This window comes from Manis javanica, chromosome 2, assembly GCF_040802235.1.
Source record: "Manis javanica isolate MJ-LG chromosome 2, MJ_LKY, whole genome shotgun sequence".
NCBI lineage: Eukaryota > Metazoa > Chordata > Mammalia > Pholidota > Manidae > Manis > Manis javanica.
Genome location: NC_133157.1, coordinates 136,942,756 through 138,051,067, shown reverse-complemented (window position 1 = coordinate 138,051,067; position 1,108,312 = coordinate 136,942,756). Strand labels below are relative to the sequence as shown.

At 36.4% G+C, this 1,108,312-nt stretch overlaps 1 protein-coding gene and 1 long non-coding RNA gene across 4 annotated transcripts; both read right to left on the bottom strand.

Annotated features, from left to right (window-relative positions):
- Positions 1–133,406: 133,406 nt before the first annotated feature.
- SNTG1 (syntrophin gamma 1) lies at positions 133,407–966,293 on the bottom strand. Its single transcript, XM_073229494.1, has 19 exons — positions 965,494–966,293; positions 712,078–712,152; positions 466,330–466,383; positions 459,181–459,315; positions 433,681–433,737; positions 418,370–418,427; positions 417,523–417,566; positions 417,389–417,430; positions 362,284–362,386; positions 352,256–352,338; positions 346,413–346,543; positions 331,863–331,992; positions 310,389–310,427; positions 223,404–223,520; positions 222,257–222,328; positions 200,891–201,043; positions 197,677–197,769; positions 175,757–175,867; positions 133,407–137,223 (listed from the first exon to the last, which is right to left on the bottom strand). The coding sequence occupies exons 3-19, from the start codon at positions 466,354–466,356 to the stop codon at positions 137,065–137,067; spliced, it is 1,554 nt and encodes a 517-aa protein (XP_073085595.1). The 5' UTR covers positions 466,357–466,383; positions 712,078–712,152; positions 965,494–966,293; the 3' UTR covers positions 133,407–137,064.
- A 52,027-nt stretch (positions 966,294–1,018,320) lies between these two features.
- LOC140845231 (uncharacterized) lies at positions 1,018,321–1,024,273 on the bottom strand. 3 transcript variants are annotated; one of them, XR_012124017.1, is made up of 2 exons: positions 1,024,041–1,024,273; positions 1,018,321–1,018,641 (listed from the first exon to the last, which is right to left on the bottom strand). It is a non-coding gene; the product is annotated as an uncharacterized lncRNA (long non-coding RNA). The 3 variants fall into 3 exon arrangements; XR_012124018.1 differs by having other exon boundaries at positions 1,018,321–1,018,636; XR_012124015.1 differs by having other exon boundaries at positions 1,024,053–1,024,273.
- Positions 1,024,274–1,108,312: the final 84,039 nt, after the last annotated feature.

The window sequence follows — 1,108,312 nt, the reverse complement described above, 5'->3', positions numbered from 1 at the left end:
ACTGTGACCTGTGTTGTTTCCATCCAGCTGTTGTGTCCCTGTCCCTTTAAGACTTTCAAAGGGCACTGGCTTTTCTTTGTCACAGGGGCATCAGTTTCGGCACCCGCTCAGGGGTCCTGCTGTCCTGTTTCTGTAGTATCCAGGTCTCCACGCATGCACTGTGTCTGCACTCTGGTGCGGGTTGCTGGGGCTGGGTGTTTAGCAGTCCTGGGCTCCCTCTCCCTCCCGCTGGGAGCTGGTGGGAGGTGTGCTGGGGTCCCGCCGGGCCGGGGGTTGTATCTTACCCCTTTCACCAGGCACTGGGCTCTCACACGTGTGGATGTAGTCTGGCTGTTGTCCTGTGTCTTCTGGTCTCTCTTTTAAGATTAGTTGTATTTGTTGTATTTCAAAAATATATATGTTTTTGGGAGGAGATTCCCACTGTCCTACTCATGCCGCCATGTTGGCTCCGCCTTGATGTGATTTTTTATCTCTTCCCCATCTTTAACCTGGTAACCCTACCCTTCCTTCCTATGTAAGCTTATCACCATGTCCTCATGGATGAATATTGTACTCTCCTCAAGAGGATTTTCCCATCATAATATAAAATTGTAGCATTTTTATTCCTATTTAATACAGTTTGTCTCAAATGTAACTGTATTTATTTAAGTGACTCATTAATATCTGTCTCTCCTATCAACTGCAGATCCCATGATGGAAGAAACTAAGGAGCTTTTGTCTCATTGTGATCACCTAATATAATGCCTATGATACACGGGGTTTAAAAATATACTTACCAGAGAAAATAACTGAGCAATTAGCATTCATGTGATGAAAACAAATTGGCATAAGAAAATGCTACTATAGTTATTGTCATGTGAATATTAGTTTGTTAAATGAAGAGGATTAGTGAAGTGTGCCATGAACATAAAAATAAACAGAATGGAATGAGTAAATAGATTCAAAATTCATTATTTTTTATTATATATAATACAAGAAACATCACTTGTTATTGAGAATTAAATGGTGATTAAATGAAATTTATATAACTGATTTGCATTTTTAAAAATGAGTACATTTAATTTCCATATATATGGTTATAAGAGAGGAAAAAATACTCATTAGTTTTGACAGTAATTCAATTTTGAAAAATTTATCTCAAGCAAATTATCTCAACTTTCCTTAAGATGACTTTGACCTTGACCATCTGTTTGTCCTCAGTTATCACTTGGCTTCCAGCCCCTCACACATTATAGCTGCACTACATTTATTTTTAGTTCACTGTAAACTCCATCTTGCCTCTATTTCTGATTTCTTAGGTGTTTTTTTTAAAACGACTTTATTTTTTGGAATTAGTGTTATGTTTACAATAAAACTGAAGAAAAGAAACCGATTTCTCATATATATACATGTATGTGTGTATACACATACATACATACCCTAACCCTTATTAATCCATAGCCTCCCCCATTATCAGCATCATTTACCAGAATGCTCTATTTTTTTATAAGGATGAGCCCACATTGACAAATTTTCATCATACAAAGTCCATTAGGGTCACTCTTGGCATTATATATCCTATGGGTTTGGACAAATGTAAGATGACATGTGTCCATCATTATAGTGTCATACAGAATATTTTCACTGCCCTAAAATCCTCTGCCTTTTCATCTCTCCCCATTGTCCCTTCCCCTCCTAACACTTCCCCAGTTGCTGATCTTTACACGGTCTCTATTGTTTTGTGTTTTTCAGGATGTTACAGAGTTGGAATCGCACAGTATATAGTCTTCTCAAATTGGCTTCTCCCACTGAATAGTATGTATTTAATTTTCCTCCTTACCTTTTCATGGCTTGATAGCTCGTTTCTTTTTAGTACTGAATTGGATCTGCTTTTATAGTTGCCTGAAATTTCTCTGCCCTTTTTTCTCTCTACCTTCTTTCTCTTCTTAGTGGTATTAGCACCTACTCATTCTTCAATACCTACAACTTACATTTTTCTGTATTTGAAATGACTTGTCTTCCCTTATAAGCTTTGAGGGGACTAGCGATGTCTGTCCTGTCACCATGGCACCCTGGTGCTTATCACAGAGGTGGACAAATGGTAAAAATTTAGTAACTATGTGAGAACAAAGAGCTCAAAAGTATAAAGTCAGTTCATTTTTTTATAATTACAGTAAATGGAAAAAAGTGTCCAATACATAAATGGCGCTACATATATTCAGGAAGATAGGATACTATTAAAAATGCTAAGGATATAATATGCCTCAATGACAATGAAATATACTAAGTAGTATAAAAACAACTATATACAAAAAAGTTTATAAAATGTGTGTATGATGCTTAATATCAATAAATAAAACAATGATTGATAAATAATAAAGAGCATTCCAACGGATTTCTGGCTTAGATTGTTTTAAAGTAGAGAATAATTGTCTTTGTTGTATATACACAGGATCAAAAAACTTGTTAGTTCAATCAAATTATCATATAGAATGCAAACAAACAAATGATTTGACTTCTGGTTTAGAGGTCAGTATTTAATTCAGTAACATTTTCTCCTTAGGTGATTATAAGTGGACACTGTAAATGCAACCTAAGTGGACTTTTTTCTTGACATATGTATACTATCGAGAGAAGAGATTTGACATTTTTTGTTATAGTTCATGATGCGTGATCAAAACCGAAAGTTTCTGTGATATGACGGCCCTTGCACTGTTCACCATGTAAGAACTTGTTCGTTATGCTTCAGAAGATTGGAGACTGTTGAGAATTAGGCTTGGGGTTGATTAATGATTGTGCATTGAGTCCCCTATACAGAATTTTATTTTTGTTAACAACCATTTGATCAATAAATATGAGAGATTCCCTTTCAAAAAAATACTGCATCATCTGAGAAATATCACATCAAAAGCTCATATAATCAAAGAAATGCTGCAGAGCTTGAAGCGGTTCTAGGATAAGGTGTTAGAGGTGACCAACTCCAAAGTGGGCCTGGGGCACTAAGAAGATGATTAACTGGGGAAACACATCTTTTCCACTGCATTTATTACTTCTACCATGTAGAACAGACAGTGACTGAAGCATTTATCCAGAATGTACTTGGTCATCTAGTAAGAGAAGAGCCTGGGAGAACTTTCAAGCACCTAACAGGAAGAGAGAGCCCACACCCAAAATTAATGCAGCACATACTAATGGTCTTTTGTTAATTTTCTAAAATAATTGTTTTCATGAAGTAGGTAAATTTTAAGCAGAGAGGTGAGTTGATAAATAAGCATTGCTAAAAATTAGCAAAGAACATTCACAAAATAATGGCAAACTATTCCAATATCTAAGGAAATCAGAAACAAACAGAACACATATTTAAATTAAATATAACTTAACAAAGTTTCTAGAAGCTAGTGCATTCATTATTATGAAGTAGCAAGGTTTAGAATTCTGCTTCTGGTTAAGATGAAGAAGACACAGCCCCAAATCTACCGTAAAATGACAACTAGGAAAAACTAGTAACAAAAAAACATCACTATGAATGTACATATTCAGAGATCTGGGGATTGGAGAGATTCTAAAGAAACTAAATTTCATAGAGTGAAGTTTTCTTTTTAGTTGAGTAAAAATCAACAGCTATTTGCCTCCAAAGGGATGTACTGAATGAAAGAACAGGCAAGAAAAACATTGAGCTTGTGGGGACAAAGGGACTCTTTATGGGGTAGCAAACACCAATTAAATCTTTAAGTCCACGTAAGCTACTGTGACAGATTGGGATTTGTGATAAGTTTCAAGTATTCAACTCTTTGCCACCTGACAAATTACTCTGACTTTTACTAAGTAGTGCAAGAAATGGGTATTTTGAATTCAAAGAGAGTGAGAGAAGGCACACATAAAAAGTTTGGCATAGAGAAGTGCCCTGTAATTGACCCAGCATAGGCCTTACATCCTTGGACACAGTCAAGTGTCATCCCTGATAGTCAAAATGATCACCTGTCATCCTGGCTGATTTTGATATTGTAGTGTTACTATTATACACAATGAGAGAAGAAGAAATAAAGCAGCCTATAGAAGCAAATCCCAAAGAGACATAAATATTAAAAAAGCAAGCAGATAAGGACATGCTACATTTAATACAACTGACAGAGTAACAGCTGGCTATTTACATGAAACCAGAAAAGCCAGATAATGAAATTCACAAGGACTGGATTTACCCTCACACTATAATACAACCCACCCACCCCCCAAAAAAATGATAAATATGTGAAACATTTTCAAGACCCTGAATATCAGACATGAAGGATGATGATTCATGAGAACTGCAGACAGATGGAATAAGTGTATCATGGCCCAAGCATGCAATGCCTTCCTGAGTTGAGAGAATAGAGCTGAGATTCTGAGAAAACCAAAGCAGCCTTACTTTTGAGGAGACGTTAACAAAGAGGAGAAAGAGGCACAGAGTGAGAACTTGAGAAATCTGCAGTCAGCCTTGGGCATTCACAAAGCACTGGTCAGTACACATGTGTGAAAAGTTCTGGATGCCACACAGTCACGTGAAGGGATTACAGGGGACAGTACTGCTATAGCATGCCCACAGAGCCAGAGGCAATGACTCTTCCTAGGGGGCAGATGCAAAACCCCATGATTCCTGGGGCATTGCTAAGGCACACAGATACAAAAAGATAAAACACCACCACTCTGTTAGAGTAGGCAGTTTATTGGACCTAGCAGGAGAAAAGGGCCCACCTATTACCAAGGAAGACTCTGCAGTGACAAACCCCTAAACCCTCCCTAGTTACAAGTTCTACAGTCAAGGACACCTAGATTGTCAAGAGGCCCAGGACCACAAAGGCTTCCCTGATTACAGGGCATGTTCAAGGTCCAAAGACCTTGTCTGAAAATTACCCCATCTCATTAAAATAACACCTCAATCTAATTTGCATAGAGATTTGGCTCCCCTGAGGGCTTTTTTTAGGTACTTATGGGTAAGGTGCCTGCAACAGTGAGAAAAAGGTTCTATAACCTAGAGCTGTCAATAACTTGTCAATCAAATGACATGAGATGCAGGGCATGACTTCCTGTCATCTTAAAAGCATAAAAGCCAACCTAACCCTAACAGCAATGCTGCTTCTGGTTTCCAGACAGCCTTCTCTCCTGTGTCAACAGTGTACTTTTTATTGCTGCTTTTTCTTGCTATATGGTCTGTGGACTGAGTTCTTTCCTTGGAGAAGACAAGAAGCGGGGAAACACAACGCATTCCACAGATAACAGCTCCACCCCAGCTCACTGCAGCCTCCCTCACTTTTGAGCCCAGAAAGCCTGAAGAAAAAAAGAGAGAAAGATTTTAAGAAATGAAAACACCTTTCTCCCATCCTTCCATCCCCTTCTCCTGTGGCAGCTACCAGTTTTTTCTCTTGTTTATGAGTCTATTTTGACTTTGTTCCTTTCTTTGTTTGCTTTAGACCTCCACATCTAAGTGAAAACATATTATTTGTCTTTGCCTGACTTATCTCACTTTGCATAATAATAACCCCAGGTCCATCCACACTGATGCAAATGGCAATACCTCATTCTTTTTTATGACTAATATTGCACTGTACATATGTACCACATCTTCTTTATTCATTCATCTATGGATGAACACTTAGGGGATAAAGCGGCACAAATTTCCAATTACAAAATAAATAAGTCATAGGGGATGAAAAGTACAGCACAGGGAATATAGTTAAAATATTATAATAACTGGGCAACAGATGGTGACTATGCTTATCCTGGTGAGCATTTCCTAATGCATATAATTGAATCAATATGCTCTACACCTGAAACTAATATAAGATTTTATATGAACAATAATAAAAATAACTTGAACTTCAGTAAAAATAAATAATATTGCACAGAAATTTTTTTAATGAAAAAACCCCAACAGTCTGTCCCTTTACCTACTTTCACAAGAAAGAGAAAGAAAAAGTGAATCCTCCTTGGACAACAGGGTGGGAAGTCACTTTTGCTCCCTCAGGTCTGTGGTGAGCCACCAGCACCCAATAGCCACCATGTCCCCACCATAATCATTTCCCCCTGAGCTCTGGACCCAAGGCCCCCTCCCGGCACACACCAAATGTCCCAGCTGGTCCACCTGGGGGCGCTGAATGCATCCCCACCCACCAAAGCTTGCAGTGGACAGGACAAACACTTGGTTTCCCTCTCCATTGAGGACTGCCATCCTAAACCATCTGGAGTCCCACACTTGTCTTACAGAGGGACATGCTTCCCCGAGACCACCTGGGCAGCCTTCAGTAGCCTCTGAAAAATTTGTACAATTTGGGGATATTCCCAACTATAATTTTGCTTGTGTTTGCTTGAGTGTTAGGCCAGAACAGCTGGACGTGACAACTTCCATGCTGTTTTGAGGCCCCTGCAATGCGGTTGTCAAATCCTATCCCTGGACTCTGCCCTGTGCCTAGAGCTACCCACCTTCCCCAGGCAGATGCTAAGCTACTGTGGGCCAGCCTGCAGTGACCCTCGGATCACTCAGGTGTCTTTTTTTTCCCCATCTCCTCCCGGTAGGAGTGGCCCTTCACTTCTGTGCAACTGAGGCCATGCAGAAGAAAAGTCCAGTCCAGCCCAACATGCCAACCTGCCATTCCCTGGGCTGTACCTTTTCAACTCCCTGGTGCCTTGCTGGGCACTCTGGATGGTAGTTGTCATGGTGATTAGAGAAGGTCCCCCTTTGCCAAGTGGTGCCAGAAGGACCTCTCTTTGAGAAAACCAGGTGTGGGGAAACATCTTCATCAAGGACCTAGACAAATCTATAGATAACAAGGCTTTTTATGACACTCCTGCTTTTGGAAACATTCATCTACAAGGTACTGTATGATGAGAGAAGCTCTCCAGGTGGTGCCCTGGTCACTTTGAGCCCCAAGAGGCTGCTGAAGAAGCTGTCATGCTCCTTCATGACCACAAAGTGTGAGAAGATTCCTCTCAAAAAGAGAAGGTAGAAAAAGCCAAGGAATTCACCAATGTTTATGTCAAAAACTGGGGGTGAGGGGGATGAGGAGAGTCTGGCAGAGCTGTGCAGCCAGTTTGGTAAGATCCTGTGTGCCAAGGTGATGAGAGACCCCAGAGAAAATCCAAAGCCCTTGACTTTGTGAGTTAGGAAGAACAGAAGGATGTCAGTAAGGCCCTGGAAGAGATGAATGGAAAAATTTCAATAAGAAAGTCATATTTTTAGGCTTTGCACAGAAGAAAGGGCAATTTTTCATATACTTATTATCCATCTGTTTATCTTCTTTGGCGAGGGGTCTATTTAGACATTTTGCCCATTTGTAAATTTGCCCCCATATTGTTGAGTTTTAAGTTTATTTAGGATTCCACTCATTTATTAGATGTATGTTTTGCAAATATTTTCTCACAGTCTGTTGCTTGTCTTTGCATTCTCTTAACAGTTCTTTCACATATCTCTTAAAAGTTATTTAATTTTAATAATGCCCAACATGTTGATTATTTCTTTTACAGGTTATACTTTCCAAAAAATCATCACCAGTGTCTTTTTTTTCCCTATGTTCTCTTCGAGGAGTTTTATAATTTTGCATTTTACCTTTAGTGCAATAATCTATTTTGAGTTAACTTATGTGAAAAGTTTAAAGTCTGCCTACATTATTTATTTAAATGTGGATGTCTAGCATTAGAGTACTATTTTTCGAAAAGATGATCCTTTCTCCATTGAGTTGTTTTTATTAATGCTCTGTTGACTGTTTCTGGGTGGGTCTGTTTTCAGGCTCTCTGTTCTGCTTCATTGGTTGATCTAATTGTCCATTATTTTGCCATTGACACACTGTCATTATTATGTCAAGTCTGTAGTTAGTCTTGAAGTCGGGTAGTGTTAGTGCTCTGACTTTGAAGAGGAATTATTGAAAGATAACCTTAATGTTATGTTGCCTATTCTGGATCTTTTGCCTTTTCAAATGAACATTAGAATCATTTATTAATATCCACAAAATAACTTACTAAATTTTTGTTGGGATTGCATTGAATCTATAGATCAAGTTGGGAAGAACTGACATCTTGACAGTGCTGAGCCTTCCTATCCATGAACATAGGGTATCTCTCCATTTGTTGAATTCTTTGAATTCTTTCATCAGAGATTATAGTATTCCTAAGATTTATTCACATTTCATTAGACTTATATGTATTTCATATTTCTTGTGCTAATACACATGGTATTTTCAAAATTCAAATTGTACCTCTTCATTACAGAATATAAGAAAACAACAAACTTTTGGATATTAACCTTGTATCTCATAACCTTGTTTTATTCATATATTAGTCTTTATAGTCTTTGGGGTTTTCTGCTTAAATAATCATGTCCTTTCAAAAAAAGTTTTATTTCTTCCTTCCCAATCTGTATCCCTTTTATTTCTGTGACTTATTGTATCAGCTAGGACTTCTAATACAATGCTGAATGGAATTGTGAGACTGGACATCTTTGCCATATTCTGACCAAAGTGGGAAAGCATGTGTTTCTTAACACTAACTATAATATACAGTGTAGAGGTTTTGTGTATATTCTTTATCAACCTATGATGATGTTCCCCTCTATGCCTACTTGGCTGAGAGTTTTTTTTTTTAATGGCATTTTTCTTTGTCAAGTGTTCTTTCTGCATCTATTGATAACAATGATATTTTTTTTCTTTAGGTTTTGACAGGATGGATTGCATTAATTGTTTTTTGGTTTAAACCACCCTTGCACCCCTGGAAAGAACCCAACTTGGGTTGAAGTGTCTCATGCTTTTTATACATTCTTATATTCAAATTACTAATATATTTGGAGGAGTTTTACATCATTGTTTATGAGAGATACTGGTTTTTAGTATTTCTTTTTGGGGTAATGCTGCCCTCATGAAATAAGGTAGTATTGCCTCTGCTCTATTACCTGGATGAAATTATAGAGAATTGGTGTAAATTCTTTCATAAATGTTTGGTAGAATTCATTACTGAATCCATCTGAGCTGCAGCATTTTCTGGGGAGGAGCTTATTAATTACTGATTCAATTTCTTCCATGGAGAAAAGCCTACTACAATTGTCTGTTTCTGATTGTGTGAATTTTGGAAGACTGTGTCTTTTGAGAGTTGGTCCATTTCATCTATGTATCAAATTTGTGAGCATAGAGTTGCTTATATTGTTCTTGTATTATACTATTAATATCCATGGGATCAGTTCTGACAGCCCTTCTTAAATTTTACTTCTTAGCATTTTGTGTCCTTTACTTTTCTTATTCAACGATGCTAGAGGTTGAACAATTAAATAAAATTTCAAAGAATGATATTTTGGTTTTTATTAATTTTTTTCTCTATTGATTTCCTGTTTCCAATTTCATTGATCTCCATTCTGAAATTTGTTGTTTTGTTTCTCTTCTCTTTAATTTGGATTTAATTTGCTGTCCTTTTTCTAGATGCCTAAAGTAAAAGCTTAGAGTACTGATTTTATGTTTTCCTTATTTTTCTAATATATGCAATAAATATTATAAGTTTCCCTGTAAACACTACTTTTGCAGCAATACTTTAAGATAGGTCAATATAGGACCAGTTTGAGAAACAGAGAAAAAAGAAAATTGAAATAAATTAACAGTGTTTCAGAGACCTGTGGGATACCATCAAGTATTCTAATACATGCATAGATAGTCCAGTCCCAGAAGTCGAGAAGAGAAAAAGGGGATTAAGTATACTTGAGGAAAGAATGCCTGAAAATGTCGAAGTTTGGTAAGTAACATTAATTTATATATCAAAGAAATTAAACAAACTCCAACCAGAATAAACTCAGGAACAACCACAGCTAGACAGAGAGTGAAAATGTCAAAAGACAAAAGAGAGCATTTTGAAAGAAGCAAGAGAAGTGAATTGTCATATACAAGAGTCTCAATAAGATAGCCAATTTCTGAAAACATGGAAGCCACAAGGTGTGGGATGACATACTTAAAGTGCTTAAGGGGTAAAAGACTGTCTACCAATAATCCTATACTCCTGTCATTAGCCAAGGAAGATAAGAGAAGGAATTTATGAGAAGTCTTAAAATTAAAAACTGGATCAGAGTGAAAGATCAGGATAGCTTCTCTGGAAAATTTTGGAGAATATCCTGTGTGAGTTTAGTATGATATGATTTCTTACTGAGTTGCCTTCATTTTAAGATTTTAAGATATTCTCTTTCCAGTGTTCAAATCTTATCTTTCATTCCAAAAGGAATCTGTCCAATATGTTTTGTTTTAATTGTTTACTATTTATTTAGAGAGGACATAAAATATTTTTATTTATAAATATTTTATATTTATTCATAATAAAATATAAATGACAATATTTTAGATTATTTGGATATTTCTTTCATTTCAGGAAAGTTGTATGGTAAGAAGCATAGTAAGGTTATATAGGTTACCACTCATAAATGCAATCCCAAATTCTTGTGCCTATGATTATATTATGCTTCCTTTGTGATATAGAATTTTAAATGGTTCCTATTTATTTATATTCCTAGGCAAAAATGATCAACTTTTCTATAACTGTACCTATAAATACTTTGTTTATACCATTATGCCATCTCAGTTTTTTGTTTTCCATTCTGTGTCCCCAACTAGACTGAGAATTCATGAAACCAAAATTGGAGCAAGAATTGTCCTCTCTGGAGCTTGAAATATGAGACATTTAAATATATATATGAAATATATGTATTATATATTAATTTCTTTCTTAATGTTTGGTAGAATTAATTACTGAATTCATCTGAGCTGTTGCATCCTTTTTGGGGGAGCTTATTAATTATTGATTCAATTTATTTCATAGAGATGATAAATATATATATATATATACACATATATATATATTAAATAAATATGTGTGTGCGTGTGTAAATGGAACAAACCACTGAACCACTTTGGCCATCATAGTTGTTAACTATATGATGGGAAGCTGTGTCTGGTTTTACACTTTGTACTAATGCTTTTCAGATGCTTAGTAAATCCTACCACTAGATTCATTCCTTGCTGATGGCAGATGCTATATCCCGTAAGCTTAGATAGATACCATTCACTGAAGAATTGTGGGAGAAAATCTTATTTGCTATGCAGGAGAAACTTACTATTTCAAAGCTTCTTTCATCTTTTCTTTATCTCTTTTCTAGCAGCAATTCTACTCAAATTTATATTTTAATATACCCACTAAAATATTATGTCTAATGCTGGGGACCATCGGTAGAATGCTGATATTTGAAGACTACATTCATAGCTTATGAAAAGACATTGCTTAAACTTTATGTAATTTCAAGAGATCAAAATCTCTGAGTCCAACACAGAGAAGCATGGCATACATAATTGTTTTTTAAATTCAATTGTAGTAATTTCCTTGGTCCTTGTTTGAAAAACTCATGAGAATTCCTTTCTTATTTCAACATTACCAGATGATAATCATTGTTTCTGCTTGTTCAAGAGCTTAAATAAAAATCAGTGAATGGAAGTTTATTTAGTGCCTAGGACGTATGGAGTTCAGCTGTGTGTTAGGTACTGAAAATTTATGTAATAGAAATAATATACAGTGCCTTTCAAAAGTGAATTTTATATTTTCCTTGTATTTATTGCAATTGAAGTCTAAGGGGTTATAAATATCAAAACTGTATGACACTCTAATGAAAGAAGCTATGTATCTTCATGAAGAGAGCAAGAATTACAATCAGTTTTGTCTTATTCCAACTCTTGTCCTCTTCTCTATTTCTTACATTCTCCTATTATATTTTCAGTTTAAAATGAAGGGATTTATTTTTAAAGAGGGCCATAAAAAGGAAAACATCTTAACTGACTTACATTACCAGGTGAAACATGAAAAAATGTTTCATGACTGGGCATTGAAGTGTATATAAGATAGTTGTAATTAAAAAGAGAAAGGAAAAATGAGCCAGGAAAATGAGCAGTAACTTTAGGCAATACCTTCTTGGCTTTCCTTAAAATTCCAGCTTACAGGCTTTTGAATAACAAAAACTCATCCTGAAAGTCTATTGATATATACTGTATTTTATTGGGATTGCTAAAAAGAAGAATTAAAAATAACTATCATATAATCCATAGTTAATAGATGATACTAAGAGTTGATATTTGTGACTAAAATTATATAAAGATACTGAAATCAGTAAAAAGTAACTGAAAACAGTAGTGAAATAAAAAGAAGATATGGAAATATTTAAAAAATAGTGATTTGAAAATTATTGATCATTTTGAGAACTAAAGTTTATATTTTTAAGACATGCCATATTGTGAATTAAATATCAGCGATAATGTAAACAAGATTCAATTCCATCTGATAATGCTGTTTTTGTTGCAGTAACACATGTGGTAGCACCATGTTAGAATAATTTGAGGGAATTATTAGAAATAAATGGGTTGGACACTGTCCACTGCCTTTTGATGTGAAATGTGCATTAGAATCTATATTCCCTTGAAGACTGTGATGGCACACTGCCTTGAGTTTGAAATTTTATTATGGAAATCTATGAAAGGCACTAAGTGAACACCTTAGAAACATAAACACCATATTTTATTTGGTTTTAAAATATCTTAATTACACTTATGTTGAGAAACTTATTAACCCTACTAAATTATAGACACAAAGCTCATTTTCACTCTAGATTGTGCCTTTTTTCAGCAATTTTGTATTATGTAGATGCTATGCTTCAGGCCCTATTCTAGGTGCCACGGGTACAGTCAAAGCCTTTTCCTCAAAAGAAAAATGATCTACATTTGATCGCATAGCTATACTGCAAAGTTGTAAAGGGCTGTATTGTGATTCACCCTTACGGTCTACATGAGATGCCACACAGCATCCCCTCTGTCCATGGATACAGCAAATACCCCAGGTTACAGAGCAAGAAGAATGGCAGTCAGAACCTACTCAGAGACTTCTCTTCTCAAGCCACATACAAAGGTGCAGCTTTTGGACTCAGACTGGAATGACATTTCCAGATAGGTACATGCTATTGCCAAAATCCAAAGAAAGGCCGTCTAAGAGGTGCACCTTTTTCTTAATGAAAAGAGGGAGCAAATGCAGTAATCGTTCTATTCCATGCAAAATATACCTTGATACACCTTGGAACACTGTTCTAACATTTCACAGAGGTGGCCAGTCCCTGAATTTTAGTGGGACTTTTTTCTGAACCACTAACACATATGCATGTTACCAAAATATATAGGGTAGTTGCTGCTTTTGTCACATGATAACATCAGTGTAGTGTGTTAGAGTGGTGTCTGGTGAGGCAGAGTGGAAATCACAGTTCCCGGGCACTAGATTATGGCAAAGAGATGGAAAGGGGGTATATATACCTGGCACAGGAAAGGAGAAGTGTAATGTTGCCTCTGTTGCTTGAAGCAGACTGCTTCCAATGTTCACTTCTCAGAGATAGAGAGGAAATCTCTCAGTTCAGCAGGGTGTACAGGTGCCATGGCCTATGTAGATTTGCTTTCACCACAAAATCATGCCTGTAACAGCAACTGTATTTGAAGAACACTTGTTTGAGTATGCAAATCCACTGTCATACCCTGAAACACTCTGTTAATCCAGATAGGCAAACTGAATAGTGACATGATTTAAATCACCACACTGCACCTTGCTGGGTTTTGATGGTAATGCTGCTCTGAAATTCCGTATTATTTCCAGCTTACATTTTAGTAAGGTGGAGCCCCTCTGGTGTTGACATGTAGCCCTTATTACAATAATACTTGGCTCCACATGTCAGGGAACCAGTGCAGGATTCTGCTAGTTACTAAATATGTCTATTCCAACTCTGCATTTCAGAACTGGGGACAAAACTACTGTGTGGTCCAAAGATATCTGTCTACTTGGAAACTGATATTGGTTGAGAGACTGAACAGGGACACATTCTTTCATCATCTGTCCTCTGGGAGTCAGTGTGTTGACTATTTGTCCTGATGATGTTGTTCTGTATTTCAAGAAATCAGTGACAGATCAGAGTCAGTGTCCAGTAATTTTTAAAAGTATGGTTATTTCCTCTTCCTCAGAGCATAGTGGCCATGATAAATGGCTTCAGGTCTTTTGGATGAAGGTTATTAGTATGATTTACAGCGTGGGTTGGCAAACCATGGCTCATAAACAAAATCTGGCCCAGCAACATTTTATTTTTGTAAATAAAGTTTTATTTAAACTCAGCCATGCCCATTCACTTATATAGTCTATAGCCACTTGCTTGCCTTCCAATTGCAGACTAGAGTACTTGCCACAAAGCCTCAAATTTTTATCATCTTTCCCTGTAGGGGAAAGTTCTCTGACATTTAATTCACTGCATATATTTTTTGGCAACATCAGAGGGTCCTTCTTTCAAGTCTTGACCTCTCCTTTTTGTGGAGCTCTGGGATTGTGAATTGACTCAAGTCTGAGAACTGGTTGAAGGGTCATGACTCTCTTATGATAACTCAAGTGGGACTTTCTTTCTCCAGACCTTCAGTTTTTCTCCTTGTCAAACCAAGTTAGAGTTTAGTAGACTACCCATTATTTCTGTTCAAGAAACACCATAATAATTAGAAAAAAATGCTAAAGGAGTTGTGGTTTAATCTGTTTGATCACTATTTCAGAAAAGCATCCCAGCAGCCTTGTCTCTGGGGATCAAGAGGTGCCACCTGGCTACTGCCTTTCTAGCTCCCATTCAACCCAGTGAATTCAGAGGACCCCATGCAACAGCAGCATGTTTCACTGTCATTCCTGGCTTGAAGAGCTGTTACTGAGCTCTTAAAAATGCAAGTGAATCTCTCCTAGTCCCACCAGGATGGATTTGCTCCATTTCTCCCAAGTCCTCCCAGTTACAAATAAAATATTCTAGACATAACACAATAAAACAAGCTTATGTAGACTATGAAAAGTGGAATAAAGAAAGTTGGCTACCTATGACCTTAGATCTTGAGGAGGAACACAGAGATGAGTTCCTTAGTTTTCCTTGTGCTTCCCATATATCTTAGAGTACTGCAGAAATCTACAACACAGTACTCTAAAAGCTACAGACAAAAAAAACTGCAAGCAAATCTTATTACCCCTGGTCAAAGGTGCAGGGAAAAGGTGACCTAATAATAAAAACATTTTTGGCAATATTGGCACCACTTCAGCCAAACACCAACAGAAGAGCCATGCTTAGTGTGTTAAAGTCCCCTACTATTATTATATTACTATCAATTTCTTCCTGTATGTCTGTTAATATTTGCTTTATATATTTAGATGCTCCTGTCTGGGTGTACAGATATTCACAATTGTTATATCTTCTTGTTAAATTGATTCCTTAGCCATTATGTCATGCCTTTCTCTGTTGTTAAAATTTTTGTTTTAAAGTCTATTTTTACTGATATAAGTATTGCTATTCCACCTTGTCATTTTCATTCGCACTGAATATTGCTTTCCAGTTCTGCACTTCAGTCTGTATGTGTCTTTAGGTATGAAGTGAGTTTCATAGGCAGCATATAGACAAGTCTTGTTTTTTAAACCCATTTAGCTACCTTATGTCTTCTTGTTGAAGTATTTAGTCTATTTACATTTAGTAATATGGTAGATATGTACTGTAGGGAAAATGGACTTTTTGACCACGATTCCCACCTGGCTTTAATAGAGCCTATTTGCACATTTATGGGATGTTTTCCAGGACAGAGCTGCTGGTTAGTTATGGGTTTGCTGGTTCAGGGAGGGGGTGGAGAAAAAGCACTCATTCCCTCTTCACCCGCATTCCTAGTATGTAACTGGTCAGGCACCCACCAGTCACCAGGGACCTGCCCACAGAGTTCCTCCAGGTGCAGTAGCATGGTAGAGGGTGAATGAGAAGAGAGAGCCCAGCAGCTGGGGTTTGGAGCAGGGAGTGCAGCCAGAGGAGACAGGAGTTTAGGAGCTGTGCGTGAGGCAGTTCCGAGGGGCGCCAGAGAGAGTGAACAGCGTGTGAGGAGAGATTGAGTGGTGAGAATAAATCCTTTCCTTCCAGCCTTTTGCCCTTGTCCTCCTTAGGTCTCATAGGATTCATACAGAACTTACCCCTGGCAGTGAATCCCTCCTCCTGGAGCTACATGTACTTACTGCCACTTTGTTAATTGTGTTCTAGTTGCTTTTGCAGTTCTCCTCTGTTCCTTTCTTCTCTTGCTTTCTACCCTTAAGCTTTTATGACCTTCTTTAGTGTTACATTTAGATTCCTTTCTCTTTACTTTTTTGTGTATCTATTATAGGTAAAACCTGTAGTTATCATGAGATTTATGTATGACATATATAAATATATCAGTATAATTTAAGTTGATGGTCACATAAGTTCAAATGCGTTCTAAAGGCACCACATTTTTCACCCCCACCGCATGTTTTTATATATTTGATGTCATATTTTACATTGTTTTTTATGTATTCCTTAACTAATTATTGTAGGTAGAGTTGACTTTATGACTTTGTCTTTTAACCTTCACACTAGCTTTATATGTGGTTGAACCCCTGCCTTTACTATATGTTTAGTTTTATCAGTGAGATATTTTCTTGCATAGTTTCCTTACTTGTAGTTATGGCCTTTTCTTTTCTGATTAAAGAAATACTATTAATATTTCTTGTAAGGCTGGTTTAGTGGTGATAAACTCCTTTAACTTTTGTTTTTCTGGGAAACTCTCTGTTCTTTAATTTTTAATGATAACCTTTATGGGTACACTAATCTTAGTTGTAGGCATTTTTTTCCTTTTTCAAAGATATTGATAGAATTCAAATGAAGTATGATAGATCCATTGTATTGGGTTAAAAATAATGAACTAAAAATTATCTAATAAGTGTTCTCTCATATTTATTTTAGTAACATTTTATCACATTGTTTCATTGCATTGTGTTTTTATGTTGTTATATATTGTTCTCACAACCTTTTAATTATGAATATTCTTTGGCAACTACAAAGAATTAACTAGTTGTACATAAACCAACATTAAAATGTTTTGTTTGGTAGAGATGAAAATGGAAATCTTCTTTTTGGATAAAAATATAATAATGGCAGTCTACCACTCCTACTACTAAAATGCTATCTATACTTAATAGAAATGTAATAACAAGATACTTATGTTTAAAGAGGTGAAGTTAAAAAATATCACATTATCCCCATGTCTTTTCATTTTTACTTTGACTTGATCTCCTTTGGCTTGTGGCCTGGTTAAAAAGGAATGAAAGGAGAGTAACTAGGGATTGACCAATCTTTCTCTTTCTTTCTGTGTCACCATTTTCAGCATAATGTTGGTTAATTCGTGGACTTAGATGAATAAAAATGATATAGTAGGATTCTTTTGAATGTTCTTTTTGTGTTTGAAGTAGGTTTTAATTAGAACAGAAAGCATGACTTCTTTGGTTAGCTTGCACAGTTATTGATGTGGTAGCCTCAATTTGCACTCACTTTCTCACTGAACTACTATGCATCATGGGCCGAGTAAAATTCTGGGCCCATGGGGCATCACAAACATTAAATATGAATGAGACAGCAAGGAAAAACAGACCTGAATATCTCCTCTGCTCACATGTATGATAGATTATCCTATAGGGCTTCAGTTATAAAAAACAAAAGTCAAGATTAAAGTATTAAGAATTTCAAGATGACATCAGCAGAGGATTAAACCAAAAGTGATGTTGTTCTGAGTATGGGGCCTGGACAATTGAAATGGTCACAGATCACAAAGTTGGTACTGGCCCCCTTTCCAACAGCCTTGCATGCTGCGTGATACTCTCTCCGACTCCTCCCTGGCTGCACGGTGACATTATCCCCAGGTAGAGAGCCAGTGATCATGTGATGTTCCTGCATTTGCCCCTTCACTTTGGGATAACAACTTTCTAATGGCTATTTACTTAATACCTGAAAAAGGTTGCCTCATAAATTTTTTGTAGTTCAATAACTATTTAAGGAAATACAGTAAGTCTGGTACTAAATACTCTCATGGAGGAAAACAGAAGTTGAATTAATTTTGTTATAATTTGGTCTGAAAATTCTTCTTAGCTATGTTTCTATAGAGTGGATATTAATGATTATTATAAAATCAAATTCACTTGAGTGCTCTCATAAGTCATAGTGAATTATTCTATTAAAAAGAGTGGTGCCCTTATGTTAATCACATTTGATACATCTGTTTCTGAGTATTTTTTTTAAATGTGTTTTCTAAACTGCAATCCAGTTTAATGTAAGAAGTCATTGTAACTTCATTTGAAAGTAGATGAATTTTGTATCTCATATGCATTTCTACCTTCATGCTGATGATAAATGTTCTACGTAAGGTAAAGGCAGGTAATAGAGGCAAAAAATACTATGGGTAATAATCTATTAGCTTTGAACCTTTTATTCATTGTGAAGTATTTCAACTTACTGAACAACTGATTTATGATCTATGTAGGTTGTATGTCTGATCTATGAACTACAGATGCTCGATGGAGTGGTCATTATGTTTCTATCCAGTTGTTATATTCTGTATGTGTAACATATGAAAAGACCATATTTTAACGTTTCAGGATAAAAACTTAACATTTTAATTATCCCTTATCCCTCAATATTTATTTTGCAATACATTTAGATTACTCTTCCCATAGTTATATTTGTTCAAGAATGTAGTGTAAGTTATAATGTTAATGATGTCTAAGTACTTAGTTTTACATAACTCAGACAAGAGTAACTTAAGTGGTCAGTTGGATTTAAATTACTAAATTATGTCCTGCTGCTGTGTGAGTTGCTAATAAGTGAAGATTAAAAGATGGTAAAAGGTAAGAATAATGAGATATAATTAAAAAACTGTTCAATATAGTCTCATAACACTCATTTTATGTTAATATAAATTTTCTCTCTTTTTACATTTCTTCAAAAGACCATTATATGACACTTAAAGTTTCCTCTGCCCTATATCCACCATTACTGGAGGATTACATAGAAAAAAAATGGTATTCCCTTGATTAAATGCAATGCTTTATTGTATTGTTGCTAGGATACACTGGATTTCAGTCTTTTTAATGTTGTTTTGTATAAAATGTATTCATCTCAGTTGAGGTATATAGGTGGCAGTCTCTCAAATTAGTCACAAACTCTCTTCATAAAAGTAGACATTTTTTATTTTAATATGCATAATGATTAACATAATTCTATTCCCAGAAAAGAGTTTAAGGGTTTTGACAGTAATTGTCCTTTGAAAAATTTATCAATTTTAATATTTTTCATAAAATTACAAAGGGGGGGCGGAGCCAAGATGGCGGCATGAGTAGAGCAGCAGAAATCTCCTCCCAAAACCACATACATCTATGAAAATACAACAAAGACAACTCTTCCTAAAATAGAGACCAGAGGACAAAGGATAACATCCAGACCACATCCACACCTGCAAGAACCCAGCGCCTCGTGAAGGGGGTAAGATACAAGCCCTGGCCCGGCGGGACCTGAGCACCCCTACCCCCAGCTCCCAGCGGGTGGAGAGGAGTCAGCAGGGTGGGAGGAGCCCAGAACTGCTGAACACCCAGCCCGAGCCATCCGGACCAGAGCGCAGACACAGTGCATGCATGGGGTCCTGGATACTAGGGAAACAGGGTGGCAGGACTGGTGAGCGGGTGTCTGAGGCCGATGCCAGAGAACGAAAAAATAGGAGCGGCTTTTTTTTGTTTTGTTTTGTTTTTGGCAAATGCTTTTTGGAAGCCTTAAAGGGACAGGGACCTCAATGCTAGGGAAACGGGACAGCAAGACCGGTGAGCAGTTGCCTGAGACCAGTGCTGGAGGATAAAGAAAATCGCGCATTTTTCCTTTTTTTAAAAAAAATTATTTATTTATTTATTTTTTCCTTTTCTTGTTGCTATTGTTATTTTGGTTTGGAGAATGTTTTTTGGAAGTCTTTAAGGGGCAGGACAGGACACTTAGCCCAGAGGCAGGGAATCTGGGGATCTCTGGGCACTCTAACCCTGGCAGCAGGGAGCACAGAGGCCCCTTATGGACATAAATAGCCACCCGGCCGCTTCCCCTCCAATGGGGCTACACCATTTTGGAGGAGCAGGCAGAGCCAGGCCATACCCACTGCAACAGTGGAGATAAACTCCATAGCAACTGGGCAGGAAGCAGAAGCCCTGTCTGCACACAGCTGCCCAGCACAAGCCACTAGAGGACTCTATTCTCCCAGGAGAGGAAGGCCACAAACCAACAAGAAGGAAAGCTCTTTCAGCTGTCACTCATACCAGCTCTTCAAACTATCTCTATCACCATGAAAAGGCAAAACTACAGGCAGACAAACATCAGAGAGTCAACACCTGAGAAGGAGACAGACCTAACCAGTCTTCCTGATACAGAATTCAAAATAAAAATCATGAACATGCTGACAGAGATGCAGAGAAGAATGCAAGAGCAATGGGATGAAGTCCGGAGGGAGATCACAGATGTCAGGAAGGAGATCACAGAAGTGAAACAAACCCTGGAAGGATTTATAAGCAGAATGGATAAGATGCAAGAGGCCATTGAAGGAATAGAAACCAGAGAACAGGAACGTATAGAAGCTGACATAGAGAGAGATAAAAGGATCTCCAGGAACAAAACAATACTAAGAGAACTATGTGACCAATCCAAAAAGATAATATCCATATTATAGGGGTACCAGAAGAAGAAGAGAGAGGAAAAGAGATAGAAAGTCTCTTTGAAGAAATAATTGCTGAAAACTTCCCCAAACTGGGGGAGGAAATAATCGAACAGACCACGGAAATACACAGAACTCCCAACAGAAAGGATCCAAGGAGGACAACACCAAGACACATAATAATTAAAATGGCAAGGATCAAGGACAAGGAAAGAGTTTTAAAGGCAGCTAGAGAGAAAAAGGTCACCTATAAAGGAAAACCCATCGGGCTAACATCAGACTTCTTGACAGAAACCCTACAGGCCAGAAGAGAATGGCATGACATATTTAATGCTATGAAACAGAAGGGCCTTGAACCAAGGATACTGTATCCAGCACGACTATCATTTAAATATGATGGCGGGATTAAACAATTCCCAGACAAGCAAAAGCTGAGGGAATTTGCTTCCCACAAATCACCTCTACAGGGCATCTTACAGGGACTGCTCTAGATGGGAGCACCCCGAAAAAGAGCACAGAACAAAACACACAACATATGAAGAATGGAAGAGGAGGAATAAGAAGGGAGAGAAGAAAAGAATCTCCAGACACTGTATATCACAGCTCAATAAGCAAGCTAAGTTAGGCAGTAAGATACGAAAGAGGCTAACCTTGAATCTTTGGTAACCACGATTCTAAAGCCTGCAATGGCAATAAGTACATATCTTTCAATAGTCACCCTAAATGTATATGGACTTAATGCACCAATCAAAAGACACAGAGTAATAGAATGGATAAAAAAGCAAGACCCATCTATATGCTGCTTACAAGAAACTCACCTCAAACCCAAAGACATGCACAGACTAAAAGTCAAGGGATGGAAAAACATATTTCAGGCAAACAACACTGAGAAGAAAGCAGGGGTTGCAGTACTAATATCAGACAAAATAGACTTCAAAACAAAGCAAGTAACAAGAGATAAAGAAGGACACTACATAATGATAAAGGGCTCAGTCCAACAAGAGGATATAACCATTCTAAATATATATGCACCCAACACAGGAGCACCAGCATAAATGAAACAAATACTAACAGAACTAAAGAGGGAAATAGATTGCAATGCATTCATTTTAGGAGACTTCAACACACCACTGACCCCAAAGGATAGATCCACAGGGCAGAAAATAAGTAAGGACACACAGGCACTGAACAACACACTAGAAGATGGACCTAACAGGCATCTATAGAACTCTACAACAGGATATACATTCTTCTCAAGTGCACATGGAACATTCTCCAGAATAGACCACATACTAGCTCACAAAAAGAGCCTCAGTAAATTCCAAAATATTGAAATTCTACCAACCAATTTTTCAGACCACAAAGGTATGAAAGTAGAAATAAATTCTACAAAGAAAACAAAAAGGCTCACAAACACATGGAGGCTTAACAACATGCTCCTAAATAATCAATGGATCAATGAACAAATTAAAATAGAGATCAAGGAATATATGGAAACAAATGACAACAACAACACAAAGCCCCAACTTCTGTGGGACGCAGCGAAAGCAGTCTTAAGAGGAAAGTATATAGTGATCCAGGCACACTTGAAGAGGGAAGAACAATCCCAAATGAATAGACTAACATCACAATTATCGAAACTGGAAAAAGAAGAACGAATGAGGCCTAAAGTCAGCAGAAGGAGGGACATAAGATCAGAGAAGAAATAAACAAAATTGAGAAAAATAAAACAATAGCAAAAATCAACGAAACCAAGAGCTGATTCTTTGAGAAAGCAAACAAAATACATATGCCTCTAGCCAAACTTATTAAAAGAAAAAGAGAATCAACACAAATCAACAGCATCAGAAATGAGAATGGAATAATCACGACAGACTCCACAGAAATACAAAGAATTATTAAAGACTACTATGAAAACGTCTATACCAACAAGCTGGAAAATCTAGAAGAAATGGACAACTTCCTAGAAAAATACAACCTCCCAAGACTGACCAAGGAAGAAACACAAAAGTTAAACAAACCAATTATGAGCAAAGAAATTGAAACGGTAATCAAAAAACTACCCAAGAACAAAACCCCGGGGCTGGACGGATTTACCTCAGAATTTTATCAGACATACAGAGAAGACATAATACCCATTCTCCTTAAAGTGTTCCAAAAAATAGAAGAAGAGGGAATACTCCCAAACTCATTCTATGAAGCCAACATCACCCTAATACCAAAACCAGGCAAAGACCCCACCAAAAAAGAAAATTACAGACCAATATCCCTGATGAATGTAGATGCAAAAATATTAGCAACCAGAATTCAACAGTATATCAAAAGGATCATATACCATGACCAAGTGGGATTCATCCCAGGGATGCAAGGATTGTACAACATTCAAAAATCCATCAACATCATCCACCACATCAACAAAAAGAAAGACAAAAACCACATGATCATCTCCATAGATGCTGAAAAAGCATTTGACAAAGTTCAACATCCATTCATGATAAAAACTCTCAGCAAAATGGGAATAGAGGGCAAGTACCTCAACATAATAAAGGCCATATATGATAAACCCACAGCCAACATTATATTGAGCAGCGAGAAGCTGAAAGCATTTCCTCTGAGATCGGGAACCAGAAAGGGATGCCCACTCTTCCCACTGTTATTTAACTTAGTACTGGAGGTCCAAGCCATGGCAATCAGACAAAACAAAGAAATACAAGGAATCCAGATTGGTAAAGAAGAAGTTAAACTGTCACTATTTACAAATGATATGATACTGTACATAAAAAACCCTAAATACTCCTCTCCAAACCTACTAGAACAGATAGCAGAATACAGCAATGTTGCAGGATACAAAATTGACACACAGAAATCTGTAGCTTTCCTAAACACTAACAATGAACCAATAGAAAGAGAAATCAGGAAAACAATTTCATTCACAATTGCATCAAAAAGAATAAAATACCTAGGAATAAACCTAACCAAAGAAGTGAAAGACCTATACCGTGAAAACTACAAGTCACTCTTAAGAGAAATTAAAGGGGGCCTTAATAAATGGAAACTCATTCCATGCTCATGGCTAGGAAGAATTAATATTGTCAAAATGGCCATCCTGCCCAAAGCAATATACAGATTTGATGCAATCCCTATCAAATTACCAGCAACATTCTTCAATGAACTGGAAGAAATAATTCAAAAATTCATATGGAAACACCAAAGACCCTGAGTAGCCAAAGCAATCCTGAAAAAGAAGAATAAAGTAGGGGGGATCTCACTCCCCAACTTCAAGCTCTACTACAAAGCCATAGTAATCAAGAAAATTTGGTACTGGCACAAGAACAGAGCCACAAACCAGTGGAACAGATTAGAGACTCCAGACATTAACCCAAACAAATATGGTCAATTAATATTTGATAAAGGAGCCATGGACATACAATGGTGAAATGACAGTCTCTTCAACACATGCTGGCAAAACTGGACAGCTACATGTAGGAGAATGAAACTGGACCATTGTCTAACCCCATATACAAAGGTAAACTCAAAATGGATCAAAGACCTCAATGTAAGTCATGAAACCATTTAACTCTTGGAAAAAAACATAGGCAAAAGCCTCTTAGACATAAACATGAGTGACCTGTTCTTGAACATATCTCCCCGGGCAAGGAAAACAACAGCAAAAATGAGCAAGTGGGACTACATTAAGCTGAAAAGCTTCTGTACACGAAAGACACCATCAATAGAACAGAAAGGAACCCTACAGTATGGGAGAATATATTTGTAAATGACAGATCCGATAAAGGCTTGACATCCAGAATATATAAAGAGCTCACACGCCTCGACAAACAAAAAACAAATAACCCAATTAAAAAATGGGCAGAGGAACTGAACGGACAGTTCTCCAAGAAAGAAATACAGATGGCCAACAGACACATGAAAAGATGCTCCACATCGCTAATTATCAGAGAAATGCAAATTAAAACTACAATGAGGTATCACCTCACACCAGTAAGGATAGCTGCCATCCAAAAGACAAACAACAGCAAATGTTGGCAAGGCTGTGGAGAAAGGGGAACCCTCCTACACTGCTGGTGGGAATGTAAATTAGTTCAACCATTGTGGAAAGCAGTATGGAGGTGCATCAAAATGCTCAAAACAGACCTACCATTTGACCCAGGAATTCCACTCCTAGGAATTTACCCTAAGAACGCAGCAATCAAGTTTGAGAAAGACAGATGCACTCCTATGTTTATTGCAGCAGTATTTACAATAGCCAAGAATTGGAAGCAACCTAAATGTCCATTGGTAGATGAATGGACAAAGAAGATGTGGTACATATACACAATGGAATACTACTCAGCCATAAGAAGAGGAAAAATCCTACCATTTGCAGCAACATGGATGGATCTGGAGAGTATTATGCTCAGTGAAATAAGCCAAGCAGAGAAAGAGAAATACCAAATGACTTCACTCATCTGAGGAGTGAAGAACAAAGGAAAAACTGAAGGAACAAAACAGCAGGAGAATTACAGATCCCAAAAATGGACTAACAGGTACCAAAGGGAAAGGAACTGGGGAGGATGGATGGGCAGGGAGGGATAAGCAGGGGGAAGAAGAAAGGGGGTATTTAGATTAGCATGCATAGGGGGGTAGGGAGGGCTGTACAACACAGAGAGGACAAGTAGTGATCCTACAACATTTTGCTATACTGATGGACAGTGACCGTAAGGTGGTTTTTAGGGGGGACCTGATATAGGGGAGAGCATAGTAAAGATAGTATTGTTCATGTAAGTGTAGATTAAAGATTAAAAAAAAAAAGGAAAAAAAAAGAAAGAAAGAAAAGGGGGATTACTCCTTGATAGAATAAAACTATTGGTAAATCAAAGATTAACGCATGCTTTAAATATCGTTAATTTTGATCACTTAAAGGTTGTCAGATTATCGGCTATGGAGGTACTCTTTTCTGATAATATTCCTTTCTCTTAATAAAGATAAAAAATTAAAAAAAAAAGCAGTTCCTGTGTTCTGACCTCCAATGAGTTCTACACAGTGGTATAGAGGGTATGTCAAAGTGTGGGCAAAGGGTCTGTTTGTTTCTATGCAGAAGATCAAGGCCTATCTTGGCTACCCAGAAAATGAACTAAGATACGATATGAGGAGGAGCTTCCGGCATCAGCACTCTCTGGAGGACTCGTACCGGGGGATGATCATCCAAAAGCCTCCACAGGGATCTGGGCGATGCTGCAGTTGTGGCTGCGTCGATGCCACCGTTTCCTGGACTTGCCACTAGAATGAGGAGGGAGATGTCTAGGCTGGCATGTGCATACAGTGAGACAATGAATTTGATCGGATCTGTACTGTTGGAACTCAACCAGGAGTTGGGAGGGGTGCAAGGTGTAGCACTCCAAAATCTTACGACTATAGACAATCTACGGTTAAAATAACATATGGGATGTGAACAGATCCCAGAAATGGGTTGCTTTAATTTTTCTGATTTCTCTCAGACTGTTCAAGTACAGTTGGACAATATCCATCATATCATAGACAAATTTTCACAAATGCTTAGGGTGCCTAACTGTGTCTCTTGGCTTCACTGGAGATGGCTGGTAATTATAGATTTGCTTAGTTTATGCCACCATATTCCTATTATGTTAATATGTGTGCACAAGTTAGTTAGTAGTTTAAAACCTATACATGCTTAAGGTACTCTACAAGAAGATTTGTCAAAGAAATAATCAATCCTCCCATGTTTTCTTCCATATGCTACCTCTATAGCTTTTCTTCTTCCTTCCTAATTACAACCCTTAAATAGAAGTCGTGCCACATATTGAATTTACCGAGTATCATAATTCTTCCAAGTGGTAAAGACACCTCAAGACAAATGCTGGGCATAGAAGCCACAGGACATAAATCTGCAAAGAAGTAAAAAGCTAACCTTTTCAAACAATATGGCTTCTCTCTCACTTACTAACTTTACATCTCCCTATATGGCCCCGGAAGATGACTGGTTAGCCAGAGACGGGTAAGATTCCTCAAGGGAGGAACAACCTAAGACAGGCACAGTCGCAGGGGGGCCATCAGGTGAGAAATTGGGGATCAACAGTGGTGAGGCTTAGAACCTCACCCCCCCTGTTTTGAGAGAAATCTTCTGCATCCGTGGATGTTTTAATGCCCTTGTCTAGCTTGGATTAACACATAGTCTACAGGCACACACCTGATCATCTACAATTGCTCTCTTACAACACTAAACTATGTTTTCTACCTTTATCTTGCATCTACCTACCACTTCAGCATTTTATTAAAAATAAAAATAAAAATCATAATTAAGGGAGAAATGTGGGATCCACGTATAAATCAAGTATAAAAATCAAACGAATATTCATATTTGACCTGATTGTTTATAGTTCATAATGCATGATCAAAACCGAAAGTTTCTGTGATGACTGCCCTTGTACTATTCACCATGTAAGAACTTATTCACTATGTAAGAAGTCATTCACCATGTAAGAACTTATTCGTTATGCTTCAGAAGATTGGAGACTGACGAGAATTAGGCTTGAGATGGGTTAATGATTGTGCATTGAGCATTGACTACCCTATACAGAATTTTATTGTTAACAACCATTTGATCAATAAATATGAGAGATGCTCTCTCAAAAAAAAATATTGTTTCTAATCTTTCTCATTTTACAACAGTATTAAACAGTTTTCCTTAAACACACCATTCTACAAATTTGGGGAAGCTTTTTTTAAATTTCAAAATATTGTGAAATCATTGGGAATCTTGTCAGAGTCATGATCTGTCAATGTTAGCAGAAGTGTCTGACCGTGATTCAGCTTTGTGATTCCCATTTGGAGGGTTTACTGGTGAGATCCAGTAATGTTCCTTAATATTTTTAAAATCTATGCTTGCTTTTATGATTTTTCCATGCAGATTCAGTTCACAAGGGAATTTTCCTATTATGAAAATTTCAAGCAGTATGTTAGTTTCCACCGCTATTAAGAAAATACAGGGTTTTATAAAGTCCTTAGCAACAAACACACGTGTGTGTGTACTTGCGTGTGTGTGTCTCCTAAGCACTCTAAATAACAGAAAAGACACAAATGTTCACATGTACCTAGGTGACAGTTACAATGATGTCCTTTAAATAAGAGGTAAGTTGATACAAAGTCATCACCCCTTTCAATGATTATATTTATATTACAATGCCAAAAAGTGTTTGGCAGTCTCTCCCATCCTTCCTCTTGCCATTTTCATTGAAGCCATTGTGCAAGGATGATGTTGCTATGGCAATTATTTATTATTCCCAGATACCACTAGCTGTGATCATAATATCTGATGCAGATTTCTGGCACTTAGGTTAGAACTGCCTATATGTGATTAGCATATATTTGAGAAACAGGCACTTAAAAACCCTTAATGTTCTTTTAAAAAATCAAATGTATTCAATGTATTGAGAGGTCCTGCTTGATTGCAGCACTCCTCTTGCAGCTGTATCCCTTCTTCCCAAGCAGGCTAAGACGAGCCAGACCATATGTTCATTTTACTATATAGTTGTCCAACATGCTGCCATGCAGCTGTCACCTGGCAATGACTTGTTAGGAAAACTGTTAGAACCATGATATATGATCCTGAATACTTATTACCTCAGTCAGTTTCAGTCTGTGAAATGGTCCTTAGCATTGCCTTATTTTTTCCTTACTTTATTTGTTTTTTAAATCTAGTACAGGAGAGAGAAAACTACCGAAATAACTACAACAGGAGGCAGAACATGAGCAGCACATCAGGGGCTAGGTCAGAGCTCTGCCTGGGAGATCCTGAATGTTTGGGAGGCCTGGGGCGGACCCTGGAGATGGTAGCCTCCAAATTAGCTCACAACACATGGGTGGGTCTTTGCCAGAAGAAGAGGGGCAGGAAGAGATGGAGGACATTTCAGGGACAGAAATTGATCTGGACTCTGCAGGGCAGTGTTTGCAGCCAGGACACAGTTTGGCTAAACAGACGCACAGGAGAGCACGGCCATGAGGTGGTGGGGTGGGGGCTGGAAGGGTATCAGGGGTCATGGGGGCACGGAATGGCTGAAAGTACAGGCCAGTCCCTGTGAGAAGGTACCTGACAGCTTGGTTAAGGAGTTTGGCATGTGTCCTGAGAACATAATCGCTAGAAGTGCGTACCCGGGGGTTGGCAGGGCCTCCACGCTTCAGGAAAATCCCTCCGCTGTAGGCAGGCTTCCCACTGACGTTGGAATAAAGGCCCACAGCCCTGCATGGTCCAGCCCCACAGCCTCTCGAAGCTCTTCGCTCCCTATGGCCCCCTTGCTCTTCTAGTTCGCTGGGGTTCTCTTAGCTTGGCGGGGATGCCACCTGCTCTGTGCTTCTCCCACTGCCCCTCCATAGCCAGGTGCTTCTTCCTCAACGTAGCTAAATCCTTACATCCTCAGTCAGCTTCAGACTGTGAGATGGTCATTAGTGTCACCTTATTTTTCTTACTTTCTAAACATAAAATTTGAAAAAAATTAACTAGATTTCAGAACGTTAATTCTCAGAAACAAGAATTATATATTTAAAATGTAGAAAATTCTATTTTTTAAAAGTAGATGTTCAGCCCATTTGTATTTACCAATATTAGGAAAGAAATGAGACATTTTGAAAAATTTGCCATGGATTGAGAATAAGGGAATGCTCCCACTGTTTGCATAAACCACTATAGTATTTTATACTAAACATGACAACATTGCAAGAAAGGCAGAGTATCTATCAGCCAGTCTCACTCATAAACAGAGATGCCACAATTACAAACAGAATGTTATCATACTGAAATCTCCTGGTATATAACGAGTTGTATATCATAAAGGTGTGATTGTGCAAGAATGTACATTTATGCTAAATCAATATAATTCCTATATTAAAAAAACTAAAATAATATTTTATCCCAATAGACGCATTAGAACATGGTACTATTTTATATCTATGCATTGGAAAATTAAAAGCCTTTGCAAATTAGGAATAAAATATGGTGCCTTAAATCTGAAAATGACATACACTGGAAGACCAGCAAAAAAGCCTGTTTATCATTTACAGATAGATTTGTGATGTATGTTGAAAAAATCTATCTATTGGTAAATTATTTAAAATGTTAAAACTTCAGCAAGATTGCTGAATTAAAACCAATGCTAAAAGACATTTCTCAATTGCAAAATTTCTTGTAGAGCTACAGTAAGCACACACAGACACACACACACACACACACACTCACACACACCACTTTCTACAGGCTTTCAAGATAGCTGAGGAAGTTTCTCACTGTAATCTATGGTATTTTCTCCATTATCCTCTTTACACATAGGCAAGAAGGACATGGAAAAGTCAGGCCCTTCCAGCGGCAGAACCAAAAGTTGGAGGTACAATAAACTGGGAGACACTAGGCCCTATGAGGAAGATCAGTGTTTGATCAAAATATGTTGTTTCTGCACAAATTACCAGTGTTTCATCACATTTTCCAAGTTGTGCATCGGAGTTGCTGTGTATGGGTACAGCTTTGTGCCTTCCATCCCTCTGCATTTTGAATGGGAATGCTGGTCATGTTCATCTTTTTTCACTGGGTGGTGGGAGACAGGTAATTATTCAGGCTATTTGGATCAACAGGATCCATCATCAATAAGATCAATGGATCAATGGAAAAATGGTAGATCATTAATTTTGGATATTGTGTCTGATGCCCAAAGTGCCTGGAGGTATTTTGAGGAGGAGGCCTGAATATATTCTGTGTATCTGAAGGAAATAGATACTCACGACCAACTGGATGAATTGACATATTATTCCTAATAATTCTAATCAATTTCCATGACAGAATTATGTACCCAAACCTTTGTAGTGCTCCTGTGTAAGCAGTGTATGCTTCTCGACCTGAGGTCTCTGAGATTTTTCCATGCAACTTATGTAGGTAAAAGCTCCAGTTCTGAACAGAGACTCTAAAAGATGATGGATGCTTCCACCCATCTCCTCTGCATGTGCTGTAAGATTGTCCCAGGGAGTTTCTATTCCTTTAGTTTGTGTCTTAAATGAGAAAAAATAAAATAATGTTATAAGATACCAATATTCTGGGATTGCTTGTTACAGCAAAATATTACCAACAAACATGGTTGAGACTCCAATTATTTCTTTTTATGGGGGACATAATTCAACTCCTAACAACTATTATGTGGGATTGGCACCATTAACTGTTTTGATTAAAACTCATCATTCACACCACCAATAATTATTAATATTTTTTGTGCTATCGATCCTCAAAATGCCTAGGCAAATGTGCATTGCACTCCAGGGCCTTTAATGGAGCACCCTGAGAAACACTTAGGTCAAAAGCTCTTTCAACTTTAAAAATACATATATTCCTTGCTGAAACATGTAGATTCAATATCAGTGTGTTACAAGAATATATTTCCTTCTGAAACAAAATTGAAACTCTAATGTGCCTCCTTATCCTACATCTTTAAAATTTTGTGGGTGTACTTAGAAAGTGTTCTAAGTTGTGATACATATATTCATACTCCTTTATTGGTTTCTAATTATTCCAAAAATGACTAAATTTACATTATTCTAAAGCTCATGCTAAGTAATGCCATTTTTGAAAAATGTTGAATGATAAAGCGATATGTTAGTATATAAGCTTATATTTAAAGCATTCTATTTTAAACAGGAGGTGGGAAGTAAAAAAAAAACGAATTAGATTTTCTTTTGGAAAAACTGTGTCTTTGTCCTTGAACAAGTTAGGTTAAACCATTTCTTTGATTACTCTGCTTTGCACTTTCTTATTATCAAGAATATTTTAATATTGTCTGTTGCCTTGTGCTTCCTTTGTTCTGAGACCACAATAAAATTTAGTAATATCTGGCTCACTTTCTTAAAAGAGGAATGTGCAAAGGACTGTATTCCTTTGACCACTACTGGTGTCTCTCTACACCCCCACCCCACTGTTTTGATAACAGCCTCTTTGAGGAATTCACTCATTGCCACCTGCTGCCAATTACCTAACAAGGCTATGGAACCAAGTGAGGAAGGTCAGATTACTCTGCGAGGAGGTTGAATAATGAGAAGATGAGGATTAGAATGGTGGAAATGGCAGGGTCCCCTCTGGGGGCTGGACACTAGGTGCTGCTCAGTATCCCAGCATTATCTGGTCTCACTGCTAAAGCATGATTTTGAAACTATGTATCTGATTCTCTGGGATAACCAAACGTCCATCCAATCAACCCTTCTTGAATTAATCACAGTCCATTTTATTACTTGCAGCTCAAAAACAAAACTAAACAAAACAACAAAACACTTTCACATAAAATGTTCGAATGCCAGTAACCATCATTTTGATAGGCCCTTTCTTTGCCACTTTTTGTGGCTGTATGAATAGTTGGAAAGCATATTGGGTCACAGATCAAGCTAGTATTCCCATAATTACTTTAATTTCATTTCAACAGTGACCCTACCAACTCAGGCTGTTATTACCAATCACCTGAAACATTGCAGTCTTCTCCTGATTCATCTTTTCCACCCTATCCTGCACATTATTGTCAGAGTGCAATTTTAAAATCCAGACGGATAACCTAACTCCCTTATTCAAAAACTTCCAAGGCCCCACCATAATCTATTAAACATCCTTTGTGTTCCTTAGACCATAATTCAAGATGCCCTATATAACATGATTTGAGCTTTACTTTTTAACTATGAATTATAAGTTTACCTTTCCTGTGTACACTAAATTTCTGAAAAACAAAATAGTGGCCACCCCAAAAATATGCTCCCATATATCATGATCCTCACACCTTTGCTCATGTTATTTTCTGTATCTAGAATGTGCGGCCTTTCCCAATCCAATTACATCTGACAAAATCCCACCCAGACATTAAAATAATGTACACATAAAATCTTCCTCATTTAAAAAAATTCTTGACTCTCAAGTAGTTCTTCTAGCATGATTTTTTTAAATTTAATAATTAATGTATACTTTTATTCAAATATCAAAATAAAATATGAAAAAATTGGTATCTTGTGATTTTCTTTACCACCTAGCCAGTACTTTATGTAAAAGGTTCTCAGCAAACATTTTTTAGATTGAGCAGGAACTTGAATTATTCATATCCATATTAGTTCCAAGTTGTGCCAGTCAATGTATCAGATGAAATGTGTTAAGCTACAAGTAATAAAAAATCCCAAATAACTTAATACATAAAAAAGATGTATGAATTTATGAAACTGATAGTCTTAAGTGTAATACAGGGAAGAGGCAGGGATTTATAATGTTCTTGCCCAATTTCTCATGCAATTGTCCTATCTCTGCCTGCTCCAAACACAATGGTAGTCTTAGACTGTCACAAGTCCAGCAATGATGAATGCATCTGGATCTATGAATAGGAATAGAGACTGTCTTTTATGCTAGATTATTTCTCAAAGCAAAAGGAGATCTTTTCTTAGAAGACCTAGAAACATTATTTCAAATGTTTTGACTAAAATTGTGTTGAATGCCTATACTGATTCTAAAGCCTACCCCAAATGTATTACTACATGAAGAGTGGTTGTGCCTGGGTCACTAAACTTATTGTAGACAAAGGACAAAATACCCTTAGCCCAACAGCACACCTAAGGCTTAGGGAATGTGGTCAACTCCCATTAAGGCAATGGGGTTGCAGGAAAAAGGAGAAGTAGTTGCTGAAAGACATCCTAGGTTGATCCACATAATGCCAGATCTGGCCCACTTTCTTTGCCTGACTAGCTTAGGGGCTAGAAGTTACCACACTTTATATGCTCCCTCCTAGGCATAGTTCTTTGATGAGATATAAGCAGACGTCTTAGTGCTACACCTCCTGTTCTCACTAACCCTATGTAAAGTATGGAGACTGTATCGACCCCATGTAAAGTATGGTTACTGTGAGCAGACAGTATCGTGGAAGTTTCCAATGGATACACTGAGCCCCTGAAACGATTCCAGCAGCTGGTTACCTTTGGATTCTTTACGTAAGAAAAGTAAAGCTATTGAAAAGTGGCTGTAATTGGGTTTTCTATTACTATTGGGTGAAAGTATAACTAAATGGTATGGTAGGAAAGCAACAATTTTCACTTCAGTAAACAGAAAGAGGTATGAAATCCAAAAATTGAACTGAGTATTAGACCTAGTTCTGTCTTTGACAAATACAAGGTATTCAAGTGAGAATTTGCTGAATTTTAATTTTACCATTGGTAAAATGAGTTGTATTGAAGTACAACATATCTGATATACAAAATTACTTTTTGATTGAAAATTTTAAGTATTTATAGTTCTATAAAAAGTTCCTATGATATGTAGGTTGAATAATTTTCAGGACTCTTTTAAAGTCTTTGTAAATTTTTTCTAATTGTTAATACCTTTGAGAGGGAACAGTTTCTACATGACTAATTGACAATAGTATTTTTATCCTTTCTTATGACATGGGATGATTATCACAGAGGCAGCAGTGTTATTTGATCCAGGGACCTGTGTGCAGTCAGATTCACACAAGTATGTACAATGAGAGCTGGATTTCCTTCCACGCCAACTCCATGCTGGCCTTGATTAGAAATCTCTCTTTCCTCTGTGCTGGAAACAGACTATTTCCCCTCTCTCCTCTAGCATATTCTCTTCCACATTTCAAATTGTCTTTACCCCATCCTTGAAGGCAGTGACTATCAAAATGTGGTTCATACTCCCCTAGAGTACCCTTCCATAGGTTCTTGAAGTGGAAAGCCTATCTTCATCATAATAATAGAATGTGTTTGCCTTTTGCCATGTGTTAACATTTGCACTGATGTCACATATAAGATGCCAGCTAACCTTCTTTGCTCACTAACATGAATGAAGGCACTGGCACCAAACTCTACCAGGAATCATGGGACTCTTTACTGCCACAGAAAGAGAAATAAAGCCAATTTCACTATAAAATGTCCCTGATAAGTCAGTAAAAATTGTTAATTTTTCTTGAGTCCAGATGATTTTAATATTTAGTTCAATGATACAAAAAGCACACATCAAGCACTTCTGAGGTGACCCTAAGTATGTCCGCGGTCTTGGGGAAAAGCAGCCTGGAGGTTATTCGCGTTGGGACCTGAGTTCATGGAGTGCTGCATCTTAATGGAAAGAATGACCAACAAAGAAAGGAGCACTGGGCAGGTTTGGATATAAGGCAGACATTTTCACAAAAATGGGAAAAGTAAGGCCATGCCACCGAGGAAAGTCACTGCCAGATGTGTTGGTTCTGTTTGTTTTTGCCAAGTTTGAGCATTCAAGTAAGAGTTAAAATTTTGGAAAACTTGTATCTGCCAACATTAGTCAGCTTTCTGATAGGCAAAGACTTTGGATGAGGTTGGTATTATGATATTGTGAAAGTGATATTTTAAAAAACATGTAGTAGTGAAATGTGTCATTGTTTGAAATATCTACCTCATTCAGTGAACCAACAGTTTTCAAATGGTCAATGAATGATACCATAAAATCATGCAGGAGTCATAGGTCTACTCAAACAGCATTAGAGTGATACATTGTGGTGTAAGAGAGAACAAACAGTTAGTTGTTATGGCTTCAGATTGGGTCCCTAGTGACTATTCTTGCCCCCCCAGATAGGGCAACCCGTAAGTGAGGCTGCTCATACTTTAGAAGATCTGGGAGAGGTTGAAACAATAAGAACATGGAAGGAAGTATGGGCTACGAATGAAAGGAGAGGTGCAAAGGGCCCCATGAAGGTCTTGAGGACCCAGATGTGGGTTGATTTGATAAAGGCAGGGGCAGTGAAAGAAAAACATAATGGGCAGCCCAATAAGATCTTATTAGAACTGTAGCACCAGTTAACGCCAGAGCAGCAGTTTCAGCTGTTGAGGTCCAGGAACGGAAGCCCCATGTCTGGCCTGTGTCCCTGCAAGACTTCCTGGGGGACAGTACTCAGGTTCTGCCTGGGTCCTCACCCCACAGGAGAATGATTGGGTGCTGCGGTTTGACCAGGGGGACATGGGTCACGGTCCCACCTTGGGCTATGTGGTGGGGACCAGAGGCCACATGTAGAATTAGCAATTTACTGGTCCCCCATGAATGTACAACATGTCCTGGCACTGGTGGACACAGGAGATGAGTGTCCTCTGATTTATGGCAACCCTGAACATTTCCCTAGGACCCTTGCTGTGATAGATGGCTATGGGGGTAAGGCAATTAGAGTGAAGAAAACCCAAATCTCATTGGGGATAGGGTGTTTATTCCCATAGCAGTATGCTGTGTACATTTCTCCCATTCCTAAATATATTTTGGGAGTCAATGTCCTGCAGGGCCTGTGGTTAAAGACCACTGCATGTAACTTCACTGCATGAGGGTACCTGTGGTAAAGGCAGTTCTGAGTGGACATGCTCAGCACCTACCTGTAGCTCTGCTTGTACCTTGGAGAGTAGCAAATACTAAGTAGTATAAATTGCCTGGGGGACACAAGGAAATTGGTGAAACTCTGCAGGAGTTGGAGAAGGTAGGCATCATAAAGCCTACTCATAGTCCTTTTAGTTCCCCGGTGTGGCTAGTGAGAAAGCGGGGTAGTTTCTGGCATATGACTATGAATTACAGGAAATTGAATAAAGTCACACCCCTTTTCCATGCTGCTGTCCCCTCTATAGCATCCTTTATGGACACACTCAGTCATGAACTCGGGACGTATCATGTTGTGGCCTTCCACAGGGATACCTCCACACCTACCATTTGTCATGGATTTGTAGCCCAGGACTTGGCCACATGGAAGAAACCACAAATAGTACAGATGTATCACTACGTTGGTGATATCATGATCACATCTGATTCTCTTGCAGATTTAGAAGGGGCAGTTCTAAGACTGCTGCAACATCTACAGGAGAAAGGATGTGAATAGCACCAATGTTAAGGGACCTGGTTTGTCTGTAAAGTTCTTGGGGGTTGTCTGTTTGGGTAAAATTAAAGTTATCCCAGAAACAGTCATAGACAACGTATGATTTCTGTTTCAAAGGTTTAACTGCCCCAGGCTGGGAACATATTTTCCCACCAGAGTTACATATATAAAGTCACATAAATTAAATACCTACAAATAAATGTTTATATGTTATATGTATACACATGTATATGTCTTTTATATACACACACCTGACATAGTTGTCATGTGCCTTAAAAATTAAAAAAATATCATTCTGATAAGCTTTTATTTGGTATAATAATTTTTCAGATGTTAATTAATATATCCTAAAGAGAAACATTTTGTCATATGACCAATTATAATTGTTACTCTGTTTTGCACAAGTTACCAAGTAAAAGAACAAAAGATGCTCTGCCTGAGAATGTTTCTCAGAGATCCTACTGTCTCTTAAAAACTATCATGGAACTTAAAGTGCTAATGTTTTGGCAGGATATATATATCACTATTTCTTGAAGAAGTTAAAAAAGAAAATTAAAAAACAAATAGTTATGTTAATTCACTTAAAATAACAGTGTTGGTGGGAGCCAGGATGGCGGCGTGAGTAGAGCAGTGGAAATCTCCTCCCAAAAACACATAGAGCTATGAAAATATAACAAAGAAAAATCTTCCTAAAATAGAGACCACAGGACACAGGACAACATCCAGACCACATCCACACCTGCAAGAACCCAGCGCCTTGCGAAGGGGGTAAGATACAAGCCCCGGCCCAGCGGGACACGAGCGCCCCTCTCCCCGGCTCCCGGCTGGTGGAAAGAAACCGCGAGTTTTGGCGAGTGCTTTTTGGAAGCCTTAAAGGGACGGGCCCCTGTTGCTAGGGAGGCAGGGTGGCGGGACCGGTGAGCAGGTGCCTGGGACCGGCGCCTGAGGACAAAGAATATCCCGCGTTTCTCCCTGCAGGACCGGCGGGCGGGTGCCTGAGACCGGCACTTGAGGACAGAGGAAATCGCGCGTTTTTCCCCTTTTTTTTTTCTCTTTTTGGTGAGCGCTTTTTGGAAGCCTTAAAGGGATAGGGACCTCAGTGCTAGGGAGGCAGGGTGGCGGGATTGGTGAGCGGGTGCTTGGGACCGGTGCCTGAGGACAAAGAATATCCCACGTTTTTCCCTGCGGGACCGGTGGGCGGGTGCCTGAGACCGGCACTTGAGGACAGAGGAAATCGCGCGTTTTTCCCTTTTTTTTTCCTCTTTTTTGCGAGTGCTTTTTGGAAGCCTAAAAGGGACAGGGACCCCGGTGCTAGGGAGGCAGGGCGGCGGGACTGGTGAGCAGGTGCCTGGGACCAGCGCCTGAGGACAAAGAATATCGAGCGTTCTTTCCCTGCAGGACTGGTGGGTGGGTGCTTTTTGGAAGCTTTGAAAGGACAAGGACCCTGGTGCTAGGAAGACAGGGCAGCAGGACCAGTGAGCGGGTGCCTGGGACTGGCACCTGAGGACAAAAAAAAATCGCCTGTTTTTTCCTTTTTTTTTCTTTCTGTTCCCTCTCTCATTGTTGCTGTTGTTGTTTTGGTTTGGAGAGTGCTTTTTGGAAGTCTTAAAGGGGCAGGACAGGTCACTTAGACCACAGGCAGGGAATCTGGGGATCTCTGGGCACTCTAACCCCCTGGGCAGCAGGGAGCACAGAGGCCCCTTACGGAGATAAATAGCCTCCCGGCCGCTCCCCCTCCAACGGGGCTCCACCATTTTGGAGGAACAGCCCCAGCCAGAGATAAACCCCATAGCAACTGGGCAGGAAGCAGAAGCCCTGTCTGCGCACAGCTGCCCAGCACAAGCCAGTAGAGGTTGCTATTCTCCCAGGAGAAGGCCACAAACCAACAAGAAGGGAAGCTCTTCCAGCGGTCACTTGTACCAGCTCTGCAGACTATCTCTATCACCATGAAAAGGCAAAACTACAGGCAGACAAAGATCACAGAGACAACACCTGAGAGGGAGACAGACCTAACTAGTCCTCCTGAAAAAGAATTCAAAATAAAAATCATGAACATGCTGACAGAGATGCAGAGAAGAATGCAAGAGCAATGGGACATAATAAAGATCAGAGAAGAAATAAACAAAATTGAGAAGAATAAAACAATAGCAAAAATCAACGAAACCAAGAGCTGGTTCTTCGAGAAAATAAACAAAATAGATAAGCCTCTAGCCCAACTTATTAAGAGAAAAAGAGAGTCAACACAAATCAACATAATCAGAAATGAGAATGGAAAAATCACGACAGACTCCACAGAAATACAAAGAATTATTAAAGACTACTATGAAAACCTATATGCCAACAAGCTGGAAAACCTAGAAGAAATGGACAACTTCCTAGAAAAATACAACCTTCCAAGACTGACCAAGGAAGAAACACAAAAGTTAAACAAACCAATTACGAGTAAAGAAATTGAAACAGTAATCAAAAAACTACCCAAGAACAAAACCCCGGGGCCGGACGGATTTACCTCGGAATTTTATCAGACACACAGAGAAGACATAATACCCATTCTCCTTAAAGTGTTCCATAAAATAGAAGAAGAGGGAATACTCCCAAACTCATTCTATGAGGCCAAAATCACCCTAACACCAAAACCAGGCAAAGACCCCACCAAAAAAGAAAATTACAGACCAATATCCCTGATGAATGTAGATGCAAAAATACTCAATAAAATATTAGCAAACAGAATTCAACAGTATATCAAAAGAATCATACAACATGACCAAGTGGGGTTCATCACAGGGCTGCAAGGATGGTACAATATTCGAAAATCCATCAACATCATCCACCACATCAGCAAAAAGAAAGACAAAAACCACATGATCATCTCCATAGATGCTGAAAAAGCATTTGACAAAATTCAACATCCATTCATGATAAAAACTCTCAGCAAAATGGGAATAGAGGGCATGTACCTCAACATAATAAAGGCCATATATTATAAACTCACAGCCAGCATTATACTGAACAGCAAGAAGCTGAAAGCATTTTCTCTGAGATCAGGAACCAGACAGGGATGCTCACTCTCCGCACTGTTATTTAACATAGTACTGGAGGTCCTAGCCACGGCAGTCAGACAAAACAAAGAAATACAAGGAATCCAGATTGGTAAAGAAGAAGTTAAACTGTCACTATTTACAGATGATATGATACTGTACATAAAAAACCCTAAAGACTCCACTCCAAAACTACTAGAACTGATATCGGAATACAGCAAAGTTGCAGGATACAAAATTAACACACAGAAATCTGTAGCTTTCCTATACACTAACAACAAATCAAAAGAATGAGAAATCAGGAAAACAATTCCATTCACCATTGCATCAAAAAGAATAAAATACCTAGGAATAAACCTAACCAAAGAAGTGAAAGACTTATACTCTGAAAACTACAAGTCACTCTTAAGAGAAATTAAAGGGGACACTAATAAATGGAAACTCATCCCATGCTCATGGCTAGGAAGAATTAATATCGTCAAAATGGCCATCCTGCCCAAAGCAATATACAGATTTGATGCAATCCCTCTCAAATTACCAGCAACATTCTTCAATGAATTGGAACAAATAATTCAAAAATTCATATGGAAACACCAAAGACCCCGAATAGCCAAAGCAATCCTGAGAAAGAAGAATAAAGTAGGGGGGATCTCACTCCCCAAATTCAAGCTCTACTACAAAGCCATAGTAATCAAGACAATTTGGTACTGGCACAAGAACAGAGCCACAGACCAGTGGAACAGATTAGAGACCCCAGAAATTAACCCAAACATATATGGTCAATTAATATTTGATAAAGGAGCCATGGACATACAATGGCGAAATGACAGTCTCTTCAGCAGATGGTGCTGGCAAAACTGGACAGCTACATGTAGGAGAATGAAACTGGACCATTGTCTAACCCCATATACAAAAGTAAACTCAAAATGGATCAAAGACCTGAATGTAAGTCATGAAACCATTAACTCTTGGAAAAAAACATAGGCAAAAACCTCTTAGACATAAACATGAGTGACCTCTTCTTGAACATATCTCCCCATGCAAGGAAAACAACAGCAAAAATGAGCAAGTGGGACTACATTAAGCTGAAAAGCTTCTGTACAGCGAAAGACACCATCAGTAGAACAAAAAGGAACCCTACAGTATGGGAGAATATATTTGAAAATGACAGATCCGATAAAGGCTTGACGTCCAGAATATATAAAGAGCTCACACGCCTCAACAAACAAAAAACAAATAACCCAATTAAAAAATTGGCAGAGGAACTGAACATACAGTTCTCCAAAGAAGAAATACAGATGGCCAAGAGACACATGAAAAGATGCTCCACATCGCTAATTATCAGAGAAATGCAAATTAAAACTACAATGAGGTATCACCTCACACCAGTAAGGATAGTTGCCATCCAAAAGACAAACAACAACAAATGTTGGCGAGGCTGTGGAGAAAGGGGAACCCTCCTATGCTGCTGGTGGGAATGTAAATTAGTTCAACCATTGTGGAAAGCAGTATGGAGGTTCATCAAAATGCTCAAAACAGACCTACCATTTGACCCAGGAATTCCACTCCTAGGAATTTACCCTAAGAACGCAGCAATCAAGTTTGAGAAAGACAGATGCACCCCTATGTTTATCGCAGCACTATTTACACTAGCCAAGAATTGGAAGCAACCTAAATGTCCATCAGTAGATGAATGGATAAAGAAGATGTGGTACATATACACAATGGAATACTACTCAGCCATAAGAAGTGGAAAAATCCAACCATTTGAATCAACATGGATGGAGCTGGAGAGTATTATGCTCAGTGAAATAAGCCAAGCGGAGAAAGAGAAATACCAAATGATTTCACTCATCTGAGGAGTATAGGAGCAAAGGAAAAACTGAAGGAACAAAACAGCAGCGGAATTACAGAACCCAAAAATGGACTAACAGGTACCAAAGGGAAAGGAACTGGGGAGGATGGATGGGCAGGGAGGTATGGGGCGGGAAGAAGAAGGGGGGTATTAAGATTAGCATGCATGGGGGGGAGGGAGAAAGGGGAGCGTGGGCTGCACAACACAGAGAGGACAAGTAGTGACTCTACAACATTTTGCTGAGCTGATGGACAGTAACCGTAATGTGGTTCTTAGGGGGGACCTGATATAGGGGAGAGCATAGTAAAGATAGTATTGTTCATGTAAGTGTAGATTAAAGATTAAAAAAAAAAAGGAAAAAAAAAGAAAGAAAGAAAAGGGGGATTACTCCTTAACAGGATAAAACTATTGGTAAATCAAAGATCAACGCATGCTTTAAATATCCTTAATGTTGATCACTTAAAGGGTGTCAGATGATCAGCTATGGAGGTACTCTTTTCTGATAATATTCCTTTCTCTTAATTAAAAAAAAAAAAAAAAAAAAGCAGTTACTGTGTGCTGACCTCCAATGAGTTCTGCACAGTGGTATAGAGGGCATGTCAAAGTGTGGGCAAAGGGTCTGTTTGTTTCTATGCAGAAGATCAAGGCCTAGCTTGGATACCCAGAAAATGAACTAAGATATGATCTGAGGAGGAGCTTCCGGCATCAGCACTCTCTGGAGGACTTGTGCCAGGGGATGATCATCAAAAAGCCTTCACAGGTATCCGGACGATGCTGCGGTTGTCGCTGCGTCCATGCCACCATCTCCTGGACTTGCCATAGGAATGAGGAGGGAGATGTCTAGGCTGGCATGTGCATACAGTGAGACAACGAATTTGACCGGATCTGTACTGTTGGAACTCAACCAGGAGTTGGGAGGGGTGCAAGTTGTAGCACTCCAAAATCTCATGACTATAGACTATCTATGGTTAAAAGAACATATGGGATGTGAACAGATCCCAGAAATGGGCTGCTTTAATTTGTCTGATGGTTCAAGTACAGTTGGACAATATCCATCATATCATAGATAAATTTTCACAAATGCCTAGGGTGCCTAAATGGTTTTCTTGGCTTCACTGGAGATGGATGGTAATTATAGATTTGCTTTGTTTATGTCACCGTATTCCTATTATGTTAATATGTGTGTGCAAATTAGTTAGTAGTTTAAAACCTATACATACTTAAGGTACTATACAAGAAGATATGTCAAAGAAATAATCAATCCTCCCATGTTTCCTTCATATGCTACATCTATAGCTTTTCTTCTTCCTTCCTAATTACAACCCTTAAATAGAATTCATGCCTCATATCGAATTTACCGAGTATCATAATTCCTCCAGGTGGTAAAGATACCTCGAGACAAGTGCTGGGCATAGAAGCCACAGGGCATAAATCTGCAAAGAAGTAAAAAGCTAACCTTTTCAAACAATATGGCTTCTCTCTCACTAACCAACTTTACATTTCCCTGTATGGCCCCGGAAGATGACTGGTTAGCCAGAGATAGGTAAGATTCCTCGAGGGAGGAACAACCTAAGACAGGCACAGTCGCAGGGGGACAATCAGGTGAGAATTTGGGGATCAACAGAGGTGAGGCTCAGAACCTCACCCCCCCCCCCTGCTTTGAGAGAAATCTTCTGCATCCGTGGATGTCTTGCTGCCCTTGTCTAGCCTGGATTAATACTTAGTCCATAGGCACACACCTGATCATCTGATCATCTACATTTGCCCTCTTACAGCACTAAACTCTGTTTTCTACCTTTATCTTGCATCTACCTACCACTTCAGCATTTTATTAAAAATAAAAATAATAATAATAATAGGAGAAATGTGGGATCAACATATAAATCAAGTACAAAAACCAAACGAATATTCATATTTGACCTGATTGTTTATAGGTCATAATGCATGATCAAAACCGATAGTTTCTGTGATGAATGCCCTTGTACTGTTCACCATGTAAGAATTTATTCACTATGTAAGAATTCGTTCACCATGTAAGAACTTGTTCATTATGCTTCAGAAGATTGGAGACTGAAGAGAATTAGGCTTGAGATGGATTAATGATTGTACATTGAGCGTTGACCCCCCTATACTGAATTTTATTGTTGTTAACAACCATTTGATCAATAAATATGAGAGATGCCCTCTCAAAAAAAAAAAAACAACAGTGTTGGACCTATTACATAATGTGTTTAAAATATTTTAATTTTGTAATTTAATATAAAATATTTCAAGAACAGGGCAAAGTATCTTTATAGAATGATATCTACCATCAAAAATAATGAGGTAAGTGCTGGCATTGTATCATAAGTTTATAAATCCTTAATGTACAGCACAAAGAGTATATTGCTGAGTTCTGAACTCAAAGTCTTATGCAGTGTGGTTTTGGCTGAAGTATGAGAGAAAGGTCTTGCCTCACACAGATAATATAAGAGAGGTGTGTTTTAATAGTATTTTTGGTCAATTGTGGAAGTTCTTCTCTAATACTACCCTAAAACTACATGGACTACTCTCCACACCTTGGAAACGAACGCCTTTTGATATGGAGATGCACTAAAGCCAGGAGAGAGATTCTGGAAATATTTCAATTTTACCCACAATATATAAGTATAAGTGTGTGGGTGTGAATATTTATGAAGGCTAACAGGTATGGATGAAACAAAAATACATTCAATTACAATAAACATACTTAGGTTTACTCACGTCCATTCAAAAATTGTCATTCTCTTCACACCCAAAGCTATGCAGGGTATAAAAACAATACAGTAGGCATGCAAGGCATGTTTCCTACACTCAAACAAGAGGCACACAGTCTAGTTGCTGTGATAGCCTGAAAAAACTCCAGATACATTTTACTGCTAGATAATGTGGTAAAGATTACATAATTTTACTTTTGCTTGTTTACAAATATAAGTGGAAAAATCTAGGGTGTATGTATGTTATATAAAAATTTCACTTTATTCACTAACTAAATAAACCTAATATTGTTATAGTCTGATGAGTATAATCCTCTACTTATGTCCCCACCTTTTTTGGTTTGTGACATGCATCCCTCTAAAACATTTAAAGAAGTCATTTAGCACAAGGCTAAAGAAGCACGTGACAGCAGAGAGAAGGTGAGAGTGAGGTGTACTGTTTGATATTCCAGATCTCTCCACCCTTTAGCCTGTCAGTCTAGTTTTCATTATTACCCTAATCCAGTTTTCTTGGCTACATTGTTATACCTTTTAAAAATAGAATTGGAAGAAATGATATAAAAGAGAACAATAAAAGTGATTTTTGATGAGGGAAATGAAGTATGAGTGTATGACTTTTGTAAAACACAAGGGAAAGGTAAAAATAATTAGGATTACTTCAATGAGCCCAAAAAAGGATTGAATGTAGCTGTATTAACTATCACTAGGAAGAAAGCCTTTGCATAGAGGAGGCAGTGCGCAGCTGTTCTCCATCCATCTTAAGGACAGAACAAGGGCAAATCTACTTATTTATGTATCTAGGGACATTCAATTTATTATGTATTTAAAAGTTTCCATTATGAAGATTTTAAAGTCTTGTAAGAAGTTATTGAAAGGTTTAGTGCACTAGAACATGTACATAGTTCTATAGTGTATGAAATTAAACAGCCCACTGATTCAGCTTTATAATTAAAGAGCAGGAACAGAAGAAACAGCATGAGGACCCCACGGAACATAATGCTCCTCGGCTGTCTTTTTCTATCTGACCGCATTTGGTTACTCCACTAAAACTTCACTTGCTAATTCCAACTCTGTAAGTAGCTTTCTGGACAAAATAAATAAAGAAAATAAAAATGAACTGATGTCGCTGTCTATGTGTTATATGACATATAGTTTGGCTGTTTTTCTTGAAACATAAAACTGTTATCTTCTAAGAGAGAAATTTTGTATACTGAGTATCAGGACACTGGAGTATAAAAATTTGGAGGTATAATAAATGGAGCTGGGGATAATTGTGCTGCAGAGTGAAGGGGGTGGTGATGGGTCTTGGTTTTGGTTTTGGTTTTTGGTTTTGGGGGTGTACATATATGAATTCAATAGGAAAGAAATGAGAACCGAGAATGATTTGTTCAGTTTGTTGTGTTCTTCCCTGAAAAGCAAAAGGAGTTAAAAATCTGAGTTTTGCAGAACTTCCCTAGTCCTGCAAAAAGGAATATAAATATGGATTTTCTTTTTTAAAAAAATAAAAGTCCTGTGAAATCTGAAATGGTAAAAATCGCTCCTCATTTTCTTGTGGAAGGTACTAAGTTTTTTATCACCACAGAACTAAAAAAGGATCAAAGTGCATAAGGAAAGAACTGCATAGGAGGGATAAATGTAAAATTCAAGGATCTACTCTTCCTACCTTATAAAGCTGTATGAAGTTTAAGCAATAGGAGCAATACAAAACTTTTGGATAAAAAAGAGAATTATATAACATATAGGTCATTTTCCTAGAGGCATGTTACTTCTCATTTGCGTATTTAATTTAGAAAAGCAGACTCTGACATTTAAACTTTATCTATAATTGAAAAATAAGCCATTATGTGATAGATAATTAAAAATTTTTAAGCAAGATTGTACTTTGTATCTGGAACTATGAATGTAAAAATGAAAAGTCTCCTAACCTTAAACTATAATTGAATGTGATAAATGTCATGAAATGTCTCTCAAAGTCCTATTATATTAACACATTGTGCCAGTGCTACAGTCAAAGAAAAACACTAAGGTAGATCAATTAGGACATTATTACAAGCAAGAGAGAAAATGCTATTCTGTGTAAGAAACTTTGCATATCTGATTTTGGAATAATTTTTATGTGTATTTCCTGCAGGTGAGAGAAAGCTAAAATGTTCAAGAAATATGAAAAGATGTCTTGAGGTCTGATTAAAAGATGAAAACTCTGTTGAAGGCTGAGAGGTCTGATCATAGTTACAGAAGAGGTGAGCTTATCCTCCAAAAGGTTTGAAAGGCTCTATATATTCATATTCTATATATATTTTTTATTTTGATATCATTAATCTACAATTACAGGAGGAACATTATGTTTACTAGATTCCCCCCTTCACCAAGTCCCCCCCACAAACCCCATTACAGTCACTGTCCATCAGTGTAGTAAGATGCTGTAGAATCACTACTTGTCTTCTTTATGTTGCACAGCCCTCCCCGTGCGCCCTCCATTATACATGCTAATAATAATGCCCCTGTTCTTCCCCCCCACCTTAACCCTCCCTTTCTGCCCATCCCCCCCCAGACACTCTCCCTTTGGTAACAGTTAGTCCATTCTTGGGTTCTGTGAGTCTGCTCCTGTTCTGTTCCTTCAGTTTTTTCTTTGTTCTTATACTCCACAGATGAGTGAAATCATTTGGTACTTCTCTTTCTCTGCCTGACTTATTTCACTGAGCATAATGCCCTCTAGTTCCATCCATGTTACTGCAAATGGTAGAATTTCTTTTCTTCTTATGGCTGAATAATATTCCATTGTGTATATGTACCACATCTTCTTTATCCATTCATCTACTGATGGACACTTAGGTTGCTTCCATTTATTGGTTATTGTAAATAGTGCTGTGATAAACATAGGGGTGCATATGTCTTTTTCAAACTGGGCTACTGCATTTTTAGGATAAACTTCCTAGAAGTGGAATTCCTGGGTCAAATGGTATTTCTATTTTGAGTATTTTGAGGAACCTCCATACTGCTTTCCACAATGGTTGAACTAATTTACATTCCCACCAGCAGTGTAGGAGGGTTCCCCTTTCTTCACAACCTCGCCAACATTTGTTGTTTGTCTTTTGGATGGAGGCGATCCTTACTGGTGTGAGATGATGTCTTATTGTGGTTTTAATTTGCATTTCTCTGAAGACTAGCAATGTGGAGCATCTCTTCATGTGTTTGTAGGTCATATGAATTTCTTCTTTGGAGAAGTGTCGTGTTCAGCTCCTCTGCCCATTTTTAATTGGATTATTTGCTTTTTGTTTGTTGAGGTGCATGAGCTCTTTACATATTTTGGATGTCAACCCTTTATCGGATCTGTCATTTATGAATATATTCTCCCATACTGTAGGATGCCTTTTTGTTCTATTGATGGTGTCCTTTGCTGTACAGAAGCTTTTCAGCTGGATATAGTCCCACTTGTTCATTTTTGCTTTTGTTTCCTTTGCAAACAAAAAGGGAGATATGTTCATGAAGAGGTTGCTCATGTTTATGTCCAAGAGATTTTTGCCTATGTTTTTTTCTAAGAGTTTAATGGTTTCATGACTTACATTTAGGTCTTTGATCCATTTTGAATTTGCTTTTGTGTATGGGGTTAGACAATGATCCAGCTTGATTCTCTTACATGTAGCTGTCCAGTTTTGCCAACACCAGTTGTTGAAGAGGCTGTCATTTCCCTATTGTATGTCCATGGCTCCTTTATCATATATTAATTGACCATATATGTTAGGGCTAATATCTGGACTCTCTATTCTATTCCACTGGTCTGTGTCTCTGTTCTTGTGCCAGTACCAAATTGTCTTGATTACTGTGGCTTTGTAGTAGAGCTTGAAGTTGGGAAGTGAGATCCCCCCACTTTATTTTTCCCCCTCAGGATTGCTTTGGCTATTCGGGGTCTTTTGTGGTTCCAAATGAATTTTAGAACTATTTGTTCCAGTTCGTTGAAGAATGCTGTTGTTAATTTGATAGGGATTGCATTGAATCTGTATATTGCTTTAGGCAGGATGGCCATTTTGACAATATTAATTTTTCCTAGCCAAGAGCATGGGATGAGTTTCCATTTGTTAGTGTCCTCTTTAATTTCTCTTAAGAGTTTCTTAAAGTTCTCAGGGTATAGGTCTTTCACTTCCTTGGTTAAGTTTATTCCTACTTACTTTATTCTTTTTGATGCAGTTGTGAATGGAATTGTTTCCCTGATTTCTCTTTCTTCCAGTTCATTGTTAGTGCATAGGAAAGCAACAGATTTCTGTGTATTAGTTTTGTATCCTGCAACTTTGCTGAATTCCGATATTAGTTTTAGTAGTTTTGGAGTGGAGTCTTTAGGGTGTTTTATGTACAATATCATATCATCTGCAAATAGTGACCATATGACTTCTTCTTTACCAGTCTGGATGCGTTGTATTTCTTAGTTTTGTCTGTTTGCAATATCTAGGACCTCCATACTATGTTGAAGAACAGTGGGGAGAGTGGACATCCCTGTCTGGTTTCCGATCTCAGAGGAAATGCTTTCAGCTTCTCGCTGTTAAGTATGATGTTGGCTGTGGGTTTATCATATATGGCCTTTATTATGTTCAGGTACTTGCCCTCTATACCCATTTTGTTGAGAGTTTTTATCATGAATGGATATTGAATTTTGTCGAATGCTTTTTCAGCATCTATGGAGAAGATCATGTGGTTTTTGTCCTTCTTTTTGTAGATGTGGTGGATGATGTTGATGGATTTTCAAATGTTGTAACATCCTTGCATCCCTGAGATGAATCCCACTTGGTCATGGTGTATGACCCTCTTGATGTATCTTTGAATTCAGTTTGCTAGTATTTTGTTGAGTATTTTTGCATCTATGTTCATCAGGGATATTGGTCTGAGTTTTCTTTTTTGGTGGGGTCTTTGCCTGGTTTTGGTATTAGGGTGATGCTGGCTTCATAGAATGAGCTTGGAAGTATTCTCCTCTCTTCTATTTTTTGGAAAACTTTAAGGAGAATGGGTATTATATCTTCTATGTATGTCTGATAAAATTCTAAGGTAAATCCATCTGGCCAGTGGTTTTGCTCTTAGGTTGTTTTTTGATTACTGATTCATTTTCGTTGCTGGTAATTGGTCTGTTTAGATTTTCTCTTTTCTTCCTTGGTCAGTCTTGGAAGGTTGTATTTTTCAAGGAAGTTGTCCATTTCTTCTAGGTTTTCCAGCTTTTTAGCATATAGATTTTCATAGTATTCTCTAATGATTCTTTGTATTCTTGTGGGGTCCATCATGATTTTTCCTTTCTTGTTTCTGATTCTGTTGATGTGTGTATATTCTCTTTTTCTCTTAATTAAGTCTGGCTAGGGGCTTATCTATTTTGTTAATTTTCTTAAAGAACCAGCTCTTGGTTTCATTGAATTTTTCTATTGTTTGATTCCTCTCAATTTTATTTATTTCTTCTCTGATCTTTATTATGTCCCTCCTTCTGCTGACTTTAGGCCTCATTTGTTCTTCTTTTTCCAATGTCAATAATTGTGACTTTAGACCTTACATTTGGGATTGTTCTTCCTTCTTTAAATATGCCTGGATTACTATATACTTTCCTCTTAATACTACTTTCACTGCATCCTACAGAAGTCGGGGCTTTGTGTTGTTGTTATGATTTGTTTCCATATATTTCTTAATCTCTATTTTAATTTGGTTATTGATCCATTGATTATTTAGAAGCATGTTGTTAAGCCTCCATGTGTTTGTGAGCCTTTTGGTTTTCTTTGTACAAGTTATTTCTAGTTTTATACCTTTGTGGTCTGAGAAGTTGGTTAGTAGAATGTCAATCTTTTTGAATTTACTGAGGCTCTTTTTGTGGCCTAGTATTTGGTCTATTCTGAAAAATGTTCCATGTGCACTTGAGAAGAATGTGTATCCTGTTGCTTTTGGGTGTAGAATTATGTAGATGTCTATTAGGTCCATCTGCTCTTGTGTTGTTCAGTGCCTCTGTGTCCTTACTTATTTTCTTTCTGGTAGATCTGTCCTTTGGAGTAAGTGGTGTGTTGAAGTCTCCCAGAATGAATGCATTGCATTCTATTTCTTCCTTTAATTCTGTTAGTATTTGCTTCACATATGTTGATGCTCCTGTATTGGATGCATATATATTTATAATGGTTATATCCTCTTGTTGGACTGAGCCCTGTATCTTTATGTAATGTCCTTTATCTCTTGTTACTTTCTTTGTTTTGAAGTATATTTTGTCTGAAACTAGTACTTCAACAACTGCATTTTTCTCCCTATTATTTGCATGAAATATCTTTTTCCATCCCTTGACTTTTAGTCTGTGCATGTCTTTGGGTTTGAGGTGAGTCTCTTGTAAGCAGCATATAGGTGGGTCTTGCTTTTTTATCCATTCTATTACTCTGTGTCTTCTTGTAAGCAGCATATAGGTGGGTCTTGCTTTTTTATCCATTCTATTACTCTGTGTCTTTTGTTTGGTGCATTTAGTCCATTTATATTTAGGGAGATTATTGAAATACATGTACTTATTGCCATTACAGGCTTTATATTGGTGGTTATCAAAGGGTCAAGGGTAGCTTCTTTAGTATCTAACTGTCTAACTTAACTCACTTATTAAACTACTGTAAACACAGTCTGATGAATCTTTATTTCTCTCCCTTCTTATTCTTCCTCCTCCATTCTTTATATGTTATGTGTTTTATTCTGTACTCTTTTGTGTTTCCTTTGACTGCTTTTGTGGGTAGTTGATTTTATTTTTTTGTCTTTAGTTAGTATTTGGTTGTTCTGCTTTCTTTGCTGTGATTTCATTTTCTCTGGTGACATCTATTTAGCCTTAGTAGTGCTTCCATCTAGAGCAGTCCCTTTAAAACATCCTGCACAGGTGGTTTGTGGGAGGCAAATTCCCTCAACTTTTGCTTGTCTGGGAATTGTTTAATCTCTCCTGTATATTTAAATGATAATTGTGCTGGATACAGTATTTTTGTTTCTAGGCCCTTCTGTTTCATTGCATTAAATATATCATGCCATTCTCTTCTGACCTGAAAGTCTGATGATAACCTAATGTGTTTTCCTTTTTAGGTGACCATTTTTCTCTCTCTGGCTGCCTTTTATACTCTGTCCTTGTCCTTGATCTTTGCATTTTAATTATTATGTGTCTCGGTCTTGTCTTCCTTGGTCCCTTGTGTTGGGAGTTCTGTGGGCTTCTATGGTCTGAGAGACTATTTCCTCCCCCAGTTTGGGTAATTGTCAGCAATTATTTCTTCAAATACACATTCTATCCCTTTTTCACTCTCTTCTTCTTCTGGTTCCCCTATAATGGAAATATTGTTCCATTTGGCTTAGTCACACAGTTCTCTCAATATTCTTTCATTCCTGGAGATCCTTTTATCTCTCTCTGTCTCAGCTTCTCTGTGTTCCTGTCTCTGATCTTTATTCCATTAATGGCCTCATGTACCTCATCCAGTCTGCTCTTAAGTCCTTCCAGAGATTGTTTTATTTCTGTATTCATCCTCCTGACTTGATCCTTTAGCTTTTGCATATTTCTCTGCAGGTCCATCAGCATGGTTATGACCTTTATGTCGAATTCTTTTTCAGGAAGATTGGTTAAATCTATCTCACCAGGCTCCCTCTCAGGGGTTGTCTGGGTAATTCTGGGCTGGATCAAATTCTTCTGTCTTTTCATGGCAATAGAGGTAGTCGTAGGCAGTTGGTGCATGTGTCAGGTGGGAGAAAAATATCCTGCATATGAGGAGCAGCTTCTGGTTTTATTTCCTGAGCCGCCATTGGGGCAGCCCAGAGCCCCACGGGGAGAGACAGGCACGCTGGGTGTGCTCTCCTGCAAGAATAGTGACCTTTTGCACCCTGTCCCAGTTTCCTCTGTCTGTGTTGGCTAGCCACGTTCTGGTGGGTACTCTGAGTCTGGCCCAGGTGGCTCTGGAGGAGGCTCTGGGCAGTTGCTGTGGGCGCGGCTGCTCCCAGGCTGCTCCACTGTGATGGTGGGGGTTGAGCCGGAGGGGGAATGGACTGGAGGCTGTTTATCACTGTGTGAGGCTCCAGAGCTGCACTGTTACCCAAGGGGTTAGGGTGTCTGGAGTTCCCTGGTATTCCCAGCTGCTGGTTTGAGTATGCCAGGATGCTTCCATCTAGTTGTGAGGCCCCTGTCCCTTTAATACTTTCAAAAGCACTCACTTTTCTTTTGTTCCAAGGGTGCCAGCTGCAGGGACCCGCTCGCAGATTTTACTGTTCCATTTCCCTAATATCCAGCATATCATGCAATGTGTGTCTGTGCTCCTGGTGTGGATGACTAGGGCTGGGTGTTTAGCAGTTCTGGGCTCCTCCCTCCCTGCTCCATATCCTTTCTTCCCACCAGGGAGCTGGGGTTGGGGGGAGCGCTTAGGTTGATTCTCCAGGAAAGACAAGAAATAAGAAACTTTGTAGTGCACTTTGTTGTTGGAAAGGAGGAAGCCCAAGCACCCATGTACCAAACCTTTCCCCAGCTTCATCCATTCAGCTATAATTATATTTGGACTTCAAATAACTACTCCTAGTAGCACCAAAGAAGAATGAGAATTTAATGATTGCATTAGTTGGCCTTTGCTACCGTTTATAGTAATAGTTGTTACCTTGAGCTGGAAAACAGGCATTTGTTAATTTCCAAATGTTGTTCTGGATTTACTTAATATTTTGTACTCATTGTCCTGGACAAACCTGAATTTGGTTTGCTTAAATTGGTATTTCATTAATAAAAACAAATAAAAATACAATATAGCTTTAATTACATCAAGACAACTTTTCCTTTGATCTTTAATCTCAACCTGTATGTTCATGTACAATACGTCAGTTGTGACAGCCACCTACCATCCTGTGAAAATGGCATGTCATTGCTATATTATAGCTTTCTTACATTCTTACTACTTTACCTGACATAAGATTCATTCCTTTACTAACTTCCACTCATATTTTTTTTTATTAATATTATTTTGGTATCATAAATCTACAATTACACGAAGGACATCATGTTTACTAGGTTCCCCCCTTCACCAATTCCCCCCCTATTCCCATTCACAGTCACTGTCCATCAACACAGTAAGATGCTGTAAAATCACTACTTGTCTTCTCTGTGTTGCACAGCCCTCCTCGTGCCCCCCCTCCACACTATACATGCTAATCGTAATGTCCCCTTTCTTTTTTTCCGCCCTTATCCCACCCTTCCCACCCATCCTCCCCAGTCCCTTTCCCTTTGGTAACTATTAGTCCATTCTTGGGTTCTGTGAGTCTGCTGCTGTTTTGTTACTTCAGTTTTCTTTTGTTCTTATACTCCACATATGAGTGAAATCATTTGGTACTTGTCTTTCTCCGCCTGGCTTATTTCACTGAGCATAATACTCTCTAGCTCCATCCATGTTGTTGCAAATGGTAGGATCTGTTTTTTTCTTATAGGTGAGTAATATACCATTGTGTATATATACCACATCTTCTTTATCCATTCATCTACTGATGGACATTTAGGTTGCTTCCATATCTTGGCTAGTGTAAATAGTGCAGTGATAAACATAGGGGTGCATCTGTCTTTCTCAAACTTGATTGCTGCGTTCTTAGGGTAAATTCCTAGGAGTGAAATTCCTGGGTCAAATGGTAAGTCTGTTTTGAGCATTTTGATGTACCTCCATACTGCTTTCCACAATGGTTGAACTAATTTACATTCCCACCAGCAGTGTAGGAGGGTTCCCCTTTCTCCACAGCCTCGACAACATTTGTTGTTGTTTGTCTTTTGGATGGCAGCCATCCTTACTGGTGTGAGGTGATACCTCATTGTAGTTTTAATTTACATTTCTCTGATAATTAGCGATGTGGAGCATCTTTTCATGTGTCTGTTGGCCATCTGTATTTCTTTCTTGGAGAACTGTCTGTTCAGTTCCTCTGCCTATTTTTTAATTGGGTTATTTGTTTTTTGTTTGTTGAGGCATGTGAGCTCTTTATATATTCTGGATGTCAAGCCTTTATTGGATCTGTCATTTTCAAATATATTCTCCCATACTGTAGGGTTCCTTTTTGTTCTATTGATGGTGTCTTTGGCTGTACAGAAGCTTTTCAGCTTAACATAGTTGCACTTGTTTGTTTTTCCTGTTGTTTTCCTTGCATGGGGAGATATGTTCAAGAAGAGGTCACTCATGTTTATGTCTAAGAGGTTTTTGCCTATGTTTTTTTCCAAGAGTTTAATGGTTTCATGACTTACATTCAGATCTTTGGTCCATTTTGAGTTTACTTTTGTATATGGGGTTAGACAATGGTCCAGTTTCATTCTCCTACATGTAGCTGCCCAGTTTTGTCAGCACCATCTGTTGAAGAGACTGTCATTTCGCCATTGTATGTCCATGGCCCCTTTATTGAATATTAGTTGACCATATATGTTTGGGTTAATGTCTGGATTCTCTTGTCTGTTCCATTGGTCTGTGGCTCTGTTCTTGTGCCAGTACCAAATTGTCTTGATTACTGTAGCTTTGTAGTAGAGCTTGAAGTTGGGGAGCGAGATCCCTCACTTTATTCTTCCTTCTCAGTATTGTGTTGGCTATTCTGGGTCTTTGATGGTTCCATATGAATTTTTGAACTATTTGTTCCATTCATTGAAGAATGCTGTTCGTAGTTTGATAGGGATTGCATCGAATCTGTATATTGCTTTGGGCAGAATAGCCATTTTGACGATATTAATTCTTCCTAGCCAGGAGCATGGGATGAGTTTCCATTTGTTAGTGACCTCTTTAAGTTGTCTTGAGAGTGTCTTATAGTTTTCAGTGTATAGGTCTTTCACTTCCTTGGTTAGGTTTATTTTTAGGTATTTTATTCTTTTTGACGCTATTGTGAATGGAATTGTCTTCCTGATTTCTCTTTCTATTAGTTCATTGTTAGTGTATAGGAAAGCTACAGATTTCTGTGTGTTAATTTTGTATCCTGCAACATTGCTGAATTCCGATATTAGCTCTAGTAGTTTTGGAGTGGAGTCTTTAGGGCTTTTTATGTACAATATCATGTCATCTGCAAATAGTGACAGTTTAACTTCTTCTTTACCAATCTGGATACCTTGTATTTCTTTGTTTTGTCTAATTGCCATGGCTAGGACCTCCAGTACTATGTTGAATAATAGTGGGGAGAGTGGGCATCCCTGTCTTGTTCCCAATCACAGAGGAAAAGCTTTCAGCTTCTTGCTGTTCAGTATGATGTTGGCTGTGAGCTTATCATATATGGCCTTTATTATGTTGAGGTACTTGCCCTCTATTCCCATTTTGCTGAGAGTTTTTATCATGAATGGATGTTGAATTTTGTTGAATGCTTTTTCAGCATCTATGGAGATGATCATGTGGTTTTTGTCTTTCTTTTTGTTGATGTGGTGGATGATGTTGATGGACTTTCTAATGTTGTACCATCCTTGCATCCCTGGGATGAATCCTACTTGGTCATGGTGTATGATTATTTTGATGTATTTCTGAATTCGATTTGCTAATATTTTGTTGAGTATTTTTGCATCTATGTTCATCAGGGATATTGGTTCATATTTTTTATTGCAGTTCAATTCTTGCCGTCTGTCCCATGAAACTTGTCCCTGATTAGTCTGGCTTTGTTTTCCTGTTCCTCCTGCTAAACATTTATAATTTATAGAACTTAATTTAGTGCATATTTATTTTATTCATAATATGAATTATTTCAAAAATCATTGTTGTAATCAAAAGAAAGATTTAATTTGAGAAGCAATGTAAAAGAAAAGTAGGTGGGGGAAATAAAGTGAAGCCAATAGATTGATAGTACCTCTAGATTGTTCCTTCTTAACTCATCACTTGGAAAGTACTTCGGAAGCAGCAACCATTTTACATGCTCTATATGCAACTTCCCCGTCAGTGCAACATGTGGAGATCTGATTGGAAGGCATCACACCCATTCTTAAAACAGCAAATCACTGAAAAGTACTGGTAATTAATGATTATTTTGGATCCATCAGAGTACTGAGACCCATGGGAAACTGCTACCCTTGAAATAAAGTCAAACAAGTGAGTCCAGAGTATCACAGGTTAACTTTGCTGATCTGGAAGAGAAGCCACTGGAGACATAAACTGGTAGGGACACTATAGGGTAAATTTGATGACTTACTGGAGATTAAATATGGACTATCTGGAGAGTGAGCACCCCTTAAGGGCTTCAGTCCTAGCAGTGTCCCCATATTTTGTGTGTTTTGCCTTCTGGAAACCCACTAGCCCACTAGGTTTCCATAGTGAACATCCTTGGAAGATCTTCTGGCTGTGGGAGCTAGGAACACAAACTTCGTGAAATATGTCCAGGGGATTCTCCACAGTGAAGTTTTACTTTCTAGAGACAAGGATTTTGCCAGAGCTGTATCTTTTTAGGGGACAGCATTCTTCTGATTTCAGCACCTCCTAGACTGCCCATCTCACAGAGTGGGTGAAGGTAAGCAACACTTACCACACACATACCCCGTAAAAGACTGGGATTTAATAGCAAAATTGTGCAATGCTTCCCCCTGTACCTAAAGCCACACAAAGAAGGCTCTAGTGTAGTAACAAGGAACCACAGGTAAAAAAACTACTTGATATAGATTTTACTAAGGAAGGACTTCTGAGAGAAACCCAAAGATAGAAAGGAAGACAAAACCAAGGACAGTGCGGGAATTTGAAGCCTCTGGTAACTACGGCTATAACAAACATTAAGCACAGTCCAGCTCCCAGCCAGGTTGATATGAATCCTCACAATGAAGGCTTATTTACCTCAGTTTCTTTTGCCCCCAAATCACGTCTGGCTTTAAACAAAAATTAGAAGGCATGCTAAATAAATGGCAAGAACAAACAGTCAGAAGAGACAGAGCAAGAATCAGAATTAGATGCAGATATGATACTAGTTTTGAAATTATTATAGAGGGAATTCTTTTTGAAACTGTGATTAATATATGAAGATCTCTAGTGTAGAAAAACAGAATATGCAGGAACAGATGGGCAATATAAGAGAAGTGGAAACTCTAAGAAAGAATCAAAAGAAAATGCTGCAAATAAAAAGCACTGTAACAGGAATGAAAAACGCCTTTGATAGGCTGCCTTTCAACAGAGTGGACATAGCCAAGGAAAGCCTCTGTGAGCTTAGACGACAGTTCAGTAGGTTCCACTAGCACAAGAGCAAACAGATAAAAAATAATTTAAGAATTCAGAACAGAACTCCTTGAACTTTGGGAAAATTTTATAAGGTGTTATAGACACATAATTGGAAATCTGGAAGGAGACTAGAAAGAGAAAAGGAGAGGAAATACCTGAAATAAGAAGGATAAGAAATAATAAGGATAAGATACAGTGGATTTATCAGAAATCATCAGAGACCAGAGTGAAGAAAAACATCGATCTAAAATTTAATATTGAATAAAATTATCCTTCCAATGGGAAGGAGAAATAAATGCTTTAGCAGACAGACAAAACCAGAAAGGTTGCCTTGTCAGTATACCTGCCCAGGAAAAAATATTTAAAGAAGTTCCTCAGGGAGAAGGAAAATGGTGTAAGTCAGAAATTGGACCAGCATAAAAACAGGGAGAGTGTCAGAGAAGAAATAAGATAAACCAGGATTTATTTTCAAAGGGACCATCATTTTAACCTAAATTGACATTAAAAGGACAAGTTTAAGTTCTCAACTCTTCAAAACTCACTGAAAGACAAACACTTTACAGGTAGGTTATTAGTCTTCATTTGTAATCAATATAACAATTAAAATGAACTTTACAAAAATGAGCTTTAAAATTCATACTTGAAGAAATTTTAAAAGGAATAAAAAATTGAGAAGATTGTTTTTATGATAGGGTTTTATTAAGTTGGGATCTTTTAGTTAAACATCTATCACAACAAAAAGAAAATATTTAGATAATCCATCTTGCCCATCTTCTGTTGGGCATTAACTTTTACTGAAAATTGTATTTTCCACATAAATACACACCATGATCATTTCTCAATTACCACTGTAAAAATTTCATTGGAGAAGTAATAATCCTGAATCAGCGTCTTTTAGGGCTTTCTCAAGGTCAAAAGTTCATGTTCATTTTGTTCATTTAGGAACTTCAACAACAAGCACACTTAGTGGCATGTAGTAGGTAAGTAATAAATAATTGCTTGATGAATTAAAATTACAGGAGTGTAAATATATATATGCTTAAACTATTAACCTAAAGGTAGCTAAATTATTTCCTTTGTTTTTGAAATAGTATCCTTTTGCATCCATATAAAGGTTGCATTCATACTGCTAGTTTTTAATCATTTCACTTGAGTAAAGAACCTGATTACTGAATTAGGGCAGGAGGGGAGATTAACTCACTGCATAAAGTAGGCCCATAAAGTAACAGACCTTTAGAGCTATAAAGAATTTCATAAATGATTTAGTTCAAGCCTGTCATCTTACAGATAAAGTATTTTTATTTTTTAGATTTTTAATGATTTATTTAAGGATATTAAATTTTGCATGCAGATCATAGGTGAGAGTTTGACTTAGGTTTTAATTAAGAACTGATTCATACATGTGGCTAAAAGAGAGACAACACAAGTATATTGTTCAGTCCATTCCAATGAACTTCCTGGCTCCTGGAACTGGCATAGCTGGAAACAATTCAGATCCATACATGATCCATTAGAAATAAGATTTTAGGTTTTATATCAAAATTATTAGAATGGTTGCAAAAGAATTCCACCTACTTTTTACTCTCCAGAGAAGAGGCACAGTACTTTGAACAAGTGGATTACTATTCTGGGCCTTTTCCAAAATCTGTAAGACTGTATTAGAGGATTGCAAGTATTCCCTTGATTGCCAGCATCACATGGTCTTTCCTACCTACTCAGATGATAAATGGATTTGGTTCCATGCCTAAGTATATGCACAGAAATATAGAATGTGGGTGCTGCAGGAAGCTGTGTTCAATAACTGTTTCAGTTGCAGCTTCCTGCTTATTATCTTAAAAAAAACGTAAACTGCATAATGTGTTTAAAGGGAGTAAATTAACACAAACCCTGTGCTGTTATATACTGTTATCATTTATTTTTGTCACTGTATATATGAAAAAGATTTGGCATGAACAAAATAAACCACTGAGGACTGTTGCCTATGACTTAATAGAAATGAGATAAGAAACTCTAACATTACTGAATGTTTCCACTCTCTAATACTGTAATGGGCCATAAATGCCTGAGGAATACTTTTCTCATACTGAACTGCATTCACTAGAAATATTAAAAAATTGCTCCCTCTTTTCAAAATTCCCTGACAGCTATGCTAATGAATGGAACAAAAACAAAGCCTTCACATCTAATTGTCCCATTATTGCAGAGGTTACTGTTTTACTAGAACTGTTTTCTTGTTACCCCTCAATCTCTGCTAGGAAAAATATGGTGACAGGAAACAGTCTTCATCATTTACTTTTGGGGTACTTGAGCATTGCTTTTTTCTTATAATTTTTAGTGATTTTCATTTTTTGGTCTTTTTCTGCTAATTTCATTTTAAAATATCTCAATACCAAACTATCTCAAATTCATCCAAAGATATCATTTTGTTTATTTTTTTCCCAGAAATTATATTATATTTTATTTATTTTATGATTTTTTTGAAGTATAGTTAATATACAATCTTATATTAGTTTCAAGTATATAACATAGTGATTCAGTTGTTACCCACATTATTATATCCTCACCCCAAATAGTGCAGTTATTATCTGTCAACATAGGAAGATATTACAGAACCACTAGCTATATTCTCTATGCTGTACTTTCATCCCTGTGACTAATTTATATTATTATTGAGATTTTATGCCTCTTTATGCCTTTCACTTATTCTACCTCCCACCCAAACCCGTCCCCATCATAACCACTAGTGTCTCAGTGTCTATGAGTCTACTGCTGTTTTGTTCATTTTGTTTTGTTTTGTTCAGATGAGATCTCCAAGGTTGAATTTGAAGAACTTTCATGTATGCACATCTCTACCTGTATTGCCCTTATTACTTAGGGTAACAGGTCATAAGCTAAATAATCATTGTGAAGAATAAATGCATTAAACTAGATTACCATTCCGGATGGGCCAGTCAGAAACTGTATGGCCATTTATTCCTTTATCTGGAAAAACATTTTAAAAGTTCATTCATTATGACAACCTCCCTTCCAGAGAGCATTAAAAGACTAGAGATAGTCATGCAATTTCTACAAGTGTCTCTTTTTGATCCTTTTTCTCCCTTTGTCTGTTTCATTCTCGTGCCAACAGCTGTTCCAAAACCTTTATCTTCCCCACCTTCCCTTTCCAAAATACCCCAGTGTGATTTCCCTAACCCAGAACAAATGGGCTTTGCTGCACTGGCAGTCTTCTCACTAGGAAATACTTACGTCTCTGACTATGTCTTTTCCTACATCACTCTTTTCTTCCTGTGGTCTATAACCTTGATCAGCTTAGAAATGTCATGGGAATTGCCTGCAGTGGAGAACAGGCAAGACCCACTGCTCACCTGATAGCAAATAAATGAAGGAAGGAAAGTGTGAATGCACACAGCTAATGTCTCAGGTGACATGTACTTGATTAGTTTTTAAAAATACAATGTACTCCTCTGAAGCTAGGAGCCAGTTTTGAATTTCCTATTGAATCATTTCCTGTTTTCTGATTATAGCAGCATATTTGAGAGCTGCACATGGACTCTCTCCAGTCAGTATCCAATGAATCAGAAAGGAACCATTCATTGACCATTTCTCCACTTTTCTGAGTACATCAAATGTCACAGAAAGAGCCGGAGGTGAGTGTCACAGCAGATGAGGCCCTCCTGCACCTCCTAAGCTTTTAAGGTTTGCTTCTGTTTTTTTTTTTTATCAAGCCACAGATTTCTTGACACTTTGACTCTTTTGTACTTGATGTTCATAAGTGAACAAAAATTTCCTTTAAACATTCTATCAGAGGCAAATCTTTTTCCATACTTTAGAAATCCTGTTTCTAAATCAACCTTAGGTTTGTGGATATAATTATTTACAAATTTCTGAAACAAAAGTAGATAGAAACGTCCAATATAGGAGCTGGGCAGGACGTGAACAGGTGATCCAAGGCAGACCATTTTTTGGGAGATGGGCAGGTAAGAGAGCTTATGATTAATCCCCTTCCTGTGATTGCTACTGATATTTGTTTTGTATTTTTGAAAGCTAAAGGAACTGTTTTACTATTTCTCATAGACACACATCATCCACACACACGCTGAAGCACAGCAATTAAAGCATTAGTGACTTGAGCATTTAAACATAAATTCTTACCCTGGGAGAATATTGTTTGGCCTGGGTAGCTGAGGAAGCTCTTGGTTTATCACCTGGCCACTGGAATAGCTTCTCATCCTTGGCCTCAACCTCCAGACTCTCTCAAACTCCTGTGAAAATCCTAGTCAACAGGTTGCCATCTCTGTTCCCTCTCTCTCTCAGACAGGATAGTAACCGCTGAAGGTCCTTTTAAAAGGAGAAAAAGGAACAAGTCTTTAAATAATTAAAATAGATGTTTTGCTTTGTTTTAATCAAGACTGGAATAGAGGAAGGAATTTTAAAAGGAAAAGGCAACTTCTGGGAATGTTTGAAATAATAGTGAAAGGGAAAGGACGGTCAGGTTAGAAAAAGACTTTCTTCTTGAGCAGACCCTGCCTAAAATAAGATTTGGCTGCTCTTAGATCATTAAAGACATCTCAAAGGGATTAATCCCTCAAGTCACTGCATCGTGGGGGAACCAGGGGAAACTGACTGAAAACCAGGAGAGGAGCGAACACAGAAAGACATCAGATGAGGCTTTATTTTTATTTCTGATTCTATTCTAATTTCTTATTAAATCAGCAATATAAATTCAATATAAATAAAGCAGCAATATAAAGTCAAAGGCTTTCCACTGTTTCCTTCCTGAAATAATGCTTTGAGTCATTCAGAGTTGTCCCTCCGAGCAAGCCGATCTTGCCTCTAACTTTCTCTCCACCAACCTCTGAGTTAAAAATTAACTGAAAATGTTTTTACGTAAATGTGAACTTAAGTAATTTTAACCTCCCCTCTGAGGCATTATAGTCAATGGCTATATAAAGAGTAAGAGAGAAGACAGACCCCAATATACTGAGTCTGACGTCATAACTACTGAACGAAAAGGAAAGAGGACTGGGTCTCAGGTTTGTTGTGTGAAAAATGGACACGACTGGAGCCGTTTTAAAACATAGTCTGAGAGGTCACTGCAGAGAAACTGCCTTACCTGCCCTGTTTGAAATGGGCTAGCCCTGGGCCAGTTCTGGGCAGTGGACAAAACCACAAGTGTTTTAAGCAATTGTTTTAGAAGTCAACAACAGATGACACTCTGATCACATCCTGATGGTCATGGTCTTTCTGAGGATAAAATCAGCAGTTAATCAATGCATAACCTGGAGTAGCTTAGGCTGTAACACCCATAGAAAACCTTTCTTTTTCTTTCTTTGACTTAACGTAATTGCCTTCTTCCTTTTCCTCATAAAAACCGCTGCTTTCATCCTACAAGCAGAAACAATATTTGGGTATCTACCTCAGTCTGTGCTCCAAAAATGGCAGCTCTTTAATCCCAAATAAATGCTCTTTTGCCTCTCACTGTGATTCTTTATTTTCAGGTTGCCAGTTGCAAAGGAAAAAATAAACAAAGGAGATTTGGCCTTGAAAAATAACCCTAAGACTTAAGTATAGCACAAAGATATAGGACTCTTTGACTGTTATCTTGAAACATTTTTACTTCAGTAAGGTTTTTATGTGGGCAAATTCTTGTTTTTAAAAGTTTTGTAATGAAAAATGCAGAAAATCACAGAAAGTTAAGCAAAAATAGTACAATCTCATTGTCCATTTTGTGATATAAAGTAAGAAGTAAAAGCTTTCTCCATTTCTGAGCTTCCTTTTCCATCACAATGGTAACTATGTCTGAATGCTTGCTTTCTGCAAACAATGAGAAAGGAAAATTGAGAAACCAATTCAGTGTATAATCATATTAAAAAGAATAAAATACTTGGGAATACATTATCCATAGTGGTATGAAACCTGCACACAGAAAAGTACAAAATATTGCTGGAAGAAATTAAAAAAGGTAAATGCAAAGCTATCCTTTGTTCATGCAGTAGAAGCTTTAATATTGTTGGGATGGCAATATTATTCAAAGTATTTTACAGATTCAATGTAATCCCTATCACTCAGCAGCCCTTTTTACAGAAATGGAAAAATCGATCCTAAAATTCATGTGGAATTGCAAGGAACTCTGGATAGCCAAAAGAATCTCAAAAAGCAGAAGTAAGCTTAGGATACACATTTCCCAATTTCATATTTTTCTACAAAACTACAGTACTCAAGACAGTGTGTTACTAACATAAAGAGAGACATAGAGATCAATGGAATAAAATTGAGACTCCAGAAATAAAGTCATACATCTAAGGTCAGTATGTTTTTGACCACTGACATGCCAAGACCACTCAATGGGAAAAAAATAATCTCATCAACAAATGCTGTTGGAATAATTAGATAGTTACAGGCAAAATAATGAAGTTGGCACTTTACCTCACACTTTATAGAAAACATAACAAAGTGGATCAAAGACATAAACCTAAAATCTAAAACCATAAAACTATAGTAGAAAATGGGTTAAATCTTTATGACCTTGGATTTGTCAATTTTTTTAATATATTCCACTGAAAAAGCACATGTCACAGTAGAATAAAGCAGGTATATTGGATTTACCAAAATTAAAAACTAATGTACACCAAGGGATACTATTAAGAGAATTAAAGAGCAATCCAGAACATGGGAGAAATGTTTACAAATTGTATATTTGATAAAGGTTTATCATCCAGGATATAAGGAACATTTACAGAACAACAACAAAAGGATAAGCAACCAATCAAAAAATGGGAAAAAAAGCTTGAATAGACATTTCCTCAAAGAAGATGTGTAAAATGACCAACAAGCACATGAAAATATATTCAACATTGTTTGTCATTAGGAAAATGCAAATCAAAGCCACAATGAGATACCAATTCATACCAGTGAGGGTGGCGTTATATATATATAAATGGAAAATAACAAGCAATGGTGTGCAGAAATTGGAACCCTTATATGTTGCTGTATAGAAAGTAAAGTGGTGCAGCCACTTTGGAAAACAGTTTGCCAGTTTCTAAATAAGTTAAACATAGAATTAATATACAACACAGCAATCCCATATCTAGCCGTACACCCAAATGAATCAAAAGAAGTCTTCAAACAAAAATTGTATAAGAATGTTCATAACAACTCTATTCGTAATTGCAAAAGATGGAAACAACCTAAATGTTTATCAGTTGATAAACAGATAAAATATGGAATATGCATGCAATGGAATATTATTTAGCCATAAAATGAAGTTCTGATGGATGCAACAATGTGGATAAACCTTGGCAACATTGTGCTCAGTGAAAGAAGGCAGACCCCAAAAGCCATATATTGTATGATTCCATTTATATGAAATATCCAGAATAAATAAATTTATAGAGGCATAAAACAGATGAGTGTCACCAGGGCCTGGGGAGGGGAAGGGAAGGAATAGGGTGTGAATACTAATGAGCATGGAGATTTTTGAGCAATGATGACAACGTAGATAATGGAGATGGTCACACAATACTGTGATTGTATTATATGTTACTGAATTGCACATGGTTCAATGGCTTAGTGATAAATTTTATGATACATTTTATATAGTTTACCACAATATAAACACAAATGATATTTGCTCCATGTTTCTATTTTAAAGATTTCTAAAGGTATATCTATACCTATCTCTATCAGTCTATACCTACACACCATTCTGCCAATTTGCCTTTGTTTCCTAGAAATGTCTCTTGAACATCTTCCCAGGACAATCTGCATGGGTGAGCCAACTTCGTCCATTGTCTAACACCATTACTCACAGAAAATAACATTTATTGTATGAATGTGTCATGTACCTTGCACCATGAGGTGTAAGTTGTATGTTGAAGACAATATGATAGAAAGACAAGAGGAGTGTGCTCCCTTAGTGAACATCATGCTGCCGCATCAACACTGGACCAATTCTGTAATTCTCTAAAATTATTTTACATGATAGGAAAATACACTCTCTTATATAAGTTCTTGTCACTTTGATGTTTTATCAGTTAGGTAAACCCCATTCTATGGAATGAGCTGTTTTTTTTTTATTCCCTTACTAAATTGCAGCAAGAATCTTTACAAAAATCTCTACCAATTTGTGCCATTATTTCTACAGGATAGAACTGCAGTAGTAGACCTACCAAACTAGATTCAACAAAGTCTGCAGTGATTTATATTCCAGGGAATTGCATGTGTACCCATTTTCCACATATTTGCTGGCACTAGATATTTTCTAATCTTAAATGATTTTTCCCAGCCTAATGAAAGTAGAATTTTATATCTTTTTAAAAATGAATATATATTTGAATTTCCTTAATCTTTCATGATACCTGGACTTGTTGTTTATTTACATTTCATTGCAAATTGCTTTTGTGTAAAACAATCGTCAGTTATTCTCATAAGGGTGTGGCCTTCTGGAGGTTTGCCAGGGATTGAATGGTTTACCATGCTTTACAGCAAGTTTCCAGCCACATGATGTCAGCTGGGGTCTTAAGCATGACCTTTCCTCATACCTTTCCTCTGCCAGAAGACTAACCTGGGAGTCATTATAAATTGCCTTGGTTCCAAAAGCAGAAGAGCTGATCAGAGCCGTTTAAGAGCCACCGTAATGCCTCTTGAGGCTATTGCTTAGAATTTGTATCACATCACCTTGACCATATTCTACTGGTAGAAGCAAGTCACAAAGTCAGACGAGAAGCAAGCAGTAGGGGAACAGTGTCCACCTATTAGTGGAAAGGCTTGAAAAATCTATGCCCATTTGTCCAGATATTAATTGGATTGTTTATCACAGATTATTAATAATCAGTCTTTGCATATAAGGAAAACTAAATTATTCATCTATCATATGACTTGCAAACAGTTTCTATTTTTCTCTTATTTCAATTTTAAACTTTGTTTAATGTATCTTTCACTTCGTAAGCATTTATAATTATCATTAACCATATTTACCTTATTTTGGCCTATATTTTATTATTTATAATCTCAGGGAAAAAAAGTCCTGGCATGTAGTAGGATCATTTTTGAACTGGCCGCCCAGATGTTCTTCATTCTGCCTACCAGTAAGCCTGAACAGAGTGGAAAATGACTCCTGAAAGGAATTCTTCTGCTCAGGACGCCCGAGAGAGAGATACAAATAGACTTTCCATAAAGTGACTGTAACTGTCCCTTTGTGAGAGTGCTGAGGGCAGCCTGACCGACTCAGTAGTTCTATAGCAGCAGGCAGGTTACTGGCTCCTTTAGGGGTGCTCAGCCTACAAAACAGCTTTGCTACATCAACTGGAGGCATTATGTCCATATCTGTGGGGTGAGGACAGAGATGGTGCCAATGACACTCCTGCCCTATAACAGGTGAACAGCTGCTTTGGGGAAATAATTAAAGCTGGGCCTGGTCTCCTCATTCTGCTCTGGTACTTCGATGCATCAATCACAATCCCAGGTTCTCCAAAATCTGCTCCATTATTCCCTTGAATAAGTCAGGTGCATATGCATATTACATGGCAGAAAACCAAAATTCATAGTACTTGATAATAGTCTCATAAGCCAAGCTCCCTAGATATTGATTAGCCTCTCAGAGCTACCTAGTGCTTGTGTTAAATTTCTTTTGAGCTCATGAATGTTTTAAAAAATGATTATGACAACTCAGATAATCCCCTATAATGTTACTTTACTAAAACTTATAAGTGTGTAAAAATTTTTGTTCTAAATAATCATGCAAATGTTTCTTAGTAGTAGTTGAATAAACTTCCTAAAATTTAAATTTCAGTATATTGAAAATTAAAATCTAGGTATCCTAGAAAAACAGTCTATCTAGAAAGGTGATTGCTTCTATTTGTTATTAACCTTTTATTCTTTCATATTTTTGTCTATATTTCAGAAAAGGCATATTTTGCAAAGATGATCTGTCCTGGGGTATTGAAAATTTGTAACATTATAAATTAAAAGTTTCAAAATTAACAGACATGCTTTTTGGCAAACAAGTATCACTAAAGTATGCATTTAGAATATATTGCTAGTACTTATTCTAGTGTTGCAGAAGAGATAATTTAATAAATGGATCTATGGTGGCATAGGTTCAATACTATTTGCTCAATTAAAATTAAACAATTCACTTGCAATAGTATTTACTTTATGAAATCAAATTCTTCATTTCTGGAGTCTTTATGTGCTTAGTTCTACAAGGGAGCTAAATGCTTATAGGATGCAAACAGGTAAGGTCAGTCATTATCTCTATCATTTCACTCTTTTCCTTAATGCACTTGTTTGAACATCACCTGTCTTCTTCCTGGGACTGGCAAACCAGAAGGGAAAATAGCTCAGTATAAATGGGGCAGTCCATAACTTTGAAGGCACTTAAAACCAAGGACAAATAATAAAGTGGTCACTTAGTTCATTTTATACCATGTAATTTTAGTTCCTGCTGCTGACACCAGGCGATTATAGATCCATTTGTTTTCCTCAGCATGGATTACATAAAGACAAAGGCACTTTGGACACAGGCAAATCGCAGGGTGCCTTTCGAGAAACTTTGAGTGTCTGTTTTGTATAAGGGGCTTCCTCAGCAGTGTGTGGGAGAAGGAGTAGATCAGAGGAGCTGAAGAAATACATTGAAAAATGATCATAAAAATGTGAGTGGGGACCATAATGGAAATAGAAGTTGTAATGTGTGTGCGTGTGATTTGGTAGTTGTAACATGTGTGCGTGTGATTTGGTAGTGTAGCTGAGGCTTCCTTTCCCTTCAAGTAATTTGATACACAAGATATCCTCACATGTAACCCAGGTAGCAGGCAGACATTTCTTTGAAAGGTTAAACTCACAAAGATTAACACAAAATTCATCAGCAAACAGAAATAATGAAAGGGTTGATATTTCTACTAAATACATGTGTTGGTGCTCATAATTATTTAAAATTAAATACTTCTTGACAAGCATTTTGTGTTAAATGCTCATTTCCATTTTTCTTTAAATATCAACAAAATCAGGTTGTTCTTCATATAATTTCAATGCATATGCTTAAATTTAAGAACTATTCCAGCATAGCTAAACAGTGTCAAGCATTTGTATACCCAAACTAAGTGTATATTTTTTATCTAATTGCTCTAGGATTTAACCTAAATCTGAGGAATCTTCTTCTCTGCTCCAGTTCTTAAAATAGAAATTAAATCACAAAGTTTTGGATAAAAAATACTACTTGGTTTAAACACAGTTATTCATGCCAAACATTTATTTTTCAGAGACCATGGATAGGAGAAAAGGAGGACATTTAAGAGAAATAGCTTCAATGGATTTCTAATTTTTTAACCTTCTTGGAAGGAAACAATGGTCAAAACAAATACATTTTAAAAATAGAGAAGGGCATTTTATAGATTCTCTCTTGAAATCATCCACTTTTGTTTTGTTTTATTCACCATTCCTCCAAAGTTTCTCCCATATAATTTGTCTTTGATAAGTAAAACATGGCCACATGAACGAGTTTTTGATAATGAACTGTGAACAGAAGTATTTATATGGCTTCAATCTATGTTCAATTTAAAGACAAGCTAGTTATCCTGAAATTGTCTCTTTTCTCCATTCTTTGGGAGTGAAATTTGCATGTGGGTTTGAGCCATTGTGGATCCCAGCAAGAAAAATACCATAAAAAATGATGAAGGAAAAGATCGAGAGCATCTGACCATGAATGATTTCAGGAATTAGGGCCCTCCCGTATGCTCTGGGCCATATCCTACCCCCAAACTATCATGACAGTGAGAAATAAGCATTAATATTTTAAAAAGTACTCTGGGATCTCTTTTTTTAAACAACACAGACTATAACCTTGTCAATAAATCTCCCTGTCAGTAGGAATATTCTTTTTATTTTATTTTATTTTGTACCTACTTCAATAGACTAAATGTTACTTATACTTAGGTTTCAGGATATGTATAACTTCCCCAAGGAGTCATTCCTGGCTCCTAAATTTTAGATATGATTTGTGAACTTGGTTATACACCATTATTGGATTTAAAAATTTATTAATAAATAGAGTGACAAGATTTTATCATTGTTTTTCAATTTTGATTGGTTATTTTCTCTAATGTAAACTTTTCATTGAATATTACCAATATTTTTAAAAACATTATCACATTCTAAAATGTCAGAAACAAACACCAATATTTACAATTATTTTAAAGAATAGAGCAATGGTTACTTCAAGTGTTCACAATTATATTGGATTAGAAGTGCTTATATCCCGTGTGTGTGTCTGGGTGTACTTTCATTTAACTGTAACTCCTCCTCCACACAGAGCTGCCCAGTCACTGAAAGGCTCCCTTGGGCTTCCCTTTCAGAATCACCCTTACCTCTCTCCAACTCTCATCACTAACTCCCTGTAATTACTAATCTGTTCTCTATTTCTAAATTTTACTATTTCAAGAATGTTATATAAATAGAATAACACCATATATATAACCTTTGAGATTGTCCTTTTTCACTCAGCATAATTACTTTGAAATTCATCCAAATTGTAATCATGATGAAATAAAATTATCACAAAGTGGCTAATATAAGAAGGAGCTAAGGATGTATACTCAATAAAATCAATCACATTTTCCACAAAATTAAACAAGTGAATACCTTTAATAGGATGATGTGATGGTTAATTTTCTATGTCAACTTGGCAGGGTCCTGGTGGTCAGATATTTGCTCAAATATTACTCTGATGTTCTTGTGAAGGTGTGTTAGGATAAGATGAGCATTTAAATCAGTAGACTTTGTATAAGGCAGATGACCCTCTACAATGTGGGTAGGCCACATCCAATCAGTTGAAGGACTTAATAGAACAAAGACTCACCACTTCTGAAGAAGAAATAATTCTGACAGCTGAGGGCATTCAGTTCTCAGACTGCAGCTCTACCTGGGTCTCTAGCCTGTTAGCTCACCCTTAACTTACCACCCTTAACAGATCCTTAACTTATATGTATATATACAAATATATATAACTATATAGACATTCTGCTCATTCTGTTTCTGCTACGAGAACACTTTTGGCATTAGTTGTGAAATTTTGGTCATGACATGAGAGATGATAAATTCTTTGAATATCTCAGCATTTCCAACTACTGTCATTGATGGAACACATAAAAGATAATAATATGCATGAGGATGAGGCTGGTGTGGATTGAGATGGTTGGACTGGTGTGTCCAGTCCAGCAGGGTGTGCCCATCTGCCTTGAATCTGAACAGTTTTTCTAAGAACTGAAGTCCTTAATAGCCAAGGAAAGTAGAAAACCATTGATGATATGTTATCATGCCTGCCACCCCAACGGGGAACAAAATTCTAGTAAATGATGACAAGAATCAGCATAGAGGAAGTGATGCCCAACATCATGACTAAGGTAGGTCAACAGGCGGAGCCCCTGCAGTATGCTAAACTGTAAGCTTGCTGAGGGCAGGTGTCTACCTCATGCACTGTTGAAGGCGTTTTATTCACTGATGGATGGATAGTGCAAAGAATTATCCAGAATAAAATAATTTTACTCTAAGATGGTTCTTTCTACAATGCAGAGCATGAGACTGCACTAAATCTTCAGAAATCAGCTGCTGTGGCCAATTTCATTTCCTTTTTGGGTGACAGAGAAATGAGAGCAGTACATAGCTTAAAAATAGCATTTCTTTGTTTTCATAAAAAAATTGAAATAATAATTACTAATATGCATACCAGCATGGGGAAAAGTTCTGTTTTCCCCTTTATACCTCAGTCTTCTCAATCTTTTGAATGTTTTTTAAGAAGCCAAGTTTTTGAATGTCGAGTCACCCTGCCCAGACCCACACCCCCAGCTGAATGACCACAAGCAAATCACTCTAGACAATCAGTTTTCACACCTGTAAAAATGGCCATTGATAATATTAGCATTTGTCTTAGAGTTGTGTGAGGATGAAATGAGTTTCTTGTAAAGGGCTTATAAGACTATTCCACATGTAATGATGTTCTATAAATGTTAGCTTTATTTCTTACAAAACAATAATACAATGAAACACCAATTCTAAGGGCAATCCTGTGACATTTAGACTTTTATAAAATAGAGAACTTCAATGGGGAAATCTCAAAACCAGCAAGGGTGAATATGACAATCTATACATAAATCCATTCATCAGCATCAGTGAGGACAAGCAGTGGCTGAGAAATCAAATCGCTATCATGTCTATGATACATGGGGGCACAAGCACAGATTTCCCTATAAGTGAGCAGAATTTGCAAGGCACGATTCTTCTGTAGAAAGGCAATAGGCACAGCAGATACGCAGTAGATGGAGGAACTTATCTGACATGGCTGTCATGTGATTGCTGATTTAATGAGCAACTTATTTTCTACTTGCTTTGATTATGAGTGCTGAATATAACATCATTCATTGGCTGTTTCTGTGTATGCCTTACTTTTACAACTTCAGGAGGAAACATAGGGTCAGATGGTAACAAGGGAAAGCCAAAGACAGCTTGTATTTCAAGGACAAGGCAAGGGCATTGTAAGGATGTGTAAGGGAAACCATACCAGGGATGCACAGCACTCTGGCTCCCTCATGAAACTGTCTTCTGCTATCACCCATCCTTTAAGATCTTTCACATACTCTTTAAAGTGAACTGGAAAACAGATCCTTAACTTGAGCTCTGTGAAATGATTCTGACATCATCCGAAGGGAGGCCCAAAGGAAAACTCAACTTAAATAAAGAGAGCTAATATAGTGATCGGTGATGGGTGAACAGCAACAAAGTAAGCAGCTCAAATATGGAGCTGATGAGGATAAAGCATCTACAATATGAAGGGAAATGGTTGTAGTCTTAAATGAGAAAAGTTAAATTTTATAAAAGATTTCTTGTAGGACGCAAAGGTAAAACGTTAACAGTACCTTTTTTGCACTCTCCACAGATCTGAGAATATGGACACCAAGTAGTAAGATAGAAAACAAACAAGGGATTAGACAATAACTTGAAAAAATAAAGATCTCAAATAAACAACATAAATTTACACCTCAAGAAAATAGAAAAAAAGAACAATCTGGCCCCAAGTTTAATAAAAGCAAGGAAATAACAAAACTTAGAACAAATAAATGAAGAAGAGACTAAAAGACAATAGAAAAGATCATTGTAATAAAAGCTGGATTTTGAAAATACAAAAAAAATGGACAAACCTTTAGCTAGACTATCTCAGCAAAAAATTAGGGAAGGAAATAAATAAAATCAGAAATGAAAGATGATACATTACAGCTGATAACAGAAATACTAAGGGTCATAAGAAATTGCTGTAAAGAATTACATTTCAACAAATAAGATTACCTAGAAGAAATGAATAAATCCCTAGAAACATACAACATACCAAGACTGAATCATGAAGAAATGTAGAATCTAAACAGACCAGTTACAAGAAAAGAGACTGAGTCAGCAAAAATTTACAATACGGAAAATTCCAAGACAAGATGCCTTCATTGGTGAATTCTATCAAACATTTAAAAATCTAATGTAATTCTCAAATTCTTCCAAAAATAGAAGACAGAATACTTCCAAACTCATTTTATAATGCCAGCATTACCCTGATAACAAAACCTGTTAAGAAAACCAGACCCAAACTTTAAAAATATTATTGAATATAAGATATTTTTATGGTCAAATCCTTACCAATTCTTGAATTAGATACCCCCACACTATATCATTCTCTTGACAGTGAAATTAGATAAAAACTTCAGCTACTTTTGAATATAGTAAAACAGTCTCTGGAGACAAGAAAATTTATTTTCTTCTAGGGCAATGAAATCCAACTCAGCCCCTGGCACAAAGATTATAAAAGTGTCTATCACGCTCGGTATTTAAGATGTTTTCTATATTTCTGGAGATGATCAAAGAAGCTTAGAATTTACACAATCTAGCAAGTGCCATATCCTATGGTTACCCTCAGAGACTTCAAGCCCTGGCCTGTGTTTCCCATTTGACATGTGTGCAGAATAGTGTGTGTGTGCATCTCTGGGCCTTTTTTACCTATTTCTCTTGGTCAGGAAAGGAAGGCTGCAAACCCTTCAAGTGGCTTCTTGTTATGATCTGCCAATGGAACATAGGGCAAGTTAGGATCCATTCTTATTTCTGCCATCCTGAGAACATCTGCCAGATCAAGAGTTGGTATTGTGTCTTTTGTGAGGTGTCTGTCTGTTCAGACTTTTTACTCACTTAAAAAAAATTGGGCTAACTTAAAAAAATTGATTTGTAAAATTCAAATACACAACCAAACATATATAGAATCAAATCTCATTATTCATGAAAGTTATGTTCTGTAAAGTTACTGCAAACACTGAATTAGCAAATACTGAAGCAGTGTGCCAAGGGAAATAAAGGGTTAAGTTTCCAGAAACTTCTGGTCATATTTTTGTCAACTGATCAGTACAGTATGTGATTCTGTTTTAAAATGCCTTATTAAATATGCTGTATGTTGACTCATTAAAACTGAACTCACATCAGATAGCACTATAACTCATGACTGAACAAAGCTTATCTAACACATGCATTTTTTTCATAAGGCACATCACATCTTCTTGTACTTAGGAGCACTAGACAATACTTCAGTACCATGTTTGGGGGACATGTTAAACAACTAAATCAACAACAAAAAGTACGAAAGTGAGAGAAACATGTTACTAGTAGACCATGCATGTTTGCAGTATGAGTGCTAAAGCGTCAGTCAAAAAATTTTCTGTCACTCTGCATGTCTACAAAAGACCATGAAAATACCTGGAATATCACTTCAGGGATTACAAGAAAATGTTAGTAACAAATTCACAAATGTGGAATCCATTAATAATGAGGATTGTCTATATATAAAAAAATACAAATGTGTGCATATGTATGCATACATATATGCATGTTTACATACAAACACATGTTATACATGCATATACACATGTGTGCATGAGATCAGCTGTATATATGATATATAAATATGTTTATATGTATGTATACATGTTTGCTATATATGTACATACAGATATACATTTACACATCAGTACACATGTACATACATATATGTGTATGTATATATCTGTATCTATACATTAGATAAAAGTCTTTTGTCAAATAAATGTATTCTGCATATCTTTTTCCAGTCATTTGCTTACCTTTACCTATTCTCAAGGTGACTTTCATGAATATAAGTTCTTAATTTAAACATTGCGCAGTTATTTTCCTTAATGTTTAGTGATATTTATATCTTATTTAAGAACTCTAAAACCAAGGTCACTCATAATGCCATTTATCTTTGTTCTCTTCTATGAAGCTTTAAAAATTATACAGAACATTAATTTTAAATATTGAGCTTAAGAGTTTAAATATAAATAAATAAGGCAGAATCTGGCTTGCAAAGATTCTAAGGTATAAGTATAGATTCAGTAAACGCAATATATGGTTTGGTCACCTCTTTTTTCTTAACAGAAAAAGTCATGGTCTTTTCTCATATACAATGAAATTTTTGGCCAATAAATTAATCCTTTAGGTACAAAGAAATTAAAGCCCTAAACTTAACATTTTTATAGTGTATAATATGTGTCACTCCTTGTTCCAAGTACTTTACATAAATCAGCCTGTCAAGTTCTTATAAGATTCCTATGAGTTATTGTTGCTATTTGTGAAGATTACATTGAGGTCAAGAGAGATTATGTAATTTACTCCAGCTTCTGCAGCTGACAAGTGGCAAAGGGAATTTGAACCCAGCTATTCTGGCTCCACAGTCTTTGCTTTTAACAATTTTAATGTATCAAGTATGCAGCCTACAAATGCCTAACTTGTTTAAATGTTAAATAAATAACTGAATAAAGTAGAAAATGAATACAAAATATTATAAGGCATTATATATGCTTGTCAAGAGCTGTAAAGGCTCTGAGACTTACCTTACTTACAAGCTAACAATTTCATGCTTGCTGATAGAAGACATAAGTACCCTAGGTAAGTGCCGAAGGTTAGTTCATTAGTCCCAGGGATTGCAATAGCCAGAGCTTCATTATTTTTGCACTGGTTTCCTGACCTTCAATCCCTGTAGAGCCAGATGATACATGAACTGGGTTGCGTTACAATAGAGGAATCCAGGGCTTCATAATGGACAGTAAATACGCCCAAAGAGGGGCTTCAGAGGATGCTGTTATCTTTATTATACTGAGCAGTAAGCATGACTGCCCTCTGCTCCAGTGGGAGCCATTATCTCTATTTTCCAAGGCTATGAGCAAACATGCTATATGTTATGGAGGGAGACCCTGGTTCTATCTTCCAAAGGCACTTGACTGTAAAAACATCCTTCCTATTATAATCCAGAAGAAAAGGAAGTCAGTCCTCACTTCCAACATGTGTGAATCATGAAAGACCTAGGGGAAAACTGTCTCCAAAAAACAGTCTGAGTATGGGAAAAAAAAGCATTTTATATGTAAAAATAAAAAGTCTTCAAGAAAAAAAGTTCATAGTTTGTAATTCTACTATCAGGAATTTGTCCAACACTTTAGAAGAGATCCATGTTTATGTGTTTCCATATATCTGTATTTAAAGGGTTTAGTGTTTAAATTGGTGTCAATAGATATGTGCAATAATAAAATCATTTCAAATTAGTAGACAAATACACTTAATACCTCTGCCATCAGAAAGTACTGATACATAAAATATTAAATGAGGAAGAAAAATATTAAAATATTCTTACTATATTTTCAAGTGATAAAAGGTTAGAAAACACATTATAATAAAAAATTTATCTTAAAACAGATAGTTACATACATACATAGAAGTGCATTTCAAGACAATTATGAAGTTAAGTACAGGCTTATGCTGAGATCATACATTATTTTTATTTCTGAATTTAATGGATTTTGTATATAACTTTTAAAATCTGATATGTAGATTCACAGGAAGTTTCAAAGATAGTACAGCATGGTCCTGTGTACCCTTCACCAATTTCCTCCAAAGGTTCCATTCCACGTGAAGTACAATATCAAAACCAGGATTTTTACATCTGTACCACATGTGTAGATATGTGTAACTATGACTGCAATCAAGATGCAGAACTACTCCATTATCCCAAAGAACTCACTCAAACTTCACTTTTTAGTCATGCTCAACCTCCTGCTTTCTACCATCCTGGCCTAAAGATTTTTTTGGAAGTTTTTTTTGGTGTGTGTTTTGTTTGTAATGATTTCCATTTCCTTACAATATTAGGGCTTTTCAAATTTTCAGTTTTGTATTGGATTCATAGTAATCTTTACTTTCTAAGAAATTGATCCATTTCACCTAAATGGTCAGATTTGTGTGTGTAAATGTGTTTGTAGTATTCCTTTATTATTTTTTTGATGCCTGCACAATCTGTTCTGAATCACTTGTTTCATTCTTCATTGTATTTCCTTCCTTCTGCTTGCTTTAGAATGATTTTGCTTTTTTTTTCTAGTTTCTTAAGGTAGAAGCTTAAATTACTGATTTGAAACTCCTTTGTTTCTCATGTAAGCATTTATTGCTATAAATTGCTTCTCTTATCAATCTTTAGATATATCCCATAAATTCAATGCTATGTTTACATTGTCATTCATTTTATTTACATCCCTTCAAAGTTTCTCTTTGACCCATGAACTATTTAGGAGTATATACTTAATTTCTAAACATTTGGAGATTTTTTGTTTTCATTCTGTTGTAATTTCTAGTTTGATTTCATTGTTCTCAGAGAACACACTTTACGATTTCAATTATTAAAAATTTGTTGAACATTCTTTTATGTCCCAGAATATAGTCTATTCTGGTACCTGTTCTATGGGTGCTTGAAAACAATCTGTAGTCTATTGTCAGGTGAACTGCTTTATAAATGTTGATGAAATCTTATTATCTACTGGTGTTGAGTTCATCTATATCCCTGCTGAATTTCTATCTGCTTGTAATAACTGTAAAAAGGAGGTGTTGAAGACATCAACTCTAACTGTGCTTTTGGCTGTTTTTCCCTTAAGTTCTATCAATTTTTGGTTCAAATATTTTAGTAACTCTACTATTTTTTTCATTACACACTTAAGATTATATGTCTTGGTGCATTATTGCTTTATCAATATAAAGTGTCCTTCTGTCTCTTGATATTTTTTGTTCTGAAATATGCTTTGTCTGATATTAATATAGCCTTATCTGCTTTCTTTGATTAATATTTGTATGGTATGTCATTCTCCACTCTTTTTTCCTTCTCCTTCTGACTTACTTATATTGTTATATTTGAAGTAAAGTTCTTGTAGACAATATACAGATGACTCATGTTATTATCTACTTTACCAAACTCTTGTCTTTTGTTTATTTAGACCATTTATATTTAATATATATATATGACAGATATGTTAATATTGTCTTCAATTTCATTTTTTAATTATGTTTTCCTTTTTCTGTTTCTGTTTTCTTAACTCTTTGTGCATTAAGCATTTTTTAAAATTTCAAATTGATTTTTCTGTAGTATTTTTGTTTATATCCTTGTGTAGAGCTTTTTTAGTGATTGCTCAAGATATTACATTATATAAACATAAACATCAAAATCTACTGGTGTCAACATTTTACCAGTTTGAGTCAAATACCAACTCCTTTCTTACTTATTTTTATTTTTTTAAAGGGAAGAGATGCCCTCCGCTTTCTAACCTCTGTGTCTATCATACCTTCTTCTCTTCACTTTCCCTAGAAAGATAACACTTAATATAAAAGGAAGCACATCCAGAATGTCAGAGCAGTGACTGCTGATAATCCAGTCTTCCATAAAGAAAAGAGAATATTAGAAAAATTATCAAAATAAACTTATTGAGAACACTGGAGATTAACCCAAAGCTTGCAATAACCCAAAAGTGTTTATCAGGAAAATGGGTCAATCATGCATGGTAAGAACAGCATGGTTTGTAGCATTTAAGCTTGCCTTATATTCAATGCCATGGTAGACAGGAAAATCAACAGCCTTTTAACTATTATTGTGAAAACAGCAGCTTAGCAGACAATGGAAAGGAGCAAATGGCTTAGAGGTCCTCAAAAGTGATCTACCAATCTTGAGAGACTTTTAATAGTTTGACCTGCCTAGCAGCTCCCTGAAAATTCCATTCTCAGGAATTCCCTTTCCTTAGACTTAGTAAAGATCATTCCTCTTGAATAGCTTTATTTCTGTGGTGCTTATCACATAGAATAAATTGGAATTTTTGACATTGCAGCTACCTGTAATGATGTGAGCCCCAGTAGGAGTAAAAGGAGAGTGACTGAAAAACTTAAGAAAAAAACCTGGGGTATGAGGTGTCTGCAGGCAGCTTTGAAAGCTCCAAACCTTGGTTCTTTGGAAAAATAAATAAAATTGAAAAACCTTTAGCTAAATTGACCAAAAAATAGGAAAGAAGAACCAAATTACTAAAATCAGGAATGAAAAATGTATATATTTTATGCACTTTAGAGAAATGAAAGGTTTTTATGGAAATACTATTAACTGCTGTACACTAATAATTAGATAACCTACATGTATTGGATACAGTTTTAGAATGGTAGATGCAAACTATGAAAACTGATTCCAGAAGAAATAGAAATCTGATTAAATCTATAACAAATAAATCTAATTATTGAAATGAATTAAAAAGCAAAGATATCAGAAAAGTAAACCATAAACAAATATCCACTATGACTATTGAATCAAAAACCCTCAATAAAATGCAAGCACATGGATTCCAACAATATATAGTATAGTATTATGCAACATGATAACTGGGATTTATCCCTAGAAGGTAAGGTTGGTTTAACATAAGTTAATCAATTAATGTAAATCACCATATTAGTAGAATAAAGAACCAAAATAAAACACAGTAATATCAATTAGAAACAGAGAAAGAACTTGATTCAATCAGGACGTCCTTTCAAAATAAAAACACTCAACAAACTGAAACTAGGCGGGAGCTTTCTTAACTTGATAATGGGCATCTAAAAATACCCATAGTCAGCATCTTTCTTAATGAAGAAACACTGGATTATTTCCCTCATTTCAGGAACAAGACAGGGATATCTGCTCTTCCTACTTCTGTTTAACAGTTTAGAGAAGGATATAGTCATGGCAAATAGACAAGGGATAAAAAGCCATCCAGATTTAAAATAAAGAAGTAAAGCTACCCTTACAGGTGTCATGAGCGTGTATATAAAAATTCCTAAGGAATCTCCAGAAAGGCCCCAAACTCTTAAAGCTAACAAATAAATTTAGAAAGTTTGCAGGATACAAAGACAATATAAAAAAATCAATTTTATTTTCATACAATTTTATTAATATACTACTAATAAAAAGTCTAAAATGAAATTAAGAAAACAATTTCTAGTTATGAGAGTAATAAAATGTTTAGGAATTAATTTGACAGAAGACTTGCAAGATTTGTATACAGCAATCTGCAAAATATTGCTGCAAAAAATTAAAGACCAAAAAGTGAAAACAACTGAAATATCCATCAATTAATAAATAAACAAAATATGTTATATCCATATAAGAGAATATTATGTGAATACAAAAATGAATGAAGTAGTGATGCATGCTGCAACATGGATGAATCTTGGACACATCCTACTTGAAAGAAGCCAGTCAAAAAATGTATTTTCTTATTCCATTTATATGAAATGTTTAGAATAAGCAAATTCAGAGACAGAAAGTTGGCTTGTAGTTGTTGGAGACTAGGGAAATAGGTGAATTGATAGTGACAGTTAATGGGTCTGGAATTTTTTTCTTTGGTGGTGAAAATATTCTGAAATATGACAGTGGTGATGGTTGCACAATTCTGTAAATATACTAAAAATCATGATACGGTGCATTTTAAAAGGGTTATTTGAATTAAAGTCCAATAAATCTGTTATTTTTAAAAAGGCTCTTCATAATACTTAAAATCATGTAAGTATGTGAATTCAAGGTAACGATCTCTTTTTTTTTCTTTTTTTGCAGAGCAGAGCAAGTTTTATTTGATTACATTCGAAGGGAGGAGTGAACCAGAGTCAAGACAAAGGCCCACAGTTTCTTAATTAATATAAGTTTACATAGTTCTTAAAAAGTCATCTATTTTATGGATAATATTGGTTATTGCTTACCAAAAGAAAGCCTTCACAAAACCTTTATTTGGTGGTAAGCTAGGAGTTACATTAACATACATATATAATAAACAGGGACAATGAAAATTTTATTAAAATGTTCTGTTTAGTTTATAGCAAAATAAAAATAAGTAATAACACTGGATATAGCTGTTTAGTTCATTGCAAAATCATAACATTAGTCCGTACATGCGTGTTTCTATCATTGGTGACATGTTTATGCTGGATGCAGTCATCTTCCCACATGAAATAAACACACATCTAAGCCTGAAATCCATGGCCACAGAACTTATTACTTCCAACATATGATGTGTGTTCAAAGGTAAAGATGTAATACTGAATGTTTATATCAACACCTTTTCCAGGACTTATATTAGAATAACCCTTAATAATACCAAATATAACTTTTTGTTATTTAGGTTTATTTTAGAAAAATTCATTTCTTTTTTAAATAACATAATCTACTTACATTGCAAAGTTAAGTTGTATGGGTAACTTTTAAACTTTCTTTTGTATATTCTTAAAAACGATTGTAAAAACAACAAAATTTTAGATACATGTTAGATGTTCTTTGTAATTTTGCTTTTTGTGAGAGAACTTCTTATGAGTGAAGGAAAAATAGTTCAGAACAGTATTACCCAGCTCCTTATTGCCTTTCTCCGTAATTTTCAATGTATTTATTTTATATTGGGTCACCTTCATTCAGGGTCCAGGCATGAAAATAATTACAGTTAAAATTTAACTATATTTGCATTTTTGCCCTCAGTATGACATCAGATATGTTCAATAAATATTAAAATAAGATTTTAACTTAATTTAAACAAAATAATAATTGGATGACATCTAGATATGTTACCTGCTACTTAAAAAATTACTTAGGAGAGGATTCTGGAAGATGGCTGAGTAGGAAGCACCAGGAATCTGTTGCCCCTCCTCAATAACAATTTTACTGACAGAATCTGCCTCAAGTAACTATTATGGAACTCTGGAATTGTGGATGCTAAATTTTGGTTAACTTCAGTCGCTTTCAGCTATCAGTGCAGTAAGATTTGCCCGTACCTTACCTCCCTGCCCCATGGCATATGGCCTTGAGTCTATTCCAGGACCAGCTTACATGCAGCTTGTGGCACCAGGTGGTCAAAAAGGATCTTGCTCTCCAAATATCAGAGGTATGTGCTCTGATTTCTGGTTGCTGCTTCTAATATAATAAATGTAGACAAAGAGGTGATGGTCACTATTGCAACTCATTGTTGCAGGACCTTCCCTCGACAGCTGAAATTAATTCCAGGGGATTTTAAGAGCCAGTACCTTTTTCCCCTTTATCATTTTCCTATTTAATCACTTTTGGTAAACAAGCAACTGCATAATTTGGGAAAATTAAAGAGGGATGACACATGTGCAGGGAAAAGTACAGGCCCAAAGAGGCCTGAAAAGACTTACATTTATCTTACAGACTGATCCTTGGCACAGAGACAATAAAAAATACTCGAAACACAAAAACAGTGAAAGAAAGCAAAGTCTGGGAAAAGGACAGTCTTATTTCTAGAGTTAATAACACATTAGTAGATTGAAATATCCAGTTTTCACCAAAAATTTATAAGGAATACAATGAAATAGGAAAGTATGAGCCACACAAAGGAAAAAAATGTATCAACAGAAACTGTCCCTGAAAAAGACTCGACGGAAGCCTTATTAGACAAAGCCTTAAAACAGTTGCTTTTAAGATGCTCAAAGAACAAAAGGAAGACAAGGAGAAAGTAAAGAAAAAGAGAAAGTAAAGAAAACAATGCATTTACAAAGTGAAAATATCAATAAAGAGAGAGAAGACATAAGAAAAAAACAAAGAGAAATTCTGTAGCTGAAATATATAAGAACTAAAATGAAAATATCACTACAGGGATTCAAATGGAGATTTGAATGGTAGAAGAAACTTTGAATTTGAACATGGGACAGTAGAGATTATCAAGTGTGAGAAATAAGAAGAAAACAAAATTGAAGAAAAGTGAAGAGACCCTGAGGGACATCAACAGACAAACATATCCATTATGGGATTTCCAGAGGAAGAGAGAGAAAGGGGCAGGCAGAAAGGTTGAAGAAATAATGGCTGAAAACTTCCCAAATCTGATGAAAGACATGAATATAAACAGCCAGGAAGCTCAATGAATCTCAAGATAAATTCAAAGAGATGCACCCTGAGGCACATTATAATTATACTTTCAAAAGGTAAAGATAAAGAGACAATCTTGAAAGAAGCAAGAGAAAAGCAACTAATTGCATGCAAGTTATTCTCATAGGAATATCGATATATTTAAAGTGCTCAAAAAAAACAAACAACAACAACAAAAAACCTGTTGACTATGGATCCTGCATCTGGCAATCACCCTTTGTGAGAACGAGAGAAATTAAGGCATTCCCACATGAACAAGAGCTAAGGGAGCTCATTTTCACCATACCAGCCCAGTAAGATATGCTCAAGGGGATCTAGGAGGTTGAAATGAAAGGACACTAGAGAGTAACCTAAAACAATGTGGAGAAATAAAGATTATAATAAAGGTGACTACTTTTTAAATGGGCAACTATATAAGCTACTATTCTTGCATCAATGGTTTGTAGCTCTACTTTTGATTTTATATGATTTAAGATACTAAATACATTTAAGAGAACCAATGGTCTAAAGACTAATTTTATTGTAACTTTGGTTAACACCACATTTTGTTTCCCTTATAGTTTAAAAGAATAATGCATTTAAAAGAATTATTAGTTTATGGTTTGGGACACACAGAGTACAAAAATATAATTTTGTGATATCAATAACTGAGAAGAGTAGGGATAAAACTGTACAGGTGAAGAGTTTTGTATTTTGTTGAAGTTAAACTGGTATAAAATTCAAAATGGAGTGTTGTAATTTTAGGATGTTACATGTAAATCACAAAGAAAACAGCTATAGAATATACACAAAAAAATAAAAAGAATTTAAATATTTACTAAAATAATCAACACAAAAGAAGACAGTAATGCAGAAAATAGGAGACAAAAACATCCGTAATGTACATAGAAAGCAAATAACAAAAAGAATCCACTCTTTATCAATAATTACTTTAAATGTAAGTTGAACTTTTAAGTCAAATGAAATCAGCAGAATTGATTTAAAAAGAAAAAACATGATCCAACTATATTAATTCTATGATAGACTTGCTTCAGATCCAAAGAAACAAATAGGTTGTGAAAGGATGGAAAACAATATTCCATGTAAAAATAACCATAAAAGATCAGGGTAGACTATACTAATACAAACCAAAGTAGACTTTAAATAAAAAAACATTACAAAAGAAAAAGTACATTATATATTAATAAAAGATTCAACATAGCAAGATGATATAACACTTATAAAATTTATGCATCTAGTAACAGACCATCAATATATATGAAGCAAAAACTAACAGAAGGAAAAATAGACTGTTCTACAATAATAGTTGTAGACTTCAGTACTCCATTCTCAATAATGGATAGAACAAGTAGACAAAATATAAAGAAATATAATACTTAAACCACACAAACTAAGTAGCTTTAACAGACATATACAGAGCACTCTACCAATCAAAAACAGCATATATACATTCTTCTCAAGGGCACATGGATGTTTTTCAAGATATATTCAATATTAGGCCACAGGTAAAGTTTCAGTATTTTTAAAAAGAGAAAAGCTATACAAAGCATCTTCTCTAACCGCAATAGAATAAATTTAGCAATCAACTACAGAAGGAAAACTGGAAATTTCACAAATGTGTGGAATTTAAATAATGAAACATATGGATCAAAGAAAAAAATCACATGAAAAATTATAAAGTACTTAGAGATGAATGAAAACAAAAATACAATATACCAAAACTAATGGGACAAAATGAAACCAGTGCTAAGGAAAACACTTATAGCTATAAGTGCTTGCATTAAAAAATAGGAAAAATCTCAAGTTAAGAACCTAATGTTACATATAAGGAACTAGAAAAAGAAAAAACAAAACCCAAAGTCAACAGATAGAAGGATATAGTAAAGACTTGAGCAGAGTTAAATGAAATAGAGAATAGTAAAATAATAGGAAAATTCAATTAAAAGGTTGATGCTTTGGAAAAGAACAAAAAATTGACATTTTTTCCCCAATGTATTTATTGAAAAAACTGTGTGTTAAGTGGACCTGTGCAGTTCAAACCTACCTTGTTCAAGGGTGAGCTATACGTAACTTTATAAGAATCTGCCCAGCTGTTTTCCAGAGTTGCTGACACATTTTATACTCTCACTAGCAGTTCCGAGAATCCCAGGGGCTGTACAGCACTCGGTATTGCCAGGGTTGGTCCATTTGCCTTGGAATAGCCGGCCAGTGGCTGTTTCGTGTGGTTTAACGTGCATCTCTTCAACTGCTAATGGTGCTGGGGGTCCTTCTGTGTGCTTGTTCCATCCACATCTCTTCTTTGGTGAAATGTCTGTTCAAGTCTCTATCTTTTAACTTCACTAGTATGTTTCCTTATTAGTTGCCCTAGGTGAGTTCTTTATATACGCTAGGTACACATTCTTTGTCAGATTTTTATGTTTTGTAAGTATTTTCTTCCAGTCTGTGCCTTGTCATTTCGTTTTTTTTTTTGTAGATAATTATTTTTTATTGAAGGGTAGTTGACACACAGTATTACATTAGTTTCAGGTGTACAACACAGTGATTCAACATTTATATACATGATAATTCTAGGTACCAGCTATCACCATACCAAGTTGTTACAATATTTTGACTATATTCCTTATGCTATACATTACATCTCGGTTACTTATTTATTTTACAAATGGAAGTGTGTATTTTTTTTTTTTTTTGGTGAGGGCATCTCTCCTATTTATTGATCAAATGGTTGTTAACAACAATAAAATTCTGTATAGGGGAGTCAATGCTCAATGCACAATCATTAATCCACCCAAGCCTAATTTTCGTCAGTCTCCAATCTTCTGAAGCATAATGAACAAGTTCTTACATGGAGAATAAATTCTTACATAGTGAATAAGTTACATGGTGAACAGTACAAGGGCAGTCATCACAGAAATTTTCGGTTTTGATAATGGATTATGAACTATAAACAATCAGTCCAAACATGAATATTCATTTGATTTTTATACTTGATTTATATGTGGATACCACATTTCTCTCTTTATTATTATTATTGTTAATAAAATGCTGAAGTGGTAAGTAGATGCAAGATAAAGGTAGAAAACATAGTTTAGTGTTGTAAGAGAGCAAATGTAGATGATCAGGTGTGTGCCTGTAGACTATGTGTTAATCCAAGCTAGACAAGGGCAATAAAACATCCACGGATGCAGCAGATTTCTCTCAGAACAGGGGGGGAGAGGTTCTAAGCCGCACCTCTGTTGATCCCCAATTTCTCACCTGATGGCCCCCCTGCGACTGTGCCTGTCTTAGGTTTTTCCTCCCTTGGGGAATCTTACCCGTCTCTGGCTAACCAGTCATCTTCCGAGGCCATACAGGGAAATGTAAAGTTGGTAAGTGAGAGAGAAGCCTTATTGTTTGAAAAGGTTAGTTTTTTACTTCTTTGCATATTTATGCCCTCTGGCTTCTATGCACAGCATTTGTCTTGAGGTATCTTTACCACTTGGAAGAATTATGATACATGGTAAATTCGATATGAGGCACAAATTCTATTTAAGGATTCCAATTAGGAAGGAGGAAGAAAAGCTGTTAGTCCATTCTTGAGTTCTGTGATTCTGCTGCTGTTTTTTTCGTTCAGTTTTTCCTTTGTTTTTATACTGCACAGATGAGTGAAATCATTTGGTATTTCTCTTTCTCCACTTGGCTTATTTCACTGAGCATAATACCCTCCAGCTCCATCCATGTTGCTGCAAATGGTAGGATTTGCTCTTTTCTTATGGCTGAGTAGTATTCCATTGTGTATATGTACCACATCTTCTTTATTCATTCATCTACCGATGGACATTTAGGTTGCTTCCAATTCTTGGCTATTGTAAATAGTGCTGTGATAAACATAGGGGTGCATCTGTCTTTCTCAAACTTGATTGCTGTGTTCTTAGGGTAAATTCCTAGGAGTGAAATTCCTGGGTCAAATGGTAAGTCTGTTTTGAGCATTTTGATGTACCTCCATACTGCTTTCCACAATGGTTGAACTAATTCACATTCCCACCAGCAGTGTAGGAGGGTTCTCCTTTCTCCACAGCCTCGACAACATTTGTTGTTGTTTGTCTTTTGGATGGCAAGCCATCCTTGCTGGTGTGAGGTGATACCTCATTGTAGTTTTAATTTGCATTTCTCTGATAATCAGCGATGTGGAGCATCTTTTCATGTGTCTGTTGGCCATCTGTATTTCTTTTTTAGAGAACTGTCTGTTCAGTTCCTCTGCCTATTTTTTAATTGGGTTATTTGTTTTTTTGTTTGTTGAGGCATGTGAGCTCTTTATATATTCTGGATGTCAAGCCTTTATCGGATCTGTCATTTTCAAATATATTCTCCCATACTGTAGGGTTCCTTTTTGTTCTATTGATGGTGTCTTTGGCTGTACAGAAGCTTTTCAGCTTAACATAGTTGCACTTGTTCATTTTTGCTGTTCTTTTCCTTGCCCGGGGAGATATGTTCAAGAAGAGGTCACTCATGTTTATGTCTAAGAGGTTTTTGCCTATGTTTTTTTCCAAGAGTTTAATGGTTTCATGACTTACATTCAGATCTTTGATCCATTTTGAGTTTACTTTTGTATATGGGGTTAGACAATGGTCCAGTTTCATTCTCCTACATGTAGCTGTCCAGTTTTGCCAGCACCATCTGTTGAAGAAACTGTCATTTCCCCATTGTATGTCCATGGCTCCTTTATCAAATATTAATTGACCATATATGTCTGGGTTAATGTCTGGATTCTCTTGTCTGTTCCATTGGTCTGTGGCTCTGTTCTTGTGCCAGTACCAAATTGTCTTGATTACTATGGCTTTATAGTAGAGCTTGAAGTTGGAGAGTGAGATCCCCCCTACTTTATTCTTCTTTCTCAGGATTGTTTTGGCTATTTGGGATCTTTGGTGTTTCCATATGAATTTTTGAATTATTTGTTCCAGTTCATTGAAGAATGTTGCTGGTAGTTTGATAGGGATTGCATCAAATCTGTATATTGCTTTGGGCAGGATGGCCATTTTGACAATATTAATTCTTCCTAGCCACGAGCACGGGATGAGTTTCCATTTGTTAGTGTCCCCTTTAATTTCTCTTCAGATTGACTTGTAGTTTTCAGAGTATAAGTCTTTCACTTCTTTGGTTAGGTTTATCCCTAGGTATTTTATTTTTTTTGATGTAATTGTGAATGGAGTTGTTTTCCTGATTTCTCTTGCTGTTGGTTCATTGTTAGTGTATAGGAAAGCCACAGATTTCTGTGTGTTAATTTTGTATCCTGCAACTTTGCTGTATCCCGATATCAGTTCTAGTAGTTTTGGGGTGGAGTCTTTAGGGTTTTTTATGTACAGTATCATGTCATCTGCAAATAGTGACAGTTTAACTTCTTTACCAATCTGGATTCCTTGTATTTCTTTGTTTTGTCTGATTGCCATGGCTAGGACCTCCAGTACTATGTTAAATGACAGTGGGGAGAGTGGGCATCCCTGTCTAGTTCCCGATCTCAGAGGAAAAGCTTTCAGCTTCTCGCTGTTCAGTATGATGTTGGCTGTGGGTTTGTCATATATATGGCCTTTATTATGTTGAGGTACTTGCCCTCTATTCCCATTTTGCTGAGAGTTTTTATCATGAATGGATGTTGAACTTTGTCAAATGCTTTTTCAGCATCTATGGAGGTGATCAAGTGGTTTTTGTCTTTCTTTTTGTGGATGTGGTGGATGATGTTGATGGACTTTCGAATGCTGTACCATCCTTGCATCCCTGGGATGAATCCCAGTTGGTCATGGTGCACGATCCTTTTGATGTATTTTTGAATTCGGTTTGCTAATATTTTAGTGAGTATTTTTGCATCTACATTCATCAGGGATATTGGTCTGTAGTTTTCTTTTTTGGTGGGGTCTTTGCCTGGTTTTGGTATTAGGGTGATGTTAGCTTCATAGAATGAGTTTGGGAGCATCCCCTACTCTTCTATTTTTTGGAAAACTTTAAGGAGAATGGGTATTAGGTCTTCCTTGTATGTCTGATAAAATTCTGTGGTAAATCCGTCCGGCCCCGGGGTTTTGTTCTTTGGTAGTTTTTTGATTACCGCTTCAATTTCATTGCTGGTAATTGGTCTATTTAGCTTTTCTGTTTCTTTCTGGTTCAGTCTTGGAAGGTTGTATTTTTCTATGAAGTTGTCCATTTCTCCTAGGTTTCCCAGCTTGTTAGCCTATAGGTTTTCATAGTACTCACTAATATTTCTTTGTATTTCTGTGGGGTCTGTCATGATTTTTCCTTTCTTGTTTCTGATACTGTTGATTTGTGTTGACTCTCTTTTCCTCTTAATAAGTCTGGCTAGAGGCTTATTTATTTTGTTTATTTTCTCAAAGAACCAGCTCTTGGTTTCACTGACTTTTGCTATTGCTTTATTCTTCTCAATTTTATTTATTTCTTCTCTGATCTTTATTATGTCCCTCCTTCTGCTGACCTTAGGCCACATTTGTTCTTGTTTTTCCAATTTCGATAATTGTGACATTAGACCATTTATTTGGGATTGTTCTTCCTTTTTTAAATATGCCTGGATTGCTATATATTTTCCTCTTAAGACTGCTTTTGCTGTGTCCCACAGTAGTTGGGGCTTAGTGTTGTTGTTGTCATTTGTTTCCATATATTGCTGAATCTCCATTTTGATTTGGTCATTGATCCATTGATTATTTAGGAGCGTGTTGTTAAGCCTCCATGTGTTTGTTAGCCTTTTTTCTTTCTTTGTACAGTTTATTTCTAGTTTTATGCCTTTGTGGTCTGAAAAGTTGGTTGGTAGATTTCAGTCTTTTGGAATTTACTGAGGCTCTTTTTGTGGCCTAGTATGTGGTCTATTCTGGAGAATGTTCCATGTGCAGTTGAGAAGAATGTGTATCCTGTTGCTTTTGGATGTAGAGTTCTGTAGATGTCTATTAGGTTCATCTGTGCTAGTGTGTTGTCAGTGCCTCTGTGTCCTTACTTATTTTCTGTCTGGTGGATCTGTCCTTTGGAGTAAGTGGTGTGTTGAAGTCTCCTAGAATGAATGCATTCCATTCTATTTCCTCCTTTAGTTCTGTTAGTATTTGTTTCAGGTATGTTGGTGCTCCTGTATTGGGTGCATATATATTTATAATGGTTATATCCTCTTGTTGAACTGAGCCCTTTATCATTATGTAATGTCCTTCTTTGTCTTTTGTTACTTTCTTTATTTTGAAGTCTGTTTTGTCTGATACCAGAATTGTAACACCTGCTTTCTTCTCTCTGTTGTTTGCATGAAATATCTTTTTCCATCCCTTGACTTTAAGTCTGTGCATGTCTTTGGGTTTGAGGTGAGTCTCTTGTAAGCAGCATATGGATGGATCTTGCTTTTTTATCCATTCTATTACTCTGTGTCATTTGATTGGTGCATTCAGTCCATTTACATTTAGGGTGATTATTGAGAGGTATGAACTTATTGCCATTGCAGACTTTAAGTTTGTGGTTACCAAAGGTTCAGGGTTAGCTTCTTTACTATCTTACTATCTAACTTAACTTGCTTGTTGAGCTATCATAAATGCAGTCTTATGATTCTTTAATTCTCTCACTTCTTATTCCTCCTCCTCCCTTCTTCATATGTTGGGTGTTTTGTTCTATGCTCTTTTTAGGAGTGCTCCCATCTAGAGCAGTCCCTGTAGGATGCCCTGTAGAGGTGGTTTGTGTGAGGCAAATTCCCTAAACTTTTGCTTGTCTGGGAATTGTTTAATCCCTCCTTCATATTTAAATGATATTCGTGCTGGATACAGTAGTCTTGTACCTTCTGTTTCATTGCATTAAGTGTATCATGCCATTCTCTTCTCGCCTGTAGGGTTTCTGTTGAGAAGTCTTATGATAGCCTGATGGGTTTTCTTTTGTGGGTAACATTTTTTTTCTCTCTGGCTGCCTTTAATACTTTGTCCTTGTCTTTTATCTTTGCCATTTTAATTATTATGTGTCTTGGTGTTGCCCTTCTTGGATCCCTTGTCATGGGTGTTCTGTGTACCTCTGTGGTCTGAGAGGTCATTTCCTCCCCGAGTTTGGGGAAGTTTTCGGCAATTATTTCTTCAAAGACACTTACTATCCCTTTTTTTCTCTCTACTTCTTCTGGTACCCCTATAATGCGGATATTGTTCTGTTTCAATTGGTCACTCAGCTCTCTTAGAATTCTTTCATTCCTGGAGATCCTTTTATCTCTCTCTGCATCAGCTTCTCTGCATTCCTGTTCTCTGTTTTCTAGTCCATTAATGGTCTCTTGCATCTCGTCCATTCTGTTTTGAAGTCCTTCCAGAGCTTGTTTTATTTCTGTATTCTCCTTCCTTAGTTCTTGCATATTTATCTGCAAGTCCGTCAGCATGGTTATGACTTTTGTTTTGAATTCTTTTTCAGGATGACTGGGTAAATCTATCTCCCCAGGTTCCTTCTCATTGGAAGATGTAGCAGATGCATAAGCTATCTCGGTTAGTCTTGTATGGATCATATTTTTTTGCCTTTTCATGTTGACAGGTGCTATTGACTGTCAGCTGGGAGAGCTAAACTTTTCACTTGCTACAGGCCTTTCTTTACTGGGACATCTGTGACCCCTAGTGGCTTATGTTGGGTAATTGGGTGTAGACTGGGTCTTTGGGTCTTGCCCGGCTGATATGGAGGAATTTCCCTTTCTGTGGGCATAGTCTGCCTTAGGCTGTTTCTCTGCTTTCGCGGTGCCCGGAGGGGTAATGGACCAGGGGCTGCTTGGCTGTTTACCTCTGTGAGGGGTCTCAGAGCTATTGCCCAGGGGGTTAGTGCACCTGGTTTTCCCTGTAATTTCCAGGTGTGCTTGGGTCCTGCCGGGCCAGGGGTTGTATCTTACCCCTTTCACCAGGTGCTGGGCTCTCACACATGTGGATGTAGTCTGGCTGTTGTCCTGTGTCTTCTGCTCTCTCTTTTAGGATTAGTTGTATTTGTTGTATTTTCAAAAATATATATGTTTTTGGGAGGAGATTCCCACTGTCCTACTCACACCGCCATGTTGGCTCTGCCTGCCAAAAAATTGACATTTTTATTTAGATGGACTAAAAAAGAAAGACTCAAATGACTGAAATGAGAAATGAAAGTGTGGACCTTATTAAGTATTCCACAGATATAAAAAGTAGTACAAGAGGGTACTAAGAAAATTTGCATGCCGTCATATTGGACAGCTTAGACAAATGGATAAAGTCCTAGACTCTCTCAACCTACCAAGACTAAATCACAAAGAAATAGAAAATCCAAATATACTAGTAACGACACAGAATAAGTAATCAAAACTCTTCAACAAAGAAAATTTCTGAACCTGATGGCTTTATTGGTGAATTCTATCAAACATTTAAAGAAGAACTAACACCAATCCATCTCAATGTTTTCCAAAAGAACTGAAGAGAGAGAGAGTACTTTATAATTCATTCTTTAAGGCTAGTATTACCCTTATACCTAAGCCAAACAACTGCAAGAAAACTGCACCAATAACACTTATAAATATAGATGCAAGAGTCCTCAAGAAAATACTAGCAAAATGAATTCATTAGAATATTAAATGGATTATAAACATAACCAGGTGGGATTTATTCCTGCAATGTAAGGATGTTTCAACATGCAAAACAACATTCAAATGCTGTGGAAAACTGAATGGTGTTTCTTCAAATAGTTAAAAATAAAACTACACTAAGATCTAGGAATTCCACTTTGGAGTACACATCCAAAAATTTGAGAGCAGAGTCTTGAAGAGATACTTGTATCAGGGTAGCATTATTTACAATAGCTAAATTGTGGAAGCAATACAAGTGTTCATGGGCATGGATAAGCAAAACATGGCATATACATGCAGTAGAATATTATTCATCTCTAAGCAAGAAAAGAAATTCTGATATATGCTATAACATGGATGATCTTGAGAATATTATGTTAAGTGAAATAAGCCAATAACAGAGCAGAGACACATACTACATGATTCCACTTAGATGAGGTACCTAGAAGAGTCGTAATCATAGGGACAGATAGTGAAATGGTGGTTGCTGAAGGCTAATAATAATGGTAGAATGCAGAACTGTTGTTTATTGAGAATTATAAAGGATGGAAAAAAATTCCCTCTACCTTTCTGAGTCCTTAGCTGAGACCCCTGCAATTAAAGACAGATTAATAAAAGAAAAACAAACAGAAGTCTATTAATATATACACTTTATGTACAAATGGGAAATAACCAGGAAACAAGGACTAACTCTCTGGTAACTTAGAATTCAGGATTAAATATCATCTTACTAGGGAAAAAGGAGGGGAGATGCAGGTTCCTGGGGAAAGTAAATGATTTTGGGGAAAGATGAATGAGCCCTTAGAAAAACAGAGAGTGTGTGTGATAATTGTTAAGAAGTATAGCTGGGTGCTGTCTTCCAATCTCACCTGTGATAAGAGTCCAGTCCTTCCTGGTTGAGGAAACTCCCAGGGAGGGGATATGACAACTGAGCTCCTTTTGGAGGCAGAGAGAGGCAATTCAGAGAAAGGCTTGCCCTGTACTTGTTGTTTTTCCAGTGCCTACAGCTCAAAATCAGTATATCAAAATGGTATATTTCAGGGGGCTATCTTCTTTTTGTGCTATATTCTTCAGTATGGAACAGCAGATTTACAGGATGAAAGGTGTTCTGGAGATTATGAATATATTTAATACCACTGAATTGTACACTTAAAAATGGTTAAGATGGTAGATTCTATGTTTGTGAATTTCATCACAATGAAAAAATTGGAAAAATATTTATAGGCAAGTATAACTTCTTTATAGAGAGGAAAAAATGTGGTTAGTGAGCCACTTTTGAAAATTCATTTAATAAGGTGATTGTAAATAACCTTAATCTGCTAAAAAAAGTGATTTAAATATTATTGTGCTTACTATGTTCCAGTCATTGTTCTTCCTACTATCATTTATTCTTCACCAACATCTTACTAGGTATATATTATCATTCTAATTTTACAGGTGAGGAAATAGAGGCCAAACATATTAACTTGCCCTATGCCCAGTATGTGACAGAACCAGGTGTGAACAGAGATATATTGCCTTTGAGCTCTTGCTCCAATGTCGACCAAATTAGTAGCCTAACGTCAAACAGCTGTGATGCACCAGTGCTATAGCCTAAGTTTGCCTTATTTTAATGTTAAATTCAAATTGCCTTCACAGAAAAATTCAAGGGCAAAAATACATTTTTTTTCTATTCCCTGAAGCAGGTTTTCTTTCATTCTAGGTCAATAAAGATAATATCTGTTTTTGTAGGGGAGGACTGGCCAGTTTGTCAGCCTCCCATACATAAGATTAACATCTCCTAATCTCAGGGTTTCCCTCCTGTAACACTGCCCTACTGTACGTGCAGGCAACTCCTGAACTTCATCACAGCACTCTGTAGGAACTGGAGCTCAGGGAGCCAACACAAGAGGTCACCCTGGCTATTATTATCACCGTGAGTAATAAACTGATCCTAGAAAGTCAGTAAGTGTGGAGAAAAGAAGGATATATAAACAGTCTTAAAGAATGCAAATAACATGGGCAATTTGACCTACTAGATAGCAAGACCTACTGTAAAGGCATATTAATTATTAATCAAACTGGTGGAGATATGGACCAAAAAGACTACACAAAAATCTACATAAATATGGAAATTAATATATGATGTAGCTGGCACAAATGAGCCACAGGGAAAGGATAGTTTATTCAAAAATAATAGAGATAGCTGGCTGTGTTTCCATACAAAATGAAATCATCCCCATGTCCTGAAGCTCATAAAAATTAGTTCCATGTTCCTACAATAAAGAGTAAACTATCTCACAATTTAGAAGAAAATATTGAATGACAATTTTATAACATTACTGTAGAGAAGAATTTCATAAAACCAAAAATCATGAAGCATAAAAGTAATCAGTGATAAATATTACTACATGAAAGATAAAAATAACTTCACAAACAAAAACAAAGGCACATAAAGCCACAGACAAGGAAAACATTTGTCTCACGTATATGAAACAAGGATCAACTGTTCAAGATAGTGAAACATTCTAATTAAAATAAAGGCAGATTCTGAAGAGAAAAATTTTTAAAAGACATACAGGGTATGAAGATGTGTTTTTAAGAAGAGGAAACCTGAATGATTAATAACATTTAAGCAGAATGACTTAGGGCAATACCAATTAAAACTAAAATGATTCCCACAGCCATGTGTCAACTTGGGCTGACTTTATAGCTACCTTGTACATTCTTCCACACACACACAAGGATACAGTACAGTAATGCTTTAGCAGCATTTTTTAAAACTGGAAACTGCTTAAAATCATTGTGACTGTTCACCAACAGAGGATTAAATAACTACTTTATAGAAAATTTATAAAGTGGATTGGTATAAACTTTCTGTGCCAATTTTTTAAATTTGTAAATTAGACATACTATGAGTATTGTGATTATGTTATTATCTTACAAGTGTTGAGGGGATTAAATGAGTTAATACTTGTGAGGTGCTTCAAATAATAGATAGCATGTGTCATTACTCATTTGACTACATGTGTGTGTGTGTGTGTGTATTATCACTTATTCGCCTGTGAATTTAAATAAACTAGACCTGCATGAGTCATCATAGGTAAGTCACCAATATTTTATTTTCAACACAAGTGCAAGTTGCCAAAAATTATGTGCAGTATGACACCATTTACACAATGACTTAAGGCATGCAAACCTATAAAAAAAACTTGAATCAATGTGATATGTAAGGATAATTGAAGTAATATAATAATAAGCACAAACTCAGAACAGTAGTATCTCAGAGAAGCTTAATGCATAGTACTGGGCTGGATACAGAGGTTTTAACTATACTACTAATAATTCATATCTTAGACAAATAATGAGCATATGGGTGTTTGATATAACTTTGAATTTTTATACTTTCCTCTGAAATAATTTATAATAAATCCAGGTTAATAATTTAGGTTTAGATTCATGGATGTTGCCTATTATCCATCTTTGGATACATACATATCTTTGATCCAGTTACTTGGTTGAAGAACAACTTAAAGGTACTGCCAGTTCTGACCTATCAAAAAATGTTTATGCTTAAATGATACATTGTAAAAATAGTGATACTCTATAATCTACCAAGAATTAGCAAGATTTTTGGAAGATATATAGATATATCATATAGGTATATCCACCCTTCTCATTTCTTTTATGCTGAATTATCCAAGCTGAATGAACTCATCTCTGTATTTAATAAAAGAGATCTTTCTAGCAGTGTTTTTGTTTACTTATTTGTTAATCAGTGTCTTTTGTATGAGGAATATAAGTGGATTTTTTCTGGTCTAATTACTGAAAATAGTTAAGAATTTTCTGAGCAATTAAAAAAATTATATTGTAGACACTGTCAATCAACAACAGCTGTTCATAGCTTATAACAACATCATTAGAGTTGGAATATGAAAGTATACACTTACACAAAACAAAACCAAAAAGCTCTTAGGGGTCATTCACAGTGTAATGAAATTGATTAGGCATATGATTACAAATACATAATCCAGCAAAAAAGATGAATAGAATAAAGAGACATTTTTATTTTCCAAAAAAATGTTTTTGAAAAAATTTTTAGATTTTAAAAAAGGAGCATAGAGAATTAAGCTTATTATTTACATATGATAGATACATATAGTCTTATAATAACACTAAAATGTTCAAGGGTCATTTCAACTCTTCATGTGATCAAAATTTTAAAAAATGGGTTTCTGCTTTTCATTAGGCATAAATTTTGGAATCGAAATAGATTTGACTGGAAAATGTGATCTATAGTAGAATTTGGAAGTTTCATTTATTAATAGTTCAGAATGTTAGAAAATTAGAAGATATTATTAAAATATCTCTATTAGAAAAGACATGAACTTGATTTAAATTGTGGAAATTAAGCTAGAAGAAGAACAATACATTTCACCCATAGAATTAAATGATCATTTCCAAAATCTTTCACTTCAATGTTGCCATAATATCTTCAAGAATTACAAAGAATTAGACCTGAACATACCACATGTTGAAAATATTAATGTTAGAACAAGTCCAGCTGTGCATTCAATTAAACAATCGTTAAAATTAGGCATGCATAAAAATTGTACCCTTAAACAAATAAAAGCTAAGGTATTAACTTCATACAAATATTCTCCACGGAGGATGCTCCTTTCCTTAGAGAAGAGATGGCTGAAAAATTGCCTGAATCTGCACATGCAGATGACAGATATCACCCCAAAATTGCTTTCCTGGCTATTTTCCCAAAATCTTTAAAACCATAGTACTTCGCCTAGAAGTTACATTGAGATATACTTTATCTGAATATTGCTCTCCATGGAAAGAAGTGAACATCTGTAAAATTCATAAGCCAGAGCAAACTTCTTGCTTATGTAGAATTTTAAGATGTTCTATTTCCTTATAAGCCTGTTAGATATTGTAAATACTCTGGTTAATGTTAAACATTTAGTATAGCTTGTTAATGTCAGTTACTTTTTAGCTTTTTCTGAGAGAAGGGGTTGATGAGCTTTAGTATGTTCGAAATACAATTGAATGCTTCATTCAATCAAAGTAATCTCACAGAATGTTCACTCTTGCCTGAGGTGCTACTATTTCGTTCAATATGTGTTTTCCTTGATAAGAGATGATGAATTGCCTGCAGTAGGCATTTATCAGGCTTGACATTTTTTAAATGTTGTTAAGAATTCCTTTTTTACAGTTCTGATAACATGTCTATCTCAATGAGATCAAGAAATTATTTCTTATTGCTCACATTTGTGCAGAGTTTATTAACAAAAAGAAACTACAAATAAAAACTTACCATAAGAAATTTTCATAAGATATATGAAAGATGAAACTACTAGACAAAATGATATGAAGATTCCCATATCTTTAGTCCACCTTCACTGTCAATACTTAGTTAAAATACAGCACTTATCAATGTTCTACCATCTTCTGAGCACCTTTGCAGAGCTATTGCGGAAATACAAAAGCAAGACGCATAAGGGAGCTTTTGGCAGGAGTCGTAGGGCGGACAGAGAGCAGAAAAGCCTCCTCAGTAGATGCAGGAGCCTCCTCAATTTTTAGCAGGGAGACAGAACAAAAGGAGAAAAATGTTCTAGGCCAGAGGTGAGAGTATCCTGAAAAGGCCACATACAGGGATTATGGAAGTTGATGATTCAGATGCCCTCACACTCTATGGGCCTATCTCTTGGTTTGTATGCTTTTTTCTAAGGTTGACTCCTCAAATCTAAGGCTAAAATAATTTGGTGCCAATCTAGCAGCATGCACAGAGAACGGGGAGTTGGAACCAAAGACTCACTAGATTGGAAGTAGGAAATCCTACCTCCCCTGCCTCCAAGATAAATCAGAGTTCCCCTGAGGATGCACACTAAAGCTGGTTTTGACTATAATCACATCTGTCTTTTTCCTTTGATCAGTCTTGCTTTCATGATTGCCTTTCCAATTTCTCTTAGGAGTACTGCCTTATTAATAGCTTGCACAAGAACCTTGGTCTCAAAGTCAACCTCATAGGAATGTGACCTATGATGTAAATATATCATTAATGCAAATGGAGTAGAATCAAAGGACTGATGACTGGTCGGATTTGTGTGATGAGGTGTTGCTTGAATAGATGGGTTTCTAGATTGGCTGAGCTGATGCTGTTCATCATCGATAGGAAACAGGAGGTAAATGTAATCATATTGACCCTGTCCACATTAGAAGAAAACTATTCTCCAATTCACTCTGTGAATCCACCTACATCAGAGCTCACAGCTTGGGAAGGTGAGCCTGGACTGGGTTTTTCCTAGATACCCATATACTATTATTAACTTCTAGGAAAGTCAGCATTACAAAGAATGGCACTGATTTTTTTTTTTTTTTAGATAATTATTTTTTATTGGAGGGTAGTTGACACACAGTATTACATTAGTTTCAGGTGATGTGTACAACACAGTGATTCAACATTTATATACATGATAATTCTAGCTACCAACTATCACCACACAAAGTTGTTACAATATTTTGACTATATTCCTTATGCTATACATTACATCCCGGTTACTTATTTATTTTACAATTGGAATTTTTGTTTGTTGTTTGTTTTTCTGTGAGGGCATCTCTCATATTTATTGATCAAATGGTTGTTAACAAAAATAAAATTCTGTATAGGGGAGTCAATGCTCAATGCACAATCATTAATCCACCCCAAGTCTAATTTTCATCAGTCTCCAATCTTCTGAAGCATAACGAACAAGTTCTTTCATGGAGAACAAATTCTTACATAGTGAATAAGTTACATGGTGAACAGTACAAGGGCAGTCATCACAGAAACTTTCGGTTTTGATCATGCATTATGAACTATAAACAATCAGTTCAAACATGAATATTCGTTTGATTTTTATACCTGATTTATATGTGGATACCACATTTCTCTCTTTATTATTATTATTTTTAATAAAATGCTGAAGTGGTAGGTAGATACAAGATAAAGGTAGAAAACATAGTTTAGTGTTGTAAGAGAGCAAATGTAGATGATCAGGTGTGTGCCTGTAGACTATGTGTGAATCCAAGCTAGACAAGGGCAATAAATAAAACATCCACGGATGAAGAAGATTTCTCTCAAAACAGGGGGGGAGAGGTTCTAAGCCTCACCTCTGTTGATCCCCAATTTCCCACCTGATGGCCCCCCTGCGACTGTGCCTGTCTTAGGTTGTTCCTCCCTTGAAGAATCTTACCCATCTCTGGCTAACCAGTCATCTTCCAGGGCCATACAGGGAAATGTAAAGTTGGTAAGTGAGAGAGAAGCCTTATTGTTTGAAAAGGTTAGCTTTTTACTTTTTTGCGGATTTATGCCCTATGGCTTCTATGCCCAGCATTTATCTTGAGGTATCTTTACCACTTGGAAGAATTATGATACTCAGTAATTTTGATATGAGGCACAAATTCTAATTAGGGGTTGTAATTATGAAGGAAGAAGAGAAGCTATAGAAGTAGCAGATGGAAGAAAACATGGGAAGATTGATTATTTCTTTGACATATCTTCTTGTAGTGTAACATAAGCGTGTATAGGTTTTAAATTACTAATTAAATTGCATGCACACATTAACATAATAGGAATACAGCTACATAACCAAAGCAGACCTACAATTGCCAGCCATATCCAGTGAAACCAAGAAACCAGTTAGGCACCCTAGGCATTTGTGAAAACTTATCAATGATATGATGGATATTGTCTAACTGAATTTGAATAGTTTGAGAAAAATCAGACAAATTAAAACAACACATTCCTGGGAACTGTTCACATCCCATATGTTCTTTTAACAGTAGATAGTCTATAGTCGCAAGATTTTGGAGCGCTGCAACTTGCACTTCTCCTAATTCTTGGTTAAGTTCTGACAGTATAGATCCAGTCAAATTTGTTGTTTTTGTGTATGCACAAGCCAGCTTATATATCTCATTCTTCATTCCCATGTCAAGTCCAGGAACCAGTGGGATGAGTACATCTATAGCTGTAGCAGTGCGTGGATATTTGTTGGGGTTTTTTGATGATCATCTTCTGGTATGAGTCTTCCAGAGAGTGCTGATGTTGGAAGTTCTTTTTCATATATCTTAGTTTATTTTCTGGGTAGCCAAATTAGGCTTTGATCCTCTGTATAGACACAAACAGATCCTTTGCCTACACTTTTATATGCCCTTTTTATCATTGTGTAGAACTCACTGGAGGTCACCACACAGGAACTGCTTTTTATTTTTTTGTTACCCTTAATCTACACTTACATGATGAATATTATGTTTACTAGGCTGTCCCCTATACCAGGTGATTTTTTTAAAATTTTATTTTGGTATCATTAATCTACAATTACATGAAGGAGATTATGCTTACTAGGCTCCCCCCTTCACCAAGTACCCCCCACAACACCATTCACAGTCACTGTCCATCAACATAGTAAGATGCTGTAAAATCACTACTCTCTTCTCTGTGTTGCACAGCCCTCCCCGTGCCCACCCCCACACTATACATGCTAATCGTAATGCCTCCTGTCTTTTTTTTCCCGCCCTTATCCCTCCCTTCCCACCTGTCCTCCCCAGACTCTTTCCTTTTGGTAACTATTAGTCCATTCTTGGGTTCTGTGCTTCTGCAGCTGTTTTATTCCTTCAGTTTTGTTTTGTTCTAATATCCCACATATGAGTGAAATCATTTGGTACTTGTCTTTCTCCACCTGACTTATTTCACTGAGCATAACACCCTCTAACTCCATCCATGTTTTTGCAAATGGTAGGATTTGTTTTTTTCTTATGTCTGAGTAATATTCCATTGTGTATATGTACCACATCTTCTTTATCCATTCATCTACTGATGGACACTTAGGTTGCTTCCATATCTTGGCTATTGTAAATAGTACAGTGATAAACATAGGGGTGCATCTGTCTTTTTATAACTGGAGTGCTGCATTCCTGGGGTAAATTCCTAGAAGTGGAACTCCTGCGTCAAATGGTATTTCAATTTTGAGCATTTCGAGGAACCTCCATACTGCTTTCCACAATGGTTGAACTAATTCACATTCCCACCAGTAGTGTAGGAGAGTTCTCCTTTCTCCACAACCTCACCAACATTTGTTGTTGTTTGTCTTTTGGATTGTAGCCATTCTTACTGGTGTGAGATGATATCTCATTGTGATTTTAATTTGCATTCCTCTGATGACAAGCGATGTGGAGCATCTTTTCATGTGTCTGTTGGCCATCTGAATTTCTTCTTTAGAGAACTGTCTATTCAGCTCCTTTGCCCATTTTTTAATTGGATTATTTGCTTTTTGTTTGTTGAGGTGTGTGAGCTCTTTATATATTTTGGATGTCAATCCTTTATTGGACCTGTCATTTATGAATATGTTCTCCCATACTGTAGGATAACTTTTTGCTCTATTGATGGTGTCCTTTGCTGTACAGAAGTTTTTCAGCTTGATATAGTCCCATTTGTTCATTTTTGCATTTGTTTCCATTGCCCAGGGAGATATGTTCAAGAAGAGGTCACCAATGTTTATGTCTAAGAGATTTTTCATGTGTTTTTTTCTAAGAGTTTTATGGTTTCATGACTTACATTCAAGTCTTTGATCTATTTTGAATTTACTTTTGTATATGGGGTTAGACAGTGATCCAGTTTCATTCTCTTACATGTAGCTGTCCAGTTTTGCCAGCACCATCTGTTGAAGAGAGTGTCATTTCGCCATTGTATGTCCATGGCCCATTTATCGAATATTAGTTGACCATATATGTTTGGGTTAATGTTTGGAGTTTCTATTCTGTTCCATTGGTTTGTGGCTCTGTTCTTATGCCATTACCAAATTGTCTTGATTACTGTGGCTTTGTAGTAGAGCTTGAAGCTGGGGAGTGATATCCCCCCCACTTTATTATTCCGTCTCAGGATTGCTTTAGCTATTCGGGGTCTTTGGTGTTTCCATATGAATTTTTGAATTATTTGTTCCAGTACATTGAAGAATGCTGTTGGTACTTTGATAGGGATTGCATTGAATCTGTATATTGCTTTGGGCAGGATGGCCATTTTGACAATATTAATTTTTCCTAGCCATGAGCATTGGATGAGTTTCCATTTGTTAGTGACCTCTTTAATTTCTCTTAAGAGTGTCTTATAGTTTTCTGGGTACAGGTCTTTCACTTCTTTGGTTAGGTTTATTCCTAGGTATTTTATTCTTTTTGATGCTATTGTGAATGGAATTGTCTTCCTGATTTCTCTTTCTATTAGTTTATTGTTAGTGTATAGGAAAGCCACAGATTTCTGTGTGTTAATTTTGTATCCTGCAATTTTGCTGAATTACTAGCTCTAGTAGTTTTGGAGTGGAGTCTTTAGGATTTTTTATGTACAATATCATGTCATCTGCAAACAGTGACAGTTTAACTACTTCTTTACCAATCTGGATTCCTTGTATTTCTTTGTTTTGTATAATTTCTGTGGCTAGGACCTCCAGAACTATGTTGAATAACAGTGGTGATACTGGGCATCCCTGTCTTGTTCCCGATTGCAGAGGAAAAGCTTTCAGCTTCTCACTGTTCAGTATGATGTTGGCTTTGGGATTATCATAAATGGCCTTTATTATGTACTTGCAGTATATACCTATTTTGTTGAGAGTTTTTATCATGAATGGATGTTGAACTTTGTCAAATGCTTTTTCAGCATCTATGGAGATGATCATGTGGTTTTTGTCTTTCTTTTTTTTGATGTGGTGGATGATACTGATGAATTTTTGAATGTTGTACCATCCTTGCATCCCTGGGATGAATCCCACATGGTCATAGTTTATGATCCTTTTGATGTACTTTTGAATTTGGTTTGCTAATATTTTGTTGAGTATTTTTGCATCTATATTCATCAGGGATATTAGTCTGTAGTTTTCTTTTTTGGTGGGGTCTTTGCCTGGTTTTGGTATTAGGGTGATGTTGGCTCCCTAGAATGAGTTTGGGAGTATTCCTTCATCTTCTATTTTTTGGGAAAACTTTAAGGAGAATGGGTATTATGTCTTCTCTGTATGTCTGATAAAATTCTGAGGTAAATCCATCTGGCCCAGGGGATTTGTTCTTTGGTAGATTTTTGATTACCACTTCAATTTCATTGCTGGTAATTGGTCTGTTTATATTTTCTATTTTTAGGTCAGTCTTGGAAGGTTGTATTTTTCTATGAAGTTTTCCATTTTTCCTAGGTTTCCCAGCTTGTTAGCATATAGATTTTCATAGTACTCTCTAATAATTCTTTGTATTTCTGTGGGGTCCATCAGGATTTTTCCTTTCTCATTTCTGATTCTTCTCTTGATTTGTGTTGACTCTCTTTTCCTCTTAATAAGTCTGGCTAGAGGCTTATCTATTTTGTTTATTGTCTCGAAGAACCAGCTCTTGGTTTCATTGATTTTTGCTATTGTTTTATTCTTCACAATTTTATTTATTTCTTCTCTGATCTTTATTATGTCCCTCCTTTTGCTGACCTTAGACCTCATTTGTTCTTCTTTTTCCAATTTTGATAATTGTGACATTAGACCATTTATTTGGGATTGTTCTTCCTTTTTTAAATATGCCTGGATTGCTATATACTTTCCTCTTAAGACTGCTTTTGCTGTATCCCACAGTAGTTGGGGCTTTGTGTTGTTGTTGTCATTTGTTTCCATATATTGCTGGATCTCCATTTTGATTTGGTCATTGATCCATTGATTATTTAGGAGCGTGTTGTTAAGCCTCCATGTGTTTGTGAGCCTTTTTGCTTTCTTTGTACAGTTCATTTCTAGATTTATGCCTTTGTGGTCTGAACAGTTGGTTGGTAGGATTTCAATCTTTTGAAATTTACTGAGGCTCTTTTTGTGGCCTAGTATGTGGTCTATTCTGGAGAATGTTCCATGTGCAGTTGAGAAGAATGTGTATCCTGTTGCTTTTGGATGTAGAGTTCTATAGATGTCTATTAGGTCCATCTGTTCTAGTGTGTTGTTCAGTGCCTCTGTGTCCTTACTTATTTTCTGCCTGGTGGATCTGTCCTTTGGAGTGAGTGGTGTGTTGAAGTCTCCCAGAATGAATGCACTGCATTCTATTTCCTCCTTTAATTCTGTTAGTATTTGTTTCACATATGTTGGTGCTCCTGTATTGGGTGCATATATACTTATAATGGTTTTATTCCCTTGTTGGACTGAGCCCTTTATCATTATGTAATGTCCTTCTTTGTCTTTTGTTACTTTCTTTATTTTGAAGTCTGTTTTGTCTGATACCAGAATTGTAACACCTGCTTTCTTCTCTCTGTTGTTTGCCTGAAATATGTTTTTCCATCCCTTGACTTTGAGTCTGTGCATGTCATTGGGTTTGAGGTGAGTCTCTTGTAAGCAGCATATGGATGGATCTTGCTTTTTTATCCATTCTATTACTCTGTGTCATTTGATTGGTGCATTCAGTCCATTTACATTTAGTGTGATTATTGAGAGGTATGTACTTATTGCTTTAAGTTTGTGGTTACCAAAGGTTCAGGGTTAGCTTCTTTACTATCTTACTATCTAACTTAACTCACTTGTTGAGCTATTATAAATGCGGTCTGATGATTCTTTATTTCTCTCCCCTCTTTTTCCTCCTCCTCCCTTCTTCATATGTTGGGTGTTGTGTTCTGTGCTCTTTTTAGGAGTGCTCCCCTCTAGAGAAGTCCCTGTAGGATGCCCTGTAGAGGTGGTTTGTGGGAGGCAAATTCCCTCAACTTTTGCTTGTCTGGGAATTGTTTAATCCCTCCTTCATATTTAAGTGACAATCGTGCTGGATACAGTAGTCTTGGTTCGAGGCCCTTCTGTTTCATTGCATTAAGTATATCATGCCATTCTCTTCTGGCCTATAGGGTTTCTGTTCAGAAGTCTGATAATAGTCTGATGGGTTTTTCTTTGTAGGTGACCTTGTTTTTCTCTCTGGCTGCCTTTAATACTTTGGCCTTGTCTTTGATCTTTGCCATTTTAATTATTATGTGTCTTGGTGTTGCCCTCCTCGGATCCCTTGTCATGGGAGTTCTGTGTACCTCTGTGGTCTGAGAGGTCATTTCCTCCCCGAGTTTGGGGAAGTTTTCAGCTATTATTTCTTCAAAGACACTTTCTATCCCTTTTTCTCTCTCTTCTTCTTCTTGTACCCCTATAATGTGGATATTTTTCTGTTTTCATTGGTCACACAGTTTTCTTAAAATTCTTTCATTCCTGGAGATCCTTTTATCTCTCTCTGCATCAGCTTCTCTGTGTTTATGTTCTCTGTTTTCTAGTCCATTAATGGTTTCTTGCATCTTGTCCATTCTATTTTGATGTCCTTCCAGAGCTTGCTTTATTTCTGTATTCTCCCTCCTTAATTCTTGCATATTTCTCTGCAAGTCCATCCGTATGGTTATGACTTTTGTTTTGAATTCTTTTTCAGGAGGACTGGTTAAATCTATCTCTCCAGGTTCCTTCTCAGGGGAAGATGTAGAAGATGTTGAAGTTGTCTGGGTTAGTCTTGTCTGGATCAAATTTTTTTGCCTTTTCATGTTGATAGGTGCAGTGGAGTGCTATTGACGTGTCTATCAGCTGGGAGAGTCAAGCCTCTTTCCACTTGGCTCCTGGCCTTTCTTTACTGGGACAACTGCAAACCCTATGGCTTGTGTTGGGCAATTGCATGTAGATTGGGTCTCTGTATTTTGCCAGGCCCGTATGGAGGAAGCTTCCTTGCTGTCCTTGTGGCCAGCCTCAGGCTGTTGCTCTGCTATGGCGGGGCCCTGGAGGGGTAATGGACAGGGGGCTGTTTGGCTGTTTACCTCTGTGAGGGTTCTCCGAGCTGTTGCCCAGGGGGTTAGTGTGCCCAGAGGTCCCTGGAATTTCCAGCTGCTGGACTGTGGCCTGCGATGCTTCCATCCAGCCATGGGGTCCCTGCCCCTTTAAGACTTTCAAAAAGCACTAGCTTTTCTTTGTCACAGGGGCACCGGCTTCAGGACCCATTGAAAGGTCTTACTGTCCTGTTTCCCTAGTATCCAGCACCCCATGCATGCACTGTGTCTGTGCTCTGGTGTGGATGGCTAGGGCTGGGTGTTTAGCAGTCCTGGGCTCCCTCTCCCTCCCTGCTCTGACTCCTCTCCTCCCACCAGGAGCTGGGGTGAGGGGCCTTGGGTCCCGCTGGGCTGCAGCTTGTATCTTACCCCTTTCACCAGGTGCTGGGTTCTCGCAGGTGTGGATGTAGTCTGGCCATTGTCTTGTGTATTCTGGTCTCTCTTTTAGGATTAGTTGTATTTGTTGTATTTTAAAAAATATCTATGTTTTTGGGAGGAGATTCCCACTGTCCTACTCATGCTGCCATCTTGGCTCCGCATGGCACTAGTTTTTTGAAGATACATTGTTATCTAGATTACAAACTTCCTGAAAACTACACCTAATGTTCTTTATGAATCATAGTTGTGCCTAATAAAAACATTACTTGTGTAATTTATTAACTGGGACACTACCTTGAACTGCCAGATACAAAAATTCTTTATAATAAATATTCAAGAGATCTAAATATTAGCCCATTTAGTATTTTTCTACATAAGTTTCATTTAGTATTTACTCTATTATATCTAGTGATCATGCTTCCTTAGGCTTCTGTTGGCTGTCACAGTTTCTTAGACTTTCCTTGATTTCTGATGGCCTTGACAGTTTTGAAGAGTACTGATCAACTTTGTAGGATGTCCCATGATTGGGGTTTGTCCCATGACTAGACTGGGTTCACTGGTTTTGGGGAATAAGACAACAAGAGTAAAGTACCATTTTCTCCTCTTCATACCAAGTGTACATACTATCAATCTGATATCTTGATCACCCATTTGAGTTTTCTCCACCGTGAAGTTACTGTTTTACTCCCTCCTTTTCACATTCTGTGCTCTTCAGAAGGAAGTAACATTCACAGCCTAGTGCTGTTCAGTTCAGCTGTGTCCTTTCTGTTTTTTCTGCCTGCTTAATCTATCAGTTATTGAAGGAAGGGCATTAAAGTCTCCAAGTTTAATTATGGACTTGTCTCTTTCTCCTTGCAGTTGTATCAATCTCTTTTTTCCCTCATGTGTTTTGATGCTTTCTTGTTAGATACAGACAGCTTAAGGATTATAGTGTCTCCCTGGAGTCTTGACCCTTTCTTCATTTGTAATGTCCTTCTTTTTACCTTTTGCCTTATTCTGATATCTGTCTTATTTCAAACTACTGTAGTCACTCCTACTTCTTTTAATTGGTGTTATCATAGAATATCTTTCTCCATCCTGGTACTTTTTGTGTCTTTACGATTGAAATGAGCTTCTTGTAGATAACATAGTTTGGTCTTCTTGTTAATCAACTCTAATAATCATTCTCTTTTAGTTGATATATTTATATCTTTTACAGTAATCCCATCATGTATACTGATGCATTAATATTTACCAGGTATCTAATTTTTTTTTCTATTTATGCAGTTTTTCTATTTTTTAAAATCTCATCCTCTTTATCTCTTCTTTGGTTTTAATTAGTAGCTTATAAGCTTCTCTTTTTTGTCCAGACAACATATCAATTATCCTTCATTTTAAATTCTTTTTAGTTGTTGTCCTATACTTTGCAATATACAGTTACAGTTAATCTAATTTTACTTTCAACAAAAACTATCCTGCTTCTCAAGTATAACAATGAATTCCCAGTCCCCCCTTCCTCTCTCACATTGCTCTCATTCCTTCCTTGTCCATATACTATAATCTTCCCAACTTTGTTACTATCGTTAATTTGAACAAACAGGTATATATTATGTCAATTAAGAATAAGAAAAAGAATAAGAAAAATGAACCATATTTTTCTGACCAGTATCAGACTACAGTGTTTTGTCATACATATTTATATTTCATGTAAAGTTGGGCCCAGAATTTGGTAACATTTCTAGGTAAGAAAAGCTGAGACACAGGAGACCATATAGCTTCAGGAGAGATTTTATTTACATAATTAAATTGTAGAATAATGAGCAATTGTCTCAGGATGGGAGAAGTTATAGCTGCCTTGGTTCTCTTATAAACAGAGAAAAAATATGTTTCCTTTCTCTAAATCTGTGGATTGCCTGCTTGTTCACAAGACAAATGACATGGCTCTTTCCCCACCCCTCTCGGGTTAAAGGCTAGAGTCACAAGAATTGGCACACTTACTATTTATTATAAGTTCTCTAGTAAGAAACATGTCTATGATCCTGAATTAACTCAGGTGCATTAAAGATAAAGTCAATAAAGATCAATACTAAAACCCAATAATTTCATACATAATTATCTGCCGTCTTCCAACACAACTGAAGAAATATTGTTTCCAAATATTTTAGATTAATTTATTAATCCATATTCATATACTATTCATATAAAAACCTTGAAAAAGTCTTCATTATTACAGTCCTATGTCTGCCAATGGAGAAACATTCAAGATCCGTGTAGGTCAACAAAACCAAAATTTAGTCTTTTGTAAAAATCAACAAATCTAACAAACTTTAGCAAGATAAAGAAGCAAAAAGATTACTCAAATTACCAAAATCAAGCATGAGAGGGTACATTATTACCAAACTTAAGTAAATATTATAGAAAATTCTATGAACAATTGTATGTCAACATATATCTAGATGAAATGGGCAAGTTCATAGAAAGATAAGAACTATTGAAACTGCCTTAAGAAACAATGGAAAATCTAAATATAGCTTACTACAAGCATATATTTAATTATTTTAAAAAAGGCAAACTTTCCCTTATATTAACAAAATAACCTCAAGAACAAATGACTTCACTGGTGAAATCTAGCAGATGTTTAAAGAATAATTAAAACCATCCTATAAGAATTCTTCTAAAATATAGAAAAGAAGAGAACATTGTCCATTCATTCTATGAAGCCATTGTATCCTGAAACCAAAACCAGAAAAAGCATCAAAAGAAAAAAACCTCACTCAAATATCCCTTCCCTTGTGAACTCAGATATAAAAGTCCTCAACAAATATTAGCAAATTGAGTCAGAAGAATAATAAAAGGATTACACAACATGACTAAATTGGATTTATGCCAATAATCTAAGTCAACATATGAAAATCAATGTAATGTATTAATGAATAAAAGACAAAACCCACAGCATCATCACAATAGATATAAAATTATTTGACAAAACCCAATACTCTTTCATAATAAAAATGCTCAACAAACTGGGATTAGAAGGGAACTTTCTCTACCTGATAAAAGATAATCTGAAAAATCTACTACTGACATCGTATTTAATGAGGAAAGAGTGAATGCTTCCTCCTAAGATCAGAAATAAGACAGATATGTCCACTCTCACCTCTTATATTCAGTACTGCATTAGAGATTCTGCCCCAGGAAATTAAGCAAGACAGAGAAATAAAAAATATGCAAGATAGAAAGTAAGAAATAAATTATATGCACAGGTAACAGAATCTTATAATAAAGAAGTCCTAAGGATACAAACACACAAACACACACACACACACACACCACAAACTGTCAGAACCAATAAGCAAGTTTGAAAGGATCATTAATGGATATGAGAACAATATAAAGATTATTTCAACATACCAACAAGAGATAATCTAAAAATTACTTAAAGAAAGCAATTATATTTATAATACCATAGAAAACAACAAAAGATTCATAAATAAATTTTTAAAAGAAATGCAAAGCCTGAACATTGAAAAGTATAGTATACTAATTGAAGGAAATCAAAGACATAAAAAATGGAAAGCTATCTTGGTATTATGGATAGTGAAATTTAGTATTATTAAATGGTAGTATCTCCTAAACTGTTCCATAGATTTAATGCAAGCCCTATCAATCCTATCTTTTTTTTGGTGGAAATTTATAGGCTTGTTCTAAATTTAATATGGAAATCCAGAACATAGACTACCAAAGCAACTTGGAGAAAGATATAAAAGAAAGAAGTTTCATAGCTTCTCACAATGCCGAATTTCAAAACATACTAAAAAATAACTCACCAAGACTGTGATAGTACTAGCATAATTAGTATTTAATTATAGAGACATTTAATCATACTGACATAGATTATTATTGCAATTTTGTGTCAGATTCTTAAATCTTTTTCCCAACACAGAAGCATGTTTCTCTCTTAAAAATGCAGTGCCAAGTTGTGCTGACTTGGCTGCCATATGACCATTATCCTGTCACATTAATAACTGAATATTTTTGTACCAATTTTCCTGAGACATAATTGACATACATCAATGTATAAGTTTAAGACATACAGTATGATGGCTTAATTTACATATATTGTGAAATTATTCCCCAATAGGTTCAGATAGCATCCATCTCTTGTATAGATATAATAAAAAAGAAAAAACTAAAAATGGAAACAAAATTTCTCTTGTAAAAGAATTTATAGGATTTGATCTCTTAACAACTTTCCTATATATCATATACATATATATCATGTATTACCTACAGTCATCGCGTTGTACATTATGTCCCTAGTACTTATTTAATAACTGGAAATGTGTATCTTTTGACTACCTTCCTCCAATTTTTCCTCCACCACCCTCTGCCTTTGGTGATCATTTGTCTGATCTCTTTTTCTAGGAGTTTGTTGTTTTTTAAGATTTCGCATGTAAGTGAGATTATATAACACTTGTCTTTCATTGTTTGACTTATTTCCCTTAGCATAATGCCTTGAAAGTTCATCCATGTTATCTCAAATGATAAGATTTCCTTTTTTATGGTGACTAGTACTCCATTACATATATGTACCACAAATTCTTTCTCCATTCATCCATCAGTGGATACTTAGGTTGTTTTCACATCTTTGCTATTGTAAATAATGCCTCTGTGAATGTGGGGAGGCAGATACCTTTTTTAGTTAGAGTTTGCATTTCCATTATATATATTCTCAGAAGTGGAATTGCTGGATTATGCTGTAAATCTCTGCAGTTTTTTGAGGATCCTCTGTAATGTGTTCTATATATAAAATTATGTCATCTGCAAACAAACAGTTTTACTTCTTCCTTTCTGATTCAGATACATTTATTATTTTATTTGCCTTATTTCTCTAGCCAATAGTTTTACTACTGTGTTGAATAGGAGTGATGAAAACAGGCACCTTTATCTTATTCCTGATCTTAGAGGAAAAGCTTTTAACCTTTCACTATTGAATATGATGTTAGCTGTGGGCTAGTAATATATGGCCTTTATTATGTTGACATATGCCCCTTCTTTGTCAAATTTGTTAAGAGTTTTTATCATGAAAGGATGTTGAATTTTGTCAAATTCTTTTTCTGTGTCTATTGAAATGCTCATATGACTCTTTTCTTTTATTCTGTTAATGTGATGTATCAAATCAATTGATTTGCATATGTTAAACCATCCTTACCTCTCAGGAATAAATCCCACCTGATCATAGTGAATCCTCTTAATGTGCTGCTGAGTTTGGTTTGCAAGTCTTTTATTGAGAATTTTTGCATGTACCTTCACCAGGAATATTGGCCTGCAGTTTTCTTTTCTAGTAGTGCCCTTTTCTGGTTTTGGTGTCAGGAAAATGGGTGGCCTCAAAAAATGAGTTTGCCCAAATTTTTTGGCAGATGTTGAGAAGCATTGGTGTTAATCTTTAAATGTTTGGCAAAATCACTAGTTAAGCCATTTGGTATTGGGTTTTTCTTCATTTGGAGATCTTTTGTTATTAATCCAGTATCTTTATCAGAAATGGTCTATTAAGATTGTCTAAGTCTTCCTGATTCAATCATAGTAAGTTGTATGTTTCTAAGAATTTTTCCATTTCTTCCACTCAAAATCTCCCTTTAGCATTTCTTGTAAGGTAGGTCTAGTGGTAATGAACTCCCTTCGCTTTTGTTTGTTTGGGAAATTCCTTACACCTCTTCATTTCTGAGGGAAAACTTCACCAGTTATAGTATTCTTGGTTAACTTTTTTTCCTTTCAATATTTTGAACATATCATCCCACTGTCTCAGGCCTGAAATGTTTCTGCTGAGAAATTTGCTGGTAGTCTTACGGGGATTCCATTGTATGTAACTTCTCTCTTTTCTCTTCTTGCTCAAAATTATTTGTCTTTGACTCTTGACAAATTAATTAAAACATGTCTTGGTGCAATCCTATTTTGACTCAGTTTATTTTGGGTCATTTGGGCTTCATGGGTCTGGATGTCCATTTCTCTCCCAAGGTTTGGGAAGTTTTCAGCTGTTATTGCTTTAAATATATTTTTCTGTCCTTTTCTCATCCACTTCTCCTGTAGAATCCCCATAATGCAAATACTGTTTCCTTTCATTTTGTCCTATAATTTTCATAGACTGTCTTAATCTTCATTCTTTTTCTTTTTGCTCTACTTACTGGGTAATTTCTAACGTGCCATCCTCCAAGTTCTTATTCTTTCTTTTGAATGGTTTAGCCAGCTTTTGAAAGTTTCTACTGAATTCTTCAGCTAAGCTATTGTAGTTTTCAGTCCTGGGATTTCTGTGGTTTTTTTTATTTTTTTCAGTCATTTTTTTGATATTCTTATTTTGTTTATACATTGTTTTCCTAATTGGTTTACTTATCTGTGTGTGTTTGTAGTTCATTAAACCTCTTCAAGAGATTATTCTGAATTCTTTATCTGATGGTTCATAGACCTCCATTTATTTCAGATCAGTTATTCAAGCTGTATTAATTTCCTTGGGTGATTTCATATTTACCTGTTTTCTCATGATCCTTGATTCTTTACATTGGTATCTGTGGATTTCAGTAATCTTGTCCCTCTTCCAGCCTTACATGTTAGTTATGACAGTGACATTCTTCTCTGGTTATCTTAATTTGGGTTTCTGGTTGTGTCTGTTGGTAATATCTTTGGGCATGTGGACCTGTTATTATGGTCTGTTGGGGACAAGGCAATTGTAATTGGGGATGGGAGGAGTGCCACCAGTTGAGAATAGTTGGCTAGGATTGCTGAATTGGTTCCCTACCTAAGTGAGGCTGCAGGATGGGCTCTACAGGTCTGTGAATTCTCTGGCTTACTAGAAGACCAAGACTAGGTACTATGTTCAGTTGCAGATGGACTATGAATTAGCTTCTCTGTCCTGGGAAGGCAATAGGAAGGGACCAGGACCTTATGCCTCATTATCTGGGGACCCCAGCCAGGCATGAGAGTGCACTGAATTCCCTGGCCAAGTGAGGCAATTGATTTTGCTCTGTAGATGGGGGAAGCCATGGGCTGTGCTCTTTGTCAAGTGGTGCTGTATCTAGGGCTGTTGAATGACTTCAGTTTCCTGTGTACTCTGGTTAAATCTCCTTGTCAGAGCAACTGCAGGCTGTATTCAATGATAAGCATATCTATGGACTATATTCCCTGCCAGAATGCAATGAGAGAACTGGTTCTAATACTGGTAAGGCTCTTTTTTCTTGTCTTAACTCAATTTAAACTGAATCCCAGGTTCTTTCACCCAGTGGGGCCACTGGCTTTGTTCTGTAAGCTATGAGCTCTGCCTGTCCTCTTGGCTTAAGCACCACTGAGCCACACAGCTTTCAGGTATGGGACCAGAAGCCACAGAGGGTGGGTCTGTGCCTCAGGCCCCTTTCTGGGGCAGGAAGGGGATGGACCTCTTTTGGCTACTTTCAATTTCCCAAACAGGTTCTCTCCCTTATTCTTAAGGGATATTTTCACTGGATATAGTATTATGGGCTGATGATCCATTTCTTTTAGTACTTGAAAAGTATTATGCACTTCCTTCTGGTCGTTAGAGTTTATGAAGTGAAATATACTAGCAATCTAATTGTTTTGTTTTTTTTCCTACTTACATATAAGTAAAGTGTCCTTTCTTATTGCCTTCAATCTTTTTTTTTTTTTTTTTTTTTGCCTTTGGTCTGATAGAAGTATTTTGGCTTTTAGCCATGACATTTTTTCTTCAGAATTCCTTTGACTTTATCCTATTTGGGGTTCACTCGCATTCTTGATTTTGTATATATATATATATTTTGCAAATTTGGGCAGCTTTTTTTTTTTTTTTTTTTAGTTCTCCTAATATTTTTAATCCATTTATTTTGCTTTCTTTCTGGGATTCCCATGGCACAAATGTTAGATTTTTGCTGTAAGCTCACAGATAGCTGAAGCTTTTCTCAGTGGTTTGCAGTGTATTTTCTTTATCTTGTTCAATTATTATTATTTCTATCATCCTATCTTCACATTATTGATAATTTCAGCTCTCTAAATTTTTCTGTCTTACCTGTTTTTCTCTTACCAGGTCATATAGCTAAAAAGAGAGTGATTCCTTGGAGCCTTTCTTTATTTGTGGCCATTGATGTTCTGGATTGCTGATTTTTCTGGTAGCCAGTCTGAGACTCATAAGTCAGCAACAAATTGGGAATTCACTGCCATTCCCTTTTTTGGTCCTAAGTTTCCTAGTCAGTGTGCATTTTTCTCTCCATAATTCATGTGTCTGGGAAACTTGCATTCTGATCCAGACTATTTCAATTAGTCTTTGTGTAACTTTGTACAAATCATTAGACTATTTTTCTCAGTTTCCATATATATAAAAATAGATGATGAAATGCAACTCACAGGTCTTGGTTATAGAGGTGGGAAAGAGTGGTGGGAAGAAAAGCTTTGTTGAAAAAAGTGTCGTTTAACATGAAATCTGGAGTGAGTAGAAGTTATCCATTTGTGGATGAATTTCCATGTGGAGGCAACTTCAGGCTCAAGGTTCTAAGCAGAAAGAATCTTGGGGCAATAGACATCGAAAAGAGCTCTGGAGATGTTGGAACCAAGGGGACTTGGTGCACAGGAACCTGGATTGCACAAGTGAGACATAGAAACAATCCAGTGTTAGGGGAGGTCCTCTGTCAAAACACTTGGCACTGTAGTATCTTATGGTTTTTGATTATTAAATATACAACACGGAGCCTCTGTGTAATATATTTCTGAAAAAAAAATAAAAGAAAGAGCATCTACCCTCTACAGGATGATCCTGCTACCATTAACATTGCCATAGAATACACTTGAATGCACTGGTTGTATTCCAATGAATTTGAGACATCAGGTATCTCAAACAAAGCATGTTGTGAAGTAGAACACCTTAGTGGACTCCAGAGGGCCAAACATTCAATCATTGAAAATATTGTTGACCTTTGTTTCCTTATCTGATTACAAGTTAAAAAATAGAAGAGTAGAAATGTCTACCCACCTGTCTAGTACTCCCAATTTCTAATTAATTACTGGCATCTAAATAACCTGTATGTTCCAAAAAATCATTTGAACACTGGTAACATTTTACTCATAGTTCCTGCTTTTGTAACTGACTAAAGGATTTGGGAAAATCTTATCTGAACTCTCTGTTATTACCCATAGGATAATAATAGTACCTATTTTAAAGATTGTTACAGGGATTAAGTGGATTAACATAAATAATTTAGAAGTATTCTGGATGCACAGCAAATACTATGAAAGTGTTACCTATTGTCATTAATACCCACCCATATGAACTCATCCTGATTCTTTTCTTCAATATTTTTCATACCTTATTGGAACTTAGAGAATAAGAATTCTGATAAAACAGAGATGTGAATATCATAATTTTGGAGCAAGTTAGGCAACATTAAGCCAGGAAGGCTTGAAAGGGATCACTAAAGCACTACACAAATAACTCAAATTTTGCAGGAAACATGCAATGGGAAGCAGGAGAAAAGTAGGCCTACTTTCAAAGACACAGTGTGTTCATTTAAATTATTTTATAGGGGCCATTTTGAATCTAATGGACTTTGATTTCCCTTTTGTTTCTCATCCCCCAGCACTATTGATTCTTTTGCCATGGGACTTGGAATTTAAATGAGCAGAATTCTTTCCTGCCTTTTGAATGCTATCAGGGTTGCTGGATATTCAGAGCCACAAAAAAGAATGAGCTGTTTCACACTACAGCATAGATGATCCTACAATACATTCAGCTAGTAAATGCCAGATAGGCTATACACTGTATCATTCCATTTAAATGAAATATCCAGAATAGTTAAATGCAGATTGATGGCTGTCATGGTCTAGGGAGAAAGAAATGGAGAGAAATTGTCTAATGTATAAAGGATTTTACTTTCAAATGATGGAAATGTTTTGGAACTAGGTGGTAGTAGCACAACATTAAAAATATACTAAATGTCACTGGGTTATTTAAAATAGTTAATTTGGTGTTATGTGAATTTCACTTCAATAAATTCCTTTAACACTTGCTCGTTATCATTTACAACATTTTGTATGGAAAACTATAAAATACCTTATACAAAGTAGAATGCAATAGTGTTTTAGAACATAACTGAATCATGAAACTAAAAGTGCTTTGTGAAGGGTCCCCACCAGTAAGATGGCAAACTTCCGGCTTCTCTTTGGAGTCCTCAGTTCCCGCCAGCACCACCTGAAGCCCAATTACTTCTCGCCCCCCTCCCAATCCCAGCACCTAGCCAACAGCCACCAGCCCTGTAGAAGTGACACCTCAATCAATTCATGCCCCTTCCTATATAACCCAGCACCTTTCCCTAATAAAGCGGAACTCTCCAGTGAATTGCTGCTGTGTGTCGCTCCTTTCCTTTCATTGGTGCCAAAACCCGGGAGACGGGACACCCCAACTGGGCCCCGTCTTCCCCCCTTCGTCCTCTTTTTCCGGCGCTGGCTCATCACACTCACCACTCCTCTCTGGCCTTTAGGTAAGTTTTCCCCCCGGAGTGGGCCACTCTTCCCCGAGCTATTGCAGTGCCATTGACCGTGATCGTCCAGCAAGGCCCTGACGCTAGGGGATGAGGAGGGAACTCTCCCCGCCTCAGGCCTTCACGGCTGCGGCGGACCCTCAGGCCCCTCCCCAAATAGCCATAAATCCCCGCTTCAAGCCTTTACAGCTGCGGAGGACGCTCAGGCCCCTCCTCTGACAGTCATAAACGCATTCACCGTTCCTTCCATCAGTGCTGAAACTTTTTAAGTAAAATTTCCCTGGGGTGGACCACTCTTCTCCAAACTATTGCAGTGCCATTGACCGTGATTGTCTGGCAAGGCCCTGACGCTCAGGGACGAGGAGGGAACTCTCCCTGCCTCAGGCCTTCACGGTTGCGGCGGACCCTCAGGCCCCTTCTCTGACAGCCATAAATCCCCACCTCAGGCCTTCACGGCTGCAGCAGACTCTCAAGCACCCCCCTCCAACAGCCATAAATGAGGTGACTCCTTTGGGATGAGAACGCTCCCTTTCCCCCCCCTCCTCCTTCTGCTCCATCTGCCGAAAACTCCTAGCGCTAAGTACCTCGAGACTCCGGCACTCTGCCTTCTTAGGGAAGTCTGGGTGACGACCCACACTTCCTAAGAAATTCCGACTCGTATACGAGTTTCCGCAGACCACCAAGGATCATCGGGGACGCCCTTTGTCTCCTTGCGGTCTGCTTCCAGTCCGAGGATCTCTGTTCGTCTTCCCCTGTCTGTCTCCTTCTCTGTCCTTTGGCCATGGGAGCCTCCTCATCCCTCCCTGAAAGTTCACCTCTTGAATGCCTGCTTAAGCATCTAGCTACCCTCTCCCTGACGCCTGATATGAAACCAAAACTTCTCCGTAAATATTGCTCCCAAGATTGGCCGACATACCCCCTAGACAATAACAACCAATGGCCTGCAGGGGGAACTCTTGATCCTAACATCACTCGCGAAATTTTTAACTACTGCCAGCGCCTGAAAAAATGGAAGGAGATTCCCTATATCGAAGCTTTCCTCCTCCTCCTCCCCCTCGCTCCTTCCCAAGTTCTCCTAGCCTGCAAGCCACCACCCCCGCAGAAGCCTCCCATTCACTCCCTTCCCCTTCTTCTCCTACAACAGCCCTTCTCCCTTCCTCCCCCACCATCTCCTCCCCCATCTCACCTCCTCCGCCTTCGTCCCCTGCAGATTAAGCCTGAGCCTTTCAGCCCCCCCTTTAACTAGGTCCCAAGGGCCTCCTCCGTCTTTGCCCTCATCACCTGTTTCTCCCCTGTTAGGGACCGCCTTTATCTTCTCACATGTTTGTAGAGAGAATGGGAAAGCACCTTCCCCCATGTCTGAACGCAGCATGGGAAAGCACAAGCTAGAGAACAACCGGTGCAGTCCTTAGAAGTTATCTGCCCACAAAAACATATCTTGCCAAGACTCCTCACTCTGAAAATAGGGAGACCTTGAAGATGTGTAGAAACACCGCCCCTGCTTCTAGCTATGCCCTTCCCCCACTTGCCAATGTAGCAGGAATGGAGAACAAAGAACATTCTGTTTACGCATTCCATAAGCAATTAACCAGAGCCCTGCTGTAGCTCAGTTAGTAGAGCATGGGACTCTTAACCTCAGAGTCATGAGTTCAAGCCCAACTAGAGCAGCAGAGGCAAGCAGCTGGGCTGCTAGCTGGCGACACGTGAGTCAGATTCTATCTTTCTTTATTTTCTTTGACTCCCTTCCGCACTTCAGGACCTGCTTGAATAGGCACAGCTGGACCACGTCACTCCCCCACAGACTGAGCCAGAACCCTTCAGTCCCCCTCAGACTCAGTCCCGAGGGCCTCCCAAAATTATCGCCCCCCCCTCTGGGAAGTAGCAGGATCCGAAAGCATCGTGCGCATTCACGTCCCTTTCTCCTTACGAGATTTAGCCCAACTAGAGAAACGCCTAGGTTCCTTTTCCACTGATCCCACGACATACATCAGGGAGTTTCAATGGACCCTCCAGTCTTACAGCCTCACACATCATGACATTTTCATGCTCCTGGCCAAAACTCTCCTCCCTGAAGAGCGTAGACGAGTTTGGGACTTCGCCCAAATGCACGCTACCGAAACCCACAGGACTGACCCCACCTATCCCCCTGGCCCCACTGCTGTCCCCAAACAAGACCCACACTGAGATTATAACACCGCCATGGGTCTCTGCTCTCGAGATATTTTTGCCTCCTGCTTAATAGCAGGTCTGAAAAAGGCAGCTCGTAAAGTAGTCAATTTTCAGAAACTCCAAGACATAATTCAAAAGAGAAACGAAACCCCTCCGAGTTCTTAGACAGACTCACTCAAGCCCTATTACACTATACCAGCCTGGACCCAGAAACACCTAAAGGAAGACATGTCCTTATGACATACTTCCTAGCTCAAAGCTACCCCAACATTAAAGCTAAACTCAAAAAGTTAGAACAGGGCCCCGCTACCCCACAGACTGAGATCCTAACTGTAGCCTTTAAAGTCTTCCATAACCAGAAGGAGGAGAAAGAACGCAGTAAACAAAAGGCTGATCAGGCCAATTTCCAGATGTTGGCCCAGCTGATAAAACCACAACCTGGGCACCCCTCTACAGACAAGCCCCCCCCAGGAGCTTGTTTCAAGTGCGGAAAAGAGGGACATTGGTTAAGGGTGTGCCCCTTCCCCAAATCTCCTACCACCCCATGCCCCAGATGCCACGAAAAGGGCCACTGGGGGTCTGATTGCCCAACCACCCGAAGGGGAGGCTGGACGAACAACCCCCATCCTAAGCCCACCGTAGTGGGGCTGGCAGAAGATTGACGGGGCCCGGGGGCTTCTCGCCCAACCATTTCCATCACCAAACAGGAGCCCAGGGTGACTTTAACAGTAGACGGTCACCCCATCTCCTTCCTCCTAGATACAGGAGTCACCTTCTCAGTCTTGCGAGAATACCGGGGCCCTACCACGCCAGCCATTACTCCTATAGTCGGGGTAGGAAGTAAACAGATTTTCCCATTAAACCCCCCCCCTTTTATACACAATCCTAGACAATCCCATACCTTTCTCCCACTCCTTCCTAGTTATGCCCCAGTGTCCCATCCCTTTACTAGGACGAGACATACTTTCCCTCCTCCACATTTCCATAACTATATCCACTCCCACAGCCCCCAGTACTCCCTTTCTGATGGCCCTCATAGCCGACAACCCATAGCCGACAACCCCACTGTACCCAATGAAAGCTCCGGTTCCGCCCTCATACACCCTGTAAATCCCAAAGTTTGGGACATTACAAGCCCCTCTGTGGCCCTATGTCCCCCTGCCTCTATCAAATTATGTGACCCCTCTCAGTATATCTGTCAGGCCCAATACTCCCTAACCACTTCAGCCCTCAAAGGCCTCCAACCCATCATTCAAGATCTCTTAAACATAAATTACCTAAGACCCACTCACTCCCCATTTAATACCCCCATATTAGCTGTTAAAAAAAACCAACAGATCTTTCCGCCTTGTCCAAGACCTTCACCTCATCAACATGGCCATTGTCCCTATCCATCCCTTAGTTCCAAATCCATACAGCCTTTTATCACAGATCCCGGCCTCAGCATCCCACTTCTCAGTCCTAGATCTCAAAGACCCATTTTTCTATCCCTCTAGACCCCTGCTCCCATGATTTTTTCATCTTCACCTGGATGGACCCATACACAAGACATTCTAAACAACTCACTTGGACAATTTTGCCACAAAGCTTCCGAGATAGTCCCCATATTTTTAGACAGGTCCTAGCTCAGGACCTCAAACAGTTTCATCATGATGACTCCAAGTCCACCTTATAATACATAGACAATCTTCTACTCTGCAGTCTCTTGTGGGAACAGTCTCAACTTGACACTGCCTCCCTACTTAACCTTCTAGCTTCCAGAAATTACCGAACATCCCCTGTCAAAGCTCAAATCTCTTCCCGTGCTGTCACTTACCTCAGATTCCTTCTATCTCAACAAAGAAAGTCCATTACCTTAGACAGAAAATAGCTCCTCTCTGACCTGCCCATTCCCAAAACCAAGACAGAAATCCTTTCCTTTCTAGGCCTAGCTAGATATTTTAGAGCGTAGATCCCTAACTTCTCCCTGCTCCCTGTTGGCAAGACCCCTATACGACCTCAGCAAGAGCCCCCCTAAAAAACCATTATCCTCCTCACCCCGACACTCCAAGCAATTAGACCCCACAGTTCAGAGATGGGCCCCCTGCCTACGAGCATTAGCCGCTAGACAGCTCTTGTAGAAGGCAGCTCATAGACTGACATTCAGGCACCCCTTACCATTCTGTCCCCACATTACCTAAAAGATCTCTGAACCTACAAAAGTTTACAGACTCTCCCTCCATCCAGACTCCTGACCTTACTGTCTTCTTTCCTCCAAAATCCGGTTCACCCCCTTTGCCATCCATACCCGAATCATGACTTTTTCCTCCTTTACTGTGCTCTCGCTTTTTTTCCCTCATTCCTATTGTCTTCCCCACCACCCCAGCCTCCTTTGTATGGCGATTCAAAGTCAGAGAGACTTACACACAGCATCAAGAAAAGTTACTGCCCTCATTGCCACACCAGACTGCCCTCTGAAAGGCTGCTCTGAGCCTTTATACCTCCACTTTCCTCCCTCCACTGAAGTATTCACTAGCAGCTACCCTTATTCTCCCTACCTCTGCTTCCTCTATGACCAAAAACAAGCCTATTGCAGGCGATAGCCAGACACCTACAGGAGATGTCCCTACTAGTCTTGCGCCATTCACTACATGGGTAACTTCCAGTACCCACAGTATTACTCCTCCAACCATTTCATGAAATATCCCAGTGGCTCATTCTCCTTATCAATCCCAGATCCCTGGGACTCTCAATGGGCCGCTGGAGTCACAGCCTCAGTTTACTACGGGGGGTCCTCGACCCCCCACGGTACCCTTCATATCTCTCGAAAGTATGTCCCCTCTCATTCCCAGATCTCTCAAGTTGCATCAGATAGCAGACATTCCGAAAAAGTCATTATCCAAACTCTTGACGGCGCCTCTTCATCTTCTTATCCCCACCCCTCTTCCCATTTCTCCTACTCTTCATTACAGCTCATTCAAGACACCACCATCTTTCTCAACCACACCCTTAACACCGCCAATTGTTTCTTGTGTGCACCACTACAGCGCCCACTGCTGGCCGCCGTGCCCCTTAATATTTCCAACTACTCCTTCCATGCAGAAAGACAACCCCTCTGCCCCCTGACAGACATATCCCTGTGGGAACCAGAATACGCAGATAATCTCACCATCCACCACTGTGTAGGCCCAACTCCACCCCCTCCAGAGCACTTCACTGCCTCTCTATCTACACCCCTACCTCCGGCTCTAAGACTTTAACGCAACCGGGACACTTCTTTTGGTGTAATGGCAGTCTTTTCAACTCAGTGCCTCTCAACTCCGATACACCCTGCATTCTCGTTACCCTAATCCCACAGTTTACACTTTACAGCATGGCAGAATTTCTTGAGCTCCAACCTCCCTTGCCCTCGCGCACAGAAAGAGCTGCTTTCCTTCCCATCATGGTCAGTAGCTCCTTGATCACCTCAGCCATTGGGGCAGGGTTTTTGGGAGAAGCCTTGGGTCACTCTCTATGGGCAGTTAGAGATCTCAACGCCAAACTTGAGGGAGCCCTGACATCCACTGCCGATTCCCTGGCCTCTCTCCAAAGACAGGTCACTTCGCTAGCTAAGGTCACCCTTCAAAACTGGCGGGCCCTAGATCTGCTTACATCCGAGAAGGGCGGCACTTGCGTCTTCCTCCGGTAAGAGTGCTGCTATTACATCAACGAATCCGGCATTGTAGAAACTGACATCACCAAACTCACCGACCTTGCCTCCAGTCTCCACTCTGCTTCCAATTCCAACCCATTCTCTTCAATACTAACAAACCCCCTCCTTACCTGGGTCTGGCCCATTGCAGGCCCCATAATAGTCATTCTTCTCATCTGTCTCTTCTTACCCTGTATAATAAAGTTCATCAAATCCCAAATCGGAAAAATCTCTAATCAAGCTTTCAACCAGCTTTTACTCAGGAACTACCAGCTTCTGGCCACAGAAGATCCCTCACCCTCATGTGACCTCCTCACCACATGCTGAGATGGACCTCTCTCTCCACTGGAAACTGTTCCTGGAAACAATAGCCGCAGACGCCTGGCTCCTGACACCCATATCCTCTGGCCAACCTATGGTTACAGGGAACCTTCATTGATTTCCAAACCTGAAGAAGTCCACATCTACTCATCCTTACTGTGGGGACTCCTATCAACCCTTTCCTCCCAATCCTCAAGCCCTCACTCCCTTCTCCGCCCCTGTTCAGCAGGAAGCAGCCAGAGAGAAAGCAATGTCCACAAACCCATAGAGGAGAAAGGGGGGAATGAAGGGTCCCCACCAGTAAGATGGCAAACTTCCGGCTTCTCTTCGGGGTCCTCAGTTCCCGCCGGCGCCACCTGAAGCCCAATCACCTCTCACCCCCCTCCCAATCCCAGCACCTAGCCAACAGCCACCAGCCCCGTAGAAGTGACACCTCAATCAATTCATGCCCCTTCCTATATAACCCAGCACCTTTCCCTAATAAAGCGGAACTCTCCGGTGAATTGCTGCTGTGTGTCGCTCCTTTCCTTTCACTTTGTATAAATGGAAAACCAGTCTTAGCTAAGAGGAGATGAGCTAGAGTGCTCCTGACAGAGGTGACCATGGCAACACCACAGTTTTTTAGGAATGACATAATTTTGTTTCACACAAGCATTTTTGTGGAAACTGCTGCAAAGCAGATCTGCAAATCCCATTGCTATATATTCAAAGTCAATTGTAAATGTTAACATAACAATTCAGGGTTATATGACTCTGATTCCATGGTTTCCCCTTACTTTATTTTGAATAAAATCACTAGCTCAAGAAAAGAAGAATTGAAGTAATTTTTTTAATCCTGAGTATTCTTAAGAAAGCTTGCTGTTAAGTGCAGAGATCCTTGCCTTCTCTGGATGACATTCTGATTTTTATCTTTTACAGCACATTTCACAGAATTAATAAATTATGTCCCTATGTACAATTTTACATCTGTATATGTTTGCCATTGTTTACAATGCCTTAATTATGAAGTTTATTTTTTATATTTGTTTTTGGGAAGATTTGCTCTAAATAAAGAATTTTGTTGTGTGTACAGATATGTGCTACTCATTTGTTCAAAATTGACAATGTTGAAAATTTATTAACATACAATATATACTACTAGAAGATGTTTTAAACAAGATGATAATGACAAACAAGACACAGAAGATTTAAAACACATAAAGAGATAAAGTACAGAGAAATATCATCATGAGCTTTCTTATTTTGTCAGCCATTATTAATTCATAGGACTAGAAATTATAAACAAAAGCAAACTCTCCTACTATGTATTTTCTTGAAAAAATAAGGAATTATGTCAGGATAATTACTAAAATTAACATAATGTAGTCACTTTTATGATGTCATCCACTTTAATTCTGAACAAAACCTCATTATTGGTTACTGCTTTCATTAAAATCATTCTACAATAATACTTTCACTGAGCACCTTCTATGTTCCAGGTATGGTGCTAAGTGGTGAATGTATGAAGGTAAGGAAAGTAGACATAGTCTCTGCCTTCATAGAAATTGAAGTTCGATAGGGCAGATGGTAAATTAATCCATAGCAATCAAGGTGGCCAAGTACTACAAGTACATGGCAGAAAGAATTCAGCTTTTCTGATGGAAGGGAAGGGGCTAAAAGCTTCCCATTGTAAGAGATATTTAAGCTGCCATCTAAAGAACTGTTCGGTATTAAAATATATTACCTTCAAAATTTATAAGTTAAAGTTCTAACCCCAAGCACATTGTAATGTGGCTTTTCTTGGGAATAAGGTCACAAAAGATGAAATAGGTTAAGATGTAGTTAATTAAGCCTATAGTATGGCAGACCCCTAATCCAATTTGCAGGTGTCCTTATAAAAAAGGACACACACTCAAGGAGAACAGCATGTAAAGACTGCAATTATGCTTCCAGACACCAAGGAACTCCTGGGTGCTGAGGGAGAACCCAGGAAGAGCTCTTTCCTTAGTACCTCCAGAGAAGCCTGGCTCTACTGACATCTTGACCTCCAAATTCTAGTTTTCTGAATTGTGAGCTAATAGATTTCTATTGGTTGAGCCCCACTCAATTCGTGACTTTGTTTTTCACAAAAATTCAAAGGTAGTGAGAAATTCCAAATTGAAGCAATTGGGAAGAACAGCAGCTACCAGCACTGAGAACTAAGAAACTTTTTCTTCTTATGGTTAAACATGCCTACCTGGCCACACCTGCTAGTATGGCAAAAATCCAAAAGACTGACAGCACCAACTCCTGGCAAAGACTGGAACAAAAGGGACTCACATTCATCACTGGTGGGAATGCAAAATTGTACAGCCACTTCTGAAGAAAGTTTGACAATAAAAAAAAATTGACACCTTTTTTTCTGTTGTTGATTTTTTTTATTACTGCGTAGTTGATACACTATATTACATTGACTTCAAGTATACAACATAGTGATTGGACAGTTATATACACTATTAAATACTCACCCTGACTAGTGTAGTTACTGTCAACATAGAAAGATTTATTAGAAGCTAAACATACTCATACTATATAATCTGGCAATCATCTTTCTTGGTATTTACTTAAATAATCTAAAAATGTATGCCCCCATAAAAATGAACTTTTGAAACCCCTTGAATTAGTACCTGACTCATACCTACAAACTCTAAAGCTAGTTGTAAGTGATGCTGCCAGAAGATAGGTGGTGAGCAAAGGACACAGGTGGTTAGAGACCATCTGTGGACACAATATAAAGGATTAGGATTGTCATGCTCTTGAAAAAAAAAACTACTGAAAAATTTTTTCTGAAGATAAATGACTCACAAAAAGAGAAGTAATAATTTCAAAAGGCAACATGCTCTACATTTCAATTTTGAAAAGGGAAAATTATATGGATAGAAAACAGATTGATAGTTGACAGGATATGGGATTGAAGAACAGTTGTCTACAAAGTGGCACTAGGGAATTTGTTGCTAAGATTGAGCTGCTCTATATTTTGATCTTGGTGGTAATACACAATCGTATTCATTTGTCAAAACTTACAAAGCCATATTCTGAAAAGCCTGATTTCCTTGTATCCAGAATTTACATTGATTGATCTTAAAAGGTAAGAAAGGTAATACTTTTGAGGTCATGATCCTATTAAAATAACATATATATATATAATTCCACTTCTTTTTGTTGTTGGTTTTATTTTATTTTGTTTTGTTTTGCTTTTTTTCACCTCTGAATTTTTTTATTGGTATCATTAATCTACAATTACATGAGGAACATTATGTTTACTAGACTTCCCCCATCACAAAGCCCCCCCCACAAACCCCATTATAGTCACTGTCCATCAGTGTAGTAAAATGCTGTAGAATCACTACTTGTCTTCTCTGTGTTGCACAGCCTTCCCCGTGCCACATTATACATGCTAATCATAATGCTCCCTTTCTTTTTTTACCCCCCTTATCCCTCCCTTCCCACCCAGCTTCCCCAGTCCCTTTCCCTTTGGTAACTGTTAGTCCATTCTTGGGTTCTGTGAGTCTGCTGCTGTTTTGTTCCTTCAGTTTTTCTTAGTTCTTATATTCCACATATGAGTGAAATCATTTGGTGCTTGTCTTTCTCCACCTGGCTTATTTCTCTGAGCATAATACCCTCTAGCTCCATCCATGTTGTTGCAAATGGTAGGATTGGTTTTCTTCTTATGGCTGAATAATATTCCATTGTGCATATGTACCACATCTTCTTTAACCATTCATCTACTGATGGACACTTACATTGCTGCCATTTCTTGGCTATTGTAAATGGTGCTGTGATAACCATAGGGGTGCATATGTCTTTTTCAAACTGGGCTGCTGCATTCTTAGGGTAAATTCCTAGAAGTAGAATTCCTGGGTCAAATGGTATTTCTATTTTGAGCTTTTTGAGAAAACTTATATTACTTTCCACAATGGTTGAACTAGTTTACATTCCCACCAGCAGTGTAGGAGGGTACCCGTTTCTCCACAATCTTGCCAACATTTGTTGTTTTTGTCTTTTGGGTGGTGGCAATCCTTACTGGTGTTGAGCTGATATCTCATTGTGGTTTTAATTTTCATTTCTCTGATGATCAGCGATGTGGAGCATCTTTTCATGTGTCTGTTGGCCATCTGTATTTCTTTATTGGAGAACTGTCTGTTCAGTTCCTCTGCCCATTTTTTAATTAGATTATTTGCTTTTGTTTGTTGAAGTGCGTGAGCTCTTTACATATCTTGGATATCAACCCATTATCGGATCTGTCATTTATGAATATATTCTCCCATACTGTAGGATGTCTTTTTGTTCTATTGGTGGTATCCTTTGCTGTACAGAAGCTTTTCAGCTTGATATAGTCCTGCTTGTTCATTTTTGCTTTTGTTTCCTTTGCCTGGGGAGATATGTTCATGATGAGGTTACTCATGTTTATGTCGAAGAGATTTTTGCCTATGTTTTTTTCTAAGAGTTTTATGGTTTCATCGCTTACATTCAGGTCTTTGATCCATTTTGAATTTACTTTTGTGTATGGGGTTAGACAATGATCCAGTTTCATTCTTTTACATGTAGCTGTCCAGTTTTGCCAACATCAGCTATTGAAGAGGCTGTCATTTCCCCATTGTATGTCCATGGCTCCTTTATTGTATATTAACTGACCATATATGTTTGAGTTAATATCTGGAGTCTCTAACCTTTTCCACTGGTCAGTGGGTCTGTTCTTGTGTCAGTGCCAAATTATCTTGATTATTGTGGCTTTGTAGTAGAGATTGAAGTTGGGAAGAGATGCTCCCGCCACTCTACTCTTCCTTTTCAGGATTGCTTTGGCTATTCGGGGTCTTTGGTGGTTCCATATGAATTTTATAACTATTTGTTCCAGTTCTTTGAAGAATGCTGTTGGTATTTTGATAGGGATTGCATTGAATTTGTATATTGCTTTGGGCAGGATGGCCATTTTGACAATATTAATTCTTCCTAGCCAAGAGCATGGGATGAGTTTCCATTTGTTAGTGTCCCCTTTAATTTCTCTTAAGAGTTTCTTATAGTTTTCATGGTATAGGTCTTTCACTTCCTTGGTTAGGTTTATTCTTAGGTATTTTATTCTTTTTGTTGTAATTTTAAATGGAACTGTTTTCCTGATTTCTCTTTCTGCTAGTTCATCCTTAGAAAGCCACAGATTTCTGTGTATTAATTTTGTATCCTGCTACTCTGCTGAATTCATATATTAGTTCTAGTAGTTTTGTAGTGGAGTCTTTAGGGTTTTTTTATGTACAATATCTTGTCATCTGGAAACAGGGACTGTTTAACTTCTTCTTTGCCAATCTGGATTCCTTTTATTTCTTTGTGTTGTCTGATTGCCGTGGCTAGGACTTGCAGTGCTATGTAGAATAGAAGTGGGGTAAGTGGCAATACTTGTCTTGTTTCCAATCTTGAGGAAAAGCTTTCAGCTTCTCTCTGTTAAGTATAATGTTGGCTGTGGGTTTGTCATATATGGCCTTTATTATGTTGAGGCACTAGCCCTCTAATACCCATTTTGTTGAGAGCTGTTATCATGAATGGATGTTGAATTTTGTCAAATGCTTTTTCAGCATCTATGGAGATGATCATGTGGTTTTTGTCCTTCTTTTTGTTGATGTGGTGGATGATGTTGATGGATTTTTGAATGTTGTACCATCCTTGCATCCCTGGGATGAATCCCACTTGGTCATGGTGTATGATCCTCTTGATGTATTTTTGAACTCAGTTTGCTAGTATTTTGTTGAGTATTTTTGCATCTATTTTCATCAGGGATATTGGTTTGTAATTTTCTTTTTTGGTGGGGTCTTTGCCTGGTGTTGGTATTAGGGTGATGCTGGCTTCATAGAATGAGTATGGAAGTATTCCCTCCTCTTCTATTTTTTGGAAAACTTAAAGGCAAATGGGTATTATGTCTTCTCTGTATGTCTGATAAAATTCCACAGTAAATCCATCTCTCCCTGGGGTTTGCTCTTGGGTAGTTTTTTGATTACTGAATCAATTTCATTGCTGGTAATTGGTCTGCTTAGACTTTCTGTTTCTTGCTTGGACAGTCTTGGAAGGTTGTATTTTTCTAGGAAGTTGTCCACTTCTTCTAGATTTTCCAGCTTGTTAGCATATAGATTCTCATAGTATTCTCTAATGATTCTTTGTATTTCTGTGGGGTCCATCGTGATTTTTTTTCTTTCTCATTTCTGATTCTGTTAAATGTGTATATTCTCTTTTTCTCTTAATAAGTCTGGCTAGGGGCTTATCTATTTTGTTTATTTTCTTAACAAACCAGTTCTTGGTTTCATTGATTTTTTTTTATTGTTTGATTCTTCTCAATTTTATTTATTTCTTCTCTGATCTTTATTATGTCCCTCCTTCTGCTGACTTTGGGCTTCATTTGTTCTTCTTTTTCCAATTTCAATAGTTGTGACTTTAGACTTTTCATTTGGGATTGTTCTTCCTTCTTTAAATAGGCTTGGATTCCTATATAATGTCCTCTTAGAACTACCTTTGCTGCTTCCCACAGAAATTCAGGCTTTGTGCTGTTGTTGTCTTTTGTCTTCATATATTGCTTAATCTCTATTTTAATTTGTTCATTGATCCATTGATTATTTAGAAGCATGTTGTTAAGCCTCCATGTGTTTGTGAGCCTTTTTGTTTTCTCTAGTTTTACAGTTTATTTCTAGTTTTATACCTTTGTGGTCTGAAAAGTTAGTTGGTAGGATTGCAATCTTTTTGAATTTACTGAGTCTCTTTTTACTGAGCCTATTCTGGAAAATGTTCCATGTACACTTGAGAAGAATGTATATCCTGCTGCTTTTGTGTGTAGAGTTCTGTAGATGTCTATTAGGTCCATCTGTTCTAGTGTGTTGTTCAGTGCCTCTGTGTCCTTACTTATTTTCTGTCTGGTGGATCTGTCCTTTGGAGTGAGTGGTGTGTTGAAGTCTCCTAGAACAAAAGCATTGCATTCTATTTCCTCCTTTAATTCTGTTAGTATTTGTTTCACATATGCTGTGTTCCTGTACTGGGTGCATATATATTCATAATGATTATATCCTCTTGCTGGACTGACTCCTTTATCATTATGTAATGTCCTTATTTATCTCTTGTTACTTTCTTTGTTTTGAAGTCTATTTTGTCTGATACTAGTACTACAACACCTGCTTTTTCTCCCTATTTTTTCATAAAATATCTTTTTCCTTCCCTTGATGTTCAGTCTGTGTATGTCTTTGGGTTTGAGGAGGGTCTCCTGTAAGCAGCATGTAGATGGGTCTAGCTTTTTTTATCCATTCTATTACTCTGTGTCTTTTGATTGGTGCATTTAGTCCATTTACATTTAGGGTGATTATTGAAAGATATGTACTTACTGCCATTGCAGGCCTTAAATTCGTCATTACCAAAGATTCAAAGGTAGCTTCTTTACTATCTAACTGTCTAACTGAACTCGCTTATTAAGCTATTATAAACACAGTCTAATGAATCTTTATTTCTCTCCCTTCTTGTTCCTCCTCCTCCATTCTTCACATGTTAGGTGTTTTATTCTGTACTCTTTTGTGTTTCCTTTGACTGCTTTTGTGGGTAGTTGATTTTATTTTTTGCCTTTAGTTAGTATTTGGTTGGTCTTCTTTCTTTGCTGTGATTTTATTTTCTCTGGTGACATCTATTTACCCTTAGAAGTGCTTCCATCTAGAGCAGTCCCTTTAAAATATCCTGTCAAGGTGGTTTGTGGGAGACAAATTCCCTCAACATCTGCTTGTCTGGGAATTGTTTAATCCCTCCTTCATATTTAAATGATAATCGTGCTGGATACAGTATTCTTGGTTCAAGGCCCTTCTGTTTCATTGCATTAAATATATCATGCCATTCTCTTCTGGCCTATAAGGTTTCTGCTGCGAAGTCTGATGATAGCCTCATGGTTTTCCTTTGTAGGTGACCTGTTTCTCTCTCTGGTTGCTTTAATACTTTGTCCTTGTCCTTGATCTTTGCCATTTTAATTATTGTGTGTCTTGGTGTTATCTTCCTTGGGTCCTTTGTGTTAGGAGATCTGTGGGCTTCCATGGTCTGAGAGACTATTTCCTCCCCAGTTTGGGGAAGTTTTCAGTATTATTTCTTTAAATACACTTTCTACCACTTTTTCTCTCTCTTCTTCTTCTGACACCCTTATAATGTGGATATTGTTCTGTTTGGCTTGGTCACACAGTTCTCTCAATATTCTTTCATTCCTGAAGATCCTTTTATCTCTCTCTGCCTCAGCTTCTCTGTACTCCTGTTATCTGATTTCTATTCCATTAATGGCCTCTTGTACCTCATCCAGTCTGCTCTTAAGTCCTTCCAGAGATTGATTTATTTCTGTATTTTCCCTCCTGACTTGATCCTTTAGCTCTTGCATATTTCTCTGCAGGTTCATCAGCATGGTTATGTCCTTTATTTTGTATTCTTTTTGAGGAAGATTTATTAAATCTATCCCCCCAAGCTCCCTCTTGGGGTTTGTCTGGGTAATTATGGACTGGATCAAATTCTTCTGCCTTTTCATGGTGATAGAGGTAGTTGTAGGCAGTTGGCATGTGTGTCAGCTAGAAGAACAATGTCCCTTCCTGCACCTTGCCCTCCACTGCCTGTGCTGATTACCTGCATATGCAGAGCAGCTTCCAGTTTTTATTTCCTGAGCCACCATGGGTGGGGCAGCCATTGGGCAGTCCAGTGCCCTGTGGGGAGAGGCAGGTGTGCCAGCTGTGCTCTACTGCAAGAATGGTGACCCTTCATTCCCTGTCCTGGCTTCCTCTGCCTGTGCTGGGCTGCTGCGTGCCAGTGGGGCCTCTGAGTTTTGCTCGGGTGACTGCGGAGGAGGTTCTGGGCAGCTGCTGGGGGCCTGGCCACTCTCAGGCTGCTCCCCTGTTGTGGCAGGGCCTCATGGGGGTGGGGGGAATGGAAGGGAGGCTGTTTATTGCTGTGAGGGGCTTCAGAGCTGCGTTGCCTCCCAGGGGGCTGGGGTGCCTGAAATTCCCCGGGATTCCCAGTTGCTGGGCTGAGTGTGCCGCAAAGGTTCTCTCCAGCTGTGGAGTCCCTGTCCCTTTAAGAGTTTCAAAAAGCACTCACTTTTCTTTTGTCCCAGGGGCACTGGTAGTGGGGACCCACCTACAGGTTTTACTATTCTGTTTCCCTAATATCCATCACACCATGCAATGTGTGTCTGCGCTCCCAGTGCAGATTACCAGGGCTGGTTACTTAGCAGTCCTGCACTTCCACTTCCTCCCCACTCTGACTCCTCTCCTCCCACCAGTGGGCTGGGGTAGGGGGAGTGCTTGGGTCCCACCACCTGTCACTTGTGTCTTACCCCCTTCATGAGGTGCTGAGTTCTCGCAGATGTAGATGTAGTCTGACCATTGTACCATATCTTCTGGCCTCTCTTTTAGAAATAGTTGTATTTGCTGTATTTTTAATAATATATATGGTTTGGGAGGAGATTTCCACTGCCCTACTCATGCCGCCATCTTGGCTCCTCCCTATAATTCCACTTTTTCCTAATATGTAGTTAATTTCTAAAAATTCAATTTTGTTATTCTGGGTCATATATCCCCCCAAAGTATATTTATATATTTATTATATTGTGCTTTTGTGATGATGTATTTATAGAAGCATTTAAATCTATGCATATGTACCTCAACTATATTTCTTTTTGCCTCTACACATAGATATATGTATAGAAAAACATTCATCTAATATTAATTGTGCTTATTTTTGTGGCTGTGAGATTTTAATAAAACATCTACTTGTGGATTTTTTTTGGTATTCTTTTTAATTGTTTAAATTACCTATGATGGGCATTTACTATTTTTCAGCATTTTTTTGCTCTCAAAACAATAAAAATATAAAAAATGAGAGAGTTTTCATTTAACAACTGTAATAATATAGATCAGAATTGTTTTAAAAGGATTTATATAATCACTCACTTTTATGGTAATTACTTGAAAGACAACTGTGGTCTTGCATCATATAAAGTGATAAGCTGTTTTTCAGTTACAAGTGACCAGATAATTATGCCCTGTCAAACCAGCATTTTCAACACAGATTCACTTAATAACAGTCCATTGTGAAGATGAAAGTTTTCGTGCTTTCAGAAGTCCTAACTCTGTTTAAGTAATTTGACAAATAGCATCTTTCTTCATTTTGTAGGGCCTTTTAGGGGTCAAATATCTAATCTTCATAAGTATTGATGAACCAGAACAGATCATGTCCCAAAAAAATCTGCACCCAAAGCAGACAGCTCACATCTGCCCTTGTGATTACAGTTAATCTCTTAGGGTTATAATTGAAAGATATGTGAAACTTACAGATCAAACCCAGAAATGAGAACACAAATGTAGTAAAAAGTATTTGTTTTTATTTTCCAGTATGCTTCATTAAAAAAGGTACAGTTTTATTAGTAGTACATGAATGAACTTAAAGATCAAAGTGACAAGTTTTTGTCACAGATATTAATTTACAATTTACAAACACCCACCAAAACAATTAAAAATGAAATAAATATATTTACATTTCATGTTTCTTGTATTTTCATTGCATTTTTAATATATATAAAATATATAACATTTATAATATTGTATTTATCTTCAAAAGAAACTTCAAATGTGCAAATAAGTGAATTATGATTTGAAAATATTAATGAATAAGAATAAACCATAAGCAAGAATTTTAGAGGTATGGATAAAGCAATTCCTTAAGAAGAGCTCATGTATATAGCGGTATTAAGTGTAGTAAAATGTTATTAATATCGGAACATATACACTTACCTTAAAAACTTAAGCACAAGATTATCCTTGTGATTTTAAAGCTTCTCCACACTGCTGATTTCTAGCAGTAATTCTAAATAATTGTTAGGATTATTATTTTTCCACAGCAATAAATCAAGCTTCTCTCATATCCAACATTGAATGTAGACAGTTTATAAACAAGCTTTGTTGTTGTGAGAGAAATGTCACTTTATAAATTAATGCACCCAGAGGAAAATTTATTTGCTTACATGGTTAATGTGAATTTGACCTTTTTTTTCCAAGAAATTACTTTCTTTCTTGCTGAGTGACAGTTTTGCAAGCACAGGCTTTAAAGCTATAAGTTGGTATATGCCTGAAAAATGGGCAAGAAATGATTAGCTGACTATTCTCTCTTAGAAATAGTGTTGGATGATAAATGTTGGAGTACACACTACACTTACATTATCTATTAAATTATTTAAAAATACTTATTGCAACATAAATTAAAAATGCCCCTCTTTAATATACTTCAATTAAATTAATTGTTTTTTTTTGTCAGGCAAAATACATTATTGTAGTAGTTAGGAAAGATTTCAAATGATTTTTGAACTCTGTTTTCTGACCTAAGTACCTATATATAATATTCCCTTTGAGCTTGCACCATGTACACTGCAGTGAATCATGTCAATACATACATATATATGTATGTGTACATATATATATGCATACATATATACGTGTAATGTATACACACACACACACACATACACACACATATGATATACCAAGGCACTAGAGGGTTAACATAATCAAGCATTCTGTTCTTAAAATGTGCTCTATACAAACTAGAATTTGATGAGTAAATCTCATGCATCTAAATCTAAATTACATGAGAAATAGAGATTTATCTTGTTTTTTTGTTCATTTCTAAATTTTCTCAAGTTGTCCAAATTATAACAGATGACAGTGGCTAATCATGGCATGCAAAATGAAATGTGAAATGCTATTCACTAGCTGATGAAAACTAGAAGAATATTAATTTTCTAATAGGTGTTTACTCCACTAATTGTTAGGCCTGTTGATATTTTAACAGTAGTATCAAAAATAAACACCATGTGGTATTATCACAAATTTTAATTCAAGCTATAATTTACAAAGTAAATTTAAATTACATTAAGCATATATATTTGAAATATATTCTCCTAATATAATTTGTGGTTAATGTTTTACTTTATATATACATATATGTATATGTGTGTGTGTGTGTGTATGTGCATGTGTGCACAAGGATATATATACCCATATGTGCCTCATGTGTACCATCTTTTCTTCATCATAGACATAATAAGCACAGGCTAGAAGATCTTTATGATATAACAAAAAAGATATTTAATTAAATTGTCTTTTTGTTTTTAATATCCAGCTTTTACAAAATCTGACTTTTAAATGATTACATTACGCTTATATAAAGTTTTAAAACTTTTTTTTTGGCTAACTAGGCCATTTCCTGTTGTCTGTAGACCAGATTATCCCACTGTGGACAGAGAGATGTTACCCCAGTGTGGGGCACAATGAGGTATAGCTCCAGTTAGTAGCAGATAATGAACTGGCTACAACTGCTTAAAATCCTAAGGGAGATCTTCCCTCTACTCTTTTAAGTTCAGTCGTGTCCAACTGAAGCCTGCTTTTAGTAGTCTTCTAATTTTAGAATGATTGTTGTGTTTGACCAATACATAGTGAGCAATAATTCTAGTGTTAACCAAATTGTGGATATGTATTTAGTTTTAGGATCAAAATAAATTATATTAAAACTGTTTTTTGTCCAATTTGCCACAGTTCTTTTAGTAAGGTGTCCTAGATATAACTTAACACTTATCCAGATACAATTATAATCCTTCACTTTTTCTTTTCAATATAATGTGCTTAAAAATTAATCAGATGTAAAATGAATAACACAATAATTATAGAAATGTTAATTTTTTAATTTTAATGATCATGTGCTCTTTTTATAAGTACTTTTGTTTCCTTCTTGAGTGACTATTTTTCTCCTATTTAAAAAATATAAAATAAAACCAAGTATTGATGCTTGGTCTTCTTCACAAGGAAATATCCAATTTGATTTAGTTTAGTTTGATTAATTTCAGAGAACATGTGTTAATACAAAGTAATTTTTATCTTTTAATAGGCAACTTGTTATTTAAAAGCAGCTCTCAGTAGTGTGGTAGTGAAGGACAGAGAATATTTCCACATTACACAAATAGTTATGAAATATCTGGGATCTGAACTATGTACACATACTTCCGATGCCTTTGAATTTCCAGCCTTTCACATTTACACTCCTAAGACAAGATATCTAAAATAACCTTAATAATTTGGCATTACATAATAACTTTTATGACACGGTAAGTTAGAAATTTTAAATTATATTTTCATATCTCACCTTATTTTCTCATAAAATATTACTAAAATGAAAACATTTCATTTACCTAACATAAGTAATAGTTTTGAGACTCCTTTCCAGGGACATTTCAGTCCAGGATTAACTGGTAGGGTTGGGATTACAAAGAATTATTTCTCATACTGCATTTATTGACATTATTTTCTTTATAGAAGTTTTTAGGGTCACTGAAGTTTATGAAACTTTAATTTGATAACAAACCCTGTTAGGTAACATAGAAATTTCCCTAAATGAAGGACAGAACAAAACATACATGAACGTTTCTTTCATTCATAATTAAATTAACACATTTTGGCATCTGTGTTTAACACTGGCAATGAGTAAATTATTTAGTAACAGTGATCCAAGGGAGAAATAGCCCATTTCACACTGTGTCTATCATAGGTCAATGTAATTATTATTTTGTAAATCTAAGGAATATTTTACAATAAGATAAACCAAGCTGGAGTGCCAGTGTCAAATCATGGAAAGAGAATACAGGGGGAAATCTACATGAGCAAATGAAAATGCATTCTTCTTTGATGAGATTTTTTGCATGCTAGTCCCCTTGATGCCATATGGTTTTTGCCTCCTTTATGTCACTTATACAATGATAGGGCATTAGTTCATGATCTGGCCCAACATGTATTTGGCATACAAAATAATCTAAATACAGAAATAACCATTTAACTGGTATTTTTATTTATAGGTAGCTTATAATTTTTATAGTATGTACATACTTCAAATCATTCTTTTGCCTCCACTTTAGATGAATGCAGGATACTGGTACAAATCAACTGAGCAAGAACATGCTGGTTCTGTTCATTTGGAATTATTCACAGCTGCCTTACAAAATAGAAATGCTTTTATGATCCCTTATGATAGTTCTCTCTGCTGAAATTTCAGTTTGACTTTACTGTTGATGTGGTGGTATCATTGTTTTTCTGAAGTCCATAGTAATGATATGTTTATTCTGTTTATACAGTTATGGCAAGTGGTGATGCACAGCCCTATGTCAAGTCGTGTATTTTCCTTTGCTTGTGGTAGCAGACGCAGCAGAAGCAGAAACAGCAGCCTGATTGCCTAAAAAGAGAGGGTCCAGACAAGCCACTTTGGCTGCAAAGAATGAATGAATGCAATGAAGAACAGCAAATAGATTTGAAAATTCCAGCTCCTGAAAAGGAAAGAGGCATGGGTCAAGCAAAATAACAATTTCCTTTCAGAAAACTGATAATAACTAGACAACTTGGCAATAGATAGACTTATTTTTCAAGTACAATAAACTTTACTAGAATGAATTACAGTTAATATATAGAACAGGTAGGGTTTTTTCTGTTCAATATGTAGATTTCATATGAATTGCAGATTTACTTCAAAACATTGTGGCCTAAGAGCTGAAAGGACTAAGCATTCTTATCATCTATAAAAACTATTTCAGTATTGATAAATGTTGCATAGAAATACACTTGGCCATATTAAAATGTTATTTTTGATAAAGTATAAGAGAAACATTAGAGTAGCTTCAAAAGTATTTTATCTCTTTACACATACTTCAAATGATAAATGGGTTCAAATAGTTAAAAGATATTCTTTATTATTCTCTACAGTAAGTTACTATTTGTCATAGGACACTGAATATGAAATACTAAAAGCAAGAGAATAAGAATGTTTATGATGGTAATAACCAAATGCTTCAGTTCCAAAACATAATACATGAATTAATTTTAAATTTAAGGAACTTAAATTATTGCACTGGATTATTTAAATTGTTGTACTTGATTCTCAAAAAATTTCAACTAGGACACACTAATGTTTGGATTTTTAGAAATAGGTTTCCCATTTAGATACTTAAGGAAATTTGCAGCTCAAACACAAGTGGCAATCCAATGATATATATTGTAATGAAATAGAAAAATTCCTTCAAGCCACAAATGATGCCAGACTAGCTGTAAAATCCTGAGGTGAGCTCAGGATAGATTTTAAAAGCTGACATCATAAATATTTTATGGAAAGCTTCAAGTCTTGTAAAAATGTTTTAATTCCAACAGCGTCGAGAGATGAAAAAGTACATATATTTATGAAAACTAGATGATAAGCTTATCACAAAGATGATAACTACAGGGTGATAAACTAAATCAAATTATTGACAGAATTGTTGCTCTATATTGCATATTTGTAATAAAAGGTGAAGAATTACAATTGATGTGTATATTACTGATCTGTTTGCAATTTATACTATGTGGTAATGGAAAATAATACAAAGTATCCATTCAATTAGGTCATCTTAGGTCATCTTGTAATATCTGTAATGGGCTAGAGAACTATTTAAAGAAAATAATTCACGTTAGAAGTATTTTCATTCAATAGAAGTGCAATAAAGCACAACATAGATTCACTGTTCTGTACATCACATATAAAAGTAACTGTGCTGTCTCAGTAATTCCCTTCAAAACTTCAGTATTTCATAATCAGTTTCCTACAGCAATGTTGACTTGTTCTGGAAAACAGCAAAGACTTGATTTACTTATTCTAATTTCCTCAGTGCTCCCATTTATAAATGATTTTAGTTACTTCATCATAATTATTTCACAAACCACTTCAGTAGCACTATGATGTGTTATTGGTCAACAAACAGGCTTCACCATTCCTTGTGCAGCAAGTCTATATTACCTGCAAATTTTGAATACTTTCTAAGTGAGCCCACATTAACCCCATCACATATGAAAAGAGTGGGGAAGATTTGGAAAGTGTGAGATGGACTTGTATACTGTTAAACATTAAAAAGCAACAAAAACATGCAATTCACTCCTGAAGAAAGGGAGAATATTGCTAAATGTTGCAAATGTGCAATAATATAACAAATAACTTTTTTTCAAAAATAGTTCCATCATTTCTTTATTAAATTGGAATTCATGTATTAGCTATCAAAAATAAATATCTAAACATAAGGAAATTTTTGGAAAGATTAATATTTTCAATTATTTATACCTTGTCAATTTTATGTCAACTTTTTGGTATAAATTGTCACTTCAAAACATTTACACTTTTTTTTTCAGGGGAGCAAGTGTTAAGCAGGACATTATAGGTAAATAGAAAAAGCAGGAGTCAGAGATATGTTCAAGTCTCACCCTTGATTCCATTGTCAACTCATTTTTACTCCAACTTAGTGGTGACCTTTAGCAATAATATCCACTCTTTGGGCTTCAATTATCACTTCTATACACACTGACATCACTTTTCTCCTCATTTCTAATGTGAATCCTAGAACTTTATGTCCATCTACTTACTGAGCATTCATGATGATATCCACCAAGTTCTTTACAATCACCTTGTAATACAGCTCTTTGGAAACCCAAGAATCTCACCAAGTAAAAATGAAATTTAAAAAATTAAAAATTAAAAATCTCTTCAGGAAGCGGAGCCAAGATGGCGGCGTGAGTAGAGCAGTGGAAATCTCCTCCCAAAACCACATATATTTATGAAAATATAACAAAGACAACTCTTCCTAGAATAGAGATAAGAGGACACAGGACAACATCCAGACCACATCCAGACATGCGAGAACTCAGTGCCTCGCGAAGGGGGTAAGATACAAGCCCCAGCCTGGCGAGTCCTGAGCGCACCTCCCCCCAACTCCCTGCGGGAGGAGAGGAGTCAGAGCCGGGAGGGAGAAGGGAGCCCAGGACTGCTGAACACCCAGATACAGCCATTGGACCAGAGTACAGACATAGTGCATGTGTGGGGTCCTGGATACTAGGGAAACAGGGCAGCAAAGTCAGTGAGTGGGTCCCTGAAGCTGGCACCTGAGGACAAAGAAAAGCGTGTGGCTTTTTCTTTTTTAATGATTTGTTTAATTTTTTTGTTTGTTTTTGTTTTTGTTCTGTTTTGTTTTGTTTTGGAGGGTGCTTTTTGGAAGTCTTAAAGGGACAGGGTGGGACACTTAGTCCAGAGGCAGGGAATCTGGGGATCTCTGGACACTCTAACTCCTTGGGCAGCAGGGAGCATGGAGGCCCCTCACGGAGATAAACAGCCTCCCAGCAGCACCACTTCCAATGCAGCTCCACCATTTTGGAGCAGTGGCCAGAGACAGGCCACACGCACAGCAACAGCAGAGATAAAGTCCTTAGCATCTGCGCAGGAATCAGAAACCCTGTCTGCATGCAGCTGCCCAGCACAAGCCACTAGAGGTTGCTGTTCTCCCAAGAGAGGAAAGCCACAAACCAACTAGAAGGGAAGCTCTTCCAGCCATCACTCATCCCAGCTCTGCAAACTATTTCTATCATCATGAAAAGGCAAAATTACAGGCAAACCAAGATCACAGAGACAACACCAGAGAAGGAGACAGACCTAACCAGTCTTCCTGAAAAAGAATTCAAAATAAAAATCATGAACATGCTGATGGAGATGCAGAGAAAAATGCAAGAGCTAAGGGATGAAGTCCAGAGGGAGATCACAGATGCCAGGAAGATTACAGAAGTGAATCAAACTCTGGAAGGAAGTATAAGCAGAATGGATAAGATGCAAGAGCCATTGATGGAATAGAAACCAGAGAACAGGAATACATAGAAGCTGACATAGAGAGAGATAAAAGGATCTCCAGGAATGAAACAATATTAATAGGACTGTGTGACCAATCCAAAAGGAACAATATCTGTGTTATAGGGGTACCAGAAGAAGAAGAGAGAGAAAAAGGGATAGAAAGTGTCTTTGAAGAAATAATTGCTGAAAACATCCCCAAACTGGGGGAAGAAATAATAAAACAGACCATGGAAATACACAGAACTCCCAACAGAAAGGACCCAAGGAGAACAACACCAAGACACATAATAATTAAAATGGCAAAGACAAGGACAAGGAAAGAGTTTTAAAGGCAGCTAGAGAGAAAAAGGTCACCTATAAAGGAAAACCCATCAGGCTATCATCAGACATCTCAAAAGAAACCTTACAGGCCAGAAGAGAATGGCATGATATATTTAATGCAATGAAACAGAAGGGCCTCGAACCAAGGATACTGTATCTAGCATGATTATCATTTAAATATGATGGAGGGATTAAACAATTCCCAGACGCAAAAGCTGAGGGAATTTGCCTCCCACAAACCACCTCTACAGGGCATCCTACAGGGACTGCTCCAGATGGGAGCACTCCTGAAAGGAGCACAGAACAAACCACCCAATATATGAAGAATGGAGGAGGAGGAATAAGAAGGGAGAGAAGAAAAGAATCTCCAGACAGTGTATATAATGGCTCAATAAGTGAGCTAAGTTAGGCAGTAAGATACTAAAGAGGCTAACCTTGAACCTTTGGTAACCACGAATTAAAAGCCTGCAATGGCAATAAGTACATATCTTTCAATAGTCACCCTAAATGTAAATGGACTGAATGCACCAATCAAAAGACACAGAGTAATAGAATGGATAAAAAAACAAGACCCATCTATATGTTGCTTATAAGAAACTCACCTCAAACCCAAAGACATGCACAGACTAAAAGTTAAGGGATGGAAAAGCATATTTCAGGCAAACAACAGAGAGAAGAAAGCAGGGGTTGCAGTACTAATATCAGACAAAATAGACTTCAAAACAAAGAAAGTAACAAGAGATAAAGGACACTACATAATGATAAAGGGCTCAGTTCAACAAGAGGATATAACCATTCTAAATATATATGCACCCAACACAGGAGCACCAGCATATGTGAAAGAAATACTAGCAGAACTAAAGGTGGAAATCGACTGCAATGCACTCATTATAGGAGACCTCAACACACCACTCACCCCAAAGGATAGATCCACCCGGCAGAAAATAAGTAAGGACACGGAGGCACTGAACAACACACTAGAACAGATGGACCTAATAGATATGTATAGAACTCTACATCCAAAAGCAACAGGATATACATTCTTCTCAAGTACACATGGAATATTCTCCAGAATAGACCACATACTAGGCCACAAAAAGAGCCTCAGTAAATTCCAAAATATTAAAATTCTACCAACCAACCACAAGGTATAAAACTAGAAATAAATTCTACAAAGAAAACAAAAAAGCTCACAAATACATGTAGGCTTAACAACATGCTCCTAAATAATCAATGTATAAATGAACAAATTAAAATAGAGATCAAGGAATATATGGAAACAAATGACAACAATAGAAAGCCCCAACCTCTGTGGGACACAGTGAAAGCAGTCTTAAGAGGAAAGTATATAGCGATCCAGGTCCATTGAAGAAGGAAGAACAATACAAAATGAATAGTGTAGCATCATAATTATCGAAACTGGAAAAAGAAGAATAAATGAGGCCTAAAGTCAGCAGAAGGGGGAACATAATAACATCAGAGAAAAATAAACAAACTTGAGAAGAATAAAACAATAGCAAAAATCAATGAAACAAAGAGCTAGTTCTTTGAGAAAATAAGCAAAATAGATAAGCCTGTAGCCACATTTTTTAAGAGAAAAAGAATCAACACAAATCAACAGAATCAGAAAAGAGAACAGAAAAATCATGACAGACCCCACAGAAATACAAATTATTAAAGACTACTATGAAAACCTATACGCCAACAAACTGGAAAGCCTAGAAGAAATGGACAACTTCCTAGAAAAATACAACCTACCAAGATTGACCAAGAAGAAAAACAAAAGTTAAACAAACCAATTACGAGCAAAGAAATTGAAACAGTAATCAAAAAACTACCCAAGGACAAAACCCCTGGGCCGGACGGATTTACCTCGGAATTTTATCACACACACAGAGAAGACATAATACCCATTCTCCTTAAGGTTTTCCAAAAAATAGAAGAGGAGGGGATACTCCCGAACTCATTCTATGAAGCCAACATCACCCTAATACCGAAAACAGGCAAAGACCCCACCAAAAAAGAAAACTACAGACCAATATCCCTGATGAATGTAGATGCAAAAATACTCACTAAAATATTAGCAAACCGAATTCAAAAATATATCAAAAGGATCATACACCATGACCAAATGGGATTCATCCCAGGGATGCAAGGATGGTACAACATTCGAAAATCCACCAACATCATCCACCACATCAACAAAAAGAAAGACAAAAACCACATGATCATCTCCATAGGTGCTGAAAAAGCATTTGACAAAATTCAGCATCCATTCATGATAAAAACTCTCAGCAAAATGGGTATAGAGGGCAAGTACCTCAACATAATAAAGGCCATATATGATAAACCCACAGCCAACATTATATTGAACAGTGAGAAGCTGAAAGCGTTTCCTCTGAGATCAGGAACAAGACAGGGCTGCTCACTCTCCCCTCTGTTATTTAACATAGTACTGGAGGTCCTAGCCACGGCAATCAGACAAAACAAAGAAAAAAAAGGCATCCAGATTGGTAAAGAAGAAGTTGAACTGTCAGTATTTGCAGATGACATGATATTGTACATAAAAACCCTAAAGACTCCACTCCCAAACTACTAGAACTGATATCGGAATACAGCAAAGTTGCAGGATACAAAATTAACACACAGAAATCTGTGGCTTTCCTATATACTAACAATGAACCAATAGAAAGAGAAATCAGGAAAACAACTCTATTCACAGTTGCATAAAAAAGAATAAAATACCTAGGAAAAAACCTAACCAAAGAAGTGAACGACCTATACCCTGAAAACTACAAGTCACTCTTAAGAGAAATTAAAGGGGACACTAACAAATGGAAACTCATCCCATGCTCATGGCTAGGAAGAATTAATATCGTCAAAATGGCCATCCTGCCCAAAGCAATATACAGATTTGATGCAATCCTTATCAAATTACCAGCAACATTCTTCAATGAACTGGAACAAATAATTCAAAAATTCATATGGAAACACCAAAGACCCAGAATAGCCACGCAATCCTGAGAAATAAGAATAAAGTAGGGGGGATCTCAGTCCCCAATTTCAAGCTCTACTACAAAGCCATAGTAATCAAGACAATTTGGTACTGGCACAAGAACAGAGCCACAGATCAGTGGAAGAGATTAGAGACTCCAGACATTAACCCAAACATATATGGTCAATTAATATTTGATAAAGGAGCCATGGACATACAATAGGGAAATGACAGTCTCTTCAACAGATGGTGCTGGCAAAACTGGACAGCTACATGTAGGAGAATGAAACTGGACCATTGTCTAACCCCATACACAAAAGTAAATTCAAAATGGATCAAAGACCTGAATGTAAGTCATGAAACCATAAAACTCTTAGAAAAAAAACATAGGCAAAAATCTCTTAGACATAAACATGAGTGACCTCTTCTTGAACATATCTACCCGGGCAAGGAAAACAACAGCAAAAATGAACAAGTGGGACTATATTAAGCTGAGAAGCTTCTGTACAGCAAAAGACACCATCAATAGAACAAAAAGTTACCCTACAGTATGGGAGAATATACTGCAAATGACAGATCCGATAAAGGCTTGATGTCCAAAATATATAAAGAGCTCACCCACCTCAACAAACAAAAAACAAATAATTGAATTAAAAAATGGGCAGAGGAACTGAACAGACAGTTCTCCAAAAAAGAAATGCAGATGGCCAACAGACATATGAAAAGATGCTCCACATCGCTAATTATCAGAGAAATGCAAATTAAAACCACTATGAGGTATCACCTCACATCAGTAAGAATGGCTACCATCCAAAAGACAAACAACAACATATGTTGGCGAGGTTGTGGAGAAAGGGGAACCCTCCTTCACTGCTGGTGGGAATGTAAATTAGTTCAACCATTGTGGAAAGCAGTATGGAGGCTCCTCAAAAAACTCAAAATAGAAATACCATTTGACCCAGGAATTCCACTCCTAGGAATTTATCCTAAGAATGCAGCAGCCCAGTTTGAAAAAGATAGATGCACCTGTATGTTTATCGCAGCACTATTTACAACAGCCAAGAAATGGAAGCAACCTAAGTGTTCATTAGCAGATTAATGGATAAAGAAGATGTGGTACATATACACAATGGAATATTATTCAGCCATAAGAAGAAAACTTATCCTCCCATTTGCAACAACATGGATGGAGCTAGAGCGTATTATGCTCAGTGAAATAAGCCAAACGGAGAAAGAGAAATTCCAAATGATTTCACTCATCTGTGGAGTATAAGAACAAAGGTAAAACTGAAGGAACAAAACAGTAGCTGAATCACAGAATCCAAGAATGGACTAACAGGTACCAAAGTGAAAGGAACTGGGGAGGATGGGTGGGTAGGGAGGGATAAGGGGTGGAAGAAAAAGGGGGTATTGTGATTTGCATGCATAATGGGGGGGTGGGTGAAAGGGGAGGGCTGTACAACACAGAGAAGACAAGTAGTGTTTCTACATTTTGCTATGCTGATGGACAGTGACCGTAAAGGGGTTTGTGGGGGGGACGAGGTATAGGGGAGAGTCTAATAAACATAATATTCTTCATGTAATTGTAGATTAAGGATAACAAAAAAAAATAGAAAGAAAAGGGGGATTACTCCCTGATAGGATAAAACTAACTGTAAATCAATGATTAATGCATGCTTTAAATATCCTTAATTTTGATCATTTAAAGGGTGTAAGATGATCAGCTATGGAAGTACATTTTTCTGATAATATTCCTTTCTCTTAAAAAAAAAAAGCAGTTCCTGTGTGGTGCTCTCCAATAAGTTCTTCATGATGATATAAAGGGCATATCAAAGTGTGGGCAAAGGGTTTCTTTGTGTTTATACAGAGGATTAAAGCCTAATTTGGCTACCCAGAAAATGAATTAAGATACGATATGAAGAAGAACTTCCAACATCAACATTCTCTGGAAGAGTCATTCCAGAAGATGATCATCAAAAAACCTCAACAAAGATCCAGGCGATGCTGCAGTTGTAGCTGCATCCATCCCACCGGTTCCTGGACTTGCCATTGGAATGAAGAAGGAGATATCTAAGCTGGCCTGTGCATACAGTAAAACAACAAATTTGACTGGATCTATACTGTCAGAACTCAACCAAGAATTAGAGGAAGTGCAAGTTGCAGCGCTCCAAAATCTTGTGACTACAGACTCTCTACTATTAAAAGAACATATGGGATGTGAACAGTTCCCAGGTATGTGTTGTTTTAATTTGTCTGATTTTTCTCTAACTATTCAAATTCAGTTAGACAATATCCATCATATCATTGATAAGTTTTCACAAATTCCTAGGGTGCCTAACTGGTTTTCTTGGTTTCACTGGAGGTGGCTGGTAATTGTAGGTCTGTTTTGGTTATGTAGCAGTATTCCTATTATGTTAATGTGTGTGTGCAATTTAATTAGTAGTTTAAAACCTATACATGCTTATGTTACTCTACAAGATGATATGTCAAAGAAATAATCAATCTTCCCATGTTTTCTTCCATCTGCTACTTCTATAGCTTTTCTTCTTCCTTCCTAATTATAACCCTTAAGTAGAATTCATGCATCATATCGAAATTACCGAGTATCATAATTCTTCCAAGTGGTAAAGATGACTCAAGACAAATGCTGGGCATAAAAGCCACAGGGCATAAATCTGCAAAGAAGTAAAAAGCTAACCTTTTGAAACAATATTGCTTCTCTCTCATTTACCAACTTTACATTTCCCTGTATGGCCCCAGAAGATGACTGGTTAGCCAGAGACGGGTAAGATTCCTCAAGGGAGGAACAACCTAAGACAGGCACAGTCACAGGGAGGCCGTCAGGAGAGAAATTGGGGATCAACAGTGGGGAGGCTTAGAACCTCACCCCCCTATTTTGAGAGAAATTTTCTGCATCTATGGATGTTTTGTTGCCCTTGTCTAGCTTGGATTAATACTTAGTCTATAGGCACACACCTGATCATCTACATTTGCCCTCTTACAGCACTAAACTATGTTTTCTACCTTTATCTTGCATCTACCTACCACTTCAGTATTTTATTAAAAAAAAAAATAATAATAATAATACGGGAGAATGTGGGATTCACTTATAAATCTAGTATAAAAATCAAATGAATATTCATATTTGGCCTGATTGTTTATAGTCCATAATGTGTGATCAAAACCGAAAGTTTCTGTGACGACTGCCCTTGCACTGCTCACCATGTAATAACCTATTCACTATGTAAGAATTTGTTCACTATGTAAGAACTTGTTCATTATGCTTCAGAAGATTGGAGGTTGTTGAGAATTAGGCTTGGGGCTGTTTAATGATTGTAATTGAGTCCTCTATACAGAATTTTATTGTTGTTAACAACATTTGATCAATAAATATGAGAGATGCCCTCTCAAAAAAAAATCTCTTCAAAATTTAACCATTCATTCAATGAATATTTATTGAGTGCTTACTATGCATATAGGTTTTTTCTTGGTAGAAAGATGCAGTAGTAAGCAAAACAGACCATAAATATGTTCTGATGGGACTTACATTCTAGCATCAGGAAAACAAAATATGAGGGCATGAAGAAAATAAATATAATATTTCTGACTATGATTGTAAGTACAATTGAGAAATTAGAGCAGGGAAGAGAGCAAACAGTGTGAGAAAAGCTGTGGGAGAGGAAAATCCAAATATCCAGGTGAGCAAAAGCCAGAGGGGACAAAGGAGTAAACCATTTGCATGTTTGTGGGAAAAAGATTACAGGCAGAAGTATAGTATCAAAGACCCTGAGATAGAGACATTCAAAGAGTGTTTGGGGAAAACTGAGAGGCTATTGTGGAGGGAATGGAATGAATTAAGGAGTAATTAACAAGAACTGAGGACAAAGAAATAACCAGGTGAGAAAGTGTAATGCCATATGGTCCCCTATGAGTTTTACACTGAGTGACATGGAAAACCACTAGACATTTTTGAGCATGGAAATGACAAAAATTGACTTAAGTCTTAAAATAATAATTCTGACTACACTGTTGAGAATGAACTTTTTGGGATTAAGAATGAAAGTGGGGAGGGACCTTATATATTTTTCAATAAGGAATGGTGTGAGATTTGAAAGTAAAGTCAAGGCTGATTCCAAGGTGTTGAGTTGAGTGACTGAAAGGAGATTTGCCATTTACTGAAAAGAAGGAAGTGAGGGGACAGGGTTGGAATGATAGATCAAGATTTTGGTTTTGGACATGCCCATTTGAGAGTGCATTAGAATTACAAAGGATACATATATAGAGTAGTATATATTAACGTAGACTTTAGGGAAAAATCAGGACGGGGCAAAAAATTTAGGATGTCTCAGCATATAGATGACAGATAAAGCTGTATTTTGAGTGAGAAGATCAAGGAAGGTGCACAGGGTTGGAAAGTAAATGATTAAAGACTAATCTAATAATACTGTATTGCATATTTGAAACTTGCCAAGAGAGTAAATCTTGAAAGTCCTCACCACAAGAAAAAAATTATAACTCTGTATGCTGAAGAATGTTACCCAGACCTTTTGTGGTGAACATTTTGCAATATATACAATATCAAATCATTATGTGGTACACCTGAAACTAATGAAATGTTATATGCCAGTTATATCTCATTTATTAAAGTCATTTTACTGGTGTAATAACTTCAGAAAAAAATCAACAAAGTTTCAATTCATGTTTTACCATATATATTTCTTAAACTATATTTGTACTGTAAACTACTCATCCAGGCTAAAAAATAAATATAGAAAAATAACAATATGTTTAATTAAAAAATCTAAAGTATTCTCTTGAGATCATAATGTTGGGATTTTTTTATAATTCATTTTGCTAATCTTTACTTTTTTGAATGAATGTATTTACTTTAAATGTAATTATATGTAAAGTAAAATTTATATCTATTGTTTGCTATTTGTTTACTATATATCAGTATTTTTTATTCCTTTATTCTTCCACTACTGTCTACATATATACACATAAATGTAATTCTCATGTTTCTCATAATATATTTAGCTTTTTTAAAAGTTACTCTAGCACATATAATTCACATCTTAAAACAGTCTAATTTAGATCAACATCAATTTAACTTCAGTAATATTAAAAAAAATTGTTCCAGTATACCTCTGTTCTCTCCCTTCCTCCTTTATGCTATTAACTTCTACATGTACTCCATTTTTATAAATTAAACACAATGACCCAGTTTTATAATTAATGTTTTATGTAATTGTATTTTAAAGCAGTAAAGAAAAATAATTACAAACAAAAATGTATTTATACTGTCAATGATACTTAATTATATATTTGCTTTTACCAGTATTCTTAATTTCTTCATGTGGATTTAAGTTACTGTCTTGTCATTTTAATGTGAAGGATCCTAGTATTAAACATTATGCGTATCTATTAGTGGCAAATAATTCTGTTGTTTAATCTTATAATGGATTGATTTCTTATTCATTTTTGAAGAAAAACTTAGCTAAAGACTTCTTGTTTGACAATCTTTGTTTCTTTTAAATATGTCATTCTAATGTTATCTGTTCTCTATGGTTTATTATGAGAAATCACCTGTTACCCTTATTAGTGATCATGGTTTGAGTCATTTCTCTTTTGCTGCTTTCAAGACTGACATGTTGAGATTTAGATGTATTGATTTCTTCAAGTTCTCTCCTTCTTTCCTCACAAACTCAAATTTGTTGTTTAATTTCTTTAGGGAATTTAAAATATTTTTCAGGCATTGCATTTAAACTATGGGATTTCATTCGGTTATCTTTATTATTTCTATCTCTTTACTGAAATTCTCCATTTCATGAGGTGTATTATTTTTCTTTTAATTCTTTAGCCAGGGCTTTCTTTAGTATTTGAGCATATATGCAATAAACAATTCAAATTTTTTGTCTAGTATATCTAAGAGCTGAATTTCCTCACAGAGAGTATGGCCTGATAGCTTATTTTTTAATATAAGGGCCACAGTTTCCTGATTCTTTGAATGTTTCATAGGTTTGTTTAAAACTGGACATTTCAAGTAATATACTCTGGAAATCAGATTCTCATCAATCCCTAAAATCTGTTATTGCCACAGGTTTTGCTGAGTTTCTTATTTTTTTTTCATCTTTTTTTTTAGTGAACTTTCTAGAGCATTTTTTAATTCTGTAAGGCCTGTATTTCCTGTTAACTTTTACAGTTATAGTCCCTGCTCATTTAACTTAGTACACACCTAATTATTTAACAGCTATTTCCTTAAATGACTTGAAGCAACATCTTCCAACTTTTCCACGTGGTTCTTTGTGTATTTTGTGATACTCCTGTAATGATTTGGTCATTTGCAACTCTTTCTAAGTCTTTACTTAACTTGTTTCACAGGGCCTCCAGATCAGCCAGAGCTGAAGCATTAGGGAGTCTTTCTGGTCATGCACACAGCTTTTTCAGGTCCATATGTCCTTCTAGGTTCTCAGGAATATACTGGAGTTTTTGAAAATCCTTAGTGGATATCTTATTCCCAGGATCACCTTTTTAAGGTTTCCTTGCTTTATTTTTTACCACAGCCGGTATGACCAGTTCAGGTACTTGTAATCTTAAACAACTGTTGCTGATTATTTTCAATAAACACCTTAGGGTAGGGTTTTCCTAATAAACATACTCTGGGATATGTCAAGTAATGACAAGCACTGCAAATAGGTTTTTCCTTGGATCTGCCAGATAGTTCAAATACAATTTTCTGGGGATAAGGCTTTCTCAGGAGGTGCAACTTTTCCCAGTCTACTTTTTTCAGTGGCTCTTGGGCTGTTGATTTTCACAGTTACTATGTTTTCTAGACTGTTCATTTCCAAGGTGATAATGGAGCTGTGGAGAAGATGATAGGAATAAGGCAAGTTAAAAATGACACAAAACTTCATGTTCTTACCAACTTTTACCTGTTTGTTTTGTTTTTAATAAATGTTCTACAGTTACTGCAACATTTGGTTAATTTTCAGAGTTTTGAGAAAGTTAATACTGGTAATGTTAACTGTTTTATCACTGCTTTTCCAGAGAAGTGATATTTCAGAAGATCTTACTGTGCCATTATGGAAGTTCAACCAACATTCACATTTGACTTGTTAAAATGCCTTAAGGCTTAATGATGGGAAAAATTTATGTATCAATAAATACCAGTGCATTTGCATTGCACTGTTTATAGACATAGATCAGATTCCAACCTATTGCTTTTTGATCTTTTCATTTTACTCTGTTCATTCACATTGTGGGTTCCTAAGAATAACAGCCTGTATTGTTTTGTGGGTTGAGTTATTGGTTCATTATTTATCTCTGTGCTGACTTCCTTTATAGGTTTTAGTGACTAAAAACTCATTTAATTGCCAATTTGTACTAAACTGTTTACTTTCAAAGTTTTAATTCTAGGATCTAATAAAATATATTGTTTAATAATGTGTGATTCTTTCATGTTAATTTAAAGTAAAAGATACTGACATATGTTAATATTGTGTTCTTTAATAACTATAATATTAATACCTGTATAATATTAAGTTATTGAGCACATGGCAGTGTGCCAGCCAATATCCTAATATCTGGATCCATAAATTTGAAGGAGACATGATTGTTGCACTTAATTCATCTGGGGTATGATCAAACCTGATTTAAAGTTAATTCTAATGTTAAAGCAGAGAACTCAAAATACATACAGCTTCAGAACAATTCTGTGGTATTTCTTTTTATAAATACTTAATTTTTCAAGTTGAAATTCAGTATATTTTTTCCATTTTCAAGTGTTTTCACGATTGTTATAATTTTTGCTACTTTTTTTATTATAAGATAACAGAGTACCTGGTTAATGTACTCTTGTATTTTAAGTTACTTTACCTCCCCTCAGAAAATGCTTTAAATACGTGTACTCAGTTCCTAAAATTCTGATTTTCAAAATGTTTCTTACTTATATAATTTAAATAAATGTTATCACATTTCTTCCATAGGTAAATTGTGACTTCTGTCCAAAGGAAAAGCAAAATGCATCACAACATGAACATGTTTCCCTTGACCACTACTTAATTTGGAGGCAGTTAATATATTTATTTTACCTAAAAGATACCAATGTAAGTTTTATAGCCTGCCAAATTAAAAATGTATTTTGGCCTCAACACAACACACTTGGGTAAATAAAATTCAGTATCCCTTTGAAGAAAATAGGGAACTTGAAAAAAAAATCACGTACAAGGAGAAAAAACTCAAGTGAGAAATGAAAATGGTTTAGAATCCTCAGTGATTCCCAGGAGTTTAGAAGCTCTTTTAAAAATAGAGGCTTATGTTCTCCAGATATCTCCTTTACTATATATTCCTTTTCCTAATTCAACAAATAATTTGACATAAAATTTCAGATAAACATATGATGTATAAACTACACACACACATACTCAAACACTAAACTGCCTCCAATTTTTCCTCTCATTTATTTTCAGGTTCTTCTGTTTCTTTTACAGTATGAGAAACTACAAAACAGATTGATACAGGACCTTCACTAATCAGTAGGTACCCTTGATTTAGGTCCTCATTTTCTTCTTCAAAATCTAAACAGCTGGTGCTCTGGAAAGTCTGTACTAAAAGGAAAATGATCTTGGAATTTCAGAAAACCTTTGGTTCCAGAAACCGAAAAGAGTCATTACTGTGAAAAGTAGGATAGATAGGAAGCTGATTCTTCATTTCTGATGCAGAGAGAGACCTTTCATCCTAAATGCCTACCCAGTTTTGTGAATATTAAAATTCCTCATTTATGAGACCTCAAGTGCAAAATATAATTTCCTCTAGATATCCATTCATTCTCTTCCAAAGACAAACTTGAACACATCATGAATTCTTTAGTGGGGATCTTTCACAGACACTTATTAAGCACACATAATGTTCCATTGTGTTATATATTCAGTCCTTACCTTCAAACTACAGAACATTTTGTCCCTAGAGCAATCCTTTAAGGCAGGCACTTTTATCCACAACTTATAATGAGAAAATTAAGATTTATAGAGATTAGCTAGAAAGTGCCATTGCTGGAAGCCAATCCTCAATTTCTGATTTGAGTTTTATTAAACCACAATATGTGTGAAAAAGTCTCTTATGGGAGCATGGAGTCTGAGACCATGAGGACTGGGGGCTGGAGAAGATTTTTGGGAACAAGCCTCCATTAATCTAATATATTTTTAAATATTTCCAAACTGTGTCTTGTTCAACTAAATAGAAAAGTAGTTTTCTTTTTTCTTCTTTTATTTTACTGTAAAAAGCACTACATTAGTTTCCAGATCTCAAATCCAGTAATTTAGATTTAATATACTGTATATACTAACTTAGGAGATATTTTCACTGTGTTTACATGAGGGTGGGGAGGATTGTCACGAATTTCGATAAATAAAATTACAGCACTGCTTTTATAACACTATTTTGAACTCAGGTGACTGACCATATTATCTCAAATTATAATTTAAAAAATTCATATATATAAAGATAAAAATAAAATATTGGCACTAGTAAAGAAATATATTTTAGTGTGTATGTGTGTGTATGTGTGTATAACCTAGAAAATTGTTATGGATAACTATGAGACTTGTTAGTAATCTTGATTTACCACTGTCAATATTAACATTATATAAAAACCAATTTTTTAAAGTTTCCAAAAGTATCAAAAATAAGTTTTTTTGTAAATTGTCAAATAACTGCAATTTGCTTATGACTTCATTTGGTAAACCCTCCTCTGTTCTACTAGAACTTTCTGAGGAGTTTAATCAGGCTTTGTAAAACAAATGGGAAATATATTAAGCTTTCTGAGTAATGAAGTGTGAATTTGTGAGTTTCTACTTTCAGAGAAAAAAGTATAACAGGCTTTTGTACTATGACATTGTTCTTTTATAGCTATAAAACAACAACCAAAACAAAATGTTCCCTACCTCCCATGTAAATCTATATGACTCTTTTGAGTATTTCTTAGGCCTTTTCAGAACCACAAAGTTATACAATTTGAACTTTCAATATTGTCATACATTTGACAACTCAAGCAATCACAGCCCTCAAATTCTTGTTAAGCTCTGGTTATAATGTATTTGCCTTGTAACTGGGAATATACATGTGTATTATTAAATTAAAGCATATTTTCTTAGAATTTATCTACTTACTGTCATGCAACAAGACCTGTGCCCACTCTATAAACTGCCCAATCACTGTTTAAATTATTTTCAAAGAGAAAACATTGCAATGGCCTCAATATGTAACTACTTTTTCCTGAGCTGTATTTCAAGTGCTGGCTCACCTTTTATTTTATTTTTTAGTACAGCTTTATTGTGATATTTTTGACAAATAAAATTGTATGTATTTTAGGTGTGTGACTTGATGTTTGATATATGCATATACTGTGAAAAGAGCACCACAATCAAGCTTATTAACAAGTCATCACCTCAGTAACAGCTACAATTGTGTTTGTGTGTTAGGGGGGATTTATTTAAGATCTAGCCTCTGCAAATTTCAAGTATACTCCATTGTGTTGTTAACTATTATCATCACATTATTCTCTGGATCTCTATTCATCTTATATATATATATATCTTATATAACTGAAGTTTTATCATCACCTTATTTCTTCTTGTGTCCAGCTCTGGCAACTACCATTCTATTCTCTGCTTCTGAGTTTGATTATTTTAGATGTCACATATAAGTTAGATCATGTAGTATTTCTCTTTATGTGTCTTATTTTACTCTACATTGTGTCCTCCAGCTCCATCCATGTCGCAAATAGCAGGATGTCCTCTTTTTAAAGGTTGAATAATATACTATTGTGTGTGTGTGTGCATGCGCGAGTGTTTGTGTGTGTGTGTGACATTTTCTTTATCCATTCATCTGTCAAAGGACGTTTAGGTTGTTTCCATGTCATGGCTATTGTGAATATGTTGCAGTGAACAATGAAAATGCAGATAAGATACTCTTCAAAATACTGATCTCATTTCATTTGGATATATATCCAGAAGTGGAGTGGCAGGATAATATGGCGATTCTATTTAATTTTGTTAGGAATGTTAATATTATTTTCCATAATGGCTGTACCACTTGCCATTCCCAATAGCAGTCTACAACAGTACCCTTTTCTCCATGTCTTTGCCAACATTGTTACCTTTTATCTTTTTGATAACAGCCACCCTAATACATGTGAGGTGATACTGTGGATTTGATTTGCATTTCTCTAATGATTAGTAACATTGAGTAACTTTTCATATATTTGTCAGCTATTTACATTTCTTCTTTTGAAAAGTGTCTATTAAGATCTGTGCCCATTTTTAACTGAGTTATTTATATTTTAGTATAGAACTATATTAGTACCTTATGTATTTTAAGTATCAACCCATTATTGGATGTATGGTTGCAAATAATTTTCCCACTCTGTAGACTGCCTTTTCATTTCTTCATTATTTTCCTTTGCTGTGCAGAAACTTTTTAGTTTGATTAGTCTCATATTTTTATTTTGGCTTTAGTTGCCTGTGCTTTTGGTGTCATATCAAAAATTCATTGCCAAGACCAGTGTCAAGAAGGTTTTTCACTGTTTTTTTCTAGTTTTATGGCTTCAGGTCTTACACTTAACGTCTTTAATCCATTTTTAGTTGAGTTTTATATATAATATGATATAGCCATCCAATTTCATTTTTCTTTGCAATGGATATCTGATTTCCTCTGTGTTATTTGTTGAATAAACTATCCTTTCATTGTGAGTTCTTGGAACCCTTGATCAGATGACCATACATATGTGATTTATTTCTGGAATCTTTCTTCTATTTCATTAGCCTATATCTCAATTTATGCTGGTACCATACTATTTTGATTAGTGTAGTTTTTTAGTATAGTTTGAAATTGGGGAACATGATACCCTGAGCTTTGTTTTTTCTTACTCAAGATTGCTTTAGCAATTTGGGGTCTTTTTTGCTTCTGTGTGAATTTAGGATTTTTTTTTCTATTTCTATAAAAAAATCACTGTGATTTTGATAGGTATTGCATTGAATCTACAGATAGCTTTGGCTAATAAAGATATTTTAGCAATTTAATTCTTCCATTTCATGAACATAGGATGACTTCCCATTTATTTGTTCTTTTAACATTTTCTTTGTCAATATTTTATAAAACGCAGTCTTCAAGACTTTTATTTTTTGTTTAAGTTAATTCCTAAGTAATTTATTCTTTTTGCTGCTGTTATGAATGAGAGTGATTTCTTACTGTCCTTTTCAGATAGGTCACTGTTAAAGTATAGTGACACCACCGATTTTTATGTGTTTATTTTTTATACTAAAAATTTACTGAGTTTATTTATTCTAACATTTCTTTTGTGTGGAATCTTCAGGGTTTTCTATGTATATAAACATGTCATTTGCACACAGAATTAATTTTACTTCTTTTCTTCCACTTTGGGTGCCTTTTATTTCCTTATCTTGCCTAATTGCTCTGGCTCACATTTTCATGTTGAATGACAATGGCATGAGAGGGCATCATTGCATTGTTCCATACTTTCTTTTTGGATGTTAATTATGATGTTAATTGTGGGTTTTTCAAATATAGAATTATTGTGTTGATGTATGTTCCTTCTTATACCTATTTATTCACAGTTTTTATTATGTAAGGATGCTGAATTTTTTCAAATTATTTTCAGCAGCTATTGAGATGCCCATGTGGTTTTTATCTTTTATTCTGTTAATTTGGCATATCATATTGATTGATTTTTATATGTTGAAGCATCCTTGTATCCTAGTCATAAATCCCACTTATTACCCTTTTAATGTGGTGGATGATCACTTTAATTCACTGATGAATTTAATTTGTTAGTATTTCATAGGATTTTTGCATCAGTATTTATCAAGGCTGTAAGGCTGCAGTTTTCTTTTCTTATGTTGTTGTCCACCTGGCTTTAGAATCGGGACGATATTGACCTCATAAAATCATTTTGCGAGTATTTCCTCTTTTATTCTTCAGAATTTTTTAACAAGAGTTCTTGTTAATTCTTTTAATGTCTGTAGCATTTAGATTCTGGACTTTGTTGGAAATCTTCTGATTACTGATTCAATCCCCTTGTTTGTTTTTGGTCTGTTCAGACTTTCTATTTATTTGTGATTCAGTCTTCATAGTTATATGTCTCTAGAAATATACCCATTTCTTTAGCTTATTCAATTTGTTGGAGATAATTGCTCATAGTAGTCTCTTATCTTTTTTAAATGCAGTTCCTTATGATGCAATATAAAGCCTCCTCTTTTGTTTTTGATTTTGTCTTCCTTTCTTAATCTATTTGAGTTTTTCAAATTTGTTATTATCTTGAAAAAAATCTTAGTTTCACTGACTTTTTCTATTATTTATTTATTATCTACTTTATTTGTGATCTAATCTTTATTATGTCTTTCCTTCTGCTAACTGCTAGTTATTTTAGTTGTAAATTAAGTTGTTTAATTGAGATGCCTTCTTTTTTATGTGGGAACCCTTAATCTTATATTTCTGCAGCCCATAAATTTTGTTAAGTTGAATTTTTATTTTTGCTTGTCTCAAGGTATTTTTTTAAAAATTTCTGTTTGATTTCATCTTTTATGCAATGGTTTTCCAAGTATGTTGTTTAGTTCCCACATGTTTGTGATTTTTTTTTCTATTTCTCTCTGTCATTGATTTCTAGTTTCATTTAAGTATTGTCTGAAAAGATATTTGGTATGATTCAATCTTCTTAAATTTTTTAAGACTTGTTTTGTGATATAACATGTCATCCATCCTGGAGAATGTCCTATGTACTTGAGAAAATCTGTCCCCCTTGGATGGAATATTCTATATGTCTAGTAACTCCTTTTAGTCTATAGTGTTATTCAAGTCAGTTGTTTCTTTAATTGATTTTCTGCCTGAATGTTCTATCCTGTACTTAAAGTGGGGTATTGAAATCTCCTAGAATTATTCTTTGCTGTCAATTTCTCCTTTCAAATCTTTCAGTATCTGACAATATATAAGTGAGGTGTTACGATGTTGGGTACATATATTTATAATTGAGGCAGGGCAGGGACATGGGACAAGCAACATGATGAACTTTTCCTGCCTATGATGAAAAATACTGAGATATAAACAGTATAGTAAGAAGAGGAGGGACCACATCTTAAGGCTAAGATTGCATCTTAAAAAGCAGAGAGGTGAGAAGTAAGATTCCTCACATACTCTCTGGTATTCAGACAATAACCCAACAGCCTACTTTAAGGCAGGGAAAACAGTCTTAACTGATATGTCCCCACTGCTTGAGGGTAACCACCATCTTGGAGAAGAACAGGATGAATAAATCTCTTGTGTTGAGTTTCTTTAGCAGAATTAGCTGGAAGATTAATAATACAGGACAGGAGACATGGTGTCTCTCACAGGAGATAAGCATCTTGAGACTGCAAGTCAAGACTATGCCCAAGCACCCCCAACCCTTTTCCCTATTCTTGAAAGCTTTAAAAGACAGAATCCCCAACCTTTCTGCACACCTTTTCTCAGGACACCCACACTTTCCTTTCTTTAAGTGCATACTTTCAAATAAAGTTTTCTCACTGCTCAAATTACTGCACTTTGTCCCTTTGCTATTTCATTTTATTTCCGAGTCTTCACTACATCTCCTCTTTACTCTCAAATAAGTAGGAAGTGGCTGCTAAGAGTTCAGATTTTGGCCTGCAAGTTCCCATTGCCTGTGTGACCTGGACAGACTGCAGCTGTGCAATCTGCTCTTAGTAGCCTGCCTGAAAAATCTCCTTTTGTTGAGAAGTTCTCAGAACATAAAATCACTCCATCCTGTGCTCCACAGCTTCCCCAAATTCTGGGGTGAGAAGGGCTAGTTCCCATGCAGTGCATATCCAAATAGACACAGGATGCCAAGTGACTCTGGCTGTAAGAGTTGGGAAGGCAATCTGCCCTAGGCTGAGAATTTTCCCTCTTTCCCTCTGCACTTCCCTGTTCCCTGCTGCCTGCAAGGCAGCTGCCATTCCCTGTGGCTCTGGTTTTAATTAATTCCTTCCTTACCTACACTCACGTGACCTGTTTGAAAATTCTTTCTCGTCCAGAGCCAAGAACTCTCCTGTGGGTAAAACTGTAATATTTCCAGAATATCTCTCCTGGCTTTAGTATATCTGCACATCAGTAGGTGTTCAGAGGTGGAAAGAAGTATGGCTTTAGTGTATTTGAATCATAACTCAGGGATGGAGAGAAGTTCATCTCTATATCAATGGGTAATTACTTGGGCAAGGAGGGCTTATCTGTACCTGAGAGGTGAGGGGGAGAGCTGGTTTTACTTCTTCCTGAGCAGAGAAGAAAGATGGCCCTGGACTGCAGTTTGTAAGCAATAAACAGGTTTTAAACTTTGTTTCTCCCTTTGACTGATTTCGGTTTTTAGAGATATTTTTTCCCTGGGATTTCCTCTCCTCAGGCATACATCTGGCACAGTTAGCAGGATTCCTCTGAACCCCAAATCTGTTATAATGAGTGCGACCTTTGAGAGGGTCACCCTAAGAAATGATGGGGATAACTGGCGCTTGTGCTAAGGGACATGTGTCTACACTCATGTGGTCATGTAGGCACCACCACCGCTGCTGGCAATGCCGACTCTGTCCCGTGGCCTGAGCCTAACGCTACCGCTTCTGCCACTGCCGTTGCTTCTGCTGCCAGTTAGAGCCTGGTCACAACCATGGAAAGGAGCAGAGGTCTGGTTCATCTTGACAGAGAAGCAACTGGCTGCTGTGTACCATGCCTTGCTGGCTACAGAGCCCATTGCCAGAAAAACGCTGACCAAGGTAATAACCACCAATTGTATCACAGGGTGGATAAGAGACTGGACCCAAAGGCCACGGTGTGGTGTGGTACAGACACCTACTGTATATCATGTGACTGACCATTTCCTCTCCCCGGACATATGCCTTCCCTGTCCAGGTTGAGGTTTCTCCTCGTGCTTCACCTGGTAGACAGGGAGAGACCTCTACAGATGCAGCTACCTGGCAACATAATTACTATAACTTCCTGTTAAATTGACCTTTTTTAATTATATAATGCCCTTCTTTGACGCTAAGGACAGTTTTTGTCTTAAAGTCTATCTTGTCTAAGTACAATAAATACTGTTTTTCTTATTTCATTACATTGTTTATCACGTTCTCTTGTGGTTCTCAGAGTTTGGTTAGGATAATTATGTTGAATTCCTTCTCAGAAATTGGTGGATCTCCATTTCCTTGCTGTCAGTTACTGGAAATTCTTTGTGTTCCTTTGGTAGTGTCATGTTTGCTGATTTTTGGTGTTGTTTCCTTGCTTTGGAGTCTGTGCAATTGAACAAGTGGTCACCTATTCCAGAGTTTATGGATCAGCCTCAATAGGAAAGGCTTTTTCGTGATACAGGGGGACATTGCAGGAGTGGACACCTGGGCATGTGTAGGAGCATGCTGTTGTACAAGGTCTAGTGGTGCATGGGGGGTCATGTACAAGAGCATGTGGCAGTTCCACGTATATGTGGGGGGGTGCTGTGCATGGTGGTTCAGACATCTGTGGTCCATGTCAACAACTGTGTGGTCTTCAGTGGTAAAACCTGTTGAAGTTTGTGGTGGCTTTAAAGGCTGTTGGCATCCTCAGTGGGACCCCTATGTCCAAAGGCAACATGCCTGGATAGGGTTTGCAGCAAGCAGTAGTGTGTGAGGCAGGGCTGGCTTCAGGAAGCCAGCTACAAGGATTCCCCCAGGCACATGCTCTGTGGTTGGCTCACCTTTTCTTTTAATTTTGATGAGAAAAACATTTCTCCACTTATTACTAATTTATTTCTGCTGGGTTGCATATTTCTTTAACGGCAATTATAACTTTAGAAATATATCATGTAAAGAGGGGATTTTATATTTCAGCATTTTATTAAATATATTCTGTCCTGGAATTTTCAAAAGAAGTGGAAATCATTTCCTATGCTGCTGGAATTCTCTGATGTCTAGATGAACATAATGGTGGCAGATAAATGAAATCTCTCAAATAGCTTCCATAAACAATTTCAACAACTGTTCACATTGTTAATAAAACTGACATGTTCTCTTGCCATCAATAGATCTGGAATGTAGTACACGTGAAGGCAAAGTGGTGCATATTGTTTATTTCTACTCAAATAGAATGTTTTGTTTTCTACAAACATATAATCTTTGTTTTCTACAAACAAAAAATATAATTGTAAATCCCTGTAAAACAAGCCCAGATGTGATAATTAGATCTTAAATACTCAATTTTTGCTGATATGCTGATGAAATCTTTACTGAAATCTTTACATTTACATGGCAGTTGATATCCCTAAGTGATATAAAGCAATATCAATCATCACCTCCAAATCAGCAATAACCAACATACAGCATAATTGGCATCATAAACTACTTAGTAAAACTTTGACGTAACAGGAGAAATTGACTTACTATCAGCATTTTTAGACATCATTTATAGGCTACCGACTTGCTTATCTATATAAAGCCTGGTAGAGAGGGAACAAAGCAAGAGCTATAAAATTTGGTCCTGATAAATATAAACTATTTAATATTTTTGGGACAGAAAATATTCAGTTGGAGGATAGCTGATGGAGTAAGAGAGGTGGAGACAAACACCTTGCAGTACAGGCTATGACTGCAATCTGGACAAACTGCTCTGGGTTCACAATCTCTCTTTAAATAGAAAATGATGCAATTTATAATTCAAGTGCCATTAAAATTTATTTTATATTTAAAATTGAAGCTGAAAAGTAAAAAAATAAATGTTAAATCGTATTAAATTCTTTCAAACCATATAAATTGCTCAAGTACATTTTAATGATGTGAAATCTATTATTTTACTGAGTCAGATTTGCAGTAAAAATACAGTGGAACCCAGAAGGCTTATTATTTCACAAAATAGATCTATAAAATTTGGTTCTTACATATGAAGAATTCTTTGTCTTTGACTGTTCAGCTGTACTAATAAAGGCCATGTCCATAATTAAACTTTCATTGTCCAATTTTTGCTATATTTCTGTCATTTGTTCACTGGGGTTTTAGAAGGTGAGGAACTATTGGACTCATTACAACAATTATTTTTATTTTAGAATTAGCATTAATAAGTACTTTAACAATAGATAGTTCTACTTTTGGGATGATGGACTAGATGTATGTTTTCTTATTCCTCCTTGTAAGTATAGAATAAGCACTGGACATGATATGCAGAACAAACCAAAGGACACTCTAAAGGAAGGAACAAAGAAGGCATATAGGCTGGGAATCTTCAGACTCCAGACCTAGGAACAATATCATGGTGAGATCTCTGGGGTTTTCTTTTTTCATGGTACATCCCAGATGAGATAGTAGAGAGACTGAGGACCCAGAAACAGCAATGAATGCAGACGAGAGAGAGAGAAAGACAGACAGACAGACATCTACTTTCTCCAGAATATGACCAGAAAAAGGGCAGTCTTGCCAGGCACAAATCTTACATTCATTAACTGCTCTACTTTCCCCTAAAATAAGGAACAAATGAAGAATGTCACAGTTACCACTTGATGATCTATGCAGATAAAACCAATGAGTCTTAAAAACATAGCCAAAAACCTAGAACTAGTAAGTATATGTCTACAGGCTTCAGGATAGAATATAAATATATAAACATTAATTATTTTTCTACATGGTAACATTAATAAGTGGAGAACAAAATTTAAAAAAAAAACAATACTATTTATATTCCCTCAGAAAAGAAAAAAGGAAATTATTTACCTAAATGTAAATCTAACAAAACATGCATAGGGTTTACATGATGAAACTACACAATTAAAATAAATGAATCAAATAGATGTAAGGAAATAGAAAAAATACTCTGTCTTCATTGCTTCAAGAAATCAACATAGTAAAGATGTCAATTCCCTTAAACTGATCTATATTTTATGCCATTTCTGTCAAGTGCCAGTGAGATTTTTCATAGACATATAGACAAGGTAAGTCTAAAAAAGTCTATGGAAAAACAAAGGGACTAGAACAGCTGAAGCAATTCGGAAAAATAAGAGGAAAGCAGAAGAACCATTCCTCTTTGCTTTAAGTATTATATAGCTAGTGTATTCTAGAATATACAGTATTGGCAAAGAAATGTAGACACACAGATAAGCCATGAATAGCACCACAGAAGTACGACCGACTGGTTTTTGACAAAGTTGTGAACGCAGTGCAGTAGAGCAGTGGTCTCTATGACTGATGGTGCTGGGAGTGATTGGATATCCATGAGCCGGAGTGAAGATCCACTAAACCTCACGGCTTACAGGAAAAAAGGAAATATTGTAAGTGGCAAGCCTATGGAACTATTTTAAAAGAGCATAGGGGAAAAATCTATGGCACATAGGCCTTGTTGAAGAATTTTCAGACATGACACCAAAAACACCTCTGAAACAAGGTGTTTCATGAAAATTTTTAAATGATCTCTGCAAAATACCCTATTAAGAAGATAAAAAATAAGCTAAAAACTGGAAGAAAATATTTGCAAACAATGTATCTAATAGAGCCTCATATACAGATCATATAAAGAATCATACAGCTTAAGAGTAAAACAAAAAAATAGAAAATAGGCAAAAACAGAAAAACATACAGATAGAAAATAGGCACATCAAAACTTTTTCATCATTGGGACTCATTAGGGAAATGCAAATTAAGATTATGATGAGAACTACTAAAATAAAAATTACAGTTGGCTCTTTGAAACACATGGGTTTGAACTCTGTGGGTTCACTTATATGAAGCATTCTTTCAATAAATTTGAAAAATTTTTGGAGTTTTGTGTCAATCTGAAAAAACATTTTTTTTGTAGCTTACTTCATTATAAGACTATAGTATATAATACATTTAACATTAAAATATTAAATATTAATGTATTAAAATACTGATTAACAGTGTTTAGGCTACTGGTAAGGCTTCTAGTCAACAACAGGCTAGTAGTAGCTAAATTTTGTGAGTCAAAGTTACATGAGAATTTTCATCTTCATGGAGAGGGGCAGTTGGTGTCCCTAATCCCCACATTGTTCAAGGTTCAGCTGTAATGACAATGAAAAATGCTAATAACATACAGAAAATTGAATTTTCATATATTGTTAGTGGGAATGAAATATGATGTAGCTACTCTGAAAAATAATTTGGTATTTTCTTTAAGCAAACATTTTCCATACCACTGAGCATCTGTACTCCTGGGTATTTATCTGAGAGAAGTGAAATCTCATGTCCACATGCATTCACAGCAGCTTTATTTGCAACAACCAAACACTGTAAACAATCAAATGCCCCTCAGTACATAAATGGTTAAACAAACCATGGCATACATCCATCTCATGAAATACTACTCAGCAATGAAAAGAAACCACTTGTTGATGTATGACAGCAAACTGGATAGCTCTCAATGCATTATATTGAGTGAAAAAAGCTGATCTCAAAATCTCACATACTGTATGATTTAACTTACATAATGTTCTCAAAATGTCAAAGTTATAGAAATGAAAAGTCAGACTGGTTGCTAGGGATTAGGAATGGTGGGGGTGGGGGTGGGTGTATGGATGGCTATAAAGGGGCAGCATGAGGCAGGAGGTTCTGTATTTTGATTGTGGAGATGGTCACACAAATGTATACGTGCTATAACTGATGTGGAACTATATATATATCGATGTGAAATTTCTGTTATTTACATAAGATATAACCATTGGGAGAAACTGATGGAAGGGTATATGGAACATCCCTGTAGTATCTTTACATGTCCTATGAATTTATATTCCACAATAAAAGTTTAAGTAAAAAATAGTATTAAATTTGAAGTTGAAGTTTTATAATCATAAATACTAAATGTGGCTAAGAAAGTACAATGTTTTATAACTCCAGTCTAAGAATAAAGATCTTTTCTATCCAAAATCCCTAGCAATGTCTTCCTATACACCCTGTCACTTGTTGCAGGGAAAATGCCAAAACTCAGGTAAATAAAGATGATTAGACAACACCCATGACTGTGATCTTGTGAAAATCAAGAGTTTGATTTTGTTAAAATCAATATACTAATTAGAATTTTAAATGCTATTTTCCATGAGCATATTACTTTGAAGGAAAAATGCCAATACTTTTCCAGCTTGTGTTATCATTTTAGTAGATACAGAACAGAAGCTTGCAATAGGCACAGAATCAAGAGACAATATTTCCTCCCATTTTGCAGGTTATGTTTATGTTTTTTCAGAGTGTCTTTTGACACAAAAGTTTTTAATTATGATGATGTCAAACACACACACACACACACTTATATTCACTTGTATTGTATCATATCTGTGAAAACACTTTCTAATTCAAAATAACAATGATGTAATACCATGTTTTCTTGAATTTTTAGTTTTGGCTCTTATATATAGGTCTAAGATATTTTTTGTTTTAATTTTTTTGTATAGTTTGATATAAGATTTCAAAATCATTCTTTTGCCTGAAAATAACCAGTTGTAGCACCATTTACTGAACAGATTATTTTTTCTCCTTTGAATTGCCTTGCTGGCCTCGTTTAAATTGACTATCAATGTGAGGACTGTTTGTGGACTGTCACTTCTGTTTCATTGACTTGTGTCTATACTTATACCAGAGTTATCAATATTGATTACCATAGCTTTGTAGCAAGTTTTGAAATCAAGAAGTATGAATTCTCCAACTTCATTCTTTCCTAACTATTTTGACTATTCTGGATTCCCTGAATGTTCATAGAAATTTAGGATTAGTTTGTCAATTTCCCTGATGAAAGCAACTGGTATTTTGAAAGTTTTTATTGAATCTGTCATTCAATTTAGAGAGAAACAGGCTTTTCACAATATTGTTTTCTGATTAATGACTATAGGATGACTTTCCCTTTATGCAAGTCCTAATTTCTTGTAATAATGCTATATTCTTTTCAGTACACAAATTTTGCACTTCTTTTGTTATGTATTTTCCTGTTTTATTCATTTAGATGCTAATGTTAATAGATTTTAAAAATTCCATTTGGAAATTACTTACTGCTAGTATATAAGTGTAATTGACATTTGTTGATCTTGTGTAATGCAACACTGATGACCTTTTTAGTTAAAATAGTATTTACAGGGTTCCTTATTTTCAATGTATGATATCACAGTATGAGTGAATTTGGATAGTTTAATCTCTTTTTAGTGCCCAATTGTCCTGGCTAGAACATCTAGTACAATGATGAGTAAGAGCATTGAGAGCAGACATCCTTGTCTTGCTCTTGATCTTATCACAAAATATTCGGTGTTGGTCCCATTAGGTATGACGCTAACTGTGGGCTGTTTGTAGGTGCTTTATTCTATGAAGAATTTCCTTTCTAACACTAGACTGAGTGTTTTTATCATGAAAGAGTATTGGTTTATCAAATGTTCTTTCTGTATCTATCTCACACACACACATCATCTCAACAGATATAGAAATATATCAATTAATAGATACATATACAGTAATTTTAAAAACTTCATTAATATGGTATATTGCATTGATGGATTTGGTGTTGCTAAACCAGTCATGCTATAATAAATCTCACTAGGTCATGTTTTTTTTTATTTTAATTTTTTATTTTGGTATTATTAATATACAGTTACATGAACAATATTGTGGTTACTAGATTCCCCTCATTATCAAGTCCCCACCACATACCCCATTACAGTCACTGTCCATCAGCGTAGTAAGATGCTATAGAATCACTACTTGTCTTCTCTGTGCTATACTGTGGTCATGTTTTATAATTCTTTCTAAATGTTGCTGGATTCTCTTTGCTAGTACTTTGTTTATTAGTCAAGCCATTTCTTAATAGGAAGTTCTTAAATTATTAACTCAATCTCTACTTTTAATAGGTCCAATCAATTTACTATTTATCTTTAAGTCATTTTTGGTAGATTGTATTTCTCCTTAAATTTCATACTTGCATCTGTCTAAATTGATGGCATGAAGTTGTCCATTGTATTCCCTTATATCTCATTTTCTTTTACATCTGTAGTGATGTCCTCTCTTTCATTAATTATTTTTATAATCTGAGTCTTTTCTTTTACTTAATCAGATTTGTTGAAGGGGTTTGAATTTTGTTGATCTTTCAAAGGATCAACTTATCACTTTATGTTTATGAATTAGTTATGCCCTGGGGGTATATCTCCTCTTTGCTTTTCTCCCCTACCCCTCTGTATTATCTGTCTCTTCTATTTCATATTTTTCTGCTCTATTCTTTGTCACTTCCTTTTATCTGGCTTGCTTTGATTTTAGTTTTATATTCTTTATTTAGTTTCTTTAAAGGAAATTAAGGAAATTGATTTCTTTTCTAATACACACATTCATAGGTGCAAACTTTCCTCAATCACTGCTCTGTTTGCATTCTATAAATTTTAATATGTTGGTTTTGTTTATATTTAACCCAAAATATTTACTAATTTCTCTGTGGATTTTTACCTTTGATCCATTGAATATTTAGGAGGGTTTTTTACCCCATGTACAACCAATCCTCATTATCTACAGATTCCATATTTGCAAATTTATACACTTGTTAAAATTTATTTGTAATTCTAAAATCAATACTTAGGGTGTGTTTATGATCACTTTGGATATATGCAAAACTGTGAAAAAATTTTTGTCACCCAACATGAACTTTTCCAGCAGAGGTCAGATGAGGTGATACTTTGCTTTTTGTTCAGCTCTCACACAGTAATATGTATACAAAAAAAGTGCCCTTTTTCTGCAGTCTATTTAGTGTTAAGTTTTTCACATTCTTGCATTGGTGATTTTTCTGTTTAAAATGTTCCTCAAGTACCATGCTGAAGTGCTGTTTATTGTGCCTCAGTGCAAGAACATTGTGACTTGTTTACTGAGAAAACACACGTGTTAGAGAAGCTTTGTTTGGGCGTGAGTTATAGCACTGTTGGTTCTGAGTTCAGTATTCATGAATCGACAATAATATTAAATAAGTTGTCTTTAAATAAAAGCACACATGAAACAAAGTTACGTGTTAATTAGTTGATGAAAATGCTGTGACCATAGACTTACAGGTACTTAACCCTGTATTTCCTCTAAGGAGCATTGACTGATTTAGTGTTCATGGTAGCTTTATAGACTTGGTTGAATAACAAGAATCAATGTATCTATGAATTTCCCAAATTATCTTCTTTATTCTAATTTATTTTAATATTTGATTAAGAATCCATTTTGCAGGATTTCAATCCTTTTGAATTTTTGAGGCTTTTGTGTGACAGCTTATGGTCTATCCTGAGAATGTTGTATGAGTGCTTGAGAAAAATGTGTGTTCTGCTGTTGTTGTGTGGACTGCCCTACACATACATGTTCAGAATATCTGTTTTCTTCAGTATTTCAAGTCTTCTCTTCATGTATTCATCTGCTCCCCCATTGTTCTGTCCATAACTGTAAATGGATTATTGGACTTCCCACCTGTTATTGTTGAATTATCTATAGCTCCCTTCAGTTCGGTGTGCTTTTCCTTCATGTGTTTGAAGTAATATTATTAGGTAAATGATTATAAATGATTATCTGTATAATTTCCTATGTTTTCCTGACAGATTCACTTTTTCATCACTATAAAATATTTTCCTTATTGCTGCTTCTTTATTTAGCACTTTTCTGTGTTGAAGTTCTCTGTTACACATTTTTGTTTGTTTACCATTTTTAAGCCTAGCTTCCCACTGATCACATCTGGGTCAGCCAACTATTGTTCAGACTGTTTCATTAATAGCTTTTCACCTGTGTCTTGTACCCTTTGCCAAAGATATGTGCACAGGAAGGTGCACCTTCCAATAGCAGGCCACTTGCAAGACAAACAGCTTTGCTCTCCTGCCAGAGCTGTTGTCTCAAGTTCAGAGTAAGAACCTGGTGTTTTTTCTCCTCCCAGGTCTTCCCTGGGCATGCAAACAGCCTTGTGTATGCAGGTACCACTTCAGATCCCCAAGAATATGTCAGAGCATTTCCTAACTTCTTGATCATTGTCTCATTTTACAAGATTTTCTTTCAAATTCAAGGCTGACATTTCCTTTTCTACAACTGAAATCTCAGCCTTAGGTAGTTGAGGTACTGCAGCAGTTGGCATTTGATTTAGTTATGCCCTGGGGGTATAGCCCCTCTTTGCTTTTCTCCTCTACCCTTGCTGAGCTAAGATCTGAGTCACACAATACCATGTTTAGCATAGAGAATTGCCAGGGATCTGTATATTCAACTGAATGACTGATTCTACTCTGGATTGGTTCAGATTTCATTTTCTTCAAAGCTGTTGGCTTCTGGCTACAAAGACACTTATCTGGGAAGGGAGACAGGTTTGAATATCTTCAGGTTAAAACTTCAAGATGAATACCATTATTTTGCTGAGTGAAGTCCAGTAGTTTCTCATGGAGAGACAATATTCAATTCATTCTGTGACTGGTTATTTTACAATTTTTTTTAATGTGGCTAATTATTAGAATGTTTGAAAATAGGTACTTGATTTCAGTTTTTTTGCCTGTATTTTAATTGTTTTAGAGGAAGGGAGAGATCACTGTGGTCCTCAAAGCCAATATTCCACAAGTTAGAGTGGGTAGATAGCCAGACCTGAGCAGGGAGGGGAAGGGTACTTACATTTGGCAAGATGCTTACTTACACTCTACACATTCCTGTATAAATTGTTCTCCAGTGATGAGAAGAGTGAGTATATGGATAATAGACTGGCCAAAACCAGCTCGTTTCAACATGGGAGGAGAAATCCACCCAACTTCACCCCAAAATCAATTAACATAGTAAAACCACACCTCTACATCATTAGCATAATAAAAATTACACTTCCCCATGCCAAGACAGTTCCTGTGGGGACCAAATATATTCAAAGCTCAGTTTGCCCCTTGTGAGGCTAGAGCAAGCTGGAATTCCAAATGAACTAAACCTGTTCCCTTTGAAATCTAACTTCACTTGGTGAATATTCATCTCCCTTTAGATAAAAGTGTTCCCTATTGTTCCCTCAGGGTGACTTCCTCTGGATCTGCCCACATCCCAGTACTCCAGGGTGTAGTTTTGCTATTTTCTATTATCTTGTTTTCCAAATAGACTCTTAATGCACAGCCTCTTTTTGTGTCTGTTTTTAAATTATTTCTTTCAATGAGACCAGGGACACATATCTAGTAATGATCCCCTTTTGGTTATTTAAATTGTCGTTTTATCCTTGGATTTTGAAAATTTTTAGATATGGTTTGGTTTTCTCTACTAATCAGAACTCAGTTTTTCTCTTTCAATCTGAAAACTCATTTATATATTCAATTTAGGGGGATTTTTCCATAGCTCTTTTGCTTGTTTTTCTCTTCTTCATTTACCTCTACTCATCTTAAATTCTAGTTATCCCATCAGTAGACTCATAGACCAGTCTTTCATCTTGCATTTTCCATATTTTATTCTACTGAATCTTGGGGGAATCACTGCAGCAATAGTGTCTGGTTTGGCTGTTTCCATTCTGCAATACAGTTTTTATTCTATAAAACTTTATGAAAAACTTATTCTAATTATGATATTCATAGTTCATAAAATCACTACTTATTATGTTTCATAAGTTTTAAAAAATTATCTGCAAGTCTTTCTAAGCATTCAGAGGAGGTTACATATTCTACTAAAGGGAGCTAATCTTATGACTGCTGAAGCTGACAAATTCTGTGACTGAGGATGACCGAAAATGTCTTATAAAGAGAGGCTCCCACTGTGTCTAGACATCCTTGGGGCACTCAGAGCTTGACCCACACTCACAGTGTGATCTTGAGAATAAACCCTTTAGAATCTCCACCTCAGCACTAGCACATGAGAAAGTAGGGATTGACTAGCCCACAGACTCAGAGAATTTCCAAATGATTACCCTGACAGTAGAGCTAGAGTTCACTCTCAAGCCCCACTAACTAGGACTGCCTATTTGGAGAAGTTCACTAGAATCTCTTCCACGGTACTTCCTTGTCTCTGTTTTGGGTTATGGGTTCCTCTGTGAATTAATCCCATGTTTCTGGCTTTTATGCTGTTGACACAAATTCTTTTTTTTACTTTTCTCTTCCTATCACTTTCTTCCAATTTAGATATTTTTGAACATGTAACAGAACTATGTTGGTATTCTCAAGTCGTCTAAGAGCACATGTACTCTTAGTCTTACAACCATGGGATTTAATAATCTTCATCATACATTGGAGGATGCTGAAGCTGAGTTTGGATAACTTACCCCAGCCAGCAGACATCATAGTTATGTGCTAAAACCAGAGCTCAGTAACTATTAAATTCATATTCTTACTACTACAGGGCAACAGATTATTATAAAAATTAGATAATAAATGGTACTTAAACATAAACTGAATTATATGAATTTAAATTTTAGTGACTAAAATTCATTTAGTTTGTCTTATTTACTTAAGGTTAGGACAAGTGAGATAATACTTATTGTCTTCATATCTTTACTCAAAAGTGTCCTTTATGTTTAATCTAAAAATAATCTTCTCATACAATATTACTGATTATAAGAAAACATTCACGGAAAGTTTCCAAGGTCATGCAAGTTTTACAATGTACTTGTAAAAGTACATTGAGATTTCTTACCATGTAGTTTTCAAAACATTTCTCAACATATTGCAAGTAGAAATCATTGTCATTTTAATCTTTTCAAGTTAATCTAGTCATAAGAAAGCATATGTTTCTAAATTAATTAAATTTTCATTAAACATTTATGGGATTTTATGTCACTGATTTTTTTATGAAAAAATATTTAGTGTTTCTTCTCTTTTATAAGACTAAATAATTTCAGGAATATGATAAATATTGGTTTTGTTAAATATTTATTTATAAACTATTAGTCATATCAAGTGATTTCATGCTGTATATGCTTAATAATGACATCAAAAATTGTATATATACAACTCACTTTTTTATAATGCAAAATTTTCAAGATCTATGACCAAAATATACAGTTCTCATTTACTAGGTATTTTTTGTTATTGAGATTATTTTCCACTAAAGGTAAAATTTAATTAGCCTGTTATTTAGATTGTGCAATTAAGAATGTGCAATTGTCAAAGATCATACACAGCTATAAATTTAAAGCACAATGGGTGAGGAATTTGGAAACAGTGGGAGGGACAAAGACAACATTTCACAACTACAACATTTTGAAAAATGCTAATGTTTGCAATTTACTTCAAAATGTGTCAACATGAGATGGATTGGTGGATGGACAGAGGGATGGGTGGATAGATGGGTGATAAAGAAGTATAGTGAAATGTGAATTGTAGAATTTAGTGTGAATATGGGTGTTCTCTGGAAATTATTTTAAGTATGCTATGCATTTGAAAATTTTCCATAATAAAATGTTGAGAAAAGTGCTTACAATACTCAACTGTAAAATAATGATCTAGTATGTTTTAACAAATTATTATTTTACTCCCTATGGATAAATTCACAAGTACTTTTAAATTCACACAGCTTTAATTTTGTCTCTGATGACTTGGTAACTGTTTTTGCTTTCACCAGAAGTCATTTTTCTGATATGTCTTAAGACAAATATTTCTATAGCATTTTATTTCTGTTGAAGGAAAGTATAAATGAAACCAAGATGACAAAAAAAGAAAAGAAAACAATAGTTAATCAGAATAAACAATTCCACCCACAGTTATACACATATTAAATGTCAAATGCTTCTTCAGCTTGTCCAACATGCACCTAGACATGGACTTTCTTAGCCCATTCAGATTATGTTTACTTGGTGAATTTCATTTGCCTAGATTAAAAAGAGATTGGGGGGAGTACTAAATAATGGTACCAGGAAATACTAAATAAACCAAAACAGAGACTGTTACTACTTGCCTGCTCTTAGACAGCATGAGGCTAGGCCTTAGGAATACAATATACTAAGATATGTTCTTTGTGTTCAAAAGTCCTTGAGCTAGTGGAGAAGGTGTACTAGTGAACAATGGCCATTCAGGATGTACATCAATGTTATGTTGCACATATATGTGGAGAGAGCAGCACAGAGAGAGAGACAGAGACAGAGACAGAGACAGAGACAGAGGAGTTACATGATGTGTATGGGAAGTTCCTGGTCCTCACTTGGAGACAGAGACTGAGGACAAACTTCCCACATTGAAATTTTAAAAATGAATAGAAATTAACCAGACACAGAAAAAGTCCAAGGCATTTGATAAATGACAGTTATGGGTTATGGTTGTAAACTTGAACTTCCTAATTTTAATAAGGATATCAAGTTTATATATGTTAAATAATCATCTTTACTGACTTTTCTCCTAATAATAATAGCTGCTATTTTTTAAATACTTTCTCTGTCATTATGCTAGGTTCTTTAAAGATGAAATCATTCATCAGTGATTTATTGAATGCCTTCTATGTGCCAGGCAATGGGGATATTTAATCTTATATTTTTCCTGCAAGGAAGTGGTTATAATTTGGTGATAAATTGCCCCAGGAACATAGCTAAGAATTGATGAAGATGAAATTTTACCTCAGGGCTATCTGATTCTAACTTTCCACTAAGGTGATGTTCTAACAGAAGAAACATTGAATCCTCAAAAGACATCACCTTTAGCAATCAACCAACCTTCTGATACATGAGTCCCAAAGTACATGCTGATGTTCTCCTTGCTGTTCTCCTGTGATGGTACTTTTGACTATTGCTCATTAGATGCAATTATGAAGGTTGTAAAATAGTTATCAATTGTGCTAGTTTTAATTTTTGTACAGTTTCTATGATGTCAGCAGAGGTGATACACACCACTATGGCCAGACAATTATAGAGCTGAATTTTGACTGGTTAGTGCCATTTGTTATCAAATAGTTTCCCTATTTACTTTGGCATTTTCAACATTATCATGGGAGTACTATTATTCTCATTTTAAATAGAAGGAGATGGTGACTTTAAAAAAGTTCAGTAACTCACCAGTGGTCATTCTCTCTCATTTGAAACTGCTTTTCCTACTATTCAAAAATTGCTGTCTTTAAGTTTAAGAAACACATTCAATTAATATCTTGTGAAACTAGCTTTAAATGAATGAACTTACAAAATACTGCCTTACAACACTGTAACAAGAGTACATAATATTTAGAACCTGACAGGTAACTAGTAACTAGTAAAGTATAACTAGCTGCATATATGTTGCATTAAACTAAATATTATAGTTTGTTGCCATTTCATTGCATTTATCTTTTTTGATTTATGTTGTCAACTTAGGATTTGTTAGCACATTAAAGAGTATTAGAAGAGAAGTAACTTATCAAATGTACTGCTGTCAGCAACTAGTGATGGAGGTTCCACATTAGCCAGAAGAATATATAGAGATAACAGTAACATAATTCACCAGTGTCAGAATATGTCCAGTGTTTTCAAAGTTGAGAAATCTACCAAAAAGGAAAGATTAATTTTGGACAATAGTAATGCATTTTGTTTAACACTCGAAACCAATTTAAAGGGCACTGTAATTGGCTGGCTGAAAGGACATTGTCACTCAGTAGTGTAGTCAAAGAGCAAAAGAGGGGCTGTAGCGAGATGGAGAGAAGGCCGCTCCACAAACTCGTCTATATTTAGGGAAAAGGCGATGATGGAAAGGTAGAATTGAGAAGTCTGAGGCAAGCTGAAGAAAGGGAGTGAATGAAGTCACCAAGGCATTTGTCTAAGCTGGTGGGGCACAAATAAGGCAAGACCATGTGAACACCAGTGTGTTAGAAAAATGAGTAAAAAGGAGCTGAGTCACAGTCCTTCTTTAAAGAAACTGCAGGGTGGGAGGACCTAGTGAGATGGGTCCAAGGACAGACGTAAGACAGGAATGGGGTATTCTCAGAGAAGCTCGGACAAAACACTAAGGAGTAAAGTGCAGAGAAAAGCACGAGCAGAAACATAAGACAAGGAAGGAGTCATCTGGGTAAAAGGAGAGTGAAAGCATCTGCTCTGAATATAGGCAGCGTTACAGGGATGCTCACTAGACTAGAGGAGAGGGTCATTCCTGGGAAGGATTTCAGTGCCAGGCTAAGATGTTTACCCCTGCCTTTGATAGGTACAGGTCTGGAACAGAATTATAGTAATTTTAATCCATAGTTGAAACATTATATTGGGGTTTGCATTTCCATGGAATTAATTTTTCACCTTGGTGTTTGTTATTTATCCTTTCCTCCACACTGGAATAATAAATTTACAATTCACTCTTACCCAAACATTGTTATAGTGAATTTCATTCTGGGAGAATAGAAATAATTCAGGTTTTGAATATTTACAACTATATGTATTCATAAAAAGAAAGGTAGTGGGCCTTTCTAATGAGCTTAAAACAACATAGTTAATATAATTCAAAATACTGAAAATTTGCATGTGCAAAGCAAAAAAAGTTCATTTGTTAATTTAATTTAAAACATAATGATGGAATTCATAAATAATGAATTGATTTAAACATTTTTTTAGGGATTTGTACTTGTATACAAAGAGGATATAAATAATTATAAAATCCAAATTTTAAAAGTATTTTAAATTATTATTTTGAATGTGAAACCACCGCAAAAATGACTGTTGCAGTTTCAAGAATGTTATCTGAGTGTGACATAAATCTAGTTCTTATGGAATTAAGATTAAGAAATGCAATTAGTTCTGTGCAATTTAAGTTGTGCCTTTCAGTGAAAATTTGTCATTAAAATCTTAAAGTGAATTTATTCTTTTGGCCATGAGGGATATTCCAAGGTAAACAAGAATGTGTGTTTTTGCCATTTTTGGTTCCCCTAATTTTCTCCCCTTTGCTTCTTAATGGCATTAATAAAGTTAGAGACATTTTATGTGATAAATTTGGGCTTACCTTTGCTTCAATTTGTTTAGTATCTGGATTCTGAAACAAAAATTTGATTTTGCTCTTGCCATCATCTGAAGAACCTTTAAGCTGAGAAAATTTATACCTCCACAGTACAGCCTAAGGGAAAAAGAGAAATATACTCACGTCAATACAATTAATGTCTGCTTCAAACTACTGAATAGTTCTGTTTTAAGCAGTGGAATTAATCACATTAAGTTAGCACTATACCCCAGTATTAAAAAGGAAATTAAAATACACATTACAGGCTATAAATTAGTATTCAATATATCATTTGATTTCCAGAAATAACTTTTGTATTGTACTAATGATATAATTATTTCAAAAAATATATACACATGAATCAATTTGAGTATCTTGTTTAAAAACAAGCTCACTTAAAACATGTCTGCAGCACTGAATAAGCAAAAACATCTATTACTCTCTGTTTTTTAATCAATAGAAGTGATTAAGTGATTTTCCTTGAAGCTCAAATATTCTGTAGCTTTGTTAAAATGAAAGATCAGCTTGAGTAATTAGGACAAAAATTTATGTGGTATCCTCATAAGATGGAAGCATCATAAGCACTTCATAGAACTAGGCCCATAAGTCATAGTATTTATAATATCTCAGTCCATAGGATTATCTGATTAAATGCCATCTTCCAATATTGCAGCAGCCAGTTTAGACAGTATGAAATCTACATAAGAACAAAGGCAGTAGTTAAAAATGTAATCATTCACTTATTGTTTCATAACATAGTGCCAAGGAACCCCATTGACAAGTCCAAAGATTCTCTGCTGGTGAGAAGTATGTATTTTTTTTTAATTTAGAGAAAAATTGAGAAGATAGTACAGTTTCCCTATAATACCCCCCACATGGTTTATACTATTATTAATATTCTACATTAATGTGGTACATTGTCAGTCAATGAACCAATATGGGCTCATTATTGTTAACTAAAGTCTACCATTTATTCAGCTTCTCTTAGTTTTAACTGAATGTCTCTTTCTGGTACAGGAGCCCATCCAGGACACCACATTACACTTACGCATCATGCCTCCCTTAGGGCCTGTTTGGCTGTGACAGTGTCTCAGTTCTCTGCCAGACTATCCTTGGCAATTTGAGGAACACTGGTCAGGTATTTTGTAGAATGTCCCCTTTTGGAATTTATCTAATGTTTTTCTCATAATTGAATGGGCCAAAGATTTTACAGAAATGAAATAAGAGCCTGTACTTTTTGTCTATAACCCCAGAGTATATTTTGAGAGGTTTTCATTTAAGATATGTTATTATAGTATGTTTATTAAACTTTTTTAGATGGTACTAACATGATTCAATAATGCATTTAAACATAAAAGCTATGTGAAGAAAAACATGATTTTATATGTGAATTTTGTTTCTTAATACTCTACTTATAAAGTATTTAATAATACTTTGCATCTTTCTATCTTTTGAAATGTATTACTACTTCTCTTGTTTTAACATATGGTCTATTCTGGAGAATGGTCAATGCACTCTTAAGAAAAGTGTACATTCTGTTCTTGTTGGCTGGAGTGGTTTCTGTATGTCTGTTAGACATAGTTGGTTATAATTTTGTTCAGATTCTCTATTTCTTTATCAGTGTTTGGTCTGGTTGTTGATTCTGTTACTGAAAGTGGAATATCAAGCCCTTTGACTACTGTTGAAGAATTGTCTGTTTCTCCCTCCACAGCAAGAGTTTAGCTAAGCTATTCCATAGTATTGTTGTCACGGCATCCATTTAGTTTGGCCAAGTGGCAGGAAGGCACCTTAAACTGACACCAGCCCTCTCAGGTAGGTGCATGCTCTAGACAGCAATTGCAAACATCTGCAAGGTCCTGATAGGACTTCCCCGACAGCCCTTGGGATTGGAAGTCTCCCCTACCTCCCTGCACCTGTGGGCCTTGTGTGTTCATTTGATGAGAACCCCCTTGGGAGGTTTAACAAGACCCACTTTTCTTGTTTGAGTAGACCAATCCAACCCTAGCCTGGAAGCCCCAAAGCAGTGCACCACAGACCCTAATACAGGCGTATGCCCCAGCTCCTGTCTCTCTCTACCTACTCTGCCTTGATCTCCCCATGTGGCCCCTTGAGGCTTACCATGCCCTTCTTTCAGGACTTGTGAGTAATGAACTTCTGTATTTCTGTTTCTCTTGCAGTCTGTCATTGAAATTCAGCTCAGCATCTGGCACCATGTGCTCCATTTAACAAGTGTTAATTAACTAACTCAAATGCTACAATTCTGATAATATTTGCTTAATATATTTTGGGGCCCTGATGTTTACTACATGTAAGTTTATTACTGCTAAATCTTGAGTTAATCCTCTTAGTAACAGATGCTTTTCTTCGCCTCTTGTAACAGTGACTTAATATCTATTTTTTCTCATATTAGTTTAGCCACCCAGCTCTCTTCTGGTTATTACTTGTGTAGAACATCTTTTACATGATTTTGTCTAGGACCTAAAGTTAGCATCTTTTAGACTTCATATAGTTGGATCATTTTTTTTTAAATTTCTTCTGTGGAGAGGGGAAAATGGGAGTTACTGTTTAGTGATTGCAGAGTTTCTTCTATTGGGGTAATGAAAAGTTTTGGAAACAGTGTGAATTAATGAATGCCCTGAATTGCACATTCAAAAATAGCTAAAAGATGGGAAATTTTATATTACATATGTTCTACTGCAATAAAAAAAAATTTTGAATCATTCTGAAAACAATATGTCTTCAGAATCCAATCAATGTAAATGCTAATTAAAAAGCTCACACTTTTAGAAGTATAATAAAATAGGAAAAATAATAGATTATTTAAAAATCATAGATAAAATAAGGATAAAAAAATTATCAGTAATAGAAAAATAATGTCTAACAAATTAATACAGAATGTTGCTCACTTTTTATTTATTCACTAAACACATATGAAATGGCTGTTAATCGTTACAAATTGTCTTAAATGTTTTTTAAAATCTATTATTACACATCATCCTTTACAATAAAATTATCTAGGATAATTAACTTTCTGGAAAAAAATACAATAGTTAACCCTTTATCCCAAAATGTCCTCTAAATAAAAACTCTTATGTTTTAAAAAGTGAAATAATTTAACTTCTCCAAATTATAGGAATACTATAAGATATTACATAAGTGAATATTTAGTAACTTTTGAGAAGAGTTCTAAATTTAGGAGTAATAAAAAATTACATATTCACTATGTACAATATTTATTAACCAAAACAAAAAAAAGTAACAAACTTAGCAGTATATAGCAGGCAGTATGGTAAGTTTTAAGGACAACCTTAAACACCTAATAAATAAAAAGGCAAATAATATTATAGAGAGAAGTTATTCAAAAAAGTGGAAAAACCATTATTATTGTTAATTAATATGAGAACATATTTAATCTCACTAATAATAAAGAAGAGCCAATGTATTAAAATAACTTTTTCCAGACATTAAATTAGTAAAATCACCAAAAATATAACTAAAGCTAACAAGGTTGTATTGAAACAAATATTTGCATAAAGTTGCCAGCGACAATATGAATTTTTTAGGGCAATAATGTTAACATATTTTAAGCTTCATAAATGTTAATATTATTTGATCCAGAAATCCAAGTCCTAGATATTAACTGTAACAAAATAAATTATATGAAAAATAAATAATTACATCCCTTTTTGTTATTAAATATCACAAAATGGAAATTTTGAATATATAACATTAAGATAATGCTCATGAAAATCTCATATTATGTAGAATAATGCAAATAATATAATGGTAAGGGGGAAAGGACATGAAATTAGAAAACTATGTTAGAACAAAGAAGCTTATAAAGGCTGGAGGGAAGGTGCCTGTCAAAATATATCATCTTAAGTAGCTCAGGTCCTGACATTGACCAGCTGTGTGGTTTTGGACAAGAAACTTTATTTCTAGCTTGACTTAGCTGTAAAATGAATGGTTTCCCAATTCTCAAATTACAAGTATAAATTTATTTCATAATATTGTAAGTTGTAATAGTGTAAAACAAGAATTTTCTATTTCAACTAGATAATCTTTCAAGAGAGTAAACAAGATTCAAAAGCTCATTATTTTAAATAGAGTAACAAAGTCACTTTGGCTATAAGAATTCATATTAGAGACATACAAAGGTTTGGAGACCTTTTGGAATATGAAGCATGAATCCGTGGCTATGAGTAAAGTAGTTAATATAATGATTGACAGAAAGATTTGTCAGTTAAGAGGAGTAGTTAGAACAGTCCAGGTAAATCATGTGAATTGGTAATGTTAAAGGAATTCATTATGTTCTATTTGGAGGAACCTGAATCTGAAAATATTAGTAAAAGTTACACAAACCTAAAAAATGGCATAATTCAAGAACTCTTTGGTGGTATCGTTTCTTATGCCAATGTTTTGTTTACAAGATTCTGATAAACATAGAAACTATGTTAACAATATTAATGATGTAAAGGTGAGTGCACTCCACTGCTTTTCATAACATGCTATTTATATTGCTAAATAATGCAACTGTGGGGTCCTTGTAGCTGGTTCTGAGGTGGTCGGATAGGAGAGTGTTGAGATGTGTATGGGGAGTGGACTGTGTTTATTTAACAGATTGTGATGTTCTTAGGAGCAAGGTGCTTATGAAGAATGGAAGGATCAAGTATTTTTTGCCTCAAGAGTTTTCTAATCAGGACTAGAAAGCAAACCCAAACTGTAGCAATAAGTTCTTTATAAAATACATGTAGAATTTTACTGGAAAAGTGAGACTCCATGTAGATACACAAAAGCTTAGAAAAGATATGTGAATTTTTGACTCCATTTTTTAATTCTGGTAGAGTTACTATACAGTGGTACCAGCACTAGTTGCCTGCATGGAATGAGATGAGAAGGACCTCTTGATTATCTAACTTCAGTGCCATCTTCTCCACAGACTTGCCTCATTTCCATAACCAAAAATAAGGTATTTTCCCTATTGTAGTGCATATATCCCAGGAAAAATAATGCATTTTTTGGCAATGCATTGAAATAAAAACAAATGCTGATCTCAGAGCTCTAAGTATAGAAATATAACCCAACCTTTACATCCTACTTAAAAGCCACATGACTTTGGTCAAGATTCCTTATTTATTAGAGCCTGAGTACATTCTACAGTCAATTACAAGTAATAATATTTGACTACCTACTTGAAAGGATTACTGTGAAAATGAATGTACTGATAATGCTCATGCAATTGCTTTATAAACTGCAGGGTCATCATTTTTCTATTAGTTTAAATTAGTTTAGTAGGATTTTTCCAGTATAATATGGCAAATTTTGATGCCAGGAAGCTCCTGAACACAAGTAGTAATGGTGATGATTGGGAGAATATGGAAGTAGAGGAGAGAACTTTCAAAAGACAAATATTGCCTCTTTCACATTTAAGTATGGACCTGTCTGCAGGCTTCTATGAAAAAATAAATCTTTATATTTAGTTTTAAAATTAAACATTTATTTGATCTTAAGCATAAGTCCTACATATTTTGAGGAAACATGTCCCAATAAACGCCTGTAATGATTTTGCCATTCATGGTATATTGTGTACACTCCTAGTTCTAGGTCACGTCATGTGACATTCTCCCTCTGCATCTGCTCCTATGACTTCCTTTTGGTTCTCCTGTTTCCTGCATAAAGCTTTCGGTACGTAATGCCCCAAAGTCAGAATAAAAAGCGCAGCGAGTAGTGAAAGAATAGAATTAGTGGGAACAGCTAGAATTTTGACTGAGTACTTAGACCCTTTAAAGAGACATACTTATTCATTATTTTGTTCATTTTGTTCAAACCCTTTAAATGATGATATTCTCTATCACGCTGCTTACTGCCTCCCTCCAACTCTGCACCCTACACGTGATGCCTGATGCAGCTTTCTCCACAGATCCACACTCAACAGAGAAAAAAAAACTATCTTATCTTTACACTGTCCTTCTTCCGCAGTCCTGCTGTATTGAAATGCTGACTGATACTGGAGTGTAAGTCCTAACCTTGTTCCCCTGATGGTTTAACTCTGTAGAGAACCTACATTTCCCTTAGTTGTGACAAGGTACAATTGCCATGTGGGGCGGCATCTCCCTCTCCCTCAACCTAACTTTCTCTTTCTATGCAGGTGTACTTCCTAAGAGCACCAACCAACAGACCTGTTTCTCTGCCTCAGATGCAGCTCTAAGCAATTCTAAGCCTGTTTGGGCCAGGATTTGTCCTCCCTACACACCCAATAATGAGATCTTGGAGATGGATTATTTGATAACTAGATGGCAACAGAGGTTACCAGCTGGTAGTAGATAAGTAAGTTTAACTGTAACAGTTACAGTCTGTCAGACCCTGTGCACCAGAGGTGTCTGTTCTGGATAAAGAGGCTCTGTGGTATTTATGTTAAGCCCTAGTAGGAGATCACAATCTGGATCTCCTTGAGTTCCACAGTAAAGCTTTGTCATCTACAGCAAAGCTATGCACCATTTTACAGGCATCTATTGGGCCTGGGAGAGATGGACATTCACATGTAGTCAGAGCTGCACATCTATTTGGATTTTGTTTACCCATGAAGTCATGAGGTAGGACAGGCCCATTAAAACTCTTGCAAGATGTAACTGGTCCACTTGGAATCAGACATGGGCAGAGCCAGAGGGATCAAGTAAGCTGCCCAAGCTTCAGTCCAGATCCCCAGATAATCACCATTCTTGGACCTGAATCACTTCATCATCTTGCCAACACAGCCCCATCAGGACAATCCTTTATGGCTCCCTAAGATAGAACAAAAAATGGCTAATATTTGTTCAGAGAGGGGCAGGCTCAGCATGTTGGCATGTGAGGGAATAAGACTGTGCCTTTACAAGAAGCATCTCCATGCACCAGGCTTTGGCTTTGGTGGCCAGCATTTACACGAGGTCATAACATGCTCCTGGTTGGTACAAATGGAACATGCAGGGTCCTTGCTGATAATATTAAGTATGCTTGGACAAGGGGGCTAAAGATGGCTTGTTTTCTTAGGTCCCCCACAGTGAGGACAGTATTCAGTATTTCTGTGTCTGTGAGCCAGACATGCCTGCTGTAACCTGTCTCCTGGAATGTGAGCTGAGAAGAACTAAGCTGTTGGCAAATCTGTCAGAGGGGTCAACAGGGAAACAGAGGAAATCACAGACAGTATGTGCATGACAGATGCACAGGAAATAGAGGATAAGGGGGAGTTCTGATGGGTTTATAGACATCAATCTGAATTCTCATGTGATGGAAATCTTGTATATTGGGCAACTACAAAAAAACTTTAAAGTTTGGTGTCTTTTAAATTTTGTATTACATTCTGTTAACCACAATAAGTTAAAAAATGAAGGTGAGAATATAGTGAGAAGTTAGTGAATTCTAATAACTCAAGAAGTTGATAATGCATATATAATGGAGCAAGATGATTCTTGATGTTTGCCCATCACCATGGGAGCTACAGCATCACCAATCCCATAAACACAGAAAGGCAGAAATTAGCAGATACTTGAAATATTAGCACTTACTTTTTAAAAAGTGTCCAAAAAAGTTTTTATAATATACTTAGGTGAATAAATATATTTAAAGTCATTCTATAAGCATAAATTTTTATTAAGATCAAATTACTCCCCTTTTAAATCAAATCTGCCCATTTTGGACTTCAAGTTTTTGTTCATGTAACAAAGTAAAACTACTGATATTCATTTATCTTCATCAGCAGAACTTCACAATTAAATGACATCATTTGTCTATCAATGTTTCAATTAGAAAATCAGTTAACATAACTTTTTCATTCAATTTGTGAAATCAAAGTAAAATTTTAGAAATTTCATTATGTGTCAAAAATGAAAATATCTCTATAACTGTGAATGCTATCATAAATTCAATTAAAAACTTCAGCCTTGGATGTTATTTGTTATTGCAATGATAATATGAGAATATATATATGTATTGTTGCTAGAACATACTGTTATGGAAAAATCAGTATTTCCCTAAATTAAAACATGAATGCAGCTAAAGTGCTCTTGAGTTTGGTGAATACACCATTCATAACTGCATCTCAATGAGCTGTGTTAGTCTACTGAAAATTATGTGCCAAAAATAATTACTCTGCTTATTAAAGTTTAGATAATTGATGTGCCTCTCAACTTTTCTTTAATGTACCTAGATATATGTTTATCTTTAATTTTTTAACAATGATTTTTAAAGAGAGCGATTTTACTGGCTCACCAATATCATTAAACTTTATTGTCTAATAATATTTTTTTTCACATTTTGGACAGTAAATTTCATGGTTACTCCACTTATTACACCAAGGGACCTGATATTTAGCTAGAATGACAGGGAATGCAGATTCAAGGAAAATGTTTGACTATGTCTTCTCCTCTAATTCCCTTTACAAGCAGCTCTGACACTTCCTACTCACGAGCAGTGGCCACAGACACACAGCATTTTACATTTGGTGCCTTTGCTCACTTGTTTGTGATGATCCCTGCTATGTCTGTGATGCCCTCGGTTACCAGTGACCCATCCTACTCCTGATGAAATGTAGGCTTTGAAAAATCCTACAATGAAAATTTTGAAAAATATGGTCAACTTAGACTGTTTGAAGTACAAGACAGATGGTAAATACAAACAATGCCATAGAATAAAGGCCTGAACAAGTTAAACATGAGAACACTTTCTATGAAGCCATTAGAATGATCTTTCTATGTTCCCTCCTTCTCTGTCTCTGTCTCCTCTCCCCTCTCTCCCTCTCCCTCTCTCTCTCTCTGTTTTATGTTTCCACAAAAAGAAAGCCCTTCTGCTCCTGGTTTCACATTTCCTATTCCCTCTGCTTGAAAATTCTTTCCCCAGCTCCTTTCATACTCTTCCATCCTCACTATTTAGTTCCCACTGGAAATAACATTGCCTCAGACGGCCTTTCCCCATAAAACTACTAAAAGGCCCTTCTGAAGGTCTTCTCTTTCTCAACACCTTGCTCATTTCCTTCACAGGAAAACCCTAATCTGAGGGCATCCAGCTCTGTCCCTCTCCACTAAAGAAAGCTTCAAGTGTGACTGGCTCATCACTGCATCCCCGGAGCCCAACAGAGTAGGTGTTGTGCAGGACACACACAATGAACCTAGGTTTTTGACAGAAATGCACAAAGACAATAAAGAGGGAAATGTTCCTTGTCTTCCCTTTCATTATGTCATGTCACTGGAGGCATGAAATTTGGAGAAATGGAGAAAACATATACTAAAATGAGCATTTATAAATATTGTGAAATTTCCAACATTAGAATGAACAACACTTTAAGGACAAAAACTAATATTCCTGGCTGTTGCAAGCTCCATAGTCTCATATCTTCTCTAAATAACTTTGATCAAAGGATCCCAGTTTTGTATTGGAAAATTCCTGCCACTAGTAGTAATCTTAATTTTTGCTTTTGATGGAGATTAAGTCCAAAAGGAGGGAGAAAAAGAAAAAGAAAAAACAAAACAAAAACTAATAGCAATATACGAAGAAATTTCTGAATATTTTTGAAATCTGGAATTTGACCCAAAGCCTTCATAATAATAACAGACTAGATTTTTGCTTCCCTGTCTTTCCATGGATGACCACTTCTGCTTGATAGTGGAGAAAAAGGAAGTCAAATGTGGTCAAATACATTTGGTGGATCATTAACATAATAAAGTCTGAGGACATTTTCAGAAAAGAAACTATTTAACTCTGTTTAACTAGGAAGCTTTTCCCATGGAATACATTTCAAAAAATAATAAAGATTTGCACTGTACAGTAAAATATTTAATGAATTTAAGTATAGTAATAATGGATTTGAAAACCTTGTTGATTCGTTAAAACATTTGCTTCAACAGAGACAGTGTTTAATTCCACATATTCTTTGAATAATTATATGAAATGATAAATATAAAATACATCTTACATTTATCTTACATTTGAAGATAGTTCAAATATTTTTAAGTGCCTAAAACCTGCAAGTAATTTATATGTATGAAGAAACAACAGCACAGTGAAACACAGCATTTTCAATATTATAGCTATAATAAAGTCATTGAAGATGACCAAGAAAGAAAAGAAATAGAAAGATATAGTATAAATTCCTATTGAACAAAGTGTTTTCAATATTTTGCAAAAGACTCATTCTTCTCTGAGCTCCTCTTTATAATAGACACATTTTATTTAAAACAATACAGGCAAAGAGATAAATGCTAAAAGCCTTGGCTTCAGTGTTGTTTGGGGTTTATAATTTAAGGTCATCATTCTTAAACCAGGGAGTAATCCTTATAAAATGTGCTTACAAATTCTGATCATTCCATGTGTGATTGAATATGAAACACTGAAATATTATAAAGCAGATTATTTCATGTGAAGATAATGATGTTCACAATATGCAATCTAGTATTCATGGTTGATGTTGAATCACTTGATAGGTGAACACATGCACAGATCATAAAATTTAGAAATATCTCATTTAGTGTCTGTGAAGCATGCTTTGTACCTGTCATTGCCCAATGGAGCATCTGTGTTGCTATAATGAATACAACACTGTGCTAAGATCTTTCACACGTTTTCTCTAATTCCTGCATACGCTACGCAGGAGCCAGAGTATTACCATTTTTCCAGAGGATACAACTAAGGAAACATCACACACAGTCATAGTAATTCACAGCTAATAGGTGGGACTCAAACCCACATACATCATTCCCCATGGTTCACATTTCTTCTTTTATCCCAACCTCTTTCTTTGATTTTCTATAATTTGTTTTCCTATATATACCTAACCATTTATTGAGCATGATTATAAATGAACTTTCATTGCAAATGCCTGATTCCTTTCTTAAAATAGAGGAGACCAAGAATTTCGTTTAGTACAGGACATCTAACCAAGGAAAGTAATTTATTGATTTTCCCAACAGTGTACCCTGAGTCACTGTTTCTTCTTCCTTACAGTGCTGCTGCTATTTTAAGCTTTTCTCTCTTTACAAGTGAAAAAAATCCCATAAGCTATTCATTTGAAATCCATTGTTAAGCTTGGCTTACAGCTTGGATATGCCAGTGACCTAGAGAACGTCCCTGCTGCAGACTTGTGTCATCTGTCAGGGAACAGGGAGGTAAAGCTGCTTACAGCTGAGGGACCCAGGTTAGAGATTGGTTCATGTTTGTACAGCATCAAGTGCTCCTTAGATGCCAGCTATTCAAAAATGCAATTCATTAATTACATGTAAATGGAAAATGAAGTTTTGCAAATGATAACGAAAACCTTATATGTTCAACAAAAATAGGCAAAACAATCTCAAACACATCTTTTATCAGTTTACTTTTTGTTTCACTTTTTGCAGGCCCCAATTTCTCATGCTCCACAGAAAAATTCCTCTTTAAAAAAATTGAAACAACTTCTACATACAAAGGTAATTTAAGCACTATGTCATTACTTTATGGGAAATAGATATAGGATATTTTACTACACAGGAGGCAAAAGCACTAGAAAGAACAATCTCTATAGGTTATAACTTATTACATTGAACACATTAAAATTATAAAAGAATGCTTTGAAGGCAGATCTAATTTTACTCTTTCCATAACACCAAGTCACCTGGGATTTGACATTTAACTAATGTTTATCCAGCAATAACTACAAAATACTATTTTTTCCTTGAAAATCGTCTTGATGATTCTTCTAGTTGAACAGGGAATAAAACCTTCCCACACAGCTCTTTTTGCATCATCCTTAAACTTTGGCACACATATCTCTTGCCTTCTATCCCCCAACAAAATTAATTTACAACAAATTTTAATGTTCCCAAAGTGGCCCCTTTTCCTTCCCTTTTTTGTGGGTGGACTAGGGGTAATATTTAGTTGAAACCATGAGAAATATTTTCTTTAAAATGATTTTTCTTTACATATTTTTATACTTTACATTTGTCCTTCTTTCATGTGAAATTTGCCCTAATTACATATATCTTTGGGCTTAAATAATTATATTTTTACTAAAACTAATACTTCAACTCTATTTTAATTGTTTATTTTGTAAAATTGAATGGTGATGATGGATAAAGGGATAAAAATAGAAATATTAAAAGGTCACACAATCAGATGAAAGCTTATGGCTTTCACTTATTTCCTTAGGTGGTATCATATTCATCAATATATTTGTTACTAGCTATTGAATTAATTCTGTGTCCTTAAACTGTGCTTGAGTCTCAACAAAGAGTTTGGAGTTAGTGTCTCTGCCAGACTCAGTTGTAATACTATGAGTGTTATGCTAGGTTATGGCTTTGATTCTCTGCTTTCAAAGAAAGGACATCTAAACCACATTAGTGAAAGGTTTTCTGGATACAGATTTGCATGCAGGGATGATATAGGATGTGAGAGTGTTATGTGTAAAAGCCAGAGTATGGGTTGAGCCACCAAATGCTGGTGGCATGCAGAAAATGATGCTAAATTGCAGGCAGAGACCAGAACATTAAGAGGCTTCTGTATCACAGTAACAGGGATTGTCTTAAAGGCAGTATGAAGCCACTAAAGTAATTTTAAAGACAGACCGTTGACATGGACAATTTACATTTATAAGTATCATGAATCTGGCACTGGTATGAAGATGGAACAGAGAGGGATGTGACTCTGGGTCCTTATAATGCTTTGGCTTCTCTCCGGAAGCACCTGGTCCAGGTCTGTCTCCTTCCTTAGACTCTTGGGAAGAGGGATTATATCCATTTTTGTGTTTCTTTTCATTGTCTATCAATGGTCATGGAACGTAGCTGATGCATAAAAAAAGTGTGTTCAATAAATAAACTGAGAAAGCCTCTTTGGTGATATTTTAGTAATCCAAATGAGAAGAGATTATCAACTTAGTTAGGGGACACCTTCTAGATTTACTTAGGGGGAGTTGTTGAAGAATAGGCACAAAAGAACACAATTCAGATTCCTTTTTGATAACTGAGAGAGACATACAAAGGAGTTAGTTGTAAATGGACACACGGTTGAGACATGTTTAATATGCGGTCTTAAAGATGAAGATGCAAGTCTGAGCTGGAGTTAACAGAACAGAAATTTATTATCAGGTCAGTTGCCTAAAATAAGGACTGAATGAAACTACTCAGTCAAGCCCAGAGTTTCTCCATCAAATACACTTCATTTAAATTTAATCCCCCCAAATGGACTCTATATAGAGAGACTTATGGATATATATTCCCATCAAATACATGGAACATTCAAAGAGGAATATATAGATTTTCACTTTAAGAATTTATTTGGAATTTATTAAGAAAAAGAACAGAAAAGTGTTTCTAAATCTCTGGCCTTGTGAGTTATTTTGTAATAAAGTCATCAATCTGATAAATTGGTATACACAAAGTACTTATTTTAATCATATCTATGTAAAAGTTTTCATAAGAATAACCAAAATCCCTGGAAAATACATACTAACATGTTTCCACACACTTCTGGGTGAGGTAAGCTATCTGTTCTAACATATTAATTTATTTTAAGAAAATATATATACTGTCTGGAAAATAAAAACTGTCATGGAAATTTGATTTTGTTGGTATAAATCTCTTGGATCCTTAAAGTTTTGTTTATTGTCATTGTTTTTTTTCTGGCAATGTGATAAAATTCAGCTATGCTTATATTTCATATTATCAATTCTCTATATAAATTAACTATTTCCTGGTTATTTCTTTTTAACACATGCACCCATGGTTGCCAGCTCAATGGGTAGTAAAACCTACAGGGAGAAAAAGAAATGTGTTTCCTGAAATAGCTACATCTAAGTCAATAGCTCTGTACAATGCAATAAGCAGGCACTGTTTCATTCTCCTCCAGGTTGTCTGCAAGCTGCAACACTGATGGAGAATAAGCACTTTATTAAGTAACCATTAAATTAATATATACACTGCATGTCTTTATTTCTGAGGCAGCACCATTCCTCACATTTACTAATTGATGTCTAAAATTTCATTATGAACTATATTGGTCTGAGTCAATAATTTGTTCTTTTTTCCCCAATCATAATAAAAAAAATCTTAAAATTGAAAAGAAATTTATATTTCTAGAAATTGATAGTTTACATTTGACTCAAATGTAAAAGGTATCACTTGGAAAATTATTTCCTTTAATTTGCAACATATAATGAATTACCTTGGGATGCATAATCTGTGTTTCTGGTTGAATAACTTTTTATTTAGTTTAAAAGGCCATACAATGTTGCCAGTAGTTGAAGATGAGAGTCTGAATTACTCATGGTTAGTGCGTGCATACAATTCTAATGTTTGGATGAATTTATATAGGATAGATCCAATAGGGGAGGCCCCAGCTGGTGTCTAAATTTTGTTTATCCAATGAATTTATCTCAGTTGTTTGATGAAGACTGCGTCCTAGAAATCTGTCAGTACTAGAGACCCAGAAGTCTCTTGGGATGTAAGTCATTCTGAGATGAGTGAAAAGTTTTATAGCATTGCATAATAAAGGGAAAAGCTATCAGAACTACACCTTGGTATTTTAATTCTGACATATACTTTGTTTATAATATCTTGATTCTACAGCATATCACACTACACTAAGTTTTTCCAAGAAACTTAGAGTCATTATACTAGTATCGGCACTAGAAAACTGAGAAAGAACACTCTCATTATCCATTAAACATAGCAACTATTCAGTGACCTTTCCATAGCTACCTTCATGAGAGTGATCTAACAGATGTCCTGAGAACCCACTCCTTGCCTAGTGCATTTTTTTTTCACACACAGTCGTTCAGGTCAGAAACTTCAGTGAAATATTTAGTTTCATCCTCTCTCTCTCTCTCTATATATATATATACAAGCCCCACTAACAGTATATCCTTATTATTACTCAATAACCTGCTGCTCTGCATCCCCAACACACCCATCACTACACTACAATCTCCTACTAACCTTCTGCCTTCCCAATATTAATGCTTCTCCCTCTCCAACGCATTCTCCACAAGGTGCCACAGTGGTTCTAGATTGCGGGCATAGATCTGTTAGTGGCTTTCCACAGCCCTTGGCACAACGTGCCCATCCACGCCTACTGAAATGTCACTCTGAGGCACTCTACTCCCACCCACTGGGTCATCCACCTTCCTACTTGGTCATGGCACAGCCACATGCATGCTTTGGCCAAGAGGGTTCTGCAGCTGTTCCAGCGACACTTTGCCCTCTGCAGGGAAGGCGAACGTGAGCTGAGCTGTTCTGAAAAGAACAAAAAGAGCAGAACCAAACCTGGGACCCTGGAGGAAACCATCCAAACTACAGCTCATGGATAGGCCTGCCCAGATCAATAGTCTGAATTTCACACGAGTGTTAGAAATCATGTCAGTGTTGTCACTGTGTGTCACACAGCAGTTTGTGGTCGCGTTCACTGAAGCAAATGCAGATCCGCACTATGAAGACCAAGGCTCCCCGTTATTTGGCCCCTGGCTCCTTGCTTTCCTGCTCCACTGCCGCACTGGGCCTGTGCTGCTTGCTCACATCTTAGGGCTTTCACACATGCTCAATCTCCTGCAGCTCTCTCTGCACCTAGTTAGCTGCTCAGGACCCACAAATTCTCAGGTGAAAGGTAATTTTCTCCAAGTACTGCCTAAAGCCCCTTAAGCTAAGGTATATGCTTCCCAGTTTATAAGTTGTCCATATATCCATTTTAGAGGTGCAGAAAGTGAGGCTGCTGCAGCTATGGGATTAGCAAAGGTCCTGCAGATGTTGAGGGAGGGCGGTCAGAAGAGCTGTCTGGTGAGTTCTCGGTGTTTGAAATGGAAGGGGAAACATGATGTACCCCTTGGATGAAAGGACATGATGTGTGCTTGAGACAGGATCCACTGAAAGATGCACTACTGGAAGTAATGCTTAAGGACTTCAAAATCTACACCTTTTATTTCATAGCTTACTGTGTTTTTTTTCAAAAAGTTATCTCATTTAATTTTAGAATAACGCTGCAAAACAAATATGCAGCTATTACTATTCACATTTACTATGCTAAGAGCTTCAGAGACTAATAACGTTGCATTAGGAACAAAAAAAAAAAATCATGGAAACCAAAGTTGGTGGTCGAAGGAAAGATCATCTAAAACACAATGAGAAAATTTAAGGCAGATATTCCTAGTAACAAAAGAAATTTATCCATAAGAAAAGAAAATCTATCAAAGCCACAGAAAGGAAGTAGAATTTAAAGAATTAAAAGGGTGATGGAAGAGGGATATAAAAACAATATAAAATTTTTAAAAAGATGAAAATGGAAATATGAACAATGTATTTTAGCCAAAGAATTTTTGACTTTTGCCTGATTTTGTTCTTTGTATACTCTGAATTATAAATATAGACAGTAAGGTATATATTAATTTCCACATTACAATGTCTTTGCATTACAAGAAATAAAAAAGAATCCATGATTTTATTATTATATTACATCCAGCTAATATACTGGAATGAAAACTTGGGTCATTACTCCTCCTTTGAACACTTACTTAGCTATCTTTGAAATGCTTCAGGGTTAAAAAAAAATTAACTGATGGATCGTTTCCCTAAATGCTTGAGTTTGTTGTGCAACAAATTCAAAGAAGAAATAATTTATCTAAAGAACATAAATTTCCACCAAATAACTGTGTTTAGGAGCTTCAGTTTATACAATAGAGAAGAAGACTGAGAGAAACTTAAAAAAGGAAAATGCTAAGATTTATAAGAATATGGTCATAACTATATCATAGCATGTGTATACGATGTCTACTTATATAGGATGTGTTTCAAGAATATATGCACTTTGATAATTTTAAATATTCCTTTTAGGTTTTTAATAACTACCTTTGATATGAAATAGTTGAAATATAATAAATATCAGAAAATTAAAAAATAAAGATTTAATTTCATTTTGAGAGGTTTAACCTATGGAGTCCATGTTATAATTATGTTAAAGATATAACTACCTATTGGAAAAAAATCTAGTAAACATATGAAATGTGTATATGTACACAAAGGTCATATGTTTTTGGGAAAAAAATAGCTTGAAGCTCATAATTAGTAACTTTCAACTTATCCAATCTGTACCCAAGACTCTTGAAAATGAAATGTGTAAATATAGGTCATGTGTTAACTTCCTTTCCAATTTTACCTTGATACACTGTAGGAAGCAGTTTCTACTTAAAGATATGAATGGATTATGTGGATTAAAATATTTCATGAATCAATATGTTAATGAATTATATAGCACAATTATTTGGGAACAAGAAACCCTCTGATTTTATAGAGAAAATCTAGAAAACAAGAAGGAAGTGATTTCAGTTAGAATGACTTTGTGTTTTACTCCACAGAATTCCTAAAATGCAGGTCAACAGGCACATGCATGGGTTTTACAAATTTCCCACATTCATTTTTAATTTATATTCAGTGAAGGTTAGTAATGGGGACAAGAAGAAAACATAAAATTGTTATAATAGTTTCTAACATATGACAGAGCTAATTCTTAAAAACTAATTTTTATATCATAATTTATTATCTTCACAGATCTGCTAGGCAATCAGGATTTCAAAAATATTTTAATGTGCTATGTGTTAGTACAGGCTTTCAGATATCCTAAAGCAAAGAAGCCTTTGAGGCATGCTATCCTAGCATTTCTCAAATTCAACTATTAAAAATTTTAAAAGACTATCAAACCATAAAAATTTGGGGGAACTAAGGATTCCAGAGAGTCTACTAGGGAAACAATAATAATATGAATAATAATGTCTTTTCCTTTACCCAGATTGAAGAGTGAACATTTGTGGTGTTTCACACAGTGCAACGTTTATTGACACAGGATGAATGGTCCTTGTGCCCCAGTTACGGTCAATGGTGCCTGGAAGGCAGCTTCACCCCTGGGCAGCAATAAGATTAGGAATGAGGGGAGGTCTAGGCATGAGATCGCATGCCTTCATCCCCATTTTAATCACCAGAGCTCAGGTGCTACCTGCTTGATACAGATTAAAAAGCACCCTCCCTCATTTTTGTTTTTCTTTTTTTTTACAAAATTTCATGGTTTAAAATGAAGAGTCTGAAAATTATTCTTCTACATTATCAAGGGGAAATATAAATGTCCATTAATTCAACCTTGCCTCCTCCCAATCACAGCGATATGTGAAACTCAGCTAGGGCACTCTTTCCTCAGTATAAATCAGATTAGGTTAGACGTGCCCTGGACCTTAATCGTGTGGCACAGTTATTTTCTCCAGCATTCTCTCTCCATCCTCCTCCTGGTACCTTATCTTCCAATCATGCTAAACACCTCTCACTTCTGCACATACACTGGGATTATTTTCATCCTGTTTGTAACACTGTGTTTAGTTGACCTTGTGAAATGTGCAGATGGCTTCTGAGGAACGTGTGATAGATGCCCACTGGAGGACGGTTTTAGAGAACTTAGAATTTAGGGTTTGCCCAGTTCCCCAAATCTCAAACATACTCTGTTCTACTTAGTTTTGTGCTGCCAAACACCCATGTGATCCTTCATATGTTCCAAACCTTCAAAGGTATTCTTCTGTTTCAGGATCAAATCCAAAACTTTTAATAGGACCCCTTTTATGATCTAGCTGTTAGTCATCTACAAATCTATTTCTCATTAAATCTGACCTCAAATGCAATGTTCTTTCTCACTTATAGATCCTTGTCTGGATTATTTTATCCCTGGTGTCTCAATTTCTGGGAAGCCTTCCTTGATCACCCAGGACTGACATATATACCCTATCCTGTGTATTTCTGTAGACAGCAAGCATTCAGCAAATATTTACTTACAATGGTTACTGTTGAGTTCTCTCTTTACATGGGAGATCTATTAATATATGTAACTAACTATACTTAACTATGGAAAATACACTTTGATACATTAGAAAGAAACCCTTTTATTAAGACTGAAAGAAACTCTCACCCATTTTAATGAGGATGAGGACTGGAAAAACTGAGCTGAGCTGTGTACTCAATGAACTGAAAAGGAATCACCCCTCATTAAGGGAAGCAGAAGAATGTACGACCTCTTGCTGTCTTGCTAAAGTAAATTGAAGTGTGTGGGAAACTGCTATTTAGGGTGTCTTGTACTCTGGAATATTCAGAGAATGGTTTTCCCTGGGGATGTTCATGCATGAGTGTAAGTAACGAGAACTAGCTTGACATTACCCGACAGCTCACTGCTTCCAAACCTGTAGCATTCTTGTATAATCTAAAACCACACCGACTCTCATTCCCTATCATCAGTCTCTCATCTTTTAGTTTACTTTTTGTTACTGTTATTTTATTTTTTAAAATTTCTTGTAAGAAATAAAACCTATGGCTGTTTATTTTATACATTAATGCAGCAGTTCTCCTTCACGGATGTACCAGCAGTGCTGTATGTGTTTTACGTGGGGCACAACGACCCACTCAGAGCACCATGCACCCCTCTCCTGGAATCTGTGCTTTATCATAAGGACTTGGTTTGCTCCCAGGATCACCTGGAGGCAGCAGGGCCTGATGAAGGTGCCATGCAGGCAGGCAGAGTGGGTACAGCTAAGGGTGTGAGTCGTATGGCTGCCATGGCCCTTCCAAACACAAACATTTAAAAAAATTCGCCAGACAAACATCCTTAAGGTTTCTTCCCACATGCATATCAAGTAGAGAAAATAATTGAATATCATTTAATTATTTTAATAGACATTGGAACCAGTTTTGATTTATAGGTAACTGGGCTCATTTCACAGAGTGAGGCAACCTTCCTGTAGGAAGGTCAGCCCAGTGGTTTGCCCAGGGCCTCAGTTCCTGCCTGTTGTCTTGACATAAATATTAAGAGCTCTTCTCTTCATTCTCTAGGTGTCACAGTTTCCATCATAAATATTACCTTTATTATAATGTCTATAGATTATTTTCCTTCCCTCCCAATTCTTAAGTTGCCTTGTAGTTAGATACTTCCAGCAATAGTCAGAAACGGAAGGATAGTGGTGACTACTCTGAAAGGGCTCCGGCGTTTTACCTGTGTGTCATACTCATACTGCCTAAAATCCCATTTCCTACCAAATGGTTTTCCCTAGACGGCATCCTGCCGATCTGCCTAGGTTCTCCTGTCTGCTCACTCCTTCCCCGCACACCCAGGTGGGAGCACCACAGTATGCTGTGCAGAATGTCCATATCAGGATTTTCTCCGTTTCCACACAAAGCCCAAACAGGACCTTGAAAGAGATGTGGATCATATTAGCCTTAAAGGAAAAACTCAAAATAGATTCAGGCGTTCAGGATTTGTTCCAATGAATTATGTGTTTCCCTCTCATTTACCAGTGTGGGACTCTCTCACTTTCCTGTGATAAAATTTGATGACAATTCTGGTAATACTATTTCATTTTTAAAATCAGACTTTTTTCTAATCAGCTTAATTTATTTTCAAGTTTTTAATTAAATTAATACCTATGAAACTGATGAATTAATAATTAAATTAGTAAATTATTAATTTAGTACTCATGAGCCTATCCTGATTTCAATGTATATTTTACTCAAAAGAAGGTCTTAAATCATATGAAAGGTTTATGACAGTCTCATCTGAGAGTCGTGGATAGGGCCACTGGCACCTGAAATTCCATATTTAGAGAAGTATTATTTTGGCTTTAAGCAAAGGCAATGCTCAGGATGGTCAAACCCAACCAGCCTTTGTGTTTTATGTAAGTTGACAATGTCACAATAAGAGGAAACACTGGCCATCCTTAAAATAATGTGAGCTTTAGTGTGACAGTCTCAATTGCTGGGTCATGAAAAGCCACAAGACCTCCAAACACCAACCCACATCCTACTCGGCTATGACCAGCTGACCTGGCCCATCAGACGCCCAGCTTTCCTGAGATCGAGACACCCCCTACTACTTGTGCACCCTGCCTTCCTCACTCACTGATATTGCTGTCTTGTTTTATTTGTATTTATTTTTGAAAATCCTGTACAAGTCTTAATTTGCAGGTAAAATATGTTTCCCATTAAGGGATTATGTATCCCTAATTAAGAGGTTTGTGTCTTAGGCCACTCTATGATGAAGAAGATAGGGTGGGTCTATGGAATCAATGTCCTCATGAAGGGCAGGGAATGTCTCCCGTGGGGACCAGAGCCCCAGGTTATAAACTGCAGCAGTGGCTCCAGGACTGGAGGGAGATCCTGGTGGCTGAGACTGGCAGAGAAGGTGTCCTCATTATTCAGTACTCACCATAGCCAGAGACATATCCTTTCTGGAAAGGACACCAAATTAGTCAGTATGAGACTTTAATAGGGCAAGTGTTCACAAGCATTATACTTCCTGGCTAGAAACTCAAAACCCCAAATCCTTCCATTCTGCAATTTTGACCTATTACCTATAAGACTAAAAAATTTTTTCCCCATTTCAATATTGGAGGTGTTGATACAGAAAAATAATGAAGGAACATTTTAGGAAAATTTACTTAACTATGGAAAATGCTCTTTGACACATTAGAAAGAAACCCTATTTCTAAGACTGAAAGAAACTCTCACCCATTTTAATAAGGATTAGGATTGGAAAAACTGAGCTGAGCTGTGTACTTTATGAACTGATTTCAATTTCAATATTGGAGGTGTTGATACAGAAAAATAATGAAGAAACATTTTAGGGAAATTGTTTTGGAACATGAAACTTTCCCCTCAAGATGGTGCCATACCATATGTGTGTGTATATATATATATATATATATATATATATATTCAGTTTTTATAGTTACAACATTTTGCCACATTTATTTTATTAAAAATTCAAAGTTTTGTTTTACTATAAACAGATTAAAGCATAATTTGTCTTCTTTTAACAAAAATGAGGATCTTAAGTTGGACACACGTGCTAACAGAAGTTAGAAGTTGTTTCAATCACTCTTAAACTGGAACATCAGAGCTGACATGAACACATTACCTTACCTTTGTTGTAGCATCAAAGCAGATAAATCCTGTGCTGAAGTCAATTGTGAGTCCCATTAGGTGACTTTCCAGCACACATGCGTAGGTCTTGCACTTAACAGAAAAGAAAACACTGTTACTTCCCATGTGATTGACCCAATTTCAGTATTAATAGCCAACATTAATCAAAGCTGTGTGGCAGCTCCTGTAATGTTCTGTATACAATATCTAACAATATCAGCAATAATTGTATAAGATATCACATCCTAATATTAATAAAATAGAAACTAAGTGGATTTGGACCTGCCAAGGGGTATGCAAGGCCAAGTTTCCAATCCTGCTCCGTCCCACCTTGTCTTTACCTTGTGCCACACTGATTCTCTCTGCTATATTGGCTATAAAACTGGTATAAACGTTTTTAGGTGCAGGAAAGATTATGCTAAGTGTTTTTTCTGTAGCTAAATATCACTGCATTTCCTGTAAACTAAAAGTGAATTATTAAAGATTAAGATATCACCAAAATTCTTGGCATGTCAATTTCACGCATATTATTTAAAAAGAAATCTGAGGCACACACACAGTAACCAAGGCAGAAAAAAAAATTCAGACTTAAGATTTGCACAAGTTCTTCTCACTTAGCTTAAGCTATTTAGTGATGCTTGCCTATTTGTGCAAATCTATTCATTTTTCAGGAATTGACAATCAATATCTTTCACAATAAGATCAGATTAAATTCTAATTTTACTTATATAAATATTTTGGGAAGATTAGTAAAATATAGACACTAAAATACAAGAATAACAGATATGAAATAACAGTTTGAGGCTTATATGCAATATGATGCATTTTTGTGTCTGCAGGTCAGTTTTATTCATATTTAATTGCAAACTGTAGTGGAATATTCAAATGAAGAAAAATACTCACAATTCACACACAAGGAGAGAGACAGAGAGACATAGAAAGAAACCTACCTGAAGCAAATATTCAGCACCAATCACATATTTGTTTTATAATACTGTATATAAAAGTACATTAAACAAATGGCATTCTGATTATAATGATGGGTAAATGCTTTAAGACACCTTCACCAAAAAGCTATATATATTTTTTCATATTCATTTCCAATTTGCATAGGAAATATGCACCCATGTTGAATGATTCATTTAGAGGTAAGTTTTCAAAAAAGCATAAAACAAATTAATGAGCCTTATAAGTTCATTTTGGGTGTCATTTTATTACATGGGCATCTTCCATATGCACATCCAGCCATTACTGCTTAAATCTACATCAACAGTAAGGGATGTTCATGGCTATTTCATTTCCTGCATTTTAGACATAATTGCTTACTATTTCCAAGTAAAGTTGACCCTTGAACAATGAGGTTAGGCCAGCTGACCCTCACTTGCCACCTCCAATGCAGTCAAAAATCCATATATAACTTTTGACTCCCTAAAAATTTAACCACCAATAGCCTACTATTGACCAGAAACCTTACTGACAACATAAATGGTTGATGAACACACTTTTTGTGGGTCATATGTATTACATATTGTATTCTCACAATAAAGTGAGCTGGAGGAAAGAAAATGATTTTTTCAAATTGTGACAAATCTGCAAAATATGTTTGTATATATTTATTGAAGAAGAATCTGTACATTGGTGGACCCATGCAGTTCAAATCCATATCATTCAAGGGTCAACTGTATTATTATCTAAAAAGAATATGTCAGTACAGAACATTTAAATTTACTTCATTAGGTTCAGAATTACAAATTAAATTACATCATCTTAAAAATCATTGTATTGAAATATTGATATGATTGAAATATAGATGTACTGTACAAATTGAGACCCACTGAAATTTAAGTCTGTAATTTATAATCTTAATAAATACTTAAATAACTATGTTTGAATTATTATTTAATTTGTGTTTATTTTATTAAAAAATTGAATTACAGCTAGGAAAGCAAAAAAATTACCTTTTTAAGAGAAGTTCATACTAGAAGCACTTTGAAAGATTTTTGCACAATTACATATTTTTATACAACATTTGAAAATACATCACCATAAGATACTTCTTAATACCCTTTTGGATGACAGTTAAATGTCTATAGCTAGATAAAACACATGAAAGAGGTTAAAATAATAAGTGAAGGAAATCAATTTTTGGAAATTATATATTTTTTCATTAGAAGTCCTATTTTGAAAGAGCTGTATTAATTCAAATTGAAATATGCACCCGTCTTCTATTATAGGCAAGCACTCCAGAATATAGTCATTACTATGCAGTCATCATTATATATTCATTTTCAAAATTAAGTGTCCATGTGTCCATTTAGAACCAGGCTCTGTGAATCTGCCTGCACATGGCAAGTACATAATAAATGCTTCATTTTGTCCTAGGTCTGTCAGAGGTCAGCCACACAGCCAATATTTGGGGGCCCATTCCACCCCATGGTCCTATGAACTGCAGAGGATGGTTGATGGTTCTATGAAGTTTGATGTAGCTGTAAAGTTTAATAAATATCTGTTGCACACTATCAATGCACAAAATGCACTGCACTTCAGTTGGTAGATAAATTATCTACCCAGCAACCTATAACTTAATGTGGGGAACGAACCAGCCTGCATCACTGCAATACCAGACGCAGTGTGAGCAGACCTAAGAAAACAGACCAAAAAAGGGGACAGTGGTGTTCAGAAGTGGGGTAACTTGAACAGGGTGTTAGGGAAGGAGTAGGTAATCCATGGGCAGGGTGGACTGGAAGTCAGAAAAACTTTCATGGGTGATAATAAGCTCTGAAAAAAATTTCAAATGCTGTGGTTTTGAAGGGTAGATAGAGATGAAGGGAGGGCTTTCTAGCAAGAAAGAGCATTCTAAGTGAATGAAGCCCTTCAGGCTTAAAATCAGGTGGTGACTGGAGAAACAGGAAATGGCCTTATAAAAAATGAATTAAAGTCAGTATTTTCTATTTTAGATTTAAACTGGAGCAGATTCTAATTAAAATTAGAAAAAATATTTTTGACGAGTGGTAGTAAATAGTCTAGAAAGCTCAAATTGTAAAAAGTAACATTTTTCGGAGTTGTTACTATTCATTTAATAACAATGGCTAATTAACCAATGTATTTGAGAAGTAGGTCAAGACTCACAAAACTATTTCTATGCCAATTTATAGTAGAACTCTATAGTAGAATATATGCACCTTTGGGAGTCTCTAAAATTCCAGGCTCTCACCTGTATCCGTTCCACTTCCAGAAAGGTTGCTGTTTGGAAAGCTCTTTCCCACTGGGCGAGGTCCGACTCTAACTCCACAGAGAAGCAGAGGTCCTCCCCAGATTCGGACTGCACGGCGAAGCAGTGTTTCCGCCGGTCCAGAAGGTCACTGTCCTGATGAAAACCTCGAGTTACACAGGCTGGCGCGCATCAATTCATACTGCCAACATGGCCACACCTCGAGTCAGTGCCGGCCAATGTATGCCGAAGGCACCCTGTCACACGATTATACCCTGTGACATGACTAAGTCTTCATTAGAGATGGTCACAGCGCCAAAATTCCCTGCGTCAAAGTCCATAATTAATGCATTGCTTCTCTGTATGGACACCAAAGCATGCCCATGAAATAGATGTTAGGATTTCTGACTTCACTTGTATAGCTACGTTTAACTACCAAAGCTTTTTGCACATGAGATTCAGTTTCTTACTGTACAAAGGAATAACACACCATCTCCCCTTTCTCCATAGAAAGCTGTCAAGATGATGAAATTAATAATACTTTTTATATGCTTGCAAATTTTAAATAAGTTTGTAAGACCGATATTTTGGGAGTTGATTTTTGTAACCCTTAAGGCATAATGAAAATATTCTTCTATCTGAGAAAGGAAAAATGAGTCTAGGTTGCCTACAGCATCATACCGGTCTTTAAAACTACACATTTACTTTACTTATGTAATTGTATTTCACCGAGACAAAGATTGACATGGCAATTTCTTGATCTTGTTAGAAGTTGTCAACTATGTTTGCATATCTATTTGTATTCCATTTCAGAGATGTTAAAATGTGAAAAAAAATCAGAAAGTGTTGATGAAACAGGGTAATCCCGTGCAATATGTCATAGAGAGCCTCTGAATTATTTGTGCACTATACTGAAAATTGTCAAAGGTTAATTACTAGTGTCTTTAACGCCTAATGTTAGAAGAAAAGCTCCAATTCGGAAAGTTTTTTCAAAATAATCACTATTTTATAAGTAAATCAAAATTTCTTTTTTTTTCTTTGGATGTTTAAAATTTCTAGAGGAGAACTAATGAAGGGCAGTTACTTCCCATGCCGTAAAATTCAGCTTTGATGCTTGCTGCCAGCAGACCCTCAGAAAGTTTAAAGGAAGATACATTCTCTTTGTATATATTGATTTCTTATACTATCTTAAGGGAAAAATGAAAACACAGTGTCTTGGAAAATATAGTCCAATGATAGGCAGATTGTGAAGTACTTTTTACTTTATAATAATTTGTAGATTATAATATCTAGGGAGAGTGACAATGACATATATTAAAAAAAAACTACACAAGTAAATATGTTAGTACAGGTTACTGTAAGTGTACTATAAGTGCCATTATAAGAAGTGAGAAAGTGTTCAACACCAAGATTAATTGGAAAATCAGGGAAATGTACTGTGGGATGTAAATTGTAAGCAATGGCAGAAAGAGGAGTAGAAGATGAAAGTTAAAAGTGGAAAGGGGAGTGTGTCTGTAGGCAGAGGGGCTGGCACTGGAAAGAGGCCTGAAGCAAGAGCAGGGGGTACAGCCAGAAATCCAGAGAAAAGATGCAGGAGATGATGAGAGCCAGGCTGGGAGAGGAGATGGGGCCTGGAAAAGTCATGAATTTTGGACTTTATCATGAAGGTAATGACAAGGTACTGTATTAAAAAGTGTTAGTAAATCTTCTGTTTATATTCTAGATAGTTCGACTCCTATATTAAATATTTAAATTGTAATATTGGCACAAAAATTACAGCTAAACACTTCAGACTCTCCCAAAGCTTTACCAGTTTTATGGCTTATTAAATTGGCTTTAACTTTCCTTGTAACATAAAATTGTGATAAAATAATCAATGTCACGAATAGCCAGAAAATTATTGATATTATAATTCTTATAAATTGCATGTTGCCATAGTATCTTAAATTGACCGTCAGTGAAGATTTTGTTTTCTTGGCAATTTAACTCCTTTACTCTTTTAAAGCGCATTTTAGCACTTTCTATTACATTACCTAAGCACTGAAGCTCTCAGAGACAGAATTCTCTAATGAACTCTGCAGATGTAATTTCATCATCTCTGAATACCTGTAGTCATTTTTTATTGTTATTTATAGACTATTCTCCTGCACCAACTCACACTACAGCCTCTGTGGGTCCCTGGGCATTCAGGCCTCATGGTTAATGAGGGAGACAGATATGTAAAAATACTGAAAAGCAATAGCAGCATTCTGGAGTTAAAGCACTAAGGAAACAGAATCAGGAGCAATAAATCATCCCTGAGACTAAGTGGGAAGGAGAAAGTTTTAGGAAGAGTTGGAGCATCAGCAAGGACTTAAGACACACAAGCAAGAGCAATCAGCCAGGAGCCAGAAGGAGCCCATGAGCTCCTGCTGAGAAATCCACAGGACAGCTTGTGCCACTGGGGGATTTATGAAAAGCCACTGGAGGATTTGTGGTAAGAAAGGCTCTTCTCTGCTTTGGAGAGGAGATCAAGTGAGGTGGAGGATGGAAAAGCAGTGTGTCAGGATTCTTTCTCAGAAGTTTAATGAAAAGTGACTATAGCCCATTTTAAAGACCTGCCTGGAAATAATCATCCAAAATGCACATATTCCTTTCCCTCCCTCTTTCTGTATTGCTCATGTGCATGTGATAAGAACACAGTGACGCGATAAGAACATAAACTGTCACCTCAAATGCTGTCTGGATTCAGTTCTCAGCTCTTCCGCTTATTAGGATGTGCTGGTAATTGATGTATACACATTTTAGCTTAGTTGCTGTATACAGTTCTTAATTAATGTTATAAGTTTATATTATTAAAGTTGATATTTAATAAAATGAATATATATGTCATTCCTTAATCTCTACTTCTTTAACTTGCTCTGTTTACACTTTGTTTTCCTTTTGGCAGAGGGTGATTTTGGCCTCAGTAGAAACAATAGCTTCCAGAATTATTTGTGCTCCTTGAAAACTATCATTTAATAATGATAATAAAATAATAGCTACACATATCATGAGCACTGTCTTTGTCCATTTTTCTCTTTCATGATTTCTCCTTCAGAACTATCCTCTAGTTTTTTAGATTTATGCAGGTCCCCTGGACACTCTGCATACTAATAACCAAATACTGTCCTTGCTGGGGTCTGTCTCAGATTTAGAAAACACTATTACACAGAATCAACATATTACAAATATGCATACTAATCATGTTCATATTTTTTCTAAAGTATTGAGTTCAATGGGTATAATCAAAATATAGTTTTATTTAAAAAATAAACTATGTTTAGAATAATTACTAGCTTGTAAACATAAGTTTTATGTTGTACTTAAACCATGTACGACTAAAGGCAAAAGCTGCTGAAAATCAGGGAGTTATCCTACTGGCAAAGTTTTGCATTCATCAATATGGTGTCTTTTTCCTTCATACTATACTATTGTGTCCAATATTTGCTATTATGGCAGGTTACTTGTTTCACACTTTTTTAGATACACGTATCATTGTTCTAGTAATAGCAGTAAGAGCTATTTGTTTTTCAATTTCATAGAATTTGTGGAATTGAAAATGAAAATGAAAAAGTAGACTGATTAATAAATATTTTTACATCACTATATTAAACATAAATTACTTAAGCTATGTGACTTAACTAATATGTTTTGACTGTTATATTTGCTACTGTCTCTTTTACTTGAACTTACAGTGAGTCAGGAAATCACTTAATCATTAGGCATGGAGTTACTTAACACAAATAGTGACTTTTAATGAAAAAGAAAAAGCAGGCCCAGGAGGAATTCTTCAGCCACATATAATGATTTTTATTGTTTTGCAACTATTCTAATAATTAAAACTGAGAAGGAAAAAAACATATCAAAATTCAGTCTTGTCATCAAATTTTGAATTCAACTTTCGGGAATAATCAAGTCTGCACAAAGGACTTGTGAAATCTACATCAAGTCCTGAACAAAAATGATAGTTTTAATAGCATATTGCAATACTATTTTTCATTTTTATGAAAGTATTATCCTTAACATTGTTGTGTACTAAATATAAATCAAATATTTTTAGGCATATTGTCCATCAGATTTTAGAAAAAGGAAAGCTGGGAAATTGACTCAAAATATTATAAATCTGATTCTACACATCACAGAGTGAAAAGGATATTTGTATATTATTCAGCCAATATGATCTATGTGGAAAAATAACTTTGTTTTAAGTTATATTAACTCAGTAACTCTAACTTCCACTTTTTTTGTGATATGTTAGAAATATATCAAAAGTAAGTGAAAGTAATGTACATAAATTTGAATATTTTCATTTTTTATGGCTATGGCAGATACTAAGATATAGAAATTACTTTTCTATTAAAATGTCACCTACTGCCTGCCAGAGAAATTATTTTTATATCATTCAGTCTTTAAGTTATTACTTGTATATTCACAGGTAAATCTTCATTACATGAAAACTTAAAAATTTCAACTTCTGAAAAAAGTATAAATGAATATATTATTTTAAAATTATTTAGAATAAAACTCAAGATGTTCTAGATATTAAAAATCAAAATGAAACTAAGTGAACACACTGTATATGTAACTCAACTCATTTTTCTGGATTTTAGTTGGCTTATCTGAAAATAGAAGGAATAAAACTTACAATTTTCTTCTTTTTAGGAAACTAGAATCCCTGATATAATTGGACATAGTAGTAAATTTCAGGAAAAAACATAAGCAGTTGCTTCAAATACAGCATCTAAACAGTTCATCTTCATAACAGGCTATAAAGTTCACTTCCCTGAGGAGGAAAATAGGTCTTGGGCATTTCCTGCTCACTCCTCCACCTTAGAAGCTGTTTCGTCTAGCGATTAAGAGGACATCAGTTTGGGGGTGACTCAGTTTAAGTACAGATGCAGTTTTACCACTTATTTCCACCTCTTCTAGAATCAATAAAGAAATTTGTAAAAAGCTTCAAAGCTTTTTGTAAGTTTGTAACTGCCTCAAAGTTTCTTAAGATTAAATGAGTTCGTACATGTAGGTCACTTAGCAAAGTGTCTTTTACACATTAAGCACTCCATCATATTGATAACCTCACATAACAGCATTAGTAATCCCAATATTCACCATCATTAATATTGACTATTTCTAAAAAATTGGATTAGACCCGATCCTAAATCAGGCGTATGTTCCAGTCCACACATAAGCACACTCATGCACACACACCCTCTTTTCTCTATAATGCAGTGTGACAGCTATGGTACAACATTGTATATGGAGATTCATGAAGGCTCTATCTTCTAATCAAATTAACTAATAGCATTCACAATGAAAGGGAAACATTCTTGCCAGAACTGTTTATTATACAGGTAAATTTGACTCTTTTGCCATTCTTTAGATATTTTGTGTGTGCTGTATGTATTTGCCCATACAGTTGTGTGAATTCTGTCCCAGCTTGATAAAGCTTCATAAATGTTAACCCTGATTCCTGTAGATAATTTGGTTTTTGTTCCTATTAATAATATTATTTTCCATCTGAAGAACATCATATATATTAGAATTCTTTTATAGACATTATCCCATTATCTAGTCTATGTTTGAGAAAATTAAGGCTTGTAAAGATCAAATACCTTCAACAGGTACACATACTGAAAATTCAATGATTCTGGAATTTACAGGTAAAACATGTTTTAAAGGACATACCCACCATTCACCAATTTTTCTGATTTTGGTGTTAGAATACATATTATAAGACTAGAATTCTTAGCTTTAGAAAACTATGGGTGGGGAGTGGTTTAAACAAGGTAGATGTGGCCCTAGCATAGTCGTGGTTTCTTTAAAAGGACAAAATACTCCCTAACAGCACTGCTCTTGGCACTGGAATTTACCTAATTCAGATGCAAATACAGTAACAGCTGATATATTGGAGCAAAACCACGGTTGTTTTCCTGTGACTGTTAGGCTGGGGACACAGTGACCCCAAGCAACCTCCTGTTCTTCCAGCGGGCCCTTTGTGCAGTGTTGCTAATTACCCCTTGTTTAAATCTATCCCTCCCTGACAGGCGGCAATGGCTCCTCCTTGGATAAATATGTGGTAGGTTCATTTTTTCACAGGATATTTAGGGATGCAAAGCCATACTTAAAAAAACAAATGAACACAAAAACCAAAAAGGAGCATTTCAGACAAGACAGCTAGTCCATGTGGAAAAATGATGTACACTTTCAAAGGGACAGTGCTTTTTTATATAACCATGTTTTTAAAAGGTGGATAGTGTATAAACAGAATATAATTATCTAAAGAATCCTTTTGTCCTTGTATTTAATCTGCATTCTCGATTTCTTGTTTAACATATGTGGATCAGTTTTCATTATTATTTTGATTGATATCATCATTTTCCTCATGATATTTTTATTGAAACAAATATAAGCTTTACTACTATAAATTAGCATTACTAGGACCAGAAAACAAGAAATGCAGAAAACAGTAAGATTAATTTATTATATTATTAAAAGAGATGACTTTCAAAATTGCCTATGGAGACAAATGGTTTTAATTAATAGTTATGAGTCATCTTCCAGATTTCAATTATAATATTCTACTTCTGAAAATAATTACATTGTAGCAAAAAAAAAACCCTTCAAATCCATGCTTAGAAATCCATCAGAAGAGTATATGGTTTTCCAGAGAAAAGGCTTTCCAATTAAAAGTCTGTATATTTACTACTTTTTATTATGAATGTGGATATCATAAGGTTATAAACAGCAGGAATCATGGCTGGTCACTGGTCCTGCCTTCAAAAAATAATCCAAGCAACCCCACCTATAAATATCTTGGAAGAATGCAATTCCAAGACTTAGCCCTTAATACTTGGTATGTGCAGACTGTTTATCAATCTTCTGGTATTCCTTTTTTGGAAACCAAATCACTTACTCCACAGTTCATACAAATTTTTTAAATCTTTCTTCAGATGTGATTAAAAACAGGTGGTCTCTGTTTTTTTTTTAAAAGTAACCTTTTATATCCTTGAGAACAATTATCAAGTTCCCTCTCACCTTTCTCTTTATAAAACCAAGTGAAGCTAATTATTTTACCTTTCCTCATAGGTGCTATGTTTAAGCTACTTAATTATCTTAATATCGCTCCATTGCAACCTACCCTGCTTTTGTTTGATCTCTCAAGTAGTAAAAGCCATCAAATAGCCAGAATAGATCTAATGGATCTCACCAACTGGAGCATAAAGGAAATTGCTGTGTGACCTAGAACATATCCTTCTACCTGTACACCTAGTGTGCTGTATCAGTGCCCTGTCTGGGAGATGTAACAAGGGCAGGACATTGTGGGAAGTGGTATCTGGTTAGCAAACTTTTCATGCAATGTGTTCAACTAATCGTGCACATTTTGTCAGATAAAAGGGAAGATGTTGGGGCGAACTGCTAGTGCCCATGGAAGCAGGTGTAATCTTTGGCCTGGCTCTGAGTGCTCTTCTAAAGAACAACTCAGGATAAAACAGAGTGCTATTTACACCCCTGTCCCATTAGATGCTGTATTTTTGCTTCTGTTGTTACATCTTTGAAACAGATACAAATAACTTTCAATGGTGGTAACACTGGGAGCCAGTGCTCTCTCAGAGCCTTTTGGACCCTTGGCCTATTCTGATGCCCACAGTAGGTATCTAGTTGATGCCCAGCTGAAGTATTGTGTGCCTGCTGTATGCCTGGCACTGTTCTGGTGTGGAGACTATCACTGAGCAAAGCACAGGACATCTCTGCCTCATGGAGATTTGTTTTGAGTGGGGATGAGTGAAATCATTGCACAAACAAGAAAATGTTTAATGTAACATGCCAGATGCTGATAAAGCCTGTTAAAAGCTTTGGGAGTGCTAGCCTCTGACATTTATATAAAATGACAAGAAAAGGACTCTGTAGGGGGGGTAACATTTGAGAAGAGGCATGAAGTTAAAAAGTCAGCTGTTAAGATACTTGGGGAGGATGGTAGCAAATTCAAAGACCTGAGGCTGTCATGTGCCAAAGCAGGATGGTGGGACTAGGCAGGTGGCAGGAGGCTGGAGCAGCCAGGGCAGGTGATGGGGTTCCTACAGTGCCCTGCAGAGTCGTGGAAACTTTGGAGTTTACTTTGAGTCAAACTGAAAGTCAATAAGGGGCACGAATTGAATCAGGAAAACAGACAAGAAAGATAAGCCTACTACAGGGGAGATACAAGGGTGACCAGAGTCATGGCAGCAGTTTGGGATAATTTTGCTCACGCACCAGATAATGGTGCATGAGATTTCAGGTCTTCACCACATTTCTGGACATGAACAACTGGAAACTTCACATGGCCATGAGCTCAGGTGTGCAGGAGTAGGGGGTTATGTTAAGTTTGGAATATCTGTTAGACATCCACGTGGACGCATCTAGGAGGCAATGGACACATATGTTTGGAATGCAGGGGAGAGCGTCTGAGTAAAGTCAGAATTACTGTAACGTAAATGGCATTTAAAGCAATGCAACTGGAAAGTGGGAAGGAATATCTAAGGAGTGAGACTCCAGGAAGGACTATTAGCATTACTTGATAATTATGAGTAACTTCTGGTCCTCTTTCATTTTTCTGTATAATACTGCAAACATCAAAACATATTTCAAGAATAAAAATTTCCTTTCACACATACAAAAAGAGCATTATTGTCATTTTTACACATTTCTGTTGAACAGAAAACAGGTTGTTACATATAAGTACATATGACAATAATTTAAAACTATATAAAGGCAGCATATACAGAATGAAATACTTTAAGATACATATTGTTGTTGGAAAATAGACATTATGAAAATAATTGAGCATGGTATAACTCAGAGTCATCACCTATACATGGAATAAAAGATATCCCTTTCTCCTTTTGAGTGTAATTCACTACTATTCCTGACATTTAAAAAATATGTGCCCTATAATGTTCATAGTATCAGTTAATGTTTCCACATCAATAAAAGACAACCATATAACCTTTATATCTCTGATTTTATACAAATAAAAAGCATGCAGGCATTCTTCTATCCAAAATAAGTTTCTGTTTCTGCATTCAAGTTTGATCGACTCTTAGTTAATGCCTATGACTGACCTATATATAGTGTTTATTGCATTAGATCTCAAATTATCAGATTAATAAATACATTCAGTGTTAATTTATCTTTTTTTTAAACTAATGGTTATGACTTTCGCTTATTGGAAAGCATTTGCCCAGAGAACAGAAGTATAAGAGAGAAGATAAACCTAACATAATGAAGTTTAAATATGTGTTTAATTTTATTATTTTGTGTTTGCAGATCCCTTAGGGTTGTTCTGACGGGATTTCAGTGCTGACAGGAAGTCTGCTCACCAGGCCCCTTTCTGTCGGTGAGAGTAGGCTGGGCTGGAGCCCTGAGCACATGCTTGGCTCTAATCTCACCTGCGGTCTCATGTCTACGCTGCAGCCCCATGCTTCCAAGTCACCAGGACCCTAGGATGTTGTCTTGAGGAGACCATAGGTCAAACTGGAGACTGGTGAGCAAAAGAAGTCAAAAAAGAGAAGTGGTTGGGAAGGGCCTTGGGGGAAGTGAAGGACACGGCGACGGCCGTCGGCTTCCTGGGCCCAGCTTGCTGTGCATTTCCTACATTTCAGGGTGAGCAAATTTAGATCCTCTCTAAGCAGGAGAATCTGAACATGATACATAATAGGGACAATGCTTCATGGTCCAATGAGAAAAACTGACTATATTATTTTAAGCGCTTTGATGACATTCACATAATTTTACACTCTGTGTATTGGCCAGCTGAAGTTTCATCAGCATTTTGTCCCTAAGTCAAGAAGCGGAAGCCCATAAAGGGTGTGTTATTTCTGGTATGATTTCCAAATTCTATAGAGAACATTGAGCAGAGAAATACTGTTGGATTCATTCTGTTTGAATTGTTACATTAAGCAAGTCTTTAAAGTGAAATTGCCTGTTACATACAATACCCTTTGTGAGGAAGCAGTCTGCTCTGCATGTCCTCCTCCCACTGGTATACAAGTTAAACAGATGGATCAATGAGGTGTAGGCATTGCAAATGATAGAATCAATTACTATCAAGAGAATTCCTGTAATTAAGGGCAGGGGAGAAAGAACAGCACCCTGAGGGTCAACCATACAGAGGAATATTTCCATCTCTGCCATGGACTGTACACTTCTGGCCCAGGCAGTGGATGGCACCCAGGCTCCCCACTGCCCAGACAGAAGCGTCGGTGTGTGACTTCCACATAGGATGTGGCTGCTGAGAAACATCTGCCATAGAATACCAGCCTCATCTGTGGTCTCTGGGACACTCCCAATTTCTCATTCTATCAAGTATGTGTTTGTGATGGAGCAGAAACCATACCTAGAGAAAAGTAACCTTCAGGAGTTACAAGGAGAGTCAATTTCCAGCTCACCACCAAAGAAATGAGTCTGTTATCTTGATTTCAAGCACTTGCTGTAAAGACTGTCCTCTGATGCCAAGGACAGTCAGGACATGCCACTCAAATACTTACTTGGACTAAAGTAAAATTCATCTTGGTCTTTACATTTGCTGGAAAGTCATCCAGAATATGAGCACGGGGGCTACATTGGATAAAAGTAAAGGGGCCACCCTTGTGGGCATGACTGACACCAATTTAGGCTGACATGCCTTTAAAAGCAATTTAGACACAGAAACTAACATTATCACATGCTTCCTAAGAGCCCTCTCTTAGCATACTTATGCTTACCAATCACCCTAAAGGTTAACTATAATTATAATTCCTGATTTAAGGGTGAGGATTCCCAAAGATGATTAAGTAATTTATCCATGATATATTGCTGGGAATTATAGGGGCCAGTAGTCACACCCAGGCAACCTGATGCTGATTCACACTAACATGTCACTATTATTTCTCTCAACCAACTAAACTAATAATCCTGTTAATAGGACATTCAGAAACTAAGTAAAAATACTACATAATGAATGGCTGAAGTATGAACACGTTTTAGAGAAACAAAAATAAAAGTTCTAAAATGATCTATTGAAATAAACATCACCATAAATATACTCCTAAGAATTGTCTTAGTTCCTATTAAGCCCATTGGATGTTGTTCAGAATAAATGATACAGTAAGAGAATATGAACAATTTCCATTTTTGGAAATTGAACTGTATTCCATGTTTTGATTAAAATTTAACAAAAAGTTAGCAACTATTTCCAAAACATCATAACCAATATCTCCAAAGCATAGCAAGCAAAATATGTGTCTATATATCTATATCTCTATATGCCCTTGGAAAGGAAACCATCTCACAGGAGTGCAGCGTTTCTCTCTCAATTACTCCTTGCTGGCCACAACAAACTGGAACCCTGTAATTTTCTTAGTATTTTAAAAGAAATTAGTAATCAGGTCAATTTTGACAGGTTCCAAATGTTGATGGATATAACTCCCAAGGTAAAATGTAAATGTTCCTAATTAACTGCTAGAAATATATGTGTCAGCTAAAATATCATAGAAATTTAGGAACTTGACAGAAAACTCTTTTTCTTACAAATGTGACATAATCATAAAGCTGTGAAGTTGAAAGGGAAAACAACAACAACAACAATGAAATCTAATCACATAAGTTATATCCAATAAATTTGGTTCATGTTGGCTTAAACAAGCAAAGCATTTGGGTCACTCCAAAGCGCATTTCCAACAGTATGAAAGTCTTCATGTATTTAAAGTTAACTTCAAGACCTATGAGTTCATACTTTAGGTAGAGGCCAGCGATGAGAGAGAGCAGGCACAGATCAGAAAGCAGGGCCCTCAGGTTGCTTCCACAGCAGCAGAGCAGCTGCCATCTAGACAACCTCTAGCACTCAGTTTCTCTGCTTTATAAAGCGGATGATGAGCAACAGGCCTGATCTATTCAACTATTCAAAAGATAAATAAGAGGCAGTGCTCAGTGTACGTTACTGAGCTTCTATAAGAAGTGATATTTATCACAGAAATTGATACCATCAAAAAAAACAGCAGCAAAATAACAACAGTTTTGTTAACCCAATAATTTGTAACAGCAAACTTCTGGTTAATAAAAATGAAATAGTGTGATTGGGGACTGTACTATCTGCCACTGTATCATAAAGATATACATACACACACATATATATATGTATGTGTAAATATTTATTCTAAACCAATGTGAAGGAGATTTCAACACTTTTCTGCAATATTCCTTAATGAACGAAGGCTTCAGAAGGGGCTGACACTCATTCTTCAATGGAATTAAAACTATATTATCACTTTTAAAAACAATGATGTAAGTGTTTGGAAAGCCAGTTTTTAGATTTCATAGAATAATAAATTTGCAAAGTAGAACATTTCTGTAAACCGAAATTCAAAATATTAAGTCTAGAAAGATCAGGGAAAACCCAAAAATAGATCTGAAGGAATTTACACTGAATAGGGAATTACAAATAATTCTCTTAAGGGATTAATCCTTGAGATTGGCACCAAATTGATTAGGGCTACAAACCAATTTTCAAGCTTTCTCCGTACACAAAAGTTATATTGTGACTAACTACTCATCCAAAATTTTCTTAACCAGAGAATTATTATAGAAATATTCATTTTAAATATTTTAAAAACACTCAATTTATTCATATTTTATGAATAATATATACTTTTCATTTGGAATCTGTTAGGAGGATTTTCCTAACATAATTATATTTTCATATTTTATTAAAATTATTGGAGTAAATTAAAATATTAGGATTTAAATATTTTCAGAATGATAGTTAAGCTATGCTTCTTGCTCAGATTGTACAGAAAGATAATTTTTGCAACATGAAGTCAAAATAATTCATAGACACTGCTCTTAGATCCATTTAGATGAGGAAGGCATGCTCCATAACTAGATATTGAAAAAGACAAAAATAGAAATAAAGAGTAGATATTTAGAAAGCAAGAGTAGATATCTTTCTTTTGTGTATTAGGTTCTTAATGACCAGATATGACTGAATCCTATTACCACATCCCATTGCTAAGAGATCCTTGCTTGGCTTAATAAGGATCTTGAGTTGCTTTAAAAGCTTCATGAAAACATTTTAAGTCTGCAAATTTTATAACAAAGGACAAATAAAAATTTTAGAAATCATCAGATGTAAAATTATTTAAAATATGTGGCAAATGTAGGCTTTGCTCATCCCTGACATACAAAATGCAATGAACGAAGGCTGTCACATTCTCTGTGGTAGGTCTCTATTATTTCTACAGAAGGAGCTCAGAGTTAGATGTAACAGTTCTCACCCAGTTCAGCAGCCCTACTTAGGAATACAGCCCATAAAGTTTCTTAAAAATCACCAGGGAAATGTAGTTCTATTACCAGAGGAAAAAAATTAAAGCATATTTTAAGAAGCTTAGATTTTAGGAAGTGATGACCTATTTTATGGCAATTTAATTCTCTAGTGGGACATGAAAAACCTAAGACCTGCAATAATTTTTAAGTGACAATAAAATGTAAATCAATAAACTTTTAAAGTATAATTTAAAAAAATGAAAACTGATAACATATATTCAAAGAATACAAACACATCTTTTTACTAAGATAGTCTCCCTAAGAAACAGATTTTTTCAAAAGTGGCTTCAGAGTCAGCTAGAATCCATTAATACTTGTCGACATAATATTCTACTATAATTCTTCAACTAAATTCTTTAGAATATTTTTGTCTCTAACAAACCATTAGCACTTGACTAATAATCAGTACATTTTTATACATTTTGTTTCATTTCTGTTGTATCTTCATTTATATATATATTGTATATTTGTTTATTTTTGCTTTTATTTGAATAAGATTACTGTTGATCCTCGAGAAATGTGGGGCTTAGGGGATCCAAAGCCCCTGCGCAGTCAACAATCTACATGTAACTGTTGACTCTCCAAAAACTTACTAGTAGCCTACTTTTGACTAGAAGCCTTACCAATGATATGAACAGTCAATTACATGTATTTTATGTTATATGTAATTCATATTGTATTTTTAAAATAGAGTAAGCTAAAGAAAATTTTTTTTCAAATTGTTACATATCTGCAAAATTTTACCAATATTTAAAAAAATCCATGTATAAGTGGTCCCACACAGTTCAAACCCATTGTTCAATGGTCTGTGGTGTAACAAATACATTCTAGTTTTGGAGCACCTCTTTTCTATTATTCCTATTCAAAATGCTAGTAGTGATGGCAAAAGGAACGATAATATTGGATTTAACTTATTAATCACTAATACAATAAATATGAGGTGTAGGAAGTCATATTTGATAACAAAATATGAAGGCCATGAATAATCCACAAATATTTATTTATGATAGTATTATTCCATTATTTTAATTTGACAGAATTTTTTTTCCATTTACTTCTTTCACTATTCTACTCATTTTAATGACACATTTTAGTTACTGTGTATTTGAGCAAAAACCTAATCAGCCCTGTTTCAGAATGTTCATTACAGGCCAGGTTGCCTTTTGGGCATGAGTTCCTGCATTTATACTACATGAGGCATGTGTGTGTTTTCCGCTTTGTTTGTTTTACAGGTCTCATTATTTAGCAAGCCCTGAAATGCAATCATTTTTATTACAATCAGACAAAGAAAATTTGCATGTGAATTACAAAAATTTACTTCTTGAACCATTTGATAATTGCTAATATGATCTCTCATCACCCTCCACCCCTCATGATTGTGTATGCAGTTTTAGCAAACAAGAACATTAGGCTAGTCACGCATTTATCTACAATACAACCATCAAAACAAGGAATTTGACACTGTGTATTGTTCTTCTCTGGTCCTTAGACTCCATCCACAATTCACCAAATCAGAATTTCCTGTTGCATGGACTTGTCTTATCTCTTTAGTTGCCTTCAATGGGAACAACTCCTGGGTCTTTCCCTAGCTCTCATGACCTTGACACTATTGAAGATGCAGGGCAATTTTTAGACTGTGCCTCACTGAGATTTGTGACTAGATTAGATCACATGACACTAGATTGGAGAAGATTATGTTGGAATTCCACATTATTACATTAGATTAGATAGGCTGTTTTCACACAGTTATATTCTGTTGATTACAGTTTTAGCAGGAATGTTGCCGACCTGATATTCTTTTAACTGTGATAATTTACTATCATCCTATCAGACATAATGTTTTTGATTTGTCCCATTAACTTGTTAAGGCTGTTCTGCCAGCCCTCTGCCCTGTTAAGTTATTCTTTTGTCTTTTATAATTACAACCAGTACTTTGTAGTGAGGTACTTTGAAGCTATGTAAGTGCTCTGCTCATTAAATTTTCTAATTATTTACTTATTCTTATGAAGATGGAGTCATGATTTCCTATTTTATTCACTGGATTATAGTCCATTACTATCATTATTTATTTTGAAGATCAGTTTGTTTCAGATGTTCCCTTGTGTCCTTGAAGCTGGCTTTAGTGTCTTTTGATATATCTCTGACATTCTTGGAGCAATTCTTTATTTTCTGGGACAATGCAATGATTTAACCTTATCTTTTTCTAGAGTTCTGTCTCCTTGCAGTGGAGAATGGCGATAGGAAAGTGGCACTGGGCAATGGGTGTGCTCTTCGCTGTGGGCGACCCCAGGTACTCTCGGACAAGTAAATTCTGGAAGTACACACACACACACACACACACACACACACACACACACACATTCGTGCACATGTGTATTTATTTCTATAGCTAACTGTATGTATATTGAAAACTGCATACTAATACTGCTACTTCTAATCAGCAGTACAGGGTGAAATACAGTCTTCTTTCTCTCCTATTTGTAATCCCCTCTGGACAGTGAGCAGTCAGGCTCCCGTTTTGCGTGCCCCATAACAGTCTATTTAGTGGACCAATCTCCCTCCCTCACTCCACATCTCCCCATCATAAACAAAGGCCCTTCTCTTTCAGCCCAGCTGGGTTGTGGTATTTTGATATTTTTTTCTGAAAATGATTTTAGAAGAATATCATTGGGACTACATAGATCACTATGCATATTTTATCAAGAATTTAAACGTGATACATATTAAAAATTAGAAAAGAAAGATCATCTTTGAGAAAGGCTTGTCCCTGCCCCATCTAATGCTAGCTCTGAAAGAGGCATATTCTACGTATCTACAAACCCACACGCCACCACCTGTCAGTTTGCTAGCCAAGTGCTAGAGGTGCATTTCTATGAACAACAACATAAATGCAATTATTTTGAATGAATTCAGATATTCCATGTACTGCTCCTCTGTGTCTCCCCTATGTGGTGGGTTGACAGCAAAATTACTGCACCTGGGCTTTCACATCATGCACTTAGCCCTGTCCTTCTCTCACTAGGGAGAATCTGACCATTGGTACTGACCTCATAAATCCAGCTGTAGGGTGAGATCCAGGCTACACGGGGATAGACATTGATATTGCAAAGTTGTTTTCATTTGAAGATCAAAGAACACACAGTTTCCCAAAAATATAAGAGGGAAAGGTACTGAAGCACTGTATTAGTTAATAAAAATATAATGTACTTTTTATACATTTTCCAATGTGTGTAGTACTTAACTATCAAATGATTCTGTATAGTAAATTTTCTCATTCTAAATATTCACTTCCATGCCTAATTTCATATTCTTACTTTTGCATTTTTTTTTTATTAATGAGCCTCTAAAATTGAATAAGTGACAGGTCCCACAACATCTGGACACACCCCTGTTGCTTGGCACCTGAGAGGGCCTCTTATGGTAAAGTGCAACCAGTGCTGAGACAGTATGTTATCAGTTAATTATCTACAGTATTGGCTTTCCCACTTTGCATAAAATATATATTGACCATCCTGCCTCCTCCTTCCACTTTCTAGAAAAAACAAAACAAAACAAAAAACAAAATTCTAGTTTTTGTTTTTCCTTTTTTATCTAATCTCCATGCTGTTTTGGGTTCCTCTCCAATTGTCCGATCCTAAATTGGAGACATGTAACCGGAGCTGGAGGTGCTATCAGACGCGTTGCCAGACAGGCCTGCATGCTACTGACTACCTAGAATTGAGGGGCGATGCGTGGGTGGCGCATGTGCCCTGCGGCTTCGGGTGGGAATGCTGGTGTCCCTGGTGGCCCGTGGGGGTGGGGTCCCCTGCTGGGGGAGGAGCCGCCTGGGGAGGAGCAAGGGCAGGGCTGCCGGTGGGCATTCACAGGGCTGAGGGACTTTGTGAGCAGGAGGCAGGATCATCACCTCAGAGTGAGAACAAGTACTTTGAAGGAAAGGATGAAGGTTTATCACAGGTTCTAGTAGGTTAGGCAAGAGGATGGATGAAGAAAATGCCGCATGATTGTGAGGCAGAATTAAGGGCTTTCTTAAAGTCCTAGTTTGCAATTCAAAGCACGGTGTGTCCTTTTGCAGCTCCATTCGCTGTACTGCTGTGCTCCCAGCCAGTCATTCCTCTGAAGGAACCAGGTAGACAAGGGCAGCACGAGGGGGCCTGGCCTCTGCAGGCACGCAGCCATCGCGCCTGTGCTGACTGCCGCCGGCCTTCCTTACACCATCTGCTCAAGACCCTGTCCTCCGCCCACCCCCAGCCCCCAGCCCCCAGCCCGTGCCCTTGTTTGGGACGTGCATCCTCTCTGACCAAGATCTTCGCAGCAGCCCATGAGCATCCCTGCCCGCCCCCAGGCCCCCTCACACTGCAGTTAGAAGAGCATTTTTAAAAGGCAAATTCTGTCACTCCTCACGCTTCAAATCCTTCAGAGGCTCCAGTGTTCTCCAAATCCCTTATTACTGTCCTTTCACAGTGATTGTACAGACCTTACAGCCAAGCAAATCATAGCCACCTGAGTGTTTCGTAGTTGTTTGAATGACATATGACCTCTTGGACATCTGGGCAAGTGTACACCTTACTTCCTATGCCCAGAACACTCCCTTCTCCTCCAACTCACCAAATGCTGGCCCCACTGAAACACATCTTCCCCAGTTAACTCCTTTAATAATCATTTAGACTTCAAGTTTATGTAAAGCCTCCTTCAAAATGCCTTTCCTGACTTCCCTGGTTAGCTAGGCTTTTGTGAGCTCAACCCTCTGGTAGAATTGTATTGAATCTCTGTTACCCAGAGGAGTGCTTGGCATGTAGCACTGAATGACTAAATCAGTGAAAATGCATGCACAAATCAGTTAATGAATCGCTAGTCTTCACCACAACCTATACTTTAAAACCCACATTAAACAGATGAAGAAATGAAGTGTATCTGTGCCTGACACATTTGCGAAGAATAATGCATATAGTAACAGAGTTGCCATTTGTTGAAAGCTCTCTCTTATTCTGAAAACTTTGCTCTCATCAGTACCTAACGGCTTCCTCATTCTCATTTCTTTCCAATTTATCAATGCTTATACTAAGAGAGAAAGAGGCAAAATATAGTATAACATTCAAGAGCACAGATACTGGAGACAGACTACAACATTCCAACCCTTAGCTCTGATGTTTAGTAGCTATTTGACCTTGAGCAGTTTACATAAGCTTTCTCTGCCTCAGTGTCCATAGCTGTAAAATACTAATACTGCCTCCTAGTGGTGTTGTAAAGATTAAATAAATTTTACGTAAAGCACTAGGATAATACTGGGCACACACATGTAAACTAAATATACTGGCTATTATTGCTTCATTTTTGTTATTAGTAGGATAGCTTCATATCAGAAGACAGAGGGTTTTCCCCAGTAGTGGTCTCAGGCCAGATGCTCTGTGGTCCAGTTCAGTGAACTGTGCCTTTAAATTTGCCTTATTTGATGGCAATCCCAGACCCAACAATCTGACACTGGGCACTTTGCCAAGCCAGTCATCTTCCAGGCACTGCTCTGTATGCAGGAACATAATCCCTTCAGCTCTGGGGCTTATGTCCACTCCTCTATCTTGTGCTATATGAAATTTTCCTTTGGGAAAGAGAATTCTCAAAGGATAATTTTGTATGTCAAATGTAAATCCATGAAGCGTAGAACATTAGTGTGGTACCCATTAGTGGCAGGAGAGCTTTCTCATTTACATGTAAAAAGTGGAAGTAAATTTATATTTTATTTAATGTATGAAAATATTTATTATCTCCAGGACTCACTCACCTACATAAAAATTGTCCCAAAGCAACTATAGTGACTTATAGCAAATCTTACACAAAAAAAATTAATGTGAAGTGCTCCTTGATTTTAATCTTGGCAGAGGGAAAATGCAGGGGCACTTCTGGATACTTCTGATAGCAGTATAAATTGGTATGGCTTTTCCAGGAGGCAATTTAGATATCTAAACTTGACATGTTGAATATTGTATCAGAGTATGTTCTACTCAGGATTTCCAAAATGCAGAATTCAGATTAAAGGAAATAACTTAGAAGTTACATAAATGTCTACAGTCAAAGATCCATTTTGTCTATCCATTTTTTTTGTCTCTCTATACTTAATGTCTGTGTCACCCTGGTAAAGAATAAGTTCAATGGAAACAGGGACTTTTTGTGCCTTTCTGCCAGCCATACAAGTGATTAGTAGATTACCTGACATACAGCAAATACAAACAATGTAGGTTTTATAAAACAAATGGAGAAGTATCCAAATGGCAAAATTAAGAGATTGGCTAAAAAAATATGGCCAAATGATGGAATACATAAAATCTACCAAAAAGTAATTGTTTTTAAAAATCATATTGGCATAAAAAAATCTGAAGACACATTTTTACATAAAAACATAGATTACAAAGCACATAATCCTAACTTTGCAAAGTAATTTCCAAAAGAAATAAAATATTGAGTATTTATATGGAATCAGACATGATTGTGATTCTCTTGCTTAAAATAGTCCTTATTTCAAATATTAAAATAAACTGAATATGTTTAAATGTTCAAAACAGTTTTTTTTTCTTTTTTAAGAGGGGTTTATAAAGACCATGCAGCTGCTTTGAAATGGTTTACAATTAAGTGTAAATAAGGAGAAAGACATACCTGTTGGATAACTAGTATGAAAAAGTTATATTCATGTATGGATAAAGAATGGACTGATTTGTTAAAGTAGTGATTTTTCTGGATTTCTTTATCTCTTCTTTCTCCCTTTCTGCCTCTCTCCCTCCCTCCTTCCTTGCTTCCTCCTTCCCTCCTCTTTCTTTTTTATTCTTTCTTTTGAATTCCACTAGATTTTCTAAAAAAAAATTAGTTATAAAGCTATCTCATTAGCCATTTTGGTAATTATTTCAAAAAACTGGAGTTGGGTGATCTTTTCCTCAGATGCTGGTACATCCTGTAGGAGCTGCCAGAGCCTTCTCTCCTAACAATGAGCTCAAGCAGAGCAGAATGTTCTTCTACCATTAGGCCCACAACAGGCCTGAAACCATACACAGCGATGAGCCAGCAATGATTCTTTTTATATAGCTCTTGCCCTTTTGTGAATGTCAGATTTAATCTAGGATTATTCTGTATGGAAGAAAAATTATGAACACTTTTGAGCTAAATATATATTTTTATCTCTCTGCCTTCAGACACTTTTGATACATTTTATTATGTGTAAATGTTTCAGCATTTTCCACCCTACTGAGTTTTTAACTGAAAAAGAAATAACTGACATAAAATGCAGGGAACTTAGTTCTCCTTGGTTACACAAACAAGGTTGACTTTAACAAGGATGTAATTATCAATCTGTAGTACTTCCAAGCCTATGAACCCTAGAGTAGAAACTGAATATAAATTAATATTTACGTTTTATAAATGATTCCCATTTTGATTCTTAAAAATGGCAATAGAAACCATTTGGAATTTTACAGAACTCTCTGTAACTTCCTATTTCAACAACTGGGGTCCCACAGAAATGTAATTGATTTAGGACAGCTGTAGACTCTTTTGTATAGTCAGAGAGAGAACCTGAACCTTAGATTAAAACAAAATAGAACTTTCTTCACATATACCTTTATATTTTATTGATTTTCTATTTCCAAGTCTTACCTAAATCTTTTACTTCTGTATTATACAAATCCAAAAAACTATGGTAATAACTGAGGTTTAAATTCAGAAGTATTTCCAATTGAACTTTCTAATTCTTCCAAATGAGCTCCAGCCAGCTTCCTTCTGTTCTCCTTCCCAGATTGAAGGATGGCAGAAGCTGCTTAATAACTATTTAAGCCAGTGTGACGGTGCCTATGTATTTCTGTGTGCATTCTATCTTTATAGATACATACACACACACACACACACACACACACACACACATAAACACACACACACATATATATATACATATATATATATATATATATCACTCATTTTTATGAGATTCTTATGCTGAAGAAAACCCATTAGAATTTCATGACTTATTAATCATACCTTTAGAATCTTGCACATAATTTCATAAACTGAAAATGTTTTCTCTGCTCTGGTCCAGTCCCATGTTGTCACCTTTAAAAAATGAGAAACTAGCATGTCATTTGTTTTAGAAAAAGCCCTTTTCCTTCCTTATTTCATTCAAACAATGCATAAGTGAAACATTCACATACATACTACATAGTCTTTTATTGTGGAATTATTCCCATAGTAGTCCATATGTAAAGTTTTGGTTTCCTCTAGTCTAAACTTTATCATTTCTCTTCCTCTTTCAGAAAAGGTTTTATGTTACATGCAACAGCCTCCATTTGCCCAAGTCTTTACATAGTTTAAACAATATTTGTATTCTCTACAAGTAATATTGTTTACTCAGTTTACCACCAGTCACATACAAAAATGGAATTATATATCAACACTGGCTTTAATTTTTTAAAGACATAATTTATATCAGGAAGTCATTCCAAGACAAAACTGTAACATTTTAAAGACTCTGGACACTACAATGAAGTTGTTTCACTTATTTTTATTTGAAACATACATTTGTCTGTCCCATCATAAGAAATTTTTCAGAGTAAGGATATAGTAAAATGTGTAAATATGAAAGACTTTTTTCCTGTCTTTCTGGTGCTTTAACTTTGTGTAGACCTAGACATTCAAAATAGCAGCAAGTTGAACTTCAATAATTCCAATGCTATGTATTATTAGATCTGAAAGAGAGTGATGGGCATTTGGTATTGATATTCAATAAATATTTATTAAGAATCTACTGTTGTGTAAGGTACATGCCTCTAAAAACAAGATCTTAGGTATAATCATTACTCATACATATTTAATACAAAGCCCAATGACTAGAATATAGAATATCAAAAAATTACTGATTTGATTTAGACAGACTTCTGCCATACGGATAACGTAGTTTGGTTATCATAAATGTCTAAACAGAAATGACTTCTAGACTTTTCAAAGGCTTAAAGGAAATGCTTAATACCAACATACATGTTTAGCAAGATATCTTCAGACATATTTGGACTCTCTTCTGTATCTTATTTTCAAAATATATTGATAGGATGCTATTCATTATTGCTAAGTTGGTATCATTCCTGTTGTGATAATATGAAAAAAATGTAAAACACTGGACAAAAGCACTTACTGGAGGTGCCAGAAACTTGTAAAGACATGAGCCTCTCAGGGCCAGAAATGTTGGAGAGTACATGCGATCTTGCAGGGAGTCCTGCTCCCGTGCTTCACACCATCCCATGTAGACGATCTGCAAGGAAATCAGATATAATTAGCCATTAAAACAAGTCTCATTTCAAATGTCTTATGTGTGTTTTTTCATATCTTGTCATATTATAATTCTCATAAAATTTTCAAGTTTATTGATGCAAAAAAGTGCATTAACTATATTTACCTTCAGTAAGTAAATGTCAGCCACTCATTACGGTTTAAGATGTTTCCATCAACATTTAAGTGTGTGCTTGCTTATGCAATCCCAACTTGGCATGAATCCTATCTCCTACTCTCTACTGTGAATTCTTATTGTGAATACATTTCTTTGTAATAGAATTCATCAACTTATCCCTTCAGTTTCCTAATTAGTGACATTTTACTTTCTGGGAACATGAGCCCAGGATAAAATATTTAAGTGGGTAAAGGAGACAAGTCAAAGAAAGATACCTTATGTGATTACTACTAGTGTGATAACAATATCTCTGCTGTGCCTACTGTGCATGTACATAACCTTTCTGGTTTTAGTCACCATCTAAGATGAACATAGATCATTAACCATTAGTCATATATCAATTGGCAATGACAATCCTCTTTTGCCTCTAGCTCTGAAATATGGGTGGATCCATTTCTAAACAGAAATCATATGAGATAAGCCATTCCTGTTTCCATCATTTGGTTGTTGTGAAGCCAAAGCATGTACATAATCATATACTAAATGAGCATTACATTCCTGACAATGTATTTAGATGTCATTTCATTTAACTGTTACTGCAACTCTCTGTAGAAGATTGGAGAGGAGATTTTCCACTTCATGTAACTTACTTTGTTTTTATGGCTGGCAGAATGTTCTTTCCTGCTCCTAGATTTTCCTTTTGCAATGAAATTTGTTATGACTAATGAAATACTAATGTACATGACACAAGTAGAGTTGGAATTAGTACTCATGCTTCTGAAATTACCATGAAAAAAAGCATACCCAAGGTAGAAACATGTGGAGCAGACCAGAGCCCAAACTACCTCCTGCATCCAACTCTAGCCAACTCCAGCCTAGTGCCTAATGCTAAACACCTAGCTCACTAGCAGAGTGAAATAAACACTTAAAGTATACCTACTTTTGGGATTGTTTGGTTATGCAGCATTTCTATGCTGATAGCTGACTTACAACAATGAAAGAATTTGGAGTATAGAATTTGAAATGAGATACCTGATTTCAGATCTTATGTTCTTTCCACTGTATTATATTTATTCTCCAAAATGACTGCATGGCCTGTTATCTCATTATCTCAGTTTATCTTACAATAATCCTCTGAGATACAAAGACCCTGCTTTAAAAAATTAAGAAATTGTGATTTAAGTAAATTAGCTTAATAAGTTCATCAGATTTGGTAAAGTTAGAACTGGAATTTGAACTGAGGTTCCCTGGCTCCCTTAACTCTACTGGGTATTCTCTCTCTTATAGATTACCAATATATGCTTCCAAATTTACAACACCTTGGAGCTGTTCATACAGACTTCATTACTTAACAAGAATATAATAAGAACCAGGTATAATAATGAATTATTTTGTATTGCTTATATAGTCAGTTAGATACAATCAGTTAACACCACAGCTTAAAAAGAATATGAAGATTACTACCTGACCATACATACCATAAAGGAAAAAATGACTTGTTAACTATGGAAGTATATGTAATTTTTCACAATAATGGAGTTAAAATATAGGAGATGTTTGGTTTCCATTTATAGTTGTGGTATATTATGAAATTCATACAATATACTAACTGAAGTCACCTTGTAATACAGGGGAACAATTATGTTCAAATATATTTAAAGCTATAGATATTTTAGATGGCATTAAGAAATTACCAGGAAAACCCCATAGTAATATGGAGAAGGATCCTCCACAAGGAATGGCTTTAGTAAACATTCTTCTGTTTCAGATCACAAGTGTCTGCTTGCTAACAGCAATGGCGAAGTAGAAGTCATTAAATCTTTTCAGGAACTACAGCTCAGATTTAAGCCATCCAGAGGGCTCAGAGAATATCATCCTTGACATGATTTGCAATGATCCTAGACTACACTTCCCAGGCTCCTGGCTAAAGAATGGAAATCCTCTTTGGATGATGATAATATCATGTTGAATCTCAATTGATTTTCCTAAAAACTGTGCCCTGGGCATGATAAAATAACTAAGAATATAAGGGTAAAAACCATGACACACATGAGGAGAAAAGCATGAGTAACAAAACAACAGACGATGGAACTCAGCCTTTAAGTACTCTAGATATCATAATTTTCAGTCAACTTCCCTATGCTTACTGTTTACAAAGAGATAAGATAGAAGCTTGAAACTTTGTCTTGAAACTCAGAGAACATTTGACATTCCAGATTATGAAATGTACCAATTAGAAACTGGAAAAATATATATTTTAAAAAAATAGAGTTAAAGTTAAAAACAGATTAAAAGCATCTGAAGAGGGAATTAATGAATTGTAAAATTAATTAGTTGGACATATCTAGAATTATAACTAGGAAGAAAACATTTTGGGAGAACGGGGATGAGAATAAGAGAAAAGCATTGCAGTGAGAGACATACAACTCCTTTGATTTAAGTCCCAAGCAGAAAGAAGAGAAGAGATGGGCAAAGGGTATATTTGAAAACACTATGGTGAAGAATTTTCCCAAATAAGTAAAAAGGAGTCAATCTACAGAATCAGAAAGTAAAGAACATATTAAAAGTGGCTAGAAGGCAGAGAAAACAAAACAAAACTTGTACACCTTCACAGAAGAACAGTTAGATTGATAACTGATTTCTCAACAGAAACAATGAAAGCCTGAATACTAATTAAAATAAACTTATATGCATAAAAGAAAATAACAGCCAGTCTAGAATTCCATACACAGAAAAAGTTCCTTTTAAGAAGGTGAAATTTAGACTTTTGTTACATGTAGCCATAGAATGCTAAAACCATCACTGAAGGAAAGGCAAGATGAATTATTCAGAGAAATAGAATGCTAGAAAAATACAGGGGACAAAGGAGGAGTTAAAAGGTTGACAAATTTTAACGGTTTTTTATATTACAATATGTTAGCATATATTTGTTAATAATTACAACATGACAAGAATGGTTTTGGTTAAAATGATCTAAGTTCTTTGTGCTTGTGTGAAAATGATATAAGTACTAGTTAACATGTCAAGGATACATTTTTAATATCTAAAGTAACTATTTCAGTAATAGCGATGATCTCTAAAGTAACTTCTTTGCAAAAGGGTAGAAGAGAGTAAAAGAGCAGTTCTGAAGCTTTTTGGAATAATAGTACTCCTCAATATTCTTAAAAATCAAACAAAACCTTAAAGAAATTTTTAAGGTGTGTGTGTCTTTAATATTTACTATGTTAGAAAATAAAATTATGAATTTTAAAATATTAAAAGTATGAAAAAATCCACTTTAGTGAAATATATGAAACTTCAAAATAAACTGAAGGAAAAAATATTAAAAAAGACTAATTTAAAAGACAATGAAAAGGAGATGAAATTAAACAGAATTGATAAAAACTAGAAAGTACATAGTAAGGCAGTAGAATGTGACCCTATGGTAGTAATCACACTACAGGTGAATAGAATAAATGTGCTCTCACAAAGATTTTCACATGCACTAAGGAAAAAACAACCACACACACACACAAATAAAACCCTATATTCTATCTCTATAAGGTACATCTGAAACACAAAGAGTACAGAAAGCTGGTAAAGAATGGAAAAATTGTACCCAACAAATTAAAACTAAAATAAACTGACCTAGCAATACTACTACCAGAAAATGTAGAAACACAAGAATTGTTACTAGAAATAAAGAGGGACATTTCATCATGATACAGGGTTAAATCTACAAAAAAGACATGGAAATGCTGAGATTTCATGTTTCATAACATAATTGTTTAAGCCGTAAGTCAGAAACTGACAGAACTACAACAAACTAAATGGACAAATTGATAATCGTAGCAGGAGGGTTTAACATTATTCACTGAACTAATCAATAGTAAAAAACCCAAGATGTAGAGGTTTTGAACAATACAGTTAGTAAAAATTTGTTTAATTGACATTTTAGGACACAGGACTCAATGAAAGTTGAGTGCACATTCTTTTTAGGTGCTCTGGAAACTACAAGAAAATATTATATTTGTGGTGATAGAAATCTCAAATAAGTTTTATCATTCAAGTGATGTGCTGTGCTCTAAATAGTATTAAATTAGACAGCAATAGTCAAAGGTAACTAGAATACGTCCCTAACCAAATATTTAGAAGTTAACCAATGTACTCCCACATGCCAAAGGAAAAATCAGAAAAGACACTGGAAAATATTTTGAACTAAAAGATAAAGAAAATATGATGTATCAAACTTGAAAGATTCACAAAAACTACTCTTAGAATTTTAATCATTCATGCATTTGAAAAGTCTGAACATCAATAATCAAGGTGTTAAAAAAAGTTTAGAAAGAGAGAGAGGGAGGGAAAGAGAAAGATCCAGAAACATGGTAAAATATAGAAAAGAAAGTTTTGAATGTAGTCATTAATGAAATAGAAGAAAAAATATACAAGAGGTATTCAACAGAAACAAAAGTAATAGAGATAATAATATGAATGCTACTGAAGGAAAATGCACAAATGACTAATATCCATAATATCAGATTGTACAGATATTATAATCATTTTAAGAAGGTATTATAAACAATGTTTTATAAATTAATTAAAAATTTCAATGAAATATATTAATTTTTAGAAGAATATCAGGATGGACATATGGAAAAATCTTTAAAGTTAACAATCTTATAGTTATTTAAGTAATTTGATCTGTAATTTAAACCCCCCCCCAAAAAATCTTAGGGTCCTGGTGAATCCACCTACAATTTCTTCTAAATATTTAAGAAAAATAATCCAAATATTTGTAAAGTCTCTCAAAGAATACAACAAAAGAGTGATTAGTTCTCAACTCATGAGGTCAACATGACCTTAACACCTTAGCAATAAACCTGACAATGATATTCATTACGGAAAAGAAATTTATATTTTTATCACTGTAATAAAAAAAGGTGTAAGTTTATTAATCAAATAAATGCAGTGATATTTAAAAGCATCAATATTCATAATAAATAGAATGAATGATTACAATCATAGGATAATTTTTTAAATTGCAGGAAATACATTTATGAAAGTCAGCATCTTTTCATGACAGTCTTAAAAAAATCAAAATAGAAAGAAACTTCTTAATTTAAATAAATATTTTACATAGAAAAGTAATGTTCTTAATGGTGAATTGCTGAAGAGTATTCGCTTATCAGTTAACAATATAAGAATTCCACTGTTATTAAAAAATCAACCATGAATCTGAGATTTTACCCAATGTGGTGTGAAAAGAAAAATAATGTAGGCTTAGGAAAGAGAAAAAAGTCATTATTTTTTGTTTACAATGTGAATTTGTATATAAAAAATACAAAATAATCTTCAAATATTTTAATTAATATCTAAGTTTATCAATATGCTGATATGTAGTTATAATTCAAGAATAAATTACATGACTAAATATCTCAAACAGCAACAAATATTTTAAAAGCAACAATAACAGTAGTATGAAATAAGAAAAAAAAGACAAGCCAGGAAAAAAATAATTGGCAAGAATATTAGTGAAGCATTTCATAAGAGATTTTGGCTATTCAAGTTGTAAAAAATATTCAAATTACAAAAATATTCAATTTGTAAAAATTTCCATCAAAGAAATGCAACTTATTTTTTCCCAAATTCTTGAAGTATATTTGAGAAATAAAAGTTATATGTATTTGAGGTATAAAACATGATATTTTGATAAAGGTACACATTATGAAATGATTACCACAATCAAGCTAGTCAACATAACAATCACCTCACACAAATGCAATTTTATTTTCTTGGTAAAATACAGTATTACTAAACATAGTCACCATGCTGTAGATCCGATTTTTATAATTCATTCATTCTACATAACTGAACCTTCATACAGTTCGAATCAACATCCTCTTATTTAGCCTCTGGCCCCTGGCAACTATCATTCTACTCTTTGCTTTTATGAAGTTTGACGTTTTAGATTCAACATACAAATAAAGTCATACAATCTCTGTCTCTCTATCCAGCTTATTTATCTTAGCATAATGTCCTCCAGGTTCATTCATAAAATCAGAAATGGCAGGACTTCCTTCTTTATTTGTTTGTTTGTTTGTTTTTATTTTTATTTTGGTATCATTAATCTACAATTACATGAGAAACATTATGTTTACTAGACACCCCCATCACCAAGTTCCCCCCACATATCGCATTACAGTCACTGTCCATCAGCATAATAAGATGCTATAGAATCACTACTTGTCTTCTCTGTGTCATACAGCTCTCCCCATGCCCCCTCCACTATATTATGTCTGCTAATCATAATGACCCTTATTTCCCTTCCCTCCCTTTTCACCCATCCACCCCAGCCCCTTTCCCTTTGGTAACTGTTAGTCCATTCTTGGGTTCTGTGAGTCTGCTGCTGTTTTGTTCCTTCAGCTTTTTTCTTCATTCTTATACTCCACAGATGAGTGAAATCATTTGGTACTTGTCTTTCTCCACCTGGCTTATTTCACTGAGCATAATACCCTCCAACTCATCCATGTTGTTGCAAATGGTAGGATCTGTTTTCTTCTTATGGCTGAATAATATTCCACTGTGTATATGTACCACATCTTCTTTATCCATTCATCTACTGATGGACATTTAGGTTGCTTCCATTTCTTGGCTATTGTATATAGGGGTGCATATGTCTTAGGACTTCCTTCTTTTTTTAAGGCTGAAAAGTATTTCATTGTGTATATATATATATATATATCACATTTTTTTATCCATTAAGCCATCAATGGACACTTGGCTCACTTCTTTTATTGGCTATTGTGAATAATGCTGCAATTAATATGGAGTGCAGGTATCACTTTGAGATACTGATTCATTTCCTTTGGATTACTATCCAGAAGTAGGATTGCTAGATCATATTGTGGTTCTGTTTATAATTTTCTGAGGAACCTCCATACTGTTTTCCACAGAGGCTGCACCAATTTACATTCTCACCAGCCGTGTAAGTGGGTCCCCTTTTCTCCACATTCTCACAATATTTATCTTTTGTCTTTTTGATGATAGGCATTCTAATATGTGTGAGATAATATTTCACTGTGGTTTTGATTACATTTCCCCAAATCAGTGATGTTGAACACTTTTTTCTTGTACCTGTTGGCTATTTGTACATCTTGTTTTGAGAAAAATGTCTATTTGGGTCCTTTGCTCATTTATTTTAATTGGGTTTTCTTTTTACTATTGAGTTGTTTGAGTCCCTAATATATTTTAGATATTAACCCCTTATCAGAAATATGATTTGTAAATATTTTCTCCCACTCCATAGTTTGCCTTTTCTATCTTAATTATTTGCTTCACTGCATAGCTTCTTTATATTTATGCAATCACACTTGCCAATTTTTGCTTTTGTTGACTATATATTTGGTAACTTATCCAAAAAATGTTTTGCCCAATCCAATGTCAAGCAGATTTTTGTTTATGTTTTATTCTAGTTCAAAAAGGAAATTAAAAAAATAAGCCCATTCACAATAGCAACAAAAAGTACAAAATATTTATGAATAAAGTTAATGAAAACAGTGAAAGATATACACTGAAAATTATAAAATATTAAGTCAGGGAATTAAAGAAGTCATAGATAAATAGAAAGACATTTGTGTTCATGGATTAGATGGATTCACATTTTTAAATACTCATCATATCCAAAGTGACCTACAGTTGCAATGCAATCCATATCAAAATCTTAATGGCATTCTTTACAGAAATAGAAAAATCATCCTAAACATCATATGGTACTGCAAAAGACTATAAATGGCCAAAACAATATTGAGTGAGAAGAACAAAGCTAGACTCATTGCAATTCCTGATTTCAAAATATATTACAAAGCAACAGTAATCAAACTGTAAAATACTGGCATAAAAGCAGACACATAGATCAATGGAACCCACAGAGAGCCCAGAAGTAAATACATGCATTTATGATCATCTGATCTTTGACAAGATGCCAGGAGCACACAATGGGAGATGGGCAGTCTCTTTAGTAAAAGGTATTGATAAAACTTGTTACCCACATGCAAAAGAATAAACCTGGACCCTTATTTCATACCATATACAAAAGTCAACTCAAAATGAATTAAAGACTTAAATGTAAAACCTAAATCTATACAACTATAAGAAATGTAACCTTAAAACAGCATGCATTTCCTGTGTATATATTTCAAAGTGGCTAAAATTAAAATGAAAGTGCCAAATTTTGGTGAGCACATGTATAATATTAAAGCTTATATATAAATGGTGAGAGTTTGATTCTTTACTTTTAATATAAACTCAACACAAATGTGTATATGTGTGCATAGAGGCATATGTACAAGAATGTTCATTGTAGCATTATTCTTACTATTTTCTGTACTATTAGTTTAAAATATTGATAAACTATGTACCCTCTAATATATTCTATACATGACTATAGAATAAACTATGAAATAAAAAATAATAGCATAGAGCAAGAAAATTAGTAAATTATAGTTACACGAAATGACAAAAGAATCTCACAGAACATAATGTAATTGAAAGAATCAGATATAGAATAAGATATATACATTTATATATACACATATATATGGTTTGATTAAGATAAATATAGTGTTTTGGAGTCTATTTTTGGTTGAAAAAATGTACTATAGTAAAGCAAGACAATTATTACTCAACTGTCAGGGTGATGTCTCAGAAGAGATCAAGCTGGTTGTGACTGGAGGAGAAGGCAAAGTAGAAAAAGGGTCTGAGTTGTTGGCAATCTACTTTTCTTGACCTGGATTGTGGTGATAAAAGGGTTTGCTTTTGAATAATCGAGCTGTACATTTATGAACATAGGAGTGCAGATATCTTTTTGAGAATGTGCCTTCATTTCTTTGTATATATATATATACATATATATATATACACCCAGAAGTGGGATTACTTGATTATATGGTAATCTTATTTTTAATTCTGAAGAACCTGCATACTGTTTTTTGTAGTGGTTGCACCGATTTACATTCCCACCAACAGTGCATGTGAATTTCTTTTTCCGACATCCTCTCCGAGGTTTGATATCTCATCCTTTTGATAACAACCATTCTAACAAGTATAAGGAAATACCTCATTGTGGTTTTGACTTGTGTAAACTTGCCTGTTTTAAAGTATATGTGTAATTATCTGAATATATTCCTGATATTGGAAGCCTCTATTGAATAACAACATTTCATTTCTTTTATTATTTTAAAATTCATTTTATTTTACATGATTATTTTTCCCTTTTAAACAGATTATTTTTTATGGCAGCTTTAGGTTTGCAACATAACTGAGTGAAAGATACAAAGATCTGCTTTTTCTCTGTATTAAAAGGACAATGTTTTCATAGATTACTAGTCTACTTTGAATAAGAAATTATAAACAAAGATTTTTCTTTACCTTTAATTTAATCTGCTTACAACAACAAACATTCTGTGTTTTGTTTTCATTACTTCTTTGATTAGGAAAAACAAAACAAAACTGAGTCTTTTTAATATTAAAGGAGCTAAGGCCTTTTACAATTTAACATTCCTATTTTTACCTATTTAACTGTCACTTTGGTTAAATAGATAACTATTATTTCACAGTGACCAATGATCCTATTTGAACAACTGTCTAAACCTCTGGATATTTTTGACAAACTTCCCCCAAATCAAAGTGTAAATGAAGTCTTTTACAAACTTGAGCTAATTGGGTTTTCCCAAGGGCCCCTGAAACTTCTCCTAAGATTTGTTTTCCCTCCTTTTAAAAAGAGAAAAGTTCAGCTAACTAAGATTATTTGGTATGTTGAATTACACAGGAATTATTGTCAAATAGGTGATGCTAAACCTTCTTAGATTATATTTATGTGGATATTTGTGCCATTAGTGTAAGTGTCCCAGTAATTGTATGAAATTTCTAAAATAAGGTATGCCCTAAAATAATGTTAACACTTGTAATCCTAGTTACTATCTTAAAGTGCATGTTACAAAAATAGCCAAATTTCTTAGTCAATTGCATTATAAATCTCTTTCCTCAGATCTTTAACCATGACCATTTTTAAGTCTTTTGTTATTTACAGACAGTTATGGTTTGACTCTGATGCTTTTACAAAAGTGTTCCTGCAAAAGTGCTTTATTTTTAAGGAGATTCAAGGAAAGGACTTTTGGTAAGTACAGTTTTTTGATGAATCTAAGATTGTAAAACTGAACTGGGTAACAATTTCCAGGACTAGTGGAGAAACTGGATTCAATAACTTAGGACTGGATATAAACTTAGGAAGATTATTATAACTTTCATGACTTTCTGTTTAAAACATTGTTGGTTCTCTAATATTTTTCTTTTCTAATTTTTGGAAACCTTTGTTCTATCTTCTCTTAAGCTATCAACAGTTTGGTAAGGTACATCTTTGTAAACAAAAATTAAAACATTTCTTTTTTTCTCCCATTTTGATGCCTCCACAATTCAGAAACTTTGGTGAGTATTATTATTTTCATGATAATATAGTTGTTTGCATTTGCTCAATAAGAATCTGTTCTCCTTTTAACAGGATACATAGGCAATTTTGGTTATATAAACAAGGCTTTGCCTAGAATGTCATATTTGAGGGAATGTTACAGACTCAGATATGACCAGACACTTTTAAAGAACTCAGGTTGACTCGGAAAATCTGCCCTCGCACCTTGCTTACATGGTCCTAGCAAAGCAGTCAAAAAGGGCCACGTGGCCAATTACTCTTCTTGCTGCACTTTCATAAATAATCAGGCCAAGTTCAATGCAAACAAATTAGTTTTATTATTCAAAAAATTAATGTAATTGTAGAGAGAAGTTAATATGTTTGTACTTTTGTCTATATTCAAATTTAATCCTATTAATTCTCTTTGACGTTTTGTTAGAAACCTGTAAATTGGACTGGATCCAGAATTCTTCCAGTTTCATCAAAAATCAGTCTATGACTTTCCAAACAAATGTTTCCAATTTCTCCTGCTCTTCTGATTTAGAGTCATGAAGAACAAAGACTGCCCTTGAATCTCCTCAAGAGGAACTATATCAGGTCCTCCTTATTACCCAGGTGGCAGCCAAACTTTAGGGACATGAGCCTTGAGTACACATCTCACAGCTCAAGAAGAATCCATCTGACATCTGGTGCTGTGCAGATCAGATGCTGGAGACCTTCGAATCAAACTGAGGAGGAAGAGATGCAGCTGACATAGAGTTAGACTGCTTCCTCCAAGACATAGAATCAAGAGTTCATACATTAACAAAATAGAAAGTTTTTTCTTCTTGTTCTTTCCTTTACTCTGGCTTTGGCCTGGAAAGATAATTCCATCAACCTGTTTCTCTCAGGTTATTGCTAAAGTGTGTAATCTTTGCCTTTCAGACTGCTGCATTTGACATTGAAAACTCCTGTCTGTTCATTAGCAGTGCCACATCTGTGGCAGTGATTTGTGACCTAACAGGATTTATCTTTGTGTTACTACTATTACCTTAAGTCTATAAAAGCCTAGATACTGAGCACATAGCTGTTCATTGACTCCCAGGTTATCCAACTGTGCTCCTAACTTCTCACAAATTAACTGAGACACCTCACTTCCCCTGGCAAGGCCATACTTCCCTGGTAGGAGCAAATTTTAGTGGGAATATGACCAAGAACCTCTCTTTAACTTTTGAAGACACTACTGCTAAGATAACTGCTGCCCCACAAAGATCCTTAGACTCTTTGGCCAAACTGGTTTTGATAGTATGATAGCCCTTGGTTATCTTTTAGATGAGCAAGAAGTTGTCTATGCTGTGACCAACACAATCTGCTGCATCCAGATTAACATATCTGGGAGAATTGAAAATCACTTATTATATAGGATCACTGAGCAAGCCACTTGGCTTAAAAAGGAACGTGACCTTTAACCCACCACCCTGAACTTTCCTGGTCAGCATTAGGGGATTTGGTGACAGTGGCAGGGCTGAAGGAGACTTCAAAGGATTTCAGGGACAGTGAGAAACAGGAATGGTACCTGCAAATCCCTTTTTGACTTCACTGCCATTCTCAATATTTCTGAGGGCCAGGGAAATGATGTACCAGATGGAATGGTGTTATCTCAATGCTTGGAGATAGTCCCCAATGCTTTAACCTTAACAAGATATGACTCTAAGAACAGGGAATGCTTGAGAGCCCCTCCTATCTTCCTTGTTACTCAAATGTGGCTTCTAGGTTTCTGGTCTCTACTTACCATCCTTCCCACCCCACCCCACCCAACCCCAGACATGGAACACAACTCCTGGAAAAGGTACTTCCTGTACTGAGGGACGCAAGCAGACAAAAGCATTTCAACCGAAATGAGTGACCTGATGCTTGATCAGGGATACCTTCAGAGAAAGATCTCCATCAAAAGGAGGAAATGTGAAAAAAATGAAGGAAACCTGTCTAGGATGGAGTCAAGAAGCTACAGGGCGAGCTCTCATGCATGCACCAATCATCTCATCCTCCAAAACCAGCTGCTGAAGTACGATTTCCACATGCTTCAGTAAGAGCAGACTGCCCACCACTCGAAGCCAGTGAGAAACCTCCACAACATCAAACTCTCATTCTCCAACACTGAACTTACGCTCAAAACAATCCTTCCCAATTTGTTCCCAGAATCTAACAGAAGCTGACCTTCCCTTTGTATCTTCAGACTTGTCTGTGGTTTGCTAGTTGCTTGTCTCGGATTGCCATGCCCCTGATATTCCCACATAAACTCACCTTTGTTCAATTAAATTGCCATTTGTTTTATTTAAAGTTGAAAATATGTATCCCTGGTTTTTGGGTAGCAGCAAAAGGAAGAGTATTTAAGAACATACTATATAGCCTGTAACTACATACTCATAATAAATAATAAAAGCAAAGCAAACCACAAATTCTTGCAGCAAAATACAGCACATTAAGTCCTTTACATTTACTAACATTGGTTCACAAATTTGTCTCTTTTTCTCAAAGTGAAGACAGAGAGCATGCATTTCTGATCTCCCTGTGACAGTGTGGCTCTTGGTTGATCAGATCAGTAGCATCTGGAAATTTGTACGAAGCACAGTTCCTCATGTCCTGTGCCTTGTCCTGAATCAGAAGCCCTGGGGTCAGGGCCCTTCACTTTGGGTTTTAACAAACCCTCAGATGATGCATATATGTCTCAATTTTGGACATATCCATCCCTAACCCAGGAAGTATACCATCTAATTATGTTATAATCCCACAGCTGGTAAGGCTGTATATTATTGAGAACAGTGTTTGATGACATATGACAGAAGAAAGCTTAATGAAAATATCCTAGTAGTTGAAAGAGGAAATGACAGGTTCATGATAAACAGAGTCTTTCCAATGGAGCTGTGGTGGGTGAGCATGTTGAAGATGCATCTACTCCTTGGAGCAACTGGAATGAAACAGGCAACAAGTTCTAAAGGGGCGATAAAAACATATTAGGTGTGACAGTGTTACTACAACACAAACATCTAAGCAGCCCACCTTTCAGGGAAAGGAAACTCTGAAAGTGACTTAGAGACGGGAGTCAATCCAGGGTCACTGCCCCTCGGCCATTGTCTATTACAAACTGGCTGCTGAGGGGCTGATATGGGGAGTATTGATGGAAACAAAGTTTAAGTAACACGTGTGGGATTTGGGAGTCCTCCCAGAAGGAAGTCAGCAGAATACATAAGAGTAAAAATAAATGAGCAGTAGGCTCAGGTCAAAATGACTGGAACCTAGTTCATAAGCACTGTGGGGACAAGCACTGCCTGCTTGCAACCTTTTGTCCCAGAATAACCATGTGTGCACATGGCCCCCTCCTTTGGACAGTATGCGAGGTATCTGTTGGCCTGGGGCTGGCCAAGTCCTGACCGGCTTTATAGATGGACACACCTTATTGGCATGCAGAACCCTCTTGAAGGTTTCAGTCCTTTGGGGCACTAGTCACTCAAGAATGGTTACTTCTCACAAAACACATAGCATAGTTATGCATTGCATAACCCTCTTTGGTACCCACATAGTCTCTGGCTCCTCACCCCATATAAGCACCTCCTCCCTGTCCATGACACAGGTGCACAATCTGGTCCAGGTGGCTGCTCCTAGACTCCCCGCACACAAGACCAAATTATCCTGCATGTCTCAAATAGCATGCCCAGGCCTTTTTTTTTCGGCTTCTTGAGCCCTTTCCCACTGCGTCTCTCTCCCTTGATCACACAAGCACCCAATACTGATTGAGATAAGATAAATTATACTTCTTATTTTATTTTGCCAGAAATAAAGTAAATCTTCTCTGGGGGAAGATAACATCATTCAGAGGTTCAAGTCATGTCTATAATTTTTATATGCAATGTCTACTCTTTAACTGTATTTAGATGCCTACAAGGAGACAAAAAGAAGCACAAGCCAGAAAGCCAGAAGCTAAAGCAGAAAATAGAAAATAGGAGAAAAACCACTTACAGGGCAGGTTCAGATTTTGCAGGTATTAGATTCAGAATTTAAGACTACTGTGCTCAATGTGTTCAAAATTTACATGACTAGTTCAAAAATTGTGGAAGATAACTGAGAAATATGAAATAATAATATGGATATCTGGAAGTATCAGTATCTACTACACCTCCCTGGCATTTTCCATCAGTATCCACTCCCACCGCCTCCTGGGAGGAGCCTTTCCATGAGCCCTAAGGGTGAGACGTGAATTGGCTCACCCACTTACTAATACAAATGCATACTTAGTTCTCCTCCCATTGTTCTCCACATTCAGTGGACACTGCTCCCCACATTCAGCGCAAGTGAGAAACAAGTCAGCTCAAACCACGTGCCAGACCATGTCTCCTCGCAGCCTGCACTGTCTTTTGGCATCAAGGCCACCACACCTCTCAGCCAGGGAGGCCAGCCTGCTTCCATTTCCTCAGAACTGGCGTCCAAGCCAGTGCCTCAGCCCCCCTCAGGAAATTGCCCTTCAGTCCAACTCCACTGCAATGTCAGTTATCTGCTCTTTGATCGGTGTTTCATCAGGAGATTTTGTGACAAGACTTTTGGTATATTAATGTTTCTCTAAGAGAAATCTTAATGAATTGAATCCCAAGGAGAGGTTTAAATGAAAACACAGTTACAAAGTGGGCTCCCTGTACCCTGAGTGTTCTCTAGAACCGGAGAGAAGTAGTCTTCACTTCTGGTAGAAGGGCACATGGTGGATTGTGAGTTTATAAATGAACCTATTGTCATTTTTATATCAGCTGTAGAAAACTACCTTCTCTCCCTCTTGCCAGCTGCTTCCCTGAAAACCACTGTTGAGCCAGCAATTATGGCAGCCACAAAAAGTCCCTCTAATGGGGACCATGGCAATTACCCTCATTTGTCACCACAGGAGTTGGCTAGAAAGGCTTCTTTCAGTACATTGAAATTAAGCAGCTTGGGACTATGCCAGGGTATTTTGGAAACTAGCAATGAGGAAATTTTTAAGAGAGAGACACCAGTGTCAGCACAAGAAGACAGGTAGACTTGGCAGTAGAGGCCCAGTGTGTTAATAGGAAACAGGATGGGTATCTTCTGGCAGCATGTGCCAGTGTCATCTGAAATACATTGTTCATCTTAGGTTGACCTTTCTCTGGCAATTAATATAATTTAAGGCCATCTTAATTTACATTTAAAGAGTAAAACTCAAGACTTTTGTTTTTTGTTTTTGGCTAAGAGCTATATCGGAAGTAATGGCATCCAAGGTTTTGGTATAAAGGCAACATTTTTCAGATCATTGGTAACCTGAAGCCCTCCCACCCACCCGCACACACAATTGGAGTAATTCATTCAAGACCTGTGTTACAAACATTGGAGAGACAGCAGTGAGGTAAATACACACTGCAATAATACAACTTAGATTCTGCTTAGGAAGACTGAAGAATGAAGAGAGAAGAAAGTAAAACATATGTTAAAGAATAAAAAGCCCTGAGGGAAACAAAGTAAATAAATTAGGGAAGGGAAGACAGGAAGTTCAGGGAAGGATCTGAGATTTTAGAGGAGATTGCATAAGGCACACAGCGGGGACATTTTGCATGCAGATTTAGAGGCAGGGAGACATTCCCCATTTGGATATCTGGGGGAAGAGCATTAAAACAGAGGGGCCGCCAGGGGCACAGCTGGAATGCAAGGACTTGCTGTGTGAGGACTGCGAAGCTGTGTTGGCTGGGTAAAAAGACTGGAGTAAACAGTGGATGAGATAAAACAGAACATGATTTCTGATGCACATAACCTTGGAGAAACCTGTAAGAACTCTGGGTTTTGTTCTGAGTGAGATGGTTAAGTCACTTGAGGGCTTGAGGAGAGGAGAGACAGAATCTGATTTGTGTCTGAATAGCAGCACTCAACTGAAAAGGGGGCTGACAAAGAAGTCAGGAAGCCTGTAAGGATCCTGCGGTAGTAATTTGGACAAGAGATGGTACTGGCTTCAACAATATGGACAGCAGAGAAGGTTTTAAGAAGTTGTTGAAGTTGTTGGACCCTGGATGTATTTTGAAAGTAGAATTTCAACATCTACTGTGAAAAAAATAAAAGATGAAGTTAAGGACAATACAATGCTTTAGACCTTTACAACCAGAAGAATGGAGATGAGTTTGGAAAGTCTTTGAGAAAAATCAACCCTGGAGGGAAAACCAGGAGTTAGCTTTATATTTCTTAATTTTCTTTGTTTTTTCTTCTCTTTTCTTACTGGAATAAAGCTGGTATGCAATAGTATATTGGTTTCAGATGTACAACACACTGACTTCATAAAAATATACATTACTAGATGTTTGCCACAGAAAATGTAGTTTCCCCATTCCATACCAAGATATTACAGTATTATTGGTTATGTTCTGTATGTTGTCCTTTCATTCCTATGACTAAGTTATTTATAATTTGCAGTTTGTACCCCTTTATCCCCTTCACCTAGTTCAGCTAACTCTCTGCCTGCCCCTTCTATGGTACCCAACAGTACATTGTCTATATTTACAGGTCTATTTCTTTTTTACTTGGTTGGTTTGTTTCTTAGATTCCAGGTATAAATTAAGTCGTATAGTATTTGTCTTTCTCTTCCCGGCTATTTCATTTAACATGATACCTTCTAGGTCTGTTCATGTTCTTGCAAATAGCAATATTTCCTTTTTAATGGCTTAGCAATATTCCATTATGTATATATACCACTTCTGCCTACACTCATCTATTGATGGCATTTGGGTTGCTTCCATGTCTTTGCTATTTTAAATTATGCTGCAATGAACATAGGTGTGCATGTATCTTAATGAATTGATTTTGCTTTATTCAGGTAAATTCACAGAAGTGGAACTGCAGGGTCATATGGTATACGGTATTTTTAATTTTAGTTTTTGGAGAAGCTACTGTTTTCCACTGTGGCTGCACGAATTTCCATTCCACCAACAGTGAAGGAGGGTTCCCTATACTCCACACATTCCCCAACACTTTTATTTCTTGTATTTTGGGTAGTGGCCATTCTGACTGGTGTGAGGTGATACCTCAGTGTGGTTTTGATTTGCATTTCTCTGATGATTAGTGATGTTGAGTATCTTTTCATGTGTCTATTGGTGATTTGTGTATCTTCTCTGGAAAAATGTCTTTTCAGGTCCTCCACCCATTTTTTAATTGGATTATTTGTTTTTTGGCATTGAGTTGTATGAGTTCTTTTATTTTGGGTATTAGCTCCTTATCAGCTATATCATTTGCAAATATATTCTCCCATACTGTAGGTTGCCTTTTTTGTTTTGTTAAAGTTTTCCTTTGCTGTGCAGAAACTTTTTTACTGGATGTAGTGCCACTTGCTTATTTTGCTTTTGTTTCTCTTGCCCATGGAGACATATCCATAAAGAAATTTCTCATGTTGAAGTTCATGAGATTCTTGCCTATGTTTTCTTCTAAGAGTTTCTATAGTTTCATGTCTGTCAGTTAAGTTTTTGATGTATTTAGAGTTTACTTTTGTGTATGGTGTAAGGCAGTGATCTAGTTTCATTCTTCTACATGTAGCTGTCCAGTTTTACCAACACCATTTATTCAACAGACTGTCTTTTCTTGATTGTATGTTCATGGCTCCTTTGTCATATATTAATAAAACAATAAATGCATGGGTTTATTTCTGGGCTCTCTCTTCTGTTCTGTTTATCTATGGTTCTGGTCTTCTGGTAGTATATACTGTTTTAATTACTGTAGCATTGTAGTATAGCTCAAAATCAGATCCCCAACTCTGTTCTTATTTCTCAAGAAGGCTTTGGCTATTTGGGGTCTTTTGTGGTTCCATATGAATTTTAGGAATATTTGTTCTAGTTGACTGAAAAATTCTATTGGTATTTTGATAGGGATTTCATTGAATCTGTAAATTGCTTTGGGGAGGTTAGCCATTTTGACAATATTAAGTATTCCTATCCTTCAGCTTAAGATAGATTTTCATTGATTTGTGTCTTCAATTTTTTTCATTAGTATTTTCAGTTTCTAGAGTACAGGTCTTTCACCTCCTTGAATAGGTTTATTCCTAGGTATTTTATTCTTTTTGATGCAATTGCAAATGGAATTATTTTCCTGATTTCTCTTTCTGCTAATTCATTGTTAGTATACAGGAATGCAACAGATTTTTGTGTATTGACTTTGTATCCTGCAACTTTGCTGAATTCATTTGTTATTTCTAACAGTTTTTTGATTATTTCTTTTGGGTTTTCTATATATAGTATCATGTCATCTGTAAATAGTGATGGTTTTATTTCTTACTAATTTGGTTGCCTATTATTTCTTTTTCTTGTCTGATTGCATGAGTTGGATTTCTAGTGCTATGTGGAATAAAAGTTGTGAGAGTGGGCATCCACATCCTGTTACTGGATCCAACATCCAGTATGATGTTGGCTGTGGGTTTGTGATATATGGCCTCTATTAGGTTGAGGTATGTTCCTTCTACACCCTTTTGTTGAGAGTATTTATCATGAATGGATGGTGAGTTTTGTCAAATACTTTTTCAGCATCTATTGAAATGACCATGTGGTTTCTCTCCTTCCTCTTGTAACTGTGATATATCACACTGATTTGCAGTCATTGTACTATCCTTGCATCCCTGGAATAAACCATTAAGGCTATGATGAATAATCCTTTTGGTGTAATCTTTTAATTCAGTTTGCTGAATATATGTTCATCAGGGATATTGGTCACCAATTCAATTTTGTTATTAGTAATTGGTCTGTACAGATTCTCTGTTTCTTTCTGTGTCAGTCTTGGAAGATAGGATGTTTCTATGAATTTATCCATTTCTTTTAGGTTATCTAACTTACTGGTATATAATCTTTCATAGAGTCTTTTACAATTCTTTGTATTTTTGTGGTGGCGTTAGTGTCCTCTTTTTCATTTCTGATTTTCTGTTTGTGTCCTCTCTCTTTTTTTCTTGATAAGTTTGACTAAGGGTTTTTCTATTTTATTTATCTTCTCAAAGGATAGCATTTGGTTTCACTGATAATTTTCCTATTGTTTTCTGTCTATATTTTATTATTTCCACTCTGATCTTTGTTATGTCCCTTATTCTACTAATCTGGGGCTTTTTTTTCTTTCCCTAGTTTCTTTAGTTGTAGGGCTGATTATTTATAGAGATTGTTCTTGTTTCTTGAAGTAGGTCTGTATTGTTATAAATTTCCCTCTTAGAACCACTTTAGCTGCATCCCACATATTTTGAACCATTTTGTTTCTGTTTTCATTTGTTTCCATTCATTGTTTGATTTCTTCTGTGTTCTGTTCCTTGATCCATTGACTGTTTAATGACTTGTTGTTAAGCCTCCACTTGTTTCTTTTTTCATTTTTTCTTTTAATTGATTTCTAGTTTCATATCAGTGTGGTCTGACAACATGCTTGAAATAATTTCTATATTTTTAAATTTGTTGAGACTTATTTTGTGTCCTAATATGTGAGAACATAGAATGCACACTTGAGAAAAATGTGTGTTCTGTTGTGCTTGGGTAGAATGTTCTGTACATATCTGTTAGGTCTATCTGGTCTAATGTGCCATTTAATAACTCTGTTTATTTATTTATTTTCTGTCAGTGATCTATCCACTGATGTAAGTATGGTATTAAAGACCCCTACTCTCATTGTGTTGTCAATTTTCCCCTTTAGGTCTGTTAGTATTTGATGTATATATTTAGGTGATCCTATGATGGCTGCATAGATGTTTAAGATTGTTATATCCTCTTGTTGGACTGATCCCTTTATCATTTTGTAATATCCTTCTTTGTCCTTGTTACTTTCTTTGTTTTGAACTCTATTTTGTCTGATATAAGTGTTGTAACTGCAGCTTCATTTTCATCTTTATATATGAATGATACATCTTTTCCATCCTTTCCAGTTCAGTCTGTGTGCTTCTTTAGGTTTGAAGTGAGTCTCTTGTAGGCAATAAATAGATGGGTCTTGTTTCTTGTTCCATGAAGTCACCTTATGTCTTTGGACTGGAGCATTTGCATTTAAAGTAATTATCCATATGCATGTACTTATTGCCATTTTGTTAAATGCTTCCCCCTTGTTTTTTGTTCTTCTCTGAACCGTTCTTTTATTGCTGTCTTCCCTTTTGTTTTATGACTTTCTTCAGTGTTATGATTAGGTTCCCTTCTCTTTCTTTTTTGTGTATACCTATTATAAGCTTTTGGATTGTGGATACCATGGGGTTTTTATGTGACATTTTATGAATATAACCATCTATAATAAGCTGATGGTCACTTAAGTTTGAATGCATTCTAACATTTCTTTTTCTGCTACCCCATTTTATGTATATATCTTCTTTTACACCTTTTTATTGAGTCACACCCTTAACAAAATTTTTAGATGTAATTGCTTTTGCTACTTCTGACCTTTTGACCTTCATGCTAGTTTTGAAGTTATTGATCTACTACCTTTGCTATATATTTGCTTTACCAACAGAAATTTTTCCCTTTCTTAAATTTATTGCTTCTATTTAGGATCTTTTCATCTTAAATAAGTCCCTTTAACATTTTTTATAAGTCTGGTTTAGTAGTAGTGAACTCTTTTTACTTATGTTTATCTGCGAAACTCTTTATCTCTCCTTCAATTCTGAATGATTACCTTGCTGGGAGGAGTATTCTTGGTTGGAAGAATTTTTCCATTCATCACTTTTAATACAGCATGCTGTTCCCTTCTAGCCTGTTGAGTTTCTGCAGAAAAATAAGCTCATAGCCTTATGGAGCCTCCATTACATGTAATTCAATGCTTTTTTCATGCTGCTTTTAAGATTTTCTCTCTGTCTCTGATCTTTGACATTTTGATAATGACGTGTCTTGGTGCAGATCTCCTTGGAGCTCTTTGCTTCCTGGACTTGGTTGACTCTTTCCTTGCCGTGGTTAGGGAAGTTTTCAGCTATTATTCTTCAGATAAATTTTCTAGTCCTTTCTTTCTCTCCTCCTTCTGGGGCTCCTACAATGTGGGTGTTAGGACGTTTGATGTTGCCCCAAGTCTCTCGTATCCCATCCTCATTTCTTTAAATATATCCTCATTTCTTTCTTTCTTCTACTGTTCAGCTTGAGTGCTTTCCACCACTCTTATCTCCCAAGTCACTGATCTGTTCTTCTGCATCCTCTAGTCTGTCGAAGATTCCCTCATTTATTTTTTATTTCATCTGTTAAATTACTCATCTCTGAGGCAGAGCCAACATGGTGGCATGAGTAGGACAGTGGGAATCTCCTCCCAAAAACATATATATTTTTGAAAATACAACAAATACGACTAATCCTAAAAGAGAGACCAGAAGACACAGGACAACAGCCAGACTACATCCACACGTGCGAGAGCCCAGCATCTGGTGAAAGGGGTAAGATACAAGCCCGGCCCAGCGGGACCCTAGCACACCTCCTCCCAGCTCCCAGCAGGAGGAAGAGGGAGACCAGGACTGCTAAACACCCAGGCCCAGCCACCCACACCAAAGTGCAGACACAGTGAATGCGTGGAGGGCTGGAAACTAGGGAAATAGGCAGCAAGACCTCTGAGCAGGTTCTGAAGCAGATGCCCCTGTGACAAAGAAAAGTGAGTGCTTCTTGAAAGTCTTAAAGGGACAGGGACATAACAGCTGGATGGAAAGAACACAGGTCACAGCCCAGTGGCTGGAAATTACAGGGAAAACCAGGTGCACTAACCCCCTGGGCAACAGGTCTGAGACCCCTCACGGAGGTAAACAGCCAAACAACCCCCCCTGTCCATTACCCCTCCAGGCGCTGCAAAAGCAGAGAAGCAGCCTAAGGCAGACCACGCCCCCTCAGAAAGGGAGTTTTCTCCATATCGGCCAAGCGAGACACAAAGACCCAGTCTATATGCAATTACCCAACACAAGCCAGTAGGGGTCGCAGTTGTCCCAGTAAAGAAAGGCCAGTAGCAAGTGAAAAGTTTGGCCCTCCCAGCTGACAGTCAATAGCACCTGTCAACAAGAAAAGGCAAAAAAATATGATCCAGACAAGACTAACCCAGACAGCTTCGGCATCTGCTACATCTTCCCCTGAGAAGGAACCTGGGGAGATAGATTTAACCAGTCTTCCTGAAAAAGAATTCAAAACAAAAGTCATAACCATGCTGATGGACTTGCAGAGAAATATGCAAGAACTAAGGAAGGAGAATACAGAAATAAAACAAGCTCTGGAAGGACTTCAAAACAGAATGGATGTGATGCAAGAGACCATTAATGGACTAGAAAACAGAGAACAGGAATGCAAGAAGCTGATGCAGAGAGAGATAAAAGGATCTCCAGGAATGAAAGAATTTTAAGAGAACTGAGTGACCAATCAAAACGGAACAATATCCGCATTATAGTGGTACCAGAAGAAGAAGAGAGAAAAAAAGGGATAGAAAGTGTCTTTGAAGAAATAATTGCTGAAAACTTCCCCAAACTAGGGGAAGAAATGGCCTCTCACACCACAGAGGTACACAGAACTCCCATGATAAGGGATCCAAGGAGGGCAACACCAAGACACATAATAATTAAAATGACAAAGATCAAAGACAAAGAAAAAGTATTAAAGGCAGCCAGAGAGAAAAAAAAGGTTACCTATAAAGAAAAACCCATCAGGCTATCATCAGACTTCTCAACAGAAACCCTACAGGCCAGAAGAGAATGGCATGATATACTTAATGCAATGAAACAGAAGGGCCTCAAACCAAGACTACTGTATCCAGCACGAATATCATATAAATATGAAGGAGGGATTAAACAATTCCCAGACAAGCAAAAGTGGAGGGAATTTGCCTCCCACAAACCACCTCTACAGGGCATCCTACAGGAACTGCTCTAGATGGGAGCAGTCTTAAAAAGAGCACAGAACAGAACACCCAACATATGAAGAAGGGAGGAGGAGGAATAAGAAGGGAGAGAAATAAAGAATTATCAGACCGTGTTTATAATAGCTCAACACAGTGAGTTAAGTTAGACAGTAAGATAGAAAAGAAGCTAACCCTGAACCTTTGGTAACCACAAACTTAAAGCCTGCAATGGCAATAAGTTAATACCTCTCAATAATCACCCTAAATGTAAATGGACTGAATGCACCAATCAAAAGACACAGAGTAATAGAATGGATAAAAAAGCAAAATTCATCCATATGCTGTTTACAAGAGACTCACCTCAGACCCAAAGACATGCACAGACTTAAAGTCAAGGGATGGAAAAAGATATTTCATGCAAACAACAGAGAGAAGAAAGCAGGTGCTGCAAATCTGGTATCAGACAAAACAGACTTCAAAATAAAGACAGTAACAAAAGACAAAGAAGGACATTACATAATGATAAAGGGCTCAGTCCAACAAGAGGATATAACCATTATAAGTATATATGCACCCAATACAGGAGCACCAACATACCTGAAACAAATATTAACAGAACTAAAGGAGGAAATAGAATGCAATGCATTTATTCTAGGAGGCTTCAACACACCACTCACTCCAAAGGACAGATCCACCAGGCAGAAAATAAGTAAGGACACAGAGGCACTAAACAACACACTAGAACAGATGGACCTAATAGACATCTACAGAACTCTACATCCAAAAGCAACAGGATACACATTCTTCTCAACTGCACATGGAACATTCTCCAGAATAGACCACATACTAGGCCACAAAAAAAGCATCAGTAAATTCCAAAACACTGAAATCCTACCAACCAACTTTTCAGACCACAAAGGCATAAAACTAGAAATAAACTGTACAAAGAAAGCAAAAAGGCTCACAAACACATGGAGGCTTAACAACACACTCCTAAATAATCAATGGATCAATGACCAAATCAAAATGGAGATCCAGCAATATATGGAAACAAATGACAACAACAACACTAAGCCCCAACTACTGTGGGACACAGGAAAAGCAGTCTTAAGAGGAAAGTATATAGCAATCCAGGCATATTTAAAAAAGGAAGAACAATCCCAAATAAATGGCCTAATGTCACAATTATCGAAATTGGAAAAAGAAGAACAAATGAGGCCTAAGGTCAGCAGAAGGAGGGACATAATAAAGATCAGAGAAGAATAAAACAATAGCAAAAATCAATGAAACCAAGAGCTGGTTCTTTGAGAAAATAAACAAAATAGATAAGCCTCTAGCCAGATTTATTAAGAAGAAAAGAGAGTCAACAGAAATCAACAGTATCAGAAACGGAAAGGAAAAATCACGACGGACCCCACAGAAATACAAAGAATTATTAGTGAGTACTATGAAAACCTATATGCTGACCAGCTTGGAAACCTAGGAGAAATGGACAAATTCCTAGAAAAATACAATCTTCCAAGAATGACCCAGAAAGAAACAGAAAATCTAAACAGACCAATTACCAGCAACGAAATTGAAGCGGTAATCAAAAACTACCAAAGAACAAAACCCCCGGGCCAGATGGATTCACCTCAGAATTTTATCAGACATACAGGAAAGACATAATACCCATTCTCCTTAAAGTTTTCCAAAAAATAGAAGAGGAGGGGATACTCCCAAACTCATTCTATGAAGCTAACATCAACCTAATACCAAAACCAGGCAAAGACCACACCAAAAAAGAAAACTACAGACCAGTATCCCTGATGAACATAGATGCAAAAATACTCAACAAAATACTAGCAAGCCGAATACAAAAATACATCAAAAGGATAGTACACCATGACCAAGTGGGATTCATCCCAGGGATGCAAGGATGGTACAACATTCAAAAGTCCATCAACATCATCCACCACATCAACAAAAAGAAAGACAAAAACCACTTGATCATCTCCATAGATGCTGAAAAAGCATTTGACAAAGTTCAACATCCATTCATGATAAAAACTCTCAGCAAAATGGGAATAGAGGGCAAGTACCTCAACATAATAAAGGCCATCTATGATAAACCCACAGCCAACATTATTTTGAACAGTGAGAAGCTGAAAGCTTTTCCTCTGAGATTGGGAACTAGACAGGGATGCCCACTCTCCCCACTGTTATTTAACATAGTACTGGAGGTCCTAGCCATGGCAATCAGACAAAACAAAGAAATACAAGGAATCCAGATTGGTAAAGAAGTTTAACTGTCACTATTTGCAGATGACATGATACTGTACATAAAAAACCCTTAAGACTCCACCCTAAAACTACTGGAACTGATATCGGAATACAGCAAAGTTTCAGGATACAAAATTAACACACAGAAATCTGTGGCTTTCCTATGCACTAACAATGAACCAACAGAAAGAGAAATCAGGAAAACAACTCCATTCACAATTGCATCAATAAAAATAAAATACCTAGGAATAAACCTAACCAAAGAAGTGAAAGACTTATACTCTGAAAACTACAAGTCACTCTTAAGAGAAATTAAATAGGACACTAACAGATGGAAACTCATCCCATGCTCGTGGCTAGGAAGAATTAATATTGTCAAAATGGCCATCCTGCCCAAAGCAATATACAGATTTGATGCAATCCTTATCAAACTACCAGCAACATTCTTCAATGAACTGGAACAAATAATTCAAAAATTCATATGGAAACACCAAAGACCCTGAATAGCCAAAGCAATCCTGAGAAAGAAGAATAAAGTAGGGGGGATCTCACTCCTCAACTTCAAGCTCTACTATAAAGCCATAGTGATCAAGACAATTTCATACTGGGACAAGAACAAAGCCATAGACCAGTGGAACAGACTAGAGAATCCAGACATTAACCCAGACATATATGGTCAATTAATATTCGATAAAGGAGCCATGGACATACAATGGGGAAATGACAGTTTCTTCAACAGATGGTGCTGGCAAAACTGACAGCTACATGTAGGAGAATGAAACTGAACCATTGCCTAATACCATATACAAAAGTAAACTCAAAATGGATCAAAGACCTGAATGTATGTCATGAAACCATTAAACTCTTGGAAAAAAACATAGGCAAAAACCTCTTAGACATAAACATGAGTGGCCTCTTCTTGAACATATCTCCCCGGGCAAGGAAAACAACAGCAAAAATGAACAAGTGGGACTATATTAAGCTGAAAACCTTCTGTACAGCAAAAGACACCATCAATAGAACAAAAAGGTACCCTACAGTATGGGAGAATATATTTGAAAATGACAGATCCGATAAAGGCTTGACATCCAGAATATATAAAGAGCTCACACGCCTCAACAAACAAAAAACAAATAACCTAATTAAAAAATGGGCAGAGGAACTGAAAAGACAGTTCTCCAAAAAAGAAATACAGATGGCCAACAGACACATGAAAAGATGCTCCACATTGCTAATTATCAGAGAAATGCAAATTAAAACTACAATGAGGTATCACCTCACACCAGTAAGGATGGCTGCCATCCAAAAGACAAACAACAACAAATGTTGGCGAGGCTGTGGAGAAAGGGGAACCCTCCTACACTGCTGGTGGAAATGTAAATTAGTTCAACCATTGTGGAAAGCAGTATGGAGGTACATCAAAATGCTCAAAACAGACTTACCATTTGACCCAGGAATTCCACTCCTAGGAATTTACCCTAAGAACGCAGCAATCAAGTTTGAGAAAGACAGATGCACCCCTATGTTTATTGCAGCACTATTTACAATAGCCAAGAATTGGAAGCAACTTAAATGTCCATCGGTAGATGAATGGATAGAGAAGATGTGGTACACATATACACAATGGAATATTATGCAGCCATAAGAAGAAAACAATCCTACCATTTGCAACAGCATGGATGGAGCTAGAGCGTATTATGCTCAGTGAAATAAGCCAAGCGGAGGAAGTGAAATACCGAATGATTTCACTCATCTGTGGAGTATAAGAACAAAGGAAAAACGGAAGAAACAAAACAGCCGCAGAAGCACAGAACTCAAGAATGGACTAACAGGTACCAAAGGGAAAGGGACTGGGGAGGATGGGTGGGTAGGGAGGGATGGGGGGGAGAAGAAGGGGGGTATTAAGATTAGCATGCATGGAGGTGGTGGGAGAAAGGAGAGGGCAGTACAACACAGAGAAGACAAGTAGTGATTCTACAACACTTTGCTATGCTGATGGACAGTGATTGTAAAAGGGTTTATAGGGGGGACCTGATATAGGGGAGAGCCTAGTAAACATAATATTCATCATGTAAGTGTAGATTAATGATAACAAACCAACAAAAAGAAAAAGCAGTTCCTGTGTGGTGACCTCCAATGAGTTTTACACAATGGTATAAAGGGCATATAAAAGTGTAGGCAAAGGGTTTGTTTGTGTTTATACAGAGGATCAAAGCTTAATTTGGCTACCCTGAAAATGAACTAAGATACAATATGAAAAAGAACTTCCAACATCAGCACTCTCTGGAAGACTCATGCTAGAAGATGATCATCAAAAAATCCCAACAAAGTTCCACGTGCTGCTACAGGTGTAGATGCACTCATCCCACTGGTTCCTGGACCTGCCATGGGAATGAAGAAGGAGATGTCTAAGCTGGCCTGTGCATACAGTAAAACAACAAATTTGACTGGATCTATACTGTTGGAACTCAACCAAGAATTAGGAGAAGTGCAAATTGTAGTGCTCCAAAATCTTACAACTACAGACTATTTACTGTTAAAAGAACATATGGGATGTGAACAGTCCCCAGGAATGGGTTGTTTTAATTTTTCTGATTTCTCTCAGACTGTTTAAGTTCATTTGGACAATATCCACCATATCATAGATAAGTTTTCACAAATGCCTAGGGTGCCTGACTGGTTTTCTTGGTTTCACAGGAGATGGCTGGTAATTATAGGTATGCTTTGGTTATGTACTGTACTCCTATTATGTTAATGTGTGTGCACAATTTAATTAGTAGTTTAAAACCTATACATGCTGAAGTTAGTCTACAAGAAGATATGTCAAAGAAATAATCAATCTTCCCAGGTTTTCTTCCACCTGCTACTTCTATAGCTTTTCTTCTTCCTTCCTAATTACAACCCCTAAATAGAATTCATGCCTCATCCCGAATTTACTGTGTATCACAATTCTTCCAAGTGGTAAAGATACCTGAAGACAAATGCTGGGCATAGAAGCCACAGGGCATAAATATGCAAAGAAGTAAAAAACTAACCTTTTCAAACAATATTGCTTCTCTCTCACTTACCAACTTTACATTTCCCTGTATGGCCCCGGAAGATGACTGGTTAGCCAGAGATGGGTAAGATTCTTCAAGGGAGGAACAACCTAAGACAGGCACAGTTGCAGGGGGGCCATCAGGTGAGAAATTGGGGATCAACAGATGTGAGGCTTAGCACCTCTCCCCCACTGTTCTGAGAGAAATCTGCTGCATCCGTGGATGTTTTATTGCCCTTATCTGGCTTGGATTAACACATAGTCTACAGGCACACACCTGATCATCTACATCTGCTCTCTTACAACACTAAACTATGTTTTCTACCTTTATCTTGCATCTACCTACCACTTCAGTATTTTATTAAAAATAATAATAATAAAGAGAAATGTGGTATCCACAAAGAAATCAAGTATAAAGATCAAACGAATATTCATATTTGAACTGTTTATAGTTTATAATGCATGATCAAAAGCGAAAGTTTCTGTGATGACTGCCCTTGTACTGTTCACCATGTAACTTATTCACTATGTAAGAATTTGTTCTCCATGAAAGAACTTGTTCGTTATGCTTCAGAAGATTGGAGACTGACGAAAATTAGGCTTGGGGTGGATTAATGATTATACATTGAGCATTGAGTCCCCTATACAGAAATTTATTGTTGTTAACAATCATTTGATCAATAAATAGGAGAGATGCCCTCACCAAAAAAAAAAAAAAAGTACACACTTCCAATTGTAAAATAAATAAGTAACCGGGATGTAATGTATAGCATAAGGAATATAGTCAAAATATTGTAACAACTTGGTATGGTAATAGCTGGTACCTAGAATTATCATGTATATAAATGTTGAATCACTGTGTTGTACACCTGAAACTAATGTAATACTGTGTGTCAACTACCCTTCAATAAAAAATAATAACCAAAAAAAAAAAATTACTCATCTCTGACTGGTTCTTTTTTAGGCTACCTCTTTATTGAGATCCACCTTGTTTTCTCATGTCCACTGAATATCTTTATAAGCATTGCTTTAAACTCTTTATCAGGAAAATTGGTTAACTATTTCAGTTAGTTTTTCTTTTCTGTCTTTTTTTTCTTGTTCTGTCATTTGGAGTATATTCCTCTTTTTCCTCATTTCTCCTAGCTTTCTGTGCTTCATTCTATGAATTACTTGAAAGGGCTCGCTCTCCCAGTCTTGAAGGGTTGGTCTTGTGTAGGAAGGTCCCCTGTATAGACTGTGTGTGCCTCATAGTTTTGGTAAACTGGATGCCTTGTAAGTGTGTGATGGGTTTTTCCTGGTTATGGGGCTCCCTGGGCCTGGTCCCAGGGGCACAGTTTTAGGAGCCCACTGGAAGGGCTCCGCTTCTGAGTGGACACTGGTGAGGTCTTCACTAGCAGGGGAAAGGTGGTGGGCCAGTGGTGGGCTGGGGATGCACTCCATGTGTGCAACTCCTGGCTTGGCACCAGCTGAGTCACCCTGTTCCTCCTCAGCCATATTCCTGTGCATGCTCTGGGCTGCTCAGGACTTCTATGTGGAATTCCTGAGTAGGGCACCTGCTGGGTCCTGCTGTTGGCATGAAATCAGGCCCTGACACATTTCACCTTGGCTCCTGTGCCCTCTGGGCTACTCCCAAGAATGCCCATGTTGACACCCATGGTCCTAGTGATGACTGGGAATCAGACACCATGCACACTCTGGGTTCCTGCAGGGAATTTCCCCTGGGGCCTGCTGTCCCACTGGCGGCTGGGATCAGACACTCTGTGCACACATTCCCCTGCTTCCCTTTACATTTTGGGTTGCTTTGGGGAATTTCCACATTGGTACCTGATAGGTCCAGCTGGTGGCCAGGGGTCAAGCACCACACACATTCCCCTGTAATGATCTGGGATGTTGTCTTGGAAGCACTGGTATACAGATTCATGGACCATCCCTGTAGGCCAGGCACTTTTTCCATCCTGCAGACAGGAACTGGGCTGGTGGATGAAAGAAGACAGCCAGGCAGGACTGCTGGGTCTTCTGCAGGGCACAGGGGCATGGACATGGGTCGGGGGCTGCCTAGACTAAGTCCAAGATTGGTGTGTGCACCCAGATCCTGCTCTTGACTGCACTAAGATGTGTGAAAAGAGTACAAACAATGATGCCAGCTGTGTAGGTGCAGATTCAGTTTATAGGTGGGAGAAGTTTGCTTCAGGCTCTCTCTACATCTTCCCAGAATCCCCCCAGGAACTCATTTTAGACATTTTAAGACTGTGATCATTTTAGACATAAAGTGGACATATCAAGAGACAAACTGGGTAAACCTTTGTGGAGTTCAAGGGAGTGGTCAAGTCTTGTTATGTAGAACTTTGATTCATCAGTTTAAGTATGGTATTAAAAGCCCTTGAAACTGGATAATGTGTACAGATGTGAGAAGCCTAGGGATGGGGTCCTGGAGCAGCCAATGTGTTGGGGAGGTAGAGAACAGGAGAAAACAATAAAGGTATAGGGAACACTCAAGCAATTTTGGTGTCATGAAAGAAGGTGAAAGAAGGATGATCACTGGTAACTAACACTGCCAATCACCCAAATACCATGAGGGTTGCAAGCTGATCATTAATCCGGCAAAAGAATGTGCATCTGTGATCCTGGGCTGGACTCCAGGAGAACTGGCAGACTAACTTGGGTCAGTGAATAGAATTTCTCTTTTAAGGAGGTTTGCTCTAAAAGACCACAAAGGACAGTGTGGTCCTAAGAAAAATTCAATGGAGAGGAAAACAATGATGAGGCCAGGAGAGAGAAGGGAGAGCCACAGGGGCCGAGTGCCCGAGGAGTGACTGCGATGGCCAGGAGTGAGCAATTCACAAAGAGCCACGGCTGAGCGAGCACACATGGAGGCAGGTGGGCAGATGTGTTCAAGCCTACTTTGATTGCCCCAATTTTCTCAGTGAAGCAAGAAGCAAAATAGTTTTTTGAGTCTGAGGATAAGGGTATTGATTTGGAGGTTTAAAGAGCTGGAATAGGATGCAGAAAATAGTATAATTGCCAAGCTGCTTTAGGAGTCCACTTGTGGTCAGTGACTATGAATTGAATGTCACATGGCTGTTCATGTTCCTTTAGTTATATCTAGCTAAATAAGAACAGCCATATAATACAATGAAATGGATTTAATCTGATTCATTTTTCCCAAAGGGTGAATAAGGAAGCAAGTGAGCTGAGGATATGTGTTATGAGGGAATGATAATAATAACTGATTATGTAATTAAAGGGGATCATTTGGATAAAGGGCATAAAATATATGGGGTAAAAATGAAGGTGATGGGGTCAAAAAGTAGTAAGGTTCATCTTGATTGGAGATGGAGTATTGTGGAGTTTGGTAGGTTAAGGATATTGGTAGAGCAAAAGGTTTGAAATTTAAGTTACAGTCACATTGTACTTACTCATAATGGCCGGGTGCAGGGAATGGCCAAGTAGGGAAACCATAACTAGGGGGACTGGATAACAGCAGGTCAGTAAAATGAAATGCCAGAACTGTCCTGTGTCTTTTTTTCATATAATAAGAAGCATTGATAGATGATTTCTGGAGATATTTATAATGATCCAGGGACTAAAAGCATACGGCTGAACAGTGATGTGCCCATCTGTATCTGTCAGACATGTCTGGATATGGACGGCAATAGCGGAGAGTTGACAGTGTATGTGTGTATGTGTGTGTCTGTTTGTGTATGTGACATAGATGGAGAAAAGTCTAGAGGAACAGTGCAGTGGGAGCACACAGAATGCCCATGCCTCTCTAAGTTTAGTAAGATGAGGAGTTAGGGAAAGAACTTAGATTCCACTTGAAAGAATGACAGGATCAAACAATTTTCCACAAGACACCCAGGTTTCAATTTTGACAATAAGGTGAGAAAATATAGACTTAAGAGCTAAAGGGAAAAAACAATTTGCAGATGATTGACCTTAAATTATCTGTATAAGTCTTTTCACCTCTGTGTTGAGAGTGGGAGAAAGGGGGGGGGAGAGGAAGTAGAGTACATAGTACAAAGCAGGAAATGCCATCCTTCAGAGGTGGATGTGCACGCACAGTAAAGGAAGTCAAACTCTTTTCTTCCTTGATGTCTAAACATATTCTTCATACAGTTAGGGTTTTCATGAGGCAAATTAATCCATATTATTTGTTTTCAATATTTGCTTTTGTATGGCTAAATCAACTTCTCAAGCAATTTGCCAAATTTGTTTTTAATGATAACATTAAAATGTCCTCAAATGACAGTATCCAAGAAATTTCATGACCACAGAAGAACTTGCAACCACTGAAACATGAGGACACAACTTGAATGCCATCAAAAAGCAAAACCAAATATATTAACTTAATAATCAGTGATTTCAGATGTGAAAACTTCTGTTGATAAATATCTATGGAGAAAGGAAACTCTCATTAGAAGGGATTGTTGAAATGATCAAAGTCTTACATCATTACGTGATAAAAGATAAGATTTGTTAGTACTTACAGGCTTCAATTATAAACAGTCAGGCCTGGGCTGGGGATTTAATTGATACATTATCTGAAATACCTTTAAATATGTATTATTATGGTATATGTGTAATTGAAGTTTTTCTATCAATAATATGCATTACTCTGCAATACATGTGGACATGATTTTAAAGGATTCTATTGTGGTCAGCAATATGTGATTTTAGATCTTAAAAAATATATATTTGAAGTTAATATGGAAGCAATAAAACAAATCACATTTATTATAATTATTTGCAATTTCATTGCTATGCTGACATTATTAGCTTTTCTCCATAATCTCAGAAAAGAAGAAAAAGGTGATAATTTGCACATATAAAACAAGCATATAGAAAGAATCATATTACCAAAAATTTAGAGAACTTAGTGAGGCATTGGCCATAACTTCCTATTCTAATAAAATTAGGGACTAAAGTACCATATACATACACTGAAATATAGCAATATTCTTTAAGAAGTGTTTGTCACTAACAGATTACAACAGAATAATTAGTTGGCCTTTCATAGAATTTTAAATTCGCATTTCCATTTAGTGCATTTCTAGTGTCTACTTTTGCATAAATATTACATTTTCTTTAATATTAGGCTGTAGTTAAATTTTTACACAATTGAGATGATATTATATAAACCTTAATAATTGCATAGCAAAAAAATAAACAATAGCAACAAGCATTTCTCAGTTTTTTCAGCATAGCAGTGATCTTTTCAATGAACTTCAGTTAATTAGATCAATCATTAGTGTAGCTCTGGACAGAGGGAATCTACACATATGGTCATATATATGCCTCTGTAGACATCTGATATTATTCTGTTGCTGCAGGGAAATGGTTGCTATTACAGCAAACGCTATTTCTTCTTTTTCTTTCTTTTTCTATTAAGGTATCATTGATATACACTCTTAGGAAGGTTTCACGAGGAAAACAATGTGGTTACTATATTCACCTATATTACTGAGTCCCCCCCATAACCCATTGGAGTCATTGTCCATTAGTGTAGCAAGATGCCAGAGTCACTACTTGTCTTCCTGGTGACCTCCCCCATACCATGTGAACTACTCATAATACCCCTCAATCCCCTTCTCCCTCCCTCCACACCTGCCCTTCCACAACCCTCCCCTTTGGTAACCACTAGTCCCTTCTTGGAGTCTGTGAGTCTGCTGCTATTTTTTTCCTTCAGTTTGACTTCGTTGTTATACTCCACAAATGAGGGAAATCATTTGGTGTTTGTCTTTCTCTGCCTGACTTATTTCACTGAGCATAACACCCTCTAGCTCCATCCATGTCATTGCAAATGGTAGGATTTCTTTCTTTCTTACAGATAAATAGTATTCCATTGTGTATATGCACCACCTCTTCTTTATCCATTCATCTACTGGACAATTAGGTTGTTTCCATATCTTGGCTATTGTAAATAGTGCTGCAATAAACATAGGGGTGATATGTCCTTTTGAATCTGAGAACTTTTTTTCTTTGGGTAATTTCCTAGGTGTGGAATTCCTAGGTCATATGGTATACCTATTTTTAGTTTTTTGAGGAACCTCCACATTGCTTTAAACAATGAATTACTTTACATTCCCACCAGCAGTGTTGGAGGGTTCCCCTTTCTACGCATCCTCACCAGTGTTTGTTGTTTCTAGTCTTTTCGATGTTGGGCATCCTAACTGGTGTGAAGTGATATCTCAGTGTGGTTTTAATTTTCATTTCCCTGATAATTAGTGATGTGGGGCATCTTTTCATGTTCCTGTTGGCCATCTGAATTTCTTCTTTGGAAAATGGTCTGTTTATATACTCTGCCCATTTTTTAATCAGGTTATATGCTTTACGGGTGTTGAGGCATGTGAGTTCCTTATATATTTTGGATGCTAACCCCTTGTCAGGTATCTTGCTTACAAATATATTCTCCCATACTGTAGGATGCTTTTTGTTCTGCTGATGATGTTTTTTGCTGTACAGATGCTTTTTAGCTTGACATAGTCCCATTTGTCCATTTTTGCTTCTGTTTCCCTTGCCTGAGGAAATGCATTCAGGAAAAAGTTGCTCATGTTTATATTTAAGAGATTTTTGCCTATTTTTTCTTCTAAGAGTTTTATGGTTTCATGACTTACATTCAGGTCTATGATCCATTTTGAGTTTACTTTTAGGTATGGGGTAAGATAATAATCCAGTTTCATTCTCTTGCATGTAGCTGTCCAGTTTTGCCAACACCAGTTTTTGAAGAGGCTGTCATTTCCACATTGTATATCCATGGCTCCTTTGTGGTATATTAATTGACCATATATGGTTGGATTTATATCAGGGTTCTCTACTGTGTTCCATTGGTCTATGGTTCTGTTCTTGTGCCAGTACCAAATTGCCTTGTTTACTTGGCTGTGTAGTAGAGCTTGAAATTGGGGAGCATAATCCCCCCAGCTTTATTCTTCCTTCTCAGGATTGCTTTACCTATCCGGGGTCTTTTGTGGCTCCATATGAGTTTTAGAATGATTTGCTCTAGTTTGTTTAAGAATGCTGTAGGTATTTTGATAAGAATTGCATTGAATCTGTAGATTGTTTTAGGCAGGATGGTCATTTTGACAATATGAATTCTTCCTATCCATTAGCACAGAATGTATTTTCATTTACTGTTATCTTTTATTTCTCTCACAAGCATCTTGTAGTTTTTAGGGTATAGGTTTTTCACTTTCTTTGTTAGGTTTATTCCTGGTATTTTATTCCTTTTGATGCAATTGTGAATGGAATTGCTTTCCTTATTTCTCTTTCTGCTAGTTCATCATTAATGTATAGGAATGAAACAGATGTTTGTGTATTAATTTTGTATCCTGCAACTGCTGAATTCAGATATTAGATCTAGTAGTTTTGGAGTGGATTCTTTAGGGTTTTTTATGCACAATATCATGTCATCTGCAAACAGTGACAGTTTAAATTCTACCTTACCAATCTGGATGCCTTTTATTTCTTGTGTTGTCTGATTGCCATGGAGAGGACCTCCAGAAGTATATTGAATACAAGTGAGTAGAGTGGGCATCCTTGTCTTGTGCTTCTCACTGTTAAGTATAATGTTGGCTGTGGGTTAGTCATTCATATATGACCTATATTATGTTGTGGTACTTGCCCTCTATACCCATTTTGTTGAGAGTTTTTATCATGAATAGATGTTGAATTTTGTCAAATGCTTTTTCAGCATCTATGGAGATGATCATGTGGTTTTTGTCCTTCTTTTTGTTGATGTGGAGGATGATGTTGATGAATTTACAAATATTGTACCATCCTTGCATCCCTGGAATAAATCATACTTGACCATGATGGATGACCTTTCTGATGTGTTTTTGAATTCATTTTGCTAATATTTTGTTGAGGATTTTTCCATCTATGTTCATCAGGGATATTAGTCTGTAATTTTCTATTTTTTGTGGTATCTTTGCATGGTTTTGGTATTAGAGTAATGCTGGTCTCATAGAATGAGTTCGGTAGTATTCCCTCCTCTTCTACTTTTTGGAGAACTTTAAGGAGGATGGGTATTAGATCTTCACTAAATGTTTGATGAAATTCAGCAGTGAAGTCATCTGGTACAGGGATTTTTTTATTGCATAGCTTTTTTATTACCAGTTCAATTTCATTGCTGATAAATGGTCTGTTCAGATTTTCTGTTTCTTCTTGGGTCAGTCTTGGGAGGTTGTATTTTTCTAGAAAGTTGTCCTTTTCTTCTAAGTTATCTAGTTTGTAAACATAATTTTTCATAGTATTCTTTCATAATTCTTTGTATTTCTGTGTGTCCATAGTGATTTTTCCTCTCATTTCTGATTCTGTTTATGTGTGTAGACTCTCCTTTTTTTTTTTTTTTTGGTAAGTCTGGCTAGGGGTTTATCTATTTTGTTTATTTTATCAAAGAACCAGCTCCTACTTTCACTGATTCTTTCTATTGTTTTATTCTTCTTGATATTATTTATTTTTGCTCTAATTTTGATTATGTCCCTCCTTCTTCTGACTTTGGGTCTCATTTGTTCTTTTTCTACTTTCATTACTTGTGAGTTTAGGCTGTTCATTTGGGATTGTTCCTCTATCCTGATGTAGTACTGTATTGCAATATACTTGCCTCTTAGCACAGCCTTTTCTGCATCCCACAGATTTTGTGGTGTTGAAGTATTGTTGTCATTTGTCTCCATAGCCTTGATCTCTGTTTTTATTTGGTCATTGATTCATTGATTTTTTTTTATCCCTCCATGTGTTTGTGGGCTTTTTCATTTGCTTGGTACAATTTATTTCTAGTTTCATCCCTTTGTGGTTGATAACCAAGTTCATAAGCAAGCTGGTTGGTACAATTTCAATATTTTTAAATTGCTGAGGCTCTTTTAGTGGCCTAGTATATGATCTATTCTTGAAAATGTTCCATGTACACTTGAGAAGAATGTGTATCCTGCTTCTTTTGGGTGGAGTTTTCTGTAGATGGCTGTTAGGTTCATCTGTTTTAATGTGTTGTGCAGTGTCTCTGTCTCCTTACTTATATTCTGTCTGGTTGATCTGTCCTTTGAGTAAGTGAAGTGTTGATGTTTCCTAAAATGAATGCATTGCATTCTATTTCCCCCTTCAGTTCTGTTAGTATTTGTTTCACATATGTGCTCTTGTGTTGGATGCATAGATATTTATATTGGTTATATCCTCTTGCTGGATTGACCACTTTATCATTATGTAATGTCCTTCTTTGTCTCTTGTTACTTTTTTTGCTTTGAAGTCTATTTTGTCTGATAAAAGTACTGCAACTCCTGATTTTTCTCTCTATTAGTTGCATGAAATATCTTTTTCTATCCCTTCACTTTTAGACTGTGTATATCTTTGGGTTTGAAGTGAGTCTCTCATAGGCCACAAAAAGATGGGTCTTGTTTTTTTTTAATCCATTCTGTGATGTTATGTCTTTTGATTGGTGCATTTAGACCATTTACATTTAGGGTGATTATCAATAGGTATGTACTCACTCCCATTACAGGCTTTAGATTCATGGTTACCCGAGATTCAAGGGCAATTTCCTTACTGTCTAACAGTCTAATTTAACTCACTTACTATGCTATTATAAACACAATCTAAAGGTTCTATTTTTTCCCTCTTTTTTCTTCCTCCTCCATTCTTTATATATTAGATATCATATTCTGTACTCTTTTTCTATCTGTTGACAAACTTTGGGGGTAGCTGATTTAACTTTGCATCTGGTTAGTATTTAGTTGCTCTACTTCCTTTCTTGTGGTTTTATTTTCTCTGGTGACAGCTATTTAGCCTTAGGCACACTTCTGTCTGTAGCTGTCATCCCAAAATACACTGTTGAGATGGTTTGTGGGAGGTAAAGTCTATCCACTTTTGCTTATCTGGAATTGTTTAATCCCTCCTTCAAATTTAAATGAAAATCTTCCTGGATAATGTATTCTTGGTTTGAGGGTCTTCTGTTTCATTGCATTAAATACATCATGCCACTCCCTTCTGGCCAGTAAGGGTTTCTGTTGCGATGTCTGATCATAGCCTGATGGGCTTTACTTTGTATGTGATATTTTTTAAGTCTGTGGCTACTTTTAATATTTGGTCTTTATCCTTGATCTTTGCCATTTTAGTTATTATGTCTTGGTGTTGTCTTCCTTGGGTTCCTGTATTGGGAGATCTGTGCACGTCTGTGGCCTGAGAGACTATCTTCTTCCCCAGATTGGGGAAGTTTTCAGCAATTACCTCCTCCAAGACACTTTTTATACCGTTTTCTCTCTCTTCTTCTTCTGGTACCCCTACAATGCAAATATTGTATTGTTCGGATTCGTCACACAGTTCTCTTAATATTCTTTCATTCTTAGAGATCTGTTTTTCCTCTGTGCCTCAGCTTCTTTGTATTCCTCTTCTCTAATTTCTATTCCATTTCCCGTCTCTTCTACGCATTGAATCTGCTTTTAAATCCTTCCATTGTATGTTCCATTTCAGATATTGTATTCTTTATGATTGAATCTCCATCCTGAATTCTTCCTTGAGTTCTTGAATATTTTTCTGACCTCCATGAGCATGTTTATCCTTTTTATTTTGAAAGCTCTTTCAGGAAGGTTGATTATTTCAGTTTCACTAGTTCCTTTTTCTGGTGTTTGTGGGATTTTGGTTTGAACCAGGTTCCTTTGACATTTCATATTGTATGTGGTGCCCTCTAGTGCCCAAAAGCTCTACTCTCTGGAGCTGGTCAGCCCCTGGAGCAATTTCAGGGGGCAGCAGGGGTTCACAGTGGAGTGACCCTGGTGCCTCAGGGGAGGAAAGAGCTGTTTTCTGCTTCCTGGCTCCTGTACCTTTCTCCACTGCTGGAACCAGTGGGCTGAGTGCACAGGTGTAAGCCTCTATGCTTTACATTTGTAGTTGCCATGGATGAGGCTTCCCTCTTGCTGGTCTGACTCCAGGGCAGGGGCTGCTGTTTTATGTGCTGGTGCTGGCTGGTTTGGATGAAGGTGCAGCAGGCTGGGTGTCATGGTGTGGGGCCTTGGAGCTGAGTAGCCAGCCAAAGGGATGAAGTGCCTGAAGCTCCAGAAACTTTATTCTAAGCTCCAATTTCAATCAAATTCTTGATGAGGTGAAATAGTATCTACAGTGAAAATTTGATAGGGTTTTCTTTCTATGAGACAGAATGTCTACTGAAACACATTGTGGTTACTTCCTCTTCTGGAGTGGAGGTAAGTATTACAGAATCTCAAGAACTCAGGATTTCAGGAATAACTGCTTTTCATCTCCATCAGTACTTTGTGAGTCATTTTCTGCTGAGACCCCAGAGAGGTAGTAAGTATCCTGTCCCCCACACTTGCACTGGGTACCCAATATTCTGTAAGAAAATTCTTAGGATACTGCTCCTTGCTTTTTCACTCAAAAAGCACAGCAGAAGGCAGAACAGGAAAATCAATATTGTCAAACGGTACATTTGAATCTACACTAATTTATAAGTGCCTCTGGATTTGGTATTTTATAGTGGCACCTCTTCTCCAGATACCAAAATCTGCACTAGTTTCTGTTGCAGCTATAAAAATCACCACAAACTTTGCAGCTTAAAACAGCACAGATTTATTATTTTATAGTGCTGTTGGTCAGAAGTCTGAAACAGGTCTCTCTGAGCTGAAATTAAGATGTCAATAGGGCTGCATTCTTTTCTGGGGCCTGAGAGAGTAGTTTACTTCCTTGCTTTTTTCAGTAGATAGGGGCTGCTTATACTCCTTATCAAGACCCCTTTTCTCTGTCTTCAAAACCAGTAGCATAGTATCTCTGTGCTAGCCACATTTCAGATTGTCACCTTAATATCTCTCATTCACTCACCTCAGCCTGAAAAGGTTCTCTGCTTTGATTTGTCTGCACACATCTAGATAATACAGGAGATTGTCCCTGTATCAATGTCCTCAATGAAAATTACACCTGAAAAATCCCTATTTTCACATAAAGTAAGGTATTCATTGGTTCCTGGGATTAGGACATGGTGGCCCCTTTGGTGGCCATTATTCTGCCTATCATGTTATTGGTGACACACTTTTGAAAGTAATACAAGAATCACTGTGTTGAGAAAATGTGCTCAAGAAACTTATCCTTAACATAACAGTTTGGGTTAAAGGAAATAATTCAAAGAGAAATACCTTATTTGGTTTTTAAATAATTTGTGCATCTTAAAGTACTTTGGTTAGACAACCAAATAATATCTAGATAGATAAATTTGAATAAATTATTTGAAAATCCCAATAAATTCAACTTTGATAAAACTCATTTCAATACATTAGCAGGAAATTCAAATTAATCCTGGCATTTTTTTGTTACTTATCTTCCCAATGTCAATACAATCAAACATCCAATTCTGTATCTTGCCTGCATCAAAGATATGATAGGAGACAATCATCCACTAAAGGCCATACTAAATACTGTAGTGAAACTAAGATTTATGAAATCCATGTCCTAAATCTGCTTCTAAAATTCACTTGCTCTATGACCTTGGGTAGGTCATTTAATCAAAACTATATTTTAAGTTTCTTGACAATAAGGATGATTTGTTCATATTAGGCCATCAAAACCTAAAAAAAATGTTATCTTCTAGAGATAACAGAACATACTGAATTGAATTAAACTTTGGGGGTCTTTCCATAAAGTGAGAAAAATAAACCCAAGATTTCCTAAACCTAACTCTAAATTAAAGACTTCATAATTTAATGAACATTTTTATATAAAAAGAAAATTTATTCATAATAAAACACCTGAGCCCCAAGCAAGCAAGTATAAATCACTAACATTGAGACATTTTAGTAAATGAAATTGAAAAGCACAGTGAGGTATCTAGAAAGGCTCTATTTCCTTGGCTTCTTTCCAGATAAGTATGACCATGTGACTAGAACTCACCAATAGAATGTATGAAATGTGTGTGTCACTTCCAGTCAAGGCTTCACTATACCACTCAGAAGAGACTAGGATAGATAAATGCAACTGGATGCATTTTGATACCAATACCCTAACAAAAAAAAATGGTAGAATTATGAGTTTCTGAATTATAATGTGAAGGGAAGTTGCCTCCCCACTAGGAATACTTGCACTGTTAAGTGAGAAAAAATTAAGCTTATATCATGTTTGAGACATTATACTTCTGGGACTTTGTTATAACAGCTAACTTACCCTACTAATGCAATAATTAGAGAAATTTGTATTGTTATAATTAAATTTATTCTCAAGTGATAGAAGCATTATTATAATTCTTTAAAATTGTCTTTATGATATAATGATACACTGTTCTTACTCATAACCAAGAAGAAATTTCTCTTTAAAGCTTAATATTTTACTAATACAAATAGAAGATGATGAGTTTACCTTAATTCTTTCTTTCTTAATTGTCATCAAGTCATTATGAGTTTCCAGGAACGATACATGATGTGAGAAATGAAGAAATTAATTCATACAACAAATACCGAGACTCTAAATTGAGATACTATTCTAGGTAATCATGCAGAAGTTTTAAGAGAATCCCGAAGAATTATTTGGAATTCTGGAGGTCTAATAAATCTGTTAAGGAAAATAAACAGTAAAAAAGAAAGTGTGCATGCTATTGTGATGCTTGATGATCCCTAGTCCGCTTCTCTTGAATGGGGGTAGGAGCCTATGAATATGGTAGATGTCACTTCCTTGATTATATGTTATATGATAAAGGTGAAGAGGTATTTCATATGGAATCACAGTCTAACAGTTGACTTTAATTTAATCAAAAGAAATTAATCCTGGTGAAGCTTAGTTAAGTACGCCATTTAAAGGAGATTGTAAATGACAGGGGAACATGCCTCTTGGTCATGTCAAAGCAAACCACCATTGCTCTGGCAGAAAACAGCAGGCAGTCTCTAGCAGCTGAGGGTCTTAGTCTCACAATCTGCACTGAATCCTTGAAGAGGACTCCAAGTTTCACATGACTTAATATCTGAGCCCAAAACCTTGACTGCAGTCTTGCAAGACCCTGGGTAGAGAGGACTTAGTCAAAGCCAGGCTTGGACTCTTGACCAATGAAACTGAGACAGTAAATGTGTGTTGTTTAAAGTCACTGCATTTAAGGTTATTTTTTAATGGAAAACTAATACAGATGATAGAACCAGAAGTACAGTGCTAGTTTAATAAATACCTAAAGCTGGAAGCCTATTTGGAATTGGGCAGTGAGTGGATGGAGGCTGGAGAAGTTTTGGGGAAGCATCACAGAGCTATCCTAAATCACATTACACAAGACTTAACAACCTGAACTGACAGGTAGCAGACCTATGGACTTCAGGAATGCCACCTGCCACTTAAGGACTCAGAAAAAAGTAAGGAACGGGTTATTGGACACTGGAAAGCAGAAGATGTTTTCTACAAAGTGAAGCAATCTTGATGAAATCATCTCCTGCAGTTATATGGAAGCAAAAATTGTGAAGAATAAACCTGGTTCTATACCTATGGAGATTTCCAACAAAATACTGAGGGCACTCTCTGACATTTTTTGCTGCAAATAATAAAATGTGAGAGAAGAGAAGGGAGGGAAGAACTTGGTGTATTCAATTAAATACAATTGAAACAGGTCTTGATGATTTTGAATATTCTCAGCCTTTGTCATATAACCCCAATTTCTTTTTGAGTGTGACAGTCTCCTTCATATTTTTTGTTTTATGTTTGCATATATTTTACTGGCTTTATAATATCTGTCCCACAGTAATACATGACTTACTCTTATTTATTATTTCACCAGAGTAATAGCACACAAAAATGTTTTTTTCTTAGTCTAATAAAAGATAATAAGTATAAAGTATATGACATGATACTTATCATTTTAGAATATTCCTCTGATTCCTAAATCTACACCTACATTGTACTGCTAGAATGTAACTATAAATATATAAATATAAATATAAATATAAGTATAAATTAATAGACAATCTTGTATTTTGAGCTGTTCTGCCCTTCAGTTAAAGGCATATACCATGCTAGTGAAAATTAGTCACTGTTGAAAAGGTGTTTTCTAAACAGTGTAGTATTTATATTTCAAGTGAGCTTGTTTTATTTTGTTTTATTTTTTCCAGCTTTGTATTTTTTATTTTTTTACTTGTATAATGAATGTTTTTGATTTTTTTATTGAAGTATAGTTGATATGCAATATTACATTGGTGTCAAGTATGCAACATAGTGATTCAACAGTTATGTAACAGCATTAAATCCCCAACAAATGTAGTTACTACCTGTCCAAATAGAAAGATGTTACAGAACTACTGACTATATTCTCTATGCTGTACTTTCATATATTTTAAAGTATTTTTTAATGGCAAATCACTTAACAGATTAGTCACGCTGAGTTATACTTCAATGCATCAAATAAGTAAAAACTAGTCTAGTAGAATGTAGCAGTCCTGAGCATTGGTTTAGGGTTTACATCATCAAGACTGGCAAGAGGGAATTCTGGCAATAAAGTTTCTGCAGCAAATGCACTGTGGAGCAGGATCAATTCATTAAACCCCATATGGGATTAGTGGATCTCTTAAGCCAAATATTCTTTCTATGCTCTTCTGTGGCACTAATCACATCTTCCTTCATGTGGCAAGGGAAATGTACTACACAGTTCGGCCAATTAAATTGCATTTATGGAAGAGATAAAGGAAGCAAAATATAGTGGTTTTCCTATCCATGAATTATTTAAAACATAAACCTTTCACCTATGAGACACCTTTACTTATCTTTTGCTAATTTTCCTAAGTAACATGAATCATCCCCTTGAGTAAACTTTTTGGCTATGGGATTCAGTCACTCACTGTTAGTTTGATGAAGCCAAGGAAATGTTAAAAGCTATTTCAAAAATATTATGCAGGTAAGCCTACAAATGTGTTCTGGTTAAACTAGATTCATATGCCTTATTATAATAAAATCAGGATCACAACTGATGATCATGAAGAAAAAATATTAATGAAAATGTTGTATTAACTTTCAAAATATTTGTGCCCATTTACTGTGAGGAAATAAAACTTCTCGGGATTTCTCAGTGCTCCTAAAAAAAGACGAGGAAATGTATACTAAAAAAAGCAAGAATGTTTGCCTTTACTTCTACTAAACACATTCTCCTTTCATATACCATGAGAATTAGATCTGTAGCTATTTTTCTAGTTAACAGCTCTGATCTGAACTGGAAGTATAATACAACCTCCCTTAGTCGGCCTGAGAGGGCCAAATGGTTACAGCCCAGACAAGGTCCCAGGGTAAAGCCCTAGGATGCCAGCAAGACTCAGTTTTTCTTTCTCTAGAAATGTACATTTCAAAGCTCAAATGCATTGCTAAGTCATTAAATGGAGGGACATCTGGGGTTATCTGACCCTCTGAGAGACACTTACATTCTAAAAGGTCAGACAGCTCAGGATATTTTCATCCTGTCTTGAAAGGACAAGTTGTCTATCTCTCTTCTAAGGAGAAGACAGTTTTCTTCTGCTTGTCCTTAAAGGAAGAAACATTATTCCCCCTCATGTCTCTTCTAGGGCTATAATGTGACACTCAGGTAGAAAAATCCCATCAGTTCTCACTGTGGTACCTGAAAGTCTAGGTGGGGTGGCTGATACTGGTGCTCTTTTGGCTGTTGATTTGGTTGTAAGTATCAATGTAGAGCTTTTGTCCATGACCTAGGTACTTCATGCTTGTGCAATATTAATATATATAAAGTACATAACCTTGTAAGTGGGGTAACATCTAGGATTTTTTTTGTAGTTCTTTTATTTACTATGTGCCAGATGTAATACTGTTCCATTTACATCTATTAAGTCCCATCATATGTTAAAACAACCTATTTAAAGGTCAGGACAACTTCCAAGGACATTCAGCCAGTAAGAAGTGTGGAGATAAAAAGTTTGGTTTGCATGAGTCAAAAACCTTTGGTTAATTACTATATTGCCTTTACTATACAAGGTATTGACCAGAGCAGAAGCTTAAAGCAGATAATTCCTGTATTCTGTTGTTCTCTTAAAACTTGAACTAAGCTAAATTCATCTTTCTTCCTCTTAAGGAGATTTAGCTTTGTCATCCAGTTATAGAAAAAATTATGATTCCAAGACTTATAGTTCATGATTTTACAAACACACACACATATGCGTAAAACTATACAAATAATTTAAACTTTTCATAAATCCCAAATTAGCTTATGTCCCTGAGTTCTCACCAACAAGATGTGCAATAGAAATTGAATCTTGAAAGCAATTACAAGTTATTCAGGTATTAGAGAAAATGAGTTTTATCAACTGAAAAATAACCAAATACTTCCCATGCATAGGCCCTGGTCTAGGTGATGAGGTCATACACAAAAGTATCAAAAGTGCACAGTTGGTAATTTCCTTTGACACAGTAAGTCCATCAGAAAGTGTCTCTTCTCAAAATTTTTGGATTATGAGATGTTCCAGTTACAGTATAGCATGTTAAAAAGCAGAAAAACTAAGGAATTTATATGAGCACAGGGGATGACCCTATAAACATAGCTCTAAAGATAAAGTGTTCTGTGTGAATCTTATGGAAGTGTATGTAGTGGAAAGGTGCTGAAACAAATCTCCTATGAGCAGGAACTTCATGTCTAATTTCAAAGATTCAGTTATTTTCTGAGCTTATAAAAATGGTTCATATCACTGATGACATATTCAAGTAACTTCCAGCTGTGAGAAGCATACAAAATGAGCAAATGTATACCTGAAAAAAAATAAATGTATTTTCAATTGTTTTTCTTTCCATAACAAGAATTTTATGTTAATTATCTGAATATGGTCAGTAAGAATTTTTTAGATTCTAACTATTTCAGGAGTGTCTGCCTGTCTGAACAGAGTTGGTTCCTCCTCTACAGCCTGACCCAGGAAAAATTCAGTGCATTTGAAGGAATATCCATAATATTCCTTTAAATTTACTACAATGCAAAGGAGTTGATGAACAGAAAACATCATTTTGAAATAAAGACTATTCAATATTCAATAAAATTTCATAACTTTTAAAAATTTGCAGAATAATCTCTTGTACAACAGAAAACAAAGCATACCTAAAGACCACAAAAAAGATACTAAAGAAAAAAGGAGAAGAAACTTGCTGACTCATCTCAGAAAATAAGTGGAACAAAAATTTTAAAATTCACAGAAATGAAGGTGAAATTGAAAAACACTTTCAGAATAGACACTGCTGAAAATTCAATTAATAGAGGATAGGACTGAAAAAATGAGAGAAAAAAAACAGCAGTAGAAAAAGAATGTAAATGGATTCACTAGAAAATACCTGTGGAAGAGAAGTAATTACACTCAATTTGGACATAATTAGTGACTGAATAAGAAAAGAAGAACTAAGAAGAAAAAACATAAAAATATATATGAATAAAAATTTTGCAAATACAAGATTACTTGAATCTACCAATTAAATATACAGTGTGTTCCAGGAGCAACTGAACCAGAAGAGTCTGAATTAATCAAATTATTACACTTCAGAGAAAAGAGTCTTTTAGTCTATGAAGTCAGATCAGTTAAGAAATCTCCTAAAGGAAAATAACAATTTAGCTTCATTCACTTCTACTGCAAAATTTCACACAAGATACAGTAATATTCTGAAAAAAGAAAATGTGAACTTTCTTTCAATACCAGTATGATACTCAAGAATAAGGACACAATTTAAACAATTCTGAACATGTAGAAGCAAATGTAAAAATTATTCTCCTGACCACTTCTTAAAATACAAGAGGACACATTTCTGCCAATCAGAGATGAGATGAATAGGAAAAAAGACCTTGATGGTGCTGGGTAGTAGAAACTATGCTGTCTGTAAAAAGCAAGATTAAAAGTGGATTGGCAATCACTCTTACAAAAGAAGGTTTAAATATTGCCAACTATTGCACTGGAGAAGTTAAAATAAATAAAAATAATTAGAAGTGGTTGGAGAAAGGAAACCACAAGTAGCATAATTATGATGACTTTATCACCAATTTAGGCCATTATTAACATACATCATTCAAGTAAAAAAATCAAGTAATAGGAAGTAAATATATTAAGGATATAAAAGTAATTTATTGAAGCAATGGGACATTAGGGAAAGAAAAGGGTATACATTCTTTTAGATTTCAAATTAGGGATTCCATAAGGCATGCCTAATGAAATGGAGAATGACCATAAATTGGAGGATTATAAAAGGTAAACCTTCTCAACTAAAAGAAAGCACAAACAGGAAGTATTAAAATAATATAATTTCTTTATTAAAACTGCTAAAAGTTGGTTACAGAATGAAACTGTGCAAAGCTGTTATTTTAATTAATAGAAATGAAGTTTAATTTATCTATTAAAAGAATATGTCTATGTTATTAGCTCACTAAGCAAAACACAACTATGTGATAGAAACAGAAATCATGTAAAAAAAAAGTGACCCAGGGAAGTTGGTTAAAAGTTGGGGGAAAGATGAATAAAGGCAGACATGCCAGGCAAATAAAATAAAATAGAGGTGATAGTGTTCATGTTAGAAAAAGTAGAATTCAGGGAAAAAGCATCAAGTGAGTCTAAGGAAGTCACTTTAAATGATAAATGTGAAATCTACAATATTGATGCATGAATAACAAAACACATAAATAATGGAAAATAAATGAGAGTTATAATAAGAAATAAACAGATTAATTTACATCTCTTTTTTCATGATAGATCAAGTGGATAAAACCTAAATAACGGCATAGAAGATTGTGTTTTTTCTAATATTTAATTTCTTGAACTGAATTATACTATTTTCAAGTGTACTGCTGCCTATATTTGCTTCAATGTATAGTTAATAAGGCCTATAACTAATATTCTCAGCATATTTTTGAAATATTTAACAAATATTTCTAACAAGAAATTTAAAGTAAGAGGAGGTAATTGTACAAAGGAAATTCAACACACATATTTTCATAAAGGTGGTAATGTCCCAAAGTATGTCTGAGAAGCTCCTGAATCTGAAAAACCTGGTGTTCTCATGTAAGCCAATATGCATTTGGATTCTGATATCATTAGGGACTTTGAACAACTTTTATATCCAGTCTGTAACTGCATATGTAGCTGAAGGAAGTGTATGCAATCCCACCACCACAGTAACTCTGGGAAGAAAAGCAGATATCAGATGCCCATCCTCTAAAAACCCTTTAAAAAATAATTCAATAAATATTTTTTATCCCTTTCCTAGCTGTATGAATCATATCTAGACATATCAGAAAACCCTGGTCATTCTAAACAATTTATGACTAATCTGGATGAAAATAAAAAAATACTCTTATGAAAATTGCAATGGCATAAAGTTGGAAATAATAGCTAATACACTGGAGTAGAAAAGCAGGTCCGAATATTTTTTTGTCAGGCTGAAACAAACCAATGGATTTTAAGAATGTTCAATGGGAAAGTATTCGTTTAATTTTGGAATATTAACTCTATGAATATGAGTGAGGTAATCTATGATGACAACAATTTGACAAATATATATGTAGTTGCCTGAAAGATCACTGTAGTAGATGATTTGATAAAACTGTCAGACTGTATCCTCCACAATATTTATTATCTATAGAGCTTACAACAGGGAAGTAATAAACCTGTGTGATCTATGTGGTTGCCATATCTGGAGCAATGCATGTATAGTAATTTGGGTGGCATCACAATTTTTGGGCCCAACACCTAAATGTACAATTCTTCTCAAGCTCCTTTACTTCCACAAACCATAAAGTCCCTGACTGTAAAATGGGATCATAGAATTTAGCACATACATGAGCTGTGGGATTAAATAGTATAATGTAAGTAAAGACTAGGAAAGACACATCATCATTGTCATTATTCTGAAATCATATTTAAATGGGGAAATTGACCAATCAAAGTATCCAGAGAAGTTCAACAAAAATGTTGAAGATTCTAAAAAGCAACTGCCAAAGACAACAAGTGAAAAAATTGAATATGTTTAGGTCATACAAAAGCAGACCCAGAGGAAGAAACATGTCTTTGATTATGCGAATGTCTCACATGGTAGAGAGAGTAATCTTTTGTATCATTGAATGTATATTTCTAGGAATGTGACTTCCTATCATTTCAAGGAAACTTTCAAACATGAACTTTTCATGAATAGAAAGGACTAACTTACAAATAAAGGGGTTAGTTGTTGGGAAAGTGTGATGCATACACTAAATACTGTTAGCTAGAAAGATGGTGATGTTAAGAAAGGGGCCTCAGGTTATAGAACATGTAGGGTCTCCTTAAAGATGAGAATCCAACAGCTCAATAAATGGATATCAATAGTGCTCCAGAATTTTCTAGTTCAAAACTATTGTTTCCTAAGAGCAGTACTCCCAGAACTCTTTCAGCAGATCTTGCCCTCACTCTCCCAGAGAATTTAGAGTATTATATTCCCTTTGTGCTTCCTCTGACTTAAAATGACCTCTAGGGCCATTTTGTTCATCCTAGCAAAGCTGAGCACAATTGATATGTGGCCAGAGTGACCCAAACAACAAACAGAAATTTCTAATAGTTGAGAAGATAAAACATTCCTTTGGAGCTGCCAAATAAAGTAATCAAAGCTACTCACTACAATTGACCAAAGAAGGTAGTTTTCTGTCAAAGGTGAACAAATAAATCATCACATAAAAGGAAAGTAAACACATGAATTGTAGTGTGAAATACTAAAATTAAAATGGGACTAGTGGTCACTCTAATGTGGCTATAGGAAAACAGTTTTTATAACATTTGTTGAGGGCAGTTATATATAACTACATACGTAACTACAGCCATGAAAATCATCTCTGACTCAATAATTCTCCTGTTAGAAATTTTCTAAGGATATGACCAGAAATTCACACAGGCTAACTGAATAAAGATTAGCAAGTATGAAGAATAAAAAAGTAAATTTATTTTAATAGACGATTGCTTCTATATATCTTGATACAACCATCAAAAATTAGATTTCAAAAGAATAGGGGAAACAGTTCACAATTAAGCAACTGAGTAAAACTTTCAAAGTTATATAAGAAAATAGGATCTCAAGTAAAAATTACATGTCTGGTATATACATAAAAATTTATATTAATGATTAAAAACAATAATTAGGTCTGTATGTTGAAATTATGAGACTCATATTTCTTTTCTTTTTTGAAGTATTTTTCCACTTTTCATTGAGAAAACATCTATTTTAAAATCAGAACATAAAAATAAAATATTTGAATGTATTTGCTTTTATAAAGAAAGAAAAATTGTGAGTATTATATTTTCATGTTAAAATGGCAGTTTGTGAAAATTCTGAAATTGCTTACATGGAATGAAGATGGACACATCCAAGACATACTCTGGAAACTGCATTTCCTAATTATTGAAGTGAAAATTTTCCTTCTATTCAAGAACTGCATGCTTCTAAGAAACTAAGGTGTTTTCATACAGCTAAATTATATCTAATGAGAAACTAAATTATTGTAAGCCTAAAATATCTGTAATTTTATTTTTATTACAGTCATGATAAGTTCAGATGCCACAAGTTTGAGAATGCAAAAGCATTTTTGTGTATGCAAAGCACTGGATTACTTAACAACCTTATTTAAATACAAGAGATGAAAGTTAGTGACTACTCACATATAACATCATACACTTTAACTTAAATTTTTACTATTCTGCATTCTGTTTACTAATAAAAACAAAAATCATGAAATATTTGATTTAATAATCCTAAGGATTGTTGAACTGTAAACCTTGGGTTACAAATGTTTGCTATAGGAAATAATATTTGTGGGTATTTAAAAAGTATATTGTAGAAAACTGTTCAGTTCAAGATGTATATGAGATTTACTAATATCTATTAAGTGCCTTATTAAAATTAACACATTGACTATAATTTTACTATCTTATTTTATGGAATTCAAGACAATAAATTACATTAAAGTTGCTCCTTAAATTATGAACATAGGTAAAGGAATTCTACCTTCTAAAATTGTATTATCTAATAAGTACTAAAACTTATACCTGTCTCTAATTTCAATTAAAGCAACTAGTTTACACCTTAAAGAACAAATTAAACCACAAGTTAGAAGAAGGAGTGAAATGATTAAAACAAAGACAAAATAGATAGTAGAAAAACAAACAAACAAAATAAAACTAAGAATTAGTGCTTCGAAAAGATCAACAAAACTGACAAATTTTAGCTAGGCTGACAAAGAAAAAAGAGAAGATTCAAGTAATGAAAATTAGAATTGAAAGAAGAAGCATTACTACTAATTTTTTTCTCCTTTTTCTTATGGAAAACCACGAATTTGCATATCATCCTTGCGAAGAGGCTCTGGTAATCTCTGCATTGTTCCCATTTTAGTATATGTACTGCCAAAGTGAGCGTGCATTCCTATTAATTCTACAGAAATAAAAAGGTTTATAAAAAAGTACCATAAATAACTGTATGCCAAAACTTAGATAACCAGATGAAATAGGACCTTCCTAAAATATATAATTTACCAACACTGAATCATGAAAAAAACAGAAAATCTGAAGGGATTTATAACCAGTAAGGAGTAATCAAAATCTCCCAACAGAGAAAAATCCTGGACAAGATGGTTTCACAGGTGAGTTCTACCAAACATATAAAGAAATTCCAGAAAATTGATGAGGAGGGAATATTTACAAACTCATTCTATGAGGGCAGCATTATTCTGATACCAAAGCTAGATAAAGACCTCACAAGAAAAAAAAAAACACAAAAGGCTGATTTTCTAATGCACAAAGATTCAGTGATCCTCAATAAAATACTAGCAAACAGAATTCAACAGCACATTAAAAGGATTATACATGATGACTGAATAGTATTTGTTCTTGGAATGACAGAATGGTTCTTCATATGAAAACCAATCAGTCTAATAAGCCACATTCACAGACAGAAGGAATGTTTTTATTTGCATGATAAAAACTCTCAATAAGCTAGAAAAAAAGGATTTTATCAACAAAACAAAGGCCATATACAAAAAGCCACAGCTAATCTCATACTCAATGGTGAAAGATGGAAAACTTTTCCTTTAAGATCAGGAACAAGACAAGGTTACCTGACTTAATCACTTCTACTAAACACAGTACTAGAAATTCTAGTCAGAGCAATTGGTTAAGAAAAAGAAATAAAATGCGAAAAGATGGTGGCAGAGAGGTAAGACAGGTTTCCTCCTAAAACAGCATATAATATGAAAATATAATTAATACAACTAATCCTGAGAGAGACCCAGGAAAGAGGACTGCGCAAGACTGCATACACCTGGAAAAAAGAGCAGACCTCATGGAACAGGGTAACTTACCAAAGCTGTGGCCCAGTGGGACACAAGCCCTTCCCCCACCAGGAGGAAGAGAAACTGAGCATGGAGGGAGTGGAAGCCTGGGACGCTAAATATCTAACTCCGGAGATGTGGTCTGGTAGCACAAATCTACATTTCATGGTGCTTTCATGATACTCTCATGATTAAGGGGTTGGAAAGCTATGACAGGCAGAATTCCTGGAGAAACTGAGATTTCAGCCACTTGTGGAAAGCAGGGATCCATATCTGGCTGCTCTGGGACAAAAGCTTATACCTGTGTGATTGGCCCACTGGTTCAGACAGTGGAGACAGGCACAGCAGCCAGGAGGTGGGGAACAGCTCTTTCCTCCTCCCAGGCACCAATACTGCTCCCCTGCAACACCCAACATTGCTTCAGGGGCTGAGCAGCTCCACAGAGTAGAGCTTCTGGACACTAGAGGGTGCCATACACAAATATGAAATGCCAAGGGAACCTGGTCTAGAGTAAAATTAATATAACCCCTGAGAAAGAGGACATGGACCTCATGACACTTCCTGAAAGGGAGTTCAAAATAAAAGTCATTAACATGCTAATGGAGGTACAGAAAGATATTCAAGAAGTCAAGAATGAATTTTGGTTGGAGGTCCAATCGTTGAAGAGGACAATGGAGGGAAATAAAAGCAGACTGGATCTGGCGGAGGGGGTGATAAATGAAATAGAAACTAGAAAAGAGGAATACAAAGAGGGTGAGGTACAGAGAGAAAAAAGGATCTCTAAGAATGAAAGAATATTGAGAGAACTGTGTGACCAATCCAAGTGGAACAATATTCGCATTATAGGGATACCAGAAGAAGGAGAGAGAAAAAGGGATAGAAAGTGTCTTTGAGGAGATAATTGGTGAAAACTTCCCCAATCTGGGGAAGGAGATAGTCTCTCAGGCCATGGAGCTGCACAGATCTCCCAACACAAGGGACCCAAGGAAGACAACACCAACACATATAGTAATAAAAATGGCAAAGATCAAGGATAAGGACAGACTGTTAAAAGAAGCCAGAAAGAGAAATAAGATCACATATAAAGGAAAGCCCATCAGAATAACATCAGACTTCTCAGCAGAAACCTTACAGGTCAGAAGGGAGTGTCATGATGTATTTAATGCAATGAAGTAGAAGGGCCTGGAACCAAGATTACTTTATCCAGCAAGATTATCATTTAAATTTGAAGGAGGGATTAAACAATTTCCAGATAAGCAAAAGCTGAGAGAATTTACCTCCCACAAACCAACTCAACAGTCTATTTCGGGGGAACTACTATAGATGGAAGTGTTCCTACAGCTTAATAACTGTCACCAGAGGTAATAAAACCACAATAAAGAAAGTAGAAGAGCTAATTATTAAGCAAATGCAAAATTAAATTAACTATCCCCAAAGTCAATCAAGGGACAAAGAGTATAGAATATGATACTTAATATATAAAGAATGGAGGAGGAATAAAAAGGAGGAGAAAAAGAAAAGAACCCTTAGATTGTGTTTGTAATAGCATAGTAAGTGAGCTAAGTTAGACTCTTAGATAGTAAGGAAGTTAACCTCAAACCTTTGGTAACCACGAATCTAAAGTCTGCAATGGCAATAAGTACATACCTATCAATAATCACCCTAAATGTAAATAGACTGAGTGCACCAATCAAAAGACACAGAGTCACTGAATAGATTAAAAAAAACAATACCCATCTATATGCTACCTACAAGAGACTCACTTTAAACCCAAAGACATACACAGACTAAAAGTGAAGGAATGGAAGAAGATATTTTGTGCACCTAGTAGAGAGAAAAAAGAGGAGTTGCAGTACTTGTATCAGACAAAATAGACTTCAAAGCAAAGAAAGTCACAAGATAAAAAGAAGGACATTACATAATGATAAAGGGGTCAATCCAACAAGAAGATATAACCATTATAAATATATATGCTCCCAATACAGGAGCACCTACATATGTGAAACAAATACTAACATAACTAAAAGGGGAAATAGAATGCAATGAATTCATTCTAGGAGACTTCAAAACTCCACTCACTCCAAAGGACAGATCATCCAGACAGAAAATAAGTAAGGTCACAGAGGGACTGAACAACACATTAGAACAGATGGACCTAAGAGATATCTACAGAACTCTACACCCAAAAGCAGCAGTATATACATTCTTCTCAAGTGAACATGAAATACTTTCAAGAACAGATCATATACTATGCCACAAAAAGAGACTCAGTAAATTAAAAAGATTGAAATTGTATCAACCAGTTTCACTGACCACAAAGGTATGAAATTAGAAATAAATTACACAAAGAAAATGAAAAATCCCACAAACACATGGAGGCTTCACAACAAGCTCCTAAATAACAAAAGATAAATGACCAAATAAAAAGAGATCAAGCAATACATGGAGACAAATGACAACAATAATTCAACCTGCAAAATCTGTGGGACAGAGCCAAGGCTGTGCTAAGAGGAAAGCATATTACAATACAGGCCTACCTCAGGAAAGAAGAACAATCCCATATAAGCAGTATAAACTCACAATTAATGAAACTAGAAAAAGAAGAACAGTGAGGCCCCAAGTCGGCAGAAGGAGGGACATAATAAAGATTAGAGCAGAAATAAATAAAATAGAGAAAAATAAAACAATAGAAAGAATCAATGAAATCAAGAGCTTGTTCTTTGAGAAAATAAACAAATAGATAAACCCCTAGCCAGACTTATCAAAAAATAAAGAGAGTCTGCACACATAAACAGAATCAGAAATGAGAAAGGAAATATCACTAGCGACACCACAGAAATACGAAGAATTACTAGAGAATACTATGAAAAATTATATGCTAACAAACTGGATAACCTAGAAGAAATGGACAACTTTCTAGAAAAATACAACCTTCCAAGGCTGACTCAAGAAGAAACAGAAAATCTGAACAAACCAATTACCAGCAACAAAATCGAACTGGTAATAAAAACACTATCTAAGAACAAAACTCCTAGACCAGTTGGCTTCACTGCTGAATTTTATCAAGCATTTAGTGAAGACCTAATACCCATCCTCCTTAAAGTTTTCCAAAGAGTAGAAGGAGAGGGAATACTTCCAAACTCATTCTATGAGGCCAGCAACACTCTAATGCCAAAACCAGACAAAGTCACCACAACAAAAGAAAATTACAGACCAATATCCCTGATGAACACAGATGCAAAAATACTCAACAAAATATTAGCAAACTGAATTCAAAGATTTATCAAAAAGATCATCCATCATGATCAAGTGGGATTCATCCCAGGGATGCAAGGATGGTACAACATTCGAAAATCCAACAACATCATCCACCACATCAACAAAAAGGACAAAAACCACATGATCATCTCCATAGATGCTAAAAAAGCATTTGACCAAATTCAACATCCACTCAGGATACAAACTCTCAACAAGATGGGTATAGAGGGCAAGTACATCAACATAATAAAGGCCATATATGACAAACCCACAGCCAACATCACACTTAACAGCGAGAAGCTGTAAGCTTTTCCTTTAAGATTGGGAACAAGAAGACAAGGATGCCCACTTTCCCCACTTCTATTCAACATGGTACTGAAGGTCCTAGCCATGGCAATCATACAACACAAATAAATGAAAGGCATCCAAACTGGCAAGGAATAAGTTAAATTGTCACTGTTTGCAGAAGACATGATATTGTACTTATAAGACCCTAAAGAATCCACTCCAAAACTACTAGATCTAATATTGGAATTCAGCAAAGTTGCAGGATATAAAATTAATACAAAGAAATCCATGGCATTCCTATACACTAAAAATAAAAATAAACTAGCAGAGAGAGAAATCAGGAAAACAATTCCATTCACAGTTCCATCAAAAAGAATAAAATACCTAGGAATTAACCTAACCAAAGATGTGAAAGACCTAACCTGAAAACTACAAGACACTTTTAAGAGAAATTAAATAAGATACCAATAAATGGAAACTCATCCCATGCTCATGGATAGGAAGAATTAATATTGTCAAAATGGCCATCCAACCTAAAGCAATCTATAGACTCAATGCAATCCCTATTAAAATACCAACAGTATTCTTCAACAAACTAGAGAAAATCGTTCTAAAATTCATATGGAACCACAAAAGACCTCAAATAACCAAAGCAATTCTGAGAAGTAAGAATAAAGCTGGGGGCATTATGACCCCCAACTTCAAGCTCTACTACAAAGCCACAGTAATCAAGACAATTTGGTACTGGCATAAGAACAGACCCATAGACCAGTGGAACTGACTAGAGAGCCCTGATATAAACCCAACCATATATGGTCAGTTAATATATGATAAAGGAGCCATGGATGTACAATGGGGAAATGACAGCCTCTTCAACAGCTGGTGTTGGCAAAACTGGACAGCTACATGCAAGAGAATGAAACTCGATTATTGTTTACCCCATACACAAAAGTAAACTCAAAATGGATTAGAGACTTGAATATAAGTCATGAAACCATAAACCTCTTAGAAGACAACATGGGCAAACATCTCCTGAATAATAAGCATGAACAACTTCTTCCTGAACGGATCTCCTCAAGCAAGGGAAACAAAGCAAAAATCAACTCATGGGACTACATCAAACTAAAAAGTTTCTGTACACCATCAACAGAACAAAAAGGCATTCTACACTATGAGGGAATATATTTGTAAATGACGTATCTGGCAAGGGGCTAACATGCGAAATATATAGAGAATTCACATGCCTCAACACAGAAAGCAAATAACCCGATTAACTAATCGGCAGAGGATATGAAGAGACTGTTCTCCATAGAAGAAATTCAGATGGCCAACAGACACATGAAAAGATGCTCCACATCACTAATCATCAGGGAAATGCAAATTAAAACCATGATGAGATATTATCTCATACCAGTAAGGATGGCCAGTATCAAAAAGACTAAGAACAACAAATGCTGGCGAGGAGAAAGGGGAACCCTTCTACACTGCTGGTGGGAATGTAAATTAGTTCAACCATTGTGGAAAGCAATATGGAGGTCCCTCAAAAAACTATAAATAGAAATACCATTTGACCTGGGAATCCCACTCCTTGGAATTTACCCAAAGAATACAACTTCTCAGATTCAAAAAGATATATGCACCCTTATGTTTATTGCAGCTCTTTTTACAATAGGCAAGATATGGAAGCAACCTAAGTGTCCATCAGTGTATGAATGGATAAAGAAGAGGTGGTACATTTACACAATGGAATACTATTCAGCCATAAGAAATAAACAAATCTCACCATTTGCAACAACATGTATGGAGCTGGAGGACATTATGCTCAATGAAAATAAGCCAGGTGGAGAAAGACAAATGCCAATTTCCCTCATTTGTGGAGTATAACAATGAAGCAAAACTGAAGGTATAAAATAGCAGCAGACTCAGAAACTCCAATAATGAACTAGTGGTTAACAAAGGGGAGAGATGTGGGAGGGAGGGATGTGGGAGGGTGGGTGCGTAGGGTGGGAGAAGGGGATTGAGGGGTATTATGTTTAGTACACATGGTCTGGGGGATCACAGGAAGAACAGTGTAGCACAGAGAAGGCAAATCGTGGATCTGTGGCATTTTGCTGCACTGATGGTCAGTGACTGCATTGGGGTATAGGTGGGGATTTGATAATATGGGTAAATGTAGTAACCACATTGTTTTTTCATGTGAAACCTTCATAAGAGTGTATATCAATTATACCTTAATAAAAAATTTAAAAGAAAGAAAATGCACTGAAATTGTAAAGGAGGAAGTAAAATTATCTTTGCACAGACAATATGATCTTACATGTAGAACACCCTAAAGATTCTGCAAAAAACCTTTTTAACTAATAAAAAATATTCAGCAAAATTGCAGGATACAAAGTTAGCACATAAAAATCAGCTGTATTTCTGTACAATAACAATACAAAATCCAAAAGGAGAAAGACACTTTAAAAGTGGAATTTCAAGAAATACTTTTATAGCAAACATTTCCCAATTGGTTTAGAAATATTTAATTCTTTTATTTAGTTTTTGAGGATAATTATTGAAATTCTCTGAACTCTTAATTATTAAAATATTCTTCTTACTTTACAACATCCTTAGGAACTTTTAGTCTGCTAATGTCTTTGAAATAACAGGAAAGCAATAAGTTTGGCATAAAAATTTTCTCCATATGGTTTCATTTATGATGCATTAACTATTTTTGTTATAGGTAATTTGATATTTTCAGATACTGTCTTTATTTCTTATGCCCAGAATCACAATTTCAACAGGGATATGAAATGTCATTGCTAAAGTGTAATATTTAAATGTAAACTGACAATATTTATTTCACAAATAATGAGATTGTTTAGTTTACCCTTATTAAGTGACTGAAAACATAAAGAATGACTGTGAGCTTCCCAAGGACTAGAAGAACAAATACAAATCTCACATATGCATATTCACTTTTTCCTAAATTACCATAACAATTAGATCTGGGGAAACAGTAATACAGATTAGTAGCAAAATATGTCATAATAACAGGATTCACACTATACAAGCTTGGGTGTTTGGAAGTAATGAAAATATTATTGGCATTATTTAGGGAGTGCTGTGCATTCAGGTAGATGAACCGCCCCAAGAAGGAGAGCCCCCAGTACATTTGAAAGTTGACCAGTGTGTCAGCAAGGCTGGAACAGAAGGAAGCAAGATGGAAAGCAGCTGGAGGTGTGATTGGAAAGAAATAATTTTTCATGTTGTGAAAGCCCAGTTTTGCTCTTACCATCTGTAAAATGTTCAGTTTTACATAACTGAAATAAAATTAAATATTTATGATCAAAATGTTAAAATTTGTCTCCAAATTAGCTTCTACATCAAAAATTGTGGTATAAATGTACTCCATTACCTATGAATAAATCATCAATTTATACTTGTCAGGATAATTGATTAAATTAGGATTTACTCTGTTTGCTTTCTTAGGTTGCAGAATTACAAATCAACAGTTTCTTTTGATCAACTTGTAAGTTTATGTTATTGCTTTCTTATTTTGCTCTTTATTTCATTTATTCTCTAAAATGAGAAAGCAAATGATACTACATCTCTGCTGCTTATCTCTGACAGTGATTGTAATATATTAGTAAAACCTGTTTGGATTTGTTAGGACAAAATATTTAAAAGAAAATATTTCACAAGAGTCTCTTTCCCCTGCCCTTACACCTCTTCAGTTGTTGGCAGACTTCTGATGTTATCACATGAATCTATCACATTGTAGTAGTAAGCTTGTAGCTAAGGATGGACACAGCCCCAGACCTGTGGTGAGGATGTTTTAGTTACTTCCAACCAAATGGCATGTGTATGTGACATAACATGATTCATTATCTAAAAGAATATTATAATTAGTTAAAAATTTTGAGAAAAATCTACTGAAAAGGTAAAAAATTATGACTATATCACAACTAAAGAACACTGCATGGAAAATAACTACATCTCAATCAATGGAATCTCTTTATGCTCATGGTCCAAATTAACCCTCTGTTTTTCCACTTTAATTAATAACTTTCAATTTCCTTGCCTTGGATTGCAAAACCCCACATGACCTTGAAGTTGCCTACCTTTCCCAGCTCACCCAGGACTACTTTCTTTATCATCCCAAATGCTGTAGCCACAATCACTTCCTTTAGTTCTAGAGAAAACAAAGACCAGTTACCCCTGAACAGATTTATACTAGACCTTTACTTCCCATTTCTTCCATATCTTTTCCAGGCATGTACACCTCCTAGGTGAGATCTTTATTCACCACACAGGCTAAATTCACCACCCAGTCTCCTCTATAAGGGACAACCTGGCACTTTTCCTATAAATATATATTTGTTCATTGTTTGCTTCCCTTAGTTAGAATTATTATTCCCATTCTACAGATGTGGAAAGTGAGGTACACACAGGGTAAAAGCTCATATAAGGCCCACAGCAAATATGAACTATGTCCAGCTCCAACCCTATGCATGCTCTCCTCTCCTCCATCTCCATTATGGTGGGAAGGCTGATATCCCTTAAAATCCACAGCCTAACCCCCAGGGCATGTGAAAAGGTGCTTTCCATGCAGAAAGGGACTTTTTGCAGATGTGATTAAAGTGAAGGAGTTTGGGGTACATACATTATCCTGGATTATCTAGGTGGCCTCAATCTAATCATATACATCCTTCACAGTGGAAATGGAGGCCAAAAAGCCCATCAGAAAGATGTAGCAGAAGAAAGAAACAAGAGATTCAAAGCATGAGAGGGGCCTCCAGCCACCATTCCCAGTTTTGAATATGTAGGAAGACAGCCAAGTAATATAGCAATCTGGACAGCTAGCAAGGAGCAGGGGATCTCGGATCTTTGACTGCAGGAACTGTCCTCCGCCTACACCTTGGAGAAGTTGGAGAAGGAAACAAATTCTCTTCCTGAGCTTTAGTCTATGAGACCATGAGAGACTGCTCACCTCCAGAAATGTGAGATAATCTATCTGTATATTTACGCAGCCAACTTTGTGTCAATTTCCTATGGCAGCAATAAAAAACTAATACAACCATACTACTTTTCTACAGACATACCTAGAACAGAGGTTGAAGAGTATGAGCCACTACAGTTCAAGTAGGAAAGGGTTAAATCCAGGGCCCATGAAAAGAAAAAGATAAATGGTAATTTAATGAATGGCAACAGCCCAAGGAACTACCCACTTTGAGCCATGTGTCTTATACTGGTCCCAAGATGAAGGCAGAGAGAGACCCTCCTGAATTGTATGGGTGTTGCAGACTGCAACATCATTTTGGGATCCAGTTTTGCTATTAGTATCAAAAGAACTGACAATATTCAGACTTGAAAATAAAAATCCATTTCTAGAATACATTTAAATTCATATCTGAAACACTGAACAATTTGTATGACCATGATGTTTATTAGAGTGTTATTAGTGAGAGCACCATTGTGCTCTCATTAGGGCTCAGTAATAGAGAATCTGCATAATAGAGAATTGAAACGTGTATAACACAAAGTTTAAATTATACAGGACAAAATATTTTTACATATGCAATATGATTATTGTATAACAACAAAAATAATTGATTAACAACATAAAACAAACAAAATAAACCATATGTTTATGGTGGCTACCCTTGGGGAATGAAATAATTATTTGCTCCTACATTCAGTAATTTTGAAATTTTCTGTAACAGACATGCCAAAAAAAAAAATGGAAGTGTGTTTCAAATAAAGGAGAAAAAATTGTAAAACTACACCTATTTGCACAAAAGGCCTAGAAGAGGAGCTCAGATGAAAATCTAGATGATATTAGTAAAAAGGAAACATAAATAAAAGGCCCAGTGAAGGAGTGAGTGAGGGTGAAGACAGGCACACTTTTGTGGCTCATTTCATAGTGCTCCTTGTTACTCGAAAGCAGTTAAAAATTAGATTGTCTTCCAAATGGGCAGATAAATCTTGAACACCTGCTGTGGTAGGCTGAATGGTCACCCCTGACTAATGCAGGTGTTAATTCCTCCGTATGTGGTAACAGGGAGTTTGCAGAGGTGATTAAGTTGAGAATCATGAAATGAGAAAATTGCCCTACATATTTTCGGTGGGACCATATGTAACCACAAGTGTCCCTGTAAGAGAAAGGCTGAGGGAGACATGAGGACAGAAGAGGAGAAATACTTTGTGCAAATGGAGGCAGGGAAAGAAAAGGTGATGTGAGCAGGGCCATGGACCAAGGAGGGAGGGCAGCCCGTAAAAGCTGGAAAAAGCAAAGAAAGATTCTTTCCCAGAATTCTGTAGAGCTTTCATAGATGGTGCACTGTGCTGACACCTGGAGTTCAGCCCAGTGAAACCCATTTTTGACTTCTGGGTTCAAGAACTGTGCAAGAATAAATGTGTCTGTTGCAAGTCACCACATTTGAGGCAATTTGTTATAGCAGCTGTAGGAATGTAATATATACCCATGAGGAAAGTCCTATGAAATACTGAAGATCTATAAGAAGTAAGCAGCAAAATAAGTTTGGGTAAGTACTGTCATTTGCTTTGACTTTTGTCTTGATTAATTTAATCAATTATTAAGAAGTTACGCTCTGCCAGGCTTAGTTCCAGGTATTCTGGGTACAATGATTTTAAAAGAAACCCTGTGTTCATAGGCCTAATATTCTTAATATATCCTGAATTTCTCAGTGGATCATATTTTCATTTTACTCTTGTTTCATTTTTTATGACATTGTGAAATTCTTACTGTATTTTACTGGCATAGTCACATTGACATTTGAGCTGTGCATGCCAAGATTCACTTGTTTAGCGAACAAATTTATTTTGACTTGACAATATGCCAGGTACAGTTACATCCATGGGGAAAAGATGCGCAGACAAGGCCCCTCCCCTTACGAGTGTATTCTTGCAGGAAAAGGAAATAAAGAAGTAAACAGATGTACAGCGTGGTGTTGATTGTGTGGCAGGGTTTTCAGAGCACCACTTTTGGCAGTGAAAAGGGATATGCAGAAAAATAAACTGGGGTGAATGGCATGGAGAATCATACGATGACTGAGTTGCTCTTAATTATAACATTCAGGAAGATGTAGCTCAGGAGTCATACTTGATCAGACCTAAAGGAGGACGGTGACTAATAAGTGCTTATCTAGTAGAAAGGAATGTGGAGAGGCGAAAGGAAATGTCAAGGCCTTGAGTTTGGTAATGAGTAGCAGGAAACCAGTATAGCTGGACTAGCATGAAGGAGGGAGCACACAGTTGAGGATCAATTCTGAGTGGAATCCGGAAGGCAGGTCACGTGTATTTGCCACAAGCCTGTCTCAGGAGCTTGCCAGCTTTCCTGCTCTTTGCTCTAGTACGTGCTACAGAGAGCATAAGCTTGCATCCAGTTTGCTCAGTATGTCATGGGTCCACTAAGTGGATGACATTTGCTAATTGATTCTACCTGTGTGCCCCCCAGGAGGCAGGGGAGGTGGGCTCAGGAAGAGGAGCACAAGGATGCAGAAGGGACAGTGGACTTCCTGCTGTCCGTGCTTCCTGGGAGCATCACCCCGGAAAGTCTTCTTCACCTTGGCGGTAGCAAGATCCTGTTTATTGTTTCCCCAACATTCTCAGGACCAGATTCATTTCACCTGATCCCGCAGGTCCTTCCTCTAGCCCAGAGACACCAGCACTAGCCAAGCAGTGGCTTCCCCTCTGCAGAAATCTGAATTTCAAGTTTCTATGTTTTAACTATTCCTACCTGCGATGGTTAATTTTATGCATTAACTGGCCTAGGTTATGTTATGGTGCCAACTATTTGGCCAAACATTAATCCAGAAGTTGCTGAGAAGCTACTTTGTAGAGGGGGTTAACACAAACAATAAGTTAACTTTGGGTAAAGGGGTGACCCTCCATGTGGGTGAGCCTCTACAATCAGTTGAAGGCCTTAAGAGCAAAACTGAGATTTCCTGGAGAAGCAAAGACTGTAACAGATTTCAGACTTGCCTGTCCCAACACTCCAAGGAGCCAATTCCTTCAAATAAAGTTTTCTCTCTCATATGTATATATCTTAATGATTCTGTCTCTCTAGAGCACCCCGGCTCATGTATGCCTCCTTCAGCCTGTTTTCCTTTAGAGTTGGGGCTGCTTCCTGCAACTTCTGTGATAACCCTTGCAATAATGTCTTTTTACTTCTTTTCAGTTACTTATTTAACAGTTTATATCTAGTTAAAATTATTTCCATTAAATTTTCTCTGTTCAAATAACAGGTGGTTTCTGAGTCTTGATGGGACTTGAATGATGTCTTCTTATCAAGATTTTGGGAATTGTTCACAGTGATTAGAAGCTATAGGATTCTCTCATGAAATGACAATCTCTCATTTCTCTGCCTCTAACAAGTAACCTGACATCTATAACAAATGTGGTGTTTGCTGTTCATGCCCTGAGCAATGCCCTCCCCTCCATCCTCTTTCCAAAGCCCCTATAAAAGGTATGTCAGGAAAGCTTCTCCACATGGAAATCCTAAGATGCTTTAATTAAACCAATGTCAAAGTAAGCTGAGAAGTATATATTTCTGTTTTTATTCCTCTAGTCACAGTTCTATTCTGCCTTTAGATCTCCTTCCTTCTAATGTATTACCATAGAAGAGCTACATTCATTCATTGCTCCTGAACACCTTTCTCTTAAAATATTACATTATTATAAATCTTCTGGTTTTTCTTACTATGTAATCATTAATACTTTGTTATATTTTAATATGCTTTGATACACATACTGCATTTATTGCTCATAGAACAAAATAAACTATTATGGAGTGTGAAAAAATCTAAACATATTTCATTTTTTTCAAATTTTCAGCTTCAGTCATTAAAACAAACACAAATTAAGCATACTAAGTTTAGTCATTCTCCTAAACCTACCTGTTGTTCAAACTGTGTGGGATTAACATTCATTCATGCCTCAATGGGTGAGATAATGTAATTAAGATGAAGTATAGGTTATTGCTCATTGAGTTGTTAAAAATAACTACAAATGTTATCATGACATTCTACTGTATGTCAATTTGTGGGAATATATTTTGCGCCTTGACAAATTAATTCTTACACTAGATTTCTAATTTCATTTTTAGGAGAAAATTAAAATGGACAAACCAGAAAGGTTTCCCTATTTGGTGAATGAAGATTATCTCTTAATTATTTGCTATTATGTATGTCATGGCTCTCTTTCTGCTATGAGAATTTTAGGCATTCTATTCTAGAAAGAATCTCTGTCAGTTTCAATAATATTAATTGTTCTTCTTGGGTATTTCAGATGCATGTTGGTATTTTTTCAAAATATATTTGAGTTAAAATTTACTTGAAACTTTAAGAATTGGTAGTTCATAGAAAATCATACTACCCATCTTGAGTTTCTTTTTATTGTGTAAAACATTGTATGTAATCTATGATTAGTTTTATTTTGCATTGCTTTTTAAGTTAATAAATAATATTGTAATACATGCTTATTAAAAATTAGTCAAACATGCAAAATATATAAAATAAAACATGGAAGTTGTATCTTTACTCTCCTCTGGCTCTAGTTCTAGAGAAATAGTCACTCAGTGCTAAATCTCATAGTTACCATCCTAAAATTAGAAAAGAAACCTGTGTAAATGGACATAAGAACCTCTAAAAGGATACAGTCATTTTGTGTGTGTTTTATTTTTTAATTTTATTTCTATACATATGACTTATTTATGTTGGTGTTATAATCCATGGAGTGATTGTAACAAACTTATGTAACCATTCATTGGTGAGACAATTCTCTTATCTTCATTGTTCTATTACATGTAAAATTTTTCTGTTAACAATACCCTTTAAAAAAGAATTTTGAGGCAAATTATGTGTACAATTTACATCTTGATACGTAATAAAAAATTGCCCTCCAAGAACTTTATAACAATTCACACCAATATGAGAATGCCTGGATACTTGAATTTATTAGAGTAAATGCATTTAAGAACAAATACATCAACTAAATCTAATTGAATGATGTGTGTGCTTCACAAAATGTCCATATCACCGATTTATTAAGATACAGGAGATTATAGCTAAAATGTGTCTTCCTAGATTTTCTGCATACTTATGTATTTCACTTGACCACAATGACATCGCAAATCACTGAATTCATACTATTTCGTTTGAATTTTCAATTACGTAACTGAAATTAATCACTGCCCTCTTCAAGAGATGCATTCTTGGTGATAAATACATGAACTCAGGAAAGATAATCTTTCATTTCGTTGCAAAAGAGTTTCCTTTCAATTGTCCCCAATCCTAAAATCAAGGTAATTTTAAACTCTGGAAATTCTGAGCCATGAATACTATTCTACTTTTCTACTCTCACCACAACAAGCTTAACTTCTGTGAATCTTTCATATGCATTTATACACAGGAAGCCTGGGTTTGAACTGCACTAGAATAACACTTCGAGACACCCTGAAACTTTGCAATTTTTCCATCATTACCATCATACCCCTATGCGTAGGCTCTGATCTTGCATTCGGATTTTAACAAAAACATTTCTTGTTCCTCTAATTTGAAGCAGGTCACTTTCTTTTATATACCTAAGGAGCATCATTGATCATATCTTTAGTAATTTTTCCTAGTGTTTTCTTCCCCTGAACTTCACTTTCTGACACCATGTTTCCTGCTATTTAATATCCTAGAGAATTGAGTTCTCAACCTAAATTACTACTTTCATTTATGAGCTACATATGAGCCAAGTTATCTGCATCTATGTGTGCAACCCCTTATCAGATAAAATGCTAAGACTGTATAATAGAATCCAGATACAAATGGTACCTACCATTGCTGTCCATGACTATATTGCTCTGATGCCCTGAAAAATTTGTCTACTTGGATGTCCTTCTAAAGACAGATTAGAAGTCTTGTCTTTGTACACAAGTTAATATAGAGGGTGTCAGATTGAAATAATGAAGCAAATAAACCAGAACTTGTTCAACGTCATAGACATCATAGCCAGTAGGCAGCATAACCATGATTCCAATTCAGATTTCATATCTTCTAGCCTACTGACTATTTGTTAGTATCACATTGGTTTCATGTTCAAAACTGAAGGTTGATCACTCTTTTCAAACATTCATGCCAACACTACAGGATTAATGGAAAATGACAAAAGAGAATAGCTAAATCTCTCTCCCTGTAAATTAATTGAGATTTAATGCATTCTAAAAAGAAATTTAGAGAAAAAGTTTAAGTCAAATCATATATTTAGCCACAAATAGAGTACATTATAAAGAATCATTCTCTTATTATGAAACTATTATTCCAAAGACTTACTAAATCTAAATAGATGTATTTAACCTAAATCTATTTAATAACTATAAAATATTCTTCACATCTCACTACATTAAAAAGATTTTTCACCTCTACTATGGAGATAAAAGTTCTCAAAAACTACTAAAAGGCACAAAGCTCTATGTGGTGATTTCAAAATACAATATTAAGCATTTATTTCCATTGTAAACTTTCTACAATGCCCATTATGCTTTCATTTGTGCTTCAGAAATTTAAAGGTAGCCCAAAAGTAAAAGAAAAATGTTATTCTGCTATTTAATATAAAATACATTTACTATAGTGTAAAATGGAATACCATAGTCATTTATTTTATGCCTTTCTTCTAATAAATTTTCCAAAAAATTGATTATCATGCTAGATGGAAACCAGTCAGATAGGAAGCTGCTTACAAAGTATGCTGTATATCTACAGTTTCCCTGATAAGGCCTAATTTCCATCCTTCTGCAGTATGTTCTGTGACTGGAAGGCTGACTTACTCCATGAACATACTCTCTTGCCCTCTTGCTTCCCATTGGAGTTGTTCTGTGAGAGAAACTAATAAAAGAAAAGAGGGCAGAAAGGATACCAGGTGACTGTGTATATTTCCCAGCCCTGTCCTGGCAGAGGCTACTAAGGGTTCACTAGGACCGGCTGCCAAAGCACGTCATTGTCAGGCATCCTTATGCATTTAAAGTGTCCTTCTCATGCCTCTTCAGGCCCAGGTATAGCATATATATATTACACGTCTTTTAGGTTCTCAAAATCAGCCTTATGTTTTTGTGAATAGTTTACTTAACTTTAATACCTCAAATTTCAAGTTTTATTTTTTACCATACCTTATCTACCAAAATTCTGCATGATACAAAAAAACATTTAATACTACTGATTTTTGAAAAGGTTAAGAAATCATAATTATATCAAACAAGTCTAAAACTGGAAAAGGTTCAAAAACAACCATTTCAAGTCTCTAGAGATTGAAGACAGATAAAAAACTGAAAATGGTATCCTTCAAAGCCTGCTAGAATTTTGGGCATCTGTGGTATTGCTGCCTCAGTGCTTCCATCCTCCAACTCCATCCTCAGTGATCAGTGAAAATTATTACCTTAGTCAAGTAGGCCTGGAAATTAAACCTAGTATCTTTGATACCAGAAGCTTAGAATCAACTGGGGCTGGTAGCATAAACTTCTGGCATTGACAGCTAAACTAGCAAATTTGGTAAAACACAAATGAGTGGATGTCATAATTTGCCAGTATGACATTGTGATATCTATTGGTGAAATTGTCAGACAATTGACAAATTTAACAGATTAACCCTGGAAAGGAGATAGTTAAATCAGCTCTCCACACATCCCTGGCTGACTGGGAAACTGTGCACATGGACAAGGAAGACCCACCAAACTGAAGTGGAAGAAAAGCCTAGGGAACTTGAGAGGTGGCTGATCTTCGACTATATTCTCCAACCTAAACAGAATAATCAGCAGATAGTGGAAGCCTATGAGTTTGAGAGATCTTCACACAATCTCTTTCCAAATCATCGGCTAGCTGGTAAGTCATAAAGATACAGAAGTTATCCCTTAGAAGTGGGGCAAAAAATAAAAATAAGAATTAAGAAAAGAATTGAACAAAAATTTCAGAGACTGCTCAGCATAGGGTAGACAGATTCTGCAGTCAGGCATATTGCAATAAAATAAAACAAATAAACTGTCAGAAAAAAAATAAATCCAGAGCTGATAAAAGGAATTATCTAAAGTGTCTAATTATCAACCAAAAATTATAAGGCACACCCATGCATGCACTTGAATGCATGCACACACACACACACACACACACACACACACACACACACACACACACACAGAAAAATATGGTCCATTCCAGTCTGGGAGCAGTCCATTGAAACTGGCTCTGAATGAACAAAGGTGGTGATATATTTAGTTGACAACTCACAGATGAATCGAAATAACAAAAATAATACTATTGAAGAAAATTAAAAGGATGCAGAGGCCTGTGAGACAATGATAAGCATAGTGACATACATTGTGAAAGTTCAAGAAGGACAGAAGAGAAAGGGATGATATTATTCTAGGAAATAAAGACTGAAAACTTTTTAAAAATCAAAAGAAAACATTAACATATTATTCAAGAAGTTCAACAGTCTTAAATAGAATAAACACAAAGAGATGTATGCCCAGGTACATCATAAGCCAAATTTCTGAAAGACAAATATAAGAAAAAATATTAAAAGCTATAAAACTTTCACTACACACAGAAAATCATTAATATGTTTAAGAGCTAACTTTATATCAGAAATAATGCTAGATGACTGTGGAGTGACAAATTCAAAGTGTTAAAAGATACAAATAAAAAAGGTCCAACAACATTTCGATAAAACTACCCTTTGAAGTAAAGGCAAAATAAAAACTTTCCCAGATAAACAAGAAGTGAGAGAATTCATTGCTACCAACAGACCTTCCATCCATGAAGTATTAAAGGAAATCCTACAATACGGACAAAAATGATGCCAGACAGAAACTTGGTTCCATAGGAAATGCTATAGAGCACCATAAATAGTAAATATGTTGGCAATTATAAACCCTTCTTCTTTCAATAACATATGAAATAATATGTGACTATTTAAACAATAAATACAATGCCACATTTTTAAATTTATAACATATATGTAATGTATATCTGACAAAAATAGCAGAAAGAAAGGAGTTTGAAATGGATCTATATTAAAATGAAAGAAAGTTTCTAAATAATATCAAAATTAAGTCAGTATAAAATTGAAGAGAATTGGGGGGTGTGTGGAGCTAAGATGGCGGCGTGAGTAGAGCAGCGAAAATCTACTATGAAAACCACATATATTTATGAAAATATATCTCTACCTAGAATAGAGACCAGAGTACACAAGACAACATCCAGAACACATCCACACCTGAGTGAACCCAGCGCCTCGTGAAGGGGTGCTTTTTGGAAGTCTTAAAGGGACAGGGACCACAAAACCAGATGGAAGCATCCTGGGACACTTAGTCTAGCAGCAGGGAATCGGGGGAACTCTGGGCACTCTAACCCCCTGGGAAGCAGGGAGCATGGAGGCCCCTCACAGAGATAAATAGCCTCCCGGCTGCTCCCCTCCAATGCAGCTCCACCATATCGGAGCAGCAGCCCGAGGCAAGGCACACCCACAGCAACAGTGGAGATAAACTCCATAGCAGCCGGGAAAGAATCAGAAGCCCTGTCTGCGCACAGCTGCCCAGCACAAACCACTAGAGGTAGATGTTCTCCCAGAAGAGGAAGGCCACAAACCAACAAGAAGGAAAGTTCTTCCAGCGATCACTCGTGCCAGCTCTGCAAAGCATCTCTATCATCATGAAAAGGCAAAACTACAGGCAGACAAAGATCACAGAGTCAATACCTGAGAAGGAGACAGACCTAACCAGTCCTCCTGAAAAAGAATTCAAAATAAAAATCATGAACATGCTGACAGAGATGCAGAGAAAAATGCAAGAGCAATGGGATGAGATGCAGAGAAAAATGCAAGAGCAGTGGGATGAAGTCCGGAGGGAGATCACAGATGTCAGGAAGGAGATCACAGAAGTGAAACAATCCCTGGAAGGATTTATAAGCAGAATGGATAAGATGCAAGAGGCCATTGAAGGAATAGAAACCAGAGAACAGGAACGTATAGAAGCTGACATAGAGAGAGATAAAAGGATCTCCAGGAATGAAACAACACTAAGAGAAATATGTGACCAAACCAAAAGGAATAATATTCGTATTATAGGGGTACCAGAAGAAGAAGAAAGAGGAAAAGGGATAGAAAGTCTCTTTGAAGAAATAATTGCTGAAAACTTCCCCAAACTGGGGGAGGAAATAATCGAACAGACCATGGAAATACACAGAACCCCCAACAGAAAAGATCCAAGGAAGACAACACCAAGACACCTAATAATTAAAATGGCAAGGATCAAGGACAAGGAAAGAGTTTTAAAGTCAGCTAGAGAGAAAAAGGTCACCTATAAAGGAAAACCCATCACGCTAACATCAGACTACTCGACAGAAACCCTACAGGCCAGAAGAGAACGGCATGATATATTTAATTCCGGATTTACCTCAGAATTTTATCAGACACACAGAGAAGACATAATACCCATTCTCCTTAAAGTTTTCAAAAACAATAGCAATGAAACAGAAGGGCCTTGAACCAAGGATACTGTATCCAGCACGACTATCGTTTAAATATGATGGTGGGATTAAACAATTTCCAGACAAGCAAAAGCTGAGGGATTTTGCTTCCCACAAATGACCTCTACAGGTCATTCTACAGGGACTGCTCTAGATGGGAGCACTCCTAAAAAGAAAGAGCACAGAACAAAACACACAACATATGAAGAATGGAGGAGGAGGAACAAGAAGGGAGAGAAGAATAGAATCTTCAGACAGTGTATATAACAGCTCAATAAGCAAGCTAAGTTAGGCAGTAAGATACAAAAGAAGCTAACCTTGAACCTTTGGTAACCACGAATCTAAAGCCTGCAATGGCAATAAGTACACATCTCTCAATAGTCACCCTAAATGTAAATGAACTTAATGCACCAATCAAATGACACATAGTAATAGAATGGATAAAAAAGCAAGACCCATCAATATGCTGCTTACAAGAAACTCACCTCAAACCCAAGGACAAGCACAGACTAAAAGTCAAAGGATGGAAAAACATATTTCAGGCAAACAACACTGAGAAGAAAGCAGGGGTTGCAGTACTAATATCAGACAAAATAGACATCAAAACAAAGAAAGTAACAAGAGATAAAGAAGGACACTAAATAATGATAAAGGGCTCAGTCCAAAAAGAGGATATAACCATTCTAAATATATATGCACCCAACACAGGAGCACCAGCATTTGTGAAACAAATACTAACAGAACTAAAGAGGGAAACAGACTGCAATGCATTCATGTTAGGAGACTTCAACACACCACTCTCCGTAAAGGATAGATCCACCTGGCAGAAAATAAGTAAGGACACACAGGCATTGAACAACACACTAGAACAGATGGACCTAACAGACATCTATAGAACTCTACATTCAAAAGCAACAGGATATACATTCCTCTCAAGTGCACATGGAACATTCTCCTGAATAGACCACATACTAGCTCACAAAAAGAGCCTCAGTAAATTCCAAAATATTGAAATTCTACCAACCAATTTTTCAGATCACAAAGGTATAAAAGTAGAAATAAATTCTACAAAGAAAACAAAAAGGCTCACAAACACATGGAGGCTTAACAACATGCTTCTAAATAATCAATGGATCAATGAACAAATCCAAATAGAGATCAAGGAATATATAGAAACAAATGACAAAAACAACACAAAGCCTCAAGTTCAGTGGGAAGCAGCGAAAGCAGTCTTAAGAGGAAAGTATGTAGTGATCCAGGCACACTTGAAAAAGGAAGAAAAATCCGAAATGAATAGTCTAACATCACAATTATCGAAACTGGAAAAAGAAGAACAAATGAGGCCTAAAGTCAGCAAAAGGAGGGAAATAATAAAGATCAGAGAAGAAATAAACAAAATTGAGAAGAATAAAACAATAGCAAAAATCAATGAAACCAAGAGCTGGTTCATTGAGAAAATAAACAATATAGATAAGCCTCTAGCCAAACTTATTAAGAGAAAAAGAGAATCAACACAAATCGACAGCATCAGAAATGAGAATGGAATAATCACGACAGACTCCACAGAAATACAAAAAATTATTAAAGACTACTGTGAAAACCTATATGCCAACAAGCTGGAAAACCCAGAAGAAATTGACAACTTCCTAGAAAAATACAACCTCTCAAGACTGAACAAGGAAGACACACAAAAGTTAAACAAACCAATTACGAGCAAAGAAATAGAAACGATAATCAAAAAACTACCCAAGAACAAAACCCCAGGGCCGGACAGATTTACCTCGGAATTTTATCAGACACACAGAGAAGACATAATACCCATTCTCCTTAAAGTTTTCCAAAAAATAGAAGAGGAGGGAATACTCCCAAACTCATTCTACGAAGCCAACATTATCCTAATACCAAAACCAGGCAAAGACCCCACCAAAAAAGAAAATTACAGACCAATATCCCTGATGAATGTAGATGCAAAAATACTCAATAAAATATTAGCAAACGTTATTCAAAAATATATCGCAAGAATCATACACCGTGACCAAATGGTATTCATCCCAGTGATGCAAGGATGGTACAACATTCGAATATCCATCAACATCATCCACCTCATCAACAAAAAGGACAAAAACCACATGATCATCTCCATAGATGCTGAAAAAGCATTTGACAAAATTCAACATCCCGTCATGATAAAAACTCTCAGCAAAATGGGTATAGAGGGCTAGTACCTCAACATAATAAAGGTTATATATGGCAAACCCACAGCCAACATCATACTGAATAGCGAGAAGCTAAAAGCTTTTCCTCTGAGATCAGGAACAAGACAGGGATGCCCACCCTCCCCACTGTTATTTCACATAGTACTGGAGATCCTAGTAATTAGACAAAACAAAGAAATACAAGGAATCCAGATTGGTAAAGACGTTAAACTGACACTATTTGCAGATGACATGATATTGTACATAAAAAACCCTAAAGACTCCACTCCAAAACTACTAGAACTGATATCAGAATACAGCCAAGTTGCAGGATACAAAATTAACACACAGAAATATGTGGCTTTCCTATACACTAACAATGAGCAAATAGAAAGAGAAATCAGGAAAACAATTCCATTCACCATTGCATCAAAAAGAATAAAATACCTAGAAGTAAACCTAACCAAAGAAGTGAAAGACTTATACTCTGAAAAGTACAAATCACTCTTAAGAGAAATTAAAAGGGAGAATAATAAATGGAAACTCATCCCATGCTCATGGCTAGGAAGAATTAATATCATCAAAATGGCCATCCTGCCCAAAGCAATATACAGATTTGATGCAATCCATCTCAAATTACCAGCAACATTCTTCAATAAACTGGAACAAATAATTCAAAAATTCATATGGAAACACCGAAGACCCTGAATAGCCAAAGCAATCTTGAAAAAGAAGAATAAAGTAGGGGGGATCTCACTCCCCAACTTCAAGCTCTACTACAAAGCCATAGTAATCAAGACAATTTGGTACTGGCACAAGAACAGAGCCACAGATCAGTGGAACAGTTTAGAGACTCCAGAAATTAACCCAAACATATATGGTCAATTAATATTTGATAAAGGAGCCATGGACACACAATGGCAAAATGACAGTCTCTTCAACAGATGGTGCTGGCAAAACTGGACAGCTACATGTAGGAGAATGAAACTGGACCATTGTCTAACCCCATATACAAAGGTAAACTCAAAATGGATCAAAGATCCTAATGTAAGTCATGAAACCATTAAACTCTTGGAAAAAAACATAGGCAAAAACCGCTTAGACATAAACATGAGTGACCTCTTCTTGAACATATCTCCCCGGGCAAGGAAAACAACAGCAAAAATGAGCAAGTGGGACTACATTAAGCTGAAAAGCTTCTGTACAGCGAAGGACACCATCAAAAGAACAAAAAGGAACCCTACAGTATGGGAGAATATATTTGAAAATGACAGATCCGATAAAGGCTTGATGCCCAGAATATATAAAGAGCTCACACGCCTCAACAAACAAAAAACAAATAACCCAATTAAAAAATTGGCAGAGGAACTGAACAGACAGTTCCCTAAAAAAGAAATACAGATGGCCAACAGACACACGAAAAGATGCTCCACATCGCTAATTATCAGAGAAATGCAAATTAAAACTACAATGAGTTATCACCTCACACCAGTAAGGATAGCTGTCATCCAAAAGACAAACAACAACAAATGTTGGCAAGGCTGTGGAGAAAGGGGAACCCTCCTACACTGCTGGTGGGAATGTAAATTAGTTCAACCATTGTGGAAAGCAGTATGGAGGTGCATCAAAATGCTCAAAACAGACCTACCATTTGACCCAGGAATTCCCCTCCTAAGAATTTACCTTAAGAATGCAGCAATCAAGTTTGAGAAAGACAGATGCACCCCTATGTTTATCGCAGTCCTATTTACAGTAGCCAAGAATTGGAAGCAACCTAAATGTCCATCGGTAGATGAATGGATAAAGAAGATGTGGTACATATACACAATGGAATATTATTCAGCCATAAGAAGAAAACAATCCTACCATTTGCAACAACATGGACGGAGCTATGGGGTATTATGCTCAGTGAAATAAGCCAAGCGGAGAAAGAGAAATACCAAATGATTTCACTCATCTGTGTAGTATAAGAACAAAGGAAAAACTGTAGGAACAACACAGCAGCGGAATCACAGAACCCAAGAATTGACTAACAGGTATCAAAGGGAAAGGGACTGGGGAGGATGGGTGGGTAGGGAGGGATAAGAGGGGGGAAGAAGAAAGGGGGTGTTATGATTAGCATGCATAATGGGGGTGGAAGAAAAGGGAGGGCTCTGCAACAGAGAGAAGACAAGTAGTGATTCTACAACATTTTGCTATGCTGATGGACAGTGACTGTAAAGGGTTTTGTGGGGGGACCTGGTATGGGGGAGAGCCTAGTAAACATAATATTCTTCATGTAATTGTAGATTAATGATAACAAAAAGAAAAAGTAAGGAATGGGGAGTTACTCCCTGATAGGATAAAACTAACTGCAAGTCACTGATTAATGCATGCTTTAAATATCATTAATTTTGATCATTTAAAGGGTGTCAGATGATCAGCTATGGAAGTATATTTTTCTGATAATATTCCTTTCTCTTAAAAAAAAAAAAAGCAGTTCCTGTGTGGTGATCTCCAATAAGTTCTTCACAATGGTATAAAGGGCATATCAAAATGTGGGCAAAGGGTTTGTTTGTGTTTATACAGTGGATCAAAGCCTAATTTGGCTACCCAGAAAATGAATTAAGATACGATATGAAGAACTTCCAACATCAACATTCTCTGGAAGAGTCATTCCAGAAGATGATCATCAAAAAACTTCAACAAGGATCCTGGCACTATTGCAGTTGTGGCTGCATTCATCTCACTGGTTCCTGGACTTGCCATTGGAATGAAGAAGGAGATATCTAAGCTGGTCTGTGCATACAGTAAAACAACAAATTTGACTGGATCTATACTGTCAGAACTCAACCAAGAATTAGGAGAAGTGCAAGTTGTAGCGCTCCAAAATCTTATGACTATAGACAATCTACTGTTAAAAGAACATATGGGATGTGAACAGTTCCTAGGAATGTGTTGTTTTAATTTGTCTGATTTTTCTCAAACTATTCAAATTCAGTTAGACAATATCCATCATATCATTGATAAGTTTTCACAAATGCCTAGGTTAACTAACTAGTTTTCTTGGTTTCATTGGAGATGGCTGGTAATTGTAGGTCTGCTTTGGTTATGTAGCTGTATTCCTATTATGTTAATGTGTGTACGCAATTTAATAAGTAGTTTAAAACCTATACATGCTTATTTTACACTACAAGAAGATATGTCAAAGAAATAATCAATCTTCCCATGTTTTCTTCCATCTGCTACTTCTATAGCTTTTCTTCTTCCTTCCTCATTACAACCCTTATTAGAATTCGTGCCTCATATAGAAAATTACTGAGTATCATAATTCTTCCAAGTGGTAAAGATACCTCAAGACAAATGCTGGGCATAGAAGCCACAGGGCATAAATATGCAAAGAAGTAAAAAGCTAACCTTTTCAAACAATAAGGCTTCTCTCTCACTTACCAACTTTACATTTCCCTGTATGGCCCCGGAAGATGACTGGTTAGCCAGAGACGGGTAAGATTCCTCAAGGGAGGAACAACCTAAGACAGGCACAGTCGCAGGGGGGTCATCAGGAGAGAAATTGGGGATCAAAAGACGGGAGGCTTAGAACCTCACACCCCTGTTTTGAGAGAAATGTTCTGCATCCGTGGATGTTTTGTTGCCCTTTTCTAGCTTGGATTAATACTTAGTGTATAGGCACAGACCTGATCATCTACATTTGCCCTCTTTCAGCACTAAATTATGTTTTCTACCTTTTATCATGAATCTACCTACCATTTTAGCATTTTATTAAAAAAAATAATAATAATTATAAGGGAGAAATGTGGGATTCACATTTAAATCAAGCATAAAAATCAAACGAATAATCATATTTGACTTGATTGTTTATAGTTCCTGATGCGTGATCAAAACCGAAAGTTTCTGTGATGACTGCCCTTGCACTGTTCACCATGTAATAACTTATTAACTATGTAAGAACTTGTTCACCATGTAAGAACTTGTTTGTTATGCTTCAGAAGATTGGAGACTGTTGAGAATTAGGCTTGGGGTTGATTAATGATTGTGCATTGAATCCCCTATACAGAATTTTATTGTTGTTAACAACCATATGATCAATAAATATGAGAGATGCCCTCTCAAAAAAAAAATAATTGAAGAGAATTGTGTTAAAGATGCATAATTCAATCCCAAGAGCAAATTCTTAAAAAATAAAAATAAAAATAAAAGCATACAGTTAAAAAAAATCAACATAGGAGTTAAAATAGTACAAAAAAATACTTGATTAACTTAAGTAAGGCAATAAAAAGAAACAGAATAAAAAGACATGAACCACCTACAAAAGCAGCAGCAAAGTGTCAGATGTACATCCAAGCACGTCAATACATATTTTAAATGTGATTGTGTGGAAGACTTTAATCAAATGTAGATATTGTCAGACTGGATATAGGAACCATAAGAGAGCTGGAGTAGCAATATTAAAATTAGAGAAAGTAGACTTTAAGCCAAGAAATGTTAAAAAGAAAAAAACGGACATTTCATGCTGATAAAAATGTCCGTATCTTATGAATATGTAACAGTTATAAATGTATATGTACCTAACAAAAGAAGGCTGAAATATAATGAAGCAAATAACAGAACTAAAAGAAACTATTTTTTTAATGACAGAGATTTAGGTATTATCATAATAATTAATATAACAATTATAAGTCTATGGAAATAAAGAAGTTCTAAACAGGACTATCAATGAATTTGATATAACTGAGACTTGAAAAACATTGTCTACCCCAAAAGAACAGAGTACATCCATATTCTTTATAAACTCACATGTGATATGTTCCAGGATAAACCATAACATAAACCTCAATGAAATTTAAAGATCTGGAATCGTGTGAAAATATTCTTTGACTAAATTAATATTAAAGTAGAAAAGAAAAACAGAAATAGGGAAGATCCATAAACATTTGAAAATTAAACAATATCACTTTTCTAAATAGCCATGAGTAACAAAATAAATAATATAAAAAAATGAAAGAACATGATGAATGGATTGTAGAGGAATATCACAAAATATCAAACTTGATGAGAAGCATTTAAGCAGCATTTGAGAAGTATTTACAGCTTTTAAAACAAAAACTAGAGAGGAAGAAAGATTTAGGTTCATAACAGCCAATCAAGGAGAGACAAAAACAAGAGTAAATTAAACTTACAGACAAAAGAAGGAAGAAAATAATAAATATCAAAATAGGAAACAGAAAAGCAATAGAGAAGAATATGAAATCAAAAGCTGCTTCTTTGAAAAATCAACAAAATTAATAAGCCTTTACCTAGACTAACACATAAAAAAAGAGAAAACAAAGATAGCAAAAATGATGAAAGCAAAAAAGGACATCAGAGAGACAGGGGAGAGTATTATGAATAAATTTATGCCAACAACTTAGGTAAGTAAAATGAAATTAATGTATTTCTAATCTAGACACAAACTATCAATCTTACTCAAAAACAAATAAATAACATTAAGAGCCTGATTCTTTCTATAGAATGTAAATTTTATTTGGAAACCCACACATAAATAAAACAACAGGTCTGGATAGCTTGACTCAGAGAATTTTGTGAAATATTTAAAGAATAATACCAATGTTACACACCACTATTCCAAAAATTTAAGAAGAGAGCATATTCCCCAATTAATTATTTAATGCTATTATTACTTTGATACATGACCATATAAATCCCTAAATATTTAGAAAGTGAATAACTTTTCCAAATACCTATGGGTAAAATAAGAACTCAATAATGATTTGCTTTCATATAAAGACATTAAAAAAAAACTACAAACCAATATAGCTCAGAAAAATAGATGCAAATTTTTTTAATATTTTAGAAAATTGTATCTAATAATACATAAAAATGTTAAGCCATTTTGGTCAAGTGGGGTATATCCCCAAAATGCAAAGTTGGTTTAACTTCTGAAAATAAACTAATATAATAAATACATCATATTAATAGGATGAGAGGTATTTGACAAAATCCAGCATTCAGTCCTGATAAAAACCTCTCAACAAATTGGTACTAATAACATGGTTTCTTCAACATGACAAAGGGCTTCTATGAAAAATATCTAGCTAATATCATACTTAATATTCAAATATTTGAAGCTCTCTCCTTAAGAGTAGAAACAAATTATGAATGTCCACTCTCACTACATACATTCTGCATTGTACTGGAGGATCTTGCAGTGCCATAAACCTATAAAAATAAATATATCCATATGGAAAAGTAGAATTAAAACTATATTAATTCATATACAGACTCTGATTATCAGACAACATGATTATCTACAGATCCTAGAAACTAGAAATGATGTTGCAAGGCTACAAAACACAAAATCAATATAAATCATTTGCATCTCTCTACAGTAGCAAAGAAAAATTGGAAATTTGAATTTAAGCAATAATACCATTCTTATGTCAGCAGAAAATTTTAAACTACTTAGGGAAAAAACGGATTAAAAAATACACAACATCTGTACACTGAACACTAAGAAGTATTTCTGAAAGAAATTTAAGAAGACCTAGAAATATGGAGAAATGTTCATGGGCCTCAAGACTCAATACTGATAATAAGTCAACTTTTCCCAAATTTAGTTACAGATTCAATCCCAATAAAAGTCCAAATACCCTTAAAAATATATAAACATTGGCAGGTTGATTTTATTTTCATCTAGAAATAGCACAGAGAGTAGCCAAAACAACTTTGATAAGACTTACATGCTAGGGGATTTACACTATTGATTGCATGACATTCTAAAGCCACAATAATTAAGACAGTGGGTTATTAATGTCAAAATATATAAATAAACCAGTTCAACACAACTGAATATTCAGAAATTGATCCACACATATATGATCAATTTATTTTTTAATAAAGACATGAAACAGTTTGGTGGATAAGGAACAGTGATTTCAACAAATGGTGCTGAACAATTGGATATTGGTTTAAAAATATCTCTCATCTATACTTCACTCTTAAAACAAGCATTAACTCCAAATGGATTACAAATATATAATATGAAACAATATTATAAAAAATCTAGGAGTAAAGTAGTTGAAATTTTCTACTCTGGATTAGGCAAAGATTTGTTAAATATATGTCAAAAACATCATCTGTTAACATATGACAAATTGGACTGGACCATAATTAAGAATTTCTGCTTTTGGGCAACACTTGAACAGGCACTTTACAAAAGAATATTACAGATGGCAGATAAGAGCACGTAAAGATGCTCGATAAAACAGAATGAAGAACTGATGCATGCAGTAATGTGGACAAAACTAATTATGCTATGTGGAAGACAAAAAAAAATTATATGTACTGTATGATCTCATTTAAATAAAATTCTGAGGAATGCAACCCCATCTGCAGGACTGGAAAGCAGACTGGTGACAGTTAGGGTGGAGGAGGGTGGGATGGGCTGTGGTTCAGCAACTTCTGGTGGGCAGACCGCTGCCCTTCAGGCTGGATTTTGTCCTTCTTGAATTGAAATGTGCAAGGATCTAAATATCATTCAGGGCCTGGAGAAGGGATTGAGAGTAAGTCGTGAGATGTCTTTGTGTGGCCACTGCTGCAGTTGAAGGGGCTGCTTTTGCTGGCAGACAGTCCATGGGGACTTGGGCTTTGCCTTTTTAGCACTGGTTGCTAAGGACATTCATGAATAAGTCTTTGTATGGACATAATGCTTTCATTTCCTGGGAGTGGAATGGCAGGATCACATAGTTAAGTATAGATTTAACTTTTTAATAACTGCCAGACTGTCTTCCAAAGTGGTGGGCCATTTTATATCCCCACCAGCAGTGTACATAAGCTCCAGTTCTTCCTTGCCAATATTTAGTATGAATAGTAATAATTAGCCATTATAGTGAATGTGTAGTGGTATTTCATTATGTTTTAGCTTGTATGCTCTTAATGGCTAATGAGTCTGAATATTATTTCATGTGATTATTTGACATTCATGTACTTCTTTGGTGAAGTGCCCAAATCTTGGCACATTTTCTTTTTATGGCATTGTTTATTTTCTAAATATTCAGTTTTCAGTTTTTAAAAAACATATTCTAGATGCAAGTCCTTTATTAGACATATAATTTGCAAATATTTTATCTTAATCTGTGCCCTGTATTTTTCTTTCCTTAAGAGTCTCTTCTGGAAAGTGGAAGTTTTAAATTTGATCAAGTTTTAGTTTTTTTAACCATATTTCTTATTTAAATGTATTTCAAACACTTTTACATGGAGACCTCTAAAAAATCATGATATGTAAAGCACTGTAAAAGGAACTAAGGAAACTAGAAGGACTAATATATTTACCTTCAGGAATTTATAGTCAGGTCTGGGCTGGTTGAGGGAGGATGGGTTAATAGAGAATAACACACATTGTGCTGCCTAAGTAAGACAGATGCCTAAGGGCCTATGGCAGCCCACTGTTTAATGCAAAATCAAAAACATTGCTTTACTAGAAATAAACAACGGAGTTTTTTTTCTTTTATTAACCTTGAGATGATAAAATCTTTCTAAGCATAACACAAATCCTATGAGCCATAAGAAATTGCTAATTTAGGCTACTTTGAAACACTAAGGGTAAAATTCCTTCAAGTGATGAGTATGCAGGGCTTACAAATAAATAAGGAAACAATAGGAAAAATATAGGAACATGTTCAAAATATGGAGATGTATATATAAAAGTATATGCCAAAGTCGTTTGAAGATGTTCAACATCACACATAATATTAAAAGTTCGTCTTAAATGGAGAGCATATAAATTTCTCCAGCTATCCAATAGAAAAGACCAAAAGCCAGAGGACCTCTAATAAATAGGGTAGAGGGAGCTGATTCCAATCTATAGAAATGCAAAATAAGATGTAATAGGAGTAACAAGAGAGTTAACACAAATCTGATCTCAAAAGAAAACATGCACCAGTTAGGGAACTTAAAAGAGTGAGTAGAAGCTGAAATGAAAGACTTTACAGAGAAAGGCATAGAAATTGAGCATATAGACGTGGGCCTGAAATTCTCAAGTGGAAAGGAGACTGGGCTGCAATACTTTCCCCCACAAACACCTTTACCAGATTCTTGGGCATTTTCTTGAGATTTTTTTTTCATTTCTGCACAAGAATATGTGTATGAATCATTCCAAACCTGTTGTTGCAAAATACTACCTTACTTTATTTCCTGTTCTTCACTTTGCTATGGCCACTTAATAAGCTTTCTTCGATTATCTTCTACGCCGGCATCAATAGAGCTAGCTCATCCTTTTAATGACTGGCTGCAGTGTCATCCTGATTGGATATCTAGGTTGTTTCAGGTCCTTTGATGGTGTGGATTTGTTTCTGTTCATCCTGCTCAGAGTTAAATTCGGTTCTTTAATCTGAAAACTCATAGAAACTCTTCGCCTTCTTCTTTCTTCATAACCACTTCTCAGACATTTCCTCTGGGCTTTCTGCAGAATAATTTTTTGAGCTTCTCATTCTAAATTACTTCATGTCTTATATTATCTTTTATATTTTCACCCTTTTCTCTGTGTGTTAATTATGATGATATTCTCAGATATAATACTTCCAATTACATATATTATCTTCATCTTCATTCTATTATTCAATTTGTTTTAATTTTAAATACACTCATTTTTTTTTCATTTTTGAACTTCTATTTGGCTCTTTTGCAGATCCACAGTTTTTAAGACCATGTCCTGTCTTTGACTTACAATTTCCATTCTTTGATTTTTTTAAAAATGACAATTAAAAATAATTGTGGTTTCCTCTTTAATCTCTGGACTATGGTTTCCCTTAGTATGGTTTATTTCCTCAATGGTTTATAATTCAGATTCAAATCTCTTTGTCAGTGAGGGTGGTTTTACTGAAAGTCTCATGCATTCTGTACTGTAGGAGTGTCCGAAAGAAGCTGATTTGTAGCACTGGCTTTTGCTGGAAAGTAGTGACTTTCTCCAGTCTCAGACCCCTTCATGTTTCTTTTTTTATTTTAATTTCTCTGGGGTATGCATACATGGGTACCACTCTTTCAAAACCAAGCCCCACCAAAAGGAGACTTCTTTTCCAATGTATTTTGGATGATGTCTTTTTTTTTCTTCTTTTTTTGAGACCTAGAGCATCAGGAATATGAGGGGGTTTGATTTTCATTGTGTAACACTTGACTATTTTAAGATATGCCTGAATTATTTAATTGAAAGCATAATGCATACGGATATAAATGTACATCTAATCTCAGCTTCAGAGAATTCTACATGAAAATTAAGTTAGGAAGAAATCTGAGATGAAAGCAGCACAACATGGTTTAGTCCAAGGTAAAGTCCTATCTGAATGATCTATTAGCTCTTGCTTTCAGTTTTTAAAGTGCCAAGAAGAATTCATTATGACTTCAAAATTGTGAGCTGCTAAGAGATTTGAAATTAAATATCAGTAAATTAACACTAAGAGACTAGCAAATAAAAACCTCTATACTAATGCTTCTCTATATATATTATTATATGTAAGTGTGTGTTGCAATATGAAATTTTTATTATTATTTATTCTAGGTGTAAACTTTTTCAGATTCTTATTTGCTTCACTCAGTATTGTTGGAAACCTAGAAAATGCAGGAATATCAAGGGTACTACTAGACATGGGGGGAATGTATAGGAAGTGTTATATGGAGTTGTCATCATAAACGAAGGATAGCTGAGGGGTATCAGGGTTATAAAACACTCCAAGGAATGTAAATCACAGTAATTATTAATACTTCACATGTGAGGTTAGAAAGAGCAAGGGAGGGTGATAACAGATAATAGAGTCATTCTTGAAGAAACATTCGTTTGTATTTTTGTATCTTTTTTCTCTACTTCAGCCCTTTGAAATTTTTAAACTGTGTTTCCCAAGATGTTACCTGTGAACTCTCGGCATCAGAATCACCTGGGATGGAATGGAAGCTACAGAACTAGTTTCCCAGGCAACATCACAGAGCTAGCGAATCAGAAGCTCTGGGCTAGAGCCCTGGTGACCTCAGGATACAGTAGTCCTCACATGCAAACACATACACCTCCAAACTCTGCACCCTCCAAAACACCAACCTGGCCCAGGAATGAGAACCTGCATGTCAGAGGCAGAGTGTATCTAGGGCAGGAAAGCCTTCATTTGGAATATTGTGGACATGCTGAGCTCTCTAAAGTTGTTATTAGTATCTCAGTCAGGCATGGTTTTGCAAGCTAGTCTAGGCTACTGGCATCATTAATGACATAATTTATACAAAAATATGAACTCTGTATTCCAAAAGCAAGTTTAAACTTCACACATTATTAATAATATGGCATTTATTGAGAACTTTACATTTGTTATCACTGAATTCTCAAAAATAAACATGTAACGTAGGTGCACTTATAGACATACTCCAGATGAGGTAACTTCATTTTCATAAATTGAAGGATATTAAAAATTTTTACTATTGAAATTCACTTGTGATTGCTGTACCATTTAATAACACATACTTTAGATTCATAGATTTTGTTCAACGGTTGCAAGCTGAGGTTTATTCAACAGTAAGAAATATGTATCTTTGCTTCCTGCTATGTGATGACTTGCATGAACCCAAAACCTGAGCTTATGCTTAATTTTTCCATTGAAAATAATATTTTTATTATGTTTGTGTAAACAATACAAAAGTTAAGTTTACCATGATGAAACTACAAGTGGAACTAGTTACTACTTTCTATGCAGGCATGCTTCCATTAATTGGGCTTCACAGATACTGTGTTTCTTACAAACTGAAAGTTTGTGGCAACTCTGCACCAAATAAGACAGTCTATTGGCACCATTTTTCCAACAGCATTTGCACATTTGTGTTTCTGTGTCACATTTTGGTAATTATTTCAAGCTTTTTTGTTATATTTGTTATGGTGATCTGTGAGATCACAACTCTCTGAAAGCTCAAATGATGGTTAGCATTTTTTAGCAATACAGTATTTTTTCTTTTTATAGACATACATTGTTGCACACTTAACAGACTACAGTATGGTGTAAACACAACTTTTATATGCTAGGAAACCAAAAACTAATTTAACTTGTTTTATTGCAATATTTACTTTATTGCAGTGGTCTGGAACCAAAACCATAGTATCATCAAGTACGCTGGTAATTACTTTATTCTGTACTCAATTATTAGTCTAATAAGTCAATTAAATTCTTTGTTTGATTAATCAGAAATCATTTTTATTTTCCATGCACTAATTTAGACTCATCGTCAAGCAGTTCTGAAAATTCCCCTTAACTTTGCTATTAAATATTGGTCTTCCAAAGGTTAAGATAAAGGAAAATTTTTTGTATGAGTATCTCTCCATGTTCATTAATACTATATTCAAATAAATATGTTTATATTGTCCAGAATAGTTTTGACTTAGTTTGCTTAGTTAAGTTTTCTCTTAACTACTTTTAACATGACTGGAGAGAGAGATATATCACATGATATGTAGAAAATCTAATAAACTATGTATCTTACTGAAAATAGCACATAATAGTACCAATTATTTCCACAAAAATTAAACGCAACCAGCATTAATTTTTATAATAAAAAAGCAAAAAAATATATGATTTTTAAATATTTTATATTTTTAAATATTTTTAAATATTTAAAAATTTTTAAATATTTTAAATATTGACTTTTTAAATATTTCTGCATCTTACCTGCTGGTTTACAGGAAAGTTTCTGTTGATTTTTTTAATCTGCAATGATAAATAAATAATAAAAGTGAGAAAAGTAAAAACAAGAAAGACATTTTATGAGAATCTATTTAAAGTGAATTCATATATATGATATACTAGGTTGATATACAAAACTCACTTCATATCAAATATCAATTACTAAAGTTTCTTTTTAAAAATTATGACTATCAAAATTATTACTAATTTCATATGTAGATATTTTGAAAAAGAATTTTCATCTAATAATTTTCTCATTGAGGAGAAATGAAAGGCCTGTGTTTTCATAAAATGTTAAGTAAAAATCTACCAAGAATATACAGAGTAACTTTTTATAGCTTATTTTCCTGTATGAAATCAAATTATATTCCATTTGTTTTAAGGCTGAGGAGAACAGAGGAAATGGAATATTCAAACACTAAAGGAAAAAATATATGTGTTGAAATATTTTTTTATTTCATTAACAATATTTAAAAATTCATTTAAAATATTTATGATATTTTATACACTAAAGTGTAACATTTACTTTAAGACTAATGAGTGACATTTCACAAGACCTAAAATAAATCCTCAGAAAAAGAAATTCCTTTGTATTCAGTCGTATGAACAAAGTTGAAAAGTTAAATTAAAATGAGTACTAGATTTAGACAAATGACCTTATAATACACAAAGTGTTCATCAGAATTTTTACTAAATACAACCAATTATTATTTTTCATTGGTTTTCTAGAGAAACTTAAACGTTGCCAACTCTGTATAGTATAATCTTATATCAAACCACAAATAGATTATTTTCACTTAGAATTTATTTTATTGACTTATTTTTCCTTTTTATAGTTTTACTTCCTTTTGCCTTACTGATAAATGTGAAATAACAGGAAATTTAATGGATATGATGTGTGGAGTTGAAGAATCATCAAATGACTCATCTGCAAGATTAGACTTACTGTCAAGATTTGTGTTATTTGAAATATAAAAGAAAAGAAAATTTGTGATTTCAGTAGGGTCATGTACAAATAACATGTCTTTCTAACATTGCTATAATCATTTCTAAATAGTTTTTGTTCTGATAAGAAATCAGCCAATGAAACCTCTAAAACTACTGGTTCCTTCAGCTAAACATCATGACAGTTTGGATATTTAGACCAAAAAAAGCAGACCCCTAAATATATGTTATTAACCATATATTGAAACATCCATATTGAATACTTCTTGGAAGTATGGTTTTTGCTAGTTCTTAGGGATTGTTAGAAAAGTTAGAGAATTGTACCAACACTTTATATGGATGCTTGTCTTCAAGCACATATTATCTAGGTTTGTAACTATAATTTTTTAGTCTGAAAAAGCAAAAGCCTAAATAATGTATTTTAGAAAAAAAATCAGCTGTGTAAATAAGTATTGCATGATATAAAGTAGAGGTTGAGATTGTGAACTACATATGGATCACAGAAATCCTGTTCTACGAATCTAAGTAATGTTTGTGGAATTGACATTCTTTGTTTGTGGAATTGACATTCTTTCTCCAATAGTAGTTTACAGAGTCTGAATTGTCCAACTTGGCTGCAGTGTGGAATGGGCTGATGTTCAGGGAAGGAGCTGCAGTGTAGATGCGTAATGGTCAACCTCTGTTGTCAGAGAGGCTTAGATTTGAATTTCAGCTGTAACTATTACTAAATATCCTCAGGTGATTAATTACCCTGCGCCTAATTCCCTTCCTTTGTAAAATGTCATCAACAATAATATTAGCCACATATATTTGTTGGAAAATGAAATGAAAAAAACAAGTGTCATAGAGTTAGAGCTCAATATGTGGCAATTATTTATACAAAAGAAGTTTGGGTTTCCTTTGAAGACAATGAGAGTATTTTAAAGAATGCTGAGCAAAGATGTCTTCCTTTCACTATGCTTTGCAAATGCCTCTCTTGTTTTCTTGTCAACTCCAGATGTAGATTTGCATACTCCTATCAAGTGTGTGGCAACCATGTGTGAGTCAGGCAGCGTACAGACAATGAGGGTAGAGATTACAGGCTATTAGTGACCACAACCTCAGTCAAGTCCAGGCATGCCCACAGTTAGATGGGAAAGGAATCAAGGGATGCCTCCTTATATATGAAAATGGTAGAATGTCTTCTTGGTAGAATATTGCTTGGAAGCAGAATGCCTACTCCTATATTTCCAAGCATATGCTAGGGAAACTGAATTATAAATGGACATACTTGTAGAAAATACTAGGCATAATTTGTTTTCAGTTACTTATTTTGTAGCCATAACAAACTATATCAATAAAAGAGCTTAAGAACATAAAAATAATAGAAACAATGACAATGTCTATTTTAAAAAAATTAAGTTTTATACCATTATTAAGATTAGGTTTAATTTATCATGTGGGGAAAAATTCAGCTTTAAATAATATATTAGATATAACATGTTCATAATAATGAAATCTACTCATAGAGCAAAATTTAAAAATTATTTATTTTTGGCAACAATCTTAATTCTAAATAATGGAAATTCTAAATTTTCTACATCACTTTTAGACTTCTCTTCAAATAAGAAAAATTGAAACTTGTCCCAAAGACATTTTTTAATGTTAAACGTCTTAGAGACCAATGTTAATTATATATTTTCAGAACCAGTAATTTGTGTTATGAGGAGCTGAAAAATTAATGTAATCTTGAACAAAATAGTCAGTATCTGAGCATGAAGTCCTGTAGAGATGAAAGGACATAATTGCAGTCTACAACACATCACTGGCTTATGGAGATGATTACTTAAACCATCAATCTTAAGGCTGTGAAGAAAGCAGAATGGTTTAGACTGGGATTGACATCACTCTACAAGAACAGCAAATGACACAAACTACCAAGTAAAACAGAGGGGAAAACTATTGATCACAAACAGTGGAAAAGAGTTGGTGATGCCCTTCAAGATTTTTATCGGACCTTTGGCCCTGAAAAAGTTCCTGTCTCAGCATTTTCATATTGGAACCTTATTCATGACGTCCTTGAGGTTCATTCACAAGATCCTGACATTAAAACTATAATCAAAACAGGAGAAAAAGCTCTCAGAGAGGACTCCCGACCGCCCTCTGCCTGCCCTTCTGTAGCCGTAGATATTCCTGATGAACCCATAACCCATACTGACAAATCCCCCGAATCTCAACCAGACACAGAATCTCCAAATACCCATGATAAAATTGATACCCAGGACATGGCTGATCCCCCTAAGATTCCAAATATTTATCCTGCACTTACGTCCTTTAAATCGCAAACTGAAGAACCCCTAGAAAATCAGACCATCCCTTGCCAGGCTGAAAGAGACCCCTGGCGCCCTACAGCGCCACCCTTTTATAATACCACCTACATAGGTTATAGACCCCCTCCGTATAATCCCACTCTTCCAAAAGGCGCCCCCATACCTCAAAATCCTACTCTAGAAGTACTTCATAACTTATCTTCTTCCACTGACCCCATCAGGCAAGTAAAACTTTCTCTAATTAAAGAAGTCTCTTCGCTTAAAGAGATACTACAACAAAAGCGTGAACATGTTCAGCTCGTTAAAGAGATTAAAGCCCTTGACTCAGAGCTCACTTCACTACATTCTGCGCATGCTTCGTCGCTTCCTAAAAAACCCACGAAGAATGCGAAACCTAAGAACCCAGTTTTAGCCTTTCCAGTCACCCGCGGCCGCCCGCTCGTCCGTGGTCGCCGCCCAGAAACCCCCCCAGAAGTCGTAGGAGAGAGTGAGGATGAAAATGCCCCCGATTCTCAAGATCCAGATATTTCAGACCAGGAACAAAACCCCGAGGGAGAGCCCTCAGACCATGAAGAGCCCAATACCAACATAAGAGATCCAGTTAAAGCCCAAAAATATCGCCGCCTGAATCTTAAACATTTAAAAGACTTAAAGGCAGCCGTCACCAATTACATTACTACTAGTACTTTCTTTCGGCCCCTGGGCTTTTCAAAAACTTACAATGTTAATCAAACAGCAAATTGACTCCCTCGTAGCAAAACCCATACAAGAAATCCACTCTAAGGCTTTTATCCCAAAAGAGAAAGATAATCTCATAAAGTATATATTCATCTCTACTTGATTTCTTGGAAGAGCACTTCTCACAAGCCTCAAAAGCAGATACTGTCTTGTTTCCAAGTGCCCCTTTATATTATCTCAGGCAGCAGACAAAGCTTCATAATTCCATACCTCTGACCCTGCATCTAAGCCTGCTAGTTTGAAACCCCTGTTTCACAAACATTGGTTCTAGACTGACTGACTGAGAGCAGTTCCTGTTCAAGCACCCCGTGCGCTCTGGGGATACAGACATGAGGAGTCCATGAGGCCAGCTTTGACCAATGCCAACATCTGTCAAGACCACTGAGCAGACCAGTCTGAGGAGGAGATCCCATGTTAGCCTTATACAGCTAAGGTAGCTCCCAGACCATGATAAAAATAGATTTTCCTTCTTCCATATGCATAATAATGCCATTATAGTTTTATTACCAAAGTAAACTTTGACACATTTCTTGCCAGGCTACATTTAAGCTCCAACCATTGTGGGGGTGTTGTGCTGGGGTGTGTTTGTGACAGGAATTGTTATAGTTTCACCAACCAATGTTCATGCTCCCCAGTTTTATCCCAGGGGTCAAACATGTTAAACAGTTATTGTTGCTAAAAAGCACAATGACTTAACCTTGGAGATTATGTACCTATGTTGTATCTTTAATTTATTAATTACTTTAATAATAAATTCCTTTAGAAGTTTGCAAACTTCTTATGTCAGCTCTTTGAGGAGGAATCCTGTCTTTGTGCTCTTCAGTGTATCTTGTTTCCCCAGTGCCCACAATGCCTTTCCTAACACATGTACATGGTAAGTACTCAAATGTTGAAGGATGTTACATATATTTTACCCACCAATGCAATTATTTGCTCAATATGAATCTGTTCCTTGTGATGGAAACATTCCATATTTTTCGTATATAACTTTGAATTATTTGTTGCCAAACATAACAAATATTTTAACAGATTGTTGATTTAAACTAAGAATGTGTAATTAAATTAACACCTACTTGGAAGTATAGGAGGACATAATCTACACTTCAGAATTTTTAGGAACCCCTCACAACATCTTAATAAAAAACAGGAAGTATACTTGAATCCATACTCATAATAAAATGAAATGATGGAAGAAAGAAAGGAAGGGAAGGAGGGAGGGAGGGAAGATGTGAAAAAGAATAAATAAATAGCTCAGGCCAAAGAATTTCAAATAATTTATGTAAATATCTACCCTCAAACATGACTATAGAATTAGAATTTATTTTGCTATCTTAAAAGATATTTACTTCAAAGACAGCGCATATTTTTAACTATTTTTATTCATAGACCTCTTCACAAATTTAATGAAACTTCTATGACCTCTTTAGAGAAAGAAAAATGTTCAACAATTTGCTTGCATTCCAGAGGATTCCCAAAATTTGGGGAATTTTGGGAATTCCATTCCTTGGAACTTTGTAGAGACTTCCAGAAAAGAAGGAAAATGGCACAAGAAACAGCTGATTTAACCCTCTCCCACTAGGTCGTGAAATATGCTGTTATTCTCCCTCTGTAGAGAGAGTGACTACAGTGAAAGGAGTCTCAGCTGAGACTGAAACTGGTGGGCACAAGGCAGGAGGCTTGGCATCTCCCAGAAGTTTTGACCCCAAAGTTAATTATGAAATATGACTTGGTTTAATGACATATATATTTTGAAAGACAATGAGTAGAAAGTAATAGAATAAATATATAAAATAAGGCCCCATCACAAGTGGTCTTCTCTGATTTTTTTCCTCCATATCACTTGGCATTATCTAATACTGTTTTGTCTGATTTTTATTTTATTTTGGTATTATGATCTGTTTGCTACTGTCCCCCACACCCACCAAAAATAAATTCTGTTGTTTATTTAAATACATCACTTCCTGCACCTAGAAGATTACGTAGATCTTAGCAGGTGCTCAATTCAATATTTGTTGAATGAGTGAAAAGACCAGATATCTCAGAACAATGGATCAAACTCTTGTATTTGAGTTCTAACTTTGTCTTGAAAGCAACATACTTCTAAAGATTAGAAAAGATAAATTATTAACTTTGAGTATCTATAGGAAGTCTAATGGCTTAAAAACATTGAGTTTATACCAAATAAGCTGGAACACCTGGTGATTTAAAAAAAGCAAGTACTCATCTCCTAGGAAGAAAAGTTTTTGGATTGAGACCAAAATGTGGAGAAAGAGAGAGGAAGAGACAGAGAGAGAGAGAGAGAAAGAGAGAAGGACTGAGAGGGAAGTTTGGGCTCCTACAACTTGGCTTTGGGCGAGCCTTGAAGGGGCAGACATTAGTTTGCATACATTGCATAGAAAGCACACATTAGTTTGGAAAATCCCTGTTGGGAGGTTTTGGACTCTTCTCCCCAAGTGCTCCTGGAAACCCCATGTCAAGCAGTTTCAAATGACAGAATAGCTCAGCTACAGGAAGTGCTTCAGTCTGAAGGAGAGAATCCAAGATTTCCCCTGCCTACAAGACTGGTGAGAAAATAACTAAAAGAGCTGGAAAACAAGAAGCTTTGTGTGGGATTGCACACATCAGCAAGTGCATCTGGAAGAAAGTGCCACTCAGACCTCGGGGATGAGACTCCCACCACCAGAGAGTGCACAGGACCAGTGCTGACATGATACATTATCTCTGCAGGACAAGGGGAGGAGAAGAGGAGGAGAACTAGAATGTGAGCTTTTACACAAAACACTGAATTCCTTCCCAGTAGCATTTCTCAACTGCCTTCTCTCACTTTTGCAGTAACCTATATCCATCCAGTTGTAGAAGGGGTTTTAGAATTTAGTCATCCAGTTTATCATAAAGCAACAAAAAAGGATATCATGGGTAAAGGTGTAAATTGCTGTAATTTTATATGTTCTCTATAAAAGATAATTAAAGATAATATTTCAGGTTTGTCCTTCTATTACACGTACGCCATACTTCTAGAGAAGTATTTTAAAATGCCAATCTTAAATTACCATGGCTGATTAAATAATTAACCATTGTCCATTACTTCTGGAACAAAACAACAGAATCTCACAGCATTCAAATCCTTCCATGACCTGGTCCTTGCCTCTCTCACGGGTCACCTGTAAACCATGTCTTGGTCCAGAACTGCCAGAAGTCTGCTTTGCTGTGTGGACCACAGTGCCATTGCACACACACACCAACCCGGGCCCTACCTGATGGCCGGCTCTCGCTCTCTCTCTCAGTCTCTCTCTCCCTTTCGTGCCTTCCCTCCTTCCTTATTTCCCTCACTAACACTCTTCTTCACTTACTCTCTCTTCCTCTCACTTTTGTACTTGACAAGAATTTATTATTTTTTGAATGTTTAGCTGAGGTGCACAGAGATTAAATATCTTTAATTCACCCCAATGTGGCAGAGCCAGGTTCTATCTGAAACCAAAGGTAATAATGATGTGTTTTAAATTATGTATATGTCAAATAATAATGCATTCATTAATTATGATATATACAAAGAGCAAAACACTGATTAGTGCATTAAAAGTGGGTGACTTCAGAATATTATTACTATCATAGGAAAATGCTCATAATTATATTTTAACTGATCAAAGGCTGACATCATCAATACAAGAGGATGGTAATCTTGTTTTACATAAAGAAAATTAACTATGTTTTCATGTATATGTAATACATATACTGATAAAAACATTAGCAATAAATAGACCATTATTATTGCAATCATTTTTCATTTTTATACTCTTCTGTACATTAATACCTAAAATAAAAAATATTATGAAAGCACATATTTTAAAAGATATTTTTACCAACTGTATTATCCCAAATGGTTTTGTGTTTAATTTTCTAGAAAACAACATGTCCAAAGATATTGAATAATCTTTTTAAAGAAAGAACAATTAAAAACCTAACATGAGGAGACTGTTCACATTTTTGGATGAAATGGAATAAAAAAAAAGTTTTGTCAAGATCTTACAATTACTGAAAACACTTGTGTATCATCTACCCATTTTTATGTATGTTAAACAGTATTAGGAGAGAGATGCATCCTATTTTATCCAACATTTTCACCATTTACCTTGACTTCTTACTTTATTCAATTATATTAGTCATTTGCTTTTTCTTACAGGAATCACTGGTATTGATTAAGTTTCATATTTAATAAACCAAATATTTTAAATGCTATTATATGTAATATCTATCCAATATATTTTATGCAATAATATATTCCTATATTATTAAAAGTTTAAATTCAATTCAATAGTTTTCTTATCAAAGACTTTTCATTAGCATTTTGAGTTTTAAGTTGAGGCTGCTTAAAAAACTTGAGGGGCAAATACAAAGTCATTAAATACTTACACTGCAAATGTTTCTCAGATATTTCTTATATGCAAGAACTGAAAAAATAATTATAAATCTACTACTTTACAATTTACCTAAAATCAAGACTGAACATCTATCTAAATATTATGAACTGCACTTTTAAGAATAACATTTAACATGCTTAAATGCTAGGAAATAATAAATAGTGTCCTCTTTTTCTTTGAAAACATTTCATTGAATGTTAATGAACGAAACCACTTAAAATAAGCTTGATTACTACAGATCTGTTAAATTGGGATATAAATAATTATACAACAGGCTTTAATAAAGATTTGTTTGGAGTTCATTTATTTAGAGATAAAATTTAGGATAATAAGAATGTCCATTTGTTTGCCATATCACTCATTTTTAAAAATCCCTTTATTTTGTATATTCAATTTTAGCATCATCAATTATATCCATAAACTAAAGCAGTAATAACCTCTTTGATATCTCCATAGACAGAAAGAGAAATGCAGTACAACATTCAAATATTCTTTTAAAAATGGTCTTTTCTCCTACTTTAAATGTCTGTAGGGATAATTATCTCCCAATTAAATGTTTGCAGATTAGTGAAGATATTACATTTTAAAATATTTATCCTACTAACCTTTTGCTTTTAAACCACATATTTGAGTCAGTTCTGACAACTGCAGTAGTGTGCTCTCAGGACGGATGAGGCAGGACCCTGATAAAAAGGTATATTTTCCCATGAAAATCAATTTCGAAGATTTACTCAAGCAAATCATTCTTCTGGAAGCAAGAAACTGTCCTCCTATTCCCTCAGAGATTTGTGGCCAATATTATTTAACAGATGTGTGAGAACTCAAGAGATCTTCATTCTATAGATATAAATCCACCTCAAGACTGATGATAAAAGTGTGTGGGCACATCAAGGCAATGTATCCGTTCTGCAGCTGTTGATAAAACCTGCCTTTCTCGTGCAAAGGAAAGAATCAAGAAAATGATTTTTGCCTCAGAAGCTCATATTTCAGCTCATGTTTTCCATGCGTTTTTACAGGATATGGATTCTATGCCCTCATTACCTTCATTATTACCCAAGGTATTATCAAGGAGCTCCCTCTTCAGCTGTCGTTAGCTTTTAAGCTCCGTTTTGGAATGAGGAATGTTCTAAGATATATTCAATTGAGCAACTGCAAACCCAAAATGATTCCTTGCATAATTTCTTAATGGTTCCTCACCAATCTACTTATCACTTTACATGCACCTTCTCTCCCATACAAAGCCTGCTACTAAGTGAGAAGGCTCTGTACCCTGTAACCCACAGTTAGAGGGAAAGGTAATTTCTTAGTCTTGCTTTCCTAGAAATAGAGCCTGAGGAAGTCATACATGTTAAACCTTTATTGAGGGAGGATGATCAGACCCAAAGAAGCTAGAGAAAGGGGTAAAGGGCAGCAAGACAGGACAGCATAAGGCAAACAGAAGGAGGTGAGGAGCGTGAGTCACTGGGCTGGCCCCTGCCTCTCCAGGAAACACTGCTGGTCATTCCATCAAGTGTGAAACCCCTGCAGAGTCTTACGCAATCCCTGAATTTCCAAGTAGTTCATTTTCTGAGGAAGGGCAAGTGATTTGACAGCAAGCTTTTTTTTTTTAATCCTTGTTTCTCTTTGGACAATGTATGTTCCATGGGGATTGCTCCCCACATTCCTGTCATCATTAGTCTGGAAGCATCCCACATTCCTGTTGTGTTATAATTAGTCTGGAAGCACCTGGTGAGCCCAGCAGGATCAGCTCCTGCTACTGTGGACATAAGGGGGACACAGCAGGTGGCTGAAGGGGTGGGTGTGTTAGGGAGAGGCCCCCATGTAGTTCCTGTAGCTTTGAGAAGCTGGAACATTGAGAACATGAATGCCCTGGCCAGGAAGAAAGGCAAAGAATGAGACCTATGGCAGGGGTGGGTCAGCTAGGCAGAGCCAACTGGATCAAGGGTGGCATATAAATGGTGTTCAGTAAAACTGCCCACTTTTATTATGATTGCATTATTCAGTGTATCAATGCACATGATTTGTTGTACAAATTAAATTCAGCTAATATTTTCCCATGTCAAAAATTTCAAAACTTTAACTTCTAGTGAGTCATTTTCCAAGAGACAGAGTGGGTTATTTTATGAAATCCCTCCTGACATAACACACTCAAATAAGCTCTAATGTAAAAAGCAAAAAATATGATTGCCAAAAATGCAACATAATGTCCAAACTTGCCCTTATTATTTTCTGATTTAAGTTAATGACTCTGCAATTGTTTCATTTCACACTTTGTAACCCCTTTTTAGTTGACAGCTGCATGTCTGACATTCATATTTTAGTGTATGAGAAAATACAATGCAAAAAAACAACACGCTAGGGCTAAAAAGTAATTTAAGGACTCAAAAATGTCAGCAGCTATAAAAAAGGAAGAAAAAGTCTACCTAAGTGCCACCATGCCTGTCAGAACCATACTCGGCAACCTCTGATCACAGTCTTTAGTTCATTTTCAGTAAATCTTCTTTCTGCTAGGTTTTATTTTGTCATGACTTTCAATTCACCTACAAAGCTGTGTTGAGTCTTTTCAATATGACAGACATAATAAAAGTGTTTGCTTTCGCTTTTCACAACCTAAATTTTTATGAGAAAAATATTCCATCTTTTCAACTTGCAAGTGTTTACCTTGCAATATTGCAGATCTCTATGGATTAAATATGTAACTCTTAAATATTTTTTTCATTTCTGCAGGTAATGTGTAAAATGTAGGAAGATGGGTGAAATAACTGCTGTGAATTCATTGACTAAATCTGCATGCACACACGTGTGTGCATTTGTGTGTGAGAATTCTGAAGGACTGTGACCACCCAACAGAAGTCACAGAGGGTATTGGTTACTTATGCATTTTCTTTAGAGTTACTATGCTTTCAGTATTAAGTAATTTGGTATATATCATTGGCTATCTATCTCAAAAGATATTCACAATCTTCTTTTCTCAATCATATCCCATAGCAAACACCAGAAAGGTAGACACTAGACATTATCACTACCCTGTCACCTCCCCACCCCTTGGAATAGTCCTGGGACTGAGTTTAGGAGAATGAGAAGTCAGCATTAGTATATTAGGGTGTTTCTGGGAAGTTTTCTCTTAGCTTGACATAAAGGGAGATAGGTAACTGGTGCTACTTAACACTTTTTCCCATTCTTTCCTATTCTGAACACTGAAGTGATGTTTGGAACCATTGCAACCCTTGTGTAACCATGTGGTGACAAACATAAGGTCAAAGCCAACACTGAGTGGAGGGCAGTGTGGGTATAGATAGAAGTTGGGTTATTAGTGTCTTCCTTAAACTAATGAACCAAAGCCAGTAAATGCCACTATCAAGAATCCTTGTTAGTTGGGTACAAGCCCCATTTATTTACTCAAACAGTATTTAGAGTTTCTCTTGTTTGTCATTAAAAGTTTTCTTAATTGATAGAAACATTGGAAAATAGAGTCTATTCTCTTCCATGTAGTAAAATGTAAATTATATATTTTTAGATCCTCACATATATAATCACATATTCTTCTTTAAGATTACACTAATTTTCAATGAACCTTTTAGGATAGAATCATTCATATACATAGATATTTCTCTATCTATACATAATTCTCTACACAAATATACACACACACACACCAGTAATACATTTCAAGTAACACACTTCATTTCTATAAAGGAAATGCATGTGTAGGGTATATTCATGAAGGACTTTAGAAGAGGAGATCCCTTCATGTTAATAGGTAACCTTAGTAGAAGCGTCAGGTGAAATTCTGTTTGTCAATCATGATTTATTTCAGTGGTGTGGTAGTAAAGACTGACTGGGAAGGTTGGATTCATGAAACACTAGCTGAAAGACAGCCTCACATTTGATCTGCTTCCTCTGTCTCTTCTAAAGATGAGGGAACTGATTTTTGGCCAAAATCATAGGTACTTAATGGTGTAGTTAGTACTAGACATTTATTTCAATTCATTGTATCCAGTTTTATTAACAATCTATCCAAAAAACTGCCTTTCAGAATCTCAAATAACAAAGATGTGCAACCTCAAATACATTAAACAAATCAGTACTGCCATTTATTAATGGCTTGTGGATTAAGGCACATAGTATAGATTGCAACTGGAAAAAAGAAAAATTACAAGTGTTTCAACATCTGTTAAAGGGACAGAATTTTCCAAGTTCTTTATATTTTTTTATCTTAGCCTGCTAAAAGGCCCAGCTTATTCTTTCTTTTTTAAGGTATCACTGATGTACACTCTTCTGAAGGTTTCACAAGAAAAACAGTGTGGTTACTACATTCACCCTTATTATCGAGTCCCACCCCATGCCCCAATGCAGTCACTGTCCATCAGAGTAGTAAGATGCCACAGAGTCCCTACTTGTCTTCTCTGTGCTGTACTGTCTTCCCTGTGACACCACACACACCATGTGCACTAATCATGATACCCCAAAATCCCCTTCTCCCTCCCTCCCCACCTGCTCTTCTCCACCCATCTCCTTTGATAACCCCTAGACCCATTTTTAGTCTGTGAGTCTGCTGCTACTTTGTTCCTTCAGTTTTGCTTCATCATTATACTCCACAAATGAGGAAATCATTTGGTATTTTTCTTTCTCTGCCTAACCTATTTCACTGAGCGTGGTACCTTCTAGCTCCATCCATGTTGTTGCAAATGGTAGGATTTGTTTCTTTCTTATGGCTGAGTAGTGTTCCATTGTGTATATGAACCACATCATCTTTATCCATTCATCTACTGATGGACACTTAGGTTGTTTCCATATCTTGGCTATTGTAAATAGTGCTGCAATAAACATAGGGGTGCATATGTCCTTTTGAATCTGAGAACTTTTTTTCTTTGGGTAATTTTCTAGGGGTGGAATTCCTGGGTCATATGGTATTTCTATTTTTAGATTTTTGATGAACCTCAACATTGCTTTACACAATGAACTACTTTACATTCCCACCAGCAGTGTAGGAGGGTTCCCCTTTCTACACATCTTTACCAGCATTTGTTGTTTCTAGTCTTTTCGATGTTGGCCATCCTAACTGATGTGAAGTGATATCTCAGTGTGGTTTTAATTTTCATTTCCCTGATAATTAGTGATGTGGGGCATCTTTTCATGTTCCTGTTGGCCATCTGAATTTCTTCTTTGGAAAATGGTCTGTTTATATACTCTGCCCATTTTTTAATCGGGTTATATGCTTTTTGGATGTTGAGGCATCTGAGTTCTTTATATATTTTGGATACTAACCCCTTGTCAGATATCTTGCTTACAAATATATTCTCCCATACTGTAGTATGCTTTTTGTTCTGCTGATGATGTTTTTTGCTGTACAGATGCTTTTTAGCTTGATATAGTCCCATTTGTGCATTTTTGCTTCTGTTTCCCTTGCCTAAGGAGATGCATTCAGGAAAAAGTTGCTCATGTTTATGTCCAAGACATTTTTGCCTATGTTTTTCTTCTAAGAGTTTTACAGTTTCATAACTTACATTCAGGTCTATGATCTATTTTGGGTTTACTTTTGTGTATGGGGTGAGACAATAATCCAGTTTCATTCTCTTGTATGTAGCTGTCCAGTTTTGCAAACACCAGTTGTTGAAGAAGCTGTCATTTCCCCATTGTATATACATGGCTCCTTTATCATATGTTAATTGATCATATATGCTTCGGTTTATATCTGGGCTCTCTAGTCTGTTCCATTGGTCTATGTGTCTGTTTTTGTGCCAGTACTAAATTGTTTTGATTACTATGGCTCTGTAATAGAGCTTGAAGTTGGGGAACATAATCTCCACAGCTTTATTCTTCCTTCTCAGGATTTCTTTGGCTATTCAGGATCTTTTGTGGTTCCATATGAATTTTAGAACGATTTTCTCTAGTTCATTGAAGAATGCTGTTGGTAGTTTGATAGGGATTACATTTAATCTGCAGATTGCTTTAGGCAGGGTGGCCATTTTGACAATATTAATTCTTCCTATCATGAGCATGGGGTGTGTTTCCAATTATTGGTATGTTCTTTAATTTCTCTCATGAGTGTCTTGTAGTTTTCAGGGTACAGTTCTTTCATTTCCTTGGTTAGGTTTATTCCTAGGTATTTTATTCTTTTTGATGCAATTGTGAATGGAATTGTTTTCCTGATTTCTCTCTCTGCTAGTTCATTGTTAGTGTATAGGAATGCAGTAAATTTCTGTGCATTAATTTTGTATGCTGGAAGTTTGCTGAATTCACATATTAGTTCTAGAAGTTCCTGAGTGGATTCTTTAGGGTTTTTTATGTACAATATCATGTCATCTGCAAACAGTGACAGTTTAACTTCTTCCTCGCCATTCTGGATGCCTTTTATTTCTTTCTGTTGTCTGATTGCCATAGCTAGGACCTCCAGAACTATGTTGAATAAACGTGGGGAGAGTGGGTATTCTTGTCTTGTTCCTGATCTTAAAGGAAAAGCTTTCAGCTTCTAACTGTTAAGTATGATGTTGGCTGTGGATTTGTCATATATAACCTTTAGTATGTTGAGGTACTAGCTCTCAATACCCATTTTATTGAGTTTTTATCATGAAAGGATGTTGAAATTTGTCAAATGCTTTTTCAGCATCTATGGACATCATCATGTGGTTTTTGTCCTTTCTGTTGATGTGGTGGATGATGTTGATGGGTTCTTGAATATTGTAACATCTTTGCATCCCTGGAATAAATCCTTCTTGATCATGATGGATGATCTTTTCGATGCATTTTTTAATTCAATTTGCTAATATTATGTTGATTATTTTTGCTTCTATGTTCATCAGGGATATTGGTCTGTAATTTTCTTTTTTTTAAGGTGTCTTTGCCTCATTTTGGTATTAGAGTGATACCAGCCTTGTAGAATGAGTTTGGGAGAATTACTTCTTCTACTTTCTGGAAAACTTTAAGGAGGATAGGTATTATGTCTTCACTAAATGTTTGATAAAATTCAGCAGTAAAACCATCTGGTCCCGGAGTTTTGTCTTTGGTCGTTTTTTGATTAGCAGTTCAATTTCATTGCTGGTAATTGGTTGGTTTAGATTTTCTGTTTCTTCATGGGTCGGTATTGGGAGATTGTATTTTTCTAGAAAGATATCTTCTTCTTCCAGGTTATCCAGTTTATTAGCATATAATTTTTCATAGTATTCTCTAATAATTCTCTGCATTTCTGTGGTGTCCTTACTTAGCTGATAACAGCAAAGCTCCTATACCTTTTTTAATTGATTGCTCAGCACTTTTCTACACTTTTATTTTCATTCTTCTAATACCTTCATTTTATACTTTCTCTGGTAAGAAATATATGGACTTAACTATCTTTTTCCAGTCTGACAATCTTTATAACTGGATAGTTGGGTCCATTTAGCTCAACTACAAATATTACATGTATATTTATTTAAATTGCTACTGTTTTATGTGCTTTCTACTTGTCCAACTTGTTCTATTTTATTTTTCTTCCCTTTTCTTTCCTTGTGGCCTTCTTTTACTATATTAATGTTATTTTTCCTCTTATTCTTTGTTAATTTGGAAGTTACACACTCTGACTATTATGTTAGGTCTTTCTGTAGTAAATAATACATCCATTTTTAACATATTAGAGTTCAATATTAACTACATTTACCTCCTTTGCACATATATGTTACTTTTGTAATATAATGCAATTCAGTTCATCTAAATACCTCAAGAAAACCATTATTATTGTTTTATACAGAAAATTTCCACTGAGATTCATTCACATGCTTATCATTTTCCTCCCTATTCCTTGCTTCCCACATCTCCAAGCTCATATCTGGAATTATTTTTGTTTGCTTAAGAAAACACTCTTCAATATTTCTTTTATTAAAAGTCTATTCTTGTTGAATTTTCTGTATCTTTCTATTTGATTGAAAATTACTTAATTTTACCTGGATTCTTAAAAGATATTTATAAGATATGTCAAGATAGGATAGCCTTTATTTTTTTTCAGTACAGTGCAGATATTTTTCAACTGCCTTTCTGCTTACATTTATTTCTATTGCAAGTATCCATTGCTTCCAGTTTTAACTGAGAAGAAATAAGCCCACTGTAGCCCATTTCTCCATCAGACCACAACTAAATGCACTGGGCAAAATATAAAAGGCAACTACCTGAAAAATCTTTAAGAAGATAATAACAAAGACTCTGGGGATAATAATTAATACAATTATAGTGGTTCTCTGGTTTTTGTTTTGTTTTGTTTTTGCTTCCTTTATCTCCCAGAGTTGACATGAGATCAAGACAAATTAGATCATGAACAACAAAACTGTGATACAAGCCCATCTTTCTCACCAGATGCCTGGGAAGGGACCCTCTGTGAGTCAGGGGTACTGAAAAAAACACTTAAGACATTTTATTTTTTTCGTTCCCTGCCCCGCTCCAAGGCCAGCCTGTGGAACAGCTGCTCATATGGATGTGGTGAGGAACTTGGAACCTGGGTCCCTGATATAGGAGAACCCCATATCATTTCCTCTCTTTCTTTTTACTGTGCCCTGAGGGGAGGTCACACCCACAAGGAAATGTACAACAATGCAGGAGGCTAAACTCTGAGAGAAACTCTGACTTTCTGGAAAGATCAAGGACAGATACTCCCTGGGAGCCAGAGAGTATGGGAGAACTCCTACAGAGAAGTGAGGTGGGGAAGGGGACACCTTAATTCCATGTGTGAACTGAGAGAAATTCTGGGTTCACCCCCTAGCAGTGTGGAATCAAAACTTGAAAACTCAACAGATAGCTTTCCCACCATGGAAGACAAGGCAGAATTTAATGTATGAATCTAAGCATGTTTTTGTCTGCCCTATTCATTCTTACAGTAGTCCAAAAAAATGACTGCCCCTTTTCCACCCCCCCAAAAATATATATATTCAAGTCAAATCCCTGGAACTTTCAAACATTTCCTTATTTGGAAATAGGATCTTTGTGGATGTAATTAATTATGTATCTTGGGGTGGGATTATCCTGGATTATCTACGTGGGCTCTAAATTCAATGAGTATCCTTATAAGAGACATGTGAAGGAAAACAGGCACACAGAGGGATGTGACTTAGACTTCAGTGCTGCGGCATGAGCCTCGGAAGTCAGGACACACTGACGGTTACCAGAAGATGGATGAGGAAAGGGAGGATTCTGTCTTGGAGCCTCCGGCGGGAAGCAGCAGGGGTGTGAACACAGTCCTTATGCTGCATAACAACTCCATTACTTAGTGACACAGCACATGTTCACTGCCTCTGTTTTTTGTAGGTCAGGAACCCAGGAGTGGCCAGCTGGTTGCCTCCAGATTTCTCATAAGGCTACAATCAAGTCCGTGGAAACTGCAGTCTCTTCTGAAATTTCAACAGGAGAGCATCTCCATCTAAGCTCAATATCCAGCCCCAGTGAGGACAGGATCCATAAGGGTGTGCCTCCCAGCAAGGGGAGCTAATTAGGAGTCATCGTAGAAACCAGCTTGTCAAAGCTGGCTGGTCTCTGGGTATCCAGATTCCTGCCACACACAAAATACACTGCCCCTGACAGGTTCTCGAGTTTCATCCCATTACAGCACCAGCATACTTAAAGATCTTCAATTATTTCAAATGAGTTGGTCATGGAAAAAAAAAGGTAATGACAGAATGGAAAAACATTTTTTTGAAGTATTTACTTGAAGCAAGTCTTGTTTTCACAATTCAAGAATTTAATTTTTGCAAATATATTCAGGTCTACCTTACCCAAAATCATAGCAAATGCCCAATGGGAGCTGGCTTAGGCTTTAGCTGGAACCCAGCACACTAAACCATAGCTCCTGCCCTTCCTCCCTTCCCATTGTGTGAGCATATAATTTAAATAAAATACATGAGCCCCTGTGCAAGTACAGCTTTAAGACAAGTCCCCAAAGCATCCTTTCCTACTGTATACCATTTACTAAATACATTGTAGATATCTTGGAGCCACCTTGAATAACAATGAACTTAAATTAAAACAGTGTGTCTGAATACTTGTAACTATTTTGTTCAATGACCTGCTGTAAAAAGAAAATTTTCAGATAGCCACTATGTTACAGAATTTCCACAAAAGTAGTTATGAAAATGTCCCTATTCCACAGAATTATTACTGCCAGACACCAGAAAAAAAGAATAGAAGGTGGTTGGCATATTGTTATAGTTACTCCAGTACAGTTTTTGTTTTCTTGTTTGCTTTCTTTTTAACTTTTCTTATGTCTATTCTTCAACTGGTCCGTATAGTAAAATATGATTCATTATTAAAAAATGTTTCTATAATATTGAGATGTTAATATTCTTTTTTCCAAATCATGTGTACATATATGTTTTATATAATTTCAGTGAAATTATTTTTAAACTTTTTACCTTAATCTTTTATGTGCATTTTCCAGTTGATCTTTTTTTAAATTTATGTTTCTGCATGCTAATCTCCTGAATAGAATTCCCTCAGATGTTTTTCTCAGTATTTTCCTTTTTACACTTATTAATAAGAGTCAGATTTATATAGGCCTACACATATATGTTTATACAAGATATTGTTTCTAGGTTCTTTTTTAGAGTGAAAATTAAGAGGACTAGAAAATATCCAGCTATCTAAACAAAACTTTTCTAGCTACTCTCAATCTAATTCTTTCTTTATACTAGTCAGCCTAGTCGGCTGTATCCGTTGTATCATGCACACAGTCATTACGCCTTCGCTGAAGTCAGTACAACTTTTACATATTGTTATTATGCCTAATAACTCTTCAGCATTTATGTAGCACTATATGATTCCATATATATATATATATGTGAGGGTATTTTGTAACCATTAGTACTTTTGAGTGAGGACTGCTTACAAGGTCCAAGGACACTTACTTAACTTGTGATCACAGGGAGGAGAAAGAACAGCTAGGTAACTGTTAGTAGAGCAATGGCTCTATCATACTGCAGGGCTCTCCCAGCTGCTGAAACAACACTGGATGGGAGAATCGTCTGCTTTCTTAAGTTTCGTGATGAGCATTTCTCACAAGGTTGAAACGCAAGCAGTAAAATTTGACTTCTCCTTCTTGTTCTTCTTTATCCTTACAGATGATAGAGACATTTGCATTATCACTTTTTTAAATATAGCATTGATTTTTCAAATGCTTGTCTTTTGGGTCACAGCATTCTAGCTGAACATATCTTCCAAGGAAACATAGTTTTCATAAGAGTATTCCTAGGATTATTTGGGGTCAATGCAAATTTGGATGTAAATAAATAGAAAAAAACTTTGAACTTAAAATTTAACATTCTGTTCTAATTTTTTATATAAATATAGAATCATAGCTCATTTTTAGGACTCTAATTATTGCATGTGATGAAATAAGAGGCAATACTTTCATGAGGTATTTTTCTTATTTCTTTAATCCTAGAAACAGCCCTAAAATGTAGGTAAAGCATGAGAGGGAGAGGAATGCTCCTTAGAGAAGTACTGTACTTTGGTTTTTTTGTCCTTGCCAGTCTGAAAACTCTCGCCATCTTCTATGACTTTAATATGATGACACAACCAGATTAGCAAAGACTGGGTTTTGGGGATCACTATTGTCCAAACTAGGCCTCCTTGTTAGTTGAGGTTCTCAGTTAAGTCTTGGTGTATTTGTACCAATCTGGCACCATTTTTTGGAAAAAAGTCATCTGCCTTTATTAATACCACAATGCAATATAATTTCACACATACCAAATAACCAAAAATTAAAAAGACTGGTGACACCAAGAGTTGAGGTGATCTGTGAAAAGAGAATGGTCAGCCACTGAGTAGAGAGTAAATTACACAGCCAATTGGAAAACGTTTGCATTACCAGGAAATGTGGAACAAGTACATACCCATATCTGTCAATTCCATTTCCAGACATCCACTTCCACATCCCCTTAGGAGATGGGGGCATAGCCATTTATGATGGCACTGCTGTGTTTAGTGGCTGGTGGTCCTTCTCATTTTAAGAAGAAATATTTGCTACACTCTTACTTAGATTTGGAAGCAAAGATGTTTATGTCTGGAGGGTCATATATGTGAGGAGAGCAATGACTTGAAAAGCATTCTGCTTGCAGATATGTCAGAACAGATCAGATCAAAACATCATCTCATTTACCTATTTGCATGAATGTTCATGAATTGGTGAAAGACTTACATATTTCTGCTAGACCATTTACATGTTAGACCTCTGAACTTTCCTTGGGATTTCTTAAATGCTCCAACAAGGCATATAAGAATGTGGGCAGAAGAGAGTTTGAACACAGGCATAGATGATATTTAGTATTTTTCAAAATAGAATAATCTTTAACTGATATCAAATAATCCTTAATGACCTACATCAAAACTCAATATGGTTTATGGTTTTGCATATTTTGTTACACTATACTTCCCCTAGAAGTAAGGGGGAGAAACGATTTGATTTGGTTATTAAAGAATAGTGATAATGAGAAGATAGAGATAATAAAGAAACAGACTGGGGAAAGAAGAAAAGCCTAGAGCAGGAGGAGAAAAAGTTGAGTAAACCTTTCCTAGCAACGTAGACATGGCTCTAAGGTTTGATTTCTGGACCCCACGATGACATCTAACTATTCTTGTGCCAGCACAGCCTCAGGTGAGAGCTTCCAGCTCCACACTGACTCCTTTCATTCTCCTCTCCCAGCACGGCAAACATTTCCAGCTGCAATTCTAAGATCATTAAAGGAATATCAATAATGCTTTCTGAATTCAGTACTGCTTTAGTCCAGAATGACTTTACATATATATACACATTAGGGATTACATGCTAAATATTTATTTCTACTTATTTAACTAATGTAAATGTTTATGTTTGTGAATGGAAATGTATATGTGAAAGTATTCTTGAAGTGATAAATCAGGCTAAACTCTCAAGATAAAATGATTGCCCTTAGGTAAGTTTTCCAGAATGGCTTTCATGTCGGATGTGAAATGGCTCATTCTTAGATCAACCTCAGAAAGTTCATGCAAAATTACATATATATTGAATTTACCAAGGCTGCATAACTCCAGGTATTTCTTGAATCACTACTTACATTGTGCTTTGTGAGGTTTGAAATATTAGTTGCTATTGCTTGTAGCCAGTCAATACATTCTTCACCAGATAGGCACTGAATGATCCCACTGCAGACCCCATCCACAGCAATGACTTGAAAAGCATTCTGCCTGCAGATATGTCAGAACAGATCAGATCAAAACATCATCTCATTTACCTATTTGCAACTTGAAATATCTGTTGATAGCTCTTCCTTCACACAATATGAATACAGCTTCCAATTCACATTTGCTTACTTCTCTTTATGAATATTTCTGTGTTTAGGTGGAACACTAAAGACGAACCCTGACAACATACAATTTCAAATATTAGACAAAAATCTTGAAATGCAGATAAATTTGGAGCACCTTTGAGAGGTATTATGTAAATGGAAGTGTAAGAGATTTTAGAAAGATTCTTTTCCCAGTTTACCATAAAATTATACATAGAAGTTTATCTATTAGTCTGGCTACAAACATCTCCTGTTGAATTTTTTTTCAATACATTTTCTGATTTATATTGGAAAGATTAAAAAAATCATACAAATATTAAACATCATATAAATAGCACTTTATGTCATAACCGGCAGCATTTTGTCAGTTGTTTAACCACTTTCAATCTCAGCTTATTCATCTTCTCAAAGACAGTTTGGGACAAGAAATTCATAGCTCACCTTTAAATCTGAATTTTCATGGTCTGAATTTATGTGAATGTTATACATTTTGTTAACAACCAACTTTTATTTAAAATGCAATAGCCAGTCTAAATATCCCTATGGCCTTCTGTTGATTTTTTTATTGTTTGTTAGAGAAAACTAGATTATGCCATCCTAAATTGTTTACCAAAGTGCTAGAGAATCTTAAGTGGCTCCCTATGGCTTTAAAGATTTACTTTTTTTTTCTTTATCAAGTTCTTGCACTTTTAGAAATAAGCTTAATGGACAAATATAGATAGAAACCCCACATTAAATGGAATGCCTCATGCTTGAGAATTACCTTGTTGTCCAATAGGATACACTTTAGAAAATGCACACATTATATTTAAATCCCAGTGAATTACAAAGCAATGGCAAAGTTCTGTAGTTCATTACTTAAAGGCTATGTAAACTGCATACATTTATATATTTTCCTTTAAGTTCATGCACTTACTGTCTTTTCTGAGCTTTACAACTAGGTATTTGTAGATATTATACATGTTTTCACTTCCGTAAAGTCAGCCACAGAGCATATGTCTGGCTCAACGTCATCATTAAGCCTGTGTGCCCACTCCCTTCTCGGAAGAGCAGTCTGTGCCTCAGAGCCGGGCACGCGGTAAAGCCTTTCAGTTCTAAGGCACTCTGCATCCAAATTAACGTTTTTGAGAAATTTACTTTCATATCCTTGACCACTTTCAACTGATAGCAGGGAAGTGTTCAAATATAATTATTTGTTTTATCTTAAAAACACATGAAAACATCTAAGAAGTACAACTACTGTCTGTCGCTATGAAATAACATTCTTTTGAATTTATGACAAAAAATATGTATAATAGGAAGAGTATTACAACTTCACATGACTTTGTAAGCTTTAATTTTGATATTCAGCAGTGAGCAAGACATTTAAAATATACAGACAGAAGCTCAACCATCCATGGAAAATGAGAGCTAATTTGAGTTTAGTAATATACATTTGTTTCCGCTCTCTGATTATCATAACTTTTGCTTCATGTACCATGAATTAAAGCATGTCTTGAACATATTTGTCCTCTGTGCCTTAAATTAATCATGACTGCTTGATATTTTTAGCTGATTAAAACACATAGATTTGAAATCTGAAATCTATGTAATCATATATTTTACGTAGTCCCTATATGGAATAATTCTGAGTGACTATTCTTTTCTAAACCCAGGCTTATATATGAATATACATCACTTTTGACATTCTGTTTCAAAGGTTGATTTAATGGAAACCCTTCCATGAATATAAGTGAAGTATTTGAACAGTTTCTTTGTCACATATGGCCTGTTATAAAATAAGGCTGATCATAAAGATTTCAGTCTGAGTATATTTCTGCCTCTACAATTGGATAAATGAGAGTACTGGCAAATTACTCCATTTAGATGTGCCTCAACATTCCGTATAGGAAAATGTAATAATGTGCTTTACAGCTTTAACAAGTATTTATAGAGTAAATGACAAGATCCAAATACTTTCACAAATAACTGGAGCTCTGAATAGTTTTCTTCTGAATAATCCATTAACGTGGTCTTGATTGCAATGTTTGAAGTGTTTAGTAAGAATGTCTCTTATTCTTTCATGGAGCACTTGGGATGAACTGAGGTGCTTTTGTTTTTATTTGTACTGTTTAGAAAATGTAATTCTTTGGAAATAATAATAGTAAAAAATCTTATTTGTTTCATCTTACTTGATGGTATAATTTCCATATCAATAGACTCCATTACCCATTGATTTAGAATTGTGAGACATTAAACTTTAATAGTATTTACAATGGTTTGAAGATATTCAGTCAAAATTATTATTCTTAGTACACACACACACACACACATACACATTTGCCAAAAAAAGTTACAAAATTGAAGAGTTAGATGATCTGAAGTTTTAAATTCAGATTATTTTTTCTACTCCTTACTCAATATTTTAAGTATGTTTCTAAGGATCCTTAATCATTACTCTGACAATGAAAATTATTTCTCAAAAGTTGCTGAATTTCAGTGTAGGTTTATTCATTTAAAATACAAACTTGGTTTTCCTTGGTATGAAAAATATTCACCTCACTATGAAAATTCATAAATAATTTTCAGTATTAACACAGGTAATAATTTGGGTTTAGATTCACTGTGGATTTTATACCACATGAAGAGATATGTAGGAAAATGTTATATGTGTGAAGAGTGAATAGGAAAAGGCAGAGACAGGAGGCATTTCAAGCACATGGAGCAAAAGTTGTGGAGACTAATGTATACACACGTGGAGTGGCTGGATTGGCACATCCAGGGGGAGTGTGGGATATCATCATGGAAAAGCAGCAGGCTCAGAGTAAGAGGACTTTGTGTGTCACGCAAGGGTGTTTAAGTCCACGGAGAAACCCTGCTGACCTCTGCATACAGGTCAGATTTGTGGAGGGAGCGGTCCTCTTAGACCAGTTAGGACAGTATTGTAACTGGTCAAATATGAAATGACATAAAACTGAAATGAACACGAGTGAGAGTGAAATAGGTGAAGGGGATTAAAAGTATAAACTTCTAGTTATAAAGTAAATAGTTATGGGGATGTAACACATAGAATAGGGAATTTAGTTAATAACGTTCTAACAACTATGCATGGTGGCAGGGTTTCTAGTTTCATTACGGTGATCATTTCTTATGTATATAAGTGTTGAATCACTATTTTGAACACCTAAAACTAATATAATGTATGTCAATAACACCCCAGTAAAAATGATGCAATGTTAAACCTTCTTTTAGGTGTATTTGTATGCAATTTCTAAAATCTGTTATGTCCTGTATAGTTTTATCCATCATGTTTTAAAATGTGTCATAGAAAAAGCCAAATTTCCTTGTAAATTGCAGTATAATAAACTCTCATCAGATTTTTAACTATGGCCATTTTTGAGTCTTTGGCCATTTACAGATAGTTATTATTTTACTTCGATGCTTTTGCCAAAGTGTTCTTGTAAAAATGCCTCATTTTCAAGGAGATTCACGGAAAGACTGACAAGTACAGGTTTCTGATAATGAACATCAATTTGGGAGAGGCAACAATGGACCTTTGAGGTGCTTCCCAAGGCTACCTGCAGAGCCCCACAGTGTGTCATGGGATGTAGACCTGAGATCCGCCCCTTTTTCTCTTTCCCCACATCAGTAAATGGGCCCTTTGCACTGATGGTAAAGCATTAACGCGTAGATGTGTCTCTGCTGTAGGACATTCTACAGACTTAGCTGGAGCATCTGCAATGGAGAGCATGGGCAGTGCATCCACAGAAAATTAAAGGTCCAGACGCTGCCATAAGAAGTCTGAGAGTCTGTCTGGGTGAGGTGTTAGTCATTATAGAAGCAGTGATTGATGAGGTACAAGCCTATCCAACCCCCTAAGAAGGTGAAAGAGGTGTAAGCCTTTGTAGGGACTTGGGGGTTTTGGAGGACTTCTATTCCCCATCCGGCACAGTTTCTTTGCTCCTTACACTGCTTGGTAAAGAAAGGATATATATGGGAGTGGGATTAGAGCAGCAAATGGCCTTTGAGAAGACAAAGATACTAGGAACACAGATGAGTGCTCTGAGCATTTCCCAAGCAGGGCTCCCATTCGAGTTAGATGTGTCCATGACTCCAGAAGGTATGGCTGAGACAAGCAAAGGAGAGAACACCCCTAGATTTTGGTCCCAGCTCTAGAAGGGAATGGAAATGTGATATACTCCCATAGAGCAATAACTTCTTCAGTGTATATAGCACTTCAGATACAGCCTTTCAGGAAGGAGCATCATATCACAATAATATTTTACCTTCCTATCAAGGGGTGAGTTAATAGGTGGGTTGACTCTAACCCACATTTTGACTACGTGGCATCTCCCTCCTGCAGCAGGGGAGTACCCTGTCCAGAGCCACTGTCTCTAGAAATGCAGATGCTATGAGGCCTTGTAGAGCATGGAGATGCTCCAGCTGCCCCCACCCCTATTCCTATGGCAGCCCCTATGTCCTGTAAAGAGGTGCTGGGGAAAATTCCTGCTAATTCCTCGTATACCCAAGGCTGGAAAGATGAACAACCTACAGTGGGCAGTGGGCTGAACTCAGAGGAGTCTAGCTGCTGATCCCTTAGGAGCCCTGGCTGTTAACCCTTTGTATGCACACTTGGGATGTCCTACAGGAAGGAACCCAGGCTTGGAATGGGAAGCTGAGCAGTGGATGATCACAAATAAGTCCTTGTCGAGTCAGGATAGGTAGAAAGACATTTGGGTTTGCCTGTAAGCACTTGAGGCACCCTCACTGTCTTCTGTTCCCTGGCACACTCAGACAATTACGAAGCTTATGCTCTAGTCCAGAAATGAGGCCTAACAACTGACCATTCCATAGATACAGCTGATGGGGTGGACAGCAAGAGCAACCACTATGTGTCTGGGTGGGATGGCATATTGCCCAGGATGCCAGATTACCCTTGAAGTACAATGACTTGGTTAATTCAGTAACATCATGTTATGTGTGTGCTAAACAATACCCAGGGCAGCTGCCAAGGAGTTCGGCCATTCACTGCCATTCCTAACTGGTAAGGGATTAGCAAATCACTTATATTGACTGCCTTCCTCCCAGAGAGGGTTCTATGTTTTGGTCTGTGTGGACACTACATCTAGCCTGACCAAGCTTTTTTTATTTCTGAGCAAACTAGGCTGCTGTCACAGGGGATTAGAGAAGCTAAACACCATGTATGGATACTTTTGTCGAATAGACAATGACCAGGGATCATATTTTGGAGATCATGATGAGCAATACTGGGAAAAAGCACATAATGTTGAATGGAGATTCCATTTCCCCTATGACCCACAAGCAGCAGGGTTAGTGGAAAGGAAGAATGGAATAATACTAAAACAGCAGATTAAGTTACTGACAGGTAAAACCACCTTGCTCAGGAAAACTGAAGTAATGCCCCACGCCTTGACACATTTGAATGATCAACAAGCAGGGTTCATTGTTCCACATGCCAGACTGGGGACACTACCAAAATACCCAGTACTGTAAAGACATGGAGACTGTGGAAAACAGCCACCGCCCCAGTTCTCACTGTGGACCCACATGCTATGTTGTTGAGAGCATCAAGCTCCACCATGGCTGGAAAGGAATTATCTGCTAGAATGTGCAGGGGTTTGTCCCACCTGATGGTGAGTTACATCACACCCCTGGGTGAGGGGAATTAGTCAGTCTCCACTGGGATCCCACTGTCCTGCTGCAAGCAAGATCCATGGAAAGGCATTATACCTGGATGGAACATGTACCATTGAAGAAGGTAGAAGGTGGGGGACTAGCTGGCGTATCCCACACCTACTCCATCTCCTTACATTGGACATTGTTTTCTTCCCTGGCCAACATGTGTGGTATGGATAACCAGGTGAGGTTCTTAAAGCTGCCAAACTCCCTCTCCTCAAGGCTATGTGGGCACATTCTGTTTTTCACTGGTAAAATCATTTGGCCACCATGTTTGTCCCCTCCTTTGGCCTGGAGGACATAACAGTGCACATAGAACTCCTTACTAACCTCACCCAACAAGCTTTGAATGACAGCTGACAAAGCCTGTCTTTATAGAGCACTGAATGTCTCTAATGAGAAAAGCTGTCTGTCCTCCAAAATAGGACAGAGTGGGAGCTGTTGCAAGGATGCAGCCCTGAGAGAGGAAGGCGATGCTGAGACCATCTGGACGGTATATGTGACTGAGCCCAGGTAAGGCCTCTCCATAAACTTTAAGATTCTGGCAGGTGGGGGCAGACATCTACTGGTCTTGTGACTACCCAAGACGAGCCTTGTGAATAAGTTCCCTTGCTTATTCCATCTGCCATCTACCAACTAGAGTGGTCTTCCCCTTTCTTTGGCCTCTCCTTGTCCTCCATGTAAGGGAGCTAGTCTGTGATACAACAACGTGGAACAGGCAGAGTATATACGAAGACCATGCTAGAAAAAGACACACTTGCCACAGATTGTGGAGTAGGTGAAGCCAAGTAGGGTTTAATGCTGTATAATTAAATATTTTTTTGAAAATATTGACTGTTCTTGGTTTACATGGAGCACAGGCCTTGTGGACTTACTGGCCTACTGAGTAAATGGAAAACACCAATCAGTTGACCCACTCAGGAGCTGCATGCTTGGACCACATGTAAGAAGACAGAGATGGAAGAGCCAGGGTGTAGGACCCCCATGAAGGGAAGCTGCTCCTCCCCTGGCCTCTCCTTCCCCTCCACACCCGTGGCGTGATGTGCCTTGAATGTGGCGTCCCTTCTGTCCCATCACATTACAAGTAGCAGGTTCCTACACTTTGTTTCCTTTTCTTTCCTTCCAGGATCCTTGCAGCAAAACATTTCTCAGCTAATTCCCTGCAGCAATTACTCTACCCAAATTCACCTCAAAACTAACCACTTTCTCAGTCCTCTCGGTATTTCTTTTCTGTAGTTGATATGATCAAGCCCTCTTCTGCCCTTACAACCCTGGTGTCTCCGGTCAGGGTCAGTGCCTTTTCCTACTTACTTGCTTCTTCCTATTTCATACAATCACTGATTCTGCTTCCTCCTCAGATCCTGTAAAATATACATTCCTAAAAGTCCAATCCTTTAATGAGCAACAAAAATTGAGTACTTATTATAAGCCAGGGTCATAGTCTGTTCTGTCATTAGACACCCTTTTGATAAGACTCTTGATAACAGCACATTTTTCACAGCCACCACTCTTTCATACTGTTCAGATGTGAAACTTCATCCATAGCTGCCCACATGTCCTCACACCTCAGCAGAAAAAGGCTAAGCACTCTTGGAAGGGCACTGGGAATTGTGCTATCACTGGAATTTTCCAAAATAACAGCACAAATCAGTAGACTTTATTTCAGTGCTGTTGATTTTCAGAGTACTTGAGAAGCATGCAATAGATGATACTCTACTCAAAAAAAGAACCAGAGAGATGGCATTCTGCCTCAAAAAAACTCATTTAATTAATATTTATTGGGTGCTTTGGGGCCATAAAGCCTGATAACCACTGGACATACAGAGATAAATAACTATGTTTCTAAAACTAAAATACACACACACACACACACACACACACACACACATATATATATATATATAATACATATTTATAATTATATATATATATTATACACTCAACAATATACATCCTCATATCCTTTTTTTCCACATAAGGAAAATAAAGCTTAGAAATTAAATAAAACAGTCAAAGTCCCCACAACTTCTATGCCCCATTCTAATACCCTGACACTGTAATGTCCTGCAGCATTATAACCCTTCAGCATTGAAATACATATTTCTAAATCACGGTCAGTGCCATATGATGAACATAAACTATCTTACACTAAAAAAAAAAATACTGTGATGCTTTAATTTATATATACAGAATAGTATATGACTGTAACAGCTCTGTTGGAATTCCATATGAGAAGTATTAAATCATTGAAATTAAAATCATGGGCCTTGGGCAAAACCCACCACCAAGTAAAATCCTCGATTTGGAAGCAAGTAAACAATTTTCTGTATTTGTCCTCATGAATTAGTAATTTATACTTTCCTTTTTTTTTCCCTCACTGTCCTGTGAGTTCCTTCAGGGAAAGAACCAAACACAATGCCTTCCAATTATAGATATTAAATCATTGTTTATTGAATGAACAAGTGCACAATAAATTAGCTCTCGACTCTGAATTGCTATGCAATCCACTCTGAGCAGTGCTATACTTATAACTTCTTATTACTGTAATATTTATTTAGTGTAATTAATTCAATTGATAAAAGTTGTTGATGTGTTGAGATGTCATAAAAATAAAAATGTATAGTCATTTGGACAAACGCAAAGGATTTCTTTTTTATCACAAACTGACTTAACCAAAGACTTTTGCATCATGTATCTGTATAAATTTTTTTTTAAGTAAAAGCAAAACAAAACACAAACATACATATTTTAAGAAAATATCATTAATGGCAATATCCAGAGAGTTCTTAAGGAGGATGGAAAATAGAACCAAAAGAAAGAAATAAAGAGAAAGAGAAGATCCATTTAAATAAATACTTATGTGAAAATAATATACATCTTGATGAATTTTTTAAAAATATATAATTCTAATCATATCAGAAATACACCCAGACAGAAAAGAAATTAAAGTGTTCTAAGTCTCTAACTTTGTTGAAAGAAGTAAAATCAATAAATTATATTAAACTGTAATAAATCATGTATATATGGTGTTATGGTCTTAATGTTTGTGTCCCCCTCAGATTCATATGTAGACAGCATAAACACCAGTGTGATGGTAGTAGGAGGTGGGGCCTTTGAGAGATGCTTAAGCCATGAGCGTAGAGCTCTAATGAATGGGATTACTATTTTATTAGAGAGACCTCAGGGAGAACCTGGCCCCTTCCACCCTGTGAGGACACAGGGAGAAGACAGTAGATATGACTCAGGAAGACAGTCCTCATCAAAGAGTTTGACTGTGCCGGTGCCTTGATCTTCTAGCATTAAGAACTATGAAGTAAATTACTGTTGTTTATCCACTCAGACTGTGTTATTTTGTTATAGCAGTCTGAAAGGGCTGAGACATAAGGAGTAATATTTAGGCAATAACCAGAATAAAAGAATGTATATGTAGCAATATTATAGAAGGGATATTTAACAATAAAATCATTCAACTATCATAAAAAGTTTTAAAAAAAGGAGAATATAAAAAACTGGTGTGTTGAGACAAAAGGACATTTTCTTGAAATATACAAAATTCAAACCTCAACAGTAAATAAAAAACAAAAAGTCAATCACAAAATGATCAAGAGACAAAGAGACATTTCACCAAAGATTTCATGTGACAAATAAGCACATGAAAAGATGTTCAATACATTAGGATATGCAAATTCAGGTCACAGTCTTATATTGCTACATACCTATCACAATGCTAAAATAAAAGATAGCAACAACACACCAAATACTGGCAAAAATATACAGAAACTGGATCATTTATACACTGCTGTTGGGACTGTAAAATTATACAGCCACTCTAAGAACAGTTTACTTGTTTCTTTAAAAATTAAATGTGCTATTATCAGACAACTCAGTAATTAAGCCCTTGAGCACTTGCCCAAAGAAATGAATGTATGTCGACACAATAATGTATGCATAAATATTTAGAATAGCCCAAAACTGGAACAACCCAAATGTCCTTCAAAGGGCAAATTTTTAAAATGTGCTACATCTATACAATGGAACAATATCAGAAATAAAAATGAACTGGAAAATGCAACACCTTGGAAGGTTTAGCAGAGAATTATGCTGAGTGAGAGAATGCAATCCTGTGAGGTTACATGATGTAGGTGTCCATTTGTATAACATTCTTAAAATGACCAAATTGCCAAGAAGAACAGATCAGTCTGTTGTCACAGGTTGGGGACATGGTAGGCCATGGCTATGGAAGGGCAACAGGAGGTCTTTGTGAGGATGGAACTGTGCATCGTGGCTGTGTTAGTGGACACAGGAAACGAACGTGTGACAAAGTTCTGTAGAACTAAACACACACACACACACACTCACACATGTGAAATCTGAATGAGTAGTAGATTTAACAATGTCAGTTTCCTGAATGTGGCATTTTATTGTAGTTTTGCATGGTGATACCCCCTGGGAAAATGGATAAAGGGTCAATGGAATCTCTCTGTAGTATTTTTTACAACTATATGAGAATCTACAGTTACATAGAGATAAAACATTTAATCATAAAAAAGATAGAGTACTGAGTAGAGAATAAATACTAGAACAGCAGATATAGTTCCAAGTATACCAGTAATTACATTAAAATTTACTAGAATTAATGATCCAATTAAAAGACTAAGATTGTTACTTTGGATAAAAGAAGGAAAAAAAAACAAATATATATACAGCTCTGAAGAGACACATTTTATAGAAGTAGGACAAAGAAAAGTTGAAAATAAATGGATAAAATATACAATGTAAATATTAACCAATAGATATCATGTGTAATTCTTGAAGGCAAGAAGCAATTCCAAACTACAGAACATTTCATAATGATAAAAGGTCATGCATCAGAAGTTATAAAAATTCTAAATCAGCTTGTGTCTAAGAATGCAGAATTATATATATATATATATATACAGCAAATACTGACACACTAAAAGGAGTATCACAAAATAGATACAGCCATCATAGTGGGAGATATTAATACACCTTTCAATATCTGATAAAATAATCAGGCAAAAATATCATTGGTGATGAAGAGGATCTGAACCCCTTAATGAGAAATATGACCTATATTTATATAAATATATAGAACACTGCACTAAAGGAAAATGGCAATGCAGTCTTTGAAATGCATATATAACATTTGCCAGTTATTCATATACTGGATCAAATTAAATCTCAACAATCAAAGGATTTAAATCGTTCAGCATGAAACTGTCCTTAGTAACAAAAGAGATAATTAGAAAATCCAAAAATATTCTGAAACTTTGCAATTCACTTTTAAATAGTCTTTGTGTCAAATAAGTAATTATAACCCAAATTAGAAAATATCCTTAAATGAATACTATAAAAAGATGTTAATATCTATTCTTATGGATACCCAATTTTAGCCCAGTTCTAGCTTCTCCCTCATACAACTAAAGAACCTTGGACATAACCCAACAACAAAAACAGGCCGTCCCTGAAGGGTAAGATAATAATGCTGATTGCCTAGGGACTTTGGACTTAAGAAATGACAAAGTAGCAAGTGCCCTGGGTTTTCTGCCTGCCTCCAAAGAATCTTAGGCAGTGTTCTAGAAGCCTCCAATCCCAGGACCACCAATAGCAAGACAAAACAAGGCTCCATAGAAAACCCATTCTACCTTGCTAAAGGCCTAGGAAATTAGTAGTCTAAAAGTATTTGACCTTTTTGACAACTTTCTCTAGTCCCATCAAATGTCAATGGAATCACTGTCCCTCTCCCTAAGGTTTCAGCAAGCTGAATGGGGAACTGGTCTCCCACCCATCCTGATTCCACCACCTGGTGGTGTTTGAAGGGCCACGCAGGAAGCTGATCTTCTATCCCCTACCTGAAAGAAGCAGGCAGCACTCCAGTTCTCCCCAGGATAGAGTCAGTGGGGTCCAGGAGAGAGCTGAGCCTCCGTACCCAACCCCAGCAATGAGGCTGAGGGAGGTGGTAGGAAGTGGGGCTGGTCAGTGCTCTGCCTCGCCCGTGCTGACCGCCACGGTGGAGCAGGGAGTTCAGCGTCTACCCACTGTCCTCACCAAGGAGGAGTAAGGGGGCGACAGGTGTGGCTGGTTGCCTCCAGTTCTCCCTCCACACTCCACCCCCCGTAAGCAGGATCTCGCCATGGAAAACTGAGCTTCTACCACCTCCTGTAACAACAAAGCAGTGGGCATCAGCCCTGCCCATCCACCCTCCAGGAGGCAGCAGGGAACCTAGCTGACACCCCATTCAAAGGCCCTGAGGTGATGGAGCTGGCCTCTGCCTGCCACCAGGATTCGGTAGGTGGGCCTGAGGGGTGGGCCACCTTACACCCTAGCCATCTGCCGAGAGGCAGTGTCAGTGGGCATTCCACTGCTTCTGGGATGGTGTCAGCAGGCAACTTGACACACACACCCATCCAGTCTCACACTGCACCTCCACAAAGGGATTGCCTGCTAAGAAAAGAAGATTACAACCTAGAGTCCTGTAATTTAATATCCAGAAAGTCCAAAAGGATATTTAAAATGTCACTTATTTTACCAATGCCAACTTGAAAGAGAGGAGACAATCCAAAGACACCAGTGCTGAGGTGAACAAGGTACTGAGGTTGTCTGATGAAGATTTTAAGTTGCCATCATAAAAATACTTCAAGTAATTACAAATGCTCTTAAAACAAATGAAAAAAAGAGAATTTTTAGCAAAAAATATAAAGACAGGTTATAAAAGGGAACCAAGTGGACATGATAGAACTGAAAAACACATCAACAACAGAAAAAGTAAAATGCTGAATAGGCTCAGTGGCAGAGTAGAAATGACAGATGCTAGAATAAAAAATCTTGAAGACAGATCAATATAACTTACTGTCTGCATAACAGACAGAAAAGTGGTTTTTAAAAAAAGAATACATTTTCAGGGATCTGTGGAACAAGAATACAAATGCCAGCATTTGTATCAACAAAGTGCCAGAAGAAGAGAAGAAAGAATGTATTGGCAAAGTATTTGAAAGCACAGTGGCCAAAAACTTCCATCATTTCATGAAAGTCATAAACTTTTAGATTTAAGAAGCTAAGTGAAGCCCAGGGAGAATAAATCCAAAGAAATCCGTGCCAAGGAACATCATAATTAAACTTCTGAAAACTAAAGAAGGGAAGAAAATTAAAACAAAACAAAACAAAACAAAACGTTTTTTTTTTGAGTGAGTGTGGAGATTCAAAGGCAGTGGGACAATATTTTTCAGGCACAAGAAAAGAACTGTCAACTCCAAATTCTATATCCAGGAAAATGATCCTTAAGAATAAAATAAAGATATTCTCAGACAAAGGAAAACCAAGAGAATTTGATATTAGCAAATTCACCTTTAAAGAATGGCTAAAATATATCCTCTAAATAGAATAGAAATGTTAACAGAGGGCTTGGAACTTCGAGAAGAAAGAATGTTGGGCTATGAAAGCCTTGGGTTAAATATAACAGATTATTGTTCTTTCTATGAGCTTTTTAAACCACTTCTGATGATTGAATCATAAATCATAATACCACTTGATACAATTCTTCATGTATATATAAGAAATTAAAATAATTTCATTTACCAGGTGGACAGATAAAAGGGCCTAAATGGAAATAATGTTTCTGTATTTCATTCAAAGTGGTAAGTCATTAACAACAGTAGCATGATAAGATATGTACACATATTGTAGTAGCTAGAGCAACCACTTCCTTTGTAAAACTATACAAAGTGAAATACTCAAAAATTCTATAAATAAATCAAGATGTAATAGTAAAACTGTGGGTACTGCTAAAGCAGACTTTGATGGAAATGTGTAGCTCTGATTACATATATTAGGAAAGAAAGTCTGAAAAATTAATGACCAAACTAGGGCTTGACAAACTATTGTCTATGGGCCAAATTCAGCCTGCCCCCTGTTTCATAAATTATTATTAGAAAAGAGTCCTGCACATTCATTTATACATTGTCTATGCCTGTTTTCAAGATACAAAAGCAGAGTTCAATAGTTCAATAGTTCTGGCAGAGACATTAGGGCCTGCAGAGCCTAAAACGCTTTACAGAAACATTTCTGGACCCCTAGAACTTCCATCTCAAAAAACTGTAAGTACAAAAAGTCAAGCCAGAGAATTTAAGGAATGGAAACAAGAAACAGAAACTCATGATTTGTAATGTATGCACATATGAAGAGCTTCAACAAAGTCCAAAATTAGTCCTTTGAAAAAACAAACTGATAAAATTTATAATCCCTTAGTAAAACTGACCAGGATAAAAAGAGAAAAATTGAGTCTATCAACTATGAGAAAATAAATTTTGCTATTTCACTGAAATCTACCATTTCCTTGAGAGAAAAACAACTTACTGAACTAACACAAGAAATAAAAAACAAAACAATAAAACCAGCACTGAATCCATTATGATAATTTAGGAATAGAGGCTGGGTTTTAGCTAAGGATGTTCACCGTCAGATTTGTAAGCGGCTTACTGTATTCTAACTCTTTTGTAGTTCTTCCTCCTACTAATAGAGATGTGCTGAAGGTAGGAATCATAATCATTACACTCAAGTTATAAGTTTGACTGTAGGTCTCATTTTCCATCAGCAGACAGTCAGAACACAGTAACACAAACTCACCGACACAAATCCGTCCCAGGCACATACTGAGAGAGGCGCGAGTGCAGCAGGGGGATCAGCCTCAGGTCGCACCACCGCTTCTCCCATCGCAGGCCCGGAGACGCTGGCCATGAGGAACATGACAATGTGTCCTGAAAAGATACAAACATTGGTAGTGTTTTCTTTCTTTCTTGTGTGTGTGTGTTTTATTTAAAGTTTCTGTAGTTTAAGTTTCTGTGTCACAATCCTTTTCATTTGGGGGATATTTTTTCCCCTAGATACTCAGAAGGCATTTATAGAATACCACAAGAAATCCATGCGCATCAGCATACAGTTGTACTTGTTGACTTCTTTAGTAATGGAATTCTATAAGAAAAGTGAGGTTTAAAAGGGTAGTGAAAGCATATGAAAAATGTGGGGAGGGGAGAAAGAAGGAAAAATAAGGTATGACAGCACCTAATTCACTGAAGAACAGGCCAGATGGGCCAGATGAAATGGCAATGAATTAGTGAGTGACAAAAACAAAATGGGTTGTAGTCCATTCAATTAGCCAAAATTTCCTGAGTATCTGCTCAGCACTAAACACTGGTATAAGTTTTTGTAATTTATCAGTAACTTGTACATACTTTAAGGTAGAATGAATATTCTTATACAACAACTTTTAAAAAGTACTGAAGGAAATGCATGTCCTTGGTTTTCATGTTAATTAAATATTTGTCTTTTCTCATATTGTTTTCATGTTATGTTGAATTAACTACTGCTGGTTTAAAATTACATGTATTTTAAGTTTCACTAGAAGTGTGGGGTTTTTCCCTCATGTATAGAGAAAACATATATTTGAATAAAATATGAGCTTTCACTTGATGACGATGTATGCTTCTTTCATTGTTATCAGCTTCACAGTTGAAATTTCTTCCTGGGACCAGTACCTGTATTTGTGTGGACATTTGTGACAGCCCAGGGTATAAGGATTCCAAGGCTCAATTTGATCTGGGAACTGTTGACACTGACTTTTTTCTAATTTATAGATTCTTTAATTTTTGAGTGATGATGTCAAAGAAGGTCCTATTTTAGTCTAGATGTTGAAACCCTGTTAGTTGAAATATTAGCCTTCTCTTTCAAGTATTAATTCCTTCAAAATTGCTTGGGAGAAAAAAAAACTTCCATTATTTTCACAAAAAGTTGAGTGTTCTTTGACACTGTGTTATTTGTCACCACTTGTGCTAGTAAAAACCTGCTAAATTCTGGGATCAGTTTAGAATACCCAGAAGGGTGACCTGGTGAAGACTGCTCAGTGGGGCCCTCCAGTGGTAATTAGCCTCTAAGACACCTATCGTTTGACACAAGACCGTTTTTTTTAATGCTTATCTGGTAATTACAAAGGCACAAACCTAGTTCCATGTTTATGTTTCTCTTGGTTTTCATGTTATAGATGGTCAGCATGTGACATGGGGTCAGCTGGGTGGCAGTACAAAGGGTGGTAAGGGCTCGGGCTCTGAATCAGAATCAGATCACGTGGGCTCAAGATCCACCTTTCCCAGTGAACTAATCCTTCCACCTAGCAGCAAGTTATTTAAACTCTTTGTGCCATACTGTGCCTATCTCCAGAAATAAGGCTATCATAAGGGTCTTCTAACAAAGGAAAAACATAATGCTCTTTAAGAAGCATTAAGTTATTGCTTCCCCACCTTTTCTGCATGAAAGACATGAAGAAACAATAATCCTGTGTGACTAGGACACTGGGGTTAACAGACTAGGTTCCTACGGAGGGAACAGAACTGACCACAGGGTGTCTAAGTGACCAGGTCTCACCAAGCTGCCCTATAACCAAGCCCTATGTCAGCTACAGGAGGAACTTTCTCACAGGATCCAGGGCCCAGGGGCTTCTGCAGAGGTCTACAGTAGAGAATTTACCCAGGTCATCCAGCCTGCAAATGATAGTGCCTGGGGCACTCAGACCTACATCTTTCTGATTCCAGGGACCTATCATAACACAACATTAAACAGTCATGATCGGAGGCAAAAACATGCAAAGAATAACTGAGAGCTCTCTCTTGAATATTTCACAATTTCACTATGTAATTTTAGGCAAATTATTTAAAGATGTTTCCTGATCTGTCTTGAAAAGCAGAGAGTTCCCCTTACTTTATATGTTCTATAAAGAAATGGGATAGAAAATGTAAAAGAATATTAAAGACATGGGCAATGGAACATTGGAGAGTATGATGTTTTACAAATTGTATTTTACAGACTTTATAGACTGGCTGATATGGAAACACCTGTGATCTTTGACATTCCTCTAAGATAGCATCTCAGCTTGATGTCTTTGTGTATCAAAGTTATAAAACATCACTTTCAGCTTCTGAACTGATCCAGCTTAATGTATTTCACTTTACAGATATGCTATTTACAGTGGAATACCTAGTATCCTTTGAAGATTATCCTTATTTATTTGAATTATGAAAATAGAATATAAATTTGCCTTCTAGTCTTCTTTCTGTAATAGTCCTAGAGTTATTTTTAAATGGAAAAAAGATGATCTAAGAACATAATGATTTTTATGGTTTTAAGGCCCTCAACAGCTATTTTCCAAGAAATTTGTTCCTTGATGCCAAAAACGTTGTTTCCTACAATATTAATAAATGAATGGGAAAGATAGCATTTACATAGTCTCTGCTTTAAAACAGACTCTTTTTCCAAGACTTAACACATTTCAAGGTATACTGTCACACAATAACTTCAAGAACAATCATGTTACCAAAATAGAATTGCATACAGGGCAAAATACTAATGTAAATTTTGTTGAGGACCTGGCATAGAAAGTATTCATTGAAGTTATACACTTAGGAAAAATGTTTCTCAGAATCTGGCTAGCTGATTATCTGAATGTAAGTCTCCCAGTGAGCACAAAGCAAATTCCTTTTCTCCTTGGCTGGGAAACCAGATATTCATATACCCTAAAATTTGGTGATCTCAAGTCCTTAGAATGATAGACTATATTTTTATACAAGACAGTGGAGTGATGTTAATATGAATTATTTTCCCATATGTTTAAAATGCTATTTCAGAAAACTAAAATAGTGCCTACTTTACTCAAAATTGGCTTCAGAGAATAACTGAGGCATAGGTATTAAAAAATGGAGTTTCCTGGGTCCAGGAGAGAACTCAGGATTTAGACATACCAGGGGACTGAATGTTTCTCTGAAGGAGACTTTCTATAATATGCACATATTCTTTGGAAAATACATGTCACAATGCATACTTCCTTCCAGGTTCCCACTGTTCTTTGTTACTTAGTGATGGGTCAGAAGAAAACATGCCTTTGCTCCTAATTTTACAAACTTGTGAGTAGAAATGTCCTCCACTCTCCACCTCATCAGAGCCTACTCAAGATAGGAAGAGAAAGAGAACAGCGCCATCTGTGGGAGTCTGTGCGACCCCATCAGGACCAAAGACTTTCCCCTATGGGTGACAGGGCCAATATTTTGTTCATGGTCCCTCAATCAAGTCATATGTTCAAAGTCTCTAGCAGCCCTTTTCTCCAGTATTAGAATGTTGGTATCCTGGTATCCAGTGTTCCTATCCTACTTGTATTACGTACAGTTCACTTTATGCATTTGTCTGTAGATCTGAATTTTAAATTTTTTGAGTCAGGAACCTTAATTAACTTTTCTCCATGGTACCTAGAGAAGTATTTCTACAGAGTAGGTTCTCAGTAAATACTCATTTAATTAAAATGCATTGAGATTATTTTCTTATTTTTAATGTGCTTTATTTGAATTTTCTTACATCATGGATCTTATTCTCTATAATCATAAGTATCATTAATTCCCTTGGACTTAGATATCTTCAGCAAGTCAAAATAATGTTCAATCTTCATGCTAAAAAAGGAAATAAAATGTTTCTCTTAAAAATAGAAAGACATAACTCCAGTAAGAAAAATGTATGAATAATTGATTAAAATTTTATATGGCTGGATTTATGTAGAACAGTCTTGTACAGAATTACTGAGTGATTTTCTTGCTTTAACTATGTCTTTCTGAAAGAGGACATTATATCAAGCAAACACACAGAGACACAATTCATAAATCAATTACATAGGTGTTTTTGTGTATGTCAATGGAATGAGTTAAAAACAAATGTGAGTTCTTCTTACTCATAGACCCTCTACTCTGACTTCTCTACTAATTATTATTACAAAGAGTGCAAGGATGAGAATTAGAATAAAAATGTTACCAAACACTCTCACAGAAATTAGCTCTTCCTTCTTGTCTTAGGAGCAGAGGTGAGATGGGGATTCTTGTGTGAGTAACATGTGGAGGGAGAGTTCTCAGGAGAAACCTGTGGGGACGAGGGAAGCAATAAATGAGGCAGGAGCAACCTGGCGAGAGAGATAGACCTATGGGAGGCTCTGTGCCATCTGCCAAGGCCCTGCCTTGGGGGGGGTCTGCCTTTCCATTCCATCAAGTTCTTGGCTGCAGCCACTGCAGGGGAGGCATGTGGGTCCTGAGTCTCAGGCAGAAGCTCCTTAAGGGAGGGGCAGCTGGGGATGGGGTGGCCACACTCAGCAGCTGAAGGCAGAGGCACCAGCCCAGCAAAGACACCAGAGGGGCATCAAAAGTATCAAAGCATCTACATTGCAAGGAGAAAGGTGAGAAAAGCCATTGCTAACATAAGAGGTGAAGATCTGGTCGGAGCCTGTAAGAAGATTGTAGAATTGAGAAGGAAGCTGAGGGCAGCACTAATTTAGTCATTAGGATCTTGCCATCTTCTGAAGATCAGTGCTTTAAACATCCTCTATAATGACAATTATTTCTCTGGCAACGAAAAGAAGGCGGCCAGATGAAATACACCCAGGTGGTTGGCTTACGCTGTACAGGTAACTTGGTCTGGGGGATCTGTGGCACAAGGTGAGGGACAGAAGTGGAGCAACGAAGGCCATGCAGGCCTGAAGATGTTCAAATGCAGCATTTGAAGTAAAATACACAATTAGGTCAAGAATTTCAACTGGAGGATGAATCATACAAGTCAGAAAAAACTATATGTCTCATATATACTAGTTTGTAGAATAGAAAAATAAAATTCTACTTAAAGCCAGCTCTGCTGCTCTTCACATTTGTGAGCACAGGGGATAATTGTTAGCCTTAACATATGACCAGAGAGAACTGTTTTGTCCTTAAGTGTGGGAATATTTTGAAGGGTAAAATACAAGGGGTTTCATAGGAGAAGATATTTATTAAAAAAAAAACTTGTTTACTCTAAAATCCAAATGAAAAAGATAATTGAATATTTATAAAACATATATAAAATGAGCATGCCAACTTTATCAATTATGAAATACCTGTATAATTTAATATTCATTACATTTTGACATAATGAGAAGGTTAGATATCCTCACTTTGCATTAATTCCTTGGTATACTTGACAATTGCTAAGAAACCTTAGCAAGAAGATTGCTAAGAAATTGCTAACAAGTAGCACATTAAATTGCTACTTTAAACCATCTGATTTTGAAAGAAAAATGATAAAAGTAATGTCAAATCATTTAGAGCATGAAATTACATGGAATATGCAATGTTACAAAATGATTATATGACATTGTATGTGACCTCTCAAAAGTCTCTATAGCTTACAAAGGGCTAAATATAGATATGAGAGGAGAAAAATGATATAAAAAAAAACCTGACCTACTTATTTTTTCCTTCCTGGCTTTATCGTAATACTCAAATGATGAAGCAACCAAGAATTTCAAATATATCTGAGAAACCAGAATTAAGGGCAGTTTTGCACACTACAACTATATATGTTCTCTTAGGCTTTCTTTGTTTTACATCCTTACTAATCTGAACTGTGGCTCATCTTACTGTATTGTTGGGATGGTAGTTGAGGTGTAAGCCACTGTCACAGAGAGGGGAAGAAGTTCCGCTGCTCTGGTCACTGGGAGCACCTGTGGGGAGAAAAAAACAGCCTGCTGGTTAGAATGTTCCTGACTGACGCATTCCACATTAAATATTTTAGTATACTCCATATAGCAAGCAAAGCAGGTAGTAAAAATACATTTTCATTTCACTTACATCAAAGCTAGAATTTTGACTGTAGGCTAAGTGACTAAAATGAGGCCCTGTAAGAGACTTGCCAATATTTACTATTAATTTCAGAAAAACATACAACCTTATAAAATATTACTTTATTTCATTATCTGGAGTGACCTCCACTTATGAGCCATACTTATAATAGTGTAGAATTTTGTTTGTCTATCAAATGCTATTTATTGTCATGTTTCAACCTACTAACTAATACTATATTTAAATACCATCATTTTCCATGATGCAAAAAACATTTGCACATACTCTGTCTTTACAAGTGTTCTTGGCATATTCTATAATTGGAAGTGCTCTTATTGATGCTATCCAGTTTTGTGAAATTGCAACTAAAAAGCTTATTAGATCCTCATGAGATACCTACTAAGATCTAATTTTTTAAGATGAGTAATGTGTCTTAACGATTTGCAATTTTCTAAGATTTCAGTTATTTAATAATTTTTATGGCCAGGATTAGAATACATATTTCTTGATTTCTGTTTCATTGATTTTTTGAAAAACATTATTTTTTGGAGTTTAATGTTGATAAATATGAGCTACTGATGTAATTGACCCCCAATTTTTATTTAAAATATTATGCTTAAATACAAGCATCAGAGGTCATGATAACACTCAACATATGAACCAATGAGCTCAAAGAAGTAAATTAATTTTTTCTTCTCTTTTATTACTCTAAAGTTTCATACATTTCTTGGTGTTAAGGAGATTATAGGCTTTTTTTTGCTACACTAGCTTGAATATAGTTTTTCTACTCTTTAAATCTTAATAATTTCATACTTTGTTTTAGCTACTTTTTCTTTTGATGTTTAACAGCATTTCTCTCTTTTGAGACAATGTTAATACATACACATATTACTTTAAAACGTCCATTTTGAACTGAATAAAGTGAAACCCCAGTATGTCAAATTCTGTGACAGTGTCTAAAGCAGTCTTTTGAGTGAAATTTAAAGATTTAAAAAATTTAAATATTTAAGTGAAATTTAAAATTTAAAGATTTATTAAAAAATGTAAAGGTTTAGTGTACAAAATAAAGCATGTGTAAGCTCATTTATGTTTCAATTTTAAGAAAGTAGAAATGGAAGAGCATATTAAAACACAGTAAATGGGAGACAGAAAATGTAAAAATAAATGTGGAAAGCAGTGAGATTGAAAACAAAATAATTGACAAAATTAACTAAGATAAAAATGGGTCTTTTGGAAACAATAATAAAACCTATAGCAAAAATATTCTAGCAAAAGAGTGAGAAAATACAAATTATAGATACAAGGAATGAAGGAGGTGGCATTTCTGCAAGTCAATACATATGAAAAATAATAATGAAAGGATATGGTTAATAACTTCATGTAAATAAATTGACAACTTGTTTGAAATGGAAAAACCCTTGAAAATTTTATCAAAAGTTACGAAAGGAGAAAAGAGACTATCAGAGAAGTCTCATATCCATTCAAGAGATTAACTCATACAAAATAAAATACTCTAGGCTCCCTTTACTTCTGATGAATTTATTCAATTATTTTTTTAAAAAAGTTTTTGTCACTGTAAAATATTTTTTTTCTGGAAATAGAGAAGGAGTTATAACTTCACAACTTATATGATGGCATAAAAACCCTGGCTCCAAAATCCCACTTAAACATCACAAGAAAAGTACATATAGATATCCCTCATGAACACAGATTTGAGAAAAAAAATGTTTTAACAATTTATTAGCAAATTAAAACCAGCAATATACAAAAAAACATAACACTTCATGACCATGTGGTGTTTATCCTAAGCACAAAAGCTTGTTTTGACATTCAAAATCAATTGTTAAAAATTCACCATATCAAGGATTCAAGATGGTGGCATGAGAGGTGAGACGGAGAATTCCTCCCAAAACCACAGATAGTATGAAAATGTAGTTAATTGATACAACTAACCCTAAAACAACAAGAAGAAAGAAGGCTGAACCAGACTGCATACAGACCTTACAACAGAGCAGACCTCACAAAACAGGCTGAAGTACGAGAGCCTTAATCCCGCGGGACCCAAGCCCTTCCCCCACCCCAGCTCGCTGGCAGGAGGAAGAGAAACGGAGCAGGGTAGGGGGTGGAAGCTAGAACTGTTGAACACCAACCCTGGAGGTCTGCTTTGGGAGCAGAAACCTTCACTGTGTGGTGCTCTGGACGTTGGGAAGCTCAGACAGGTGGAGAGCTTGAGAGACAGATTCCAGCCATTTGTGGAAGAGGGGTTCTACACCCGGCCTCTCTGGGACAAGGGAAAGGCAGGCAGTCTGAGAGGCTTCCTCCCAGCGAGAGGGCTGCTGATGGGGCAGGGTTTGCACAGGGCTTCCTGTGCGGGGGAGGGGAGAGCTGGACAAGGTTGTCTGGGCACGTTCTGCCCAGCAGGTTGGGAACTTGCAGCAGCTTCAGGTGCCCCATCCCCCTGGCTGCCTACTCAGCTCTGAGTCCCCCCACTGTGATATGCAGCTTGCTGCACCTTCCTTCTGGCCTGCCGGCACTGCTCACAAACCTGCAGTCACTGTGCTGGCATCAGGCCAGCCAGAGGGAGGCCCCACCTACAAAAGCTAGAGACGCGAAGCGCAGAGACTTACACGTACATGATGGCCCACTGGCTCTGACACTGGAGACAGGCTCCTCAGACAGGAATCAGGAAACAGATCTTTCCTCCCCCCAGGCACCAGCTCTGCTCCCCTATGACCCCCAACCTCACTCTAGGGGCTGAGCAGCTCCAGGGACTGGAGCTCCTGGGCACTAGTGGGCACCACACAGAAATATGCAACGTCAAAAGAATATGGTTCAGACCAAAATCTCACAAACCCCAGTAAAAGGGTCAAGTGAAACTGAACTCACCAATCTCCCTGAAAGAGAGTTTAAAATAAAAATCATAAACACACTTACAGAGGTACAGAAAAATATTCAAGAACTCAGGAATGAGTTTAAGTCAGAGATTCAACCTTTAAGAAATTCCATATCTGAAATGAAACATACAATGGAGGGATTTAAAAGCAGATTAGATGTAGTAGAAGAGACAGTAAATGGAATAGAAATTAGAGAAGAGGAATACAAAGAAGCTGAGGCACAAAGAGAAAAAAGAATCTCTAGGAATGAAAGAATATTGAGAGAACTGTGTGATGAATCCAAACAGAACAATACTCATATTATAGGGGTACCAGAAGAAGAAGAGAGAGCGAAAGGGATAGAAAGTGTCATTGAGGAGGTAATTGGTGAAAACTTCCCCAATCTGGGGAAGGAGATAGTCTCTCAGGCCATGAAGATGCACAGATCTCCCAACACAAGGGACCCAAGGAAGACAACACCAAGACATATAATAATTAAAATGGCAAAGATCAAGAATAAAGACAGACTTTTAAAAGCAGCTAGAGAGAGAAAAAAGATCACACACAAAGGAAAACCCATCAGGCTATCAGCAGACTTCTCAACAGAAACCTTATAGGCCAGAAGGGAGTGACAAGATTTATTTAATGCAATGAGGCAGAAGGGCCTTGAACCAAGAATACTATAGCTGGCAAGGTTATCATTTAAATTTGAAGGAGGGATTAAACAATTTTCAGATAAGAAAAAGTTGATAGAAAAAGTTGATAGAATTTACTTCCCACAAACCACCTCTACAGTGCATTTTGGAGGGACTCCTATAGATGGAAGTATTCCCAAGGCTAAATAGATGTCACCCAAGGGAAAGACAAAGAGTACAGAATATGATTCATAAAATGCAAAGAATGGAGGAGGAAGAAAAGGAGGAAAATCAAAAAGAGAAACTTAAGGTTGTGTCTGTAACAGCACACAAAGTGAATTAAATTAGACTGTTAGATAGTAAGGGAATTAACCTTGAACCTTTGGTAACCACAAATCTAAAGCCTGCAATGACAATATGTACATACCTATCAATAATTACCCTAAATGTAAATGGTTTGAATGCACCAATCAAAACACACAGAGTCATTGAATGGATTAAAAAATAAGATCCATCTATATGCTGCCTACAAGAGACTCACTTCAAACCCAAAGACATACACAGACTGAAAGTAAAGGGATGGACAAAGACATTTCAAGCAACTAACAGGGAGAAAACAGCAGCAGTTGCAGTACTTGTAACAGACAAAATAGACTTCAAAACAAAGAAAGTAACAAGAGACAAAGAAGGACATTATAATGATAAAGAGGATATAACTGTTAGAAATATCCATGCACCCAACACAGGACCACCTACATATATGAAACAAATACTAACAGAATTAAAGGGGGAAATAGAATGCAATGCATTCATTTCAGGAGACTTCAACACACCACCCACTCCAAAGGACAGATCAACCAGACTGAAAATAAGTAAAGAGACAGAGTCACTGAACAGTGTATTAGAACAGTTGGACCTAATGGACATCTACAGAACACTCCATCCAAAAGCAACAGGATACACATTCTTCTCAAGTACATATGGAACATTTTGAAGAATAGATCATATAGTAGGCCACAAAAAGAACCTCAGCAAATTCAAAAAGATTGAAATTGTACCAACATCACTCTAATATGAAAACCAGGCAAAAACACCACAAAAAAAGAAAATTACAGACCAATATCCCTGATGAACATAGATGCAAAAATACTCAACAAAATATTAGCAAACCAAATTAAAAAATATATCAAAAAGATCATTCATCATGATCAAGTGGGATTCATCCCAGGGATGCAAGAATGGTACAACATTCAAAAATCCATCAACATCATCCACTACATCAACAAAAAGAAGGACAAAACCCACATTTTCATCTCCATAGATGCTGAAAAAGCATTTGACAAAATTCAACATCCATTCATGATAAAAACTCTCAACAAAATGGGTAGAGAGAGCGAATACCTCAACATAATAAAGGCCATATATGATAAACCCACAGCCAACATTATACTTAACAGCGAGAAGCTGAAAGCTATTCCTTTAAGATTGGGAACAAGACAAGGATGCCCACTCTTCCCACTTTTATTCAACATAGTACTGGAGGTCCTAGCCATGGCAATCAGACAACACAAAGAAATAAAAGGCATCCAGATTGGCAAGGAAGAAGTGAAACTGTCCCCCTTTGCAGATGACATGATATTGTACATAAAAAACCCTAAAGAATTCACTCCAAAACTACTAGATCTAATTTCTGAATTCAGCAAAGTTGTGGGATACAAACTTAATACACAGAAATCTGTTGCATTCCTATACACTAATGATGAACAAGGAGAAAGAGAAATCAGGAAAAGAATTTCATTCACAACTGCATCAAAAAGAATAAAATACTTAGGAATAAACCTAACCAAGGAAGTGAAAGACCTGTACCCTGGAAACTATGGGACACTCTTAAGAGAAATTCAAGAGGACACTAATAAATGGAAATTCATCCCATGCTCTTGGGTAGGAAGAATTAATATTGTCAAAATGGCCATACTGCCTAAAGCAATCTACAGATTCAATGCAATCCTTATCAAAATACCAACAGCATTCTTCAATGAACTAGAGCACATAGTTCTAAAATTCATATGGAATGACAAAAGACCCCGAATAACTAAAGCAATCCTGAAAAGGAAGAGTAAAGCAGGGTGAATTATGCTCCCTGACTGCAAGCTCTACTACAAAGCCACAGTAATCAAGACAATTTGGTACTGGCACAAGAACAGACTAATAGATGAGTGGAACAGAATAGAGATTTTAGACATAAACTCAAGCATATATGGTCAATTAATATACAATAAAGGAGCCATGGATATACAATGGGGAAATCACAGCATCTTCAACAGCTGATGTTGGCAAAACTGGACAACTACATGTACAGGAATGAAACTGGATTATTGTCTAGCCCTGCACACAAAAATTAACTCAAAATGGATCAAAGACATAAAACTCTTAGAAAAAGATATAGACAAATGTCTCTTGGACATAAACATGAGCAACTTCTTCATGAACATATCTCCCTGAGCAAGGGAAACAAAAGAAAAATGAACAAGTGGGATGATATCAAACTAAAAAGCTTCTGTACAGCAAAGGATACCATCAGCAGAATAAAAAGATATCCTACAGTATGGGAGAATATATTCATAAGTGACATATCTAATAAGGGGTTGACATCCAAATTATATAAAGAGCTCATGCACCTCAACAAACAAAAAGCAAATAAGCCAATTAAAAATATGGGTAGAGGAGCTGAACAGACACTTCTCCAAAGAAGAAATTGAGATGGTTAACAGGCACATGAAAAGATTCTCCACATCGCTAATCGTCAGAGAAATGGTAATTAAAACCACAATGAGATATCACCTCACACCAGTTACGATGGCCAACATCCAAAAGACAAACAACAACAAATATTGGTGAGGATGAGGAGAAAGGGGAGTCCTCCTACACTGCTGGTGGGAATGTAAACTAGTTCAACCATAGTGGAAAACAGTATGGAGGTTCCTCAAAAAACTCAAAATAGAAATACCATTTGACCCAGGAATTCCACTCCTAGGAATGTACCCTAAGAATGCAGCAGCCCAGTTTGAAAAAGACAGATGCACCTGTACGTTTATCGCAGCACTATTTACAATAGCCAAGAAATGGAAGCAACCTAAGTGTACATTAGCAGATTAATGGATAAAGAAGATGTGGTGCATATACACAATGGAATATTATTCAGCCATAAGAAGAAAACAAATCCTACCATTTGCAACAACATGGATGGAGCTAGAGGGTATTATGCTAAGTGAAATAAGCCAGGCAGAGAAAGACAAGTATCAAATGATTTCACTCATCTGTGAGTATAACAACAAAGCAAAAACTGAAGGAAAAAAACAGCAGTAGACTCACAGACCCCAAGAATGGACTATGGACTAACAGTTACCAAAAGGAAGGGCACTGGGGAGGGTGCGTGGGAAGGGAGGAATAAGGGGGAAAATGGGGCATTACTATTAGCACACATAATGTGGGGGTGGGCATGGGAAAGGCAGTATATACACAGAAGACAAGTAGTGATTCTATAGCATCTTACTACACTGATGGACAGTGACTGTAATGGGGTATGTGGTGGGGACTTGATAATGGGGGGAGTCTACTAACCATAATGTTGTTCAAGTAATTGTACATTAATGATAACAAAATACAAAAATTAAAAAAAGAAATTTGCCATATCAACAGAATAAGAAAATATATATTTCAATGGCTATAAAATAATTTGAGACAACTCCCTGAAATTTATGTTAAAATGAAAAAAAAATTACATAACCAAGATTTGAAGACACCTCCTAGATCTAACAAAGTGTTTCTGTGAACACCTACAGCTAATATACTTAATGGTAAAAGAGTGGAAATTTCTCCCCTAACACCTTGAGCAACAGAAGGAAGTCTGCTCTCAATACTCAACATTTTATTGGTGATCCTTGCCATTGCTTTAGGCTAGAAAAAGGAATTACGGAAATATACGTTGGAAAGGAAGAAGCAAAACTTGTTATTTGCATTTGAAATAATTGTACATGTAGAAAAACTTAAAAGAGTGTACAAAAAAATCCTACTGGAAAAAATTAAACTATGATGTAGAATGTGTCAATACATAAAAGTAAATTTTATTTCTATGTGTTAGCAACAGATAATTGGAGAATGAAATTTTAAAAACATCATTTATAGTAGAGTAGAATAGAAACATAAAATACTTAAATTTAATAAAGATATGCAAGGCACTGAAAGCAAAATGTTGCTGAGAAAAATTAAAACATAAATGGAAATTTATCATGTTCATGGATTGAAAGACTAAAAGTTGTTAATTTGTTAATTCCCCAAATTGTCTATAAACTCAACTTAGTCCCGTTCATAAGCACAATAGGTTTTTATAGAAATTGATGGTATTTTCTAAATGTATGCAGTAATGCAAATGATCTAGAATAGCAAATCTTGTAAAATTGCAAAGTTGGAGAACCTATCCTAGGTGACTGTTTAAAGACATTATAATTCTACAATAATCAACACTTTGGTTTTAGTGGAAGAATAGGCATACAGATTAATGAAAATAAAAAAGCTGTTTCTTGATTCTTAATTCCTACCTTAGATACACACACACACACACACACACACACACACACACACACACAAAAGTAACTAATATAAGAGATTATAAACTTAAACATAAAGCCAATGTCACAAAATTTCTAGGAAAAATGTAGGGGATTCTCTTTCCAACCTTGATGTAGGCTAATATTTCTTAGAGAAGATAAAGCAATAATCATAAGTGCCAAAAACAACCATAAAATGATAAATTAGGCACTATCAAAATTAAAAACTGCAAGCATACAACACCTTTAGGTCAAACATAGGTAGCCACAGACTGAAAGATATTTGTTATACATAGCTGACAAAAGGCTTATATCCATAATATTTTTGAAAACTCCTGCAATGTGAAAATATAAAGACATACCAATGGAAATGGGCAAAACTTGAGCAGACACATTACAAAATAAGATATGCAAATTGCCAATAATATACCCAAATGAAACATGATAAGGAGCTTATCATTATTAGTCTTCAGAGAGATGCAAATTTAAACTACCATGAAATACCACTACACATACAGCCGAATGGGTAAAAAAGAACTTTTACCATCACATACTAGAATAACCACAGAGCAACCAGAAGTCTACACTGTTGGAGTAGACAGTGAAAGATCTTTAAAATATGTCCACTTGAGAAGTAGGGTTGGCAGTTTGTTAACAGGTTCATTATACAGCTCTCCTGTGACTCAGCAATTCCACTCTTAAGTACTAACGGTAGTGACATAAAATTATAAGACTTCCAAAAGCTTTGTACAAGAATGTTCCTGGTAGCTTTATTTATAGTAGCAAAATACCAGAAACTGCTGTTGTTAATCAATAGGATAATGTGTTAATAAACTTTAGTACATTCATACAATTGAATATTACACAGCAATATAAATGAGGAAACTACTGAAATATATGTGATTGCTCATAATGAAAGAAACCAGACATATGAGACTAAATACAATATGATTCCACTCTAACATGTTGTAGAAGAAGAAAAAATATCTAATGACAAGAAATTAAACTGATGATTGTTTCTGGGTTGTTATTTATTGGGATGATGCACAGAGGAAACATGCAAATGTGTGCATTTTTCAGAATCCTTCCAATTGTGCCTTTAAAGATATTTACACTTGCTTGCATGCAAATTATACCTCAGTATAATTATATTGAGGTAAAATATAAAAAAAATATATTCTTCTTTGATTTTTTTAGCAAAAATGGTAGATAATATACATTTTGTTTCATAATCCAAAAACTGATACAGAAATTCTTAAGTAGCTCTTAGGAAACTCATTTTATTTCTACATAGACTGGAGCTTCTTTCAGTCTCCCTGTTCCCATCTGGACAACTTACATGTAAATGCCTATTTAAAAAGTCTAGTGGACAAATAAGAGCATATCATTTTCTAGTGAGAGTAAATACATTAATCAAATATTATGAATGAAATTTGATACAAAATATCTATGTTTGATATGATACTTATTTTTAAAATGTGTCTCCAATTGCAGGTTGGAAAATAACTGTAAATGCGGTGAATACATTCTAAAACAAAAATAACATCTGTTCCTTTTGCATAAGGGTTAAAAGAATGCTTTATGAGATAAAAATGTAATTCAGGCAGAAATCCCAACTTTAAAAACAAATTACCAATTGCTGTCAGGAAGTAATGGTTTAGAAAATAAACACGCTGATGTGGGCATTTTACCTATTCTTCAAAAATGCTTACATGTACAATCTTCGTTTAGTGGGAGTTTGAGGAAAGCAGGTGCCCTTTTTAAAAATGACACTGTTAGGGTCACTTCTTCTCCAGCATTCCGAAGAACCTGAACCTAAAGTAACAGAGAATGAAAATGATACCATTATCAGTATGTTCACAAAATTTTATATGATCACAAAACCTTTAAGTGATTGGTTCCTTTCCCACTTCTCTTTTTTCCCTGCTGGTCAGAAAAATTTTATGAAAGAGGGAACAAATTATCTAACATTGTCAAGATACAGTCATCACCTTCTTATTCTGCCCGTTATTCTATAGTCCCCTGTTCATACACTATGTCATCATCTTCCATTCATATTTTTGATCCCTCTTGAGTTGATGGACATTATGAGGGACGTGGTATTAATAACTATTTATTGATCATTTATTACACACCAATTTGAGAAATAAGAATAAATTATCCTGCAGATGTTCAACAGAGAGCTAATTCAAATTAAAGTGCCCAATTCACTCAAACTCTTTTGTAAAACAAATAGGTATTACTTTCCTATTATATTATTATGTATCTTTTTTTCCTTTCCCTGAAAACTTGTAATAATCATGGAGACTGTCAATAACTCTCAACACCTTCCAAATTACAGAATTTATAGATCTGGTTAAAATAATGCCAATTTCTTCAAAAATGATTCAAGAGAAAAGAAAGAAATACTAAAAGAAGTATAAGAAGTTGAGTAATTATTTATATCAAACATACCTAGAAAAGATATAAGTACATTTATAATTTTTGATCTCACATAAACTAAGAGGAGCATTATAAATATATAACAAAGAGGTAGTTAATAGACATGGGAACATAAGCTGCTATTAAACATCTAAAAAAAGGCTCAACCTCAGGTCATTAAAGAATTTGCTATCAAACCGATTTAGAAAAACTTCTGGTCCCAATAAGATGGCATAGATGCATCTCTCCCTGCTACCACCCAAAAAGTACAACTATAAACCCTAAAAAAAAAAATGAAGGAGACAATGAACAGTGATACTACCCAACAGAACTATCTACTCACTGTGGGGCAAAGCATTTCTTTCCCGTGAGTGGCACCAGGGGACCCAACCTAGTAAAAACCTCCCGCCTTCTCAAAGAGCAGCAGCAGGGACCAGGGGGAGCCCCAAAGACACAAGGTAAGCCAGTCGAGACCAAAGTAACACCAAACAGGCACAAAAAATTATGCTGTCCACAGAATCAACAGACTAGGACCTGTATTCTAAACAGATTGAATTCCTGATTAACAGAAAAAGAAAATCTTAAATAAGGGCCAGTCTCTGAATATAAAGAGCAAAGTGACTGGGATGCAGTCAAATAGCATTTACACTAAGCACCAGGAAAGTCATAATTTGAATGAGGAAAAGCCATCAACTAACACCAACTAGATGAATCACATACTGGAATTATCTGAGAAGGACTGTACAGCCACCAACAAGAAACTACAAATTACCAGACCAAATGAAAAATTACAAAATATCAGTAAAGAAATACAAATTTTAAGGAAGAACTAAGTGAAATTGTAGAACCAAAAATTACAATAACAAATTTAAGAACTTTCTGGATTGGTTCAGTAACACAGTGAAGATGGCAGGGGATAAAATTAGTGCACTTGAAGACAGAACAATACAATTAACCCAGTCTTAGCAACAGAAAAAAACAGACACACACAAAAAGCAATGTATTTCATCACATTAAAAGTAGGGAAAATCTTTTAAAATGAATGAAGCATATAATCATTTCAATAGATGCAAAGAAGCATTTGATAAGCTCCATTTGATAAAAACTTAGAGAAAACTGAGTGTACAAAGTAGTATCTTTGATATTATAAAGGACATATACAAAAAATAATGTAAGAACCATCTTAGTTAATGGTGAATTGTTGAGACACCTCTCTTTGAGATCAGAAATGAGGCAACAATGTCCATTATGTCCACTTCTCCTTAGTCTTTTTTGAAGTCTTTCTTCAACAAGGCAAGAAAAGAGTTGATGAAATGTGTTAAGAACTAGAAGAAGAAATAAAACTGTCATTTAGAGGTAACCCTATTTTGAATAGAGAAAATCCTTGACAACCTATAGACATTGTTACATGAGACATTACCAAGTAAGGTATTAAGGAAGTTTAGTGTGGAATAGCATAGATACTAAATAATATGCAAATATCAATTGGCTTTAATATCAATAACAAATACAACATAAATTTTTAAATAAATGGGAGGATATACTGTGTCATAGATTGCTAGACTTAATAGCATGAATAAATTTGTTCTCTCCTACTTTTCTATAGATACAAGAGAATACCATTTAAGCAAGTTCCATTTTTTTTTTTTCATTTGGTTTTGGCTTAGTATGAACTCATCAACTTGTATTCTGTTTTCCCTTGACATTTAATATTGTTATAATCATTATTTTAAAACTGTATTGGAAGTTTACATGCCAGGGAAATATATGGGGTGGCAGAATGCAATAAATACTCATGTTCTATAGTAAGTGTACAATAGGTGATATCTAGTGCTAACGAATAACAGTATGACAGTCTTAAGTGTAAACATAATAAATTAGACATCTACAAATTAAATATGTTAAATATGGTTGCCTCAAAAATAGGCAATGGGCAACTGTTTTTCTTTTAAAGCTTTAGATTTGTACCTCAGTCTTGAAATTTGTTCAAGTGTAACAGAAAGATAGATAGTTTTGTTTTATTTTTAATAAAAGGTCAATTAAGGTTATCTAGGTAATCAGAATTTCAAGTCTTTGATGCATACACATTTTTAAGATAATATTTTCATTGGAATATAGTTGATATACAGTATTGATTTCAGATGTACAACAGTGATTTGATACTTATATGCATTACTAAATGCTCACCACAGTAAGTGTAGTTATCCCAATTACCATACCAAGATATTACAATATTATTGGTTGTGTCTCTCTGCTGCACTTCCATTCCTGTAACTTATTAACTTTACAGTTTGAAATTTTTATTTAATTAATGCAGGCATATCATCTTTTCAGTGCATATTTCACCAGCCTGATATTGTCAGGTTGGGAAATGTTGGGTCTACAGTATAAATAGTGATGAATGTCATCTTCCTACAAAATCAGAAATCTGCACCAATAAATCCAGTTCTTTTTCATTTTTGTTCACATTTTATGATGTGAATCAAATGTCTATATTTTAATCTGACAATGTATGAGCAGAATTATTCTATCATGTTGCCTTGGGTGAGTATGTGAGCAAAGGGGCAGAGACTGGTAAACGATGACAATCTGTAAGAACAGAAAAGAGAAATGGAGTTAAATAAATACTTACAAGTTTATTAAACCATGAAAAACCTAACATGAACTGACTGTTCTGAAGTTCCATTTATCTGTTAAAAGAGAATCATTGAATCGTTTTGTTTTCTTGACCCTTTTCTCCTTCCCCTTGGAGGCCACTCTGTCTTACATGAGATTTTAAAGAGGAATTCAGCTCTCTGCCACTGCTTTGGTGTATAAGGTCAAAATGCTCATATCAGGGGATTGCTTTATATTTTTACTTATAAAGGCTTTATTTTTGTAGAATAGTTTTAGACTCATGGCAAATTAAGGGGAAAGTGCAGGGAGTTCCCACAGACCCCCTGCCCTGACAGGCACAGGCTCCCTATCATCATCATCCTCACCAGAGTGGGCTGTTTATTGTAACTGATGAGGTGACATGGACACGTCATTGTCACCCAGAGTCCACAGTTTACATAGGGCTCACTCTTAGTGGTGAACATTCCTAGGTTTGGATGAATGTATAGTGACACGTATCAACCATTATTGTATCATACACAGTATTTTCACTACCCTAAAATCCTCTGGGCTCTGCTAGTCTTCCCGGACCCCCAATCCAACCTTGGGGATTGTTTGTAATTGATGAAAAGAGGGACTTGTGTTTGCCAGCACGTATTTTTAAGCACACGTCTGGAAACACATGTACACACACTCATCTTCAGGGCAATAAGAACAGTGACTCAGCTTGTGAGGGTCACAGTTCCTCAGCAGCTTAGCATGAAGTCAGAATGACCAAATAGGATTGAGAGCTCAAGAAAGAAGGTAGGTACTGCTGCTCATGGACAACCACAAGGGAAAACCGTCACCCAGAATTTAATATCACCTTGGACTCTTCCCTCTTGACGTTGTTAAGTGCAGTAAATCACTTTCTTAAAGTGCTCACTCCTGGACAAAAAGAGATTAAGCACGACCTTGAGGAATGTTTTTAAACAGGTGGCTTTACAGATACAACAACTAGACTAACTTTAGATACAGTAATATGCTTTACTCTTCATGTTAATGGAGTGGCTCCATGCACACACTGAATAAACAAACCCTTTCATTACATAATTGTGGGAAAAAAGGACTTGACTCATTACATGTATTATAGGGTAAGAGTTTGAGATGAAACTGGAATTTAAAGGCTTTCCTCAGTGGGTTTAGAGGGTCCTCTGGCCATTGTGTGTTTCACACCCTGGTGTTCAGAGGAATCTGCAGGAGCAGAGGAGGCAACATGCTGCCCTTCCTGGGGTTCAGGTACAGGTGTGTATGTTCACATGTAAAGGTTACACAGAGGGTCAGAGTGGCTGCCAGTTCTCAGGGCAGAAGGTAAGGCCTTCTTAGAGAATTGTTTGATCAAGGAAGGGGTCTACAATATTCACAAGACCTGGTGCTTTTGGGCTGGATATTAAATTAAGTGTAAAAGTAGAAATTACCCAACTGGAAAATAAGGTATAGAACCATATCTAGGAAAATCATATTGCATCACCACTAGAAAAAGGGGTAAATCAATTGTGAAAAATCAAATATAGTGTAGAATGTGGAGGAAGCAATGCAAAAGAAGAAAGCAATTTGGGATGATTTAGAAATATCATCTCTCACTTTGAATTGCTACCACCAAGGCATATAGAACAATGCTGAAAAAGCTAGGAATAGATGGAATATTGGATGGGTTTAGGACTATCATGCACATAACAGCTCAAGAAAGGTGACATTCCAAAGAATATATTTCATTCATTTTTTCATTTCATCATCTTTCCTGCATTTTTGTTTGTGTAAAACACTCCATATATAAAAAAGTAGAATAAAAGGCCTATGGGCAATAATAGTCTAAGTGTTATGTTGTTTTGAAATGAAAAGTCACAGCAAAAATGTATATCTGGTTATGTGTTGAAAAGAATCAATAATATTTTAATATTTCTGAATTGCTAAAATTTCAGCCTAAAACTGTTCAAGTATGCAGTAATTTCTGGGTTTTGGTAACACAACTAAGCATGAAGGTTGACTAATACATTTCAGTACTAATAATCAAGATATAATAATAATATAAGTATATATATATATTAATTTTAATATGAAAAAGAACCAGTTACTTGAGCAAAGCAAGAGTGTTGAAACAGTCGATCAAATTTTATTGGAATATTTAAAGCTAAAATATTGACTAAAATGACTAAAAGCAATTCCAACACTTTAAAAGACCCCATTAGAACAAGGTTCTATGCAATAAAAGTGGGTGAAAAGTTATATTCTAAGTGAGCTGAACTTTAACTCAACAAGTAAAATCCATTGTTAGCTAGCTCCCATGGCTATAGAGCTGCCTTCCAGCATTTGTTTTAATTCTAAGGTGACTTCCTCAATGATTCAAGCAATATTTTACTTTGTTTTCTTATTGTTGTATGGCCAATTAACTAGTTTAAATCCTATTAACAAGTTAAAATAAATTTTAAAGTTGATAAAAGCTTTACTTTAAAAAAGATGTCAGTAACAGATGGGTTCAACACTGTTTCCTCTAATTCTTAAAGAAGAAATCATTCTAGCATTAAATTATTAAAGTGTCTTTTATTCATTGATTAAGTCAAACTAGAGTTAGAATTAATAAGAAAGACTGGCATAAACAGTATGAGGAACAGAGACAAGAGACCATTATTAATGTGAACATGGATATTATAATTTTAAATACTCTAGTAATATTTGGAATCCAACAAGCGACAAATAAAATTGTACTATGACCAACTAGGTTTTATTTCAAAATAGCAAACCTGGATAAATAACAAGAAGTTAATATCAATGTAATTAATTTCATCAAGAAGTTAAATATATACATTATCTATCTATTAATACATAGCAGATAGATGATGATAGTGTGATAGGAGACAGAGAGAGAGAATTTGAGTTTTTAATCCTATTAGAGATTCTGAAAGGACATTTGGTCTAATTGAGCCACAATTCCTAATAAAAACTTTAATAAAAATAGGAATAGAAGAACACCTAGTGGTATTTCCTGAATGTGCCTGGCTGTTCCCTGGGCCTAGCATGGTCTTTCCCTAAATATTTACATGGCTAAACATCCTTACCTCTTTCTACCCTGCTCAAAATTCATCCCAATGAGTCCTTCATCAACCTAAAATTGATCAACCTTCATCAACTTAAAATTATAGCTCTCCCATACTTTTTACCTTGTTTACCTGCTCTACCTGTCATTTTTCATACCTATTAGCACTTTCTTACCTACCATACTGTGCTGACATATCATATCTAATATACTATTAGGACAGCAAGCTATATCTTGTTCACAGATGTATTCAAAGAGCCTAGCATGGCACTTGGTCAATAAAAAAAATCATTAAATAGTTTTGAATAAATAAATAAATTTGAATAAATAAGCTTAATAAAGTCAATTTTTCAAAGAGATGCAAATTGTCCTAAAGCAATAAAACCATGTCAATAAAATCAGGTACTGGATAAAGATGTCCACTATATAATTTTTCAAAAATGTTTTATGACCTGCAGCAAATACAGTAAATTAAGAAAACAAAATTACTTTAATAAATAATAAGAAAATAATAGTTTTTCTTTTTACTAAACATATTATTATGTATTTAAAAAATACCCCACTAACATGCTAATTAGAAATTAAAAGATAATGTGTTAAGGTAGCTATAGTATAAAGTATTTACACAATAGTGTAAAACACCCTTTTCCTTTGCAGTAAACACCAGAAGAAAAATTAAACTGGAGGAAAAGAAATCCTATCAAGTCCTTAGAGATTTAACAAATAGAAATAGATTGCTTTGAAATAAATTGTGAATTCTTATTGAAGGACAGTAAACAAAATCTAAATGCTTGCAGCAATATGCCATGCACTTAATGAAATTTTCTATAAGAACAAATTAAGTCAACAGAATGTTTTAAGATAGCCCCAGAATGTCCAAGAAAAGCCTAAAAAAGAGCAGCTGTAAAGGTTGGGAGAAATTAGGTTATCAAGGTCTAAAGATGGTATTAAGTCATACAATCAAATCAGTATGTTATTGATATACAAAAAGACAAATTAATCCATAGAAATGGATAGAAACTCTAAAGTAGGTCTTAATTAACTTGAACTTTAACACATGATAGCAGTATTTTTTTTAAGTCTAGTGTTTAAAGGACTGCTAATCATAAATGGTGTAAATACACCTTTTCATCCCTTTAGAAAAAAATGGAATAGGACACTATTTTACACACTATGCTGACAATAAATCCTAATGGATTAATGAAGTTAAATATAATTAATACTATGGAAATAATGTTGTAACGAACTTTATAGAGGATACCATGAAAAATCTAGGGGTAGAAAGAGCAGATTAAACTGAACTGCAAGCCTGGAACTTAGAAGAGATACTATATTTGTACAGCTATGTACATAAACAGCAATGTACATAAATGTAAATTTCCAAATCCTGTTCTTTAAGTTCAGTTGAATTAGCCCCTTTCTCCAAGTAGATATGAAGACAACTGTTATTTTATTTTATTTTTATTTTTGTTTGTTGTTTGTTTTGGCAACAATTTCTATAAGCAACTGCTGATTTAACCTTGACATTATGCTCCTGGATGATCTCGGAAGAACAACTCCATGGTTCACAGATTTGCTAAGGCCAACAAAAAAGGAAGAACAGTTTTCCAGTTCATCATTTCAATGTAGGGGACAAAAGCATGAAGAAAAATGAGCCTGAATCTTGCATCTCATGAGATACAGGCTATATGTTAAACTACAGAAACAAAAGTAGATCGACATTCTAAAAGCTGGTTGCAGGATAGTAGGGGAGGCCCACACATTCTGTCTTGAGTCACTTTATTCTTAATTATCTGACACACACATCAGTGGTTCTTTAAACACTACACTTTCAGAGATGACAGTGACACATAATGCAACATTGTTAAAATATTCCAACAATAATTCAATATGACAGCATTTTCTCTATTGAATATTGGGCCACATTATCTGACTGTTAAATTATTTTGATTCCTGTTTGATTTGATTCTACTCAAAGTCTTACATTCAGTGGGATGTTTAATGATTCACATTTATATAAATGAATAATGTGTCACCAAGTGTGCAGCCTTGGGTTTATGAAATAAATTTTATAAAGTAAACAAGGCAAATGTTATTACCTTTTGTTTTACAAATGAGAATTTGAGACATCAAAAAGCTAAGTGACTTGCTCAGATATAACAGCTAATATATGACAGACTGACAAGCAAAACTACATGTATTAATGAGGACTCCACTTTTCACACTAGGCCATTTTCCAAAAAATGGTTAAGGCAAACCTTAAATAATTATTTAAAAAGCGTATTTCACTCTCATAGAGATTGTGAGATAATAATCACTACCTCTCAGTGTCTACGCATCCTTTTATCTGTATCTCCAGTGACACTACCTTACTATACTAGTTCTGAGGGGATGGAAGACAGAGTCCACGGGGCCCAGATAACAAGATAAAATAGAGCAAGCAGCTTCCCTCCGAACTGGTGAGACTGCATTTGTGTAAGTTTCCTACTGTGTATATTTTCTTCTAAGGATCAATGACTACAAAGTTTAAGTCGATCAACACACATCAAGTGTCTACCATATTCACAAGACAGTATTGTGTTATACAGAAGGTGCAGTGCTGGTATGAGGATGATAAAGCCCTTTAGTTCTTGAGGTCAGCAAACTAGCGAGAAAACAAGTGTTTCAATGAATTACAGGGGGGAAAATGCTATAAGGAAGTTTTTAAAAAGTAAATAGCATATGGGAAGTATTCAGACCCAAATCTAGTCAGTATACTACGCATCACATAATTTTTCTAGTTGCTTTACTAATAAGACTGGTAAGTTTGCACTCTTTCCATTGCTTAGCACTGTAAGAACAAACGAAAACCTGGGCGGTGTTTCCCTCAGCACTGAAGGTCTCAGCAGTCTTGCCACCAGCTGCTACAGTTCCCTCATTGGTCATAACTCAGAGGCCTTCTGTGACTGTGTTACATGAGCAGAGGTTCAGTTTTTATACCAAATACATCAACTGTTTAGTGAGTCCCTAAGACATTTCAATCAGACCTTTATCTTTGAATGGCCCTCATCCTCCTTCAATAATGGAAAGTATTTTTATAAAATGCAGCCATTGCACATAATAAAGTATATTCAGTTTAAGTCTTGGGGGAAACATCTTTTACAGGTTGCATCACTGTAGTGTATTTCTTATACATGGTTATGATATATTTGAGGCAGAATAGTGAGGTACAGAACATGTCCATATTTGTGGAAGAAAATCCAGAGTATTTAAAATAAAGTCCCATACAGATGATAATATTTTGTATGGTCATATTTGAGTGAAATAACTAATGCACATATTTATTCTATGTTGATAATATTAAAATCATAGCTACAAGGATGTCTATTCTATAAACAGTATACCAGATTTAAGTAGAATTCTTGAAGGAAGAGGGAGAAATCACAACACTTTACCTTATTTGTATAGAATTCTGTATAAGATATCTCATATAAACTGAATTGTCAAGATTCAAAAAAAGTTAAACATTATCACACCCACATTAGATTTGTAGCTGCAGCATACATTTGCTAAATATTTGTTTATGCATATTATCACCACATTTACACAACATAGAACTAAGAAGTTAATATTTTAGAACTACTTGTACCATTTCCTCCTCTATACTGTCATTTCAGTCTGTTGCTTGAATCATTTAAATATGTTATCCTGAATTTTAAATGCCACCTCCCTGAGATACATACTGAGTACAGTTAAATACTCTGATACCATTAGTGGCATCGTTGGGGCCCCCAGAGTAGGCTGTGCCCACATTTCCTTGGTAACCAAAGTCTGCATGGGGAGAAAAACAGCTGTACTGTCATGGGAAAATGGGGGTTTCTTTGGAAAGCTGGTAATTTCAAATTCTTCAAAAATTGATATGTATGCCTCAACTGTAATAGAGTAGGAACAAAATAATTTTTCCTATATGTTGCTAAATGCCTAAAGAAAAATACATATCCATATCATTACTTAATAATTACCTCGAATTTCAATCTTCAGAAAAATTTGTTGGATATAATGACAACTGCAAAAGCATTAAGATGCTTATCAAATCATGCAAGAAGCATATGCCCTATGAGACACATGTACTCTGTTTGGAAGCCATGTAAGTCCCCTCTTATATGGAAATTACTGAAAATATATAACAATGACCCTTAGCAAAATTATAAACTTAACTGCCTTTCTATTTTGTCATCTCAAACTTTTTTTCTAGTCTACTTTCTACTTTGAGCCCTAGTTCTTTTCCAACAGAGTCTCTAAGGCACTCCTGCCACCTAGTACCTGAACGACAAAAGCCAAAACAGAAGCAAAAATAACCCAAAGATAAAAACACTCCTTGGGAAGCTTCTCTGTGTTCATGCACTCCACTTCAGGCTCAGACTTCATTCCCATCCCATTCCTCTCCAAACAGCAGCGGTCATTATCTCCATCCAAAGGGACTCTCAGGAAAGGGGTAAATGTATCTGACAGTCCATTAAACATAGTTGCCAGTGTATGAGCCCCTTCATGCCTTAAAACTGCATTTTGTCGCCAGTCATCTAGACGCTTCTGCATCTTCTCAGACTTAGTAGCAATAATTTATTAACAGAATTTAAACTCTATGTCTTTAAATGAACTAAGTAAATTAATGCCACGTTCAGAAATCTCCAGGCTATTCCCTTGAGTCCTAAAGCTGAAATGGTTTTTGTTCAGTTAGAGATTTTAGAAGACGGAATCTTCACTGAGGGTATGTGAACTACTCACTTTCAAATGAAACAATGTTGGAGAAAACTACTGACTGCGATTCCCACAAACGCGCCCTTTGAAAAGTCTGTGGTTCACAGGTGAGAGCAGGGCTGCTGGGCCCCTTTCACAGCGGGAGTATTAAACGGCAGAACCATCATCTTTGAAATTCCCTTTTCTCGCTCCACCTGCCTTAGACATATTTGAAGTCCTGAGTAGGGTGAGAGTTCTTGTTTGTTAGTAATAAGTGGAAGAAAAAAAGCTGCTTTTACGTCTATGTCTATTACTACTCTGTCTCCATGGCAACCTGGGGCTGCGATACCCGCAGACACAGCTGCTCCACAACTACACCTGAGTGAGGGAAAGAGGAAGCCTGGGGAAGACATGTTAACAGATTGACTCGGGCAACAATTTGTCAGATCACTGGCCTGGGAAATAGCTACAGCAATGCTTTTGACTCTGTTCTTATCTTAGCACCATGAACTGGAGACTCAATAAATGTCTGTAACACCTAGCGTGAGACACTGAAAATCCAAGACCAGCGCTGTTTCTGTTCGCCACAGGAATGGACCATCTCACTGCATGCCAGTGCAGAAATCACAAAATTATTAATAGCCGGAAATACTGCTTTGGAAAGGAAACCATTTAGAGCAATAAAGTATGCCTTCTCTTTGATACTGCTTTGTGAAAGAAACTCAAAACGAATTCTTAGACATTATCCAAACCAATCATCGAAAGCTCTTTGATAAAACTAGGCATTATATAACCTTGTTCCAGTTGTTGACAATGAAAAATGTCAGACAGATATTATGATTTATTTCATAAGTCCAGAGTAATAAGGTGGAAAGCAAAGAAGCACAAGCCTCTTGTCCTTTATATATAATCTCAATAGATTTTAACAGGAAAAGAGAAAAGGTTTTGAATTTCATTTAATGTGGCCGTAGTTATTTGTTACCCAAAAGGCATAATACTTCATATTCCTTGAATATCTGGAGCATGATAATTATAGGGAGAGTTCAAAAATTTCAAAATAAAGCAAATGCTACATATTGTCCATCACCAGCATCTGATAATACCTTATACTGTCTGCTGTATCTATAATATCTTGTATTTATGTCTTCAAACAATTATTGTGCTGTTTTGCAGGTGCTGTCGACTTTATAAATAGAGTTTCTAGGAGATTTTTTTCTAGGAGTTTCTAGGAGAACAGTTTCTAGGATGATTTTTTTCCCTAGAAGTGTATATTGTATATTCAATGCTTGTTTGTTAAAAAGAACAGTGATTTTGGTTCTGTGTCTCTCACAATGTATTTGAACTACATACTTTAAAAGAGACTGTGGGGGGGCGGAGCCAGGATGGTGGCGTGAGTAGAGCAGTGGAACAATCCTCCCCAAACCAGATAGAATTATGAAAATATAATAAAGACAACTCTTCCTAAAATAGAGACCAGAGGACACAGGACAACATCCAGACCACATCAACACCTGTGAGAACCCAGCGCGCCTCGTGAAGGGGGTAAGATACAAGCCCCGGCCCAGCGGGACCTGAGCGCCGCTCCCCCGGCTCCCAGCGGGTGGAAAGAAACTGGAGCGTTTTTTTTTTTTTCTTTTTTGGTGAGTGCTTTTTGGAAGCCTTAAAGGGACAGGGACCCCAATACTAGGGAAACAGGGCAGCAAGACTGGAGAGCGGGTGCCTGGGACCGGCGCCTGAGGACAAAGAAAATCGCGTGTTTTTCCCTTTTTTTTTGGCGAGTGCTTTTTGGAAGCCTTAAAGGGACAGGGACCCCAATACTGGGGAAACAGGGCAGCAAGACCAGTGCGCGGGTGCCTGAGACCAGCGCCTGAGGACAAAGAATATCGGGTGTTTTCCCCTTTTTTTTTGGCAAGTGCTTTTTGGAAGCCTTAAAGGGACAGAGACCCCAATACTAGGGAAACAGGAAAGCAAGACCGGTGAGAGGGTGCCTGAGACTGGCGCCTGAGGACAAAGAAAATCGCGTGTTTTTTCCTTTTTTTTTTTTTTTTCCTCTTTCATTGTTGCTGTAGTTGTTTTGGTTTGGAGAGTGCTTTTTGGAAGTCTTAAAGGGGCAGGACAGGACACTTAGCCCAGAGGCAGGGAATCTGGGGATCTCTGGGCACTCTAACCCCCTGGGAAACAGGGAGCACAGAGGCCCATTACGGAGATAAATAACCTTACGGCCGCTCCCCCTCCAACAGGGCTCCACCATTTTGGAGGGCCGCCCAAGCCAGGACACGCCCACAGCAACAGTGGAGATAAACTCCATAGAAACCAGGCAGGTAGCAGAAGCCCTGTCTCTGCACAGCTGCCAAGCATAAGCCACTAGAGGTCACTATTCTCCCAGGACAGGAAGGCCACAAACCAACAAGAAGGAAAGCTCTTCCAGCTGTCACTCGTACCAGCTCTGCAAACTATCTCTATCACCATGAAAAGGCAAAACTACAGGCAGACAAAGATCACAGAGAAAACACCTAAGAAGGAGACAGACCTAAGCAGTCCTCCTGAAAAAAAAATTCAAAATAAAAATCATGAACATACTGACAGAGATGCAGAGAAAAATGCAAGAGCAATGGGAGATCACAGATGTCAGGAAGGAGATCACAGAAGTGAAACAATCCCTGGAAGGATTTATAAGCAGAATGGATAAGATGCAAGAGGCCATTGAAGGAACAGAAACCAGACAATAGGAACATATAGAAGCTGACATAGAGAGAGATAAAAAGAACTCCAGGAACGAAACAACACAAAGAGAACTATGTGACCAATCCAAAAGGAACAATATTCGTATATAGGAGTAACAGAAGAAGAAGAAAGAGGAAAAGGGATAGAAAGAATCTTTGAAGAAATAATTGCTGAAAACTTCCCCAAACTGGGGAAGGAAATAATCAAACAGACCATGGAAATACACAGAACCCTCAACAGAAAGGATCCAAGGAGGACAACACCAAGACACATAATAATTAAAATGGCAAAGATCAAGGACAAGGAAAGAGTTTTAAAGGCAGCTAGAGAGAAAAAGGTCACATATAAAGGAAAACCCATCAGGCTATCATCAGACTTCTCGAAAGAAAACTTACAGTCCAGAAGAGAATGGCATGATATATTTAATGCAATGAAACAGAAGGGCCTTGAACCAAGGATACTGTATCCAGCACGACTATCATTTAAATATGATGGCAGGATTAAACAATTCCCAGACAAGCAAAAGCTGAGGGAATTTGCTTCCCACAAACCACTTCTACAGGGCATCTTACAGGGACTGCACTAAATGAAGGCACTCCTAAAAAGAGCACAGAACAAAACATACATCATATGAATAATGGAGGAGGAGGAATAAGAAGGGAGAGAAGAAAATAATCTCCAGACAGTGTATATAACAGCTCAATAAGCAAGCTAAGTTAGGCAGTAAGATACTAAAGAAGCTAACCTTCAACCTTTGGTAACCATGAATCTAAAGCCTGCAATGGCAATAAGTACATATCTCTCAATAGTCACCCTAAATGTAAATGGATATAATGCACCAATCAAAAGACACAGAGTAATAGAATGGTTAAAAAAGCAAGACCCATCTATATGCTGCTTACAAGACACTCACCTCAAACCCAAAGACAAGCACAGACTAAAAGTCAAAGGATGTAAAAACATATTTCAGGCAAACAACAGTGAGAAGAAAGCAGGAGTTGCAGTACTAACATCAGACAAAATAGACTTCAAAACAAAGAAAATAACAAGAGATAAAGAAGGACACTACATAATGATAAAGGGCTCAGTCCCACAAGAGGATATAACCATTCTAAATATATAGGCACCCAACACAGGAGCACCAGTATTTGTGAAACAAATACTAACAGAACTAAAGAGGGAAATAGAATGCAATGCATTCATCTTAGGAGAGTTAAACACACCACTCACCCCAAAGGATAGATCCACCAGGCAGAAAATAAATAAGGACACACAGGCACTGAACAACACACTAGAACACATGGACCTAACAGACATCTATAGAACTCTACATCCAAAAGCAACAGGATATACATTCGTCTCAAGTGCACATGGAACATTCTCCAGAATAGACCACATACTAGCTCACAAAAAGAGCCTCAGTAAATTCCAAAATATTGAAATTCTACCAACCAATTTTTCAGACCACAAAGGTATGAAAGTAGAAATAAATTCTACAAAGAAAACAAAAAGGCTCACAAACACATGGAGGCTTAACAACATGCTACTAAATAATCAATGGATCAATGAACAAATCAAAATAGAGATCAAGGAATATATAGAAACAAATGACAACAACAATACTAAGCCCCAACTTCTGTGGGATGCAGTGAAAGCAGTCTTAAGAGGAAAGTATATAGCAATCCAGGCATATTTAAAGAAGGAAGAACAATCCCAAATGTAAAGTCTAAAGTCACAATTATCGAAACTGGGAAAAGAAGAACAAATGAGGCCTAAAGTCAGCAGAAGGAGGGACATAATAAAGATCAGAGAAGAAATAAACAAAATTCAGAAGAATAAAACAACAGCAAAAATCAACAAAACCAAGAGCTGGCTCTTTGAGAAAATAAACAAAATAGATAAGCCAAACTTATAAAGAGAAAAAGAGAATCAACACAAATCAACATAATCAGAAATGAGAATGGAAAAATCATGACAGACCCCACAGAAATACGAAGAATTATTAAAGACTACTATGAAAACCTATATGCCAACAAGCTGGAAAAACTAGAAGAAATGGACAACTTCCTAGAAAAATACAACCTCCCAAGACAGACCAAGAAGAAAAACAAAAGTTAACCAAACCAATTACGAGCATAGAAATTGAAACTGTAATCAAAAAACTACCCAAGAACAAAACCCGGAGCTGGATGGATTTACCTCGGAATTTTATCAGACACACAGAGAAGACATAATACCCATCCTCCTTAAAGTGTTCCAAAAAATAGAAGAAGAGGGAATACTCCCAAACTCATTCTAGGAAGCCAACATCACCCTAATACCAAAACCAGGCAAAGACTCCACCAAAATAGAAAATTACAGACCAATATCCCTGATGAATGTAGATGCAAAAATACTCAATAAAATATTAGCAAACAGAATTCAACAGTATATCAAAAGGATCATACACCATGACCAAGTGGGATTCATCCCAGGGATGCAAGGATGGTACAACATTCGAAAATGCATCAACATCATCCACCACATCAACAAAAAGAAAGACAAAAACCACATGATCATCTCCATAGATGCTGAAAAAGCATTTGACAAAATTCAACATCCATTCATGATAAAAACTCTCAGCAAAATGGGAATAGAGGGCAACCACCTCAACATAATAAAGGCCATATATGATAAACCCACAGCCAGCATTATACTGAATAGCAAGAAGCTGAAAGCATTTCCTCTGAGACCGGGAACCAGACAGGGATGCCCACTCTTCCCACTGCTATTTAACACAGTACTGGAGGTCCTAGCCATGACAATTAGACAAAACAAAGAAATACAAGGAATCCAGATTGGTCAAGAAGAAGTTAAACTGTCACTATTTGCAGATAATATGATACTGTACATAAAAACCCTAAAGACTCCACTCCAAAACTACTAGAACTGATATCGGAATACAGCAAAGTTGTAGGATACAAAATTAACACACAGAAATCTGTAGCTTTCCTATACACTAACAACGAATCAATAGAAAGAGAAATCAGGAAAACAATTCCATTCACCATTGCATCAAAAAGAATAAAATACCTAGGAATAAACCTAACCAAAGAAGTGAAAGACTTATACTCTGAAAACTACAAGTCACTCTTAAGAGAAATTAAAGGGGACACTAACAAATGGAAACTCATCTCATGCTCGTGGCTAGGAAGAATTAATATCGTCAAAAAGGCCATCCTGCCCAAAGCAATATACAGATTTGATGCAATCCCTATCAAATTACCAGCAACATTCTTCAACGAACTGGAACAAATAGTTCAAAAATTCATATGGAAACACCAAGGACCCTGAATAGTCAAAGCAATCCTGAGAAAGAAGAATAAAGTAGGGGGGATCTCACTCCCCAACTTCAAGCTCTACTACAAAGCCATAGTAATCAAGACAATTTGGTACTGGCACTAGAACAGAGCCACAGACCAGTGGAACAGATTAGAGACTCCAGACATTATCCCAAACATATATGGTCAATTAATATTTGATAAAGGAGCCATGGACATACAATGGCAAAATGACAGTCTCTTCAACGGATGGTGCTGGCAAAACTGGACAGCTACATGTAGGAGAATGAAACTGGACCTTTGTCTAATCCCATATACAAAGGTAAACTCAAAATGGATCAAAGACCTGAATGTAAGTCATGAAACCATTAAACGCTTGGAAAAAAACATAGGCAAAATCCTCTTAGACATAAACATGAGTGACCTCTTCTTGAACATATCTCCCCGGGCAAGGAAAACAACAGCAAAAATGAGCAAGTGGGACTACATTAATCTGAAAAGCTTCTGTACAGCGAAAGACACCATCAATAGAACAAAAAGGAACCCTACAGTATGGAAGAATATATTTGAAAATGACAGATCCGATAAAGGCTTGACATCCAGAATATATAAAGCGCTCACATGCCTCAACAAACAAAAAACAAATAACCCAATTAAAAAATGGGCAGAGGAACTGAACAGACAGTTCTTTAAAAAAGAAATACAGATGGCCAACAGACACATGAAAAGATGCTCCACATCACTAATTATCAGAGAAATGCAAATTAAACTACAATGAGGTATTACCTCACACCAGCAAGGATGGCTGCCATCCAAAAGACAAACAATAACAAATGTTGGCGAGGCTGTGGAGAAAGGGGAACCCTCCTACACTGCTGGTGGGAATGTAAATTAGTTCAACCATTGTGGAAAGCAGTATGGAGGTTCATCAAAATGCTCAAAACAGACCTACCATTTGACCCAGGAATTCCCCTCCTAAGAATTTACCTTAAGAATGCAGCAATCAAGTTTAAGAAAGACAGATGCACCCCTATGTTTATCGCAGCACTATTTACAATAGCCAAGAATTGGAAGCAACCTAAATGTCCATCGGTAGATGAATGGATAAAGAAGATGTGGTACATATACACAATGGAATACTACTCAGCCATAAGAAGCGGAAAAATCCTACCATTTGCAGCAACATGGATGGAGCTGGAGAGTATTATGCTCAGTGAAATAAGCCAAGCAGAGAAAGAGAAATACCAAATGATTTCGTTCATCTGAGGAGTATAAGAACAAAGTAAAAACTGAAGGAACAAAACAGCAGTGGAATTACAGAACCCAAAAATGGACTAACAGGTACCAAAGGGAAAGGAACTGGGGAGGATGGGTGGCCAGGGGGGGATAAGGGGGGAAAGAAAAAGGGGGGTATTAAGAGTAGCATGCATGTGGGGGGAGGGAGAAAGGGGAGGGAGGGCTCTACAACACAGAGAGGATAAGTAGTGATTCTACATTTTGCTATGCTAATGGACAGTGACCATAATGTGGTTTTTAGGGGGGACCTGATATAGGGGAGAGCATAGTAAACATAGTATTCTTCATGTAAGTGTAGATTAAAGATTAAAAAAAAAAATCAGTTCCTGTGTGTTGACCTCCAATGAGTTCTACACAGTGGTATAGAGGGCATGTCAAAGTGTGGGCAAAGGGTCTGTTTGTTTCTATGCAGAAGATCAAGGCCTAGCGTGGCTACCCAGAAAATGAACTAAGATACGATATGAGGAGGAGCTTCCGGCATCAGCATTCTCTGGAGGACTCATGCCGTGGGATGATCATCAAAAAGCCTCCACAGGGATCCGGGTGATGCTGCGGTTGTGGCTGCGTCCACCCCACCGTTTCCTGGACTTGCCATTGGAGTGAGGAGGGATATGTCTAGGCTGGCATGTGCATACACTGAGACAATGAATTTGACCGGATCTGTACTTTTGGAACTCAATCAGGAGTTGGGAGGAGTGCAAGTTGTAGTGCTCCAGAATCCTATGACTATAGACTATCTACGGTTAAAAGAACATATGGGATGTGAACAGATTCCAGAAATGGGTTGCTTTAATTTGGCTGATTTCTCTCAGACTGTTCAAGTACAGTTGGACAGACTAATTTTCACAAATGCCTAGGGTGCCTAAATGGTTTTCTTGGCTTCACTGGAGATGGCTGGTAATTACAGATTTGCTTTGTTTATGTCACCGTATTCCTATTATGTTAATATGTGTGCGCAAGTTAGTTAGTAGTTTAAAACCTATACATGCTTAAGGTACTCTACAAGAAGATATGTCAAAGAAATAATCAATTCTCCCATGTTTTCTTCCATATGCTACCTCTATAGCTTTTCTTCTTCCTTCCTAATTACAACCCTTAAATAGAATTCGTGCCTCATATCGAATTTACCGAGTATCATAATTCCTCCAGGTGGTAAAGATACCTCGAGACAAGTGCTGGGCATAGAAGCCACCGGGCATAAATCTGCAAAGAAGTAAAAAGCTAACCTTTTCAAACAATATGGCTTCTCTCTCACTTACCAACTTTACATTTCCCTGTATGGCCCGGGAAGATGACTGTTTAGCCAGAGACGGGTAAGATTCCTCAAGGGAGGAACAACTTAAGACAGGCACAGTCGCAGGGGGGCCATCAGGTGAGAAATTGGGGAACAACAGTGGTGAAGCTTAGAACCTCACCCCCCCCCGCCCCATGTTGAGAGAAACCTTCTGCATCCATGGATGTTTTATTGCCCTTGTCTAGCTCGGATTAGCACATAGTCTACAGGCACACACCTGATCATCTACAATTGCTCTCTTACAACACTAAACTATGTTTTCTACCTTTATCTTGCATCTACCTACCACTTCAGCAGTTTATTAAAAATAAAAATAATAATAATAATAAAGGGAGAAATGTGGGATCCACATATAAATCAAGTATAAAAATCAAACGAATATTCATATTTGACCTGATTATTTATAGTTCATAATGCGTGATCAGAACTGAAAGTTTCTGTGATGAATGCCCTTGTACTGTTCACCATGTAAGAACTTATTCACTATGTAAGAATTCGTTCACTATGTAGGAACTTGTTCGTTATGCTTCAGAAGATTGGAGACTGACGAGAACTAGGTTTGAGATGGATTAATGATTGTGCACTGAGCATTGACCCCCCTATACAGAATTTTATTGTTGTTAACAACCATTTGATCAATAAATATGAGAGATGCCCTCTCAAAAAAAAAAAGCGACTGTGCTTTCTCTTATTTTGACACCTGTAATTCTTTCAATGAAATATTGTATATTGTTAAACATAGGCTGATTCATGTTGTGAAAGTAAAAATAAACCTTACAAATTATTAGCCCATACCAAATATTTTGTATCTGATTATCACAATATAATTTTGTAATTATAAAACATCTTTAACGAGACCTTCAATATTGAGTCAGTGTGAAAGGATCACAGAGATTATAGCTGTTTTCTGGATACTTTACATTGTCAACATTTTCATGCCAAAATAGTATATATATCATCTAATTTTTTAATGCTAACTAGCAGTTTGTTTCCATTTATTTTCTCGGATTTTTATGATACTGTACGTGAGGGGCTTGCTAATTTGCCTGAGTGGCTTTCCAGGTAAACAGTAAATAAATTTAAGTAAAAGAGTAATACAGCTCCAAGCAATGCAGAAGATTAGACACATTCTTCTTTGGTATATTTTCAAGATATCTCTAGTCAGTGAACTGAAAGTGGCTGTATCCATTCCATAGGCAACTGTGTGTAACAGACTTAGTGGCTGGCCCCAAAGTTACGTTTTTTCATGTTGGAAAATGTCTCAAGGAAGGATAAAATAGTATTTGCCAAAGGATCCAAATAATAGTGAATCTAAATGCATGTGGAGGGAGGGTAGGGAGAAAGGGGAGAGACAGTGACTTACTAAAGAGTGTTCTATTGAAGGGTTTGTGATGTTAAGAGTTTATGAGTTTAAAAAAATGGTAAGTATTATGTGTCAAGATGTTTGACATGATTTCTGCTGGACATCTTCCTTCTTCTGCTATATTAAGGTCCTACTATTTTATAGTCTCTATAGGTAGTAATCTATTTTTATACATTGCTCATCCAATTCATTAACCTCACCAACAAATATTTACTGAACTTCTATAATGAAAAATACAACAGCATTCATTAAGACCCCAGGAAAACTTGAAATAATAGATAAGTATTTGTAACTATCAGGGTTTGGCCAATAGAAACTACATTAGGCATTCAAAACGGGAATTTATCAAGGGATTTTGGGAAAACTCAACAGAGGAATGAGATAATTTGTACCCTAGCAGCAGCAGAGACCCACAGCCACCCTAACAGGACAGCTGAAGGCACGGTGCCCGCTGGACCCAGGAGCCACGCTGTGCTGCTCTTAAAAGAGGGCTCTCTCTGTAAACAGAGGAAGGGGCCTTCTATGAGTTGTAACAAAGCCAGGATGGACAGATTTTATGCCATGTGGAACCAACTTCTCTGCAGATGAGGGACTAAATGAACCATCAGGAACATTTAGAAGGTGGAGGAAAGTCGGACGGCAAAAAAAAATAAAATAAAAAGCAGCCAATAATTTTGCACCCAGTAGGGAAATAGGTAGAAGACACGCACTAAAATTTTGCAGGAGAAAAAGCATTTTCCATTTATACATGACCCACTATGGACTTGGAGCATTTAAAAAATACCATCAGGCAGTATCAGATAACCCTGGGCAATTGATTTAATTTCTCTATGATACATAATTCTCATCTATAAAATAATAGCAATAGTTATATCTACTAAACAGGTTTATGAAGATGAAGATAAAGTGTTTTATAGCCTACAAAATGCGTATAGAAGAGTTTGGTACCTTGATTTTACTTAATAAATGTTATTTTTTCTCACATTGCTAGAAAAATAGATTATTGAAATAAGAATTTCATTTAAAATTTTTTATTATAGCATGTCTACATATTTCTATAACAGAAATAATTAATTAATTTATTAATTAAATATTTAGAACCCCAGTGAAATTGACTTACATGTAGCCAACTGTACATAACCATCACTCTTACCATAAGAGCCACAGGACAAACTCCACGAAATCTCCAGTATTTAAATAACAAAGCTGTTTGAAATAAGATGGATCCCCAAGAAAATCAAAGATAGTTTTCAGGCATACACGCTACTAAACTCAGTGAAAGAGAAGACAGACAAAATTTGAAAGTACACATTGAATAGATAATTTACAATTTGAAGAAAGAGAAAGTATTATGCAGAAATCCTTCAGTTGAAAATACAAGACCAAAACAAAAAACTACCAGGCTAGTGATTAGACAGTTGCTTCAGTGGTTAGAAGAATGATATGGCCAATAATAAGCATGGAATTTCAGGAGCAGAGAACAACTTTAGTCTTATCAAATTTTATATCTCATTCAGAAGTTCATAATTGGGACACAGAAATAAACAGAAGCCCTAAAATCTGCAATTAAAAAATGTCATCAGATTAAATCTTAAAGCAATTGAATGTAGAACTTTATTAAAAATAATTTAGAGTCCAAAGAATTTTTCAAAGGAAGTTTTTCAAAATGATAGGTGGAGATCCAGCTTCTGTTGTTTTACCTGTAATCCTGTGGTTCTTTGTGGGAAAAGTAAGGACATGTTTTAAAACCAGTAGGCCAAGGGCTGATGTCTAAAGCTTCATTTCTTAAACTGATGAAAGAGCTATTATGATAGTTGGATATAAAGGGTGTGGGAATTATTTGGAAAGAGTAAGAAAAGAAGGAACAAGGTCGATAGGAGAGAACTATTTCTTAGTGGGACAATCCAGTTTTAGGGGAAAAGAGCATTTCAATATTTTATTCACAATATATTTATGGGTCATAAAACACTGAATAAAAGAGAAACAGTTCTCATTCCCAATGAGCTGACATTCTGGACAGGAAAGAGAGAAAAATAAATTTCAAAGGAAAAGGAAAAAAATATGAGAGCATGGTAAGTAGTGTTCTATTCAGATTTTAAAAATAAATTTTTAATGTTAGAGCAGTTTAAGATTTATAAAAAGTTGAAAAGATATTACAGAATATTCCCATACAGTCCACATTCAGTTTCCCATATTATTAACATCTTACATTAATGTAGGACATTTGCCATGAGGAATGAACCAAGATTGATGCATTCTTACTAAGTAACATGGGTATTTTGCCCTTCCAGGGTTGCCACTCCATTGACTACGTAAGCCGGACAGGCAGATGAGCCAATGAGGAAAGCTGGCAACTGACACACTGGGAAAGTATGTAGGCCGAGAGTTTCCAGAGCCTCTGATTTTTTCCAGGAAAAGACACAAATCTGAATTTTTATGTGATCTCTTGATTTTCTTCTAAATTTTTAATTGTAGTAAAATGAACACAAAATTTATTGTTTTAATGATTTTTAAGTGTACAGTTGTGTTAAGCATATTCACATTGTTGTACAATGAATATCCACAAATTTTTCATCTTGCAAAAGTGAAACTCTGTAACCATTAAACAATTGCCCATTTCTTTACCCTCCCAGTCCCTGGAAACCACCATTCTACTTTCTAGTAGACTACTTGGTATTCTACTAGTCTAGTATTTTACTAGAATCCTAGTCATAAAAGTAGAGTCAGACAGGATTTATCTTCTTGTGATGGGCTTTCTTCACTTTGCATAATGGCCTCAAGCTTCATTCATGTAGTAGCACTTGATAGGATTACCTTCCCTTTAAAGACCATTATTTATTTTTGTTGCCTCTGCTGTTGGTGTCATATCCAAGAAATTATTGCCAAATCTAATGTCTTGAGTCTTTTTTCCATGTTTTTTTCTAAAGGTGTTAGAGTTTTAGATTGAAACTCAAAATCCATTTTGAGTTAATTTCTGTATATGATAAAAAATAAGGATCCACCAGCATTTGGTGAAAGGACTGTTTTTTCCCCATTGGAATGCCTTGGCATCTGTGTCAAAAATTATTTGACCGTATATATGAGGGTTTATTTCTAGGTTTTCTACTCTAGTCCACCAGTTTATATTTGTTTTTATGCTAATACTACATCATTTTGGTTACAGTAGATTTTGTAGTAAGTTTTGAAAGTGTAATACCTTTGCTTTGGCTATTCAGGATCCCTTGTGGTTTGATCTTTGTGATTTTCCAATGGATTTTTCTATTTTTATAAAAAATGTCACTGGGATTTTGATAGAGATTGCACTGAATCTGTAGATTGAATTGGGTTACCTTGACATTTTAACAAGATTAAATCTTCCAATTCATGAACATGGAGTGTCTTTCAATTTATTTATTTCTTCTTTAATTTCTTTCAGCAATATATTGTAGTCTTTAGCATCCAAATCTATTGCCCCTTTGCTTCAGTTTTTTCCTAGTTATTTTATTCTTTTTGTTACTATGGATGGATTTTTTTAATTTCCATTTAGTACTGTTCATTTTAGTGTATGAAAATTCAGCTGATTTTTGTGTATTGATTTGAATTCAATAACTTTGCTGGCGATTAGTTTCAACAGCTATTTATCTAATGGAATCTTTAGGATTTTCTACATATAAGATTATGTTGTCTATGAATAGAGACAGTTTGATTTCTTCATTTTCAATTAGGATGAAAATTGATTTCTTTCTCTTTTTCTTGCCTAATTGCCCTGCCTAGGATTTCCAGTGTATGTTGAGTAAAAGAGGTAAAAGTAGGCATCCTTCACTTATTCCTAATCTTAAAGGAAAAGTTCTCAGTCTTTTTGTCTTTTGCCACTGAGTGTGATGTTAATACTGGGGTTTTCATATAAAGCCTTTATTATGTTGAGGAAGTATTTCCATTTTGTTGAGTGTTGGTTTGTTTGGGTTATTTTAATAAGAAATGGGTGTTTAATTTTGTCAATTGTATCGATTTTGTTCTGCATCAATTGGGAAAATCATTCCTTTTTATCACTAAAGAGTATTCCATTTTGTGATTGCACAACAGTTTATTTATTCATTCATATGGTGAAGAACATGCTGATTGGCTCTAGTTTTTGGTAACTATGAATAAAGCTTCTCTGAAATTCCTGTACATATTTTTATGTGAACATATGTTTACATTTTTCTTGGGTAAGTACTCAAGATTGGTTATATGACTACATGCTGGGTTGTATGGTAAGACAATATGTAGCTCTGTAACAAACTGTCACACTGTATTCAACAGTGGCTTCATCATTTTGCATTTCCAACTGCAGTAAATGAGAACCCTGTTGTTTCACATCCTTACCAGCATTTGATAAGTTGATTTTTTGAAATGTGTTATTCTAATAGGTTTGTATCTTTCTGTTTTCTATTTAGTTTTATTCTTTGCACACAATAGATGACAAGTTTTTTAAACATATAGAAAATGAGCATATTGGAAGGGTATCAACTCACAGATTTGAAGCAATGGATGCAAAAACATGCTCTGGTAGGAAGGAGCAAAGATGTTTCCACACACAAAAAAATGGGATTTTTAAAATGATATCTTGATTAAGATGTTCTTCCCAAGGCTGATGTGAGGAAATTTACACTATTGTACTGAAGTCTTGAACATACTTCAATTACATAATATAATCTCATATGATACTTTAACCTTACCACATACTTTTACAATTAAAATTCCTCAGTGAGAAACCATGAAAGCAAGAAGAGAGTGAAGTGAAATATTTAGTGTTGAAAAAGAAAACCCTAAGCTCAGAATTCTATATTCTATGAAATTATTTTTGAAAAGTATAGGAATAAAAACTTTATCAGATGCACATCAGAGAATGACTGTACTGAAGGAAAACGTATAAGGATTTCTTTAGAGATTAGGAAAATGGTATGTCAGAAATTCAGACTAACATAAGGAAAGCAATAGCTAAAGGAATAAATAAAAAGTATTGTATTTTCTTTGTCTTAATTGATTGGAAATATAACTTTTCACTTAAAATAGTAATAGCAACAATGTATGGGGTTAGAGTGTAGATAAGTGATTTGAATGACAGCAATGTCATAATAGATGAGAGGGATGAATTAGGAATACGCTGTTATTAGGTACCAGAATAAAGCATGAAACAGTATAGGGACATTTGAAAGCAAATGCAGACTAATTAAAAATACACATTGGAAACTCTAAGGTATATGCTGTTTTTAAAGTATAATCGATGCAGTAAGAGAAGAGATATAATGGACTCAATAAAAAGCTTTATTTAAGCCAAGGAAGTAAAAAAAGAACTGGGAGGAGAGACAAAGGACAAATAGGCAACAAATAGAAAAGAGTTATAAACTTAGTGGGTATTAATTCAGTGTTATCAAAAATCACATTATATCTGAATGGTCTAAAGATACCTATTTAAAAACAGAGATTGCTAAGGGGATATAAACACCCAACTGTAAATTCTGCAAGATAACATTTTAATATAAAGACTTCAATAAGTTTAAGGTAAAGATGTGGAGAAAAATATACCTAGTGAATACTAATCAAAGATAACTGGAGGAGATGTATTATTTATACACACACACACAAAGCAGAGTTCAGAACAAGAAAAATTATCCAGGTCAAAGAGGAGAATTTAATAATAATAATAAAGAAGTAGAATCTCTGAGACTATATAGTAACAGCAAACATCTGAACAACAGAATATCAAAATATGTGAGGCAAATATTGGTAAAACTGAAAGGAGAAATAGATATATTCACTATTACAGTTGTAGCCTTTAAGAACACTCTTTCAAGAATTAACAATTCAAGCAAGTAGCTATTCTGTTAGGATGTAGTTCAAATTGATACAATAGACTTTTACAGAATTTTCTATCCAAACATGGAAAAATGCATATCTTTCCAAACTAATATAGAAAATGTGCTAGGACAGACCAGATCTAGGCCTGAAAACAAAACTTAACAAATTTAAAAGAATAGAAATCACAAAAACTATATCCCCAGGCAACAAGGAATTTAAACTAGAAATCACTTAACAGAAAAAGAACTGCGAAAATCACTAAGTATTTGTAGATAAAACTATCCCTTTCTATATAACATTTGAGTCAAAGAAAAAGTCTGAAGAGAAACAAAAATATTTTGAATGATATAGAAATGAAATACAGCTTTTCAAATTTGTGGAATGCAATGAAAGTAGTGCTTAAGAGAAAGTATACCATTAAAATCATATATTAATAAAGAAGATGATATTCAGTGATGTAAGCTTCCACTTTAGGCAACTAGAAAAAGTAAAGCAATTAAAACTTCAAGCATGAAGAAGAAAACAAATAATAAAAATTACACAGGAAATCAATGAAATGGAAAACAAACAAAAACAACCAAGAAAAATCAATGAAACTAAACACATGTTCTTTAAAATGGTAATTAAAATTGATAAAGTTCTAATCAGACTAACCAGGAAATAAAGACAGAAGATACAAATTACCAGAATATCAGGAATGAAAGAGGGGTCATTTCTATTGATCCACATCAACATTTAACAAATGGAAATAATGGAATACATGAGCAACTCTATGAACACAATTTTGATAACTTAGGTGATATTGATCAATTCTGTGAAAGACACAACTATTAAAACTCACAGAAGGAAAAGTAGGTATTCTGAAATGGCCTACGTCTATTAAAGAAATTGAGCAATAATAATAACCTAACAAGAAAAAAATCTAACCCAGGAAGTTTCCCACGTGAGTTCTACCACATATTTAGTGAAGAAATAATGCCAATCTTCCACAATCTTGTCTAGAATATAGAGGCAGAGGCGACACTTCCTAGTGAAGCTAGCATAACCAAATACCAAAAATGATTTTAAAAAATTACAGAAAAAGAAAATTAAGACTAAAATATCTTTCTCATGATTTTGGTGATCTTCAAAAATTTATTAGCACAGCAAACCCAGCAATGTATGAAAGGAATTATAAACCACACCAAACTGGGTTTATTCCAGGTAGGCCAGGAAAAAATGTTCTTTAACATTTTTAATTCAGTCAATGTAATCCACCACATTAAAAGGCTGTAAAACAATGACAGAAAGACCATATCAATTGATACAGAAAAGCATTTAAAGAACCCACAGTATATCCATGATTAAAATTCTCTGCAAACTAGGAATATGGGAACTTCTTCAACTTGATAAAGAGCAGCTACAAAAACTCACAACCAGCATTATACGTCATGGTGAGAAATAGGAGCCCTTTCCACAGAGACCAGAAGCAACGCCAGGATGTACTTTCTCACAATGCCTACTCAAACTGTACTAAAAGTCAAAGTTAGTGCAATATGACAAAAACAAACAAATAAATAAATAAAAGATACCTAGGCTGGAAGTTAGAAAATAAAGCCATCTTCATTCACAGATGATGTGATTACCTATGTAGAAAATCCCAAAGAATTTACCAACATCAATAATAATGACAACAAACAATTTCTGGAACTAACAGAGAAATAAAACTTTGGAGCAGAATAGGTGTTTAATATGCAAAAGTTACTTGCTTCGCCATTTGCCTGGAATTTGAAGTTATAAAAGCAATGTATTTTACTAGAACACCAAAGAATCAAAATATTTAGGTTTAAATCCAACAAAATATATATAGGATTATATATGCAAAACTACTGCTCATGGGTTATAGTACTCATTATCATTTCAATGTTGATTTCCCCAAGCTGATCAATGTATTTCATGAAACCACCATCAAAATCCTCAAAATTATTTTGTAGATATCAGGAAGCAGCAATAACCATGGCAGCATGCTATAGGGCAGAAGAGCACACATACTGATTAATAGAAGAAAATTAAAAGACCATAAATAACCTCACCCAAATATAGCTTACTGATCAACAAATGAGCCAAGACAGCATAATGGAAATGAAAAGTCTTTTTGACAAATGTTCTGGAACAATCAGAAAGCCATATGCCAAAAAATAAAAAATAAATTAACTTAGAAGCAGACCTTACCCCTTTCACAAAAATTAACTCAAAATTAATCATAGAACTAAATGAAAAATTCAATACTATAAAACTTTTAGAAGCTAGCAGAGGAGATTATTCAATAACCTTAGGTTTGTTGATGAGTTTTTAGACGTAATGCCAAAAGCATAATTCATGCAAGAAGAAAACTAATGCATTAGATTTTATTAAAGTTAAGAATTTTTGCTCCTCAAAATATACTTTTAAGAAAATGAAAAGACAACCCAACCACAGACAGGGAGAAAATATTTTTAAAATAGGCATTTTATGTTCAACCAATCTATACAACAATTTACCTCCAACATATCATAGAAATTAACACTCAACTATAAAAAAACACCAATTAAAAAATGGACAAACTATATGAGCAGACATATCATCAAGGAAATTATAAAGAAGGCAAATAAATATATATAGAAAGATGCTCAACATCATTTGTCATTAAGGAATTGTCAATTAAAAAGCAAGGAGATACTGCTACATGCCCAGGTTTAGGCCCTTAGCCCATCCACTGGTAAAGGGAAGCAGGACTTCTAGGAGAAATGGCTAATTCTTAGACCCACAGGAAATACACAAGATGAGCCTGAAGCATCTTTTAGGGACAGAAACCAAGGAAGTGCTAAAAAAATATCTCAGGTAGTATTTCAAAGCAACACTGAGAGAGCCCCCACGAGCCACAGCTGGAACCACTTGAGAAATAACGTAGGGCAAGGGTTGGCTTACAACATGAAATGTAAAATAAATATCCATGAGTCTACACAGATCTATCAAAATGATTGAATAAATAAGATGAATAGACAAATCTCCCTTGTAGCAGAATTGCAAAGAATTTTGTGGACAGTGTACCCTTTTGGAGCATGGGCTCTGCATAGCGGCCTCCTTCTGAAGAGCATGGTAAAGACAGGAAACAAAAAGTAACTTTACTGTGGAGAAACCTGACAAGCTCTACCTCAGCCAAGTGAGAATCCTGACAAGCTCTACCTCAGCCAAGTGATCAGAGTCACAGCAATGGTGATAAGTCATGTTGACAGCATGTCCTACGCTTGATGCGGTGTGACAAGAATGACCTTCCTCTGAGGTCAATCTCCCAAGACAAACCCAGTCAAATCACAAGGAAAGCATCAGAACAATCCTCATGGAGGTGCTCTCCACAGCACACCTGACCGCACTCCTCAAAATTATCCAGCTTACCAGAAAACGGTGTCCTAGAAACTACAACAGGCAAGAGGAGACTAAGGCCACAAGACTACTAAATGCAGTATGTATTCTGGATGGGATCCTGGGACAGAAAAACATTATTAGGAAAAAAATTAAGGAAATCTGAATAAAATATTGACTTTTCTTAATAAAAATGTACCAATATTGGCTTATTAATCATAAGAAATGTAACATAAGGCTAATTTAAAAATCGAGTATAAAAAGAACAAAGTTTGGGGACTTAAATTTTTCAGTTTCAGGGCTCACTGTAAAGCTAGAATAATCAGTAGTGTGATACTGGCATAAGGATATGAAATAGTTAATGTACCATAATTAAGAATTTAGAAATAAACTCTTACATTTAGAGCAATTCATTTTTAATGAAGTGCCAAAGAAGTTCAAAGAAAAAGAATGATCTTTTCAAAAAATGATACTGACATAACCTTTTCTCACGTCATTTGCAAAAATTTAATAGTGATCACAGACTTAAAAGTAACAGTTTAAACTCTAAAAACTTTAGAAGAAAACACAGTAATTCTTCGTATCTTTGGATTTATTAGAAAAGACAGCAAAAGTACATGTAGTAAAATTGAAATATCCATAAATTGGGCTTCATGACAATAAAAACTTGTTTCATTTTTCAGATAATAGATGAAACTTTTCTGAAGATCTTGTTGGTCTGATGCTAGAATTCCTGACTAGAATATCTCTAATAGTCTGTTCTGCCTTATTGCCTACTTATTTGCTCTTTCATTTCATTTTGAGAGTTTTCCCAACTTTATTTTGCAAGCTTTCTACATTCTATAGCTTTTTACAATATTGCTATCAAAGTTTTAATATCTGGGAGTTCTCACTTTTTTCTCCACTCTTCCTTTTAAATATATGATGCTGGCATTATTTTATTTATATAATAAATCTTTCCATCTCTTAAAATTTTATAGTATGAAATCCTTTTTGTCTGAAACTTGTCTTTTTTATGTTTTATTCTTTTTTTTTGATATAGGTGATTTTCTTCAAATATTGGTGATGCTTTCATACCAGTCAATATTTAAGACTGAAGCACTAAACAGCAAATTCACAGTTCTATGGAGAGGATGTGTGGTCTATCCACTGGGCTCCACTGTGGAGTTATTAGTGGGAACCCAGCTGCAGTGAGACAGTCCAAATGTACTATTTTGGGTTCTTTTTCTTAGATCTATTTCATTATGAAAGAAATGTCTAACCTTCTCTGTTAGTGGTTAAAAAAACAACAACAAAAACTAGCTACCAGTGTTCTGGGAGTTGAAAGAAGGGCAAAGGCAGGTAGACGTGCTCTTCAGAGCATGCGTCTCCTTTGCTGTGACTCCGCTCTGCCTGGCAGAATGCTCTAGAGACTTGGTGAGCTCTAACTCTACCCTGTTCTTGGCAGTACCTCCTTTAGTATCCCTGCTCCAGTTCCTATTAGAACTCTGTTATATGAATGTTTGCTCCTCATTGGCTTGTGTTTCTGCATTCTCAGCCCATCTAGGACACTTCCTGCTGAAATGAAAATCTGATTTCCATTTTCAAAAAAATTAACTCAAAACCCTCTTTATTGTCATATAACAAAGTTTCAGAAGAAAAAAGAAGCAAAACATCTTATTTAAATCCAAATCCCTGTATTGACTTGCCTGAGACAACACATTTTCTACTTGGGAAGGTGTCTGTTCACTCCAGCTGCTATAACAAAATACCCCAGACTGGGTGGAAGGCTCACAAAAATTAGAAATTTCTCACAGTTCTACAGGCTGAAAGTCCAAGATCAGCATGCCGGCAGGTGGGCTGAAGGTGCTCTTCAGGGCTGCAGACTTGCATCTTCACATGAGGAAGTGGTTGGGGAGCTCCAGGGGACTCTCACAAGGACACTAATCACATTCACAAGGGCTCCATTCTCAGCCCCTCCGCACCTCTGTAAGACCCCACCTCCTGATGCAGTCACACTGACACTAGAATTTCAACAATGGATTTTGGGGAGACACAGATATTCAGTCCATAGCAGAGAGCCTTCGATTTGTCTTTTGATAGATAATCCTGAAAGGGTCAAAGATGCTTTTTTCTTTATCATTTTGATATCCAGAACCAGGAACTGGAGATTTCCTATGAGTTTGTCCACATAAACATCATTGGTTCTACTAAGTCAGGTATGATCATTTCTGTCACATAGTTTTATAGCAGCTCCCAGACATTTTGAAAGGTAAACATACATACATAGGATATCTTTCTACCTAAAGTCACCCAAAGAGGCATAGATCTTGGGTTTTTTCCCTTTCTGATTCCCAGATCTCTGACCCAGAGAATCATGTCTGTTGTCGAGATGACTTTCAGAAGCACCTTGGGCTTCCTGAGATATCTCAGAATGACTTCAGAACACACTACTACAGAAGCCTCTTGGTAAATCATCTGGTAGAGCCTGGGTCAAAATGTGAATTCTAGAAGGCTTCACACTGCCACAGGATCATAGTGAAGTGTTCACAATCTGGAGGGCTAATGCTATTTGCTCTTCATTAGTGAGAACTACCCACATTGAGAGTGACAGATGAATGCCTCCCCCTGTCTCATTTATTTTTGTATTCTATAAAATGGCATAATCTCAACTTCCACAAAAATCATCTGCCTCCTGATGTGTCTGTCTGTCCAATGCTCTGTTGTTCCTTTCTTCCATCTTTTTGGGTCACTGGTTAAATCCTTACTTATGGTAGACCCTGACTAGCATCACTACTTCTGCTGGGCACAGTGCTTGCTTTGATTATACCACTTCTTCCCTTGTGTAGTGGCAGTGAAAGTGTTCTGAGAGGCATTTTCTTACAGGTAGCAGTGCATTATTCCTTGCATTCTGATATTTTAAAAGCATTTTTTCCAAAACATTATTTTGTAGGGTTTTTATTCCCTTAATGGGCTCTCCCCTATAGCCTAAGATATGAATCCACAAGTGTTATGGAAGCCTGAAAGAAAAATCTAATCTGAATAATTATGACCATTCTCAGTATCACTTCTCCATTTTCATAAATTTGCCTACACCTTCTTTTTTGTAAATGCCATGATTTGGGCATATATATCTACTGAGTCATGAAAGAATGCATGGAAATGGGTGTGCTCTTCTTTCTGTTTTTCAATTTTAATAGACTTTCTTAGAACACTTTTAGGTTGACAGAAAGAATGTGAAGAAAGTTCCCGCTGCATCTCACATGGAGTATTTTCTATTATTAAGATGTGCCCCAGTGTGGTACATTTGTTACAACTGATGAGCCTATGTTGATTCATTGTTATTAACTAAGTCCTATAGTTAGGGCCATTGGAAGTTACTGCTTGTGTTGTATAGTTCTACAGGTTTGCTAAAAGTGTGTGCTCTTTTAAATAAAAGAATTGAACATTTCAGCTGGAAAAGGAATTAAAAGTTATCTGTTTCAAACTCTTCATCTATCAGATAACAAAAACAGGGGTCAGGGAGATTTAGGCCATGTATGTACATCACACATGGAAAGTGTCCACAACAAAAATTTAACTTAAGTCTTCTAACTTCCATTCTCATATACTTTCTTCTCATTGCCTTACAGTTTAATCATTTCTTTTTTAAATTTTTTATTAAGGTGTAATTGATATACACTCTAATGAAGGTTTCACATGAAAAAACAATGTGGTTACTACATTTACTCATATTATCAAGTCCCCACCCATACCCCAATGCAGTCACTGTCCATCAGTGCAGCAAGATTCCACAGATTCACCATGTGACTTCTCTGTGCTACACTGTTCTCCCCATAATCCCCCATACCATGTGTATTAAACATAATACCCTTCAAGCCCCTTCTCACTACCTCCCCACCCGCCCTCCCACACCCCTTCCCTTTGGTAACCACTAGTTCATTCTTGGAGTCTGTGAGTCTGCTGCCATTTTGTTCCTTCAGTTTTGCTTCATTGTTGTACTACATAAATGAGGGAAATCATTTCGGATTTGTCTTTCTCTGCCTGGCTTATTTCACTGAGCATAATGTTCTCCAGCTCCATCCATGTTGTTGCAAATGGTAGGATTTGTTTCTTTCTTATGGCTGAATAGTATTCCGTTGTGCATATGCACCACATCTTCTTTAGCCATTCATATACTGATGGACACTTAGGTTGCTTCCATATCTTGGCTATTGTAAAAAGAGCTGTGATAAACATAGGGGTGCATATGTCTTTTTGAGTCTGAGAAGTAGTATTCCTTGGGTAAATTCCAAGGAGTGAGATTCCTGGGTCAAATGGTATTTCTATTTTTAGTTTTTTGAGGAACCTCCATATTGCTTTCCATAATGGTTGAACTAGCTTACATTCCCACCAACAGTGTAAGAGGGTTCCCCTTTCTCTGCATCCTCACCAGCATTTGTTGTTCTAAGTTTTTTTGATGCTGGTCATCCTTACTGGTGTGAGGTGATATCTCATTGTGCTTTTAATTTGCATTTCCCTAATGATACGTGACATGGAGCATCTTTTCATGTGTCTGTTGGCCATCTGAATTTCTTTAGAGAACTGTCTCTCATATCCTCTGCCCATTTGTTAAACAGGTTATTTGCTTTTTGGGTGTTGAGGCATGTAAGTTCTTTATACATTTTGGATGTTAACCACTTGTCAGATATGTCATTTACAAATATATTCTCCCATATTGTAGGATGCCCTTTAGTTCTGTTGATAGTGTCCTTTTCCATACAGAAACTTTTTAGTTTGATGTAGTCCCATGAGTTCATTTTTTCTTTTGTTTCCCTTTCTCGAGGAGATGTGTTCAGGAAGAAGTTGCTCATGCTTATATTCAGAAGATGCTTGCCTATGTTGTCTTCAAAGATTTTTATGGTTTCATGACTTATATTCAAGTCTTTAATCCATTTCAAGTTTACTTTTGTGTATGGGGTTAATCCAGTTTCATTCTCTTGCATGTAGCTGTCCAGTTTTTCCAACACCAGCTCTTGAAGAGGCTGTCATTTCCCCATTGTATGTGCATGGCTTCTTTATCATATAATAATTGACCATATGTGGTTGGGTTTACATCAGGGCTCTCTAGTCTGTTCTATTGGTCTATGGATATGTTCTTGTGCCAGTACCAAATTGTCTTGATTACTGTGGCTTTGAAGTTGAGCTTGAAGTTAGGGAGCATAATTCCCTCTGCTCTATTCTTCCTTCTCAGGATTCCTTTGGCTATTTGGGGTGTTTTGTGGTTCCATATGAAATTTAGCATCATTTTCCCTACTTTGTTGAAGAATGCTGTTGGTATTTTGATAGCAATTGTATTGAATCTTCAGATTGCTTAAGGCATGGCCATTTTGACAATATTAATTCTTCCTACCCATGAGCATGGGATGTGTTTCCATTTATTGGTATCATCTTTAATTTCTCTTAAAAGTGTCTTGTAGTTTTCAGAGTATAGATCTTTCACTTCCTTGGTTAGGTTTATTCATAGCTATTTTATTATTTTTGATGCAATTGTGAATGGAATTGTTTTCCTGATTTCTCTCTCTGCTAGTTCTTTGTTAGTGTATAGGAATGCGACAGATTTCTGTGTATTAATTTTGTATCCTGAAACTTTACTGAATTCAGATATTAAGCCTAGTAGTTTTGGAGTGGATTCTTTAGGGTTTTTTATGTACAATATCATGTCATCTACAAACAGGGGTGGTTTAACTTCTTCCTTGCCAATCTGGATGCCTTTAATTTCTTTGTGTTGTATGATTGCCATGGCTAGGACTTCCAGTACTATGTTGAATAGAAGTGAGGAAAGTGGTCATCATTGTCTTGTTACTGATCTTAAAGGAAAAGCTTTCAGCTTCTTGCTGTTAAGTATGATGTTGGCTGCGGGTTTGTCATATATGGCCTTTATTATGTTGAGGTACTTGACCTCTATAACCATTTTGTTGAGAGTTTTTATCATGAATGGATGTTGAATTTTGTCAAATGCTTTTTCAGCATCTATGGAGATGATCATGTGGTTTTTATCCTTCTTTTTGTTGATGTGATAGTTGATGTTGATGGACTTTCTAATGTTGTACTATCCTTGTATCCCTGTAATAAATCCTACTTGATCATGGTGGATGATCTTTTTGATGTATTTTTGAATTTGGTTTGCTAATATTTTGTTGATTATTTTTGCAGCTACATCATCAGGGATATTGGTCTGTAATTTTCCTTTTTTGTACTGTCTTTGCCTGGTTTTGGTATTAGAGTGATGCTGGACTTATAGAATGAGTTTGGAAGTATTCCCTCCACTTCTATTTTTTTGAAAACTTTAAGGAGAATGAATATTAGGTCTTCACTAAATGTTTGATAAAATTCAGCAGTGAAGCCAACTGGTCCAGGTGTTTTGTTCTTAGGTAGTTTTTTGATTACTGGTTCAATTTTGTTGCTGGTAATTGGTCTGTTCAGATTTTCTGTTTCTTACTCAGTCAGCTTTGGAAGGTTGTATTTTTCTAGAAAGTTGTCCATTTCTTTTAGGTTATCAAGTTTGTTAGCATATAATTTTTCATAGTATTCTCTAATAATTCTTTGTATTTCTGTGGTGTCCATAGTGATTTTTCATTTCTCATTTCTAATTCTGTTTATGTGTGTAGACTCTCTTTTTTTCTTGATAAGTTTGGCTAGGGATTTCTCTAGTTTGTTTATTTTCTCAAAGAACCAGCTCTTGCTTTCATCAATTCTTTCTATTGTTTTATTCTTCTCATTTTATTTATTTCTGCTCTAATCTTTATAATGTCCCTCCTTCTGCTGACTAAGGGCCTCATTTGTTCTTCTTTTTCTAGTTTCATTAATTATGAGTTTAGACTGCTTATATGGGATTGTTCTTTCCTGAGGCAGGCCTGTATTGCAATATACTTTCCTCTTACATGGCCTTGGCTGCATCCCACGGATTTTGTGGTGTTGAATTATTGTTGTCATTTGTCTCCATATATTGCTTGATCTCTGTTTTTATTTGTTCATTCATCCATTGGTTATTTAGGAGCATGTTGTGAAGCTTCTATGTGCTTGTGGGATTTTTCAGTTCCTTTGCATAATTTATTCCTAGTTTCATAACTTTGTGGTCTGAGAAACTGGTTGGTACAATTTCAATCTTTTTGAATTTACTGAGGCTCTTTTTGTGGCCTAGTATATGATCTATTCTTGAAAATGTTCCATGTGCACTTAAGAAGAATGTGTATTCTGTTGCATTTGGGTGTAGAGTTTTGTAGATGTCTGTTAGGTCCATCTGTTCTAATGTGTTGTTCAATGCCTCTCTCTTCTTACTTATTTTCTGTCTGGTTGATTTGTCCTTTAGAGTGAGTGGAGTGTTGAAGTCTCCTAGAATGAATGCATTGCATTCTATTTCCCCTTTTAATTCAGTGAGTATCTGTTTCACATATGTAGGTGGTGCTCCTGTGTTGGCAGCATAGGTATTTATAATGGTTATACCTTCTTGTTGGTTTGACCCCTTTATCATTATGCAATGTCCTTTGTCTCTTGTGACTTTCTTTGTTTTGAAGTCTATTTTGTCTGATACAAGTACTGCAACTCCTGATTTTTTCTCCCTATTAGTTGCATGAAATATTTTTTTCTATCCCTTCATTTTTAGTCTGTGTATCACTTTGGGTTTAAAGTGAGTCTCTCGTAGGTAGCATACAGATGGGTCTTATTTTTTAATCCATTCAGTGACCCTATGTCTTTTGATTGGTGCATTCAGTCCATTTACATTTAGGGTGATTATCGATAGGTATGTACTTAATGCTATTGCAGACTTTAGATTCATGGTTACCGAAGGTTGAAGGTTAACTTCCTTATTATCTAAGAGTCTAACTTAACTCACTTAATACGCTATTACATACATAATCTAAGGTTCTTTTCTTTTACTCCTCCTTTGTCTTCCTCCTCCATTCTTTATATATTAGGTGTCATATTCTGTCCTCTTTGTCTATCCCTTAATTGACTTTGGTAATATTTAATTTAATTTTGCATTTGCTTAGTAGTTAACTGTTCCACTTTCTTTACTGTGGTTTTATTACCTCTGGTGACAGTTTTTAAACCTTAGGAAAACTTCAATCTATAGTAGTCTCTCCAAAAGAGTCTGTGGAGTTGGTTTGTTGGAGGTAAATTCTCTCAGCTTCTGCTTATCTGGAAATTGTTTAACCCCTCTTTCAAATTTAAATGATAATCTTGCCAGACAATATAATCCTGATTCCAGGCCCTTCTACTTCATTGCATTAAATACATCATGCCACTCCCTTTTGGCCTGTAAGGTTTCTGCTGAGAAGTCTGATGTTAGCCTGATGGGCATTCCATTGTATGTGATCTTATTTCTCTCTCTGGTTACTTTTAGTAGTCTGTCCTCATCCTTGATCTTTGTCATTTTAATTACTACATGTCTTGGTGTTGCCTTCCTTGGGTTCTCTGTGCTGGGAGATCTGTGCATCTTCATGGCCTGAGAGACTATCTCCTTCCCAAGATTGGGGAAGTTTTCACCAATTACCTCCTCAAAGACACTTTCTATCCCTTTCTCTCTCTTCTTCTTCTTCTGGTACCCCTATAATGTGAATATTGTTCCATTTGGATTGGTCACACAGTTCTCTCAATATTCTATCATTCTTAGAGATCCTTTTATCTCTCTGTGCCTCAGCTTCTTTGTATTCTTCTTCTCTAGTTTCTATTTCATTAGCTGTCTCCTCCACCATATCCAATCTGCTTTTAATTCCCTCCATTGTGGTCTTCAATGATTGGATCTCTGACCGGAATTCATTCTTGATGTCTTGAATATCTTTCCATACCTCCATTAGCATGTTAATGAATTTTATTTTGAACTCCCTTTGAGGAAGAGTCATGAGTTCAATGTCATCTTTCTCAGAAGTTATATTAATTTTACTCTGGACCAGGTTCCTTTGGCATTTCATACTTGTATATGGCACCCTTTAGTGTCCAGAAGCTCTACTCTCTGGAGATGCTCAGCCCCTGAAGCAATGTCTCAGGGTAGGGTCGCAGGGTACTGGTATTGGTGCCTCGGGGGGAGGAAAGAGCTGTTTCCTGCTTCCTGGCTGCTATGCCTGTCTCCACTGCCTGGACCTGTGGGCCGAGGACCCAGGTATAAGCCTCTATACTTTTCATTTTTAGTTGCTGTAAACAGATTTTCCCTCTGGCTGGCCTAATGCCAGAGTATGGTTTGCCAGTTTGCCAGCCAGGTGGGACTGGCCAGGAGAAAGATGCAGTAGGCTGCCTATCACAAAGGGGGTTCTTGGAGCTGTGTAGCCAGCCAGGGAGCTGGAGCACTTGGAAATCATGAAAGCTCCCAACCTACTGGGAAGAGTGCACCTGGAAAATTTTGTCTACCTGTCCTTTCTCCTGAGCAGTAAGCTCTGTACAATCATTGCCCCTGTAGCAGCCCTTTTGCTAAGGGCTCCCTTCTTAGGAAGTCTCTCAGACTGGCTGCCTTTCTTTTATCCCAGAGCAGCCAGATATGGATTCCTGCTTTCCACAAGTGGCTGGAATCTCAGTCTCTCCAGGAATTCTGCCTGTGTTAGCTTTCCAAACCCTGATCATGAGAGTATCATGCAGCCACCATGAAATGTAGGTTTGTCTTCCCAGAGAAGATCTCCGGAGTTAGGTATTCAGCAGTTCCAGGCCTCCACTCCTTCCCCATTCTTTTTCTCCAGCCAGTGAGCTGGGGTGGGGCTTTGGTCTAGCCGGCCCACCGCTTTGGTATGTCACCCTGTGTTTTTCTCCAGGTGTATTCAGTCTGGCGCAGTCCTCTTTCCTGGTGCTCTTTCAGTATTAGCTGTATTAATTATATGTTCGTTATATGCAGTTTTAGGAGGAAGCCTCTTTCTCACCTCTCATGCCACCATTTTTAATCTCTTTTCACAGTTTAACCATTTTGAGAATAAAATGTCAGCTATATGAAAAATGTATAATCTGTTTAGCACACATCTCCCTCCTCATTCTAACTTGGAGAACAGGAATGTGACCGAGAAGAAAGAGTCTTTGCAGGAGGTGTGAAAAGAATATTGAGACACTTGCCAACACCTCACCAGTCACTGTCTCCTCTCAGGTCTCCTTGTGCCTACTGCTCTGTGTCCTCTGTGCCTGGTCCTGTAAATGAAAATTGGCTGGTGTCCCACTAAATCATCAGTGTATCACACTTGATTTTGTCTCCTTATTAAGGCAGCTACAAAATTGGGTCTTTGAGCTATGCAAGACAATAAATAAGGATTTGATGAGAATTAGTAGCTAGAAGTAAAGAGCATGAGAGCATGCACTTTAATTAGAGTGTCACCTATCTTGTCTATATTCATAGATTGATAAGGGGACAGACCTGTGGATCTAGCAGAGAAGCAACTCTTAAGGGTGTTAATTTAACAGTAAGTATGTAAGTATGGCAAGTTCTGGATATTTTATTTCTTTTCAAAATCAGAGATAGCATAAACAATATTTGGCACCTTTTTGTCTTTGCATTTAACTTTTCCTGAACCAGTGAGAAACATTAGAAGTTAGATTATTTCATACATGACTTTCCTTGGCGGTAGTTAATTCAATAAAGAAGAGTCCACTATGTTTTGCATTCTTAAGGAAATATTAACCAGTTAGACCTCAATACTTATTTCCAAACTGAGAACAAATTGAGAATCATTAGCAATTAGGTAAAACATGATTTGTAACTCAATGATATTTTAATCTTTTTGCCAAGATATAAAATGATTTGTGTTCCCACATCATATTCTAAATATGTTCCTTGGTAACTCATAAAACCTCCTAAATTGTTCCAATACATAAATTGATGCCTAATTTTCAGATGATATGAAAATACCCTTGTAATGTTATTTTCTGATTATTCTAAACTAAAAAAGAACATGTTCTTTTTATTCCAGTGGAAATTTTAAATTAAGCATGTGTCATGAAAATGAAAATGCTATTAATCAGTATTTTGTATTACTTTTATTAGAATTTGTTTTCATTAAATATGTCACTTTAACTTTCATAATTTGACCTATTCATTCTGCTTTTGCAAGAATTATACAATTTTTTAGAGTTTGGTTCAGAATCATAAATTCAGAATCAGGGTAATAGTTATTTGCACATCTAATTATCTAATATTTTCTATCAATGAAACCATAAAAATAAAAAGCAGAAGATCCTCTTGTTTAGGACCCATAAATCCCAAACCCAAAGCCAGAAAAGTACTTTTAGAAGGACACCCCTGGAATCATGAACCATCGTGCTGTTTCACCTTGTGATGTAAATTTCTTATTAGAATTCTAAATTCTAATAGGATGGAAATTTCAACTATACAAATATATTCTCATTTCCAAGTATCTGGATTATAGAATCAGGATACAAGTTCTGCTAGAGCTAAATCTTATTTTATTTTATGTCTAGTGAGCATAGATAGATCACTATTGTTATATTTTGAAGAACTTTAGAAATCAATTTTTTAAGTATTTTCCTTTCCTAATAATTGTTTGTATATTTTCTTAATTATTAAACATAGAAGAAATGATGTCTACATGGCAATAAGTTCAAAGACAAATAAAGTTAAACTCCTTCTTGTCATACAAAAGATTCAGATTCAGTACATTTCACATAGACGGCACTCAGAAAATATTGGTATGTGATCAGTTTACCTGTTTATCTATGTATCTCTAACTTTGTCTATTATCTACCAATCTACCACTTATCTACCTACCTATCTATCATCTATCTATGGACAGCTAGATATAGAGATAACAATCCATGTAATGTGTCCAGTCTTTAGTGGGAAGGTAGACGAAGCAGAATCAAGCTTAACATCAGCAGCAGCAATAGGTCCAACTTCCTTGAAAAAAAGTGGTACATTAGGGACTTCCAGCGTCTTGGGAACACAACTCATAGATTACAAAACACAGTCACAATGAAAATGAAAAGTGATACCCTACAATGATGAGTGAGGGAACTTTATTTTCCAACAGCCCTGCCCCCCCAAACATGGGTGCCCACCCTGATTTCTGGTTGGAAGTGGTGAAGGAGCCTGGGGTGCACAGCAGAGTCATCATTAGTTTGAAGTCTGTATGGGGAGCTGCTGGGGGCCAGCAAGGTCCCAACAAGACACTACCCAGTAGTGGCTCCTGGGGTGAATAGGGAGAAAAGTGCCAGTGAGAAGCAATATTAGTTTATGACACAAATAATATATAACTTTGCTTAATCACCAGATCTGTGCTAGGAGTTCCATATTTATTACTCTCCTGAAGTTCTTATGCAAGTTACTATTAGTTTATTTTACAGTTGAGTAAGAGAGAAAGAGAAGAGGTTTAGTTCTTTTGCCTGAAATTACCATGTTAGTGAGTGTTTGAGCTAGGATTTGTATACAATTGTTTCTGAGCTTGTGGACCTTCTACCCTCATTATCCTGCTATGTTCCCCACCACATCATATGCAAAACAACACTGTTCCAATCTTTTTCAATAAGGAAACTTTGGGAGCTTCTCTTCCTTAGCAAGCCTCTGGTGAGAAGAATGCTCTGGGTGGGGTGGGTGAAGCCCAGCACTGAATGACTGCACACTCAGACTGTTAATATGAGAAACTGATAGACGCAAAGTCTGTGATCATCTAATTCTAGGCTTTTGGTTGAGAACCCCATTAATAATTCTACAGAGTGCCCACAGTGGACAGCATGGGTTCCCCCTTCTACATAGAGCAAACCTTATAATTCCAACATGGACATAATAACTATACCATTGCAGGCATCCTGCAAGTGAAGCTAATCAGGCTAAATGCATAATTTCTAACATTGTCAATGAATAATGTAGGTGAATAAAGGAAAAGTTACATGCACAATCAACACTCTGTCACACGTACCCAATTGTTTTTGAATTTGGAGCTCTATGGGAATCACTGACTTGGAATAAGGACTGGGAAGTCAGCATGCTCTAACTTCACCCACATCCTCTGAGCTTGTGCCTTTTTCTGCCCATGTGAGTCAAATTTAAACTCTTAATTAATATCTCAGTCCTACTGAGGTGTAAGTAAGTCTATTTGTTTAGATTATTAGCAGTGAGGACTAAAGCATCAGGAAATTAAATGTTGGAACTAAATAAGAATATCAGTACTTATGTTTGAAAGTTGATAAAATTAAGCCTGTCAGAAAAATTAATTTACTGTGAAGGACTACACATTATTTGCCATATGATCCTAAATTCCTTTGAACCAGGATGAGCACCATTAAGAAGTGTCATTATTTGCACATTCAAATCTTTGATGCCACACTGATCTGTTTAATCAAAACTTCATCACAGTTTGTCTGAGCATGCTGCCTGCCTTTGAAGGGCCAGCTGCAAACCTGAACCCATCTAACAGCATGTGGCTTTAAAATACAATGCACTGTTTTGCTCCCTGTATAATGAGCTTAAAACTACTTTACACTTTTGGAAAAAAAAACCCTTAATTTAAAATATCTTTGCTTCCATGGCTCTATTTCAAATCTGCACATGAGTCTGCTGAACAGGGAGCTCTGTGTCCTGCTGTTTGTTCATTTGTCTAAAAACCTGTTTAAAAGTATGACTTTTCTTGATACATACATGTAGCAAACTCGAGACTTGAAATTCTTATTTTTTATATCGTGTTCACCAGAGTGGCAATAGGGGAGCCTAAGTAAGATTCTCCATAAGCAAGACAGGTCATAAATACTAACAAATCTTGATTGGTTATTCTGAGTGCTCACAACAGAGAACCCTCTCTTGTCACTACCTGTGGAATAGGGCTTTTTACAGACAGTTGAGATTGCCTCTTTGAGATTTGAAATGTGTAAACATATCGGAAGTTTTCTACAAATAGCTCTTAACAGAGGAGTAATGTATTCAAAAACCAAATAAAGTAGAGTGGTGATAGGCAAAAGGCTTACAGTATTTTTCCCTTGTCTGACCCTTGAATATAAACTATTAAATGTAACTTCTCTATATCTTCCCATGTAAGTTGATATAGAAATTCAGTGGGGTTCTATGAATAGTATTGAACTACCATAACAAATGTTTCCCAAAACACCAATCATGGTTCTGTTCCTTTCTGTGCTATTTCTTCCATCATCTCACCATCCGCAGAGGAAGCTCCTCAACTTTCCAGTTTCTCCCAGAGTACAGTTTAGAGGTTACCTACAAAAGAGCCACTTGAGCTGGTTGTTAAAAATTCCTGCACTCGGGCAGAGCCAACATGGCGGCGTGAGTAGAGCAGCGGAAATCTCCTACCAAAACCACATATATTTATGAAAATATAACAAAGATAACTCTTCCTAGAATAGAGACCAGAGGACACAGGACAACATCTAGACCACATCCACACCAGCGAGAACCCAGCGCCTCGCGAAGCGGGTAAGATACAAGCCCCAGCCTGGTGGGACCCAAGAGCCCCTCCCCCCAGATCCCAGTGGGAGGAGAGGAGTCAGAGCAGGGAGGGAGAGGGAGCCCAGGACTGCTAAACACCCAGCCCTAGCCATCCACATCAGAGTGCAGACACAGTGCATGTGTGGGGTCCTGGATACTAGGGAAACAGAACAGCAAGACTGGTGAGCAGGTCCCTAAGGCAGGCACCCAAGGACAAAGAAAAGCAAAAGGGTTTTTTAAAAAAATTATTTATTTAATTTTTTTTGCTTTGTTTTGTTTTGTTTTGGTGAGTGCTTTTTGGAAGTCTGAAAGGGACAGGGAGGGACACTTAGTCCAGAGGCAGGGAATCTGCGGATCTCTGGGAAGTCTAAACCCGTGGGCAGCAGGGAGCACCACTGCCTCCGTGGAAGGACCTCACGGAGATAAATACCCTCCCAGCCACTCCACCTCCAACGTGGCTCCACCATTTTGGAGCAGAAGCCCGAGCCAGGGCACGCTCAGAGCAAAAGTGGAGATAAACTCCATAGCAGACAGGCAGGAATCAGAAGACCTGTCTGTGCACAGCTGCCCAGAAAAAGCCATTAGAGGTCACTGTTCTCCCAGGAGAGGAAGGCCACAAACCAACAAGAAGGGAAATTCTTCCAGCCATCACTCGTGCCAGCTCTGCAAACCATTTCTATCATCATGAAAAGGCAAAATTACAGGCAAATCAAGATAACAGAGATAACACCAGAGAAGGAGACAGACCTAACCAGTCTTCCTGAAGAAGAATTCAAAATAAAAGTCATAAACGTGCTGATGGAGATGCAGAGAAATACGCAAGAGCTAAGGGATGAAGTACGGACGAAGATTACAGATGCCAGGAAGGAGATTACAGAAGTGAAACAAACTCTGGAAGGATTTATAAGAAGAATGAATAAGGTGCAAGAGGCCATTGATGGAATAGAAACCAGAGAACAGGAACGCATAGACGCTGACACAGAGAGAGATAAAAGGATCTCCAGAAGTGAAACAATATTAAGAGAACTGTGTGACCAATCCAAAAGGAACAATGTCCGTCTTATAGGGGTCCACAAGAAGATGAGAGAGGAAAAGGGATAGAAAGTGTCGTCGAAGAAATAATTGCTGAAAACTTCTCCAAACTGGGGGAGGAAATAATTGAACAGACCACGGAATTACACAGAACCCCCAACAGAAAGGACACAAGGAGGACAACACCAAGACACATAATAATTAAAATGGCAAAGATCAAGGACAAGGAAAGAGTTTTAAAGGCAGCTAGAGAGAAAAAGGTCACCTATAAAGGAAAACCCATCAGGCTATCATCAGACTTTTCAACAGAAACCTTACAGGCCAGAAGAGAATGGCATGACATATTTATTGCAATGAAACAGAAGGGCCTTGAACCAAGGATACTGTATCCATCACTATTATCATTTAAATATGAAGGAGGGATTAAACAATTCCCAGACAAGCAAAAGTTGAGTGAATTTGCTTCCCACAAACCACCTCTACAGGGTATTTTAGAGGGACTGTTCTAGACGGGAGCACCCATACGACTAAACAGATGTCACCAGAGAAAATAAAATCACAGCAAAGAAAGCAGACCAAACAAATACTAACTAAAGGCAAAAAATAAAATCAACTACCCACTAAAAGCAGTTAAAGATAACACAAAAGAACACAGAATAAAAAAACCAACATAAAAGAATGAAGGGGGGGCAGAGCCAGGATGGTGGCGTGAGTAGAGCAGCGGAAAACTCCTCACAAAACCACATATATACATGAAAATATAACAAAGACAACTCTTCCTAAAATAGAGACCATAGGACACAGGACAACATCCAGACAACATCCACACCTGAGAGAACTCAGCGCCTTGTGAAGGGGAAGAGGAAGGCCACAAACCAACAAGAAGGAAAGCTCTCCCAGCTGTCACTCATACCAGCTCTGCAAACTATCTCTATCACCATGAAAAGGCAAAACTACAGGCAGACAAAGATCACAGAGACAACACCTGAGAAGGAGACAGACCTAAACAGTCTTCCTGAAAAAGAATTCAAAATAAAAACTCATGATCATGCTGATGGAGATGCAGAGAAAAATGCAAGAGCAATGGGATGAGATGCAGAGAAATATGCAAGAGCAATGGGATGAAGTCTGGAGGGAGATCACAGATGTCAGGAATGAGATCACAGAAGTGAAACAATCCCTGGAAGGATTTATAAGCAGAATGGATAAGATGCAAGAGGCCATTGAAGGAATAGAAACCAGAGAACAGGAACGTATAGAAGCTGACATAGAGAGAGATAAAAGGATCTCCAGGAATGAAACAACACTAAGAGAACTATGTGACCACTCCAAAAGGAATAATATTCGTATTATAGGGGTACCTGAAGAAGAAGAAAGAGGAAAAGGGATAGGAAGTCTCTTTGAAGAAATAATTGCTGAAAACTTCCCCAAACTGGGGGAGGAAATAATCGAACAGACCACGGAAATACACAGAAACCCCAACAGAAAGGATCCAAGGAGGACAACACTAAGACACATAATAATTAAAATGGCAAATATCAAGGACAAGGAAAGAGCTTTAAAGTCAGCTAGAGAGAAAAAGGTCACCTATAAAGGAAAACCCATCAGGCTATCATCAGACTTCTCGACAGAAACCCTACAGGCCAGAAGAGAATGGCATGATATACGTAATGCAATGAAACAGAAGGGCCTTGAACCAAGGATACTGTATCCAGCACGACTATCATTTAAATATGATGGCGGGATTAAACAATTCCCAGACAAGCAAAAGCTAAGGGAATTTGTTTCCCACAAACCACCTCTAAAGCACATCTTACAGGGACTGCTCTAGATAGAAGCACTCCTAAAAAGAGCACAGAACAAAACACACAACTTATGAAGAACAGAGGAGGAGAAATAAGAAGGGAGAGAAGAAAAGAATCTCCAGACAGTGTATATAACAGCTCAATAAGAGAGCTAAGTTAGGCAGTAAGATAATAAAGAAGCTAACCTTGAACCTTTTGTAACTATGAATCTAAAGCCTGCAATAGCAATAAGTGCATATCTCTCAATAGTCACCCTAAATGTAAATGGACTTAATGCACCAATCAAAAGACACAGAGTAATAGAATGGATTAAAAACCAAGACCCACCTATATGACGCTTACAGGAAACTCACCTCAAACCCAAAGACATGCACAGACTAAAAGTCAAGGGATGGAAAAACATATTTCAGGCAAACAACACTGAGAAGAAAGCAGGGGTTGCAGTACTAATATCAGACAAAATAGACTTCAAAACAAAGAAAGTAACAAGAGATAAAGAAGGAGACACTAAATAATGATAAAGGGCTCAGTCCAACAAGAGGATATAACCATACTAAATATATATGCACCCATCACAGGAGCACCAGAATTTGTGAAATAAATACTAACAGAACTAAAGAGGGAAATAGAATGCAATGCATTCATTTTAGGAGAGTTAAACACACCACTCACCCCAAAGGATAGATCCACCAGGCAGAAAATAAGTAAGGACACACAGGCACTGAACAACACACTAGAACAGATGGACCTAATAGACATCTATAGAACTCTACATCCAAACGCAACAGGATATACATTCTTCTCATGTGCACATGGAACATTCTCCAGAATAGACCACATACTAGCTCACAAAAAGAGCCTCAGTAAATTCCAAAATATTGAAATTCTACCAACCAATTTTTCAGACCACAAAGGTATGAAAGTAGAAATAAATTCTACAAAGAAAACAAAAAGGCTCACAAACACATGGAGGCTTAACAAAATGCTTCTGAATAATCAATGGATCAATGAACAAATCAAAATAGAGATACAGGAATATATAGAAACAAATGACAACAACAACACAAAGCCCCAACTTCTGTGGGATGCAGCAAAAGCAGTCTTAAGAGGAAAGTATATAGCAATCCAGGCACACTTGAAAAAGGAAGAAAAATCACATATGAATAGTCTAACATCACAATTATCGAAACTGGAAAAAGAAGAACAAATGAGGCCTAAAGTCAGCAGAAGGAGGGACATAATAAAGATCAGAGAAGAAATAAACAAAATTGAGAAGAATAAAACAATAGTAAAAATCAACGAAACCAAGAACTGGTTCTTTGAGAAAATAAACAAATAGATAAGCCTTTAGCCAAACTTATTACGAGAAAAAGAGAATCAACACAAATCAACAGCAACAGAAATGAGAACGGAATAATCACGACAGACTCCACAGAAATACAAAGAATTATTAAAGACTACTATGAAAACCTATATGCTAACAAGCTGGAAAACCTAGAAGAAATGGACAACTTCCTAGAAAAATACAACCTCCCAAGACTGACCAAGGGAGAAACACAAAAGTTAAACAAACCAATTACGAGCAAAGAAATTGAAACGGTAATCAAAAAACTACCCAATAACAAAACCCCAGGGTGAGACGGATTACCTCAGAATTTTATCAGACACACAGAGAAGACATAATACCCATTCTCCTTAAAGTGTTCCAAAAATAGAAGAAGAGGGAATACTTCCAAACTCATTCTATGAAGCCAACATCACCCTAATACCAAAACCAGACAAAGATCCCACCAAAATAGAAAATTACAGACCAATATCCCTGATGAATGTAGATGCAAAAATACTCAATAAAATATTAACAAAGAGAATTCAACAGTATATCAAAAGGATCATACACCATGACCAAGTGGGATTCATCCCAGGGATGCAAGGATGGTACAACATTCGAAAATCCATCAACATCATCCACCACATCAACAAAAACAAAGTCAAAAACCACATGATCATCTCCATAGATGCTGAAAAAGCATTTGACAAAATTCAACATCCACTCATAATAAAAACTCTCAGGAAAATGGGAATAGAGAGCAAGTACCTCAACATAATAAAGGCCATATATCATAAACCCACAGCCAACAATAAACTGAACAGCAAGAAGCTGAAAGCATTTCCCCTGAGAACAGGAACCAGACAGGGATGCCCACTCTCCCCACTGTTATTTAACATAGTACTGGAGGTCCTAGCCACGGCAATCAGACAAAACAGAGAAACACAAGGAATCCAGATTGGTAAAGAAGAAGTTAAACTGTCACTATTTGCAGATGATATGATACTGCACATAAAAAACCCTAAAGACTCCATCCCAAAACTACTAGAACTGATATGAAAATACAGCAAAGTTGCAGGATACAAAATTAACACACAGAAATCTGTGGCTTTCCGATACACGAAGAATGAACCAATAGAAAGAGAAATCAGGAAAACAACTCCATTCACTATTGCATCAAAAAGAATAAAATACCTAGGAATAAACCTAACCAAAGAAGTGAAAGACCTATACCCTGAAAACTATAAGACACTCTTAAGAGAAGTTAAAGTGGCCACTAATAAATGGAAACTCATCCCATGCTCTTGGCTAGGAAAAATTAATATCATCAAAATGGCCATCCTGCCCAAAGCAATATACAGATTTGATACAATTCCCATCAAATTACCAGCAACATTCTTCAACGAACTGGAATAAATAGTTCAAAAATTCATATGGAAACACCAAAGACCCCGAATAACTAAAGCAATCCTGAGAAAGAAGAATAAAGTAGGGGGTGTCTCACTCCCCAACTTCAAGCTCTACTACAAAGCCATAGTAATCAAGACAATTTGGTACTAGCACAAGAACAGAGCCACAGACCAGTGGAACAGATTAGAGACTCTAGACATGAACCCAAACATATATGGTTAATTAATATTTGATAAAGGAGCCATGGACCTACAATGGGGAAATGACAGTCTCTTCAACAGATGGTACTGGCAAAACTGGACAGCTACATGTAAGAACATGAAACTGGACCACTGTCTAACCCCATACACAAAAGTAAATTCAAAATGCATCAAAGACCTGAATGTAAGTCATGAAACCATAAAACTCTTAGAGAAAAACATAGGCAAAAATCTCTTAGACAGAAACATAAGTGACCTCTTCTTGAACACATCTCCCCGAGCAAGGAGAACAACCCCAAAAATGAGCAAGTGGGTCTATATGAAGCTGAAAAGCTTCTGTAGAGCCAAAGGCAGCATCAATAGAACAAAAAGGTTCCCTACAGTATGGGTGAATATATTTGTAAATGACAGATCCAATAAAGGCTTGACGCCCAAAATATATAAAGAGCTCACCAACCTCAACAAACAAAAAACAAATAATCCAATTAAAAAATGGGCAGAGGAACTGAACAGACAGTTCTCCAAAAAACAAATACAAATGGCCAGCAGACACATGAAAAGATGCTCCACATTGCTAATTATCAGAGAAATGCAAATTAAAACCACAATGAGGTATCACCGCACACTAGTAAGGATGGCTACCATCGAAAAGAGAAACAACAACAAATGTGGTGAGGTTGTGGAGAAAGGGGAACCCTCCTACAATGCTGGTGGGAATGTAAATTAGTTCAACCATTGTGGAAAGCAGTATGGAGGTTCCTCAAAATTCTCAAAATAGACTTACCTTTTGACCCAGGAATTCCACTCCTAGGAATTTACCGTAAGAACACAGCACTCAAGTTTGAAAAAGACAGATGCACCCCTATGTTTATCACAGCACTATTTACAATAGCCAAGAATTGGAAGCAACCTAAATGGCCATCAGTAGATGAAAGGATAAAGAAGATGTGGTACATATACACAATGGAATATTACTCAGCCATAAGAAGAAAACAAATCCTACCATTTGCAACAACATGGATGGAGCTAGAGAGTATTATGCTCAGTGCAATAAGCCAAGCAGAGAAAGAGAAATACCAAATGATTTCACTCATCTGTGGAGTATAAAAACAAAGGAAAAACTGAAGGAACAAAACAGCAGCAGAATCACAAAACTCAAGAATGGACTATCAGGTACCAAAGGGAAAGGGACTGGGGAGGATGGGTGGGTAGGGAGGTATTGGGGGGGGAGAAGAAAGGGGGTATTATGATTAGCATGCATAATGGGGGTGTGGGAGAAAGGGGAGGGCTGTACAACAGAGAGAAGACAAGTAGTGATTCTACAACATTTTGCTATGCTGATGGACAGTGACTGTAAAGGGGTTTGTGGGGTACCTGGTATAGGGGAGAGCCTAGTAAGCATAATATTCTTCATGAAAGTGTAAATTAATGATAACAAAAAAAAAGAAAGTAAGAAAAGGGGCATTACTCCCTGATAGGATAAAACTAACTGTAAATCAGTGATTAATGCATGCTTTAAATATTCTTAGTTTTGATCACTTAAGGGGTGTCAGATGATTGGCTATGGAGGTACATTTTTCTGATAATATTCCTTTCTCTTAAAAAAAAAAAGCAGTTCCTGTGTGGTGATCTCCAATAAGTTCTTCACAATGGTATAAAGGCATATCAAAGTGTGGGCAAAGGGTTTGTTTGTGTTTATACAGAGGATCAAAGTCTAATTTGGCTACCCAGAAAACGAATTAAGATACGATATGAAGAAGAACTTCCAACATCAACATTCTCTGGAAGAGTCATTCCAGAAGATGATCATCAAAAAACTTCAACAAAGATCCTGGCACTGTTGCAGTTGTGGCTGCATTCATCCCACCAGTTTCTGGACTTGCCATTGAATGAAGAAGGAGGTGTCTAAGCTGACCTGTGCATACAGTAAAACAACAAATTTGACTGGATCTATACTGCCAGAACTCAACCAAGAATTAGGAGAAGTGCAAGTTGCAGCGCTCCAAAATCTTGCGACTATAGACTATCTACTGTTAAAAGAACATATGGGATGTGAACAGTTCCCAGGAACGTGTTGTTTTAATTTGTCTGATTTTTCTCTCAAACTATTCAAATTCAGTTAGACAATATCCATCATATAATTGATAAGTTTTCACAAATGCCTATGGTGCCTAACTGGTTTTCTTGGTTTCACTGGAGATGGCTGGTAATTGTCTGCTTTGGTTATGTAGCTGTATTCCTACTATGTTAACGTGTGTGTGCAATTTATTTAGTAGTTTCAAACCTATATATGCTTATGTTACTCTACAAGAAGATATGTCAAAGAAATAATCAATCTTCCCATGTTTTCTTCTGTCTGCTACTTCTATAGCTTTTCTTCTTCCTTCCTAATTACAACCCTTAAGTAGAATTCATGCCTCATATTGAAATTACCGAGTATCATAATTCTTCCAAGTGGTAAAGATACCTCAAGACAAATGCTGGGCATAGAGGCCACAGGGCATAAATCTGCAAAGAAGTAAAAAGCTAACCTTTTCAAACAATGTTGCTTCTCTCTCACTTACTTACTTTACATTTCCCTGTATTGCCCCGGAAGATATCTGTTAGCCAGAGATGGCTAAGAGTCCTCAAGGAAGGAACAACCTAATACAGGCACAGTCTCAGGGGGGCCATCAGGAGAGAAATTGGGGATCAACAGAGGGGAGGCTTAGAACCTCACATCCCCCTGTTTTGAGAGAAATCTGCATCTGTGGATGTTTTGTTGCCCTTGTCTAGCTTGGATTAATACTTAGTCTACAGGCACACACCTGATCATCTACATTTGCCCTCTTACAGCACTAAGTTATGTTTTCTACCTTTATCTTGCATCTACCTACCACTTCAGCATTTTATTAAAAATAATAATTATTATTATTATAATAATAAGGGAGAAATGTGGGATTCACATATAAATCAAGTATAAAAATCAAACGAATATTCATATTTGACCTGATTGTTTATAGTTCATAATGCGTGATCAAAACCGAAAGTTTCTGTGATGACTGCCCTTGCACTGTTCACCATGTAGGAACTTATTCACTATGTAAGAACTTGTTCACCATGTAAGAACTTGTTCGTTATGCTTCAGAAGATTGGAGACTGTTGAGAATTAGGCTTGGGGTTGATTAATGATTGTTCATTGAGTCCCCTATACAGAATTTTATTGTTGTTAACAACCATTTGATCAATAAGTATTAGAGAAGGCCTCTCAAAAAAAAAAAAATTCATGCGCTCAAGTAAACTGATTAAGTTAACATATCTGAGGTTGGGACTTCAAATCTGCACATTTAAGGACATCCAAGAAATGCCAAACTAAAAACTAATCAAGTTCTGAGTAGTGCCAAAACAAAATTTAGAGATCAAGCTCCTCTGAATTCTCTCTGTCTCACGCACACATACACACACACACACGCACACACACACGAGACAGGGACCATATATGTATTCAAGAGCATGGTGAGCGCCTCCGGAGGGGGCAGGGTAGGATATCTGTAGTCAGAGCAATGTAACTACATGCAAGGAAACCCCCCTACTAAACCTCTATGTTAAACATTGAGCTCTAGAATCATTCTTCAGTAAAATCAGTTAATGTTCCCCATATAAAGAAGATAGCACATGTTTTATTATGCTAATCATTTGTAACCATGTGTAAGATGCACTTTAGCACACTAAAAGTTCCATGTGCAGTCTTTCCTCCTTCAGATCTGACAAGGTGATTTTGCAAACTGAGCAACTAACTTAGCCTGCAGACCCAGCTGTAGATGCATAGTAAAAGGCAGGAAGAATTCCATCTTAAAGATAAGATTGCATTTTAACACCCAGGAAGTTCAAGAGTCAAGATTCTTTAGCAAGTAGACAGTATCTCAGCCCACCTTGGGGGCTGGGCAGGCAGCCTTTTGATGTGCTCCCAGACCAAGGCTCCGGTGTCCCAGAGAGAAATCAAGGCAGGAAATTCCTTACAGTTAAGTTAATTTTTAATATTCAGGAACCACTTAACAAGTCCCCACCCTAAGTTTTTTCATGTTCTCAAAAAATCCTCAACTGCTTATAAAACTCCCTAGACAACGCACCACTACAGACTCTCTTGTCCACTCCTGGCGTGAGCCGGGAGCTCTGTCCTTCCACCTTATCTCTAAATAAAAGCCTGCACCTTGTTCTCCTACCTTGACTGTTTGTGAAGCTCATTCTTCGGCTCCACAAACAAGAACCCCGGCATCACACACACACACAATCTTTACATGCTCTTCCAAATGTCCTTGCTACTGAGATTTTACATATATAAATTTGACCATTTATAAGCTTTTAAATATTTACAATGCTTCAGAGATAGCTTTTACCTAAATATATACTTAGTGGATATTAACTGGTAGGGATTAATAGAAAAACTGAAAAAACATAGTAGGCGATGTCTGTAGGTATTTATTTGAATTACATTTCATCCTGGGTGGTGCTATGGATCTGTTTCTAAGACTAAAAAAAAATTGAGATCATTTGAAAATCTGATAGCATACTTGAGCAATGTCCTAGTTTCTTAATGAATAAAATGAACAATTTTTATCAATGTATCCTTGTTCGCATATGGGAAAAATTGTGACATTAGAGAAAAGTAAAGAGAACTCACCACTTCTTCATGTCTGCATTTTCTCACATTAATTCCATTTATCTGCAGTGAAAGAAAAGCATAGCTTAATGTGGCATATTGTGAATTGGCCTTATGTTTTGCTTGCACATGGAGAACAATGATAAATTGCATACCTGTAGAATCGCATCCCCAATAAAAAGCAGTCCTGAAAGTTCCGCTATAACGACAAGGACAACTGATTATGTAAGGACTACTTTCTTCATGCCGGTGAAAGTTTTTTAATTAAATAAAGTCAAAACTGATCAAGAAAATTAAATGTTTTATACAAATCACAAGTAATGTAACAAAAACAATCACATGATTCAGCCCTGATATTAACACACATGCTGAGATGTTTCTATTTAATTCTCTGGTTTCAGATCTAACAGTTGACAAAAATCAGTTACTCTTCTGGATGAATGGATAAATCCTCCCATGTACAAATGAGTTTAAGGTGTCTGTGAAAAAGTTTAGAACTAGACTTTCAATCCAAAACCTATGGAATCGGCTACAATAACTTTTTAAAACATTATTTGTCTTACTGAGTTCAGTCAGTGCAACAGTTGCTTTGCAACTGCAGTTATTCCCCAGATGAGATTTCATGTGATAAGCTGAGATAAGTTGTATATGAGAACTGAAAAAAATATGTATTTGCAGTTGCCTATATTTGATGTGACTTGTTATCCTTACATTTGTCTACATGTTGGTTTAATGAAACAACTGCAAAGTTATTCAGTTCCTAGTTCACTCACAGTCACATGCTCTTTATTTTTCCTTGTTGCTTTCCTGTGAGAAAAGCCTCCCCCTGGAGTAATAAAGGGCACAGATTAAGGAATCAGACTAGGCCACTTACTGCTTGGTCAAGGGGACCCTGGAGCTAGTTGGGTACATGCTAATGTATCATTCTTAAAGTTCATCTTATTTTTCAATAATCATGATTTACAAAGGAATGGCTACAATATTATTCTCTTAACACTTTACCTCTTTGCTCCTTGGAGATTTTTGAAATGACAACTGGAATGTTATGTTCTGCTCCCCCCTGAAAAGAGAAAATCATATATTGTGCTTTTTATCATATGAAAAAAAAACACACACAAAAAAAAAACAAAAATTACAGCTAGGTATTAGTTAGGAAATAATACAAGTTATGAATAGTATGTTAATGGATAGCAGACAGAATTTAAATGAACTTATGAAATTCCTTTACTAAGTAGATAGCACTCTGAAGAAATTTTTCCATCTGGTTAGAATTTCACCATGACATCCAATTAACTAATAGCAATTGATTTTGAAAGTTTTCATTTTTCAAATGAAGCTCGGTCATGCCTTAAATAGGCATTCCCTTCAACAAGCAGCAGTGTTGCCCATTGCAGAAATTCTTGTTAAAGGTTCCAAAGACCATATAATCAAGTATTCCATTAAATGGATTAATCAGATAACCCATTTTCTGGCTAAGTTGCTCTTTGCTTGTGACCAAGCACAGACCCCTTTGGATGCTAAGTGACTAGAGGAAAATTTATCTGCACAAATTGATACAAAAATTGAGACTATGCATGTGCATGGTGGGGAAGTGATCATCCACATTACCTTAATTGTATTAGATTCCTCTTTGTGCAAAAGCACATACTGAACAATTAAGAGAATTAAGTGATTTGGCAAAAATACTTTTGTAGTGCATTGCTTAATGGACCAAATGAGATATATAAAAAAACAGAAAAACAAATAAGCCAAACATATGTAGAAAGAAAGAAAATAAATCCCTGAAATAACGGCATACAAAGTCTGTTTCTGTACTACAAAGTTGGGAAGGTTGAAAGCAATAGTTGAAACATCAAAAAAGTGCATTAAAGAATAAAATGTCATGTAGAAAATAAGTATAGCACTTTTAACATATGAGAGTTGAAAAGAGGATCTAAATTCCACTGGGGTTTCTCTGTCTTCAGAAAAAATAAACTTCCTAAGCCTTTCTCTTTCAAGGACAAAAATTATTTTAGAAGGGACTTCTTTTCCATAAGTGCCTATTTTTAACACTGGACTGGACTGCCAATACACTTAAATATAAGATTGACAATAGTTGGGAAAAGTAGTTTGACTTTTTTTTTTTTGGCAAGGAGTTCTTCTATTTCTGGAATATTAAGAAGAGACATGATTACAAAATGTTGAAAACTGTTTCACTCTGATTCAAGTTTAAAATCACTTCTTGATGCCCTTTCTTCACTATTTTCCACCACCACAGTATTCACCCATCACCCACACTATCCTGTGAGGGGTCTTGGCATCAGCTACATTGGCTCCAGTTTCTACTTTATCTTTTGTTCTTTGTGTCCATGACAAGCACTGATCTTGTCTAAAATGATCTGTCCTCTGGTCAAAGGAATAGTGATTTGTGACTGCTGGTGTGGTTGAAATGAGTGAATATTTAGGGCACAGTAAATACTGAATATAAAGGTAGCTATTATTCTAATGCAGCCTATTGATGAAAGTTTATGAGTAATATTACATGGCATTAAAGTGGTAAATAAGGTTGGGACTAACCCATTCTAAGACCCTTAGTATTTACCAAGTAAGATTTTGAGTTCCCAATCCCCTGCATTCTGTTCCTCTTTTCCCCATTGTACTTACCAGCTTCTAACCTACTCTGATCTTTATTCACTTCATACCTTTACTATTTGTGTCCTTTTTCCCTCCCCTATCCATAACTAGAATGCACGTTCCAGGAGGGCACTGAATGTTTTAGCCATCTGTTTCACATATTGTAGTAACCTCAGTATATAGCATACGGTTTTTCTTTTTAAATCTTGACATGTTTGTTGAATGAATGAGTGAATGTTTAATGAAATCTAAAGCTTCTCAGGCCTAAGATCACTTCATTCATTAAATACGCTGCAGAATGATTCTGAGTAGAAGCTAAGAAAGTAGGTGGTGTAAAATGATATCAAATGCCCATGGTCACAGATAGTTTCTAGAGATACCTGGAAACTGGAAAGGATTTCAAGTGCATCTCTAGTTTTCTTGGAAAAAAAGTTGTTTAATAAGATGAATCATCCACTGATGAAGTTTTAATTTGTTTAAAAAAAGGAAACAAACTCATGTAAATATATGTCTAAGATATTCTGGAGCAGAGTAATGCCCACGCCACTGTTGCCCGTGTGGCTGGCACCAGAGTGCTTTCCTTTAGTTCCTTCAGCTGTTTTTGCTTCTCAGAGCTTTCTCTCCTCTTGTACTACTGAATCCAAAGATTTTCTTAGTGCTCTGATTTTTAATGCAAGTAACCCTGTCAGGGCTCTTGGGAAAACTTTCCCTAGGGTCTTTCTGGAGAGAAAAGGCTGTTGAGGTAGCAATTCTCAGAGGGTCCACTCAGTAACCCCATTCTTCCCTCAACAGCTGAGACTTGGCAACTATCTTTTAATAACAAGATATAACCAACTCTTATTTTGCCAACATTTTCTTTCTATATATAAATTTCTCCAGAAATTTAGATGGTTAGAGTCCAAAGGTGGTCTTTTGGTTTGTGGGGGTTTTTTAATCAGGTATTTCAAGCTTTGAGATAATTTTTAAGTTAATATCAGAAAATTATTGTATTAATTATTTAGAGACTAAATTTTAAGGCAAAACTCAGGAGATAAAGTTAGAACTTAAAATCACAGTACCTTCATTAGTTGGATGAAACATGAGAGCTGCCCAGCTCCATTAAAGTTAATTAGATTTGATTCTGGCTCTAAATGGGGAAATTCAAGACTTTTCAGACAGAATCAAATAATAGGACTTACCCTGTTTAAAATAGGCTTCCTACTGCACTTAGAATAAAGAGCCAAATCCTTAGCAGCCCTCTCTCCTGTGGCCCCGGCCTTCCTCTGCAGCTTCATCCTGATCCTTCATCATTCTGAGCATGAAAGGACATCAGTAAAACTGCCCCCTTGGCCTGGAATGCTTTTTTCCTTTACTCCTAAACCTGGAAAAGTCCTACTCATATTCAGGACTTCAGCAACAGGACCCTTCCACAGAAAATCCTTACTTGGAGTAACTCATTTCTGTAGCACGGATCATGGCTATGATTTAGATTTATTTACATCACAATTTGATCAATGTCCACTTTCCCACTGGAGTGTAAAGGGCCTGAGATCAGAGCTGGGTTTTCTTTTCTCCCCAAACCATCCTGAGGTCAGCCGGATGCATGGCTTGTGTTCATGGTTTACAGAAGAAGTGAATTAATTTAGCTTTTTTGATCCAGTATAAAATCAAGATTAGGGAAAGTGAGGCAACATTTTAAATTGGGTCCCAGAAAACATTAAAACAGGCACCATTCAATTTTACAACAGTTTTTTTACAAAGCATACTTAATTCATAGCTAGCTTTATAGGAACCAGGATATAAAGTTCTGTCTGAAGTATTTTGAGTAGGACTCTGTACAATGATTGCAAAATCCCATCAAATAAACCCAGGACATTTTAAAGTTTTGGGAATCTTGCCAAATAAATCTTTTTAATTTGATATTTCTATTACTCCAATCAATCAATCAATCATATTCTCGGCTCTGAGTGAAAACAGAAAGATACATAGACCCTACCAATATACATCCACTTAGAGTAAGGAAAGCACTTGTATGCAGATTAATAGCAACACAGTAATTAAGGCTAAAAGCCCAGTGAACAGGTATAGAAGAAGCACTGACAGGAAGGTCACCTGAAAGAATATGGGCAAACATTTTTGTCCACTTGAAGGTCATGTTTACCTGCCAGAATCACATAGTTTGGTTTTGGCAAAACTTAACAATCATTCCAACATACTATGTGATTGCCTTCCCATGAAAGTCCAAAATAGGCAACTCCACAGAGACAGAAAGCAGACGAATGTTTTCTAAGACCTTAGATATAAAAAGGTGAAAGCTAAAGCACACGAGTCTTACCATGAGGTGATGAAAATGTTGTAAAATTGAAGAGCAGTGGATGCACACCCCTGTGAACACTATGAAAATCATTGTTGTTCACTTTAATTGGGTATGGTGATTGTACGGTAGGTGAATTATATCTCAATAATCTAATGAAAAACAGTGGTTATCAAATGATAATTGGTATGGTTCTGATTGATTCTTGGCAATAGTCTGTGATCTTTAAAGCCAGGTTTATTCCTTGCTTGTTATCCTCCCACTTCTGTGAAGGAAAGGTGTGTATCCACACTGTCTCTGGTAGAAACAGAGGCTTCTGACTCAAGTTAAAAGAACAGGGGACATAATGAGGAGAAATCATGCCAATTGTGTGTGTGTGTTCATGTGCATGCTTACATCAAAGGTTGATGAAGACTTTTACCCTGAAATCATTGATAAAATAAAAGGCAGAACTTTATTATGTCTAGTATGAAGGCATAATTTTTGTTTGGTAAATTTAATATAAGTAATATTTAGCCTTTGATACTAAGAAATTATTTGCTTGATCTACTTTGCTGGATACTCAAGGCCAAATGAAACAGAATAGAAAGTATTTAGTTCAGAATCTGGTACTTAAAGAGCAGTTAATAAATATTAACAATTATTGTTTACTAATGATAAGATTTAAATGGTAGTTATAGTTATAATTTCATTTTGGCTGCTGCAAAGTTAAAGTTTCCATATAGCAATTGTCTTTAATTGTAAACATTTCATAAATGGACATGGGTAACTTACTGTTTATGTAAGAAATGCTGTGTCTGTTGGAAAATACCCCTTAAAACAATTTTCAGGTAATAATATTCAAAACATCCTTTCTCTAAAAGGTGATCTTTAAAAAAATAATAAGACATATGATTTAATAACATGTAAATGTATGGTATTGTATTTTAAAAGGTACGGATGACAGAAGTCTTATAACGTCAAGCTGGTAGGGGCTTTAAGGTGATTATCATAATATAAGGCATCCTTATATGGTAGCCAGAAAGTACCCACAGACTGGTGGTGCAGCTCACAGAAAACTTAGTCAGGGCCTGAAGGCTGCGGGGAAGATCCGTGTGCATGGGAAGTCAAGCAAAAGCCTGGTGAATCTGAGAGCTTCACAGAGTTAAAATGAAAAACCAATGGAGACCAACCATGAAAATTCCCTGGGAAGGCAAAAACAGCTTAGGCAAGCAAAACGGCTTAATTTCGCTTATTTTGCAAAGATAACTTGACCTGAGTGACTTCTTGTTTTTGTCTCTGGGAATCATAAGCAAAACTTGAACTGTTTCCCAAGGTTAATATGAGGTAACCCTTAACCAATCCCTATCACTTAAGGAAATTCTAGTAGTATAACCAATCTACTATATAAAGAATCTATTATGTAAGTGAAGAATCTACTGTATAAACTGCTTCAGAACCATATACCCCTGAGCCACATCCCATGTTTTGTTTTCAGTGCTACCAGTTTGCAAACTGTCTCTGGTGTGTGCACAATAAACTATTAAATTACTAGTTTGGTGATACATTGGTTTTATTTCTATTATTTCTGAACCTTTGACAAAGGGAAGCAGTTTCACCTTAAGAACAGAGAAGAATATGTGATTACAAGTGCAAAGATTAGTGATTCTTTATCAGTTTTTGGACAATGATTTTTTTTGGAAATTTAAAAATGTAAATAGAAAACCTTAACACTTTACTGAGGGGCAAACAAAAACAGAAACTAAGTCACAGAAAAAACACAGAACTCTGTGACTCCTGAGGGATGTATTAATCAAGGAAAATAGAATAACAACAGCCAGGAAGAATCCAAAAGAATTGTTAAAAAAAAAAGATACAAATTGTTGCAGATATGGGGATGTCTCTAAAAAGTAATACAGGAGTAAAAACAGCTTGCAGGAAAGAGCAAGGCTTCCTGGAAAACAAAGAGCAGGAGTGAGAACAGAGTGAAGAGCCCTAGCAGTGGCTCCTGTGTTTCTGGCCAGAAAGCTTGGCTGGCATTTCCCCTATTTTAAGTATGACTGTGATCAGACTAGGGGCTCGCAGATAAGAAGTCACTTAAGGACAGCAGACGGCTGGGCCTGGTGTACTGTGTGTATGCGTGCCTCCAAGTTTCATCTCTGAACCCTGCTGCATGCACCCTTTTGAGTCTAATTAGATTTGCTAACCGAGGGGATAACATACACCACAAGAAAGGAGAGAACCAAACTGTGATCCCAGGATGGGCACATTCCCCTGGGGTAAAGAATTCATTTTCAGAAGCTGAAGACACACAGTTTGTCTAAACCAGAGGATGGGTTCAAGGAAGTCAGGTGTGTGTGTGTGACCGCCCCTCTTGGCAGGATATCTGCTTCACCACAGGCAGCACCAGAACACATCTGCCATGTGCTCAGAGGCCTTGGTTCTATGGTGTGTGTGTGTGTGTGTGTGTGTGTGTGTGTGTGTGTGTGTGTGTGTGTGTGTGTGTGTTTCCTTATTTAGAATTAACAGGGATATTTAGGTAATATTGGTCTCTACCTTTTAATGGTAAAACACTCTCACTATAAAAAGATGGGATTTTAAGAATCTAAAGGTGATTCTTATGTTAACTTTCCATGTAATTGATGCCAAAACTTTTTGGATGACTCACTGTGTTCCAAACTGATGGTCTAGCATCTTCAAACATGATCTAAAAAAATAACAATGATGCTTTTCAAAGGAGAGTCTCAGATCTTATAAGACTGTCCCAGTAATGCAAATGGAAAATGTTCTCAAGGTGAAAAAAACAACAATAAGAGGAGAAGTCAACAAAACTTTAAAAGAAAATGGATAAAAATTGATTTAAATCTTAAAATATCTTAAAAGAGTTAAATCTAATAAAATATTTCTCATTTTTATTTAATTTGTTTTCTTTTTATTTTTTGGAATTTTAGGAAAATTTGAGATGGGAATCATCTTCAGTGTATACTACATCATATCTACCATTTGGTCTTCAAAGACGTCAAATCAAAGACCTAGAGTTGAACTGGAGAGGCATGTAATGCCTCAACCTCTGAGCGACCTACACATTTTTGTTCCAGAAGTTTCAACATGGTCTCATTAATAAGGTACAGAAAATAAAAGGAGGTAAAAGCTCACTTTATTTACAACCCCTACAGGAGAATCAGCCAGGAGAGGGTGTATTGGAGCAGGAACGGCATCCATGGACAGGTAACAGAGGCTTAATGCTCCAGGGACACCATGCTGCCCACAGTCTGCAGCACTGGGGCATGTTAGTAAATAAAGCATTAAAACAGATGCTGCACAAGGAGCCTGTCAGTGATATTGCCTACAGACCTTTGTAGCACTGACCTCCCCATGGGAGACCTGAGGATTTTACTACCAGGCACCACGGGCACAGTGGCAGGAGGGTCCTGGGAGCCAATGCTTGTCAGCAGTGTGGAGCACGGCCAACTGGCCTCAACTTCTAAGAGCACAAGTTAGAGTATTTTAGTGTTTTCTGACCAAAAAGGACATTTTGTTACCCTTCAGTCAGGTTTTAAAAGATAAGCTTTTTGGAAGGAAACACTGAAATACAGCTCCATGTGTTCTGAGTACAGTGAAATTCAGGAGCATCTATAAGGAGCCTTAACTACATGGATTAATGCCTTTTCAATTGTTTAACACACACTGTTCCTTCATTATCTCTACTTGAGGTAGTCAAGCTTTTCATTAATAATTCTAACTACAAAACATCCACTGTGTGCCAGCAGTGATTACTTAACTGAAGGTAAAATACATGTTTACATATTTATGTAAATAGGTATATTGTTGGCTGGAATTGTTTCAGCAATAATTAAACGAATAAATAAATAGACAAGTAAATGATTTACATTAAAATATTAATTCTGCATTTAGGCTAGAATAATTTCTTAACTGTTATTTACATATGTATATAATTTTTTTGTACACCTAGATCTAAAGAAAATGCAAATAGATAAACACAGTTTATAGTTTATCTGATTCACAAATGACAGGGTAAAAAGGAAAAACATATATACATATATATATATATATAAAATAAGTGCTATTTGAAATAAATAAATGAATAAACGATCACATTTTGAAATATATTAACAGAATAAAAGATAGTTTGAAAATAGAAGCAAAGACCAGAGGTAAGTACTGAGAAAATCAGATGGAAAAACCATAAAAGGAAAGTCTTAAGGATGAATAGGTAATATTCTAAATAAAAATACTGATTGTACTTCTTTTCATTTGGTTGGAGTAAAAATGATATATAATCTTATAGTGATTTCACATATATAAAATAGTGATTCAATAATCATATACATTATTACTAGCTTGCCATAAGTGTAGTAACCCCATTACCATACCAAGATATTTCAGTATTATTGCTTAAATTCTCTAAGTTGTACTTCTGTTTCTACAACTAATATGAGATTCCTACCTATATTTTCTTCTAAGAGTTTTATAGTTTCATTTCTTGTATTTAGGTCTTTATTCATTTTGACTTTATTTTTGTGGTTTAAGATAGTGATCATTCTCTTACATGTAGCTATCCAGTTTTTCCAACACCATTTACTGAAGAGATTGTCTTTTCCCATTGTATATTCATGACTTCTTCATCATATATTAATTGACCATATATGCATAGGTTTATTTATGGGCTTTCTATTAATTATGTTCAATTAATCTGTGGGTCTTTACTTTTGCCAGGACCATCTATCTTAATCACTGTATCTTTGTAGTATGGCTTGAAATCAGGTTTCATTTTATCCCCAGCTCTGTTCTTTCTCAAGATGGCTTTGGCTATTTGGGGTCTTTCGTAGTTCCATATAAATTTCAGGATTATTTGCTCAAGTTCATTGAAAAATGCCATTGGTACTTTGATAGGGATTTAATTGAATCTGTAAATTACTTTGGGTTGATTAGCCATTTGAAAATATTAAGTCTTTCCATACTTGAGCATAGGATAGATTTCCATTGATTTGTGTCTTTTTTTTAATCCATATACTATAGTTTCCAGAGTACAGGTCTTTCACCTCCTTGAATAGGTTTATTCCTAGGTATTTTATTATTTTTGAACCAACTGCAGATGGAATTGTTTTCCTGATTTCTTTTTCTGCTAGTTCGTCATTTGTATACAGAAATGCAACAGATTTCTGTGTATTGATTTTTTATCCTGCAACTTTGCTGAGTTCATTTGTTAGTTCTAACAGTTTTTTGATGGAGTCTTCAGTGTTTTCTGTATATAGTACCATGTCATCTATAAATACTGATAGCTTTAGTGCTTACTAGTTTGGATGCCTTTCATTTCTTTTTCTTGTCTGATTGCCATGACTAGGATTTCTAGTACTATGTTGAATGAAAGTGGTGAGAGTGGGCATTCATGTTCTTATGCAGATCTTAGAGGAAAAGCTTTCAGGTTTTTCTACTGAGTATGATGTTGGCTATGCATTTGTCATATATGGCCTTTATTAGGTTGAGGTATGTTCCTTCTACACCCATTTTATTGAGAGTATTTATCATGAATGGATGATGAATTTTGTCAAATACTTTTCAGCCTCTATTGAGATGATCATGTGGTTTCCATCCTTCCTTTTGTTAATGTGCTGCATCACACTGATTGATTTGCAGATATTATTTCATTCTTGTATCCCAGAATAAATCCCACCTGACTGTGATGAATGATGTTTTAATGTATTTTTTAATTTGGTTTGCTAATACTTGAGGATTTTTGCATCTTTGTTCATCAAGTATGTTGGTTTGTAGTTTTCCTTTTTTGTAGCTTTGGTTTGAGAATTAGAATAATACTGGCCTCCCAGCATCAATTTTGAAGTACTCCTCCCTCTAGCATTTTTGGAATACTTTAAGAAGGATGGATATTAGCTCATTTTTGAATGTTTGGTAGAATTCATCAGTGCAGTCATCTGTTACTGGACTTCTGTTTGTTGGGAATGTTTTTGATTACCAGTCCAATTTTGTTACTAGCAATTGGTCTGTTCAGATTTTCTGTTTCTTAGAAGATTGTATGTCTAGGAATTTATCCATTTCTTCTCGGTTGTACAATTTATTGACAGAGTTTTTTTTCAAAATTCTCTAATAATTCATTGAATTTCTGTGGTGTTCGTTGTAACATCTCCTTTTTCATTTTTGATTTTGTTTATTTATGTCATCTCTGTTTTATTTATAAGTCTAGAGAAGGGTCTATCTATTTTGTTTATCTTCTTGAAGAACCAGCTCTTGGTTTCATTAGTATTTTTTTTCTATTGCTTTCTTAGTCTCTCTCTTATTTGTAAGATAAATTCTAGCCAAAATCGGCACCAAATGTAAGATAAATTCTAGCCAAAATAAGCAGGCAAAGAGAGGCAGCAAAGGGGCAGGTAATTTATTTGAATGCCCCCATGTGAGGTTCTGCGGTCTGGCTATCACAGGCCGGGGAAGTCACGTGAAAGTAGACAGGCAGTGAGTTTTTAAAGAAGGTAGAGGGGGGCAGAGCTTAGATTTACAGCAGCGCGAGGATTGGCTAGCCTAAGGCACATTTATCAGGTTGGGAGGGGGCAACAGCCAAGGACTTTGGCACGTCATCAGTGTCTGACATGCTCCCTCCTTCCCCCTGTGCCTTCATCCTTACATTATTTATTTCTACTCTCATCTTTATTGTGTCCCTCCTATTAATTTTGGGCCTTGTTTGTTCTTCTTTTGCTAATTTCTTTAGTTTTAGGGTTAGACTGTTTATTTGAGATTGTCTCATTTCTTAAAGTAGATTTGAATTGCTATTAACTGCCCTCTTAGAACTGCTTCTGCTGCATCCCATATATTTTGAACCACTGTGATTCTGTTTTCATTTGTGTCCATGTATTGCTCATTTCCTCTTTGATATGTTCCTTCATCCATTGATTGTGTAGAAGCATGTTGTTCAGCTTGCACAGGTTTGTGTTTTTTCCAATTTTTTTTCTTGTTATTGATTCTTAGTTTCATATCATTGTAATCTGAGACCATACTTGATACAATTTTAATCTTCTCAAATTTGTTGAGACATGTTTTGTGCCCTAATATGTGTTCTGTTTTGGAGAATGTTCCATGTGCACTTGAGAAAAAAAATGTGCATTGTGTTGCTTTTGGGTAGAATGTTCTGTATGTATCTGTTACATCCATCTGGTCTAAATGTCATTCAACACCTCTGCTTCTTTAATTATTTACTGTCTGGATGATTATTCTATTGATTTAAGTGGAACGTTAAAGTCCCCTACTATTGCTATATTGCTGTCAATTTCTACTTTTATGTCTATTATTATTTGGTTTATATACTTAAGTTCTCCTAAGTTGGGTGCATAGATGTTTACGATTATTATATTCTCTTGTTGGACTTATCCATTTTATCCATTACATCTCTTGTTACTTTCTGTTTTGAAATCTATTTTGTGTGATATAAGTACTGCAGCTCCAGCTTTTATTTAAAATATCCCTATTTGCATGGTATGTCTTCTTCCATCCTTTCAGTTTCAGTCTGTATGTGTCTTTAGGTCTGAGGTAAGTCTCTTGTAGGCAGCAAATATATGGATCTTGTTTCTTTATCTATTCAGTCACCCTATGTATTTTGATTGGAGCATTTGCATTTAAAATAATTATCCATTTGTATGTACTTACTGCCATTTTGTTAAATGTTTCCTGTTTATTTTTGTTGGTCTCTGACCCTTTTTTCCCCCTGTACTCTCTTCTTTTCAGTAGTATAACTTTTTCTATGTTATAGTTGGGTTCCCATCACTCTCTTTTTAGCATATCTATTACAAGTTTTTGGTTTGTGGGTACCATGTGTTTCTTATATAACATCTTATGAAAATAAAAATCTGTAATAAGCTTATGGCCAATTAAGTTTGAATGCATTCTAAAAGCAGTACATTTCTTACTCCCCTTCCTCCATGTTTAAGGTGTATATCTTCTTTTTCACTTTTTTTAAATAAGTGATTCCCTTAACTAATTTTCAGATATAGTTGCTTTTGCTATTTTGTCTTTTTGACCATCATAATGGCTGCTAAGTAACTGACCTACTGTCTCTGCTGTATTTTTACTTTGCCAGTGGAAATTTTTCCCTTTCTTAAATTTCTTGCTTCTACTTATGTTCTTTTCTTCTTAAATGAGTCCTTTTAACATTTTTTGTAAAGCTGGTTTAGTAGTGGAACTCTTTGAACTTATGTTTATCTATGAAGCTCTTTATCGCACCTTAAATTCTGAATGATAACCTTGCTGGGTAGAGTATTCTTGGTTGGAGATTTTTTTTCCATTCAGTACTTTTAAAATATCATACTGTTCCCTTCTGGCCTGTTGAATTTCTGGAGAAAAAGCAACTGATAACCTTAATGGAGTCTCTCTTATATGTAATTAATTGTTTTTCTTTTACAGCTTTTAAGATTCTCCTCTTGTCTTGATCTTTGACGTTTTGATGATGTATCTTTGTGTGGCCTTCCTTGGGTTCATTTGTTTGGAATTCTCTGTGGTAGACTGCTTCCTTTCCCAGTTAGGGAAGTTTCCAGCTATTATCTATTCAAATAAATCTTCTACTCCTTTCTCTCTTCTCTTTCTGGAACTACTATAATGTGGATGTTATGACGTGTGATGTTTTCCTAGAGCTCTCTTAACCTATCCTCATTTCTTTTCATTCCTTTTTTTCTTTCAGTTGTTCAGCTTGAGTGCTTTCCATCACTCTGTCTTTCATGTCACTGATCTGTTATACTGCATCCTCTTGTCTACTGATGATTCCCTTCAGTTTATTTTTTATTTCACCTATTGGACTATTAATGTTTGATTGTTCCCTTTTAAGGCTTTCTCCTTTTTGAGGTTCACTTTGAGTTCCAAAATTCTTTTGTTAAATCCATTGAGTATCTTTATAACCATCACTTTAAACTCTTTACCAGAAAGACTGTTTAAATCTGTTCCTTTTAGATTTTTTTCTTTTTTTTTTTCTTGTTCTGTTGCTTGGAGCATACATATTCTTCTGTCTCCTCATTTTGCATGATTTTCTGTGCTTGGTTCTTTGAATTAGTAAAAAGTGCCTGCTCTCCAAGTATTGAAGGATTGGCTTTATGTAGGAGGGCCCTCTGTGCAGATTGTGTGTGTCTTGTGTTTTTGGCAAGCTGGAGGCAGAGTAAGTTTGAGACAGGCTTTTCCTGGTGCTGGGAAAGCACCCTCCCTGTGAACCTGGAAATGTTATGGTTCTGCTGATGGGGTTTGGGCTAGTGGGTAACAGCAGACAACAAGGTGGGACTGGTGGATCACATTGAAATCCTGCTCTTGGCTGCACTAAGATGTGCAGAATGGGCACAATGGTGCCAGCCAGCTCCTCTGATCCTAGAATGCCTCCAATGTTTTTCTTTCCAAACAGTGAATGTTTAGTTCCAAAACTTGGGTTTTTTTCACTATGGTCTGGTTGTACTTTAAACTACAAGGTTTTTTCCTGCACCTCAGGGCAAAGAGTCCATGCCTGGCTCTCTCAGCAATATCCTCCCGCCCCACCCCTTCTGCTGATTGCTGTGCCAGGGATGGAGTTCCCACAGTTACCAAGTCTCTGTCTCTCCTGCCTTTTCTTTTTTTTTAATTTGATCTTTCTCTCCCTCACTGTATAGAAGGTGTTCACTTTTGTCTCCATTCTTCAATGTGAAATGCTAACTCTGTAGACACAGATTTGGTACATAGGTGATAAAAGATAGTTTCAAGCTCTATCTGAAAATACCATCTTCCCATCTTCACCATCTTTCCAGAACCCTCCATACTGCTGTTTAGTTTGTGTATCATAAATTTATAAAATAATTTTCTCTTTGTCGAACTACCTAATATATGGCATTGATCACAGTTCAAATATTGCTTTGTGACCAATATTTTGAATAGAAAATACACACATTTGATTTAGAAAGTTACTCTATTATATGCATAAGGGTTTTGTTTAGATTGTAATAATGAAAATGTTAACCTAAAATTATTCATTTGGCAAAAGTCTTGATATATTAAAAACTGTCTATCTTAAAATGTGGCATTTTAGAAAAAAACAAATAACATTTTATTACCGTGCTAATACTATAAATGGGAATAGAAAATAAAGAAAATTTCTAGCCTACACAAAATTATTTTAGCTCTATTATTGGAAAAAGTCAGTGCCTAGTCAGTTAAAATGCTTATCTTAAATGAAACCAATTCACACAAGTAAGTTTTATTTACACTCGGCTTTTGTTTTCTTTTCATGAACATTTTGCAATATTTGTGGTATCTTTATATCCTTCACAGCAGTATCTCTAATATGGCAGAAAAAAGAAACAAAAACAAAAACCTTATCTATTGAATGAGAAAATTACCCTGGCATAATTTCCACATCCTATAATTTGTTCTACATGCTTCCATGCCTTCCTGGTCTTAGTTGATGATAAAGTAAAAGTAAAATATATGTTTTAAATCTAACATGTTATTTAGTAATACTCTTATCACTTGACAACACAATGCTATTCCACATTGATCAGTTTTCTGAGTCATTTTCATAATGTCAACTAGAGCTGATATTCACTAAATTTAGAGTTCTACTTTCCAAACATATGTAACTTGAGCCCTTTTAACATTTCATAAATATAAACTTGAGATGTATGATTTTCACCATACATAGGCAAATGCCTAACCCAAAAAAGTTGAATTTCATTTATCTATGCAGAGATAAAGGTTTCTAAAAGGCATTTAAAGTTATTGAGCTTTTTCACAATTTACATAATTTTCAGCCCTCTTAATATTTACGTTTTGTTTTAATGGTGATAAATTGCAATGTATGGCACATAATTAACAGTCAACATATAAAGTAAGAAAAGCCCTTTAAAATTTAATAATACATGGAAATGAACAAATGGTCATTTTAAAAAATAAACCAGATGTTAAAAGTTTAAGTCTACCTTATATGGCATACCAAGTATGGCATTGAAACATCAGATTTTACCGATTTCTTTAAAAACAAAGCAAATCAAACAAAAGAAAAAATTGAATAGACTACAACTAACACTTAACTTACTATTATAAGTGTAAAATTTGTTCTAGATCTATCTGACAATTCAGTATGTCCTAATCTGGCTGGTTAGAGTTATATATGGACACTACAGCATCATATTTGATATTTTATAAAAAAACAGATAAAGAAAATTAATGACTTACTTTTAATATCAGGTAACATAAAATTCCAAAATAATTTCCCAAACTTTCCAAATCAGAAGGTGGCCAAGGTTTTGTGAGAATCTACCTAATTTACATTTCAAGCCAAATACTGAGGAGTTTGCTATAGTCATTCTTGTGTAATTGTTGATCAGCAAAAAATTGAAATACACAGAAATGCAGGCATTATCCATGGCTTTTGTAAGGACAGACTAGAAAGAATAGCTACCTTTATGCTTAATCCAAATCCTCCTACAGTTTGTCTTCTGATGGTCACTGTTCTTTCCTGAAAGAGAGAATCGTAAAAGTGGTTAGCTTTCCTAATACTGTATGTACATGTTATTTTCCTTCTTTGGGTTTTATTTTTGATTTCCAAAAAAGACATATTTTATGATAGCATAGAGGCTCCAAATATTTCAATAAATGGATTCTTTAGTAATTTTTAAATCCACGGTTAATGATTCATTTGTCAAGATAAAAGGGACTGTGCACCACTAAACTGCTAAACTTTGAAAAATTAAGTTATTTTTAATCATTTTTGGACATAATTTGGAGTAACTTTTAAATTTTTTCTCATTTTCACAATATGTACTTTATGTACTCTTGTCTCAGAAATGATAAGGTTTTGGTTACATAAAAATTACTCAATGTCAATGGTTAATATTATCTTTGTCAACCAATGCCTTTTCTCCTCTAATTACCAAGTCATATTGATTGTGGGGATTTGAGAGATGAATGGGGAGGCTGCCATGTCCCAGGAGATAAATGATTCATGTGTGTGCCTGGAATTGAAACTGAATAAACCAGGGTCAAAATTATTGCTTGTTTGTGAAAGAATGGATTTTACATCTAACTGATAATGATAATATAATTATCAATTTTAAAAATTAGTTCTCTTCTTCCTTCCACAAAGTAAATAATAATTCAATCATTCATCTATGAAACTTAAATATCACAAAGAACCAGATTTTGACAAATCCTTTCATTTCAGAAAAAAACAATATTGTTCTGCGTTAGGGCAATCACCTCTATGTAATGTATATTCTAAAGGCATGGTAAAGAGTTAAAAGCTTTTATTTAAAATATCTCTATTGATTTATAACCTTGTTTTCTTGAACTTTCTCCCATCCAGTACGGTTTGAAACACCACCTTTCTCCCCTTGTACCGGGAATAGATATTTGTTATCTGGTCCCTGTATCTGCACAGAAACTCAATTTATTTGGCTACAATTTCCAGTCCAAAATCTAAATGCTGCTCTGTTTCTCATATATTCTTTCCCTCACTCCCTGGTTTTACAGGGGCTATGTAGAATAAATAATAATTTTTAAGAAGATCAAAGGGAATATTTAGAAAATCTTCTTCTCTAGGCTCTTCCTAAATACTTTAAGATAATGTAAAAACTCATAATTTTGAGAGTTAAAAGATACCTTCATTTAGCTTAGCCAAGTATTGAGATTTCATAAACAAAAACAAAATAATGCTTAAAGAATAAGATCATCATACCAGAATTTGATGTATATAAATGGTACTTATTTTGAATTAAAAATTAACCTTATCATCTGGAGATCAGTGTATATTTTAAAAACAAACTATTAGCTCCAATAGTCACAATTATATAAATTTTCTTTTTGACCATGTTACTCTTATAATCTGTCATCTAATTGTTTTCAAACATTAAAATTATATTTATATAAATTAGGTTTATAAATGTATTCTAATTTGTGCAAAGCAAGTTGAAATATAAAACACACTATTCATATTAAAAAAATACCATAAACTCTATTTTTAAAAAAATTCTTAATCTGGCTATTATATCACTCCTCATTGGTAAAGTCACAGATATGAGAAGATGAAGTATTTGAACATGTATATTGAAAATCTGTGTGTATAAACACATCGGCATATATAAAAGCAAAAAGGAAGGTGAGCATATGCATTATACATACACAAAATCTAATCTAAAATAAATATTTACTGTAAATGTTCTTTTGTTGCATAGGAAAACATCATGTTAACTTAATTAATCTTTTACTATTTCTCATTAAAGGATTATGTAAGGGGAAGTTTTAGATTGCAAACAATATTGGAATTGAAGTCAGAGATTATCAATGACTCAAATATCCACAACTTAATATGTTGGCAAATTGTTTCAGCCCTATAAGTCTCTGTTTCCAAATCTGTAAAGTGGTAATAAATAATACATAGTAACAGCTTTGTTTTGAGGACTGATATTTATGAAGGACCCTGGCATATAGTAGAAATTTAATAAGTATTAACACACACACACACGGGCACACACACACAATCTCTATTTTAAATGGGAATTCTTACTTTAGTCACTTAAATATCTAATTAATATTTATTCATCTTATATCCCAATAATTACATCACATAGTAGCTCACATACCGAAAGACTCAGACTCAGGGATAGGTTATCTTTATTCTTATAAAACAAACAAGCTAAATGTTTTTTTGATACTGTCTATCAAACTAAAGTTTTGGATAGCAGAGTTTTTTCTTAATTTCTTTTCTGTAAGGAATAAGTACTTATTCCTTAAAGTAGTATAAAAACAATGGTACAGTTAGCTTAGACAACAGAGAGCAACTGTCTCAAAATAAAGATTTCAATCCATGAAAGCAAAATGCATTGTAATTTGCAAATGGAATCACATACATTTTCTAGAACAACTGACAAAGTAATTATTAGTCAAAAGGGCAACTTAGTGAGTGAATTCTAGGAAACAGCCAGGTGTGTGCTGAAACACTGCTTTTCTTTTAATGAACAGCAAACACACCAGGTGTCATCAAGGGTCTATGCGAGGCCTCTACTCATTCATTATGACACTGCTTTCAGAATTTTGGTGGAGAATATTTAGAACGTGTTCCAAATCAACTACAAAACTGCTGATGCAGTAAAGAGCTTGGAGAGATTAAAAAGAGCAGAAACTGCTGAGAATTTCAGAAACAGTACTTATTATAATGTTTTTAAACACATGGCACAGACATATGCACCTGCAAGCCCCAGCCAACACCTCTATACATATTTCTCCATTAGCTTATTTTTAAGAAAGTAAGGAGAGACAGGAAAGACAAATTGCTTCACCTTTTAAGGCCAAATTTTTTAACTGGTCACTACAGGTAGCAAGACCTTGCCTAGTAACACAACACTGTCCTTCAGAAGCCAAGATATTATAGGTAATTTTATTTAAAACACAAAGTTGAGATGGGTAATCCCATACAGTCATGTATATAAAAAGCCTTTCTTTAATCGTCCTATTCTTTACAAAATGTAAAAGATGGAGCCAAGAATAATATTGGACTGTGCAAAGATGTGTTGCATACCTAAATAGTCAGATTAGTGTTATGAAAAAATAGTTTTTACATGCTTAACTTGCTTTATATAAAAATATAATTATCACCACCCTGCTCTCTATAATATTATATTTGAATTAGTCCATAAGTATACCATATGAACTATATGGAACCAAAATATACATGTTACCAAACAAAATAATGTTGCTATACATATTCCAGATATAGAAACTTTTAAGATGTATGTGAAAAGAGAAGGAACAGGTGAGAACGATGCAGAAACTAGAGAGAGTTAATGGAAAATTTCTTATACTGAGTTTGTGTGATGGAAACAAAGAAGATACCCAGGAAAGAGGGAATGTCAAGAGCTCTTCTGACAACTCAGGAAGAGTGAATAACTTGAAAAAGGAACAATAATATAGATGATAGCTTCTACTGACTAAAAATCTGTATGAACTAACAGATCTCATAGTACTTATAATTATTTATTCAAATGTGTTACGATCTTGACTTTTTTTTCCATAACACTTTTCAGAGGGCTGAACCTATCTTATAAGACATATCTAAGAACAAATGTCTTATTCAGAGTTGCATCCCAAGAATTTAGCAGAAAGTCTCAATCAAAGTTAGGTATTCCTTTGTTAAAGGAATTAAAAGGTTTTTACAAACATTTCTCCAAATAATTATCACCACAGCCCACTGTTAAATTTTCCTAATTTAGAACGAGAAAAGTAAAATGCAAAGAAGTTTAATTAATTTGACCAAGATCCAAATAATAATTTAAATTAAAGTTTATATGATTTCCACTGTCTTTCATATCACAACAGGTCTAAGATGGGATGGAGACACAGGATGAAAGAAACTAAAATATCAGGGTGTAATGCATTAAGAAGAGAGGGAATTATGAGAAACTGCATGTTTTCCCTCTAAGATGGAATATAAGGCCTGCATGGCCCTTCTCACCACTCCTGTTCAATACTGTGCTTGAAGTTTGAGCTAATGCAATAAGACAAAAATATGAAAAAAAAGCATAAAAATTAGAGAAGAAGAAATAAAACTCTTTGTTCTTTGTTTATGTAGAAAATCCTAAAGAATCAACAAAAATCTCATGGAACTAATAAGTAATAATTGCAAGAATACAGAAGGGAAGAGCATATGCAAAAGTTAATTGCTTTCCTGGATATTCCTGAGAAATTAAATTTGAAATTAAAATCACAATTCCATTTAAAATAGCCCACTGAAAAGGGAAGAATACTTTGGTATAAATCTAACAAAAATAACAATATATATGTGGAAAACTATAAAAATCTAGAGAAAGAAATGAAAGGTTATCAAAATAAATGGAAGGAAATTTCATGTCCATTATTAGATGACTCAATATTTTTAAGATGTCAATTCTTTCTAATATGACCTATAGAATCAATGCATTCTCAGTAAAAATTCCAGCAAGCTATTTCTGTATATCAACAAACTGGTTCTATAGTTTAAGTGAAAATCCATAAGACCCACATTAGCCAACACAGTATTGAAGTAGAAGGACAAAGTTGGAGGACTGAGGATGCCTGACTCAGGACTTTCTGTAAAGCTACAGTAATCAAGACAGAATGATTTGAAGATTCAACATACAGATCAGTGGAATAAAACAGAAGCTCAAAAATAAAACTAACAAAATAGAGTTAATCTTTGACAAAGAACAAAGGCAATTCAATGGAGAAGAGAAAGGATAGTATTTTCAATAACATCAGCAGCAGAAGAAAGAAAGGAAGGAAAAAGGGAGGGAAGAAAGAAAGCAACCTAAACATGGATGTTATCTTTCACAAACTGTAACACAGAATGGATCACAGACCTAAATCTAGAAGAAAACATAGAAAATATATGACTTTGGGCTTGGTGGTGAGCCTTTAGGTACATCAAAACCATGGTCCATAAAATAAAAAGTAGATATTAGTATAGATTAAAATTTAAAGTTTCTGCTTTGCAAGACATGCTGCTAAGAGAATGAAAAAGAAAAGCCTCATTGACAGAATGTACTTACAAAGTGCATATCTGATAAAGGACTTGTTTCCAAAATATACAAAGAACAGTTAAGACTCAGTAAGAAAATAAAGAACCCAATTAAAAATGCCAAAACATTTGAGCAAACACCTCATCAAAGAATAAATAGATATGTCAAAGCAGTATGTGAAAAGGTGCTCAACATCATTTGCCACTAGGGAACTGCATAGTAAAACAATGAGATAACATTACACACCTATTAGAATTGCTAAAATCCAAAAATTTGACAATAGCAAATACCAACAAGTATACTCATCAGTAAGAATTCTCATTCCTTACTGATGCAAATTCAAAAGAGAGTTTGGTTGTTTCTTACAAAGCCAAACTAGAAGTGACCAAGATATTCTTCATCCATAGAATGGATTAAAAAATGTGGTACATCTTTACAATGAAATATTATTCAGTAGTAAAAATGAATGAGCAATCTATCTGCAAAAATACATCGAGAAACCTTAAGTTTATATTGCTAAGTAAAATAAGCCAGGCAGAAAAGGATACATACTCTGATTCCATTTATATGACATTCTGGAAAGGCAAAACTAGAGAGACAATAAAATGATAAATAGTTGCCAAGAGTTCAGGAAGAGGAGGAAAGGTTGGATAGGTGGAGCGCAGAGAATTTGTAGGGCAATTAAACTGTTCTTTATGATATTACAATAAGCGATACATGACTATGCATCTGTCAAAATCATAGAACTTTTTGAGAACAAAGAATCCACCTTAATATGTGTACATTTGAAAGGATCATTTTGGAAATTAAGAGATTCAAAGAAGAAATGAAGACTGTGATGAAACAATCTAACTGCATTGCAAATGTATGTTACCAATTTGCTGAAAGGGGTAGGGAGGAAATGTGCTGACCTAAGAAACTTTGGAGGAATTGAGTCTTTAAGGCAAAAGGCTGAAAAGCAAAAAGACCAAAAGATACACATGGCTCTGTAGTCCAGTTGATAAAGTTATTTCATGTGAGGGTGTGGTTAACAATTCTGATAGTGTAATATATGTACATTGAATAAACATTTGTATAAATGGACAGTGGATGGGAGGAACCATTTTTCACTCTTGGAGTAGTAATTTGCAGATATGCAAGGGGAGCAGGAGGCTAGAACAGGTCATGGAGTAATGATCAAATGGTTGTTAACAACAATAAAATTCTGTATAGGGGACTCAATGCACAGTCATTAATCAACCCCAAACCTATTTCTCAATAGTCTCCAATCTTCTGAAGCATACGAACAAGTTCTTACATGGTGAACAAGTTCTTGCATAGTGAACAAGGTCTTACATAGTGAATAAGTTCTTACATGGTCAACAGTGCAAGGGCAGTCATATCACAGAAACTTTCGGTTTTGATCACGCATCATGAACTATAAACAATCAAGTCAGATATGATTATTTCTTTGATTTTTATACTTGATTTATATGTGAATACCACATTTCTCCCTTATGTTATTATTATTATTTTAATAAAATGCTGAAGTGGTAGACAGACGCAAGATAAAGGTAGAAAACATAACTTAGTGCTGTAAGAGGGCAAATGTAGATGATCAGGTCTGTGCGTATAGACTAAGTATTAATCCAAACTAGACAAGGGCAACAAAACATCCACAGATGCAGAAGATTTCTCTCAAAACAGGGGGGGGGTGAGGTTCTAAGCCTCCCCTCTGTTGATCCCCAATTTTTCTCCTGATGGCCCCCCTGTGACTGTGCCTGTCTTAGGTTGTTCCTCCCTTGAGGAATCTTACCCATCTCTGGCTAACCAGTCATCTTCCGGGGCCATACAGGGAAATGTAAAGTTGGTAAGTGAGAGAGAAGCAATATTGTTTGAAAAGGTTAGCTTTTTACTTCTTTGCAGATTTATGCCCTGTGGCTTCTATGCCTAGCATTTGTCTTGAGGTATCTTTACCACCTGGAAGAATTATGATACTCGGTAATTTTCTATATGAGGCACGAATTCTACTAAAGGGTTGTAATTAGGAAGGAAGAAGAAAAGCTATAGAAGTAGCAGACAGAAGGAAACATGGGAAGATTGGTTATTCCTTTGACGTATTTTCTTGCAGAGTAACATAAGCATGTATAGGTTTTAACAAACTACTAATTAAATTGCGCACATACATTAACATAAAAGGAATACAGCTACATAACAGAAGCAGAACTACAATTACCAGCCATATCCAGTGAAACCCCAAGAAAACCAGTTAGGAATCCTAGGCATTTGTGAAAACTTATCAATGATATGATGGATATTGTCTAACTGAATTTGAATAGTTTGAGAAAAATCAGACAAATTAAAACAACACATTCCTGGGAACTGTTCACATCCCATATGTTCTTTTAACAGTAGATAGTCTATAGTTGCAAGATTTTGGAGCGCTGCAACTTGCACTTCTCCTAATTCTTGGTTGAGTTCCGACAGTATAGATCCAGTCAAATTTGTTGTTTTACTGTATGCACAGGCCAGCTTAGATAACTCCTTCTTCATTCAATGGCAAGTCCAGGAACCGGTGGGCTAACTGCAGCTACAACTGCAGCAGTGCCAGGATCTTTGTTGAAGTTTTTGATGCTCATCTTCTGGAATGATTCTTCCAGAGGATGTTGATGTGGAAAGTTCTTCTTCATATCATATCTTAATTCATTTTCTGTGTAGCCAAATTAGGCTTTGATCCTCTGTATAAACACAAACAAACCCTTTGCCCACACTTTGATATGACCTTTATGCCATTGTGAAGAACCTATTGGGGATCACCACACAGGAACTGCTTTTTTTTTTTTAAGGGAAAGGAATACTGTCAGAAAAATGTACTTCCATAGCCGATCATCTGACACCGTTAAAAAGATAAAAATTAAGGATATGTAAAGCATGTATTAATCATTGATATGCAGTTAGTTTTATCCTATCAAGGAGTAATCCCTCTTTCCTTTCTCTTTTTTTTCTTTGTTATCATTAAACTACAATTACATGAAGAATATTATGTTTACTAGGCTCTCCCCTATACCAAGTCCCCCCTACAAACCCCATTACAGTCACTATCCATCAGCATAGCAAAATGCTGTAGAATCACTACTTGTCTTCTCTGTGTTGCACAGCCCTCCCCTTTCTCCGACCGCCCACATTATACATGCTAATCATAATACCCCCTTTACTCTTCCCTCCCCTTATACCTCCCTACCCACCCATCCTACTCAGTCCCTTTCCCTTTGGTACCTGTTAGTCCATTCTTGGGTTCTATGATTCCACTGATGTTTTGTTCCTTCAGTTTTTCCTTTGTTTTAATAATCCACAGATGAGTGAAATCATTTGGTATTTCTCCTTCTCCGCTTGGTTTATTTCACTGAGCATAATACCATCTAGCTCCATCCATGTTGTTGCAAATGGTAGGATTTGTTATCTTCTTATGGCTGAGTAATATTCCATTGTGTATATGTACCACATCTTCTTTATCCATTTATCTACTGATGGACACTTAGATTGCTTCCAATTCTTGGCTATTGTAAATAGTGCTGCAATAAACATAGGGGTGCATCTGTCTTTCTCAATCTTGAGTGCTGCATTCTTAGGATAAATTCCTAGGAGTGGAATTCCTGGGTCAAATGGTAAGTCTATTTTGAGCTTTTTGAGGAACCTCCATACTGCTTTCCACAATGGTTGAACTAACTTACATTCCCACAAGCAGTGGAGGAGGGTTCCCCTTTCTCCACAACCTCGCCAACATTTGTTGTTATTTGTCTTTTGGATGGTAGCCATCCTTACTGGTATGAGGTGATATCTCATTGTGGTTTTAATTTGCATTTCTCTGATAATTAGTGATGTGGAGCATCTTTTCATCTGTCTGTTGGCCATCTGAATTTCTTTTTTGGAGAACTGTCTATTCAGTTCCCCTGCCCATTTTTTAATTGGATTATTTGCTTTTTGTTTGTTGAGGTGGGTGAGCTCTTTATATATTTTGGATGTCAAGACTTTATTGGATCTGTCATTTACAAATATATTCTCCCATATGTAAGACACCTTTTTGTTCTATTGATGGTGTCTTTTGCTGTACAGAAGCTTTTCAGCTTAATATAGTCCCACGTGTTCATTTTTGCTTTTGTTTTCCTTGCCCAGGGAGATAAGTTCAGGAAGAGGTCACTCATGTTTCTAAGAGATTTTTGCCTATGTTTTTTTCTAAGAGTTATATGGTTTCATGACTTACATTCAGGTCTTTGATACATTTTGAATTTACTTTTGTGTATGGGGTTAGACAGTGGTCCAGTTTTATGCTCTTACATGTAGCTGTCCAGTTTTGCCAGTACCATCTGTTGAAGAGACTGTCATTTCCCCATTGTAGGTCCATGGCTCCTTTATCAAATATTAATTAACCATATATGTTTGGGTTCATGTCTAGAGTCTCTAATCTGTTCCACTGGTCTGTGGCTCTGTTCTTGTGCTAGTACCAAATTGTCTTGATTACTATGGCTTTGTAGTAGAGCTTGAAGTTGGGGAGTGAGATACCCCCTACTTTATTCTTCTTTCTCAGGATTGCTTTGGCTATTCGGGGTCTTTGGTGTTTCCATATGAATTTTTGAACTATTTGTTCCAGTTCGTTAAAGAATGTTGCTGGTAATTTGATAGGGATTGTATCAAATCTGTATATTGCTTTGGACAGGATGGCCATTTTGACGATATTAGTTCTTCCTAGCCAAGAGCATGGGATGAGTTTCCATTTGTTAGTGTACGCTTTAACTTCTCTTAAGAGTGTCTTGTAGTTTTCAGGGTATAGGTCTTCACTTCTTTGGTTAGGTTTATTGCTAGGTATTTTATTCTTTTTGATGCAATAGTGAATGGAGTTGTTTTCCTGATTTCTCTTTCTATTGGTTCATTGTTAGTGTATAGGAAAGCCACAGATTTCTGTGTGTTAATTTTGTATCCTGCAACTTTGCTGTATTCCGATATCAGTTCTAGTAGTTTTGGAGTAGAGTCTTTAGGGTTTTTTTATGTACAATATCATGTCATCTGCAAATAGTGACAGTTTAACTTCTTTACCAATCTGGATTCCTTGTATTTCTTTGTTTTGTCTAATTGCCATGGCTAGGATCTCCAGTACTATGTTAAATAACAGTGGGGAGAGTGGGCATCCCTGTCTGGTTCCCAATCTCAGAGGAAAAGCTTTCAGCTTCTCGCTGTTCATTATGATGTTGGCTGTGGGTTTGTCATATATAACCTTTATTATGTTGTGGTACTAGCCCTCTATACACATTTTGCTCAGAGTTTTTATCATGAATGGATGTTGAATTTTGTCAAATGCTTTTTCAGCATCTATGGAGATTATCATGTGGTTTTTGTCCTTCTTTTTGTTGATGTGGTGGATGATGTTGATGGATTTTCGAATGTTGTACCATCCTTGCATCCCTAGGATGAATCCCACTTGGTCATGGTGTATGATTCTTTTGATATATTTTAGATTTCAGTTTCCTAATATTTTATTGAGTATTTTTGCATCTACATTCATCAGGGATATTGGTCTGTAATTTTCTTTTTTGGTGCGGTCTTTGCCTGGTTTTGATAGTAGGGTGATGTTGGCTTCAAAGAATCAGTTTGGGAGTATTCCCTCCTCCTCTATTTTTTGGAAAACTTTAAGGAGAATAGGTATTATATGTCTTCTCTGTATGTCTGATAAAATTCTGTGGTAAATCCGGCTGGCCAGGGGGTTTTGTTCTTGAGTAGTTTTTTGATTACTGTTTCAATTTCTTTTCTCGTAATTGGTTTGCTTAACTTTTGTGTTTCTTCCTTGGTCAGTCTTGGAAGGTTGTATTTTTCTAGGAAGTTGTTCGTTTTTTCTAGGTTTTCCAGCTTGTTAGCATATAGGTTTTCATAGCAGTCTTTAATAATTCTTTGTATTTTCTGTGGAGTCTGTCATGATTTTTCCATTCTCATTTCTGATTCTGTTGATGTGTGTTGATTCTCTTTTTCTCTCAATCAGTTTGGCTAAAGGCTTATCTATTTTGTTTATTTTCTCAAGGAACCAGCTCTTGGCTTCATTGATTTTTGCTGTTGTTTCATTCTTCTCAATTTTGTTTATTTCTTCTCTGATCTTTATTATGTCCCTCCTTCTGCTGTCTTTAGGCCTCATTTGTTCTTCTTTTTCCAGTTTCGATAATTGTGATGTTAGATTATTCATGTGGGATTTTTCTTCCTTCTTTAAGTGTACCTGGATCACTATATACTTTCCTCTTAAGACTGCTTTTGCTGTGTCCCACAGAAGTTGGGGCTTTGTGTTATTGCTGTCATTTGTTTCCATATATTCCTTGATCTCTATTTTAATTTGTTCATTGATCCATTGATTATTTAGGAGCATGTTGTTAAGCCTCCATATGTTTGTGAGGCTTTTTGTTTTCTTTGTAGAATTTATTTCTAGTATTATGTCTTTGTGGTCTGAACAGTTGGTTGGTAGAATTTCAATCTTTTGGAATTTACTGAGTCTCTTTTTGTGAGCTAGTATGTCATCTATTCTGGAGAATGTTCCATGTGCACTTTAGAAGAATGTGTATCCTGTTGCTTTTGGTTGTAGAGTTCTATAGATGTCTATTAGGTCCATCTGTTCTAGTGTGTTGTTCAGTGGCTCCGTGTTCTTACTTATTTTCTGCCCAGTGGATTTATCCTTTGGGGTGAGTGGCATGTTGAAGTCTCCTAAAATGAATGCATTGCATTCTATTTCCCCCTTTAGTTCTGTTAGTATTTGTTTCACATATACTGATGCTCCTGTGTTGGGTGCATAAATATTTATAATGGTTATATCCTCTTGTTGGACTTAGCCCTTTATCATTATGTAATGTCCTTATTTATGTCTTGTTACTTTCTTTGTTTTGAAGTTTATTTTGTCTGATATTAGTACTGCAACCCCTGCTTTCTTCTCTCTGTTGTTTGCCTGAAATATGTTTTTCCATCCCTTGACTTTTAGTCTATGCATGTATTTGGGTTTGAGGTGAGTTTCTTGTAAGCAGTGTATAGATGGGTCTTGCTTTTTTATCCATTTTGTTACTCTGTGTCTTTTGATTGGTACATTCAGTCCATTTACATTTAGGGTGACTATTGAAACATATGTACTTATTGTCATTACAGGCTTTAGATTTGTGGTTACCAAAGGTCCAAGGTTAGCTTCTTTAGTATCTTACTGCCTAACTTAGCTCACTTATTGAGCTGTTATATACACTGTCTGGAGATTCTTTTCTTCTCTCCCTTCTTATTCCTCCTCCTCCATTCTTTTATGTTGGTTTTTTTTATTCTGTGCTCTTTCATGTTTCCTTTAACTGCTTTTAGTGGGTAGTTGATTTTATTTTTTGCTTTTAGTTAGTATTTGGTTGGTCTGCTTTCTTTGCTGTGATTTTATTTTCTCTGGTGACATCTGTTTAGTCTTTGGAGTGCTCCCGTCTAGAACAGTCCCTCTAAAATACCTCTAAAATAGTGGTGGTTTGTGGGAAGTAAATTCACTCAACTTTTGCTTGTCTGGAAATTGTTTAATCCCTCCTTCATATTTAAATGATAATCGTGCTGGATACAGTATCCTTGGTTCAAGCCCCTTCTGTTTCATTGCATTAAATATATCATGCCATTCTCTTCTGGCCTGTAGGGTTTCTGTTAAGAAGTCTGATGATAGCCTGATGGGTTTTCCTTTATAGGTGAACTTTTTCTCTCTAGCTGCCTTTAGAACTCTTTCCTTGTCTGTGATCTTTGCCATTTTAATTATTATGTGTCTTGGTGTTGTCCTCCTTGGGTCTTTTCTGTTGGGAGTTCTGTGTAATTCTGTGGTCTGTTCAATTATTTCCTCCCCCAGTTTGGGAAGTTTTCAGCAATTACTTCTTCGAAGACACTTTCTATCCCTTTTCCTCTCTCTTCTTCTTCTGGACCCCTATAATACATATATTGTTCCTTTTGGATTGGTCACACAGTTCTCTTAATATTGTTTCATTCCTGGAGATCCTTTTATCTCTCTCTGTGTCAGCTTCTATGCATTCCTGTTCTCTGGTTTCTATTCCATCAATGGCCTCTTGCACCTTATTCATTCTTCTTATAAATCCTTCCAGAGTTTGTTTCACTTCTGTAATCTCCTTCCTGGCATCTGTGATCTCCCTCCGTACTTCATCCCTTAGCTCTTGCATATTTCTCTGCATTTCCATCAGCACGTTTATGATTTTTATTTTGAATTCTTCTTCAGGAAGACTCGTTAGGTCTGTCTCCTTCTCTGGTGTTGTCTCTGTTATCTTGGTCTGCCTGTAATTTTGCCTTTTCGTGGTGATAGAGATAGTTTGCAGAGCTCGCACGAGTGATGGCTGGAAGAACTTCCCTTCTTGTTGGTTTGTGGCCTTCCTTTCCTGGGAGAACAGCGACCTCTAGTGGCTTGTGCTGGACAGCTGCACGCAGAATGGGCTTTTGATTCTTGCCCGGCTGCTATGGAGTTTATCTCCGCTTTTGCTTTGCACGTGCCCTGCCTCGGGCTGCTGCTCTGATGTTGTGGAGCCACATTGGAGGGGGAGCGGCCGGGAGGCTATTTATCTCTGTGAGGGGCCTCCATGCTCCTTACTTCCCAGGGGTTAGAGTGCCCAGAGTTCCCCAGATTCCCTTCTGCTGGACTATGGGTCCCACGTTGCTTCCGTCTGGCTGTGGGGTCCCTGTCCCTTTAAGACTTCCAAAAAGCACTCGCTTTTCTTTGTCCTGGGTGTGCTGTCTGCAGGGACCCACTCACAGGTCTTTCTGTCCTGTTTCCCTAGTTTCCAGCACCTCATGCATGCACTGTGTCTGTGCTCTGGTGAGATGGCTAGGGCTGGCTATTTAGCAGTCCTGGGCTCCCTCTCCCTCCCCTCTCCGACTCCTCTCTCCTCCTGCCCGGAGCTGGGGTGTTGGGCGCTCGGGTCCCGCTGGTCCACAGCTTGTATCTTACCCCCTTCACGAGGCACTGGGTTCTCGCAGATGTGGATGTGGTCTGGCTGTTGTCCTGTGTCTTCTGGTCTCTCTTTTAGGAAGAGTTTTCTTTGTTGTATTTTCAAAAATATATGTGGTTTTGGGAGGAGATTTCTGCTGCTCTACTCATGCCACCATTTTGGCTCCACCTCCAAGTTTTATATATTTAGTGCTTTAGTTTTTTGATCCAATTTGAGTTAATTTTCCTAGTCATATTGTATATGGTGTGAAGTAGGGGTCCAACTTCATAATTTTCATATGGATATGCAGCAGTCCTAGCACCATTTGTTGAAAAGACAAATGGTCCTGTCACCATTGAAAATTAATTGACTGTAAATATGATGATTTATTTTTGTACTCTCAATTCTATTCAATGATCTTCATGAATATCTTTATGTTATAACTAGACATATCCTCCACTGTCTAGACTACAATCTCTTTAAATTATTGCTTTAAAATAAGCAAGTGTGAATATTTCAACATTTTTCATCTTTTTCAAAATTGTTTTGGCTACTTTGAGTCCCTTGAATTTCCAGATTAATCTTAGAATCATTTGTCAATTCCTGCAAAGTAGTAAGCTAGGATTTTGATAGAGATTGATTTGTAAATCAATTTGGAGATCATTACTACCTTAATAATATTATTAAGTCTTTAAATATGTAGAAATGGAATGTCTTTTCATTTATTTAGGTCTTTAATTTCTTTCAGTCATATTTTTACTTTTGAGAATGTATATTTTTCACTTTTGCATATTTAATTCCTAAATATTTCACTTTTTAAATTCTCTTTTAAATAAATAATGTTGTTAGGATTTAGAACTTATTGGTCCTAACAAAGTAATAGCATTACTTCTGAGAAGATTTAGGCAACCTAAGCAGTATAAGGAGAATAAATTTTAAAATATTCCTTTCTTATGGGTTATTTTAGGGACTCCATTTAAAGCACTTCTGGGGTAACTTGCTCCATTCCCTTTGTTTTTATTCTTTAGTAAGTTCCATAGGGTCCTCCCAATTACACTTGTGGTTGACAGAAAGGAGGCTGACATTCCCCTAAGCCCACTGGAAAATAAACAGTCACCCTTCCCCCTGTGAGACAGAATTTTTCTGCTGTGGCTCTTGATGAAGAATTTGAATGTGCTTTTGCAAGAGCCCAAGGGGAAGAGATAAAGAAGTGAACTTGAGTTAAAAATTTAGGTTGTATGGGAATGTTAAGAGTGAAAAAATTAGGAAAGTTATGAACTATTGAAAGAGAGCATGAAAGGATAACCATTCAGTATAGCTTAAATGCAGAATTCAAAACCAGGAGATAAAGATTCTCATTGTTTTACTTCTGAAATGCTGACTATTTCCAATAGTTAAGAAGTGGCTACTATATACCACTGTTTTTTCTGTTGTAACTACAACAAAGAACAAAACATCAAAAATCCTTGCCTGTTAGGTGTTCTTATTCTAATTGAAATAAAGGCAATAAATACTCTGGAGAAAAACAATGCCAGAGAGCAAGAACTTGGTATAAATGAAAAGGTAATAAAAGATGATCTCTGAGATGATAACATTTGGCACAACCTGACTTGGTAAGAAAATGATAAGTGATACAAATGCCTGGATGAAGGATAATCCAGGAATGAGGGACCAGTAAGGCAAAAGCCCCAAGGAGAAAGTTGCCTGGTATACTCAGGAATTCCAGAAGACTCAGATAACCCTGTCATCTGGGGAAAAAAAGGGACAGATATTTCTTTGTTTTTTAACTGTATCTTTTACTTCCTTTTATTTCCCTTTATTGCACTACCTAAAACCTCCAGTATTATGTGGAAAAGTAGAGGTATGAGCAGATATCTTCGCTCTATTCACACACTTAGGGGGAAGAATTCAACCTTTCAGTATTTAGCATGCTGCTAGCTGTAAGGTTTTTTGATGTGCTCTTAAAAATTGCGAAAGTTCCTCTCCATTCCTGGTTCTCTAAGATTTTTTTTTATCATGAATTGAAATCATTGATTGGTTTTTGGACATTGAATCAGCTTTGTGTCTCTAAAATAAACCCAATTGGGTCATAGTGTACAATTCTTTTCATATATTGTTGAATTCTATTTGCTAATATTTTGTTAAAAATTCTTACATCTATACTCATGAAGCATATTTATCCATAGTTTTCCTTTTTGTACTATTTGTCTAGTTTTGGTATTAGAATAATAAAAGTTTGGAAAATGAAATTTTATATATTTTCTCTGCTTCTATTTTCTGGAGGAGATTTTATGGAACTACTATTAATTCTTCTTTGGTAGACCTCAACAAAACCACCTAAGCCTTTATATTTCTCTGTCCAGAGTTTTTATTGCAAATTTCATTTCCTTAATAGTCATAGAGGGAATCAATAATCAGTTTCACATAGGTATGAGCTGCAGTAGCCTCTGTTATTCGGGGAATTGGTCAATTTCATCTAATTTGTTAAACATATATGAATAGAGTTGTCCATAGTATTCTCCTATTTCTTTCTTTTTTTTGATGTCTGTAGGATCTGTAGTTACATCACCTATTTTATTCTGAATATTAGTAATTAGTATCTTCACTCTGTTTTCTTTGTCAGTCTTGCTGAGGCTTTTTAATTTTATTGATTTTTTTCAAAGAACCAGGATTTTATTACATTGATTTCCTCTGCTGATTTTCTGTTTTCATTTCATTGATTTCTACTCTTTTATCATTTCCTTCATTCTATTTGCTTTGTACTTATTTTGCTCTTTAGGTCTTTAGTATGACAGCTTAGATTATTGATAGGAGACATTTCTTTTCTAACGAATGCATCTAATGCTATTTCCCTTTCAATACTACTATCCCACACATATTGATATTTTTGATTTTCACTCAGTTCAATGTATTTTTTAAATTTCTCTTAAGATATCTTATTTGACTTCTGTATTATTTAGAATTCTGTTGGTTAGTTTCCAAGTGTTTGGAGATTATCCTCTTACCTGTTTTTATTTCTATCTTCATTTAATTACAGTCAGAGAACACACTACATTTAAATTCTTTTAAATTTATCAACTTTTGTTTTATGGCTCATAAAATGTTTTATTTTGACAAATGAAAAATGCTTTTTTAGTGTTTTAAGCATACATAATCTGCTATATGTTCTATAAATGTTCATTAGATCTCATTGGTTGATGGTGCTATGTTCTCCTATTTTCAGTATAACTTTTTTTGTCTACTTGTTTTATCAGTTTTTGAGAGAAGACATTAAAGTATCCAAATATAACTTGGATTTTCCCTATTTCTCTTTTTATTCCTATTAGGTTTTGATTCATGTATTATACAACTCTGCTGTTTGGTTCATACATACTAAAAATTGCTACATGTTTCTGTGTATTGATCCTTTTATTATTAAGTAATACATTCTTGAACCTCATATTTTCTTTACTCTGAGGTCTACCTTATCTGATATTAATATGTACTTTATCTGAGATCTGCTTTTACTGATGAATGACTTCATTAAGGATGTATCTTTATGTCTTTTTCCATCATTTTATCTTCAACTTATTCATGTTACTGCAGAGAACTTGATGTAAGTCTTGTAGAGAACATAGTGGGGTTTGTTTTTTGGTTTCAATTCACTGTTCTAATCTGTATATTTTGATTTATGAGTTTAGACCAGTAAAATATAACTACAATATGTTTAATTTAATAATTGGTATGTTAACTATGGCATTTAATTTAATTTAATTTAATTTGTTTTTGTACTTTTGTTCTCTCCATTCTTCATTCCTTTCCTTCTTTGTGCTGCCTTCTTACGGATTATTTGAATATTTTTTGGAATTTCATTTTGACTAATCTATAGTGTTTTTGAGCATTTATATAGGATTTTTAGTCATTGTACCCTAGGCATTGCATTATATATGCACAACATCACTGTCTACTCATGCCAGTGTTTTACCTACTCAAAGGAAATGAGCAAACCCCATGTGGGGACAGGCACAGCCAGTTTGCACCCTCTTATCCAATAATAACCATGTGTCACATGACCACTTCTTTGGGTTACCTATCCAGTTTATGGTATGTTAACGACCTGGGTCTGGCCAAACTGGACCTGCCTTAGGAATATCTTGGAATGAAGGAATCCAAGCCACTCTGGAGCTTTTATTCCTTGGGGTGTTAGTCAAACAAGAATGATCCCTTCTAGCAAAGCACGTAGTCTTTTTCCTTTCACCCCATATCCATCGTTCGCTCTTTGACGGTGAGAGTGCGGGCAACCTTGTCCAACTGGATGCTCCTGAATTTCCCTGACGTAATTCCCAATAAGCCGGTCTCGTGCCAACTGTCTCGTGGCATCCCCAGTCTTTTCTATGACCTCTGGGGCACTTTCCCATTGTAACTCACCGTGTGGGCATGCAATCAGAATTGAGACCACACACCCTATCTTCCCTTTGTGTCCCTTCATTCTTCCCGTAACATAATTGTCTCAAATATGTCTTCTCTTTCCCCTGGGAACCACATTAGACAGCTATGTGATCTTTGCTTGAACTGTTATCCATAATTTAGAAAGCTCAAGAGGAGAAGGAAAATGCATTGTCTTTACCCATATATTTACTCTTTCCATTGCTCTTTCTTCCTTTGTTCTATTTCAGTTTTCCTCCTTAATCATTTACTTTCTGCTTGTACAGTTCTTCTTAAGTCATTCTTTTAGAACATGTCTGTTGGACAAATTTTCTTAATTTTCATTCTTAGGATAAAGTCTCAATTTCCCCTTGCCTGAAGATTATTTTTGGCATATATATAAATCTGGGTTGACAGTTTTTTTTCTGTTCAGAAATTGAAAAATAGATGTGCCACTCCCTTCTGGTTTCCATTGCTTCTGGGGAAAAATCTACTGCCACTTAAATTGTTTTTGCACTATTGCTAGAGAATTATTTTTTTGTTGCTGTTTTTAAGATTTTTTTCTTTGTCTTTAGTTGTCAGGACATGATTAGAAGGTGTCTTGGCATGAGTTTCTTGGCTTTATCCTTTTGAAATTTCTCTCACTATTGAATGTGCAGGTTTCTGTCTTTGACAAAATTTTGAGAGTTTTCAGCCATTATTTCCTCAAGCAATCTTTGAGCTCTGACCTCTTTTTCTTTCCCTGGTACTCTGATGAAATAAATGTCAAATCTTTGTTATAGTCCCATGGATTCCTCATTTTTTTAGTCCAATTTCTGTTTATCTCACAGAGGGTAATTTGTATTGTTAAGTCTTCAAGTTAATTGTTCCTTTGCTCTGTCCTCTCCATTCTGCTGTAGAGCCTATCCACCAAGATTTTAGTTCAGTCGTATTTTCAGTTCACAATTTCCATTTGCTTTTTGCTGAGACTTTCTATTTTCTCATTTGTTTCAATCCTATTTGTAACAAAGATGAAGCAGTTTTATGACAGCTACTTTAAAATCCTTGTTAGACAATTGTAACATCTGTGTCATTTCAGGGTTGGCATCTGTTGATTGTCTCTCCTCATTTGAGGTGAGAATTTCCTTGTTACTGCTGGTCAGAGGTGGGAATTTCCAGCTGCTCAGCAGGCCTCCACTGACAAAGCCTTGCTGGGTGGTACAGGGGAGCTTTATTTTTGCTCTCTAGACATCTCATTATCCACAGGATGAAGTTTAAGTCCTGACTTGCCACAAGGCCTCTCTTGTACCTCTCCAGTGCGATGTGGAGAAAAATACTTTTTTGAACATGAAATTTCTCTATCTGTGGTACAAAACAATCGATGAAGTCAATTCCAAGGGAGAAAAATAATAAATATACCAGTAACAAAAATATCTATTTTGACCAAAAATGTCACTCTTTATTATGGTAAGTCATGTAGGATAACATTTACATAAATCACATGGATTTTGTCTTCACATTATTACTTATTTCATTTCACCTAGTCTGTATGATTCTTTATTTCCAGAACAATGCAAATTTTGGCTTTTTGGTCTATAATGAATCTCACTGAAGTATTACATATTTAATTAAAATGAATTTCTACAGAAGCAATATAACTGTCATCAATCTGTAATCGTTAGAATATCCTGAGGCTCCTTTTCACTAATGCAACATTAAGAGTACTTTGGTTTGAAGCTATGATAATGAAACTTCTTTGCATTTAAAAAGCATCCATTCACTCACAGAGCATTTCTTTTGAAGTGAGAAGTTTTGTTTTCTAATTTTACACAGAAAGCCTACTTAGTCTATTCAAATTGCTCATCCAGGATAATCATTCAAAATGTTAGGCAAAGTGAATTAGAGAAAAGCACAAATATCCAAATGAGTAGTTCTTTCATTATTTTAGGAAACAATTATGACATCAAATAAGGCTGTGGAATTGATACAAATGCAAGTAAATAGTTGAAAAGCAGGAAGTAAAAGAATCAAGGCTGCCTCTGTATTTCACCTCTAGAAGTTTCCAGGTAATGCTGCCTCACTTAGTGCTGTCACAGAAAATTCTGTAAATTAGACAATCTCAGTTTTTCCCTCATGGAAGCCAAGATTCAGAGAAAGTAATTAACTCACACAGGGTCATAAAGCTAGCTAACGGTGATGCTGCGATATACGCCAGGTCTGCCTGATTTCAAAGCCAAAAGATTTTTCTACCACAAAAACACACACACACACAAAACTAACCTTGGGCCTAATGCTCCATTGAAATCTTTCTCCAGGACAACATACAATAAAATGATGGATACAATAAAACAAACAAACAAACAAAAATCTCAATGCCTAGACAGGCAATAAAAAAAGAAGAAATTTTTCAATCATTAGAACTGATAACAAAGTGTCAGTCGTGACATAAAAGACTCTCCAGGAGCAGTGGCTCTGATGGTCCCCACCCTGGGCTCTTGACTAGAAGGACCCAGACAAGGTGAGAAATAACCTTGTACTAGTGCCTACGTATGAAAAAGATTTCTACCACCCAAAGGGTTACAGTAGAAAACTTAGTTTTGAGTTTGATTGTGGATTAAAGAATTAAAAACTAAACCTCTTGAGAATTTATAAACATGCACTGGCCCACAGGTCATTTTCAGATAAGATTCACTCTGCATGGCTTCAAATCCCCAGTAGAGAATTTAGTGTAAAGGATCTCTGGACTGCTAGTATCCTCAGGCACCTGGCAAAAGCAAATGCAAAAGAAAATTCTGTCTCTGTATCACACTACAGAACTGACCCCAAGGAAACCCCACAGAACATCAAAGAACATGACCACACCATGAAAAATCACAGGAGGAAAGAAGGCATAAGAGGTAGTCAACAGAACACCATGCACACAAATCTGAACCAAATAAAAGAATAAGATCCACAATGACTGCAGATACTAGAGTTTCCGAAACACCCATAAATAGGAGTTTTAACATGACTAATAGGATGGGAAGAAATATCAAGTGCATGACAGTGAGATAAAATATGCAGAAAATATAAAATGGTGTGGCATAAAACTTCTAGAAACAAAAAACATAATTACCATAATCAGAATTTCAATAAATAGTTTAAACAACAGACTAAATCTAACCAAAGAGAGAATTAGTGAACTGGAAGGAAGACTTGAAGAGTCTGCTCAGTACTCCATGGAGACAATTGGTGTATCATGTGAAAGAGTATGAAGAATCAAGGAGGTTGATCTCACATCTGTCTAAAAAAACTACTGAAGGGAGGAACAGACAGAATGGGAGATAAGCACAGTTTTTAAAAATTATCATTAATTCTGAATTGAAGAAATGCATAAATCCTCATATTCAAGAGTTCCTATGACTCCCAAGCAAAATAAAATAAATCTTTATAGATGCATCACAGTGAAACTGCAGGTCACCACAAGCAGGGAGTCCTAACTCAGAAAGCACTCAGAAAGAAGGGACAGATTCCCTACCAAGAAAGCAGAATTAGGCAGCTGGCAGACTTTCCAAGACTCCAAGCTCCATCTGAGAGCTGGGGAACAAAATATAACAAAATAAAGCAAAATGTCAACCTTCTTACAAGAAGAAGGAACAAAACAAAAGACTTTTAAATATCTACATATAATCTGTCCATTTATCAATCATCTGTCTACATATACATATATGCAGATAGAGCAAGGAATAGGTTTACATTATTTATATGTAGTAAGCAAACAAAATTAAGGGGATTATAAACACAACATACAGATTGGTTTTCTCTATGGCAGGTACAGAAGCTGTCAGTGAGGCAAGGGTCTCAGATTTTGGGTAGCAATCTCCTTATTAAGCTGATGATGGGCACAGGGGTGACAACATCCTTTTTAAAATTCAAATTATATGTAATAAAATTAATTTGTGTAAATGTGATATATATTTTTATATCTGTAAGTTTATAAATAAGAACAATAAACTGATAAGCAAATGTAACCATGTATCATTTCTATACAATGCTCAGGGGAGTGATGCCACCTACTAGACTTGGAAAAGCTATAGTTTTGATGATCTTCTTAACTAAATCTTTCTAATTAGTTAACCTGGGATTAACATTTGTCCCCTTGTCTCCTGTATTTTCATGTGTTTTCCACTGGATGATTCCATGCTGAAATTTACAGGAATCTTAAGGAACTCCAATCAGCTTAAACATTCTTGAAAAAGAACAAAGCTAGACACCACACAACACACTTGATGATTTCAAAATTTACCACAAAGCTACAGTAATCAAAGTAGTGTAGTACTGACATAAAGACAGATATATAGACCAGTGGGATAGAACAGAGAACCCAGAAATAATTCTTCACATATATGGTCAAATTATTTTTGACAAGGATGCCAATACACAAATGATATCAGGAAAACTTAATATCCATTGCAGAAGAATGAAGTTGGATCTTTACCTAACACCATACTCAACAAGTAACTCAAAATGCATCAAAGACATATATGCAAAAGGTAAAACTAGAAACTCTGAAGAAAATAAAGGAGAAAATATCCATGACCTGGATTTGGAAAAGACTTCTTAGATATAACACAGAAGTTGAGCCAACAACAAAATTAATAGACAAATTGGACTTCATCAAAATTAAAAACTTTTGTGCATCAAACAAAGCAATCAAGAGTAACAAAGCAACCCAAGGTTAGGTGAAAATATTGCAGATCATGTATCTGATAAGGAATTAACTGTGAACATATACAAAAGAGAATTGAGAAAAGTGACTCAGATATTCATACACCCATATTCAAATCAGTATTATTCTGGAAACAAGCCAAATGTTCATTGTTAAGTAAATGGTTAAACAGTGTAAGCAAAGTGTGGCATATACATTCAAAGGCATATCATTTGGTTTTCTAAAGGAAAAGAATTATTACACATATTATAACATGGATGAACCTTGAAGACATACTAAGTGCAATAAACCAGACATAAAAGAACAAATGTTGTAGATTCTACTCACAAGTCACTACACAGAGACAGGAAGTAGAAAAAGGGCTGGGGGAGGGGGCATGGGTAGTAATTGTTTAATGGGCACAAAGAGTACAGAGAATAGGATGATGAAAATAGTGGTGATAGATGCACAACAAAGTGAATGTCTCAGTGTCACTGAAATGCACACTTAAAAATAAAAATAGCTAAAATGGTAAATTTTATGTTATATATAGTTTACCATAACAAAAAAAAAAGCAATTGACCATATAAAAGTGGGTCTGTTTCTGGGCTATTTATAGTGTTCCATTGATTCAAGTGCCTATACTTATGAAAATATCACATTGTGTTCATTACTGTGATCCTACAGTAAGTTCTGAAATCAGGAAAACACTCCAAATTTGTTCTCCTTATTTGAGGTTGTTTGGCTATACTATGTCCTTTGTATTTCCATGTAAACTTTAGAATCAATGTCTATGAAAATGTCTTGGGGTTTTGATTGATACTGGATATTTGGGAAGATACAAAAACATCAATATGTAATCATTAACTCATGATCATGTTACATTTCTCCATTTGCTTTTCACTTCCTTTATTACAGTTTTGTAGTTTTCAAGGTAGGTTTGTATACATTTTGTGACATTTATTCCCGACTATATTATCACTGAGGTTTTGTGATTTGCATTTTTATTTTGTTTGTTGCAAATTAGAGAAATACAATTAACTTTGGCCATTGTTCTTATTTCCAATAACCTTGCTAAATTTGTATTATTCTATTTTTTAGGTTTTTCTATATACACCATTATCACATCTAAAATAAAGTTATTTTACCTCTTCATCTGTAATTGCAATGCAAGCCCATTTCCTGACCTGCCATACAACCAACACAGTAATGAGTAGAAATAAAGCAAGGTATGATTCTAGACACTCTCAGAGAGTATGTTCAATGTTAACTATAATGCTAGTGAGAAGCGTTCATTAGGTGTTTAACAGAAAAAGGAAGTTCCATCATATTCAGACTTTGCCAAATACGTTTCTTATAAATGAACATGGAATTTTGTCACATGCTTTTTTTTTCATTTGTTGATGTTATCATAGGATATTCTTACTTCTGTCTGAATTAAGCATTCTCTTCAAAAGAGACTAAATCTATATGTATTGGCTATTTTGTCAGCAAAATTTAAAACAATAACATTATTTCATTGTTGAAATACTGAGTTTTACAGATTACAATAGTTTTTACTGATTTAGAACATCCATGATATATTCATTCTAGAGAGTTATATGAATCATATCTCTTCACTGAAGAGAGAAAGGAAGGAAGGAAGGAAAGGAGGGAGGCAGAGAGAGAGGGAGAGAGAGGGAGGGAAGGAGGGAGGGAGGGAAGATGGGAGGGAGGGAGGGAGAGAGAGAGAGGGAGGGAAGGAGGGAGGGAGGGAGGAATTGACCACTATTCTTTCATTAACTAAAAGGAAGAAAGGGCAACCCCACGGGAAGAATTTAATCAGCCTTGACGGCTAGACCCATGATTGAGGATGATTTAAATGGTCTGTGACAAAAGAACAGTTAACAGTCTGCAAAATGTCCATTACCTTTGGTTAGCAAGGGCCTATTGATTTAGGACCTGGTGTGACTCCCATAGGATGTTAGTGAGAAGTTAAGTGATAACTCAAGTTCAGCAGTATTCACCACCAACAAAAAGCACTCCAAGGTAAGTCTGCTAATATGCTGCAAATTAAATCTTCATGCTAAATGGCTACAGATGTCTGAGGAATCCAGGAAGCCAACTGTTTGATACTTGCTGTAATTTTCTTCTAGATCACATATGGCAACATTAAGATGGTGTTTTTAATGCTATTACACAGTAAAGATAGACTACAAATCGGATAGCTGTGGGCCCAGGTTATGAATATTATACAAGGGCAGTGCTTATTTAACAATGTAAACAAAAATTACATGCAGGATGATTGACTAGGTTCTGAAAGTAAAAGAAAACTATATTAAGAATTTTCCATGAATAAACATTTTTATGAATGAAAAACAAAACCAATAAAATCTTCAACAGAAGGAAAATCTACTTACACCAGAATAGAAAGGCTCACCAGACACGCAAATCACATCCTGTTCCTGGATCATCAAAATGTCTTTGGCTAGGTGCAGCCGGACTTTGAAAGGCTCCTGATTACCATCCTGCAGCAAACAAACCCCTGTCTTTGTCTTCAGACACAAAAAAGAGCAAAACAGAGAAAAAAATATACTTAGTTTATAAATTATAATTGTATGGTCTGTTCACAGCAAAATATGATGAATAACATAGGAGAGCTAGGGAAAATGCAGTCTGATGAGTCTGAGATGTGACATTAATATAGGTGCAGAGGAAAGGATTAAAATTTCAGGTAAAATGGGCCTGATACTGGGGCGTATGTCAGAAAACCCACAAAGATCTAGGAAGTAAGGAATATAGTTTATATACTGTATCTGACAAATAAGGAAAGTTTTATGTAATACATACAATCTAAATATAAAACTTTTCATTATAGCTTTATTGAGACACAATTCACATTCTATACAATTCACCACTTTCAAGTACACCATGCAATGTTTCTTAGTATATTCATAGTTGTGCAGCTATCACTACAATCAATTTTAAAACATTTTCATCACTCCTAAAAGAAACCTATTACCTCATCTCCCCACCCAGTACCCAGCCCTAGGTAACCACTGATCTGCTTTGTCTCCATCGCAGCATTTTAAATTTGAAAATGTATCTATTTAATACCCTTTCTGCACTAGTTCATCATTCCTAGTTGCCAACACACACACATACACACACAAGAAACTACACACACTCACACTTTGCATAGATGAGAGAATGAGGATAAAGAGATGAAGTGAACTGCCTAAATTAGCACAGTTAATTAAAACAGACTGGTTTAAGACCCAGGATTTTTGATTCCTAATTCATTCTTTTTGCTTGACACATTTTTGGGAGTTGTGAAAATGGCCTCTGAAGATTTCTGAACCTGCACTACATGTCTGTAAACCAGCTCCTTAGTAATCACTGCCAGAGACCTTGAATCTGGTCCCTCCTGAAGCATGCCATTGTTATGATACACACCCTGCAAAACAGGAATATTCTCCCCAGTAAGTACACTTCATGTGCCCATTGGACAGAGATACAAAAGGAGATTATTTTGTGATGGAATGAAATCTCTGGCTGTTATTCTGCATTAAAAAGTCAATGGGAACAATGACTACTTTGGCAATTATACTTTCATTTAAAAATTATTGAGTCATACTTAATTTAGAAAAAGAGATGAGTACATAGAAATACATAGTTATCTTTAGTTTTTAATAAGCACAAACTCCCAGGCAAATATCAGTTTTTCTTTTGGAATATAAATTTACATGTAGATTGCTAGGAGTTTGTTTCTTTAAAAGATTGTTCCAGAATGTTGATGAGACTATATTTAGATACTGCAGCCTCCAAAGATAACTCTTTCTGTAAACTGTTTTATCTCATGTGCCAATACATACCATTATACCATTTAGCTCTCTTATGCTAGTCTATAATTATTTTGTAATAGTTAGAAATTTTTAAGGAAAAACACATTTTTTCAGGAACACGGATGGAATTATTTCCTTCTCTGTGAGACTGGCACATAGCAGGTGTTCACTAAATGGTATCAACACATCTATTCTAGAGTACGAATCAAGTTGATATGTCTAGAGGACAAAAATTTTCAACAAAAGTAAATTATATTTTCTTTAATACAAAACACAATTTTCGACATTTTTCACATGGAAAAACCTTTCTCATGCTTACAATGTGATCTTGGCCAGAAGCCAACTTTGAGACTCTGTGAGGCAGCATGGGAAACAGATAGGTATAAAATAATATCAAAGCCAAGTGAACATAATTGAGTACATTTGCTGATTTTACAATGTGCAGTAATTCGGGCCACTTTTTCCCCATAAGAGTAATGTAACAGATGATAATCATCAGTGATGCTCTGTCTCAATTTGAAGATGAAAAAGGGGCTTTTCCCTGAAAGCCCACAAGTACATCATTGTTACACATCAAAGAGATATAAAAAAGCATCCGGTAAAGTTTAGAGGACCTAAAGCACAGCTCTGAGGCTTCTTTCATTACATTTCTGATATGGGCAAAGCTCCATTCACTCAAATAATGTGTAAAATGTCCCCTAATTATTAGATGGTTGTCTGAAGAACAGAATACAGACTTTGAGCTCACTTTTGGACCCTGTAATGACAGGAGTGAGAGAAAGCAAAGAATGAGGTGGCTTAAGTATATATACCAATAAATCACTCTTTGGAGAAGTCCAGCAGAAAGCTAACAAATCTAACAGCAAATTCAAGTTAAAATACATTCTCCAGAGGTTAGAGATGTTATATATATTCTACTATGAAAATTCAGCTTGTGAACATTAAAATAGTTTTACAACCCCATACATGAATTTTGCATGACAACAAAGTTAGATATGAACTAGAAAATAGTCCCTGACCTCAGAGTATTCCTACTTGCAAAAATTATACACGTAAGGTGCAGTATGATAGCTGACATAGGGGCAGCGTGGAGGGAAATGAAATATTCTCGAGGGGAGGAGTGCCATTGAAGCTTTGTTAACAGAAAAAATGTGTAGCTTGTTGAAAAAAATGCACTGAGGTAACAATGATTAGAGGGGTCAAAAGCTATTTTGTTCAAGAAGAAAAAAAATTAGTAAAGATGTGGAAGTATGAGAATGTGTAGCTCATATGCTACAAGAAGACAAGCAGGAGAAGGCATCGCGAGGCCAAGCAGAGCCTGAGCAGGGAGCAGTGCCAGGCAGGGAGGAGGTGGGCCGAGGCCCTGCGGGATGTGCCAGGGTTTGAAGGTGATGCAGATGCCCTAGAGACATTTGAGCAGTGAAATAATGTGTTTAAAATTATGTTTGTAAATATATTTATCATAGCAGAGTGGAAGATGGATAGGAATTAGGGAAGCCGAGTGAACATAATTCAAAACATAGTTTTTGCTGACATAAAAAAACATCAACCTTGAGCAGGAAATGTCAGACTGGCAGACAAATGCATTGGATTAGGAGCTGTTAAAGAAGATCAAAGAAAATGGACAGAGTCCATTTCAGGGTGCTCTCCTGACTCAGATCTGATGACGCTGATGAAGTGTGATCACACATTTCACATATTTGTTGTTTAATAACCACTGTGTGCCCAGAAATAGAAATTCATTTGACCCTCCTAATAAACCAGTGCTTCCACACTCATGGACTGGATGGGAACAGAGGAGCAGAGTGAGTGGATCCAGGCTGCTGGGCTCTGGATTCTGTGCCCTCAGCCTCGCTCTGGTTTCCCTCATGCAGGATCATCTGAGGGACGCCTTCTGCAGTCCTCCTGTATACAGTGACATGTCAACCAGTCCCATTTCGGTCACTAAGGCTCTCCTGTGGGAATACCAAGTGTTCTGAGAAGGACATTGCCTTGAATATATCAAGGCACTGACCACTGGAGGGAAGAAAATGAGTAAGAGTCTACTCTGGACCTGACAGATAATTTTCCTACCAGAGACATGCCACTAAGGGAGCACAGGACACCATCTAACATGGGGAGAGGCGTGATCTACATGCTCATGTGACCCATGGATTGCTCTGGGAGAAGAATGGGAAACAGTGTGAGCAGCACAAACTCAAACAGCTGAAAAAATCTATACAGATCTGTGGCCCCAGGTTGTTTAAAAATGGAAAATCAATTTAATAATTACTGGCTCCACATTTCAGTGTAAACTGAAGAACTGAACTCATCTTCTCTTTCTTAAGATGACAATGATTTGTCTTCAGACTTTGTTGGCTGTGTATGTATCGCCCATGAATGAAGAAATGTATGTGCCATATATAATGTACAAATGCATTATGCAAATTATAAAACATACATAAAATTCTTTTCACAGGATGATTCATTAAAAAAAGATATACATTCGAATGTTGTTTTCTTGTGTCTCATAGTCGATTCGATACATTGAAGTTGGATTTGACAAAATTCACATGGAATATTCAAAGGCAATACCTCTTAAGTACTTAAAAGGCAGTGCTTGTAAAGATCTAGTCACTGACTTGTTTCCTGTAAGTTAGTGAAATGTACTCATGAATTTGCATGAATTTACTTTTTGTTTTAAAGACAAACCTCACATTTAAACTTATTAAGAATTTCTGTTTAGCTTAAACCTAATACCTTTGCAAGTTTGCAAAGCAGACTATCATCCATTTTCTACTTAGAAGTTAAGGCCTCTTTAAGTTCAAATCATTAAAAGAACTGAAATGTATATTGTGAGACTTTTAAATCTGTTCCTTATCTTGAAATGTATTTGCAATAGCAAATATAGAAACTACAAACTGTAAGAAACTAGGTGGAGACAGTGGTGTGCTGTGCTAATACTCTTGCAGAGTATCCTTAGTATTTCTATATTTTGGTTGCTAAGTGTAACAATTTCTTCTGTAAGCCTATGGTTTTAGGTGCCATTTAATTTTTTGCACTGTACCATAGAGTCACAATAGTGGCTAAAACATTAATTTCATCTTATTTATTGTTATCTCAAGAAGATCTCAGTAAGTTATTAGTGTCTTCATTATTCAGGATTATTAATCTATAGGACCTGGTACAGTATTTTACTCAGAGGAATTCTAATATTTGGTTGCTGAATCATACTCACAGGTTATATTTTGTTTTATGAGGGACTAGATTAAATTACATGTGTGTATAAATTATTAAATACTAAATATATGTTATAGAGAAATATGTATTTCATGGTCAACACAAATTTATGGATAATATCTTTAGGAATGCAAATATTAAATATGAAGAAAAATGACTTAAGATACTGGCTTATTGAACACAGTTATTTTCATAACACTTCTAAAAGTAGAGAAATCAGTAATATGCCTAGCTGTCCATATACTTTTTTTTCTCTATTGTAGATTTTGCCTTTGTTCCAATTGTATTTTCTATCTTCATGTTGCACCTCTATATCCCAGTTCCTTGAAAGAATTGTAATATTTTCTTTTTAAGAAGAGCACTTCCTTAAACAATACATAAACCTGTCTTTTAAAAATGACCTGTATTAGAAAATTTTAAGACATTTAAAGGGAACTTATCTGAGCATATTTCTATTTCTTCTTAAAGAAGAGACTTCCTGTTATCCACATGGGAATATTCTAGCTAGATATATCTGATGGATGTGAATATCAGATTTGCATCTTTAATGCCTTATTAGTAGTCAAGAGAAAACAAGTTTCATTTAATATATTTTTTACTAGGATTTAATTTCCAGCACTGTAGAACTTTAGAAGGCAGGCTAAACTTAGACTTGAGAGCTCCCAGCTACATGTTATGGTTTTATTTTTAACTAATTAATTAAATGGTACTCAACATTTCATAAAAATCTCTCATCTGCAAAGTGACAGAGATAAGTGAACTATGTTTCACCTAAATGTTCTGACTAAGTTTCAGACAAACTAATTGACCCTGGTCCATCTTCAGGGCAATTTGATTATCTTTAGTGTCTTATAGCTCTCTACCCCTGCCAGTCCAGCCACATGTGGGAGACACATGAACCCTATTGCTGAGCAGTTATGGACAGGTGTATCTCACAGCTGAAAATGGTGGGGATTTTCAAAGGTCTCATTACAACAGAAACCTACTGCTACAAGAAGCAAGGGAAAGATGATCACAAGGGCATTGCCACTGTAAAACAAATCTGCTGGACCCTAAGAAGTATCTGATGTGTATTTCAAATCAATGTATCAAAATAATTTGGTTTAAAAATGGTTTGGGAAACGAGTCTCATGTCAGCCTCCGACACCCCAGGTAAGCCATTTGTTAAAATAGTATTTGGCCACAACACAGTGAGTACTACATGAACCTTGTATGTATTTCATTTGTGTCTCATTCACAAATACCCATTCAGTGTGAATGAGTGCTGCATTATTCCAAACATAGGATAACACTTTGACAGAAATATTAGACATGCCACATTCAAAGTTAAGAGTATAAAATGGCACAGAATTAAAATTGGTGCTTCCAAATTTAAGCTGCTAAAACATTACTTCATTTTTAAAATAAAAGTATGAATTGATAGGTGCTGGGTTAACTAGATGAGTAAATTAATATACTCTGTCCTTACAGTATGCAGTATTGCACATGAGATAAATTCTTAATCAAATAACTATAATGCAATTTGAAAAGTCCTGGCAGAGAGATATGTATGAAGCATTCCCATTTGTAAACTTTTGAATATAAAAAAACATAAGTGTTATTAACATTAATTTTCTGAAAGTCCTTATGTACATTCCAAACTTTGAACCAACTGTGACAAATACTTTATAAAAGAAGGTATTTTTGCAAGAAATTTAACACATGATAATTCAGATGAAAAGAGCAATCATTACTCATATGAATAATTGAAATTTTGTTGGTTTTCTTTTAAATCTATCATAGGTAATCCAGTTATGGTTGTTTTTTCTTGGGTTATTTATACACAAAAATATATTTTAAGTCTTTTAATTAAATACAAAATATTTTAATCTATGCATGCTTGCATTTTGCGTGAATGAACAAAGCAATGCTTTGAATGTTGTATGTTTAGTAAACAAATAGTCTTGCTTCCTGAAATAGCAGTTACATTCCTGAGGGCCCCAGGTCCATGCACTGCTGGCTGCACACCTGAACAGCCTTTAATGCCCTTGAAAGGGCAATGTAACACTTCAATTCCTACTGACAGTTCTACTGAGCATCCGAATTGCCACATGTTAATATTTAAATAATATTGAAATACTTTAATAATACTGGAATCATAAAATCATAGGATTTTAGTGCTGAAAGGGACCTTAGATGTCTTCTAATTTATAACCATTTATGTGGATTCACTTCCAATACTTCTACTGTATGAAATCTTGCAGTACATAGTTTATGGAGAAGAGCAATCTATCATATCAAATATGCTTCCATCTTCTCCTTAAAGAAAGAGTGAAAATCTGAGGCTTCTCCAGGCATTATTTGGATTTCTGGTCTTGCAGAAACGAATCATAGTCTGGAAAGGAAATGGACACATCACCCATCCCTCCACCCAAAGTAGTGTTCCACTTGTATAAAGGAGGGCCAAATATTTTCTATTTAAAACCTGTTTTCCTTATTTTAAAAGCAGAAAGCCATTTAACCTACCTCCTCACAGGCAGTCCTGAAATCCATGTGCTATGGCACCACAAAGGATGTTGTCTGAAAAGACAGAGAAATGGTAAGCCATCAAGCACACCGTCAAGAGTAGGAGAGAAGGTGAATAAAGTGTAAGAAATAATGAAGCAGATTCTGTGGACAAACTGTGTTGATGGTCACCAGTGGGGAACGAGATCTCCCAAGGTACAGTGAACAGAGGGAGGAAGAGATGAAAAAAGTCTTAACCCCTCCTTTTGTGAAACACACACACACTGCCACTGTTCAGTGAGATTGAGAATGTGCATTTCTGTGCACCTCTCCACCCTCTAAGCATTCAGACTGATCTACATATGATTAACCTCTTCTCCCAAGTGTTACCTCATTCTCAACATTCATTTCTGAAACCTACATTTGCAACTGGGAAAGAAACTTCAAAAGGAGTAATTAAAAGTTGCCTTTCATGTGGTTATCACTTGAAAAAAGGTTGACTAATCTTTCTCTTTTTAATTAAAAAGCTACATGCTTGAATAATTCTCTCTGTAACTTAACAGCTTATTCACAAACAGGATGATGTAAGGAAACAAGCTACTTATCAGAGTGAATAAAAATATTAAGATAAAGCAATGTATGAAATATCTAATATAGATCATTTGTGGTCACTATCATACCTAAATGGTGGACATAGCCTCAATGCATATAAAAGTATATAAGTTTTAAGTGCTTTTAGAGAATTTTATTTTAATTATATGATAAACTTAATAAAACTAAATGTTGTCATATAAAATTGATACCCAGACACTATAAAAAAATGCAGAGTCAAAATATAATGGTTTATATAAATGAGATTTCAAAGTAAAATGTATGGTTAATTTCAAAATAGAAGACTTTGTCCTCAAGATTGTACCTCCTCTCAGCCTTTGGAACAGTAACTATAGTGTCCTTCTTTGTCATTTTCTGCTGTATGAGATCAAATATTTGGTCACATAAGGTGAGAGTAAAATAAAGTTTACTTGTGCTGTCACTGGATTATTACTCTTGCTTCTGAAATAAAGAAGACTGACCATTTTCAATAGTAACTGAACATGCCACCTAATCTATTGAACACTTGACCTAAATGAGTCATGGTTTGTGGGCCTATTTTTATTTTATCGAAAAATGCATAAGGAGGCTGATTATATTTAAGTTAGATAGCAACAATTCATTGGCAAATAAAAAGTTAATATGATGATAAAAATAATTCAATGGTATAAATTACTTTATACCTTGGTATCCCTGAGAAATCTGTCATTTCTTTAACTGTTATTTTATAAAATTGATCTAAAATTTGCATATAAACTGTAAATAGCTGCATATCTCCAATTTTGATATAAAGTTATTCCTTCAAAATAAAAATTGGAGAATTTCAGTAATTTGGGGTTATGTAAAAATATATATTAAAAAGAAAGCCCCAGCCTCAAAATGGAGTCACTTATATTAGGGTCCATATCAGCCAACCAAGACTTAATAACTAATTAACTACAGATTCAGCATACTCAGGAATGTAACCTTCACCAGTCAACATGTAATTTCCTGATCAGCACTTGAAAATTTATTGATAGATTTTTCTGTTTTCCTTAGGAGGGCCTAAAGCAATACATTCTTTGCTAATAATTTATTTTTTTCTACTAAGTCTTTGCCTTTAAAAACCTCTCCTTTTTGGAAGCCTGATAAAGTTCCTGTCTACTGGCTAGTTGTGATACTGCCCAAATCATGAACTGGTTAAGAAAGCCAATCAGATCTTCAAATTTGCTTGTTGCAATTTTGCTTCTTAAAACATAGTTTCTCTACAGATCCTACCATTTGCAGCAACATGGATGGAGCTAGAGGGTATTAGGCTCAGTGAAATATGTCAGGCAGAGAAAGACAAATACCAAATGATTTTCCTCATTTGTGGAGTATAAAACGAAGCAAAACTGAAGAAACAAAACAGAAGCAGACTCACAAACTCCAAGAAGGGACTAGTGGTTACCAAAGGGGAGAGGGGGTATGGGAGGGCAGGTGGGGAGGGAGGGAGAAGGGGATTGTGGGGTATCATGATTGGTGCACATGGTGTGTGTGGGGTCATAGGGAAGACAGTATAGCTCAGAAAAGACAAATAGGGACTCTGTGGCATCTTACTACACTGATGGGCAGTGACTACAATGGGGTATGGGGAGGACTTGATAATAAGAGTGAATGTAATAACCACATTGTTTTCCTTGTGAAACCTTCATAAGAGTGTATATCAATGATACCTTAATAAAAATAAATAAATAAATAAATAAAACATGGTTTCTCTAGAATCAATATCCTGCTGCTAAAAAACCAGGAAGAAAAATAGACATCAGTAAGCCCAAAAATATAAAGTCACAAATGAAAGAGAAGTTACAGCTGATACCAAAGAAATACAAAGGATTATAAAAGACTACTATAAATAATTATATGTTATCAAATTGGGCAATATAGCTAAGTAGATAAATGCCTCAAAACAGACAACCTCCTAAGATTGAGTCACGAAGAAAGAGAAAAACTGAATAGATGCATTATTAGTAATAAGATTGAATCTATAATAAAAAACTTCCAACAAACAAAAGTCCAGGACCAGTTGTCTTCAATGCTGAATCCATCAAATATTGAAAGAAGTTTTAGAATCTATTCTTCTCAAACTATTCCAGAAAATTAAAGACTTAGGAACACATCCAAACTCATTTTACAATGCCAACATTATACCAATATAAAAACTAAAGACACTATAACAGAAGAAAATCACAGGCCTATATCTCCCGTAAACATGATGTAAGTATCTTCAACAAGATATTAGCAAACCGAATTAAGCAATACATTAATTAAATGGATAATATACTACGATCAAGTGGTATTTATTCCAGGGATGTAAAGATTGTTCAGCATCCAGAAGTCAGATATACCACACTAATAAAATGAAAGATAAAAATCATGATCATCTCAATAGATGAAAAAAAATTTGATACCCATTTATGATTAAAAACTCTCAATGAGGGGCGGAGCCAGGATGGCGGCGTGAGTAGAGCAGTAGAAATCTCCTCCCAAAAACACATAGAGCTATGAAAATATAACAAAGAAAAATCTTCCTAAAATAGAGACCACAGGACACAGGACAACATCCAGACCACATCCACACCTGCAAGAACCCAGCGCCTTGCGAAGGGGGTAAGATACAAGCCCCGGCCCGGCAGGACCCGAGCGCCCCTCCCCCCGGCTCCCAGCGGGTGGAAAGAAACCGGAGCGGTTTTTTTTTGGCAAGTGCTTTTTGGAAGCCTTAAAGGGACAGGCCCCCGTTGCTAGGGAGGCAGGGTGGTGGGACCGGTGAGCAGGTGCCTGGGACTGGCGCCTGAGGACAAAGAATATCCCGCGTTTCTCCCTGCGGGACCGGCGGAGCGGGTTCCTGAGACCGGCGCCTGAGGACAGAGGAAATTGCGCGTTTTTCCCCTTTTTTTTCTCTTTTTTGCGAGTGCTTTTTGGAAGCCTAAAAGCGACAGGGACCCCTGTGCTAGGGAGGCAGGGCGGCGGGACTGGTGAGCGGGTGCCTGGGACCGGCGCCTGAGGACAAAGAATATCGTGCGTTTTTCCCTGTGGGACCGGTGGGCGGGTGCCTGAGACCAGCACCTGAGGACGGAGGAAATTGCGTGTTTTTCCCCTTTTTTTTTTTCTCTTTTTTGCGAGTGCTTTTTGGAAGCCTAAAAGGGACAGGGAGGCAGGGCGGCGGGACTGGTGAGCGGGTGCCTGGGACCAGCACCTGAGGACAAAGAATATCAAGCGTTCCTTCCCTGCGGGACCGGTGGGTGGGTGCTTTTTGGAAGCCTTGAAAGGACAGGGACCCTGGTGCTAGGGAGACAGGGCAGTAGGACCAGTGAGCGGGTGCCTGGGACCGGCACTTGAGGACAAAAAAAAAAAAAAAAATCGCGTGTTTTTTCCTTTTTTCTCTTTCTGTTCCCTCTCTCATTGTTGCTGTTGTTGTTTTGGTTTGGAGAGTGCTTTTTGGAAGTCTTAAAGGGGCAGGACAGGTCACTTAGACCAGAGGCAGGGAATCTGGGGATCTCTGGGCACTCTAACCCCCAGGGCAGCAGGGAGCACAGAGGCCCCTTACAGAGATAAATAGCCCCCCGGCCGCTCCCCCTCCAACGGGGCTCCACCATTTTGGAGGAGCAGCCCCAGCCAGGCCAAGCCCACAGCAACAGCGGAGATAAACCCCAAAGCAACTGGGCAGGAAGCAGAAGCCCTGTCTGCGCACAGCTGCCCAGCACAAGCAACTAGAGGTCGCTATTCTCCCAGGAAAAGGCCACAAACCAACAAGAAGGGAAGTTCTTCCAGCGGTCACTTGTACCAGCTCTGCAAACTATCTCTATCACCATGAAAAGGCAAAACTACAGGCAGACAAAGATCACAGAGACAACACCTGAGAGGGAGACAGACCTAACTAGTCCTCCTGAAAAAGAATTCAAAATAAAAATCATGAACATGCTGACAGAGATGCAGAGAAAAATGCAAGAGCAATGGGATGAGATGCAGAGAAAAATGCAAGAGCAGTGGGATGAGATGCAGAGAAAAATGCAAGAGAAGTGGGACGAAGTCCGGAAGGAGATCACAGAGGTCAGGAAGGAGATCACAGAAGTGAAACAATCCCTGGAAGGATTTATAAGCAGAATGGATAAGATGCAAGAGGCCATTGAAGGAATAGAAGCCAGAGAACAGGAACGTATAGAAGCTGACATAGAGAGAGATAAAAGGATCTCCAGGAATGAAACAACACTAAGAGAAATATGTGACCAATACAAAAGGAATAATATTCGTAGTATAGGGATACCAGAAGAAGAAGAAAGAGGAAAAGGGATAGAAAGTCTCTTTGAAGAAATAATTGCTGAAAACTTCCCCAAACTGGGGGAGGAAATAATCGAACAGACCATGGAATTACACAGAACTCCCAACAGAAAGGATCCAAGGAGGACAACACCAAGACACATAGTAATTAAAATGCCAAGGATCAAGGACAAGGAAAGAGTTTTAAAGGCAGCTAGAGAGAAAAAGGTCACCTATAAAGGAAAACCCATCAGGCTAACATCAAACTTCTAGACAGAAACCCTACAGGCCAGAAGAGAATGGCATGATATACTTAATGCAATGAAACAGAAGGGCCTTGAACCAAGGATACTGTATCCAGCACGACTATCATTTAAATATGATGGCGGGATTAAACAATTCCCAGACAAGCAAAAGCTGAGGGAATTTGCTTCCCACAAACCACCTCTACAGGGCATCCTACAGGGACTGCTCTAGATGGGAGCACCCCTACAAAGAGCACAGAACAAAACACACAACATATGAAGAATGGAGGAGGAGGAATGAGAAGGGAGAGAAGAAAAGAATCTCCAGACAGTGTATATAACAGCTCAATAAGAGAGCTAAGTTAGGCAGTAAGATACTAAAGAAGCTAACCTTGAACCTTTGGTAACCACAAATCTAAAGCCTGAAATGGCAATAAGTACATATCTCTCAATAGTCACCCTAAATGTAAATGGACTTAATGCACCAATCAAAAGACATAGAGTAATAGAATGGATAAAAAAGCAAGACCCATCTATATGCTGCTTACAAGAAACTCACCTTAAACCCAAAAATAAGCATAGACTAAAAGTCAAAGGATGGAAAAACATATTTCAGGCAAACAACAGTGAGAAGAAAGCAGGGGTTGCAGTACTAATATCAGACAAAATAGACTTCAAAACAAGGAAAGTAATAAGAGATAAAGAAGGATACTACATAATGATAAAGGGCTCAGTCCAACAAGAGGATATAACCATTCTAAATATATATGCACCCAATACAGGAGCACCAGCATATGTGAAGCAAATACTAACAGAACTAAAGAGGGAAATAGACTGCAATGCATTCATTGTAGGAGACTTCAACACACCACTCACCCCAAAGGATAGATCCACCGGGCAGAAAATAAGTAAAGACACACAGGCACTGAACAACACACTAGAACAGATGGACCTAACAGACATCTATAGAACTCTACATCCAAAAGCAACAGGATATACATTCGTCTCAAGTGCACATGGAACATTCTCCAGAATAGACCACATACTAGCTCACAAAAAGAGCCTCAGTAAATTCCAAAATATTGAAATTCTACCAACCAATTTTTCAGACCACAAAGGTATGAAAGTAGAAATAAATTCTACAAAGAAAACAAAAAGGCTCACAAACACATGGAGGCTTAACAACATGCTACTAAATAATCAATGGATCAATGAACAAATCAAAATAGATATCAAGGAATATATAGAAACAAATGACAACAACAACACTAAGCCCCAACTTCTGTGGGATGCAGCGAAAGCAGTCTTAAGAGGAAAGTATATAGCAATCCAGGCACACTTGAAGAAGGAAGAACAATCCCAAATGAATAGTCTAACATCACAATTATTAAAACTGGAAAAAGAAGAACAAATGAGGCCTAAAGTCAGCAGAAGGAGGGACATAATAAAGATCAGAAAAGAAATAAACAAAATTGAGAAGAATAAAACAATAGCAAAAATCAACGAAACCAAGAGCTGGTTCTTTGAGAAAATAAACAAAATAGATAAGCCTCTAGCCCAACTTATTAAGAGAAAAAGAGAGTCAACACAAATCAACATAATCAAAAACGAGAATGGAAAAATCACGACAGACTCCACAGAAATACAAAGAATTATTAAAGACTACTATGAAAACCTATATGCCAACAAGCTGGAAAACCTAGAAGAAATGGACAACTTCCTAGAAAAATACAACCTCCCAAGACTGACCAAGGAAGAAACACAAAAGTTAAACAAACCAATTACAAGCAAAGAAATTGAAACAGTAATCAAAAAACTACCCAAGAACAAAACCCCGGGGCCGGACGGATTTACCTCGGAATTTTATCAGACACACAGAGAAGACATAATACCCATTCTCCTTAAAGTGTTCCACAAAATAGAAGAAGAGGGAATACTCCCAAACTCATTCTATGAGGCCAACATCACCCTAATACCAAAACCAGGCAAAGACCCCACCAAAAAAGAAAATTACAGACCAATATCCCTGATGAATGTAGATGCAAAAATACTCAATAAAATATTAGCAAACAGAATTCAACAGTATATCAAAAGGATCATACACCATGACCATGTGGGGTTCATCCCAGGGATGCAAGGATGGTACAACATTCGAAAATCCATCAACATCATCCACCACATCAACAAAAAGACAAAAACCACATGATCATCTCCATAGATGCTGAAAAAACATTTGACAAAATTAAACATCCATTCATGATAAAAACTCTCAGCAAAATGGGAATAGAGGGCAAGTACCTCAACATAATAAAGGCCATATATGATAAACCCACAGCCAGCATTATACTGAACAGCGAGAAGCTGAAAGCATTTCCTCTGAGATCGGGAACCAGACAGGGATGCCCACTCTCCTCACTGTTATTTAACATAGTACTGGAGGTCCTAGCCATGGCAATCAGACAAAACAAAGAAATACAAGGAATCCAGATTGGTAAAGAAGAAGTTAAACTGTCACTATTTGCAGATGATATGATACTGTACATAAAAAACCCTAAAGACTCTGCTCCAAAACTACTAGAACTGATATCAGAATACAACAAAGTTGCAGGATACAAAATTAACACACAGAAATCTGTAGCTTTCCTATACACTAACAACGAATCAATAGAAAGAGAAATCAGGAAAACAATTCCATTCACCATTGCATCAAAAAGAATAAAATACCTAGGAATAAACCTAACCAAAGAAATGAAAGACTTATACTCTGAAAACTACAAGTCACTCTTAAGAGAAATTAAAGGGGACACTAATAAATGGAAACTCATCCCATGCTCATGGCTAGGAAGAATTAATATCGTCAAAATGGCCATCCTGCCCAAAGCAATATACAGATTTGATGCAATCCCTCTCAAATTACCAGCAACATTCTTCAGTGAATTGGAAAAATAATTCAAAAATTCATATGGAAACACCAAAGACCCCGAATAGCCAAAGCAATCCTGAGAAAGAAGAATAAAGTAGGGGGAATCTCACTCCCCAACTTCAAGCTCTACTACAAAGCCATAGTAATCAAGACAATTTGGTACTGGCACAAGAGCAGAGCCACAGACCAGTGGAACAGATTAGAGACCCCAGAAATTAACCCAAACATATATGGTCAATTAATATTTGATAAAGGAGCCATGGACATACAATGGCAAAAAGACAGTCTCTTCAACAGATGGTGCTGGCAAAACTGGACAGCTACATGTAGGAGAATGAAACTGGACCATTGTCTAACCCCATATACAAAGGTAAACTCAAAATGGATCAAAGACCTGAATGTAAGTCATCAAACCATTAAACTCTTGGAAGAAAACATAGGCAAAAACCTCTTAGACATAAACATGAGTGATGTCTTCTTGAACATATCTCCCCGGGCAAGGAAAACAACAGCAAAAATGAGCAAGTGGGACTACATTAAGCTGAAAAGCTTCTGTACAGCGAAAGACACCATCAATAGAACAAAAAGGAACCCTACAGTATGGGAGAATATATTTGAAAATGACAGATCCGATAAAGGCTTGACGTCCAGAATATATAAAGAGCTCACACGCCTCAACAAACAAAAAACAAATAACCCAATTAAAAAATGGGCAGAGGAACTGAACAGACAGTTCTCTAAAAAAGAAATACAGATGGCCAAGAGACACATGAAAAGATGTTCCACATCGCTAATTATCAGAGAAATGCAAATTAAAACTACAATGAGGTATCACCTCACACCAGTAAGGATAGCTGCCATCCAAAAGACAAACAACAACAAATGTTGGCGAGGCTGTGGAGAAAGGGGAACCCTCCTACACTGCTGGTGGGAATGTAAATTAGTTCAACCATTGTGGAAAGCAGTATGGAGGTGCATCAAAATGCTCAAAAGAGACTTACCATTTGACCCAGGAATTCCACTCCTAGGAATTTACCCTAAGAATGCAGCAATCAAGTTTGAGAAAGACAGTTGCACCCCTATGTTTATCGCAGCACTATTTACAATAGCCAAGAATTGGAAGCAACCTAAATGTCCATCGGTAGATGAATGGATAAAGAAGATGTGGTACATATACACAATGGAATACTACTCAGCCATAAGAAGTGGAAAAATCCAACCATTTGCAGCAACATGGATGGAGCTGGAGAGTATTATGCTCAGTGAAATAAGCCAAGCGGAGAAAGAGAAATACCAAATGAGTTCACTCATCTGAGGAGTATAAGAACAAAGGAAAAACTGAAGGAACAAAACAGCAGTGGAATTACAGAACCCAAAAATGGACTAACAGGTACCAAAGGGAAAGGAACTGGGGAGGATGGGTGGGCAGGGAGGGATAAGTGGGGGGAAGAAGAAGGGGGGTATTAAGATTAGCATGCATGTGGGTGGAGGGAGAAAGGGGAGGGTGGGCTGCACAACACAGAGAGGACAAGTAGTGACTCTACAACATTTTGCTAAGCTGAAGGACAGTAACCGTAATGTGGTTGTTAGGGGGGACCTGATATAGGGGAGAGCATAGTAAACATAGTATTCTTCATGTAAGTGTAGATTAAAAATTAAAAAAAAAAAAAAAAAAAGAAAGAAAGAAAGAAAAGGGGGATTATTCCTTAACAGGATAAAACTATTGGTAAATCAAAGATCAACGCATGCTTTAAATATCCTTAATGTTGATCACTTAAAGGGTGTCAGATGATCAGCTATGGAGGTACTCTTTTCTGATAATATTCCTTTCTCTTAATTAAAAAAAAAAAAAAAAAAGCATTTACTGTGTGCTGATCTCCAATGAGTTCTGCACAGTGGTATAGAGGGCATGTCAAAGTGTGGGCAAAGGGTCTGTTTGTTTCTATGCAGAAGATCAAGGCCTAGCTTGGATACCCAGAAAATGAACTAAGATACGATATGAGGAGGAGCTTCCGGCATCAGCACTCTCTGGAGGACTTGTGCCGGGGGATGATCATCAAAAAGCCTCCACAGGGATCCGGATGATGCTGCGGTTGTGGCTGCATCCAGCCCACCGTCTCCTGGACTTGCCATAGGAATGAGGAGGGAGATGTCTAGGCTGGCATGTGCATACAGTGAGACAACGAATTTGACCGAATCTGTACTGTTGGAACTCAACCAGGAGTTGGGAGGGGTGCAAGTTGTAGCATTCCAAAATCTCATGACTATAGACTATCTATGGTTAAAAGAACATATGGGATGTGAACAGATCCCAGAAATGGACTGCTTTAATTTGTCTGATGGTTCAAGTACAGTTGGACAATATCCATCATATCATAGATAAATTTTCACAAATGCCTAGGGTGCCTAAATGGTTTTCTTGGCTTCACTGGAGATGGATGGTAATTATAGATTTGCTTTGTTTATGTCACCGTATTCCTATTATGTTAATATGTGTGTGCAAATTAGTTAGTAGTTTAAAACCTATACATACTTAAGGTACTATACAAGAAGATATGTCAAAGAAATAATCAATCCTCCCACGTTTCCTTCATATGCTACATCTATAGCTTTTCTTCTTCCTTCCTAATTACAACCCTTAAATAGAATTCATGCCTCATATCGAATTTACCGAGTATCATAATTCCTCCAGGTGGTAAAGATACCTCGAGACAAGTGCTGGGCATAGAAGCCACAGGGCATAAATCTGCAAAGAAGTAAAAAGCTAACCTTTGCAAACAATATGGCTTCTCTCTCACTTACCAACTTTACATTTCCCTGTATGGCCCTGGAAGATGACTGGTTAGCCAGAGACGGGTAAGATTCCTCAAGGGAGGAACAACCTAAGACAGGCACAGTCGCAGGGGGGCCATCAGGTGAGAATTTGGGGATCAACAGAGGTGAGGCTCAGAACCTCACCCCCCCTGCTTTGAGAGAAATCTTCTGCATCCGTGGATGTCTTGCTGCCCTTGTCTAGCCTGGATTAATACTTAGTCCATAGGCACACACCTGATCATCTGATCATCTACATTTGCCTTCTTACAGCACTAAACTATGTTTTCTACCTTTATCTTGCATCTACCTACCACTTCAGCATTTTATTAAAAATAAAAATAATAATAATAATAGGAGAAATGTGGGATCAACATATAAATCAAGTACAAAAATCAAACGAATATTCATATTTGACCTGATTGTTTATAGGTCATAATGCATGATCAAAACCAAAAGTTTCTGTGATGAATGCCCTTGTACTGTTCACCATGTAAGAATTTATTCACTATGTAAGAATTTGTTCACCATGTAAGAACTTGTTCGTTATGCTTCAGAAGATTGGAGACTGACGAGAACTAGGCTTGAGATGGATTAATGATTGTGCACTGAGCATTGACCCCCCTATACTGAATTTTATTGTTGTTAACAACCATTTGATCAATAAATATGAGAGATGCCCTCTCAAAAAAAAAAAAAAAACTCTCAATGAAGTAGGTATAGAGGGAATTTACCTCCACATGATAAAGACCATATATATATTAAACTCACAGCTAACATCATACTTGATGGTGAAAATCTGAGGCTTTTTCTTTAATCAGGAATAAAACAAGGCCATTTTAACCCAAAATAGTAATGGAAGTATAAGCCACAGGAATTAGGCAAAGGAAAAAAGGAATTAAAGTCATCCAAGTCAGAAAAGAAGCAAAACTCACTGTTTGCAAGATGGCATGATATTATATGTAGAAAATCTAAATATTCCACCAAATAACTATTAAAACTTATAAATAAATTTAGTAAAGTTTCAGGACACAAAATTAATATATGGGAATCTATTGCATTCCCATGAACTTATAACAAACTATAAGAAAGACCAACTAATAAAACAATCCCATTCATAACTGCATCATAAAGAATAAAACACTTAGTAATAAAATTAACCTACGAGGTGAAAGACCTGTACTATGAAAACTATAAGACATTCATGAAAGAAACTGAAGGCACAAATAAAAGGAAAGTTTGTGCTCCTAGGTTGGAAGAATTATTATTGTTAAAATGTCCATACTATTTAAAGCAATATACAGACTCAATTATCCCTAATCAAAATACCTACAGTATTTTCCAAAGAACTAGAAAAAATAATCTTAAAATTTATATAGAACCTCTAAAGAACCTTAATAGCCAAAACAATCTTGATAAAGAAGAATAGACCTGGAGCTATCATGCGCCCTGATTTCAAACTAAATTACAAAATAATCAAATTACATGGTACTGGCACAGACCAGACACAAAGATCAATGGAGCAGAATAAAGAGCCTAGAAATAAAGCCACACATACATGGTCAATTAAGTTATGACAAAGGAGGCAAGAATAAATAATGAAGAGAAAACAGTCTCTTGAATAGTGGTGTTAGGATAACTGGACAGCTACATGAAAAAAATGAAATGGACCACTATCTTACATTATATACATAAATTAACTCAAAATGGATTAAATACTTGAATGTAAGACATGAAATCATGAAACACCAAAAGAAAATGCAGGTTGTAAGCTCCTTGACATTGATCCTAGCGACAGTTTGTTTTTTGGACCTGACTTTACAGATAAGAGGAAATAAAAGGAAAAATAAACAAATGGGAATACATTAAACTAAAAAGATTTTACACTGTGAAAGAAATTATCAACAAAATCAAAAGGCATCCTACTGAATGGGAGAAAATATTTGCAAATCAGATATCTAAAAAGGAGCTAATATTCAAATATTTAAAGAACTCATACAAGTCAACAGCAAAAACAAACAAACAAAAAAAGAAAACCTAACAGCATAATAAAAACATGGGCAGAAGATCTGAATAGACATTCTCCAAAATTGACATACAGATGGCCAACAGGCATATGAAAAGATGTTCTACATCACTAATCGTCAAGGAAATGAAAATCAAAACCACAGTGAGATATTATGTAATAGATGTAAGAACGACATTACCAAAGAAGAGAAAAAAAGAAGTAACAAGTATGGGCAAGAATATGGAGAAAAAGAAACACCTGTGCACTATTGGTGGGAATGTAAATTGTTGCAGCTACCATGGAAAATGGTATGGAGGTTCCTCTAAAAATAGTAGAACTACACACAATCCAGCAATTCCACTCCTAGGTATTTACCCCAAAAAATATGGAAACATTAACTCCAAAAGATATATGCACCCCTTTGTTCATTGTAGTATTACCTATAATAGCCAAGATATGGAAACAACCTGTGTCCATCAACGGATGAATGGATGATGTGGCATGTATATACAATGGAATATTACACAGCCATGGAATAAAATCTTTCCATTTGTATCAGTGCAGATGAACCTTGAGGGTATTACATTAAGTGAAATGTCCAAAAGAGAAAGACATATGATTTCACTTATATGTGGAATCTAAAAACAAAAGTAATAATAAAAAAAGAAGAAACAAAACAAATTCATACTCATAGATACAGAGTAAAGACTGCTGATTGCCAAAGGAGAAGGTTGTTGGGTCCTAGGTAAAATAGGTGAAAAAGTTATAAAAAATGCCAATTGTAAAATAAGTAAGTCATAGAGATATATTATACAGTATGGGAAATAAAGTCAATAACATTAAAATAGCTTTGTATGGTAACTAGACTTATCATGGTGATCTTTTCACAATGTATGTAAACATCAAACCACTATGTTGTGCAACTGAAATGAAAATGATGTTGTATGTTGATTATACCTCAATATAAACAAAGTATGAAATTCAAAATGACCTAATTGTTATGTAACATATTAAACTTCACAGTTTTAACAAAACTATTTTCAATGATTAAAGCTAGCAACTGGAGTAAAAACTGTTGAGTATTTTTAGTTTTAAATTTTCTGAGACCTTTCTTATATAAACTTTCATGTTAAAACAGTTCATCTTCACAGAAATATTCCAAAATAAGTTTCCCTCTAATCCATGTCCTTTTTTCCTCTATATTAACATCTTACATTAGAGTGATGCATTTGTCAAAATTAATGACCAGTATTGTCATATTATTATTAATTAGGTCCATGCTTTATTGAAATTTCCTTCATCTTCTCCTGAGGTGCATTTTCTGCCCTGGCTTCCTGCCTTGGATGCCACATTATATTTAATCATCATGTCTCCTCAGGCTCCTTTCATCTGTTATGATTTCTTTTTTGTTTTCTTTTTCTTAATGGCTTTGGCAGTTTTGAGGAGTACTGGTCACTAATTTGTAGAATGTACTTCATTAGTATTATTCTGATGCTTTTCTCATGATTATAATGGGGTTATAGGGTTTGGGGAGAAAGATCACAGAGATTAGTGCTATTTCATCACATCTGAGGTACACACTATCTGCGTGACTTAACACCTTTGAGTGTGACCTTGATCACCCAACTGAGAGAGTGTTTTGTCAGCTCTCTCCATTGGTAAGTTACTCTTCCTTCCCTCTCTCCACACTTTCCTCTTTGGAGAGAAGTCACTATGAGCAGCCCATACTTAAGGGGTGGGGAATTATGCTTCCCTTTCTTGAGGGTAGAATGTTTGCATTAATTATTTGGAATTACTCTGTATAAGAGATATGTCTTTTCTCCCCCATTTATTTATTTATTCAATCATTTACTTTGTCTGAGCTGGCAGAGCAAGGAAATATATGTACAAGGGGAACCCACGTTGTAAGGATGCGCCACAGTTATATTTATCCAGCCAAAATTATACTAAACCTCCACCCATTCCTTCCAGTGAAATCAACTAGACCATGCTATCTGATCCCTTTAACCTATTCCTATTTCCATGAACAGCAACAAGTGATGTCAGAAATAAATTATCCATATTTAGGAGCAAGAAAGTCTTTTAAAAAACCAAATATATTAGGATTAATGTATCTGAATTAGAAACAAATAAGAATAGATTTAAAAAATAAAGTACCACAGTGAAGGAATGCATATCTTTTAGGTGAACACTATTATTTAGGTTAAGGTTATACTGATAATTTTTGGTTTTCTGTAGATGCAACTGAAAAACAAATTTTCAGTGTAGGAGACTGAATGGCCTGCATCTTTTCTGGCATCCACGTCCACGCTGCAGATTTATCATGGAGGGAGTACCTCCTCACACACTGACTTTGGAGTTGATCGTGTGACTTGCCTTTGCCACTGCAAAGGGATCTACGCTAGTGTCTTGAATGGCCTCGAATGTTCCCTGTGCTCTTGCACTTCTGACATTCATGAGAAGAGCCTCCCCCAGAAATCTCCATCTGCTTGTCCTATTGCCACAATGATATACACAGAGTGAAACTTCCCTAAATGGCCTGCAGAACACAGGATGAAGGAGAGCCACCCTCACACTCCAGCTGGTCAGAGTTGCCACAACCAAGCTGAGAATCTAGAGTAAAACAAGGGGTTGGTATTTGTAATGATTGACTTTATGTGTCAACTTGACTATGGTACCATCCCCGGTTTTTCAGTCAAAATCTAACCTAGGTGTTTCCATGGAAGAACTTTGTAAATGTGGTTAATATCTATAATCAGCTTACTTTAAGTATTGGAGATTATTCTCAATAATGTGTGTTGGCCTCATCTAATCGGTCAAAGGACTTAATAGCAAGCACAGAAGAAGTTCTGCCTGAAGGTTGCAGCATCAGCTTCTGCCAGAGAGCTTCCTGACCCCCACAACCTTGTGAGCTGATTCCTTAAAATAAATCCTCCCCATTCTCTGTGTCTCTCTGTGTGTTTCCATATGCATATATATGTGTATGTGTATGAATGTGTGTGTATATATATATATATATATATAGTGTGTGTGCATTTATATATACATTATATGGAATACATATACACTGAACGTAATATATAAGTAACTCATTCTGTTTCTCTGGAGAATCCTGATACACATTTTGGTTCCAAGAGTGGTTCTAGAGGAACAGAATCTGAAAGAAGAGTTTCATGAATTGTTTCTGGGGTTTTCAGAATTGGTTGTCTAATTTGCTTAGATTTAAAGGAACCAGGAGCTCTATTTCCAGTATTAAACACAGCACTAGTCATCCATGGCATGATCTAGCTGTAGAAATATGTAAAATATCAAAACTGGATTCCCTAATCAAAGTATGACCCATGAGGAGATATACTACACTGCACAAGAATTGCATTTTTTCCAGTTTATATAGACAGCATTATGGGAAATATGTGTGGAAATGGGTATCAAGGGAGTAGGTAGTGGTAGAAGGAACATAAAGTTGGATTGACCAAGTTTATTGATAGAGATTCTAGATTCAGAATTTTCCCTTGTGGGTTAGAAATATCTCTAATTGTTTGGTAGGTTGAAACATAGACCAAAGATGGTCCACAGTGAGAGTTGGAATGACAGACGTGCTCTGGTTTAAGGTAGATGAAGGAATTCAAACGCTTAGGGAGATTGAAACTTTAGCAAGGTTCTTTTTATGTAAAACCTGCTCACCCCCGTGGGAGGGCCCAGAGAGCACACTTTTGCCATGGCTGTCAGGAATGAATTTGTGATAGGAGCCTAGTACTGCTGAAGAACTCTGTGCCCACTCATCTCTGGAGACAGGAAATGATAGCGGTAACAGCTGCCACTCATCTAGAGTGTTTAAATGCAAGGGGAGTAATTGGAGCCTGGGCTGGGGAGGGCCAAGTGGTAGCACTTAATTACCAAAGATGAAGTGGGAGTGGTTACCATAATGGGCAGCAGAGTCTACAAAGCAGTAGTCAGAAAAGTCTGACTCAGAAACCCACGACATTGGCAGCTGATTTTGTGTCCCTCAAACTGAAATAGATGGGGAATCTATTTACTTCTCACTTGAGCTATATAAGTAGATGACTTCTAAATCAAGTGAACACAAGTCTAATTGAATCACCAAAGGAAAGAATAATGGACCCCAATCAATTCCCAGACTTGAACCAATCTATAGACCCAAAACTACATAAAAAAGGGGAGGTCAAGTCATATTGAAGAAGGACAATGTCACACTGCCAAAATTTTAGATTATTAATTAATTTTTCTTCAATTTTCCTCAAAGGGACCTGTAACTGTTCACTAGGTTAACTGTTTTTTTTTAAAAAAAGGAAATAATCAGTCTTTTCAAGGACTACTGGGAATCCTTGTGGTCTACCAGTTAGAGGAGGGGTTTATGAAGGTTAGGGGATAAGTGGAATTTTAGCTCTGGTCCACTTCACAGTGAGTTCTGGTGATTCCTGAACCCATACTCTGGTTACTTCCACAGTTCCACAATGCATATTAAGCCATACTAAGAAACTGGTAGAATCCCCATTACATTTCTTTTCCTATAGAGTGAGGGCAATTATGGTAGAAAAATCTAAGTGGAAGCCACTAGAATTGTCTCTACCAAGAAAAATAATTAATCAATACTGCATTTTTGCAGGGATTACAGATGTTAGTGCCACCACCACTTGAAGGATACAGAGATAGTGATTTCCATTACATTCCCATTCAACTCACCTATTGGGCTTGTGCAGAAAAACAGATGGATCTTGGAGAATGAAGGGGATTATCATAAGGTTAACCAAGTGATGATTCCAATTGCAGCCGCTGTACTGGATATGGTTTCATTGCTTGAGCAAACTAACACACGCTCTGGTACTGAGTATCCAGCTATTGATCTGGCAAATGCTTTTTTCTCAATCTCCATGCATAGGCTTATCAGAAGCAATCTCTTTCACTTGACAAAGCCAGCAATATACCTTCACTGTCCCATGCCAGGGTTACATTAGTTCTCCAGCTCTGTGTCATAGTTTGGTCCACAGGATCTTGATCACTTGTCCCTTACACAAGATATCACATATGTCCATAACTTTGATAATATTATGCTTACTGGAACTAGTGAGTAAAGAGTAGCACCTACACTAGACTTATTGGTAAGACATCTGTGTCAGAGGGTGAAAATAAGCCTCTTTCCCCATCCAACAAATGAATAAAGTGGCCTTTGTAGCAAGAACAGAGGCTGTTCATGGGCTCAGCAACATTGACATCCACTCCCAAGGTCAACGTGGCTACAGTCACTGTTCAGTACCTAATCTTCCAGCTTCAGAGAGCAACACTGACTTCAATGTAGTACCATTCCTGAGATGATTGGCCAGCCACCTAGTGATAGGTGATTACACTGAAGTACTTCCACACTGGAAAGGACAATATTTTGTTCTTAATGGACACTTTGGATACAGATTTGCCTTTCCTTAATGCAATCCTTTTGCCAAAACTACCACCCGTGGACTCACAGAATGCCTTATCTATTGTCCTGGTATTCCATACAGCATTGCTTCTCATCAAGGAATGCATTGAGCAAATAAAGTGGTGAATAGCTCATGCTCGTGGAATTCACTGGTCTTGTTCTGCTCCCCACCGTCTTGAAGATGCTAGCTTAGAACAATGTAATGGCCCTTTGAACTTAATTACAGTGTCAGCTATAATTGCAGGGCTATTATAGGTTCTTCAAAAGGCTGCATATGCTCTGAATTGGCATCCAGTATATGGTGCTCTTTCTCCCATAGCCCAGATTCACAGATCCAAGAATCGAGGGAGGAAATGAGTGGCACTACTCACTACTATGCCTAACAGTCCTCTAGAAAATTGTTGCTTCTTATTCTTATGACCTTATGTTCTGCAGATCTACAGGTCATTGTTGCAAAGAGGCACATACTCCAGCAGGAGAAATAATGATTCAACTGAAATGGAAATTAAGGTTAACACCCAGCTACTTTGGACTTACCATGATTTTGAATCAATGGACAAAAAATTACTTTACTGGCTGGGGTGACCTTGATTCTCAAGGGAAATATGACTATTATTCTACAATAAAGGAACAAAGATTATTGCTTAGGTAAATAAATATGCACTGGAAAGTGCAAAAAGATAGCTATAAATAGCAACTACAGCTATGTGTTCAGTTGTAGAAATGAGAACTGTAACTATATAAGCATTTTTTCCTTATTTTGCTGTGAATGTTTGTGTTTATATATGTATATGTACATATATACATATTAGATATTATGCATATATAACACACATATAGATTATATACTATATGCATAAATATTATTTGCTTTGCACACATGCTTACATTTGTATATACAAATTACATATGTATATATGCACATTTGTTATACATACATGTATATAAATATTTTTTGTCCCTCTCTTACCTCCTTACCTAACATAAAATTTATTAATAATATAAACCTTCATATCTAAGCATTTAAGTTACTGTATACCAAGGAGAATAATATATGTCAATTAACCACTCTGTATTGCCTGCAAAGGATATCATGTATTTTAGGTTGTAGGGAGGATAGTTGCATTATTTTGATGGGAAGTATGATTTTATGGATTTTATTTGAATGTTAAGTAGATCAAGGAGATGTGTTTGGGTGCTAAGTTGACAAGAGGTGAACTGTGATGATTAATTTTTAAGTGCGAATTTGGCCAGGCCAGTTATTCAAACTGGTTTCCAGTTATTCAATCAAATTCTAATGTAGGTCTTGCTGTGGAGGTATTTTGTAGATGTGGCTGACTTCTATAATCAGGTAAACTTTAAATAAATGTGACTATTCTACGTACTGTGGTGGACCTCATGTAGACAATTTAAAGACCCGAAAGCAAACTTAGACATTTCCCTGATAAAGAAATTCTGCTTCAAGACTGCAGCACCAATTCCTGCCCAACAGCTCCCAGTGTTCCAGCTTGTGTTTAGATTTCAGACCTACCAGCCCCACAATGATGTGAGCCAGTTCCTTGGAATGAATTTAATATGTGTAGCATGATACATAGGCCCAGCTGGTTCTGTTGTTTGTCTGGAGAATCTTGACTGATACAATGTTATATGTCACTGAGATTTTATGGTTTTACTATGCACAATTATTGAGACAGTAACTAACTGAAAAGTATGTTTCTAGGTATTTCTGAAAATACGTGAAGCCCAACTAAAAAGTACCAGAAAATGCAATAACCTAAGTTCCAGAATGTATTATATTCTAGATATTTCTAAGTTACACTCTAAAAAAAAAAGTGAGAAAGAACTTCATTTTGAAGTTGGTTCATTAACAAGATAATTTCACTAATACCTTTATTGCCACTTAACCTTTTTGCCAACACACAAAAAATGTCTTTTCTATAGGCAATTCATTATTTCTATATTACTTATTGTCTATTCAAATCAGAAATGTTTAAGGCTATCTTCATATGACTGTTTTAAAATAACTGATATGTATTAAAATATAATGCAACAAGTGTACGATTTCCAAATGCTTTCATCTACATTCATGGATAAGGGAAAAATAGTTTGCTGATTTATTAGTATCTAGAACAGCTTTTCTAGTGAAAAACATAAATCCTTTATGGAAATAAATTTCTTAAAATATGATTTTTAGGAAACCATTATTTAAAAGATGGAGATGAAAATAGCAATGTATATGTAACTTGGGTGAAGAATGAGAAAATTAATTTTAGTTTTAACAGAATCACAATACATAAATGTAACGTACCTCATTCTTAATATACTTAGAATCCTCATGAACAGCTCTGTGATAAGCCGCACAGCATGGAAAAGCCCTGGCCTAAGGAAATCTGTTTTTACTATTATTACAGCAGTGAGTCAACAAAAAGTGGTGACAGTATGGTCCCTAACCAAGAAAAGTGAAAGTGGAGCTGGATATTTCCTGAGTACCTAGAGAGCATTCCATTTATGTGGCATGGATCGGCCTCTGTCCAGAGATATCTCTTGTAGTTAAATGGAATACTTAGAAATTAACAGAAACAATTGTCATCAGTTATGCTGAGAACAGTGCCAGTTCCTGTTAATTAAACCTCATCTTTGTAACCAAAATCAAGAAAGCAAAAACAAATATAGCCAAATTCCTGCATGTCACATATCAAATATGTAACTTCCTCCTATAAAATTGTTTCCTTTGGCATGAGACTAACAAAATAAAAAGAAGGTACCTATACAATAATGCACATATTTAAAAAGACTGAAGTGGAAAACTGAGTGGGTAGTTACATAAAATAGAATAAAAAGCACTGGTGCAAAAATATTTTGGATTTAAATTATTTAGATCATTTCCAGAATGCTTTGCTTAGTGAGTGAAAGGACTCTTTAATACTCTACTTTCTATGACTGTTCAGTTTTCTGAAGGAAAAAACATTATCTACTTATAGAATTTGCCCCAGGCAAAATATGAAATATGCAAAATTTATCTTCCATCTTTTTGTGTAACCAAACTCAAACCCAGCATATACTGTTTCCATTTTCAGATATTCACATTATGCCTTGACTATTTGGAAATTGACTAATTGATCCCACTTCAAATTTGGCAAAAATAATAGGATTAAAAATGACAGTTATAGTTATTTGGATTTCCTTTTTAGTGAATATTTTACTCATTTAGCTATATGTAACTTGGGTGAACTATTTTTGCATCTTCCATTTTTTAATTGAAGTGTAATTAATGTACAATGTCCTATTACTTTCAGGCATGCATCATAGTGTTTCAATATTTTAATACATTATAAAATGATCTCCACAATAACTTCAGTTACTGTTGCTATACAAAGTTATTATAATATTGGCTATATTCCCTATGATGTATATGACATCTCCATGACTTATTTATAATACTGGAAGTCCACATCTCATAAAGCCACTTGACTTACTTTTACCTGTCCCACAGTCCCTCCTCACTTTGGTAACCAAGTTTGTTTTCTGTATCTATGAGCGTGTTTCTATTTTATTTGTTTTGTTTTTTAGATTCCACATATAAGTGAAATCAATGGTGTTTTTCTTTGATTTATTTCTTTTAGATCCTCTAGATCCAACTGTGTTGTTGCAAATGCCAAGATTTCATTAATTTTCATGTCTGAGTAATATTCCTGTGTGTGTGTTTGTGTGTGTTTGTGTGCATGTGTATCATCTTCTTTATCCATTAATCTATAAATGGATACAGAGGTTGTTTCCATATCTTGGCTATTGTAAATATGCTAAAATGATTATAGTGGTGTACAAACTCAGAATTGGCTTTATATTTTGTTTGGGTAAATACCCAGAAGTAAAATTCCTGGATTGTATGGTAGTTTTATTTTGAACTTTCTGAGGGACCTCCATACATTTGTAAATAGTGGTGCAATAATTTATATTCCCACTAACAGTGTATGAGTGTTCACTTTTCTCCACACACTCATCAGTTTTTGATAATACCCAGTCTGATAGGTATGAGGTAATATCTCACTGTGGTTTTGATTTACATTTCCCTGATGATTGGTGAGATTAAACATTTTTAATGTGCTGTTAGCTTTCTATACATCTTCTCTGAAAAAATGTCTACTCAAGTCCTCTGTCCATATTTTAATTAGTTTGTTTTTTGATATTAAATTGTATCAATTCTTTATATATTTTGGATAATATACCTTTAACAGATGTATGATTTGCCAATAATATCTCCTATTCAGTAGGTTGACTTTTTGTTTTGTTAACAGTTTCCTTTGCAATGAAAAATCTCTTTAGTTTAATGCAGTCTCATTTGTTTATTTTAGCTTTTGTTGGCCTTCCCTGGGAAAACAGGTCCAAAAAATATTGCTAAAACTGATGTCTAAGAGCTTACTGCCTATATTTTCTTCTAGAAGTTTTATTGCTCCAGGTCTTACATTCAGGTCTTTAGTTCCTTTTGGATCTATTATTTTATATGGTGAAAAAAAAATTGCCAGCTTCAATCTTTGCCATGTGGCTGTTCAGTTACCCCAAAACTATTTATTCAAAGACTGTCTTTTCCTGATTGCATATTCTTGTCTCCACAGATTAATGACCATAAATGTGTGGGTTTATTTATGGACTCTTTATTCTATCCCACTGATCTATGTGTCTGTTTTCATGCTGCACTATGCTGTTTTGATTACTATAGGTTTGTAGTATAGGGAGAATCATGTATTTAGCTTATTCTTTCTCATGACTGCTTTGGTTATTCAGAGTGTTTTGTGGTCCACACAAATCTGAGTATTCTTTGTTCTAATTCTTTGAAAAATGCCATTGGCATTTTGATGGATATTAAGATAAATGTTCAGATTGCTTTGAGTTGCATGGATATTTTAGCAATATTAATTCTTCCAATCCATGAGCTTGGTGTATCTTTCCATTTATTTGTGTCTTCTTCCATTTCTTTCATCGATGTCATATACAATTTTCAGAGTTTAGATCTTTCAACTCTTGGGTAACTTTATTACTAGGTTTTTTTTATGTAATTATAAATAGGATTCTTGTCCTAATTTCTCTTTGTAATAACTTATTGTTAGTATATAGGAATGCAACAGATCTTAGTTATTAATTTTCTTTCCTGTGACTTTTTGAATTAATTTATTAGTTCTAATAGTTTTTTGGTGTAGTATTTAGGGTTTTCTATATATTGTATGTCATCTGCAAATAGTGAGTTTTGCTTCTTTCTTTCAGTTTGTATTATTTTATTTTTTTATCTTGTCTAATTGCCATGGTTAGGACTTCCAACACTATGTTGAATACAAGTGGTAATAGTGGACATACTTATTGCTTATCTTAGAGGGAAAGTTTTCAACTTTTCAGTGCCCAGTAATGTTATTCATTAGTCTGTCACATTTACTAGCATTTATTATGTTGAGTTACTTACATTCTTACCCACTTTGTTAAGCATTATCATAAATGGATGTTGAATTTTGTCAAATGTTTTTCTGCACCAGTTGAGATGATCATATGGTTTTTATCTTTCAGTCTGTTAATGCACTGCATCATGTTGATTGATTTGTGAATGCCAAACTATCCTTGCATCCCTTGAATAAATCCCATTTGTTCATGGCATATGATCCTTTTAATATATTGTTGAATTTGGTTTGCTAATTTTTGTTGAGGATTTTTGCATCTATGTTCATCAGGGATATTAGACTGTAGTTTTCTTTTGTTGTAGTGTCTTCATCTGGTTTTTATATCAGAGTAATCCTGGCCTTATAAAATTAATTTAGGAACATTAATTCCTCTGAATTTTTTGGGATAGTTTGAAAAAAATAGATTCTAACTCTTCTTTAAATGTTTGGTAGTATTCATCTGTACACGATGTGGTCCTGGACATTTTTTTTTGGAGAGGGTAATTTTAAAATTATTAAAAATTCAATTCCATTATTTGTAATTGGTTGATTCAGATTTTCTATTTCTTTATTATTCAATGTTAAAAGCTGTGTCTTTCTAGGAATTAACCTATTTCTTCTAGGTTTTCCAATTTGTTTGCACATAATGCTTTGTAGTACTTTTATGATCCTTTTTACTTCTGTGGTATCAGTTTTAACTGCTCTTCTGTTTCTCATTTTGTTCATTTGAGCCCTCTCTTTTTTTCTTAATGAATCCTTCTAGAGGCTTATCAGTTTTTTATATCTTTTCAAAGAACCAGCTTTTAGTTTCATTGATTTTTATATATTTTTTAGTTTTTACTTCATTTCATTATCTTTGTTATTTGCTTCCTTCTACTATTTTTTGGCTTTCTTTGATCGTCTTCTAGTTATTTTAGGTATAAAATTCAATTAATTATCTTGGACTTTTCTTATTTCTTGAGGTAGGCCTGTAAAGTTATGACCTTCTATCTTAGAATTGCTTTTGTTGTGTTCCATAGATTTTGGAAATTTGTGTTCCATTTTCATTTGTCTCAAAGTATTTTTTGGTCTCCTATTTTATTTCTTCATTGACCCATTTGTTAATTGTTGTTTAGTCTCCAGGTGCTTGTGTTTTTCCTCAGTTTTCTTTTTGAAATTTATTTCTAGTTTTATAGTGTTATGGTCAAAAAAGATTGTGATATGATTTCAGTTTTCTTAAATTTACTAAGGATTGCTTTGTGGCCTAACATATGATCAATCTTAGAGAATATTTCACATACGCTTGAAAAGAAAGTGTATTCTGCAGTTTTTGGATGAAATTTTCTGTATAAATCTATTAAATCCATCTGGTCTGTGTCATTTAAGGCCAATGTTTCCTTGTTGATTTTCTGCCTGGATGATCTATCCATTTATGTAAGTGGGATATTAAAGTCCCTACCTATTATGTATTACTGTCAATTTCTCTTTTTATGTCTGTTAACATTTGCTTTAATATTTAGGTGCTCTTATGTTAGGTGTCTAAATATTTATGAATGTTGTATCTTGTTGGAATGATCATTTTTATCATTATGTAATGCTCTTCTTTGTCTTTTGCAACAGTCTTTATTTCAGATTATTTTGTCTGGTATAAGCATTGCTACACCATCTTTGTTTTTGTGCCCATTTGTATGGAAGGCAAACATGCAATTTTCCATCCCCCCACTTTAACTCCAGCCTCTTATAACCAAAATATAGATGCATCATAGTTTTTCTATTCAACCACCCTATGCCTTTTGATTGGAGATTTTAGTCAATTTATACTGAAACTAACTATTGATAGGTATGTACTTATTGAAATTTTGCTAAATTTTTTTCCTGGTTGTTTGTAGTTCTCTGTTCCTTTTTCTTCTCTTGGTCTCTTCACTTGTGGCTTCATGTTTTTTTTAGTATTATGTTTATGTTTATTTGTTTAATTTTGGCTATATAAGGTAAGCTTTTGGTTTGTGATTACCATGAAGTTCATATACATCAACATATATATATATATGTATATATATATACATACAGAGAGAGAGAACAGTTTATATTAAGCTGATAGTCATTTAAGTTAAAAGCAATCTAAAAGCACATTTTTACTAACCCTCAAATTTTGGTTTTAACTTTGTATTTTACATCTTTTTAGTTTGAATATCTCTTAGCTACTTATTGTTTTTATAGTTGACTTAACTGATTTTTGTCTTTTAACCTTTATACTACCTTTTACAGTTGCTGATCCATGGCCTTTTCCATATGTTTGCTTTTACCAGTGAGATTTTTTTCTTTCATACATTTTCTTATTTCTGGTTATGCCCTTTCCTTTTCTACCTAAAAAGGAAATTTTAACATTTCTTACAAGGCCTGATTTGTGGTGATGAGCTTCTGTAGTTTTTGCTTATCTGGAAAACTCTCTTTCCTTCAATTCTTAGTGATAACTTTACAGGGTAGAGTTGTAAGTTTTTCTCTGTCATTGTTTAAATATATCATGCCACTCCCTTCAGACCTTTCAAGTCTCAGCTAAAATACCAGGTGATAGTCTTACGAGGTTTCCTTTGTATACGACTATTCATTTTTCTCTTGCTGTCTTTAAGATTCTCTCTTTATCTTTAAATTTTGACATTTTAATCTTAATATGTCATGGTGTGGATTTCTTTAGATTCATCTTGTTTCTGATTCTTTATCTAAACAGATGCTTCCTAGACTTGGACATCTGTTGCCCTCTCCAGAAGTCTATTTATTTCCTTCTCTAGGTTAGGGAATTCCTCAGTCATTATTTCTTTGAATAACTTTTCTGCCCCTTTCTTCTCTCCTCCTGTGATCCCTATAATGTGGATTTTAATGGGCTTGCAGTTGCCCCAGTGGTCCCTTAAGGTATCCTCATGTTTTTTAATTTTGCTGTTCTGACTGGGTAATTTCCACTATTCTGTCTTTCCAGACACATTATCTAAACTGTTGTTTATTGAATCTGATACATCTAATCTATTCTTTTACATCATCTAATCTGCTGTTTAGTTCCTCAGATGTACTTTCCACTCTGGTTATTATATTCTTCTGTTCTGATTGTTTTTTATTTTCATCTTTTCTGATTCTTTGTTTAAGTTCTTGCCATGTTCTTGCCTTTTGCTGAGTTCTGTGAGCCTCTTTATGGCCATTACTTTGAACTCTTTATTAGATAAATTACTTATCTCCATTTCATTTGGTTGTATTTCCTGGATTTTTATCTTAATCTTCTACTGGAACCTATTTCTTTCTCTCATTTTATTTGATGTTCTGTGTTTCTATGAATCTGCAGAACTGTCACCTATCTGATCTTTAAAGAGTGCCCTGGTGTAGACTGCATGAGCCTGGCAGCTTTGACACACCAGCTAGAGCTGGATGGGATGTAGGTCAAGGAGTCCCAGGGTAGACTTAGGACAAGGCTGCCTCAACAGTGTGGCTAGAGTTGGAGTTGACACCTTGCCAGTGGGTCCCTATATGGACCACACAAGGGCTGCCTTAGTGGGACAGCTAGATCAGGTGCAGGCCAGAGGGATCTCCGGGCATGTCACACAAGGAGCTTGTCTGGGGCTGTAACATGCATTAGCTTGGGTTGTCTCAGGGCATGCTTCCCTGGGGTTGCCCTAGCAAGATGGTTGGAGCTGGAGTGGGCATGGGCTGGGGAGGTTCTGGAGTGGACTAAACTTGGGGCTGACTTGGAATAATGTCTAGGTCTGGGGTGATTGTAAGTATGGAGGCCAGTGGCATGCCATGTCACGGCTGCTGTGGGAAAATGGCTGGAGCTGGTATGGGCCAGGGTCTTGGGCATGTGTGGTGCCCCTAGCAGGCTGCAAAAGCAACTGGACTCTGGTTCCATAAGGTGCTACCAAGGTGCAGGGGAATGTAAAAAATGGAGCTTGCCAGCAACTCAGATGTTGGATTGACTTTCAGCAGGCCCCCATCTGTTTGGTAGATGCTCTAGGGTCAGTAAAAGGATGTCCTTTACTTATAATCTAGTTGCCCTATACACTGCTTTTTGTTAAAACTGTACCCCAGGGTGGGTAAGTCTGTACAGGTCCCTCAGAGGTGTCCCCCTCACTTCAGGTCACTGGGTCAGGGATGGGATTCCCTTTATCACAGCATCTCTGTCTCTCCTACCCTCCTCCCTGTGGCCCATCTGTTGTTTGTTGTCAGATGCTAGTCAATCAGCCCTCAGTTCTTCTTCAGGAGGAATTGCTCTATATGTTAGTGTACCCACTGTCTGTGGGAGCAGGTAAGCTCAGGGTCACCACTGCCACCATCTTGGACTGCCCCCTGCCTCTTTATCTTCATATTGGTCAGGATATGACTGCTTACTTAAAAGAAAAAAAAAAGACAACATAATAGTGGCTTGAACAGGAGAGCAGTTTGTTTCTCTCTCCTGTAAAGTCCAAGCTTGGTAGTCAAAAGGTGATTCCAAAGTGTCTGAAACCCATTCTCCTGCTATGTTATTTCTCTGCCATTCTCAGGAAGGGTGGCGTGAGAGAACTCAACTTCTGTTCCCATGTCTAAACTCCTGCCTGGACAGAAAACGGGAGCTGACACATCAAGTCCATTCACATTTCACTCTTCATGTTACATGATCACATCTGGCCACACTGAAACAGGGAATATAGTATTTGAGTAGGCAGCTCCGTGATTAGCTAAAAGGTGTATCACAGAGAAGGGCCCGCAGCAGGCCAGGTCACAAAGAATATGAGAACTTCTTTTTCCAGTATTGTTCTTGCTGATTTTAACATTCACTTTAACTCTTTAGAAAAAAGCCTCCTTTGAGGATCTTTTTTGTAGGCCCTGAGCTTACTGAGGAAATTTTATGTACAGATAAAATTTTAAGATTGTTTCCCCTTAAATGTTGTATCACTTTTGGCCATTTATGCTTACTCTGCTTACTTGCAAAGTTGTCAAGAATTTAAAAAATTTTCTGTGTATCTCTAAAGGAACTATCCAAAATCATTTTTTTCAAAATAAAATAATTCTAATTTCTTATTGATATCTTGATAATTTTTGTGAACTCAATTCCCTCATCAATTTTATAACTCTTAAATCCTTAGACAATTATGTCAGTTTGCTAAGTAATTTTGTTTTTTATACTAAATGCATGTTCAACCAATTAATATGTTTAACTAGACATTTTACACTTTTGAGCAAATATTTATTTTTAATTATGCAGCTTTGATAATACTCTGAAAAAAAGGAAATCTTTTTCAACATTTGATATTTCATTTAGAGGAAGAGCAGAAATTCTGGAGACTCATGAATACATTGCAGATAAGCACTACAGGTCTAATGAATTAGAAATTAAAACAAGTAAGATGTTGAGAAAAACATCTGTACTTAGACAAAACTTCCAAAAATCTGAAGATTACCAACTTTTGAAAATTATCTTCTCCTCTGTGTTTTTGAATTTTGTGGAATCTAAAAAATCCAAACTTATAAAAACAGAGAGTGAAATGGTGGTTACCGGGAGCTGGGGAGGGTGTGGGGAAATAGGATGGATATGTTTAAGGGCACAAACTTGCAACCAGTAGATAAATAAGTCCTGGAGATATTTGCACACTGTAGTGAATACATATAACAATATCGTTTTATAATCATCAAACTTGCTAGGAGACTAGATGGTAATTATTCCCACCATAAAAAAGAAATGATAATTATGTAACATGACGCAGGTGCTAACTAGTGCTACAATGGCAATCATATTATAATATGTAACTGTATCAAATTAATACCTTATATACCTTAAATTCACACAATGTTGTATGTGAATTAAATTTCAATTAAAAATCATTTAAAAAATTATGCCCTCTAAAATATAGAATGTGGATAAAAATATTTGAAATATTGTACTAAGTCAAAAAAATTCAGTTTGCAGAAAAAAAATCAAGAAAGGATATATAAGTGGGTGTAATAGTGTCTTTTTCCTACATATATATAACAATAACAATATTATACACAGCTGTAATAGTAGTATAACTTTGCCTTTGAGTTCCTGGGCCCGATTCCAATGTATAAGTGTGTTGGAGGGAGTCTTCCCACACATAACACCAAGCAATTCTTGAACACCAGCGGGGTGTCCAAGTACTCAACTCAATTCTGAGGCTATCTGCCCAGAAACAGCACCAGATTCCCCAGGTTAAGGGCTCCATCCTACAAGACTGTACTCCACTCCTGAAATACAAATGCTGGCACCAGGCAGTTACCCGTGCTTCTGGCCTACCAACTACAGATGGGAGCGTTCAACTACCTCCCCCTTGGGTTCAATTAATTTGCTAGAGTGGTTCACAGAACTCAGGAGAACACTTTCACCAGTTTAATAAAGGATACCATAAAGGATACAAGTTAACAGCCAGTTGAAGAGATACACAGGGCAAGGTCCCAAATAAGGGAGCTTCTATCTTCATGGAGCTTGGGGCCTGGCTTGGTGGCCCGTGGAAGCGTTCTGGTTCCCCAAGCATAGAGCTCTCTATGACTGACAAGCAGGATCAACCAAGCACAGAGCAATAAACTCTTCTCTGGGGTTTCTGTGAGGGTTTCATTGCAGAGTCATGATTGACTAAATTAATAGGCCATTGGCTGATTCAGCCTCCAGCCCCTGCCCTTGGGTGGTGGTCCAAAGTCTCTCAATAACAAGACAAAACACCCATTTCACCTTTAAGACTCTGCAGTGTTTTCAGAAACCATGGATGAAGACTAAGTATACCTGAGAAATATATATTTGGTGATATGAATGACCAAATATGTATTTCTTATGACTCATTATATTGCAGTGGGTATCAATATTTATACTAATGGACATTCTATTTTTTTCTCCCCTTTTTCCAAAATTTTTGTTGATGAGGATGCTGACTTCCCAGTTTTTACTTCCCTACGTTTTACCCTTTTAAGACTTAAGCCAAATTCATTTATATCAAATTCCCAGCTCATTTCTCCTTCTCACTCTGTCCTAGAAACATCCTCTAAGTATGGTTATTTTGTGCAGATGACTCAAGAAGCTGACAATTCATGCCACTTGTCTTACTCTAATCATGGAATTCATGGTGTCTGACCAAGGAAGGGTGCCCCTGGCCCAGTCTGGCTCCTCACTGCTTATTTCTCTGTTTGGCAGAGCAGCTGGCTCATGCAGGTATACATTGCATATCTGCAGGAAGGATTAGGACAAAGAGATCTCTATAGAATCAGTTTTAGTACAAGGAAGGTATCTCTAATGGTAAGATCTTCAAAGTATGGTGACATAGCTACTTTGAAGTTAATTATTTTGTTGCTACATTCAAAAACTTTCCTCCATGCCTGCATGTCTGTATGATACATGGGGCAACTTATCTCTAATCTCATCGTTAGCAGTTCTGGGTAGAAATTTCAGCTTTGAGGCATGAAATTAAAGGAAGTAAATTCCAAATGCAGTGTGTAAACTGCACAGGAAAGATGAGGAACATATGTAACTTGTAAGAGAAGGTGAAAATGAATAGAGATATAGGGTAATGCAATGTTCTTTTTAAACCCATGGGGAAAATTAATATACATGCATATATATTTGTGAAATAGATTAAGCCCTGGGATTCACGGAGGGAGGTAAAAACAGGTATTTAATTTTATGAAGATTCACAAAGTAGACAAGTGCATTCCAGGAACATAAGGCTGCAATTGGGGAGTGCTCTGTATCAGCCAATACTGGCTAAATAATTTATTTAAATGGTCTGAGCCTCAATATTCTTTCTATCTCAACACTCATCTGTCCAGTGACATAATTCGTCACTGTCCTCCTTCTCAGGGATGATGTAAAGTTCAAATGAGATGCGATGTGTGTAAGAGGAAAAATTATAATTATTATAAGGATGTCCACAAAAGTATTATTACTGCTACAAGGGAAACTCAGGAGGATGATATAGAAAAATATTTTACCCCATCTAGGATATGCAAAATCTCAATCTCAACCAAAGGGATGAGGCTCAATTTTTAGTAACTGCCGGTTTTGTTATAATATGGAATGAAGGATGTATATGATCTACATAGCTGCAGTAATATAAAATTCTAGTTGTTCATCATACTGTCAGAGGTATCTTATCCTGACTCCCTTTAAACGGGAATAATAGCCCCAAACAAATGCATCCTAGGACTGTGAAGTTGCCACCAACTCCTGTGGCTAAACCAAAACATCTCCTTTGCCTGCTACTAGTTTCCTTGGCAATTTGCTCTCACCTTTTGTGATGATGCTGATGCTGATGGCGCTGACTCAACACTCACCCTCACAAACTGCTTTCCCTTCGGTTCTCTGCTTTACTCCTTCTCATTCACTTGCCTTCTTCCCTTGGCTTCTTTACACATTGTATTTGTTTCATGCACAAACTAAAAAGCCCTGGAGTTTGGCACCCAGACCCTCCTGTGACCAAACAACTTCTTCACATCTGCCAGGTCAGTGCAGCAGCCGCGATAACCCAGGTTGGTCCAGTCCACCCAGCCACAGGCCGGAAGAGGATCTGAGGACATCAAATTGAAGATTCAAGGCTCCATGCCCCCAGAAGTCAGCAATTTAAGCAGTATATTTTGTCATCAGCATGAATTGCATTTCAGAAATGATTTCGTTTCAATACATGTAATTTAGCCCTACATTTTCAAGTATCACCTACAGGAAAGATCTTCAATAACAAACCAAGGGCCAAATCTAGCCTGTGGACATATTTTGTTTATGTGCTAAATTTTCACTCCAGCAGAACATTCTCTTCAGTTAATTGATCACAGGTTCCTCCTATCCAGACACATTACACCTCACTTGTTTATTTTATCTCCCAGGGCCTGAGGCATTTGAGCTTGTGACCCTTGTTCTTCACTATGAAAATATTTTCATTTGTGTGAAAACAAGTTTCCAACCTAAAACGGTTTTCCATCTGCTAAGAGAAAGATAAAACCAATAGGGAATTTATTTACTTATTCAGCTATGGAATGCTTTGTTTCATCTAAATGCTATGCAGAAATCCAATATGAAAAATATATAAATGCTGAGCAGTTCTCAGTGATATGGACCTGAGGGCAGGCTCAGGTTCTCAGGACTGCTTTCTCTCCCATAGCTAATTATACCACTCTTCTCAGAGCCTGGAGCTCTGCAAAGCTTAAAGACCACTGTGCTAGATAATTTCTATGTTCCCTCTCACACTTACCACCTGGCATATGGTCTGGAGAGAGGCCTGGCACAGATTAACCAGAAAACCAATACCCTTTGTATGCCTTATTACAATGATACTGTCCATATAGAAATGTACCTTGCATTACAACCTGAATAAAATATAAATCAACATTTTTCCATGGAAGACATCCAAATGGACAATAGTTATATGAAAAGGAGCTCAGCCTCACTAATCATCAGGGAAATGGAAATTCAAACCACAGTGAGATGTCACTTCACACCTGTTTGAATTACTATCATCAAAAAGCCAAGAAATTACAATTGTTGGTGAGGTTGTTAGACAGGGGAACAACTGTGCACTGCAGGTGGGAAAGTGAAAGTGTAGCCACTATGGAAAACATTATGGAGGTCCCTCAAAATATTAAAAATAGATCTATTAAACGATACAGAAATTCTACTTTTTGGTTTATATCCAAATGAAGTAAAAATAAGAGTTTGAGGAGATACACACTCTCCTGTGTTTACTGCAGCATTACTCACAGTAGCCAAGAGACAGAAACAATCTAAGTGCCAAGAAAATATGATATATATACACAGTGGGATATTATTCAGACATGAAAATAAGGGACATCTTGTCATTTTTAACAGTGGATGTACAGTGAGGGTATTATGCTGAGTGAGATAAGTCAGACAGAAAAAGATAAATACTGTATGATGATATCACTTACGTGTGAAATCTATTAGAACCAAACTAATAAAAGCCATGAATAAAATGAAGGTTACCAGGGGACTGGGGGTGAGGGATAGGACAGATGTGGTTTAAGGACACAAACTAGCAATGAGTAATAAATACTTCCTAGAGATCTAATTCAGAGTAGAGTGAATATAGATGAAATAATGTAATATTCAAACTTTCTGAGAGACTAGAACTTAATTATTCCAACCACTAAAAAGAAATGATAATTATGTAACATGATAGAGGCACTAAATGCTGGCATCATTTTATAGTAAATAATGGCAATTATTAAATAATTTATAAGTTATATTTTTACATAAATTATTTTAATATATAAAATTAATTAAAATGGCAATCACTTTACAATTATAAATTTTCAAATTAACATGTACATCTTAATTTACACAAAATTATTTATCAAACATATTTCAATGAAAAAAACAAAAAAATGAAAGATATGTCACCTGACCATACAAAATAATAATACACTGAAGTCTAGGAACAAAACTGACTAAATTTGAAAGTCCTGGTATAATTTTGTTCGATAGAATTTAGATACTTACTATGATTTTTTTTTATGATTCCAAAAATAATAACTGATACTTTGACTAATTGAACACTTAGATATTGAGTGAAAAGTTTTGATCACCATGTCATTTCAAAAATATTGCCAAATTTTTCCATAGCAAGAACATACTTTCATCAGAATGGTTCTAACATCCAGCTCTTGGTTTTTTAACAATAATAATTTTTGACAGACATTTGATTTATCTTTCATCTTTATAATTATTAAAAGAAATATTGAAATGGATTTAAAGAGGGAATATAATAAAATTAAGGGCTCTTATTGAAAAGTTAGGGACTGATATAAATTGGAAAAAATGTTCTGTAATTTTTAAAAATGACAAAACTTCAATAAATATGTAGGTATCATTCATTATGTGGCCTAGAGGAGTGACTGAGTTCTTTTTCAGAGAGATTCAACTCAAAATGTACTGTGCAAAGGAATCCCATGAGGTCATGTTAGCACACCAATTCTAATTCAGCAGGTGTCTGCAGGGAGATCAGACTCCCAGGAGATGGTTGAAGCCTTATTAGTTCTCTGACCACGCTTTATAGCACAGCTACAGATGATCAATCTGGCTCAAGGAAATTTATGATTTTAGCTGCAAACTGAGAGCTCTCAAACACCTTAAAAGTGGTAAAAAAAATATGGCAGGATGCCATTGGTAACTTCCTTTTCAGAGAGTCCTTCATCAGAATAGGTCTTCTCCAAACAAGCTATATATTTTAATACTAATAGACAGATGTTATGTTTCACAGCAGAATTTTATAAGAAAAACATTATTTACTGATACTAGTAAAAGGTGTAAGATATGTTAAAAATATGGAAGAATAATTTATGATAATAATTAAATCACTTTCAGAAATAATTTTAGTAATCAAGCCTCTTAAACATTATTCAATTTATGACTCAATCAAGTGTCTGATCATACTGAGAGATAATAAAATCTTTAAAGTAAGCACAGCCTTGACAATTATTTTGATCTGGGCTGCCCATTGTACTATGAGGTCCCTTTGGGACCCTTTGAAAATGGTATACATTTTCCAGAATTCCTCAGTTTTGTGTCCAAATTTAAAATAGAGCTTAATATTTTTAAAATGTAGGGCATCCCTTTCTCCAGTTGTGGCTTAAATATTTATGGAATCACAGTGTTAGGTTTGTGGTGAAATAGAAGACTCATGTCACATTCATAACTGGCAAAAGTATAAACTTAATATTAGAAAGAAAATATTAACTTTGTAGTAAATGTAGTGAATCTAGGTTCAAATTTTGGCCATTAACTTGTTAACTACAAAGAACTGTCAAATTATTTATATTCTCTAAACCTTACATTTCTCCATAATAATCTCAGATTGATCATCTCTGTCTCTAAGGCTGAATGGAGGGAGTCAGTTAGATAGCACATACAGTGATAAGAGTGTCTACATAGCAGACACTCAATTGTGTTAACAGAATGACATATGTTTTACACAGTAACACAAACAGATAAAAATATGTCACATTTCTGCCTAGATTAACTCCCAAACGACTTAAACAGGAATATATCTCTGTTTACTGGATTGAATGGAGAAGATTTATGGAATACAGTCAAGTTACTGGACATTGAATAAATAAACAAGTCTTCTTGGTCTCGCCTCAGGAAGTAGAAGCTGACTCAAGAGCTTTTTGACAGGTCAGGGCAGCAAATGGCAGAATAGGAGGTTTCTACCATCTTCCTCCCAAAGAACACCACGTTTGACAGTCACCCATGGATGCATGTACCTTTGTGGAGATAGGGAAGTTCAGTGGAGAAGTTTCAACAAAATATTGGAGAAAAAAATATCCAAGACTGGACTCATTGAAGGAGAGAAGAGGTACGTTTCACCTTACTCATATCATCCTCTCCCTGGGCTGCACAGTTTAGTGCCAAGTGAGAACTTCTCAGTCCATGAGTTCTTTCATGGAGGAGGAGAGTAGGTGAATGAGCACCCAGCTCCCCCTGCTGCACAGCACACATCCAGAATACTGTGGTGAGCTTTGTGGCTCGGAGTGTAGAGGGGCTGGGAACACAGCAACCAGGCTCTCAGAGAGTAAAGAGAGGTGGATCCTACAAACCACTTTGTGAATTCATCAGGAAGCCGGTCAGCAAGCCACTAGGGATGCCTCACTTGTGGGCCCCCCAAAATGGCATAGGAAGTCCCAGGGCTCTGTACACCTCACCCACACATCCTCACAACTGATGGCCAACTGCCTGTGAAGGCTCTGCAGGTAGAGCTAGTGACTACATGCAGAAAGCCACCTCAGCTCTGTGGGACTGGGAGAAAGCACACAAATTTGAGCTTCCAGCACCACCCCATGGAAACTGAATAGGAGGCTTTAAGCATCCAACCTCTCTTTCCAGGACTGAGAAAAGGCATCCAATTTTAAGAATCCCCACCTACCCACTGACCTGAAATAAAATGGAAGTGTGGAGCTCCTGTATCCATATAAAAGTTATGAGAAAGCCTGAGAATCCCTAGCAAGGATGACAGAAGGTTTTTCTTTCTAAAGTCAATAAAGGCCAGACATGATGACTACTTCTTTCAGTGGGAAGACAGCACTGCAAGACTTCAAGGAGCATGAGAAATGAAGGAAATGTGACAACACATAGCACGTAGATGGGAGCTGAGACTAAAAGACGAGGTGATCAAATAATGAAAAGAATGAGATCTGGAGTTGGCATCCACACAGCCCAAGTGACTTTATGACCATTGTCACCAATACTAGATATAGACATAAGGACATATGATTTCAGGGGAAGACATTCAGCTGCAAATACATTGGGGTCTTCAAATATATCTTCAAATGTACATTTAACCATAATACATATTACAGTGTCTTATGTCAGCTTAGAACTGTACACTTTTTAAATGAGCTTCCCATTTATTATCTCTGTCTCATCAGAACAATTATGGAAACTAGGTATCTATTCCAAAGGTAAGGAAAGAGACATACATTATACATTCTTAACTGTTTAATACATTTTACTACATTATTTATATCTGTTTAATCACAGAGTACTAGACTTAAAGATGAGGTTTACTAATCAATTAAACATAACCTATCATATTCAAGCTTACAAAATTAAACATCTATATTTTGTAAATATGTATTGAACTCTATAAATAATGTCATATTGGTATTTAATAATCTCTAATCAAATAGAATTGCCACTCATTTATTCTCATGTAACCAAATAAAAGCCTTTATTTATCTTACAAAGTTAAATTCACCAAACAATTGGCATGATTTGCAAAAAGCATGTGTAATATTTTTTTACTTACATTGTCCATTTTGACTCCATTCCCTGCAGAGACAATAATAAAACTCATTCATGAAAAGAGCATGCAGTTTTGAGGTTTCCCTTTACTCAGCAGGTAAAATGTGTTTATATACATGCATAATGGATAAATGTTTAAATTTAAATTTACCCCTTGAACCTTCTCAATATAATTTTGTTGTTATGTTTACCATTGTCTCTTGGAAACTCTTCAGTTAAAAAAGTGTATTTTTGTGATTGAAGTACTTCTTTTTTTAAAAAAATACAGTTGACATACAATATTGTGTAAGTTTGAGATATACAACATATTGATTTATATTGCAATATGACATACATATATATATATTCACATGCATACATACCTACATACACATGCATAAACAAAATTCAGTCTATCTTCTAAATTCAACCCATTGTGGAGTTTCTTGGTATGTATTCTATGACTTGCCACAGAGTCAATCCTTCAGTTTTCACTCTGTGCAGACTTTCATTATTTAAATTGTTACACTAGATTTTAATGACTTTTTTTTTCTTATTTGTTATCCCTTTCCATTACACAAAGTCAGAGATGTGCCTTCCTTCTCTTGGCATTCTCAGAGCTTTCCACTGCATTTGGCACTGGATAGACATTTAATAAAAGCATATTAAGTTAAATAATGACCATGTCTTTCTTATGTGACTTATTTGTAATAGGAAATAATAACTCAAAAAATATATTTGTCCCTTAAAAAATAGAGATGAAAGGGAGTGACATCAGTAAGACAGCAGATTAGAAGACCCAGCTCCTATTTCCCCATAGGCACACCAACTTAATAACAATATATGATACATAAAGGGGAGTGTTAAAGTAATTACTTTAAATGAAAATATATTAAACTCCTAATTCAAAAGAAATATAATGGCTGAATGGAAAAAAAACAAGATTCAGCTATATGCTTTTTACAAAAGACACACTTAAATAAAAGTACATAGGCTGAAAGTATAGAAAAATATTCAGTTCAGTGGCAGCCAAAAGAGGGCAGAAGTGGCCATACTTATATCAGACAAAATAGATTTTAAGTCAAAACCTGTCATAAGAGACAAAGAAGAACAGAGTGATAAAAACACCAATTTACCAGGAAGATTTGACAATTGCAAATATATATGTGCACCTAACAACACAGCACTCCAATATATGAAGCAAACACTCACAGAATTGAAGGGAAAAATAGAAAGTAACAGTAATAGTAGAAGATTAAAATATTCCACTTTTAATAATGGATGACTCAACTGGATAGAAGATCAATAAGGAAATTAAAGATTTGAAAAACCCCATAGACCAACTGGACCTAACAGAAATATGCATGCTCTCTCCCCAACAATAGCAGACACACTTTCTCCACAAGTGCACAGGGAACATTCTCTAGGCTAGATCAGGTCACAGAACAAGTGTTAACAAATTAAAGAAGATTAAAATCATACAAACTATCATTCCAACCACAATGGAATGATGCTAGAACCAATTTAAAAAAGTAAACTGGAAAATTCACAAACAGTTAGAAATTAAACAAAATACTCTTAGAAAACCAATCAATGGGTCAAACTAGAAGTTACAGGGAAATTAGAAAATATCTGGAGGCAAATGAAAAAGAAAATACAGCATACCAATACTTATGGAATGCAGCAAAAGCAGTACTAAGGGAAATTTATAGCAATCACTGCCTACACTAAAAAAAGAAAAAGGGATCTCAAATCAACAACAAAGCTTCAGACCTTATGGAATTAGAAAAATAACAAACTAAACCCAAGGTTACCAGAGGGAAAGAAACAATATAGATGAGAGTAGTTAAGTGAAATAGAGAATAGAAAAACAGTAGAAAAAAATCAACTAAATAAGAGTCAAAACAATCAACAAAGCTGACAAATCCAAATCTGGATTAACTATGGAGAAAAAGACTTTAATAACAAAAATTAGCAGTGAAAAAGAAGGCACTACAAATGATGTCACAGAAATAAGAAAGATCATTAGATTGCTATAAAGTGACCTCTAATGTATTGGATAATCTAGAAGAAATGGGTACTTTTATAGAAACATGCTATCTATACAGACTAAATAATTAAGAAATAAAATATCTGAACAGACCTGAAAGTGTATTTGAAGGAAATTGAATCAGTAATTATAAACCTCCCAACATAGTTATTTTCAGGACCACATGGCTTCAGACAAAGCCACTATAAAAAAAAGAGAAATTAGGCAAATATCCCTGATGAATGTTGCTGTGAAATCCTCAACAAAATACTAACAAATCAATTCAGCAACATATTAACAGGATTATACACCATGACTAAGTGTAATGCAAGATGTGTCAAGATATTAAAATCAGTGTGATGCACAACATTGACAGACTGAAGGGCAAGCCACATGATTGTCTTGATGCTTAAAAAAAGCATTTGACAAAATTCAACACCCTTTTCATGATAAAAAAAATAAACTAGGGAAAGGAGGAAATTACTTCAACATAGCAAAGTTCACATATGAAAAGCACACAATTATCATATTCAATGATGAAAAACTAAAAGCTTTCCCTTTAATATCAAGAACAAGACAATGATGCCTACTTTTGCCACTTCTATTCAACATGGTACTGGAAGACCTAGACAGAGCAACTATACAGAGAAAGAAATAAAAGTCATCCAAATTGGAAAGGAAGAAGTAAAAGCATCTCTGTTCATAGCTGACATGTAGAAACCTCCAAAGATTTCACAAAGAAAACTGTTAAAACTAATAAGCAAATTCATCAATGTTATAGGATACAAAATCAACACACGAAAATATTTCTTTTACATTTCTATGTATTAACAATGAAAAATCAAAACAGGAAATTAAGAAAACAATTTCATTTGTAAAAGCATCAAAAATAGTAAAATACTGAAGAATAAGTGCAATCAAGGAGGCAAAAGACTTGTATAATGAAAACTGCAAAATATGATTGAAAGAAATTAAAGAGTACAGAAATAAATGGAAAGACATTCTGTGTTCATGGATTGGAAGACTTAACATTGTAAGATGTCAATATGACTCAAAATGACACAGATTCAATGAAATCCCTATCAAAATACCAAATAAACTTTGTCAACCCAGTGACAATATTTGCATAAATAGAAAAGATATATTACAATTTATATGGAATCTCAGAGATGTCAAGCAGCCAAAAAAGTCTTGAGAAAGAAAAGTAGAGTGGAAAGCCTCACACTTTCTGATTTCAGAATTTACTACAAAATTATAATAATCAAAACAGTATGGCACTGGAATAAAACTATACATAGAGACTAAAGAAATTGAATATAGAGCCCAGAAATAAACCATCATGTGTATGGTCAAACAACTGTGTAAGTCAAGGCTACACAATGGGAAAAGGGTACTTTCTTTAACAAATGTTAGGAAAACTAGATATCCATATGCAAAAAAAAATGAAGATGGATCCTTACCTTATATAATATATAAAAACACTAATTCAAAATAGATTTAAATATTTAAATATAAGATCTGAAAATATAAAACTCCTAGAAGAAAATGCGAGGGAAAATCTTCATGACACTGGATTTGTTAATAATTTCTTGTATATGACAGCAAAACACAGGCATCAGAAACAAAAGACAAATGGGATTACACAAGCTTAAAAATGTCTGCTTAGGAAAGAAACAATTGATGAGTGAAAGGCAGCCTATGGAATAGGAGAAAATATTTGCAGACCAAACATCTAAAAAGATGTTAATATATGGAATATATAAAATACCAATAGATCTCAAAAACAAAATGAAAAAAAAATTCAAATTAAATATTGGCAAAATGTTAGAATAAACATTTCTCCAGTCAAGAAGCATATGAAAAGATGCTCAATATCACCAGTCATAATTGCAATAAAAATCAAAACCACAATGAGGTACTATTTCACTCCTGTTAGAATGGCTACTATCATAAGCAAAGCAAAACAAAACAAAACAAGTGTCAGCAAGAATGTAGAGAAATTGGAACACTTGTGCACTGGTGGTAGGAATGTTAAATGTTGCAACTGCTAGAGAAAATGGAGGAGAGTTTCTTTAATTAAAAGTGAAATACCATATGATCCATCAATCCCATTTCTGGATATATAACCAAAATAACATCATTTTATAATAGCATTGATTATAAAACAGAATCTTGAAGAGATACTTACACACCTGTGTTCACTGTAACACTATTCACAATGGCCAAGAGGTCAAAGTAACCCAAATGTTCAATGATGGATAAATGGATAACAACAAATGTGGCATATACACACAATGGACAGAAGATCAATAAGGAAATAAAGGAGTTGAAAAACCCTATAGATCAACCCCATACAATCAGCCTATTAAAAAGGAAGGAAATATTTCATAATATGCTACATCATGGATGAATCTTGAGGACACTATGCTAAGTGAAAATAAGCTAGTGACAAAAAGACACATATTACATGATTCCACTTACTGAGACATCTAAAGTAATCAGTTCTGGAGACAGAAAGTAGAATGGAACTTGTGAGGGTCTGGGAGAATGAGGAAAAGAGCTTTTGTTCAATGGGTATAGAGTTTCTATTTTGCAAAAAGAAGAAATTAAAGAGTACAGTTGCAGAACAATGCATATATGGTTAACATAACTATACTGTACACTTAAAAATGTACACTTAATCACTTAATGTGGTAAAAAAGAAAGAGTATTCTGAGTAGTGACTGGTCAAGTCATTGAGTCTACCGCTGTGTTCCAAAGTTGGGAATTGTAGGAGTAGAAGATTGGAGTGTCAGGAGAAGTGTAACACAGGGCATTATTGTGAAGTTAATTCAAGACCACCTGATGCTATTGATGATAATGTTAGTAATTATCAATATATATCAATGTAAAAAAAGGAAAGAAAAACAGAAAGAGGGCAGGTGTGGCTAGATGGGTAGTAAAAGGAAGGCTATGGTTATTGTTCTGTCATGTACCTTCATTTTTGTGGTATTTACATGAAGCCACACATGTGATAAAAATGCACAGAGTTTACACCAACACCATCTCTTCTGTGCACACGTACCAGGTTGTACTGATATCAGTATCCTGGTTTTGATATTGAAGATGTTAAGACTGCAGGAGGCTGAATGAAGAGTGCAGGGGACCACTCTGTTCATTTCCTTGCAAATTCCTAGGAACTTATCATTACTTCAAAATTAAAATTTTATTTTATTTAAAAAGACTAATTTGATTAAGATTACTTCAAAATAAAAAGAGGCAGAATGGAGGGAGGAGCCAAGATGGCAGCATAAGTAGAGCAGCAGAAATCTCCTCCCAAAACCACATATATCTATGAAAACATAACAAAGACAACTCTTCATAAAATAGAGACCAGAGGACACAGGACAACATCCAGACCACATCCACACCTGCGAGAACCCAGCGCCTCATGATGGGGGAGAGGAAGGCCACAAACCAACAAGAAGGAAAGCTCTTCCAGCTGTCACTCATACCAGATCTGCAAAGTATCTCTATCACCATGAAAAGGAAAAACCACAGGCAGACAAAGATCACAGAGTCAACACCTGAGAAGGAGACAGACCTAACCAGTCTTCCTGAAAAATGATTCAAAATAAAAATCATGAACATCCTGACGGAGATGCAGAGAAAAATGCAAGAGCAATGGGATGAAGTCTGGAGGGAGATCACAGATGCCAGGAAGGAGATAACAGAAGTGAAACAAACCCTGGAAGGATTATAAGCAGAATGAATAAGATGCAAGTGGCCATTGAAGAAATAGAAACCAGAGAACAGGAATGTATAGAAGCCGACATAGGGAGAGATAAAAGGATCTCCAGGAATGAAACAATACTAAGAGAACTATGTGACCAATCCAAAAGAAACAATATCCATATTATAGGGGTACCAGAAGAAGAAGAGAGAGGAAAAGGGATAGAAAGTGCCTTTGAAGAAATAATTGCTGAAAACTTCCCCAAACTTGGGGAGGAAATAATCAAACAGACCACAGAAATACACAGAACCTCCAATAGAAAGGATCCAAGGAGGACAACACCAAGACACATAATAATTAAAATGGCAAGGATCAAGGACAAGGAAAGAGTTTTAAAGGCAGCTAGAGAGAAAAAGGTCACCTATAAAGGAAAACCCATCAGGCTATCATCAGACTTCTCAACAGAAACCCTACAAGCCAGAAGAGAATGGCATGATATATTTAATACAATGAAACAGAAGCGCCTTGAACCAAGGATACTGTATCCAGCACGACTATCATTTAAATATGACTGCGGGATTAAACAATTTCCGGACAAGCAAAAGCTGAGGGAATTTGCTTCCCACAAACTACCTCTACAGGGCATCTGACAGGTACTGCTCTAGATGGGAGCACTCCTAGAAAGAGAACAGAACAAAACACCCAACATATGAATAACGGAGGAGGAGGAATAAGAAGGGAGAGAAGAAAAGAATCTCCAGACAGTGTATATAACAGCTCAATAAGAGAGCTAAGTTAGGCAGTAAGATACTAAAGAAGCTAACCTTGAACCTTTGGTAACCACTAATCTAAAACGTGCATAGGCATAAGTACATATCTCTCAATAGTCACCCTAAATGTAAATGGACTTAATGCACCAATCAAAAGACACAGAGTAATAGAATGGATAAAAAAGCAAGACCCACCTATATGATGCTTACAAGAAACTCACCTCAAACCCAAAGACATGCACAGACTAAAAGTCAAGGGATGGAAAAACATGTTTCAGGCAAACAACAACGAGAAGAAAGCAGGGGTTGCAGTACTAAAATCAGACAAAATAGACTTCAAAACAAAGAAAGTAACAAGAGATAAAGAAGGACACTACATAATGATAAAAGGCCCAGTCCAACAAGAGGATATAACCATTCTAAATATACATGCACCCAACACAGGAGCATCAGCATATGTGAAACAAATACTAACAGAACTAAAGGGGGAAATAGACTACAATGCAGTCATTTTAGGAGACTTCAACACAACACTCACCCCAAAGGATAGATCCACCAGGAAGAAAATAAGTAGGGACACAGAGGCGCTGAACAACACACTAGAACAGATGGACCTAATAGACATCTATAGAACTCTACATCCAAAAGCAACAGGATATAAATTCTTCTCAAGTGGACATGGAACATTCTCCAGAATAGACCACATACTAGCCCACAAAAAGAGCCTCAGCAAAATCCAAAATATTGAAATTCTAACAACCAATTTTTCAGGCCACAAAGGTATAAAACAAGAAATAAATTCTACAAAAAAAACCAAAAAGGCTCACAAACACATGGAGGCTAAACAACATCAACATGCTCTTAAATAATCAATGGATCAATGAACAAATCAAAATAGAGATCAAGCAGTATATGGAAACAAATGAAAACAACACAAAGCCCCAACTTCTGTGGAACACAGCGAAAGCAGTCTTAAGAGGAAAGTATATAGCGATCCAGGCACACTTGAAGAAGGAAGAAAAGTCCCAAATGAACAGTCTAACATCACAATTATAGAAACTGGAAAAAGAAGAACAAATGAGGCCTGAAGTCAGCAGAATGAGGGACATAATAAAGATCAGAGAAGAAATAAACAAAATTGAGAAGAATGAAACAACAGCAAAAATCAATGAAGCCAAGAGCTGGTTCTTTGAGAAATGTAAACTGTCATGAAACTTTGAGTCATGAAACTGTAAAACTCTTGGAAAAAAACATAGGCAAAAACCTCTTAGACATAAACATGAGTGACCTCTTCTTGAACAAAAAAGAAAATTACAGACCAATATCCCTGATAAATGTAGATGCAAAAATACTCAATAAAATATTAGAAAACAGAATTCAAAATTATATCAAAAGATCATACACTGTGACCAAGTGGGATTCATCCCAGGGATGCAAGGATGGTACAACATTTGAAAATCCATCAACATCATCCACCACATCAACAAAAAGAAAGACAAAAACCACATGATCATCTCCATAGATGCTGAAAAAGCATTTGACAAAATTCAACATCCATTCATGATAAAAACTCTCAGCAAAATAGGAATAGAGGACAAGTACCTCAACATAATAAAGGTCATATATGATAAACCCACAGCCAACATTATACTGAACAGAGAGAAGCTGAAAGCTTTTCCTCTGAGATCAGGAAATAGAGAGGGATGCCCACTCTCCCCTCTGTTATTTAACATAGTACTGGAGGTCTTAGCCATGGCAATCAGACAAAACAATGAAATACAAGGACTCCAGATTGGTAAAGAAGAAGTTAAACTGTCACTATTTGCAGATGATATGATACTGTACATAAAAATACCCTAAAGACTCCACTCCAAAACTACTCGAACTGATATCGAAATACCGAAAAGTTGCAGGATACAAAATTAACACACAGAAATCTGTGGCTTTCCTGCACACTAAGAATGAACCAATAGAAAGAGAAATCAGGAAAACAATTCCATTCACAATTGCATCAAAAAGAATAAAATACCTAGGAATAAACCTAACCAAATAAGTAAAAGACCTATACCCTGAAAACTAAAAGTCACTCTTAAGAGAAATTAAAGGGGACACTAACAAATGGAAACTCATCCCATGCTCTTGGCTAGGAAGAATTAATATCATCAAAATGGCCATCCTGCCCAAAGCAATATACAGATTTGATGCAATCCCTATCAAATTACCAGCAACATTCTTCAATGAACTGGAACAAATAGTTCAAAAATTCATATGGAAACACCAAAGATCCATAATAGCCAAAGCAATCCTGAGAAAGAAAAATAAAGTGCTGGGGATCTCATTCCCCAACTTCAAGCTCTACTACAAAGCCATAGTAATCAAGACAATTTGGTACTGGCACAAGAATGGAGCCACAGACCAGTGGAACAGAATAGAGACTCCAGATATTAACCCAAACATATATGGTCAATTAATATTTGATAAAGGAGCCATGGACATACAATGGGGAAATGAGAGTCTCTTCAACAGATGGTGCTGGCAAGACTAGACAACTACATGTAGGAGAATGAAACTGGACCATTGTCTAACCCCATACACAAAAGTAAGTTCAAAAGTGATCAAAGACCTGAATGTAAGTCATGAAACTGTAAAACTCTTGGAAAAAAACATAGGCAAAAACCTCTTAGACATAAACATGAGTGACCTCTTCTTGAACATATCTCCCCGGGAAAGGAAAACAACAGCAAAAATGAACAAATTGGACTATATTAAGCTGAAAAGCTTCTGTACAGCAAAAGACACCATCAATAGAACAAAAAGGAACCCTACAGTGTGAGAGAATATATTTGTAAATGACAGATCTGATAAAGGCTTAACATCCAAAATATATAAAGAGCTCACATGCCTCAACAAACGAACAAAAATATCATCCAATTAAAAAATGGGCAGAGGAACTTAACAGACAGTTCTCCAAAAAAGAAATATAGATGGCCAACAGACAAATGAAAAGATGCTCCACATCGCTAATTATCAGAGAAATGCAAATTAAAACTACAATGAGGTATCACCTCACATCCAAAAGACAAACAACAAATGTTGTCGAGGCTGTGGAGAAAGGGGAAGCCTCCTACACTGCTGGTGGGAATGTAAATTAGTTCAACCATTGTGGAAAGCAGTATGGAGATTCATCAAAATGCTCAAAACAGACTTACCATTTGACACAATTCCACTCCTAGGAATTTACCCTAAGAACGCAGCAATCAAGTTTGAGAAAAACAGATGCATCCTTATGTTTATCGCACCACTATTTGCAATAGCCAAGAATTGGAAGCAACCTAAATGTCCATCGGTAGATGAATGGATAAAGATGATGTGGTACATATACACAATGGAATACTACTCAGCCATAAGAAGAGGGCAAATCCTACCATTTGCAGCAACATGGATGGAGCTGGCGGGTATTATGCTCAGTGAAATAAGCTAAGTGGAGAAAGAGAAATACCAAATGATTTCACTCATCTGTGGAGTATAAGAACAAAGGAAAAACTGAAGAAACAAAACAGCAGCGGAACCACAGAACCCAAGAATGGACTAACAGGTACCAAAGGGAAAGGGACTAGGAAGGATAGGTGGCTAGGGAGGGATAAGGGGGGTGGTAGAAGAAGGGGGGTATTAAGATTAGCATGCATGGTGGGGAGGGAGAAAGGGGAGGGCTGTAAAACACAGAGAAGACAAGTAGTGAGTCTACAACATTTTGCTATGCTGATGGACGGTGACTGACTGTAAAGTGGTCTATAGGGGGGGACCTGGTATAGGGGAGAGCCTAGTAAACATAATATTCTTCATATAAGTGTAGATTAATGATAGCTAAAAATAAAGAAAGAAAGAGAAGGGGGATTACTCCCTGATAGGATAAAACTAACTGTAAATCAACAATTAATACATGCTTTAAATATCCTTAATTTTGATCACTTAAAGGGTGTCAGATGATCGGCTATGGAGGTTCATTTTTCTGATAATATTTCTTTCTCTTAAAAAAAAAATGCAGTTCCTGTGTGGTGACCTCCAATGAGTTCTACATAATGGTATAAAAGGCATATCAAAGTGTGGGCAAAGGGTCTGTTTGTGTTATACAGAGGATCAAAGCCTAATTTGTCTACCCAGAAAATGAACTAAGATACAATATGAAGAAGAACTTCCAACATCAGTATTCTCTGGAAGAGTCATACCAGAAGATGATCATCAAAAAACCTCAACAAAGATCCATGCGATGCTGCAGTTGTAGCTTCATTCATCCCACCGGTTCCTGGACTTGCCATTGGAATGAAGAAGGAGATATCTAAGCTGGCCTGTGCATACAGTAAAACAACAAATTTGACTGGATCTATACTGTTGGAACTCAACCAATAATTAGGAGAAGTGCAAGTTGTAGCGCTCCAAAATCTTACGACTACAGACTATCTACTGTTAAAAGAACATATGGGATGTGAACAGTCCCCAGGAATGTGTTGTTTTTATTTGTCTGATTTCTCTCAAACTGTTCAAGTTCAGTTGGACAATATCCACCATATCATAGATAAGTTTTCACAAATGCCTAGGGTGTCTAACTGGTTTTCTTGGTTTCACTGGAGATGGCTGGTAATTATAGGTCTGCTTTGGTTATGTAGCTGTATTCCTATTATGTTAATGTGTGTATGCAATTTGATTAGTAGTTTAAAACCTATACATGCTTAAGTTACTGTACAAGAAGATATGTCAAAGAAATAATCAATCTTCCCATGTTTTCTTCCGCCTGCTACTTCTATAGCTTTCTTCTTCCTTCCTAATTACAACCCTTAAAAAGAATTCATGCCTCATATCAAATTTACCGAGGATCGTAATTCCTCCAAGTGATAAAGATACCTCAAGAAAAATGCTGGGCATAGAAACCACAGGGCATAAATCTGCAAAGAAGTAAAAAGCTAACCTTTTCATACAATATTGCCTCTCTCTCACTTACCAACTTCACATTTTCCTGTATGGCCCCGGAAGATGACTGGTTAGCCAGAGACAGGTAAGATTCCTCAAGGGAGGAACAACGTAAGACAGGCACAGTCGCAGGGGGGCCATCAGGTGAGAAATTGGGGATCAACAGAGGTGAGGCTTAGAACCTCACCCCCCCTGTTTTGAGAGAAATCTTCTGCATCCGTGGATGTTTTATTGCCCTTGTCTAGCTTGGATTAACACATAGTCTACAGGCACACACTTGATCATCTAAATTTGCTCTCTTACAGCACTAAACTATGTTTTCTACCTTTATCTTGCATCTACCTACCACTTCAGCATTTTATTAAAAATAATAATAATAATAATAATAATAATAATGGAGAAATGTGGGATACACATATAAATCAAGTATAAAAATCAAACAAATATTCATATTTGACCTGATTGTTTATAGTTCATGATGCGTGATCAAAACCAAAAGTTTCTGTAATGACTGCCCTTGTACTGTTCACCACATAAGAATTTATTCACCATGTAAGAACTTGTTCGTTATGCTTCAGAAGATTGGAGACTGACGAGAATTAGGCTTGGGGTGGATTAATGATTGTACATTGAGCATTGAGTCCCCTATACAGAATTTTATTGTTGTTAACAACCATTTGATCAATAAATATGAGAGACGGCCTCTCAAAAAAAAAAAAGAGGCAGAATGTCACTGTGTTATTACATATGTGTAATGATTCATTTCCAAATATTTTCTGATCAATTTTCTTTTTAAGATCATATAATATTGGCAACTAGATACTTCCAAAAATCTAGATGTTTGAACACTTTTTTGACAGTGGCCTCTGAACAACATTTTTATCCCTCAGTTTATATCTGCATTCCTCTAAAATAGGGGAAAAATCATAATGATGAATTGATCTTCTGAGACAAGTATAAATTCCTACTTAATAAATATTTATTGAAAGTTTAGTATATTACCTATGTCATGATAAATGATCACACATACAACTTGAAATTATACAAGTCTAAGGTGTTTGTTACATAGAACGAATTTTCAGAGTAATAAAAGGAAACTCAGTTTGGCTAAGTCTTTCAAAGGACTGATAGAATTAGTATATAAAAATCAGTGTGGCTACTCTCTTTATACAGCCCAACTCTATTACGTCCATTTTCAAAAGTGGGGGTGCAGAGGTGACACATCATGAGAAAAATGACATGGAAATACACAAAATGGGTAGATTTATTACCCTGTTCACATATTACATTATGATAATGGAGAGATTATAAAATTGGGGAGTTATTCTACCATCTTGATTTAGTCTCATTCAAATATGAACAAACATAATTCCCATTATTAGCAACATACACATTTATTCTGAAATGTCTCTCTAATAGGAGAATTTATTTTATATGATTTTTACCCAAACATACTACTACATTACATTTGTTCTAGAAATAAATTGCTGGTTAACTATGTCCTAGTGTGGTCTTGGCATTTAGTTTCCTGTGAAGGCAAACCATGTGTACTTCTTTCAAGGTTTTTGGACTAGGAAGCACATCTGTCCTCTGTAGTGCGGTGAGATATATTTCAGGTAGGTAGTATATTGTTAAAGGTTCTCAAGAGAAACAGAACTGAAAGGATGTATGATATATGTGTGTGTATGTGTGTGTGAGCAATGTGTGCATGTTTGTGTGTATGAAGAGGGGAGAGACAGAGACAGAGAGATCATTATACAGAAGTTGTCTTACAAACTACGGACGCTGAGAAGCCCTAGGTTTTGCAGCAGCAAGCTGGAGACCCAAGAGAACCAATGGTGTAAGTTCAAGAACCAAGAAGAGTCTAGTTTTCAGTTTGGATCCAAAAGCAAGTGAAGGCATGTTGCAACTCAAGGCAGTCAGCATGAGGAGTGAGAGTCAACCTTTTTTCTTTGATTCAGACCTTCAACTGATGGTATCAGGTCCACCTACATTATGGAAGTCAATCAGCTTTGCTCAGCCTACTCATTCAAATGTTAATTTTATCCAAAAATACCTTCACAGACACACTCAAAACAATATTTGACCAAATACCTGGGTACCTTGTAGGCCAATCATGTTGACACATAAAATTAACTGATGCAGGTAATATATACTATCTGCCAATAAAGTCATAATTGAATGTTTGGATATTTTTAGCTGATGTACAATAATTGGGAAAGGTTTACATTAGAATAAGCAGATTTTAAAATGCATATACTTCCCTGCATTTTCAATGGAGTCATTAACAAAAGTAGTATTATCTTGAAAGAACACACAAGCAAGAACATCTAATCCTGTTATAAAAACAAAAAGCCCTCAATGAAGTTTGTATTTAGGGTTAGGATACAACTGATATCTTTTAATACTGGCTGTAATTCATCATTTTAACATAGGAGCAAATAAAATTGATGTGCTTCTCATGATTAATTTTATTTTGGGAGCTTAAAAATTCCACAACTATGTTCCTTCTGATGCAGCTGCTGAAAAACATCATGGGCTTCAGTAGATTTCCTGCCGACCAAGTGACTAAAATAAAATTCTCAACTTATAGCTTTAAAAAATAGCTTTATGAAAAAAATTATAAATTTCAAATACCTAACTAAAACACTTGGAAAAAGAATAACACACCATCACAATAGGAGTGTTTTTTAAAGGTCTCTGAATCACTTGTGTTCACACCTGAAAAACTCTTACCATATCTGGGTAGGTCTAGAATACATGCTATTGTTATTGGGAATTTTTCCCAGTTATTCTGATGTTGTTAGTTACATTAGTGGCATAGAAAAGTGAGGTTGACTGCTTAAATGTGCATTTTAATCCTTAATGTTCTATGTTCTTTAGATTTACATTATTTTTAAAAAATCAATGTACTTAAGAATCAGTTACGGGTTGATTGTTACCAATGCAGATCCACTCTTAGTCCCCAGTCTGATTCAGTGGATTTAGGGAAAAATTCAAGATTATAGATTTTTCACAGACATCCCAAATGATCCAGATTCAGGTGGTCAAAGACCATACTTTAAAAAGTCATTTAACTATAACTGTACAATGTGGCAAAAAGGTCATTGGGTTAAGATATAATTCTATCCTGACTAACTCCATATTCTTGGGCACAATCAGGGAACATCTCTTGATATCAGGTTAGTCATCTTTAAGTGTGGGGATTGACCTGTTTTTGGGGGAAGATATGGACCCAGAAGGTTATTGTGGTGTATTGGCCTTGTACCGTACCTCAACGTGAGACCATCTGATGGTAGGAATATATTTGGGAATAATTTCATCCACTGGTTGGATCTTAGCTCTCTCATTCTATCATTGTTCACTGGGAATCTTTAATATTGCATAATAAATGTTCCATATTACTCAAATCCTTGGTTAATAGTTTGCTATTGTTTTACACCAATGGTCATACCAATTAATTTAAGTGTTTTAAAATAGAGCCAATTGGTGAGTTATTTTAGAAAGGCAGGAGATATTCAGAAAATACCTTTTATGTCAGGTACCCAGAATCAAAACTACATTTCATGCAGTTTTGCAATGCTTTGCAAAAGAGTTTTCAAAGGGATTTATGTTAGCAATTAGAGACCTAAAGCTTTTGAAATATTTTATTCAATTTCAAAAGAAAAAGGAGAACAATTGTGTGTTAGTACTCATAATTTATGGTTATAAAAGTTTTTAATCAGCAGTTATAATTAAGAAGGCACTATAAATTAATCAAGCTATTAAAATAAATATGAACAGAATAAATCATTGAAGGAACTTGGTGAAATAACTGAATTTGAACTGCCATACTCAGTTCTCTAATCACATATTCTATATAGGATTATTTAAAATCACTTATTCATTTATTTCTGTATGATTTTTTTATATCTATGACTTTGTAAAGTCTTCTCATAAATACTTTAGTTTGGATATAGTAGTAAGTTTCCTACTGTGTGACTAGCAAATCTCAAAGGGAAAAATTCAGAAATATATATATTCTGTGTATATGTATTCACTTTCAAATATATATAAAATATGTCATGTACATATTAAAATATACAATACAAATTTAATATATATGATTTGATAGATATATTTAATTATACAATATATTTAGTTTATGACATTTTATTTTAATATATATTTGATATATATAAGTTCAAACATATGAAATATACAGAGCAAAAACATATATTAAAAATAACAGATATGAAAATAAATTCACCTAACCATCTTTTCTCTCCACATTTGATTTATTTTGACTTAGAGTGATGTTTGACTAATTATCTTACCATGTCTCTTTGCATAACCTATAATGATACCACCAAAGCTTAAATATCCTTAGGGGGAAGTCAGTGCATAAAACTTTGAGGGGATGACTCCAGCATCATGGTGTGGTGTAAGATGTTTCTCTTTCTTAATATCCCCATTTTAAACAACAAAATAAACATCCATCCATCAGGAGAAGCACATTATTGAGTACTGCGAGATATAGCCCCATATGGCCAAGGGACCTGGGAGAAGTTCTGCCCATGTGTGTGTCTGGTACTAGAAAAACACTTTGGTAAGGGTTACATAACAAGGAGAGCCAGCAAACTTGCCCAAAACCTTCTCTCCATTGTTGGGGAAAAAAACGGGAGATGGCTGAACTTGGTAGATACCCATGATATGACAGAATTACAGATGTTCAGTCTTCTTGAGGGGAGATTCTAACATGCCATTGGGGGAAAAAAGTTAAGTTGGGTTTGGTTGCAACAGAGGCAGCAATAAGAGAAACTTTCCCAACATCACCTAGCCCCAAAAGGAAACATTGCATGTAGCCAATTTATCCGGCAGCAGTGACCTCTCAGGTGCAGGAAAAGAATAGCAGTAACTGAGTTCCCAGCAACCCAGTTGTGTGGACATGGCTGGAGAAACATGTTTCTCTCCAGCAGGACCCAGAATATGTCCATGATTGGGGGTACACAGTAGATTGGGAAAGAGGCAGGCAAGGCACATGAGTCCATCAATAAATATCATACTTTGAGATACCACACTTGGAGATCTCTGTACTAGGTCCATAGGCATGCCATCTCCCTTAATGCTGAATTCATACCTCCCACCAAAATCCAACTATTGCATGCATGTGTTTCCCTGTGCAGAAGTGAGACACAGTGCACTAAGAAAACAGGTCGTGGTCTACAGGTGAAGGAGAAAGCACAAACTTGAGCTAAAGCTCAATAGGAGCAGATGTGCCAATTGAAAGATAGATAAACACCAGATAATAACAACATTAAACAGCATACCCTATCTGAAAGCAACCATAAAACATTGAGGGAGTTGTCTGTTATTTCTAATGTGAAGAAAACCAATAAAAACCTACAAGGAACATGAAAAAAATCAAGGAAAGATGCAATCAAAATAAGAACAATAATACTAATTCTCCACTGAGTTCAAAGGCATGGAACTTCATAATATAGATGATAAAGAATTGAAAATAACTGCTTTGAAGAAACTCAAGGAGTTACAATAAAACTCAGAAAACTCTTCAATGAAATCCAAAAAAAAAAACCACATTATCCAATTAAATGTTTTCCAAAGAGTTAGAAATCACAAAAAAGAACAGAGATTCTGGAACTGAAGAACTCCATGTGAAAGGAAAAATGCTTTAGAAAGCATCTGCAATTAGTAAAGCAAATGAAAGGGAAAAAAGGTAGAAGGTAAGAATTTTGAAATAACCCAGTTAGAGGAGACAAAGAAAAAAGAGTGAAAAAGAGCAAAGAAAGCTTATGTAATCTATAGAAATTCATCAGGAGAACAAATATTAAACTAATTGGGGAAACAGAGAAGAAAGGGAGAAGGAATAAAAAGTTTTTATTTAAAAAAATAATAGCTGAGAACTTCCCAAAGCTGGGGAGAGAACTGAACGTCCAAGTTCACAAGGCAAATACATCATCCTGTTATATCAACACAAAAAGATATCTCCAAACACATTATAATGAAACTATTAAATCAAAGTAAAGAAGGAAATCTAAAAGCAGGCAAGGGAAAAAGATTGCACCCTACACAGGAATCCTCATTAAGCCAACAGGACATTTCTCAGCAGAAGCCTTACAGTCCAGGAGAGAATGGAATGACATATTCCAAGTATAGAAGGAAAAAGCACTGGCAGACAAGAATACTTTTTTCAGCAAAGTTAATTTTCAGATGTGAAGAAGAAATAAAGGCTTTCCCAAACAAAAGTTGAGGATATTCACCAACACTAGACCTGCCTTGCAAGATATGCTGGAAGGAGCTTTTCAAGCTGAAATGAAATAATGCTAATCAGTGACATAAAATATACATATATATATATATATATATATATATATATATGAAAGTATGGTACACACTAGTAACAATAAATATAAAGAGAGACATACAGAACTCTAAATTTGTAATAGGATGGTGTATGGACTACCTGGGTATAGTGTAAAGGCCAAAAGAAAAGAATATCAAAAATAATTATAGTTCCTTAAATATATTAATTAATATACAATATTAAAGGATGTAAATAATGACATCAAAACAGAAAAAAAGGAGTAAAAGAGTAAAACTTAGGTTACTGTCAGCTTAAAATGAGCAATTTTATCTATGAGATATCTTATATAAGCTTCATGACAACCATAAATCAAAACCAAAGAGCAGATGTACAGATGATAAAGAAAATGAACCAGAGTATACTATGGAAAACCAACAATTTACAAAGGTAGGCAAAAACAGAGGGAAAAATAAACAATGGAAATATAAAACAACTAGAATACAATTAATAAGATGGTTTTAGTAAGCCCTTATATATCAACAATTACTCTAAATATAAATGGACTAAAATGTCCAATGAAAAGGCACAGAGTGGTTGGATGGATAAAAAAAGAAAAGATAAAAAGACCCAACTAAATGCTGCCTATGAAAGACTCATTCAACTTTCAGCTTTAAAGACATGTATAGACTCAAAGTGAACAGACAGAAAAAGATATTTTGTGGAAGTGGAAACCTAAGGAAAGTGGAGGAACCTAAAGAAACAAAAGAAAGTTATGTCTATATCAGACAAAATAGATTTTAACCTAAAAGTGGTAACAAGAGACAAAGAAGGTCATTATGTAATAGTGATAAGAGATTCAATCCATCAAGAAGGTATAACAATCATAAACATATATACTTAATATTGGAGCACCTACATATTACAAGCAAATAATAACAGATCTCAAGGGAGCAATATCCAGCAATACAATAATAGTAGGGAACTCAGTTCCCCACTTTCAGCAATTGAAAGGTCATCCAGACAGAGAATCAACAAGAACATGATATACTTAACACCACACATTAGACCAAATGGACCTAACAGACATTTATAGAACATTCCATCCAAAAGAAGCAGAATACATGCTCTTCCCCAGTGCCCACAGAACATTCTCCAGGATGTGACAGGATACAAAATAAATCTCATCTCATCTAAGATTGAAATCATAACACAGATCTTTTCAGACCACGATGGCATAAAACTAGAAATCAAGAAAAAGAGGAAGGCTCAAAAAATCTACAGCTATATAGACATTAAAAAACACATTCCTGAACAACCAACAGGTCAAAGAAGAAATCAAATGCAAAAAGATATTCAGAGAACAATGATTATGGAAAAACATACCACAATCTATGAGATGCTGCAAAAGCAGTTCTGAGAGGAAAGTTTATATAATAAATGCATATATTAAGAAAATATAAAGATCTCAAATAAACAACCAAACTTTATACCTCAGGAAACTAGAAAATGAAGAATAAGCCTAAATTTAGCAGAAGGAAGGAAATAACAAAGATCAGAACATAAAGAAAGAGAGACCAAAAAGCGATAGAATAAAATCAGCAAAATTAGGTGCTGTTTTTATTAAAAGATAAACAAAAGTGACAAATGTTCATCTAAATTAATTTAGAAAAAAAGGTGAAAAGACTGAAATCAGTATCAAATAGGGAGATATTACAATTGATACTATGGACATTCATAGGATCATAAGAGATAGTTATGAACAATTACATGCTAAAATTAGATAGCTTAGAAGAAGTGGAGAGCTTCCTAGAAGCATACAACCTACCAAGACTGAATCAAGAAATAGAAATAGAAAATCTGAACAGAACAATAACAAGTAAGGAGATTACATCAATAATAGAAAATCTCCCAACACAAAAAAATTCAGAACCAGATGGCTTTGCTAGTGAATTCTAATTAATTAAAGTTAGAAATAATATAAATCTTTCACAAACTTACAAAAAGTTGAAGAGGAAGAAACATTTCCCATCTTATTTCATCAGGACAGCATTACCCTGATACCAGAGCCCAGATAAGGACACTCTGGAAAATAAAACTTACAGAACAATACCTCTGATAAATACAGATGCAAAATTCTCAACAAAATATGAGCAAACTAAATTCAACAATGTATTAAAAGGATTCTATATTGTGACTAAGTGGATTATCCCTGGGTTGTAAGAATGTTCAACATACGTAAATTAAAAAATGTGATATACTGTATTAATAGAACAAAAGAAAAATCATATGATTTTCTAAATACATGCATGAAAAACATTTGACAGAATACAACATCCTTTCATGATTAAAAACCTCCACAAATGGATACAAGGAACATACCCTAAAGACACAATAAAAAAAATTGTTGGAGCTAATCAATGAATTCAGTTGCAGTGTATAAAATCAACATATAGAAATCAGTTGCATTTATACACACTAGCAATAAAACTTTTTTAAAATAAATAGAGAAAATCAGCCCATTCACAGTAGCATTAAAAAAAGTACAATACTTAGGAATAAATTTAACCAAGGAAGTAAAAGATCTGTATCCTGAAAACTCCAAGACCTTGATGAAAGAAACTGAAGTGGACATAAAAAAATGGATGGATCAGAAGAAATAATATAGTTAAAATGTCTATATCATCCAATGCCATCTATTGTTTCAATAAGGTACCTATTAAAATTCCAAAGGTATTTTTCACAGAAATAGAACGTCCTAAAAAAAACCAAAATCAATCTGATAAAAAAATAAGAGAAATAAGCATTTTTCCAAATAAGACATTCAGTAATGAATAGGTATATAAAAAGATGCTGAACATCACTAATGCTCAGGGAAATGGAAATCTAAAACCCACCAAGATATCACCTCACAACTATAACAATGGTGATCATCAAGAAGACAAGAAATAACAAGTGTTAGCAAGGATGTAGGAAATAGGAAACCCTTTTATGTTGTTGGTGGAATGTAAATTGGTACAACCATTTTGGAAAAACATTATGGAACTTCCTCAAAAAATTAGAATTAGAACTACCATATGATTCAGAAATTCCACTTTTGGGTATATATCCAAATGAAATGAAAATAGGAGTTTCAAGAGATATATGACCTCCCATGTTTATTGCAGCATTATTCACTAAGCCAAGATATGGAAACAACCTATGTGTCTGTCAAAGAAAGAAGGATAAAGAAAATGTAGTATACATATGCAATGTGATATTATTCAGCTACAAGAAAGAAGGTAATTCTGCCATCTGTGACAACACTGATGGGCCTTGACGGCATTATGCTTAGTGAGATAAATAAGAGACAGATAAATACCATACCATATCACTTGTATGTGGAATGTAAAAAGGCTGAACTTGTGAAAACAGAGAGTAGATTGGTAGCTACCATAGGCTGGGGTTGGGGAACTGGGCAGATGTTTAAGGCTACAAACTGGAAACTAGCATATAAATATGTCCTGCAGCTCTAATGCACAGCATGGTGATTATAGTCCACAACATTGTATTGTGAATTTCAAAGTTATTAAAGACTAAATTTTAATTGTTCCCATCAAAAATGAAATGACAATCATGTGACCTGATAGAGATGTTTGTTAGCTAATGTGATCGTGGTAAGCATATTGCAATACATAAGTGAATCAAATCAATATGTTACATACAGACTTGCACAGTTATGTCAATTATATTTCAATACAAAAACTTTTTGAAATTTAATTTTATAGATATTTTATATTTCTAGTTTTTCCTCTGGTATTTTTCCCTGATTACACACATAAATGTGATTATACTGATGGAAATCAATTGATTCTCACATACAGTCTGGAATTATAGAAATCAGGTAGATCAGTAGTATATATAAAATATTCAACATAAGGCCTAGCACAAAATCAATGTCTACTAAATAGAAACTGATTTTGGATAGTGACAGCAATTGTAATAGCAGTAATAGTAAAAAGAAAATATGTTATGGTTTGCAAAAAGCTTCAAAATATTATTTATTATTTAAAAAAGTAGTAATAATGTGTTTCTGGAAAAACATTTTTTTGTAATTTGTAAGAACTCAACAAAATGATTTAAATGTTTACTAAAATAAAACTGAACAAGCGGTTTGTTGACCTAAAAATGTTGAGTAAGATAGAATTGAATATAATGTATTTTTAAATATCTTCATCAGAATTCAAGGACTATTGGAAAGCAAATTCAGGTATGAATCCAGAATATGAGTGAATTACTCATCATAACCTACTTCACAGCCAAGATAATAATGTGAGGTACTGTAATTAATGCAATGATTTAAGATACTTTGTCTTGGAGAAAACTACATTTATAAGCATGTCATAGATGTCAAATCATTCAGGGAAACACATATTAAAGTTGATTTTGTCTATTTCTCTAGTTATGTTCAAAATTATACAAGCCATCATCATTAAAAAAACACACTAATGCACAGCAACATATTTTCAAGGGAACAAATACTGTCATATTTCGTTAGGTAACATGTGAGGTAACTTATTTCACTTTGTGATCAGTTCTCCATCATGGCATGACATCATGCTGATTGTAGGACATGAATTTAAGAAAGAGGCCTGTCCTTGGGTAGGTTAGGACACAAATACCTATAAGAGTTTCTCTAGATAAACTTTTTATCCTTGGGTAGACCAATATAGAAATACCTATGAGAAAATCCCAGAGCACCTTCTATGCTTGGTTAGACCAACATACTAAACCTTGGAGATTCTCCAGATATCCTCTCCCAAAGGAAGTCCATCTGGAGGCTGCTGAGTTCATTGAGAACCTACAAAAACCTCTCTGAAAATGGCTATATCTTTATAAGGTATATAATAGCATAGAATTAGTGAATCATTTTACAGAGAAAATATGTGTTTGGGGTTCAATCTGTTATAAAATACATATTGCTTGCTTAATATGGGTGAACACTCAAATCTAATACAGATTATATTTCTCTGAATTTCTCATTTCTTCACTAATTAGTCACCCCACAACTGAATAGCTGCTATTATTTCACACACACACACACACACACACACACACACACACACACACACACACATGCACACGATCATTTCCCCAAATAAAGTCTGAAGGATAAAGTCCATTTTGAAAGGCTCAAACTTGATGCCATAACCAGCAGTTACATATTTATACTGCCAAGCCTGAGTCCCTCTTGCCACCTCTTGCCACCACTGCATTCGCTGTACCCTCACCACCACCCATACCTCCAGACCACTACTGCAAACTCCATTGAAAAGAGAGCTATGGAGAGGGGATGCAAATGTGAGTAGGCCAGGGCCCATTCCTTTTTATTTTCAGTTCCTAGTATGAGGCCTGACACTTAATAGGTTCTTGATAAACATTTGTGGAGTGACCACAAGAATTTTCAAGTAAATAATGATTATATAGCAGCTAATTCTAGTTAGAAATTCTGCTCAGGGATTGAAAATACAGACTTTCAGTTAGCCTTAAAAACAAAACAAAACAAAACAAATAAGATTAAAAAGAAAATTTTATGTTCCAACAGGACTATTGAAAGGAAGAAGCTGTTAGCTTTATTTATTTTTCTTCCTACTCCCCAGTGGCTGGAGTCCTGGTGCAATCCAGTTATCTGTTTATTAATGAAGACAAGATCATCAGGAGATTTTAGTGATAAGAGTTTGGTTCATCTATGTCTTGATTTTACATTTTACTTTTATTTCACTCTCATGTGTGTATGATTCTGTGTCAGCGAGGCCTTATTCATCACCAAGAGTGAGAGAATACTATCCATGAAATGCATAACAAAGCATATTGCCGTACATATATTAGCCCATGTACAGATGATGAAAGTTATTTATCAAGTATATTTGGGGCTAAATTTAATAAAATATGTTCTAAAATTTTAAAAATTGTAAGAGCTTTCATCTGATAGAGTAACACTGTCAAGGGAATCCTAAATTCTAATCCTGCACTGGCTATTTAATATGACCTTAGTAGCTAATTACGTGACCTTTGTGAAGTAATGCAAAATGGACTTAACATGCTGTACTGTCATTTCTATAGCTTTTCCTCAGGTAAAAAAAGAAGAAAAAATGTAATGGAACATTCTGTAAGCAGAAAAGAGGAAAAACATTTTGTACAAAAGTGTCCAGCACTGGCCCCTTTCCTTGTTAGACATACTCCAAAAAGCTTCATTAGCCAGGCTAAGGCCACTGTGGTGGTTTATTGGGCATTTATTTATTTTTGTTTTATGTTAGTTTATTGCTATTGTCACCCTTCTTTTGGTCAACTTGAAGATGAGCTGTTTATACCTGATCATCCTTATGTTCAGTGTGGTTCTAATGAGCTAACACCCTGGCCTCAGGGAACTCAAGGAGGGACAGACAAGATGGGATAAATTTGTTGGGATTTTTGGAAACATCTTTTCTCTCATCCAGGAGGACCACAGGAGGCATTCTCCTTCTTTGCCCTTCCTAAACTTGTCCAAATACAAGTGACCTGAGGCATTCAACCATGGATCCCAGGATCCCATTCCAGACCCACTGACTGTAATCTTCATGAAAGGCTAAAATCCACCTTTACAAAAACATTTCTGGAAGATTCTTACAAGGATGCAGAGTTAGAAACATTGGCCTACAATGATCCTTACTGCTTAGGAGGGCACTGCAGCCTCAGTAACACGGGACAGCTTGCTACAGATAGGGACTTTCAGATCCCTTCTCTGGAATACTGAATCCAATTCTGAATTTTAGCAGGTTCTTAAAGGCAATCCATATGTACATTAAATTTTGAGACTTAACCCAGACGAGAGATTTTCAGTGAGTCCTTGGGCTGGCAGCATCAGCACCACTGGGGGCAAATTCCTAGCCACGCGGTAACCCACTGAATTAGAAACTGTGGGAGCTGAGGCCTTATCAAGCCTCGGGGTGATACACACTCACCTTTGAGAATCATTGAACTATTCAGCAGAGAAGTATTCAGAGCTGCAGAAACTCTGTTGATGAAGGATGAACATCTGGAGTTGACAGAGAGCTGGACATTCTCTGCTGCTTGATCTAGACTAGTTTTACCTCCAAATGGCTCAGTTCAGTGAGAAAATTTGTATTTTTTGAAACATAATCCTGAACAAATGCAACTACTCACTAACAGAGCTGTATATAATTGTATGTGTGCAATTAAATGTCTGGAGTCCAAAGACAAGAAACTTTCAATAGGCCCACAAGAACTTGGCCTCTTTAAGATTTCAGAATAGGTCATTTTTAGTTCTTGAGTACAAATGAAGAATGCAGATTCTTCCCAAACACAACTGCCTGGGAGGAAAAACACGTTTTTCAAGATTCAAATGGGCTCCATGATATTAGAAGATAACCATCTAATGGGAAACAGCAATAAGTCCCCAGATGCCATCTAAATCCACAGGAATATTCATTTTTACAATAAAGTGGTTTGGAGGTCTCACTACATGATGCCATATCACAACACACAAAGAAGGGAATATTCTGGCAAAGGAAGAAACCTACATTACATTGCACCTCAAATCCTTCAGAGGTGATTATATGATGAAAACAAAAGCCAAGAAAAGAAGTACATGTAATATTTTGGAAAATGTGACATAAACCACAGCACAGAAATGAAAGTGCTCTAACCAAAATTTAAAGATGGTAAGAATTCAGATTTTTTTTTTCTTTCATCCAAAATCTCTGGGATGCACACACACATTTTGCATATGTGGGTGTTACATAATGCTTATAATGTCAAAGTCTGCATAGACTATACTTAGGCATTTCTTATAATTATGTAAATACACATATTCATTTATAACATGAAAAAATATTTGACATACATTTTATGCAAATGTCTGTTTGCATAACATTTTGGATAGTAATACAAACTAATAATCTTTTGACAACAATTTTTAAAAGAAAAGAAAATTTTGTTGGGTTGTAGAGCTCTTTGGCCAATAAATATGTAATTCTGCAATGTACTGATTATACAGTAAATACATGAGCACCTCAGAGAAAAGGTTAATAGCCGCACTTTATATTTGCTAAATGTTAATTATTTTTCCAGAGGATTTTCATATTGTGCCACTGCATTCTTGGAATAAAAAGAAACAGCATATATCTTTGCTATTTGTATAAAGCTGAGAGCAAAAGCATACTAACAATATAAAATCAAGATACCTCAAGTATTTTTTCAGGGTGTCCAGTTTTATTTTAATTTTACCTGAAATTCTTGAGAGCATAATTCTAGTTCCCTTTTACCCTCCTACTAAATTTGGGTTCTAAGTTGCTTCTCTGAAGTGTGAGAAATGAAACATCTGGATAAAGGCAATGGACAACCACCAAGACACCAATTCTTCCCAATTTTGTTCTATCACTATAAATATTTTACAATGCAGAAATATATACTTAGTTTTTGTTGTTTGGTTGGTTGGTTTTGGTTCTGGTGGGGTTTTTTGGCTAGAAAATGTATATTTTTCTCAACCAATAGTTCAATAACACTGACAAAGATGTTAACCTCAAATTAGATCATAAGTTGCATGTTTATCAATAATTCCCTAAAATGCAATTTTTTAAATTCATTTAGTTTATAAGATGTATTTATGGGAAAAACTAAGTAGGCTTCATATATAATACATATATAATACATGGCAAATATTTTTTCATTCGTAAAATTATTTTTGGTTACCAATTCCTTGCAAACAATGTGAGACAAATGTGTGTAGATAAGTCATTCATTTTAAGTGAAACTGTAATAATAACTATTGAAATAGAACATCCATGAACAATTTAATTCTGATTAAAACATCTATAATATTAAATATTTTACAAATGGTTTCTTAATTATTCACATTGACTCAGATACTTGTAAGATAATAACAGTCCATGACCTGCCTGCTATGGATGGTGAAGAATCTGACATTCTTTATGCTAAAGAATACCTACTTGTATCCTAATGATTTAGCCTGCCACACTTTCAAGGGTTCTGGCAGAACACATGAGACTCCTGGGTCATAAAGTAAGGACTTGATTACATACTCTCAGCATAGCAAGCACCAGAGCATCAGCATATTGTGTTAGTCCTTCTTGTCTGCATGTCTCAAAGATGGTCCAGACGGAGCACAGCACATGCAGTGGGTTGAACTGAAGTACAGGAATCTTGAGCTTAAGGAACCTAAATCTTTTTAAACATCCTGCCTTCTTCTCTGTAGGAAGATATTACCTCTCTTATGCTAATCACTATGCATGCCTGCCCTTTGCTCTGGAAGGAGATGCTCTATGTTTTATCTAAGGCTATTTGCTATAAAAATATCCTTAGAAAGGTATCCAAAATGAAGTGTAGTAGTAAGTACACTTAGGGGGTAAATAAGAAAAAAGGTATTGTTGCTTAAATGTGCCAAAAAAAATTGATGATAACCCACCAGAGTGTTCTAGGATACCAGAAAGAGATCACAATAAGACTGGAAACTACCTTTTTCTAAGAGAAACTGGAAAAATGTTGATTTCTCAGATATTGATAGAGAACTAGATTACCAAGTAGAAGCTGAGCAATCTAGGCATCTGGATAAATATACATACATTTATTTATATATAGTTGTATAGTAGATATTTTGGTGACTGGTTTCCTGGTATATGTAAAACACTGCCAAATTATTCCCAGTTTAGTTTGATCAAGGAAACACTCTGAAAGATTTCTAGTGATGAAGATCTAGCTCTGTGTGGGTGTGTGTTTAATATTTCTGAATGAATAGTAACACTTGTTAGTGGTAGTTGTTGATTATCACATTCATTGAAAATTAGAATTGAGTCAGTCTTTAATTTACCATAACAACTCTTCTACCCCAAGTCTTACATTTCTAGGAAAATTTGTATTTTCTTTTTTTAACATGAACATTCAGTGAATTAATTGGGTACATATGTAGTCAGAAAGGTCTGTATGCCATTCATGTGGGAAAACAGAAGACAGCCTAGGGGTAAGAGCACAAGAGAATGAAAGAGTAAAAGATTTAAATGTGGAACAAGGATTGAAGGAAAGGAGGAAAAGAAGTAGAAAAATACTTTGAAATAACCTTTAAAAAATTTTTAATCTTGAAGCTTTCTATCTTAAAATTTACTCCCATTATGCGAAAAGACATTTTAAAAAGAGCTGAGCCTGGCAGAGGCTGACAGACCACTCCCGCTCTGCTCACACCTTTAATTTAGCATACATTTATTTGCACTTGCAAGACAGTGGTATATTTTAGAAATTCACAAAATCACTTTGAGATTGGAAAACATTACTGCTATCACTGATGCAAGACTAGCTCAAAGCTAACTCTCAAAAAAAAGAAAGTTATTGCATTGGAAACAGAGATGTGAACACGGGAGATAAGCCAGGGTTACTTTGTGTTATGACATGCAAGGCAAGCAACTTCAGGACCACTTAAATGCCAGCAGTTCACAATGTGCAGACCCAGAAAGCAAATTGCATAGAAAAATAAAATATGCAGCCCCCATTTGGATGTCAAATACTTGCTGATGAATATAGACAGGCACAAAGTGGGACCTGTGAACTGAAGAGTAAGAAGAGCATAAATGTGGGACATCTGGGGGCCCTGTGGGGTGGGGAATTATTTCATGAACTAAGGCAAAAAACTCAGATGAAGACTGAGCAGAGAGCAGAATAAAAGGCATGCCTATATTGGGAAATTTTGACATGCATGTACTAGGAAGAATTAGTTGACAGCTACAGTTCTGACAGCCAAGGCAGAAGGAACACATTAAGGGAATTCTGCAGCTAGGAGGCAGAAATGATCACTTTTGCCCGACACTGCAGCTTAGGGTGGGGAGGTGTCTGTGCATGATCACCAGTGAGGATGTCAGGAAGGACACTTATTGAAGTCACAGGTTACCAGTACGCATAGCTCTTAAAATACTGAAAGGCAAAGGAATACCCAACTGTGTGCAAATGCACATACAATAGTAACAAAAATGTCAGGCAGGAAATTGTCCTATTGTCATAGTTGGTGCTTTGAACTTGAATAATTAATCAAGGTTTATAAAATATTGCCATATCTGCATAGAAGGTGATAATTTAAATTAGTACAAGATGCTAATTTATTGATTGAATTTGAAACCTGTGATAATTAAGGTAGCATTAACTCCAATGCTGCTAAAAGTAAATTATCTTTTTTATACTTCTGGTAAAATGATTTGGCACTTCATCATGATTTAAATTATCCAAATCATGATTATAGAGGAATTTCCTTAAAGAATGAAGTTATGAAAGTTGAACATAAGATAGTATTATTGACTCAAAGTTCTCCATGGCCTGAACAATTGCAAAGCTCATCAGAAAACTTGAAATGTGAGCCAGGGTCCTGGGCTAATTGGCTTCAGAACCATCTGCTCCTCTTTATTTGCTTCTCTATTTCACTGTGCCAAATGCAAACATGGAACTGCTTCCCTTATTCTGTTTTTCAGGGTTTCTGAGGACATGTGAAGATAAATGGTCTTGATCTTTGCCTTTGTCCTCCTTCAGTTAATTAAGTTAAAGAAAATAAAACTTATTCTAATGAATACTAAGCAAATATGAGTTTAAACCTTTCTCCAAACAAACTGGAAGTGACCTGGAACACAACTCGTATGGCAAAACCAGCATTTAACTTTAATTCCCATAAAGTACAAGGTGATTTGGGAACTAGCCCATGGATCCCATGGAGGAGGCTGGCTCCCCACTGGCCAGCACAGCAGCTCAACACCCGGCACAGGTGGGTGCCTGCCACATGTTGGGCACACGATAAATGCCTGAAAGGAAGCTCACATTAGGTCAGGGCAGCTGGTATTTGTGGATGAGTGGGGTTGGATTTTAAAAGACAAAAGAAGTAGTTGAAACAACATCAAAGAAAATAAGCACAGTTTCTAACTACAGACATCCTCAATGCAATTACTGGGTTAGTGAAGAGAAGTGGGACATAAGACGCCCACAATCATTCAGCCTGCTTTGTAGTTCATTGCAATTTGTTTTTCTTATTAAGCCTATTTCATCATTTTTTTAAAATAATACAAGACAAAATTACTTTATACTCCTTTAAATCACATCACTAAACAGTTATTAATGTGCTGGAAAATATTCTAGGCGACAAGAGGAAATCCCTCTGGGAATGCAGATAAATATGAGCACACTGACGAGGACACTCAAGAAGTGACAGCATTAGACCTGTGTCGGTGTTGAGGATGGTCAGTTTCCTTTTAGGTCCATTCCTATTTCACAGGAAATAATGTTAACGCAGTAAAATCTATTCATCTCGGTAATGGGAGGAATAGGGATAATTCTCAAACGCCAGGAACATTTATATTGATTTTGGAATATGATTTCAAACTTACGTTAAAGCATGAATGTGTCTGATGCTCTAAGAATCATATCACTTCTGAGTAGTAATAAAGCATGTCTAAGAGACAATATGTAGACAATTGAGTCTTTCATTTCAATTCAACTTAAAGCAGACACTAAAAAGACATTTTAAAAAGAGCTGAGCCTGGCAGAGGCTGACAGACCACTCTGTCTTCTACATGCCTGCATAGCAGACATACAGGAATACAGACATGTTCCTGCCCTGAGCCTTCTAGCTAAGGAACATGAGAGAGAAGCCCCCAGGCCAGCAGTGTGGGCCGTGCTGGGAAGCAGCCCTGAGTCCTGCTTGCTGGGGTAGGAAGGTACAATGCCAGGGCTGCAGAGAATGGCCGGCCTGGAGGATAGGCAAGAGGGGATCTGAGGGAGGAGGGCTGAGGGTGGACGTGCAGCTTCTCAGGCTGACTGTGAAGGGAAGTCTGCCTAGAGAGAGAAGACAGTGCATGAGCAAAGGCCTAGAAGGCAGATTTGGGGTAGAATTCAAAGACAAAGGCCACATAGCAGTGATTCACTTAGAACAGCAGGCCTGGGCCCTGGCTCACCGGAGCCCCCAAATGATGCCAAGGTTTGGGGTATTTGAGGACCAGCAGAGAGTCTGGCACTGTACAAACACCAGCATAGTGAATTCTCATAAGTTATTTCTATTTATGAAGATAAGGAACAGACTGGAGGAGTACACATTGGCCAGAGATAACACTTCATCTTTTAAGGTAATGCTGAGCACTGCTCTTCGACAGTAAATCCCTGGCCTGACCACTGTATCACTGGGAAGCCGCACAGATCCCTGTCTTTATCTGAGATTCGTGACAGGAGGCAGAAACCCAGGCTCACGGGGGCCTGCCATGCTTCCCCTGGCTGCTTCCACACCTTCCCTGGGAGAGCAAACCTGGTTATTTGGCCTGAAATTGCTTGGCAATCCCCACATAGTGGTGAACTGAGCAAGCGTGTGACTTCAGCTCCCCCAGGGCCCACATCACATACACGTGAAAAAGAAATAAGCCCCCCAAATGATGACAGCCAGTGGACAGGGCATCAGCATGCAAGGGCGGGTCCAAACATGCTGAAGGATGGGAAAAGAGCAGTGGAAGAATTTCTGGGGCAGAAGGGCCATAGCCCAAGATAAACCACAACCAGTTTGCATGGCATACTGGGTGTGGGCCATTCCTCTGGGACCCCTGGGCCACAGGTACACCTGACACAAGGAATACAGTCAGCCTAAAAGCCACAATTAACCAAAGGCAAATAGATCACAAGTTTTCTCAATGAACAAATAAAATTTATTTTTGTGATACTTAAGGCTAATAATGAGAATATTGTTGTCCTAAAATAAAACCTCCTTCTTTCTGACAACATAGGAATCCCTCAGATGGAGGTTAAATCCCACAATTGACTCTTAAATGAATGTGTAACATTTTGGGATCAGATTTCCCATCAGCAGCAATGGATGCTAAAATATAATGGAGCATCATCTTCAAAGCTCTGGGGGCAAAATGTTTTCAACATATCCTTCAAATGTTAAGGCAGAACGAAAGCATTTTTGAACCTTAAAAGATTCATAAATTTTATCTTTCATATATCCTTTCTCAGGTAAAGTGAATGAGTACATATAGAAGCACATAACTTAAAAAAATAACTTTAAAATAATTAATGTAATTTTCAAATCTGAACAGTAGTGGGCAGCATGAGGTGGTAATACAGATAGTTCAGTTTCCTTTTTTTAGTAAATAATATTGAATCATCATGAATTAGAGATATGAGCATATTATTTAGGTTAAAATTGAGAATCTAATTAATAGGAAAATCAATAAATGACTATGAGAAGTTCTACATTCTTCAGTCCTTAAGTCTTACTAAATAGCTGTTTGGCTTATATTTTTTTCTGTTTCATCATTTGTAAAATGAAATGTTTGAACTAAAATTCTCTGTAAAGCAGCATGATTTCAGGGCTATAGGGTAGGTGTTGAAAATAAACAGACTTTCATTTAAATTTTCCTTCCACAACTTCCAGACTTAGTCTCCTTGTCAAAAACACCACATGCTTCTCCAGAATGGCAGGATTTATTTTATTAAAAGACACGTTTCAAAACTAAGTGTATTTCGCTATATCCTTCCATTTTCAAGATTAGTAGCATCCCAATCTTACACGATCAGGCATACAATTCCATGAGTTAATTCCACCTTTAATTGCACCGTTTCTAGCCAGAAAGAAAACAGGGAGCTCAGTGCTACAACCGCAAGGACCTGAATTCTGCCAGTTACCATGTGAGCTAGGAAGAGTACCCCATGCTTCAGAAAGGGCACAGCCTGGCCCACACCTTGCTTGTAGCCTTGGAAGACACTGAATCAGGGACCCAGCTGAATTCCTGACACATGGAAACTGTGAGTTAATAATACATGCTGTTTTAAGCCATTAAATTTGTGTCATCTGTTACACAACAACAGAAAATTAATATAGCAGAAGATATAGCAATGTCAACCTTCAGGTGGCAAGACTCACCAGGACAGGGTAAACAATATATAATTACAGCTAATTCATTTTTGATCACTGCATGTTAAGATACATTTGTGACACAATGTATAGAAAATGTGATCCTGGACCATAAGTAACTTAAACTTGGTATTATTTTTAAAAATAGGAAAGAGAGAAATTGTTATTAGCATTACATAGAGTATTCCAGACAAGGTGTGATGATGTGGCAAAGCTTTTTGAGGGAATCTAACTAAAAGGAAACCTGGCCATGTTTTAGTTTGCAGTGAATCAATAGTGCCTCTTCATAAAAAGGCTGATTAGTGACTGCTTGCTCCAGACGTAAAGAGCTGTCTATAAGTTTTAAACCTTTTGTGGGAGGGGGTGGGGAAAGTCAAGGCTTTCTTTATTCAAAGCAAATAAAGGACAAATGTGGTTTTGCATCGGCAGGAATGCAGAGAAAGCAGGCAGATTGAGCTTTCTGGATAAGCACAAGAAGGGAATAACTCTCTGAAATGGAGTGTCCTGTTGGGGATTATCGAGTGCATTTTTCACTCATAGGTCTGCCCTTCTTAGATAGGCGCACACCCAGCTGAGGGCTTATGTGTCCTTACTCAGAGAACAGGTATGCACTATCAATTAGTCCTTCTAAGGCACCATGGGTTTCCTTTGGGACCAGTTAGAATACTAAACCCAAAAGCATGTGATTTGTGACTGAAGACTGAGCCCTTCATCCTTGTCTTCCTGGATGGTTTCCGTCTTCATTTACTGATCCTCAGCCATTAACATTTGTGTTGAAAGCACCACTACTGTTATCACACTGAATGTGCGTTTGTGGCTGCAATTTATCTCACTTGAATGAAAAGGGATGGTTTCTGGCCTCAATGTTATTAGTCAACAACGTGAAAGAACACACTGTGTGTATGCATGTGTGCAAAGCATACGTGTGCATGCAACACACACACACATGCACACATCTCAGTGGCCTAATGCAGTTAAATAAATGCTCATGCTGCATTTCTTTGACTTGTGGATCGCAGGAGAAAAAGCCCTATCTAGCTTGTCATATTTCTCTAGGGCAGTGTTGTACTTGAATTACTTATCAAGGTAACATCTTTATTTTTCACGGCATCAGTGAGTTCTCCTTGCTTGGAATGATAAAAAGGCTGAAATGCTCCTGCCCATTTTCAGGGCTACTTTCAGTGAGAAGCAGAGTTGCTAAAAGTGCTCGTTCAATGCAGGTGTTCTGATGGCTCTAAATATTGTGAGGAGGCAAGAGCATTTCAGTTGCTTTTGAAAATCTGCCTGAGAGCTGTCTTAATTTGTATATTGGCTGTTTACCAGAATAGAAAGAATAAAAACAGAACTATTTTGAATAACGGGGAGCCAGGGCTCCTCCCTTCTCCACAGGGATCCTCTGTAATACAAAGAGAGAAGTAAAAGTCCCCTTCCTCCGGAGTCAATTAAAGCAGAAACATGTTATCCAACTCTGTTTTGAAGATTACTTTCCAATCTTAAGCTAATTATCTAACTGTATTTACCCTTAGCAGTTGGAGAAAGCCTATCTTTCTGAGTCTTAATTATGCAATATTTAAGATGAGGTGGCTATAAATAAGATTTCTTAAAGTCTGTTTCTGGATCACATTTCTCTGAGTCCATAATTCAATTTTACTTATAAGGGGAAATAAGAAAAAGTGAGCTATTTTAAACAGTGAGATGAGGGGGAAAATAAAAGTAAGAAACAATGATGATGGCCATATTTGTCTTTCTTGTTTAAAAAACTCAAGTAAAAGCAGACTCCACAGAAAAGTTTACAAATAGTTTTTAAAACTCTCCTTTACTTATACCAATAAAACACAAAGGAGCATACAAAATTATAAAGACTGATGAAATTCTCTACAAGAAAGAATTTTTCCAACAGGATAAAAAATATCTAAGAAAGAAACATTATCTTAAAATGGTCCCAACATAAAGCAAAAGGACAACCCTTCATAAGTTTTAAGTAGGAGTATATAAATGCTATGAGAAAAATAAGCTTTAGAGAAGTAAAAAAAAAAATACCATAAATGTAGTTTCTCTGAAGAAAGAAAAATAATTCTATATTTTGAGAAGTTTAACTGTAAGCCTTTTGCAGCATGAAGAAACACAATGATTATAATTACTGCCACCAGCATACAGGATACCAGTCCACATGTTGGGGGCTGTATCTGAAGCATGTTTCAGAGGTGAACACGTTGATGACCCATTACATTTCAAGTAAAACAGAAAACCCTCCAGATTTACAGACTCTTCCATACCTTCAACATTTTACTCTGAACTATCTTTTCTGTTCTTACATGCTTAATGTATCATCTCTTTTAATATCAAACTGAACCCAAAACACCAGAGTCTCCTCCATGACAGGGAATGTTCTTCCTCACCCCATTCTCCCCCCAGGACCCCAACTCTTACAGTTTGGAGGTGCTCAGTATTTAAGTTTCATTCTTTAAAAGACACATTTGTGGGGTTTTTTTTCCAGTTCAGGAATGATGCAGTGGTATTTCCTAATCATCAAAGATTGTCAAGCAACTGCCTGCCTACTTCAGGAAAAGATTTTAGCTAACATTTTTAAACATTCTAAAGTTTATTTTACAGTTTTCTCAGACCAGGTATGTCCTGCTACTGAATAAAGGAAATTTCAGCTGTGTTCAGCCCTTCATATCACCTTACATTAGGTGGTAATTTGGTTTTAGCACTACTGAATTTTTTTCATTTGCTTGCACAATTTCCCCTCCAGTTTGTTATGCCACGGTCTGTGTTTCATTGTGATGTTCCTGCTATAAGTCTATTTATTTCCAGAACAGCTCACTGAGTATCTTTGAGCTCATCATTAAATTATATATGATAAGAAGAAAGGCAAAGCATATTAATCAAAAGAGATAAATGCATTCTTTTCAAAGGTTAATTTTCTAGAAAACTCAAACAGTAGCATTCATCTTTTCTGTCAAAAATAATTGAGTGCCTCTTTGTGTCTTTCCTATATAAAGCTTGGATAGCCAAGCACTAGGTGAAGGGAAACTCTGTGTATAGATATGTTCTATGTGAACAAGTAACCAGCTTGTTCCAGTTTACTTGTACTTTCCTGGATTTTTATTGGAAATCCTACATCTTGAGAATCTTGAGAACCCCTCAGTCTGAACGATCTGAGAAGTCCAGACACCCTGACACCAGCTACTACATGAAAATAACCTACAAAACTAGAACACCAACATTTGCAGCCCTAATGAGCAGCAGACTTACCTAAAAATCACCAATACCAGCTCAGAGCACTGAGAGGACAAAGGGACACAAGCCGCCTCCTGAAAGAGTAGCGCACCACTGCCTAGGAAAGCAAACACCAAGAAACCACACACACTAGACCTGACTCTTACCAAGACTCTGGAACTAATCACCAGTTTACAGGATAAAAAGATACATAACATGTAAAAGAATAGCACAGAGATGCAATTGGCAAAATTCAGACCAGGAAACTGGAAAAGAGGTCAGGATTCTTCAACAAATACATTCCAGAGTTTAAAAAAAAAAATAGTGATAAAGAGAAAGAGGGAGAATTCCCAGGCTGGAAAATCTACTCTTGCAAATTGGTCCCATGAAGCTTTGGAATCGTTGAAGTGAGGTCTGTATTTTAACCATGAGTACTTAATATTAGCAGAGTTGCAAAATCATAAGGGGCATCCAAGAAGGTTTCCTGCATATTAAACACACAAAGCATTTTCTGGTTCTTCTAATGAAGTGAACTTTCCCCCTATGGAATCTAACAAATATTTATTCATGCTACATAGACATACTTAGCTTATTGAAATAAGCACTTATTCCACTGACTTATCGACAGTAAACTTCCTGATGTCAGGGACTCTTTCAAATTATTATAAATTCTGCGATGTCTCCCTTGATGTCATATGCAGAGAAGTTAAGCAGTACATACTATGAGAATTATGTTTAAATGTGCCAGGAGTGAAAGCTGTGATCATGCGTGGACAGGGGCTCTACAGACATGGCTTCCTACACTGTCCTAGCCCAGCAGTATGGGGGACTGTGGTATTCCGCAGAAAGAAGAACCAGCTGCAGGATGGAGTTATCTTGTCAGCGCGCTAACATCAACCACCCTGCCCTATCCTTTATGTCGACTGATGTCTTATTTTTGAATTATCTCCCTGGGAAATATCCATACTCATTATGGTGATGGGATTAAGGCTCAGGATTTCAATTCTATTAAGCCCAGAAGATTATCTGATAAACAATGTGTACCTCATATACAGTGAGTCATCACTATTTTTTATTTCAAAAATCAATAGGATCATTGCTTTGGTTTGTATTATTTGGTAACTTTACAAAGTGAAGTGCATATGGTGATTATGTAAGAGTCAAACATAATAACATCAATGATTAAAATAATTTTACACAACAGATAAAATACAGTGAAAGATGTTATTTCATAAATTCAACCTAGTTTGCTATTATTTGCTATTTACATTTTCTTATTTCAAATCCAATGCAACATTAATAATCCTAATAATCCTGTTAAAAATGAATCCTTGGTTTTTATTTTATTTTGTTTTTTCCTTTGCAATCCTTTAAAATGATTTTTTTTATGGTTAAAGTAAGTTGATTGCTCATTGCTTTCAACCATTTTAATATTCATGACATTTTGATGGTTCTTATAGAAATATCTCACTTTACTTAAATGTAGTTTAATCAGCACAGGTAAGTACTTTCACACAGAAATCATGGTAATGATGTAACAGTTTTCCAACTAATAGTTGGCTCATAAACTACTTTCTAATTAATGCCATGTTCTATTTCATCAGTGCTGACGACATCCTCGTCTGCCTTTCCCACCTTCTGCAGGTTTCAGAGTGCCCCTCACTAGGAGGTCAAGCTCCTTGGAGCTTAATAATCCCTGTTGACTGACAGAAATTACTGTTGGGTAAAGAAGGCAGGAAAAATTTCCATGGCAAAAATTGTGTGATTTCTGATTCTTAGTTTTCTGGTTTTTATTTCAATTTTGTTTCCTGGCCATAAAATCCCAGGCAGCTTTCCTTAAAAAAAAAAAAATAGGCCTTTGATTTAATAATCCTGAGCTGTCATACTAGTGGTTTTGTGTAAGTGATCCAGAAAGATCACTGGACTTCTCTGGAACAAACCTGCTTCAGCTCTGCAAAGGATGGCCTAGGCCAGATGGCACGCCAGTCCCCTTACAACTCCAAGATGCCAGGGTAACTAAATGCCCACAAGTGCAGAGCCTGTGAGCCAATGTGAGCATGTGGCACAATTCTGTTTTGTTTTTATACTTCCATCCATGTTGAGCATGTTAGAAAGTTTCTCTACCTTCGTTCTTCTATTTCATCTGTGATAATGCTATCTGGGCTGCCTATTTCTTTTGTTTTTTATTTTTTTTTAATTGAGGTACATACAATAAAATGTATAAATCTTAGTGTATAGTTCAATGCATTTTGACATGTGTATACACTTAGGTAACCATCACCCAGATCAATATATTAAACACTCTCTAGTAATTCATCAAGTATAAATAAAGATAAGAATATTCATACTGGTGTGAAATACTGTATGTGTAAAGAATGTAACAAAGCATTTATCCAGACCTCAGTCCTTACTAAATGTCAGAACATTCATTCTAGACAGAAACCTTACAAATGTAAAGAATGCAGCAATTATTTTTCATATCCCTGAAAAGTTAGTCTTCATCAGAGAATTCATACTGGAGACAAACCTTACAAATATAAAGAATGTGGTAAAGCCTTTAAGTTGTGCTCAAGCCTTACTGCATACCAGATAACTCATACGAGAGAGAAATGATTTTTCCACAGATGTAGTATGGAGTTTTTGTAAACTATACATGTAGGGAGCATGAAAGCTTTCAGATGGGAGAAAAGAAGCTAAAAATTGACTGTGGCAAAGCTGACAACTGTTCCTCACATACTGTACAAATGAAAATTCATAGTGGAGAGAAAACATACCAATATGGTTAATGTGGAAATAATATTGCCCAAGAAATTCACCTTAGAAACATGACAGTCTTCATAATGGAGAGAGACTTTACAGGTACAAAATACTGCTGGAAAGTATTTAAGTAAAAATGTAAAGCAGCCAGGAATGAAATACATAAGAAAGCTCTAAGACACCAAATTTTTTAGAGGTTACTCTCACAGTATTATTCAAATGATTTCAAATAAACAGGGATCAGATAAAAAAAAAAGATACCAAACATTCTCACTCATTTTTCCCCCTTTCCCTTCTCACTCATTTTTCCCCCTTCCCCTATTTCACCCATCCTCCCACCCATCCCCATGGCAACCAGCAGTCTGTTCTCTGTGTCCATGAGTTTATCTTTGTTTTGTTTGTTTGTTTTTGTTTTTCAGATTACACATATGATTGTTATAATAGGATATGATACATTGGAAAATATTTTGTTCAAAGACAGTAAGATGCTAATAGTACTTTAGGAGAGGAAATACAATATAGAGGGCTCAATTGCAAATATGAAAAGAGAAAATATCAGAGATTAAAGGGCAAAGTATAAATTTTAAATTTAGTCTAGAGAGATTATGTAGATTGAGGATCAGAATAACAGATTATAGGAAGTTTTTTTCTTTTTAAAGGGCAAGGCAAATGTGAAGACTTGTTTTTGCCTAGGTCCTCCTCTTCTATAACCGTCTGTGACAATATTTATGCATATTAATAAAATCTGTCTTCTCTTTTACTGATTATGTTTACATTTATTACCAACAACCACGGAGTCATAAACTAACAAATACAAGATATAGAAGAGACCAGAAGATGTGGTATTTAGTAAAGAGAATGGTCTCAACATCACATGGGGAGTTAATAATGCACAGCTGTTTAACACAAAGACTTTTATACAAAATTGAGAATATACATACATCCTTAAGTGATAATTGAGACTCAATGTTGTTTATAAGTATTAGGTTAAACCACATGAAATTACTGTTATTGAAAATGTTTTGGCCCATGCAAATGACAATTGTGTATGTTTCAATCTTACCATAAAATGACTCTCCAATAGTTCCTAGTTTTTATTTTTTACCCATACACGTATAGACACAGTGAACAAATACAAAGTATACAGCTATAGATTTTTAAGTGTTTAAATGCAGTATTTTTTCTTATTCTAATAATGGGGACTGGACCAAAATACAATATATATCATGTATACATTGAGAAATCAATGTGAATTCTATTATATTTCTAAATAAAAAATGACCAGACTGAAGAGTTTTGCTTGAACCCAAGATAATGCAACAACATATGACTGGTTTAATTCTCATTATCACCAAATATTCTGGCTGACCCCACAAGAAAAATGCTAATGTTTCTAAATACATTTGAAAATAAGTTCGGAGGGTGGGTTCCAGAGGGTAAATGAATTTAATAAATATCAGGGATAGATTACTTCAAGTAAAGGGAATCCTAAATGAAGACACCCAGAGGTAGAACAAAGCGAACGTGTTCAAGGATCTCTGAGAAGCCTGGGCTGGAGGGGGCTCACTGATAATTCCAGACTCCATCACTGCCTGGCCACAGGCTTAGAAGGATCACCCTAGTCACAGTTCCACAGCCAGTGTGCGATTTCAGAAAGCCTCCAGGCAGAGAAAATCTATATGATAATTTTACTTTTATTTTCACATACAATCATAAAATTAGACAAGGACAAACAAGTATGTGTTTTCCAGCTTTCTTTGTGGAATAGAAATATTTCATTTTTGTTGTTCAGTTATTTATTCCTGGAAGAACTGTGAGATCACTTGCATTTTACAGCAAGGAGAATTATTTCACCAAATAGCCTTATGATTCAAAAGTGGTCATTTATTCAGTAAACAATTACTAAGCCCTCATTACAGACTCTGAGCTGGACCTTATGGGTATAAAGATGAATAAACATGAAGACTGTGTCCTGAACAAGTTTTAGTCCTGTAGCAAATAAATAACTTTACAGGCACTGATGTAAAAATGTCACTGTACTCTGAACAGGTTTGCACCACAGGTGTTTTGTTTGTTTTTAAATTTAGACTTCATTTAGTTTGATTACTCAAGAGAGGGAACTGTTTGGAAGAGAACTGCACCCAACCTTTTCTTTACATGAGATTGGCATTCATCTAGTATAAGGAAGCCATGATTTTTCAGATGTGGTTGTGAGGTCAGTGTCCACACCCAGGAGAGCAAACCAGTGTGGGGTTCATGAGTTTCTGTACACCTGCCCTCCTGTGAGCTGTTAGAGCCACTGCCTCAGGCTCCTCAGATGGATGTGTTCGGATTCAGTGTTTCTACAACCATGGTTTAGAGGATGTTAGTTTAATTGAATATGGTTTTCGTCTTGCCTCTGTGGATCTTACCAGTTTTGCCAGTTTTTATTAACTTTTATTAAGAAATAAACAGAAAGATATAGAGAAATAAATGTAGTGCATACTACCTGTTTTGTCTAATTCATATGGAAAATCCCATTTACACAAGGCCTTGTTCAGTGGTATCTGAGTCTTCATTTCTGATTTTCTAAGATCACATCATTAATGAGAAGATGGACAGAAAGCATATGTTTTTGCATTGATAACAAGCAATACAGAATCTTTTTATGTAATTACCTCCAGGTTTATGTATAGATAGCTGAAACAAGGAAGATGTTTATATAAATATCACGACGAGGGAAATTTTCTTCTTTCAAAGTTGTCTTTAGTTTATTTGGACAGTTGTTCCTCTTTATTAACAGTCATATGTTTCTCTTTTCACTTACTCAGCTTCAATTTTATTTAGGGGATTAGGTGAGAGACTTAAGGCAACCTAGACTGTGGTGTGATTCAGCCACTGGCCGACTAAATCAATGGACACATTTAAATTTTTAGAGCCCAAACACCTTGTCCTAAATGTATTTATGGTTTGTTTACCTTAGCAAAAATAACTTTTCCTGTCTATTGATTTACAAGCAAAGTACTATTTTCTACAATGCGAAGGAATAGTTTCTGGTTAACAGTGAAAAGTACTTGTCTTAATAACCCGATTAACAAATAACCCATTTGTTACTTTGCTTGTAAAGTACAAATGGATTATTTGTTAATCGGGTTAATCATTAGGGAAATGCAAATTAAAAACACAATGAGATATCACCTCACACCAGTAAGGATGGCCAGCATCAAAAAGACTAAGAACAACAAATGTTGGCGAGGATGTGGAGAAAGGGGAACCCTCCTACACTGCTGGTGGGATTGTAAGCTAGTTCAACCATTGTGGAAAGCAATATGGAGGTTCCTCAAAAAAAGAAAAATAGAAATACCATTTGACCCCAGAATCCCACTTCTTGGAATATACCCAAAGAATACAACTTCTCAGATTCAAAAAGACATATGCACCCTTATGTTCATCACAGCACTTTTTACAATAGCCAAGATACGGAAGCAACCTAAGTGTCCATCAATAGATGAATGGATAAAGAAGAGATGGTACATATATACAATGGAATACTATTCAGCCATAAGAAAGAAACAAATCCTACCATTTGCAACAACATGGATGGAGCTGGAGGACATTATGCTTAGTAAAATAAGCCAGGTGGAGAAAGACAAATGCCAAATGATTTCCCTCATTTGTGGAGCATAACAATGAAGCAAAACTGAAGGAACAAAATGGCAGCAGACTCACAGACTCCAAGAATGAACTAGTGGTTACCAAAGGGGAGGGATTTGGGAGGGCGGGTAGTGAGGGATGGAGAAGGGTTGTTATGTTTAGTACACATGGTGTGGGGGATCATGGGGAGAACAGTGTATCACAGAGAAGGGACATAGTGGATCTCTGGCATCTTGCTGCACTGATGAACAGTGACTGCATTGGGGTAGGGGTGGGGACTTGATAATATGAGTAAATGTAGTAACTACATTGTTTTTTCATGTGAAACACACATAAGAGTGTATATTAATTATACCTTAATAAAATATTATTTAAAAAAGTACTTGTCTTTAAAACATAGTATAGAAATAAGCAGGCCAATTATTGTTCACATAAAACATTGGTGTTTTCTCCTATTAAAGTTGTGAGTGTGTGTATGTGTGTCTCTGTGTGTGTTCAATGAAATAAAAATTGTGTTTTCATAATTGTCTTTAGATATTAGTTTATCCTCCAGTAGGTGGCAGCCTATGATGTTAAAAGGGTACATGATATTATTCTGGAAGCTTTTAAACTACTTCATACAGAACTAAAATGAGTGGAAGAAAAAAATTGCTTTTTATAGCTGCCTATTTATTCTTTGGAATAAAAACAAGTTATACATTTATTGTCATTCTGAAAGTAATGACAAAATCGCCAGTGTACAAATAGTGACTATGCCATTTTAATGGACATCCAGATTTTAACAGTAGCTTGGATATAGCAAGGTTGAAAACCACAATATTTGAAATAGTATGTTATCTGAGAATACAGAAACAGGCAGTTATGCAAAAATCATTTTTGGCCAGGTATTTGACTGTTTTCCAGCATAACTGAATGAATGAAAGAAAAGATAACTTTATTTACATTTAACCTATTATTCTGCAAGAACAATTATCTTGTCATGTACCTAAGGTTTTTCAGAATCTCAATGTCAATTGTCTTTACTAGGCAAACATGACTTCTGGTACCTCCAAACTGGTACCACTGATGCTTGAGCTAATCCTAAACTAATACTAACATTAGTTTTCCTGTCATACATTAAATTTAACTCATCAGAGCAATTGAATTAAATGGTTAACTTGCTTTACTACCATGTTTTCCCTCCACTTATTCAATTTCTTCCTTTCCTGCAATCAAAATTTATTCTCAGCCGTGTGTCTTATTTCTCATGTCAGTATTCACCTAATTTCATTTTCTGTATCTATTGATGTTCAGTATTCACAGGAGTAGCAAACAATAGATACTCTTATAAACATCTGTTGAGTAAATATTTATTAAAATGCTATAAATATTTGTTGAATAAATAATATGCCACATTGGCCAAGTATTTTGCATATGAATAAATATAGCAAATATTCACTATTCTTGAAGTCTAGTTATACAGATGGAGAAGAAAAAGTTCCATTTATCAGAGAGGGAAAAAAGTTATTAGGGATTGTTTCTCCCACTCTATTTGTCCCTTGTTTGAACTCCAATACATCAACTGCCTATTACTATAGGATTTATCACTCCTCAGTGTGCCAACAGGAATACTCAGTTATGTGTTTATGGCTAAAAGAGACCAATTTCTCCTAGGAAGTTTGGGACTACACCTCTCTATGCTGCCTTGCACTGAGTTAGCCAAACTGTTATTTAGCCATAAACAAATAAATCAAAGCAGAGGTGCAGCAATAAAAACTCAAATAACTTCAACATCTTTGCTTTCATCCATGACTGCATGATACATGAACATTTGAAATAAGTGAATTAAGTCTCAGTTCAAGTATAAAATATCTTTCTTTTGTGAACAAATCAAGCAATTTCTGCATTAAATGAACTCTATTATATGAGTATTCATGCATAGAAATATATGTATGTACATACTCATTTTTAATTGTTATGTATAAAATTATACATAACTTTAGTTTTATATAAAATACTATAAGCCAAGCTTTTGTACTAGATGATTTAAATTCAATAAATGATATAAGAACATTTCATTATCTTTTTTTTTCTGCATACATATTATATGTGTTTAAAAGTGTACTGCATCCATTGTTCTAAATATTCACATGTATAAACTTGTTATGGGTGCACTGGGTTGTACTGAAGCAAGCTTTGTAATCACATGTAGAATATTGTAATTTATGTGAATAGCAGAAGGTGATTTCATGATCTTGGACATTTGTGAATAACAGGAAAAACAAATGCTTCCCACATAAGTTTGGAAGTAATTATTCTAGTATATTCTATCTATTCTTTACAGCTTCACATGAGTTATAGAATATTTTCTGTAAAAATTTTCAAGGAGAAACCATAAAATATATAGGTTGCAAAAACAATACACATGTGAAGATACTGAAAGGGATCACTATTAGGAAAGAGAGGACTTTTTAGAGATTAGAGATATAGTCAGGGTGTATAAGTATCTTTCAGTAAGCCATAAAGTAAAGGAAAGGATTCACCACAGCATTGAAAGTTGAAGGATGAATATGAACACTTGAGGTATGAGAGTAATTTCTAAACCCACAGCATTTGGACACATATACCATGTTAAAAAAATGAGAGCAATGAGCATTACCACAAATATCAAATTAATAAAGACACCTCCAAGTTTAAAGTGACAATTTTTATTGTAAGAATATTTTGTTTATGGATTCCTTTTCCAATTTTACTTCAAAAATCAACTATGTGTAAATTATTTATAGACTAAGCAAGTCTCATTACATGTGTCTACTTATCTTTTTGTTGATATTTTTACACCAGCCAATTATTGCCCTGAAAGTTATGTAACATTTACATATAATTGACCCTTGAAAAACACAGAGGTTAGGGACGCTTACTCATGCATAGTCGAAAATCTGCATAAAAGTTCTGACTCCTCCAAAATTTAACTACTAATAGCCTGTATTGACCAGAAGCCTTACCAATATACATGATAGATTAACATGTGTTTTGCATGATACATAGATAATATAGTGTATTCTTACAATAAAGGGAGCTGGAGAAAGGAAGATGTTTTTTCAATTTGTTTCAAATCTCCAAATAATTTTCAGTATATTTATTGAAAAAAGTTTCACAGTTCAGGGTTAACTTTACACACACACACACACACATACACAGACATGTTTTTCCCCTTTAAATTCAAGTTTCTCCAGTTGAATAAATGATTATTTGAAAGAAATTCTGATATGCTACTACTTTTAACAGTGAGAATCATCACAAATACTTTGGAAGACAATTTGGAAATGTATATTCTGTGACTAGCAAATAATTCCATGGTACATCCAATTTCGCTAAGGTAAGTGGCTTAGAGAGAGTACCACACACGTGTCAGAATGACATGTATAAGAATGTTTACTCTATATAAACATCACAAATCTCCATAAAACAGAAAATACACAAGTAAATTTTATCATACCAGTATAATTCTAAATTTCAGCTAAACTGGTTAAACTAGATTTACATCTATCAACAGAGAAATCACAGACATATAATAATGACTAAAAAACAATAATAATGAACATTTCACAGGAATGCAGGAGACAATTAATGTAGTATGTAAAAATTCTCAAAATGATACAATATTGTTAATGCATATCAATGTATGCATCATAGAAACACAAGAAATTGAACAGACCACATTAGAAACCATCTGTAAGCAATGGCCGTATTACTTTAGAACAGCAGTAGTGGATATTCATTATACTTGAAAAAGGCTCTGAAGGGAATAACTAAAAATATTTTTAAAAAATACATAAACAATGGCATGCAAGTTTTAATTGCATCACACAGCATATTACTTACTGTGGTGTTGGCAGACATCTAAATCAATTATTCTTTTCATGAACAAAATTGGTACAGCCTCAATAAAAGGATTTGAACTGTTCTACTTTCTGTATGCAAAGAAAAATATGTTTTTAAATAGTCTTTTCCATACACTAGCTTTTTGAGCAGATACATCCTTTGGGTTAAAAATAAAGGGGATTCCCCATTCTCCCCAGGTCAGCAGGAACAATCTTCTTCAAGCCCATGGATTACCTATGATTCAGGACACATGTCAAACTTTTGGTTTGGGAGAATTCACCATAATTAAAAACATTTTCTTAAGAAGAAGAACAATGAACAAAAAGCAGTTACAAATAAGGTAGATTGTATTAAAATTACATGAATAAACACCTAAATATGAATCTCTTATATACAATAATTAAAAGACAAAGACTGCTAGAGTGGATAAAAAACAAAGTCCGAACTAGTTTTTTGTCTACAAGAAACTGATTTTAAAGATAAAGACACAGAAAAATTAATAGTAAAAGACTAGAAAAAGATATATGCTGGAACAAATCTAAGCATATTGGAGTGACTTCTGGTTTCTGTTTCAGAAGGTAAAGAGCTTAGAAGTTGTCACGCTATACCAACAAGTCCAAAAGCTGAATGAAATCAAGAAATTGACAAGTATTCTTTGATCCATCAGAGAATTGATAGATTAATAGAACATTGTCACACCCAAAAATAGATGGGCAGATACAGAGACGCACAACTTTTTTAAGCAGGAACACTACTCAGGAGTAGAAACCTCTGTGGGAACCAGTATCAGACAGGAAAACCTGAACTGTAATTGACTAATTGCTGGAAACTCATTGGATAAATCTAAGAGTTAAAAACTCTGGTGTGGGGAGCAGCTGTAGGGGGATCCCACACCTTCCAGTCTTACCTTCAGGATACTGAAGGTGAAAATTGATGAAAAGTGCCTCATGCTTCTGTCCCGAGAAAGGAAAAGTAGCTCTTTTGAAACACACCAGATACATTCTATTCTTAACAAACACTTCCGTCAAAAGAAACTATCTTGCCAGAACCTAACTTACTGTTGTTGTTTTGATTTTTTTCTAAAGCCTAACCAACCTGTGTGAAGGGAAATACCCAACTCCAGCCCACTGTAGATGTCTACATGGTGAAAGGGAAACTCCAACCCACTCTAGCCTTCCATGTAGGAGAAGGGAAATATTTAACTCCAGACCCCATAGTCATCCTGTCCCATCTGAAAGGGATGCTGAGAAGCACTGGGAAATTGCATATTTCAGGTACAGGTTCACTAAAAGCCTGAGGCCTAATCATGCCTAAGGCTAGAATGCTGCCTTGCCCAAATCTCAGCACTGTATCACTAAAGGCTTGTTTATCACAGTTCCTTTCATTCAGTAAGTACATCATGTTTAGCTTTCAAAAAAAGTAAGATATTTTAAAAAGAAAAGAAACAAAAACAAAAAACATAGTTTCAAGAGGTAGAGAAAACAGAGAAAACATCAGAATCAGACTTGGTAGAGATGTTGGAATGATCAGAACAGGAACTTAAAACAACTATGGAGAATGAGCTAAGGGCTCTTATGGAATAAGTAGACAGAAGGCAAGAACATAATAGCAGTGTAAGAAGTTACATGGAAATTCTAAGAAAAAATAAAATAGAAATGTTATAGATCAAAAGCACTGTAATAGAAATGCCTTTGATGGACTTGTTAGTCAGTTGAACAAAACTTAAGGAAGAAGGAAGAATATCTGAACTTGAGGATATGTCAATAGAAACTTCCAAAACTGAAATAAAGAGAAAAGAAAGACTCAAAAAAATTGACAGAATGTCCAGAAACTGTGAGACAACTACAAAAAAATGGAACATATGGATAGAAGTTCTTTAACATTCACTGAGATAGGCCTAATGTCTTCTTAAGTGAGAAGGAAAATGATACAGGTCAAAAATCTAGATCTACACAAAGAAAGAGCATTAGTAAAGGTGCAAGTTAAAATAAAATACAACTTATTTTTTAATGCTTAATTGACCCACAAGATAACTGTTAAAAATAACAATGTATTTTATGACTACAGCTCATATATAATGCAAATGAATGGCAGCAATGATACAGGGAATGGGTTGGAGGAATTAGGAACAATTTATTAGAAATTATTGAACTACTACCTGTGAAATGGAATAGAGTTATTTGAAGTAGATATGGATTAGCTGTAATGTATATTGTGAATTCTAAACAATCATTAATAAAAGTTTAAAAAGAAGCATCAGTAGGAGATGCTCAAGATGGAGGTGTGAGTAAGGTGGCAGAAACCTATTCCCAAAACCATATATATTTTGAAAATACAGTAAATACAACTATTCCTAAAAGAGGGACCAGAAGATACAGTACAACAGCCAGGTTACATCTACATCTGTGAGAACTCAGCATCTCGTGAAAAGGGTAAGATACAAAGCTGTGACCCAGCGGGACCCAAGCACTTCCCCCACCCCAGCTCACTGGTGGGAGGAAAAGAATCAGACTGGGGAGAGAATGGAAATGCAAGACTATTAAATAAACAGCTCTAGTAATCTGCACTGGGAGGACAGACACATATTGCATGGTGTACGTGGTATTAGAGAAATGGAAAAGTAAAATCCGATACTAAGACTGCGAACAGGGCCCCACAGCCAGCTGTCCTTGGACAAAAGAAAAGCAGTTGCTTTAAAGGTCTTAAAGGGACAGGGTTTAAAAGTTGGACAAAATTGTCCTGGCACACTCAGCCCAGCAGGCTGGGAACTTTAAGGAATCTCAGGTGCCCTAACCTCCTGGATGGCAATGCAGCTCCGAAGCCCTTCATAGTGATAAGCAGCCTACTGTTCATTCCCCCCTGCCAGAACTGCAAGCAAACCAGTTGACCCACCATGGCTGCAGAACAGCTGGGGAGCAGCCCCACCCACAGCAACCACACAGAGTCTTCTCCCAGTGTGCAGCTAACTGGGCCAGACCCAGAGGCTGCCCCCAGCATACAGCTGCCTGGCATAGACAGTGGAGAGACAGCGCAGAGCCCGGAAAGCACAAAGGGGCTTTATTTCTTGTGGCAAACACGCACTGCTCACCTGCAACTCTGGCCAGTGCCCTAGGCCATCCAGAGAGCTGCCCCACCCACAGCAGCTCAGGAGATTAACCCAGAGGCTTCCTCCTGCACCCAGTTCACTGGCACAGGCAGAGGAAGCCGATGCAAAGCCCAGAAGGCACATAGGGGCTCTGTTCTTGTGGCAAACATGCACTGCTCACCTGCAACCACCACCAGTGCCCTAGGCTATCCTGAGGATCACCTGCCACGGCAGCTCAGGGGATTAACCCAGAGGCTGCTCTCTGTGTGCAATTGACTGGCACAGGCAGCGGAGATGGACAAGGTGACCAGCAAGCAGGAAGGGACTTTGTTCTCACAGCTGACACAAGTGCAACTAGCTGGTGATCTCTTCTATCACCAAGAAAAGACAGAAGAAAATGGTTCAGTCCAAAATCACTCAAATACCAGAGAGAGGACATGGTGAGACCAAAATAACCCATCTTCCTGAAAAAGAATTCAAAATAAAAGTCATAATCATGCTGATGGAGCTGCAGAGAAATATGCGAAGCTAAGGGATGAATTCCAGAGGGAGACAACAGAAATGAAACAAACAATGGAAGGATTTAAGAGCAGACAGGATGAAGTGGAAGAGACTGTTAATGGAATAGAAATCAGAGAACAGGAATACAGAGAAGTTGAGGCAGAGAGAAATAAAAGAATCTCTAGGAATGAAAGAATATTAAGAAAACTGTGTGATCAATCCAAACAGAACAGTATTAGCATTATAGGGTACCAGAAGAAGAAGAGAGAGAAAAAGAGATAGAAAGTGCCTTTGAAGAAATGATTGCTGAAAACTTCCCCAAGCTGGGGAAGGAAATAGTTTTTCAGACCATTGAAGTCCACATAGATCTCCCAACACAAGGGACCCAAAGAGGACAACACCAAGACAAATAATAATTAAAATGGCAAAGATCAAAAATGAGAATAGGTATTAAAAGCAGCCAGAGAGAGAAAAAAGATCACCTACAAAAGAAAACGCATCAGGCTATCATCAGATTTCTCAACAGAAAACTTACAGGCCTGAAGAGAAAGGCATGATACATTTAATGCAATGAAACAGAAGGGCCTTGAACAAAGAATACTGTATCCAGCAAGAGTATCATTTAAATTTGAAGGAGGGATTAAACAATTCCCTGATAAGGAAAAGTTGAGGGAATTTACCTCCCACAAACCACCTCTACAGTGTATTTTAAAGAGATTGCTCTAGATGGAAGCACTCCTAAGGCTGAATACATATCACCAGAGAAAATAAAGTCACAGCAAAGAAAGTAGACCAACCAAATACTAACTAAAGGCAAAATAAAATCAGCTACACACAAAATGAGTCAAGGGAAACACAAAGGAGTACATAATAAAACACCTAACATATAAAGAGTAGAGGAGGAAGAATAAGAAAGGAGAGAAATAAAGAATCATCAGACTGTTTTTGCAACAGTGTAATAAGTGAGTTAAAGTTAGATGGTTAGATAGTAAGGAAGCTACACTGGAACCTTTGGTAACCATGAATCCAAAGCCTACAATGGCAATAAGCACATATCTATAGATAAGTGCTATAAATGTAAATGGACTGAATGCACGAATCAAAAGACACAGAGTAATAGAATGGATAGAAAAGCAAAACCCATCTATATGCTGCCTACAAGAGACTCATCTCAAATCCAAAGACATACACAGACTAAAAGTCAAGGAATGGGAAAAGATACTTCATACAAACAACAGGGAGAAAAAAGCAGGTGTTGCAGTACTTGTATCAGACAAAATAGACTTCAAAACAAAGTAACAAGAGGTAAAGAAGGACATTACATAATGATAAAGGGCTCAGTCAAACAAGAGTATATAACCATTACAAATATATATGTACCCAACACAGGAGCACCGACATATGTGAAACAAATACTAACAGAATTAAAGGAGGAAATAGAATGCAATGCATTAATTGTAGGAGACTTCAACACACCCCTCACTCCAAGGACCAGACGCATTTACCTCGGAATTTTATCAGACACACAGAGAAGACATAATAACCATTCTCCTTAAAGTTTTCCAAAAAATAGAAGAGGAGGGAATACTCCCAAACTCATTCTATGAAGCCAACATCACCCTAATAACAAAACCAGACAAAGACCCCACCAAAAAAGAAAACTACAGGCCAATATCCCTGATGACTGTAGACGCAAAAATACTCAATAAAATATTAGCAACCGAATTCAACAGTATATCAAAAGGATCATACACCATGACCATGTGGGATTCATCCCAGGGATGCAAGGATGGTACAACATTCGAAAATCCATTAACATCATCTACCACATCAACAAAAAGAAAGACAAAAACCACATGATCATCTCCATAGATGCTGAAAAAGCATTTGACAAAATTCATCATCCATTCATGATAAAAACTCTCAGCAAAATGGGGATACAGGGGAAGTACCTCACCATAATAAAGGCCATATATGATAAACCCACAGCCAACATTATACTGAACAGTGAGAAGCTGAAAGCTTTTCCTCTGAGATATGGAACTAGATAGGGATGCCCACTCTCCCCACTGTTATTTAACATAGTACTGGAGGTCCTAGCCATGGCAATTAGACAAAACAAAGAAATACGAGGAATCCAGATTGGTAAAGAAGAAGTTAAACTGTCACTATTTGCAGATGATATGATATTGTACATAAAAAAACCCTAAACACTCCAATCTAAAACTACTAGAACTGATATCAGAATACAGCAAAGTTGCAGGATACAAAATAAACACACAAAAATATGTAGCTTTCCTATACACTAACAACGAATCAATAGAAAGAGAAATCAGGAAAACAACTCCATTCACAATTGCATCAAAAAGAATAAAATACCTAGCAATAAACCTAACCAAAGAAGTGAAAGACCTATACCCTGAAAACTACAAGACACTCTTAAGAGAAGTTAAAGTGGACACTAACAAATGGAAACTCATTCCATGCTCTTGGCTAGGAAGAATTAATATCGTCAAAATGGCCATCCTGCCTGAAGCAATATACAGATTTGATGCAATCCCTATCAAATTACCAGCAACATTCCTCAACAAACTAGAACAAATAGTTCAAAAATTCTTATGGAAACACCAAAGACCCTGAGTAGCGAGAGCAATCCTGAGAAAGAAGAATAAAGTACAGGGTAACTCACTCCCCAAATTCAAGCTCTACTACAAGGCCATAGTAATCAACACAATATGGTACTGGCATAAGAACAGAGCCACAGACCAGTGGAACAGATTAGAAACTCCAGACTTTAACCCAAACATATATGGTCAGTTAATATTTGATAAAGGAGCCATGGACATACAATGGAAATGAGAGTCTCTTTAACAGATGGTGCTGGCAAAACTGGACAGCTACATGTAGGAGAATGAAACTGGACCATTATCTAACTCATACACAAAAGTAAATTCAAAATGGATCAAAGACCTGAATGTAAGTCATGAATCCATAAAACTCTTAGAAAAAAACATAGGCAAAAACCTCTTAGACATAAACATGAGTGACCTCTTCTTGAACATATCTCCCTGGGCAAGGAAAACAACAGCAAAAATGTGCAAGTGGGACTATATTAAGCTGAAAAGCTTCTGTACAGCAAAAGACACCATCAATAGAACAAAAAGGAACCCTACAGTATGGGAGAATATATTTGTAAATGACAGATGCAATAAAGGCTTGACGTCCAAAATATATAAAGAGCTCACCCACCTCAACAAACAAAAAACAAATAATCCAATTAAAAAATGGGCAGAGGAACTGAACAGACAGTTCTCCAAAAAAGAAATACAGATGGCCAACAGACACATGAAAAAATGCTACACATTGCTAATTATCAGAGAAATGCAAATTAAAACCACAATGAGGTATCACCTCACACAAGTAAGGATGGCTACCATCCAAAAGACAAACAACAACAAATGTTGGTGAGGCTGTGGAGAAAGGGGAACCCTCCTACACTGCTGGTGGGAATGTAAATTAGTTCAACCATTGTGGAAAGCAGTATGGAGGTTCATCAAAATGCTCAAAACAGACTTACCATTTGACCCAAGAATTCCACTCCTTGGAATTTACCTTAAGAATGCAGCAATCAAGTTTGAGAAAGACAGATGCACCCCTATGTTTATCGCAGCACTATTTACAATAGCCAAAAATTGGAAGAAACCTAAATGTCCATTGGTAGATGAATGGATAAAGATGCGGTACATATACACAATGGAATATTACTCAGCCATAAGAAGAGGGAAAATCCTACCATTTGCAGCAACATAGATGGAGCTGAAGGGTATTATGCTCAGTGAAATAAGCCAAGTGGAGAAAGAGAAATACCAAATGATTTCACTCATCTGTGGAGTATAAGAACAAAGGAAAAACTGAAGGAACAAAACAGCAGTGGAATCACAGAACCCAAGAATGGACTATCAGGTACGAAAGGGAAAGGGACTGGTGAGGATGTGTGGGTAGGGAGGGATGAGATGGGGGAAGAAGAAGGGTGGTATTAAGATTAGCATGCATGTTGGGGAGGAAGAAAGGGAAGGGCTGTAAAACACAGAGAAGACAAGTAGTGATTCTACAACATTTTGCTATGCTGATGGACAGTGACTGTAAAGTGGTTTATAGGGACTTGGTATATGGGAGAGCCTAGTATACATAATATTCTTCATGTAAGTATAGATTAAGGATAACAAAAAAAAAAGAAAGAAAAGGGGGAATACTCCCTGATAGGATAAAACTAACTATAAATCAATGATTAATGCATGCTTTAAATATCCTTAATTTTGATCACTAAAAAGGTGTCAGATGATCAACTATAGAGGTACATTTTTCTGATAAGATTCCTTTCTCTTAAAAAAAAAAAAAGCAGTTCCTGTGTGGTGACCTCCAATGAGTTCTACACAATGCTATACAGGGCATATCAAAGTTTGGGCAAAGAGTCTGTTTGTGTTTATACAGAGGATCAAAGCCTAATTTGGCTACACAGAAAACGAATTAAGATACAATATGAAGAACTTCCAACATCAACTTTCTCTGGAAGAGTCATTACAGAAGATGATCATCAAAAAACTTCAACAAACATCCTGGCGCTGTTGCAGTTGTAGCTACATTCATCCCACCGGTTCCTGGACTTGCCATTGGAATGAAAAGGAGATATCTAAGCTGGCCTGTGCATACAGTAAAACAACAAATTTGACTGGATCTATACTGTTGGAACTCAACCAAGAATTAGGAGAAGTGGAAGTTGCAGCGCTCCAAAATCTTGCAACTATAGACTATCTACTGTTAAAAGAACATATGGCATGTGAACAGTTCCCAGGAATGTGTTGTTTTAATTGTCTGATTTTTCTCAAACTATTCAAATTCAGTTAGACAATATTCATCATATCATTGATAAGTTTTCACAAATGCCTAGGGTGCCTAACTGGTTTTCTTGGTTTCACTTGATATGGCTGGTAATTGTAGGTGTGCTTTGGTTATGTAGCTGTATTCCTATGATGTTAATGTGTGCACACAGTTTAGTTAGTAGTTTAAAACTTACACGTGCTTATGTTACACTACAAGAAGATATGTCAAAGAAATAATCAATCTTCCCATGTTTTCTTCTGTCTTTTACTTCTATAGCCTTTCTTCTTCCTTCCTAATTACAACCCTTAAGTAGAATTCGCCTCATATCGAAATTACCGAGTATCATAATTCTTCCAAGTGGTAAAGATATCTCAAAATAAATGCTGGGCATAGAAGCCACAGGGCATATATCTGCAAAGAAGTAAAAAGCTAACCTTTTCAAACAATATTGCTTCTCTCTCACTTACCAACTTTACATTTCCCTGTATGGCCCCGAAAGATGACTGGTTAGCCAGAGACGGGTAAGATTCCTCAAGGGAGGAACAACCTAAGACAGGCACAGTCACAGGGGGGCCATCAGGAGAGAAATTGGGGATCAACAGAGCTGAGACTTAGAACCTCACCCCCCCTGTTTTGAGAGAAATCTTCTGCATCTGTGGATGTTTTGTTGCCCTTGTCTAGCTCGGATTAACACATAGTCTACAGGCACACACCTGATCATCTACAATTGCCCTCTTACAGCACTAAACTATGTTTTCTACCTTTATCTTGCATCTACCTACCACTTCAGCATTTTATTAAAGTAATAATAATAATAATAATAATAATAATAATAATAATAAGGGAGAAATGTGGGTTCACATATAAATCAAGTATAAAAATCAAACAAATAATCATATTTGACCTGATTGTTTATAGTTCATGATGCATGATCAAAACCGAAAGTTTCTGTGGTATGACTGCCCTTGCACTGTTCACCATGTAAGAACTTATTCACTATGTAAGAACTTGTTCACCATGTAGGAACTTGTTTGTTATGCTTTAGAAGATTGGAGACTGTTGAGAATTAGGCTTGGGGTTGATTAATGATTGTGTGTTGAGTCTCCTATACAGAATTTTATTGTTGTTAACAACCATCTGATCAATAAATATGAGAGATGTCCTCTCAAAAAAAAAAATTAAATTACAGACCAATACCCCTGATGAACATAGATGCCAAAATATTCAACAAAATATTAGCAAACTGAATTAAAAAGATATCAAGAGGGTCATACACCATGATCAACTGGGATTAATCTCAGGGATGCAAGGATGGTACAACATTTGAAAATCCATCAACATCATCCACCACACTAAAAACAAGAAGGACAAAAACCACATGATCATCTCCATAGATGCTGAAAAAGCATTTGACAAAATTCATCATCCATTCATGATAAGAACTCTCTCAACAAAATGGGTATAAAGGGCAAGTACCTCAACATAATAAAGGCCATATATAACAAACCTACATCGAACATCATACTTAACAGTGAGAAGCTGAAAGCTTTTCCTCTAAGATTGGGAACAAGACAAGGCAGCCCACTCTCGCCACTGTTATTCAATATAGTACTGGAGTTTCTAGCCATGGCAATCAGACAAAAAGAACTAAAAGGCATCCAGATTGGTAAGGAAGAACTCAAACTGTCACTATTTGCAGATGACATGATATTGTAAATAAAAAACCCTAAAGAATCCACTCCAAAACTACTAGAACTAATATCTGAATTCAGCAAAGTTGCAGGATACAAAATTAATAAATGGAAATCTGTTGCATTCCTATACTAGCAGAAAAAGAGTATAGCAGAATGATGAACTATCAGAAAGAGAAATCAGAAAAACAATTCCATTCACAATTGCATCAAAAAAGAATAAAATACCTAGGAATAAACCTAACCAAGGAAGTGAAGGACCTATACACTGAAGACTACAAGACACTCTTACCAGAAGTTAAAGAGGATACTAACAAATGGAAATTTATCCCATGCTCTTTGGTAGAAAAAATTAATATTGTCAAAATGGCCATCCTGCCTAAAGCAATCTGCAGATTCAATGCAATTCCTATTAAAATACCAACAGCATTCTTCAACAAACTGAAACAAATAGTTTTAAAATTCTTATGGAACCACAAAAGACTCTGAATAGCCAAAGCAATCTTGAGAAGGAAGAATAAAGCAGGGGGGATCTTCCCAACTTCAAGCTCTACTACAAAGCCACAGTAATCAAGATAATTTGGTACACGCACAAGGCAGTGGAACAGAATAGAGAGTTCAGATATTAACCAAAGCATATATGGTCAATTAATATACAATAAAGGAGCTATGGATACACAATGGGGAAATGGCAGCCTCTTCAACAGCTGGTGTTGGCAAAACTGGACAGCTACATGTAAGAAAATTAAACTGGATCATTGTCTAACCCCATACACAAAAGTAAACTCAAAATGGATCAAAGGCCTGAATGTAAGTCATGAAACCATAAAACTCTTAGAAAAAAACATAGGCAAAAATCTCTTGGACATAGACATGAGCAACCTCTTCATGAACATATTTCCCCAGGCAAGGGAAACAAAAGCAAAAATGAACACGTAGGACTGTATCAAGCTGAAAAGATTCTATTCAGCAAAGGACATCATCAATAGAACAAAACAGCATCTTACAGTATGGGAGAATATATTCATAAATGACAGATCCAATAAAGGGCTGACATCTAAAATATATAAAAAGCTCACGTACCTCAACAAACAAAAAGCAAATAAGCCAATTAAAAAATGGGCAGAAGTTCTGAACAGACACTTCTCCAAAGATATCAGATGGCCAACTGGCACATGAAAAGATGCTCCACATTGCTAATCATCAGGGAAATGCAAATTAAAACCATAGTGAGATATCACCTCATACCAGTTAGGATGGCCACCATCCGAAAGACAAAGAACAGCAAATGTTGTTGAGGATGTAGAGAAAGGGGACCCCTCCTACACTGCTGGTAGGAATGTAAATTAGTTCAACCATTGTGGAAAGCAGTATGGAGGATCCTCAAAAAACTAAAAATAGAAATACCATTTGACCCCAGAATCCCACTTCTTGGAATATACCCAAAGAATACAACTTCTCAGATTCAAAAAGACATATGCACCCTTATGTTCATCGCAGCACTTTTTACAATAGCCAAGATATGGAAGCAACCTAAGTGTCCATCAGTAGATGAATGGATAAAGAAGATGTGGTACATATACACAGTGGAATATTATTCAGCCATAAGAAGAAAACAAATCCTACCATTTGCAACAATATGGATGGAGCTAGAGGGTATTATGCTCAGGAAATAAGCCTGGTGGAGATATACAAGTATCAAATGATTTCACTCATCTGTGGAGTTATGAACAAAGAAAAACTGAAGGAACAAAATAGCAGCAGACTCACAGAACCCAAGAATAGACTAAGAGTTACCAAAGGGAAAGGGACTGGGAAGGATGGGTAGGAAGGGAGGGAGAGGGGGAAAAAGGGGCATTATAATTAGCACCCATAATGTGGGGAAGGCAGTAAAACACAGAGAAGACTGGCACATGAAAAGATGCTCCACATTGCTAATCATCAGAGAAATGCAAATTAAAACCACAGTGAAATATCACCTCATACCAGTTAGGATGATTCTATAGCATCTTACTATGCTAATGGACAGTGACTGTAATGGGGTATGTGGTGGGGACTTGATAATAGGAGGAGTCTAGTAACCATAATGTTGCTCATGTAATTATACATTAATGATACCAAAATAAAAATAAAAGCATCAATAATATGCTAAGAATGGAGAGAAAACGGAAACACAGATATGCTTAATTAAAACCTCAAAAGAGAGAAAAAGAGTGGAAAGCAAAATAGGAACAAAGAACAGCAGAAAATAATTAAAACAGTAATAAATATGGTAGATATCAATTCAACAGTATTAATAATCATTATAATATCAATCATCTAAATACACCACTTATAAGGCAGAGATTGTCAGAGTATATCAAAGCACAAGACCCAATCCAACACTAACAAGGCAATACATTGTCTATTTTAGAATTAAAGATAATATAGTTTAAAGGAAAAGGATGGAAAAAAGTGTATCATACAAACACTAATCAATCTGGAGTGGCTATGTTTATTTCAGGCAAAGCAGACTTTGAAGCAAGAAAAAACGTCAACTATAATGAGACACATTACATAATGATAAAGGAGTCAATTGTCTAAGAAAATGTAACAATCCTTAATATGTATGTCCCTAACAACAGAGTATCAAAATACATAAGCTGAAAATTGGTAGAAAAGCAAGCAAAAACAAATAAAACCATGAATATAGTTGGAAGTGTGAACACTGTTCTAAAGGAAACAGATGCAACAGAATGAAAATCACTAAAAACATAACTGAACTCAGAAACACAATCAATCAACTGAATATAATCAATACTATAGACTACTTCATCCAGTAACCAGAATACAAATTCTTCTCAAACTCCCAGGGAATATTGACCATGACAGATCACATTCTTAACCATAAAACATATCTTAACATTTAAAAAAGTAGAAATCATATAATATGTATGCTCCATGAATACAATGGAACTAAACAAGAAATCAAAACCAGAAAGATAGCTGGAAAATCCCCAAATAATTGGAGATTAGATAACACACTAATAACACATGGGTCAAAGAAGAAACCTCAAGTCATATTAATAAATATTTCCAACTAAATGAAGATGAAAACAGAACTTATCAAAAGTTGTGGGATGCAAAAAAAAAACAGTTCTTAGAAAGAAATTTATAACATTGAAAATACTAGAGAAGTAGAAAAATAAAAATCAGTAATCTAAGCTTCCCTTATGAAAATAAGGAAGAGTACATTAAATTTAAAGTAAGCAAAAGAAAAGAAATATTGAAAGTTGCAGCAGAAGTCATTAAAATTGAGAACAGAAAAACGAACATAGAAAAAGTAATGAAAACAACAACAGTTCATTGAAAACATCAATCAAATTAATAAGCTTTTAGCCAGATGAAGAAAATAAGAGAAATGCCATAATTTACTAATATCAAACTGAAAGAAGGGCCATCACTGCAGACCCTATGGACACTAAAAGGCTGGTAAAGGAATATTATGAACAAATCTGTGCTCAAAACCTGATAACCTACATGAAATGAACCAATTCTGTGAATGACATAATCTGCCAAAACTCACACATGAAGACATAGACTGCATGATTAGGCCTGTATCTCTTGAAGAATTAAAGCAATAATTAAAACCTTCCCAAACTGAAAACAAGTCCATATGGATTCCAAGATAGGTTAAGTAAGAAATTGTGCCAATTCTTTATATACTCTTCAGAAGACAGAAGCAGAGGAAATATTTCTTAACTCTTTCCATAAGGCCAGTATTAACACTAATACCAAAACCAGGCAAAGACATAACAAGAAAAACAAACAACTACAGACTAATCTCTTACAAATATAGATGCAAAAATCATCAGCAAAATTTAACAAATTGAATCTAACAATGCATAAAAATATCCAGGCACCACAACTAAGTGGAATTTATTGCAGGCTCCACAGTGGGTTCAACATTTCAAAATCAAGTATTTCCATCTATCAGATTAACAGGCTAAAGAAGGAAAATCACATGACAGTGTCAATGTACACAGAACATTTGAAAAAATGAAACAGTTATTCATGGTAAAAACACACAGTAAACTAGGAATAGAAACCCCTCAACTTTATAAGGAACATCTTCAAAACCCTACAATTAATATGACACTATTGGTGAGAAACTATAAGCTTTCCTGCTAAGATCAGGAACAAGGCAAGAATGTCTTTTCTCACCCGTTTCCTAGCTTTGTATTGGAAATCCTAGTTAATGCAATAGATAAAGAAAAGGAAATAAAAGGTATGTATATTGGAAAAGAAGAAATAACACACATGACTTAATTGTCTATGTAGAAAATCCAAAATAATTGATAAAACAAATTCCTGGAACTAATAATTGATATAGTAAGTTTGTAGAATGCAAGGTTAACATACAAAAGTCAACTGCTTTTCTATATACCACCAGAAAAAAGTGGAATTTGATATTTTTTAAAAGCCATTAACATCAGTACCCCAAATGAAATACTTAGTATAAATCTAATAATAATCATATAAGATCTATTTGAGGAACACAAAAAAACAAAATTCTGATGAAAGAAATTGAAAAATAACTAAATAAATTCCATGTTTGTTGTTAGGAAGATTCGATATTTTCAAGATGTCACTTCTTCCCAAATTGATTTATAGGTTTAACATAATCACAATCAAAGTCCCAGCAAGTTATTTTGTGGATATTGACAAACTGATTCTAAAGTTTTATGGGGAGGCAAAAGACCCCGAATAGCTAGCCCTATATTAAAGAAGAACAAAATTGAAGGACTGACATTACCCAACTTCAAGACTTAGGATAAATCTACAGTAATCAAGGTGGCATGGTATTGGCAAAAGAATACATAAGCAGGTCAGTGGAATAGAATGAAAAGCCTAGAAACAGACACACATAAATACAGTCATCTAATCTTTTACAAAGAAGCAAAAGTAATACAAAGGAGAAAAGATCGTCATTCAACAAATAGTGCTGTAACATTTGGATTTATACATGCAAAAAGATGAATTTAGACAGACACCTTATACTCCACAAAAATTAACTCAAGATGAATCACAGACATAAATGTGAAATTCAAAACCCATAAAATTCCTAGAAATAACATAGGAGAAAATCAAGGGTGGCCCTGGGTTTGGCAACAACTTTTTTAGATACAATATCCATGAAAGAAATAACCCACAAATTGGATTTAATCAAAATTTTAAAATTCTTTTCTGTGAAAGAAGCTATCATAAATGAGAAGACCAACCAGACTGGGAGAAAATATTCACAAAATATATCCCTGATAAAGGACTGTTACCCAAAATATACAAAGATCTCTTACAACTCAACAGTAAGAAAAAATACAATGCAATTTTAAAAATGGGCAAAAAATGTGAACAGTAAGACATACAGATGGCAAATAAGTATATGAAAAGATGCTCAACATGCATTAAGGAACTGCAAATAGAAACAGTGATGAGATACCACCACAGAGCTATCAGAATGAGAAAAATCCAGAACACAGGCAGTGCAGAATGTGGAGCTGACAATGATGTGGAACAACAGGAATTTTCATTTGTTCCATGTGGGAAGGTAACATGGTGCAGCCACTTTGGAAGACAGTTTGGGAGTTTATAACAAAGTTAAACATAGTCTTACCATACAGCAATCTCACTCCAATGCCAAACTTGTTTTTGAGAAATTTATCACAATTTAAAAGAATTTCTTAAGAGTTTTAAATGTATAAAAATATGCACTTGGCCCTACAGTACAGGAGAATATATTCGTAAATGACAGATCCGATAAAGGCTTGACATCCAAAATATATAAAGAGCTCACGCACCTCAACAAACAAAAAGCAAATAATCCAATTAAAATATGGGCAGAGGAGCTGAACAGACAGTTCTCCAAAGAAGAAATTCAGATGGCCAACAGACACATGAAAAGATGCTCCACATCGCTAGTCATCAGAGAAATGCAAATTAAAACCACAATGAGATATCACCTCACACCAGTAAGGATGGCTACTATCCAAAAGACAAACAACAACAAATGTTGGCGAGGTTGTGGAGAATGGGGAACCCTCCTACACTGCTGGTGGGAATGTAAATTAGTTCAACCACTGTGGAAAGCAATATGGAGGTACTTCAAAATGCTCAAAATAGACTTACCATTTGACCCAGGAATTCCACTTCTAGGAATTTACCCTAAGGATGCAGCACTCCAGTTTGAAAAAGACAGATGCACCCCTATGTTTATCACAGTACTATTTACAATAGTCAAGAAATAGAAGCAACCTAAGTGTCCATCAGTAGATGAATGGATAAAGAAGATGTGGTACCTACACACAATGGAATATTATTTAGCCATAAGAAGAAAAAAAATCCTACCATTTGCAAACAACATGGATGGAGCTAGAGGGTATTAAACTCAGTGAAATAAGCCAAGCAGAGAAAGAGAAATACCAAACGATTTCACTCATCTGTGGAGTATAAAAACAAAAGAAAAATTGAAGGAACGAAACAGCAACAGAATCACAGAACCCAGGAATGGACTAACAGTTATCAAAGGGAAAGAGACTGGGGAGGATGGGAGGGTAGGGAGGGATAAGGGTGGGGAAGAAGAAAGGGGGTATTATGATTAGCATGTATAATGTGGGGGGTGGGGGAAAGGGGAGGGCTTTGCAACACAGAGAAGACAAGTAGTGATTCTACAACATCTTACTATGCTGATGGACAGTGACTGTAATGGGGTTTGTGGGGGGGGACTTGGGGTAGGGGAGAGCCTAGTAAACATAATGTTCTTCATGTAATTGTATATTAATGGTAACAAAATAAAATAAAATAAAGTAATTTAAAAAATATGAACTTGGAATTGTAAATACAAGATTTTGAAGAGAGTAAGGAAAATAGCATTTTGGAGATTTACTTTTGGTCATTTCTTTAGCATGGTAGTGATTAAGTGCATATGTGATAGCATCTCTTGTACTGTCTCCCAGGCCTGATGTGTTGCATAAGTAAGAACCAACAAATTTGCAAATTACAGCTTAAACAGAGGGATGCTGAGCTAATAAAAAAAGATTTTTGAAAAACTGTAATTAATATATTGTAAGAAATGAAAAAGACTACCATATCCATTTACACCTAGAAATCATGTAAATTTTAAATGCAACATTCAGGGAAAAAAGTAGATGGATTGAAAAAGCCAATTAAATACAGAAGAGCGATTTAGAAATCTGAAATTATGGGGTCAATCAGTTCAAGGAGGTCAATATATATTTGCTAAATACATTATTTGAATGTATAGTTATACTAAAATTAAAAGGGCCTACCAATTTAGAAAAAGATAAATTTAAAATATCTAGACATATGATGGCCAATTTTCAGAAAATAAATGGTTAACAAAATGTACAAATTTTCATAGAGAAAAATTATAATGGCAATGGAAGTAGACACTGTTCACAGAGAAGCAAATGTTAAGATTAGTATCAGATTTTGCATGAGCAGCACTGATGCTAGAAAGGAATGCACCAATATCATCAAAGGATACCAGGAAAATGTTTTGAATGAATTGACATTCAATTTTGAGGAAAAATAAAGAAATATTGTGCAATGATTATGACATTATCTAACATATATATCCAAGATGCTCTTTAGCAAAATTTTAAAAAGCAAAAAAATGTATATGTTTTTAAGTGGGTAAATAATGAAAGCTAACATCAAAGTTGATAAAACTGATTCTTACACCTTAAAATAAAATGAAATATAAAAGTAAAGACAAGCTCATGCAGGTTTTCATATGCAGTCAAATTTACTTTCAAGTATTGTGTACACATGTAGTTACCAGCATGAAACAATTCTGAGAACTCTTTCTGAACAATTTGCTGTAGAAATAGCTTCTAATAACACAAACAATGAGAGATGCATTGGCATAAGGACTACTTTTAAGCATTAAATACATAGAGTTGAAAATGGTTATAAAGGAGAGATTTTTATAATGACAATATACTCTGGCAATGAAGATACATTGCAATTATGAAAAAAGTAATGGAAACACTATCCACAATAGCAAAAAAGTGGAAACAACTTAAATGTGTAACAATGGATAAATAAAATGGTATATCCACACAATGAAATAATACTCAGCCATAAAAAGGGATGAAGTACTGAGACAAGCTAGGTGGATGAACTTAACATTTTGCTGAGCGAGAGAAGACAGATATTAAAGGTGACATACCATATGATTCCATTTATATGAAATGTCCAGAATAGGTAAATCTGTAGAGATAGGAAGCAGACTAGTGTTTGCCTTAGGGGAGAAGAGAATAGTGACGTTATAATGAGTATGAGTTTTTCTTAGGGTTGATGAAAATGTCCTAGAACTAGCTAGAGATGGTGTAGTACAACTGTGACTGTACTAAATATTACTGAATTGTATACCTTCAAATGGATAATTTTCTATTATGTGAATTTCACCTCACTAAAAAAAAAGGTAGTCAGGAGAACTGGAGAACTTAAAAAAGCAAAATAAGCTAAACCGTGACACTTGTGGTTGGTACCTGGGAGTAAAATACTATTATTTCAGTTTCAGAATAAGTGAAAAAAAGAGATTACAAACTGATCTCATTATTGCTCATAGGAGAGAACTGACAGTCAATAACCAAAGCAAAACAAAAAAATATGCCACTAAGGATAATGTATAAATGTATTCACATAAACATTAGAATCAGAGTAAGTCTTCCTAAACATGAAAATATGTGCAAAAAAGACAAAGATTACAAATGAAGCATCACGAAGTGAAAGATCATTCTGTTTTAAAAGGGAAGGAAAGATCACACAATTAAATAATAATCACAACCCCTATGGGGAGGGAAGGAATAGAAAGGGTAAAAACCGAGACTCTTATTTCAACCTGATTTTCTACATTTTTGTACATCTCATTTTGGAATCATGTAAATGTTTATTACATAATTATGAAAAAGTAACTAAAAATATAAGATTTTAGAATTAAAAATTAAATGGAAAAAAGGAGCCTATATTTCAGAGATAGTATAACTGTGGCATAATCACACAGAAAATTCATACAACTTTGAATAACAATAATTTAACTACACATCTGCTGTGGGTTACACCATCAGATTAAAAGTACTACAAAAAATGTGAACAGTTTTCAGTAACCATATTTTGATGCTAATACTGATGTTGTTACTCTAAAACTGCTGTGCATGTAACTGGGTTAGTAATCATAGAATACTCTAATTCCACTATCAAGAGCATTCTAGAAAAACAGCGTTCATATGATAGGAGAAAAGGCAATTAAAGGAGGTTAAACAGAAATCCTTAATACTTAATTTGAAGTCAAAATACTGGTATGAATTAACACTGGAATTTATGTGTTAGAAATACATTTCTTCTTTTTGTAAATTGAAATAAGTTTAAAATAATGATCAACCCACAGAAATAAGTACTTCTAGATTACAGATTGGTATCCCAAAATATCACTTCATACTTAAAGAATGTGCTATTTGGGAAATGTATGATTTTTAGGTTTGGGGTATGGAACATCATATCAAAGGAAACCATAAAAAAACATTAAGTCAATGTAAAACAGACAAAAATGCTTTAAACATAATAATTTTGAGTAAAAAAAATTAATATTAAAAAGGAGACAGAAACAATCTGAACAGGCCCTCACAAAAGACAACCTGACATTAATATGAATAATAACTGTTGTGACTAAAACATGCAAATGAATTAACTAAGCTCACAATGCTATATCCATGGGTGTGTATGTTTGCGTTATTAGCCAGCATAACATAACCTAAACACTTCTTTAAATTATGTTATAATTTACCTTCTTTGTACAGATAAAGATTGATGAAGAAATATTCAAATGAGGAAACAGGAACCTTCCTGCACTTCAGAAGTCTCCACAGTCCCTCTCAGCAGTCTGACCCAGAGTAACTACTAATCTAACTTCTATTACCAGAGATTAGTTTTCTCTGTTTTTGATCCTAACTAAATTCAATCATACAATATGTATGCTTTTGTCTGACTTCCTTAACACAACATTGTATCTCTGAGCTTTATTCATGCTACTGTACATTTTGCTAATTAATTCATTTGAGTTACTATGTAATATTCCACTGCATGAATATGGCACAATTTGTCCAACCATTCTACTATTGACAGACATTTGACTTGTTTCCGGTTCTTGGGCCTCATGAATAAAGCCACTATGACAATTATTGTATATTTTAATGCATGTATTTCTACTGAGAATACCAAATCATTTTTTGAACACTGTTAAATAAATCAAAAAAGCATTTGTCATGCCTTTCCCATGCAACTTGTAACAGTAGATAACCAATGAATAGAAAGAGGGTGGTTTCTTTTTCTACAAATATTCTAGTTGGTAAACAAAGATAGAATGGTAAATAGAAAATGTATGTAATAGCACTTTGAAAAGTTCTTTAAAAAAGAAGTTCATTGAAGTATGATATGAGGTTGCCAGTTGGATGTATGTGCATGTATTATTTTTCATATAATAGATTGTTGTGGAACATATTTTTCAGAATTTTAAAACTGATATTCATGACTCCATAAATCTAAATTATCACAGATTACATAATTCACGTACTGACAAGAAAGGCTGGCAGCTTCTTAAACGTACTTAAGGAAATTTACCCAGCAGTATTGCAGCAGAGCTCCCGGTCCCCATTAGATCCTTCCGGGATGAATAGTACAGAGTGTCTTCGTGGGAGGCACACAATGCCATTTGTATTTTGGGTAATTGAGAGATGGGTTCTGCGCTGTGAAGTGATGGAGAGTAATGAATCACACATTATCTTCCTTTCCCTGGGGAAAATGAGTAAAAATTGTAACAGATGGAGCCCCAGGGAGCATAAACAGGAGCTAGACCACAGGAGTGCATCACATAGGCATTGTATCCAGCGGATTCCACAATGGCGTAGTTACATAATTAACTTAAAACATTCCTCTACACATATTTGTAGATTGCGGAGCGCATGCCAAGAATAGTGCCAAGTACAAACTAAACAGAAGTGAAAAGAGTCAGTCCCTGGCCTCCCATCCAGGGAGGAAGGCAAGTAAGTTCACCGCAATTCCAGCCAGGCAGGAAGCCATTCGCTAGGCAGGCAAAGGATGCAGTGAGGACACAGATAGAAAAGGAAAATCATTTAAAATCCCTTTGCAAATTCTATTTTTTGGACATATTTGCTATATCAGATGATGATGAAGCACTGAGTTACATACAGAAGAAAATGTCAATACTGTATCCTGCTCTTAATTATGTTTTGTGATTTTCTTTAAGTAGTACCACGAGCAAAGGCACTACCTACTCCTTCTGAAAAACATTCTATACTTTTCTGTATAAGAAAATATGCAAATTGATTCCAAAATTAATTTTATATGACCATGGTCACCTGGTGAGTCATTACAGAAGGTGGAGCTGCACATCAAACTTTCAATGCCCATAAGTTACTTTCTGTCCTTGATAAACAAGTGCTGACATCACTAGGAGAGCATACACAGGTTCACGATGCTTTACTTCCAGATCAGTGGCATATTACAGAAGAAAAATTTCCAAAAGTAATATATTATTCTAAAGAAAGCACTTGAAAGATTTAGTCGAGCTGATTTTAAAGATCACCCGGTTTAACAGATGAAGCAAGGCTTGGAGAGTATTCAAAATATGCTTAAGGGCATGAACAATTGCAAGTGATCAAAGAGGGAAAAAAGATTAAGTAAAATTTAAAGGATAATGAGAGAAGGTCAGCTAAACCATGACACCTCAAATCTGAAGGAAAAAAGTATGATTTTAAAATTCGGTTCCTCGAAAACCAACTGAATAATGATTTGAATAAAAAAAATTGGGGAAGACATTTAGGTAATATTGTTTCCTTTGAATGATGTTGTCTCACATTCAATTTTAATTTTTCTGAATTTACAGGTGGTACTTTTTCAACTAAATTCAAAAGGTAGCAATATGCTTGTCATCAGCATACATTCATTTTACACCTGTAAATTGTTGAGCTTAATTGCAATGCAGATGTTCACGGTGGGACTAAAAGAACAGAACTTTGATGATTTTGCATCCTTAGTATTACTGTTTTCTTTTCTTTTTTTTTCTGGTGGTTTTGAAAGAAAGTTAGCTGTGAAGCACACTTATTTCACTGTGAGAATCCAGAAGAGAAAAGGGATTTTTGAAATAACTGCATTATCATAATTTCATCTAGTCCACATTTTCTCCCAACACAGGTTTTCTGAAGCAATCTACCTTTTCTGATTTTCCATCCAGAATTTAGTAACTTTCTGCTGCATTGTTTTCACTATTTACAATATTAATTTATTATATCTCACATGCTATTCTCATTACCCTTAAAAAATTTGCTTAATAATGTTGCAAGGACAATCAGTTTAGTTATTTTTTATTTGTTTACTATTTATTATCTTATTTGTGGAGAATGTCAATAAAATGCATAAAGTTTGAATGATATTAAGGTATTTATGAAGTAAGTAAAAAATATACAATTATTCATTCCAACTTGTAATGTATCTTCTATTAACTCTTGAAAAACAATGATACTGCTTTTTTTCCCTTAGGTCACACATATGAAATAAAGTTGAATTGTACTGCACACTTTCTGAATCATATATATAAAAGATTGAAGCTAAATTTCTGTTACCTTAGTGATCAATGCATTCCCACCCCTTGATCTCACATTTTAGAAATCAAAAATAATATACGTGAAAGAACCTATAAAGTTAAATTTGAATATTTCTTAGTTGATTTTTTTAAGTGAGGTAGGCCATTCATGACTTTTAATGGTTAAATATTTATTAATGGGTCATTTAATAAACACCGAACAATTGATGAATTTAACATGGTCAATTTATCACAATACTATAGTCAAAACCACTACCCTAAGAGATACAAAAAAATGTAATGCAGAGTCTATCTCTCAAGCTAATGACCATCTAGTAGACAGTAGAGTTCACCAGTATCTACAATACAAAGTAAATTAAAAATACTCAAGAGAGACATAAACCAAATGCAGAGTTGAAAGTAATCATGTTATCATATTTAGAGAGATTAAAAGAATATTTATAAAACAAATGTTACTTGAGACTGTCCTATAATTACATTTAGATTTTGATATGGAATAAGGGAACAAGTGAAATAGATCATTGCAAATTAATAGAACAGCATCATTTCAGAAAATGATGAAAGAGAAGCATGATTTCAGAACTTATAAGATACCTTCAGGAAATAGCAAGATGTTCCTAATCCATGAAACTCAGATCTCCATCTACACCTCCCAGTGTTTCTTCCAGTGGATAAATGCTTTGTCACTTACAGGAGACATGCCTGGAAGGATCTCCACGTCGTCTCCTCTGACAACCATCCTCTGACACTCCCAATTTGATACATATTTTTTACTCTTCCCTTTAAGTCATCTTCTAAAACTAAAGGTGATCAAGTTACATAGATTTTTATCACCTATTCTCCCATTGCCTCTCTCTTTTGCATAATAATTACACCACCTTAAATTAAGCTGTTGTGTGGTAAATATAGTGGAGTTACATCAGAGTGGTCCTATCATCGCACTCACTATAATACAAGATAGAAATTGGCTATTCAGGCTAATTATGGCTTAGGCTCCCAGCTATGGCAGAGTAAGAGAGACAGGATTTACCCTCCTATGTAAAACAATAAACATGAAAAACATGAAACAACGATTTGCAAAATACTGGACATCAGGTAATAAGGTCAGTGATGCATAGCAATGGAAAAAATTGGGGTACACCCTGTGATTGCCCCAGCTGTCTGCCTTGAGAAAATTTTCAGGCTAGAGGCAGCAAGAGCATATGTGTATGAAGAAATTACTCCAGACCAGGGAAAGACACACTTAAAAACATTAGATAAAATAACCCCATACTCACACAGGCCCAGAAGAGTGCCTTCCCCTCATGCAGAGAACATGGAGCATTGGCTAATTACTTGGAAGGGCCATCAGGCCTCAACAACTAGGTGTAATAAGCCTGAGACCAAATGTGCTCTGTTCCAACCTTGAAAACCCGAGCCCAGCCTAATAAACCTTAAGGCAAAATCCAAAAGGATCAAACTCTTTCTAAAAAACCACACCCCAGAATAGAGCTCAGTAATCTTTATAGGAATATAAAAAATGTCCAGCACACAGTAAAGTAAAATCCGTATTTGACATCCAAAGATTACTAGGCAGCCAAAGAATCAGGACAGTTCAAACCATCAATCATAACCAACTTAGAACTGACACAGATGTTAGAATTATCAGGCAAGGACATGAAAACAATAATTATGACTAGATTCTATATATTCTAAGTGGTAAGTAGAGATCCAAAAGATATGAAAAAAAAGTCCCAAATCCAACTATTAAATATGAAAAGCACAGTATCTGAGATTAAAAAAGAAAAAACACTGAATGGGACTGGCTGCAATTTAAGCACTAAGGAGAAAAAAATTTGTGAACTTCAAGACAGGAAAACCAGAATAAATATTTTAAAAAAATGAACAGGTGATCACAATTGACCAACTATACATGCAACTGGAATGTGTACAGTAGAAGAGGGGACAGAAAATATATTTCAAGAAACAATGGCCGGAAAATTTTCAGTTTGGTAAAGACTATTATAAACACTCAGAACCAAGAACCTCAACGAAGTCCAGGCACAAGAACAAGGTAAACCACACCAAAGCATGTCATGATCAAATTGTCAAAACAAGTGATAAAGAAGAAAATTTTCAAGGAGCCAGAGAGAAAAAGGACCATGATGCTCATTATAAAGGAATAAAGATGCAAGGATAAATCAAAAAAGGTAAAAACACACTAAACAAATTTGAATTAGGATGCTCACCTCTTGTTTAATAAATTAATGTTCATAGAAGAGGCCTAGAAGTATGGATGGTCTAGTGGCAAAGAACACCCCCTGACAATGTATGGGCTGTTTGGGTCTTAAACTGGAGAAATCACAGTTGAAAGGAAACCTGGAGAAAATTAAGTAATCTGAAAACTGATTACTTATTAGATACTGATACTTTAATCAATATATTTTTTTAAATTGTAATAATGACAAGCTAGTTAATAGAAAAAGGAAGTTCCTGTATCTTAGGTTTTCATACTGCAAATTAAAGGTGAAATTAAGAATCCAAATGAATTCTTAAATATTTCTGAAAAAAATGCTGTAGAGGTGAAATGAAAGAAGATAGTGATCATTGCTGGTTCATTGTACTACACTTTACCCCTGTTTACTTAAGTTTTCCATAATAAAATAATTTTTATAGCAGCTATAAACTGAAGATATATTTTCAAACATCAGTTTCTTCTAAGTCTTTTCTACATAATTTTGAGAACATAAAATACATTCATTATGTGCAATTTAATAATTTTATTCCATTATCCTGTACAGCAGAGTTCATCCATTTAGATAAATAGCTATTCAACAACAAAACATTTCCTATAAATGAAAATTTCATATAAAGCAGCTCATATAACAATGAATGTTAGGAAACATATAACAGATTAAAGCTTGGAAATTACAACTGATGTTAAAAAACAGGTTTTAAATTTTCATGTTCCTTGAAAATGCTTTTCATTTAAGACAGAATTGTGAAACAAATGGGTTTTCTCATAATCAAAACCAGCACATAATGGAGGCTATCTGCTACAGGGTATATATCAATTAATAAACCTTTCAACTGAAATACCTAAAACTAGACTGAAGTTAAATAAAACAGATTTTTGTATGTATTTGCATACCCTAGTAGAGAAGAAATCTTTTCCTAAATGGTCTTTCCATCATGTTCTAACTAAATAGGCTCTAACAGTGGCATCCCACTAATGTAGTTGTTGGAATTCATATAGATAGACATTTTTTAAAATGCATATATTATGTCTGTGTAGGGGACAATTTTGAAAATTGACATCATTGTTTCTACCATCTCATTGCAGCTTAAATATCAGTACATATTAAAATAAATTTTTGATTTCTATAACATTAATGCCTCAACAGTTGGAAATTATGATGTATAGCCAAAAAAGTATTACGGAAGGCTGAATCTATACAGATCTAAATTTGAACAGAATCATTTGGTCCAAATATCTAATTTTTATTAGTTTATGAGTAAATAGGTATACTGCAATATTTAGAATATACCCGAAAGTTTTGTTTAATATTTAACCCCATTAATGAAGTAGCCACCTAAAACACAGAATACACACACACATACACACACCCACAGATACACATACATGCATAAAAGCTTAGAAAGATATTTTTGGTATTGGAAGAGAAAAATAGGAAAAGATCAGTAAATAATGAAAATGCATAGTGTGAAGAAACACAGTTTGAGTGAATATAGAAAGATGAAAATAACTAATGAAATCAGAAAATAAATTAAGGAGAGAAAACAAAAAATGATAGGCTTTCACATAATATATTTTCTCTTAATGATGAAATAAGGGAATAAACACTTGTAAATACATGGAAATCAGTGCAGGACAGAATAAACAACTAAATATATGGATTATGCTAAAGAAAAGTAAAATATATTCTGAATAAGTCTGAGGTCCATTGCGCCTAGAGAAATCATGGAAAAATTTAAAAAGGCAATAGGGATTTACATTGGAAATATTTATATATGATAGATGGAAGATCTGTCCTTTTCTGTAAGTAGTATTAATGTAATCAATGAGAGAATGTGGTTATTGTACTTGATCAATACAAATTACTAAAGCAGATTTAGAAATTGATGTAATGAGAAATATAAATGCAATACACTAAAAAAGAAATACCTAAGTATAATAAAGAAATATGAATTTAAAATAATTTTTTCCCTCATGTTCCATTCTCTTTTGCATGGGTATGTCCACTAAAACCTTGCTCAAAAACTATTTTTTTGATAAAGTTAAGACTTGAAAAATCTAGAAGAATATTTTGATGTGAAAATGTATATAATGTAACCCTAAAATATCTACTCAAAATTATTTGTGGAAAAATATGACAAAAATCTATCAATGTCAATGCTATTTCCACTTACTTGCATAATATGTTGATTATCCATTCTTAAAATTTCTTGTTGCCCAACTAAGATGCAAATGTCTTTACAAGTAATACACTGACTTACTACAATTCTCTGCATAAAAGGGGATTTTCTTATCCCAATTCAGCCCCTTCACTTTTAGTATTATACATCACAATATTTGGTGACATCTCACTTTGAGCTTCTGATTTAGCTTGTTTTTGTGTTCCTTTCCAGATCTTCTTGGCTTATTTAAGCTTTTCTTTTCTTGTTAATTGAAATTTTTTTCTTTCCTCACTAATTGAATTTTTTCTCTCTCTATTTTTGTAACTTACATTTCAGTTTTGTATTTCTGCTAACATTTTAGATAAATATTAAATAGCTCTATCTTCCTGATTGACCAATGTCAGTCATAAATTATGTGGAACTAATTCATCATAACATCTTAGTTACATATTATTTAAATGTGATCTAAATTATACCACTTCTGTTTCAGAGAATTTTACATTTAATCACAAATTTTCCCATATCCCTATGCAAAATTCATTCTTGCATCCCAGTCCTTCCTTTTAATGTTCAATTGTTTCTACATTAAGAACAACCTTTAGAAAATTCTATAATGAAACTATGTAAGTAATCACTCTCAAATGTATTATCTAAAAGAAATTTTCTACCAAGAATTTGTTTTTAAATAGGTTAGCTAAGTATAAAATTATAGGCTGATAGTTATTTTCTCTCAAATATTTGGGGTTACTATGTGATTGGGTTTGGCTTCCATTTTTGCTACTAAGAAGTCTAATAATTATTCTAATAGTTGGTTATTATTTAGGTAATTTCCATTTCCTCTTTTTGTGCCTTTTCAAATATTCTTTTTCCTTTTGATGTTTTATAATTTCAGTCCAACATGTGTTGGTGTGGATTTATATCTGTTATTGTACTTGGAAATTTCATGTCTTTCATCAATTCTGTAGCATTATTTGCCATTGTCTCTGTACAAAGAAACTCTTCCTTTTATCACGTAACATTTTTTAATGTGAAATAATCTCAGTCTGTATAATTTTGTGTATCTCTCATCTTTTAATTCACTTGTCCTCACAGGAATGTGGAATGACTTTTATGATAGGTAAATTTGGGAAAGCTACCTGGTGATGACTTGATCAATACTGACTTTGTTCTTTTAGGAAGTTTCTCTGTGTTTCTTCCACAAGTTTTACCTCATGATATTACAGAGTAAAACACTGACTATTGATGGGTATTTTTGCCCAATTCTAAAGTGTCATTCATAAATTTACTTGTCTTTCACAATAAGGTACATTATTCAAAATATTACCTATCAAAAATAAGAGTGACATTTTACTTGCACAATTATTTTGTAAAGTTGTTCAGGGCCAGATTGAAAAGAACACTGTTATTTGTTAGGAAATCTCTCAAAACTCCCAAAATAGCCAGACCTTCAAATAAATATCTTTTCTGCTTTCACTATAGTCTCTTCTTTGGAACTCTTACATGATGAATGTTGGGCATCTTTTTCCATACTTATCTCTCATAACTACTCTGTCATGTTTTTCATCTTGTGTATCATAGTATTATTTGTTCAACTCTGTACTCCCATTTTCTAATTATTTTAACAGCTATATTTTGTTATTTATCATGTATATTGAAGTTCTAGTTTCAGTGGTTGTATGTTTCATTTTTAGAATTTCAATTTATTTCTGGCATATTTTTTTCACCGTAATTTATTATATTTTTTAGTCACTCCTATTTATTTAATCATTTTAAATATATTGATTGTGGATTTTGCCTTTGATAAACCTATCGAATAAAAACCTATGGTTCCATTATGTTGTTTGCTGTATCTTCTGATTTTTCCTAAAATTGGAAGCTTCCTTGTGTGTTTTGGAATTTGGATTGTGAACTCATGTTCAGGTGGCCTTATCAACAGGAATCTTGTGTGTCCTGAGTAAAGGATGTACCCATCTGTCAGTATTTTCAGTCTGCAACTGGTTGTCAGTATTAATTTTCTTTACTGCATATTTTCATATCAAATAGAATTTGTAACTCTGAATCCCGAATCCACCTAATAGCAGATGTATAGTTATAAATATTCAGAGAAGAGTTTCATCCAGAGACCAGGTGCCATAGATAACCAACTGCCTTGATAACTTCCTTTACTGTATGTAATTTTTCAAGTCTACTCCTTCACCTAAGCATCTTTAGAAAGTATTTCTATTTTACATATGCCTAGTGAAAAACTTTTACAGATGAAGTAATTTCCTTTTTGTTGTTGTTGCTGTTCTTTCAAATAACCCAGGAAGGAGTGTTGGGAACTAAGAAGAGGTAAAATGCAACACATTTTGCTATATAGAAGGTCAGTGATGGGTATGTAGTTGTTTATTATATTATTTTCTGTGTTTTTCCATATGCTTAAAATTTTCCATAATTATGTTGTTTTTTCATAAACCCTTGAATGGCAAGTTGAAGACTACTTGTGACTACACATGGTCTTCTTTCCATGAAGTAGCTGATATTCCAGCCTCTATTTGCAGCTCTGATTTTCAATCTTACACTGGTACTCACCTTACTTATTTTTTAATTTTTTTATATACTTAAAATGATACTGTATTTTATGTGCAAGTTTTAGGAATTTTATTCCAGATTATTTAATTTACCTTATTTGAGAAATAAAAAGGAAGCATGTAATCAGGATTATTAGAGAAATAAGCAATCTCTGGGTTAGAACATCTATTTGTATTGATTTTAACATGAAATCAAACATCCACCTTTCTGGAAACAAGACTAGGGGGGATTTGAACTGAAAATGTGGGTGGGAACTGGAAAGTGTTCGTTGGCTTAAGTTTTTACACTGAAATCATAGATTATATTCTTACTCATGATTTTGGACATCAAATTTTCACACTTTGGAGATAAGAACACTGAAGCCTGGAGTGAAACCCAGACTTCTCTACAAGGTCTACAAGGTAAGTCACTTATCTGTTATCTTAGAGCTAGGTTATTGTTTATTTTAGAGATAGAAAAGATACTTTATATATATGTAACTATAAAATACATATCCAAATCACATATGCATCACCTTCATTTGCTGTCATTAAGGAGACTCTATTTTTCCGATCTTCTCCATTTGTGTGCATAATTAAGACTATGGTGATCCCAGGAGATCAGATCATGCATAGATGTCAAATAATTGAACAAAAGACATTAAGTGCAAAGATTAGTGCTTGGTTACCTTGGTAACAAGTGAATACTGCACATTACTTTTGAGTGAGTCAAAAACTAAGCAAAGTGTATTTTCAACAGAATATTTTTGAGAATAGTCTTAAACTACACAACTTTCTAATTCTTACCTATTTTTTAAAATATTTTTTGTAGGGTTTTATATATATACAGGCATACACCTACATACACACATATATATAATATATAATTATAGAATATATAGAGTGTGTGTGTTTGTGTGTGTGTGTGTATATATATACAGGAATTGATCCAGTTTCCAAGTTGTTGGTGATAACAGTTTAAGATTGTGAAATGTATTTCTAGAATTTCAAGGTACATGGATGAAAATTTTTTTTTCTAGTCTCTCTATTCTAATTTCAAGACATTTATGTATAAAAGGTTATTTGTAACTCTAGATGTACGACCTATTTAATGTAACTATTTCAAGGTCTTCTGCTAATAATATGTTAATTTTGCTTTCAGTCAAATGGCTCACATAAACACAAAGCACATCAAAACGTGATTATAAAAGCACTTTGGATCCACAATTACAACTGAAGCTGGAGGTTAATCAGCAAGCATACCACTCACTATAATGGAGCATAACCTTTACTGAAGTGGCTCGCCTCTTGGTTCCCTGAGCCCCTGACATGAATGCCCACAGAGATATCCAATCACTCAGGCTGCTGCAGCCAGACCCTTTAGCCATGTTAGATGAAAAGGGTGGTGAGAGCAGAGATAGAATACTACCCTAAATATCCAATTACAAAATCAAAAAATACATTTTCTAGAACAAAACTTAGAGGTAGTAACTTTAAGTTCATATAAAAGTTCATAATATTTTAAGAAAAAAAAGCATGGCTTAGTGATTGATATAAGCAATGAATCAGAAGTTAGGACATAATTCTGGCTCTGGCATTAAGTAGCTGTGAGATCTGAATAAAAAGCTTTCTGGACATTAGCTTCTTTATTTATCTAAAGACAGCAGAAATTGAGATTGATATAGATTATAGAACCTTAGCAATGACATTCTACAATTCCATTACACACATATATACACACATACATATTTACACACATTCTTTATATACGGGTAAACATACACTTTATGATATTTATATCTTATCTTACCTCTATCTAAATAAACTAATTATTTAACCAATAATTTAAAGTCAGTACTTATTAAATACAACTGCCATTTTTAAGACTCTTAAAATTCAGTTTTTAGAACTGCATTTCTACAACTCTCCATAGGAATGTCAAATCTCCATCCTTTGAAATTGAAATTTTATGATATTCCAAAGGATCCATAAACCATTTTATTTAATAAAACTAGAGAACAAGGTAGGTAACAAGTTTGAAATAAAACAAAACAAAACAGACACCTCAAGCAATGTGGCATCAAAGAAAGGAAGCTTCTTCCAAGGTGACCAATTTGAAGGACAACATTCATTTGGAACTACAAGTTTAAGTATATTTTGTAGATTAAGGCATATACCAGTACATATATACTCATGTGCAAATAGAGGTTTAATTAATGTATATTACATAAAACAGTTTCTTGACTATTTCCACACAAATAAATAAGCACTGAGTTTTTACTTCTAATACCAATATGACAGAAGTAACAAATATTGTATATTTTCCAGCTAAATACCTCAATTTAATGTCTCTTGGTTATGGGACAATGGGATTTGTGGAGAGTGAAGTTACATATGGAAGGTATTGAAATGAAAAGACTAAAATTATTTTCCTCTAAAGACTTACATTTTGTTTTTAGAAGAAAAGCGATTAGTTAAATTAGGTGTAATTTGTCTTACATCTCCACTTCTTTCAGGTACTTGGTCAGCCACCTTTGAAGTAGCTGCACATTCAAGCCACCGACTGAGTCATGGTATGCTGTTCAGCCTTAACATCACCTGTCACTTTTGTAGATTTTAAAATCTCATCACCAAAGACAGATACAATCAATCTATCCTAAAGAAGTAAATATAGGCTGCAAGTCAAAATTTCCCACTCAGCCCACTGAAATTTGAACTCAATGCAATAAGTTCTGCTTCCAAATACATTGTTTGCCCAGCTGTAGTTTTGCATCAACTGATGGGAAAAAAATAAAAACCACCAGCCTTGTTTTTCTTGGAATAATCATAATTGTTTTCCTCAGAAGAGAAAAAGGCATAGCCTACTTAATATTTATAAGTTAAAAAAAGGGAACAGAAACAAGAGTAAGTATACTGCCTACTTCTAATTATGAAACACTCATTTCGGGTTTGTGAAATGATAAACAGCTTTCAAAAGAAATTTAAGCCTAGGTGCCCTTTCAAATACATAATAATACCAAAAAGCATGTTTTTTTCTTCATCTCCTGAACTTTAAGCTTGATTAAGCTCAGTAAAGGACCATTAACACCATCAGACAGCTTTAGAAAAATATTTTTTATTAGCTCTTTTCAGATGACTAAAAATGCCAAGAATTCATAAAGATACATCTACTTTCTTTTGTGAGAGCCATTCTAAGTCATCTTTGATGTGTAGATAAAAACTATTGCTTCCTAGTTATAATAGGCAAAAAGCTATTCTATGAATAGAAGCGTCTTTTAGAAAGCATCCCACTAGTTCTGTAGTTCTGTTAGTCTTGGAAAACATTTTCTAGAAAAATGAAGGCAGAAAATTAGCAAGAACAAAAAAACCTAAGTAGCATTTGTAAATTTAGTAGACAATGTTGGAATAGAATATCTATGACAGTTATGAAGTCACAACAACTTTTATTTTATTAGGCATTTAATATGCATAAATGGATAGATATGTGCCATTGAAGGAAAAAGAAATTGTTGTGTACTCCATCCAGCTTGAGATAGAGAACTTAAAAGATTGTATATATTAAAAGAAAATAGAACAAACATGAAGGTGGTGCCAGGGTAGCTTTCTGAGCTTCTTAAATTCTTCCAAAACAGAGTGACACACACATTCAATAAGTACATAGCAATATAATATTAACATGTTAGTAAGTGAATAACACCTATGACAAATTACAACACAAAAGGAAATGAGGTAACCTCACACCCCAAAATGTGTTTGATGGGAAGAAAAAAACAGAAGAACAGTTACAGACTCTCATGGCATTACTATCTATGTGGAAAGAAGCAGAGAGAAACAAAGAAAGCTATGATGGATATGAAAGAAAAGAAAAGAGAACTCACAGCTAACAGGAGCTCTCTGGAAAGCACATAAGGTGAATTTGTGAATAACAGCTGAGTCCTAGAGATATTTTTTCATGTGGTCCGTAGGTGCTGGGGCAGTAAGTCTTGTCAACCCTTCAAACTGTCCAGCCAAAGCTTCCTTCCAGGTCAAAGCCCTGCTCTGAGGAGAAGCCTCTGGGAATAGACCACTCATTAAGAGGACCGAGGAAAACTGCTGTAAAGAAAAGGGAAGATACAACCAAAGTGGGAGGTAAGAGAGGATCCAGGTCTCAGAAGGCACAAGACTATCTTTTTAAACAATTCATATGGCAACAGAAGACTAAAGCCGCAAAGCTGGAAAAGCAAACCATATGTATTCTCCTTCTTAAAAGTTCAGGAAACAAATGAATGCTATGGAAAAAATACATAGAAACAAATTATAATTGAATTACATATAGAGCCAGCATAAGGAAAAGATAACGAGGAGCAGAAAATGTTCTTACAGACAATGAAAGCACATTACGACAGGCCCACAAATGACAACATTACCTAATTCTTCAAAATGAACTGAAATAAATTAAGAACATGACGGAAGAAAAATGATGCAATAGATCAGAATGAGGAAAACCGAGAAACTAAATGATAAAACAGGAAACAATTATAACTGGGATACATTTTTAAAGTAAGAAAAAAAAACAGAAAGAAATAAACCAGCTAGTGCCTTAAGATACAAAGCAATACTGCTCCATATACTCCAGAGCAGCTAAATAAAAAAAGATATTCCAGCCCAATTGTTTGCCTAGAAGAAGAGCAATTACACATCTCATACAACATTGATGGGTTGAGTCACTTGGGAACACTGGCAGTACCTACTAAAACTGTAGTTTTTATGTAGTATGTTTTTATACCCTAAGACCCAGAAATCCCATTTTGAACTATATGTACAAGAAAATGTTTGCATACATTCATTGAAATAAGGTACATAACAGAACTATTCATAATAGCTAAGATCTTAAAAAAGCCAAAATTTCAATGAGTTGTACAATATATAATATATTATGGTATGTTCATTCAATGGAATACACATAAAAATGAGACTTAATGAACAACTAAACATAATAACACAGATGAACTCAAGCATAAGACTAAGTGAAGTTAGATATGAAAGAGTACACATTATAGTTATCACTTACATAAAATTTAAATACAAGTATGATATTAAAAGTCAGATGGTAGTTACCTTTGGTGGTATGAGAAATTGGATGGAGGTATGTGGGGCCATTGGGGTTCTGATAGCTTTTTCTTTCTTACCTACACACCATTTCTATGAATATGCTTAATACATGTAACTGTAGTCTTTATTAGGTGAATTTTTGTGTATATGCTATATCTAAATCAAATTTCTTTTAAAAAATGAAATAAATCAAAGAAAAAGTAAAAGTATTGTAAAGAATGTGACACAGTGAAGACAAGCAAAAAGATCTAACATACATGTGGTAAGACTCTATGTAGGCGAAAGCCAAATCAAAAGAATGGAAAAGGACATATAAAAGTATATATGTAGTTCCTTAAGCTAAAATAAAGTATACTTGAAATTTAAATAGCACACCTCAAATCTGGGAAAATCAAATCTAAATGACCAACACCAGGACATATTCTAGTAAAAATAGTAAAGTTTAAGGAAATTTAAAGACATTTAAAAAACCATTTTATCACCTAAGCAAAAATTGAACAGGTCTAATACACAGGAAAGGAAATAATATTGACTTCAGACCTTTCAATCACTGTACTTTGTTCTGAAAGAAAATTAAGTAACATGTTTAAGATACTCCTGAAAAGAATATGTGAACTAAAGGCATTGCATAGAACCAAACTGACTTTAAAAAATAAACAGGTCAGAATGAGAAAGCTCGGCGTAATGTTCCCACGCACACTCCTTGAAAACTCTACTAGAGAAAGAGCTTCAGATGAACAAAGTGACAGGACAGATGATGACAGAAGAAAAGGTGGTAAACACAAATGACATTTGCAGGTGGCTCACAATTAAATGATGGCTGTAAGGGACAGAGGATAGCATGCAATAATTATAGCTTCAGACAACATAGATACAGGTCAAATATGACAACTGAGGGTGGGAAGGACCAATGGGCAAAGTGACTGAAGAACAGAATTGGCTTGATGATTGCCTTAGAGACATTGAAAGAATAAAAGGGTATTACTTTATATCAGAAGGCAGAGGGAAAGGATGGGAAAGGGAAGAAGTTACAAAATGCATTAACAATGCTTTTGATGGAGAAAGATAATAAATCAGAGTACTGAGGCCATTACATAAATCTATTAAAATCAGTGTAAATATAACCATTAGGACAAAAAGTAAAAACTTCCTAATACAAAAAAAAAATAGGATTTAAAATGGAAGAGAAAACAAATGAAATACCAGAGAGGATGAGTGTATTTATGTAAAAGATATGAATGTGCATAAGCATACCAAAACAATGAACAGATTAAACACATCACCAAGGTTGTGAGGAGCTGGGGAGAGGGAGGGATGAATCTGCAGAGCATAGGTTTTTAGGGTAAAGAAACTACTCTGTATGATATCACAAAGGTGAATATATGTCATTATATATTGCTCAAACTCATACAGTGTATAGCTCCAAAAATGACTTTTGATATTCTTTAGTAACAAAGGTGTGTGGATGCGGGTTTCACCAGTGCACTACTCTGGGGAGGGATGCCAGTAACGGGAAGGCTGTGCATGTGTGGGGCATGGGGTAGATGGGAGATCTCTATACCTTCTGCTCATTTTTGCTGTCAATCTAAAATGGCTGTAATAAAGTGTATAAAAATGATTTAAATATAATTTACCTAAATGATAAATTATATTTATCCTCCCATTGTTTTATCCCCATTTTCTCAGCTGCTTAATAAGCAGTTAGGTTCTCTCCCTTGATCACACCAGTGTGTTATGTAAGGTTCTCTATGAGATGGGAGGTGTTTGATTAATGCCAGTCAATTTCACTGCAGCCAATGTCAACTGACATAATGTGCAGCATTACAGTATATCCAGAGCATTATTCTACTCAGAAGAAGCTGTACTGTCGCGATGGAGCCAGGGCCAAGCTGGATGTGAAAGCAAAGTACACATACATCTGTTTTGGCATAAGCATGGTGTGACTCACAGCAGCCAACTGCACTTAACAGAATTATAGGACAGCAGCCTGGACAATCAATAAGATTCTTTTTAAAGTGGCAAATTAGGATAAAGTCATCAAATAAGCTTTTACTTTTGAAATTGTACTCCATTTGCTGTATCCAGTTCACAGAGGATTACGTGCTGTGGCCTGCAGTCAGACTCGGTACAATTTGCACAAGCTAAATGCTAAAATATTAGAATTGTTTTATATATTTAAGAATAAAACATATAGACAAAAGACCTGTTTTATAAGGCTAAAGCAGAAACATTCTAAATTTATCTTATTTGAAAATGCTGTGGACATTCATTTTCATTTGCAGTAAAATATATTTTACCATATTCTAAGTGATCCATAAAAAGACAAGAAGAGCATTCAACAAAAACTGTCCCAGTCACCAAATCAGCTATTATAAATGTATCAAAAGACATAAAGGAAACCATGTTTAAAGATTATATGAAAGTGTCATGGCAATGACTATTCAAATTAGAATGTCAACAAAAAATAGACATTATTGTTAAAAGAACCACAGGATATTCTGGAGTTTAAAAATATAATAACTGAAACGAAAATTTTAGTATAGGGTTATAGTATTTCAAATTGGCTGAAAAAGAGAAATGGTGAACCTGTACATAGATCAATAGAGAGTATCCAGTTTAAGAACAAAATTAGAAAGAGGAAACCTATAGTCCCACAGGACCCCATAGCTGGGATGGTTGTCTGCCATCCACACTGAGCCTGGTGGCTGGACCAACTCTCCTTGGAAAGACACAGCTGGCTTTCCTAAAATAGAGAGAGTGTCTCTGGAGAGACAGAATCTAGTCCTGAGCAATTTCACCTCAGCCCCCTTCTCTTAGGCTGATGGGGACAGTCTGAGATTAGCCCTCATGACGGAATGATAGAGCCTGTGCTGGACTGAATCCCCAGAGGTCATAGCCTGGATATTGTTTTCCTCATGTGGGAACAGACCCCCGACAGGATTTTTGAAATTAAAACCAGCCCTGGAAAAATTAATATGTCTACTAAGCATAATGATGTATGTATAATAGGAGTCCTAGAAATAGAGGAAAGAGAGAGAAAGGTGCAGAAAAAAATATTTGAAAAAGTAATGGCTAAAAACTTCCCATATTTGATAAAATATATCAATCTGAATGTCCAAGAAGTCAAGTAAGATAAATATAAAGATCCACACCTAGCTACATCATAGGTAACTGCTGAAAGGCAAAGAGGAAATTCTGAAAGCAGCAATAGAAACATAACATCACACACATGGGAACCACAATATGATAAATATCTTACTACTCATTAGGATCAATGGAGGCCACAGGGCAGTGGAATGACATATTTAAACTTTTGCATAAAAATTAAAATGTTAACCAAAAGTTATGTATCAATCAAAACTATCCTCCCAATAAAGGCAAAGTAAAGATCAAGGGAAAGACAAAAGGGAAAAATAGAATTTGAGGCTAATAACTAGCTTATAAGAAATACTGAAATAATGCCTTCAGGAGCCTTAAAAAGAAGTTAGACTAGACATTAGACTGAAATGCTTATACAGAAATAATGAGTGCTGATGAAGAATACTACATAGGTATACATAAGTGCTCATGTCCCAAAAACCTTGCTCTGGTAATTGTTTTTTTTATTTATTTATTTTGCTCTACATTTCCTTCAATAGGTCTTTATCTATTTTTCTTCCATGGGAAGACTTGTTTGAATTATTTAATCTCTAACCAGAAAAGGAAATTTCTAATTATTCATATTTATTAGAATAAGAAGTTTTGTTCACATCAATTTCAAATGACAAGTTGCACTCCTAAGGAGATGCATAAGTGTAAATGTATGTCCTGTGTATGTGTATGTATATATGCTTTCAGGAATATGTGTTCTTAAATACATTTTTGTCCAACATACTCTTTCAACTTACGTAAGATTCTTTAAGAAACTTTGAGTTAATTCACCAAAATTATCTTTGAAATCAGACATAATTATAAAAATATTTTTAGAATTGTACTTCTTACCTTCAGAGACATTAGTTATAAACTCTGTCAAAAATAAAGGGAATAATTCAATCCTGAATTGAGATTAAAATAAACAGAAAATGAAATTATTTTCTTTGTTAAACTCTGACATCAGGCAAATTCTTCCATTCACATTTTCTGAGTTACTAAACAAAGGTACATATCAATGAAAATGGAGAAAAACAATTCTGAAGAGATATACCTGCCAAGTCAAAGAAAAATAACACATGCTAGAAATTTATGTACCCTATCAGGCAAAGAGAATGGTATTTTACATCAGGATGACCTTTCAAGAATCACTGAGTTATAATATGGCAGGAAGTATTTTCAACTATGTCCACAATAATATCCCCCATCTCACATATTCTTCTTATAATGTAACACTGATCCACCTCCCATTGAGAGGGGAGGCCTATGCCCCTTCCTCTTGTGTTAGAGTAGGGTTTTAAGACATTTTGATGAATAGAATTATAGTGAAAATAATATTGTGATTTTGGAAGAGAGCTCATAAAAGACAATGCAGCCTCTCTTTGTTTGCCATAATATAAGCTTTTGAAGAATGTAGCAACCATGTGAGTGCCTAATTGGCCACCACACTGCAAGAGACCCAAACAAGCCTTGTGGAGAGATCACATGACTCGGTCCCTAGATTGCATGAAAGGAGTCACACTGCTGCTTCAATTTATAATTTTCTAAAGGAACTCTTAGGACCAAGGCAAACTTGCTGAGCTGAGCCTTCCTCTAATCCTCAACCTTCTCAGAAACTTGGAGAGATAATAAAATGATTATTGTTGTTTTAAGCCAGTAAGTTTTGGGGTAACTTGTTACGTAACTTTACTGGAAAATATACCATTTAGAATATATTTTACAAAATATAATTTGAAAAAAATACATTTAAGGATTTCTTATGATGAGGTGGTCATATTAATCTTAGTTTGCAAGATATGCTTCTGTAATAATTTGTTTTTATGCTGCCTAATTTTTCTGACTACATTCTTCCTGTGCTTGGTGGGCAAGACGTATAAAAAGATATAAAAGATATAAATCTACAAGTACCTTATGCCTCCAGTGTATGTCAGGAGAGTAAGGGATAGTATGGCCCCTGACACGGTTTCTTGTCTATACTTGCACCTTGCACAGCAAGGACAAGGAAGTGAGGAATACTACCTGATCTGAGATGCTGTGTGCTTCTTTATAATTGTTACCATGAGTCTAGTACGGTGTTCATAGTCGGCATTTAGTGAACTTTTGTTCAGTGAATATATGAAGCAATGAATATAATAACTTTTATAGAGTTCACTAGCCATGGCCATGTATGGCATCAAGATAATAATGATTAACAATTAATTAGATAATTTTTATCAAGAACCTTCTATAAACTTGGCACTACTCCAAGGCTTACCTATAATGAACTTAAGCTTTTAAGGCAAACTGAGAGCGTTACAATTATTATCCTCATTTCATGGATGCAAACAGCTGAAAAAAGTCACTCACTTGACTAAGCTTATAGAAGCAAAATGTTAAAATTAAAGAATTCATGACTCCTTATGTATGTTTTCAGATATTGAGAATGGTTTTACAGAATTTTAATTGTGCAGTTTTTTTTTTTTTTTTTTTACATTTAACTTTGATCCTTGAGATAGCTGTCCAAATGAATTTTATGATTTTGGTAAAATTTCAGATCTGTGCCTTTCATTGCAGGTGGAAAAAGTAATTTGGGCAAAGTACCATACTTAGCTGTTATAAAGGAAACTGTAATTATAACCTTATCTCATGCTTCATTAATGAGCATAAATTGTTAATACATAAGCCACCACACAAACATGTTTGACACACTGATTCCTTATTTATCCTGAAGGAACTTACAGTTCATAAAACTTTCAGTTTAGGTAATTAAAAATCTTTTCAAGTATCACACATCAGTGCTTAAATTACAGTGTAAAAATGTTAATGGTACCATGTGCTGGGTGCTGTATTTCCATTTAAGGGCTTACTTTATTAATTTTCCCTTCTTACATTTGATTCAAATGTTTTTAGTTTGGGATTTATAATATTTGGAATCTACTCCATTAAATTAAAAACATCATTACAATAAAATGCACAGACTTTAACCTTTTAATATGACTTCTAGAAAATTCAAAAACTGTGCATGTGGCTCACACATTTCTACTGGACACTAATTTATTTTTTCAGTAATCTATGGTATCTGTCTCTTCTTCAAAAGATTGTTTATAAATATCAGCTTTCAAAGAGATTACTTACATGCCTATCTCACAGTACATGTCCAATAAATGGTTATGTCCATTCTTTCCCTTTTTTCCCTCCAAAATAGTAATAATGAGAATGAGAAGGAGGAGGAGGAGGTGGGAGAGAAGGAAAAAAATGGAGAAAAATGGGCTTTAACGCTCTAGCAGATTTTAAAGCAAAAGGGAAAATTTTGCACGTGAATAAGTAGAAAATTTTGCACATCAATTTTTTATGCAAACACACACTCTAATTTCAAACACACACTCTAAAGACAGAGAAACTAATGCCAGCAAGTGGGGACCAGGATAGCTTCTTAGGAAAATTCCTAACTGCACCTGAAAACAATTAAATTAATATGCAAATACTATTTCGGCTTTATATTTTCAAATAAAGAATTTGTAAAGCCTTTTAATATTTCTCATTGTTGAAAAACACATAAGTCTCTAACTTCTGTACTAAAAACCATCAGTGTGTAAACTGGTCCTGGAGGAGATAAATTTGATGGGACTTAATATTAGCCATGATTTTGGAATTATGCCATAAATTTGGAATTGATTTGTTTCACGGAAGAGTTTTGAGCATTCAGGTTCAAGGCATATGCTACTGTGAGTAAAACTGCATTACTTCCAGAATGTCTTGCCTGGCTTTAGTGCATCTCCATATCAAAATGTGTTTCCAAGGGGTGGAGAGAAGTAGTCCATCTCCATATCAATAGGTAACAGGGGCATGTGAGGACTTATCTGGACTAGAGAGGTTGGGTGGAGCTCTCTCTTCTGCAGCCAGTCGAGAAAGATGCAGGATGACTGCTTGCAAGAAATAAACGGGTTTCTCCCATTTTATTTATTCTTGACTGATTTTGGTTTCAAAGGTATTTTGCCCTGGAATTTCCCCCCACCCTCTCCCCGAGTTGAAGCTACTTTCAAACAAGTGCAAATAAAAAAAACAACCTGGATTTCAATACTTCATAAGAAAAAAAAATTCCCTATCAACTCTATAGGTTGGCCCAGTTGCTGTGAAAGAGATGCAAAGAATATGAAAATACTAATCAAAGAACAAAGGCTTTGTTGAGTAGTAAATCTTCTCTGGAGTTATCAGAGCTCATGCAACAGTTCTTAGCCTTCTGAGATATGGGATGTATACAATATAAAAACAGGAAATATTCACCTTCACTTCCCCTAAAAACTTTCACTCTTTACATGACATTTACTGAGTTCATTTCTCTGATACAAAAGGCTATTTCTGTTGTCTCCATGAGCTGCACAAATAGTTACAGCCCAAATTAGCTCCCAGGTTATACTCTAAAATTTCAGGAGACTAGAGAAGGTATCTTCCTAGGTATTGACATTTCAAAGAGAAATGATACCTGGGAATTGGAAAACATGTTTATGCTGTAAACATCCTTATACCAAGAGATATAGAGGTCCTGGAGAGACTTTATTTACATTCCAAAGAGTTGGAGTTAAGACTCAGTTCCTTATTATATTTCTGTGAAAGAAACCCTTTCAGGAGGAGAGGGGAATATCTGCCTCAGTTTTCAGCTAATCATGTAGGAAATATTTCCATGGGCTAGCATAACATAGAAGTAGGATTAAGACATGGAGGAAGGGGCAAGAAACTTATTATGTACTCTAAAATAGTAAGAAATTTATCTCTGACCCAGGACACTTCATGTGAGCACTCAAGATAATTTAATAAAGAAGAATATTACAAACCTAACAGGCTTTCATCCATGTCTTCTCAGCATGTTCTCTCAACCAGTTCTTGAAACCTAACTCAACTTCATTTTTTTTAATGGCCACATAACCCTATATTTATGAAAATTAATATTTTTGTATAACATAACAACTACTGATTACACAGCCTCCATAAAACTATTGCTGAGTGTGATTGCATGCAAAGTGAAACATAAAAACCCAAAGGAAAAATAAGATGATGGATATTGCTGAACCTGGAAAGCTGTTCCTTCTGGTTCTTTGTTTCCTTTTTCATTGAATTGTTGCATTTAGAGCTAGTCCAAAATCAAGCCACTTGTAAGCTATTTCATTTCATGCTTTCATGACTTTGTTCGTGCTGGTTGCTTTGCCTGAGCCACCCCTGTACTTCATTATTTAGTTTTTATAATATACCAGAGTTCAGATAAGTTGATTATTTGTATTTGCATATAAACATAATGCATAACAATGCAATGTATGAAGTATATTTATTATTTCCATTTCAAAGATAAAGAAACTGAAGCTTGTAAAGATTACTTGCAAATGTTACTAATAAAGTGACAAACCCAGGCAATGTGATTGTGGAGACAAAAGTTTTAACTACTGTCTCACTATATAAAACCTATTTATTCCTCTACTCTCAGCCCAAACTTTCTGTCTTCTTGGAGAGCCTTTCCTGATCTCCAAATCCAATGAAAATGCCCTTCCTAGGTGCCTCTGTACTCATCTGTATCCTTACACTACTTATCACATGCACCACTTACACATGCATCAAATCACTCTGCTTTCTCAGACCATGCCATTTAATAAATGCATAATGTTGGATTTACTTGAATAATCAATGTTGTCAGATTGCTGTCAAGGAAGTACACTGGAGGCAATAAATAGGAGGGGCTTAACCTAGTAAGGAGCATAAGGGATAGTAAGGTGAATGCTATTTCACATCTAATTCCTAATTAGCATTAAGATCTATTCTGTGGGAAAATACATTTTTAGATGACACCTAAAATAAAGAAACTAACCATTGAAAGAAGCTAGAAGATGTGTCCTACTGAGAAGGGATTAGAGGTCAGTGTGAAGAATACTTAAGACAGAAGGAACACATGGGAAAACCTTGAGATGAAAAGGATGGAAAAGTGTCCAGTGTGTCTGGAGGTCCCTTAGGAAGGGTATGAGATGCATAAGCAGCTGTAGAGTGAGTGGCTGATGACCAGGGAATTCTGGCCCCTACTAGGAATATTTTAACTTTTGAATAAGAGAGTGATGTGAAGGGTCTCTCTTCTTCCCTCTCCAACCCTACTCCATTACCCTGTTTTGACAACAAAAATACTGATTTACTTACACTTGCTTTCTTATCATCTAGTAGTGTCTCATGTCACACACACTTAATTATTGATTAAATGATCATTCAAAAAGCCAGGTATATCTACCGTGTCCCTCCCACACTCTGTCTTCTCACTACACTCCCACACTCAATAACGAATATTCAAATGTGTCCCATTCAAAAATTCTCTGCAGTTAATTTAACAGAATATATTTGCATCTATGAAACAGAAGATTGTCAAAGTATACTGGATGTTACCACGCATTCTGAGCCAAGCACCAGTGGTGTAGGGATGAAAAGAATGCATCTCACTGTTACAGATCCCAAAGTCAATTTGAAGAATAATAAACCTTGAAATGGATTTATGGGATATGTGAGATACATATCCCATAGGTAGTCTTCTGCACAATAAACAGGATTACTCATTTTCTCAAATACGGTATGGAGTCCATGGAAGGAAGTTTGTTTGTAATTGCCTCCTATAACCACACTTTGCATTACCAGTGTTGTCTCCATTAATTAGGATGCAGAACATAGTGCCATGTTTGGTAAGTGTGTGGTCTGGAAGAGAACCAACTAAATCTTAGATAATTTCAAATCTTAAAATCTTCTTGAATACTTGAAGAAGTTTTTCCAGTCTAGGATCATATTGATGAGATATACACATGTTCAAATGCCATCATAGGATCTAAATGCATTAGATCCAACTTCTACATTAAGAGATTTTCTTAAAAAATCAGGAATTGAAATCTCTAGAATGGATTAAGAGAACGGGAAAATTTGCTTAAAGATAGTAAAGTCTTTAGTGCTTTATTTTCTATGTAGAGTATATGGAATTCTTGCAGTTTCTAAATTTTCTTTAAATTCCCATTTAAATTGTCAAGCAAACACCATGGCAATTAAAGAGCATCTGGAACAATGAGAATAATTAACCATACTTGTCTGCATTGGTAGGAATGCTTTTCTCCTTAGAACCTATGATTTGATAATGCAGATGATTCAAATTAATAAATCTGCAATGGCAGCTGAAAACCACTTCTCAGTTAAAATGCTAATATTGTCAAGGACACACATTTACATAAGAATTTTTATTTCAAAGAAATTATTCACCTATTTGATACAAAAAAGGTAAACTATAAAAACTACATACACATGTGGGTGAAATTGTAATAGTTCCAGAATGTCTTGCCTGGCTTTAGTACATCTGCATATCAACAGACGCTCAAGGGTGGAGAGAAGTATTGCTTTAGGGCATTTGCAACATTCTTCTGGGGTGGAGAGAAGTTCATCTCCTATCAGTGGGTAATTACCTAGGCTACCAAGGGCGTGTCTGAACATGAGAGGTTAAAGGGGGGGGCTGACTTGCTTGCTGGCTTGCTTTTTCCAGAGCAGAGAGAGATAACCCCAGACTGCAGTTTGTAGGTGAGGGGGAGGGCCGGTTTTGCTTCTGCTGAAGAAGGAAGGAGAGAAGGCCCAGGACTACAGTTTGTAAGCAATAAACAGATTTTAAACTTTATTTCTCCCTTTGACTAATTTTGGTTTTTAGAGTTATCTTGCCCCAAGATTTCCTCTCCCAGGACTTACACACATATAGTATATGTATTACTGTAGTACATGTATTATAAAAAATGTATATGGATATTTTTTTTGGAATAAGCAAGAGGTGTAGGAATCCTACAAGTGTTTGAAATGGAGGTCGGCAGCACGTGTCAGTTCCATTGCTCAGTCACCATCAATGTTACCATTATTGGTACTTCTTTTTATTTACAGTGGGCAGCTTAACAATACTAAAAAATATGGATTATTATCTAGTATTTAAATTGTAGACTTGAAAAAGTGATTTGTATAAAAAACATTCTGTTACTGACTGCTTTGATCCCTTCAGCACCTGGCTCCTACATGCAGGGATGTAACGAGTTGCTGAGTAGAGTGACTCAGTGCTGACTGCCCAGCTCAGAGGCTCCTGAACCACTGGGTGGTATGTCCACCCTGCCCAGCTCCTGGTGTATGCTGCACTGTTAGTTAAGCAAAGGTAGAGGAGAAACAGATTGTGGTGATGGCTGGTTTTTGTGTCTACCTGGCTGGTCAAATATTATTCCTGATGCTTCTGTTAAGATGTTCTTAGCTGAGATCAATGTTTAAATTGATGTACTTTGAGCCCATAATATGAATGCCTTATCCAATCAGTTGAATGCCTGAACAGAAGAATGACCTCCCCCTGGTAAACAGGAATTCTGCCAAGGGACACCTTTGCACTTGAACTACAGATTTTGGACATACTAGACTCTATAATCACATGAATCTCAAAACATGCCTGTTTATATACTTGTACACATTCAATTAGTTCTGTTTTCCTGCAGTTGCTAAACATACCACCTGTACTAAAAGTTGCCCCCTGAGGACTGATTCAGGGCTCCTGAAACTTACTGCTTCTTATATCTAGGGAATCTGGATCACCACTTACCCAGAGGTCTGCACAAATCTAATCCTGAATGTGTTATTACAGGTAAAATCATCTAATTTATTGATATATTTGACCTTTTCACCTTTCTGAATTTTGGAAATTACTTAATCTCTAATGCAACAAAGTTAGATGTTCTTAACTTTTTCACATTATGGATTTATTCCTTTTTGTAAAATTATTTCATAGAATTTTGGATAGAAGGGAGGGTAGACCTGTGCACTTATTCTCACAATTTAACCTACTCCTCCACACTTCCTAATAATAGATTTTAATTTATCATTATTATTTAGGTCATAATTTTTCTTGATTAGGTATTTTCTCCAGGAACCTGACAGTGTAAATTATTATTTTTTTCTAAGAACAGTAAAGTTGTATGATGTTACATATTGAATAATTTCTGAAGAAGTTTTATTTTTTTTTTCTTTTTTAGTCATAGTTCCTATAAGGGTAGGATTTATGTAATCTGTTATGGAAGGATTATGTTCCCCAAAATTCATGTGCTGAAATACTAACCCCTTGTACCTTAAAATGTGAATATATTTAGAAATAAAGTCTTTAAAAAATATAAATTACTTCTTTAAAGAGGTCCTTAAGATAAAAGGAAGTCATGGAGGGGGAGGGCAGGCTAATCCAATCTGACTGGGATCTTTATAAAAAGAAGAGATTAAGACAAAGACAGAGGGAGGGCCTTGTGAGGATACAGGGTGAAGATGGCATCTACAAGCCAAGGAGAGAAGCCTCAGGAAAAACCACCCCTGCTGAAACCTTGATCTTGCATTTCTAGCCTCCAGAAAGGTGAGAAAATTAATTTCTTTTGTTTAAGCCACTCTAACAAACTAATACACTGACAAAACATCCTGCATGTACCAATTCTACCATCAATTCCAAAGGTGACACAGTAGATGCACACACCACATGTTCCAAGGGACAAAGCGATATGAGCACTGTTCTGGGACCCCAGAGACACTGCCACATCCGAGGCCCTGACAATGGGGCTTTTGTCCTCATTTGCGTTCCCATCATCAGAATCCCCTGGTTTTCTCTCCTATCCTGGCTGTTCCTTCTCCATCTCCATTGTGCTCTGTCTCTTAAATGCCGCTGTATATGGCTTTTTCTCGGTTGCTTCTGGTTCCTCTTCATTCTATTGGCTCCTTTGGCTTTAATTACCACCTGTGGGTAACAGATGACTAAAATCAAAATATACATCCCAATTCTGTTCCCAAATATCAAAGCACCCACTTAGCAGGGAGCACATCAAAGTCATAATGGCTCATCCATCTACAGTGTTTTCTGTCTCAGTTGATTATTAACACTTCCTCCAAGCCCCATACTAACAACTTGACCCACACCTTCTAATTTCCTTTCAAATGCCTTCACTTCTCTTTCCATGATCACCATCTGGGCCCAAGATGCAGTCACCTCTCACCTGCCCTCCTGTGCATCTCTTGACAAGTCTGCCCCTTCTCTTTACCCTTTTGAACTAGTCTCTGTATAGCAAACAGATGGCTTCCAAGAGGCAATTGAATATGTTAGTAATTGCACCATTGAAATTTCTTCAATCCCCAGCACCCTTAACATGGCTAGCCCATCCCCACCAACTTAGCATCTGCTTTCCTTTCTTCTCATATCACAACCCCTCTCTTTTCCTTCTGTATTTCACCCAAACTGGTCTGTCCTGTCTTCAATGGTTCATGCTGTCAACTACAACTTTTCTGTTTTTCCAGCCTAGAACCTCCCTTCTGCTTGCCCCGTCTGGGAACCACTTGCCCTCTCTCTTTTCCTGACACTTTTCTCTGATGTCAACATGTCTCCCTGGATGACGTCATCCATTCCACAGCTTTAGATGCCACCTTAGTACACAGATGGTTCCCACCTTCACATCTGGGGGATCAACCGTTCCCATGCATTCTATACTCAAGGCAATTGCACATTTCATTACCAACCGGGCATTCAAAAACTCATGGTTATGTAACAGGCATTCCAAGTTGAGTGTTCAAAAAAATATAGACTTCCCTCATTCTGCTCCCTGCCCTGAACCTGTCATCATTTCCATAAATGTTTTTACCATGGGCCAGACAAAAACAGTACAGTCCCCTTGATGACTCTCTTTCTCTCACATCCCAAGCCCAGTTAGTTAATAAATCTTACCTTCTCTATCATCAAAATGTATTCTTACTATTCTTCCTATTAGCTTTATTCCTAACACCCTGTCTAGCACACAACACAGCTCTCACTTGGATTGTTCTATAATCCTCCTAACTGGTCGCTTACATTCTTGCAGCCTGTTCTCCACACAGCAACCAGAGTGACTTAAACCTGCACTGGCCTTCCAGCACACAAACTATAAAATTCCAAGTCCTTAGCACAATCTAGAAGACCTTCCACATTCTGGCCCCGCATTTTCCTCAAGGTCATTTCCTATTACTCCATTTCTCATTCATTACATTGTTGGCCTTCAAACACACTTAGACAAGCTTCCACTGCATGGTACATGTCCACACTTTTCCTTCTACCTGGAAAAGATTTCCCCAAATAGTGACATGATTTGCATTCCCACTTGATTCAGGTCTCTATTCAACTAACGCTACTCAGAGAGTTCTTCCCTGACCACCAATCACACTCGGGCCTTCTACTCTGTTTTTGAAATTTATAGCCCTTTCCATTGCCTGATATTTTATATGTTTACATGCATGTCTCTCTCTCTCTGTCTCTCCTAGTATGTCAGACACACATGGAAAGATATTGGACCTTTTTCTCCCTGCTGAAACCTCAGGGACTGGAGGACTGCATAGCAAACACTCAATAATAATTATTAGTTATTAATAATTATTACTTGAATGAAAGGCACACATGCAAGAATGAATGAATGAATGCGTGAAGGACTGGTATTATTAACATTGTAACTAACTAGACCCTGTTTTCATGAGAATAGATAAGAATGGACAAACACATAAACAAATAAGGGCAACAAAGTAATATACATGTTATATTAATGGTTATATTTGAGGATACAGGATGTTGGAACTTGAGAGAACTCTATATATCTTTGGGACCTGCAAGGCCAAAATTTTCAGGTATTTGCTTAAGACTGTACAGTTAGCCAATCACTTTTCTATAGTGCTAGTAACCCAAACAATGATGTCTTCCTGCAATGGCCATGTGCCATATTGAAAATACAGCAGTGAAGGTTTGTAGAACTTACACTGCAGCTCTTTTGATTGCAGAGAAGAAGAAAAAATTCCTCTTAAAAGACCTCTTGGCATTCCGAATGGCATTCTGAAGTCAGAGTAAGAGCATTTTCTATAAGTTATGACAAAATAAGGAGAGATAATTCAGTAACTCATAAAGCACATTAGATGGTTTAGTAGAGTAATTCCAGATCCCTAAAACAAGCAGGATTTTGAAGAACCTGGAGACAGAAGAGATGTGAAGAATATGAAGAATATGTCAGAAAAATCCTCAGCCTGTGTGAGGGCTGCCCTTTCTGGGAGGTCAATGTGTATATAAGGCACCCATGTGCCCTCTTGACACTGAAAGCTGAAAAACCATATAAGATGGAAGGGAACACAATCACACCCCTTGCACACACATACACTCTATAGGATTCATGCTTCTAGTTATCCAAATTCCGTGAGTACATTTTGAGATACCTGCTGCATGTGCAAACCAGGCATTCCCTTGCTGTGAAATGGAAGAAGGATGCTCAGCCAGTCCCACCAGTTTTTCCTGGTAGCAATCCTGATTATAAGCACCTGTAAACATAGTCACCAACTCTGTGCAGAGTTCACTCAGCTCTCCATTATCCATTATTCTGCTCTTTGAGGCACTGGCAACACAGCAAGGCACAAAACAAACTTTCCAGTCTGGTAGCATTTACATTCTAGCTGGATATTTCTTTAAGTCCAGATAATTAAATATTCAAGAGCTTCAGTGGTGTCAGTGATACAATGATGTATAGAAACTATTTAATGATGCACAAGAATATCTTGGTGAAAACAGGTACAAGCAAGAGGAGACACATCAACCGTGCTTCTGTGCTTTCTGAGGCAGTTATGTTTTATTGCTCCACAGAAGAGTCCTGGGCACTGAAGCACTCACAAATTGCAGATTTGTCCCTAGTTCGTGCATCTTATTCCACAATTACTTAGTAGACAGCACTGTAAAATTGAGCAAACTTGATGTATTATCTACTGAAGACACTGTTTTACCTAGAGCCTCATAAACATAGAAACACATGAGTGGGTTTTATGCTACTTTATTTTCCACATCATATAGGACAAAAGACTGCAATATTTATATCAGAATCATCTACTGAGGCTATTGTATTCTAATTATCTTAAGTCTAAAAGTTGAACTTTTTTTGTTCCTCAAAAACGCCTTGCAAAGCAAAATTTGAAACAGCCCAAGAATCAATTCCTATTGGTCAGTTGGTTACATTTTTGAACTATGTGTTATATTTTCCATAAGTAGGTTGAACTTTAGGACACAGCCCTGCTCCTTCTACAAGAAAAAGGTAAAATGCTGTGCTTAATTTAAAAAGAAGAGACACTGTACATTGAGGTTAGCAACTTACAGCATGCAGTACTTAGGTAGTAATTAGAAGATAAATTACCTACTTTGCAGTAGGACTAAAATGTTAAATATGTTAACTTCTGAAATGACAAAAATAGTTTTATATTTCAATGTCATGTAATTGTATAACTTGAAATCACTCTGTTTACTGGACTCCTTATTCTCTGAATAACCTTAAGCAACACATTTCATAACTACAGACAAAAGTTATCACTCGAAATCTTCAGCGATTTTGAGTCTGTGAGTCCCCAGAGAGTTGAGTTGTCATGAAACGAGCAGCTTAATTCACTGAGCATCCAACATGTGTAAATGTCAAGTGTTCGCTTTGTCAGTAAAGCAAAATAATACAAAAACCAGTCAAGGACTTGCTCTGCTCTCAAAGGCAGTAAAAGAAGGAGGGTGCCCCAATATAGTGAATGTGTGTTTAGCTATGGGGAAATAAACAGTGTACATCACTGGTTCTTTAATATAGTTAAGATGATTAAACCAATAAGGTAATGGCATACCATACAACTTAGAAATATGGAATATATTTTTTGTTAGTTGAGTGGAGTCATTATTTTTCTCCTTTCCTAATCAATTCAAAATATAGTAGAATTCTATATTGAGAAAATATCACAAACCTAGGTGTGTACAGTCTTAGTCCTTTTGAGAAACCTAAATGTTACTCTTTTAAAAAAATGCTTATTTAAAACTAACAATATTTACTCCATTAATATCATTCCATTCTATCTTAATGTATGAGTGGCACACTTATAGATACTAGAAATAAATATATGAATAAATAAGCACATCCTGTTATTTCCCTAAACAAGTTTACAGTTCTTGAATGTAAATGCTATTTGTGGAGGAGGAGAAGGACAAAGTGGGGAGTGGGCAGGGAGTCAGAAGAAGTATCATAGAGATGACATTTGCAGTAAGACTGGCAAAATAAAAAATGGGAAACAGGTGAGCACAGAGGGGTGGACATGGCACAGTAGATATTGGGAGTGTCTAGCATAAAAAGATTTGAAATAATTTTCTGAATGTGCTGTGATGTGTTGTAACTGAAGGCTAGGTCCAGGAAATGCGTGATGTAGTATCAACTGGAAGGAGGAGGTGCTTTAAATGTTCAGACTGTCTGGATTCTAGCACCTGAGTTCCCTTGGTAGGAAGTTAGTAAAGTGCCTAGGCAAGAAAATAACCTGCTCAGGAATATATATGAAAAAGGCCACCCAGACAACATAGAAGGTGGATCAGATAGAGCTGGTTCTGGAAACAGGGAAATAAGTTAGGTATAAAATGAAGGGGTACTAGACACGACTGAGGCAGAAGGACACACCTGACCACAAGTTTGCAATCAAGCTCATTGTTAAGGTTTGGGCATTATTTTGTATGTAGCTATGGCTAGGCCTGAACCCTAGGGCGCTTCTGCTTGTTAGGAAAACCAGACTGAGTAGTGCTGTGACCTAGTGCTGTTCTGCAGGGAGTGACTTGCATAATTGTACACGGAAGCTCAGACATGGAGGGTGAGATGGAAGCGGCTTTCAGACTATTTGGTTGAGTGGTTTTGTTAATGCTGAAGACAAGGAAAACAGGAGAATTCTAGAGGAAATGATTAGAGGAAAAACAGTAAGTTCAGATACAGCATCTTTCATTTGAAAGTGGGAGTAGGCATAGATTTTGAGAAATAGATCTTAAACAGATACATGTTTGAGACAGTAATTACAATCATAGATTTTGGAAGCAAGCATGCAAATGCAAGTAATTACTTAGGGAGGGAAAGAGAACCAGGATAAGAGGAAAATTATTGTTGCATTATAAATCAGAGGAAAAAAGACATGCAAATGTAGCTGGAATAGTTAAGTAGATTGGAGCAGGGTAAGAAGAGAATGTTTTAATTATGAGAAAAGAAAACAGAATTTTTAGACAGAAAAATAAATTAATGACCTTAAAAAATGCTTAGCTGGGTGGGGTAAATCTAGCTATGAAAACAGAAAATTGGATTGGTTGAGGAAAATCATTGATGATCCTAACAGGGGCTTTTCGGCTGAGTAATGGGGCAGAAGCCTAATTGTATGGCTTGAAAAATTAATTGGTGGTTCCTTTAAAATAATGGGTTAGAATTGCATTGCGAATTTCTTCACCAATTACAAAATTAACAATTTGTAAAAAAACAGCAACAAATTCTCCAACCCAGATATCAGAATTAGCATAATGCAAATAACATTAAAAATTATTAAGAAAGGAAAACAAAAGAAAAAAATTTGGGGATTCAGTAGAGTCCCACTTGGCTCAGATCTTAATTCTTCCTCTAAGATCCTGAAGAAATATAGGTAGGTGATAACAGTTTGGGTAATTTCCTTAATACTCCAAATCTCAAGAGAAGAAAACTGGTGGCTATCATTATATTTTCCTGTTTTTGTAGAGGTATAAAGGAAGTGACTGGTGGAGAGAAATTGGTGAACTGAGGATAATAAATGGAAAATGACTATAGATGTGAAGGCTCTTGTAACACACACTGACATTAAGCAAAGAAAAAATAAAAATCTGAGTTTTGTCACATTGGAACAGACACAATCCCCAAATAGGCTGAAAACATACTAGCAGAGAGCATTTTCAAAATATAATGCTGGAGAGACAGTATGCTTTTGCTTGGCTCCTCCACTCAGCTCCCCCTTTCTCCACACTCTACCACCCTCACCCCAATCATTCATTCAAGATTTTTAAAAATAGGTAGACAGATAAGAGAAGAGCACAGGCTGCTAAGTACAAGTTGAGATTGCAGGAAAGGCAGCCACACACATAGTGGGAAAGAGCTGAGAAATCTGCCATCCTACACAGAACAAGCGACAGAAAAGCACAAGGGCGAGTTAAAATCATGGCAATTATGTGAACAGAGTATTGTAGTAGAAAACAAAAGAGTAAAGGAAACATGCCATTGATGAGTCAAATGAACACAGTATAATTCAAGGTACTGAGAGAAATGTCTCATACTTCTTTTACGCTGTCACAATTATTTTATTCAATATCAGGTTGGAAAGCACTTTAATTCAATATGACAGGAGCACAGAAGTTAGATAATAAAAAATAGAATGAAATGAAAACAGGATTTGCTAATCTGAAGTGTTACATTGAAGTTCAAAATAACATTCTAAAGCACATAAATACTATTAAAAATGAGAAACAATAAACAACACCGAGAATTTTTGTATCTAATATTAAGGAAAGACTTGTGAAAATCAGGGTGAATGCAGGAGAAAAATAAAAGTTATTAGATAAATGAAAACAGATAAAGACTTTTAGTTGATATATTGTTGAAATACGACATTATATTAGTTTCAGGTATACAGCATGGTGGTTGGACAGTATATACATCACTAAATGTTCACCATAAATGTAGTTACCCTCTGCTAAGGTACAAAGATATTACAGTATTATGGCTATAACTTTTTAACCTAAAGACAATTATTACAACTGAAGTAGAATACCTCCAAACCAGAAGAGATGTATTAAAATATATAATACAAAAAAAGTTCCTATAAGATATCTTTATATCTATATAACCTTCAAATGAATGTTTCTGAGAGATATAAATATAAATATATATATATATGTCAGAGAATGTGTATATATGTGTATATATATATATATATATATATATATATATATATATACACACACATATATATGGTTATACAGAGAAGTGTATTGAGAAATTTCCAAGTCTCTTGCTTGACTGATAAGAAACGTGGATGTCAAATACCCAGAACTCTTAAAATGAAAAAAAAAATTCAATTAAAAAAATGGAGATCTGTACTGCGGGGGCGGAGCCAAGATGGCGGCGTGAGTAGGACAGTGAGAATCTCCTCCCAAAAACATATATATTTTTGAAAATACAACAAATACAACTCATCCTAAAAGAGACACCAGAAGACACAGGACAACAGCCAGACTATATCCACACGTGCGAGAGCCCAGCGCCTGGTGAAAGGGGTAAGATACAAGGCCCGGCCCAGCAGGACCCGAGTGCCCCTCACCCCAGCTCCCAGTGGGAGGAGAGGAGTAGGAGTTGGGAGGGAGAGGGAGCCCAGGACTGCTAAACACCCAGCCCTAGCCATCCGCACCAGAGCGCAGACACAGTGCATGTGTGAAGGGCTGGAAACTAGGGAAACAGGACAGTAAGACCTGTGAGCGGGTCCCGAAGCTGATGCCCCTGTGACAAAGAAAAGCGAGTGCTTTTTGAAAGTCTTAAAGGGACAGGGACGCAACAGCTGGATGGAAACAACCCAGGTCACAGTCCAGCAGCTGGAAATTCCAAGGAAACCCGGGAGCACTAACCCCCTGGGCAACAGCTCTGAGACCTCTCACAGAGGTAAACAGCCAAACAGCCCCCCGTCCATTACCCCTCCGGGGCACAGAAACAACAGAGAAGCAGCCTAAGGCTGGCCATGCCGTCATCAAGGGAGCTTCCTCCATACCAGTCCAGCAAGACACAAAGAACCAGTCTACATGCAATTGCCCAACACAAGCCACTAGGGGTCGCAGTTGTCCCAGTAAAGAAAGGCCAGGAGCAAGTGGAAAGTTTGGCTCTCCCAGCTGAAAGTCAATAGCACATATGAACATGAAAAGGCAAAAAAATTTGATCCAGACAAGACTAACCCAGACAGCTTTGGCATCTGCTACATCTTCCCCTGAGAAGGAACCTGGGGAGATAGATTTAACCAGTCTTTCTGAAAAAGAATTCAAAACAAAAGTCATAACCATGCTGATGGACTTGCAGGGAAATATGCAAGAACTAAGGAAGAAGAATACAGAAATAAAGCAAGCTCTGGAAGGACTTCAAAACAGAATGGATGAGATGCAAGAGACCATTAATGGACTAGAAAACAGAGAACAGGAAAGCAGGGAAGCTGATTCAGAGAGAGATAAAAGGATCTCCAGGAATGAAAGAATTCTAAGACAGCTGAGTGACCAATTGAAATGGAACAATATCCACATTATAGGGGTACCAGAAGAGGAAGAGAGAAAAAAAGGGATATAAAGTGTCTTTGAAGAAATAATTGCTGAAAACTTCCTCAAACTGGGGGAGGAAATACTCTCTCAGATGACAGAAGCCCATAGAACACCCACCAGAAGGGACCCAAGAAGGATAACACCAAGACACACAATAATTAAAATGGCAGAGATCAAAGACAAGGACAAAGTATTAAAGGCAGCCAGAGAGAAAAAAAGGTCACCTAAAAAGGAAAACCCATCAGGCTATCATCATCAGACTTCTTGACAGAAACCCTACAGGCCAGAAGAGAATGGCATGATATACTTAATGCAATGAAACAGAAAGGCCTCAAACCAAGACTACTGTATCCAGCATGATTATCATTTAAATATGAAGGAGGGATTAAACAATTCCCAGACAAGCAAAAGTTGAGGGAATTTGCCTCCCACAAACCACCTCTACAGGGCATCTTACAGGGACTGCTCTAGATGGGAGGACTCCTAAAAAGAGCACAGAACAAAACACCCAACATATGAAGAAGGGAGGAGGAGGAATAAGAAGGGAGAGAAATAAAGAATCATCAGACCGTGTTTATAGTAGCTCAACAAGTGAGATAAGTTAGACAGTAAGATAGTAAAGAAGCAAACCCTAGACCTTTGGTAACCACAAACTTAAAGCCTACAATGGCAATAAGTACATACCTCTCGATAATAACCCAAATGTAAATGGACTGAATGCACTGATCAAAAGAAACAGAATAATACAACGGATAAAAAAGCAAGATCCATCCATATGCTGCTTACAAGAGACTCACCTCAAACCCAATGACATGCACAGACTCAAAGTCAAGGGATGGAAAAACATATTTCAGGCAAACAACAGAGAGAAGAAAGCAGGTGTTGCAATACTAGTATCAGACAAAACAGACTTCAAAATAAAGAAACTAACAAAAGATAAAGAAGGACATTACATAATGATAAAGGGCTCAGTCCAACAAGAGGATATAACCATTATAAATATATATGCACCCAATACAGGAGCACCAACATACCTGAAACAAATACTAACAGAACTAAAGGAGGAAATAGAAGGCAATGCATTCATTCTGGGAGACTTCAACACACCACTCACTCCAAAGGACAGATCCACCAGACAGAAAATAAGTAAGGACACAGAGGCAATGAACAACACACTAGAACAGATGGACCTAATAGACATTTACAGAACTCTACATCCAAAAGCAACAGGATACACATTCTTCTCAAGTGCACATGAAACATTCTCCAGAATAGACCACATACTAGGCCACAAAAAGAGCCTCAGTAAATTCCAAAAGATTGAAATCCTACCAATCAACTTTTCAGACCACAAAGGCATAAATCTAGAAATAAACTGTACGAAGAGAGCAAAAAGGCTCACAAACACATGGAGGCTTAACAACACGCTCCTAAATAATCAATGGATCAATGACCAAATCAAAATGTAGATCCAGCAATATATGGAAACAAAAGATAACAACAACACTAAGCACCAACTACTGTGGGACACAGCAAAAGCAGTCTTAAGAGGAAAGTATATAGCAATCCAGGCATATTTAAAGAAGGAAGAACAATTCCAAATGAATGGTCTAATGTCACAATTTTCAAAATTGGAAAAAGAAAAACAAATGAGGCCTAAGGTCAGCAGAAGGAGGGACATAATAAAGATCAGAGAAGAAATAAATAAAATTGAGAAGAATAAAACAATAGAATAAATCAATGAAACCAAGAGCTGGTTCTTTGAGAAAATAAACAAAATAGATAAGCCTCTAGCCAGACTTATTAAAAGGAAAAGAGAGTCAACACACATCAACAGAATCAGAAACGAGAAAGGAAAAATTACGATGGACCCCACAAAAATACAAAGAATTACTAGAGAGTACTATGAAAACCTATATGCTAAAAAGCTGGGAAACCTAGGAGAAATGGGCAACTTCCTAGAAAAATACAACCTTCCAAGACTGACCCAGAAAGAAACATAAAATCTAAAGAGACCAATTACCAGCAACAAAATTGAAGCGGTAATCAAAAAACTACCAAAGAACAAAACCCCCGGGCCAGATGGATTCACCTTGGAAATTTATCAGACATACAGAGAAGACATAATACCCATTCTCCTTAAAGTTTTCCAAAAAATGGAAGAGGAGGGGATACTCCCAAACTCATTCTATGAAGCTAACATCACCCTAATAGCAAAACCAGGGAAAGACCCCACCAAAAAAGAAAACTACAGACCAATATCCCTGATGAACGTAGATGCAAAAGCACTCAACAAAATATTAAAAAACTGAATTCAAAAACACATCAAAAGGATAGTACACCATGACCAAGTGTGATTCATCCCAGGGATGCAAGGATGGTACAACATTCGAAAATCCATCAACATCATCCACCACATCAACAAAAAGAAAGACAAAAACCACATGATCATCTCCATAGATGCTGAAAAAGCATTTGACAAAATTCAACATCCATTCATGATAAAATCTCTCAGCAAAATGGGAATACAGGGCAAGTACTTCAACATAATAAAGGCCATATATGATAAACCCACAGCCAACATTATACTGAACAGCAAGAAGTTGAAAGCTTTTCCTCTGAGATCGGGAACTAGACAGGGATGCCCACTCTCCCCACTGTTATTTAACATAGTACTGTAGGTCCTAGGCATGGCAATCAGACAAAACAAAGAAATACAAGTTTTGCAGATTGGTAAAGAAGTTAAACTGTCACTATTTGCAGATGACATGATATTGTACATAAAAAACCCTAAAGACTCCACCCCAAAACTACTAGAACTGATATCGGAACACAGCAAAGTTGCAGGATACAAAATTAACACACAGAAATCTGTAGCTTTCCTATCTCACTCCCCAACTTCAAGCTCTACTATAAAGCCATAGTAATCAAGACAATTTGGTACTGGCACAAGAACAGAGCCACAGACCAGTGGAACAGACTAGAGACTCCAGACATTAACCCAAACATATATGGTCAATTAATATTTGATAAAGGAACCATGGACATACAATGGCAAAATGACAGTCTCTTCAACAGATGGTGCTGGCAACACTGGACAGCTACATATAGGAGAATGAAACTGGACCATTGTCTAACCTCATATACAAAAGTAAATTCAAAATGGATCAAAGACCTGAATGTAAGTCATGAAACCATTAAACTCTTGGAAAAAACATAAGCAAAAACCTCTTAGACATAAACATGAGTGACCTCTTCTTGAACATATCTCCCCGGGCAAGGAAAACAACAGCCAAAATGAACAAGTGGGACTATATTAAGCCGAAAAGCTTCTGTACAGCAAAAGACACCATCAATAGAACAAAAAGGAACCCTACAGTATGGGAGAATATATTTGAAAATGACAGATACGATAAAGGCTTGATGTCCAAAATATATAAAGAGCTCACCCACCTCAATGAACAAAAAACAAATAATCCAATTAAAAAATGCACAGAGGAACTGAACAGACAGTTCTCTAAAAAAGAAATACAAATGGCCAACAGACACATGAAAAGATGCTCCACATCGCTAATTATCAGAGAAATGCAAATTAGAACTACAATGAGGTATCACCTCACACCAGTAAGGATAGCTACCATCCAAAAGACAAACAACAACAAATGTTGGCGAGGCTGTGGAGAAAGGGGAACCCTCCTACACTGCTGGTGGGAATGTAAATTAGTTCAACCATTGTGGAAAGCAGTATGGAGGTTCACCAAAATGCTCAAAACAGACTTACTATTTGACCCAGGAATTCCACTCCTAGGAATTTACCCTAAGCACGCAGCAGTCAAGTTTGAAAAAGACAGATGCACCCTTATGTTTATCGCAGCACTATTTCCAATAGCCAAGAATTGGAAGCAACCTAAGTGTCCATCAGTAGATGAATGGATACAGAAGATGTGGTACAATACACAATGGAATACTACTCAGCCATAAGAAGAGGGCAAATCCTACCATTTGCAGCAACATGGATGGAGCTGGAGGGTATTATGCTCAGTGAAATAAACCAAGTGGAGAAAGAGAAATACCAAATGATTTCACTCATCTGTGGAGTATAAGAACAAAGGAAAAAATGAAGGAACAAAACAGAAGCAGAATCACAGAACCCAAGAATGGACTAACAGGTACCAAAGGGAAAGGGACTGGGGAGAATGGGTGGGTTGGGAGGGATAACAGGGGTGAAAAAGAAGGGGGGTATTAAGATTAGCATGCATAATGGGGGGGTGGGAGAAAGGGAAGGGCTGTACCACACAGAGAGGACAAGTGGTGAATTCTGCGGCATTTTGCTATGCTGATGGACAGTGCCTGTAGGGAGGTTTGTCGGGGGGACCTGGTAAAAGAGAGAGCCTAGTAGACATAGTATTCTTCATGTAAGTGTAGATAAATGATAACAAAAAAAAAAAAGAAAGAAAGAAAAGGAGATTACTCCTTGATGGGAAAAAACTAACTGTAAATCAGTGATTAATGCATGCTTTAAATATCCTTAATTTTGATCACTTAAAGGGTGTCAGATGATTGGCTCTGGAGGTACATTTTTCTGAAAATATTCCTTTCTCTTAAAAAAAAAGAGCAGTTCCTGTTTGGTGACCTCCAATGAGTTCTACACAATGGTATAAAGGGCATATCAAAGTGTGGGCAAAGAGTCTGTTTGTGTTTATACAGAGGATCAAAGCCTAATTTGGCTACCCAGAAAATGAACTAAGATACGATATGAAAACAAACTTCCAACATCAGCACCCTCTGGAAGAGTCATACCAGAAGATGATCATCAAATAAACTCAACAAAGATCCAGGTGTTGCTACCGTTGTAGCTGCATTCATCCCACCGCTTCCTGGACTTTCCATGGGAATGAAGAGGGAGATATCTAAGCTTGCCTGTGCATACAGTAAAACAACAAATTTGACTGGATCTATACTGTTGGAACTCAACCAAGAATTAGGAGAAGTGCAAGTTGTAGCGCTCCAAAATCTTACAACTACAGACTATCTACTGTTAAAAGAACATATGGGATGTGAACAGTTCCCAGGAATGGGTTGTTTTAATTTGTCTGATATCTCTCAGACTGTTTAAGTTCAGTTGGGCAATATCCATCATATCATAGACAAATTTTCACAAATGCCTAGGGTGCCTAACTGGTTTTCTTGGTTTCACTGGATATGGCAGGCAATTATAGGTCTACTTTGGTTATGTAACTGTATTCCTAGTATGTTAATGTGTGTGCGCAATTTAATTAGTAGTTTAAAACCTATACATGCTTAAGTTACTCTACAAGAAGATATGTCAAAGAAATAATCAATCTTCCTATGTTTTCTTCCATCTGCTACTTCTATAGCTTTTCTTCTTCCTTCCTCATTACAACCCTTAAATAGAATTCGTGCCTCATATCGAATTTACTGAGTATCATAATTCTTCCAAGTGGTAAAGATACCTCAAGACAAATGCTGGGCATAGAAGCCACAGGGCATAAATCTGCAAAGAAGTAAAAAGCCAGCCTTTTCAAACAATAAGGCTTCTCTCTCACTTACCAACTTTACATTTCCCTGTATGGCCCCGGAAGATGACTGGTTAGCCAGAGACGGGTAAGATTCCTCAAGGGAGGAACAACCTAAGACAGGAACAGTTGCAGGGGGGGCATCAGGTGAGAAATTGGGGATCAACAGAGGTGAGGCTTAGAACCTCACCCCCTCTGTTTTTAGAGAAATCTTCTGCATCCGTGGATGTTTTATTGCCCTTGTCTAGCTTGGATTAACACTTAGTCTACAGGCACACACCTGATCATCTACATTTGCTCTCTTACAACACTAAACTATGTTTTCTACCTTTATCTTGCATCTATTTACCACTTCAGCATTTTATTAAAAATAATAATAATAATAATAATGGAGAAATGTGGGATCCACATATAAATCAAGTCTAAAAATCAAACGAATATTTATATTTGACCTGATTGTTTATAGTTCATAATGTGTGATCAAACCCGAAAGTTTCTTTGATGACTGCCCTTGTACTGTTCACCATGTAAGAACTTATTCACTCTGTAAGAATTTGTTCACCATGTAAGAACTTGTTCACTATGCTTCAGAAGATTGGAGACTGATGAGAATTAGGCTTGTGGTGGATTAATGATTGTGCATTGAGCATTGACTCCCCTATACAGAATTTATTGTTGTTAACTACCATTTGATCAATAAATGAGAGATGCCCTCTCAAAAAAAAGAAAAAAAAATGGATAAAAGACTAAACAAGCATGTCACCAAAAAAAAAAAAATGAAGAGAAGTCAAATAAGCATATGAAAATATTCTCAACATTTTCACTGGGCAATTACAAATGAAAAGAGCAATGAGATTCCACTACACAGCTATAAAATGCCCAAAATACAAAATTCTTACAAGACAGTTTGGCAGTTCTTATTAAACCTAATTTAATTTTACTGTATGTTCTAGCAATTAATCCAATTTAGTTGAAACCTATGTTTATGCAAAAAATTGCACACAAATATTTATGACAGTTTTACTAAAAATGCCAGAAACAGGAAACAATGCAACCCTTAATAGGTGACTGGGTAAACAAGCAGCATGTCTATACAACACAATATTATACAGTAATCTAGAATTATCTATCAGGCATGAAAAGACATAGAGGAATCTTAAGCGTACATCACTAGGTGCAAGAAGCCAGTCTGAAAAGGCTACACACTGTATGATCCTATTTTATGACATTCTGAAGGAAAACTAGAGACAGTAAAAATATCAGAGATTTCCAGGGATTTGCTGAGGGAACAATTTATCAACAGGTGAAGCACACGGGATATTGTAGGGCAGTAAAATTATTCTGTATGATGCAGTAATGATGTATATATGACTATGCTCTTGTCCATATTCACAGAACTGTAGAGCACTTACTAAGTTAGACAAACTGATATTGAGATTGGAGCCTTCCAGGCTGCCAAGGCTGCCCAAGAATTCTGACCCCAGCTGTGAGAAGTTAGTGTCCAAATATCAAAGCAAAGGCAGTTTTCACCTAAGACCACTCTCATTTTCAACAGTAAGTGCAAGTTTGGAGTTTTCTAAAATGATCCTCAGCTATAAAAATCATCAGGAAGTTGGGCAGACAGACCTCACTGAAACCTCTAATACTTAAGATTACATTTACTACAGAGAACAGATAGATACATTAAAATCAGCCAAGGTAAAGACACACAGGGCAGAATCTGGGAGGGTTCAAAGTGAGGCTTCCATTGTTGTCAGAAGCGTTTCTCTCCCAGGATTGATGTGTGACAAACAGTATTGTGTATTGCCACCCTGGACATCTCAGCCAAGCTTCAGTGCCCAGAGGCTTTATTACCTTGGCATGATTGATGAATTGCCACATGGTTGAACCTAGTCTCTCAGGTGACTGACACTGTGCTGACCAAAGGCCTGCAATAAGTCATACGGTAACCTTTCTGGCATGGTCAGTCCTATCCTGAGGTCACTCAACTTAGCCAGCCCACCCTGGACTATGTTAGTAGCATAAACTATCAGTTGTGGTCAGAGGAGCCCGCCATAAATCACAAAGGCAGGCCTATCCCTCAGAATAGCCCACGGGTTTAGAGGTTACCTCCCAGGAGCCTAGTTAAAGGCCAGACCCTGCTTTGAGTGAAGCCAATTTCTTTATTACATGAGCACAAATACAAACCTTAATCTATGAAAATGCTTTAAAAATCATTTCAGATGTCAGGAGGAACTAGGGTGGACTGTAGAATGCTGGTTTAAGTAACTTTAGAAGTGAGTGGAGTCTCTTCATCTAAAAGTTTGAAAAGCAAAAGGACCTCACACAACTGAGGTGCTGCTTAATAATTCTGAAACTGCTATGTACGTATAATAGAACTGAATCATTCAGGAAATGAATCAAGAATGATGGGAGATAGACCTTACTTTGGGAGTGGTAATTTACATATAAACAACGAGTAGTATGCAGTGCTGGAGCAGACAGAGTTGGAGACATGAGTGAATCTCGTATAGCTCAATACAGATGCAGATACATGAATTATTGTGTATATAAATATGTTTCTTTACTCTGTCAACTGAGTGGACCAAAACGAAATGGCATTTAGTAGTCATGAGCTTCACTCCATGAACTAGGTTTCCTTGGAGACTTTTCTGATTCTAGGATTGTGAAAGAAATGTACAAGATGAGATAGGGGTGCCTTGTAGTGTCATAAAATAAGGGAGTGCTAAAACACATAAACACATTGATGGAGGGATGTCAAAGGAACACAGAGGCCAAGAAAAAGAATTCCTGGTAGTCAATGGGAGAACAACTGAACAATGAAGTAAACATTAGTGATGTATTATAACCCAATAAACAGTAAGTCATGTTGACAATGTATGCGATGAAATGGCACCTTCCCTCTGTGGTCTTCATCCCAAATGCCTATGATAAGAGTCCATTCATGAGCAAAACATCCACAGTATTACAATACTGGGTCATCCTAGTAAATACATGACCAGTACTCCTCAAACTTTTAAAGTCATCAGAAACAAACAATGCCTGTGAAATTGTAGCAAGTTCTCCATGCTAATGTACTATGTCAATATGTTGTGTGCTGGAACCTATGTACTGTATTTTAAGTTTTTCTGTAAGTCTAAAACTGTTCTATAAAACCAAGTTTATTAAACAAGTTAAAAACAAAGGAATATGTAACCGCACTTATTGTACCTACATCAAGGAAACTACAACTTTCTCAACCAGAAGAGCTTTGGAAATACAGTCATCATGTGATCTTGAAGAAACTACTTGGTAACTGATAGTATTCAACTGAGAATTGACTGCAAATAAACTCAGGAATGGAAAGCCATGTTTAAAAGATAGTAGGAAGTAGTATAATAGAAAATAATCCATATAAACAGAAAACTAGTATCAAAAGACTTTGAAACTTGTGGTTACATAACAAAATGTGAATTTACACAAAGGAAGTAGAATATTCAAAATTTAGAGATTGCCTCCTTTATGACATATTTTCAAAACAAATATACATATGAAATCATATGGAGTAAGATGATTAAAAGGACTGGCTAACAGGTTTATAAATTTTAGTCTATTTATTCATTATGCTATGCAGTGAATAAGAAGACAAACAATTTGGTAAACGATAAGGAAAAACTCTGAAATGTCCTAAATTAAGAGGCATATTGGCTGAAGAAAGAAGGAAAGAGACAAGGGAAAGTCATCAACCAATATCCATGGGCCATAGCGAGCCAGAAACTCCATATTCCTGGATGAACTCGTTTCAACAATCACCAAGAAAGTCTCCAGAACAACTGCATCCCCTTTGCTTGTGAGCGGTGCCTGAGCACCTCAACAGCCAATCCACGAGCCTTCCCTACGGACTAATCGCCTGTTCCTGGGTTTCCCACTTCATGTGAGCCTATTTTGCTTTTCTGTGGCCCGTGTGAATTCAGAGAACTTTCTGTCCTTGAGACCCTTATAAATGGCTGTTTCTTGAGTCTGGTGGACAAGTTGTTTTTGTTAATTGGCCTAGATGCTGGTAAAGCAGAAAACTCTTGTCCAGGACTCAGTCTTTTTTCTGGCTGCATCTATAAAGACTCAAGTTATTTAAGTGAGGAGCCATGATTTTCTGCATGGTTTTTATGTACCCAGTAAGTTGTCAATAAATAGGGGTTGACTGCATAAGGAGTAGATCTGTGAAACTATTTGAAAGCATCTTCTCATATTCTGAACTCATACTCTATTAAACTATCATGTGGACTATGTTTGCTTTTATAACCATAGTTTTGTAAGAACGATAAAAATGATCCGTGGAAGGATTTCAGCAATGCTACAAATATCCCTGGGTTTCCTATAGTAAAAAAAACATTAGTTTAGTAACCACAAACTGTTCTCCCAGACATTCAAGTTTCAAAAGCATAATCAAAGTAAGAGCATAAATATTTGTCTTACTAGAAATATAATAGCTAATGGACAGATGCCTGCTGTTCGTTTCTTCATATATGTAAATATTTTAAACTATTTTCAATTTACATGTTAAAAAAGTTCAACATTTTCCTTTTTCCTTTTTTGTTATTTTCCCTCACAGGCTTCTTTACTTCATGGTTGAGATGACTGATTTACAGTCCATTAACGTTTTCCCACAAGGTTTATGTAATTGAGTTCATTTGACAAATAAGCAACCCATAACAACCCTAGTATTTAGTTGTGAATCAGTATGCAAAGTTTTGTATATCTTAAAAAATCCTTGTTTATGATTCACAATAAATTCAATCACAAGGAGCCTGGAAGGGATTTCCATTTCAATTAGGCAGAAAGTACATTACAAGGTCAATGTCAACTGAAGGATGCAAAGTGCAAAACCAGTAAAAGAAATCTCTGCCATTCCCAGGAGCAAAGAGTGAAAAATGACTAAGCTATCAGGTAGAGTAACTCCTTGAATTTGGAAAATATTATACTCAATCATGAATAAAATCCTACTTTTCCTTTAAATTCTCGAGAAAAAGTAATTCATGAAATTAATTTCTGTTCATCAATATATATCCTGATTAGGCATCTTCCATACCATCAGTAAGACTAAAAACAGGATATTAATGAAATTAATAAATTTTTTTTAGCTCTGTAGCAATCCAAAGGGTCACAAGTCAATTTTGGAACCAGATATTGGAAGCTCCTAAAGAAACAAGTGTAGGAAAAAATATGAAAATGATCAAGTAGCCTGTGTGTTTGAACTTCTGGAAGGGAGATTTATGGTTCTGTCAAAGAGTTTGGGGATGAGATACTGAAAGGCAAACAGAAAACATGCTTTAAACTTAGGCAATTGTCTTCCAAGAAAATAAAGACTTGTATAAGAAGGAAAAGGTAACCCTATGTATGGTTCACCTGTGAAAAATGTATATATGAAAATGTACACACAGACTGTTGGTTTAATCAGTAACTATGTTGGAAGAATGAGGAAGGGGAGATACAGGTGTGTGTGTGTGTGTGTGTGTGTGTGTGTGTGTGTGTGTGTGTGTGTATAAGATAATATAAGACATAAAGCCACATTTTCCATAGTAGAAAGTCAAAAGATAATGTCTGCTATAATCTGAACATTTTTGTCCCCCCAAAATTCATACACTGAATTTCTAAGCCCAAAGGGAATGGTATTAGGATGTTGGGCCTTTAAGAAATGCTTAAATCATGAGGTTGGAGGCCTCAGGAATGGGATCAGTGCCTTATAAAAAAGGCTTCAGAGAGACCTGGCCCCTTCCACCAGGTGAGGACACACCAACAAAGTGCCAGCTGGGAACCAGGAAGAGACCCCCACCCGACCACGCTGGCATCCTGACCTCAGACTTCATGTCCAGACTCTAGAACTGTGATGAAAACATTTCACGTTATAAGCCCAAATAAGTTAATATTTAAATTTTTAAATAAATTATGTAATAAAACAAAATTAATTAATAGTTAATCTAGATCCTGATTAAGCATCTTCCATAACCATTAATAAGGCTGAAAACAGTCATTTCACATAAATGGTTAGTAGTTTCCTGATACATTAACTATACAGTTCTGAAATGTGCTTGGGAAAAGTTTATGGAATATCCACACCCTTGGAAAAAAGTAAATCACTTTTTATGTCAACATAGGACCATATCACATAAATGTTTAATGGCATTTTGATTCCATTTTATAAAATCTATCAGTCAGATTGTCTCATTTTCAATTCCTTTCAATAGATTGAAATAATGTAGGTCTACCTTACTTTAGAAATAAAAAAAATTTATTTCATGGTTTCCTTTCAAAAATACAGATGATTCTCATGTGCCTGAGAAGGTTTCTATGATCTGGTGTAACCAAAATTGAGTTAGAAGACTGTTAAACACTAACTGAATTTATTTATTATATTAATATAATCTATTTCCAGTTTAAATATTTTATGAAAAGTCTCTGAGAAAAACAAACATTTTCTAGTTTATAATAATTTATATGTTACTGATCATTCTATATAAAATTTTATTATTGATATTGAGTAACCAAGTCAGTAGGGAGGCAGCAAATATACAAATGCATGATATGCTGTTCATTCCACAACACAAACAGATTAAAAATGGTGTGGGGAATTAAGGCTTATAGATTAAATCATTATCTTGTCCAATTAGTCCTGACACTTATAAATTATGAAAAATGAGGGGGAAAAAGCAAATGACGGTTTGCTTTCAGAATGTAAAAATAATTTCCTTCTAGGCAAGCAAAATTAGTATTAACTTACTTTTAAGATATGTCAGATAAAATTAATTAGATGAATTTTATTTAATTAGCATAACATATCAAGTCTTTACATCTTTGTTAATTATTAATGGAGCAATTCACTGAGTCATTGTTTCATCACAATCTCTTGCCACTCACTACCTTAATTAAACTAAGAAATTTTACTGAATATATGGGCTCAACAGTATTCTGAACATGGCTGAGGAGAGAATCATTGAGCTTGAATATATGTTAATGAGTGTACACACAGGTCAAAATTCACCAAGCTGTCCACTAATGTTTGTGCATTTTATTGTGTGTTCCTCAATAAAAAACAAAAGTGAAAGACTTCCCAAACTAGAAGCAAAGATATAAAAGCATGAAAAAAAAACCCATAACATCTAAGAACTTGAAATCAGTGCAAAAGGTATCACACATGCATAATTGAAATAGTAGAAGGAAAAGGGAGAACCAAAAAGACATATTTGAAGTAATAATGCTAAAAATTTTCCAGTGACAAATACGAAACCATAGATTCAGGAAACCAAAAACACTAAGCAAAATAATACTAAAAGATATACACCTAGGCATATAATATTCAAACTTTAGGAAACCAAAGACAAAGACAACATCCTACAAGAAGACAGAGGAGGGAAAACGTCCTACCTCTAGCAAAACATGGATATAAACTACATTGGACATTTCATCAGACACCATGAAGCAAAAAGCTAATGGAATGAAATATTTAAGGTATTGAATGAAAAAAAATACCACCACAGACAATGTACCCAGTGAAATTGTCCTTCAAGAGTGAAGGAAAATAAAGACATTCTCAGAAAAATAATAACTGAGGAAATTTTTCTCCAGTGGATTTTCCTTGCAAGAAATGTTTTAAAAAGTTCTTCAGAGAGATGGCAGCATGAGAGGAGAGACAGAGGCTTCCTCCTAAAACTGGGTACAATTAGAAAATATAGTTGGCGCAGCTAATCCTGAGAGAGCAACAGGAAAGAGGACGTGTCAGACTGCACACACCTGGAGAAAAGAGCAGACTTCAGCGAACGGGGTAACTTACCAGAGCTGTGGTTCCGTGGGACCCAAGCCCTTCCCCCACCCGAGCTCACCGGTGAGAGGAAGAGAAATGGAGCAGGGAGGGAGTGAAAGGCTTGGGACTGCTGAACACCTAGCTCCGGAGATCTGCGCTGGGAGGACAAATGTATATTTCATGGTGCTTTCATGAGACTCGCATGACTACTGGGTTGGAAAGTTAATACAGGCAGAGTTCCTGGGGAGACTGGGATTCCGGCCACTTGTGGAAGGCAGGGATCCACGTCCAGCTGCTCTCAGACAAAAAGTGATGTGAACGGCCTACTAGTTCAGGCAGTGGAGACAGGCACAGCAGCTGGGAGGTGGGGAACAGCTCTTTCCTTTCCCCAGACACCAGTACCACTCCCCTGTGACCCCTGACATTGCTTCAGGGGCAGAGCAGCTCCAGAATAGAGCTTCTGGACACTAGAGGGCGCCATATACAAACATGAAACGCCAAAGGAACCTTGTCTAGAGTAAAATTATTAATACAACTCCCAAGAGAGATTTAAATGATATGAACCTCATGACTCTTCCTGAAAGGGAGTTCAAAATAAAAATCATCAATATTCTAATGAAGGTATGGAAAGACATCGAAGAACTCAGAAATGAATTCAGGTCAGAGATCCAATCGTTGAAGAGCATGATGGAGGGTATTAAAAGCAGGTTGGATAAGGTGGAAGAGACAGTAAATGAAACAGAAACTAGAGAAGAGGAATACAAAGAAGCTGAGGCACAGAGAGAAAAAAGGATCTCTAAGAATGAAAGAATATTGAGAGAACTGTGTGACCAATCCAAGTGGAACAATATTCTCATTATAGGGATACCAGAAGAAGAAGAAGAGAGAGAAAGGGATAGAAAGTGTCTTTGAGGAGGTAGTTGCTGAAAACTTCCCCAATCTGGGGAAGGACATAGTCTCTCAGGCCATGGAGATCCACAGATCTCCCAACACAAGGGACCCAAGGAAGACAACACCAAGACACATAGTAATTAAAATGGGAAAGATCAAGGATAAGCACAAACTGTTAAAAGCAGCCAGGGACAGAAATAAGATCACACACAAAGGAAAGCCCATCAGGTTAACATCAGACTTCTCAGCAGAAACCTTACCGGCCAGAAAGGAGTGGCATGATGTATTTAATGTCATGAAGCAGAAGGACCTGGAACCAAGATTACTTTATCCGGCAAGATTATCATTTAAATTTGAAGGAGGGCTTAAACAATTTCCAGATAAGCAAAAGCTGAGAGAATTTACCTCCTACAAACCATCTCTACAGTCTATTTTGGAGGGACTGCTATAGATAGAAGTGTTCCTAAGGTTGAACTGCTGTCACCAGAGGTAATAAAACCACAGTAAAGAAAGTAGAACAGCTAATTACAAAGGAAATGTAAAATTAAATTAACTATCCCCAAAGTCAATCAAGGAATAGACAAAATGTACAGAATTTGATACCTAATATATAAAGAATAAAGAAGGAAGAAAAAGGAGGGGAAATAGAAAAGAACATTTAGATTGTGTTTGTAACAGCATACTAAGTGAGTTAAGTTAGACTCTTAGATAGTAAGGAAAGTAACCTGGAACCTTTGGTAACCATGAATCTAAAGCCTGAAATGGCAATAAGTACATACCTATCAATAATCACCCAAAATGTAAATGAACTGAATGCACCAATCAAAAGACACAGAGTCATTGAATGGATAAAAAAACAAGAACTGTCTATAGGCTGCTTACAAGAGACTCACCTTAAACCCAAAGATATGCACACACTGAAAGTCAAGGGATGGAAAAAGATACTTCATGCAAACAATAGGGAGAAAAAAGCAGGTGTTGCAGTACTAGTATCAGACAAAATAGACTTCAAAACAAAGAAAGTAACAAGAGATAAAGAAGGACATACATAATGATAAAGGGCTGAGTCTAACAAGACGATATAACCATTATAAATATATATGCACCCAACACAGGAGCACCAGAATATGTGAAACAAATACTAACAGAATTAAAGGAGGAAATAGAAGGCAATGCATTCATTTTGGGAGACTTTAACACACCACTCACTCCAAAGGACAGATCCACCAGACAGAAAATAAGTAAGGACTCAGAGGCACTGAACAACACACTAGAACAGATGGATCTTATAGACATCTACAGAACTCTACATCCAAAAGCAACAGGATACACATTCTTCTCAGGTGCACATGGAACATTCTCCAGAATAGACCATATACTAGGATATACATACTTCTCAAGTGCACATGGAACATTCTCCAGAATAGACCCCATACTAGGCCACAAAAAGAGCCTCAGTAAATTTGAAAAGATTGAAATCCTACCAACCAACTTTTCAGACCACAAAGGTATAAAACTAGAAATAAATTGTACAAAGACAGCAAAAAGGCACAAAAACACATGGAGGCTTAACAACACACTCCTAAATAGTCAATGGATCAACAACCAAATTAAAATGGAGATCCAGCAATATATGGAAATAAAGACAACAACACAAAGCCCCAACTTCTGTGGGAAGCAGCAAAAGCAGTCTTAAGAGGAAAGTATATACCAATCCAGGCATATTTAAAGAAGGAAGAACAATCCCAAATGAATAGTCTAATGTCACAATTATCAAAATTGGAAAAAGAAGAACAAATGAGGCCTAAAGTCAGCAGAAGGAGGGACATAAGAAAGATCAGAGAAGAAATAAACAAAATTGAGAAGAATAAAACAACAGCAAAAATCAACGAAACCAAGAACTGGTTCTTTGAGAAAATAAACAAAATAGATAAGCCTCTAGGCAGACTTATTAAGAGAAAAAGAGAGTCAACACACATCAACAGAATCAGAATGAGAAAGGAAAAATCACGACGGACCCAACAGAAATACAAAGAATTATTAGAGACTACTATGAAAACCTATATGCTAACAAGCTGGAAAACCTAGAAGAAATGGACAACTTCCTAGAAAAATACAACCTTCCAAGACTGACCAAGGAAGAAACACAAAATCTGAACAAACCAATTACCAGCAAAGAAATTGAAGCCATAATAAAAAAACTACCCAAGAAAAAAACCGCGGGCCAGATGGATTTACCTCAGAATTTTATCAGACATACAGAGAAGATATAATACCCATTCTCCTTAAAGTTTTCCAAAAAATAGAAGAGGAGGGAATACTCCTAAACTCATTCTATGAAGCCAACATCACCCTAATACCAAAAGCAGGCAAACACCCCACCAAAAAAGAAAATTACAGACCAATATCCCTGATGAATATAGATGCAAAAATACTAAAATATTAGCAAACCGAATTCAAAAATACATCAAAAGGATCATACACCATGACCAAGTGGGATTCATCCCAGGTATGCAAGGATGGTACAACATCCAAAAATCAATCAACATCATCTACCACATAAACAAAAAGAAGGACAAAACTGTGGAGATACAAGAAAATCAATGCATTTTTTTTGTGGTGGGAGGGATTCAAGAGGAGAATCACAGTGGATTTTTTTGGATGCTGAAGCTATTCTGTACCACAGTGCAGTGGTATACACTTGATGTTATGTACATCAAAACTCACAGACTGTACAGTGGAAAAAGTGGACCTTAATGTAACATAAATGATGGACTTCAGTTAACATTGTTCATTAACTGTAACAAATGTAATTCAGTAATATAAGTTGCTAATATTAAGATAAACTATGTAGGAGAAAGGAGTGTGTGGGAACTTTCTGTAATATCTGCTCAATTTTTCCCTAAATGTAAAACCTTTCAATAAAATAAAAGTCTATTAATTTAAACAATTGTTCAAGGGGGAATATGTTAGAAGGCAAAAATATCTGGCTAAGTGAACAATGCCCTCTCCATCCTTTTACCCCACTTAGGCTAGGGCTGCATTTCTTCTCAAGGACCACCTCTCACCCCTTCATGGCCATTTTTTTTTGCCTTTATAGAACCAATATACCCTTGTTTATTCCTGCATGAAGTACATCTCATCTTCAGTTATTCTCTACCCCATTATTCATTTTGCTTAATTTTATAGCAAATATCACTATTTTACTACTAGCTTTTTTGTGTGTATTATCAATCTCTTCCCACTGGTGTGTAAGATCCTAGGCACGTTGCTTTTCTCTGTTTCTTGACCAACCTCAGCCTCTGGAGTAATGGCTGGCAATCAGTTTTGGCTTAATGTCTAAATGAATTTCTTCCTAGATAAATTCATATGGGAGGAGAAGAGAAGGAGAATGACAATGACATCCCTCCAAATCTGATCCCACAACACATGGGTCTAATAAAAAAGCATTAGTACAATGCACAGGAATATTTTCCTATATGCAATTGATATATTCTTGAAAAAATTTTGTTTGATTAGGAAAACAACTCTGATACATTAGGGCTTGTGTTCTTTAAATCATACTTTCAACATTTAATGGTTCATTTTTAACTTAATAAATCTAGATTCTCCTATATCTGCTTGACTTATCATATATATATATATATATATATATATATATATATATATATATATATATATCAGTTATTACCACTTGCCAAATTGTTCCATGGAACAACTCTGTGAATTAATGATAGGTATTACTATGTAATTAAAGGATGCTTTGTTCAAGCAACTTAAGAGACCTTTCTTCTTAAACAGAATCTAAAAGGCTTTTTATCAAAGCATTCTTAGAGCCTTTATATATTGATTCTCCCAGAAGCAGCTATATAGGCACCTTTTCAAACTCATTAGTACTCTTTAAAAAGTTATATTCTGCTCCTATTGTAAACTTTACCTTGGATATCTAACAATATTTCCAATTCACTCTGTCAAAAAACAAAGATCTGATATTAATGCCAAAATAGGTTCCACTCACAGCCCTCATCCACAACCCCTCTCTGTCAATCACACCACATCTAATCCAACAAGAAATGCTAATGGCTCTACTTTAAAAATACATCCATAAACTAACTACTTCTTACCACCTCCTCCGCTATCTCCCTGCCAAGAGTCACTGTAACATTCACTGGGATGACTCTGCAAGCCTCTTGCTGGTCTTCAGGACAGATGTTACCTCACCAAAGGCAATTCCTCCTGCAATAGCCAGAAGGACCTCGTGAATACATTTTGGTCTGGCCATGGCAGGCCTCCAGTCACACCGAGATGTGGCTCGCATCTCACTAGTATAAGCCATAGTCCATTGAAGGATGCCCAAGGGCCCAGGTGAGGCTCAAGCCCTCAGGTACCCAGCACCCTAGGCCCTATGACATCTCTGACTCCCCCCTCACTGTTCTCCTCACTCCCTTCACTCCAGCCATTCTGGCTTTGTTGCCATGGCTCAGCCATACCAGTCACAAGCTTACTTGAGGGCCCTTGAGTGGCTGTTCTCAGAATATAAAATATTACTGAATTTTATTCATCCCTTGTCTTCAAAATTTTGTTTAAATGTTGGCTCCAGGAGACCCATGCTGTCTGGCCTGTTTGAAATTGCAACCTGCGTCTATCCCCCCCATTCAGCCCTTCCAATGCCCATTAGTGTGACTGACATTTCAATTGTCTCTATGGCACTTATCATCTGATACATCACATATCATATCACTATTAGTCAGAGTGTGTTTTCTGTCTTTCCTGAGTATAAACCCAAGAGGGTAGGATTATTTTTCAGTGTTGGGCATTGATGTACTTCAACACCTACAATAATGTCTGGCACACAGTAGGTGCCATGTCAGTGTGGGAAGGGAAGGCGTGGGGGAATAAAGCAGTGACCAGGTGTGTGTTTTTGTGCAGAACATCTGTCAGACTAGTGTGTTTCAGAAACTGCTTGAACCATGTTAGGTTAGGTATTGGCATGAGGCTCTAAGTGTAAAACTATACAATTATATTCTGAATGCTTTTATTTCCCTCAAAGCCCTGCTATAACATAATATAGTCCCCTAAAAATTATTCATTAAAAAGTTCTGTCTTGCCAGTGGGTTTCAACCCCCAGCAAGTTCACTGTGGATTCAGTGTGACCAAAGACATGACATTTCTTTGGGGTGAAAGGGTTTATTACCCGGCTTGTTCTCCCAGCGGTAGGTCAACCACCAGCACCTCTGCCTCTGCCCAGAGCACTGGGCAGAGCTCCTTATATCAAGTCAGTAGCAACATATTGCCCACACGTGTGCAGTGAGCTAGCCAGCCAGGGCCAGGCAAGACTCCTGGACACTGGAACTCTCATTTTATCCACAAGGTCCTAAAACTATTCTAAAATCTAGTGTACTTACCACCTTCCATGTTGATTCAAATTCTATCTCATTCCAAGAAAGATTTAAGATTGTTTCTTAGCTTTCATTATGGAAAATTTAAATAAGCATAAAAAATGAAAAAATACATAGAATTACCAGTTGTATGGTCTAAATGACACAGTATATTCAATCACCTAACCAGTCAAGGCTCAAAGCTCTTGTCTTTGTGCCTGAAGTTGGCCCCTAGGCATAGGCAGTGGGAGGAAAGGAGAGCAAGAACAAACCATGACTACCAAGTATGAGCTGGAGTCCACATGCAGGATGGGAACTTCTGGTGTTCTTGCTGTATATGACCTTGATGGTATTGGGGCCTTGCAGCAGCCAGGCTCTCTGTTATGAGGCTAACTGCACACCTGGTGGAGGAGACGCAGATGCTCATGGGGGAAGACTGCAGCTGATGCCCAGCTGCTACTCAGACCGAGGAGATCATCACACACAGGTGAACACACATTAGCTGCTGCTTTGCTTGCACCCCTCAAATTTCCCACCGGAGTATTCCTTGTGACCCTAGCCAGAAATACACAGAAAGAAAAATTCTGGGAAATGAAGTGTAGTTCTGCAAAGTGAACATTTGAGAAAGCCCTGACAATCAATAACTAATTGACAATGGGCATTATTATAACTGAAGTATGCATATTATATACCTTACCTTAAGCACAAGCATCTCCCTCATGTAATCTTAGCTATAGAATTCTCAGGGTCAAAACGTTTAGGAAGTAAACTTTTGTTACAAATATGCTAACTCTCCAATTAAGCTTGGTTGAATCATCCTGATGAAAGGAAACTGAATTATACCTTAATTTTTAGGCCTGCAATTTAATTTTTGGAAAGTAAATTGCTGTAAGAAATATATGTTGGCATAAAATAAATACTTGTAAATATAATCAAGTAACAAAACAACTAAAAAAATATAGAACTGATTTAATGATGTCACTGCCTATTCATTTACAGAAAGCCTCATAGACCTTCTAACTTCAAGCAGATGCCAAAAGAAAATATTTGTCAGTGATTTTAAGAAGTGATAAAAGAAAACACTGTGAATCTGAATATAAACATAACTTTCTGAGTTCTGGATAAACATGAGAAAAATGGTACATTAAATGGAAGTTTACAATGTTGTAGTTCTTCCCTAAATGTCAACATCATTATTCTTACAATTTTTGGCATGATAATGAATTTCAGAAAGGATTAGGGATAAAATACCAAAAACTGACATATTTTTAATAATACTTTGCATTTCTCACATGCTCCTATAATCTTTTTATCTAATCATGTTTGCCAGAGATGTTGTTCTTCCATTTAATCACCCAACCTCAAAGCCCTCCTTGTTGATTTGAATTTGGCACATAATATCTCATGTTCTCTCTCAGATAAAATGGCCAGGTTCATCTATTTCTCTGACTCTGTTTCTAAGTGGCAATAGCGGAGGCAGAAAGAGCATATTTAGAATCTCTCTCGCCTTATTCCAGCTATGGCCAAGGCACTGCAAAGAGCAGAGCTGTGATCGTCTCCTAACTCCCAGAGCGAGCCTGAGATTTCCCTGATCTTTCAGCAGACAACAGTGTTTAAATGGCTCTGTCTTCCCTTTCTCTTTGACACATAAAATCAGTTGTGCTAAACCTAGTGATTCTATTCCTCATATGTATGCATTTACAATTCATTTAAAATACATATTGACTAGTTGTTATGTTCCAGACATCCCTCAAAATAGTGAGCATGTATCCCCTGAACAGTGTGGTTCCTTCCTTCATGGAACTTACAGGATGGAAGTTCACCCATCTCTTCAGCTCAGTTCTTTCAAAGACAGGCAAATCATAATTCCTCTGGCCTGGAATATTTCAACAGCCTAGAGAAGACTATCAGCACCTCATCATAAAAGGTTTTAGTGTTTAATCCACAAGGTAAGGTTTATTTGTTAAAATAACTTCGTGTTTCTTGTTTCTCTCTCCTTTTTTATTTAGGATGGAACTGAAAGTTTTCACATATGCATGCATTCATCAGATTGCCTGTTTGACAAATGTGCAACCCTGATGAAATGTGCTTTTAATGACTCTAACAACCTGTAGGACAAATATAAAATTCTTCACCTGGCATTCAAGCCCTTCTAAAATCTGGCTTTCTTTCTTTTTTTTTTTTTAGTTGTAACAACACCCTCACATGTAGTTCTTGGTTCAGAAGAAATGGGCTCATTATATTTTGACATCTCATGTTTTTTGCTTTGATATCCTTGTTCAAGCTGTTTCTGTCACACTGAATCTATCCCAAGTACTAATTTATGTATATACAAATCTTGTTCTTAAAGACTAACACAAAAGGCTTATCTTCCAGAGCCGTTTCCCAAAAGCATTGCTCTCTCCCTCCTCCACTTGCATGGTAAATGTGTGCCATTAGGTACACTGGCTGGCACCATAGTCATTTCTATGTCTCATTTTCTTATAATTTACAGAATCCTTGAAGACAACAACTGTGTTTATATGTTTTTTTCTTTTTTGCTCCTAAAACTCTCGAAATTTCCTAAGTGATAAGATCAATAAAGGTGTCTTTTGTTATTCTTAACAAGCTCCTTTCAACTACACCTTAGTTCATGCTAATAGAATGACTTCAGAAAACCCCTGAGGATGGGGGCTGGTTGCTATGCAACCAGCACCACGTGGTTAGAAGGCTGGAACTTTCTGCCCCGCCCTCCAGCCGTTTGGGAGGGGAGTTCCCTGAGAGTGAGCTTCACTGAGAGTTGCTGGATTTGAGATTGGCATCTGAACTGGGGGCAGACTTGTGGGAGGGAGCTCTTAATCTGTGGGATCTGAGATACTATTTCTAGGTAGATAGTGTCAGAACTGAGTTAAATTGTAAGACACTTGATTAATGTCAAAGAATTGTTCTGTTGGGGAAAAAAAATCATGACGTGTTCAATGTGAGTCCTGGAGAAGAGAAGAAACACAGGAGTGTTTTTCCTATTCACTGTCCTACTCTTTATTTTTGCAATTAGTGTTCTACATATCATATTTCTATATATTATAAACCAAATAATGCATTTAAAAAATAATTATATAAATTTGTAAAGAGACTGAGAGAAGAAAGAAGAGCAAATATGTATGTTTAGAGTTTCTTATGTTTATCTTCCTATTTGACATTCTGGTTCTTCCTTTCATGGATTTGTGTTAGCCTCTGATACTATTTCCTTAGTGCAGTACTGCTTATTACCATCCATATCTTTTGTGCTCTTACAGTCAGACACATACATTTCTACCTGTTAGGCTCAGCAATGCAATTATGTATACGTGCTCCACAGTTGACTTTTAAATCAGTTATGAACAAAAAGGATAAATATGCAGTTATAATGCCTTTAATATTTAAGCAAATGATTACTTTTTTCAGTGTTATATGGTATTTTTTTATATGGATTTGAATTACTGTCCAGGATTATTTGCTTCTTAATCTGAAGATCTAATTTTAGTAGTTAAGTCTCTCTTTAAAAAATTAATAGATTTTAGTTTTCAGTGCAGTTTTAGGTGTACAACAAAGCTGAGCAGAAAGCAGAGTCCCCACATCCCCCCAACACACAGCTTCCCCATCCTTAATACCATTCATCTGTGTAATACATGTTACATTACTGAAATAATACTGAGACATCATTATCAACCAAAGTCCATCATTTATATTATGCTTCACTCTGTTGTATATTCCAGGGTGTTTGACTAATATATATGGCAGATATATACCATATAGTATCCACCCTGTCATCCCTCTTCCTTCCACTCATCTTTTTACTTTTCCATAGTTTTGCTTTTCTAGAATTCATATAGTTGCAGTCATACCATATGTAGTCTTTTCACTGATTTCTTTTGCTTAGCAATATGGCTTTAAGTAACAGCATGTGTATTTTCTTGCTTGATTACGCATTTCTTTTTGGTACTGAATAATTGTTCATTGTATTGGTGAACCAATATTGTTTATCCATTTGCCTATTGAAGGACATCTTTAGTACTTCAAAGCTTTGACAATTAATGATTAAAGCTTCTATATATATATGTCTGCATGCAAGTATTTGTATGGACAAAAGTTTTTGTTTCATTTGGATATGTAACAAGGGGCAAGGTTGCTGGGTCATATGGTAAGAGTTTTGCAAGAAACCGCCAAAATGTCTTCCAATATGTTGTGATTCAGCATTCCCAAAACAATGAATGAGAGTTCCTGTTGCTCCATATAATTTTCAGCATTTGTTAATGTCCTATTTTTTTTTAATTTTAGCCACTCTAATAGTAGTTAGTGTTTTGTTTTGTTTTCTTAATTTGCAAATTCCCTAATTACATAGGATGTTGAGCACCTTTTCATAGCCTATTTACCATCTGGTTATCATCTCTGTTGGATATCTGCTTAGATCTTTTGCCCATGTTTTAATTGGTTTGTTCATTTTCTTATTGATGAGTTTTAAGAGTTCTTTGTATATTTGAGAAAATAGTCCTTTATCAGATATGTCTCTTGAAAATATTTCTCTAATTCTGTGGCTTATCTTTTTATTCTCTTACTGTGTCTTTTGCACAGCAGAGTTTTTAATTTTAACAAAGTAACAACTTACCAAAAATTTTCTTTCATGTGTTAATTATTTTGGTAAGCTATCTAAAAAGCATCACCAAACCTAAGGTCACCTGATTTTTTTCTTTTTCTTTCAAATTTCTCTAAGACTTGTAGTTTCATATTTTAAATTTAGATCTATAAACTATTTTGAGTTAATTTGTGTGCAGGGTACATGATGTTTATGAGATTCTATTTTTTTCTTTTTTCCATGTGCATACCCAGTTATTCCAACACTATTTGTTGAAAATACTATACTTTCTACATTGCATTGCCTTAGTTCCTGTCAAAGATCAATTGGCTATATTTGTGTGGATCTGTTTCTGGACTCTATAGTCTGTTCCATTGATCTTTGTGTCTATTTTTCATCAAGCCATACTGCATGATTACTGTAGCTTTATGGAAAATTCTTGTAGTGTCTATACAATGTCAAATAGTGTCATCCTTCCAACTTTATTCTTCACCATTACTATTGTGTTGACTATTCTGGGCTGTTTGACTTTCAATATAAACTTTAGAATCAGTTTCTTTATCACAACATAACTTACTGGGATAGCATTAAATCTATCAATCAATTGGAAAGAACATATTAATAATATTCAGTTTTGTTATTCATAAACATGAAATATTTCTCCAATATTTTGTTTTTAAATTATGTGTACCCAAGTTTTGTGGTCTTCCTCATATAGGCCTCATACAAATTTTGTTAGCTTTACACATAAGTAGTTCATTTTGGGGTTCTAATAAAAATGATATTGTTTTTCATTACTATTTCAGTTCATGTTGCTGTGTAGAAACACAATTTACTTTTTTATATTAACTTATATTAACTTCATATTGTACAACCTTGCTATATCCATCAATTAGTTCCAGGAGTTTTTTTGTTGATATTTTGGGATGTTCTACATAAGCAATCATGTCATCTTCAAGAAAAGACAATCTTATGTCCTCATTTCTGGTCTATATAAATTTTATTCCTTTTCTTGTCTTATTGTGTTATTTAGGACTTCTAATATGGTATTGAATAGGAGTGGTGAGAACAAACATCCCTGCCTTGTCCCTGATCTTAATGGGAATGTAAATCTTCATCAGTGTCCTCCAAACATTCATATGATGAAGGCCTAACCCCCCAGTGCTTTAGGCTGCACCCTTTATTGGGAATAGGTTCACAGCAGATGTGATCAGTTAGGTAGGATAGACCCATGATTCAGTATGACTGGTATCCTAATAATAAGGGGAAATTTAGAGACAGACATGCACAAGGAAAGTGCAATGTGAAGATGAAGGCAGAGACTGGAGCTTCTACAAACCAAGGAACACCAAAAGTTGACAATAAATCACCTGAAGTTAGGAGGGAGGCAGGGGACATATTTTTCTTCATAACCTCAGAAGTCATCAACCTATTGTACTGACACCTTGATTTTGGACTTGTATTCTTCACAACTGTGAGGATATGAATGTGTGCTCTTTTATGATACTGTGTTCGCCAGCCCTAGATGATACACATATGATAGCAAATGTGAATAAGGTTATAAAATCCTTTAGAATTTAGTTCAAAACAGTATAAGCTTGAGATATTTAAAAGATGAAACAGAGAGAAAGAAGTTCTCAGAAGTAAAGAAACCAGCTAAGTGATAAGAATAACAATCATGGCTAAATGTGATAAATGCCTATGTTTCATTCTAAAAATAAAAGTCTGACATTATAATTACAAATGACCCTAATGAGAAAGAGAACTAAGGGTTTCTAAAGACTAATTGTGGATGCAGAGATAGCTGTTTGTTCTATGATGAGCTCACATCTAAAAAGGTCAATTAAAAAGGACAGACGGTACATTGAATAAGTTATAGCAAATAAAGTCACATAGGTGAATAATATCAGAAAGGCTACAATTCAGATTGCAATGGATTTAATAAAAATAAATAGACGGTGACAAAAATGTTTGGAGTAAAAAATGTGAGAATGAAAGAGATCATCAATCCCCAGCAGCAAAAGTCTTGCAGAATAAAAATACCCAGTTTGTCCTTTGTTTCCCTTCCCACTCAGTCTTTGTTAGTGTGAGCATTAGTGAGAGGAAACCTATAAATCAAGTAGGAAAAAAAAACTGTAAGAAGTTTCCTAGCAGCTTCCATGCTAGTAACAGTCCAGGCTATCAGGAGAAACTTGAGGATGACGTTTCACAGCTACTTCCAATAGTCTGAGTTTCTAGGAAGGGCAATGAGGTGAAGGTGGGTTCTTCACAATTAAGCACACACTCCAGCACAGGGGTCTTGCAGGGATTTTATTCTTTGCCAGGCAATCTTTAATACTGATGGAGAATACAGTCTTTGAGGTTCTTTGCCTTGGACCCAGTCTTGGTATCTCCTTGCAGTGATATTATAAACTGAAGCAGGTTGTTTAACTACATTGCATCATATTTTTATTTGTAAAATGAGAATATGTAAATAATTAACATACATATGGCACATGGTAAGTACTAAGTAAATGTGAGGTATTGCTAATATCATGACCAGTATTATCCCCATTTTCATTCTGAGCCAGTCATGCCTTTATTCTGTATTTGTTCTTTTAATCCAAACTGAGTGGTTGCTGTGTTGTGTGTACCTTATTTTTGTGCTGGGCTCTGGAAATATCTAGATATAGATAAACAGAAGAACTCTTCATTTCAAAGAACTCATTACAAGGAGTGAACAGGCCAAGAAGGCTCTGGAGAATTTACTGTTGTCAAGGCTGGGGTAGGAGTTAGGGTAAAGCTCACGGGGGAATTGACAGTCTGACTGAGTCCAGTAGGATGAGGAGAAATTTATGAAGGTGTCAAGCAGAGAAAAAGCTTTTGGAAAAACAGAAATCAGCATTTGGAAATACAGACATATATAAGGGCATATTTGTCCTTGGGGAAACTGGGTTTAAAATAGTGTGACTGGAGAGAAGTTGAAAGTCAAACACTAATAGAGGCATTGTGGGAGAGACGTGTGGGTTTTATTTGACAACAAATCAGGAGGGCTGTACAGCTGTCAAATAAGGAGCTTTTCTGAGTGCTGTATGCTTCACCATAGCATATGTTATAGGTTGAATTGTGTTTCCCTACAAACTCATATGTGGAAATTCTAACACCCAGATAGGTCTTTATATACATAATCAAGTTAAAAATCAAAGTCATTACGATGATCCCTAATCTACTATGACTGGTATCCTTATAAAAAGGGGAAATCTGGACACAGACACAGACATCCATAGAGGGAAGATGGGATGTAAAGAGACATGGAGGAAAGGCAGTCACCTACAAATCGGGGGGAGAGGCCTGGACAGAGTCTCCCTCATGGTCCCCAGAAGGAAGCAGCCCTGCCAGCACCTTGATGGACTTCTGGTCCACAGAACATGAGGGAATACATTTCCACTGCTTAAGCCGCCCAACTATGTGCTTTGTTACTGCAGACATAGCAAACTAATGCAGAGGATGAAAAATAAGGATGTATTCTGCTTCACTTTTAATGATCAGATAATGCTTATTTACTCATTCTTAAAAATGTCACATTTAATGCATCCAGTATCAGGTGGATATTTTTTCTGTACATGAACTAACTTAATATATTTTAATAAGGAATATTTAATGATTTCCACTGACTTTTTTACTCAGTTGTTAAGGCTTTCAACTGGCTGTTGTACTGGCCATGGTTTTTGAGATTACAATCAGGTGGCACATCTCCCAATTTGAAGATAAGTAGCACAGGCCATCAACATAATGCTTAACAATTTGTACAGTTTATATAGGTTGCTGAGTGCACTTGCAAGCCCATGCTGTGCACTGTGACAACCTTCAGGGGAGTCTTTCCCCTTTGATGGATGAGAACCTTGAAGTCCCAGGATCACTGAAGAGCTCAGGTTGTAGTAAGCTGAGGACTCCACAGCTAGTGCTTCCCCTCCCCACTATGCTGCCTCCATCCAAGCAGCAGAGACTGGAGTCCAAGGTTGGGCATGCTGCCCAGGCTGGGTATTGTGAGGCACCGACAACCCCAGATCAGTACCCCCAGGAGGTGAGCAAGGTCACAGCCACTTAGGTGTGCTGACCTTTGGGCCCTCTGGGAGAGGGACACAATCTGGGTGACCTCAGACATGGAACATGTTTACTGCTCCCAAGCATGCAGTGAGGATATTCCTGGGCATTTTGAGAGTTATAACAGCTCTGGTCCAGCAAAAAAGACATGATAGACAATGAAAATGTAAAAGAATTAGAAAAACACAATTTGTTCATATTTATGCAAGCAATTACATTTTAAATAGCAGAACAAAATTTTTCAAAGGAAAATAAGCCCTAGGTTTGTAGAATGTCTGCGTCCCTCCCTTTCTCTCCATGAGTTAAGCTTACAGATTATTGCACCATTAATAGTAGCCTGTGGCTGTTCTGTGATCACCAAGCACATGTGAGGCTTCAGGTTTTCTTAGTCATGTGTACCTCCACATTGTACTAGCTGTTATGTGATCCTGCATTGGCAAAGGGCTGGTAAATATTCATGTCTTTGGGTGCTGTGGACATACAGCATGAAGCCATGAGGATGTCTGCTGAGCAAGTAGAGCACCCCAGACTGAGAAGGGCTGGATTTCCTGTGGAAATTTAAGATTCCTGTCATATTCTTGAAGGAAATACAAAGGATTAGGCAAGCTTTATCTAAAATACAAAATGTACTCGAGGAGGATACACTTTAGAATCAAAGGGGCTTTGATTAAGAGAGGAATGTCATGAGACGATACTGAAAATAGCAAGAGGACCCTGAGCAGAGTTTTCACAGGCCTGCCTGGACAGTTTGAGAAGGCTGTTGACATACAGTAAGCAGAATGTGGAAATGAGTACCTACATCAGAAAAAGATCTTCCCACCTGCCAAAAGGCTCCCCTTCCCTCAGACACCAGTTCACTGCCACAAATGCTGATTCTCCATCTCCTTCAGGTTTATCTCAGTGATAAAAAGAGGACTTCAGAAGGTATCAATGTTCCATATGCTCTATCACATGTAAATTTCTATACCGTACATTTGTGATTTTTGTAAAATGAAAAGAGGAAATGTGCCTGAGCTTAAGTTTCCAATTGAACTTTCTACATCTTGAGATCTGGATGTATATCCATAGCATACTACAGAAAAATAAAAAGAGGTGATACCCTAAGATGGATGACTTTTGCTCTCAGACAGCAGGCTCAAGGAGTGGTGCGTTAAAACTGGTACATTCGCTATCCCTGAAGCTGTTAAACAGTAGTTAGTAAATGATATAACAGGAATAGCACAGAATTGGTGAAGCATCAGATAGACACTGATATTTTAAAATCCACTCAAATCCTCAGAGTTTGAATTTCTAAGCTTAGTGCAGAAGAGGTGGAGAGGAAGATATTGATAAGAGGGGATTTAACAACTTAAATTGACAACATAGTAAACAGAGAAACTGTATTTAAAATGATCTATAAGCTCAAAATACTGTACTTACATATAAATGAAACCCTAAAATGAACCCCGTTAAGCATAAATTGTTAAAAGTACTTATGGAATCTGAAATACCAGATACTACTGTTACAACAACTTTTTATCAGACTTTCACAACACTAGAACTGTAAGTAATTTTCACATGTCTTTTGAATATGTATGAAGATAATGGTTCAGAACTCATTTACCTGGTACACATAGCATTAGCTGCCAATTTATTCCAAAATATTTTATAGATATCTGATTATTGTTGAACAGAATGCCAATTATTACACATATATATCTGTTAATCATTTAACTTTCAGAAGTAGATTTTAATTCTATAATAAGTTAACACTTAATTTACAAGTCCAATACCTCAGTAGAAACAGCAGATAACAACAGAGCCTCAATAGTGACATTCAGTAAGTCTGCAAGAATCAAAGTAAATTGCATGGCTTCTATGAAATACTGCTCCAGAAACAGACATCATTATCTACTTTCTATAGACAAATTAAAGGTGGTATGCATATCGATATGGATATACAAAAGGCTTATTGAGAAGGTTATGTCCACCCATGGACATTCCCTTACAAAGTGGAACATCTGTGTATTTTAGATGTTCACATTAATATACTAAATGGTATGAAAACTACAGAATAAATGGGATGTATCTTTGAGCATCAGCTTTACACAAGGATTCAGAGAATAAATTTTCCTTATGAGAAACCAAACATACATATTAATAGAGTAGAATATAAAAAGAGTTCACATTAAAAATAATCTCTGGATATGCCATTAGTGCTCCCAGATGCACCCTTAAATAGCTCAGTGTGTACATCCCCCCTTCTTTTGACTTGAAGTTACTTTGAAAATCAGAGAAAACTGCTGTGTAACTATTCTTTATAAAGGTTCTGCTGGATTAGCTTCGAACTAATTCTCAAATCCAGTTTCACTTTGTTATTGGGAGTTTCATAAAAGGGGTTCAGATGCACCGAGTAAAGAGATTTAACCAAACCCTCCTTTTAGGAAAGGATGTGTTAAGCAACCCATAACATTTGTGTCACTTGATATCATTTACAGTTTCAGATGTATACATTTTAAGTCCACCAGCAAGGAAATCACTTCTTTCTTCCTTTAAAATGGGTCTTTGCCAACCAGAAGAATGGAATGTGATTTAGCTGTACTCTCATCATCTAAACAGCACCTCTGTCTCTCTTTCTCTAGAGGGAGAAGGAGGAATCATCACTTTTTTAAGGACTGTGAAACAATACTGAACAGTAATGCCAGTACTCCATACACAGTGTCCCATCTGCTCTGAGAACAAACTGTATGAAAGCTCAATTCACTTCTCCCTGATCAAGTGTAAGTTTTTATGTTAGTTCATGTTTCTCAGTACATTCTGAGGTAGCTATCATTGTGACTTCCTCTTAGGATGGTGATATCACCGACTCTTCTTTTCCCAAGAAATTCTGTCCACCTAAGCAAGAGCAGGCCTTAGGTCCTTGAAGGGACTTCTCAGATACTGCATGCCTGCCCCCTTGGATATTGGAGCAACACCTGTCTGAATCTCCTGCCCTTCACTCCAGCTCCTCTATGTATTTATAAGAAACCATATGGCTTTCCTCTTGGTCACTGCTGCAGGCCAGAGCTAAAACTCAGTGGAAGATCATCATATACAAAATATTGTTGCTCCTCCACTCACCCATGACTTTTCTGTTACCTCATATAATCCCACCCTGTCTGAGTTTGTCTCTCCCAAATTGTAACTCTGATACCAAGCTTTTCCCCCCTCACACTCTCTGACTGTTTTCCTATATTTTTGGCTTTCAATACAACACAATGATTTACATGAATCTAAAACTAAAAAGTAGAAAAAAATGTAAGGTGTGTCCAAATACTTTATAAATTAAAAAAATGCCAAACAAATGAATTGATCTATCTTTAAATTGCAAAAGCTTCATAACTTTTTACTTTACCTCCAGTCCTTGTTCACTTACATGACTCAGTCTTTCTATTTATCCTAACTTTGCAATAAAAGAGAAAATGATCTGACTCTCTCAAGGATTTCTGGATGGCTTTTTACAGTGGACACTTCTTGATTCTACCAAGAATTCATTCTAATAAAGCTACTTTTCTTCAATTTGCTATCTTTTGTGGTCAGAAAAGGTAAAACAGAAAATACACATCATTTCTTTGAGAGTAAAAAACATATGAAATCAGAATATGAATATTTCATGAGAGAATTACTGAAAAATTGGTAATGAAAATTATATAGGCCCATAATTATTTTGAGGATTATAGATTTTTTTCACTAGGGGATAAGGGTACGTGTCAGAGACCTAAATAAAGAACCTCTATTGCTGAGACACTTTGAGGAATAAACTTAATTCTGCTCCCTTTTAAGCAGGAGTAACTTCACTGCCATGTCCAGATTTCTCTGCTCACCAGTGAGAACTTTTTCAGGATTAAATAACAATTATAAAATTTTGAGACAGGTTTAGGTGGTTAAAGTCACAAAAGTGGGATAAAAGATTAATAGTGGTTCATACAATTTTAACTATTTCAGCCATAACTAAAGGGAACTTCCTGGAATTTTAATTCTTTTAAGTCAGTACATCTCATTTATTCCACAAACTTTATTAAAAAGAGAAGTGTGACTTTCGGTATTCACAAAAGCAGTTCAGGCTGTCATCTCTTTCTGTTGAAATTAAAAATACAACACCAGCATGATACATTGAAAATGCTTTGGGTCATTGTTAAAATAACATGCAAAGCTTTGTCTATACTTTGAAAGCATGAAACTGTCATTCTCTTGACTGTTACTCACTTGCCTTCTTTAGAATTGAAACGCTTGGATCTGCTGCCATGACTGCTTCTACAAAACCCAAGCAAGTCCTCAGTTTGCTTCTCCATTAACCCAACCCTGGTCAATACCCCTGCAACTACTCCTCTAACTCCCGACCCATTAGTAGAAGTCAAAATACTGTAATCATTTATAAATTATAATAATTTCTAATTTCAAGATAATCAGATAAAGAAGTCAAAGTGGTTCCTCTATCAGGAAGGATAATGGAATTTTTACTTGAGGTTGTTCTAACTTCAAAATACTATCAATTAAATGATTGTGTTCAAGATCTGGTCAAAATATTGATGGATTTACATACTTCCCCATCTTCTTCCACCTTCTCCCAAACTCTGCAATAAAATGAAACAACAGAGCAAGGAGGATAAAACTAAAACAAATAAGCATGACAACATCTAGAACAATGTTGACAAAGAAGCCTGACAAACCCAAAATATTTGCAAGGGAGCTTAACCACACACAGCAGCAGGTCCTGGGGGTTGCCAGCAGTTCTACAGGAGTGAATAGAAAGGTACTAGAAACTATTTCAGTAGCTCTGAGAACAGGAGAAATGGAATTGCCAGTTAGTCCTCACCTTACAGCTTAGCCACCTCACTCACTATGAGAATCTTAGCAGCTAATCCTGCAACAGCAGCCAAAGATGGGCTGTGCACGCTCTAGCTCACGACCAAGCCCTGATGATTAGAATAGTTCTTCACTTTAAGAACTCTTGCAACAATTGACAAAAATTTTCTGTATTTTGTCAAAAAAAACTCAATAATTTTCAAAGAATATAAATAATGCCATCCACACTATTTGAGTGTAGGAACAAGAAATTGTGTAAAACAGCACAAACAGAAAACATAAAGGTCCTATTCAACAACTTTAGATTAAATAAAAATTCAAATGAAATGACAGGATTACTTTAAAACAATGATATTGATTACACAGCATTTCAGAATCTGTGGCAAACAGTTTAAAGGAGTTAAATGAAAGAAATTTATAACAAGGTGTTGATGCCTTTGTAAATGAGAATAAATAAGTGAATTAAACACCGTACTGAAAAAAAGCAAGTAAAATTGGATGAAAACAACAGAAGAATGGAATTAGCACATATAAATCAAAATAAGAGTTAGAAACAAACAGAAAAAAATAAAATTAATATATAAATCCAGAGATTGAGTTACTAATGAAATCAATAAAATAGAGAAACCCCTAGCAACCTAAAGAGAGACAGAAAGAACTAAATAAAATTAGAAATTAAAAGATAGAATAACCATTAAGAGAGGAAATTTCAAAAGCTCTTGATGCTACTTTATAAAACTCTTTATAATACTTTTTAAAATCTAGATGGAATGAACAATTTTAACAGAGAATATAACCTATTGTAATACAACTGAGTACAGACAGAAATTAAATAGAGTAAGTATCATAGAAGAAATAAAGAAGTCGTTGAAAGTTTCCCAAAGAGCAATGAATTCAATGGTTTCATGATGGAATCACACTAGACTAAAAATCATTTTATTAATGCCACAAAAACTATGCCTGAGCATAGAGAGGGAGAAACCTCTAAATTTATTGTATTAAACAGAATAGCAGAGATTTATAAATCTGATAAATTGCACTAGAGAAGAACACTACAGAAATAATTCCACTTGTGAACTTAAGGCAAAAATTCCTATAATATTTAAGCATATTAAATAATTTTACAATACCACTATTTGTAGTTATGGAATTGAGATTGATTTAAAATTAGAAAATGCTTTAATATAGGCTACCATTTGATATATTAAGGAGAAATTCATATTACAACATCCACAAACACAGAGATTTATCAAAATTAGAACATTAATATTACACTTACATAATACAATTAGAATATTTATACTGATATTCAGATATAGATATTGATGCAGATATGGATATATATATCATCTTCCTTAAGGAGGAAACCTAGATATTTTCTTGCTAAAGTCAAAAAGACAATAAGGCTACCCATATCACCTCTACTATTCAACACTTTAGGAGTATGAGCAACTGAGGCTATAAAAGAGACAGAAATCAGGGGCATATGAATTAAAAGAGAAATGCACATAATATATATGGAATACTAAAAAGAAATGATGGAAAAATTGAAAATGAAAACAAAAATTAAAGAAAAAATAGGAAATGTTATACTAAGAAGAGAATTCAGCAAATAGCATATGAGAAATCAATATACAAAAGTCAACAGCTGAATATTAAGAAACTGAAAACATTGTGAAGAAATAATTCAAAGTGTAAAATTCAAGACAAAAAGGAGTAAAATATATATAAAATATTAATAACTTATATGAAGAAACTTCTGAAAAACAGACGAACAAAAATATATATATCCTTGGATGATAGGAAGACATTATTTCAAGTCTCTTGAAATGACAATATTGAAACTTCCTAAGTCAATTCATAAATTCAATAAAACATATCACAAAACATCATTTTCTTCTTGGACTAGAAAAGGCTGAAGGTATTCAGAAGAATAGATGGGAAAATGCTGAAAAAGAAGAGTACTTAGGACATTTCTAATTAAAAAGTGACTGTGAGCATAAAACAGAGCTTTCACCTATAAAAAATAAACATAAAAGACATAGGGCACCTTAACTGTATACATTGAGAGGTAAAAGGTTAAGAACTTAATCACTAAGCAGATAATTAGACTGAGTATTATGGAATGCTCTACACTCAGCTGTGGTCTGTTTTCTATTTCAAACGTTATTCCCTGTTCATTTGTTGCTTCTGCCTTCAGTATATCTGAGCAATAAAGCATTTTATCATAAACAACAGTGGCTCTTCTGTTAGGTTACTAAAAGGAAATCTGTGTGATCTGGAAACCATCCACGTAAGACTGTGTGTCTTCTTAAAGAGGCAAATCCTCTCCTCCACCCACCAAGGCCATTCAAAATTTCTCACATTGAGGGTCAGAGGAAGGACTGCACTTTTAGAGATAACTAGGCTTTAGACTCCTAGACTGGTTTATAAATCCATTAGGAATAGATTATTCAACCATCTGCAGTCAGTTATGTGTGGGATACTATCATACAACAAATACATATATTTTTTCTTTACTGGAGTTGCAAAAGAAAAAAGCAGCTAACACATTTGACTTGGAGGAAAATTAGAATTTAACTAAAGTGAATTTATTTTAAGTATTTGTGCACTGTTGTTCTCCCACACTTTTAGGGAAAGAAAATCTACAGTGCACCAGTGGGAAGAAAAGAAAACGAACAGTGATGGGTCCTTATGTGTGTGAGCATTTCTTCGTCTCCACAACTCCTTCACCATAAAGCATGAGGTTCACTACAAGTAAAAAGCATAACTGACCTTAATATTTACTGTTTGCCTTCAACAAAAGTGTTTTGCTTTATTTCCAATCCCAGAATACTCTGTATCCTGTCAGGGCTCAATAAAATGTTACAACTAATAACCAATCAAACCTTGATTCTTTCACTTTAATTCCTCACTGAGATTTCCAAGTGTACCTGCAGGTTTCCTCACACTGCATTCATCTAATTCCCTATGATTACTTCTGCCAATCCTATGAATCTGTCTACATTTACCAACAGCTTATACAAACTAGCTATTTTCTTCTTTTACTTGTTGTAATGCAATAATTCAAATATTATTAGAAAAAAGAGAGCTGAGAACATTTTGAAAATTTGAGTGATTGTCCAATGTGATTTTTCAGTCACTTTGTGATATGAGGTTATCTTAGTAATAATTTAGTTATATTTAGGAAGATGTAATGTTAGTAATATGTATGACATCATTTTTATTTTAAACCTTTTATTTTAAAGTTTTTATGAATTCATAGGAATTTCCAAGGACAGTACAAAAAGGTTTTGTGGAACCTTCACACAGTTTTCCCCAAGGGTACGTCCTAGGTAACTATAGTGAAATGTCAGTGTAGAGAATTGACATTAGTATGAAGTATGTGTGCAATGCCATTTTATCATGTTTATATTCTGTTAACCAACACCAAAATGAAGGCAGACAAGGATCCCCTCACCACAGAGATCTCCCTTATTCAGTCCCACCCACCCTTAACCCATAGGAACTACTAATCTGTACTCAACTTCAGTGTTTTGTCATTTCAAGAATGTTATATAAATGGCATCATACAATGTGGGACCTTTTGATAGTGGCTTTTTCATTCAGTGTACCATCACTGAGATCCGTTCAAATTGCTGTTGTGTATTAATAGTTTATTCCTTTTTGTTGCTGAGTAGTGTACAAAGATACAGAGGTACAGAAGTTTGTTTAACCATTCACCTTTTGAGGGATATTTGGTTGTTTTCTGGCATTGGCTATTACAAATAAATTTGCTATGAATAATTGTGCAAGGGTTTTGTGTGTATATAAGTTTTCATGCCTCAGGAATAAATGCCCAGGAGAGCACTTACGGGGTGAAATAATAAATTTCCACTTAGTTTTATAAGAAACTCCCCAAACACTTCTCACATTGGCTGTGTCATGTTATATTCACTACATGAGAGATTCAGTTTCTCTGCATTCTTGTCAGAACTGGGACTTATCAGTAATTTTTATTTTAGCTGTCTTAATAAGCATACAGTGATAGTAAATTGTGCTATTAATTTTCATTTACCTAAAGGTTAGTGAAATTGAACATATTTTCATGTATTTATTTGCCATCCTTATATACTCTTCAATCTTCTTCCCTCATGAAGAAATGTGTCTTCATTCTATTTTTGCTATTTTCCAATTAGAATTTTTATTTTTTCATTTTTCACTATTGAGTATTAAAAGATCTTTATAAATTCAGTATATGAGCCCTTTAGTAGAATTTGTGGCTAGCAGGTTTTTTCTGCCAGCCTGTAGCTCATTGTTTCATTTTGACAGGGGATTTCATACATCAAGGATTTTAATTTTGATAAAATCCAATTTACCTGCTGGGAGCCAACCTACTCCATCTGTCTGATGGGAGGCTGGGAGGCTGATGGATGGATGCCACACAGCGGGCCTCCAAAGGGAAGGCTACTGATATCTCTTCTATTGCTTAATTTGACAGTTCCCCTAGATTTGAACAGCCCTCATGAACCAGAATGCCCCTAGAGAAAGAGCTGTTAGGAGCTGTAAAGCAATCATAAAACTCAACTTGTGACCCTGCACATTCCCCTCAGGCTGGTGGGTTATTGTCCCTGGGTTGGGAAATAACAGAAAGTTCAGGTGACTTCAGGGTACAGCTCCCTGGCCAATTTGGCCCCCAGGAAAAACAAGAGGTGACTAACATGAGTGTGGGTCAGGAAAACAGGTGGAAAAATCTTGGTAAGAGTCCCCTTAAGAATCGTTACTATAGAAATTCCGGTAAGCATTGTTACAGCCAACAGAATGAGTGCTGCGCATTCTACTGTAAATGGTTTCAGGCAACTATGGAGAAAACATGGCCCACAATGAGCCTAATTGAGAGTTCAGTTAGGCAGGTTTTAAGACCCATTCAGAAAACAGTGTGGTGCCTTGTAGAAATTTAACCTGAGATTAGAATTTAAAGGTATGAGAGCAACAGAAGAATCTTGAAGAAGAAAACATAATGACCTTCATGGTTGGGAAAGCAAGGGAACATTCCGAGAAGTAGATTATGCCATAAATCACTGAATGACATATGCCTTATGACGATTTTATGATGATTTCATGTAACCAATCTCCTATATATTGCTTGAGGTTTCTGTCAATAAACAAGCCAGGCCAGCTTAGCATCTTTGCTAGTGTCCGTTTCCTCACTCATTTCTCCGACGCCGTTCCTCCTTCAGGGACTCCTGAACTCGCTGGATCTGGACTCCGGTATTTACTGATATTTTTCTTTAATGGATCATACTCTTGGAGTCATGTTTCAGTCTTCAACAACCTCTAGGTTTTAATGTTTATCTTACACTTTATTTTAAAGAGTTTATAGGATTGTAGCTTTCTTTTAAATATGACCCATTTAATTTTTTTATTAGGAGTGAGGTTAATCAAGGTTCACTTTTACCTATGGGCATCCAATCACTACAGAAACATTTTTTTAAAAATGTAATCATTCCTACATTTCATTTCTTTTGCACCTTTGACAAAAGTAATTTGGCCATATTTGTATTTGTATTATTTCTGGGATATTTATTCCACCTCATTGATCTTTGTGTCTTTGCTTCTGCCAGTACCACAGAGACTGATTACTGTAGTTTTAAAATGAATCTTGAAATCGGGTAAAGTGATCCATTCCACTTCATTCTTCATTTTCAAAACGACTTTTTGCTATTAAAGTTATCAGGGTTTTCCACAAAACTTTTAGATGATTATGTTTTTATCTTCAAAATATCTTGCTGAAATTTTAACAAGAACTGCAGTTTAGCCCATATATCAGTTTGAGGAGAACTGACGTTTTTGCTCTTTGATGAATACAATGTATCTCTCAATTGAACTTGCTCTTCTTTGATCTCTTTCATCAGAACTGTTTGCTCTAGAAGTCCTGTAGCTATTTTATTAACTTTATACCACAGTGTTTTATCATTTTGGGCAATTTTAAATGGAATTATATTTTTTATTCCATGTTCTATATGTTGTTACTAGTGTATGGAATATTTATCTTGTATTTTTGCTGAACTCATTAGTTCTAGAAGGATTTTTTTTTCTTGTATATTCCTTGGGATTTTCTATGAAGACAATCATGTCATTTACAATTAGGAAAAATATTATTTCTTCCTTCAGATCAATACTTGTTCTCTTACCTTATTTCACTGTCTTAAGACTTCCCTAAGAGTCAGAAGTGTAAACATTCTTGCCTTGTTTCCAAACTTATAGGGAAAAATTTCAGAATTTCGCAATGGAGTATTATATAAGCTGTGGTTCTATTAAGTTCCTTGCTTTCCATGACTAACTTTCTGAAAGTATTTATCATAAATGCATGTTGAATTTTGTCAAATTTTTATTCAAATGATTTTTTTTTAAGCCTGAAAATATCTTGGATTTTACTGTTTGCTTTTATAACATTGAATCAGACTTGCATCCCTTGAATAATTTGGTTTTGGTGGTTTATAGAAACCACCACAGGTAGGTAGATAGTAGGTAGGTAGATAGCTAGCTAGCTAGGGATAGATAAATTCTACTTACTATTTTTTTAAAAAGCAGTTTTGCATCTGTATTAATGGGACATAATGCTGCACTTTTTCCTTTTAGGCTGCTTTTCTACTTTTGGAATCAGGGTCATACTAGCTTAAAATGAACTGATATTTTCTGAAAGCAGTTGTGGAGAATTGGTGCTAATTTTCCTTTAAATTCACAAACTGAAATTATTTCATTTTACAGAATTAATTTTTAGAAGTTTTTATGTTACAATTTCTATTTTTTAAAATAGTTACATAGCTACTCAAATTATCTATTTGACATTAGCCATGTTGGTAGTTTGTCCTTTTGAAGAATGGGTTCATATTACATAATTTGCTAATTTATATGTAGGGCTGTAGATGGTATTATTCCCTTAATATACTTTCAATTTATCAAAGGTCAATAGTGCAATTTCCTTTTTCATAGTGATATTGGAAATTTATATTATTTCTTCTTCTCTTTCTCAGTTTTCCAGATATTTGTCAATTTTCTTGATATTTTCCAAAATACAGATTTTCTTTCATTGATTTTTCTCTATTATTTTCCTGCTTTCAATTTCATTAATTTCTAATATAATTTTGTATTATTTTTTCTGTTGCTTTAGGCTGATATTGTCCTTTTTCTAATTTTCTTTATTAGAAGCTTTGATTAGTTTCAGATTTCTTCTTTAATATGCGTATATATTTAATGCCATAAATCTCACTCTAAACACTACTTTTGCCACATTCCACCTTTCATAAATTATATTTTCACTGTTATTTAAGTGAAAGTATTTTAATTACTCTTGAGACTTCTTTGACCCTTGGGTTATTTAGAAGTATGTTGTGTACACATCAAATATTTGGGGGATGTTCCAGTTATATTTTTGTTATCCTAGCTTGACTCCACTGTTTTCTGAGAATATATTTTATATGATTTCTGTTATTTTGAGTGTGTTAATGTGTGTTGTGATTTATCTTGCTGAATGTTCCATGTGAACATAAGAAGAATATTCTGCTCTCACTGTATGAACAATGCTAAAAATACCAGTTAGAGTAAATTTATTTATAGTGCTCTTCAGATCAACTATACAGCATTTCTGCCTGCTTGATCTATCAATTACTTAAGGAAAGGTGATGACATTTTAAATCATATTTGTTTACTTGTATATTTTTTCTTTCAGTACTATCAAGTTTTTGCCTCACATACTTTGATACTCTTGTTAGTTGTGTACATGTTTAACACTGCAAGGTCTCATAAAACTGGTCATTATTCCTGATAATCTTCCTTGTTTGGAAGTTTGTTTCTTCTGAAATTTATGTAGCTACTGCAGCTTTCTTTTTATTAGTGTTAGCAAATTATATCTTCCTCCATGCTTTTACTTTAACCTAATCATTTGTATTTAAAGTGTTTACTAGTAGACAACGCAACAACATACAGTTGAGTCTTTTTTCTTTTTCATCTGAAGCTCTGTCCTTTAATTAATGCATTTAGACATATGTATTCAAAAAATTATTGGACTGATATTTACTATATTTACCCATATTTGATCTGTTGCATTTGTCTTTGTTTATGTTCCCCTCCCTCTTTTCTGCCTTCTCAGGTTTTAATTGAGCTTTTATATGATTCCACTTTCATCTTCTTCCTAAACATATTTACTATACAGTTTTAAATTAGGAATTGCCCTAAAGTTTGCAACATATAGTCTAACTAATCTAAGTCCACCTTCAAATAACAGTATAGTGTTTCACTTGCCATGAATATTATTTTGTAACACAGTATTTCCAATTCCTTCCTTCCACCCCTTATGACTTTGTCATTTATTTAACTTATCTACATGTTGTAACTGCCTTATGAATTGTTCTATTAATACTTAAATAGTTATATTTTCAGTTAAGATTAAGGAAAATAAAATATTTATGGTATCTTCATTTATTCCCTCTCCTGGGCTCTTTCATTCTTTATGTAGATCTGAGATGTTGAGTTACATTATTCAGTCCTTGAGGAATGTCTTTTAATAGTTCTTCCAGGACCTGTCTGCTTGGTGATGATTTCCCTCAGTTTTTGTTTATCTAACCAAGACTTTATTTTTCTTACACTTCTGAAGGATAGTTTTGTTGGACAGAGAATTCTAAGTAGATGAACTTCTCTCCTTAAATATTTTTCTCTCTTCTTGCTTGCCTGATTTCTGATGAGTAGTTTGTTGTAATTTTTATTCTCTCTCCTCTATAAATAAAGCATTTTTCCTATGGTTTATTTCAAGATTTTTCTTTAGCAGGTGTGTTTCCAATCTGTAACCTTCATAAGTTTTTCCAAGAAGTATAGCTTTGTATTTTTCCCCTTATGGACAGGAAGGTTAGAGGAAGCTGGAGTGGGAGGAATCCCATTCCCCAGGTAAAATAAACTTCTGGGTAGTATTTCTTTCTTATGGAGACTTATCTGCACCCATTTCACAATGACTACCCTTCCCCTGCCCCTACCAGAGCCAAAAAGAGATCTTCCTTGGATTTTCACCATCAGAACCAGTTGGATTCCTGGAGGTAAAATCATGAAAGTGTGGCTACGTCCTCTAAGTCTGCAGAGGATTCCTCACACACACCCTAGCCCACAGTCTCCTCAACATAACGTTACCATTAAGTCGTTCCTACCAGTTCATAACTCATGGACATTCTGCTCCACGTAGGCAGATCTTAGATGTCACTTTCTGTACTTGCCTGTCTCCAAATTTGGAGAGGTGGTATATACTCTGCAGTCTTAATTCTTTGATGAGTACAAAAAAAGTCATTGCTTTTCAGCTTGTTCAGGTTTATCTTGTTGTAAAGCCTGGATTGACAATTTCTAAATTCTTCGCATATTAATGTTGAAACCAAACTACCACTTCCAATACATTTTTTAAAATATTTTTTGAAAATAGTTAAAACCATCTTTTCAACTAAATGAATTTATAAGGAACACATAAAAACTTATATCACTTAAATAAAAGTTTTAATTTAACTTTTGAAACCTTACAAAGGTACCATTTTTTATAAAATAGTATTATTTACAATTCTACATTTCATTGTTCATCTTTTCAAGGAATTAATTGATGTTTCATGCATTCCCGCCTACATATACATATGAACATGTTAATAATGAGTTTTCTAATATTGTGAAATGTTTTCAGCTGCTGTTGTAACTGTTGCAAATACTAGGCTAATCCTGAATACTTCTAGAACAATAGTGAGAACACAGAGAAAGCAAAATGAATGTTTGGCTTTACTGAATAAGCATACTTTGCTATGCAAGAGCATACTGCATAGATGCAACTAGGAAGTATCTGACATATTACTTAATTTTCTTTCTCTTACGCAACCACTCCACTTTTCCAAATTCTCCCTGTTCTTTATATAGTTCAAACAACTAATGTTCATGCATTCAGACAAAATCTTCTTTTGTTCCAGGGATGTAGAACATTAGATGTTGAGAAAGGTTTCCTAGGGCCTGAGTGATTTTAATTGCAATCAGACTTAGGGTCATGAGTCTCACTTTGTGAAAGGTGAGTTCTGGGTCCTGCATGGCAGAGAATCCATATGTCCTATCATAAAAGTATTTGTATTTGCGATATGTGACATCCTACAAAACTTGGGGTCCATAGATACATACCTCTTGGGGGCATCTAACTATTGTACTGTTTGGAAAACTCTATGTCCTACATATCACATTCCCTTGCCTTAAATATTTAAATCAATTTAAGTAGAATTGAAATGTTTGAAATACTAGAATTTCCATTAATGTGATATGTCTCTCAAGTATTTAGGTTTTTTGTATTGTATTTCATATGTTTCATATATTATTATATACAGGTTTATGTATTTGGTTTCACTTATTACAATGCATATTTTATAGTGTTTGGAATTAAAGGAATTTGTATTTTCTTTTCAAAATGCTTCTTTGTGCCAAATAGAAATGTCACTTACTAATATGAATTGATTGTATACATAGCAATTTTGCTACTCTTTTTTTCTAACAATTTGAGATTATTGGGATTTTCCATGTGGACAAATAAATACCTCATACAAAAATAGTACCAGCATTTTTTCTACCTCTTCACTCTTTATATTTTTATATATTAAAAGAAATATTGAAATTAAACATTTCTGTCATGCTCTTGAATTTACAGTTTTTTAAAATTCTCAGCTCTCCATTGGAAATTATATTTGCTGTAGCTTTTTTGAAAATATATTTTGTCTATTTGAGCACGGGCCTTTTTCATGTACAGACTGCATTTTTTAAAATTGTTTTATTATATGTGTTTTTTATTTACATTTTCCTTTTTTTCATGAACGGTAGAATCATCAAATGATTCACCCTTGCATTTAATGGGATGGTGGTATTCTCCTCACATTTCTTTAGAAGGAGAATTTCATTAAAAGATTTATCTAATGCTACACATACCTTTCTCTCCTATATTCAACCCAATAAGTTAATGATTGTTATATTTTATACTGCATTCCATTTGCTAAATATCCCTTTGCAGCTCTGTATTTGAATAAAATTAACATTTTTTTAAATTTTCCTTTATCACATTCTCATTTTATAAATTTCCTATTCAAATATACTAGCCATATAAAATGAGTATATGGATTTAGGAGTTTTCTTTCCTTTTGTAATCTGTAAATTTTTGTGTCAGATTGAAATGATCTGAGGGTGATGATGTCACAAAGATAGCAGAGACCCCAGCATCTGTCTCCCAAAAAGAAACAGTTGACAACAATCCACAAATGAAAATATTTTTAGGGCTCAGAAGTCCAGTTAAGAAGTGTTAGCAGTACAGTGGGGCCAAACAACAAAATAACTGCACAGAAAGTGTTGTAAGAACATTTCATTTTGCTGGCATCATCCCATCCCCCAGGCCAGCACTGCTTAGCACCAAGAAGGAACTCCTCTCCTTGAAAGAGTTCCCCTCTCCAGGAAAAAAAAGTAGGGTGAGTGACCAGCTCTGCCAGCCTTTTGGGGCACTATAAAAGGACCCCCTTTGGTCTCACCCCACCCAGACACTGGCAAAGCCGAGAACTGTAGAGATGGCTAGGAACAAGGAGAAGGGCAGGGGCGACCAGCACCTGCTTCTCGGTAGAGCAACTGCAATTTCCAGCATCCTGGTCTATAGAGGATCCAGGAGCCTTTGTAGCTGAACACATCACAGTCCTTGCAGATGCTTCAGATCCCCCAGTTTTCATCACTGAAGACACTATCAGAGGCCTCAGCAGACTGTTCCCTAGAGGAACCCCTCAGATTTCACCACTGAGGAAATCAGTTGCTAGCAGAGCTCTCATGGAACCTAATTTCACTGATGAGGTTTTTGCCCATAAGTTTTTGTAACTCCTGATGCCGGCTGCCTAAGGCCCTCCATGCTTCCTCAATCTCTTCCCACATTGCCTGGGATCCATACCACAGCCAGCTGCGGCCTCTGTGACCATGCTGTGTGCATGCACATGGCAGCCTAGCTCCCTGCAGCTGACACTCACGATTGCATACACACCTGAGGCTGGCCCCTGTAGGCACACAAGTGCACTATCCAGCCAAGGCTCCCAGGGCTGCTGGTGGGCCCAGACCTGGCCCTCACTCCTCTTACTGGCCCACATCACCACACCCAGCTGCGGCAGTCCTCTACAGCTTTACACTTTCTCGCTTCTGGCCCAACTCCTGTCTTGGCCTTTATAGCTTTGCACGCGCACATGCCTGGCCCCTCAAGAGTGCACACTGATGGCCATGGCCCCCAAAGCTCCCTATAGGCCTGGATCCAGTCCTGACTACTACAACACATGCAGGCCCGATGCTAGATGCACAAACAATAAAGATGAGACTCAAAGCCCACCACTCTGGAAAAGCATCAAATCACAAAGGAAGGTATGAAGAAAGAAAGAAATGAAAAAAGGAACTAAAAAACACCCAGAAAACAATTAGTAATATGGTATTTGTAAGTCCTTACCTAGCAATATTTACTTTAAATATTACGGATTAAATTCTCTGATCTAAATTAGGCATGAAGTGGCTTCACGGATAAAAAATAAGACCCAGCTATATGCTGGCTATAAGAGACTCACTTCAGCTTTAAGGACACACATAGACTCAAAGAGAAGGGATGGAAAAGCATATATATATATACACATATATACACATATATATATCAGACAAAACAAATTCTAAGTCAAAAATGTTTTGAAGAAAATCATTATGTTATGATAAAGGAGTCAATCATTGAAAGTATATAATTATCATAAATACATATACACCCAACACTGAAATACCTACATATACTAAGCAAATGCTACCAGAACTGAAGGGAGACATAGATACCAGTTTATTAGTAAGGGAATTCAAATCCCAATTTCAGAAATGGAGAAATCATCCAGACAGAAAATCAATAAGGAAACTTTGGTCCTGAAGTGTACTTTATGTCAAATATACCTAACACAGATATATGGAACCGTCTGTCAAAGAAAAGAAGAATACATTGTGTTCTCAAGCACACATGGAACATTTTCCATGATAGATCATATGTTATATCAAAAAAACAAGTCCTAGCAACAATAAAAATTTTGAAATCATACCATGTATTTTTTTCTGACTATGATAATATGAAACTAGAAATCAGTAACAGGAGGAAAGCTGGAAAAATCACAAATGTGTGTAAATTAAACAACACACCCCTAAACAACCAGTGGGTCAAAAACAGAAATAAAAGGGAAATTATAAGATACCTTGAAATAAAGGAAAATGGAAACATAAAATACCAAAGAATTATGGGATGCAGTAAAAGTAGTTCTAGGAGGGAAGTTTATATTGATAAATGCCTACACTAAGAAAAAAGGCAGAATGCAAATAAACAACCTATTTTATATTTTGGACATTTGCAAATAAAGTAGATCTAGTAACAATAACTGTAATGGACTATGACAATTCAATTTATTTTTAATTTTGATGGTTTGGCATTTGGTTTCTACTGATATGAGAAAGAGATGTCTTAAACTATGAAGTCTTTTCCAATCAGTTTCAGCTTTGCAGGTAGTTCCCTGCATAAACTGAGAAGTAACACCAGAAAGTAGGAATTTGGTTAGTGAACTGTAAAGATTGTGTATTTATAATTTGCATGCTATTTGCAATTTTCTGTTTTTCATCAACTGTAATAATGGAATGGAAATATAAGCTGTAAAGATCCTCAAATATAAACTATTAATTATGATATTAAATAAAGTGTTCTTTACATCTCAAGGAGCCAGAAAAAGAACAAACTAAGGCCAAAGTTAGCAGAAGGAAGAAATAACAGAGACAGAACAGAAATAAGTAAATTAAGAATAGGAAAAATATAGAAAGATTAACAAAATTAAAGTGTTTTCTAAATTGAAAAACCTTTAACCAGATTTATCAAGAGAAAAGGAGAGATTACCTAAATAAAGCTAGAAATAAAAGAGAAGGCATTACAACTGATATCACAGAAATATAAAGTCTCATAAGACACTACTGTGAAGCCCACAATTTGGAAAGTCTATAACAAATGGATGAATTCCTAGAAATATGCAGCCTACAAGACTGAATCATGAAGATACAGAAAATCTTAACAGACCAATAACAAATAAGGAAATTAAATCAGTAATCAAAAATCTCCCAAATAAACCACTGGATGGCTTCATGGGTGAATTCCAAAAAACTGTTATAGAAGAAGTAATACCAATCCATCCTTCTTAAACTATTCCAAAATTTGAGAAGGATAAACCATTCCTGTACTCTTTTAAGGAGGACAGCATTGCCTGATAGCAGAGCCAGATAAGGGCACTTCAAGAAAAGAAAGCAACTGGCCAACATCTCATGAATATATATACAAATGTTCTCAAAAAAAATACTAGAAAACCAAATTCAACATTGACCAAATAACATGATTAAAAAATGGGCACCTTGATCAAGTGTGATTTATCCTTGGAGGCAAGAATGGTTCAACATACTCAAACCAATAAATGTGATACTCCATATTAATGGAGTAAAAATAAAAATCATATGATTATTTCAATAAATGCAAAAGGAACCTTTGACAGAATTCAATATCCTCTCAACATAACAGACATAAAAGGAACATATCTCAATAATGGCCATGTAAGACATGGCCAATGCAAACATCATAATCAGTGGTGAAAAGCTGTCATTATTCCTATTCAATGTAGTATTGGAAATCCTAGTCAGAGCAATTAAAGAAAAATAAATAAATGAAAGGCATTTAAATAGGAAAGTAAGGTATAATATTATCTCTGTTTTCAGATGACATGGTTTCCTATATAGAAAACCTTAAATATGCAACAAAAAACCTGTTAGAACTAATCAGTGGATTCACTAAAGCTTCAGGATACAAAATCAAAGTATGAAAACCTGTTCGTTTCTGTATAGCAACAGTGAGCTACCTGAAAATGAACTACCTGAAAAAAGAAAAAATAATCCCACTTATAAGAGCATCAAAAGCATTAAAATATTTAAGGATAAATTTAACCAAGGGAGTAAAAGATCTGTACTCTGAAAACTATGACACTGATGAAAGAAATTGAAGAAGACACAAATGAATGGTAAGATAGCCTATGCTTATGCCTTGTAACAGTTAATTTTTCACAGAAATAAGAAAAAAAACCTAACATTTGTATAGAACCACAAAAGCAATCTTGAGAAAGGACAACTGTGGAAACTTCCTGATTTCAAACCATATAGAAAGGTATAATAAGCAAAACAGTATGGTACTGGAATAAAACAGACAAACAAACCAAATAAACAGAATAGAGAGCCCAGAAATAAATCTGTGCTTCTATGGTCAATTGATATTTCAGAAGACAGCAAAAAGAAAACAAAACAAAACAAAAAATTGAGAAGAGAACAGTCCCTTCACTAAATGGTGTTGGGAAACTGGATAGTCACATTCATACAATGAAAATAAACCCCTATCTTACACAACTCACAAAAATTAACTCAAAGTGGATTAAGGACTTAAACATGAGACATGAAACCATAAGACTTCCATAAGAATACATAGAGAAACATCTCCTTAACAATAGCTTTGGTTTTGAAATTTTTTTGATACCAAAAGCACAAACAACAAAAGCAAAAATAAACAGGTTAAGGGTACATCAAAGCAATAAGCTTCTGCACAGCAAAAGAAACAATCAGCAAAATGAAAAGTTAGCCTACGCAAAGGGAGAAAGTATTTGCAAACCATGTATCTGGGAAGGGGTTAATAGCCAGAATATATAAGGAACTCATACAAGTTAAAATAGCAGTAAAACAAATAACATGATTAAAAAAACTGGGCAAAGGATCTGAATAGAAAATTTTTCAAAAAAGACATTCAACTGGCCAACAAGTACCTTACAAGTTGCTCAAAATCACTAATCACAAGGGGCGGAGCCAGGATGGCGGCGTGAGTAGAGCAGTGGAAATCTCCTCCCAAAAACACATAGAGCTATGAAAATATAACAAAGAAAAATCTTCCTAAAATAGAGACCACAGGACACAGGACAACATCCAGACCACATCCACACCTGCAAGAACCCAGCGCCTTGCGAAGGGGGTAAGATACAAGCCCCCGCCCGGCGGGACCCGAGAGCCCCTCCCCCCGGCTCCCGGCGGGTGGAAAGAAACCGGAGCGGTTTTTTTTTTTGGCGAGCACTTCTTGGAAGCTAGGGAGGCAGGGTGGCGGGACCGGTGAGCAGGTGCCTGGGACAGGCGGCTGAGGACAAAGAATATCCCGCGTTTCTCCCTGCGGGACCGGTGGGCGGGTGCCTGAGACCGGCACTTGAGGACAGAGGAAATCGCGCGTTTTTCCTCTGTTTTTTTTTTCTCTTTTCTGCGAGTGCTTTTTGGAAGCCTAAAAGGGACAGGGACCCTGGTGCTAGGGAGGCAGGGCGGCGGGACTAGTGAGCGGGTGCCTGGGACCAGTGCCTGAGGACAAAGAATATCGAGCGTTCCTTCCCTGCGGGACCGGTGGGTGGGTGCTTTTTGGAAACCTTGAAAGGACAGGGACCCTGGTGCTAGGGAGACAGGGCAGCAGGACCAGTGAGCGGGTGCCTGAGACCGGCACCTGAGGACAGAAAAAAAGAAAAAAAAAATCGCTTGTTTTTTCCTTTTTTTTTTTTTTTTCTTTCTTTCTGTTCCCTCTCTCATTGTTGCTGTTGTTGTTTTGGTTTGGAGAGTGCTTTTTGGAAGTCTTAAAGGGGCAGGACAGGTCACTTAGACCAGAGGCAGGGAATCTGGGGATCTCTGGGCACCCTAACCCCCTGGGCAGCGGGGGGCACAGAGACCCCTTACGGAGATAAATAGCCTCATGGCCGCTCCCCCTCCAAACGGGGCTCTACCATTTTGGAGGAACAGCCCCAGCCAGACCAAGCCCACAGCAACAGCGGAGATACACCCCAAAGCAACTGGGCAGGAAGCAGAAGCCCTGTCTGCGCACAGATGCCCAGAACAAGCAACTAGAGGTCGATATTCTCCCAGGAAAAGGCTACAAACCAACAAGAAGGGAAGCTCTTTCAGCGGTCACTTGTACCAGCTCTGCAAACTATCTCTATCACCATGAAAAGGCAAAACTACAGGCAGACAAAGATCACAGAGACAACACCTGAGAAGGAGACAGACCTAACTAGTCCTCCTGAAAAAGAATTCAAAATAAAAATCATGAACATGCTGACAGAGATGCAGAAAAAAATGCAAGAGCAATGGGATGAGATGCAGAGAAAAATGCAAGAGCAGTGGGATGAAGTCCGGAAGGAGATCACAGATGTCAGGAAAGAGATCACAGAAGTGAAACAATCCCTGGAAGGATTTATAAGCAGAATGGATAAGATGCAAGAGGCCATTGAAGGAATAGAAAACAGAGAACAGGAACGTATAGAAGCTGACATAGAGAGAGATAAAAGGATCTCCAGGAATGAAACAACACTAAGAGAACTATGTGACCACTCCAAAAGGAATAATATTCGTATTATAGGGGTACCAGAAGAAAGAGGAAAAGGGATAGAAAGTCTCTTTGAAGAAATAATTGCTGAAAACTTCCCCAAACCGGGGGAGGAAATAATTGAACAGACCACGGAAATACACAGAACCCCCAACAGAAAGGATACAAGGAGGACAATACCAAGACACATAATGATTAAAATGGCAAGGATCAAGGACAAGGAAAGAGTTTTAAAGGCAGCTAGAGAGAAAAAGGTCACCTATAAAGGAAAACCCATCAGGCTATCATCAGACTTCTTGACAGAAACCCTACAGGCCAGAAGAGAATGGCATGATATATTTAATGCAATGAAACAGAAGGGCCTTAAACCAAGGATACTGTATCCAGAATGACTATCATTTAAATATGATGGTGGGTTTAAACAATTCCCAGACAAGCAAAAGCTGAGGAATTTGCTTCCCAAAAAATTAAGAGAACCTCTTTCTCTCTCTCTCTCTTTTTCATCTCCTACTTATGTGCATTAAGCATTTTCACATCCACTTGCCAGCTAAATCCTTTCCAAACCTTTTCTCCTTCCTCTTTGTGCTCTTCTACGTTGAATTAAATTTCTAAAGAAGCAGAAGATATTTTGATCCAAATAATCCAATACAGATAAGGGTTATATTTCCTACCAGCTGAACATTTGGTAAAAGGCGAATAGAAGTAACTCAAATAAGAGAATAAGATAGCTTGAGGACTGCTTCTCTACATGTTCTGAAGTGATCCCTACCAATTATGATGACATCTTTAACATTTCTGCATTTCAGTGATTATAAATTGTATCAGCAGGCTTTCAAAGAAACCTGTATTTTTGTTAATTCTTAGAATGTTGTATAGGTAAACAATTGTAAACAGTTTGTATAGGTAAACATTTTACCTAAAAAATGGCAAATCATGTTTCTATCCTGGCCTTCTGACTACTACTTCAATAGTTTTTCCTTGACATTAGGTCAAAAATTCTTGTGAATACTGGTCGGTACAGGTGAGGAGATATTCTAGTACTTTACAAAAGAAATTACTTGGACAATTCCATCAATTTCAGCATTATGAAATGACAAAGGCATTGGAAAAAAATAGAAATTTTTGTATTGAGCTCAAGGAACTCCTGAAACTATCTCCAGTTAAATCGCCTTCATATACTTGGATAAAGATCAGCAAGTAAATTATTGATATTGAAATTTCATCTCAAGGTGTAAGTAGACTGCACTCTTGTTTAAAATTAATGTTTTAATAAAATATTTTTGTTGGCAAACTGGGTGGGTATTCAGGAAGAATCTAGTCACATTTTTCTACATATGCTTTTGGTTAGAATTTGGTTTCTTAACTGATTTGCATCTTTTCATTACACCTTCACTATCATGGATTTTTAAAATTTAATAATGTACTAATTTAAAAGGTGCAAGAAGTATGTAGATAGCAGCTGTTTATTTACCAGCTCTGCAAACTATCTCTATCACCATGAAAAGGCAAAACTACAGGCAGACAAAGATCACAGAGACAACACCTGAGAAGGAGACAGACCTAACTAGTCCTCCTGAAAAAGAATTCAAAATAAAAATCATGAACATGCTGACAGAGATGCAGAAAAAAATGCAAGAGCAATGGGATGAGATGCAGAGAAAAATGCAAGAGCAGTGGGATGAAGTCCGGAAGGAGATCACAGATGTCAGGAAAGAGATCACAGAAGTGAAACAATCCCTGGAAGGATTTATAAGCAGAATGGATAAGATGCAAGAGGCCATTGAAGGAATAGAAGCCAGAGAACAGGAACGTATAGAAGCTGACATAGAGAGAGATAAAAGGATCTCCAGGAATGAAACAACACTAAGAGAAATATGTGACCAATACAAAAGGAATAACATTCGTATTATAGGGATACCAGAAGAGGAAGAAAGAGGAAAAGGGATAGAAAGTGTCTTTGAAGAAATAATTGCTGAAAACTTCCCCAAACTGGGGGAGGAAATAATCGAACAGACCATGGAAGTACACAGAACCCCCAACAGAAAGGATCCAAGGAGGACAACACCAAGACACATAGTAATTAAAATGGCAAGGATCAAGGACAAGGAAAGAGTTTTAAAGGCAGCTAGACAGAAAAAGGTCACCTCTAAAGGAAAACCAATCAGGCTAACATCAGACTTCTCAACAGAAACCCTACAGGCCAGAAGAGAATGGCATGATATACTCAATGCAATGAAACAGAAGGGCCTTGAACCAAGGATACTGTATCCAGCACGACTATCATTTAAATATGATGGTGGGATCAAACAATTCCCAGACAAGCAAAAGCTGAGGGAATTTGCTTCCCACAAACCACCTCTACAGGGCATCCTACAGGGACTGCTCTAGATGGGAGCACCCCTAAAAAGAGCACAGAACAAAACACACAACATATGAAGAATGGAGGAGGAGGAATAAGAAGCGAGAGAAGAAAAGAATCTCCAGACAGTGTATACAACAGCTCAATAAGCGAGCTAAGTTAGGCAGTAAGATACTAAAGAAGCTAACCTTAAACCTTTGGTAACCACGAATCTAAAGCCTGAAATGGCAATAAGTACATATCTCTCAATAGTCACCCTAAATGTAAATGGACTTAATGCACCAATTAAAAGACACAGAGTAATAGAACGGATAAAAAAGCAAGACCCATCTATATGCTGCTTACAAGAAACTCACCTTAAACCCAAAGATAAGCATAGACTAAAAGTCAAGGGATGGAAAAACATATTTCAGGCAAACAACAGTGAGAAGAAAGCAGGGGTTGCAGTACTAATATCAGACAAAATAGACTTCAAAACAAAGAAAGTAACAAGAGATAAAGAAGGATACTACATAATGATAAAGGGCTCAGTCCAACAAGAGGATATAACCATTCTAAATATATATGCACCCAATACAGGAGCACCAGCATATGTGAAGCAAATACTAACAGAACTAAAGAGGGAAATAGACTGCAATGCATTCATTGTAGGAGACTTCAACACACCACTCACCCCAAAGGATAGATCCACCGGGCAGAAAATAAGTAAAGAAACACAGGCACTGAACAACACACTAGAACAGATGGACCTAATAGACATCTATAGAACTCTACATCCAAAAGCAACAGGATATACATTCTTCTCAAGTGCACATGGAACATTCTCCAGAATAGACCACATACTAGCTCACAAAAAGAGCCTCAGTAAATTCCACAATATTGAAATTCTACCAACCAATTTTTCAGACCACAAAGGTATGAAAGTAGAAATAAATTCTACAAAGAAAACAAAAAGGCTCACAAACACGTGGAGGCTTAACAACATGCTACTAAATAATCAATGGATCAATGAACAAATCAAAATAGAGATCAAGGAATATATAGAAACAAATGACAACAACAACACTAAGCCCCAACTTCTGTGGGATGCAGCGAAAGCAGTCTTAAGAGGAAAGTATATAGCAATCCAGGCACACTTGAAGAAGGAAGAACAATCCCAAATGAATAGTCTAACATCACAATTATTAAAACTGGAAAAAGAAGAACAAAGGAGGCCTAAAGTCAGTAGAAGCAGGGACATAATAAAGATCAGAGAAGAAATAAACAAAATTGAGAAGAATAAAACAATAGCAAAAATCAACGAAACCAAGAGCTGGTTCTTTGAGAAAATAAACAAAATAGATAAGCCTCTAGCCCAACTTATTAAGAGAAAAAGAGAGTCAACACAAATCAACATAATCAAAAATGAGAATGGAAAAATCACGACAGACTCCACAGAAATACAAAGAATTATTAAAGACTACTATGAAAACCTATATGCCAACAAGCTGGAAAACCTAGAAGAAATGGACAACTTCCTAGAAAAATACAACCTCCCAAGACTGACCAAGGAAGAAACACAAAAGTTAAACAAACCAATTACAAGCAAAGAAATTGAAACAGTAATCAAAAAACTACCCAAGAACAAAACCCCAGGGCCGGACGGATTTACCTCGGAATTTTATCAGACACACAGAGAAGACATAATACCCATTCTCCTTAAAGTGTTCCACAAAATAGAAGAAGAGGGAATACTCCCAAACTCATTCTATGAGGCCAACATCACCCTAATACCAAAACCAGGCAAAGACCCCACCAAAAAAGAAAATTACAGACCAATATCCCTGATGAATGTAGATGCAAAAATACTCAATAAAATATTAGCAAACAGAATTCAACAGTATATCAAAAGGATCATACACCATGACCAAGTGGGGTTCATCCCAGGGATGCAAGGATGGTACAACATTCGAAAATCCATCAACATCATCCACCACATCAACAAAAAGAAAGACAAAAACCACATGATCATCTCCATAGATGCTGAAAAAGCATTTGACAAAATTCAACATCCATTCATGATAAAAACTCTCAGCAAAATGGGAATAGAAGGCAAGTACCTCAACATAATAAAGGCCATATATGATAAACCCACAGCCAGCATTATACTGAACAGCGAGAAGCTGAAAGCATTTCCTCTGAGATCGGGAACCAGACAGGGATGCCCACTCTCCCCACTGTTATTTAACATAGTACTGGAGGTCCTAGCCATGGCAATCAGACAAAACAAAGAAATACAAGGAATCCAGATTGGTAAAGAAGAAGTTAAACTGTCACTATTTGCAGATGATATGATACTGTACATAAAAAACCCTAAAGACTCCACTCCAAAACTACTAGAACTGATATCGGAATACAGCAAAGTTGCAGGATACAAAATTAACACACAGAAATCTGTAGCTTTCCTATACACTAACAATGAATCAATAGAAAGAGAAATCAGGAAAACAATTCCATTCACCATTGCATTAAAAAGAATAAAATACCTAGGAATAAACCTAACCAAAGAAGTGAAAGACTTATACTCTGAAAACTACAAGTCACTCTTAAGAGAAATTAAAGGGGACACTAATAAATGGAAACTCATCCCATGCTCATGCCTAGGAAGAATTAATATCGTCAAAATGGCCATCCTGCCCAAAGCAATATACAGATTTGATGCAATCCCTCTCAAATTACCAGCAACATTCTTCAATGAATTGGAACAAATAATTCAAAAATTCATATGGAAACACCAAAGACCCCGAATAGCCAAAGCAATCCTGAAAAAGAAGAATAAAGTAGGGGTATCTCACTCCCCAACTTCAAGCTCTACTATAAAGCCATATTAATCAAGACAATTTGGTACTGGCACAAGAACAGAGCCACAGACCAGTGGAACAGATTAGAGACCCCAGAAATTAACCCAAACATATATGGTCAATTAATATTTGATAAAGGAGCCATGGACATACAATGGCAAAATGACAGTCTCTTCAACAGATGGTACTGGCAAAACTGGACAGCTACATGTAGGAGAATGAAACTGGACCATTGTCTAACCCCATATACAAAGGTAAACTCAAAATGGATCAAAGACCTGAATGTAAGTCATGAAACCATTAAACTCTTGGAAAAAAACATAGGCAAAAACCTCTTAGACATAAACATGAGTGATCTCTTCTTGAACATATCTCCCCGGGCAAGGAAAACAACAGCAAAAATGAGCAAGTGGGACTACATTAAGCTGAAAAGCTTCTGTACAGCGAAAGACACCATCAATAGAACAAAAAGGAACCCTACAGTATGGGAGAATATATTTGAAAATGACAGATCCGATAAAGGCTTGACGTCCAGAATATATAAAGAGCTCACACGCCTCAACAAACAAAAAACAAATAACCCAATTAAAAAATGGGCAGAGGAACTGAACAGACAGTTCTCCAAAAAAGAAATACAGATGGCCAAGAGACACATGAAAAGATGCTCCACATCGCTAATTATCAGAGAAATGCAAATTAAAACTACAATGAGGTATCACCTCACACCAGTAAGGATAGCTGCCATCCAAAAGACAAACAACAACAAATGTTGGCGAGGCTGTGGAGAAAGGGGAACCCTCCTACACTGCTGGTGGGAATGTAAATTAGTTCAACCACTGTGGAAAGCAGTATGGAGGTGCATCAAAATGCTCAAAACAGACCTACGATTTGACCCAGGAATTCCACTCCTAGGAATTTACCCTAAGAACGCAGCAATCGAGTTTGAGAAAGACAGATGCACTCCTATGTTTATCGCAGCACTATTTACAATAGCCAAGAATTGGAAGCAACCTAAATGTCCATCGGTAGATGAATGGATAAAGAAGAGGTGGTACATATACACAATGGAATACTACTCAGCCATAAGAAGTGGAAAAATCCAACCATTTGCAGCAACATGGATGGAGCTGAAGAGTATTATGCTCAGTGAAATAAGCCAAGCGGAGAAAGAGAAATACCAAATGATTTCACTCATCTGAGGAGTATAGGAACAAAGGAAAAACTGAAGGAACAAAACAGCAGCAGAATTACAGAACCCAAAAATGGACTAACAGGTACCAAAGGGAAAGGAACTGGGGAGGATGGGTGGGCAGGGAGGGATAAGTGGGGGGAAGAAGAAGGTGGGTATTAAGATTAGCATGCATGGGGGGAGGGAGAAAGGGGAGGGTGGGCTGCACAACACAGAGAGGACAAGTAGTGACTCTACAACATTTTGCTAAGCTGAGGGACAGTAACCGTAATGTGGTTGTTAGGGGTGACCTGATATAGGGGAGAGCATAGTAAACATAGTATTCTTCATGTAAGTGTAGATTAAAAATTAAAAAAAAAAAAAAAGAAAGAAAGAAAAGGGGGATTACTCCTTAACAGGATAAAACTATTGGTAAATCAAAGATCAACGCATGTTTTAAATATCCTTAATGTTGATCACTTAAAGGGTGTCAGATGATCAGCTATGGAGGTACTCTTTTCTGATAATATTCCTTTCTCTTAATTAAAAAAAAAAAAAAAAAGCAGTTACTGTGTGCTGACCTCCAATGAGTTCTGCACAGTGGTATAGAGGGCATGTCAAAGTGTGGGCAAAGGGTCTGTTTGTTTCTATGCAGAAGATCAAGGCCTAGCTTGGATACCCAGAAAATGAACTAAGATACAATATGAGGAGGAGCTTCCGGCATCAGCACTCTCTGGAGGACTTGTGCCGGGGGATGATCATCAAAAAGCCTCCACAGGGATCCGGACGATGCTGCGGTTGTGGCTGCATCCAGCCCACCGTCTCCTGGACTTGCCATAGGAATGAGGAGGGAGATGTCTAGGCTGGCATGTGCATACAGTGAGACAACGAATTTGACCGGCTCTGTACTGTTGGAACTCAACCAGGAGTTGGGAGGGGTGCAAGTTGTAGCACTCCAAAATCTCATGACTATAGACTATCTATGGTTAAAAGAACATATGGGATGTGAACAGATCCCAGAAATGGGCTGCTTTAATTTGTCTGATGGTTCAAGTACAGTTGGACAATATCATCATATCATAGATAAATTTTCACAAATACCTAGGGTGCCTAAATGGTTTTCTTGGCTTCACTGGAGATGGATGGTAATTATAGATTTGCTTTGTTTATGTCACCGTATTCCTATTATGTTAATATGTGTGTGCAAATTAGTTAGTAGTTTAAAACCTATACATACTTAAGGTACTATACAAGAAGATATGTCAAAGAAATAATCAATCCTCCCATGTTTCCTTCATATGCTACATCTATAGCTTTTCTTCTTCCTTCCTAATTACAACCCTTAAATAGAATTCGTGCCTCATATCGAATTTACCGAGTATCATAATTCCTCCAGGTGGTAAAGATACCTCGAGACAAGTGCTGGGCATAGAAGCCACAGGGCATAAATCTGCAAAGAAGTAAAAAGCTAACCTTTGCAAACAATATGGCTTCTCTCTCACTTACCAACTTTACATTTCCCTGTATGGCCCCGGAAGATGACTGGTTAGCCAGAGACGGGTAAGATTGCTCAAGGGAGGAACAACCTAAGACAGGCACAGTCGCAGGGGGGCCATCAGGTGAGAATTTGGGGATCAACAGAGGTGAGGCTCAGAACCTCACCCCCCCTGCTTTGAGAGAAATCTTCTGCATCCGTGGATGTCTTGCTGCCCTTGTCTAGCCTGGATTAATACTTAGTCCATAGGCACACACCTGATCATCTGATCATCTACATTTGCCTTCTTACAGCACTAAACTATGTTTTCTACCTTTATCTTGCATCTACCTACCACTTCAGCATTTTATTAAAAATAAAAATAATAATAATAATAGGAGAAATGTGGGATCAACATATAAATCAAGTACAAAAATCAAACGAATATTCATATTTGACCTGATTGTTTATAGCTCATAATGCATGATCAAAACCGAAAGTTTCTGTGATGAATGCCCTTGTACTGTTCACCATGTAAGAATTTATTCACTATGTAAGAATTCGTTCACCATGTAAGAACTTGTTCGTTATGCTTCAGAAGATTGGAGACTGACGAGAATTAGGCTTGAGATGGATTAATGATTGTACATTGAGCGTTGACCCCCCTATACTGAATTTTATTGTTGTTAACAACCATTTGATCAATAAATATGAGAGATGCCCTCTCAAAAAAAAAAAAAAATCACTAATCACTACGGAAATGCAAACCAAAACCACAATGAGGCCATCATCAAAAAGGCAAGAGATAAATGCTGGTGAAGATATGGAAAAAGGTAACCCTTGTACACTGTTGCTGGGAATGTAAATTGGTATAGTCATTATGGAAAGCAGTATGGAGGTTCCTCAAAAAATTGAGTGGAACCACCGTCTGATCCATCAGTCCCACTCCTGATGTATATCCTAAGGAAGTGAAATTGCTATCTTAAAGATATCTGTACCCCCATGTTCACTAAAGCATTATTTATAAAAGCCAAGACATAGGAAAAACGTAAGCGTCATCAAGGAATGGATAAAAAAAATGTGGTATATATACACAATAGAATTTTCAGCCAGAAAAAGGAAAGTCTGCTATTTGAGACAACATGGATAAGTACTGAGGACATTATGCTAACTGAATAAGTCAGACAGAGAGAAACAAATACTGTGTGATCTCACTTAGACATGGAATCTAAAAAAGTTGATATCAGAAAGAGCAAACTGGTGATTTCTAGGGGCTGTGGGGTGGGGGAAAATGAGAAGATGTTGATGGAAGAGCACTGACTTCCGGTCTATGATGAGTAAGTTCTAGGAATCTGGGGTACATTATGCTGACAATGATTAACGATACTGTAATGTGTACTTGAAAGATGCTAGGAGAGTAGATCTTAAATGTTCTCACTACAAAAAAAATATTAGTTATGTGAGGTGATAGGTACATTAACTAACATTGTTTTATAATAAGGTTATAATATATATGTGTATGTGTATGTATATGTATATGTGCATCACAATATATACATATATCAGATCACGTTGTATACCTTAAACTTACACAATGTTATATTTCAACAATAAAGCTGATTGAAATGATTTGTTTTCTGAATAACTGGTGGAGGTTACATGTTAAACTATTCTGTCTCTGTGGAGATATTTAATATTTCTGTTTTCTTAAAGTAAGTGTGTCAGTGGTTTTTAACATATTCACTAAAGGTTGTGTACCTCTCACTAGTATTTAATTCCAGAATACTGTTGTTGCCCCCAAAAGAAATCATAGGCAGTCATACTTTACCCCGACTCCTGTTAATATCTCTGAGTTCTTGAATACTTAGCTGTTTTTTTTTGTTTTGAGTAGGCCCCAAAATTGTTTCTAGGAATTTTTTAATTTAACACAAATTTTCAGACTTACTGGTATTAGGCATTTAGGGGTCTGCTTCTGATAATGACAATTTCTGAAGCTCCTGTTGCCTTATTTCTACTGAGTATTTATTGTTTGCGCAGTTTTCGTTCATGTTTTCTTGTCTTCTCCTTCTGCTGCTGATTAATTTTTATTGCCTGCAGAATACCGTATTTGAAAAGGGTGTTTACAGAAATAAAGTCTAGAATGATGTTATCTGTCTCCAGAGAGGCTGTGCATTTGCCTCTGTCTGCACCTGGAGACACGAGCGCTCCAGGACTGTTTTAACTGATGCTGGCATTGGAGATCGCTTGAGACTAAACAGTATTCCCTGGTGAGGAACTGTCTACTTCGGGTTTATTCTTACTCTTAACATGTGGCTTTTCAAGTCCTCAGCACTCTGCAGGCCCTAGTTTCATTACTATCCCCATAGTGCCACAAAGCTGTCAAATTCCTCCCAAATTGGAAAACAGAAAAAGTGAGCCAAGCACACAGCATGCACTGCTGAAATGCTGTTCTCTACCACATCCTTCCATACTATTTTCTCTCTCCCCACCCCTGAGTATAAGTTCTTATAATCGGTCAGTCATTTTGGGGATGTGTGTGGGATGGGGTGCAGGGTGCACAGCAGAAGTGGAAGGTCTTATATTAAATATTGTTCAGAATTTTTCATTAATCTTTTGCTTTTTTGATCTCTTCCCTAATGATAGCTGTATTGATAGTCTCCACTGTCTTTGTTTTCTATTTAATTCTCATTTTCACTATTCTCTCCTATCTCATTTTCTTTAGTATTCGCATTAATTCTCAGCGTCACATTTTTCCCCAGTACCTAATACCTAATGAACACCTAATACCAATAAATACATTAAAGTCTATATATTTCTGTGTTCTATCAATTCTATACTGAATAATTTCTTTATTACAATATTGCATACATTTCTATCATGATTTCTTCTTCAAACTATGAGTTACTTAGATTAAATTTAACTTCCAAATGCTTTAATTTCCAAATATGGTAGATTTTCTTTTGTTATTAATTGTTAATGATGCTGTAGTCAAAAAATATATTCTACATGATACTAGTACTGGTTGTATGAACTTGATTTGGAAGAAAGGTGTTTTTTCCTACTGCCCAATGCAGTGCTCTATACACAACCTATTACACTACAACATGCATTTCTGTAAAGCAAATTCACCCACATAGGATTCATCAATAAAGGAATTATTTTGGAATAGAGTAAAATTGTGTTGGTTCATTCACAGTATCTAGGCTAGACAAGGCAGAATGGTAGTAGAATTATGACCTTTATGTGGAAAAGGAAAAAACCCTCAACATTACTGCTCTCCTGGCTGGAAAAGCACCCCATTATCTATCTTAAAACACTGGGACCAGGCACTCGGGACTCCATCCCAGAGAGGTGCGCCCCTCACCGTCTCTTGCGTTGGGCTTGGTTCTTGCCCTCTGGCCTGCCTCTCCTGGGCAGCCAAACGGGAGCACGCCAGCTATGCTCCCCGCCATCCATCTTGTCTCAGCACCCATCCACTGTGGACCAAATAAAGTTTTGCAATCATTACTACTCTATTGTTTCAGTACATTTTTAGTAAGCACTGTGACAGCATCTGTTCACACAAAACACGGCTGCTTGGCCAGTCCGAATTATACCCTCGAGGCTCAATTACTCCTTTTTGTTTTGTGCACTTGTTACAAAGCTACAGAGTTTGCGCTGTCCTCGGCAACCCTCTTTTTCCTCAGAAGTCTTGCTGTTTTTAGTGTATATTTTTGTAGAATAGAATGATTTCCAGGACATCTAAAATGTTTCACAGCACAAGTAGCTGGGTGTCCTTCAACTTTACCTTGTAATCTATGCGGTTCAAATATTCCGTACACTTACTATTAATTTTGAAGACAAACATACTACAATCTCCCAGAGATTTGTAGGTAAGTCAATTTCTCCTTGTAGTTCTTTCACTTTGTCTTTACAGTTTTTAAAGTTATATTTCTATGCTCACAAAAGGGTATAACTGTTATGTTCTCCTGGGGAATTGAACTTTCATGTTTGATTTCTAGAAAGGTTTTTGGTCATAAGGTCTATTTTATCTTATATTAATAACATCACACTATTGTTCTCTTGTATCATCACCCTTTCAGAATCCAACTATCCCATCTAAAAATGTGGCTGTTTCTTCTGCTGACGCTTACTTGTGATGGCTTGTATCTTCACATTTTATGTGATTTTGAGGACTGTGAGATTATGATCAATGAAATTGTATCTTTGCGATGTTTGAGGCTTTGATTTAAAGTGGATTCCCTTTATTCATCCCATCAGGTATGTGAGACAGGTCACCAATCCCTTCTTAAAGAAAATTCCAGGCTATATCTTTTAGGGCCTATAGCAGAATCTGGTCTAAAACATGACTTTCAGCCAGACTGTCACTGGAAATTCTTTGTTAAAGCTGCCTTTTCTCCCTTTACAGAAAACATGAACATTTTCCTCTGTGTTATCCTTTGCATGCCTTCTTTTTTTTCATAACTTACCCTTTCCTTGAGAAAAACCACTTTTGGAGTCCATTTTTGTGAGTCTCACCATGATTTCCCACCTTGTGCTAGGTGGAGGCCTTGCCTCCCTGCCTCTTCCTGAGGCCGGCTGAAACACACAGCTCCTGGCAGGATCAAGAAGGCTGCCAAGGCAGCCCTCCACTTTGGAGTTTTATTATTATTCTGAGTTGTGTCACCTCTGAGGATTTCTCTGTTTCTTGCCAACTCAACTCTGTGCATAAGGAGGATGTTGTATCTAACTTTTTATATGTAATATATTCCAAAGGCCATTCTAACAATTAATCTGTCAGATATGTGCTAGAATACGAAGTTTGATTAAGATTACTCTTTATTTTACTCTCTGTACTCCTTTATTTTAAAAAAATTTCCATAACTAAAATATACCACTATGATGATAGAGTATTATTTTTAAAATAATGTATTTGTTTAATTGAAACCTTCAGTCTAATCACCTACACTAGAGAGAAAGCATAGGAATAATGTGACTGTGACTGCCATGTTCTTTATAACTTCTTAGACCTCTGAGGAAGAATACCTCCTTTTATTTCTAAGAATGTATATCATAGGTACTCATGAGCATTAAATCAATCTGAATATATATCACCAATACACTGAATATTCTTATGTACTAGAATCTAATAGAGTTGAATGTAAATAAATTATTTTTCCTGTGAATTAAACATGTATTTCTTAATACCTAGAATGGCTGAAGGGTGTTTAGAGGCAAAGCATTACACACAATGTTAAACATTTTTTAAGGCCTTAAATCCTGTAATTTTCTATAATGTTCCTAATACCCTTTATATGCTGTAAAGATTGTTAGTAAGTATACTGTTCATGCTGTTCAACAGAAAACATCATTATCATTTTATAAAATAGCATGTGTGTTAGGAGTCCAAATTTTAAGTATCATGAAAAAAATAAGAAAAGCCACAAACCCAAACTTCATGGCAGAGAATTAGCTCATGCTGAAATAATATTTTAGTAGTTTTGAACACAGGTGAAACTCGGCTATCTTAAGGTCTGAGGTGATATGACATGTTTGTTATGTTTGGTTTTATTCCCAGAGAAAAAGTTGATGATAACAAAATAAGAAAAAGAATGCAAGCCACCAAACTGAGCTTACGTGCCCTCCTTTTCCCATGACTCTGAATGAATTCAGCCTCCAGTCTCTCTCTCATCTTCAAATCCACCAACTCTTCCTTTTGTTTAATGATGTGGTGACAGCACAAAACAGGAAGTCATAACCATGGGTTTGAATAACTTTTCCATCATTCTCACGGTCATTTGAAAACTCCAGTGTTCTTCTTAGTCTCAGAATTTATAAAGTGGAAATGATGAGTATGTATCTACTAAATGTGAAAACAGCGCTTTGTAAATGTAATTGGACATTTAATGTAATAATTGTTTTTAGTATCATAAGTCTATTCTCTATCTTAGAATTAAATTGAAATAGAGTTGACCTTGTGTGCTCACTCAACTTTTTTCTATTAAATTTACTGTTGACCTATTTTCATTTATGGAATGAGATAAGAACATCTTTACATAGTCACCACCTATAATGAAGGTGCTGAATAGAAATACAAATGGCCAATTGCCAAAGTCAGGAAATAGCATTTTAAAAATTGATTCCTACATATAACAGATGCAAAACTGCTTAGCCCTCTGGACCATCTTCCCAGGCATTGAAAAAAAAAGTCTACTATTGCTCTATTAAGATAATTCTCATCATAGGCTAATGTGATTTTATTAGAGATTTCTTATATGTGATTATATAATAACAGAATGAACTGTATTATATATGAGCATACCATTTGTACATAAACAGATAACATTTAAATATGTAAATTTTCAAATCATGATGAAGTTGTACTTTTATTAAATTAATGTTATTTTGGCCAAGTTAAATCATAGGCCTAAAAATCAACTTCCCTTTGGTGTCAGAACATTTATTTCATTAATGACACCTGCCTTCCCACACAGATCAGCCAAATCCATGTTTGCAAACATTGGGAAGGCAGATGTGTGGCCAGATCAGCCTAACGTGCAATTTTTGTAATTGTTAAAATAAAATGTAATTACTATATCCTAGACCTACAAAAAAATTCCTTTAGTCACATGATCTAGTACACCCTATTTCAGACAAAATCTGAAAAAAATTTTTAAGTCATATATACAGATATTATAGATTAGCTGTAACTATCTCCTATCGCCAAGTCTACCACTACACTTTAAGGTGTGGTTTTATTTAATTTTCTTATTTCCCTTTCACCAGGTTCTTATTAAAGCCTAATACATGATTATTGATGAAATAAGCAGCACACATCTTTCCCTCAGCTGTGAAGTCTTATTGGGGAAACGAGTTCTATATTTGACAAGCAGCTGAGAAAAAATATGATTTGTAAATCAAAAAACTAGAACATACTGAGCCAGAAATAATAAATGCTAAGGAAAATAACATTAAAAATAAAAAACAATCAGTAATATCTAAATAAGTGATTTAAAGTTGTGTTTGTCCCTTTGCAACTTTGGAAGGCATTCACATGAAAATATGAAGAAAATGTTTAGTCTCGCTGGTCAAATCAGCTGTCTGTCTAAAGCTACCAATGTACTGATGTTCTTGTCATCTGTGAGCACCAAGGAGCTAGACTTCTGTCAAGAGGGAAGACACAGCTGAGCCATGCTCCCGACTGAGATAGCAACTCTGACTTTCCATTTTAAAAAGTTTGATTTTACAGTTAATATTGATCAATGGATTTGCCAATATATTTTTCCATAAATAAGCTATTCTAATTAAAACTGATCATGACTTCAATTTTACATACAATTAAACCAGGTATTGCTCAAATTACTTATGAGGGTGTCAATTCTTACTTCTCTGTAACACGTAGTATGTGACAATCACATGGGATAAATTTACTTAAATTTAAAATCTCCTTTTAAAAAATTCTCTAGAACACATGAAAACCACTGGATTTTGAGCCTCAAAGATACATCTCTGCCTATCTCATCTGAATGGGAACTTGGATTTAATGTAAATATTATTTACATTATAATTGGTCATCTGGATCAAAAATACTTTGTTTTAATAAACAAAGCTATAATTTATCTTCTATTTTATGACTCTCATTTATCCTCATTATCACTTTAAATATCAATTAAAATAAAATTTCAGGCTATTCCAGACCAATCTTAGCCCTTAATCTCTGCCCAGCTATAGGTGACACTTTCAAGAAGAGATATATGTATAGTCAAAAAACACTAAGCCTTAGTCAAATAGCATAATATGATGATGAATTGCTATTTTTACATAAAAGCTTATTTTTTTCTACTGATCATTTCATAACATAACTCATATTTAATTATCTTGTTCTAAAGTATCAATGTAAATAAAAATGAAAAATAATGAAACTTGCTTACAATATGATGTGTTATATGATGCCTTTTATGTGTTTAATTTTGCTTATTTGTAGTAGTAAATCAAACCATATTGAGAAAAGGAAACATTTATTTCTCTCTTTGCTCTTTGCCCATCCTTCAGCTTGTGATACTCATTATTAAACTGTTTTGTGCATCCTTTTATGTATAAGTTTTCCTATATTAATATGCATATATGTATACATAGGTATATATAACCAGGCTTTTTCTTTTACAGAAAACATTAAAGTATCTTTTAATATGGCCATGTTCATTATATTATGATATTAAAACGCTGATTCATTTGTAATATGTAGAAGTATTTGAAAACCAGATAAATTTACAAAATGTATTTAGTTAAGTAGAATCAAATGTATTTTCAAGTTCTTTATCTAATACTTTTACATTGTTTTAAGCAAAAAAAGTGGATACAGTGTTTTAGTATTTATTCAAAATTAAAGAAAAATTCATAGAAATCTGAATACCAGCCTTCAAACTTCTCAGCTGATCGTTCTATTCTGCACTTTTAATGGACCATTGTGTCCTAATTCAGAGATGCCCCATTGATCCTGCCTTGAAAGATAGGCTCCCCAGGGACAATGGCGCCTCCAGTATTTGGTGCACATGGAGGCCACAGACAGAATCAGAGCAAATCCAGACAATTACATTCTGATGTTCACAAATGGAAGATAGCCACAGGTTTTTTGTGTTTGTTTTCCCTTTGGCATCAAAGCTACTGAAGGGCCACCAGTGAAGTCAGACAAGTCCCCCTGAGATGTGCAGATGGCTGTGTGGAGGGCAATGAGATCCCCTTGCTTCTAGAATGTCACGTTCCCATTATTTCCTCAACTTTGTCAGACTGGTGGCACAGAAACCACCTCATGTGTGACTTGTTTACATTGCTATCATCCATTTGCTTGTGTCTCTCATGCTTTAAGTGTCACAGACTAGGGAGAACAAATGAGGCTTTGCTTGGTCCCAAATCAAACTGGTACTAGACATATAAGCTTCGTATGAAAATCAGGTGGTCAGCCAAATTTCATTTCACAAATAACACTGAGGAAATTTCCAGGAGCAGAAAACATGAAATAATAAAAGACAGCACAGAAGAAGATACTCTCTTGACCCCAATTTTCCTAGGACCTACAAAATGCAGAAGACATATCCTTGCATTCCCAATGTGGTTCTGTCCAGTCTAAAGGAGTCTCGTTTTTTTTCTTTATTATCACAATGAAAGTTAAGAAAGATAATGTTCAAGGACTTTTATGAATTCGTATTAATTTTGATTTTCTGAATGCTATAACTGAAAACAAAATAGTATATTATTCTTTCAAAAGTTTGATTTCAAAACACTTGAGATTATTTTCAGACCAACTCATATTTATACTTATGCCAATAAACACTGTAGGAATTTGTCCCCAAAAGTGGCATGTGCAATGCCCCAATTTAAATAATATTTAAGTGAATTCATCAGTATTACTCCCATTCTATTTTGATTTGTTTCAGCATCCCATATGTAATCAAAAGAATATAATTTGGTAAGATGGTCTCACTTGAAAGAAATGCCTGTGCAGAATACTTTGAGAAATTCCTATTCAGATGTTAAAATGTTGAAATTTACACACACACACACACACACGCATGCACACACACACACACACACAATGATTTATGTCTTTCTGGAAGTTTCTATTGAATATATTCTATGAATGAATAAGCATGCTTGGTCCTATTGCATATGTAACATATGTAGGTATCTATACTTTGATAGGGAAGATGACATAAATGCATAGTACAAGGACACAAGGGAATATGTGGTGGTGGCTACGTAATCAGTATGGGCAATAAATTCCAAGTAGTTTAAAGGGAGAAAAAAGTTGAATCCAAACATAAGTTATCTGTTATAAGAAGTACCACTGAAATTTTCACCACTGCACAGGCAGTCCCAAAATGTGCTAGGGTTGCAGGCACACTTTCTCTGACAGAACAGTTCAGAGAACATTCCAACCAAAATTTCCATTCAAATTGGTCAGCTCAATCTTACAACACAGCTGCTCAAAGGAAGTGAATGGTGCTTTTGAATTCCTTCCAATCACACTGACACATGGACAAACCATGTCTGATCTGCTCTGTTCAATAGCACATTTAGAATTTGAACATTTCTACTGCTAAGTATGTATAGACAGAGCCTCAGTGAACAGACCACATGGAAGAGATGTGAATTAACTAACTCAAACCACTGTGGTACCTTGTAGTAGGAAAACAGAACACTTACAATTTTTTTAATGAAGTTTTAGCTTTTCTTTTCTTATCTGTCTCTCCTACTAGCCCATGACTTCTTGGAGAGCAAAGACTAGGTATATTTATATCTCTATCACACACTTTTATTTGTTCAGAGAATGTTTGCTTAATGAATGCTGAAAAGGTATGGAGTGATAATGTTACAGCGGCCATACAATCCTGCCTCTCAACAGTAGGTTCTATTTTGTTCTATAGTGTTACTTCTCCTACAAGTGAATTTCATTACTCAGATTGGAAAGAATCCCTATCATTCACAAAGGCATATAATCTGCATATCTTTACTGATGGTTAAACTGGTCCCTATCCAGAATCAGATGAATACAGGAAAGAAAAGGGTTGCCCAGGCAACAGAGATGCTTTGTTTAAACAGCTTTCTGTATTATCACACTGAAAGTTAAGAGAGATAATGTTCAAGGACTTATATGATTTTGTATAGATAAATGTGTCAGATAACAGAAAAACTATTACTTTTATATAAAAGATGTAAAATTTCTGAATTTCACTTAATGTTCGGATTGTATAGTAATACATTTTTTCTTTCAAAATTATTGAAATCCATGAAGAGATTCAGGAGTTTCCACAGTACACATATAAAGAGAAAAAAATCCATTGTACATACTTTCTAGAGTCAACATTGATTTGTCTGACTGCATTCGTTACAAATACCTGGTGCATTTGGTATGATTTTGCAACACCCTGTTTCCCCATTTGGTGTTGTTAAATGACATTGATTCTGAAATATTAGATAGGAAAGCATGTCACAAATTATTAATGTATGAATTTCAGACATAGAAGGAGTCTTTTATACTATAGATAGTATCTGGAAAGATACATGACTTGGTTAAGTGCAAAATACTTAAAGACTAGTACAATTAGGGCCTGCTTTTAAGCTGATTCATTTCTTGCCCTGCCACTTCTAAGAACCAAAGTGCCATGAAATGAATCTTTTTTATAAATTTACTGGTATTATTATAATGCTCCTTTGCTATGTTTAAAGAAATCCTTGGGTGTTAAAACCAAATGGTGGAAATCATTCCATTATTCAACTGTAGTTCAACTCTTTTTAGCAACAAAAGGGGCTATAATTAAATTATTTCTATTTGATTTTAGGATTAATTAAATTGATTTTCAACAGATTTATTTTCACATTTACTCCATTCCTAGATTAATATTTAGAGGAAAGTACTCGAGGCTTATTTGGAAGATATCTAGGCCAGAAAAATTTTGGTTGGCAAGGAAAAGACAGAAAAATACTATCAGGATAATCCACTGTGAACACCATTCATGCCCAGATAAACCAGTACTGACTTACCCATTTTGGTACCATGTTCATTAGACAACACAAAGACCTATCTGGTACAAATCTACGTACAGTGGAGATAATTACAGACAGAAAAAAATTTAAAGCCTTCACTGGAAGAAAATACATTTCACTTGCAAATATACTTTGAGGGCTGTGGGACCAACGGCTAGGTACCCCCCAGACTTGACGGAGGGAAACATTCCTGTTTTGCTCAGTGCCTTAGGAAATTGTTGAGTCTAGATTAAAGTCTGTGTCTACACACAAAATGTACCTGCTGTTTTTTATCATGGAATATCATTGTGTATTTTTCATAACCTTATAAAACTGAAAGGTCTCTAAGGCAGGGCTGCCCTTTACAGAGCTCATCAATAACAGCAGAATTATTAAGATTAAAAATTATGTACTTGCTACAAAAGCTGCATTGACATTGCCTAGCAATTTCCAGTCATCCTACATTCCTTTTATAATTTCTTATTTTTTTAAACTAAAAGCATTACATTATTCTTCACTGCAGATATAACCAGATTTTATTACAAACACTTGTGTTTTTTAAAATCCACCAAAAAGCATGACAATATAGTATAATGGATGAACTTTTGCACTAACCCTATGCTGACGCTCTCTCTCTGGTACCAAGAAGCATTTGGAATGCCCAATTTAATGGTATATATTTCATACCTGGACTGCATGATTTTCTGCACAGAGAATAAAACCCTAAAATAAACAGCCTGAACACTGCCATTATAAAAAACAATAGGGTCTGGTTTCAGCTCTGATGAGCAAAAAGCTTGAAAGAGTCACTTCCATCTTTAGGAAAAGAAAATGAAAAAACTAAACAAAGTGAAAGTCTACGACTTTTGTTGTTACCATCAGAAAACTGAAGTCTCAGAGTAAACTGCCAACTTGAAATCTGCGGAGCAGGTAGATAAAAACAGTGAGCTGAGATCAGATTAACAGGAGAAGAGGCTGCTGGAGCCATAAACTGGTCTCTACTGGAAATGGAGACAAGCATGCAAGTGCAGAGGGGAATGTAAATGGGCAAGCAGAAACTATAAGGAATGCTAAAACCAAAACCCTATCACAGAAATGAAAAGTGTGCTTGATGGGCTCATCAGAAGCCTGGACGTGGCAAAGGAAATAAGTGCACTAGAAAATATGTCAATAAAATCTTCCCAAACAGAAATACAAAGGAACAAACAATAATAATAATATAACATACAAAGCAATCTGTGGGACAGTTTTAAAGATGTAATGTGTATAATGCGAATACAGAAGAAAAAAGAATGGAGTAGAAGATATATTTGAGGTAATAGTCGCTGATAGCTTTCCAAAACTATGACACACCAAAGTACAGCTCTAGGACACATGTATTCTCTTGATTAAAACTATAGAGGCAGAAAAAGAGGGCAAGAAATTAGAACAAGATCAATGAAGAGTAAACAGTTGTATATATAGTAGATATTCAACTGTCAATAGTCACTTTAAATTTGAAATTAGTTTTAGCATATAAAGAATGACCTAAATATGTCAATTAAAAAAAAACCCAACTGAGCTAGATCAAGGAAATGCAAATTAAAACAACAAGGAGATACTACTACATACCTAGTAGAATGGCCAAAACCCAGAACACTGACAGCACCAAATGCTGCCAAGGATGTGGAGCAGCAGGAACTCTCACTTATAGCTGGTGGGATTGCAAAGTGCTGCAACCACTTTGAGACACTTTGGTGGTTTCCACAGAATTAGACAACTCTTATCAAAAGATCCAGCAATTGTGTCCATTGGTATTTATCCAAAGAAGAAGAAAACTTAATTACACTTAATGGCTAAAAATTAGACTCTCTGCACTATGACCAGGATAAAAGAATGCTGTTCTCTCCTACCACTGCTACTTAGCTTCTTAATGGAAGTATTTAGCTAATGCAGTAAGACAAGAGAGGGAATCAAAGGTATACAGATTAGAAAGTAAGGAATAAAATTGTTTTTAATTTGCAGATGACAAGAATTGAAAAAAAAACCAACATTTCCTAGAACCAGTGAGTAGGACAAAGTCACAGGATACAGGGTTAAAATATGAAAGTCAACTGCTTTCCTATATATCAGCAATGAACAAATACAATTTTGAACAAAAAATGTCATTTACAAAAGCACCCAAAATGAAATGCAAAGATATAATTCTGGCAAAATATGTACTGATCTCTATATATGGGAATCTACAAAACTCTGTGTTCATGGATTAGAAGACTTAATTTTGCTAAGATATCTGCTCTTCCATATTTATCTACAGACTCAACACAATCCTATTCAAAATTTCAGCAACCTACTTTTGACATAGTTACAAACTGATCCTAAAATTTATATGGAAAGACAAAAGATCTACAATAAATAGCATAATACTGAAAAGTAGGAATAAAATTGAAAGATTTACCCTAACTCATGGCAAGATTTAATATAAAGATACAATAATCAACATAGCATGGTACTGGCAAATGAACAGGCACATATACCAGGGGAAACAAATGGAGAGCTCAGAAATAGACCCACACAAACAGTCGACTGATCTCTTATAAAGAAGCAAAGACAATTCTATCAGAAAGGATAGTTATTTCAACAAATGGCATTGGTATATTATAATATACATGTATATTACACATAAAACAAACAAAAAAAGTTGAGCCTAGGAAGATACATTGCATTCACAAAAATTTGCTAAAATAAAATATACATCAAATTGTAAAGTTATAAGCTATAAGACTTCTACAGAAAAAAATAGGAGAAAATGTATGTGACACAAGGTTTTGTGATGAGATTTTAGATATAAAACCAAAAGAATAAATATAAAATTTTAAAAATTGACAACTTGGACTTTTACATTAAAATTAAAACATCTGCAGTGCAAAAGATACCATTATGGGAATACAAATACAAGCCAGAGATTGGGGGAAAAATTAGAAAACCCATATGTTAAAAGACTTGGTTCAAAAATAAAGATGCCTTAAAACTCAACAGTAAAGAAACAATCTAGTCAAATAATGGGCAGAGGATCTGAACATATACTTCATAAAAGGAGGTCTATAGATGACTAACAAGCATATGAAAAGTTGTTCATTATCATCTCTTAGTAAAGGATTGCAAATTAAACAGCAATAAGATATCATTACACATCTATTGGAATAGCTCACATTTAAAAAACTGACAGCAGCAATTGCTGGCAAAGTTTGGAGCAACAAAAACTCTCCTTGATTTCTAGCTGATATGCAAAATGGTATTTCCACTTTGGAAGTTTCTTCCAAAGATAAACATAGTCTCCATCTATTTTGTTACCAAGCATTTACTCATTTTATTTGTAAACTTATTTCCACAGATAATCTTGCCCACAGATGCTTATGTCGACTTACTCATAATTGTGAAAAAGTGGAACTAATCAAGATGTCCTTCAATAAGTGAATGGATTAAAAATTGCAGTTCATATGTACAATAAAACTATTTAGCAATAAAAAGAAATGGACTATTAAGCCACAAAAAGACAATGAGGAAACAATATATGCTAAATGAAAGAAACCCATCTGAAAGAAAAGACTACATATTGTATGTTCCCAATTACAACACATTCTGGAAAAGGCAAAAATATAAATATGATAAGAAAGAGTGTAATTCCGAGGGGAAGCAGAGGGGTCTGGAGGAATGAATAAGGAAAATGAAGAAGAATTATTTAGGCCACTTGACCTATCTTTGTGACAGTATCACAGTGGACACATGACTATCCATTTGTCAAAAACCATAGGACTTACAGAACAAAGAGTAAAACTTACTGCAGACAAATTAACAACAAAAAAAGTAATTCAGAAAGGAATTCAGACTGTGGCAAGAGAATCTAAGTGTATTACGAATGTGTGCAACAAACTAACTGATGGGCTCGTGCAGATCTAAGTGGCTTTGGAAAGGAGTAGGGTCTGTAAGACTAATGGCAAAAGGAGATGCACATGTCCCTGTACTCTGGCTGATAAAGTGTTTCCCATGAAGGTATAGGTTCATCAACCTGATATTGCTATACTTGTATCCTGGAATTGAGTATTCCAGGAAATATATGCCTGATGAGGGGAGGCAGTTTTCAACAATTTGAGAATTTATTGATGATCAAGGGAGGAAGTTAAAAATTATCCATGTGGTAATAGATTAGAATTGGAATAATTAGTACCCACTCATGTTTAGCTATCCATCTAGATACATGGTAGATATAGGCAGATAGGTGACAGATTAGTAATAGATATTAATTATGATAATGAAAGATAGACAGATGTTTATACAACATATATTTCTTTGCTGTCAGCTGCGAGTGCCTTAAAGATCAGTAATAGATGGATGATTGATGATAATGATAATAGACAGATAGATAGATAGACAGATGTTTATATAACATATATTTCTTTGTTATCAGCTAAGAGTGCCTAAAAGAAAGGACATTCAAATAGTAATAAGGATACATAGTACCCAGATCTTGGTTCCTAACACCAATCTCCAGTAAGAGGAACCAAGGCTCCTTGGAAAAATGGCTGATTTCAGAACTTAAGCAAGAAATATACACGATGATGCTGGAGTACCATATAGTGCCAAAAGGAAACAAAGTTCTCCAAAAACAAAACAAGAATAAAAACTTCATTGTCATGGGGGCATGTCAAAGTACAGGAGCCATCTGAAAAGAGCCCCCAATGGCTAAAGGTGAAACAATCAGAACTAAAAAATAAGTAAAGTAGTGCTGAATTAAAACCCAAAGTATAAAATAAGAATCATGAGTCCATACTGATGTAAAGAATTGATTGAATACATTAATAAATGGGGGAGAAGAGCCAAATCTTCTTGCAAAAAATCATTCCAAATAAATTTTATAGATGTTCTACCATAGATAAAAGGAGTATAACTCTCCAGTACTGAAGTGTGAGCTGCATATAGCAACTTCCTTCTAAATAAAACTGTGTGGGAAGAGGTGGAGAGTAACCTTACTGTGGTTATGTGGTTAAGAAAAACTACTTTTACCAGTTGATTGAGGTCAACATCAATAGTCATAAATCACATGGATAGTATGTGCCCTTCAAATGATGTGACACAACGGGCATTTACAGTTTCCATCTTCCTTCAAGTAACCCAGTCTAATCTGTTGAATAACATCAGAAAATCCCAATGAGGGGCATCCTATGAAATATCTGATAAGTACTTCTCAAAACTGACAAGGTCATCAAAATCAGAAGAAGTCTGAGATGCTCTTGCAGCCAAGAGAATTCTAAGGAGACTGAAAATAATTTGATGATCTTAATGAGATTCTGGAACAGAAATGGGACATTATAGAAAAACTAAAAATATCTGAATATATTAGGAACTTTAGTTAAAATATCATATTAATATTTGTTGAACCCAACTAATGCTAGGTATTATTAGTAAGGGAGATTGGGTGTGGGGGCACTTGGGAACACTCTGTAATACCTTCTCCATTTTTCTGAAAACTTGAAACTGTTTTAAATACCAAAGTGTATTTAAAAATCACAAGGGATAAAATAGACATAGTGTATGTCCAATCCTGACCTGAATGACACTCACTTTTTTCCCTAATTCAAAAACAAAGTTAGACCAATCATTTTAAAATCTATTTGCAAACAATCCATTTATTTTCAACTTTCTTGGGGAAAAAAGGGAATTTCAAACCTTTTACTATTATAAATATCACATAAATTTCCGGGATTGGTATAGAAATGAGAGAACTTTGAACTCCATTATATATTGTCTGTCTTGGTTTTATGCCCTCAAGGTATATATGCTCACTCTTTAAACCTCCAGTTTCTGTCTTGAGAAGGAGTTAAATTGTTTCCATCTACCTCTCTCCCTGAAATATTCTAATCAGGATACGTCAGTATAGCCCATGGTGTTAGAGAAAGTTCTAAGGCTTAAAATGAAAAGCCAATTATGTAATGGATAAGGAAGCAACTTCAATATGAGCTCTTCATCTGACTCGGGGGTAATAATGTGTGCACACTCTGTTCACATGGGAGCCACCAGGAAGAGTAAAGTGGACATATTTACTTATATCAGATGTGATCCTCTTATATGTGGGGGTTTTGTTTGTTTTGTTTTCTCTAGTTCTAGTTGCCTTGAATATCATGCACACAAAGTCTATATTGAACATTGCTTCGATCATTCCCCTTCCTCTTCCACACACACTTGGTCTTCATTTATCTTGATGCATCCTGAAATTGTCTTTCATCAAGTGAGGTCTTCTTGCCCAGACGCTTTCAATACTCACTACTACTATGCTTCTGGTGACTCCTAAATGGACTAAATAGTTGAGGAAGGGGGTACTGTTGAAACACATATTGCTCAATATATTCCTGGATGAACAGGCCAGATTTCAAGAGAGAGCAGAGAACCACAGCTGTTCATCATGCCATGCAGGAAATGTCCTTGCTTGTTACATTCCCCAAGCCTTAGCCCAAGTCTGGGGACTGAGCCTCATGCATAAATAACGCAAATCGAGGGTCCAGAGTGCTCAGCTACAGTTCATTTACTTTCCCTACAGCCTATGTCACCATGACCTTGGATTTTTCTGGATCACGATCACTAGGAGATTCAAATATATTAGCAGAGGACTAGCTGTATAGTCATTAAGTGAGGGACTTAAAACTAACCTGCCTGAGTTAAAGCCCCATGTCTAAGATGTTCTCACTGGGACCCTGGGAAAATTATTTTCATTTTTGGCGACTTAGTCTTCTCATTGTAAAGTGGGCACTGCTGGGACGTAGCCCACAGGGAGTTCTGAGGATTCAGGGAGTCAGTGTACTTAGCAGGCTTAGTGCAGCACCACACAGGCCAGTGAAGGTGAGTATTTCTTTCACCCAAGAGAAAAATCAATTTCTTGGGACAGCGGTAAACCAAAATGAAAGAATTGTATTAATTGTCTATCCCACTATTATTCACCCAGTCTCTTGCTAAAATCCAAGTCAGTGAAACAGATTTTCCTAATCTTGTTTCTTTTTCTATGTAATTCAGGTCAGAATCAAAGTTCTCTACAATTGCAAGTGACTGATAACACTTAAATCACAAACAAGGAGTCCAGGGACTTTACATAGCATTCCACCCTCTGCTGTATTAATAACAGGCACAATGGAAGATAATTGGAATGTGTATCGGGCAGACCAACCCCTATATTCACCACAGATGCCACAGGATCTCATAGATAAGACCATGTACTACAACAGGGCCACTGGTGACCTGCATTCACTATTTTAATAGTTTCTCAGGATCTCTAGTCAAAAACAGGGTTTGGTCTTCTTGGGCCAGAACTGTGTTACTCAATCAGAATTGCTGGTTTAACTCTACTTAATTGACTTGCTTTTCTAAGAACACATTAAAAATTTAGGTCCTAATGTATTCTGTTTCAACAGTTTTATCAAGCTGGTTTACTAACTTCCAACCTTAAAACAAAAATCTATAAGGTCTCACATTGTTAGTTAAAAGAAAATATGACATATAAAAGAAGAAATGGATTCTTTCCTATGCTTTGAGTTTTTTTTCTTTTTTTGCAAGTTGAAACCTAGTTTAATAATCACTCACCAAAGTCCATAGGGAAATCTTAAATATTTATAGGAACAAACTATTCCACTACTCCTATTACTGTGTCCTTCATGGTAGCATATCACAAAAGTTTCTGGTAGTTTTTATCTACTTGAAACCAGATGTAAGAAACCCAAGTCATAGCAACTTCAGGCTTCAGTGTAAAACAGTCAAAGCTCCCTTGGAAAAGTTTTCTTTCTGAAAGCAGCTCCTCTGTCCAGAAAATGCTTAAGGCCCATGTACCTTTCTTCTTCCAACTAGTCAAGAAAGAGTTAAATGCCTCAAAATGCCCTAAGAGGTCCCAATATGCAGTAAGGGCAATATGAGACAGGCTGCATGCAGTCTTCTAGGTGTGATGAATTTGAGTTTTGATAAAAACATTAAAATCATCATGGAATCCTTGGAGGACTAAGATACTAAAACACCAGTGCAGAAAATTTCATCCAATAGGAAGTCTGGAACCAGTACTTGTTCCTTCAGTAAAAGGCCTTTCTGGACTTCATTCTAGAAGAAGATGATTTTTTTATGCTTTGAGTTGGGAATTTGCCCCTTTGATTTTAACCTCCAAACAGCTTCTCTCATATGTTTGGGTTGTAGTGGTGGCATAATATTTTGGCTCTAATTCTGTGTTCTTTTCTACTATGAACAATTCCTTACTGTGTGTCATCTGTCACAAAGGTAAACTAGCAGGCCTGGGACCACACACATATTTACCTCATGAACTAGGGAAGCAAGAAGGAAGCATGGGCCTGCAGAACCCCTGCAGATTTGACGTGCAGAGTGGGCTCTGCAGCTGCATGAGGAGTGTGTTGAGAATGGAGAACAATCTCTCATTCAGGTTCTACTTGTCCCATGTTGCCTGTAAAATTATAGCCTGACCCATTTCCAGATAAATAATTAGTAGCAACTCAGGGCAATGGTGTGGCATGATAAAACCAGAATACCAAAAAAACAATAGTTGGCAGAAGGAGCTGCCAAAATGTCCTCATTTCCTTCCTCTCCCACATTCAGAGCTCACAGATTAAAAGTAGGAGACTGCTCTCTCCTGGCTTGCTCCCTTCCATTGCTGTTCCTAATAGTCTGAAGTCAATTACTGATGGGAGGACCACCTGATGTAGGCACAGCACCTGGGAGACCTCACCACAGTGCTGTCTGCTGAGAGGCTGATTCTAAAAAGAAAACAAATATGCAAACACGGTGCAAACAGAGATAAATATAGTGTTACTGGGAGGGCTGTGGGCACCAAAGGAACACAACAGGGACATTTAAAATGGACTCATTTATAAGTGACAGCTACATACACAATAAAGATGCCACTAAAATCAGAGAGGAAAACAGATTGCTTAGCAAACACTCTTAGAAAATATTGTACTATTAGGGAAATAAATTAAAACCATATTCCCACATAACTCTGTGCACCAAGTTTGAAAGTAGATGTATTGAAAACCTAAATGTGAAAGATAAAATGATAAAAATAATAGGAGAAACAAAGTAAAATATCTTTATTCTCCACAGTGATAGATGAGTCCACCATTCTGACAGGACAAAATCTAACATGGATATGCAGACCTTAAGACAAAAAAAGTGATCCTAGATAAACGTCTAAAGATATTCTCAATTGAGTGATAACAATTTTTGGATTTGAGATTTTTTTGAGTAGTATGGTTTATGTTATAGGTACAATGCATATGACTCATTGAAAATGAATATCTAAGTTTCTATAAATGATGAAAACAGACTGAACTTCAACTTGAAGTAAATCAAATAATAGTATTTGCCTTCCACATTTTTCCCATTGTATTTGAAGAGACATAAAAGTAATTTATGAAAATGATTTGGAAGAAAATTTCAATGACAAGTCAAATTCGAGTTGGAAAAACAATACTCCTTCTCACCCATTTGCTTCTCATAGTTCCTTAAGTAAACAGCTGCTATCTACATACTTCTTGCACCTTTTAAATTAGTACATTATTAAATTTTAAAAATCCATGATAGTGAAGGTGTAATGAAAAGATGCAAATCAGTTAAGAAACCAAATTCTAACCAAAAGCATATGTAGAAAAATGTGACTAGATTCTTTCTGAATACCCACCCAGTTTGCCAACAAAAATATTTTATTAAAACATTAATTTTAAACAAGAGTGCAGTCTACTTACACCTTGAGATGAAATTTCAATATCAATAATTTACTTGCTGATCTTTATCCAAGTATATGAAGGCGATTTAACTGGAGATAGTTTCAGGAGTTCCTTGAGCTCAATACAAAAATTTCTATTTTTTTCCAATGCCTTTGTCATTTCATAATGCTGAAATTGATGGAATTGTCCAAGTAATTTCTTTTGTAAAGTACTAGAATATCTCCTCACCTGTACCGACCAGTATTCACAAGAATTTTTGACCTAATGTCAAGGAAAAACTATTGAAGTAGTAGTCAGAAGGCCAGGATAGAAACATGATTTGCCATTTTTTAGGTAAAATGTTTACCTATACAAACTGTTTACAATTGTTTACCTATACAACATTCTAAGAATTAACAAAAATACAGGTTTCTTTGAAAGCCTGCTGATACAATTTATAATCACTGAAATGCAGAAATGTTAAAGATGTCATCATAATTGGTAGGGATCACTTCAGAACATGTAGAGAAGCAGTCCTCAAGCTATCTTATTCTCTTATTTGAGTTACTTCTATTCGCCTTTTACCAAATGTTCAGCTGGTAGGAAATATAACCCTTATCTGTATTGGATTATTTGGATCAAAATATCTTCTGCTTCTTTAGAAATTTAATTCAATGTAGAAGAGCACAAAGAGGAAGGAGAAAAGGTTTGGAAAGGATTTAGCTGGCAAGTGGATGTGAAAATGCTTAATGCACATAAGTAGGAGATGAAAAAGAGAGAGAGAGAGAAAGAGGTTCTCTTAATTTTGTGGGAAGCAAATTCCTCAGCTTTTGCTTGTCTGGGAATTGTTTAAACCCACCATCATATTTAAATGATAGTCATTCTGGATACAGTATCCTTGGTTTAAGGCCCTTCTGTTTCATTGCATTAAATATATCATGCCATTCTCTTCTGGCCTGTAGGGTTTCTGTCAAGAAGTCTGATGATAGCGTGATGGGTTTTCCTTTATAGGTGACCTTTTTCTCTCTAGCTGCCTTTAAAACTCTTTCCTTGTCCTTGATCCTTGCCATTTTAATCATTATGTGTCTTGGTATTGTCCTCCTTGTATCCTTTCTGTTGGGGGTTCTGTGTATTTCCGTGGTCTGTTCAATTATTTCCTCCCCCAGTTTGGGGAAGTTTTCAGCAATTATTTCTTCAAAGAGACTTTCTATCCCTTTTCCTCTTTCTTCTGGTACCCCTATAATATGAATATTATTCCTTTTGGAGTGGTCACATAGTTCTCTTAGTGTTGTTTCATTCCTGGAGATCCTTTTATCTCTCTCTATGTCAGCTTCTATACATTCCTGTTCTCTGGTTTCTATTCCTTCAATGGCCTCTTGCATCTTATCCATTCTGCTCATAAATCCTTCCAGGGTTTGTTTCACTTCTGTGATCTCCTTCCTGACATCTGTGATCTCCCTCCGGACTTCATCCCATTGCTCTTGCATTTTTCTCTGCATCTCTGTCAGCATGTTCATGATTTTTATTTTGAATTCTTTTTCAGGAAGACTGGTTAAGTCTGTCTCCTTCTCAGGTGTTGTCTCTGTGATCTTTGTCTGCCTGTAGTTTTGCCTTTTCATGGTGATAGAGATAGTTTGCAGAGCTGGTATGAGTGACAGCTGGGAGAGCTTTCCTTCTTGTTGGTTTGTGGCCTTCCTCTCCTGGGAGAATAGCGACCTCTAGTGGCTTATGCTTGGCAGCTGTGCACAGACAGGGCTTCTGCTTCCTGCCCAGTTGCTATGGGGTTTATCTCCGCTGTTGCTGTGGGTGTGGCCTGGTTGGGGCTGCTCCTCCAAAATGGTGGAGCCCCGTTGGAGGGGGAGCAGCCGTGAGGTTATTTATCTCTGTAAGGGGCTTCTGTGCTCCCTGTTGCCCAGGGGGTTAGAATGCCCAGAGATCCCCAGATTCCCTGCCTCTGGGCTAAGTGTCCTGTTCTGCCCCTTTAAGACTTCCCTTTAAGACTTAATTAATAAGATGGCATCAATAAGTCTTTACATATCAAAAGCACTCTCTAAACCAAAACAACAACAGCAACAATGAAAGAGAGAAAAAAAAAAGGGAAAAACACACGATTTTCTTTGTCCTCAGGTGCTGGTCTCAGGCACCCGCTCACCTGTCTTGCTGCCCTGTTTCCCTAGTATTGGGGTCCCTGTCCCTTTAAGGCTTCCAAAAAGCACTCGCCAAAAAAAAAAAAAACTGCTCCCGTTTCTTTGTTCTCCAGCGCCGGCCTCAGGCACCCACTCACCAGTCCTGCCGCCCTGTTTCCCTAGTATTCAGGACCCCATGCATGCACTGTGTCTGTGCTCTGGTCTGGAATCCTGGGGCTGGGTGTTCAGCAGTCCTGGGCTCTCTCTCTCTCCCTGCTGACTCCTCTCCACCCGCCAGGAGCTGGGGGGAGGGGCGCTCGGGTCCCGCCGGGCTGGGGCTTGTATCTTACCCCCTTCGTGAGGCACTGGGTTCTCACAGGTGTGGATGTGGTCTGGATGTTGTCCTGTGTCCTCTGGTCTCTATTTTAGGAAGAGTTGTCTTTGTTACATTTTCATAGATATATGTGGTTTTGGGAGGAGATTTCCGCTGCTCTACTCACGCTGCCAACCTGGCTCCACCCCCCAGATTCTCTTAATTTTGTTAGGATTTGAAATTTAAAAATTTTTGCTTATCACTGCATATAGAAACCATATATATATAAACCATATATAAATGTATATATTAAAATATATATACATATAACTGTATAGAGATATAGACATACAGATAGATGGATCTACATATGTATCTGCATTTATCTATCATTTATCATCTACCTATCTATATGCCTCAATAACTTAAGGCATTTTTAACTACAGCTGATTGCAGTTACCCTTGTGGAGAACCACCAAATCACAAGGGTAGGCAGCATTAGAAGAAAAAAGAAGCAATTGACCTATAAAACATACTGAAAATAATTAATAAGATGGCATCAATAAGTCTTTACATATCAATAACTACTCTAAATGTAATTTGATTGAGTTCTACAGTCAAAAGGCACAGAATCACTGGATAATTAATAAACAAGATCTAATTATACGCTGCCTACAAGAGACTCACTTCAGCTTTAAGGACACCCAGAAGCTCAAAATGAAGGGACTGAAAAAGAAAAGATATTCCATGCAAGCAGAAACCAGAAGAAGGTGTATGGGGGTAGCGATACTAATTTCAGGCAAATAGACTTTAAGCCAAAAATGATAACAAGACAAAAAAGGTCATTGTATAATGATCAGGGTCAACTCATTTAGAGGCTCTAACAATTGTAAAACATATGTACCCAATATTGGAGCACCTAAATATATCAAGTAAATACTACTATGTCTGAAGGGAGAAACAGACAACAATATAATAATAGTAGGGGATTTCAATACCTCACTTTCAGTAAAAGCTTGTCCAGGCAGAAAAAGCAACAAGAAAAAGTTGGACTTGAATAATACTTTAGACCAAATGGACTTCACATTTACAGAACATTCCATCTAACAGCAGCAGATACACTCTTTAGATATGCACACTGAACCAACTTGTAGTCAGAAGATGAAAAAGTTCTGAAGATCTAATGCACAGTATTGTGTTTATAATTAACAATAACATGTATTATGCTTCAAAGTTGTGAGAGGCTAGGTCTTAAATGTTCTCACTGCAAAAAATAAGTCATTATATAATGTGATGAATGTGATAGCTTACACTATGTTGGTGATATTACAATATATAAATGTATCAAATCATCATGTTGTTCACCTTAAACTTGCACAATGTCTTACATCAATTAAATAGAAGAAGTATTCTTCCTCGAGAAAAAAAAAATTCAACCTGAAGATTATAGTGTAAAAATATCACCACGTATTAGGTGATAGCTTTAGACTGGTATTCTTGAAAGGAACCTATCCAAATTCAGAGATACTTTGCTCCTCAGAACTTTCTCAGGAAAAAAAAGAAAGCAAATAATGCACTGCTCAGGATGCAACCATTTATTTTTCTCACTTCAGGATAAAACTTCTACAGCAGCCAACTAAACCTTTGATTAAACAACATGCAAGAACTTGTTCTCAATGAAGAGAGGTCTACTTATTCAAATGCAGTCATGAATCAAGAATCCTTGGGTATTTTCCATTTCAAAAATCTCTGAAAACTACATGAGTACAATCTTAAAACAAAGCATTGATTTAGACAATGAGTTTAGGAAAAGTTGTTTTACATATGGCATTAGATTTCCCCTGAAATCTAAAGCTATCTCTGGATGGAAACATTTTTTACTAGTTTTACAGGACTATTTATACAACTGAGGTGCTCTTCAAACACTGTGCTTCTTCAAGATAACAGTTTTCTCTGCATTTTTGATAGTCTATTGTTTAAGAGTAAAATTTATATAATATTTGATATAATATATATCATATTTGATATATACCTGTCCTACTATCCCATATAAACAATTTTAAGGACACTGGCATGGACTAAACCTCTCCTCTGCCCCCAACATACACACACACACACATATGTAGTATTACATTATATGTTTCATGCTGGAGAAGACTCATCCTAGATCTAAATAAAGACATGACCTTATATCACACTGAAACACATTCTTGCACTTTAGTGTTTGTAATTCATTAAATAACACTGTGGGTTGCTAAAGTTCAAAGAGAAAACAGAAGGCTGAAGATAATAAACAATTAACATACTAGTAGGTAGTAAAGTTTTACCAAATACCTTTAAATATTTTAGAAAATGTTTAGACCATCTCCATGAAATATGTTGGATCTGACCCTGTTTTGTAGCAAACTTTTTATGAAATTTAGATTTTTCAACAGTATAATTGTAAAAAACATAACTGAATCTCGATTCACTATATTCTGGATGCACAAGTGCACTTCAGAAGGTTAATCTAGTAGCATGCCAACTCTCAGAGGACAAGTCGGGCTGTGGGTGACTTTGTGCTACCATCTGGCCCTGTTGAATGCAATGGGTGGCCATGACATTATTCATTAGTCCACAGCCGCCTGAGGTATTGGATTGCCGCCATGCATCACTCTAAATCCTTTTTCATTTCTTCAGACAGATCAGATTTATTGGCTCTCAGTATCTCTCTATCACTACTACATTTTCTTCCATCCTCCAGCTTCCAAATGTTACCCCATGTTAATTATATTGTTTTAAATGAGGTAGGCTGATGAAAGAGAAGGGATGTCTGGATTCAAAATTATAGTGGCAAGCATTTAAAAAGGAGAAAATGCTCAAATAACAGAAGTATCTTAGATTGTGCCCACACACAGTGGCTCTAAGGACAAGTAGCTGCAGTGAGCAGGGATAACACAGGCTCCCAAAAAAGATGTAGAGGGGGTCACAGCTGTGATCCTGGCACAGTGAACTCTTAAATGTGGTGACTGTCATTATTAGAAACGCTGAGTCTTTTTATTTAACTTTCTAGGGCTGGATCCTCTACGTTGATCTAAAGGATGACAATGTGAAGGCTAGGTGATGGCTTTCAAACACTCATTTTCTGAAGACTCTGAAAATGAGTCTACCCCTGACTAGTCTGAAAACTGTCAGTCTAAACTCTAAAATTATTAGAGCTGACAGCATTTTCATAGTTATGTAACAAATTACACCAGAAATACATATTCCTGCATAATGGCTTATGTTTCTGTTGGTTGTTGTTTATCTTAACCAGTTCCTGTGTTTGCAGCTCACCACAGTCCTGGAGCACCTCTGAGGTTTATTTAAAGATTTCCAGTATGAATTACCTGCATTGTAATTCAGCCTCTTTATCTCTCTTACCTACAGTGGTTTTAATTGTTTTAAATTAGTTGATCCCATGTGAAGTCTACCTAATTTGCTCAAAGAGAGAGGCCCTGAGTAACTTAAGAACAAATAGGATCAGAAACAACTTCGAGAGCTTCAAGAATTTCAGAGGAGACACCAGCCTTGGCCAACACCTAGACTGAAGCTGTGTGAAAGCCCTTTGGAATAATAAATATGTGTTGTTTGAAGCCATTCAGTTTGTGCTAATTTATTACACAGCAATAGATGACTAAAGCAAAGTCCAAAAAAAAAATTACAGACAAAATTTTGCTGCTATGACAGCAGCAGAAATTTACTTATTAGAAAAGAGGTTATGTAAAATAATAAAATAACTAATCAAAGGTGCAAATACATATAATTTTTTTTTCTTTGGTATCATTAATGTACAATTACATGAGCAGTATTATGGTTACTAGACTCCCCCCATTATCAAGGTCCCACCATATACCCCATTACAGTCACTGTCCATCAGTGTAGTAAAATGCTATAGAATTACTACTTGTCTTCTCTGTGTTGTACTACTTTCCCTGTGCCACACCCCTACATTATATCGTAATACCCCTTTTCCCCCCTTATTCCTCCCTTCCCACTTTTCCTTCCCAGTCCCTTTCCATTCTTGGGTTCTATGAGTATGCTGCTGTTTTGTTCCTTCAGTTTTTTCTTTTCTTTTATACTCCACACATGAGTGAAATCATTTGATACTTGTCTTTCTCTGCCTGGCTTATTTCACTGAACATAATATCCTCTAGGTCCATCCATGTTGTTGCAAATGATAGGATTTGTTTTCTTCTTATGGCTGAATAATATTCCATTGTGTATATGTACCACATCTTCTTTATTCATTCATCTACTGATGGACATTTAGGTTGCTTCCATTTCTTGGCTATTGCAAATAGTACTGCAATAAACATATGGGTATATATGTCTACTATACTTGCCCTCTATAGCCATTTTGCAGAGAGTTTTTATTATGAATGGATGTTGAATTTTGTCAAATGCTTTTTCAGCATCTGTGAAGATGATCATGTTGTTTTTGTCCTTCTTTTTGTTGATGTGGTGGATGATGTTGATGGATTTTCAAATGTTGTATCATCCTTGCATCCCTGGGATGAATCCCACTTGATCATGGTGTATGATCCTCTTAATGTATTTTTTTTATTTTTTATTTACTTTTTTTTATTTTGGTATCATTAATCTACAATTACATGAAGAACATTATGTTTACTAGGCTCCCCCCTTCACCAAGTCCCCCCCCCCACATACTGTATTTTTTAATTTGGTTTGCTAATATTTTGTTGAGTATTTTTGCATCTATGTTCATCAGGGATATTGGTCTGTAATTTTCTTTTTTTGTGGGCTCTTTGCCAGGTTTTGGTATTAGAGTGATGCTGGCTTCACAGAATCAATTTGGAAGTATTCCCTCCTCTTCTAGTTTTTTGAAAACTTTAAGGAGAATGGGTATTATGTCTTCTCTAAATGTCTAATAAAATCAGCAGTGAATCCATCTGGTCTGGAGATTTTGTTCTTGGGTAGTTTTTTGATTACCTATTCAATTTCATTGCTGGTAATTTGTCTATTAAGATTTTCTGTTTCTTCCTTGGTCAGTCTTGGAAGGTTGTAGTTTTCTAGAAAGTTGTCCATTTCTTCTAGGTAATCCAGTTAGCATATATATTTTCATAGTATTCTCTAATAATTCTTTGTATTTCTGTGGAGTCTGTCATGATTTTTCCATTCTCATTTCTGATTCTGTTGATGTGTGTTGATTCTCTTTTTCTCTTAATAAGTCTGGCTAAGGGTTTATCTATTTTGTTTATTTTCTCAAAGAACCAGCTCTTGGTTTCATTGACTTTTTCTATTGTTTTATTCTTCTCAATTTTACTTATTTCTTCTCTGGACTTTATTATGTCCCTCCATCTCCTTAATTTGGGCCTCATTTGTTGTTTTTTCTCTAGGTTCAATAATTGTGACTTTAGACTATTCATTTGGGATTGTTCTTCCTTCTTTAAATATGCCTGGATTGCTATATACTTTTCTCTTAGAACTGCCTTCACTGCATCCCACAGAAGTTGGGGTGTTGTGCTGTTGTTGTCATTTGTCTCCATATATTGCTTGATCTCTGTTTTAATTTGGTCATTGATCTATTGATTATTTAGGAGCATGTTGTTAAGCCTCCATGTGTTTGTGAGCCTTTTGGTTTTCTTTGTAAAATTTATTTCTAGTTTCTTACCTTTGTGGTCAGAGAAGTTGGTTGGTAGATTTCAGTCTTTTTGAATTTACTGAAGCTCTTTTTGTGGCCTAGTATGTGGTCTATTCTGGAAAATGTTCCATGTGCACTTGAGAAGAATGTGTATCCTGCTGCTTTTGGGTGTAGAGTTCTGCAGATGTCTGTTAGGTCCAACTGTTCCAGTGTGTTGTTCAGTGCTACTCTGTCCTTACTTATCTTCTGTTTTGTTGATCTGTCCTTTGGAGTGAGTGGTGTGTTGAAGTCTCCTACAATTAATGCATTGCATTCTATTTCCCCCTTTAATTCTGTTAGTATTTATTTCACATATGTTGGTGCTCCTGTGTTGCATGCATAGATATTTATAATAGCTGTATCCTCTTGTTGGACTGAGCCCTTTATCATTATGTAATATCCTTCTTTATCTCTTGCTACTTTCTTCGTTTTGAAGACTATTTTGTCTGATACAAGTACTGCAACACCTGCTTTTTTCTCCCCTACTGTCTCCCTCCATACTTCATCCCTTAGCTCTTGCATATTTCTCTGAAGGTCCATCAGCATGGTTATGACTTTTATTTTGAATTATTTTTCAGGAAGATAGGTTATTTCGATCTCACCCGGCCCTCTCTCTGGCGTTTGAGGGTTTTGGGACTGGACCAGGTTATTCTGCCTTCTCATGGTGATAGGAGTGATCACCAGCAAGAGACCTGTGTGTCAGTTGGGAGAACAAAGTCCCTTCCTGCTTGCTGGTCACCTTGCTCTTCTCCACTACCTGTGCTGGATAACTGTACACAGGGAGCAGTCTCTGAGTTAATCCCCTGAGCTGCCGTGGGTGTGGTGGCCCTCAGGATAGCCTAGGGCACTGGAAGGGCTCCAAATGAGCAGTGTGTTTTCTCCAGTGAGAATGGTGCCCCTTCGTGCCTTCTAGCCTTTGCACTGGCTTCCTCTGCATGGGCTGGGCCGCTGTGCGCAGTGGGAAGCCTCTGGGTCTGGCCTTGTTAGCTGCACACTGGGAGAAGATTCTGTGTGGTTGCTCTGGATGGGGCTGCTCCCCAGCTGGTCCGCAGCAATGGCGAGTCAGCCAGTTTGCTTGCAGTGCCAGTAGGGAGAATGAATGGCAGGCTGCTTATCACCAGGAGGGGCTTTGGAGCTGTGTTGCCACCCAGGGGTTACTGTACCTGAAATTCCTTAAAATTCCCAGCCTGCTGGGCTAAGTATGCCAGGACAATTTTTTCTACCTGTCAAAGCCTTGTCCCTTTAAGACTTTTAAACCATCCACTTTTCCTTTGTCCCAGGGAAGCTGGTTGTGTGGACTTGTTTGCAGTCTTAGTCTTGGATTTTACTTTTCTGTTTCTCTAATATCCAATACACCAGGCAATGTGTGTCTGTGATCCCAGTGCACATTTACTAGGGCTGGTTATTTAGCAGTCCTGTGCTTCCACTCCTCCCCACTCTGTTTTCCTCCTGCCAGTGAGCTTGGGTGGGGGGAGTGCTCGGGTTCTGCCAGGTCACTGCTTTGTATCTTACCCTTTTCATGAGATGCTGAGTTCTTACAGATGTAGATGTGGTCTGGCTGTTGTACTGCATTTTCTGGTCTCTCTTTTAGGAATAGTTGTATTTCCTGTATTTTCAAAATTTATATGGTTTTGAAGGAGATTTCCACTGCCCTACTTATGCTGCCATCTTGAGAAATCTCCTATACATACTTTTTTTAATGTCTTGGTATGTTAATCCAATTCTTTGTAATATCTAAATTTGGTCTGCTTTGATACCATCTTCCATAGGTATATCTTAAAGAACTTATCCAATTGGAATCAGGACCTGTGGGTAAAATTGTAATATTTCCAGAATATTTCACCTGGCTTTAGTACATCTGCATATCAACAAGCATTCAGAGGTGGAAGGAAGTATGGCTTTAGTGCATTTGCATCATTCCTCAGGTGTTGAGTGAAGTTCATCTCCATATCAACAGGTAATTGCCTGGGCAAAGGAGAGCTTATCTGTGCCTGAGAGGTGAGGGGGAGGGCCGGGTTTGCTTCTGCTGGAGCAGGAAAGAGAAAAGGGCCCGAACTGTAGTTGGTAAGCAATAAACATATTTTAAACTTTATTTCTCCCTTTGACTGATTTCAGTTTTAGAGGTATTTTGCCCTGGGATTTCCTCTCCCTAAGTTTACAGGCCCATATTTTAGAAATAAGTAATGTTTTAAAGCCAACAGATTCAAGATTTCACTATTAAAAGATTTTCACATTGAAAACAACTAACATTTTCTTTTTAATTACAGAAAGGATTGTCCATGACACATCTTTTGGCTCATTACTAAATTCATGTAACAAATGTAACTGTAAAAAGTGTGCAAGGAACAATATTAAGGGCAAGAGGCCAAGTAGATTATGAGGTGATTGTCCAAAAATAGACTTTAATTAAATACTTTGTTGAAAGTTAAAGCAGCAAGTTGGTTACTAGTACTCTTCCTTTGCTGAGAGAATCTAACCAATTTTAGCTGATGGTGTGCAATATGTTTCCTTTCAGTGTAAGTTGCAAGCCTTTCTTCTAGCTCTTTGATACATAGTAGATACTTGTAACCATATGTAATTAGTACGATAGTGTGAAATGGGGTGTCTAATAATTTCAAAGTAATATACTGTGTTATTTGCATAATCTCAAGCTATTTCTAGATTCAATCAAACATAAACTGTGCAAAATTTCATTTAAAACTGATCTCTCTCATTTATAGGACTGCGGTCTCTTCCCCAATGCTATTATATGTTTTCTTAGACTTTCATTTGTCATCTTGTTCATCTTGAAATTATCAAATGATATGTCATATGAAAAGCAAGCATTAGAGTGCATTCATAAAAGATACTCATTAAATTATAATCATTCATATATTTTTGTTACTATAGACAACATTAAACTCCTGTCTTAACAGATTCAACTCCTAGAAGCTTAGAATTTTGTGATGTAGCTTAGAAAGAAGATAATTATACCTTTCTGAACTCCAACAGCACTGAAATTGGGTAACTGTCTCTAATAAATTATACTGATGCCTGCTTTTGCCAAAGAATTTTTATCTTTATTTTTAAAGTAGGAAGATAGAGTACTCAAAGACTTTAACAAAGTGCTTAAAATAATTTAACCATCCTAGCTGTATTTGAAAAGTAATTAAGCTTTCAAATGACAAAAGGTGAATGTAAACCATAGGGAAAGTCTCCTAGGTAAAACTGGTATGTAGAATTTTTTTTAAATGTTAAAAATGAAGCTCTGCCTTAAAATAGGCAAATACTGCATTCATTTCTCACTTTATCTGCTTACAGGTGAGACATAGTATTGATTTAGCTCTTCTGTTAATGTCATAAATAAATAGAGCAAACAAATACACTACAAAAGAAAGACATGATTAAATTCACATTTTTCTGTTAGATGTAATCCCGTGCCTATGCTTGTGAGCAGGGCTGCCTTGGCCCTTGGGCAAAGTGTAATCAGAAAATAACAGTGGAACAGAGCTAACTTCCTTCTTTTATAGATGAAATGACAAAAGCTCAAAGAAAGCCAGTAAATTTCTCAGATTCATAAAACAGATGAACAGTTGAGAGATGCCAACATTCCAGTCCAGTAGAATCTCTTGGCACCAAACTGCTTCTCATTTTCTTTTAAAACAAACAAACAAATTAACAAACAAATAAACACCTTTCATTGGCCAATTTCCTGCTGTGCTCAGCATGAGTGTAGAGAGAAGTACTTTCACTCAGGCTCTCCAGTGTCAGCCTGGACTGGCTGGCTCCCCACAGATCAGGCCAAACTTAGCTGTCTCCATGGCCTCTCTGACTACATGTACTCTAGTAAATAATGAGTGGTAAAAAGATGTAGCAAAATTTGGAAATCTTGTCTTTCATTGTTCTGTTATAATACCACTATATTGACAGGACAGACACTTAATAGGAATTGCTATCACTGGTCATACTTCTGTATTAAACCTGTGAGTTTTTCAATATAATGTGCAGCTATTAAGACAGCAAAAAGTGATTGGCCAAGCTATGCCAAATTGTGCTGTTGTGAATAAACTGAATAATACTGATTCACCTGGCATATCAGAAACCTTGCCAAGAACACAATATCTCAAACTCAACACAGATTTGCTGAGCATCATTCTCCCTGCTCTACATGCTGATTTTGAGGAACCAAAATGAGAATGAAAATAATTTTTTACAGTAAAATCTTGGTCTTTCTACTGTCACCAAATGGCTACATACAGTACAGGTAGTTTGACATCAGAGAGACTTTTGCTCCCTGGAAATCTCATCCTGATATATAATATAAAATAACCCAGCCTAATGCATTTGACCAAAAACTCCCACAATCCTATAAGCTTTAAAAAGCATGAGTATTTATGATGGGTAAGACAGATGAAAATGGAGAAAAACTGAAATGGTAAAATCTGGAAAGAAAAGCAGCAAAATAAAAAATAAACTGCTTATCTAGAAGATACTCTACACAGCATGGCTTACTGGTAATGAAAGGAAAGCTGTTTGTAGTGTAATTGCACCATTTTATCTAAGCCTAATTTACTCTTATTATTTTGGCATTTCACCTTTTCCTGCAGATACTTAGCTGCATGGATTTATCTACTGAAAGAGTGAACAGGTGGCTGCTTTGCTACTAGCTCTTGCCTCAAACGACCAGCCAGATCACTTCTGGGATGTGTGCAGGGTTGTGCTGTGTTTGTCCACAGGAAGGGTTCCAATGGTTCACAAATCTTCTTACAGGAGTGTGCAAGAAACTTTATGGAAACATTATACTTTTAAAAGGCACCGAGCAATAACAAATGAATAAAACAGAAAGAAAAATGTACTACCAGTTATTAGACCTTTCTCAGGTTTTCAAATGGACAAGAATATCCATTTGATTATGACATGATAGCTAGTTACCACCAACTCTTTATTTCTTTTCTCGAAGAGAAACCATTGTAATCACCTGGAACTATGCATTTTAAATAGATTGGGAATAGGCATACCCTCACTGATTTATTGATGTTACCAACAGCAGACTTAACAAAGCATTTCTTTTAATCTTAATCATACAAAACTATTGCTTCTTAATTTAGTAAAGCAGGTAGGATATTTTAGCAGCTATTTGAGTTTGTGACATAAAAATATGTTTTTTGGACATAATCCAAAATGTTCCTTCATTCCTTTTTTAAAATTTGTTATTAAATAAATTAAATATTAATATGATAAAAATTAAAATTAATTTTAAAAAATTAATCTGAATTGTAATCCTAAGAGCAGAACACATGGTGCATAAATCTTACTACCTTGTGTTCTGAGTAACCTCAGCTGAGGAAGATGATGAGAATAGAGCACAGCTGACAGCTGAATTTTGCTCTGGCCATGTTATCTTGTACAGGAAACATGAGCCTGTTCTGGGAAGAATGAGAAGCAGAATCAGGAGCTGGCCTTCCTCTGCAACGACTTGGTTACAGACCTCTAGGCTACGAGCTCCATGAAGGCAGTAACATCTTCTTCATCTCTGAATCCCTGTGATTAAACAAGGAACCTCATCTAGAGTGGGTATTCAACCCATGCCTGTAGACCCATGAACAAATGAATGAAAGCTACTAAATAACTGTCTTGATAATTTCATTTTCAAATAGAAAATAGGGAATACTCTAACACTGAATGATTTCCCATTGTTCACAAATGACCTTCCCTCAATACTCTGAAGGCAAATTAAATTAAAATTTAACTTGGTTCCATTTAGAACAAGAATTCAAAGAATCTCAGTTATTACATCTTTACCTGATATTGATTTTGGATCCTTTATCTTTTTAATTTGTACTTTTTTTGGTAAGGATACTATAGTTTATGCCTCAATTATTCAATATACATACTTACTAAAAACTGTACCTCTTCTAAAATACATTAAATGTTCAGTTCTGCTGAGTAAATGTCACAAAGAACCCATATGCAGGCAGAATTAACCCAAGAATTCTGGCATGGTCTTATGGTATTCCTGTTTGTTGAGGCAGATCTTCAAGAGGATGTGACTCACGAGCTGGCCCTGGGCAATCAGAGGCTCCTTAGCCCTTCCCTTGTCCTTGGAATACATGTTCTGCCCACCATTCCCACATGGGTGCTGTTCCTTCCAAGGATACAGCCTGAGAGTAAGGTACTGTTGAAAACCTCTTGACTGAATATAAATCTGAACACCATTAAGGCTTCTATATAAACTTTAGGATTTTGGCAGGTGGATGTGAAGATCTACTTGTCTTTGACCACCTAAGGCAAACCTCACATATAAGTTCCCTTGCTTATTATACCTGCCACCTACCAATTTGGAATGGTCTGCCACTTTTTTCAGTGACTCTTTGTTTTCCATGTACAGGGACTAGTTTGCAAGATAACACTGGTATCATGGAGTTAAAATGTTGTCAACTTCTCTCCTATGCAGGCTGTAACCACATAGCCACAGAAATAAAACAGGCAGTTATCAATAGCAGATGATAGTAGAGTCCATTTATAACTAGATTTCTGAACTAAATTACCGATTTCAGTCTCCAATGGTTCCCAGTGTGTGGTCCCTGGATCAGCAGCTTCTGGGAACTTGTTAGAAATGAAAATTCAGTCTCCAGGAGCGGGAAAATAGATGGTGGCAGGAGAAGTGAGGCAGAAACCTCATTTCTCATATAAAACAAAAAAATACAGAAAATGCCACTAATCCTGAAAAAGTGACCCAAAGGCTGTAGAACAGACTGCCTGCATTTGGAGAAAAAGAGAAGACTTCACAGAAAAGGGTAAAGTAGCAAAGCCATGGTCTGGTGGGACCCAAGCCCTTCCTAGTCCCCATCCCACAGGTGGGAGGAAGAGAAACAGAGTGGGGAGGGAGTGGAGGCCTGGGATTGCTGAACACCCAGCCCTGGAGATCTGCTCCAGGAGCACAAACCCACATTACATGGTGCTCTGGAGATTAGTGGGACTGGAAAGCAAGGAGAGAATATTCAGAGATACTGAGATTCTGGCCATTTGTAGAGAAGAGGTATGCACAACCAGGCCCCTGGGACAAGGCAAACAAAATTAAAAAATGAACAAATAGAACTACATCAAACTAAAAAGCTTCTGTTGAGCAAAGAACACCATCAGCAGAAAAAGCATATCTTACAACTATGGGAGAATATGTTCATAAATGACTTCCCCCACAATAAGGGGTTAACATCCAAGATACATAAAGAAATCACATGCCTCAACACCCCACTACAAAAATATAACCCTACTAAAAAAATGGGTGGAGGATCTGAACACTTTTCCAAAGAAGAACTTTGAATGGCCAACAGGCACATGTAAAGATGCTCCACATCGCTAATCATCAGGGAAATGCATATCAAAACCACAATGAGATATCACCTCACACCAGTAAGAATGGCCAGCATCAACAGACAGAAACAACAAATGCTGAAAAGGAAGCAGAGAAAGGGGAACCCTCCTATGCTGTTGGTGGGAATGTAAATTAGTTCAACCATCGTGGAAAGCAGTATGGAGGTTCCTCAAAAAAACTAAAAGTAGAAATAAAATTTGACCCAGTAATTCCAGTCCTAGCAATTTACCAGAAGAAAGCAAGACCCCAGATTCAAAAAGACATATGCACCCCTATGTTTATTGCAGCACTATTTACAATAGCCAAGAAATGGAAGCAACCTAAGTGTCCATCAGTAGATGAATGGATAAAGAAGATGTGGTACATATACACAATGGAATATTACTCAACCATAAGAAGAAAACAAATCCTACCATTTTCAACAACATGGATGGAGCTAGAGGGTATTATGCTCAGTGAAATAAGCCAAGTGGAGAAAGACAAGTATCAAATGATTTCACACATTTGTGGAGTATAAGAACAAAGCAAAATTGAAGGAACAAGATAGCAGCAGACTCACAGACTCCAAGAAGGGACTGGCAGTTACCAAAGGGAAGGGGTTGGAAAGTGTGAGTGGGGAGGGAGGGAGGGAGAAGGGGATAAAGGGGCACTATAATTAGCACACACAGTATAGCTAGGTCATGGGGAAGGCAGTATAGCACAGAGAAGACAAGTAATGACTCTATAGCATCTGACTACCCTGATGGACAGTGATTGCAATGGGGTGGGAGGGAGGGACTTGATGATATGGGTGAATGTTGAAAGCACAAGTGTTGTTCATGTGAAATCTTCATAAGATCATATACCAATGATACTTTAATTTAAAAAAGAAAAAGAAAATTCAGGCTACATCCTAGACTTCTTATATCAGAAACCTGAGTTTTAACAAGTCCTCCATGTGTGTTTTGTTTTAACAACTGCTCTTTGATATTTATGAGTATCCAAAAACATAATAAAGCCATTGGGTAAAATTATTCAAGTACTCTTGTTTTACGAATTTCATTCTTAAATTCATAGCACCTATGTTGATTTAACTGTGTTCCTCCCAAGGTTCTAGGGCCTGGAGATTGTCAAAATAACATGTAAAAGGAAAGGGCTAGTTGTTGTTTTGGGCCCCTGGTACCAATTCTATGGGCCATCTTTGGATTTTGGAGGGCACATGTATGTCAGTTGGGTAACCTACTAATCTGGAGTGGAACTCAGAACAACAGCAGGATCACCAGCAAATCCAGGCTGCCAAGCAAACTGCTCTCTGCTGCTTGCGTCCAGTGGTGGTGGAGCTCAGAGTTTCAGTGGCAAATGGATATGCTGTTCAGAGGCTCTGGCAGGCCCTTTGGTGAATCACAGCACAGGCTCTCAGGATTCAGGAACAAACTCTGCCTTACACAGTGAATACCTACTCTTCTTTTGAGAAATGGCCTTTGGCCTATTACAGGGATTTAGATCAGAATAAAGACTTAACCACAGGCTACCAAATTATTCTGTGCCCTGAGTGTCCATTATGAATCCTGTATTGTTTGGGTGTGCACAGCCGCACCCCACTATCCCATGGAAGCAATGTATGTGTGATCGGACCAGGAAGGCTCTGAAAGCTCAGCTGCATTAGAAGTGGCCCAAATACCCAAGGTCCCCGTGCTCACCACCCTCTCACCCAGCCTGCACCTGTGGCCTCATGTGGAGTTCCCTATGACTGGTTGACTGATAATGAAAAACCAAGGCTCTGTTTGCAGAGGGTAGCTGCCCAGTGCACAGGCACCAGACCCCTGTGGACAGACACAGCTCTGCAGCCTTCCTCCAGGACAGTCTTGGAAACCCTTGTGGAGATCCTCCCAGCGGGTAGAACTTGGACCCATATACCTGGTTGTTCATTCTGCTTGGAAGGAGAGGTGATTCACCATCTGATTTGTGAACTAAAGTGAATGGTTAGGCTGAATTGTTAAGAATTTGAAGAAATACGACAGGAAAATTGGTGACAAGTAGGTTTGGGAGAAGAATGTGGGTAGTCGGCTCCAAACTGGCATGGAACATAAAGATATTTGTTTCCTAGGTGAATGACTGCCAGCAGGTGACTCAGCAGGGAATATTTTACTGATGAGGATAGCTGACACACTCTGGTGGTGCCAGTCTCTTTCTCAGCCGTAGCTGTTACACTCCGAGGGCTGGCAGGCAAAGTGGCTGCAGTGGCTGTGGAGGAGGGCAGGCATGACTTGGGCAGCATGGGCCCCACTCACCCAGGCTGCACTGGATACAGATGAGCTAACATGGTACCATTCCCTGGGGTGTCAGCCAGTGGCTTAGTGGCAGGTTGATTGCACTGGACCACTTCTTTTATGGAAGGGGCAGCATTTTGTTCTTCATGGAATAGCCACTTACTATAGATACCAATTTACCTTCCCTGACTATAGTGCTGTTGTCAAAATTATCATCCATGAACATACAAAATCCCTTAAAATGCCTTTCAAACACTACAGTATTATATAGCATTGCTTCTGACCACAGAGCTCATTTTATAACAAAAGAAATGTGGTAATTACTCCATGCTTATGAATTTCTGAAACAATTGCATCCTGAGTTTATACCTAAATGGATTTGTACAATTTGAATATTTTTCATTTTTTATTTAATCAACTATAAAATGAGCCCAATAATAGCATCTCCTAATAAGGCCAGTATGAATATTAAATAAAATTTTAAGTATAAGATTTTCCAAAACTATTTGTGAACTTTAAAGTAAAATTCTAATATTAGTTGCTTATTATCTGATATATATATAACATTAAACACTTTGCATGTATTATCCATTTATTCTCTCCATAACACTATTATGCATGTGGAACTAAGAATAAAAATTTTAAAAACTGTCAAAGGTCTCACAGATATTGAATGATAGCATCAACTTTTGACCCCAGCAGTCTAATTTTAGAATATGACTTTTAACACAAATTCCATGTATTTTCTAAGCATACCGTAAAGTGTCAATACTTTATGAAAGACCATTTGTCATTCTGATGGATATCAATGGCACAAGCATCTATTTGAATAAGCAGAATCTCAAGTTGTTCTTTGTTTTGATAAAAGTGAACAATCATAATAATTTTTTAAATATTGGGGGAAAAATGAGAAGTTTCATGGAAATAATTGCCATGAAAAGAAAATTCCTAAATTCCACAAAAGGGATATTTAAATATGAACTGGGAATAATTTGACATTTCTTCTAAAAAAAGTACAGCCACCATAACATTTTCACATTTGGTACTCCAATGTATATTATTTAAACAACTTTTTAAAGCAATATGAATGATACTGGATGAGTGGGCATGCAGGAGGAAATATTGTAAATTGGGGGAAAAAGGAATGCACTAGCCTCTGGTTACCTGGATAAGAATGTCATCAGTGGAATGGTGGGTGAAAACCTGTTTGTAACAGTTCCAGTAGTGAATACAAGGTGACAGTCTGGAGAGATGGGATATTTACAACTACTGTGAGGAGGTTCGCTTCAAGGTAAACAGAGATTTCAAGTGATATTAGAGGTACACCTGGAGTTAAAGAATGGATTTTATTTTCAATTTTAAAATATAACCATACTTGTGTTCTGATGGAAGTAAAGAAATAAAATAGAGTGGACAAATTCATGATACTTGAATAAATAAGACACACTGTCAGGAGAAGATTCCTTAAGCAGGTAGAAAAGGATTAGCATATACATTCCATTCATAGTGATAGGCAGGCTACAGTTAGACATTCAGTAGTTTGGTAGATTCCCTGATGGATACATCGGGTAACTTACATCTTATGGCTTCTGTGGTAGTAACATCAATGCAAAATTATTAGATATAATGAGAAGCAGGGAGGTTTGCTGACAGATTTGGGGAGAATGAAGATATAAATAGCCATCTCAGATGAATGATTATTGACAAGTAATACTTATAACTGATTGAGGTTTGGGATCAAAAATTAGAAGTGGACTCATCAGCATAATTGCATGTTTTCCTTTAATCATATTCTGCTATTTGGGTAAGGAAATAGAAATATGGTTTAACCCTGGTTAAGGTTTGTCCAGGTGAATATAGAAAAGGAGAGAAAGGTAAAAAATGAAAACAAAACTGGAGGATATATGCATGATGATAATTTTATCATGGAATCTAAGTTAAATATGGGGGAATGAAGGCACAAAGGATTGCAAATACTGACAAGTATGAAGTGTTGATAGATTAGAAGTCCTCAGCAAATGGGTATAGGATAAGTAAAGAATGTGAATTGTAAAGATGTCATATACAGTCAAAATACTGAGATTTTAGAGAAAGTACAGTATAAAGCAATAATATAATTTAGAGAACTAACAGGAATGGATAGTTCTGGAAGAATAGGCACAGAGCTAAAAGCCAAGAAGTTGAGAACTGAAAGCCCAGAGGCTTGACTCTTCTGCATGAATACTGACACATAATAAATGCATACATGGTCCAGAGAAACTGATGATTCAGATACTAAAATATCTAGTAAATGAGCAAGAGTGTCCAAATTTCAGTAAATGATGTCATCATGTGTAAAAGCAACAGAAACCAGTGGAACATATTGAAAAGGAGCAGCATTTCATGAGGAAAGAAAGAGAAGAACTGGACAAACAATAAGTGAAGAGGAGCAAGGTGGACGCATGCCTACCTCCCGGTCTAGTGGTTCCTCATTTAAAGAAGAAGAAACCACATTTAAGAAGGCTGGAGAGAAAGAATTGTCCCCAAGAGATCTGAATAAGGGCAAGAAGGTGAAGGGAATGTTCATGGTACTTAAGAGGATAGAGTAGATTTTGCTGGTGGCCCAGGTAAGTAGAAAAGAGAACATTTGGAAGACTCAGGAAATCAGGGAAAGGTTAGATCCGGAGTTGCACCTGTTAAGAGTTGTTAAGAGTGGCACCATCTGGTATAAAACACCCACGGATATTCAGCTTCTCAGTACAGTTTAGCTTCAGGACAATATTCAATTTCTGAAGACAGAGGGGAGGAGAATTCATCCACTCACTTTTGTCTCCCAGAGGATAAAGACTTGCCTTACAGATGATTCCACAGCACTTCTGGGTTCCTTGATATCTCACCTTAATGGGAAATTTCCAGAAAGGAGAAAATAGATGAACAGTATGAGATGCAGAAATAAGATTAGGAGCTGGTAACTTGTGGCTGCTGCACGAATTAATTCAAAGGTCCAGGTAGTGGCTGAAGCTAGAATAAGTGACCAAAAGAGACAGGTGAAATCAAGAGAATTCTGAATAAATTTATAAGAGGCATCTGGTACACACACACAGACACCACAATATAGTTTTTCTTGAAAAATGCTTCCTGGTTTGGTTGGGGCTACTTTTATCCCCAACCAATGTTTTATCCCCAACATTGTATCATCAAATAATTTTGATTTAGTAATATCTACCCATATTTTATATATTTCTCTCTTCTATTTCATCTTCAAATTCATTATATGTTACTTAACTGAGAACTCATTCTTTAGGTTCTTCAAACCCTGAACTTTTAAAATGAGTTGTATCATTCGGTAGAAAGAATATTGGATTAGTTGACCAAAGAATGAAAAGGCAGTCCTTGATTTGCCATTTTCTCAACATAAAACTTAGCAGAAATGCAATTGGCAATAATAGAACCAGCATCCATATGTCAAAAGCTGGATTTTGCACTGAAATAAAAAAGAGATATGAAATACTGTGCAAATGGCAAGTGTCATTGTTATATATTCATTTCTCTTGGTTTCTCTAACACATAAGCATTTAGACTAAGATTCTCATTTTGTAAATGGCATTCTTTTCTAAAATAGTTTGTTAATTCTGACCTATCTTTAGAAAATAATTTTATGTTCTCATTCAGATTTTACCACATGCTCCAATGAATTTAGACATTATACACTGTGTCACACAGATGTAGAACACTTTTGAACATCTATCTCCATTTTTAAATAGCATAATTATTGTATTGTGTAATGACATTCATTTCAGTAGAACTATGCTTCTTCGTTTGTCCAATTGGCCTCTTCTCAAACCATTGACTTTCCTCCAGTGTTATTTTAAAAATATGTAGAAACATCGAATTTGGACTTAAAACTACAAGTAATATGTTTCAAAAGCACTCCACTTTTTATACAGTATCATCCATTACTAGGAGATCTTAGAGATGAAATTTTGCATCATTCCTTTACCTTTAATCATTTTTTATACACATATTGGCAAGCAAATTAATTTAAAAAGAAAATAAAAAACCTGTTAACTGTTAATACATTGTACTAATGTTATTTTCTTAAATATTCAAAAAAATGTTAACTTGCTGAAGCAATGAATGTTCTAAATATCAGTTGAACTCAATTCAAATTAAAAAGTAAAAATATACTGTGTGTGTACAGCATCTTATAAACTCTACTGAGTCCCCCCCAACAGACACATTTATGGAAGTGGAAAAATGAAAACGGTAGCTAGCCAAATGATTGTTCTTGGAACTTTAGTTTGTAGAAAGGCAAGGATGCTGGAATTATACCAAGATAATTGAATAAATAAGAATCACATTTGTGTCAAAATCCACGAGGAAAATCAAACAGAAAGATGAAGTCCAAAGAGCCAGAAACAGTATCTGAGAGGGTACAAGGTACAGAAAAATGAGGGTGGAGATGGCAGAGTGTGAAGAGCCATAGGATCTGAGCCAGTTAACTGGGAATCAGGCGCAGGGCCGTCGCCACCAACAGTGTTACACTGGAGACTCATGGTTCAGACAGGCTACATGAACAGAGCAGGTCAACATGCACTATTAGTGACAGAATATACTCAAGCCTTCCTGTTGAAGAGCTCATGAACTGGTAGGGAAAACAGGCAAAAATAACCTAAAATGTGATCATTTAAGTGTATAGAAAAGGAATAATTAATTAGGATTAGGGCACTTAAAAAATTTGTGGAAGGTAATGGAATTTGTGTTTGGCTCTTATGTGATAAGAAGTCTTTGAATAAAGTAAAAGACATTCCTATGAAAAATTAGTACCATAGAGAGTTAGCAGCATTGAGGAAAGATGAGATTTACAGGATGAAGCAAAACTAGATATAGATAGGAAAAACAAAAGCAATCATCAGACAGTGGGTGAAAAGTAAGAGTGGATGGTTGGAAACTGTATGATTGAATTTTTCAGAGAAGTGCAGGAAGGCATTGGCTGAGTACTGTCCAGGATATACTCTGATTAGATGAAGAGGCTTTATATTGTATCTGCTCATTTATGTCCTCATAAGTGTTGTTTGTAATGGCATTTTCCAACTTGTTAATTCCACAATTTATGGGTTAGGCACCCACTAAAATTTCTTTTCAGCATGTGAGTGTGAGTGTGTGAGCACATATGCATGCTTGCAGAGAGTAAGATGTGAGTGAGGAGGAGGGGGAAGAAGGAGAGGAAGATGAGAAAAAAGAAAAGGGGGAGGGGCAAAAATAAGAAATCTCATTTGGTGTCTCCCTCATACAACTTGAAACTGATTATAACTGCTTTAATTTTCAGTTTTAACTCTCTAATATCCATGCCCCCCACTAAATATCACTCATGACATGTATTTGCCTGGTTAGTGTTAGTTAACTTTGTTATTTTGGAACATATGTTTAAAATGCCCTTTAAATGAATTGATTCCTTATTCTAAAAGGATACTATGAAAGTTAAATGTCTTTTAAAAACTATGAAACTTAAAAGCTGGCAATATAATTTGCTGGCAAGGATATGGAGTACTAGGAACTCTCCTTCATTGCTGGTAGGATTGCAAAATAGTACATACACTCTGGAAGACAGTTTTACAGTTTCTTATAAAACTATACATATTCTTACCATATGCTGCCACAGTTATACCACTAGGTATTTAAAAAACTGATTTGAAAACTTACTAAAGCATGCACATGAATGTTTATAGCAGCTTTCTTCATAATCCCCTTCAGTAGATGAATGGAGTAAATGAATAAAGTGTGGTCCATCTAGAGTGACATATTATTCAGATAAAAAGATATTACCTAGCAAGCCACAAAATGGCATTGTGAATCTTAAGAGTGCGTTGTTAAATGAAAGAAATCATGCTGAAAAGGTGAATCACTATTGACAATTTTGGAAAAGGGACACTGTAGAGATGATTTTTAAAAAATTAGAGCTGTCCAGGGGTTTAGAAGTAGGGAAGGATAAACAGATGCAAGGTGTAACATGAACAGACAGACAGACCATGGAAACACCAAAGTACAAGGTCAGCTGCCTCCGACATCATCAATGCACAAAAAATCAGTAATAAAATAAAATGCATGCATTCAAATATGTAGTATTTGAATATCTGAAATCTTTATAGTATAGGAATCTTGTTCTGGAATATGGAAATTTCCAGGAAGGCTTCTCTACCCAAGTAGAGAACACAGCAAGCACAAATCAAGAGGCAGGTGCTCCAGTGGGACAGCTGCTCACACAACAGACATCCAGTTTGCTTTTGCTCATGGGCTATTTTCCATTCACATTTGAAGCAGTCTAGCTTTAAATATACACAAATATGAGCATGATTAAAACACAGGAAGCACAAGTAAAATCCTACAGGTAAGGTCAGAGACTATGAGAAATCCAGTAACAGGGCATGCTGAGACATGCAGTGCTTATTCCTTATGTGCAAAGTATCAGAGAATAGGCCATGTGGGTAGGCTATGTGCTATAAGACTACATTTAGTATTTCTCCTTTTCATCCATCTTCTCTCAAAACAACTATCCACTCAGACATGTTACTTGTCAATAGAGCATGTTGAACTCCAAAATAACAAGCAAACACAGAAGGCAGAGATACATACCCCAGAACAGAAATGTTAGAAATGTATCCAAAGGTAGCTTTTAAAATAAAATATGAACTACCCTTTATGAGGTGCTTTGAGGATGGCAATAGGGACTGTCAAATGAATTTCCATAAGCCTCTTCACAACTTCTCTTCTTCACTGGTGAGATGCAACACTTCCTAGGCTTCAGGCAGATTTACAGCATTTGGTCCTTTGGATTCTTGCAGGGTGGGTTTTGCGCAACAGTGAAGTGAAAGTTCACTGGGAGACACCCACATTGGGACTCTCCATAGGTAATAAGTGATCTCTGTTGCAAAGATATGACTTGGCCATTTGTGGCCAGTACCGCATAATTTTGGCACTTCCACCTCTGTGGTCTGCTCTGTGCCTCTGCTCAGTTCATTCTTCCACACGGGTTTCAAAATGAAGGACCAAGAGCTAGAGAATCACAGGGTTCCAGGAAATAGTGGCGTCTGTCAGGTATGTAGGGTTTGCGGGTATTAGGACGCCTTTGGAGGAAGGAAGGGCAGTGCACAGCTGCCACGTAGATCTGCGGAACTGACCCATTTCAGTGAAAATGTTCCCCCCCCAACACCTTCATCTTTTGGACTTCTCTGATACTTTTATTTAAGAGAAGGTGTAACTATGAAAACAGGTTTAGCTATGAAAAATCATTTGAAAACCGTGGATATAACCCAGCATTACTGGTGCACTAAAATGGGTTCTTTTTGCTTCCTAGGAATATATGCATTAGAATTTTCTGAGTTTATTCAAATGATGAGAAATACAGGGTTTAAGGATGAGGAAAAATCTACCTGAATTCGGGTGGTTAGGGGTCAGGTGTAGGTGAGGAAAACAGAGTCAACCTATTAGCAAACCATCCCCATATAGGTTCTGCTATGAAAAATATATCACTATATGGCTTCTGTGTCTAACAGAAGTAATTAGAACAGCCTACTTCTGTTAATAACAGCTGATTAATAAACATATGATTTAGTAATTAATTGCTCATAATCCTAAATAGCTTTGAATTTTACCATAATCCTCAAGAACAAAGTCTGGGAAATCCATTAAAAAGCCATCTGCATAGATGCATACAAACCTAGAACTCTGATTTTTATAACATACAAATATATACTCAAGAATGTGTCCCAGTTTATATTGTATTTAAAAATCATTTAATGCAATAATATACACAGAATATACTTTTAAGTGTTGGTGTTTCTTTAAACATAGATGACAATAAGTATTGTGATTCTCACTAAAGTTATACTGAAAGTTCTTGCACTGCCAAGAGATAAGGACTCAAAAACACTGTGAAAATATGTTTTTAAAAAAACAGAATTAGTGATTTCAATGTGAAACTTTGGCAGCCAGATTTTGTTCTTTCTAGCAAATAGAGTCCTTCCAAAAGTAACCTTCCTAGCACCAATGTCAAAGACTATATTCATCTTTCTTCTGTTTTTCCTTGCTGATTCAGGCTCTCTGAAGGTATATTTATTTCACTGATCTCACACTTTTTTATCCTTTGTGTTGAATAAACAAAAGAGAATGTGAAAGCCCCCAAGCTCTAATATTGTGAAGCCTTTTAGGACCACTTTGCCACAGCCCCTTGGACTGTCACAGATTTACCCTTTCTCCAGGTCTCTATAGATCATGGAGGTGGTGACAACCGTTCTAAACCTGCTGAGAAGTCATGGACCCCTCCCTAATAAAGGAAGCTTTTGAAAAACTAATGTGTATCACTCATTCCTCTGAACAATTCTCATTAAAGGAGCAACAAAAATTCACTATAGTTGTTTAAATGAATATGAGGGAAAGATATGCTCAAATCCAGTCTAACGACTAAACATTGACAAGCATACAGAGTTGCTGCCTTTCCTACGCCAGATATTTTTTTAAAGTTTGATACTGTGCTAGAGTAGATAGAGAGGCTTCATAAATCTTAATATGGAAAAAAACAACTCTCTTATAGAGATGTAGAGAAATGATTATTTTTTACAGTGATTTACAGTGTTCATTCATAGACTTACTGCAAAGTAATGGTCTTACCTGAATTTAGGTACAGCAATGGTTTCCTTTCTCAGAGGTCACTTCTCTGGCAATCTCAACATTCTGGAGAAGGGTCTAGAATCAGGAAGCAAAAATAAAGGCCCTGTGAGCACTCAAAACAGAAGCAGTGCAAACTATATACTGAAATTTTATTACTTCATCTATAAGGAAGATATGCATCCTATTTACATTTATATACGATTTTACCACATCTGCTTGTCAGTTTCTAGGAGGGATTCAAAGCCTTGGGAATCAAAAGGGGAAATAAAATCATGACTATTTCCCAAATGGTTTATGTTGTAAGACACAGAACACATTTTAGGGAAATTAGCTTTAAAAGAAATAAAAAAGAATATTTGGTAATCTGTCAAAAACTGTATCCTCTGTAGTTAGTATTTAGACCTAAACTGCCAATACTGCAGGCTTTAGAATTAGACTCCATGTTTAAATAATTGATAATATTTTAAAAGCATTCTGTGTGAGGAATAGCCTATTGATTTGATGCCAAGGAGTAATCACTATTTTTAACAAGGCATAGCTATTAACTCAGTTTTATATGGGGTGAGAGAGAGTTGTAAATCAAGGCCTGAGAAACAGATTGCTAATTCTAAAGGCTAGAATAATGTTTCTGCCTTAGCCACTTAATTTTTAATGATCTCATATGTGTTATTTGTCCTCTTGTGAACTCAACTGTAGCTTTGAAAATGCTCTAATAATTTAATAAAATGATAGCTAGGTGAGACCTCCTATTTAATAGAGCAGTGGTTATCAACAGAAGCTACAGGGGCATGCAGCTGGCTCCACAGGAGTTGCCTGTATAGCTCATCAAAAATATGTGTCTGATTAAGTAGATACATTCTGATTCTGAACCTGATTCAGATTTATACAACGTTTATGCATATGTCTTTTTAAAAAGACCCTGTCTTGCCAATGGGTTTCAGCCCCTGGCAAGTTGCTATGGATTCAATGTGATCAAAGAAATTGATAGCAAAACACTCTTTGGAGTGAAAGGGTTTATTACCTGGCTTGTTCTCCTGGCCATAGTTAGAGCACTAGCGTCTCTGCCTTTGCCCAGAGCACTGGGCCGAGCTCTCTATATAGTGCAATAATAGCTTATTGCCTAAAGGTGTGGAAGCGGTAGCCTAGCAACAGGCCAGTTACATCATCAGGTGAATTAAATTCAGTGAGGATCCTGGCCATAGGAACCCCAACTTCCTTACACACCCCCAGATAAATCTGAACTTTAGGCAAGTTGGGAACCCTAAACCAGAATATATCTGGGCTGTTGTCTTGCCTGAGGGTTTCAGCCCTGAGGAGGTTCACTACAGATTCAGTGAAACCGAGAAATGACAACAGAAAGTTCTTGGAGTAAAAGGGTTTATTACCTGGATTGATTCTCATGGCGGTAGGACACACACTAGAACCATGTCAACCATGTCTGCAGCCAGCCGTCTGCAGGTCCATAATCCACCTCTGTCTCTAGCTCTGCCCAGAGCATGGGGCAGAGCTCTTTATATAGTGATTCAGTCAATAATAGCCTATTGCCTAGGAGTGTGGAAGCAGTAGGCTAGCAATAGGCCAATTATGTGATCAAGTAGTTTATGGTCAGGTGAGGATCCTGTCCTTGATCAGGCTCCAAGTTCCCTGGCATGTCTGTCTTCCAATTTCTGCCTTTCCAGGTCTAATACGCATGTTTCTTATGTCATGTCTAGGATTTTCAGTTTTACTTAAGTGGGACAATAGGTAAAACTGATTCCACTCCAGTTTGTTTAGAACCAAAAATCTGATGTGATTTCTTGATTTAGGAATTTAATTGAAAATTTTTAAATGTGACTTTAAAAAAACACCTGACTTCAATAATTCAGGGTATGTCTTTTAATATAACAGGTTCATACTATTTGTATGCCCTATTCTGAATTTTCATAAATGAAATTATTATTCACCAAAAATGCTATCACATAAATATCACTAAGGAAAACAAATTCAAGCATAAATATGGCAAAGTTAAAGAGAATTAAATAATGAAATTTGAAGTATTTTGGAACATTATTCATCTATGCAGAAATTTAAAGTGATCATTCTGCCTACCACATTATGTAATGAGGCAGGACATCATCCAAACAATATTTGGGTTTCAACAGAGTTTCATCACAGACTTTTAAGGCAAAATCAGCATTATTCAACTGGAGAGTAAATTTTGATGTTTTCAAAACAACTTTTTTTCCACTTTTTTTCCAAATAACAAGTATTTCACAAGTTAGAGCTATTTTAAATGGAATTTGCCACTATTTGAAAAATGTTGCCAGCTTTGATGTTACAAAAACAAACTCATACACTTAAGGCAGGAAGACTCTAGCAGGTTTTGTTCTTGCCCAAACTCCTCTAACACCCTGTAATAGTTAACAAAAGATATCTTGTGTCTTCCAAACTTCAGCATCTTTTGTTACAAAACAAAGTGTGTTTTAACAGAGTGACAACCTCAAATTAGACTTCCCAGCAATAGATGCATACTGCAGTATGCTAATAAGCAGAGGGGTCAGGAGATTTGTGTTCAAGTTGCAGGCTACCTGGAGAGCTCTCCACAGCCCAGGGGGATGGTAGGAATAATATTATGCTACTTTAAGAGTTTTTCTTCAAGAAAGGCAAAAAGATATTTTAATTAATTATTTTTATATAATATTTATAGAAAAACGGCAAGCTCCTCAGTGATGTATTATTGGCTTTCTTACAGTTTGTAGGATTGGTGTGCCAAGGCAATGAGTTAAATCAGTCAGCTCAGGATAATAGAGACAGGGTGAAACCACATCTGTCAAAAACACTGCAGAGACCGTAGAGTCCTAATTCTTAACTCTTCCCTGTGTCCTGACCCTTTACAATTGGAATTTGTAGCATCTCCAAGAAAGAATGCCTAGTTTCATGTCATTTTTGAAATCTATGCTGGGGTTGGTCAGTTGTTTGCAACAGAGGTAAGCATACATAGTTCTGCAACTAGGCCTCAAGAAGTGTGCATATTTACACTTTCTCTCAGAACTTTTCCACTGGAAAGAACAAGCCCAGAGTAGTGTGCTAGATAGAGCTCACAAGGAGTGGGGATGAACTGTCCCTTCTGAGGCCCTGGACATTTGAGAGTTTAGCAAAAATGCTTATCTGACCTAGAGTCAACCGTTGAAACATGCTAGAGGCGAGAGAAGACAATTCTCAGCTGACCCATGGACTCATGAGCAACAATAAATTCTTACATTTTCAGGTTAATGAAGTCTGGGGTAGTTTGTTATAGAGCAAACCACACAACTGGAAAAAATGCTATTTAACAGATACCTTCATAAATTTCACATTTTTCTAACTCATTTACTTTGAATTTCTTAAGCAATGATTATATATACACTTCCTTATCGCATTCAGAAAACATCCTTTGCAGACTTCTATGTAAGCATTAGTCTGTGAATTATTCAATACTCTTCTGTTCTCTGTTTATATCACTGTTATAAGAAAATAAACTGTATATGGTTATTGCAAATCATTGAGATATTACTGCAAATTTTTACAATTATTCTAAAAAATCAAATGTCCTGGTCAATGTCCTGCATTATAGCCACATAAATTCATCTCTTATTCCTTGGATTTAATGCAGTGATTTGGAAACATAGGAAGCACTAGAATTCTGTTTCTTTACCTAAACACCAATTATGCTGGAAAATCTGTCTGATGTATTTATCTTGGAACTCTGGAGTCTATTAAAGGCTTGCACCTTCCAGGGGAAGTCTTGGACAATAAATTATAATTAATTTTTGCTCTTAGTACAGTAGCAGCTATCCCCATGGCTGGCAGCTTTGCACATGTTCGTAGAGCAGCTATATACAGTTTTCAGGAGCCAGGGTGGGCGAAACAAGACCCTGAACTCCAAATACTGGGGATCTGTGTTCTGATCACTGGCTGCCACTTCTGGGCAGCCATTGTTGTTGAACCTCCCCCATTGTGGTCAGCTCCTTCTCCATTCAGCATAAGTGATGTTTAGGGGAATTAAAAGGGCTAGCACCCTTTACCTCCACTTTCATGTTTCTCTTTTTCTCCTTTTGAAAGTCAGAAATTAAAGACGAGGACATGCAAATGCACAGCATATACATCAAGAGTTAGAATGCAACTGTGTGTGCTCAGGAGAAGGGCACAGAACAGGCTCAGAGAAGAGCTGAGAAGACCTCAAGTTGACATCTCAGACTAAATCTTGGCACATAGAAAGCCTACAAAAAAAACACTAAGCAAAAGCAAAATATATATATAAACAGCATACCCAGGGAAGACAGAGAATATGATTTCCAGGATAATTACATTATTAGAGTTAAATGTTCAGTTTTCAACAGCAAAAAAATCACAATGCATACAAAGAAACAGGGAATAAATTGACTGAAACTGTCCCTGAAAAACAGATCAAGATCTAGATCAAGACTTTAATTGACTTAGAGAAAATCAAAAAACTAAAGAAAGGTGTCAACATAAAAGTCAGGAAAATGATGTGTGAATAAAAGGGAAATATCAACAAAGAAAGCCAAAAAAAGAACAAGAAAAAAAATCAAAGAACTGAAAAGTACAAATAGAGTGTTAAAACTTTAGAATGTTAAATGATCCCCATGGTAACTACAAATAAAATAGCTATAAAATGTATGCAAAAGGAAATAAGAAAATAATTTAAACATTTCAATACAAAATATCAACTAAATAAAAGAAGAAAGCAATATAGGAAGTGAGGGGAAAAAATCTTATGAGGTATATAGAAAACAGAAAAATGACAGAAGTAAGTCCCTTATCAATATTTACTTTAATTCTAAGTAGATTAAGATATAAGGAAGCACTTTATACATTAATAAAAGAAGCAAGAAAATATAAAATTTTAAACATTTATGCACCAAGTAACAGACCAGCAAAATATATGAAGCAAAAACTAACAGAAGGAAAAAATAGACAGTTCTACAATAACAGTTTCAAACTTCAGTACTACGCTCTCAATAATGAACAGAAAATCAGAAAAAAGGTTAAGTACAGAAATAGAGGACTTGAACAACACAATAAGCTAAGTAGATCTAACGATGTATACAGGACACTCTACCAAATAACAGCAAACCCATTTTCTCATGTGCACATGAGATATTTTCCAGGATAAGCCATATGGTATGTCACAAATTAAGTCTTGACAGATTTTAAAAAGTAGATGTCACACCTGTATGTGTTTCAATTTATTGCTATTTTGTTTACTTAACAGTTGTTCTAGCATTATAACGTACATATGTAACTTATCACAGACCACTGGTATTAGTATTTATCACTGGACAGCCCTGAAACCCATAACAGCAGTAGTTACAGAATAAAACAAAACAAAACAAAACAACAAAGGCACAAAAAGCCTGCTCTCTGTAGCCTACGCATAGGGAAATGTGAGGGCTGCACAGAACTCCAGGGATACATTGTTCGTTCACATAGGCACAGCGTCAGGCTCGGTCTACCAGAGGGTCAGCATTGACGGGTTTCTTGTGGAGCCCCAGGATCACGTTCTGGTGAGAGACAGCAGACATCAAAAGAATCCATACCCAATGCCCAGTAAACAGCAGCCCTCTCCAGGGAAGTAGTAGTGTGAGTGGACCCAGCCAGGGCACATCCTCCCCGCCACACCAAAGCCAGCAGTGGCCTGATGTGCCACAGCAGCAGCAGTAAAGGTGGCCCTTCCTGGTGACCTCGTTGGTGCTGTCAGCCCAGCAGACCTGACAATGAAACTCTACTGCCTCCCAATATGTGAAGGAGCAGAACCTAGTCTGAACAGTACCAGCATTAGTGGGACCCCTGCTCAGTGACTGGCACAGCCACAGATCAATCTGAAAGAACAGCGTGAGTGAGACCCTGCTTCACAGGGTAGCATAGGAACTGACCTTGGCAGCTTCCCACCCAGCAGACCCTGCAGAGCCTCTGGGGTAGCAGCAGAGTTGGTCTGGTACCATGCTTATGAGCAAGGCCCAGCCTTTCCTGAATTTCCCACCAAAAGCAACTGGCAGCCCAGTCAGTACAAGCACAGGGCTAGAGAGAACCCAGCAGAGCTGGAAGAATGAAGCCAGCCAGAAGAGTATGGCAAACTAAATCGTCATTGGTGCTACATCTCAGAAAAGTTGGCCAGAACCTACTTGATAAAGAAATTGAATGACTACCTGCTGAAATTGAATATTTGGACAGGATCAAGTCTCTTAACATAATATATGAAATGTCCATTATTTAATCAAAAATAATTAATCAATACCAGGAACCAACAAATTTGAGTTAGAAAATATAAGCAACTGACACCAACACAGATGAATGAGATGGTAAAATTTCTAAAAAGGGTTTAAAGTAGCAATCACAATATTGCTTACACAATTAATAATTCTGTTGTAACAAATACAAAATTGAAAATGTTAACAAAGAAATAAAAGTTCAAAAAAAGCAGAATGGAATATACAGAATCAAAAATACAGTAACTAATATGCTTTTAATAACTGGATGGGCTTAATATTAGAGGAGAAATGAAAGAGAATATAATCAGTGAACAGATAAAGAGGATAAAGAGAATTTATCTGAACAAGAAAAAGATTAATAAAACTAACATATACTCAAGAATTTATGGAACAATATCAAGCAATCTAACCTTTTATCACTGAAATCCCATATGGAGATAAATCTGAGACTAAAAACACACACTCAGACAAATAATAATTGAATATTTCCCAAATTCGGCAAAAGATTCAAACATACAGATTCAAGAAGCTGACCAAACCCACAAAAAGTAGCCAAAAAAGTAGCATATTTTCAAGTACTGAAACATAAGAATTATCACATAAAAATTCTATATCTTAAGAAACTACTGCTCATGAAGACAGAATAAAAATATTCCCAGAATAAGAGAAATAAAGGAAAAAACAAGAACAAAAACAAAGAAAGAACTAAGGAAAAATGAGAGGGAAAAATATCTAAGGAAAACTGAGATAATTTGTTGCTAGTAGAACTACTCTTAAAGAATGGCTAAAGGAAACTCTTCCAACAAAAAAAGATAAATGAATAAGGCTGGGACCTTCATAAAGGAAGGGAAACAATGGAATAAATAGTAAACATAACTGAATAATCTTTACCTCATAAGTTTCCTAAATCATATTTTATGGTTGAACTGAAAATTGTAACACTGTGTAATGTGGTGGCCAGTGTATGTTGAAAAGCTGTGTGTACTATAAAGGTATGTATACTATGTATATATGACAACAAAGTTTTGATACTTTACTTGAAGTGATAAGTATTGTTGCTACCAATAGTCTATGATAAGATGCACATGCATATTGTAATATTAGAGCAACTACTAAGGAGATTTTATTGCAATTATTTGGAACACACAAATAAATAAAAATGGAATCAAAAAGGAATTTAAAAAGCTATTTCAAGTAAGCAGCCAGAAGGAAAGAAAAAAGGAACAGACATGAAAAGTGGGAAGAATATAATGAAAGACATAATAAAATGGCAAACTCTAACATGTCAATAATCAATGTAAATAGATCAGAATATGCTAATTAAAAGACAGAAATTACCTGATAAATTAAAAATCCAGACCCAGCTGTAAACTGTCTATAAAAAGTTCACTGCAAACATAGTGATATAGGTTAAAAGAATGTAAAAGGTATAAAATTAAAATGTTAATCAAAATAAACAGGAATGGCTACATTAATATCAGATAAAATAGACTTTGAGACAAAAAAATTACCAGAGACAAACACTGGTATTAATTAACCAAGAATATACAGCAATCCTAAATTTTATTTTCCAAACAATACTTGAAAATAAAAGAAAGAAAAGCCAACAGAGCTGAAAGAAGAAATAGACAAATCTACAATTTTTCTTGGGGATTTAAACACCCCACTCTCAACAACTTATATTTAACAAAAAGAAAATCAGCAAAAATATAGAACTGAGCAAAACCATCAACTAAAATGACCTAGTGGATTTTACAGAAAACACTTTCAAATAAAGTTAAAATACTCATTCTTTCTGTGTATACATGGAACAATTATCAAGATAGGCTACACTTTACATCATAAAACAAACCATTAACAAGTTTAATGACAACAGGAAAGTCTTCAGATATGTAGAAATTAACCAACAAAATTATGAATGTGATTCTAAGAGTCAGTCTCAAAGGAAATTTAAAAAATACATTAAGCTGAATGAAAATGAAAAATTCAGCACCAAAATTTACTGGATGCACACAATGCAGTTTTGAGAGTGAAATTTATAACATTAAGTCCTTACAAATAATGGACAAAACATCTCAAATCAGTGAGTTGCTACTTTAAGCAAGTAGAAAAGGAGCAAACTTTACTAAATTGAAGAAAGGTAATAATAAGAATGGAGATGGATGAAATAGAAAACATTAACTAAAGAGAAAATTAGGGAAAAAGCTGATTCTCAAAAAAAGTGATAAACCTCTGTAAGATTGACAAAGATAGGAACAATCAAAACACAAACCTCAAAGACCTCAAATAAATGGAATGAAATATAGATATCAAAAAATCCCTGCAGTCATTAAAAGAATGATAAGGAAATACTGTGAAAAACTTTCTACTTTGAATTCAACGAACTAAGGATAAAATCATTTCTTAAAAATCACAAACTGCCAAAGTCATCCATGAAAAATAGATAAATCAAATAGTCTAATACCATTAAATAACGTAAACTGATAATTAAAATTTCATGAAAAGTAGTCTCTTTGCTGACGTGGTTTTACTGGAGAGTTTTGCCTATTAGTCAAAGAGTTTAGACCTCTTCCCAAAAACTATAAGAGGAGGGAACATTTTCCAATTCATTTTATGAAATCAGTGTTAACTTGACACCCAAAGCAGATAAGTACAACATATATTTGAAAGAATACTAAATAACAATATCTCTCATATACTTAGAGGTAAAGACATTCAAAAATAAATTTAAAAAAATCAAGCAATATACAAAAATAATCACATGACCCATCAGGACCACTATGACCAAATGGGTTTGGTTCCAGTATACAAGACCCATTCAATATTTGAAAGTCAATCAATAATATACTATATTAACAGTTAGAAGAAGGAAAATCAATGATCATATCAGTAGATGAAGAAAAAGAATTTGACAAAATTCAGTAGCCATTCATGAAAAACCTCTCAAGAAACTAGGAGTAGAGGGGAATTTATAAAAATATCTACAGAAGCAAACCAAAAACCCCATAACAACACAAAAACCACAGCTAACATCAAACTTCATAGTGAGAGACACAATGCTTTCTGACCAGTACGGAGAAAAAGGCACTAAAGTCTGCTTTTACAGGTCTAATTCAACTTAGTAGTTTAAGTTCCAGCCAACGTACAGATTGGAGAGGACAATGTAGAACTCTATCTTTCTGCAGACTGCATATTGTCTGTGTAGAAAATCTGAAGGACTTGCCAAACAAACTCCTATTACTAATAAGTAAGTTTAGTAAAGTTACAGATACAAGATCAACATTTGAAATTCAACTTCATTTCTATATACTAACATCAAACAAGTAGGAACCAAAATAAAAATACAATGCTATTCACTATCATACCAAAGAATATAACTTTTTAGTCAAAAATATAAAAAATTTTGTAACACTAGCCTCATGAAAGTTACAAAGTGCTGTTAAAAATATTCAAAGAGGATTTAATTAAATGGAAGACATACCATGCTCATAGATTGGAAGATAATGTTGCTGACAGCTGGTGTTCCTGGCTGGGCATAAAAACCACCATGTAAGTTTTATTACTCAGGTAAATTAAGAAATATTAATTTCAATTGTACTCTTTCCAGTGGAAAAAAAAAAAGCCTTATCTAGAGATGAGTACACTGATGAGACACAACAGAAAATGTCAGTATACAGGGCACAAAGAGACTCGGGGATGGATTTTGACTAACATGATTCCCTTGGTCTTTGCTTTTGAGTAAATCACTAATGCCAAAATATTTTCAATATACCTGCATATCAGTATGCTAAAGCCTAATTTTTAGCCCTGACCTCACTATGATACAGACTTTTAATCTTTTAAAGTAGTACTTTGTTAGAATAAGATTGATGGGAGTCCCTGGCTGGGGATGGAATGTAATCTTTAAGTTAAATTGACTTTGCACAATATTAAGCCATTTGCACTCTTTTTAGTAAACAAAGCTATATTTGTAAAGCTTATCATTGTGGAATGCAACACTCTTCTACTCTGAAGATTAAGAATACCTGACACAAATTTCTTGAAAGAAATTTTCAAGAATTCCTTGAAAAGGGGAAAAAAATATTTTTTTTCTAAAGGGTGAGAAAAACTCAGTTTATATGGGTATCTTGATCATGATTTTCTTAATTCATGATAATGAGAAATAAGCAAAGGGCAAATTTAAAAATCTGTAAATAAGGAAAGTCTCATTCTTGGACCAGAATGTTAGAGACATATTCAAAAGAATAAACTTTATCCCCTGATGTTGTACATCCATTCTTTATAAGATGTCCAAAAAATATAATATTCTCAACTGCTGATGTAAGGGTTATATATTTCAAAAGGCTGTTCCTATTTATGAATTCACTAAATATTTGAATGCTTACTAGGAACTCAGTACTGTTATAGAGTCTGTAAATGCAGCAGAGAAATAATACAGACAAGGAACAAACAAATAAATGTAATTTACATGATATGTGATATGTTATTTGCAGCAAAGACAACTGCAACCATATCTCCTAGTGACCTAAAATGTGTCCATTCTTAATTTACTTAAAAGCTTATCTACTTTTAAATATCTTTCAAATTTTCAGAACTAAACTATCATTTCAGAAAGAATGTCTCATAGTTATGGCTTTAACCTGACAAGCACCAGTAAATGGGATTTGCCATGTCATCTCCTATTCATGCTTGTCAATTGAGAATTATGTATTCTTTGATAAAAAGTAATTCTTTTCAGAATTTGATACTGCAACAGAACATGTTCATGTTCAAAGTTCTTTGTAATTGTTCATCATATCAAACACATCTGAATAGCAGCAGAGTGATGTATTATTCTTCTTAACAATTTTAAGCTTGCATATGAAAAAAGAAAAAAACTTTCTGTTAATTTTTACTTATGACCATATTTTTATGCATGTTCAGCAAGCCCATGGTGATACAGGGCACAAAGAAGAATTTCTTTATATCAAGATCTCTGAGATCAAGAAGAACATTTAAAAGAAAATGGAAAAAAGGCAAACACAAAAAAGTAGATGAAACCCACAAATTTATGTCTTTTAAGTTCAACAATTTGTAGTGCTAAAGGCTACAATTATAAAGATAACAGTTGTTATCTTGAAAAGGATCCAATATGTGATATTTTTGAATTCTTAATTTTATCATTTTCTACTTTAATCAGTAAAGTGTATATCATAATTAGGTAGATACTTGCCAAAATTTAAAACTAGAAAAATATGAGATTTAATGGCTATAGATGAAATGAGTCTGTTTTTTGAAAGGGTTGTGGAATAACTGGCTGGGTGGTGGAGAGAGGTGATTTTCCAGTTGTCATGATCTGCAAAGAATTTGAAAATGAGGCCAGGTATTACATACTAGTGAGGAGAGGGTCCTCTCCTCTGAAGACAGAGCTAGGTGGCAAGGAGCCTGGCTAGCTGAATCTGGAAGCTGGAACTATGAACCCCCAAAGTAACAGTGTGTAACTCCCCTCTCTTTTCCTTGATTAAAGTCTTTCTGTGTGTTTCAAGATGATCTCAGCTGCACCCAGTGGGCTGTGTTCAAGCTCCCGTTAGGTCATAAAGAGAATCTCCACTGCAGCTGTCCACATTTCTTCCTGAGGGGATTCTGGGCAGTAGCAGAATCAGATTATTGTCTAATTATGGAGAAGTGACACAAGATAATTTAGATCAGACCAGATGATGTGACTTCACATATGTGTCACAAGTACCCCTTCCTATCCCACCTCCCTAGATAAAGCAGAGCCTTTGAGGCTGAGGACAGATACGATAACAGAAGATGAAGTCCTACCAGCCACTGTGTTGTTCCTAATGACCACTGGATTTCAGGGTCAGCTCCTGGCTTCACCTCATTTTCCCCTGGCTTTGTTTCTCAGCTTTCGCATCCTGGCGTTATTCATGGAGCTGCCCTGAGGGTGACAGCTTCTCTCATCTAATACAGTTCTCTCAATAGCTTACTTTGTCCTCCTGGTGAGCTGCCGTCATGTCAAGCTCTCCACCTTTCCTGTCTGTAATTTCTGCAACTCATTTAGTTCAACCACATAACATCTTTTTCTCCCTCTTGCTTTTTTCTTCTCCTCATTCTTCCCAGTTTCATTTCTGTTTTCCTCATTCTTATGGGTAATATAGGCCAGATTATGGAGCATTTTGAATTTCTGGCGAAGATTATATATTTTATCAATGCATAATGAGGAATGAATTGCATTTTGGAAAAGATGATTTCCTCTTGATCTGAAGTGTGGTCTTTGTCTTCTGCCCCTTAAAGATTTAATCAACAATTTTTTTTTGATCTTTTGATCTTTCTGTACTTTTCCTCTGGGAACTCTCTCCTCACTATACCAGTCCTTTCAAGTGTACAGTCTATTTTAACAAATTCACTAAAGGATCAATCATTTTATATCTCTATACCAGAGCTTTCCCTGAACTCAAGATAAACATATACAGCATCCTATCACATCTCTCCTCTTACATAATCCTCAAGATCAACACATTGAAATTGGAAGTTAGCCATTCCCCACCTAAAACATACCCATCTTTTCACAAGCTCCATCTGAATCAATGGCACCATCACACTCCAGATTTCTAAGCCAGGAAACTAAACTTCATATTTGACTTCTTCCTTCCCTTGGCTCTTCACTTTCAGTGATTCATTAGGTTCTATGAAAATCTCTTAATTACTTCTCAAAGGTTTATACCCCCTAAATATTTCTACCTCCTTTGACCACTATTTTGGTTTATTCTGTAACCATTCTATGCTAAAATTTCCATAAATATAGAAATACTGATCACATGATACCCCATATAAAAACTCTGACTTATCCTAGCCCCTGCTGCAAAAGTTATCTTTCTGACTTACAAATATAATATTTTAAAAGAGCAAATGTATAATTATGTGACTCTTCTGATTCAAGTCCTTTCATGGATCTATATTGTCTCCAGGACACAATCAATACCAGTTAGAATAATATTCATTGTCCTTAATGATCTGTCTGTAAGTCTTAACTTAACCAACTCCTCTCCTCAATTTTACTATTCTGAAGTCATTGTCATTCCCCAGTGTGAATTCTTCTCTTTGCAACAGTGTTAATTCTCATTAGGGGTTTCATTGCCTTAACTCTCCTTTCCCTGCACCCCTTATTCTCTGGGTCTTTTTGCCAGAATTGCTCCCATTTGCTCTCCAAGACTCCTCCACAAAGTGCTCTCTAGTCTACATACTATCTTAAGTGGTAAACTCCCAAAGGAGAGCTGTAGCTAGCCTGTATTTCTGAAAGAAGTGCCCAGTGAGTATCAAATAAACTAATATACATGTAAGTGTAATGTCAACTTGCATAATATATATTAAAAATAATTACAAGCTACCCATATTGTTACTCAGGGGGATTTCATACATAAATTATTATTCAGGAGGGTCACAAACTATACATTTTGCTATTCCAGGAGATTTAATAACACATTATGTTACCTTATTTACATTTCATTCCTGATGAAATGTAAAACTAAAAAGTACTCTAGTCATTAATATAAAAATCAAAGCAGAAAAAAGAAAACCTTGTCAGAGTCTCTAAGAAACTAGAGCAATATTTATGATCCATTAAGAAAACTAAAATGTTTTCTTCTTGAAAAGAGAGGTAATTGTTTAAAAACAAAAGCATTTTTTCCTTGGAATTCATCTCAGAAGTCAACAAAAGTTTACCAGTACTATTAGAATACCTATGGTTTATATAATTTATTTCACAAAAAGGAATTTCAGAACTAATTGAAAATCAGTTTGTTATGGCAAAAAATCTGAGTCAGAAATTGATTTAAATCTCATAAGGCTCCAAGTGAAGATTATCTCAGAATAGCTCATGGAATCCTAAGGATTAGTAAATTTTCCTCAAAAGGCTTGGAGAAAGTAAGTACAATACTCAAGAGCGTGTATTCCTTTAATTAGAAAAACCAGCAAACACATTGCCCAATATATGCAGTAAATGTCAGACGAGCTGTTTTTTCTACATTTTTCTTGTTCTGAACTAATATTACTCCCAACTGATCCCCTGTTTTAAGTCCATCAGGTCAGTGCCTAGTTAGGTAGTTGGGCTTAGTTTTCAGTAATAGAGGAAGCTTCACATGGATTCTGAAGAACTTGGTTTAATTTCTTGCTCTACCTTACTTGGGTTTTTAAAATAATTTAGCTTTTAATTTCCCCAGAGGAGAGGAGTATAACCTAAATGAGAAACATATTTTTGCTTGAGTTATCCAGAACTGTCTCACCAGTGCCCACCGGAGTGCTCAGACCTTCTGGTACTCAATATACAGTGCGGCATGAAGAAAAGAAGAAAAAAAGAAGGGAGAAAGTCAGCTTTATAAATTGTTAAATTGAAATGGAGAGTACAGATATAGCTACTGAGAAATAAAAGAGTTTTTCAGCGACTGGTGGACTTTTCTATAAAGAATTAGTGCTCTAGATTGTGAGATTATTGATTACTCTCCTTGACTTGTATATATTTTCTATGTAGGTTTAATATTTTAAACTGTTTAGCTGTAATAATGGAAGAAAGTTATTTTTAAAAATGAATAAAATAAATTTATCTAATTTCCTCCATGTTTACTTTATAACATGCAGAGTTGAGATTATCTGAAGAAGCTGCCACATAATAGCTTTCAGGCAGTGCACCATCTAACTTGAGAGCAAACTTCTACTTTTACTTTTACATATATACATATATATAACACATATATATAAACTTACAAACATGCTCATAATTAATTGTAATGACAAAGATATGACTACTATAATTACAAATGTGTTCATAAATAGTAATTATAGGCAATATAGGACAAAGATTTACTCTCATGTGAGTCATAAAATAATTGAAGCAAGAATCAACAAATGACTTTTCCAAAGTCATTTAGATTTTGACAAAAAAAAATAGTGTATATTTAAAGATTTTGTAGCACTGCACAATAGTTAGCACACTATTTTCCTCAAATGAGCCATCTAGTATTATAAGTACAGACTTTCCTTAAGAGGTAGGTGTAGGAGTACATATTAAATTTAGAATGAGTAGGCACGTAAAATAACTTGTGTGTGTGAGGCTATAAAAATGAGGCACTTAGAATTTAGAGAAGTTCTAGATAAAAGTTATAACTGCATACTAAGGATGACCAAGAGAGCATTAAGTTAGTGTGCCATACTGCTTTTTCTACTAATTGTAGATTAAGAAAAGCCTGCAATATTATTTGCATAGCCAAATATTCACAATTTTAATTTTAATCAGACATTGCATATCACTGGCTAGGTAGTCAGAAAGCATGATGAATCAAGCAAATGAAAAGCATAAGCAAACATGGTTCCATCATTTTGACAGTTGATTTTTTCATAATAAACAGGAATTTTCATGACACAGATATTTATTCTGTGTGCAAAAGAAGACTATGCACATGTGTTAGGACAACAAAACCTTAATATACCAATTGAACACTTGCTTAAATAATCTTACAGCTTATATGCATCAAACAGTATTTCTGAAGAACAGGATTCTGGTGGTGAAAGAATATGTTGTCTTATATGAAATTCACAAATTTAAGACGGGAATTTGTACTTTGGTACAGAAGTTAGCATATGTTTCTAGTTGCCTAGTCCTCTTTTATTACCAGCCATTTCTCTCAATGATTGTCTTTGATTATATTTGTTGTGTTTGATTAAGGGTAGCCATCACAGGATAATTTGTTGGTACAAAATTGACTTCAACTATTGACAATGTATCCTGAAAGGAAAGGAGCGACACACAGCAGCAATTCACTGGAGAGTTCCGCTTTATTAGGGAAAGGTGCTGGGTTATACAGGAAGGAGCATAGGGTGATTGTGGTGTTACTTCTACGGGGCTGGTGGCTGTTGGCTAGGTGCTGGGATTGGGAGGGGGGCGAGAGGTGATTGGGCTTCAGGTGGCACCGGCGGGAACCAAGGATCCCGAAAAGAAGCCGGAAGTTTGCCATCTTACTGGTGGGGACCCTTCATTCCCCCCTTTCTCCTCTATGGGTTTGTGGACGTTGCTTTCTCTCTGACTGCTTCTTGCTGAACAGGGGTGGAGAAAGGGGTGAGGGTTTGAGGATTGGGAGGAAAGGGTTGATAGGACTCCCCACAGTAAGGATGAGTAGATGTGGATTTCTTCAGGTTGGAAATCAATGAAAGTTCCCTGTAACCATAGGTTGAGGACCTGTTGATTCCGATGGTGCCAAGAGGATATGGGTATCAGGAGCCAGGCATCTGCGGCCATTGTTTCCAGGAACAGTTTCCAGCGGAGAGAGGGGTCCATCTCAGCATGTGGTGAGGAGGTCATGTGAGGGTGAGGGATCTTCTGTGGCAAGAAGCTGGTAGTTCCTGAGTAAAAGCTGGTTGAAAGCTTGATTAGAGATTTTTCTGACTTGGGATTTGATGAACTTTATTATACAGGGTAGGAAGAGACAGATGAGAAGAATGACTATTATGGGGCCTGCAATGGGCCAGAGCCAGGTGAGGAGGGGGTTTGTTAGTATTGAAGAGAATGGGTTGGAATTGGAAGCAGAGTGGAGGCTGGAGGCAAGGTCGGTGAGTTTGGTGATGTCAGTTTCTACAATGCCGGATTCGTTGATGTAATAGCAGCACTCTTCCTGGAGGAAGACGCAGGTGCCACCCTTCTCGGCTGTAAGCAGATCTAGGGCCTGCTGGTTTTGAAGGGTGACTTTAGCTAGCAAAGTGACCTGTCTTTGGAGAGAGGCTAGGGAATCGGCAGTGGATGTCAGGGCTCCCTCAAGTTTGGCGTCAAAATCTCTAACTGCCCATAGAGAGTGACCCAAGGCTCCTCCCGAAAACCCCACCCCAATGGCTGAGGTGATTAAAGAGATACCAACCATGATGGGAAGGAAAGCAGCCCTTTTTGTGCGCGAGTGCAAGGGAGGTTGGAGCTCAAGGAATTCTGCCATGCTGTAAAGTGTAAGCTGTGGGATTAGGGTGACGAGAATGCAGGGTGTATCAGAGTTGAGAGGTAGTGAGTTCAAAAGGCTGCCATTACACCAAAAGAAGTGTCCCGGTTGTGTAAAAGTCTTAGAGCCGGAGGTAGGGGTGTAGATAGAGAGGCAGTGAAGTGCACTGGAGGGGGGTGGAGTTGGGCCTACACAGTGGTGGATGGTGAGATTATCTGCGTATTCTGGTTCCCATAGGGGTATGTCTGCCAGGGGACGGAGGGGTTGTCCTTCTGCATGGAAGTAGTTGGAAATATTGAGGGGCACGGCGGCCAGCAGTGGGCGCTGTAGTGATGCACACAAGAAACAATTGGCGGTGTTGAGGGTGTGGTTGAGAAAGATGGTGGTGTCTTGAATGAGCTGTAACCAAGAGTAGGAGGAATAAGAAGATGAAGAGGTGCCATCAAGAGTTTGGATAATGACTTTCTCGGAATGTCTGATATCTGATGCAACTTGAGAGATCTGGGAGCGAGAGGGAACATACTCTCGAGAGATATGAAGGGTACCGTGGGGGGTCGAGGACCCCTTGTAGTAAACTGAGGCTGTTACTCCAGCAGCCCATCGAGAGTCCCAGGGATCTGGGATTGATAAGGAGAATGAGCCATTGGGATATTTCATGAAACGGTTGGAGGAGTAATACTGTGGGTACTGGAAGTCACCCATGTAGTGAATGGTGCAAGAGCAGTAGGGGCATCCCTCGTAGGTGTCTTGCCATTGCCTGCAATAGGCTTGTCTTTGGTCATAGAGGAAGCAGAGGTAGGGAGAATAAAGGTAGCTGTAAATGAATACTTCGGTGGAGGGAGGAAAGTGGAGGTACAAAGGCTCAGAGCAGCCTTTCAGAGGGCAGTCTGATGTGGCAATGAGGGCAGTAACTTTTGTTTGATGCTGTGTGTAAGTCTGCTTGACTTTGAATCACCATACAAAGGAGGGTGGGGCGGCAGGGAAGACAATAGGAATGAGGGAAAAAAGCGAGAGAGCAGTAAAGGAGGAAAAGGTCATGATTCGGGTATGGATGGCAAAGGGGGTGCACGGGAGATGCGGAGCTTCAAGGGATCAGAGGGATGAGGCATGGTAGAGTAGACACCGTCTTGGGCTGTATCCGAAGGACTCTGGATTGTGACTGATGGGTCTGGGGTGTCCAGAGAAGGTGAGTCTTGGGTATTTGGTTTCAACCTGGAGATATGAATCCAAGGGGTGACAGAGTTAACAGGCAGTGAGAGCTTGGCGGCCGAGGGGGTGCAGAGAATAACTGGGTGTGGACCTTCCCATTTCAGGGTGAGAGAGGGATGATCCTCTGGTGGCTTATAAAACACTAGTTGGCCGGGCTGTAAGACAGGAGGATTTTGGGAGGCGGATGGATCAGGAAGGAGCCAATCCTGATATTTCCACAATTCAGTGCAGAGGAGAGAGAGTAGTGGAAGGGCTATATTGGGAGGAATTGGTCCTTTGTGGGAAGGGAGCCCCGGGGGTAGAATCGGGCGGCCATACATGATCTCAAAGGGCAACAAGGAGGAAGGTTTCTTTGGGAGGGCTCGAATGCGGAGTAGAGCTAAGGGAAGTACGCAAACCCAGTCAAGGTGTAGTTCTAGAGATAGTTTGGTCAGGATGTCTTTTAGAGTCCTATTGGCTCTTTCTACTTTTCCTGAAGCTTGTGGTCGATAAGGACAATGTAAATGCCAGGGGAGCGAGAGCGACTTGGAGAGGTTCTGGATAATTTGGGCAGTGAACTCAGGGCCGTTATCTGATTGGAGGGAAGTGGGCATCCCGAACTTAGGAAAGATCTGGGTGAGGAGGATAGAGGCAACTACAGATGCTCATTTGTTAGTGGTGGGCAAAGCTTCTACCCATCCTGAAAATGTATCTACTAACATGAGTAGGTATCTGGTACATCGTACAGGGGGCATGTTAGTGAAGTCTATTTGCCAATCTGCAGCGGGGACATTACCCCTTGCTTGATGAGCCGGGAAGGGTCGGGCTTTGAGGGGGGTATTAGGGTTAGTGCGTTGGCAGATGGTGCACTTGCAGGTGATTTGGTTAAGTAGGGTTTTGTCTTCAGGAGAGAGAGGAAAAAAAGATTGTAAAAAATGGATCAAGGATTGGGGGCTGGGATGGAACAGGTCATGTAAGAGGCAGAAGAGAGACTCTTTGTCCTGAGAGCAGAGGGCGTCTTGTGATAAGGCTAAAACCGCAAGGGCAGATGGATTGTTGTCTGGTGAGTTTTCTGATAGGGCAACTGACCGGGCTACTCTGTTGGCTTTGTTGTTACCTCTTGCAATGGGGGAGTCATCTTTTTGATGTGATTTGCAGTGGACTATGCCTAGTCGGTGTGGGAGTTGTGAAGCCTCTAGAAGTTTAGTAATTAAGGCTGAATTAGTTATGGAATTCCCTTTTGTAGTGATGAGGCCTCATTCTTTCCTTACTGCCGCGTGGGACAAGAGAATGTGGAATACATACTTGGAGTCAGTGAACAATGTGAGAGACGTGTCCCGGGCCAGAGTGCAAGCTCTGGTGGCTGCAATGAGTTCAGCCTGCTGATTGGTTGTACCAGGGGGTAGGGCTCGTGCTTCAATGACATCTTCGAGGGAGACTACTGCATATCCTGAGTAGTGGATGCCCTCATGTTTAAAGGAGGACCCATCAGTAAACCAGATGAGGTCAGAGTGTGAGAGGGCTCCTTCGGAGATCATGGAGTGGCACAGAAGGAAGTTGTGAAGGGCTTCCAGGCAATCATACGAGGGAGTATGAGGAGAGTAGGGCAGAGGAAGAAGAGTGGCTGGATTCAGGGGTGGGAAGGGGAGGAAAGAAATGTTTGGATTTTGCAGGAAAGAGGACAGTAAGGTCAGGAGTCTGGGCGGAGGGAGAGTCTGTAAACTTTTGTAGGTTAAGAGATCTTTTAGGTGATGTGGGGACAGAATGGTAAGGGGCGCTCTGAATGTTAGTTTATGAGCTTCTTTCTGCAAAAGCTGTCCAGCGGCTAATGCCCGTAGGCAGGGGGCTCATCCCTGAACTGTGGGGTCTAATTGCTTGGAGAGATAAGCTACTGGGGCAAAGGATGGGCGATAATATTGGCCTAGGACTCCGAGAGCTTGACTGGACCTCTCATGAATGTATAATGAGAAGGGTTTTGACAAATCAGGGAGATGGAGAGCTGGAGCTTCTACAAGGGCTTGGCAGAGCTTAATGAAGGAGTGTCGGGGTGAGGATGATAATGGTTCTTCAGGGGGGCCCTTGCTGAGGTCGTATAGGGGTCTTGCCAAGAGGGAGAAGTTAGGGATCCATGCTTTAAAATACCCAGCCAGGCCTAGAAAGGAAAGGATTTCTGTCTTGGTTTTGGGAACGGGCAGGTCAGAGAGGAGTCATTTTCTGTCTAAGGTAATGGACTTTCTTTGTTGAGACAGAAGGAATCCAAGGTAAGTGACAGAAGGGGAAGAGATTTGAGCTTTGACGGGGGATACTCGGTAACCTCTGGAAGCTAGAAGGTTAAGTAGAGACACAGTGTCAAGTTGAGACTGTTCCCACGAGGGACTGCAGAGCAGAAGATCATCTACATATTGTAATAAAGTGGACTCGGGGTGATCATGGTGAAACTGTTTGAGGTCTTGAGCTAGGACTTGTCCAAAAATATGGGGACTATCTCGGAAGCCTTGTGGTAAAACTGTCCAAGTAAGTTGTACAGAATGTCTGGTGTATGGGTCCGTCCAGGTGAAGGCAAAAAATCTTGGGAGGAGGGGTCTAGAGGGATAGAAAAAAATGCGTCCTTGAGATCTAGGACTGAGAAGTGGGATGCGGAAGCAGGGATCTGCGATAAAAGGGTGTATGGATTTGGAACTAAGGGATGGATAGGGACAACGGCTATGTTGATGAGGCGAAGGTCTTGGACAAGGCGGAAAGATCCGTTGTTTTTTTTCACAGCTAATATGGGGGTATTAAATGGGGAGTGAGTGGGTCTGAGGTAGTTTTTGTTTAAGAGATCTTGAATGATGGGTTGGAGGCCTATGAGGGCTGAAGTGGTTAGGGGGTATTGGACCTGACAGATATACTGAGAGGGGTCACGTAATTTGATAGAGGCAGGGGGACATAGGGCCATGGAGGGGCTTGTAATGTCCCAAACTTTGGGATTTACAGGGTGTATAAGGGCGGAACCGGAGCTTTCATTGGGTAGAGGGGGGTTGTCGGCTATGAGGGCCATCAGAAAGGGAGTACTGGGGGCTGTGGGATTGGATATAGTTATGGAAATGTGGAGGAGGGAAAGGATGTCCCGTCCTATTAAAGGGATGGGACACTGGGGCATAACTAGGAAGGAGTGGGAGAAAGGTATGGGACTGTCTAGGATTGTGCATAAAAGGAGGGGGGATTTAATCGGAAAATCTGTTTACCTCCTACCCCGACTATAGGAGTAATCGCTGGCATGGTAGGGCCCCGGTATTCTAACAAGACTGAGAAGGTGGCTCCTGTATCTAGGAGGAAGGAGATGGGGTGACTGTCTACTGTTAAAGTAACCCTGGGCTCCTGTTTGGTGATGGAAATGGTCGGGCGAGAAGCCCCCGTGCCCCATCAATCTTCTTCTGCCAGCCCCACTACGGCGGGCTTAGGATGGGGGTTGTTCATCCAGGCTCCCCTTTGGGTGGTTGGGCAATCAGACCCCCAGTGGCCCTTTTTGTGGCATCTGGGGCATGGGGTGGTAGGAGATCTGGGGGAGGGGCACGCCCTTGACCAATGTCCCTCTTTTCCGCACTTGAAACAAGCTCCTGGGGGGGGGCTTGTCTGTAGAGGGGTGCCCAGGTTGTGGTTTTATCAGCTGGGCCAACATCTGGAAATTGGCCTGATCAGCTTTTTGTTTAAGGCGTTCTTTCTCCTCCTCCCGGTTATGGAAGACTTTAAAGGTCACTGTTAGGATCTCAGTCTGTGGGGTAGCGGGGCCCTGTTCTAACTTTTTGAGTTTAGCTTTAATGTCGGGGTAGCTTTGAGCTAGGAAGTATGTCATAAGGACATGTCTTCCTTCAGGTGTTTCTGGGTCCAGGCTGGTATACTGTAATAGGGCTTGAGTGAGTCTATCTAAGAACTCGGAGGGGGTTTCGTCTCTCTTTTGAATTATGTCTTGGAGCTTTTGAAAACTGACTACTTTACGAGCTGCCTTTTTTAGACCTGCTATTAAGCAGGAGGCAAAAATATCTCGAGAGTGGAGACCCACCGTGGTGTTATAATCCCAGTGTGAGTCTTGTTCGGGGACAGCAGTGGGACCAGGGGGACAGGTGGGGTCAGTCCTGTGGGTTTCGGTAGCATGCATTTGGGCGAAGTCCCAAGCTCGTCTTCGCTCCTCAGGGAGGAGAGTATTGGCCAGGAGCATGAAAATGTCATGATGCGTGAGGCTGTAAGACTGGAGGGTCCATTGAAACTCCCTGATGTATGTCATGGGATCAGTGGAAAAGGAACCTAGGCGTTTCTCTAGTTGGGCTAAATCTCCTAAGGAGAAAGGGACGTGAATGCACACGATGCCTTCGGATCCTGCTACTTCCCAGAGCGGGGCGATAATTTTGGGAGGCCCTCGGACCGAGTCTGAGGGGGACTGAAGGGTTCTGGCTCAGTCTGTGCGGGGGAAACAGGTGATGGGGGCAAAGCCACGATAATTTGGGGAGGCCCTCGGGACCGAATCTGAGGGGCCAAAGACAGACGAGGCTCTTGGAACTTAGTTAGAGGGGGGCTGAAAGGCTCAGGCTCGATTTGTGGGAGGGGAGAAGGTGAGGGGAACGGAGGAGGAGGGGGTGAGGTCCCGGAAGAGATGGTGGAGAAGGGGGAAGGGAGAGGATGGGAGGCTTCTGCAGGGGTGGAGGTGGCGGCGGCGGCGATAGAGGAAGGGGGAGGGGCTGTTGTAGGAGAAGAAGGGGAAGGGAGAGGACGGGAGGCTTCTGCCACGGGGAAAGAGGCAGCAGTGGCAGCGGAGGGTGGAGGGGTTGTAGGAGGGGGAGGGGCCGAAGGGGGAAGTCTGTATGGCGGAGGCTCATCGGCCGGGTCAAAGGTAATTGAAGAGGGACTGGGAGTGTGTGGAGGGGAGGGAGACGGCTTGCAGGCTAGGAGAACTTGGGGTGGGGAGCAGGTGGTTCAGAGGCTGGGATTTTGAGCTAGGAGGCGAAAAGCTTCAATATAGGGAATCTCCTTCAATTTTTTCAGGCGCTGGCAGTAGTTAAAGAGATTGCGAGTGATGTTAGGATCAAGAGTTCCCCCTGCAGGCCATTGGTTGTTATTGTCTAGGGGGTATGTTGGCCAATCTTGGGAGCAATATTTACAGAGAAGTTTTGGTTTTATATCAGGCGTCAGGGAGAGGGTAGCCAGATGCTTAAGCAGGCATTCAAGAGGTGAACTTTCAGGGAGGGATGAGGAGGCTCCCATGGCTAAAGGACAGAGAAGGAGACAAACAGGGGAAGACAAACGGAGATCCTCGGACTGGAGGCAGACCACAAGGAGACAAAGGGCGTCCCCGATGATCCTTGGTGGTCTGCGGAAACTCGTATACGAGTTGGAATTTCTTGGGAAGTGTGGGTCGTCACCCAGACTTCCCTAAGAAGGCAGAGTGCCCGATTCACGAGGTACCTAACGCTAGGCGTTTTCGGCAGACTGAACAGGTTTTGGCAGATGGAACAGCAGGAGGAGGGGGCGGGAAAGGGAGCGTTCTCATCTGCAAAGGAGTCACCTCGTTTATGGCTGTTGGAGGGAGGGGGGCGGCCTGAGAGTCTGCTGCAGCTGTGAAGGCCTGAGGCAGGGGTTTATGGCTTTTGGAGGAGGGGTCTGAGGGTCCGCTGCAGCCGTGAAGGCCTGAGGTGGGGGTTTATGGCTGTCGGGGGAGGGGCCTGAGGGTCCGCCGCAGCCGTGAAGGCCTGAGGCGGGGAGCATTCCCTCCTCATCCCCGAGCGTCAGGGCCTTGCCAGATGATCACGGTCAATGGCACTGCGATAGCTCGGGGAAGAGTGGCCCACCCCGGGGGGAAAACTTACCTAAAGGCCAGAGAGGAGTGGTGAGTGTGATGAGCCAGCGCCGGAAAAAGAGGACGAGGGCAAGCTGCTGCTGGTGTTGGGGGAAGACGGGGCCCAGTTAGGGTGTCCTGTCTCCCGGGTTTCAGCACCAATGAAAGCAAAGGAGCAACACACAGCAGTAATTCACCGGAGAGTTCCGCTTTATTAGGGAAAGGTGCTGGGTTATATAGGAAGGAGCATAGGATGATTGTGGTGTTACTTCTACGGGGCTGTTGGCTGTTGGCTAGGTGCTGGGGTTGGGAGGGGGGCGAGAGGTGATTGGGCTTCAGGTGGCGCCAGCGGGAACCGAGGACCCCGAAAAGAAGCCGGAAGTTTGCCATCTTACTGGTGGGGACCCTTCATATCCGAAAACAAAAAATTGTCTAAGTGCTTTTAGCTTTTAAAATAAGCATTTATACAAAAATGTCCTGATTTCTGACGTGAATAGATACCCCTTCCACTTAAAAATCAACTACACAACTGAACAAATGGTGAGAATCAGCTGTTTTAGAGTTCTGAAATTTGACCAAAGTCCTCACAGACAAAAGTATTTCTGCATGGAGAATACCAAACTTCAGCTAACAGAGTAAATAGTTGTACTAATGGACTGTGGGTGTTTTGCCCAAGGCTGTCCCAGAACCCCCTTAGATGTGTTGACAAAGTAGTTTAATTAGGGAGGGATAGGCTACAAAAACCAACAGAATCACAAACACTTGGGAAATATCTCACTTGACTTGGAGCATTGTCAGTTAATCTGGCAATCTTCTTGGCAATTGAAAAGATGTCAATGGTTTCATTAGCCTGAGGTCCAGGTCCTATCTGGGGCAAATACTGGACTGTAGGAATAGTGTGGGTTTAAGAGGGTGCTGCTGAAGCTGAGGAGGCCACAGATGTCTTGGAGACTGGAAGAGCTGTCTACATATTCTTGAGCGGAGTCAGCATGCATGTACAGCAGAGTCCAGGTGGTGCTAAGACCGCCAAGCATCCCTTTGCAAGGAAGCCTGTGTGTACGTGCCAAGGTGGCATAAAAAAGTCCATCGAAAGTAACAGCCAGGGAAGCTTTAAAGTGGCCTGACATTTAAAAACTCTCTCCAGGCCATACATACACATAACAGAAGGGACTAGAAACTCCCTGGCTAAAAGTCTTTGATTATATCCTTTTATCAGTCTTAAGTTTAAGTTTAAACTATTCAAAAATGCAGTTTTCAGCAGGAATCCAGACTTAAAGATAAAACAAGAAAATTTAGAGCAGAGAAATAATCAGGCAAACATTTCAGGGAAGAGGCACTTCATAAATTTGCCCCAGCAATTTACAAAACAAACAAGCAAGCAAACAAAATGACATCAGTGGAAAAAATCAGAATCCAGAGTTGCTACAGTATATTATCAATATGCTCATTATTATAAATAATATTAATCATGAAAAAAAGGAAGGTATGACAAATGCTCAGCAAAAAAAAAAAAAAAATTTAAGGTCCGTATATATTTATTCTGACTGCCAACAGATATAGGATTCAGTCAAGACTCCAAGGCATCTCTTATAAATATGTGCAAATAAATAAAGGAAATAATGCCTAAAAAATTAAAGTAGAATAGCAATGACTCAGCCAATAGAGAATCTCAATAAGCATAGAAATTATTTTTTTAAAAGTAAATCAATTGGAAATTCAGGAGTTAGAAGTAAAATGGATAAAAATTCTCTAGAACAACACAACAGAAAATTTGAGATGGGATAAAAAAGAATCAGTGACTTGACGATAAATCAAAATAAATTAATAGTTATCCAATCTGAAGTATAAGGAAAATGATTAAATAAAAATGAACAGAGCTTCAGAAACCCGCGGGACTATGCCAAGCACAGCAACAGACTTAAAACTGAGCTACAGCAGAAAAGGAAAAACAGAGAAGGGAGGAAAAAAATACATTTATTCTTAGGTTCTTTATTCTTTTTCATGCAATTGTGAATGTGACTGTTTTTTTACTTTCTCTTTCTGGTAGTTTATTATTAGTATATAGAAATACAACATATTGTGTGTACTCATTTTGTATCCTGCAGCTTTGCTAAATGCAATTGTTAGTTCTAAAGATTTTTGTGGAGGCATTAGGGTTTTCTATGTATTGTATCATGTTTTTGGCAAACAGTGACAGTTTTAGTACATCTTCTCCAATTTGGATGTCTTTTATTTATTTTCTTGTCTGGTAGCTCTGGTTAGGACTTCCAATACTACTACTACTACCTTGAATAAAAGTGGTAAGTGAGCATCCTTGTCTTGTTCATGATCTTAAATGAAAAGTTTTCAGTTTTACCATTGAGTATGAAGTTACAGGTGTGTTTCCTCACATACAGCTTTTGTTAAGTTGAGATATGTTCCTTCTAAAAGCACTTCAGTGAGACATTTATCATAAATGGATGTTGAATGTTATCAAATGTTTTTACTGCAACTATTGGGATGATCATATGATTTTACAGTTTTTGTGTATGTGTGCATGTGGTCTATCACAATGATTAATTTGCACATGTAGAACCATATGTGCAACCTGGAATAAGTCCCATGATATAAATGCTATTCTATAGTTTTCCTTTCTTGTGATATCTTTGTCAGATTTAATGTCACAGTGTCCTGGATCCTAGAAAGAGTTGAGAAATATTTTCCCTATTTTCTGAATGATTTGTATTGTTAATTCTTTAAATATTTAATAGAATTCAGTGAAGCCAGCTGGCTAGGCTTTTCTCTGTGGGAAGATTTAAATTATTAACTCATTTTTAACTTGTTATAAGTCTAAGTGTTATATTTTTAGGTGAGTCAGTTTGCATAATTTTTGTCTTTCTAGATGTTTTCTATTTCATGTAAGTGGTCTGCTTTGTTGACATATACTTTTGTTATTATTCCCAACAAGTTTTTTATATCCAGTATAAAGTCAGAAGTAATGTTTTCTCTTTCCTATTTTCATAGACAATCTATATTTTTTATATTTAAAAATGAGATTATATATCATGACCATGTGTCATTCATTCCAGGAATGTAAGATTGGTATAACACCCAAAAATCAGTTAATATATTCATTTAAAATCATATTGATAAAATAGATGACAAAAGCCACATAACCACCTAAATAGATATAAAAGAATTTTACAAAAATCAAACACCTGTTCATGGAAAGAACACCTCAACAAACTAGGATAAAACAGTTTTCCAGCTGATGAAGGTCATTTTCAGAAAACCTGGTACTAACATAATACAAAGTGATGAAAGAATGAATGTTTTCTCCCTAACTTGGGAACAAGGTAAGAATATAAATTTTCATTGATAGAAGAATCAAAGTGCTGATGGACAGTGACTGTAATGGGGTATGTAGTGGGGACTTGATAATAGGGGGAGTCTAGTAACCACAATGTTGTTCATGGAATTGTACATTAATGATAGCAAAATAAAAAAAATAAAGAAGGAAAGAAAGAATGAAAGTGGAAAACATACCACATTTAATTTGAAACTTACTACAATGTACAGAAATCAAGACATTGTGATATTATCTAAAGGTCTAAAGATTTCATATCAAACAATGAAAGAGTTGATAGGTCAGCAATAAAAGTTTATATTAATTTTCAAACAATTTTTGAAAAACATGCAATGACAATTCAATGAGAAAAGAAAGTTCCTTCAAAATTGGACAGTTATAAATATATATGTATACATATACATGTATGTATATATGTAAACTTATGCATCCATACATATCCATATATATGTAAAAGTAAGCACAAATATAGGTATAAACACTTCACACCATAAAAATACTCAGAATAAATCAAAGACCTGAAAGCAAAACCTAAATCTATAAGGCTTTAAAAAAGAAAAACATGCATAAACATATACACATGCACACACACACACACACACACACACACACACGAGAAAATTTTTATGATGTTGAATTAATCATAAATTATTAGGTGTGAATCAAAAGTTCCAGTACTGGGAGGAGAAATTGACTCCAAAGGGGCATAAGCAGACTTCTCAGGATGATGGAACTGATCTAAAATTTATTGAAGTGATTGTTGCACAAAACTATAAATTTACCAAAGAAATGTGAATTGTCATTTCATGGGTGAATTTTATGATGCATAAATTAGTTTATAGATATTAGAAATATTTAAGTTAGAAAGAGAATGAATATTGATGACATATACCTCAGAATATTCTATGAAATAAGCCTAAAAACTATACTATGAGTAAATGAAGTGTTAGAAAATTAAATTGATTTGAATTGATTGTTGACCTTAGAGAAAAAAATGGAGAAAAAAAATGAGTATTTATTATTACTCTGAGCAAGATAAGGGATTGGGCTTTTAGTTCAGCAACATCTTGTATAATAACAGTGGGAAATTATGAAGAGACAAAATGATCTAATAGCCTGGGTGCCAGAAAACTTTTCTTCTGAGATCCTGCCCTGATGGCTGAATGCCAGTCATATCTGGAAGGAACAAAAAGAAGATGCAAGAATGATTGTACACAGAGATGCCAAATTGGATAGAGTAATTTCTTCTGTGCCTTTCTTCTTTTTGGCCAAAATGGGTGTTTGGATGTTGTACTGTGCATTCTCAACCTGTCCATCTGCAAAGGCCAGCAGCATGTCAGGGAGAAAGTATAGAAGCTTAAGCCAGAGGCAGGAAGATGGTCACCTCATTTTGATTAATTTACTATAATGCAAAATGGTGTCAAGTGTGCTGAAATTCAAAGGTCTGTGTCATTAACAATGAAATTTCCTATTCCATATTTTCCCCTTTAAGACTGGCTTTAACTAATCATAATTTTAAGTTAAATATATGTATGTTTTTGAAAGAAAGCCCAAGAAAAATTATAGTTCTAGAGATCCCGAGTCACCATTATTTTAAAAATTTTAAGTAAATTCACAGCCTGCATTTATGATAAGTAATGCAGCTGTATAATTTTTCATGATTCTCCAAAAGTTTCTTTTCACAAGGAACTCAAAATATTATAGCTAATATTTTATTAGCTATAACAAAATAGAGGAATAATATATAACACGTGAAATACTAGAATTTACATATGAAAACACAATGCCTATAAATATAAGATTAAAAACTCAGAGAAAGTTCTTAGAGTCTCAAATTAACTGCTTAAACATTTGAGAATCTTAAGATTTTTATGATATATAAAACATTTTATAGGTTTAAATACATGCCAACTTCTATTTCTTGATTTGTACTTCCCTTTGGTAATAATTTATTTTGGTTTAATAGTAATTAATATAGCTTTGTAAAGCCCTTTTATAGTCCATTCAAAAAATTCTTCAAGGAAAGAAATTTAATTTTGTTTCTGACTTTTCTGCTGTATTGGCTAGTCATGTACTTTCATACAACCACACTGTCCAACATTTGATATTAATAACATATCAATGTGCCATTAATACGCATAAACCAACTTTCATAGGAATTCACTCCTTTTTTAATACAGGCATGCAATGTTTTGTTGCACTTCATTTTTTTTGTGCTTCACAGATGTTGTGTTTTTTACAAATTGAAGGTTTGTAGCTACCCTGCTTTGAGCAAGTCATTGGCACTATTTTTCTAACAGCATTTGCTCACTTCATGTCTCTGTATCACTTTGGTCATTTTTGCAATATTTCAAAATTTTAATTATTATACCTATTATGGTGATCTGTGATTGGTGATCTTTGATGTTACTATTGTAATTGATTTGGGGTGGCACAAATTACACCCTTATAGGATGGTGAACTTGAATAGATTAGGTGGTGTGTGTGTTCTGACTGCTCCACTCACCCTCTGTTTATCCATCTCTTTCCCTCTCCCCAGGCTGCCCCATTCCCTGAAACACAATGATATTGAGACTAGACTGGTTAATAACCCTGCAAAGGTCTCTAAATGTTCAAGTGAAAGGAAGGGTCCCATGTCTCACTTTTAATCAAAAGCTGGAAATTATTAAGGTTACTGAAAGCTGAGATAGGCTGAAAACTCAGTCTTTTGCGCCAGTTAGCCAAGTTGTGAATGCAAAGGAAAAGTTCTGGAAGGAAATTAAAAGTGCTTCTCTAGTGAAAATACAGTATAAGAAAACAAACAGCCTTATTGCTGATATGGAGAAGGTGTTAGTGTTCTGGAGAGAAGATCAAACCAGCCATGACAGTCCCTTAAGGCAAAGCCTAATTCAGAGCGAGTCCCCAACTCTCTTTAATTTTCTGAAGGCTGAGAGAGGTGAGAAGACAGAAGAAAAGTTGGTAGCTAGCAGAGGCTGGTTCATGAGGTTTAAGGAAAGAAGCCATCTTTGTAACAAAAAGTGCAAGGCAAGCAGCAAGGGCTAACATAGAAGCTGCAGTAAATTATGCAGATTATCTAGATGAGACAATTTATGAAGGAGGTCATAGATTTTCAATGTAGCCTCTTGTTGGAAGATGCCATCTAGGACTTTCATGGCTAGAAAGATGTCAATGCCTGGCTTCAAAGTTTCAAAGGACAGGCTGACTCTCCTGTTAGGGGCTAATGCAGCTGGGGACTGTAGGTTGAAACCAGTGCTCATTGACCATTGTGAAAATCCTAAGGCCCTTAAGAATTATGCTAAATCTCTATAAATGAATACAAAGACTGGATGGCTGCACACCTGTTTACAACATGGTTTATTGAATAGTTTAAGCGTACTGTTGAGATCTGCTGATTAAAAAGACTCTTTTCAAAATATGGCTGATCATTTCTATGCACCTCATTACTCAAGAGGTCTGTTGGAGATGCACAAGATTAATGTTGTTTTCATCCCTCAACATCCATTCTGAAGCCCATGGATCAAGCAAAATTTTGAATTTCAAGTGTTATTATTTAAGAAATACAGTTCATAAGACTATAGCTGCCATAGGTAATGATTTCTCTGATGGATCTGTACAAAGTCAATTGAGAGCCTTCTGGACAGGATTCACCATTGTAGGTGCCACTAAGAACATTTGTGATTTATGGGAAGAGGTCAAAATAACAACATTAATAGGAGTTTGGAAGAAGTTGATTCTGACCCTTACGGGTGACTTTGGGGGAAGTCATTGCAGATGGGGTAGAAACAGCAAAAGAACTAGTATTAGAAGTAGAGCCTGAAGATGTGACTGAATTGCTACATCTCATGGTAAAACTTGGAACAAATGAGGAAATGCTTCAACGGATGAGCAAAGGAAAAGGTTTCTTGAGATGAAATCTACTCCTGGTGAAGATGCTATGAGGATTATTGAAATTATCACAATATACCATAAACTCAGTCGATCAGTCTGCAGCAAAGTTTGAGAGGATTGACTCTAATTTTGAGAGAAATTCTACTCTGGTTCAAATGCTATCTGACACCATCACATGCTACAGAAAATTGTCTGTGAAAGGAAGGGTCAATTGATGCAGAAAACTTCATGGTGGTCTTATTTTAAGAAACTTCCTCAGCTAATCTTAAATAACTTCCACCCTGATTAGTCAACATCCATTGACATCAAGGCAAGACTTCCCACCAGCAAAAAGATGTTGACTCACTGAAAGCTCTGATGACAGTTAGCATTTTTTTAGCAATAAAATTTTAATTATGGTATGCATGTGGACTTTTTGGCATAATGCTATTGCACATTACAATATATCAATATAGTGTACACACAACTTTTGTGTGACTGGGATGTTAAAAAAATTAATTGGACTTGCTTTACTGCAATATAGGCTTTATTGAAGTGTTCTGGAACCAGAGCTATTAGATATGCCTGTATGTTCACAACAAAATGTCATTCACCACTGCTTAACTGGGAAACAGTCAGACAATAAATGTTTGTGACTAAGTGGACTTAATGATTTTTTTCACTCTAGTAGGCCATTGATAGGTAAAAGCACTATGGAAAACATTGTGATGTTATTTATTAAAGTTGAGGATATCCACACCTGAAGTTCCAGTAATTCTATTATCAGATATAGGCACATTAAAAAAAAACGGGCAAATGGGCATTAAAGCATGCCAGAATGTTTGTTCATCAAAACCATTTTTGTAATAGCAAAATAGCTTCAGGAAAACAAAGATATGTCCAAGGAAAAAACAACATGATTTATTACTGAAATGGAAAGTTGGTTACAACGGTGAATTAAATTAACTGCAGCTGCATCAATCAACATGGGCAACTTGCTAATGTACTCATGTACTCAATAATCACACGGTTGAAACATTAAGAAACTTTTGAATTCCCACTTCACATTTTTATTTTTTAGATTCTATTAACTTTGCTAAATTGAGTCCTATTCATGTCCCACTATCATAAGAAGAGTGTCTGCTGAGCTCCGTCAGCCAGAGATGCTGCACAGTGCTCTCCTGAAGCATCTGCAGGACCACTTCACACCTTTAAGAAGGAACTCAAGGAGTTATTGTGTATGAGTCACACCTATCAATATACAATGCATTAAAAATTAAACTGAGAAACTTAAAAAATATGCATCACCTAATTTAACAATTGACCCATTATGTGTTAATATATATAACAAATTCTTATAAAAATAACTGTTTTCCACATTTACAGCAAAACAAATTACTGAGAAGAGTGTCACTGTTGTATTATTTCTGCAGATCCCTTTCATGTCTGCCTCAGGAGACAACAGCTAGATTGTCCTATTTGCTTCTGCAATGAGTCTGTTGTGATTCTTTTTTTGAGTGATGTAGATGAAGTAGATACAAGTTTCTTCAAATCTATTTTCTTCTGAAAGCTTATATTTTATCATTGATGACAAATACTGTCACTTTTTTTTTTCTTTGAAGTTGTACAATCACTTGACTTTTGAGAAAACGTCTGCCAAATATTAAAGGCTGAATGACTATTTTTCATCTGTCAGTCCTTCTTTCAAGTGATAATGGGTATCCATGAAAAAAGTGTTCAAGCCACCATTTAATCTCCCAACTGTTTTTTCTTGAGAAAGCCACTGTACTCTGGTATGTGCAGTGGATGGTATGCATACTTCCCACTTCTGTACACAGAATAAAAAGATGTGTACTCAGGGGCAGATATTTAATAAATAATAGTTTTTCTGCTTCATCGATGGCATTTTTAAATATAACTGGCATTCTTTTTTACTCGTGGGTGTGTAGCAGTGAAGAATAGCATGACTACTCTCTGGTTTGGCTCCACCTCCTTGGTTCATGCTGACGCACCAGAGGTTTTGCTCACCATAGCTTTTGCAGCATATAAAATTATTAATGAAAGGGAGATATTAACTTTGAAATACAAAGAAATACAAAGAAATAACAGAAATAGAAATACACAGGATACTCAGAGGCTACCATGAACAATTATATGCCAATAAATTAAATAACCAAGGAAATGGATAAAGTTCTAGAAATTACAACCTATCAAGACTGAATCATGAAGAAATAGAAAATCTGAACAGACCAGCAATGACTAAGGAGATTGAAGCAGTATAAAAATCCTTCCAACTAAGAAAAACCCAGGGCCAGATGGTTTCACTGGTGAATTCTGCCAAACACTAAATGAATTATTAACGCTAATTCTTCTCAAACATTTCCAAAAAACTGAAGAGTGAACATTCCCAAACTCATTTTACAAGGCTAGCATTACTCTGATACCAAAGCCAGGTATGGATGCTACAAGAAAAGAAAATTATAGGTTAATATCCCTGATGAATATAGATGCAGAAATTCTCAACAAAATTCTAGCAAACAAAATTCAACAGTACATTGAAACTATGGTACACTGTGATCATGTGAGATTTGTCCTTGGGATGCAAGAATGTTTCAGCATACGTAAATCAATAAAAACATTACATCACATTAATGGAATAAAAATCATATCCTCTTAATAGATTTTGAAAAAGTTTGGCAAAATTCAGCATCTTTTCATGATAAAAGCTCTTAATAATCAGATATAGAATGAAATACCCCAACGTAAGAAAGACTATATATGACAAACACATTTAACATTATACTCAGTGGTGAAAAGTGAAAAGTTTTTCCTTTAAGCTCAGGAACAAGATAAGCGTGACCACTCTTGCCATTTCTATTCAGTATAGTCCTGGGAAATCCTAGCCACAGCATTTAGGGAAAAAAAGAAAAGGAAAAAGGTGTCCAAATCAGAAAATAAAGGCAAAATTTGTCTGTAGATGATATCATCTTATATATTGAATGCCTTAGATATTCTAAAAAATATGGAACTACTAAACTAATTCAATAAAGTTGCAGAATATAAAATCATAATACAAAACTCAGTTGCATTCCTATATGCTAACAACAAACTACATGAAAGACAAATTAAGAAAACAATCCCATTCACAATAGCAACACATATACTTGGGAATAAATTTAACCAAGGAAGTGAAAGATCTACATACTGAAAATTATAAGACATTGATGAAAAAAATCCAAGAAGGCACAAATTAATGGAAGGGTGTCCCGTGTTGATGAATTAATGAATCTGAAGAATTGGTATGGTTAAAATACCTGTAATATCCAAAGCCATCTATAGATTAAATGCAATCCCTATAAAAATTCAAATGGCATTTTTCACAGAAATAGAAAAACAATTCTGAAGTGTATATGAAACCACAAACGACCCTTAATATCAAAAGCCATCTGGAAAAAGAATAAGGCTGGAGGCATTACATTTCCTGATTTCAAACATATGACAAAGCACAGATAACAAAAGCAAAAATAAACAAGTGGGACTATATAAAACTTAAAATCCTCTGCACAGCAAAAGAAACATTAACAAAATGTCAAGGCAACCTATAGAATGAGAGAAAATATTTGCAGACCACGTATCTGATAAGGGAATAAGAGCCAAAATATATAAAAGACTTACACAATTCAATAGCAAAAAATCAAATAGTCCATTTAAAAAAACAGTAAAGTACCTGAATACACATTTTTCCAAAGAAGATATACAAATGGACAATAAGTACATGAAAATGTGCTCCACCCTGTATACTATTGATATTAGTATAAATTGGTATAGACACTATGGAAAACAGAACGGAGGTTCTGCTAAAACTTAAAAACAGAACTACCAAATAATCCAGCAATCCCACTTCTGAATACATATCTGAAGGAAATGAAATCACTCCTTCAAAGAAATATCTGTACTCCGATGTTCATTACAGCATTATTTACAATTTCTAAGCCATGAAACAATGTGTTTGTTGATGAATAATGGGTTAAAAAATGTGATATATTAATGCAATGGAGTATTATTCAGCCATAAGAAAAGTTGAAAAATCTGTAATTTGTGACAATATGCATGGAGTTTGAAGGCATTATGCTAAGTGAAATAAGTCAGACAGTGAAAGACAAATGATGCATGATCTCACTTACATATGGAATCTAAAAAAGTAACATGAATTTGTAAAACCAGAGGGTAAATTCATAGTTGCCACAGGGAATGGGTGGAGGTGGTAAGAGTGCAAACATCTGTGTGAATATTACACAGTATAAACTACTATGGTGAATACTTGTAAGTTGCTAACAGAGAAGATCTTACAAGTTCTCACCACACACACATGTGAATTGATTGGACATGTTCACAAATATTACTGTTGTAATCATTTTGCAATATATACATATTTCAACTAATTTCATTGTATATCCTCAAATTATACATGTCATATGTCAATTATATCTCGATAAAGCTGGAAAAAATAAAACATCAATCATTAGCTATTTGGAGTCACTTAAATCTGAATTCAATTTAGTGTCCTATTTTAAATACATGTTTTTTTAAAAAAATATGTAGATACTTAGGGAGGGAAAAAAGCAACTTCCAGAAATGCTGCGAACATAAGGATATAGAAGCAGACAACTTGAACATAATCATCAAAAAATATGCTAATATCTGATGAAATCTTATCTTTTAGTTGTGTAAAAGAATATATAGCATTTGACATGCAAAATTCAATATAAAGATATTAATCTTCTGCATGTATTTTGTACCTGCGAATATTAGCACATCAGGACATTTACCAGAAGCAAGTACTATCCAATAAATCAATCAAAAGGAAAACATTTCAGCAAAAGAACAAATTTAAAAATAAATCAGGATTATCTTTTTAGTGGAAAACACACTTGAGGACACTGCAGACAAATTTGTTTATATTTTAGATTGTCAACTTTTTCAATAAGTTATAGTCTCCATTATAGCACATTTAGTTAATGAAAATGCAGTACATAAAGGCAAAATCATGAAAATCAGCAGAAAGTTTTCTTGCAACAGGTAGACAGAATTATTCAGAAAAACTCTTCCTGGCACATCGTAATGAAAATGACAGATAAAATACACAAGCAAACCTGGCTTTAAAGGAAGCAGATATCCGGAAGAGCAGTAATAAGGAAAATGTACACGTTAACAGACTGTATGATCTTAAACTGGCATTAGCTCTACAGATAAGTGCCGAGTTCAGATAAGCTGGAACAAGGATTTTAATGCATAATGTATGCAGAACAAAGAAAAAACACCTCAAATCCACACCTAGAGGTGGTTTGCACAAAGACTTTAGAGTAATGTCTGAATGTCTGCAGAACAGCACCTACACTTGGTGAACTCAGTACAACCCATCCCTTTATGGAAGGCAGCAGGGATAAGTGTGTCAGCCAAATTCTGGACATGGAGAATTAAAAAGAAAAACAATTAACAGTTGTTCATTGTTTTTAAAAATTAAGAAAAATGTGAGTACTGAGAATTTCTAGCTGTAATTCTATAATAACAGGGATTCAGAGCTGCAATTTATACTCTTAAGTTATCTGAGAAGCTCCAAGCTAATATTTTAACATAACTTCTGAAAGGTAGCCAGCAGAGGTAAACACAAATATCTGCAACAAAACAAAATGAAAAAACGTTTTATTAAACCCAGAATTTATTAAACCCACCTAAGGATAGGCTAGCTTATTCTGAGATAAAAACACCTTTCCTACTAAATTTCATTGACTTGAAACATCAGAGTTTTATTTCTTGCTCACATTATAGGTGCACCATATTTAAGTTGAAGTTCTGGAACTCACATTATTGATTAACTGCTATCTGGATTGTGTTTTAGTGAAAAAAAGAGAGGACTGTCAGTGTGTATTGATTCTAAAACCTTCTTCTCTATTCATATGTTATTGCCAAAAAGTACTATGAACATGTCTAACTCTTGGTGAATACACAGTAAGACATGAGATATTAGTGAACAACCCTAACGACTACCAATCCAGACTCCAAGAATTCCAAAGACAAAATAAAAGGAAAATGAGAACTCAATCAAAACCATAAACAAATGATAAGGGAAATCATTTGTGAATAACTTTTAGAACAAACAAGCAACTTACAAATACTAGCAACATTGGAAGTCCAACAGAATCAGATCTGTAAGTACCACCGAAGTTATAATTAGTAACAATGAAACACAAAATGTTTAGGCATGCTATGTTTAAATAATTGAAAGATAAATTGGAAAAGAAACGGTAAGAATAAAAAATGATTGGAGTTTACTAGATTTGAAAAGAATAAAGAACATCTTAAGGAAAGGAATATAGAATAAATTAAATAATGATGAAAAGTTAAACAGTAGAATCGGTGAATCAGGCAGACCTCATGTAAATATCCAGAATATAGAAAAAGAAGAAGAATCCTGATGAACAGATGTGAACATTATGAGACAGTAAACACTAATGTACATCTTGTCTGAATTCTGGGGCCGTGAGAATAGAGAAACTGCTCAGAAGCAGTATCTGAAAGGACAGAAGCAGTATTTGAAGGATAATAACAAAATTTTCTAGAACCAATGAAAAGGATTATGTCACAGTTTCAAGAAGATCCTTGTATCTCAAGATATATAGCAGAGGAAAGACTCTATTTAAAGATAAATTAAAATTTTCTGAAATTGTTAACATCATCAACCCTCAGATTCAGGAAAACTAAAATAGTAGAAATAACCAAACAGTTATCAAAACCTAAACTATCATAGTAAAACTTCATAGTAGTAAAAACAAAAAGAAATGTTGTCAGTCACAGTGAAGAATCAGATTGCCAGCACCACCCCCTTCTTTTCAATGGAAAGTGTGGAAGCCATAAGAAGAGAATTAAATCACCAGAGTATTGAAAGAAAATAGCTGTCACAGAGAACATAGCCAATGATCCTCTAGCACATTTCTGTTGACAGACAGTAACTGCTCTAATGGGGGGTGAGGATTTAATAAAATGGGTAAATGTTGAACCATTGTGTTGTATACTTGAAACCAGTATAAGACTGTATACACTCTACTTCAATTAAAAAAAATACTGTCAAACCTGAATTTCCAGAAATTAATTTGTAACAAGGACTAAAACAAGCAATGTTTTTTATACAAGCACAAGTGAAGAATATGATAGCAAGTGACCTTCATTAAAATACACCCTGAAGGGGCTCTGGAATTTTAATGAAATAAAACTCTGTTTTGCTTAGTGTGTAGAAATACAAACACACACACACACACACATATGCTCGGGAGGAACAAGAACAAGGATCCTGGCTGAGCAAGGGAGCATCACCTACAGCCTTTCACTAGACTCAAAGACTGTAAACATGGGACACCTGGAAGACTATAGCCCTGAAAGTGAGGAACTTGTTCCCCTTCAAACATCCTTCTCCTGAACTTCCGTAACAGCTGTTGAGCTAGTTAGGTCATCCCTTTTTAAATGCCTGAGTTCTTATACTTCTAGCATTGCCTAGAACAAACTATTTGCCTCATAGGTGCTTATTGATTGATGGATGATTTGTGATCATCTACACTGGGAATTAGAGTAATATATTAATGACATGATGAGCTATTCAACATTTTACTCTGGCACCTATAAATTTTTTTTCATCATTTTATTTACAATACAAAACAAAACCACACAGTTTTCTGTTATATGAGATTACCTTCAGACATCACCTTACCTTGGAAAGACCGAGGTAAATTCCTGAGCTATCCATGAACTCATCACTAAGAATGACTGTGAATCTCCCTGCCAATGGTCTCGTTTCCTTTACACTTCAGTGACTCACTCTTGGCTCTGGTGCTTTGCAATCCTGCCAGGTATCTGGGGAATGTGCATAGTGGGCCCATGAAAGATAATTAGCTCTTTCTCCAAATAGCCCAAATAGCACTATTGTGATGCACATAATGATAATTCCCACCTCCTCTAAATGGAGAGGGCTTTTCTTTCCTTTGTTGAACTTTCCAGTGTCAGGCTGTATTATGACACATCTAATAAATCTGTTCTTGTTGTTGGGGTCTTCACTAATGGATGCAAAAAAGTAAGTTAGAACCATTTTAGTATGTATTTGGAAATTTAAACTTAGTCAAATGTTGGCAGACATGGCACAGGCATTCTGCTTTCTAGGTCAATTACATCTTCTCATGTCATACAGCCCTGCTGGGAGGGCCATTCAAACCTAAATCATTTACATCCTTCGATTAGGTAAGACTGCATTTAGGGATTAAGGAAACAACCCCTCTCAATAGATATTATGCTTATGAATATGTCCTTAGTAATTAAATGAAAAAATAAAATTACATGTCTAGATATAAATTACTGGTTAGATAAATGGTGGTATGTACATTCAGTATAATATTTTGCTGCCATGTAAAACTCCTTAAAAGAATTTTTGTACTATAATTTCCCCATGCTATTTGTCTACTATAGACTAAATTGTGTCCTCCCCTGATTCATATGTTGAACCTCCATCCCCAGTGTGCCTATATTTGGACCTAGGGTTTTTAGGGGTCCAAATGAAGCCATTAGAGTTGAACCCTGATCTGATAGAGACTAGATAACAGAATCTCACTTGCTACCATGGGCATTGATGAAAGTCCTTGTGAGGACAGAGCAAGAAAGCAGATGTCTGCAAGTCAGGAAGGGGGTTCTCCCTAGAAACTAAATCAACCAGTTTTAACCTTGGACTTCTCAGTCTCCAAAAGTGTGAGAAAATAGATTTCTGTTGTTTAAACCACCCAGTCTATGGAATTTTGTGTGGCAGCCTAAGTTGATTGCTACAATATCAAAAGTAGGTTGCAAAATAAGATATTTATTATATTTCATTTTTTTCATGTAAAACATAAGTACAAATCCTCACAGATAGATGCAAAAATACACAATCATGTAGAAAAATTCTAGAAATGAAACATCTAAATGATGACAGCACTTGTACATATTAGAATTACAAGTAAATTTTATTTTCTACTGTTTTTCTGTTATTTACAAATTTTCAGAATTTATTTTATCATAAATTTTATCATAATTTTATCCTGAAAACATATATAGTAATTTTACCATAAAAACATAATTTTAAAATTAAAGGAGGCAATATAATGTAGTCAGTGTCAGCCAAACATATTTTATGACTAATTGCTCATATAAATTTGCAATATCTCTACCCATGTTTACAATGCTCAACTTTTTATATAAGCAATTAGATTTTTCCTGCCTAAAATAGATGGTTGCTTTACCAACAAAATGGCTGCACACAGCACCCAATAGCCAGTCTCTGCTATATGCCCATCAAGGTGCATGAGTCTTTCAAGAGATTTTCCCATAAAGTTATTATGTTTTCACTGACATTGTTCTGATTTATTTCAGTGGCAGGTTATCTGGACAGGAGTTTTCAATGAATTATTTATCAGTGAAAAAGTATATATGTACATTTCATGTGTATATGTATCTCGCCCCATTTCCTTATTCCCAGAATGAGGCTATCACACTCATGTTATTCTTTAAAGTTTGTATAAAGTCACAGATTTTTGAAATCTGTAAATTAGTCCTCTCACAGACAGGCTTCTTAGCATGACACTATAGAAATTAAAGCAAGTAGAAAACCCATTTACTGGAAGGATGCTGACTTGATTCCATAATTAACAGAACGGTTATAGATTCAGATTCAGAAAACGGAGTACATCTTGGGAGGTGTGGCCTAGTTGGCAACTTAGCAGGACCCTGTCCTAAGGAGTCAACACAGGTAAGGCGACCATTGCCACTTAGTGTGACTCAGGCTGCTGCAGGAGCCACCACTCCTGGCTATTAGGTGCTGTGTGGTTAAATTCTCTATGCTTCAGTATTCTGTCATAATTCCAACTTTCCTTGGTTCTTTGTCATTCATACTAGATGCAGAATCCTAGAAAGGACATTCTTGTGTGCAGAGTTGATGGGACATGATGAGTCTTGAGAAGCTAGGAGGGTTCTCAGTGTTCCCACCTGGAGGTGACACCATGGGTCCCCTCCATTCAAGAGCCCTCCAGGGAATAATTGTGTTTAAATGTTGGTAAACCAAGATGGAAGGGGCCAACCATGTCTCAAGTAGATTAGAAAATATAAAAGAAACTGGCTAAGAAGATCTCCTTTTATCAAAGTTAAATCTAGACAGATAAGCCAGGTTTTCTAAAACAATGCTAAGGAAAATTCATTAGTTCCCCAGATTATCTACATTCATAACTTGGACTAATGTATCTTTTAAATCATCTTTAAAACATGATATCTTAAAAGTTTCAAGATTTTATCAGTTTAAAACAGATTACTACTTACAAGCTATGTAAATGTCTATGGTCATGGCATATATATGTTAAAATCTATTATATTAATTTATCAAAACAGAGATATTTCTTGAAATAATATTTTTGAATATTCACTTTAGTACGAGGTCTACTCAGCATGAAAAGAAATATAAATGCACCCTTAATCCAATCAATAAACATTTATTGTTACTCCACTCAATAATCATTAAGGACCTATTAACTGTCATACTTGTGATTAGATCTAAAGATCTATGTTAGAAATATTTCCTGTCACATATGCCTCACAACTTGCAGGCATATTTTTTATAAAACTGACTAACACCAATTAAAATAAAGGAATGCTCTGTAAATCCTTTACTAAGGTACTGATCAAGACGACCACTCCATACATGAAAGGGCCATACTTCTTTTTTATTTTAAGTAGAAATTATGCTTGTAAACCCTAAAATGTTTGTGAGTAAAAAAAATAAAAAATCGAAGTGTGGCATACAATAGGAGCATAAGCAAGGAGCCATTCTTCCTGGGTGAGTTGAGACAGACTTCACAACAGAAGTGACAACTGAACTTGTCATGAAGAAATCAGTAGTATTTTTCCAAATAGAAAAGAGGAAAGAAAATTAGAAGAAAAAGTACACTCTGAGCAAAGTCAGGTAGATATAAAGTAACTAGAAGTCTTCAGGGAATGGTGAGAAGTCAGTCCTTCCCAGGACCTCTGGTTCCTAATGGATTGTCAAGGGAAAGAGATGCCAGCCTGACACGAAGAAAGAGTTTGGGGTCTATGAGCATGTGGAGGGAATCAGAAAGGTTTCTTTGATGTCAAGTCGAAGAATTAGAACTTCATTCTCTAGGAAATGGATAGGTTTTAAAGGTTTCAAAGCAGAGATGTAGAGTGATCAGATTTAAGTTTTATACAATTCCTCTCATCCATTCTCTTGAACCATGATTTTAACCAGTGAAACAGCTTTGTTAATGTCAACAATCCTTCCCTCATTGATAAATTCAGTGATCCATTCTCAGTCTTCATCGTGTCTGACCTATCAGCAGCTTTTGACATTTATGTCAGACAGACCAAGGAATGACCCCCTACAGGGGTAGGGAGATGACCCCCGCCTTCTGCTGTTAAGGCCTAGGTGCAGACCCCTCCCCTTGAGAGCAGGAAGTATCTGAGACTAGGTTCCAACCGACAGAAGAAGCCAAAGATGATGGGATATCCTGTCGCCTCCCATGATTTTGTTGTATTTATAAGACTCCATCTCTGCACTAGGAAGCTAGAGACCTCCCCTGTAGGCTTGATGAAGTGATAGACCAGACTGTAGAAGCCTGTTGGGTAAGGAACCTTAGGTGGCCTCCAGCTGACACCCCGCAAAGAGCTTGAGACCCTTTGTCCCATAGCTGCAAGAAAATGAATGTGGCTAACAGCCAGAGTGAAGCCGAAGCAGATTTTTCCCTGGGTGAGCCCCTGGATGGGCTAGATTCCAGCACATCACATCGCCACTCTGCCTCTCTCACCCTGCTTTCTGTATTCTCAGTAATGCTAATTGCCTTCCAACCTACCATCTATTTACATGTTTATTTAATTAGTGACTGTCCTCCCCCACTAGAAGATAATCTCCTTAAGTACAGTCTTCAATTGCTTACTGCCATGTTTCCACACCTACACTAGTGCATGGAGACTAGTGATCACACTGTGACCATTTGCAGACTGAGTGAGGGGGAGCTGACCCAGGTGGCAGGAACAGAGGCCAGGCCCTGCCATTGGTGCAGTGAGATGGGGGCTCAGATCTTGTCATTTGCTTTGGAATGAAGCTGAGAGGGTAGACTGGAAACAGCACCTTAAATTAATCCCCATTCTCCTCTCTCATGAATCTCCATGATGCTTCTGCATCATCCCAGCCTGCCCACTCTCTGAAAGCCTGGGAGGATTCCTAAACATGGTGCACTAACACTGTGTGGGAAGCAGTGCCTATTTCTCAGAGTATCTTGGAGGGTCCTCCAAGGTGACTACTTTGCTGAAACTGAAGTCATTCAGAAGCTGTTGCTCTCCACATACCACTTTCAAAAAATGTGTTGTGCTTTGTGTCCTTTTCTTAATGGGGAAAATCTACTGTCATTCAACTGACAGTCCAAATGTGCCCATTCTAATGGTTCTGCAGGCTCTTCCTCTTTGAAGGAGCGCTGGTCACGCCCCCTCTGAGCCCCTGACCCCACAACCTGTGTGTACTTCTGTCAGTCACCGCGGGCCTGTCTGCATACGTCTGTCTACCCTGGGCTCCCTGAGCAGAGGGATAAGCCCTACTCATTTCTGGGCCCTTTGTGGTTAGGAATCAAATGACACAATAAATACCAAAGCAGTGCTCCAGTAGCAAATGGAAATTTGGGTGTGGAGTTGAATGAGAAGGAAGCAAGGAAGGGAAATGAGGAGAGACAAGGAAGATGAGAGGCAGTAGGGAGATTAGTCTAAATTGTGTGAAGTTTTTGGAATAACCTCACAGAATACATAGAGTATAGAGCAAAAAGAGGTTAAAATAACTCCGAAGAATCCTGACCTCAGGAGAGCAGGTTAAGAAGGTAGTGTCAAATAGTGAAAAAGGGAGTTAAAGGAATAGAGATCAGCCAGGGTGATGGAAGCTATAGTCAGAGAAAATTGTGTTTTTAATCAAACAAGAAGAGGAAAAACTAGTCCTATAATTGAAACACCTGGTTACTGCATATCGTAATTAAAAATAGCTATTGTGAGATAGTTCTAGCAATATAGTGTAAAGAATCTCTTTTCCTTGTGTTCCATATTTTGTTTTACATCTTCCTTTTGTCTAAACTGGGGCATTATAAAGAAAGCCAAAGGAAATTCTGAAAGATTATGTTAAGTTTAAATAATGAGAAAACACAATATACCCATGAACATCCATATGAAAAAACATAAAATAGTTTTTGCTTCCCATTGATCTTAATATCTGCTACATATTAATGGTGGATATGGACAAATTTCTTGGTTGGGAAACACACAAATAGAATTAATAAATCAATTCAAATAATGACAGGTGCCTATAAAAATGAAAGCAAACATAAAAGAGGACTACAATTCTTCAGTTTTATTCTTTTATGTGATATTTTAATTTTTGATTTATCTATTTATTACCATACAATGAAATGTTATTTAAGGACTGTTAAGAGGTTGATATGGAATCAGATGCAAATGTTAATGCACATAGAATAAATAAAACCAGACCTTATTCAGAAAGCTTTTCAGATGTACCCTTGTCAAGGGGAATGAATAACCATGAATAAGATAGTCTGTTGTGATAGTTTCATGCTGACGTGGTGCTTCTCTCCTCCTGCAGCATGCAGTCCGGCTGGAGGTCAAACCCCATCTCACAGGCATGTGCATTTCCAGGCTGACTACAGGATGGACATAATTGAACCTGGGAAGCTGTTTTTCACTGCTGAGATCACAGGGAATAGCCATCTCAAGATCAGACCTGTACTATCATTTCTATTTCTTTGATCCTTTTTCCATTGTAAAGAACATGAAAGAGGACTGAAATTATTCTTACAATCATTGAGGGAACACTATCAAAGTTGGACTGCTTTTTATACTAAGTTTGGATCATGTTAGTTTCCTGGCCAAAGTGAGTCCCTCCATCTACGCTCTGAATCTCAGTTCTTCTAGGGACTGCATTCTAGAAGTTGCTCAAGTCACTCTCTTTCCATTACCCTTAATTTAATCTTTCAACTTCTTTTTCCCCTTAAGTACATACACATACCTCAGTGTCTGTCCTTCTATCACCCTCTCAGTCACCCTAACTCTCATTCTCTCCTTCCCCGCCACAGCAAGGATACTTGAATTTGCTATCTATACTTGCTAACTACATTTTCACAATTCCATTGACTCAGCCACAGGTCAGAAGAGCCTATTTACTAAATCCAGTGGGCACACACATGTCCTTCCCTGGCCTAATCAGTCTGTGATGTTCACACGTGACCAGTCCCTCCTTGGCTCAGCACAGCCATTCTCTATCTATCCCATCCTACTTTGTAAGCTCCATCTGAAAGCTCCTCTTTCTGGGCCCTTCCCATAGATGCTGGCAATAGTCAGGATTAAATTAAATTAATTAAAAAGAATTTCGGATACTTGAGTGTTCATATATAAGTTATTATGTTGTTAACATATTTTAGACAACAACACTAAGCAAAAATTTTTCACACAAATTTGAAGAAATAAATAGAATGCTGGGGGTGGGGGGATATGTGAAATGGGGAGTAATTAATTAGGCTTAGATGAAATAATGAAGGTGGGGTCCTTTTAATGGGATTAACGCTTTTATAGGAAGAGACATTAAAGACTTTGTTCTTTGTCTGCAAATGCAGAAGAGGTCATGTGAGCACAGAGATGGAGGCTCCCTTCTAGCTGAGAAGAGAGGCCTAGAGTGAAACCCACTTTGCTGAGCCCTTGATCTTGGACTTCCCAAAGTTCAGAACAATGAAAAATAAGTTGCTGTGTGTAAGGCACCTATTCTTTAGTACTTTGTTATAGCAGTCAAATCAGATTAAAATGCATGTCTTCTGTCTTCTACTTGGACAAAATAAGCCAAGGCTTTCTGTGCTATAAACTCTGGAAACACAACTTCCTTAACTATTCTTTTACCCTCAGCACAATGCTCAGTACTTTGATCAGGTCACCCTGAATATTAAATTAATCATATAAAATGTAAGCAACCTTAAGGAAGAGATTTTTAATTTAGCTTTTTCACTCCTGTGTCCCTACTATCTGATGTAGTGCTCGGTGCATAACCTTAGAGTTAATATTCTTTGCATTGAGGATAAAGTTGTGTGCCATGTTCAATTCTTCATGAACTGGTATTTTGACTCTTAATATTGGCCTCACTGATTCTTAGTCACATCGATTCTTATTCACATTGGTTTTCTTAGGAACTTCATTATCCTTTTGACTGGAATAGTCATGCATGAGAAGTAAATGGATGTACAGTCACAAGTTACTAAACTGAAACATGGATGAAAAATGTATTTGCAAGTTATGAACATATAATACTTTAAAGCTGAAACAGAGTTCTTTAAAGAATAGGATGAATATAAAGATAGAATGGAGAAATTCTATTCTAAAGTTGTAATTTTAATTAGAAATCACATTTATTGGGCACTGACTATGAGCTGAGTATTGTGGTAAGGACTTCAGCACATTATTATTTCATTTACTCCTCAACACTCTATCAGGCACTCCATCAGTTATTTTCTCCACTTTACAGAAGGAGAAATAAAAAATTTAACTTCTCCAATGTCATACCACTATGAAGTTATGGTATCACAATCTGAACCTAGGTTGAGCAGTATGCAATTGATTTATTTATGTGGACATTTGTGCAGGCATTTTGGAAAGAATATAAGCACCTATTACCTTTTTTATCACTTATTTTTATGATTATCACTTCTTATATCACTTATTACCACCTTGTAGAACCTGTGAATTTTAGCACCTTTGCTAAAGGCATGAATGCATTCTTCAAATGTGCTTTTAATTGTGCAATCTTCCTTTTCAGTTTCTACAAGCTGTTTCTATAGGCTCATCCCTAAAGACAGAAGCTTTTGTTGTGAGTGCTACATTCCCACATAGCAAGGTACTTCCTACCCCATACCTTAATCAGAACATTGTTTCCTGGTAGTAGGTGCAAGCCTTCCCTTCATCTCCCTTCCTTGCCAGTAAGGGAGGGAGATAAAATTAACACACCAGTACTGATACTGAGATAAGGAATAGTTTCTCTATGTAAATTTTTTCTATTCTCCAATATATTAGTTGCTTTTCTGAGTGGTGATTCTTCATTAGGGGGTAATTAGAGTTCCACATTAGAAACTTAATTTGCAGTGCTATCCAGTTTAAGTAATTTAAAATTTGATCCCTCACATTTGTTTGCTGCAAAAGACATTTCTTTAGACTCTCTCCTCAATCTAATGACCAGTTTAGCATGATAATGAACATAAATTTACAAGACACCTATTGAATATAGAAGCAATATTGGAAGCTGTGTTTAGATGCAGTGTCATGTGGCTATAGGGAGGCAGTCAAGTCAGAGAAAACAATTGGACTCACAAAACATACTTAGAGGTAATCCAATAAAAATAAATGGAGATAACATTTTTCTTACTGGAGAGAATACATCTTAATGGTATACTTCTAGTCAGAGTTCATAAATTTAGGTAACATCAGAAATATAAAGATATTAGGTTTGGGCATTTTGGTATGAAGCATTATTAAAAATTAATCAAAACAGCACTAAAAGTGATAGAAAACTCGCTACACATCTTGGATGTTTTGATCAGTTAAACCAAGATCTGGACCAGGAGGCCTCTTTGTAGATATTTCAATACAATTGCTAAGCCCTGAGATGTATCAGCAACAAGAGTAGTTGAGCCCTGAGAAAGCCTCAAAGGCTTTTATTCCTGACACTCTACCTCCTTGTTTGGGGACCAGAATAATCATTTTGATGAAAAAGACCCAGTATGACCACCTGGTGTGATGAAACACTTGCCTGTCATTGAAGACAATTAAGTTTCATGTACTTTATTTTTAGATTTACCAATTAAGTGTCTAAGTTCATTATGACTTCATTTTCCCTCTGGTACTTTAAAAATGTACCACCTTATTACTATTAAATTAGGTGCCACTCTATTGTTATTAAATAAGTTACCACCTTATTACTGTAAAAATAACAATAAACTGAAAAATAACAATAAACTGTCTTCTGAATGACTCTCTCATACAGAACACACATCACACAGTCTGAAGAGATGGCATTAGCCTCAATTTTCACTGCTGTATCCAGAAAATCATTCCTTTACCATCACTCAAGAATTCTTTCTTTGCTTTATTGAAGAATCTATCATCTACCCAATCAAGACTACTCTCTCTCTCATATCATATATTAAAATTCCTAATTTTCACCATTCTGTTGCCTTATTTACCAGATGACTTAACCATCCATATTTCTACTCTGACTACACAGATCCTAAACCCCTTTACTTCCTTGATACAGTTACAATTTTCAAAGCCTGCTACCTTGGGATTTCACATTCCTGAGGACAAAGCTTACATGTCGCCACTATGTAGACTCAGGACTTTTCCAGTCCTCATAACTCATGGACTTTCTTTTGTCTTCACTTGCCTTTCTGTCTAACCTGGATACTAGTTTCAACTGCTTCAAAAGTTTCTTCACTAATAATATCTATTCTAATATCCTCTGCAATGTTACCTCTGCAAACACCAACACAAAAATCTGTATGATACAAGGAAAAAAAAGTCTCTTGAACCTCTCTCTTCTCAAGTTAGCATTTATCTTTTTCTTCCCCATCAGTGTTAAGCTAAGCTTTTTGAAAGGATATACTAATATTGTTTAGGCATTTATTATTAACTCATTTTAATCAAATATTTGTACATTCTTATTCTAAAAAAACTTGCTTTTGTTGCATTCAAATCTATTTCTTCTGCTGTATATTATCATTGTAAATCCCTTCATAAAACTATATAGTCCAATATGGCCCATTTAGCTTGGCCATTCTGAGTCCAAGGACATCCGTCCACAAGTCTTAGAGTTCCAGTCACATGGTCCTCTCAAAAGTTAGTCATGATTTTCATAACTGATGTAGGTAAGTGTACTCCTGAACATTCCTGCCCTCAATCACTGCCCTTTTATTGCACATTCCTTAACATGTGGTCATTTGCCCTTAGGTGCACTGACCCAGGAGGGCTGCTGCTACTAGCCATCAGGCCCTCACACACCAAAGTTCAAAGGATGACAGCAGAGTGTCACTGGGACAGTCAAAGGCAGTTTTTCTTCTGATTCTCTGTTCTTTAATGTGTCTTATTGACCAGAATTGAGTCACATGCCTCTTTCCAGATCAATCTTTATTATGGCAAATTTTATAACTCTGTATTGTTTGAACTGATTGCTAGGCTAATCAACACAAGAGAAAACTAGGATTTCTGGTAGCAAGAAAGAAATGCATTTGAGTCAAAGTGAAAGGTAATTGTTTGGTAGGCAATTAAAAGTATCTGCTAAAATTTAATTTCAATATATACTTTCTCAGCCCTACTAACTTGACATAATTAGAAAAAGGCTTAATAAAATGAGCAATCATTTAATATTATGATGATTATCATCTAGATTTATTTTCCAATCCTATCTTATGCCCTCTCCAATATGCTCAAAATGAACATTAAAAGCAGAGTCAAAATGTCCCATATATCTCCCTTAGTATATTTTGTTCCCCTGCGTGGCTGTCCTCCCACATTTTCAAACATTGCTAGATGGATTTTAAGGGGCGATAGCTGCTAATTTTTGAGCAATGTGCATTTAGTATAAATCAAGAATAACAAACACTAACATTTATTATTGCACATGAAGAATGCTGCTAAGCATATTTATTTCAATGAGATCATTTAATATAAATTCTGAAAACATAAACCGGTGTCTTCCATTTATATACAGGAAACTTACCTGCAATGAGAATTTACAGAATCTGTTCAAGATTACCAACAGGTAGATGGAGAGTATGGGTTCAAAAATCAAAGCCTGGCCTAACAGTAGAGTTACATTAAGTGTTGTAAAGAGTGGACATTTTCTCATTCTCACACTATAATAGCACTAGTATTAGCCAAATTTCATAGATCAGGAAATGGAAATGGTGATTCAGAGATATTAAATAATTTAACCAATATCACAGCTATTGATACGTAGAGCTGAGACTCAACTTAGACTTGTCTGACAATAAATCCTGGACTTTTATTTCAGCATATAAGCAGCAGCTAGAATTGCTCCTTCAATGAAACATTCCACAATTCCTCCAAAATTCATATGCTTCTTACCTTCCCCTGCCCCCCAGTAGGTTGCACTCCATACAAAAGCACTCAGCACACTGTATGATGGGTATTTAGCACACGGTAGGATGGGCATTTAACACAGCATACAATGGGCACTTAGCACACCATACAATAGGCCTTAGCACACCATCCAATGGGCAGTTAACACACCATCCAATGGGTGGTTAGCACAGCACTCAAAGGCCCTTAGCACACCTTATGATGGGTACCTGGTATGCTATTTCACAGGCCCAGAACATCACATGATGGGCACTTAGTGCATATACAGTAGTTACCTAGTACACCATGTGATGGGCATTTGTGTGCTATACAGTGACACTTGGCACACCCTACCATATGGCACAGGTGAGATGGGTCCTGAGGACACAATGTACCACACAATGGTATCTTCCAGTTAAGACCAAACGTGAGTCTGTGACTACATGTTCTCAGTTCACTTTCTATCCATGGTACCTTGCACAGTACTTAGCACAGAGAGTGAATTCGGTAATACAGTACTTAGTACAAGGGTTGTCTTAGTAAAAAAAAAAAAAAAAAAAAAAAGTTTTATGTTTTATGTGCTTTTCCCTGAAAATACACTCATAAATAAAGAAAAAAACTTATGTCTACTTAAAGAAACAAAAAACAAAGGATAATGGTACTGGAACAAATTAACCTTCAATTTAACTCATGCATTTTTTGCAATAATGATTAAGTCATTTGAGACTATTTAAAGGATGAAAAAACAAGAGATGGTGATACCTATATTTAGAATTTCACATGTAATTACTTCAGATGAGGACCTAGATTCTTAGTCAGGATTTAACTTCACACTTAAAGAAAGAAATTGATCACTGAGCTCTTGACATTAAATGTACACATGTTCAGTCACTAGTTCACCTGCCATTCAAATGGACCTCTGCAATTTACTTTTTATCCCCATGATCTCTTTTAAAAACTTAAAAAACAAAACATGGCTTTCAAGAGTAAGCGATTGGACTCTTGCTTGGTGACAGTAGCAATCTGAGCACTTTAGATAGGACTGTATCAGTAGATAATTATTTTGTGTATCATTTATGAGATGACATGCCATGAAAAATAAGATAGCTATGTTCAGTGCAAGAAACTACATGTCAGCAAAAAGAATTTATAATCCAGTTACAAACCCTTTGATAAAAAAAACTTAGAAAATTCCAGAAAGTATGAACCTCATCTTTAAGAATAAATCCCACTCTCATATTTTCTTAAGCCAACATTTTAATTTTAGCAAAAGGTTTTAACAAGTAGGGCCAAATTCTTCAGGAATTCAGCAACTATTTTCGCCATCACTGGCTAGCAAAAATGGAAGGAAAAACAGTCCTGTGGAAGTAATCTGGCATGTAAATTGGACAATTTTCTGCCTTATTTACTATATTTTAAAGCTATATTAATAATTTATAAGTGGATGATTAAAAATAAAGCATCAACGTCTGTTCCATTCATGGAGAGAGGGCCATATTGCTTTTCAGCTTTTTATATTTAGATGCCAGTTTTATTCATCTGTATTTTTTATTTTTTTATGATTGTTTTGCTTAATAGGCATCCAGCAAGTACTCTTTAACTTTATATAAAAAATTCTTAAACAATTATTTGTTACATCCATCCTTCAGCAGAAATACTAGTCCCATACTAAGAAGGCATTAAGACTGTTGTAACCAAGTACCACAGACTGGATGGCTTAAACAATAGAAATTGCTTTTCTCACAATTGTAGAAGTTAGAACTGTGAGATAAGGTGCCCTTGGGATGGGCTCAGCCTGGGGCCGCTCTCTTCGGCTCTCAGGTGGCCATCTTTTCCCGTGTCCTCACGTGGTCTTCTCTGTGTGTGTCCTAATCTCCTCTTCTTAGAAGGACAGTTATTTTGGATCAGGGCCCAACCAAATAGTCTCATTTTAATTTAATTACCACTTTACTTTTTTTGGAGATTCCAGCTCCAAATACAGCCCCATTCTTAACTACTGGGGTTGAGACTTCAACATGTGAATTTGGAGGGATGCAATTCAGTCCAAAATTGAAAGGTTTTTTCTCATGCTAAGGAAAAGAGACTAAAAACAGTGAAATATATTTATTCATATTCATTGTTTGAAAATAAAATCACTTCTGGAAACGGTTTGAATCCAAACCCTGCCACTTACTGTCTGTGCATCTTTGACAAATCACTTAATATAGCAAATATGTGGTGGCCTCTGAGCATCTTAAATTAAGTACTTGTGGGTTACAGAGCTATTTCTCATATAGAACTCCTTATAAGTCACTACGCATAAAAAGCTGTTTCCCAAATACCCCAATTAAAAGTGCTTTGGTGTGTGTGGTGGGGGGTGGGTGGGGATGGGGGTGGGGGGAGTGTTATCAACTATAGTTTCCTGGGCCCCTTTGCAGGAATTCTGAGTTGTTGGGTCTGGGTTGGGAGCCTAAGATTTGGTGTTTAACAAATGTGCTGGTGGTACTGAACAAGACAGCTAAACCTTTATTTACATGCCTCTCCTCTGGACATTGCTCCCAACTAGGCTCCAGGGACCTCCTTCCCTCCTCAGCAGCCCTGTGATGAGTGTCAGTGATCAGGACCTCCTTCCCTGCAGGCAGCACCAGAGATAGGGACCTTCTTCCCTCCAGGCACCGCCCCGTGGTGAGGGACCGGGATGGGAACCTCCTTCCCTCCAGGCAGCACCCCACAGTGAGGGTCTGAGAATATTTGTTGCCCTTAGCATTATCACAACTGCAACTATTACAACAATGACTGCCAACACCACTGTGAAGTACGTGACTTCGTTTGCTTGAAAGGGTCTTTTCCTTTGTTTTCCATGATCCTACTATTTCCCAGTAAGAAAAGACAAAGAAAAACAAAATAAAACAATGTTTTTAGACATACTTAAAAGGTAAATTTTATTCTGAAAGGAAGTCTTTATGTGAAAATTATGGGAATAAACAAAGGATTATAATAAGAATGTCTTAGAAGTCTGACATCCCATCATTTATAATGGATATGAGAGAAGACCTCACATTTGCTTTCTTAATATAAAGATATTCTTAAGTACCTGACCTCCTCCTCTTTTTTGGCAATAGCAAATAAAATGCTAGAGTGTAGCTGAGTTAACCATGCCATAAATTCACTAGGGCACCCCTGGTTTACCTAATCATTATGAAGAAGCCACATTAGACCCGCTCATTATCCTAGTGGCCCCTTTCAGGAACACTGATGGCAGCACACACATTTGTTTTCTGACAGTTTAACTATCTATGCTTTTATACACCAATGCAACTGTGTACAGGAGCACAGAGCACTACAGTTATCATTAGCTGGTAGTTTTTTTATGTAAATCTCTGCAATGCCTAGATAAAAACTGACAAATTGAGTTTTAGATGAGTTACATGACATCTCAGAGGTATGTAACAAGCACAGCAAACAAGTCTAAGGTTTTATACTCTGGTGATCTACTTTTTGCATTCAGTGTTTACAACCCTGTTTGGCCGCATGCTTCCACATTGTTTCCTTGTCTTTACACAATGCTGGACGTTATGAGCGAGCTACTTGAATCCATGGAGAGTTTGTGTTTAGCACATAATAGCTATTCAATAAAATGCATCAATAGATGTCCTGCCATCCGCATTTTATAAGCCAAGAACTCAGATGCTTCTGCGCATGCATTTTGTGCACTCTCCCTGTGGGAGCTCACACAGTTGTTTCCTCTGGGAAGAAGCACTCAGATGTTTTTTACTAGATAGCTCTCTGGCATTTCTTCACTTCACTACTCCTATTCTCCTTAACTCATCAGAGGGGCTTCCAAATACAGCTTCTTGCCCCATGGCCTGCCTCCTGACCAGCCACTGTGTCTCCTACTTGGAGTGGGCCAGCAACCTCCTCCCTGATTCTTGGCTTCCAGTCTCAGCCCTCCTGTGACTTCCTGGCATTGTAGTCAGGATGAACTTCCTAAAACACAAACCTAAGCGACATTCCCTGCCCCAAAGACTTTGAGCTCCACTAGTTTCCTTGAGGATGATGTCCACATGGCTGAGCTCAGTTTCTAGGGTCTTGGGTCTACTTCTGGAGCAGCTCCCAGTCTCCTCTCTGGCCCTTCCTATATACCCTGGCTTTGTGACCAACTTAATTCCTGGAAGGTGCCTCTCCCTCTTTCTCTGCCTCTCTCACCACCATACCCTCTTCAGGCATGTGAGCACACGAGGCCTTCTGCCTAGAAGGAGCCAGGAAACACTGACCCATCTTAATATTTTCTTTGCAAAATGAGTAAAAGTTGAGGGGAGTGGGGTACACATAACCAAGGATGTGTATATGTCTTGAATTTTTTAAATATTTATCCAAGGAATGCATGGATTGAAGAGACCAGGCGCAGTCTGCAAGTGTGTGGGGGCTTGGGGCCTCAGCAGAGGTAATGGGCCCTGAAAATTGGGCATGCTGTTCATTATTTATGATCTTATTTTGCATATGCTTCTACATGGTTTTGAGATGGGAGACCCTCATACGCATGCCAGCCCACTGAGGAGTTGTACTTCCAGCTCGTCCCCATCCCAGTAATTTTACTGCCTCTACCATCTCTGTTAGCTTTCCCATCCAGACACTTAAGATTTAGGTTTAAGATAAATATGCTTGCCTTACATAATTTATTATCCCTTCTCATTTAGCTTTAAGCCCAAACTGCATTTATTTCATGACTTACAATCCAAACTCCTATTTTTGGTACAGTCACAATACTCTGGTTCAGATCCTGGAGAAATTTCACATCTGTTTTTCTTGTTTTCCAACTTCTAAAATACTCTGCACACTACAACTAACCTAAGTTTCTATCATTATTAATTTGGTTTAATCACAGTACTTCTTATATTTGACTGCTTTCTTACCCTCCAAAACATATAAATGTTATTTTTGGCAAATTTCTCCAAGGTTATTTTTCTTTCTGTATATAGAACTGTGTGCATGTTGATTAAAATAGTTCAACTTACCTTCCCTACAAAGCACTTGAATTTTGTGTATTGTATGTAGAACCAGGAATATCAGAACTTAAAGGGGCTTTACAGACCATTTCGTTGAAGTGTTTTATTTTAGGTATGAAAAATAAGATTCAGGGATAAGAATTTTCCGAAGTTCACAAAAAGAATAAATTATGGAGTTAAGTCAAAAACCAAAATTATTCAAGCTCCCAGTGCAATATATTTCGACTCTATTCGGAGATGCTGTTACTATATTCAGCTGCCCTTCTGTATGGAAAATAATGGTACTGAGAGACCATTTCTTCATGTCTATGCTGCAAGTATGCATTATTAGCAATAAAAACAGATGACATTCTAATATTCTTAGATAAAAATGAGTCTGATAAATAATATCCTTTCAGTGTCTCATTCAGTTTGATGTGCTCATCAAATATGGGTGAAAAGAAGATGACACTATGAGGAAAAAGGAGCATTTCAGTGTTTCTTGTAGGTTAAGTTACCCTGCAGTATGTTGATGAGAATTTATAGCAACCTGCTTTGTAACAAGGATCATTTGTCTCATATAACAGCACTCATTCCATAGTTGCATGGTTTGTTCCATAGTACATTATATATCATTTCTTTACTAGTTTAATGAAGGCTAAAAACCAGATAATACTTTTTTCCTAAATTAAATATGAGGAACAAAATATAGAATCTGAAAATTAACATGAGATGAATAGAAACAGTGGATTCAGAAGATTATGATATTAGTAGTGGTCATAGTGGTGGGAGTAGAAAGAGTAACAATAGTGGTAGTAGTGGTGGTAATAGGAGAGAGGGTGGCAGTAGTGATAGCTGTAGTTAGTATAAATGGTAACAGTTAACTCTTCCTTGTTTTACTAAGAGGCAGGCCCTATTCAGCATTCTTACAGCTACTGAATCATTCATTTTTCCCTATTATAATCCTAAAAGGCAGGTATTGTTATTACCTTTTGATGGGAAAGAAAACCAAGACACAAAGACGTTGAGCAATGCAGCCAAGGCTCTACATCTGGCAAATGGCAAAGCTACACATTTAGCCAGGCCAACTGGCTTCAGAGTCCATGTTCTGAGCTACTGTGCCTCTCAGGGTATGATCCTGAATTGTCATGCACAGGACTAATGATGAGCAATTACTAATGCAGAATGAGGATATGTTTACAATTATGGTAATTCTGAACTGACTTACTGAACCATGTAATGTGCATCCTACCTGAGCATTGCACTCTCCTCAAAGAGCAAGTGTGGTTTTAAGATTTTAAAAATTTTGAGTTCTTATTTTGGAGGATTAATATTTGTGAACATCTACATCTTCTGGCTCCTAAAATTACTATGAGCATACAGGGGCTTGTTGAACTTTCAACAGTGAACTTGCTGAAATACTGAACTATGTTTCAGTTTCTCATCTGAAAAGGTGGTATTAACTGGATTTACAATGGAAACTGAATATATGGACAAAATACTGGGGCTTAGATAACTAGCTGAGATAGCTAAATGATAGCTTCCTAGCCCAATGCTATTATTTGTTTACTTATTACCCCACTTAATTATCACATTTTTTTAGATGAAATAACCAATGTGTAAAGAGACTCAATAAATAACTTGACTAACCAAGTGATTAGCTCAACTGAGATTTGAATCACTATTTCTTTAACTCTTAAATTCTAAGTTCTTGCCACTGTGCTGTATTATTTTCTCTGGGATTTAAAGATAACTTTTTGTGGGTCCAGTTTGTTCAGATCCATTCTGCCACCAGTCACCCCACCCTGATCTAGGGAACTGGCCTTATCCACAAGGCTCCTGGGAGGTGCCTGATTTGCCCAAGGAGGCCATTCCCAGGCACTGTCAACCTGAGCACTTTCCTGAAATATTCAAATGACAGCCAAAGAGAATAATCAGTCCCCTTCTGTTGGTGACAGTGACAAAATATAAAGTCAGCCACTTTCACTGGCTTTCTTTTCCTACCATGTAGGGAAGGCTAATGAGAGAAAAAAAGGCTAATTCAAAAGAGAAAATCAGAAAAAATAAATGGAAAATATTTCCAGAAGTATTTTTTTTTAATTGAGGAGGCTTCTGAGTCCCATCTATGGGTCTCTGCTTCAGTAGTTTGAAGGCTTCCGTGAGCCAATAGAGCCCCCATTTTTCCTGAGCTAGCTAGAGGTAAAATTGTCTCCCAGCTAGATCACAGGGCACTTCTATTCATAACTAAGGCACAGAGGTTCTAGATTTCATTATTTAGCTTCCAATTCTTTTCAATAAAGAGGTGTTAATTTTGTTTTCAAAATGATCACACTGTTACATCTATTGTCATTTGAAAAACTAACATCTAAGTAATTTAAGAATGAATTTTAATTTTATGTATTATAAGGGGAAAACAAAAAGAAAACAGCTATTTGTTTTCAGACAATAAATTTGTAATTTCTCTTTCAAATTTTCCAGGATCCTCTAGAGGAGTGGATTCTTTATTGAGCCTCCATGCATAATCCAGCTCAGCCCTTTACTAGCTATGGGGTCCTAGAGGAAATAAGCAAAATCCTCTTGCTTGTATTTTCTTATACATAAAGTAGAGATAACAATAGTTTCTCCCCCACAGGGACATTGTGAGGATTATGTGAGTCTAAACATGCAAACCACGTAAGGCATTGAGAATAGCACTTGACAATTAATAAATCTTACTTCACATTATAATCATTTCATTTCCTAAATACTTATGTAAAACCCTGGAAATTATGATAAATGTAATTCTTTTTAAAAAGTAGGAAATAAAATAAGCTGTTGCCTGCTGGAGTTGAGCTACTTCCTCCAGCCAGGAGCCCACTGATAATGAACTCTGTCTCATATGCCTCAACTTCCTGGACAAATGGGAAACACCAACCTGATCAACAAATCAAAAAATTTTATTTTCAAGTTGCAGGTGTCCAGCCTTGCCCTTTACTATCAAATGGGTGTTTTTTAACCACAAATTGGAAAAACAGGGAAGCAAGTAGGGGCTTTATGGTAAATGCAACCTAAGAATCTGGTGTACTAATCTTCCATGGGAGTCAGGATCTCTTTCCTGTCTCTGGTGCCAATGTTCACTGAGCTCTTAGGAAGTCACGGTGCAGTCAGCATGCCTGAGGTTTGCTCATGACAAATCAAACCAGCACTGACTAGATTGTGAGGTGCAAGTACAACATAATCTGATTTGAAGCCTGATATTTTGAAGAAGTAATAAAAATGACTAAGGGAAATGTTACCTTCCTCCTAGTTTCTGGAGCTTTTAAGTTATTCATAAATACTTACTGTTAAACATGGTGTATGTGGGGTCACAAGGACAACAGTGTAGCACAGAGAGGACAAGTAGTGACCCTGTGGCATTTTACTACACTGATAAACAGTGACTGCAATGGGGTATGGGGGGGACTCAATACTAAGGGTGAATGTAGTAACCACATTATTTTCCTTGTGAAATCTTCATAAGAGTGTATATCAATGATATCTTAATAAAATAAATAAATAAAATAAAAGCACAGTAAAGAAAAAAAATGCTTACTATTACAGTCTAGTGGCAACAGAGGAAAACCTAAACTGAATGACCCGCAGACAGCAACTTTACTGAATTCAATGACAATGGTATCTGTGATGTTAATTTTAAATGTTTGAAAAATTATTTTAAAGAAGTGAATTTTTGGATTCAGACAGAAATCCAGTAAAGAGCATTCTGCTGAGAGGCATGAGGGCTACCATTTTGCCGTGCTCTCTTCTGTTACTATTTGCCAGTTTATGCTGAGATATTAGTGCTCCTGTGAGGGAATCAAACACCATACATTTTGTCTTTGTAAGGAAAATAGGGGGAACTATACCACATACTAATGTTATGAATCATTCTTACAGAAGGAGGTATTCTTGCTATTTTATTTTCCTAAAATGTTCTGAAAATCTGAAGAATCACATATATTTCATTCATATATTATACATAAGTTTGGCCTGTGTATTTTAGTGCTATACTTAGAATATATATGTCCTGAAATATAATGTTAGATTCTAAAGTTACAGTAAAAAAAATCTGCATCTGTTGTTAGGTTAAATTGATATTGTGCTATAACAATTTCCAAACTCTGTGCACACACTCTGGAAATAATGTCTAAAAAGATATTTGAATATTTGTATGCATATGGGAAACAATGACAAGCAATGGTTCTCATTCGGCTGAGTGACTAGAACTTTGTCAAACAGAAAGAACAGAATATGTTTAAAACATATTAAAAAGTGCTTTACAATGTTAACCTTAATGATAAAATTGTCAAGTATAATATTTTTCATGCTGTGTAATGCCCCATTCTCCACTAAGATGAATCCAAGCATTAAAAATTAAAAATGTTAAGTACCCAGAATCTCTGATCTTCTTAAGTGAAATACAAAATTTTCCACTTAACTTAAAATGCTGAAATATTTATGACTCTACCTCTCACAGTTTGGAAGATTATTCTGCTAATGGTATGATCAGGTAGAGCCATATGTAAATTTTCATAATGATAGAATAAAACTCAGGAATTTATTGAAATATGACTTTTGCATCAACATAGAAATAAGAGCAAAAATCACCATAAGCCTCATAGCTAACTGCTCATAGAAAGTGAGTTTAAAATAAAATATTTTTGGCATATTAACAAAAATAAACAATGAGGAAGAGATAGGCCTTTAAAACAGAAAAGTTCATATAGGCATGCATCCAATAGGCAGGCTAAGTGTATCCTAAGACAGTGTATATTCAAACTTCTTATAAATTTATAAACTCAGAATGAAGCAGGCAATGACTGAGAATATAGAATGGATGAGGATTTTATCTTGTGTATATAAAAGCCATTCCAATGCAAGTAAGTGATTATTAAAAATGACAAGCAAAATAACAAAAGGACAAGTTAAGAATCACAGAAATCAAAGACCTGAGAGTGGAACTGGGTAAAGCCAGGCCAGTGAGAAGTCAGGAAGAAGGACTGATTTCATGCTAAAACTGTTTTTGGAGAGTTCATCTAATAAGAAACTATAGAAATAAAGAATAAAATCAGCAAAACTAGAAACTCGATGAATGGACTTAAGAGTAACAGCATATGTCAAAAGATACATTCTAAACAACTGAAAGGAAATACACTGAATGGAGCCTCAGGGTCTGTGGGGAACAGAACATATAATAATAGTATCAGTCCCATTAGAGTCCCAGGAGAGGAGACAGGGTGGAACTGAGAAAGTATTCAAAGAAAAATGGTTGAAAACTTTCTAAACCTGGCAAGGGATACCTATGATTCCAGAAGCTGAGAAAAATTCCAAATAAGAAAAAATCCAAAGAAATTTACCCATAGCACATCATAATTAAATTTCTGAAAACTATTTAAAAACTGCTAAAAAGAATGACACATTACCTATAAAGAGACACAATTCAGATGGCAGAAGATTTCTCATATGAAACCATGGAAGATGGATGAAAATGGTACAACATTTTTCAAGTGCTGAAAGAAAAGGTTGTCAAACCCAAATCTATATACAAGAATGAAGACATTTTTAGAAAAAGGAAAGCTCAAAGAATTAATGCCAGCAGACCTATCCTTAAGGAGTGGCTAAAAGAAGCTGTCCAAACAAATCCAAAATTATGTAGAAGATTGGGAACTCCAGAAGTAACAAAAGAATGGCTAAAAATAAAATTTAAATATACTAGACTATCGTTTTATAAGTACTTTAATTATAATTTAAGGTCAAAGCATAAGTTATAATGGATGACATCTATTGTGATACAGGAAATACTTAACAGTATTATATTTTAGAAGTGTTGGCAGTTAAGGAGACCTAGTTCTGGGATATAAAATGTTGCCATCAGTATGCTGTGATAAATTTTATATGTTGCAGCCACTAAGAAAACTATGCAAAGCAATAAACTCAAAAATGTTATAAATATTTCAAAATGGAACTCATAAAAAAAATTCAAGCAATCCACAGTAAGGCAAGAACACTAAAAATAGAGGAACAGGAAATAAATAGAAAATAAACAATACATTGAAAAACTCAAGTCACTAAATGTCCATAAATTACTATAAATGCAAATGTTCTAAGTCATCAACTATAAGACACAGATTGGTAGATTGGATTTTTAAAGAGACCCAGAATTCTATGAGAAAATCTCTTCAAGTATAACAACATGGGAAGGATGAATATGAAAGGACTGAAAAGTATCTTGTCAATATTAATTTAAAAAAACAGAAATGGCTATAAAATAAAGTAGACCTCAGAGCAAAGAAAATTATTAGCAAATATGATGGATCTTATATAAAGATAAAGACTCTATCCACTAAGATGATATAGCAATCCTAAATGTGTGTGTCCCTATACACAGAGCTGGAAGAGCCACGTGGCGAACACTGATGGATCAGAAGGGGGAAATAGGCCCTCCACATGTGTGTCAGGGCTTCAGCACCACCCCTCAGCACCCAACAGCACTACTAGACCAAACATAAGCAAGGATGCAGCAGAACCAGGCCACACCATCAGTCAGCACAGGCTGCATAGAACAACCACTCAACAACATCAGACTAAGCACTCTTCTCAGGTGGCCTCGGGACATTCACCAGGAAAAACATCTTAGTGTCAGGTCCAAAATCAAATCTTACTACCTTTAGGGAATTGAAATCATACAGAATGTGGTCTGGATCATAACAACTTCTCCACAAAGGCCTTCTGCATTCTTTACTCTTTTGCTCCCACTGTAAATCCACATTTTTAGTAGAATTCAGTGTTTCTTCCAAACTTATACCTGATTACCAGAATTTTGTGGGAGAATACCAGAAAAGTAAACTGGCTTGTTTCACTCTCAATTCATAATCTCAAACATGATTCTTCATTATGAGCTGTATACATTTTCATTTAAATTTACTTTTAAGTATTTTTAGTATATGTGCCACTCTTCAGAATGGATCCATTCTTCTACTGCTTATGACTAATGTAATCTATTGGTTTTATATATCTATACTTTAGATAGCTGTCTTACCAAATTGTCTAAAATAATTACAATTGTTTTTTAGTTGAATCTTTAATTTTTAGGTGTGCAGTAATGTATATGGAAATAAATAATTGTATTTCTTAACCAATGTAGTGTTGTTTATATTATTCTTGGGTGACTGTTAATAGTTAGCATCTCCGAAATAATTCAGGTCTTACCCATAATGCAGACAGCACTCTGTAAGTTGTACTGACTTTAATAAGAGCTTCCTTACTATTTTAACATTTAATGTATTTGCTGTTTGCTTTAGGAAAACTGCATTGCAATGTCTAAGGACTTTCAATCTCTTCCTAATTTATTAGTCTTTAAAAGAAATGGTCATTTAATATTATCAAATATGTTGGATTTTTTTTCCTGTTACAATAAATAAATAAATAATGTAAAGTTGAACGATTCATGTATACTTAAAATTAAATATTTAGTCATTCTGTATAGTTCTTTAAATATATATATCTTTTTATTTTATTAACTAGTGTTTTAATTAAGGTTTTTACACTTGCATTCTTATGTCTAATGGGTCAAATGCTTCATGATAACATATTAACTCTGGTTTGAGGATTCTTTTAACTTTATTCATTTTTCTATAGTTAACATGTTTAGAATTGAGTCATTTATGTATTCCTACTGCTTTGCTGTAGGATTCTTTTGGTATAACCTTAGTTTCAATTTACTAGCATGATAATCAGAATGATTATAGCTATATTCTTAAGTCAAATTTAGTTGTGGTTGTACTGTAATAACAAAATCACATAAAATATATGCCAACTATCTCTCCTATGAGTACCAAACTAGTAACCTGTTCTCTGAAAGTTAATTTGTCTGTGTATTTCACCCTTTCTCCAGTATTATTGCATCATTCAGGTCTTCTATGTCTTCGCAATAGAATTTGATCAATTGTAATTTCCTTAAAATAGTCTACCTTTCTTTCTCAAGTTTATGTCCTTAGAGCACTGTTTTGTCCCAAGGAATTACTTGTTTGTCTCTTCTTACATGAGCTAATTCATTCAAAGCTTTAATTCATTCAAAGCTTTGGAGCCATTCATTTTTTTTTGTGGCCTCATTCTTTTTTTTGAATTCTTCCTTTCTTTCTATTTCACCTCCTGGTGTTTGATAATGGAGTTATCCCCAGGTCCCATTACCACTCATGGTTTCCGTGTCCTGGGAGTTTTGCCTGAAATTGTGTCCTCTGCTGGTCCTCGGCCAATGTCATACAGTTTTACCTGTGATCCTCTTTTTCTCAATTTATTAGAAGTTTTAATCCAGTTGTGGGGTAGGGTGTCTTAGTCTGTTAGGGCTGCCAGAACAAAATACCATAGAACATGTGGCTTAAACTACAGAATTTTATTTTCTCACAGTACTAGAGGCTGGAAGTTCAAGATCAAGTCACCCTCATAAGAGTTTCTGGTGCAGACTCTTCCTGGCTTGCAGACAGCTGCGTTCTCACCAAGTCCTTCACAGTTTTTCTTTTGTGTGTGCAAGGAGACAGAGGAAAAGTGAGCTCTCTAGTGTATCTACTTATATGGAAATTAATCCCATTGGATTAGGGTTCCATTTTTTTTACCTCATTTAATCACCCCTGTTACGGTTCTTTCTCCATATACAGGCACACTGGGATCAAGGCTGTAACACATTGGAGGACACAATTCAGTCTATAGCAGAGAGATATAGTAGTTTATTTAGGAGGTGATCAAAGGAATGGAGGTTAATGGCATTAACTCCAAGGAGACTGGAGAGTAGACAGGAAAAGAAAAATGAAATCAACACTGATGTGTATTAACATTGGTATTACAACTCCCGTAGATGATTCTTCCAGGAATCCTGAGATCATACTGAGCTCCTCCCAGAAACATCTGTATGAAGTAGTGGTCATCAAACTACAATCAGTAGGTAGGCACACCAGATGAAATACAAGATACTCAGTTAATACTGAATTTCTTTTTTTTTAATTTATTTTTTATTTTGGTATCATTAATCTACAATTACAAAAAGAACATTATGTTTACTAGGCTCCCCCCTTAACCAAGTCCCCCACACACACCCCTTCACAGTCACTGTCCATCAGCATAGTAGGATGTGATAGAATCACTACTTGTCTTCTCTGTGTTGCACAGCCCTCCCCCTGCCCCCGACACACTATACATGTTAATCATAATGCCCCATTTCTTTTTCCCCACCCTTGTCCCTCCCTTCCCACCCATCCTCCCCAGTCTCTTTCCCTTTGGTAACTATTAGTCAATTCTTGGGTTCTGTGATTCTTCTGCTGTTTTGTTCCTTCAGTTTTCCTTTGTTCTTATCCTCCACATATGAGTGAAATCATTTGGTACTTGTCTTTCTCCATCTGGCTTATTTCACTGAGAATAATACCCTCTAGCTCCATCCATGTTGTTGCAAATGGTAGGATCTGTTTTTTTCTTATGGCTGAGTAATATTCCATTGTGTATATGTACCATATCTTCTTTATCCATTCATCTACTGATGGACATTTAGGTTGCTTCCATATCTTGGCTATTGAAAATAGTGCAACGATAAACATAGGGGTGCATCTGTCTTTTCAAACTGGAGTGCTGCATTCTTAGGCTAAATTCCTAGAAGTAGAATTCCTGGGTCAAATGGTATTTCTATTTTGAGCGTTCTGAGGAACCTCCATACTGTTTTCCACAATAGTTGAACTAATTTACCTTCCCACCAGCAGTGTTGGAGGGTTGCCCTTTCTCCACAACCTCACCAACATTTGTTCTTGTTTGTCTTTTCAATGATGGTGATCCTTACTGGTGTGAGGTAATATCTCATTGTGGTTTTAATTTGCATTTCTCTGATGACAAGCAATGTGGAGCATCTTTTCATATGTCTGTTGGCCATCTGAATTTCTTCTTTAGAGAACTGTCTGTTGAGTTCCTCTGCCCATTTTTTTAATTGGCTTATTTGTTTTTTTTGTTGAGGTGCGTGAGCTCTTTATATATTTTGGATGTCAACCCTCTATCGGATCTGTCATTTATGAATATATTCTCCCATACTATGGGGTACCTTTTTGTTCTAGTGATGGTGTCCTGTGCTGTACAGAAGCTTTTCAGCTTGATATAGTCCCACTTGTTCATTTTTGCTTTTGTTTCCCTTGCCCAGGGAGATATGTTCATGAAGAAGTCTCTCATGTTTATGTCCAAGAGATCTTTCCTATGTTTTTTCTAAGAGTTTTATGGTTTCATGATTTACATTCAGGTCTTTGATCCATTTCAAATTTACTTTTGTGTATGGGGTTAGACAGTGATCCAGTTACATTCTCTTAGATGTAGCTGTCCAGTTTTGCCAGCACCATCTGTTGAAGAGATTGTCATTTCCCCATTGTATGTCCATGGCTCCTTTAAAGTATATTAATTGGCCATATATGTTTGGGTTAATGTTTGGAGTCTCTATTCTGTTCCACTGGTCTGTGGCTCTGTTCTTGTGCCAGTACCAAACTGTCTTTATTACTTTGGCTTTATAGTAGAGCTTGAAGTTGGGGAGAGAGATCCCCTCCACTTTATTCTTCCTTCTCAGGATTGCTTTGGCTATTTGGGGTCTTTGGTGTTTCCAAATGATTTTTTGAACTATTTGTTCCCGTTCATGAAGAATGCTGTTGGTAATTTGATAGGGATTGTATCAAATCTGTATATTGCTTTGGGCAGGATGGCTGTTTTGACGATATTAATTCTTCCTAGCCAGGAGCATGGGATGAGTTTCCATTTGTTAGTGTCCTCTTTAATTTCTCTTAAGAGTGTCTTGTAGTTTTCAGGGTGAAGGTCTTTCACTTACTTGGTTAGGTTTACTCCTAGGTATTTTATTCTTTTTAATGCTATTCTGAATGGAATTATTTTCCTGATTTCTTTTTCTATTAGTTCATTGTTGGTATATAGGAAAGCCACAAATTTCTGTGTATTAATTTTGTATCCTGCAACTTTGCTGAATTCCGATATCAGTTCTAATAGTTTTGGAGTGGAGTCTTTAGGGTTTTTTATGTACAATATCATGTCATCTGCAAATAGTGACAGTTTAACTTCTTTACCAATCTGGATTCCTTGTATTTCTTTGTTTTGTCTAATTGCCATGGCTAGGACCTCTAGTACTATGTTGAATAACAGTGGGGAGAGTGGGCATCCCTGTCTTGTTCCCGATCTCAGAGGAGAAGCTTTCAGTCTCTTGCTGTTCAGTACAATGTTAGCTGTGGGTTTATCATATATGGCCTTTATTATGTTGAGGTACTTGCCCTCTATGCCCATTTTGTTGAGAGTTTTTATCATGAATGGATGTTGAATTTTGTCGAATGCTTTTTCAGCATCTATGGAGATGATCATGTAGTTTTTGTCCTTCTTTTTGTTGATATGGTGGATGATATTGATGGATTTTGAATGCAGTACCATCCTTGCATCCCTGGCATGAATCCCACTTGGTCATGGTGTATGATCCTCTTGATGTATTTTTGAATTCAGTGTGCTAATATTTTGTTGAGTATTTTTGACTCTGTTCTTCAGGGATATTGGTCTGTAGTTTTCTTTATTGGTGGGTCTTTTCCTGGTTTTGGTATTAGGGTGATGTTGGCTTCATAGAATGAGTTTGGGAGTATTCCCTCCTCTTCTATTTTTTAGAAAATTTTAAGGAGAATGGGTATTATGTCTTCCATGTATGTTTGATAAAATTCCGAGGTAAATCCATCTGGCCCGGGGTTTTGTTCTTGGGTAGTTTTTTGATTACTGCTTCAATTTCATTGATGGTAATTGGTCTGTTTAGATTTTCTGTTTCTTTCTGGGTCAGTCTTGGAAGGTTGTATTTTTCTAGGAAGTTGTCCATTTCTCCTAGGTTTTCCAGCTTGTTAGCATATAGGTTTTCATAGTATTTTCTAATAATTCTTTGTATTTCTATTGGGTCCGTCATGAGTTTTTCTTTCTCGTTCCTGATTCTGTTGATGTGTGTTGACTCTCTTTTTCTCTTAATAAGTCTGGCTAGAAGCTTATCTATTTTGTTTATTTTCTCAAAGACCAGCTCTTGGTTCATTGATTTTTTTCTATTGTTTTATTCTTCTCAATTTTATTTACTTCTTCTCTGATCTTTATTGTGTCCCTCTGTCTGCTGACCTTAGGCCTCATTTGTTCTTCTTTTTCCAGTTTTGATAATTGTGACATTAGACTATTCAGTTGGGATTGTTCTTCCTTCTTTAAATATGCCTGGATTGCTATATACTTTCCTCTTAAGACTGCTTTTGCTGCGTCTCACAGAAGTTAGGGCTTTGTGTTGTTGTTGTCATTTGTTTCCATATGTTGCTGGATCTCTATTTTAATTTGTTTGTTGATCCGTTGATTATTTAGGAGCGTGTTGTTAAGCCTCCATGTGTTTGTGAGCCTTTTTGCTTTCTTTGTACAATTTATTTCTAGTTTTATACCTTTGTGGTCTGAAAAGTTGGTCAGTAGGATTTCAATCTTTTGGAATTTACTGAGTCTTTTTTTGTGGCCTAGTATGTGGTCTATTCTGGAGAATGTTCCATGTGCACTTGAGAAGAATGTGTGTCCTGTTGCTTTTGGATGTAGAGTTCTATAGATGTCTATTAGGTCCATCTGTTCTAGTGTGTTGTTCAGTGCCTCTGTCCTTATTTAATTTCTATCTGGTGAATCTGTCCTTTGGAGTGAGTTGTGTGTTGAAGTCTCCCAAAATGATTGCATTGCATTCTGTTTCCTCCTTTAATTCTGTTAGTATTTGTTTCAGGTATGTTGGTGCTCCTGTATTGGGTTCATATGTGTTTATAATGGTTATATCCTCTTGTTGAACTGAGCCCTTTCTCATTATGTAGTGTCCTTCTTTATCTCTTGTTACTTTCTTTGTTTTGAAGTCTATTTTGTCTGATAGTAGTATTGCAACACCTGCTTTTTTCTCTCTCTTGTTTGCATGAAAGCATGAAATATCTTTTTCCATCCCTTGACTTTTAATCCGTGCATGTCTTTGGGTTTGAGGTGGGTCTCTTGTAAGCAGCATATACATGGGTCTTGCTTTTTTATCCATTCTATTACTCTGTCTTTTGATTGGTGCATTCAGTCCATTTACATTTAGGGTGATTATTGAAAGATATGTACTTATTGCCATTGCATGTTTTAGATTTGTGGTTACCAAAGTTTCAAGGTTAGCTTCTTTACTACCTTACTGTCTAACTTATCTCACTTATTGTGCTATTATAAACACAGTCTGATGATTATTTCTCTCCCTTCTTATTTCTCCTCCTCCATTCTTCATATGTTGGGTGTTTTGTTCTGTGCTCTTTTTAGGAGTGCTCCCATCTAGAGCAGTCCCTCTAAGATACCCTGTAGAGGTGGTTTGTGGGAGGCAAATTCCCTCAACTTCTGCTTGTCTGGGAATTGTTTAATCCCTCCTTCATATTTAAATGATAATCGTGCTGGATACAGTATCCTTGGTTCAAGGCCCTTCTGTTTCATTGCATTGAATATATCATGCCATTTTCTTCTGGCCTGTAAGGTTTCTGTTGAGAAGTGTGATGATAGCCTGATGGGTTTTCCTTTGTAGGTGACCTTATTTCTCTCTCTGGCTGCCTTTAATACTCTGTCCTTGTCCTTGATCTTTGCCATTTTAATTATTATGTGTCTTGGGGTTGTCTTCTTTGGGTCCCTTCTGTTGGGAGTTCTGTGTGTCTCCATAGTCTGAGCAACTATTTCCTCCCCCAGTTTGGGGAAGTTCTCAGCAATTATTTCTTCAAGGACACTTTCTATCCCTTTTTCTCTCTCTCTTCTTCTGGTACCCCTATAATGCAGATATTGTTCCTTTTGCATTGGTCACACCATTCTCTTAATATTGTTTCATTCCTGGAGATCCTTTTATCTCTCTCTGCATCAGCTTCTATGCGTTCCTGTTCTCTGGTTTCTATTCCATCAATGGCCTCTTGCATCTTATCCATTCTTCTTATAGATCTTTCCAGAGATTGTTTCACTTCTGTAATCTCCCTCTGGATGTCATCCCTTAGCTCTTGTATATTTCTCTGCAGCTCTGTCAGCATGTTTATGATTTTTTTTTAAATCTTTTTCAGGAAGACTGGTTAGGTCTATCTCCTTCTCAGGGATTGTGATTTTGGTCTGTATAAAATTCTTCTGCCTTTTTATGGTGATAGAGATAGTTTGTAGAGCTGGTGCAAGTGATGGCTGGGAGAACATCCCTTCTTGTTGGCTTGTGGCCTTCTTCTCCTGGGAGAACAGCGACCTCTAGTGGCTTGTGCTGGGCAGCTGCATGCAGATGGGGCTTCTGATTCTTTCCCAGCTGCTATGGAGTTTAGCTCCATGGTTGCTGTGGGTGTGGCCTGCCTCAGGCTGCTGCTCTGATATGGCAGAGCCATATTGGAGAGGAAATGGCCGGGAGGCTGTTTGTCTCTGTGAGGGGCCTCCAAGCTGCCCTGCTTCCCAGGGGGTTAGAGTGCCCAGAGTTTCCCGGGTTTCCCAGCTGCTGGGCTAAGTGTCCCGGGACTCTCCCGTCCAGCTGTGGGGTCCCTGTCCCTTTAAGACTTTCAAAAAGCACTCTCTTTTCTTTTTCCCCAGGGCACAGGATGCGGGGACCCTCTCACAGGTCTTACTGTTCTGTTTCCCAAGTTTCCAGCACCCCACGCACGCAGTGTGTGTCTGTGCTCCGATTCAGATGGCTAGGGCTGGGTGTTTAGCAGTCCTGGGCTCCCTCTCCCTCCCCACTCTGACTCCTCTCCTGCCTCCAGGAGCTGGGGTGTGGGGCGTTCGGGTCCCGCCGGGCTGCAGCTTGTATCTTACCCCCTTCATGAGCTGCTGGGTTCTCACAGGTGTGGATGTAGTCTGGCTATTGTCCTATGTCTTCTGGTCTCTCTTTTAGGAAGAGTTGTATTTGCTGTATTTTCAAAAATATATGTGGTTTTGGGAGGAGATTTCTGCTGCTCTACTCATGCCGCCATCTTGGCTCCCTTCTCAGTTAATACTGAATTTCATGTAAATAACAAATAATTGTTTAAAACATACTTATGCTGAAAAATTTAATTGCTGTTTATCTGAAATTCCAGTTCAAGTAAATGCCCTGAGTTTTTATATATAAATATGGCAACCTTAACCACTGACCAAATTTAGCCAGTGGTCCATTTGTGCATAGTTTCATTGGAACAAACCACACCCATTCATTTGTGTATTGTCTGTAGCTGTTTATGCACTACAGTGATATTATTGAGTAGGCACAAGAAAAACTGTATGCCAGCAAAGGATAAAATATATACTGACTTATATCAACTAAAAGAGTTTGTAGGCAGAGGGTCTAAAAAGCAAGAAGTTCCATCTCTCACTAATTGGGGTTGGTTTCATGAGATTAACCCCTCTCCCTACTCTTCCAGGTTCTACATGCCCAGGAGGACTGAGAAGTGCTCAGTGTTGGAAAGTCTCAAGTCTGAAAGATAAACAGCTTCCTGAGTTCACATAGACTGTTTACCAGAGCTGTGGATGAACTTGGAGTGGAGCACCCTGAAGGCTTGTGCTGTCACAGATGGCAAAGGAGATGGCGTGATGGATGCTGATAACTGTGCTGCCTACACAGCTGGATGGGCAACTCAGTTACTCCTTTCAGCATCTGTGGTAGGTTTCCTATATATGAAGTTTGAGAACAGTTCTGATACCCAGAAGGACATTCTTTAAAAACTGTAAAACATCATTTGAGAAGTCCTGCCCTATATGGAAAATCAGTGTGTAGGTTTCTAATAGTCCTTCCTGCTTGTTTTATACTCTCCACTGAGGTTCTTCATTTACATTTTTTGATAGTCCCTGCCAGCTTATGGCAATGTGATATACTATAGTACATCAGAATTTATGATTTTGGAGACTTGCATGTTAATATTAATTGCATCTGCTTAGGAATTCTCATTCCATTTGATATTAGTGGCCTGTTTTCACAATTATATCTTTATCTGTTTATGTTAGTGGATATGCAGGTTAGATATTTTAGATCTTCCAGAATGAAAGGCAGTTGACATTCAAGGGATAGATTTTCCCAAGTTCCCGCAGTAGAGTACAGGTTGACATCCTCTGACCTTTCACAAGAGGAATGTAGAATACTTCATGCCCAGGAGCAAGAAGTGTCTGATGTTAATGGAAACAGCTGGTCTTTCACAAAGCTGCACCCAGCAGTCAGAGGAAGATCCTTTCCCTTGCTTAATGGATTTCCTTAAGTCAGTTACACTCTCCTCCCCTGACCATATACATATACAGAAGTGATGCTAAGATTGTTGCAGGTGATGTCATCTCATACCTGCAAAAATCCTCAGGCCTTTCATATATCCAGTCTCCTGTAGACTCCTACTTCAGTCCAAAAGACCACAACTGTTTACATTGTGAATTTCCTTAAGCAGTGTATAGGATATAAGAAAACATTTTTTTTTAAATGTGTTCAAGCCACTATATGACCAGCATCCCCCACAAATAAATTAACAGAGCCTAGTACATAGTAGATTTTCAACAAAGGTTGATACATGGAACAAAAATACATAAAGTATTTTTAGTTTCAATAAAATAATAAAAATAAACTACTAAATAATATTTTGTCTTTGTTTTATTTGGTTATAAATCTTAGTTTGCTTTGTAGAGTATCATCGTTACAATACAATCATCTTTACAGTGTCATCTTTACAACATCCTTTTTTTCACCTTTCTTTCCTACTATTGTTTCTAAACAACATCAAATCAATTCCAATTCCATATGAAATTACTGCCAGGCTGGCAAATGTGTGTAACTCTTACTACAACAGCCTTTGACCTATCCTCTGAAATACCAGAAGAAAACCTGTCTCCTATTTTGTAATCTCTCTTCATTCTCCAGAAAGCAGATTGACTTTACTCAGCATGTTACATAAAATAAATAATAGTGCTTTATATTTCTTTTTAACTAAAACACATTCTCTGTTATGCTTTAATGCCTTTTAACAGAATTCTGTTCAGTTAGTACATGATATTGGCCCAAGCATTTGAAGACAGTAAACTTGCAAGGCAAGGTTTGTGTGACCCACAGGAGCCTACCTCATCATAATTGAAAACCTTATCTGGTACAAATATTTTGCATAATATCTCATGCAGTTTGGATATGAACAATGAAATCGACACAGACTCATCATTTTAAGTATGGCTTTGGGAATATCCAAGGCAAAGACACAGTAATTAGCATTTACCAAGGGAAATTATTTATGAGGTGCTAAAACTAAATATTTTAAACATATCCTTATTTAATTCTTACAACCCCTTAGTGAATTTTTCTCATTTGAATCATGATTCCTAATTTAAGTTTCTTCAGCCTTTAAAATAAGCTTTGAGCTGACTTACTCCCAAATCTTAAAGTGAGTACGCAAAATGTAGTTATTAAAAATAACAAACTGATAAAAATGAAGAACTTAAAAACAAATGGCATTAAAAACTACATTTAAATAACACCTATGTGTGCAAATCTGTCTATCATCTGTCTGTCCGTACATCCGCCTGTCCCTGTTATTGATATTCTGCATGGCATCTTAATATAATATGGAAGGAGAGGTCCATGCCTCCCTCTTCCCATTTAATCAAGTCACTCTGGGGTTTTCTGGCAAGTTATGACAGCCTTGATAAACTTTCATGAAAGGTAAAATATTTAGAAGATTAAATATTAAGGGGGATTTAAGGAGAATTATTTTAATACACATTGGTAATATTACCTTCCTAGATAGCAAAAGTTTTAGTTCTGAAATTGTCCTTATTTAGAATGGAAAATTATTTTAAATACATTGCCTGCTATCTTGGCACTGTGTGTGTGTGTTGTCAGCTGGCGACAGGACGCCTGTGCACTTCTGTCCATGGCAGTCAAAAATTTTTATTTTGGTACCATGAGTCAATCAGCTGCGTTTGTTCCAAAGTGTTTAGTTCAAGGTAAGTTGTTATTGTGATTATCTAATATTGAAAAACAAACATAAATTGTTGAAGTATCTAAGCCAAAATACAGAACTGAGTCTATGAAATCTATGAATGTTTGGGTAGATATATTAAACATGAGCTGTTAAGTAAAAATGTTATCAAACTTAGACAACTCTAACAGTTTGAGAAACTCATGAAAACATTCAAAAGAATGTATTAAGATTGCTTTTCAAGAATCTAAATATTGTTAGGCTCAAAAAATTCTGAAAATGGAAATACAGTATAGAAAATACAAACCAGGTATGATTACTACAAGAAAAATAAAAAGATAAGTCCCTATTCAACAAGTCCATGGGCAAAGAAAATACATTGGTCTTACCTCAAAAGATTGACAAGAAGTATGCAATTATAATTTGATGTTAATTAACATATTAGGAAGAATATATAATATTTTAAAGACCCCCCCCTTTTAACTAATGTTCTCGATTAACTAATGACTCTGGTTCCTATACTATAGTGTATATGTGTGTTTATGTGTGTATTTCAGGGACAGACACTGTTTAAAATGTAAACAACGTCTGGGTTCTATTCAGAAAATAAGAAAACTATACAAATTCTCAAAGACCAGCAGCAGAAATCTACTCATATGGTACGGGGTATCATTAGCAATGGAATATGGATGGATTTGTACTTGTTCCTAAATATCTCTCTTATGTAAGAGACTTAATTTCTACCATTTAAGACACATTTTGTGTGAGGCAGTTTTGTATGTTTTTAAAACTCAATATAAAATTTCGACAGCTTCACAACACCTTCTATAACCTCTAGATTGTGACTTTGGGTTATATTTGCACATGGCTCAACACATACTCCCTACAAAAGAGTATTAGTGTGATTTGGTCATTATTATAGAAAAAGCTATAGTGAATATGTATCTGGTAGATTAGGACCCCAATGTGAAAGGGGAATTTTTTCCATAGAATCTCCTAAACCTAGGAATAGATGAATGGATATATTTGTGTAAAATTCTCCCCTGAATCATATGATGATTTATAAATAAGATCTGAGGCTTGAAGAAATAACTTGTTCATGATCACAGACGATGAGAATCTCATCATGAAATGGGCTTGTCTGAATCCCAGAGACATCCTTTCTCTACTACATTAGGAAGCGTTATCTTACACTGTCTTGAAATGCAGTCCTTTGGGAAGAATATTTTGTTCATTAAATTGTCTAGAGTAAATTAGTTTGGCAGATGGCCTGTTCTTGAACAGCACAATCAAATCAGTAGAAACATTTTGAGCTGACTGGAAAGATGTTGAAACCATTAAAATATCTGTGTATCAGAAGACAATGAAGATGAATCTCTGTCCCAGTTTTGCCCATGGTTAATGTTATGTTTTAATTAATCTGAAATCCCTACTCCCATAAGAAAAATAATGATAGTTACAGGATTTGGGAGAAGGAGAAGTCCCATAGCTCTCCACACAAAAACTTCATATTTATACCATTCAAAATTTTCACATAAAGTTCATACACAAACTTAAACATACAAAGGATAATTATCAAACCAAAAACTATAGCATAAACAAGCTTGAAAAAAATGCAGCACACTTAACACAATATCTAACTTAAATAAGTTTGCTTTGACTCTAGTAACTGCCAAAATTCTTGATGGGTGCAAATTCTCTTAAGGTTTTCCACTGTGAATCAGAAAGTGATTCTTAGCAGAAAGTATACCAGATTCATAGTATTTCATGCTTTCTTTTAGAGATGTCTATGCTACTGATCTGAGCAACACTACACTATCTTTCATCCTCATACATAAATATTTGAGAGAATTTGTTCATTCATACATATCCTGACAACTACTTGTAATATGATATAAGCTTTGGTACAAAATTAATATGACCCATTCCTAACTTTTGTGGACCATCCCATCAAACATTCCTCTGTATGTGCTACTTTAAAAACAAACCAAATTTATAGATGGTCATTCTTCCTGAGAAAAAAAGAAACCCTTATTTTGCAATATTTATCTTCCTGATCACAAATATCTTATATTTTCACATCTTGCTGCCTTTTTATGCATATTTTATGCTTTCCACTGACAAGAGTTCATATTATGAACAGACAAATAACCATTCCATTCACTTAAAAACACTCCACCTTACAATTCAGTTTTCAGTAGAATTACAACAATCTTGTTAATTCAGGAAAAGTACCTTTATTTACTTCAAGGGCAGACTCATTTGGATCTCATTGTTTCTATCGATAAATCTCCCATGGCCTCCTTCACAATTATACTCCTTTATTCTGTTCTACAAGTTTCTTCATGTTTTGCAAAGGCTCAAAGATTTACAGAGTTAAACCTTGGTGAAAAAATTCAATGGAACAAACTTGAACTATTGTCATTTTATAACTGCTGAAATCCTCCACAACTGTATTATGTTATTGTTTTTCTATTCCATTTACTCTAACCCTCAAAACTCAGCATTTTCAAGAAGTGTGGTTGAGTGAAATGGATATTGGCATTGATAGAAATTTGAACCCTACTCTTGGGCTCTGCCAATTTCTAGTTGTTCTGACCTCATAGAGGCAACATGTCTTAGTTTGTGATGCTAAATCAAAGTACCATGCCTGGGTGACATAAACAACAGGATACTGTGTCCAGTCTCATAACAAGATTGAGTTTTTTTCTACCAAGAAGAAATAATACCAAAGGTTTTTTTCCCTGTGGAGTTTGCATTATAATATCCCTTACATTAAGCTTGCTGGTGGCAGTGTGGGGGACACATAGTTCCAGTTTACTGAACCTCTGCCAGTTAAGACAGTGTGAGTTTACATTCCATTCTGATATATAATTCTGGGAAAACCACTTCATAAAGATGGCCTTCCAAGTGGTTTTAAAATTTTTCTTTACATTAAACCTTCTGGATTAACTATGTATGCTAACTAAATTTCTGAATAAACTTATTTATCTAACTAAAAATAACCTATTTCTTACAGTTTCTGAAGGCTGGAAGTTTAAGATCAGGGTACCAGCATGGTCTGGTTGTGTTGAGAGCTCTCTTCTGGGTTGCAGACTGCTGACTTCTCATATGTGCGCATAGTGGTAAGAGAGCTCATTGGCTCTCTTGGGATCTTCTCATAAGGGCACTAATCCCATTTGGAAGGGCTCCACCCTCAAGACCTAACTACTTCCCAAAGGTCCCACCTCCAAATGCCACCACATTTGGATTAGTGTTTCAGTATATGAATTTGGGACACTGACATTCAGATCATTTCACCACATAACTAAATTGTACTTCAGTAGGAAGATTGAAAGTGGTAAAATAAATTACAGTGAAATTTCCATGTCTTAGTCCTTACTTGACTGGAGCTCTGTTTGTCCTTAAAAAAGGCTATCAACCAAGGAATTATTTCTTAGATTTAGATAATGGTAACTGGGATAATAATTTACAGGGCTACTTTATTTTCCACATTTCAAAACAACTTGCATATATTAGCTCTTTTGACTCTTACCACAAATGTCTGAAATAAACTCATGCTCATTTTGAAAAATGAGAAAAACGGGGTCCATAAAGAAAAACTGATCCACAAAGAGGGGTTCTGAAAACAAAATATGTGATCTTAATTTTCATTCAGAGATTTTCTACTTTGCCTTATATTTAAAGTCAACTAACAGAAAAAAATATCTTATCCTGGCACAACATTGTTCTATATTATCTTCTGATTATTAAGAGGAAGTTAACTGTATGAAATAGCAGCAACTTGAATAGCTGTATCCTACTGTCTTCTAATTTTTCACAGAGCTGTCACTGTACTGCTATAAGCACAAAAGCAGAATTTCACTTCTCCAATAGAACACCAAAACTGGCCCCAGAGCTGTCCATACACACTTCCCAAATAGCACATCCAGCGAAAAGGACTCAGCCCTGGTCTACTGAACCCACTGCACATTTGACACTTTGTATCGCACTCCTCTATCACCTTCTTAACTCTTCTCCTCAACTGATTGGACAGCTCAGATTCATGGCCTTTGCTCTTGTTCACTCATCTTTCCCTTTTTGTTTCCTTTACACACCTTCCCATTTCTGTCGCCTTTTGAAATATCAACATTGTCTCGCTGCTCTTTGCCTCCTTCCATCACCATGTACTCCCGCCAGCAATCTCAAACACAGCCATAGTTTCAGCAAACATCCAGACAAAACTCAAAAATCATGATCTCCAAGCCATATATTGCCCTATAAAGTATAAACAAAACACTTTAAACCCCTGCAAAATATGTAAAGAAATGAAAATCAAACACATGAACAAAAGCTTTTCCTTTTCCTTTGTCTTATTTCAGGTAACATACTCGTTATCTTCTCAAGTCAGTCCTAGATTTCATATGAGGTTCCAATTCCTTCCACATCTTTTACCTGAATCCTCACAGTTATATCCATCTATCTACCTCTTTTTTTTACTTCTAAATCTAATTGCAAATAATTATTTGGTGTCTGAACAACTATTGCCTCAGTTGCTGGAACATCTATCCGATTGGTCTGTTTACAATCCTCAAATTTTTCAAATTCCGCCTTTAGCCTTTTGCCAGAATGACTTTTCTACAGCAGCTATTAACTACATCTCTGTGGTTTAACATGATTCTAAGGCTCTTTATCATGATCAGATTAAAACACAAGCTCCTCTGTGGAATATGGCTTTTCAGGATTTGGTCACAGTCTAGTTTCAGCTTGGTCTATCACCTCTAAACTTACACCACAGATGCAAGTTGCAGGCCCCTAAAGAGACCACATTCTTTCACAAAGAACTGTATTTCTGTTCATGATGCTTTCTCCATGGCTTAATAATCAAACCCAACTGATACCTTCTCCATCTTCAAAGCTTGGCCTGTTTCTCCTCCTCTGAGCAAATTGCCTGAGCTTCTCATGTAACCCTTTCCTGTGGTTTACATAAATCTCAGTGCAGACTCTAAGAACTAAAGCCTAGCACAGCCATCAAGTGAGACCCACATAGGACATTAGTTCTCACTTCAGCTGGCCTTCAGAAACTATTCAGAAGTGGGATAGTGTGGTTTGGTACCAGATACTGGTGCGTTGGTCAGACCCTTAACACTTGGCTGTTTAAAATATAGTCTGCATGATGACTCGTACAACAATAGAGATTGTGCAACCCTGAGAACATGCTAAAACCACTGAGCTGTACACTCTGAGGAGCAAATTGATGGTACGTAAATTTTACCCCAGGAAAACTGTTATTGAAAACATATGGTCTCAGGCCTTATCCTCGACCTGCTGAAATTTAACCAGACTTCCAGGTTGTTTGTGTATATGTATATCTGGGAAGTGCTGTAGAGGATAGTAGGTATTCTCAAAGCTCTGGAGTGAAACATTAACAACTGCCCGCCCTCCCAGAGCCCTGATGATCAAAGATGTTTCTTCCCCACCAGGATCTATGCTTTACATGCTCGTCTCTACACAGATAAGTGTTCACATTTCCTAATATTCAGAATTCTCCTTCCACTCTATCCATTGGTTTATTTCCACTAATCACATCTTTCTTTTTTGTGTTAAAACCATGTAACAGAAATCATGTCACACTTGCTGTGTTGCAATTACTCTTTCTCCAAATATGGTAAGATTTCATTAAGAGTGTTAACTCCCTTTTTTTTTCTTTGTATTCCTAGAATCTAGCACAGTAACATCCTGCTCCACACAGATTGTCAAATAATAAAACTATTTGTCAATGTAGCCTGACTGTGTTAGTCCAGGTAGTCTGGAAGCAAATGCCGTGAAGGCATTAAACATACACGAACTTTATTAGGGGAAATGTCTGTGAAAGTAAATGGACATGGGGTGCAGGACATGGGTGGCCCATCAGACTGTGATGAGAGGCTGACTTCAAGTGAAAAGGGAGGGAAGGCTAGTGGACATTTCCCAAATTGCTACACAGACTGAGGAAATTTCAGCAAGGCTACTTAGGAGCCTCAAGCCAAAGTAATCATCAGAGGAATCTCATATCTTCCAGAAGGGGCTGGCCTACCAGACCTACGACAGTCAATCCACAGCTGAGAACAACTGTAGAAGTATTGTTCTGGAGCAGTGACAGAATTCAGAGCAGAGCAGATGGTGCCCTAGATCAATCATGCTCCCTAAAGTCAAGATGTCAGAGGCATTTTCATTGTTGCTGCAGTGGTGTTCGTAAACCTACCAAATTTTAAACATTTAGATTATTAACAATTTGTTCACTGATTGCAAACAGCATCTTGTTTAGGTGTTTGCACTTCTCATCATTTGATACTGATTCCTCATCATTTATGAAGTTCCTTCTTGTCTTTGGGCGAGGGACAGGGTCCTTATCCAGTGGACAGGTCTCTGCCATTAGAAAGCTGAAGGGAACGAAACAACACATTTATGCAAGTAGCTTATTGATTATAATTTTGTGAAGTGCCACAACAAGGAATAAATGCTTTGTGATACTTCCCTTAGGGTGGGAAAATGGATAAAGGAGTTTTATATCTGAACTGGGGGTTCCTATGTGACAGATTTTGTTTTATCATTGCTGTTGGTCTCTTGGCTGAGTTCCTGCCATGCTATATATTTTACTCAAATTGAATTTTGTTTTAATTAAAATTATACTGAAGCTTCCAGAGACCATTAAGTAGCAGATAAATTTTAAAATTAAAAGAGTCAGTCACCTGTTTGCTTTCCTCCTAATGGATTACCTACAGCTTGATTTCCCATCAACCATACCTCAGGAATCTCATGAACACATTGGTCCCATCAATGCACTCCATCAGCCAGAGTACATGCAAGGAAGACAAAAATGTCACCTTAAGTAAAACACCTTAAGGTGAAAAACATATCATCTACTTTTTCTCTGTGAATTAAGAAAAGCAATATTTATCACCAACATTTTTGATTATCCATGTCACCATTCTCATTCATATTTATTAAAAACTAAAACTTTAGTTTGAAAAAATACATTATTTGGTCCCAAAGCACTTTTCTTCTCTTAATTAGTTTTGAGCTTTTTTAACATACTAGTCCTTCTTAAATAAAGAGGTCGTCGTGCTTGGTCTTAACTCTAGTAGAACCACCATGTTAGCCTTCTTATATTGGTTTTCCTGCTTTGCATTCCCTTTACTGATTCATGCTCTCTCTGCATCATTGTATTCAAGGATCCAACAGTGTGTGGAGATACAATGGCTATTTTCTGCTCAGTATCCATCTCCCCTTCTTTGCCAACAACCTTCAATTTTTTGGGAACACACATCCCTTTGTTATTCTCATTCTGTGTAACCTGGAGCTGAGTCCCTATGGGTTCCAAAGATGAGGCACAAAGCCCAGTAAGGCCATTGACTTTACCTGTACATGCAAATAACTTGAAGAGGTAGACTTTGACCTGATTTCACAGTGAATCTCAGGATCAGTAGACTTTATGAATTAAGCATCTCCAAATCTAATGCTTTTTGATTTGTGAAGCTGCAAGGTTGAAGCCATTTGCCATGAGAGGAGAGACTCCCTCATGTAGGAACCGACTCAGGGGAAAAGAAGATGAGAGCTGAAGAGAGGAACTGGTTTTTGGTGATGTTTTTTGAGATCCTCCTTTAAAATGAGCTGGAACCAACAGCTGCAAATCATAAGCCAATCAATTCTTTCCTGCTTAAGCCATTTTAAGATTGGGTTGTTATCACTTGCAACTGAGTAGTATTTTAAAAAATGAATTACGTTAAAAACCCAACTCAAAGACCTGGCAATATTTAAGGAGAAACAGGGGTATCACACTACAGGTAAAGCACTATAAAGGTGATCTGATGGATGTGTAGTGATTTGTCTCCTAAATAGCACAGGAGCACCAATAGAAACATTCTGGCAGACTGAGAATACTTCCAAAGTCTGTGGCATTTGTGTTGGCTTTTACAGTATAAGACAGAACACTGAACAAGGGCATTCTAGGTAGTGGAAAGATACTGTGCTAACTTTACAGCAAATATGATTCTTTTTTCCAGCTCCTTTATTTGGAAGGAAAGTATGTTCTAAGTGGTTGTGATGACTTAAACATATTTCTGTGATAAACTGGCTAATCCCAAACTTGCTGTCAGTCATCATTCACCAGGCAGGCAGAGAGAGAGGAATGGCAAAGCATAGTTGATGTTTGTCCAATATTTGGCACTGGTTTGCTGTGTGTAATTTTTATTAATTAGCTGAAGAAACTTCATTGCCATGCTATGAGATCATATGACCCATATGAAGCTACAGAATTTCTGTCTCCTGAAATTTTTAAGTATAATAGGATTTTTCATGGTAGTCTGTGGGGTAATTTGGATTTAAGTTTAGCAATGAATATTACCCACACACATTTTGCAGAAGGGAAGATTATCAAGTTTATCCTGTCATAAAAGTACTCATTTAGCTAAGCAGAATATATCCATAGACTATTATATGGTTTGATTATGTAAAGATGTTCTCTCACATGAAAATACCTAAAATATTTTAGAAGTGAAAGGGAAATAGAGGGAAAGGTAAATAAGAGAAGACAGGAATTTTTAATATTATTTTCATATCATAGAAAGATGTCTGAAGTTATTGAAAGAAGACATTTCTACATGACACAGTAGAATAATAAACTACATTACTAAGAATGTAGAACAGTGCACACTCTATTGGAGATATCAAAGCTCGGGGATAGTTGAGCAAACAGTCCTGTTATAATCAAAGACAAACTTGACCCTTTGAAAGGAAGCCAGAATCCCCAGGAGATCTCAACAACTGAGAGAAATATTGTATCAACAAAAGAAGAACCTGAAAATGTCTCAGGCATTCCTGAAGCTTTCAAAAACATGTCTTGCTCACAGAAGTTCAACAATAGAGGCCAGCTGAAAAAAACATAGACACGACAATCTCTCGCTTATTTCAGGAAAACTCTCTGGAACATAGTGGTATAACACCACAACCCAAAGGTACTCTGAACCTGACAAGACCTTGAAGCACTTCACTGTGCGAACAAATAAAAGAACAAAGACCCCTCCTTACAGTTGTGGAGAACCATAGAACATACTGATCTTCAAAAAGAGTTTTCTAACACACTGTCCCTTCCCAATCTTAGGAGACCTCTCTCCCACTACTACAGTTACCTAAAGGGTTACCAGGACTGTGTCTAACACCTGGATCTTAGTTCTTCACTACTTTACACAACACATAGAAGGCTTTTTTCTTTTTAATAAAGTGGGTTTTTTTTCCTTTCCAGTAGTGGTCACCAAGCCTGTATTTTCAATGGCTTCTTGCAAACAGCACAGAAATCTGTATCTCTGTTCATGAACGCAGTTGATTCAGAGGATTGCTGGGCACTTGTACCTTGGGCAGATCTCCCTGGAACAATGCAGGCCCTTCAAGCACAACCCCTGGCATTACCTCCAAGCCTGCTGTTCATCAGTATTTCCTCTCTCTCTAAGTAACAGAGACACAGGAAATAATTTACATTCCAGGCTCAGGGGTCAGTTTTTTTCATCCAACCACTCAAGTAGAAAACTGTCATCCTCAAAATCTGCTCTTGCTCATGGTGCAGGAGCCCTGACTGGTGACCGCACCTTGTTGACCCTTTTCCCTCCTGTCGCTTGGATCTGGACCCTCTCTTTCAGATGCTTTGTGACTGATTTCACTTGATGCTGTGTCGACTCACCAGGCTGACACTCAAGGTCTTCCTGCTTCCAGCTTCTTCCTCTGCACTGAATGCCACTGTGCCACCGTTAGAGCCACCAGCAGGTGCTGCAGACTTCATTACATCACCACTTGTCTGGCGAGTCTCTATTTCTCTGAGACACAGCTCAAGTGCAGCTTTCCATGGTCCCCAACCGGGCTGGCTGTCCCTCTGTAACCCACAGCAAGCCTGTGTCTTGTCTTACCCCAGGAAAGTGTGAAAGGCTAGGATACTAGCAAAAATCAATTTTTTCTTTCTTAGAGAACCCAAATTTAATTGGTGTTACCACCCATCATGGAACATAAAAGTGAATCCTCATTATTCTAAGCCAGCAGACCTTGGCCTGATGAGGTGTACAGCCCTTAAAAAATATGAGAGCAAAGTCCCCAGCAATGAAGATTTTGGTTTGTTTGTTCATTTGTTTTTCTTTTTCACACAAGCTGATTCAAATGTCCTCAGATTTCTTCTTACAAAATGTTTGTTTTGACCTAAAACAAGGACTTAATGTGCATTATCATAACTTTTTTCCTTTATTTATTTCCCTTTGACACATTATTCCACCACCTCAAGAAACTTTTGGATTCTCACCTTTTTTTTTACCTTTTGGCTCCCTTTACCCATTCTTTTACCTGCAACCTACAACCTCTGGCATCTACCAGTAAGTTCTCTGTTAGTATGAGCTAGATTTTTTTTCTTTAACTTTAGATCTCAAATATAAGAGAGATTATATGGTATTTGTCTTTCTCAGTCTGACTTATTTCACTTGGCATAATACTCCCGACATCCATCCATGTTACTGTGAATGGAAACATTTCATTATTTTTGTTTTGAGTAATATTCCATTGAATACCCAGAATGGCCAAAGCAATCCTGAGAAGAAAGAGTAAAGCAGGGGGTATCTCGCTTCCCAATTTCAAGCTCTACTACAAAGCCACAGTGGTCAAGACAATTTGGTACTGGCACAAGAGCAGACCCATAGACCAGTGGAACAGAATAGAGAGTCCAGATATTAACCCAAGCATATATGGTCAATTAATATATGATAAAGGAGCCATGGATATACAATGGGGAAATGACAGCCTCTTCAACAGCTGGTGTTGGGAAAACTGGACAGCTACATGTAAGAGAATGAAACTGGATTGCTGTCCAAGTCCATACACAAAAGTAAAGTTAAAATGGATCAAAGACTTGAATGTAAGTCATGAAACCATAAAACTCTTGGAAGAAAACATAGGCAAAAATCTATTGGACATAAACATGAGCAACTTCTTCATGAACATATCTCCCTGAGCAAGGGAAATGAAAGCATAAATGAACAAGTGGGGCTGTATCAAACTAAAAACCTTCTGTACAGCAAAAGACACCATCAGTAGAACAAAAAGGCATCCTACAGTATGGGAGAATATATTAATAAATGACATACCTGATAAGGGGTTGACATCCAAAATATACAAAGAGCTCACACACCACAACAAACAAAAAGCAAATAAGCCAATTAAAAAATGGACAGAGGAGCTGAACAGACACTTCTCCAAAGAAGAAATTCGGATGGCCAACAGGCACATGAAAAGATGCTCCACATCGCTAATCATCAGAGAAATGCAACTTAAAACCACAATGAGATATCACCTCACACCAGTAAGGATGGCCAACATCCAAAAGACAAACAACAATAAATGTTGGCAAGGATGTGGAGAAAGGAGAACCCTCCTACACTGCTGGTGGGAATGTAAATTAGTTCAACCATTGTGGAAATAAGTATGAAGGTTCCTCAAAAAAAATTAAAATAGAAATACCATTTGACCCAAGAATCCCACTCATAGGAATCAACCCTAAGAATGCAGGAGCCCAGTTTCAAAAAGACATATACAGCCCTATGTTTATCACAGCACTATTTACAATAGCCAAGAAATGGAAGCAACCTAAATGTCCATCAGTAGATGAATGGATAAAGAAGATATGGTACATATATACAATGGAATATTATTCAGCCATAAGAAGAAAACAAATCCTACCATTTGCAACAACATGGGTGGAGCTAGAGGGTATTATGCTCAGTGGAATAAGCCAAGCGGAGAAAGACAAGTACCAAATGATTTCACTCATCTGTGGAGTATAGGAACAAAGCAAAAACTGAAGGAACAAAACAGAAGCAGACTCACAGAACCCAAGAATGGACTAACAGTTACCAAAGGGAATGGGGCTGTGGAAGGTGGGTGAGAAGGAAGGAAGAAGAGGATTAAGGGGTATTACAATTCGCACACACAATGTAGGGAGGAGCATAGGGAAGGCAGTATAGCACAGAGAAGACAAGTAGTCACTCTATAGCATCTTACTACGCTGATGGACAGTGACTGCAATGGGGTTATGCGGTGGGGACTCGATAATAGGGGGAATCTGGAAACCACAATGTTGCTCATGTAATTGTATATTAATGATACAAAAAAAAGCAGCCATAAAATATAATATTCCATTGTGTATATGTACCACATCTTCTGTATTCATTCATCTGTTGATGGACACTTAGGTTGTTTCCTCATCTTGCCTATTATAAATAATGCTGCCATGAACATGGGTATGCAGGTTATCTTTTCTAATTAGTGTTTTCACTCTCTTTGAATAAATACCCCAAAGTAGAATTTCTGGGTAGTACGGTAGTCCTATTTTTAGTAACCTCCATATTGTTTTCCACAGTGGCTACATCAATCTACATTTCTGCCAAGAGTGAAAAGGGATTCTCTTTTCTCCAAATCCTTGTCAACACTTGTTATTTTTCGTCTTTTGGAGAGTGGCTATTCTAACTGGTGTGAGGTGATATCTCACTGTGGTTTTGATTTGAATTTTCTTTGATAATTAGCTATGTGGAGCATCCTTTCATATACCTGTTGGCCATCTCTATTTCATCTTTGAAAACTGTCCTTACCAATTTTTAACTGGATTGCTTGTTTTTCTGTTATTGAGTTGTTTTGGTGAGTTATATATTTTGAATATGAATCCCCTATCAGATACATGATTTGCAAACATTTTCCCCCATTTGCTAGGTTGACATTTCATGTCGTCAATCATTTCCTCTGCTTTGCAACAGCTTTTTAGTCTCTGATTGCCACAGACCTAGGGGCCCCAAGAATGCAAAACCTCTGGCCACCAGAGCCATGTGATCAAGGGACATCCCTGGGCAGCAACTGCAAAAACAGTAGCATCTGATGTAAAAAGCAGGTCACCAGGTGCATATAGGTCCACTTAGGTATTTTTGCTTTTAGTATCAGATATAAAAAAATCATCACTAAGTCCTACATCAAGGAACTCATCACCTATGTTTTCTTCTAGGATTTTTATGGTTTCAGGTCTTACATTCAAGTCTTCCACCCACTTTGAGTTATTTTGTGCGTGTGTGATATGAGTGTAAGACTGCCCCTCAGGGAACAACTTTGGAAGTATGCAAATATGTCCAGTGGGACCTGCTGGCTACATCTTCCGGCAGCATCTTCTGGGAAGGAGTCACCAAACCAGAGCTCTAGATGAGTGTATAGCCCTTTTTGGGGTTACAATGGCAAGCTGGAAAAAGGCAGAGCCAGAGCACTGAGAGGGTACCCACAGCCTGTGTTTCTCAAGAGAAGATGTGTAATTCAGTACATCCATGCCAAACCTGAAGCCTGGCCCTCAGACCAAAGGCTGAGGACATGCAAAGAGGCCTCCTTCACAGAGGACTTAGGGGTGTGCCTTAGTCTGCTGTCTGTGTAGTTTCCTAGGGGTGAAAACCTGCCAAGAGCCATCTCTCTGATTGCCACAGACCTAGGGGCCCCAGGAATGCAAAACCTCTGGCCACCAGAGCCATGTGATCAAGGGACATCCCTGGGCAGCAGCTGCAAAAATAGCAGCACCAGATGTAAAAAGCAGGTCACAAGGTGGAAGTAAAGCTCCCCTCCAGGAGACACTATGACTCTGGAAGGGAACAGAGGGAGAATGCAAATATAGCCCCAGCCCTCTGAGGTCTCCAGAAAAGATTACCATCAGCCTCTAGATGTGAGTTTCATTAGAAGTCTGCTTGTCAGCCACAGCCATGATAATTAGCAAATAGGCCTGCTTAAAATAAAGATGGAGCCCCTGGGAAGGATGCCTCTTGCTGTGCTGTGGGAATTGTAGCAGTTCAAGAATTTTTTCTCCCTTAGTTACAGTCCCACAGTGACCATCAGTCCCACTGGTTGCCAGAGCTGGGCAATCTACAGGTGTCCTTGGCAGCAGCCACAGAGATTGGGGCGCCAGAGGGGGATATGAGCTCCTTTCTGTGTGACACCGATTTTTACAGTCCCATGGAACCAGGAATGCTAGCTAACCTGGCCTCCGGATCCAGGCAGACAAGGGGACCCCTGGGTGGCAGCCACAAAGGTCAGGGCACCGGATGCAGGGCAGAGCTCCCTTCTGGAGATGAAGATGTTCAAGAGGCTGACAAAAGAGAAGTGCAAGATGGTGCCCACCAGTTTCTGTCCCCAGGGAGTGTTCCAGCAGGCTCCTTGATGTGGGTGTTCAATTAGATGCTTGCTCCTCAGGTTGAGACTTCAAAGTAAGCAGGTGAGGCCCTTCACTTTAAATCTGGACATTGTTAGTGTGCTCAAGCCGAGCTCTGGGGTGGGAAGTTGGGTGTATGGTCCCTTTGAGAACCATGTTTCAGATCACCACTGTGTGGTGAGTCTTAGGATAGGACCCTCACTGGTTTCTAAAGTTGGACGTTTGGGGATTTTATCTCTCAGGTGTGAGTCCTAAAAGTAGAGGTGCCCTATGTGGGGTTCAAACCTTTCACTTCTCTGGGAGAAGCTCTGGGTTTTGATTTTTATTTCCTGCTGTGAGTCACATGGGGTGGGATTTATGGCAAGATTGTGTCTCACTCTCATCCACCTGCTTTGATGTGATTTTCATCTCATTTGCTGAATGTGTGGTACTCACTCAGCAACCCTTCACATTTAAGAGGAAAATATTTCTTATGTGGCTGTAAACTCAGTGAGTCCATGAAGGAGATGATATCAGGTTTTCCTATGCCACTTTCTGAACTGAAACCTACTTCAGTATGTTTTATAAGCTTTTCCAAAAACTCTGAAGTACAGCCATGGATGACAGCAATTTTGGAAATCTATGAGTATATGGAATTCCTTTAAGATTTTTACAATTCCAGGATTTTGCACATGAACTAATTGTCTATTCAGATGAAAGGAGCTAAGTTATGTTCCAGATTCAGGGTCAAGTTTGCTTTATCTCCTGTAGAAGTGAACAGGTGATATTTAGTCCAGACTGTAGCAGAGATTGTCATCTACGTAAGGTGACATAGACACCAACCTAAAAATTGAACACTCGGAAGAGAAAGAAAAATGGAGAAAATCTGAGGATTTGATGATTTTACTAAGGTGGTGATTATCCTGTGCCTACAGTCTTATCTTTGGTCTTACAATCCTTCACCTCTTGACTTTCCCAGAAGACTGTAATATACATGAGAAAATATTTTGACTTTTCCAGCATTGACTCATCAGTACATATGGGAGTTCTCAGAACATTTTACTACTCAATGTATAATGTAGGAGGAAGAAAACAAGGAAAAATGGAAAAGGGAAGTTAATTTTATGAATTGTTACATTTAAAAAGGAAAATACAGATAAAGCTACTGAGAAATAAAAGTTTTTCAGTGACTAATGGATTTTTCTACAAAGAATTAATGCTCTAGATTTTGGGATTATTATTTGCCTTGTCTTGTATACACTTTTTTGGTGTTATTAATATCCTAAAATATTTTCATGTACAACTTTAATAGTAGAAGAAAAGTTATTTCTTAAAATGAATAAGAGATATTTTATCTGATTTCCTCAATGAGTACTTTATACCATGTACAGTTCAGATTAGAGAGGATGTTGCAAAATGGCTCCCTGGTTTTGTGTCATCAAGAGTGTACTATTGATACATATAAAAATTGCAAATGTACTCATAATTATAATTACAAACATAACAATTATAACTATAAACATGCTCATAAATAATAATTAGACATTACAGGACAAAGATTTACTCTAATTTGAGTCATACAATAATTTAAGCAAGCATCTACAAGTGATTTATCCAAAGTCATCTAGATTTTTGCAAAAAATATTACAGTATATTTAAAGACTTTATGCCACAACACAGAATTTAGCACCGTATTTTCTCCAAGCTAACCATCTAGTATTTTAAGTACAGTTTTTAAGAAGTGGGTGTAGGAGTATATGTTCAATTTAGAATGAGTAAGAAAAATTATGTGTGTGTTTAAGTCTTTAAGAATGAGGCACCTAGAGTTTAGAGAAGTTCTAGGTAAACATTACATCCACATATTAAGAATGACCAAGAGAGCATCAAATTAGTGTGCCATACTACTTTTTCTACTAACTGTAGATTAATAAAAGTATTAATTTAAATATAAATCACTAATTAATAAAAATTAATTTAAATATAAATATTGAATAAATCAAGATTTATAATTTTGAATAATAATCAGAAATTGAAAAATTACTAACTAGGTAGCCAGAAAGCATGATGTATTGAGCAATTCAACAGCAAATGAACTATAAACATAGTTCCACCATTTTGGCAGTTAATTTTTTCCCAAGAAACATGAATTTTCATGACACAGATATACCTGTGTGCATAAAAAGCCTATGCACATGTGTTAGGACAAAATCTTAACATACAATAAAATTAATGTTTGAGATAGTTGCTTAATCTTACAGGTTACATGCATCATATATTATTTCTAAAGAATAGCATTCTTGGCTGAAGGAATATGTTGCTTTACATAAAATTCATAAACTTAAGACCGGAATTTGTATTTTGGTACAGAAGTTAGCACACATTTCTAGTTGCCTCTTCTTCCTTTATCATAAACAAACCCTTTCAATGAAAGTCTTTGATTATATTTGCTGTGTTTGATTAAATGTAACCATCACAGGGTGACTTGTTGGTACAAAATTGACTTCAATTATTGAACAATGGATTTAAAGACAAAAAAAATGTCTAAGTGTCCTTAGATTTTTAAATAACCATTTATACAGAAATGTTCTAATTTATGACATGAATAGACACGTTTTCCTTTCAAATATCAACTATAAAACTGGACAAATGGTGAAAATCAGATATTTTAGAGTTCTGGAATTTGACCAAGTCCTCACAAACAAAAGTATTTCTGCAGACTACAGAACTTCAGTTAATACCAGTGAACAACTGTGCTCAACAGACTGGCTTTTACCCAAGGCTGTCCAGAACTCCTTTACATGTGTTGGCATAATAGGTTAACCTGGGAGGCACAGGCTATGAAAACCAGCAGAAACAAACACTGAAGAAAGATCTCACTTGACTTGGAGCATTGTCAGTTAATCTAGCAATCGTCCTGTAATATATTTCTAGTAATATATTTCTTCTGACAGTTGTTAAATGTGAGATTCGGCCAAGACCTCAAGGCAGCTCTTATAAATACATGACAAGAAATGAAGGAGACAATATCTGAAGAATTAAGGTAGAATGATAATGACTCAGCAAGTAGGGAATCTCAACAAGCATATAAATTATTAAAAATCAATTGGAAGTTCTGGAGTTAAAGAGTATAATGGCTAAAATAAATTTTCTGGAAGAGCTTAGAAGAGAATTTGAGGTGGGGAAGAATCAGGAACTTGAAGATGAAGCAAAATAAATTATCCAGTCTAAAGGGAAAGGAGATAGATTAAATAGAAAGGAAGAGAACTTCAGAAACCATATAGTGCCGATGTCAAGCACAGCAACATACATGAAACTGAGCTACAGGAGAAAAGGTGAAAGAACAGGGAAAAATGCATGAAGAAATAATAATTTAAACTTCCTAAACTTATGGAAAACTTTAATCTACATATTTAATAGGCTAACTAAATGTTAAATAGAATAAAGACAAAGAGATGACTTCTAGACACATCAGCAAAACTGTTGAAAGTCTAAGAAAAAGAAAAACTTCACAGCATTCATGTATGTGATTAATGTCTATTTATCAGACATTATTAGACAGAAATAATAGACAACAGTAGTGTTTTATCATATTCAAATTGATAACAGAGAAGTATTGTCAACCAATAATTTGATAAACAGCAAAATTTATTTTCAAAAATGAAGGCAAAGTATAGACGTTCTCAGAAAGAAAGAAGACTAAGGAAATCTGTTACTACCAGACCTGACTTATAAAAAATACTAAAATAAATTATTTAGTCTCAAAGGAAAGAAGCATATAGTAATTCAAACTGACAAGAAGAAGTTAAGAGTGCTAGAATGGTAATTATGTGTGAATTTAAAAGATGCTATAAATATATATTCTATTTTTTCTGTTAACTTATTTAAAAGACATAGATGGTATAAAGCAATAGTCATCACATTGCATTTTGGGGTTTATAACATGTAGATATAAAATATATCACAATATTAACACAAAAGGAGAGGAGGACAAGGAGATATACTGTAGCAAAGTTTCTATATTTTACCTTAATGAGTTATTATGGTTCTAAAGTAATTCATAACAAGTTAATATACATACTGTAACTCCTAGAACTTGAAAGAACAAGATTTGTCCCACCACCTGCTTTGTACCTAAATTAATATTGGAAAACAACATGTTTCTTCATTAGCTTATTGACTGTGGCTGCATTCACACTACAATGGCAGAGTCGATCAGTTACAACAGGGAAAGGATGGCTCACAAAGTCTAAAATATTTATAATCTGGTCCTTTACAGAGAAAGTTTGCCAACCCTGACATAGAAGAACACTAAGAAAATGTTTGAAAATCATGTAGTAACAATATAAACAGAGAAATTAAATTAGCATACTAAAAATGCCTTTAACACAAAAGCAGCTAGTAAAAGGCACAGAGGATCTGAAAAGTCAAGAGATAATTTAAAAAATAAGTAGCAAATGGTAGACAAATAAAATGCAACAATAGCATCAAATATTAATGAACTAAACATTGTATTCAAGAGGGATTATGTCAGTCTTGAATAAAAATTAAGGTACAATTGAATATTGTCAACAAGAAACATCTTTAATTCAAAGACAGAAACAGATTGAACATAAAAGGATGTCAAGTGATATGCCATGGAAACAGCAACCATCAGAAGCCAGACTGCTTTTATTGACATCATAAAAAATAGATTTTAAACAAGAAATATTACAAAAGAAAAGAGGGGCAATCTATAATGAAAAATTTGTAATTACATACAAAAACATAAAAATTACATAATCATATATGATTAACAACATAGCCCTAAAATATATGAAGCAAAGAAATGACAAAATTCAGAAGAATCAGAAAATTCAAAATTCACACTTGAAGATTTCAACTACCCTCTTTCAACAATTAATAAAAGATAGAAAATTAAGTATATAGAAAACTTGAAAACATTACCAAAGATACTGACTTGGTGGGCATTTTAAAACACACCATCCAACAATTAAATACACATTGTTTAAAAGTGTACATGGAATATTTTCAAGATAAATCCTACATAAGACCACTAAAAAATGACTCATTAAATGTGAAAAAGATTAATATCATGCAAAATATTTGATATGAAAATAAAATTAATTAGAGATTAATCATAGGAATAAAATTGAGAAATCACCAAATGTTTAGAAATTAAATAATACAGTCGTGATAACACACAGGTCTAAAAGAAATTATAAATTAATTTTTTTAATTGAAGTATATTTGATATACAAATTATGTTATTTTCTGGTATATAACATAGTAATTCAATGTCTATATACATTAAGAACTGATAACCAAGATATATCTAGGTACCATCTGTCACCATAAAAAGTTCTTACATATTATTAACTATAATCCTTAAATTGTGTATTATATCCCCATGTCTTACTTATTTATAACTAGAAGCTTGTACTTCCCCTACCACTATTTTGTCCTTCCCCCTAATTCCATTGGCAATAATTTTTCTGTTTTTGTTCTTGGTTGTGTTGGTACTAGGGGTGGTTCATTTATGTTTCAGATTCCACATATAAGTAAAATCATATGGTATTTGTATTTCTTTGTCTGACTTTCTCACTTAGCACTGTATGTCCATCCATGTTGTTGAAAATATAAAGAATTCTTTATTGTTTATGGCTGAATAACATTGCATTATCATAACATATAGCTATATACTCATAACATATTTATCCATTAATCTATCATTGGACACTTAGGTTGCTTCTATATCTTCACTACTGATAATAGTGCTACAATGAACATAAGGGTACATATATTTATTTGAATTAGTGTGTTCATTTTCTTTGAATAAATACTTAGAAGTTGAATTGTTAGATTGTATGGTTTTTCTATTTTTAATTTTTTGTAGAATTTCCATCACGTTTTCCAAAATGGTTGCCCCATTTTGCATTCCCATCAACAATGGACTAGGACTCCCTTTTCTCCACATTCTTTCCAAAAATTTTTATCATTGATTTTTTAATAATAGCTATTCCTGCAGGTGTAAATTGATTCTCATTGTGGTTTTGATTCATATTTCCCTGATGACTGGAGATGTGTAGCATCATTTCATGTGTCTTTTCAGCCATTCATGTGTTTTCTGTTTTTTGTTTTTTTTTTAAGAAATATCTATTCAGGACCTCTGCCAGTCTTATTTTGATTTTTTTTTGTTATATTCAGATGTGGGAGAACTTTTTTATTTTGGATTTTTATTTATTATTAGTTATATAATTTGAAAAAATGTCTCCCATTAGGCAGGATATTTCGTTTTGTTGTTGGTTTCCTTTACGATGCAGAAGCTTTTAGTTTGATGTAATCCTTTTTGTTTTGCTTTTGTTGCCCTTCTGAGGAGAAAGATCCAGAAAATTATTGCTCAGGTTAATGTCTAAGAGCTTACTGCCTATGCTTTCTTGTAGGAGTTTTATGGTTTCTGATTCTGTATTTGATTCTTTAATACATTTTGAGTTTGTTTTGTATATGGTATAAGATAGTGGTCCAATTTCACTCTTTGGCGTGTTGTTGTCTAATGGTCCCAAGAGCATTTATTGAAGAGATTCTTTTCCCCATTGTTTTCTCACCTCCTTTGTCAAAAGATTAATTGATTATGTAAGTATGGGTTTATTTTTAGAATCTATTCTGTTCCATTGATCTATGTGTTTGCTTTTGTACCAGTGACATACTGATTTGATTGCTATAACTTTGTAATATAGATTGAAATCAGGGAACATGATACCTCCAGCTTTGTTCTTCTTTCTCCAGATCATTTTGGCTATGTGAAATCTTTTGTGGTTCCATACAATTTTTAGGATTGCTTGTTCCAGTTAAAGAAAAATGCCACTGGTATTTTGATAGGGATTGAATTGAATCTGTAGAACGCTTTGGGTAATATGGATATTTTAACAATATTAATTCTTCCAACCCATGAGCACTGTAAATTTCTCTTTTTATTTATGTCATCTTCAACTTATTTTATTAATGTCTTATAGCTTTAAATGTACAGGTATTTCCCTCCTTAGTTAAATTTATTCCCAAGTATTTGATGTAATTGTAAATTGGATTATTTTCTTAAATTATTTTCTGATGGCTCATTATTAGTGTATAGAAATGCAACAGATTTATGTATATTTATTTAGTATCCTGCAACTTTACAGAATTAATTTAGTACTTCTAATAGTTTTATTGTGGAGTCTTTAGGGTTTTCTGTATATACCATCATGTCATTTGTAAATATTGACAGTTTTACTTTTTATTCTTATTTGGATTCCTTTTATTTCCTTTTTTTGTCTGACTGCTATGACTAGAAGTTTTAATATTATGTTGGATAAAAGTGTCAAGAACAGGAATCCTTGTTTTGTTCCTATTAGAGAAGAAGCTTTCAGCTAACGCTATTGAATAGAGTAGCTGTTAGTTTGTCATATATGGTTTTTATTATGTCGAAGTACGTTCCCTCTTCATATACTTTGTTGAGAGCTGTTATCATAAATGGATATTGAATTTTATCACATGCTTTTTCTGCTTCCATTGAAATGTTATATGATTTTTATCCTTTTTCTTGTGAATGTGGTATACCACATTAATTGATTTATGGATATTGAAACAACATTGTATCCCTGGAATAAATCTCATTTTCTCATGATGTACAATTCTTTTACTGTATTGTTGTGTTCAGTTTGCTGATGTTTTGTGGAGGATTGTTGGATCAATGTTCATCAGGGACATGTTCTGTAATTTTCTGTTTTTGTAGTACCTTTATTTTTCAAAAATACTTTTTCTTTAATTAAAATTAAAATACAACATAGCAAATTTATGTAATGGATTTAAAATAGCATTTAGAGAAAAATTTGTATATTAAATGTTATATCCAAAAAGAAAAAAGGTAACAGTTCATTAACCTAAGCATTCATTTTAAGAAACTAGAAAGTGTTCAACTAAATTTCAATCAAGCAGAGGAAAGGAAATAAATATTCTATAGAGTGAAAATTTTTTTAAATAGGAAAACAATAGAGAAAGTCAGTGAAACCAACTGGTTTCATTGGTTCATTAAAAAGAATTTTTTAAAAGACAAATGTAGATCGTCCATGAAAACAGGAAAGGGAACTGATGATTTTACATGGAATGTAAAGAGCTTCTTAGGAATTAACACAAGTACACGTCAACAAAGTAGACAACCTAGATGAAATAGAAAATATCTGCATAGACAACACATTACACAAACTACCTCACTAGAAATTATATAACTTAATTAAACTTAACAGAAGTAAAAAAACAAATAAAATCTCCCTACAGAAAAGCCTAGCCCAGGTGGTCTATTGTACATTCTATCAAATATTTAAATAATTAATCATACAAATACTTCACAGAAACTTTCAAAAAATAGTAAAGAACACTTCTCAATTCTTTCCAGGTTCCAGGACACTGATGCCAAATCAGACAAAGATATCACAAGAAAGAACACTATGGAACAGCATTTTTCCTAAATATAGACACAAAAATCTTATGCAAAATAGTTACAAACCAAATTTACCAACTTACAGAAAGTATTATATACATGATCAAGTGTAATTCATTCCAGGAGTGCAAGACTGATCTAACATCTAAAAATCAATTGATATATTCAGGTAAGTCATAGTTATAAAATAAATGACAAAAACCACATAATCATATCAACAATACAAAAGAATTTTACAAAATCCAACAACTATTCATGATAAGAACATCTTAACAAACTAGGAGTAGAAGAGTTTTTCAACTGATGAGGCATGTCTTCAGAAAACCTGTCACTAACATAAAATGAAGTGGTGAAAAAAATGAATGCTTTCTCCTTAAATTGAGCCAAGGTAAGAATATAAATTAGCACTTATAGCCAACATTTTACTTGAAGTTCTAACCAATGCAACAAGGCAAAAAATAAACCTATAAAAGTATGCAGATTGGAAAGGAAAAACTATCTTTACTTGCAAATATTATGATTTTTTTATATTAAAAATATCTTACGGAATCCACATTAGAATTACTAGAACTAATAAACAAGTTTAGCATGGTGATAAGTAAAAAGATCAACATAAAAATAAATTATGTTTATATAGAATACTACTAGAAATTTAAGAAAATGGAGTCTTAAAAATCACATTTACAGTAACAAGCAAAATTATAAAATATCTAGAAATCAGATTAAGAAAAATTTTATACACTGAAACTTATAAAACAATGCTAAGAAATATTATAGCAGGTTAAAATAAATACAGAGATATTCTGTGGTCATGGAATGGAAGACTTTATATTGTTAAGAGGGCAAATCTCTGCAAATGTTGTTTATCAATTCAAGGCAGTCTCCATGAAGAGCTTTATAGGCATTTATTGTAGAAATTGACAAACTGAACATAAAACTTATAAGGAAATGTAAAGGAACAAATAGACAAAATAATTTTGTAAAAGAAACACAAAGTTGGAAACCATATACAATTCTGAAACTAGTCAGAAATCAAGTCAATGTAGTATAGCCTAAGATTCAATATAAACAAGTGAAATGGAGTTGATAGTTCAACAGTAAATCCTTACATTTACTTTCAAATGATTTTTAATAAATGGACATGACAATTCAATAAGGAAAGTTTCTTGAACAATCGATATTTATAAACATATGCATACATACGGATGTTTGGATGTTTGGATACATATACCTTCATACACATACATAGATATGTAAATATAAGTACATATACATGTATAGGCCCTTACTTCACACCATAAAAATACTAACTCAAAATGAATCAAAGACCTAAAAGCAAAAGCTAAACCTGTAAGACTTTTATTAAAAAACACATGTACACACACACATGTTCACACAGAAGAAAATCTTTGAATCAGGCACGAATTATTAGGTGCGTACCAAAAGCACTGGTGTTGAGGGCAGGGAATGACTCCATATGGGCATGAGCACATTTTTTTCAAGATGATGGAACTGATCTAAAATATACTGAAATGATTGTTGCACACCACTACAAATTTGTGAAAAGTGTGTGTATTGTCCATTGTAATGGGCAAATTTTATGACACATAAATTACACTTTAGAAATGTTTAAGTTAGAAAGAAAATGAGTGTTAAGGATATATATCTCAGAATGTTCTATGAAAGAAACCTAAAAACCATAATATGAGTAATCAAGTGTTGAACTGATTTGAAATTATTATTCAAAATTAAATTGATTTGACTTGACTGTTGTTCTCAAAGAAAAAAATAGGGGTAAAAGAATATTCATTATTACTCTGAACAAGATAGGAGATTTGGTCTTTTAGTTTTAGAGATAAGAACATTACTGTATAATAATAGTGGGAAATTGTGAAGTGATCAAACGATCTAACAACCTAGGTGCCAGAAACTTTTCTTCTGGTATCCTGCCCTGATGGCTGAATGCCAATCAAATCTGGGAGGAACAAATAGAAGACGCAAGAATGATTGTACACAGAGATGCCAAATTGGATAGAGTAATTCCTTCTGCGCCTTCCTTCTTTGTGGCCAAAATAGGTGTTTGGATGTTGCACTGTGCATTCTCAACCTGTCCATCAGCAAAGGCCAGCAGCATGTCAGGGGGTTAAGTACAGAAGCTTAAGCCAGAAGCAGGAAGTTGGTCGCCTCATTTTGACAAAATTACAGAAATAGTCTCAAATGTGCAGAAATTCAAATCTTTTGGTTTAACAATGGAATTTCCTACTCCATATTTTCTCCTTTAAAACTGGCTTTAACTACTCATAATTTTAAGTTCAATATTCCTATGTATTTGAAAGAAAGCACAAGAAAAATTACAGTCCTGGAGATATCCTGAGTCACCACTACTTTAAAATTTAAATACAGTCTACATTATAAATAATGTGTAATATTTAGTGACTCTTCAAAGGTTTCTTTTCCCAAGGAGCTCAAAATATTACAGCCAGGAAAAGTATATGATAGCTGAGTTCATAGTATTTACATAGGAGAACAAGGCACCTATAAATATAAAATTAAAAACTCAGAGAAAGACTTGAAAGTCTCAAATTAGTTGATTAAATATTTGAGCATCTTAAGAGTTTTATGGTATGTAATAGAATATGTAGACCTAAATATATGTCAATGTCTATGTCTTGATTTGTACTTAGTTTTAGAAGTTATTTATTATGGTTTAATAGTAATTAATAGAGCTCCGTGAAGCTATGTGGTAGTCTATTCAAAAAAAAATTTTGTAGGACAGAAACTTAATTTTGTTCCTGACATTTTTGCTGTATTGGAAGTCATGCATTTTCATAAAATAACACTGTCCAATATTTAATGTTAATAACATATCAATGTGTCAATTAGTATACACAAATCAACTTTCATAGGAATTCATTTCTTTTTTTAATATGATATTACTAAAGGATCAGCCATTCCCAAGTGATATCACTAAGAAAGAGAGTTTGACCTCAACTCAACTGGCATTTGGGCTGCCGACCCATCCTCATGGTGCCAGTCTCTTGACACCAGGAAAATTCCTCACACTTCATGAGGTCTGTGCTTACAAGGTAGACAAGCTTCCAGCTGTGGATCTTAATGGTACTCAGAAGAACATACTGAGGTGCTCCTTCAGCAGTATGGACAAGATGGATCTGTTCCCTGAAATTTCACTCTAGGCACCTAATCAATCCCAAAACACAATTTACAATTGTGGGGTTCTTTATCTTAGCCCCTTTACATGTGATGTGATTAGATAGTGATATACTAATTGTGTCCAGGAAAAAGATACTTTTATGGCCTAATCCCCAGTTCATGAAACATGGCCTTATTTGGAAATAGAACCTTACAGTAATAATAAGTTCCTCTCTAATTCAGAATGATAGATACCTTTATAAGATGAAAAAAATGCCATATGAAAACACACAGGGGAATACCAGGTAATGACAGAGGCAGAGACCAGTGCTGCAGCTCCAAGCCAAGAAATGTCAGGCTAGCAGAATCCAGAAGAGGTTAGAAAGGATCCTTGCCTAGAAGATTTAGAAGAAGCATAAACAGGCCAACACCTTGATTTCAGGCTTCTAGATCTAGAAATCTGAAGAAATTAAATTTCTGTTATATAAAGCTATCCAATTTGTGATCATTTGTTACACAATCCTGAAAACTAATACATATTTTAGTGTCAGCAAGTGGGGGTGCTGCTGTAACAAGTAACTAAAAATGTGGAAGTGACTATAGAATTGTGCAATGGGAATAGACTAGAAGAGTTTTGAGGTATTTAAGTGAAAAAAACCTAAGTTGCCTTAAAAAGGCTTTAAAAATTTGGATGTGATTCTGGTAAAACTTCCAAAAGGAAAGAGGAATGCTAAAGAAAAAGTTTCCTATTATCATAGAGAATATAGATATCATCCTAGGAAGAAAGTCGATAGAAATGTGAACATCACAGGTGGTTCTCAGAGAGTGAGATCTCAGAGAAAGATAATCCTCATTATAAGGTGGCAGGGCTCTTGGCTCAGATATGTTTCACTGATTTGAAGAAAGTAGAATTTGTAAGTGATGAAGTTGGACATTTAGCTGAGGATATTTCCAAGCAAAATGGAAGGTAAAGTCTTCATTTTCTCTGCTGCTTATAGGAAAATGTGAGAGAGAAGAAAGAAATCGAGGAAGGAACTACTAAGAAAAAGTAATCACCACTGATGATTTGGCAAATTCTCAGCATAGCAATAGTCTCAGTGCATCCTAGAGACTGGTCCAAGGCTCTGGGAGGATGATCACTTTCTAAAGAGATTAGGTGTGTTAATTCTCGGATCAATCAACCATCTGACAAGAAACCAGGGATAGAGATCAACTATCTGTGGAAGACTCTTGTGTGATGGTTTGTACCCCCCACTGGATAAGAGGTAGACAAGGTTAATGAGAATTTATACCATCAGCAGCATTTCCAGTCTAGACTGAAAGGGACAGAGATGGAACAAAATGAGGGAAAAATAACTCTGAGGCCAAATCTCAGATGCAGAGACCTGGGTCAACGTCAGCATTTCAGTGAGTTCAAGAGGGCAGAGCCACACCCCAGGGGGGCCAGAGAACAGAGCTTTGAAACACAAATGATCATCCTCAGGCTTAGAAACCTAATGGAATTTGTCCTGCTATTTGATTATTTTGAAGAGATTTTTGTACTCGGAGTTGATGGTGGATTTGGCTAAGACTTTTGGGCATTTTGGGATTGGTGAATGTATTTTACACATTGGAAAGACAGGAATTTTGGGCAGACAGGGAGTGGACTGTTAAGTTCTGTCCACCCAAATGTTGTATTAAAGTCCTAACCCTCACTACATATAAATGCTATCTTATTTGGAAATAGGGTCTCTTAGATGTAATCAAGTTAAGAGTTATGTCATTAGGTGTGCCCTATTTCAATATGACTGATATCTTTGTAAGATGAGAAAAATGTCATGTGAAGATAGAGATGCACAGGGGGACACCAGGTAATGACAGAGGGAGGGATTGGGGTGGTGCAGCTGCAAACCAGACAACACCAAGGACTGGAGGTCACCTGGAGCTAGGAAGAGGCGAGGAGGGGTTCTGCCCAGAGTCTCAGAAGGACCATGACCCTGTTGACATTTTGATTTTGGACTTACGGCCTCTAGACCTGTGAGAGAATAAATCCCTGTTGTTTCAAGCCACCTATTTGTTGTATTTTTTCTTTTACAGCAACACTCTGAAACTAATACAGGCAATTAACACTTAGAAACAGAAGATGCCTGGATTGCCATTTTTTTTTCTTATCAAAAAGACTAAGCCTGAAGAAATTAATTACATGAACCTTAATTTAGAATTTTGTACCTTTCTTTAACTTCTCTTTATAAATTACTAAAATGGAATTTCCCCTTTTAACATAAAAATCATGTTATTTATTGAATGCCTGTATGTCCTAGGACTATGCTAAGTAATTACTACACACTCTCATTTAATAATTAAACAGTCTTTTCGATAGTTACTATTATTTTCTTTGGTTATCATAATGTGAGATCAGAAAGGAGCAATTACTTGGCCAAAGGAAATAGATCCATGTCTATTTTAATTTACAGCTCAAACTCTTACTCTTAATTGTAATCTGCTGTTTAATTTTCTGATAGTTGACTTTCAGAAATGTATTCAAGAATGAATTTATACAAATAATACTAAGGGATTTATCTTGCTATAGTTTTTCATAGTGTAAGTTCCTAGGAACCATATAAATATTAACAAGGAAATAATGTTCTTTAATGGAATAAAACAAGTAGATCAGTTGTTAGCATTTGTATAAATTTTAACATTGACATTTAGTTCTGAGTAATTCCTATTAGTTTCATTGGTATAAGCATGTTCTTCTAACTAAATCCAAAGTTCATTATCTCTTAAAAGAAGCATATGCATATGCAGTAGGTTAAAAATACCTGTAGATTCTTCCATGTTATTTCCTCCATTTGAATCTGGGCAAACTCTGTAATCACTTTGACCAATAGAATAGAGAGTGAGTAAGTTGTGCCCAATCTGGTGTAAAATACTGATAATTTTCACTTCTTACCTCTTAAAACACTGTCCCTTGGAGTCCTATGTTTTCATGTAAGAACAGTTATCCAGCTGAAGAACTACATGGCAAGTCTAGTCACCATGAAAAGAGTGAGTGGGAAAGGGGTTTAGCTTCCAGCTCTCCTTACCATGGCACCCAGCACATGAATAAAGTCATTCTGACTCAGTAGCCTGGCTCAGGCCCCAATCCCCAGCTGATCACATTGTGACCATAATTGGTAACAGGCAGGGTAGAAGCCTTACCCAGCCCAGTTCTGTCTGAATTCTTGAACCACACAGTCACAGATACATAATAAAATGGTAGTTGCTATAAAGCAGTAGATTTAAGCCATAGTTTGATATGTAGCAACAGATAACCTGCATAGGTACTCAAATAAATTTTATAGAACAGAGTTGAAGTCATTTCCATTTTTTGGTTCTTCCCTAAATCTCTAACACGGAGGCCCTGCCCAGTCTGCCTTTGTGGAATTTGGCTGATGAGACTTGTCATTTGGCCTGACCAGTCACTAGCAGGTGCATGACTATTTGTGTTATCTATTTAATGGCTTTACTCCCAACAGGAAAAAATACCAATTAGATTTATAGTTGTGTCTGCTTATGAGAAGGTAGTAAAATGCTTTCAGTTTGTAGTAACTCTTTTTCATTTTCAAGTGATCAGAACAATAGTAAAAAAACTATTTTCCCTCATCTTGATTTCCAAAAAAACAGAAATAAAAACACAAGGATTTTCAAAGATGGTGCTCAAAAATTTCTTTATATTTGGGTAATTCCTATAAAGCTGCTTCTTGATACTTCTCTGTTAATAAATGTTTTGTGTTGTTTTTTAGATTTTACTCACAGTGAATTGCTTAAAATACCTTATAGCTATGGTGACAATTTTGGTTTTGCTATCATGATATCCATTCACTCTATTATTTTATCATTTATTGAAAATGTCTATTTTGGGTATTTCACTGGGGATATAGCCTCACAAATGATCATAAGGAGGCTGACAAGTCACAAACAGCCTCCTACCAAGCCTATGTGTTGCAAAAGAACACATGGTGGGTGCCAGGTGGAGCCCTGGGGCAGCCTGGCAGGTGGAGTCCAACTACTCAGCCAAACTTTGAAAGGAGGGTCCCAAGGGTATAAGAGCAAGGAGTGTGGGAAATGACAAATTCTCCTCAACCACACTTTAGTCAAGTCTCTGAGCCTCCTGCTCAACTTGGCCCCTGCCTGTTGTCTATCCCATAGAGCTCAGTTTAGAAAGAATCCTGCTGAGCCAGTTTGGAGAGAATCCTCAGACTGGAGGTTCCATCAATGGACAGCTGATCAAATCCCTCATTCTCCACATCCCCAGGTAGATCTGATCACTCTAGCCTGCCTTCAGCAAGAGTCCTGACAAATAATTTAGCCAGAAATTCCCCTTTCCCTCAATGGTTCCCCCTCAAAATTTCCATCCTCTGGGCTCCACAGTGCCCCTTGACTATGAATCCCCACTTATCCACATTATATTTAGAATTGGGCTCCAGTTCTATACTGAGGTCTCTTTTTCCCTATTGTGATAGTTCCTGAGTAATCTGTTTTCATCATTCTAACTACTGTCCTGCTTATATTTTCCTTGACTTTTGTGGTGCCTGAGACTCGGAAAGGACCAGCTTCATCACTGGGCCATGGATCTCTCACCTGGGACCTGAGGTTCACATTTGAAAAGGCTGTATCCCCGCTCCTGGCCACTACTGGGGGTTCACTGATGAGGCGGGCCCCTGAGCCAGTGCTCTGGGTGGCAGTCCATGGAAACACAGTAGGGTATTCATGAGATACTTTCATTCTTGAGATTCTTAGTGTATCCTACAAGCTCCACCAGAGTCCCAGATGAGAAAAGGCTGGGTTAGAGGCCTACCATGTCTGTCTTTAAGAGGCTACTCTCTGTAAGGGACAGGTCCACTGTTAGCAGCATAAAGGTACCATTAGTTAAGAATGGGAGCTTCTTGGTTGATGGAACCCCTTCTTAAACCTCTATTGACTATATTCTCCACCAGTTGTTTGCTTCCTTTCTGTTGGAATAATTTCACTAAGTATAGAATGGAGTATCAGTGGCCTTAAGATTCCCTGAAAATGGCTCTTTAAAGATTTCTCTTTTCTCAACTCCACCAACCCTCATTCCTCCTTTTCAACCTTCCCTTCAGCACCCTTAATCCTTCCAACGGCCCCTCAAACCCTCTGCCTACACTGCCAGCCCCTCCATTCACTACAGTTACTTGAATTTTAGGCCACTGCTCCCCCCATCAGGATATCTCAAGGGACTCAAGGGCCCCTAAAAGCAACCACTTGAGGCTGAAAAGAAGAAAAAAGGCTAATTGAAAATCTACCAGATATTTTGTCCAATTAGATGAGGCTTGGAGACACCCATACAGCTTCCCAATGCCCCCTCTGTTTCCCTAAAAAGGTAGTCCACAACCTCCATATGACTACATAGTCAGGCAAAGGAAGTCTTAAGTATCCACCACAAATGTTGATAAAAACTTTAGCTCCCACATTAAAAAGGTGGTCTCAACCTGTCTCACTTGCCAAAAACACAATTTGGATAAATAATATAAAGTGGAGCCATATATGAGAGTATATCCAAACTATATATACTCAGAAAAATGCAGGGGGAAAAAAACTAAATAGACATAAAAGTTGTAGAAGATTTGTAGAAAAAGAATTTTATGTGTGGTAAAGCTGCCTGAGAGATGAATGGGTTTATTTATAAATTTGATTTTTTAAAATGATGTTTGATATCAAAAGTACATGGTGAAAACTAGAAATTTGTTTTTTTAATCTGTTGAAATGACAAAATTTTCTTGAATTATTGGTTGAATCTTCATAAGATACTGTAAAAGATTTTTACCTTTTGAGTAACCTTCCTAGAACACCAGGACTTTTCTTATCAGAATAACTTCCTATGTTTTATGTAAACCTTTTTCATCTCCCTGATTATTTAAGAGAAGTAAGACCTCTTACTTTTAAAAGAGGTAAAGTTTTTTACATTTTTGACATGTTTTCCCTTCCCCAAATCAAATACTATATGAAATCTTCTTTGTTTGTAAACTATCCCTGAGATTGTCCAGTGGACCCCTGGAAAATCTCAAAGAATTTAGTTTTTCACCTTATAGAAAGAGAAATGTTAAAAATAATTTGGTTTATTTGATATGTTGAATTGCATGAGAGATATTGACAAATAGAAGCCTTGCTCTAACATTTCCTGGGTTATATCTAAATGGGTAAATGTTATAAATACAGGTATTTCAGAAATTGTATCAAATTCATAGTTATTATATAACATGTATCCCACAAAAATAACCACATTTTCTTGTCAAATGCACTCTCACCAACTCTTTAAACATGATCATTTTAATCCTTTTCAGTCATGGACAGTTATTATGTCACCCTAATGTTTTCCTAGAAGCTGCTGCCATCAGCTACAGGCCAAAACGCTTTGTTATTACATTGCTTAAATATCTGTGAGTCATACCACTGGACTGAGTCAGAGTTTCGAGAATTCTAGTGGAGAGGCTGATGGGTTCATGGAACTGCTAATCTAAGACCAAACAGAACAAGATCTAATTACGTGGGATTTAGAGAACTGAGAAGGGATGATTATGAATTTTGTTTGGAACACTGATGGTTCTTTAATGCTCTGCTCTCTGAATGTAAGGAACTTCCTTTCTCTTTTATCTGAAGCTATCAATAACTTACAACAATTTTATAGATCATACCATTGTATGCAGAAAGGAAATATTTATATTTTCTCTCTGCCTAATGCTCCTGAATTTGGAAACTCCTATTGAAAACTATTATTTCATGGCAATATAATTATTTGCATAAGTTAAACAAGAATCAGTTCTCTGTGTAACAGAATGTAATTGGAAACATTGCTTATATAAACCAGGCCTTGATTAGAATGTCGTACTTAGGAATAATGGGCATAAATCAGTTTTAAGGAACTAAAGTTGATTTACAGAGTTAATGCTTAGAAAGCCCCCCTGGAAAAACTGGATTGGTACCTGGTTTACTCCCAGCCTTACAGGTGAGTGAGAAAGGTCATTTTCTGGCAGGCCCAAGGCCATTGGGATATTTTGGGGGCCTAGAGGAGAGAGGATTCACTTGAATCAATATGTACTAAAGGTGGAGTCTGGTTGTAATTTCTTGACTTGGCTTCCTAGTCAAGATATTTGAAAGTCTAATATGACATTTATAATTTATTTTGAAAAGTTCTAGAAAGGCAGACAAAAAAGGCCTATGTGGTCAACTGCCATTCTTGCTTACATAAATGATCAGAGCAAATCTAATGAGACTAGTTCTATTTTGTATAGAGAATCAAAGATGACTGTAGAGAAAAACTTCATAGTTGAATGGAAAACTATAGTGAATCTTTTTAGGCCATCAATTCTTCTAGTTTCCTCTAATATGAGACTACAGCTCTCCAAATGAACATATCCAATGGTTATTTCACCCTCCTTTCCTGATGCCAGTGCCTGCTGAAACCTGATTTCCCAGATTTTTATTGGGACTATCCAGAAACTCCTCTGAGCTGAAGCTGGGAATGTCCATGTTGTCATCCTAGTAATACCATGACTGTCACACTGATACACATGTCATCACCAGAAGCGCATAAACTACAAACCAGAGAATCTCTTGTTTTGTCATTGCTGGCCTTACTCCAACATCTAAAGATATTTCAAACCCAACTTACACAATTCTTTTTGACTGGCTACTTTCTGGACCCAGAAACTGGGTTTCCAGACATAAACCTTTGTTTTGCTCTTATTTCCATAGACCTCCCCTGCTCACAAATATCCTCTGCTACCAGGTTCCAACCCATGGTTTGAGCAAAAGGTAACTGAATGAGAAAATTGAGAAAATTGACTTACATTATTCAAATGAAAGTGTTAGAGGAGGCAGTTAGTTAGACATAAGCAGGAAAAAGGGGCCAGCTCATCACCAAGGAAGACTCCTCCCTGGCCAACCCCTAAACCCTCCCAAGTTTCCAGTTCCAGAGAGTCAAGGACACCTAGATTGTCAAGAGGCCCATACCACAGAGGCTTCCCTGATTACAGGACATGTGCAAGGGCCAAAGATCTTGTCCAAAAGTAACTCCACCTCATTAAAGTAACACCTATAAATTATCATAGTGGTTTTGGCCTTCCTGTGGGCTTTGCTTAGGTACTTATGGATAAGGAACCTGAGCACTGAGAAGAGGTTATATAATATAGAGCTGTCAGTCAACCTGTCAATCAAATGACATAGGATGCAGGGCAGGACTTCCAACTGCCATCTTAAGAAAAAAGAAAAGCCAACCAAACCCTAATTTGGTGGTCTCTGTGTTCTGTATTTTGCCTGTTCTGATAGGTGTACAGTAGTATCTTGTCACTTTAATTTTCATTTCTCTGATGACATATGAACTGGAGCATCTTTTCATCAACTGAATTGCCATATGTGCATATTTTTGGTGAGGTATCTGTACAAATAATTGGCCCATTTTTTAATTGGATTGTTTGATTTCTTATTGTTGAGTTTTGAGGTTTCTTTGTATTTTTTGACTAAGAGTCCTTTATCAGATATCTTTTGAAAATATTTTTATTTCAGATTGTGGCTTGTCTTTTCATTCTCTGTACTTCATCTGTTACAGAGCAGAAGTTTTTAATTTTAACGAAGTCTAGTCATCAATTTTTTTCAGGTATTGTACATTTGATGTATCTAAAAATAATTATTTGTCATACTCAAGGTCATGTAGGTTATTTAGGTTTTTTGTTATCATCTAGGATTTCTACAGTTTTGGGTTTTACACTTAGGCCTATGACCCATTTTGAGTTAATTTTCATACAGTATATGAAGATTTTGTGTCTAGATTCATTTTATTGCATGTTGATGTCCAGTCATTCCAGCACCATTTATTGAAAAACTGTCTTTGCTCCATTTTATTGCTTTTTCCCCTTTATCAAGGATCAGTTGACTCAGTTGACTGTTTATGGGAGTCTATTTCTTAGCTCTCTATTCTGTTCCAATGATCTGTTTCTTCACCAATATAACACTGTCTTAAATACTGCAACTTCATAGTAAGTCTTGAAGTCACATAGTGCCAGCCCTCTTTTTCCCCCTTCAATATTGTTTTGGCTTTTTTGAGCTTTTTGTCTTTCCTCTCATATCAATTTTACAACAGTTTGTCCATATCTATAAATTGCTGATATTTTGACTGAAATTGAAGCTATAGATCAAGTATGGGTCTTTCTATCCATAAACATGGAATATCTCTCCATTTATTCTTTGATCTCATTCATCAGCTTGGTACTTTTTATCTTATATAGAACTTGATATATTTTGGTAGATTTATACCTATATTTTCATTTTGGGGGTGCTTATGTAAATGGTATTGTGTTGTTAATTCAGATTTTATTTCTTCCCGGCTGATATATAGGGAATCAACAGACATTTGTGTGATAACCTTGTATCCTGCAACCTTGGTATAATTATATATTAATTCTAGCTTTTTTATCTATTCCTTTGGATTTTCCACATAGATGATGTTATCTATGAAAAAGGACATTTTTATTTCTTCCTTTCCAATTTTCATACATTTATTTCCATTTCTATTTCTTGACATACTGCTTTAGCTAGAAATTCCAGTAAAATGTTGGAAGGAGTGGCAAGTGGAGACATCCTTGCCTTGTACCTTGATTTAAGTGGGAAATCTCTAAGTTTCTCAACAGTATGATGTTAGCTGTAATTTTCTTTGTCGATGTTCTTTATCAAATTGAGGACTTTTTTTCTATACCTAATTTACTGAGATTTTTTATCATGTGTTTTTAATTTGATCATTTAGTCAAATTATCTGTAGCTATTGTTATGATCACGTCTTTTTTTTCTTTTTTAGCTTGTTTTTGTAATGGATTACAATTGATTTTAAAATATTTTGACAGTTTTGTATACCTGGGATAAATTTCACTTAGTTGTGGTGTTTAATTATTTTTCTATATTGTTAGATTGTATTTGCTAATACATTGTTATGATTTGACATCTATATTTATGAGTGAGATTAGTCTGTAGTTTTCTTTTCTTGTAATGTCTGTCTGATTTTTGGTATTAAGATAATTCTGTTCTCATAGAGGGAGTTAGGCAGCACTTCCTTTGTTTCTATTCTCTGGAAAATATTGTAGAGAATTAGAATTTCTTCCTTTAATGTTTGGTAGTATTCACCAGGGAACCCATCTGGGACTGGTACATTCTGCTTTGAAAGGTTATTAATTATTGATTCAATCTCTTAATAGATATAGGCCTATTGAGGTAGTTCTTTCTTTCACTGAATTACTTTATTGGTGTGCTTGTAAATGTTGTGATAAATGTTCAACAAGTAAAATTGCATTTTGGGGAGGAAAAAAGCCCTGATTTCAGCACATGAAGATTTTTGTTATGTAGAAACTCCTACTCTGGCAAATTCCAAACTACCAACATGATTTCCCTGAATTCTCTGGGAAGAAATACATAGAATAGGTCCTTGTGTGCTAGTCTAAGACCACTCAAGCACATGAGCTTATTTTCAATTGTACAGTCAAACCAAACTTTATTTAATTCTTTCTGTTGTTGGAGATACATAGTTTAAGTCCTATGTATTTCCCTTCATAAATAAAATCTGTCACTCTAGCATTTAGTCCTGAAAGGAAAGTACTGGATACAGTTTACAAGGAGAAAACAGAATGGTCTGGAGAAAACAGAAACATTTTAAATGTAGGTAAGATAAGATTTTTGCTTATTTTACTATTTTGTCAAGAACAATGAATAGATTATACATAATTATTTTATGAAACCTACCATTTCTGTGTACTTTTTATAAATAACAGTTTAAGTAATAGCAATCATGAATAGACTTAGAAAGGACATGTGGAGAGATGAGTGACAAAGTAGGAGCAAGGGAAATGGATGGTTCACATCCATTGGGCAAGAAAAAATAATCTACTACTAATCATTCAACAGCAGCATATCCATTTAACAAATATTTATTGAGCATGTATTATGTATTAAGGATTGTTTTAGGCACTACTGATACAATAGCAAACCAACAAAAACAGTTTCTTACTATAAATGAGCGTCCATTCTAGTAGAGGAGGTAGATAATAAACAAGATCCACCTGTAGCATATAATGTTAGGAAGCGCTCAGTGCTGCTGGGCGAAACAGCCAGAGGGCGGGACTAGGCATCATTCCACCTGGCAGAGGTCTGGCTACACCTTTAGGTCAGAGGATGGGCCACCCCATCCTACAGTGTAAGGATTGCTTTGAGCTGATTATTTTGAGAAAAAACAGGCACCAGCAAAGCACTGAAAACAGACGTTACCTTTTTGTAAGGAAAATTTACATCAGAAAATCAGCCTCTAGCAGAGAGAGGTCTACTATCAGACATAACTTTTACACCTGAGAGACTTATCTGCATGTCAGGGTACCCTTTGTTTACCAAACATTTCCCTTTCTAACCCATGAATTCCTTCCTCATTTTGAAGCTCCAGAGCTTTATCCCTTAACCCAGGATGGGATATAAGCCTCCATTGTCTGGCTGCATTTTGACCTTCATATTTTTGTGGGGCACCAGTGAATGTGTATATAATTAAAAATTATTTTTTGTCTCCTGTAGGTCTTGTCTTTTGTTACGGGGAGTCTGAGCCAAGAAACAAGTAGGATAGAGGGAAAGTTATTTTTCCTTCTTTACAGAATTTGGGCCTGAGAATTTGGAGTGCTTGTAAGATGGCCACAGCAGGTGTCCTCAGGACCTGTTCAGGCCAAATACCTTGGAAGAGCAGTTAACCTTTGAGCAGCATGGGTTTGAACTGAACTGTTTGGGTCTACTTAGAGGTAGATTTTTTTCAATAAATATATTGGAAAATTTTTTGGAGATTTGTGACAATTTGAAAACATTTCTTTTCTCTAGCACACTTTATTGTATGAAAATAGTATATAATACATATAACATGCAAAATATATGTTACTCTCCTGTTTATGTTATTGGTAAGGCTTCTGGTCAACAGTAGGCTGCAAGTAGTCAAGTTTTGGGGGAGTCAAATGTTATGTATGGATTTCCAGCTGCGTGGGGGTCATCACCCCTGCCTCCTGCACTTTTGGAGGATGAACTGTACTTGGAAGTGACTGCTGTCGTCAGCTTCATAACACTGATATAAAGTTGAAAGCACAAGTCAAATAAAAAAGTTACAATTAGAGGTGATATCTCAGGTGGATAATCTGCCTGAAGATAATCCCAGATGGATATAAAAGCAAAACTTCCAGAACCCCTCACCAACCACAGACACTATTGCAATCAGAACTGTATCACACCTGTTATTTGAGAGGAATGGAAATATCGATATGTAGACAAATTATCAAGGAAACATGATTGAAGGCTCTCCATTCTTTCATATCTTTTATGTCCTTTGGCAAAGTTTTCCACTTTGCTTCATATGGATCCCTCAGATTTATTTGCAGTTTTCCTAGGAATTTTGTAAGATTTTTCTTGTGTCTGAAATGGTGTGCTTGGACACGATATATGGTGAAATAATGCCGAGCTGATCTTTGAGGAATATCAGAGTTTGTCTAAAAGATTTCTGCAGTCATTCATCAATAACTGCTGACCGAGACCGTGCCCTGTGACAAGTACTGAAGGCAGAGGAGAGGGAGCCAGACACAGCATCATTCAAGGTCTGCCGGGATAAGACTGCGAGCAGGCAAAGCATTGGGGGAACAGCTTCTCCAATGCACATTCTGAAGATACCAGGCCAAACACATCAAATCATGGTTTGAATTATCAAACTTTGACAAAAAGAGAAAGTTGGTCAACTGCAGATTTGCATCTGGTGAAGAAAATCCATGAGTTAAGATTAAGGAAATATATTTTGAAAAATCAAAAAAGTAAACAAATGACAAATTGTTAAGGGGAAGACCAAAAAGGTTTAACAAATTTTAAGAACTGCAAGTGTAGTTCAAGAACCCAATTAATTTCACACTGAGCTAAGTAAACAAGCCCATTTGAAATAAAGTTCCACATCAGAAATGGAAAGACCTGAAACAACCATATGGCCTGCAATTGTATTTTAACTAATCTTATTTTCTTAATGGTGTAAAGGTAAATTTAAAGTTAAATTAGGTTCAGAATGCAATTGGAAGTTAAATGATGTGTAAATTAATAGTTCAATTTTAAAGTAATAGCGTTAGTTGGGATTTTGAAATAAACTGGTGAAAAACCACATATGTCCAAAATAAGAATTCTCTCAACTTTGTAAAACTTCATCAAAATGGCTTGCACGAAAACGTAACAAGCCCACTGATGAAAGGGGGAAGCATCAATATTAAGCACAAAATAATGCATAACTTTGATGTCTTCTAGGATGAGGAACATTTAAAACAAAGAAAAGTAGGATGCATGGGGTTGACAGCAGAATGACTTTATGTCTTTAAACAAAAGAAAGAAAAGTAACTAATAAAAGAATAAGTAATGATTAATGATATTTAATGTATGAATTTGCTGCAATAATCAAATTCATTCTGTTTTTCCCTGTGGTGTTTTCTACAATAAGAGTAAAACATTTTCTTATGGTTCTTTTTAACATTTCAGGATATTTTAGTGAATTGGTCAGTAGGTACTAGAAACCACTAGTGATTAGGAAGTTTGACAGTTATAACAGTGCAAAGTCAACATATAATGGAGATTATCTGTCAGGATACACAAAAGCCTACAATCAGAATACTTCCATTTTATCCTTTACTATTTTAAGCATTGAAGCCAGAGCAGCTTCTATTTATCCTTCACTACAGATTTAGAACTTAAAGAAGTAGAATGGGGGCTCACACATTTTTACTTTAAGGTCTGCACTCATTTGTGATTTTCATTGCGATAGCATAGATATAAACAAACAAAAAAATGGAGAGAGAAGAAAAGGAATGTCATCAATTATTTTCAAGTTGTCATTGTTATTGTTTTATTTTCACTGAATTATAACAATTTTTTCACTGAATTAAAAAAAAAGTCCAAGAAAATAAAGAGTCAATATGACATGAGGTTGTTTTAAGGTGAGAAAATAATATGAGAAACTGGATTCTATGGACTTACTCCTCTTGTCAAAGTGTCCCAGAAGACATGTGTCACCTGAGCATGTAGAGAAGGCAGTGGAATCATGGGATATATATATTTCTTAACTATCCAAATGTCCTTCTTCATCTGAAAGTACTTTCTAGATTGGTTAAACATCATGTTTATGAAGCTCATGTGTAATTAAACTACCAGGGTACATATAGCAAAATGTACAGCACTCTATTTACCCAATGGTTAAACATTTTGTAATGATTCTGAATACGGTATATTTCCCAAAACAAACTTTAAAAATGGATTTTCTATTCTATGAGATGCAATAAAAGAAAAATGTGAGTGAGTCACTTCTTTTTCTTAAGGGTTATATGCAATTAGAACCTGGCGGTTTTTTGTAAGTCATAACCAATAAATGTCTACCAACTCAGTTTTAGTAACTGAACTTCAAATTAAATCCCCATTTTATTTCTTCAGATTATTTTTACAACTTTTTTATTTGTTCACTTATTTGCCTCTAAAGTTTTTTTAATGTAAAATTTTCATTGTTTTTATTCTCTAAACAGTCTAAAACAAAATTAAGATTAAAAGTATGATGCTTAATATAAACTTTTTCATGCCATTAGTGAAAGAAGATATTTTTTTGAGTTACAGAAAATACACTATCTCAAAATACTTTAATCCATTACATTTTATTAGATATGCAATGTAGTCCAATTCCTTTATTTGAAAATCACCTAACAATATGTAGGGCTAATTATTTTATTGAGTCATGATTTTTAATATTTGAAGGAAACTTAAAACCTAAATCTTCAGTTATTTTTCAAATATATGTAATTGCTTTATTGCTTTATATTTCTTCTTAAATTTGTCTCTTCTACAAACATGTATTGAAGAATTGGTATGTGCTAAGAACTCTATGGCACAAGATTATAAAGAGGTTCATATTCTAACATAACAGTGAGAGGGAATAAATAAGTTATTGTATGAAATTTATGATGGCTGTGAAGACAACAGAGCATGGTGATGTGGATAAGTGTGTCTAGGGATGGAGGATCTTTCTTTCAGATATGGAGTTAGCTCCCTGAGGTGATAAGTGAACCAATATAAGCATAATTTGAAGGAGCAGTTATGTGAAGGTCTGGTCAGAGTCTTGCAGGCAGAAAAATAGAGCAAGGTTTGGTCCTGCAATGAGAATGAACCAGACATATTAAAGAGCCAGAGACATGCACTGAGGGGAGTGGAGCGACCACTGGGGACGCACCGGGAGACAAAGCCAAGGTGTGGGCAGCCCAGTCACGCATGGCCACAAAGCCCGCACTGGAAGTTTGCAGTGTAAGCTGGTAAGGTGAAAGCATATTTCTGGATATGAAAAGATCACTTTTTTCTAACTCATGGATGATGGTTTGTGGTGTGGTAGAAGTGATGAGGGCAAGAAGTTCCAGCAGGAACGTCAGGAAAAGAACAGTAAGTCTATGTGGGCGGTGATGGCAGCTTGAATGAGGTGTGAGCCATGGACTGAGGAGGAGGATTTAATTACTTGTATAGAGATAAGGCAGAAATTCCCAACAGAAGAGAAAGGGAGGAAGGTAAAGACACACCCATTTTGATAGCTGAGATGGGGAACTAAGAAGCTGGGTTGATGCCATTTCCAGGGACAGAAGAAAAACTTTAGTTATAAATATGGGAATTAAGGATTCTGTTTTAGTTGTGTTATACTTGGTGATGGGGAGAGATCATTACAAACAGCTAACATTTATTGAATGCTCAATTTGTGCCAACTGACATCTAAATTGCTTTACACATATTATTATACACACCTTCATAATAATCCTAGGATTAGGGACCTTCATTAGATACATTTTACAAATGAGAAAATAGAGCCACAGAAAGATTACTAAATTACCCAGAGTTATATACCTAGTAAATTGATATAGATGGAATTGGAACCTGAGTAGCCTTATGAGTTTCTTTTCTTAATCCCTGCACTGTAGAATAAGCTCAGTCAGGAAAACAGGACTTGAGATATGTAAATGTGGATATCACCAGCACCTGTAACAAGCTTGACATATATTTTCAGCATTTTGAATCTACAGTCAAGTTCATCCATAAGACATGAAAAGTGTGACTTTGTTAGTGTTAAATTACTGTCATTAAATATTCAAAATCAAAGGAAAGGGAAGCAATGATTTCCAGAAGTAAAGGGATGTACAACTATAATGTGCTCTGACATAAATTGTTTCTACATATAAAGGATGTCATCCAAGAGCGGTGAGGTTACAGATGTGGAGGGTAAAGGGAGAGATGAGAGTTAACATGGGCAGTGCTTCTCCCAGGAGTCTTCAGCCAACACTTCTGGTTTGGTGGCCACTGGGAGGACGTCAACAGCATCCTGATACTACTTGGCAACAGTGTCTTTATTTATAATATTATTTCTTACAACTGTAGGCCTATCTATAATTAGTTCAAAATAAAGAGTTTAATCAAAAAATCAAGGTAGTCATACAAAGGACATTGGACTGTGTGGGAAGCCATATGGCTTCCAGATTCTGGCACTTCTCTATCTGTGCCACCTCCAAAATTCACTTTATCATTCTAGGCTTCAGTTTCCTTAAAGGAACAGGAAGGATTTAGTTAAGGTGTATAGTTTCCAGGTTATTTAACAATAAGTAAATATTTTACACAACAAAACAATGTACAAACCACTTCCTGCACTGCTCTCACCATATTTAAGAGCCACTGATGGAAGTTTTTCAGGTTAAAAAATCTCTTCTTTATGTTTTTCCTTTTATTAATTGCATAAGACATGTACATATGCTAGAAAAAGTATAGTGTATTGCTGTGAAAATAGTATTCATCTATTCTACAGACCATGTTTACAGCCTGTGTAGGTCTTGGGGCCCCTTGCTATAACTCCTCAGCCCCTCAGGGTCCACAGTTAATGGTTTGCAAATTTTAAAAGATAAGTTAAAAAATCTCAAAGGTCTCTTCTAGACTTAAGATCCCAATGTAGAGATTTAGATTTTCAACTGTATAAACATATAAGAAGTTTTGACTTAACCACTAACCACAGAAAGTTTCCAGTATGAATTATAGTTTCCAATATGTGAAACTGCCTTATGAAATCACATGCAAATCACAATCCTGCGGTTAGAAAGCACAAATAGACTGTCATTGATATCCAAAAGACGCATCATCAGGCAGAAAAATTTTGTGCATGTTATTTCCTAAGTTGAAGTGATCATGGGCCCTGGAATGCTGAAATAGGAACTGCAGTCCTGAGATGCAACGTTCCTGTAACATCCATACCAATAAAGGGAATAGCCAAGTACTGCTAAGCAACAAAATAGGGTGGGATGGTCTCCACTGACAAGTCCCTCACAGTCTAAAGACAAAGGAGGAGGAAGCTCGTGTTTACATCTTATGTACATAGTGCCATAGACATTAGTATCTGCCTTTACATATTTAATCCTTAAAGCCATCCTTGTCCTTATTAGGCATATAAATTTATAAATGCTGACACTGATGATTGGGAAGTTATATAATTTGCCCAGAAAAGTACCAAACCTTGCATTTGACTTTAGTTCTAATTTTAGAGCCCACACACTTTCTGAGACATTATGACATTTCATATGAAACAAGAAAAAAAATTAAAAGGAAGAATTAAGATTTTAAAAGGGGACAAAAGAAAAATGGACAGGCTCAGCCAAGACACATGTCCTGACTAGATATTGCCTTAGCCTGTTTTATTGTGGAGAATTTTGGCTTCCATCTATGAGCTGAATTTATTTTTGACGGCTACATTCCTACTCGGCATGCTCCTCTGACCAGTATGACAAAAGATGAATGTCTATGACAAAATAACACATCCCTCTAAGTTATATTTTGCTGAATCACCACAGAAACTCACAATGCAACATAGCTTTCCATCTCATCTCTTGTGAGGGTATACTTATGTTAGATATGACAAATGATATTAAGCAGGTTAAACCTCAAAATGCAATGTGGCTGACTTAACTACTTCCTGTGAACCTAAGCCTGGAAGCTCAGTGAGGATTTGTTTGCTTGCTCGTTTATTTTGAAAAAACCGTCTGCCTTTGAACCTAACAAACACTACTGATGATCTCCTATTGCTTCCATAGTGCCTATTCACTCATTTATCTTACTTGACTTTGTTGGAAGGTAAAACATGATAATAATAGCTAACATTGATTGTGACATTGTGCCAGACAATGTCCTAAAGGACTTTACTTATAGTAAAATGTACAATAATCCAGGAAGCAAAGGCTATTATAATTATGCCCATTTGACAAATGACGTGACTGCTTGCACAATGAGGTTAAGAAATTTGCCTTACATGGTTTACAAGCAGATTTTAATACTAGCAATTAGGCTCCAGGGCCTGCAAATTTAACCACTAGGCTCTATCTATGGAAAGATAGGTCCCAACTCTTGACTTCATTATTCTCCATAGTTTTTCTGCAGTGTCATATGGCTGGTCTGGATATTTGGGGAAAAAAACAATGAAACAAGTTTCCACAATGATAGAAGAAGGAATCTGATACAGCCTCAAGTAAAGGGTTGGCTCTTCTCTTTCAGAAAAAAACACAGAGGCTAGTCCTCAGTCCAAATTGCATGCTCACTTGTGTGTCTCTTAGAGTTGAACTCAGTCATACACATATAGTCTTTTGCTAACTTGTTCTCATGGGCCCTTACTCAAGCCTAGGGATAGATACTTAGATTAAGCCAGGACTACCTGGGGAATCAAAAAGGTCATGAGGCTGAAAAGAATCCATGCTTCATCGACTGTGAAGTGAAAAAAATATATGGAGGTTTTCACACATAATTTGCCAATCCAATATGCAGATATAAAGAAGGTGATGACTCAATTTTCCTTCCCTTTGTAACTGCTTCCAAACCCTTGAAAACGGAAAAGTTAGGAAAATGGACTCAAACAGAATTGTCTGGCACGGTATTTTCCATTGTTTCCAATAAAAAGGTGGTAAAACATATTTTCTAAGGAAAACAGGAGCCATCCAATCTATTTAAAAAGTATTTTTTATCAAGTTATGAAGTACACTGCTGTGCTTGTCTCTCTAACTCTTGCCTAGAAATAGTGCAAATGACTTGTTTTCCTTCAGGAGAGAAAAAAGGATGGGTTATGAGGTATGACAAACCTTGGAGACATTCTTTTTCAAGACTGGGGAGGAGAGAGGTACTTTGAGCAAAGATGGGGAATAGAAGAGCTGCCTACTAAAGCATTAGCATGTTTTACATGTGGCATTTCTTTTTATCCTTAAACAGACCCCTGAGATATTATCATGCCTGTTACAGATGGGGAAAGTGAGATTCATAGATGGTAATGGACTTGCCAGCACATGAAGAAACAGCTGTTTGCCTCCCTGCCCCATGTCTTCTAGCGCTATAGGCCTCCCCAACATGGACTTTTTCACTGTAGGCCAGGAGCAGAAAAACAAGAGGCACTGACATGTTTTTCAAAGTTTACCCAAAGCCTAGAACGTATCTTTCAGCTAGTATTCTGTTCATTCATTCAAAAAATCTATTAAGAATGAAATTTTTTTTTAAGCATGTTAAACAGAATAGGAATAATTCCTGCTCCCAGATATGACACTGTATAGAAGATAGATAAAATGTAACACACAACTTTAATAAAGTGTTAAAGGGTTTTTTATAGCAGGGACACTGCCCCAAGTTGGGAGAGGTCAGGGAAAGATTCCCAGAATCAGTGACTTCTGACTGTTTAGTAGATGCTGGCTACTTGTACCCATGGAACCTGTGGTCCCCAATGTGGGAAAGAGAGTGTGTGTAAATTACAGGCAAGTTTGGAATGACTGGAGGATTGCAGCCCATTTGAAGAATTTAAGAAAGGTCAGTGTGGTTTATGCATAAGGAGTGATAGAAGGTGAAAGAGCTGAGGCTTGGAAGGTAGGCAGGGGGCAAGTTATTCAAGAACCATATTAGGAAACTTGGATGTTACTCTGAAAAATGGAAGACACTGAGCAATGCTCTAATGAGAATGAACATTCTGGCAACAGTATAAATAATGGTTTTATATGAAAAGCTGTACATCTTAGTAGCTTGTTCAATAATCCAGATATGAAAACATAGTGGTTTGGGCAAGGACAGAAGCAATGGGAAAGGAGAGAATGGAAAAGATGCAAAATCTCTTTCAAAAGTTAAATGCACAGAACTTGGTGACTGCTTGGATGTAGAATTAAGTGAGAAAACACATTCAAAAAGAACATCCAGATTTCTGGCTTTGAAAACTGGATAAGTTATGGCATCTTCACTGAGAAGGAAGCTACCTTGGAAGAAGTACCCTCGGAAGAGAAGAGTCCTGTTGTCTCCAGGTCAGGTCTATTCAGGACCCAAAAGATGATCCTGTCACTACCTATAACTCAGGAGAAAATGCAGATATGGGCATTTCCATGTATGGATAACATCAACTTAGTCCTCTGTATTGAGTGACAATATCATAGTGAAGTAAAAGGGTTGAAGAAGAATTAAAATGTCACTTCTTGAAGGCAGGTATATGGCTTTCCAGGTAAACTTCCCTGGAATGCTTGATACTTGATACAAACTCCCACTGTTGATAACAATTTCTAGAAAAAATCTTTTGTTCTTCCCCTACTGGAAACTCAGAAGAGTTTCAGCATTTAAAAGATTACTTGGGGAGGCGGAGCCAGGATGGCGGCATGAGTAGAGCAGTGGAAATCTCCTCCCAAAAACACATAGAGCTATGAAAATATAACAAAGAAAAATCTTCCTAAAATAAAGACCCCAGGACACAGGACAACATCCAGACCACATCCACACCTGCAAGAACCCAGTGCCTTGCGAAGGGGGTAAGATACAAGCCCTGGTCGAGTGGGACCTGAGTGCCCCTCCCCCCGGCTCCCAGCTGGTGGAAAGAAACCGGAGCGGGTTTTTTTTTTTTGGCGAGTGCTTTTTGGAAGCCTTAAAGGGACAGGGACCCCGTTGCTAGGGAGGTAGGGTGGCGGGAACAGTGAGCAGGTGCCTGGGACCGGGGCCTGAGGACAAAGAATATCCCGCGTTTTTCCCTGCGGAACCGGAGGGCGGGTGCCTGAGACCGGCGCCTGAGGACAGAGGAAATCGCGCGTTTCCCCCCCCCTTTTTTTTTTTTCTCTTTTTGGCGAGTGCTTTTTGGAAGCCTTAAAGGGACAGGGACCCCATTGCTAGGGAGGCAAGGCGGGGGGACTGGTGAGCAGGTGCCTGGGACCGGCGCCTGAGGACAAAAAATATCGCGCGTTTTTCCCTGCGGGACCGGTGGGCGAGTGCTTTTTGGAAGCCTTGAAGGACAGGGACCCTGGTGCTAGAGAGGCAGGGCAGCAGGACCAGTGAATGGGTGCCTGAGACCGGCGCCTGAGGACTAAAAAAAAAATCGCGTGTTTTTTTCTTTTTTTTTTTTTTTCTTTTCTGTTCCCTCTCTCATTGTTGCTGTTGTTGTTTTGGTTTGGAGAGTGCTTTTTGGAAGTCTTAAAGGGGCAGGACAGGTCACTTAGACCAGAGGCAGGGAATCTGGGGATCTCTGGGCACTCTAACCCCCTGGGCAGCAGGGAGCACAGAGGCCTCTTATGGAGATAAATAGCCTCCCGGCCGCTCCCCCTCCAACAGGGCTCCACCATTTCAGAGGAGCAGCCACAGTCAGGCAACGCCCACAGCAACAGCGGAGATAAACCCCATAGCAACCAGGCAGGAAGCAGAAGCCCTGTCTGCGCACAGCTGCACAGCACAAGCCACTAGAGGTCGCTATTCTCCCAGGTGAGGAAGGCCACAAACCAACAAGAAGGGAAGCTCTTCCAGCGGTCACTTGTACCAGCTCTGCAAACTATCTCTATCACCATGGAAAGACAAAACTACAGGCAGACAAAGATCACAGAGACAACACCTGAGAAGGAGACAGACCTAACCAGTCCTCCTGAAGAAGAATTCAAAATAAAAATCATGAACATGCTGACAGAGATGCAGAGAAAAATACAAGAGCAATGGGATGAGATGCAGAGAAAAATGCAAGAGCAATGGGAGGAAGTCCAGAGGGAGATCACAGATGTCAGGAAGGAGATCACAGAAGTGAAACAATCCCTGGAAGGATTTATAAGCAGAATGGATAAGATGCAAGAGGCCATTGAAGAAATAGAAGCCAGAGAACAGGAACGTATAGAAGCTGATATAGAGAGAGATAAAAGGATCTCCAGGAATGAAACAACACTAAGAGAACTATGTGACCAGGCCAAAAGGAATAATATTCGTATTATAGGGATACCAGAAGAAGAAGAAAGAGGAAAAGGGATAGACAGTCTCTTTGAAGAAATAATTGCTGAAAACTTCCCTAAACTAGGGGAGGAAATAATCGAACAGACCATGGAATTACACAGAACCTCCAACAGAAAGGATCCAAGGAGGAAAACACCAAGACACATAATAATTAAAATGACAAGGATCAAGGACAAGGAAAGAGTTTTAAAGGCAGCTAGAGAGAAAAAGGTCACCTGTAAAGGAAAACCCATCAGGCTAACATCAGACTTCTCGACAGAAACCCTACAGGCCAGAAGAGAATGGCATGATATACTTAATGCAATGAAACAGAAGGGCCTTGAAACAAGGATACTGTATCCAGCACGACTATCATTTAAATATGATGGCAGTATTAAACAATTCCCAGACAAGCAAAAGCTGAGAGAATTTGCTTCCCACAAACCACCTCTACAGGGCATCCTACAGGGACTGCTCTAGATGGGAGCACTCCAAAAAAGAGCACAGAACAAAACATACAACATATGAAGAATGGAGGAGGAATAAGAAGGGAGAGAAGAAAAGAATCTCCAGACAGTGTATATAACAGCTCAATAAGCGAGCTAAGTTAGGCAGTAAGATACTAAAGAAGCTAACCTTGAACCTTTGGTAACCACGAATCTAAAGCCTGCAATGGCAATAAGTACATATCTCTCAATAGTCACCCTAAATGTAAATGGACTTACTGCACCAATCAAAAGACACAGAGTAATAGAATGGATAAAAAAGCAAGACCCATCTATATGCTGCTTACAAGAAACTCACCTTAAACCCAAAGACAAGCATAGACTAAAAGCCAAGGGATGGAAAAACATATTTCAGGCAAACAACAGTGAGAAGAAAGCAGGGGTTGCAGTACTAACATCAGACAAAGTAGACTTCAAAACAAAGAAAGTAACAAGAGATAAAGAAGGATACTACATAATGATAAAGGGCTCAGTCCAACAAGAGGATATAACCATTCTAAATATATATGCACCCAATACAGGAGCACCAGAATATGTGAAGCAAATACTAACAGAACTAAAGAGGAAAATAGACTGCAATGCATTCATTTTAGGAAACGTCAACACACCACTCACCCCAAAGGATAGATCCACCGGGCAGAAAATAAGTAAGAACCCACAGGCACTGAACAACACACTAGAACAGATGGACCTAATAGACATCTATAGAACACTACATCCAAAAGCAACAGGATATACATTCTTCTCAAGTGCACATGGAACATTCTCCAGAATAGACCACATACTAGCTCACAAAAAGAGCCTCAGTAAACTCCAAAATATTGAAATTCTACCAACCAATTTTTCAGACCACAAAGGTATAAAAGTAGAAATAAATTCTACAAAGAAAACAAAAAGGCTCACAAACACATGGAGGCTTAACAACATGCTACTAAATAATCAATGGATCAATGAACAAATCAAAATAGGGATCAAGGAATATATAGAAACAAATGACAACAACAACACTAAGCCCCAACTTCTGTGGGACGCAGCGAAAGCAGTCTTAAGAGGAAAGTATATAGCAATTCAGGCACACTTGAAGAAGGAAGAACAATCCCAAATGAATAGTCTAAGATCACAATTATCAAAACTGGAAAAAGAAGAACAAATGAGGCCTAAAGTCAGCAGAAGGAGGGATATAATAAAGATCAGAGAAGAAATAAACAAAATTGAGAAGAATAAAACAATAGCAAAAATCAATGAAACCAAGAGCTGGTTCTTCGAGAAAATAAACAAAATAGATAAGCCTCTAGCCAAACTTATTAAGAGAAAAAGAGAATCAACACAAATCAACATAATCAGAAATGAGAATGGAAAAATCACGACAGACTCCACAGAAATACAAAGAATTATTAAAGACTACTATGAAAACCTATATGCCAACAAGCTGGAAAACCTTGAAGAAATGGACAACTTCCTAGAAAAATACAACCTTCCAAGACTGACCAAGGAAGAAACACAAAAGTTAAACAAACCAATTATGAGCAAAGAAATTGAAAAGGTAATCAAAAAACTACCCAAGAACAAAACACCGGGACTGCACGGATTTACCTCAGAATTTTATCAGACACACAAAGAAGACATAATACCGATTCTTGTTAAAGTGTTCCAAAAAGTAGAAGAAGAGGGAATATTCCCAAACTCATTCTATGAAGCCAACATCACCATAATACCAAAACCAAAAACCAGGCAAAGACCCCACCAAAAAAGAAAATTACAGACCAATATCCCTGATGAATGCAGATGCAAAAATACTCACTAAAATATTAGAAAACCGAATTCAAAAATACATCAAAAGGATTGTACACCATGACCAAGTGGGATTCATCCCAGGGATGCAAGGATGGTACAACATTCGAAAATCCATCAACACCATCCACCACATCAACAAAAAGAAAGACAAAAACCACATGATCATCTCCATAGATGCTGAAAAAGCATTTGACAAAATTCAACATCCATTCATGATAAAAACTCTCAGCAAAATGGGAATAGAGGGCAAGTACCTCAACATAATAAAGGCCATATATGATAAACCCGCAGCCAGCATTATACTGAACAGCGAGAAGCTGAAAGCATTTCCTCTGAGATCGGCAACCAGACAGGGATGCCCACTCTCCCCACTGTTATTTAACATAGTACTGGAGGTCCTAGCCACAGCAATCAGACAAAACAAAGAAATATAAGGAATCCAGATTGGCAAAGAAGAAGTTAAACTGTCACTATTTGCAGATGATATGATACTGTACATAAAAAACCCTAAAGACTCCACTCCAAAACTACTAGAACTGATATCGGAAAACAGCAGAGTTGCAGGATACAAAATTAACACACAGAAATCTGTAGCTTTCCTATACACTAACAATGAATCAATAGAAAGAGAAATCAGGAAAACAATTTCATTCACCATTGCATCAAAAAGAATAAAATACCTAGGAATAAACCTAACCAAAGAAGTGAAAGACTTATACTCTGAAAACTACAAGTCACTCTTAAGAGAAATTAAAGGGGACACTAATAAATGGAAACTCATCCCATGCTCATGGCTAGGAAGAATTAATATCGTCAAAATGGCCATCCTGCCCAAAGCAATATACAGATTTGATGCAATCCCTCTCAAATTACCAGCAACATTCTTCAATGAATTGGAACAAATAATTCAAAAATTCATATGGAAACACCAAAGACCCCGAATAGCCAAAGCAATCCTGAAAAAGGAGAATAAAGTAGGGGGGATCTCACTCCCCAACTTCAAGCTCTACTACAAAGCCATAGTAATCAAGACAATTTGGTACTGGCATAAGAACAGAGCCACAGACCAGTGGAACAGACTAGAGACTCCAGACATTAACCCAAACATATATGGTCAATTAATATTTGATAAAGGAGCCATGGACATACAATGGCAAAATGACAGTCTCTTCAATAGATGGTGCTGGCAAAACTGGACAGCTACATGTAGGAGAATGAAACTGGACCATTGTCTAACCCCATATACAAAGGTAAACTCAAAATGGATCAAAGACCTGAATCTAAGTCATGAAACCATTAAACTCTTGGAAAAAAACATAGGCAAAAACCCCTTAGACATAAGCATGAGTGACCTCTTCTTGAACATATCTCCCCGGGCAAGGAAAACAACAGCAAAAATGAGCAAGTGGGACTACATTAAGCTGAAAAACTTCTGCACAGCGAAAGACACCATCAATAGAACAAAAAGGAACCCTACAGTATGGGAGAATATATTTGAAAATGACAGATCCGATAAAGGCTTGACATCCAGAATATATAAAGAGCTCACATGCCTCAACAAACAAAAAACAAATAACCCAATTAAAAAATGGGCAGAGGAACTGAACAGACAGTTCTCTAAAAAAGAAATACAGATGGCCAAGAGACACATGAAAAGATGCTCCACATTGCTAATTATCAGAGAAATGCAAATTAAAACTACAATGAGGTATCACCTCACACCAGTAAGGATAGCTGCCATCCAAAAAACAAACAACAACAAATGTTGGCGAGGCTGTGGAGAAAGGGGAACCCTCCTACACTGCTGGTGGGAATGTAAATTAGTTCAACCATTGTGGAAAGCAGTATGGAGGTTCATCAAAATTCTCAAAACAGACCTACCATTTGACCCAGGAATTCCACTCCTAGGAATTTATCCTAAGAACGCAGCAATCAAGTTTGAGAAAGACAGATGCACCCCTATGTTTATCGCAGCACTATTTACACTAGCCAAGAATTGGAAGCAACCTAAATGTCCATCGGTAGATGAATGGATAAAGAAGATGTGGTGCATATACACAATGGAATACTACTCAGCCATAAGAAGTGGAAAAATCCAACCATTTGCAGCAACATGGATGGAGCTGGAGAGTATTATGCTCAGTGAAATAAGCCAAGTGGAGAAAGAGAAATACCAAATGATTTCACTCATCTGAGGAGTATAAGAACAAAGGAAAAACTGAAGGAACAAAACAGCAGCGGAATTACAGAACCCAAAAATGGACTAACAGGTACCGAAGGGAAAGGAACTGGGGAGGATGGGTAGGCAGGGAGGGATATGAAGGTGGGTATTAAGATTAGCATGTATGGGGGGGAGGGAGAAAGGGGAGGGTGGGCTGCACAACACAGAGAGGACAAGTAGTGACTCTACAACATTTTGCTAAGCTGATGGACAGTAACCGTAATGTGGTTATTAGGGGGGACCTGATATAAGGGAGAGCATAGTAAACATAGTATTCTTCATGTAAGTGTAGATTAAAAATTAAAAAAAAAAAGAAAGAAAGAAAGAAAGAAAAGGGGGATTACTCCTTGATAGGATAAAACTATGGTAAATCAAAGATCAACGCATGCTTTAAATATCCTTAATATTGATCACTTAAAGGGCCTCAGATGATCAGCTATGGAGGTACTCTTTTCTTATAATATTCCTTTCTCTTAATAAAAAAAAAAAAAAGCAGTTACTGTGTGCTGACGTCCAATGAGTTCTGCACAGTGGTATAGAAGGCATGTCAAAGTGTGGGCAAAGGGTCTTTTTGTTTCTATGCAGAAGATCAAGGCCTAGCTTGGATACCCAGAAAATGAACTAAGATACAATATGAGGAGGAGCTTCCGGCATCAGCACTCTCTGGAGGACTTGTGCCGGGGGATGATCATCAAAAAGCCTCCACAGGGATCCGGACGATGCTGCGGTTGTGGCTGCATCCAGCCCACTGTCTCCTGGACTTGCCGTAGGAATGAGGAGGGAGATGTCTAGGCTGGCATGTGCATACAGTGAGACAACGAATTTGACCAGATCTGTACTCTTGGAACTCAACCAGGAGTTGGGAGGGGTGCAAGTTGTAGCACTCCAAAATCTTATGACTATAGACTATCTACGGTTAAAAGAACATATGGGATGTGAACAGATCCCAGAAATGGGCTGCTTTAATTTGTCTGATTTCTCTCAGACTGTTCAAGCACAGCTGGACAATATCCATCATATCATAGACAAATTTTCACAAATGCCTAAGGTGCCTAAATGGTTTTCTTGGCTTCATTGGAAATGGATGGTAATTATAGATTTGCTTTGTTTATGTCACCATATTCCTATTATGTTAATATGTGTGTGCAAATTAGTTAGTGGTTTAAAACCTATACATACTTAAGGTACTCTACAAGAAGATATGTCAAAGAAATAATCAATCCTCCCATGTTTCCTTCCATATGCTACATCTATAGCTTTTCTTCTTCCTTCCTAATTACAACCCTTAAATAGAATTCATGCCTCCTATCGAATTTACCGAGCATCATAATTCCTCCAAGTGGTAAAGATACCTCGAGACAAGTGCTGGTCATAGAAGCCACAGGGCATAAATCTGCAAAGAAGTGAAAAGCTAACCTTTTCAAACAATATGGCTTCTCTCTCACTTACCAACTTTACATCTCCCTGTATGGCCCCGGAAGATGACTGGTTAGCCAGAGACGGGTAAGATTTCTCAAGGGAGGAACAACCTAAGACAGGCACAGTCGCAGGGGCGGCATCAGGTGAGAATTTGGAGATCAACAGAGGTGAGGCTCAGAACCTCACCCCCCCTGCTTTGAGAGAAATCTTCTGCATCCATGGATGTTTTGCTGCTCTTGTCTAGCTTGGATTAATACTTAGTCAATAGGCACACACCTGATCATCTGATCATCTACATTTGCCTTCTTACAGCACTAAACTATGTTTTCTACCTTTATCTTGCATCTACCTACCACTTCAGCAGTTTATTAAAAATAAAAATAATAATAATAATAAAGGGAGAAATGTGGGATCAACATATAAATCAAGTACAAAAATCAAACAAATATTCATATTTGACCTGATTGTTTATAGGTCATAATGCGTGATCAAAACCAAAAGTTTCTGTGATGAATGCCCTTGTACTGTTCACCATGTAAGAATTTATTCACTAGGTAAGAATTCGTTCACCATGTAAGAACTTGTTCGTTATGCTTCAGAAGATTGGAGACTGACGAGAATTAGGCTTTAGATGGATCAATGATTGTACATTGAGCATTGACCCCCCTATACTGAATTTTATTGTTGTTAACAACCATTCGATCAATAAATATGAGAGATGCCCTCTCAAAAAAAAAAAAACAGTTTTTTAGATAAAGAGATGAGTAGAATTAATTTCAAGAGATAGCAAAGATAACATTGAACCAGTTCATGTATCAAATTGCAACTCTTAGACTAGGCTCAGAGCCAACTGGAGGACCCCTGTAAGTTTTTACATATGTATATGTTTTTATATTCAAATATATGTTTATTTACACATATTCGTTAAGTATATAAATATATATATATACACACATATGTGTGTGTATATATATATGTGTATATATATATATGTGTGTGCATGTGTGTATATACACACACATATATATGCCAATACCAGCGTTATTGGGATAGAATTTGCAAACAATAAAATTCACCACTTTGAATTACCTCAGTGATTTTAATATTATGAAACTACTGATTTTTAGTATCTTTAGTGTTGTGAAACCATACTACTTTCCAATTTTAAACATTTACATCAAACTAAGAGAAACCTGTGCCTACTGGCAGTCACTCCTCATTCACTCCTCCCCCTAGACCCTGGAAACCCTGATCTACTTTACATTTCAGAGACTTGCAGATCCTGGATATTTTATATAAATGAAATCTTAAAATATCTGATTGGCTTCTTTCACTTAGCTTAATGTTTTCAAGGGTCAATCACATTCTAAAATGTATCAGTAGTTCAGTTTTTCATTGACAAAGAACATTCCATTGTACGGATGTACCACTTTTATCTATTTTTTATTACATCAATATTTTGTTTATTTTCACTTGTGACTATTATGCACAATGCTACCATAAATCTTTTTGTAAAAGTAGTTATGTGGAAATGTTTCCACTTATCTTGGTATATGCATAGTGGTGGAATCATTGGGTCATATGAGAATTCTAGGTTAAACACTTAGAAGAATAGTCGAAAGGTTTTCCAAAGTGACTGCACCAATTTGCATGCACATCAGCAACATCTCATACATTTTCTCCACATATATAAAAACTTACAATTGTTGTTGTCTGTTTTTTTGTTAACCACAGCCATCTTAATGGGTAATAAGTGGTATTTTAGTGCGGTTTTGATTTGCATTTCAGTGGGAATTCATTATGTTAAGTATATTTTATTTAGTATGTGCTTATTGGTCATTTGTGTATATTCTTTGGAAGAATGTCCATTCAACCCTTTGCATTTCAAAGTTTGGATTATCTTTTCATTGTTGAGTTGAATGAGTCCTTTATATATTCTGGATCAGAGACCCTTATCAGAAGTATAGTAAGCAGATTTTTTGTCTAATTTTATAGGTTTTCTAAAAAGTTCCTTCGTAGTGTCCACTGAAGTATAAGTGTTTTTGTTTTAATTTTCCTGGAATCCAATTTACATATTTTTTAATTTGTTGCTTATGATTTTGTGGTCATATCAGAAAAACTACCTAACCTAAGGGCATGAATATTCTCATGTTTTTCCTTCAAGACTTTCATGAACTTAGCTCATACATTTAGGCCTACAATCCATTTTGAGTCATATTTTATATAAAAACATATAAACATTTATTTACATATTATATATTATTTATATTATGTTATACTTTATATATGTATATAGTTATATAAATAAAAAGTTATGTTTTATATAAACAGAAAAAGCATAAAAATGTTCTATTTTTATGTAAATAAAATAGGTGTAAGATAAGTATCCAACTTACCTAACTGTAGGTAGCCAGTTGTCCAGCACCATTTGATAAAAATACCTTTACTTCTTTATTGAATTATCTTTGCTACAATACTAAACAATCGTCATTGATTAGTTTCAACAAACACTCTGGGAAAAGGGCTTTCCCACTATGCAAGTTTTGAATTAGGAAATAAAGCTAGGTCTTGTACAAGGGAATTTTCTAAGGAACTATCAGACAAATCAAACAGTGACAACCTTCTGTAGTTTGGACCTTTTTAGGAATACATTATCCTCCTTTCAGTGGTAATTGTGCTGCCATTTTTTCTTTTTTTATTTATTAAAGTTTCATTGATATACAATATTATGAATGTTTCAGATGAGCAACATTGTGGTTACTACATTCACCCATATTATAGAGTTTCCTCATTACACCCCATTGCAGTCACTGTCCATCAGCATAGTAAGACGCTACAGAGTCTCTACTTGCCTTCTCTGTGCTATACTGCCCTCCCTGTGATCCCTCTACACTATGTGTGCTAATCATCATGCCCCTTAATTCCCCTTCTTCCTCCCTCCCCATCCACCCATTTTCACATCTACCATGGTTGTAAGGCTGCTGGTATTCAATGCTAGTGTGGAATTTGGGATAAGGGATGAAAACAGGGCATGTTAAGTTGCCAGAAACCTAACTGCCCTTGCTGAGATTCATTGTTCCTGATTAAATGTTCTTTGGATTGTGATAAGTCACTGACTAATTTCCAGACTTCCTACAAAGTTAATTTTGACAATTTTTGTCAGTGCTGTACTGTTCTTCTTTTATGAGGCAGTGGATTTTTAGGGGTCCTTACTTTGTCATTATAGAAGTGTTTTTACATATATATTATTTTCTTTATATTTTTCTATGTATTTTCTATTTATATATAAATTCCCTCTATTTTATTTATATTTACATTATATATCACATTTGATACTAAACCTGATACATTTACATTATATTTTATATTTTTAATATCATATATTTATTTATATCAATTATGTATCTAACTATAATCTATATTTATGTACATTCTTTATATATTTATATATGTTTTTCATATATGTACGTATGTATATGTGTAAAGAATTTGACTATTTGTACAGATTAAACATATGCAAAAATTTCCAGGTCAGAAGAACCATGTAACTTTACTGAAATCCACAGATAAAACTGATCACTCCATCTGTGCCCCACTATAGTATGCAAGTGCTTTTCTTGCAGAATCTGAATCATTTTGTGTTTTGTATGTTTCTGAGTCGTTTATTTTCTCCCTCTAAACTTTAAACTCCTGCAGAACAGGGCCTTGCCTAATCTTTGTATGTTCATTGCATAACATATTCTGAAAGAAATAGATATTCAGTAAATGGTTATTGAATATTGATTACACTCTGGAAAGCACTGCCCACCCCTGGAGTATCTTCTGAAGTTTCATGTATCTTCCAAATTCACAATTACTTCCAAGTCATATTTTTAAAATGTTGCAGTAGCGATTCTTGAGACTTGGGCAAACTTAGGGGATAAGAAGATAAATTTAAAAAAACAGTTCTTACACTAAAATAAAACTTTATTTTTTATAGAGACAATGAGGCATATTGTAAATAATGGGAATTCCAGTTGGAAAATGGTAGGGGCAATGTAAGATAAACCATTACAAACAGAAAATACATCTATACACACAAACATATACACATAAACTCAGGAGAAACATCATGCACTCATTTTCATTTAACAAATCTTAAAGCACTGTGGGTTCAAGTGACAGAGCTCTCACCTTCAAGATTAAATGACATACTGTGATAATCAGAAAACAAACTACAATGTATAGAATAATTGAATAGAAGGGCAAGCTGTGCTGTGAGAGCAAAACTTAGATGACATTGTCATTATTTATCACAACACTGAACTAATTTTAAGTCAGAAATAAAACTTAGCTCAAACATTCAAGACACCAGGTTTATTGCTGGTGTTGTCTAAATAATGTTGGAGAATATATGCTAAAGCTACAAAAATAGAACTAATGAATTAACTGAAAAAAAAGCTACAATTTCATCATTTCCACTTAGTATTGCTCTTCTATGTTAGGAGTAAGCACTTTTTGTACTTATGATAAATATAGTGCTGAAAAAGAAATAAGCTAATGTTAAAAATTAAGTATTTAAATTAATGACTATTTTAAAAGGAGATAAATAAACAGAATATATTAAAACAGATGAGCTTGTTTGGAGGTGAGGCCCTGTAAGGCAGCTGCCCACATCCCTGCACATGAGGTTCTGGATTTTTCTCCTGCTCTGCCATTCTTTATGGGCCAGCAGGTGTCACTGAGAGATGGAAGTCAGCCTCATTTCATGTGTTCAGCTATTAAACTGTGAACACTGGGCATTTCATGTTCTTCTTGATTTTTGTTTCTTAGTGTATTATTTTCAAGGTTTCAAATTTTCCTCAATCTTATATGTATCTTAATCACTCAGTTCTGAGGAGGGTAAACTAAAATTCAGAGAAGTTAAAAAATTTGCTGCATCTCCATAGTTGGTTGTTTAGGGGAAATTATTCTATCTGATAAATCAAATAATGACTCTGTAATTCTTTACCTATGAATGCCAACATTAAAGCAATTTATTTATATTTTATTGTAATTATTAAGTTCATGTTCTGATTGTTGTGTGAGTCAGGCTCTGAAATAAATCCATTGTATATGCTTTCTCATGTAATCCTCTGATCAGTATTTTGACATGGATATTATCCAGTTTTAAAGCACAAAGAAACCAAGCAAGTTTCTCATCCTAACCCTGACCCTTCACTCTTAAATACAAACCAGGGTTACAAAAGTTGCTTGATTTAATTAAAAATAATCTCATCCATCTGTTAAATTACACATTCCTTGGCCCATCTTACTCTGGAATCTTAAGACTCAGTGAATGATTTCAACCTAGTCTCCCAAGGTCATTATGACAAGTGTGAGAAATACTACATGAGCTTGGATGTCACCACTTCTTTGAAGAAAGAGGTTAGGAGGAAATTTTATGTTAAACTCATTAACATACATTAAAGAAATTAGTTTTTTGATTAAAAATCTTTGGACTAAAAGGTTTCCTAAAATAACAGTAATTTTTGCCATCAATTTGGTCCAAGAACCATACCCTAACTATTCTGGTCATGTGACTAAAATAGCTTTTTATAATTACCTAATAGCTTTAAATTTGCAATCTTTCCTAGGGTCTAAACTCTTTCTCCCATTGGACATAAAGCTTATTTTTGTTAACTTAAAAATTCTAAAAGTCATAATTTTAAAGTGATTCTGCATATATATAAGTAATATTTGCAATCCTATGCTGAAATTAAAATTATGCTCATTTTAGCCTTATCACATATTCTTACAAAATATAATATTCTTAAAAAGTAGAATCTGAGTTAAAAACCTGGGATTTAGGGCACTCAAAAAATGTCACTTATCCTCATAATATAAATAACACTTTAAATTTGGGGGAAAGTGTAAATTCTAAGTAGAACAAAATTAATATGGATAAATAATCACAAAATTATTATAATAGAGCTAATAATTTGAAAATGAAGAAGCAGCAACTTCCACTAGATAAAAACAGAAGAAGGAGCAAGTTTATAACACATCACAATAATTAGACATGTGGGAAAATTTGAACAATCAGCATTTGTGGCAGTGAATATTACTTATTTTGTTTAAATAAACAAGTATATACAAATATCAAGGAAATACTAAGACTATCTTTGATCCCTATGTAGGAATAATTTTTTTTTAGATTTTTAATTGAATTCAGTTTAATGAATGATTATTTTGTCCAAGTCTCAGTCCTTATAATCATTTAGAATATGATTGACTACCATTGTAGATTTGAGAAGGATATTTTGAAAGGTAGTAAATTAACTTACTATTTGCTGAGTAAAGAGAAGTTATATAGAGAAAAAATGTAATATCTTTGTTTGCAACTGTCCTTTAAAAATCATGGACCTGCAACTATCAGGTAATTTTCAGAAAGAGTATCAGATGGCTGGGCAGAAATAAGGAGGGGGATGGAGGAATGAGAAAACAGACCAAAGAGGGACAGCAGTCTTAGTAAGAATGAAGGATTTGAGAGTACAGCGGTTCTTGGAAATATTCTGTAGGTGTGAGAAAACTCCAACCCTGGCACCAAATCCAGTCTGCCACCTCTTTTTTATGGTCCCTGAGGGAAGAATGACTTTGACATTTTAAAGACTGAAAAATGTCAAAAGTGAATAGTGTTTCATGAAAAGTGACAATCACATAAAATTCAAATTTCAGTCCATAAACACAGTTTTCTTGGCTCCCAGGCCCAAGATCACTTGTTATGCTTTCCTGCTGATGTGACAGAATAGTTACAACAGATACATACAGTCCTTCGAAGTCTAAACTCCTCACTCCCAGGTGCTCTCCTCATCACACAAGAAAAACTTTTAGGGTTCTGGCTACCTGCCTGTGGACTGTTCACAGCAAGACCCATGTCAGAGCCTGGAGAGCCTGGCTGCCTGCCTGATCCTTCCACTGGGTACCAGCACCTCCCCGCATGGTTCTTGTCCTAATAGCATCACATACCCATGGGATTTAGTGCCTGGAGGGAGTTCAGAAGTTTGAAAATTACCCAATATTTATCCTACCACATGCCAGTCATTTTGCGAGGTAAGTTCTTTATCTAATTTAATCATTACAACATACAGACTTGCTCCTTCTATCTGGCTATCTACCTATCTATATCACCTACTTCTTTTCATGAATCTATCTTATTTCTGTATAAACTAACATATTCACTCTTTTATTTTAGGCACTGTTCTAAGTACTTTGCTAATATCATCTTATTTAATCCACTGAACAAATGGAAAACTTTTTTGTAACCACATACCCAGTTCTTACATCTAGAAGTTCTTGAAAAATCAATAATGTTTTTTCTCCTTGCCTAGAAAAAAATGTTTCAGTGGTTAAGTAGATTAGATGAGACAATTTGCTAGTTCACTTAAAGTTTTTAGACACATCTGTTTATAGATATGATTTGCACAGAGGAAGCAAGAAGAAACACCAAGGTCACACCCTAAATCTCTAAATAAACCTATGGGTCTCAACCTATAATGCATTCCAGATTAATCCTGCAGAGCTGTTAAGAGCACAGTTTTCTGGCTTCATGCCACAGAATCTCTGAGTCAGAACCTCTGCATGATGTCACATGCAGAATATTCCAAAGAACAGTGACACGCACATGCCAAATAGAGAATGGCCAACCTGAAGTCGGTTTTTGAGCTCATTCCACCATTAGAGGACATTCATGTCATAATGGAGTATACAGCTATTTTTATTGTTTTGCTTTTTCAAGTCAGATTCCATTTGAGAAAAAAGGGAATAATTTAAAAGACACTTCAGATTTGTAACTGGCATACCTAACATACAGCACTCACAATTACTTCTAAACTCTACTTTTGGAAATGTCTCCCCTGCTCTTGGATGACGATGTTCACAAGCCTGTGACTTATCTGATAATTCTTGATTACAAGTTCTATGGTCACTTTAACTTAGAAAAAATCATTCTCAATTTTGTGATTAAATATGTGTGATTCCATGTTATATTCAAAGCAGTGCACTTGATTTAAACTTGTAACTTCTTCCCAACTGGGCCTCCTGTGAGCTGGCTTCTGGAGGCATGCAGGGAGATATGTCCTTCTCTTCTTTCACACGGTTGCAAAGTGTGACTTTTTAAAAATATTTTCAGTGTTACATGGAGATGGCAGTGCACAGGCATTGTTTGAAGGACAGCAAAGTTTCTTATATGGCTACAGAACATGTTTCATCTTTCTGTAGGATTAGGAGATGTTTACAGCTTATTAATTCTCTGGTGGTGCCTCTGAGATCTCACTGAGCACATCTTCCTGCCTTACTATGGTGTGGGCGATGCATTTTCCCCAGGATACTGGCTCACGTCATTTCTAGGGTGTGTGTGCGTATGTGTGTGCATTAGTGTCTCCCCATGTTGCAGTCTTGTCAGTCAACAAGTAGCACTATATGGGAGCACAGTTTGCTCCCAAGGCATCCTTAATTCTGCCATGGAAGCAGGAACAATCCAATTGTGTTATCCTCTAGGTTGTCTGGGCATGAATCAGACACATGTCCACTATGATGCCTTAGTTTGCAGGACTCACAGTCAGCTCAGGGGGAGGCTCTGCTGAGACCATCACACAAGCAGAGGGTAAAAGAACTGACAGTTAATTCCAGTAGCATCATCCGAAAGCATGCACAAAGTGTTTTATTAATCAGACTGCTTTTATGAGCCCAATGTACCAGGAAGTGTTTTCAGTTACTTGTTTAAAAATGTTCACAATGGCCATTTTGGTATTCCATACATATTGCATATTTGTACTTTAGTCAAAAATTATAATTTAACTTCCTGCTACACAAGAAATAATTTCAGAAGCCTTTGGAGTCTCTGTAGACAGACACTGTCTATTAAGATCATTCATTGCGCTTATAAAAATTCAGATTCCTGGCATCATTCCAGCCTTGCTAACATAGATGCTCTGCTGATAATGCAAACTTCATATTTTAACAAGTTCTTCCTGAATGATTACTTTGCATATTAACATTTGAGAAAGTGCAAAGAAATTGTACTATCTTCATTATTTTAGAGTAGGAAAAAGGAAAATAATAGAGGGGAAAAGAGAGGAAAATACAGGAAGACAAAGCCAGTAATCTTTAGGCTATAATGATTGAATAATAGGGTAAAATATTGAATAATGAGTTACTCTTTTATGAGTCAATGGCTGATACAAGGGTGGTTTCAAACCAAAAACTTTGCATTGCTTTAATTTCTAAGTAGAAAACTATTGGTGTACCAATTAAAATGAAAACTTTACATGGACATCTGAATCTCAAAAAGTGTGTATTTTCAAAAATAACACAACATCTAAAAATGAAATTATTGGTTAATTTTAAAGATAGTTCAAACTCTTTGTTGCTGAAGTGTCAATAAATTAGAGTAAAAATAATGGCACCCCTAAAAACAAAGACAATAAAACCCTAGCTTACATAAGGACTGCAGAAGGGGTATTCAGCCTTGAATTTTATCACAGTATCAAAGGCCAGTAAATTTAAAATGAAAAAATTAAGAATTTGGGCCAGTTTTCAAACAAGCACACATTAACTACCATAATTTCATTTTATGAAAATGAGAGTTTGTTTTAGCTTATTCCTAAATTATTGTAGTTGAGATATGAAGTTGAAAACAGACACATTCCAAATAGTAGTGGGGATGTTCTTTACCCCTTTCAAAATCCTGATATATTCATATCTTCAGTTTTCTTACAATATAAAGTATGACCCTTACAGAAATGACTAAGAAATTAAATTTGTTATCAATTCCACAAATAATGAAGCTTTAGTATGATTGTTTTTATTCTGGAAAACCTGGTTATTAGTTGCAATGACATTCAATTTTCAATGAAGTGATGAAACATCATATACTAGGGAAACTGTATCATCACAAGAAGCTAAGAACTGACACTGGAAAGGACCTCTTTCAGATAAAAACTATCATCAAGTTCTAGAATTTTCATTGCTTTCTTTAAAAATATAAGTTACATATAATTAATTTAAGCATGTAGTAAATTACAGTGTTTTTTCCAAGAAAGCTTCAAGTAGCTTTTTGTAATTTTGGTAAACATAAATCTCTTATATGTAGTCCTCCAACATTAATCCCAGTTTTGCAATCCTTGTATACCTAGGAGCTGATCTCATTGAACTTTCAGTGGAGCCCAACTAAAACACTCATTAATCAAATCATTATCCAAAAATGTAGACTGATTTGGTGATACAGGGTATTTAGCATGCTATAGTTTTAAATATCAGAAAGATGTAAACTTGTCGAGAAATGAAGACAACTTTCCTAATAACATGTGATTTAAGCAAAAGTCTGAAAGGCAAACAAATGATCAAGGGAAGGACAATCTAGAAGGGCACCTCTCTCTGGCACGCAGAGGACCACCTTCTCCCTGTGTCTTCATATGTCTGGTCTTTCTATGTCCTAATTGCTCTTCTTATAAAGGCACCAGTCGTATTGGATTAGGGCCTCTCCTAATGACCTCGTTCTACCTTAATTACTTCCATAAAGACCCTTTTTCCAAATACATTGCCATCTGAGGTACTAGGGGTCATAGCTTGGACATATGAATTTGAAAGGCACAATCCAGCCCATGATACGATACCATATGCAGGTGTTTGAACTTTAACAAATAGCAAATGGGCAACACTGAAAGTTTTTACGTCAACAGAATTATGGCCCTAGTTTATTTTGGAACATTCTTTCAATGTGCCATGTGAAAACCAGTTTGGAAGGAGTGGGGCTTGTGACAAGTCAGTCAGGGAAAGATAAAGGCGGGGCTGGAGGTGGCTAGAGAGGTTCCCCTGAGGGTGGCAGGATGGGAACGGATCCCAGAGAGAGTCAGGAGGCAGAATATACTGAGCTGTTGACTACTGAACTCTGAAGTTGATGAACTGAACCCTTGTTGGGAACAAAAAGCCCCTCCTGCCGGACAGAAGGGTGACTGATAGTTTTGCTATGTACTTGGCCAAACTCTAAGGAGGAAAAATCAATTCACCTTGTCTAGATAATGAAGCTTATCAAATGCTAAATCCAGAAACTGATGCCATAACAGACAGGCATGAATCAAGAGGGGAGCTGACAGCTTTTCAATTGGAACGCAAATATGGTTCCACAGTCCATTAATTTGCCTGAGGCCTGAATACAAGAAGGTATAAATGACAAAAGGAATATAAATATTTTAAAATGTAATAATGATGATTTAAAAGGGACAAAATACACCTTGACATTAAAGCTTCTTGTGGGCTCAATCCCTTTTAATTCCAAATCAATGTCTATTTTTTCCATTGAATACAATTCTCGTTCCTGTCTCTTATCTCTGCAGCTTCACAGTGACTTACTGATTTATTTACCTTCACCGGAAACCTTAAGTTTTGAAGGTCACCACTAAACATGAATCTTACAAATGAAATGTTTAAAAGCCTTTAGGGACATTCTTTTCGTTAATTCACTATATATTTTTATTCTGAAATTTTTCAGAAGTATATAGACTGAAAAGAGAATGGCATAATGATGCAGCTGTATCCACCATCTACTTTCAACAACTATCAGCATTCAGCCACTAGTTCTACAACCTCCTCCCTTCTTTGCTGAATTTTAAAATAATTATTTGGCACCATTTTATTTCAATTGTCAACATATTTTTTCTGCATGTTTGACAGATGAGGACATGTTTAAACAAAAATTACATGGAAACATCTAATAAAATTAATAACAGCTACTTAATACCATCTGATACCCAATTCATTTTGAAATTTTCCCTAGAAGTCTCAGATTTTTTTTTTATATTGGTTTGTTTACATCAAGGCCTAAACAAGTTCTACATTTTGCATGTATTTGCTTTGTCTCTTAAGACTCTTTGTCTATAAACACCTTCTCTTTTTCTCCCATTCCATTTATTATTGGAAGAAATAACACTACTTGTCCTGTAGAATATCTTGCAATCTGAATGTTCTTGATTGTTTCCTTACAAATACTTAATAATCTCTAGATTAGCTTAATCACAAATCCCTCTTCCTCAATAAATTTTAAATTGTATAAGTTAAATACATTCCAAGTGACCACTAATAAAGACCTATATAGTACAATTAACCTATACTAACTGTAAATACTTAATAAGTAAGACAATGAATACACAATAACAGGAGAGGGGGAAAATGCTGTAATAAATTTCATAGCTGTGTGTGTCCCACTTATTTCTGACAATATTTGGCAAGTACAATTCTAACAGAACCAAATATGTGGAGTTAAATATAATGGCCTTTGATGTTTGGGGCAAAAGACTTAACTTCATTTCCCCCTGAACCAAAAGTGGGCTGCATTCTCAGTCTAAAGTAAGGCTGAGAGAGGTGTGCTCGTGGGCAGCCTCTTGGTGCTTGTGCACAACTGTGGTTAGCACACCTCCAGCTCTCAGCTGGCCTTCGAGCTTCTCTCTTTTATAGGCCTTACAAGTCTTTGAGTCAAAGTGACTCACCTCAGTTCTCATTCTGGAAACTCAGTGTGGCTGCTGAGTCAGTATGTGCTGCCATGTGGGTTTCTCCTTCTGGAACACGCAGACATTGGGCCTCCCGTGCCCTGTGGCTTGGTCCCTGGCTGTGGAGATGTCACTGCCTTGCAGGATACCAAAGGCAAAGGCCACCTCCACTTACTTTCCAAGTTAACAGAAAGCAACTCTGGTATCTTTTGAATCATGACTTATGGGCCTAGGGTTTAAATTTATCCCATCCACATTACCAGAAAACACATAACATAAATATGACCAGTTCAACATAAAAGCATAGAAACTAAAGCACTCAAATAATCCAATAACAAGAGTTGATATAGATATTAGGGAATTTATTCAATAGACAAAAACAGTAAATAATTAAAGAAATGTGTGGGAAAAGATTAAAAGAATGATAATATGCTCATTCAGATTAAATCTAGGTAAAAGAGATCAGATAATAAACCCCTATTACAGGACCTAGCCTGTCCTAATACCCATTTTAGGTAAGGAAATGGCCTGGTGATTAAACTGAGTTGTTTATCAGATACAATAATCACACCCAGAAGGATATGCAGATAAATGCAGGGAACTGCTGTGGACATTCTAAGCAAAGAGCACCTATTTTTTTATTAAATGCCATGCTACTTATCTTACATGAAGCACTGGGGCACCCTGTTGTGAGAATGGCACTTCTCCATGTCCCACTGGAGCTCTCTGCACATGGATGAAGAGTTTATGTGCAGCCTGAAGGGTCATGGGCAGCTGATTCTTCAGGCAGGAGACAAACACTTGAATAACCAAAATTGAACCTGTGAAAGATCTTGCCTACTGGGCATTGACAAAGCAGTCAGTGGAGCCTCAGGTGTCATTTACTATTGCAACAAGGTGTCGAGTGATTAGCACTGTCTTCATCAGTGGGTGTGGAGCCTCTCACCTGTAGCAGCTGCTCTTGCTTGTGCTTAAACCTCCTTTGAATCCTGCCTCTCCACCCCAGTCTTCTTACTCCTGGGTTTTCCCTAGCCGTGAGTCTTGCCAGTCAGGAGCAAAGTTTTCAGTTGAGTCTCATGACTATAAGGAACAAAGTTACCATCCACACTGTCAGAACTCTGAAGAGCTGATAGTGAAATTATAGGTTATACTCATAAAGTTGCCACATTTAAGCCATTTTTTAATTTACCACTATTGCTAGTTGTTAAGAGGGGAAATGGAAGCAAAGAAAATATTGATATATGTAGATAATTGCAAAAAGTACCTAAGATCAATATGAAGTCACTTCAGTCTCTCTCCTTCAAGATCCCTAACAAAATTTGCTGATTAGATAGTCTAAAACTTAGTGTCTGTTTTCTTTAGGAATTTAGTACAATCAAGTGGGATTAGTTAACCTATAAAGGAGATAACTTCCCATTAATAAATATACATTAATGCTACATCTTCCTGGTAACACTACAATATGGTCTAGAAAAAGCAGCAATAAATAAAATACTGTATGGTAATTATTTCTTTGATTAATCATAACTTTATAAATAATTAATTAAGTACATTCCTTAAGTATTATTGGCCATTATGGGGTTTTTTTCTTTAGAACTCTTATTTAGGAGTTTTATTTCTAACTTAGATAAGGGCTCTGATGTCAGGCTGGTGTATATATTTTTTACCTATCATACAAAATTGGAGGAACAGCAAATTCCTTCATGGAAAAATTGTCCAAATTCATGTGTATGGGCATGAGGCCAACATAACAGGAATGCATTTAGCTGGGAGCATGGTAAGTGGTTCTATGAGACCCCTAAAGCATTATGCATAGAAGGTTGGGAGAGAATAGTAACAGGGTCATACATGAGAAAACGTAGGGTATAGCCAGCTGTAATTCTCACTGTGTCCACACTGTGATGTGGTTGTAAGGGCTAATGTGATTAAGTTGAACAAGACAACTAGTGGACTCAGAACAGCAGACTTTGAAGAACATCTGGGATTAGTCCACCCCAGAGACACACACTCATCTCTCCATGGTCTATTTTATGTAGGGACTCTAAGTAAGTATAAGAGGACAGGGTGGAAAAGAGGATCTAGACTGAAGAGTCTTGAGTTTTCAATGTGAAAAGGTGAAAGCAAAGGGCAAGCTACTAGTCACTGTCAAACACTGAAGGACCAGCACTTGGAAAAAATGATGAGGCTCTTCCCAAGAAAGAACAAGGCCCAAAGGTGGAAGTTCCAGGAAGGCTGAAGGAAGCTCCAGTGAAGGAATTTCAGTGATTAAATGAAATACAAAGGCAATGTGTTTTCAACCTCTAGGGCAAGGATGGGGATTCAGATGTCAGATGAAAGTTTAGTTAAGTGACCTTAATCCCTTTCAACACTGAAATTTTATAATTCTTTAACCAGTTTCTAAAGGGAGATATTCATTATAATGACTTTATTCCATGCTTATTGCTATTTTATGTGAATTTATCCATTTTCCCCAAGACAACTCCCAGATAAGGGATCCCAACTTTGGTACCTCATCCAGTGTTGTAACTAGATAAGACAACTGATGAACTTTCCCAAGGACAACAAAGGGGAGAGCCATAAGTCAACTCCTGGAAATCTCCTTTGAAACTCATGCTACATAGGCTTTTAAAAAACACACAGTGGGTATTAGGAGAAGCAGAATAAATTTAATTCACATTAGCAGAAATAATATGAGGCACTGACATTTTAACTATTCATCTATTGGATTCTTATTACCAAACTTAGCTACTGATTCCATCTTGAGCATTATGAATCTGGAGCAAAACAGATAAGAACTCCTATTTGAAGACCTAGTTCATAGGCTGCCACACAGGCCATTGTAAATAGATGGTTAAAATGCAGAACCTCAGGTCTTATCCTGGACCTGCTGAATCTGAATCTCCATTTTACGAAATTCCAGGAAGATTCATGTGAACCAAAGTTTGCAAAGCACTGGCTTATTATATACTCATCAAAAGCCTTAGCAATGCCTTTCATTATAATAATAACTTTGAGACGATCGGTAGTTTAACAAAACTGTCTAATTAAAGTATGGAAATATACACAACACTGATGATTTCCTAAACATAGAAAATAAATGGGCTGGTTGTGCAACCCAGTTGTCACATGAATAGAAAAGGAATCAGGAACACCTACCTCTGAAAAGCTAGAGCTATGAAACAGTTATGTGTCTACTGTTTAAATGAAGAAGCTGGGAGTGGCCCTGGGCATGACACACTAAAACAACTGACAAGTTTGTGCAGAAACTGCAACAGAGCAAAACTTTTTCCCATCAGTGCAATGGTGTTATTCACCTTACAGCTTTTGTTGAGTGTTCAAGAGAGATTATGCATGTGAAAACAAGTCTATGAAATATGACACATTTAATTCATATTATTGCACATTTGTGTCTAAGAAGTCTAACTTTCACTCATACTCTACACCACTTTCAATCATATACCATCCTGAGTGAATCTGTTGTAAAGAGAAAACTAGGCATAAAGATACCAAATTTTCTAAATTGTGCAACGCTGATTCTAATAGGACCCACTTTTTTCCCTTGTTTATTCCTCATTAGATATCTGATATAAACCCAGAACTGGCTGTCACCAACCTATCCTGTAGTTCTATTATGGCAGGGGCAGCCACACTTGGACAGGTCTTTTCCAAAGGAACTCCATCTGGCCCCCCTTGCTGTCAGGTGAGCACTTTCTAATCCAGCTAGAAAGATGCCTTTTATTTCACTGTGCCTTAAGTGGGCTTGTTTAGAACCTGTGGAGACATGAACATTTGACAGTTATCTGTGAAGACCTGTGATACTGGGCAGAGACCACAGGTGATTTCTTATGCCTGAGTTTTAGAATCCCAACTGACAAATGACTCTTAAAGTTGAATTGAACTAAACAGGAGAAAACATACCAGGACTTTTCCTGTAGACACAGTACACATTTTTATACTAGGAAGGTGAGAATTCTTACAACTCAGAATAGTTGACTTGTATTCTTCTAAAAGTGTCACATTTTTATTCATGTGGCACCTTTAACAAAAACAGACTCAGGAATAAAACACTATGAGGGTCCAGACCTATGTATCCTGAAAACAGGAAAAGAATGTTCACAGACCAACCAAGTGAAGAGGTAATCACCTTCATCTCAAGAGGAGATGACATGATGAGTTTCAGAAAAAACAATAAAGGGATTCTGCAGAGATGGAAGTGTTAGGGAAAATTTTTCCCACAGTTAGTAAGGAGATGGAGTAGGGGTGATCTGGCTCATTTATTTAACAAATAACATCAATTCTGTGAGAGGAGGTGTCTTTCCAAGAGAAAACATTACAGAAAGCCCAGCACTCCTTAGAAGGGTCTCCAAGGCTTTCCCTGAGGGAGGCTTCAGCAAGATTTTGGTATACTGAGTGCTAACAGAAGCTCCAGCCAGGAGGAAATATTAAATCAGCAAAACAGTAAAGGAAAAGAGAACTGCATTTAGTAGGAACTCCATGGGAGCATTACACAGCCAGAAGGGAGATGTGGAGTGCAGGCAGTTCTACACAGGGAAGCCCCTCTGTAGGCTGAAGAAAGCTGGCATTTGGTGGATGGCCCATCCCAATCTACATTATGGCAATTGAAGACTTACAGATATTACTTTGAGAAAATCACAATCATTGCTGAAACTCTACACTATTCAGGATGACATAAATCCCAGGCTGTGGGCAGAGTCTCACATCAAGTGAGAGATGAGTTTGCCCCCACTCCAACTTTACCCCACTGACTAACCTGTGCTCTTTCTGCAATAGCAACTTCAGAGTAAAGAGTTCTCTTCGACTTAGAAATGCAGGCATTAACCTTGTATTTAATCCTTTTAAGCAGGAAAATAGCACTTCTAAGAGCTCAGACAACTTTGTTTCTAAAGTAGCTAGGCAGCAGGTCTAAGAAAAGTTTCACCTCATTGCATGATTTCTTATCTCTTTTAATGAAATGAATATAAGTGTGATTTTTATTACTCCTCTTGCCTATTATGAAGCTTCCTTCTAGTGTTATGTAAACAATCTAGCAACAAGTCTGATGGCCTAAATGCTGCATTTATTTGGATTGAGAAGGCAGAATACTCCAATTTCTCCCAAAGCACAGATCCTTAAGGAAATATGTACCTGATTTCTCCAAATTTTTATGCTATTTTTACAGAAGAAAAACTTTCACTCTTGCCACTTCCTTCTTCATTGAGCTATGACTTCCACCCCAAAGAATGTAGTTAATTATGTATCTTTTTATCACAATCAAAACAGTGGCTGCTGAAAATTCATTTTCCCTTCTTACTGCTCACCCTTTACCATCCATGGTACCTTTTCTATTCCAAGCAATATGAGTGCTATTGAGTGCATCAACTATGATTATTATTACTTTTACCTAGCACTGTGCAAGACAGTTTTCAAAGAATTTTCATCTGCAACATCTTTTGTTGTCTAAAATTTCCCCATCAGTTGAGCAGATGGAAGAGTGCGATGTTGTGACTTATAAGAAATACATATTTGGCCTTCATCCCTATTTTTGGCACAAAGTTCCTAAAACACTTGGAATTTCCTAAGTGATGGAACCATAAAAATATCTTCTGTTATATTAATAAAGTGACCTTTGGACGAGCACCTAAGAATGGGGACTGGTTGCCAGTGGAGCCGCTGATCTATAGCCAGTTGGTAGAAAACACAGGTAACAGAAGGACTGAAAGCTTACATTAGGGAAAAGGAAAAGTTTCAAAGCCATCATCTAAACTCCTGTCTGAAGCAATTAGAAAAAGAAGAGCAAAATGAACTACAAACAGGCACAAAGAAATAAGCAATAAAAAACATGAAACAATGAAACTGAAAACAGAAAAACAAAAAATGGATTGAACAAAAATCGATTCATTGGAAAAAATTAATAAACCTGACACACCTCTAGCAAGACTGACAAACACACAAAGGGAAGAGATACAAATTGCTAATAATTGGAATGGAGCAAGGGACATCACTACAGACACTGTATTAATCAAATGGATAAAATGAGATTACTATCAGCAACTCCACACACAATTTGACAAATTAGACAAAATGGAAAAATTCCTGGAAGAGTACACTACCAAAATTCAACTAGGATGAAATAATTTCAACACTATAACTATTAAGAAAATTTAATTTATAGATTAAAAACCTCCAGAAAGAGATCTGCAGTTCAGTGGTTTCCAATATTCAAAGAAGGTTAACATAAATTCTCCATGTTCTCTTTTAGAAAATAGGGAAGGTGATACTTCCCAACTCATTCTGTGAAAACAGTATTATTCTCATACCAAACCAAAGAAAATGCAAATGAACCATAGAGCAATATCATTCATGAATACAGATGTAAAAACTCTTAATAAAATGTAAGCAAATAGGATTTACCAATGTACAAAAAGAATTGCACAACATGAGCAAGTACGGTTTACTCTAGAAATGAAAAGGTGAGTCAGTATGTCAAAATCAATCCATATACTCTCCCAATTCATAAACTAAAGAAGAAAAATTGAATTATCATGTCAACTGATGCAGAAAAAATATTAAACAAAATTCAATACCCATTTATAATGTAAGCTCTCAGCAAACTGAACTAGAAATAGAGGGATAACTTTCTCAACCTGATAAAGAGTACTTATAAAATTTATAAGGTAATATAATAAAATACTGTTTCACCCTAAGATTGGGACTAATACAAGGAAATCCACTCTCAGCACTTACTATTCAACATAGTACTGTATGTTATAGCAAGGACAATCACACAAGCAATGGAAATAAAAGACATACAGATCTTAAAGTTAGATGTAAAATGGTCCTTATTTGCAAATGATACAATGGTCTATGTAGAAAATACCAAGCAATCTACTCAAAAAAGCCTAAAATTCATAAGTGAATTCAGCAAGATTACAGGATACAATATCAACATAACAAAAATCAACTATTTTTCTATATATTAGTGATGGACACAGAGAAACAGAAATTTGAAACAATGCCATTTACATTTAGGTGTAAATGTAACAAATAATATACCTGGGTTATATGTTGAAGGTAAAAAAACTGCTGAAAAAAAACTAAATATCTCAATAAATAAATGTAATGTCCATGGACTGGCAGATTCAACATAATAAAGATGTCAGTTCTTCACTAATTTATATATAAGTTTAATACAACTTTTACCAAGATCTCACCCTTTTTTTAGAAGATACAAGCAAAATTATTTAAGAATGTTTAAAGGAAGACAAAGAATAGCTAAAACTATTCAAAAAAGAAGAAAATGGGAGGACCACCATAGCTAATTTCAAGAATTATTGTATACTAATCAACATTATGTGATATTGGTGAGGGAACTGACATCCAGAATCCAGAAATGGGCCCATATAGTTATTTACAACTGATGTTTGACAAAAAATAAAAGCAATTGAATGGAGGAAGAATAGTCTATTTAATAAACAGTGCTGAGCAGTCAAATATCTCTAAGCAAAAATATGGACCCCTAACTAAACTTTATACAATATACAAAACTAAATGAAAAGGAATCATAGACTAAAATGTAAAATTAACAACTGCAAAATTTTTAGAGTAAAACTCAGAAAATTATTGGGAACTAGGGCTAGATAAATAGTTCTTAGACATACATGAAACCAAAAGCATAAACAGAAAAGTATTGATAAACTGGACTTCATCAAAATTTAAAAAATTTTGTTTTCCAAAGATGCCATTAAAAGGATGGAAAGACAAGCTACAGACAATTAAGACCACAGTGAAATACCACAACATCTTTGAGAATAACTAAAACTAAAAAACAGTAACAAAAATATGAAATCTGGCAAGGGTATGGAGAAACTGAACCTCCCAAGCATTGCTAATGGGAAATTAAAATGGCACAGCCACTCTGGAAAATATTTTGGCACTTTCTTAAAAATAATAAAAAATAAATAACCCAACAGCTGCATGCCTGAACATCTGTCTCAGGGAAATGAAAACCTATATTGACCCAAATATCTATACACAATTGTTCATAATACCTTTATTTGTAATAGCCAAAAACTGGAATCAATCCAGTTGGTGAATAATATTCTCAATAACTGAATGGTTAAATAAACTGTGGAATATCCATATCACGCATGTTACTCAACAATAAAAAATAACTAAGTATTGACACACACACCAATTTTGATGTATCTCAAGGTCACTATATCAAGTGTAGAAAGCCAACTTCTAAGGTAACACAATATTATTCATATAATATTCTTGAAATGATGAACTTATACAGATAGAAAACAGGCTGGTTTCTAAGGGTTGTATATGGGTGTGTTTTGTGCATGTGTATATATATATATATATATATAATCTTCATAGTGATGGAATGGTTCTTTGTCTTGATTGCTTGCTTGAAGTGTTGGTTATGGGAATGTACATACATGATGAAATGACATTGAACTACATACACATGTATCAAAGTCAATTTCTTACTTTCAAAAGATGTAACTATTTGGGAAAACTGTTCTTGGTAAACTGAATGTTTCTATACTGTCTTTGTAACTTAGTTTATATTTATTCCAAAATAAAAAATACAAAAAATGAGTAACCAACTAAGAGATAGAATGAATTGAGAGGTAAGTATAGGGACACAAGTCAATGCATTTCACAGTCTGAGCAAGGTGCTGTATGCAGTAAATTATAGTGGATGGTAGATTAGCTTCCTGGTACTGCAGTAACAAAGCGTTGCAAACTGGCTGGCTTAAAATGACAGGAAGTTAAGATCTCACAGTTACAGAGGCTAAAAGTCTAAAATCAAGTTGCCAACAGGGCCATGCACTGCAAGAGAGCTTGGGGAGAATCTGTCCTTGCTTTTTCTAGCTACTGGTGATGGCTAGCGGTCTTTGTCATTCCTTGGCTTCTAACTGACTCACTCCAACATCTGCCTATGTTGCCACAGGGCATTCTGCCCTTTGTGTGTGTCTTGACTTCACGTGTTCTCCATGGGCCCACTCTACTCCAGGATGCTCTCATCTTAATTAACTTTATCAATAATTCTTATACTAATTATAAGAATCTCTCCAAATGAGGCCACATTCTGAGATTCTGGGTGGTCAGGGATTTGGGGACACCATTTAACTCAGTACGGAAGGTCACCAGAACAACACATGATGTCTCTGGAGGTGGTGGGTGCCAATATCTAGTTACAAACTGAAGAGATGATCATGTAGTTATGAGTGGAGAGAGATGATAACAAGAGCTTGGGCACAGACAGGTTAAGAGGGTGTGCAGCCCTGAGAGGTGAGGCAGCAGTTTGCGGCCTGATCTTTTCCCTTACACCATCGAAGCATCCTCTTTAATCCCCATCTTTTTTTATTTTAAACACAGAAATTATGTTACAGCATAATCTCTAAAAAGAACCATCTTGTAGTACATAGCATGTTCTCAAAAGGGGAAAGCAAGAATGAGTGACTAGTGAGAGGGATACCGTAGGGTTGTAAGTGAGTCACAATGGTGTCTTGAACAGGAGAGTCAAATGAAAAAGCCATGGTCAGCAAACACATTCAGCGCTATTTCACTCAACCTGGATCTATGCACTTAATGTTCCTTTACTGTTCACATTCCAAATGCACATTTCTTAACAAAAAAATACTGGTTTTAACAATACAAAATCTATAACTTAAAAAATCTGTACATTTGTGATGTTTCATGCAGAATTTATTTCTTTCCATGAGGGCAAGATCGTTTTCTAAGTAGCACATAATACACTGTATGCATATGCTATAAATGTAATTTTGAATGAAGATAAAATCCTTCCTGTTTGGGGTTTCTGAATTGGGACTGTTGTTTTACTTGTGGTTCTGTGTTCCTGGTCAATCACTCTTAAGCTCACATATTTCATTCATTCACAGCATTTTGCATGTGTGAGAGGGTAATCTCCCACATGGGAGTGTGGGCAATGAATTCTCTTCCTACAAAGGTAATCAATCGGTCAATAGGAATTTGAAACCTTCAAACTTAATCTCATTATCAACGCTCTTGAACCAGAGAACTAGCCAGACAGATGTATTATAATTAGAGCAGGAAACATCCATTAGGTTATTGTGCACATACACGTACATACCAAACTGTCAAGATAGCGTAGAATTCGGATAGCAAAGATTTTCCAGAACAGGAGGCCTAAAGGTTAGAACCATTACCCTCTGTACATGCCCAAAGACAATTTTTATTCCTACAAATACGGCAAAATCATTACTGATAAAATATATATGAACTGAAAAAATAATTTAAAACTGAGTTTGATAACAATAGAATACCATTTTCCTACCATAGAGGAAACAATGCATGTTGATGGAAAATAGCAAACAAGTGACCAAAGAAAATCTTTACAAACAAACACTTCAATTTTTTTTTTTGCAGTAGGGAACAATTTTAGATAATTTATGTTCTTCTGAAACTCATTTGTATTCTACTCTAAATATACAGCAGTCTAAAAGGTTGAGAAAAATCTGGGCCAGAGACCTAAATACAGAGCTCCGAGGAGAATTCCTGGCTGGATGCAAGCTCATTTATATAACTACTAGTCTAGCATTTTGTCACTGTGAGGAAGAGAGTTATTTACTTCCCTGTAGGCAGCTGGGATGCGCTCTGTATAACAATATGTAACAATGAGAGAAAAATTGATACAATGTATCAATTAGGAAGTTCCTTCTTACAGCAACAGAAAAATGAAATAGTAGTTTTAGAGTGGTTCAAATGTCTTCAGCATACCGAAATTTCCACAAATTTTTCCCAAAGAGGTAAGTTTTATAAAAATATGTATATAGGATTTTCCTCAATATCTGAAATCGGATTGGTGTCAAAAGGCTTTAAAAATTTGCTTCTTCTGATTGCAAGAGCTACCATTTGTTTCACCACCTACCTTCCTTAAATGTTCGCATTTAAATAGTTCTTCCCTTTAATTTATTATATGTCTCTGAGTATCACTATAAAAAGAAAATACATTTCTTACACCATGGATATTACATCATCTCCTAGAACTAGGCTTCTTACTTTACATTAATTTTTGGAAGGACAAATTTATCACTCTAAACTAATTAATTATTTGATAGACATGGATGAATGTATGGCAAAGTTATTAGAGAAAAAATATCTAGTAATTAGAATTTTGGAAAAATTAGGATTAAGATTAATGATAAAATGGCCTATTATACATGACTGGAAATTAATGAGTATACCATTTTTAAAACTTTAAAGTGAAAAAGCATTCTACTTTGTGCCAGGGAAGGACAGAGTGAATGTGTTTTTATATTTAAAAATGCTCATCAAAAACATTCTTTCCTCAGTTTCCTAAATCTTTCATAGTGGTTGCTATAAAGAGATATAACTGAGAATTAATGTGTAAAATATTACATTTCAGTAAGAACCTCGGTATTGCTAAAGTAACAGAGTACAGCATTGGCTTTTGGACAAAAAGCATGGTGGATGGTAATGGAACATGACTAATAAGGATAAAGCTCTTTTCAAGTGTTTAAAAATACGCTTTCCTAAAAGAAATCTAGTATACTGGCTTTTCCACGTTTCCCTTAGCAAGTGTCTAATTCTATCTTGCTTTTAGGTTTTGTACTCACTCCTTCTAGATCTGGATTCTATTTGCCTGAAAGAGTAGTTCTCACACCTGTGTAACAAAAGCACCTGGAGAGTTCACCAAAGTACAGATCGCTGGGCTGTACTATCAGAGTTTCTGTTTCAGTGGCTCTAGGGCAAGCCCAGATTTGAAATTCTAGCAAGTCCCTGGGGATGCTGATGAAGCTGGTCCAGGGACAACATACAGAGAACATATGGAGTGAAAAATGAGAGTATCCTCTTTTTCACCACTGCATAAGCTATCTCCAGATGGACAAAAGACACACCTTAACACAGAACCAAGTTTAGAATTGGAAAGCATCCCCTTCCATCCACAGAGACACATGCCCACATCTTACATAACTCAGAGATGTCCTAGTTGAGCTGAGGCCTGGAGCCTGAAACCTGTGGATGTGGATGCACCAAGCTTCATGCTGTTGGCCCCGAAAGAGCGGACTTACTATTCGCTGGGGTCATCTGTTCATCTCAGTGGTTGTTTGGGCTTTATGGACATTTGTGCTTACAAATATTTTATTGCTGTAATTGTTGCCATTCATTCTTCCAGTTTAGCAAAGATTGGCTCACTGAACACACTGGACATGAGTGAAACTGCATTTTCTTTGGAGGCAGCAGGGGTCTTTACAGGAAGACGGGGAGATGTTGAAAAGGAAGGGGAGAAGCTGCCAGAAAAGTTCATGATCAAAATACTTTATCTCAAGAAGCTGTTAACATTGCATGGATTAAATGAAATTTTCAATAACCCACATTTGCATGCATAAATAAGCTTTCTATGACAAAGATAAAATGGACTCTAACGTCCACCTTCTGAACCTCATGCTGGCAACCTAAAGAGTCCTAGTGCATTTGGAAAGCTATCACCAACAAAACAGCACTGCTTGGCTTTTTACATTTATAAACCTGTTCTTGATGAGAACATAAAAAAATAATTTTTTCCCTTTCTCTCTACCTAGTCTAATCCAAAGCTATGAGTCTCCCCAAATTCAGATCACCTAACTGTGGTATAGCCCTAGAGAAAATGATTAAGTAATGGATGCTGGCTTATTCCAGTTCTAATTATTAATATTACCATTATCACTCATAGGATTTGCTGCCTACCTTCCTCACATCTTCAATCTGTCCTTCCTAATGGACATAAAACAAGCTCTATTCTTTCTAAGCCTAAAGACAATTTTCACTTTACCATCTTTCTACTTTTAGCATGTTGATCTTTCATTAAAGGCCAGACTTACACTGCTGTGAGGTAGTTTACTGGCCATATATTTACAGAAAACATTAATTAATGGAGTTTTTGTTTGTCACTGATCACATTATCTACTTACTTCCCATTAGGACAACTGTAAATGTTCCCTAAAGCTGAAGATCCTGGCCCCACAGCAGCATGTGTGTTGTGAGAGAATGCCTCAAAGATCAAGACCCCCTCCACACACATCCCTTCACTTCATGAGGACTGTGCATTTTGGATTTTTGCCCAGTGGGAATGTGGGTTGCATGGACACTGCTCCTGAACTCTGAGCTCTGGTACTGTAGTTTTCCTCAAAACATAGATAGTAAATAATTCTGAACAGATTAAACATACTCACACATACATGCACACCACACACACACACACACACACACACACACATTTACATTTATAAACCTGTTACAAAAACAAAACAAGACTTCCAGGCAGGCTAGAGGTGATCTATTACAGTTCTATCCAATTTAATTCAATATATACTTAAGACCTTGACCCAGTTGCAGATCTCCAGAGAGGAGATCCATCACTGCCAGAGTGGACCTGAAGCCCTCATGGGTTTGTCTATTAATCTGCCCTGTTTTGTTTTCTGTGGCATCCCAGAATTTGTTAACAGTTGCTTCTGTCCTATCCTACTAGACTATTCCCAGGTTTCCTATGCCAGTATTGGCACTGCCTTGGTAGAGCCTGTCCTAGGGCCTCCTCCACCCCATCTCAAGCTGTATTGGGTATTTTACCCCCATGAAACCTCAAGCATTTTGTACAAATTTCTGTTATAGCACTTACTGGCATCATTATCTCATCTATCTGCGTGGAAGCCTCAAAAGGCTATTACTATCTCCATCACAGGGATTTACTATTCCCATTACTGATCCCATAGAGATTCTGTATCTTGCTAACTGTGACACAAGACAGCGACGGAGCTTGGTCCCTTATGTGACACCACTTGTGTTAACATTGCGATGCTTCCTTGCTGTACTGTGAATTTTTCCTTTACCATTTTTTTCACTACAATGAAGTTTCCTTAAAATTAACTCTGCCATCTTCCTTCTCATAACTGCACAACATGTAGCCTCCAGCATACAGAAGGTGCTTGACCAGGATAACTGATGATCACGGAGTACGTAACTCACCAGCACCATGACTGCAGGACTGACTGTCCAGGCCTCCTGTAGTTCCCAGAGTCCCCAGTTAATTGGACCTATAGCAAATGTCATTAGTTTCATTAACTCAATGGGAGAAACAAATTTATCAAATTAAATGTTCTAATCTAACAAGGACTTGAAGAAATGGCTCATTGACCATAGAAGTGATATTAGTGGGAGTAACTATGACAAGCCTAGAATCTGGAGAGGGTAACAGGCTGCACTAGTTTTGGCAATGTTAATGTCCAAGATAATTTATCAACTCCACACAGTTTCCTTTGCATTAAACCCAATGCTTTAAAAGTGAAATGAACAGCAGGCTGGCAGCTGTGTAGGAAGCCTTTTTTCTGCCTCCTGCATAGGAAGACCTAGTGTAAATATGTCAAAACCTACCTCAAGAACATGGAGGTATTTTATTCACTCTGTATTGTGGGAGACTTTTACCATCTCAAGAAAATGAAAAGTACAGAGTTGAGGGCAAAAGAGGAGGAAAAAAGTAGCTTTCCATGAAAGCAAAATATTTTCCTCTCAGATTTAATATTTGTCAATGAGGAAGAGGTAACCACCCTAAATCTGTTAAAAACTGAAGGAAAAGAGGAATCCCCTATTAAATGATGAAGTGCATTGCCACAAAAGGCCTGATTGCTTTCTGAGCATTTTTTGTACAGATTAACAATAAAAGTGAACATGGATTCTACTGCCAAAATGCAATGTTTTATTCTCTCAATCACATTATTTTCATAGCATCTCAGTTTACAGGTAAAATAATATGCATGTTTAGAGAACACCTTTATCTATTTTGGAATACATGGTACTCCAATGTATAATGCTTTACACATAATGGGACCTCAACAGGGATAAAAGTCAATCAAATACCTGTTTGTACAGGTGTATTCCAAGCTCCCATGCCCTACAACCATTTCCTCATTTATCATATTGCTCTCTACTTTTGACATATCTTTGTGTATTTGGGGAGTCATTTTGTTGGTTTATGTTTTCACTGAATGCATGAGCCACATTTTTATCAGAACTCTCTTCCTTTGAACAGAGAGAGACTCATAAAGTGCTAGATGGATCAATGAATGGAAGGATAAATGGATAGATGCATAAATGGATAATGAAGGGATTCATGAATGGGCCAGATAGTTTTTCACAGATGCAGAAAGTGAGTTAAAGTAAGAGATTTTGCTGGCAATAAGTAGAAAGTGCATAAAGTACCCTTCAATAAAAAATAATTATCTAAAAAAAAAAAAAAGAAAGTGCATAAAGAGGCTCTTTGGATTTCACTCAACGAATAACGCTACTCTCTTCCTCCTCCTTAAAGCAGGCAACATATTTCACACACATCTGTATGCTTTTGTATTTACTGTGTTCATAAGCCTAACCCCAATAACCATGCCTTCTGAAAACTGGATATCTTATCAAATAAGAGAACATACATAATTTTTCTTCAAATGTACCAGAAAGACAATGGGAACTTTTTCTGAAGCTTTAATGAGAAACATTTCACCTACCATAAAATTAATCCATGTAAAGAATTTGCTTTAGCCTTTGTAGAATACCACAGGTCTATGTGGCCATCACCACAAACTAATTGTACATTTTTCAGTATTTTCAAAGGAAATCCCATATACATTAGCAGGTGACCCTTTTTCTGTTTTTTTTCCCAGACACAGACTTATCAGAAACTAATCTACTTCCTGTCTCTAAGTATTCAACTACTGTGCATATTTAAAATAAATAGAAACATATGCTATGTGCTCTTAGGTGCCTGACTTCTTTCAGTTATCAAGAAGTTTTCAAGTTTCATCAGTGTTGTATGTAGCATGTGTCCATACTTCGTTTATATTCTAAGTATGATTCCATTGTATGGATATACCACAAATGGATTATGTTATCCACTCATCAGTTAGCAAATATTTATGATCTTTGGCAATATTATTGATAATGCCACTGTGAACTGTTGGGTACAACTTTTTGCATGGACATATGTTTCCATTTCTCTCAGACATATAACTATGAAGGAGTTGTTGAATCACATGGTAATCCCATGCTTAACTTGTGAGAAATGGCCCCATTGTTCACCAGAGAGGCTTGGAGCAGGTCACATTCTCCATTTCCAAGTACAGGGCCTCAGTTTCTCCATGTGCTGGAGAATCCTTGTTATTTTCTGTTTCTTTGACTATGCCCACCTTAGTGGGTAAGGGGTGGTTCTCATTGTGGTTTTGATTTGAATTTACTTAATGACTACTGAAACTGAACATCTTTTCATGTGCTTTTTGACCATTTGTACATCTTTGTAAATATGCATAGTAAAATTGTCTTTTTTAAAAACCTGGTGTTTTGTGTTGTAGTTAAGTTGTAAATACTCTTTATATTCTGGGTCCTAGGCTTTTGTTAGATAAATGATTTGAAAATCTATTCTCCCATTCTATGCATTGTTTATCATTTTCTTGATGGTGTCTTTTGATATGAAAGTTTTTAATGTCCATGACGTCCAGTTCATCTATTTTTTCTTTTGTTGTTTTTGTTTCTGCTGACACATGTAAAAGAACATTGCCTAATACACAGCAATAAAGGTTTCCTCCTCCTGTTTTCCTCTAGGAGTTTTACTGTTTAAGCTCTTACATTTAGGTCTATAGTCCACTGTGAGTTGATTTTTTGAGTATGTTAGAGGTAGGGGTTCAAACTTTTTCTGTATGCCTGTGGATACCCAATTTGGACAGCACAATTGATTAACAAGACTCTTTTCTCTCCATGGGGTGATCTTGGCACTATTGTAATAAATCAATTGGGCATAAATGCGACAATTTAGTTCTAGACTCAATTATATTCCAGTGTTCTGTATGTCTAGCCTTTTGCCCGTACTTCATGTCTTTATTACTGTAGCTCTGCAGTTTTTGAAATTGGGAAGAATAAGTCTTCCAACAATATCCTTTCTTAAAATTATTTTGATTATTGAGTCATTGCCTTTTCATATGAATTTTATAAAAAGCTTGCCAGTTTCTAAATGGTCTTTATGAGGACTGTGGTGACTCTGAAGATTAATATAAGTTTTAAGGTACATTAAAATGGGTTGTCTTTCAATTTATTTAGAAATACTTGCAATATCTTTTTAAGCTGAAAGATAGTGACTACACTAGTTGGGGTGAGCATTTAAAAATAAATTATTTCTTTCAAAAAGATTTGTGGTTTTCAATGCCTCATGTGTACTTAAGAAAAAAATGTATTCTGCTGTTAAGTGTTGTGTGCTATAGATGTCTACTAAGCCTAGTTTTAAGTTGTTTACTTATTGTTGTTTTAAATCTTTTGTTTACTTGTTCATCTTCTGATTGTTCAATCCATTATGGAAACTCAGTATTGAATCTCAAACTAAATTGTTGACTCGTCTATCTATCTCTTCAATTCTGTTGGTTTCTGCTTCATTTCTTTTGAAGATCTATTTTCATATGCATTTAGTTTATAATCATATATATTCTTGATACATATGATATATATAATCATATACATTTCTGATATATATGGTATATATTCCTATATATCATTCACATATATAATCATGTATATTAATTAACCTTCTAATCATTATGGAATGTGCTTCTTGTTTTCTAGTAACAATTTTGTCTTAAAAGCTATTTTGTGTGATATTAGCATTGCTATTCTAGATTTATATTGGTTAAACTTAGTACTGTACATTTTCTCATTATTTTATTTTTCAACTTATTTGTGTTTTTAAATGGAGAATGTATCTCCTTGTAAAAAGCATATTGTTGGATCCTATTTACTTTTAATCCATCTTGCCAATCTCTGCTCTTTGACTGAGATGTTTAATTATTCAAATGTAATATATATACTGATATGGTAGTATTTATGTGCATCACTTTTCTGTAGGTCTTATTTTTTTATTTCTTTCTTGTCCATTTCTGCTTTATTCCCCCTTGCTTTTAACATAGAGTCTAATATACATTTTAAATTCCCTTATGGTTTCCTTTACTGTATTATTTTTGAAGTTATAATCTTACTGGGTGCCTTGGAGATTACAATGAACATTTCAATTTAAAACAATATAGTTCAGATTAATAATAATTTAAATAGCATACAAAATCCTTGCTCTAATATACTTCTGTTTCTTTTCCACCTGCTTGTATTAGTATTATCACATAAATTACATTGTTATACATTTATGGTCATCAAAATGTTTTATAATTATTGCTGTATGCAACTGTATTTGAAACAGTATGAAAAGAAAAGAATAACAACCAAAAAAAATTTATAATGTCTTTAATAATATTAGTGTAATTACCTTTACCGGGGGTCTTTCTTTGTTGGTCTGGATTTGAGAAACCTTCTACTGTTCTTTCACTTCAGCCTGAAGGGTTCACTTCAACATTCCTTGTAGGGCATGTCTGCTGGTCTCTTAGTTTTTATTTTTCTGGAGTTTTGTTTTAATTCTTTCTTTGATATTGAAGATGAGTTTAGCTGTATATAGACTTCTCAGTCAAGGTTTCCCCTCTGCATATGGCATGTTTCTTTGCCTGCATCATTATTTTTGTTGAAAATTGGACATTTTTTTTTGAGAGGGCATCTCTCATATTTATTGATCAAATGGTTAACAACAGTAAAATTCTGTACAGGGGAGTCAATGCTCAATGCACAATCATTAATCCATCTCAAGCCTAATTCTTGTCAGTCTCCAATCTTCTGAAGCATAATAAACAAGTTCTTACATGGTGAACAAATTCCTACATAGTGAATGAGTTCTTACATGGTGAACAGTACAAGGGCAGTCATCACAGAAACTTTTGGTTTTGATCACTCATCATGAACTATAAACAATCAAGTCAGATATGATTATTCGTTTGATTTTTATACTTGATTTATATGTGGATCCCACATTTCTCCCTTTATTATTATTATTATTTTTATTTTTAATAAAATGCTGAAGTGGTAGGTAGATGCAAGATAAAGGTAGAAAACATAGTTTAGTGTTGTAAGAGAGCAATTGTAGATGATCAGGTGTGTGCCTGTAGACTATGTGTTAATCCAAGCTAGACAAGGGCAACAAAACATCCACGGATGCAGAAGATTTCTCTCAAAACGGGGGGGGTGGGCGGTGAGGTTCTAAGCCTCACCACTGTTGATCCCCAATTTCTCACCTGATGGCCCCCCTGTGACTGTGCCTGTCTTAGCTTGTTCCTCCCTTGAGGAATCTTACCCGTCTCTGGCTAACCAGTCATCTTCCGGGGCCATACAGGGAGATGTAAAGTTGGTAAGTGAGAGAGAAGCAATATTGTTTGAAAAGGTTAGCTTTTTACTTCTTTGCAGATTTATGCCCTGTGGCTTCTATGCCCAGCATTTGTCTTGAGGTATCTTTACCACTTGGAGGAATTATGATACTCGGTAAATTCGATATGAGGCATGAATTCTATTTAAGGGTTGTAATTAGGAAGGAAAAAGAAAAGCTATAGAGGCAGCAGATGGAAGAAAACATGGGAGGATTGATTATTTCAGAAAAAAAAAATTGGACATTTTAAGTACTACAACTTCTCTGGTGTCAGATTCATTTACTGCCCTCCCATGCCATCACAAAGTCTTTGGTTGTAGTTCCTTATTTGTCTGGATTAATTATATAGGGTTTGTATTTCCTGAAGTTTGTGATCACTGAGATCTCCTTTAACATTGTTTTTTAAATTCTTGTTATTATTTTTAAATTTGGTTTCCTAGGAAACATACCTTAGTCATTATAATTTAGTGGTCAACCAATGACTGGTTAGAAGGTTTCAGTAGGTGACTTACCCATCTATCTTCTGTCCTTCACCAAGAGGATCTGTGTGAGGGCATCTCTTCCAATATTAGGCAGTGGACAAGACTGCCCTAGCTCTCACTTCTGCTTTACAGACCCCAAGGTCAGCCAAAGGTGCATGGCTGGTGCCTGCTCCTTTTCCAGATCTTTTCTGAACATACACACATCATTTTAGATACCCAGGAATGTGTAAGAGCATTTTTAAAGTCCCGAGATTATGTAGTTCTCATTACTTCCTTTTCAGATTCACAGGCAGGAGCTTGTTTGTCCCAACTGCAACTGCAGCCTGAAGTACCTACAGTGTTGCCTATTGTTTCCATAATAATGTGGGGGTAGACTTATTTGCTGATCACCTTTCAGCCCCTGAGCTGAGCTCTGAGTCAAGAGAAATAGCAACTATACTCTGAGATTTCTCTAAGAGCTGCCAGTTTGGACAAAATATTGACTGTGCCCTAGAGATACTGCTGTATTGGAGCTCTAGAAATGGTCATATCTCTCCATTGTCTGCAATGAATTTGGCATCTGGCAAATTTGCTGCTGAGCTGGTGTGGGTGTGTGACCTCAGAACATCACAGAACCTGCTGTCCTGCTGTGTTTCAATATTTTTGCTTGGATAGGTTATCTTCAGCTCATTCTGAGGTTTTGGTTAGTCAGCCAAGTTCTGAAATGGTTGATTTTAGTTGTTTTGTTTTATTTTTGTTGCTTTAGAGGAATACTGAGTTAATTGAGGTCCTCACTGCAATTCTGGAATTAGTTCTCCAGAGTAAACTTAATACATTCTAAGTCGGTCCTCCCTCAGCATGGGTACCAATAAAAACCTTGGGCCAGGTGTATTTCTTCTCTTTGTAATTTCCCCAGGGAAATATCTTAAAAACACTTATAGTTTTATAGAATTATATATAAGCACCATTGTTTAAAAAGTAGTACTTTTATCCAATATTTTTAACAAATACTTTCATAGAGAACCCGACTGATAAAGCACATATATATATATTCAGCCCCTTCTTGAAAGTTGTAGATTTACCAAAGAAAAATTTTTAAAAAGAAGAAATCGGCAAATAAAATTGACAGGCAAACCTTTTACAGATGATTTGATTTAAGAAATGTGGAAGCAGATAAAGTCCTGTGACACAGTTCTGTGTTGCCCATCCCTATTTTAGGAAAAAGGCTATCCTTATCTTTGTCCTCTTCCATGTGTTCAGTGAATTCTTGATTACTGTGTTACAGAATAGTGCTGCTACTCTCAACCAAGATAAACACTAGTCTAATGATGGTATGATGACTTGTGAATCAGATATTCAACCATCCATGCAGCTCACACATATTTATTGGCAAAGAGTTTGGCCTTGTGCTAAGCATGTCTTCTTCTGATGCTTTGACGTTAGAGGCCATGTGATCATAGAGGGTCTACCCCTTCTAGAGTGGCCAATTCTGGATGAAACAACTCACCTCTTGCCTGTGTGTGCACCTTTCATAGTGAGGCTGATCAATTGCATCCCTCACTCCACCAACCTGCTTTACTGGGCCTTCCCACTCTGGGCCACCATTCCAAAACCCTGATGTGCCAGGGCCATGCCAGACAGCTACAGACAGACCCCACACCACAGAGCCCACTGAAACGTTCAACCTAGCCCACCCCGAACCTGTCTGCCCCCCTCACCTGCTCCTTCCCATGGAACCCATGGTAAAGGCTTTGCCCACAGTTGCCCACTCTTCTACCTCATGACTGAACCTGGCGCTTCCCTATGCAAACTCCCACCCCACCCCAGGTACAGTGCACCCCCTACTCTTGGGACTATAACAAGCTATGTTTCAATGGCAGTCATCTCCTGATCTGTTGCCCTCACTGTCCCTAAAGTAAAAGCATTCCAGTGAGTTTAACAGCCTGACTTCAGATCTCAGAGTTACTGCAATTAAATGGGGCAATAACCAATGCATGAAGTGGCTGAAATTTGAAAGTTTGTAGAAATGTAAGGGATTAATATCCAGACCCTGCACTTCCACTGTGTTTGTGGTTTTCCCACTTAGTGTCCTTTACGCATGGCTGCCTCTGCACATATTGGACAGTGAGAGCATTTTTCACATGTGCAACAGGACAGATTTCATCTGGAACATACCATAGTCCGTCCTGCTCATGAAAACACAAACAGTAACACCAACAGCCCCAGTGGCACTTTCCTGTGTGAAGATGGCAAACACGGGAGATGTGGGCAACATCCACAGAAAAAGGTCAAGTGTTCATAATACGTAAGCAATAAACATTTAAAAAATAAAAGCCCCCTTTTAGGTAAAATTAACATGTATGGAAATAATTCATCTTTTACCAATTTTGCTTAGCCTTTTGCCACAAATGTGACTTACAGTTGCTCTTATTATGTAACAATCTGAATGCTCTATGGGCGGAGTCCTGTGCGGTGGGGAAGGGTTTGTGCGCATGGCATTTCCTAACAGAGAGGCAGTGAAGAAGGCAGAGGGTTAAGGCAGTGGACTTTGCCCATGAGAGGAAGTGCTGCACTTTATTCATGGGCCGGGATCTGCAGCCTTCCTCAGAAGAGAAGGTCCAGGAGGGAATGCTCTCCTGTCGAAGAGGGTGGTCTCAGTAAATAGATCCCTGTCCATCTGGCAGTCAGGGATTGGCAATCTCTAACATTTAAATAGAAATACAATTCCCCAAAAAGTACTGAAGGGCTCAAGAATACTCAAAAGATCTTTTCTTTCTTTTTGACAGTGACCTGGAATCACAACACACAAAACTGAAAATTTGGAAGCACTGAACTTAACATTTTGCTGGCAGTCAAGGAGTACTTAGAAGCTAAAAAACATAGTTTAAAGTCAAGTAACACCATCAAAGCCCTCAAAATTCTGAGTTGTCACACACTTTCAGAGAAAGGTAGAAATATTGGTGCTTAAAAATAAGGAAGGGCTCATAGGGCATCCCCACATAAGACTGGCAATCAGTATCATGTACAGATGTCTGGTTCTTTAAACATTACTCTCATCTCTCAAAACTCTTCAACATGGATATTTTTATCTTATTTAATAACTGTGATTCAGAAAGGTGTCCTAACTTGTTTCAGGTGAAAAGCTAGTGTCAGAGCTGGAATTCAGAATTTTGTCTGCCCGATTACAAATGCTTTACTCTTTCTAGTTCTGCAATAGACTCTCAGAGAGATGATGAGGCTGAGTCAGTAAGTCACACGTGAAAGTCACACTCCTGTATAATGTAGAGCCTGGTGCATGTCAAAGCAGCGCCATACACAGACACATGAATAAACCTACGCCTGATGTGACAGAAATCATTTAAGTTCCTCTGTTTTATTCACATTCAACATTTCAAAGGGGCAATATACTATTGATTTATGGAAAATGTTTCATTATTATTAAAATGAATGGGCCACAGTGTGACAACATGAAGAAATAAAATATAAAGAAAATGGCACAACTCTATTTCTGTTAAATTGAGTAAAGGGATTTAAAACAACAGCAACTCAGCAACTAGTTATCCTCTTTCCAAACACAAAGGAGGTGGTGGGTCATTTGAGAGAGGCCTATGCCTTGGATATTGTGGTTAACCAGTCACCTAGTTCATACACACTAGGCATGTTCTCCTTACTCCCTACTAGGAAACGTAACTGAACATCATAAATTATTTCACACCTTAAAGAAACTAACTAGCTTGTCTGTTGAAAGCTATGGTGGTTAGAATGTGGATTAAGGTTTCCTAAGCAACTAAAATATTGAGTATGGGCACACAAGTTTTTAGTAAGTATATATCTTTTTTTAAGTCTACCACTTAGGGGAGCTTCTCAGAATTTAAGATAATGCACTAGCATTTATCATATGCATCTAGGAAATATTTCATTGTTAAAGAAGAAAAAATGTTAGTGATTCCTTAGAATATATGACTTATTATCTATATGAATTAGTTACATTCATATTTTTTTATGAAGTTAGGAATTTGATTAACTTACCTCTCTAAACATTAGTGGAAAACACAGGTGTTAATGAGATTACCAAATCCTCCAAGGATCCCCTTGCTACCTGTGATCACAGGCAAGCCCCTACAGCTCTCTATACTTCAGATTCTTCATCTATAAAATGAGGAAAAAGGCCCAAGACACTGTAAGAGTTAAATGAGTAAATGGTTACAACTTCTATTATATGTAGGCATTGAATGGATGTCACTGCAAATCGGTATAGACAGGACCGGTAAGTGTTATAACTTTCCTTGTATACATATTCATTACTTTCATTTAAAACCAAAAGATTGAAAAAAAATCATCAAGGAAATAAGCTTCACTAAGAAGACTTGATGGAAAGGAAAAGAAAAGGAGGAAGTTCAGGAGATAAATGACATGCTAGAGTGCCAGGATGGCACAAAACCTCATTTCAGTAAACAATGATTAGCACACTGCAGCGTTTTTTCTTTATAATAGTTCAAAAATGTTTTATTGATTTGGGCAGATTGGTAACAATAACAACCAAAAAAGTTCAAATGATTTACTCCAGACGAGCATAGAGACAGTGGCTGTGACAAGAATTGGTTCCCAGTCTATAGAACATACAGAGTAAAATGGCATCACGAATCCCCCAAGCTAAAAATGGTTCTGCTGATTCTCAGATCACAGACCACCTTCCTTTAGCATATGCCTTTGCAAAGGTAAACAAACATATGCCAGATTGCATCCTCATGCTCTTTAGGCCCAGAGGAATAGTCCAGTCCTACCCAAACAATTCCTTTGGCAAGCGTAATATTTATATTAAAATTCCTGTGCCATGCACAATGAAAGCAAAGCCTCCACATATTTTCAATACTAAAATTAAAACTCAAAAAAGCATGGCAACTGGAACTAAATCACACATCTGAAGTTGGGTGATATATAGCGTATAAAAATCAGTCCTCAGTCAACAAGCGTGCAAGACACAGAATCAGGGTTCAGAGGAGTCCAGAAATGACAGTCTGGCAGCTTAGCACTTTCTCAAATAGGCATATGTAATGTCCACAGATAATCCTGGGAAATCCAAGATTAGATGAAAATAAATGAAATTCTAACAAATCAATAATGAGTTGAAGCACTAATTGGGAAATTGATTCTCTATTAGAAGCAAACTGTGGGGTTGAAGGTTGAAAATTAAAATTACTTGAAATATAGCTTACATATTGTGAGAAATGCAGTGTGCCTCTTTAATAAGCTGATTTAACTTTGCAACAGTGGCTAAGCACCTAATTAACAATAGGAGCTACAGACAGAATGCATTAAGTAATCCATCTCTATGAATTGTAACATAATCATTTAGACATCTTATGAGTAATCTTATTCACTTGTTCTAACAAATCAGTAAATCAGTGATATGACAAAACAAGTGGTTGATACATAATTTGATTTATTGAAATAAGCTCTAGATAGAATTAAATCAACATAACATTCCCTAGCATTATCCACTACAAGGTTGATGTAATTTTTCTTTGTTTCTTTATCCATCCATACATACATACATACATACACACACCCACAAATCACATCTGCGATAATTGGTCAGCGGGACAGGAAGTCCACAGTAATGAACTTTACATAAAAAGGAAAAGTGAAAAACTGGACCTGACTAAGAAAAGCAATAGCTCCCATGGGACTTGTCAGTGACAAACAACAATAATCACCAAGTGCTTACCCAGTCCCTGCACATATTAGCTCGTTCAATCCTTTAAACACCCCTTGAGGCACTAATGTCACTGGTTGATTTTCATCTGAGAAAATGTAGTCCTGGTGGTTCAGTAACTTTCCTGACATCACTTAGGTACTGGGAGAAGAGTGATTGACCCAGTCCAGAAGTCTTGTCTAAAACACCGAATATTGCATTCTATGTAGAAATAGCTTTCATGTAAAATCCTTGAAATTCTTCTTCTTCCCTCTAAACTCCCTACCAAAGAAATTTGGAAGTCCCCACAATGAGATTCTCCCACTTCCTCTAGCTCATTTTTCTATTCTGAAAATCTACAGAACTTATCATTGTTCGGGAACCAGGCATGGCCCGCCACAAGGCTTGTCTGAATCCAACTCTTGGAACTAGTAATATGCATTACATGGCTTTTACTTTTTGACCTTTTAAATTGTATCTATCAACTCTCAGCCCATTGAGCCCAAAAATCTTGTTAACTTACTTCCCTCTCCAGGGAGCACAGTGTCACTGAAAGGCTAAGGAAAACCACTACTTTTTAAAATGAATTAGAAATTTCCAGTCCACACAGTACAGTGAAGACTATCTCTTTCTGCTCCTCTTTGCAAGTACAACTATATAGATTGTTAGAAAAAAAGCAAGAGACAAGCAAAGGAGAATTCTGAAAGGTAGAAGGAGGAAACACTGGTTAGAGACCCCAGGACCAGAGGAACAGCACAGAGGTGGGACATCCTATAAATCATATATATTCATATATATATACACACACACACGTACATATATGTCACAGAAGCTTCGGTGACACAAGATAAACAATTCAGACCAACTAGTGCCACATAGGGTCAAAAAATCAAATTGTCAATGAACCAGACAGTCGATAAAACAAGGGTAGGATCTTGTTATAAATCTAAATAGGGTGAATTAGTGATAAAAAGAAAGAAAAAACTAAAACTTAAGACAGTGTCTCATGACATATAAGTAAAAAGACAGGATACAATAAAAAAATGTCATACTGAGAACCAGAAAGATCACAATTGGAAAGATAAAAAAAGACAATCATCTAACACCAGCAATTAGATGAATCATACATCACAACCTGACAAGAGTTTCAATGTAATCATCATAGAAATGTTTCAACAAGCAAATTCAAATTCTCTCAAAACAAATGAAAAAAGCAGAAATATTCAGCAGGGAAAAGTTACAGAAAAAGGACTTATTGAAAATAAATAACAGAAATTAAGACAACCTGTTGGATGAGTTGTTTTAGAATGAAAAGTGAGCCAGAATACATCAAAAAAGCCTTTACCTGTTCTAAATAACAGAAATTCCAAAAATAAGGAACATAGCCTCAGAGGCCTGTGGGATCATAACAGAACTGACAACAGTCACATCGTCCAATCTAATTCTGTATTATGGAGTATTTTATATCTGAATTTCAAATATTCATCACATAACTCCTGAACTGAGGATCTGCATATGTAAACGAACACTTTCATTTTACTTTAAAAAAGATGCAAAAGGCAGACACGATTATATATTTATATGTATATAACAATCTTTGTGGCATAATTTGAGTTTGGTTTGGAAAAACCCACATGAATTCTAACAAATTTGTACTATACTAAATATACAGTCAAATGGTCAACTATTTCCATTTTTACAGCAATAATTGGAGTTTATGTCATTGTTTCCAAATAATCTTTACTATTCTTTTTTTAAAGATGAGAAACACAACAAGAAAGTTTAAAATTTCTTTATGATACATACATTCAATTGAAGACAATATTCATATGTCAAGCTATCATGACAAAATACATAAAATCTTATTAAAGATTGCCAATTTTATTATGCTTGGAATGATCATTGTGTTTTGTAAAACAAAGTACTGTCTTATTTTTTATTTCTTTAACATTCATGATATTAGAAAAGCCATGCTATATATATATTTTCATCGTTCTTCTGGTTAGAATAAAAATTTCTTGTCTGTTTTAATATTTTTTATATCATGATCAAAAGTATAAAGAAAAAATTTTTAGACATATACTAGGCTGTATAAGTATCAATATAGGAACAATAGAAAACACATGACTCTGGTATTCCACTAGATTTTCTGTTGCAAGAAACTAAGTAAATAAAATGTAATTCAGTCTTGCTCATGCAATAACGGGGATCTATTCACTCAAATAGTGGAAAGTCAATGGGTAGGGAGGTTTCATGCATGATTTACTTCAGTAGGGCCATAATGTCATAGAGACTTCAATGTTGTTCACTTCCTCTGCTCTGCATTGTGGGATAGCAGGTTCATTCCAACGCTGGGACCTCTTTCAGTACTAAGCAGCCATTGGACTACTTGTTCCTTCATCTACTTCTAAGGATAGAAAAAGGATTTCTTCTAGAAATTATTTCAGGAGACCAAAAAAGTTTGCTTATGTGTTTCTCTAAAGGCTCCCTGGCATCTCTACACAGATTTTATTGGATCTCATTGGGTCTCATGCCATCCCCGCAACAGTTAAAAATCACCAGCAGATGTCAGGACTGAGCAATTTGTCATTTTCTACAGTTAAGATAGGGTCAGCCCTACCAAAACTTGCTGCTCCGGGGAGGGGTGGGAGCATTAACAGTGGGGTGGTGGGGGTGGCAGGGGGGCAGGTGGCACTAGTTGGCGAAGCACAAAATCCATGAATTAAGGTACAGATCCTCTGGATCCTGACAAAAACCTTAACTCCCAGTAACCATTACCTGCCATTCCTCCCCCTCCTGAGATTTGGGGACCACCAGACTTTGTTACAAATATTTAAAATGACTGTATTTTCCAAATTTACTGAGAATTCCAGAATAAACATATTTTGGGACTTAATAATTCCCAATTTATGTAAAGTGAGCTGGCCTAATGGAGAGAAAATCCATGGGGCAGAACAGATTTAAGGAGTTGTATTATCACTATCACAACTACTTAAATTATTGCGCTATTATTATTTGTGTACATGATCACATTTAGTCTTTATAAGAATCATTAACAGTAGATCCATAATCCTCTAATAAGGACCAGAAATTCAGATAAAAGGATGTTAAAGAATGTGCCAGGATTACATGGTCCCAAGCTATATGCTGCTAACCATCACCATAGTGATGTACTCTTTTGCAAATTTTAAAAATCAAGCAGAAATAAAAGTCCTAATGTAATTTTGGACCCTTGGCAAAGTCTTTTCACTGGAGCAATAAGCCTAGGTCAACCACAGTGAACTGCACCTCTCAAGGTTGCTCTGGACCAGAACCAGACTTTGGGGAACAGGATGGTGACACTTGGCATGACTTAATTCTAGCTGATTATGCCAAGTGAGCAAACAATTTTTATTTGGGTATTTTCCAGAGAGAAAATGACCAGATCATTCATATGGCCCCTGGAGGCATTAGCACAGTGTTCTAATATGTCCTCTTTTTGCAGGAAAAAAAAAAAAGTAAACTATCAAGTAATTCCAGCAATTAAAACTTCTATTTTCTGCACAGAACTTTCTTTAAAGAGGAAAAAATTAATTTCATACAAAGTCTTGCTTTTTAATTAAAGTGAAACAAATCTTTCCATGATAATTACATCAAAGTTTGAAATGTATTGTTTTATCCTTAAATTTAAGTTTACCTTTTAAATTAAATAAAATGGAAAATTTTTAAGTCTTGTAAACATAATGAAAAAAGTGGTCATGGTTGCTAGAGTCCATCAAGATTTTCCTAAACCGTCTGTTTTTCCCATAAGACCACTGCAATTGTTTGGGGGGAAAAGCATTAATATTTAATCTTCAGTATCTAACATTTATGTTTTAGGTAACAAGAAGAAATAATTCCCCTGTGCTTATTTTCAACAAATATAATGTCATTATATGTTTACATAACAGCTTTATTGAGATACAATTCATATACTATTAAAATCAACTTTTGAAAGTATACAATTCAGGGCTTTTTGGTACATTCATAGATTTATGCAACCACAGCCATGCTCTAATTTCAGAATGTTTTCATCAGCCTCCAAAAAACGTCCTTGTGCCTATTAAGCAGTCCCTTCCCTTCCCCCTATCCCACCAATTAGAGGTGCCAAACATGTAACATGCATGGGGAGAAATAAGATGCCAACTGGGAAGAACATTTGTTGTGGGGCCCCAAAACCTAGGTTCTTGGCCTCATGCTATGGCTTCATTGCCTGATCGCCTTTGGCAAGCACTGAATTTCTTTAAACTTAGTGTTCTCATCTGCAAAATGAAGTCCAATTCCCTGTCTCCTTCACACGCAGTTTGTATAAATCAAATACACTGATACTTGTAAATTACTTGATAAACCGTAAGTTTTGCTGCAAACTAGCTGTGGAACCTCAGACAAGCCACAAGATTCGGTCCCTCACAGTGGAGGGCTGCTTCCTGACCTGAGAGGGATGTTGTCACTGCCCTGAAGCAAACAGCAATCAATTCTCAGAAGTTTACACCAAAAAGAGAACCTAACGTTGGCTGCACAGCTAGGTCACTTATATTTTGAGCGTGCACTAGGCCTGCCTGTGTGCACACAGAAAGTGAAGATGCACAAAACCTGGAGAGCTGTTGGTGCCTTGGAGTAATGACTTAACTATGTTACATGGTAAGGTATCTGGAAAGAAAAAAAAGGAAAAAACAAAAGAAGATGAAAAACTGAACTAAATAAACACAACAAAATGCTTTGACAACTGTGTCAGTGGGCATCTATGCCCTGCTGCTTGCAAAAGACCAAAAGTTCAGACATGGTGAAATCATTTTCTTTTATCAACTAAAATACTCCAATTTATCTGCCACTGCCATGAAGGATAACCTCTTGCCCAAATCTATAGTAGACGAACAAGAATGGAATACGGAGCATTAAGCAATTAGCAAGAAGCAGTTATTCTACCTGTAAAGCACTGTCTCTGGTCCCTCATACATTTTTGTAGCATGAGGGGCAGGAAAGAGCAATGCTTGGTGTGTTGGCACCAAGGAGAATATTTGATATTGCTCTAAAGAAGTAGCATAGAGCCTGTGATGTTTGCAGTTTGGAGCTGGTTTTTCTCAGGTCTGGCCCAACACTGAAGTTTCTTTCTTTTCACCAAAACGTAAGGCTGCTCCTGCTGTCACAGAGTAGCTGAAAGAGGCAGACACAGGGGTAAAGGCACGCAGAGCTAAAACACAACGCGAGGAAGAGAAAAACATTCTAAGATCACAGGGAAGCATAGGCATTTGCAGCATGCAGACAAGCTCTTGCAGCATTTCTGTGGTTTAAAAACTTGCAGGAATTGGAATTGATAGATTTTTAGGAATATAGCTGAAGACACTTAAACTTAAAATCTGAACTAGAAGTAATGGCAACAAGAAAAAGACAGAAAACTATTCACTGTAGATATTGAAAACCCAGATATAATCAATCAATTATTTCAACACAAATGGCAAGAGGCAAGAACAGAAGCAGATCATGGAGCTTGAATATGAAAAGGTGACAGCCCGACGGCTTGGCGCAGCACTAGTTGTGACGGTCAGCACTAAATGGAAAAAACATGAAATGAAAGAATAGACTTTCTCCCAGCCGCCATACCTGACTAAACATTTTACTTTTCTTGTGGTGAGGAAAGATTAGATCTTAATACCAGCTACAATTAACTGAGCAATTCAACAGTATTTATGAAGCTAAGAACTGATCTCGGCCCTGGGAATACAGCAGGGGACTAAATGGAAAACCATCATCCTAGTTCTTTGGGAGCTTACAGCCTACTGGGGAGAGGCACATAAAATTAAGCAAGTTATTACACCATCAATGACAAGTGCTGTGGAGAAAAATAAAGCACAGAGTAGGCAAGGGAAATAGGGTCAAATGTTCATCTCATGAAAGGCAGCAGAGAAGGCGTGGCTGTGAAGGGGACATTGGAGCCCATCCTGAAGGATATGAAAAAGAGCTGTGCAAACATGTGAGGGAAAAAAATCCAAGCTTGATGGAATAGCCAAGTGCAAAATGCTGTGTGAAGAGATCTGTGTGGATCCAGAGAAGGGAGGGGGATTGGGCAGCAGCTGCTCAGAAGATCGGGGCTGAGTGGTCAGACACTGCACAGGCCAAGGAGAGAATTCTGCCTTTTCGGAGAGTGAGGTGGAAAGTCACTGAGAGATATCAATCAGACTTATTTTACTTTATTTTAGCAAGATCACTTTGGCTATTGTGTTGCGAATGCTGTGGAGGGGTGGACAAAGAGACACGAATCAGACTAACATCCAGTCAGGAAGGGAAACGTGGCACTGACTGGATGGAATGGCAAGAGCAGGGGCTGGGGGACAGGGTGGGTTCCTCGTATATTGTAGAAGAAATACTCTCTCAGTGGGGCAAATGTAGAGTGAGAAAGAGAAGAAACAGGCTTCAACAACTGGAAAAATGGAGCAATGTTATAATGCAAAAGAGAAGGTTTGAGAAGAAAAATCAAGAGTAAGGTTTTGAAATCTTAAACTTCATTTTAATATGATTCTTTGACATTCAAAAGCTATGTTGAGTTGCACATATATGAGGCTCGCTTCTTCAGTCAACAAGATAGAAATTTCAGAATTGGCATATTTTTAAGGGCATGAAACCAGGTGACATAAAAGATGTTCATGGTCTTTTTCCTGGAAGTCAAGTAATAAAACATTTCCAGGGAGGGTAAGAATGTGCTGAAAATGTACTAATAGTCAACTTGCTGACACTCACCAAGATGAGTAGTACGAATTAATTAGTTTATTGACAGCGTTAATCTCAGTGGTGTCCTGGAAAGGTTTCAGTAATGGGATGTGAAGGAAAAAATACGATTTGAGGAGGCCCATGATAAAACAGGAGCAGGCAGGAGCGCACACCGGACTGGACGACACCGAGGAGTAACGGGAAGCAGTGAAGTACAGGGTAGTTCATGGAAATCAAGAAAGCTTATCTTTAATTTATTTTAATGGAAAAATAAAACTAATATGTCTAGATGCTTATAGGAATAATCCATTAGGCCTGGGGATTAAGGATGCATGGAAAGAGGGAAAAGTTTCTGGAATCATGCCGTGTTTAAGGAGGGATGGGGAGAAGTACATAGACGGTTTGGCTTTAGAGAGAGCCATGGGCAAATATGTACACTTATTTAAATTTAAATTACAATAAGACAGAGTTCTCATTCCACGGTGCTAGTTTATATAAATAACAGCTCCATGGACTCACATAATTGCCTAATTCAGGTAAAACCAGGTTTAATTTTGTATTCTCAAATGATAAACTAAGCAGCCCACAGAAGGCTAATTATTTTCTAGATGTGCCACTCAATACACATACCTTGTGTTAAATAAGTATTTAAATAAAATTGTAACAGCATTTCTTGCAATCTCGAAAATATACCATACTGGCTTCCATCTTCAAATTTATATCAGAAAGCAAGAAATTCTCTTAGGCGCCTGCTAATATTATGGTCCTAGTTATTAAAAATTCAAGGGTTATGAAAAATGCTAGTTATTAAAACCATAACCCTTCTAATAGTACTGAGTAGTGAAAAGCATTGACAGTAGATCTAGATCATTTCCAGGGAGCAGATTTTAATAAACATTTGATTATCATTTAGTCATTTCTTCAAATAAAATTCTATTTTTTTTAATGGTAAGTATTTTAAGTACTGCAGTTTATTTATTTACAGGAGCTTTTACAGTTTAGGAAGTACATTCTATATTTTGAGCTGTCCTTTTTTTCAAGCTTTATGGAGTCAAAATAATTCTCTTCAACTTGCAATGTGAGGCCCTTAGATAAAATTAGAATTGGAGGAAAGGAGAAGGACAAGGACATGAAGAATGAACTGCTCTTTTTGTAAAGAATGTTTCATCAAACGTTGTGGAGGAGAAAGAAAACATATTGCCTGTGTTTTAACTTTTCACCTTGATATATTTATCCTAGAATAATGAGGAGTACAATCTTTATTTCCAAAGTTTTTAATGCTGCAGCAGTAATTTGGCATGTGCCTATTCCCTTGGAAAATCATATCACCCGAGAAGAAAATATTAACTAGATCCTTCTTTTTCATTTAGTTTCATGTGTAAATTGGGGGAAATAAGAGGATGAAAGAAATGAAAAGAGCTGAAGGGCTTGTTTTCTAAAATGGCATAAATAAGACAAAGAAACAATACTAATTAAGCATTCAACTGAATAATACATATATTCAGTTACTCTTTTGAATTTCTAAGGGTTTTTTTTCCCCCTTAAAATTCAATTGACATATTTTCCCATTAGTTATACTCTCTGTCATCATGAATTTGGTGAGTAAATGAAACTCAGACAACATTTATGTTTAAAGAAATGGACAGTTGAATCTAAAAAAATACTTTAAATGTTAGTATAAAAGAGGGTCTTGATGATTAACTAATAAGAAGCCAAATAAATAGCATTCAAGTAACAACAAAACAGTGATCTATTGAAAAAATAGTAATGTCTGACTGTATGGGTCTGGCTCTTGAGCTATGAGGACACCAGAGAGGATGTTCTAGAGTCCGTTCTTCATTCTTTATTGTGCATAGATGCCAATATCTATTTTGTCAGCATCCTGAACATTTTTGCTACAGTATGTATTCTTTTACACTGACCAGGTGGTGTGTGTGTGTAGAGAGGAGACCTCATCCGGATAAAAGTGCTTCTGTCCATTCTAAAAAATCCCTGAACTGCGGAATGCTACTGGCAAAAAAGTACACACCTGCACGCATTGGTGCCATCTTTATTGTATGGTTTCCAAAATTAACTGGCTTCTGAACTCTGCCATCCATCCTTCCATATCAATATTTTCTCCAGTCTTCCTTAACAAGAACATTTTCCAATTTCTCCAGTCTTCTCAAACTTATAACCCTTTGCCACCTTATTTTTCTCAGAAAATGATCTTATTTCCAATTTTCCTCTTTAAAAAGTCATCTAAAAATAACATGCTCAACATTTACCCCAAATCTAACAAATAAACCTATAGCTGTATCCATCCTTTCTTTTTTATTTCCTGTTTCACACTATACTGAGTGGCCTTGTTCAATTTAAAGTTGAATTCTTTACCAGACTTAGGGAACTTCCTCCATTTGGAAATTTTTGAAATCTCATCAGTTGTTTTTGCTTATTTCATTAACATCTCTCTTTCAATTTGTGTTTCTCAATCTTTGGATTCTCCCATCTTAAAACAAAAAATGATAAGGAAAAAAGCATTTTTCAACATGGCCAATGGGTTTAACAGGAGAATCTCAGCACCCCCCTCGGGACCCTTCTGGGTTTTTCTCCCTCCTGCTTGCCGCGCACCAAAATGCTACATATACGGAAGTAGAAAAGTAAAAATTGCTCTTCTTGCCTGTGCTCAGGGCTCAGACCTTTGGAGATCATGCCCCTCTGAGCCCACTGGTGTGAAATAAACCTCCCACCCTCCAAGACCTCGGAGTGCCGCTTGGTTCTTCTGTCAGGCATCCAGTCCAGGTTTCATAACAAAACCATGTTCAAATCATCTCACTTTGGGGTCTCAATATTCTCATTTAAATTATGTGGTGAATATGGCTAGGCAATTATTGCATTTTCTCTGCACTTAAATTCTATTAATCAAAAGATCTATGGAGATTTGCAATAATCAAGTGTACTTACTGCATCTTAAGATCTGGGATGATTCAAATGAAATTAAATACTGGCCATTGTTATCTTTAACACCGTATCTTTGATATCTTCTCTAATCCATTCAATGTCTTGCCCTCCTGACTTTTCCATAATAAATATTGTAATCTTTTATCTCATTATATCAGGGTGTTCTCTGGGTTTGGAGAAAAAAATGAGTATTATTATTCAAAATGAAATAATATTAGATATGATTTAACAGTTCTTTAAGCTTTGAAATAATATTATTTCATTGAGTTTCCTCATTTTTATGCACATCTCTTTATAGTGATCCTTAGTAAGAAAAATGGTCCTGAGAATTGTGGGTAGTAGAAAAGAATTTATTTTTAATAAACATTTTTTACATGTCTTATATATACCATCTAAGATGAAGTATATTTATACCATGAAAAAATTACTTACATATGTATATGCATGTACTTACACACACACATACACATTCATAAAAATTTAACACACTGAAAAAGATATGTAATAAAATTCAATAGACTACAGAGTGTATAAAGTCTATCCTAGGGGACTGGAATCCTAGAGAGTAATAGGTGAAGGGTAGAAAAGGGCATAGAAAGAAAAGTTTACATGTATAAGAACCCAAAGGTGTTTTCAACAGGACTATGATGTTTCATCTGATATTTCACCCATTTGACAGTCATCACCACCCTCTCTTCAATACAAGCCCATAGGAAAGTATTATTCTCACCTTAGGAAGAAAAGAATTTTGCATATCATTCTGCTTGATCTTCTTTAGGTATAATAATTTTAAATGCATACATATATACATTTAAGTATACATGCAATGACTATTTTTTTTCTTCACAAACAAGGCATTTAGAACACATAAAAATTATATATAGATATTATATTCCTACAAAAGTAATACTCTGCTTTCAATGTTCCAGTGTCTAAGCTCTTCCAAGAAAATGAGTGAATGCAAAAATGCAATATAAATGCCACTGGTTGCATTCATAAAAAGCTGATTTTAGTAATTCTTTCGGCATTTTATTTACCAAGAACAAATTTTTAGTATTACAGCAATACATAAAACCTAATTGTTCTCCAGAGGTCCATTATTATATGAAACCCACTTTTATCCTATAGGGATCGTAAAATGTTTTAATCAGGAGAAATGTACTACTTATAATTCCACCTTTCTGCTGATATGAGGTACTAATATGAAAGCCAATTTAAAGTTTCTTCCAGCATTACCAGTTGCAACTTCAGACATGTGGGAGTTTGTTTCACAATTAACTAGGTTTCTCAGGTTCTCTGTGTGTATTTATGACTTTAGCTTATCAAGTTCCCTTTATCATTAAATACTTCAAGTAATGTAAAAGCTAACATGCTTAAAACCAAGTACTGTAAGAGTCTATGTAAAAAATCCTATGTAAAAAAATGATAGCCTTCAAACTTAATTGAAATAAAAAATCTTTCCCAAATAAAATTTACACTGTGATATTGTGATTTATACTAAGAAATCTGTATTTGGTCTTCATCCCAGTTTCTGGCACAGAGCTCCTAGAATCCTTGGCATTTCCTAAGTGATATGAGCAATAAAGGTATCTTGATATTCAAGGCAAGCCTTTCAACCATCTCTGAGTTTATGTTAATGAGATGACTTTTGAAAGGCACCTAAGGATGAGGACTAGTGCCAGGGGAGTCAAGCATGTTACTAGGTGATTGGAACTTTCAGTCCCATCCACCTGACCCCTGGAAAAGGGAGAGGGGCCAGCGGTTGAATCTGTCATCAAAGGCCTATGACTTAATCAAGCATGCTTATGTAATGAAGCCTCCATAACATTTATGAAAGACAGGATTAGGAGAACTTTGAGCTTGGTGAGCATGTGGAGATGCAGAGAGCGCACGCAGCTTGCCTAAAGAGCACGGAAGTCCCATGACCCTTTCCATTGCCCCGCCCCATGCACTCTCCCATCTAGCTGTTCCTGAGTCATATTCTATTACCATAAACTTGTAATCTAGTAAGTAAATGGATTTCCTAAATTCTGTGTGCCATTCTAGCAGTTTAATCGAACCTAAGGAGAGAGTTGTGGGAACCTCCAGTTTATCACCAATCGGTTAGAAGCACTGGTGAAACTTGGACTTTCTATTGGCATCTACAGTGGGACAGTCTTGTGTTACTGATCCTTTACCTGTGGGATCTGACACTCTCCAGGTAGGCAGTTAAATTTCAGAATTCAGTTAAATTTGTGGAACACCTGGTTAGTGTCTACTTAGAATTAGAGAATTGCTTGGTGGTGTGGAAAAAAATCACATTGTAACTGGTGTCAAGTCCTATTACATAAAATTATTAAAAGCTAGTACACTGCGGTGGACATGCTGAACCTAAGTGTAGGATCACTGCAGTCATTCCTTATTTGCAGCTCTTTCCCACCGACATATCCTAATCTATACTACAATATGACCCCATTTCTGAAAATTCCTTATTTTCGTACATTCTTGGTTTGAAAACTATTACAAAAATTTAATTTGAAAGTTGTCTTTCTTGACCATGTGCCAATCTACATAGCTCCAAGAATATAGATAATAGACTAATAAACATCAGATTGTTTGAACTCTGTTCTTGCATAGGAATGCATGCTATGAGGTAGGCATTGAATGGTAGTACAATATTATTGGAGAAGCACAACAGAAGAAAAATATGGGAGAATTCTTCTTTAAGGCATTCTTTGCCATTTAGTAGCTTTAATGAGATATAATTCACATACCATAATAGTCCCCCATTTAAGCTTTATAGTTCATTCATTTACAGTATTTACAGAGTTGTGCAGACCTCACCACTATCTACTTTTAGAACATTTCATCAAGCCAAAATGAAGCACAATACCTATTATGGCTTTCACCCCTCCCCACCGCCTGCCAACTAGTCATTTGCTTTCTGTCTCTGGGATCTGCCTATTCTGGACTTTATGTGCACATGGAATCATACAATATGTGCTCTTTTGTGAGTACATTATTTAACTTAGTATCAAGTGTTCAAGGTTCATCCATGTTGTACCATGTATATTACTGCATTCTTTTTTACTCTCAAATATTCTTCTACTTCAGAGATACGCCACTTGTATTTGTCAATTGATGGGTATTTGGACTGTTTCTACTATGACTATTATGAATAATGATGCTATAAGTATTTGTATACAAGTTCTTAGGGGTTGTATTTCCATCTTTCTTGAGTATATCCCCTAGGAGTAGAATTGCTACATCATATGGTAATTGTGTTTAACATTTTGAAGAACCATTACACTGTTTTCAAAGGGAACTGCACGATTTTATGATCCCACCAGCAATGTATGAGGGCTCTAATTTTGCAGGATCCTTACCAATACTTGTTACCTTTCTGTCTGATCTTAGCCATCCTAGTGTGCAGGAAGTGGAATCTAATTATGGTTTTGACCAGAAATTCTCAGATAACATAGATGGTGAGCATCTTTTCCTATGCTTATTGGCCATTTTTATACCTTCTTTGGAGGACAGTCTATTCAGACTCTTTGCTCATTTTTAAATTGGATTGTTGTGTTTTTATTACTGAATTGTAAAGGTTTTTAATATATTCTAGATACAAGTCCATTATCAGATATAAAATTTGCCAATACTTTCTCCATTCTGTCAGTTGTATTTTGATTCTCTTAATAATGTCTTTGGAAGAACACACCTTTTCATTTTGATGGAGTCCAATTTATCTTTTTTTTTTCTATTGCTTGAGTTTCTTTGCCATATCTAAGAACTATTCATATAACCCACAGTCACAAAGATTTTCTTACATACTTCTTCTAAAAGACTTACTGGCTTAAATCTTATGTAGGTTTGTGATACATTTTGAGTTTACTTTTGTGTACTGTATGAGGGAGTCAGCCTTCACGTTTTGCATGCAGATATCTAGTTGTTCCAGCACAAGTTTGTTAACAGTAGTCATCCTATCCTATTAGAAAGGTTTGGGACAAATTGGAAACATATTGACCATAAAGTAAATATTTCTTTACTCTCAATTATATCCCAATGAACTATATGTCTATCCTTATGTCAACACCACAGTCTGGGTTACTGTAGTTTTGTAGTAAGTTATGAAATCAGGAATTATGGACTACTCCAACTTTGTTCTTCTTTCTCAATATCATTTTGTTATTTTGTGTCCCTTGCATTTGGAGGAATTTTCATATTACTTTGTCAATTTCTGAAAAAATATACATAACCAACCTGGGTTTCACTAGAGCTTGCATGTACTCTTTAGAGCAATTGGAGAAGCATTGCCATCTTAACAATATTGCCTTATCATGAATATGATATGGTATTGCATTAAAATCTCTAATTTCATTTAACAATTGTTTTTGCCATTTTCAGATTATATGTCTTGTACACCTTTTCTTGCTGTTGTAAATGGAATTATTTTCTTAATTTCATATTCTAATGTTTTCACTGTAGTATAAAGAAACACAATTGATTTTTGTCCATTGATATTGTACCTTGCAACTTTGCTGAAATAATTTACTATTTCCAATATTTTGGGGGGTTTATTATGATTTTTCTATATACAAGAGCATATCATTTGTAAATGTGTGAAGATGTATTTCTCCCTTTTCCCCCTCCCACTTATATTTTGTCTAAGTACTTTTGCTGGAATCTCCACTATAATGTTGACTAGAAGTGGCAAGAATATATATCCTTATTTTGTTTCTGATCTCAAGCAGAAAGCACTCAGCTTTTTACAGCTAAGTTATGACAGCTGTAGGCTTTTCACAGAAGCCCTTTTTTTATCAGATTGAAGGAGTTCCCCTTTACTCTTTCTTGAATGATTTATCATGAAAGGATATTGGCTTTTGCCATATGCTTTTTCTGTGTATATTGCTATCATCACATAGTTTTTTGTCTATTATTCCATCACTACGGTATAATATCTTGCTGATTTTCAGATGTTAAACCTGGTATTTTTGAGATAAATCTCACTTGTTCATGATGCATAATCCTTTTTATAGGTTGCCAAATTTGATTTACCAGTATTTAACTAAGGATTTTTGAGTCTGTATTCATAAGATAGTGTTCCATAGTTTTCTTGTTACATTCTTATCTGATTTTCGTATCAGGGTAACACCGGCCTCATAAAATGAGTTGGAAAGTATTACATTCACTTATATTTTTTTGGAAGATTTTCTTTTAAAAAACTGCTACTTCTTTAAATATTTGGTCAAATTCACAACTGAAGTAAGCTACACCTGGTCTATACTTTGTGAGAAGTTTAATTAATAATTCACTCTATTTACTGCTTATGTGTCTATTCACATTTTCTAATTTTTCTTGAGTCAACTTTTGTAATTTATATCTTTATAGGAATTTGTCCACTTCACCTAAGATTTAATTTATTTGTATTCAATTGTTCAAAGTATTCTTTTATAATTATTTTTAATTCTGTAAGGTCAATATTGATGACCTCCTTTTATTCCTGTTTTTGGTAAGTTGAATCTTCTCTTTCTTTTACTTGGTCATTCTAACAAAAAGGCTTGTCAGTTTTTGTTTTTATATTTCCTGAGAACCACTTTTGAGTCCATTGATTTTTCTCTACTGTTCTTTTGTTTTCTGTTATATTAATTTTTGCTGTCATCTTTCTCATTTCTTCCTTTTGTTTACTCTATGCTTATTTTGCTCTTTTTTTTTAACCCAGTGTTTTATGGATAGACTAGGTTATTCATTTGAGATCTTCCTTTTTAAAATATAGACACTTGATCTGTATAATTCTCTTAAGCACCGCTTTAGCTACATACATCAATAAGTTTTAGTATGTTATGTCTTCATTTTCTTTCATCTCAAAGCACTTTCTAGTTGCTATTGTGATTTATTCTTTAATCAATTATTAATTTGGAGGACTTTGTTTAATTTCTACATTTTTGTGGATTTTCTTCTGATACTGACTTCTAATTAAATTACACTGTGATCCAAGAACATACTTTGCATGATTTCAAAGTCTTTAAATGTATTGAGATTTATTTTGTAGTTTAATATATTGTTTATCCTGGAAAATGTTACTGTTCCAAGGACAGTTGAGAAAAACGTCTGCTTTGCTGTTATTGGGTGACATGTTCTGAAGGCGTTTGCTAAGTCTAGATCATTTATACTTTTGTTTAAGGTTTCACATTCCTTATCAACCCTCTTTCTAGATGTTCTATCCATATTGAAAATGGTTTCCAATGAGATTTAAATCTCTAAGTATAATTTTTGAATTGACTGTTTCTCCCTTCAATTCTGTTAGATTTTACTTTATTTATTTTGAAGCTATTATTAGGCATATATGTGATTGTTATATATTCCTGATCAATTAACCTTTTATAATTATAAAAAAAGTCCCTTTATCTCTAGTAATATATGTTAGGCTTAAAGTGCATGCTGTCTGATAATATTATAGTGACTCCATTTGTTAAGATATCATTATATATCTTTTCTACCATTTTGCTTTCAATCTATTTGCTTCTTTGAATCTAAAGTATGCTCTTGTAGACAACACAGAGTTGGATTTATTTCATTTTTTTAGCAGTTTGACAATATCTGCATTTTGATTACATTTGAATGGATTAATTCATTCACATTTAGTGTTATTTTAGATACAGTTAGCTTTATATTTGTCATTACAATTTGGTTTTCTATATATCTCATATCATTTTTATTCATTTTGTTTTTTTTGTTTTATTTTTCATTGAGTGAATATTTGTATTGAATAACTTTGATCCCTTCGAATAGTTTTGCACTATATTTTTGAATCATTTTCTTAGTGGTTGCTCTAAGGCTAATAATGTACATGTTAACTTACCAAAATCCATTTCAGATATGTATTAACTTAATCCAGGTATATCTATAAAAGTGACTCCAATTTAACTCTATTCCTTCCTTCCTTTTTTTGTCCTATTATTGTCAGGCAATATTTTACCTAGCTCTATCACAAACCCAACAATATATTGTTGTAATTATTATTTTATACAATTTCATGTCTTTTAAATAAACCAAGGAAGACAAGGAGAGGAAATATGTATTTGTATGTTTTGTAATATTAACCTCTTTATGTAATGCTCTGGTTCACTTAACTTTTTCCAGTGGATTCACATCATCTTTTAGTGTCATATCCTTACTTTAATACAGCTTTGCTACCACCCACATCATTGTGTTGTTAGTGCCAACCTGTTATATATGTATGGGTTATAGGCCCAATAGTACAGTTACATACATTGGTCAAGAGAGAACAGGAGAAAAAATCTTCAGTTATACTCTCTTTGCATTACATAATTACTTCAGCATTACTCTTTGAATTTTTGTTTGTGGACTCTCACTACTTTACAGGGTCACTTGTTCTCAGTCTGAGAAGCTTCAATATCTTTCTAAGGCAGGTCTAGAAGCAACAAATACTCCCAGTGTTTGTTTTGGGATGCTCTTATTTTCTCTGTTTTCTCTGGATATGAGATTTGTCTAATAGTTTTGTTTTTGTTTTTCTTTTGGCACTTTATCATTGTCCTGACTTCTGGCCTTGATGAGACACTGCAGTTAAAATTGCAGTATTTCCACAATCTCTCACCTGGCCTTAGTGCATCTCCATATCAGTAGGTGTTTCCAAGGGGTGGAGAGAAGTAGTCCATCTCCATATCAATAGGTGACTACAAGGTGGGGGAGCGAGGGCACATCTGGACACGAGAGGTTGGGTAGATCCCCTTTTTGGAGCTGGGTCCCCAAAGATATGAGGAGGCAGAAGTGAATGACTGCTTATAAGCAATAAATGGGTTTCTCCCACTATATTTCCCCCTTTGACTGATTTTGGTTTCAAAGGTAATTTGCCCTGAGCTGGGAACATATTGCTCCCACTAAGTTTCAGACCAATAATTATTCTTATTAATTTTCCTTTGTACATAATGAGTTATTTTTCTCTTGCTGCTTTCAAGATTGTATCTTTATCTTTGGCTTTCAGTATTTTTCTACGATGTATCTGGGTTTAAGGATCTTTGTCTTTAAGATAATTAGAGTATGTTGTGATCCTCTGAAGTCCACATTCACATTTTTTCATCCCGTTTGGGAAAGTTTCCACTACTATTTCTTCAAATATTCTTTTTACTCCTTTCTCTCTCTGCTCACTCTGGTACTCCCATTATTCATATGTTGGTTATTCCCTGAAACTGTAGATTGTCCTTCATTTCTTCTCTATTATTTGGGTTGCATGATCTCTATTAATCTATCTTTAAGTTTGCTGATTCTTTCCTCTGCCAGCTCAAATCTACTGATGGGCCCATCTAGGAATTTTTCATTTCTATAATTGATCATACTTTTCAACCCCAGAATTTCCATTTGGTTCTTATATTTTTTTCTCTTTATTTATATCACCTATTTGATGAGACACTGCCACTATACCTTTCTTTACTTCTTTATGTATCATTTGCATTAGTTCTTTGAATATATTACTTTAAAGCTGTTTCTGCTACATCTGGCATCTAGGCTGTCCATACCAGTTTCTGTTTTTTCTATGTATAGGACACTTTTCCTGTTTCTTTTTCTTATGTCCTATTTTTGTTGTTGTTAAAAACTGGATATCTTATATAATATTGCAACAATTCTGGATACTGATTTATAATCCTGTTCCTCAGTCTTGCTATTGCTTTTGCTTACTTGTTCTTCTCATTACTTGGCTAGACTAGTTCCCTGAGGTATTTCCCCTTCTGTGAACCTCTGATGTTGCTCCTCAGAAGTCACATTCTTGAGCCTGTGTGCAGGCATCTGGGGATGATGATGGTTTTCACAGGGCCCTTTTTACTGTCTCTTTCTTTGATCTTTAATTAAGCTCTGTCTATGTCTGTTTATATCACACTTAGCTCTTAGCTTCCACTAATTGCAGGCTGATTACTTTGCTATATTCAAAAGTACACTGAGCATGAATTGTTCCACGGTATGATCCAAGTAAATGTAGGCCTCTTTATGGGGTAGGTTCTGGGGCTAGATTTTGAGGCTTGTTCCAATCCCAGGAAAGTTGTTCTTAAATGTGTATTTTCTTATTTCTCTCTGTTAAACTTTTAGATGGTCCAGGATTTAGCTTGCTACTCTCATGGAATCACCCATCTCCTCTAATTAAAAACCAAAATTTCCATTGTTTTTAATAGCACTTTTAAGCTTAATGTTTCTATATCTCTTTTTAACATAAAACGTGGGGAAATCTTAAGAGCATTCTTTCTTAAAGTCTGCTTTTCCTACAGGGAAAACTTTTATGTCACTGCTCCAGAATTCAGGTCAAAGATAGCAGCCCACTTATCCCAGAGTTATACCTGTTTTACACTAGGGAGTTGCGCAGGGGTAGGATGCTTTCATTTTCTGTTTGCCTCCCCCTGCGAGGAAAGCTTTCCCTAGGAGTGAGCTGGCAGAAGGGAATTGGGGCTTCCATATTTTTGGTCAGCAGCATCTTGAGGAGAGTTTCTACCCTACACATGTGGGGGTGGGTAGATAAAGTGAGCTCCAGACCTCCCAGTTTCTCTAACCTGAAATAGAGCACTGGAACCTGGGGAAAAAGAGAAATGCTGAGAGCTTGCCATACCAGGGAAGAGTATATAGCCTTAAACTAGGAGCTGGGTGGAGACTAGCTGTACCTGATCAGGGAAAAAGCATTTGTTATACTGAGCCTAGTGGGGAAAAGGAGGTGTTGGTTGTGACTCAAAGGCACCCTGTCAATAGTCTTAAAAAATTTTAATAAATTTCTTGAATAATTGTTTCTTCACTTGCTGTGTGCCATTGAGACATTTTCCAGAGACTTTAAATCATTGTGTGTTTGTTTAATAATTTTAACTAGTATGGCTGTATTACTAAGTCATGGAGTATCTCACACTGCCATTCTGGAGTCAGTCTCCTAACTCATTCTTATTCTCATATTTCTCTGTACACTTTAGATTTTCATGTTTCCCATGATTTTATACTTGACATCATCTATTTTCTTTTTGCTCTGTATAGTTATTACCTGCATAGAGATGAAACCCATCTTTTCTCCCAAGATCTAATATGGCACTATAACTGGGTCATGATGGATACCAACATGCTGTTTAAATTCAGCACTCTCCAAATGGATTTATCACATCTTCCCAAACATAACCCATTTCTTATTTCCCCATATCAATGAATGCCAGATGGAAATCCTTGTATCAGATAGAAATTTGGGGCCACTCTTGGATTGTAGTCCCTAATATCCATTACAGAAGACATTTATTCTCCATCCCCAATGTCCAGGTGTTTATCATTTAACCTGGGATATACTGAGTATGCACCATACACAAAACTCTATTCTAATGAAAGCTACTATGCAGAAAATTGTGAATGGATAGTATCAATGGCTTCCATGTAATACTTACAGTTTACCCACAACTGATTTAATCAAGAGGTGGGATCCAACTCAAATTTAGGTCAGTTGTATAATGAGAGTATCTGCTGTGTTCTGAGTGTTTGTGTCCCCCTCCAAATTCATATGTTGAAATCCTAATGCCTCATCTGATGGTGGTAGTAGGTGGGGCTTTTGGAAGGTGATTAGGTCATGAACAGAGAGCCCTCCTGAATGTGATCAGTCCCTTATGAATGAGACCTGAGGGAGTCCTTGCCCCTTCACCATGTGAGGATACAGTGAGAAGGTGGCGATCTGTAACCTAGAAGAAGGCCTTCACAGAACCCAGCCATACTGTCTCCCTGATCTCAGACTTCCAGCCTCTGGGACTGAGCAGCAAATGTCTGTTCTTTACAGGCCATCCAGTCTGTGCTATTTTTGGTAGAGCAGACTAAACATACTAAGGCAGAAAATTGGTGCTGGGAGATGGATGCTGCAGTAACAAACACCTAAAATGTGGAAGCGATTTTGGAATTGGGTAATGGATAAAGGCTGAAAGCATGTTGAGGTGTGTGGTAGAAAAAGTCTACATTTCTGTGAGAAGATCATCAAAGGCAATTCTAATGATGGCCCAGGAAGAAAACAGCAGAGCCTCAATCTTAGAGAATACCTAAGTGGTCAGAACACAATGTTGGTGGGAACATGGATGGTAACGGCCATCTGATGAGGACACAGACAGAAATCAGAAACATTATTGGATAATGCAGGAAAGGCCATCCTTGTTATAAAATGGTAAAGATTGGCTGAATTGTATTCACATCCTAGTGCTTTGTGAAAGTAAGCACATGTGAGTAAGGAATTAGATATCTAAAGCTATTTCTAAGCAAAGATTTGAAGATGTGGCTTCATTTCTCTTGAATGCTTATAGTAAAATATAACAGGAAAGAAATAAAGATGGAATTGTTAACAAAAGTGAAGCACAAACTAAAATTCAAAAAATTCTCAGCCTATCCAAAGTGCAAAATATGAGAGAGCATTTTCAGAAGAAAATACAAACTATGTGACCAGCTGAATCTTTTATAAGGAGAGTCATATGGGCATGAACCATGGATTTAGTCACCCATCAGCAAAACAGCCAAACTGAGCTGAAAGAGAAGGAAGCAGGAAGGACTAACTGAAGGTTGTCAGACACGTTAGTTCATGGGATGGGGCCATGCTGCTGTTTGGCTGTGAAAGTGCACTATTCTTCAAGACAAGGTGGGTAGAACCCTAAGAGCAATTTAGAGATCAGGGCAGCCTCCTCAATGTCACAAGGGAAGATGTCATCTGCATGTCAATAGGCCAGTGGAGCCACAGGCATACAACTCCAATCTTTGAAAGCAGCTAAGCCATGGGGGCAAGGATGTCTCAGTGTGTCCAGAAGGTGGGAGCCTTGCCCAGTGGGCCTGGCAGTCAGAGCATCAGCTTGAAGATAATTCCTGGGTCTTAACACTTGATGCTGTTTGCCATGTTTCTCATGTCAGGGTTGGACTTGCTTATAATTTGTTACCCATTTCTCTCCTGTTTCTCCCTTTTGTAATGGGACTGTTTACCCCATATATTTCACAACATTGTATTTTGGAAGCACATAACTTGTTTGATTTCACAGATTTACAGATGGAGAGGAAGGTTCCTCAGGATGAATCATACCATGTCTCATATGAGATTTAGATGACATTTAGATGAGTCTTTGGGTTTTTGACTTTTGAGTTGATACTGGACTGTTTGAAGACTGATGGAATGGAGCGAATGTATTTTTCATGTGAGAAAGATATGGATTTTGGAGGGCCAGGGACAGAACACTGTGGCCTGAAAGTTTGTGTCTCCTCAAATTAAAAAGTTAAAATACTAATGCCCATTATGAAGGTATTAGGAGGCAGGGCCTTTGGGAGGTGATTAGGTCGTGAAGGAGACCACATGAGTGAAATCCGTGCCTTCATAAAAGAAGCAAGGGACCTTTCCTTCTCAGCCACCTAAGGTCACACTGCAAGGCAGTCTGTAGCCTTGAAGAGGGCCTGCACCAGAACCCAGCCATGCTGTGTGCTGATCTTGGACATCTGGCCTCCAGGACTGAGAAGTAAGTGCTGTTTGTAGGCCACCCAGTCTGGGCTTCTTGGCCCTGTAAATCTATAGAGGTTAAAACTGAAGCTGTTTCAACTTTTATGAAATGGCCTTTAATAATTTAGCAATAATCCTGTGCTACATGTTTGTGGGGGGGGGGGGGTAACTAACACTGTACATTTAAAAATTTTACAGAGATGTCAAAACTGAAGTATATTGTGTGATGGATCTCATCTTTTTCTTTAAACTAAAAAAGAAATGTAAGTGAATTATTTTCCTTATAAAGCTAAATTTCCCATTCTACCTAATAAAAAAGATTGAAAAGAGTTTTAAAGAACATGAATGGAAAGATATAAATGCTTTGAAGGAATAAATAAAATATTACAATAGGGTCTATCCCTCTAGAGAAAAAGTCAAACAATCACCATTGTTCCCTCTTCCATTTAATATTTGGGTGGTGATTATATCCACATGGAAGCGGAAGGTAAAGAATTTGGGGAAAACATTAGCATCTACTCTACTTACATTACGGTTTAAGTTCAGTTCTGTTCAGTTAAAAATATTTGACCTTTCACTATGTTATTTTTATCTTGTTTAAACAATTATTGTCCTTTTGTAGTCTTGTCACACTTTATTACTGATATTATTTTGTTATTCATTTACAACTACATTTTTAAATAAAGTGTTTCTGGAACTTAATGTTTTTTTTGTATTTTGTTACAGCAGCCCAAATGGACTGAGACAGGATCTTACACGAGCGCTCCACTCACATTCCAGAACACTTCATTGTCTGAAGACCAGCTGACCCAATCAGATCCTAACTTAGGAAAATGGAAGTACAATGTATAAAGTGCTAATTGGCACAAAAGACTCAGATTATGAGTCTTTCTGTTTATCTAACCATTTTCTCTTTAATTTTCACTTTCCATTTAATACACCACACTAAATGCCAGAAAACTATGCCTAGGCTGGATCAATGCAACTTTTGCTTAAAAACTTCTTGGGATATTTTATAACTTAAAATAGTATTATGGAACTGAGAACAATATATCATTCGCCTCAATAAATGTAAATGAGCCTAAATCATTCATTTAAAAAAATCTAACACTTCTCTATAGAGCCCCCTATCTAACATAGATTTTGTTATTATAATAATTTGGATTTTTAAGAAGTAAATTTTTTGAGACTGCTCAGAAAAATTCTAAATATAAAATGGAAATATCATATCAGATACACTAGCACATATCAGATGTACAGGTCATTTTCATTATCATCTGGAAAAGAATGCCAAACAAAAATCTTTATAAAACCAAAGTTTTATAAAACAATCAAATGAAGTTGTGACCGACTATAGTGAGAAACTGATACCATCAAGAACCAATGAAAAGCATGATTTCTGCTGAATTATTTGTAACAGCCAATTTGATTGTCAAAACTTGTATTCCTATGGACTAAATATTAGTCATCATTAAACTGTATTCATAATATGTCATATGATTTAAATAAATTATTTTGAGTCATTAATGCCGTCAACTTTAAGTATAAGAAAAACATCCTATTTTCACTTCTGATTAAAAACCTAAGATACCTGAAGAAAATTCTATGAAAATGTAGCATTAATATTCTCAAGGAAGACACTAAGAATTATGATCTATACTTATTTTAATAGAATAAAAGCAGAAAGTTCACTTCCACTTTTATAACATTTGCAATATTTTTCAGTCATCTCTTGGTGTCTCTGTAACCTTCATTCTCAGTTCTTGATTATGAAGCTTTGTCTTTAGGAATCTAATTTTGGGCACCAGAAGGAAAGCTGACTAATTAGAATTCAATCAAAAATGGCTCTGAGATAATTTTTGTACTGGAAATTGGTAAGGCAGAGGTTAGAATATATACTCCAAAAGGACAGGTTGTTTTCTGCTACAGATGCTTAAGAACTTAACCTTTTAGAGGCAACCTACCTCTCATAACACTTCTCTGGCCAAAGTTTAAAATGGTATCATATGAGAAGTTTGCCATTTCATTAATGAACTCAGCTAAGCAGAAATTCTTAAAGCTGTACAATACTTAGCATTATAAACTCTTCCATTACAAAGTGTCAATTCTTCAATGTATTTTCCATGAAATATAGTGATGGTTTTGAAAGAAAAAGAACAAAACAATAATTTAGCAAGATGAGTTATTTATTTAGGTCTAAGACGTTAGGGAGAATTTCATCCCTCAAGTCATTTACTTACTATTATTGGAAATAATTTATATTTGATCTCTCACCAATCCAAGAGAAATATACTGTTTAGAAACAACAACAAAAAGCTGGTCACAGCATGTGAGTTATATTTTTAAATATTTGTGCTTTATTCCAAATCAATTTTTTTTAAATCGTGACTTGGAAACTAAAATGCCCCCAAAAGGATCTAGTGGTATGGAGAGTCAGAAAAATGGTAGATATAGAAAAGAATAAGACAGAATTGTGCCTCCCAGTAATAGATTGAATTTATGCATGCCCCAGAGTTAAACCCTAGCAAGGTCTTAAGGCAACAGCCCTCCTGTTATCTCACTGTGAACAGACGTTCTAATGAATAAAACTAAACAAAGTTCCAAATCTTCAGCAGTGCAATATTCTCTGCACACTGCAAAAATGGGTTCGAAGAAATGGGAGTAGAGCAACAGTGGTTCTTTCCTACATCACTCTCTGCAAACCTTTTTAAAGCACCAGGACAAGGAGATCGCATAATCCTGGAGAACTCAGTGATCTGCTGACTGCTGTGGCTGAGCTGTAGACCTTCCTTCTCTAAGACAAGGGCTCATGTAGGCCTTCACAGCGGATGAGTTGGGTATAGAAGAGCAGGAACAGTTAGTTACTGGACATCTAGGCACTACAATTATATGTCATCCTAAATATCTTTACTAATTCAGTTATTTAAATTCACAGATCCCATAACCAATAATAATAAACTCATAAAAGGAAAAAGAATTTATTTATAAAGTGTTTAGAGATCAAAAAAAGACAATAAAGGATTCCTTAAATACATAAAATTCATAATCTTTGCATTAAATTACTAAATTTGGTCTTTTACTGAATTCAGAATAAACAATGCCATATGTATGGAGTCATATTAAAGGTATAATATCATAAGAGGTTCTTTGCATTTTGAATTCTAAGTCCTCTGACCTTTATATTTGATGTATAGGCAACTCTCTCTTAACAAAAATTAATCAGAAAATATCTGTGCTAAATTTTTCCCCTTGTCAGCTAGGATTGAGTTTCCATGATGTATAATTATCCATCAAAGACAAGTTGCCAAGAAGCAAAGTGATTGCATAACTGTGGAGCTATACTTGCAGTTTTATGGTCCATGAAACCACTCTGGTATAAATTTTCCTATTCCTGTATTATCTCTTTGGTTAAGTATAAGAAAAACCTGTATTTATGATGGGTTACTAGTCTGACTTTAGAAAACTTTTTAGCCTTTGGAAAAAAACTGCATTAAAAGCATACAAAGTGCATTCTATTTAATGCTTTTAAAAAATCAATAACTTTCAAGCTCAGTTGAAAAAAATTACACCAGTTAAACTCCATTTTCTCTCTAATGGTTTAAAACTGTACTATTCTAACATCTACTGAGTATTTGTAGGAATATGTGGATGAACAAAAATATTATTAGAAAAAATACCCATTTGATTATTTTTCTAAAAATAAAACTAATGATCTTAACTAGACTGGATTAAGCTACCTATTTCTTTAAAGTAAATGAAAGATAAGATAAAATCCTTAGTCTTTTGTGAAGTGTATATAATTCTACATTTATAAATACATACTAACATATAGACATATTTTTATACTATGTATATAGTGTGTGTATATATATTTATAAATTCAAAATTCTTCAGGTATAAGAGTTCCTTGCACATTCCCAGAACTTAGAACAGTGCCTAGCAAAAAGGAGGTGTGCAGAAGCACTTATTGAATAAATCAAGTCACTTGACCTCTGTTAAAAACAACACACCGGGCCCCAAATGGAGTACTTGTGCTAATCCCCATGTCAACCAACCAAGACTTCATACCTAATCTAACTGCAGTCTCAACCCTGTGGGAATATAAACTTTAAACAGTCAACATGACATTACCTAGTCACCACCAGTGAGATAATCTACCCAATAGAGCCATTCTGATCCCCAGGAGGGCAGCCTCATCTGAAACAATGCATTCTTTGCTAGTAATTTCCTTTTCTGCCCCCCTTTCCACCTTTAAAAATCTTGCCTTTCCTACAGCTCAGCAGAGCTCCTTTCTGTTGTTAGATTCATGAGTTGTTGAATAAAGCCAATTTGATCTTTAAATTTATTTGGCTGAATTTTTGTTATTTACTATATTTGATGGTAGTGGCAAAACTGAAGATGTGTGATGGCTTCTGGGACAAGGAGAAGCACAGACATGGTGCCCATCAGCCCTTCTTTCTCTCCATTACTGAGGAATGGGTAAATTCCTCTTGGTTCTGAGCTCCACTCTCTTTGCATTGAGCTCCCAATCTAGATGGCTTTCCATGGTACCCCATTGACTGGAATCCCTCCCCGGATTCACTCTCTACTCCCCCTGAATTCCACCTTGGGAACTAATGGTGGTAACTGTACTGTGTGCAGAGTTGAACTGGGCACAGGTTATAAACAAGGCAGATATGAGTTTGGTCTGGGTGTGATTTAAGCTGATCTGGGTCCAGTGTGAGGCCTTAGGGAAATAACATTTTGCTCTAAGTAAAGACTAGTTGCTAATGGAACTTTCAGAAGCCAAAAAAGCCCCAAACACTGTAGGCCTGTAGGCATAATATTGTTAGAGCAGTTAGCATGGCAATAAGACTGGTGATAGGACAAATTGATCATAGGATGGTTAGATCGACACTAAGTCACCTGCCAAAGTCAAGAAAGTTTCTGTGCAAAGGAGTATACTTTAAAATACACAATCCCCAACCCCATTGCACACCCCTTCAGATATCAGTTCAGCTCTGAGAAACACAAAGGCTTAGCTAACGGGATCCTGGAACTCTGAAGAGTTGAGTGCACCACTTTCTGTCATACCTGCTTATGCCATGCCCATAAACTACAGTTTTAGGAGCTGTAAGTATCTATAAAAATGGCAAAAATCTTACTAAAAGCAACCCAGAATTACAATCACCATTATGGGGAACATTCTGATTAGATAAGTTCATTCATTTAAGAAGTGCACTTGAAAATAAAGGTTCTTGAATTAAACACACAGAATGGGATACCTATGTTAATTGGTGTGCAGAAGCTTCCAAAAGCCTTCAATATCCTAAAATAGCTTCATTAAAAGACTCATTACAAAAGGCTAATGAGAGATTAGACATAAGAGGGACCTGAAACAAAAGGTGATGTGGCAGGACTCCCACGGCTCCCCTCCATCCTTTACCTGATTGCTCACACTATACTCATTCTCTAACAGTCTTTCAACTTTAAAGAGACTACTAAATGGTTCTTTTAAAAATAAAACTACCCAAGTTTGCAGGGAAATCCTTCCCAGATATATTTCACTCATTGGTCAAAGACCAAACTAAGGGCCATAGTTAAGAGATTTCTTAAGCCCAGGGAGAATCCACAAAAGCTTTTTTGGAGAGTTTAGAATCCTTATTGGGGCCTGCAGCCACAGGCTTCCACAGCTTTATCAGCTTTCACGTAAGTTAGTGGGACCCCGTGAAGCCCAAATATGGATGTAGGAAGTAGAATGGCATAGTCCTAAGGATGTTACTTGAGATCCCCAATCTACAACATGGTCCTCTAATGGACCAGAAAAAGCTTATAATACAGCAACTGATCTCTTAAAAGCTATTTCCTGCACTGGCTCCTGTACTATTATTCAAACATGCAAATAAAAGGAAGATGAATTTGTTGCAGACTGTAAAGCCCATTTGGAGGCTCTCTTCCTACCACATTCCAGATTTCATACAATAAATTAGGTCACTCAACCAGCTCTAACTGCTCTATTTGTAACTGGATTACCTCCCGGGACTAGTTGGTTAATAAAAATGCAGAAAAAAGGATGGGAGGCCCTCATCCTGACTGAACTTGTGACCTCAGCTGAGCACTGAAAGGAGCAAGACTACACACAAAAATCCACCAAGTTATTGTTTTCACAACCTCAATAGCTCCAAGGCCAGAGACCTGGGCCTCCCCACTTGCACCCTTCCCAGGGGTCCACATCAAAGCACTGGCTCAGGGGTCAATGCCTGAATTTGCAGTCACCTGGGACACTGTAAAAGACATTATCCTCAAAGGTCCTATACAAATTCTTCAACTCAAGTGTTTCCACATCTACCCCAAGGGAAGGTCTCCATATGTCCCCTGTCCCAGGAGTTGATGGGACTCCAAGGGGTTCTCCAATTACTATTACCAGTAATTTTAAATAGCCAAGGGAAAACTAAAACTAAAATAATGAGAAACATTGCCAAATTCTAATTGATAGTGGAGCTACACACTCCTCTTTAAACCCCACCCTCACAGGACAACAAATCCTGGAAGTGAAAAAGAGGTTTCCACAGTAGAGGCATCCAATAAAGTTCAGAGGGATTTTCTATCTCAGTTACCTAAGACACTAACAGGCCACTTGGCTTCAAAAGTAGACTTCTTCAGTGGGGTCTTTATTTGACTTTCTCCATTTTGATTGGTTTGGGTCTTGAGGACCCTTCCTCTGAAGTACACTTCAGACATTGGGAATTATCCTGCTTTATAATAATCATAAACTCTCTATGGTGCACTGTATTCTCTCAAAAGCTTTAAATGTATGTTTTCAGTTAAAAAACAAGTAAGTGATCTCCCTAAGACTGGAACACCAGAAAAGGAACAAAGAGAATGGCCAACTATAAACTGTGAATCTCAGGTCATGGCCTATGAATATCACAGAGATTCAACAAAAAATACCATGATCTGTGTTGCCCACAGAGAGGATGGGCAAATGTTGGGAAAATGAGAGGGTGTTCTGAGAATGGTGCCTTAAATTTGGATCACTTCTCTCAGTTAAGGTAAGAGTCTGATCAGAAAGTGAGAATTGTTAAAAGGAGACAGCAGACCCAAAGTGGAGTCACTTGTGCTAACCTCCATATCAATAAACCAAGACTTAATACTTAACCTTGCTGCAGTTTCCACCCCTCAGGAATGTAACCTTTAACCAGTCAGCACAGCATTACCTGGTTAGCACTAGTGAGCTAATCCACCCAAAAGACCCCTCCCATTACCCAGGAGGATGACCTCACCTGGAATAATACACTCTTTGCTAATAATTTCCTTTTCTACCTCTTTCTGTCTTTGAAAACCTTTCCTTCCTACAGCTCAGCAGAGTTCCTTTCTAATGCTAGTGGGATTCTGCCTGACCTATGAACTGTTGAATAAAGCCAATTTGACCTGTAAATTTACTTGGTTGAATTTTTGTTAGTTAACAGCCCACAGAATCTCTAAGCTTTCAGAATGAAGAGTTCAAATGCTGACTACTGAGCAGTTAAATACCACTGAGATGCTCATCCACACGATGACTGAAAGAGCTCACATAGTCAGCAGGCAACTCTCCACAGCACAGACACACTTTTGCTTTTGCAAATGACTTTCTGGGCAATGTTCTTTAACTTGAAGAAGACATGAAAATTTGATTGGTCCAGGTCATTTTGAGAACTGTACTCATTGTTTCCAGGACTTATTTTTAAAGCTATTACTTTTTTTCCATGTGTCATATCATCTGTAGTTATTTTGCTTAACACAGATCTAGGGTAAAATATTAATAATATCCACATCCCAAACAATAAAGATAAACTTAAGACAAAGGTACTCTAAGGGTAGCATTTCACTTTTTAATATTTTTATTTTACTGCAGAGAGTTTTTAGAAAGTTTATATACACTGAGAGGCCAACAAAGGCAGAGATTGTTAGATTTTTTTAATGCATAACATTAAATTTCCTAACTGAAAGCGAAATATTGTCATGTAACATTAAGGAATAGGAAAACAATTCATAAAATGCACACGAAATGCATAAAAGGATTAACTAATTCTATTATTTTGACTGTTACTAATCACCTCAAAAAAATAAGGCTATTCAATTGAATTAATTTACTATACTAGGATGCATTGTTAAGGTGCCCATATTTTTTCCTAAAATTGCATGTAAGCAACTAACCATTATACAGGATAGACTAAAACAAATGATACTGGTCCATCATTTTGCCCTTCTCAGATCAATAATGCCCTTAAAAAGAAGAGTTCAATCTGAAAACTAAATGTCATAGAGTCCAGACTCTTGATCATTCCACACTAAGACTGCCTTCAAAATAAACAAAACAGTGACTTTCAGGGTCTATCAATGCAATGGGCAGTTTTGAGCCTGAAGCCAGATAGGACTTGTGGGTTCCCTATTTGCATCTGTACTGTGTGATTTCACTGATTATAGGTCTAGTGCAGGGGTCTCTGGTGCCAGTTGATTTGTTTCTCTCTCTCCCTTTCTCCCTTTCCTTTTCTGCTATTAATTGCTAAGGTTACTTCAAATACTCTTTGCTTCTGTTCTGTGATACTTCTCTTTTGACTGGTAAGCCTTTCCTTCTCCCTACATTAATACCATGTAACTCAAGTCAATGTTTATCAGGAGCCTAGCCTGGGTAGCTATTAAGACACTTAACTGCAGCTATTGCTTAGCTTCCTAAAGACAAAAACATTGCTCTTCACTGGACTATGTGGACTCCGGCTCTAGACAGGCAGGTATGGAGGCAAGGCTGCTGTGCTGGGAATTCACTCCATTTTTATTAGAGTTTCTCTAAGGAAAAATAATATTATTTCAATTAAGAGTGATAAAAAACACAACAGAAACCTTAAGAATGCATAGTTTGTGAATGAACGTTCGGCAAAGGTTAAGTTTAATGTGTCTAAGGGCTTTGAAACACATTTTCCTAAATAATATTTCATATTGAATTTAATTTCCCAGTCAAAACCACAGAACCACTTTATCAAAGAGTACCTGAAATTAAATTTTATTCAACCAAGTATAATTTACAACATTTTTTATAGGAAAAAACATTTGGGAGCACATGCTGTGCTTTGTGAGCTGACGGCTGGGTAGTAGAGATGCCACCACCCTGCGGACCAGGAGCTGAGGGGCAAAGGCACCCTCTGCTAAAGGAGTAAGGGCCCAGTGCTGGACCCGGAGAAGTGGGGAGGCAGAAATAGGGCAGGGCACATTCTGTGAGTATAATAACCCAGGTACAAACCAGAAAAGCAAAGGGCTCAGTCTTCTTAGGGCTTAGGTGATGCTGAGAAATTTAAGGTGACTGGAGCGAGCATGTGTACATGAGAATAGCTGCTAGAACAAACATTAATTTATTTATAGTATCAAGCAGGCGATAATTAAAACACAAAGATGTACCTAGAGCCATAAAATTCAAAAAGAAGGCAGGACTGTTGTTGCCAAGGGTCAGTGAGGGAAGAAATAGGGAGTTGTCTAATGGGTATAGTGTTTCAGTTTTGCAAAGTGAGAATTTTTGGACATTGGTTACATAAAAATGTAAATATACAACAAGACTCATTGGTTTGGGTCACTACTGAACTGTGTACAAAAATGGCTAAGATGGTATGTTTTGTCGCATATAATTTGCCATAGTTAGGTATTTTTTTAAAAGGAGCATGATTTACCATTAGACACACAATGTTCACAGTTTAGCTATAAAGAAAAATGAAAATGAAAATTTAATCTGATTATCTAGGAAATGCAGATGCAAAATACACTTGTGCAAACAACTGAACAAAAGGACAGAAAATTTCTGGTTTGTTTACTCTCTGAACTTGCTCTGTTTCTACATTTCAAGAGACTCATGGCCTCCTTCTACCCTGACAGTACGAGGTATGTCTGTCGAGTGACATTCAGCAAGTTCTGTGCTTTCTATATGGGTACAGTGATTGTTTTTTAATAGCAAGCTCGTTTACTAGTATAGAGATTCTCCCCAAAGAAATAATATGCAGATATAAATAACCATGTGCATCTGCCTAGCTGTCTTTCTCCATACACACACACACACACACACACACACACACACAGCTGTAAATAACTGATGCACACAGTGCTTGCACCCTCATAAGGTATAACTGTGCACATTGCATGGTTCTTTTATTGGACATTTAGCCAATACACATTCAGCAGCCCCCATGCTCAGACCATTAATGAACAGGGTGAACATGGTTCCTGCCTACCTGGAAACTGTAATCTGGAGGGACAGACCATTAAACAGCCCATGATGCTGTGGCCACAGAGCACCAGGCACTAAGTGCTGGGTGCCTGACTAGACCAAGCTGAGAACCCAGGAATGAGCGAGTCCTGAGGAGGTATGTGGGTAGAGAGAGGGGGAGAGGAACAGGGCCCAGAAGGAAGAGCAAAGCTGAGGCAGAAAGAGCAACATATGAAAATGACCTGGAGCAAGAGAAATATTGTCATCAACACCACAGAATCCTGGATATGAGCAGGTTATTCATGATGGGAGTGAACTGAACTGGTGTGAGCACAGCAACCTACACATATTACCAGCAGGGATCACCTCAGCATCATTGTAACATGACCCATTATTCTTTCCCCATAAGAAGATACAAAAATTAAATCTCAAACAAATTCACATGTCCATGGTCACTTTCCTTGGAAGCAAAATAGGACCTCCTAAATCCATAAGCAGCATGCTTATTGCTCTGTGTCTGCCCCAGAGGCTGTATGTGTTCTTGACTTCTAACTTTGTCTTCCAACCTTGTCTTTTAATAATCTTTGCTGTGAATCTCTCCCTTTCCACCTTCTGCCTGTGGGATGATCATCAGTGGGAAAGGGGAGTAAGTCAGGATTCAAGCTTTAAAGAACAGGTCTGGAGGGAGAGGCTGCACGCCCTGAGCATGGGGCTTTCTCATAACCACTGATCCCGACACTCTTCTGAGGTCATTATGAGACAGCATGTGCTTTCAAGCAACTTACCACCTAACAGGGAAACAAAATGAGAGAAACATGGCGTACAAACCCCAGCACAGTGCCAAGTGCATGCCCAGCCTCACCCCCTCAGGAGGCTTGGCCTCCATGTCCCGGGCTGAGGGAGAGGCTTCAGTGCCCAGGCCCCGGATCATCACAGTCACACTGGTGATGGGGAAAGGATGCCGGTGAAAGGCTCATGCTGGTGGCAGAGACGATAGTGATGACAAGAGAAGACATTTTATTCTTTTCTGCCTTCCTTTGAGGAAATGGATGTGACCTGTAGGAGGATCTACCTATAGGTCAGCCCATCTACCAAGAGCATCTCTAGCCTAGGGAGTACTGCCCAGTGCAGATGTCCAGCCTCTTAACCTTGGGGATTCAGTCTGTACCCATTAGTTTTCTGATGTTTTTACTTAATTTTTCTTGAGAAACATTTCTTATTTCAAAGTGTAATAATTACTAATTCAGTATAGAACCCAAGTACTAATTCAGTATGGGGGGCTGCGGGTCCATCCTTATCTTGGGGCTTGCAGCCTTGCACGTGCAGTGTGACCTGTCTGCATGGGAGCATCCTCACTGGCCAAAATGAAGGGTGGGACTCAAACAGCCCTCAGGATCCCTTCTGGCTTCAAAAGCAGGGTTGTACATTCCAAGTGGGAATAAAGCAAAGTACAGTCCAAGCATTTGCTTAATTGTTTGCTTTGTGAGACCTAATTAATTTCTGAAGAACATCACCTAAAATATTTTGGGATGTACTACAAGGATTCAGAAATGTTTTAGTCTGTGCCTCTTTTACATACTGAGTGTGACTAGGATTGCTAGAAGGATTCTAAGTCCATCCTACCTGCACCCTCTGAACTGCTCTCTGAACTCTGCACTCCCCACCAACCCTCCTCTTCATTCTGGCCTGCCTACATTTTGAACAGGGTGGATTGGAATGATCTTGTTTTCCACACCTTATAATTGTATCCTGGGCTCAGGGACCCAAATCCATCTATTTTCTATCAGCACAGCCCACCTGCTGGTTTCTGAACTGCCTTCTTGTCCTTAGGATTCTTTTTTGCACATAATATCCAGAGAGATCTCTCCAAAAAACAAATGGAACTGTGCCATTTAATCATGCTAAAAACCTGCTGGTGGCTTCCTATTGTGCTTAGAATCCTGTGGAAATCCCTCTCTCTGGCTTTGAACTACCAGGCGCACTTCCCACTGCTGTACTGTGGCAGGCGGGCCCTCTCCCACCAGACTCCTTCCCTCCCAAAGCCGCTCCTGCGCCTGCAACACAAACTTGGCCTTGTTCTCTCAGTTACATCTCAGTTTCAACTGTACCTCCTCAGAAGAGGCTCCCCTGGACATATTAAGTTACTTTTCTGTTTTCATGATGTTGTAAAATTCTCTGCTTAACGTTAATCAGTGTCTTAGGTTCTGTCTGCTTATTTCACATTCCTGTGTCCCTCCCACAAGCACTTGGGTGTCAATTTCATGACAACAGGAAACGGTCACCTTGTTCAACCTCATGGCCTGGAAGAAATAAGATAAGGCTTTGGAAATAAATATAAAAACGCAAAAACATAGAAAATAACTGAGTGGCTTGCCTTGTAATCCTTCCCATATATATCACAGGCTCTTAAATAATGTTATCTACACCTCCCTTTGCATAATAAAAGAAAGTTTCTCTTCCCATTCTTTTCTGTTTTCTACATAAACATTCACACACTGAGTCTTCAAAGAAGGCTTTGCTCCCCCCCTACAAAAGACATAAAATATAATCAAATTTGCCAATTATTGTGAAGTACATCTGGATGAATCATTGCTATGTAGTAAATTGGGATATGAATCTTGCAAATTAATAATAGCTGTCAAAAATGGGAGCAGATATGCTTTCCAATTCTCTCTCCATCCCAATTTTTGAAACAAAAGTAAGATTAAATAACTCAGCAGACAAATATAGTTTGCAAAATAAGCTGTTAATTGAAAAATAAATGAAACTCAATTCCATGCTCTGCACCACTAATGTGAACAAAAAAACAAAAAATAAAAAATATAAACAGGAAAAAAATACTGAAAGAAGACAATATAACAAATTCTCAAATCCCATTAATATGTCAGGAACAAGGACAAAAACTGTTTGAATTATATAGCAAGAAATGAAGCCTTCATACATAAATATGCTTTTGTAAGTATTGCAGAGCACACAATGATGCCATTTTAAAACAGGATAAATCTTTCCCCAAACTGAAAGTAACAGGTGCCTTCCGGTGGCTCACCTACGATATACGAGTGCATGGAGAACCTGTTTATGTATTTATGTCTATGGGTGTGGAGCACCAGTCTGTTAGGGATGCGGGAGAGCTGGCCTGCCAGCCTGGGGATGCCAAGAGCAAGCAGGGCAGTTTCACAGTTATCTTATTCTGGAAACAGTTACAAGAGAAAACATTGCCCAGAGTTGCAGGAACTGTGCCAACTTTGCAACCCAGAATGAATCAGAATGTTCTTGGAGGCCAATGCTGCTGCTGTTGTGTAGCAATTCATTAAAATCTTAACGTTGAGAAACTTAGTTGAATGGCTTTATATCATGAAGCCAAAGAGTCTCAGTATGAAACTCCAAGAAATTTCAGAAATCCTCTCATCCCACTACCATAAATGAAGAAGAATTAAAGTATCTTTTGAAAATTGTTAACCTCCGCAGCTGAAAGGACAATCAAGACTTTCTAAATTATAGGTCTGCAGTTATGTTTATTAAGAATCTTCTTTAAATCTTATTTCACCACATATATCTTTAAAGTCACAGCCCTTAGCCACCTCAAAATCATTTTGGAAGAGCCAGGGGAGAGGCGGACACACTGATGACTTGCTGAGAACCCTCTCTTACTGCGCTGTGACAGGCTTGCCCGGGAAGCACTCTCCGGACTATCGCTCTCAGAAGCGCCTCCAGTGCACGTCTGGGCACCTTCACTCCACGTGCTCTTTTTCTAGTTTTCTCTGCTTCTACATGCGAAAGTTATTAAGAAATCCCACCATAAATAGACATACATCTCATTTTGTTTTATCTTGCATTTCCCAAAGCCAAATTGCCCATAAACCTCTTTTATGATATAATACATACATTATTAACATACATGAAACTAACAGTTTCAGAATACATTCTGAGAAACCCTCAACAATAAAATATATTATTGTAGATGTAATTTTTTTCTGAAACATCTTATTTTAATGGAATCACCAAATCTTACAGCTAACAGTACTTAGGATGCTCTAGTTCAAAGCCCTCATTTTACAGTTAATGACAAAAGCCACAAGGTCATGCAGCTAGTAAATCACTTACCTGGCATGTAGAGGTGTGTTCTCCAGATTTGCAGGCTAGGACTCTCCCTAACTGATGCGAAAGGAAAAAAAATCTCTTATACATCATTCTGAGAAACAATTGAAAGAGCAGGAAATTTGAAACCAAGGGTCTGAGGACAATTTTACCACGTTTTACAAGTATGTCCTTAGGAAAAGAGATTCCCCTCTAGAAAATGAGATTTTAATGATTTCTCTGTCTATCTCACAGAACTGTTGAGAAGTCAGCATAAGATAACACAATTTTAAAAGTTTGCTCTACAATAGGGAGGGCAAAACAAGGACTGGTGCTCACTAATCAATATTGTTGTGAGGGTCATTTTACCTCACTTCTACTTGGAAATCTAAGGTGATTTTTGGCAGTTGAATATTGTTGGTCTACAGTTTTTATGGCTTGCTAATGGACTTATGGCCTGTGCTTTTAGATAGGAACAAAGAGCTGGAAGATTTGGAAGCTACATTCATTCATGTTGGAAAACACCACACTTCCTGATATAACAAAGTAAAAACTTGAACTAATGGATAATATTAATGTATTCAAAGAGGAAACAACCAAACACTCTGAAAACAGAAAAATTGGGATTTCTAGTATAGTCTTGATATACTTTCCTTGCCCCAATGTTGGCAATTATGTAGCACCAAGAATGCTCTCTTACTTTATTTGAATAAAAACACAGAAAATAATACAGTTGCTAGAGTAATGATAGAAATATCATTTTGTTGAAATTATATGTTATATATATTATCAAACAGAATCAGACTTATCATTGGTTTCACTTTTATGTTCTCCAAATATTCCTTTCTTGACCCCTGCATGTCTAATTGTGAGATCCTAAGTTTAACTGATTTGACTTATATATTGAAATAATACTAAATATATTGACAGAATGTTCTTCTTTTCCAACATATACTTCTTTTTACATATCTTTTAACTGGCTTGAATTATTTTTAATTCTTAAAAGCACATTGGTGCATATTATATGAAGGCCAGGACTCACCAAACTGAAGCAGTGAATTCCAACTCATTTGAAACACAGGCAAAACTCTTTTCTTTGGGGGCCAGCTTGGAGCTGAGTGCCTAGTGTTCATAGAGCAAGTGGCTCTTTCATATCCACTCTACCTTTAAGTCACGTTTGCTTAGCCTTGGCATCACTCCCTAACCATAGCTGTCACTGCTCAGGGTAGAATAAGGTCTCCAGCATTAAAGATATGATCTGTTTGCCAATCTGAGTAGCTATCTAGGACAGCAGAATTTGTTCTTCTCTAGAGACACAGTGAGTAGAATTGCATGTTATATGTTTCTTTAACCCCCAATTTGGACAGGAATGTTATGGAATGAAAGAAAAAAGAAAAATATCTGACTATAATTTGAATTCAAGTAGTACATATCTGTTTCTCTAATGAAATGGACATTTTGCTATTGATTATTGTGGAAGCTCCAGAGAAGCAGCCATCATCTCAAGCCATGTGTGTGTCCTGAGAAAACAGTCCCTGCTCGTATCAGACTGGGCCACTAAATACTAGATGTTGAATGAATCAAGCACAGTACAATAGGGCATGTGTGTATTACTGAAAGGTTGTAATGTATTTCAGTGTTTCTCTGGTTGCAGCCCAACTACCAGGAATAAATAGCTGTTGAAACTCTTTGTGATGCTGACAATTGCCTGGTGACAGCCTTGGAGAAGCTCTTATTCACCATACAAGTGCTGAGAATTTTTACAAGAAGGTGAGGTGGAGAGATGTTACTGAAAATTCAGATCAGTGAAACCCTTTCATAGCCAGATGTCAACCAGACTAGAAGTTGCCTTCTTCAACCAACCCCTGGTAATCATCCTAAAATTAGTCTAAATGTTCCCTTAAATCAGCATGTATCATGGCACCTGGATTAAAATACATAATAATAGTATGAGATGGTCTTGTTAGGATTCAGGGAAAAAAAAAACACAAATAGCCTCAATTCCATTATCAAAAAGTAGCAAGTATTGGTAGATTTATCATCAGCAGTATTTGGAGTGTGGCTGAGGAGGGCAAAGGAGGAAGAAACAGCTGCCTTTCAAGTCCCGTAAATGTGGAATTTGCATTATTGTATAACTGGTCAATGCAGCTCCCTCTATTCTTTAACATGCCCCAACATCAAGTACCATAGATCACAAATGGAGTTTGAAAAATCAGGTGAATTAAAATACATTTGTTATGGAGAATTTTACTAAATTTTACAATTCTCCATGAAGTAATTTATGGATCCTGCTTAAGGTTAAAATACTCCAAGTTTCATCAGATTAATGCCTCTTTCTGAGTTCTTACAGATTCATAATCAATCAAAAGGAAGGAAGCAATTTAAAAAGTGGACCAAACATACTGAAAAGTTAGTTTAACCACCTCATTAAAAAAAATAATCAGGATGGAAGAGTTTGAATCAAGCAGTACATACACAAGCTATCAATATATTAGTTACCTTAATCTGGATATGCTGTCACCTAATTTTTCTCATTCAGTCTCTAATCCCCTTTACATACTATTCTTAAATTAGTATTTCCAAAGCTCAGGAATGCTTACTCCCTTTTCCATTCCTGCAGACTTCATCCAAGCCCCTGACTTGGCATTCAGTCCCTCCAGTTTCAGATGCAGCTTACTTCTACTCTTCCTTTTCAGCATTCACCTTGGCCTCTAGTAGACACCAAACCAATGGAAAGATCCATTATTATGCCCCATTGTATCCTGAATGGGTAGCCCCATTGTAGCCTGAATGGCTAGACTCAGAAGACCTGGCACTGTCATGATAAAGGTAGGCTGAAATTCTTGCCTTCTAATTTTCTGAAACACTAGAACATAGTGCATAGAAATAACTGCGATTGAATTGAGTGAAATAAATGCTCTCTCATTGGTCTGGAATGTTCTCTCATGAAGGGGAAAGTCTTCATTATTTTTCAAAATCTAGCTTAACTATTACCTTCATCATGAAGCTGCATCTGCGCCTCCCAACTTTGTATTATCTCCTGTGGATAGAAGGTATCTTCTGATTATAGTAACCTGGGAACTTTATTATAATTCCTTTCAGGGAAAAGGTAATTTCTCGTTCATTGTATATTGTTTCAGTATCTCATTCAGTAATCTTTCTACTTCAGATACTTGAGAAACTTCAAGAAATAAAAGATTAACTCAAAGTAAGGCACTGAGTCAACTTGCTGAGGGAAAATATCTTTGGATGTATTTACTCTCTTTACTCTCTTAACTCTCAAGTCACAAGAGGCAAAAGTACAAGAGATAAAAAAATCTATCATATTATTCAGGGTTCTCCAGATAATCAAAATGAATAGGATATAGTTATAGATATTTGTTATGAGGAAATTCCTCACACAGCTATAAAGAGAGAGAAGTCCCAAGATCTGCCATCTGTAAACTGGAGACCCAGGGAAGTTGATGGTGTGATTCAGCTCAAGTCCAAAGCTCTGAAAACCAGGGGAGCCAGTAGTCAATGGCGAAAACCCCAGTCAAAAGGCAGGAAAATATGGGATGAAATGTCCCAGCTTTAGCAGCAAGGCAGAACAAAAAGAGACAAATACCTCTTTCTTGTGCTTTTTGCTTTATTCAGGCCCTCAACAGATTGGATGATGCCCACCCTCACTGGGCAGGGCCACCTACTTTACTGAGCCCACTAATTTAAATGCTAATCTCACCCAATAACACCCACTCAGACATAACCAGGAACAATGTTTAATCTGAACATCCTGTGGCCAGTCAAGTCAACACATAAAATTAACCACCATGCCTATCCTGCAAACAGAATGTACGGTGACTAAGAGGAATGACAGTGTTGAAATTCTATAAGCTAACACAGCATCTGTGGCACATTTCAAATCATCAGATTAAATGAAGTATGTGGATAGTGGCTTTGGACACAGGGACATTGGAAGAACAGAACACAATTCATTCTCCTCTGCTGAAATCTTTGCATCCTTACAAAATGGTATATATAAACATAAATATATACTGAGCAGTTACCATTGTATTTCTTTGCAGAAAAAAAACAAAGAATGCCCATCAGGCAAAGAAGAAACATCCTTGGGCTTGCAAGATGAGTAGAGCAATTCTTTAACACCCTGCAGGATAAGGATGAGACAAGCAGTGAAGTAGTTGTCCTCACTCTTAACATCGACACAGACAAGTGTGCACTCCCTTTTGGAGACAGTAAGAGGGATGCTTGAAAAATAGATTACTTGACAATCGTTATCTTGAATTATAAATGTGAACAGTAAGACATACATGCTACTGACGTTTTATTATTTGCTTAAAAACTTTCAGTTAAGCTCCAGCCCTGTAATTAATTATGCTTAATGGATTTTCGATTGCTTTAATCTCACTTCCAGTGATAATTAACACCTATCAATTCTCACTACAAATGAGAGAGAGATTTCTGAGAAAGGGCTAGACTCAGAAGACCTGGCACTGTCATGATAAAGGTAGGCTGAGAAAAGCTAAAGATTTTATAAACTGAACTTATTTTTCTGTTGCCCAATTTAACCCAGTAGAACTTAAACACAGTCTATCTACACATTAAAATAAATTAAACAAAAATTGAAACTAAAAAGTTGATGAATAGTGAAGATTTTATCAGGTGAAAAATTTTCATCATTGTATAGGCCCCTGGCAAATTCATACACCAAAGTAGAGAGTAAACCAATAAAGAAAACTTCATAGGCCCATAGCTGCAAAAGTAGATTTTGTAATAGATCAAATGAAACCCAGCAAATGGCTAAGCTGCATGGTGACAAACACTGTAGTGTGATAGACTGCAAGCTCCTTGAGGTCAGGGACTCTGGATTATGGTGCAAATATAGAATAATTGTTAAGGGCACAGAATCCAAAGGCAGACAGGCATTGTTCAAAGCTCTGCTAGGCCACTTTATTGGCTATATGACTTTTGGAAAGTCATTTAATCTTTCTGGGCATCAGTTTATGAAATAAAAACCAGAATGGGTCCAGTTTCATATCATCATTACGAAGATTATAATATGCTAATTGGAGCAGTGCTAGCTAATATTGTGTGTTAACAAAATGTTACCTTTATTATTATTCACAGTATTGTCTAGCACAGTGCATTACAAATAATAAATAGGGCATAAAAATAGTTGTTGACACTTCTGGTAGAGAGACTGAAAAAACATTGTCAGCAAACTTACGATGTGACACTAAATTCACATAAATTGTAATGTAGCTGTTAGCATTGCAGTCTGGTCATAAAACAAAAATTTATTGAGCATTTATGATGTACTAGGTATACATAGAATAGTACACACAAAATATAACTGTAAAATAAAAAAATGTTTCACAAGTCAACACACCTTTTATCACAAATTAATTATCACTGGAATAAAATAGCAAAATTACAATAATTCACCTTCAGAGACAAAAACCTATGTTTTAGTAAAAAGGACTGGAATAAGCAATAGGCTTTTTTTTTCTTTGGTTTCTTTCCTTTTTTTTTTTTTTTAAGCAATAGACTTTTAAATAAGAAAAATGTAATGTGAACTAATACATCTAAAGTACTGACTATACTTCAAGTGCAAATCCACAATTCACAGCAACTCTATGAACTGAGAACTCTCTCTCTCTGTAAGATGAGATATTAAAGAAGCAACTTGACCAAAGATTCAAACACAGCTAGTCATGTTCCAGAGTCTATTTTCTTTCCCACTATTTTCCTAACAGAGGCAAGACAAATAGAGACCAGTAGAGACTCGACTAAGTAAAAAATTGAATCAGAAATGGAAACCAAATATATTTTAGATATGAATATTACATACTCAAAATACTGAAAATCAATCAGGAAGATGCATAAAAATATAAATGCATAGATGAAGGTGAAGAATAATAAGGCCCAACATAAAAAGTTGAAACAACAGATAAATTGGTGGACTTTAATATTCATGTAAACAAAATAACAGGCCAGATGAAGTATGATGAAAGATCTCAGGAAAAATTCATAAAAAGACACTAATGAATTTGTACAAATGGCAGGTAGGGAAGAAAGATACAAGGAGTAGAAATACACTAAAATTTGTGACATAACATTTGGCTTTAAATATCTCTGAAATTTCAAAAGCCAGAGTGGTAGCTATTCGTACTATTTTCATTAAAAAATTCTCCATCATCTAAAAATTGAATTCTTTCATTGAGTAGGGAGCATTGGCTAATCAAGATCCATGACAAAACCCACCTTAAGGAAATGCAAGTCAAGTTTCCTATTACCTAGATTTCAAATTTGTAGAGAGGTCATTGCTGTGGTGTCTGGAGCAAGAACTCTCTTGAGCCCCCGCTGATAATGTGAGTTATTCATTTTCTGAACACATTCTTTGTTGAGGTGAGTAAGCATGGAAATCAAAGCAAGATGTTCTTGGAAAGGATAAAAAACAGTTAAACAGCAAGTCATTATATTGGCAAATACAGTCAGAACTCGATCAGTACATACGGTTTCAGCTATCTGTGAAGAAAAGAATAAGAAAAGGGCTATTGGATTCCACCACCACCACCATCATCACCTATTAAATGTCTTGCTCTTTGTAACTAGATTTTTTACAATCTGCCATAAAGAACTACATTCTTACAGCTAATTCTATGTAACCCATCACCATTTATGTAATGTAAATCCATCACTCATCACTCACATAAGTGTAAAAAATATCTAGGCAAATATTGCTGATGACAGCTAACTCATGCCATGTAATATATTAGGTAGAGCAGTCAATGCCTGTATTCTTTACCTGAAGATTTTATTAGCAGTGATATAGATATTCTTCACCTGAGGTTTTTCATTCACCAGGATAATAATTAAAAACACAGACATGCAACCAAAAAAAGGTATGTGGTACCAGACTACATTTAACAAAAAATAGTATTGGTTTAATGTTTCCTGTTTTAACTGAAAATCAGGGTCAGAGATTCTAAATCCTGTCATGGTCTATATACCATTAACAGTTTCAACTTGATGCAGTGAGTACTCTTTATGCCTTCATTGCTTCAAGGACATCACTGATGAATTACTTATTATCATGGAACTGGATAAACAAAGAAAGCTATTCAAAAAAGGAAAGCCAATAAGAATATAATAATATAAAAACAAGGAGCCTAATCTGTTTCAACAAACATGAGCATGCACCTTCCTTATGCCAGAAATGTGCAAGGATGACGATTGCAGAGGTAAGTAGAAAATTCTTGTCCCAGGTTTGCCACCTCAGGAGAAGGACAGAAGGACCCAGCCCACTGGCACTAAGTGTATAGTCAGGGATGTCCAGGAAAACAGAATGATAGAATATGGTGTGTATTGGTGTGTGTGTGTGTGTGTGTGTGTGTGTGTGTGTGCACAGAGAGAGAGAGATTTATTTTAAGGAATTGGATCACATGACTGTGGAGGCTGGCAAGTTGAAATCCACAGGGTAGACCAGCAGACTAGAGGCAGTCAAGGCCCATGGCAGTCAGCCAGCAGAAAAGGGCGTCGACTGACTGGATGAGATGCCTCCACTTTGGAAGACTGCCAAACAATCTGCTTTACTCAAAGTCTCCTGATTTAAATGTTATTCTTATCTGACAAATATGTCTACAGAAACATCATGAATCCTGTTTAGGTGCTATGGCCTTGATGCATAAAATTAATGATCACACTGAGGACAAGGACTATGACATGAGTGCAATATGTTGAATTTGTGTTGAGTTGAGAATAAATTATGTGAATTTAAAAAATTTGATTCAAACCCTTTTTTCATTTTGAGCTTTAAAAATATGATTTTTAATCAGATATTAGTGGGGGGAAGCAAAATTATTTCTAAATCAAAAAGATTTAGGAAGGCATGTTTTGTCACATAAACTACAAAAAAAACAGAAGAAAATGAAGTGTCTGTGAGGCCCCTATTTTTAACAGGCTTTAGATCTTACTGAAATAAATTGGGAGCTATTCATAGTATTGCTTCATGGATTAGAGCTTATTTAAATAGCCATCCAAAGACACCATACGAAGACCAGGAGCTCACAGTAAAGGAAACGCCAGCCTATGAGCACTAGACCTGAATTCTACCTGGCTCACTGGGTTGAAAGAAGCAAAGCAAAGAGACAGTGCCTGCTCAGTCAGGAGGCTTCCCCATAAGGCAAAGAAGCAAGGCAAATGGCCCTTAGGTTTATGGAAAACATGGCAAATGCTAAAAAGAAACTCTATTGCATTGAAGCAGTAATATAAACCAAGACCTCACAAACGGGGGCTCAAAAAATATCATAAAATTGTGAAACAGTAGTATATAAATGAATACTGAAAGCCCAAGACATGAACCCAAACAAAATCAGACTTGCCAAGATAATAATTTGGCAGTGTGCCAAAAGATGCTTTCAAACACTAGTCTCTGATCTCCCATTTATTTGATTCTCGGAGAGTGTTTCCAGAGAAATGCTCAAATATGTGCTCTGGGCACATGACTTTTGCCTCTCCCTCCTAAGGTAGTGTTAGGCAGGAAAATAGATATGAGCAGGGTGGAAAGAGAATAAAACCAGGAAACCCACTAAAAAAGACCCAGAGTTAATGAATTAATTAGTTAAAGCTCAAAAAGCCAGGAGTAACTTGGCCTGGAATGTTTGAATATTCCCCAGATAAAGGAGGGTACCTCAGGATAGCCCATGTCTTTATTGTGTTAATAATGCAGGCCCAGCTTATTTTTTAACTTTACCTATATACTGTTTTTAACTCCTTCAGCCCTAATCAAGTAATTTGCAACCTGGGAAACTAATTTAGCAAAGAGGTCCAGCCATAAACCACATAGTAAAAGGTAGGAAGGATTCTACCTTAAAGATAAGGTTGCATTTTAAAACCCAGGAAGTTAAGAATAAGATTCCTAATGTACTCTTTAGCAAACAATTACTCAGCCCACCTTGGGGGCTGGGCAGGCAGTCTTAATCAATATGCTCCTAAACCAGGAAGCTGCCATCCTGGGAGGGGACCACAGCAGTAAATTTCCTATGTTAATTTTTCAGAATTACCCAGAGGATTAATAAGAAACTTAATGTCTTATCAAGATAAACATCTTGAGACCACTTAACAAGTCTACACTCCCAGTCCTTGGTCACATTCCTGAAAAATCCTTAAAACGGGGAACCCCCAACTTTCCAGCATGCACCTCTCTCTAGGGTTGCCTGCACATTGTAAGTGCCTAGACTTTCTCTCTTCCAATAAAGCTTAAACCTTTCAAGGCACCTCTCCTCCCTGAGCTCACCTGCTGCACTTTTTCTCTCTTCAAATAACTTTAAATAAAACTTTTACTCTGCTTCACTACTGTGTCTCTGCCCTTCAATTCTTTGTTGTGTTGGGGACAAGAACCAAAGAAAATACACAACACTCCCCCCAACAGTAAGAAAGTCGAGGAAGTAACCATCGGCAAAGTTTGATCTACTACAGCTGTGGTAGGTGATGTAATGCAACAGCCAGAAGTTGGTGGCACCTTGTCTGTTCTGGCCATTGCTGGTCCCACACCACCTACCAGGATTCATGGAACCCCAAGCATGCCTCTGCTTCTGCCAGGCCAGCCCTCATCCTGCCAGGACACAGCTGCCTTACCACCACACATAGCACAAGAAGCCTGTCACCATGTTGACCTCATGTCCCCTCACACTCAGTGCCATGTGGTTGCTCCATGTCTGACCATTAAGGTCAGCTTGGCTCATCCTATAGTCAGACCTGTCATCACTTCCAGCCCTATCCTTCACCTCTTCCTCTACCCCTCTGACCTCAGCAACACTCCACAGAGGCTCACATTTGCTTCCGAATGACCCTTGACTAAAACCTCTGAGCCTCAGGGAGGCTGGGGAAGCATAGGGGATGCTGGTGTGTGTCCAGCTGCCAATGGCCTGCCTCGACCTGCCATTCTCAGCCTCCTTCAAAACCAATTACAAATTATTTTTGTAAAACCATTGCAAGCAATGGCATTTTTCCCTACAGTCTAATGGAAAATCAGAAGGTGACCTTGGAGCTAATTTGCTGTGTGATTCCAACCAGTCCTTGGAGTACCTGAGTCTCAGCATTTTCTCTGGTCAGAAGGAGTTGATGGGAGTTCCAGACTCAGGTCAATGGGAGCCATGTGACCCACAGCAAAAGCTGTGCAGCAGGGAGATGACTCAGCTCCTGAGTTCAACCAGTATGAGCTATTACTGCTTTTTATTTATGTAGACGGTGCATGTTGCATTACAATGACCCAGGACAGGAAGTCCTACTCGAATGCCATTGGCAGTGATGTGGGTGTGCTGCATCTCAGGTTTTTCATTTACCAGGATAATAGTTACAAACAGACTTGTCAACAAAAAAGAGACAATATTGAAAATTCTGCTTCAGGAAGAAGGCAGTCAGGATGCAGGAACGATAAAGGACCCCAACGGGGACTTATTAGAGTAGAGAGCACCATCCCTTGGTTTCCCCCAACTGAAAGTTAGCCATCCACAGTGGGATCCAAGCTTCCATAAACCAATATTGGGGGAAAGAAGTTTCTTTTATTATTTGATAATGCTGGCAAATCTTAAATACAATATTTATTGTATGTAGTGTTTCTGCAGACTCTTGTTGCCTGGCAGATGGCACTAAATAGGCATCTCCTTTACAGAGGGCACAGCTCTTGGGGAGAGAAAAGGCCAGCTGTGTGTCTGAAGTAGAGTCTGCAGAAAACAAGACCCATACCTCCCCAGGTAGCCACCAAGCTTTAGCTAAAACAGTAGGTCAGATTCCTATTTCTCCAGTTGTTTTATTCTTGCCCAAGATGGCTGCTAATACTCTGGTAACAACAAAAATAAAACAGTTTCCAAGATGGTCTTTTAATATCTCCTGACACCCTTTCCCTCTTCTTTGTAGCACTGTTTCTGTTGAGGCTCATAGCCACATGAAGGCTAGGGATTTTTCCACATTTCCCTAATCAGTAGAAGACCTTCACCATTCTACCTGAGAATGAAAGATCCATTATTGTATTGCACACCAACAAGAGGCAGAGGTGGGCACATCTATTGTCTTTACCCAGGGAAACAGACCCAGAAAGTCACACGAGCCATTTGTAGCAGTACGGAGCTGGAACAAGACCCAGCTCCAGCTAGAGCTCTATACAGTTTGCAACTTTTCCCCTTCCATTCACTTACATGTAATATATGTGAACGTCTATCTACCCTTTACATCTGTCTGAGTGTTTGTGTGTGCACTCCTTAAAACAATTCATGGTGCCATTTGTACCACAGCATTTTATAGCTATAGATATCAACATATGCAATTTACTCAAAGATAATGTAACAGGATCAAATAGATTACTTTTCAAAATCATATTTCTAATTAGTATAAAAAGTGTGATCAAAATCTATATTTGTACAGATCAAAACCTGTATATTTGCTAGAACTGGGTTTAGAACATGCAGTGCAATCCTCTGTTATCCACTTCCCTGTTGATTAGCTTTTGTATTATCTTGACACTTCAAAATAATTATGGTTTCTTTTGCATTTCAAAAAGCCAATATGAAGTCCATTATTTATGCTCAATAGATATTATTGTTTGTGATACAGCCTGGACAGAGGACCACCTTTTTGAATAAGCCCACCCACCACCTCAGAGAAAGCTAGGCTTCATCTTACTAAGGCTACAAGTATCTCCCAGAAGACACTTAATAAGCCACAAGTCCACCTTTTTCCCTGACCCATCCCCTCAAAAACCCGCCAAAAACCCTGGCCATAAAAAGCCTCTTAACCTGTAAGAGACACTTTCTTTGTTCTGCTGGCCAGAGCAGAGCAGCCCCTCTCAGATTCAGCAGTAAACCTGCTTGGACTGTTGAAGTTCACATGCCTTCTTTTCCTTTCAGTTAGAGTAAATCCACACAAATTGAGAGTCAAGGAAAACATAATTTTTTTCCAGATTTATTGAGATATAATTGACATAATGGCATTCTTTACAAGTGCTGTCTTATAACAAATTCAAGAAGACTATAAACTGAATTTGTTATTGGACAGCCCTTGTAAAAAATGTCATCATTACAATGTCATGCGCATATGAATATACAGTTAATATCTAATGTTCTGCATACATGTACTCTATTTGAAGCATTGAATCATGTACTTAATAAAAAGCTTAGTTATCTTTAGGGACTATTTGTAAAACAAATATATTCTTTAAACAAAAAATTATAGAAATTAGGTTCACAGATCAGTTCACGATTCCAGTTCCATTCATTTTGTTTCTATAATGTACATTATGGAGAATGCAGATTAAGTCTCAAGCGGATTTTGAGTTCCAGTGTTGACACTTTCTAGCTTTAAAATTGTAAGTTACTAACTTCATGGCCCCCAGTTTTCTTATCCCAAAAGTGAAGGGGATAAACTAGAAATTCATATCCACTTCAACCTTAAAAGTGTCAGATGGAATTTAATACAGGTGGGCCAGTGGGCTTGCTCTGCAGACAAGGAAAAGTCACAATATGTATTCTAGGAACCGCATATAAACAGTAATGCACTTCCACATGAAAACAGGCACAAATGTCCATAGAAGCAATATACATAATAGCCAAGAAGTGGAGACAAAATTTCCATCAACTGATCAACAGATAAATAAAATTTGGTGTTGCCATACAACATAATATACTTGGTCATAGAAAGGAATGTATTTCTGATACATGTTACAATGTGGATAGACCTTGAAACCATTACACTAAATGAAAATGCAAGTGTAAAAGCACCTATTATATGATTATATTTATAAAAATAACAAGGAAAAGCAAACCTATACAGACTAAGTAGATTAGTCGCTGTGAAGGGCTGGGAGTGAGGAGAATGGGGAGTGTGTTAGCAGATAGGAAGTTTCTATTTAGGGAGATGGAGTATTCTAAAATTAGATGATGCTGATGGTTGCACAACTCTGTATATGTACTAAAAGTCAGTGAATTGTACACCTTTAAATAGGTGAACACTATGGGATGTGAATTGTACTTCAGTAAAGCTACTACAAAAAAAGGACTCTATCAAGAATATCTCTGTGGAAAAACAATTTAAAGGCCTGGCTGTTGTTGACACCAGGAATATATGGAACATATGTTCACTAAAATCTTAGCCTTCTGGCAGTAAGAATTAGGGACTCCAGGTCAATGATGCCTGATTTCTCAATGATATTTAATAATAGCATAAAATAAAAAGAAAGGACTTTCTCCTCTTTTTTCCTCCTTTCCTGCTATTCTGCACCACGCTCCATTTCAGAGGCAGCAGGAGGAAGAGAGCCCTCAGCACACGTGGATTATAGATCATTTTCTTGTGAATATAATTTCTATAAATCAGAAAATGTCTACAATGTCTTTAACAATTATAAATAAAAATACAAGAATGTGCCCCACTTATTTTTAGTAGTTAAGAAATACTGAAAGAAACAGAAAACTCAGAAGAGCTAATTAGATGAATTAAATTTCCATATTGCATGAAGAATCATATTTTCCACATGGACTAAAAATTCAAAAAGCATGATATTGAATGCTTAGAAGCATATTTTCAAAATCATGAGATAATTTAAGCTCTGATTGAAGCTCTATTTTCCCTTTTATGAAGGCCATAATCTCTGCTTTGGAGAGCCAAATGGAGAAGTATTTCTCTAATAATAAGTATCATTTTGTACTCCATGATCAGTAATGATTCACCTGTGATTATATGCTTTACTATTTTCACCTAAGAATGATCTTAATTAGGTTCCACAGTAGCAAATTCTTGGAGTAGAAGAAAAACATTCACAAGCAAATCACCGCTGGAGCTGAAGGATGGCCTCCTTGGATGGCTGTCTCTCTGCACTGGCCGCCATCTCTCTCCCACCCTGTCAGAGGTGGGGGCCTCTGTGCTGGCAGTTCGCCTTTGGTTTGGCCCCACAGTGGATGTGAAGTGCTGACTAGAGTTCTTTCAGGAGGGCGCTGGCCACAGGCTTCAGCACCCGGCTTCCCTCTCATCTACCTCCCTTTCATCGTCTCCCTGTGTGTTTGAATTCCTGACCGCTTACTAAAACCAGTTGAATCTTTCATTGTGGATGTTCAGGGTTAGACATAGGACAGCAGAGATATTAAGGGCAAGACCTCTAATACGCTTCACACGCCCCACGTCATCCGCATAACCTTAAAGCCACTACCTCCCCTGTCCTCCAGCTCTTCCGAACACAACACTAGTGCAAGAGGAAGGTAATACTCTGGCTGGTATTCCAGTTTTTACTTTTATCTGTGTGTCTGTCGGAAAGTAACTGGGGGCACTAGGTCTCCTGGAAAACATTTTTTCCTGCTAGCCTATCCCTGCCAGACATTTTCCTCACCACCACCCTCACCCTCTGACAACGCCAACTGCTCAAAGCTACTGCATGCAACATACAGCAGCAATGAAGAAAAGAACATACAGGAGATTCATATGGGAAACATCAATGCATGTAATTACAATAAAGAATATACTGTGGATAGGACAGCCATAACTAAAATGAACTCAGGGAAATGTATTTTGCTGATTTTGCTGTTCCCATTCTTACTTACAGAGCACCGCTGTCTCCTGGGAAGTAAGTGAATGAGACAATGCATACCTATCCACAGGTCCCCCTGCAAACCCCCGCTAGGTTGCAGAGGCAACCCTGTCTTTAATGGTGTGGTTCTATTGGGCTATGATTCTGAGGGCCCTGTTTTTCTTATAGGTTAATAGGATCTGCCTTTAAAAGGCATGAATCAGTCACTGCCTGTCTAAGTTAAGACCTCATTTACCCTAGTTCTCGAGGTCCCACTTTCATATATATGCATGGAGACAAATGTGAGCAACAGTCTTGGCAGTGCAGTGCCCAGGGCTGTATGTGGGCACTTCGATTTACTACCACACCAGCCTGAGCCCCCACATTTGTTTTAACTCAGGTTCATGGGCTAGGTTAGCAGCCTATTTAAAAAACAGCAAAACAAAGTGGGAGATATACAGTTATTTAGAAAGATCACATCTTGCAATTGAAATAATTCAATCAAAGGATACAGTATAGGTTGTTTCAGGTTTTGCCTCAATTGCACAAACTGGCTCAGTGGGATTCTTCAACTCACTAGTCGTACAATGCATTTTGCTCATACTCCTAAATTATGTCTTTATTATTACACATGTAAAAGTAAGTAAAATTTCTGCCTGCAAAATGTAAAATAAACCAGATAAGAATTTTAAATCTGTATGTTCTTTGTATCAATGACTTGATAAATAGCAACTGATATATGTAACACAGTAGGAGAAAAATTTGGCATAGAAAAGAAATATGTCAATCAGAAGAAAGAAAAGAAAAACAGCATTGAAATTGAGATTTTTATATATATATATATATTATATATATATATATATCTTAAAATTCTTTTTGCAAGAGTTAACCTGTCTTATAATAGGCAAGCCTGGGAAAAGCTCACACATAAATGGCATTTGTCTCCATGATGAAATCATGATGAATGTGTGGCAAATCTGCTCAGTAGTGTGGGTGACCACAGTGGTTCTGCAGTGCCAGATTTTGTCCTGGTCTGTTACACGAGAGAGTGGTGCCCATGAAAATTAACATTTCAAAGCAGAAAGTCCACTAAAATCAAAGGAATGTGATTAAGTGCTTGGTAAAAGTAGATCACATTAATCCACTTCCCATTAAAGATAAGTAAGTGATGAAAAGCTCCTGGATGTGTGTTCACAAGTCCATTTGTAACTCTAAGAGCTTTGCTTCTTGTCCATGCACTTCAATTTGCAAAGCAGCTAAAGCAGGGGTCTCACCACAGCAAACGGCTTCACCCCTCCTCATCCATCACGACAATGGACACATGGAGCCAGACACTGAATGTGCCTGCCACAGAACCGTGATCCACTGTCAGGTGGCTGGGGCGCTGAGACAGAGCATCACTTGACTGCATGAACACACTCTAATGAGCTTATTTTTGGTTAAAAAATTATGTTAACCAGCTAAAAGAGAAAAAGTTATCTGTCCAGTCACTATATACAGCAGATTTCTGAGGTAACTGAATATACATTGACATATATTATACACTCTGTAGTCTTGAAGGGAAATGAAGTAGGCCAAATATTCTGGCTGAGAGTGTTTTCACTCATGCCATTGGTGGATTATGAACCTTTAGGAAGCAAGAATACAAAAGATACCTAATATTAAAATAATGCCAGGCATAATTATTCATTTGATATTCATGGAAACACTTCAAATTTGTTCACATTTTTGGAGTCATTAATAAACATTGTCAAAGATGCCAGTTAACAAACACTTCTGCCTAATAGAATGCTAGATAAACGTTTTCAATATATGGATCTTAAATAACTAGAAATACTGTTAATTTTCTGATTTCTTTGAAGCAAACAATAAGACAAATATTACTGAAAGTACTATTGCAAACTAAAATACATCAATATTCTCTTTTTTTAAAGATATAAACTATGAGGGAAAACATGTTGGCCTTTTTCTGAGAAATACTCTGAACTTGTAATAATAAAAATAAACTTTGCCATTTATTTTACAGCTCAACATTTTGTAAGCAGGAAGGCTACTGACTCAATGAAGAAGTTCTGTCATGCAAAGTTTCAAGAAGATAGCAGATCTTATTAGAACAATAAATTAAAGACAAAAAAGGAAAAAGAAGATACACTTCTAATTATCTCAAGTTTTGCTTTTGGCTCCATATTTCCCCATTAAAATTTAACACCGATTTAAGTAAATATAAATGGGATCAGTTGCCTTTCTCCTTCTCAATAGGAGCATTTACAAATTGGCCTTATTTACCATCCTTACTAGACATTATAGCCTAAAATCATTTCTGTTGAGGAGAGCTGTTGGTGACTTTCATTTTTGATAGATAGTTACTAATTTTATGTTTGTACATAGTCCATTTAGCTATGGACATCTCTCTGAATGAAGTCTGATAATTTAATTAATATACTTTAAGGCAATAGTATTCATTTAAATTTTATTGTCTAGCCATTTGGGATTTTCCCTCTGGTTGAGCTTCCTTTAAAAGTTAGCCAGTCAGTTCCCAGTTATAAGGGAGGTAAAGAACAAATTTTAAAAAATGTCAGATTTTCACAGCTATTTCTATACAAAGCATTCTCCTAACATTTCTGATCGTATCTTCTACTCCTACATTGCCATCGAGACACAGCAGATGATTCCAGTGCTTAACTTTATTCACTGAAGACATACAGTCAACAGACATTATGGCACTTGCATTTCTACTTGTTTATTTTTTAATCACAGGACATTTTAATTTCAAATATAACAGAAGTGCCTGTAAAACAAGAGAGGAAGAGACAACAGCAGCCAACAGTAGCCGCTACATGAAATGAAACCATTTCATAAGTCTCTCACACAGTGTCAAAACTGGATTTGTTCCTCTGACATGGGGCATGTTTTCCCTCACTCGGTGGAAGACGCAGCCTCAGTGAAAACAGCACTAATCACTATATAAGGCTTGTCATTTCTCAAGGTGATTTCCAGTGTCTAAAGTGATTTAATTCTCATCATACCTTGAGGAGATCACAAAATAGATATCTCCTACTTCCCCTTTGTATTCATATACCATTAAAAACAAAGAAGTAAAGAGAGTATGAGCTCCATTACCTTGATATGGAGTATTTTGCTCTCTGTGCCAAGCATCTTGCATTCGCTCCTTTGGCCTCTCCACACCTTCCCACCCTCCTTACTGCAGCAGGACACCGACCTGTGTGATTATGCCACAGGCTCCCATCTCCTATAGCTTTCTTCTGAGCTTATTTGGCCAAAAGCCACCAGCAAAAGGACATGGAGGGAAGGAGGAAAAGGATAAGGACAGGCCATGCAGCTCTGGTTCCCTGCACGGTCTGCTGTCCCCATGGATGAGGAGTGGTGACGCATTATGTGTCAGTCCCTTTGAGGGAAAATTCCTCTAATTTGACAAGCCATACTTCTCCTGCTGGGACCCTTCCAGCGTATCTTTTGCTGGTTTATGCTACTCTATCTTCTCTCTAAATGCTGGAATTGTGCAGATACATTCTGCTTCATCCATTCTTGTGAATATAAGTCTCACCTATAGGCTGATGATTTCTAAATGGACATACCCAGTGCAGCCACCTCTGAACTCCAGATTCATACACCTGCCTACTTACTGACATTTCCATCTGGAAGGCAACAATTTTATCAACAAGGATATGCCTAGTACTGTACACTTGTTTTCACCTATCACACCATCCAACACTTACTCCTAACCAAATTATCTTCATTTTAGTACACTAGATTCAACCAGTTAGTTGGCCAAGGAAAAAACCTAGGAGGTTACTCCTGGACCCTTCTTTATTGTCCCCATCAAATCCAGTCTATCAGTAAGTCCTATATATTTGGTTCCAGTAACACATTCAAAATCTACCCGAATCTGTATTTTTTGATCCTATATAGTGTGACCTAGACCCTCTCAGTGGCATCAAACTGCACCCGGTCCCTCCCTCCTCCCTCCCAGGTCAGACATTTCTTCACAGTCACTGATAAAACAACAACAAAGGACATATTATGTCACTCACCTGTCTCTCTATCCTACTCTAAACTGCCGCCCTCATTCCCAAGCAGTAGCCCCAGCAGCCTCTCACTGGCTGAACTGGCCAGGATCCCCCCCTTTCCACACCTGGGTGTGCGCTGTTTCTTTTATTGGGGAAGTTCTCTCTGCTGTCCTGTGCAGGTCTGGTTCCTTCTCTTCCTAAAGGAAGTCTTCTCCCTCTACATTCTCATCAGGGCTTTGCAGCATTTCATACAGAGCACCAATATTTACTTTATAGAATTTCACATGGTCTAGTCACTGTTTTTCCTCAGAAGCTCTGGGAGAAGAGAGGCTGAGTCTGTTCTGGGTAGGGATGGGATTGGTTTTTCATGATATAGCATAGTGTACGGTACCTGGGAGTAGAATAAAGACAAACAGTAAAAGTAGCTTACTGTAAGGAAAATTTGTTTGTTCGGAAGATATTTAAGTCTAAAATGGTATTTCTGGCAGAAACCTTCCTTGGACTCTGAAGGCTCCATGAGATCAAATCAGTTCCAATTATTTCATAACACAACAAGCAGCAGAACAGTTCTGGGTGATACATTCACTGGTGACCATCCTTGCTGCTCTCTGTGTCCACAAACGGCCTTAAGAAGTTAAGTGGATATCAGCAGAGCTGTACTTCCCGAGAACAGGCTGCCAATTGCTGGCTATGTGCCCAAGGCCAGGGTACACTCTCTGTCCACAGTACAAGGGGAGAATTATGTCTTCCTCTAAAGGTTCAGGAGAACTCATTTAGATATTTTATTTAAACCCTGGATATTGTAACTGTTCAGTTAATGACATTTTTTTTCTTGGTCCACTGATTATTTCTCCTTTGGCTGGTAAAATAACACTGCTTTCACCTTTGAAGAATTTATACTATAGTGTAATAGTATGATGAATTCAATGTCAGGAAACTCAATTTTTATTCTTACTTTGATCAGTAATTAGCTGTGTAAAATTGGAGTAAAGACAATCTCTCAACTTCACTATCCCTAAAAATGAAATTATTGGAATAGATAAACTCAATATTACCTGACAACTCTAAGCTTATAAGAGGTTTATGAATAAGGAAAGAAAAAAATAACTTTGATATTGTCTAGACAGCACATTAATATCATTTTTAATTGAAAAAATAGTAATATGTGAGCTCCTCGCAAATCAAGAAATGCACAGTTTCAAAACAAGGACAATATTTTCTGGAATTTTGGAAGAAACTCACATGTCTCAGAGCTTTGAGAATTGAAGAAAGCTGGGGAGCATTTGGTGTATCCCACATTTGGCAGATAGTGAAGGTGAAAATTGACAGGTTTTCTACATGCCAAGTCAAAATCAGCTGCCCAGACATCTACTGCATGATCAAATTTATCATTCTGAGAAGTCAGAATATATCCTTTCAATGAAAAAAAATACCAAAGTATTAATAAGTTGTCTCTTACTTGATTGGCAAAGAATAAGCATTTTCCCCGAATTCTTAACTGCATTTCAAAAGGAAAAATAAATGTCTAAATGTTAGTGCAAATAAGACTGAAAATAAATTGTTTATCAATCATGTGTCAGGGAAGATTTGAGATGGTTAGTAATATATTAACTTTGGTTTCTAATAGAAATAAAGCAGCTAACACTTAAGGTTCACCTAGAGAGGAACAGTCTATGAAGATCTAATAAAACTAGCTGCCCTTTGAACTTTCCTTTAAGGTCAAAATTTTCCAGCAGTACCTTAAGAATTTCAACCAGTAATAATTATATCCATAAAAACATTACGAGCTTAGGATAGCTCAATAACTTGAAAGTATGTGGTAAGAAGTATTCCCTATGGTTTTAGAAGCATAGCATTTTTAGGCAACAAGCTACCTATGAACAAATGGAATTTAAATCTCTGATTTACAATTGAAAAGTACAAAAATCAAACACATCCAATGAGTCCACCTATCATGTAATGCTCTTTCTTTTGAAGAGTCAACATAGATCAGAATTAGTAAAGTTTGTCCCAACTATTTTTACATAGATTCAATGCAATTCAAAATAAGTAACAGTTAAAATCTCATGAGGCAAGTTTCATACCCTTAATTACAGATCTTCTCTTAACAAAACCAGTGAATTAAGGATTAAGCATAAAGGCAACGTTTATGAGCATGAACAAGTCTTTGGTGGACAGCATCCCAACTGGCCTCTTTATCAAACACAAACCAACCACCAGCTCTGTCGAAGGAAGAACTGCTTCTAGATTTATCAGACCTGGAGACAGAGCGGCTTACAGTAATGCTGTCTGGACAGAGAAAAAGGACAGGTTTTTTTGCTACTTGGCCTGAGGAGGTTTTGGGACCAGGGGTGAATTTATGAGAATCAATCCACGTATGATATGGAGAAAGTGGCTATTGGTGCCTCTGGAATCTTCACAGAAGGGTGTCATAGATCTTGGAGGACCCAATGAGCAAAATGAAAAGATGGTCTGGTCTCCATACCCTGAGCCTGGGAGGACTACAGAATTTTTGCTAAGGCAACTGTAGAAAGAAGAGCTTCTTCCAAGGTTTTAGACTGGGACCTTCTGGCCAAAAGAAACTCAAGCATTTTCATTGGTTTTGCTTAACAGCCAAAAGAGACCTTTAGGCTTCAATTATGAATAGCAAAGAAACATTAAGAAATAGAGAAAAAATAAACAAAATGGGTTTTTACCAAAACACAGGTGCTAAGGAGACAGAAGACATTTTTGGAAAAAAAATTATTATAATCATTATATTTAAGGAGATTCAAGTACAACACTCATAAGCCTAGGAAATAACATAATTTTCAAACTAAACTATTCAAAAGACGATTGAGGCATAAAATAGTAATTGTTGAGTGACTTGGCAGTTAAGGTTGAAGAACTATCTTACATTACACAGTAAAAAATGCACAAGACATGATTTATGAGGGAAAGGTTAACAGATCCAAAGGAGACACTCCAGTTTTTGTTAACAGTAGATGTAAGTCTTCATATCTGGTAGGGGATATCCAAACATCTTTACAGTTTAACTTCCCCAACACAAAATGAGGTAAATAACCTCTGATAGTTAATCAATAGTGAAATAATAGACTTTAAGTAGTTTTTGAAGAACTTCATAAATGTTAATTTTAATAATAAAGTATCAGTCCACATGGGTTTTAGTTTACAGAGATCTTATGAAACCAAAGGAAGAGAATAAGAAAGCCATATATGTTCACACTGTAATAGTGCAGAACAAATTGTCTTCTTAATTTTATTTTTAACATGCCAGATTGTAATATTAACAGAGTTTCAAAAGATCCAAAATACATTTATTTGGAGAAAGTTTAAATACCTTTGAGCATTTTTCTTTAGCTTGAGTGATTTGGTCTCTAAGAAGTTAGAAAATGGTCCTATGACAACAGAAACATCACTCCTTAGTTAACCTTCACTGGGGATTTAAAAAATCCTCTAGCAACACATATCTTATCACCAGTTTTCAAGCTTATTAGTTGGAAATGTAAATATATTCATTGACATAGAAAATATCTATATGAGATTAAAGTATCTTTAAGTTTTAAGAAGAAACATCCTTTCTGGAAGGTAATGTTTATAATATGTGTGTGCTTATCAGTGATTGTGGTGAGCAAACCTCCTGACCTCTTATCCTGATAATGATAATGATGACAGTGAAAACCATGCCTTCACCAATATAGCTCTATATAAATTTGCCAAGGGGTTTCACGTGATTTACCTCATCTGAAATTTACAAAGGCATTCTATGGGTAATCTCTTAGAAAAGCATCAGAAATAGCATTTCTACTTTAAAGATTCAGAAAGTGAGTATCAAAAGGAACAAATAATTTATAAAAATATATATGCCCAGCAGATTGCACATCTAGACTTAGGAACAAGGCACCTAACTTTTGGTCTAATGCTTTTTAAAAATCGTTGTATTTTTCCTGTTCCTTGGTTTAATTGCTTATATATGCTATCAAGTTTTTCTTGAGTGCAATAAATGGATCAACTTTTTTCCAGTAATCATTTTAGTGTTCTAAGCAGCCTTTTCATAATATCCAAAATAATTTTAAAGAGATAAGATGGATATTTTGGGAACACTTGTTTTTATTTATATTTTTGCTAATTTATAAATGTGTAATAAGATCAAATTTCCCATTGCCAGTTCATTCTGATTATTTCACTTTCTATGAAATACTATAGAAGAAAAGGTAATGATCATATTCATACAATGAAACATGCAGATACAAGAAGTATAGATATTCTTAATGACAATTCTATTTAAGATATGAATCCAAGAACTCATATAACTATATTTATATTTAGTGTTACTTTTACAGAACTTTTTAATATAAATATTAGGAATGTAAGAGTGTTCTAGAAAAGATCAAACATTTGCTAATACTGTACTTTCATAAAATTGATATTCCCTAGCTTTTTATTTCAGAGGACATATGAATTACGCTGTTTATAGAAAGAAAGCTGTACTTGATTGACCATCCGTATGACAGATATATGTATAGATGTTTAGTACATTAATTTATGCCATTTCTACAGCATCCTAAAAGGTTTGTCTTTATTCTTTTTTTCTTCCAAATGAAAGAAGTAAAACTCAGTGACAAAAGTGATTTGCCTGAGGTCACCCAGATAAGTTAGTGCCCAGTGGATCCAAATCAGGACCTTTCCCTTACATCTTGCTTACAAAAGTAATTTTTTCTGCTGCTCCACTTGCCATATTTATCTCAACACTGAATAATTTGTAATTGTTTTGAGGACAGAAGTCAGCATTTTTACTCTCCTTTAATCTCTTATAGGACTTAAGGAGTACTTAATTTTTAGTAGATGTGTCAAACATGTTAAACATATGTTAAACATAAATAAAATTAAATAAAAGTTGAAAATATGAATATTTATAGGAATATTTATTTTAAGAAGAAAGAACATAGTATGCAATTGACATGAAAATTGAATCCAACTAAAGTTACATCTCTTAAGAATTATTTAAAAGAGGTACAATGTTAATCTTTTCACAGTTTAGATCATGTTCAAATAAAAGGAGGGATTATCATGTAATGCTGATTTTCACAAAACTGACCAGATGCAGATTACATCAGAAGGCCCAATCTGACTACAGAAAAACACTGTGAAACTTAATTCAATATATTAAGTCACTTTCCCCATTTTCCAAATAAGAAATATTCTTTTTTCTGTTTCATAAATAAAAGGAAAGAATCCTGAAGTCACTTACTCTTTATTTCTGTAACATAAAAGATACCATCAACACTTTAAAATTAGTGCTTTTAAATACTTAGAATTATCAAGAACCCCAGTGAAATTTAGTAAGGTTTGCAGTTTTGGGTAAGTGTGTGTATTTCACCACCACACACATCTCCCAGAGCTTTCAAGAAATTATTCGTAGAAGTTCACTGAAGCCTAAATGGGTCAGAACATTATTTTGAATTATTATATCCACGAAGTTAATTTCTAAAATATTTTTTACTTGTGGTAATAGTCTTTAATATGCTTGTGAGCTATTTATGAAAAAATAGCTACTGTAGTAGCTAGGAGTCCAAATTCATCTGGAAAATAAAAGGCTGCTTCAGGTAACTGGGAAGAATATGAAATCTGTAAAAGAGAACTCTTTAGGGAAGTATGAAGTTTCCTTCATATATATACACACACACACACACACACACACACATACACACACATAGATAGAGACAGAGAATAACAGTGAAACATGACACAGATTTTCATTTGGCAACAACGCCTGCCAAGTGCATAAAGTAAACAGGTGTACATGGCAAGATCAGGCATCGCAAGCCCAAAGGTGTTAACTCAGGCTGTCAGCTGTGTGCATTAAGTTTAATGATGTGCAAAGACCTCCCTGGTTGACCTTGAGTGCTATTTTTTATTAAAAATGTGCTCAGTGTTATAATACAAGCAATTATTGTTTAACAATTTTCAGTGGGAAAGTTAGAATTAAGAAGTAACATCAGGCTGTTAGTAATATCAGTTCTAAGTGGAGTTACTGTCTTGGAGCTTCTATGAGATGTAAGAGAGCTGTAAACACCACTTGCTCTGTGAAAGGGTGGGAGGCATGATTGTAGAATAGTGTCATTTGACTTGTTGGGCAACATCAAGTCCTCTCTAAAGGAAAAGCAAGCAGGCAATATTTTCATTATCTCTTGGATGGAAGGTGGGTGAAAGGGAAAAAGGCAAGGGCCATGTGGAACTATCTACTTATGGTTTGTCAGGCTTTGAATGTGAAGAATATGAGCCAGAAGGGTTTATCCTGGAACAATAGATATCCACTCAGAAAGATCCTACGAAGGGGCATTTAACTGATGAGTTCAGTCTACTTAATGTTCTAGGCTTAATGTCCAAGCATTTCCAATAGCACATTAAGTATTATTCCATCAGTTATCTTAATTTTATCAACTCATGTTTATTAAATTTAGACTATTAGTTCTAAGATCATTTCCTCTGGATTGTCATTCCTAATACCTTAGACTTGTATACTTACGGTGGTAGCATCCTGTGTTTCTCAGACCTCATAATATTTATGCAGCACATTTCATATTTCCACTTGCATGACTACATGTTTGATATTTCTCTTGCTCACCAGATGATAGCTTCCATGAAGGCAGGGTGGTGACTGCTTTGTGTTCTCCATCCCTAGCACAATACTGGGAACAGTACAGGCCCTCAATAATTATTTACAAACTGTCATTTCATGAAAGGAACTGCACAGAAAAGTCATCTGTCAAATGCATTGTCTCATCTTGAGCAAATTTAAAAGGAGTTCAAATGTTAGAAGAGTTTACTTGGTAATTCTACAATCAGAACCAATTATTCAGTTATATGGATTACACACTGTATATAATCAATTTAAGAGATAAAGCATATTGGAATAAGGGTGTATCTGCCACTGTGGCTAGATCAGCCGGCCCTGTTGCTGCTTAAGACAATATTTCTCAGCTCAATCTCCTTTTTCCTAAATCAGTCAAGTGCTGTTTACCTCAAAAGTGGACATAGCCTTTCTTCAGATCCGTTATTCCATTTCAGTCTCTGGCCTGATATTCTCTAACTATTATCTGGGGTTCTCTGCCTTTTTTTGCTCACTTGGTTCAATGCATCTGATGAAGACTGCCTAGTTCATAGACCCAGTTTCCAAGGTCTTTCTGGGCATTTAGTGTGCTATGGTACCATCTCCAAGATCCAGTGCACAGTTTCCCTATAATGCGTTGGTTCATTCCCAGCACCTCAAATTTCAGGGACTTCAGTTTATAAAGATGAAATCCTAACAGAATCAAGTCCCCAAAGCCAAGAATTCATCTCATGCTACATCAAATCCAGGTATCTTCTAGTGCATTATTTTATTTATTGTGTTTCTTAAATATTTCCTATTTTATTTCATTTCACTTTATATATTTCACTGGACCTTGTATTTTTTTTTTTAAATAAAAGGCAGAGAAGGGGTGCTCCCATACAATGGGAGTCTGGACCTTCTCAGGATCTGCTGTCTTCTCAAGAAGCCCCATGTTTAGAATTTCTTCTGAAACTCAATGCTCTTTGGAAGAAGAGAGCAAGTGAGGGTGCGCCTCTCTAAAAAAGAATAGATATGATAGATAAGCACAAAACATACTAAAGATCTAGAGGACAAGATGATCAGTCTGATTACTTTAAAAGCCTTATCAACTGCTAGCTTGGAAGAGTCAAAGCCAACTGAAAAGGCTTATGGTAGAATTTAATGTACAAAAAATAAAGTGTAGTACATAACTCTTATTAAATATATGAACAGTTATTATGTGCTTACTAAGTGGTCAAGGGCAAGAGGCTTTAAAATCTGTGATAAAAACCATAAGCTATGGCATTCTATCATTCAATAAAACTGTTTACTGATATCTGACTAAAATAGACAATGTACAGATAGGATACTAGTGGTTAAAAAAATCTGAAAAGATTCTAAAATTTACTATTGATGATAAATACAAATGCAAATGCCAACATGTTCATTTTTACCCAACAGAATGGCAAGATCAGAGTGGAGTATGCCAAAGCTTATCCAGAATATGAGAAAATGGAAATCCTCATACTCTAGTGGAGAGATTATAAATTCAAATAGCCATTCTGGAAAATTGTCTGGCAGTACTTGATGAAATTAAAAATATGAAAACATTCTGACCCAGCAAAACCCATTAGTCAATATAAGACCTGTGCAAGAAATTTGTTACACTGCAATGCATGGTATCTGTTCATGCAAATCAAGCTGCAGGCCCATCTCTAGGAGATAGACAGGTAACATGTGGTAGGTCAAGAGTGTGGAATACTACGCAGCATTAGGAGTACTGAACTATAAGTGTATAAACAACGAAGTAATTATCTTCACCAATATATTGCTGAAGGAAAAAAGTGATAAACAGAACAAGATTTGTAACACAATACCATTTGTATAAGTTTATAATATGCACAAAATGTAACCTATTTTATAGGGATATTTTCTATTTTAGGAAACCATTCATCCACATTCTCCACTCACCTCTGTGCTACAGGAGGTTACCCTGAGCTGACTGTACCAAGTGGCTTTCTTGCCTCTGGCTTCTATTTGGATGAAGTCAATGAGAGGCATAAGCACCGATGGGAGGGCTGGGGAAGAGGTATCAGGATGTTTGTTCTCAAGTGCCTGTGAAGTCCTTAGGTGGCAAAGTCCCCTTCAGGAAACACAGTCAACTTCTCTGAGCTCAGGAGAGTGCTCATGTCCTCCACCTTTCACCCCTAAAGACCACTCCCAGTGGGCTACTCCATGCCCTTGTTGTTTCCACATATCCTTCACACATTGAGTAAACAAGCCATTTATTAAACTCCTTTCAAATGACCTCCTCTAAGTGACCTATGTTTCATTCTGAGACACAGACTGATAGTAAATAGTATAATTAATTAAACTCCAGTTATGAAGTCCAATAAAATAATGGAAGGGAGAAAGAGAGGGAGAGAGAGAGAAGGGGGTGGGGAGAGACAGGGAGGGAAGAATTCCACTAAATGTTAGTTAGGCACTGGCAGAGTAGCACATCAGTTCATTTGAATCCTGACTATATAGCCATGGTTTTCATCTTGAGGAGCCAACTTAATAAACATGTACCATGTTTCTTTGTCTATAAAATGGAGATTATCCCTGTGATCTACCTTCTAGAATTCTTGTACAGATTAAATTAGATATGACATGCAAAGTGCTTAGCACATGCTCAGCTGATATTATTATTTTGAAACATGAGGAATAACAATACCTGAGATTCTCACCTTAGACATGGCAAGGAATTTATTACTGTCATGCATGGTATCTGGTCATTGAAACCAATCTGGGCTCCCTCTCTAGGAGATAGGTAACATGTGTAATAAATTCCTTGTACATGTTTTTCTAATAAATGAGATTAGAGAGACAGGTGGGCTCAGCTCATAAACAGCTTTGCAAATTATATCAAGGAGTCACCCCGTCAGTTGGGGGCAGCCAATGAAGTCTCATAGTCAAGGATATGGGAAGATTAGGACTTGCATTTTGGTAAATAAACCTGAGAGTGATATGGATTTGAGAGGAGTCAGGAGACCAATTAAAGAGCTAGTGCAACAGGCATGGGGTGGGTGGGGGAGAAGACAAATTCTAGGCAGAATGAAGACCCATCATTAATAGGATATGAAAAAGAAGCAGAGAGACAAAGTCAATGATTATGCCAAAACCACTAGCTTGTGGATCTGGATGGACTAATGTTTCACAAAGGAACCCAAAAGAAGAGAGGGAGGTAGTAAAAGAGACAGGGAGGGAGAACATAGTGTCTTCAAGAAAGTTGAACTCAGAAAGAGAAATATAAAGCCCAAGCTCTGACAAAGTCATACATTGCCTTTGGTTGCTATTTTCGAAGTTCCTTTTTAGCTATAGTTTCTCTTGCACATATTTGTTTGAAAAGCCTAGCCATTTGTCCTGCACTTTCCACATGCTGGATGTAGCTGATTGAATCCTAGTGCCTAACATAAATGCTGGTGGTGTATGACAAATTTCCCTATCTCCTGTATTTCCTGCAAAATGGTATTGAGACCTAGATCAACACTTTCCAATAGGAAGTTAATGTGAGCCACACGGGTCATTTTAAACTGGGTAATAGGCACCTTTAAAAAGGACAAAGAACAGATTAAATGATTTTTGTAACAGCTTTCATGAGGATAATTGAACATGTAACAAACACCGCATATTTAAACTGCACAATTTAAAACTACCACCACAATCAAGATACTGAACACTTCACTTGAACCTATTTGCCAATTTATAGTGTCATTAACAAACACGTGAATGCTGCTTCTACAGTTCTCTAAAACTGCAAAGTTTGTAATACTTCTTAAAAGAATATTCAGTTCACAATGAAATCAACTCATACTAATAAACAGGGAAATTGCAGCAAAAAGTGGCTTTCAGCCCACTGAAGTTTCAAGTCAAATAACTAGAGGGGCCATATATTAAAAAAAAGAAAGAAAGAAAGAAAATGTTCTATTTATCTAAATTCATATTAAAATTTATTTTAAAAAGGCATTAATTTAGTTGACATAATTTTGGCCACCTCTGATAATGACCCTTACTCATGTACTAAGCCTTTTAAATTACCTCCATTAGTTTGCAATGACTCCTAGATCACTGCATTTTGGAGACTCAACAACTACCAGCTGAATCTACCAGATCCATTCCAAATAGGATTTTATTCAGTAGTCATAAACACTTTTTACTTTCCAGTTTGATTGGGTTTCACTTGGTTCTTTTTCATGTCAACAATTAGTTCGTTTAAACAATGAATATCAAAGTTCATTGCTAACCACGTCCATTGAAAGATCACAGATACTGTAGCAAGGCATCTACAAAAGACAGAAAAGGCACAACCATATCTCATAGTCCAGAAGGGAAAAAGGGGGAATTAAGAGGAGAATAAAAATGTAAAAGACCACAAATGAGCACACCTGCCAGGCTCTCTGGTGAACTGTAGTGCTGGATTTTGCAGCGGCCAGCACGTTGGTACTCTAGCTTGGGTCCACTGGTTCAGAGAGGGAGGTTAAGTAAAGCACTGAGCTAAGTGTAGAGGGGAGAGGCCATCGTGATGGGCATCCATTTCTGAGTGCTGCAAACTGGGGCTCCATGCCTTGGCACCTGGCTTAACTGAGACTGAAAAGGCAGGGACCAGCATGTGATGGAACAGAACCACCTCCTCTGCTTCCTAACTGTCTTGCCTCAGCACTCTTTCATCAAACTGACCCACTTTTTCCAGTGATCTTGCATTTTCCACATATAAAGTCTTTCGAAACATCTCTGTGCTTAACACCAAAAATCAATGATGACCCTTTGAAAGCCCTTAATAAGGGAAATAGTACAGGGAGGTTCAAAGATGATATGCGTCTAGTTTCTCATTTCATTAGGATGCTCTGCAAACACTTCTTAGAAGAGAACATCAGGACAACCAGAAGGGCTAACACACACACACACACACACACACACACATACACTTGTACTTCACTGTTCTCTCATTACAGAGATCCAATTAGAATTTGCAAGTCTGGAATAGGGCCGGCAATCCATACTTTTAAAAGCTTCCCAGAACCATTTGGCCAATTTTATTAAGCAGTAATCTAGATAACTTCATTGGCTTCCCTCATCCTTTATAGCATTGGATGGTTTGAAGTTACTAGCACTAAATGAGCATTGCATTGATTTTTCATGCCTTCTCACAGACGTATAGCAACTTCAAAAATTATGTTTAAGATTTTTTTCTCCAAAAGTTCAAAGAGAAACAATTCTTTATTTCTGCATCTGTCTCCAGGCTTCTTACCTAATGCTGTGAGATTTATTTGTAATACTCATGCATAAACCCATTCAAACTATTTGGCTGTGTAGGCATTTTGTGCTAAACCCTATACTTTCCAATGAAATTAGATTTTAAATCAACTTATTTACCTATTTAAATAGTATATTTTCACATGCACACACAAACATATTGTTCATATTTTTATACTGCATTTTTTATGAAATGTCACATGAACTATAGACAATAATAGCAACCGCATTTTTGTGTGTACTTTGCATTTATTCTCAGTGGAACTAACACCATCATTAGACACATACCCTTCAGGGGTATGATTTCCAGTAAGTAGTCCAGTCAGACCTTCTCCCTGAGGTTTCTCCCACCCTCACATTAACCTCTCATTTCTCAATCACAGCATCTCCTTCTTGGATTAGCCACTTAATATGGAATGTGGCTCAAAGTTTCATGAATTGCCATGCTACCACATTTTCCTCCAAAGCATGTCCACAAAACAATGTGACAAAGACAATATCATACATTTTATGTATATATAATAATATATGTATAACATGTATTTTTATATGTAATTAGGTATAACATAATTATATTACATATATTACATATAATTATGTGTGACATTATATAACTACATTTATTACATAATTATTATATTAGATATTCATACATACACATGTAATACATAATATGCATATGTATGCATTCATACCATATATAGAACTTACATATATATGTAGAAAATTCTATTATATTCATATGTATAATAATATACATTTATGTATGTATCATATAATATATACACACTGAGAAAAAGTATACACAACCAGAGAAAATGACACTAAGAAGGAAATGTGTTTGTTGTAAGGAAAGGTATAAAGGTATATATAATTGGGAAAGATATCCAAGTTGAAGTAAGGCATACACTGACAAGGACTAGAGAAGAACAAAGTCAAATTTAGGTTAAGATTTTGCCTAACAGCCTAGGTACATTCACTAGATAAGGGACTTGCTCATGCACACACTAGTCTTAGACTGCACCATTCATTTACCTGTCTAAGCATATTTGATTTCTATTATGAAATTACTGCATCACAGGAAAAAGTAATTATCTTGGATATAAATTCTTATATACTAATTTATTCTTTCATGTCTATGCCTTTCTCTTTCCAAAATGAGTTCTAAGCTAGGCAGAGGCTATATAATATATTTTGGTATCTCTTTAAAATCTTAAAACTAAGTTCAGGAAATTACAGATAAATAATCATCACATGAATGAATGGACATCAAACAAGATGGAATAAAAGCAAATGGGCTCACATATGCCTATTTCAGAACTTAGTATGAAAGTACAGTGATACTGGGATGAGACTAGGCATATAGATCAATGGATAAAAATGAGAGTCCAAAAGTAAACCCCTATACATGTGGTCAATTGATTTCCAAGAATAGCAAGATCGTTCAATGACAAAAGAATAGTCTTTCCGGGTAAGATTCCTCAAGGGAGGAACAACCTAAGACAGGCACAGTTGCAGGGGGGCCATCAGATGAGAAATTGGGGATCAACAGAGGTGAGGCTTAAGACCATACCCCCCTGTTCTGAGAGAAATCTGCTGCATCTGTGGATGTTTTGCTGCCCTTGTCTAGCTTGGATTAACACATAGTCTCCAGGCACACACCTGATCATTTACATTTGCTCTCTTACAACACCAAACTATGTTTTCTACCTTTATCTTGCATCTACCTACCACTTCAGCATTTTATTAAAAATAATAATAATAAAGAGAGAAATGTGGTATCCACATATAAATCAAGTATAAAAATCAAATGAATATTCATATTTGAACTGACTGTTTATAGTTCATAATGCATGATCAAAACCGAAAGTTTCTGTGATGACTTCCCTTGTACTATTCACCATGTAACTTATTCATTATGTAAGAATTTGTTCTCCATGTAAGAACTTGTTCATTATGCTTCAGAAGATTGGAGACTGACGAAAATTAGGCCTAGGGTGGATTAATGATTATACATTGAACATTGAGTCCCCTATACAGAATTTTATTGTTGTTAACAACCATTTGATCAATAAATAGGAGAGATGCCCTCACAAAAAAAAAAAAGTACACACTTCCAATTGTAAAATAAATAAGTAACCAGGATGTAATGTATAGCATAAGGGATATAGTCAAAATATTGTAACAACTTGGTATGGTGATAGCTGGTACCTAGAATTATCATGTATATAAATGTTGAATCACTGTGTTGTACACCTGAAACTAATGTAATACTGTGTGTCAACTACCCTTCAATAAAAAATAATTATCAAAAAAAAAAAAGAACAGTCTTTCAACAAATGGTGCTGGAAAAACTGGATATTCACATGTGAAAGAATAAAATTGGCACCTATAATACAGCATATATAGCAGTTCACTCAAAATGAATCAAATATTTAAATGTAAGAGTTAAAACTAAGAAACTCTTGGAAAAAAACATAGATGGAAAACTTATCTTCTACTAGGCAGTGATTTCTTGTGTATGACACCAAAATCACAGGTAACAAAACAAAACATAAAGTAGGTAAATTGGACTTCATCAAAATTAAAATCTTTGTGCTTAAAGGACTTATTGAGAAAGTTAAAAAAAACTATATAATGGGATAAGATTTTGTTAAAGCATGTATCTAATAAGATCTAGTACCCAGAATGTATGAAGAACTAAAAACAAAACAAAATAAACACAATAGCAGTAGACTCAGAGACACTGAGAAGTGATGGGTGGTTATCAGTGGTGAGGGGTTAGAGTGGGTAGGTCACATGGGTGAAGGGGATAAAGAGGAACAAAAATCACAATCATAATAAATTGGTTACAAGAATGGAAGTGCAGCATGGAGAATATGGTCAACGGTTTTGTAATATCTTTCTATATTGATAGATAGTAACTGCACTAGTTAGAGTAAGTATTTAATAATGTGTGTAACTGTTGAAGCACTGTGTTGTATACTTGAAATGAGTATAATATTGTGTATCAACTATACTTCAGTTTAAGTAAGTAAATAAATAAATAAATAGTTTCCCAATTAGAAGAACTCTTACAACTTGGTAACAAAGATATCCCATGTTAAAAATGGACAAAGAATTTGCATAGACATTTCTCCAAAAAAGATATTACAGATAGACAATAATCACATGAAAAGAATGCTTAACATCACTATTCATTAGGTAAATGAAAATCAAAGCCAGGAAATACTTCACTTCACACCTACTAAGATTGCTGTAATGAAAAAGCAACAATAACAGGTCTCAACATGGATGTGGAAAAATTGGAACCTTCATTCATTATTAGCGTGAATATAAACACTGCAGCTGCTTTTGTAAAAAGTTTTTCAGTTCCTCAAAATGTTAATAAAAATATTAATTATATGACCAAGCAATCTGACTCCTAGGTCTATAGCCAAGAGAACTGAAAATATATGTTCATATACAAATATATGTATGAATATTAACATCAATGATTATTCATAAGTCAAAAAGTGGAAACACCAAAATCAATTGATGTATAAACAAAATGTGGTGCATTTATCCAATGGAATATCAAACATCCATGAAAAAAAATGAAGTACTCATTCATGCTACAACATCAATGGACTTTGAAAACTTTACACTAAATGAAAAAAAATCACAAATGAATGCAGATTTTATGATTCCATTTATATGAAATGTCCAAAAAAATAAACCTACTAAGACATAGAGGTAGAAAGTGGATTAGAGGTTGCCAAGGGGTGAAAAGAGAAGACAGTGGAGAGTGATAGCTAATAGGTACAGTTTTTTTTGGCTAATGAAAATAATCTGAAGTTAGATAGTGGTGATTGTTGCACAACTTTATAAATAATACTGAAAAATACTAAATTATGTATTTTAAAAGACTAAATAGTATGCTTTTGGACTTGTATCTCAATTTATTTTTAAAAAACCACATAGGGGTGCATATGTTTTTTTGAATCTGAAAAGTTGTTTTCTTTGGGTAAATTCCTAGGAGTGGAATTCCAGGTCAAATGGTATTTCTATTTTTAGTTTTTTGAGGAACCTACATATTGCTTTCCACAATGGTTGAACTAGTTTACATTCCCACCAGCAGTGTAGGAGGGTTCCCCTCTCTCCACATCTTCACCAGCATTAGTTGTTCCTAGTCTTTTCTATGTTGGCCATCCTAACTGGTGTGAGGTAATGTCTCATTGTGGTTTTAATTTGCATTTCCCTGATAATTAGTGATGTGGAGCATCTTTTCATGTGCCTGTTGGCCATCTGAATTTCTTCTTTGGAGAAGTGTCTGTTCATATCATCTGCCCATTTTTTAATAAGGTTATTTGCTTTTTGGATGTTGAGTTCTTTACATATTTTGGATGTTAACCCCTTGTCGGATATGTTTATTGCAGCACTATTTACAATAGCCAAGATATGGAAGCTACCTAAGTGTCCATCAGTAGATGAATTGATAAAGAAGATGTGGTACATATACACAATGGAATACTATTCAGCCATAAGAAACCAATCCTTCCATTTGCAACAACATGGATGGATCTAGAGGGTATTATGCTCACTGAAATAAGTTAGGCAGAGAAAGACAAATACCAAATGATTACCCTCATTTGTGGAGTATAACAACAAAGCCAAACTGAAGGAACAAAACAGCAGCAGACTCACAGACTCCAAGAAGGGACTGGTGGTTACCAAAGGGGAGGGGTGAGGAAAGGCAGGAGAAGAGGATTGTGGGGTATCATCACTGGTGCACATGGTGTGTGTGGGGACATGAGGAAAACAGTGTAGCTCAGAGAAGACAAATAGCAACTCTATGGCATCTTACTACACTGATGGACAGTGATGGCAATGCGGTATGGGGGGGACTCAATAATAAAGGTGAATGTAATAATCACATTGATTTTCTTGTGAAACCCTCATAAGAGTGTATATCAATAATACCTTAATAAAAATAAATAAATATATAAATAAAAATAGTAAAGTGGTAAAAAAAAAACAATAGTTAACAGAGAAATTATTGGTAAATCTAAAGGAATGCTGAGTATTTTTTTCAAAACAGTGATAATTACTAGTTTGAGATAGTTAAAAAAATAGGTAAATTAATACAATACTGACCATCAATTATGAAAGAGTAATATTAACAAATGCTAAACATAGGTGAAAAGTCCAAAGGTGTTCACTGTACTATACTTTCATCTTTTTGTAAGATTCAAGATTTCAAAATAAAGAATTAAAAGGGAAGTGAAAGAGATTGCTTTGAAGTTAAGCAGTAGAACAAAAATTATATAAAATATTAATCTTTAAAAGGTAGACATTCACTCAGCAAATAATTATTTTAGTGTTTTATGTAGTACTAGACAAGGTACTAGGAACTCAAAAAGAGAAACTGGGCCTTTTAATGACTTGACAGTTCAGTTCTTTTTAGAACTGAGTAATATTCCATGCCATGATGAACCAGAGTTTATTTATCCACTCACTCACAAAACATACTTTGGTTGCTTCCAAGTTTGGGTAATTATGAAAAAGGTTGCTATAAATGTCTATGTACAGAATTTTTTGTCTAATTTATTGACATGTAATTTTTCATAGAATTCTCTAATAATTGTATTTCTGTGGTGTCAGTTATGACTATTCCTTTTTCATTTCTGATTTTGTTTGTGTCCTCTTTTTTTCTTAATAAATATGGTAAGGGATTTGTCTATTTTATTTATCTTATCAAAGAACCAGCTCGTGATTTCACTGATTTTTTCCATTGTTTATTTTTCTCTATCTTATTTCTGATGTATACAGATTTTTGCATGGACATATGTTTTCAGTTCAATATCAAGGAACACAGTTGCTGAATTGCATAGTAAGAGTATGTTTAGATTTGTAAGAAACTGCCAAACTGTCTTTCAAAGTGGTTGTACTATTTTGCTTTCCCACCAGCAATGAGTGAGAGTTCATTTGTTCCACATACTCACCAGCATTAGGTGTTGTCAGTATTTTGCATTTCAGCTCTTTTAATAGGTATGTAGTAGTTCTTATTTTAATTTAGAACTAATTCATATAATGTTGAACATCTCTTCATATCCTTTCTTGCTATCTGTATATCTTCTTTAGTGAGGTATCTATTTAGGTTTTCTGTCCATTGTTCTTTGTTTTTTTCTTGTTGAGTTACTAAGAATTTTTCATATACTTTGGATAATAGTCATTATCCAATATTTAGATGTGTCTTCTTCAAACATTTTCTCATTGTCTTTCATTCTCTTCATAGCATCTTTCATGAAGAAGAAGAATATAGTTTTAAAGAAGTCCAATTTGGCAATTATTTCTCTAATAGATTGTACCTTTGGTATTGTATATAAAAAGTCATCACCATACCTAAGATCATCTAGATTTTCTTCTCTGTTGTCTTGTGGGAGTTTTATAGTTTTGTGTTTTACACTTCAGTCTATGATTCATTTTGTGTTAATTCTTATGAAGAGTGTGAGATTTTCATCTAGATCCATATTTTTTGCATGTGGATATCCAGTTGTTCAAGCACTATTTGTTGAAAAGACTCATTATTTTTTATTAATTTATTTTTAATTAAATGGTATTTATCAAAGACCATGCTCTTATAAATTTAAACATTTAAAATTTGGCATGGTTTGCTGTTTGGCACAATATATGGTCAAGTTTTTCTAAATGTGTGAACTTCTAAATAATGTAAACTGTAAATAACCTGTATTTGTACATATACTATGTATAGATTTTTTATACTTTCATACCTATATCCTTATTTTTTGTTGTTATGGAATGTGTGAGATTATAAAATCAATTAAATATGCATTAACTAAAATATCTTCTTAAAATCAATAATTTTGGGGAGCATTATTGAATTGTTTCAACTTTGCATTAATTCTTAGAAAAATACATTTTTACACCTATTACATATCAGAACCCAGTGCTCATGGAGTAAAAGTTACTGGTATAAAACCACCATTCATCAGTGGAAAGCCGGGGTTTAAAACAGTATAACTTGTTCAAAATCCTTTGTTTTCTATCATATATTGTCTGCCTTATCAATATGTACTATTAATATATCATTTTAAGTGTTCAAGTGTACTTATAGGAAGATATTCTGGTTGTTTATTATTACATAACAAACCACTTATACATGAATGTTTATAACACTGTTATTCATAGCAGCCCAAAACTGTAAATAACCCAAACGTCTTTCAACCAGGAGATGGCCAACAAACTGATACATCCATACCATGGACTAGTACTTGGCAGTTAAAAGGAATAACCTTCTGACCCATGGAACAGTTTGGATGGATCACAAAGGCACTATGCTGAGTGGAAAGACAAAAGTCAATCTCAAAAAATTGTATACTGTATGATCCTATTTATATAACATTCTCAAAATGTCATAGTTCTAGAGATGGAGAATGGAATATGGCTGCCAGGGAGTTGGAAGTGGGTCACACTGTTAAGGGTTAGAACAAGGAAGTTCTGTTTCAGTGACAGAACAGTTTAACATCTTGTGATGGTGATTATGCCAATCTATATATAGGATAAATTACAAAATACACACATACAAAAATGAGTTCAGATAAAAACTAATGAACTCTAAATAAGATTTATTGTGTTTGACAGTACTGTGCCAATATCAATTCCAGGCTTTGGTATTATACTATAATTATGTAAGATGTCATCATTGAGGGAAGCTGGGTAAAGGTTTCACAGAAAACAATCTCTGCAATTTCCTTTGAGTCTGTAATTATTTAAAAATAAATAAAATTTTGAAAAAAGTTATCTAAATATAGCATTGCTATCCCCAGCTGCATGTAAATGGGCATTCAATCACACTTGCTTCAGACTTTGCAGACATACAACTTGCCTCTTCTCTGGCTTCTGAACATCCCAGGTTGCTCACTTTCCCTGAACTACAGCTCCATAAAGACATAAAAAGATATTCATTATACAGTAGTCATCACTGATTAAGCCATAATTTATTTCAACTCCACCATGAACTAAATATGAACTTTTTAACAAGTTTCACAAATGTTATGAGGTTCCGTTTCCCAATATGATAACCTGTGAGCACATTTCTAGTTCTGCCTTGTAATGATCCATGATTCTAGATATCTTTGCTTTGCCTCATTAGACTGTAAACTTCTTGCGGATAAACCTTAGTCTTTAAAAGGAATCTGTATACTATGTCATTCTGCATGCTGAGAGTCTACAAACACTTGCACAATCAGAAACTGTAAGTTATGAGCTGTGTTTCCTTCTATTCATTAGGGTTCTGACTACTTGACATTGAAATTTAGAATTTTGGCAATGCCAGCAAAAGAAGTGTTGAACACAGATTACTTTTATCTTTTTTCTGCAAAGTACATTAACCTTTCTTTATAAAAGACTAGGGAATTTAAAATGGCTGAAACATTGTATCTTCATGTATTAACACATGGATCTTCTCTTATAATTCTATATATTGTGAAAATTTAAGAAGTTCTAAGCTTCTTTATCAGTTATGTAATTAAGAATTTTACTAGTTTAGCAGAGCTAGTTGATATACTAATCCCATTCATTCAAATTTATCCTTCCTTGAACTTTCCTTCAAAATTTCCTAGAAAATTCAACCACTGGTATTACAGGAACTTTAACAATCTGATGTACAGATCTAATGATGTCCTATAATGTCTTGATTCAGTATCATCTGCTAAACATTTACAGCTAATTCAGTTTGTAACATGCTTTATTAAAAGTCATTAAAAACTGCAGCTGTGTCCCGTAATCATTTCCTAAATACAAAGACTGCATTTTATAGAAGATCTCCTTGTTCAAAATACTGCCATACAGCTCACAAACTCTTTGTTAGAAGCCAGAAAGCTTTTATTCTTTACAAAAAGAAATGCTAAGTAATTCATCACATGCCAAACTGGTTTTTTTGGCCACATGTTGGTCTTGTTCCAAGTGTTCAACTCGCATGTTCATTATTAATAGTTAAAACCTAGTCTCAGATTGATGCTGAGAATAAATATCTATTTGAGAGCCATCCTGCTCCTAAGATTCAATCTCTTAATGTGTATGGTCGATAAATTTGAAAAAGCTCTGTGGTTTGGCTCAGCCAAGCATCCTGAAGTAAAGCACTTATGCAAATATTCTGGAACTACACATTGAAGGCAGGCACTGTATTTCATTTGGAGTTTTGTTAATTCTGTTCAGAAGAACGTAGCCTAGTGGGGGTTTTATACAAATGTAAAAATAATGTCAATAATTCTTAGGTTCCCTTTAACTGATTATTCTGTGATTATACTGCTTTTATACATACAGAAAAACTTCAGATAAAGTTTGGATATGATTTGAAGAAATATTTTCACAGAAAAATTGAATTGAATTTAAAAGAATTGCTTATGACTCAAAGTAATTTCATTTATTCATAAGCATAACTGGTAAATCTTTGGCATTTGTCAATATTTTGGAAAGTATCCCCTTAAACAAAGTAGGATGTATGTGATTTACTCAGAACAGTATGTAATATGTTCAAATGATACATATATCATTTGAAATGTGATCCAACAGTAAATGGAGAAAAAATTCCTTAAAATATGTCCATTTGATATTCCAGTTAAAATATCAATAGCAACAGAAAATAATAGCAAATAGTAAAGTAGATTTGAACCTCTACAACTGTTGGTAAGATTATGGAAAAACATGAGAAAAGTTATAACCAAAGAGTTGAATTTAGTAAGTTCATTTACATTTAGGCAGCTGAATTTTATAATTGCCAGGAAGTAAATTACTCCATTTCTCAAATAAGGCCAGGACAGCAAAGCAAATGGTCATTGCATTAAAATTAAAAGAGTTGATTAGTTCAAAAAGAGTGCTTTCTACACATCTATAAGCAGACAACTCCTTGTTCCTGTGGACTGCTGTCTTGCCTATCATTGCCAATATACAGATAATGGTATCGAAGTTCCATTCAGATAACAGGTGACAGCATTATTTGCATTTTTCAAGGGTGGAGGCACCTCATCACCCACTCTCTGATTCAATGCCCCACACTGACCGAAATGTGACTCACTGACTCAAAGCGAAAGCTCACATTAATACTCTAAGCTATCGATTCCATCAGTGATGGAGGAATAAATCACCCACTGTTTGGAGGTATATTAACTCTTTTGGTCACTGGGGAGCCTTTCAGGAGGCTGAAAAGGTAATTTGCTAAATGGCACACTAGTGTTTTAGAAACCTTAATAGGCCTCAGAAAGTAGATAATTTACTCTTTTTGTACCAAGATAAGTCCAGGCAATTATTTGGGGGACCTGAGTGGTTGGCAAAATAAATTGGAATACTGGACAAAAGCAAATTTTTGTTTGCCTCAACTCCTTTGGAAATTCTAGCTACTCCACTGGAAGTGGTGACACTCCTGTTGGTCCTCTGGCTCACTCAGCCCAGTGAGACATAAAAGCACAAAGAGATTTAGATTGGTTGGAAGACCCTGGTACTCATTTTCATCCTCAGAATTTTGCTTTAAAAAATACGGATATTTCATACATTATCTCTAGTGGAAGACTAATAATCTAGATGAGACTATAAAGGAGGACACAATAAAAAAACATTATTATTTGAAATTAATTTCAGCCTTCTAACTATGTTACATATTACTAGTGGAGAAAAGTTAATTTTCCAGTGATTAAAACAAAAGAACAATAATTGAACATTTTATATATTTTACATGATCACTTAAAAATAAATATACAGTTGACCCTTGGACAGGACAGGGGTTAGAGTCACCAACCCTTAACTTGGTTGAAAATCCATGTATAACTTTCAATTCCCCCAAAACTTAACGACTAATAGCCTACTATTGACCAGAAGCCTTACCAATAACATAAATAGTTGATTAACACATATTTTATGTTATATGTATTATATACTGTATTCTTACAATAAAATATGCTAAAGAAAACTTTTTTCAAATTGTCAAAATTTCCAAAAATGTTTCCAATATGTTTATTAAAAAAAAACCCACAGATAAGTGGACCTGCATAGTATAAACCTGTGTTGTTCAAGGGTCAACTGTATAACTAACAGGAGAAAATAAGAGTTTAAACAGTTCTCTGCCCACGTATTATTTATATCTCTTAGATTTGCTACATAATCAATGGTATTTTCTCTCAGCAGACCTCCATCACCACAGGCAAAACTGAGGTAATGGAATGATATATTCACATTTCCAGGAATGCAGTATCACCAAATCCTAAAGGGTATTGTGAACTAGGAATAATAGGGTAGATCACATTGCTTCCCACCAACCCCTTAGAATGTGGCCTTTGCATTGCCTTAGCCTTGGCTTGATCCTTAGGACCCCACTGCCTGAAGATTACCTCATCCATGTGTTAGAAATGTTCTCCCCAAGATGCCAAAGATCTGCTTTTGAGTAAACCTGAAGGCACGTGAATCTTACTTCCTTTCTCCTCCATGCACCACCAACAGGTCAACCACCTAAATTTTTCTTGAATCTTTATTTATTTTTCCTCATACATATCTAAGTACTCTTTTATGATCTTCTCTTCCTGTTACTTCACCCTTTCCAAATGAGGGTGCTTATGTTCGTAAACAATTGTTTTCCTTCTATTCTCTCAACTAATTAATATATTTTCATAGCTTCAGCCATAATTTCCATTTGGATAACTCTGAGTTACATATGTCAGGTGTTACCCTCTTTCTGAAACTAACGGTTCCTTCACCTGCCAGTTGGTTATTACACCCTAACATGTCCCAAGTCAGCTGTAACATCTTTCCTCCCAAAGAATATCATTTTTCATTTACACACCTTGACATTTACCTAGCACTAATCAAGCACATGATATCATTTTCATCTCCTTCTCTTGATTCTTTTTGTGTTTATTAGTCATATCACTATTATCTGATCAAATGGTTAATTGGCTCATTTCTAAACTTCACTCTATTAGGCCAAGTTCTCATCACCTCAAATCTGAATTGCTGCAACAAAATCAACACTGATTCTCATGACTCACTGATGCCTCTAAAATATAACTTTCAATGTGAATATACATCCACAAAATGCCCCATTCATAGAAGATTAGGGTCAAGTTTATACATGAGAACTTCCAAGGTCCTTAAGAATCTTAAATCCTCTAGTTACTTAGTAAAAGTCAGTTAAATGCAGTTGCTTAGGTTTTTTTATTTGTTTCTCCTTTGGTTTTTGCTCTTTTAAAAATCACAATCTGAAGTAAGTGAAGCATATAATAGGTGGGATAAGAGCAGTTTTCCAAACCACCTAAAGAATATGGAAAAGTATGAAATACTGACCCAAATCTTAATTTTGACTGAGTCTATAAAGAATCATTTAACTTTGCTGGACCTCAGTTATCTCATTTCCAAAGCAGGAATGATAAAATCAGCCTCAAAGTACTGCTGCAACGAATCATGTGAGATGTCCTAGAGAGGGATTTTTAAAAAATTGTTAGTGTCATACAAAGGTCAGGAAATGACACCAGGGATGGAAACTAAAGGAGAAGTTTAAGTCCCAGAACATATTTTTTATGAAGACTTTATACAACAATAAAATACTCTTAACTCCAACTTCAAAGGGCTTTCCAGGAATGTATTGTCATGGAAAGAAAACAGAAAATGGAAAATAAAAATAAAATGAAATGAAAAGAAACTGATTAGGAAAATGTTATTTTTCTTATAATCATTTCAAAGGATTTATAAGTGGATAAAATGGTGCTTGAAGAAAAAAATGAATATATTTTGCAAATTTAATGAATTAGATGAACTACTCTAGTCTCATTCCTTAACTATAAATGTGCCCTATCATATCACTTACTGGTTGTATTACCTATAATCAGTGTTGTAATACTCAGGTAGTTAGATTAATCTGCTTTCAGTAGTTTTACTTCTTCAAAATTAAAACCAGGTCAGATCAACAAAAGATAAATAGTCTAAACTAGAGCAGGCTTACCATGTGATAAATGAAGAAATATTATTTGAAACTGCCAAAAAAAGCACCAAGTATAGAAAAAAAAGCTATGCAGAAGTACTATTATCTACACTGTTCTCTCCTTACTGTATGTTCTCCTGCTATTATTCACTTTTGAATAATAAAGTAAAAGGACACCCACAAAGCTTTGGCGCATTAATTACATTGAAGGTCACATTCTGGCCATTTCATCTTAACATGTTCTTTGTTACAAAAGCAAGTTTTTAGAGAGACAATAATCCTATAAGCCCACAAAAAAGCTGAGCATTCCATCAACAGTAAATACATTAAATGACTTAGAAATCTTTGCTAGGTTCTTCAATAATATTGTAGTGGACAATTGCTATTCTATCTGTCCTGCAAAATAAAAGCTGCACCGAAATTTGCATTTGTGAGGAGGGGCTTTGCATTAACACACAGCAGTCACTACCTGATTATCCTTCTGTCACTTAGTTAAGGTTGTCAGCTGGGTTATTGTGACCCTTGCAGGAACACAGGGAGAGGTAGTGGTGGGAAGAGGTGCTGCAATAAAACATATTATGGAATGTTGTTGATCTATCTTCATTCTAATTCTATGCATTATTTTTCCCACACTATTTTTGACCAAAGAAATGGAGCATCTAGTTTGTCCGAGCCATTTACCATCTTTTGCGATTTATTTTTTGTAAACTTCTAAAAGATATTAAGAGTAGGTTTCTTGTCAAGTTATGGTTCATTCTCCCATTTTGGATAAAAAAAGAGGACTGGAAAAAGACTAAGTGTGTCAGGTTTGGTTTTTGAAAAATGCCACTGAAATGGAAAAGCTATGGTTTTAAGGCTATAGGACCCAAAAAGTATCCTGTGCACTGAGTCCAGCTTGCAGTCTGTTTTGTTCCATGAAAACAAAATTAAAATTAAAAATAGCTGGAAATGAAGAAATTCTGTTTTCAGTCCCAAGGTTTTGCTCCAATTAAGGACAGCTGAGTGAGTGTAAGGAACCCTCCTGATGGGCTGGCTTTTTGCAATTTGCAGTGGGCCCCACTGCAGCCCCACTCGTTAGCTTACTGGACTGAACCCTACAGGCATGTGAATTTACAACCCAGATACAGAAAGGTAAGTTTGAATAAGTAAACAGAAAAGGAAACAGTCTATAACACAATGCACAAAAGTAAAGAACTAGGGAGTAGGGACCACAGCATGTTTTGGAAAACAATATATAACACAGGATTCGTCTAAAAAATTAACAAAACGGGTGTAGAACGGTCAGAGCCATAATATGCAGACTGGCCTAACAGGCCTAGTAGTTATGAACATCAACTTTGCTGGTGTCCTGGCTTGCAAGGGCAATACTTGCTACATTAACTATCCCCAGCTACATATTGGGGTAGGAATTTTCTTTTGTTTCACCTATGACAATAAAAAGACTTGGAGCCCTTGCCCATGTTTGCAGTCAATGAAACATATCATTAAGGAATTAATAACCAGGATTCAAATTCAGATCTGTTTGATTCTAAATCTTGAGTACTTTCCACCATGAGAGTAAGGGAATGTTTTTAAGAGAAAAGATCTGAAGGAAGCAGAAGAGAAGTTTTTGAATTCAACAAAACCTATAGGCCTTTTTTTTTAATGAAAAATACTGTTTATTTTTATTACAGGTGTTTTGAGTGCATGCTGCACATGTGGAGAGTGAATAGTTATCCCAAGTCCTGCTATCTTCACAGGGAGAAATGACATGCCTTGTCTCCTCCCCACACTTCTTTCTTTCCACTTTGGCAAAAAAGATCAACATTTAACATTGTTGAGGGAATCTGGATTCAGTTTGTGAGTTCAATGTATCAGTGATCTTCCATCTTTTCCAGAGGTGTGCAAGGAATTCAATGCAGTAGAAAGGGGCACAGACTAGGTGGTGAAAGACTTAGCATCTAATGCACGCTCAACAACTTACTGCTTTGGGACCTTTGACAAGTCCTCTTGGAGCCTCAGTTACCTTATCCACCAAATGGGAATAATAATGCCTTCCTGTCAAAAGAGCTTTTTTAAGAAACATATTGAAATATAATTGATATACAGTATTATATAGGTTTCAGGTGTACAATATAGTGATTTGACATTTATATACATTACTAAATTCTCTCCATGATATTAGCTACCATCTGTCACTATACAGAGAAATTACAATATTGGCTATATTCCCTATGCTGGATTTACATTCCTGTGACTATTTTATTTGATATATAATCTGAAGTTTGTACCTCTTTATCCCCTTCACCTATTTCATCCATCCCCTGGCCCTTCCTCCCCTAGTGGTTATTGCTTGTTTTCTGGCAGACATGATAATGATTTTCCAAGCTAATCAAGAAAACAGATGAAGTATTAAATCAAGAAAAGGTAAATTACTTAAGATCACAGTTGATAAGAAAACCATATTGGACTCATATTAGTATGTACTTGATGCAATATGCAACATGTTGTATATCCATGCAACACTGTTTTCATACTGACATTCTTAAATTTCTTAATCTCAGATACTTACTTGTCACCGTGGATCCCTTTGAGGAGATTCAAAGGGAATGCATTACTCTTTCCAATTGTTTTATATGAATAACATATTACTGATAAAATTCTAGTGTCAACTGTAAAAGATTCTTGCTTTCTCTGATTTGGTGAATTTATCAGGTATGTATTTATTCCTTTAAAAACTCAATCTTTAGCTCTTTGAAGTTTTGAGTAAATGGTAATATTTTTGGTAAACATAAATATAGTCATAACTTCTGAAAATTAATAAAGGGAAACTTCACTGACATGGCCTCCGAAGGCCAGCAAAGGAAGCTCTCATGCCACTCTCCTCATAAATCTTAGACCCCACTGGAAGAGACAGAGACTGTTTTAGCTAGTTACTCCCTAGCAGGAGGAAAGAAAGGTTTCCACCTTCCACTTCCCACAACCGCCAGTAATTTCTTTGAGGCTGTCACAGCTCAGCCAATGAGAAGCCACAGGACGTGAGACTCCCAGTTTCCTCCAATGGACTTTTTGTTTAAATAGCTCTCTCAACTCAGCCCTTTCCTCCACAAAATAGCCTCCTCTCCTTTGTTCTCTGCACAGGCCAATGGTTCTGCTGTAGCTTGTGTGTCCCAGATAGCAATTCTCTGTTATGCCCAAATAAACCCAGTTTTGCTTGTAAAATGACTGTTTTATTTTTAAGGCAAACAAAGTACTTCACAAATTTAAATTTTAAAAACTTTTGTAAGTATGCACATTAAATATAATGAAGTGATAAAGAATTAGTCACTATCCTAATCCATTGATTTAATGGTTCTTGTATTTTTAAAAAATACTTTTATTTTAGCTTTGATGATGATTTAAAGAACAAATTCCTGAAAATATAAAATGATTTTCTGATCCTTTGAGTAGACTGTCCTGAACAAGTTTCACAGTGATAATGTAAGAATAAAATTCTTGGGCACGTGGCATTGTTTTAATGATCTTTCACTGCCTGGGTTGCCGAGTTTTTTTTCCCCTTTTCCTTTCTCTGTTGTTTCTTCTTTTTTGGAAAATTACAGCAAATAAACCGAAAAAAATTTTTTTTTCAAGATTGTATCACTAACTAAGTAATTATGTAATTTTCTATTTCTGGTACAAATAGTTTAACCACATAAGTATACTGAAATGACTGTAACACCAAATCATAATTTAGATTTCTTAAACATACTATCAGTATATTTTTAGTGATACTCTAGAAATCTATACAGGCCTAATTTTAAATTTTAAAAATTATAGTAACTTTTAAAACTCTAAGTGATGAAAGAAAATCAGCAATGAGCTGTTGCTCAGCTTGAGATTTTCCTGAAGATTTCCATGAGTAGAGTCTAAGCTTTGGACTACATCAAAACTATATATTTACAGAATCCCCAGGGCATCCCCGAAGATGTTGTCCACACTTCACTCTATTCTGACTAACCAGAAGTCAAAATGTTTTCTGAGTTTGCTTTCAGATACTGAGTTTTAAAGTCCATTTAATTCTAGGAATTTCTTTGTTAATATATAACTAATAATAAATATTATTCTTCCTTTATAGACCAGAAAATTATGACACAAGGCAGTTATTGATTTGCTTAAGGTCAATATGAAAGCAATTAAAATGAACTTGGGTCATGTTGACCTAGGCTTGACCATTTGGTGTAAAGCATGTTGTTGGTTTTGAGTAATATGCATTTTTAAAACAGGTCTCATCTGCCTTGAAATATGTATTCCATTAAGAGATAAAAGAAAATCGATGATGAATTAGTAGGAAAATATTATATGTCCTACACTGAGAGTTTCTTAGATCTAAGAGACATGGAATTCCACGGGAAATTTTCTGATGAATGAATGAATGAATGAATGGTGTTAGAGATTACTTATAATAATTGAAAAATATAGCACTTAGGTTTCCAAAACACTCAAAGCACCATATTGAGACTTCCCACAGAGTAGGCATCCATTCACTTATCTCACATATATTTAGATGTCAACCATATATAAAGGGTAGTGCCTTGACTGGTAAGTAAAGTATCCTCTTACAAGGAAGATGAGTTTCAGTGAGTTGAGTGACTTGTCCAGGATGACAAGTAATTCAGGAATCCTCATCTTTTGACTGTCAAACAGTGCTCATTCTGCTACATCAGGAGGCATTGCACACATTTTACATTGCAGCACATCATCCCTTTCACATTGTCCATGCCATGTGTAACTAATTCTCCTAAGTTAAATAGGAAGAAAACAATAAATAAGAGGTCTCTCGTCATCTGATTTCTATTCTATGGTTCACTGTACAGGTTTCTATGGAGGTGAGATGACTATAGAAATATTTTTTTCTGGTTACATATGTATTTTGTTTTTTTATCTTTTATTGTATTTTTTATTTTGGTATCATTATTGTACAATTACATGAGCAACATTATAGTTACTAGACTCCCCCCCAATTATCAAGTCCCCATCACATACCCCATTATAGTCACTGTCCATCAGCGTAGTAAGATGCTATAGAATCACTACTTGCCTTCTCTGTGTTGTACTGCCTTCCCTGTGCCACCCCCACCCCACTACATTATGTGAGCTAATCATCATGCCCCTTTTTCCACCTTATCCCTCCCTTCCCACCCATGCTCCCCAGTCCCTTTCCCTTTGGTAACTGTTCTAGTGGTTTTTACCTTGCTGTTGAAATTGGAGGAATAAGCAGGATGCCTGCCTAGAATTTACATCTTTTAAATGGTACAAAAATAAAAGTCAATTTCTGACAGCATTCTTAAATTTCAATAATAATCATCTCATATGCTTACATTTTTCTATAAATATGTATATAACTTGGTTCAAACCCAAACAAATAATCCCAAAAGCAAACTGTGGACACTCAAATCCAGTATGATCTGATGGTATCAGTAATTGTATTAGAATGTTTAATTAATTTTTAGATGGTCTATGCAAGAAGTTAACTGAGAAGTATTTTTATAATATCTTATAATTTTAAGATTCAGGCCAGAACTCCCTGTCCCACTCACCATACCATTTTTTATTAAAAGAAGAATTGCAAATGAACATATTCCAGGGCTAATCATCCTCATTTCTAATCATCCTCTAGTCCTGTATACACTTTACAATTTTCTGATTATGCAATTCTATTTCACTTTTCTTTTTTGTATCTCAAATATAAGCAACAGCCAATAGCACTTTGCCTTACCAACAAAACTTTCTAAATTTTTTTTTAGATTTTATCCCCCTAGGGGAGGAAATGATGAATTATTCTTTCTGGCATTCCCTAAACCTCATCCATCCTTTTTCCATAACAGACCAAAATATCTATCAACATAAACAACTTTCTTTAAGGGATATGGGTGACCTAGAATAAAGTATCAATTTCTCTTTGAAGACAGGTGATTCTGTGCAAAAAGATGGTTTGTCTTCATTAACCCACCCACTCCCTTTTTTTTTTTATTGTGGGGGTCAAGGGGTGTGGGTGGGTGTCAGTTAGAGATTAGTCTTTAGGTGGGCATTAAATTGGTTTACAAAACTATCAACCTACGGGCATTTCCCCAAAGATAAGGATGGACATGAGTTTCTGTGCACCTTGCCTGAGCTCGGTAGGGTGAACTATAATCATTTATTTCTATGACTAAATCTCCAAAAAGATTAGGCAAAGGTAAATTTTACCTTGTGCTGTTTCAGCCACACATATAGGGAAAGCCTGCCCCCTCTATCGGTAAGAAGGTAACTGCGGCCATGTACCCACAGGCATGCTTCCTGGAAAACATTCTCTGCTTTCATTTTGTGCTCAGCTGACCTGGGGAGTCTGTCCCTATTAATTAATTGACAACCGAATAAGAGCCTAACAATAGTCTACAACACTCTTAAAACATGATTAATTACTCCACGTGGTTATTTCACTTCCACATCTCTCAGATCAGGAAAAAAAAACCAACAAGTGGTATTAGGAGCACATGGTAGTTCTCTTAGGAAAGAATCCAAATCAGCGGTACATTTTCTCCTCCTCAGTTGATCATTTCTGACCTATTTAGGGCAAGGTAGCCCCCAAGGAGCTCAGCAGTATAGATGGCTCTGCTCTCTTTCTGCTAAGCAAGCAGGTTCTTGGTAAGTGGTAAGTGACAGTTAAGAGTGATATTTCCTTAGAGTGTAATTGTTACTCTCAGCCAACTCAAAACAAGGGTCCATCAGCCTACCAACAAATATTATTTCAAATGCCCCAGAGGATGTTTGTGTTGAAATTGAGAAGGATGGAAGATATGGATATGTATCACAGGCATTATATAATCAGTTATATATGACCTATGAAATTAAAAAGCAAAACCCAAAGAACTGTAATTTTTCAAAGGGCCAAACTTTGTCCAAGTGACAGTCATGCATCTATCATCACATGTGTTTATGAGATTGTAAAAGCCCATCCTTGCAAGTCAACACTGTCCACTGAACTGAATGTACCCATTGGAACTGATTGAGCTCTTAGTGAAATGTCTGGCATGGGCCATAAATTTGTGTAACTGCTTTTACCCAGTGAACCCTTTCTAGCAGCATGTTTATCAAGGTCATTGTTAAAGATCATAGTTTCAAAGCTCCAGGAGAAGACTTCGTAATAAGAATCAACAGAAACAGATTCAATTAACACTTTAAAGTTTATATTATGTCAAGATCCTATTGACCCCTATTGCTTTTGGATTTCAGTGAAGAATGTACTTTATTGAACTAAGAATTCAGAATGCTATCAAGCCCCAGTTCTTCAAAAGAAGCACACTAAAGCTTTTCATTTTCTGCCTTCCAGCAGATCTGGTTTCAGCAAGCAGACTTAAGCTTTAAAAGACTGGAAAGATGATGATAAGTAAAAACGTGTGTATTCCCTTAGGTAAGATTCTACAGGTGTAGGTGTACTTGGGGGTCAGGGTGAAGAGAGGGGTCAGGTGTGCATGTATACATATATTTGTTTCTGTGCATGGTTTGGCAAGTTAAAATCATAGAAAATATAATAAAACAGATGGTTAAGCTATCTATCTATACTTGTCACTTTGAGCCTTGCATACAGTGTAACACAGAAAGGATCACTTTAAACTGCATGCCTAAGTAAAAAAACAAAACCTTTTTCAAAATGCCAGATTATATTGTTTTTGGAACAAAAAGTAGATATATCTAAATTCAAAAATATATTAGATACCCAACTTAGAGTTTACTATAATTACATAAGCAAATATATATTATTTTTAATATTTTTAATATATAAAAGACCTCAGAAAAATAAAATATCCAATTATTTTATTAGACAAGAGATTTCCTTAGATCATAATGTAGAAACATTTAAAAATCAAATTGTGTATCTTCGTAACGTACTAGGAAAAACAATGTTTATAACCTTTATGTTGAAATCTTTTGAAAAGTAATTAGAGTTGTAAATCAGCAGAAATAATAGTATGACTTACCACCCAAGTAAAGGAATTGGAAGTCTTGCAGTTGCTCCAGCATAGGGTTTTGCATAGATCTGGAACCTCCTCTCACAAAGCTATTTCCAAAACAGTTGCAGTCTTCTCATGGACATTCTATTTATTTCAAGAAGTATGGGGCTTTGAGCATGTTGACCCCTTCTGCAGAGCCCATGGTTTCTCAGAGCCTCTTAACTTGGACTTCACTCTTCGGCTTGCATTCCGCCCAGCCCCCTACAGAAAATCATTCTTGAAGTTGCTGCACTGGGAGTTTAATCTGTGGAACGGGAGTACCTAGGGAGCCCTGTTCGGCAGTTGTAGCAGGTGGATAAGGAGGCTTACTTCCCGTCTTTCAAGGGAGGGGAAGGGGCCGGGGTACTCGGAGGCACAGCCTTTTAGCTCCGAGGAGCAGGGAGCCCAGCTGCCAGTGGCGACGGCCGCGGCCGCAGAGCAGTTCTCTCCCCGGGACCAGAGACGCTGTCCATCCCCTCCGGTGCTGAAGTATGGGGACCGGACCCCAGCCGGTCCCCAGGGCACACTGTCTTCCGCAGCAGATGCGAAATGCTCCCTTGTCTTCCAGTCTCACCTCTTCTCTGGCGCTTTTTGTTTTGGTGGGGTTAATTGTTTCTCCTAAATTATACTCGCATACTTATTTGGTGGTAGCGTTTCCGGATGTTATCTGACACTGGAGGTAGGAATCCATGAGCAATCAGATTTGAACCTCTTCTGAGTTTTCAGTGGCTCTGAGCGAGTTGCCTAACGCTAGAAATGAAAGGCAACGCACGCACACGCGCGTACACACGCGCACGAGAGAGGGCGAGAGGGGGAGGGGGGAGGAGAGGGAGTGGGGGAGAGAGAAACGGGGAGAGAGCGGGACACCGATAGGAAGAGAAGAAGAGGAGGGAAAGGGAGAAGGAGAGGGAGAAGGGGGGCAGGGAGAGGGAGAGACAGAGAGGGAGATTGTATAGATTACGACCGTGGAAAAGCCACAGCTTCTCTAAGTCTCTAATTACATAAAATGGAAAGGGCTGTTTTGGAAGACTCCGCAATCTTGGTTACCAATTAGGACGCACGGGTTTAAATTCTGAGAAGCCCCATTTGAAATACCTAGGTTAGATACAGTAAAGAGGTCGTGGATTCCGCTTAGACCCTCCAAGCAGAAACGACAGGTTACTGTTAAAAAAAAAATAAAAAGAGAACGGACCGGAAATAAAGAAAAGACACCTCGGCTTTGTACCTTTTCAAACGCTGATGAATTGTTTCGGAATCGCTGCCCAGCAGCCAGAAGGATCCGGCCGGACGCAGCTCGTGTGAGTGTGGGTGCTGGGAGCCCCGAGCCCAACAGGCCGGGCCGGGCCTGGCGGGGCTGCAGCCCCAGGCAGAGCCGCCCACGGCCCGGCGGGACGGGCGGACGAGGGTTTCCCCGCCAGGCCGAGGTGCGGACGGAGGAGGGGCGATGCCTGAAGCCAGCGGAGGGCTCGGCCGCCCCTGCCCGGTGAAATCCCGAACAACGCCCGCCGCCGGCCAGGGCCCGGGCCGCAGCCCTCCCCTTGGGACCTCGAGCGGCCACAGCCTCCTCGCCCGGCCGGCGCCCTCCCCAGGCTTTGCAGGCTCTTCGCTGCCGCGGCACAGCCCCCACTTCTGCGCTTTCCACCTGCCCGACAACCCGCTACTGCCGAGCAGAAGGAAGGTCTGTAGGTGTCCCCAAGGTGGTCACCGAGGGCTCCGCCACCCACGCTTGCCAACCCGTGCGGGCGCAACAGGGGGAGAGGGGAATTGAAATGTACAGCATTGAAACTGTTGGAAAACTGAAGAAAACCCCATCAGCGAGGAACCCGCAACTGCCGGTAGGGAGGAGGGAAAATGCGGAAGAGAGGGAGTCGGAACGCAGCCCGTCCCTCCAGGCACCCAACTTGCTCGCTGTAGATATTGCGCACCGGCGGCTGGTTACGAAATAGGGACTCCGGGTGTGGGTGCAGGAGACGGAAAGTAACACTGCTTTCCCCAGGCGGTGGGGCAGGGGCTGCGCGTCCCGAGCTCCGAGCACCATCCTGACTGTTCAGATTTCTCTTCCCGGATTTGGCGGAGGCGGAAAGGTGCAGAGCGCTCCTCTCCCGTGCCCAGAGGGCAGCGCGAGCGCCCGCGGGTGCCGCCCGGTCCATTGCCAGTTCCCGAGCGTTGCTCTGCCATTTGTTCTGGCGCTCAGGGGCGGCAAGGCCCGAGCAGCGGTTCCTTGGGGCGTAACGGGTTTGAACCCGGAGCTCCTGGTAAGGAAAATCAAACACGCGGGTGATTTCTCACAGGAAAAGTTCAAGTGGCAGTTAGACTATGAGCCATGTCGCCCCTCACCGCGATGGCTGTGTTCTTAGTGACCACCGGCTGGGCCTAAAAGCTCCAAGGCTGGGTGGAGAGGCCGTGTTGGTGCTGGGCTGGGTGGGGAGGCCAGGAGCGCTGTGCGGACCTGAGAGTGCAGAGGCACCAACTTTCGCAACATGCTTGGACAGATGCTGGGGAAAGGTGTGAGTGGCCTCTCTGACAAGCCTTGTCTGATGAAGCCCCCTGGCCTCATTTCAATATACAAACCTACCTAGAGTGCTGGAGGCTAATTTGGAAGGGTGTGTTTTGCTTCATGGTCCGTGTGAAAACAGACGGATTTCTCAGGAGTGTGGTATATAAGTTTCCTTTTTCCTTAGAGAAATGTAGACAAACGCATGTTGCTTATATCTGCACAAACAAGTATGTGTTCTCTGTACAGTAGTTTTGAGAAAATGTTGGTCAGGTTTTTGTTAAGGAACTAGAGGACAATGAAGAGAAACCTTGTGTGAGGGCAGTAGTCTTCTGTGTCCCTCTTCACCTGTAGGTTAAAAAGCCTTTTCTGCAGCATTTGATTCTATGCTTAATCCAGGTGATTCCATTGACTATTTAAATTGTTTTCTCTGGAAATGTAAAAACAAGAATAATTTAACACACCAGATGAAAGATTTAAATGAGGTGCATAGTACAAAGATTAATTTGTACTAATACAGTTACTAATTAAAAACATGCACTAAATATTCAGATCTAGAGGGACATATTCTTTTTCTGAGCATTGATTGGAATTAATGCAGTCTCTGTCTCCATCTTTCTATTCTCCAGTAAGAAAAAAGAAAGTTGATTAATTTGAACTGTCAGACTCTATAAGATTAAGTTAGTTTGATGTCTTTTCTTAAAGAAACAAACTACACTCTATATTTTTTCTCATCAAGTTGTGTAACCAGTTATGGAAATTAAATTAAGATGATGAAAATTAAATGCAGTCTAACATCTGATATTACAAATGAATATAAATAAGTACAACAAAACCAAAGGACAGATAAACTGAGATGAATCAAGGAAATATTTTAAGAAATTTCACCCTTGGAGCAGATTTTTAAAAGTCCATTTTAAATGTAAATCTTTAGTCTTAGTTTGTTATCATTTGTTCAAACTATAAATATGATAAAATGTGAATGTGAAATATCAAAACAATACAATATAAGAAGTATTATATTCACAAGAAAATTTAGCACCCTAGGATGGTTTGACTCCTAAACCATGTCATTTAGTCTCTATTTACAAAACTTCAAGATTCAATCCCCACCCAGCCAACCCTTCATAGTGTAGGGATCTTAGAAAACATATTAGTTTGTGAAACATTTTAGAAGCAACTTGAAGTCCTTTGGAGAATGAGTTTGAAGTACAAAGCAAAACCACGTGAGGTGGGTTAGAGTGATGATCATTGTATATGAAACTGCAACACTGACTGTATAACTGACATAAGCCACCTATTTTGAACCATTTTGAAATCATATGTAAAATGGTGGTAACACAATTTCTGCTAACTCCATTGAATTGTCATACAAAAACAATGAGTGTAAAATCTTCATATACCATTGTATATTTCTATAAAAATAGGCAATATTATCACCTATGAGGTATCTCTTGGTAACCATTTCTATACTTCAATTTCAAGATCCAATTGGTAATTTGGGGGTTCTGTTTTGATTGACGTTTTTTCTAATTATTTCTGTGTTTCACTAAATGTTTTCTATTAGAGCTATATGAATCCAATACCCATACCTGAACCCTTTCACTTAATGGTTTAAACATCAAATTGAGCTGATTTTTAATTGTGTACAAATACAACTAGGTGTTACTTATCTATTCCCTATTATTTCTGAGTTGGAACAGTGATCTTATTTAAAACTTTCCTGTGGGTTTTCTAATGAAATGTGGTTGAGTTGTATGTTCTTTTGTCCCTTTTACAAAAAACTCCTCATTCCACACATACCTTTATTTAGCTAAGATGTCCTGACTTGATGCTGAGTCGTCATCAGGTAAGTCTAGAGAACTTCATGTGTGTTTACTTTTGTAGTAGGTGAGCTCAATTGATTTCAGTTACAGGAAAAAAGTGGATGGTATTTTGGATCTCCACTGTCCTCAGATAAACTAAAGCACCAAAATCTATCAGATTTGTTTGATTTTTCTTTGACAAAAGGTAATAAGTGAAAGGTCAGAGTAACTTAGGGAACAGGGTTCTGTTACCACAACTCCTCATGAGAGAGGTTTAGATAAGGCTCCCTCTAGCACTTCTGCCTGTGTTTTTTTTGTTTGTTTTAAAGAAGCTGAGTATGACTTGCTTGAAAAAGAGTGCTACTTTTGTTACTTGGATCAGTTACATAACCTTTTGAGTCTATTATCTCATTTTAAAATGGAATTTATGCATCCTGCTAAGTAGAGTTGATGTCCTGCCCCTGTGTCAGAGCCTAGTACATAAAATGCTCAACATACGATGAGCTGTTCTCTTTCTAGGACATCTCTCCACACCTCTCTAACAGAAAGACATGGGGACTTGGAGAATCTTTCTTGTTCATTAACATCAAGCACAGAATATTGCTTTATTCAAAATACATCAATGTGAATAGGATTTGGTACAAGTATGTGGGAATTCTACCATAGATTTTGAGACCATGGATATCCCTTCAGAGGTTATCAAGTCCTCCATGGAGCAAGCTGCTAACCATGGACAAAAATAAAACCATCTTTAAAGGATAGACCACCAATTTAACCTATGTATGATAAAGCATATTTTTAAACTGCCTAGAAATGTACACCCTTTCCAATAAACTTACATATAATACTTGTATGCTTCAATAGCTTTCTTCTTAAAAAATATGCGTGCATGTGTCAGTGTGTGCACTGTGCACATGTATGTTCATGTGTGTGTGCTTGCATATGTTTATATACATATAGATAAAAATAAATTAATATTACAGTGATACCTCCAACTAGTGCACGATCAATTATGGAAAAATGTCTTGGAAATATTGTCAAAAGTGGTCTCATTTATTATTTTACTTTTTCCACCTCTTGTATACCACTTTCTTTTTATACCCATCTAACTAGGCTTCTCTGTCAAGATCACCAGTGAGTTTCTTTATTTCTGAATCCATTGGTCATTATTCCGTCATCACTGTATTCAGCATCTTACCTGACTGAAGAGCAAACTTTGACCCTTTGATGACATCCTCCTTGAAATGCTCTTCCCTAGGTTGTTCTAATGTTATTCACACAGTATTTTCACTGTAGTGTAAGCTGCTGTAATTTCTTATCTACACTAATGGGGTAGTTTGCTAACTTCTCTCATTGTAGCCAGTTTTAATCCTGGAATGCTTCCTCTGCACAGCAGTAGGAATGCTGTTTTGACAACATGAATAATTCCATGCTTTTGCTTAAACCATCCTAGGTCTTGCTAACACACTTGAGATTAACACCTGGCTTTGCCAGTCTAATATTTGTCTCATCTCTCTTTCCTCCTTGATCACCTGCATTCCAGATCTTGATGTTGGCCAAGATCAGCCCTGCCTTAGGTCCTTTGCACATACCATTCACCAAACCTGGAATTCTACCAACCCTTCCTCAGATCTTTACATGTTTGACTTCTTCTTTTCCTTCAAGTCTCAGTGAATACACATTATCAGAGATCTCCTCTGACAGGTCAGTTATAACAATCTTCATGGGCTGTTTGCATATCCATCAATTTGTTTTAATGTGTTTATACCAGATATCACTAAGGGAAATTATTAATGTGTATTCTCCTTATTGGTCCTCCTCTCTATAATCCAGGCTGTAGGAAAGCAGTAAATAACTTGCATGCCTGTGAGCCCCCTTCCATACAACAGTGCCCAACACACAGTGGGTGCTCAGTAAATGATTGGTAACTGAATGGTTAAAAAACTGAAGCCCTGTGATAATTGCTGATAGTATGAAACTAAACAAAATATTGTTTGCTCTTCAAACCTGGGAAATATTTGTTAATTGCAGGCATTAAAACTTTAAAACCATGGTTACTTCCTATAATAATAGCTTTTTAACAATATGTTCATCCATTTTAAACTATCAAAGGGGTATTTTCAATGTTGTAATAAGGATTTATTTTTAGAGATTCACTTTGTATGCTTTTCTATGACTACAATATTTTAGTATAAATAACTAGGTGGATATTCATGTTAAAAGTAATAAAATTACTTGTAGTCTGGCAAAAAACAAACAAATGGATAAAGTCACAGATTTATTCTAAACCCTCACCCTCACTCTCTTTGATTCAAATTCTTTAAACTTTCATTGTTTTCCATTCTATAGAAAGAATGGTATGTAACTATTTTTTATCTATAAATGCATTTTCTATTAAAACCAATACTATGAGTAGGGAAAAATTGGAAAAGAATGAAAAAAACAATCTGGAACATCACAACATTAGTATACTTTCCTAAATATTTTCAAAGTATTGCACACCTCCCTTTAATGGCTATGGTATACATACAATTTTTTCTAGTACTTTTAATGTAACACAATATATGTAAGATTTTTCTGTGTTGCCATATAGTCTTTATAATTGCATTTAAAGTCTTCATATAACCTTATTATGTGGAGGTAACATAATTGATCACATCTTTATTTTATATTTAGTGTATTTTCAAATTTTGATATTATTTATATGAATAGTTTCATGGATATCTTCCCATTATTTGTGGGCAAGAGTCAGCATAATGGAAATACTGGTTTGAAGTAGCTGTTATTTTTATGATTTAAAATACATGGTCTGTGTGTGTGAGAGAGAAAGAGAGAGACTGAGAGGAAATTACCTGGTGCACCCTACCTTTCTAGGGAGAATCTTTAACCATTGACCACATATACATGATAAGTGAATGCTGCTGTGCTCTTATTCTCTCCAGGATCCACTATATAGAGAGCCCCATGTGAGAGGTAGCATGGTTTCAAGTTAATATATGTAATTTTCCTTATGGCTCTGTAGGTCTGGGAGTAAGGGGGTTCCCTGCCCAGGGCAAGTTTCCTATGAATCAGTGAAACTGAAGGAAGACAAAGGAAAGAGCAGGTTAGAAAGAAGGGTTTTATTGCTCACAGCTTGCTCGGGTTCATTAGCCAGCCCCCACTCCAACCGTCCCCTGAGGCCACACATGTGCCCGCTCCCCCTGCCCACCCCTCTAGCAAGAACTCCATGGGTGGGTCCCTGGTGACTGGCAGGCATCATAACAATTAAGTATCAGGACTGGAGGGGAGGAACGAATGGCCGTTTTCTCTCTACCCCTTGCCCTGGATCAACCAGAGGCTATGTAGTGGTAAACATCCATTGGTAAGTAAATGACCCTTATCTGCACACCACTATGGAAGCCAGGTGGAAATTCTGGGTGGAAACTTCCATTTACCCCACAGGCTTTCTCTGTGAGTTTAATTTGCTGCCACTGTTTTCACCTCCTTTTCACATCTCAATACGTGTGTGTAAATATCACACAACTCTTGTAATACTGAATGATCAGCCAGAGGATGACTGCTGCCTCTTAGAAGTATACTCCCCCCATATCCCCAAGAATAAATTCTGTAAATGCCACATAACTTGCATTTTTTGTCAGACCACCTCAAAAATATCATTCAAGTGTGGTGAAAACATATTTTTAGCCTAGATTTTTGTGGGTGGTGACTTAGTATCTTTGAAGCTCTCTCCAGGGTCTTCCCATGCACATTTCAGGTAGCATGTCTCCTTTCTTCTAAGTAAAAGCATCCCAGAAATAATATAATTCAGGTTTTGATACCAGACAAGTTATAGAAAAGATGATAAACTTTTCATTTCTTTGCTTTTTTAATGCCTGCATATATGTATTTTTCAAAAAGAAAACCACAAACAATGCCAAAGGTAATGTATGAAAAAATAAATTTATGATGCATTCTGATAACTGTGGATTGTGTATAACATAAATGTTGCCTTATTTTGATTTATTGCCTTGTCATAACTCCTTAGGTGGAAAAACAAACCTGTAACAGGGATGCAACTATATGCTATGCTATAACCATTTATACAACGAATCACAGAATAGTCTTTGGTTCAGATGCAGATATGCAAAGCATTCTATCTGTCCTCCTCTATATTTACCTACCTACCTACCTATCTAGTGGATTGATTGAATTCATGGATTTTAATTAATGGGATCTTTCTGTGTCTATAATTTGCAATGAGACTTTGTAGTTTTCATAAAGAATTGGAATTTACTTCTCCACCCCTTAAATCAGAGTGTTCTGAGATTTGCTTTTCCTAATAGAAATACTAAGTAGAAAAATAGACATGAGCAGCCATTGGAAGGAGAAGATAAGATTCAAAGAAAAAAAAACACCTAAACACCTAAACTCTACCCAGGTAGGGGATCCCATGTGAAGGCAACACTTTGCAGGGAGGTAACTTCCTTGCCTTTCAGGACCAGGCTAAACTGGTCCCCAACAGATTCCAATGTGGGCACAATTGAACAGAACTAAGAACTGCCCAAACCACACCTCATCATGGGAAAGGACATGCGTACTGAGAGGGATGGCTATACGGATGGATCTGTTGTTAGGGTCCGGGCTTCCGAGGCTTCTCCAGAGAACAAACTACACAGGCATAGAGATGTAAATTCAAGCAAAGTCTTTATTCAGCCAGCTAGCTGGGGTCCAAGCGTCAGCCCGACGCAGCACGTCTTAACAAGGACCCCGAGCACTCAGAGCCAAGGGTTTATATAGCATTTTCAAAGCACTTAACTCATAGTAATTTTCCACAACTATACATTATTCTTGCAAGACATACATCCTGGGGTTAAGCAAGGGCAGGATAAGACTACTCCTCAATGGTTAGGGAGGTTCTGCACGATAAGCTTGGTATGTAAGGTTAACTGACCAAGGTTAGCTGACCAAGGGTCACAGCTGCCCACCACCCGGTGCTCATGATTAACTTGTTTTTCAAGGCCTTACCCAGGCCCAGGTTTTTTTTTTTTTTTCTTCCTGAGTCACACCCTCAGAAAATGGTTTCTAGGTTTCTAAGATGGCTAAGCTTATGCTAATTTACTAATCTTACTAATGCTTAGATTCTACATTTCCCCACTTTCTTTTGACCATTCCAATCATGGAATGTTAGTTTCTTCCTGCTGTGTGAGTGAATGATACTGTGGTCTCAGCATTAGCACCTGAACAGCACTCACTCTTTCCCTAACAAAGGCTATTAGCCTGTTTAAGATACAGGGACCTAAAGTGAGAAGCAGTATGAAAATAAGCAAGGGCCCTGCCAGGGTGGATATCAGGGTTGTAAACCATGGGGATTTAGTAAACCAGGATTCAAATAGCCCTTGGCTGGCCTCTCGCTCTCTCTTCCTTTGATCTAGCCTTTCTCTAAGTTTAGACATTGAATCTCTTACTATTCCGGAATGGTCTGCTGTTAGAGTTTAGCTAAGTTTTATTAGTTCTTTTTCCTGACTCTTGATGCTCTCTGCACTCCTTTACACTGTCAATCAAATAACCCCACTTTGTCAATCAAACAGGCGCCTCCTAGCCAGAATGCAATATAAAGGCCTCCCACCTAACAGAGGATCAGGGCCTTTGTCTGAAGCTGGCCTACTCCTCGCTTGGATATTCAAATAAAACATTTGCTCTGCTTTGCTATTGTGTGTCTGCCTTTCAATTCTTTGTTACAGTGGGATAAGAATGGAGGAAAACAAACTCAGCCCGGTAAAAGAAGGAACCTGGAGTGATGATGTGTTACTCCCAAATCTTACATTTTCTGTGAATTCTTTCCCAGACAATGCTGTCAAGTTAGTCACATCTTCCTCTCTGCTTCTGTTATATTTCATGTTATATTTAATTTTTTTCTGTACTGAAATCAATTGGAGTGAGAAAATTTAAATGTCCAGTAGATCATTCTATAGCCCTTCATTGGTAATTACTTTTACTTTTTCTTTTTCTTTTTCTTTTTTTTTTAAAGCAGAACGTATTGACTCTTACAAACAGGAAATCCAGAAAAGTAGAATCAGACACATTTGGATCCCACCGGGTAAACCTCTAGTACAGGCATTGCCACTCCTGTACCCTGATCCTTCTCTGAGTCAGCAAAGTGTTCCAAACATTTAATAGCAACATTGGAGATACATAGTTCCAGATTCCTAATATCTAGCAAGCCCATTAGGAAAAACACTTATCACATGCATATCTATCTCTCTAGAAAATGGATAACGGGAGGGCATGACTAGATTCTCAAGTAGTGAACACATAGACTGATGCATCCTAGTGGCCCAAAAATGTCCCATGGATATGTGCTGTCAGCCCTGCTTGGAGAATCCTCATACACAGTGACTTCTCACCACCCCCTAAATCACAAATATAACATAATTCCAGCCACAGAGACTTCATACTATTCATAGCTAATCTTGGAATGCTCCCCTCCTTGGGCCCCTATTTGGACATTTGATAACAGTATATAGATACCGAACTCCAAATGAACCTCTCAACTAGGAAAAATATAGTGAGAGTTCCCTCAAGAAGCAGTTGCTTGCACTGAGCAGTTCTCTTAACAAGCAGTTTCTTGCCTTGCAAAACCTCTTAAATAAAACCCAAACTTAAGTTTTAATTCTGGAATAAAATTTATTTTACAGTGCATATATAATTTAAATATTTCAGGATCTATATATAAACTACACATATACATGTATATGTATGTGGGGCCTATAGAGATATTTTCATGCAAAGTAATTATGCTTTCTTTAAATTTTCATATTTTCATATTTTTGGTCACACAATTTAATTGGAAGTATTGTACTTCTTTTTCTCTGAATATACATATCATATTCAAAAGGAATCCTGAATTTCCAAAGTTGTATAAAAATGCTGGCTGAAAACCCTGACATTGTTTAGTTATCATTAATAATACCCAAAGGTCTATTCTTTAATCTTTCTCTTTTTTCTTTGCTCCTCCTATTTCCTTCTCCTCCTCTTCTTCCTCATACTTGTATTGTTGTTTTTTCTTCCTTCTTCCTCCTCTTCCTCTTCTTTCTCCCCCTGTTCCTCCTCCTTCCTTAGCTTGTCTTCTGTATAGAAAAATACATAATTATGTGACAGATTTCATAGCCAATGCAAATACATACGTGCAGAGCAAATTGCTTTGTCTTCTGTTGTTCTCCAAAGTGAGGGTAATAGTGTACTTTCAGATCTCAAAGTTTCAAAGATCTCAATAACCCAGCTTTGCATGAGTACTCCTTTTGTATGTAAATAGCCCCAGTGTCTTGTGATATTCTAATTGTCTAGAAAAGCTCTTGTGTTATTCATTTATTGTGTTCCTTCATCCCTTTACTCAACCATCAGTTAATAAGTGTCTTTGGGTAGCAGACCACCTTGTTAGGCCCTTTGCTAGGAACTCCAACAGACCATGAAAAATAAACCTGTCCCAATACTAATCAGTTTACAACCTAGTGATTAAGGGTGCATAGCTGGTTCTGAGGCTCCTAACAGAGCAGCTAATCCGGCCTTAGTGGCAAAACATTATTACATTACAATGAGTCCGTATTGGTGTCAATTGACCTGTGGAATATATATAAGTAGGTATGAGTGGAAGTGAATGTGTGGATAAATAGATGGATGAGTAAGAATTATTTTAGTTATAGGAGAGAAATAAGATTTCAGTAATGTTATGCTTCATTTTAATTTTATATTTTATTTTTATAAGGTTTCCTATCAATAAAAGATATGGAGCACAAATAACTTAGAAAATCAACTCAGTATAGCATTGGGGCAGAATAAGCCTCATCTTCCTTTCCACCTGAGAGACAGAATTCACTGCAGGCCACCAGGGCTCGCATTTGCATGAAGCCTTCTGAGACCCCTAGGTGAGCAAGCAAGAAGCCCATGGAGCATCTTCAGTACACCTGAGGGAAGGACCCGGGATAGTGGATTGCTCACATGCCCCACTGCAAAGCACGCAGACACTGAAGGAGGGCTGCTGTACGACAGAGGGTTGGCCCTTCTCTTTACAGGGAAGGTCCTTCAGGTCTCCATGTCAACACAGAAACTGAAACTGCAAAAGGTCAAAAACACCAGCTCTGGGCTCCGAAAATGTCTACTCCAAGCTACAAAGCCCTGCTCCCTTCAGTCAAAGGTATAGCCCTCACAGGAATGATTTGGCACTTACACCTGAGCAGATGGCAGCTTTGGCCACTAAAGAAACTAGAAGGACCCACAGGGCTGGTGCAAAAGGCCACCTTGGTTCCCTGCAGCCATTTGTGATTAATGGAAAACTCAGTTATTCTCTAGCTCTGTCATCCCTAAGGAGAGAATTACTCCAGCCTCCTGAAAATGAAAAATCAAACAATAGGTGAAGTTAGAGGTGAGAAAATTGTAACTAGAAATTGTTATTTCCAATTTGCCCTTCAGATTACATTAAAAAAAATAACCTTAAAGCAAATTTCAAAGTTTCCAACTTAGATGTAATTTACACCTTGAATATTTTCAAAAGAATCTCTGCCCCAAATAAGAATTAAGGTAGAGAATTATCTCAACAAGAACTAAATTCTGTCTTGTTAAAATCTATCAAAGTCATATCTGAAATAACTTTTTGTCTGTAATCATGCAACTATCAAATTTTTAGAGAACATTTGCAGACAACTTAACAGTATAGCAATGAAATATTTTAGGACATTTTGAAAAATCTACTTTGAATGACCATGACATGGATCAGTTAAAGTAATCTTAACAAATAAAACCAAAGCATTTTAAAACAATGCTGTGTAAGTGATGGGAATTTCAACTTTAGTACATAGTTTTTTTATTTGATATCCTTTAATGCTTTACACAGGTTAAAGGAAATTTTGTTCAATGTATTGCCTGCATATATTCTAAACTTAGAGAAAAATTTTGTACAGAAATTGTATGGCTTCTTTAATATTTCAACATATATTGAAAGAATTATGCATAAAACTTTAGAATTCATCCACAGAGAATACAGAACACCATAGTAGATATCCACAACTACACTGTGGTTTTACATCTAAAACATCATTAGTACTAACTCAGTTTTGGAGACAAATATATACATCTGCCTATGCTTTATTTCTGAGTTTTTATGCAATGAATAAGTAATGTTATGGAATAGAAAAGACTGGTCATAAGCATTTAATTTGCTGTAGGGCCTTATATTACATCCAAAAAATTTAGAATGGTAATCTCTTTGGATCAAAAGTGATGTAGAAATACTCATGAGTATGAATTTTTGTACTTAAAAATTATAACATAATATAACATAGTGGTGTTAAAAACATTACCATTAGTATTATTTGGATTCTTCCTTCCTTATCCTCACTCACCTCTCACCTTTTGTTTAAAATGATGCCGAAAGGAAACTATCTTTCATTATGATTAATGATGAGGGGAACCAAATGTTGGGATAGGGGATATTTTTATGAAGTTTCTACTTGTGACAGTTCTGTCCTGCATTTCCTTTCCAAGGGTGTCTATAGCGAACAACTTTGGGAGATCGAGGTAGCAGAGTTCCTTCTTCCAGGGCAGAGGGAGGGAAGATTTTTTTTCTGATCATCATAATAAAGACAATGTCTCCCTCTGGGCCAAAATTTGAGCAGGTTTGCTTGAAGCCTCTTTATAAAACTGGAGATTTCCTCAGCTTGGTGTTCTCCACTGTGACACAAGCCCTGCGTACGAGCAGCATCCACCGTGGTCCACCTTCACATCTGGGTGGAATGTGAGGGACAACAGAGCGGGTGTGAACACGAAGGCCAGGCCACCAGCTGTGCCAGTGAGGGGTGCTGCCCTTCAGGTTTCACTCTGGGGTAGGGTCCTTTGCCAGCGTGCAGGTAGCGGGCTAACCTGTTAGCTCATAATTAAAATAACATCTCAGATCCTTTGTAGTTTTTGACACCAGAAAATGGACAAGTTCCCTAGTGTTACTGGGGAAAATGGGATTTTTCTGAGATAATGACACTAAATTAGGTAACACTGTCAATCTAGAGTCACAGCTATTAGTTTATTTTAACCCCAATGTGTGTGTGTGTTAAGGGGAAGGGGTGGTGATAAAAACATCTATGTGCTTCATACCTCATACTAGAGAAATGAGTTTAAGATTATAAATTTTAATTTATTTTATTCAATTTATTAATATAAATCTAGAGACAGGTCAACTGGTGATATTTATTGGTGCTGACTATAAACTTTTCATCTATCTGATCTTAGCCAGTGTGGATCTATCTGCAAAACCATCAAAAGTTGACTGAATTGATAACTACTGAACATCTCTTAAATGTAGCAGTGTAATCTTTAAACAGGAGGACACCGAGAAGAATGAAAACAACTGGACTTCTTTGAATTGATTAGATTAATGAATTTGGGGTCATGATATTGGCCACTATGTAATATATGGCTAAGATAAATTTATTCTGGCTGTGCAAAAGGAAAAAAAGGCATAGCTAGTCATCAAAGCATTCTGCCTTTTACAAAAATGTTTGTGTAATGTTTATACACATTGAACGGGTTCAAAACAGTGCTCTCCAAAATGAGCGATTTTGGCACATGGACTATTTTGAACTGAAGACAACAGGGACCCTGTGGACTCAGAAGTTTTTGGTCTCTTAAGTGCCTAACCTTACCCAAAAGAATCTAAACTGGGATCTTTTCCAGAATGAGAGCTCCTATAAGAGATAAATTTCATCTGAGTGATCCACCCATAGGGCAGGGCAAACATCTAATCACCAAATGTCTGCTCTGCTTATTGCCCTCCTACCCCATGAAGTCCAGGCCCCTGCCCACCCCCTCACTCAGGATGGCATATACTCTTTGTTTTATATTTCTGTCTTGGAAACTCTTCTGTATGTGGGGTTTCTGTACATATAAAATTAAGTCTGATTTTTCTCCTGTTAACTGTCTCACGTCAATTTAACTCTTAGACTGGCGAGAAGAACCTTGAAGGGTAGAGGAAAACTTTTCTCCTCCATAACTTCATAGCAAAAACTTCTTGATAAAGTAGTTGTCTTATAGTTTTTTAAATAATTTTCTTTAAAGAATTAATAAATTTTACAGATAAATCTGGACATTCTCTCTCAAAATACAGAATTACATAAACCAGATTGTACATTTTACTTTGGAAAAATATGTATAAAAACATGTTTCATGTGGATAAGCACAAGAGATGGAAGCAGAAGCCTCAGTGGAACTACAGCAATCAGGGGGACCTAACATAACCTTAAATGCATGCTTAGGAAATATATTCCTCCAAAACTTAAGTAACCTGTAATTTGTGACCATACCTAAAATTGTCATCTTGCCATATTGCTCCAATAAAGGGAAACAGTGAGGAGGCCCGGAGTACCATCACCCTCCATAGGCTTGTTGCATCCTCACTTCATTCTGTGCTCACCGTGTCTGTCCCCAGTCCTCTGCAAAACAGGAGATTCATCGGGGTCTTGTGGATTTGCCACTTGTTGAACGGTTCTTGCAGGTGGTTGACTCTCCTTCCCCAGACATTAGCCTGGGAAGGCTGCAGCCTGTGTGACACCGAGAAACCCCTGTTAGGGCTGCTGCCTGTTTCTCTCTCTTCCCCCCAGGATTCCCACCCAGTCTGTTCTGTAAGTATGGTGAGAAGTACAGAAAGCAGATACAAGGGTTCCAGTAAGGTGCCCTAAAATGGCTTCCTTGAGAAACTGCAAGAGTGAAATAAGGAGTTCTGTGAAGAATCATCTAGCTTTAATGACACTTCAGGCCTTGAAAATTCTTCACCAAGTACCAGGAAACCCTACTTCCTTCACAACAGCATAAAAACTATTTTTCTATAATTATTTAGCTATTCTTTTTCATTTGTTAATAGTCATTAGGTAGGTATAGTCTCCATTTTCATTTCCTTTTCAACATAAAAGCTCTATTCTCTGTTCTGTTCAATATGGCCCCTGGTGAATAGGAAATCCTGTTGTTAATCCTGAAATAACCTTATCTTGGAAAATGTCTTCATAAAATGTTATAACAAAACCTTTTTATTATCTGAGGCACCTGGAATAGTCACATTACTAGAGGCAGAAAGTAGAATGGCAGTTGTTCTGGCTGCAGGGGGAGGGGTGGGGCATTGGTGTTTAATGGGGACAGAGCTTCAGTTTGGGAAGATGAAACAGTTTCAGAGATGGTGGGGAGGGTTGCACAACAATATGTGAATGCGCTTTTAAAAATTAGGTAAAGATGGTAAAGTTAGCCACAATAAAATAAGCAAAAAAGAAAAATATTCTTATTTAATATCTAAAAAAAGGAAAAACATATATCCTTTTTATCTAGTTGGCTTTCTTCTGTAAAATACTGCATAATTTTCATAAGTTTTCACATTTTCTATCTTCCCCAACACTCTATAATGTACTTATTCTATTGTGCCTTTAAATAATCATGGGAGAGAAAAGAAAACTACTTTCAATCATTTCCAATTTTTAATTTTCATGTGTCTCAGCCTAAGTTATATCCTTTTAATTCAAAATGTATGCTCCTATCAGTATATTTATGAAAATGTTTTCTTTTCTTTTCATTATTTCATGCCAATAACCTTAGCCAGAATTTCAATTTTATAAGTTTGATCTTTTAAGGAGACTTAGAACATGGAGAATATAGCCGGAAGGGAGAGATGTAGGTTGTACTTGTCTGACATTTTTAAGGTGTCCATATCCAGCTACTATAGATGAGAAAAACTTTTCCTCTACCTTCTTAGATCCAGTGGCTAGGCAAGCTAGTTAAACTGATGAAAGACAGATTAACTGGAGAAAAGGTTTATTTTGCATGCATATAAGAAGTTTCAGAGAAAATAAGTGAGAACTCCATAGCAGCAGTTAGGCCAGCAGCTTATTTACCATTTTACCAAAGGTTGATGAATTGTGGAGAAATGACAAGACAGAAGAAGAGAGGTTTGGGTATTGTAGCTCTGGGGTTAAAAAGATACCCCTCTAGGAACAAATTCCCCTGTGAATCTGATGAAATTGAAGTAAAGCAAGGGGAAGGGCAAGTTGGGAGAAACTATTTTTATTGCTAACAGCTTCCTCAAATTCACTGACCAGCAGGGCACCATCCATCTCCTCTGGCCACAGCTTGCTCTCTCCTACCCCCACCCACTGCCTCCAGTGAGAACTCCATGGTGGGTCATTGGTGACTGGACAACACCAGACCAATTACATGCCAGCAATGGAGGGGAGGAGAGAATGGACATTTTCTCTCTACTCATTGCACTAGATCAATGGGAGGCTCTGCAGTGGTAAACACCTATTGTTATGTGAATGAACTAAGGTTAGGCAGAATATTCTAGAAATTTTGCCATTTACTTCAAAGGCATCAAGGGCTGGTAAATTGTGGGAAGATAAATTTATGGGGAACTAGTGATATAAACTTTTTAGTAAAGCTGGTTTATAAAGACAAGTCAGTGAGGTCACCCATATTAAGAACCATCTCTTTAGGAGAGAGGATTCAAGATGGCAGCATGAGAGGTGAGACAGAGAACTCCTCCAAAAACCACATATAACAAAAAAATATAGTTAATTCAACTAATCCTAAAACAGCAACAGGAAAGAAGGCAGCACCAGACTGCATACACCTGGAGAACAGAGCAGACCACACAAAACAGGGTAACATACCAAAGCCTTGATCTGACCCTTCCCCCAACCCAGCTCACCATCAGGAGGAAGAGAAATGGAGCAGGAAAAGGGTGGAAACCTAGGACTGCTGAACACCTGCCCTGGAGATCTGCTTTGGGAGCACAAACCTACATTGCATGGTGCTCTGGAGATTAGTGGGGTTGAAAAGCTAAGACAGGTAGAATACTTGGAGAGACTGAGATTACAGCCATTTGTAGAAGACAGGGATCCACATCCGGCTGCTCTGAGACAAAGGAAAGGTGGGTGGTCTGAGAGACTTCCTAGCAGTGAGAGGATGCTGAAGGGGTGGGGTTTGTATGGAGCTTGCTGTGCAGGGGAAGGGATACGTGGACAAGGTTGACTAGGCATGCTCTGTCTAGCAGGTTGGAAACTTTCAGGAGTTTCAGGCTCTTCATCCCCCTAGCTGGCTACTCAGCCCCAAGGCCCCCCACTGTGATACACAGCCTTCTGTGCCTTCCTACTGGCCTGCCAGCACTGGCTAGCAAATTGTAAGTCCCTGCTCTGGCGTCAGGACAGCCAGAGGGAGGCCCGGCCTACAGCAGTTACAGATGCAAAGCACAGAGACTATCACCTATGTGCTCGGCCCATTACTTCTGACAGTGGAGACAGGCACTGGAGCCTGGAAGCAGGAAACAACTCTTTCCTCTCCCCAGGCACCAGCACCACTCCCCTGCGACTCCCAACATCACTCCCAGGGCTGATCAGCTCCAGACACTAGAGCTTCTGAGCACTAGAGGGCTCTATATACAAATATGAAACTTCAAAGGAACCTGGTTCAGACCAAAATCTCACAAACACCAGAAAAGGACCCAAGTGAAACTAAACTCACCAATCTTTCTGAAAGAGAGTTCAAAATAAAAATCATAGACATGCTCATTGAGGTACAGAAAAATATTCAAGAACTCAGGGAAGAATTTAGCACAGAGGTTCAGTTATTAAGAACTTCCATATCTGAAATGAAACATATTATGGAGGGATTTAAAAGCAGGCTAGATGTAGTAGAAGATACGGTAAATGGAATAGAAATGAGAGAAGAGGAATACAAAGAAGCTGAGGGACAGAGAGAAAAAAGGATCTGTAAGAATGAAAGAATATTGAGAGAACTGTGTGACCAATCCAAATGGAACAATATTTGCATTATAGGGGCACCAGAAGAAAAAGAGAGAGAGAAAGGGATAGATAGTGTCTTTGAGGAAATAATTGCTGAAAACTTCCCCAGTCTGGAGAAGGAGATATTCTTGCAGCCCATGGAGGTGCACAGATCTCCCGACACAAGAGACCCAAGGAAGAAAACACTAAGACATAAAATAATTAAAATGGCAACAATCAAGGATAAGGAAAGACTATTAAAATCAGCCAGAGAGAGATCACATACAAAGGAAAACCCATCAGGCTACCATCAGACTTCTCAGCAGAAACCTTACAGGTCAGAAGGGAGTGGCATGATATATTTAATGCAATGAAGCAGAAGGGCCTTGAACCAAAACTACTCCACCCAGCAAGACTATCATTTAAATTTGAAGGAGGGATTAAACAATTTACAGATAAGCAAAAGCTGAGAAAATTTACCTCCCACAGACAACCTCTACAGTGAATTCTGGAGGGACTGCAATAAATGGAAGTGTTCTAAGGCTAAATAACCGTCACCAGGGGAAATAAAACCACAGTAAAGAAAGTAGAACAATTAATTTCTAAGCATAAGCAAAAACAAATCAACTACCCCCAAAGTCAATCGAGGAATAGACAAGGAGTACAGAACACGATACCTAATATATAAAGAATGGAGGAAGAAGAAAAAAGAAGGGAAAAAATAATCTTTAGGTTGTGTTTGTAATAGCATACTAAGTGAGTTAAATTAGACTGTTAGATAGAAAAGCGATTACCCTTGAACCTTTGGTAACCATGAATCTAAAGCCTGCAATGGCAAGAAGTACATACTTTTAGATAATCACTCTAAATGGAAATGATCTGAATGCACCAATCAAAGGACATAGAGTCCCTGACTGGATAAAAATACAAGACCCATCTATAAGCTGCCTACAAGAAACTCACTTCAAACCCAAAGACATATGGAGACTGAAGGAAAAAGAATGGAAAAAGATATTTCATGCAACCAATAGGGAGAAAAAAGCAGGAATTGCAGTACTTGTATCAGACAAAATAGATTTCAAAACAAAGAAAGTAACAAGAGATAAAGAAGGATATTATATAATGTTAAAAGAGTCAGTACAACAAGAGGATATAACCATTATAAATATCTATGCACCCAACACAGGAGCACTGACATATGTGAAACAAATACTAACTGAATTAAAATGGGAAATAGAATGTAATCCATTCATTCGAGGAGACCAACACACCACTCACTACAAAGTACAGATCAACCAGGCAGAAAATAAGTAAGGACACAGAGGCACTGACGAATGTATTAGAGCAGATGAACCTAACAGACATCTACAGAACACTCCATTCAAAAGCAACAGGATACACATTCTTCTCAAGTGCACATGGAACATTTTCAAGAATGGATCATATACTAGGCCACAAAAGAGCCTCAGTAAATTCAAAAAGATTGAAATTGTACCAACCAGCTTCTCAGACCAAAAGGGTATGAAACTAGAAATAAATTACTCAAAGAAAATGAAAAAGCCTACAACACATGGAGGCTTAACAACATGTTCATAAATAACCAGTGGATTAATGAGCAAATAAAAACAGAGATCCAGCAATATATGGAGACAAATGACAACAATGATTCAACACTACAAAATCTGTGGGATGTAGCAAAGACCGTGCTAAGAAAGAAGAATATTGCAATACAGGCCTACCTCAGGAAAGAAGAACAATCCCATATGAACAGTCTAAACTTATAATTAATAAAACTAGAAAAAGAAGAACAAATGAGGCCCAAACTCAGTAGAAGGAGGAACATAATAAAGATTAGAGCAGAAATAAATGAAATTGAGAAGAATAAAACAATAGAGAGAATCAATGAAAGCAGGAGCTTGTTCTTCAAGAAAATAAACAAAATAGATAACCCCCTAGCCAGACTTATCAAGAAAAAAAGGGAGTTCACACACACACAAACAGAATCAGAAATGAGAAAGGAAAAATCATGATGGACAGCATAGAAATACAAAGAGTTGTGAGAGAATACTATGAAAAATTATATGCTAACAAACTGGATAGCCTAGAACAAATGGACAACTTTTTAGAAAAATCCAACCTTATAAGGCTGACCCAAGAAGAAACAGAAAATATGAACAGATCAATTACCAGCAATGAAACTGAATTGGTAATCAAATAATTACCTAAGAATAAAACCATGGACCAGAAGGTTTCACTGCTAAATTTTATCAAACATTTAGTGAAGACCTAATATCCATCCTCTTTAAAGTTTTCCAAAAAGTAAAAGAGGAGGGAATACTCCCAAACTCATTCTATGAGGCCAGCATCTCTCTAATACCAAAAAAAGGCAAAGACACAACAAAAAAACAAAATTACAGAACAATATCCCTGATGAGCATAGATGCAAAAATACTCAACAAAATATTAGCAAACCAAATTCAAAAATACTTCAAAATGATCATCCATCATGATCAAATAGGATTTATTCCAGGAATGCAAGGATGGTACAACATTTGAAAATCCAGCAACATCATTCACCACATCAACAAAAAGAAGGACAGCAACCTCACAATCATCTCCATAGATTCTGAAAAAGCATTCGACAAAAATCAACATCCATTCATAATATAAACTCACAACAAAATGGGTATAGAGGGCAAGTACCTCAACATAATAAAGACCATATATGACAAACCCACAGCCAACATCATACATAACAGTGAGAAGCTGAAAGCTTTTCCTTTAAGATCAGAAACAAGACATGGATACCCACTCTTCCCACTTTTATTCAACATAGTTCTGGAGGTCCTAGCCATCAGGCAACACAAAGAAATAAAAGGCATCCAGATTGGCAAGAAAAAAGTTAAACTGTCTCTATTTGCAGATGACATGATATTGTATATAAAAAAACCTTAAAGAATATACTCCAAAACTACTAGATCTAATATCTGAATTCAGCAAAGTTGCAGGATATAAAATTAATACACAGAAATCTGTTGCATTCCTATACATTAATGATGAAATAGCAGAAAGAGAAATCCAGAAAACAATTCCATTCACAATTGTACCAAAAAGAATAAAATACCTAGGAATAAACCTAACCAAGGAAGTGAAAGACCTGTACCCTGAAAACTACAAGTCACTTGTGAGAGAAATTAAAGAAGATACCAATAAATGGAAACATAACCCATGCTCGTGGATAGGAAGAACTAATATTGTTAAAATATTGATATTCCTAAAGCAATCTACAGATTCAGTATAATTCCTATCAAAATACCAACAGCATTCTTCAGTGAACTAGAGCAAATAGTTCTAAAATTCATATGGAACCACAAAAGACCCCAAATAGCCAAGGCAATTCTGAGATGGAGGAATGAAGTGGGGGCGATTATGCTCACCAACTTCATGCTCTACTACAAAGCCACACTAATCAAGACAATTTGGTACTGGCACAAGAACAGGCCCATAGACCAATGGAACAGACTATAGAGAGTCCAGATATAAACCCAAGCATATATGGTCAATCAATATATGATAAAGGAGCCATGGATATACAATGGGGAAATGACAGCCTCTTCAAAGGCTGGTTTTGGCAAAACTGGACAGCTGCATGCAAGAGAATGAAACTGGATTATTTTCTAACCACATATACAAAAGTAAACTCCAAATGGATCAAAGACCTGAATGTTAGTCATGAAACCATAAAACTCTTACAAGAAAACAAAGGCAAAAATCTATTGACTATAAACATGATCAACTTTTTCCTGAGCACATCTCCTCAAGCAAGGAAAACAATAAAAAATGAACAAATGGGACTACATCATGTTTAAAAGCTTCTGTACAGAAAATGACACCATCAGCAGAACAAAAAGGCATCATACAGTAAGGGAGAATATATTTGTAAATGACATATCTGACAAGGGGCTAACATTCAAAATATATAAAGAACTCGCACACCTAAACACCCAAAAAGCAAATAACCCTATAAAAGAATGGGCGGAGGATCTGAACAGACACTTCTCCAAAGAAGAAATTCAGATGGCCAGCAGGAACATGAAAAGATACTCCACATCACTAATTATCGAGGAAATGCAGTTAAAACCACAATGAGATATCACCTCACACCAGTTAGGATACCCAACATAGGAAAGACTAGAAACAACAAATGCTGGTGAGGATGAGGAGAAAGGGGAACCATCCTATACTCCTGGTGGGAATGTTAACTAGTTCAATCATTGTGGTAATCAATATGGAGGTTCCTCAAGAAACTAAAAATAGAAATGCCATTTGACCCAGTAATTGCACTCCTAGGAATTTACAAAGATAACAACTTCTCAGATTTAAAAAGACATGTGTGCCCCTATGTTTACCGCAGCACTATTTACAGTAGCCAAGATATGGAAGCAACCTAAGTGTCCATCAGTAGATGAATGGATAAAGAAGAGGTGGTTCATATACTCAATGGTATACTATTCAGCCATAAGAAAGAAACAAATCCTACCATTTGCAACAACATGGATGGTGCTAGAGGGTATTATGCTCAGTGAAATGAGTCAGGCAGTGAAAGACAAATACCAACTTATTTCCCTCATTTGTGGAGTATAACAGTGAAGCAAAACTGAAGGAACAAAATAGCAGCAGACTCACAGGGTCCAAGAAAGGACTAGTGGTTACCAAAGGGGAGGGGTGGGGGAGGGTGGGAGAAAGGGATTGTAAGGTATCATGATTGGTGCACATGGTGTGTTTGGGGTCACAGGGAAGACTGTAGATCAGAGAAGGCAAATAGGGACTCTGTGGCATCCTACTATACTGATGGGCAGTGACTGCAATGGAGTATGGGGAGGGACTTGATAATAAGGGTGAATGTAATAACCACATTGTTTTTCTTTTGGAACCTTCATAAGAGTGTATATCAATGATACTTTAATAAAAAAATAAAAATAAATAGATGATAGATAGATAGATAGATAGATAGATAGATAGATAGATAGATGATAGATAGATAGATGATAGATAGATAGATAGATAGATAGATAGATAGATAGATAGATAGATAGATAGATAGATAGATAGATAGATAAAAGAACCATCCCTTTAGATTAAGAGCTGTTCTTGTCTTCCTGGTACTGAGTGGGAGACCCCTTTAGGAATGGGAATTTATTCCCTGTTTTTAGGCAGGAAGGAAGAGAACAGAGTTTCTGTTGTATCTGCTATTTCTCAAGTGTCTTCAGGTCAAAATAATCATTCTGCTCAAATGGTATACTGTCGGGTGGTATATTCTGATCACCTTCACTGCTAATACACACAGCAACACCATATCCTTGTCAAAGCTCAGGAAGTGTTTGGAATGCTTAATCTTACAATGATTGCTGTTATCTGTTTTCAACAAGTGGTCAACACTATTTATTTAGGACTCTGAAGTGACACTTGAACCAAGGCTTTCTCTTCTATTCAGAGTAGGCTGCAAGGTCAGCACTGTCCCTAATTTGTTCATTTTTCATTACAATGGTCAGCACATGCATCCTGTATAGTGCTCTGCATGGCATACATGCTACATACCAACACATACACCACGTAAGTCTGCAAGATGTTTAGACTTCAGGAGGTCCTGTGACCATGTGAATTGAATTATGAATTTCTGGGTATCTACACATGCATTTTTCTGGGTAAAAGTGCCTATAGTTCTTATCTGTCTCAGATGTATCCATGCTCACTAGAAGTATTGAAGTAAGTTATTTAGTTTGGAAGAAAAGAAAATCTGTTCTCTAAAGAGTGGCCATCAAATGTGTTCCATTATTTACTCAGAATTTGGCAAGTAGGCAACTTTTCCATGTATAAATAGGTAGGAATATTATGTGAGCATACCATTTCTCCTCCCTCCCTCCCTCCCTCCCTTCCTTCTCCTTCCTTCCTTCCTTCCTTCCTTCTTCTTTTCTTCCTCCTTCTTCCCTTTTTCTTCTTCCTTCTCCTTTTTCTGTGGAAGGGTGAGTGCTACTATTAGACCAATAACTTCTAGACAAAAACAAAAACAAAAAACAAGGAAGAGCTGTTATGATTCCAACCCTTAATCCCACTCCACTGAAGCTCTTTTCTAAATAGCCTTTGAGCAATATTGGATTTTGTCTTTTATATTGTTTCTATTGTTTATTATAAACATCTCCAGACCATTTTGGAGAATAATGGCAGAACACTTACAAGGCTGAACAGCTTCTGTACTGTACAGAGGGATTCCCTTAACTCAGGTACCAGCTTGTCAGAGCAGCACCCTGTGATCCCCAGCAGCACATTGTGGAAGGAAGCTCACAAGACCTGGGGGTTATGCATGGACTTGATAATGTGATTAACACTGATACCATCAGTTGACTCTAAGCACAATGCCTGCCAGAGAACATGCCACCATGAGGGAGATGCAGAGAGAGAGAGCACAATAAGGACAAAAGAATTCAACCACTTTGGGATATCAGACTCTCAAGCGCATAAGAGCATACCATGTTTGTTTCTCTGCTACTTGCCGATATGCAAATTAATATGGCATAAATTACTTAGGGAAGGAGACTACTTCATCCGCATTTAAAGATGAAGTTATTTGCCTAAGATCCTGCGACTAGCAAATGAAGAATAATTCTTTAAAACTAAGCAATCAAACTTCAGAGCTCAGGCTCTCAGTAGGGCAAAAAGTTAAAAGAGACTATAGTTTCCTTCTTATAATCCTCCTCCTATTAAGGTTCCTATAGAATGACTTTTTTCTCAAGGTTTTATACTACTTAATTGTAATATCAAACTTCAAATTTTGACTTGCCCTGCTTTTATTTTATTTTAAAGGTTGTGGCTTATTATTTGGTTAAAATCTGATACGGCATTTCTTACTTTGGAATTCTGTAAGTTGATGTCAGTCACACATATACAAAACAGCTGAAAAAAATCTAACTTTTTTGCAGAATAATAAATCTTTAATTACTAAAATTATGTACATAAACTATGCTCTTTCTGTATCTACATAATTGAAGATAATTAGATGAGAACATTTGGGCAGATATTAGAGATAGTGTTAATAAACTCATAAGGCATAAAAATAATAAGTAATCTCAATTAATAAGAAAATACTTGATTCTAATAACCCAAGCTACTGTTATTTCCCACAGAAATAAAATGTAAGAGTTCAGTCTCTGCCTTAAGAGATTAAGATTTTGGTTGAATTTATTAATATTTTAGGTATTTATAAGCTTTTAGTTGAATATACTGTTGTTTATTTCAAAACTTTTCTTGAATGCATACTCTATATTAGTCACTGTGTCTGCTACTGAAGATATAAAGGCAAATTTACTTCTTCGGCATGAAGTAAATAGGAAATTTGATAGAGTATGGCAAGTGCTATAATACAGACACACCGTCAGAGGGAATATGTAGGTGCAGCAACTAGCCAAGTTGAAGAGTGAAGCAGGAATGCATTAGATGTAAAAAAAATTGATCAGTAAGGGAAGGTAGGCATGATTGATCCAGGCACAGATTCAGAAATTAATTAATGAATGTATGAAGGCAAGGAGTTGAGAGATCTAATGATGTTTTAGGATGAAACAAATAGCAAAAATACTTAAAGTAGTCATTTAAACTGTTGATATTTTAACATCAATTGCATATGTAGCATCTCACAAATTTCTGTGAAAAGCTAAAAAAATGAAACTTGATTTTTACTCACAGTAGCTTTCAGTCTAATTGCAGAAACAGCACACACATGAAGACAAAAAGATTTCACTATATGAATATTAATAAACATTTTACAGACATTTATTGAGTGCTGGACACTGCTTTACATTGCAGACAAAGAGAAAAATAAGATACAGTTTCTGCCCACAAGAAGTTTACAGTTAATGGTAGAGACAAATGCATCAATAGAAACTTTTAATAAAAACTGATAAAGGTTAAACAAAGCAACACATGGGATACCATGGAAATAAGCAGGTTAGACATCTCTCCTAGGCTACAAGAGACTCAAGGAAGTGACTCAGGGAAGGTGGTATTGAAAGACAAATAGAAATTAGCCAGATGGGGGAGGTGGGGTGGAAGGCACACCCAACAATAATAGAGTAGAGATAGGGAATCATTATTCCCTCCAGCAAAACAAACAAAAAAATTTTAACACTAAACAAAATTGTCAAAATCTCTAAGTTACTACAAAACAAAAATCCTCAAGAAACAGAAAAATAACAACAAAGTTGTAAACAGATATATCATTAACATTCAAGGGATGAAAGTTGAAATCAAGAGTTGTTACAATGTACTACCTAAAATATCCAGTTTTCAGCAAAATATTATGAGACATACAAAGAAACAGGAAAATATGACCCATACCTGGGAAAAAAAAAAAACTATCAAAAGAAACTGTTCTCTAGTGTGCCTAGAGGTTGCACTTACCAAAGAAAAAAATGAAAGACTCAATAATAAATTTGCTCAAAGAATTTTAAAGCACAAACATATTTTTTAAAATTGGAATGGAGAAATGTCAGGGAAAATGGCACAGTAACACCCTCCTAAAATTTTCTTTTCCATAAAACTAATGAGGAAATTGTAAAAAAAAAATAGTTAAGATTTTCAGAACTCTCAAAAATAACCAAATGCTTCCAGAAATAAGGACAGACTTAATTCAAGAAAAAAGTGTTGAATTTCAAGGAAAACAGCAAACTTTGTGTATTTTAACATATCGTGGTTCCATCCTCCACTCTCCAACTTCACAGTAGCTGTGAAAATAACCTTCAATCAAAATAAAACCTAGTACCCTACCAGTGGGAAGGGAAAGAATACGGTTGGATATACTGTAAAGACTCATTCCCCAAAATTATCATGTGTGACCTACCCAATGGATCCTCAGGTTATGAAATTTGGAAGGCTATCTGTATTTGACCTGATATGGAGTCCACTCAGTGTGAAACGTATTTTCCCCTTGGGCAATTGTGGTCAACATTATAGACAATTGTTTAACTTTGTGAGTGCCTGAAGTTGTAGATAATAGTTGGTATAATAGTTGGGGGATAACAAAAAGCTGATAAGGAAAAACTGAGTAATAAGAAGACTTCAGAGACTTTGAAAACACAGAGTATTCCTAGGAAGCCAAGGGACATGTGAATACACAAGACGGCCTTTCATGAGAGGTTCTCTTTCATGAGAGAAAGAGGTAAATTTTAACTTCCATTTAATCTAAAGGCTCTGGACAAAAGGGAAGGACAAGGTGGAGTTGTAAACTGCCTCAGTGCTAAAGGCATACCTTAGCACACACACATAAATCCTTTGCAAAAAAAAAAAAAAAAGTGGGAGTTGCATTGTTTCCAAGTATTTTAGAAAAATATATGTACAATTATTAGCTGGCCATTGTTAATTAAGCAGAGATTTTATTGGCCACATGCAAAAAAGGCTACAAATTTTACAGAACTACTTCAGAAAAGTAACTAAACTAGCAAATAATAGCAAAGCATCAGCAATCATTCTGAGAGTGTGGATGGTATCCAACTTCTGATTTCCTGAGAGTATTCTCATACTAAATACCTGATACCAGTTGGTTATCCTATATCTCAATTCAAAGACTACCTACCCATAATCAATGCACAACTTACAAGTTATGGGCAAAGTCCTTCATAACACTGTCCTCACATCAGATGCCAAGTAAAAGTTGTAAGAATCACTGTAATTCCAGAGAAAATATGTTTCCAGCCTGTAGCAAATAACCTTTGAAGCCAAAATCAGTGAAAGGGAGAAATAAAGTGGGAAAAATCTGTTTATTCTTTATAAGCAGTTATCTACTTCTGCTCACATGTGTTCCTCATGACCTGGCTGTAAAAAGGGACCAGACCAAACCTCTCTGGTCTTGATATACCCTAGCTGCCCTGACACTTGTAATAACCTACTGATACGAAATGGACTACTTCTCTCCACCCCTTGGAAACACCTATTGATATGGAGATGCTCTAAGGCAAGGGAAGAGATTCTGGAAATATTTCAATTTTACCCACAGCCCACCCCTCCAGTAATCTTGCCTCACAATCTACATCCTTTTCATCTTCCACAATGGCCCCTGTGTGAGTAGACTGAAACAGTGTAAACAGACTAATAACATACAATAACAACTTCAATAAAATTATGATAATCCTCAAGCCGGAGGATTCAGTTAGGTTCAAAACCCTATGCAGATAAAATCCATAGCTCACGCATTTCACAGGTGGCTGGCCAGTAGCTGAAAGGGTAGGGAGTTCAATGTGCTCATTATGCCAGCTACAGCCAGAGGTGGGTCTAGGCTACAGGGTCTATAGAAAAAAATAACCTTAAGGGTGATAAAATGCATGTTTTAATGACACCAGCATAGGCAAATATTGCCCATCAGGTAGGATGCATGCAAGAGAGTGGTCCTATGATGGACAGTGGCAGGAATGGGATCTCATCCTGGTCTAATATACCAGAACTTCAGCCCCCTCCCTGTGGAAGTTACAGATCAATCAATATATAGGGCTATGAGAGGTACATACACTGGCAATAATGATAAAACAAAACTTCCCTGTAAGATGTTCTTACCTCCCAGATGTTTTGGATACACTATTGTGATCTCCGGGGGAAACTCTGCTGTTACTCCAGGAACGAACAGTAGGCCAGATTCCAGACGTTTTCCCCAAAGTGCCAGAAAGGCCAGCCATCACTGGACCATGTGTTGAAATGTTCAGGGCTACATCCACTCAACAGTCTCCAGGGTTTAGTGAAGTTGGGGCTGGCAGCAGAATGTTGTTGCTCTGCTGGCCGTATCCCGGCTTCAGTAACTCCTCTTTGGTTTGTACATACAATTGTATAGGAGAGAGAGCAAGGTGTGTTAGCATATCCACAGGGCTCAAGGCTCATTTTGGGGGCTTCTCATTCAAATGCTGTAGCACTGCCCATAAATGAACTCAGCAGCCCTGTAGACTGTTGGTGTCTGACTTCAGGCCAGATTTCAACAAACCATTGTACTTTTCTATCATGCCTTCCATGGTAGGGTTATATGGTGCATAAAACTTCCACTATATTCCTATTGCTGCACACATTCCTGTAATGCATGTCCAGTAAAGTGGGTGCCTTGATGGCTCTCAGTCACCTGCAACTGGCTATAGAAGCTGCAAAGAGACACTCCAGGCCTCTTTTGGTCATTTGTGGATCTGCATAATATGTAAGAAAAGCAATCAACAGGCCAGTAGCTGTGTCCAATCAAGTCATGGCATACCAATATCCTTTTGATATGGGCAGAGGCCCAATACAGTCTATCTGCCACCTGCCAAGGAGTATTGGCCCCTTTACTATTGTCCTATGTTGCTGTGGGACTCACTGTAAGTCCCTCTTAGAGCACACAAGTCACTCTTTCTGGGCTCTGCTGACTTCTTCAAAGGTTATGGCAAGTCCCACCGACTGGCTAGGGCCCACATTGTTTTTTGCCCTGTGTGCAACAAATGTTAATGTAAACACTGGGCCACATCAGAAGTAGGCTTTCCTTCTAAAGCACCTGGGCCAATGTGTCTGCTTCATCATTCCCTGGGGACCAAAGGCAAATGGCCAGTCACATGATATAACTGTTTTAGTCTGACAGAGACTTATAGGTCTTATCACAACTATTGCCCCCAAAGGTGCTGGTGACCAACCATCCACTTGGCCTGGTACCATGTCAGTAAGCTACAGGATCAAGCCCTGATAGACAGCCCAACTGTCAGTGCAGACAACTATAGAAGAGAGCTCCTAGGTGATCACAAGCCCTACTGCCTACAACTCAGCCCAAATTCTTTTCCCCTCTCCATCTTCCATCCATATTATCTCAGTCTTAGGATGGAAAGCTATAGCCCTCCACTTCAGGGACTTTCTATGACTGGAGCTGTCTGTATACAAAACATCTTCAGGTATAGGGGCTTTTCCCTCCTGATAAGGACTCTTGACTACAAATCGCTCAAAATCAAGTTCTTCCTGCTTTACACTGGTATATGTCACTGACCCCAGTAAGTGTTGGAATTCTCCACTTAAGGGCCTGGTGGAGAGGGCACTACACTGCTGCAAATATCGCACCATTTGGCCAGTGTAGGTGTCTGTGTCATGCCACTCTGTGGCCTTTGGGTCAAGTCTCACACCCACCCTGTGATGGAATGGGAGGTTATTACCTTGGTCAGAGCTGTTCTGGTGATGGGCTCTGTAGCCAGCCAGGCTTGGTACACAGCAGCCAGTTGCTTCTCTGTCAAGGTGTAACAGACCTCTGCTCCTATCCATAGTTGTGACCAGAATCCAGTAGGTTGGCATATCCATTCCTGCTGCTACCAAAGACCCCCCATAACCATCTTCAGTTACATGAACATCTATCTCACTGGGCCTTGATGAGTCCATTAACCTCAAGGTCTGTATGACCTTGACTGCTTGCTTAACAGCAGTAAAAGCAGATGCACATGTCTTATCCCAGTCTCACCTGATGCCCTTTCATACCAACTGGTATAAGAGCTTCAGAATTTGTGCCGAGTGTGGTATAAACACTATCCAGTAGCCCCAAAGGCCCCAAAATTATTGCAATACTGAAACAGTGGTAGGGGTTAGGGAAATCATGGACCTTGTCTATGACTGCTTCTGGGATAACTTTAGTTTTACCTGACCAGACAACACCCAAGCACTCCACAGAAAAACCAGATCCCTCAGCCTTGGTGCTGTCCACAGCCCATCCTTTCTCCTGTAGATGTTGCAGCAGTACAGGAACTGCCCCTTCTGAATCTTCTGGAGAATCAGACATGAGCATGATATCATTAATGTAGGGACACAGCTGCACCATTTGCAATTCCTTCCATGTGGTCAAGTCCTGTGCTACAAGTCCATGAAAAATGGTGGGACTGTAGAGGTATCCCTGTGGAATGAGGATGAATGTCCACTGCAGGCCTTCCCATGTGAAAGCAAACTGTTCCCGACTTTCCTTTGTTATGTCAATAGAGAAGAAAGCATCAGCAAGGTCCACAACATAGTGATATGTCCGTAGTTCATGAATGAGGGTGTCCATAAGGGATGTTATAGAGGGGACAGCAGCATGCAAAGGGGGTGTGACTTTATTCAATTTCCTGTAATCCAGAGTCATATGCCAGAAGCTACTTGGCTGTCTCATAGGTAACACCAGGGAATTAAAAGACTATGAGTTGGCTTTATGATACCCAACTTCTCCAACACCTAAAGAGTTTCTCTAATTTCCTTGTATCCCCCAGGCAATTTATACTTTTTAGTATTTGTCACCCACCTAGGTACAGGCAGAGCTACAGGAAGGTGCTAAGGATGTCCCCTCAGAACTGCCTATACCACCTGTACCCTCTGTCTGAACTAATCTGTAGTGGTCTGTAACCACAGGCCCTACAGGATATCTGTCCCCAAAATATATTTAGGGATGGGAGAAATGTACACAATATATTCCTTTGGGGGTATATGCCCTATTCCCAATGGGATTTGGGTTTTCAACAATCTAATTACCTTACCCCCATAGCTATCTATCATAGCAGGGGGCCCAGGTAAATGCTTAGGGTTGCCATAAATCAGAGAACATTCAGCTCTTGTGTCCTCCAGTGCAAGGACATGTTGTACATTCACTGCTAATTCTACATGTGGCCTATGGTACCCATCATGTTCCCCAAGGTGGGGATGTTGAACTATCCCTCAAACTGGAACACCCAATAATCCTCCTATGGGACTGAGGGTCCAGGGAGAGCCTGAGTACTGTCACTCAGGAAGTATTGCAGGGACACAGACTGGACATAGGGTTCTGTCTCTGGCTCTTGTGTCCTGGACCTCAGCAGCTAGAACTGCTGCTGTGACTTTAATTGGTGCTACAGTTCTAACAAGATCCTATTGGGCTGCCCATCAGGTTTTTCTTTCACTACCTCCACCTTTATCAATCAACCCACATCTATCCCCTGAGACCTTCGCAGGCCCTTTGCACCTCTCCTTTCTGTTGTACCTCATATTTCTTTTGTGCTCTTATTGTTTCTACCTCCCCCACAGGCTCCTGCAATGCAGATTCTTCTGGCACCTCCTCCCTTGCACTAATGTATCTCTCAGGAGCACAACCTGTCTTCTCAATCACTGTCTCTCCTTCTTAACAGCACTCCATAGGTCATTGCTCAGCTCCTCCATGCAATTCTGAAGTGTGTCTGTCTCTGCAATAACCTTTTTCACTATCTCACAAAAAAAACATACCACAATCCTGGCTGCCACATGGCCACTCAGGGCCTCTAAGCTGTCTTCTGTCTCATGGAGGGCTAATTTCACAGCTTCCAGTATCTCCACTCTTCTCCAGTTCTGGGGAAGGGCCCCATCCATCTAGGAGGTGCTTTACCCCAGACCAATTTGCCACTAGGGTTTCCTGAGTGAAAGTCCCACAGATGGGGTTTTAATAGATGAAACTGCACCATTCAGCACTGCTGGAGGGAAGGGTGAGTTATCAGCCCCCACCACAGCAGCCACCAGGGCCTCCCTACCATCCACAGGGGCTGTTTCTGGGTAACACCCCACCATCTCTAGGGGCATTCTGCCCAAGCGTTGCACCCATGAAGACAGATTTCAGGTTCAGAGGTCCTTCCAATTACCACCAGGTGTAACTCCAGGGGGATAATATGTTCCCACCCCCGAGCAAATATCCTTTGAAGCCGAAATCAGTCAAACAGAGAAATAAAGTGGGAGAAACCCATCTATTTCTTGCAAGCAGTCATGTACTTCTGCTCACCCATGTCTCTTGTGACCCAGATGCAAAAAAGGGCCCCAACATACCTCTCTAGTCCAGAGATATGCATTTTCTCTCCCTTTGTAATCACCTATTGATATGGAGATGGTCTACTTCTCTCCATCCCTTGGAAACACCATTGATATGGAGATGTACTAAGGCAATGTGATAGATTCTGGAAATATTGCAATTTTCCCCACAATCACACACACTTCTGACCAAATGGCTATAAACTAGGGAGTTCTAATGATATTCTCAAGTTTGATATTCACTAGAATTACTCTTTACTTCATGGAAAGTGTCTACTTATGACTAAAGTTTTATTATAACGAATACAACACAAGAACAGCCAAATAAAAGAGACACATAAATCAAAGTCTTGAAGGGTCCCAGATGCAGACCCACCATGCCTCCTCTTCATGAGTTACAGTGTGTCATCCCTGCACGTAAGTGTTTTCGCCAACTAAGAAACTACAGAGACCAATGCTGATCGGAGTTTTTATTGGGCGTTCATTATGTGGGCATGGTTGATTAGTCACTGGCTGCATGGTTTAAATCAGCATCCAGCCTCTTTCTGTGATGAGGAGATTGGGCTAGTCCAATTCCAATCCTGTAATCATATGGTTGGTATTTCTGATGACCAACCTCAACCTTGAAGGGACTTATCCTGAGTCACCTAGTTAGCATAACAGAGGCACTCATCACTCAGGAAACTCCAATGCTTTCTGAAGCTTTCTGCCAGGACCTGGAGACATAGTATATAATATATATATTATTAGACCACATGGAATTCCCACATTATATTATTAAAAATACACTGTTTTTATCCCCCAAAAATGAGACATGCATTGTTAAGCATTGCCAATATATAGGAAATAAATATAAACTGTCCCCAAGGATGTCCATATGTAGAATTACTAAACAGAGGCTTTAAATCAGATATTTGAAAATTGTTTAAAGAACAAAAGGAAAGAAAGGAAAATACTACAAAATGTTTCATCAAATGGAAAACATCAATAAAGATAGATTATAACAATGAGCCAAATATAAAATCATAGTAGCTGAAATGAAAAATTCACTGGGCTGTTCAACAAAATATTTGAGCATGTAGGATACAGATTTGATGTGCCAGTCTGAGAGACAGAAAAAAATGAAGTAAAAATAAGCAGAGTCTCACAGAGCAGTGAGACACCTGTCAAGTATACCAACATACACATAAGGGGTGTGCCAAAAGGAGAGAAGTGGTAAGAAATAGCTTTTGAAGAAATAATGACCGAAAACCTTAAAGATAGATTTTGAGTAAGCATGCTAAACATAATGAAAAGTATGTATTTAAAAAGTCCTACAGTGTCAAAAGTGGCTTCCTGTCATCCAGGAGTTCCATGGAATGGGTTGAAAAGTTAATAACAGTTCATATGTTGACAGTTTTCAGTGATCAAAGGGAAAACACAGTCCCAAACTGGAAGCTGCAAAAAGGTGCATCTGAAGATCCCAGTCCCTGAAAGACCTGGACCCTTCACTTACCTTTCCAGCGCGTATGGGTTTTGCAGAGTTGGTCAAACTCTGAGCAAGAAGTCCAGTCCAAAGGCAATACCTAAGGCAGAATAAGGATCATGTTACAATGAACACCAGTGAAGGTAAATTGTAAACATCATAGTGACAGCTGGTACAGAGATAAGTATGAAACATCCATTCCCCAAACATCCAAGTCCAGGGAGAGGTAAACAGAAAACACTACCGGTGCTTGAGACCAAGTAGGGCAGCCCATCCACCTGTGGGATCCACGTGGATGCTGATAGGGCCCATGATACTGTATCTGGGTAGTCCCCGTGGGGCAACCCGAGGGCAAGGTCCCCATGGAGCAGCTCCACCACGCAGCGCTCCTTGAGCGCACCCCGAGGACAGAAAGGCTAACGGCCCCACGGAGCTGCAGAGCAGAAACTCCCGTGCTGCCTCTGTATCTGGCTTCCGGGCAGCAGGGCACCTTGCGACCTTACGCACATCAACCCTTGGTTTCGGTGCTGTGCTTTTGGTGTTGTGCAGGATACAAGAGGCCGGCACCTCTGGTCCATTCTCCTTTTCTCTGTCTAAATCTAAATGATTCCTGTGCTTTTACAAATCATGTGGGTCAGACCTCAGCCTTTTCCTTGAGAACTGTAAACACTCTCAGCTCCAATGAGGTCCAGCCTCCGGCCCCAGGCAAGTGACCAAGCCCAGCATGGCTTCCAGCCGCCTTAAGGCTTTGTGCCAGGCATGGTCCTGAGTCCTTTAAGTTCCTGCCTGGGAAAATTCAAGGCTGCCAAATAATTTACTCTTTGTTTCAGCCAAAAACCAGTCATAGGCCCAAAACTTCCCTTTTCTCAGAGCATTTACTTACAAATCTTGGAACTGTAAATTTTTCTCTGTCCTTTTGAAATGTGCAAATATCTTCTACAACCCAGGAATGACTTTCACAAGAAGCCACTCCTGTCATATAAGTAAGGAGAGAGTCCCTGTCTCCCCTGACTGCCATGAAGCCAGTTAGCAGACACAGATGGCCCAATCACGGCACGGCACGTCCTGCCAGACTTAGGCTGGAGCCCCACCGTCTGTTTCCCCAGGGTGCAGGTCAGCCTGCACTGGGCTTTCCCCCCACCAGAAAGAGCCTAACTGACTACAGTGGCCCTGTGTCCCTTAACCTGTCCTGGTTTTGCTCCTCTTAGACACCTTTTCTTGCCGTGTGTGTGAGCTCCTCACTGCCATGTCCTGCTGGCCTGAACTGCCTCTAAAGATTCAAAAATTAAATTGCAGAGCCTCTAACTAAGAAAAATTGAATGTTTGATTTAGGAGATCATCTAAGAGGCTATTCTGTGAAGTGGCAGCAGGGTCCATGTGCTCTGGAGCTACCAGAGCCCACCTTACAGCCACGTTATGTGGTGTATTTGGGCCCTCTGCCTTGAATCAGCTTGCTCCAGCCACTGCCTCCTGCCCACCTAGCAGGCAGCTATGATCTTCCCAGAGCAGTCTGTCTGGACATAGTTGTTACAGCCACAAGTTGTTCTTGCTTTTGGTTGTGGGAAATGGCAAAAACTTAAGGCTTACTCTCAAAGGTGTGTTGCTGGTCCTGATGTCTGCTCCATTTAGCTCAACTGATGGATAGATCTTCTTTTTTTTCCCATTATTTATATACATTTTGCCTACCTTTAGATCCACTTTTAATCCTTCTATACTCTTAGATAGCTGAGCAAAATAAGGATGAGGAAATGTAGCATAGTGGCATCTCACTCTTCTAGAGAACTTGCAGATTTGATGCATGCCATAATTTCAAGTTTTTTTATCAGCTTTCTAATTCACTCGGATCTAGTTTTAACTTCCAAAACACATTAGAATTGACAGTGACTTTGATAAAAACAATGCTATAATTATGTGAAGGATCACTGTAGGTCATACTTTCCAGAAACATTAAAGGTGATTTTTATTATATTTAAATCTAGTTTGTTGAATAACACTGTTCATCTGCATTTTAATGACTATATCATTTTCATGTAAATCCATTTTTTTCATAGACAACATGGCCCTTTGTTGAGCCCACCTGCTATGAGATCTGTGTAAAAAAAGGGAAATTTCAATTATGCTACAAGTGTTATTCCTATAATGCTCTGAAGTGAAAAATTAACAGCCTAAAAAAAGGATATATTGTCAAGATTTCTCCACTGTTATCTGTCAGTATTAGGCTGGACAATAGCCACCTCATTGTCTCATATGCAATCTTTTGTAAACAAGAGGTAAAAATTACAAGTGAAAAAACCACACAACATGGAATAAATTTATGATGATATAAAAATCTTTTAAAATATATGTGTATGTCTTCTCATTTGTCAGTTTGGTGAGGACATTGGGATCTGGAGTAGCTACTTGGAAGAGCAAGGAATGAATGCATGGAAGTGTGTAGTAGAGCTCCAGGAGACAGGCCAGGAGAGGGCCAATGAAGTTATACCGATACTTTTCAGAAAGCAAGAAACTTAGGAGTCAGGAGGGTGTAAAGAGCAGTATATTTTCTGCTGCATTTTTCATTATACTTAGATTAGAATTAAAGGCAAAAAGAAGAAACTGATTTTAAAACTAATTTCAAAAGATAGGTATGACAGCATATAAATTGCCAAAATAACATTGGTGCTATAGAATATTATTTTTTTCAAAAAATTTTTTGGGAAAGCATCAGAAATAGACACTAAGAATCAGTGAAACATCATTTTGTTTTAGCTATCACATTCCTAGCATTATAACTTAAATTTATATATATATTAAAAAGCATTTCTTTTAAAATTTATACTGTGTGATTGCATTTTGTGGTGCATACTTATTAGTTGGCTATGTTTAAAATGCTATTCAATAGTTTTGTGTATCTATACAAATGATAAGGACTGTAAAGAGGTGTGCTCCTTATAGGGCTGGTCTGGGAAGGAAACGGGGCAAAGCAAGGGATCTCTCAATAAGGGAGATCTGTAATGAAAATACAGCATGCCATTCATAGCATTTTGGAAACTTTCAAAATCACAACTGCCACATGTAAATAAACATTTAGGTCTGTATACATGTCACTGCTCCAAACACCATTGAAATGATATGAAAAAGAACCATCCGAAGATTTTAGAGGAAAACATTGCTTTTACCAGGAGGTTCAGTAGCCCAGGGCTGGTGCTATGTCATTGCTCAGATTTTGAAGCTGCAAAATGATCAGCGTATTTGAAGAGCCAGTTAAGGACAGCAAGATAGGAGGGTGGCTCTGGACAATCCCTGACCTAGACTTTACTGGGTCTGATGAAATCCAACAGTCACCTTTGAACCCAGAGAGTATTAGTTGGTGCTGTTATTTATTTCTGCAATTTGGAATGCCCATACAGGAACAGCATCTAGAATAGCAGAGAGAGTAAGGCTAAACAACCTACTGGAAATGTTGAAATGCCTAAGTAAGCTTAGTTTTTTGGAAATTTTCACAGAAGTGTTTTAAAATGACTTAGAATTTATTAATTCAAAATACATTACTAAAGATATAAGATCATTGTAATAACTACTGTTTGAATAGAAATTCACAAGTTACCAAGCTCTTTCCCACATTGTCTCATGTTGTTCCTTAATAGAGAAAACAGAAATTGATAGCCTAATTTCCAACTAATAATTAATTCCAGCTAATTATCAACCAGTGTAAAGACATAATGTTCACATTTGTGGAAAATCTCAGTTATATTTTGTGTAACCAACGTTGATTAAACTAGCAAGGTGATTCCTAAATCTGTCCATGTAAATAAAGCCTATATTATCTTACTTTCTTTTTCCTTGCATTATCTTGGATCCTTCCCTTTCATCTTCTGTTCTCTCCTCTTTTTTCTTCTTCTCTTTTCTTTTCTGTTCTAAAATGTCTTCTGAATATCAACACTGTGCATGAAAATTCTTAGACCTTTGTGTGATGTTTAAGGAATATTTGGTGGTGCCCTTAAATATAAGGAACATTGGAGTTAATGGGCACTTTCATTGTCTGACAATGAGACATTTATATTTACCTAGGAATCTTCAAATTTACTTTCTAATATTTAAGGCTTTTGCTTCTAAAAAGTCATTAAATCAAACCTAAGAATATGGCAATGCCCGGGAATGGGTTTTCACTTAAGAAGCTGACAAGACTTTATGTAATGTTAAGACATTTCAACATGACTGTAATACAACACATAGATAAAAGTGCAAAAATGTGAATATAGAACATAATGAATACTTACATAGGAAGCACTTTTATACCCAGTACCTAGGTTCAGAAATAGACATTACCAGTGCTTCACAAACCCTCCTGAATCCTTTTCACAACACATTTTTCTTCCCTCCACTAGTTATAACCTCTATCATGACTTTAGTTGCAATCAACTTCTTCTTCTTCAAATTTTCCCCTTCAATGTATGAAGTTTTGCCTGTTTAGGGACCTATATAATTACAATCAAATTATAATGATTCTTTTCTGTCTTGTTACTTTCACTCCGTGTTGTGTCTATAAGAAATATCTTTGTACTGTTACTATAGTTCATTTACTCTCACTGCTGATGCTACATTCCAATTTGTGAACATACTAGCAATGATTCGTCTTCCCTCACATTGATGAATGTTTGGATTCTTTCTCATCTGAGCCTTTTACAAATAATGTATTTGAAGAAGATCCGTACTTGTCTTGTCAGGGCTCATTCGCCAGGTCTCCAGTGCTCCCTGACTCTGAGACTTCACACTCTTGTGTACCCCATCACCCCCCTCTTGTCTATTAGGGTTGGTCTGTGTAGCTAACAGCAGAAGGCAGGAGTGATGGAGTGCCACTTCAAAGATGTGATTTTAAAAGTCTGCAGCTCCGTCTTGGATGCTCACCAGCTCACATGCTCTCTCTGGCTCTGTCTCTCTGCCTGACTATCTTTCTCTCTGTCTTCCTCTCAGATGTCTTGCTCTGGAGGAAACCTGCTACTGTGTTGTAAGTAAACCTAAGGGGAGACAGAGGTGGCAGGGAACTGAGACCTCTGGCCAGTGACCACTGAGGAACCAGGTCCCTTAATAAACACATGAATGGGCTTGGAAAGAGACCTGGAAATGACTGCAACTCTGGTCTGAAGCTGGACTGTAATCGCATGGAACATCCTAAATCTTCTACCTTCAAGGGTAAATTTCATGCAGCAATACCTAATTAATGTAGCATTAGTTTCTTTCTGACATGATTCTTTTCTGTCTTGTTACTTTCACTCCGTGTTGTTCACTCACAATTAACACTGATGGGCCGTAGGTTTTGTGTATATGCAGCTTAGTAGATAATGAAAAATTTGTTTTCAATGTAGTATAGTAACTATATGAAAAAGCTCCTTTATTCTATATCATCACTCATGAAGCAGGGTATGTAAGGCTTTTAAACTTTAAACAGTGTGGTGTCTGTGTAGTTGTACCTTAGGGTGGCTTTAACACCTTGGTTACTAATAAGGTGGAGGACTTTTTCATATCTTTATTTACCATCTGATTTCCCTCTATTGTTAAGTGGTTTTTCAAGTCCCTTATCATTTTCTGGGTTATATTCTCCAATATTAAGTTTAAATTTTTGACTGTCACACTTAATCTTTAATCTATATGCAAGTACTTTTATGCATATGGTGTTAGTTGTGGGTATTCTTTTTCATCCATGTGGATACTTATTTTTTGAAAAATTTTATCTGTTTTTTTTGGATTAGCAAATGCCTTTAAGGCAAAAGCAATTTTGTATGTTGTTGATCTTAAATCTCAGGGATCTCTCCTTCCTGCAGATTTTGGCCTGATAAAGTTTCCGTAGCTTGTTAGTTTCTGAGAAGCTTTAAGAAGCATTTAACAAGTTTTTGCCTGTAAAATTCCTGTAACATTTTCCACTGTCTTTAGTGAGGAATTGATCTGAATTATTTAGCCTACTATTACTAGAATACATTTCTTCTCAGCTATTTTAAGATTTACAGTGTCTCTTAATATAGATAATGTCCAGTCTGCCTAATTTCAGGGTATATTATCTTCAATGCCTTGTTCCATATTAACTGAATAATAAAAACATAAAAAGTCAACTTGGTTTTAAAAAAATCAATGAAAATATGTTATGTATATAAATTCAATTGACTATCAAAATTATTAGGCATATTTTAACTTGACACAAAAATGCTGACTAATGAACCAAGCCAAAATCTTTAAGGCTTAACTGATATTTATCTATTCAGGCCCACACGTGTGCAGGTGAACTGTCCCATCTGGCACCCATGTGTCTGTTCTCCACAGACCACAGGACCTGGGCTAGAGGAGCACGGTATTCTCATGGCACCAGCAAAACATCTTAGGCACGTTTCAGGTTTCCTTGCATTACTTCTGCCAAAATCTCTTTGGCCAAAGCTAGTTCCATGGAGTGATAAGAATATTCCTCCCCTAGTAGGAAGAATTGCAAGGTTAGGTGGCAAAGGATGAGAATACGGTGGGGTGAAGAACCAGGACTAAGGAATTATGTTTATCAAAACAAGGAATAATGATCCAAAAGTGCTAATTCAACCTACTACATATTCTTCATCCAATATATTTGAAAGACTCATTTGAAAAATGGAATGCCTAGTATGCAAACGTGGTTTAAGCAATAGATGCCCAGTTTTCAAAGGATGTGATTTTTCAGGATGGTTTTTTCAATTACATTTAGGATATTTGCTTTATGAGTGGAGAATATTTGAACTAGATTAAGAATGATTCTTAAAACTATGCATATGATTGAGAAAATGTAGCATAAATGTCATATATCAAATATGAAGTCACCCAACTAAATTATTAGACACATTGGACCATATCATTAGCATGCTGAGTGATTTGTATGAATTACAGTGGTAGACAATTTCAGTTTTTCATCTATAACATATATAGACATTAATCATATATTTTGATCTGTATTCATCTCTGGAAAACCAATACATTTTAAAAACTGAATATATCCTTGTGAATAATGTTATAATTATATATTTCTTCTTTCCTTGGTCTCTTTCTTTTCTTCCACGTGACTATACATTGTAACATTGTTTCCAAATGAAAACACAAATAAACAGATCAAAACCTTGTTCCTTCGAAATTTTAACTGTTCAAACTCCACATCGAGACAACCAAAGTTATTTAGCAAAGCATGTCTTCTTGGTTTTGATTTTGAAAGCAATTCGAAAGCTTGGATGGAATAAGTGACAGAGGAATTAATGACATGGATGTTTTTTTGACAAAACTTTTCGGTTTGCAGGAAGCCCTTATGAAATGCAGCAGTATAAACTCCACTAAGTGCTTTTAAAGAAAAGTGTATGGGGTCACAGGGAAGGCAGTGTAACTTAGAGAAGACAAGTAGTGACTCTGTGGCATCTTACTACACTGATGGACAGTGACTTCAATGGGATATGGGGGGGGGGTACTAGATAATAAGAGTGAATGTAATAACCCTATTATTTCTCTTGTGAAACCTTCATAAGAGAGGATATCAATGATACCTTAATAAAGAAAAAGGAAAAAAAAGATAAAAGTGTATGGGATAACAGCACTAATACTCTCACATAAAAAGTTTAAAAATCACATTAACATTAATGTATTTATAACATAATCTTGATTGATAAAAGTTAAACGACAGCGTTATGATTCTGGCAACAGGCAGGAAAGCCTGTCTTACAAACATTACCAAGTACTTAAAAAATTGTATGCTGTTGTCCAGAAGACTGAAGAGGCAATCCCCAAGGCCAGAAACAGGGAAGGAGCAGAGGGCTGGAGCAGTGAGCTTACAGCCGGACACAGTTACAACTGGGGTGGTGGCGGGCAGTGCTACCTGACCCTGTAGCTGCCCTGGAATTGGATTGTAGTGCCCAACCACAAGCCCATTTGGGTAGGAGATAAGGTCTGCGGCTTCAAAAGGGTGGATACTTGGAAAAAAATCTTGCATTAAGATCAACTCCAGTGAAAGAGGGCTTAAATTTCTTCAACCACTGGCCAAGAAAGACAATAAAGAAGCTTGTCTTTGCTGGAAAGACAATGTCATATGTGGGGAAAATCCTCCCATGAAGAATCTAAACCTGGAGCTTAACGTTGGTTGAAATGCAAATTTTCACTGCAGTGTATGAGACACTCCAGTATAAGAAGTAAACAGAAAACCTGGTCCATGTCAATGATAGCTCTGGGATCCTTGCAGAAGACAATGAGGGGAAAAATCACTCTGGTGGGAAGAATTCTAAAACTCACAACCACGCCCACACTGACACTACTAATCTATGGTAGAAACACAACATATGGTGGAAACTATCCACCTGAGTCAGCAAATAGAGCATGCAGGAGAGCTAATCTGGCTAGAACCCATGCCATTCAAGTAACAATACAAAGGAGAGGATAAATGTTTATGTGCTTACAAAGTTGAAGTTAAGTGTCTTTCTTAAAGAAGTAAAAAGATTCAATATTAGAATGGACAGAAAGACTTTTTTCTGAGGCATGGAAAGATCCAGGAACTTGCCTTTCCACCTTCATCCAATTTAATGGATGAAAGAGCTATTATTCAGAGTCAGAAAGTTAGTAATATGCCTATGTCTTAACCATACAATGCTGCAGGTTGTAGAATACATTGCCATGAGTTATACAGATACATTAGAACTTTATATGAACATGAACTATATGTTTTCTAAACAAGTTGGAGGTATGTGCAGTAGTCTATCCTTCTACAGAACATAAGGAATTCAGAGGGATTAACCCCTTATTTAAGGTATCATCAAGCACTGATTCTCTCCATCTCATATTGCTTAGAGATTTATTTTTCATTTAGTTTTCTAACAGTAATTATTATACCTCTGGGCAGTGTTCCTAAATTTGGACTAATATTTTTTATCTTGCCTGGAAATCAAAGGGGATTTTTGGGATGTTTTTGGTTGAAGATATCTTTATTTCTAGGAAAATCTCTGCTGTGATCCAATCAAATATTGGGTCTCTCTCATCTTCTCCATTTTCTTCTTCAGGTACTCTGCCTAGACCCAAACTGCAGTGTTTGGATCTGTCTCATATATTTCTTAACTGCCCTTTAATGCATTTTGTGTATGCATTTCTATGTTGCATCCTGTGTGAATGTCTCATGTCTATGTTGGCGATACTCCAACTGGTTTTCTTAACAATGATCAATCCAGAGTTTTGTCTTATTTTGTAAATTCCTGTGACTATATATGTTTTTCATTTCAAATATTTCTAGTTCTTCCTTACAAAGACCTTTCTGGTTGTTTCATTTCTACCTATTTTTGGATCATAATTCCTTGTTTTGATAGACATAATTCTTTAGTCTCTTTGATATTTTAAATATGCTTATTTTAAGTCCTTCTCAGAGTATTCCACTGAATTGTTTTATCTGCAATATTTTCATGTACCTGGTATTGATTTTGTTAATGGCCATGCTTAGCAATAGTTTGTATCTTTCTGTCTTTTTTGGGATTGGTAATTTTAGACTCATGCTGAGTGGAATTTTTTTATTATGTTTACTTCCTCTGTGAGTTTATGCATACCTATCTAGTAGCCTCCTACATGACTCTTCTTAGCTCACAATCAGTTCTTAAAATGATTATTTGGGTGTCTTGTCCCACAGCAATAATAGCAATAATTATCATTTACTGAGTACTTGCAATGGACCGGGCATTTTTCTAGGTCATCGATTGGTGTGAACCCATTCCATCCTTACATTTAAATCCCTGACATAGGCACCAATTCTATTCCTACTTTATAGATGAACAAAGTGAGACATGGAAAGTTTAAATTATCTGCCAATGGTCACAAAATGGTAAGTGCTAGAGTTGGGAATTGAACACAGACATCCTTTTGCAAGAGCTCATCTTAAGCACTTCTGTATGACCTCAAGCTTTGGGGGTGTAGGATGCAGTCATTGCACTTGGTTCAGCCCCTAGAGTCAGGGCTCTGGAGGGAGCATCCATCCTTTCTGCTCCAGGTAAGCATTAGTCTCATGCATGGTGATGTCAACAGTTTAGTGCCATGGAGATGCATTTTGTTTAGTCAAGAGGCCTGAGGGGACCTTAAACCAGGACCATCCCCCATCCAAGTACATGCCCTACACAGCAGCCCACACACAAAGTCACAGTAAATGTAAGTTCCTGATGGGACTTTCCCCAAAGCCCTTGCGACCAGCAATCTCCTCAGTCTCTCAGTGCTTTCCTCTCATGGGCACCTAGGATAAGATCCCTCTGGGGTTGTCAAAAACTTTGCTCTTTTGGTTTGAATTGGCCATCATGGCTTTAGTTGGGAACCCAAAGCACTGTACCACAGACCCTAATGAAGGTGTGTGCACCAGCTTCTGTCTCTCTCTGCCTGCGCTCTGTCTCAGCCTCCCTGTGTGGCCCCTGGATGCATCTTGGGTACTTCCTCCAGGACTGTGAGTAGTAAACGCCACTTCAGTTTCCCTTGTGGTCTGTTGTTGAGGAGTCACTCACCACCTGGCACCCTGTGCATTGCCTAACAAGTGTTAATTTGGCAAATTCCTAATAGCTGTGTTCTCAGGTCAGGCTCCCGGAGGCTCCCGGATCACTTGGCTTGGGGCAGCAGTGCTGGGTCCTTCCTACCTTTTCCGCAGGGCCCCTTGGGTTTCCCCTCTCTCCTCGCTCTGTATCCAGCTCCCTAGCCTGGCTTCTCGCACTTCATTCCCACTTAGTGTCTGGCACACTAATTTGATTTCCACTGAATGGAATTCGCTGTAATCTCGTTTTGGTTGAAGCATGAACATATAGTGCCATTTGGACTGAAAGCCTTCAATCTGTGTCTCCTAGCCCTTTTCTTCACCACCAAGAAATCACCCTTGGAGAAATTAGAGTATCTCCCAGTATAGATTTGCTGGTTAAGCAACAGTAGTGCTACTTTTTAGAAGGCAGAAAACAACAAAGAGTTTTCCCATGCTTCAAACACTCTGGCATACTGGCAGTCAGACTACCAGCTTTTGTCCCCAGGAGGGATGACTCCAGAGATTCATACTTACTGGGCTGTCATGACTTCTCTCTCTGCTTTCACTTGAGGATTCTTCTGAGGACTCTCCTGAAGCTTCCTCCTTGTTCCCTGGGCAGCAGGCTCTCACCTGAAGTTCTCTCAAAGCCACTTGGATGTGCAAAGGCCTGGCTGCCCTTCCTCATGCCCTCCACCCATCACCTGTCCCCCTCCTCACCACCACAGTACATGCCTAACCATTTTTAAATTCAGTTCACATGGAATTGTCCCATATATGAACATCTTTTTCCAGGGCCAACCAGCAGCTGGTCCCACATACTGGCTGACACATCTCCTTTATGAGTCAGTCCAAATGCCTCACCATCACCAGGTAACTTCTTCCACTTCCCTCTTTTGGGGTGAAAGCTTTAGATTAAGAATGCAGGTGATCTAAATTCTATGATTCTGCCTTATTTTAGCTGAGCTAAATCTTTAATTTAGCTACCAACATCTGTATTTCACCAGAAATAACCTTCTAATCATCCCTCAAACCCTTCCAGGCTGCCTTCCCAGACTTCCTTTGCCCCCTCCCCTCACACAACTATCATTCAATGTCTGCGCCAAGTGCCTGTCTCACCTTTCCTCATGAGAGCTCCTTTGCACCCATGAGGGTACTGTTCTGGAATATTTCTCAGGGATTGAATAGTACTGACTCCCAGTGATGTGTCTAACCCTCCCAACTCCTTAAAATGGACCTAAAATTAAGATCAGCATATACAGCACTGAAGGACATCTTCTTTGGGATGGATGCCACCATAGGGTATCGAGACCCTCCAGGTCACCTTCCAGCCCCCCACCAGGCCATCCTCAGAGACTGTGAGTCTCCTTTCACCTCCACTCCACAAACTGCAGGCGATTTCCAGGTCTGTGTTGCCCCTGAGACTCCCTTGCTCATGGTAGTGGGAAGACCTGCCACAGGGGAGAGGCCTCTTGTTTGATTCGGACTAGGAAGGGCTTGTCAGCCTTTGAAATTCAAACACAGGAACCCTGAGGTCTTGTGGCTTTGGAGAAAGTGGTGGGTTTTTTTATTCCTATGCTCTAAAGGCTTTTCCTGGCAGTGGTCTGTCTTGTTAGCTCTCCAAACAACTATTCAGAAAGCACTTAACAATACTTGGCTTGAATTAGCCTGCATGATCGAATCCTGTTCAGTTTTTCTAGCCAGGAGTGGTTCTGTGGCAGTCTGGCCTGGGCCAGTAAATAATTTTATAGAAAATCATGTTTGCTTGCCTTTCTGTCCCTAATATCACATTTCCTCCCAAACCTTGCCACTTAGGCTTTGTGATTACAGGGCAGTCTGAAGTATGGGCTGTGGACATGACAGGGGCCTGAGATGTAGGTTTAAAGATGGGGATGTTCCCCCCTCACATTCTGTCTAACTCAAAAACATACTTGGAAATGTTTCCTCACCTCCTCAATGTCTTAGGAGATAATTCCTCCCTTTATGGAGCCAGGATTATCTATTGATTCACATCTTCTAAGTTATATAGTCTACAATGATAGCTTGTCAATAGTAACTCCAAGACAAAACTGACCACTCCTAGAGAATAATCAATGAGTAGTCTTCTGTTTTATGGAAAGGGCCTGTCATAGTTTATAATAATGCCATCAAAGGGGGCACTAATATTTAATAAAATATAATAAAATATAACCTAAAGTTGCTGATATTAATTGTATTACTTGTTTAAACTGATTTAATGATCTCATAATACTAAACTCTGAAAGCATCAAATAAATACACACTTATCTTAAAAATAGAATCTTTAATCTTGATACATGAAGTATGTAGTCAGTACCCAGAAGAATCCTTATCTTTCTGATTCCTCTGGACAGCCTTACAGAGAGAAAGGATGAAAACAAGTATCCATTTGAAATAGTCCTTGAGTAATTTCCCCTCGTGTTCCAACAGTGTCTGGAGCTCTGCAATCCTCACCAGGTCACTACTGAAGGGGCCGTGGGGAAGGCAGTAGCAGGGCTTACACCCCCTACAATGAATCAGCAAAGCTGCCCCAGAGCCAAAACTTCAGGGAATTGAACTGGAAAGTAGCCAAGACATCCTACTGAGGCATAGCTAAGCCAAGAACTACATGAGCATTTTCCCTCAAATGCTTCCCAAAATGAAGATGTTACAGTTAGCCAGTGCGGGGCTAGAGAGAACAAAGGTTTTGAGTGTATGTCATAAAATTCAGCCTTAGCTGCATTCAGGATCTCAGAGATAATTGTGGCTTTGAGGTATTTTGAATAAGCAGTTTGCAAACCACAATAGTTTAGAAGTGCAGGAGAGAAAATACTTTGAAAGAAAATATATTCATTTACTTTATAAACTCTCATTTGTTTGAGTCTTGCCTTTTTTGTTTACCTCCAATATATCCCCACAATTTATTCCAAGAATATTTGGGTAAAGATTTAAAATTCATGCTAGACATCAAGATTTTAAAAAGTTTCAAGAAATGACCACAAACAGGGAAGTGCAGAAAAAATTAGGACCCAAGGATGAAAATAATGTCCAAAATAGGACACAAATTTCTGAGAATACTATAGTTGACCAATAGCAGTTAACTATTGATCTTGAACTTTGAGGCTGTGCACATAAAACAGAAAGAAAAGAGTGGTATGATTCACAACTTTCAATGAGCTGCTAAGAATATTGAGATACAAAAATCTGTGATGTTTCTTCAGGTCACATTCACTGGACTTGGTTTCACTAATATTTTGCAGTTTTATAACACTGCATCTTAAACATAAACTATAATTGTTGAGACATTATGAAGCCTATACCCTAAATAATCATTTTCTACATACTGGTGAAGACTGTTAATATCACTATCAGTTCACACAGTGTTCATTCCATGCTGTTTATCTGAGTCATGGCCAACTCAAGGGTTATTGCTCAGCAACGTTAAGGTATGACAGACTTATGATTTTAGTTTATCCTGATGTTATCTGCTTTATCATTCATCACCTTCATGATGAAATGGATGTGAATGAGTATTACAGATACACTTTAAAATGGTCTAGTGGCATACTATGTAAATGATAGTAAGAATAAACTTTGTTAAGAGTAAGACTGGGCCAGAGAGGGAGAGTTTGTCACCACTTATCAGCTCTGGTGTTTCTCCCATTGCTCAGTATTTCCACAATGCACCTTGGTAATTGTCCTGGTATGTCTTGCATGGGGTGTGGTGCATTTAGAGAAGTGCTCTCCCTGTTGGCCGCAGCCGCTGCCCAGTTTATCTTCCCGTGAGCTGCACGAGCTCTCTGTTCAGGTGAGGTGGACAGGCCAAGGTTGCATAAACTTCACATGCTCATGTCAAAGCTCCGTGTTGATATTAGTACCACAGATTCGACCACTTTAGGAAACCTACCTGTTTTCTGTCCTAAATAGGCACATCCTCTTGCTAGCTTTGATGTCAGTTGTCCAAGTGTGAGGTCACCGCGACCCAGAAGTCCAGTCTGAAGCACATGGGGCTGAGCTGTTAGTTTATAGGGCCATCACCATCTCCACAGCATGGAGGACTGGGGGCTTCAGGCTTCACTTGAAAAGGTACTAAAAATATCTACTTAATTCTACCACTGCTAGCTTGTTACAGCTCCAATGCATCTATTTTATGAATGTAATAAAAAATCTTGTGGTCAAAAAAACTAAGAGGGTTTCTATACCCTATCCTTGTCTTGATTAAGTAATGCCTGCAGTTCCAAACTGGTACCAGCACAGCCAGGGAAGGAACTGTGGGCTCAGCAAAATTTAAGAACACTGACTACGTAGTCCTCTGGTGTTGAGAATGCCCACTCCTTGCCAGGCCCCACCTCACCCCAAGTGAGTAGAGCAACTCACTGTCTCTGATGTCTTCAGAACCTGGGCCATCCCAGCACCAGGCCTGTGAAGGGGGATCCCAATCAGGCCAGTGATTAGGGACCTGGTGGTCTGAATTTGGTAACAGACCTTCATGTTTGGTCTCCAATTCCTCTTTATTTTGGATCTCTTTGACTTTCAAGAGCATGATGGTAATGATGGGCAGAACTATTTTCTCAATCTGTGATCACCCTCCTATCTAGAAACTGTGTTTCACAAATTCAACATATCAAGGGACAGTTTTAACCCTGCAAGTTGCCTTCTACCTTAAGACATCCTTAGGCTTTTTGAAAGTGCTTCCTGTATGATTTTATTAACTAACTACAATGACACTTCTAAATAACTTACAGTGTTTAGTACATTCTCAAGACTGACCTACCTCACAGTGCCTTGATGCCAGGATCTGGGATGGGCTAACCTGTGTTGGAATCCTGATTCCATCATCTTCTAGCTTGTGACCTTGGTCTCAGTTCCTCTTACATCAGATTGGGGATATATAGAATACCTGTATCACAAGAGTGTTACAAAATTAAATAAACCTTGGTACATTTGAAACCTGGAACTGCACTTAGCACACAGTAAGCTCTCCCAGTACTTGTCATTATTGCTATCATTATCATCATCATCATTTATTATTACTATGATAAAGGGGGCAAGTCCTAGAGTTACTGGACCCAGTCTTTCAAACTGCAGAAAGAATCTTATATATCCCCTTATTTTTCTCAGCCATAGACATCTGGCAGTTTTCTCTATTTAAATCTATCACTGGAACAAATTCAGGGCACATTGAATTTGAATCATGATGAGATGTAATCCTAACCTAATTGTGCTCTGCATGGAAACCAACACATATTTTAATTTCCATACATAAATTGCATTATCAGGGTACATATGGATTCTGATTTAGGATGTAGACTCATTAACCTCCTTAAGCAAAGTGCTTCAGTCTCCAATTCTGGGAAGAGTAATTATTCTGCAAACTACCGCTGGGATGAGAAACTCAAGGCCCTATTTTGGTGTTGATCCTTTTTCATATAACAGCATGTCTCCATTCTTGGAGGGAAGAGTACTTGCCCCAAATGTGTGGACCCCCTTGTGAACCAAATCAGTGAGGCACAAGCTCTCTGGGCGTAGCTCCACTTCTCTTCCTCAGGGAGTCTGGAGCAGACACTGGTGGTGATGGCTGGGATAAAAGTTCTTCCTGTACTGTCGACACCATCCGACCACAGCACAGAGAGGGAAAATGGCAAGTGAGCAGACATGTTCCTCATCTCTTCAGTAACACTTCCAAAATAGTTATGAACTGCTTTCCCATGCAACATTTTTGACACCAAATATGTGGGGAGTTATTTCCCACACCATTCGATTCTCCAGCTCTGTGGACACAATTGGGTGTCTTACAGTTCAATTCAATTCTGATACTCACAACCCGAGTTAGTGCAGAACTCAGAAGTTAAGGGCTCCATCCCAGAAGACTGCCCTCACTTCAGACATGCCACAAATCCTAGGCTGCCATTTGTACTTCTGGACAATCAGCTCTAATTCACAGGTTTCCATGGTCCACTCTTATGTCTCCATAATTCTCTAAACCAAGTCACAGAACTCAAGAAAACCCTTGGCTTATTATCACTGGTTTACTGTAAAGGGTACAAATGAACAGCCAGTTGAAGAGAGACATCAGCCAGGGCCCTAAGGGCTCCTAACTGCAAGAGCTTCTGTCCCCACTGTTGGGCTGCACCACCGTGCGGCTTCATGGATGTGTTCACCAGCTCAGAACTCTCTGAGCTCCTTGGGTAGGGAGATTTTAAGGAGGTTTCATTATGTAAGCACTGTAAGAATAGAAATAGGTTAGCATAAGAGTAGCCATCTTAAGGGCCTAGAAGCCATTTTCTGAGTGTGTGTGACTTAAAAAGAAAAACAGGAACTAGGTAAGGCTTTGAAAAACAAGTTAATCAATCATGAGCACCGGAATCAGGCAGTGGTGACCCCTGGTCAGCTAGCCTTGGTCAGTTAATACTACATACCAAGCTTATCATGCGGAACCACCCTGACAATTGAGGAGTGGTCTTATCTTGCCCTTGCCTAACCCCAAGATGTATGTCTTGCAAGAATAATGTATAGCTGTGGGAAATTACTATGAGTTAAGTGCTTTGAAAATGCTATATAAACCCTTGGCTTTGAGTGCTCGGGGTCCTTGTTAAAACCTGCTGTGTCGGGTAGACACTTGGACCCCAGCTAGCTGGAATAATAATAAACCTCTTGCTGTTGCATCGATCTGCCGTGGCGTTCGTCTCCTCACTGGGGGGAAGCGCAGACCCGAATAAGGCCATTGGGTCTTACAGCACAATTAACTAAAACATTGGCCATTAGTGATTAAATCAATCTCTAGTCCCTCTTCCCTCCCTAATGGTTGGGGTTGGAGTTGGAATTTCCATCCTTCTAATCATGGTTGTTTCTTTCTAGTGGGCAGCGCCCCTTCTGAAGCTAGGTTGGGGCCTCCAGTCAACAGTCATTATCAGCATACAAAGGACACTCTTGGCACACAGGAGATCCTAAGGGTTTGGGGAGTTGTATGCAGGAATCAGGCACAAAGACCAAACATTTATTATTTGTCACATCACAGTAGGTGAGGTTGGCTTTGCCCTAGAGAGAGGCCCAGAGTGGTGGTCCTTGGGGGCCTCTGCTGCCTGTGGGCTAACAGGTATGACCTCCTCCCAGCAGGTGCTGCTTCAAGGGCCTCTGCTGCTTCCACACCAGGCACAGGAACAGCCCTCCACATCCCAGCCTTCTACCAATGACAGTGGTGTAAGCAGTTCCTTGGGCCTTGCAGGCTCATCCTGAAGGTTCTAGTTGTCTTCAGGAAAGCATCAACCCCTTTACACCTCTGTCTCTTCAGGCCCACAGCTGTTCTACAACAGGAGTAAATGTTCATTTATACAGAAAAGGAAGTCATTAAGGATATTAGATGCTTATAGAATCTTCAAAAAAGCCAGGGAATCAAAATTAGAAGATACACTGTTAGGAAAAAAGCCCCAAAACACAATGTACAGCTAGTTCAATTGGTTCCACTGGTCTGCAGGCACTTGGCAAAGAGAAACATCTAGAAACAAAGAGCTGAACTTAGATACAAGATGTTCCCACTTCTTGTGCTTCTCAACAGCCTCAGACTGTTGCTCTTTCAGCAGCACCAATCATTTCAGTGGGAAGATGAGGAGGGTCCTCAGGCACCCTTAGGCCCACTCAAAAGACTCACAAGCACATGGTACGACCGCTGATCAGAACTCGCTGTTTGCCTCCTTCTCTAAACCATATTCTCATCAATTCTTTATCTGCTTCTTATATAAAATCATTTCTTATCTGATCACAACATGAAAACAACTGATCAAGAAGAACTTGTTTTAAGCTTTCTCAACATTTCCTTCCATACCAGTTAGTATAAATTAACAAACAGTCATACATATAACCAGTTTTTCCTGCTCATTCCATTTGAGCAACATTATTGAATAGTCCAGTGCTGTCCCTCCGGGTGTTCTGGGGACCTTTCGCTGCTCGCAGTATTTCAAAGAACCTGATGGGCCAAAGTTAATCAGAAATCAAAGTACAGGGGAAATATCCACCAACATATAAAGATTTCAAGTAACAGAGAAATAGAGAAACAACCACAGTATTTGCTCAACAGATGCTCCTGATGATGTTAAGGTAGTCCAAAGGACAGAGTGATTGAAAATATTTTACAAGTTTTTCTTGGATTAGTTGTTCTACAGATGCCGTATGAGAACACATTCATTTGTCAAATATTAGTTCCATGTCACAAATATTGTATAGTAAATCTCAGGAAGATATTTTTTAATGGAAAGTGGTCCTTAGAGACATTTTCAAATGGTGATACTTAGCAATGAAAAATACATGCACAGCTTTGCTGGCGATAGGAAGATGGCATTTACAACAAGTCACAGAGACAGGAATGTGGCATTTTTGATAAATCATAGGAAGAGTTATGACATTTGAAATGAAAATTGAAGATCATTTAATTTACTTTATTTTCCATAAACTAGAGTAATGCCTCCCTACTTAGTTTTATAACCATGCTATAAAGCATGTACTTCATTATGATTTCATAAATTATGTTACAGAAATAGTCACAACTATGCCTTGTAAATACATATCTGGTAGACATTACTGTTGTTGGGAAGACTTATTTTACTAAAATTTATGGTTCCAGCATTTTTCATCTACTTGATATATTAGTTTGATGCTGTAAGACAAGATAAGGTTGCATATATTACATATATAATTACTTTTTTCAAAACGTTTAATTTAGGGGGAATCCCAGAAGGTATGCAAATGTCTAGTTTCTGACATTTCTTCCACATTAAATTCAAAATCCATTGAGTAAAATTTTCCAGTGTTTTTAAAAAATTATTCTTTCCAAAGAAACTGAACTAATGAGTTAGTTAAATTTATTTTTTGCCACCATCTCCTTCTTTATTAAAGAAAATATCTTTAACATATTGTGGCCTATGATGATTTATTTATCCTTATGTGTATATTTTGCCCTATTTTTAATGGCATCATTTATAATTTGCTATGAAAATGTGTGCACATATGTAGACATATTTGCAAAGAAAGTATGGATGTACAAACTTATGATATCTTCAAAGTTGAGATTAAGATTTCTCCCTTCTACTTCAGAGAGCTACGGATGAGGTCTCTGAGAATGAAATAAATATCAGGATGTCTTAAGTACAACCTTTCATTCTATGGTCATCATTTATTCATTCATACTTTAATTCAACAAGATATTACTCTGTTTTCTGGTTTCATTGATAAGGAAACTGAGATGTAAAAAGTGATTTGCCTAAAGTCTTATGACAAATTCTTGGCCAGTCAGATTTGTGTCTTTTCCTTAGGTGAACATGAAACAGCAAACATAGCAATTGCCAAGGTGGGCATAGAGCCCAGACAAACATCAGTTGACTGGCCAGTCTTAGAATTCACTCCATCAGGTGAAAAGTCCAGGTAGTTGAAAACATGTTCTACCATCATTGGTGCCATAAGACAGTATTGCTCCCCCAAACGTTTCTCAGAGCGGCAGTTGTATCAGTAAAACATTTCCTGATCACTGGCTACATAAGCTTATGTCTTATGAATGTACTATTGTGCCAGTATATTTTGTTAATAATAAAACATCTACAGGTTTATAGAATGACTGTACATGTATTACCTGTAATGCATAATCATTTTGTGTGCCCCTGGGGTGTGCAGCCCGGATTTGGGGACCACTGTCACACGACACTATACAGTCTTATTCTGGAATGTAGGTGTTCAACTTAGAGCAGAGCATATTAAGCAAAGAATACCTTCTCTTTTCTTGCTTGGGCACATTTTTCTCAATTGTATGCCCATCTCTTGAACAGTAGATGTGCCTAATTATCTTTGAAAGACAACTGCTACTGTTCAAAGAGTTTATAAATAGAAGTCTCAAAAGAAAAGGAAAATGCAATATTAAGAGTCATTATACATTGTTCTCATTATTCTAATTTTGAAATGATGAGCCCAGGCTAATGTAAACAAATTGTAAAGGAATAGAATAGCATAAAGGAAACATTTTGACATATTTAATGATAACAGTTTCTTAACAAAACCTTTCATGAAATAAATTAGAATGTAAAATTAGGAAGAGCTACCTAATTGTTTTGGAAAACTGAAGAACAAAACTGTAGCAAAACTTTACATGGTAAATGTATTTTAAAGGGTGTTTTAACTCGTAACTCCTTACTTAGGTTCCAGTGATTTCAACAACAACAACAACAAAAAATAGATTTCTGAAATTTAACATCTAGAAGGAAGGAAGTGATGTCTCCTCCCAAGCTAGTCCTGCCACAGGCTTTCCCGCTTCTTCCAATAAGCGCAGCGCGATCTTCACAGTCAAAACCACAGCTGTAGGCTTCGCTCCTCGTGGTCCTTAAATCCTGGGTATCCGGGTACCTGTACCTCCTGACAGCCCCTGGGCAGTCCTGGTCTACACCTCTTGTCCTGGCCTACTACCACTCACTCTCTCTTGCTTTTAAAAATATTCTCGTTTGGACAGAAAACTACGATTTCTCTGCTCCCTGCTTCCTGTTCTCCAGCAAGCCCTGGGGACTCTGATTGTCTACACTTCCTCCTCCGGGTCACTGACAGGGCCCAAACCTCTGCTCCCTCTGCAACCAGTTTCAAAGCCGCACCCAAAGGAACCTTTATCAAATGTAAACCACTTTCTTAACGCATTCAGTGTCACAGAGAAAAGCATAACTCCTTGCTATACTGCCTCTCTTCTCTGTATTGTTGTCCAACACATGCAGAAGCACAGTCTCCTCCCTGGCCCACCCACTAATTCCCAGGAGCCTCTGCGCTCCGATGCAGAGGGCTTGCCCCACGGTTAGTCTCCTCTCATGTGTTCATGCCTGGGAACAAATGCCAATTCCGCAGACATCCTTTCCTCCCACCCAAAGTCAGCCCACTAACTGCTCATCTGTGTCTATTACATGGCTCCAGCCTCTCCCTTCCCAGCACTTACCATCAGCTACCATAATTGTGATCAGCCACCTATCTGCCTCCTGTTAGAATAAGAACCCAGAACTAGTACCTGTACCTCTTGCCCATAGCAGTAGCTTTGTTCCTTCAAACAATGTCCAGTACGTTCTGTAGTACATATATTATAAATGTTCGTTAATGAAAGATTAAAATATATATGCATAAAATCAAGGTTAAAGGTCATTATGCTTATTTAGTCTAAAATGCCCCCTTCTGCAATGAAATAGTCCCCTAAAATAACTTCTAAATCTGGCATGTTTTTCAAAAACTATAAAAAATTAAGCTTCATCATTCCCCCAAAATTTCAGATATTGATATAACATTCACTGTAGTTTACAAAATAATGAAATAAAAATGTTAGTTATTATAAAATGAGTATAATAATAGTAATAAAATTGATGTGGTTGATTCTTCACAAACTAGAATGCAAAAGAAATACATTTTCATTTTTTTTTTAGGACAAAATAAATCTGATTCCATGTCAGCATTTTGCTGTGATGGCAGTAAATCCAACTGTAATCATTTTTGAACTACACATCCTCCCCCAGGTTTGCATATTGAGTGGGCAGGTGGGGGTTTTATAGATGGACAGAAAATAAAAACATGGGCTCTAATCCATCATGGTTCCCACTGAGAGTGCTTTTGGACAAGTGCACTTGGTCCTTTGAAGCTGGGGCTCCACCATCCCATGTCAAGCTGGATTAGTCCTCTTCTGGGAGCCCCAGTACCCCTGGGGCCACCTATCTGGATGAACCTCATGAACCAGAGCCTGTGGAGGCCCTGCCAACCTCCCAGAGGAAGCCAGTTATCCAAATGTGATCCCTGCTGTCCTAAAACCTCTTCTCCAAGCCAATTCCTGTCTCCACTACCTCTCCTTTGGGATAATCTCCTCACAGGTCCCAGAGTTTCAGGAAACTGAGATGGTAGAGACGTTGTTCTCAACAGCCACCACGCTCTGCCCTGCCATGAGGAAGGTTCTTGCCCTGTTCTCCTTTAGCAAAATGGGCCCACAACTCTTCTCAGAAGAATGATTTAAATACATTGGATAAAACACATCCAGTCACAAAGGAAATAAATTATATTGGAATATAATTATAAACATGTTCCTTTATTAGCTACATTAAATAAGATCTAACAATGAGATTAAGAAATGCTGTGACTTAATAAGGACCACTTAATTTAATAAATACCATTATTATAGTGATAGGCAAAACATTTTTGGATATCTGTAACAATTGTACATAAATATTAAAATATTTAAAATTTCTGTGGGTTTTAATGGTAGGTCTCACACTGCTGTGTTTTTATTTACATTTTAATTAAAGAAACCAAAATTTCAATAGAAGTTAGTGAAATTGGAGTTAGTGCAACAGTCAAGTTCACAGAACCCTCATGAAGAACCTAGTTTATTATATGCTAATCATAGCTTCTGCACTGAGGTAAATAGTGTGACAACTAATCAAGGGAAACCTTACTGACAAGGTGTAAGGAAGCTTGCAGGAGAAGCCCTCAGGCCTACCACTCCCCACAACCTCAGATCCCACTCGAGAAGAGGAGGCCACACTGTTTTAGTTACTTTTTCCCCAGGCGGGGGGAAGGTTTCTATCTCCCACTTCTTCATATGCACAGCCAATGAGAGGCTGTCTCAGCTGCCAAAGAGGGGACATCACATGCCCGTTCCTTCCAATGGGTTTTTTTGTTTAGAAACAGCCCCCTGACCCCAACACCCCACCTGCACACACACCAACTCAGCCATTTTCCTCAATGAAAGAGAGTTCTTCTCCTTTGTTCTCCAGACATGTCTATGGTTCTGTGGTAGCTTGCATGTCCTGGATTTCAATTCTCTTGTATTCCTGAATAAAGTAGTTTTTGCTGGTAAAATAACTTTTATTTTTAAGGTTAACAGTAGGTTATCTCAGTAAGAGTCCTGACTGACTTTTGAAGACAGTGTTCAGTATAATAGAAGTGAACTGCTCTCCCCAGGGTGCCTTCCTGTCCCATGACCATCATAACGGGGCCCCACCTGCCTTTATTGTCCTACAGGTGAAGTTGGTTCCACCTACAAACATGGCAAAGTCACCGTTTCTTCTCATTTGTTGGTGGGACATTCCTAAGGTTTAGCTTATACACAGAATGGCAGTCCATCTTTTCTATGCTGACCTGATTTGAAAAATCGGGTAAGGAAACAGAGATGAATACAATGAGGTCCAAATCACTTTGATCCTTACCACATCCTTGTGAGCTGAGTACAAACTGGGTACCATGTACTCCTCCTGCAGAGTGGGTAAAACAAGGAGCAGTAAGACTGGGTTACCAAAGTTCCAGGAAAGTCAGAGCTGGGTGGTGATTTGCATAATGTTGCATCCTCAATAAGTTGCTAGAAATGCTGCAAAACACACATATTTAAAGAGAAACCAAAATTAGGGAATATATATATATACATTTCTGCTCAATATGAGGCTAGTATTCATTTCCCTTTGATATTTTGCCTTCCTTCTCTACATGTTTTACCGAACAGGGATGTGTTTGAATTACATTAGACACAAGCACATTTGTTTGATTTAAAATCTTAGTTTAATAGAGTCAAAAAATTCTTTATTTCATTTTTCTGAATAGTTGGTTATCTTTCATGCCATTATATTAGACTATATTACCATTTAATATGTAATTTTAAATGTTGATTCTGTCCTAATTTAAGAATTTTGGAATCATTAAAAAGGCTGAAGTTTTTCAGAAAATTTCTGGAAGTGAAAAAATTGAATAAAGTATCCTGAAAGGTCATCATAAAGAAAGCAAACGTCCAACAAACCACATGCTAAACCATAAAGTAACAATAGATTTAAACTTATTTTCCATTGTAATACTTGAAAAATGTAGTCATTGAAACAGGCATGTTTTGAATGAGAGGTATTATTTTTAATATAAAAGACTGTGTATATGAAATTGTCTAAATAGAGGAGTCTGTTTTCTATTAAATATGTAACTCATATGTATTCCATTAGGTTTCCTACTTGGTAATTCTCTGTGCTGTTGCTATATATAACATATATACTATTTTAACTGTGGAAGGGTATAAACATGCAAATTACAAAGAAGGGAACTGTGTTTAATCATGCATAATTAAAAATTTCAAGCTTAGGATGGGTAGTTTATCTTGTCAACAAATGCACAATCAACTTTCCCCAGTACTCTGAGTGTGCTCCAGTTGTACTGACTGATAAATAATGTGTGTGCTGTCAGTAAAACCTGCCAAAGAATTAGTAGCCTCGGTGCTGGGATATCACAGGGTGACAGCATGCACTAAGTGGTCTTAGTGGTTGTCAAGGTACCACGATAAAAGACAGTCATATTCACAAGTTAAGGTGAACTAAAAATAAAATTGTTATATATCAGATGGAAAATGTAATCTTCAAACATCTGTTAATTTGATTTAAGCATTATTATTTCCTCATGAATGGTTTATGAGATTTGTATTTTTCCATGGTCAGTCTGAGAATAAAATACAAATTTTACATGTAGGGTTCCAAGTTAAGATAATTGCTTCAAGATAAATACATTTTTTCAGTATAGGTAGTTTAAAATGTTATTTGTAAACAACTCACTAATGAAGGTGCTGGGTCCCTTGGGGATATCAATAACATGCATGCAATTAACATGTGTAAATGCCATGCCCAGAGCCACCTGTGTCCTGAAGAAGGTACATCGGACACGCAGTGCCTCAGACTGGAGCCGGGTAAGGAGCTAGGGCTCATGGGACTGCAGGTACAGAGGAGGGAATGCCAACCTTTGTGTAGGGTACACATTGGCATTCCATTTCTGGAACTCATCTGGGTAAAGTTCACAGCAGGCATGGCTGTGCGCTTCCCCACACCTAATCTCTCCCTGGAGATTCATTCAGAAAAGAATGAAAGAAATGAATAATTAAAGTGGGAGGGAGAACACATTCAGCTATTCAATCAATGCATTATTTTGCATTTTTCCAAGTTTAGAATTTAAGTTGTATTATGTTATAGTTACCTTACAGTCTAAAAATTTTTTAAGGACATTTCCAATTTTAGAGTTTGAAATGATACCAACAACTCCCATTGTAAAACTTTTTCCCACAGACAAGATATGTGAATTTCAAAGAAGCCAGAGCATTTCTGAAACAGTCACCCTTATGTGTCATTTCTCAGGAAGACACAATTGATTGGAGGGTCGTTTCCAACAGCTTTTCTTTTCCAGACATTAGGAAGGGTGGAGAAACAGAAAAAAAATAATAATTTCCTACATTATGCTGTCGAGTAAGAAATTTCTATCTCCAAGAATTAGGTTACTCCTCTTTTTTCTTTAGTAATCTTTAATTTAATCCAACATCCATTTGTCCATTTTTCAAACTCCTTTCATGGGTTGGACAGACCCAGCACAGTAGTCCAATCACATGCTTATCTTGGAGACCTGACTGCTTCTGTTTTTGCAAAAGTCTTACTATGCTTTTCTATAAGGACAGGCAAAGGGGAGCTACAAGGTAACATTTCCCCATTGTGAACTACAATTAGAACAGATTTCCTGCTCTGAAGTACCCAAGGGCCTGAGGGTTGATCTGTACAGGAGGCAGGAGGCACCGCTAGCTCAGCCCACAGAGATGCTCCAAAAGCCTGTTTTCAGATGTGGCTTCTGAGCCCAGCAGGTTCTGAACTGGGTAAAACTTACTCAGCAAATGACTGTGGCAGCATATTAATACAGGAGGGTATTTATTTGCCCTGAATTGAAATGCTCCTGAATGCACTGTCACCACAAGGTGGACTTGCAAGGGCTTGTCAGTGGTCAGGAGTCTTCGGGGAGAGGCAGACGTGTGGTGGTGGCAGTCGCCTATGCTGTCCAGCCGTCAGAGGAGAGGTGAGAGGCCACCTTACAGGAAAGTTTCTAAAGCTGTGACTATCTGGGACATTTTCTTAATTTTCAGAAAAGGCTTCCCTGAGCTGAAATAGGTTCTTCACTGTTCCTGCTTTGTGACATTACTTTCTGTTAGAGGGAATACACAGGATGAGCCTTTCAGTGCCACGAAGAAAGCATTCAGACATCCTCTCACTCAACACGTGCACGAGGAGGGCCTGGCCGCGGGGGCACAGGGGCCAAGAAGCTCCCAAAGGACAGACCTGGGGCAATGTGAGCAAGATATACATAAGATAGCTTCGATTATAGCTAAGAGCACAAAATAAATATCCACTAGTCCGTATTTATTTAAATAATGATTGAATAAATAATAAATGGGAGAGAAAAGACAAATATCAGTACAGAATAATTCCAAATAATTGATGTGGGTCCTCTGCCCTCCAGGAGGTAAACTCCCCACTCCCTAAGTGTGGGCTGCATGAAGTAACTTCCTTCCAAAGTGTACAGTGTAGAAAGAAGGAAAAAGAAGCCCGGCAGTGGAGAAGCCTGGCAAACACGGCCTTGGCCAGGTGATGAGGGTCAGCATCCACAATGATAAGCCGTGTTGATAGCATGCACCCTTGAAATGGTGCCTAACAGTGAGAAAAACAGATAAATGCCAGCTGAGGAATATTCTACAAAGTACCTGGCCTGTACTACTCAAAAAAAAGGAAAATACGATAAACTGTTACCACCAAAAGGAGACCAAGGCGACATGACGATGAAGTATGATTTAGGCTCTGGATGGGATCCCAAAGCAAGAAAAAGATATTGCATGAAACTAAGGAAATCTGAGTAATGTGTGGGTTTTACTTAATAATGCCATGTTGATACTGGTTTACTAATTGTGACAAATGCACCTTTAATATAAGATTTGAGTAATAAGGGGAACTGGGTGTGGGATATATGAACACTTTGTAGTATCTTCTCAACTTTCCTGTAAATCAAAAGTATTATAAAATTTAAGGGTTATTTTAAAAGATACTGAATTTGTTATTTATAAGAATAAAAACAGAAATATTCTAATACACAAAAACAAGAATCATATCCAACATAGGATATAGGAAATTTTTAATTAAACATGAGTTGATCTGCTTATTGAATCAACTTATTGGTAAAAATGGGAAATAGTGATGTCAAAATGTTAAGTGGAATGAGTAAGCACATTTTATTCAAAATATGATCATATTTGTATCAAATATCCACCACAAATTCAGCTCCTCCCTAAATGAGAGAGAGAAAGAAAACAGAGAGAGATAGGCAAGCTATACATCAAATAATACCTAGGAAGATATACATAAAATAGTTAATTTAAATATTTTTAGGCTAGAGCTTAAGTGTGCCTTTTTTGTACCAATTTTCTTTTCTTTTTCTTTATACTCTTGCATTTTGTATGAATACGATGGATTGGTCTTATAAGGAAGAAATAATTTTCTTGAAGAAAGAACTGTATATTGCTTTTCAAGTATTATAGAATCTAAGATAAAGAATGTCTAAAAAAGAAGCCACATAAGTGGTTTGAGCTTAGTTGTAAAATCAGACAGATTTTTACATTTTATCTCCATTACTTAATATCTGTATGAACTTTGAAAAATTTTCAGTTTCTTAGTCTTGGTTTCCTCATCAGGAAAATGGGGAATAATCTTATGTAGCAATAATTTATGCTTAAAATCACAGCATTTACCACAGTGCTTGAAACATGGTTAATCCTAAATAAACACTTACAGATATAGTGATCAAAGAAAATCAAAAATATTTTAGTCTAATTCTATAGAAAAAAATGGGAGGGGGATGGAGAGATTCTGAGAAATTAATGGAGAACATTAACTTATACCAATTTCCCCTGAATTCAAGTCACTTAAGAGACATCATAGGTAGATAGGAATGTGACTCATGATAATGCGGGAAAAGCTGGTAATAGGAAAGAATAGATTCCAAGAAAACTCTGAAGGAAATTAATACAAACCCAGGGCCAGTTCAACAATAAAAAAATACAGCACATGGTTCTGACATACAAAAACAGACAAATGTGAAAGAATGTATGGTTAAAAAAGAAAAAAATCTTGATACGATTTAAATAAAATTTAATATGGAAGTGAAAATATTATGGGCCAAGAGATTTATCTGTGTCTTCACATTGCCTTCCCTCTGTACACATCTGAGTCTAATTGTCTTTCCTGAAAAGGACACCAGTCAATTAGGGTCCACCCTAATGGTCTCATTTCAACTTCATTACCTCTGCAAAGACCCTATGTTCATACACAGTCACATTCTGAGGTACTGGGGATCAGGGCTTCAACATATGAGATTCGGGGAAACACAGTTCCTCCAATAACAATCCCATTTAATTTTAGTTTTGGGTACTGATAGGGACAGTACAGCATAGACCATTCTAGACTTAAGAGCAGCTGCTTTCACTGATGCTTGTAACATGTGCCCCTTGTAAGCAACATTTCAGTGACTAGACTGCGTGGGCCAGTGATGTTGTCAACCTGGGGATGTGTGTTCCCACATGACTCATGTCTCCCTGGCTTACATATTAATGTGCACAGAGGTTTTTTTTATAAAAGTGTAAATATCTGAAGCATTCCAAACCAACAAGGTTTGGAAAGTGGGCATCCACACCCACAGAAAAGGCAGTTCCTGAAGTAATGGCACTTGTCAGGATAACTCTGGGCCTGAAGTTCAGTTTCAGTCTGACTAAGAGACAACTCTGATGAAAGAAAGTCAGTGAGGTGACTGCAGGTAATGTGGGGTAAGAATTCAGGACACAGGGGCATCAGGATGAAGATCACATCGTAATGGAATAAAGAGACATTAAGAGCCAGGGTGAGAGGATGTCAATGAATCTCACCAATAAAAGAGGAAAGAGGCTCCCTGAGGTTTCACTGAAGGGGCTTCAGAACAAAGCCTATTATATGTATGTTTATTATGGTGCTTTGTACACACTCCTTTGGAAATAAAAATCTCTAGGGTCCAAGAGCATCTAATGTACTGACTGGAGCTACTCATGTTGCAATTAGAGTAAAAGTCATTGAGATATGTTCGTGGGGACATTTTAAGCCAGAATTTATGCAGAGGAAATCAATTTTTGAAACTAGATGAATTCAGTAAATATATTTGAGAGGTTCTGAAATCACTCCAGAGTACTTGGTATCATGCAAGACAATAAAAATGGTTCTCAGTCACTTTTTAGTCAAGAAAATATTTATAACAATCTAATGATTAATTTTTTTTGTTAATGTTTTAAGTACAGTTAGTCTGTCTTATATTCTTTACTCCTATTTTTATTTGCAGATAAAATTGTCATCTTAAGTATGTGCTTACAAGCAAACTGGAAGGGGTAATGGACCCCAATTTTAATCACCCCCTGTTAGGTATGGATGGCTATGGCCTTCAGGTTATGGACAGAGGAACAACTGGTTCCAACTTTCTGTATACACACCCAAACAGCTTGAAGTAAATCCAGTCTAATTCAGAAGAAAAGGCAATCACTTATAAAATAACATATTAAAACCTGATCATTTGATTCCTACTTTATTGAAACAAAGACTCTGTACCCAGCTATAATAGCTGAGGAGGCATGACACTCTTCAGAGCTGTTTCAGAGGATGCCAAAGTGTGGCCCAGTGACAAAGGAGCAAAACAAGTATGCAAAGGAAAAGGGAACAAGGATACAAAAGCAAAGGATACAAAACAAAAATTCAAAAGTAAAAAGAATATTACTATTACTTTTGCTATTACTATTACTATTACTATTACTAGTGTGAGGAGGCAGAGCAGGAGAAGCTGGTCAGACAGTGGGGCAGGAGTTTGTGGAGAGCAGAGGGAAAGACGCACTGCCTGCCCCTCCCCCCACCCCACCCAACAGCTCAGCAAACACAGGGATCATCCAGTCTTCTAGGTCCACACTCAGCTTTAAGGGGATAGTTAGGCTCTTGAATTATAAAGACACCCTTCTCCATCTCATTTGGAAAGGTGAGATTTCTTAGGTTATCTCAGAATAATCCATTTCCACCTAGCTCATTGAACTGCAGTAAATGCAACACAGAGCAGTCCACCTAGACAAAGGAAGAGGAAATGTCTGTGACCCATATGGGAAAGCAAAACTCTTCAACTTTCTCTAGTTTGTACTGATCAGCGAGGCTCAGGGATTCAACACGTGAGCATCAAGCATGGCTAGGCCATTTCACACAGGCTGTCTGCACTGTGCATGTTATATACACAGCTTTTAGGTTAGCCCAATGTAGATAACAGTAGATAAGACAGGCCAAGGTCCCTGCTCTCAAGAGCCAGGTACTGTAGTTGGAGTGAGAGACTGACCCATGCTTTTAGGAAATAAGGCAGCAAGATGGGGTAGAAAATGACACAACGATGGCAATGTTTGGTGGGTAACTTAAGTTGAGTAGTTGAGAAAATTCTGAGAAGGTAAAAATTTGAGCTGACATCTGAAGATAAAAACAGAGATAATCATGTGAAAATCTGGAGGGCAAAGCATTACAAACTTTCTACTTGGGGGACAGAGGAGGAGGGGAGTATTATATTTTACTTCACACACAATGAGAAGATATTAAAAGATGAAGATGACCTATTTGGTTTTGTGGATAGTGCTTACAGGACTTACAGATGGATTTGATGTGAAATACCAAGTGAGTGTGAGAACCCCTCCTGTCCCCCTTGGCAGGCTCACGGAGAGCCCTTTGATTCTCAGACTCTCACGTGCTGCCTATGGAATTGACGATGTGCAGGGAAAGTGCCCAAATGTCATTTCTCTGTTTTCTTCTCTTGGACCTTGACTCTGCAATGGTTCATTTCCTTGTAGTTCTCTTGAGTTTTCTAATTCATGTTATTTTGAAAAATGTTTTTCCAGTTTTACTAGTTAAGGTCAGCAGAAGTATTGGTCCCAATTACCTAATTTGATTATTTGCTATGTTCACAATTATATAAAAATTGCAAACAAAGAACAAATATATAAACAATAAAGCTATGGATACAGGTCAATGACATAGTAAACGATTGCTATCCATCTGAGCCTGATTTTGTCTGTGTGACTTCAGATTATGTAATGGATTATCAATAATACACAAATTTTGAAAATAATAAAGGAAATACTTGATAGGTTGGACTACACTAAGATTAGTTATGACTGTTCTTAGAAACAGACAACCACATGCAATAACATGGACATGTTTCATAAACTTTGAGTTCAGAGAAAATAGTAAGTCAAAGAAGAAAGCTTAGTGTATGAAAAAATTGCTAACAAAGAAAATGATATAGGCCAAAATGGCGGCATGAGTAGGACAGTGGGAATCTCCTCCCAAAAACATATATATTTTTGAAAATACAACGAATACAACTAATTCTAAAAGAGAGACCAGAAGACACAGGACAACAACCAGACTACATCCACACATGCGAGAGCCCAGGCCTGGTGAAAGGGGTAAGATACAAGCCCCGGCACAGCGGGAACTGAGCGCCCCTCACCCCAGCTCCTGGCGGGAGGAGAGGAGTCAGAGCAGGGAGGGAGAGGGAGCCCAGGACTGCTAAATACCCAGCCCTAGCCATCCGCACCACAGCGCAGACACAGTGCATGCGTGGAGGGCTGGAAACTATGGAAACAGGGCAGCAAGACCTCTGAGTGGGTTCCGAAGCTGATGCCCCTGTGACAAAGAAAAGCGAGTGCTTTTTGAAAGTCTTAAAGGGACAGGGACACAACAGCTGGACAGGAAAAACACAGGTCACAGTCCAGCAGCTGGAAATTCCAGGGAGAACCGGGCGCACTAACCCCCTGGGCAACAGCTCTGAGACCCCTCATGGAGGTAAACAGCCAAACAGCCCCCAGTCCATTACCCCTCTGGGGCATGGCGACAGCAGAGAGGCAGCCTAAGGCTGGCCACACCCTCAGCAAGGGAGCTTCCTCAATACCGGCCTGGCAAGACACAAAGACCCAGACTACACGCAATTAACCAACACAAGCCACTAGGGGTCGCAGTTGTCCCAGTAAAGGAAGGCTAGTAGCAAGTGGGAAGTTTGGCCCTCCTAGCTGACAGTCAATAGCACCTATCAACACGAAAAGGCAAAAAAATTTGATCCAGAAAAGAATAACCCAGACAGGTTCTGCATTTGCTACATCTTCCCCTGAGAAGGAACCTGGGGAGATAGATTTAACCAATCTTCCTGAAAAAGAATTCAAAACAAAAGTCATAACCATCCTGATGGACTTGCAGAGAAATATGCAAGAACTACGGAAGGAGAATGCAGAAATAAAACAAGCTCTGGAAGGACTTCAAAACAGAATGGACAAGATACAAGAGACCATTAATGGACTAGAAAACAGAGAACAGGAATGCAGAGAAGCTAATGCAGAGAGAGATAAAAGGATCTCCAGGAATGAAAGAATTTTAAGAGAGCTGAGTGACCAATCAAAATGGAACAATATCTGCATTATAGGGGTACTAGAAGTAGAAGAAAGAGAAAAAGGGATAGAAAGTGTCTTTGAAGAAATAATTGCTGAAAACTTCCCCTAACTAGGGGAGGAAATGGCTCTCAAACCACAGAGGTACACAGAACTCCCATGAAAAGGGATCCAAGGAGGGCAACACCAAGACACATAATAATTAAAATGGCAAAGATCAAAGACAAGGGCAAAGTATTAAGGGCAGCCAGAGAGAAACAAAAAGGTCACCTACAAAGGAAAACCCATCAGACTATCATCAGACTGCTCACAGAAACCCTACAGGCCAGAAGAGAATGGCATGATATACTTAATGCAATGAAACAGAAGGGCCTCGAACCAAGATTACTATATCCAGCATGATTATCATTTAAATATGAAGGAGGGATTAAACAATTCCCAGACAAGCAAAAGTTGAGGGAATTTGCCTCCCACAAACCACCTCCACAGGGCATCTTACAGGGACTGCTCTAGATGGGAGCACTCCTAAAAAGAGCACAGAACAAAACAACCAACATATGAAGAATGGAGGAGGAGGAATAAGAAGGGAGAGAAATAAAGAATCATCAGACCATGTTTATAATAGCTCAATAAGCGAGTTAAGATAGACAGTAAGATAGTAAAGAAGCTAACCTTGAACCTTTGAAAACCACAAACTTAAAGCCTGCAATGGCAATAAGTACATACCTTTCAATAATCACCCTAAATGTAAATGGACTGAATGCACCAATCAAAAGACACAGAGGAATAGAATGGATAAAAAAGCAAGACCCATCCATATGCTGCTTAAAACAGACTCACCTCAAACCCAAAGACATGAACAGACTTAAAGTCAAGGGATGGAAACAGATATTTCATCCAAACAACAGGGAGAAAAAAGCAGGTGTTGGAGTACTAGTATCAGACAAAATAGAATTCAAAACAAAGAAAGTAACAAAAGATAAAGAAGGACATTACATAATGATAAAGGGCTCAGTCCCACAAAAGGATATAACCATTATAAATATATATGCACCCAATACAGGAGCACCAACATATACAAAACAAATACTAACAGAATTAAGGGAGCAAATAGAATGCAATGCTTTCATTTTGGGAGACTTCAACACACCACTCACTCCAAAGGACAGATCCACCAGACAGAAAATAAGTAAGGACTCACAGGCACTGAACAACACAATAGAACAGATGGACCTAATAGACATCTACAGAATCCAAAAGCAAAAGGATACACATTCTTCTCAAGTGCACATGGAACATTCTCCAGAATAGACCACATACTAGGCCACAAAAAGAGCATCAGTAAATTCCAAAACACTGAAATCCTACCAACCAACTTTTCAGACCACAAAGGCATAAAACTAGAAATAAACTGTCAAAGAAACCAAAAGGCTCACAAACACATGGAGGCTTAACAACACGCTCCTAAATAATCAATGGATCAATGACCATATTAAAATGGAGATCCAGCAATATATGGACAAACGACAACAACAACACAAAGCCCCAACTACTGTGGGATTCAGCAAAAGCAGTCTTAAGAGGAAAGTATATAACAATCCAGGCATATTTAAAGAAGGAAGAACAATCCCAAATGAATGGTCTAATGTCACAGGTATTGAAATTGGAAAAAGAAGAACAAATGAGACCTAAGGTCAGCAGAAGGAAGGACATAATAAAGATCAGAGAAGAAATAAATAAAACTGAGAAGAATAAAACAATAGCAAAAATCAATGAAACCAGGAGCTGGTTCTTTGAGAAAATAAACAAAATAGATAAGCCTCTAGGCATACTTATTGAGAGTAAAAGAGAGTCAACACACGTCAACAGAATCAGAAACGAGAGAGGAAAAATCATAACGGACCCCACAGAAATACAAAGAATTATTAGAGCGTACTATGAAAACCTATATGCTAACAAGCTGGGAAACCTAGGAGAAATGGACAAATTCCTAGAAAAATACAAACTTCCAAGACTGACCCACAAAGAAATAGAAAATCTAAACATACCAATTACCAGCAACGAAATCAAAAAACTACCAAAGAACAAAACCCCGGGCCAGATGGATTTACCTCAGAATTTTATCAGACATACAGGGAAGATATAATACCCATTCTCCTTAAAGTTTTCCAAAAAATAGAAAAGGAGGGAATACTCCAGAACTCATTCTATGAAGCCAACATCACCCTAATACCAAACCAGGCAAAGACCCCACCAAAAAAGACAACTACAGACCAATATCCCTGATGAATGTAGATGCAAAAATACTCAACAAAATATTGGCAAACCGAATTCAAAAGTATATCAAAAGGATCATACACCATGACCAAGTGGAATTCATCACAGGGATGCAAGGATGGTACAACATTCAAAAATCCATCAACATCATACACCACATCAACAAAAAGAAAGACAAAAACCACATGATCATCTCCATAGATGCTGAAAAAGCATTCGACAAAATTCAACATCCATTCATGATAAAAATTCTCAGCAAAATGGGAATAGAGGGCAAGTACCTCAACATAATAAATGCCATTTATGATAAACCCACAGCCAACATTATACTGAACAGTGAGAAGCTGAAAGCTTTTCCTCTGAGATAGGGAACTAGACAGGGATGACCACTGTCCCCACTGTTATTTAACATACTACTGGAGGTCCTAGCCACAGCAATCAGACAAAAGAAAGAAATACAAGGAATCCAGATTGGTAAAGAAGAAGTTAAACTGTCACTATTTGCAGATGACATGATATTGTGCATAAAAAACCCCAAAGACTCCATCCCAGACCTACTAGAACTGATATTGGAATTCAGCAATTTTGCAGGATACAAAATTAACACACAGAAACTGTGGCTTTCCTATACACTAACAATGAACCAACAGAAAGAAAAATCAAGAAAACAACTCCATTCACAATTGCATCAAAAAGAATAAAACATCTAGGAATAAACCTAACCAAACAAGTGAAAGACCTATACTCTGAAAACTACAAGTCACTCTTAAGAGAAATTAAAGGGGACACTAACAAATGGAAACTCATTCCATGCTTGTGGCCAGGAGGAATTAATATCGTCAAAATGGCCATCCTGCCCAAAGCAATATACAGATTTGATGCAATCCCTATCAAATTACCAGCAACATTCTTCAATGAACTGGAACAAATAGTTCAAAAATTCATATGGAAACACCAAAGACCCCGAATAGCCAAAGCAATCATGAGAAAGAACAATAAAGTAGGGGGTATCTCACTCCCCAACTTCAAGCTCTACTATAAAGCCATAGTAATCAAAACAATTTGGTACTGGCACAAGAAGAGAGCCGCAGACCAGTGGAACAGATTAGAGACTCCAGACATTAACCCAAACATATATGGTCAATTAATATTTGATAAAGGAGCCATGGACATACAATGGTGAAATGACAGTCTCTTCAACAGATGGTGCTGGCAAAAGTGGACAGCTACATGTAGGAGAATGAAACTGGAACACTGTCTAACCCCATATACAAAAGTAAATTCAAAATGGATCAAAGACCTGAATGTAAGTCATGAAACCATTAAACTCTTGGAAAAAAACATAGGCAAAAATCTCTTAGACATAAACATGAGTGACCTCTTCTTGAACATATCTCCCTGGGCAAGGAAAACAACAGCAAAAATGAACAAGTGGGACTATATTAAGCTGAAAAGCTTCTGTACAGCAAAAGACATCATCAATAGAACAAAAAGGAACCCTACAGTATGGGAGAATATATTTGTAAATGACAGATCCGAGAAAGGCTTGACATCCAAAATATATAAAGAGCTCACATGCCTCAACAAACAAAAATCAAATAATCCAATTAAAAAATGGGCAGAGGAACTGAATAGACAGTTCTCCAAAAAAGAAATACAGATGGCCAACAGACACATGAAAAGATGCTCCACATCGCTAAGTATCAGAGAAATGCAAATTAAAACTACAATGAGGTATCACCACACACCAGTAAGGATGGCTGCCATCCAAAAGACAAACAACAACAAATATTGGTGAGACTGTGGAGAAAGGGGAACCCTCCTACACTGCTGGTGGGAATAGTTCAACCATTGTGGAAAGCAGTAAGGAGGTTCATCAAAATGCTCAAAACAGATTTACCATTTGACCCAGGAATTCCACTCCTAGGAATTTACCCTAAGAATGCAGCAATCAAATTTGAGAAAGACAGATGCACCCCTATGTTTATCGCAGCACTATTTACAATAGCCTAGAATTGGAAGCAACCTAAATGTCCATCAGTAGATGAATGGGTAAAGGAGATGTGGTACATATGTACATATACACAATGCAATACTACTCAGCCATAAGAAGAGGGCAAATCCTACCATTTACAGCAACATGGATGTAGCTGGAGGGTCTTATGCTCAGCGAAATAAGCCAAGCGTAGAAAGAGAAATACCAAATGATTTCACTCATCTGTGGAGTATAAGAACAAAGGAAAAACTGAAGGAACAAAACAGCAGCAGAATCACAGAACCCAAGAATGGAGTAACAGGTACCAAAGGGAAAGGGACTGGGGAGGATGGTTGGGTAAGGAGGGATAAGGGGGGGGGAGTAGAAGGGGGATATTAAGATTATCATGCATAATGGGGGGGTTACGAGAAAAGGGAGGGCTGTACAACACAGAGAGGAGAAGTGGTGATTCTATAACATTTTGCTATGCTGATGGACAGTGTCTGTATAGGGGTTTATAGGGGGGACCTGGTATAGGGGAGAGCCTAGCAAAGATAATATTCTTCATGTAAGTGTAGATTAATGATAACAAAAAAAAGAAAAAGAAAGAACAGGGGGATTACTCCCTGATAGGATAAAACTAACTGTAAATCAATGATTAATGCATGCTTTAAATATCTTTAATTTTGATCACTTAAAGGGTGTCAGATGACTGGCTATGGAGGTACATTTTTCTGATAATATTCCTTTCTCTTAAAAAAATAAAATAAAATAAAAGCAGTTCCTGTGTGGTGACCTCCAATGAGTTCTACACAATGGTATAAAGGGCATATCAAAGTGTGGGCAAAGGGTCTGTTTGTGTTTATATAGAGGATCAAAGCCTAATTTGGCTACCCAGAAAATGAACTAAGATATGATATGAAGAAGAACTTCCAACATCAGCACTCTCTGGAAGACTCATACCAGAAGATGATCATCAAAAAACCTCAACAAAGATCCAGGCAATGCTGCAGTTGTAGCTGCATTCATCCCACCAGTTCCTGGACTTGCCATGGGAATGAATAAGGAGATATCTAAGCTGGCCTGTGCATACAGTAAAACAACAAATTTGACTGGATCTATACTGTTGGAACTCAACCAAGAATCAGGAGAAGTGCAAGTTGCAGCACTCCAAAATCTTACAACTACAGACTATCTACTGTTAAAAGAACATATGGGATGTGAACAGTTCCCAGAAATGGGTTGTTTTAATTTGTCTGATTTCTCTCAGACTGTTCAAGTACAGTTGGACAATATCCATCATATCATAGATAAATTTTCACAAATGCCTAGGGTGCCTAACTGGTTTTCTTGGTTTCACTGCAGATGGCTGGTAATTATAGATCTGCTTTGGTTATGTAACTGTATTCCTATTATGTTAATGTGTGTGGGCAATTTAATTAGTAGTTTAAAACCTATACATGCTTAAGTTACTCTACAAGAAGATATGTCAAAGAAATAATCAATCTTCCCATGTTTTCTTCTGTCTGCTACCTCTATAGCTTTTCTTCTTCCTTCCTAATTATAACCCTTAAGTAGAATTCGTGCCTCATATCGAATTTACTGAATATCATAATTCCTCCAAGTGGTAAAAATACCTCAAGACAAATGCTGGGCATAGAAGCCACAGGGCATAATTCTGCAAAGAAGTAAAAAGCTAACCTTTTCAAACAATATGGCTTCTCTCTCCCTTACCAACTTTACATTTCCCAGTGTGGTCACAGAAGGTGACTGGTTAGCCAGAGACGGGTAAGATTCCTCAAGGGAGGAACAACCTAAGACAGGCACAGTTGCAGGGGGGCCATCAGGTGAGAAATTGGGTATCAACAGAGGTGAGGCTTAGCACCTCACTGCCCCTGTTTTGAGAGAAATCTTCTGCATCCGTGGATGTTTTATTGCCCTTGTCTAGCTTGGATTAACACATAGTCTACAGGCACACACCTGATCATCTACACTTGCTGTCTTACAACACTAAACTATGTTTTCTACCTTCATCTTGCATCTACCTACCACTTCAGTATTTTATTAAAAATAATAATAATAATAATAAAGGGAGAAATGTGTGATCCATATATAAATCAAGTATAAAAATCAAACAAATATTCATATTTGACCTGATTGTTTGTAGTTCATAATGCTTGATCAAAACCGAAAGTTTCTGTGATGACTGCCTTTGTACTGTTCACCATGTAAGAACTGATTCACTATGTAAGAATTTGTTCACCATGTAAGAACTTGTTCGTTATGCTTCAGAAGATTGGAGACTGATGAGAATTAGGCTTGGGGTGGATTAATGATTGTGTATTGAGCATTGACTCCCCTATACAGAATTTTATTGTTGTTATCAACCATTTGATCAATAAATATGAGAGATGCCCTCTCAAAAAGAAAAAGTAAATTATATATTGTATAGGTATACATATGTATTGGAAACAGAACCATTTTATAAAGAGGCATTATAACACAAATTCAGGATACTTATTAGTTCTGGGGGAAGCAGTGAAAGATGTGATTGTTAGGAGGAGATGTCTACAGTACCCCCTTTGTTCTGTTTCTTAATCTGGGGGATGGGTACACTGGTGTTAATATTATTCTTTAAGAGACCAGTATTCATTTTATGCACTTTTTGTATGTATGATATATTTTATAGGAAACAACCACAAACTACTAAAATGCATCAAAACTCATTATTACGTGTACTTCCATAAGTAATAAATGCTGTGTAATTATTTTATTTTGAAATGTTCTATTTTCAAAATTTGCCAGAGAAATTAATTTTCCTCCATATATTTACAGTTGAATTTATTTTCCTATTAACTAACTCTTCCAAAATTTTGAACAACTGTCCACTAAGATATTCAACATTTCTTTTTGGTTTTTAAAAAATTGTTTATTCTCTAGGAGGCAAGTAACCCTTTGTCTTACAGTATCCAAGTTCATTTAGTTTTTTATTTTGTTTTGATTTTGTTTATGACCGATTTGTAATATATAGATTTAAAAATTATTATGTATTTAATTCTATTGATCCTTTTTTTTCCTATTTTCTCCTTAGGTATTATATGGAGAAAAAGATCCTTAGTTAAACATATTATCCTGTATTTTATGGTTAAATTTCTATATACAATTTTTTATTTCAGTTGGATATTAATTTTTGGGACATGAGTTAAGAATCTAACTCCATTTTTCCAGGAATTTATCCAGTTACGTATTAACCACATACTGAACAATTTGTTTTCTCCAGTTAACAGCTATAGCAGTATTAATAACAGTGTGAAAAATTGACATGACTGGAATGGTTTTAAAATGGAGCTGGAGAGGCCACTACACAGACCACCTTCCCCGCCCTTTGTCTGAAATGGTCCAGAACCTCTGGACTGGGCAAGTATGTGAGAAGTCAGCAGAAGGGGTAATCTGCAAGTGGTAGGCTTTCTGGAGGTAGAACCTGCAGTCAATTCATGCATACACCAGAGTAGCTTGGTTTGTTAATACTCATAGAAAACTTCTGGTTTTCAAATACACAAATACTTGTGTAATTGTCCCTTTCCTTTTCCTCAGAAAAACCCCTTGCTTCCATCCTACAAGCAGGAACACCATTTGAGTATCTACTTGAATCTACCCAAATAGCAATTCTTTGTTCTCAAATAAATGTTTGCTTGCCTCTCATTGAGGTTCTTCATGTTTAGCTTATTGATAGGAAAATATTATGTAAAATTTATTTTAATCAGATTAATATTTGAACATGGTTGAAAGTCAAACAATGCAGAAAATATTGTGATGCATATGACAGCCCATCTCTCCCTGCCCTGCCCTCTCCCATATTACAACCACAGCATCTTTGAAATGCAATTCTTGGGTACATGAAGGAACCAAGGATGCATCAGAATAAATAAATAAATTTCAGACCAAACAGTAGTGAGTCATATGTTTTAAAACAAAATCCTATTTTTCCTTTGAAAATTGTATTAAGAATTCTATCTTAATGAAAAATAGGATATGTCATTTCTCCTGTAATTTCAAAGTCCTGCCACCACAATTTTGTGGAGACCTGCACATTCTGGTTACCTTCTCCCAAACAGGAAGTGTTCATCACAGAGCAGGGATGTTCATTGTCATATGCCAAATATATCTGCTGACTGCATCCTAATCCACCCAAACACTCCACTCCCCTCCACTTTGTTATTCACAATAAATAACATCCTCACATTATACTGATTTACATATGCAGGGAAAATGTAAGTTCTCGTGGCCAGGATGCCCACCTAACCCTGGTCTACTTGCCCACTGTGCTCTTGCAATTCTATCTCATGCTTATGTAATACCTGGCCTACTGTGCAGGCACATACTTGTACATGTGCTGACAACGAGCATTATTGTCTGAGCCACATAAAGATCTCTGCCCTGTGCTTTGCTTGGATTGTGAAATGTGGATTGCAGACTTGCTATATGAGGATGCAGTGGATGTAACCTTAATAAAAAAAAATGCTCCACTGGTGGCCAGGAGAATATAGCCAGATATGAACCATTTTCCCAGTGCTCTGTTATGTTTTCCAGTCTCAGTGAATCCAGAGTGAACTTGCCCAGACCTGAAATCCTCTGGAGCTACAACATGTATCAGAAACCCTAGGTTTGATAAATTTGGGTCAGAAAAAAATTAGAGAGGTTATGGAGGCAGATTAGTTTATTTCTCTAACCAACAAAGTTTACTTGTAGAACACATAAAAAGCTGAGAGCATAAAGTTTAAAATAGTTTCATAATCTGGTTCTTTTGAAAGCTGAGCTTTTTTTTAGATATCAAGGGGACGAAGAAAACACAATATTTCAAACAGTATAGAAACAAAAAAATAAGGAAGGAAAGGCAAGAATAATAAAAAAAAGTCCCCTTTGCAGCAAAGTACTTTTTAGTGTGAAAGTATAGGGGTTATTCTGGAATTATAGCAGGGCTCATAGAATATTTAAGTCCTCTGTTTTATAAGGTACATTTTAGTAGATTAAAAACAGAGAAAACAAATCTTAACTGCCCTAATTAGATTTCAGAAATGAAACATAAAAAAAGTGTCCAGAGGTTTTTATAGGTGCTCAATATTCTCTTTTAAAATATTCAAAGGAACTTGAAAAATATTACATATGTTTTATATATATATATACACATGTGCATGTGTGTGTGTATATATATATAATGTTATAAAGTATACTACATGTCTAATAATAAATACCTACATACCTACATTTCCCCCTGGTTACACATATATATTTGGATCAATTGGTTACTAAATAATAATTATTGCATTTTCTCTGGTTGGCTAAGAAGTGTAATCATTTAAGAAAAGTTCAACATCTATGAAACATTTTAATATGTGAAAAATAAATGATCGACCATAAAAATTAAACTATTAGTAAATAAATAGGTATGGTATAATCCTAGGAAAATGAGTAATCCTTGTGAGTTAAAGAAAACCTTCAGAATTATTTATAATTAGAAACATTTTTGAAATTGGAATGTAATTGACATATACCATTGTGTAAGGTATATAATGTGTTGATTTGATACATTTATATGTTGCCATATGATTACCACAGTAGCATTAGCTAAAACTTCTATTACATGGTATAATTATTTCCTGTATGTGGTAAGAACAGGTAAGATGTAACTTCTCAGCAACTTTGAAGTGTGTAATACTGTTGTTGACTATACTCAACTATGCTGTGCATTAGATCTCCAGGACTCATCTTCAGGTTGCAAATTTGAATCTTCTAGTATTTCCTCTATTACACCCACACCCCCATCCCCTGGCAAACACCATTCTACTGTCTGTTTCTGTAAGTTTGGCTTTTTATATTCCACAATTTATTGATATTATACAGTACTCCCCTTTCTCTGTCTGACTTATCTCACTTAGCATATTGCCTTCAAGGTCCATCCATGTTATTGCAAATGAAAGGATTTCTTCTTTCCCATGGCTGAATGATACTGCATTGTATATGAAAAATATATTTATGTTGTGTGTGTGTATACGTGTGTGTATGTACATACATCTTATTTTTACCCATTCATCCATTGATTGACAAATAGGTTGTTTCCATATATTGGCTATTGTGACTAACGTTTCAATTAACATGAGAGTGCAGATATCTTTTCAACATCCTATTTTCATTTCATTTGGATAAACAGCTAGAATGGAGATTGTTGGCTCATCATATGGTGGTTTTATTTTTAATATTTTTAGGACTTTCTGTACTGTTTTCCATAGTGGCTGTAACAATTTACACTCTTACCAACAGTGTACAAAGGTTACCTTTTCTCCACATCCACACCAGCATTTGTTTGTTATCTCTTGGCTTCTTGATGATAACCATTTTATCAGGTGTGATGAGATAGTTCATTATGGTTTTGATTTGCATTTTCCTGATAGTTAGTGGTGTTGAGCATCTTTTCATCTATCTGTTGGCTATTTGGATGTCTTCTTTAGAAAAACATTGATTTAGTTCCATTTAAAAATTTTTAAATCAAACTATTTGTCTTTTTATTGTGTTGTATGAGTTTGCATATATGTATGTTGGATATGAATGCCTTATGTGATATACGGTTTGCAAATAATTTTCCCTATTCCATAGGTTGGCTTTTAATTTTGTTGATGATTTCTTTCACTGTATGAAAGTTTTTTGCCACAATATAGTCCTATTTGTTGATTTTTACTTTCATTGCTTGTGCTTTTGGTGTCATATTAAAAAAATATTTCCAGTAGTATTATCAAGAAATTTCCTGTGTTTTCCTCTGGGAGTTTTATCAAGTGTTATGTATAAAGTTTTAATACAATTCAAGTTAATTTTTGTGAGTAGTGTATGATAGGGGTCTAATTTCATTCTTCTTTATATGGTTGTACAATTTTTCTAACACCATTTGTTGAATATAATACTTTCCCCATTAAATGTTCATGGTTTGCTTGACAAATATTTGTTGACCATGTATGTTGGGGTTTATTTCTGGTCTCTCTGTTCCATTGGTCTTGATATCTATTTTATAGACATCTGAGTACTGACTTATATTAAGCAAATTTTAATAGATCTTAAGGGAATAATAGACAACAATTCACTAATTGCAGGGGGTTTTAATACCCCACTATCAGTAATGGATAGATTGTCTAGACAGAAACTCAACATGGAATTGTTAGAGTTGAACTACACTTTAGAACAAATGCACTTAATAAAAATACATCGAACATTCTATCTAACATCAACAGAATACACATTCTACTCCATTCAACATGGGACAATCTCTAGGATAGATTATATGATAGTCTAGAAAACAACAAATATAAGAATGAAATCATGCCAACCATCTTCTCTAAGCACAGAAATCAAGAAGAATGAAAAAGTGAGAAGATGTTAAAATATATGGAAACCAAACAACACATTTCTAAACAACCACTGGTTCAAAGAAGAAATGAAAAGGGAAGTAAAACCTTACTTCAAAACCAATGAAAATGCAAATACAACATACTAAATATTGTCGCATATAGCAAAAACAATTTTGAGAGTATAGATTAAAGCAATAAATGTATATAATGAAAAATTAGAAAGATCTAAAATAAACAACCTAACTTTATATCTCAAAGAAATAGAAAAATGATACATTAAGCCCAAAATGAGCAGAAGGAAGGAAACAACAAAGATCAAAGTGGACATAAATAAAACAGAAACTATAAAAACAATAGAAAGGGTAAACAAAACTAAGAGCTGGGTCTTCAAAAAAAGATAAACAGAAGTGGCAAATCTTTAACCATGCTAAGAAAAGAAGAAGGAAGACAAATAAAATTGGAAATTAAAGAGAAGCTGTTACAACTGATACTATAGAAATACATAGGGCCATTAGAGACTATGATGAACAATTATATGCTGACAAATTAGGTAACCTAGAAGAAATGTATGCATTTCTAGAAACACATAACCTAAGAAGACTGGATCAGGAAGAAATAGAAAATCTGAACAGGCCAATAATGACTAAAGAAATTGAATCAAAATCAGAAAACCCCAGCCTCCCCAGGTGAATGTAATGATCAGCATTACATTGATGCCAAAACCAGATAAAAGACATTATAAGGAAAGAAAACTAGGCAAGTATAACCCAGATGAATGTAGATGCAATATTCTTAATAAAATAGCAAACCAAATTCAAGAACACATAAAATGGATTACATACCATAACCAGGTGGGATTTGTTCCTTGACTACAAGGATGGTTCAATACATGCAAATAAATAAATGTAATACATCACATGAATAAAACAGAAAATAAAAATCACATGATTATCTCAATAGAAAAAACATTTGACAAAACTTAAAATCTCTTTGATAAAAAACAGATTGGGTATAGAAGAAACATACCTCAACATAAAAAAGACCATATATGGCAAACTCACAGCTAACATTATACTCAATGGAGAAAAGTGAAAGTGTTTCCCTTAGATAAATAATAAGCAAAGATATCCACTCTCACCAGTCCTATTTAGTATAGTACTAGAAGTCCTAGACAGAGCAATTAAGCAACAAAGAAAGAAAAGGCATCCAAATTGGAAAGGAAAAAGTATGTTGCTATTTGCTGGTGATATGATATTATATATAGAAAATCCAAAAGTCATCAAAAAACTTGGAGTTTCTCATCAATTTCAGTAAAGTGGCAGGATATAACATCAACATGCAGAAATCAATTGCATTCTATTTAACTAATGAAGAAACAACTAAAAAAGAAATAAAGAAAACTATCCCATTCATAATAGCACCAAAATGGATAAATTACTTAGAAATAAATTTAATCAATGAAAAAAGATCTGTACAATGAAAACTACAAGGCTCAAAGTAACTGAAGAAGACACAAACAAATGGAAAAATACATCTTCTGTTCATAAATTGAAAAAATTAATATTGTTAAAATGGTGGTCATACTATCCAAAGTCATATATCAATTCAAAGCAATTGCAATCAAAATACCAAGGGCATTCTTCACAGAAATAGAAGAATTCTAAAATGTATGTGTCACAAAAGACCCCAAATAACCAAAGCAACCCTAAGGAAGAAAAAAAAAAGCCTAAAGTATCAGTCTTCTGGATTTAAAATTATATTACAATTCTTATGAAAAATTGCAAACAGTATAGTACTGGAGCAAAAATAGATAATTCAACCAATGTAACAGTTTAGCCTAGAACTAAATCCCTGTACATACTGTCATCTAATATTTGACAGTCCTGTATCACACCACTCACAAAAATTAACTCAAATGGATCAAAGACTAAAATGTAAGACTTTTTACCCTAAAACACCTAAGAGGAAATGTAGGAAAGAAGCTCATTGATATTGGTGTTGGTAATAAGTTTTTGAGCATAACACCAGAAGCACAAACAACAAAAGCAAAAATCAACATATAGGACTATATTAAACTCAAAAGTTTTGTATAGCAAAAGAAACAATAATTCTACAGAATGGAGGAAATTTTTGCAAACCATATATTGGATAAGGGATTAATATCCAAAATACATAAAGAACTCATAGAACTCAATAACAAAAAAAATCTGATTGAAAAATGGGCAGAACTAAATACAGATGTTTTTCCCCAAGGAAGACATCAAAATGGTCAACAGAGACAAGAGAAGATGCTCGACATCACTAATCATCAAGGAAATATATGTCAAAACCACAATGATAGCACCTTTTACCTGTTAGAAATGACCATCATCAAGAAGACATGAGACAACAGATATGGGCAGGATGTGGTGAAAAAGGAACCCTTATACATTTTTAGTGGGAATGTAAATTGGTCCAATGATGCTGGAAAACAATTTGTAGTTTCTTCAAAACATTAAAAATAGATCTTCAAAAAATTATTAAAAATTAAAAATTAAAAATAGTATATACCCAAGAAATGAAAACAGGATTTTGTTGAACTATATGCACACCCATGTTCATTGCAGTATTATGCACAATGGCAAAGGTATGGAAACAACCCAAATACCAATCAGTGTATGACCAGATATAAAAGATGTACATAGGACACAAGGGAATTTTAGCCATGAGGAAGAAGGATATCCTTCCATTGTGACAAGGTACATGGACCTTAAACCTATACTAAATGAAAAAAGTCAGATAAAGATAAGAACTGTATCATATAACTTATATTTGGTATCTAAAAAGGTTAAACCTGTGAAAAACAGAGTAAAATGGTGGTTACCAGGTGATGGGAGGTGGTGCAATAATATTGGCCATGTTTAAGGGTACAAACCAGTAAAAAGTAGTAAATAAACCTTAGAGACCTAATATACAGCATAATGAATATAGACACTAATATTGCACTACAGTTATGTAATATAAATATTGCTACATTAACAATCATGTTAAGTACACAAGTGTATCAATATAACACTGTGCACAATGTTACATGCCATATTTATTCATGAAAAAGAGAAAATATTAAATAACAATGAATTTCTGATTTGAATTTCATTAAATCTGTATTAAAAGCTTTTAAAACTCAATTTATTTATATTAGTAATTAAAGATTACTATAGATCCTAAAAGCATAAAAAAATAGTTACTTCATTTTATGAAAAATTGCATGGGAATGAATTTGATAACTTCTGAATGAACAAATTTATCAAAGAAAAAAATATGAAAAAATCATAAGCCTGACTACACATACAGGCATATATGTATATTTCAAATATAAAACCTCAGACCCAGAATTTCCTAGTGGCAAATTCTATAAAACACTTAAAAGATATATCACCAATCTATGACAAACATTTTAGGGTAGAGGAGAGAATAGTTCTTGAGTGACTTTTGAAACAAGCATCCTTTCACATTAAAATCAGACAAAGGTATTGAAAGATAAAAAAAAAACTATACAATACTGTAACCCTGGGGCAGGGTGGGGGGAATAAGTTCCATCCCAGGAAAAATTTCCTTTAAAACTGAAATCAGTCAAAGGGAGAAATAAAGTGGGAGAAAACCTCTTACAAGCAGTCATCCACTTCTGCTTGCTCATGTCTCTTGCAACCCAGCTATAAAAAGGGATCCTACCCAACCTCTTTTTTAAAACACCTATTGATATGGAGATGCTCTAAGGCCAGGCAAGAGATTCTGGAAATATTGCAATTTTACCCACAGCCCACCCCTCCAGAAATCTCACCTCACAATCTACTCAATCTCCATCTTTCTTAATGGTCCCTGTGTGAGAAAATTGGAGCACTGTAACCAGATTAATAACAAACAATAATAATAGCAATAAAATCATGATAATCCTCAAGTTGGAGGAATCAGCTAGGTTCAAAGTCCTATGCAGATTAAGTCCGTAGCTCTTCCATTCCACAGGTGGTCAGTAGCTGAATGGGTCAGCAGTTCAGAGCAATCATCACGCAGCAGCTGCAGCCAGAAGCCAGGTCCAGTCTACAGGGACTGTGGAAGAAAATAGCCTTGAGGGCAATAAGATACATGTTTTAGAGTGAATGGTGTGTTGAAGTCTCCTAGAATGAATGCATTGCATTCTATTTCCTCCTTTAGTTCTGTTAGCATTTGTTTCACATATTCTGGTGCTCCTGTGTTGGGTGCATATATATTTAGAATGGTTATATCCTCTTGTTGGACTGAGCCCTTTATAATTATGTATGTCCTTCTTTATGTCTTGTTACTTTCTTTGTTTTGAAGTCTATTTTGTCTGATACTAGTACTGCAACACCTGCTTTTTTCTCCCTATTGTTTGCATGAAATATCTTTTTCCATCCCTTGACTTTTAGTCTGTGCATGTCTTTGGGTTTGAGGTGAGTCTCTTGTAAGCAGCATATAGATGGGTCTTGTTTTTTTATCCATTCAGTGACTCTATGTCTTTTGATTGGTGCATTCAGTCCATTTACATTTAGGGTGATTATCGATAGGTATGTACTTATTGCCATTTCAGGCTTTAGATTCATGGTTACCAAAGGTTCCAGGTTACTTTCCCTACTATCTAAGTCTAACTTAACTCACTTAGTATGCTGTTACAAACACAATCTAGAGGTTCTTTTCTATTTCTCCTCCTTTTTCTTCCTCCTTCATTCTTTATATATTAGGTATCAAATTCTGTACTTTTTGTCTATCCCTTGATTGACTTTGGGGATAGTTAATTAAATTTTGCATTTGCTTCGTAATTAGCTGTTCTACTTTCTTTACTGTGGTTTTATTACCTCTGGTGACAGCTTTTCAACCTTAGGAACACTTCCATGTATAGCGGTCCCTCCAAAATAGACTGTAGAGATGGTTTGTGGGAGGTAATTCTCTCAGCTGTTGCTTATCTGGAAATTATTTAATCCCTCCTTCAAATTTAAATGATAATCTTGCCATATAAAGTAGTGTTGGTTCCAGGCCCTTCTGCTTCATGGCATTAAATACATCATACCACTCCCTTCTGGCCTGTAAGGTTTCTGCTGAGAAGTCTGATGTTAGCCTGATGGACTTTCCTTTGTATGTGATCTTATTTCTGTCTCTGGCTGCTTTTAACAGTCTGTCCTTATCCTTGATCTTTCCCATTTTAATTACTATGTGTCTTGGTGTTGTCTTCCTTTCACCCCTAGTATTGGGAGATCTGTGGATCTCCATGGCCTGAGACACTATCTCCTTCCCCAAACTGGGGAACTTTTCAGCAACTACCTCCTCAAAGACACTTTCTATCCCTTTCTCTCTCCTTCTTCTGATATCTCTATAATGTGAATATTGTTCCACTTGGATTGGTCACACAGTTCTCTCAATATTCTTTCATTCTTAGAGATCCTTTTTTCTCTCTGTGCCTCAGCTTCTTTGTATTCCTCTTCTCTAGTTTCTATTTCATTTATTGTCTCCTCCACCACATCCAACCTGCTTTTATTACCCTCCATCGTGCTCTTCAATGACTGAATCTCCAACCTGAATCCATTCCTGACTTCTTGGACATCTTTCCGTACCTCCATTAGAATGTTGATGATTTTTATTTTGAACTCCCTTTCAGGAAGAGTCATGAGGTCCATATTATTTAAATCTTTCTAGGCAGTTGTATTAATAATTTTACTCTGGACAAGGTTCCTTTGGCATTTCATGTTTGTATATGGCGCCCTCTAGTGTCCAGAAGCTCTATTCTGGAGCTGCTCAGCCCCTGAAGCAATGTCGGGGGTCCCAGGGAAGCAGTACTGGTGCCTTGGGAGAGGAAAGAGCTGTTCCCCGCCTCCAGGCTGCTGTGCCTGTCTCCACTGCCTGAGCCAGTGGGCTGGTCACACAGGTATAAGTTTTTGTCCCAGAGCGGCCGGATATGGATCCCTGGTTTCCACAAGTGGCTGGAATCCCAGTCTCCCCAGGACCTCTGCTAGTATTAACTTTCCAACCCCGTAGTCATGTGAGTCTCATAAAAGCACCATGAAATGTAGGTTTTTGCTCCCAGCGCAGCTCTCCGGACCTAGGTATTCAGCAGTCCCAAGCCTTCTACTCCCTCCCTGCTCCATTTCTCTTCCTCCCGCCGGTCAGCTGGGGTGGGGTAGGGGCTCGGGTCCTGGGAGCCACAGCTCTGGTATGTTACCCCGTTCGCTGAGGTCTGCTCTTTTCTCCAGGTGTGTGCAGTCTAATGCGTCCTCTTTCCTGTTGCTCTCTCAGGATTAGTTGTGCCAATTAAATTTTCTAATTGTATCCAGTTTTAGGAGGAAGCCTCTGTCTCTCCTCTCAAGCTGCCATCTTTAAAATACATGTTTTAATGACACCAGTATAGCCAAATCTTGTCCATCAGGTAGGATGCATGCAAGAGAGTGGTCCCATGATAGGACAGTGGCAGGAATGAGATCTTTCCCTGGTCTAGTATACCAGACTTTTACCACCCTCCCCATGGGAGTTACAGATGGGTCAATATATAGGGCTCCAGGAGGTACATGCAATGGATTTCTTCATAAATGCCCATAATATCTGAAAATCAAGGTGGTTTTTCTTCTTTATTTTCTATTAAAGAGGAATGCAATGTTTTGGCCATAAATATAAAACAACTTCCCCATAAGATGCTCTTACCTCCCAGACGTTACGGGTACACTACCTTGATCTTTGGGGGCCATTTCACTGTTACTCTAGGAACACATAGGAGGCTAGCTTCCAGGCCTTTTCCTCAAGGTTCCAAAAGGACCAACCATTACTACTCCATGTGACAAAATGTCTAGGGCCATGTCCACTCAACAGAGTCTCCAGGGTTTAATGCAGTTGGGGCTGGCAGCAGGATGTTGCTCTGCTGGCCATATCCTGGATTCAATAACTCCTCTTTGGTTTGCACATACAGTTGTGCAGGAGAGGCAGCAATGTGTGTTAGCATGTCCACAGGCTCAAGGCTCCTTTCAGGGTTTCTCTTTCACATGCTGTAGCACTCAATAAGCAAACTGACCAGCCCCATAGACTATTGGTGTCTGACTTTAGGCCAGATTTCAACAAACCATTGTACCTCTCTGTCATGCCTATCCTGGTAGGGTTATATAGTACATGAAACTTCCACCTTTACTCCCAATTGCTGCACCCATTCTTGTAACACCTGTCCAGTAAAGTGGGTGCCTTGATCACTCTCAATCACCTCAGGCCAGCCATAGGCTGCAAAAAGATGCTTTAGGCCCCTTTTGGTGGTGTGCTGATTTGTATGATGTGCTGCAGTAAAAGCAACCAATAGTCAATTAGCCATGTCCACACAAGTCATGGCATACTGATAGCCTTCTGATATGGGCAGAGGTCCAATATAGTCTATTTGCTACTTGACAAGGGGTATTGGCCCCCTTACTATTGTCCCATGTTGCTGTGGGACTCAGTGTAATTCCTGCTTAGAGCACACAAGGCACTCCTGGGCTCTGCTGACTTCTTCAAAGGTCAATGGCAAGCCCCACCAACAGGCTACAGCCCACATTGTCTTTTATCCCACATACAACAAAAGCTGATTTAACCATTGGGCTACATCAGAGGCAGGCTTTCCTTCTAGCCAACACACCTGGGCCAATGTGTCTGCTTCATCATTCCCTGGGGATGCCAAAGGCAAATGGCCAGTTACATGATATATGATAACTGTCTTAGTCTGACCAGAGGCCAATAGTCTTGCTACACTCTTGCCCCCAAAGGGGCTGGTGACCAACCATCCAGTTGGCATGGTACCATATTGGTAGCCACAGGGTCAAGCCCCAATAAATATCCTAGCTGTCAATGCAGACAACTATGGGGGAGGGTTCCTGGGTGATCATGAGCCATACTGTCCACAACTCAGCCCATTTGCTGCTCTTTCCCTCTCCATCCTCCATCCATTCTCAGTTTTAGGATGGAAAGCCACAGTCCTCCACTTTGGGGGCTGCCCACAACTAGAGCTGTATTCCAAGCACCTTCAGTTATAGGGACTATTCCCTCCTGAAAAGGATTCTTGGCTACCAATGGCTCAAAAGCAATTTCTTCCTGTTTTCCACTGGTATATGTCACTGGCCCCAGTAAGCCATCATTATATTATTGGAAATGAAATTCTTCCAAATGTATTAGCAAATATATGTACATTTATTTATATTTATACTCGTAAATATAAATATATATGCATATGTGTGTATATTAGTATATAGGGTTTTCTTAGAAAGCACTATGGCCAAATGATATTTATCCAAGACAAAGTTTGTTTAATATTTGAAAATGAATTGATATCATTTCTCACACTAACAGAATTGAGAACTTTTAAAAATAAGTAAAATAAAGCTAATAGCCTAACAGACTAAATGCCTGCCTACTAAAATTAAGACCAAGGATAGCCACTCTGACCAGTTCTATTAAAAACTGCACATGAAGTCTTACTTTGTGGAATAAGTCACGAAAAATACATAAAATCTATAGCAATAGAAAATAAAGAAGTAAAACCACCTTGACTTTCAGATATTATGGGCATTTATGTAGAAATCCAAAGAAACAAGTGAAGTATGAAAAATACTGAGGAAATTTAATGATATCACATAATGAATGGTTAATGTGTAAAACATAATTACATTTTATATATTAGTAACAAAAATATTGGAAATGAAATGTTAATACTTTTAAAGTAGCAGTAAAAACACTTCCAGGAAAAAAAATTAACAAAGTTGTATGAGACTTTATACTGAGCACTATAAAATATTGATTAAAGAGGAATACAATAAAAGTAGATTTATGCCATGTTCATGAAGATCTTAGCAATATTTCTATTAATATTTTAAAATGTCAATTTTCCTTGAATTTATTCAAAGAGTTAAAGGCATCTCAAACAAAATCCTATTACATGTCATTTTTGTAGGAATTGAGAAGCACATTCTTAAATTATATGGAAAAAAATGTAGAGTCAACAAAACTTCTTGGCCATGAAACTATCTTCTTTCAAAGTTTCAAAGGACATCCATCACCTTTAAAACCTTTTTACAAAAGTGTCATTAAGTAATTAAGTGTTCACAAAGGTAAAACGATGGGGAAATGGATAAATAGCCTTTTGACAAATGGTACTGGGATAACTTTGCATCCAACAGGGACTAAAAATCACCCTCACTACTTACACCACACCTAAGTCCAAGTTCACTTTGAAATTTTAATATTTCTAGAAGAAATCATAGGAGAAAAATTATGTGTGATGTTAAAGTAGTCAAAGATTTCTTAGGACAAAACAAACACAAACCACAAATAAAAAATTGATAACATGAACATCAAGGTTAGAAGCTCAGCAAAGGACAACATTAAAAAATAAATAGGAAATTAAAAAACTAGGGAAAAGATCAGCAAAACCTAAATTTGACGAAATGCTTCTGTATAGAGAATAAAAAGAACACTTACAATTCAATTAAAGCACAACTTTTTTGTATATATACATATAAAGGTCATTGCAAGATCCTTAGCATCATTAATCATCTAGGAAAGTCAAATTAGAAATACAAGGAAATACCATTATTATTATTTTTTAATTTAATTTTGGTATCATTAATCTACAATTACATGAAGGACATTATGTTCACTAGGCTCCCCTCCTCACCAAGCCCCCCCACATACCTGTTCACAGTCACTGTCCATCAACAGGGTAAGATTCTGTAAAATCACTACTTGTCTTCTCTGTGTTACACAGCCCTCCCCATACCCCCCACACACTATACATGTTAATTGTAATGCCCCCTTTCTTTTTTCATTTCCTTATCCCTCCCTTCCCACCCATCCTCCCCAGTCCCTTTCCCTTTGGTAACGGTTAGTCCATTCTTGGGTTCTGTGCTTCTGCTGCTGTTTTGTTCCTTCAGTTTTCTTTTGTTCTTATACTCCACATATGAGTGAAATCATTTGGTACTTGTCTTTCTCTGTCTGGCTAATTTCACTGAGCATAATACCCTCTAGCTCCATCCATGTTTTTACAAATGGTAGGATCTGTTTTTTTTCTTATTGCTGAGTAATATTCCATTGTGTATACGTACCACATCTTCTTTATCCATTCATCTACTGATGGGCATTTAGGTTGCTTCCATATTTTGGCTACTGTAAATAGTGCAGAGATAAACATAGGGGTGCATCTGTCTTTTTCAAACTGGAGTGCTGCATTCTTAGGGCAAATTCCTAGAAGTGGAATTCCTGGGTCAAATGGTATTTCTATTTTGAGCATTTTGAGGAACCTCCATACTGCTTTCCACAATGGTTGAACTAATTTACATTCCCACCAGCAGTGTAGGAGGGTTCCCCTTTCTCCACAACCTCACCAACATTTGTTACTGTTTGTCTTTTGGATGGTGGCCATCCTTACTGGTGTGAGATGATATCTCATTGTGGTTTTAATTTGCATTTCTCTGATGACAGGCAATGTGGAGCATCTTTTCATGTGTCTGTTGACCATCTGAATTTCTTCTTCAGAGAACTGTCTATTCAGCTCCTCTGCCCATTTTTAATTGGTTTATTTGCTTTTTGTTTGTTGAGGTGTGTGAGCTCTTTATATATTTTGGATGTCAACCCTTTATTCGATCTGTCATTTTCGACTATATTCTCCCATACTGTAGGATACCTTTTTGTTCTATTGATGGTGTCCTTTGCTGTACAGAAGCTTTTCAGCTTGATATAGTCCCATTTGTTCATTTTTGCATTTGTTTCCCTTGCATGGGGAGATATGTTCAAGAAGAGGTCATTCATGTTTATGTCTAAGAGATTTTTGCCTATGTTTTTTTCTAAGAGTTTTATGGTTTCATGACTTACATTCAAGTCTTTGATCCATTTTGAATTTACTTTTGTGGATGGGGTTGGACAGTGATCCAATTTCATTCTCTTACATGTAGCTGTCCAGGTTTGCCAGCACCATCTGTTGAAGAGACTGTCATTTCCCTATTGTATGTCCATGGCCCCTTTATCGAATATTAGTTGGCCATATACGTTTGGGTTAATGTTTGGAGTCTCTATTATGTTCCATTGGTCTGTGGCTCTGTTCTTGTGCCAGTACCAAATTGTCTTGATTACTGTGGCTTTGTAGTAGAGCTTGAAGTTGGGGAGCAAGATCCCCCCACTTTATTCTTCCTTCTCAGGAATGCATTGGCTATTCGGGGTGTTTGACGGTTCCATATGAATTTTTGAACTATTTGTTCCAGTTCATTGAAGAATTCTGTTGGTAATTTGATAGGGATTGCATTGAATCTGTATATTCCTGTGGGCAGGATGGCCATTTTGATGACATTAATTCTTCCTAACCAGGAGCATGGAATGAGTTTCCATTTGTTAGTGACCTCTTTAATTTCTCTTAAGAGTGTCTTATAGTTTTCAGAGTATAGGTCTTTCACTTCCTTGGTTAGGTTTATTCCTAGGTATTTTGTTCTTTTTGATGCTATTGTGAATGGAATTGTCTTCCTGATTTCTCTTTCTATTAGTTTATTGTTAGTGCATAGGAAAGCCACAGATTTCTGTGTGTTAATTTTGTATCCTGCTGCTTTGCTGAATTCCGATATTAGCTCTAGTAATTTCGGAGTGGAGTCTTTAGGGTTTTTTATGTACAATATCATGTCATGTGCAAGTAGTGACAGTTTAACTTCTTCTTTACCAATCTGGATTCCCTGTATTTCTTTGTTTTGTCTAATTGCCATGGCTAGGACCTCCAGTACTATGTTGAATAACAGTGGGGAGAGTGGGCATCCCTGTCTTGTTCCCGATCCCAGAGGAAAAGCTTTCAGATCTCACTGTTCAGTATGATGTGGGCTGTGGGTTTATCATATATGGCATTTATTATGTTGAGGTACTTGCCCTCTATACACATTTTGTTGAGTTTTTATCATGAATGGATGTTGAATTTTCTCAAATGCTTTTTCAGCATCTATGGAGATGATCATGTGGTTTTTGTCTTTCTTCTTGTTGATGTGGTGGATGATGTTGATGGATTTTCGAATGTTGTACCTTCCTTGCATCCCTGGGATGAATCCCACTTGGTCATGGTATACAATCCTTTTGATGTATTTTGGAATTCGGTTTGCTAATATTTTGTTGAGTATTTTTGCATCTACATTCATCAGGGATATTTGTCTGTAGTTTTCTTTCTTGGTGGGGTCTTTGCCTGGTTTGGGTATTAGGGTGATGTTGGCTTCATAGAATGAATTTGGGAGTATTCCCTCCTTTTCTAATTTTTGGAAAACTTTAAGGATTATGGGTATTATATCTTCTCTGTATGTCTGATAAAATTCCTAGGTAAATCCGTCTGGCCCTATTTAATTTTTCTTAAGAGTGTCTTATAGTTTTCAGAGTATAGGTCTTTGGTAGTTTTTTTATTACTGCTTCAATTTAGTTGCTGGTAATTGGTCTGTTTAGATTTTCTGTTTCTTTCTGGGTCAGTCTTGGAAGTTTGTATTTTTCTAGGAAGTTGTCCATTTCTCCTAGGTTTCCCAGCTTGTTAGCATATAGGTTTTCATAGTACGCTCTAATCATTCTTTGTATTTCTGTGGGGTCCGTCATAATTTTTCCTCTCTCATTTCTGATTCTGTTGATGTGTGTTGACTCTCTTTTCCTCTTAATAACTCTGGCTAGAGGCTTATCTATTTTGTTTATTTTCTCAAAGAACCAGCTCTTGGTTTCATTGATTTTTGCCATTGTTTAATTCTTCTCAATTTTATTTATTTCTTCTCTGATCTTTATTATGTCCTCCTTCTGCTGACCTTAGGCCTCATTTGTTCTTCTTTTTCCAATTTCAATAACTGTGACATTAGACCATTCATTTGGGATTGTTCTTCCTTCTTTAAATATGCCTGGATTGTTATATACTTTCCTTTTAAGACTGCTTTTGCTGTATCCCACAGTAGTTGGGGCTTTGTGTTGTTGTTGTCGTTTGTTTCCATATATTGCTGGATCTCCATTTTAATTTGGTCATTGATCCATTGATTATTTAGGAGCATGTTATTAAGCCTCCATGTGTTTGTGAGCCTTTTTCCTTTCTTTGTACAGTTTATTTCTAGTTTTATGCCTTTGTGGTCTGAAAAGTTGGTTGGTAGGATTTCAGTGTTTTAGAATTTACTGATGCCTTTTTTGTGGCCTAGTATGTGGTCTATTCTGGAGAATGTTCCATGTGCACTTGAGAAGAATGTGTATCCTGTTGCTTTTGGGTATAGAGTTCTATAGATGTCTATTAGATCCATCTGTTCTAGTGTGTTGTTCAGTGCCTGTGTGTCCTTACTTATTTTCTGTCTGGTGGATCTGTCCTTTGGAGTGAGTGGTGTGTTGAAGTCTCCCAAAATGAAAGCATTGCATTCTACTTCCTCCTTTAATTCTATTAGTATTTGTTTCGCATATGTTGGTGCTCCTGTATTGGGTGCATATATATTTATAATGGTTATATTCTCTTGTTGGACTGAGCCCTTTATCATTATGTAGTGTCCTTCTTTATCTTTTGTTACTTTCTTTGTTTTGAAGTCTATTTTGTCTGATACTAGTACTGCAACACCTGCTTTTTTCTCCCTGTTGTTTGCATGAAATATCTGTTTCCATCCCTTGACTTAAAGTCTGTTCATGTCTTTGGGTTTGAGGTGAGTCTGTTTTAAGCAGCATTTGATGGGTCTTGCTTTTTTATTCATTCTATTACTCTGTGTCTTTTGATTGGTGCATTCATTCCATTTACATTTAGAGTGATTATTGAAAGGTATATACTTATTGCCATTGCAGGCTTTAAGTTTGTGGTTTTCAAATGTTCAAGATTAGCTTCTTTACTATCTCACTGTCTAACTTAACTCGCTTATTGAGCTATTATAAACATGGTCTGATGATTCTTTATTTCTCTTCCTTCTTATTCCTCCCCCTCCATTCTTCACATGTTGGGTGTTTTGTTCTGTGCTCTTTTTAGGAGTGCTCCCATCTAGAGCAGTCCCTGTAAGATGCCCTGTGGAGGTGGTTTGTGGGAGGCAAATTCCCTCAACTTTTGCTTGTCTGGGAATTGTTTAGTCCCTCCTTCATATTTAAATGATAATCGTGCTGGATATAGTAATCTTGGTTCGAGGCCCTTCTGTTTCATTGCATTAAGTATATCATGCCATTCTCTTCTGGCCTGTAGGGTTTCTGTGAGCAGTCTGATGATAGTCTGATGGGTTTTCCTTTGTAGGTGACCTTTTTTTTCTCTCTGCCTGCCTTTAATACTCTGTCCTTGTCTTTGATCTTTGCCTTTTTAATTATTATCTGTCTAGGTGTTGCCCTCCTTGGATCCCTTGTCATGGGAGTTCTATGTACCTCTGTGGTCTGAGAGGCCATTTCCTCCCCTAGTTTGGGGAAGTTTTCAGCAACTATTTCTTCAAAGACACTTTCTATCCCTTTTTCTCTCTCTTCTTCTTCTGGTACCTCTATAATGTGGATATTGCTCCATTTCGATTGGTCACACAGTTCTCTTAATATTCTTTCAGTCTTGGAGATCCTTTTATCTCTCTCTGCATCAGCTTCTCTGCATTCCTCTTCTCTGTTTTCTAGTCCATTAATGGTCTCTTGCATCTCGTCCATTCTGCTTTGAAGTCCTTCCAGAGATTGTTTTATTTCTGTATTCTCCCTCCTTAGTTCTTGCATATTTCTCTGCAAGTCCATCAGCGTTGTTATGACTTTTGTTTTGAATTCATTTTCAGGAAGATTGGTTAAATCTATCTCCCCAGGTTCCTTCTCAGGGGAAGATGTAGAAGATGTCGAAGGTGTCTGGGTTAGTCTTTTCTGGATCAAACTTTTTTGCCTTTTCATGTTGATAGGTGCAGTGGTATGCTATTGACTCATCTGTCAGCTGGGAGAGCCAAGACTTTTTCCACTTGCTCCTGGCTTTTCTTTACTGGGACAACTGCGACCCCTAGTGCCTTGTGTTGGGCAATTGCATGTAGACTGGGTCTCTGTATCTTGCCTGGCCAATATGGAGGAAGCTCCCTTGCTGTGGGTGTGGCCAGCTTCAGGCTGCTGCTCTGCTATGGCAGGGCCCCGGAGGGGTAATGGACGGGGGGCTGTTTGGGTGTTTACCTCTGTGAGGGGTCTCAAAGCTGTTGCCCAGGGGGTTAGTGAGCCCAGAGTTCCCTGGAATTTCTAGCTGCTAGACTGTGACCCAGGATGCTTCCGTCCAGTTGTGGGGTCCCTGTCCCTTTAAGGCTTTCAAAAAGCACTCACTTTTCTATGTCCCAGATGCGCCGGCTGCAGAGACCCGCTCACAGGTCTTACTGTCCTGCTTCCCTAGTTTCCGGCACCCCATGCATACACTGTGTGTCTGCGCTCTGGTGTGGATGGCTAGGGCTGGGTGTTTAGCAGTCCTGGGCTCCCTCTCCCTCCCCGCTCTGACCCCTCTCCTCCTGCCGGGCGCTGAGGTGAGGGTTGCTCAGGTGCCACTTGGCCGGGGCTTGTATCTTACCCCTTTCACCAGGCCTGGGCTCTCGCATGTGTGGATGTAGTCTGGCTGTTGTCCTGTGTCTTCTGGTCTCTCTTTTAGGATTAGTTGTATTTGTTGTATTTTCAAAAATATATATGTTTTTGGGAGGAAATTCCCACTGTCCCACTCGCACCACCATCTTGGCTCCGCCTGGAAATACCATTATTAATGGGATGTTAGAACAGGCAGTTAGGCATAAGCAGGAGAAAGGGGCCAGCCCATTCCCAAGGAAGACTTCTCTCTGTCCAGCCTTAAGCCCTCCCTAGTTCCCAGGTCCACAGTAAAGCACACCTAGATGGTCAAGAGGCCTTAGGACCACAGCGGCTTCCCTGATTACAGGGCATGTGCAAGATCCAAAGACCTTATTTAAAAGTTAACCCCATCTCATTAAAATAACACCCAAATCTAATTAGCATAGTGGTTTCTGCCCTCCCGTGGGCTTTGCTTAGCTACTTGTGGGTAAGGGGCCTGTAAGGGGATTTTGATTGTTAAGTACCATGAGTGTACTTCCTGAGCAATAAAAGTGCTATATCAGGATTTGTGCTGGTGCTAACACAGAATGTTTGTCAAATTTTATTGTACACTTTAAAAAATGGGTCCACTTTATTCCATGAAAATTATCACTCAATACAGGTGATTTTAAAAATATTAATGTAAGGAATTGTCTTACTCATTTTTGTGTTGACCTTATAACACTGGGCACACAGCAAGTGATGGTTTAATAGGACATGTAATGTTCCAGGAGATAGCATGGGTGCCGCCCTGTCTCTGGCCTAGCCCCTTGGGCTGGTATGAGAGGTGAGCACTCTGTGACATGATATTTGGAAGGGGAGATGGAAAAATGCTCAGCAAATTGTTTGAAAATGTTTTAAACCCCTACTTCCCAATTAATAAAAGAATTTCAATGTTACATGAAATTTTAAAATAAATTTCATATTTTAACTAAAAATAAACCAAATATATATAGTTTAGAAAATAGATAAGAAATAAATTGAGATGGGACAGCAATTGCTCTTGGTCTGACCATAGGACATCATTCTGGGCATTGGGTCTGCTTCTCTGTCACAACTTTCTGTTTTAAGTAATATGGAAAACTGAATAATAGCAAAACTCACTTTGAATATAAAGTCTGTTCCTTTGCTCTGCTTTCATAAGCATCCATGCAGGAAGAAAAATCCCTCAACAACTCTTGTTGGATTCCTTTTTTAAGAACTGATATATTGCCTTTTCCCCCATTCTCACTAAAAGTCCATTCTTTCCTCAAATGAGAATAGGCCTCATTTCCACTGAGAAACCCTGAGTTAGAGCAATCCATCCATTCATCCTTTTAATGTATGTGATATTAGGTACTGCCTGCTATGGGGTCAACTGACTGATGTTTGGCCTTATTCTAGTGGGATGGGTCACTTATGCCAGATGATTATCATAGACACAGTCACCAAAATGACAGGCATGCAACTTACTGCCAAAGAGTGACCGCTCCATCCTTTGGGCATGGAAGGTGTGCAGCAGAGACTTCTTTTGTGGACTCTGACTTTAGTGGCAATTAAATAGATGCCAGACTATAAAGAAAAGAGAGGATGCTTATGCAAGGAGAACCCAACTCTGCTGTCTCCCTCCATAGGCTGATAGCTACCAAGGAAATTCTTTGCAATCTTGGCAAAAATGCTTTTCTTTACAACTAATACATTTATTTTACTTTGACAGAATTAAAATCTTTCTTAAAATTGTATACATTATAGGGAGTTCCAGCAGGCCATTTTGGCAAAAAAGTAAGCTTGAATATCATATTTAGATTTTCTTAAAAATTAAAGGCTTTGACGGTTATGTATAATTTTTCTTTCTTCTACCTTTCTTTAGTAAAAGGCTTCCTTTTGGAGGAGTAAAGACCAGAACATAAACCTTGTTCAAAGCCTTTAAAAAAGAATGCCTCTACATTTGCTTTTACCAATATAGCACATTCTTTTGGTGCTGCGGAACTCCAGAGCCTTAAATAAGATTGACCTGGAGACTCTATTGTTCTCCCTCTATACTAAACACTCACGGATTTTCTTTTGTTAGTGTTCAAACAATTTCAAGGTGATTATATTGTCTAGTGTTACATACTGCAGAGAAAAGAGGTAAATGAGTTACATTTTTTTCAGGTTAGCAATCCACACAATTGTTAGTCTTTTCAGTGGGCATTAATATCCTACATGGTAAGGCCCTGGGACAGCAGAAGTGTTCATAAAAATTAGTGGATATAGTTTATTAGCAAATGCACCACCATGTAAGATTTTTGCACAATATTTGAATTCTGAATGTTACAATATGTGTGAGGAAAAAGTGGAAGAATAATAAAAGTCAAATAGATTTCATGGACAGGCTAGTTTTCAAGAATCTCGGGCCAATAGTATTGTGCATTAGAGGAGTTTTGCCCCTTTCTACACTCTCTTCTCTCCATTCCTGTCTGTTCTTCCAGCATCTGCACTGTGTTTTGATTGTCAGTTACCCAGGCTTCTATCCCTGGTCTGTTCTTTGATTCAAGGGCATTGATGGACTTCTCCAAGGATTCTTTGCATTCCATGGGGCTGATCTGAAAACCTAGCACAATACTGACTAAAAAGCAAAGGCCTCACTTCAACCTCTGCTGACTCTCACTTTCTATGTAATTCATTTCTAGTTTAACAGTGGTGCCCTGGAAGCAATGCTTGTCTATTCTGTAATTGTTTCATCTAGGATATTAAGCTATCACTGAGACATTAGGATCACTATCTTGTTTGTATGAGAATATATTTTTTAGAGCCTTCAATTCTTTTATGGTAGCCTCCTCTAAATCATGTGTCTTCCAACCCTCCCCAAGTAAGGTGTGCTGATACAAATCCCCAGAAAGTCCTCAACATCAGCATGTACCCTTCAGGCTTCCCGTTTCACCTCCCCAACCCAGCTAAGCCTCATCTTTCTCTCTGGCTCTTTACTATCCCCTATTTACCTCCAACACAGGGAATTGGAAGAGCCTTCTGCTCTCCTCTCATTCCCAAAGAATCTAATATTTTCAAGGGCAACCTGTCTGGCTCACCCGTGTAATTAGCAGAGTTCTAGGACATCAATTCTGCTCAATGAGTCGATGTTGAACTGAACTGAATGAACACTTGTGGGTAGAACCCAAGTAGAAATCAGAGATGTTGTTCTGGTTATTATTAATATGACAGCAATACTAACTTAGGACAACTTGTTAATGTTAAGAGGATGTACTAAAAAGCAGAATTCAAAGAATCATTAGACGTATTTCAACAATATCCAATAATGTCCAAATAGTATACTACATGTTTATAAATCATTTAGTACCACCCCTCTAATTGATAACAATTGGCAGTCACTGGTTTGAAATTGACAGTAAACATAATAACAGTGATGGTTTTGTGCCATACCCTCTTTTGGAATATACCTGTAATGATCTTGGAAGGTAGAGAGAATTATCTCCATTTTATAGTGAAGAAAACTGAGTAACAAGAACTTGTTAGATTATATTCTTTTACACATTGAGTAAGTGTTAGTATTAGGATTCTGATGTAACTGCCCATATTCTTTCTTCCTTTTATTCTTTTTTCTTTTATAATATTTTATTAAGGTTTTATTGATATACACTCTTATGAAGGTTTCACATAAAAAAACAATGTGGTTACTACATTTACCCATATTGTCAAGTCCCCACCCATACCCCCAATGCAGTCACTGTCCATCAGTGTAGTAAGATGTAACAGATCCACTATGTGCCTTCTCTGTGCTACACTGTTCTCCCAGTGATCCCCCACACTATGTGTACTAAACATAATACTCCTTAATCCCCACACCCCTCCCCTTTGGTAACCACTAGTTCATTCTTGGAGTCTCTGAGTCTGCTGCCATTTTGTTTCTCCATATTCTTTCCACTGCTCTAATTTGGAAAGAAACAAAGGAAAATTAGTAAAAGCAAGCCCACTCTGATTTCGAGTTTTAAAAAGAAACATTTTAAAATAGTTTAAGAGAATGAAAACCAGGAGAAAAGCATTAATTTCAACTTGTGTATATTAGGAATAAGATAAGTAAATGAGATCATACTTTAAAAGATTTGTCTGTTAGAAAAATTACAACAATGTCAAACTATGTATAACTGTGTTAGAAAGTTATTGTAACTGAAAGAAATGGCTTTAGCTCGCCTGAATCTCTATATACTCAGCAAGATTGGAGGGAAAACATCTAGGGGTAAGTATAAATACTACCCTGAATTCTGTCCAGGATCTCTTACTATGGTTCCAAAAGAGTGATTCTGTGCAAGTACCTAATGACAGGAAAGAAAATAGATTTTATAGAAATAGCACACGATTTATATACATACAAAAACAGTTTAAAATAGCTATTTACAGTCTAAAATAATTAAACATGTATGTATGTCATATCTGTCTCATTAAATTAATATTCATTTTGGTTTTGTTCATCTCAAAGATCTTGCCCCTTATTTATCCCCTGGTTAATTTTTGATTTATTGGTAAATGCTGCTTTAATTTGGAAGGACAAATGGATATAATAAATTCCTTAGTAATAACAAGCACATGGTGGCCATGAGTCCAAGCAGATGGGATAGCATTCTTAACTAGATTTTTAAAAGCCTCCTTAGTTAACTGCAAACACTTATCAAGAATAAAATTGATAGTAAGTGCGAGTTGTAATCAACAAACATAACTGACATTATGACATTAATAAAAAATATTTTAGAGAACTTGTAGAATGCAATAACTTATCATTAACATATAATTAGCACATTACAATTATTATAATCACAATAATAATTACTATTTAAAGTGGAAAATGGTGTAGTATAATGAAAAATAACAAAACTGAGAGAAAGATCAGTGTTTCATAAGAGTAATTAGGGAAAGCTTAAAATAAACATGGCTAAAGTCAGATATGTAAACTATAAATTGAATTATAACAACTAGTATTTTAAGAGCACTTCCTAAATGCTTTCCATACAATCACTAAATTACCATAATAATCATATGAGATAAGCAATATTTTATTCCCATTTTAGGAATGAAGAAACTAATGTGGTGAAGTGTGTAGGACCTAATCTGTGCGCTTCCCAAATCTCAACTCCCTCTCGCAATCAGCTGTAGATTCCCGCCCAGAGACATCTCTGGTACACATGAGGCTTTCCTACCTTGGACAAAACTAAGTAACTGGTTATTTTTGTTAGTTTTATAATGCGTGTGATTACTACAGGCAAGATCTTTTAAAAAGCTAATAGGGTAATGGATATAGATAAGGACATAGATTTTCTTTTTCAAGAACCATTATGTTTTTAACATTATTAAATTTGGCTTTATGTCCATCCATCAGGTTGATATGAAATCTCAGCCTGGCCCCATCAAACCCTCCGTGGAGGATGCATTCAGAAAAGACTTACATAAGGAGCAGATACCAGTTCTGCCACTTGCACTGGGACAAGGAAGCTCAAAATTCTAAGCTAAAGATTTGGTTATTTGGAGGAAAACCCTTTCTGTTTCATTTCCGTTGTTAGTGCATAGAAAACAGGAAAGGATCAGTATTTGAACAAATTATTTCACTCTGTGAGTTAAAGCTGCTGAAGGACTAGATAAAAATAGGCCAAAAATTGAAGAAAAGAGACACGAGGGATGGTAAATCCAGGGATCAATTGCTTATCAAACACATCCCATCTTTCCCTTCCTTCCCTCCCTCTCTTGCTCCCTCCCTCCCTCCCTGTCTGCCTCCCTCCCTCCCCTCTTCCCTTCCTTCCTCCCTCCCTCCCTTCCTTTCTTCCTCCCCCCTTGCCTTCCAACACTAGCTTTTAAAACTTTCCAACATAGGGTCTACAATGAGAGAAAACAAGTCCAGATCCTGGCTATCAAGTGCTTGTGTACCTCTCCTGTGCAGAGGCAGTAAACAAGGTCAGAAGCGAAAGAAGAGGTTAGAGCCCATGAGGAGCACGGCTGTGCACGGAGTGAGATGTGGCCTCCCTGGTGGCCGGGGTAGGGGCTCCCTGTGGGAAGTGGGAAGAAAAGGCCCCTGTGGGGATGTGCCATTTGAGAAGAAGCAGATAAAGCCATAGAGAATGAGTATTACAGCAGAAGAAACAGTGCTGATAGAGTCCTGTCATTGGGAGCTGCCCCGTGTGGGGCCGTGGATAAAGAAAACAGCATGTGGCGCGTGGTGAAGGAGGGGGTGGAGGGATGAAATGAGCTCAGAGGTACAGAAGGGGCCGCGGGACGTGCAGCCTCCCCACCTTAGTAAGGAACTCTCTTTTGCACGTGCTTCATTTGAGTTGTGGATTAAACACCCACATGGAAATACCGAGTTCACAGTAGGCATATGACTCTCAAAGAGAAAGGCCAACTTGAGTCCAGATGCTCAGGGCAACTGTAGAGCCATGAATGAAGGCCTGTGCCATCAGCATCTCCGGCCAAGGTGTGTGCCTTGTTAGCAAGTTTCTTGGGTGGTTCTTATGCTTTTTAAATTTGGGAGCTATCATGCATGCTCTGAATGTTATGCCACCTTCCCAGATTCAAATGTTGAAAACCATCCCCCAGTGTGGTGGCATTTAGATGCTGGCCTTTGGAAGGTCAAGAGACTGGTGCCCTTATAGGGTTCATTTCCCTATAGGAGGGGTGCCCAGAAAAGGACATGAGTCCCTCTTCCCTGATTTCTGCTACCGGGGACTACAAGAGTACAGCTGCCTGCAAGCCAGACCACACTGGGACCTCCAGCTCACACATCCAGCCTCCAGACTGTGAAAAATGAGTGTTTATTGTTTCAGCCACACAACCTGTGGTGATGTTTGGCAGTGCTGACTGACTGAGGATCCGAGGCTTTAGAGATTACAGTGGAAAGCATGGAACAAGTGAGAGTTCTCCAAAGAGAGAACGACTAGGGAGAAAGAGGATCAAAGATACAGGCGTCCTACTTGGGAAGGTGTGTAGTGTGGCACCACAGGAGACAAGGAGACGACAGCACCCCACAAAATCTCTGTCATAACATACATTAGCCATGGGGATGAAAGTACAGCATAGATAACATAGTCAATGATTATGTAACATCTTTCTACATTGACACTCCATAACTACACTTTTGGGGTGAACATTTGACAATGTATTTAACTGTGGACTCATTAGGCTGTATACTTGAAACCAATATAATATTGTATATTAACTGTAGTTCAATAAAAAAATATATCAAAAAAAAAGCTTCTCAGAGGAAAGCCCTTCAGAATGAGAAGCATGGTCACTAGAAGCAAGTGGAGCCAGGGGCCCGGGTGATGGGGACAGCAGGACTGCCCTGTCCTTGATGTCTCAGAGTATGTAGCTAGAGAACAGTGTATGGAAACAACATTAGAGACATGCTATCAGTACTCTGCAAGTATTACCCTCGTTCAAGGTAATTACATCATTGTCTCAGATTTTAGCAACTTTCTTAAAATTAAGATTTCTCTATGAATCATTTGATGATGAACACTTTAATTTTTTTTTGCTTATGAGAAGTTTTGCTGTTAATATATTGATCTTTGATTTATATCAAATTATATAGGTGATATGGTTTAAATGGACTATTAACAATAAAAATTTTTAATAAAAATATTGTGTGTTCTTTATTGACTATTTAAAGAAAGGCAAAATTTTAGGTCCTGGCTATTTTTATTTACTGAAAACAAATTTATGTTATAAAAGATGTTTTCATTATAAATGGACTGTTTCAGATGATCTACCTAATGGTCTAAAGTCAAGAGAGCCAAAATGGTGGGATGTATGATTGTGAGTAAATGGTAAATCATCTTTGATCTTAATCATGTGTGTATGTATATATATGTATATATCTGTGTATGTAAGTTTGTATATATACATACATGTGCAATTAAATACATATGTATACATTTTTTAACAGAGAGAAGATTTGCAGATTTTTGCTTGTGAAGGAGGTTTCATACTGACTGTTAACTATAAAATGGAAGTTTTTCTGTGCCTGTCCCAAAAAATGTAGATGAGGAATCAAAACATCTACGTGTGCCAATAAATAGACTGAATGTAAGTTTATATGCAAGTGACTGCTAGGACTGTGACTTGTTATGGCATTGATGTAAAGATATATTATGCTTGTAAACAGTATTTTTGAATCTCAATCACTGGTTGTCATGAGTCAGTATTTAAGTTATCCTCCACCATGAAGTAATCCAAGGACACATGACTTGATTTGGCTAATGAAAATATGTGAAAAACATTGAGAGACTGTAAATAAAAGTGTAGGAAGGCCAGACTACACATTACTCTGACCCCACAGCCTCTGCTGTGGCTCTTCCAGGAAGCCCACCCAACCTTCCCCACTGTAGCAGGAGGCCTAGAACGATCAGGACTTTTAACTGCTCGCTTCTCTATTTCTGCCATCTTTTCCAATGTAGGATCAACCAGAGAGCACCAAGTACCTCTGTCACCAGTCTCAGAGGATGCTGTCTTCTGCTCAGCCACCCCCAGCTTCCTCTCACCAGTCAGGATACACCTGAGCCTCCCCTTTTCCTACAGTAAGGCCTTAGGGCTACTCTCCCTGAGTCTCTGTTGAAAGGCAAATAAGGATGGCCGAGTCCTTGCTGGAGCCAACTCTGAATAAGTAGCCTTCACATTTGTCAACTGGTGATCTTTGTTCATTTCACACTTTGAACAAGGCACTCAGCCCAATTTTTCCCAGCTGTCTAATGGTAGATAGATGATCTCACATGATTGGGAGGGCTGATGGATGCTTAAAGGTTTTGAAGTTTTTTGATGATCGCAATGGCTCAAACTGGAAGTCCGCATTTTATTCACCAATATCCTGGTATTCTAGTGTGTCCCCCAACCTTGCTGGGGGGCATGGGTGAACAGGAGATATCCAGGCAATTGCATTCCTCAGTCGAGCCTTTTCTCTCTCCCACAGTGACTGGTGGTTGTCCAGATGTGGGAAGCTCTGTCAGTCCCGGGTGCCGTTTAGAAGACATATACCCCTAATTTGCTAAGTTCAGCGCTGAGGTTTTCTAACTAGTTGTTTACTGCAGCACATCCAAAACTGCCTTGACTGATGCACTGTCCATGAGAGAATAATAATGATATAATTAGAATCTTAAAGTTTAAAAAATGTGGTGCCCTTTATATAGAAAATAAAGCTACCTAGACTGGTAAAAATAATACACTTTCAGAATAAGATCTTTTTCGTATTGAGGTAAAGTTTACTGATTTCTCTCTAGTAATTTACAGGTTTCCAAAAGACCAACTTAACATTTCTAATCAAATAGCTGTGAAATGGATCCAGTGGTGACCAGGAAACAGCAGATTAGACTAGACTAGACCCACTCAGAGCACTTTCTGACTTTGTTGTGTTTGAATGTATTCATGGCAAGTTATAATGTTCTGAGATTTATGTTCTGTTGTCCAAAATTTTGTTTCCTTCTTTTTTCCTTTTTTTTCTTAGCAGAGAACAGAAGAGACTGCGAATCATGGTGAACAGAAGAGGGGAGAAAGCTCAGCTGAGCTGTATTAAATATTTATAGATAGCTGTACAGTAGGTCCTAACATATTTAAACTTAGGTTTATATATGCAGGGGCATTCCAGGACGCTGGGCAGACACAAAATTCACACCCAGTAAGAGACTGAGGCCAGAAAGCGAGGTGCTCAGCCTGGGTGCTACAAGGAGAGGCTCTAGAGAAAACAATGCAGTAGCTTTTTTATGAAGATACAAGCGGCACTGTTTAGATACACAGTACAGCAGAAGACACAGGACATCCCCCAACTTCCCAGGGATTTCTGTAGTGATTGTTCATTCAGAGTGAGTCAAGGCAGCCTTGCTCAGAGGGATTTGTCAGGCGTATCTGAATGATGTCTTGGGCTCAGAAACTGACATGATGGTGAGGGGGTTGCCCAGCAATAGTCACTACCCAGGACTCAGTGGCACCTGGTGAAGTGGCCTCTGCACCATGGAATTTGGAGAGTTCAAGCCCAAGTCCAACAGAATGTAGGTTCCTGGGGAAGTTTGGTCTATAAGTGTTGACACTGTTGGAAAGTTAGAGAAACGTTCTGGGAATATTGGGTAAATTTGGGGCAAAAGCCAGTGGAATTAAATTTACTTGAAATATGAGTTCAATTATACCCACAAATGGGTGAGGCCACAAGGAATTTGTCATATATAGATGAATGTATGTACATTTATAAACTCATATACATATATCGAATTGTGACTAGTGTTAGAAATGCTGACAGAGAGGTGACTGTCTATCAATGATTGAGAAAGTTCACATTTTCCATATACATAAACAAAATTTGGGATATACATGCTAATCAGTTAGCTAGCTACCATGCAGGTTTCATAAAAACAAAATGATGTTTCAATGACTCATAAAAAAATGAAAGAAGCTAAATACATCCAGGGAAAAAATCCAATGGATAGAGCAACTATGCCCCAAAGATCACATGTTTCTTAACAATCTTGTACCCTATGACCACAATAAAAATTAATATTAAATAACTCAGAGCTAAACTGTTTTAGCTATCATATAAAAAAAGCCTTTTTTCTTTGTAATAGGGCAATAAGAGCTGTCATTGAAAACTTATGTGGGCTTAATGGGTTTAATATATAAATCAAGTAATATAGAAATCAAATGTATGAAGATATGTGACTTGATTGTCTCTCCTACGACCTCTGATGTCTGCCCAAGGACAGAATGATTAAAGTCATAAAAAGTTCCTATAGCTCGTGACTGCCCTCACATGGTTTCGGTGTCCTTGATGAGTGTCCCGCCCTTGGGCTGGACTCAAGGATAGATAATGGTCATGTGCAGAACCCCCTACTCAGATTTCTTCAGATGTTCATTTACTCAATAAATATGAGGAGTGCCTTCTTGGCATCATTCTTGAGATATTATGCCTTGAGTCCCCTGGCTGGTCTGTTCAGGTCTTCGATATCTCATCGTGTCGCCTCCTTAATCTGCAGGTCGGAGACAGGGAGGGCTGACAACTTACAAAGCTAGTTAGCTACCAGGACCAATGAAACCTAGAGAAAAAAAAGCCTACCTTTACTGATAAAATGCCATTATGAGTTGCTGAGCTGCAATTCAAACACAAGTAATGATGAAACACTGAGAAAATGTGCTTACAATAATCAATACAGTAAATAAGAATGCTGTCGATTTTTTATTATGTGTATTATACCTTTAGAGGCAACTTTATTATAAGGGTACATAATATTTTGACACTTTCTATAGTATTATGTTTAATCTGTTGCTTGCATAGTGTTGACTACTTTCTCTGACACTTTGAATCAGAGTTTTTGTTTAAGAGTGAATCTAAAGAAAAAAATGGCTCAACGTTTCATTAGTATATCAAGATAGGGTCATTTGACACTGGTCTTATTAAATTGATGTGGATAGCAAAAAGGAATAAATCAGACACAAATTATACTAGTCCAGTTAAATTAAATATATAGAAATTATCACTTATAGTTTAAGGTAGCATTTATTATGTACTTGTCCTGGGATATTTAAATCTTCTCAGAGTTTTCAAATAACTTCCTATTTATCAAAAATGTCTTACAAGTCAAAGGTCTAGTAGAAGTATATATTTATGATGATATAGCACTTAACAGAAAATGTTAAAGATACCCAATATATGAGTTACCTATCATTTTAAGCACCTATATTATCCTGTAATGATTTTTGTAGCATTTTGATTTCCGTTTTTAGAGGAAAACATCTGGTTCTATGGGTCATAGAACAAGAATGTAAGGGTTTTTTTAACCAGAAATTAGTGAAGTATTATATTCCTCCATCTGACTTATTTCACTTAGCATAAGGCCCTCAAGTCCACCCATGTTACCATAAATGGCAAGATTTCATTCTTTTTTATGATGAAATAATATTACATTGTTTATATATATAACACATCTTCTCTATCCATTCATCCATCAGAGGGCACTTAGGTTGCTTCTATATCTTGACTACTGTAAATAATGCTACAATGAACACAGAGGTGCAAATAGCTCTACAAATTAGTGTTTTTATTTTCTTTGGATAAAGAACCAGAAGTGAAATTGCTGGATCATATGGTAGTTCTATTTATAATTTGGGGGGAACCTCCATACTTTTCCTCATAGTGACTGCACAACTTACATTCCCATCAACAGTACACAAAGGTTGCCTTTTCTCTACATCCTCACTTGTTATTTGTCTTTTTGATAATAGCCTTTCTAACATATATAAGGTGATACCTCATTATGGTTTTATTTGTATCTTTCTGATCATTAGTGATGTGGAGTATCTTTTTATGTGCCTGTTGACCATCTGTATGTCTTCTTTGGAAAAATGTCTATTCAGGTCCTCTGTTCATTTTTAATTGGGTTATTTGTTTGAATTTTTGCTATTGAGTTGTATGAGTTCTTTATATATTTTGGATATTAATCCCTTTTTGGATATATGATTGGAGGCAGATTCAAAAAATCATTTACAAGATTGATGTCAAGGAGCTTATCACCTTTGTTTTCTTCTGAGGAATTTTATGGTTTCAGGTCTTACATTCAAGTCAGAAAGAGAAAGGCAAATATTATGATTGCACTTGTGTGTAGAATCTAAAAAATACAGCATGCAAACAAATCAAAACAAAACAAAAGAAAAACCACATGCTCACAGATGCAGATAAGAGATGGGTGGTTGCCATGTGGAGGGAGAGTGGGGAATGAGCAAAGGTGTTCAAAAGTTATAATCAGTTACCAAATAGCTGTCATGTACAGCATGATGACTGTAGTTAACAATGTTGTCTTGCATATTTAAAGGTTGCTAAGAGAGTAAATCTTAAAAGTCTCAGTACAAGAAAAGTAATGTAATTATGTATGGTGACTGAGGGTAATAGCTTATTGTGGTGATCATTTCACAGTATCAAATAATACAAATATCAAATAATTTTTTATACATCTGAAACTAATATAGTGTTATGTATCAATTATACCTCAATAAAAAATTTAAATGCAAAATATGAATTAATGAGGAAGGTCACTGTGAAGTATATAATTAATTATTAAAGGTATTTTAAAATGAAATAAATTTTTGGATTAGCTTTCAGAAAGCCAGAGAAGTAATTGACCACCATTTATATAAACAAAGTATGAAATACTGGTTTTGATAGTGTAGCTACACTTTTATACTTGTTTTGTCATTTTTTCCACAAGGTTCTTCAAATTGGTATTTCATTATTTGAATAGTAGTCAGCAATTTATTTTTGTGTTACTACAAAAAAATGAATGCCTTCAATCTTACAGAGTAATGAAGAGAAGATACTTCATTTAAGAATAGATAAATGTATTATACCTGTTGAATATACAGTACATTTTAATTTATGACTGTAGTTGCTGTTTTATATACTAGTATGGAACCATATGAATAAATGCGGGCAATGCTAACACTATGTTTTCCTTATGCTTGTATTGATCTCATTTTTTCAAGACTTACTTTGATTCATAAGTGAATTAAAACTAGCAGATCAAAGAGAATAAAGTACTTAACATTATGCCATAATATATGCATATGTTATTTGTTTATACTCCTTACTAGAGCTAAGGGCAACTTTAATTACAACAGCCTGAAAATTATTTTTTTTCAGGCTATGCTAAAAAAAATAAAGTTTGTTTATGAGCTAAAGATCATTGTGTTTGTTCTCATTAAATTCTATATGAAAACCTAAAAGAGTAATAATAAAATTACATCATCTCTTTTGCATCTTCTTATCATGAGACAGATTCTATATTGCTTTTATCATGGTATTTTTAGAAATTATATTCTCCTTAAATTCCAGTTTGATGAAAAATGTACCCAAAGCAAAAGTAAATAATAACAATATAAGCATAATAATTAATTCTTGCATAGTATTTAAAAAATTACATTCAGTAACCCAGAGTACAGCTAATATTATAAAATAAGTGATCATTTAAAAATATAATTCTAATTATTTGTGTATGTTTTTTCTAAATCTATAATTAAAGATAGGAAATTTATTTTGCTAAGGTTATTGATAATTTTATCTGCAATAGTAAATTTCTATTTCATCAGTTCTAGACAACTTACCTAAAATTTACATGTACTTCAAAGAGTGTTAGAATAGCAGTATGCCATTACCAGACACATGGTGTGACATGACATACAGGAATAAAGCAGTTTCCAAATTCAGACCCAAAGTATTGTGAAAACCTGCATTTCCAACCCTAATGTAAATTAAATGTTCTTATTTAAGGATTAGCATATTCATGGAATTCATATTCCTTGATGAAAGCTTTAACTCTGTTACTCCTTTAGCATTAATTCTAAGAAAAAATTTTTTGTAGTACTCTGTTTCTAAGTATCCAATATTGTGAGTATGATTCAATCAACATATACTGAATTTCCACTTGTGTAAATAACTCAAAAGGGGTACAATGAGGAAACAAAAATGAAAAGATTCTGCTTCTGCCTTCCAGTAAACTCACAAGAAAAATTTACTCAAATATGGTATATTAAAATACATTATATACATATATTACAGATTAATACATACATATACACACATAAACACACTTACACCTGAAATATCTATCTATATCTATATACTTTGGCATATATTGTACATGTGTCATAAGCTTAAAATATACATACACACACACACATACTCACTTTGACACATATTATCTCATTTGATTCTCCAAACAAGTCTTTAAAGGGGTGAATATAGCTATTATCTTATTTCCATTTTCTGAGATGAAAAACTCAAAAATGAAGTGCTATTTAAAATATTCATATGGTATATTAGTTTGCTGGGCTACCATAACAGAGTACCAAGAACTGAGTGGCTTAAAACAACAAAATTTACGGTGTCAGTTCTGGGGACTAGAAATCTGAAATCATGATGTCAGCAGGGCCATGCTCGCTCTGAAAACTGTAGGGGAAGGCTCCTTCTTTGCATTTCCCTAATTTCTGCTGATTTGCTGATAGTTGTAATAGATACATCACTTCATCCTCCCTGCTTACATGTCCTTCTCTCTGTGTGCATCTGCTGTGTCCAAATTTCTCCTTTTCATAAGGACAAAATTATATTGGATTAAAGCCCATCCTAATGACTTGATTAACCCTTTAAGGGCCCTATTTCCAAATAAAGTCACACTCTAATGTACCAGGGATTAAGACACCCACATATCCCTTTTGGGGGACACAATTCAGTTCATAACATGGCAAGTAGAGAAGCTGAAGCAGGGTTCAGGTCTCCTGCCTCCCAACCCCAAACTGTGTAAACTTTCAACAACAAACTTTTATTCTTGCTATTGGTGCTATTTGCAGTTTCTATCATAAGTGCCAAACATAATTATTATGGAGGATATCTGAGTGGTATTAAATTTAATAGATAATTGGATGAACTAGTAGAAAAATCAATGGTAAATTTGAAACATCGCTTAGTATCTTCTCATTCAATCCCATTTGGTAAAAATCACTTGGTAGGGAATAACCAAAATTGTGCCAAATTGTTCTGCCACTCGTACAAATACTTTTCCATAAATTCTTTCTCTACTTGTCAAATAAATAGGCCACATATGAGATGATAAGTATTCATTTTAAATTGTATATGAAATATTTTAACAAATGGGGAAGCTATCTTTTTTTTCTGAAAACACATATGTTTGTATAATTTCCTATACTTTAAGATCCTAAAATACAAATCCTGAGAGGCCAATGTAGTACCTGCTGCAGATACAGCAACAAGGCTAATGTGTCCGCAATCCTACACCTGGACAACAGCCAGAGCCTGGCAAGCATCCCACCAGGGAAGGCAATAAGGATTTCTTTGTTGAGCCTTTATTTTATTTTATTTTATTTCAGTTTAATGTTGTTGCTGGACATTTGCAGAAGGGTCAGCCTGTTTAGTTTCTTGGTTTCAAAAATTAAATCCTGGCTGAAATATGAAGAGGATATAGTAACTAACATTACATGAGTAATATTTTGTTTCTCCTTTAATTTAACAAGACTCAGCATGTATACTCTCTTGGTGAAAAACTTTGATATAATAAAAAAACATAAAACTACATTTACATTTCCAACCTCTTGTATTCTGTAATGCAAACCTGGCTCACTGAACCCAGATAGGCATTGATAATAGCCACAATTAGTGTTTTTTTTTTTTAACATGTAACTATCCTTTGTAACAGACATACTAAATGGCACTTAATTTCTTTGCTAATTATGTTTTCTTGGCCCAGCCATTAACCTGATTTAAATCTTCAGCAAATGCATATAATATTTATAATTGTGTAATAAAATGTCTGGCAAGCATCAGGATAGTATCTGGTAAAAGACAAGTATATATTTGCAGTAAAATATTTTGGTATAAACTGTTAAGGAAAACACAATCATCAGAGTCTTTCAACATTCATTCCCAAAAGTTACTAGTGCTCAGCAATTCCATTTTTAGCTTGCACCTTAATGTTACTACACTTGATGTGTCATGGACCAATGTAGCTGCAATACATCTTAGACTTCCACTGAAAGTTTTGAAGAGAGAGAACAAAGTGCCTCACCTATGCTACTAAATTGTCATTAGTCACACTCTTGGGATTCATCCTTATATCTTTCAGTTATCCACACAAATGGATCTCTCTTTCTAAGGTTGCTAAAGAGTTCCAGGAGTGATAAATTAAGCAAACAGATGCAAAATCATTTAAAAAGGCCATTTTACAATTAATTTCTCAAAGTGTTAATATTATCTGTACCCTTTTTCTGAATCATACTATAGGTGCAAATCTAAGTGAATTAGATAAAGGCCCGTCCATAATTACTCCAGATTTACAAAGTTTTAAAAGTAAGAAACATGGGAAATAGCATTTATTACATATCTAAAATATACCACTGTACTTAGAAGTTTCACACAATTTATTTTATTTAATTTTCACAGTAATCATTATGAGAGAGTATTTTAATAATTTCTTGATTTTTGAAAAACTAAGTTTCACCAACAATCAGTAATTCCTCAAAACCTAACAGCCAATTGGTTGTGTAACCCTGATTTGAACTAATGACCATCTAACCAGCCAGGGCTGATTCCACCCAATCAAAAACACATAATGAAATGACTTTTCTTAGATAGAAAATAGAAAATAGCTGGGTAGTGTTATACCATTAGATGGGCAATTTTTAGTTAAAGATTTAGGCATAAATGGGTTGTACTTCCCCAACCTCACATCATACTGTTTCTCTAGACTGACACTGCAAGCTAGCAAAAACATTCATCCACCATCCAAAGCTATGCCAGTTGCTTCTTTCCACTACCTTAACTCACACTGGTTTCCTCTAGCTGAAGGCCTTTATTCTTATCTCTAGAGTTTTTACCCTCCTTTTAAGAGCCAACTCACATGCCCTTTGCTCTTTTATTTCTCTCAACAAATTTTTATTTCCGCAAACTGTACTCTTGTAAAACTAGAAGGGTTCTTAATGTTGGTGGTAGTGTCTGTGGGTCATTAGGGGACATGTCTAGGATGTGGTGTCCAAATATTCCAGTATAGGACAAGGAGATGTCCCACTGAAGACAAATCAGTGGTCACCAGCACAAGATGAAAATTGAAGCACGGGAATGAAGAAATGTCCTGGCACATGGGGAGAAAGAGAGCTGTCATTGTGCCTTAGGTGACAGCCTAGAAATAAGGTTGAAAGACAGGAACTTAGGGCTAATGTCTAACTGCAGAAAGCATTGCAGAGAGCCCAAATGCTTCTCAGTAAGAGAGGCCATACAGGCAGGTCTATGCATACTGTGGACCCAGCAGCCATTATAAATGGTACAGGCTGTTGGTTAATCAATGTTAAGTCATCAGAACATTTTGATAGGAACAAAAAGTTACAAAATAGTATCTACAGTATCAGGCTATTTCTAAAATGTACATACAAATTATATATTCTATAGGCTGAATTTATTATGTAAATTCAGAGAAATGGGAACAATATGCATAAAGCACTTATTACCTGGCACTAGGCAAACATGTTTAAACATGTTACCTTTTGCTGTTGTTATTCTTATTATAAATGTTGGTATTCATTAAGATACTTTGTCTCTCACCTGAGTGGAAACAAGCAGGTATCAAGAATCTGCTTTAGTAAGAGTTTACTAAAGAATCCACATAACTTATAAGCATCTTCTACAAAAGCAGATTTTAATAAGCAAATTATATATGCATGAAGTTACACATCTGTCATGAGTCATGTTTAATAATCCAAAATAATTTATAAGTGAATCTGAAATAATCAACTGGCTTTCTAGTTTTTATGTTGTGGTAAAAAGCACATAACCTAAATTTGACATCGTAACCATTTTTAACTGTATAATACAGTAATGTAAACTATATATGAGTACTCTAGGAAAACAGGTCTTCAGACCATTTTCTTCTTGAGAAACTAAAACTCCTATGTATCTTCTTCCCAGGCCAGGCCACCTCCAATCTATTTTCTGTTTCTAAGAGTTTGACTACTTTAGATGCCTCTCACATGTAGAATCATGCATTATTTGTCCCTTTGTGTCTAGCTTATCTCACTCAGCATGTCCTCAAGTTCCATCCATGTTGTAGTATATGAAAGGGTTTCCTTCTTTTTAAAGTCTGTTTATTATTTCACTGTATGAATCTACCACATTTTCTTTATCCATTCATCCCTCCATGGACATTTAGGTTGTTTACCTATGTTGATTGTCATTAATAATGTTGCAGTAAACATAGGTGTAAAAATATATCTTTGACATCTTGTTTTCAATTCTTTAGGTTATTTATTCAGAAGTAGAAATCCTGGATCATATGGTAATTCTATTTTTAATTGTTTGAGTTGCTTACCATCTATGTTTTCTTATAGAAATGTTATGATTTCAGTTCTTACATGTAAATATTTAATCCATCTTGTATTAATTTTGTGAGTGGTGTAAGAGAGAAGCTTACCTTCATTCTTTTACAGATGAATATCCAGTTTTCCAGCACTATTTTTTGAAGAGACTGTTTTTTCTCCATTGAGTTTCTTGGCTCCATTTTCAATTATTTCAAATATTAGTTTTAATATATTTTGAAATTGGGAAGTGTGAGGCCATCAGTTTTGTTCTTCTCAAAATTATTTTGAATTCTAGAATTTTTTTCTATTTCTGAAGAAAAATGTGACTGGGCTATTGATAGGGGTTGCATTGAATCTGTAAAATTGCTTTGGGTGGTGTTAACATTTTAACAAAATTAAGTCTTCAGTCCGTGAATACAGAATGTCATTCTACTTATTTGTGTTTTCTGTATTTCTTTCAGCAATGTTTTAGTTTTCAGTCTTTACAAATAGCTCATATTTAGTGTATAGAACACAATTGATTTTTGTATGATTTACATCTTGCAACTTTGCTGAATTTATTTCTGTTTTTGTTTTGTGGACTCTTTAGGATTTTCTATATACAAGATAATGTCATATGTGAACAGTGACCATTTTATTATTTCACTTTCTATTTGGATGCCCTTTATTTCTTTTTACTTGCCTTATTTGTTCTTCTGACTAGGATTTCCAGTACTATGTTGAATAGAAGTGGAGCATCCCTAGAGTCCTGAGAAATAGCTTTCACTTTTCCACAATTAAATATGTGTGCATTTGATATATGACCTTTATTACATTTAGGCAATTACTTTTCATTACCTAGTTTGTTAAGTATTTTTATCATGAAAGGCATTGAATTTTGCCAAATGAATTTCATGTGTCAATGTGATGCTTATATGTTCTGTATTCTATATTCTGTGTGCTATATTGACAAATTTTTGTGTGTTGAACTATCTTTATATTCCAGGGATAAATCACAGTTGGTGATGGTGTATAATCCTTGTGATATGCTGTTGAACTCAGTTTACTAATAATGTGTTGAATATTTTTACATCAATATTCATCAGAGATATTGGTCTGTGGCTTTCTTCAGTATCTTTGTCTAGTTTTGGTATAAGTGTTATCTTGGCCTCATAAAATGATTTTGAAAGTGTTCCTTCCTTTTATTCCTTCTACATCCAGTGATTTTTTTGGAATCATTTGAGAAAGGTTGGTGTTAGTTCTTGAAATGTTCAGTGGAATTCTCCAGTGAAGCCTTCTGGTACTGGTATTTTATTTGCTGTGAGGTGTTTGATTACACTTTTAAATCTCTTATCCATTTTTAGTCTCTTTAAATTTTCTATTTATTCATTACTCAGTGTTGGTAGATTATATGTTTCTAGGAATTTATCCATTTCTTCCAGGTGATTCAGTTTGTTGGCAATTAATAGTTCATAGTAGTCACTTGTTATCCTTTTTTATTTTTATGACATTTGTAATATTTCCACTTTCATTTCTGATTTTGTTATTTGTGTCTTCCCTCCTTTTTTCTTAATTTACCTAAGGGTTAGCAAATTTTCTTGGAACTTTGGAAAACAATTCTTTGTCTCATTGTTTTTTTCAATCGCTATTCTATTCTCCACTTTATTTACATCTGTTCTAATTTTTAATATTTTCTTCCTTCTTCTAAATTTGGACTTAGTTTGTTCTTTTTTCTAGTTCCTTAAGGTATAAGGTTAGGTTGTTTATTTAAGATTTGTTTTTCTAATGTGTTTTTGCAGTGCTTTTGCTGCATCCCATAAGTTTTTTCATGACATATTTTCATTTGTTTCAAGATATTTTTTAAGTTTCCCTTATGATACATTTGAATTTTTCGATTGCCCTTCTGTTATTGATTTCTAGTTTCTTTAGACTGTGGTCAGAAAAGAGACTTTACTATGATTTCAGATTTCCTTAATGTAGTAAGACTTGCCTATGGCCTAATATGTTATCTATCCTGGACTATTTTCCATTTTCCATTAAAAGAATGTGAAGGCTGCTGTTATTGGGTAAATTGACACTTTTACCATTATAAAATGCCCTCTATTTTTTGTGACAGTTTTGACTTAAAGACTATTTTGTTTAGCTTAAATATGGCTAACCTTGCTTTCTTTTGGTTACCATTTGCATGGAATATCTTTTCTATCCTTTCACTATGTGTGTCCTTACATCTGAAGAGTCTCTTGTAGACAACACACAGTTGGGTAATTTTTTTATCCATTCAACCACATATTTTTTGATAAGTTTAATTCATTTACATGTAAAGTAATTACTGATATGGAAAGCCTTATTATTTCCATTTGGATAATTGTTTTCTGTTTCTTTTGCAGTATTTTTGGCCTTTTTCCTCTTTTCCTCTCTTGCTGTCTTCCTCTAGCTTTCATGAGCTTTTGTAGTGGTGTGCTTGATTCCTTTCTCATTTATTTTGTGTGTCTTCTATAATTATTTTTTTGTGTGGTTATGGGGATTATAGAGAACATCTTATAGAAAAGATATTCCATGCAAATGGTAACCAAAAGAAAGCAAGGTTAGCCATATTTAGGCTAGACAAAATAGTCTTTAAGTCAAAACTGTCACAAAAAATAGAGGGCATTTTATAATGGTAAAAGTGTCAATTTACCCAATAACAGCAGCCTTCACATTCTTTTAATGTAAAATGGAAAATAGTCCAGGATAGATAACATATTAGGCCCTGAGTTTTTGTTTATCTGGAAAGGTAAATTATTTCACTTTCATTATTGAAAGACAGTGTTGCTGGATATTGTATTCTTGGTTGGCAGGTTTTTTTTTTGTTTGTTTGTTTTCTACGCTTTGAATGTATCATCTCAATCTTTTCTGCCCTGTAATGTTTCTGATGATAATTTAATGAAAGTGTGTGTGTGTGTGTGTGTGTGTGTGTGTGTGTGTGTGTGTGTGTGAAATAAGTCACTTTACTCTTGCTTCTTTCAAGAATTTTTCTTTATCTTTGACCTTTAATAGTGCCTTAGTCAGTTTGGGCTACAAAGTGCCAGAGACTGGGTAGATCAAACAACAGATATGTATTTCTCCCAGTTCTAGATGTCAGATGTCTGAATTCATGGTACCAGCATGGTCAGATTCTGTGAGGATCCTCTTCTAGTTATTGACTGCCAACTTCTTGTATCCTCGCACAGCAGAGAGCAAACAGGGAAAGTAAGCTGTCTTATGACTCCTTTAAGGGCACTCTTCCCATTCAGGAGCCCTCCACCTACACAATTAGCTACCAAAGGTCTCACCTCCTAATATCACATTGGAAACAGGCTTTCAGCATGTGAATTTTGAGGGGACACAAGCATTCAGTCCATTACAGTTTGATTATAATGTGCTTTAGTATGGTTCTCTGAGTTCATTCTATTGGAGTTTTTAAGCTTCTTGAGTTTGGATGTCCATTTCTTTCTTTAGATTTGAGATGTTATCAGCCATTATTTCTTCCAATAAGTTCTCTGTGCTTTTCTCTGTCTATTCTCCTTCTAAGAGTCTATAATATGTATCTTGATATTCTTCTTCATGTGCTATAAGTCTCTTTGGACTTTTTAACTTTTCATCATTCATTTCTCTTTTTATTCCCCTAATAAAATCATCTCAATTGGCTGAGTTAAGTGATTGTTTCTTTGCTTGATCATGTCTGATGTTGAACTTTCTCTTTTCTAATGAAGTTTCAATTCAGTTATTGTACTTATCTGCTCTACAATTTCTGTTTTGTTCTTTTTTATGCTTTCTGTCTCCTTTTGGTGTTTTTTTTTTCACGTTTTTCATGTATAATTTTCCTGAGTACACTTAGTTGTTTGTGTTTACTTGTAGCTCATTGAGATTTTTTAAGATAACTATTTTGAATTCTTTGTCAGGGAATTCACAAGTCTCCATTTCTTTAGGATCATTTTTTGAAGAAATAGTCATTATTTTGTCTTTTGATTGGGATATATTTACCTGTCTCTCCATAGCCCTTGTTATTTTTTGCTAGGATTTGGGTATTTGGAAAATGAGCAGCATTCCCAGTCTTTAAAGACTGTCTTTGTACAGGGAAATACCTTCAACACTCAGCTTGACTAGAGATTCTGGGGACCTTTCAAACACTTTCTAAGTATATATCACTTTGAGCTTGTTCATGCAATTCCCCAATTAGAGAAGTCTGATTGTTTTTGTTGCTGTTTTTTGTGGTTTTTTTTTGTCTGGAGCTCCTAACCTGACTCTTTCTTGTGTCTGTATGCATACTCTAGGTTCTCTCATGCTTCAGCAAGCTACTGAGCTCTCCTTTGTTATTCAAAATACGTTGCTTCTTGGTCAACACTGAATTGGATGACTCAGAAACTAGTCATGGCAGCCCCCGTGAAAAGTCAGAACATGGGATTTACATTCCACTATTCAACCTACCCAAGGGAGAAACTATGACTTGGGTGTTCTCTCCTGATTGTATTGAGCCATGAACGTGTGGATGACACTATTGTTGTGAAGTACAACACAGTACATTTCAGTGTAGTTATGCACCTGCCTATAGTACTTCGACTTCTTAACTTGCTCCTGGTGTTCTTGTAAAGGCTTTTGGGATTGTATATTGTCATCAAGTCAGTATTTCTGATGGAGAGTGAGATGTGCATCTTCCTAGTCCACCACCTTGCTAAAAATCTATCAGTTCTAATGTCATCCTTGTAGAGAGGGAATAATAATTGTGCATTTTGGTTTCATATAAGAGGAAGTATATCTCAGGATCCTAGTATAGAAGACCTAAATGTGCACAGAAGAGTCCTCAGTGAGTAAAGGAAAAGTGGGCTTCAGCAGGACTCTGTGCCATATTCTTGGTGCTCTGCAGCTCCCTTATCTCTGAAATGGGAATAATAATGGAGACATATCACTGAGGAGATACTAAATGTCTAATGCATGTTTACAAAAATGTAATAAAATCCCTAATTATCATGTGAAACACTGCTACAAGCCTATAGTGAAAATCAATTGTCTTACCTCAAAATTGTATAGCAATTTAATTACAAAAACATGACAGAAATCATTACCTCCAACAGACCAGGGAATTAATTACAGAAAAATTATGTGAGGAAAAAAGACAAAGCAATTTCACAAATAATTTACCACAGTCATGCACATCACTGAATATAGGTGCTTGCTGTGAAAATGGTTTTCCTTAATGCGTATTCAGTTCAGGAAAAAAATATAAATTGCTGATGTTCATCTTAACCTGAGTTTTAAAAATTCAAACTTCAGAATTAGTATTCTTATTATCCTGATATTATTACTTAGCTACTGTCAGGAGTAAAAGAAAACCATTCTGTGTACCATGACAGGAGAAACATTGGTCACATGTGCCATTTTTTTTCCTAACCACTGAGGAAATTATAGTTTTGCACAAAGAACACTCACATAGTATTCCAATAACTATCTCTACAGGGGACTACTTCAAGCACTTGAAAAAGTTTAATAGCTCCCTCAGAGAGCAAGGTTTTCTCTCTATCTCTTGCTTTGCAAGGATCTAAAATAGCTAAATTTGCAAACATTTAGCAGTCATTGTAATTGGCAAATATGCTAAGTGCAAATCTGATTATCAATATTGAATTAAAATGTGAATAATCTAATGTTGAAGTTTGTACAACAATGACAAAGGTTTTAAGTAAATAAAAGTCAAACAGTTAACTCTACAAAACTGTTTGAGTCATAGACTCAGCACTTTCTGAATAGTCTCATTGACTCTGTGCATTTTAATAAATGACAATAGGATGGTTACTCCTAGATCAATGCTACCAGGTGTGACCTTCAGATGTTAGCTCCAGGGGCTTTGTGGACATCTCCATTTGGACACTCTACAGGCTCCTGAAAGTTCTGCTATCTTAATCTCCAATCTCAGGAAACTGGAGAACTTTCTTACACACTCAGTTCCCTTCACCCTCACACATACCTTCCATCATCAATATCTGGATAAAATATTCTCAAGATTCTCAAGCCTCGCTAGTTCTTCCTATCTTCTGAAGTTACCCACCCTGATCAGGTTTCATACCTCCAGATCCCTCATCAGAACATTTACAACAGACTCTCAGCCATCTCTCAGCCTTGACTTGACTTCCTTAATGAGTACACAGCATGTCCTCATCTGACCACAGCACAACGTGTGCATAAGAACCATTCAGGGTCTGTCAGTCATTTCTGCTCCCAGGAGGAGTGGCTGAAGGCCTCTGGAAAGTGTTCCTTCATGGCTCTTCCAGCTTGATCTCCTGACTGGGCCTTGGGTTTTATTCTCCAACAGAACATAACTGTTTGGTAATCTGAAACACTTGCTATTTATTTAAAAATCTTTCTGCATCCTGTACACACATTATTAGAAGTGCTTATGCTAATGCTAAACCTCACTCTCCCTATCCCCCAAACTCTGTGCCTTCACCTTGAAATAATATTGATCAAGCCCTGGTCCCTATACTATCCCCACGTGCACAAGAAACTTAGAAGCACCTCTTGAGTCACCCTCACAGTCTTCCTTTTCCTATTGAAGAAAAGTCTTCAATAATTACAATGTATTGTAATTATTGTTCTATGTGCACATTTAATATTAGTAGAAATTCAATTTTATTTCTCTTATTTATTTTTCTTTGTTTTCTCTTTTAATTTCTCTTTACCTGAGGATGTTGTCTGGAGAAGTTCCCAAAATTTCTGAATGAATATCTTAGTACTGATAATTTGAGAATGATTTTAATTTCTCAGCACATTGAAAAAATTGCAGAAATGGCAGCTAAGCCTAAGAAGAAAATATTTCTGAGTCAACAAGGAAAATATTCATGCAAAATGGGTCTTGGGTGATGAACATTATGGGGGCAATATGAACCAACTAAGAATTTCTTAGAGTAGAGATGTTTAGGAAGTATTCTAATGTTCCTTGGTCATGAGGGGATATTGAAAATGATTGTACTGATTTTCTTTTTGTTATTGTAAATTTTTATTATTGTTTTCTCCAATTGATTGAGCCAAAGCCCATACTAAGGCGCTTTGAAAACAATCACTGCTTCTAAGAATTGCTCAGTGCTGTGGAATTGACTTGAAGCCAGGAGTTGTTAGCCTATGATGCCCAAAGCCTGCAAGCTTGAGGCATAACTATGCAAAGCTTAGAATTTGTGTTTCTTAAAAGAATGTGGACCTTACTGACATTATATTTTACTGCTTGCTGTGATAATCAACTAGGGAGCTTCCTGTTAAATTTGATAGCATATAGTTCAAAGCTAATAGAAAGGAACAAAATATAAAATCAAATTTGATAAATGGATTTGCTAAGAGAGAATATGATTTATTTAATTTACATACTTGTTGTCTAGTGCTCATTCATGAGTGATATTCCTACTGATTAATATTAACAGGCAAAAATTAGGTATCTCCAATTTTTGTAAGGAAACAGATTTTCTAAAAGGAAAACCACAGACCCAAAATGGAGTCCCTTGTTCTAGGCCCCTGTCACCAAACCAGGGCTGAATATCTAACCTAATTGCAGGTTCAGTCTTCCCTAGAAATGTAATCTTAACAGCCAGTCTGGAATTTCATGATCAGCACCAGTGAAGTAATCCACCTAAAAAGACCCTTTTGTCCACTAAAGAGTGATGCCCTTGCTGAAAATAGTCCTTTTGTCTTTGTATGACTTTTTGTCCTACTTTAAACACGTTTCTTTCTCTGTGGCCCTTTGGAGCTCCCTTCTGCTTGCTAGAAGGGATGCTGTCCATTTCATGAATCATTCAATAGGGCTAATTACAACTTTAAAATTTACTTAGTTGAATTTTTGTTACTTAACAGCTCATATAAACATATTCCAGAAACATATATTATGCGTCTTGGAACATCTAATTTAATAGTTCCAGAACCTTTTAGAGGCTGAGCAAGTAATTATTGTTAAGGAAAATTTTCAGGAGAAGATAAACTTACTCTCACAGAGACTTAAAAATAAGCAAATTTAAAATAATTTATTTATTCATATGCTATGAAGATACCAGGCAGATGTTATAGCCTGTCCAAAAGGAAAACAAGAATCAGCACATATTTATGTGGAGTAAATGAATGTTGAGACAAACTGCAAATGGGACAAAATTGGTTTTCCTCAAATAGAGGAAGTTAATTAAAATCGCTACCAGACAGGTCAGAATCTGCATATCTATCAGTTACCTGCAATTTGTGAAGGGTTGTAAAATCACTCAGAGACTATAAACAGGGCTAGAATCTGAGAACTCTGAAGGGTGTACTATAAACAGTGCATAGTTTCCCATTAAAAAACAAGATTTTTTTCAAACTAATTTTTATACCTAGAGGAAAAAGATGAACTCAAATAAGCTTCCTCCTTAGCCCAAATTATTCATCACTATGCTAACAAAAATTATATGTAAAAGCCTCAAGTGACAGTAAAATGTCTTTTAAAATGTATGTCTTTTGTTTGTTTCCTCCTGTGATGATAGTAAGGTTTTTGGCAGAATGTACAAAGCATATCTTACATATAATTATATTATTTATGTAGCTACAATAAGTGATATAAATCATTTTACTACTCTTGTTCCTTTTTAAGGAATGTGTATTGAAATTTTAAAATGATTAATTGAAAAATACGTTATGTTTTACTTTCTCTAAATGTCTTTATTTATTTCATGAATTGTCAATTTATCATTTTGTTAGGTAGAAAGATAAGACATGAGAAGCCAGGGAAGGGGAAAATAAGGTTCAAGGAAAATAAACCCAAATCCTGCCCAACTAAGGGGTCCTTTGAAGACAGAGACAACAAAGGCTTTTCAGGGAGATAACTTCTTACCTATTGGGACCAGGCCAATCTGGTCCCAACAAGACCACAACACAGGTGCAATCAAAGAGCATTAAGAACTGCCCAAACCACACCACATCATAATCTCGTTAAAATAAAAATACTGTTTTACTCCCTTACCATGAGCTTTTCTGTGTGCAGTCCAGGAAAGGACATGCTCGCTGAGAGGGATGGCTACCTAAATGGCCGTACGTTGTCAAGCAAAGAGGTGCCTCCTAACCAGACTGTAATAAAAAGGCCCCCTATTTAATGGCTTGGGGACTTGTCTACCTCGACTCTGGCCCACTCCTCCCTTGGCGTGTATTCAAGTAAAGCTTTTGCTCTACCTCACTATTGTGTCTGCCTGTCAATTCTTTGTTTTGGTTGGGACAAGAACAGAGGAAAACAAACTGAACCCCCAACAATTTTATTTAACTCCAGACAGAGTCACTAAAGGAATTAGTTCATAATAAAAGTTTGTTACAATTGGGGAAAAAACATTGGATTTGGGCGTGTAGTCAGGAGATCTGCATTTGGTTCCAGCTATGGTATTAACTGGCTGGGGAAAGTGGGCAGACCAATTTCAGTGTGTCTCAGTTTATTAATATGAAGGGGGATAGGGGGACTAAGTAAAAGTATCAAATTTCTTCTACTTTTGTAATTTCAAATGTGTTTTAAAATTGAATTTATCACTCTATAATTTTATTCTTAAAGGATAATTCTTTTAAAAATAAAATTATAATTCCCAAATAGATGTAAAGCTGGCACACATTTAAGATTTTATTTAGCTTGTTATTAATGAAAGAATTGATACAATATGAAAAATAGTTCAAAAGATAAACCAAAGCAGCAGCATATTTATAGATCACAAATACTCAAGGGTTTGCAAATAGACATAAACTGGCTTTTCCAGGGGAGATGGGAGAGGACAATCAATGAACTTCATCCAGACAGAATTCACATGGTGTCAATAAGCAAGCCTCATTTGGATTCCCTTCAGTTCTCTATAATTTACAGAGTTGCAAAATAACTCAAAGGCAAAGAAGGGGAAAGAGCCCCCACAGAATCTGAATCAAACTCAGATAACCCCATAGAAAGTGTTCTAAACATTGAAGCACAATTTTTCCCTACATGATAATATAAACAAACTTTATATTTAACATGGCTTTCTTGTTAATGAGAATGTTGACTGTGACATTTTTGTGTGCTTTTAAATATGAGGGTGTAGTCAGCACTTTACTATTGAAAGCCTCGATTTGTTTGACATTTGAACTTTGTCTTTTCTTAATCCATTAACACATATTGGCCAAGAAGATTGGCCTGTGGGAAAGAGAAAGGGATTTTTTTATCACATCAGCTTGGATTGACACATTAACTCCATGTTACTATCTGTTTAACCCCATACATATTACTGCAACTTTAAGTGAAAATTTCCTCATACATGATGTCAGAATAACAACACTGCCCTTTAGGAAGTGTTGTGAACTCAGCTGTATGGCTAACATGAAAAACTTCAATCATGTTGAGATTGGTGGGAGGGCTGAGGAAGGGGTGAGGAGAAAGAAGAACAAGAGGGACAAAGGAGGAGGGGTGGGGAGAAAACACTGGGTGAGAGGCTGATGCTTTTGTTAGGCAGAAAGACAGACATGAGCAGCCATGGAGAAGAAGATGATAAAGCCCAAGGAAAAACTGCCCAAACTACCCAGGTAGGGGGCCCACAAGCAGCTTTGCAGGAAGATAACTTCTTGACTGTCAGGACCAGACCAAACTTGATCCCAACAGGGGTGCAACTGAATAAAACTAAGAACAGTCCAAAACACGCCTCACTGTGGAAAAGGACACACACTGAGAGGGATGGCTGTATAGGTGGACCTGTCATTCAAGTAACCACACCTTGTCAATCAAAGAGGCACCCCCTAGCCAGAATGTAACATATACATATATACTCCCGCCTATGGGATCAAGGCCTCTGTCTACCCTGACTCTGGCCTGCTTCTCTCCTGGAGTGTATTCAATAAAACTTTCACTCTGCTTTGCTATTGCATCTCTGCTTTTCAATTCTTTGTTGCCACAGGACAAGAACCCAGGAGAACAAATTCAACCCATAACACTTTTAACTAAGGTCTAAAATTAAAGAGACAAACTGAAATTACAAAGAAACTGGACTACACTAAACAAAACACTAAACAGAACACTAAAGAAAAAAACATAATTAAGGGTAAGATATATGACGAAGATACTAAAAGCAGCAAGAAGACCAATAATGAGGGAGCCCAAGGATTAATTTAAGACTGTCAACTCAGTTGTGAGGAAAGCAGCCTCCTTGCAGCCCTGAAGCTGCCCTGCAGAATGAACTGCTTTTGACTGTTGCAGAGCTTGGCTGTAAAGGCTGAGGGAACAACTGGGGAAAGGAAAGTATCCTGAAGGCTCCAGATTAAACACCTCATCAGAAAGTTTTCAGAGAAGGGGTAAGGGGTCCTGCAGGGGATTGAAAACACAAAAGGTTACTGACAGATCTGAAGCCTTCTGTGCCTGGCATCACTTTAGCTGACTTGCCTAGGATTCACTTCTGACTCTCAGGACTTTCCCCACCATGGGGATCTGCCACTGTGTGTTGGGAGAAAAATTTCTCTACCATCTAAGGTCAGACTGGTCAGGGCAGTGGCAATTAACTAAAAATAGATTGACAGGAGAAAAGTCCAGATTTATTTATCCATGCATTTGAGAGTACTCAGTAATGAGGAACTCTATGAATAGCCAGAAGTAAAGGTTTATATAGGAGCTTGACTGGAAGGGGGTTGGGAGAGAGATTTAGGGCTTCGAAGGGAAAGTATGGGAGATTCTGTACAGCTTTTTGATACTACTGAGTAGCTGAATTTGCTAAGGGTCAATCTTCTCTTAAACAGGAAACTCTCTCAGAGGGGGATCAAAAGTAGCTGTATTTTGGGGCTATACTCAAGATTAGATAATGTTTCTTTCTGTGGCTGTTGATTATTCAGATATTTTCAATTTAAATTAATTTTCATAACAATCTTCTGGGCTGTTAATCTCTTCATTCCCCCTAGTTGAAATTTCCCAGGAAGTTTTACGAAAAGAAGCTGGGTTGATTTCTGCGGAAAGAAGATAAGTAGAAACGGACAAATATAAACATTGTTCCATATTCTGCTAAACCAGTCTTTGAGTCCTGGGCACAATAGGTATTCACTGGATGGTAAGAGTGATTAGAAATTTAGTGAGGGGCATTTCTGTTGAAACAAAAAGAAAGATAATGGTTGGAACAGACTGTAAATCTAGCTTTTGAGTCCAGATTCTAGCCAGTCAAGAAGATTTTTAAAGGTTGGGTTCAGAGTGTTTATACATGTTGGGGTGAGGATGGCAGTGGCCATCTGAAGGATCTGGGGTTTGCAGTTTGAATGCATTTGGTGATGGTACAGACATCAGTGTTACAATCTGGTTATTTCCTGGAGCAGAGGATAGAAGACATGGGTACTTCAGAGGACTTCCCAAGTAGGCCATCTGTTGTGATGAGGCATCCTTTGAGGTTTATAGCAAGCGGCTCAGCTTCAGATTGCAGTACTTCAGAAGAAGGGCAACTATAGTGTAACTTAGGTGCCAGTGAGGACCTGGGCAGTCGTTTCAGTCCTTTTTAGCCATGGTTAAAGTTCTGATGAGAATTTATTGTAAAAATAAGACAATTTGATAAAGAACTTTAGGGGTTTTGTAACATACATTTTATACAATAACTGCAATTATGATTATGACTGATACATTGTCTTCTTTGAGGCAAGCACATATCAGGACATATGAACACAGAAGACATTTACAAATTTCTAGGAATTTCATATAATTCCTGAAATATTTATATTAATTACATTTACCCATATAAAATTTACCCCTAGGGAAAGTTAAGCATTTCTCACTATTTGACAGTGCTTTTGATGCAATTCAATGCAGCAAAAATGCTAGATTATTTTTAACATTCTCTTCTTACAAAGTCAAAGAATAAACCCTTGGACTTTTCTAGGGGCCCTCAGGAAATTTCAGTCAATTTATGATCAATATTTCCTTTAGGATTAGATTTTTGTCTAATGTTTGTTTTAATTATTTTAATCTTATTAATCTAAAAGTTATACATTATGCTTCCATTTTTCTAGTGATTATCTTTTAATTTTTACATACCTGCTAAACTTAATTTTTCTAATAATCTTGAAAACAAGCTTGTCCAGAATCTACAAGTTTCTTTCCATCCACTCTAACCACCTTGACACTCCAATGATATTATCTTTATTAGTATTAGATTGTTACCCTTGTTAAATCCATACCTCTTCAGACTCAACAATGTAAGTCTATCACAATAAGGAGAACATTCACTAATGAGAAAAACCTCACACAAAAAGAAGGGGGCCGAGGTTTTACAGAGACAGCTGCCTGAGGAAGTTTGTGAGGAAGAGTGGGGACAAGCCCTACCTGTGAATATGCATGACAAGGTTGCCCTTTGCCGTGAGACATTTCTGTAACATAAAAATTTGCAGGAATTTCTTGACCATTGCTGTTTTCCAGGAGTAAGGGCACAACCAAAGTTCAGCAGTGCAACATGGGTCTGTGACTCTAAGTTTAAATCTTTTATTTTTTTTTATTTTGCCTACAACTCTGAAGACATTCTGTAGTGCCTTCTTGCATCCAGTGTTCCATTTCTTTATATGTCATCATGTTTAAACTGTAAAACCTCAATATGACTCCTACAACTCGATAGTACAAAGACAGCCCAATTTAAAAATAGATGAATTACCTGAATAATGGTTTCTTCAATGAAGATATCCAAAAGGCCAATAAGCAAAAGGACACGTGCTCAACATGTTTAGTCATTAGGCAAGTGCAAACCAGAACCACAGTGAGATACCACTGCACACCCACTAGAATGAATCTGATTTTTAAAAAGTCAGATTATAATATTGACAATGATGTGAAATTTGAACTCTTATACAGTGCTGGCAGGAATGTAGAATAGTGCCACTATAATGGAAAACAATCTGTCAGTTCCTGAAATGATTAGACATAGTGTTACTCCATGAATCAGCAGATCCTAGATAAGTACCCAAGAAAAATGAAAGCAAACCCATCCAAAGACCCGTTTATAGCAGCATTATTCATAATAGCCAAAAAATGGAAATGACCCAAATGTCTATCAACTGATGAAGTGATAAATAAAATCTGGTGCAAGAACCCAGTTACAAAGAATATATTATATTATTCCATTTATATGAAGTCTCCAGAAATATTGATATAAACTAGAAGTAGTTTGGTGCATGTCTAGGGCTGAAGATACTGACAACAAATAGAGACTGACTCCCAGTGGTTATGGAGTTAATTTATGGGGTAATGAAAATGTTCTAAAATGGATTGTGCTGATGATTGAATAACTGTGAATATACTAGAAAACGTTGTATTATACACTGTAAATGATTTAATTGTGTAGTATGTAAATTGTGTCTCAATAAACCTGTAATAAAATTAAATCATGTAAACTTACCAAATAAATTATATTAAAAAGAAAACAAAGTTTAATTGTAGTACTTTCCCATAGATTCACATTTTTTTTTTTCATTTAGGAGAGCCAGAGAGACTTTTATTGAGAGATACAGTGAGAGGATAGAGTTCCTGGCTCACACCAGGAGAGGACAAGAGAGCCCCAGGAGGTGTGTTGCCTAGGGGATTTATAAGCAGTTGAGGATTTTGGGGAATTGAGGGCTTAGGGTGTGGACTTGCACCACCTGCCCTGCCCTCTAGGTGGGCTGGGTTGTTGTCTGTTTGCTAGAGCTGTTTACAGTGAAGTCACAGGTTATGCTGAGATACTCTTGGAGAACACTCAAAAATTCCAGATGATGTTGCTCTTGGCCTTTTGACTTTCAATGGATCTCACTGAAGGAGTCTATATTCCTAGTCTGGTATCTTTACCCTAGAGAATTAGTGTGGCCTTGACTTCACACAATGCTGAACACAGAGTTTCAATAGGGACTTTACATTGTTACATTGTTTTGGCTGTAAATATCTTGCCTTGCTTTTTCCAGAGGCCCTCACCCTACTCTGTCTAAGCCCATGGTCCCTTTCTCATTCCCCCCTCTACAGATAGAGACCCTAGCTGCTGGTAGGGAAAGAAGAGATGACTGCTCTGGCTGCTTCATGCTGAGAGGGGGCGCAGTAGGGGGGCAGTTAGGCTTCCATCAGTCGAGAGGGCCTCAGAAGGTGGGCACTTCTATTCCAGGTTCCATTTCTATTACTATTTGCAGTTTTATGGCTTCTGTAGATTTGGGTGAATTCCTCTCTTCTCGAGGTTCCCAAGACATCCTGAGGTTCCTGCACCTGCCAGAAAGTGACCTTCCTTACTCACCTGGTAAGGCTACTAGGAACCCTTTTTTAATTTGATTTTGCAAAGTTGTCAGAAGAAAGTTTCTTTGGCACTTGCTTAAATAGGATTAAAAGTTGCCATGAAGCAATGCTTATCCATTATCCAGAATGACAACAAAATACCTTTGAAGTTATCCCAGAGGAGCCCAAAGAGGATGCTGGGGTTCTTGTTTGTGGAGTTGAAGAATGAACTTAGCAAACACCCAAGGTAGGAGAGCCAAGGTAGAGGCTTTTATTCAGAAATAAAGGGAGAGGAAAGAGCTCCTGGCTCACACCAGGAGGGGACAAGAGAGCCCCAGATTCACATTTTTTGATTTTAGTTTTTGAACGTAATTTCTCACAATTTTTATTTTTCTTCAATTCTGATAAATTCTATTTTTTTAATATTGCATTTTTTATGATTCTTTTTGTTATTCTATTCTGGAAACCTTTTTGTGAATTTGGAGCCTCAGTGATTATTGTCAATGTTCCTTAAGAGTTCTCCAACATTTCCATGTTTTTATCCTTTTTAAAGCATGGAAAAATTGTTTGTTTAGATATTCCAATTTTCTAATTTATGCACTGCTGAGGTTTTGGTTTTATCAATATATATAAATACTAAGGCTTACTTGCTTTATTTTTCATATGCTTTTTTCTCTTTCATTTATACAGTATTTTCCATAATCATTTTTCCTGTCAATAGATGAAGATTCTAGTTGCTGATGAGAGGTGCTGAGGGACAGCATACCACACAGTCTCTCCAGGGCCTCCTCGCTGCCCTTGCTCATCCGCTCCCAGTAAGGGGGTATTTGGCACGCTGTCTTTCTTTCCTGATACTCTGTCCTTCTGGGTTTCCTGAGTGGAAGTTTATTTCTTCAATACAATGCTTCCTGCTTTAATTATGAAGGGAATTCTCACAGCTTCCATTGTCCAAAAATTTGCTTTCTCACTTTGAAGTACAGACATTTATTTGTATACTTACCATTTCTTTTCTATCATTTACTAGGAATTTTTGACAGAAGTTAAACTATAACATGTTCAAATCCTCATAAAATTTTATGAATAATGGTAAGAGAAATGATATGATTTTAAAAGAATATTATGAAATGTAAAACTGATGCATCATAAAAAGCAGGTAGAAATTACAGATCTTTGATTTGATAATCAGATGTTCACAGGTTTCTTGAGGACTAAAGACAATAATCATTTGGGATTAAAAAAGAAGTATTAGAAGCTCTACGTCTATTTTTCAATATTAAAAAACAAATTTTATGAGTAATAGTCTACATGTCTGAAATTCTCAGACCTCATAATTTATAGGAGTAACTGTCAAGTGGGGATCCAGCAATGGTAGGCTTAGCATTTTATTACCTATAGCCTGTTGAAGTTTACTTGTGACCAATTAAGTGAGAGTGTGAACTATGTTTTCATTTTTTCTGGATTGACTGTGATTATCATTTAGACTATACAAATTTTCACTGACATTTCTTATACATTTTACTAAACTGAAAAATTGAATGATTATTTAAACAAAGAAAAAACAACTGATCTAAATTTGCTGATCTTTCCTATAATAACAAATGGAAAAGTATGCCATACACCAATCCCTAAGAAATAACAAAATCAGTCCCTTCAAGCTAAGGGTGACATTTTATTTTATTTTACTTATTTATTTGTTTTATTTTATTTTTCCATATTTATTTTATTTTTTATTTTTTATTTTTGAGAGGGCATCTCTCATATTTATTGATCAAATGGTTGTTAACAACAATAAAATTATGTATAGGGGAGTAAATGCTCAATGCACAATCACTAATCCACCCCCAGCCTAATTCTCGTCAGTCTCCAATCTTCTGAAGCATAACGAACAAGTTCTTACATGATGAACAAATTCTTACATAGTGAATAAGTTCTTACATGGTGAACAGTACAAGGGCATTCATCACAGAAACTTTCCGTTTTGATCAATCATTATGAACTATAAACAATCAGGTCAAATATGAATATTCATTTTATTTATATACTTGATTTATATGTGGATCCCACATTTCTCCCTTTATTATTATTATTAGTATTATTTTTAATAAAATGCTGAAGTGGTAGGTAGATGCAAGATAAAGGTAGAAAACATAGTTTAGTGTTGTAAGAGAGCAAATGTAGATGATCAGGTGTGTGCCTGTAGACTATGTGTTAATCCAAGCTAGACAAGGGCAATAAATAATACATCCACGGATGCAGAAGATTTCTCTCAAAACAGGGGGGGTGAAGTTCTAAGCCTCACCTCTGTTGATCCCCAATTTCTCACCTGATGGCCCCCCTGTGACAGTGCCTGTCTTAGGTTGTTCCTCCCTTGAGGAATCTTACCCATCTCTGGCTAACCAGTCATCTTCCGGGGCCATACAAAGAAATGTAAAGTTGGTAAGTGAGAGAGAAGACATATTGTTTGAAAAGGTTAGCTTTTTACTTCTTTGCAGATTTATGCCCTGTGGCTTCTATGCCCAGCATTTGTCTTGAGGTATCTTTACCACTTGGAGGAGTTATGATACCCGGTGAATTCGATATGAGGCATGAATTCTATGTAAGGATTGTAATTAGGAAGGAAGAAGAAAAGCTATAGAGGTAGCAGATGAAAGAAAACATGGGAAGATTGATTATTTCTTTGACATATTTTTTTGTAGAGTAACTTAAGCATGTATAGGTTTTAAACTACTAATTAAATTGTGCACACACATTAACATAATATGAATACAGTTACATAACCAAAGCAGATCTATAATTACCAGCCATCTCCAGTGAAGCCAAGAGAACCAGTTAGGCACCCTAGGCATTTGTGAAAATTTGTCTTTGATATAATGGATATTGTCCAACTGTACTTGAACAGTCTGAGAGAAATCAAGACAAATTAAAACAACCCATTCCTGGGAACTGTTCACATCCCATATGTTCTTTTAACAGTAAATTGTCTGTAGTTGTAAGATTTTGGAGCACTACAACTTGCACTTCTCCTAATTCTTGGTTCAGTTCCAACAGTATAGATGCACAGGCCAGCTTAGATATCTCCTTCTTCATTCTAATGGCAAGTCCAGGAACCAGTGGGATGAATGCAGCTACAAATGCAGCATCGCCTGGATCTTTGTTGAGGTTTTTTGATGATCATCTTCTGGTATGTCTCTTCCAGAGAGTGGTGATGTTGGAAGTACTTCTTCATATTGTATCTTAGTTCATTTTTGGGGTAGCCAAATTAGGCTTTGATCCTCTGTATAAACACAAACAGACCTTTTGCCCACACTTTGATATGCCCTTTATGCCACTGTGTAGAACTCATTGGAGGTCACCACACAGGAACTGCTTTTTTTTTTTTAAGAGAAAGGAATATTATCAGAAAAGTGTACATCCATAGCCGATCATCTGACACCCTTTAAGTGATCAAATTAAGGATATTTAAAGCATGCACTAATCTTTGATTTACAGTTAGTTTTATCCTATCAGGGAGTAATCCCCCTTCTCTTTCTGTATTTTATTTTTTGTTATCTTTAATCCACACTTACATGAAGAATTTTATGTTTACTAGGCTCTCGCCTATATCAGGTCACCCCTATAAACCCCTTTACAGTCACTGTCCATCAGCATAGCAAAATGTTGTAGAATCACTACTTGTCTTCTCTGTCTTGTACAGCCCTCCCCTTTCTCCCACCCTCTCATGCATGCTAATCTTAATACCCATCTTCTTCTTCCCCCCCACCTTATCCCTCCCTACCCACCCATCCTCCCAAGTCCCTTTCCCTTTGGTACCTGATAGTCCATTCTTGGATTCTGTGATTCCACTGCTGTTTTGTTCCTTCAGTTTTTCCTTTGTTCTTATACTCCACAGGTGAGTGAAATCATTTGGTATTTCTCTTTCTCCGCTTGGCTTATTTCACTGAGCATAATACCCTCCAGGTCCATCCATGTTGCTGCAAATGGTAGGATTTACCCTTTTCTTATGGCTGAGTAGTATTCCATCTTCTTTATCCATTCATCTACCAATGGACATTTAGGTTGCTTCCAATTCTTGGCTATTGTAAATAGTGACGCGATAAACATAGGTGTGCATCTGTCTTTCTCAAACTTGATTGCTGCATTCTTAGGGTAAATTCCTAGGAGTGGAATTCCTGGGTCAAATGGTAAGCCTGTTTTGAGCATTTTGTTGAACCTCCATACAGCTTTCCACAATGGTTGAACTAATTTACATTCCCACCAGCAGTGTAGGAGGGTTCCCCTTTCTCCACAGCCTCGCCAACATTTGTTGTTGTTTGTCTTTTGGATGGCAGCCATCCTTACTGGTGTCAGGTGATACCTCATTGTAGTTTTAATTTGCATTTCTCTGATAATTAGCGATGTGGAGCATCTTTTCATGTGTCTGTTCCCATCCATATTTCTTTTTTGGAGAACTGTCTGTTCAGTTCCTCTGCCCATTTTTTAATTGGATTATTTGTTTTTTTGTTTTTTGAGGTGGGTGAGCTCTTTATATATTTTGGATGTCAAGCCTTTATCGGATCTGTCATTTACAAATACATTCTCCCATACTGTAGGGTTCCTTTTTGTTCTATTGATGGTGTCTTTTGCTGTACAGAAGCTTTTCAGCTTAATATAGTCTCACTTGTTCATTTTTGCTGTTGTTTTCCTTGCCCGGGGAGATATGTTCAAGAAGAGGTCACTCATGTTTATGTTCAAGAGGTTTTTTGCCTATGTTTTTTTACACGAGTTTAATGGTTTCATGACTTACATTCAGGTCTTTGATCGATTTTGAATTTACTTTTGTATATGGGGTTAGACAATGGTCCAGTTTCACTCTCCTACATTTAGCTGTCTACTTTTGCCAACACCATCTGTTGAAGAGACTATCATTTCGCCATTGTATGTCCATGGCTCCTTTATCAAATATTAATTGACCATATATGTTTGGGTTAATGTCTGGAGTCTCTAGTCTGTTCCACTGGTCTGTGGCTCTGTTCTTGTGCCAGTACCAAATTGTCTTGATTAATATGGCTTTATAGTAGAGCTTGAAGTTGGGGAGTGAGATTCCCCCTACTTTATTCTTCTTTCTCAGGGTTGCTTTGGTTATTTGGGGTCTTTGGTGTTTCCAAATGAATTTTTGAATTATTTGTTCCAGTTCATTGAAGAATGTTGCTGGTAATTTGATAGCAATTGAATCAAATCTGTATATTGCTTTGGGCTGAATGGCCATTTTGACGATACTGATTCTTCCTCGCCACGAGCATAGGATGAGTTTCCATTTGTTAGTGTCCCCTTTAATTTCTCTCAAGAGTGACTTGTAGTTTTCAAAGTATAGGTCATTCACTTCTTTGGTTAGATTTATTCCTAGGTATTTTATTCTTTTTGATGCAATTGTGAATGGAATTGTTTTTCTGATTTCTCTTTCTATTGGTTCATTGTTAGAGTATAGGAAAGCTACAGATTTCTGTGTGTTAGTTTTGTACCCTCCAACTTTGCTGTATTCTGATATCAGTTCTAGTAGTTTTGGGGTGAAGTCTTTAGGGGATTTTATGTACAATATCATGTCATCTGCCAATAGTGACGGTTTAACTTCTCCTTTACCAATCTGGATTCCTTGTATTTCTTTGTTTTGTCTGATTGCCATGGCTAGGACCTCCAGTACTGTGTTAAATAGCAGTGGGGAGAGTGGGCATCCCTGTCTAGTTCCCGATCTCAGAGGAAATGCTATCAGCTTCTCGCTATTCAGTATAATGTTGGCTGTGGGTTTATCATATATGGCCTTTATTATGTGGAGGAACTTGCCCTCTCTTCCCATTTTGCTGAGAGTTTTTATCATGAGTGGATGTTGAATTCTGTCAAATGCTTTTTCAGCATCTATGGAGATGATCATGTGGTTTTTGTCTTTCTTTTTGTTGATGTGGTGGATGATGTTGATGGATTTTCGAATGTTGTACCATCCTTGCATCCCTGGGATGAATCCCACTTGGTCATGGTGTATGATCCTTTTGATATACTTTTGAATTCAGTTTGCTAATATTTTATTGAGTATTTTTGCATCTACATTCATCAGGGATGTTGGTCTGTAATTTTCTTTTTTGGTGGGGTCTTTGTCTGGTTTTGGTGTTAGGGTGATGTTGGCTACATAGAATGAGTTTGGGAGTATTGCCTCCTCTTCTATTTTTTGGAAAACTTTAAGGAGAATGGGTATTATGTCTTCTCTGTGTGTCTGATAAAATTACGGAGTAAATCTGTCCGGCCCAGGTGCTTTGTTCTTGCTAGTTTTTTGATTACCGTTTCAATTTCTTTGCTTGTAATTGGTTTGTTTAACTTTTGTGTTACTTCCTTGGTCAGTCTTTGAAGGTTGTATTTTTCTAGGAAGATGTCCATTTCTTCTAGGTTTTCCAGCTTGTTGGCATATAGGTTTTCATAGTAGTCTTTAATAATTCTTTGTATTTCTGTGGAGTCTGTCGTGATTTTTCCATTCTCATTTCTGATGCTGTTGATTTGTGTTGATTCTCTTTTTCTCTTAATAAGTTTGGCTAGAGGCTTATCTATTTTGTTTATTTTCTCGAAGAACCAGCTCTTGGTTTCATTGATTTTTGCTTTTATTGTATCTTCTTAATTTTGTTTATTTCTTCTACTATCTTTATTATGTCCCTCTTTCTTCTGACTTTAGGCCTCATTTGTTCTTCTTTTTCCAGTTTCGATAATTGTGATGTTAGACTATTCATTTGAGATTGTTCTTCTTCTTCAAGTGTGCCTGGATTGCTATACACTTTCCTCTTAGGACTACTTTCGCTGCGTCCTACAGAAGTTGGGGCTTTGTTTTGTTGTTGTCATTTGTTTCTATATATTCCTTGATCTCTATTTTAATTTGTTCGTTGATCCATTGATTATTTAGGACCATGTTGTTAAGTCTCCATGTGTTTGTGAGCCTTTTTGTTTTCTTTGTAGAATTTATTTATACTTTTATACCGTGGTGGTCTCAAAGATTGGGTGGTAGAATTTCAATATTTTGGATTTTGCTGAGGCTCTTTTTGTGGGCTAGTATGTGGTCTATTCTGGAGAATGTTCCATGTGCACTTGAGAAGAATGTATATTCTGTTGCTTTTGGACGTAGAGTTCTATAGATGTCTATTTGGTCCATCTGCTCTACTGTGTTGTTCAGTGCTCCCGTGTCCTTACTAGTTTTCTGCCTGATGGATCTATCTTTTGGGGTGTGTGGTGTGTTGAAGTCTCCTAAAATGAATGCATTGCAGTCTATTTCCTCCTTTAATTCTGTTAGTATTTGTTTCACATATGTTGGTGCTCCTGTGTTTGGTGCATATATATTTAGAATGGTTATGTCCTCTTGTTGGACTGAGCCCTTTATCATTATGTAGTGTCCTTCTTTATCTCTTGTTACTTTCTTTGTTTTGAAGTCTATTTTGTCTGATATTAGTACTGCAACCCCTGCTTTCTTCTCGCTGTTGTTTGCCTGAAATATGTTTTTCCATCCCTTGACTTTTAGTCTGTACATGTCTTGGGGTTTGAAGTGAGTTTCTTGTAAGCAGCATATAGATGGGTCTTGCTTTTTTATCCATTCCATTACTCTGTGTCTTTTGATTGGTGCATTCACTCCATTTACATTTAGGGTGACTATTGAAAGATATGTATTTTTGCCATTGCATGCTTTAAATTCGTGGTTACCAAAGGTTCAAGGTTAGCCTCTTTAGTATCTTACTGCCTAACTTAGCTCGCTTATTGAGCTGTTATATACACTGTCTGGAGTTTCTTTTCTTCTCTCCATTCTTATTCCTCCTCCTCCATTCTTCATATGTTGGGTGTTTTGTTCTATGCTCTTTCTAGGAGTGCTCCCATCTAGAGCAGTCCCTGTAAGATGCCCTGTAGAGGTGGTTTGTGGGAAGCAAATTTCCTCAGCTTTTGCTTGTCTGGGAATTGTTTAATCCCGCCATCACATTTAAATGATAGTCATGCTGGATACAGTGTCCTTGGTTCAAGGCCCTTCTGTTTCATTGCATTAAATATATCATGCCATTCTCTTCTGTCCTGTAGGGTTTCTGTCGAGAAGTCTGATGTTAGCATGATGGGTTTTCCTTTAAAGGTGACCTTTTTCTCTCTAGCTGCCTTTAAAACTCTTTCCTTGCCCTTGATCCTTGCCATTTTAATTATTATGTGTCTTGGTGTTTTCCTCCTTGGATCCTTTCTGTTGGGGGTTCTGTATATTTCCATGGTGTGTTTGATTATTTCCTCCCCCACTTTGGAGAAGTTTTCAGCAATTATTTCTTCCAAGATACTTTCCGTCCCTTTTCCTCTCTCTTCTTCTGGTACCCCTATAATACAGATATTGTTCCTTTTGGATTGTTCACACAGTTCTCTTAATATTGTTTCATTCCTGGAGATCCTTTTATCTCTCTCTATGTCAGCTTCTATGCATTCCTGTACTCTGGTTTCAATTCCATCAATGGCCTCTTGCATCTTATCCATTCTGCTTATAAATCCTTCCAGAGTTTGTTTCATTTCTGTGATCTCCTTTCTGGCATCTGTGATCTCCCTACAGACTTCATCCCATTTCTCTTGCTCATTTCTCTGCATCTCTGTCAGTATGTTTATGATTTTTATTTTGAATTCTTTGTCAGGAAGACTGGTTAGGTCTGTCTCCTTCTCTGGTGTATCTGTGATCTTGGTTTGCCTGTAATTTTGTCTTTTCATGGTGATAGGAATAGTTTGCAGAGCTGGGACTAGTGACGGCTGGAAGAACTTCCCTTCTTGTTGGTTTGTGGCCTTCCTTTCCTGGGAGAACAGCGACCTCTAGTGGCTTGTTCTGGGTAGCTGCGTGCAGACCGGGCTTCTGCTTCCTGCCCAGCTGCTATGTAGTTTATCTCTGCTGTTGCTGTGGGTGTGGCCTGGCTCGGGCTGCTGCTCCAAAGTCGTGGAGTTGTGTTGGAGGGCGAGCGGCCAGGAGGCTATTTATATCTGTAAGGGGCCTCCGTACTCCCTGCAGCCCAGGAGATTAGAGTGCCCAGAGAGCCTGGGATTCCCTACCTCTGGACTAAGTGTTCCACCCTGCCCCTTTAAAGCTTTCAAAAAGCACCTGCCAAAACAAAACAATGACCACACACACACACACACACACAAAAAAAAAATGGTCACTTGTTTTTCTTTATTCTCTGTCACCAGCCTCGGGCACCCACTCTCCAGACTTGCTGCCCTGTTTCCCTAGTATTGGGGTCCCTATCCCTTTAAGACTTCCAAAAAGCACTCACCAAAACAAAACAACAACAACAAAAAAAAGATGGCTGTTCACTTTTCTTTTGTCCTCCAGCGCTGGTCTCCAGGACCCGCTCACCGTTCTTGCTGCCCTGTTTCCCTAGTATCCAGGGTCCCGCGCGTGCACTGTGTCTGCCCTCTGGTCCGGATGGCTGGGGCTGGGTATTCAGCAGTCCTGGGCTCCTTCTCCCTCCTGCTCAGACCTCTCTCCTCCCGCTGGGAGCTGTGGGGTGGGGCGCTCGGGACCCGCCGGGCCGGGGCTTGTATCTTACTCCCTTTGCAATGAGCTGGGTTTTCGCAGGTGTGGATGTGGTCTGGATGTTGTCCTGTGTCCTCTGTTCTCTATTTTAGGAAGAGTTGTCTTTGTTATATTTTCATAGATATATGCGGTTTTGGGAGTAGATTTCCGCTGCTCTACTCACACCGCCATCCTGGCTCCACCTCCCTAAGGGTGACATTTTAGCACCAAGAAAATCTCTCCTTTTGAGAGAAAGTCATCATATGGAGAAATATCTTAATTATAGAGGTTAGAAATGTTCCATCATTATGTGACTGAACAGTGTGTTTTAAATACATAAACAAAAAAACAACCTTTCATATGTCCAACATTACAGAACTTGTACCTGTAAAATTTTAACCTATTAATAGTTTCTTCTAAATGCAAGATTTCAGATAATTTGGACACATTTGTTAAACATATACATATATGACATTTTCCTATTATTTTCTTAAACAATTAATTAATCTCAGGTGCTATAAAAATCACAAGCTGAATGTCAACTTTTGTATAATTGACAGAATTTAGCCACAGGCGTAAGGATATAGTGATCACAGTCAACAATGTGCTCCATTTGTTTGGAACCTTCTTTAACAGGAAGAATCTTTCTTCGATGCTAAGAATCATCAATACCAGGTAGCAAATAGCGACACGTAAAAGTTGCTACTTTTCAGCAGGTTGGTAGCCTGGGCCTGGAGTCCGGGAGGAGGGAATGGGAAATTAACTTTTTATGGGTACAGAGTTTCAATTTTGCAAGATAAAAAGAATTCTGGAGATGGAAGGTGGCAATAGTGGCACAAAAAGTAAATATACATAATGCCACATAAAAATGGCTTAGATGGTAAACTTTATGTTACGCATATTTTACCATAATTTAAAAAATTTTCTTAAGTGCACCTTCGATTTTGTGGGATTGGGGGAAATATTTTTGTTCTTTAGAATTTTTTCTCTCTTCCAATTTTCTACAATGAATATGTTTGCTTTCATTATCAGAAAAACAAATTATAATTTTATTATTATAATTTTATAGCATGTGCTTCTTAATATATTCAGGAGTTTATTCAGTGGAATGTAAGTGATTACTGACATAAAACATCATCAAGAAGCTGACAAATTCCATTTAGGAATAAAGCCATGAGCTCTGTGATGTCAGAGAAGAAGGTGTGTCCTGCCAACCCGCTGGGTCACAAGTCCTGCTTATCTTTGGAACAAAGTGGAGAGGACAGGTGGGAAGATGATGAGCCTGACGTGGAGACAGATCTATGTTTCTTTTTTTTTTCCAATCATATCTTTTCTGTAGATTAAACTCTTGAACTTCTTTCTGATTTTCTATATTTGGCTTGCTTGACAGAACTTTGACCATCTTTGCCATTCTCCTCCAATTGCACTTTATTTACATCCTTTTTAAAGTAGGATCAAAAGGAGTAAAGTAGGTCTGTTTTACATAGTAATTCTTCATTATTAACAGATTCTGTATTTGCAGATTTTCCTAATAGCCAAATTTATTTGTAACCTGAAAGTCAGTACTCATGACACTGTCATAGTCATTTGTGGACATTTGCCAAGTGGTAAAAAATGTGAATAATCTGATATGTGTGGTCCCACCTGAGGTGGAATAAGGCAGTTTTCTGCCTTCTTGTTCCAGCTCCAACACAGCAAACAAGTGACCTGTTTCAGGTCTATTTAGTGTTGTTTTCTTTCATTTTTGTTCCTTTTGGGTCAAATTTTCTGTTTAAGGTTGGATTTGGATTTGCAAAGTTAGTTTTTGAGGTCTTCGTGTACACAGAACATTAAAAATTTTTTTGTCAATTCTCTAGCTTTAAGAATGTTTGGATTCATATTTGGTTATGCAGTTTATTTTGTGTTTTATTTCAATAAATTTGATGACTATATCTTCATTTGGGATGTTAAGAGAAACATTGACCAGGATATGGCCAAAAGTGGAACCTATGTTCCATTACTGGAAATAAATTTCTTTCCACATTGCTATTGATTTGTTGGTCAGCAAGAATACTTCAACTGTGAGCCCATCTAACTGTTTTGACATTCAGCCATCATAATTCCTCCTGTTGAGAAAATTATTGACATATTTTTAGTGAAATGATGCTGAATCAAGGAATTCTACATCCATATTACACAGATAGATTAGTTTGGAAATGTTATCAGGATAAATGATAAACACAGGATCAATGTTTTACAGAATTGCCCATTTCTTCCTTGTAAAATTCAAATAGACCTTTCCAGATAGTATCTCTTCCTTAGGTAATCAAGTATTAAATATAGAACCTTAACTCAAAAGAGAATATATTATATTACATTATATTACATTATGTCACATCACATCACATCACATCACATCATATTATATTATATTGTATTAATTATATATGCAGGCATGACTTGGAGATATTGCAGGTTCAGATATAAAGCACTACAATAAAGCAGATATAGCAATAAAGCAAGTCAAATTAATTTGACCAGTGAATATAGAAGTTATGTTTATACTATGCCGTGGTCTATTCAGCATGCAGTAGCATTATGTCTAAAAAATGTATATATGTTAATTTATAATACATTATGACTTAAAATTCTCAGCCACCTGAGCTTTCAGCAAATTGTAATTTTGTTACCAGTGGAGGGATTTGCCTTGATGTTGGTGGCTGCTGCCTGATCAAGGTGGTGGGTGCTGAAGGTCAGGGTGGCTGTGGTAATTTCTTAAAATAAAACAACAATGAAGTTTGCCACATCAATCGATTCTTCCTTTCATGAATGATTTCTCTGTAGTAGCAAGCAATGCTGTTTTATAGCATTTTATCCACAGTGGAACTTTTTTCAAAACTGGAGTCAGTCCTCTCAACCCCTGCTGCTGCTTTATCAGCTAAATTCATGTGACATACTAACTCCTTTGTTGTCATTTCAACAGTCTTCACAGCACCTTCCCCAGGAGCAGATTCCATCTTAAGTAACCTCGTACTTTGCTCACCCATAAGAAGCAACTCCTCATCTGTTCCAGCTTCATCATGAGATGCAGCAATTCATTCACATCTTCAGGCTCCACTTTTGTTTAGGAGAGCCAGGGAAAGGCTTTTATTGAGAGATACAGTGAGAGGACAGAGCTCCTGGCTCACACCAGGAGGGGAGGGGTGGTGCATTGTCTAGGGGATTTATAGGCAGTTGAGGAATTTTGGGGAACTGATAAAGGGCTTAGGGTGTGGACTTTTTAAATGTGGTCTTAGGATGTTTGTGATTGATGAGATATCAAGTTCCTTTTAGCATCCTAAAGTGAATCTTACACATGATTACAAACGATTAGCATATTAAAAGCACGGGCTACTTTCCTTTATCTGGGGAGTATCAACTGATCTCACTAAAGAATGACTCTAGAACTTAATATTTAACACAGAGTTTTGGTAGGGGATTTCTTGCATGTAGTTATATTGCTCTGACTGTAAATATCCTGCCTTGCTTTTTCCGGAGGCCCTCACCCTATTCTGTCTAAGCCCATGGTCCCTGTCTCATTCCCCCCTCTACAGATAGAGACCCTAGCTGCTGCTAGGGAAAGGGGGTGACAACTGCTCTGGCTGCTTCATGCTGAGAGGAGGCACAGTAAAGGGTGCAGTTAGGTCTCCATCTCTGGTCTGTCAAGAGGGCCTTGGAAGATTAGTGCTTCCATCTTAAGTTTCATAACTATTACTATTTGCAGTTTTATGGCTTCTGTAGATTTGGGAGAATTCCTCTCTTCTTGAGGTCTCCAAGACATTTTGAGGTTCCTGCACCTGCCAGGAAGTGACCTTCCTTACTTACCTGGTAAGGCTGCTGGGAACCCTGTTTGCAAGGTACCAGGCCAGTTCTTCCAATGGGCTTTGTTGGCTCTATAAAGTCAACCTTGGTTCTTTAAAGCTGTCTTGTTCATATCTGAGT

Coding starts and splice junctions, on each gene's coding strand:
- SNTG1 (XM_073229494.1), bottom strand. CDS start 466,356: ATGGATTTCAGGACTGCCTGTGAGGAG. Junction 223,521..310,388: donor ACTTTCCTGTAAACCAGCAG/GTAAGATGCAGA, acceptor ATTTCCTTGCAG/ATCGTCTACATGGGATGGTG. Junction 222,329..223,403: donor ACAAGTTTCTGGCACCTCCA/GTAAGTGCTTTT, acceptor CATTTTTTAAAG/GTGACAACATGGGACTGGAC.